A 1153433-nucleotide genomic window follows, 5' to 3' on the forward strand; every position below is an offset into this window, starting at 1 on the left:
TAACGGACAGAGTGCTCCGCAGCTCTCTGTATCAATCACCTATAGAGTTCGTAGGGTCGGTGACAGGTCAGCTACTCGGACAAGTCGGACAATTTCTCTATCTAAAACTAGGCTAGTTATACTGTTTGCGGGTCAGTGGGCCACCCACAAATGTTGCAAATGACAGGATCCCCAACTTTGGATTGGACAAGAGAGGTGGTTAGGTCATTGTCACCACCTAGAATTCGGTGTTCTCATAATTAATATGCAATATTTCGAACCCACCCCTTACATTCCAGTTCCCATGGCATACGTGTAAAGAGAACAATAGGGCACACAGTGGACTATCAATTTTGTAACACTTTTAGGTGTAATACAGTTTCTTCTCGCTGGGTCAGAGTGCAGGTTCCCAGGAGCATCTCAGCTTTGTTAGCCAGCTGGCTGAGTTCCACTGCTGCAAGACGTGATCGGTTCCTTTCAGACTTCCAAGATGGAGGGGCTCCCCACTCCCAGGCCCGTAAATACGCGGTACATGAAAAGTAAGCGAAAACAAATTAGAAACACGGAAAAAATAATTACACTGTATACCATGATTAGCTACACTGCACCCCCTTACTTTATAATATCTATAGCGTTAGAGGTTAAGCAGAAATAGACAGCTGAGCAAAAGCGGCGGCAGCAAGCAAGATGCATGTTATAAACAAAGCGGCCATATTTGCAATAATGCGCATGTGCGAAAAAATCCCTCCAGAACTACAAGTGCGTCACATCACATGGGTATGACTGACGCATGCGCAGACTGAAATCCCGCATAGCAGCGACCAATCAGTGTGCAAGCTTTGTTATGATTAGAAAACACATAAGCAAGCGTCTCTGGGACACCCGCGTGTAGTGTGAAAGTGCGATATTAATACACAAAATGAGTTTGTTACTATTTTAAAGGTTAAGCGAGGGATTTGAATCCAAGCAACCAAGCAAGTCGCATAACATGCGAATCCTTGCTCCATCATCATGCCAGCAGAAAAATATCATGAACCGTCCCCAATGCTCGTCTTATGCCTTCAAAGACAACGGTATACACTCGAGCTGCTTCCATGTCCTTACAGAGTCAAAGGTCATTTGTAAAAACCATGCAGCACAAGAAAATGAAGGTACAAGCACCAATACATGTTCTTCTGGGCAATTATACGGAACAAGTCAAGTTAGCTAAAAATTCCACCAAGAATATCTTTCAGGTTGTGAAACAACTGTCCTCTTTAGAACGGGTGACTGTTGCACTCCCTGCTTCTTTGGTTCACTGTAATAAGGTTGCTAACTATTTTATGGGCAAGATAGATAAAATATATTCCACCTTTCTAGAAAGTAGCAGAAATGTTGTCCCTGTTCCTGTCTTAGAAGCCCCCTGGATCAAGGATAAGTTTGTCTTTCAAACACCTATTGAAAGTGAGGTTCTAAGACTGATGGAGGTTGTGAAATCAGGGTCACCTTTGGACCCTGTTCCCCCAAAATTCTTGCGGCAAGGGAAAAATGCTATTTCCCCAGTTCTCACTTCTTTATTGAACATGTCCTTTAGGATGGGGCAGGTTCCCAGTAATTGGAACCACTCTCTAGTGGTCCCTTTGCTGATGAAACCATCTTTGTATCCCACACTCCCTGAACTTTTGAGACCAATCTCTTTGCTCCCCTATGTTGCAGAGAAATATCTTAATGGACAACTGTCTATGTTTCTGGAAGAGAGACAGGTTCTCCATCAAACCTAGTCTGGCTTTAGGCCACTTCATAGCACAGAGTCGGCCTTTCTCCTGGCAGCAGAAGTGCTGAGAATTGCTGCAGATGAAGGAAGGATTACTGCTATGATCCTTCTGGACCTGAGTGTTGCGTTCACCACACCGTCTTACGGCCTCCTGCTTGAGAGGCTGCGGGAGGCTGGGGTCGATGGCAGCACCTGGGAATGGATGAAAAACTTCTTCCAGGACAGATCTTTCTATGTACTGCAACATCCATTTAAGTCCAGAGTCTTTCCTCTGTGATAGGGTGCTACAGGGTCCGGCTCTGAGCCTCACCCTGTTTAATATCTATATGCGTCCTCCGGCGGATATTGTATTGAGGTATGAGATAAATCTGGTGTCATATGCTGATGACACTCAGCTGGTTGTGACTCTGGAGCAAAACAAATCTGGAAAGGCATCTGATTTTAAGGTTTGCTTGGGGGAGCTCGCGGACTGGATGAGATACAGCTGCCTTCAAGCTGAATGCAGAGAAGACAGAGGTGATGGTTGTTGGCAAACAGCCTTCTCTCTGGTCACAGCATTGGTGGCCTGTGGAACTTGGGCCTACTCCAGCGCCGAAAGCATAGGTGAAGAATTTTGGGAGTATGGTTCGATGAAAATCTGTCCTTCTCTGAGCAAATTACCGCTGTGGCTGGAGTCTGCTTTGACATTCTTAAAATGCTTTGAACAATTTTAGACTTTCTCCCCCATGATGCTAAAGGGAACTATTGTACAGGCTCTTGGTACATCTCGCCTTGATTATTGCAATATTCTGTACGTAGGGGTGACAGCTGGAAATGTAAACATTTTGCAGAAGGTCCAAAATGCTGCAGCCTGGCTGATCTTGAACATCCCAAGGTGGGTTTTGGAGGGGGAAGCTTTGAAGAAACTTCATTGGGCCCCAATTCAGGCCAGAGTTACTTTCAAGGCCTTATGCTTCGGTCATAGGATCCTTAGTCAGAAGGGGCCGTGCTTCCTGCTCCCCCTTCTTACAGCTGATCGGCCCGCACAGGATCTGAGATTGCTTGGTTCTGCCAGGGTGATTGTGCCAATGGAGCGGAAGGTTTGAGCTGTAGGGAGATCTTTTGGCTTCCTGGCTGCTAAGGCATGGGATGACCTCCCTACAGATCTTTGGACCTGTGAGTCGGAGTCTCTGTTCCGAAAAAAGTTAAAAACTTGGCTTTTCCAACTCTCGTGGAAAGGGGCGACCATTCGGTCCCCCCGAACGTATGGCGGAGTACCACGATCCCCCCGGGAAGCCATCTTGGGCGGGAGGCGAGTCTCGGCTGGTATGCCCGAAGCGGCGTAGCCGGGGCGCGCCTTTTTCCCGCCCTGGAGTGGGCTGGCCTAGACACTGACGCGGCCGGCCACGCCCTTGGGGCAGGCAGGGGCGGGTTTACGCCCGCCCTGAAGACGGATAAAAGGAGCAACAAGCCAAGAAAGCATCCTCTTGTTCCTGTGCTCTGAAGCTGCACCTCCTCGCTGCACGTGAGCTCGAGACGGAATGAAGAGCCAATTTTGAGCGTTGTAATCTTTCTTGTTTGTTTTACAGATACTCTGTTGGAGAATGCCCAAGAAAGCGGGAAAGCGAATGACTACCGACCAGATGCTGCGTGTTCTTATGAAAGAGGTGACCGAGCTGAAGAGGCGAATGGCGGATAAAGACGAGGAAGGGGGACCGAAACGTCCTTTGGCAGGAGCAGCTCCGGGAGGGAAAGGCAAGAGGCCCAGAAGGGGAGCAGCTGGGGGAGACATCCCAGTTCCCTGTACCCCACTCGAAGAACCAACTCCGGTGCCGGAAGAGGGGAATCCGATTCCTGTGGTGGTCACCCGCGTGTCCGGGGAGGATATGCCGCCCGAGCTGGCAGCACAATTAGCAGCGTGGTTGGGTACAGGTAGCAAGGGCGCCAAGGCTGACTACGCGCGGGTGTTGATGAAGCAACTGCGTGAAACAAGGGAAGCGGCGAAGGCACCATCGCCGGCTGCGGCAGTAGAGAAGCCACCTGGGACAGGTCCAGTCGCAGATACAGCTTCCGGTTCAGGTAAGCGGCCATTGCCGATTGCGAGGGATGAGTCTGCACCCTCACGAAGGGAAAAGTTGGGTCAACATGTCCCTCTGGCTATTAAAGAGAAGATATGGGCAGAGGAGTATATAAACATCTTCTCGTTGCTTACCGATCATTATGAGATGGAGCATGTTAAGAGCCAGAAGGAGCTCATGCATCCGAGTGTTTGGCGCGCAAAGATGGCCGCCTTTAAGGTAAATGAAAACATTGGCACTTGGGGCAGAGCGTGGGGGATTTTTACATCCATCATGGGTGAACGTAGGCCCGAATTGCTGTCCGAATTGCCGATTTATCAGTCACGGATCATGGGGTATTCTGTATCACACGAGGGCAATCAATGGTTCTGTTACCATAATATTTTCAGAAAAGCGAAAGAACATGATAAAAACTTAACTTGGGATTGTTATGATTCTGTGTCTTGGTCAAAAATGGAAGATACTGGTATGTTGAAGTTGCCATTGGTAGGGAGTAGCGTGGGGGAATCCTCCCGCCAATATGCTGGGACGCCCTTTCGATCAAGTACGAGTAACGACAACCACTCGAGGCCGATCGGCAACGCAGGTAAAAGGGGGATTTGTTGGAACTTTAACAGGGGTAAATGTACGAGGCCCCAGGGGTCATGCAAATTTAGGCACGAATGTGGTGGGTGTGGGCAATCATCCCATCCTGAGTCCATGTGCAGAGCCAAAACGGGTGATAACGGGGGTAGAGGAGGCGCCAAACAGGTCTGATATAGTCCGAGGGGCGCCTTTACCTACTCCGATTGATACCATGGCAATGATTCCCTGGCTCAGCGAATACCCGGATCACGCTTCCGCTGGGGTGTTGCGGAACGGGTTTTCATATGGTTTCCGCATCCCAGTGGGGGAGTTTCAGGGTATAGCGAAATGTAAAAACCAAATATCGGTCTTGCAACATACGACCGTGGTACAGGAAAAGATCGTGAAAGAGGTTACTCGAGGTCGAGTCGCCGGTCCATTTAATGTGCCACCAGTTGCTAACTTTGTTTGTTCCCCTTTAGGGGTGGTCCCCAAGAAGGACCCGGGTGAGTTTCGGCTGATACATAATTTATCAGCCCCACGTGGTCTTTCCGTAAACGATGCGATAGACCCGGAAGTGTGTTCGGTGCGGTACGCATCCTTCGATGAGGCCGTAGCCATATTGAATCGCCTGGGGCCCGGTGCGCTGATGGCAAAATCTGATATCGAGTCAGCGTTCCGGTTGCTCCCGGTACATCCAGACGACCAGCGTCTCCTTGGTTTCATGTTTCAGGGTCACTATTACATGGATAGGTGTATGCCAATGGGGTGCTCTATATCTTGTGCCTATTTTGAAAAGTTCAGTTGTTTCCTGCAATGGGTCTTCACAAAGAAGACGGGGTTTCAACATGTTATGCATTATCTCGATGATTTTTTGTTTCTGGGGGCAGCCGGGGATCCGGAATGTGGTCAAGCTTTGACTGAATTTTGTGTCTTGATGAATCAGTTTGGCGTGCCATTGGCACCAGGTAAGACTGTGGGTCCCTCGACTTGCCTCGAGTTTCTGGGGATCGAGCTTGACTCTGAAGAAGGTTGTTTTCGTTTACCAGGAGACAAAGTTTAAAGATTCAGGGCATGCCTGCAAACGTGTATAAGTGAATCTAAGGTTAAACTGCATCAATTACAACAATTGGTGGGACAGTTGAATTTTGCCCTAAGAGTAATACCGATGGCCCGCCCCTTTTCCCGCTCGATCGCTCAAGCCATGGTCGGCCTGAAGGAGGGTCATCATCGCACGAGGCTCTCGGCAGAGGTTCGCCAGGACATGCGCATTTGGTTGGCATTTCTGGCGGATTTCAATGGTCGAATAGTCTGGAACAAACCGGCGGTGTCCTCTGAGGAGCTGGGGCTGTGGACAGATTCGGTAGGGAGCATTGGTTTTGGTGCCATATTCGGCACTCAGTGGTCGGCACAAAAATGGCCGTCATGGTGGCATGATAGTGGACTGACAAGTAACATTGCTTTCCTGGAACTTTTCCCCATTCTGGTGGCCCTGAGAACTTGGCCCGAGGGGTTCAGAGATCACTCTGTGGTATTCTGGTCTGATAACATGACCGTGGTTGAGTGTATCAATAGCCAGGCAGCACGATGCAAATGGATTCTGAGATTGCTCAAGGAAATTGTATTACTGTGTATGCAATTGAATGTGCTATTTAGGGCAAGGCATGTGCCGGGGGTGAAGAACCAGGCGGCTGATGCGCTTTCTCGTTTTCGTATGCAGGCCTTCTGCGGTTTTCGGCCCACAGCGGACCCGGTGGCGGCACCCTTTCCCGAAGCTCTCTGGTCTCTCGGTGCCCCGAACTTCGTAACCTCGTGGGAGAGAGTTTAGCACCCAGGACGAGGAAGGCATATGAAGGGGCGTTCCGTTCCTATTGGGCCTTTTTGGGGGCTGCTAGAGGGGAGCTTTGGGGCCAGGAGGAGTTGGTAGTGAAATTCCTGCTCTCTTTACATCAGGCAGGCAAATCAGTGGCTACGGCCCAGAGGCATCGGGCCGCCATTTCCTTTGTGGCTAGGGCTCATGGGATCCAGGACCCGACAGCGTCTTTCGTTGTGCAAAAAGCGCTACGTGGGTGGCAACGCCTTGAGGGTCGCAGAGTAGATGAAAGGCGCCCGATAGGTTTGGATAGGTTGGCCCTGTTATTATCCATACTCCCTGCAACGTGTTCATCCCAGTATGAAACAGTGTTATTCCGAGCCGCTTTTACGCTGGCATTCCATGGGGCTATGCGGGTAAGCGAACTAGTGGCAAGGAACAAGCAGGATGTGATGGGGGGACTGTGCCGAGAGCACGTTCAGGTTAGAGGGGGGACAATGACTGTCTCATTTGTCAGGTCCAAGACCGATCAGGGTGCGATGGGTGACTGCATAATCATACAAAGGATTCCCGGGTCCTCCATGTGCCCGGTGAGTTGTGTGGAGGAATATTTAGCACAAAGGGTGGCATCATGGGGGAGGACCTTGTTGAGACACGCTGACGCCACCCCACTGACGAGGTTTCAGTTTCAGCGGGTGCTTGCGATGTCGATTGCCGCTGCGGGCTTGAACCCGGGCGAGTTTGGGACCCATTCCTTTCGGATAGGGGCTGCTACAGAGGCTACAGCCAGGGGTCTGAATGTCGAACAAGTTAAACGTGTGGGGCGTTGGTCCTCCAACTGTTATAAAAGGTATGTGCGGTTGCACATGTTGTGAAGCTGTAATGATGTACTCACGCTTCTTGTTTTTGTTTGGTTTCAGTTGCGCAAGCCTACGAGGCGGGGCGGACTATGCAGTCGACCCAACACCGGGCCAGCGGTCAGACATCACCGGCTGTGAAAAAGGAGGTGTGGGTCGTGGGCCACTCATACTTGAGGCGTGCCGCGGACGTATTCAAAGCAGGTGACATGATTCACGTGGCTGGGGAATACGGGTACAGTGTGTCCTTCTACGGAAGGGGCGGACTCTGTATTGACCAGTTTCAATCATTTTTCGAGGGTTTGCTAGGGCGGACGAGGTCACCGCCGTCTATAGTCATAGTACATCTTGGGGGCAATGATTTGGTCACCACTGGTAGACGACTTCTCCTTGAGGCGATGCTTTCCACTGTAAGTTGGTTAGCGAGGAGAGTTCCAGGGTGCACAATTGCATGGTCCCATATGATCCCACGAAAAGTATGGCGGGGGCTATTTCTGTTTCTGCTCTGAATCATTCAGTAAGAAAAATTAATAACAAAGTGAGTAGATTGTTCCGTTCCAATACACTGCATTCTATTTCGCATGGTTGTATTACTGGTGACAGTATGTATTTGGGGGATGGTGTTCATTTGTCCCGGGTGGGGAACGAGTTACTCATAGGAGACTTGATAGCTTGGCTAAAGACTTTAAGGCATGACCTTTAGGTAGGAGTGTTGTGGGGGGTCCGGATAGCCGGTCAACTATCCGGCCTGTGGCGGTAAGGTCATGATCGGTGAGCACTAATTGGAAGATCCCTATGAGTGGGCGTCACCCATTACGGATGGGAGCGCTCGAGGGAGGTGGCCATTGGCCCCTCAACGGGGAGGCGGTCCCTTCTAAGGATGGGCCGCCGAAAGGAAAGGAAAGGCGGTCAAGGCCCCTTCCTGGGTAGGAGGGGCTACAGCCCCCTCCTGTGGAATTTCCCGGGGCCAGGACATCTGCGACGGCAGATGTGGTAAGTGTGTGGGGTTTGGGGGGGGTCTACGCTACCTTCTAGATACCTCACACGAGTCCTCGGACGACCTTTAAGTGGCGTCGAGTTTATTGGGGCCCCCGTCAAGTCAAGGGAAATTGGTAGTTGCACTTGAGGTACACCTCTGTGCGGTCGCCCCTCACAAGTGAGGGGGATATTTCTGGTTTAGGGATCTTGACACCGGTTACGACCTTGCCGTTGGCCCTTAAACGTTAGGATGTACAATTTCAAAATTTCAAGTTAATGTTTTGTAGGATGTTAGTTCGGCTAGGAGAACCTTTGTATTAGAGAATATGTTAAGGTTAGCCAAACATCGCAATGTGGTAATGAAATTGTACATAATATGAAACTGTTATTTTAATGTTTTAATTTTGTTTCATATTTTAATAAATACGGCCGGGAGGGTCACTCCCTCCCGTCTTCCAAAAGTTCAGAACTGTTTCCGGTTTCCCATCCTTGGGGATTGTGTTGAGAGGGGGTGGCGGGTATCTCAGCCATATGGAAAGGGGCGACCATTCGGTCCCCCCGAACGTATGGCGGAGTACCACGATCCCCCCGGGAAGCCATCTTGGGCGGGAGGCGAGTCTCGGCTGGTATGCCCGAAGCGGCGTAGCCGGGGCGCGCCTTTTTCCCGCCCTGGAGTGGGCTGGCCTAGACACTGACGCGGCCGGCCACGCCCTTGGGGCAGGCAGGGGCGGGTTTACGCCCGCCCTGAAGACGGATAAAAGGAGCAACAAGCCAAGAAAGCATCCTCTTGTTCCTGTGCTCTGAAGCTGCACCTCCTCGCTGCACGTGAGCTCGAGACGGAACGAAGAGCCAATTTTGACCCACCCACCAGCCCCTGAGGACAGCAAGTGGTTTTGAATAAAGTTTGATGTGGTAACTCTAATTTTGTTTACAGGTTGGGATTATTATCGTGATAACTTTGAATATGCAATAAAGAATGGTCAATTTGTGGTATGTTTTGTAAATAAAGTGATCCTGCTCTAGTGTTTGATCAGTAAGCATGCTTTTTTAATAAAGTGGTTGTTGTTACTGTCTTTTAAGTAATTTAGTCATTTAGTTTAGAATTGTTGTATTTATTTTGGTCGGGCGGTAAGGTCATGATCGGTGAGCACTAATTGAAAGATCCCTATGAGTGGGCGTCACCCATTACGGATGGGAGCGCTCGAGGGAGGTGGCCATTGGCCCCTCAACGGGGAGGCGGTCCCTTCTAAGGATGGGCCGCCGAAAGGAAAGGAAAGGCGGTCAAGGCCCCTTCCTGGATAGGAGGGGCTACAGCCCCCTCCTGTGGAATTTCCCGGGGCCAGGACATCTGCGACGGCAGATGTGGTAAGTGTGTGGGGTTTGGGGGGGGGTCTACGCTACCTTCTAGATACCTCACACGAGTCCTCGGACGACCTTTAAGTGGCGTCGAGTTTATTGGGGCCCCCGTCAAGTCAAGGGAAATTGGTAGTTGCACTTGAGGTACACCTCTGTGCGGTCGCCCCTCACAAGTGAGGGGGATATTTCTGGTTTAGGGATCTTGACACCGGTTACGACCTTGCCGTTGGCCCTTAAACGTTAGGATGTACAATTTCAAAATTTCAAGTTAATGTTTTGTAGGATGTTAGTTCGGCTAGGAGAACCTTTGTATTAGAGAATATGTTAAGGTTAGCCAAACATCGCAATGTGGTAATGAAATTGTACATAATATGAAACTGTTATTTTAATGTTTTAATTTTGTTTCATATTTTAATAAATACGGCCGGGAGGGTCACTCCCTCCCGTCTTCCAAAAGTTCAGAACTGTTTCCGGTTTCCCATCCTTGGGGATTGTGTTGAGAGGGGGTGGCGGGTATCTCAGCCATATCATAAGCGCTGTGTCTCGCCAGAGATCTTTTGTTGCTGACTCTGCTTCCCAGGAGACAGTACCGGCCGCGCGCATTTCCTGTTGAAGGAGGTGATTTCAGCTGGCCACGCGCACAAGACCGCGCGCTTCAGCAAGCATTGCTTTCGGTTTCGAACTACGTGTTCTGGCTTTCGTGTAAAAGCTTGAGCGCTTTCAGTTTTAGAGTGCGTGTCTTTATTTTGGGACGTGTGTAAGAACAACAGGAGAGGACCCATAAACCACGTTGGGATGGGTGTATCGTGTAAGCAGAAACAATTCCCAACAGGTATCATGAAAAGGCAATTTAAGTAATGTATGCAATTTGCATACATTACTTAAATTGCCTTTTCAAGATACCTGTTGGGAATTGTTTCTGCTTACACTTTATTTTGGGACAGCATTAATTTCTGTTATTTATTTACTACGCTTTGGCAAGACATTTTGTACATTATTCCGTTGGTAGGTAAAACAATAAGGCAGACTTTAATTTAAGTGCGTGTTGGGTATTTTTTTTCACATAGTAACTGCAAAGGCAGAATTTTCTAACTGCGTGTCGTGTTATTTTATTTCAGTATTCCGTTGCGATCACACACAATGAGGCAGACTTTAATTTGAGTGCTTTTCGTGTCATTTTCTCTCATAGTAACTGCAAACGTAGACTTCCCTTTTAAGTGCGTGGCATAATTATCCTCTTTTCGTTTACAGTGGCAAATACTTTTAAACATTTAACAAGCTTAACGTTACAGTATTTCCATTTTATACTTTAACTGTAAAGGCAGACTTTTCTTTTTAGTGCGTCGCAATTACTTGGCAATATTTACTAAGCTTAGTCTGTTCGTTATTTACATTACTTAACGTAAGTGCAAAAGGTACACGATCTTTCCAAAGCCAGACTTTTCTTGTTTTACATTGTCCGCAGTGGAACAAGACCAGGGGACGCTAGGGACCCACAAGAAACAACAGCTCACCTGGAGAGGATCTACCGGAAGGGATCAGGGCGCGAGCTGCCATGCTGTGCATGTCAACACTGAAGCCCGTCATGGAACAGTGGCACTGCCAGGGCATTGGGGCGCCCACTTCCAATGCCACCTGCCTTATATTAGGGTGAACTTCTAAAGGGTCGCAGGTTTCTCGGAGGCCGTGTCCCAGCGCAGGGGGAATCCCTGGGGCAGGTTCATGGGTGCGACCGAGCCCACACCCCGGGGCAAAGTTACCAAAAAGACAGAGACAGAGAGGGGCTGGCCCCGCACATCGACGGAACAACAGCGGACTCTTACCTCGGACCCGCGAGTAGCAGCAGCCGCACTTGGCCAGGACCTTGCGGAAAAGATGCAGGCAGGAGCAGCCGGGCAGCGGGTGTCCGCCCCTCATGGTGCCTCCGCGATGCCCGGCATGGCACCAGGGGCGACGCCGGGGGGCCAGCCCGGGGGCGCAGGCGAGGTGTGGGGGGGTCCTTGAGGGGGAGGCGGTGGTCTCGAGGTGGCAGGGGTAGGGGGGCGGGCGTTCCACGCAGCACAGAGATGGCGAGTCCGCTGCAGCAGCCCTCTCTCCGGCAGAATAACGGGGCTGAGAGCGGGGAGGAGGGAGGGAGGGCGGAGCCGCCGAGCGCTTCCAGGACTCAGCTTCCCTCCTCCTCTCCCTCCCGCAGGCTCAGGGGCCTGGGAGAGGGGGTGTCGGAGTAGGCGGTGGTGTGGTGGGGGGCACTCGCGTCTGATTCCCCCATCCAGCGCTCCCTCCTGCCTGCCCCTACCGAAGCCACTGCTCCAGCCTCAAACCCCCTGAGTGTGGTGGCGGGTGATAGCTGGGGCGTGGTGGGCGCCCACCCCTAAACACTTCGGGGGTCTGCCACCCCATATCAGATCCCAAGGATGATGGAAGAGGAGCGTGGGGGCACTCATTTTCCCCCCCCCTTAAAAAACACAAGACCCCTGCATCTGAAGTCCCCTACCGGGGAGGGAGTCGAGGGAGTTGGGGATCTGCTTTAGGGATCTTCTTTATAAGGGTCCACCGTCATCCATTCCAAAACGTCCCCCCTGGTTCGATCTGTGCCGTCCCCCCTTACTTCGAACCTTCGGATTGATTCCACAAATTGTGCCCCCGCCAAAGAGCCCCGCGGGTCCCACCCACCGAAGCAGAGATTTCACCCCAAACACGCAGAAGCTGGACAGATATGCAAAGATTTGCAGGCGGGCACCCACTTATTTAGTTTCAAGGATCCCAATATGTGATCACCCGGCTGCAGCGCCGTCACTTCGACGGACCCCGAGAGGCATCGCCGCTCGCTTCAACCCTCCAAAACTTGGATTTGTGCTTCCCTGGAATTTGAACCCAAAGAAAAAGAAAGTGGGGTTTGCGTTTCTTCGTTCAGTGTGGAGAAAGCCTAGCCGGGCCGCCCCCTCAACAAGTGCCCGCTATCTGCTGACGGCGCGTTGGGTCTGGGGTTGCGGTTTCACTTTTTTCCAGACTCAAGTCCCTTTCCCTCGCTCTCCCCTCCTCCACCATCTCAAGACATATGTGTCTAAACAGCCCCCTCTCTCTCATCCTTCTGGGGCCCTCTTGCTCAGCTGTGACTCGAGCACACCATAACACGAAGCAGACCGGGAACCTTCACCAGAGGTGTCATTATTGCCTGGTCTGATGGATGACAGGCTGAGACGGCGCTGCTGAGACTGGACCCAGTGTCTGTCAGGGTGCATACCGATTCCACAGGCAGCGCATGAACCCGCTGAGCATTCTCACCAGTTTTATTGGCAGAGAGACAATAACATCTCAGGCTGCAATCTTACTTAAGTGATGGGCTACCGACGTATTCGCTGGACCAGCCCAGTAAGGAAAACTAGGTGTCACATTTGCGAGAGTTATAACTATTGGCATGGTAAATGACAAAGCTATTAATTTCGCTATTTTCAAAAACAAAACCTAAATAAAAAATTTGTCATTTACAATACCAATAGCTCAAACTTTTATAATGCAAGACCTATTGCATTGCAAATGCTTGTTATTATTCTGTCAGTCCTATACGCTGGAAGGCCGCTAGGTCTGGATTGTCGCAGGGTTTTTCATTGATGTTCTAGCGCTGGGACACTCTGTTGGAGTATTTAGTTGAGTGCATTCTTACTCAGTTTTAACACGGATGCTGACATGGGTCTGATTTCTATCAACTACAACATACATGTGAACATAGTAAGTCAGTTCCTGTCATTGTTTCATGGGGTAGGAAAGTTTAAAACCATGAAAGTCTAGCTACACATTAATGAGGACATTCGTCCTGTTACTCAACCACATCATTGAATTGCCTTTCACTTGCAGGAAGCTGTTGAAAAACAACTGGAAATGCTGTTAAGGCATGACATCATTGAACGCTCTACCGGTCCAACGGCATGGGTCTCACCCATAGTGGCAGTGCCAATAAGAACAGTGAAGGTGCCGTGCGCTTCTGTGTTGATATGCACCAAGCTAACAGGGTCATCTAGTGAGATCGACATCCATGTCCACAAACTGCTACATGATTACACAGCTGAATGGTGCCAAAGTATTTTCGTCCCTTTTTCGGAACAAAGAGAATCATCAGCTCAAACAGGAAAATAAATTGCAGGTACATTATGACCTTTTCAGCCAATGTTGGTTTGTTCAGCTACAATCAAATAAGCTTTTAAGTGTCATCATCTGCCGATCTCTTTCAGGGTTCCATTTGCTGCATACTACAGAATGTCACACATGCCTTTAATTACAGTATTGAAGGCCATTTGAAAGGAACATGACAAAGATCTGTCACAAGTCTGAAGTTTGTTTGCTGATGCAGGTTTCACATTGAATGCAAAAAAGTGTGAGTTTCTCAAGACAAAGCTCAAATTCTTCATGCATGTTTTCTCTGAGGGAGGAATGGCACCACACCCAGCTGAAGAAAATCTTTATAATCCACAAGTTCCCCACAGGATGTGATCATGCTGTGGACTCTCCTTGGCATGGCCAGTTACTGTTCCAGGTACATTCTTGATTTTGCCACGGTCAGTGCACCACTGAGAGAATTGACAAATGGAATGCTGTCTTCAGATGATTGCTTAAATGGGATCACAGCTTAAAAAACATCAAATATGTAATTGAGAACGCTACTTAATTGTACTATTGTGATCCAAAATTGCATACTGAGATTGTGGTAGATGCAAGCCCGGTGAAGTTGGATGTGATTCTGGCAATTTACAATGGTCATGTAAATGCACAGAGACGTATTGCGCTAGCAGGAGTCTGTCACAAACTGAACATGTTTATTCCCAACCTGAAAAAGAAAGCTTAACTGTGGTGTGGGCTTGTGAACACTTCCATTTGATTTTATATGTTTAACATTTCACCCTTGTCACTGACCACCAGGCGCTGCACACCATCTTTGGAAATCCCAAAGCCAAGATGCCTCCTCAGATTGAGTGGTGGGGGCTGAGACTGCAAGAGTATCATTACACTACTGTGCATCCGCCCGGGAAAGATCAAAATCCAGCGGACTACTTTTTTTCACAAGTGCCTTTGCAGTGTTATTATACAGTGTCTAAAGCGACTGAGGGATATGTGAACTTCATATTCAAATATAGCATGCCTGATGCGCTCTCAGTAGTACAAGGTCTGGCCACAACAAACACAGATTACTCTCAAAGACATTATTTCACAGCAATCTTGGAGGACCTCTAATGGATGACTTTGAATATCAAAAGTTCAAAAATGTCAAAGAAGAACTTTCTGTTACTCAAGAAGGCATTATATTATAAAGTATGAATATTGTTATTCCTGAGAGTCCGAGACATCTGGCACTGGAAGGCAGTGATCTCAGATCTGCTTTGTGCTTGGCCCTTCATGCTTACAGATTCACTCCCCACCACCAGAAGTGAAAACCCGGCCACCAGACGTGGTCCGTACAGTTTAGAGCAGTGGGGCTGGGTGAGGGGGATTTAGACAGATGACCATGAGGGAAAGTTAAAAAAATAATAAATGTACCCTCGTCGTCCGTTCAAATCCCCCCACCCGGCCTCACCACTCTTACCTGCACGAGACACAGCTGCCTGCCACCTTGATGTTTGGGAGAGCCATGGGAACGCAACTGCTCCATTGGACCGAAATGAGATCGACCACTGCTGATGAGATATGTGAAACAGATTCTTTAAACAAATCCAAGATAAAAATCTATACAGACATATGCCAAGGCACTAATGACACTGTTTTCAAGGAGGGAGATTGAGTCTTGGTCAAACAGAAGAAGAAGCTTAAGACTGGAGCTCCGTTCGATGCTGACCCGCTGTGAGTCCTGATGAGCAAATGACATATGGTGACCCCCTCAATGTACCGGAATGGTCATCACAACAGACTTGTCGCGCTTCAATATCCTGCCTTGATGTTTGCTGGATCCACATATCCAAACTGAGGTCTGTCTGCCTGAGAGCCCGGTGACCCCAGCTCATTCATATGCCTCTGCATTACCTGGACCCAATGCATACATCTCTCCTTCGCTCCTGCAACCCCACATAGCGAGATCTGGAAGGTTAATTTAAAACCCTCGATAACTCATTAAGAAGCTATGGTTGCATACATGTAAAACCTTTATGTTTTATTTAGCTCAGGGGGAGATGAAGTATCTTGTATATATTTGCATAGCAGGACTCTTCTGGGCCCCAAATAACTCTGTAGGAATGACATTCCATACAAAACAGTTTTTATGCAGGAAATGTCCCCCTTCTTCAGTGAAAATAGCACTTTGTGTTGCTTTGCGTAAAGAGGGTATTCCATGGGCACATCCACCCATGTTTTATGCCACAGTGTAACATCTAATACAATTGTTACACTAGATTCTACGTTGAAGAATAATGCCTCCTTGAGGCAGACACAAAGTTGGACAAATCTTTATTTTCCTTACATTTGCCTTAATGCATGTGTGCTGCACAGTAAAGCACACATCCAATGTGCAAAATGCTTTAAAGTTTATCAAATTGCAGGATTGTGTACTGGAAAGGTACCCTTTTAGGACAACCTATTCTAGACAGCATGCACACACCGGTGCAATGCAGTGCAGTGTGCAAAGGTGTGTGGGGTGCTTGGCTTCAGACTGTGCACCATCGCAGGAAAAGAGTTTAGCAGCAAGCCATATTTTGTAAATATGACTCTGCCCTTCTCTTTTCTACTTGCGCCACATAGTGCAACAAAACACAACAACCAAGGCTGCCATCATTTATTAAATCTTCCTCTTCAAGTATCAATACACAAATATATCATTAGATTGGTAACTGGAATATTTGCATCCAATAAAACTCTGGATGTATACGTTCCAGTTTTCTTGTCTTCAGAAGGTATATTTGGTGGCAAAGAAAAGGAAGCAGGTACTCTTGATGGACCAAAGGTATTTTTTCACATGATGTCTGTAGAGACAACATATATATAAAAGGAATTTCTTACACTCCTTGGTGTTGCAGTCTAAGGTCCTCATTCCGATGTTGGCGAGACCGCCACCAACAGACCGTCTTTGGCAGTCTACCTGACATCTAGTGTAGAAGTCAGTCCGCCAGATTACAATACAGGTGGTCAGAGCGCTTTGGTCAAGGGGAGTGACCGCTACCTCTGACAGGCGCAAGGAGCCCATTGAGCTGTGGCCTGAGCCTAATCCCTACAATGGGGGTGGTGCCTGCAGAGGCACCGCTGTAGGAATTAGGATGTCCCTTTCCCTCAGCCTTTACAATGCAAACGGAAAGGGACTTTGGGGGTCCAAAGCAGGACTGCTTCCCCTTTGGGCCACTGGATTGTGGCCTAAGGGGTTCCTGTGGTTCCCCTCAAATATCCATACACTGTGCACCAGGCACCACATGGTGCCTGGCACACAGTGCATGGATGTTTGAGATCTGACCTTTTCCACTGCTGCTGGTGCTGTGGCCCTTTTGGAACAGTTTTCTGTCTGCCTGCATGGCAGTCAAATTGTATTTTGGCATGTGGGACTGCCAGAATATAGATGATCGGACACCTGCCCGAGGCGATGGCGGTTCGATGCTTGTCCAACTGCCGTGGTAATGAGGGCCTAAGTGCTGGATTTGAATTGATTTATTCTTGCCTGCTCAACTGTACAAATATAGACAATACATGTACATTTTAGGATCCTAAAAATGCAATTAGATTGCCTGTCTTCAAAAGGGAGAGATGTTTGATATTTGAGCAATTGTGACCTCATGATATTCGAATATGAATTCTCTTGTTTATATATTTTATCTTTTGTTTAACAAATCATTTATCTCTAGAGTGTCGTTCATATTATGTACTCAATATGGATGTATGTCGTTACAACACAATGTTTTACATTGCAGTACTTTACGACGCATGTATTACAACGTAAGTCGTTACCACGACTTGGCTTGTTGGGGGCTGGATAGTGAATAGTTTAATTTACTATTCCAACTCCAGTCCCCGTGGATAGTAGGGAAGGAGTTGGATAGTAAATTAAACTATTTTTTACTATCCTGGAGCACCCCCCAGCACAATTCTTTGTTACAACTTGCGTTGTAAAAGTTGTGTCGTAAGGGAACTGCGGTGTAACATCCGCATTGTAAAGAATGTTCCCCACTCAATATTGTTAGATGATTTGTGTTGCTCGTTTAGCTCCAGATATTCTGCCATTGTTTAGGACATGTACTCTTTATTGAGTGTCTTGCTGTCATTTATTTGTAATTCATCTTGTCATATTTATTTTATGGGCGTAGATTAAACATCAAGGGTGCCAGGTATATCCATCCATTTCCATAGGATTTTTGGATAATAATGATACGTATTGTTTGATATCGGTTGGGTTGTGGTTATCATATTTAATTACTCATTATAGTTTGCCTTTTACATTTCTGGAAGTGTGTTTAGTCATCAGTGTTTTTAGGTGTAGGAAGAAAACCTTGTGGCGTTAGGATGTTGGTGTATGAATACAGCACATTAGGCAGTAATTGCTATTCTGACAGCTATTGTTATGGAAAGTTTGATCCAGTGATCAAGTGAGAGTGTGCGGAATGTGCGCAATTTCTCATGTAGTTGCCAGAAAGTCCAGGAAAATGGCATACAATTAAGCAGAATTACACATTACTGTATTTTAGCACAAAATGCATTCTCACGTCTATTTTGGACATGAAGGCACGCTTCAGGCTTGAAGATAGTGCCAGAAATGCAAATACAAATATCGTGAAGAATAGCCACTCGAGTTCTAAAGGCTTGCATTGTTCCCACAATCCTTTGCTATAATGTTGTAAGTGTAATTAGCAACATTGCACAATCGTATCATTTTCGAATGTGTAAGTGTAAAGCAAAATTCCAGAGAGTACAAAAATGACACCTCTGTAATTGAAATTCTGCTCAGTCCCTGTCTCTAAGATCATTACACCACAATTGCTTGACATTTCAGTGTCTTTGTCTTTGTGTATGCAGATACCTATCACTACACTAACTCTTTGCACCATCTCAGTGAATATTCTGGTATCCGATTGTTTCATTTCAGGAGTTAGTAGCAGGATCTCTTATTTACAGCCAGGTGATCCATATACCTGATGGCATGCAGATTCTAAAAGACCTCTGTAGTAACTCTGTGGACAAAATATTGTTTGAGCACAACAAGACAGCCTGCTTCCTTTTCCAGGAATGTCAGTCCCCCGTGTAAGTGGCATTCTCTCAGCTAGCACATAGGGTTTTTACTGGCATGGGAAAGAGGAGAGAGGAGTAATAACATCCCTTCTCTTTTCCCATTCTGATAGAGAAATGGAGCTTCTTCTTTTTATTTTTCCCTGAAAAGAGGAACAAGGCAGAGTTGCCCTTTCTCCCCATTTGGTCATTATGGCTTTGGAATTGTTGATGCAAAGCGTGAGAAAATCTACTGCGGTGCTATGTGTAGGGTATGGGACCAGGGTAGACTTAATCTACCTCCACTTCTGTGATCAGTTTGTCCTTGGAACTGTTAAGAAAGTTAAGAAATTATACTTCTATGTAAGTGTTTAAGTTTCAAGACAATGAAGTGGCAGTTTTAAACTATGCTGATGACATATTGCAATATGTTTCTAAACCTGGGATAACTCTTCTAACTTTCTTCAGGGACCTAGAAGACCTTTCCAAAATTTTGGACTATACATTGAATGTTGAAAAGTCTTAGGTATTATGATTAAGTAAATTTTATTTTAAGGTAGAGTTTCAAATTGGTTTAGAATGGAATTCATCTAAGAAGACATATTTAGGTATATGGAACTCTGGTTCCATCTTTAAGACAATTAAAAACAATTTGGGTGAGATTGGTTTCGGACCCCCCTTTCTCTCACACGCCCATTCCATCAAGCAGGGGGTTCCTTAGGACTCGGCATTAAGCCCTGCTCTGTTTAACCTTTATATTCAACCCATGACGGCGGTGGCGAGGGATCATGGCTTGACCATGGTCTCGTATGCCGATGATATGCAGCTGGTGGTGGCCCTCTCTGATGACTATACTCGGGGCGCTGCGCAATTATGGTGCGGCCTAGCGGCGATCGCACACTGAATGACCACCAACTGCCTTCAACTTAACACAAATAAGTACAAAGTGCTGTTGGTGGGGAGAGATAAGGGGCTCTGGAGCACGCATTGGTGGCCGGCCTCTTTGGGCAGCGCCCTGGCCCCTAAGTCGGCAATAAAAAAACTTGGGATCTGGTTTGATTCCACTCTTGGATTTCAGGAGCATACCAAAAAGATTGCTGGTACCGGCTTTAGAGTTCTCTGGGGCTTGAGGCCCATGTTGGGCTTCTTCAACCCACCCACCTGCCAGTTGATAGTCCAGGCAACTATTCTGTCCAGACCAGACTACGCTAACTCATTTATGTTAGGCGCCAACAAGGCGGAAGTGACTCGCCTTTTGCGAGTCCAGAACGCTGCTGCCCGAGTCCTGCTGAGGCTCCCAGAAATAGTTCGGCGACAGATGCTTTGTGGCACCTACATTGGCTACCCATGCCTCAAAGGATCCAATTCAAAACAATATCCCCGACCTTAAAAACCCTAAAGCTGTCTTCTCCCGAGATCCTGTCTAATTTGTTGGTCCCCTATGTACCCACATGCCAGCTATGCTCTGCTGAGCAATTAGTGGCAACGGTACCCCAGGTAAAGCGCCTCAGAGCGAGGGGGGGGCGGTCGTTTCAGTATCTTGCCGCTAAACTGTGGATCTCCCTCCCTGTCCAAATCCATAGGCTAGATTGCCTGTTGTCCTTCCGTAACACTATCAAAACCTATCTTGTCCCAACGGTCTAGCCCTAGCTCTCTTCTGACACTGCTGCAAGCACTGGGACACCTCTTCGCTGAGGCAGCTGTGTTCTATACAAAATTAACTAACATAACAGATTGATAGGGTTTCACTTTAGCGTGGGGTAGACTAAATACCATTAATTATGCTTATTCCAGTTAATAATGTTCTTTTTATTAATGTTACCATTCAGGTTCTACTACAAAGTTTGATGAAATACATAAATTGTTATGGAATATAAATAGAGGCAATATGTTTTTAGAGAAACTAAAGATCTTGAAGTTTCATGTTGCAGTTAATTGCCCAGATTTCAGTATTTATTTATTTGTGTCTCTTATATAGCGAGCAGCTACCCCAACGGGGTGTCCCGGCGCTCCAGAGGGTGTGATAGCTCTTTCTTCCTGAGTGATTTAGCAAAACAGGTATGTTTTTAATGCCTTACGAAAGGGAAGTTCTTCCGGGATTGAGCGGATGGCCTGCGGAAGTTTATTCCAGTGGGAGGCGGCGCATTCTTGAAAAGTTTTTCCTCCTGATCGCATCTTTTTAAATCTCGGAGTAGTCAGGAGGTTTTTAGAACTGGATCGCAGGGATCTGATGTTTTTATTGGGGCTTAAACAGGAGGAAAGATAAGCAGAGCCCTTCCCCTTGATTGCCCTATGAGTCAATGTAAGGGCTTTGAATTCCACCCTTTTCTGTATCGGTAGCCAGTGAAGTGAGCCGAGATGTGTTCTCTGAGGGAAATCCCACCCACTAATCGGACTGCAGCGTTCTGTACTGTTTGCAGCCGATGGCAAAGGCCTGCAGCAAGTCCGATATATAGACCATTGGCATAGTCCAAATGCGATGTGATCAAGGCTTGGACAATAGTTTTCCTTGTCTTACTGGGTAGGAAATTAATAAGTTTCTTGACCATCCTTATTTTAGAGAAACAGGCAGCAGAAACCGTTTGAACTTGGGTGTGAAAGGAGAGGGAAGAATCCCACCTGACTCCAAGATTTACAGATTCTTTCGGGGTGGGGGGTGTGCTTAAGTCATGTGGCCACCACAAATTAGAGTCATGGGGGGATGATTGGTGGAATGAAAGGACCTCTGTCTTTCCAGCATTAAGTCGGAGACAGTTCTGATCCATCCAACATGTGACTTTGCGTAAGCAGTCTTTTAAAGGATCAACTGTAGACTCAGAGATGCTATCATAAGAAAATAGCAGTTGGATGTCATCCGCCTATGAGGTGGCTGTGATTCCAGATTGAGGAATCAGCTCGGCCAAGGGGGAGAAATAAACATTAAAAAGAAAGGGGCTCAATGAGGAACCTTGAGGGACTCCCCACTTGAGTGGTCGGTTTTCTGAGGTAAAAGGGGGAGTGAACACCGCCTGTGTGCGGTTGGACAGAAAAGAAGATACCCATTTCAGGGCCTGGCCTTGGATGCCTTTAGAGTGGAGACGGTTGAGGAGGACAGGATGAGAGACATTGTCGAACGCTGCCGATAAATCCAGCAGCACCAACACCGCCCTCGATCCTGCATCAAGTTTCCATCGAACAGCGTCGGGCATCTCAATTAGTGCTGATTCCGTGCTATATCCTCGTCTGAAGCCATGTTGAGAGTCGTGGAATGACCCATGAGCTTTCAAAAAGTTTGCCAGCTGCTGTTGTACTAGTTTTTCCAGTACCTTGGCTGGAGCTGATAACAGGGAAATAGGCCTGTAAATGGCTGGCTCATTGGGGTCAGCGTTAGCCTTTTTCAAGATGGGGACAATACGTGCGTGTTTCCACGAATCTGAGAAGATGCCAGTACTTAATGAGTCGTTCCAGATACTATTCAGAACTGGATTAAGAATTGGGGCCAGAGCTTTATATTGTTTGGCCGGCCAGGGGTCAGTTGGCGAGCCGGATCTACACTTTGATAGTTGTGCCAGAGAGCGATCGAGGGAGATCTCTTCAAAATCCGAAAAGATATGGGAAGGTTCAGGGCAGAGTTTTAAGTGTACTGAAGGGTTATCAATGAGGTCAGTGCTGTTTTTGCAGGGAAAAGAGTCATAAATGGTGGCAATTTTTTCCTCCAAAAAGTCTGATAGACGATTACAGAGGGATTGTGATACCTTGGGCTGTCGTTTGAGGGCCGGGGGGTTAGTAAAATATCTTACAGTATTAAAAATTTCTCTCGCCGAACCTTGGGCTCTGGTAATTATTTCCTCTAGGTACTGTCTTTTATGATCAATGATCTTTTTCCTATGATTTTTAAGAGCTGATTTATATTTCAGTTTACTATCTGGAGAGTATGATAGTCTCCAGCGTCTCTCCAGGAGTTTACAGGCAGACTTACACTTTCGGAGTTCATCTGAATACCAGGGTGAGGAAGGGGCAGAACGAAATGTTTTGATAGGCCTGATGGGAGCAATAGAATCTATAGCAGAGGAGATCCAGCCGTTAAAGTTATTCAACCTGGAGTCTAAGTCGATGGCCTCCCTAGTGGTTGTTGAGGCCAGTTGCACTCCTAGGTTATCTGGAAAAATCTTACTCCAGTTACGACCAAGAGTTTTAGCTAATACTCGTGGTCTTGCTTGATGGGGTAGAGAAATAGAAAATGGAATAAAGAAGTGGTCGGACCAGATCACAGGGTAAGGATCACCAGTAGTAAGGTCTGCAAGGTTGGAGCATATGAGATCAAGAGTATGACCCGCTTTATGAGTAGGTCAGGAGATCAAAAGGTTTAGACCGCCGTCTGAAAGTGTGTTGAGGAAGTTAGTACTTGTGGGGTTGGAGACGTCCTCCACATGGAGATTAAAATCTCCGAGTAGAGTGAAATTGGCATAGCGAGAGCTAGCCTGGAGGACGTAATCCATAAAATCCGGATGGAAAGAAACCTTTGATTTAGGGGGCGGTATACTAATAAACCTGTAAGGGTGGTGTTGGCTGCCAGATGGATACAAAAAGGGAGGGCTTCAATGGATTCTATTTTACTATAGGGAAAACAGTAGGAAAGATAAGCAGAGCCCTTCCCCTTGATTGCCCTATGAGCCAATGTAAGGGCTTTGAATTCCACCCTTTTCTGTATCAGTAGCCAGTGAAGTGAGCGGCGATGTGGGGAGATGTGTTCTCTGAGGGAAATCCCACACACTAATCGGACTGCAGCGTTCTGTACTGTTTGCAGCCGATGGCAAAGGCCTGCAGCAAGTCCGATATATAGACCGTTGGCATAGTCCAAATGCGATGTGATCAAGGCTTGGACAATAGTTTTCCTTGTCTTACTGGGTAGGAAATTAATAAGTTTCTTGACCATCCTTATTTTAGAGAAACAGGCGGCAGAAACCGTTTGAACTTGGGTGTGAAAGGAGAGGGAAGAATCCCACCTGACTCCAAGATTTTTTACAGATTCTTTCGGGGTGGGGGGTGTGCTTAAGTCATGTGGCCACCACAAATTAGAGTCATGGGGGGATTATTGGTGGAATGGAAGGACCTCTGTCTTTCCAGCATTAAGTCGGAGACAGTTCTGATCCATCCAACATGTGACTTTGCGTAAGCAGTCTTTTAAAGGATCAACTGTAAACTCAGAGATGCTATCATAAGAAAATAGCAGTTGGATGTCATCCGCGTATGAGGTGGCTGTGATTCCAGATTGAGGAATCAGCTCGGCCAAGTGGGAGAAATAAACATTAAAAAGAAGGGGGCTCAATGAGGAACCTTGAGGGACTCCCCACTTGAGTGGTCGGTTTTCTGAGGTAAAAGGGGGAGTGAACACCGCCTGTGTGCGGTTGGACAGAAAAGAAAATACCCATTTCAGGGCCTGGCCTTGGATGCCTTTAGACTGGAGACGGTTGAGGAGGACAGGATGAGAGACATTGTCGAATGCTGCTGATAAATCCAGCAGCACCAACACCGCCCTCGATCCTGCATCAAGTTTCCATCGAACAGCGTCGGCCATCTCAATTAGTGCTGATTCTGTGCTATATCCCCATCTGAAGCCATGTTGAGAGTCGTGGAATGACCCATGAGCTTCCAAAAAGTTTGCCAGCTGCTGTTGTACTAGTTTTTCCAGTACCTTGGCTGGAGCTGGTAACAGGGAAATAGGCCTGTAAATGGCTGGCTCATTGGGGTCAGCGTTAGCCTTTTTCAAGATGGGGACAATACGTGCGTGTTTCCACGAATCTGAGAAGATGCCAGTACTTAATGAGTCGTTCCAGATACTATTCAGAACTGGATTAAGAATTGGGGCCAGAGGCCAGAGCTTTATATTGTTTGGCCGGCCAGGGGTCAGTTGGCGAGCCGGATCTACACTTTGATAGTTGTGCCAGAGAGCGATCGAGGGAGATCTCTTCAAAATCCGAAAAGATATGGAAAGGTTCAGGGCAGAGTTTTAAGCGTACTGAAGGGTTATCAATGAGGTCAGTGCTGTTTTTGCAGGGAAAAGAGTCATAAATGGTGGCAATTTTTTCCTCCAAAAAGTCTGATAGACGATTACAGAGGGATTGTGATACCTTGGGCTGTCGTTTGAGGGCCGGGGGGTTAGTAAAATATCTTACAGTATTAAAAATTTCTCTCGCCGAACCTTGGGCTCTGGTAATTCTTTCCTCTAGGTACGGTCTTTTATGATCAATTATCTTTTTCCTATAATTTTTAAGAGCTGATTTATATTTCAGTTTACTATCTGGAGAGTATGATAGTCTCCAGCGTCTCTCCAGGAGTTTTCAGGCAGACTTACAGTTTCGGAGTTCATCTGAATACCAGGGTGAGGAAGGGGCAGAACAAAATGTTTTGATAGGCCTGATGGGAGCAATAGAATCTATAGCAGAGGAGATCCAGCCGTTAAAGTTATTCAACCTGGAGTCTAAGTCGATGGCCTCCCTAGGGGTGGTTGAGGCCAGTTGCACTCCTAGGTTATCTGGGAAAATCTTACTCCAGTTACGACCAAGAGTTTTAGCTAATACTCGTGGTCTTGCTTGATGGGGTAGAGAAATAGAAAATGGAATAAAGAAGTGGTCGGACCAGATCACAGGGTAAGGATCACCAGTAGTAAGGTCTGCAAGGTTGGAGCATATGAGATCAAGAGTATGACCCGCTTTATGAGTAGGTCAGGAGATCAAAAGGTTTACACCGCCGTCTGAAAGTGTGTTGAGGAAGTTAGTACTTGTGGGGTTGGAGACGTCCTCCACATGGAGATTAAAATCTCTGAGTAGATTGAAATTGGCATAGCGAGAGCTAGCCTGGAGGACGTAATCCAGAAAATCCGGAAGGAAAGAAACCTTTGATTTAGGGGGCGGTATACTAATAAACCTGTAAGGGTGGTGTTGGCTGCCAGATGGATACAAAAAGGGAGGGCTTCAATGGATTCTATTTGACTATAGGGAAAAGAGGAGATGGTCCATGAAGATCTAAAAACAATAGCAATACCTCTGCCGTGGTTGGAGCTTTGTCTGTTAGCGCAATGAATGTGATAATCAGGGGGAATAGCAAGGGACAAAGCGGGGTTATTTTCACCTCCTAACCATGTCTCCGTTAGGAAGAGAATATCCCATTTGTTATCTAAAAGGGATTGAGCTATATCCAACGAATGTTTAACAAGAGAGCGGCAATTAATGATGTCTGCTTTGATGGTAATGATAAGTATCACCTTGTTTCCAGTTTGAGACATATTTGGGATATATTCAGAGAGACATTAGAAAGAGGCACTTTTCCGCATAGCCCTTCCCAACCCCAGGACTACTTATGGAGGCCGCTGCTAGGCTCCAGCACTAGCCCATTAACATCTGGTTTCTGCACCGCTCCCTCTGCCTGGCTCCTCCAGACTGGGACCCTGCTCCAAGTCCCTGAGCCCCCGTTTGATCTGCTATCTGCCAGCTAACTGCTAATTGTAGTGGTAATCTCAGTCTGTCCTGGTGACTTTAATTTGGCTATTTTTGTATTTGTATTTTCTTTTGACATCTCCTTAATTTAATTTTATTTAAATTCAAGTTTCATTTTGGACTGCACCTGTGATTCTATTGGCTGGATCTAGTTTGTCACGTCCAACTGCGCTGATGTTCCCCTGCCGCCAAAGGAAAGTCTGTGCCTGGACCACGCCTAGCGCCAGGACCACTGGCCCTCCTGCAACCCTCCAATACACCGCCAGAGAACTCCTGGTTCTGAACCTGTGACACAGCAGCAACAGCTGTTTCACCACTGTACCACTATCAACTAAAGGAACCTTTACCTACCAGCACTGATACTTCTCCTGCAAGACATCTTACAAAGGCCCTCATGCCGTTCCCACCCAAATCATGTCGAACAACCAATGAACTGCTCCAATATATTCTGCTCAATGCCCCTCACTCCGCAAGCTTACCACGGAAATCTAGGACACCATCACCACCCTCTCCAGTGATGTTGCCTTCATCACCGAAATGTGGCTCAACTCCTCTTCGAACCCTCTACATTGCCATTGCCACCCCCAACGGCTACAAGATGATACACCATGACTGCAACAACAAACAAAGGGAAGGCATTGCCCTCATCTTCAAGGAAACCATCTGATACACCATCGCCAAATATGTTACCATGCCTCTCATGGAGCACATCAACTTCCAACTACATACAGACGCAAAGACCAAGTGGGACCCCACCCAACGTTCTGTGACACCATTTCCAACCTCATCACCCTCCTTGCCATCGACACCCACCACTATGTCCTACTCGGCCACCTGAACTTCCACAGCAAAAACTCCAACAATACTAACTCTGTTGCCCCCCCTAGAGAACATGAACAACATTGGCCTAACCCAACAGGTCAGCGGACCCACACTCGAGGACAGACACACACTTGATCCCATCTTCACCTCCATCAACCAAATCAAATTCAGCCATGCAGCAGATTTCTCCTGGATCGACCACACCATTGTATACTTCACCATCGCTGATGCCCCTCATACCATCACTAAATGCCAGATCCCCTCCCAAAGCAGCGGCAGAAGGGTGACCAAAACCCTCTGGATACAGCCCTTACCACCACCCAACACGAAGCCTAAGTAGGCCTCAACCGAGCCATCCAGAACATCTCCACCTGGATCACCACCTGCACCAACAGAGTTGCCCCACTGAACCCAACAAAAGACTATATAACCTCAAAACATGCCAGCTGGTATACCCAGAGCTCAGAACCACCAAGCGCAAGTGCCACCAACTGAAGAAGAGTGGGCACCGACACCAGAGCTGCCCACAAAAAAGTCCTCTGAAACTACCTCGAGCACCTCAGGGAAGCCAAGAAAGCAGCCGTCGCCACCAGGATCAACATCGCAGCCAGCCAAACCATGAAACTCTTTAAAACTCTTTAAAATAATCAAGGAGTTCTCCAACCCAAGAGCCACATAGAACACGACCCAGCTATCCCAAGAACTCTGGGACACCCTGTCAAACTACAAACACAGCAAGATTGTCTCCATCTACCACAACTTTGACCCCCAATGCACCACCCTCAACCTCAACAACCCTGACCAACCATCAAACCCCCAGCAACACACTCACTGCCTGGTCTCCACTCATTACTCAGACCACTACAGCCATCATGTCTTCCATACACTCTGGTGCAACCACCAACCCCTACCCCCACCACCTCTTCACCCTCTGGACAAACCCCATCACCATGGACCTCACCAGCTTCCTAAACACCTCAACTGTCCCTTCCACTCTCACAACACTGTATAGCCCACACCTTCCAAAGTGCTTCCCCGTCTCCTTCGGTCACAGCACGCCCCGTCCTGCAGTGGGGTGGGAAGCACCCGATGATAAAATGCCACCATGGACCTTTTGGTGGGTGAGGGTTATTTTAAGAAAACATATCGTTTCTATTTATAGTACTAAGGTTACTGGAAGGATAGTTTGTTGAACTGCTAGTGGACTTTTCTTTGGGTATTTATGATCATCCTCAACAGCCAAATGACCATGAAACGACAGATCAACACAGTCGCCTACTACTGCTTCCACACTACAGAATCTTCAGATGGATCCTGATCAACACAAGAAAGACCATCACTCAGGCCCTCGTCACTGGCCTATTCAACTAAAACAATGCTCTCTATGCCAGGCTCTCCACCCAGCTCCTCAGAAGAGTCAAGACTATACAGAATGCTGTGGCCAGACTCATCCTGGACCGCCTAAAATGATCGCACATCAAGCCCCCTCCTCAGAGACGTCCATTGTCTGCCCATCCATAAGATATGCCAGTTGAAGGTCCTCACTCACACCTACAAATCCTTTCACAATCAAGGACCATCCAATATCAACCATCAACTGAATTTCCACCAACCCTCTAGATACCTTAATTCCTCCTCACTCGCCTTCAACCCCCTCACTTCGACCGCAGCAGTTGTGGAGGCAATCCTTCTCCTACATCACCGCCAGGACCTGGAACAACCTGTCCCTCCACCTCCGAACAGCATCCTCTCTGTTGGACTTCAGAAAGAGACTCAAAGCCTGGCTTTTTAATGGAGACACAGCGTCCTCAGCACCCAGATACACCTAGTGGTAACAGTGCTAATCTTTACAAATGATTGATTCACTGAAAGAAAGCAACAATAGAATTTGAAAGAATAATGACAAGTCCAATTTACATAATTTCTCTTTCAAATAAATTGTACATAGAACACAAAAAACTAGATTTCTAACATGGCCTGTGACAGGGTAAAATTGTATTTTCCTTTTTGCCAGAGTAATATCTAGTAGTTTACCGTAATTCAGGTTTCATATATCACACCATGAAGCCATGTTGCATAAGCAAAACATTTTTCAAGTGACAAAGCTATTGTAGAACTCGCAAAACAGTTCTAGAAGGCTTTGCCAAATGCAAGGAGATTTTGGGCCTCATTTACGAGGTTTTGCCATAGGGCAGCACTGCAGCCCTTCCTGCTGCACTGCCCTACGGCAAAATAAAAGGGCAGGTATGAGATACAGTGCATTGCTGTCCTTTTCCCCTGAGCCGGCGCACAATAAGCTGCTGTGCACCAACTCAGGCACCTTTGCACTATGATGCAAGGGTAAACCTTCCTGCAAAAAAACAATTACAAGAGGTGTTTTCCTTTTTCTATGTGTGCTGCAGAAGGCAGCACACATGGAAAAAGGAAAAAAGAGGAGAAATAAAGATATTTCTTCTGGTGCCTGGGGAGACGTAATTTTTTGGAGATGCCTCAGATTTATGATTTCTTGTAAATCTGAGGCAGTGTCAAAATGTCATGAATGTTGCAGGCAATGCCCTAAGCAACACCTATTGCACGTCCCTTTAATGCAGAAAACTGCATTAAAGTGGACAATATTTATGAGGCAGCATTAAGTCAAAGAAAACTGGCTTAGTGCTGCCTCGTAAATATGGAGCTGGCTTTTTTTAACGCTAGATGCCAGTTATTTAGTCAAATTAATTTCAAGTTGATATTTTTTTCCTGAGTGGACTATTTACACAACATTTTTAGTGCGAAATTAATCTTGATTCAATTTTTTACTGGGAAGTGCCAAAGTGAGTAAAGTTGCAGCTTCTTTTCCTCCTCCAAAGACTTCTCTCTGTACTGTACTGTACTAAGTCTTGTCCACTTTTAATTTGGATTATAGAGGTAAAAACATCACTCATCGTTCACTTGCAATCTCTGGGGCATATTCTCAAGAACGTGTGATAACCATTGCAAAAGTTACTTAACGCAACTTCCAACATCGCAGTCTATTGCGGGAAAATTACATTGTGTTAACCAAGCATTCACAACTCAGCGGTACCATGTGATAGTCTCCAGATAACCCATCAAATGTCTGCATTAAAATCAACGCCACGCTGCAAAACTGCGAAATGCAAATGCAAAAAATCTTGCGATGAGGCCAATCGCTGTTCAAAAAGCAGCAAAAAACAGTCACAGGCCAGCAAATCCCACGCGTCTGGGGGGAAAATGCACCATAAAAAATTATAGAAACAACACACCAGAAACAATCCAAAGTGTGTAGCAACATGGATGCACCCTGACTGAGTGCAGAGGCCAACGCAAACCCCACAACCCCCACAGACCACCAGCAAGGAACAACGGGGATGACCGAGGAGAAGAGGGAGAGGAAGACGGGGTGTAGTCCGCTACAAAATCAGATCAGTGTCACAGAGGTGACAGAACACTACCATCAACTGACCCACAAGTAGACCACCTGGAATGCAGTCGGAGTGCCGAGGAGGCCAAGAGGTGCTGGCATGATTTGACAACCTAAACCAGGCACAAACCCACTGCCAACAGGAAGGCTGCAACAGTGACAGGAGGTGGGAGTCCTGCCCCACAGGAGGAGCTGGAGGAAACAAGACCACTGTCATCAGTGTGGAGACAGTGCAAGGTGTAGGGAGTATGGACACAGCTCGAGAAAACCTGACACAACATCAACAGGGTGAGTAACGACCCGGGTCTAGGGGGATGGGGGTAGATGGGCACAATGGCACACATGCACAATGAGGTATAGCACACTGCACACACACAATTACCCTGGACCATGTCCCTGATCCCTGTAGCACACTGCCGCACACACACATAGCAAGAACAGCACACCCACATTGACGACAATGTGGTACAACGCGCAAAGCCAACACTGCAGAACAGAGGACACAACTGGCTGCACACATGCACAGAAACATGCCTACTACATCTGACAGAGCTGGAAACTGTGAAATGGAAATGTATGCGTACGACCTCACATCTGTCATGTAGTCCAAATGTACACTGTCCGGCAGCACCTCCCAAACAGTCGCAATGTACATTGTCATACAGTCTGCATGTAAACAAGAACATTGTGCCAACATACATGTCAACACTATGTCAACATGCATCTCCCTCTTCACATTGCAGAGGGGCACACAATACCTTCAGCAGAGCACAGGCGACAACACATCTGTGATGCCGGAGAGGACCACCACACCTTTGAAACCACGCCCTACAACAGCCCATGGACATCCCACGCAACCCACCACCAGGACCCGGGCAGCCAAGCTACTTAGAGGAGAACACAGACCCTGCAACAGACCACACAGCAGGAAACACATGCAAGCACAGCTGGCTCACAACACTCTACCTACCCACACATGGCACCCCAATGCCAGGTGTCAGCATGCCAAAAGGAGGTGGCCAAACAGGTGTGGGTGGGGTCCAAGCCCATGGAAGGTGAACTAGATCACATACGTTGGTGTCTATTATCCTTCAGGGACCACCTACACCCCACAAAGGAGACCCACACTGCCATAGAGACACAGGCAGAAGCGCATTCACAGTACAGAACCCTGCCCAGGGGCAATCAAATAGCAGTCACACACCCACTTTGGCTCTGCGTACGGTTGCCCAGGCCACTTCCCTTACGAACTGAGTGGGTAACAACAAAGCTACGTGTCGAAGCTCCAACCTGCTGCCTGCGGTGACATGTATGCGCCCGCTGTACACAGCACGTTGTAATGTTGCAGACCCTCCTGTATACAACAAGACCACAGATATATTGTTGAATTGGCTATGGACACGTGCGCCCGCCCCCTTTATTGGCAAGGCCTTATGTACAGTGATGCCTGTGCTGGATGGGTGTTGGGTGAGTGTAAGCCAGCCCGCACAGAGTGCTTGGTGCTGGCAACAACTTGAACAGTGTACACCAGTGCAACGGACACTGAAAACAGCTAAATAACAGAATTCAACTGTTGAGTAACATGGAGGGACCGGAGGAAGTCCAGATGTCACCCAACATGCAAACAAAAGTGTCCGTGAGTTGCAGTGCACTGAGGTTGGTTCACTAGAGCTGAGCACGCTCATGTGAAGAAAAAAGTCTAGGATTGTGTCCCTTCGAGATATTCCTGATGCAGATGCAGTGGGTTGAGCTAGACCTGCATCATCTTCCTTATCAATGTCCCAGGTCTCCCACACTGCTTGAGGTAACATTGCTGCGCAACCTCTCCACAGCACAAAACTCAATCACTAAAGGTCCATGGTTTGCGGTGTACTGAGTCAGTGGCACCTGGAGTGCTGAGCAGGGGATCAGGCAGAAGATGGCATCCAAGACAGGTGTGAGCAACTCGGCCACTCTGCCAGTATCACCGTTTCAACTCTGGCAGATGGCAGTTGAAAGTGGTCCTGGCGATGGTGGCGTGTTCCTCCTGCAGTGATGCGACGTCCGTGCCGGTCAGGACTCAATTTGATGTGTGAGACCTGGTGGGCCGCAGTTGAGGCCAGAGGCAGCGGACAGCGCAGGGCCACAAACACATGGTGCTGATGACCCCAAGGCCTCAGAAGCCATCCAATATCACAGAAGAAAGGGTCCCGGACCTGACCAGCACAGAGGTAGTGGCCCCGGATGCACAGTGGCCATCACAGGCACCCTGCCACGGGACGGTGACTTGCGGTGCACTGTGGTAGGGCCACGTGGATTGGCCATGTCCTCATCGATGTCAAAGGTGAATGTGGTGGAGGGTTGCGGGGGACAGTGGAAGGTGTCCTGCAAGGCATGATACGGAAGGCCTGATGTTAACTAGAAGCAGCAAATTGTTGAGTGGAAAGCGACAGCCTCGTTGCTAGAACCAAATCAGTATCAGCTACATGAGGATGAAAACTACCCCCTGGTCCATAGACTCAGACGCCACCAATGTACGACCAGTGAGTGTCCATGAATGTCGGGGAACAAACTTAGTGGCACTCAGGCTGAGAGGGGATGCAGTCTGCGATGATGCTGGTACTCTAATATGAACTCCACCATTGCTAAATCAAGACTCTGAGACCTTCTGGACTGCAGTGTAAGCCGGAGGCAGCGTTCAGCAGTGGCCCACATCCACGTGTCATTGGCTCGCGATGCACAGAGTTAGTGACACCAGGGCAGTTGTCAATAGTGTTTGATCACCTCCAGAACGATTATCCTTTTTTGCTCCTGACGGCAACACGTAATTTTCTTACACCTCTCCTTGCTTGCAAGATGTACTCTGCCATTGAAAAATTGATGCTCAGTTCCAATTGTGCAACTAACTCGACCGCATTGTAGTTGGTAGGCATTTCCAGCAAGGGGCCAAAGAAACGTGTGGTTGTGATGCTATACATAGACTTGGTGTCACCACATTGAAGGGAGTATAGTGATTTAAAGTCTGCATTGAAATTTGTGCCTGACTACTGCATGATCAAGACTCAGTTCCAAATGTGTGACCTACTTGAGCTTAGTGCGGCCTTGGAGCAGAAGTTTGCAAGGGCACACAGACACATGTGGTTGTAATGCTATACACAGACTTAGTGGCACCACATCGAAGGGAGTATAGTGACTTCAGCTCAGCCATACACATCGTCCTCAACCATAGTGTAATCAAGACTCGGTTCCAAATGTGTGACCTACTAGTACACTGTGTATACCGGTAGAGTACATAAACAAGAATAGAGTATTGCTGGACTTGCTTGGGGAGGACATGATGGTCGTATGAGGATGCCAGGGTCGCGGGCATCGGGCCTGGATCTTGCACTGGCATGTGGTGAGCACTCTTTGACACATGCCGTTGTTGGCAGGTGTACATTGAGGCTTGGGTGCGCAGGGGCTGGTAAGACTTGTTCGGGGACCAGCATCCTGGGGTGCAGCAGGCGCACAGGATCGCTGTGGCAGAGACGTTGGGTATTCTGAAAAAGAACCACGCCTGGAGCTATGTGCCTTTTATTTTCACCCCTATGCTGGCCTGGAGTACTCCGGGCCAGCCCACTCCACTCACGCTTACAGGGAGGACATAACAAACTACATTTCTGTGTTCCTCCCCACTGGCTGGGGTGACATGGTTGCGTCCACTGTCCACCACACTCCATACACCAACGGTGTGTGTCAACATGGATATGTGTGTGGTCTGCATACTGCAGTCTGTCCAGCACATGCAGGCCACTCTTGGCATTGTGTACATTCTCATTCATGGGTCACTTGCCTCCTTCACGTATGCCTGGACCTGACCTCTTCCCACATCCTGCTATTGTGTGGCTGAGGTGCCATACTGCTGGTGGTTAATGTATATGGCTGGCCCAGGTTTCCACAGTAAGCTGTTCTGTCGTGTCTGGTGGGGGTGCATGGTGTATGTGAGCTTGTGATGTGTGCATTTCCTGTGTTGTGAGTTGCATGATTGTGGAGTTGAGGTGTGTGGTGTGTTCATTTGGAATTGGCCAACGAGCAGTGCATTTCCGTGGGTGCCATCCTGGTAGAACAGACTGATGATGGACTGTCAGAACTTGTAGGGCTCATGCACACTGCCTGGGGGGTTTACTACGGCGTTGGCGGGGATTCCTCGGTGGTCTAATATTACCTGGACATTGGTGGGATACGTGCGCTTTCTGTTGCACTTATTGTGTGCAGTGTTGCCAGGGGGCACAAGTAGGACATGTGTGCAGGCAATTGCCCTTGACACGTGCGGGAAGACAGCTGTGGCGTAGATGCCTTGCTTGGTCTCCAGCTGTTCCCGCACAGTGTGTTGGAAGTATAGATAGTGGGGTACCAAGCTGATGGTGTCATCCATGACCTTTGTGAGGGACTTGGATTGGGCTGGCTGTGTGACTCCTCCGACTCGTGTGGACGTTGGTTTCAGGGTACCAGTGGCCAACAGGTGCATCATGGCCAGCAGCTTGGTCTGAGGTGGGATGTTGGTTGTCTGCTGTGTTGGTACCATCAGTCTGTGTACAATGGGGGTCAGGATGCGAATGATGGTTGAACTTTTGTGCCTGCGGTGGGCTATGATATTCTCTGGTGGAGGGTCTGTGAGGTGGGTGCATTTTCGGAGGGTTGCTGTCTTTGTCTGCGCTGCCTCGGTGTTGGGCCAGGGGGGTGTTTAGGGGAGGTGGGGGGTGGACCTAGGGGTGTTGGGGGCCTATTGGGTGTCCGGGCCCCATGTTCACTGGCTTCATGGCATCTTTTGTTCTTCAGATGTGGCTCTGGGCTGTGCTCCCTTTTGTGGTGCAGGCTGTGTTTTGACTTTACAACAGGTCAGACCAGGTGTTCGTTTCCAGCTACTAACGCACCTTATCACATGTTTTTGGATCTTATCACAGACTTGCTGGTCGTTGAGAATGTTGCAGAGTGGTTTTGTCACAGCTTTTTGCATGGGAACGCCTACTCTGCATCTCATTAGCTATAGTTGCCTGGGTCATCTGTGGTAATGTTTTTTGCTTCTGCTATCGCGGGTAAACTGGTGCTATGGGCTGTTAGCACCAGCTTGTGAAAGCAATTTTGGTGCCGTTAACTCGGCGATAGCTCCTTGAGAATATGCCCCTCTGCTGCATAATTCACAGTGGGATTTATATTTATAGGGAAAATCAAGTACATTCAGTTCAGTGTTTAGACAAGATTTGATGTTTGAGGGAGGGAAGGGACCACTGTTTTTCCTTTTTTTGGACTTTTTAATTTCGTCTTTTTGTTGGATTGGAGCATGGGTCTAGGAAAATAATTCCTTCCTTTCCTTTTTTGTTTTTTCTAGATTTGTGATTATATTGTGGCGTTTTTGTACTGCTTAAAGTCTTATCTGCTGAAGGTCATTAATTTGTTTTCTCAGTTATTTTAATGAATTATTCAGACACTTGTTGCTGTTGTTCTAGAAATAATTTAGGGTACTGTGGATGGTCTTGATTTCATGTAATATTGAGGTTATTGTTTTGTCTTTATTTGTGCCTGTTGGTGGCTGGGGAGGGGGCCCTCTACGAAGCCACGCCCATGCAGCCATCCATTTTTCTATGCTCTCAGAGAGAGAGAGATGGTTTGTTTATACCTTTTTAAAGTCTTTATCTGGGTCAATAGTTGCCTAAGGCTTTTGTCTTATGGTTATCTTTATGGGATATTTTTCCTGAGCTTTTGTCTTTTTCCTTCATGTTGTACTTTTGTTATGTTTTTAATCTTAATTGATTCTTTTTGCTGCATTATTGGAAGTGCAGCGGCCTTTGGCCTTGGCACATTTGAGGGTTATTTTTATGCCATAGTTTCTCTGAAATATTACATGTATTTCTTGCTGGCTGGGAGAGCAGGCAGCCATTTATATTAATACTCTATGCTTTCTTACTACTTGCCATGTGCTTGGCCACTATTTTGTGAAACTAGTCTGTGACTCAGAGGCCATTGGTTCACTGTGTTGCGAAACCAGCGTGTTTGTCCGATAGTTGCTTTATAACCATTTTCTTCTACTTTTGAAAGTCATCTCTGGAGCATTGTATGTTATGGCCCTTTAAAAGGCTACCGATGTGTTTGCTTATTTTTCTTTTTTCCAAATAGTTCCTCTTATTGTGATTGTGGGCTGGTTCAAGTTTATTTAGTCCACGGCTAATAGTTTGATTAATATAATTATTTTTTTACCAGACCCAATGTTCTCACAGTGCTCTCAGATGCTCTTGAGGGACACCACATTGTTTAGATTATTTTTTAATTCTGCAAAGTTGATTGGTCCCTCTGAGCTATGTTTATAATTTTTATTAAGTGTAATAGATTCTTACCATCCCTACCCTTATTCTCCTAGAGGTTGCAAGGGCCCTGGAGGAAATTCACATTATATTTTACCATCTTCTAGAACTTTTTAAAACTTTTTTCTGCCTCTTTATATCAACTGTCAGTATCAAGGCAGCTTTTAGATTTATAAATATGTTGTTTTAATATTTCTGCAGTTTGCTTAGATTTTTGTGTGACTAGTGCATGGTTTACCAGTTAGTTTACTAATTCATACAAAATTGTTATATGTTATGATGACTTGTACTGCATTCTCTAAGATGGCCAAGTCACACTGTGTTCTGACTTTCTTTATATTGCCTGCAAGAGGAGGAGAATGAGAAGGAGACAAGTCTGTGGATTAGCTGACACCAAAGTGAAGAAACCTCTCTGAAACGTTGTATGGCAAATCAACAGGAGTAGAAAATGATGGCACCTAATAAACGGGTTCCTGTCATAAAGCTCCCATTGCAGCGAAGAAATCTATCACCACTAATGAAAAGAGCCCTGCCATCAAGCCCTCACTCTGTTTCCACCAAAGTGCACAACATGATGTACCTTCTTGGTAGGATAACATCGGAGTCACGCTGGATTAACATCTACATCACCAGCACCAAACCCAAAGTAGATGTTTATCAGCGCTGCCGTGACAGCAGTTATGGCTAAGACCAGTGAATAGGAAATGAAATTGTCCAAGCAAAGCAAATCTTCCCCGCTCATACAACAAGAACTACTTGGACTTGCTACACAGCAAGACATTCTGGCTGTTCTTACATCAGGCACAGTCTACACTAGCTCTTCCGAGTAAAATAAATGCCATTACCTCATTTTCTCAAAAACGTGGAGTGGACTTCCCGAGTTCCGCAATGGGTGAAAAGGTAAAAGGCAGCCTAGTTGGCAGAGTGGGAGATAAAGTAGTAACTGTTTATGTTGGGAATGGCACTAAGAAAATGCAAATCCCCTCTATTCTGACTGCTTCTGTGCCGCCACCACCAGCTTCCATCATCACAAAATCTGAGTAACATCCTAACTACAATCCCAGTGCACCCCAACCAAAAACAAACGCTGCCCTTATCCGCCACTTCTTTTTCTGCTTTCGCTTTTACAAGGAAACCCCACTCCCCAGGACGGGACTACTTTATATGTATGCTTAAAGAGAAATACTTTCCAAAGTGCAAAATGTGCCCCAAAACAGTGCGTCATAGGAGGCCAGGTGGACATCTTTGTGCCAGGGGCTACTCTGCCTATATGAAAATCAAACATCCAATCTTATGGGAATCCTGAGGGAAGTGCCTAAAAAGACTGATGTCCCTGAGCTAGAATAATCTGAACTGATAGGAGCAGGTCATGATTATGAAGAAGATGTTGTTGGCAGGACAATCAGCCTGGTTCACAAACTCATAGTGTGCATACAGCAATTAGCAGGAGCCTCTGCTTAGAACAAGGAAGTGGGGAATAGTGCAGTCCTCCCAAATGCATGAGAGAAGCCTACTTCCACAGATATCACTTGCAGTAGGATCATCATCAGCAATGTAACAAAATATAATCCGCTATCTAGTATGCGTTCAACATTGATACACTGTACCACCAAACACATAATCTGGTCCTTTTATAGAAGGGGTAACTGGCAAAAATGCTGCTGATTGATCTACTCCCATTTTCTTTGGTGGAAGAGAAGAATTTCTGGAATTTATGGAGGACCTATATCCAAAAAAGAATGGTTCCAAGCCAGCTCACCAAATTTATAACTATCATTGTGCTACAGCTGTAACATGAAGTGCTGAGATTAGTTGCTAAAGCAATGAAGGATGGTATTGTGCAGTGCCTCCATTTCAATACAGACATGTGGGCCATTTATCAAGCTATAGACTACATTTGCATCACTGCACACTGGGTCTCCTTAAAGGCGGTTATGGGAAGGCTATCACTGTATGCTGATAGAACAGATGACTTTAAAGTCATTTCTCAGCATGGGACAGCCACAATATTCTCCATGGGAGAAACACATATGGCTTCCAACATTCTTGAAAGTACCAACATCTATGATTGATTTCAACCAAGTGGCTTCAGGATGGGATTCCCCGCTATTGACAAAGGTAGTAACATCGTTAAAGCCATAGCAGATGGAGAATACTATGCACCAACCTGATAATGTAGGACCTCCTCAAAATGGAAAAACAGTCAACTACTTAGTGTTCACCTGTCATAGGATTTGCATGCATGTCAGTCATTCCTTTAAAGTCCGGAAGCACTGGTAGGTCATTAAGCATGATAATAAAGTCTACGTAAAATCTATCTTACACAAGGTTTCAAAACATTGATATGCCTTTTACATGCTGCATCGCCTATTTGAGCAGGGCAATGGTGAGGCCTACAGAGTGGAGAAGACGTCACTGCTAAGGACATGTTGACAAATTTAATTTAATAGAGTGTCTGATCAAAATGTTAAATTGATGTGAGAAGTCAGCAGGGAATATTATTTCATAAGCCAATCCATCCTACTGATGGAATTGCTGCAAGATTGGTTTAAGGTTGAAGAGACATTTAACAAAGTGAATGAAATAGCAGCTAGTTTGGCCAATAGAATTCTCTTTATGGATACAAGTAACAGGCTGCAACAAGAGATCATGGTCTCTGAAAAGTACACCTGTGTCACTATGCTGGGTTCACAGAACCAACATAGGCTGTAAACTGTCTTTCCTTTTTCGGTGCTTGGTGTGCCTATTTTAAGAACTGGATTGTTTAGAAAGAAACTTAACTAAGTGCAAAAATTGCAACTTTAAGGACAAAGAACAACTTAAGAGCTGTTTTCACCAACCTCTGGAGAGTATGTTTGTGGCACATACACCTTATCACAAGAGAAGTGCCATTACAAGTCAGACCTTCTGCTACAAAACCAGCCATAGGAGCTTCACTAGAAATATCCTCTATGTTAGGTTGGATTTTGGTAGTTGCAGAACTTTTATCAACCTCCCAGATGACTAAAGACCAGGAGTAGAACATTTCAAATATTGCAGTTGTTACTGCAGTATTTGGATGACCAAACAATATTCCTATTGGATCAAGATCTTTGGATCTATTGGCCTCAGGAAAATGAACAGTGGCCACATTCCGCAGGCTGGCAATAATATCACAGAGAGATAATCGATGACACGGTCATTTTGGCCTGGTGACTGAGTTGTTACAAACAAAGAAAACTAATTCAACATTAGGGTCAACTACAGATTTTACAATGAACAATGTCATATTCATCTTCTATGGACTATTCAATGTCCTGAAAGAACTAGATGCCTTCAATGCCTATTTTCATTCCTGTGTTTGGCTATCAGTGTAGATTGATAGGACTGCATTGCATTTGTCCATGGCGTCCATGAATAAAGATACATCACTAAATATCAAAATGGTCTTTAGATAGCTGGCTAATGAACACCAAACGAGTATGATGGATGGGAGGGGCGTATCTAAATGTAACTGCTTGCCAGCATCTCTTGGTTCCTCTTAGATTTCTCAGTTTACCTTGATGCTAATTCTTAAATTCCTTTCCTTTTTTGTTCATCAGCTCTGTCTTTTATTGTTTGAAAATTAAAAATGAAACAAGCATGTCCCATTGTCTTGTGTATTGGTTTCACCTTTGCACTGTGTTAAGTTAGCATGTGCTGGTTAGAAGTTAAACACCATTTTTCCTTTCCTGCTGCCTCTGCACACAACACATTTTGTTAATAATGCTTTTCGCCTAGTTAGGTATTTTGCTTTACACAAGAATAACATGTTTGCTTATAATATCAGTCTTGCTTGGTAAGCTATGTCTGTACAGAGTGCTGAGGCCTTCAAGGTTATTTCAACAAAGCGCTTATTGTTTGGATTGATCAGCGCACAGAATAGACATAATATGGATGCAGCTGTGGCCAACTTTGGTTTTAGGCACCAATAATAATGCACTGCACAAGGCAGGAGACACACTTGATGAATATCCATCCGTATGCAGAGTGTTGGTGCAGGAGATATTGTGATCCATTTCCACTGAACCCAAAGGTATGGGCCCGCCCTACTAAACCCAAAGAGACCTTCTGTAGATATAATATAATGTACTAGCTAGGGAGGGTAAACCCAGGTTCTATTTAGACCTGTTTCCTTTAGCATTTTAACATGCTTTCACCCTTTGTATTTTATGGAATAGTAACTATGCTGTTAACCTTGATCTTTATAATATGTTTGCTTGTATTAGCTAAGATACTGCGTTTGAGATACACTGCATCAGAAATAAACATTTCAAAATCGCACATGTCCTCATTGACTCCTCGTTCTGGATTGATATATTAGTATACCGAAAGAGGGTTCATGTGTTCCATGTTACCTGAGGTGTTCTAAGTTCATGTTCTGGGTTGTCTAAATCATTGGGGTTTTGTAAGTACCAATGAGACACTGATAACTAGTCTGGTAGGGAATTTTGGATCCTGAGGTGAGTTTTGGCACACTGCAATTCACTGAGGTTCCAAGTCTCTATTCACAGTTCTGTATATGAGCAGAATTCCCTGCTACATGGCGCCCGATCGTTGGCGGTCTTATTACATGACACTTGAGTAGTGCTTATATCGGTCCTTGACACCCTTCGCTATTGTTTCCGGAAAACAGTGGTGTCGGACAAACTTGCCTATATTAATATAGGTCTTTTCAAGCTTGATTCTTTCGAAACAGTTTATTTGAATTACTACCCAGTTGTGCTACATACTTTTCATTGTACCTTTTTCTTTCTGTGTCACTATGGCCGCGGTGGACATTCCTCAACATAGTCGCATTGCGGTGCGCAATCACTTGCAGAATTATCATGTACCCGTGGATGGCATGGTTGTGTTTATGGTAGGGAGTGCAGAGGAGGCTTATCCATACGAGATTTTTTACTCATGGGTGACCTTCTTGGCTGTGAACGCAAATACCAATGTGTTCGACACGTACACTCCCACTGCTGTGCCGCAGGACTATGCTCTATATAGGACACAGGATGTTCCGATTGATGCTTGGCAGCACCGAGTATGGTTTAATGGCGTCCTACCCCACTCTTTAACAGTTCCGACGTTAGGTCCCTTGTCTATTCCAGGCGCGACTTGGCCTGTTTTGGCTGGATTTATACCTCATCCTCAGCACGGAGCGTGTTCAGTTGCTGATTTACGCAGACTCTTGGGGTCTGCACCTCACAATTGGCAGAGCTTCGTGCTTTGATGCTTGCATTGGAGTACGCTGATCCTGGTGTGACAACTCTTATTGTGAACGGAAGGTACCACAGGCAAAAATCCCTACAAAGATACGCAAGTCTCTTATGACAGTCCGTGAATCAGCGCTGCGTGTGGCCAGACCCACACAAAGCGTGTGCATGAATCAACTGCTACTAAGATGTACTTATATGCAGTATCAGAAAAAAAAAAGGACCGTAGTAATCTAAATAAACACACCCAAGGGGTTTATTAGAAATGTACAACTATGTCTGGGGCGGACGCGTGGCAGTTGAAGGCTTAATCTGCTAGCAAATGTCACATTGAAGGACATCAACACGCATCCGTTTGTACAGTCCCTGCCACCAGAAAGGTTGTTGTAACTGAGCTACAGTAGCCGAACCGCCCGCATGCACAGACGCATCACCTTCATGGGCTGCGGTAATCAGTTGGGAAGTAACCTCTCACCAACGTCAGGAATGTTCACATAAGGAAAATGTGTTAAGTTAGCATGTGCTGGTTAGATGTTAAACGCCATTTTTCCTTTCCTGCTGCCTCTGCACACGACACATTTTGTTATTAATGCTTTTCGCCTAGTTAGGTATTTTGCTTTACACGAGAATAACATGTTTGCTTATAATATCAGTCTTGCTTGGTAAGCTATGTCTGTACAGTGAATGCCGAGGCCTTCAAGGGTATTTCAACATAGCGCTTATTGTTTGGATTGATCAGCGCACAGAGTAGACATAATATGGATGTAGCTTTGGCCAACTTTGGTTTTAGGCGCGAATAATAATGTACTGCACAAGGCACGAGACACACTTGATGAATATCCGTATGCAGAGTGTTGGTGCAGGCAATAAAGTAATCCATTTACACTGAACCCAAAGGTATGGGCCAGCCCTACTAAACCCAAAGAGACCTTCTGTAGATATAATATACTAGCTAGGAAGGGTAAACCGAGGTTCTATTTAGACCGGTTTCATTTAGCATTTTAGCATGCTTTTACCCTTTGTATTTTATGGAATAGTAACTATGCTGTTAACCTTGATCTTTATAATATATTTGCTTGTATTAGCTAAGAAACTGCGTTTGAGAACACTGCATTCGAAATAAACATTTCAAACTCGCACGTGTCCTCATTGACTCCTCGTTCTGGATTGATATGTTAGTATACCGAAAGAGTGTTCATGGGTTCCATGTTACCTCAAGTGTTCTAAGTCCATGTTCTGGGTTGTCTAAATCATTGGTGTTTTGTAGGTACAAATGAGACACTGATAGCTAGTCTGGTAGGGGATTTTGGATGCTGAGGTGAGTTTTGGCACACCCTAATTCACATGAGGTTCCAAGCCTCTATGCAGAGTTCTATATAAGAGCAGAAATCCCTGCCACACCATCAACAACATCCAGAAGCGGGACACATCTCTGGCTATCTACTTCCATTGGAATGGGCTCAAAGATTCACACCCCTGTGAGATGGAAAGAAAGAGGTGATCTATTTGGAATAATTAATGGTATAAACATGATGGGCATAAATAAACATATCTTTTTTACTATTTGGGTTATCAATCATTCAGAGTACATGTAGATGATGTTTGGTTGCCTTTGTGTGGTTTTTGGTTGGCCTTTCATTGATGGCTGTTACGCCAGCTTACGCTTCTCTTTACTAGACTTCATGCACCATGTTTACCTAGATTGTCAAATATTGTCCTTTTCTTTTCTCATGTTCACCTCTTCTAGAAGGAATCTGCATGGCATATTTGCTCTGTAGTTCAGCCCTGTTCCCAGGACAGACAATTCCAGAGTGCAAGTGCACAATTTTAATTATGTATCATTTTTATTTGAATATTTTTAACTTTGTGTGTTTATCCCCTATTTTGAGCTGTAACATGGGTTATTAACTGTGGAGTTAGTGGATTCTAAAAACTGTCTGAATTGTGTTAACTGTTATCTTCTATGACAGATTTTCTGTCCTCAGGAAGTGGCTGAATGCTGTGTCTGACTGTCCCTCTCAACTTTTTCCGAGTTCCTGCTACCCATCCATTGATTCATTCCATAACCCAATTTGTGAGAGCTACAGGGCAATAATCTATTTCCACTGTCAACAGGTCTCATACTTGATGGGGTGGATATGGGGTAGGCAATGAGCAAAGGCAAGCCTGATAGACATTCTTTATTTTCAGTTCAGGTAGCTAGGAGCTAGACATTCGCTAAATGTGCAGGATCCTGACTGCCTGAGCTGAACTTTACTTGGCCAAGGATGTCACAGCTCCTGGGGGCATCACCTCTTCAGCTCAGCAGAGTTAGCACCAGGATGAGGGGGAGTGCTAGTTATAGCTTCGTACCTGGGTGCTTCAGTTTTAAGCCCTAAAGTGCCATGGGCCATGTGTCTATCACTGACATATAATAATAGAGTAGGTGGGTTCAGCGGTCTCTTGGACCCCATCCTACTCTGTGACGAGGTAGGGACTGATGCCTCCCCTCCTCGGCAGACCTAGGGTCAGCCAAGGAGCGGAGGCAGCAGCCTCAACCCTCCTGGTACCTCCGAGGTTTCCTTCCCAGAGAGCTGTTGCAGGTAAATAGGGTGTTTTAATTGACTGGTGAGTGAGTGTTGTGAATGGGTGGGTGTGTGTGCATGTCTGCATGTGAATAAGTGAGTGAGCATGTGTGTGTGGGCATCCTTTCCCCATCTAAGATGTACTTACCAACCGCCATAGATTACTAAGCTGTCTAATGTGCACAGTTAATAAAAAAAAGGGTGTAACACATATTTGAGTGATCCCAAAAAAAAGCCTGAACAACAGACAACATATGGGACACTTTAGTAACATGAAGGACTTGCCCTAAAGGAATGAGATAGTTTATTACCCCATTCCTACCAGTCACCTCAGCCAAAGCATAGCACTTTATGATTGCATTTCCATGTGTCACTGATGGGCCTATTGTTTTGCAAGTTAAGAAACCGCCACCAGTTCCTATAGCCATTCTACAATAATCCAGGACCTAAGAGTGGACTGCTCATTACTTGTTCTTAAACCAGAATATAAGCAATTAAACTTAACTCATTCTATGCTGACGTCTAGTAGGGCAAAGGGGATGAAGTTCTCGAAGAAAAGAACAGCAAACTCCTGTATCCTTGACCATAAAAGCCACAGTTGAGTACTATAATTTTTGTTACTGTGTTCAAAAGAAATTAATATGACAGCATTGACATGATTTGTGTGGTTATGGTTGGATTTAGCGCACCAAATACTCTTGAATATTTCTTTCAAAGCAATGGGTCTGTTTCTTACAAATTTGCCTATTGTGATCTCCAGTGTCTCACCACGTTGCTTAAATTGGCAGTGTTTTTGCCTGTTCACACAGCCTTTATAAATTACATGATATTCCTAATCTTTTTCTGTGCGGTCCTGGCCGATTCTCTTAAAATGAATAATTGTCAGGCCCTTAGTACATTGTGTGTTTTCTATGGCAATAGATTGCTTGCTGCACATTTTTCTTGGGAAATATGACATGGAAATACTTTCTCCACCACAAAGAAAACATCTGGTATCTCCCTATAGAGCTAGTCATGAAAATACTCCCAGAAAATGCGCCTAGTAAACTTTTGTGAAAGGTACCTGGATGTACTAAAGGACATATCACAATGAAGTACCTTTGAATAGGTGATGCGTGGGAGTACAATTTGGGCAGTTTGCAAGACAATGCATGCTACTGGTTGAATAGCCCCAGCTGGTGAGGTCGACTCTTCCATGGAGGAGATTTGTGTTGTGAGAGGGTCATGTTTGGAGATAGGAGGACCTACAAAAAGAGGATATTTCTAAATGCCCCCCTACTCATAGCAACTCTCTCCTTCCTTCCTTTGTGAATGAGGAATCCATTTTAAAGGTGATGGATCATATCACATTCTGGTAGAACTGCATGTCTTACTTGCTTGAATAGTTCTGGAGCCCACCCAATTACTTACTGCCTGGAAAACCTACAGGCCATTCCCTTATGCCATGGTGATCAGTCGACCGCTAGAATATAGTAAATAAAATCTAATACATTGATAATTGATGGTGATGTTTTCTCGGAGACACTGGGCCTACTCTCCCTGTATTAGTTGATTGTGTCCCATTGACTATGTATTTAAATTAAAGCTAGAAAGGCAGAGGGTTAATAACAGAATGTTATGTTTAGTTGATATCACTACCAAGTTGGGTATGTCCAACATTGCCCTGCCTTGTTCATGCTGATAGTGAGAGAAAGGTAAAAGTATTTTCAAGCCATTAGCCTCTTTGCTGCTAGGCCATTTCCCTCCCCTGTGCCCCTGTGCAAACGACCCTTAAATTGCCCTTTTTGGACAATTTGGGGTTGTTTGCACTTACGCCCCTGTAACTTGTTGTCCACTTAAGATATCCACAGCAAATTTGCGTACTCTCCTTCCCACATCTTGAGTATTTTTAAGGTATCCAAGGTTTCGATTCCCCTCTAGGGGACACAGAAATTAACTAAAATACAGCAACATGTAGAAGAAATATTCGGTTTTGTTCCTAAAAATGGTATCCACGGGGGGCGTGGCTAGCGGCCGATCATGGCGGCAGCTTAACAAAGGAGCTCCGGGAGCAAGGCGACATCCTCCGGCAATCCGGCACATTAATCCATTGCAGGAAACACTCCGAAGGGGCAAACTGGGTCTAGGACCGAGTAGTACCCAGCAGGGAAAATTTAAAAGCCGGTCGACACCGGGAACCGAAGAAACAATATACTGCGTGGTGCGGCCTGTGGAAGACGGCGAGCAGCGGCCTATCCCTCAGCAGAGATCCGGGCAGACGTGAAGAGGCGGCCGGGCCCTGGCGCTAGAAATGAGCCCTGAAGCAGAAACCAAGGAAAACGCTGTTAACGAAAGAGGCTTAAGCAGCATCGGCCGCAGCACTATGACTATCGGAAAGGCTCCGCCTTAAACCAAAGGTAAAACGCGCCGCGCTCGGCCCGCAAGAATAGCCGGTGACGCAGACGGGTGAGAACAGGCCATCGAAGGAGCTGTCGTAGGCCTTGGCAGGAAGGCACAGCACCTTTGGAGACCTTCCCCCCCGACCCACATAGGGGGCTGTGGAAAGTATTTTGGTGAAGGACACTTTTTGGCAAACCGGTAGTCAGCCCATAGTGCCTACCTGCCTCATATCTCGCCCTGGCTAGCAACGAAACGCAAACGACCCGGAGATTGCGATCGAAGAAGACGCAAAGCAGCGTGCAGGGAAATCCTGGAGACACGGTGGACACAAGGCGTAAGGGCGAGGGAGACCCGGACAAGCACAATATGGCGGGAAGAGGCCCTAAACACAGCTTAACGCAAGCTAAACTAGATCAATTTGCCTACGAAAGGAGCAACCCTCCCCAGGCGGAATCGCGGAACTCCACAGGGAAAACACAAGAAGGGGATGGGGCCAAAAAAGCGACGCTAGAAGATGTAATGCAGGCCCCAGTGCAGGTACAAACGACGGTGGGCTCGACGGCCACAGAAGTCACCCTGATTAGAGCAGACCTCCAAAAAATGAGCGAGAGAGTGAAGCAGGTGGAGGGGTGACAAAATCCCTGGTGGAAGACGTGTCGGAGCTTCAAGGGGCAATGGAGAAGATGGCGGCCGAAAACAAGGCCCTCAGAGACAAGATGGACGACCAGGAAGGGCGCTCTAGGAGGAACAACGTCCGAATGCTGGGGGTTCCGGAATCAGAGGGGAAAGTGGCAATGGATCTCTACGTGGAAGAACTGATTAAGACACACTTGAATCCGAAGGGCCTCTCGCACTTTTTCCTCGGTGGAGAATGCCCACAGGGTGCCCGGTGGGAAACCGAAACCGGGGGCTATCCCAAGACCGATCCTGGCAAGACTTTTTAATTTTCGAGACCGAGATACCATCTTACGAGAGTATCCCCGGCTATTCAGATTCAGAACTCAACAGTAGCCTTCTTCCCAGATTACACCGCCGAGGTGGCACGCCGGAGGAGGACCTTTCTGTACGTTAAAAGGGCGCTTCGAGCTAAGGAGCTGCCCTATTCCATGCTGTTCCCGGCACATCTCAGAGTAGTGGCCGAGGACAAGGTATGGTTTTTTGAGACGCCGGAGGCGGCACAGGACTGGTTAGAGGGCTGGAGACCAGCGGGGCGTCACCACCGGCCTAGTAAAAATGCCCAAAAGCACCGAGACAATAGCCAAGAGCGATCACAAACATCCAGAAGAAGGGGATCGAACAGGTCACCGACGCCTGAATTCCAGGGAGCGGAAGGAGGCATACCACCATGATTTGTCGGTGTCAGCCACAAAAGATGCACACTAAGAAACTCTGAAAAAGGGACATGCTTAGACACTGGCCTGGGGAGCTCGGAGGAGGGCAGGGTTGTCGCCTGCTCCAGAGGACACTCCACCCCAGCGCGCAAGTAATCTGTTGAAGGGATGGGTTAAGCACTCTGCTATGTTGGGGAGGCAGGCGGTTGATAGCCCGTTAAGCAGGGAGGCAGGGAGGGGGGAGGAAGGGGGGGTTTGTTTAGAAGTTACTGAAGTTCCTCGAATAAGGTCAAATTTTGCAAAAGGATGCAAGAATGGTTTAAGCCACATCAGTGACGGGTACACTCGGGATCGGGATCCGATTTCGATTGCCAGAGCTGTAAGATAAACAATGCATGATGTTCAAAGACAGGCACCTGAGGAGGGGCTGCGAAGATCACAAATAGTGCCTCTCCGACTTATGTCCTGGAATGTGCGAGGGTTGGGAGATAAGATAAAGAGAGGGTTGGTGTTGAATGCAGTGACAATGCAGGGACCGGCCTTGGTGGTCCTCCAAGAAACGCACCTTACTGGGGGGGCAACTAAGGCTCTTGATAGGAAAAGCTATAAGATGGTGGTACATTCAGAGTTTACCACGGGTTCTAGAGGTATGGGCATTCTGGTGAAAAAGTCAGCGCAATTCATCACATTGAGCACCAAGACAGACACACAGGGATGTTTCGCGGCACTCCAAGGACAGTGGGAGGGGAGACTAATGATTGTAGTATCAGTGTATGTCCCCTTAGCACTTCATACGGTCATGCTACCAGCACTGGGTGAATTCCTGCTGAACTTACCCGAGGGTGACATAATAATTGGCGGAGACTTCAATGCAGCAGTAGATTCACTAGTGGATAGGTTACCGGCAATGCCCCAAACGGCGGGCACATAACGTATTCAGAGATTCCTAACCCCAATGGGACTAATAGATATATGGTGCTATACTCACCCTGCTGCTCGACAGTACACTTACCACTCCACAGTCCATAACAGTCTGTCGCGGATCGATTACTTTTTTGCGCTGGGAGATGGGGTACAACATGTAGACACTATCGATATACACCCAAGGGGCATATCAGATCACTCCCCGGTCACACTCACATTATCCACTCAGGAGAAGTCACGTAGGAGGATTTACCCAATAAACGCTTCATATCTCCGAGTTTCCAAGGTGCGTATGGCACTCAAGACAACAACATCACACTACTTCGCGGAGAACATGGCGTCAGTACGGTCACCCACGATTTTGTGGGAGGCGTACAAGACAGTGCTCAGGGGACAAGCTATAGCATCCATAGTGGGAAATAAAAGAGAGCGACAGCAAGAATTGTCCGAGTTGGAGATAGCACTGCACACTGCAACTACGTCGCATGAGGTGAACCCTACTCCAGACACATCCCATGCACTACTCCTAAAACAACAGCAGTTCAGGGAACATGTAAAGCAACAATCAGTGTCCCAGATAACAGAGACGACACACAGGATTTATGACATAGGGGACAAGGCAGGTAAAATGCTGGCATGGCTTGACAAGAGGGGAGGGAGTACCAGAGGTATACAGCGCATTAGAGATAAACAAGAAAGGGTGCACACGAGTCCTGAAGAAATTGTGGGGGCACTAGCGGAATATTTTGAGGGAGTATACACGCCAGAAACCGAGGTATTAGCAGACAGGGCAAGCATGATGTTGGAAAACATCCCCCATAAGACACTGATGTCAGAAGCGGTGACGGAACTGGAGGCAGACATCACAGAGGAAGAGATCCAAAGAGCAATACATACTATAAAGCCGGCAAAGGCGTTGGGTCCCAACGGTATCCCTATAGAATGGTACCAGGCAGCGTCAGAAAGGCTCAGTGGGCATTTGCTAAATATGTATACAGACAGTTTGGAAAAGGCCGAACTTCCGTGTGATCAACGGACGGCGACTATCGTTGCAATTCCCAAACCCAGCAAGGACCCGGAAATATGCACATCGTATCGCCCAATCTCCCTACTCAATGGCGAAGTAAAAATCCTGGCTAAACTCCTTGCCACCAGGCTGATGGCCCATCTCCCGCAAATCATACACCCAGATCAGTCCGGCTTTATGCCGCACAGAAATACAACCCTCAATTTGCGTAGGGTGCATAGTTTGCTTACCAGAGCGAATACACTATCGGAAAAGGCGGTCATACTGGCACTCGACGCAAAGATGGCATTCGATATGGTGGAGTGGCAATATTTATTCGAAGTACTGGTCCATATGGGAATTGGCCCCAAATTTGTGGCTTGAGTCCGACTACTATACACTAAACCAGTGGCGCAGGTGGTGGCGAATGGCCATATTTCGCAACCATTCCAGTTGGGAAGGGGAACCCGTCAGGGTTGTCCCCTGTCCCCTTTGCTCTTTGCGATTGCACTAGAGCCATTGGCAAATCGAATACGCTCCACTCCACTGCTCAAAGGGATCGCTTGGTCGGAAGGGAGGGAGGACCGCCTGTCACTTTACGCGGATGACATACTGGTGTACCTGACAGAACCGGAACGAAGTGTACCGGCACTGTTGACACTATGCGATGAATGGGGGAAGATATCGGGATAGACCTTGAACTGGAATAAGTCGGAAATATATGTACTGCAAGGACCGACCCCCACACTGTGCGAAAACTGCCCTCTGAGGGTGGCAGGAACATCCTTTAAACACCTAGGTGTGCATATAACAAAGGATCCAACCGAATTCTTTCAAAAGAACTTGGCACCCTCGTTGGATCGATTAAAACATGATGTTAAATTCTGGGCGGCGTTGCCACTGACATTGTTAGGTAGAGCGGCGCTATATAAGATGATGTCATTGCCTCGGTTTTTGTACATCCTGGAAAACACACCATACCCGGTAGACAAAAGATATTTTGGAAAAATATCGGCATTGATGGCAGGCCTCATCTGGAACAATTGACCGGCACGAATAGCCCAGGCTAAGTTGCATAGGGGGTGGTACAACGGCGGTATTGCTTTGCCGAACCTGCACCTCTATTACATGGCAGCGCAACTAAACCCCATAAGCCAGTGGCTGCATGCACCTCAAGAAGGCCCAGCATACAGGGCGGACAGGGAGCAATTAGGTGCCCATAATATACTGGCACCTCTATATGACCACAGGAAAGTACGCACACTCGTGGGGCCCACAAGACTTACCACTTCGCTGTGGCATACAGCACAGGCAAAACTGGGCTGGAAGGGGAAAATTACCAAACTTACCCCATTGTGGGACACGCGGGCCCTGGGAAATTTGAGAAGCAGTAAGGGGTTTACGTTATGGGATAATATTGGATTAAATACAACAACTAGAGAGAGAGAGGGAAGAGACACTCTCAGTCCCCCAGGTTATTATTATAAACAACAAAAGAGTGTCACCAGGAGAAAAATGTGCGTAAAGCACAGGATTGAGAAGAAGGAAATGAAATCAACCTATGAGGAAGTCACCTAGGGATTTCTTGAGAAGCCCTCACTCACCACCCTGGGTGGTGACATGCTTCATCATCGGGCCCACCAGGAGAAGCCAAATGCCTCCCTGGTGTGCTGCAACGCCAGATTACTGTGGAGCTGGTTTTCTTGTGACAGTGATGTGAAAAAAGTGGGTTTAAAATAAAATGCCAACAAGCTATACCAAACAAAAAACTTTATTCTGTGGTTAGCCAGGCATTGGTTAAAATGTATGTGTCGGGAAATTTACCAACTAATGTGTTGGGTGTTTTCCCCTTAGAGTGGGGTCAACATGTTTCTGCCCTTATGTGTATTGATTTTACTGGGCTTTCATCAAGACCATGTAGTTGTGTACCTCGGTGGTGTGGGCGCGCTAAGGCCCACCCTTACCAGAGGACAGATCAATCATTATCCCCTTATATAAGAAGGGGAATAAATCTGAAGCCATAAACAGATGGCCAATTTCTCTTTTAGATTCATCAATCAAAGTTATGAGCAGGATTTTACCGGTTAGGCTAGAGGAGTGGGCTGAGGATAACGGGATTTTAACACAAACCCAATATGGCTTTAGGAAAGGGCGGTGAACCCTTGAACAATGAATTAATTTAGAATTGTTAATCGGAAAATATACATGTGCAAGCAAGGGTCCCTCTACCTACGTTTTGCTGACCTCAGCAGCGCATTCGATCTAGTGAATCATGCCATACTTTGGACGATTTTACTTGACCTTGGAGCGCCTGAATCCATTATTTACTTCCTGGCAAGGCCTTATGAAAAATTATTAACATCAGTACGGTATGGCCGAAGGTGCGAGTGTACCCCTAAATTCAATGTTAAATGTGGCAACAGACACTGCGTTCTCGCACCATTGCTTTTTACACTTTTTATAAATAAAGTTGACGCAGCACTTAAACTTGTAAAGTCGGATGCACCTCAGACGGAGGGCCAGGATGTGCCGGTTCTGCTTTATGCAGACGATGCTGTACTTTAATCTAGAACGCCAGTAGGCCTACACCGGCTAATAAATGAGTTTGATGATTTTATTAAGGGGAGGAAGTTGCAGATCAACAAGACAAAATCTTACACCATGGTCTGTGGCCATAGGCCAGGGAGAAATAAATCCTTTTTAATAGAGGGGCATAAAATACAAACTGTGGACAAGTTCTGTTATCTAGGGATAACTTTCTCTGGTGATGGTAAATGGTCGCTAGAGATGACGAACGTCCAGGCTAAGATGACCAAAATCATACATGGGGTTTTTAGGTTTGCATCATAGGGAACTGTCGAATTAAAGATATGACGTATAATTAGCAAGCTAGATGTACCTCTATCACACTATATGGAGCGAGGGTATGGGGGCCACCATTTTAATGGTGTATTGCAAACTGAGGAAAACAAGTTTCTTAAAAAGGTACTTTGTTTACCTACTTCGGCGTCTACTGAACTAATCCACAGTGAAGTGGGGATTGATTATTTGACGGATTTAATTGCGCTCAGACCGTTAATGATCTGGAGATCGATATGGGTGAAGGAAGAGACTCTATTTAACAGAATGATTATTAAAGATTGTCTCCGACTAGATAATTGTCTTAAGATCCCCTGGCGTAATTATACAGCACATACTTTTAAGGACCTATTTAAATCAAGTATCCTGAATAACCCTAATGAAGTAGCTGCACTGCCCAAAGTAGAAATGAAGAAAACGTTTATGTGGCATAAAAAGAAGGCACACTTGAGAAACATTGGGAAGCAAACAACCTGGCAGTTTTATTCCTCTTATCTAGACTCTGAGGGTTCCCAAAAATATTTGAGCCAGGTAACCAGATCCTCGCATCGTTTTTTTCTTACAAGACTGAGACTAGGTCTAGTCCACCATCTGGTAGAATTCCTGTGTATAAAACAGCATTCTGTCTCCCCAAGCCCTTGTAATGGACGTACAAAACGAAGCATCTTGCACTTTCTCCTCACATGTGATCTGTATCTGAATCTCCGTATTGCTTTTTTAAAACCCCTGTTTAAAAAATACTGCACTTTGACCACGGAAGCTGCTATGAGTCTGCTGTTTACAATGCAAGAGCCTGATGTTTGTTTTTACACTGCAACATTTATTCTGAGATCAATTTATGTAAGGAAAAGTATGTTGTTTTAAGCTGTATTATTAACCTTGACTGTATTCTATTTATTTAATGTACTGTAACCGGATTTTAATCATTGTATTTTTATAGTGCTTCTATGGTTGTTTTATCTGAACCGAATAAAGCTCATTGAATCGAATCGAAAATAACACTTGTTAGACAATTCTGTTGTCCCCTATCTCTCACAATAAAAATGACACCTCTCTTCTGTGGGTGGGCCTAGTGCCTGCGACAGGAAACGGCCCTAAACGCAACATGGACATATCATATTTTTCTAGTGAAAACGGACCCTTTTTTCGTAATGTGCCTAGCTGTCGATTTTGGACCCTAGCTCAGCCGACAGATGGGTAAATTTACATTTTTGAAACTAGAGATTCTGAGGAATTCAGTATGTGGTAGGAAAATGCTGAGAGATCCATGCAAGCCACACCTCCCTAGCCTCCCGTAGGAATCTAATTTTCAGAAATGTTTGGGTTTTTTAGGTTTCCCTAGATGGCCACTCAGCCCAGGACCAACAATGTAGGTGACTCCCTGGCAAAACTAGGTAGTTTTGCGATCAATCATTTTCAAGTCTCCAAAGTACATTTTGCGCCATCTCCTGTTTCAGGCACTAGGCCTACCCACACATGTCAGATACCGTTTTTATTGGGAGACCTGGGCCGGAACACTGAATGGCAGGAAATTTGTGGCAGTCCTGTGATCCCACAACTTTCCCACTCAGAAAAGTGAGGAAAATGTGATTTTATTAGCTAAATTTGAGGTTAGCAGGGGATTCTGGCCAGGCAAATGATAGGAGATCCACCCAATCCACAGCTCCCTGGACTAGCTTTCAGAAATATTTGAGATTGGTAGGTTTCCATCGACGGCCACTGACCACGGGACCAAAAATGCAGGTGACCCGTTGAAAAATTAGGTTGTTTTGTGATCGATAGGAGGACACCTGTGTTTATTGTTCAGAGCTTGCAGACATTTAAGGGAATCTAAAAAACCCAGACATTTCTGAAAACTGGACACCCGTGGGAGTCCATTGAGGTGTGACTTGCATTGATCCTTCGCTGAAACCGCTGAAAACATCAAATTTTGTTAAAAAGTCACATTTTCCTTTGATATCTGTTTGAGAAAGTTGTGGGAACACTGCACAGCCCAAATTTCCCACCACTTAGAGTTCCTCTCAGTCTCCCCATAGAAATGATAACTTACTGTGGATGGGCCAAGTGCCTATGACATGGAAGGACCAAAAACATGTAAAGATTGAGGGGGGCTCAAAGCGGGTACAAAAGGGCAGATTGTTTATAGGTTTTTAGGCTGACGCTACATTGGGCACCCGCACAAGTGAGGTATCAGTTTTCACAGGAGACCAAGGGGAACACTGGGTAGTAGAAAATGTGTGCCTGAGCAGTAATCCTACAACTCACCCACACAGAAATGTGGGGAAAATGTGTCTTTACAAGTAAATTTGAGGTTTACGGGGGATTCTGGGTAAGAAAATACTGACGGATCCATGAACACTACACTGCCATCCAAGGGTCAGTACACACACCATCATCCATGCACACCACCAGGCAAGTGCCAATCTACACACACAGTCATCAAGCGTGAATTCACCCACACCATTACCCAAGCGCAAGTCCACAAACACCGCCAGCAAAATACCTGCCAAAGGTCAGTACACTCAGTCAGCCAAACTCTAGTTCCCACACACACAAACTGTCCCTAGTTTCTAGTGGTTTTCTGGCCCCACTTGAGGGCAGACATGACTAAAAATATCACTGATACTGTCAAAATGTATGCCTAAAAAAAGGGGAGTGGCTCTTGCCTATGAGGCTTCTCTTTGACATTCCCATAAACATATTCTCTTGTGCCCAGTTGGCTTTCTGCATCCCTGAGGGGGGCAGATAAGGGGCTATGGCCCTGATCTGCCTTCCAGAGGGGGCAGAAAGATGATCATCAAACGATCTCTTTGAAAAATAATTAAATGTGACTGATACTATATTATAGTCAGAAGATTTTATTTCTGCTGACATCTCCCATGACATGAAGGTAAAGAGAAAAAATGTTCCTTGTGCTTTGCCTGACCATTCACAAATGGGAAACCATTTACAAATTGCTGGAGCCTGCTAGATGCTTCTGTCTGTAGATGCGATGGGAAGGGAATTCCATGAACCAGAAGAAGTGGAGGCTTTTCTGTAAACAATAGGAACAATAGACATGGACACAGCATTACCTCAGACAAAATATCTTAACTTGAAGTAAGGTACTTTTAACAATGGCAGTCAACCCGAACCAGAGGATATATTTCCCTGGTAACTGGGAAAGTGTAACACCACTCGGGCAACAAGCCTTCCTACTAATCAGGATGGATCCAAGATAATGAGTTTAGGACACATATTGCTCCTGCAGGATATATACACATCACTCATCTGAATACCATGTTGTCAAAAAGCAGCAATAGGATACTATTCCTGAATGTGAATGGAATGATGCTCTATTTAAAACAGCACTTTCTAGAATCATGACAGCACTTGACCACACAAGGGTAGTAATAGTGGGTGACTGAAGCCTTGCGCTATCCCCAATATTGAACTATTCATTTTTGTTGGATAAGATCAGAGCTAACAATAGTTTAATCCTGTGTGATGTTATAAAGGATCATGCCCTAATAGTCTACTGGCGTATTTCACATTCCATGAAGCAAAGGCACCTTTGCATCCTGTGTACATGGTATCTGCTCTAGATACAGATATTTAGGTACAATTATGTTCTACTAATGGTCATCCCATGCTGGATACTGGAAAAGGGCTTCTGTTTAACCCTGGGTGGTGAACTCCGCTCCGCTCGTGGAGTTTTCCGCACTCCACATTACGTGGAGCTCGTGGAGTTCCCAAAAAATCTGCTCTGTGAGCTGAGTTTTTTCGACGCTCGCAGTCATCAACATCAAGTTGGCGAGGGTGAGTGAGGAAAATCCACCTCCCAGCAAGATTGTTTCCTCATTTCTGATAGTCAGCTTCAAGTTGGCGAGTGGGAGTATGGAAAATCAACCTCCCGGTAAGATTTCTCAACATGGGCGGTCGGATGTGGTCGCGTATGCTCGTGACCGCTCACATTGAGAAATCGTCTGTTCATTTTGAGAAAGCTGCTGCTCGAGTACAAAGTCTACTCGAGCAGCAGAAAAGAAGCAGCACCCGCTTGCGCTGTACATGTTGCCATTTGCAATGATTACACAGTGTGGACAAACACCTGGAAGTGAAAATCACTGCGAATGGCATTTATCTAACACACTTCGCCGCTTGCTGAGCTCTGCGTAGTGCGGTGTTATTTTTTTTTTCAACTCTGTGAATGTCAGCCAGGCTTACTTCTGGTCCAGCACCAATTACAGTAGAAATGGATTTAGGGTACATAACTCATGTGTGCAAACCAGCCGGGCTGAATATTACCAGAAATAGATCCCAAATGGATCAAGATTCATCAAAAAATAATTTTAGAAAATATCTATTTTGGAAGAAGGAAAAAGTATTATCTGTGCATACCTTATGGACAGCAGATAAGGTAACAAAGAGAGGAGAGGTATTAAGAGATATGTCTTTACTCAAGCATAATGGAGAGACACCAACATTGCCTTGGGACGAGAGATTAAGGATCCCTCTCACAAAGTGATCCTTCCTTTCTTGCAGGCAGCTTGCAAAGAAGGGGGGTAGCTCTAATTAGTTAGGGGAGATTAATAAAGCAATAGTAAATCTCATCTCCAAGCCGGGAAAAGATCTGCTACAATTTTATAGTTCAGGTGCCTTTTCTCTCAATAATGCATGGGTAAAGATCCTAAAGAAAATAATCCCAAACCACTTATTCATGATTCCCAAGCAAGCTTTGTCAGTGGATACACATGAAAAAACCACTTATGACAGATGATCAGTGTCATCTGACAAGGTTAAGATGATATAAGTGAAGCAGTGGTAGTCCCATTGCATGTGCCAAAAGTGCTTGACCGTGTTGAATGGGCCAGCTGGCGGAAGGTTTAAACAGTCTCCTTTCAGCTGGGAACAGACTTCAGATCTGTTTCCCTGCCCCCTGTTGTAACAAAATGGAATATTAATCAAGATGAGAATCGTGCAGGTTTCTCAAATAATTGTATTCTGAGACACAGGAAACCGATCTGAAAAGTGCTCCTGCCCTCAGGGAGCAGTATTTTTAGCTGTTCCCTGTGAGCGGGAGCAATTCCAGCTCCCACTGGATCTGGGGAGCTGACTAGGCCCGCAGGGGACTTGGGGCTTCCCAAGCAGCACCAACGAGGATATGCACTAAGGTAACCATAACTTACGCCCTGGCCATGAACTGGTAGTACTCTATATATTACATCAGTTGTGACTTCTTTTCTGACATCATTGATATCACTACCAAAAAGGATTGTGTACTTTAAAGCCTTGCTTACCTTACCTTTTTCCACCCAAGCATTTATGAAAGAATACACCGATCGTACACAGCTTCAATCTTTGGTCATAGCGGAGTGCTATGCCCCCCTAAAAATATGCTTCTGGTTATGAGCATGTCTAGCAGACTTAGGGCTAGATGTAGGTAATTTAGATTTACCAATTCGAAAATACTGAATTTTACCGATTCGGTATTTTCGAATCGGTAAATGCAATGTAGGTAATTATTCGGTAAAAAATACAAAATCGGTAAACTTCGGTATTTACCGAATCGGTAATTACCGATTCGGTAAAATTGTGAAAAAGTCAAGGGTGTCACGGTGTCACTTTGACACCCTGTTGCACCCCTGATTAGTGCTTGTGTGCACATGTGGCACACATACATGCCCTAAGGGCATGTATGTCTGTCACATGGCACAGGTGTAAATGCACATATTTGCATTTACATAGGAATTTGTTATTTGCCACATAACGAATCCTTAAAGCCTTGAAGCACTGTTTACAGTGCTTCCTACATCTCATTTATCAATTTGGTAAATACTGAATCAGTAAATGATGATTCGGTAAATACCGAATCTGTAAATACCGATTCGTTATTTACCGAATAGGTAAAAAAGCCTCCTATAGGAAAAGTTTATTACCGGTCAGTAACGGCCGAATTCGGCCGTTACCGACCGGTAAAATCCTACCTACATCTGGCCCTTGGTCTTTGTGTAAAAGATCATAAGAAGCATTGAGGTTTCTCTGGTCCCTCAATATTTCCTGGCCCTTAATCATTTTAGCAGAACTCCTTTTAGAGAGTTTTATGGGATTTTCATGTTCTGAGGCACAGGGGTCTGTCCACACTGTAAGGATGCTTCAAGGATTATGGGCCTCTCACCCATCAGAGCGATGCAGGTCCTCTCCTAAATTGCAGTGTGTTGCTTCAATTCTTCCCTCCTTGTCTTCTTCACATTCTATCCCCTTCCCGGCTGTCCCTTCCTTGTCTAAATTCACCCCCGCCTGAGCAGTCTGTTACCTCTCTCCCTCGAAGAAAGATCAAAGCAGCCACTTCTAGGATGCTAAGTAGAACTCCCCATTTATTGGTTTTGAACCTCTCACCACATCTTTGGAGCACAGACTTTCTCACTCACAACTAGTGTGTAGTGTAGTTCCTATATTCCCAAAAGGCTCTGCAAATTGGAATAATATACACTATAGATTTGACATAGGACTGAGGTCAGTATGTCTCTATCGAGTATAATAAACTTAATTGTGTGTGCCAGCTAACTCAGAGGTCTCTAGAAACTTTCTCGAACAAACAAGAAGGGATTAGTTTCTGACAACCACATAAACATGACAACTTTGTTTCCCCTTAAATCGGAACAATATCTTCAGAGTCGTGGAAACAATAGATAACTATTTCACTCAGTCAATCGTGCATGTTTAGTTTCTACAGAGTTGCACAGAAATAGAGAGACGGGCATTTCAATAAAAGGGTTTATTGAACAGTCCTATTTCTTATGCAAGAGATATGAACTGCTACAATCGTTAGACAAAATGCGAAGTATAATGCGTAAACAGTGATATAAAATAATACTGTAATAGCATTGTCTGTTGCTATGACATATAAAAATACATACATTAATAACACAGGCTAAAATACTCAACTGGTGCTTCTAAAATACACCTACCCCAATGTACCTAACCTAGGTCTAGTGCGAGGGAAGAAGTAGGTGCTGTTTAGCTTAAGTTTAGTTTTGCCAATAATCTGCCAAATGTTTCTCTAGGTTCTAATCAGCTCCATACCTTAGAATGAGAGATATTGGTAAATCATTCTCCGGACTCGATTTCCCAACACCCCGCAAGGGGATTCAGAAACACTGGAGATGGGTTTCTCGGCAGGAGGAGGTCAGCTTCTGGTCAGTGCGTCAGCTGGAGAGCTGGCTTCCTTCGGGACTTGCTGTGGCGAGCTGCGTTGTGCAAGTAGGTAGTTGAACTGCACCGAACCACACCGTGCTTTGCCATAGCAAGTGAAGGTATATTTATACCTTGAAGGTGTTTAGGAATGCCAGCACCGACGTAAAGTCGGGCATATGAACGTCATGGATGAACCCCTAAAGAATAGATTTTCATGTATAATAAATGAGTTCTTGGAGAAATCAATATTGAAGCAAGGGGAAGTCCCTAACAGCTTAAGAGTCTGGTTTTCCAAGAAATTGTTGTGGCGTAGATGAACAGATGGAAGTAGCCATGCCTGTATTTGGGTAGCATGGACTATGCCTAAATAAGGACTGGATATCTATGCCTATATAAGGGCAATGTGAAATGTACCTATATAAGGGCTTGAATTGGGAAATGCATACAGAATCTAAATCGACATACAACACCCACTCCACTTTCTTATGTATGACATTCCTAAGTTCTAGACATGTTAAACATATCCAAATCATATCTATACATGAAGTGCTAAAAGTAAGTTTCAAATACATTGTAAATTATGTATTCAAACTATTTCATTGGCACTGTACACATTAAAGCAAGTATTCATTCTAAGTACATGTTGACATTTTTAAAAGCTCACTGAATGAATCACGAAAATATACATTTATGACATGGCTCGTTAAATATGGAAGAAAAAGTGCTGAACCCATTTCATGTCAGATTACATAAAACTGTTTGTATGTGGACAAGGTCATATGTTGTCTCTGGAATTATTCAAAGAATTATTGTTCTCTATGAATAGTTCTACTGAAAGCAGATTACTTGTGCCAAAAAGAAAAAATACATATTTAAAAAAAATATTAATCTTAGGAAAAAGAGTTCTAAAGTTAGTACCCCGTTTTGAAAAATGAAGGTCAAATTCAAAGTCTCTCAGAACACTGTGTGCCAAAATACAAAGTCTGTGTTAGGGCTTGGAGAAAACATTACATCTTCTATGTCTGTTGACAAAAAGTCGTCTACCATTGTAGGCAACAGTTGGATTACCTCGTTTAGGAGATTAACTGCACATAGATGTGAAGCATCACCGTCAGCATTGGTTGCATTAGCAATGTTCGTAATGAATGGTATCTGCGCGCCTGTTTCCTCTCGTACCTCAGCAATTGCAATTTGTGTCTTTGAGATCTCAATGAATGCCGTCATCAGAATTGGTAGCCACTGGAGACAACACAGAGCATGGGCTATTACTGGTTCAAGCAAAGTATCAACATCCGTTGGCATGACTGATGGGAGTGTGAGACATGTGTCTAACACACATTCTTCTCAACATAGCAGGCAGCGTAGAACAGGTAAGATGCAATCTTGCCAGATTGGTCTGAATGACAGAAACCATGTGGTATTTAATTCTTGTAGACGATGTAGTCTTAGAATTTGGACGATGTGCTCACGACACTTCATCGCCAGTAGAGTTGTCTCCATGGAGCACTGGGTGTCGCTGGTGATTTGGCTTGCAATATCGCAGCAGTAGGAGCAAAAATAGTATCCCTGAAACGAGTCCCAAAAGGAAGGGCAATCCACCAAACACAGAGTGCACGAAGTTTGGAAGGATTCTGAGGACTGCTTGAAAAGGTGCTAACAGTTTGTAAAATACGATCTTAAATACACTTACAATACCGCTCGTATCAGACATATGCAAGATAAGACCTAACATTTCTGAGAAATGTAAAGGGCAGTTTGTATTTAATAGGGCATGTATTACTGCAGAAGTCCTTGCTACTTGTCAATCATAGGTCTCTTTGGCCGAGGTCAGTGGAACGTTTTTTTGCAAAAGAATGGCTTTCATTCTGCTAAGAGTATCAATTCGTATAGAAGAGTTGTGCAGTGAAGGCCACAGTGACAACTCCCTGACTAACTTGTTTTTTGGAAAGAATACTTGCATACATCAAGTGACCCTGGATGACACCGTTAATAGATATGGTAAACCTGGCAACATGCCACATCAGCTGTGATCGTTCAACATGAGGTAACTTCCATATGAAAATTCTCCAAAAATGGGATCAATCACCACAACTGGGGAACCTTGCAGATGGCAGGATAAATTGTTAGAGGAACCATAGAAGGCCTCGTGTAAGTTTATACCCTGACAAAGAAGAGAACCGCTTAATGCGTTTTCACAGTTTGAACCGCTAAGAAACACTTCACGTCCCCCACTCCAACATCTGTGTCTATATGGTAAATCCCAGGATGTCTTGATGTATTCTTTACCCAACCTTTCTTATGTGCCTGCTGGTATGTGTTTTAAACAATACTAAAAATAGAAAATCGTAACAGGCAGAGTGATTGTTCCATGTATTATCCATTCAATAGCCGTTTTTCCTGCTACTGTAAATGGCAATCTTTCCAGTTTTTCAATGCTCAGCACCGTATAGTCTGCTACCTTTTGTGTCAGTTTGATCTGTTTATCAGTGAAATTGAATTCTGAAAACAGTGACTTAGTATTGATTAAACCCTAAGGCACATAGCCTGAACGAAGGTTTTGCAACGTCCAGCCTAATAGCATGATGGAACGTAATTGCGACAGACCATGTTGCAACATGACCAAGTCCTGTTCCATGTTGTTTATGGCAGAAGACACTATGCTGTCCAATGAATATATCCTGGATGACAGAGTTGTTAACCCATTGTCAACCACAGAGACCGGTTTCTCTAAATTAATACAATCAATTTCCCGTATTCGTTCTGCAGTCTCTGCTTGCGTAATCTTCCATGCTTCATTATATGCAGCATATATAAAACATTTTTTACACCGTTTTCTTGGTCCTAGCAAGAATTCCCTAAGATCAGCGCCATTTTTAAGTAAATATAAGTGTTGCTTTACATCCTTAAGTGTAGATCTTTGTAACCAATCAAGGCAGACCTTCCCTACACTGTATGTTGTTACTATTCCAGGATGCTGTCTTGGAACATATCTCGGGTCTGGCCTATTGAATGTGAAACCCTGTGTCTTGCTCAGGAATCTATCTTGACAGTTGTATGTGTCTGTGGGCCAGATAAACCACTTATTCCATTCTGGATCTGTTCTGTTGTGATGAAAAATAGTATGTACATCAACCTCCCCCTCTCAAGTGTTATCACTATCCGGTGTAGGTGTAGGTATGGCCTGATTGTTCATGTCCTTGATCTTGGCTAACCCAAGGCAAGATGTTTGTTGGAAAGTGTCTTTCAAAAACATAATTTGCGCTGTGATCATACAGGCTCTAGACATAGCTTCTACACCCTGCCCATTTTTGTACCCCAGACATTTTTTGTCTCAATGTTGTCTTTCCAAAAGTCGAAACCCTAGTTTAGACAGTTGGGCATAAAAGGCTGCAGAATAAAGCTGTTTGGTATTTGTTAACATACTTTTCATTCCAGTTTTGTTTATATTTTTAAAGTAAAACAATTCAGCATTGGATACATTGAATCCTGGAAAGTATGGAAATTTCATAGCAAATGGTTTGAGCTACCCTTTGGTGGCGTAGGACAATGTTCCCATTGGTTATACATTGATACATTTCTATGATTTGCAGATTTGTGCAAGAAATGATGACCATAATGATTATAACAATACGTTTGTTCATAGTCTGATGAACCTTCTAAATATTCATGATTTGTGAATACTGCAGAAATTTCTAGGTCTGACATCATATTAACAGTCTCGAAGTCCCAATCATCTGAAAAGGTACTAGATGAAACAAAATCAATGAATGAAATCCTAAATAAGTGTGGAATCTTCAACAGCTCCAATGGGCCAAAAATGTCATAATCCGTTTTGTCCCAAGCTATACCATCTGGTATAGGAACGGCTGTGATGTTCACTGATGACCAGTCTCTTTGTTCACAACGGGATGATTTGTGTGGCTTGAGGAGTAAGTTGATGTTCTTACTTGCCGTGTCCATTTTGACAAATCTTCTATTTATCAGCATACCCCGAGGTATTAGAGTCAAACAAAGTAGAAGAAAAACTATTCCCAACACAATCCAAAGTTCAATCCATGGTGAAACCAGATAAGTCTTTTCCAGGTGATGAAAAAGGTCAGTTGCTTGTTCTTTGAAAGTGCTTTTTGACGGCGTTGTTTGAGGTTCGCTGGGATCCTCAGAAAACATATGAAAGTTAATGAGATAGCCAGAGGCAGTTCTGTCAATTGTTGGGATCGCATCAGGATGCTTTGAAATCACTAGAACCACTTGATTAATGGTTACTTCAATGTAGACAGGCGCTACTTCATTGTAGAAAGGTGTTTCTTGATGAACTGTTATTTGGGTCTCAAGTGGATCAAGTTACATAGCTTTGTTGCACAGTCCTTCTTTTTGCACTGCAGATTTATTTATTTATTTATTTATTGTAAGTTTTATATAGCGCGAACATGACCCAAGTGGGTATCAGAGCGCTTTACATAAGGATGACGAAGGAACATAGTTCAAAGACATAAGTTACAAGTAGGTCAATGTGTCACAAGAGTAAAAAGTACATAGTGGAGGGAAATAGGTAGAAGGCAATTGCAACAGGAAATTTAGGACAATATATATCAAGAACAAAAGGGACATTTTGGCAGGCAACAATGGGTCACAACAGATGACATGTAATAGTTAGGATAATCAAAAAGACTTGAGCTAAGAGGAGCAAAGGTTCTAGATCATCGCATTGTTCATTAGTAGTCCTTTCATTTCCCTTTTGAAAACAAAGGTGGATGGAATAAGCCTGGTCTCCACTGGAAGGGCGTTCCAGATTCTCGGGGAAAAGCCTGAGAATGTACGGTTGGTGGTTTTGAGCTTATTGAATTTCTTTGGCTTGAGCAGTAAGGTGCCGGGATCCACCAGAGAGTTCTAGTTTATTTGCCAGGTAGAGTGGGGTATTGAAGTGAAGAGCTCTGTGGGTCATACAAGCAATCTTTAATTGGATCCTTGCCTCAAAGGTAAAACAGTTGAGTGATTTCAGGTCTGGCGAGATGTGGTTCGTATTCTTAGATCCCATGATGAGTCTCGTAGCCGCATTTAGCGAAGCTCTGATAGGGGCTAAACCGAGTTTCGGCAGTCCGCATAAAGTAGCACTGCCATATTCTAGTCTGGAAATGACCAGTGCTTGCACTGTCGATTTGAAGTCCTCATGGGGCAGGCAGGGTTACTAACAGGTAGGGTTACATAACTGGAAATTCGCTCCTTTGGTGGATGCTCTCTTGCATGTTTAGGTTTTTATCAAGCAGAATTCCTAGTGATTTTGTGGAGTCAATGAGGTGAGGTGTGCAATTGAGTGCGGTGAGATTAGAGAGATATTTTACAATAGTGGGGGATTGCCTAGCCAGTGCAATGAGGAGGAATTCCGTCTTGAGGGCATTTAGTTTGAGGTGTTTGGAGGTAAGCCTGTTTAGGGTTTTTAGCAGGTTTCCGTTGAGAGCATTGATGTCTTCGGGGGAGGATATTTTCATGTATAGTTGGGTGTCATCGGCGTACATGTGGTATTGGATGTTTGAGGCTTTAACAATAACTGTCAGTGGTTCCAGGAAGAGGTTAAAGAGCGTGGGGGAGAGTGAGGACCCTTGGGGAACACCCAGCATGTAAGAACTGGGGTTGGATAGAGACTGATTGGATTTATTCTTTGATCTCTATCGTTGAGGAAAGAGGCAAACCATTTAAGGACCGTGCCCGATAGACCCATTCTGCATTCAAGGAGGTGGAGAAGATCGTCATGCTTGACAGTGTTGAAGGCAGATGAGAGATCGAGAAGAACTAGGAGGCAGGCTTCATTCTGGTCCACTAAAGTGAGAGCGTCATCTACTATGTGAGTGATGGCTGTTTCGGTGCTGTTGCAAGTGCAGAAACCCGATTGGAATTGGTCGAAGAGCTGGAATTGTTCACTGTGTCTATGCAGTTGCTCTTGAACACATTTTTCCAGTAGTTTAGCCAAGGTAGGAATGTTTGTGAGTGGTCTGTAATTATTTAGGTCTTCAGGGTCAGTCGAGGTTTTTTGTAGGATGGGTAGCACTACGCCCTCCTTCAGGCAGTCCGGGATCTCACCTTGCCGGAGAGAGGCGTTGATAATCTTGGACCTGGGCGGTGTTAAACAGCCTATCATTTCTTTATAGAAGTTGGGGGGTAGGGGGTCATTGAAGTGGTTTGAGGGTTTAATGGTCAAGAGAGTGTTGAGGATGGTAATGTCATCGAGGGGAGTGAATAGGCTCCAAGAGGCATTGTTTTTGAGAGAGATAATAGACTGGTTGGGCGATGGCGAGGAGAGGGAGGAGGCAGGAAGGGGTGAGAGTGAGAGTGCAGCCAACCTTAGGTCAGATTCGATCTTGTTTAACTTTTCTAGGAAGAAGTCAGCAACCGCTTAACAGGTTGGCTGTGAACGAGCAGATTGTTGAGAATGGGTAGGTGCGTTGTTGGATTGTGTTTTAATCAGCTCAAATAGCCATTTCGGGCGATTTCTTACTTTGTCAAGTTGGGCTTTGAAGGAGAGTTTGTTGTATCTACTTCTTTTGAGTCTAAGGATTTTTAGCAGATCAGTGGAGGGAGTGGATCTCCAAGAGCGTTCAGCTAGTCTGAGGCTATGTCTGTCCTCGTTTAGGTTATCATTGAACCAAGGTTTGGAATTTCAGTAAAGAATTCTTTTTAGTTGAAGGGGGCCGCAGCATTTAGCGCCTTTAGGTGAGGAGTCTCTCAGTTTGAACCTCTTGGATTAGAGCTAGAGGTATGAGTCTGCTACATTGGCGGAGTCCACTTGGCCTACTGCTTAGTATCAGCCACATAGTGGGGTCTAATCAGGTCGATAGACACAAACCTGTTCTTTTTACCAGCAAGGGGCGCAGTAATAATGTTCTTGATCCATGTATTGCTAGGAAAGGTACTGGTTGTCTGTAAGAAGGCCCAAATCCCTTCTTTTCCATAATCTTTTCTCTGACTAGATCACCAAGCTTTGGGATCCGGACAGACCTTGCTGGGATGCTTGTTTTTTCCTCAGAGGTGGGTGGCTTCAGGAACCTGCTGCTTTGTTTTGTTCTTAGTTCATTTAGGTTCTGTAAAACAGCCAAACTATCTTTGATATCAAATGTTTTTTGATCCACCACTGATGTATGACAATCAAGGTCGGAGACCAATATTCCTGTCCCAAAAAAGACCTCATATGGAGTGATACCCCCTAGAGAACTTCTTGGCAAGTTGTTAAGACTACGTTAGACACTTATTAGATGTTAGACCCACCTGAACCTAATACCTTAGCTGTTATAGATTGCTTTATGTCCCCGTTTTTTCTTCCCACAACTGAATTTCCCTCAGGATGGAATGGACTAGAGTAGGGCAATGCAATGTCCAAAATGCCCATGGCCTCCTTGTAAGCTCGAGAGCTATACGCAGGACCCTGGTCAGAATGTAGTGTGCCGAATGCGTATGTGCTGATAAAGACTAGCAAATCTTTTATAACAGTTCGAGCGTCAGCCGAACGCTGAGGCCACATCCAAATGAACCTTGAACATAAATCCACTGCGACCATGATATATTTATAGTTACCATCCCTTTGTAAGGGACCGCAGTGATCCAGGTAAACGCAAGCTAATGGTTTATCTGAAATTAACAGGGGCGTCTGCTCAGGACTTTTCACAGTAGAGACTTTCATCTTCTGGCATATTTCACATTCCAAAACATAGTTCCTGTTTTGTTTCCTCATGTGTGGCCACCAGTATCTCGGTTTTAACAATGACACTGTGGCGGTAACATCTGCATGAGCAGAGGCGAGCCTTCATATGCTGCTAGGATTAGTCCTAATCTATGTTCCATGTTTGGAATTACCCTATCCCCCACTCCAGGTATTCGAGCAAACTGAACATTGATTGCATCAGTTATATACAAATATTTGAGTGGAAACCCTTTTGGTAATGTTTTACCACTGTCTTTGCTTCAAGCATTGACAGCCAGCATTATTTCCCTGTCTATTTTTGTTTTTGGACGAGTGATTGCAGCTACAGAAGCCGTTTGCTTCATCAGCCAATTAATTCCCTTCAACGTGAACGCCATCACATTGATGACTCAGCGTATAATTCACGTGAGTGTTTTGTAGTTCTTCTCGTAACTGAACTGCTTGTTCCCAAAGCGTTTTATGCTTGATTGTGCCACATTTTGCATCTTAGAAACCGTTTTGAGCCAATTCTGTAAATAGTAATTCTAGGATTGGAAACAATAGAAAGAATCGCACACTATGAGTGTTGGGAATTTGCGATCCGTATTTTCAAGTGCCATGATGAAGGCTTGTAGTTCCACTCACTGAGCTGTACAATCTCCTAGAGATTCCATTTTTGTGACCATGGGTCTGAATTTGCCATTGCGCATACGACCTTTAACTAACGCGCATGCAGCACTGTAAGCTTGTTTACCCCCTTAGCGGGTTGTGCTGATCTGGCAGTATAAATTATACATTCACACTGTTCTAGAGGCAGAATTTCAGTGGGCAGAGAACATTCTTGTTCGTATTGTAGAAATGCTTGTGTTTTTAAATATGGATCAAAAACGTACTCAACATCAGTTGCAGCAAGAGAATTACCCATTGTATCCATCTTGGATGCAAGGCTTTTGCATTTGCAATGCTCGCTTTTGTTACTGCTTCTAAGGCAGGAACAGGTGTCACGACCATCATTTGTTTTCCCTGTGCGAGGGCTTTCTCTTTTGCTACAGCAGTATGAACAGCTGTCAGAATTTTTTCTTTAGGAGTGAACTTCATTTCTGCTTGTGTTTTCAAGTGTGCTTTGTAAGCTATTGGTTCTTTTCACCTTTGTTAAAAGTTAAGTATGGGAATCTGCATTGTCCTGGAATGATCCGGATCACTAAGTTGTGTACGTTTTTGCGTGTTTGCAAATGTTTTGTTGCCCACATGTCTGTTTGGAGTGAACACAAAATTTCTGTGCGTTTTTGTGTCCAATTTAATTTTTTTAAATCAGGTTTGATTAATTCGTAGAGAAGTTTAACCCTTTCTGTGAAGTTTTGAATGTAAGTTCTTCCGAAAGTTCAGGAATCCTGGAATCAACTACGTTTTTCAGCATTTTTGGTGGTTGGAGCAGCGCACATTTTTCTAAAAAGTTGTCTGCCAGGCTATTGCCTTCACTTGATAGTTCATATCCTAGGAACAGGACGTTGGGATGGGCAATCGTTGATTTCTTAAAATTGAATTTGTACCCATCAGAGGCGAAGCCCAGTATAATGGTGTTCACCCTGTTCAAGTGCCTATCCAAGTCATCGTCTGTTAGATAGATGTCATTGACATTTGACAATGCCTCATAATCATAAGTTTGTAGTAACTCTGTTACCCTTGCTGAGGATAACCCATGACTATTCTTGAATCCTTGAGGGAGTCAACAGAAGTGACGCTGTGTCCCCATTATTGAGAAAGCTGTCAAATACCTACTTTCTGGTGCAACGTTTTGACAAAAAAAAACGTTAGAAAGATCTAATGTGGTTTTATATTTTTTACGCACAATGGTATTTATTAATGCTGTACTGTGTGCATTTTTCACTGCAAATGTTTTGGAACAAGAGTTAAGATGTCTGTAATCCAATACTAGATGATATGAATTGTATGGTTTGGAGACAGGAAACAAAGGATTGTTCGTTGATGAGGCGCATGTTCCAATCACCCCCTGGTATTCAAGTTGATCTAAGATCTCCTTGACCTGTTTTTTAGCTTCTTGCTTTATTGGGTACTGTCTTTGTGCAGTTGGTCGATTTTTTAACTGAGTTTTTTGGTGAGGAGAATCCTCATCCCATCCTACATGATTTTTGTTAAATGCAGGAGCTTGGGCTACTGCCCATTTACTGGCATAGGTATATTTTAAATGTATTGGAATATGATTAGAGAAGGCTGGCATAATGATGTCTTCGCCATATGGGCACTCCCTGACAAATTCTGGTGGCCGGTCTTGTTCAGCTAGAAGAATGTCATAACCCTTTTTAAGTCGCTCCCAAAAGAGTGCTTTTACCTTTCTTTGTATATCTCCCTCCATTCGGAGTGTTATTTCATATAACGTATGTGGAGAACTAACCCTGGTGTCTTCAGTTTCAACTTGAATGAATTCATTCAAGTCCACTGTCTCCAGAAGACCCTTCAGGTTCTGACGAGCTTTTATGACTTCTGATGAGCTGTCAAACAGTCTCCGTTCTTGAGTTGTGTCCTCAAAATCCTCGGCATGTCTGATTTTTAGACGTGCTACCTTTTTTTTGGTGAATTGAGGTATCTTGTTTTTTCTGAACGTATTAATCGTCTTTGGACTTCACGCATTCTTCTTTGTTTTCTGACTGTCCTCTTCTTTTGGATTTCTGTGATGAAGTCTGAAAGGTACGAGAGGAACGAGTATCAGTGTCTTGATATCTATCAGGTTTTTTCAAATTATCTCTATTCCTGAGGTTGTACCTCCTTTCAGAGGGCTCTTTTTGAGGAGACCTACCTCTGGAATGAGAACGCTTCTCTTTAGAAGTGTGTTTGCTATTTTCCCACTTCTTTTTAGAAGGAGTAGGAATGTTTTTAGTAAAGACCTTTTTGTTAGGACTTTCAGACAGTTGTGGTTTCACTGGTTTCCCACCCAGACTGTCTCTGCCTAATTCTTCATAGGATTTATCAAATATTTTGTCTTCTTCTTGTGGTTGCTCTTTTACGTCAAATTCCCTTAACTTCTGGCGGATCGCCACTGAGGCTGCTTCTCCTTTAATATTAGCTAATATTATTGTTGAGACCTGTTTGAAATATTTCAGTAGTTTCATACACAAATTTAAAGCAGGTTCTGCCCCGTATTCATTTTGAATCTGTTTCAGGACTTCTGGTATTACCTCCATGGACGGAACACCATGTGTTTTAGTGTAGATAGCAGCAAAGACTGTACCCCATGTGGTGCAGTCCTCCAGATGTGGTGTGATCCCCATTGGTAAACAGATTGTTAAAAGCCTGTGTTTCTCATGAGGGCTAGTATTAGGAAATACTGCTTCGATTTGAGTAATTTTTAAAAAAAATATTTTTATTGAGAGTTCATAAAAACAAGATCAACATTACAGAATACATTTGTAAAAGATTTAGTACAGCACATGGCATAAAAATATAAATAAGTAATCGGCGTTCAAGTATCTACAGCATAATTATAAAGTGCAACATAGAATTATAACTTGCAAAGTGCTTAAAAGTGCATAGAAGCAGACTGGTGATTATGAAGATATACTTTACGAATCAAACACTCCAAAACTTTTCATATTTCTTGAGCGCCCCTGATCTAAGTGCGTATTTTCTTTCCCTGCCCTGGATTTGTAATAGTTTAGCCTTCCATGCCTGAAAGGTCGGTACTTGGTTGGTTTTCCAGGACTGCAGAATAAGCGATTTAGCTATTAGAGAGGCTATAAAAAGGAATTTGTCGTATTGGGTGTTGGTCGCTGAACCGCCTAGAACAGAGACTAGATCATCAAATATTATAGAAGCTTTAAGCTCAAGGGAAAGGTATTTTTCGATTTCCTTCCAGAGTGGCTGAATTTTCGGACATTCCCTGACAATGTGCTTCCAATTCCCTTTTTCCTCACAACGGAAACATTTGTCGGCAACAAGGGGGACGATATTATGGAGATAAGAGGGAGTTCTGTAAATCAGCCATTTATTATAAAATTGCATGCGTTTAAAGTTCGCACCGCTGAAGATTGTTTTGTTGAATTTTCTTTATTTTATCCCATACTTGTTGATTGATTTCAATATTCTCCCTCTTTTTCCACCTCTCAATAATCTTACTAGGAAATTCCTGCTCCTTGTCCTCTTTTAGTATTTTAATCCAAATACTCATCTTTTTTTGAGTTTTATTATTCAACCCTGTAGAGATAGTTTCGTTAAAATAAAGATTTCCTATATCTAGCTCCCTGAGTATTGGATTAAACATAAGAAAAGACCAATTCAGGATGGAACAAGAATGGTGCACCTGTCTGGCTATTTGATCCCATGACTTCCACCTGTTGCCAACCAGGAAGTCTTCAATTTTCTCAAAGCCATTGTCTTTCCAGAGATTTATTATTTTACTGTACATACATCCCTCTTCCCCTAGGTTAAAATTGTTCAAATCCGTTGTATTACATATTCTAGGAATGGAGTGGAATTTCAAAAACTGGATTTTCTGTCTGAAAATCCACTGAAGGGACTTGTAGCGAATTTTCTTTGGATCTTTAGTGACTCTAATCGGATCAGTTATTTTTACCTCTGGCAGCATCTTCTTCATAAAAAAATGGTCTGCCTCGTTAGTGTCTAGAAAGAAAAACCTAAAGCTGTGGTAGGCAAAAGACGCAAAATAATATTCTCTAATATTTGGGAGGGACAGCCCTCCTTGTGTTGATGAAAGATATAAAGTGCTAAGTGCGAGCATAGGAGTCTTTCTGGCCCAAAGAAATGAGGAAATCAGGGCACACACTTTTTTAAAGAAGGAGACCTGGATAACACAGGGTGCTGCATTAAATAAAAAATTAAAAAGAGGTAAAATCGACATTCTTATCAGTGCTGCTCAGCCTATTAAAGACAGGGGTAATAAATTCCAACGTTCTAAAAGGGACTCAACCTTTTTTAGCAGCGGTGAATAATTAAGTGAAAACAGGTCATCTAAATTGTCCGATAAATATATTCCCAGGTATCTCTTCAGCGTTGGGTTGTAAATTTGCCTAAATTCAGGTATTAAAGTGTCTACAGTGCAGTTTATTAAAATAATTTCCGTCTTGTTAACATTAATTTTGTAACCCCCTAGTTTTTGGAAGTCAGAGAATATTTTTAAAATTTTCGCTTGACTTAACGGGTTAGAATCTAGAAAGAGGGCAATATCATCGGCTTACAATTTTATATTAGTCATACCAGCTACCGGGACTGTATTGGTTCATGTATTCCTAATCGCAATCGCCAAAGGTTCAATAAATAATGCAAATAATATTGGTGACAGGGGGCAGCCTTGTCGGGTACCTCTAGTAACCTGGCATGTCCCAATATTAGAATTGTTGATGATAATCTGTGCCCTAGAATTCATATATAGTTGTTTTAAAAGAGATACAAATATTCGGGAAACTAAAACTATGTAAAATAGCAAACAGGCAGTCCCAGGACACTAGATCCAAGGGTTTCTCTGCATCTAAAAAACAGATTTGGGCCTTCACTTTATTAGTTTTAGAAAAAATCTAGTGCCTCCAATACGAACTTTGTATTTGTATGGAGGTGCCTGCTTGCAATGAAACCGCACTGATCGTTAAGTACCAGACCTCCCACTATTTTATTCAGTCGGTTTGCTAAAAGCTTTGTAAAAATTTTATAGTCTGTGTTTAGTAGACTTATGGGTCGGTACAAATTTATATTCTCCCTGTCCTTTCCTTTCTTTAGAATATTAACCACTACAGCTGAGCGAAAAGAATCCGGGGGGATCCTCCTTGGAGTAGATCATTTACTAAGATTAAAAGTTCTTTACGTAGAGTTCCTCCAAATGTTTTTAAGAATTCAATCGGAAGGCCATCATCTCTGTTGGCCTTACCATTAGGGAGGGAATCAATCACCTCATTTGATTCAGACTTAGAGAAAGTCTCAGTGAGGGATTTCTTGTCCTCATCATCTAGTTGCGGAATTGTCAGTTGAGCTAAAAACTCCCCTATTGAATCAGGTGCGTCCTCCTCTGTTATTCGATAGATCCCCTCATAATGTTTCAAAAACCACTCACCAATTGAGGCTGTGGTTTTAGCGTGCATTTTAGTGATCGGGTCAATTAATTGATCTATTCTATTACGACACTGTTTTTCTTTGGCTTGCCAGGCCAGGAGCTTCCCTGTGTACTCACACTCCTCGTATATCCTTTGAACGTACAAGTTGCTGTTAGTTTCGCCCAGGGTATACTAAAAATCCCTCATCCTACACTTAGCCTCGGAACGTTTTTGCCTAGAATATGTTGATCTAACCGTGTGGTGTTCTTGGGTTGCCTCTGTGAGATCAGTTTGTAATCTAATTTTCTCCTCCTTTCTTGCCTTATGCTTTGGTATATCTTTAGATGTGATTAACCCCCGTAAAGTGGCCTTAAATGCATCCCAAGTCGTGTTTAATGGGGCTGTACCATTTCGTGCAAAGAACTCCTCAATGAATTCTTCAATTTCAGCACACCATTGAGGATCTAGAAGGTTAGATTTATTAAAAAACCATCGTTTTATAGGGCTTGTGTCTTGTGGTCCCAGTTTTACCTCCATGGAAACTGCCGCATGATCCGAAAAGGCATTAGATAAATGAACATAGTTCTATAGCTCTAACTCATGGGTGGTTAAAAAGAAATCTAATCTTGAAGCAGAATTGTACTTCGCCGAAAAACATGAATATTCTCATTTGAGAGGATTGTTAACTTGCCAATAATCTATGATGTCAAGGTCTAGTTTACAACTTTGAATTGCTAAAGCAGATTGGGCTTTATTCTGACGGCGATCTTTTATGGACGAGTCCAATACAGTATTTTGCAAAAACTTTAAATCACCCCCATACTATTAACCCGTGAAGGCCTGTTATAGCATTCTTTAACTGTAGAATTGGCTGAGAATCATCTAAAATGGGGGCATAGATTGTAGCAAGAATTATGTTTACATTGTTTAATTTACCATGAGCGACGGCCCATCTACCACTGGGGTCTGTGGCTGTACCTGCCAGAGTGAAGCCTAGATGTTTTCCTATCAAAATACATGCTCCTCTCTGTGTCAGTACAGCTGAAGAGGAAATCGTATGGCCAGCCCTGCTCCTAAATATTTTATCTGCATCAACCTGATCTCTGAGGTGGGTCTCTTGTAAATAGATAATGTCAGGGTTTAGATTTTTTAACCAACATTCAATGGCGTTTTTTTACGAACATTGTTCAGACCATTTGCATTAAAAGAGATAAACTTCAGCATCTTATTTGTTTTTTAAGAAGACAATAATTAAAAACATGCTTAGAAATAGCTATGATAAATACGTAAGCTAGGAGGGTTTTTAAAACTCAGCCTATACAGATGGACATTGAGCACAGTATTTATATAATAATAAATTTGTATAAAAGCAGGAAAATCTCTTTGTGCAAATAGGCGAATGAACAGTACAGTAATATGATAGCTATCAAGGACCTCTCTTTGTGCAAATAGGCAAATAAACAAAGACTCTTTGTACAACAATAGGCAAATACTCAGGGCAAACATACATAGCAACAAATATAGATTGCAGCAGACCCTTACTTTGTGCAAAATAGGCAAATACGCAGTGCAAATATTAATAGCAGAAGACCCTTTCTTTGTGCAAAATAGGCAAATGAGCAATGCACATATTAATAGCAGCAGTCTAAAACCTTCCGTGTGCCAAAAAAAACACAAAAACGTGAAAAACAGGCGCCTCAGCAGTACCCCTTTTGCATAAATGCCGAATCTTAGATTTGGCCTTGACCATATCAGAGCTATGTAAAAAACGATTAATCTGGTCTATGCCATGTCTGTGCTGGTCTTAATATTAGAGCAAACAATTCTTCAATATATGAACTCTCTTTTTTCCCCTGCAACACCTCCCTTTACCAACCCAACTCCCCCCCCCCCCTAGAGTGGACGGGATTTGAGAAATTGTTTGAGCTATCTAGAATGGAATTTGTTCACGCTTTGTAGGTAATTTACCTATGCCTGAGTGTGAAGTCTATGGTGTGATTTTTAGTGTATTCCCCTAGTGAGAGGTATGTTGTGGAATGACTACTGCGGGTTGGATTGTATGAGTCCTCATGACGAATTGTCTATAATTTTTTATTAACTCTTTGAGTTGAGCTAGTAATGCTACATCTGACATGTCATTAATGTCAGGTTGTGGTGTATAGCCGGCTAAAACCAGCCATTTTGCTCTTTTTCTACCGAGTGGACGGAGCCTGGTAATGTGATTTAAATGTTTTAGGGAGCCTTTAAACCAGAGCTCATGCTCCTGGTATGTAAGTGGAAATTCAATAGCCTTGAAAGGAATGTAATCCTTTGGTGGATCATCTTCTTTGGTGAAGTGAAACATATGTGTTACTGGATTTGCTTCTGGGAAGACTATCCATGAGTAGAATACATCTGTCTGGTGATATTCATGTGCCTCTATCACAAAAAATAGCCCTACCACCTCTTGATGTCAGGCCATGTTTTATAGTGATGGCTTTCCTTAAATTTTGAGGAATGACTACAGCATTCTCATCGGTTTCTTGGAAATCTGTGAAGTTAAAAGCTGCATCGGCTGAATCAGCCGCAGCTCCACTGGCCCCGGGATTATCTTTGTCGGCCATTTTGTTGACAAAGTTTGCAGAGCAAGTTTCAAGGGAACAAAGATAAGGTGCACAATATTTTGGAACACTGTATCCTTCAATGTTGAACAGACCAAAAAAGCTAATACATAGGAGTTTTCGTCCTACTCAGCTATGGCGGATATTATCCTTTACCCACTCCAGACGTCTATTGGAGTATCACGGCACAAAGAGGTCTCTGAGAAAAATGTGACTGAGTTACTGAGGTATCTAGCGTTAAATTAGTGCCTCACCAAACCTTTGGGCGCCATGTAGTGTAGTACAATATCTTCAGAGATGTGGAAACAATAGATAACTATTTCACTCAGTCAATTGTGCATGCTTAGTTTCTACAGAGTTGCATAGAAATAGAGAGACGGGCGTTTCAATAAAATGGTTTATTGAACAGTCTTATTTCTCATGAGAGAGATATGAACTGCTACAATCGTTAGACAAAATGCGAAGTATAATGCGTACAGCATAAACAGTAATATAAAATAGTACTGTACTAGCATTGTCTGTTGCTATGACATATATAAAAATACATACATAAATAACACAGGCTAAAATACTCAACTGGTATTTCCAAAATACACCTACCCCAGTGTACCTAACCTAGGTCTAGAACGAGGGAAGAAGTAGGTGCTGTTTAGCTTAAGTTTAGTGTTACCAAGAATCTGCCAAAGGTTTCTCTAGGTTCTAATCAGCTCCATACCTTAGAAGGAGAGAGTTTGGTATCTCTTTCTCAGGACTCGATTTCCCAACACCCCGCAAGGGGAGTCAGAAACACTGGAGCTGGATTTCTCGGCAGGAGGAGGACAGCTTCTGGTCAATGTGTCAGCTGGAGAGTTGGCTGCCTTCGGGACTTGCTGTGGCGAACTACGTCGTGCAAGTAGATAGTCGAACTGCAATGAACCACACCGTGCTTTACCATAGAAAGTGAAGGTATATTTATACCTTGAAGGTGTTTAGGAATGCCAGCATTGACGTAAAGTCAGGCATATGAATGACCCCTAAGGAATAGATGTTCATGTATAATAAATGAGTTCTTGGAAAAATCAATATCCAAGCAAGGGGAAGTCCCTAACAGCTTAAGAGTCTGGTTTTCCAAGAAATCGTTGGACATGCCTGTATTTTGGTAGCATGGACTATGCCTAAATAATGACTGGATATCTATGCCTATATAAGGGCAATGTGAAATGTACCTGTAGAAGGGCATGAATCAGGAAATGTATACAGAATCTAAATCGACATCCAACAATTCTGGTTGAGAAATCTTGGCACACTGGCTGGAATTTTCTACCCCATCTTTGTACCAAAGCAAGCTTGGAGACTAGTTTGGAGAAGTTGCTTGCCTTATGTATATTCAACTCAGACAGGTTCAGTAATTGGCTCTGCCTTCAGGTGAAAGCAGGAAAATGTGTGAAGTAGAGAGCTGACTATCAGGAGAGATCCAAAGCAAATAGACAAAGGAGGCAGCCCATCTACGTACAGGTTAGCTTGTGGGGGCAGCCATTACAATGAACAATGAAGCAGGACTGTCTAGGGAAACTACCAGAGCTTCAAAGAGGCTCAAAATTCTAACCTATTACAAAGGAACTTTGCAATATCTTGAGGGAAGTGTGCAATTCAAATTGCTGTCTGGGGCTCTCTCCACCCACCATATTACTGTCATCTAGGACAATAACATGGAACCCAGTGTGGCTTCAGATGTGCTACACTTTCCTTACATCCTCTACCTCTAGCAGTAATGCATTTACATGTGGAATCCCTATTCTACATGGATCAACGAAGGACCCGATTGCATGATTGCAAGGCACTTGCAGAAAAATAAAAACAATTGGAAGGGCAGTAAAAGTTTCTCACTGGCAATCCACCACTGTCAGACCTATAAAAACCAGTGACCTGATGAAATTCCTGCTCCATATGTAAGGTGCACATAGTGTGCCCCTCCAGATCAGAGCCCAACTTTGGGTTGTAACCTGTGTCAACAAAAGTCTTTCAGCACACTTATGATGGTCATTTGTTCTGGTTGTGAGGGGCAGAGGAAAACAAACAGAACTTGCTATGATGAGCACACATTAGGGATGTGCAATGTCCATAACCTTGCAGAGGACCTTTCTCTATTCCAACATTCACCACTCTGTCTGAAACTACTTTCATTTAGGATATCCTACTTGAAATACCATACCTCACAGGTTCTCTCTTGTACTGGTTAGTTCTATGAGAGCTATTTTCATATGATTAGATTTTGGGCCTCTTCCATAAAATAATGACAGAGATTATATAGGTAGTTATCCTGAGAATTGAGTGTGAGGTAGAATATGGCATTTGAGTTGTGCTACAACTAATCCTGATCATTTGGTTATAGAGATAGGAAACAGACATAGTTCTGCTAGCAGATATTCACCAATTGGAACCTTCCCACAGGTGGGACGAAATGAACATGGGTGCAAGGAATTGGGTTATTGCTGGAGGGGGTGTACTCTTAAAGTTACTACATTCACCTGAGCACTACCCCTTGGTAACTATGGCACAGAGCAGACAGGATTAAATTAGGGCAACATGTAAACTATTTATACATTATCAAAACAGTGATTAAGTCAAAATGTAAAACAATACAAATCCCAAACTGAATTAGAAAACAGAGTAAAATGTTGTGAGCACAATGACACCAAAATGAGAAAAATCCAATGAGGGAACCAGAGGTGTCCTTTATTAAAGTTTTAGGTATAAATAGCAACACAAGGTATTACATGCCAATGAGAGTCAATGGTTGCAAAAGACTGGGACCTAGACACAATGTAAGGCTTACTGCAATGGTGGGTGGGTTGAATAAACCAACCAGATTTACCTTGGACAAAAATGTTTCCCTCCATTTACTTACTACAATTTATCCCAACAGGCACGTTGGGCAGCAACAAAGAACCTCTACTTCTGTATGTCTTAGTCACGTTTTTGTACAGTACCCCTGGATCAGGGTCTTATTTTCTGTTTGCACAATTCACCTCTATATGTTATTTGGCTTGCTTCTCTTCCATTTGAATTCTGTGGTCCCCTGGAGTGCTGTTCTTGTGATGGGGTCTTCTTATCTTTTGATGGTATGCCTTAACCATCTCCATTCCTGTAGCTTAAACAGGACGTCAGCCTTATGACATTTGGAGTCCACTCCTTTGTCCTGGGTACTAGAGGTCAAGTCAAGTCAAGTCAGGTGATTTATATAGCGAGCTACATACCCAGAGGGTCTCAAGGCGCTTGAGGAAGGGTGGGGAATTACTTGTTGAATATCCAAGTTTTAAGTTGTTTTCTGAATGCTAGGTGGTTCTGATTAAGGCGAAGGTGAGTGGGAAGTGAGTTCCAGGTTTTAGCTGCCAGGTAGGAAAAGGATCTACCTCCCATGGTGGTTTTGTTGATGCGAGGTACAGTAGCGAGGGCTTGGTTGGAGGATCGTAGCTGGCGGGAGGGGGTGTAGAAGGAAAGTCGTGTGTTGAGGCATTCGGGTCCAAGTTCGTACAGAGCTTTGTGCGCGTGGGTTAGGAGGCGAAAAGTAATCCTCTTATTGACGGGGAGCCAGTGGAGGTTTTTCAGGTGACCAGAGATGTGGTCTTTACGCGGGATGTCTAGTATGAGTCTGGCTGAGGCGTTCTGGATGCGTTGGAGTTTTTTCTGGAGTTTTGCGGTGGTACCGGCGTATAGGGTGTTTCCGTAGTCTAGGCGACTCGTGACCAGGGCGTGGGTGACTGTTTTTCTAGTTTCGGTGGGGATCCAGCGAAATGTTTTTTTGAGCATGCGAAGAATGTTGAAGCAAGATGATGAGACGGCGTTGACTTGTCTATTCATAGAGAGTGAGGAGTCCAGGATGACGCCCAGGTTACGTGCGTGGTCCGTAGGGATGGGTGCTTTTCCAAGGGCCTCTGGCCACCAAGAGTCATCCCAGGCGGAGGGGGAGGTACCCAAGATAAGGACTTCTGTTTTGTCTGAGTTCAGTTTCAGATGGCTGTGCTTCATCCACTCGGCTACTTCTTTCATTCCTTCATGCAGATTGGTTTTGGCAGTGTTAGGGTCTCTGGTGAGTGATAGGATCAGTTGAGTGTCATCAGCGTAGGAGATGATGTTGAGGTTGTGTTGGCGTGCGATGGCCGCGAGGGGGCTCATGTATACGTTGAAGAGGGTGGGGCTGAGTGAAGATCCTTGTGGCACGCCGCAGATGACTTCAGTGGCCTCTGACTTGAATGGTGGGAGGCGGACTCCCTGGGTTCTTCCGGTGAGGCTGAGGTGATCCATTCCAGTGCTTTTCCTTGGATTCCGATGTTATTGAGGCGCTGTAATAGGGTGCTATGACATACTGTGTCGAAGGCTGCGGAGAGGTCGAGGAGGATGAGGGCGACTGTGTCTTCATTGTCCAGTAGAGTTCGAATGTCGTCTGTTGCTGCGATGAGGGCAGTCTCCGTGCTGTGTTTGGCTCGGAAGCCGGACTGTGAGGAGTCGAGGGATTTGTTAGTTTCGCGGAAGGCAGCCCAGTCATTCCTTGTTCCTTTCAGGTTAATTACAGCAGGTTCAGTCCTCATCTGTTCTTCCTCTGATCCAGCAGATGCCACTTTTACCATGTTGGTGCAGGTGACTCCCAGCTCCTCCTGAATCAATGCAGTAAAAGTTCCCCGGGGGATTCATACCCACTTTTGTAGCATTTTCTGTTTAACCCACTGTAAACAATGCCACAGCGACCCCTCTCTGCCTAAATCTAAGGTTTGAAACCATTCTCCCCTTGGCCATAACACAGGTGTCAAACCCAGAGGACACCCATGTTGAGCAACCCATCCTGTGTTCACTTGAATCAGTTCTGGTGGTAGTGCTCTCCCCACTGTAATTGGAGCTTAGCTGACTAGGCGAACAAAGAAAGGGTCTATGAAGGTGTCATCCAACATCTGCTTGTGACAGGGGGGCCCCTTTGAAGGTAATTAAGTTCCTGTGAACGGCCCAAATGATCATCCTGCCGGAGGAATAGATACATCTCCCCACACCCAAGCCTTTATCTCCATCTCTGGTTGCAGTTCAGACCTCATTAAGGGTTAAGGACTCCAAGAGCTTGTGCTTAATGCAAATTACCCTCCAGAGGTTTGAGGCAAGGAAAGAGGAACTTTCTAAAAGTGCCTTTTACTAAATATTTATAGAAAATCTGACTTCATCAGGGCATTTTGTTTTAATAAGTTTAATAAGTATTATAAAGTGTCCATGAATGAAATATGTAGGATATTCCAAGCTGTACATAGCTATATTTAATTTATTATTGCATCCCAGTGTTTTCCTATGAAGCAGCCAAGCCTTGCCACAGTGAAAATAGGTTCTGGATCCTAGTCGGTGTAGGGGAATGTGTAACATAACATTTCTACATGTTCTACTATTAAACATCAATCACTCTGCCTTATGAGTAGTAAGAACTACTTAGGGTGGCTTATTAATAATTCAAAGGAAAGTCTGAACCTGTCAAAAGGGTTTATTTGGACAGACCGAGATGCAGTGTAAAAGCTGCTTGAGACAGACTACAATGGCAGTCCTGAGGCCATGTTTAACATTGTCAGTGTGTAGGGTGGCACAATTTGTGCTGTAGTCCACTTGTGCCATTTACCTTGTAGCCCTGGACTTTGTACCTTATACACGAAACGTTTAGGTAGGTTAAATATATCAATTAGGGGTATACCAATTTCAGCATGTTGAAAGGAGGCACACAGGAACATTACCACCGATTAGGCAAATAAAGGGGCACAGAGTTCTACTGCTATCAAAACAAGGTAAAACTCTAGTGGTACACTACACAAGAAAAGGTTATTTTCTAAACTGAGACATATGCAACGAATGTGAACTGATCTTGGGACGTTCCTACCGGCTTTTGGATTCCTGTTACTTCCTGCTGTGCCTTCATCATCCTGCTGCCTTGCTGCCCAGAGCCCTTTGCAGAGAACTTTGTGCCACAGCCAGCCTTGCACCACCCTCACGGATCACAGACTGCCGAGGGACTACATCCCCCAGAAGGCAGTCCGGTCTCGCAAGAAGAGACGCGAGAGGACTCGTGCCAGCCCATAAAATCATCAGGGAGCCCCCGCGGCATGGGACACGCGCGGGCTCGCCCGAGTGAAGCCCGGGCCAAGGACGGGCCCATCCTGCGCCTGTCAGTGCCAGAAAGAGACAGGGCAGGGCCATCCCCCTGAGTTTTCCAACCTGTCACCTCGTGGTGTTTCGAACGAAAGTCTGGCTTTATGCTGTGAATCATGAAAGGTACTGTTTACCTGCTGTCTACATTGCTTTTGCAAGTTTGAAGGGCTCTTTTTCATTTGCCATGGACTATCAGTGGACTAATAGAGTTTATTGCTGTGTTACAAAATATTTTAGTTTTAGCCAGAGAAGGGCTATATCTGCATGGGTAAGCGCAAGTCAATGGAAGGGGGGGGGGCTGAGGATGGGAGTTCTTCTAAACCCTGAAAAGGAAAAAAGGCTAGCAAGGCGGCTAGGCATGCAGCTACTAACTGTTTCCTTGATCGCATTGATAGTCTTGTAGAAGAGTGTGAGGCAATTCTGATTACTGAAAGTAACATAGGTGTAACTGGGGTCACTTCTCAACTGGACGTGGTTTGGGGACAGAATGGGAGGGTACTGTTCCACCTGTTATCCCTGCTATGTTTCTCACAAAGCAAAAAGGTTTAAATGGAAGTGATCCTACCACAAAAGGAACCCTACCTACAATCAAAGAGAGCACTACAGCTAAGGGTACTGACAATTCTATCCTAATTAATAGTAGTCAGTCATTTGTACATGTACATAGCAAGAGCTCTATGTCTTAAGCACCGCAATCAATTGGTATAGGTGTGGACCTTACTTCAAATCCCGCTTTAAACCTTTTGCCAAATTATGTCCCAGTTTCCCCAAGCACAATCTGGCGATAAGGGTAGAAATGGCCCACAAGATATTCAATATCTAATGAATTTAGTAACCCTTTTAAGGGATGAGATCGAGTCTATGAAAACCCTGATTGTATATGTATCTGCAATAGTAGGGCCTCTATTAAATGGGGGGACACGCACTTTATTAAACTCTGGCACAATCAACACCAACTCTTTTCCTTTGAAACCCGGTAGTGGTATGGCAAATTCGGTGGTCGTGGGAAAGACAGCGTGTGGTGGGCGTAAAGCCCCACCCGCTTTTAGTGAGCTGGCTAGGACAAGTAGACCCATGTCACCCCGGAAAGACCAAAGTAAACCACTAATATCTCTAAATAGGTCAGTCCACCAGCCGAAGATAGCTGAGAGGGATTATCTGTCAGCCGATACCAGGTGGGGTATTGAAAAAATAGCGCCTAATAGAGACAAAACCCCAATTAGAAGAGAGGGTGTGAGTACAAGTAGATTACACAGAGCTAATAAAATCTACATGACTAATGTTCCCAAGTTAGTTACGGAGAGAAATATTGAGAGTGCTGACTCTCTGACTAATAAAGACATCCATTGGCTACGCTATGTCAGAGGGTGCTGGTCGGTAATAAGGGATGATATTACCAAGGCGACTAGGCTAACCTCCCACTTTAAGCAATATGATTGTACTCAATTGACCTTACGGTCAGAGCTACTGGCAGAAAATGTATTTGCTTTTGAATTTAGAACCAGCCCACCAGCGTACTCTTGTATCCAGCTAGGGAATATTCCACTCTCATCTAAGGTTTACTTACCTCCTGGGCAGAGACCACGGGGTAGCATTGGAGGCTATAGGCTGGAAAATAGACTGAATCTCTGATGTACCCACCTTAAGTCTGTCCAGTGTTAGTGCTAGGGACTCAGGCAGGGGAGGAATGGTTACTTATATTTCCGACAAAAGACTTTGGTTCATTTACAGTGCAAAGGATCAAACTGGTAATGTTGGCATTGCCAGTTACAGTACAGAAATAATATCCCTGCAAGGGTCTGGTAACTGTCCGGGTGAGTGTTTGCCCACTAGGGTTAATAGCTTACAGATAGACAATAGTACCCCCTTTATTGGTTCCACCCAGGGGAGGCCTTTTAGTGTAATCCAGTCAAACAATTCCTGTAACTCTGGATCAAAGAGCCGATCCAAGTTAAATTTCACAAGCGAAGGAAATATTTCACCATCTATAGGTCACGATCTCAAGGGGGGTACACTAAGTTCATGGAATGTAGCAGCCTGGGTACTAAAACATCATTGCCGGAATGTCTGACATTCATTAGTGAATTTGATGTTTGTGTCTTTCAAGAGACCTGGTTGTCTGAACCGCACTATTGTCCGGGTTACTTTAATGTCTTTGTACCCGTAGTTAAAGGGGCCAAAGGGCACCCAGTGGGTGGCCTAACTATCTGGGTGCGTCAACAACTCCCTCTGACTATCAAAGAGATGTCCTCAAAGAGCAATGATATCCAAGTCCTAAGGCTAGACTTGGGCTCTCGGGGTCCTCTGGACATTTATAATGTCTACGTGAGGGGGATTCAGGGGGCAGGTCCCAGGTTATAGCGGCCCTGGATTCCCTCCTCGAGCTGCACTCAGTAGACAGTAGTGTGATTGTCGTGGGTGATCTAAATTCAACTTTTGAGCCCTTGGTAACTCCCGATTGGCACCTTACTGATGAAGAAGATACCCAACGGGGGTACCGAAATTTGAACTTAACCCCGTCAAGAAGTGGACAGAGGTGGTCATTCAGATCAATACCATCTGCTATGAAAGGGGACTTCGGGCACTTAATGGTAAGACTCTTAAAGATAGGTCTGGGGTAAACACATTTAACAATGGGCCTAGCAAAAGTAGGATTGATTATGTCCTTTGCAGTCCAAAGCTTTGGCTTGGAAAGCGATCATAACCCCCTTTGTGTTACTCATGATTGGTGGAAGTGGGAGCAACCACGGGTGGATGGGGTTGAGCTTTGTGCCCCAAATATTGTCCCTACTAATGACATGCGACGGCTCAATTGGTTACACGTAGTTACAAAGCTGGAGGTTCTGGATAACATAAGTGAGGAGGTTGACAAAGCCATATTGGACCTAGAACATGTAAATACCTCCGGTGATGATCTGAGCTGTGTAACCCTACTACACAATAGTCTTTTCAAACGTATTAGTGCTCATTTTCTCAGGCCGATTAAAACCAGGAACTTAGCTGCCCCTAAACCATCACGGTGGTACAATGATGACTGCAGGCGAGCTAGAGTTGCCTTGGGGGATGCCATTAGGGTTGGGAAACTGGATGCTGTCCGCTTAGCTAGACAGGAATACAAAAGAGCTATCCATAAAGCTAAGAGCTTATGGGATGAGCTCAGATGGCAGGAGCTTAAAGAAGCAAGCGATAAGAAGAATACTAGATTATTCTGGAATATTGTCAAGTGGCGTAGAGGGGGCCAGTCTGACCAGCCCCAAAATCATGTCTCGCAGGAAGGATGGGTCAATTATTTCAGACCACAAGAATCGCGCAACCCTTTAGAGAATCAAATGGAAGATCTTAGATTTGTTTTTTACAAACATGAGGCTTTTAATGATAATGATGTTTTAATAGCTCTTAATGCAGTGGCTGGAGGTAGAGCACCGGGACCATACGGTGTCCCCGCCGATATTTCTTTTCATGATAAGGCATGGTGGGGTAGATATATTCCTCTGTTGGCAAATGCTACAGCGCAAGGTGCACCTATCACGGTCTCCTGGAAAGGGGCGGTGATAATTCCAGTGTACAAAAAGGGTGATAAAACTCAACCGGGAAATTACAGACCTATTAGTATGATAGATATGATTCAAAAGGTAATTGGGAGGATGACCCCGAACAAAATTTTACACTGGATTGAGGAGAGCAGTATACTGTCCCCCTTTCAAGCGGGTTTCCGCAAATACATTCGTACTATCGATCACGTCTTCCGTTTTATTCTCCTCTGTTGGAAGACTGTGATTCTGGGCAAAGCAGCCTTTATGCTGCTTTAATTGATCTACGTGCAGGCTTTGACCTTGTTCCCCGTTCACAGTTATGGGTGACACTAAAGAAACTAGGCCTCTCTGACGAGATTTTAACTTTGGTAATGAGGTTGCACGAAGCCAACTATGCTAAAATCCAATGGGGTGGACAGGGCAGGGTCACCACCCAATTCCCGGTTGAAAGTGGTGTGCTGCAAGGCTGCGCCATGGCCCCAACACTATTTTCTCTGTACATTAATGGAATAGTCGACTGTTTGTCACCACTAAACACAGACGCCCCTTCCCTAGCTGGTGCTAAGATCCCGAGTTTAATTTTTGCGGATGACACGTTAATCATATCTAAAACTTCTAGTGTCCTACAGCGCGCTCTAGTAATCTTTGAAGAGTTTTGTATTGCATGAGGCCTGGAAGTTAACGTGGCAAAAACTAAATTCATGGCTTTCAATCCGCATCGTAGATTTAAAGGGAAAGTCTTTATGAATGGGCAACCGCTTGAACTGGTCAAAATCTTTTACCTGTTTGGGCGTCCACTTAGGAAAGGATCCCAAGTGGGATCATCATATAGATATAGCTGCTTTTAAACACCAGCAATCTGCAGGAGCTTTAAGCTTGAAGCACAAAAAGTTGCTAACGAAGACAATTAAGTCTGTTCTCCAAGTTTATGAATCAAAAGCAGTCAGTTCTGCGCTATATGGCGCGGGATTGTGGGGGTTTGAGAAAATGGTGCCATTAACCCTCTCTGAAAATAAGTTCCTTCGTAATATCACCAGTCTCCCTAAGAGTACCCCTTTAAAGTCGTTAAGATATGATCTGGGCAGCAAAGCCATTGCAGATGTGGCCAAGCTGCGTCCTATTTTATATTGGCGCAGGTTGTGGACGGCACCTGAGCGCTCTTCATATTCTGTAGGGTTCGCTGATGTCATAAAATCGGATTCCTTTCACAAGATTTGTTGGCTAAGAAATGTTAGAAATAGTTTGGTTGCTCTGGGTATGCAAACGTTTTGGGAAAACCCAGCAGAAGCCTTATTCCCATCTAAAAATGTTTTAAAGGAGAAATATTGGGAACAGGCTACATATCGTGCCTGGAGCGGCACTGACCCATCTACCCTGACGGGAGTTTTTTAAGGGGGAAACTTTACGCCCAGGCTTGAATCCTATTGGGATATTGTTACCAAGCCCGGGGATAGGAAGCTCTATTTCCAGCTCAGGGCTGGGTCATTACCCCTGAAGTCATTGACCTCCAGGTGGGCTGATGCAAGCAGTAATATCTGCCCGGCTTGTGGGAGTCAAAAGGAAACAATTGCCCATCTTCTTTTCACCTGCCCTGTATATGTAATCCCAAGGCGTTTTTTGGCTTACCCCAATTTGCAAATTACTGGGTACTAATAGAAGCGTTGAAGCAGAGAGGCTTATACGCACCAGCACTTTGCCATTTATCTCAGTAGCGATAGTAAATTACCTATGATGGGTGTGGGTGTTAAGACAGAATTCAAACCGGGGGTAGTTAATTGAATAATTGACTGCCTTTGAATAGCTTTTCTAATCTATTTAGTTTGACCATGTAATGTGATTGGCCATAATGTATTCTTATTGCTTTTTATCTTTTTAGCAAATTATTTTTATTCTATTGTAACCAGTGAAAATGAATTTCTAATTCTTCCATTTGTTCAGATCATGTTTTTTTAAAACATTTTTAAGTATGTAAATTTTAATCCATTACCTTGTAAATCTTGTAATTTTATATGAGTCATGGATGTTTTTCTTCTGCTTTTATGAGTTTATCTCCAATAAAGCTATTTTGACTTGCCTTGGAACAGGGAGCAGGTTTGAGTGCATGGCAAAGATGAGAGAAAGATCCATGCTGCTTGTAGCCAGGAAGCAGGCACGAAATGCTGCAGTAACAGGAGCAATCCCATGTGTAGTTTAGAAAATGACACTCAAGAAGGGGGAAAATCAGCAGGAAAGTATGACATGTGAAGATATAAGTGTAGCATAGGTGCTGTAGTTATTCCCAGCAGTTTTACTAATTTTTACATATGTTAATTTAAAAACAAGTCATTTTCATTTCAAATAGAATAATATATTTTATTATTGTTTATTAATCTAAACAAACAACGTTCTTTTAAATATGTGGCATTCATTTCAGCAGGTTTCGAATTTCAACATTTCATGCATCAAATCGATATGTGTGCTATATATATTTCTTCCTTTAGTAAATTCAGTACAATAGTTATTTGAAGGTTCCAAACATAATTTTACTTTGAGTGAATAGTGTTTTAGCGGATCATATTATTTTCAGTGCATTTGTTGTCTATTTCGGCAACTGTTAAACTGAGGGGCATATTTAAAAGAACATCCCAGCGCATGAAGTCGCCTTGCTGCGCTGTGCTGTGTAACAGGGAAAGGGCAGGAATGTGCCTTATTTAAAAGATAATGGTGCATTCCTGCCTTTGTCCTTGCCTGATGCCGTTTTGGCTGCCTTTGTGCCAACAATGCAGCACACATAGAAAAATTAAGTAACAAGGAAAAACAAAGATATTTCTCTTCGTTACTGTTCACCCGAGAAGGCATCTGTTTTTTGCGCATTTCTAGGTCCATCACTTTTGGTAAATGCAGGAATGCATCAAAAACTATGGGAGTTGCGTGGGAAAACCCACGCAATGCCCATTGAACGCCTTTCCAGGGCGGATTAAAGCAATGCAGCGATTTCCGCTGTGTTGCGTTACTCCAGATTTATGAAGTCACTCAGGACCACTCAATGTGGGACTTGCGTTGCTTCATAAATCCGTTTTGGGCTCGCATCACGCTTGCACTATGTTGCGTGACGCAACACCTTTTATAAATATGCCCCCGAGTATACACATTTCATATGGCTGAGATACCCGCCACCCCCTCTCAACACAATCCCCAAAGGAGGGAAACCGGAAACAGTTCTTGAAGTTTTTGGAAGAGGGAGGGAGTGACCCTCCCGGCCGTATTTATTAAAACAAAATTAAAACATTATATTAATGTACAATTTCATTACCACATTGCGATGTTTGGCTAACCTTAACAGATTCTCTAATACAGAGGTTCTCCTAGCCGAACTAACATCCTACAAAACATTGACTTGAAATTTTGAAATTGTACATCCTAACGTTTAAGGGCCAACGGCAAGGTCGTAACCGGTGTCAAGATCCCTAACCAGAAATACCCCCCCCACTTGGGAGGGGCGACAGGACTGAGGCGTACCTCCAGTGCAACTACCAATTTCCCTTGACTTGACGGGGGCACCCATAAACTCGACGCCATTTAAAGGTCGTTCGAGGACTCGTGTGAGGTATCTAGAAGGTAGCGTAGACCTCCCCCCAAACCCCACACAACTTACCACATCTGCCGTCGCAGACGTCACTGGCCCCGGGAAATTCCCCAGGAGGGGGCTGTAACCCCTCCTACCCAGGAAGGGGCCTTGACCGCCTTTCCTTTTCTTTCGGCGACCCATCCTTAGAAGGGACCGCCTCCCCGTTGAGGGGCCAATGGCCACCTCTCCCGAGCGCTCCCATCCGTGTTGGGTGACGCCCACTCATAGGGATCTTCCAATTAGTGCTCACCGATCATGACCTTACCGCCCGACCAAAATAAATACGACAATGCTAACTAAATTACTAAATGACTAACTATGAAAAGACAGTAGCAACAACCACTTTATTAAAAGCATGCTTACTGATAAACACAAAAGCAGAAATACTTTATTTGCAAAACATAACACAAATTGACCAGACTTTATTGCATACTCAAAGTCATCACGATAATCACCATAACCTGTAAACGAAAATCAGAGTTATCCATCAAATCTTTATTCAGACATTGTTAAAACGACTTGCTGTCTTCAGGGGCTGGTGGGTGGGTCAAAATTGGCTCTTCGTTCCGTCTCGAGCTCACGTGCAGCGAGGAGGTGCAGCTTCAGAGCACAGGAACAAGAGGATGCCTTCGGGTCTTGCGTCCCCTTTTATCCGTCTTCAGGGTGGGCGTAAACCCGCCCCTGCCTGCCCCGAGGGCGTGGCCAGCCGCGTCAGTGTCTAGGCCAGCCCACTCTAGGGCGGGAAAAAGCGCGCCCCGGCTACGCCGCTTCGGGCATACCAGCCGAGACACGCCTCCCGCCCAAGATGGCTTCCCGGGGGGATCGTGGTACTCTGCCATACGTGCGGGGGGACCGAGTGGTCGCCCCTTTCCATATGGCTGAGATACCCGCCACCCCCTCTCAACACAATCCCCAAAGGAGGGAAACCGGAAACAGTTCTTGAAGTTTTTGGAAGAGGGAGGGAGTGACCCTCCCGGCCGTATTTATTAAAACAAAATTAAAACATTATATTAATGTACAATTTCATTACCACATTGCGATGTTTGGCTAACCTTAACAGATTCTCTAATACAGAGGTTCTCCTAGCCGAACTAACATCCTACAAAACATTGACTTGAAATTTTGAAATTGTACATCCTAACGTTTAAGGGCCAACGGCAAGGTCGTAACCGGTGTCAAGATCCCTAACCAGAAATACCCCCCCCACTTGGGAGGGGCGACAGGACTGAGGCGTACCTCCAGTGCAACTACCAATTTCCCTTGACTTGACGGGGGCACCCATAAACTCGACGCCATTTAAAGGTCGTTCGAGGACTCGTGTGAGGTATCTAGAAGGTAGCGTAGACCTCCCCCCAAACCCCACACAACTTACCACATCTGCCGTCGCAGACGTCACTGGCCCCGGGAAATTCCCCAGGAGGGGGCTGTAACCCCTCCTACCCAGGAAGGGGCCTTGACCGCCTTTCCTTTTCTTTCGGCGACCCATCCTTAGAAGGGACCGCCTCCCCGTTGAGGGGCCAATGGCCACCTCTCCCGAGCGCTCCCATCCGTGTTGGGTGACGCCCACTCATAGGGATCTTCCAATTAGTGCTCACCGATCATGACCTTACCGCCACAGGCCGGATAGTTGACCGGCTATCCGGACCCCCCACAAAGCTCCTACCTAAAGGTCATGTTTTAACGTTTTTAACCATGCTAAGAAGTCTCCTATGAGTAACTCATTCCCCACCCGAGACAAATGCACACTATCCCCCAAATACATACTGTCATCACTAATACAGCCATGCGAAATAGAATGCAATGTCCTGGAACGGAACAACCTACTCACTTTGTTATTAAGCTTTCTAACAGAATGATTCAAAGCCTGAATAGAAATAGCCCCTCGCCACACCTTTCGTGGGATCATATGGGACCACGCAATTATGCACCCCGGAACTCTCCTCGCCAACCAACTTACAGTGGAAAGCATTGCCTCCAGGAGAAGTCGTCTACCGGTGGTGACCAAATCATTGCCCCCTAGATGTACTATGACTATAGACGGCGGTGACCTCGTCCGCCCTAACAAACCCTCGAAAAATGTTTGAAACTGGTCAATACAGAGACCGCCTCTTCCGTAGAAGGACACCCTGTACCCGTATTCCCCAGCTACGTGAATCATGTCACCTGCTTTGAATACGTCCGCGGCACGCCTCACGTGTGAGTGGCCCACGACCCACACCTCCTTTTTCACAGCCGGTGATGTCTGACCGCTGGCCCGGTGTTGGGTCGACTGCATAGTCCGCCCCGCCTCGTAGGCTTGCGCAACTGAAAACCAAACAAAAACAAGAGGCGTGAGTACATCATTACAGCTTCACAACATGTGTAACCGCACATACCTCTTATAACAATTGGAGGACCAACGCCCCACTCGTTTCACTTGTTCAACATTAAGACCCCTAGCTGTAGCTTCTGTAGCAGCCCCTATCCGAAAGGAATGGGTCCCAAACTCGCCCGGGTTCAAGCCCGCAGCGGCAATTGACATCGCAAGCACCCGCTGAAACTGAAATTTCGTCAGTGGGGTGGCGTCCGCGTGTCTCAACAAGGTCCCCCCCCATGATGCCACCCTTCGTGCTAGGTATTCTTCTAAACACTTTACCGGACACATGGAGGACCCGGGAATCCTGCGTATGATTATGCAGTCACCCATCCCACCTTGATCGGTCTTGGACCTGACAAAGGAGACAGTCATTGTCTCACCTCTGATCTGAACATGTTCCTGGCACAAACCCCCTGTCACATCCTGTTTGTTCCTTGCCACCAGTTCGCTTACCCGCATCGCCCCATGAAATGCCAGCGCAAAAGCGGCTCGGAACAACACTGTCTCAAACTGAGATGAACATGTGGAAGGGAGTGTGGCCAACAACTGGGCCAACCTATCCAAACCTATCGGGCGCCTCTCATCTACTCTGCGACCTTCAAGGCGTTGCCACCCACGCAGCGCTTTCTGTACAACGAAAGACGCTGTCGGGTCCTGGATACCATGAGCCCTGGCAACAAAGGAAATGGCAGCACGATGCCTCTGGGCCGTAGCCACCGATTTCCCAGCCCTACGTAAGGACATCAGAAAATTCACTACCCATTCCTCGTGGCCCCATAGCCCCTCTCTATCGGGCCCCAAAAAGGCTAAATAGGACCGAAACGCCCCTTTATATGCCTTCCTCGTCCTTGGTGCTAGACTCTCTCCCACGAGGTGACGAAGTTCGGGGCACCGAGAGACCAGAGAGCTTCGGAAAAGGGTGCCGGCTCTGGGTCCGCTGTGGGAAGGAAACCCGAGAAAGCCTGCATATGAAAACGAGACAGTGCATCAGCCGCCTGATTCATTACCCCCGGGACATGTTTTGCTCTGAATAGCACATTCAGTTGCATCCACAGTAAAACAATTTCTTTGAGCAGTCTTAAAATCATTTTACATCGTGCAGCCTGGCTATTGATGCACTCGACCACGGTCATATTGTCAGACCAAAAGATCACAGAGTGATCTTTGAACCCTTCGGGCCAGGTTCTCAGGGCCACCAAAATGGGGAAAAGTTCAAGGAAAGCAATATTACTTGTCAGACCATTGTCATGCCACCATGTCGGCCACCTTTGTGCCGACCATTTTGTGCCGAAGATGGCACCAAAACCTATGCTACCTGCTGAATCGGTCCATAGCCCCAGCTCTTCCGAGGACACGGCTGGTTTGTTCCAGACGACTCGACCATTAAAGTCCGCCAGGAATGCTAACCAAATGCGCATGTCCTGGCGGACCTCAGCCGATAGTCTCGTGCGATGATGGCCCTCCTTTAGGCCGACCATAGCTTGGGCAATTGAACGGGAGAAGGGGCGGGCCATTGGTATTACCCTCAGGGCAAAATTCAACTGTCCCACCAACTGCTGTAATTGATGCAGCGTAACTTTAGATCCATTTATACACACTCGGAGGGCTGCCCTGAACTTTAACACTTTGTCAGCTGGCAAACGAAAACAACCCTCACTGGAATCTAACTCGATCCCCAGAAACTCAAGGCAAGTCGTAGGACCCACCGTCTTACCTGGTGCCAATGGCACACCCAACTGTTTCATTAACATACAAAATTCGGCCAAGGCCCGGCCACATTCGGGATCCCCGGCTGCCCCAAGGAACAGAAAATCATCAAGGTAATGCATTACATGGTGGAAACCCGTCTTCTTTGTGAAGACCCATTGTAGAAAACTACTGAATTTCTCGAAATAGGCACAAGATATAGAGCACCCCATCGGCATACATTTATCCATGTAATAACAACCCTGAAACATGAAACCCAGGAGACGCTGGTCGTCTGGGTGTACCGGGAGCAATCGGAACGCTGACTCGATATCTGACTTCGCCATCAGCGCCCCGGGCCCCAGGCGATTCAAAATGGCTACGGCCTCATCGAAGGATGCGTACCGCACCGAACATACTTCCGGATCTATTGCATCGTTAACAGAAAGACCACGTGGAGCTGATAAATTATGAATCAATCGGAACTCCCCCGGGTCCTTCTTGGGGACCACCCCTAAAGGAGAACAAACAAAATCATGCACCGGGGGTACACTAAACGGGCCGGCGACCCGACCTCGAGTAACCTCTTTCCGGATCTTATCCTGTACCACGGTCGTATGCTGCAGGACCGAAAGTTGATTTTTACACTTCTCCACACCCTGAAAGTCCCCTACCGGGATGCGGAAACCATACGAAAATCCGTTCCGCAGCACACCAGCAGAAGTACGATCCGGGTATTCACTGAGCCAGGGAATCATCGCCAAGGTATCAATCGGGGTAGGTAAAGGCGCCCCTCGGACTATGTTAGACCTGTTTGGCGCCTCCTCTCCCCCCGTTATCACCCGTTTTGGCTCTGCACGTGGACTCAGGATGGGGCGACCCGCACCCACTACATTCATGTTTAAATTTACACGATCCCTGGGGCCTAGTACATTTACCTCTGTTGAAATTAAAGCACAACCCCCTTTTTCCTGTATTGCCGGCAGGTCTCGACTGGTCGTCGGTACCCGTACCTGAACGAAAGGGCGTCCCCCCATATTGGCGGGAGGATTCGCCAACATTACTTCCCACCAATGGCATTTTCAACATACCTGTCTCCTTCATTTTATCCCATGTCAAAGAATCATAACAATCCCAGGTCAAGCTTTTATTATGCTCTTTAGCCTTTCTAAAAAGATTATCGTAGCAAAACCAATGGTTACCCTGGTACGATGTCGAGTACCCCATGATTCGCGACTGATAGGTCGGCAACTCGGAAAGCAACTCGGGCCTACGTTCCCCCAATATCGACGTAAAGATTCCCCATGCATTGCCCCAATTGCCAATATTTTCATTCACTTTAAAGGCGGCCATTTTTGCGCGCCAAACACTCGGATGCATGAGGTCTTTCTGACCCTTAACATGCTCCACTTCATAATGATCAACAAGCAACGAGAAGATGTTCACATATTCCCCTGCCCAAATCTTTTCCTTAATTGCCAAAGGCACATGTTGACCCAACCTTTCTCTACGAGAGCGTGCTGACTCATCCCTCGCTATCGGCAATGGCCGCTTACCTGCACCGGACGCTGCCTCTGCGGTCGCAATCGTCCCTTGTGGCTTGTCAACTACTGCAACCGGCGCGGACACCTTGGCTGCTTCCCGTTTCTCGCGCAATTGCTTCATCAGCGCCTGCGCCTCGGCAGCCGTGGCGCCCTCACTACTTTCACCCAACCACGCTGCAAGTTGTGCTGCCAGCTCGGGCGGCATATCTTCATTGGACACCGGGGTGACCACCACGGGAATCGGATTCCCCTCCGCCGGTACTGGGGTTGGCGCTTTGAGCGGGGTACAGGGAACCGGGACGTCTCCCCCAGCTGGTCCCCTCCTTGGCCTCTTGGCTCTCCCTCCTGGGGCTGCTCCAGCCGACGGACGTTCCGGCCCCCCTTCCCCGTCTCTCTCCGCCACCCGCTTCTTTAGCTCGGTCATCTCCTTCATGAGGACCCGGACCATCTGTTCGGTCGTCATTCTCTTCCCGACTTTCTTGGGCATTTCTCCGACAGAGTATCTGTAAGACAAAAGAAAGATTTACAACGCTCAAAATTGGCTCTTCGTTCCGTCTCGAGCTCACGTGCAGCGAGGAGGTGCAGCTTCAGAGCACAGGAACAAGAGGATGCCTTCGGGTCTTGCGTCCCCTTTTATCCGTCTTCAGGGCGGGCGTAAACCCGCCCCTGCCTGCCCCGAGGGCGTGGCCAGCCGCGTCAGTGTCTAGGCCAGCCCACTCTAGGGCGGGAAAAAGCGCGCCCCGGCTACGCCGCTTCGGGCATACCAGCCGAGACACGCCTCCCGCCCAAGATGGCTTCCCGGGGGGATCGTGGTACTCTGCCATACGTGCGGGGGGACTGAGTGGTCGCCCCTTTCCAGTATGTTTCATTCCTTCCTATGGGGATCATAGTTGTTTTAATGTGGTAATATTAATGTCAAAGTATTTCATACTCAGTTTGGTGCAGATCTTAGCCACACTTCAGCGGATATGATAATAGTTATTTTTCTTACATTTGCTTTGGCATACATGCATTTATGTAATCAAACTATGCGAAATTCCTCTATTACACAATCATTTCATATGTGCTTTTCTGCATGGCAAACTCTTGGTCTATGTTCTGAAAGCCTGATTTCAATTAATTTACATAATGTCACTTGAAATTCTACTTTACGTGACAAAAGCAGATAAAATAATAAATCTATCTTAAGTATACGGCATTTGATGTGAATAACGTACTTTTGGCAGGTCTATTTCCGTAACAGACGGTAACCTTTACATATGTGCCAAGCACAAGCAAATATGAATAGATTTATTCATAACATATACTGTAGCCAGGAAACTTAATTGGTAATACGCGTTCTACATATACACAGCTTTTTTTTTTTAAAACTGCGGTACAGTTTGTCCAGATTTTGTTAATACCATCTGTTCAAATCTTGTTAAAATACAGTTTTTATAAATTCATATCAAGACATCAATTCCTTTTCACATTTTCATCTTTCATTTTTAGTGTTTTTGCAGCCAGCAAATGTGTATGTATCAGCATAAACCAATAAGTCCTACGATGAAGTGCTGTAGTACTGCCTTGCCCCAAAAGGAATGTGAAAAATAAAACTAACAGGAAAGGACAATGCGACCATCGGCGGTCGGTTGAGGCACTTCTAGCCAGAGCGACCATGTTCTCAGCTCACAAGGGAATCCACCTCTTGTGCTTCAGGCGTCAGGAACCGCGGGATTGTTTTCCTCAGTCCTGGAGAATAGGCCAAATGTCGTAATGGAAGACGGAATAACTTCTACCCCATGACCCTGACCTTTCCGCTACTGTGTAGGATCCTTCCAGCATAAATGCGAATGGTGGAGACATGGCTCGCAAGAGCTCATGTCCCGAAACAACAGTGGCTGGGCAAAAGGAAACGGAATCCTTAAACTGAGTGCAGTCCCGACAGCTTTGAGGGGAACCAGTTACAAGAAATGCATATTTATCCAGGTGCTGGTTAGATTCACGTAAACTAGCTACCAAAAGGCAGTCATTGCGGCATTTTAGGGACTTGCAAACTTGCTACAATATTCATTGCATAGTTACAATAATCCTCACACTAGTAGTTATAGTGTGAGATAGAGAGAGACTCTGAAGAAACCGGAAATGATCCTGCTAATGGCAGTGGCACTGAAAATGCTTCATAGTACATGTTCATGTAAGGTGCAATAGAAAACCCTGACCTGCTATACCTGGCCCTGTCAGCTGTTCTATATGTCGCACTGTCCTTTATGCACTTTGTTGTTAGAACTGTTTCTAGCTAAGACCAAATAATTGTTTTACGTGATTCAGTTCTTTTATCTGTGGAAATAGTCGAATAGATTATAACATATTTGTGGCATCAGACTTTTGTATGTTTTACTGAACTGTTTTTCATTTTATGTATTTAGTCTTGCTCTGTCTATTTTTTTAACTGTAACCTATTTCAAAAGCAAAAGAATTGTATCTAATTTTAGCTGTACTTTTAAGGTCAAATTGACCGAAATAAAGTTTTTTCTGACTCTCTGTAATAAAAAAACAATCAATGTTTAGGCATCATGGTCACCAACCCAGTCATCACTACATACAACTGGAAATGTACATCACTCCACTTTTGTGGGGACACATACCAAATAAATAGCCAAACCTTCTACATTGAAAGCCGATAACCCCTGCCTGGCCCAGCATATCTAAATATTTGGGATCGCCTATAGAGTGCCAATTGTTATATGCAAAGAGGTGAGGTAAAACCGGAGAATATGTAGTATGCAAAAACCTCTAAGCTAAAGAGGTGCCCCACTGGGGATAAGTATGACTTTTTTTTCCCCCCACCATGATAAACACATTTTAAACAGTAGTTGGGGAAGAATCGGACATGAGTTTAGTCCAGCTGGACCTCCATTTCACACCACCAAAATACAGCATTTGATCCAAGGGGCATATTTACAAACAAGCCTTACGCACTGCATCAAGGAGGCTTACGGATGCATAAAACTGAATTCTTTCTACATAGAAGAGTTACAGAAAAACGTTTGGAATGCCTCCTTGACATAAAACTTAATGTTCAGATGCATTGTTGGTCACCCTAAATGCAGGAGTACACTTTGAATTGTTCAATTTGAACATCAATTAAAGGTAGTCAGGTTAAAAACCTGGGCGTGTCCTTTGTCGATTTCTATGGATGACTGGGATTTCATGGAGCATGATTTATCAATCAAATAGCAGATTTAAATATATTTTGAAATTGTAACAATTTTTCCACAAACATCAGCTTATGTGTTCTGAAAATGAACACATTTTCATCTCCAATACACACTTTTCGATTTTGGCATGCATATATTAATCTGAACATGCAAAAGCTTCTAATTTAGTAGGCTGAACTTTCAAACAGGAGAGCTACCCGTACCTCGCCAGCTGCTTTTTGGAGAGGCATGTTTAAAGGCATTACCGCTTTTGCCACAATATGATTATGGATTAGTTAGGTTTCCATTTTTTGTAGACTAGGCTACAACCCCCTTCTCTGCAACAATCCATACAACTAATTTACATCCAGTAACTGATGACAGCTGTATTCTTTAAGCAAATGCATGTACACAATTTGGGTACTCTGAACCCCGAACAAAAAAAGATATAAGTAAGATATGCAGTCAGTTGCAGAAGGAAAGGTCATGTTTAGGGATAATTTGCTCAATACATCCAAATGCTATATAGGTTAATTTTTTAATTCATACTTAAACCAATGTCCTCTTGCTGTGGATGCGCACATGGAGCACATTGGCTCAACATCCTTCAGGCATTGCCTTTGTGTGAATCAGGCGACTTTATGTTTCTGTTTAGGGTCGGTGTAGGAAATTGGATGATTGTTTAGGTTGGGCACCTGCCCAACTCGAGGAATGATCACAACTCAAGTCATGGTGCATTCTTAAAGTCACTAAATTAAACTGAGCTCAAAACCCACCAATACCCAATCCCAGTTGGCTGTGGCACGAAGCAGACTGGCTTAAATCAGGGCAATGTGTAATTTATGCAGTACTCCAAGAGTAGTAAAGTCAAAACACAAAAAAATAAAAATCCAAAATCAAATTAGAAAAATAAGGTAAATTAAATAAACAAAATGACACCAAAACAACAAAAATCCAATTAGAGGAACCAGACATATGTTTTGGGAAAAAAGTCTAAGTAGAAGTTACACCAAGAAAAAGTAAATCAGTAATGATAGTCACTGGTTGTGGTAGACCAGGACAAGGGTGAGATTTAAGGCCATTCACAATTAGGCCCATGTCACTTCCACCAAATGAACTTGTCCCCGAGGAAAGTGTACACATCAACATTTTCAAAAAAATTCAAAGTCTCACTAGTCTGAAGGAAAAAATTTCAAAAGTTCCTAAACTTTGTTCTGTTGCCCAAACAACCACACAAGTGTATTTCTAAAGCTCCTCTAACCTAAGGGGTAAGACTTGGAGACTTACAGGGTGTCAAGCGGAGTCCAACAGCAGTGTCGAATCAAGGTCCAATAGCCACTGACCAGCTGGGTACCTCCAGTGAAAAGCCTCTTGCAACTTGATGTGTCCTTGTAGCCACACAGAAGGTCACCCACCTGATCCTTGAAGTCAACTTCTGTGCCCTTGGAGCAAGTCATGTCATTCAGGTCTCCTTAGGTCAAAAACAGCAGGTCCAGTTATCTTTGCTTCCACAAATCCAGAAAGTCCTCTGATGGGTTGCCACATTTAGGTCTGGCGCTAGGCTAGTTTGGAGGGAGAGGGGGGGGGGGTGACTGCTAAGCACATTTTAACCAAAGGGGTAAGAGTTCCCAGGGGAACGCCCACCCATTTTTTGGGAAGTATATTTTGGTCTTTGGGCTGTGGGTGTGTAGGAGAGTGCAATATGGTAATCGCATCCACATCAAACACTTAAATTCAATTTGAAACAGGCACTGTGCCCATCATAAATCGGAACACAGGAGTCTGATAGGGGGCAAGCAGGGTTCTTCAGAAACCAGACAGGGAATGCACAAGAATTAACCTGTGTTAGATTTGGGGGCCTCTAGTTGGCATAGGTAGGTACCTGTGACAAATAGGGATGCTTGCACCCAGTCAGGGTAAGGGGCTACACTCCTAAAATAACCTTCTCACCCCCTTTGTAGCTTGGCACGAACAGGCAGGCTTATCTCAGAGGCAGTGTGTAAAGCATTTGTGAACACATACAGTAATACAGTGAAAACACTACAGATGGACACCACACAGGTTGTATTATAAAAATAAGTATTTTTATATAGACTTAACACAAGACCAAACGACAAAAATACACAATACTGTCGCAGGGAAGTTGATGTGTCAGTTCCTTACACTCAGGAGAGTGGATGCGTCGGTTCCTTACTGCTGATCTCTTTCCACAGTTCCTTACCCCACACATCCTTTGTATATATCATCCAGTTATGAGCATGCCACCTGAGAGGCCAAGTGGCTAACCCATTGTGGAGAAGTGTGGCTCAGGGGTTAGAGGCGGCAGACCCGGAAGCTGAGATCGGCCCTGGACCAGGGTTCAATTCCCCGCCTCGGCGGGTCTTGGGCTCAAAAATTCCACGGACTCGATAATTCTCGCTCCGGTGCCTTCTCAACTCACGGGTTCACACTCTGCGACTCTGGGCAATAGCTTGCTTAATCTCCACAACGGCCCCTCGCGGCGGGATGCCTGGCTTTCACCTTGTGGATACCCTGCCGGGGTTATCTCACAGGGGAATACCAGGACGGGTTCCCTAAGCAAGCGCCGGGAAACCCTTTGTGGGTAGCTGTGCGCTATATAAGCTCAAATACATTTACATTTACATTTGTCAGTGGACCACGAGTCAGTGTAAATATGACATTTTCCTGGCAATTCTCGTTTCAAAGCTTGATATACAGTGTATAGTTCTGCGGACTGGCTACTCTTTCCCTCTCCAGTAGTGATCAACAATTTCTTGGTCACAGGATTATATGACACTGCCTTACAGTGCCTTTTAGCCCCTACATACCTGGCTGAACCATCAGTAAATCACACATGCTTCCTGTCCTCTAAGGACAATTCTTCAAATGGCTTACCCCACTTCACAGGAGACTCCTGTATCCCAGGCACATCATGCAACACATCTGTATCTCCCAGTGGGGCTTGCGCCATCTGCTCATGCAACACCAGTCCCTTTGGCACCTACTCTGGCCCTATCCTGTATTTACCACTTCCATTTGATTATGCTGGCCTTTTGCACATGTCCTAATCTGTGAGTCTGGGGGATCTCATCACCCATTGCGTTATAGGAATATCAGGTTTCAAAATCACATTGTGCCCTAGGGTCAGTTGTTCAGTATCCACCAGGGCCCAAAAACATGCAAGCAACTGTTTTTCAAAGGGAGTGTACCACTCTCCAATATCTGGTAATTTCTATGCCCAAAATCCTAAAGGCACCCCCGTCCTTCCTTGCCTCTGCCACCGACTCCAATTAGCATACAGTCCTTGCACTGTCACATGCAGCTTAACATCCCCCTCCTGCACTGGCCACAAATCCAAAGCATGCTGTATAGCCTCTTTTGCTAATTCAAATGCAATCTGATGTTGTTCTCCCCATTACTTTTTTTCTTTTGCGTAACTTTGTACAAAGGGGCCATAATCTGACTCAAGTGAGGGATGTGCGGTCTCCAAAAAATCAAACAAACCAATGAACCTCTGAGCTTCCTTTCTATTTTGTGGCACAGCAAATTCTTTACTCTTTTGTTTCACCTGGGGCACCACCTCTCTGTGTCCCTGACGCCATTGAATACCCAAAAACTTCACACTTTGTAAGGGTCCTTGTAATTTAGTGGGATTTTTCTCCCACCCTTTGCTCTGCAAATGCTCCACAATACTTTCCAGCTGAATCTGCACCTGCTCTTGCATCTCTCCCTGTATCATCACATCATCAATGTAATGGCAAAGCTGTACCTCTGGGTGGTCAATCCCAAGGAGACAATCAAGGAGGAGGTCTTTGACTACTACCTTTCTCTAACTAAGGGACCCAGCAATTTCTAAGGGCACTACAGCCACAGGCCTAACAGTGACCTCCCCTAGTACAGCCATTACATTTTGTTTATCCTGGGACATACTGAGTTGCAAGTACTAACCTGTCATGCACCACCGTGTGACTGGCACAGGTATCTCTCAGTGCACTGGCTAGGATTCCATTCACAAGTAGTTGGTGGAAGTGTCTTCTCCCCTCTGGAATCTCCAACTCAGCTTTAGTTTGTGAGGTGTCTTTAGGCCCACCCTACTGGACAGGTTTTTGGGAGCAACATTAGACTCCTTACTTTTATATTTAAGAGGTTTACTGTCTTTCTTCTGGGGAGGTTTTGTAACCCCTTTCTTTTGATCACCACCAGTGGACGTCCTAGTCACCCTTGTCTTGACCCAATGGTCCGCCTTCTTTCCCAATTCTTGAGGAGAAATCCGGCCTACGTCTACCAAACACTGATGCAACTTTTCATCAGTGCACATACTTAATATGTGTTCTTTCATAAACAAATTAGAACGACCATCTTAATCTTGTACTTTTTTTAAAGTCAACCAGCCAAATAGTGTTTTCATTGAGTAGTCTACTAATTCCACCCAGGGCTGATTCTGGGTAATTGGAGCCCCCTAAATATGATTCTATACTCTTCAGTAGTGAGTCCAAATCCCTCAATCAAGGTGCCCTTCATGAGTTCATAGAAATCTGTTTCTGCCCCACTAAGGGTCAGAAGTCTGTCTCATACCAGAGAACAGTTCCCAAAAGAGTCGTTCCCAGTGATGTTTCTTCACCCTTCTGGCTTCACAAGCCCTCTCAAAGGCTGTAAACCATTTGGTGATATCATCACCATCCTCAAGTTTAAATCTCTTTTGTGATTTTAGGATCATAGGATCCTTCTTTTTCTGCATTTTTTAAATTGCTGCCAACATTGATGGGTCCTAGGCCCATATCTGCTCTTTCTTTTTCTATAGCCAGGAGTCTGTTCTATAGGTCTGATCTTTCGGTCAACCTGGCTAGCAGGATGTCCTTTTCAATGAGGCTATCTTCAATGTCATGAGTAGCACCTGATCCACCTTTGTGGGCTCTAGGTAATAAGAAGTTTATTCTTAGAGTAAGGGTCACTGGGACCCTTCTCTCCCTATGAAGTGGGGGAGGGAGGTTGGTAGTTATCCTCATCCCCTCCCTATACTTCTTCATCTGAGATGTCTTCCCCATTCTCAGTAGGATGGCCCTTAGCATACCCTATCTTTATTACTTTTCAGGTTCAAAACTTGGGCGTCCACTGACTTACCCACTTTCAGACTTATCAATACAACAGGCACCTTGATCATATTCAACGTTGACCTGCATCCTGATGTCCCACCCTTGATTATTATCCGATGATAGCGTCTAGCGGTCCAGGGAAGCATGTTAAACATATCTTCCCCTTATTTATATCCAGTCTGTTGGTTTAGACTGTATAGCGTCCTTCACGCTACCAATGATTGGCAATCACCCAGTGACTCTAGTAATTACATTTCGTCCACTGGTACTAACATAGAAATGATTTATTGCTTCAATCCAGATAACTACTGCGCCAAGGTGCCAGTTCTGGCATTAACAATACTGCTCTCGCAGTCTCCGCATTGATGGGGTTGACAGTGCTGAGCAAGTACATTGTTTACGCAAGCGCGACACATATTCAGGCAGTGTCTCGCCTTCGGCGAGAATCTTGAGACAGTACACCGCTAATGGTCATGCGCTGTGTACTTCGGAGGGTGTATCCGTCATCAAGCATGCGCGCTCTGTGCTCGAGTGATCGTGCGCATGCGCGTGGGACAAGTGTCCTACACAGCGCAATGGTAGCGCTGTAGTAGAATGGCACAGGTGGGTCCAATCATTCAATCGTCTGCGCTATAAATAGACGCATGTCCTGCCCGTCGGTGCCTCCCCTTCGGCTCGTGATTCCGCCGCAAGGTACCGACGGACAGGTAAGAGGGTACCGGGTTGCCTTAGACCTTAGAGGCTGCAGGAAATAGTTCATAGTTTTGCCACTCCTTTTAGTTAAGACTGAGGGGACATTGCTCCACTAGCTATGAGTAAACAACAACAAACTGCTGTCTCTTTAGACATTTTCTGTTGCCCTGGTACAACGCTGTCGTTCAAACCCCCTTATGAATACACTGAAGGGGACCTGATACCTGGGTTGCTTTCAGCACCGGTTTTTCAGGATTAACAGACCAACAAATCAATAGTTTGGCCTTCCTGTTTGAGGAATAGCCCAAGTACAGGGGAGACCCCACAACAAACATTCCCCCCCTTTTTTCCCCCCATTTATGAATAGCAATATCACCCAGCTGTTTATAGAGGCATCAATAGATGTGTGGGACAACTATATAGTACCCCTTGGAAATCATCGACGGGGAATAGATACCTCATTCGTCCGATGCAGCCATCAGAGACACCGGTGGGTTACTTGTTATAGACAGATTAGAAAGTAGGTGGGTTTATGAAACAGTACACTGAGGCCATATCCTCAGGACACGCATCTACCATTGAGTTTGTCTTTGTACGTTTAGAGCGGTGCCTTATTCGTCCGAGCAGTTGCCGGGTGAGGTGAGGTCCACTTCCCATAAATTGATGGGTAAGTGTCAAACCCTTGAATGTCTATTCTTTTTGTGATGTAATAAACATTTATATGTGACTATCACAGAGGTGTGATGGTCTAGTCTGAGAGCATGCCATATTTCCACTGGGTATGCACGTGTTACAGCAACTTCTAATATTTTTTCTTGCTGCAGATTTAATTGTGAGGATGATACACATGTAATGTCTACAATGTTCTTTCTCCATTTTGTTCTCACATAGGAAAGACCTATCGCATCAACAGCACTAAACTGAGAAGATGTGGTAGGATGGTTCCCAATTGATCACTATTATGTTTATTTTCTTATTTCTTAGTTGAGCACATACTATAGTGCCCTTGCAGTAGCAGATTATAGCTTGGCCCTGACGAATGCCAGTGATACCTCACAATAAGGCAGAAACATGTTGGCCCTCTTTAGATCTTTGTCTTGATTTCTACCAAGCAAGTTAGACAGTGATTCTTTCACACTGTCAGTCCACTATTTGTTAACCGGACGTCCAGGCAAACACTATTAAAGGTCTTTGTTTGCCTCGATAGCCATTTTAACGCACTTCACTTTTTTTTAATTTCTTGCACTGCACATATCAGTCCCACTATCAGGACTTACAACTGTGGTAACCATACCTTGGTCTTGTGATGCATTGCTGATATCTAACTGGGTGATTGCACACAGACCTGGTTTTGGAAGTCCTACATGATGAGGCTCCGCCATCAGGTGGGCTGATAGGACTTAATCAGCAACAGTTGATAGTCTTTTTTCAAATGTTCCTGTGCATTTCTTACCAGTGTTAATTGGCATATCTCAGCTCCACTCGACCTACAGGCTTTGTTGTTATTTAGTTAGTTACACAGGGGGTATTAGCCTGTTTGGTCATTAAACACCTCCCTCGGACCCTCTTACGAATTGTTATGATAACCTTAGCATACCCTGCCAACAGCTCCTGGAGCTTTTGTTGGAAGGGATGCCTCCCCATGACTATATTTTTAAGTTTGCATAAAGACATTAAATCCCTAGATTTTAAGTGGGGAGGTTGAGTCCTCAGCCTAGTGCTTTATGCTATTGTGGTTATCTTCACTAACACCTGGGTTCTTGTTAAGAAACCGTGTTAAAAAAAAAACTTCTAACCCCGCTTACCCCCTACTAAAGTGAGCTTTTATTTTTATAAAATTCTAAAAGGACTTAACCACGCCCTAGCCAGACTTGGTAGTTGGAAAAAAAATTCCAATGGAAAAATCACAATTCTAAAGACAACTTAAGCTCTTTCGTGAGATCAGGTGGTGACTAAGTCAGTCCGTCCAACAAATGCAAAGTTGTATATCCCACTGCTGATCCACCAATGTATGAAGCTGGCTCTGTATATACTATACCAAAATGAGGTATAGTGTGCACAGAGTCCAGTGGAACCCGAAAAGTAGGCAGAGGTAAAAGTAGATCGCACCTTACTCACTATTTGTGATTGAGTAGGCGAACAGTAAGGCTTTATCAGAGGGAAGTGTTAAGCATTTGCTGTACTTATTACGCAAAAGTCACACACTCAAAGACTGAACTTAGACCAATTTTGTTTGCATAAAAATATTATTTAGTTATATTAATTTCTAGAACCAAGCCAGGCCTGGTGCCTGTAAGTGAAACAAATGCTTTGCAAAATCATATGCAATATTTTACAATTGAATGCAGGGTCAAATGCAGTTGATTGAAATACAGATAAGTCAAAATGTCAAAATTACTTTAGTTACTTTGCAGATTACTTTGAATGTTATTTTCAGATTACTTTTTAAGTTAAGTTACTTTTTCTACCAAGTGTGATATGCCTAGATATCACAGTGGAACATTACCAAGAGAAAAAGGTATGTAAATCAGTTTTTGTACAGTTGCAGTTTTTCAGGTTCTCATACAAATCAACTCCACACAACATTTTTCAGGGAAAAACAGTCAACGTATTCCTATGGAGAGAAATGAAGTTATCAGGTAACAGATAAGTACTTTGTTGTAGGAGTTGGTATTCTGGGGTTAGAACCAGGGTTCCCCCATGGTCAACAGTGCACTCTTGAAACACCCTTAGTGGCACTAGGGTGGCCTGGTTCTGAGGCCCAATGTTATCCAATGGGGGATAAGAGAACTCCGGTTGGTGGCTGCTCACGAGCAGGCCACCAGGTTGTGGGAGCAAAGATCCTGGTGTTAGGCTGGGTGCAGGGTGCTGTGTTGGCCTCGGGTGCCATGTTTTAACAGGGAGTTGCCCATTTTTGATGCAGGCTCGGTCCAGGAAGACTCCCAGAAGGAACCAACTGCTGGGAAGGTAGGTTGGAGGGTTCGGGATGTAGGTGCACCTCAGGGCAGCTGGATGCAGGGGTGTCTTCTGAGGTCAAATGTCACCTTTATGGGTGACTCATGGTTGTGGGAATCTCCGAGCAGAGGCTGCAGGCATCAGGGAGTCCTGGAGGGGTCAACCCACAGTGGACTCAGGCTGTAGAGTGCTGGTGGACCTCACTGGGACCAGTGGGCCACGCGGGTTTTGGCTGTAGGTTTCGGGTGCAGTGGTGGTTCCAGGCGCAGTGGTGGTTCCAGGCATCGGGTTTCTTTGTCCTCAGCAAGCTCAGAGTCTGTCTTGGGAGTTTATTTTGAACAGGAGATCCGGTCTTTGTTGAAGGCAGTCTGTCCTCCCAGGGTTCTGGAGGTCGCTGGCTGCAAGGCAAGGTGACTTTTGGCGCTGGATCTCTGGAAACTGCAGATGGTGGATAGGCTGGGGCCAAATAAGTTCTTCTCTGCAGTCTCCTCTATTTTGTGTCCTTCATCCTTCTTCATAGGTTGTGGGAATCTGTTTTCTTGGTTCAGGGCTGTCCCCTAAAGGCTGTATTTTAGGAATGTTTTAGGGGTCTTGAGGTCAGTAGCCAATATGCTACTGACCTTAAGGTGACTACACCCTTAGTGTGCTCACCCCACGTGGAGGAGTGGGCACAATCCTTAATCCTGATTGGGGAGGGTCTGCAATCTGCAAGAAGGCGGCTACTGAAGAGTGGGCTTCAACTCCCCTATCCCACCTGAGGGGTGTGGTTGGCAGAGGAGGGCACACCTTCTGGGCTGGCTAATACTTCCCACCTCTCTTCATGCTGAAAAGGCCATATACTTTTAATGGCATTACTGCACTTACAATGTATATTTGGCCTAGAACTGTAGGGGTACAGGGCTCATGCACCTGTACCCTCACCACTGGTATAGTGTACCCAGCTATAAAGCTGGCCGACCTATGTCAGGGCAGTGGGTTGTAGGCATAGCACAGACGAGTGTGTGTCATATCGACTATTCACTTGGTTCTGCACCAAATCATTCAGCCTGCAATGGCAGAGTGTGAGTGTGTGTGTGTGTAAAGGAACAAGGCCTCTACAGGTGGCACAATAAGTGCTGACCCCCTAGAGGCTTTCACTGGCCACAGTGCCCTTGGTACCCATGGTATCCCTTACAAGGGACTGACATGTGGCCAGAGAAGTGCCAATTTGCGGTACAGTTTTGGGAAAGAACACAGGCCCTGAAAACCTGATTGGCAGGGACCCAGGGCACATTAAGTCAAACTGCATCTGTAATCTGGCAAAAAAGTGGGGGATTACTGCAACAGAAACCCAGCTGCCTACACCCACCATCACTCCTAAAACAGACATTCTATCTAACAAAGATGATTTATCCACCTGCAACAGAAATGGGAGAAAGATTAGAATCCAACATGCGCGTACACTTAAACTATTAATTCTAATCCGAGAGCCTCCAGGGAAAATGCATTTCAGGCCAACAGAATTCAGCTAACAGAAGAGAAATGGAACATGAGCTTTACAAATTTACATAGGAAATAAGGCACATTCAATTATTATTACTACCTACATATAAAATTACGCAATTAATAACACATTCAGCAATAAACGGTTGTACCTTGCACAACGCAAGTGTTCTGTTAGTGTTACCGCTGGTTACAATACATTTTATCATCCTAATTCTTTACGTATTCTAGATAATAGCCTAAATACATCATGTTCATGTTACCACATTACAAAATTCTAACACTTAGGTAAAAACAATATAAGATTTTATGCAGCTGCAGTCTACACGTGTGACAATGCACCCCTCCAATTAAAAATTGATTTTGCGCTAAATCAGTGCCCCCTCTGATGACCTGTCTCATTACAAACACCACAATTCCCTGTAAAGCGGATAGATCTAAACAGATGTCATAGCTAGTGTTCCCTGTGTAAACTTCTCCAGATGGTTAAGATTTTCATAGTGACTGTCCTGCAGTCTCTCCATTCTCCTTTCTCTCTCTGTAGAGGACTTATCTGCTTGTCTCGACTTATGACACTTGTAAGCCTTCACAATGCCTGTTAGAAATGTGGGTCTCTAGTTGGCAAAGGTAAGTACCTTTGTCCAAATAGGGACCCTTGCTTCTAGTCAGCATAAGGGGGATACATACTTTAGATAACCCCTGCTCACCCCCTGGGTTGCTGCTTGGCACAAGCAGACAGACTTATCCCTACGGCGATTTGTTAAGTATTTGGTCTCAAGACACATAGTAATACACTGATAACACCACAAATGGACACCACATCGTTTATAAAATTGTAGTATTTTTATTTAAACTTAACAAGGCCAAAACAACAAAAATCCAACATACATTTATTCTGAATAAGACTTTTCAAAGGTTTCAAGTAACTGGGTCCATAGAAAACTATGGCTGCATGACTCCACACAACGTACCTGTAGATGTGTCAAAATTCACAAACCAAACAGCCACAGAGATGGGAAGCAATTAAAAACAAAGATGCGTCAGTTCGTAGGGGAAAGTTATGCGTCGACTCCATGACAATTTTGGTCCACAGATGATGTGTTGGGAATACTTGCTGCACAGGTACGATGCGTGGAAATTCGGAATGCTTCGGCCATCGATGCAGTAGGCTGCGTCGTCTCTGCCACGGCGATGCTTGGAAACTCTTCTTGCGCTGTGGTCCGGCATTGGGAAAAACAGCCTTAAGAAGAGCAAAGCATTGATTTTTTCAGTTCTTTAGGTTTCTTCCAGCATCAGGAACAACACCCGGAGGTCCAGAAGTGGAACAGGCACCTCCTGGCAGGTCAGAAATCTCAGCAGCAGAGTTCGGGGGAGCAGGGGTTTACGTTTTTATGTCCCTGAGACTTCAGAACAGGAGGCCAGCACACACAGGCAAAGTTCCAGTCTTTGTCCTTTCCTTGGCAGAAACTGCAACTGCAGGCCAACCCCACACAGCACAAAGGAAAGGGGCATTACTCCTCACAGCTCTTCTCCTTGTCAAAGGTTCCACTTGAGTCCAGAAAGTATTCTAAAGTTCTGGGGTTTAAGGTCTATTACTTATACCCAATTTTGTCTTTGTTCCCTATGTGCAAGGGTATCTGAGGCCAGTCCAAACCACATCTGTCGTTATTGTGGCAGTATGCCCACAGGGGGTGGAGACAGTATTGTTCAAAGGAGACAGGCCCTATTCAGGTGCACGGAAATCTCCTCCCACTACTCTAAAGGTAGCCAAGCCCATTCATCTCAGCATCATCCAGAAACGGCCAGGCACACCTCATTCCCCGCAGCATGGCACTCTGTCATCATTACATTGAAAATGTAACTAAAACTTTGTTTCAGTTTCACTGTTTAGCTTTTCGTGGGGCTATTTCAGTCCCCCAAGCACTGAAACACATGAGAGGTATAGTGGAAAGGGGAGCATCTTCCCTTTCCAATGGCAACCTTCTCTTGTAGATCGCTGCTTGGGGATCACCCCAGGAGAGCGATTCCCAAGCAGGGATCCAACCACTAGGCACCAGGGAGGTGTGAGCGGCCCCTTGGTCAAGGGCCTTTGCTCCCCCATTGAGTTAAGGCATACTCAGTCTCTCTGCCCCTCCAGGGGGGGGGGGGCAGAAAGCACCCTAGACACCAGGGATTCTTTTTTATAGGCTTGGGGTGGGGGCTGCCCAGAATGGACATGCCAATGCCCCCACCCTTTCCCCCACAAAAATGCAAAAGTTTTTTTGCCACCCCTGAAGCAGATGGTGGCAATAGCCCCTGATCTGCTCCCAGGGGGGCAGAAAGCCCACTAGGCACCAGAGTATTTTTTTTACGCAGGGGTGGGGGCTGCCCAGAATGTGCATGTCAATGCCCCACCCCACCAACAATTGCCACAGTCTTTCTGCCCCCCGGGAGGCCGATGGGGTAATAGCCTCTTATCTGCCCCCCCCCGGGTGGACAGAAAGCCCACTAGGCATCAGGCATTATTTGTTTTGAAAGTTCACGGGTGGGTGCTGTCCAGAATGGGCATGCCAAAGCCCCATGCCGCAAAACAAAATGCCACAGTCCTTCTGCTCCCCACAGGAGGCAGATGGGGGCAGTTGACCCTGAACCCCTGATCTAACCCCCAGGGGCAGAAAGCCCACTAGGCACCAGGTTTTTTTTTATACATAGCGGCGTTGTCAATGCCCCCAACCCCAAAGAAAATTGCCACAGCCTTTCTGGCCCCCGGGAGAAAGATAGGGACAATAACCCCTTATCTGCCCCCACCCCAGGGTGGCAGAAAGTCCACTAGGTACGGACCTTTTTTAGGCAATGTGCCTCGCTGTCGAATTTGAGCCCAATCGCACCTAGGGAAACCTATCAAACCTTTAGATTTTTTTAAACTAGACACCAAGGGGAATCCAGGATGGGGTGACTTGTGTGCCTCTCACCAGGTTCTATTAACCAGAAACCCTTGCAAACCTCAAACTTATGAGGAAAAAGTGTACTTTTGTTTTTTACTATTTGTGATGGAAAGTTCAGGAATCTAAGGGTCGCAACAAACTTCCATCAACCCAGCATTCCCCCAAGTCTCCCGATAAAAATGGTACCTCACTTGTGTGGGTAGGCCTAGTACCCGTTACAGGAAATGGCCCAAAAAACAATCTGTAGCATATAAGACATGCTGATTTCCAGAGGTTCCCTGAGTTGTACTTGCTTCTGCTGTTCCGCCGATTGGTCCCTTCACTGGAGGGGGATCTTCAAATCTGCTGAGGATCTAGACTGTATGGTACTAGAACCAATACGTGTACTTGAAGGATCTGTTGAAATATTTTCCACAATCCCAGCACTAGAGCCTGTCTGGGACGTGAACACTTTCCATATTCCCTGCATCTGCCAGTTCTCACCTTCCTTCCTCTGAATGTGTGTTGTAAGGAGGAGGAGGCTCCGACAATAACCTAGCCAACAAGCGGTCATCTATGTCACTACTATCAGTTTCACTTTCTCCTCCATTCCTATCCTGAGAATTCCCCTCGCACCAGCATTGGATACAACCTCTCTCTCTCAATTGTGTCTACCCTCCATCTTTTATGCCTTCATTGACTTCATCTCCCCTTGAAATCTCTCCCTATTCTTTGCAAGTGCTGCTCGCATCCATGCATCTAATCCCTCAAACTGTATTTGTCTTGGCAGAGGCTGCAGTGCAGATATCACTCCCCTCCATGGATATGAAAATTCCAATTGTAATTAATCATAACATGGAAATGCCAAATCCCCTTACTTTTCAGTGATCTTATGCCAACTTGAAGCCAAATTATAATATGGAGTCCTACATTTGTTGCCATATAACGTGCTGGAGTATCCTCAGGCAGTGCTTTTTCATCAACTCCCTGATCTCCCTTAAACAAGTCCAGCAACACCCTAAAGCATTGCATGATTAGATCAAAATTTCTCATTGATCGACAAGATTTTTCTCAATCACAACTTCCTAATGACTACCAACCAATCCCAGTGCAGCGTTACACAAACCAACCTATTGCAGCATGGCACGCTCATACTTTACCTTTACTCACCGCAGCGGTTAACCCTCCTTCACAATTTCTCCATCCACATTCACTCACACAATTGCAACTTCATAATTGTCTGCCTTCAACAAGATCAATATACTTTGATCATCCAAGAACATTCACAAACCGCAATCCTCAACCTGCGCTGGTCACCCGAATCACTATAGTCCACCCCAGTACTCAAGGTTTACCACACGGTTCCCACTTGTCTCATTCACACAAAGTTCCCTGACTTAGGTGGAACTGCTAATGAGGTCAAGCAACAGTTCCTCAAATTTGCGGTCGGACAATCACAATAACTTTATGTCTTCTACATTATTTAATATAGCCCGGGATCTTAGGCCACTTTGGGACCTGAAACTCACTTCACAATCCTTGGACCATATCTGGCCCTGCCAAAACCACACTCACTTGACTCACGCAAACTCTGCTAGACATCACACAATCACATCACTCCCACAATCTACCACACAACGCATCCCTATCAATACTCACTCCTCCATTTGCTGCTGTTCACACTACACCGTCAAACTCAGTTGGTCTCACTTTGTTCTCGATCATTGGGCTCCATTTTGGGGAACTAGGGTTCTAGGTCTCTTCCCTAGATTTTCTGGATTCTCCCCTCACTTCATGTTCGAACCATCCTACTCCTGCTACCAGTTGAAGGAGCAGAGTTTCATGTTCTAGATCCACTCTAGAACCTCAAGTCAATGGTACTTTTTCTCAGCATGAAAGCGTGGGGAATGAGAAATCATTAGCTGGTCAAATCACTTCAATTCCAATTCACTAGGACTCTTACGGATCACAGACTACCAATTGGTTGATTTTTTATAAAGCCAAAATTACAGGGCATACAGGCACCTCTAAATTAGGGATAAGAAATACATTGGAACCAACAAAGCCAAATCTGCGAATGAAAATAATGTGGTGCAACATGCACAGAATAAGTATTTTGACTATCAGGATACAAAAGTTTAGGAACAAATGTCCAGGATCCCCTGCATATGAAGTTCTTAGGAATAAACCATTATTCTGTCCCTAAACTAACTCCAACATGACATACCTAAATAAGCATTGGCGGGGCGGAATCAGTTAAGGTGTTGGCGTGTGCAGTCTTCCTAATCTGGTACACACTCCTCAAAAACACATTACTATTTTATAATACGCCCTAGAGTTCTCTCACTACACTAAGTTACTACATTCATTTCATCTCAGATTTTAACACTTATTAATAGTGAAGGCCACTTTGCAAGATTGCCTTGTTTGAAGAATGATTTTTAAAATGTGATGGCCAGTTTGGCCCTGCTCCTAAGGATATAGGGATGTTTTGGAGGCACTTCCATTGGAATGGTTTTAACTAACTGTGCAAAGTAGCTAACAAGTACAAATACAACTGCTTTTGTGTGTGGTATGAAAAGGTACCACGTTTGTGATCTGCTGACAGTCGGGTACAAATAGTGTAATCCTTTTAATGACCTGGCAGGCCAGTATTACCTCATCTAGGGATTTTCAGGATCATACGATTTATGAGACTGAAGAGGTCTAAAAGTACCAGCGCCCCAACAATTCCATTATTGACCAGGAGTTGAAGATCGTCCAAAAGCAATAGGACCATCAATTCTGCCCCATCAAGAATCTGGCTTGGAATTGCAGGAGCCGCTTAAAAATAAGTTTTCTAAAGGTTTTACAAGGAATTGTAGAATGGAAATTGGTGCAAAGGTTGCAGAGATTTTTAAAAAAAATGTTAACGGAGTTTAGTTGCATTTTCCAGGGGAAGAAGAAAATAACTTGTCCTGAAGAACAATCATTGAGTTTTATGAAACGGTAAACAAAGTTTCATGTCATTTTCCCGACAGAAGCTAGTCGGAGCCCAGCTTTTAGTGGTGGCGTCATGATCAGTGTGAGGAAGTTGAAAGTACTCAGGACGTTGTGAAGGGCCATTGGAACAGTTATCAGATGAAGGATTTTCTTTCTGCCTTTATGTGGTCATGTATTAGTTTAATTTTGTTGAAGATAACACGTGCAAGATTATCACAGTCTTTTGGAGTGTTTTATGTTAGATAATGGAGATTGAAGTTCTTATATGGAATTATTCATGCAACAGGTTCAAAGCTTGGGAGACATGATTAGTGAAGTGTTGTATTGACTTCCCTGATTTTAAATTTATAGGTGGCAGCTAAATTGATGTATTTTATGCCTCCTCAGTGATGTGCAGATTGTGTTCTACGCACAGTGAGCTACTGAGCCCACATCTTGACATCCCCATAGCACTTGGAGAGTTTCACTGAAAGTGAAGGGTAGAACGCTTGAAATCATTTCACCTCTTGTAATTATTGTAGTAAGCGTTCTAGGGTATTATTGATTGTCCTAGAGATCTACAGACCAGGACAAACCATAAGTAAATCAGACTTGGCTGTCCTGCAGAAAATATAGAACAATACCAACTTGTGTTCCTTTATCTAACTTTTGTTATGATTTAGACTTGAAAATATTGTTCATACCTGTAAAATACTAGACAGGAGGAAACCCTAGTGGCTTGTCCTCTCTACTGGACTTTGCAGGTATAGTCCATCATTGCAAAGCATAAGGAACAAGACGAGTTAATAATCCAGGCTCGCAGCATTATTTAATTGCATTTGGATGTGCGTATACCGGCTGTGCTGCAAAATTAGGAAAAAACATATGCAGGCGACAGCAGATACATCTCAAAACTTAAATTGATTCTGCATCATGATAATTTACAAAATAATATGCCTTCTGGAACCATAAAATTGTATGCTAATAATTAGTGTCAGATCTTTAAACTTTGAGATTGCAGAGTGCGTTGATAATAGTATTTTAGCGTTGGCTCAGGGCACATTCAATTTAACCCTTTTAACTTGCTTTATTTGAGCTGGTTGTTGTAGTTTGGGCACACTGTACTCATTTTTGGGGACCGCCAATTATTTGTCCTCATGATACTTTGACCAGGAGAGAAACAGAGAAAAATACAAAGCAGGAAAAGGAAGAGTAAAACGGAAAGCAGTGACAATGGGTGAAACCATTAAAGAAAAAGAACCAGTAGAATTAGAGGGGCAGGACTTGTCCGGTAGAGAGGCCTGAGGTTTAATCCAGTCTATGCAGTCTTGGTGTTTGGCAGGCTCAACATTCAGCGGGGCCAGGGGGCATCTGAAAATCAGAATCACGAATTAGTTTACAAATTAAGCAAGGTTTTAACAGACTTCAAACTATGGTCACCTGATTTGTTTGCCGCCATATCTTTGCTGCTCTCACATCTTCTGTGCCACACACCTTATCTTGCATCCCCTTTAGGGCATTCTCCTTGCAAAAGCACACTTTAATTACACCTGACAAAGTATGGTCACATCTCCTCTCCTCTGATGGAACGCCACAAGTTCCAGTTTCCAGCCACATCACATTTCTAAACCAGCTGGATCCTCTACAAAACCATCTTCGACAAGCACACATGCCTACTTGGATGATGAGCTCACCATCTATGGTTGCTCTCAGGACACCTTTGGACAGGAGAAGATGTGCAAAAAAAGCATAACAAAAGGCATTATCCATCTATGCACTAAGGATGTTGAACAAATCTCCCCATATCCACCTGGACAACTTCAACCCAGTTCAAATTTAGATGAATATTAGCATTTCCTAATATTTTAAAGAACACCACATCATGATGCACTAGCAATCCACCAACCAGATACTCCTCCTAAAACTCGTTGACTCAATATTTGACTTAGCCTCTGTATAGCTCTCTGCCGTTCAGTTAAACCCACATATATCCAGACATAATACACTAATCTGGAAACAATCCATTAATATTTTATTATAGATAGGAGTTTTGGAGAGAACTTTGTCATCTTTCTAATCAGGGTCACCAATATGTGTTTTCACTTAAGAGATATATATATATATATATATATATATATATTTATATTTATATTTTGGAACAGTAGTCTCTCACTACGCAACTACCAGGCAGGCAGAAAATAGGAAAAACCACGCGAGTCCCAATCTTCATTCGGCAGATTTATTTAACAAGGAAAGTTTACCAAATCTGACGCGTTTCGGGCGTCCGCCCTTGGTCACAGATCGTCAGGTTAATAAAAAGACATCCCTTTTAAATGGTACACTGCACGAATTCAATTAGTGTTTTTTCTCATTTGCAACACCATGTGATAAAAGAGTAAAAACTGAGGACACACTACATTTGACCGACCTAGATAGTCTGTTTTCCAAACAATAGATGTTACACATATACATGGAGCAGAGGTAGTGTGGTTTTCAATATGTACATATCATTTGACAGATATCTTGCAATTATTTTTTAAAAATTACAATATTTGACAAAATGTAAAATTCATGGAAAACAAGCGCTGTGATTGTCCAATTGAAGTGACACATTATATCCGCATAAATGCTTTGATTCAATAAATTGCCATTATTTAAAGGCACAATATATATGATGGTCATTTGTCATTTGAAAGTGCAATGTGCGCAGATAAAGTGCAAATGCAGTGTGCAAAAACGCAAGGTATTCTGTGCAACATGGCATATAAATAAATATAAATATTTATAAATAATATGTTAAAATCGCTCAAGATCGTCAATTACTAGATCTTATCAATAAGCATATGACCATACAAAAACATATTGTCTATTTTCCTTTCGCAATTGGTTAAATTTCTGCATAAATGCATTGATAGTGTGACTGCAATATTAACAGCACTGATTCACAACATATATTTTAGTTGTGCACATTTTGATGATGTAGCTTTCTCAACCACCTTCCAAAGTATGCTCTACTTTAATATTTCTAGTGAAAACAAACCAAAAAAATTATCATAGTGTCTTTGTCCCAAAATTAATAGGAAAGTAATGTGTACCCATTGAACCAGTGAATAATGAAAAAAAACAGTTGTGCATGAAGTACAAAAACAAGGGGGGTATACGGTATGTGTGATGAAATTCATAGCAAGAATTAAAAAGATGAGGCAGATCAAAGCAGATAATGACAAACAAATCATTGAATAAGGATAGGTTATAAGAAAACATGTAAATCCTCCGTTGTATTCAATCCATTAGGAAATCTGCTGTCTAGTTCAATAATAAATTGAGATTCGAGTCTCCTCGGCATTTTCTCCCTGTCACCACCCCGCCTAGATTTTGTAACAGAGGCAATGACATAATATTCCAAGCATTGTAAGTTGTCGTTATGTTTTGCTTTAAAATGCCTGGCAACGGGGGCGTGGCCAAGATGGCGGGCTGAGAGGACGCACTTGCCGTGAGCTCCCGAGCCCCTGGAAACTCTGCACCGCTCTACACCGCTGATCTCCCCCGGATTGAGCGGAAAACGCATCCAGTGCTCCCCGTGGTGGTGTGGAACAGTCCGCAGCCTTCAGTTGCCCTGCCGCGGCGGCGGAGCCGCTAGAGAACCAGTCGAGGCGGTGGCCGCCGGAGGCCTTGCCGAGTGGCCCGGAGGCCCCCGACCACGAGGCCTTGGTATCCAGACGAGGGGAGCCTGTAGCATGGAGTGGGCCAACAGATTGCGCACGACTCGATACCGCAATTGTCCCCGGTGGGTGCTGGGGCGGCTTTCCTCGGCGGAGCGGAGCTGCATCACCAGTGGAAGCGAAGGCGGAGTTGACAGGAAGCAACTACGCAAGCCCGGGGATCGGGAAGGCCGTGGGGCCTACACCACGTGGCCCATCCCGGAGCCCCTCCTCTGACTGCTGCTGGGTGCTGCCAGGCCCTCCGGCGCCCTCGCTCGCCTTCGCGGCCCCTGGCTCCGGCTGCCGCACAATCTGTGCGATCTTCAAGTGGGCCAGTGGGGGAAAACTGCCACGATCCCCGGAACTGGTCCTGGTCGGAATCATCGGTTGTGGTGTTGGGGGCGATCACCGGAGTGACTGTTCGTAAAGGCCTGGATGCACTGGTAGACCCGGACCTCCGCTTCGGACAGCGCAACACAAAGTCAGGGAGTGGATAATACGCCAGCTCGGCGCTGGTTCCCCGAGCCGGAACGAGCGGCCATTTTGGACGGGCACGGAGCGGTTGCAATGACCCTCATCCGAGGCACCTCACTGGGAGTGATCTAGCGTCGGCACGGTCTGTGTGACCTGCCACCCGCTGCTGGACCGCGGCCCCGGCCGGTAGCACCTCCTCACCGCGGCCCGCGGGCTTTTGTGCTACCCGCCTCTCCGCGATGTCGAATGCCAGGGGACTGAGGAAGGGCGACCGAACTTTGCCGGACATGCTGGGACGAGTAGCTCCGAGGCAAGACAGGAGCCAGCCCGCCCCGAGCCCTCCGACTAGCTCACGGGGCGCTGAAGGTGGGGAACCCCCGGTGACTAGATCGTTCCTGGAGTCCCTGTTCAGCTCTTTGAGGTAGGACTTTCAGGTCTTGAAGCAGGAGGTAGCCGGGGAGGTCCGGGAAGTCCGAAGAGAGGTGGACTCCCTGGGAGAGCGAGTGAACACTGTGGAGGCGGCTGGCCACTCCAGGGACGAGGAAATCACCCGCCTGCAACAAGAGGTCCTGAGGCTTAGGGACCAACAGATCGATCTACAAGCATATGCCGAGGACCTTGAAAACAGGTCCAGGCGGAACATCATCAGGGTCCGAGGAGTTCCATCCAACGATGAGGGTGAAGACGCAGCCGCCTACTTAGGAGCCCTGTTCCGTGAGATATTGAGAGAGTCCGAAGACTTCCCGATTCGGATCGACAGAGCACACAGAGTTGGCCGGCCTCGCCGGGCCTCGGCGCCTCCTCCGGACATTTTGGCCTTCTTACCAAATTTCCCCTTGAAGGAGCGAATTCTCCGTGAGGCGCGGCGGCAACAGCCTTTCCGCTTCAGAGACCACCCGGTGGCTCTCTACCAGGACCTGTCCGCGATAACGCTGCAGAAACGGAAGGCCTTTAAGATTGCTACGGACTTCCTAAGGGAACACGACACGCAGTACTCGTGGGGGCATCCCTTCCGCCGGATTTTTCGATGGAATGGAACTTTGCACCAGCTCCGGTCCCTCCAAGATGTATGCGGGGTGCTAGGAATCACTGCCTCGGACACGGACACCCCGGCGCCTCGTCGCAGGCGGAGCACACGAGATGGCTGGCAGCTGATCGGGGAGCGGCGATCCCCGCCGCACGCGAGGCCCGACTCCCCTACAATTCGGGCAGAAATGTCTAGCGCTATACATGAGGCCTCCAGGACTACGGCGAATGGCGATGTGGCCTTGACGGCCTGAACTTACTCCGGGGGGAGTCTGCAGCAGCCTATCTTCATCGCAGGTGCGGGGGTTCCGGGGGTGGGGGGTGGCGGGGGTGCTGGTGGTGGTGGCTGGACGTCCACTTGAACGACTTTCCACGGCCTTGTCCGCTAAGGACCAGACTGGGACAATGACGTATTTTGAATGGTTTGGGGAGAGGGGGGTGGGTAGGGGAGTTGAGCGGGCGAGTTTGGGGTTTGGGGGTTCACTGGGAGGCGGGGGAGGAGGGGGGAGTGGGGGGTTCCAGGGAAGGGGGGGTTCACACAGTTGGGGGTTGGGGGTTCTGGGACTGTACTGTGCTGCGGGGTGGTTTGCTCTCACTGTGCGCTGGAGCCGCTTGCTGTGGCCTTTGAGTTTTGTCCGGTGGGCCTCGCCCGCCTTGGTGAGCGTTTCTGGTGTTCCCCTCACTGATGGCCCTTAAGATTGTTACCTTGAATGTGAAGGGGCTGAACAACCCGGTTAAACGACGGGCTGTACTGTCCCTCCTGGAGGACTCCCAGGCAGACATTTGTCTTCTGCAGGAGACCCATCTGCTGGCTAAAGACTGTCACAGGCTGCGGACCCCAAAGTTCCCCACGCAGCTTTTCTCTTCCTGCGCTTCCAAGACGGCAGGGGTAGTGCTCATGATATCTAGGAGGTTCAAGGGGGAGGTCTTGCAAAAGGTAGCGGAACAGAAGGGGAGGCTCTTGGCATATAGAATCAAGGCAGGTGGCCTGGTGTTTACTGTAGGCTCCATATATAGCCCCAATGATCATCAGGATCAGTTTCTACACAGGGCACTAGAAGACGTGACGTCCACTCCGGACAGACATATTGTGATTGGGGGAGACTTGAATGTGGTCTTTGATGCATCCTTGGACAGGTCAGTGCAGAGGCGCCTACAATCGGGAGAGCTTTCGGGCTCGGTTCGTACCCGTTTGGAGGAGCTTGATATGCACGACATGTGGCGCCGCCTCCACCCCGCGACCCGTGCATACTCCTATTATTCCCACGCCCACAAATCATATGCAAGGTTAGATCATCTCTTGGTGACGGGCCCGATGTACGAACTGGCCTTGAGCGCCGACATGGGGGTCCTATCTCTCTCGGATCATGCCCCGGTGGAAGGCACTTTCCGACTGCCTCCGGTGTCTCCCTCGAGAGGGGTCTGGTGCCTCAGGGACACTCTGCTGCACAAGCAATCGGTGGTGAAACAGATCCGTGAATCCATAGCGGAATTTCAACGTATTAATGACGACGACACCACCCGTGCGACGCAATGGGCCGCCTTGAAGGCTGTGCTCCGTGGTGAGTTTATTGCCATCTCCTTGGCGGAGAACAAAAATCGCCAACTTAAGAAGGACGAACTTACCCGCCAGGTACGGGAGCTAGAGCAGGTGCATCAACGGACGGGAGCCCCTCGTGTCTAGAGGCAACTGAAGGCCGCCAGGAAACTCCTGTCCGCGCTTGATATGGACAGAGCGGAGTACGCAGTACTTCGCCTGAAACATAAGTACTACACCGGCGGAGACAGATGCGGCCGGCTCCTGGCGCACAAACTCAGGGTACAGCACCAGCAGCACCGGGTGAAGGAACTAGCGGTCCCCACTGGAGGGACGGTCACGGAGGATGGGCGGATCGCGGACGTTTTCCGTGGTTACTATGCTGACCTCTACGCCGGCGTTTCCCCCTCGGCGCGAGCTGAGGCAGACTATCTAGAGTCGGTGTCGCTCCCGTCCCTGACGCCGGATCAGGCTCAAAATCTTGAGCGGGAGATTCGGATTGAGGAGGTGGTCACGGCGATCTCCCGACTCAAAAACAGGAAGGCCCCGGGACCTGACGGTTTTATCCCTCTCTTCTATAAGACCTTTTGTCAAGATCTCGCCCCATTGTTGACGCGCCTATTTAACACGTTCTATGAACCGGGTGCTATCCCCCCGGAATTCCTTCAGGCTACGGTATCGGTGATTCCGAAACCGGGCAAAGATCGGTCTGCTTGCGGGTCCTACCGACCGATTTCACTTTTGAACACAGACCTGAAGATTTTCACCAGTATCCTAGCGGCACGTCTGGCACTCCACCTCCCGGGTATGGTTGACCCGGATCAGGCCGGGTTTGTCCCGGGCCGGCAGACTGTCGACAACACTAAGAGGGTGACCCATATACTGGAGAAGGCCTCGCGGATACCCGGGGAACGCATGCTCCTTTCCATTGACGAGGAGAAGGCGTTTGATAGAGTGCATTGGCCCTATTTGGAGAAGGTCTTGGGCAAATTTGGCATAGGCGAGAAGTTCAGGCACCTGGTGTTCAATTGCTATCGATTCCCATCCGCGGTAGTGAGGGTGAACGGGTGCAGCTCTCAGCACTTCCCAATAGAGAGAGGCACCAGACAAGGGTGCCCACTGTCACCTTTGCTTTTTGCTCTTTATATGGAGCCGTTCGCACAAAGAGTTCGCCAGAACCCCAACGTCATAGGTGTCCGTATGGGGGAGTTCCATCACGCCCTTAGTCTCTACGCGGATGACGTAATATTGACGCTCGATGATCCTAGGAGGTCATTGCCTGCGTGTATCTCAGAACTGGAAACCTTTGCGACCATAGCCGGTTTCAAGGTAAACCTTGGGAAGTCGGCGGCCCTTGACATTTCGCTGTCCGGCACCACCAGGACTGATTTACAGAGGCTCTTTCCTCTGAGCTGGTCTAAAGACCAGGTGCCCTATCTGGGGATTCTTCTAGCGCCCTCTCTCCCTGCCATGGTCACGGCCAACTATACAGCTTTAAGTATGAAGATCAAGGAGGAACTGGCCCGCTGGGACAGGGGCACGTTGTCGTTGCTGGGAAGAGTGGCTGCGGTGAAGATGACCCTCCTGCCGCAAGTCCTGTACCTATTTCGAGCTCTCCCGCTGCAACCCCCCAAGGGATGGCTAGCGCAGACTCAGTCTGCTATCACACGCTTTGTGTGGCAGGGCCGTAAGCCTAGGATCAAGAGAACCATAGCAACACTGGCGCCTGAATCTGGTGGCCTTAGAATACCGGACCTGCATAAGTACTTTCAAGCTGCTCAACTGCGCTACTTAGTGGAATGGAGCCGGTGGGAATCGGACAAGCACTGGTTGTTTCAGGATCAGGCGGTGGCGGGCAGGACGTTGCAGGAGGTGTCCTTCCTGCGGAGGGCCCACCGCCCCCCCAACCTCTAAGCGTCCTTTGTAAGACGGGTTCCGCTCCATGTGTGGGACTCCGTGTCCACCAAGCATGACCTCACCACTTTTCCCTCTCCTTTCACGCCAATAGTTGGTAACCCGGACTTTGGCCCAGGTATGGAGTCGGGAGCCTACGAACTCTGGCGAGCGGCCCGCTGCTCCGCCTTATTTCATATGTATGGCCCGGAGGGTGCGGTTTCCTTCCAGGACTTGCGGCGGGACTACGGCCTTCCCGAGACGGAGCGCATGCGATATATGCAGGCGTGCCACTGGGCGTTACAGCCGCAGGTGCGAGCATCGGCGGACCGGAAGCTCACAGCATATGAGCGTTGGCTGGTGACTCGCTCATCGGACGCCAAGCTTATTTCTGACCTTTACAAGATGTTGCAACCTCCCCCCTTTCACATCAACAACCCCGGGAGGGAGCGGTGGGAACGAGAACTTGGACGGGCGTTGAGCCACACTGATTGGGACCACATTTCTTACCGGGCGCGACACTCTGCCTACCACACTGGACTCACGGAGACTTTCACCAAAATTACGACTTATTGGTATCGCACCCCCGAGAAACTACATGAAATGGACCACTCACTACCCAAGACATGCTGGCGCAACTGCGGCCAGACTGGCACACTCACTCACATACTATGGGACTGTCCCCTGCTGACTCCTTACTGGGAGGAGGTACTGAATGAGATTGACCAGTGCTTTGAGATTGAATTACCCCGCTTCCCCGCCTATGTTCTACTGGGCTTACCAAATGGTTTAATGTACCCACTAAGGTCTAAGAGAGGTAGACAGATAGCGATAGCCCTGGGATCGGCAGTACAGAACATACTCATACACTGGTGCACTACCACGCCCCCTACTGTTGTTGGCTGGCTACATAGATTGTGGCATGTCCTAGGCATGGAAAAGCTTTCCCTGGTGGTGGCGGGGGAGGTGAACACTTTTGAAGAGCTGTGGGCACCATTTCACACGTTAAGATCGGAATTCAAGGAAATCACTTGCCCTAGATATCTCAGATTGTTACGGCTGACGCCGCCGCCAGATCCGTCATCCTGAGCTGGCCAAGTAGGCAGTTGGAGGGAGGGATGGATACCATGCTGCCACAGTGAGAAGGCGGAAGGTTGGCGGCACAGTACAGGGGGTGGGGGGGGGGGGGGGAGTTGGGGGGTTAGGGGGGTAGTTGGTCGGGGGGGTTGTCTTTTTCCTGCCTTTTGTTTTGTTCCCACCCACAGGTGCGCTAGCTATGAGACTTTGGCACGACCGTGGTCATCGCACTGAACGAACTGCCTTCACGCATCTATTGCATTGTACGCACCGATTTGGGGGTGCACCTGTGGTTATTTGTCTGTAATGTTGTCCCTCTTTCTTTTCCTACTGCAATAAAATACTTTAAACCTAAAATGCCTGGCAACTGGGTACGTGCCATTGTTGTTAACAATGGCACGTAAGTGCTGAAGTATCCTGGCATGCACCTGTAGCTTTGTGCTGCCCACATATCTGATGCCACGGGTGCATGTCAGGACATAGACAGCAAAGTCAGTCTTACAGTTGAATGTACCCTTGATATCTTTGGCAACCGGACTGAATGGAGTCGAATATTGGGAGGTGTTTTTTCCAAATTTACATGCTCTACAAGTAGAGCAACGTTTGAATCTCGGCCGGGATTTCAACCAATCCTCTTTTTTAGCAAGCTCAGGGAATTCGTGAATGATCTGGGTTTTAAAGGAGGGTCCCCTCCGATAAGTAACCACAGGATTGTCTGGAAGCCTGGGGGCCAGAACCAAATCTGTTTTTAAGACAGCTCAGCGTTGTTTTATGATGGACTTAATCTGTCTGGCCTGTTTGCTATACCCGGTAATTAACCTGGGAGTTTGTTCGTCCCTTGAATCAATTGTTGTTGTTGATTCATTATTGGTGATGGAAAACAAGGACTCACAGGTTCTAGCATTGGTTTTCTGGATGGCAGTTTTAAGAACCGACTCTTTGTAACCCCTGCATCTAAATCTGTCAAGGGCTTCATTTGTACAGACCTCCAAATCATGATCAGTACTACAGATTCTTTTTAATCTGAGCAACTCCCCAAATGGGATATTGTCAATGGTGTGACGAGGAGGAGCACTGCTGGCATGCAAGATGTTATTGTCAGCAGTGTTCTTTCTGTGGAGTTTAGTTGCAAGACGACCATCTTTCACATATATTTTTACATCTAAGAATTCAGCCTCATTTGCACTTACATTGGAAGTGAATCTCAAATTTTCCTGATTCTCATTGATGCATAAAAGAAAATCATTGACACTTTCCTGATTCCCTCTCCACAAAATAAAAACATTGTCTATAAAACGCATCCACTGTATGACATGCTTTTTGTACATCACACCATGGGTGCGCAGGAGGACCTGTTCCTCCCACCAGCCTACATGAAGACAGGCATAGCTGGGGGAGAAACAGGCCCCCATCGCTACACCTCGTCTCTGAATGTAGATATTGTTACCAAATAAAAATAAATTATTGTTCAAACACCAACCAGTAAGTTCTAAGATCATCTTGTTATGCATATAGCATTCCACAGGTCTCTTCCCAAGAAAATATTCTAATGCTGCTAAACCAGTAGTGTGCACGATACTGGTGTAGAGCGATTCAATGTCTAAGGTAATCAATAGTAGATCATCACTCCATGGAATGTCCTTGATTTTAGCAATGAAGTCTCCTGTGTCTCTTATGTATGTTGGTAATTCCTTGACTAAGTCCTGTAGGAAGTAATCAATGTATTTGATAACATGTTCCACCATTCCACCAATGGCCGAGATGATGGGTCGACCCGGTACTGGCATTACCTGTTTGTGTACTTTTGGGAGGAGATAAAGTTTGGGTAATATAGGGAATTCCACATAAAGGAAGTCAAATTCTTGTTTGGAGATCATGCTCTCCCTCTTCCACTTATGGAGCAATTTCAACAGTGATTCCTTGGCCTGATTGTAGTCCTTGCCTGTAGATTTGGTATAGCACGAGGAGTCATTTAGTTGTTTCATGGCCTCCTCAATGTAGGCATCCTGGGGCCAAATGACCACATTGCCTCCCTTGTCTGCAGTGGTGACGATGTTTACTCAATTTAGAAACTAAAGATAGATATTGTTCCTCCTGTTGACTTTTATAGCGTTGTTTATGTTTGATCTTATAATGCAGTTGTTTTAGATCTTCCACAACCACGTCATGAAAAACGTCAATCGAGTCTCTTGGCATTATAGGCATGAATTTCGATTTGGGTTTAAATGGACTACTGTTTGCGCCCATCTGAGCAACGGAGGCCTCTCTAAGTTCTTCTTGAGTAGAGGTGGGAATGGTGTTGGATGTGTCATTTCTGGCCAGTTGGTGTAATGTAAGAAATGCCTTGGCGTCAAGAGCAGGTACATTTAAATTTGTAGTGGCCCCACTGATGTTGCTGCTTTGTGCATTGCCTGCAGAACCATCCTTAATATTGGAAAACTTTTGCAGTTTAACTTTTCTAATATAGCAGTAAACGTCAACCCGAGTTTTGGCATAATTAAAATCTGATGCCGGGCAATAGGTAAGGCCAAGGCTGAGTAGTTGTCTTTCAGCCTTGTTGAGGGTCAAGCTGGATAGATTAATTATCGCATTGTCTTCTACCGCTTTTTGCGCCAGTATTGCTTTTTTGGTTTTTTTGGGCGACTTTGCGCTTTTTTCTGCGCTCCCTCCTCCTTTTGTTACGTCTTGACTTTTTTTCTGCTGCCTCGTTAGAGGCCTGAGTGTTTGTAGGCGGTCCGAGACTAAAAAATCAACTTCATCTCCCAAGTCCAGTATCATGGCATTTGGATTTCTTTACAGTAAAGTCACCATCTTCAGATGGCGGACCACTAGTCAGTATTTCTTCATCACTGATATTGATGGAATCAGTGGCCACTGATGTTGTAGCTTCAGCTTGGCTGGTTTGTTGAATTGATTTTGTTTGCTGTTGTGCAAGTTTATTACTTTTGGCTTTCTCAAACTTGCGTGCAAAGGTATAAATCCTTCCCTGCGCATAATCTTCCTTGTCCCGGGCGAATTTGTATGTTTTTTCCTTCATTAAAATGTCTGTCAATGGAGGCATATTTTATGAGGATTTGAACCAGCTTAGCTGATGATTCTAGATTGGTCCTGCCCCATTCCTTCAGCATTTCGGGATTAGGGTTCTCATAGCTTGGGGCTAGAGGAATGCGCAAACCACGTGGGACACGTCCTTCCTCCAGATATTTGGTGAGAGATTTATGTTCCCACCATTTTGTCATTTCTTGTCGCATACATTTTTCTAAACGTTTCAAGGCCATTTTAATTTGATATTCCTCAGTGTTGTCTTGTTCATTCGACGTATTCTTGCCACTTGTTGTGGGATTAAAAGTCACTTTGGGGAGATTAGAATATAGTGCATCTGCCACTGCCTCTCTTCCCCTTAGAATTTCCTCTGACATTATGGTAAACTTGTAATTTCCTTCAGATATATGTTTTCAAAAAATATATTATATATATATATATATATATATATATATATATATATATATATTACCTACTAGCGGTCGCCAGTAAGTATATATAGTTAGGATTTTTTTAATAGGGATTTCTGAAAATTCTATGTTGAATAACTGTGGCGTTGATGGACGGAATTGGCTGAAATTTTCAGGAAAATGGCACATTTTGTTTGAGTGTCCCCTGAAAGTTTGGGGGGGTTTCGTCAAGTGGGGGCCGAGAAAAAAGGGGGGTCCCAAAACGTGTTTTTAACATTGAGTTTTCCATAGGGCGGTTGGACTCACTTTTAGCCCGAACTGCTGAATGGATTTCCACCAAACTTGGCAAAATTGTAGGGATTGGTACCCCGATGTGCCTTTGCTGTATCAAGATATATGCTCCAGTGGTTTTTCCAAAAAATGAACTTTAAAAAATATATATTGGGCTACATTGGGCTATATATATGTTAGAGCCCAATGAAGCCCAATGTAGCCCAAAGATGGCCACCAGAGACAAAAAAAAACAAATGTAGCCCAAATATCAGCCAGATGTAGTCCAACTATAGCCCAATGACCGAATGCCCCAGAGTGTCCTAAAGAACAACTAGAGCGCTAACAGTCTTACTTATGACAAAAGTATGGCACACTTGAAGTCATCTTGATTGGAATAAAGTGTTAACACTTTAACATTTCATTTGCAAAGGAACAAAATGAGGAGGTTCATTTTGCCATAGAAATTATGATTATTGCTTAAGAAAGAAAAATTAGGGCACATTTTGAGTGACTCCTTAAATCCTCTTATATTTCATTAAAAAAATTCTGATGTGCAGTCTCCCAAGATGGCCACCAGAGACAAAAGAGCCCAAATGTAGCCCAAATATCAGCCAGATGTAGCCCAACTATAGCCCAATGACAGAATGTCCCAGAGTGTTCTAAAGAACAACTAGAACGCTAACAGTCTTACTTATGACAAAAGTATGGCACACCTGAAGTCATCTTGATTGGAATAAAGTGGTAACACAATACATTTAATTTGAAAAGGAACAAAATGAGGGGTTTCATTTTGCCATAGAAATTATATATATATATTACCTACTGGCGGTCGCCAGTAGGTATATATAGTTAGGATTTTTTTTCAAAGGGATTTCTGAAAATTCTATGTTGAATAACTTTGGGGTTGATGGACGGAATTGGCTGAAATTTTCAGGAAAATGGCACATGTTTCTGAGCGTCCCCTGAAAGTTTGGGGGGGGGTTTGTTAAGCGGGGGCCGAGAAAAAAGGGGGGTCCCAAAACATGTTTTTAACATTGAGTTTTCCATAGGGCGGTTGGACTCACTTTTAGCTCGAACGGCTGAATGGATTTCTATGAAACTTGGCAAAATTGTAGAGACTGTTTGCCCGATGTGCCTTTGCTAGGTCTCAAGATATGTGCTCCAGTGGATTTTGAGAAATTAACGTTCAAAAAAATATATATATCTGTGACAGCGTCCTGGTTAGCGCCCCGGTTCGCGTACCAGACGCGTAACGGAACTTCGTGAAGAGAAGCGGATTGGCTCTCCGGTGACTGTCAACATTCTAAACAGTCCGGAGCGACCGCCATCCTGTCTCTCGGTAGGATCGAGAGACAAGAGGTGGAAATAAACGAAGGGGGAAATGAATGAAAGGGGGCAAGGTAGACCCCTCCTGACCCCCTAGGATTGATGTGGGGGCTATTAAAGGGCCCCGCGGGGCAAAAAAATGTAAAAAAAAAAATCTGATTTTTCGCGGTGGAAGCGCTACCCGGTACGCAAACCGGGTAGCTCACCGGTAGCGTAACGGGAGTCCGCCATCTTGTGTTTCGGACAAATTTAGTCACAAGATGGAGGATAAACAATGTTGGGAATGGGTATAAGGGGGCACAGGAGACATTCTTACCCCCTAGGTTTTCTGAGGGTGGCTGAGGAGGCCCATATATGTAAAAAAAAAAAACAGCCTTTTTTTTTTCAAATTTTTGCACGGTTAGCGCCCGGTCCTCGCACCTAGGTAGCGTTCCGGAAAGCGTAACAAGGGGAAAACCAAGGGAAACAGTAAAATAATATTGGTGGGTTATCCTGGAGGTGACGCACCTCAGCAACGCTATAATTGATTGGATGCCACCTGTGCATGTGGCGGTGCATAATATAGTTTCCAAAACTATACTTTTTGTCTGTGCCTCGGGACAGAACTGCATCGCAAAGAGGCATGTCACCAGCCGAGCATTGACCTTTTTTTGCCCTCGAGGGTAAGAAAAAAATTGCCATATAAAATGGTCTAAGCGGTGGGATTGCCGGGGCTCTTCACGCTAGAACTGCCTCGGCTCTACCTCCTCTTCCTCTTCTTCTTCCTCTTCCTCTGGGTTTGGAAGGAACTGTGCAGGTGGTCCTTCCTTCCTAGGTGGTTGTGGTGGTGGTGGGGGTCCACCAGCTGCAGCTACTACAGATGCCATGACTGAACAAGCAGAAACGGGTCTTCCTCTCACAAAGATGAAAGTCAGAGTGAGGAAAAAAGGTGGGGGCTTTCATCATTTGGGGAAAAAAAATATTCTAAACCAATGAAAAGTGTTATTTTCAGGTCACATGACCTGTTATGCTTACGTTACGCGTCCCACTCCACGCCCGGAGCGCTTCCGGGGTGCTGCGCTTCGCGCCTCGGCACGCGCTCCGGAGCACTTCTGAGTGCGCTAACATGGTGCGTCATAAGACGCATTACGTGGCAACGCGATACGTCGTGCTTACGCGACGCGTCACGATGTTGTTTTTGAAAGCGGCAGTTGCGCTAACGGAACGTTTCCCAGTGCGCGGATCGGGTCACGGCACCAAATTGAGCTAACGGGAAGCTACCCGGTGCGCGGACCGGTAGCGAAAAAAAAAAATACATTTATATACATAAAAAAAATTATATTAAATACATAAAAAATATATTTTTCCTTTAAAAGAAGAATACATTTTACAGCTTTTGATATTTGCAATTAAAAAACCATTGAAATTCACTGAAAAAACCATAGGTTATAGACCATATATAGTTAGGAATTAGCATTTACAAAACCTTATTTTACTCACACAAAACCATTGAAATTTGCATATATAGTTAGTTGCACTAACTATATATCGCGCACCCGCAATCCACTGCTGATGATGTCACATATTACATCATTCATGACATGGTCAGTGACATCACTGATGACATCACCCCCTTCAGTAACAGACCAATGCTCACTCAGAATAAATTTAATAGCAAAACAGAATTTGCTGTTTATGTGCTGGAGTGTCCCTGTGGCCTGCGATATGTGGAAAGTACCAAGTTGCAGGTCCACAAGAGGATACTTTATAACATATGGGCAATCACCAACGGAGATTCCAATTAACCCGTTGCTAGGCACTTTGCAGAACTCCATGCCAAAAACTCCAATTAACTAAAAGACTTTGTTGACACGGTTCCTCCCTGAGAAGAGGGGGTAACAGAAATTTTTGCTACCAAGTTGGAAACCAGATACATCATTGAATTTGATTGCAAAACACCTCATGGAATGAAAAGTGAAGATATGTATAGACACCTGTAAATTATTAGACACCGAGTCTTTTATGGAACTATGAATGCGGGTTACTGCCTTCCATTTTGTTTTTAATGTAACTAAATACATTTTTTATATAGTTTTTCCCAAATTTGCACCATTTTTTTCACTAGGTTTGCACTTTAATTGCATATTTTGCACTGGCTCTGATCGACTATGACATGGTTATTGTAGTTATGGACCACTTGGGCTTTATTTATAGTTGTGAACCACTTTACTGGATTGTTGACACATGGAATGTTGCTAAATGAATTTCACATTTTGAGAAAATGCTGCTATTTATTATCAAAAGTGCCATATGAATACACTTTTTAGGTTGCATTTTTTATCCATTGAAATCTGTTTTTATAAGTAGGAACCTTACAGCATTTAATAACAGAGTATGAATATTATTTACCTAAGATGCTGCTCAAATATTTATATTTTTTGAAATTACATATTTAATATTTAAAAACATTGCTAAAGTTTGCACGTTTCCTGTCAATTACAGTTTAACAAGGTCACTGTATAAAGTTGACAATATGTATTTTTTCCATGTCTATGCAAGGCCAGGCATTAACGCGTTACAACTATCACTTTAAAAACTGGAAACCGCTCCCCTATAGGTGTCATGTGATCAAGGCCCCACGTGGGCGGAAACGCGTTATGGCGATGACGGTGCTGGGCTCGCAAAGAAATAATTGCACCATTTCCTTTGGTTCGCTTAGTCTATCTAAACGGACTTGTGCCTTACCAGCATTGATGACAAGTGATTTTTGCATATATATATTACCTACTGGCGGTCGCCAGTAGGTAGTTATAGTTAGGATTGGCTACCATAGGAAATCCGCAACATTCTATTGGGAATAACTCTGGCGCTGGTTGAGGAATTTGTGTGTAATTTTCCAAAATTTTGGCCAGCTCCGCTGCGCTCCTTCCATGAAAGTTTCGGGGGGATTTTGGTCCCAAAACGTGTTTTCCCATGTTAATTTCCATAGGACGGTCTGACAAGTCTACAGCCCGAACCGCTGAACGGAATTACACCAAACTTGGCAACATTGTAGGGACTGGTACGCAGATGTGCCTTTGCTATGTTTGGTGAAAATTGCTTCAGTGGTTTTTACGAAAATTAACTTCAAAAACACATATCTATAGGCGCTCTCCGAGCGCTCACAGGTGCGCGTACCAGGGAGCGCATCCGGCGCTCTACGGGAGTGCGCGAGCGGAAAGCTGATTGGCTGTCGGGTGTCTGTCAACATTCTAGACAGTCCGGAGAGTCCGCCATCTTGTGTCTCGGTAGAATCGAGACACAAGAGGTGAAAAAGAAAGGGGGAACTAATTAAAAGGGGGCAGAGTAGACACCCCATGACCCCCTAGGTTTTCTGAGGGGGGCCTAGAAGGACCTTGAAGGGCAATTTAATTTTTGCGGGGTAAGCGCTGGCGGCGCTCCCCGGTACGCTCTCCGGTACGCGCACCATGGGGAAAAACTGTAAAAAAATAGAGTAAAAAAATAAAGTAGAGTGTTTAGAGGAAAGTGATGCATTGCTGGAGAGTGTCACAAAAATGATGCATCTCCAGCAATGCATCCTTTCACATGGGGCTAGTCCCATGTGAAAGGGCCTGCGTCAGTCTTACGCCTGCTGTGAGGCAGGCGCAAGATTAAGACGCAACATCGTTGTAAAAGTGATGCAGTGAAATCTCAGATTTCAATGCGTCACTTCTACGACCCTTCCTTACATTAATACGCCCCCTTTGCATACATTACAAATGGTGCAGGTATAATGTGGCGCAGAGGTTTACAAAGTGACGCATGTACCTAGATGCGTCACTTTGTAAATAGGACTCAACAAGGTGCATTTTTTACACCACTGGTGCATCACAAAAAGTGACGCACCGGTGGTGTAAAAGTGACGCATGGCCTTATAAATGAGGCCTTCAGTCTTCTACTCATGCGTCATATTTATTGTATGATGCATTATGTCGCAAGGAGTTACAGATACGTCAGTATTTGACGTATCTGTAAGCGCAAAAGTGATGCATTGCTGGAATGTGTCACAAAAGTGACGCAACTCCAGCAATGCATCCTTTCACATGGGGCCAGCCCCATGTGAAAGGGCCTGCGTCAGTCTCACGCCTGCTGTGAGGCAGGCGCAAGATTTTGACACAACGGTGTCGTAAAAGTGACGCAGTGAAATCTCAGATTTCACTGCGTCACTTCTACGACTCTTTCTTGCGTCAATACGCCTCCTGTGCATGCATTACACCTGGCGCAGGTATAATGTGGCGCAGGGGTTTACAAAGTGACGCACCTACCTAGATGCGTCACTTTGTAAATAGGACTCAACAAGGTGCATTTTTTACACCACTGGTGCGTCACAAAAAGTGACGCACCAGCGGTATAAAAGTGATGCATGGCCTCATAAAGGAGGCCTTCAGTCTTCTACTCATGCGTCATATTTAATGTATGACACATTATGTTGCAAGGAGTTACAGATACGTCAGTATTTCTGACGTATCTGTAAGCGCAAAAGTGATGCATTACTGGAGTGTGTCACAAAAGTGACAACTCCAGCAATGCATCCTTTCATATGGGGCCAGCCCCATGTGAAAGGGCCTGCGTCAGTCTTACGCCTGCTGTTAGGCAGGCACAAGATTTTGATGCAACAGTGTCGTAAAAGTGACGCAGTGAAATCTATGAGATTTCACTGCGTTACTTCTACGACCCTTTCTTGCGTCAATACTCCCCCTTTGCATACATTACACCTGGCACAGGTATAATGTGGCGCAGGGGTTTACAAAGTGACGCATCTACCTAGATGCGTCACTTTGTAAATATGACTCAACAAGGTGCACTTTTTTACACCACTGGTGCCTCACAAAAAGTGACGCACCAGCGGCATAAAAGTGATGCATGGCCTCATAAATGAGGCCTTCAGTCTTATACTCTTACTTTTTCTTTCACTTTCTCTGTTTCTTCACTGCCTTACTCACATTGTCTCACACTCAATTGTCTTTATCCAGCCTGTATCTCCACTCTTTCCTAAAAAATACTGCTCTTTTCTTACCCTTCCACACCACCGTTCTTTTACTACATTTTCTTCACTTATCCACATTCCCCATCCTCACTCTCGTTCCCCACAATCACCTTCTTTCAGTCCCCCTACTTCACTTCCCTTCCCTTCTCGTCCCTTTCTTTGCTTTCTCACTCATTTTCCTCTCTTCTGTCACTGCACTCCAATTCAGTTACTCTTTTTCATTTTTTTAAAGAATACAGCTCTTTGATGAGAATTGGAGGTAGTTCTGAAAATAACTTTTTTTTTCTTTTTTCTTTTTTTTAACAAAAACAAAAACAGGGAATGTGAACCTGCTCAACAGGATAAAAAAAAAATAATCAAAATTAGGAGTGGGGTTGGCAGCGGTGGTTGTCTAAAGCTCGAACCATGAGCATAACACTTTGTTCCCCATAACAAAGTAGCTGATCACATTTTCTGCATTTAATTACGGCTTCATTAAAAGCAGGTTGAATATTAGGGATCAGCTCTTCTGGTTGCCCCCTCACCAATGTAGTTGGTCCTCCGGTTGAAGTAGAGGCACCATCCCTGGGAGCCTCTTGTGCCAGAGCTCGGACACTCTCCCGGGCATAGTTCTGGGGGTGCCTCCTCTCGACGTGGCGAATCATGGTGGAGTTACCAAATTAATATTTTTTGGTGGGGTCACCCCGTGAGAGGACAGTGCGACAAATTCGGCACTCCACCTTTGGAGCATTTACCTTTTTTTATCATCTGGAATGGAAAAAAAATTCCATATAAAGTGTTCTTTTACCCGGGGCTGAGGAACCTCTTCATCAATAAATATATGTCATCATCGCTGCTGGATGGTCTGGCAGCCATGGTAATCCAACAATGATCCAAGAGCAAAAAGACAATTCTTGCAGTCACAAAAGTGAAAGAAGAAGTGAAGGAAATTGGTGGGGATTTCATTCTTTGTAAAAAAAACTGTTAGCAACCAATGAAAAGAGGTATTTTAAGGTCATATGACTTGACGCGCTTAGCTGCGCGCATCAGAGCGCTTCCGGGGCGTTTACGCGGCACGAACGTAGGTGATTCCGGGGGTGCTTACGCAGCGCGCATGAGTGACGTTTTGATAGCTTTAAGGAAATGTAAAATCATTTTCATTTCGTAAATCAAAAATACTGCTTTAATAAGTATGGTACTTAATGTCTTGCATTATTATTTACATTTCATAATTTTTTTTTTTTACGAACGCAGAAATAGCGCTCTCGGTGCACTCTCGGGAGAGCTTGCCGGTGTGCGCACCCTGAGCGCACCAGGAAAAATGTATCAAAAATAACCCTGGGCGGAGTTGGCGGAGTGGCGCTTCGAGGAGCTACGCGAAGTGGGCGAGAAACTACGCCCACCTGCGCACTCCGCGTAGCCCCACTCGGCAAACACCACTGGCCGTCAGCCCCGCCACCCGCCTCCCTCCCGCCCTCCCTAAATACTTTAAATTAAAGGAATGAAATAATTTAAAAAGCACTTACCTTGCCCGCCGCTGCCCGCCGCGTCCCCGGGGCTTGCTATCTTCAGTCTTCCGTCTTCTTTACTAATGCGCATGCGCGGGCGGCCGCGCATGCGCATTTCTACGAGAAGGGAGGGAGGCGGGTGGCGGCCAGCTACGCTCCGTCTGCGGAGCGTGCGTAGTGCCGCCTGGCTACTCCCGCTCCGCAAAATGCGGAGTAGGCGGCACTACGCACACTCCGTGCACGGAGCGTAGCTGACCGCCCACCCCTAATCAAAAATATATACATTGAACAAATAATAAAAAATTTTTTTAAATAAAATTGTTGTAAAAAACAGCTAATACAAAAAAAATCGTAGGTTACCAAGTCGATATACAAAGGAATTAGCTTTTAAAAAAACTTTGAAATTCACTGAAAAAACCATAGGTTTCACACTCGTTACAGTTAGGAATTAGAAATTAAAAAACCTTTGAAATTCACTGAAGAAACCATAGGTTTCACACCAGTTATAGTTAGCTGAACATTTTACTCATACAAAACCATTGATATTCCCAAGTTATAGTTAGTTGGACTCACTATAACTCGTGCACCCGCAATCCACTGCTGATGATGTAACATATCAAATCATTCATGAAACCTATGGTTTTTTCAGTGAATATATATACATACATATATATATATATATATATATATATATTACCTACTGGCGGTCGCCAGTAGGTATATATAGTTAGGATTTTTTCTCTATGGGACTTTTGAAAATTCTATGTCTAATAACTTTGGCGTTTGTGGACGGAATCGGCTGAAATATTCAGGAAAATGGCACATTTTGTTTCTGAGCAGCCCCTTAAAATTTGGGGGGGTTTCGTCAAGGGGGGCCGAAAAAAAGGGGGTCCAAAAAAAACATTTTTCCCCATTCATTCATCAGTTGGCCTCACTTTTAGCTCGAACGGCTGAATGGATTTGCACGAAACTTGGCAAAATTGTAGGGACTGTTAGCCCCATGTGCCTTTGCTAGGTCTCAATATATGTGCTCCAGTGGATTTTGAGAAATTAACTTTTTAAAAAACATATTTGTGACAGCGTCCCGGTTAGCGCTCCGGTTCGCGTACTTTTCGCGTAACGGAACTTTGTGAAGCGAAGCTGATTGGCTCTCCGGTGTCTGTCAACATTCTAAACAGTCCAGAACGGCCGCCATCTTGTCTCTCGGTAGGATCGAGAGACAAGAGGAGGAGAAAAACGAAGGGGGAATTTAATGAAAGGGGGCAAGGTAGACCTCTCTTGACCCCCTAGGAATGATGTTGGGGTTATTAAAGGGTCCCGTGGGGCAAATAAAAAAAATTGATTTTTCGCGGTAGAAGCGCTTCCTGGTTTGCGAACCGGGTCGCGAACCGGTAGCGAAACGGGAATTCGCCATTTTGTGTTTCGTTTTAATTAAATTACAAGATGGAGGAAAAACAATGTGGGAAATGGGTATAAGGGGGTACGGGAGACGTATCCTGGCCCCCTATGTTTTCTGAGGGTGGCTGAGGATGCTCATATATGTTGATACATGTCTTCCAGCAGCTGCGCGTGAGCGGATTTTTTTTTTTGCTGCGTGACATCTGTTAACGTTCGATTTGAAGGAAATCAGGAAGTGTTGACCGCCATTTTGTCACTGCGAGTAAATATATTGTTAAAAATAATTGTTATAAATTAATCCGTATTGATAAACATTGTCTGCGCCATCTTGCCTTTTTTCCAATGCCACACTTTTGTCGTGCACGGCAGCCATTTTAGATGCCTTGACCAAACCCACTCTCTGCACGCCGCCGATACTCAGCATGGCTCCCCACCCTCGCAAGCATCTCCCCCACGCACTGGTCACCCCACCTCTCTCTCTCATGCATGGGCCATAAACCTCCACCCATCTGCGCTGCTCTTCCCTGAGAATCACACCCTGTGTCCGCCCGACACCTCCCTTTCACCCTATTCACTACCGCACCCTCTGACACTCCTCTTCCTCTGTGTCCGATTGTCCAGGCCGGTCCCAGGCTATCATCTAGCCCTGCGGATGTAGTTTATGGCCCCAACTGTAAAGAATCACCCCTCTTCAAAGGAGTTACAGTAGATCAAGGCCCCCACCCCATGAGATCCGTCACACCACACGCGTTCCTACTATCTGATAATGATCCTGTATTGTGATTGGGGAGGGGATTCTCACTGTAAGGGTGTGTGGGACCGAGCCTGAAGCGGAAGATTCCAGGGATGCCTTTTTGTACATCTAAGTCTTCACAATTATGTGTCACATTAAAAATATATAGCACTCCAACAAAGTAGTAGGATTATAACACTTTAATAACTTATAAATATATACAATGCTCCAACAAAGTAAACACGTTAAAACATTTTAAACAACTATTTACATGGCAGCCTGCTGCAACATCCCTCTCAAAGCAACAATTGGCTGCTTTGGTCTGTCTTGTAGTCGGCAAAATCCGTCGGCCTGTGAGGTGGCGTCAGTAGCAGTCCGTTGTGAGAATAGGCCAAAGGCCACAACGCGCCGAGATCCGGACGGCACCCAGGTGGTGCCCAGCAAGTTGCCGCACTGGTCTGGCCATCCTATAATGGTGCGCCGAAAGACGGCGTGGGGCGCCCCGGGGGGGGGGGGAGGGGGGGAGGCGGCGCGAACCGGCCTCCCCCGCCTCCCCAGGTGGAGGCTCCTCAGCTGCAGTAGAGCGCCCCTTAGCGTTTCAGTCGCCATTCAGATGAATTGCGCCCGCTCTTGCGGCACTGTGCCTCATCCGCCATTCAGCTGAGTTGCGCCTGCTCTTGCGGCTACAGCGTCTCGCCCACCATCCAGTTGAATTGCGCCAACTCTTGCGGTGCAGCGATAGGCGGCTGCCACAGGACTCTCAAAATGGCGGCCGGCTCTTCGGATTTGGGCCTGGTCCACTAAAATGGCCCTGTGACACATTTGAACTCGGACATTTGCCTGCTAGGGCTTGGGCCCCATTCCCGAAAGCGTCCCCTCAGCCTTGAAGATTCTACAAAAGTCATCGGGCCCCCGACTCCCGCAGGCTTCCCGTGGGGATCGGCTGCCATGATTGCTTGCGGAATAGCCACGACGGAGCCACGAGATGGTGGTGCTCTCATGCGGACGCCAGCTTCAGTCTGAAACATCCAGAAACACTGTAGACTATCAATTCGATGACTTCCGGTGGAGCCCCAACGTGACCCGGTAGGGAAGAACTTGCCCTCTCCTCTTTTGACTGATGGCTCTTGTTGCCTGTCCCCTCTGTTGTCATCTAACTGAACCTTTTAGGACTGCCGAGTGAGAAAAAAAAAGGTGGGGCTTTCATCATTTGGGAAAAAAAAATGTTTCAATCCAATGAAAAGTGTTATTTTTAGGTCATATGATCAAGCCTTCCATCATTAGGAAACCAAAAGTAAAATGAACCAATGAAAAGTTTTATAAATAAGTCACATGACCTGTTATGCGGCTTTGGGCTATAAAAAGCCTACAAAATCCGTTGGCCTGTGAGGCGGCGTCAGTAGCGGACCGATGAGCGAATAGGCCGAAGGCAGCACAACGCGCCGAGATCCGGATGCCACCGAGGTGGCATCCAGCAAGTTGCCGCACTGGTGTGGCCATCCTACAATGCTGTGCCGAAAGACGGCGTGGGGTGCCCGGGGGGAGGGGAGGCGGCGGGAACGGGCCTCTCCCGCCTTCCCAGGTGGAGGCACCTCATCTGCAGTGGGGCGCCCCTTAGCGTTTCACTCGCTGTCCCGCTGAGTTGCGCCCGCACTTGCTGCTACAGTAGGCCGAAGGCAGCACAACGCGCCGAGATCTGGATGGCACCGAGGTGGTGTCCAGCAAGTTGCCGCACTGGTGTGGCCATCCTACAATGCTGCGCCAAAAGACGGCGTGGGGTGCCCGGGGGGGGGGGGAGGGGAGGCGGCGCGAACGGGCCTCTCCCGCCTCCCCAGGTGGAGGCACCTCATCTGCAGTGGGGCGCCCCTTAGCGTTTTACTCGCCGTCCAGCTGAGTTCCGCCCGCTCTTGCGGCACAGTGCCTCACCCGCCATCCAGCTGAGTTGCGCCCGCTCTTGCGGCTAAAGCGTCTCGCCCACCATCCAGCTGAATTGCGCCCACTCTTGCGGTGCAGCGATAGGCGGCTGCAACAGGACTCTCAAAATGGCGGCCGGCTCTTTGGATTTGGGCCTGGTCCACTAAAATGGCCCTGGGACACCTTGGAACTCGGACGCTTGCCTGCTAGGGCATGGGCCCCATTCCCGAAAGCGTCCCCTCTTTTGACTGATTGCGCTTGTTGCCTATCTCTTCTGTTGTCATTTAACGGAACCTTTTTGGACTGCCGAAAGGGGTTCTGGTCCGACCGCTGGTTGGTGGAGACATTTTGACTATATCCTGGACCTGCCCGGCCTCGCCCAAAATGGCGCCAGTATAAATGGGACTCGTAACTCCTTGTTATGTACTGGTTGTCCAACCTTGATATCACGAGATACGTATGCAGTTTTGAAGCACATGGCGGGCGGGGACGAGTACTGATTGAACATTTGGACATCCCTATTGATATTAAGTTCTGATGTGTTATTGATTACTGTACTATTGAAAGTTCGAATTAACGTCACCCATGGTACTTGCCCGCAAATGTATATCTAGATAATTTTATTGTAACTGGCCCTGTCGTACTTTAATTATAAAATGTACGTCCACCGATTCCACAACTGTTAGACACCTTAGTTCTTGCAACCTAATGGCCCGCCCGTTACGTTCTACAGTGTAAATGTCCCCTCATCATATACGATTACAGTTTGCTCCGTGGCCGGCCCACGTGGTTATAGGCTCGTATTTGTATACTGACATTTTCACAATAAAGGTTTTTAAAACAAAACATGGTAGTAGTACCTAGATTGGTAAAGTTTTGAATAATAGCCACTGTTTTCGAATCAGTAAAAGGCAAGTGAAATAAAGCAGCCGATTACATGACGGTTAAAAGGTATAATACGCAGGAAAGCAGTAAAGATAAATGGTCAAGGGCTGTTGTGTTTTCCACTCCTGCAACAAAGTGATCGATAAGAATCCGATATTCATGCCTATCAGCGCCTAAGACAGCAGGTCGAGCCTCTTTTGTATAACGGCTCCCTCATGGGACGAAGAAACGCCCTTTTTCTCGAAATAGTAATATTTTACTTGCAGGACAGTTGTAAATTTCCCGGGAAAATACATTAGCCTGGAACATTGTTAGTGATAAACTGTAAATGCATCTGGGTCCTTTGCTTTACAAGTCAAAGTGAGAAAAAAAAGGTGGGGCTTTCATCATTTGGGAAAAAAAAAGTTCGAAACCAACGAAAAGTGCTATTTTTAGGTCATATGACCAAGCCTTCCATCATTAGAAAAATAAAAGTAAAATGAACCAATGAAAAGTTTTATTAACAAGTCACATGACCTGTTATGCTTACGTTACGCGCAGCGCGCCGCACCCTGGATCGCTTCCGGGAAGCTGCGCCTCGCGCACCGGAGCACTTCCGGGTGCGCTAACGCGGCGCGTCATATGACTCATTACGCGACAACGCAGGTCCAGAATATAGTCAAAATGTCTCCACCAACCAGCGGTCGGAACACAACCCCTTTCAGCAGTCCAAAAAGTTCTGTTAAATGACAACAGAAGGGACAGGCAACAAGAACCATCAGTCAAAGAGGGGAGGGCAAGTTCTTCTCTACCGGGTCACGTTCGGGCTCCACCGGAACTGATCGAATTGGTAGTCTACAGTGTTTCTGGATGTTTCAGACTGAAGCTGGCGTCAGCATGAGAGCACCACCATCTCGTGGCTACGTCGTGGCCATTCCGCGAGCAATCATGGCAGTCGCTCCCCACCGGAAGTCTACGGGAGTCGGGGGTTCCGGTGACTGTTGTAGAATCTTCAAGGCTGAGGGGACTCTTTTGGGAATGGGGCCCATGCCCTAGCAGTCAAGCGTACGAGTTCCACGGTTGCCCAGAGCCATCCTTGCAGGCCAGGCCCAAGTCTGTGGAGCCGACCGCCATTTTGTGAGCTCCGTAGCAGCCGCCTGTCGCTGTACCGCAAGATTGGGTGAAATTCCGTTGGATGGCGGGTGAGACGTTGCAATAGCAAGAGCAGGCGCAATTCAGCTGGCCGAGCGAGGCACTGTGCCGCAAGAGCGGGCGCAAGTCAGCTGGTCGAGTGAAGCACTGGGGTGTAGCTGAGAAACCTCCACCTGGGGAGGTGGGGGAGGCTCGTTCGTGCCACCTCTCCCTTCTAGTGCACCCCACGCCATCTCCTGGCACAGGAATATGTGATGGTCGGACCAGGGCACCGCAGGACGTGTCTTCAGGTCAAACAGATTGTGGGACAAGGTGTGGAGCAGGCGCAATTATCTCGGGGGCCTCCGTCAAGCGGTTCAGGGAGGCACCGCATCACATTGTTTTCCAATGCAGTCAGGTCCACAAACAGCCCCCACTTACTTTGAGAATAGTGAAGCTGCAGCAGGTGCAAATAAGCTTCAGACAGTGTTACAAGCGCTGCTCGGAACCCTCAACTGTGGCACCCAACATCCGGGATGCCATTTGTGCAAGGCAGTGACATCGAAGCATCTCAGGGACCAAGCAACATACCATATCCAGAGTCCTTCCCACAACCTCTGCCTTCCTTCTTACCTAGTTATTGTTCTTTCACTCCCACTCCAGGCTTTTAGTCTGTGGATGGAAAACCATGAACCTACACTCACCTATGAAAATCTTACTATTGATGGTTGATTTTGAGCCACAAACACAAAGGCTTGTTTGGATCGATGTTGCAGCAGGCTGCCATGTAAATAGATATTTAATAAAACGTTTTACCCTGTTACTTGTTGATTTTGAGCCCTAAATACAAAGGCTTGTTTGGATCGATGTTACAGCAGGCTGCTATGTAAATAGTTATTTAATAAAACGTTTTACCCTGTTACTTTGCTGGTGTGTTGTATATATTTATAATATTTGCATAGGGTTTGTCGTTATTTTGGATGGGGTGGGCGGCGGAGCCGAGCTGTCTTGCAGCCATCATGGTGTCGAGCTCAGTTCCTCTCACTAGTTTCGTATTTCTCATGAGGGGTTGTTCATAATGTTTCTATTTTAGCGAGGTCAAAAAGAGATCCCATTAGTGGCCTACTGATTTTGCTTGATTCCTTTTGTTTTTTTAACGATTTTTCACTATCTGCAAAGACTAAACAGAGTATTGCGACACTGTGCTTGTTTGTAAATTGAGAATGAACCAAAGAGAACCAATTCCAAAACAATAAATGCTAGGATAATCAAATGGAGAGGGAAGCAGGCACGACGGATTACAACGGGGGCAAAGGCCTGAGTTACCTACCCTTCACTATCTGCAAAGAGAGAATACTCCTAAAAGAAAAGAGGAGGGGGGGGCAGCGTTCAAAGCACATCAGCGTGCATAAACACGAAAATGTTTTTACCTACCACGTACTTGACATTTTAAAGCTTTTGATATTTGCTATTAAAAAACCATTGAAATTCACTGAAAAAACCATAGGTTATAGACCATATATAGTTAGGAATTAGCATTTACAAAACCTTGAAAATTCACTGAAAAAACCATGGGTTATAGACCATATATAGTTAGGAATAAGCATTTACAAAACCTTATTTTACTCACACAAAACCATTGAAATTTCATATATAGTTAGTTGCACTAACTATATATCGCGCACCCGCAATCCACTGCTGATCATGTCACATATTACATCATTCATGACATGATCAGTGACATCACTGATGACATCACTGATGACATCTCAAATGACATCACTGATGACATCACTGATGACATCTCATTTGACATTACTGATCACATCACTGATGACATCATTCATGTGATAATACGGTGAACCTCTTCAGACTCTAATATAATCTTAGATACACTCAGAGTAAATAGACACTCACAGACTGTCACTCATCCATGGAGTTACTCACACACCTAGTCAGTCATGCAAAGAATCACCTAGTCAGTCATGCAAAGAATCAATCACACTTCCATTTCCTCAACTATACAGTTATACACACCTTACTTATTCAAACATATACTAACACATATTTACTCTCTTATACAATCCCTAATACAAGTTCACAATGACCCATACAGCCACTCACAAATTCACTGGCTCTTATGCACAGTTATTTATATATGTCAACTCTCACATGTACCGTGTTTTACATATGTACTTACTTTGACATGTAGCACTGAGATATCCATTCACTCACCAATACACTCATGCACACAGTCAACCGCCCATACAGCTGTTTCCACATGCAGTTTTGAACCCATACATCTAGTGAATCAACTGCTCACACATCTATGCACAGAGTCATACACCTCCCAGCCACCCACACACACACTCAGTCTCCCATACAAATACTTGGGCAACCAATCAATAACCCATATACTTAATCATAAAGCTACTGATCAACACATGCAGCAGTTTACAGAACAGACATAATGATGCACAAATTAAGACAGTTTAGTCACTAACCCATGCACTCAGTGAGACACATTTAATCACTCACTCATACAGTCAGTCATGCACCTACTAAATCCTTCATCCAGACACTTATACATCCACTCATTCTTCAATATGTAAGACATATTTTGTAATTTCAGAAACATACAGTCACTGAGATGTCATCAGTGATGTCATCAGTGATGTCATCAGTGAGGTCACTGATCATGTTATGAATGATATAATATGTGACATGATCAGCAGTGGATTGCGGGTGCGCGATATATAGTTAGTGCAACTAACTATATATGAAATTTCAATGGTTTTGTGTGAGTAAAATAAGGTTTTGTAAATGCTAATTCCTAACTATATATAACCCATGGTTTTTTCAGTGAATATATATATATATCTTTACCAAAATGTCCCCCAGATGTAGGACCGCACTCCACACCAGGTCTGTTTGCAAAACCTTTTATTCGAGGGCATCCAATTTCTCTTCCCTATTTGCAGTCCCAGGCCTGATACGTTTCAAAGCATTTTCGCTTCTCTTCAGAGGCTGTGTCGGCAGACAGTTTGCCACGCTCATTAAATCCTCTCTGCATTCTTACATGATTAATCGGTCTCCGGTGTGCCTGCTGTGATGCTAATTGTTCAGTTTTCATGCACGCTGGGATCTGTAGTTTTTAACTGTCAATAACACCCTCCGGTGGATTTTTCCGTCGCACTTCATTTGGGACCCCTTTTTCCAGCCCTCCAGTGGGCTTCAGGAAAGGATCTTGCATGCCCAAATTGATTCCCCCAGTGTGCCCTTCTGGATGTGATGCTACACTTTCACGGGACCCTCGTTCACAGGAGGTGCGCCGTCCCCGCGGCCGGTGTTGCCGTGACAGTTAAAAACTACAGATCCCAGCGTGCATGAAAACGAAACAATTAGCATCACAGCAGGCACACCGGAGGCCGATTAATCATGTGAGAACGCAGAGAGGATTTTTTGAGCTTGGCAAACTGTCCACCCGACACGGCCTCTGAAGAGAAGTGAAAATGCTTTGAAACGCGTCAGGCCAGGGACTGCAAATAGGGATGAGAAATTGGATGCCCTCGAATAAAAGCTTTTGCAAACAGACCTGGTGTGGAGTGCGGTCCTACATCTGGGGGACATTTTGGTAAAGATATATTTATATATATTGAACACAGTCTCACCAACGTAATCTCTCCATCCATGCACGGAAAGACAAAACACTGGAGCCGTGGCCTCGGTATTTGGTGCTGTTTAATCAGAACACAACATGCTACGCGTTTCTGAGCATAGCTTACTCCTTCACAGGCAAGAATGTGCGTTTCAAAACAATTGATAAAGTAAAGTAAAACATCACGTGATAGTTGACAAACAAAATACATCGACATTTTCATCTCAATGCGATTGATATCATCAAAAAACTCTTATTAGCTTGATTCTGCTAATACTATACTTTTAGTTCGGGAAATGTCTCCATATCGATTAGTAGTAACGAAATAAGTTTTAGAGAAAAGACTTGTTTTGCAATCAAAAAACGCTCCTCTACATCATACATGCAACTGCTTCGTCAATGACATTTGTAATGTTCACAGCTTATATTGTAAAGCAAATCAAACAATTTTCAGAATAAATTTAAAAAAATAAATAGAAAAGTTAATCTGGGGCGCGAACAATCGACCCCAAGAGAAAATTCTCTGCGGCAATTAATACGATGTGCTACGCTGGTTTGTGGAGGTAGCTCAGTCAGTGTTTCTTAGTAGTTCCATACTGATAAGTCATTTAACTCTTTACAATTGCCAAAATAAAGCCCAAGTGGGCTCAGTATTCAAACTTAACATTGATCCTTGTGCAATACATTAAACACGAAAAATAAGGGCCAAGTGGGCTCAGTGTTCAGACTTATCATCGGTCTTAGTGTTCATATTTTAGGGTTAAAGCAGAGTCTTGTAGGGAGGTCTTGCCCAAGTGGCAATTATATTGAGTTAAATGACTATTTTTTTTTTTTATGTATTCTGAATTTTTTTTATGGATTGCTTTACAATAAAAGCTGTGAACATTACAAATGTCATTGACAAGGCTGTTGCATATATGGTGTAGAGGAGCGTTTTTTGATTGCAAAACGAGTGTTCTCTAAAACGTATTTAATTACTACTAATCGATATGGAGACATTTCACAAACGAAAAGTATTGTATTAGCAGAATCAAGCTAATAAGAGTTTTTTGATGATATCAATCACATTGAGATGAAAATGTCGATGTATTTTGTTTGTCAACTATCACGTGATGTTTTACTTTATCAATTGTTTTGAAACGCACATTCTTGCCCGTGAAGGAGTAAGCTATACTCAGAAACGCGTAGGACTTTGTGTTCTGATTAAACTGCACCAAATACCGAAGCCACGGCTCCAGTGTTTTGTCTTTCAGTGCATGGATGGAGAGATTATGTTGGTGAGACTGTGTTCGATGTAAGGGGGTGGCTACCCCTGCCGTGTGCCCACCGACAGAGGCTTGGGAAACAGCTGAAATATATATATATATATATATATATATATATATATATATATATATATATATATATATTCACTGAAAAAAACATAGGTTTCAGGGACGTTCTAATTAGTTGGACATTTCACTCTTACAAAACCATAGAAATTCCCATGTTATAGCTAAGTCAGCTAACTATAACTCGCGCCCCCGCAATGCACTTCAGATGACATCACATATCACATCATTCAAGACATGGTCAGTGACATCACTGATGACGACATCCAGTGACTGTTTATATAAACTTTAAATATGTTTTATATATATGCCAAGGTGTATTGAAGAGTGAGTAGGTATATATGTGTCTGGATGGAATATTTAGTATGTATGTGACTGACTAAGTGAGTTATTAAATGCGTCTCACTAAATGCATGGGTTAGTAAATAAACTTTTCTGAATGTGTGTATCAGTAAGTCAATTGTGTAAGCTGCTGCATGTGTTGGTCAGTAGCTACATGAGTGTCTTTATGTGTTATTGATTGGTTGCCTGAGTATTTGTATGGGAGACCGAGTGTCTGTGTGGGTGGTTGGTGTGTAATTTATGAAGTAGGGGACCCCTATATATCAATACACTAGCTATACATAGCGAAGAAATACGTTTTGAAAGGTCTATAACTAGTGAAAAAAACTAGAAGATAAATACAAACTACTATTATGTAAGCCCACTAACTCTAAGACTAACTCTCCAAATGCATAGGTGTATTCGGATTTATTTTATTTTTTCACAAGTATATATATTTTTTGTACACATTTTTTTGAACAATTTAAGGAAGATAAATAGACATTTCATAGATAGATTATAATATGATTGATAATTAGATAATTCTTCAAATAATGTTCACAAACACATCTAAAATTTCATAACAAACACATGAATGAGCATGTGACAAAGAATGATGGAGGCAACGTGGTAGGTAGCACACAGGCAAAGCGGTGGGAGACACACTAAGCGCGTTTTGGCTTTGGAAGCCTTCATCAGGTGACCCGTCTTTGGCACTATGATTTAAAAAGAGGGGGAAGAGGGGAGGGTGGTTGTGGGGGGGAGGAAAAACAAAGCACATATATTTACAATCAGACTGATAAATGAATAGGCATGATTATAGTGGGCATATATATATATATCTGTTAATTCCTAATAATCATAATTCATAATTCACAATGCATGATATGTACAGAAGACCTATGAAAATATACTATATACATGTCCAACAAACTCAGTATTTTCCTAAAACCACATACTATAACAATCTATGCATTTTCATGTCATTTTGGTGCAACATTTAAGGATTACAATTAATGTAGAGATTATGTACCATATCCAACCATCTGTGTTGTACATTGTTTATTCTCTAGATGTACTGAAAAGATATAGCGTATGGTTTAGAACAGTTGTGCAAACGTATTCTTACGTTCCACAGAAAAACAAGACATTACAATGATTACTGAATGTACCAACTAACCTATTTTTAAACAATATATAAAAGAAAATGTATATGTCTATATACATAATGCTTCTCTTCAAAATAACTTGTTGCAGATGGGGCAATATATATATATGACTACCAGCTTGAACTTATGCATATCAATGACATAGAAAATGTTTTCATATTAGCATTGTAAGCGGATATGGTACATATGAAAGAAACAGCAATAAATTGCATTTGTATAACTCCTACAATTCTCCAGGACACATTATATATATATATATATATATATATATATATATATATATATATATATGCGCATAACGTGATGTATACACATTAAACAGCTTATTTGTCCGATATAGAGCAATTGACACCACCTAGTGCTTCATTTCTGGCCATGGTATACATTGGGGGTAGAGCAAAACAAAACAAGGGAATATTTTTGGGACTTACGTGAGAAAAAGGCTCAAGATGAGAGGGAATTTAAACTTAAAAACATATGCTTCGTCAGAGGTTCGCATTCCTGTATTTTAATGAGAATAAGGAGCGGTGGCAATTGGTGATATAATTAAAATTATGAGGTCACTAAGATGTAAATGGCTATACAGTGAGAGAATAAAGGGCAGACAAATGTCGTAAATGAAATACGCTAAACGAACAGACTAATCATACAAATGAAAATAAAGCACCAGATATTGAGTAATTGGTCCCAAGCATCTATAAATGACAATAATGGTGCGTATTACCAGAGTGAGGATGTAGTAACGCACCGATATAAATAAAGGGACACAATGTACAGTCCTGTAAGGAAAAGATGCGAACCTAAGTGTAATTCTGTTTGTAAACCGCGTTAACGCTTAAGAAGGTAAACTATTGCTGCGATTATACATCGCGAGTACTCCTGTACCTTATGATAATAACGAGGATATATACGGGGATTCTGCTGGAATGATTTACGGAAGTCGAAGTGGTTGAATATTCAGGGTAATACTCCAGATAAGGGTGTCAGGAAGGACTCTCAATCTATAGCGAAAGGAATAAACAACAAAGTTGACAGCCTATTCTCTAATCAAAAAGAATGTACCATTCTACATTTCAAGACGATATATACCTTAAAATAAGATCGCTTTTTAGAAGCCAAGGGCCAGAAAAAAGGTGTGTTCAAACAGGGGGATCTAAAAGAAATGTTCAAAATTGAGATGTTAATGACAAATACCGTAAAGCGAGAAACCTACTATAGGTTTATTTAGGGACTATAGATAAATAATCAAAAGGAAATGTGAAATGTAAGGGAAGAGATAGAAAACACATATTAGCTAGTCGCCTATAACGAGACTTTTGAACACAAACTACTTTATTCGCTACATGCCAGACTCTTGAATAACAATGCTAAGTGACAACCCATGTAATATATCACTCAATAAATGCGCTGATACAAGTAAAAAGTATTTGGCAACAACGTAACTAGGACCGCGGTAAAGGATACTGAAGGACCAGTCAGTCTGCTGGTAGATATTTAAATTGATAAAAACGGGCGGTTCTCATTATCGTTTCCTCTAACACTCGACTACATGAAGATGGAACAAGACGAGAGAGGCTGACTAAAGAGGCGACTTACCTATAGACCATATGTTGGAAAGCGGGATATGGCCCTCATGGTTACTCGTGCTCTGAAAGTACTCGCCAAACGCAGTGAGTGGAAATTAACTGAGAGACCTGATTCTTGTCTTCTCGTGTCAGATACCTTCTGACAGTGGTGAGTTTTTGGATACCGAGGCAGTAGCCTCATTACTCCATATTCATTTGGAATTTTGTAGTCGCTGTTTAGGTTATCTTATTGGTGTGTGACGCTTTGTCACAGTTGAGGTTGTATCACATGGTCAGCTCAGTGATGGGCCGCGGGTAGCGGTCAGTAGTGTTTGCAGAATTGTCAGCATGTTTCCTCAGAGAGTCTCGTCTTTGTCCGTCTAGAACCTTCTGTTAGTGTTGAGGTTTGGGTGCCTGCCGCGGCGATAATGCCACCGGGCAGTGAGTGGGTTTTAGGTGCTTGCCGAGGCTATTATGCCATCAGGGCAGCAGTGAGTTTTGCGTATCTGCCGGCGTTTGCCTTCAGGCAGTGATGAGTTTTTGGATGCTGTGTTGCTGTTTCAGTTTCGCAAGGTTAGCGCTTCAATGGGACGCGGGTAGCGGTCAAATGGGTTTGTAGAGATATCTGCAAGTTTCCTGATCAGTGGGTTTTCTTTTTGATCCAGTCCATTGTAGAACGTCCTGTTGAGTGTGAGGAGATGGTCGTCCAACATCTCGATGCCTAGGTCTCTGTGGAGGTCTACTGTTCGTGTGAACGTGGGAGCACCTGCTGCAATCCGTAAGGCCTTACTCTGTAGTTTTTGTAGGTCCTTCCGAAGCTGTGGGCGGCAGCCACTCCAAACTGGTGAAGCGTATGTCATAGTTGGTCGAATTATTGCAGTGATTACTCGCTCCTTGCTCTGCATGGGCTTCGACTTAGTCTTCAGGAGTGGGTATAATGCAGCCAGTTTGGATGCTGCTTTCTGGCAGGTCTTCTCTATGTGGTTTCTCCAGCTGAGTTTAGAGTCCAGAGTCACCCCCAGGTAGGAGCTGCTGTTTTCCCATTTGACCTCGTCCCCATTGAGGAGGATCTGTGGGTGTTTCCTGTTCTGCTTCCTGGTAAATAATGTTGCAGTGGTTTTGCTGTGTTCAAGGTGATCTGAGAGTCTGCAGAGCGATGTCTCAAGGTTCTTAGCCACTTCTTTGTCGCTGAAGGATTGAGAGATGACAGCAACATCATCTGCGTAAAGGGCAAGATCAGTCTTCTTTAGGTCTGTGGGGATGTCGTTTGTGAATATGTTGAACAGGAATGGTCCTAGGATTGATCCCGGAGGCACTCCAGCAAGAATTGGGCATGGCGATGAGCATTCTTCTCGCACCGCCACGTGAAAGGTCCGTTTTGTCAGGTAGCTGGACAGTAGCTTGACCAGGTAGCTGGGAAACTGGAGCTTGATAAGTTTGTAAAGCAGTCCCTCGTGCCATACTCAGTCAAATGCTTTGGCTACATCGAGAAAGACTACTCCGGTAGACTTGTTGATGTTGAATCCATGGCTGATGATGTCCACAACTCTGAGGAGTTGGTGATTAGTTGAGTGGTCTTTCCGGAACCCAAACTGTTCTTTAGAAAAGGGGTTGTTGCTTGTCGCGAAGTCCACGAGACGGGCGAGGATAACTTTTTCAAAGAGTTTTGATAGGCCAGATAGCAGACTTATGGGGCGGTAGTTTGCAGGATATCGCAGTGGTTTCCCAGCCTTGGGGAATACGACGACTCTTGCTACTTTCCAGGCGTTTGGGAAATACTGGTGCTGCATGCATGCGTTAAATATCTCAGCAAGGTGATCCACTGTGGTATCTGGGAGCATCTTGATGGCTTGGTTGACTATTCTGTCCTTCCCTGGTGCCTTGCCGTTTTTTAGTGTTTTTGCCAGGGCCAGTAATTCACCCATTGAGCATTCCTCAAAGTGTGCAGTTTCTATTTCTGGTGGGTGCTCCCGGTGATGCTTAGCGACCTCTTGCTCAACTTCTGTTGCCAGTTTGCTTGCCTGGTTGGGCCTGAAGGATGCCTCCAGCGTGTCAGCGAAGACCTCAGCCTTATCCCTGTTGCTGCATGCCTGGTGAGTCGTCCCTTATCGGTGGGTTTGGCTCCTTCTTCCCAGTCAGGCGACGGGTCATTCTCCAGAGAGAGTTGTTTGAGTCCTTTAGGTTAGCTGTAGCTGCTTCCCATTTTTCGCCTCTGTGCTGGCTTATTTGCATCTTCAGCTGTCTTGTCAGTTCATTATACTTCTTCAGCAGGTCAGGGGTGCGGTTCCTCTGCCACTCTCTGCGGGCTCTGTTCTTGTCAGCTACTGACTGCTTGATGCCCTTTGGGAGGTCGTAGATTGAGCATCGTAGTTTCTGCTCTGGAGTGCTGCGCTCAATAGCTGCATGGATTGAAGCTGTGAAGTGGCAAATCGCCTGGTCAATGTCTTCAGTGCTTCGCAGGGGACCAGTGTCTCCTCCAGGCATCTCTTGTATAGGCACCAGTCCGCCTTCTTGAAGTTGTGCCTGATGCCCTGTTGCTGGTCTTCAAGTACGTCTCCAACTGTGATTAACACTGGGTTGTGGTCGGATGTCAGCGCTGTTAGGGTTCCAAGCTCCATAGACTGGGAGAGATTCTTCATGACCACAATGTCCAGAACATCCGGTTTATGCAGTGCAGAGCCTAGATAGTGTGTTGGTTGAGTCGGGCCTGCCACTACAAAGCCCTCCTTCTTTGAATGGGCAAGTAGGGCGTGTCCTTTGCTGTTTCCCGTCCGAGAGTTCCAGCATTTGTGCTTGGCATTAAGGTCACCTCCAATTAGTGTTGGGATGCTGGGGTCCAATAAAGCATCCAGGTCCTTTGGGCTTAGCTTGCCTGGGGGTGAGTAGGCGGTGATCAGCCGCAGCGGGCCTGCAGATGTCTGGATCTGTATGCCAGTTGCTTCAATGCTCCCAACTGGTGGTAGAGAGATCTCGTGGTGCTTCACTTTTGTGCTGACGATCACCGCTGTTCCTCCGCCCTTGGCTCCAGTGGCGCGATCTGTGCGGTATACCCTGTGGTTTGCTATGTTGAGTTTCTGGCTTCTTAGGAGGTGGGTCTCGGAGATAAGCGCTATACCCATGTCCATGGTTTCCATCAGGTGCAGGAGTTCTGCAGTTTTCTTCTGAATGCCATTAGCATTCCACATCACGAAGAGGGAGTTTCTTTTAGCTTTTTCTGCCATTGCTGGTGTTTTCTTCGCCCTGGAAAAGTCCGGCGATAATATTCGCCACCATTGTCACCACCGGGTGGATGTTCATGTCTGCAACTGTTTTTGCAATCTTCGCGATGAGTTCCTGCCGGTTGATGGCCGAGCCTATCTCACAGGATGGTGCTGGGGCGGTTGTTGGTGCTGGGGTGGTAGTTGGTGCTGGGGCGGTTGTTGGTGCTGGGCTGTCCTGTTTGAGTTTAGCTGTTTCTGCGTATGATCTTCCATCCATGCGCGCGCTGCTATGGCTGTTGGTTGGCTTGCCATTTGGGGTCCTGTGTGCCAATGAGGGTTTGTAAGTCTTCCTTTGCCCCTGGTCTGTCGTTGTTGAGTTTAGGGAAGTCTTTTGTGGTTGGAGGGGTTGGCGTTGGCATTCCTTCTTTGCCTTCTGGCGGTAGGAACAGCCGCGGTAGCTTGCTGGATGAATATATATTGGCTCGCAGAGGGAGACCTACGGGCTGTCAGGTCTCCTAGTAGAGACACACCTACGAGCTAACTGGATGGCTCACAGAGGTAGAGCTGCGGGCCCGATGGCTCACTGGCGCACAGCTGCAAGCCGATGCACTGGTTTTTGAAGGCATAGCCGCGAGCCACAATTGGTTCTGACCATGATTTAACACAGATACATCATCCCCTACAATATCAACAACACATGAAACAATGTTGTGTAATGGCAATTATTTACTCTTAAATAATGAAAAATGCTGCGGCATCTTAAAGGTATTCCATACATTGTGACTGTCACAATGTATAGTTTGCAGTAAAAACGTGCTGTGCTCTCCCTCACAGGGGAGTTTCGATACCTTGATTTGGCCTTCCATTCCGACCTTGAAGACAGAGTTCGAAAAGTTGAGTCGAATAGGAGCCTTATTGTCCCAGAAAGACGTTTTTTTCACTTCTGATCTTGAGACTTATGTCCTGCAGCTGGCCAACACAACAACAGAAGTTCATAATCTTTTAAACACTGATCTCCCACAACATTTTGCTTAACTAATTCATTCTATTTTCAATGCTTTGCATACAGGACGGCTAGCGCATTTTTGTAGTTTGTGAGATCATGCCTTGTAACGTGTTTTCAAAATTTTTTGGTGTGATCCCTGCTTTCATTCCTTCTATTTTCTTGAGTGTTTTCGGCAGGTTGCCCTTCGACTAGCTTTGGCTGCCAGACTTTTTCTCTTGATCTGCATGCTCAAAAATGGCTTCTCTACTTGTGCTCATTCACTAGCCAGCCCTACTACAGCTTCTTTGCAACCGCATGCTTGACTATTATGGTACCTTGCTGCTGGCCACTCAACGTGGCTTACAATTGGTCTTTCCGCTCTCCCTGATATACTTGCATCCAGCCAGTGGTCTCGTGCATGTCCTGTCCCTTCCAATGGGCGTTTGATTAATGCCTCACAAACCCAGCATCACCTGAACCATATTTTCCTTTACTGTTGAACCGTTTGGTGAACCATGAGCATGAATGTTCCTATATTGGTTTCATGGCATATGCTGCTGCACTTGGTGTACTAGCTTAATGGGATGTATGTACGACTGCACCTGATTTCCTGCAACAGAGTTACATCCAGTACCATGCAAGTCGGCCTGCTGTGGTGCTGGAAGCACGGATAATCAATGAGCATGTTTGCTCCTTCAAATTGCTCACTTCGATAGTCTACTTTTTCAGACGAAAATAATGATTTCCTATTAGAAGCTGTTGCAACATACTGCTCTTACACACTGATGGATTAATTTGGCTGTGCTATATGAGTTTTTTTTCTCTCTCTCACCATGGTATTATTAAAGGTTGCTGTTTTCAACACTGTAGACATTCTTCGCTTACTTAATTTTCCTTTATTGGAGATCTTGTCTTGGCTCAGACTTTTTGGAAACTGTGTTCTGCTTTCCTCACTGTGCGTTGGACCTCCCAAAGGGGAGGGTGTTGTGGGGGTTACAAGATGCCAACGAACGTTGCCAAGTTAGCATAAGTTCCTACCTTGCATCGCAGCCATCTTAGCTGCTTTTTCCACATGACTCTAAATGCACTAGTTCTCGAAAATACTTCTGTTTTCGCTGATTTGCATAGGAACTGTCTGCCTTTCACTATTTCTGCTGTGCACCTAGTACTCATCTGTATGCCGTGTTCAAAATCAGAAAACAACATTTCTGGTTATTCAGCTTTGGCACGTCCCACGCACAGATAGACATAACATGGAATAGACAACCGCTTCTGAAATTTTGAGTGCTTTTAATATTGCACAGGATGCAAATTACACACACTTACAGAACAATCTTTCCAGAGGAACAGCTGTGCTTGTCCGGCGATGTAAGTCCTATCATATAAGACTTGACGTAGGGTTTTCTGCTGTCCAAGCCCAGAGGTCTACTACCGATACAATAAACATACCATCGTAGCATGGGGAGGGTGGTAACTGCTATATGGCTTAATCCACTGACATTATAATGTACTTTCCCATTTGTACTTTCTGAAAATGTAACTATGCTAATTGTATTGTTTACATGCATTTTTTTCCTCACCTTAGCATGTATACTACATTATAGAGCTTGTTACTTGAATTAAAAATGTTAAACAATACAAAGTCTCTGGTTACTCACATTGTGAACAGGTATGAGTTTCTAAGCGAAAGAGTGTCTTGTTTCCACAAATTCTGAGAGGACCTGAGTCACATTTTTTTAGGATATCTAGTCATTGGTAGCTCTGCTGTAGTCCGGAGAACGAATCAACCTGAAGTCTTTCACTGATATAATAAACATAGCTCGTAGCATGGGGAGGGTGTTGAGCGTTATTTGGCAAATCCACTGACATTATAATATGGTTTCCCCATTCATACTGTATGCAATTGTAACTATGCTGATGGTATTATTTAAATGCATTTCTTTCCTCACCGAAGCACGTGTACTACTATAGCTAGCCAAAAAGGGGTTTGTGTGCACTGAGGCGTGTTTTTGGTACACCACAACATAGCGAGATCCTGGTTTCCTGTGATGTGGAGAGCGAGCCGTGAGCCGGTGATGTGGGGAGAGGGACAGTGAAAGGGGTATCTCACACAGACAAAGCTACAGTATATTTTCAGTGTTGCCTCACAGAGGTAGAACTACGGACCGATGGCGTGCAGAGGGATAGATGCGAGCTGACTGACTGAATCACAAAATGGCTAGCAACACTTCCTAGTTTTAACCGTTCACAACCAATAAACCACAAGCCTCAGCCAATCAGATGTCAGAATTCCCAAATATCGATATCTGTCAAATTAGATTTTTCTCAAAAAACACTGAGCGGATTTGCACCATTTAACCAAAAAGCATACTTTCTGGACCAAGACCTTTCTCCCTGCCAAATTTGGCGTAATTCCATTGGGCAGTTTGACCTGTAGCCTTGTCTAAAGTTTACTATGGAAAATGCATTGAGAAAACACGTTTTGGGCCCCCCTTTTTTCTCAGTTCCCCCTGACCAATCACCCCCAAACTTTAAAGATAAGAGCTGATCATAAAAGAAAAATTGCGCAACTCCCCCTCCCAACATGAGTGAAGCCCCGGGGCTGCAGGGCCCCCAGCAGGTCCCCCAACCCCAGCAAGCCCCATTATATTATTTTTTTAAGAAATGCCCCCTGAACATAGCCCACCCAGAGGCCTCATTAAAATAAAATGCGAGAACCCCAGCGTGAATTGTGCTAATTTCATTCATTATATTTTTTAAATACATATTTTTTCCATGGGGGCCTTCTGGGACCCCCTGAGCAGGCCTAGGGTGTCGGGGTGTTTCTACCCTGTCCAGTTCTCTTGTTTAATATCTTTGTTTCTCTGTTATCTGGTGACTCCCTTCTACTGAGTCACAAGATGGCTGCCAACACTTCCTGGTTTGGAGTGTTGGCAGCCAATCACAGTGAAGCTCGTGCACAGGACTTAGGCTCCTCCCAGATATCAAAACGTTTATTTTTCTATTTTCTCAGCAACTACTGAACGGATTTACACCCTTTGAAAAAAGGGCACTTTCTGACCCAAGTACTACCTTTCTGCCAAATTTGGTGTAATTCCGTTCAGTAGTTTCGGCTGTACCAATGCACAAAGTTTGCTTTGGGAAATTGATTTTGACTCTTATTTTTTGATTTTCTCAAAAACTACTGAACGGATATACACCACTCCGAACGAAGGTCTACCTTTTTGCCACATTTTGGGTAATTCCGTTCAGCAGTCCAGGCTGTAGCTCGTCGCAAAATTTCCTATGAAAATTAACATGGGGAAAACGCATTTTGGGGCCCCCCTTTTTTTCTCAGCCCTCACTAACTATAACTACCTACTGTTGACCGCCAGTAGGTAATATATATATTACCTACTGGCGGTCACCATCATGTAGTTATAGTTAGGACCTATTTTTCATAGGAAATCCATAACATTCTATTTGGAATAACTTAGGAGCGGGTTGATGAATCTTTGCGAAATTTTCAAAACTTACTGTCAGCTCCGTTCTGCTCCTATCATGAAAGTTTCACAGTGATTCGTCAAGCGGGGGCTGAGTAAAAAGGGGAGTCCCAAAATGTTTTTTCCCATGCAATTTGCCATAGGACCTTTAGCCACAGCTACAGCCGGATCTGCTGAACGGAATTACACCGTATTTGGCAAAGATGTAGTCCTAGGTTTGGACTTGTGCCTTTTGCTTAAATTGTGTCAATCTTTTCAGTAGTTCCTGAGAAAATTACAGTTAAATGCATTTATATATATTTATGGGCGCAGTCGATCCACGGACCCTGAGCACACCATGAGCACACCATAAGTGCAACCTTTCGATCATGCACTGAATGCTGATTGGCTGTCAAGTGGTTGTCAGTTTTCAAAACCAGGAACTATCGGCAGCCATTTTGTGCCTCGGTAGAAGCGAGGCTGAAGTCAGTGGAATATGTATGCAAAATGTAGAAAGGGGGCAGTGTAGAAATACTTTTACCCTCTAGATCTGCTTAGGGGGTCCCAGAAGGACCCTCAGGGCCCACAAAAATGTATAATTTTTTTTAAAAAAAAGACCCGGTAGGTGCGTGTAGGGGGCGCGGACTCAAACGTAAAAAAATAAATAAATAAACAGAGCTTTTTTATAATTAGCCCCCGGGGGGGCCTAATACCAGGGGGCAAAATTATTACATTTTATGGGGGGCCCATAGAGGCCCCATAGCCCCAGGGATTGTCAACCCCGGGGCTAAAAAAAAAGAAAATAGTGGGGGGGAGTGGTCCAAGGTCCCCAAAGCTGTGGGGACCTGTTTTTACGTATTGTGGGAGGGGGACTGCGTGGGCACCCTCCTTGAGCACTCTAGGGCCCATCACCGCCCTGGGCTACAAAAAAAATGGTTGGGGGGCTGCAAGGTCTCCAAAGCCCTGGGGACCACCACTCCCCGGGGCTTTATGTATTGTGGGAGGGCTGGTTCTTGCAGTGTCCCGGGGTGTCCAACCCGCCCTCCCATAAAAAGGAAATCTGTTCTCTCTTTCAAAATCTAAATCAGATTGCTTTTTCACATGGGGAGCTGTATGTTAGTAGCTCCCCATGTGGAAAAGCAATGCCGGCTACCAAACGCGTAGAAGTTGTGCACCAAAGGCGCTGAAGTCGTGCACCCTACAGAATCGTGCATTAAGCGCATGCACACCAGGGGGCCGCACAGAGCGCTGCTCTGGGGTACCATAAAAAAATAGCCCCTATCAATAATTTTGAATATTCCCGGGGACACTATCACCCGGGTCTTCTAATCAATGTTGGGGACCGTGGGGGGAGCCACAATGCCCCTATGGTCCCACCGGCTCCCCATGTCCTTCGGGAGCAGGCTTTGCTTTTCCACATGGGGAAATGCTAACTTGCATGTGGAAAAGCAATCTGGCTTGGATTTTGAAAGTGAGAACAGATTTCATTTATCTGTCTTTCAAAATCCAAACCAAGTTTGCTATGGGAGGGGCGGGAGCCAAGAGACTCCTGCCCTCTCATAGCAAACAGCAGTGTCCCCTGGAGTAGGCACCCCAGGAAACTTTAGGAGCCTGCCCTGGGGTGTGGTGGTCCCCAGGCCCTCGAGGGCTCCAGGCGGAGGGCCACGCAGCCTGCCTCCTACCATACACAAATCCCCGGGGGGTGGTGGTTCCTGGGGCTTGAGGGGGGGTCGTTGAGGCCCACACACTTCAAATTTTGCTGGGGGGGCCTTGGACGCAAAAGTGGCGGAAGGGGGTTGTAAATCTGGTACACAGTTTTCTGTTTTACTTTGCTTTTCTTTCTGTCATGTAGAGGATCCTGGGTAAATATAACAGTTTCTGTACCGCCAGTACCTTTCAACCCTACCTTCAAACTGCTTACTGCCTGTTACCATAGTAACAGTTCATGGAACACGCAAGTGAGCACAGAGGTTAGAAGTTCACCTCACAATGTTGCTAATTGAAACAGTTAATGTGCTGGAGTTTTAAAAGTTTTCCATAGGTACTGTTAGTCATAGCTATAGACTGGTAAAGAGTTAGCCTCAGTTTAATACTTCGTTATAAATATCATTTCTATTTTGAAATGTGTTATAACTATTTGATTATCACACTATTAGTGAAATTTCAGAAAAAGAAGACATATACTTTTTAAAAAATAGTTAATAAAATGACAATAAATAACTAGAAACATAACTTTAAGATAACAATATAATAAATAACTAGAAACATAACTTTAAGATAACAATATAATAAACAAAATTTGAGATGGACTCCAATGGAAGAAGGGTAGGTAATCTGCAAAACAAAAATGAAAATAAGTATTCAAAATTAGATCGATGGGACTAAATGAGGTCAAATATTACAAGTTAAGTAATACTTGGCGTTATTTTTTAATTTGCGCGGCTGCAGTGTGCCTGATACATTCCACCTCTCTTATAGGCTCGCGTTCAAGAGGTGTCTGTACGGAAGTGCCTACAGAGTCAGAGTTACAGTATGGATCAACAGGTCTTTAAAATGATTCAGAGATGAGACAGAAGTAGGTGAGAGATCAAGTCATTATGCAGGACAATATTCTTTGGGCTTATTTACAAGCCCCTTGCGTCACTTTTGCGTTACTTTTCCCATGTTAAAAGTGACGCAAATGTGGAGCAAGGGGCTTGTTAATAAGCCCTTTTATTTCAAACGCATCTAATCAGAGGCATTGTATATTTAGGCTGCTCTGCTTACCTTGTGTAAACACTGTGACCAACGAAGTTCACAACTTGAACTCGGCTTTGGTTGTACACTTTAGAGTGGGCAGCATCGTCTATACCTTTAAAAGACAAAATAGAAATGATGTGAGAGAGAGTGAGAGAGAAAGAGAGAAAAAACTACATTAAAACCTGAGAGAGAGAGAAAGTTTAGATGGAGCAGTTAATACTGGTGAAATTCCTTTGCCTTCGTTGTGTGTCCAAGCACGTGCTGGTTCATACTGCACCCTTCAGTTTAGTGATCCGAAAGATAGTATATAGAGTTAGTAATAGCAAAGTACATACAACTGCACAAGTATATTTTTGGTTTATTTATTTGTACACTCAGGATAATATATTTCATCAACTTCCACTGTAAAGAGGTGTCTGTGTGCTGTTTTTCTTCCAAAGTACTATATCCCATGCACTCCCACAGCATAGCGATGAGTTCTCAATATTGCATACCTAGACTGTTGCACTTCATTGACCCGCAGAGTCCGGAGGTTAGTGCTTTTTCTTACAAACTCAGAGGCAGTTTTACAATCTCCTTGTGCCACTTTCCCCATGTTAAAAGTGACACAAAAGTTGCGCAAGGGGCTTTCAAATATGCCGCTCAGACTGTAACCTATCTATTCTCACTGCTCAGAGGTAATTTTACATTCCAATGTAGTGAAGCTGCTGCACACTACACACTCTTGTTTCAAGGATGACTTGTTGTTTCGGAAACAAGCTTCTTTGCTCACCTTGTGCCATTGGCGTGATTCAAAGAGGGTGCACCGTGTCAAAGCAGCTTTCTCAGACGTTATTACGATGGATACTCATCGCAGAATCCACGAACATAGTGCTTTAGAGGTGTTTTGGGAGGGGGGATGATGCCAATTTGTGAAACACAACCTGTAAGATAAAAAAGAAGATAAGATTGTGTGTCATTTGTTTGTGAAAGGAGAGTGGAAGTGAGAGAGTGACTGAAAAGAATATTCACAGCTCACCTTTCTCTCACTGGTGTGTTTTTCACCACGTGCTGGAAATAATGCACCCTGAAGCTCTACATCTAAAAGATAGTTAAAGAAAGATGTTACGATTGGTATTTGTTACTATCTTAATGTGGAGTTGAATTACATCGCCCTGTCACACACCTTCCCTTCCGCATTTTAAAAAATGTGTACAGTTTATATTCTGGACATTTGACCGATTATAAAAACGTTCCTGCTATTGGAAAAAAAATGCAATAAGATATGGTATATGGGACTGCGTACGCCTAAATCGCTGCATCGCTTTTTTGCATCCAGTCTGATACACCCCATCAACTCCCTTCGATGCTCACCCAGGTCTCACTGCTCACCTTTTCGTGGATAGGACACCTTCTACATCATGCAGTCCCGCTCTGCCACCAAGAAATCTGATATATGGTGCGGAGTCTGGATATGGGTATAGCTAATGACAAACTTGTGCTCCCATCATCATCGCAGGTTCCTCACCCGCTTAGTCCTTGCGGTACCACTAACTCAGTGACCAAAGAGGCCACACATGTAGTGGTGGGCCCTTATACTCTGTGGTTTGGGCCTACATGAGGCGTCCGAACCATCACAGCGCTTGGGATGGGAGCAACACTAAAAAGGCATAGAGCACGTGCGTTCCTTCTTTTTTTATTGATAGGGTCACATGTGTAGTGACGCATGTGCTATATGGGTGTGGTTTGGGTGTATACCAGCCATGAGGGATTGCGTGTGCCATTTTGACAACTAGACCTGGAAATAAGAAATCAGTACAATGGCAATGTTGCATTTTTGTTTTTTCCTGGAAGCGTAAGCGGAGTGGGCTGGTCTGACGTATGCCAGTGTTGCGTGAGAATATGAACCATTATCCTGAAGCTATGGGCGTAGTTCCATTGTGAGTTATATGAAAAATCAAGTAAATCGGGTGTCTGATTCGTAGTGCTGACGTCCCCGGGTCTTAAACGCAAATGTATCTTTAGGTCGGTAAATTTCCACAACATGGCCAACATGAAAGGTACAGGGTATCACTGTGTTGTACCTTCCGTTATATTACTCTACCATATCTATTACCTTTTTGCCTTTATTGTTGTATTAGCTCTGTTGTATTTCCTCCCTTTCTGTACTGCGATATCCACATAATTTGGCGTCCCATTTGGTATAAATGTGTACGGGGTATCCCTATGTTCATTCATAGTTGCACACATGAAAGATGGTGGACATGACTCTTTTCTGTGATCATGAATGTTTGTTGTACATTCAGTGGAGTGTTGTAGCTGTAGTAATACAGGGCTGTGAAAGGTTTAGGTTGCAGTTTTTGGCACATGAAGTGCAGCTAATATATATACGTATGTGGTCATTCAGGTATACAGTCGATCTTGGTGCTGGAAATCAGTGTTCGAGCCTTGGAATTGCATCCACATCCTGTTATTGTAGACTAATGATGTAATCTACGCATGCCTGAAAATGTACTGTAAATACGGTGCTCATGTAAATTGCTGATCTAGTTTTGGGTTGATTTTGCGCTATCTAAATATGCTAAAAGAAAACTATTTAAAAAAAGGAGGAATAGTCCACACTGACTGTCAGGGGTAAGATGGTTGCATATGCTATTAATAGCACAATTTAATGTGGTAGAGCATAGAAGCAGCATTTTAGAAACATAATACAGACACAGATAGTTGAAGTGGGTACGGGCACATGCGCTCAACTCCATTTGATTACGTTGTTGTTGGGAACAAGTAGAATAGCAATCATATCATACACAAATATTCAATCGGAAACGGTTTAAGACTTCTGCTGTACTAAGGTAGGAGCACTATATGTGAAATAATACAAAGAAGATTCTATCTAAAGGGTTCCTGAGTTGTGGTACACTGAGGTAGGGGCGGTTTATGTAGAGTCTCCGATGATGCGTGGTTCAAGCAGAACGTACTGATAAGAATGTCTGTTGGCAACTGAATTTTGCCTTAAGGCCACGTGGCCATTATTTATGGTGCACTGAGAAAGCGGTACGTGCGGTGCTCAGCGTGTGCACACCTTGCGATGATGCATGGTTCGAGCGGTCTGTACTCAAAATACTGAGTGTTGCATACTGGTCTGCATCAATTCTGAGGTTAAAAAAAATAAGAAAAAACTACCATCGATGGTTATCCACTGCTCTGCAAACTAGGTCCACTGATTGCTCCCCATAACAAATTAAATGTTTGCATTTCACGCAGTGCATTCTAATTTACTCAAAATGGGGATGTATGTCTGATGGCGATGTTAAAGGTGATACCCCAGAGGTACTTGGTATTACCGGTGGTGGAGATGCATTTTGGCGTTATGTTGTACTTTGTTTGTAAAGATAGTTCACAGGATGTGGGAATTAAAGGTGCTTTTGCATGCTAGCAGTGCCATAGGAGTATTTTGTGTGTGTGCCTTAAATAAATCAAGGCTAAATTCTCTACTGTCTGTAGTGTAGATTAACCCTGGGCGAAGAACTACGCTCCGTTCGCGGAGTTTGCGGAGTTTCGGCAACTCCGCGCTCCGCGGAGAACGCGAAGTTGTTGAATACTCCGCAAACTGCTGCGTAGCGTAATTCTCGCGCGCTCAATAGCATTTTCGCGTGCGCGAGGATGCTTGTCGGTAAGATCGAGTTGCCGAACACGCAGAAACTGCAATCTGGCACAGAATAACTCGCGAACACATTAGTAGTGACCGGAATTAAGGGGACGCGAGCGGGCGGGACAAACCTCATGGGTAACTTCGCGCGCTACACATCCCAAGCATGCAGGCAATTAATCAATCAATCAATCAGGATATTTGTATAGCGCGCTACTCACCCAGAGGGTCTCAAGGCACTTGGGGGAGGGGGGTCCGCTACTGCTCGAACAGCCATGTCTTGAGTTGCTTCCGGAAGCAGAGGTGGTCTTGGGTCAGGCGGAGGTGGATGGGGAGGGAGTTCCAAGTCTTGGCTGCCAGGTAGGAGAAGGATCTTCCTCCCATGGTGGATCTTCGGATGCGTGGCACGGCGGCGAGGGCATGGCTGGTCGATAGTAGCTGGTGGGTGGGAGTGTAGAAGGTCAGGCGGTTGTTGAGGTACCTGGGGCCCAGGTCGTGGAGGGCCTTGTGTGCGTGGGTGAGGAGTTGGAACATGATTCTCTTGCTGACGGGGAGCCAGTGAAGGTCTCTCAGGTGTCCGGAGATGTGGCTGTGTCGGGGGATGTCCAAGATGAGTCGTGCGGAGGCGTTCTGGATGTGTTAGAGTCTTTTCTGGAGTTTGGCTGTGGTTCCGGTATAGAGGGTGTTTCCGTAGTCCAGTCGGCTGGTGAAGAGTGCCTGTGTGACCGTCTCCCTGGTTTCGGTGGCGAGCCATGGGAAGATCTTTCGGAGCATGCGTAGGATGTTGAAGCATGATGATGAGACGGCGTTGACTTGTCTGGTCATCGTGAGGGAGGAGTCCAGGATGAAGCCCAGGTTGCGTGCGTGGTCCGTTGGTTTGGGTGCGCTGCCCAGGGCAGGGGGCCACCAGGAGTCGTCCCAGGCGGAGGGTGAAGATCCCAGGATGAGGACTTCCGTCTTGTCTGAGTTCAGTTTCAGGCGGCTGTTCCTCATCCACTCGACTACGTCTTTCATCCCTTCGTGTAGGTTGGTTCTGGCGGTTCCTGGGTAGTTGGTGAGGGAGAGGATCAGCTGGGTGTTGTCGGCGTAGGAGATGATGTTGAGGTTGTGTTGGCGTACGATGGCTGCGAGGGGGCTCATGTAGACGTTGAAGAGGGTGGGGCTGAGTGATGATCCTTGTGGTACGCCGCATATGACTTTGGTGGCCTTGGATCTGTACGGGGGGAGGCGGACTCTCTGGGTTCTTCCGGTGAGGAACGAGATGATCCACTCCAGTGCCTTCTCTTGGATTCCGATGTTGCTGAGGCGCTGCACTAGGGTGCGGTGGCAGACCGTATTGAATGCTGCGGAGAGGTCCAGGAGGATGAGGGCCGCTGTTTCCCAGTTGTCGAGCAGGGCTCGGAAGTCGTCAGTGGCTGCGATGAGGGCGGTCTCGGTGCTGTGGTTTGTGCGGAAGCCGGACTGCGAGTGGTCGAGGCTGGTTGGGCGAGCGCAATTGGTGATCCACTGTGTGAGGTTGTTGGCTGCTTGGTTGGGGTCCGTTGAGCTGGCGGGCGGGTTCTGGCTCAGTGAAGTGGTGAGCTGGTCGGTGGTGATCTTGTTTCAGTTCCTGCGGGGAACCTGTTGCGGGTGGTGGTGAGTCGTGGTCTTTCTGAAGCTGAAGTGGACGCAGCTGTGGTCTGTCCAGTGGAGCCCGGTGGAGTGGCTGAAGGAGATGTACTTGCTGGAGGAGAAGACTGGGTCAAGCGTGTGTCCGGCGTAGAGGGTTGGGGTGTTCACCAGTTGCATGAGTCCGAGGTTGGCGAGGTTGTCCAGCAGGGTGGTGGTGGTGTTGTCGTTTTTGTTCTCCAGGTGGAAGTTGAGGTCCCTTAGGAGGATGTAGTCAGCGGAGGCGAGGGCGTGCGGGCTGATGAAGTCTGCGATGTCTTCGCTGAATTGTGTGCGAGGTCCTGGGGGTTTGTAGATGAGGGTGCCTCTGAGTGTGGTTTTGGGGTCGGTGTGTATCTGGAAGTGAAGATGTTAAGCGGCTGTGAGGGTGTCGTCTGAGTTGGTCGTGATGCGGATGGTGTTCTTGTGAACGATGGCGATGCCTCCTCCTGTCTCGTTGACGCGGTCTCTCCGGGTGATCTTGTATCCGTCCGGGATGGCGACGGCGATGTCGGGCGCTGAGGAGGCGTTCATCCATGTTTCCGTGAGGAAGGCGACGTCTGGAGATGTGGTGTCGAGCAGGTTCCAGAGTTCCACGGCGCTCCCGAAGACGAAAAATGGCTTGCGAACGGGTCAAGCAAGCTACTACGCATGCTCGCGGAGCTATGCGTAGTTCGCGGAGTGCAAGTGCATCTTCGCGTAGCTCGCGGAGTGCAGCTACGCGAACTACGCCCAGGCTTAGTGTAGATGCAAAGCTGAATTGAAGTTGTAAACTCCGTTTTCCTCAGTGTAGATCTTAGGGTGGACTGCATCATCTGCAATCATGATTGAAGTGGAAGATAGAACATGTATGCAGCGTAAATGTTACTATTAAACAATCTATAAGTGATATAAAATAAGTTTTTGAAGGAAGCATAATAAAGGGATATTGTGTAGGGTTTGATAGGTGTTATACTTAGTTTGGTTTGCACTGAGTTAGTGGTATCTGAAACAACAAGGTTATGTGGAGCTTGCAATGATGCGCGGTCCGGGCTGGCCAAACGGATTGTAATGTTTTTTGTCTTGTGAATTCTGCCTTAGTAGGGCCAGGTGATAATGATTTTGGTGCACTGAGTTAGTAGTACTTTTGGCACTTCGAGTGTACGTATCCTGCAATGATGCGTGGTCGGGGGAGTTTAGAGTAATTGGACTAATGTGTTTTGTCAATTGAATTTTGCATGAATTCCATTTAAAAGGGACAGTATGTCTCACTGTGACATAAAACTGTTCACTTTTCTTTGTGATAATTTATGTTGCATTGAGTAAGTAGTATCTTTGGCGCTGAGCTTGCACGTATCCTGCGATAATGTGTAGTGTAGGGGGGCCGCACTGGGAGCATTGTTTTTTGCCTAGTGAATTCTTCTTTAATAAGGCTACGGGGAGATGACTTGTGGTGCAGTGAGTTAGTGGTACCGAAAGATCTCAGAGTGTGCACGTACCCTGCAATGATACCTGGTTTGGGGGGTCGCAGTGGTAAATCGGTCTACTGGAATGCGTCCTGTACAATCGCCATTGTACCTTAATCATGAGCCCTCACAATGTAGATCTAACGCTTTAGTCATCAGTGACATCAAGATATAGTTTTTGCTGTATCCTTTAACAAAACTGTTTCTGACTTACATAAATCGAGGCTAACTTCAATGGTGTCCGTAGTGTAGGTGGAAAGCTGAATTCAAGTTGTGAACCCTGCTGTACAGAGTGTAGATCGAAGGCAGTAGCCACACAAACAGAGGAATGCATTATTGTCTCATACGTTAAAAAAATCTGAGGACACAGTACAATTGTCTCTGCCTTAAAGAAATTGAGGCTGAATGTAATGTCTGTAGTGCTGATGTGCCACTGGTATCAAGTTGTAAACTCTGTTGATCGCAGTGTGCATTTCAAAACAGTACTCAGTACACTAATGGAGGAATGTTTTTTGTGGCATCCTTTAACAAAATGGTCTCTATTTTACATAAATCAAAGATAACTTGAATGACGTCCGTAGTGTAGATGGAAAGCTTATTTTAAATTGTGAACCCTGCTGTACACAGTGTAGATCGAAGGCAGTAGTGACACAAACATCGAGGAAAGCTATTTGTCACATACGTTAACAAAATGTGAGGATACAGTACAATTGTCTCTGCCTGAAAATAAATCTAGAATGAATTTAATGTTATCTGTACTGCTTAAGCACTTCTGGTATCAAGTGGTGAACTTTGTTGATCGCAGTGTACATTTTAAGGCAGTGCTCAGTACCGACATTGAGGAATGTTTTTTGTCGCATCTTTTAAGAAAATTGTCTGTGCTTTACATAAATCGAGGGTAACTTGAATGCTTTCAGTAATGTAGATGGAAAGCTGAATTCAAGCTGTGAACCCTGCTGTCTGCAGTGAAGATCGAAGGCAGTAGTTGACAGACATCAAGGAATGCTTTTTGTCACTTATTTTAACAAAATCTGAGGACATAGTGCAATTGCCTCTGCCTTAAATAAATTGAGACGGATTTCAATGTTGCCTGTAGTGCTTCTGGTATCAAGTGGTGAACTCTGTTGATCGCAGTGTACATTTGAAGGCAGTACTCAGTACAGACATTGAGGCATGTTTTTTGTTGCATCATTTAACAAAATTGTCTCGGTCTTACATAAATCAAGGCTAATTTCAATGCTGTCCGTAGTGTTGATGCAAAGCTGAATTTAAGCTGTGAACCCTGCTGTCTGCAGTGTAGATGGAAGGCTGTAGTCAGCACAGTTATAGACAAATGCTTTTTGTCACATCCTTTTACAAAATCCGAAGACAGAGTACAATTGTCTCTACCTTAAATAAAGCAAGGCTTAATTCAATGCTGTCCATAGTTCAGATTCATAGCTGAATTCAAGTTGTGAACCCTGCTGTCCGCAGTGGAGATAGAATGGCAGTAGTCGATACAGACATAAGTCTGTGGTGCTGTGGCAACGAGTTCGGAATGGGCCTGTATCGAGGAGGCACGTGGTCATGGCTGCAGCTAATTGGCAGGGTGCAGACCTTCGCTGTGGCGGAGTCTCTTTTCTTTGCAGAAGTGAACCACGCCCAAGGCGTAGGCTAATTATTTATAGTCTTATGCTCAATTTGCGTACATTGGAGAAGCCCACTCCCCCCTCCCTTGAAAGAGAAGTGAAGACAACAAAGCTACATGACCAACATATTCCCCAGTGTCTGAGATAATATGGTTGCGCTCACTGTGCAATACACTACACGTACCAATAGCACATCTACACACTGAAAATTTTTTGGTTTCTATAGTGTGTTGTGTATAGCATATCATCGGTAGTATTAGCAGTGTGTACATTATTGTTGATGTGAGAGATCCTTCCCTTACACATAGTTGATTGCCACAGCTCTGAACATTGAGCTAGTGTGCGGTTAAGAGATGTATTATTTTGGGAAGGTCCGTTGTCCTGTTTTGCGCTGCGTCTGAGATAGTAGAGAGGAGCGGTCAGAAGGGGGTGGTTCTTTTGGTGGTGGTGCTAAGTGTTGTTGTTTTATTGGGTGTTGGAAGTGTATAATTAGTACCTCTATTACATATTTGTCTTTAGATATGGGTGCGAGTTGAATGTAATTCACACAGTACATTGTCCACGTCCTTACCGTAGTTAAATGTTGATTTTCATTTGTTCGTGGTAAATGGCACTATCGCCTTTTTTCCGTATAGCATTGTAGATTTGGTTTGTTTTTGAAAGTTTGGGAAGTGATTTTTTTTGTTTTTGTTCTACTAGAACGCCTAGGTTGTATGCTATTAACGTTCGTTGTGGTTCTGGTTTGTAGCGATTTTCGTGGAGCAAGGAATAAATTGAAGAGTGGAAATATTTGTAGTTTTTCCTATGTTGAGAAAGGGATAATAATTAAAAAAGATGGAAAAAACAGAAATGCTTATTCAACATTATAAATAGGAATTATTTTTTAAAAAACTTTAGTAATTCACTGAAAAAAACCATAGGTTTCAGGGGCTTTATAGTTAGTGGGACATTTTTCTCATACAAAACCATCAAAATTCCCCCGTTATAGTTAGTTCAGCTAACTATAACTAGCGTGCCCGCAATGCACTGCTGATGACGTCACATATTACATCACTCATGACATGGTCAGTGACATCAATCATGACATCACTGATGACATCTCAAATGACATCACTGATGACATCATCCTTGTGATAAATTTGCAGACCTCCTCTTACCCTAATTTAACCTTTGATACACACATTCAAAAATAGAAACGCATTTTCAAAAAAATGGACATACCAATGCCAGTTACAACAACCTATTCAGTAATTCCAAGATCTAAATACACATCCACTCATTCACCAACAGTCCTATATAGACACTTATACATGTATTCACTCATCATATGAACTCATACACCTATACATCCTGTTTAACACAGCCACTCATCCATTGTAGTGTAGTTCCTATTTTCCGAATAGGCTCTGCGCATTGGAATAACAAACAGCAGTGTAGACGTAGGACTGAGGTCCTCTAGGTCTCTACTGACTATGTTAGACTTAATTTAGGTTTGCGACAGCTAGCTCAGAGGTCACTAGAAACTTTCTTGAATGAACAGGGAGGGTTGAACTTCCCTGATTCAGACGAGAAGGGATTCAGTTTCTGACAACCGCATAAACATGACAACTTTGCTCCCTCAGAATAAGAGTGTATCTCTAGAGTCGTGTGAAAACAATAGGCAGCTATTTCACTCAGTCAACCGTGCATCCTTAGTTTCACCAGAGTGCAGAGAAATAGAGAGACGGACGTTTTCAATAAAATGTGTTATTTATTGAGCAGTCTTCTTTCTCATGCAAGAGAAATGAATTGCCACAATTGCAATACTTATCATAAAGTAAAGTGTGTAAAGTAAAAGTGGTATTATGAAATACTGTAAAAGCATGGATATGGTTTCTTAACCATAATGTACTTTAAAATGGATAAAATATATACATACATAAAAATATTGACTAACTTACTCAACTGGTGCTTCTAACTACGCCTACCCCGGTGTACCTGACCTAAGCCTAACACTTGGGAAGGAGTAAGTAGCAGTTTAAGTTAAGTTAGTTAAGATTTTTTTGCCAAGAATCTGCATCAAAACTTCTCTTAAGGGTTTAGTCAGCTCCGTACTTGGTAATAGAATGTGGGAGGTCTGGTATCTCTTTCTTCAGGACTCTATCTCCCAGCAACCCGCAAGGGTAGGCTGGAAACACCGGAGCTGGATTTTCTCGGCTGGAGAAATAGACAGCGTCTCTTGCAGTGCGTCAAAACGGGAGGGGCGGCTTCCGTGGGCTCTCGCATCAGCTGGGCTCTTGGGCAAGTAGATAGCCACTCTGCTCCAAACCACCGTGTGTTTGCGTAAGGCAACTGTTGGTATATTTATACCTGAAAGGTGCTGAGTTTGACGTAAGGTTGTACATAAGACGTCACTAAGAACTAACAGTTCTTTCTGAACTCCAGGAGTTCTTGTTCCAATCAAAACAAAAGAAGGGGGGGATTTCCCGGGCTACTGAAGGCTTGGTTTGTTTAAAGAATGCGTTGTGCTTTCTAGGAGATGATGGGAGTAGCCGTGCTGTGCTTTGGACTGCATGGGCTATTACTGAATATGGATATGATTCTTATGCCTTTATAAGGATATTATTGATTATAACCACATAAGGGCATGAATCGGGAATATCGAATTAGGGTCCTAGATAGAAACAACACCATAGAGTTACTTACACACATAGTCGCTCATGCTAATAAAGAATCAAACATCCATTTACTTGCATATACAGTTATACACACACCACTACGCTCACTTCTACAGAAACGTACACATACTTACTCTCTTAATCACATACATAAAAACATACTTATTTATACAGGAACTATTCCAATCTCTCACTCTCACATATACTAACTTATATACACATATACTAGTTTAACACATATGCGGTTATTCATAAAGACACTATTGAGCCACTCATTCATTCACTAATACACCCATACACACACTCATCCACCCATACAGTACTGCGCACATGCTGCCTTCAAAACATACAAGCAGTGAGTCACTCAATCATGGAACTATGCACTACGTAAGACCCCCCACTGAACCATACAGACACTCAGACATTCCTACTGATACTCGAAAAAACAACGAATAACCCATATAGACTCATGTAGCTACTCACCAACCCATGCAGTCACTGATATACAAGGTGAGACACTGATACAGATTATATATTTAAACATTACTCACTAACCCATATATTCACTCAGATACTCTTATTCAATGCGTTATACAATCAATTTTTCAACAAAAAAATCATCCATTTAGACACATATATCGATTTATTCTTCCATGGACCTTTACACATACATATATAAAACATTTCATTTTCAAAAACACACACATTCACTGGATGATGTCATCAGTGATGTCATTTGAACGGTCAGTGATGTCATGAGTGATTTCACTGACCAGGTCATTAGTGATGTAATATGTGACTTCATCAGCAGTTCACTGCAGGTGCGCAAGTTATAGTTAGCTGAACTAACTATAACGGGAGAATTTCAATGGTTTTGTATGAAAGAAATGTCCAGCTAACTATAACGCCCCAGAAACCTATGTTTTTTTCAGTGAATTTCTAAGGTTTTTTTAAATGCTAATTCCTAACTATAACGTGCCTGAAACATATGGTTTTTTTCAGTGAATAATATATATATATATATATATATATATATATATATATATATATATATATATCCGGCTCTCCTTTCAGACCGGTTGTTTTGGAGGAGTACGGGAGTGCTACATGGGGAGCCCACGGACCTGCAGTCAGTAAGTGGACCGTGGATGACTGTGGCGGGAAACGGTGGTCTCACAGCGGGGCGGCTTTCACGGCAGTCAGCATGAGATCCGGTGTTCCTGCAGCAAGAAAAGCCTCGAACAGGTTTCGTTTTGGCATATGGAGAAACGTGCCGGTACATTTTCTGAGCAGTTCAGAGAATCGGCCTCATCTGCTGGAAAGTTGTTCTCAATCCCAGCTGACGATGTTGCTGCCTCCCACGGCCAGAACACCGTGTTTAAATATGACACATGAACTTTGTTCCAAAGGACATGACTCACTCAGAGGTATAAACGAATAAGTTAATTTTTAAACTCACAGAAGAACTTACTTAAAGACGAATACCTATCTGCATACAGGACTCCATGCCCCATAATGCACACAGGAGTGCGTAATGCCAGACACGCCCTGTGTGGGAAACATGGGAAATGAAATAAAATGCCGAAAAGAAAATGCAGATCTCTTGTGTGGTGTTTAATGCCCAGGAAGAAGGGGCTGTTGGCCCTGAAACGCGTAGGCAAGCTAATATGACACATGCGCTTTGGAAGCAGGCAGCATCTTCAGCCCGGATGGGAGAGGAACGTCGAGTGCGCCTCCAAGCCCCAGGCATTTGCTCAGATATATATATATATATATATATTCCAAGGATATTCGAATCAAAATGCAGAGTTTCCAAAGCTGCAGCAACAGATACGGGCCCAAGATAGGTGCAAAAGTTATTTCTTTATTTCGTGTTGGTTTTTCAAATCGCCATGACGCGTTTCGCGCTTCCCCGAGCACTTGATCACACACACCTTTTTTAAGGTGATTATCTTTAATGATTGCCGAACACGGAAATGTGCTGTTCGCAAAGTCAATTTAATGATGTTGGAGGCCTAATAGCCAATATATGGCACTTATTGTGATGTAATTTGGTGCAAATGGTATGGGCCTAAACATTTCCTGTCTGCCAAGGCCCCCCAAAAAAAAAAACAGAAGTGCCCCTGTGCAGCATTTTACCTCACTAATTCCCTAGACACTACAGTCAGGGCAGATGTAGCACTGTTGGCACATGATGCAAAATTAATTTTTGGCACCCCATGATCTCCGCCTCAGATTCCTTCACTACCACTAGACAAAAGTGACACTCATTTCTCCATAGCCCCTCTCACATACATTTCATTGGTTTTAAACCACTCAAAGGTTGACTTTATTAATAAGAATGTATATCAACCCAAACAAACCTTTTTCAGCAACATTAGGAAAAGGCCATGAAAGACTGGTGGTGTTGGGGGGGGGGGGGGGGGGGTGAAACAACGTCCTAACCAATTTTTTGCAGATTGCTTGCAGCTCTTTGATGACAGTTCATAACTGTCACTCTATGTTAGGGCTGTATCTTATGAACTGCAGAAACAAAAAGTATTTCTGTGACAAAAGTAATAAACCAGTCACCTATCTGCACAAAGTGCAGATCTGTGATCTACACATTTCTCGCAGCAGGTATAATAACCATCTGTTCTACTTTATGGTGAGTCAAAACTGCCACCGAACAAAACTCTGATCTTGCTCTCTAGCATGAACATTAACCACAAGAGCTATATTGGCATTTTTAATGGCGCATGTGCATGTAGTTCCTATACTCCTTATAGGCTCTGCTAATGGAATAATATACACTATAGTTTTGACTGAGGTCAGTATGTCTATCGAGTACATTAAACTTAATTACTTGTGTATGTGCCAGCTAGCTCAGAGGTCACTTGAAATTTCTCGAATGAACAAGAATGGAGTAGTCTCTGATTTTTGCATAAACATGATATCTTTGTTTCCCTTAGAATCGGAACGGTGTTCTTAGTATCGTGGAAACAATAGATAACAGTTTCATTCAGTCAATCGTGCATGCTTCGTTTCTACAGAGTTGCACACAAATAGGTAGATGGGTGTTTTGAACAGACTTATTTCTCGTGCAAGAGACATGAGCTGCTACAATTGTAAGACAGAATGCAAAGTATAATACATACAGCGTTAGCAGTAAGATAAAATAATACTGCAATAGCATAGGTTGTAGCTATGACATTCATAAAAATACATACATAAATATAACAGGCGAAAATGTGAAAACTCATCTGGCGCTTCTACCTAATTCTACCCCAGTGTACCCAACCTGAGTGTAGTACGAGGTAAGTAGTAGGTGCTGCTTTCTATAGTCTTATTTAGCAATAGTTAGTATTAGCCAAGAGTTCCTCTAGGTTCTAGTCTGGTCCCTATACCTTAGAATGAAAGAGGTTGGAATCTCTTTCCGGGTCTCGATCTCTAACACCCCGTGAAGGGAGTCAAACACTGGAGCTGGATTCTCAGGTGGATGACAGCGTCTGGTCAGTGCGTCAGGCAGGGACTCAAGCCGTATCGAGCTGTGTAGCCGAGCCATGGTTTGCCATGGTAAGTGAAGGTATATTTACACCTTGTAGATGTTTAGGGATGCCAGTATTGAAGTAAAAGTTGGGTAGAGGAACGTCATGAATGAACCCCTAAGGAATAGATGTTCATGCATAATAAATGAGTTCTTGGAGAAATCAATAATCCAAGCAGGGGAAGTCCTAAAGGCTTAAGAGTCTGGTTTTCAAATAACTCGTGGCGTGGATGGACAGATGTAGTTGCCCATGCCGGTATTTGGTTTGGATGGGTAATGCCTAAATAAGGGCAATGAGAACTGTGCCTATGTAACGGCATGAACCAGGAAACCCATAAACGGGTATCTAAAATCGACAACACACACTCCAGTTTCGCTTGAACAACATTACTAAATTCTAAACATATCTTAAACAGTTACACATGAGTTGCTAAAAACATGTTTGAAACATATTTCTAAAAATGCATTTAAAACTGTTGCTATGCATGAGATGCACTAGTGCTATACATATCAAAGCAATGTTTCATATATTTACAGTGAATGCTAAAAGAATAAATTAAAATATATATACACACATGATGAAATGGCTAGTAAATACAGAAGAAAAGATCCGAAACCATTTCATGTCAGGTTACATAAATCCATTATTGTTGACATAGTGACATTGTCTCTGGAAGTTTTTCAAAGAATTCTGTTCTCTATGAATAGTTTTACTATAAGCAGATTACTGAGCCAGAAAAATTCAAATGTAGAAAAAAAATTTAATCATAGGAAAAAAGTTTCTAAGTTTGTCTCTGTTTTGAAAAATGAAGGCCAAATTCAGAGTTTCTTGGTACACTGTGTGCTAAATCAATAGTCAGTGTGTGGGTTTGGAGAAAACATGAAATTGTCTATTTCTGTAGACAAAAAAGTGTCTACTGTTGAAGGTGAAAATTGGAATACCTTGTTTAGAAGATTACCCGCACATAGATGTGAACCATCGCCTTCAGCATTGGGAGCATCAGCAATGTTCATTTCCGATGTTACCAGCGTGCCTGTTCTTTCTTCTCGTACCTCAGCAGTAGCAATTTGGGTCTGTGAGATCTCAATGAATGCCGTCATTAGGATTGGTAGCCGCTGGCGACAACAGAAAGCATGGGCCTTTAGCGGTTCCGGTTATCGATATCAGTAGGCATGACTGATGGGAGTGTTAGACAGATGTCTAGCACGCTTTCTTCACCGCAAAGCAGGCAGCATAGAACAGGTAAGATGCAATTTGCCAGATTGGTCTGAATGACAGAAACCATGTGGTATTTAATTCTCGTAGACTAGGTAAACCCAAAATTTGGACGATGCGCTCACGGTACTTCATCTCCAGTAGAGCTTTCTCTATGGTGGTTGGAGTGACGCTGGTGGTTTGGCTTGCCATATCAGAGCAATAGGAATAAAAACAGGATCCCTGCAACGAGTGCTAAAAGTAGCGGCAGTCTGCCAAACACAGAGTGCACAAAGTTGGGAATTATTCCGAGGACTGCTTGAAAAGGTGCGAACAGTCCTGAACACACATTCTTAAATACATGTACAATACCACTCGTATCAAATGTTTAAGATACGTCCCAGCATTTCTGAGAAATGTATAGGGCAGTTGGTATTCAAAAGGGCATGCCTCTCAGCTGAAGTCCTTGCGACTTGTAGATCATAGGTTTTGTTGGCCGAGGTCGGAGGCACGGTTTGTTGCAAAAGAATGGCTTTCATTCTGCTTAGAGTATCAATTTTTATAGAAGAGATGTTCAGTGAAGGCCATAGTGGCGACTCTCTGGCTGTCTCTATTTGGGGCAACAAGACTTGCCTACACCAAGTGACCCAGGATGTAACCTTTACTAGATATGAGATGCCTGGCATCATGCCACAGCAGCTGTGATCATTCAACATGAGGTAACTTCCATTCGGAAGTAGTCCAGAAATTGGATTAATCACTGCAGCTGGTGAACCTTGCAGGTGACAGGATAAGTTTGTAGCGGAACCGTTACAGGCCCCATGTAAATTAATACCCTGACATAGGAGAGAACCACTTAGTGCGTTTTCACAGTTTGTATTGCTAAGAAACACTTGACGCCCCCCACTCCAACATCTGTGTGTGTAAGGTAAATCCCAGGATGTCTTGATGTATTCTTTACCCAACCTTTCATATCTGCATGTTGGTATATGTTTTAGGCAATACTGAAAATGGAAAGTTGTAACAGGCAGAGTAATTTTATCATGTATGATCCACTCAGTAGCTGGTTTTTCTGCCACCTTGAATGGTCATTTTTGTAGTTTTTCAATGCTCAGCACAGTATACTCTGCTCCCCTTTGTGCCAGTTTGACCTGTTTATCAGGGATATTGAATTCTGAAAACAGTGACATTGTGTTGATTAAATGCCAAGGCACATAGCCTGCATGCAAGTTTTGTAACATCCAGCCTAATAGTATGATAGAACTTAATTGAGACTGACCATGTTGCAACAAGTCTTTTTCCATATTGTCTATGGCAGATGATATGTTGTCCAATGCATATATCTTGAATGACAGAGTTGATAACCCTTTGTCGACTACAGCAAGAGATTTTTCTAAATGAATACGATCAATTTCTCATATTCTTTCTGCAGTTTCTGCTTGGGTAACCTTCCATATTTCATTATAAGCAGCGTAGATACCCGCATATATGAAATGTTTTTGACGTGGTTTTCTTGGACCTAGCAAGAATTCCCTAAGGTCTGCGCCTTCTTTAAGTAAAGATCAGTGTTTCACATCCTCTAGGGTAGCTTTCTGTAGCCAATCAAGGCATAGTTTCCCTACACTATGTTACTACCTCCAGGATGCTATCTTTGAACATATCATGGATCTGGCCTATTGATAGTGTAACCGTGCGTTTTCTTCAGGAATTGATTTTGACAGTTGTTGGTGTCTGCAGGCCAGAGCAACCATTTTCCCTATGCAGGATCTCATCTGTTGTGATGGAAAATAGAATGTACATCGACCTCCCCCTGTGCAGAGCTATTACATGCAGGTGCAGGTATGGACGGAGTGTTCACGTCTTTGATCTTGGCTATCCCAAGGCAAGACGTTTGTTGGACAGTGTCATTCAAAAACATTATTTGCTCGGGGATGATAAAGGCTCTAAACAAAGCTTCTACTCCCTGCACTAGCCATTATTTTGTACCCTAGACAGATTTTATGTCAATGTTGCCTTTCCAAAAGTCGAAACCCTGTCTAGACATTTGGGCAATAAAGGCTGCAGAATAAATCGGTTTTGTATTTGTTAACATACTTTTCAATTCCTGTTTTGTTTTACATTTTTAAAGTAAAACGTTTATAGATTGGATATGTTGAACCTTGAAAAATATGGAAAATTCTTCGCAAAAGTTTTTGAGCTACCCTTTGGAGGTGTAGGACAATGTTCCCATTCATTATACACAAATACATTTCTAGGTGATGCAGTTTTATGCAAGAAACAATGACCATAGTGGTTGTAACAAAGCTGTTCAAAGTCTGATTTGAGAATGCTTCAGACATTGACATCAGACATCATGTTATTAACAGTCTCAAAGTCCCAAAGAGCAGAAAAGGTACTAGAGGTAATAAAGTCACTTAATGCCATTTTAAAAGGGTGTGGAATCTTCAAAAGTTCCGACGAGCAAAAAATGTCATTCAGTTTTGTCCCAAACTATACCATCTGGCATAGGAACGGCTGTGGTGTTCACTGATTTCCATTTATCAGCATACCCAGAGTTCTTACCAAAGCTAGTCAAAATAGAAAGAAAAATATTCCCAAAACAATCCATAGTTCAATCCATGGTGAAACCAGATAAGTTATTTGTGCTGGCATTGTTTCAGGTTCACTGGGATCCTCAGAAAAAGTATCAAAGTTAATGAAATAGCCAGAGGCAGGTTTGTCAATGGTTGGAATTGCATCGGGATTTGTTTACAACGAAGCGATTTCGACAGGTGTATCAGGACAAACTTATTTGGGTTTCAAGAGGAATACGTTCCATAGCATTGTTGCTTAGTCCTTTTCTCACTGTAGAATCTTCAAAGGTGATGAGTCTCTCAGTTTGAACCTCTTGGATAGTAGCTAGAGGAGTGCGTCTGCTACACTTTTGGAGTCCACTTGGTCTACTGCTTAGTATTGGCCACAATGTGGTTTGATCAGGTCGATGGACACTAATCTTCTCTCTTTTTTACCAGCAAGGGGCATCAGAGGTACTCTTCTTGATCCGTGGATTGCTAGGACAGGAACTGGTTGTCTGTAAGAAGGCCCAAATTCCTTCTTGTCTGCCATCTTCCCTCTGACTAGATACCCAAGCTTTGGGATCCAGACAGGCCTTGTTGGATGGCTGGTTTTCCCCCAGTGGTGGTTGGCTTCAGGAACATGTTGCTTTGTTTCGATCTTTGTTCATTTAATTCCTGTTAAATAGCCAACTGATCTTTAATATCAGATTGTTTCTTTTCCACCACTGTGCCTTTCATGTCAAGGTCCGGTACCAACATTTTAGTCCCAAATAGGACCTCACACGGTGTGACCCCCCCCTAGAGAACTTCTTGGTAAATTTTTTAATGAGCATTGGACCCCATAAAGATGTTTGACCCACTCATCACCCGAGCCTCATACCCTAGCTGTTATAGATTGCTTTATGTTTTTTTCTTTCCACAACAGAATTTCCCTCAGGATGGAATGGAGAAGAATACCGCAATGCTACGCCCAAACTGGCCATGGCTTCTTTGTAAGCTCAAGAGCTATACGCAGGGCCCTGGTCAGAGTGCAGTGTGCCTATTGCGTATGTGCCGATAAAGACCCACAAATCTTTTATAACAGTTCGAGCGTCAGCCAAGTGCTGAGGCCACATCCATAGGAACCTTGACTTAGTGTTTGTGGGACCACATTCGTCCAAAAGGACACCTGCATGTAGATAGTCTAATGCTGTCTAACTATGGTGTCTGTACTGGGCTGGCTACATCGTAGTCAGGTATTTGGTGGCATTCTGTACTGCAATCTCCATTGCAGTCCATGCAGTTGTTAATGAACATGTGAATCAGTATATTCATCTCTGGCCACCAGTATATCTCTTTTAAAGTTAATATTGTTTTAGAGATCCCGGATGTATCAGACACATTGTTAGATGTGCTTCGTAAATCAAAGCTGTCCTACATTCCATGTTTGGAATTATCCTATCCCCTCTCCAGGGATTCGAGCAAATGGAAGGCTGTTCGCATCAATTATATACGAGTATTTGAGTGGAAACTTTATGTAATGCTGAATCGCTGCCTTTACTTGAAGAATTGACAACCAGTATTATTGCACTGTATATTTTTGTTTTTGAACAAGTAATTGCAGCTACTGAAGCAGTTTGCACAGCCCCTTTCGCGGCTTCATCAGCCAATGAATTCCCTTCAATGTGAACGCCATCACGTTGATGACTCAGCATGTGTATCAGGTGAGTGTTTTGTAGTCCGTCTTGCAATTTTACTACTTGTTCCCAAAACATTTTACGCTTGACTTTGCCACCTTTTGCATCTTTGAAACCATTTTGAAGCCAATTCTGTAAATATTCATTGTAAGATTGAACACAGTAAAAGGAATCGCACACTAAGTGTGGAGAATTTGTGATCCATATTTTCAAGTGCCATTTTGAATGCTTGTAGTTCAGCTCGCTGAGCTGTACAATCTCCTAAAGATTGCGTTTTTGTGACCATTGGTCTGAATTTGCCATTATAAATTATAAATTCATACTGGTCAAGATGGAGAATCTCAGTAGTCAGAGGGTATTCGTATTGCAGGAATGCTTCTGTTTTCAAATGAGGATCAAAAACATTCAACATCAGTTGCAGCAAGAGAATTGACCCATTGCATACATCTTGGAAGTAAAGTTTTTGCATTCGGAATGATCGCTTTTGTAACTTCCTCTAAGGCTGGTATAGGGGTTATGACCATAATGCGCTTCCCCTGTGCTAGGGCTCTTTCTTTTGCTACAGCGGTTTGAACTGCGGTCGGGATTTTTTCTGTTGATATAAATTTAATTTCTGCTTGTGTATACAAATGTGATTTGTATGCGATTGGTACTTTTTCACCTTTGTTAATAGTTAAGTAGGTGATCAGCATTGAGCCGGATTGCTTCGGATCACTAAGTGGCGTACGTTTACACGTATTTGTAAGTGATTTGTTGCTAACATATCAGCTTGAAGTGAACGCAGGATATCTGTGTTCCTGTGTCCAATGTATGATTTTAAAATCAGGTTTGATCATTTTGTAGAGAGGTTTAACCCTTTCTGCGTAATTTAGAATGCAAGTTCTTCCAAAATTCAGGAAAACTAGAATCAACTACGTTTTTTATTGTTTTTGGAGGTTTGGGCAGTGCACATTTTTCTAAAAAGTTGGCTGCCAGGCTTTTGCCTTCACTTGAAAGCTCATATCGTAAGAAAAGGACATTGAGGTGGGCAATTATTGCTTTCTTGAAATTGAAATTGTAGCCCTCAGAGGCGAAGCCCAGTATAATGGTATTTACCCTGTTCAAGTGCCTATCCAGGTCGTCATCGGTCAGATAGATATCATCGACATATGACAATGCCTCATCATCGAAAATTTGTAGTAACTGTTACTCTTGCTGAAAATAACCCCAGGTTGTTGTTAAACCCTTGTGGGAGTCAACAAAAGTGACACAGGGTCTCCATTATTGAGAAAGCTGTCAAATACCTACTTTCAGTGCAATGTTCTGACAAAAACCGTTAGAAATGTCTGATGTGGTTTCATATTTTTTACGCACAATGTTATTTATTAATGCTGTACTATGTGCATTTTGCACTGCAAATGTTTTAGAACAAGAGTTCAGGTGTCTTTAATCCAAAACTAGACAATATGTATTATCTGGTTTGGAAACAGGAAACAAAGGATTGTTCATTGATGAGGTGCATGTTTCAAACACCCCTTGGTATTCTAGTTGATCTAAAATCTCCCAGACCTGTTGTTTAGCCTCTTGCGTAATTGGGTACTGCCTTTGTGCAGTAGTTTGATTTTTTTAATAGGATCTTGTGGTGAGGTGAGTCCTCATCCCATCCTACATGATTTTTATATAATGCTGGGGCTTGGGCAACTGCCCATATCCTGGCATAAGTATATTTTAAATGTACTGGAACATGGTTGGAGAAGGATGGCATAATGAGGTATTCACGCAAACAAGTTTATAGAGTTTAAAGACAAGTGCGCAGCTCCATTCTTTGCTAACATCTACATGGGAGAATTCGAGCAGGCCAATATTTGGTCTATATTATGGAAAACAGGGTTAAACCCAATAGAGTCAAAGGGACCTGGGTAATTGTCGTTATAGAGGGAAGGGGTCCCAGACACAAAGACAAATTATTGTAAGCTTAAATCAATAATATTAAATCCATTCAAGAAGCAAAAGTTAGTAGCTGCAAAAAAGTTTTATTCAGATTTGCATGCTTACCATTGACTGGTCAAAGTTCATATTATATTCAATTGTATACATAACAAATTGGTGACAAATGTACGTGCCCACATTCACAACAGAGAGGGGGGGAAAAAAGTGATGGAAGTGTCAAGGACAGGGTGGGGTCAAAGGATAATCAGATTCGCTCTGTGACAAGTGTTAATCTCAATTTGCTTGTTTAATACAAGTGGTCCCTTTAGCCAAAGGGCCACAACATAAGGCTCCTAAGGAGTCCAAACTATGACTGAAGCACAAAACCAAACTCCGCTGCGGCCGTTACGGTCTTGCTTGGGGTAGGAGATTGGTCGTAGTTATGTGGTCAACGTTTCGACCCAACTTAAGGGTAGGAGAGTGGTCCTTACGGAGCGGGTCTTTTTCAGGACAAGGGAGTTGTGGGTGGGCAACCTCCTATAATTTTTGAAGTTCCTCGGAGCTTCAGATAGAAGGGGACCACGGTCCTTAGCGGTCGTTCTTCCAGACTCCACTAATATCAATTATGTAGCATACATAACGAATCTGTATTTCAAAACCTTCAATAACTGATAGTGATCAGTTAACCAACCAGATACGTTTATGCACTATACATTCAGTTTTAGGCAAACAGATGGGACCTGTTTATTACACGATTGTTTTGGTACTCAGCTAGCATAGTACTGGGTAATATCAAATATTCATTTGTGATCTGTCTGATTTTAGAGGAACATCCCTCCGATCCTTGTAGGATCCTGGTGGCATCCACCGTTAGCCTTAGTAAAGTAATTACTTTCATTTATTAACGCCCATAATGTCAGGAGGGGGTCCCGATCGCGTTTTATACACAAGAGGTAACTTGAATGGTTTTGAAGATAGCCAGCAAACGTCCGTAAAGTTGAAATTTCAACTTTACGGACGTTTGCTGGCTATCTTCAAAACCATTCAAGTTACCTCTTGTGTAAAAAACGCGATCGGGACCCCCTCCTGACATCATGGGCGTTAATAAATGAAAGTAATTACTTTACTAAGGCTAACGGTGGATGCCACCAGGATCCTACAAGGATCTGAGGGATGTTCCTCTAAAATCAGACCGATCACAAATTAATATTTGATATTACCCAGTACTGTGCTAGCTGAGTACCAAAACAATTGTGTAATAAACAGGTCCCATCTGTTGGCCTAAAACTGAATGTATAGTGCATAAACGTATCTGGTTGGTTAACTGATCACTATCAGTTATTGAAGGTTTTGAAATACAGATTCGTTCTGTATGCTACAGAATTGATATTAGTGGAGTCGGGAAGAACGACCGCTAAGGACCGTGGTCCCCTTCTATCCGAAGCTCCGAGGAACTTCAAAAATTATAGGAGGTTGCCCACCCACAACTCCCTTGTCCTGAAGAAGACCCGCTCCGTAAGGACCACTCTCCTACCCTTAAGTCGGGTCGAAACGTTGACCACATAACTACGACCAATCTCCTCCCCAAGCAAGACCGTAACGACCGCAGCGGAGTTTGGTTTTGTGCTTCAGTAATAATTTGGACTCCTTAGGAGCCTTATGTTGTGGCCCTTTGGCTAAAGGGACCACTTGTATTAAACAAGCAAATTGAGATTAACACTTGTCACAGAGCGAATCTGATTATCCTTTGACCCCACCCTGTCCTTGACACTTCCATCACTTTTTTTCCCCCCCTCTCTGTTGTGAATGTGGGCACGTACATTTGTCACCAATTTGTTATGTATACAATTGAATATAATATGAACTTTGACCAGTCAATGGTAAGCATGCAAATCTGAATAAACCTTTTTTGCAGCTACTAACTTTTGCTTCTTGAATGGATTTAATATTATTGATTTAAGCTTACAATAATTTGTCTTTGTGTCTGGGACCCCAATATTTGGTCTAGGCCAGAATGGAGTAACAACCTTAAAATGTATGTACGATACATGGACGACCTGTTTATCCTTTGGAAGAACACAAAAGAAAGCTTAGAAATAGCTCTCAACACCTTAAACAACGTTAATGACAATCAAATTCACGTGGAATATTCAAGCTGATTCCATCACTTTCCTGGATGTCAAAATTACACTGAAAAACAATCAGATAACCACCGACATCTTCAGAAAACCTACAGACCGAAACAATACCCTACATTATACCAGTTTTCATCAACCATCCTTAAAAAACCATTTACCAAGATCACAATTACTCAGAGTCAAACGCATCACCTCAGATCCCATCACCGCTGAAATTCGCATTAACGAAATGACAAAGATTTCGGGCGAGAGGATATCCTAACCAAATTTTGGAATTGGCTAAAGACTTCATTCAACCTATGAACCGTCAAGAGATCCTTAATAAACCCAGACAAAAACCTAAAAGCGACCGTATGGTTGCAGTTTCAAAGTTTTCAAGTGTCAGCACCACCTACAAGAACATCGTACTTAAACATTGGCCACTTTTACAACTGGAGCCAGATTTCAATGACATATTTAAGTCTTTACCATTGTTTGCCTACACCAGGGGCAAAAACTTAGGAGAAATCCTCAAACAACCCAAAAGACCGGACCTTCAATCTCGCGGAACCAGACCATGCAACAATTGCAATAACTGCAACAACATAATATCAGGCAGAGATATAGCACACCCCATGAAAGGATACAAAATTAATCTACTAGTAACTGCCACATGTGATACCAATAACTGCATTTACCTCCTAAAATGCCCGTGTGGAAAAACCTATGTGGGGAAAACCGAGCGAAAGATGAAAATTCGCCTAAATAAACATAAGTCAAACATTCGCACTATGAACCAGAAATCCACAGTAGCCATTCATTTCAACAAAATGAAACACTATTTCTCAGCTGAAATACGCCATTTTGGAAGTTGTTGACAAGGTTGAGGGAAGAGACAACAACAAACATTTACTTCAAAGGGAAAATTATTGGATATATAGACTACAGTCGATGAGACCTTTTGGTCTAAATGAACGCATCAAATTCTCATGTTATCTTTAAATATGGTTCATTGACATCCCCACATGGGGATCATTAGTTCTGTATACTCTTCTTGTTGTCCATTCACTCACCGCCCTTCTGAAAAAACCAACAGCGGACCCCACCGAACTCAAAAATTACCGCCCCATCTCGCTTCTCCCATTCCCGGCCAAAGTCATCGAGAAAGCTGTCAACAACCAGCTCGCCACCTTCCTCGAAGCCAACAAATCCCTCGACCCCTCAAAATCTGGCTTCCGAGCAAAACACAGCACTGAGACCACCCTCATCGCAGCAACAGACGACATTCGAACGCTACTAGACAATGGAGACCAATCGCCCTCATCCTCCTCGACCTCTCCGCAGCCTTTGACACAGTCTGCCACAGCACCCTCCTACAACGCCTCTATAACATCGGAATCCAAGGAAAAGCACTTGAATGGATCACCTCGTTCCTCACCGGAAGAACCCAGAGAGTCCGCCTTCCTCCATTCAAGTCCGAGGCCTCTGAAGTCATCTGCGGCGTACCACAAGGATCCTCACTCAGTCCCACCCTCTTCAACGTATACATGAGCCCCCTCGCGGCCATCGCACGCCAACACAACCTCAACATCATCTCTTACGCGGACGACACTCAACTGATCCTTTCTCTCACCAATGACCCCAGCACCGCCAAAACTAACCTACACAAAGGAATGAAAGAAGTTGCCGAATGGATGAAACAAAGCCGTCTGAAACTGAACTCAGACAAAACAGAAGTCCTCATCTTAGGTACATCCCCCTCTGCATGGGACGACTCCTGGTGGCCGGAAGCCCTCGGAAAAGCACCCATCCCGACAGACCACGCACGGAACCTAGGCGTCATCCTGGATTCTTCACTCTCAATGAACAGACAAGTCAGCGCCGTATCCTCTTCCTGCTTCAACATTCTTCGCATGCTCAGAAAAACATTTCGCTGGATCCCCTCCGATACAAGGAAAACAGTCACCCACGATCTGGTCACGAGCCGACTGGACTACGGAAACACCCTCTACGCAGGTACCACCGCAAAACTCCAGAAGAAAATCCAACGAATCCAAAACGCCTCAGCCAGGCTCATATTAGACCTCCCACGCAACAAACACATCTCTGGTCACCTTAAAGACCTCCACTGGCTACCCGTCAATAAGAGGATCACTTTCCGACTGCTTACCCACGCACACAAATCACTCTACGACATCGGACCAGACTGCCTCAACTCACGACTGTCCTTCTACACCCCCTCCCGCCAACTACGTTCTTCCAACCAAGCCCTCGCCACTGTACCTCGCATCAACAAGACCACCATGGGAGGCAGATCCTTTTCATACCTGGCTGCTAAAACATGGAACTCACTCCCCGCTTACCTTCGCCTTACCCAGAACCACCTAGCGTTCAGAAAGCAACTTAAAACGTGGATATTTGACAAGTAATCCTCCTCCCCTTCCTAAGCGCCTTGAAACCCTCTGGGTATGTAGTGCGCTATACAAATCCTATGACTTGACTTGACTTGACATTCTAGCAGTTCTTTATTTGTCTGTGCGAACATTATGGTTACCATTGTTTTACCTTGTTATATTTTCACTGCTATTTTTGTACGTATAGTCTTTTTTACGTTGTGTTTCACACCACTTTATGTTTAGTCAAGTGATCGGATATTTGCTCATCTTGTTTAGTACCCCGTCATTGTCAGCTTTTTATTTTTATTTTTATATTTCTACTTTATTCACTACTTTATCCACAGTTCCGCCTCATTGCCCATACACTTTCCATCACCTAACCCTCCCATCTTGATTCGCTAGTCTTTCGTCTCACTCTATGCTCACCACGTGACTGACCCTGTTGCTTTAATTAAACACTTCCGCGTTTATCGCGGTAACCTACGGCGGAGTTTTCCAACCGGCGTGTATCCACCCGTAATCTTCGGTAAGTTCGGCGAGTACTTGCATTTTTAAACCTGCAGCACATAACCTGCAGCACCAGCCGTAGTTCTGTACGCCGCCATTATACACGCGCGTCAATCCTGACTACATCCAGGGGAAATGACCGGACCCTTTTGTTCAGGTTAATTTGTATATCACTAAATGTTCACTCCGTTCCCGTTTTTAAATCGGCACATAGTCACTGCCTGGTTAAACCTTTTCACAACGCTTCACTCGTTATTCATTCCAAGCACATGGTCACAGCATTAAACATGCTCCTTTATTTAACTTTTTGCCACACATCTTTATTAGCACAGACCACATAGGTTTTTTATGTGGTTTTTTCCAGATGCTCCCCGATGAAGGACTATCGTCCGAAATGCATTTGAGCAACATGCAATAAAAGTAGAAATTATCACTGCAATGAATATGTGAATGAACATTATTCAAACTGAATACCATGGAATAAAAACTTTTTGACCATGAACATAATTATGTTTCTTTGAACGGTGAAGGCAAGAATCGCCAAACAGTGTGCCCTAAGGAATGCTATCAGTTCCTTGACAGCACTTCATACCATAATGAGGTATTCACCATATGGCCACTCCCTGACAAATTCTGGTGGCCAGTAATCTTCTGCTAGAAGTATTTCATAACCCTTTGAATGATTCTCCCAAAAGAGTGCTTTCACTTTTATTGGCATGTCTCCCTCCATCTGGAGTGTTATTTCATATAAGCTCGCCGCCTTCCTCAAATCCAACAAATCCCTCGACCCCTCACAGTCCGGCTTCCGAGCCAAACACAGCACCAAGACCGCCCTCATTGCAGCAACAGACGACATTCGAACACTACTGGACAACGGAGAAACAGTTGCCCTCATCCTACTTGACCTCTCCGCAGCCTTCGACACAGTCTGTCATAGCACCCTCATACAACGCCTCAGCAACATCGGAATACAAGGAAAAGCATTGGACTGGATCATCTCGTTCCTCGCCGGAAGAACCCAGAGAGTGCACCTCACCCCTTTTAGATCAGAGGCCACCGAAGTCATCTGCAGCGTACCACAAGGATCATCACCCAGTCCCACCCTCTTCAACGTATACATGAGTCCCCTCGCATCCATCGCGCGCCAACACAACCTCAACATCATCTCCTACGCAGACGACACCCAGCTGATCCTCTCCCTCACCAAAGACCCAAACACCGCCAAAACCAACTTACACAAAGGAATGAAAGATGTAGCCGAGTGGATGAAGAAGAGCCGTTTAAAACTGAACTCTGACAAAACGGAAGTCCTCATCTTAGGCTCATCCCCCTCTGCTTGGGACGACTCATGGTGGCCACCGGCCCTGGGAACCGCACCCATACCTACGGACCACACGCGCAACCTGGGCTTCATCCTAGACTCCTCCCTCTCGATGACCAGACAAGTCAACGCCGTCTCTTCATCATGCTTCAACATCCTATGCATGCTCAAAAAAATCTTCCATTGGATTCACGCCAAAACAAGAAAATCGGTCACCCATGCACTGGTCACAAGCCGACTGGATTATGGAAACACCCTCTATGCCGGAACCACAGCCAAACTACAGAAAAAACTCCAATGCATCCAAAACGCCTCAGCCAGACTCATACTAGACATCCCCCGCCAAGCTCACATTTCCGGTCACCTGAAAGACCTCCACTGGCTCCCCGTCAACAAGAGAATAACGTTAAGTCTCCTCACCCACGCACACAAAGCCCTCTACGACCTAGGACCCGAATGCCTCAACACGCGTCTGTCCTTTTACACCCCCACCCGCCAACTACGATCGTCCAATCAAGCCCTCGCCGCAATTCCGCGCATCCATAGATCCACCATGGGGGGGGGGAGATCCTTCTACTACTTAGCGGCCAAAACCTGGAATTCTCTCCCCACCCACCTCCGCCTTACACAGAACCACCTCTCCTTCAGAAAGCAACTAAAAACTTGGATATTCGATAAGTAAAGTACCCCCCCTCCCTCAAGCGCCTTGAGACCCCATGGGTGAGTAGTGCGCTATACAAATGTTAAACTTGAACTATGTGGAGAACTAACCCTGGTGTCTACAGTCAACTTGAATGTCTTCATTCAAGTCCACTGTCACCAGACGTTCCTTCAGGTTCTGGCACGCTATTGTTACTTCTGCTACACTGTCCAGCATTGTCGGAGCCCATTCTCCGTTCTTCAGTTGTGTTCTCAGAATTCTCGGCATGTCTGATCTGCAGATCTGCTACCTTCTTCTTGGTAAATTGAGGTTTTGGTTTGTTTTTCTGAACGTGTTGATAGTCTTTGAACTTCACGCATTCTTCTTTTTGATCTGACTGTCCTCTTCTTTCGGATGTCTGTGACGATATCTGAAAGGTACGAGAGGAACGTGTACCAGTTTTTTGATACCTATCAAGTTCTCTCAAAAAATCCCTATTCTTGAGGTTATATCTCCTTTCAGTGGGCTCCTTTTGAGGAGACCTACCTCGGGAATGAGAACGTTTCTCTTTTGAATGTTGTTTGTTATTTTCCCACTTCTTTTTAGAAGATGTAAGATTGTGTTTAATAGCTTCCTTTTCAGAACCTTCAGACAATTGGGGTTTACCTGTGTAGCTCTATTAATTCTTGCATTTGATTAAGTAGTTCCTCATCTGACAATGCTTCAATGTCAGGACGAGGTGTGTAACCGGCTAAAATCGGTCATGTTGCTCCTGGTCTACCTAGTGGATCGAGCCTGGTAATGTGATTAAAATATTTTAGGGCACCTTTAAACCAGAGAGCATGCTCCCGGTATGTGAGAGGGATTTCAACATCCTCGAAAGGAATACATTCCTCAGAGGATCATCTTCTTTGTAGAAGTGAAACGTCTGTGTTACTTGAAGCGATTCTGGGCATACTATCTATGAGTGGAATACCTCTATCTGATAACATTCATGTGCCTCTATCACAAAAACTGCTCTACCACCTTTTGGTGTTAGGCCATGTTTTATAAGTTTTAGAGTGATGGCTCTCCTTCAATTTGGAGGGTTGATTATAGCATCCTCATCGGTTGCATCAAAACCTGTAAAATGAAAAACCACTGCGACTTACTCGGTTGCAGCTCCACCGTTTCCAAGGTTTGTGTCGTTTTCGGTCATTGTTTAATGAAAAATGCAGAGCAAGTTTCAAGGGATCAATGATAAGGTGCACAATATTTTTTTAACAATGTATCCTTCAACGTTGAACAAACCAAACAGCTAATACATAGGATTTTCGTCCTACTCTGCTATGGCGGATATTATCTCTACCCACTCCAGACGTCTTATGGTGTATTATGAGTAGAGGGTCTCTGAGAAAAGCACAACTGGGTTACTTCAGTATCTAGCGTTAAATTAGCACCTTACCAAACCGTTGGGTGCCATCAGTGTAGTTCCCATACCCCTTATAGGCTCTGAGCATTGAAATAATATACACTATAGTTTTGACATAGGACTGAGGTCAGTGTGTCTCTATCGAGTACATTAAACTTAATTACTTGTGTGTGTGACAGCTAGCTCAGAGGTCACTAGAAACTTCTCGAATAAATAAGGGATTAGACACTGACAATCGCATAAACATGACAACTTTGTTTTCCTTGGAATCTGAACAGTTTTCTCAGAATCTTGGAAACAATAGAGAACAGTTTCACTCAATCATGCAGGCTTCATTTCTACAAAGTTACACAGAACTATGGAGACTGGCGTTTCAATAAAAAGTTTATTAAACAATCTTATTTCTCGTGCAAGAGATATGAGCTGCTACAATCAGAAGCCATAATTTTAAGTATAATTCGTAGTGTTAGCAGTAAGAAAATAATACTGCAATAGCATGGTTTGTAGCTATGACATTCATAAAAATACATACATAAATAACACAGGCTAAAATATCAATACTCATCTGGTGCTTCTAGCTATTTCTACCCCGGTGTACCAAACCTGAGTGTAGTACGAGATAAGTAGGTGTGGTTTTCTATAGTCTAGTTTAGCTGTAGTTAGTATTTGCCAAGAGTCCCTCTAAGTTCTAGTCTGCTCCATACCTTATTTCCAGGTCTCGATCTTAAACACCCGGCAAAGGTAGTCAGAAGCACTGGAGGTGGATTCTCTGCGAGGAGGACAGCGTCTGGTGAGTGTGTCAGGGGGGGGGGACGACTCAAATTCCTTCTGCACTTGCTGTGGCGAGCTGTATCGATCTGTGTAGCCGAGCCGTGTGTTGCCATGGTAAGTGAAGGTATATTTATACCTTGAAGGTATTTAGGAATGCCAGTATTGAAGTAAAAGTAGGGCAGAGGAACGTCATGAATAAACCCCTAAGGAATAGATGTTCATGCATAATAAAAGAGTTCTGGAGAAATCAATAATCCAAGCAGGGGGAAGTCCTAAAGGTTTAAGAGTTTGTTTTTTCAAGAACTTGTTGTGACATGGATGGAGGAATGTAGGTGCCCATGACTATTTGGTTAGCATGGGTAATGCCTAAATAAGGGTTGGATTTCTATGACTAAATAACAGCAACTAGAATTGTGCCAATATAAGGGCATAGATGGGGAAACCTATATATACAGGTATCTAAATCGACAACTGGAGATACAGGAAATTCTGCTGCAGCCAAAGTGGTGCCACTGAACTAAATCATGCCAAATGTTCTAGACCTGGCGAGAAAATCCCCTTCATGCTCCCCATTTCCAGAAAAGCAAGTGGTCTCTGTGGACCAGAAGCACCTGTGAAAGTTTTTTTTTGTTTTAAAGTTCAAAGACCTTTATTGAAGGCAAATAAGTGAGGAAACACAGAACAGTATTGGCAGGCAAATTATACACAGCAAGCCACCTACAACCACTTCGGGCCGGCCACGTCAAATAGGACATATGGGACAAGTAGCTATAGACTTCGTGTTCCTCCAGGTCTACACCAGCAATCATATGAAATCGAGAGTAGCAACTATTATTTGTGAAAAGCAAACAACCCCCACCTTCTGGCACTGCAACCAAAAAAGAAAAACAATGTGACTCTAGGTATACCAATCCACAAAAAATGATAGAGATCCCGAGGCCAGGTACATCAGGAGACCTGAGGAACGAAGTGGGAAGTAAAGGTCAGCTTATAAATCAGGATGGCTCATTAGATATTATGTAAGTGGGGCCCAGCAGTCCTTTGGCGAGGACGATTCAGGCAGCTCCTCCGCTTCCAACATTTCCCTACAGTAAGATAAATCCCGGATCCATTTTCAAACCGTGGGTAATCTCTTTGTGCCCCAACATTGTGCCACAGCTCGCTTTGCCATCAGTGTAGCCACAGCAACCAGCTTCCTATTGCTGGATTTCAAGGACTGCACATTACCCAACAAGCATAACTCAAGTATGCACTGCAATCGTTCCAACACAACATCTGCTAGCACACTCGCAACTTTAGCCCAAAAGGTAGCAATCTTGGTACAGAAACAAGAGAGATGCATAAAGTCAGCCTCTGCCTGCCCACATTGCACACATCAAGCAGTATCTCGCAAGATAAATCTCTGCAACTGCAAAGGGGTATAGTAGAGTTGGTGTAAGAATTTGAAGTGCATGATGCATATGTTACAGTTGGCTGTGAGTCGCCCAGTCAACTTGCAGCAATAGTGGCAATGATCCACTGTCAGCACACCACAGAGGGAGACAATCTATTTATCACACAAGGGATGCACCTCAGACTCCCGCTCACAAAGATGAATTATAGAGATTAGTAATCAATCCCTTACGATCCTCCCCAGTCAGCACCGTATGCAGCGCTTGCAGTGTCTGAGGTTCCGTGGGGAAATTGGGATACGCATTCTGGAGGGCTTGGCGAACCCACACATAGGTAAAGCACAGCATAGAGCCCTGATGTCGGCCTTCGGCACATCCAGAAGGTAACAAAACTGGCCCTGTTCATACAAGTTCCCCTTGTGAGAGATCCTTGCTGCTTGCAGCCTGGTTCGCGCCACACGCTCCTGCACCGCAGATATACCAGGGTGTGCCGCGAGAGGCAAGTTTGGGGAGTAGAGACAGGGCAGCTTTGCTTGTCGTGCCATCATCTGCCATGCCCAAACAGTACACTGCACCGGATTGATTCCCGTCCCGGGACCACTGGTCCCTCCCGAGAGAGCCACCGCCACCAGTGGCACTGGGAGTATTGCATCCGCCTCAATTGCAGTATGAGGGAGAAAGCATTGTGGTAAAACTCAATAGTGTGCAAAGTTCACCTGAGCACACAGGTAATGGAGGCGCATATCAGGAGCCTCAAAGCCGCCACCCTCAAAAGGCTGAATTAAAGTATCCCAGCTGCAACAAGGTTTTGTGCCCTCCCAAACAAATATTAAGATTGATTTTAATGCCCTTAAAACAGAAATATTCATGCGGATAGATACACCTGTGAAAGGTTAAGCGAGAAATAAAGTCCCCAACAACAAATCTAGGCAGGGGTTGGCGGGCACTAATTGGGTCCCTCCTCATAATGAGGACAGGGCAGAGGAAGATGCTGATGAACTTGCTTCTGAACGTGATTGGACAGAAAGAGGATATCAGTGCTTATAAGAGGTTTTTTAATCCCATCCAGTGCAGCACTCGTGGGATTCGCTCTGAATTAAAGGCAAGGCATAAGATTCCGAATTTTGGGCTCAAGTTTTAAGCACAAATGCAGAAAATATATTATAACTTACACTCTTTGGAAGGTGCTGCCCACCATAGATTTATTTTCATCCTCTAACAAGCTAAACACTTTATATTGGCTTCAGTAGGGTCACAACACAGGCTAACCTTCCTCACCCAGCAAAAATGTGTTCAGTTTTTTTCAGGGGGTGGAGTGACAATGCCACACTGAACCCACACCCCACAAGGAACTAGGGTATACTTGGGGCACAACGGATACGTGGGGCATAACAGAAGCGTGCAGCAATAAGTATGAGAGGGATCAGTCCAGCAACCCAGAGTAAGAAGCTATTAAAAACCAGAATAATGCCCTCATGCACCAAATGCAGAGGCTCAAAGCACAAGAGTCCATCTACGATATACAGAGGCGGCAAGAGGGAAGTATGGACGTGGGAGGATGAAACCAGTCTTAAACAAGAGTGAAGCACAAAAATGGTCATTCCACTTCAGGGGGAAGAAATGGTGGTACACAACAGAGGTTCATGAACACCATGAGGGTCACATGCCCAAACGTCCAGTGCCCCATTGCTGCACACCAAAGCCACCAACATGGCACCTCCACAACGGAGCAGAAGAAAATATAGTGTGGATCACACCATCACCAGAACTGTGAAGGGATACCCAAGAGGATCTGAGAAATCCACACTTCTGTCCAGGGAGGGAAAATAGGGTAATTAAAGGACCTGTTGTGACACCTTTTTCTGGTTCTCAATTTCGGTGTTATTTTACTCCCGATTTTTTTTTTTACTAATTTTGTTTTTTTGTCTAGTTGTTCAATTGTGCTGCATGCATTTACCACAGGAAGCCATTGCTGTTCTAGTCTGTTTCTCAAGGGTGAGCCAGAGATTATTTACTGAAACATTTACATTTTTGTAGTCTGATTGTTTAGTCAAAGAGGGAGATCCCTGGAGTCGAATAGTCGACTAGTAGCTATTAGCCTTTCCTATGTACAAGGGAAAGGTCACACACTACCATGGGTGTTAAACTAACACAAAAATAGGTTTTTCCACACTGAAATAAAATCGTTTACAGTCTATTTTTATTAAAATTTCAATCAATTTGAACAATAAAAAACAGAATAAATTCATATACTTTTCACACCACAAATTAAAATCCAAGTAAAAAGATACTTTGGAGAGTTAAAAATAAGCAGAAATATTATTCAACAGTATTGCACGAATATCATACAACTATAAACGATAAACAAAGACACAATCAAAGCATATTCACTGCAAATAGACGACAAACTACATATAGTCACAAAAACCCCTCAATTTATATGTGGCCAACCAGATATCTAGGCCACTATCATTTGCTAGATCCAATGGCCTAAATCCGTTTTGCTATTGTAAAACTCTAGTGGAGGAATGACATGCCCATCTACAGTTTTATACGGCCCTCATTGGATTCTATTAGAAAAGGACAAACAGTGCGTCGACGCGTTTCGGTGCTGTACTCTGGATTTAGTTGCACCTTCCTCAGGACTTCTTATTTTCTGGGGTTTCATGCAATGGATGGTCCCACCATATCTGTGGATATATATGGAGAGATGTGCAAAATCAGTTATCGTGCAAAGTATATATTCTCTCCCCCTCGTTAGAAGGTGGTTATCTGTTATGTAGCTTTACCACCGTGAGTTTCAATAACATTAATGTCACCCACTCTTACTTAGCTGGCACCTATACATTTATATAAGACATGTACCATTGGGGTAACTCTGTATTTTACATGTTGTCCGCTGCTGTAGCTCCGGAACGTTTATACCCTTATACAAGAAGTATCCATGTGCTACTGTTATTTTTTACCCGTATATACAGTCACACAATTTTCTGTATAGTGCCCACTATTTAAACTTATGGACAATCCCATTGGCCTGAAGTCATCCGGCCACACCATCATCCCTCCGAGTCTTTATTTCAATGTGGAAGACCTTTCATTCACGGATAGATAGGGATATCTATGTGGATATTAAGATATGGATCCTCACCTTATAGATCATGTGGGGGACGTATCATGATATAGATAACTTTAAATTTCCATTGGCTTCTGCCAAAAATATGGGCTTCTGTCAAAAAAACCACAGACTTATATTAGGGATAGCCAGGGGTACATTATATCCTGACTACTGGACGGGTCTCTAGGTTTGTATGTTTACCTCTCCCTTCTGATAGGGGCTCCTTGTCTTGGCTTTCCTTGCTTTGTGCTTGACAGGCGTATGTTCAAGTCATGCGCATCTATGGTGAGTATTCTGTCAAATAACCACATATTTATATTAGGAATAAGTTGGAATATCCTATATCCTAATTTCTAAGCTAGTCTTTAGGGTCATGCGATTACCTTTATCCCCGGATAGGGGCTCCTTGTCATGGGTTTCTTTGCTCTGAGTTTGTCAGGCGATTATTCAGGTCTCGTGCATCTGTGATATAATGCATATTTTCTTTAATATATCTTGGGGTCACAGTGGTCTAGTCTAGTACTTTATTGGTAGTGTTGTCTTACCTGGTAAAATTTTAAAAACCTCTTAGAACGGGCATACCATTTCTTTAGTCTTCTCCAGAACTGGATATGTTCTGCAGGATGGAAACAAGTGTAGGCTAGTCATATATTATTCATATTTTAAATGCTAAGACACTAGTCTGCTCTCTCCTCTTTCCTTACTTTATTTTTACTAGGAGAGAAAATATATAACCCCTCTATGTCTTTATACTCTTTTATATTTGATACTGTTATGTGCTCTATATTTTCTTTTTTTATATCCATGATATGCAGTTCCCTATGGCTCGCCCTTATTGTCTAATATCAAAAGGGGGCACATTGTACTATTGGTAAGTTGCTTGCCCCATATCACTCAGGTTACAGTATCAGTTATGGATCTAGAATGAATTAAGACGAATTATCTTAGCCTATTTAGTGCTGTTGGAAGGTACAGGGTTAAAGTTATCCCCTCCTGCAGTCCCCTTCGGGAAAATAATTCCCTATTACTAGCAGTCTCTCTTACAAAGGCACTAGCTCCACTTACCGGATCTGCGCTGCGTGTGTGCTTCTGCCTCGTTCGTCCCCTCGATCTGGTGTGTGGTGTTTGGTGTGTGTATTTATGCCTCACCTTGATTCCTAAAGTGATTGCACCTGGCTGTGGTAGCGCTGGTCTCGTAGTCCCGAAAACCGCTGTGCGCGTGGGCGCCATCTTGGAACGGGGTTAGATGCCTCGCTATGTATTGAGTGCCACATTTACTTATTATTTGTCTATGTCCCACTATAATACGGGATATAATCGTGCTTTTCTGCTCACTGACCCGAATATTATGAGCCGTCAAGTCTTTCAAGTACTGCCCGTGTTTGCGTTGCCGGCATATGGTGGCGTATTGCGAGTACCACACTCGAACTTTACCAATCTATGTCCCGTATGGGTTTCCGTTGCCTGGTACACTATTACAACGGCTTTAGAGGTATTATCGTGGTGTGTCCGGACATATTTAGTGTTACTATTTAGGCTGATATACTGTACCTCCTTACTACGGGCGCCATCTTGGACTGGTGTGTCCTCTGTGTTCTATTTACTTATTTCCAGTCTGGATAGGGTATTTGTTCGGTTGTTCATATCCCTTCTGCTTACTACAATCGCCATTGTGTTTATACTTGGGTATATTAAGAAAACGGCTAGAATATTATTATCGGAGTACATATTAGTGATCCTAGTTGCACCACTAGTGCTGTTATTAGGACAAATGGGCCGCCCTGGTGTGTTCCCTATTAATGGGCGCCATCTTAGACTGGTTCGTCCTGTACATTGAATTCGCCCGCATTCGGTCAGAGTGGGGTGTTGATTAGTTGCACTTTCCCTCTAAGTGGTATATGTGTTCCAAGTCCACCATATATTTGTATTTAAAAAGGAACATCCCTGATCTGGGAATTGTCACTGTCGGAGCTTACCTTGATCTAATATAGGGTTAATTTTACAGAAAGTGGAAAGATGGTCACACAGTGTAATAGGCTACCTAGATGAGAGCCTCCCACTCTTCCCTGGAATTTAACCCTTTCCTTATGGTATCGAATTTCACCATATACCATTGTTCCTGTAATTTCCGTCTTTTTGTGCTATCTCCTGATCTTGTGAGTTCTCTAATTCTTTCAAGGATGACCCATCTGAGGTCTTTAATAGTGTGTCCATTTTCTTTCCAGTGGGACACAAGTGGGGCATTTTCCTTGTTGGTGTTTATAGCAGACTTGTGTTCACCTATCCTGAACCTTAATTCTCTACCGGTTTCACCTATATATGCCTGATTGCATGGGCATAAAATCATGTATACCACATTCTTTGTCCGGCAATTGTTCAGAGTGGTAATTGTGTGCGTGACATCATTGTGTGCTACTATTTTGGTTACTAAGCATAACTCACAGATACAGCAGTTACCGCACTTGTTATTGCCCGTTGCTTTCTGTCCACTCAAGGTGGTTTGGGTCTCTATTCTATCCTCTCTGTATGTACACACAAGGTTTGACCTCAGGTTCTTGTTCTTTCTGTATGCATACAGGGGGCGTTCCAACGGGGTGACATCTGGACCATTGTTTAAAATCTTCCAATTATGGTTAATGATGTTCTTGATTTGGTTGGCTATGACTGAATGCTGGCTCACCATCACTATTTTGTCCTGCGTCTTTTTGTCTGCCTTTTTTATGAGGCAGTCCCTATTATAGCATTGCGCTCTCTTAAGTGAATGATTAATCAATTTCTTGGGGTAGCCTCGATCCCTAAATTTCTTCTTCATTTCTTGGGCATGTTTGTGGAAGTCTGCTAAGTCCGTACAATTTCTCCTGAGCCGGAGAAACTCACCAAAAGGTATCGAGTCTTTCTGGCTCTTGGGATGATAGCTCGAGTAGTGCAGGATTGTATTCCTGTCGGACTCTTTCTTATATAATTCCACCTTCAGCTGTTGGTCTTGGCTCTTAATGCATATGTCCAAGAAGTTAACCTTGGATCTACTGTGTGTTGCTGTAAATTTCAGGTTGGGGTCCCCTAGGTTGAGCCAGCTAAGGAATTCTTCTAATAGCTCTACGGGTCCCTGCCATATGAAAAATATGTCGTCAATGAAGCGAGCCCAATTTCGGATATTTTCATAAAATGGGCTCACTTCATTGTACACGTGTCTGTTTTCAAACAGGCTCACGTATATGCAGGCCAGACTCGGCGCGCAGGTTGCGCCCATACTGGTCCCCTTCTTCTGTATATAGAGGTCCTTTTTGAAGAGGAAAATGTTGTTTAGTAGGACCATCGATACACATTGGACGATGAACTCTTTATTGCCCCCTCGTATCTCTGTCTCTTCTAGGAGGTTCTCGACTGCCACAATGGTGTCCCTCTGAGGTATATTGGTGTAGAGTGACTCTACATCGAGAGTCACCATCAGTTCATTTCCTTCATCGAAAGGGATCCCTTCCACTTTGGCTATCATATCAGCCGTGTCCCGGATATATGATTTCTGTTCTGCTACTAAGGGCTTGAGGAATCTATCAGCGTATTGGCTTAAGGGTTCCAACAAGGAGTCAATTGATGCTACTATTGGTCTGAGAGGGGGGTTATTGAGACTCTTATGGACCTTAGGCAGTCCGTAGAATGCGGGGGTTTTTGGGTTAGTATTGTTGAGGAATTTCCATTCCTCCTCAGTAATTTTGTTCTCCTCTAGGGCTCTATGCAGTAGTGTCTCTACATCTTTTTGCAGTTTCTTTAGTCTCATTTGAGAGACTCTTGAATAGTGTAGTTCGTTGGTGAGGAGGGCGAGTGCTCTTTGATCATAATCTGATGTATCAAATACAACTACTCCTCCCCCCTTATCAGCGGGTTTAATAGTTATACTACTGTCCTCTGACAGGGATTTGATAGCCTCTCTCTGAGTTTTACTGATGTTATGCTGTTGGAAATGCTTTTTCTCTAGGAGGATACCTATTTCTATTTTTACAATTGACTCAAAGGTCTCTAAATTCTTGTCGACCATTCCTAGACTAGGGGTAAAAGTTGATTTTGTTCTCAGACCAGAATCCAAGGGTTGCTCTCTCACGGGTCTATTTTCAAAGAACCGGCGTAGGCGTATTTTGCGGAAGAAGGCCCTCAGATCCTTTTCCAATTGAAATTTGTTTATGCCCGTGGTTGGTACAAAGTTAAAACCCATCCCTAACACTTGCTTTTCTGTATGTGTAAGTGCTCTGCTGGAAAGATTTATGATTGGTGTCCTATCTAATGCCAGTAGACTTTGTTTCTGGTTCTCTTGTATTCTTGAGGGGCCGGGGTCTGTTGGTACTCCTGATCTTGCTCTCTGGGAGCTGTTCTCCTCGGGTATTGACCTCTCCCTCTGCCCCGAAAGCTCCCCCTGCTTTTCTGTGGGCGTTGATCTAAAAAAGGAGTTTCATACTCCCTGTTGGGTCCTGTGTATTCTCCGTCTTCTCTGCACAGTTCCTCTTCCTCGATACTACTTTCAGAGGTGCCTGAGAAGTGTACATGCCTAGGTCTCCTAGGTTGAAATCTGGGTTGGAATCTAGTTCTAGGTCCCTCATTTCTGTTATATTCTGCCTTTTCAGTATAATAGTCCTTCCTCAAAAATGGATAAACCACCTCCTGGCTAAACTTGTTTATATCTTTTCTAAGTTTTTGAGTTTTCTTATTAGTGAGGTATTCACAGTATCCCTTCATATCTTGGTTTATCTCTTCTAACCTTTTTTTTGCTTCCTCTACTATATTGCTATCTATCAAAGCCTTCTCAAGTTCTTCCATCTCTTTTATCTCTATCAAGACCGTAGTTTGAGCGGTTTCGATAATAAGGAGCATTAGATCTCTGCTGCACCTATTACAGATGAACGTTCATGTTTCCAGGAACTTTGTGTTGTCTACAAACAAGCCTGGCTCGTTGCGTATTTGGAGACCTATTGGTATTTTCCCGGCCCTCACATACTGTGTCATAAAATCGGCATGCAGTTCAGTTCTGATGATCTTCTTTTTCAGGTTAATTAGTTGGTTCCATTTTTCTCCCCCATTGGGGATGACTGTGATACTATTGTTGCCTCTATTTGAGCTCAATATTTTATTGAGTTGCTCCTCACTAAAGCCAAATGTCTTTAGTGTGTCCATTGGGTGATTGGAAAGGGACTATGTTGTTTTATTGGATTAGGAAAAAACTGTGATAGTCTACACAAAAAACCTAGACTCTCCAGCACAGGGCTGTACTTAACTGGTTTCAAAAAGGAGAGGGTACCCCACTTCCCCAGGGAACAGGGTAGAAGGACAATTAGTCAAAGAGGGAGATCCCTGGAGTCGAATAGTCGACTAGTAGCTATTAGCCTTTCCTATGTACAAGGGAAAGGTCACACACTACCATGGGTGTTAAACTAACACAAAAATAGGTTTTTCCACACTGAAATAAAATCGTTTACAGTCTATTTTTATTAAAATTTCAATCAATTTGAACAATAAAAAACAGAATAAATTCATATACTTTTCACACCACAAATTAAAATCCAAGTAAAAAGATACTTTGGAGAGTTAAAAATAAGCAGAAATATTATTCAACAGTATTGCACGAATATCATACAACTATAAACGATAAACAAAGACACAATCAAAGCATATTCACTGCAAATAGACGACAAACTACATATAGTCACAAAAACCCCTCAATTTATATGTGGCCAACCAGATATCTAGGCCACTATCATTTGCTAGATCCAATGGCCTAAATCCGTTTTGCTATTGTAAAACTCTAGTGGAGGAATGACATGCCCATCTACAGTTTTATACGGCCCTCATTGGATTCTATTAGAAAAGGACAAACAGTGCGTCGACGCGTTTCGGTGCTGTACTCTGGATTTAGTTGCACCTTCCTCAGGACTTCTTATTTTCTGGGGTTTCATGCAATGGATGGTCCCACCATATCTGTGGATATATATGGAGAGATGTGCAAAATCAGTTATCGTGCAAAGTATATATTCTCTCCCCCTCGTTAGAAGGTGGTTATCTGTTATGTAGCTTTACCACCGTGAGTTTCAATAACATTAATGTCACCCACTCTTACTTAGCTGGCACCTATACATTTATATAAGACATGTACCATTGGGGTAACTCTGTATTTTACATGTTGTCCGCTGCTGTAGCTCCGGAACGTTTATACCCTTATACAAGAAGTATCCATGTGCTACTGTTATTTTTTACCCGTATATACAGTCACACAATTTTCTGTATAGTGCCCACTATTTAAACTTATGGACAATCCCATTGGCCTGAAGTCATCCGGCCACACCATCATCCCTCCGAGTCTTTATTTCAATGTGGAAGACCTTTCATTCACAGATAGATAGGGATATCTATGTGGATATTAAGATATGGATCCTCACCTTATAGATCATGTGGGGGACGTATCATGATATAGATAACTTTAAATTTCCATTGGCTTCTGCCAAAAATATGGGCTTCTGTCAAAAAAACCACAGACTTATATTAGGGATAGCCAGGGGTACATTATATCCTGACTACTGGACGGGTCTCTAGGTTTGTATGTTTACCTCTCCCTTCTGATAGGGGCTCCTTGTCTTGGCTTTCCTTGCTTTGTGCTTGACAGGCGTATGTTCAAGTCATGCGCATCTATGGTGAGTATTCTGTCAAATAACCACATATTTATATTAGGAATAAGTTGGAATATCCTATATCCTAATTTCTAAGCTAGTCTTTAGGGTCATGCGATTACCTTTATCCCCGGATAGGGGCTCCTTGTCATGGGTTTCTTTGCTCTGAGTTTGTCAGGCGATTATTCAGGTCTCGTGCATCTGTGATATAATGCATATTTTCTTTAATATATCTTGGGGTCACAGTGGTCTAGTCTAGTACTTTATTGGTAGTGTTGTCTTACCTGGTAAAATTTTAAAAACCTCTTAGAACGGGCATACCATTTCTTTAGTCTTCTCCAGAACTGGATATGTTCTGCAGGATGGAAACAAGTGTAGGCTAGTCATATATTATTCATATTTTAAATGCTAAGACACTAGTCTGCTCTCTCCTCTTTCCTTACTTTATTTTTACTAGGAGAGAAAATATATAACCCCTCTATGTCTTTATACTCTTTTATATTTGATACTGTTATGTGCTCTCTATTTTCTTTTTTTATATCCATGATATGCAGTTCCCTATGGCTCGCCCTTATTGTCTAATATCAAAAGGGGGCACATTGTACTATTGGTAAGTTGCTTGCCCCATATCACTCAGGTTACAGTATCAGTTATGGATCTAGAATGAATTAAGACGAATTATCTTAGCCTATTTAGTGCTGTTGGAAGGTACAGGGTTAAAGTTATCCCCTCCTGCAGTCCCCTTCGGGAAAATAATTCCCTATTACTAGCAGTCTCTCTTACAAAGGCACTAGCTCCACTTACCGGATCTGCGCTGCGTGTGTGCTTCTGCCTCGTTCGTCCCCTCGATCTGGTGTGTGGTGTTTGGTGTGTGTATTTATGCCTCACCTTGATTCCTAAAGTGATTGCACCTGGCTGTGGTCGCGCTGGTCTCGTAGTCCCGAAAACCGCTGTGCGCGTGGGCGCCATCTTGGAACGGGGTTAGATGCCTCGCTATGTATTGAGTGCCACATTTACTTATTATTTGTCTATGTCCCACTATAATACGGGATATAATCGTGCTTTTCTGCTCACTGACCCGAATATTATGAGCCGTCAAGTCTTTCAAGTACTGCCCGTGTTTGCGTTGCCGGCATATGGTGGCGTATTGCGAGTACCACACTCGAACTTTACCAATCTATGTCCCGTATGGGTTTCCGTTGCCTGGTACACTATTACAACGGCTTTAGAGGTATTATCGTGGTGTGTCCGGACATATTTAGTGTTACTATTTAGGCTGATATACTGTACCTCCTTACTACGGGCGCCATCTTGGACTGGTGTGTCCTCTGTGTTCTATTTACTTATTTCCAGTCTGGATAGGGTATTTGTTCGGTTGTTCATATCCCTTCTGCTTACTACAATCGCCACTGTGTTTATACTTGGGTATATTAAGAAAACGGCTAGAATATTATTATCGGAGTACATATTAGTGATCCTAGTTGCACCACTAGTGCTGTTATTAGGACAAATGGGCCGCCCTGGTGTGTTCCCTATTAATGGGCGCCATCTTAGACTGGTTCGTCCTGTACATTGAATTCGCCCGCATTCGGTCAGAGTGGGGTGTTGATTAGTTGCACTTTCCCTCTAAGTGGTATATGTGTTCCAAGTCCACCATATATTTGTATTTAAAAAGGAACATCCCTGATCTGGGAATTGTCACTGTCGGAGCTTACCTTGATCTAATATAGGGTTAATTTTACAGAAAGTGGAAAGATGGTCACACAGTGTAATAGGCTACCTAGATGAGAGCCTCCCACTCTTCCCTGGAATTTAACCCTTTCCTTATGGTATCGAATTTCACCATATACCATTGTTCCTGTAATTTCCGTCTTTTTGTGCTATCTCCTGATCTTGTGAGTTCTCTAATTCTTTCAAGGATGACCCATCTGAGGTCTTTAATAGTGTGTCCATTTTCTTTCCAGTGGGACACAAGTGGGGCATTTTCCTTGTTGGTGTTTATAGCAGACTTGTGTTCACCTATCCTGAACCTTAATTCTCTACCGGTTTCACCTATATATGCCTGATTGCATGGGCATAAAATCATGTATACCACATTCTTTGTCCGGCAATTGTTCAGAGTGGTAATTGTGTGCGTGACATCATTGTGTGCTACTATTTTGGTTACTAAGCATAACTCACAGATACAGCAGTTACCGCACTTGTTATTGCCCGTTGCTTTCTGTCCACTCAAGGTGGTTTGGGTCTCTATTCTATCCTCTCTGTATGTACACACAAGGTTTGACCTCAGGTTCTTGTTCTTTCTGTATGCATACAGGGGGCGTTCCAACGGGGTGACATCTGGACCATTGTTTAAAATCTTCCAATTATGGTTAATGATGTTCTTGATTTGGTTGGCTATGACTGAATGCTGGCTCACCATCACTATTTTGTCCTGCGTCTTTTTGTTGTCTGCCTTTTTTATGAGGCAGTCCCTATTATAGCATTGCGCTCTCTTAAGTGAATGATTAATCAATTTCTTGGGGTAGCCTCGATCCCTAAATTTCTTCTTCATTTCTTGGGCATGTTTGTGGAAGTCTGCTAAGTCCGTACAATTTCTCCTGAGCCGGAGAAACTCACCAAAAGGTATTGAGTCTTTCTGGCTCTTGGGATGATAGCTCGAGTAGTGCAGGATTGTATTCCTGTCGGACTCTTTCTTATATAATTCCACCTTCAGCTGTTCGTCTTGGCTCTTAATGCATATGTCCAAGAAGTTAACCTTGGATCTACTGTGTGTTGCTGTAAATTTCAGGTTGGGGTCCCCTAGGTTGAGCCAGCTAAGGAATTCTTCTAATAGCTCTACGGGTCCCTGCCATATGAAAAATATGTCGTCAATGAAGCGAGCCCAATTTCTGATTGTTTAGGCCTTGCAGGAACAACTCAGTCACAATTCACATCAAGACTATCAGCTCTGGTTCTCACAGCTTCACAGTTTGAATTCCTTAGGCAATATAATGCTATTGTGTGGACTAAGACACCATTAGACTAGCAAAAGTATATAGGCGTTCATAGCAGAACTTGTGAAGTGCCTCAATACATGCAATTGCAGAAAATCCTAATGCCTCAGCAAGTGCTGTGAATATATTCAACACGGGCTAATGCAAAAAACACAAGTAGGAAGTCATAGCAGCACGAGCTATTTTATGTAATCTCTCAGCGCGCACTTTTATGAATTTAATTCAGTTTCACAAAAGAGAAACGTGTTTAATGCATAATCGTTTATTAATGGTTATGAAAATATTTAAATACCTAAAATTAGTTTGACATAAGTGCTTTTCATTTCTTTGTTCTTTTTTTTCCAAGTGATTTATTCAATCAGAAAATTGTACAAAGTATAGAAATATATTAACATGAATAATGAGGGAAGAAGAAGCACACTATTACAAGTACAATTCTTTTGTATTAATTGAATCCTGCTCAGCAATCAGTCAAGTTTCAATCTTCTATGGAATAATTTGGATTAACAACTAGAAATGGGTCCTCTTCCAGCGTGGCTTCATCATCCCCGGGTTTGAATGCTTTTAACCCAGTTTTGTTGAGTTCTAATAAAATGTTATCCTGAAAGAAAATTAGTTTTAGGTTATACACAGGTTAAAGAAAGAAAAAGGCAATTATCCAGGCATCAATGTTGAAATATAGCTTTATGATGCTTTGACTTACAAATTACATATTTAATTTCCACAGGAATCTCATCTATCTAGCAAGAATACTTCAATCACATATGATTGTATTTGTGACAAAATCGAAAATATATCAAGCTATACTGGACAGGACATTGAATATTGATATAATAAAATTATGTATATTATACATTGCAAAGTTAATACAAACCTAATAAATGTGTGCATTATAAACAGTGAAATAAATGTCCACTGTAAAATGATGAAGTAAAGCCATTATGCTTTGACATCAGACCTGTCTGAGGCGGTTTGACTTCCGCGGTCTTGTCAGAAGCGGTCAGTCTGAACGCCAGATTATGATGCATGCATCCTGTACTCCGACCAACCGCTGAAAGAAAACTGACTTTGACATCCTTTCTCTGACCTCCAAGATGGCGGTCCGAGAAGAGCAGCATCCATAGGGCAGTACATGGATCACCAAACGCCGTCCGGATTACGATGTTGGGTTCAATCGACCCGACCGTGGTGGTCGAACTGACTGACTCAAGTTGTCAGAAACAAAGGATTTGGTGTGCAAACTCACCCAATCAGCTTCCCCTAACAGTCTCTGGCATAGATTCCTTTCTCCAGGTCCCCCATACACAGCGACAGCTGAGCCCCGAAGACTGACCCTGTGTGTGTTGGAATGCAGGTAAGTCTGTAGGTGGCATGTATCCCTATTCACTGGACTGCGTAAAGATCACCACACTCCAGCAATGAGGTAAATGGTGCACAAGCAGATCTCCACATAGGTCATGAATCTGCGTACATATTCCTGTGAATTTGTACCCACTTGCAGTGACATATTCAGGGGCATGTGCCCCATCATAGATAAGACCTCTGCAGTAGCAGTAGTTGTATTGTAAAACGTCGGGGGTACATTGCCGGCCTCGGAGGTCAGAATCAGATTGTGGTTGTGGGTGTCAGATGGTTGGCTCAACAGGGATCGTAATAAGGCCCCGAGTGTGATCAAGCCGAGTTGGGCTCTTTACTTTCTCTATTTTTCTTTGTTTCAAAAACACAGACTTAAAAAAAGGAACTCTGGAGATGCACAGGTGTGCAGAACGGAGAGGCAGCATTACAGTGAGCCCATGGCAGTAGCTAACTGCTTAGATTGCCGCCTGGTTTAGGGCGATTATTTATCTTATGCTCCAAAGCCTTACCTAAATTTGGCAATATCTATTGCGGTTCAGTTCTAGTGAATTGAAATGGTTTCCATCTCCGAGCACGAGCATATTGGTGACCGACTTGAATTCTACACACACTGTTCAGAGAAAGAAGATCTCATCAGGCGAGAGGCTTGGCAGTTTCTCCCCACTCTAAAACAGTGGCATAGCTAAGGGGGGGGGCAGACCGACCTAGGCATAACAAGTTTTGGCAGCAGGCCTTCCTCCCCCACTCTAACCTGTGGCCACAAGAATCGGTAGTAACCCCCCGCGTTCTTACCTGTGGCCACATGAATCGTCAGCACCCCCTCTGCGGGTGGCAAACGCAGGGGCCGCCACTGGCAGCCTAAGGCCTAGCTACACCACTTCTATCACAGCTGCTGCACCAGCTCATAACAGGCTATTTTTGGTTTTATTTCTCTTTGACTAACTTTTTTATTGTAAGCATTCATCTGATCTAAGTTACTATTACAGTATTACATTATCTTCATATATTTAGTCTACAGGATTTATTTTTTAAGTTTTGTGTAGACTACTCAAGACTTAATTGCATTTGTTTTATTTTGAACAAGATATTTAGTCCACACAATGAAAGGGTAAAACGATATGTCAACACTCAAATCAATGTAATCAAAATGGTTCTCCACCTCGAGTTAGATCCATGGTTGGGAAAGTTACTGAACACCAAGCTCATTGACCGCTTGATTTTCCTAAGAACAAGGTGTTTAGAATTTTCTCTAGTCTTCATCTTTAACATTCCTGAATTATCTTATGTCACTAAAACATTTTTCAGTTCATCTATTTTTACTAAAAATAAAACCGATATTTTAGACCATGATATAATGTTTCAATTCCTTAAGATTGACAGTTTCACTGTTTCCTCTTGATGGAGAATGAATGTTGTATACCTAATGAAGAACCGAAAACATCAACAGGAGAAAGGACGCTGGTCCTTAATAAGGACGAGGTTGGACCAGCCAGCTTTACGATCTGCTCATGGAACATCCATGGATTTAAAGACATGGGGCAGGACCACGAAACTCTATCCTTCTTCCTTCAAAAAGACAATCTTGCTTCAGGTAATCTGGAAATTGACTCCAACTTCAATTGCAGGGTTTATAGAATACTATATTCTGGCACAAAGATTTTCAATCTTTGGGCACTCCAGAGGGGGTCCATCAATCTATATTGCACAAAAACATGACTGGTCAACCGAAGAAATGGATACCGGGACTAACTGGGTCCAAGTGATCAAACTAACTGGCAAACATGTCTGATAAATCAAAGTGGCAACTTTTATAAGTCAATGTTTACATTCATCCCGAGAGAAAGAAGCAGAAAGGAAAGGACACTACTCTAATGAATCTAATAAGATCAATGCAGAGAAGTCACCAGCATTGCCAAATGGTAATTTCAGGCGACTTCAACTGTAACCTTATAGCCAAAACTCAGAATGAAAGTAATAGGCAAGATAACCGGGGGGATCGAATATTAGTGAACAAACTAGAAACTCTTGGTCTGACAAATTTTGAACGGCAACACACTTGGAGACATACCAGCGGCAGCCACATATTTAAGCAGAAACGTTTGTTCAATTATAGACTTTACTATCATCAGCAATAATTTTGTGAGTCTTCTGTCCTTTCTTTAATGGATTCTTTATTTTCTCTTTTTTAAAATACACAGGCACAGCCAACGCGTTTCATTCCCTTTAGTGCCCTAGGAATTCAGTCAGGGCTGCAAAAGATGTTAACATGCATGAGCTTTTTTCTTGTGTTAAAATAGACATAACAATAGCCTATGTAATATACAAAATTAGATTAAAGATGATTGGAATTAACACCAAAAGACCTAGCAATCTAAAAAGTCAAATGCCAAAAGGCCCATTTACTAATTTATTCTAAAAGCAAGTACAGCCTCACCAGTACATTGCTTACACATCTAATCAAATTTATCATGATTATACTGATCCAGATAGTGTAATTAAACCTGAACTGGTTCCACCGACACGTGTCTATTGGGGAAAAAAGGCACCCGAAACCGGAAATAGTGCAACCGTGCAAGATATAGTGTTAAACAAAGGCAAAAAGTGAAGAATAGAATGACACGTATTATATACAAGATGAGAACCGTATGAAGTCCAAGATAAGAGGTATACAAGATAGCAAAGTGTGATGTTCAGTTAACCATGGTCAGAATGTAAAGAGAACGTCAAGGTACCGATTATTCCAAAATTATAACTTTGATGGGCATGGGGGATAAGATATTGTCCCAATTATCACCCGTGTCGGTGGAACCAGTTCAGGTTTAATTACACTATCTGGATCAGTATATTCTATTCTATTCTATTCTATGCGGAATTTGTTAAGCGCGCGGGCACCCAGGGGTTTCATGGCGCTGAAGAAAACAGATGAGAGATGGTTAGTGAGGGGTCAGAAGGTGTAGTGTTCTAGCTGTACGCTTGTTTGAATAGCCAGGTCTTCAATGCTCGCCTGAACTCGGTCAGCTTGGTGCAGCTCCGGATAGACAAGGGCAAAGAGTTCCAGGTTTTTGGGGCGAGGTATGCGAAGCTGGATCCGCCGAGTCGTTTCTTTTTAAATGTCGGCACCATGAGAAGGGACAGATGGGCAGAGCAGAGCTCGCGGGTCGGTTCGTGTTTGTTAATGAGTTGGTTGATGAACCTAGGGCTTTTTACGTGAAGAGCCTTGAAAATTATACAGCCTGTCTTAAAGGTTATCCGATGGGTGATGGGGAGCCAGTGGAGGGAGGCTAGCAGAGGTTTGGCTGACTTCCTGCGATTGCTCTTGAAAATTAATCTGGCTGCTTGATTTTGAACAATCTGCAGGCGTTTAGAGATGGTGAGGGGAAGGCCGAGGTAGGTAGAGTTGGAGAAATCTAATCGCGAGAGAACCAGTGCGAGTACTGCCTGGATGAGAGCAGAATGGGTCAGCAAATGAGCGATTTTTTTAATCTTTCTTAGCTGAAAGAAGCAGGAGGAGATCACTGTTTTCAGAGAGAGATCAGCACTAAGAGTGACCCCGAGGCTTTTAGCTGACTGGGAGGGGGATGGGGGTGTGCCCATTGAGGGTGGCCAGAAGTGGGGCCCCCAACTGAGTGCGCTGTTGCTAGGGAGTACTAACTCAGTCTTTCCTGGGTTTAGCTTAAGGTGGTTCCGATCCATCCAGCTCTGAATATGCAGCATGGTCTTTTGGAATTCCTCGACGGAGTCCGGGGAGTTGAGGGGGAATACCAGCTGCAAATCGTCTGCGTAGTTAAATAAAATGACTTTTCTATTTTTCAGGGAGTGCATTAGGGGTTTGAGATAAAGATTAAAAAGTAGGGGAGACAGTGAGGAGCCCTGTGGGACACCGCAAGTGGTTGGGAGTGTGGGGGCTGTGAAGTTCTCCAGCTTTACAGCCTGGGATCTGTCCGTCAGAAAGGACTTAATCCAAGAGAGAGCCGCGCCACTGAGGCCGGCTTGTTCGACACGGTGTAATAGTATGGTATGGTCCACCGTGTCGAACGCGGCCGATAGGTCGAGTAGTACGAGGGCCTGATGAATTCCATTGTCGGCGTTGGTCCTTAGGGTGTTCTGCACGGCGAGGATCACCGCCTCGGTGGAGTGTGCCTGGCGGAATCCCGCTTGGTTGGGTTCCAGGTAATCTGACGTTTCATGATAAATTTGACTAGATGTGTAAGCAATGTACTGGTGAGGCTGTACTTGCTTTTAGAATAAATTAGTAAATAGGCCTTTTGGCATTTGACTTTTTAGACGGCTAGGTCTTTTGGTGTTAATTCCAATCAATTTTAATCTAATTTTGTATATTACATAGGCTATTGTTATGTCTATTTTAACACCAGAAAAAAGCTCATGCATGTTAACATCTTTTGCAGCCATGACGAAATTCCCAAGGCACTAAAGGGAATGAAACGCGTTGGCTGTGCCTGTGTATTTAAAAAAAGAGAAAATAAAGAATCCATTAAAGAAAGGACAGAAGACTCACAAAATCTATGAACTTTTTGATCTATTGACTTCACTGAGTGCACCTCTCAATTTTTCTTGTAAAACTTTTCATATGACGGACATCCTTGGCAGCGGATGATGAGAGTGGTTGCACCACTAGAAATTCTGAAACAGAAGAAGTTGATGTGCTAAACCTTGGTCTGCTGCTGTGTTCTTTGGTTTTTTGTATCATCAGTAATAGGTTGCTCCCACATCGACATATTTAAAATTACCCCACGAGTTGAAAGCGATCACCTACCCCACATCTTGAGAATGAATATCAAATTAATGCATGAACAAAAAATTAATTCCATTATGCAACATCCAGAAAGGTTCAATTTACAAAAATTAAAATGGCGGGGAGTGGTTTCGAACATCATACAGGAGACAGCTAGGGAATTTTTGGCCAAATTGGGCCGGCAATTAGAAGGAGAGCGTGTAAAAACTTAACAGCTGGCCCAGTTACTAATTCAAAGATTCCCAGCCACTCCTGGTAGTATATTAAGGACAGAGACCAAAAGAGAACCAAGGGCGGCAAAAATAGTCCGAAAAATTGAGAAACATAAGTTGAAGGAACTAAGGACAACTACAGGAGGAAGCTGAGGAGCGCAAAAATAGCTTATAAGGATACCATATGGACAAAATTATTGAGCGCAAGTAAAATTCCAAACAGCAGTTACTTTTGGGGCATAATAAATTATCTATAGGCCAAAGACTGCAACAAGAAGCCGTAATTGGAGAAGAAATGTGGATTCAACATGTGCGAAACCTGTACAGTAATACAGTAGCAGGGCTCGAAGAAGGGTCCTGTGGGCCGCTCCTCGAGAAAGAAAATACACAATCAACATCCTATCAGGAAAATGTGTAAGGCAGAGCTACAGGATCAGACACAAGCAGTAATGAACTAAATAACTTGACCAACATAAATCAATTATGAGGTATAATATTAAAACTTAAGACCGAGGGAGCGGCATGTCCAAATGGGCTGCCCAATGCAATTTTCAAAAATGACCCAGATTTCTGGTCCTCCATGCACACAGCCCTCTTTAATGAGATCTACACACATTCCAACATTCCAGTTTCCTGGAAAGGGAATATAATCCATCCTATATTTAAACAGGGAGATCACCGCAAGCCGGGAAACTACAGACTGATCTCCTCGATAGATGTAGAGGCCAAGCTTTATGCTTCTTGTGTGTTAGTCCAGCTCCAAGACTGGATGGATGAAAAGAACCTAATTCCCAAGTTCCAGATGGGCTTTAGGTAAGGGATGGGCACCATAACTAACTTGTCCATTCTAGCACTCAACTGAAAAAGCACAAAAAAAGAAAACCAGGCTGTTTAAGCTTTGTGGATATAAAACCCGCCTTCGACCGAGTGAGCAGAAGGCGTCTTTGGAAGAAACTCAATGTATGGGGATTGCCTAGTACAATGCTCAATGCTATAACTGCCTTATATACTGATACTTAGGCAAGAGTAAAGCTGGGCGGCGGGTGCAGTACAACATCAAGCATCCATACGCAACAAGGTTTAAAACAAGGCTGTGTTCTAGCGCAAACCCTATTTAATTTGCTCCTTTCAGATATTACAACGCATATGGAAAAAGTCGATTTCCACTTGCCAAACTTGGCCAATGAGTCAGTTTCTGTTTTAAAGTATGCTGATGACATTGTTTTGCTGAGCTAAACCCCTATTGCTTTACAAAGATCAATAAGCAGCCTAGTAACCTACCTGGATCAGGAAACATTGGAACTAAACAAAGAAAACAAAAATTGTTTAGTAGATTCCAAAACAACTTAGCTTAAATGGTCGGTGAAAGGGGCAATTGTGGAAGAGCAAGGCTCCTACAAATATCTCGGCGTAACAATAGGGCAGGGCACAACACATAAGGAACATAAACTGGCCGCTAAAGCACAATCGCTAATGTATGCATACAGACTATTAAGCAAAAAACTGGACTGCCTGAACTATACTCATCTGCTAAAAGGTATGGCTGCACAAATTCATCCCACCCTGTCATATGGGTCAGTCTCCTGTTGTGGCAAGGAAGCAGATGTAGTAAAGAAACTCCAGACAAGACTTTATAAGGCTGTCTTTGACCTGCCAAAGTCTGCCTCCCCAGCTCAGGTCCGGCTGGAATTGGGCCTCCAGAATCAGAAATATCGGGGCATGAGTGGCTTTGTTAAACTATGCTATAAATTCAGCTTTTCTAATCCAGATATCATGAATTGATTATGCTGGGATGAAATCAAGCACCAGATGAACCTCGAAATACCGAATTTCTGGGGAAGTCACTTGAGAACTTCACTGGCTGAGTTGGAATTACAAACAGCATAGAAAAATGGGGTTGATCGAGTAAGCTTCAGTAAAACTGCTAATGATGCAGCTAAAAAGAAATCTCTGCTGGAAGACAAAAAAGCAATCGCCAAGCACAGGCATGGGTGGACGGTCATCAATTCTTATAGATCCTTAAAGCTACAAGCATGTCTCACTTCAGCTTGCAGTTAAAAAAGCTTCACACATTACCGAATGGGCTTGCATGATTTAAAAGACCTGCAGCCATCTTGGAAAAAGTCCTTCCAAACCGCGAACTGTCGATTATGTGGTTTTCAAGTAGAATCGTTAACCCACTTATTATGCGCTTGCCCAGCAGTCACGGACCAGAGGAGACAGTACTTAAAATTCATCTTTAAAGATCTGAATATTCGCTCGTTCAGGCAAGCGGTGATATGCTGGTTGGAGGGTATTTGCATTTTCCTGCCCTGCCAGGGGGGTCAAATACATGACAATGGTTAGAAGACTCTTACAGCAAGCCGATGGGGAGTAAACTAAACAAGTACGATCTGCGCTGCAAGGCCACGGTTGACCCATCACTGTAACAAATGGACTGAATGTAAAATCTTTTAAGAGACCCTGTCTAGTTGTAGGCCCATAAAAGATGGACTAAAATAATTGCCTCATTTTAGGGTTCTCTATTCTTTTTAATTAGGCTGTTCTAGTTTTAAATTTTAGGACCCATTATGATGTCATAACTTGCCGCCTAACTGATAGTCTGTCTTTTGTGCCTTCCACTCAGTAGAGTGGGAGAGGCTACACCATAATAAGTTAAAGCGCAATCAGGGATTTAGGCAGGAAAATGATTTTGTTATCAGGAATTGCAACAAATGTGTTTTTAACATTTGAATTGAAATATAAGCCCTTGCACTTTTTCCAAATAACTAATGGGATTGCGTTAATGTCTTTTGGTTTTAATAGTTAATGTAATGATACTTTTTATATGTTTTTATGTATAATGGGGGGAATTGTAAAGATTTTAATTAATCATACAATAAACTATGACTTGACTTGAATATTGATATCATCCCAAATTATGATGATAAACCAAAGCGGTCACCCTCTAGTACTGTATTTGTAATAGTCCAGGTGCACCATCGCAGATAATTTGATGGATGATCTTAAAGCTTACATCAGAGGTATAACAATCTCAATGACTGCATTTTCAGCAACATTTTAGGGGTAGGTGGAATGATTCATCCTGCCCAAGGAATTGGTGGAATTTTGGTCACTGTGTTACTCTTGAATACAGACTTCAAGTCAAATTGTGTCAATCTGTGTTGGATTTTTTCTCCCAGAAGGCTCCAGAATATGTGGGATAGCACGAGAGAGGCACTGTGTCCCCTAGCACAAATTTCTAACACTGGTGGTAAGATGGCTGCTGCTCGAATAGATTTGCTGCTGCTCAAGCTGATTTTCTACTCGAGTTGCAGCAAACACAACTTCAAGAACTACACACTCTTGTGCAATGTATGGTGCCATTTGTACTGATTTTTCAGAGTTGCTAGTGCTACCAGCGCTAAATTGCAGAGTGAGCTGCATAATTTCCTCCCATTGGCAGAACTCTGCGGAATCTCGTGGAGTTTTCATGCAACTCCACTGAATTCTGCAGACAGAAGTGCCACGAGTTCGGACTAACCCTATTAAATTAAGAGAAAAATCTCCAAAACTGAACATCTCGTTATTATATCTGTTAGCAATACATAGAAATTAAAGCTACAGAAACTTCACTATGAATATTATGGACTAATCCACAAGCATGTGGGCCTTCAGATTTCTAATAAGAAAGTGAATCTGCATTTTATTTCCAATAAAGAATGTAAATTGCTAATTTACATAAAAAATATACAACTCAAATGCACGCTATAAAAGAGTAAATATTACGACTTTGCCGATTAATACATTTACATGAATGAAAAATGTTTGTTGAAATCTATACAATAAACCTCAAACAATATATCCCAGAGAAATTGATATCTTTTTTCGAAGCATGTAATTAACATGTACCTTCTCATTCTGACAGACTAACTTTAAAGTAAACCATTACTGTTGCGGAACTTAATTAGTCCGTCAAATCTCTTAAAACAAAGGTGGCTGGTCCCGATGGTATTCCTGCAGAATTTTGCCAAGCTTTCTCTGCTCAATTGTTTCACCGTACTTACTCGGGACAGAATTTGGAGAAGTTGATTTAACATCTGAATCATTTAAAGACATTTTGACAATAATATTATCCAAAGCTGACAAACAGCTCACTATAATTTCAATAGAGCGTCATGTTATTCTGAAATTTGTTGGGGTACATCATAATCACGGATAGTCCGCACCCATATATATTCTGGGTTGAACTAAACATTTAGTCATTAGAAAATGTGGCTATAATAATGAATAATGTGTGTATGTTAGACAATTCGTTCATGTTAGTAGGAAAATGTAAAACTACATTTAAACGCAACTGCTTATTGCAAGAGTTTGTGAGTCATTTGTGTGTAATGTAATGCATTAGATTTAAACATGCACCATAAAAGTCGGCACATGTAGAGATGCCTAAATGTGCCTTAAAGTAGAGAAATTTCATGTTTATAATTGCAATATTTTAAATGGTAGGTTTGTTGTGTAAAGACCTGAAGTGAAAATGTACGTTTTGTAATGGAAAGGCCTGTTCGTGTTTTCTTACTTTAGCAAAATCGAGTTGGCCTGAAACAATTTTTCCTTGGGAAGGCTCTCAGTTTAATGAAGTCAGCAGATTTGTAGGTGCAAGGTTGATTTGTTCACATGCTTTAGGTTGCAGGTGCAAGGACATTTTCCTCGTTAGCTAGACTGATGCTCTTTGTTTTAGGAGTTAGGTGTGGAGGAGACCTGCAACAATGTAGCAGTGGAATTCGATAATTGGAAGCTCGCTGGAGAAGCCTGGGACCCAAGGGCAACTGTTCGTTCTGTATTAGGGACAGTGCCCTGGGGAAAAGAGGCAGACTAGACAGATAGGGCTGATGAGAGCAGAGAGCCATTAGCAGGGTAAGAGAAGGGATCGACTCTGGAATGAAGACTTAGATAGTTTCTGACCCATTCTAAAGTGAATGTACTTCTTAGGAAGTCTTCACAAGAAGACACCTTTTTTTTCCTCGACTTTGCCTGAAGGATGTGATGTAGGATGTCACATTAGTGTCTGAGTAGGGATAGAATTAACCAATTTTCTTTTTATGTAAAACTGATTAAGTCTAATTTGGATATTGGATCAATTGTTACTTGTTTAATCTTTTTAGAATTGCTTATCCTTTTCACGTTGCACCAAATTAGGTTAATCTGTAGAATGAATTTCGTACTAGTGCCCATGTATTTTTTCAACCTCGTTATGAGGTGCTTGTATGTCCAGTTATTTTTGGCTTTGTAATAAACCCCTTAAATTTTAAGTCTTAGTCCAGTCTTCTTTTCCGAGTGGAGTCCCATTGTTAGAGGGGATTGTATAGGTTTTCTCCCCTTCACACTTCTCAGTAGATAAAAAGGTCAGTCGACCAAAGATCCTTATGAATGGCAAGATCTGATAAAAGGAAATCAGGATCTGGTATAATCAATTTCTAATTACCGATCAGTTTCATTACCAATAGCTACAAAATATCTGCAGACTCCTTAAAGTACTAAATAGTATAATTAAACACGGTTTTTAAAGTTATATTTTCAGCTAATACCATGTTCAAATGCCATGTATTATACAATGTGCATTCTACACAAGACTACATAGGGCTCCTTGCATTAGATGCTAAAAAAGATTTTATTAAAGTGAACTGGCATTTTTTTGTTTTGTGTTATGAATATTTTCCAACTTTGTGATCATTTTAGAGAAATGATTGCAGTTCTATATGCTCAACCATAAGCTATGTTATTAATGAGCAGCTGTTTTTCTTTTCAGTTAGAGAGTTACGAGACAAGGTTGTCCACAATCAATTTTTTTTATTTTTAGTAGCTTTCAAACCTCCCATTTGTCTCATCAGAAATTCAGAAGCAAAAAAGGGCATCTGCATTAAAAATGCTGCTCTTGAGATTTGCCAATGCTGGTGGCATTTCTTTATAAGCATTTCTGAATGTTCCAGTCCAATGATACTAAACCCCAAATAACTTTACGTTTTTACCCATTAAGAGGTTATTCATCAGTCCAACATTCTGTTGTGTAAAGAAAAGAAAATATCTTGGTATTGTCTCGAATTTGATAAAGGACACAGTAAAATCAAAATTGTGACAATATTATTAATATTATCTAAGAAGTGTTGAAATTGGCGAGATAAGATTGAAGATATTAAATGGCAATTATCCCACAGATATTTTATGTGCTTTCAGTGTTCCCGGTTTTATTTCCAAATACTTTCTTCAGGTACATAGATAGAATTATTTCCAAATTTATTGGGAACTAAAAAACACCTAAAATGCAATATATTGAGAACATGTCAATAAAATAGGGTTACTGGCTTTCTCAAATACCATGAAGCTTTTCTAATTCAAAATTAAATTACGGTTTCAGGAGCCAAAATAATCCAGTTTACCTAAATGGGTTCAAGTTGAACAAAAGTTAACCCCTTTCCAGGAATTGACAAACTCCTTAAATGGGAAATAGTTTTGAAAAAGCTGCTGAACATCTTGCACCCTAGGGGGCTAAATGAGATTGAAGATGTCCTGTGTTTTTAGAGGTTACTGTTATATTGATGCATTTGCAAATGTAATGCACAGTATATAATGATGTATTCTTTGTTCATTTACTTTTCAATTATTACCTTCGGTTACATTTCATTCATTTTGATTTTTGCGGACTACTTTTGAGCATGCCTTGAGGGGCTCTCCATTGGATTTATATTGGGACATCTGGCATGGTGGTTTATACTTTGTTTCACTTCAGCACATACAGGCCTTCTAAGCTTCAGGAAGGCCTTAAAAACATGGTTGTTAGAGCAAGCCTACGTCTAGTAACTTCATTACTCCAGCCCCTGGTCTTCAGCGCCTTGAAACCTATGGGTATTTTTGCGCTCTACAGGTGCTTTATTATCAATGCATAACAGTTCTGAGATTAAACTCTTAACTTAGGATACTGCCATGAGTGGCAGAATTCTTCATACTAGGTTTTGTGTGGGGACAGGAATGCTTTGCTGACCCTGAAAGGACTGCTTTGATGCCTGCTGCCTGCCTTGAACCCTTAAAGGCCTGCCACGCTGCTTGAGCTCTGGTTCATCACTTGAACCCAGGACTACCAGAGTGACTCAAAGGGCTAGTTGGCTGGCCTTCTGATGACTTATGGACAGAAAGTGCTCCAAACATCTTAAACCTGCATATAGCCAGAGTGAGTTCAAACCCCCTGCAATGTGGTGCCCCTCCAGTCCTGAACTCTTGGTAGTTGTGCTAAAGGTGTCAGATAGCCAAAATCCAAAACTTCGGCGTTGAACTTGGCCCTTTTGGCAGGTTAACCACAAAACTTTTTGTATTCTCCTAGCCTTTTTCTGTAACCTGGTGTTGGTGGTTTTAGGCCTCAGGGCATTTTAGTACTGTGGTCCAGTGTAAAGTGCGTGCGCTCTGTGTACATTGGGGAGATTTGCCTGCCATCGCATAGGAATGCATTGGGGATTCCCTGATCAGTGTGTGTCAGTGGTAATTCATGGTATGAGAGGAGCAGAGTGGTAAAGTTTGGTATGTATGAAATTGTGAGAATCAGTGCTGAGCAATGGTTTGCGCAGATTTATTATCATGGGAGAAATGCCACTTTTAGAAGTTGGCATTTCTGTGTGCCTGCCTGATGTGAATTGGATGTCTGGCTTGTGAGTGACCGGGGCTGAGAGGTGTGTGTGTGTGTGTGGCTCCAGGAGGGGAGGGGGAGTCAGCGCTGGGCTGAATAGGACATCTGTGCTGGGAGTAGTGGAATGAGTAATCCCCTGACTGAATAGGAATGTGCCTGCCCTGTACATTGCTGTCTCCACCGGTCAGGCAAAACTGTGCCTGTCCGTGGGCGAGACTTCTGGGAGGAAAGGGAAACTACGCATGTATGAGGTCCCGGAGCCTTCCAGGCTCCATGTTGAAGTGCTGTGTACCAGGAGGGACCCCGGGTGATGTAGGGAGAAGAGCCAGACAGACTGAGGCGAAAGTCAGCAGATCCAGAGCGTGGCTCTCATGAGAGGGAAGCCCTGCACATGCCCGGGTGAAGCGGGGAGACCAGAGGAGGCCGAGAGTACATCCTCCAGAGAGCTGGGTGAGGAGAGGAGAGCCTGACCCACAGCCCAGTGAGTGGAGATGGCTGGGGGGAGGGGGGGGGGAAGTCTAGGTCAGGTCACAGTGTCGGTGCCCATTTCATGAGCGGCCGAGCCTGATAGAGGGCAACTCCAACGTTGGGCATAAGTAAATCAGAAGTCACTGAGTGGGACAAGAGAGGGTACAGTAGTGCCTGTGGTTTCATGGCGGATCCCAGCTGTCCTGCGAGAGCGCAGGCAGCTGCAATAGGGGCAGAGTTATTTAGAGCACCCCGGTGGGGCCCTGAAGGCACAGTTGTGTCAGGGCCCAGTTGTTTTTTCCTCAGCTGCGCTGCACCAGCGTGGGCCACTGCAACGGTTCTGCCGGTTTGTCCAAAGGGCAGAGTGAGTGTCCAGGCCCCATTTGATGTCCACAGCTGCACAGCAATTAGCATCAGCTGCTACGTTTAGGCCACAGTTCTTTGGGGGCATTTCGAAGGAGATAGGAGTGAGATGCACTCCTCTTCCTGAGAACAATGGTGCACTTTGGATTCTGCTGCCTTGGCAGCAGCCTTGACATTTTGGACATATGGCATTTAAGCCCCATTGAGAAGGCCAGTTGACCAGGGGGACTGTTAGGTTTGTAGGGTGCCAGGCCTTAATGTGATATATGTGTTGCTAGGAAAGGTGATTCATGCCCTGAGAGTTATGCACCGTGATTTATGCTTCTACTGTGGTTTATGTCATGAGGTTTTGCTGTGGGGTTACTGTCCAACGTGTTTAGACTTATGAGATGATTGCATAATTTTTATGCTGGTAAGGTTGGCGCAGAATGTATTTCACGCCTAAATGTGATACTGTGCATTAAATGGTTTATGTTAAAGGATGATGCGGAGTACAGTGTTTGCCAGTGATTACTGGTTGTACATTTATGATATGTCCTACATTTACTAATTTCACTTTTTGACGGTACTGACAGTGGTCCAGTTGGCCCTGTCAGGTGTACATAATCACTTGTAGATATTACCAAGTGCCAGGTGGCACAATGTACATTATGTGATTACTATTCTAATGTGTTATGAGAATACAAAGGCTATTTTTAACATAACCTTGTGTGGAGATTCTTTTGTGGTGTGTTGCTCAAACGCTTTACACATTGCCTCCGGGATAAGCCTGAGCTACCAAGGGGGTGAGCCGGGTTATCTTTGGCTTGTAACTCCCTTGCCCTGACCAGAGTAGTTGTCGCTGCCTGGCTTTGACGCAAGCCTTAGCCAACCAGAGATCCCATTTCTAACATTCAGACTTCAACAAATCGTGGCTAGAAACTGCTCCGACAACTGAGAGAAGACTGGGATCTACCTGCTCATCCATCTGCCCAAGGTGCATTGCCCGTTGACCGGACTTTGTGGCAGCTCCTGCTACCTTCTTCACAGCAGCAAATCTTTGACAGTGGTCCTTCCCCAAAGGGATATCCGGCTTCCTAGAAATCTCATCAGCTACAGACCCAAGTTTTGTCCCACTGGAGTTTTTCAAACTTCCAAAAAAGTTACTAATTCCGAACGTAGAAATCTTCACCATGAGTTTGTCCAGTAGCTTCCCTGACAATGACTTCTATCCTGAGAAATGCCTGCAGCCTGAACTTTACTTTCTGAGAACTCCTTCCTTCAGGTTTTGGGTAAGTGTGAAAATAAGTGGTGATCGGACTCAATGCACTGCCTGTATCTGACTCGCTCTCCACCGAGGTCAATCATATTTTCAACTTTGACCAGACCTTGCTTCACTTGATGTCCTTAGTTAGTGCTTTGAATTTTTAGGCATTGTTTTTGCCTTGAACTTTAAAAATTCATAACTTTGGGTGTACCGATTGTCCTTCATTTAAGTAGAAACAGAGCAAAATGTAATGCATTATTTGACAAATTGGTGAGAGATTTTGCTTATGTTGTGTTTTCACTTTATTACTGTTTTAAGTGTTATATGAATACCTTACACACTAGCTCCAAGTTAAGCCTGAATGCTTTTGTGCCAAGCTACCAGGGGGTTGAGCACAGCTAGATTTGTGCATTGTTTGCGTTTCACCCTGAAAGATTGTGAGTGCTGCTGTAGGGTTTAACCCTCTCCAACCAGTAGCCCAATTTCTAACACATAGTACACTGATTTTTTTTCTACCACTATCTTCAATTGTAGTGGGGCTACAGGAAGAGTTGCATCATCAGATTTCCAATTGAAGCATATGTGTACTAGTGCTCAAACGATAAACAAATGTATATGTACAGTACATTTCAGGAACTTTAAAATTATTTTCCTGGTGTTCGTGCCACTTCGCTTTGCACACTTTGCTAATCATAATGGATTGGATACATTGGTAAGTTCCATTCATTAAAGATTGAGTTTGTTCTAGAAAACTAGTTGTTTCAAGTGTCTGTGGATACAGCACCAGCTATTACCCCCAGTCCTAGTATTACCTTGAGCACACAAGTGAAGGAAAGCTTCTAAAATCCAAGTTCTCCGTTCAAAACCATTATATGAAGTGGCGTTGGCATGGATGCATTTAAAAAAAAAAACTAAAGTCCAGCCCATTTATAATTATAACTGTATCCAGTATTCTTCAAACTCCATCAGCCTAGCTGGTTTATGTTTTAACAGCACCACACCAACTAAAAAAGTTGAAAACTTGAAATATTTAACATTACTTTGCCAATACCTGGACAGATGCAGTGTAACATTAAAAGAATAAAGACCAAACCGCAACTTGAAAGTTTATATTACTAAAGACATGTTTACTGCTATAAGGAACGGCCAGTGCTACATACATTGAATGAAAAAAATCTTAGTGCCCAAAGTGAAGTCCACATGCGATAAAGGACCAATAGTTTTTTTAATCTGATCAACAAGATACGTATGAAACAATCTGGCGGCCCAAGTTAGAATAATTGTGCGGCGACTAGAGTTGTTGCAAATACCTCCAAAGAACTGGGCATTTTATGTTTATGTCGGTTTATATAGCGCCAAGTCACCGACCGGTCTCAGGGCGCTTTTGACCGCAATGACATCACAGCTCGGGCAGCAACAGGAGGCGAGCTAGGTCTATACTGAGCTCAACGCTGTTCTAAATAGGGTTGTCTTTAGGGCTTTCCTAAAGCGAAACAGGTTTCCTTCCTTGCGAAGAGCTTCTGGCAGCTTATTCCACATTTTGGGCAATAGGACCGAAAAGGATCTCCCTCCTTTTGTTGCTAGCCTGAACCGAGGACATACAAGCAACTGAGCCTCGGAGGACCTTAGGCTTCTTTCGGGCCTGTATATGACTAGTCTTTCCTTGATATAGGAAGGGGCTTGCCCATAGATGGCCTTGTGGGCTATGCAGAGGCTCTTGAAAGCCGACCTTTGCGTCACTGGTAGCCAGTGAAGATTCAGCAACAGCGGGGATGCATGTGATCTCCTTGGAAGTCTGAAGATTAATCTTGCCGCGTCATTTAAGACTACCTGCAGTCTGTTTGTTAAGGCTTTAGGTAAGCCCAGGTAGAGCGCATTTCCGTAGTCCAGCCTCGACAGTATGGTGGCAGAAACTATCGTGCGGATCGTGGACTGGGAAAGAAGTGGAACAAGTTTGCGCAGTTGTCTTATGATGCCGTTACAGGTACCTATTACTGCAGAGATTTGATTGGTCATTGAGAGGGCGCCGTCTATTCTAATGCCAAGACTTTTGACCACGATTGCTGGCTTAGGGGTGGGCCCTAATTCCTGGGGCCAGTAGAGGTCACACCAGGGGGAACAGGTGGATGACACAATTAACACCTCTGTTTTCTCGGGGTTAATCTTCAGGAGATTCCTGGACATCCAGTTGACTGTTTACCTAAGAATCTCCTGTGCCAGTGACTGGGCCCGTACGGTGTCATCTATGCTCAGCAACAACTGGGTGTCGTCTGCATAGTTGAACACCCGACAGCCCATCTCAGCCAAGGTGCTTATTAGTGGTTGCAGGTATAGGTTGAACAATAAGGGGGACAAGGCGGAGCCTTGGGGTACCCCACATGTCAGGTCTCCTGCTCCTGATACCTCCTCTCCCAGCTGAATCCTCTGGGTTCGCCCGGACAGGAAGGATTCCAGCCAGAGGTAAGCAGAGACCCGAAACCCAAACTCGGCCAACCTATCCAGGAGTATGGTATGGCTGATGGTATCAAACGCCGCTGATAGGTCTAAAAGTATCAGGGCGCTTGATTTCTTTCGGTCAGCCAACCCTCTAAGGTCGTCCAGCACCGAGAGCATGACTAACTCGGTGCTATGGTGGGCACGGAACCCTGCCTGCATCTCATGGAGCAGATGGTTAGACTCCAGGAACGCAGCCAGGGACTTCAAAACATGCTGCTCAAGCACCTTGGATAGAAATGGAAGCTGGGAGATGGGCCGATAGTTTTTTAATACTTTCGGATCGGCCCCATCTTTCTTGATTAGGGGCTTCACTCGGGCCTCTTTAAAGCTAGCTGGCAGCTGTCCCGTGTTCAATGACCTATTTAGCATGGACAGAATGCGTTCTTCTAGGCTGAGGCGGGCTAGGCGAAACACACTAGGGGGACATGGGTCGGCTTGAGAGCCTGAGTTTGTTTTCCTCATTAAGGTGTCTAGGCTCAATGAATCAATCGGGGGAAAACTAGACAAGTACATTCCACCTGGAGTTTTAGCAGGATGTAGTTCAGTGGAGCCAACTCTGGTACTTGTTATTTCTTGTAAAATAACTTCAACCTTTTCTATGAAGTATTTCTGAAAGGTGTCGCAATTGAGGGTGGTCTCTATAGGTTGAGTTTTTACTTAGTTCCGCGAGGATTTTAAAAGTTTCCTTCTGAACGTTATCTGCCTTGTTAATGCGAGTTTCGTAGAATGTCGCTTTAGATTCCTGTATATGTTTTTTATAGGCTCAAAGAAACTGCCTGTATTGTTCACAGGATTCGGGATCTTTTTTTCTCCTCCAGTTTCTCTCAGCATTTCGCAAAGTTTTCCTATGCTCTCTTAGAGCTGGTGTAAACCAGGGGGCTCCCTTCCCACCGCTGTTCATTTTCTGGGATTTCACTGGTGCAATCTGATCAATTGCCCTTGTTAGATCACCCATTAGATCTCTACACTCTTGGTCTATGTCGGCGACTGGCGCCATGGGTCGAGTGAATTCCCTGAGCGACAGAGTCAATGTTTGTGCATCAACATTTTTCCATTGACTAGTCTTTAATTTTTGGTGGGGGCTGTGGGGGTTTTGCGCCAATAGGGACATCGCAATATATCAGGTGATGGTCTGACCAGATACAAGGGATATAATTCAGAAAGCAGGTTCATTAACATTTGAAACCACTAATAGTACACAAAAGGATCTTCCTTAGGACAAAAAAGTCAGAAACAACTGCACTAGCACTGAAGAGCAGACATTGTCCAAGTCAAATTGCCAACAAGAATCACTATGGAGTAGGATTAAGGTTTACCTACTAATAGTGGTACAATCAAGGTTTATCACAGTTTGTTCATGCACATCTTCTGGGATTGCTTCTCTACAAGGAGATTTTGAACTAGAACAGTAAATTCTGAGATTTAATGTCTATAAAAAAGAAGTTCTAATGTTGGGTCATAACTCCGCTTCTGGCCCCTTTGCATGAAGGAAACACCTGTTCCAGTGTGAAAAACGAAGAAGCCTGCTGGATAAAGGCCTCAATCCAGATTATTACTTATCTCTCAGTCAGGTATTTACAATTGACGAACATGAAGGAAGTTTTTCCTTCCACCACAACACACTAAAGAGCAAGTGTGGTTAATGCAGCTCATCTCTCCAAATTGGACTATACCATGCCTTTTATCCTTTTGGACCACATAATGGTCCTCATGAGAAATTCTTAAGTCAGGTTGACGTCACACCAATTGAAGTTCCATTGCATAGGGGGGATATGCCCTGCCGGCTTCACAGATTTGTTTTTCTTGCTCCAATTGCCACTGAAAAGTACAAGTGGGTGGAAAGTTTTCTTCGCCGAGTCTGCCCATTACCCGTTTTGGTTGCGGTTTCTTGGAAGTTAATGTCATAATTTTAACAGTCTTTCTAGGCTCTTGACAACAAGACTAGATGTTACTTACATACCTTATTTGATATTTGCCCTGAAGATGTCCATGTTATGCTGCACGAAACACTGGCTGGTGCTATGAGCATTTACAAGAAGCATTAATAAAATAAGATCATTTTACCTGTGAAATTGATTTTTACTATTCTTTTTTACTGTAGCAATTTTACAGAATTTTGAGTTTGTATGTAGTGCACCTTTAGCTGTGATATTTGGTAAATTTACACCATGCAAGTTATCTTTGTCTCCGAACTAAAAATCACAGCAGGTTCAGATTATGGCAATGTGACTTCTTTCCAATTTAGAAAGTCTGATAGTGTGTTAAAGGCTTGGCAGACTTTGCTCTGGCAACTTATTTCTAACCGGATTTAATAAGTTGCATGTTTGTGTCAAAGCATTTTATGAATCCCTCCAAGAATTCTGGCATATTCTGCCGACCAGTTATATTCCTTAGTGATCGCTTTGGACTGCTTCTCTGAGCCCCGGTATACAAAATTAATACTGGGGGGTGAACGGTGTATGTGGTACATACTCTTGGCCAAATTGCACCAAATGCATAATTTTGAGGGCTTTAGAAAAGCTCTTAAGTCCCTCCTCTTTTCCCAAGCTTGGCTTCCTGGCAATAGATTTTAGTTCTCCAAGTGCAAGGTTTGAAAGTTTTGGGGGTAGATGAAGAATATTACATTCACACAAGACAATGGGCACAAATGAAGACTGTGTGGCAAGGAGATAGTTAACTAATAATACCATAGTTGGCACTGAATTTAGGATGGAAAGTTAAACCTCAGAGTGTGATTGAATGAAGTACTCTTGGCATACAATCTACAACATACAAATGTATGCTGTCTGGGCAAGATGTAGGAAAAAGGTGAAAGGTATTACACTACAATAGAGATTCAAATTTTATGTACCAAAAAGAGGCAGCGCTCAAAGTCCCTTTCTCATTCAGAATGGGATTAAATTAAATGTATATGATCTGGTCAGATATATTTCACCAGCTAAGCCATGGTATGTTTTATGGTAGTGTGAAATTACGCTTAAAGTTGCACAGAAAAGCATATACAAAGGGAGGGAGTAAAATGTACACCCGGGGTGACCTCAAAGCAGCATAAAAGGATAGAGGAACAAGGAGGGTTTATAGTTATATCGACTTGATCAGAATTTGAAACTGTGCAAGATTGGGTATGAGCTTAACTTACAATATCTGCACTTGAACACACATCCTGCAGCTAAGGGGAATTCCCTGGATTGCTGACACCACGAGGCCCGCTGTGCAAAATTAGCAGCTATGTTCATGTGGACTCTGAGTGCGGGATCTGGCCTAAGAGCAAGCCCTGCACCAGCCTATGTGGCCCTGAACCAGCTGCTTTGTGCCTTATGCAATGAATATCAAGAAAAAACAAGCACTGTCATAGCCAACCGGTCTCGCCTTTGGGACCTTTTAAGTGTTTTATCACATCTGTTGCTTAATCGGTCACACACAATTTTAGCAGAGGCAGCTTCCACTTAGGGCATGGAGCTAGACATGGGATGTGGGTGGGACACTTTCAGAAATAGGAGTAAATACAGTGCTTCTAAAGACTGGAAAGGGAGAGATTGCTTGCGACTGGACAAATAGAACTGGCTTCTCGGAATTGGGTAAAGAGGGACTTCTCCTAGAAATGGGGTGGTTAATCTTTTTGTTCTTTGACACATCAGTGCTAGATTGATATTGCTCTAGAAAGAAGGGAGGGAGACTGTTCTGGATACGGTGACCGACAGCTTCCCTATGCATGCATTAATAGGGTCCTTCTAAAGACACCGCTGCACAGAGGACGTTCCTAGAGACAGGAGCACTGAGAGAGGACTTTTAAACACATTTATGGGAACTGCCTAGAGACAAAAGCGGAAGAATAGACTGTTCGCAACCTAAGCAGAGTAGGACACAGCCCTGCATGTGTGGTAGATGGACTGTTCCTAGGGACAATGTGGTAAGACGGCACTGATGGGAGTATACTGTCCCAGGTTTTCCACACACTTGGGCTGTAGCAGAGTGCTTCGCCAGCAGGGGGTTTCTACTGTTTCCTTAACATCTGGAGACTGCTCCTCAATCCTTAGAGCAGGTGGGGTGCACAGAGCCAGAGATCCCTAGGTCCTGCTGTTTAAACCACACAGCCAGGATCCTGCAATGGAAAGAGATGTGTCCGTAGGGTGAAAATACCAGAGGTGCCAAAATGTTCCGATTCAGCGCCTGTGCAGGCGCAGAACTATACCGATTCTTCTAGATAGCGGTCTCTTTGGCACTGCAGATGAATTGGCGACATGTTATGTTATATTTATTTTTGTATAGCGCACGGCTACTCAAAAAGAGTGTCCCGGCGCTTTAAATAAGGAGAACTACAGCACAATAACATAACACAGTAAAAAAAGAGGGAGGGATACAGAAAGAAAGAACAGCGGGACGGCCTACTGGGTAAACAACCAGGTTTTGAGGCCTTTCCTAAATGCAAGTAGGCTGGTGGCTCCCCGGAGTGTGAGCGGCAATAAGTTCCACAACGGTGGCGCCAGCAGTCCAAAGGAGCGGCCTCCCATGCGGGCTCTCTTCACTCGCGGGACAGCCGCCAGGAACAGAGATTCTGACCTCAGAGAACGAGCCGGATGATAAAAGGCAAGTCTCTTTTGGAGTTACTTCGCTCCCACCGCATGGAGGGCTTTATAGGCCAAAGTTAATGCCTTAAAAGCAATCAGTTTGCGGATGGGAAGCCAGTGCAACGTCTGCAGCAGGCCCGCAGCACTGGCTCGTCTCTTCAGACCGAAAATGGCCCTCGCGGCAGCGTTCTTCACGACTTGGAGCCGCTGTAGCAGGTACTCTGGCAGGCCCAGGTAAAGAACGTTCGAATATTCTAACCTAGAGCCGATCAGAGCCTGCACAGTCCGCTTCCTATGCTCCTCAGACAAAAGAGGTAAAAACTTCCGCAGCATCTTAAGGAGGCCGAAGCAAGTGCCCGTCACACCAAGGATCTGGGATTTCAACGTCAGACCCTTGTCCATCTTGACCCCTAAGTTCTTAGCAGTTTGGGATGAGCAAGACAGAGGGAACATGTTAATGGGCCACCAAGCCTGCCAGTCTGGCTCCGTAGCGCACCCAAAGAAGAGTACCTCGGACTTATCGGAATTGCACTTGAGGCTGTTCAGTTGGAACCATTTGAAAACAGCCCCAAGGCAATCCCGGATACTCTCCCCATCAAAGTCTCCTCCTCTCTTACAAGAGAAGAGGAGCTGGGTGTCGTCTGCATAGGATACGATCTGGACATCTCCTTAGGGAGTCGAGACAGGCTGCTGTCTTGGGAGAAAATGGCAAACGAAAAGTAAATGTGTGTTGCCAGCATTGTATGAACACTGAATTCGATTTTTTTACGTTGTGTAATAGTTAGTAAATGTATACATTTAGTAAGTTTACCAGAACAAGAAAACAAAGGACCAAAAAGATATAAATGTAATGGAATGCACCGATGAACTTTAAGCAATCATACGCAAGTGGTTAGATTTTTTTTGGAGTAATATTTTAACTATAAAACGCAAATTTTAAAAGAATATTCGTTTGTTGTTTCTCTTGAGATGGAAAATGCATTTGTGCAAGTATTACAATGTGGCTGTCTGTTTCCCGTGAAGAGATGTTATCGTGTTTTCCAGAAAAAGTGAAATCAGCTGCAGAGTCCTGCGAGTGGTGAGTGTGCGGCCAAGTGGCAACAAAAGGGAAAGCAGCTGCTGCTTCGTGTGAAATCTGACACAAAACAGATGGCACACTGTGTGCCGCTGCTCGTAACTGCAAGCCATTGTCTAACCCAGGGTGGTGTGGAGTGCAAAAAAACGATGGATTTGGGCCCAGATCTTTGGACTGGGGTGAGTGTGTGACATTGATCCACATTCGGTCCATCACCTGTTTTTGCATATTCCGCCCTAGGTGCGCTGGGGATGCCCAGACGTGGGTCCCAGGCACTCCACACCACTGGAGTCAAGCTAGCCGGGCTGATGAGGTGTTACCTCGAAACCGGTCCGGTCCTCGGATGCTTGATTCCGTTCTGGGAAGGACATGGCTTTTGTAGTTCGGACTGGACTGTTCCCATGGGGCACAGGGTCAGAGCTGATTTGCATATCGCCATTGTCTAATCCAGGGTGGTGTGGAGTGCAAAAAAACGATGGATTTGGGCCCAGATCTTTGGACTGGGGTGAGTGTGTGACATTGATCCACATTCGGTCCATCACCTGTTTTTGCATATTCCGCCCTAGGTGCTCTGGGGATGCCCAGACGTCGGTCCCAGGCACTCCACACCACTGGAGTCAAGCTAGCCGGGCTGATGAGAGGTGTTACCTCGAAACCGGTCCGGTCCTCGGATGCTTGATTCCGTTCTGGGAAGGACATGGCTTTTGTAGTTCGGACTGGACTGTTCCCATGGGGCACAGGGTCAGAGCTGATTTGCATATCGCCATTGTCTAACCCAGGGTGGTGTGGAGTGCAAAAAAACGATGGATTTGGGCCCAGATCTTTGGACTGGGGTGAGTGTGTGACATTGATCCACATTCGGTCCATCACCTGTTGTTTTTGCATATTCCGCCCTAGGTGCGCTGGGGATGCCCAGACGTGGGTCCCAGGCACTCCACACCACTGGAGTCAAGCTAGCCGGGCTGATGAGGTGTTACCTCGAAACCGGTCCGGTCCTCGGATGCTTGATTCCGTTCTGGGAAGGACATGGCTTTTGTAGTTCGGACTGGACTGTTCCCATGGGGCACAGGGTCAGAGCTGATTTGCATATCGCCATTGTCTAACCCAGGGTGGTGTGGAGTGCAAAAAAACACGATGGATTTGGGCCCAGATCTTTGGACTGGGGTGAGTGTGTGACATTGATCCACATTCGGTCCATCACCTGTTTTTGCATTTTCACAACCACAAGCATGTGAAAAGTCCAGAGCAATTCCAATAAGTCGTTTTCCTAGAGCAGCAACTGCGCGCTGTGCTAGGCTCGACCTAAAAGAGGCCTTATGTGGCAAGGCCATAGTACCACACCAGCCTCAACTGTGCCTCTAAACAAAGTTTTGATTCCGAGGGAAGTGCCTGACCTACAGCTAGACTCGGCCCCATCCCATAAAAACAGGTACATTTTTCCTTCAGCCATACAGCAAGCTCTGGATACAGGGACTGTTGGTGTTTGGGTGCAGGACATTCTGTTTTTGAATCTGCATGCAATTTGTCAGACCATTAGCACATTAAGCCCAGTTGTGTAACATTACCTTTCATGTGTATCATTACCTTCCATGTGTATCACGCACTACAATGGGTAGTAGTAATCAGATTGTTTGACCCTTTATTTAACTTGGTGTTCCCAATGGTCCGCATGCAATTTATAAGCCAAATTGTGGGTCTAAAATGCTAATAGATTGCGAAATGTAATGCACTTTGTTCGAGACGCAGCATAATTATCTGCAAATGTAAAAATTCCACCCAGTTATCGTCGACTCCTTTGATGGACCGACAAAACTCGGTATGGAAGGAGAGGAACTACATTTGCTAGATGTCTGCCAAATTTTGATAAGATTTGACAAACGAGGCCAAAGTTATAAGGAAATCAAAAGTGCCCTTTGAACAGAAACTACAACTTAACCACATTTTTTACAGATTCAACATGATTGAATGCATGTTTAGTGCCTCTAGCGACTGCTCTCACTGCACTTTGGCAATGTTAATCATACTTCTTCATTACTTTAAAATAAGTGTGCCGAAGTTACAGGTTTTGATAAACTCGCCAATTTAAGATAATGGAAAAGTAAAAACAAGCTCTTAAGCAATCACATCTACATCTTCATATTTGAATGACGGAACTTCGGTTTCATGGTCCTAATTAGCCTTTTAAATCCTGCCTGACTTTTTTTGCAAAGCGGTTTTTCCGAAAAATGCTGAACGTACCACAAACATTGAGCTCACTTTTTAGGTTCTACTTTCATGCCAAACCATTCAGTGGCTTTTGCTTTAATGCAAAACAAATTCATGTGGTAGCTGAACTCGAAAACAACGGAGAAATTCATGAAGTCAGCTTAATAAATGAAGATGTTCAAATTTCTTTCAGATTCATGGAATGGTGTCAAAGTTATTAGCAAGCCACTAATCGCCTTTTAAATGGCAATAAACCACACTTGCATACTCGGTATCGCCAAATGCGCAAAATAGAGGGCAGACAATGATAAACACTGCAACATGTTCCTATTTTCCTATCAAGAACAATGAGGCCGAATGCCAACAGATCACACGAGATGGCAATATTGCAACGGATTGCACATGTTATGTATTTGTCTTATATTACAATTTGTATTTTAATGTAATTGGCATTAAACATGTTTCAAACATAGACATGTTATTGAACAGAAAAACACTAGACTACATGGTTTGTCTGTAGTAAAATGGTTTTCTATTTAGTTTAGTATACATTGTTTCAAATTCTTAAAATAAATAGTCTTGCTATAGAAATCAAATAGTTGAAGCTATTGCCACCCAAGCAACTACTTTATACATGGTATAAGGAACAGTGACATAATATATATTCTCTCGACCCACACACACACACAAACATATGCCCTCTTGTAGCACAAGGTATTGTATGCCTGCTTGCTCATATGTATGTACATTGTGCGCGAATTATACATAAGCCTCTCAGTGCATACCGCAGTATGCATATATCATACAAAACATTTTTCAATGTGTATAAGTATAATCGAATAGTAACATTGCTCATGTATCCTGAACAAACAATACATACGTCATATGAATAGCCTGTTTTCAATTCAGCAATCACGCATCCTCGAAGAACATGGAGATCACCTGGGGCACTGTATACTCAAATATTTTGATAAACATGTAAAATAAATCTTTCATTAACATTGTTTTATACTTACATAATGTACAAGCCTGTGTATGACTTTCTCAATCAGACTTTTCTTCAATATCAGTTCCACTTCAGTTTCTATTTCACTTTCCATTTCTTTTAGATACCAATTTACAAGGTCACTTTTCCTTAGATAGATCTCGTCTTCCACTGGAAAAAGCCAAGTGATAATTCAATTCCACATTAAACACGGAGGGCTCTGTCACAAAGTTAGCACTACAAAAGATACTGTACAGCACGGTCTCTGCCACACGTTTGGGCTGATGTCTTAAAATAGTTAAGGGCTGGATCAGTGCTTTTTTTACCACATTAGCCCTTGATTAATCGCCGCCTATTCAGTCCAGAGTCAATGGTTTAATTGGAATTATATCAGTGCTTTTCCTGGAGATTTCAGTTGCTGAAAGCAGCTGAAATCTCGGTGTAAAAATAAGGATGAAAAGGCGTTATTACCGAGGGAACTGGAGCCAGATTTACGCACTGCCAATCTTATTCCTCATGTCTCTGGGGGCCCAAAATGCAGTGGCCTAAATTTTCTCCACTGCAGGAGTTACCAATTCCATGGCTATTTTCAGGCCCACTTGTTATGGGGACCTAGTGGTAAATCGTTGTTTGTCACTGGAACCTAACAGGCATATGTTCCATTAGGATGGAAACGTTGTAGCAGTTGGTATTTAACGTACACTGAGCATAATACAATAACATGGGCTATGCAGAGTCTATGCAGTCCTTGTCGAGGGAGCTGTAGGAGGTGGAGCAACCCCCACAGCAGCTGCTGCAGCTGGAGAGCAAGAGTGAAGCACCCCAATCACCAAGGGGGAGTGGCCTCACCCCCTCAGCTTTCTACAGCCTGCAACCCACTGTGACTGCTACCTACAAGGTTGCCACTGAGGACCGGGCAGCCACACCCAAGTACGTAGGGTAAGGCAGGCTGCAGGTAACAGTGTAGGCCCAGGAGAAGGCTAGCTGGGCAACAGTGAGACTCAAGCAGTGAGACTCAGTCCCCCCCCCTCCAGATTTGCGATATGCTTTAGCTCACCATGGCTTCTTTTGCCCCCTACCACTCCCCCACCAACCCCCTTGAGAGTTGTGATGCTGGCTCCCTCCTCCTCTCAAGCAGTTAATGGGGGGTGTCAGAGGAAGAAAGAACAAATGTGCACCAAATGAAAAGAGAATCCACAATAAGAGAAACTGCAGCAAACTGCGACCGTCCTTTAGCCAACATTGGACCAACCTAACTGCAACTTCCTATCTGACCTCAAACAGGTTAGCCTCCTTATATAGCGGTTACTGTGTACTAGGTTTCGCAGTTCTAGTTGAGCCACTAGGGCTGCGAAAGCAGATGGGGCTTGCAGCTAGGGTGTGCCCACCCCCCAAAGCATGTGCTAACACCCACAGCCATGCAAAATTCACAACATTAGCAACAACAACCAGAAGAGCAGACCTAGTAAAGTCTCCGTGCTCCTCCACAGCTCCTCAAGAGGTTTGTAATATTTAGGAGGCATGACGGTGCAGTCAGGGCAAGCAAAATAAATTAATCCTGGACAGCAAGGCTACTGGTTGGGGACAGGCAAGAAACTAAGATGCCCAAGGGATTCAAGCTCAAATATAGCAACCTCATCAGCCAAGCTACCTTGAATCTAGTGGCAAAGTGAGCACGGAATTCATTCTAGCCTGGCTTATGAAGTGAAACTCTGAAACCAGTCCTAGTTTCCCGTTTCTTCTCCAGGGAGGACCTTGCCTGACAGTTATGGCTGGAGTGCTCCCATGGGAAGCAGGGTCAAGACTGATTTGCATATGGCTGGGTACAAACTGGAATAGCATGCAAAAAAACCAATGGATGTAACACAGATCTGTGACTGAGGCTGGACGTTTGATTTGTTAAGCATTATGTCCATCTTTTCTTTCTGCAGTTGTCATCTTAGGTGGGATGGGAATGCCCAAACGTGGGTCCTGTGCTCTCTATGCCACTGGATTCAAGATAGCCTGCCGGATGAGGGGTAATACCCCCAAACCAGTCCCAGGATGCTAGATCTGGTCCAGGGAAGAGTTTGGACTGGTCTGTTCCCATGGGGAGCTGGATCAAGACTGATTTGCATAGGGCTGGGTACAAACTGGAATTGAGTGGCGAGCAAAGAAATGATGGATGTAACCCAGACCTCTGACTGGGGGTGAATGTTTAATTTGTTAAGCAATCCGTCCATCTGTTCTTTTTGCATTTATGGCCACAATTTGGCATGCTGGAGGAACGGTCCACCACCCTTAAACGTTTCAATCGCTTCTTGCATAGTGATGAAGTGTCCCTATGGGTAGTGGTCAAACATTATACAACCGCCGTCCTATTAACTTAAAGGGGCACAGTATCCATACAACCAAGTCCGGGGCATATGGTGCCCGCCTCATCACTTATTGAACCGCTCCTTCCCAGAGACTGTCCATCAAATGGATCCGATGCATGAAATCATCTGGTACACCCCATCCCCTCATCATAGGTACTCCGATCTAGTGCCCATTGTGCATGCATTCTAGTAGTGGCCTTTCCCAATTGGGATACACATCCATCCAATGGAGTGCGCGCTGCAGGTGCACCGCCAAGTAGAATAATTCCAAATGTGGAACCTTCATCCCTCCTCATATAAGATTCTCACTAAAGGGTATTGAGACCAATTCTACATCTCTTGCCGGCCCAGAGGAGTTACCTCAATAGCAAGTCTAGTTCCTTAAAAACCCTCTGAGAATTCTCATACATAGCGCCTTGCAGAACATACAAACACCTAGGTAGTACAACCATTTTATTTAGCTCCGTCATTCCCATCAGAGTTAATTTTAATTTGCTACAGAATGAGATTGAGGGGCGCAAATTACAGATCCCTCGATACAGATTTAATTCATAAGTCAGATGCTCTCCCTGTGTAATATGAATGTCAAGGTATTTAACAATGTCCACCTTTCATTGCAATCACGATTCTGTGAGTTGATCTATGGGCAGGCCCATCAACTGACCCAGCGGGAATAGGGCAGACTTGGCACGGTTAACCCGGACACCTGAGAATTCCTAAAATTCTCATCTAGCAGTAGGCAGCATGGGGTCAGATGCATCTGGCTAGTGCGTTTAGATCAAGGCATTGCCTACACAGTGATATTTCATGCACCGTACAGCCAACCTACATACCTTTGTTGGAAACTGGGTCTCTAGTTGGCAGGGGTAGGTTACCCTAGTCTAAGTAGGGACCACCAGTTCCTGCAGGGTAGGTCCAAAAGCACCCAGGACCACCCACTCCTAGCTTGGCGCAGAGCACGCAGGCTAAACCCAGGAGGCAATTTGTAAAGTATTTGTGTAACACGCACTCACACCAACACAGTGAAATTGCACCCAAAAATGACACCACACCTGTTTTTATAAACATAAAAGCATCTTTATCTAAATTTCAGGTAAGACACATGGGATGTTCATATATGCTAAGAGCTTTCCTGTGTACTACTTTCCAAGTGTCCTTTATAAAAGAGAAAGGGGAATAAAGAATAAACTTGCAGGTTTCTGGAAGTCTCTTGGAACAATGTTCATTAACAGTTCAGTCCCCAGTATGGGGGAAATGCCCCTGTCCATAGTGTGGGGAGAGTCCCGTGAAAAAAGAGTGGCTGGTTCAAAATAAGGCGGTCCTTAAATAGGGGTGCCGGTGTAGTGTAGTTCCTATATTCCCAATAGGCACTGCGCATTGGAATAATATATCCCGTAGTTTAGATGTAGGGTTGAGGTCTACTAGGTCTATCAAATATATTAGACTTAATTGTGAGTGCCAGCTAGCTCAGAGGTCACTAGAAACTTTCTCGAATTCAAAAGACGGGATTAGTTTCTGACAACCGCATAAACATGACAACTTTGTTTCCACAAGAATAAACTGATCTCCAGAGTCGTGGAAACAATAAATAGATATTTCACTCAGTCAATCGTGCATGCTTTGTTTCACCAGAGGTGCAGAGAAATAGGTAGATGGGCATTTTCAATAAAAAGGTTTTATTGAACAATCTTCTTTCTCAAGCATAAGAAATTAACGGCTACAATTGTAGTACTGGTTACAAAGTATAATGCATACAGTAAGAAGAGTAGGATAAAATAATACTGTAAAAGCATTGTATGGTTCCTAAACCATAGATAAATGCATACATAAATAACAGAGGCTAAAAGTACTCAAGTGGTGCTTCTAAAATACGCTTACCCCGATGTACCTAAGCTTAGTAAGAGGGAAGTAGTAAGTGAGATGTAGCATAAATGTAGTATTCTTTTGCCAAGAATCTGTCCACGATTTCTATTAGGGTCTAATCAGCTCCGTACCTTAGTTTGGAATGAAGGTCAGGCTCAGGAATCTATTTCCCAGCAACCCGCAAAGGTAGCTTGGAAACACTGGAGCTGGATTTCTCGGCAGGAGAAAAGACAGCGTCTCTCAGTGCGTTTGTTGGAGGGTCGGCTTCCTTCGGCACTTGCTGCAGCAGGATGCGTCGGGCAAGTAGATAGTCTAACTGCTCCAAACCACTGTCTCATTGCTAAGGCAAGTGTGGGCCTATTTATACCTTGAAGTTGCAGAGTTTGACGTAAAGGTGGACATAACGTCATTAAAGACTCAGTTCTTTGAAAACTCCATGAGTTATTGGAAAAGTCAGTTCTTGGGCAAGGGGAAAAGTCCCTAGCTGCTATAGCAGAGTTTTCCAAGAAATTGTTGTAGGTTTTCAGAACTAGTGGAAGTAGCCCTGACGAATTTGGACTGCATGAGCTATGACTTAATATGGGTATTATTCTTATGCCTATATAAGGGCATAGTGATTTATACCTATATAAGGGCATGAATCGGGAAATTTTCAATAGTGTCCTAAAATGGTTCACAACACCGGTCTCTAGAGTGCAAGACTCTTTATTTCGCGGTAGACTGATGAGATTCCTGGGCTCCCTCCCCCTTTCGAATGCGCTGTCAGCAGAAGCGCTGCCTTAGTGATCGGAGTTTGCTATAAAATACGCTCCAGGTTCTCTCGTGTGCCTGACCGCAGGGCATTCCAGCCCTTGTATGTATTCCTCAAAAGGTAATGGACTCAAAAAGCTCCCTTAGGCCCGCACACCCGCCCGCAGCGGCTCAGCACACCACGCTGTGTATTACCTTGGGGATCTGAATGGGTGCCGGTGCGAGGCTCCTCCAGTATCCAAATCTCTTGACTTCTTCTCTGAGGGCAATGCACGGGGGACAGAAAGGCTCATCTTGAGCTGGGAGCAACTCCTCTTCTTGACACTGGAAGCAGCTGGTCAAGTAGACAGGCCGGGCGCCTCTTGTTACTCCGGCCTTAGTGCAGCACCAATCCTAGCACAGCTCCCCTCTGACAACAATGGGGAAACCTACACGTTGCTCCTGAGACTCCCGGGCCAGCAGCAGTGATTCCTGGCTCCCAGCGCTTCAGATTACAATGTGGTCAGATGCCCGGGCTTGCAGCGGTGATTTATGGCCACAGCGCTACTTCCGCAGCGCTTACAGTTTAAAACCCGTTCAGGAGCCTGGGCGGCAGCGCTGATTTCTGGGTCATGGCGCTTCTAGTCCTGAGGGCTTTACAGTGCATTAAGGGTTCCGGGCAGAGTCAGTGATTTCAGGGGTTGTAAAAATAGCTTCACACACCCAGCGCTGTAGAGGCAGTTTAAGAGGGGAATAAAACGTTGTGCCTTTAGGAATCCCCACTAGGCAGCGGATCGGTCAGCAGCAGATTCTGGAGACACTCTGGAGATGTTGCTTTAGTCTCTTGGCACGGCAAGATTAGCAGGCAGCAGGGAAGTTTAGCAGGATTGGGGAAGCAATTCCTGGGAGCAGTCAGCCTCAACAGTGTAGCAATCCTAGCGCAGCAGTCTGCACTCCGGCAGAGATTCTTTCTGGTCCAGTAGTGTAACAAAAATGTGTGGCCAGAGCCCTTCCTTTTATACCCTGGCGTCCAGTCACTAGAAGGGGGTAGAAGCTTCTGAGTCTAGGGGTTTCTGGGGTGTTCCCACTCTTCCCTGACCTAGCTCCAGGGTGTCTACAGTGACAAAGGCAGATTCGTTAAGCCTATTGTGGGGCAGCCTGGCCCAGCCTATTCATGTGTAAAGGTGTGAATCACCACTCCTTCCTCACAGCCCAGGAAGGCGATCAGCATGCCGAAGGGAAAGTCGGCATGGCACAAACTAATTGCAGGCAGGTAAATGTCCATTTCCTAAAAGTGGGATTTCTAAAGTAGTAGTGACCAAACCCCAAATATCACTAGAAAGGGTTCCCCTCCATGATTCCAACTCTACCATACATGATATACCGATTAGGTCCCAGTCAGAAGGTATCCCATAAGGGGGGGCTCCAAAAGTTAGTTTATGGGGGGTAGGCCTCACTGCAGTAGCTGGGACCTGGGGCAGGTATGCCTGTGTCACCATGTTTTTTTGGGGGGAGCACCTGCACCTTAGCATTGTTTAGCAGTGGTAAGGTGCCCAAAGTCCTAAGTCCAACAAAAATATACGGGAGGTAGAAAGGGAAAATCTGTAGGGGGAGACCAGCCTAAGGCTGACAGGTCCAACAGCCCCACCTAGGGAGGATCTGCCTGAGCCAACACACTAGAGACCCCATCATAATAGCAAACATCAATGGGGACAGTGGGTACCCCTGATGTGAGCCCCTCTGCAATACACTCTTGGCATAGACATGCTGCCTGGTCCTCACTCTCAGTTTTCAGGATCACATAGAGCAATTTAACCCAGTTGAAATAGCTGTGCTCCAGTCCCATCCGGTTTAAAACCTGTCAGACAGTCCCAGCACACAGAGTCGAAGGCTTGCTCATAAGTGCAAGGCAAATGCGTGTTATCTAGCACTGGCGCGTGAAGAGCAGTCTCATCACTAATAAATTACTGAGGATTTTCTGATCCATATTTAACACGAAGAGCAGTCGGTAGGAGCCTACCTCCAAGGAGTCTTTGCACAGCATCAGTATTACTACTACTAGGGCCTCTCTCATGGAGTCTGGGAGCAACCCCCTTTCCAGTGCCTCAGCATATACCGGCAACAGTCTGCTAACCAATGTCTCTGGAAAGAGTTTTTAAAATTATGCAGAAGTCTATCACCTCTCGGCTGCTTAGCAGTTTTCAATGCCGCCACCATTCCAAATAATTCCTGTCTGATGGAGTCTAGTAGCTCACAGTCCTCCAAGGAGAGCAGCGCTACCAGCAGGCCCGCTAGATATGCAGGTAGTGAATGGCTCTCCGCGCCACATGGCAACACTGCATACACCTGCCACAGATGAGCCGCAAAACATCATTGATCACCGGCTGATTATACACAATGCCTCCCTGTCGGTCAAAAGAGGCTACACTGTGGTCTTGGATCTAATCAGTCTTAACCAGAAGTATCTAGCCCTATTACTCTATATACCAATGCCTCAGCCCGGTATGTCGAATGCACTTTTCCAGTTGGTTCAATAGTTCGCACACATGGTCACTGCCTATCGAATCACTCAGGACCACTGGGTTGGCAGGCAGGGCTCTCTCCAGTGCCTCAAGGACTGTCTCCTGTCGTGTTAGACCCCCTTCAAACTGACCATACATACCCCTGGAGCACCACCTTCTTGGCGTTCCACTCTGTCACACTGCTGCCTGCACTATCCCAGTTATGTTGAAACAATTGTGTTAGGGCCTCTAACAGGATTCCCCTAAAGGCCAGAACTTTCAGCGCATCCAAGTTAAGATTCCATAATGGTAACTTCTGCAGCTGCTGTTTAAAATATTTGATTAGCAATGGTGAGTGGTCAGATATGTACCTGGCCAAATAGTGTGTGTCCACTATTCTGTGTGCAGCAGTTGCATGTATGAAAATGTAGTACAGGCAGCTGTACGTACCTGCTGCCCGGGTGTAGCAAGAATTCGCCCGGGGGTAGGGCATTAACCAGATGTCAATAAGGTCTAAGATCTACTGCACTAGCTCGGAGGTCATGCAGTGCTTGGTATCTTGTAAGGGAGAGGATATGTCCAATAGGCCATCGAGAACACAATTCTGCTGTCTGGGCGGCTGTCAGTACAGTGCCAATAAATGTGCCATTGTCAATGTTGGGAGCATAGATATTGATGACAGTGTGTACGTGGTCATCAACTGTACCCTCCAGAATAACATACCCCCCACCTATGCGCACACACGTGTTTCCGTGGGACGACAAGGGCCACCCATGTCAATGACCCCCGGGTATGGCCTGAGTGAAAAAAAAGTAGAGGTCAAGTCCATGCTATATTTTAAATATTTAATGCAGTCCCACCCCCCACCGATGTGTACTGGAGTAATGCCACACCTATTCCATATCTGCGGAGGTATGCATGAACCCAGTTTCACTTTTCATGACTATTCAGACCCCGAACATTTCAGGTCAGTAGCTTATACTTAGTCCCCGGGCCAGCCATAGATATTTCAGAGAAGAGACCATTACCCCTGTCTGAGAGTGACCCGAGACCCAGCTCACAGTGCCAGGCATCCATGGAAGCACCCCTACCTAACAAAACAAACATTAACAAAATGGTTGAATAAAAGAGAATGCCCCCCACACCTCATTCCTCCCTCTGGAAGAATCTAAATATCCCTCCCAACAACTAGCGGTCAAAAGGGTAGCAAACCACACCCCAAACATTCCCCCCACAATCCCATGGAAAGTTCTAGAAATGCGCTCATTGTATAATCTTTCCAGGACAACAGGATGCTCATGAGTCATGAGCCCCGACATGGAGGTCAGCAATCAGTATTGGCCTAGCCCTCAGACTGATCCAACTAAGAATTATGTTACATAACCAGGTCTGTATCCATTAGTACTTCGAACCCCAAAAGAAAGTAGGCATCCCAATGGTCTCTTCCATGGGCAAGTCACAACACCAGCATGAGGTGTTACCTGGGTTGCAGCACAAATCTTCCTGGACCACCGACCCTTTTTTGCTCACCCCTTCTCCGTTCCATTGCACAGGGTCTCTTGGATGAGGCACAGAACAGGGAGAAGGAATTCTGTCTTTAGGGTCATAGGCTCAGCCTGTAGGGAGCCATCCACACATTCCTGGATATAATATCCTCTCACCTCTGCAGGGGATCTGGGTTGCTTGGTCAACGCTGGTCGATTCCTGGCAGAGGGATGCAGCTCAAAGAGTCTTAGTTTTCGCCATTCTGAAGTCCGTTCCTACAGTCTCAGGCCTAAGTATTCCAGCCAGTGCACTGCCTCTAGTGGTGATTCGTAGACTTATATCTTCCATTTGTGCTGAACACGAAATCAATCTCACAAACTGGATTATATATTGTGATCTCGCATCTGTCTTTTGACTGACAATTCTTCCAGCTATCCTGGGCATCGCCAAGTGTAGTTGGAGAAAATTTGTAAGATTTTGTTCACGTAGCATAGGGGCTGGTGTGCAGATATGTTGGAGGATTGCATCTCTGTCTCTGTATTGAACATGTGAGCTATAACCACTCTAGGTGGTGCACCAGGGCAGGGCACGGGCACCAGCCCCTATGTGCACATTCAATAAAAAAAATAATTGAGACGTTTGGGTTTAAGCACATGAGCAAACCATTCTTCAAGAAAGAGTTCCATGGAGGGGCACTCCTCACACCATCCCTGGAGTTCTTAAACATACTTTCAGGAGGTAGCAACCTTCTCAGTGCTTGACTCTTTCCACAAACTTGCAGTGATCAAATATCAGGCGATTTAGGTCCATGGATAGGTAAGGGTCTGCCACTTCGAGTGCAGGGCGCAGCCACATTGTTTCATAGGCCAAACGCCTCGCCTGCAGAGATTCCCCCACTGGGAAAGCTACTCATTCGCACTCCCAAGGTTAAGCGCCGATGGAGCGATCAGGCCTCATGGGACACACCTCCTCCTCCAGGTCACTACCAGGTGGTCTGCATCTGAAAGCATGTGAGGTGTCTGAGCTATGTAATACTTTCAGCTTCTGCAGGCAACCTCCCAAGACTCAGGGTAGTATGAGCAAGCACAGTTGACCTCTCACAGTGCTTCTCCGTTGCCACACTCATCCCAGTAGCACTTCAGTTCCTTGCCGCGGAGCCCGCCTGCCCACAGGGATCTGCTCACCACTCTCCGTGTTCTTCTGTTGCAGTGGTAATGTAAGGTAGAGCAGGGGGCACTGCCAGACCTGTTCAGGTGCCGCAAATTGCAGGCTGCATCAGTGACTCACCGTACCCAGAGCTGCCATCTTGAGAAGCGCCATTGGCAGGCCCCGCCACCAGATTAAGACCTACTCCTGTCGCCTCCGAGGTCTGTGGAATGTGTTGCTGGAGTAACACCAGCGCCTTCCACCACAGCCTGTTACTGGCAGTCCCCCAAGAGCACCACCTCGCGCAAGCCCGCTCCACGGCCTGGCCTTTACAGGAGCCTATCTGCAATATGTACAGTGGTGGGGCTTGTTTTTCAGGACTCGGGGAGGGATCCCGGGTAACTGGTTGCATGTCCTCTCATCCATGGGGTTCTAATACCTTAGGTGTGTAAGGATGCAGAAGAATTATGCTCTTACTTGGAGCTGCAGCAGGACCTGCTTATTCCGCCATCTTGCTTGGCTGCACCCCTGATTACTAGGAGAGTTTGACTGCTATGAAGACTCATTAATACTGCAAAGGATAGCATTGAGTGCTCAGTATTTCCAAACTACTTACAAATGTTGAAAGATGAAATTCAATAGGAAGATACAATTGCTGCTGAGGTAGCAAAGGAGAGTTCACGAAACAGCCAAAGGTCAGGTCCTCAAAATCAAGAACCACTTGGGCAATCAATCAAAATGGTGCAGCTATTGCACTGAAAGGGATGGAGACTGCAATGGAGTAAACAAGAAAGGAAGGAAACAATTGCTTTGGCAGATTTGGTTGGAAAACTACATGATGAAAAGATACACTTTTATATGAAAGCTAGAGTTGAGCATGTATTGCTTCATTACAATAAAGTGTGCATGTTAAACATTTAAGCCTATACTGCTCTGTGTCAGCGGTCAAGCCCGTACAGGTAAAAGATTCTTAATACAGGTTCTTACTGCTTTTCTACATAAGAATACAAGCTGTAATTTATCATTTGTGTTTACAGCACCTACTCGACTAGCTGCGCACAGGATCCAAGGTATTGCTTTACATTATCTTCTGATGCTATATTTAGAACATGACAAACTGGAATACCAAAATGTAGCTAGTGAAGCTTGTCCTGAAGCATCAAGAGTGTTAAGTTGAAACTTTTAATCATCGATGAGGTGAGTGTAGTCTAACCTTTAACGCTAGCCTTTATGCATTTTAGAAGAATGGAAGAAGTTTGTAGAACAGATTATGATGTCCTATTTGGAGAAAACTATTTGATTGTTTTTGGAGATCTAATGCAACTTATACATGTGAAGGGACAACCTGTTTCAAAACACTGCTTCATGAAGAAATTCTGAATTCTTTGGGCAGCACTAGAAATGTGACTATTTGGCAAAATTTCAAAAACAAAGGATTAATTAGGAATATGCTATAAGCATCCGATATGGAATATGGAAAAATTCTGAAGGATATTAGAGTAGGTGTTCTTTTGAAATAGGGAGAGCGTGCTCTGGAAAGTCATCTGCTCTATAAAGACAGCAGCAGAACAAATGGTCAGTTTTATACAAGAAAGTAAATCTATTATGTGTCTAATGCCTGCTCTGGAGGATGGCCATCTTTCAACAATGAATTGCTGGAATTGCAGAAAGAAGAATTTGTGCAACTAAAGGCAATAGATAAAATCGAACACCAGGGTGTCACTGTACTACTAAATGAAAAGTTACAAGGAAAACTGAATTCATTAGAGAAACCAATTTCACAAACTACAGGATTAGAGAAATGTTTAAGTGTAAGCAAAAACTGAAGAGTTATTTGCACAGATATTTAAATGTTGAAGGTTGGTTATTGGTGCGATCAATAAAGTTGTTGATTTTATTAATTTTCCTAATCGGAATGAGGTGCAATAACTTGTGAATAATTGTGATACAATTAAAGCAAATTTGACAAACTGCATGTTTTTTATTTGCGAAGGATTTATATGTTCGAAGGAAACAGTCTCTCTAGTATCTGCGGTCACTATTCATAAATCACAAGGATTAAATGTAGATGCACCATTTTTAGGAATGTATGTCATATGTAGCCTTGTCTCCAGTTAGAATATTGTCTGGTTTGTATCTTGATGTATTTGATGACATGACAGCAGAGTAAATTCAGATTCAAGTTGTGTAAAAGAATACAACTGACTAAGAATTCTTTATGCGCCTAATTTAGGACAGTATTCAGTTTACGAAAAATGCTCCATCTGTCCTAAGTGGAATCTTTCAAAGTAGTGTAGTGATGCAGTTGCAATGAAGGAAATTAAAGAAATGGCAGCAGTTGTTAAACAAAAAAATTAAAATGAGGGAAATATTGGTCAAACCTCTCTGGTCTCAACGTATGCTAATGTTGTGCTAAACATACTGCTTGCATTACCTAATACTGTAGATGAAATTGAACAGAAATAGAAGGCATTCCATTCTGCACTGTGTGTTTCCTTGCAATATCTGCGTGATGACAGAACTAAATGCTCGTCACGCATGAGACCTTGTAAATCTACAGAGGGGATCGTAAAGTTTACTCCAAACACTAAAGAGGGTGCAGAGGAGTTTTTAATTACGATGTTGGTTGTTTTAGAAAAGGAAATACCTATTGAGGACTTATTTGGACTTACTTATTCATGGAACCATCAATGTGAAGATTGCTCATACAGATCAGCTACAGAAATATATTCAGAGTCTGGTAATGTTCAATTTTATTTATTGAACATTACCAGACTGCAAAAGTATGACTTGACAGATTGGGTAGATAAGCTACACAGAACAATATATGCCCCAACTGGTGAAACAGTCTTATTGCTATCATTTTCCATGCAGGAGTATTAGATCTGCTTTTTAGATAGTGTAATGACGAGAAGTGGATGGACAGAACGAAATTATAGGAACCTCAAATTCAAGCAAAGATTGCCTTTGAAGTTATCAAATTCCTATACTTGTTTCTGGAACCAAAGTTCTAAGGAGAATTTCAGTTGTATTAGTGGAATAGCCTCCTTATTGTGAGTGCATTATCAGGATGTATGACATCATTCAGCCAACAAAGAGTGATGTCTTTATAAGGATATGCCTATGCTGATGAGTCTTATATATGTACTAGTATTTCTAATGATGGTGTTCTCATTTTCATCATATGTGTCTTAGGATTGTAGAGCAAGTATTGGTATTAATGACGGTTTAAAAACATAGTGAGTGCAATGTTGCTTATTTGCACTGACACACTGAACACTTTTTTTTTTATACAGTGTAAATGGTTGTTTTTTCCCCAATGTTCATGGATGATTCTTTATACAGTACATGGGAATATAACGTTTTTTATTCTTATTGTAAAATTGCCATTACAACCTTGGAAATGTGTAGTCATGTTGCTATTATGATGTTAGGCATTGTTAAAAAAAGTTTATAATTATATAAATCCCAATATTAATTCATATTTTTATTTTTTATATAGACAAATTCGTTTTTGGGAGTCATGTAGTTTACAAATTAGTTCTTCCAGAATTGTATTACTTTATAGTGTAAGGATGTTCCAGAGTACAATTTAAAAAACACAGATACTTACTGACAGAATTAAGGAGCTACTAACACTCCCATAGAGCCACTCGCACACATACACAGACACCCAGTTAAACAGTCATGAACCCAATTACACACCCACACAGAAATGTACATTTGCTCTAACACACCCATACATTACTGATACAGGCATTTACACACCCACTCAAACACCCTATTACACTCCCATATAGTCAGTCAAAGGTATTTACAGATAGAGATGCTTAATCACACTCCCACACAAATTCACACAGGCACTCACACCCATTCACTGACCCAAAAAGCCACTCACAAACTCACCCACACATTTATACAGACTCACTTCTCATATATTCAAAGTCATTCAGATACCCACTTCCACACCCATAAAAATACTCCCACACCTAAAACCACACCCATACATGCACTCTAACTCAGACACACACACACAGTACTCTGCCACTGCTACACCCATTCACACATTGTTACTCACACTCAATTACATACCCACACAGGAATTTACATCGCAACTAACACACCCATACAGTCACTTAGACAGCTACTGACGCACCAATGCAGCCACTCAGACACAGACTCATTTACCAATACAGCCACTCACACCCACTCAAATGCCCACACAACCAGTCACACAACCAATCACACACCAATTCACACACAGTTACACACACAAAGACATTTACATCCCCACAAACACACCCATACAGTCACTCACACAGGTACTGATAACCAGGCACACCTATTTACACTCCCACAGTCATTCCTACACCCATTTACACATGCACAAACCTACTCCGACTCATACAGTCATAATCTCTCACACTCATTCACACATCCACTCAGAGCTGCTCACACATCCAGAAAGGGCTTACACAAGCACTGATACACCCACTGAGAAAATCGATATAGTCACTTACACAATAATTTCCATTTTAGTATTATGTGACATTGCAAAGCATTTGCATGTCTTTTTTTTTTAAGTTTTATTTTATTTATGATATCGGAACTCAATTGAGGTCCACATAAAAATTTAAACAAGCAGTAAACAATAAAATATCATAGAAAGGTATAATGTCAGTTTGTCAATATAACGGTAGGAAGCATTTAAAATAATGAAACAATTTAAAACAAAACATTTCATTTGGAGGGTTAAACATTGCTTCAATAAAATCAGAGGCTGTAAGGATACCCATTTGCAAACACATAGGTCTTAACCATTTGCGTCTAAATACCATAAGTGCCGGACATACAAAAATGACATGATACACATCCTGGGAATTGGTATTACAAAAGTCGCATATGTCGGAACGGCCATACCATTTAGATAAAAGACAATTCAAAGGGAGTAAGTTTTGCCTTAACAAAAGGATGAAACGCCGAACTCCATGGGGGAGATTCCAGGATATGTATAGCTGAGGTTTTTTCATTAGACAAAAACCACTGGAATGGAGCATTCCTCTCTTCATTTTACTCTTCCCTCTGTCTATTCTATAACCTAGCTCCCAGGAAGCCGATTTTAATATCTATTTTAATTGGACCGTGGAAAATGAAAAAAGATCTGATTCATCTAACTGTAATAATGCAACAGCTTGTCGAAAATTCCTTACAATTAGGGAATAAGCATTAAAAGTACCCAACAGTTCATTTTTTATGAGATGCCTCAATGTACCCGGCATTCCATTACCTAAGTTAAATACCCAACGCACCACACTCGCAACTGCTTGGGCCCAGGAACTACGCAATCCGAATTCCTGTCTCAAAGAAGACGTGGAATTCGCGGTGCTTACTGAGGTGAGGATGCGTAATATTTTTCCTTCAATGGAATCCAGAAACTCCCATTTTGTCATATCCACTATTTCTAGTCCATACATAAGGGATGCGGGGATTTTTGCTCGGAATACCTCGAGCAATATGGAGAAGTGCCTTCTACCTGTGGCCTTGTAAAGAGAAACAAGGCTCTTCCCTTGAGCAAGAACTTTCCTGCTATTATTCTCAATATGTGCTATGTCACTTAGATTACTTGTGACAACCTTTCCAAGGAAAGGATAGGATTTGACTCCTTCTAGTCTTTCACCCCCAACAGACCAGAGATAATTGTCATAATTGGATTTTTTCCTTCCCCGGAAACACATTATTTTACTTATTGAAATATTTATTTTTTAAAAATCAGCATAGGTATTCAGGGCATGTAGTCGACCATTCAAACCTTTTGGGGTGAGGTCCAAAATTAAAATATCATCGGCGTACATTAGGCATACTATTGGCGTTCCCCCTAAAACTGGGGAAATGCCATTTTTAGATAATAATAAAGCCTGGGGGAGATCTGCTATGTATAAAGAGAACAACAAAGGAGCCAACAGGCATCCTTGTTTAAGTCCATTAATCGTGGGAATAACCCTAGATAGTCCTCTCTCTCCTCCCATTAATACTCTGCACCAAGTATCTGTTTGTAGGGCAATACCTAGTCTTAACAAACTAGAGGGCATCCCTAAATCAAATAACTTACTCCACAGCAAAGATCTATCCACCTTGTCAAAGGCCGTGGAGAAGTCAATAAAGGCACCATATAGATTTCCTCCATGGACTTTGACGTGTTTTTCTGCCAGAATCTGGAGAGCCATGAGATTATCCAGGGTACCATGTTGTTTCCTGAAGCCAGTCTGCTCAAGTGGTAATATACCTTTAGAAGATACCCAATCATTTAGGGAATTAAGTAAACATTTCGCAAAAACCTTACCAGTGGCGTCTAGGAGGGCTATTTGTCGGTAGTTTTTAGGTAAATCTCTTGCCCCCTTTTTAAAGAGGGGAACCAATAAACTCCCTTTCCAGGAATATGGAACAATGCCACTGGTAAAGCAGAATCTAAAGATTGGGTATAAAATGTTTCCCCACAATGCACTTTGAGATTTTAAAACAGAAATGGGGACTTCGTCAGGGCCCATTGCACCTGATGTGCGCAGGCCCTTGATTGCGGAAACAATTTCCAATTCAGAGGGAGGACCATAAGGTAACGAATTCTCCTGTAGCTTCGCTGGGTCAAACGTCACATTATTGCCACTATACAGATGCTGAATAAAATCAACCCAAGATTGCTCACTAATGGATATCGGTAAGGGTCTAGATCTTTGCCCACATCCTTCTCCGATTATAGATCAGAAAGTCTTGGCCTGCCCACTTATGGATGCCTCACGGAGTTTAACCCAGATAGTATCTTTTTTCTCGTTTTAATCTGGCCTTTATCCTATTTCTCCTTCTTAAAAGAGTTATCCTTTTACTACGTTCAGGGATAAAGGAGAGGTACTGATCCCTAACCAATTTATTTATTTTTATATTTAAATAATAAAGGTCTGAAGGGATTTTAGTAGTTATTCTCCTAGGAGGAGGTTTTTTAGCTTTGGATTGTAGGGTACGTAAAAAGGAAGCGAAACACAGTAGTTCATTCCCTTTCCAAAGGTGTGAGTTCTCTACTGTGTGTTCCAATATATTAACCAAGTTTTTAATAGCCCCTGGGTGCCAGTAACAAGTCCCTTTTTTAATATTAAAATTCATTAAATCATCCCCGATGTTCCATTTATCCATTTGAGATGATTTTACCTTTAATTTGACAGACAAGACATTATGATCACTAAAATCAGTGATAAGTACGGCCAGATCCTTCAGAGAACCAAAAAAAGAACTATCTACTATCATGTAATCAAGGATCGAGCCACCATTCCTAGATTTGTGAGTACAATGAGCAGGGCTATCCGAAGGAAACCTTCCGTTAATTATATATAATACAATCCACTTCGGATAAACTCTCCAGGATTAGTTTCCCTCTTTTATTATTTTTAATATTCTCTGGGAATATGGCTTTTGGTATCAGGAGGGATTCTTCCTTTAGCTTATTCCTGAATAAATCCAGGGCACTGTTGGATATTTTGCCATTTAAATCTCCTAGTAATAAAATATGAGGGGGAGACAAAGATTCCTGGAGATTCTGTATAAAAGAGCAAATCGTCTGTATACCAGCATTATAATATAAATCTGGAGGTATGTAGGCATTTATTAGCACGAATGTCTTTTTTAATACTTTAAGTTTATTCCCAGGATAATAAAGTCTCTTTGACCAGAAGAGGCGGTTCTAACACAAAGCCTTATTTTTTTGGGGGGTGGGGGGATATATATACATATATATATATTTCCCCTTTTGGTGTGATCAGGAAAATCTTTTGAAACTTTAATTTGCGTATGAACTTGAAAAGGTCTATGCGGACGCTTGCGTAGTCGTATCCTGTCGTTGGGCAGAAGGTGGGCCCTAATTCTAGGACTTTCTGTACTTCTTGTGTTAATGTTCTGCTAGAGAGATTAACCACAATTAGTGCCGATTTTTCATTTAATTTTTGTTTTTCTTCTTCCGTTGGCTCCTGGTTTCCCTCTGTGTTGGCATTTCTTCTGCCTCCTTTCTTGCCCCGCCTTGTTTTCCTTTTTGATTTTTCGATTTTTGCTGTACCGGGATGTGCGTCTGGTGTTTTTCTTTGACGACTTTCCTTGATAATTTTGTATTCCCGAAAAAACGGGGGGTCTGTTCCATTTTCCACATTCTGTTCATTCTGACCATCTTCTCCTGTTGATCGTTCATCCTCGGATAGCTCTACTTCTGACTCCGATGTCTCCTGGCCTTCGGTGTTGGCTGCACCAGCTTTATTTAATTTTTTTCGAACGTTGTCGTATTTTTTTGCGAAGGTCAGTATGCATCCTGTCGAATAGTACTGTTCGTCACGATCAAACTTACTTTGTTTTCTTCGTCTGATCGTTTGTTCATAATCCTTCATTCTCTTGAGCATAGCGTTCTTCAAGTCCGCTGCATTTGCAGTGTCCTGCTCCTTCCCGATTAGGTCTTCCAGTCTTCCTATTTCATCAAGAGCTTTCTTCCTGTCGCTCCAGGCATAGTGAATTAACATTTTCACCATGCCTTTCGCTGATTCTGCGGTGTATTTAGCCCAATCCTTGAGAAGTTGAGGGTCCGGGTTCTCATAGGCCGGTACTGTATATATTCTGAGACCCCTTGGTATGCAGTCGCAGTCTTCATATCCTTGTAAGGAGGTGGCTTCTCACCATTTCCTTAATTCCCTCTCATGGGCTTTTTCTAAAGCTTGAAACAGTATTGTTAGATTGCTGGCAGAAGTCGCTGTGGTTGATGTATTTGTACTTTGTTTAGGCCGTGCGCCAGAATTGGGCTTAAACATCCCTGTAGCCATTTCCTCCCGTCCTTTAACACTAGACATATCGTTTTTTCTTTCAACGTCGTAGGCGTGATTGCATGGTGCCCTCAGTAGCACTTGCACTGGTTGTCAAAGACGGGGAAGGGAGAGGATTATCGTGCACCGTTTTTTTTACTCCTCGGAATAGAGGCTTAGAGCTTCAGTAATTAACAGTCTTGAGGACACACGTTGAAACAAAGACTCACCAAGGTCGGCGCCGCAGCTCCCTCACGGAAGTCGTGTCACTTTCCAGCCGGTTTGTCACTAACATCGGGGCTCATTGGTCTGTTAGTCTGCAAGTATTTTTTCCGCGGAAGTCGCTCTCTCTCTTCACGCCCACATTTCCTTCGGCGTTACTGTGAATTTCAAAGCCTCCGGGCTGACGGCCATATTGATTTTCGGAACAGAACTTTACCGCCGCCGCTCCGTATTTCCGGGTGCACACTTCAGCGATGGTGACTCGCTAGGTATTGCTTCACGTGGCAGGCAATTTTCTGGCTTGCAGAAATTAAAGGCACACACGGAGTTGATTATAAAGCTAGATTGCTTTATTCGGTGCTTGAGTCCTCTCCCCCCCTAGTATCGACAGACGCGTTTCGCCTCGCAGCTTTCTCAATGTCGATTACCATTAAGTGACACAACCATTTTAAACCCTCCATTCGTCATCATAGCCATGAAAACAAAGGATGGACATTTCACCAGCCCCAAAGATATCAATTGTGCGGTGGCCATTTTATAGTGGGTTAATAAAATGCAATAATATCAATTTCATTTGTAAAGTGCAAGTGCTGAAAGTTTTTTACATAAATGTTAACCAAATTTAAGGATTAAAAACATTTTCAACAAACCGGTATGATTTTGTAAGCAAGAAAAATTCATTACATGCAATACATATTCCCTGTTATAAATCTTAGCCGCAGCAGGAACAAAGAAAATTAAATAAATGTCCACAAAATTCGTAAACAATAAATTCAATATCTTGTTATTACTAAGCCTGTTGTCAGCAGCTCCCCGTGTGGAAAAGCAAGGCCTGCTCCTGCAGGAGGCGGGGAGCCGGCTGGGACTGTGGGGGCTCCCCCCACGGTCCCCACAAGAGGCCAGGCCACAGGGGATGGTGTCCCCAGGGCAAGGAGTGGCCCGAGAGGCCCATTATTATTATTTTTTACTTTAAAAAAAGCAAAGGCCGGCCCTGGGGGATGGGGTCCCTGGGGCCATAAATAGCATGAGGGGGCCATGCAGCCCCCCTCCAAATATATATATATATTTTTTTTAAATAAACTCCTGGCCATACCCCGGGGCTGAATATGGCCTTGGGACTTAATCCCTGAACTTAAAATGTGCACTGGTGCATTAGCATAGTGGTGAAGGGAGGGGGTGGGACCTGAGGTGACATGTGAGCAAACACACCCTGTGGCACCTTTTAAGTTGGGGAATTAATTCCCTTTCAATCTTTAGGGCACCCGAGGGCCAACTAGCCCTCCAGGTGCTTCTAGTAAGTGCCACTGCACTGCGCTGTGTTGCAGAGAGGTGGTCCAGGCCACTCCCCTTTTAAAACATCCCTGCAATGCAGCTCTGTGGCGTTTACTGGAGGTACTTGGTGGGCTAGTTGGACCCCAGGGACCCTCATGATTCAAGGGGACTTAGTCCCCCAACTTAAAGTGCGCCATGGGGCACGTTTGCACAGTGGTGGAGAAAGGGGGCATAGCCTTTGTCTACCTCTCACCAATCCTACTGCGTGGGGCTTACTGGAAGTAAAAGGTAGGCTAGTTGGCCCCTAATTGACCCCAGCAGTGAAGGGAACTTCAATCCCCATCCAAGAGAGCGCCAGGGAGCGCGTTTGTAGAGTGGTGGGCAAAGTAGGAGTGGCCTGGTACGAGTACTTACCAGTGCTGCTGTTTGGGACTGACTGGAGGTAATAGTTTGGGATGTTGGCTCCCAAGGATTTCCTTGGGGGGGCCCAACTACCCCTCTTGTTATCTCCAGTAAGTCCCACACAGTGGGATTGCTAAGACTTCTTCGGAAGCCATGGCCATCTACCACTCTGCAAACATGTCTCATCGCAGACCACGAGATGGGGGATGAAGGCCAATTTGGTCCCTCCTGGTACCTCCTGTAAGTCCTCAGAGCGCAATTCCTTAACATTGGTTTGGCGCCCAGCACCATTTCTCCACCACTCTGCAAACGTAACTACTAGTTAAAGTAGCATATTTCTGCACCTCTGACTTAGAGGTAGTTTTAATCTTACTGCCCTATTATGTACCAGGACCTTACAGAAGAGGTCATGCTAATCACAAGGGTACCCCAACGCAAAGTGTTCCCTAGTGTATGTAGGTGTTTTCACTATATTCTAAGTGATTTTTAGCATAGTACTGGCTCTAGGTCTGGTTAGTCAGAGTCAGTTACCACCAGTACCTGTCTGAAAAGGTTGTGGGCACAGGATGATTTTGAAATAAGACCTCTTTCTTCTCCTCTGTTGGTTCTTTCTGCACTTCTTGCTTCTTCCTGCACTTTTCTTTGTGGACTTCTGTTGCTTCTTTCTGCATTCCTTTTGCTTCTTTCTGTGCTTTTTTTCTTCTTTCTTCACATGACCTACCTCTGTAGGCATAGTTCGAAACTAGCATTTGAAAAACCTTTGTAATTCATCTAAAAAACCATAGGTTTCAAGCGCATTATAGTTTGAAATGAGAATTTAAAAACGTCAGAAATTCACTGAAAAAACAATAGGTTTTAGGGAATGCTATATTTAGTTGGACATTTCAGTCGTACAAAACCAGAGAAATTAACCCGTTTTAGTTAGTTCAGCTAAATACGACTCGCGCCCCCGCAATACACTGCTGATGACGTCACATATTACATCACTCATGACATGATCAGTGACATCACTCATGGCATCCCTGATGACATCTCAAATTACATCACTGATGACATCATCCATGTGATCATTTAATGCATCTTCTCAAACCCTAATAGAACCTTTGATACACCAACTCTAAATTACAGACTGCCTTTCTCAAAACCATAGACACTCCATCACCAATAACTACATATCCACTCACTGATTCTTAGGTTTACACACATCCACGCACTCATCCATACAGTCACTCATACCTTTGGTCACTCAGTACAGGAATATCATATGCACTCATACACCTATATAGACATGCACACTGCCACTCATCCATAGAGGTATACTCACACACCTAGTCAGTCATGCAAATAATTAATCACACTGCCATTTACTTACCTAAACAGTTATACACACACACCAGCTCACTCACTCATACAAATACTAGCAGTCTTATGTCTTATACAATCACTGTTACAAGCACACCCTCATCAATAAAGCAACAATCACACACACTCACTTATAGCCATTTATATACTCCAACATACATATATACTGCTTTCCACATATGTAGTTACTCACACATGTACCACTGACATATACATTCACTCACTAACACTCATACACACACTCACCCATACAGTCTATCATAGATGTACTCTTGAAACATGCACCCAGTGAATCACCCACTCACACATCTATGAACAGAGTAACACACACCCCAGCCACACAAATACCAAGGCACCCTTACAGATACTCAGACAACCAATCAATAACCCAAACAGACTCATGTAGCTATTCACAAACCCATGTACCTGCTTACACACCAACAGACGGATACAGACATTCACACAGTTTAGTCACTAACCCATGTATTCAGTATGATACGTTTAATCACTTATAGAGTCAGTCACTCACCTACTAAACCATCCATTCAGGCACATATACACCCACTCATTCTTCAATACGCCTTTCCCTATATATATTAAACATATTCAAACTTTACAGAAACACACAGTCACTGAGTGATGTCATCAGTGATGTCACTAACCAGGTCATGAGGGATTTAATATGAGACGTCATCAGCAGTGCATTCGGGGGCGAGTGAAAGTTAGTTGAACTAATTATAATGGGGGAATTTCTCTGGTTTTGTATAAGTGAAATGTCCAACTAACTATAACTTTCCCTAAAACCTATGGTTTTTGCAGTGAATATACATATACACAAATACATTTTTTTTGTTGGGTGGAGCAAAAATAACCAGGTTTGTAAAACCGGTAAGGGAAAGGAACTGAGAGGAAGCAACTGGCTTCAGTCTTTACTAAAAATATAAAACCTCAACAGGGAGAACAAAAATAAAATTAACACTTGTGGCTATCGCCTGAATCAATATAGGAAGTCACAAAAGACCTATTTAAACCCACAGGCATGTGAATTTTGCCACAGGGAGTCATGGTGGAAATGTTTCAGAATAACCAGTACGGTTATTATTTGTTATGCTGCTGATGCTTCTCTAACTGTTCCTGCCAATGACTGCTCCACCAGCTGCTTTCTCCCTCACCATTTAATTTTATGTTCACTCAAGGATTGTTCTCAAGTGCTTCCATATGTTAAAAGTTACATGTGAATATTTCTTTCCTGATCCGTGTGAGAACATCTTTGAACAAATGTTGCATTTTACAGTCTGCGCCACCACTTTATCACCAGATGGTATTTAGAAGTGTGTCTACATATGATTTCTTGGGTGGTGGCATATCCTCTTTCTCTTGTTCGACAGATTCTGGATCTCTTCATTCCTTTGAAGAAGCCATAGCTTCATTCAAAGTAATCACTTTTGCAGGAATTCAAAATAAGAGTCCAGCACTGTAATCCTGTTTTATCTGTAGAGATCAGAGAGCCAAATGAGTAAGTTAGGGTGTGGTTTTGCCATTTGCATGGGTGGGGAATTACTGATACCAATCAGAAGTTGAGCTTTGGGTTCGTCCAGGCATCACAGTAAATCCAGTCAGTGGATTCTCCCGACTCATAAAATAAATAGCTATGTTGTAATAAACACATAGGCTTCCACATTTTTATGTATGAATATCGTTACTCAAGCTAGTAACAATAGAGTACTGATATCAGCACCTTTTTTCTCTAATTTGCAACGGATCAGTGGATCCATACAATGATTAAAAAATACTTTTTATTGCATTTACGAAAACAGTAGATTGGTTAGTTTACCTTGAATTAAGATTTGGTACCTTTAAAATGTATATTAATAGCACGAATAAAATGTATTATGCTTGTAAAAACAGTATTACTAAATTGAACTTATAGGTGCAATAGTAGTAAAATTTATAGTAAAAACACCAGTGAAATTCACTGAAAACACTGAAGGTTTCACATAACAGTTAAAAAGTAATCTTAAACCATAGAAATTCAATGGAAAAAACAGGTACAGGGATATTATAGTTAGAAAATAATATTAAAAACCTTAGACATTCACTCAAATAAACAGAGGTTACAGGGACGTTCTAGTTGGGTTCCGATTTTGGATGCACTAAAGCATTGAAATTTAGTAGATACTGTTACCTGACTATCACTTCTGCTCCCACAATACACTGCTTATAACCTCATGTTACATCACTCATGACCTGGTCAGTGACATTATTGATGACATCTGAAATGACAGCACTCATGACATCCACCAACGCAAATTTTAAATAATGACAGAAGGATGACATACAGTACAGGGCTTGCTGTAACCTTAAGAATTACTGCACTCAATTATTACCCAGGGGAGACTTCTTTGGAGATGGATCTGCCTCCTGAAATTCACTGCTCTAATAACTAATCACCAAAGTAACAAATCAAACCATACAGGTCACTATCACAAACACAGTTCGTCAACATGGAAAGAGGTTTTAGTTGATACCTCTGTTTTATACATACCACTAATGCACACAACAGTACAGAGGTCTTAGTGGACAAGGCACTGTGTCACAACGCACTAGTAAAATCATTCTTGATCTTAGTGAAAGATGTGAACAGAAAGGCAAGTCTGCTGCAAATATCTTCTACACTGAGCCACCACCCTACACAAAGGTCTTCATAAAGAACTGAATTTTTACTAAACCATAACTACAGTCATTCATCACAAAGGATATAGGTATAGGAGCTGCTCAATCTGTCATAAAACCCAATAATTCTATGCTACCACTATGTAGTGAAGTCTTAGCATGTTACCGTAGACCTAGATCAGCAGGCAACACATCAGTGTACAGACTAGTCCACTGGTAAGTATAATTATAGGCGTAGCCTTCACCAGTGAAAGGTGAACTATCTTCACATTTCTGACATCCTGGAATATTTATGCATATTGGCAGGTGCATTGTTTTCTTGTGGACCTCCCTTGTGTGCACCCTGTGACAAACCTGGTGGGCCTGTATGTTTTAGTGCACACTGCATAATCTGCTACGGTTCGATTGTGATTTTAGGGTTTGAGGTCTTTTGATGCGTAATTGATAAAGCTTACTCAAACATATGAGATCTAGTTTGCATTTAGGAGGTTTGACCACTTTGACCTTTCCTTAGTGTGCAACTTAGGTTTTAGAGTGCACACCTTTGGATTGCCCAGCTGCAAATATTTCTAATGTCTGCCTCACATTTTATACAAATTATGCATTTTCTGCATAGCATTTCCATTTGCATGTATTCAAGTATTTTTCTTTATTTATCAAAAAAAATACACAAAATGGATATGGGTTTACTTCATTACATTTGTTGTGTTGCTGAGTTCTGGATTTTCAGCCCACAGTACCTCTGAGAGCCGGCCTTGAAATGCTCTACTTCGCTACATTGTGATTCAAATGTTAAAAGGGGTACATGTGAGACAATATGAAGGTCCCAGAACACCAAAAGCAAAATGTTTCCGTTGTCATTATTAGGGCTCATGAACTTCAGATTGTCTGTCATCCCCATCCCCCAAAACCTGGATTTTAAATAGGTTTACATAGTCAAAACAGTTCAGTACATACCAAATCGAATATCATAATTGAGAAGGTGTTTATACTTTGGAATCCATGGTGTGAACATAGCAGCCAATGACTGAAAAGTCACTGTCCCAGAAAAACGGACTATAAACATTTTATGGCTCAGGAAGCTTTGTATGAAAAGGTCAACAATCACTTGAAGAAGACATTAGCTGTAATATGAAAAAAATGATTTTGGTCTGATTATGAATCTATTCTTTTCTGTCTGGATGTTGCTTAAAACCCTTTAGTTTCTGCTTGGAAAATGTATTTGTATCCTACAATATGGACCTTCGGTAACACTCCTGGAAAAATCAATTCTACAAAGGCAAAATGTACAATTCAATTTCAAGTGAAGCACATATCTTTTTATACTTACAAGCCTCAGTCCTCTGTATATACAAAACCACGAGGTTTGAGATTTGCTTATATTCTGCAAATGACATCTTCAGTGAAGGTTTAGCAGCTACTGATTTCTCTGGTTTAGCACCTTCTTGATCAGTTTCCATAGCACTTTCTCCATTCACTTGATTGGCTTCATTACTGTGGCCATGTTCATCACCTAAAATAACAAACATTTTTGATAACAGTGTATACTGCCACATTTCTCAGACAGTTAATGAACATTATTATGCATTTCTCATGTAACCTGTTTTACAATGGTTGAGCTTTATAACTTTCAACTTGTCTTGTTGGAAAATCTTGTGTAGGTGTTATCCATTTTATACCCTTTACACATTTTGGACTTTTATGGCCCTGGCAGCAAAAATAAAGTATAATTTCATCCTGTATGCAGTGACATGGAATGTTACTTGTGGTGAACAAATATCTACCGCCAAGGATAAGGCCACTACCTGCTAGAAGTCACACAAATTAAATTGAATAAACCAGTGCTAAATCCCTGACAATGTGATGAAGCAGTCAGGCTTTATTCAAAGACAATATATAAAATATTTAACCAGTGCATAAACAGTAGAAAAAGTCACAAAATACAGTAAAAGTCCTCAGCCAATTTTTAAATCTAGAGAAATGTTATGGAGTAAAGTAAGATCAAAACAAGAAACCACTAAAGGGAACTAGAGATATGAATAATAAAGAATTTAAACAAGAAAGGAACCAAGGAAAATAAAGTGCCCAATGTGAGCCAATAGTAGCATTAGATCACGGTCAAGGTGCAATTTCAGGCTGGCCACAGTGGAGCTTGGTCGGATACACCAAGCAGATTGCTCCAGGTAAAAAACTGGAAGTCAAAAAAGGTTTTTAAAACCTAAGCCACTTTGAAGAAAAGTGTTGAAAGCTCAAAGTCCCAACGCAGGTTGAGACGTAGTCAGTTTTTGCGCACAAAAATCCTACCTGTACGAATCTGTGCTAAAACCAGAGCCACAGCATTGGAAACAAAGCCCAAATACTTTAAGAAGGTTGATTCTGCTGATGCTCTAGAGCTTTTTGAGATTTCTAGATAAAAAAGGTCCAGTCCAAACTCAATGTTTTTTCGGAGGTGTGGAGACTTCATGGGGAACAAAGCTGCAATACAATATGTTGCTATGAAGCTGCTGATTTGGTGCGTTTTCTGGTGAGTACAGCTGAAGCTCTTGCAGAAACATTTTGGGAAATATCCAACTTTCATCAGGCTCCCAAATAACTCCAGAAATACAATTCTAAGCCCCCCAGAACCTTAAGGAAATACACTTAGAGACTTTCAGGTTGTCAGGCAGACAGCAACAGCAAAGTCCAGGACCAGTTCAATTGTCACTGGTATTTTTTACAGGAATGTCCTGTTAAGCTCTTTTGTGTTTTTGGAGGCACCTCTGGGATCTGTCTTCTTTGGAGATCTATCATTGGATTTCAATTAGAAAGGGATCCAACCTCCTCAGGACCTTTTCACTGGTCACTCACGCAAAGTGCAAGAGGTTCAGTCCATCTGGTACCATGTCAAAAGTCCAGCAGTATTAGATAGGCTGAATGAGATTATATCTTTGTACATTTTGCCAGTATGTTGGTGGGGGACACCATCAGAAATTCCTACTCCTTCCCTGACCAATGTACTAAATGTTCCCAGGCCCTGCACTATACATTCTTTCAGTAGTTCCCGTTTGACTTGCTGCAAACGGGACCACAATGCAAAGAGTCAGGCCAAATGCAAGGTGGACACAGTCATCAGCTTAATTAACCTGGGTCTGATACCTGGGACTGGCTAAGGGAGTGCACTATGCATGTTGCTATTGTCCTCCTGTATCTAACAGTAGAATCCAGTTAGTAGCAGGTCCTGGACACAATATAAAGTGAAAGAGGTTTAATATTTAAAGAGGACCCTTAAAAGGCAATTGAAACTAGGTTTTACGGGTCAGAACACATAATCTGGGCACTGGAGAGTTCACAATTACCAGTAGACGAGAAACAAAAAAACATTAGTAAATAAAACCTGGAGGTGACCACCAAAAGATTTAACAATTTTGCAACAATGTAAAAATAATTCTAACATTTTGTTGAAAAGAGTCATCCCAGCTAGTTGAGGTCACCCAAAGTGTAAACAAATTCAAATCCAGGTTCTTAATGTAACACACTGGTCTGCCATCACAAGCCGCTACATCTAAGTGACTGCTCTGAAAGAACCAGGCATATTGGCGGTTTGGGGTGCATTGTATTTGGCGAATTTGTTCAGCAAACTTGTTTGACACAGATGTGCTAGGCATCCACTGACAAAACAGTTTGAAAGGGACGTTGTTGTACTATTTAGCACAGAATCCTTGCCAAAAACTAAAGTCTTGCAGCATCAATTACTACGAGTAGACCTGATGCGAAGCAATCAATGTAACAGATGATATCTTAAAGAGGACCATTGATCCTTGAGTTGAGGCTAGTAGCACCATTGCCATTCTACTGAGAATGGCAGTGAAAAAATTTTCAAGCAACATTCAATAGCTGTTACAATGTTTTCCTCTCTGTATACAAAGAAAGTCTACTCATTTATCATTTAAACACCATATCTTATAGCTATAAATTGTTTTGTTAAATGCTATTCCTGTAACTCTTGCAACAGTACATTTCTTGCAACACCATAAGAGGGAAGCAAGACTGTCTGCACTTCACCCCAGTAATCTCAGACATATAGCATAATCACATGTAAAGGTAATATTCATTAAAAAAAATTGATCAAAATTTCATTTAGTCTGTTGAGACATTTTATCTACGAACTACTATTTAAATTGTATACATCCTTATCTTTGACTTGACAAAACTTTTTTTTCAAATATCTTTCTTAATCTATGAACAGTGTTATGCAAGGAATTAATTCCATTTAAAATACACAAGATGTTGAGGAGCTGATCTACGGCTACATTAGATACTTGAAATCTTCTCAAACGACCTTTAGGAATTCATCTCTATTAAACGAAATAACATTTTTCAGTAGGCACTACTGTGAAAAGAGGTAACATACTTAATTGTGAGAAGTCAATAAAGACAGATTTATTTTACATCACTGGTGCATTTACACTAAGCAGTTTGAATTTTGGCAACATTTCAGGAAGTAGATATGAATGAATGGCCTTGTAATCATATCTTTTGGTTCAACTTGCAGAATAAACTTCACTGATATGCCTGTGAAACCTGGTCAGAATGACAGTAATGCCAGAATGTGCTGCTGAGTCTCCAAGACCCCATGCAGATTAAGATACTTTTGAAGCCCCATCAGCTAACCTCAAAGCGCTATGTGAAGACTTTATGGGCAACTTCTTGCTTCTCAGCTACTTGGGGGGCTTCGACAGATGCAGCAACATGGTGGAGGAGAATTGTACTTTGTTCCAATGACGGCTTAGTAATGACCATACAGCTGCTATAAAACGTCTTGTTTGCCAAAGTTGGCCGATAATGCTATCACTACTACATATCAGGAGCCCTGATCTGAAAGGAAATTACAAGTGTGGGTGATTGCTATATGTAGTTACAAGATAGAATACGTGCATGAATAAATTAATGCAGCAAGTGAAGTACAGATTACTCACAACAACAAGTTGTGGTTTCCTCTTTGTGTCATCAAAAAGGAGGCCAAAGTTCTGAGTCAATGGTTGGAGAATCATGGTTAGATTTATTTTAACGAATGATTTAAATAAAGTTTCACCAGCAGCAGCTACTTTCCAGCAGGGCCAGTCCTCAGGCACTATTGAGTATATATTTAAGTCCTTCTGCCTTTTGAATCTTTTTTCAGATTTTTGAGATGGCAAAGCATGAGGGTAGTGATCATTGCCAAACTACACCATTTCTTGGCGTGTGCGAGCCAGAGTCCACTGACGGGGTATTGCCTCTAGGAATGTCCTATCCATGTAGGCTCTCAACACGCTTGGACTCTATTCATCTTCAACAGTTAGTCACCCTCCAACTAGAGGAGAAGATGGATATCCCCCCAATTATGTTGATGCCAATGGGTGGTACAACAGAATTGTATGCCAAAATTTGGGTTGTATCACAGTAAACATGAGGGAGGAGGGTATGCGCACAGACCCTCGCCCTAGTAAGAGGGGTTGGTTTGATTCCACCTGCCAAGAGCTGAAGCGTCTCAGGAGCTGGCTAAGCTTAAACTCTGATATAAATCGCTCGTGCAGGTGAAAAAAGTTGCCTTCTATCACAATAAGTGGGTAGAGATGCAAGGAATGCTCCTCTCCAAAGATCAGCAAATGCTTTGGGATAAAGTTAAGGAGTTTAGTGCCCCAAATAGGGGTACCCTTGTTTGCGTGATCTCGGAAGAGCAGTGGGATATTTATTTGACAGATCTGTAAAGGGGTTGTTCTGGTTCAGTTAGATTCCAGAGATTTCCTAGGCGAAAACTCCCCATCACTTGGTTTTCAGAGAAAGTAAAGATCTCCCTGCTGCTGGTCCCAATAATATACCTGCAGTAATAATGAAGACAAATTGTGTTTGGTAGGCCACAGGTTATTCCTCCCTGTTTAATTGGATTGCCAAGTCCGGCTTTTACCCTTCTTGGAAGGGGTCAACCGATATTTAAAAAAAGGGAGTGGTACAGACCCCAAACATAGGCTTATTACCCTCCTGGATATTCAACTAAAGATCTTTTCTAAGATTATTTTATCCAAACTAAAAGACTGGGCCCTTGAATCTAAGAGAATACCAATAGAACAGGGGGGTTTCCGAGAGGGTCACTCCCCTATAGAGCATTGTTTTTCATTGTGGGCCAATATTTGGAAGTCAATGGAGGTAAATCAAAGGCTGTGCTATTGTTTTGTAGCCTTCAGGACAGCTTTTGACTGTGAATAGGCATATTCTTTGGGGAAAACTTGTGGCCTGGGAGCTCCCGTTAAACCTTATGAATGTACTCTAAGCGTTGCATTCTGGTAATTGGGCTCAAGTGGCGCTAGACAAGTCAGGTCGGATATCTCAAAGAATCCCCATCAAGAATGGCCTCCGGCAAGAATGCATTTTAGCTCCCGTGCTTTTTGGTTTCTTTTTAGCTGACTGCTTGCTATACGCAGACTATTTGGTATTACTGGACTGTACTCCAATTGGTCTGTAGAGGAAATTCGACACTTTAGCAACTTCTAGTAAGCAAAACCAACTCTGCATCAACTTGGAAAAGACCAAGATTTTGATTTTTTGTAAAAAGGTACAGAAATTCAGTTGACACAGATACACCCGAGGTGGAGCAAGTTGGCAAGTTGACCAATATAAATATCTGGGTCTGACTTTTAGTAAGAACCTGAACTGGGATTTGCATCAGGATGATATTAAGCAGAAGGCCCTATTGCAAACCAGTAGACTATCAAGATGTAATGGTAGTTTTGGGGGCTTTCGCATACTTCACTCTTAAAGGCCTAAAAAGGGAAGATTCCCCCACTGGGTTTGTATTGGGGAAGAGGTATTATTTTCCCTTGGTCTAACATATAATATGATAGATTAGAAGGGGCAGTACTTAGAAGGCTTTTATTCTTCCCAGAGGGCACTATGGTAACCGTAGGAGAGAGTGTAAGATGGCTTCTTGGAGCCGGATGGCCTTTACTCAGGCCCCAAGAAAGTTTAACACTCTCTGCTGATGAAGTGTCCAAAGTTTCCAAATTGTGTTGGGTAGAGATCTAAGGTAGCGAAAGAAGATGGGAAAAGAATGTAAGAACCAGACTAATTTCCCCTAGGAACCTCCATACAGATATTTGAACAATTCTATCCAGGTAACCCTTCCCAGGAAAGCAGGTATTAAAAGAATCTGTTACCTTGGTGTCCAAATCCAAAGACGTATTTTCTTGAGCAAGAAACAATTATCAGCTTTTCACTTTCTAAACTGGGTCAGGATACGGTCTTTCCTTATTTGTTGCAGTTACCAGATCCAGGATTGCGAAATAAAATATTAAGGGTCAGGGTGGGATGTAATCCAATCTACTCATCCTGCCCAAACAGGTTGAGGATAATAGTGTTCTCTGTCCCTTGAATATAAACGTTTCCTTGCTGCATATATTAATGGATTGTTTGTTTTCGAAAAAAACGATTAAGTTTTTAAGACCTTTGTTTTTTAAATATGGTTCTCTGCATAGGGGGGAAACTGGAGTTGTTGGCAGAAATGATTTCTTTAGATGTGGCAGTTGGAATTGCTCAGTTTTTACGGTCAGTTAAATAGATTTTTATGATGGATTATAATGTGAGGGGATTGCTGGGTAGTAAGATGGGACATTTTAGAATTTTTTATATACAACTGTCTAAATAAACTGATTTTCTAAACCTAAAAACAAAACCATGTGGTGTCACAGAAGTCTTAGGCTAGATAAGTGTAGTACACCTTTATCATTGACTGGACACTAACATCTGTTATGCAGCAATCAAACTAGCTCAGCTGAAATGTGAGACCAGTAGATGAATGTGCACTCGCAGTTCCTGCTGGTCTGTGGCACACCACAGAAACAGGGGTGGAGTGTTAGGTTAGGTGTAATGTCTATATGTAAGCCCTGCAACATTGCAATATGTTGTGCAGCATGATAAATTGAACTTGCACACCATCTCCGGACAGATGGGAAGTGCCTCACCACCTTAAATATGGTTAGGGCATCTTGAGGGGGATTTCCTGAAGTCAAAAGTGAACTCAATGATGGCCTGTGTAAGTGTTTTGGTTGTACCTCATTTCAAGTAGGGTGATCGGACATCGAAAGAGGGCGAAAGAGTTAAGGGGTGCAGCAAGAGGTCACACACTATCACCTGCAAAAAAAGACAAGGTTCTTACCATAAGAATGCTACTGTTAGACCTAGCATTTTTGGCTTAGTTCCCTCTGTCTTTTTGCCTCTACCTTCTGTATTTTTGATTGTATGCAGGACTTGTTTTTTTCTGGTTTTTAAACTCAGTGTTCTTTACCATGGCTGTTCAGTGCTAAAGTACAAGTAATCCCTGTGTAAATTGTAATTTGGTTATCCATGATTGACATATTTGAGTTACTTGTATGACCCTAGAGCAGAGGTCTTCAAACTGTGGGGCGCGACCCCCAGGGGGGTCCTGGAGTCCTCGGAAGGGGGTCGCAGATTCCCCAGCTTCACTTGTCACTGTAAAAAGACACCCGTCTGCCGTCCTGGGACGGCTAATTGAGATCGTTATCAGCTGTTTGCCTGAATGAAAGGAAATGCGCTGGTAATCTGCAAGTGTAAAGGATGCTTGGGAGCAGTTCTGGCTCTTTGTGAAGACAAAGATGTGCATGTTTTTGAGTTGAAGTGCAAAGAGTTAACTACTAGGCTGGGAAGTTCTTTCTTTTAATTTTAACTGGATTTACACAGCCCTTTGTGCCCCTAAAGAGGTGTTGAAGGGACTGTTATGTAAAAAAAAAAAGAAAAATGCATTACATATGGTCTGGTAGTTTTAAAACCTACATTTTAAAAGCACCATTTTATTGTAAAACTATTCACACGCTTTGCAGCATTGCATCATACCCTGTGTCGATAATGCAAGTATACCAAATTGACTTATGCATATTCACAGTGCTTTCTGTCACAGGCTGTGACTTTGCAGCACTAAAAATACACATCACTATTCTCCACTGCACCAATCAAGATTTAATTCTGCGTGTCTCTGGTTACACACAGACCTCTGCAGTGGATTAACTAATAGTTTTTTCATAATGTACTACAGTGCATTTGCCACTGAGCAATAACTTATTTAATTTATTTTTCATTTACACTGCCCATTATTTTATATGTAGATACCTGCAGCTCACATAGAAATAGGAAAACGCCCCTCAGGATTGTTTTGGTGAAGGAAGGTGCCTCTTCCCGTACAAGAACAATTCTGCCTAGGTTAGTGCTAGACAGCAATTTGTGAAGGAAAAAGAACTGAAATGCACCGCATTTCATAATTACAGTTTATTCCTGCCCTTGCACATTGGCATTGGGCAGTGCCCCAAGAAGACTTGCAGCGCTGTCCTTCGCCAATTCCTCATAAATAAGGCCCTTTGTTTTTAGCTACACCTTTGGCTACACCCCTACACTCAATGACCTTTGGTTTAGATATGCTCATATAATGTTATAAGTAAACTCCCAATCTATCCTATGGGACAGATAGCCTTTCCATAGTGAAAAATGAAACCCACTAATTCACTACCAGAACATGTCACACACACCAGTATATGTCTTACCTATAACATGAATATAGGGGGGAGAAGCACACCTTTTTAAACGTTTTGAAGTTAAATTTATATGTAGCTTATCTACGCGTGCAACAGTGGTAGCCCGTTTGTCCTCACGAGCCAACACTAGAACCAACCTATCTCGAGTGAAGTTACACCCGACCACTGTGCACTGTTGCAAAACTTTTTTAGTTTATTGTTCAAAGCTTAATCATTTTCAATTTCAAAAGTAAGTTTGAATTCATCAACATATCTTTTCAATTCAATACATTGAAAACAGCATTCATTGTTTGTTACAATTATTTACACTTTGATATTTAAGACTTCAGAATTTATACAGTGAACAAAACATAACATGTCATCCATTCATTATTCATTGAGATGCCCGATGCATTTCGAGCCTGATGAGGCTCTTCCTCCGGGGCCTGAAATCTGAACAAATTTAAACATATGTTTAGAAAACAGAATGTTACGTTTGGGACCAAATGTGTGTATGGTGTAAGTGCTCAAACTGAACGGACCACCACCTTATGACCACGTGATTAGTGTGAAATAGGCTTACCCTATCTTTCTTGGCGCAAACAAAGATCTGTAATTAACAAAAAAATGCCATAAACACAACATACCAATACCGAGGTCAGAGCTAAAATGAAATGACCACAAAAAACGCTGTTGCTTAACTCACCCTCGTGGAGAAGTGTATCGGTGAATAATTCTACAAAGAAAAAAACCGTCATCAGTCAACCTGAAAAACCTTGAGCAGCCCGTTAAAAAGGCCCGTTAGAAAACCGCAAAACATAGTGCATACCTGGATGATTAAACTCTTCCGCCGTATCGGTTCTCGTGGCGATTGCCAAAGGTTTGTGTACACCAGCGTAATCACCGTTCTATACGTAACGTAAACTCCGTTAGTTACCCAATAGGAACGCAGAACGCCTAAGACGTCACAGTAAAACGACTAGAATGAACCGCGCTCGGTTACCGCGGCTCAACTTCCTGACTACAACCCTCACGGGTAGCCTCATACTACTGTGTGCACCAATCAGGTGCTTACATTAAGAGTGCCATGGATTCAAAATGCTCTACTTTACAGAAAACACGAAAAATCAATTTTTTCATTTAGCCCTTTGGGATCTTGTGTCCCCAACCTTTTAATCCAGTAAGTTTCTCTCTGTAAGACCTAACTAGATCTCTCTTACACACACAGCTGTGCGCCATGTGTTCTTGAATGTACTTCTGGTTGATCGATATTGTTTTCTCTGATTGTCTCACCCATGAAACTTTCCACTGCATGAAATACACCTTCATTTTCACATTTTTTATTTTTATTTTCACATCTTTTGTTGACACCGCGTCGTGTATCATAGAGCATTTTGAATCCATGGCACTCTTAATGTAAGCACCTGATTGGTGCACACAGTAGTATGAGGCTACCCGTGAGGGTTGTAGTCAGGAAGTTGAGCCGCGGTAACTGAGCGTGGTTCGTTCTAGTCGTTTTACTGTGACGTCTTAGGCGTTCTGCGTTCCTATTGGGTAACTAACTGAGTTTACGTTACGTATAGAACGGTGATTACGCTAGTGTACACAAACCTTTGGCAATCGCCACGAGAACCGATACGGCGGAAGAGTTTAATCATCCAGGTATGCACTATGTTTTGCGGTTTTCTAACGGGCCTTTTTAACGGGCTGCTCAAGGTTTTTCAGGTTGACTGATGACGGTTTTTTTCTTTGTAGAAGTATTCACCGATACACTTCTCCACGAGGGTGAGTTAAGCAACAGCGTTTTTTGTGGTCATTTCATTTTAGCTCTGACCTCGGTATTGGTATTGTTATGTTGTGTTTATGGCATTTTTTTGCTAATTACAGATCTTTGTTTGCGCCAAGAAAGATAGGGTAAGCCTATTTCACACTAATCACGTGGTCATAAGGTGGTGGTCCGTTCAGTTTGAGCACTTACACCATACACACATTTGGTCCCAAACGTAACGTTCTGTTTTCTAAACATATGTTTAAATTTGTTCAGATTTCAGGCCCCGGAGGAAAAGCCTCATCAGGCTCGAAATGCATCGGGCATCTCAATGAATAATGAATGGATGACATGTTATGTTTTGTTCACTGTATAAATTCTGCAGTCTTAAATATCAAAGTGTAAATAATTGTAACAAACAATGAATGCTGTTTTCAATGTATTGAATTTAAAAGATATGTTGATGAATTCAAACTTACTTTTGAAATTTAAAATGATTAAGCTTTGAACAATAAACTAAAAAAGTTTCGCAACAGTGCACAGTGGTCGGGTGTAACTTCACTCGAGATAGGTTACCTATAACATGCACAGCACCCTGCCCACAGGGGTACCTTGGGCCTACCTTAGGGGTGACTTACATGTAAGAAAATTGAAGATTAGGGATTGGCAAGTGGGTGCACTTGCCAGGTTGACATGGCATTTAGAAACTTCATGCAGACACTGCAGTGGCAGGTCTGATAACCCTTTTAAGGGCTGCTTGGGTGAGTGGCACACTCAGTACTGCAGGACCACCAGCACCATTTGATTTACAGGTTCTGGCACCCTCAGTACACTTTACTAGGGACTTACCATTAAGTCAAACATGCCAATCATGGAAATACCAATCCATACTTCAATTTATAATAGGAGCACTTGCGCTTTACTACTGAACAACATTGAGGAAGGGCGCAGAGACACTGAACCAGCAAAAACAGAGTCAAAACTAGGTCAGAATGGGAAAAAACAGGAGAAACATGCCAAAACATGGCAGTTATAACAGGGGTATTTATAGTTATCAATCTATGTTGATGACAAGAAGAACCAGTTTCAAAAAATGTTGTCAGAAGGGGGTCCTTACGCCTGAAAAGGTTAGACAAGGGGGTCTCGACATCAAAAAGTTTGAAGACCACTGCCCTAGAGTCTGTAAATTGGCCACCCACATGAGTAGCCTGTAAACGCTCTCAAGCAATCTACTGCACTGCCGCTTTACTCTGCATGTCGACATGGCAAGTGTACCCACTTGGCAGGCCCAAATATTCCCTTTTATTACATGTAAGGCACCCCTAAGGTAGGCCCAATGCAGTCCCATGGGAACGGTGCAGTGTATGTGAAAGGGAGGACATGTACTGGTGTGATAGTGAAATACTGCTAATTTTGTTTTTCACTATTGCATCGTCCATCTCTCCCATAGCTTTTCATTGGAGCTGCCTTGTAACCACTTACAAATGTAACTTTCAATTGGGAAGGGAGAGAGTTGGATTTCCTGAACTCAGAATTGAAAAAACACACATTTTTCTGGGAAGGTGGTTTTTAAAGTGTTTGCTTAAAAATACTACTTTTAGAAAGTGGTTTTCTTCTTACTTTACAATCCTGTGTCTCTGCCTGCCTGTGGAATCCACATCTGGTTTAGACTAACAGTTGGGTTGTTTGTGCATTTACACTAGACAGTCCCACAAAGGGAGCAGAGGTGTGCCCTGAATATCCTGATCGCCCATTACCAGGCTTATGGGCCTTCCTGAGCTACAGTGATGGGGGGAGTTGTCACAAACACCGGAATAGGTCTGGGCCTGTCCACTCACAATGCTGCCTCCACCCCCTTGTAATGTGTCTGGAGCCAGGACAGGGCAGGCAGGATCTGTGCACTACAAAGACTATATTTTGAAGTATGCCTGCTTCAAAGGCAAAATCAGGTATAAGTATTCGACCTGTAACCACACACTTTTTGGAACACTTCTGGATCAAGGAGGAGGAGAACTGCTAGTCTGATGTTGCTGTGTTGTGCTGGCCTGCTGCTTTCTGCTTCGGTCTTGGGCAGAGGAAGGACTGGACTGGACTTTCTTATCTAGCTTATCAAGGGTCTTCAATTTTTAATTTTTTATTTATTTAATGCATTTTTATAAAGCGCAGACTTTACCTGAAGGTGTCCGAGCACTGTACAATAGAACCAGGTATGTTACATGAGAGAACTGTTACAAAAATGGAACAAACAAAAACAGGCCATAGAATCAAAACAACGCAGTCAAAAGAAACACAATATCAAACACAGCAAGCACAGAATGTACAAACAAAAATATGAATATATGAAAAATTTACAATGACTAAAGAACTTCCTGTGTCTCGCCTCCTGTTGGAAGTCTCAAGCCATCAAAGACTTAGTCAGCAGCTCCCTGAACTCTTTTGCTGGGGGTCCTGACCTTTTAAGTGGTGCCAGTTCTGGGCTCTCTGAGGTGGTTTTGGTGCTCCAAGAGTTGAAAATCCATGCTGATCCTTTCAGCACCTTTTTCCCTCAGCAGATTTACCATGCGGTTGAAACACCAATACACCCCAGTGGTGTAGCAAATAAATTGATGCAGCGCCTGTTCACGGCTGGAAGAACTACCACCGCCCGGGTCTAGAGCACAGGGTCACCAACATCCGAGAACCCTGCAGCGATACAGAGACAAGTCCCTCTGTGTGGCTGAAGGAATTGACGCATTACCTCTTCGGGGCCAGAGGAATCGACGCAGTGCCGGTTACTCCACCACACCGCACCTCAGTGCCAAGTTTATGCATCGCCCAGCAGTAAGTAACTGCTTTTGGAATTTAACACCACTTCTCATCATAGTAAGGAATTGATGCAACATTTCTCTTGCATGCGTGCAGCAGTACTGAGGTCTCCATTCCCTTGGGAATCATGAATCGATGCATTGCTTGTGTTTTCTGATACTTCCTTCCTTTGCAGCTGTTTTTCATCTTGGATTTTAATGCATCAAAGGTACTTTGTACTATTGTTGTGTCTTGTAAAGCGCACTGCTACCCGGAGGCCTCGTAGCGCTATAGACCGCTGGGGAACCCGTCCTGGCTTTCCCTGTGAGATAGTCCCTCCTGGGGGTCTCCAAGGTGAAACCAGGCATCCCCGGCGTTTGTGTGGGGCCGTTGTGGAGATGAGGCAAGCTAATGCCCAGAGTTGCCGAGTGTGCTCCCTGGTCGGAGTAGGCACCGATGCGAGAATTATCAGTCCGCTGATCCTGGTCCAAGACCCTGCCGCGTCGGGAATCGAACCCTGGTCCCGGGCCGTTCTCTGCACTCGGGTCTGCCGCCTCTAACCAGTGAGCCACACCTCTCCACTAAAATTGATGCATCCATAGAGCTCTATGGACTGAATTGCTTAAAGCTTCAAAAAGTGATATCTTTGATTTTGTGTGTTGGATTTTTGTTTTGGTCTGGTTTGGTTTAGATAAAGATGTTATTTTTCTAAACTGGTGTGGTGTCCATCTTTAGTGTTTTCACTGTGTTACTGTGTGTTTTATGTACAAATGCTTTACATATTGCTTCTAAGATGGGCCTAATTGCTCGTGCCAAGCTAAAAATTAAAAAGGGTGTGAGCAGGGGTTCTCTTGGGTGTGTAACTCCCTTACCCTGACTAGAAGGAAGGGTCTCTCCTTGGACATGGTGCACACCACTTCCAACTTGAGACCCCTTTGCTAACAACTACTTATATTACATTTATTCATACAGTCTACATTACTGTCATGACTGCACTGGTATGGGTTTTAGTTCTGAGTAAATGTATTTGTGAATCCATTAATCAGGCACACTTGGAGTCCAATTTTGACTTTGGGAACTTTACCTAGTAGCCTCAACATACCAAACCATTCTGTCTGCAGATGCTGCAGTGTCCAGTGTATCTATCAAGACTACCTGCTGCTGGTCGTTTCAAGCCTTTGCCATACCCTTCCATGCCTGCTGTGTCCACTATCATGCTCACTCTTAACACCGAAATCCACCTACACGAATTCTAATTAAAGACAATTGCAAGGGCTTTGTGCTGTACAAAAATAAAATGAAAATCTGAACATGCAGCCTGCTGATAGTTTCATGTGGGTCTCTAATCGTACACTATGTGCTCAGAACTCTCTGCGGTAGCTCCAATGCCTGTGGTCGAAGCTAGGAGCGCGGTCAGGACTCAGACCGGATTTTAAGTTTTAATTCTGAGGTTTGCATTTTTTAATTCTGATTTTTTTTTTTATAACCTAATATTTGTATCCGGTCATTTGGAAGCAAACAAAATGTTCATGTTAAACCTCCGCATGCATTAAGTCCTACTTCAAGTCTAATGAAGATAGTCCTCAATGAAGTCATGAATTCTGCACTGCGATTATTCAATGTTAACCCACAACTGCTCAGCTCTTCATTTAGTCTGATTTTTAACGTGTTTCATGGCATGGGAAACGTTTTTTTGGTGGGGCAGTAGGTTTTAAAAATTAGTTATGTGTTAATACTGTGATACCTGTTGCTTATGCTGGGAACAAGAAGATGAGGCACACAAATAGGAATGTGTGTGTTGCCTGAATTTGTCAACACAAGCAAAACCAATCATCTATGCTACTGCTTCATTTATTTGTAAAAGAAAGTGCCATGCCCAAAACTCAGCTCATAAGTGGCGGGGCTATTAAATCTCAGTGGGCCAAATACTAAGGCATCGTTGTTCTGGTTCCATCTCAGGCCTCTATTATCCACTTTCAGACACCCTTTGCCGCTATATCACAAACTGGTCAGTCCCTGCTTTCTCACTTGGTGACTCCTTTCTGCTTTGTGTATTTTTCCCTTCACTTGTTCTGTAGAACATGTGTTAAGGGAAAAAATAAGTGTCAGTCACCAAACATTAATCTACCGCCTCAAATTAAGCACTGGCCATCAAAGTATAAAAATATGCCCAGTGCTTTCAAGTCACTAAAACGGGATGCACACCGCTGTATGGACAACTCTCCAAGTGTACATGTAATGCACTCCCGCATGCTGTTCCATTACTCTTTCTATATAGGATGAAGTAGCACAACACTGCCTAATCTCCAATGGAAGCATGACGCCCTATACAGTCTCCGATCGAAAAGAGGTTTCAAACATGAAACCTAAAAACTTGTAATGACTGATCTCTAAAATTGTGCCATGCAAAATATCCTTAATCAAATCGAAATAGCAGGAAAATTCACAACAAGAGTTATCACACAACACTTCACAAGAAATAAAAGATTTAAGGCAATTCTGCATGCATGCACAAAAGAACTGCCGAACAAAAGTGTTGCCAGCCAAACTGACTTATTACCCACACAGTAACAAGGGGTAAGTTTAGTTAAAAATCACACTTGCCAAAGAACGACCACTCAACTAGAGCAAGTAATGTTCCTTCCAGTTTGTCTTCGGACAGGTATCGAGTTAGAACTGGAGCAGAAATGGGATGAGTAGGGAACACTGCATGCTCGGCTAAGCCTCCCAGGGTACCCAGCCGCCTCTGGCCTCAAAACTCATTTCCACCAAGCTACACACTGGGCTCTAGTTTGGACCTGCTCATACCTTCAACTCCTCCTTACTGCAGAAATGAAATGCAGCCCCTCTTTGAAAGAGCGCACTCACTCGAGTTTAGTCAAGTTGAGACGGTCTGTCAGTCGCTACTTCATTAAAAGGGAGATTCCTGGCTTGCCTCTGTAAATCAGCGTGTTTTTTATTTGTGCAGGGTGTTCTTGTGGCCAGAAGAGTCTCTTACAGGTCATTTATACTTTTGGATAGTTTCTTGACCCATATCACAATGAGTGTTCTCCATTCTGCTACTTCTTAGGTCTCAAGCCTGACTGCTGTCTCATTGCAGTCAAGTGGGTACAATTGAGTTTTGTTTGTAATCACAAATTAACACACTGAAGTCTCCCTTCACTCAGGTGGTTGCAGCCAAGGAGACATTGTTCGGGCTACTTTGTGGCTCAAGACACTGGTTGGCTGCCCATGTTGTTTGTGTTTTTTTTGCCCTTTCCTCTTTTTTCTGTGTTAAAATAATCAAAACATTCTGTGTGAAGGTAGAAGACACACTGTTCCTCTGACTAAATGTTGACAGTTATCTTCTAAGTTATTTCAGAAAACACCCAACATCTGCTTTAACAGGTTTTCTCGCCTCGTCAATCACCACAGACTGGCTCACACTGCTCTACACCCCATCCATTGAACAATCCACCACCATACACTACTGGCATTCCACCACTCTGAAATGAGTCCTCCAGTTTCTCACCAAGAACACAAACCTACGTTACTGGTCAATCCAATACAACCGTAATCAGAAGACATTTAAAAAGCATGCCCCGAAACCCTCACCACATTTTATAATTTATAAATTGAGCTACAATACATTGTCTTACCGCCTATATTAGTTCCTTCATCTGGATCGAAGCTGACATCGGGTGTATCCACACGAATGATTGATTTATTAAGCAACCTGAAGGCTTCTTTGACGTGTTTTGGATGAACCTTGAATAAAGAGGCGTTAAACAACTTTTTTGCAAAGATGGAAAAATATTTAGAACTGTTTCTGATGTGATGAAGCAAATACCAGTCTTAGCAAAAATAGATTCTTACAAACTGGAACTGTCCATATGATACAGTAGTTTCTTAATCATACATTTCCCATCTACAGTAAAAATACGGCTACCAGTGCTTCTCCCTAGGTTTAAAAAAGAACGAATACTAGTCTGAGCATGTACAATGTTTAATAGGCACTCGGCTGGGCAAAGGCTTAGAGACGATACAGGAAATGACTCCCTGTGCCAGCTTGTAAAATAAAGAAGGCAATAAAATTGCTCATGGCACAGATCCAGGAATAATCCCCAGCTTATATTGGCTCACTTCTTGATTAAAAAACGGGCTTCACCCTTAGTGAGTTTAATATAAGCTGAATTGGTATGGGAGGATATAGGAAAAGATCATGTCTGAATTTGAAACCTGCCGTATACAACCAGATCATTGCAGTTGTAAGTTAAACCCATTAGCTCTCTCAGTGGATTTAAACCTTTTGACCTGCAGGTTATACTAGAGTGACCACCCTCATCTAGGACGTTGTAGACATCGCTTCCAGATGTTGACTTGTGTGATAATGTAGTCCATGCTCAGTGTTGTATTGGTTATACATGCATACTTGTGCTGCATCATTTAATTAAATAGACTAACTTATGAAAACCAGTATTTGGAGGTGAAAATTTGCAGACTGGAAAAAGTGTCCATAATGACACTGAGGAGGTGATTGCCCCAGTCTCATACATCTGTTGCAGTGAATGCATTAACATATGGAGCTATCGTTTGACAGTTTTGATCTGCTACCTGATATATGAGGAACAGAGCCCTCCAGCAGGTATATTCCAATAACATTTCTTTCTGAGAATGCATTTGCTGAGGATGGAATCCGAGACCTTCTAATTTCGATCACACCTTAGCAGTAGGTTTTGAACCAAGTGGACTCTTACAGGCATTGCGGTCTGTAGTTGGCATGGTAAATATATCTTAGCACAATTATGAGAGGGGGGCACGCCTTTCGACAGCTGACTTTGCCTGGATGGGAACAGCTTTCTTTTTCCACATTCTCATCAGCAGTGAGGGGAACGGCTTACCTGTGTGGATATCCTGCCATGAGGGAAACAGCTTATCTCCGTGAATCTCCTGCTGCGAGGGGAGCAGCACTAGGTCCCGGGCATGGCCCGTCCTTGCAAGAAAGAGGCAGGGCCAGCCCTCTCATATTTAGGGGCCCAGAATTTCGTCCTCCACTAGAGTCGGCTGAGAGGTACTGCGAGTCATCTTTAACTGCCCTTGCATTTGCAGTTGATATCTGCCCCCACACTGACATCTGGAACTGGTATGTCCCATGGCCAAGTTGACTGGGTATAACATTAATAATTACCTTCTAATCCTGCGTGGGCTGATTGGACCTTCTCGGACTTGCTATTTACCTAAACCGGGACATTGTACAATGCACTTTATTGACAGTAACTTGTTCATATGCCCTTCTGCTGCTTAATAAGTTAGGCACATTGCACTTTTGTCCTCTGGGGCAAGGTAGTTCTCTTTAGTAGTTCGCACTTTCTGGTCTCCCTTTACATGCCCTTCTGCTGCTAAATACATTGAGTATGTTCCACTTTTTGTCCTCTGAGGCTAGGTCTTGTTTGCTTTAGTAGTTTGCACTTTCTCCTTTTTGATTTGGACATGGGGAAGCGTGGCTGTGTACCTAAAAAACATCCTCCGATGTTAATACCGGCCCCACTCCCCCAAACTTCAATTGATAGGATGCTTCAGAGAGCTATTGGGGTAGTCTCGAATGAAATCGAGCTTACAGAGAGGCGGCTATCCCTAACCCCAGACACTTTTCTTCAATCCTCAGAGCCACTAATTTCTGTACAATATTGTCCGGGTTCTATTCTTAGCCCTCTAAAATCCTTACCCAGACGAAGTGAGACTTTGCTATCGCCCTTACAACCTTCCCCAGTAAAACCAAAAACCTGTAAAGGTAGAACTAATACTACTCTACCTAAAGCCGCGAGACGAAAAACGGGCAATGGGACCGGATCGAATAAAAAGACTAGTTCAGAAATTAGTCCCAGTGAGGATGAACGAGTCAGACAGGGAAGAGGGTTAGAACCCCCCCCCCCCCGACTCTTATAGAAATCCTGACTGACTGAGGAATCTGATAGTGGAATTAGAGGTACAGATGAGCCCCCAACAGCTTAAGAGTCTGGTTTTCCTATAACTCGTTATGACGTAGATGAACGGATGAAAGTACCCATACCTGTATTTAGGTAGCATAGACTACGTCTAAATAAGGACTGGAAATCTATGCCTATATAAGGGCAATGTGAAATGTACCTATATGAGGGCATGAATCAGCAAATGCATACGGAATCTAAATCGACATACAACACCCACTCCACTTTATGTACACCATTACTAAGTTCTAAACATGTTAAATATATCCTAATCATATCTACACATGAAGTGCTAAAAGCATGTTTCAAATACATTGTAAATTATGCATTCAAACTATTGCATTGGTGCTGTACACATTAAAGCAAGTATTCATTCTAAGCACATGTTGCCATTTTAAATGCTCACTGAATGAATCATGAAAATATACGTTTATGAAATGGCTTGTTAAATACAGAAGAAAAAAAGGCCGAAACCATTTCATGTCAGATTACATAAAAATGTTTGTATGTGGACAAGGTCATATATGGTCTCTGGGAGTATTTAAAATTCTTGTTCTCTATGATTAGTTCTACTATAAGCAGATTACTTGTGGCAAAAAATGAAAAATACAAATTTGGAGAAAAAAATTAATCATAGGAAAAAGAGTTCCAAAGTTAGTAACTTGTTTTGAAAAATGAAGGTCAAATTCAAAGTCTCTCACTTTGTGCCAAAATCAAAAGTCAGTGGTAGGGCTTGGAGAAAACATGAAATCTTCTGTCTTTTGATAAAAAGTCATCTACCATTGTAGGTGAAAGTCGGATTACCTCATTTAGAAGATTAACCGCACATAGATGTGAAGCATCGCCATCAGCATTGGTCGCATTAGCAATGTTGATAATGGATGGTACCTGCGCACCTGTTTCCTCTCGTAACTCAGCAGTTGCAATTTGCGTCTGTGAGATCTCAATGAATGCAGTCATCAGAATCCGTAGCCGCTGGGGACAACACAGAGCATGGGCTGTTACCGGTTCAAGCATAGTATCAACATACTTTGGCATGACTGATGGGAGTGCGGAACGTGTGTCTAACACGCTTTATTCTCCGCATAGCAGGCAGCGCAGAACAGGTAAGATGCAATCTTGCCAAATTGGTCTGAATGACAGAAACCATGTGGTATTTAGACGAGGCAGTCCCAAAATTTGGATGATGCGCTGATGACAGTTCATCCACAGTAGAGTTGTCTCCATGGAGAACTGGTTGTCGCTGGTGATTTGGCCTGCCATATCATAGCAGTAGGAGCAAAAATAGTATCCCTACAATGAGTCCCAAAAGGAGGGGCAATCCGTCAAACACAGAGTGCACGAAGTTCAGAGGACTGCTTAAAAGGGTGCCAACAGTCCGGAAAATACGGTCTTAAATACACTTACCATACCGCTCATATCAGACATATTTAAGATACGACTTAACATTTCGGAGAAATGTATAGGGCAGTTTGAATTCAAAAGGGCATGTATCTCGGCAGAAGTCCTTGCGACTTGTAGATCATTCGTCTCTTTGGCCGAGGTCAGTGTCACAGTTTTTTGCAAAAGAATGGCTTTCATTCTGCTTAGAGTATCAATTTGTATAGAAGAGATGTTCAGTGAAGGGCACAGTGGCGACTACTTGACTAACTTGGTTTTTGGAAACAATACTTGCATACAGCAAGTGACCCTGGATGACACAGTTACTAAATATGGTATTCCTGGCAACATGCCACAGCAGCTGTGATTATTCAACATGAGGTAACTTCCTTTTGAAAGTTGTCCAAAAATTGGATCAATCACCGCAGCTGGTGTAAGTTTATACCCTGACAAAGGAGAGAACCGCTTAGTGCGTTTTCAGAGTTTGAACCGCTAAGAAACACTTCACATCCCCCACTCCAACATCTGTGTGTGTATGGTAAATCCCAGGATGTCTTGATGTATTCTTTACCCAACCTTTCACATGTGCCTGCTGGCATGTGTTTTAGGCAATACTGAAAATGGAAAATTGAACAGGCAGAGTGATTGTTCCATGTATAATCCATTCAGTAGCTGGTTTCTCGGCTCCCGAAATGGCAATCTTTCCAGTTTTTCAATGCTCAGCACCATATAGTCTGCTCCTCTTTGCGCCAATTTGATCTGTTTATCAGTGAAATTGAATTCTGAAAACAGTGATGTAGTATTGATGAAGGCACATAGCCTGAACTAAGGTTTTGTAACGTCCAGCCTAATAGGATGATAGAACGTAATCGATACTGACCATATTGCAACATGACCAAGTCCTGTTCCATGTCGTCTATGGCAAACAACACTATGCTGTCCAACGAATAGGTCCTGGACAACCGAGTCATTAACCCATTGTCAACCAAAGACAGCGTTTCCTCTGAATTAATACAATCAATTTCTCGTATTCGTTCTGCAGTCTCTGCTTGCGTAATCTTCCATGCTTCATTATAAGCAGCATAGATACCGGTATATATAAAACGTTTTTGACGCAGTTTTCTTCGTCCTAGCAAGAATTCCCTAAGATCTGCGCCATCTTTAATTAAAGAGAAGTGTTGCTTTACATCCTTAAGTGCAGATCTTTGTAGCCAATTAAGGCAGAATTTCCCTACACTATGTCGTCACTATTCCAGGATGCTGTCTTTGAACATATCTCGGATCTGGTCTATTGAATGTGAAACCCTGTGTCCTGTTCAGGAATCTATCTTGACTGTGGTTTGTGTCTGTGGGCCAGATCAATCATTTATTCCAATCTGGATCTGTGCTGTTGTGATGCAAAATAGTATGTACGTCGACCTACCTCTCTGAAGTGTTATCACTATCAGGTGTAGGTATGGACGGACTGTTCATGTCCTTGATCTTTGCTAACCCAAGGCAAGACGTCTGTTGGACCGTGTCATTCAAACACAATTTGCTGAGGAATGATACATGCTCTAAACATAGCTTCTACCCCCTGTACCGGTCAATCTTTTGTACCCCAGACAGTTTTTGTCTAAATGTTGTCTTTCCTAAAGTCGAAACCTAGTTTAGACAGTTGGGCATAAAAGGCTGCTTAATAAATCTGTTTTGTATTTGTCAACATACTTTTAAGTTCTGTTTTGTTAACATTTCTAAAGTAAAATGATTCTGCATTTGACACATTGAATCCTGAAAAGTATGGAAATTTCATAGCAAATGTTTTTGAGCTACCCTTTGGTGGCGAAGGACAGTGTTCCCATTGGTTATACATGAATACATTTCTAGGATTTGCAGATGTACAGAAAATGATGACCATAATGAAAATAACAATACATTTGTTCATAGTCTGATGAGCCCTCTAAATATTCATGATTTGTGAACACTGCAAACATCTCTAAGTCTGACATCATAATATTAACCATCTCAAAGTCCCAATCATCTGAAAAGGTACTAGTTGAAACAAAGTCACTTAATGAAATCTTGAATAAGTGTGGAATCTTCAACAGCTCCGACGGGCGCCAAAAATGTCATAATCTGTTTTGTCCCAAGCTATACCATCTGGTATAGGAATGGCTGTGATGTTCACTGATGACAAGTCTCTTTGTTCACGATGGGATGATTTGTGTGGCTTGAGGAGTAAATTGACGTTCTTACTTGCTGTGTCCATTTTCACATATCTTCCATTTAACAGCATACCCAGAGTTATTACCAGAGTCAACCAAAGCAGAAGAAAAAATATTCTCAACAGAATCCAAAGTTCAATCCATGGTGGAACCAGATAAGTATTTTCCAGGTGATGAAAAAGGTCAGTTGCTTGTTCTTTGAAAGTTCTTTTTGCTGGTGTTTCAGGTTTGCTGGGATCCTCAGAAAACGTATCAAAGTTTATGAAATAGCCAGAGGCAGTTCTGTCAATTGTTGGGATTGCATCAGGATTCGTTGAAATTGCTGGAACCACTTGATCACTTGTTACTTTATTGTAGACAGGTGCTACTTCATTGTAGATAGGTGTTTTTTGAAAAACTTAAGAGGTACATGTTCCATAGCTTTGTTGCAAAGTACTTCTTTTCGCGCTGCAGATTCCTCAAAAGGTGAGGAGTCTCTCAGTTTGCACCTCTTGGATTGTAGCTAGAGGTGTGTGTCTGATACATTGGCAGAGTCCACTTGGCCTACTGCTTAGTATCAGCCACATAGTGGTTTTTAATCAGGTCAATAGACACAAACCTGTTCTTTTTACCAGTAAGGGGCAGCAGTAATACTGTTCTTGATCCGTGGATTGATAGGACATGTACTGGTTGTCTGAGAGAAGGCCCAAATTCCTTCTTGTCCGCAATCTTTTCTCTGACTAGATCACCAAGCTTTGGGATCTAGACAGGCTTTGCTGGAACAGGTTGTTTTTCCCATGTGGTGGTAGGCTTCAGGAACACGTCGCTTAGTTCATTTAAGTCCTGTATAACAGCCAAACGATCTTTGATATCAAATGTTTTTTGTTCCACCACGGATGTCCGACAATAAAGGTTCGAGACCAACATTCTTGTGCACAAAAAGGACCTCATATGGAGTGATATCCCCTGGAGAACTTCTTGGCAAGTTGCTAGGACTATGTTGGACACTTAGACTTTTGACCCACCCGTCACCCAAACTGAATACCGAATTTCCCTCAGGATGGAATGGGCTGGAATATCGCAATGCAACACCCAAATTCTCCTTGTAAGCTCGAGAGCTAAACGCAGGACCCTGGTCAGAATGTAGTGTGCCGATTAGGTATGTGCCGATAAAGACTCGCAAATCTTTTATAACTGTTCAAGTGTCAGCTGAGCGCTGAGGCCACATCAAAATGAACCTGGTCTTAATATTTGTGGGACCGCATTCGTCCTGTACTGAGCTGGCTATGCTATAATCCGGTATCTGGCAGCATTCTGTGCTGCGATCTCTATTGCAGTCTATGCAGTCAATGACAAACATATGAATGTGAGCATTCATCCCTGGCCACCAATACGTCTTTTTTACAGTTAATATTGTTTTAGAGATCCCTTGATGCATCAGACCCGCTCTCAAATGTGCTTCGTATATCAAAGCTACTCTACATTCCCTGTTTGAAATTACTCTATCCCCCACTCCAGGGATTGGAGCAAACGGAACGCTATTTACATCAATTATATTGGAGTATTTGAGTGGAAACTTATTAGGAACACTGCCCGCTGCCTTTGCATATAGCATTGACGGCCTGCATTATTTTGCTGTCTATTTTTGTTTTTGGATGAGTCATTGCAGCTACGGAAGCCAGTTGCACAGCTGCCTTCGCAGCTTCATCAGCCAATGAATTCCCTTCAACTTGAATGCCATCACGTTGATGACTCAGCGTATGTATCATGCAAGTGTTTTATAGTCCTTAACTGAACTACTTTTTCCCCCAAAGCGTTTTATGCTTGATTGTGCCAACTTTTGCATCTTTGAAACTGTTTTGAAGTCAATTTTGTAAATATTTATTGTAGGATTGGACACAACAGAAAGAATCGGACACCGAGTGGTGAATTCATGATCGGTATTCTCAAGTGCCATTTTGAATGCGGGTAGTTCAGCTCGCTGAGCTGTACAATCTCCTAGAGATTGTGTTTTAGTGACCATTGGTCTAAATTTGCCATTGCCCATAAGACCTTTAACGATCAAGCAGGCTGCACTATAGGCTTGTTTCTCCCCATAGCGGGTTGAGGTGATCAGTCAGTATAAATTATACATTCATACTGGTCAAGAGGCAGAATTTCAGTAGGCAGAGGACATTCCTGTTCGTATTGTAGGAATGCTTGTGTTTTTAAATATGGATCAAAAATGTGTTCAACAATTGCAGCAAGATAATTAACCCATTTTATCCATCGCAAATGCAAGGCTTTTGTATTTGGAATGCTCGCTTTTGTTACAGCTTCTATGGCAGGGACAGGTGTCACGACCATAATTAGTTTTCCCTTTGCGAGGGCTCTCTTTTGCTACAGCAGCTTGAACAGCTGTCAGAATTTTTTTCTGTAGAAGTGAATTTCATTTCCGCTTGTGTGTACAAGTGTGAGTTGTAAGCTATTCGTACTTTTTTACTTTCGTTAAAAGTTAAGTATGTGAATCCGCATTGTACTGGAATGATCCGGATCACTACGTTGCATACGTTTACGCGTGTTTGCAAATGTGTTGTTGCGAACATGTCAGTTTGGAGTGAAAGCAAAATTTGCGTGTTTTTGTTCCAATTTACTGTTTTAAAACCAGGTTTCATTATTTCGTAGAGAGGTGTAACCCTTTCTGCGTAGTTTAGTATGTACGTTCTTATGAAATTCAGGAAACCTAGAATCGACAACGTTTTTCAGCAACTTTGGTGGTTCGAGCAGCGCACATTTTTTCTAAAAAGTTGGCTGCCAGGCTTTTCCCTTAACTTGATAATTCATATCCTAGGAACAGGATGGTGAGATGGGCAATTCTTGATTTCTTAAAATTGAATTTGTACCCCTCTGAGAAGAAGCCTAGTATATTGGTGTTCACCCTGTTCAAGTGCCAATCCAAGTCATCGTCTGTCAGACAGATGTCATTGACATATGACAATGCCTCGTTGTCGTAAGATTGTAGTAACTGTTACCCTTGCTGAGAAGAACCCAGGACTATTCTTGAATCCCTGAGGGAGACGACAGAAGTGACGCTGTGTCCCCATTATTGAGAAAGCGGTCAAATACCTACTTTCTGGCACAATGTTCTGACAAAAGTAACCATTAGAAATATCTAATGTGGTTGTATATTTTTTAAGCACAATGTTATTCATTAATGCTGTACTGTGTGCTTTTTGCACTGCAAATGTTTTGCAACAAGAGTTTAGATGTCTGTAATCCAATACTAGAGGATATGTATTGGTTTGGAGCCAGGAAACAAAGGATTGTTCATTGATGAGGTGGATGTTTCAATCACCCCTTGATATTCAAGTTGATCCAAGATCTTTCTGACCTGTTTTTTTAGCTTCTTGCTTAACTGGGTACTGCCTTTGTGCAGTTGGTTGATTTTTCAATTAGATTTTATGGTTAGGAAAATCCTCATCCCATCCTACATGATTTTTGTATAATGCTGGAGCTTGGGCGACTGCCAATTTCCTGGCATAGGTATATTATAAATGTATCAGAATATGATTAGAGAAGGCTGGCATAAGGAGGTCTTCGCCATGTGGGCACTCCCTGACAATTTCTGGTGGCCAGTCTTGTTCTGCTAGAAGAACGTCATAGCTTTAGAAAGTCACTCCCAAAACAGTGCTTTTATTTTTCTTGGTACATCTCCCTCCATCCAGAATGTTATTTCATATAACCTATGTGGAGAACTAACCCTGGTATCTGCAGTTTCAACTTGAATAAATTCATTCAAGTCCACTGTCTCCACAAGATCCTTCAGGTTCTGGCGAGCTATTGTGACTTATGCTGTGCTGTCCAACATTGTCTGAGCCCATTCTCCGTTCTTGAGTTGTGTCCTCAAGATCCTCTGCATGTCTGATTTTTAGACCGGCTACCTTCTTTTTGGTGAATTGAGGTTTCTTGTTTTTTCTGAACGTGTTGATCGTCTTTGAACTTCACGCATTCTTCTTTGTTTTTGGACTGTCCTCTTCTTTCGGATTTCTGTAACCAAGTCTGAAAGGTACGAGAGGAAGGTGTATCAGTATCTTAATAGCTATCATGTTTTCTCAAATTATCCTTATTCCTGCAGTCATACCTCCTTTCAGAGGGCTCCTTCTGAGGAGACCTACCTCAGGAATGAGAATGCTTCTCTTTGGAAGTTTGTTTGCTATGTTCCCATTTTTTTTTAGAAGGAGTAGGAGTGTTTTTAGTAAAGACCTTTTCAGGACTGTCAGACAGTTGGGGTTTCACTGGTTTGCCACCCAGACTATCTCTGCCTAATTCTTCATAGGATCTTTCAATTATTCTGGCTAGTTCTTGTGGTTGCTCTGTTACATCAAATTCCCTTCATTTTTGGCAGAACGCTACTGATATTGCTTCTCCTTTAATATTAGATATTATTGTAGAGACCGGTTTGAAATCTTTCAGTGGTTTCATACCTAAATTTAGAGCAGGCTCTGAACCAAATTTGTTTTGAATCTGTTTCAAGACGTCTGGTATTACCGCCCTGGATGGTACACCATGTGTTTTAGTGTAGATCGCAGCAAAGACTGTACCCCAAGTGGTGCAGTCCTCCAGATGCTGTGATATCGCCATTGGTGGACAGATTGTTAAAATCCTGTGTTTCTCATGAGGGCTAGTTTTAGGAAATACTGCTTCGATTTGAGTAATTTTTTGAGCTATTCAGAATGGAATTTGTTCACGTTTTGTAGGTAATTTACCTATGACGGAGTATAAAGTCTGTGGTGTGATTTTTAGTGTGTTCCCCTGGTGAGAGGTATGTTGTGTAATAACTGCTGGTTGGACTGTAAGAGTCCTCGTGACATATTGAATCAATTGTCTGTAAATTTTAATTAACTCAGAGTTGTCATTTCTTCAATGTCAGGATGTGGTGTATAGCCGTCTAAAATCGGCCATGTTGCTCCTGGTCTACCTAGTGGACCGAGCCTGGTAATGTGATTTAAATGTTTTAGGGCACCTTTAAACCAGAGCTCATGCTCCTGGTATGGGAATGGAATCTCAATATCCTCGAAAGGAATGTATTCCTCGGGTGGAACATCTTCTTTGTAGAAGTGAAATGTGTGTTCCTGGATTTGCTTCTGGAAAGACTATCCATGAATAGAATACCTCTGTCTGGTAATATTCATGTGTCTATCACAAAAACTGCCCTACCACCTCTTGATGATAGGCCATGTTTTAGAAGCGTTATAGTAATGGCTTTCCTTACATTAGGAGGAATAATTATAGCATTCACGTCGGTTTCTTGAAACCGGTTTGATTAAAAGGTAGTACGGCGTTGTCGCCTGTAGCTCCACCAGTTCCAGTGTTATTATCCCTGTTTAGAGACATTTTGTTTAATGAAAACTGCAGAGCAAGTTTCAAGGGAATAAAAATAAGGTGCACAATATTTTGGAACACTGTATCCTTCAATGTTGAACAAACCAAAAAGCTAATACATAGGATTTTTCATCCTACTCCGCTATGGCGGATATTATCCTTTACCCACTCCAGACGTCTATTGGAGTATTAGGGCAGAAAGGAGTCTCTGAGAAAAGCACGACTGAGTTACTGTAGTATCTAGCTTTAAATTAGTGCCTTACCAAAAGGTTGGGTGCCATGTAGTGTATTTCCTATATTCCAAATAGGCTCTACTCATTGGAATAATACACACTATACATTTGACATAGGATTGAGGTCAGTAGGTCTCTATAGAGTATAAGAAAATTATTTGTGTGTGTACCAGCTAACTCAGAGGTCACTAGAAACTTTCTCGAATAAACAAGAAGGGATTCGTTTCTGACAACCGCATAAACATGACAACTTTGTTTGCCCTAGAACCAGAACAATATCTTCAGAGTCGTGGAAATATTAGATAACTATTTCACTCAGTCAATCATGCATGCTTCGTTTCTACAGAGTTTGCACAGAGATAGTGAGACGGGCGTTTCAATAAAAAGGGGTTTATTTAACAGTCTTATTTCTCATGCAAGAGATATGAACTGCTACAATCGTTAGACAGAATGCGAAGTAGAATGCAAAGTAGAATGCGTACAGTGTAAACAGTAGTATAAAATAATACTGTAATAGCATTGTCTGTTGCTATGACATATATAAAAATACATTCATAAAAAACAGGCTAAAATACTCAACTGGTGCTTCTAAAATATGCCTACCCCAGTGTACCTAACCTAAGTCTAGTACTCGGGAAGTAGTAGGTGCTGCTTTACCATAGGTTTAGTTTTGCCAAGAATTGCCAAAGGTTTCTCTAGGTTCTAATCCGCTCCATACCTTAGAATGAGAGAGGTTGGTATCTTTTTCCCTGAACTCGATCTCCCAACACCCCGCAAGGGGAGTCAGAAACACTGGAGCTGGATTCTCAGCTGGAGGATGACAGCGTCTAGTCAGTGTGTCAGCTGGAGAGTTGGCTTCCTTCAGTACTTGCTGTGCGAGCTGCGTCATGCAAGTAGGTAGTCGAACTGCACCGAACCACACCGTGCTTTTTCATAGCAAGTAAAGGTATATTTATACCTTGAAGGTGTTTAGGAATGTCAGTATTGACTTAAAAGTCAGGAATATGAACGTCATGAATGAACCCCTAAGGAATAGATGTTCATGCATAATTAATGAGTCTGGTTTTCCTCGTTGTGACGTAGATGATCCCACTCAGACATGGATTAGGGGAGGACCAATAGAGAGCCTAATCGGAAAATCACTGGGTTGCAGTATCTAAATATTGCAGGTGTGACTGAAGATGCATCAGGTGAGTATCACCAGGGACCCCAAGGCTCCTTTGGTGCTACCTCAGATTTCCTAAACAATCAAGCCCCTCTCACCTCTGAACTTATAATCACATCTATGGCCAGTAATAGATCCCTAGCGGAAGTGGAAATACCAGACCCCGAGATAGACCCAGAGTTCACACAAACCTCAAACCCCTCTGGTCCAATTGTACATGCCGCCATCTCAAACTTGGGCCTCAAATTGAGGGTGCGGACGTGGAACATTGCCGGTATAAAAAACAAAACTGCAAAATCCTGATCGGATACAATTTGTACAAAACTATGATGTGTGTATGTTCCAGGATCCCTGGGCTAAAGAAGGCACTGTCATGAGGGGCTTTGCAACCTTTAATGTGCTAGCAACTATGGGAGGTAGAGGTAGACCATCGGAAGGGTTAGGCACATGGGTTGCTACACATCTGGACTGTACTGTTGAACAGCTGAACACCTCATTAGATGATTTCCAGTGTACCCTCCTCACTTTCAATGCTAGGATTAAAATTGCACTTATAAACATCTATTCCCATCCGGTAACCATTGCACAGGAATCCCAGATCATAGACTTGCTTAACACATTCATTGAGCTAGTTCCCCCAAATACTACGATGGTGATAGGAGTTGATTTTAAGTCAATTGGAGCCTCTAGCCTTTTCCACTGACCCTTTGCTCACTGTCGAGGATTCCCTTTGGTTAATTCCTGAACCGCAAATTCCTACAGTATGAGCTTGGACTCCCTTGGTATTACAGTTCAATGCAGTAACACTAATTCATGCACTGAGGATATGCAACGGTTGTACTAAGTCAGACCAACCAGGAAAAGCTACTTTTAATAGACCGGGGCAATCATCTTTATTGGACTATATTCTAGTGGAAGCAAGCATATGGCATTGGGTAGTCTACTTCGCTATCTGGCCAAGACACGGACATAATGCTTTGGTACTCTATCTTAAGCTTCATAGTCCCCCGATCACCAGCACCTCCTTTGGAACCAATGTATCTTTAGACAATAAAGGAAGGAGAATTTGTTGGGAAACCCTGAAGCAGTCACCAGGCAAGGCTGCTGCCCTGTATTACCCAATTATTCCACCTTTATTGGTAATGGAGAAGGCTGCTCAGACCCTTAATTCTCCTGATACCATCGCTCAACTCATGGTTATCAATGTGGATTTGCCCATTAGCCTGGCCAACATATTTAATCCCCTGTTGCACTCTAAAGGCAAGAGGACCCCTAAACCCACTTGGTTTAACAATTGCTGCCGAATGGCAAAGGGTGCCCTCATTGATGCCATAAAATCCAAAGACAGATCTCTGATAAAAACTAGGAGGGTCTTATATAGTGATAGTTTAAAGTTAGCCAAAAAGGATTGGGAGTCTGAAAGATGGGATGCGATTAAACAAGCTCTCACTAATAGAAATATGACGGCGTTTTGGACCCTGGTTCATATAGTTAGTTCCTCAGAGAACTCACCTATTGAGCCGAACATTGCTGCAGACGCTTGGAAACTTCATTTCCAATCGTTGTCTTCCACCCAGGACATCACAGAGCCCATAGAGGGAATCCTGCCAACTGTTGTGGGGAATTCCCTTGAAGACAATGTAGGGTTCACTGACTGAAGTGCTGTGTGCAATTAGGAAGCTTCGCCATGTAAAGGCCCTTGGATTAGATAAGATTACCGGGGATTCATTTTGGGAACAGCCCAACATCTGGGGCCCATAATTATGTGTAATATTTAACACCATATTAAACGGCATGAAAATCCCAGATACCTGGTTAGGGGCAGAAATGTTTCCAGTATACAAGAAGGGCTCTCCTCTCCTGCCCATTAACTACAGGCCAATCGGCCTGATTGACGCAACTCAGAAGCTGTTTGCCAGGATTGTCCTGGAACGCCTTCAGTTCTGGGTGGATGAGCGTGAGATTCTGAGTGCGTACCAAGCTGGTTTCCGTAAAAATATTTCTACTATTGACCAAATCTTCAGGCTCCAATTATTATATTGGAAAACGGTGACAATAGAGTGTGGGAGCCTCTATTTGATCTTCATTGATCTTAAATCAGCCTTTGATTTGGTACCTCGTGACAAACTTTGGGCAGTTCTAGAGCAAATGGACATGCCGCCCTATTTGCTCTCTTTGATTAAGCGACTGCACACTGGAAATTTTGCCCAGGTGAGATATGGGAAATATGGGGAATCAACCCCACGCTTCCCAGTGAATAAGCGTGTAAGGCAGGGGGCCGTTCTGGCCCCCACACTGTTCTGTCTTTTCATTAACGCTCTGGTGGATCAATTTAATGAGGTAGCCAGCATCAATACCCCAAAGCTCGCCCGTGACAAGGTGTCAGCAATGATGATTGTGGATGACACCTTGCTACTATCAAAATTGCCCATGGGCATCCAAAGGACCCTTGACAGCTTCTCTTTTTTTTGCAAAGATAGGGGGCTAGAGATTACTATACTAAAAACCAAGTATATGGTTTTTAATCCCAGTAACACATCTCGCCCTAACCCCATCCTAAATGGTATCCAGCTAGAGAGGGTAGCTGTCTGACTACCTGGGTGTTACACTGATGAAAACCTTTGGGTGGGGCCCGCAGCAAGAAAAAGGCAGGCTTAAGGCTAGCACAGATGTTCGGGGGAATAGCAAAAATATATATTAACTCAACATCTAGACAACCGGGTCCACTGACAGATATAAAGTTCAAATCAGGAGTGCTATAATGTATGGGGCAGAACGTTGGGGACACCTCCCTGTAGGTGGACTGGTTAAATCGGAGAACAAGTTTATGAGACAGGTCTACTGCCAAGCACTCCTCTTATCCCCCTATGTATGGACCTCAGGATTAGACCCATAGATGAGATCGGGCTGCGACCCTGGACTTTTTGGAATAGACTATGGGCCACCCCCAAAGTAACAGCCTACCAGTCGAAACTCAAGGTGATTTTGGGGCTCCCAGGGGCGGGAAAACTATCCTGGTTCACACACATAAAAGACGTGTGCCTCAGACTAGGTCAGCCGAACCTATGAACCCACCCTGAGGAAGTGCCCCTAACAATATTATTGCGCCTTGAACTAGTCAAAGCTTAGAGATTGTTTAGATTGGCTGAAATTCAAGAGAGTACAAAACCAGGCCGTTTAACCTCTGACTTTTTAAATTTTAAAGATCAGTGTTTATTTGAGGCTTTCCTTGATGCTGTTCATCAGTTTATGGCAAGGAAACTCGATGCCCAGTTTAGATTGGGTTGCTTGCCGGTCCATGCATTTATAAACAAATGGTCAAAAGCTTCACCTGTTGGATGTCCTGCCTGTAATAGCCAAGAAGAGTCACCCATTCATGTTTTCTTTTGTCCTGGATATAATGTAGCCAGGAGGTATTGGCTCTTACCAATATGCAGGAACCTGGGGTATAGACAGGCTCTGGAGGCCTTTAGAGCTTTGAGAACTGACACCCATCCCCCGATTGTTTTTGATGTGTCGTATTTCCTTAACAATGTTGCATAGGCGCCGCAAGTTTTTTAACTCCCCCCGCACATGCTAAATGTTCCTTTTCTATTTCCTACTGTTTTGATCTTATTAATTCATGAAATTTTTAACCTCTACTAAATTTTAATATTCTTGAACTGCTATGAATTCTGTTCAATCCACTGTATATGGCTATATTCAGTGATGTTTACTGATGTTTTTATTGTCCAAAATCGGTGATGTATTTATTTTACCTTTTGCTTTTATGGTCTATAATGGTGGAAATAAAGCTTGGAAATGGAATGGAAAATTATGAGAGAGGGTGATACATGCCCCACTCTCCACTTTCAGCTTCCTTAAGAGACACCAGTAGGACATTAAAGAAAAGATTTCATGATAGCTGGGCAGTCCCATACATATAGGACATTTTATTTCTCAGCAATTATCCAAATACACTTTACATAACCTTTCTCGCCCAGTCTTACACCACTTTATACGGTTGTAGAACTCTCACCCTGCTTAAAACCAGTAGCCTGCAATTTAGACAAACTGTAAAAGAAGCTGCTTAACACAACTGAATGTGTTACTTTGCTCGTTTGACATAACCTTGCTGCTCTTTGCCAACCCTCTACTTCACACATCTTCGATTGCCTAAACATTTTATAATTCACGCTTCCAAACCGTCAAAATATTTCTTGAGAAGTTAATCACTGAAAGTACTCCTAAAATTTGGAAAGCCTGAGAGTCGAAACTAGTACTCAAAACGTTTTAGAAAAGTTTATACATTTCTATAGTTAAAATTCATTCGACTGGACCTCATTCGACTGAACCCCATTCTTCATTACTGCACAAAATAAAGACAAGGGCAAGACAAACTTTTCACACGAGCTGCCTCAGGGTAAAGATTCTAGTCTGCTTGTAACCTGTAACTTGCTCTTAGCAAAATGTTACATAACTAAACTAAGGGCCTTATTTATAGTTTAGCTAAAGGAGCTCTCTGTCGAAACAAGATGATATCCTGTCTGCCATATCAAATGTGCCAAGGGCTATAGGTACTTACTTTTAATATGCTAGACGGGGCACTGGCACATTTCTGACAAAGCATTCCATCTGCCAAACTATATAAAAAAATATATATAACCTACTTTTTTTAATACTGTAATTATTCGTATGCAAAGCGTTCTGACTCTTGGATATAATTTGCGCTATAGAAAACTCCGACATAAATAAATGCAAAAGCAAAGTAATGCACTTAAAGATACATTCTTCCATCAATTCACTCATCACAAACAAAAAAATGAAATATGTATTGCACAAAAGAGCCGCACTGCCAGAAAGCACAGAAAATACATTTTATGAAATATCCAATGGATGGGGATTCTGTTTGGACGTTTCCACTAAAGTTCCACTAAAATACGCACTCACAGGCGCTAGGACTAAAAGTGCAGGGTGCTTCAACACCCCCAAAATACCCAGGCTGCAGTCAAAAAGGTGAATGAGCAAGAGAGATGCCTTTACATTTTGTCACGTTTGCTGTGTGTTCAAAGACAGAGGCCAAATGTCAGGTTATGTTTCCGGACAAACTGTTGCTTATTCTATAAACATGGGGATTGGTGTTTACTTGTCATTCTCTGACTGCAATGTTAGAGGATTTTGTAAAGTTAACTGTCTGAATCTTGCTGGGGTACAGAAAATATGAAAGTAAAGGTTAGGCTGTAAACCGTCAGTTTTATCTAACACACAACATGTATGTACCTGTAGATAAAATGCAAATATTTTAAAAGATACTAGCAATTGGGAAAGCACACATGAAGCCCTTTTTTCAATGATATAGTGTGATGGAAACAAAATTATGAATAGGATCAAATCAAGACACTTTACTTGGTGAATGAGCAAATGATAAATATTTGAAGAATTCACAATTCCACACATTTTTCCTGCTTTACATAGTGTTGTCAGTAAAGCTGTGTCAGTGTGAATTTTGGGGTAATTTTGATGAAAATGTGTCTGTCAATGGCCCTGTGCTTCCACACGATCCTTTAGGAATATATTTAGGACGATGTGCTACAAAATGCACCAAACTACTTACTGCAACCTTATCACTCTCCTGCTGAATGGACGTGGCCCATTTGCTATACTTGTTCCCTTGACAAGCTTGGATATTTCACAATCCCTAGGGCTTCAGTGATGTAGCATTGATGGCACCACCCCCACCCTAAAAAATGTCCCTGCACACCTGCGCAGACTGAGCCCCTGAATACCATCAGTCAGCACACGAACTGCTCGAAAGAATACAGAATGTATCCCCAGCTGTACACTTAAACCTAACCCATCTATTCCAATTCTATCATTGGTGCCAGACCTTCCAAGCGCATCAGTAACCGGCAGTGACGCAGACCTGCGCACACCCAATTGCTTACCTCGTCCGAGCAATGCATGCGAGCCATGCTTTCAGATAACCTTATCATGCTCTCGAGCTGGCGGACGGTAATCCTCCAGGCAGACTTGGTTATTCCGCTGCCGTCCCGCTGCCTCAGGTGCCGATACTTGTCAACGATAAATTCTTCAGCTTCCTTGGTAATCTGGGGAGAAACGGAGAGTGAGTGGCATTTCCTGGAAGCATGTGAGGGGGTCCACCAGCCGCATGAATATCACACCCTCTAACATGAGTTGAAACAATTTTAGCTCCATTTCAAAGCACTTTCACAGACATAGGAGTTATATATTCGACTATAATGCAACTCTACCATATTCGCTCGAATTATTTTATTTGACCACTATACTGTTTTCTTCTAGCAGAAGCTCTTAACGAATATCAAACAGAGAAAACATTGCTTTCCTGAAGAGGCCACTCATTTAGCCTATAGTGGAATGGTGGCAAACAGTCTCTCTGCTGATGCTGCAACCATTTTGAATTCGCTGCCAAAAAACAGATGCACTAAATCCCTGCCATTCCAGAAAATCATTAAGGTATCACTTTTAGCTCGACCAGAACCAATCAGATTCCCCTTTTAACACCTTCCCGATGAATCATGTATTCACTTCCTGTTACAAACATGCTTTTCTAGCTGAAGTGTTTCTTCCCAAACCATCCATCAGCGGCAGCATCTCCATTTGGGCAAAGGAGAGTCACACCCCTCCCCTGTTGTAGGCACAGAAAGTACAAAATAAAACGGCAATAAAGTGCTATTACCATTTTATTATTTTCTCCGCCTGGCTCTGGAGGGGAGTCATGTGAAGGCATTGTGGGGCGGGCCTCGATGCAGTGCAAACTGGGAGCGGGGTTACTGGCTACACCAGTTTAAAGTGTGCATGTCACTGTGGTCAGTGGTCTTGCAACGGCCAACCTGCCATGTGCAGTTTGACATTCTCCAACCTGAGCTGTGTAAGCAGTCAGGTGGATAGACCGCACAGGCCCCTAGTCCCAGCAATAGCACTGAGATTGCACGCCCCGTTGGTGCTCTCATACTGGCTCACAGCATGAGAGCAGCTCCGGGATTAGTAGGTTGTTCTTCAACTCAACTGGTGTGATTGGGACTGGGAGAGCTGAGCGCAGCATGGCAATGAACCCAGCCAGCACCTTCTCTCCGGACCCCCCTCTCCCCACCTTATCTCCAAGCCCGGCCTTCCCCGCCTTTCTGCAGGAGACCATCCCACATACAACAATGCCACAGGTGGGGTCGGATTAATGCAGCAAGTTCAAAAACAAAGTGTTCAAGGAAACTAGGCCAAGAGTGCAAGTTCAGACCCAAGAGTATGATCATTGGATTAATGGTGTTTTGTTGTGTATGGCGTCATACTTAAAATCCGTTTCTCCCTTAATTCTAGGTGAAGCATCTAACTCTTCGAAAACATGTTGATTCTGTTTACAAAGCTCCAGTTTTCTGAGAAACGCGGTGGCTGCAGTTTGCTCCTTCCATACAGCTGTGTTGTGATGACTTCAGTGCTACGAAAACCCCAAGGCGCTATTTAGCTTTTAACCTTAGAATTCATTTTGGGGGCTTGAGTAGGGAGAGGGACGTGTAGAGGGCTACGCTGAAGTAAGGACTGCAGCTTGGGTTATATGCTTTATGTTGTGTGGGCCTAGCCAGGCCTGGGTGGCCGCTTGCGCAGGGGTGTCAACGCGCAGCGCCAGCCAGTAAACCACACACTCGTCCCAGTCGGAAGTGACGTGCCCGAGCGCGCGCCTTCCTTTTATTGACCCCCGCAGGCCACGCCTGGCCTGCGGATGCATGGATGCATGGATGCGTGCGTGCGTCCACTAGAGTGCTAACCGCACTACATCTCTATCCAACTATACACAAGTTCGAGAATGTTCAAACAAAACTGTTCACAATGAATTACTTCAGACGCTCTGCACTTGCGTGTCCCTTAGATGATGGCTTCAGGGTCTCAGCTGACAGGCGTAGTCGTTGAGTCTTTGACTTGGGCGGGGGTTGGGCCTCAGACTGTATCGGGGGGTGCGACCTGGCCCTCGTTCCCCGCTGCGCGATGGGTTCCGGATGGGAGTGGATATGATTGACGTTCCCGCTCCCTGTTCCGGCACCGGCCCCCGGATGTCGTGTGTTGAGCTGCCCCCTTCTTCTTGTATCGCTGCTCGGGGTGGCTCGATGGTTCCATCTGTGGCTTCGGTGTTCGCGCTTGAGCTGGGAGGGACCATCTTGAACCATGATGTGTTTCTCGAAACTTCTTCTCCCTCCTTGCTGGCAGTCACCATAGTTCCCTTCGTGTTGGTTACAGTCCACGGTCCTGGTTCATAGAATGTTTGAAATTTCCCCCCTGGGCGTCTGTTCCTGATGACGACCCGATCTCCCCGGTGTAGTTGTTTTGGTGTCGCTCTACGTCGGTGGCTCGCTCGCATGTTGTTCCTGCACCGGCGTTCCTGAACCTCCCTCATGTCGTCCCTCTCCGGTGTCGGTCTTGTGGACATGGGGAGGAGGTCCCTGCGTTGACCTTGAAACATTAGGGACCACGGGCTTTTCTGAGTGGTGCAGTGGGGCGTTCCGCGATACTCTCTCAGAAATTCATGCAGTCTCTGCTCCGGGTCGGCCTCCTCTACCACCGCAATCCTGAACATTTTGTTGAGTCCGCATGAACCTTTCTGCCTCCCCGTTGGCTTGTGGCAACTGGGGAGTGATGCGCCGGTGGATGATGCCTCTGGTTTTCAAGAACGTGGCAAAATCCGTTCCCTGGAATGGTGGTCCGTTGTCACTTTTGAGTTCGCCGGGCAGTCCAAACAGGGAGAATATTTTTTCTAACGCTGGCCCTACGTGTGTGAATGCCGTGGATGGCACTCTTTCCACAATGGGGTATTTGAAGTATGAGTCAATGACTACCAGGGTGTGGCCTTCTCCGGGGAAGCTTCCGAAGTCCACGCTGACTTTCGACCACAGGGTTGTGCATGCTTCTTCAATAATTATGGGGACCGGCCTTTCAGGATCGCTGGTCAGTTGGCAGGACATGCAGTTCTTGACATACTCGTCCACGGTGTTTTCGAGTTCAGGGAACCACACCTTCTCGCGCATGCGCGCCTTCATTTTCGTGGCACCCTGGTGGCCCCCGTGTGCAAGCTGGGTAGCTCGGTGTCTGAGGCGTTTTGGTATCACTAGACGTGTCCCTCTCAGCAGTATGCCCTCTTCCGTGGCACTGAGCTCGTAACAAATGTGCCAGAATTTTGTGAGTGCTTCCTTATCCGATGCTGTCCAGGTGTTGGGAGGGTGTAGGTAGTCGGTCCAGGATCCCTCTTGTACCGCTTGCAGTGACCGCATGTACGGGTTGTCGTCCACTGTCGCCTCCTTAATCTCCTCGATGGTCATGCATTGGGAGCAGGCTGTGAGCGCTACCCACTGGACATATTCTTCGCAACCTTCATCAGCAGCTGCTGGTTCTTGGGGTAGTGGGTGGCGCGATAGGTAGTCGGCGGGGTTTTTGGCTCCCGGCCTGTAGACCACTTCCATGTCGTATGTTTGCAGCTGGATCACCCACCTCTCAATGCGTGGCGGCGGATGGGGAGCAGTGCCCTTGAAGAGCGGCACTAAGGGTTGATGATCGGTGACCATCACAAACGATTGTCCTTGTAGATAAAGATGAAAGTGGCTGCAGGCCCACTTGATGGCTAAGGCCTCTCGCTCTATTTGTGCATATCTGGTCTCGGTCGGGGTTAGCGCCTTGCTAGCGAACGCCAGGGCCGTCCATTTTCCTGGTTCGTGTTCTTGTGTCAGGACTGCCCCTAGGCCCACTGGGCTTGCGTCCACAATGACCTCGGTCCGCTTGGTCGGGTCAAAGTACGAGAGCGTTGCGTTTTCCAGGAGTGCGTCTTTTATGCCCTGAAACGCGTCGTGCTCCTTTGGGCCCCATGTCCAACTGGCATCTGTCTTCGTTAGTGCTCGGAGGGGCTCACTGCGGGTGGCCAGTCCCGGAATGAAGCGGCCACAGTACGTGGCCATTCCGAGGAAGCTCCTCACCTCCGTTGGAGATTTCGGTGCTGGGGCGTCTGATGGATTTTGACTTCCGTGGATCAATTTGGACCCCTTCCTGGTTGAACACATAACCAAAGAATTCGATCGACGATTGGAAAAACTGGCATTTTTCCTTGTGGAGGGTTGCTCCATAGGTGCTTAGTCTTTTTAATACATCCCGTAGCTGTTTGTAATGTTCAGATGCAGTGGCGGAATGGATGAGGATATCGTCGCTTACGTTGATGACCCCCGGCAGACCTGACAGTAGCTCCCTGATGGTATTCTGGAATACCTCCGCTGCCGAGGATATTCCGAAGTTGAGGCGTTTGTACCGCCGGAGGCCGAGGTGGGTGCTGAATGTGGTAATGAAGCGGCTTTCTTCGGCAAGAGGCAGTTGGTGATAGCCCGCATTGAGGTCGATTTTCGAGAACCATCTCGATCCATTCACGTCCGCTATTATGTCATCCATCGTGGGTGTTAAATGTCTCTCCCTTCTGATCGCGGTGTTCGGCAGCCTCATATCGATGCATAGTCGGATCTCGCCCGGTTGCTTGGGTTTTTCGACTATGACCATAGGGGAAACCCACGGGGTGGGTCCCGTTACTTTTTCGATGACCCCCATGTTCTCTAGCTTTTCGAGTTCCTTTTCCACCAGCGGCCGCAGGTGGAATGGTACCCGCCGATGGCGTAAGGCTGTAGGAGTGACAGATTTGTCGATGTGGAGTTTTATCGGATCACATTTGATGCACCCCAGACCCTTGAACAGTTTGGGGAAACGCTCCAGTAGCTCCTCTACCTGGTGGTTCCGGATGCGGTTGGCAAAGGCGATCAACTTCAAGTCCTCCGCCGTGTGGCTGCTCAACAGCGTGTCGGCTTCTCGGTCAATGATGTGTATCGTTGCGGTCACTTCGGCCTCGTCGGCTCGTATGGGTACTACGATTTTTCCCTTCAGAGGGAGGGGAGTGTCTGCTCCATATGCGAAGATTCTGGTCTTGGAGCGCAGGACCTCCGGACGAGGGCGTAGCTTGTTGAATTCTTGCAATCCCATGACGTTGACGGTGGCGCCAGTGTCAATGACGGCTTTCACCTCGTTCTCCCCCACCTGAACTACACACGTTGGCTGTGGTCGGCGTCTGAGCTTCAGCTCCCTGGCAAAAGAGATCACGTACGCCTCCTCGTCCTCCGAATCCGACTCATCATAGGTCGTTGGCAGGAACTTGTCTGTTCTCTCCGGGGGTGGGTCCGTGAGTGATAGTTGGCGGACAGCTTTGGTGGGTGTCCATGACTTCTTGGCATTCCGGGGTTGGCTCTTTCTGCGGCAGACTGACGCGAAGTGGTTGGGGATTCCGCAGTTCCCGCAGGTTTGACCTTGAGCTGGGCAGTCCTTGGCTGCATGCGGTTCATGTCCGCAGTATCCACAGCGGTTTTGCGGTGTGTCTCTTCGGAATCCCTTTTTCCCTTGGCCACGTGGTCGTGGGCGTACCGCGTCAGCACGCTCAACCTTGACGGTTTCCTGTTTGGCGGGAGTTTTATGTAAGGCCTGCTCCATGGCCGTTGCCCTGGCATCTGAAAGTTCATGTGCTCTGGCCAGAATGAGGATGTCCTCCAGTGAGATTCCTGGTTCTCAGGATGTGGCCCCTTAGGGTTTTATCTCGGCACCCCTGTATTAGCTGGCGTCGTATGGCCTTTGGCTGGTCTTCATCCGTGGAGCTAGCCAGCTCCCGGACTCGGGTGTGAAATTGGTCCATGGACTCACCCTCGCGTTGACGGGCTTGCCCTAGCTTGAAGACCTCAAAGTCCACATTTAATTGAGGGTCAAAGTGGTTGTTCAGGGCGGTAACTGCAGCAGCATAAGTGGTCACCCCGGTCGGGTTGGGTAGGTGTTTGAAGAGCCTGAAGACCTCGTCCCCTGCGTAGTGGAGAAGCAGCGATCTTTTCACTGCGTCGTCCGTTTCCCTTGTGACTACAAAGTAGTTCTCGAGCCTTTCCAATCAAATTTTCCAGCGAGGCGAGGCAGTAGATGGGTCGCTCGCTTCACTGAAGGGCGGCAATACCCCAGCGGCAGCATGCTGAAACGGGATGTTGATGACGGGAGCCACCGCATCACCGTCCCCCATAGTGGTGGTGCACAGGGACTGTCAAAGTAATGTTCTGAATCACTCCAGCTCCCGCACAGGCTTGTAGCAAAGTGTACCTTGGCAGTGGCGCCGCCCTCCACGTGGTCCAGATCCGCGTGCCACTTGGTTCTCGGGTGAGGGGTGGTCACTGAGGCCTTAGGGAGCTTCTATCAGGCAGGCACCACCAGCAGGGACAGCACCAGGCAGCAGCCGGTCCACAAATGTAGTAGAGATGAGGCAGGGCAGGGGATGGCCTTCCTTTCGCAGAGCCCATCGTTTTCTCACCCCAAATGCGTGAGATGTGGCACAGGGCGGCGTCCTCGCGTACCACGCGAGATGCGTGAGACTCGGCACCACGTGCGCCTCGCGGACCGCTCCGTTTCGCTCCCTCGGCAGTCGCCGGTGCAGGCACACGCACTGAGGACCTTCCCCAGGGTAGGGCAGCGAGGGCGGACGATCAGCGCCCTTCAGCAGGCAAGGGCAGGCAGGAAGGAGCACGCCGGCTCGTGGGACGCAGATGGGTGCGTCGGACCACACGCGGTATGCACCGCGGGGGTGAGCGGACCGCTCCGCTCACAGCACGGTGTACGGGCGAGGGATGGGCCCCCTCCGCTCGTCGCCAATGTTGTGTGGGGGTGTGTGGGCCTAGCCAGGCCTGGGTGGCCGCTTGCGCAGGGGTGTCAACGCGCAGCGCCAGCCAGTAAACCACACACTCGTCCCAGTCGGAAGTGACGTGCCCGAGCGCGCGCCTTCCTTTTATTGACCCCCCGCAGGCCACGCCTGGCCTGCGGATGCATGGATGCGTGCGTGCGTCCACTAGAGTGCTAACCGCACTACACTTCACAGACATCTTCATGGTGTAATCCGCATCCGTGGCACTGCAGAGATCTTTAGTTACTGCCAGGGGGCAGGCATTGTCTTCGACCATGCAGATGAACGCTTCGGTGCTTGCAGTCTCATCCGGGATTGACATTCCTTCCTTCGCCGCAGGGTGCCTTGACAGGAAGTCTGCTGGGTGGTCCATGCCTGGCCGATATAGCAACTTAATTGAGTGCCCCTGTGGTTGGACTTCCCACCTTTCGAACGATCCTTGCGGGCGCCAAGCATGTGGACCCACTAAACAGCAGTATGAGGGGCTTGTGGTCCATTATCACCCAAAAGGGATGGCAGCACAGGTAAGAATGGAAATGCTGGCATGCCAATCGTATTACCAGAGCCGCTCACTTTAGCAGCACGTATCTTGTTTCTGTCGGGGACAGCGCGCAGCTGGCATACGCTGGGACACAGATTCCTTTGGTGTCTTCCTGCAGGATGACCTACCCAAGCCCCACTGGGCTGGCATCGACCACAAACTCTTTCTTCCTTTTGGGGTGGAAGCATACCATCGTTTGATCTGCGTGCGCTTTCTTGATGCCTTGACGGGCAGCTTTCTCTCAGCATGTCCACTCCCAGGGTGTTCCAGTCTTTGTCAGCTGCCGGAGGAGTTTGGACACACTGGTGAGGTTCAAAAGTAACCTACCACAATACGTCACCATCCCGAGGAAGCTTCTTATTTCTGTGGGATTCTGCGGAACTGGGGCACTCCTGATGGCTTCCGCCTTGTGGGGGGGGCAAAGAGAAGCCCATCTTTCAAGAAGATATAGCCGAAGTATATCGACTCTTGGTAGAAAGCTCACTTCTTGTGGAGTGTGAGCCCACAGTCAGCCAACCTCAGCAACGTAGCTCTCAGTCAGGCATGGTGCTCCTCTAGACTCTGAATATATCAAGATGTTGTCACTTAAGTTAATCACGCCCACGAGGCCGGAGAGTGCTTCCTTGATGGTGTTCTGGAACACCTGTGCCGCGGTTGACATCCTGAAGCTAAGTCGGGTTTACCTTCGGAGCCCCACATTCGTGGAGGACGTAGTAATGTAGCGGATCTCCGGCGCTAACTCCAACTGGTGGTATTTGGAGTTCAGATCGAGTTTAGAGAACCATTGTGCACAGTTCAAGTCCACCACAATGTCATCCATTGTCGGGGTTACATGTCTATCTCTGGATGGACTGATTAAGGAGCCTCATATCCATGCACAGACGGATCTCACCTGGTTGCTTCAGCTTGGCTGCTACCACCAGCAAAGACACCCATGGGGTGGGCCTGATACCTTCTCTATGATGCCCAAATCCTCCAGGTTCTGCAGCTCTTTTTCCACAAGGGTGGGGAGGTGGAAAGATATGCGCCAATGCCAGTGTGCTCGTGGTTGGACAGTCTGGTTGATGTGTAGTTTCACTTGGTGTCCTCTGGGTTTCCCAGCCCTTGGAAGATTTGTGGGAATTCACTCATGTCTTCTGCGTTATTCTCGTGGACCTGCTTGGCAAAGAAAACAAGCTCCGAATCTTCTGCTGTGTGGCAGCTCAGGAGCGTCCCTTTTTTCCCATTCGGTCAGGGAGTACTTTAAGTTCAAAACCTTGACCTCCATCATCCCTCGCAGTGGTATCGGTTCTGTGCCTCCATATGTGTTGATCTTCCCGACACGGAGTGTTAACTTGGGTTTCGGTGACAGCCATTCGTACTGGTCTGTGTCCAATACATTGACTGATGCCCTGGTGTCGATAAGGGCTTGTACCGAGGTTCCGTTGACCTTTATGCTGCACATCGGGGGCATACGCCCCTTATGACTTGGCCGTCCTGCAAAGGAGATGACAAACGTGTCTTCATCATCCTCATAGTAGGCAGTAGCACCTTGTTTGGGTGCAGCTTCGGATTTTATCCTCTCAGAGTGTGAGGTTTCGAAAGGTCATTGATCGCCCTCTTGTTGCACTGCCGCAGGATCTCCCTCCGCCACTGTGGCAGACACTGACATAGGAGGTGTCCTTGCACACAGTTTGAGCATGTTTGTCGTTTTGCAGGGCACCTGTCCTGCTCTTTGTAATAAAAGCTGCAGTACCCGCACTTGCCTCCAGGCCGGCCTCCAGTGTTTGGCCTCTGGTTCAGTGCAGGTCGCCTCTGCACGACCTTCTCAGTCTCATTCACCTGCACTACTTTCTAAGTCGATGCGGCCACAGTGTTTCCTGACTTGAACCACTTCCTTCTCTTCGGTTGGCTTGCCCGACACTTCGTAGGAACGAGCGAGCACTGGAATCTAATCAGGGCGACTGACTTGCATCCTCGTATAATTTGCGCCCTAATCTTTGTTCTGGTCGATGCCTGTGCAAATACGTGCTAGCTTCTGAAGCTTGGCGTAGAACATGCCCACTGTTTCAGCTTGGCGTGCCTGGTTTAACTTGAACCGCTTGTAGTCTGGGTTCATCTGATGCGTCAAAATATTTGTTCAAAGCCGCAATGGCTGCATTGTATTTGTGAGCCGCGCCTGTGTCCGGTAGTGTCTTAAACAGCTCGTAGAGCTAGTCTTCCCCAAAGTGCATGAGCAGAGAGCACTTAACTGTTCCATCGGTCTCTCAGCTCCCTGTGAAGTGATTATTAAGGTGGCCTACCCAGAGCTTCCATCTGGGCGCAGCGGTGGCGGGGTCTGCATGCTGGCTGAATGGCGGTATCAACGTCACTGATGTATGAGAGTATGGCGCTATTGGCACTTGTGCCTGTAGCTGGGGTGGCAGGGAATCTCCCATGATGGGCCTGGTGTGACGTACCACCTACGATTGCCGTTTCTTATTTTGTTTTACGCACAGCATGTGTGGTGGTGCTGCTTTTTTCCCTCCTTCTGGGCACGGTGCCTCTGTTGTCTCGTGCCCCCACAGTGTCTCTTATGGGACTCCAACTGACCTTTCATGTTGGTGGAGCCTGTATGCTGCCCTGAGCGGCCTTCTCCACAGTCCCTATCCTTCTGGGCCTTCACCCCGGTGCTTATTTCCTTCGTATTTCTTTTTATCGGTGTGACCTCCTGCCTGTGCCTGGCTTCAAGTGCTCAGTGTAGGAGAAATCCCCATGGGGCTGGCCTGAAGGCCCTGCCCTCACCTAGGGAGACGCGCACGGCAGGACTAGATCTCACAGTCAGGCTGGCTTGGAGCGGGCTGACGTCACCTCTTGTTGCTCCTGCTGGAGTCGCGAACATGCCGCCGTGAGCGGCCTGCTGCTGCCTGCTGTGACTAAACTCCCAAATGCTGGACTGCAGAGAGGAGCAAGCCACATGGAAGATGGTGCGGTGGGCTTCGGCAGGGTCCTCAGGCAGATGCTGTTGCACTCGGTCTGCTGGAGTGGCGGCCTTGTGGCGTGGTGAGAAGCGGGGAAGTTTCATCTCCTCATCGCCAGTGTTGAAGGCTGTGCTGAGGGAATGACCGTAACCTGGGTTATGTGCTTTACTGACCACACATTCACTCTAAGCTTTATGTTGGCCAAAGGTCAAGTGCAACCAGGGGCCCATTTATTTATGCCCTCTGACCGGGGCCAGTCACGAGGGGTGGTGCACAGCTACAAGGTAATGTAGCGCTGGATGACCCTCTACAGCATGGTACACTAGTTCAGTTTTGAAAGAAAACAAAATCCTGAGGCCTGGAGGTCTTTAAAATGTTGCCATTGCTTAATGCGGTAGTGAGCCCATCAATAACTTCTGCATGAGAGTGGAGCACACTGTAGTGCAGAATGGACGAGCTCCTGATTTATGAAGGGGACTTTTGCGTCTTCTACTAGTTAACGCGCAGCTCATTTGAGAAACGTGCGAGTCCCTCTTAAGACAGGGTGTGTTACAACAGACCGTAATCTTTCCTCTGGTACAGTAGTAGTCGCCCTCGTGAATGCCAGGAGATGGGAGGGCATCTTGGGGAAAACTGGTGTTGTAAGTAACATACTTTACTGTTAAATTTAAAAGTGCTTCTCGATATGGGTCATTGTAGCAGTCTCCAGACGGCAGATGAAAGAGCACCCATTCACTAATAGTAGTGAACAAAGACCACCAACCAGAGCAGCTCCCTTAAGGTGTCGGTGGAGAAGGGGTCACAGGTAGGACTGCGGGGTTGTCGAGACAAGCCATTCTCAGCACAGCAGCACCAACGGGTGGCAGCTCATGTAATGGAGTAGGCTGAGAGACAGGAGAGAGTAAGGCTTCCTAGACAGCGCAATGGTCCATGTGGCAGAGTATGTTCTTGAAAGTGATGAGGTATGTAGGTGAAAATGCTAGAGTTCTAGAAAGTGCTTGGATGTGGGTATTCAGGTCAAAATAATGAGGGTATTTTGTGAAAGGGTCATAGCTATTTTGCTGTAAGTGCTGGAGTATTTGAGTAAAGGTGAGTAGACTCCCACATCACAACAACAGGAGGGAGGGGTCCTTAACTTTTCCGCTTCACCACTTTCAAATGTCACTAGCCGCCACTGCATCCATTATTGTTCTCTCCAAGTCTCCTTCTTCAACTGTAGTGTAGTTCCTATTTTCCCAATAGGTTCTGCGCATTGGAATAACAAACAGCAGTGTAGAAGTAGGACTGAGGTCATCTAGGTCTCTACTATGTTAAACTTAATTCAGATTTGCGCCAGCTAGCTCAGAGGTCACTAGAAACTTTCTTGAATGAATAGGGAGGGGTGAACTTCCCTGACTCAGACAAGAAGGGATTCAGTTTCTGACAACCGCATAAACATGACAACTTTGCTCCCTCAGAATAAGAGTGTATCTCTAGAGTCGTGTGAAAACAATAGGCAGCTATTTCACTCAGTCAATCGTGCATGCTTAGTTCCACCAGAATGCAGAGAAATAGAGAGACGGGCGTTTTCAATAAAAGTGATGGTATTTATTGAGCAGTCTTCCTTCTCATGCAAGAGAAATAAATTGCCACAATTGCAATACTCATTATAAAGTAAAGTGCGTACAGTAAAAGTAGTATTATGAAATAATACTGTAAAAGCATTGATATGGTTTCTTAGCCATATAGTACTTAAAATAGATAAAATATATACATATATAAAAACATTGACTTACGTACTCAACTGGTGCTTCTAACTACGCCTACCCCGGTGTACCTGACCTAAGCCTAATACTTGGGAAGAAGTAAGTAGCAGTTTAAGTTAAGTTGGTTAAGATTAGTTTTGCCAAGGACCTGCATCAAGAATTCTCCTAAGGGTTTAGTCAGCTCTGTACCTTGGTAATAGAATGTGGGAGGTCTGGTACCTCTTTCCTCAGGACTCGATATCCGAGCCACCCGCAAGAGTAGGCTGGAAACATCGGAGCTGGATTTTCTCGGCTGGAGAAAGACAGCGTCTCTCTCAGTGCGTCAAAACGGGAGGGGCGGCATCCGTGGGCTCTCGCATCAGCTGGGCTCTCGGGAAAGTAGACGCCCGCTCTGCTCCGTACCACCGTGTGTTTGCCTAAAGCAACTGTTGGTATTTTATACCTGGAAGGTGTCTGGTTTGACGTAAGGTTGGACATAAGACTTCACTAAGAACTAACAGTTCTTGACGGACTTCAGGAGTTCTTGTTCAAATCAAAACAAAAGCAGGGGGGAATTTCCCGGGCTGCTGGAGGCTTGGTTTGTTTAAAGAACGCGTTGTGCTTTCTAGGAGTCGATGGGAGTAGCCGTGCTGTGCTTTGGACTGCATGGGCTATTACTGAATATGGATCCAATTCTTATGCCTTTATCAGGATATTATTGATTAATACCTCACAAGGGCATTAATTGGGAATATTGAATTAGGGTCCTGGATATAAACATAACACAACATAGTTCCACAAAATAGTCATAATGTTGCAGAAAATCTGAACTTCATCATAATGTTTTTCCTATGCATCGGCCCTTGACCTTCAGTTAATTTCTTTCCCCCTGTATACTCTATGTATCGTACACTGGTGTCTCCGTTTCCACTTACATCCAGTGTTCTCCGCTTTTCCCTCTCTAATCAATCTATCAGATTCTTACAATCCATCTTACCTGTTTCGGTCTCAGTTTGTTCACATCATTTGTCCTAACCCCAACCTCTCAATGTACTCTTCGATGCTTTCCTCTCGCTTTTAAGAATACAATATAAATTATTTTAGGATTATCTTTGCAGTACCTATAGCACTTGTTCAGTGTGTGAGGGTTTTTACTTAAAACCTTTGTTTTCTGCTGACACACTGTTCAGTGTTTGGCTTTCTTTTATTCGAATGGTTCCGCATAATATTTTCTCAGATGTATGGTTTCCTGCAAAGTGCGCTGACAGTCTTGGTTATGCTGTGCTCAATAAAAATGTAAGTACAATATAACTGTACACCTCTAAAACAGTTGATATACTGGTACAGACAGCTGCAGCACTGGAGTACCCAAATTAATATAGGCTATCAAACCGTATTCTGAAATATAAACAGGGCGTCAGACATTGCAGTATAACCTGGTGTAACAAAGTAAGCAAGCATCTGTGCAGTGAAAACTAGAGTATGGAAAGTATATAAAGCAACTAGACCGTAAGCAAAAGGCCCATGAGTAGCTTAAAGTCGTCTTCCTCCTGCTGCTGTTACTTACTCGCCAACTGACACTGCTAGATTACTATCTGCAGAACAATCATAAGACACAAATGATTGACGAAATGCCGAACAAATCAAACATTCACCCCCAGTCAAGAGATCTGGGGTAAATCCATTGTTGTAATTTTCTCAACATGCCACCCCAGTTTAGACCCAGCAATAGGCAAATCAGTCTTGACCCTACTCCTTATGGGAACAGTTCTGCCCGACCTGCAACGCCAGGTCCTCCCTAGACCAGAAACAAGTATCTTGTGACCGGTTTCGGGGTATCCTCCATCAGCCAGGCTAGCTTGAATTCAGTGGCCTGGGACCAACATCTGGGCTACCCTGCAGCCCCCAACGACTATATGGTGGGGGCCTGGGGTGGGCACTAGGGCACCCACCTTGAAATATGAGGGTTCCAGAGGCAAAGGGACCCGGGGGATGGGGTCCCAGGGTTGTTAACAACTCAGGTGGCCAACCAAGCCCCTCCCCTTTATTTAAAGGAGAAGCCCTGGGAGCTTACCCTCCCCTTTATTTTTAGAAATTGCCTTGAGGAATGGGGTCCCCAGGGGCTAACAAGTCTTGGGGAGGAGGGCTGCGTGGCCCCCTCACCTTAAAATAAGTGTCCCTTGTGGCTGGTGTCCCTGGAGCCAATAACTGCTCATGTGGGGTCAAACGGCCCACTACTCTTTAATTTAAAGAAAACAGCACTGGGGGATGATATCCCCAGGGTCTATATAGGCTCAGGGAGGGAGCCTGTGCAGTTACACTTCCCTTTAATAAAAACTGGCCTTGGGGGATCGGGTCCCCAGGGGCAGGCCCTATGAGCAACCCCCCACTGTGTATAACAGAAGGCCCTGTTTATAATCATACTTAACGACAACCTAAAGCTGTGTGGTCTTCTCTCATGAGCCGCCTCAGGTCCGAGGACGTCAACCCCTAGGGCCGTTTTTTTTATTTAGAGGTCAGGGTCACGTGGGCCCCCTCCCTGAGCCTTCTTTGGCCCCGACTGAAGGACTGGGTTCTTTAAGACCCAGCGGTGCCAGGGGACAACACCTGAAACCTTCGTGGGTAACCTGCTCCGGCGTACGAATGACAGAGACACGGGACACTTCCTTCGGCGTCAAAGATTCAAGGTTTATTTGCTGCAGGGAAACACAGAAGTCACAGGAAGTACAACAAGTGTAGTTCGGGGAGACTGCTTCAAATTGGTTCTGTGGGTCGCTCCTTTTATACACGATTCTCCCATAGGTTTGCATAGCAGACAAAGGTTTACAACCCGGTTCCCACAATTATCCCCGAGAGGGGTCGCTTTGGTCACTTTGATACACACAAGGTCCGGAACATAAGTGCGGAAACATTTGGCGGTTCCCAACTGTAAAAACCCAACTTCCCACCATTAGTACATTCTAATCAGCAGTAAAACAGATCGAAGAAGGAACAAGAACAGGTGTGGAGGAAGATGGAAACAGTGGGGAGATTGGAAAGGGTGTAAAAAGGGGAGGTATCGGGAAACACGAGCTACAGGCATCAAAGGGACGTGCCTAATGAGATGCACGGCTGAGACAATAAACCGGCACGGCGAGATGAGCCTCGAGCGGGGCCATCTGCCTTACAGTATCATCCCCCTCATCATAAAGACACTTACAAAGGACATGTGTCTTCCGCAAATATCTTGGGAGCCCCAGGGTCGCGAAGCGGACAACGTCCGTTTGCTGGCTACTTGAGGGCAAGAGACAAAATGGATGCCGCATCTAAGATGGAACCCGTGGGTACAGATGAAAAACCCACGTAACAAACAAACGGTTTAAGTTAGCACAGCGAAACTGCGCACACTTACTAAACTCGTCATTTGCGGTTCGTAGATACCAGACTCGACCATATTCGTGCGAGTCGAAAACACCACTTACAATTGTCACGGAACCTCACGATGACCCCATACCCGGGGTCATTGATAAAATTAAAGCAGAGGGGGAACGCGCTGCATACCCTTGTTAGGTTCATTGGACCCATGCCCGAGGGCCACTACTAAAAATAAGTGGATGGAGGGGCGCGTGGATCCACTCCCGAAGTCTTGCGAGGCCCTGGGGACTTCATCCCTCAGGGTAATTTCTAAAAACATTGTCCCTGGGGACCCCATCCCCTAGAGCCCACATTTTGTAAAAGGTAGGTGCCCACCTAGGGAACCTAAATATGAACATACAATTTTATCACTATTACAATTTTTATTCCTGTTTTTTTTTTAACTCAAACAAATCATGCATTTCGGAACCATTAGCAGTTCCTTCTTCAAGGGCTAGTTTTCCTCTGGTTTGCAAGTGTCTCAAGGACATGTACTCCTCAACATCCACTTCGGAAAGTGAGCAAGGGACTCACGTCTGAGCATACCCTGCTTGTTCGCCCTAAATTGGCAGGGTATGCTCAGACGTGAGTCCCTTGCTCACTTGGCCACTGGATTCAAGATAGCCTGGCTGATGAGGATTATGAATCCGAAACCGGTCCCAGGATGCTGGTTTCCGGTCCAGGGAATACATGGCTTGGCAGTTCGGGCTGGACTGTTCCCATGAGGCACAGGGTCAGACTGATTTGCATATGGCCATGTCTGATTTGGGGTGGCTTTAGTGAGCGAAAGAATGGTGATGGATTAAACCCAGATCAGTTGACTGGGGGTGAGTGTTTGATTGGCTCAAGTGCTCTGTCTATCACCCCCTTTTGTATCGCTTTGTTCGCCCTAAGTTGGCAGGGTATGCTCAGACGTGAGTCCCTTGCTCACTTGGCCACTGGATTCAAGATAGCCTGGCTGATGAGGATTATGAATCTGAAACCGGTCGCAGGATGCTTGTTTCCGGTCCAGGGAAGTCATGGCTTGGCAGTTCGGGCTGGACTGTTCACATGAGGCACAGAGTCAGACTGATTTGCATATGGCCATGTCTGAACTGGGGTGGCTGAATGAGCTAAAGAATGGTGATGGATTAAACCCAGATCAGTTGACTGGGGGTAAGTGTGATTGGCTCAAGTGCTCTGTCCATCACCCCCTTTAGTATCGCTTTGCTTTAAATCGCGGCAGCAATTCTTTTTCCAGTCGCCTCCGCTGATTTCACGGCTGCAAGTGGATCCTGGTACAGCCGGACCTTGTCATCCTCAATCACCCGGGGAAGGAGACCCGACAAACCTTACAGGAGCACCAGGAGTGCCCGGGGGGCACGAAGAGGCACTAAACAAGACACACCTGTGGTATCTAAGGACTCTTAGTACTCTGCCATTGCCGCTGCTGCCACGGAGGGAGCGCCTAAACCCGGACCTGAGGTTAGTTCTGGCCAAAAACTGTTGGGTAAACTGCTGGGCAAGCCAGGGGGGACCATGCCAAGAGACTCAAAAAACTTTGATTCTGCACACTCCCCTCCAGCTAAAATATTTTTGGGCTCTAAAAAAATCATACCTCAACCCCAGCTCTAAAACACATGCCTCCCCAACTGGAGGTGCGCACTTAGGGAGCTTCAAATTAGAATCACAGCAAGAGGGGAGTACTACGGAAGGGAGGCCTAGTGGAGGGCTGTCTACCAGCCCAGACATAATCACTATCAAAGTCTCTGCTGAAACAATAGTGCTCATAGGGGATAAAGATGCCCCCTCCCAGGCCTCTGCTCTAGCTCAACCGCCTAATGAATCCATTCTACCTCAAACTATTCCTGCATTGCAAGCACAGGCGCCGGATAGCCGGCGTAGGGATACCAGCCCTGGGATCTCGTTTATCACTCCTGACTCACAGGCGGCAGGCAATTTACATGTGGTAGGGACTGATAATGTCAACCAAAACTTAGTGGTGCCCCCAGGATCACAAATCTCCTGGACTCCCGAGACAGGGCTGGAACATTTCTACTCAGTTTCAGACAGTACACCTACCTCTTCCAACGAGGATGGGTCAGAGGATGCCAGCAAAGGGGATAGCAAGGTTTCACACAAGGACACAAGAACTATTCAACACCCTAAAAAATCTATCAGCAAGAGTAAGCGCCGCAGCCAGCTGAAGTGGGACTACTCTGACTCTCAGATGTCATATCCCCTGGACGAGGACGATCATAACTCAACTCAGTGGGGAAGTTCAGAGTCTGCAGGCAGACTCCTCAGAACCCTCTCTAGCCTCCATATTAGCTTCCATCAAGGAGTTCCACGAAGAGGTTCGGGCGGACAACCGCGTCGCCAAAAATGCTGCCAAGAAGTTACAGGGCGGCTTAAGGCAACTAAATAAAACATGGTCCGATATGAGCGACCGGGTCACCATGGTGGAAGCACAAACCGAACACCTGGAGACCGAATCCTTGGCCACCAAGCAGCAGGGGGAGTCTAACACAGCCTGTATGATTGACTTGATGACTAAGATGGAGGAACAGGAAAACCGCCAGCGCCAGAATAATCTTTGCCTGCTTGGCATTCCGGAGGGGAAGGAGGGGGACGATCCAAGACGCTTCTTCGTCAAATTGCTGCAAGACTTCTTTCCAGATCACCTGGGCTGGGACTGAGACCATGAAGTACAGAGGGCGCACCGCTTCCCTTTTCACCTGAAGCGACAACACAGCAGTTGCAACTCGTCAGGAGGACATCCAAGGGTATTCCTTGTCTATTTCGGAAACTTCCTCCTCAGACAGATGATATACGACAAGGCCTGCTTTAATTCCAAGAAAGGCGCCAATGGGATAACTTTTTTTGCCAAGCCAGATTTCTGTCACCAGACAGTTGAACGTAGATGGCGCCTGAGACAACTAATCTCTTTTCAGCAGCAGGGAGCGGAGGTTTACCTCCTGAATCCTGCCAGGCTCAAAGTAATCACAATGGGACAACCAAAACTTTCTTTCCGAAATAAAATCCGGGGAGTATCTGGAGGAACTGAAATCCAAAAGAAGCAATAGATGATCATTCCGATCATTGTACTGTCAAGAAGATCTGGACTCCTTCTGACTTTGCCTGATTTTGCCCTTGGTTTCTTTTTGATTTTCTTCTCTTTCTTTACATACACGGCTGTTCTTTTTTTATTTTTTCTCCTTTGCCCTACATACTGTGATGCACAAGGGCTACTGGCCGTATTGAAAAATTTAGTATGGTTTTCTTTCTCCTTCCGGCGTGGCAGGCAGCCGGGGCTCATGATGATTGCCATCATTCAGGTCTCACCTGATTGCTCGAAGAAAGGGGGGAGGCACTTTTATTGAAAAGACTGGCACAGAAAATGTAGTGTGTCACTTTTTTCACCTTTGCACACATACACTTAAAATGTATTCTTTATAGCATTGGAAAGGATTTTAGGAGCTTGGCTATCCATCCCCTCTTCCTACTTTTCTCTGTTATCATAAATGGCGAATTCAGAAACATTAAGTATTGTTTGTGTCAATATCTGTGGGCTTAACGATCACTCCAAAAGACACAGTGTGGCGCTTATGGCTTCGATCTTGGTGGGGGGGGGGGGGGGACATCAACTGCTTGCAGGAAACCCATATTGAAGGCTCCCAGAAGCACTTACTAGACTCTTTGGGGTACAAAGTTTTGGGGGCTATCACTCAGGGCTCTAAAACTAGGGGGGTTGGTATTTTGGCTGAGAGAAGACACTCAATTAATACTCCTCGGGTCAAATCTGACTCTTGGCAGATGGGTTATAACCAAGTGCCATCTCTCTAATAGTCCCCTCTTTACCTTGTGCTCAATCCATGGAAGTAACACGGACGATCCTGGAGTCATTAACCTGGTTTCAGGGGAACTAGCGCATTGGCACACCCCCATCATTCTTTGTGGCGATCTTAATCTACATCTGCCTTGCAACTGGGAGACCGATAACTAGAAGTATAAGGGCAGGAAACCCCTGGTATTTCAGGCCCTCGCCAATCTTGCACAGACACATGGATTAAGAGACTCCGGGGCCAGATTAAATCCTTCTCAGCCCGGCTACACTTTATTCTCTGCCCCACACCACACCCTTGTCAGGTTAGATTACTTCTTCCTTTCATCCTCACTCATCAACAATAGCACCATCGAAGTAGCTCCACGCTTTATGCCTGACCACAACCCTCTCATCCTTAACATCAAGGGGCTGGGTAAATCTAGAGAGGCCTCTACTTGGAGTTTTGAGAAAGCTCTTTTGCAGTATCCGACATATCAGACTCATATGAGAGGATGGATACAGGAATTTTTAGAAATAAATACGGGTTCAGCTTCCTTAATGACTGTTTGGGACACATTGAAAGCAGGGATCAGGGGCGAGACCCTTGGATTCTCAGCATGTAAAAACAAAAAAGAGAAGCTCCTGATAAGCAACCTACAGGGGAAGCTAAAGCTAGCCGAAACCAAACAAGTTCAATTTATCCAAACAGGACAAGACATTGAGCCTGTCCAGAAGGAAGTAGTCTTAATCAGAGCAGAAATTGCGGCGATTTTTGCAGAAAAAACTGCTGCAAAGTGTAGTGACAGCATAGGGCACCTCCTGGCTGTTAGGACCCGGCAACAGGCTTCCAGCAGCGAGATACAGACAATCAAACTCCCATCGGGAAGTGAGACTAATGATTTTGATCTTATACGTAAGGGATTTCAGGATTTTGACTCTAAATTATACACCGAGGAGAATCAAGGTCTGAATAATACAATTGATAGCGAGACCACTCGTTATCTAAGTGAGATTGACCTTAGAACATTTAACTCGGATAACAGATCTATTAGATCTAACCCCTACTTGGGAGGAGATACTGGAATCCCTTAGTAGCCTCCCCGATGGAAAAGCCGCTGGCTTGGATTGCATCCCAATGGAGTTCTACAAGATCTTTGCCCCCCAAATTAAAACGATCTTTAATGAGGTAGTAATATCTATTTGTAATGGGGCCTTGCCTCCCGCCTCTTGGTCCAAGGCTAGAATAGCAATATTCCCTAACAAAGACAAATCCCCGTTAGAGATGAGTTCCTATAGAACTATTACACTCATTAATTGTGACTCAAAGATCTTTTCCAAAGTGCTGGCAAACAGAATCTCTTCAGTGGTAGAATCCTTAGTGTCAGAATGGCAACATGCGTTTATCCCGAAAAAAGGCAAAACAGAGTATGTCAGGCGAGCCATTACCACGTTAGACGCCGCACAGGCGGTCGGAGACCCGATGTCATTAAGACTCTTGGACGCCGAAAAAGCCTTTGACCGGTTCTCCTGGCGATTCCTGTGGGCTGTCATGAATAGGATGGGCTTTGGGCCAAAACTCATACAGGCTGCACAAGTTCTTTACCTGAAACCAACGGCCTGTGTTTACATTAATGGTCAACTAACCGGGCAATTTGAAATCTCCCGAGGCACTTGGCAGGGTTCTCCCTGTTCCCCTCTGTTGTTTGCCCTTTATTTGGACCCTTTCGTTAAACAAATCGAAAGAAATCACAACATCTCCGCGGTCAGCTTCCAAGGTAGTAGTACTAAAATTTTGGCCTACGTTGACGATTTGACTATCACTTCACCCGATCCTTCAAATGGTATTGTGGCTTTAGAAACTGAGGCAAAAAAAATGTGAAGGCTTTCAGGCTATGCCCTGAACAAAAACAAAACTCAATAATAATAAACAGCCAAATTTCTTGGGCCAATCACAGGGTGGTTCCTAAGGCTAAATACCTAGGAGTCTCTATTTCCTCTAAATTGGACGAGATTGTTACTGACATCCTAGTCCCGCTCGCCACACATACTAGGAAGACATTAAAACAAATCAACAACCTGCACTTAAAACTTGTTGGTAGATGCAATGTTATAAAGATGACCTACTTTCCCAAACTTCTTTATTTTTTTTGCACAATACCCCTGGAATTCAGTAAAGCCTTTTGATGTGATTCTCTGTATTGTACTTACTTTTGCAAAATAAAAAAAATAAAAATAAAGTTGCAAATGGCTTTTTTATTAATTTCTTTAGAAAATATGTATATATGTTTAACACAGAAATATGTACAAATAAAGTAAGATAGTCAGTCACATTTCAAATCTCTAATCAACTGACATCACATAAAATGTTTATTATAATGTTACACAGTTAGAAGCCGCCCGGATTTTTTACACCTAATTGTTGAGCTTTTACTCTGGGAGAGGCTCATAAGTTGGGACTCACCCACAGTGAACTAATTTTATTTATTTTTAAAGTTTTATTTATAGAGCGAACATGACCCACGAAGGTATCAGAGTGCTTTACAATATACAGTTAATAAACATTAGATAAATGGGGTAATATACATACATTTGAAATTAGCCATTCAATACAAAAGAGGTAGACAGGGGATATATGGATAGCATAGGTGGCTAGTAGTCAAATAATTAAAGTCTTAGGATGTGGATTTGTTCATTAGAAGCATTTTTACTTCTTTTTTGAAGGAGGAGATTCTGCGTACATCTGCAGGTAGGTAGTTCCAAATCTTCGGTGTGATTGCTGAGAATGCTCTGCAACCAGTTCTCTTTATGGAAGGATTGTGGTTTCAGCGGTAGGATAAAAGACTGCATGTGGATTTTGCCGGTGTCCCCCTGGTGAGAGTAGGCTGCTGCGTTGCAGCAGGAGTAAGGGGCAGCGGGCTGGTTACATGCAGATACTTGTGTACATGCGTGTGCACACATGTAGGGGCTGCATGGGGGAAGTGCCTGGCGTGCGCAGCCCAGGAGCAGGTACAGATAGAATGGTGTAGCAAGAATTATGCGGAGTTGGGTGGTGACATGGAATAGGCTTTATACTGTGGGAAGTCACATGTAAGGAAAGTCAGTGTGCTTTAATGTTTTCACTGAAAGAACATTCTAGTATTCTCCTAGGAAGATGTAGTCCACATGGGCTAGTTTCACTTTCCTAGGGCCTTTAAATTCCAGACACGCACCAAAGTACACTAAGTTGTATGGAAAGGAGTATTCTGCCGAGCCCAAAGCCATATCTGTACTGCTTATGGGTCATCCAGAAATGACATATTCCTCTGACTCAGCTCACAACCAGAGCCTGGCTGGGTGTGACCCTTCCAGGCTGGATTAATTACATTCCTCCCCAAGCTGTAGCATCAGAGGCCTAGCCCTTCACTGCAAGCATTCCCAGGGAGAAGGTCTCCTCTCCAAGAGGGAGAAATGGTGGGTGGAGCTGCAGGTTATCCATCAGCAGCTGTCACCTGGTGCCAGGCACCAAGCTGCTCTGGAGAGAAGGCAGACAGGGGGGCTTTTCAGAGACCATGTGGCATGAGACCCCTGGACGACACCATTTTGAACTTTCCCATAGGCCTGAGCAGGAAGGAGGGAGCAAGGGCAGAGAGGTGATGTGTCGCTGCAGGATAGGGCAGGGAAACCTTCCAACCAGCCCTTTCCAAATTATTTTAAAGGGTTTTGCACAGGAAGAGGACCTCTTTGGGGTGTGGTCTGTGTGAGGAAGACTGTTGCTGGAGCCTGGCGCCATGGGCAGTTGGAAGGAGTAATGCCCTGACTGTTCTAGGACCCTGGATTGCACCTGTGAGGGAGTCCAGGACCAGTGAGAAGAAGCCTGGACCTCTGAGCAAGGAAAGGAGAGGCCGAGGAGGAGAGCCAGGTGAAAGGCTGGCGTAGGGAGCCAGTGAAGGCTGCTCCCTGCTGAGTTCGCCCTCTTGGAGGTGAGGAGGGCAACAGAAAGTGTTCCAGATGGGCAGAGCTGGCCATCAGGAGAGAGAACAGGCCACAATGGTGCAGAGATATGCCCCCCAGAAGGTAGGTGACCTCTGGCCTGACCGACAGAGAAGAACGTAGGGCTCCGCCACCAGTCTTGAATGGGCCCACTGGGGTGGGTCAGGTCCCAGGGGCTGCCCCCATCAGAAGTAAAGTCGGATGGCCCAGGAGCCCCACCCTTGCCCCCGAAGACAACGGAGGAGGGGGAGCGCGTCATGTCCCCTCAAACAGGATCTCTGGAGCCGGGGCCCCACCAAAAATGAAGCAGGGGAGCGCCGTCGGGCTCCCCATGAAGATCTCGGGGGCCCGGGATCCCCAACTCTGGTCCCCGGAGTCAGTGTCAAGAAGCCGGGGAGTGCCATCGCACTTTTCCACCCTGAAGGGAAAAGCCAAGCCGGGGAGCACAGTCGCACTTCTCACCAAAGAATACCCTGAGGGCCCGGGACCCCAACTCTGGGCCCCACAGAACAGACAGAAGTCAGGGAGCGACATTGCACTCCCCGTGAAGATGTCCCTCGGGGCCCAGGACCCTGGTGGGCGAAAGGAGGAGAGGGCGTGTTGCCGCACTCCCCCACAGCAGCGGGAAGGCGGGGGGGGGAGGGCCGTTGTACTCCCCAAAGGACCCACCAGTGATGGAGCAGCCTCCGTGTCTTCCTGGAGGAGACAGCAGACCGAAATGGATATGCCGGCCCCCGCGGCAGCAAACGAGAGCTGGTCGGGGAGCTTGCAGGAGCAGCCATGGGTGGGCTCCACGAGCTGCCAGGACACTTACCTGAGAAGGAGAGGGGTCCGGGTGGGAGTGGGCCTCCATCAGAAAAGATGTTGCGGCATGAGGCTACCCTAATGGTAAAGCCGTTCTCCCCAAGCAGCGGGAAAGCAGATGTTCTGTTGTGCAGGAGGCAGGAGCACCTCGCCCCATAATGCCTTGTAAGCCCGGACCGGCCAGCCAGGAAAAACAGCTAGTTCTCTATGTCTAGTGGCCCCAGGAGGACGGGGTCACCACTAAAGAGGCCGAAGGTGCCGGGGGAGCTGGAAGAGCTACGCAATCTCCCCAGCACAAAGAGGTGAAGTCCCTCCCTAAGGGCCCGATGTAGGTAAATCCCATTTACCGATTTTGAAATACCGAATTTTACCGATTCGGTATTTCAAAATCGGTAAATGGGATGTAGGTCCCAACATCTGGATTCTTTTCCGAATCCTTAAAATTCGGTATTTACCGATTCGGTAAATACCGAATCGGTATTTGCTATTGAATCCTATGGGCCTTTGAAGCCCATAGGATTCAATTCAAATACCGAATCGGTATTCAACGATTCGGTAAATACCGATTTTGTCAAGGGTGCAGGGGGTGTCACTTTGACACCCTCTAGCACCCCCAAAACGGGCATGTGTGCAATGTGGCACACAGACATGCCCTAAGGGCACGTCTGTCTGTCACATGGCACATGTGTACATGCACAGATGTGCATGTACACAGGAATCGGTATTTTACCATGGATTTGTATTCCATGGTAAAATACCGATTCTGTAAGCCATTTGCCAATGTAAAATTGGCTACCCACATAGCATAATCGGTAATTTTACCGAATCGGTAAATATTACCGAATCGGTAATAATTATACCGATTCGTTAAATATTACCGAATCGGTAAATTTACCGATTCGGTAATATTAACGATTCGGTAAAATTACCGAATATGTGCACCTACATCTCCCTAGCCCTTTACCGATCGGAAACGGCCGAAAATCGGTATTTTCGGCCGTTTCCGATCGGTAAAGGGCTACCTACATCTGGCCCTAAGTCTCTGGGGGACTTGAAAGAAACAACCCCTCAAGGGCTCAGCCAGGCGTCAACAGCATCCTGTGGCTGGAACTTTTGTTCTTCAGCTGGGGGTGCGTTTGGGATTAAACCATGGGGTGAAAGGCGGAGCTGGTGATGTCTGGGGAAGGGCATTCCCTAGAGGTGCAGAGGTGCAATTGCACGAGAAGTGCATTTACCTAATGTTATTTCTTCGGAGGGACTGAAAGTCACATGTGTAATGAGAAGCCATAAGCAAGGTGGGGTTACGTTGCTGGACATCCCTGCTAGGGTGTCTGGCTGTATATGCTTAGTTCTGGGATTATAACAGATGCCTTCTAGGGGCTATAATTGATATGAATCATAATTGTTATCAGCTATAAGTACTGTCATTTTAGGTTATGATTAAACATGTATTCTTGCTGCTGCGTTAGGTGAAGAACAACCCAGACTGTTAGCCACTATGATGAAAAGGTGTATAATGTATTGTCAGTATGAGATGCTCAGTCAGGGTTGTGTCTCACCATGACAGGTGTGCCCATTTTAAATGCTTGTTGAGATAATGGGGTGGGTTGTCACTGGGAGGGTGACAGTGGGCAAGGCCATCACTCCAGGTTATGTTCAACCCACTGCATTAGGGGCAAGATAATGTGCATACATGGGAGAAGTGGTACTAGACCCTGCCCCCCTACAGGAGGGGTGGAAATGTTATGCAATGTCACAAAGTAATTCCAACAGCTTATGTATATTTGTAAATTGTTGCATTGTATTGAGTAGTGTGTGTGTTTAATAAATATACTCATCCTTTTATAAAGCATAGTACAGACTGGACAATCAATTATTGAGTGTTATTTCTGCATACTGGTAATTGGCGATTACTAGCCCACACCACCTCCCTTGAGTAGGCCTTAGACTGCTCTGCAACACTATCCTCTAGGAGTCACGCGCTACAATGGGCTGTTTAGTTCCCAGTGAAGGACAAACATAGTCATGTTATTTGTGCAGGCCTCACAGATACTGCCTAGTTTTCCAACATACACACATCTACATTTGCTACTTTCAGCAAACCGTACAGTACACAGGCTGCTTTTTCAAGGATGAGAGGAAAGGAGAAAAAGTTTAACATTTAAAATATTAATACAGTTCGTAAAATAAAATAGGACGAGTACTGGTGTATAACTTAAATTGCTCTTTTTCAGCCTTCCTCATGGGTATCAAGATCTTCCAAGTGCTTTAAAAAAAGTCAATGACAACACAAATTTCGAACTGAATTACAACAAGCATACATTCCAAATACAATTTCATGTTAACAATCACGTTTGTTCAGTCCTTCAGCGAGAGTAACCTAGCATAATATTTATATTATGGTTGCTACACTTGTCAGACATAAGTTGGTCTTCCCCCCGACCTGTTGCCTCTCCCCTCCATTATGTGCACTTTACCACTGATAACCAGTGTTAAAGTGCTTTTGGGCCCTCCTTTAAACACTTTCAAATTGGCTTACACCGGATTGAAATTTAATTTATTTCATAAGTCCCTAGAAAAAGGGTTATACCATATACCCGGTCTGTAAATTAAATGTTTCTATTGAGCCTGCATCGCCTGTGCCGCCCAATTAAGTAGCCCCTTAAAACATTCAGCAGGTGTGCCATTGCAGCCTGAATGCAGTTTATTTTTATTTTTTTATTAAACAAAAGTCGATCTAATCATACAAGTAAGAGTGTTCAACCATAGATGTTCTTTACAGGATTCGCTATATGGAGTGCATTTGGTATGCATACGTGAAATAGGGTTCAACGATATTAGACATGACATGACAAATTACAATTGGTCCTCCTGCTCAAGCACGTTAGTGTCCTTCTCCCTCTCCCTATTGGGACCTGTATGTCTTCCACCGGTTCCAGATTTTCCCCCAATTCTTTAGGCTTTCTCTGCTCTCGTATACCACTTTTCCTGCCAGTCTGCACCAATCCATGTCCACTTTCCAATCAGAGAGCTTCAGTGGGTCCTGTGCCCACCACAGTAGTACAATGTTTTGTTTTGTTTCCCCTGAAGCCAGCATGAGCCAAGTTTTAGTATGTGTGAGCCACGTGTCTTCTCCCATGACTCCCAGCAGGTGCCAGCATGCATCTGGCTGGATTTGGATGACCAGCACTTTAGACATCACCACTGTCACCACTACCCAGTAGTGCTGGATTTTGGCACAGAGTCAAATGATGTGGAAGAATGTACCTGTGTCCCCGTGTACCCTAACACAATGGTTTGTGTAAGCTCTGCCTATTTTGTTTGATTGTTCGTGGAGAGTACGATCGGTGCAAAATTCTGAGATGGATAAGTCAGAATCTTGCTTGTATAGCTATCTCTCTTAGACTTTGGAGTGCTTCTTGCCAGTCATCTTCCAGCAGTCTAAGGTCAGTCTCCCACTCTGTTCTCACTGGGCCCATAGGGTTGGGGAGATTGATCTTTTCTTGTACATCTGGTAGATCGCTTTCTCAAGGATTAGGTCTAATAGCAGTCATTCTTCCAGCGGGGAGTACCCGGGTAGCAGCTCTCAATCTTTGATGTGGCATGTTTTAGCTGTAGGTGGCAGATCTGATCTGTCAGTTGAAATTCTATTTGAAGTTCCTTAAAGGTAAGCATGTTGCCATACATCTCCAAGAGTTGGGCCCCCAAGTAGTAATCCCAGATGTCTGAAATGGTTAATCCACCCATGCACACCCCTGCTGTAGTTTGCGAAGCGTTGTGTGTGGTCTGTCCCCCTCCCATAGTAGGTTGCGCTGTTCCCAGTCAATAGCCCTAAAGAAGAAACCTGGGGTCTTATGTGGGGTATTTTGCAATGAGTAGAGTAAGAGTGGAAGGGCCATAATTTTGAATAACACTGCTCTACCCATGAGAGAGATAGGCAATTGGCACCTGTGCAACGTGCCTTCTCCCAGCCTTGTCAGTTGTGAGTGTATATTCAAGTTGAGAAATTCCTCAGCTGATTTAGTAATCCCTACACCTAGGTATTTGAATTTATCTAGCTGTGTCAGAGAAGCACAGTCAGTTGTGAGTGGGGGCAACACTCGGGATAGGTTAAAAATGTAAGATTTGTACCAGTTTATCTGGTACCATGAGTATGAGCCGAACAGCCAGAATATACGGATGAGCCTATGGAATGTTTGCCGAGGCCTGCTTGCATAGAGCAGCACATCATCTGCATATAACAAAATGCCTTTTTTGCCAATCCCCCCCCCCCCCAAATATCTGTACCCCCCGACAATGGGGTTCCCTCTAACCTATGCAGCAAGCTATTCAAACACTAGTGCGAATATGGAGGGCGTGGACATCCATGGCGCATGCCTCTATTGAGCGTAAATGTTCTGGAGATCGACCTGTGCTCCCTTACATGAGTTCTTGGTTGCCTGTAAAGACGACAAACCCATTCACAAAAGCCTGTGTCGAATCCCGATCTGGGCAGGACTGCTTGAAGATAGGGCCATTCAATGTTGTTGAATGCCATATGAGCATCCAATGATAGTAGTGCTGTGTATTCACTTGGCTTTGCTGCTGTACCATGCATCACCCCGTAGGCATCAGCCTGGTACTAAGCTAGGGCATGAATCCAGATTGATCCAGGTGAACAATAGTGGAAATGATAGAGCAAGACAGTTGGCTACCACTTTTGCCAACACTTTAGTTTCAAAATTTAGTAACGAGATGGACAGATACTGATGTGAGCTGCAAAGCTCCATGGGTTTGCCCTTTTTTGGAATAACTACTATCACAGCCAATCTCCAATCTTCTGGCAAGCAACCATACTGTAGCACGGTATTGAACATATCCAGCATTGGTTGCGTCACCCCGGTTGCCACACATTTGAAGAGCTCTGCGTGAAGCTTGTTTCAGGTCTGCCGCTTTCTCGGATTGTACATCCTGGATGGCCCCTTCTACTTCCTCCACCATCAGGTCTTGATCTATAGCCTCCCTGTCTTCCTGCGATAGGGTCTGTAGGGGTAGGTCCGCAAGTAGTTCGGTGCTGTCGTCCACCGATCTAACTGATAGATTGTCTCATAGTAGGACGCAAATGCTTCCGCTATGTCAGCCCTTTATCTACATGACACCCCATTGCCCACTTGAATCTCAGTTAGAAATGGGATCCCTGGCTGGCCAGGGCTTGCGCCAAAGTCAGTCAGAGACCACCACTCCCAAGTCAGGGCAAGGGAGTTACACGCCAAGATAACCCTTGCTCACCCTCTAGGTAACATGATGCGAGCAGCAAGGCTAAACCTGGAGGCGATATGAGTTAAGTATTTGCGCACGCACCCCAGCAACACCACCCAAGGCCCACCACAAAGGAAACTCCACACGAGGTTATATATAAAAATAGCCTTTGTATTACACCAAAACACATTAGATAAACACACACTTTACAATGTGCCAACAGGCACGGGCAGAATTTACAGGGGATATGTACAAGACAGGGCCACCGGGACCACTGTCAAGGGTATGCACTTTTAGAAGTTAGCACTTTTAGCACATAGAATTAAAACTGTAGCACAAAAATAACATAACACACAACCAGTCACTACTGGTACCAGGTGAGCACCACCTATGCAATCCTCACTATCCTAGGAGATCACACAAGGAACCTGGGCCTCGCTAGTACCACCTGTACTAGCAAGAAGGAAACCACCTAAGTATCGCTATACCTGTAGGGTTCTAAGGAAGGAAAACACATGATGCATAACATACATTCAGAGGTGTAAAAGCAACACACATGATGAATAAACTACCCATTCAGAGGTGTAAAGGTAAAGCACATTTAGCATAACATACAATCAGAGGTGCAAGGAACAGCAACACAATAGCGCAAAATCCACATTCGCCACCACCTGTGGCAGTCCCTGTGTCCCAATGTCAGGGGCCTAAACGTGGCAGCTGCCCACAAAGTGCTGGGCAGCTGGTGAGGGCGGGGCAATTCTGGAGCCTCGCAGGCTCTGGCTAAAAGAATCAATGCAGCCTCACCGGGCTGGTGGGGTCCCTCACGGGGGACCTAGAACCACTGGGGGAGCCTCTCTGGGCTGGAAACACCAATGCGGCGTGTGGGAGTCCCTCCTGGACTCAAGAATCAAGTAGTGCCCACACAAGCCTCTCTGGGCTCTGAACAAATGGATGCTGCCCCTGGAGCCTCGTGGCTCCAACAAACCAAGATGCGGGCGGGGAGCCTCTCGTGGGCTTGAAGAACTAGTGGGCGGCGTTGGAGTCCCTCACGGGGCACCCTCTGATTCAAATACACATGCCCCCTGAGCCTCTCAGGCTTTAAACACAAGGGCGCGAGGTCGCGCTGCTGAGGGGGGGGGGGCGGACACAGACAACGTGTCCCGGCGCCCCTCCCTTCTCTTCTTGTGGCAACACTCACCGGCTCTGGCCTCCAGCGGGGGCGGGAATCACTGCTGGTCTTCTCCTGCTGCTGGGCTCTCGGCAATCAGGACTCTCCCGCGCTTCACCAGGAAATCCTGGAGGCGGGTCTCTCCCTCTGGGGCCGCACCGGGATAGGGCGGCTGTGCAGCTTCCGGGTCGCCTGTCCCTGTCCCGCCGCAGCCTGCCTGACTTCCGGGTCACGGCTGTGGCCAATCGCAGCGCGGCCCTGGAATCTGGAGGCGGGACAGCGCTTCACTGAGGATCGGGCCGGCGGCGGTGATTACACAGGGCAATGTAGGGTAGGCACCGACTTTAAATCCAAATATTTAGCGAGGTGGGCACTCGCTCGGGGCAGGCAATGCCGGGTGGGCACCGGCCTCTGTAAGTAAAGCGCTCACAAGCGTAACAAGTCAAATAAAGCGCTCCCAGGCGCTAGGCAAGTGAATACAGCGCTCCCAGTGCTATAAATCAGGAAAGGACCCTGCAAGGTCCTTGTAGGCAGGCAAGAGGGCAAGGCTGGGCCCAGAGCTAGCACACTGGGTCTCCAGGCAGGGAGACACTCCAATTGGCGGTCCTCTGGCCCAGCGACAGCAGCAACAACCCCCTCAGGATCCTGGAAGAGAACAACTTCAGTGGGGACACAGTCCCATTTTTATACACTGAAATACTTTGTCTAAGGGTGCAGGGTGGGGGAGAAACCAGTCACAGCTGGTTTTGGAGCACTCTTGATTGCTCAACCACCCATTTCATTCACTGGCAGGGCTAGGGTCATCAGTCGCACCACAGGGGGCGGAGCCAGCATTGTGTGGGGAAAGTCCAGGCCCATCAGGGACCAGGTGCACTTCTCCCCAGCCATCAACATGCTAATCTCACACTCACCACCGGACAGACCCATCCAGCCTTCCTGGAGCTAGGCTCACCAGCCAGCTCCAGCCAATCACACGCCAGGCATATTTTATATTAATATGCCAACTCCTAGAAGTGGCACTTCTACATATGACACACTCATGCAACACACACCATTGCAAAGCATTCACTCTCCCGAGTTCGCACATATCAGATTCGAGCATGCACACCTCACGCATCAGGAACTACCAGGGACACAGACATTCCCCATGCATTCCTATGGGAGGGCAGGCCGATCTCATCACATGCACTCAAAGTGCGCAGAACCCAAAAATCACCATCACCAGGTCACCATTACAAGCAAAAAGTCTAGGGGTGAACCTGCCAGAAGGGCCAAGTCCAACATCAGTGAACCAGTTCCGCTCCCCGTCTCTTTTTTCTAACCAGGCCATTAGCTTATTAGCCTTGGCCCAAAGATTGCATTGTCGTCATGTGGCGAGTGCGTGTTGTCTCGCCGTGCCGGTCTCCAAGTCCCTAAGCTCCCTTTGCTTGAGGCGTATCCTCTGTACCAGTTCGGTAGTGTTCAGTTCACGCAGACTTATTTCACGTTCTAGGATGTCGATCTTGCTTTCTAGCTCATTGCACTTAGAGCCTTTCTGCTTCCTCAGTCCCCCTGTCACAGCCTGGATATAGCCCCTTGCCACCACTTTGTATGCCTCCCATAGTGTATTATGTGAATCAACTGATCCTGTGTTTTCTGCAAAATATTTTTGTTTTTGTTCTCTGAACTAGTCCTGGAAGTCTTTGTTCTTGAAATGCCAGGGAGCTATAGGGTGTAGTCGCTGGTTGGGCCCTATAGCAGGACTTCCACCTGTGAGTTCTCGGATATACTCCTAGCCCTGTATTGTGCCCCCCGGAAGTGTCCCACTTGTGTGCATTATGTGAAGATGTAGTCCAGTCGCAGTACACTACCTTGTGCCGCAGAGATGCGTGTTATGAAGTTGCCACAAGTCTGACTCATTGCCATTGTGAAAGCTTGCAGGGGCTCCACCCCCCTGCCCAGGTCGGCTGTGTTTTGTCCAGTTCATGTGACATCACTGCATTTATATCTCTGCCCATGATCACACTGGGTGGCATACTCAGTAGTGTTTTTCTTAGTTTGGGGAAAGGTCTCAGTATGTAGCCTTGGTTGAATATATGTAGAACACAAGTTCAAATTTCAGCACTCCCAATTTCCTGCCAATACGACAAACCCACCCAGTGAGTCCTGCCAGGTGCGGTACTTTACCAGAGGTATGGAGTTCTTTAACAGTATCAAGACACCCCTGGAACCAGACTTGAAGCCCACGTGGGCCAGGAGGGTGTATCCAAACCTGTTTAGTGCCAGATAGTGGTTGCCTCATAGGTGGTTCTCCTGTAGGAAGACTAGACCGGATGAGTGCCTATGTAAATATTGCAGGACTATTGTTTGCTTAATCTCATTTCCCAGCCCATTAACATTCCATTACATAATTTTCAGCGTTTTGGTGGGTTGTGTAGCCATATCTGTGTTTGAGTGCTCAGTGACCACCCTCCTTTCCTCAGGACCCCCCAGACCTCCCTCGAAAACTGCTTTGGACCATGCATGGAATGGTGATTGAGTGGATCATAAAAATTGCTGAACATTGTATAAAACATTAAGCATTTGATACTGTAGCCCTGTGTGGACCCCCCGCCTCCCTGCTACCCTGCACTGTAGGTTTAAAACTATGCACATCCCCACATTGCAAAGCTCCTGTTGCCCCAATAAAACTTTAGTCTATGACCTGGGGGTTGGCTCGCACCACCTCTTGTAGTCAGGCTGCAGCCCTCCCGTGTTCTGTTCATGGTCTGTTTCCTGGACCAATCCTTTGTAAGGTCTAATCATGCACCCCACTCCCATATGTTCCATACCTGCAAAAGGTGTCCAGTATGTCTGCCGCAGATCAGGACGCTGCCGTCAGGTGAACACCCAAGTCCACCTCGCCGAGGGGGGCATCTCACTGTCCCATCCTGGAGTCTTACTTGGTCAGCTTAAAAAGGGTCGACCCCCACCGTCAGGCCCTTTTCTTCCTGCTCCTGGGGACGGTTTCTAGGTAACACTTCATCAGCCAGACTAGCGTGAATCCAGTTTCAAAGTGAGCGAGGGACCCACGTCTGGGCATACCCTGCCATCTTAGGGTGAACAAAGCAAACACAAGGAGATGGTGGACGGAGCGCTGAAACTTTTCAAACACTCACCCCCAGTCACAGTTCTGGGTTGAATCCATCATCTGATTTGCATATAGCTGTGTCTGAACTGGTGTGGCGAAGTGAGCTAACGAACAATGATCGATTCAACCCAGATCTGAGAGTGAGTGTCTGAAAAGTTTCAGCGCTCCATCCATCATCGCCTCATGTTTGCATGTGTATATCAACCTGATGAGTTGAAATGGAGGAACGGATAGGAAGATTAAGAGAGTCTGACAGGTGTGTTCCGGATAAGCGCGTTAGTGAAAATTTCTGTAGATCATGAGTAGTATTATAATAGTCAATGCATGATAGAATAAGATTGAAAGAGTATTGTAAGACAATTGAGAGGAATGCCATGGATAATATTGCAAAATGTATACATTAACAAAAGGAAGGAGGAAGTTACTTTACAGATTTGCTTGCAGAATTGAAGCTCACAAACAATCAGAACTCCTTTTCTTAGATTTTGTCTGCACAGCGTTGCGAAATTTCATGTAAATAAAAAAATATATTTTTTTAACCCCTTCGCTGCGGCGGCTATTCCACCGCAGTGCTAAGGGGGCGGGGCGGCCGCATGCTGGTGACGGAACCGCTCCGTCACTAGCCTCGGTTGAGCTGTGCTCATGACTGAGCGGTTCCGTCATGGCCCGCCCCGCTCAATGGAACGTCCAGCGCAGGCGCGGAATTTGCACCGCGCAGGCGTTCCGAGCGGGCCATGACGGAACCGCTCCGTCATCAGCACAGCGCACCCGCAGCTGATGACGGAGCGGTTCCGTCATCAGCATCCAAGGAGTTAATGAAAAACTGTCTTTGAGCCCACTTATTACTTAACTTTACTTACCATTGGTTGGCTCGGACATTACTTTTCCTTGCTTCTCATTGGATAGAGCCTCCTTACCCTTTTTCTTAAGTTCTTCCGCTCTGCCAAAGCGCTTCAATGAAGTAGTATCCAGAATGCAGCCAGTGTCCTTCCATTGGCCATATTCTTTCACAGGTATTTTTTTTAGTTTTTGTAATTTTACACCAGCACTCTATAAAGGTGCATGTGTTTGCAGACCCTCTGTCCCTCCCACCCTTGTTGCTTGCCTCGTCCATTCCACCCTTTTCTGGTTGTTTCCCCGGTCTCCCCCACCCCCACCCAGTGCTTAATTTGAGCCAGTGCTTTCCGGTGCTCAGCACCGGCACTTAATTAGTTTCCGGTGCTCGGCACCTAATTGTTAACACCATACTTAGAACAGTCCACACATGGTGGTGCTGCTTATCAAATTTAGAGATGAGCAAAACAAATGTAGTTCAGAATTATAAAATACATTACAATTGCTAAAACCTGCCTCCCAAACCGTTCCTTTAGCTTTGTGGACCTGGAATAATCTGAACTGTCGCATTCACATGCGAGAGAGATGGTTAGTAGTTGTTTTGGCAGCGATGACTAGGGCAATGGGTGGTGCACAGGGTCGGATTGGGAAGGCGGGCACTCGGGCATTGGCCGATTGGCCGGTGCTCCAGGGGCACTTGTGGGCCGTTTTTTTGGGCCTCTGCAAACTGGCCCAAGAGACATACAGTCTTCCCTAATCCCCGACAGGCCCCGGCAATCTAATTAGGCGCCAGCATCACGCTCTCTCCTGACCTGCTGCAATTTGAGACGGGAGGCCTGGTTTTGCTCTGGCCTTTAGGGCATTCTCGCCTCGGCCCCCTGCCTGTCCAGAAGCAGTGGCATCCCCTGCTGGGCCATAGTCTTCAGGTTATGGGGGCACTGGGGAGGGCGTTAATATGCGAGGTGGTGATTTGTAGCCTTTGTCCATTCTCAACTCAGGCTATGGGGGGATGGGAGGGGAGTAAGATAAGTAGCCTTCCTAGCAGCCAGGTGTTGTCACATCAGCCCCAGTGTCTTTTAGGCCTTGTTAGGGGGTGGGGGGTGGGGGGTGGAATGCGTGGCTTAAAGACTGGATATGGCATTAAGGTCAGACCTGAAGCACTGCACAAAGTGTGTATCTATAAAAGTACAGAAAGCACTGAGTGGAACAGTGTCAGTGCTGTAAACGAACATTCACAAGAGTTAAATGAACAATGCAGTACAGTAAGATGTCAGCGAAACAAAAAGCAAGTGCACACATGTGGCAAAACCCGTTGGGCCCCTGATTATAGGTAATTGAGTAAAGCTGAATAGAGTATGATATCATGAAATGAGTCACCTGTAAACCATGAGCTCCTGTAGGACAAGCTTCCTAAATAGTAATTATTAGAGACTTCTCTGCTGTCAGAGAGAAAGGGTGTTAGGCAGCCACAGAAGGGCTTCCCGAACCAGTGTGTTTTTATTATAAGATATTTGATGATGCAAAGGAGGGGTATTCCTTGCTTGTGAAAGGTCTGTGCAATTTGCAATTCTTAAAAAGTGGGGTGCAGGTTTTTTTTAAAATGTATTATTTTTTTAAGGATTGCGGGTTTCAGGAACGTTTAGGCATGGAAAACATCAGAGAATGGTAAGGGAGTGTTGACGTGTATCCAGATTCCTCATTGTGTAGTCACAAGGCACATTTGTGACTACATTGAGGCACTGAGATGGTCAAGGGGCGGCGCTGTATAAAACAAATACATAACACATCAGCCCTTTGCATTTATAAAGAAGACATTGGGGCACAGAGGGGGGCTTCTCCAAGCAAATTTTCTGTTTATGTTCTTTGCAGCCTTGAGCATTCCAGGGATATTGCTAAACCAGAAATATGAGTGCCCCAGCAGTACTCACTTATAGTGTTTATACCACTGGGGAAACGTGAGAGAAAGTGGTCAGCGGACTTCTTTCCACTGTTTAAGACTAACACTATTACTGAGTTTTCGTATATTTTTAAGTCCAGAGCCGCAACTGAAACCTAAAAAAAACCTCTCTCCGCCTTGGACCATGTTGAAAATTTGAAAAGCAAGAAAAAAAGTGCAAACGATCTGGAGGGAGCAGCAGGCAGGGGTAGTTGGAGAGGAGAGAAATAGTATCTCAATCAGTCGTGAGTAGCAGATGGGCATAGATTAACTTGAATCAATCTGTACCTCTGTCCCTACACCACAGAAATGACCAGAAATTATGTTTGGCCTGGTCTGGCCAATTAGGGAGCCTGTAAAGAAGACTGACATCAAATGCACAAATAGTAAGCAATGCCCGGGCTCCGAGCACTTTTTGTAAACAATAGCTAGGGCCTGCTCTCACAGGCTCGACTCTAAAATTGAATTTAATTTTGTATAATATATTAGCATAATCTTGTACACTGTAACTGGTGGCCATGTACATTGCTTTAATGACTCCAGGCCGAGTTCACACTATATAAAACTACAAAAAAATAATAACAAGAAATAAACAGATAGATTCTTCAAAGGCTGGGCAATGATGATTAAAGAGAACTCTTTATATTTAAAAAGTTCCTATTCCATTGTAACGTATTTTTTCAGCTTTTCTTTTTTAAACTATCAGTCATAGAGTATTAAGCCAGCTTTAGAACACATTTTAAAGTGCTTTCGCCTTACATTTACTACTCATAGTACATACCTGTCAGATGAAAAAATACCGGCTTTGGGTGATTTTCTTCTATTTGGTACCGTCCATGTGGCAACCCTAGCCAGATCAAGTGTTGTGGACCTAGGCTATTTTATTTCACCTCACCAGTATGCAGAGATTCTAGTTATGCCAATCTCAATGGTTCTAGAAGCATTAAAATATTTAATTTTCCAAACATTTCTCAAAAAAATTAGTCTAAGGAGACTAACCAGATGGTGATCCATAAAAGGGACGATCCAGGAAAGTGGGCCACTTTTTGGGGGAGTGCCCGGGCCGAATTGGGATCCCAATCCGACCCTGGTGGTGCAAGCTGCAATGGCCGCCTGGTCAGAGCCCTGGCATTTAATATTTTACAAATTAAGCACTGCCCCCACCTGCTTCGTTATTGCTTCTCCCATTCTACTCCCCCCTGTTCTTTGTTTCGATGTCTACCCCGCCATCCAATCCACTGTGTGTTTCGCTATCCACCCACTACACCCCACCCCCTCCGCCCCCAGCACTCTCCTCCCCTTGATGCGTGGTTTCCATACCTCGTGTTCGGTAAGAAAATAAAACCAAATAAAAATGTATTTACAGTATGTTCATATTCAAAACATGGACTACATTGTTGTTTGCTGAAGGTATATTCATAGCGTTGCACTGCTGTCAGCAGGTTCACATAACATTTGCCTGGATGCCTGTGCAGCCGGACAGCATGACCTCCACATTCCTACTAATTCTTTAAAGCAGAGGGACAGGTTACTGTGGTCTTCAACACAGGGTCAGCAGACTTTTTGTCCTCCGACTGCCTCTGCCACGTGCTTCCCTTTTGTTGACGTTCCGTTTTTGGCTCGTGTGCAGCCTCCATCTGTTGCAATCCTTGAAGAATCTTTCACCGGCTAGGCTCTTCTAGACAGGCAGTGGTTCGAGTCCGGCTATTGAGGTCAGCAACGTCTCAAAATATCTCCCAATAAATTTAGTGAGAATGGAGACATGTTCAAACAAAAGGACTGGGAAATGGAAGAAAAATGCACGATTGACCCATTGGGTGCTTAAAATGTATCATTGAAGCAGGGCACCTCAATGCATACTAGACACATTTCTCAATTCTTTTTTGCAATGTTATTGCGTTTTTTAGCAACGTCAGGTATTACAATAGCTACAACCACCCTATAAAATCCTAATAGAACGTTAGCACTCTGTGAAAGAAGACTTAATTTCTACAGATGCATTATTGACCAAAAAAGGTTCACATCCATTAGTAACCGACTCACCTAACCAAACGTTTCAAGTCTTATTCCACATGTTCCCTTCTTTTCTCTTCACCGTACTTCATAGTTGATTACAAAACAACCTATGGCCCAAGTAACCCAAAAAGAATCAGAGCAACACTTGTTACTATCAAGAGTGAACAAGGTCTTGAAAAGATTATACTTGGTGGACAACGTGATGGATCCAACTGTACCTCGTGGGAGTGCAACTTCGCTTTATAAGTGCCTCAGTACTTTTGGAAATCGATGCAACCCATCCCCAGCGGCATAACTCGCCCACAGCGATGTAACAGGGACAGTCCGTGCTACAGTGAAGCCATGCAGCTGCACTGACCAGGTTAGTAGTGCAAATGCAATGGCACCCACCCACTAGGAGGGACACACGGTCTGTACTATATTTCCCTCAATGTCATGATGCCCTGCAGCAGCGGTGATCCATGCATTGCTGGCTATCCAGTGAGGCAAAGCCACCACAATTCCTTTCCTGTCTCACTCCAGCAAACCAGTGATTAACAGATGGAATGTTGTTCTGCTTGGTTGATACGATTCAAAGGATTGGCCTGGGCTATTTCGGTTGTTCACATAAACCAGGGGCTAAGGATGCATGCGATGTGTTACATTGGCAGGAAGCACCATTGGGCTAGCCAAATATAGATGGTCCTACAGGCTTGCCACTACCCTTAGCCTGTGTATGCTCTGCTGCAAAAAATAAAAATAAAATAAAAAATGATAGGTTTGTCAATGTGTTCAACACAAAGCAGACAAACACAATCACTCAGTGCCTTCTTCTCCAAACAGCAACTGAATGTCAAAATGTCAATGACAGAACATGTCATTTGAGGACCAATCTCAGCCAGTGTCCAAAACCAACAACCGAATAGGCCTTGCCTCCTGAAAAATAAAAATCAATTTAAACAAGCATTTGCAATGTAATGGGTCTCGCATTTATGAGAATTTAGGCTATTGGCATTGTAAATGACCATGTGTTTTATTCATGTTTCAAAAATCAAAACATAAATAAAACGCATTGTCATTTACAATGCCTATAGCTCAAACTCACTTAAATGCGAGACTGTTTGCATTGCAAATGGTAGGCATCAAGGATAATGGGAGGAAGAGAGGGCGGGGTGGTTTAGTAAGGCACGGACAACGGGAGGGAGGGTGTAAAGAAAGCACCAAAGCAAGTTGTGCCTGCAGTAAGAGAAACTCAATAAAGAAAATAGTGCTTCAAGACTAAATAACAGGTACTGTGTTTCTTTTATGCATCAGGCCCAAAGCGTGTGGTCCTCGCTCTGTGACCTAAGACTGACCCACAGTGTGGAAAGTCATTGCTTATAGTAAGCCGTATCCAGGCTGACCAGGATGCCTGCCTGCAGCAGCTTCTACCCCTCGCTCAACCCCAGCTGGAAGAAAAGGGCACCGAGGGTGGTGTGGTTACTGCAACTTGTGAATCTGCTAAACTACAGACACCAGTTATCGTTGGGAATACCTCTACCTCCCAGACCCGCTCGCACAAGAAACGCAAACCTGACACTTGTGATAAAGGCCATAAACTGAATGAGCACATTCCCATAAGCCTGAAAAGGGGTGATATACACTGGTGGGAAGTGTGGAGAGGCGTGCACTGCTTGTTGAGGACTTGACTATTTTTTGACAACCAGCATCTTTTATGAACACCAAATCATCCATCAAGTAACTGACAGAGGAGATGCGGTCTAATGTTTTAACTGCAGGGTCCGCAAAGAGCCTATGTGAACATGTGCAACCCTCAGCTCTGGTCTTGTTACGCAACAGCTAAAATTAGCTTAACATTTCCAAATGCGGGCAATCATGCAATGTTGTTTATATTAACAAAGCAGTACTTTTGTGGGTGCTTCTGGTGAAGTGCCCAGTAGGCTATTAAATTAGTACAACCCACTTGAAGTGGTTTCCACAGAATGAATTGGAAGATACTGGTAACATCATTACTGTATCTTCTATGAAGAATCTAAGTGTCCCTGTGCCATGCGTGACACCTTCAGCCATTCCTGCCATTAAGCCAAGAACACAATGCGTTCTTCCCCTTGGAGGAGTTAAAATATTTCACTGCGGGGGGCGTGGCCAAGATGGCGGCGGAGTAGGACGCCTTTTCGTGCCGCTCTGGCGCTGATCCAACAAAGCATCTAATAGCACGATATTGGGGGCGCCCACGAGCCCCTTCGGTGGCGGAGACGTTCGCCTAGCAGAGCGGCGGACGTTGGCGGGGTCCCCGGAGCGGTGTGGCCCCCGGAGCACCGGCGAGAGCGTCCGCAACCTGCGGCCTGTGAGACCCCGGGCTTTCCAACCATCGCGGCCCGGCGTGGTCGAGGGGCGGGGCCCTAGATCCACCTGCAGGCACTGGAACGGACGGACGGCTGATCGGGCTGGAACTTGGACGTGGGTGGTCCTATCGACGAGACCCGGCTCATACCCCGCCGCGCCTGGGAGAGGTGGGGCACTGACCCCTGGCCAAGCAGTGACACTTGAACAACTGGTGGCCCCTTGCTACCGCCATCGACTGGCCTTCCCCTCGCGGGTGGCGCCAGCGGCCGGCTTGAACTTTCCGGGCCTAGGGCCGGGTTTCTGCACGGAGCCGGACGGCGACGGGGCACAAGAGTAACTCTATCGCTCACAGGTGGCGGAGGCTCGGAGGAACGAGGCGGCAGATCGCCGGCTCCCTGGAACTCCCGCCTGGGATACAGGAGTCGGGAGTCGCTTACGGGTCGAGTGCCTGAGTGCGGGGAGCCTGGAACCGCCTGGAGGCGAAGGAAGGGACTGAGTGCTTGGCCCGCCGGCAGGACCCGCTACTTTCCTTGGCCGCGTGGAGCCGACAAAGGGCGAGGTGTGCCGCCATGTCTACAGTGCAGCGCAAGCGAAACCAGGGGAAGGACAAGGCCTCCCAACAACCGGCCTCCCCCGGAGCGAGTGGGTCATCAAGGCACTCTGATGAAGACGCCCCAGTGACGAAGGCCTTCATGTCGGAGCTGTTTGCCTCCATCAAGGAGGACATATCGGAACTTAGGTCACAGCTCGCCTCCGACCTGCGGGAAGTGCGGAGGGACGTGGACGGCATAGGTGAGCGGGTGGCGACCCTGGAGGACAGGGACCTGAGCGTGGCCACAGACGTTCATATGCTCCAGCAAGATATTATCCGCCTCACCGAGCAGAATTTGGACCTCCAACTGCATACGGAAGACCTCGAAAACCGCTCCCGTAGGAACAACATCCGTATACGGGCGGTGCCTTGGGATGGCGAGGCGGGAGACCTCCGGGGGTACGTACAGGAGCTGTTTCTCCAGGTCCTAGATGAGGCGGACACGACGGAGATACGGATGGACAGAGTGCACCGGGTGGGCTTGCCGCGGCGAGGGGGGGGCCCTCCCCCCGACATATTGGTGTGCGTCCACGATTTCCAACTCAAGGAGAGGATACTGCGAAAGGCCAGGACCATCGACTCACTGCAATTTCGAGGCCATCGGCCCCAGCTGTTCCAGGATTTGGCCGCCTCTACCTTGCAGAAACGAAGAGACTTCCGACCTATCACAGCGTTCCTGAAAGAGAGGGGGATTGCCTACTCCTGGGGGCACCCTTTCAGAATAATTTTCAGATGGCAGAACCGCCTGGCCCAAGTACGCACACTCCAGGCAGCAAAAGAGCTCTTGGGTTTGGCAGATGTTCCATCGTCGCAGGCCACGGCGGCCTCTACATCTCGGCGGCGCCGCCGTTCGAACTCATGGCACAGGGTTGGGCGCTCCCCCACCGGATCCCCTGCTAGACAACGTCCGGACCCTTCTACCAGCCTGCAGGAACGGGGGGCGGCAGTCGCTTCGGTGGCCTCGGCCACGTTGCCTACTTCACAGCTCAGCTCTGGGGCGGCGTAATCCCCAAAATGGCGGATCGGCGCCGGGAAGGCTCGGGCCTTCTGATCGAGGGTGTGAAAGTACTCTGGTGGGAGACGACCCTGATTACGGCCAAGGGGAATAGTGGTTTCATTCCTCTGGCCTGTCACTTGATTGGGGGCTTCCTACGGACTTCGGCCTGCTGATCTTGTTGAGTATGGTTTTTGCACTTTTTTTTCCATTTCTGTACAATGTTATGTGTTGGTTCAGGGGGGTTTTGGTTTGGGGACTGTTGGGGTGGGAGAGGGGGGGCCGTGACGGCAGGCCTTTGGGGATGACTGCAGAGAATGAGTGGTGGAATGTGCGCCATGCTGTAGAGGGGCTGATCCTACGACTGTTCTGGAAACGTTTGGGAGCACGTGGCTGGGGGGAGGGGTGGGATGAGGGTTGGGCGCCATTTGTATTTCTGATAGCAAGCTATTTGTGTGGTGACTATTATGCCGATTAGTATAGGCACCTGGAATGTCAAGGGCTTGAACTCCCCTCAGAAGAGACAGAAGGTCCTGAAATATCTTGTAGACCATCACCTTGATGTTGTGGGGCTGCAGGAAACCCATTTAGCTCGAAAGGATGAACTGCGGCTCCGCCACAGGGCGTACCCCATTGTATACAGGTCCTCAGCTGTCACGAAGCATCGGGGGGTGGCTTTAATGTTTAAGGCGGCGTTGCATTTTCAGCCTGTGGGGGTCCGCAACGATAGAGAAGGGCGGTGGTTGATGGTCAAGGGGCACATCCAGGGCAGGTTGTGTACATTTGTGGTGCTCTACTTGCCTAATTCGGGCCAAAATAAGTACTTGCAGGAGCTGCTGGAGAGGGTGGGGGACTTTGCGGAAGGGCTTGTATTCATGATGGGTGATTACAACTTGGTTTGGGATGGGGAGATGGACAGCTCGGGGGGACGGAGGGCGGACACGGGGGTCTTCTCAGGGAGTACGCAGAGGGGGGTGGAAGAGATGGGTCTGGTGGATGGTTGGAGGTTTTTTCACCCTGCTGTGAAGGACTTTACGTTCTTTTCCCATGTACACCACTCCTACTCCCGTCTGGACTATGTCTTCCTTAGCCAGTCCCTTAGAGGGAACATCTTAGATGCCGCCATTCTCCCGATTTCTGTCTCGGATCACAGTCTCCTAGTGCTCACGCTTCGGTGGTCGCCTCCGGACACCGCGAACCGGAAGTGGTACTTCCCAGCCTCGGTGGTTCGGGACGATGTATCCCATCAGGCCCTGCGTCAGGCCATCCGGGACTTTCGATAGCAACCCCCCCTCGGACACGTCCCTAATGACCACCTGGGACGCCTTTAAGGCGACGATCAGGGGGACATGCCTGGGCCTCAACTCGCAATTGAACGCCTTACGTAGGAAGGAGAGGGAAGCGCTGGAGGCAGAGGTGCTCGTACTTGAGAGGGAACACAAAACTAATCCCTCGAGGGTGACCCTACGTCCCCTGACGGCTGTGCGGGGCAAGTTGAAGGCTCACTATACGAATAGGGCTGAACTCACCCTATTGCGGCTGGGCCGGCTCTCCTACTCTGGGGGTAACAAGATTGGCAGACACCTTGCCCGGCAATTGAAAGATAAGAGGGAACGTGAATATGTGGGTGGGATTAGGGACTTGGCAGGAGTGCTTCAGCATGATGACGGGGCGAAGGCTGATGTCTTTGGCCGATTCTACGCCGCGTTGTACGCGGGGGAAGAGTTGGACGCAGCTGAACAGCGTGCATTCCTACAGCGCTTATCGCTACCGCAGGTACCAGGGACCTGGAACGATGTACTTGAGGCTCCGATCACGAGGGAGGAAGTCCTCGCTGCTATTAAAAACCTGAAACTACACAAAGCCCCCGGCCCCGACGGGTTCACCGCTGTCTTTTACCAGACCTATGCGACTGAGGTGTGTGACTTCCTGGTCGCCCTCTTTAACGACATGGCTGGATCTGGGGTGAATTCTGGGACCCTCGCGGAAGCAGTGATCACGGTCCTGCCGAAGCCGGGGAAGGACCCAGAGCAGTGTGCCTCATACCGCCCCATAGCCTTACTCAACATCGATGCCAAGCTCTATTCGGCTATTTTAGCGAGCCGCCTGCAAGACCTGCTGCCGTCGATTATCCATGCGGACCAATCGGGCTTCATCAAAGGCCGCCAGACGCATGATAACACCCGGAGGGTCATCCACCTTATAGAGAAGGCGGACAGGTTCCGCATCCCGGCGGTCCTGGTGGGGCTGGATGCGGAGAAGGCCTTCGACCGGGTGGACTGGGGCTTTCTATTCCACACATTACGGGCATTTGGCTTTTCCGATCGCTTCATCGCGATGGTGAGAGCTAACTTCTGCAGCCCGCGTTCCCGGGTGGCGGTGAACGGCAACTTGTCGGCCTTCTTCCAACACTCGCGGGGCACTAGGCAGGGATGTCCCCTCTCGCCCTTGCTGTTTGCACTCAGCATTGAACCTCTGGCGCTGGCAGTCCGGGAGCATGAGGGGGTGAAGGGCATCCCGTTCACTGGGGAACAGCACAAGATCACCCTGTTTGCAGATGATGTCCTCTTGTCGGTGGCCGACCCCGCCAACTCCCTTCCGTGTGTACGTGATATATTGCTGGAATTTGAGGCGGTGGCCGGCTTCAAGATTAACTATGGCAAGTCGCATGTCCTGAACCTGACCCTATCTCAGGCCGAGGTGGCTCGGGTGAAGGCGACGACGCCGTTGGCCTGGGCCTCGGGCTCCCTACTATACCTAGGGATTCACCTCACTCCTACAGTAGGCGGTCTCTTTGCGGCCAACTTCCCGCCCCTCATGGCCAGATCGCGCGCGGAACTGGAGAAATGGAAGCCAAGATTCCTGTCCTGGCTGGGACGGGTACATGCTGTCAAAATGGTCCTTCTCCCCAAATACCTATACCTATTCCAGGCCTTGCCTATCCCACTGCCCTCTTCCTTCTTTAGCCACCTCAAATCGATGATGTTGAAATTTGTCTGGCAAGGCGGTCGGGCGCGGCTTTCGTTTACACTACTGCGACGCCTGCGAAATGACGGAGGGGTAGGCCTTCCGGACTTCCACCTCTACTACAAGGCGGCCCAACTTAGAGTTATGGTGGAGTGGTCACAGCAGTTCTCTGACAAACACTGGCTACACATGGACCGGAGTGTGGCAGGCCGGTCCATCTGGGACCTGGCATGGAAGCCGAAGCGAGACCGCCCGGCAAACGCGTACATTAGTACCCCCACGGGGACTACGCTGAAAGTGTGGGACACACTGGCCGGCGACGAGAGATGGACGACCTTTCCATCCCCATTCACCCCTTTGCATTTTAATCCAGAGTTCCCCCCGGCGCTCACCGAGGGCCCCTTTGACGGTTGGAGAGAGGGGGGATGAAGGGCATTACTTCACTTGTTCCATGGCCCCGACCCCTTGACATTTGAGAACTGCATGCGGGACTATCAAGTGCCGCCGGGGGAAAGGTACCGGCTTCTGCAATTGCTACACTGGGCCACTTCGCCCGTGGTGCGAGAAGCGGCGACGAGACCTTTATCCGACTTTGAGGCTTTTCTCCTGAAGACCTCTGCCATGAAGGGGGCTATCTCCTTTTTATATCAACTGCTGCTTCGCTCGGCCCTTTCCCCTAGACCGCGCTACATGGAGCAATGGGAGGAGATGGTGGGGAGGGATATCACTGACGGAGAATGGTCGGCGCTTTGGAAGGACATGACGCAGTTTAACCACTCCATACTCCTGAGGGAAGCACATTTCAAAACTCTAACGCAATGGTACATGGTCCCGGCTCGACTGCATCGCATTTTCCCGACGGCCACGGACAGGTGTTGGAGGGGTTGTGGCCTTCTGGGGGATTTCCGCCACATTTGGTGGGAATGCCCGATCATTAAGCCCTTCTGGGCCGAGATCTTGTCCCATATTAAGGACATTCTGCAGTACCCTATCGATGACTCCCCCGAATTCGTTCTGCTGGGTTTGAGAGATCCCGGCCTGGAACACCAATCGCGAGCCGACAAAAAGATCTTGTGGCTGTGCCTCGGCGCGGCCAAGCTCACGTTGGCCTCGGCCTGGAAACGTAAGGAGGCCCCGGCGGTTTCCCTTTGGCACTCCAGACTGTGGAGACTTCTGAGTCTCGAGAGAATGGCGGATATATTTATAGGCAAATACAAAAACTTCAAGCACATGTGGGGCCCCTTGGTGTCCTTTCTTTCTGCTGGCTTGCCTTCCGCGGTTTGCCCGGCGTCATTGCGGAACTTGCACTTGTTTCAGCTCTAGAGTGTGCTTGGTGAATGAATGTGATTTGCGAGCGGCGCCGTCACGGGGGGGGGGGGGGGGAGGGGGAGTTTTTTGGGGGAAGGGTGGGGAGTTACATTGGGACAGTTACTTCACCGAGATGAGGCTTACTTGAGCCCTGGAGCGCTCCTGGACTATTTGCTGGCCGCACTATTTGAGCTACCCCTTGGCGGGGGATTGCGGTGGTACCGCCGACATTACCAGCACTGAAGACTGTTTTGTTTTACTGTCCTGCCTCATCTTCCTTATTCAGCCTTCCCACTGTGTGGGACCTTCCATGCGCCCACTGTGATGTCTTTTGTTAATTGTTATTTTTTCTCTGTATGCAAAATAAAAATTTTACAAAAAAAAAAAAATATTTCACTGCACCACTTGGAGCTACATACGCATTAAATAGATCCATGTATGCACTTACCGGTCTCTGAGGAGCATCTCTCAAATGTGAATGCAAAGAACGCTGGGAGAAGCAGTGTGAAAACAGTGGGCCCATACATGCAAAAAAGTTGCAAACATTTCTTTTTAGAAAATGTACACATTTAAGAAACAAAATTTGGGTTTAGAAAAATAAAAAGTCAAGAAAAGGTGGGTTTAGTATAGTGCTGCCTTTAAACGGACGTCTCAGGTGCAATGTTTGCATTTGTTAGTATGTGAGCTCAGATTGGGCTAAGAGCTGCTCTGTGTGTACTACCATCTTATCTTCATTAACTGTGGTAAACAATGTAGTGAGTGTGAGAATTTGGCCTGGCATATGCTGTCCACTATTCTACTGGCCACCTTGCACCAGTCCAAACGACCCTTATTGAAGGTAGGTTTACAGACAACCTATATAAAAAGCTATCCTAGTGGTAGCTGTGGAGAGCAGTCTTCAGGCTAAGTCTTGAAGGAATTTAAAGCAGCATGTTTTACCAATCTATAATCTCATGAATGACCAAATGAAAGGAGAACCACACCAGATATATATATATATATATATAGATATATATATATATATATATATATATATATATATATATATATATATATATATATATATATATATATATATATATATATATATATATATATATATATATATATAAATAAAATATATGTATTTATTCTAAACACATCCCTCTATTCTCTTTATGAGGCTAGAGGCAAAAGTACATTCAGTAAACGTATTTAGCACAAGGTGAATTAGCACAATATACGTTGAGCCCTAGGGGCGTACCAAACCATATATTAAGAAAGTGTTGTAAGAACAACATTCGACTTTTGAAGATCCCGGAAGGGAAGGAAAGTGGAGATCTTAAGGGATACATAACAAATCTAATAAAAGAGGCACTCAACTTGGAGGAAACAGTTGAAGAACTCGGTAAGGATATCCAACAGATACTTAGAGATCCATTTCGTTTGAACCCAGCAAGGACCAAACCTAGGAAAGTGTTAGTTAACTACCTGACGTATACTCTTAAGGATAAAATACTAAACTTAGCCCTGAAAGCTGGTACAATAAAAGGTCCCGATTTTTCATTTGAGATTCGCTCTGATCTCTCAAAAACTACACTGGACAGACAGTGGGAATTGGGTCAGCGCATGGATAAATTTAGATCTTACGGGGCTACGGTGCAGATGAGATTTCCTGCATTCCTGCGCGTCATGTATAACAATAAGATGCATAATGTCCGCACTACACATGACGCAGATGAGCTGTTGGAATCTATCAGAGATCATGCCCAAGCTCAAGCCCACGACCAGGCTCACTCTCATAAGGTTTAGTAATCAAACCTATACATCTATAAATAAATAAGGAAGATATCAAATAGGGAAATCGGTAACACAAAAGGGAAAAAAAAGGAGGGCATAGAAGGTAAGAGAGGGGGAAGGAAAAAGGGAGAAAAAAGAAGAAAAAAAAAAAGGGAAATCTAGGGAGGGAAAAAAAGAAAAAAAAAAGGGTGGAAAGTGAACGGAGGAAAAAGGGAGGAAAAAGAAGTGGGAAAGGGAAGAAAGGGAGGAAGGAAAAAAAACAAAAAAAACACGCACAATAAATATAGATAGTCACGGGAGAACATGCATAGGGAAAGGTAGGATTGAATAATTAAATAAATTTTTAAAAAATAAAAAAATAAGAAAAAGGAGAGAAGAAAGAAAAGGAAAAAAGGATATATATATATATATATATATATATATATATATATATATATATATATAAAACAAATTGAAAATAGCACTTAACTCCCGACTAACTCCCGCCTACGTCTAAAAAAAAAAAAAAAGGAAAAGGGGAGGAAGAGAGGAAAAAACATTTTTTTCTCTCTTGTTTTTTTTTTTTACTGGAGTCCCAATTTTTTTTTTCTACTTGCTCACAGATTAACATACTCTTGTAATAATAGGTAGCAGAAGTAGCTCATGGATGGGCTGTAGACGGGCGTTAACCTGGCTAAAGATCAAGCCCGAGTAAACAAGGGGGGGGGGGGGTTTCCCGGGGTAAGGGTAGGGGGGGGTGGTGGTAGAATAGAAAAAAAAAATCCTCATTTGTGTTCCTCTACTGTTGGTTTAAACATCCAACCATTACAATCTTCACTAAAACAGGCTTTTTCCATGTCATGTCTAAGAAAATTCCATATAAATACCAAAAAACGAAGGGTGTCAGGAGAAGATGCAAAATAGGACATGTACTAAATTTTTGTCCTGGAACGTAAATGGTCTGCGCGTGAGAGGAAGACGTGACCGCATATTACAATGTCTGAGAGACTGACGGGCGCAGGTCATAGCGTTGCAGGAAACACACCTTCTTAGAACAGAAGCAAATACCATATTAAAAAAACATAGGTGGATTGATAAATTTTGTTCCACAGACCATAATGCTAACATAAGAGGAGTAGTGTTCATTTTTTAAAAATCTGCAAAGGCAGAAATACTAGAGTGCAGGGAAGACCAAACAGGAAGATGGCTACTAGTAAGAGTTTCGCTTGGTCAGATTAAAATTTTGGTGGGTTACTATGGCCCAAATTCGGACGACCCGTCACATCTAGATGCAATAAGGTCTCAATTACTAACAGCGCAAGAGCCAATAATTTGGATGGGTGATTTTAATATCGTTCTTGATCCCAAACTAGACAAATCAATAAGATCTAAAACTATTGGCTCTATCAAATCTAGAGAAACACTTAAAGCAATTATGACACACATGGGGCTGGCTGATCTTTGGAGAGAAAAAGTGGGTAAAAAGATTGGGGTGTCCTATAGGAACAGTCGGTTTAAACACAAATCCAGAATAGACTACGCCTTTTTTAGCTACTGTCTAAAAGACACTCTAGAATCAATAGAATATTTACCATCACATCTATCAGACCATTCGGCGTTAGAGTTCACTCTTAAGGCTGAAACCACTGTCAAACACCCTTCATGGTCCTTTGATAGGACACTCCTGCTGGAAGAAGAGGAAATTAACTTTCTAATTAAGGAATCTATAACCTTCTTCGATTTAAATAGAAACTCAGCAACCCCAACAATCATCTGGGAGACATTTAAAGCGTTTTTAAGAGGGCAAATTACCAACAGAGCCTCCCATAGGCAGAAGTTCTACTTTGACAAGATAAATAGAATAGAACAAGACATGAAAACCTTAGAGTCAAAAACGGCCTCGCCATCAAGAACAGCTGAAGAACAAGAAAAACTGGCTGAATTGAAAGTTGAGTTAGAACATACACTGCAGGAGAGAATAAATAGAAGGTGGGAAGCGAGTAAATCTTCTCAATTTGAGTTTGGAGAAAGTGCAGGAAAAATTCTGGCTTGGAAAATCAAATCCGATAAAGCCCTAAACTACATCAGGGAAATTAAGATAGAAGGTGAGCTAGAGACAAGAACTACCAGTCCTGAAATAGGGAGAGCATTTCTTGAATTTTTTCTGGATATTTACAAAGAGGATCTCCCCAACGATCCAAACGTAAGAGATAGCTTGTTGGAAGCTATTACACTACCAAACTTCTCAATAACCCAGAGCAAATCATTAGAATCAGTCATTACACAAGAGGAGGTGAAAAAAGCTATTAGTCAAACTAAGAAAGGCAAAGCGGCAGGCCCGGATGGTTTGCCGGGAGAGATCTCCAAAGCTCTTGAGAACGCCATTACACCAGTACTAACTGAACTCTTTAACGGCATTCTATTGGAAGAACAGCCTATGCCTAAATCTTGGGGTGAGGCCACAATTGTTCTCATCCCAAAACCAGGGAAATCTCCATTAGAATGCGGGTCATACAGACCAATATCGTTACTTAATAACGACTATAAAATCTTTACAACTATAATTGCCACAAGATTGGCTAGCGTTATTGGTACGGTAGTCCATCAAGATCAGAAAGGATTTATTAAGGGGCGACAATTAGCTGAGGTAACGCGTGAGTTAATTGGGGCTATAGATATTGCCACTGCTTTCTCTCTCCCCTTGGCCACCCTGACTCTAGACGCAACTAAGGCGTTTGACAGAGTTAACTGGCTCTACCTAAATGACGTCTTAAAAAAATTCAACTGTGGTGAAGTGTTCTGCAGAACTGTTAAGCAGCTATACAACTCACCATCAGCTAGGCTGCTGGTTAACGGGTCCCTGACTGAAGCATTTAACATTACACGAGGAACAAGGCAGGGCTGCCCGCTTTCCCCTCTCCTATTTGATTTATACATCGAGCCTTTTGCCCAGGTGTTAAGGGAAGAGGCGAACATTTCATCCTTTTGTTTCGGAGAGTGGGAAAGACGGGTAGCATTATATGCAGACAACATATTAGTGTTTACATCGGATCCAGTCAAGGCATACCCAGTGGTTATACAACGGGCTGTAGAATTCGGCCATGTCTCGGGTTACGACAAACTCGAGTAAGAGTGAGATTATGGCATGGAACCTACCCAACTTAGATGTTGGAATAAACATCTCATCCTCAATGCGGTATTTGGGAATCAAAATAACCCAAGATGTGGGCAGCCTTGCACAAACTAACTTGGAAAGAATACACAGTGAAAGCAAAAGACTCATGAAATCTTGGACACACCTGCCTCTCTCTATAACAGGAAGGGTAAACTTAGTTAAAATGTGTATTCTCCCAAAATTCACCTTTCTTTTTAACACTATCCCAATAACTATGGACACAAAAATGATCGAAAAAAGTCAAAGAGAAATCAACTCCTTTATATGGAACTACAAGACCACAAGAATATCATGGAAGAAGCTCAGAAGAAGAAGAGGAAAAAGGGGGCCTTGCACTACCGGACCTATTGTTTTATTCATAGGCCTTTCAGATGTCTTATTCTAGAATGCTTCTTAAAATGCCATCTAATTTACCTAATACATCCATGTACGGAGCCATGCTAAAGGGGACAAATCTAGCAGCAGATGGCTTTATGTTTAAATTTGGAAGTCAGACATTCTTCAAAAATATAAAATTGAAAATATTACACTCATGGGCCAAAAATTGGTTTAACATCAGGAAAAAACTGGGATTATCTTATTACTCAAACTATTCCCCAATATGGGACTCTCCCGGGTTACCCCTATGCCTGAAAGACAATTTGTCCACTATAATATAACAAGCAGGCATCAGTAAATGGGGCCAACTATTTAAAGAAAAAAAACTGATAACTTGGGATGAGCTACATGATCAAGTAGGCCCTGGGCTTTCCAGATTTAAATATATTCAATTGGATAGTTGGGCAAGGTCTGAAACCCGTACAGATAACATTGGAAAAATAAGCGAAACGGAACAAAAAATGGTAGAACGACCAACTGGAAGAAAAGAAATAGCTAGATGGTACTGGCTTCTGCTGGAGGAAAGCGAAGGGGAGTTTAAACTCCCGGATGAGTTATGGGGGACAGAAATTGGGACTCCATGCGAGGAGAGGTGGATAAACTCTTTTGAGCTATTACGCAATATAGTAAAGCCTTCTTGGCTAGTACGAAATCACATTTTTTCGGTACATCGGGCATATTTAACAGCACGGAAACTCTCTAAATATCAATTGGACAAGAAATGTAATAAATGTAATTTAGCAGATGCATGCGATATACATATGTTCCTAGAATGCCCAAATATAACCAAATTCTGGGAAGACGTGAAAAACACTTTAAATTCCATACTAAACACTTCTCTGTCAATAACTCTCCCACTTGTCATCTTTGGGACGGAAGACAACATCACAGGCAAGGAAAAGTCATTTCTTTTTTACGCAATTTTATTAGCGAGAAGACAGATTTGCATACAATGGGTAGAGAAGACACCTCCTCTACACTGTTCATGGCTCACATCATTATACGAGATCCAAAAGAGATCTAAAAAGATCTGTAAATAAGAGAAAGCTGGCTTTCTGGAATCTCTTGACCAATTGGAGATGATCCGGGGTTTTTTTTTTTCCCCCCGGGTCCGATGATTATGCCATCTTTACTCTTTTGGACCAAGGGCTAGGACAGTTCCGAATAAGGTCCGGCAGGTTGAAATACACCTAGATGGAGTCAAAAGAACGCACCCCTAACTGTTTCTCTCGGCATATATCTCCCACCAATAGTATAAATCACGTCAGTAATGTCGTGCAAGGTGGTTGGTATTTTTCGTCAAAAGGGGAAGGCAGATGAGGACAAAAAAAAAAGAAGAACCATGACTGACAGATACAAGGCCTAGAGCCTTTCGAACTGCTGGGGCCACCAGGAACCACCCAAGGTAGTGACACAGGGGACCCACGGGGAACGCTTGCAGTGTCTAAACACAGCGGCGAATCACCATTAACTTCTATGGGAAAGTCGGGGTTGGAATTTTAAAGATTAAGGACACTTAGAAGAGGACTTGGAGAAAATCCATTTAGAACTAGGTAGTTCTAGAATCAATGCCCACAGGAGCATGGAGTACTCTAGTTACCTCACCCAGGGAAGCCGGGTGCAAAGGTGTCTTGATGTCGTATTTCGTTGTCGTTTTAAATGGGGTTCTGCTGCAAAGTGCTGCTGGCGACCAAGTCAAGTGTCTGGGTGGATCCAAGGGTGGATCGGAGATCTGATGTACCTGAAAGCAGAGGGGACAGAGTCGGGGTCAGTAGCAAGTGACCAGGAAGGCGATGAGCGAATGCCCACTATGTTGGGTGCTTTCAGATGAAGGTGAAGCTTGACTCTTCAGCCACGAGGACCAGGAGGCATCGATGACAACCAGGTGCTGGATTCCAGCTGTCAAACAAAGTATGTCAAGTGCTGCAGTGTCGGTATTCGGATTAGACCCAACAAGCCTTGGCAACAGCAACCCATGCAGAAAGCAAAGATTGGCTTTGGTGCAGACCAGCAAGATCGGAGTGATTTCACCCTTTGAAGGGGAGTCAGGGCACGTCTGGAGCAACCAGGAAATACCAAGAAACAGAAGTGTTACCTTTGTGGGGACACACCAGTAAACGAACCAGGGATCACGAAGGAGCCTCGAGAAGAAATGCTAGAACCGGGCCCACGGAACACTCGTAGAGTGTAGGCCCACAATCTTCGGTGCAAATGGTGCTAGGGGCTTGGACTACAAGTAGCCCAAGGCATAACTTCGTGAAAGCTTGGGAAGTTGATGCACATGCAAATGGGCACATGTCCAGGAGTTGCTGTTCCACGTCACTTGTGAGGGCTGCGGGTCTCAGCTTTGCTGGAATCTCGTGTCGGAGTCTGGAAGTCCATGTCTTGAGTCACAAATCCATCAGGATCCGATGGGAGCCTTGGAAATGCAGACCAGCAATATGCTTCTTTAGTGCCTGTTTGAACAAGGGAGTCACTCCTTGACCCCAAGGTAGATTCTTCCATCTTCTAGTCATGTAGAATGTCAAAGTTCCAGGATATATGTTACAGAGTTTCGTCCAGGTGTAATCTGAAGTCCTAATGACTGGGTTCCTACACTTATACTAAGTTAGGGGGTTGGACATACTCTGGGGACCCATCTATGGGAGGGTCTGGGAAGAGGGGTGGTTACACAGATTCCCTTTGTCCAGTTTTGTGCCAGAGCAGGGGCTGAGTGCCCCTGCAACTGGTTTGAACTGCGGTATGCACAGGGACACAGTGTGCCCCCAGCACGGTCTGAAAGCATTCTCTGAATGCACCCACCCAGCCCTAATACACTAAAGCCTGTCTGGGAGAATGTTACACCTTCCTGTGACAGGAAACCTATTGTCCAGGCCTCCCCTGCTGGAGTTTCGTCCAGCCGCAGGAGGTCAGACCCGTTTGTGGCATCCATTTTGTGATGCCAGGGCTCTTTAAAACTATTACTGGTTAGACTAGTGTGTACATCTCTCTCCCACTAGAAGGGTGGAATTTTACCCCTGCCACCAGGACTGGCGGTGGGGGTAGAATTCCAAAGTGTTTGACACCAAACAACATGTTTCGATGCAACCATTCCAAAGTTAGCCATTATCGCAAGGTTATAATGCACTTAAGAGTATATGGTCTGGCTGCATCACAGAACAGCCTCAGAATAGATTCCAAAAGCTTCAGAGGGGTCCTGCTCATGCATGGGCACCCTCTCACATAAAACCAAGTACTCTGACTTCCGGATTGATAAGGTCTGCCATAGGAGTGACTATTAGGTTCATATGCGTCAGTGATTAAAGGGTAACCTATATCTTAGTAAGGGGTGCCTGCACCACCTTAGCCAGGCTACAGTAGCAGACCTGTGGTGCCATTTTGGAAGGCTTCCCAGGGGTGGATGCCTCAGCCCCTGAGAGGCCTCTGGGGTACCTATGCCCTTAGTACGTAAGGAACGATATACTAGGGATTTACAAAGGTAAGCCAATAACCAATCTGGAGTGTACCTAAAGTACATGCAATCAATTTAGGGAGGAAGCAGCTAGGCTGGGGTCCTGGATAGCAGGGTCCCAGCCAGACTAAAGTCGAAAAACAGTGAAACACACCAGCAAAAAGTGGGGTTAACCATAGTAAGCAGATCCTACTCTCCTACATTGAGCTCAACCCTTCCCCTACCCACACAAAACAAGGCACTACAAGCTGCAGAGCCTGCAACCTGCCCTTGGCATGCTTCAGAGAGAGATATAAATGAAGCCCGAACCAGGAGAGTGGCATTGGGCCCCAAACCTGAAGAGCTCCAAACTTTTCCGGGCTATCTTACCCCCCTTGAAGGGGAAATGGCAGAAAGAGGGTCCCAGGGCCTTACAGAGCAGAACAGGAAGCACACAATCCAGGGATCTGTAACCTCCTGGGGAGATGTAAATGGATGAAGGCAAAGGCACAGGACATCCCCTCAAACACGCCCACTCTAATCTGCAGCACTGAGGCCAGTTCCAAAGAGCGCAGGGGGGGCTGCATTTCATTTGCATTCCTGACAAACATCATTTTTAAAACCCACACTGGTAAAAACTACATGGGGCAAAGTGAACAGCAGGAAGAGCGACAGATGAGAAAACCTGCCTACAAACGAAAAAACTATGCCGTGCACTTTTAGCCAACGCACTTAAATTGCATAAAGGCAACTCTTCTAAAAAAATGTGTGTGATTTATGTGTATATAATCTACCTCCAAATAGATGGGGTGAAAAGACGGGCCGTTTCAAAACCAGCTGAAGCAGCGCATGTCATGCCTGCAGTGCGAGAAACTCATTAAAGAAATTAGTGCTTCCAGACTAAGTAACACATACGGTGTAACAAGCAAACTAAAGGAGCCAGTAGCCATGGGAAATTTCAAATGAAGACAAGGCCGTACTTAGGAGGGACTAACAAGACTATTAACCAATCAAAAGCCTGCATTTACAAAGAACAACGGCACAAGCCAATGACAGATGAGGGCGCAGTGGGCAGGGCTTCTCTTGCATACACCACTACAGCAGATGCCAGAGCTGCACATGCACACCGACTCAGGCTTGACCTAATAACCGCTTCCGCCTTATTGCTCTTCTTGGAAAAAGTATTGTAAAAGATAAACGTATTTGATTTTCTAGAAGAATAAAACATTGGAATGACACGTCAATAAAAAGATTGGCTTCTTGTAACATCTACTTATTTGGATAAAATTTTTAAAAAATGTCAAACAAGAGGTATAAATGGGTCATTAAAATGGTATATTTTGATATTTGAGAAGTATAGAGTCCGCGCATTATCATACTGTGTGTAAAGTATGGCTAGATGGGCTTCACGTCCTTGAAAGAGTATTTGCATTCCCCTCGACGGTAAACAAAAAAAAAAGCCAAAGTGGAGTGGTGTGGCTCACTGGTTAGAGGCGGCAGACCCGGAAGCAGAGAACGGCCCGGGACCAGGGTTCAATTCCTGACGCGGCACGGTCGTGGACCAGGGTCAGCGCACTCGATAATTCTCGCCTCGGTAACTGCTCTAACCAAGGATCACACTCGGCAACTCTGGGCATTAGCTTGCTTCATCTCTACAACGGCCCCCCACATTCGCCGGGGATGCCTGGTTTCACCTTGGAGATACCCAGTTAGGGACCATCTCACAGGGATAGCCAGGACGGGTTCCCCAGCGGTCTACAGCGCCACGACGCCTCAGGGCAGCAGTGCGCTCTACAAGACCACATACATTACATATGCTTTAAACGGGGAAAAATATGGACAAACCGCTGGGAAAATAAATTAAAAGGATTGCTGAGAATTAGATATGAGAGTGCAAATCTACGCTAAATAAATTACTTGCATAGCTTAACCTCAGTAAAATCCCGATATTGAGGACTAAAGGTTTTAAGCATAAACATTTGCAATTTTACGAAGCATTGCTTCAAAATAAGGTCACAAATTCAGCCACAGGGAAATGCTGAAATGATGCACCCTCAAAGTTCAATCAATGAAAGAGTAATATTGTTTGATTCGGAAGATATGAAACTTCAGATTTTCAAGGAACAAGATAGGCTGGCTTGTAAGATGCAGAAAAGAGCTATAATATTAAAAAAGCGTGTTTGAATATACATGAACAAGCAGATGAGTCATTGAGAAAAGTGAAAAAAACACATTCACCAATCTGTCACCAAAGGAGTTCACGTTGATAGTTAACCGGGATAATAAATACATAGCAAAACTACCCTGACAAATCAGACTCCTTAGGGCTGAAATTCTCTTACCTTCGGCTGAAACTGGCGAGCAAACAGCAAATACCTCTGAATGTCTTCTATGGAATATATGCGTTCAATAGATTCTTCGTTTCTTGAATGCAGGTCCACTATTCGTCTTGCTATTGCATAGTCTGTTACCTAAAGAAAATAAGTAATACCACTTCAAAATATGCCACTAGTTCGTCAAAGGCCGTTAACAGGATCGCTTTTCACAGTTATCTATCAATGAGGTGCACACTTCCATGGGAGCCAGTCACTCACAAACAATGGTAAACGTTAAGAAGAGACATCCATTCTCGTTTCTTACTTTCGAGTGTTCGTGTGAGGTCTTGAGTCCTGCACAGACTGCTGTTAGTGGTCGTAGCTATGAATGGAAGGACAACAACATCTTCCACAAAGCACCATTTCATGCTAAATAAGCTTGGCAGTGGTGGTGGACACCACTCTGGTGGAAGGAGAAGATCCCAATCTGGTGGTGATGTGTCATGGAACCAAGATGGGGAATTTTTTACAACCTAGAAGCAGCTGCTTTAACAGGTTACAAGATTACCTACAAGGTGGTCACACCAGGGCCTGTAGTAAGGACGAAGACTCTAGTGCCATTGTAATGCTATCTGTAGGAAATTGGAGTATTCATTGAAGAGGGAGAGAACCTACTTCAAATCACAATCCACTGAAGTCACCAAACAAACGTGCTTAACCCTCTGAAAGCTCGGCACAAACCAGTCATTCTGAACTGAGAGGCAATGTGTAAAGTATTGATGCAGTACTCCAAGAAATAACGTCAAAACACAAGAATGATCCCTCACCAATTTAGAAACCGAGAATATTTTAGTAAATAAAATGACACCAAAATGACAAAAAAAAATGTAAAACAGACAAATTCCATTTTAAAGTTTGCATCAAAAACAGCACTAAAAAGCACAAAGTGCCAACAATGATTATCTATTAATACTACACCCAGAAAAAGTCAAAAGTTAAGGCCTGCTGAAATAGACAGCTGGTTGGATACAGGGACCAGGATCATCCCAGTTGAAAGTTTAAGTTCTGACTTACAAACTTTAATGGAGAAAATTGGTAGTCAAGTTGTTGGCAGGGTATGCTGCAAGCTGGATATTAAAGGGGATCAAACACCAGTCAAGGTCCAGGTTCAGTAAGGCGCCACACAATGTTCTGATTCACCCATGGAGAAACGGCTCTGGAAGCTAATTGTGTCCCTTATTGTGACCCAACTGGCCCTTGGAGTCACAGCTGGAGTCCTGGGTTCAAGACCAGCTGGTCCAGTTTTCCTTCAAGTTTCAGACAGAGGGGCAATCGTTCTGATCTTCACAGGCCCGGGAGTGCTCTGAAGAGAGGTCTGTGGGGTTCACTTTTATGGCCAGTGCCGGCTGTGGGTGGAGGGCAAGCCTTTTTCCACCCCTTACACCAGTCCTGGTCAGTTCCTCTACTACTACTGGATTTGGTGCCAGCCTTCTTAGTGACAGAAGGGAGGCAGGCCTAGGTCTGAGCTTCATCTGCCAGTTACAAGGTGGGCAACCACAGAAAATCAGGAAGGGCACCTCACCACAGAGGAGACATCAGGGGGTCAGGTGACAGGTGGACACTAGCAAGCCTCACCGTTTTAGCTAGGAAAATGACAACTTTCTAAAAGGGTCATCTTAAAAATGGCAATATAACATTCAACTTAACCTATAAGTTTTATTGTAACCCTTTGGAAAAGGCCGGAATTTACCAATGGTGCGGGAAAATTCCACATGTGCGCAGACCGAACGGCTCCCGGCGGTCTGACGCACACCAGGACTGCCCTGGGGGCCGTCAGACGCATGCAAGGAGCTAAATTACTTTCAACATGAGTCCTTGAACCATTTCTCTACCTTTTTATTAATAAATCTATCATTTCTTAAATGTAATAGTGTAAAAGTCTGGGTGAGACTGCAGAAAAGATAACTATCCAACCCAACCCCCCACCACCTGTCCAAGACAACAGCGGGGGGGGCAGCCTAATAAATACCTTGATGTGCTTCTCTGCTTAGGCAATAAAACATGGACAATTTGCCTCTTTTGCATTGGCACTAGTCTTTATATACCCTTCGAAACTAAACTGTACCCTGCTGTCACCATTATCCTGAGCCACTGCACTGGCCCATGGGTAACACTTCATCATCTGCAGACCCCATCTGTGAGGCTCCTAAACTTCGCTTGCTCTCAGATGCATCCCAGTAAGCAGACAGTGCTACCATGACCAACAAGGTAATAGTGCCCATTCTGCCCCTTTTATCACATTTCTGAACCACTACTCAGGGAAACAACCCATAATCAGAGTACTTGTAAAGTGCGCTACTTACCCGTGAGGGTCTCAAGGCGCTATGGGGAGGGGGGGGGGGGGGGGGGGTGCTGCTACTGCTCGAAGAGCAATGTAAGGACAATGGCCAACAGAAGCCATGGGAGCAGCTGTGTGTGTCAAGAGAAAGGCCCCTGGACATCTACTGCCAGGTAAAATCTCCACTCTAGAGACTGGGAGAAGCCTCACTACCAGACTTAGGACTGGCAACGAGTCAGTATCAGTATCAAACTTTATTCGTTTTTTATACAAACCATAAAAGTTACACAACATTGACACTATTAAAAAAACAGTACGTGTGCAGAAAAGACCATAATAACAGTAAAGAGTTATTAAATAATTAAAAAACCTGAGGAAAACATACATTATTGATCCATATAGTTCCTGTAATTAACAGAAGCCTTTAAAAATCTTTCAGTATTTGCAGGTATACCAATCCGGAACGGGCCTGTCTAAAATGCATTCTTATTAAAATTGGGACCAGGTATCGTTTACGAGGGAAATAATAAAAATTACATAAGAACATAAAATGCAGCATATCCTGTGGAGACTGTCCGTCGCAGCCGCAGGGAGCTGCCACCTTGCCTCTAGTAAAACATTTGGGTCTGGTAAGTAAAAGGTGAAAGAGGTTCAAAAGAAACCTAGTTACCCAAAAATGTTTGTGCGTAGACAGGGACCCCATAAGGTATTGCTCTGCCCCTGGGAGTGGTTTTAAGCATAATATATGTTCGCACACTAGATTTCTCAACCTCCTTGGCTTCCCTTTCTGACAAAAAGGCTACCTTTATGGCCTCCACATCCTTCTTCACAATACAGTCAGGGTTACTAAATAAATCGCCCATCCGAGCCTTTCTAGGCTTCTCTTCAGATAACTCAGCCAAGGAATACGTGCAGAGTTATCAAGGGCTATACAATCTCTTAAAATCAAGTGGGTAAGAGGGAGATCTATATTCAGCCAACTTTTCAACCAGCAGGTCAGGGGTTGCAAGGATAGTACATCATTTAAATAAGGGACCCCCAACTCCTCGTGAACCACTGAGTTAGATGTACCCCGTGGGACAAAGCATTTCAGAAAGTCATTTTCCGACACTTGGAGGGTCTGACCTGCGTTGTATCCCCATATTTCGCTACCTTATGGAGCTATGGCCAAGCTTTTTACTCCAGTGAGCTTCTTCCCTAATCTGGTTGCAACATTGGAGATTGCTGAATTCGCCCTCACCAGGCCCACTTTTGTTTTCTGTAGTAAAGGGCCCCAGTTGAGCTGGTCATCAAAGAGGACCCCTAAGTAGGAAAACACGTTGGTGCAGGGAATCTTTGCATCTCCTACTCTGAATTGGTAGATCTTCTTACCCAACAAACCCACTTGCATAACATATGATTTAGAGTTGTTAATTAACAAATCCCTGTCGGATATAAAACTAGCAAAAGCAGATAAAAGCGTTAGTAGCCCATTTTCAGTCCTGGATATGAGAACGGCATCGTCCGCATATAGCAGGATGGGAATTCCACGCCGTCCTACACTAGGGTAATCAGCACCTGTTCCTATTAATGCATTATACAGTTCATTAATATAAAAATTAAATAAGAAGGGGGACAATATACAACCTTGCCTGGCTCCCTTTTTAATGTTAAAATCCCTTGTTACACGCAGATCTTGTGAAAACCTAATATTGGCTTTAGTGGATTTGTGCTTTTCCTCCAAAAAATTAACGATGCTAATTTCCACTCTCATAGCCCTCATGGACTGCCATAGTTTGCTCCTCTTAACACAGTCAGAAGCCGATGACCAGTCCAGGAAGGCCAGGTGAATGGTCCCAGAACGTGCGACAGTATACTTGCTCAAAATCAAGAACAAATTAAGACATTGAGCTACAGTAGACCGTCCCCATACAAAACCATACTGGACTTCCGACAAAATCTTATTGTGGCAAGGAGTCCCCAACTTGCCCGAGGTCTCTGGACTCACATGTCAGAGTGAGGGGGCTACAACTTCAGGGTTTGGACACCCTCCTTCCACTCTTACTCTTGACATCTTAGGGGTGATATCGTAAGATGGGCTTCTTAGCCCAGGGTCTGCACCCTGACTGAACATATAAAGGCAGTCCCGGACTTAAAGGGAGAAAACAAAGCCCCCTCAAGGGTTAAATAGTCATACAGGGATTTTCCTTATGCAGGTCTCAGTTCTTTAGTTTCTGTGACCGCACAGACAGCACCTCTAGGTTAGAAGAGGCATTGACAGTCAGTATTAGGGTGTTCCCAGAGGAGGTAATCCCTGATTGACTGGTCCTTCCACTGAGGATTTAATCTGCCTTCTACCCCTTGCTCTACATCTAAGCCTCTAATTTCCATTTGATACTAGTGAACTCAGTAACTAAAGCTTTTGTGTTGCCCTTGGTGGTGGCCCCATCCTCCTCTTCTATCACTGTTAATAGCTTGTTTCCCACGATGCAGTCAATTGGCATCTAGGAACTGACATTGACCCTCCTTATGGCCACTTCCCCTTCCCATTCCTGGGAGACCAAAACCGTAGGATGGGCAAATTTCAGTGCATTTGACTGGGTTATCCTACATACCTGCTTAGGTAGATACTTGGGAATGCAGTCTTTCCACAATCTCTGCCTTAGTGGCACAGGTAATCCCTTAGAACAGGGACTGCATTCACTGATCTGGTAGAAATAATAACTCCCACCTTCATATATCACAAGCTTACAGTCTAGATCAGAGGTCTTCAAACTTTTTGATGCAGAGACCCCCTCGTAAAACCTTTTTAGGCGTAAGGACCCCCTTCCGATAAAAGTTTTTAGAAACTGGTACTCCTCATCATCAACAATTATCAGCAACCATAAATGCGCCTGTTCGACCTCATCACATCCATCCATCCATCATTCCTCCACCCACACTTTCACACATCCATCCATATTTCATCCATCCACCTTTTCATCCTTCCATTCATACATACATCCTTCATATATCCACCCTTTCTTCCTTCCATCCATCTATCTATCCACCCATTCACCTTTTCATCCTTCCATCCATACATCAATCCTTCATCCATCCACCCATCCACCCATTCATCCATCCATCCAGCCATCATTCATCCACCCACCCACCTTTTCACACATCCATCATTCTTCCATACAACCTTTTATCCATCCATACATCCATCCATCTACCCTTTCATCAATCCATCCATACATACATACATCCTTCATTCATCCACCCTTTCATCCGTCCATCCTTCATCCACCCTTTCATCCTTCCATCCATCCATCCATCCATCCATCCATCCATCCATCCATCCATCCACTCATTCATCCATCCACTTGTTCACATATCCATTCATCCATCCATCCTTCATGCAACTTTTTATCCATCCATACATCCATCCTTCATCTATCTACCCTTTCATCAATCCATCCATTCATCCACCCATTCATCCATCCACCCATCCACCCATCCACCCATCCATCCTTCATCCATTCACCCTTTCATCCATCCACTCATTAATCCACCCACCTTTTCACACATCCAGCCATCCATCCTTCATACATGTAACCTTTTATCCATCCTTCATCCATCTACCCTTTCATCCTTCCATTCATCCATCCATCCATCCATCCCTTCATCAATTCATCCACTCATCATTCATCCATCCATTCACTCATCATTCACCCACCTGTTCACACATCCATTCATCCATCATGCAACTTTTTATCCATCCTTCATTCATCCACCCATTCATCCATCCATCCTTCATCCAATCACCCTTTCATCCATCCATCATTCATCCATCCATCCATCTTTTCACACATCCATCCATCCTTCATACATGCAACATTTTATCCATCCATCCATCCTTCATCCATCCATCCATCCACCTTTTCATCCATCCACCCACCTTTTCACACATCCATCCATCATCCACCTACCCTTTCATCCTTCCATCCTTCATCCATCCATCCACCCTTTCATCCTTCCATCCATACATCCATACATCCATCCATCCTTCCTCCATCCACCCTTTCTTCCTTCCATCCATCCATCCTTCACCCGTTCACCATTTCATCCATCCATCCATCAATCCATCAATCCTTCATCCATCTACCCTTTCATTCATCCACCCACCCACCTTTTCACACATCCACACATCCATCCTTCATCAATCCACCCTTTCATCCTTCCATCCATCCATCCATCCTTAATCCATCCACCCTTTCATCCATCCATCATTCATTCATTCACCCACCTTTTCTGTGCCTCTCTCATGGGGAGGGGGGGGGGGGGGTCAGTATCTGTCTTCTTCCTCTCTCATGGGAGGGCATCTCTGTGCCTCCCTGCTGAGGGTGGGGGGGGGGGGCAGACAGGCTGTAACAACATTTCACCATGAAGAACAGACTCTGGCACATTCCTCCCCCACAGGCACCAGGTATGAGGGCTCGTGGGATTTGAACCAATGAGGACCTTTCACGTGCTTTACTTGCGGGACCCACAGCTCCAGGCGCGCAACGCCATTGAACTCAAAGGGCTACAGCCTCCTCCCCCAGCCACCCCACCTCTCCCCTCCCCTCGTGTATGTGAGCCCAGCTGAAACAGTTTCACTGGACACACACAAAGCCACACCCGAGTACTACACAGGTCTTTAAAAGACCTTTTACTTGTGATAGGCTTTGATTTTTCCCCCCCCCTGTGTGAATTAGGCCTCCGCCATGAGCACCCTCAATCAGCCAGATGCCACTAAGGCAAACTGACAATCTGTTCAGCGACCCCCTTCCCACGACTCCACAAGCCCCCTGGGGGTCGCGCCCCACAGATTGAAGACCTCTGGTCTAGATCCACCTCCCAACTAAGGGGCACTAGGGCATGTTCAACTCTCTTATCCTGGGGATTACCTCCGGGCCACATTGGCCACCTCTGAAGTGTGCCCACCTGTGGGTTACTTCTTGGTTCAGACTGGCTCCCCCTGCTTGTGCCCCAATTGGCAATAGTCAAAGCACTTAGGCTATAAAGAAGGGGATCGGGTTAATGCGTTTTCAGACCCTTCACCCTTCTTGCTAGGAGGAACATGGAATCTTCCCCCCACCAATATTGTGGGCCACTTTTTGGAATGTGCGTTTTACCCTGTACCACATCTCTCTCTGCAGAGGGGGCTTGAGTTGTCTTTCTAGAGGTCACTCGCAAATATCTTTTTCAACACATGTACTAACCCAGATGCCACTTTTGCAGGTTCCCTGGAGAGAGTGATCTTTGAGTAAATGAGGTGCTGATGCAATTCTGTAAAGCAATTATTGAACATGTGCTCTCATCAATAGATAGCACAGCCCATCACAGTGACTCTCCACAAAACCATCTAGTGCCTTAATGGAGTAATAAACAAAATATACCCAGAACTGTCGAGCCAGTTTCTATTTGTCCTTAAACCTTTAGACACATTTCTCTGGGGTAATATCAATTTTCACAAGGGCTACTTTTATGGGGACATAACTCGACCTGCCAGCTATATCTAGTGTCAGTAGAGTATCCCTCCTGGTCACTGGCATATGATTCCAGATACTTGCCCCACCAATCATTCCGTGGGTCTCTGTGCATGCATAATGCTAACGCATAGGCTTCAAACCACTTGTTAGTGTCATCCCCCAATACCCAGCAAGGCACCAGATCTTAGGAAATGTTGACCGTTTTACCTCGTGAAGGCACCTCTGTCACTTGCTTTATCTTCTGTGCTACCTACGATCCGATTGGCTTTCAGGTCCAGTTTTTTCTGGCTTGTCTCAGGTGCTAGCAGAATTTTCAGCTCCTATAGAGCCAGATTCCGGTCCTCTTTGGCTCGGTCAGTCTCTCCCTTTTTCTCCTCTATGCACCTTGCTGCAGCTGGTTTAGCTCCCCTCTTTTTGCTAGCAAACATTTTCTTCTCCAATGGCCAGTATGGCAAGTTGCAGCTTCATATTTATGTTAAATCGCTAGACCCCTGAAAAATTGAAGGACAGACAGCGAGAGAATACACTTCTCCTCGCCCTGGATCTGGTAGGGGCCCTCACTCCTCTGGGCTCATCTCTCCCCTCTGGACCATTACCAGGTCATGCTCTTCTTCTGTACCATCATCCCCCTATCCCAGTGATGTAGACCGCAACATGCGGACCAATTTATAAGCAATGAGGGCTATCCAGTACTCAAGTTTCTTGCAGTCACTTGGTAGCTTCAGCTCCCTCACCTTACACAAGACTTTAAGTTCCACCACAGTAAAGCTTTCAGTGTTGCTAAAGATACACCTTCATAGTTGCAAAAATCACAGGTGCGAATTAGAAGGATAGGAGTGACATTCATAAAAGAAAAAATGCCCCATTAACAATTAAAACAAAATTGATTTTGTCATCAGATTATAACAAGGAGTTTTTGGTTTCACATCAATCACTGATTGGAACTGCAAAAAACAATTACTGAACTCCAGCATTAAACACCAATATACAAAATTTGAGTATTAAATGAAGGGGGTGAGAACCCACTTAATCACAATCCTTGTAAGGGTAAACCACTGAAGTGACCAATTAAACCTGTGCTTCACTCTCTGGTAGCTGGGCACAAAGCAGCTAGGGCTTCAAGGCAAGGTGTAAATTATTTGTGCAGTACTCAACCAGTAACAAAGTGGTAACAGCACAAGATAATTCCCAAGTTATTTTAGAACAAGGATATTTTAATAAATAAAATTATAAAAATCCACTAAGTAGAATCGGATATATGAATGTATACGTTTGAATTAGAAATTGCTAGAGAACACAAACCATGGGTATCTAGTCGGACTAGACTGGGTCAAAGTCGAAAGACTGACGGAGCACAGGTTGGATACAGGTACCTGGTTTGTCCCAGCGAAAAGTTTATATTTGGACTTTGAAACTTTTATGTAGGAAATAGTGGTTGTTGATGGGTCATTTGGGGCAGGTAGCAAGCTAGATTCGAAGGAGAGCTCAACAGGGGGTTCCTGAAGAGTTGGGCCCTGGTGCAGTCATTAAAGGCAGAAAAGCTCTGAGCAGGTGAAGTCCATGCCTGAGATGGCCTCAACAACAATCAGATGTTGCTCAGTAACAGCCCTGATGAAGCACCCAACTTTAAAACTTTGAGATTTTTCTGGAAGTCCAATCACCTTCATCAGGAAAAACCATCATGCAGAGGTTGACCAGCCACTGCCAAGATAGGCAACCAATTAAGCACTGAATGGGCTGGGGACAACCCTCCATGCCACCCTGTAAAGGATGGAGTCGCCCCTCCCCACCTTCAGAGTCCTTGGTCTACTGTCTTGGAACCATACACATCTCACCACAGGGGAGCTGTCAGGTGACAGTTGGAGACACTGGCATAAGCTTTTTGATTCTAGGCAGGAAAAAGACATCTTTCTAAATATGTCTTCTCCAAAATAGTAATTTGAAACCCAAGTTGACTATTAAGTTGGATAATAAATTACTAATGGGGCCCATAACCATTTTTCTAGTTAATCTAAAACTGAATTTAGGGCTTACTAAAAGTAAGTGTAACCTGTGTTAACCACTTGAGAATCAGCCTTGCCACATGGAAAAACATTGGAGGTTTTTCACTGCGAGGACATGTAAATATACATGTTAAACATTTTCAATAACATGCACCATACAATATGAGCTATTAAGGGTATTTGACCCCTTGACTGCGGCTGGAATTCTGCGCCTGTGCAGCAGATTCCGATCGCGGGCGTGGTCATGACGGCTCCTGGTCGTGATCAGCACACTCCCACCGTGATGCATGACGGACGGGAGCCGTCATCAACACGCAAGGGGTTAAAAGAAAGGTTTAGACCTTGCAAAAGATACTTTGCTAGGTTGAATTAGCAGTTCAAAACTGAACACCCAATCTACAGTGGCAAGCCTGAGACTAGTTTTAACCACATGGATGCTAAGGCAATTCCCCTCCTGTGCTGCAGATCCTCCTTTCTCATTGTTCACGACGAGCTCAGCTCGTCATAAGCACACGACCAGTGTACTGCATGACGAGCTGAGCTCGTCATGAGCAGAGAAGGGGTTAAAAGAAGACTTTAGTGGGTGGCAAAATTAATGCTCTAACCCACTAGTAGCATTTACTTTACAGGCTTGGGGTAAGGGTGGTACCAGAACTAAGAAATTAGAATTACTTAGATGTGATCACACACCCATACAGCCACTCAGAGAACCACTCACACACACACAGTCTCTCAGCCTCTAAGATGACACAGTTAGAAATAGTATCAAACAATAGCAAAATAAAGTAGTAATTTAAGTTGCGCAGTAGCTCAGTTTTGATCTAAGACACAAACATTTACAAAACACTCACTTGATGAGGTCATCAGTGAGGTCATCTGAGATGTCATTGTCATTCAAGATGTGATGAGTGATGACACTGACCAAGTCATGAGGTAAAAAGCAGTGCATTGCAGGGGTAAAAGTGATATTTAGCCCCAGTAACTAACTGCTGAATTTCAATGGTTTTGAAGGAGTAAAATCTGAGCCTAAACAGAACATCCCTGTAACCTATATTTTTTTAGTAAATGTCAAAGATTTTTTAATTGCATTTCCTAACTGTAACCTGTACCATTTGAGTGTTTGTAAGTGGCTGTGTAAGGGGTGAGTGGGTTTGTGAGTAGTTTTATGGGTGTGAGAGTGACTGAATAGGTGTGAGAATGGGTGGATGTGTGGGTGGATGTGTGGGTGGATGTGTGGGTGGATGTGTGGGTGGATGTGTGGGTGGATGTGTGGGTGGATGTGTGGGTGGATGTGTGGGTGGATGTGTGGGTGGATGTGTGGGTGGATGTGTGAGTGGATGTGTGAGTGGATGTGTGAGTGGATGTGTGAGTGGATGTGTGAGTGGATGTGTGAGTGGATGTGTGAGTGGATGTGTGAGTGGATGTGTGAGTGGATGTGTGAGTGGATGTGTGAGTGGATGTGTGAGTGGATGTGTGAGTGGATGTGTGAGTGGATGTGTGAGTGGATGTGTGAGTAGATGTGTGAGTGGATGTGTGAGTGGATGTGTGAGTGGATGTGTGAGTGGATGTGTGAGTGGATGTGTGAGTGGATGTGTGAGTGGATGTGTGAGTGGATGTGTGACTAAGTGTGTGTGTGGGGGGGTCAGAGTGGGTGTGAGTGGCAGAATGGGTATGTGAGTGGGTGTCTAAGTATCTGTGTGGTTGCGTCAGTAGCTGTGTGTGTGGCTGCAACAGAACTGAACCCCACCTGACCCTTTATCCAACGAGAGTCCACAGTTTTTCACAAAATATCTACCCAACTGGAGTTTTTTCTTTTGGTTAATTACTAAGTGCTATCTCGGGTAAATGTCCAGTGCATATTCTACACTACATCTGCATAATGGGCCACAAGGAAAAATCTCCAGTGACCTTATATGCATTTCGGCTATGTGATTGTTCATTACACGTTTTTATCCAGAAATATGTGATAACAGAAATCATCTTATAGAGAAAACAACGAGACAAAAAAAGTGGTAACTCTCTTCCAAACAAGGGTACTTCCTGCTAACTATTTGAGTAAGTGCTTATTTGTTTAGTGGAGATGTCCGCCCACACTTTGCAACAAAAATGAGTCACCATAATCAGTGGGAAGCACTGAAAAGCCTTTTGTTAAGCTGTCTATTATCCTGGCATAAGGCAGGAAGACCTGTGCATACTACTAAAGGGTACTGGGCTGGGCCAAATTAATGGACCTCCAGGTGGTTTTACACATTTGAATACTCTAAGTAAATTAAAGAGAGAACCATGGACTCTGCTCTCGCCAGTAGAAGCCAAGAAAGAACTCCCTTCTCCGTCACTACAGATTGTGCTCCGATGGATCAATGATGCACTCACCTCCAGTAAGGAATTCATTTGGTCTTTCAATGTGGATTTGCAGAGAGAACACTCTTGCTCTGTCTTCCGCCAGGCCCAGGCAAGTGGGATAGTTAGTCCTCTATTTATGAGGGGGGACCGGGCTCCTGATCCAGGTTGCCCTGGAGCCTACCCAGGGAATCCAGTGTGCAATGTTGGGGACCACAGGGGGAGCCTCAATGCCCCAGTGACCCCTGCTGGCTCCCTGCCTCCTGCAGGATCTGGCATTGCTCCTGCACACAGGGAGCAACAGCAATTCTGTCGTCATTTTTTCCTGCAGGTTTAACAGTGGGCAGGCAAACTGATGAGAAGTCTGTTCACAGGAAATGGGAGCAGTTTCTGTGCTCCCACCAGCTGGTAGTGGACTTACTGTTTGTTCTCACTTGCTAGGAGCTTTGACCGCTTCTGCCAAGTGAGAACAAACAGCTATGTTCTGAGGGTGGGCACCCCGGGATATAGAGAGTGGTCCCCAGAGCATTTATTGGCTCCAGGAGGGGGCCACACAATCCCCCGCCCTTCTAGTGCCCAAGGCCAGCCCTGGGGAGGTGGTGGTCCCTGGCTGGAAACTGCCTATAAGGAGGGCCGTGCAACCCCCTCCCACTTTTATTTAATCCATGCCTAGAGGAAATGGTGTCCCCCTTTGGCCAAATACGGCCCAGGAGGGGGCTGCGTGGCCCGCCTCCACTTGTTCTAGTCTCCTGTCCTGGGGATCTGGCGGTCCCCGGTGCATTTTTAAACATCAGAGGGAGGTCCATGTGGACCCCTCCTTTTATATTTACAGGCTCCAGGGAGCTGAGTCTCGCCAGGGCCTTTAAAGGCCTGAGGAGGAGGGCCAAGTGGCCTCCTCCCATAAGGCATAAAACCCCTGGGAGATGGTGATTCCGGAGGATATTACTACCCAAGCAGATGGGGGCCGCACGCTACCCCTCAACTTTTCTTTAATAATTTAGCCATGGCACCTAGGGCCTGGCTAACCTGTGGAAAAGGTAGGGCTAGGACCTTTCTCAAGATTTGCCCGGCGCTAACCGCCCTTGTACCATTCAAATTACCAAGCAATGAGGCAGGCGCCGGAGACCAGAAGGCAGGAAAACAGAAGTTTATTCCGACGGAGCAGAACACATCAGATCAGACAACAAGGTATCGTCTCGAGGTGCTCTAACAGCCTCTCGGAGGCCTGGCCTCTTATACACTGATTTATGGCATGTGACCTTTCTTTATTACAATCAGAACTTTGTAAAGCAAGGAAAAGACATCCCCGTAATCCTCGTGTCAATCCCACCCCCATATACCTTCACAATAGAGGTCCTCAACCTGCTGATAAGAGGAGGGGGTCATCACGCAGCTGAGTGTTCCGTCGAGTCTTAGGATGTGTGCGCCTGAACATATCACAGGGGGTGGGGAGGCCTGGATCACTAGAGGGTCCTTTGAAGGAGAGCGACCTCATACAATAAGGGGCAGTAAATGATATCTCCCGGCTTAGGCGATGGCCTCGGACCTGTGTGGACAGCTGGACACAGGGGAAGGGGTCATCAAAGGAGTGGTATTCATGCCGCGTGGACAATCGAGCGTGGAGGGAAGGTTTATTAACAGAGGGGCATTCATGGGAGGAGAGGAGGTGTTGGTCAGGCGCTGGCGTGACTCCCAAGGACAGGGTCATGCAGAAGGGTTATGCTCATAAGGAGGAGGGAGGGGGAGCCAGGGTGCGCGGAGGATGCTTGCTGGGTCAGAGGGGCGCGCTGGCGATCGATCGTGGACAGGGAGACCATGATATCTAAAATGGCTGCCGTGCACGTAGTACATAGGTGACCTAGAATGGCTGCCGTGCACGTAGTACATAGGTGACAAGCTGGCGCAGATGATGTTCAGATCGCAAACTAAAATTCCACAGTCCTCCCTTTTAACACGTCTCGCCAACTTGTCAGTTTGGATTTATCCCCATAAGGCCACGTATTTCTACTTCATAGAGGGGGCTCATGTGCTCATTTCGGAAGTCCAAAGTCTTTGGGCACATACAGTTAGAAACAAGGCCGCACAAAGGTGGCAGACATTGGATACCTAGGCAACACCCACATACTATCACAACAGGTATCAGCACGAAGGAAAACAACTTCCAGCCCCAATTCTTCAAAGTGTCCCAAAACCAGCTCCCAAGCGACCATCCTTCCTGTTCTTGGTGAACCTCTGAGGAAAGTCTGTGGAGGTGTTCAATGGCTTTGTAGACTGAAGGCGAGTTGTCTGGCACGTAGGTGCAGCAGCTGGATCCGATGATGCGGCATGCTCCTCCTCGGTCGGCTAGGACCACGTCTAGGACAAGACGATTTTGAAGGGTCACAAGGCGGACCGCCTGAAGCTCCGCAGTGTTGTTGGCGAGGATGCCAGCCGTGATGTTGATCGTTGTTTCTACTGCCTGGGTCAGGTGTCGGATAGCACGGCTGTTTGCCATTGGGCCCCACAGAGGAACAAGTCCCTTTGCTGCATCCAGGAACTGTGCTCCGGTGGAGTCGGCTTGTCCAAGGTCGTCTGCACGCCTCTGCCGGTGATGGTTGGCAGGGGCTACATATGTGGGTGGAAGAACGAAGGCGATGTAACAGATACCCTTCCAACCCTTCGGGAGCCAGGTGTAAGCTTTGGTGCCACACACAAAGTACATATTCGGAGAAGCAACAAAGGAAGGGGGGTCAGCTGAGTCCAATGTTCTGGTGATTCGGCAGGCGCTGTGACCCACCAGCTGCGTTCCATGGCCTTCGAGACACACGAGACCTGTGACATTGATAACAGACAGGGCCACAGTCAGAGTGGCGGTAGTTTGTTTTTGCAGATGAGTGAAGGTGGTTCTGGCTGGATTGTGGAGCACCTGTACTTCGACTCGTTCTTTGGCTGGAATGTCTTTGAGGAAGGTGGCGCCTGCGAGCGCAGGACACAGGGCAGCAGGGGTCTTTCCTATTTTGTTCAGCCAGAACCCAGAGTAGAAGTGTGACACTGTCCGGCTGGAGGTGGCGTTGTCCTTGTGGCTCTCTTGCATGAGGATCAACCAGGCAAGGCAAGAACCGTGAACTGAGAAGGGTGAAGGGATAAAGGGGATGGAGTGTCCAGTGGCATGCGGGAGCAACCCGCAGATCCAACAGTTCGTAGCATTTGCAGCAAGGTTGTGTTGGTGCAACAGTTGCACGAAGGAATTGTTCCAGAATTCCCTGCGCCTTTCTTGGAGCTGAGGCGACAGATTAGGTGATGCTCTTTCAGGGGTGTTGGCTGTGCAGTAGGTAGCAATGCCTCATGAGCCGGTGTGCTTTCCTCCAGAATCCAGAAGGAGGTCATGAGGAGGAGGCAGAAGAGGAAGACAATGAAGAGTGCGATTGTCTTTGATTTGTGCAGGTTGTCAGTCTTTGGATTTCTATACTGGGTACTTCCTGTTGCTTCCATCATCTTCTTATCTGGCGCTTCCATCATCTTCTTATCTGGCGCTTCCATCACCTTCAAGGGGCTCGGTAGTGGGCAGAACCACAGACTTCGTTTAACTTCTCTCCCGGTAACCCTTAATTGTGCTTAGGTCACCGTTCTGAGATTCAACTTAGTCCGTGGCCTACTTAGCCGAAACTCCCTCCTTTCGACGCAGGAAATACCCTTCTCTGGATGGCACAGTGGGATCAGAGAATTTTGCAAGTTCGAGTGCCTCAGTATCGGGATAACAGTCCAATATCGGTCGGTCTTTGCTCAGGAGCTCTTCTTGGGCGCTGACGTTTTCTGTCGTGGCCAGGTTTGCAGAGACCTTCCGGCAATGATGCGCGTGCAGCCAGTGCTTCTTCCCCTCCACTCGGAGTGCCGTTCGGGTGGTGATCAGCACTTGCCAGGGGCCCGTCCACCGAGGTTCCAGACTCTTGGTTCGCTGGAAATTTCGTATCAACACGAAATCTCCCGGTTGGATGTCATGGCCGGGGCCCCTGGAAGCATCGGGGATGGCCTGCTGCACCTGTTGATGAATGACAGACAACGTTTTAGTTAACTTGCACAAATAATCAGATAGTAGGACGTCTGGGACGTCATGAATGGAGGTCGGTTTGGGAGCAGTCCAGAGATTCATCGGTCGCCCAAACACGACCTCGTAGGGGGTCAAATGGTGCTTGGTGGGAGTGGAGCGCATCGATAACAAGGCCAGTGGGAGGGCATCCGGCCAGTTAAGTCCAGTGGTGGCCACTATTTTTGCCAGTTTCAGCTTCAGTGTGGCATTATGGCGTTCCACTAGACCGGCGGATTGGGGGTGGAAGACCGCATGAAACCGTTGCTTCACCCCCAACCCCTTTAGGATTAGTTGGATAACCTCAGCTATGAAGTGGGGGCCATTGTCGCTCCATAAAATTCGACAAAGGCCATAGCGAGGGAAGAATTCCTTCAGTAGTACTTTGGCAGTAGTCATGGCAGTGTTGTCACGGGTTGGATAGGCCTCCACCCATTTGCTGAAGGCACATACGATGACTAGTACATACTTCAGGTTTTGGCATCTCTCTAGTTGGATGTAGTCCATCTGAAGGACCTCAAAGGGGTGATTGGGGGTCCCAAACCCTCCCCGGGGTACTACAGTTCCTTTCCCGGGGTTGTGTTGCAGACAGATAAGGCACTGCTGAACTAGGCGTCTGGCTGAGTCAGGGATTTTGTCGTTGTGCCAGACTTTGGAAATGAGTTCGATCATGGGTGCAGATCCTATGTGTGCGGGGGAGTGAGCCATTGTCAGTATGGGAATCAGATATGAGTCGGGCAGCAACCATTTGCTTGCATCCTTCGTTCGCCAGCAGCCCTCCTCATCCTTCAAACCCACCCTTGCCCACTTAGTCAGCTCGTGAGGGGTGCTGGCCGACTGTATGTCTCTGATCATTTCCCTTGCGTCAGTCCATCTCTCTGCTTGTGACCTGGTCACATACATGCGTGTCATTGTCCTATTCTCAGCTGTGGTTCGTGCAGTGATGTCGACCAATGCATTCCCTTGTCCGACTAAGTCTGTTACCCTTTTGTGTGCCTGACATTTGATCACCGCTAATCGTTTGGGGAGGAGAACTGCTTCGATCAGAGCGGAAACTAGATCTCCGTGGAGGATTGGGGTGCCGTGGGACGTCAGGAATCCCCTCTCCCTCCACAGGAGCCCAAAATGGTGGACCACTCCGAAGGCATACTGGCTGTCCGTATATACGTTCGCGGTGGTCCCTGCGGCTATGATGCATGCTCGGGTGAGGGCTATCAGCTCTGATGCCTGGGCAGATCGTTGTGTGATGCAGGCTGTCTCAACTACTGTTCGGGCTGTCGTTACTGCATAGGCGGCTGAAGTGGTGCCATCTGGGAGTTTGATGCATGAGCCGTCTACCCATAGCTCTCCATCGGGGTCGGTAAAAGCAGTGTCTCGGAGGTCAACCCTACTCCTAGTTTGTTCGTCCGTGAGGGTCACACAGTCGTGGATGGGAGGAATGTCGGGGTCATTTTCAGGCAGGGGTAACAATGTGGCAGGATTCAAAGTCGTACATCTCTTTAGTGTGATGTGGGGTGCAAGCAGAGTCAACTCGTACCCTGTCAGTCGTGCGCTAGTCAGGTGTTGGGTCTTTGTCTGGTTCAAAAGGGTGTCAACTGCATGGGGTACTAACACAGTGAGGGAGTTTGAAAGTACAATTCCTTCGCTCTGGCGGATAGAGACAGCAGCGGCAGCTACCGCTCGAAGGCAGGCAGGTAAGGCTCTGGCTACAGGATCAAGAGTGGCGGAGAAGTAGGCACAAGGGCGCTGCTTAGTACCAATTGATTGAGTTAGGACAGACAATGCACACCCCTCCCTTTCGTGGGTGAAGAGGGAGAAGGGTTTGGAGTAGTCCGGCGTTCCGAGGACGGGTGCTGAGCAGAGTGCATCCCGTAATTCCTTAAAGGAGGCTTGACACTCGGTGGTCCAAGGAAGCGGGGAGGGGACATCTTTGGTCAGCAGGGCAAGTAATGGTTTCACAGTGAGGCTGTAATTAGGCAACCACTGTCTGCAAAAAGAGGTTAGGCCAACCAAAGAGCGGACCTGCTTTTGTGTTTTTGGGATGGGGGTGTCTAGGATGGTTTGGATTCGGTCGGGTGTAAGTTTCCTCCCTTCTTTGGACAGGAGATGGCCTAGGTAAGTCACTTGTGGCTGGCAGAACTGCAACTTCTTTTTGGAGACCTGTGGCCATTTTCTGCAAGAAAGTGTAGGAGTTGGACGGTGGCTGTCGTTGCAAGTGGGGTGGTGTCGGCCGCCAAAAGGATATCGTCAACATATTGGATCAACACCACTCCATCTGGTAGCTGGAAGGCATCTAGCTGCCTTTTGAGGGCCTGGCTGTAAATGCTGGGACTTTCAGTGTACCCCTGGGGAGCTCTACAAAATCGGTACGAGCGGGATTTTAAAGTGAAGCCGAAGAGATAACGGCTGTCTGGATGGATGGGGATAGAGAAAAACGCGTTCTCAAGGTTGATAACAGTGAAGGTGGTGGCAGTGGACGGGATGAGGGTCAGAATGGTGGTGATATCGGAGACTACAGGATATTGGGGTACAACCACTTTGTTGATCTCTCGTAAGTCGATGATGAAGCGGTACGCTTTCTCATCTCCTTCACCTTGCTTTTTAACAATAGGTAGGATTGGGCTGTTGCAGACGTTGCTAACCACTTCTTCAACCACTCCTGCATCTACCAGAGACTGAATGATCGCTACCAGTGCCTTCTCACCCTCTGGGGATATCCGATATTGCGGGAGTTCCGGGAGCATAGCGTCCTGTCGTACAGTTATGTGAATAGGATCAATCATCATTCGCCCCACATCAGAGTCATTTTTGGCCCATAGGTACGGAGGCAGGGTGTCAAGCAAGGACATGTCAGCGTCAGTTATGGAGCACATGTGTCGTGGGGGACGGGATCTGGGCAAGTCTGGGTTGTCGTACAGGATGACTCGTATTCCATCTGGGGAACACCTAATGGTAGCTCGAAAGTGTTTCAGTAAGTCAATGCCCATAATGGCGTCAGGGGAGTTGGAGGAAAGCAGAAATGTCGCGTCAGTGGTGTTGTTTTCTAGGTCAAAAGTAATAGGTACGGACAGGGGGTTAGTGGAGGGCGTTCCATCGAATCCTATCGACGTTATGTGTGAGCCAGATAAGGGTGCCCTTGGAATCAGTCGTTTTGATAACACACTACGTGTCGCCCCAGTGTCTACCAAGAATGGAGACTCTGTACCCAGGACCTTAGCGGTGACATAAGGACCTTGCTGGTCAACACAGAGCTCGACTGGATCCCTCCCTTGCCCCTGGCAGTCCTATGCAAAGTCGGGGGCATTTTCACCTTCGGACAGCTGATATTGGTTCTGTCGGGGACGGTCAAATGTGTTCAGTCTCCCTGATCTGTCATTGCTGGTGTCGTTGGTGCTCCCTCGTCCTTGTACTCTATTTCTCGGACCACCTGCCACATCCCTGGAGTCCCTATTTCTATTCACTTCTAGCAAAACCGGACACTGGGATTTCCAATGGCCGAACCCTTTACAGAAGGCGCATTGGTCATTGCTAATGTCTCTACGTCCAGTGTGGGTTGTTGGGGTGTGATCTTTAGGAGGTAGATCTCTGGGGGTGGTTGATTGGTAGTTCCCCCTTTGGTGTTCCCGTCCTACCGCTATACCCTGTATCTGGGCTATCATTACCCTTTCCTTTAAATCTTTCTTCTTTTTCTCGGACGCCCTATCATTCTCATTCTTTTGGTGTTCGTAATACTGAGCCATCTGAAGGATAGCTGCGGGTTTGGAGGCCCCCCAACTACTCTCACTCGTCTGCAGTTTTTGGGAGACTTCTTGTGTTAGGCCCTTTACATAATTTTGTACAAACAGGTGCTGTCCGGTTGCGGTGGTCATGTCTTGGCCACTGTAGTCGGAGAACACTGTCTCGAATCGGGAGAAGTATTCTGACACATCTTCCTGGGGTTTCTGTCGACAGGCCGTGACTATCGACCAGTCTACCTTTCTTTCCGGGACCAGTGTTTTTAACTTCTGAACTAGTTTATCTGGGAGTTCCAGTATGTCTTTTACTGGTTTCCTTCCAGGCTCTCTTTGTCCATCTAGTTTACCGAGTTGGTCCCAGGTATGTCCAAACAGATCCGTGTGGTCAGCCTTCCGGATTTGCTTCCACACGTCAGCTGGCAGGCATAACCCAAAGAACAAGTCGATGTCTGCTAAAGTCATTATTGTCGAACCCAAGGCTGTGCCTAATTCGGTATAAAATGCCGTCGGGTTCTTTCTTAAATCGGGCAGGGTTTGTTTGAAGGTTAGGATATCTTGTCGGTCCCATGGTTGGTAAACCCAATTGTACACAACCCTTCCCTTTGCATTTTCATTATTAATATCATCGCTCGTTCCCTGGCCCCGTGGCGGGATCCAGTAAGGGGCCGCTTCTCTGATAGGCATCATAGTATTGGCTACTTCTACCGAGGTCGTTTCAGGGACTGTAGCCTTGGCTTCTGGTTTTTGTTCCGTGAGGTGGCGGAAGACCTCAAGCATCTGCATGAAGAGCTCCGTCGCCTCGCGTTCAGTCCCATCTCCAACATCAATTTTCCTATACAGCGTTGTTAGTTTAGCGGGACCCTTACTTTGATACCTATCTTCATACGCGTTCAGGGTGTAGTAGCTGAATCGCAAGATGAAATGCCGTCTGTGGCTGTCGGCATGTGAATTATATACGCTCATTGTATAATCTTCGCTCTCCCTTCGTTCTACTAATGTCTTTGCTATTTTGTCGATCCCATCCCGCTCATCTTTGCTCAACCTATTTAGTCTGGCTGGTGATTGTTTGCTAGCCTCGGGGTCGTCTGACGAAGTTGTTAATGTGGCTGGTGCGGAGGCCGTGAGGGCCGGTGCACTAGCGCTAGGGTCACTTTCACTCATACTTGGGGCTTGCAGGCTTTGTTGGCTGGGAGCATACGGATGGGGCATATAGATGATTGGGGGACCTAGCAGTAACTCATCGTTCGCCCGTTGTTTGGAGGGTAATTCAGGGTAGAGCGCAGAGGGGGTCCTAACAGGACATTGGCCTGTCGACCCGGATTCTTGGTTTTGTGTAGCTTCTTTTCTTTCTTTTATTTCCTCTTCTAGTTGCTTTGCGGCTAGGTGGGCTGTCTTTCGTAATTCTTTCCCTATTTTTGCTTCTTCTCTTTTCTTTCGTTGTTCCGTTTCTTTGCGCCACATGCCGATACTGTCGAGCATAGTGGGCGTGGTCTTATTCTTCTGGAGCGCTATTTCTAATGTTCTTATTTTATTTTCATTAAAGGAACCTATCAGTGGCCACTGACTTTCAGGGTTCTTTTTCGTATATTTATGCCATAGTTTGGTGTAAGCTATAGCGACTAGTCCATACTTAGTGAACATGTCCTTATTAGGGGTGCCCTCCAGTGGAGCTGGATGGTTCATCTCTAATAAGCGGTCCGGGCTAAACAGGCTACCAACCAGTGGGGAGAAGATAGGCATGACGGATTACAACGGGGACACAAGTCTGCACTACCTATCTTATCACGGCGGGCAAAGACTAGACAGAATATTTCTATTCTCCGTTGTTTGCCGGCGGTGAATATCTCAAACGAACCAATACCGAATAATCGGTCAATCAAAACAATTCAGTGGGGAGAATAAGTGGGCACGAAAAGTTATCGTTACCTACTCTTTCTCTCCCTGCAAAGAGAGACCTTGTTCTTCCCTGTTTGCAGAAAAAGAATCTCCAGACAATAATCCACGAACGGCAGTTCGGGAAACAGTGGGGGAGGAAGATAGGCACGACGGATTACAACGGGGACAAAAGTCTGCGTTACCTATCCTTCACTGTTTGCAAAGAGAGAGCCTGTTGTTTTCTCCGTTTGCAGACAGCGAATCTCCAGAGGTTTCAACAAAGCGTAATACTAGTATTATCCCAACAAAAACAATCTTTTCTCAATTCGTCGTGTTTACACGACCTTACCCGGACCGCATGGACTGTTTCCTGTCCTCTGGATCCAGCGCCCGATCGTCCTCTCTCCTTCGTGATGTTCGTGGCACTCCTGATGGTTCCCAGTCAGGACCGTAGATCACTCGAGAGAGGTCTGTTCAGAACTAGTGAAGGTCGGATGATCGGCTGTCAGACGAGGGTCTATCGGACACGAGCTCTTCCCGATCGTTGCAGTCGTTCACTCTGTCATCGGGACCTCTCCCACTGGATCCACGTGTCGCTGATGGGCCCCACGCTTTGGGACGCCAATTGTGGAAAAGGTAGGGCTAGGACCTTTCTCAAGATTTGCCCGGCGCTAACCGCCCTTGTACCATTCAAATTACCAAGCAATGAGGCAGGCGCCGGAGACCAGAAGGCAGGAAAACAGAAGTTTATTCCGACGGAGCAGAACACATCAGATCAGACAACAAGGTATCGTCTCGAGGTGCTCTAACAGCCTCTCGGAGGCCTGGCCTCTTATACACTGATTTATGGCATGTGACCTTTCTTTATTACAATCAGAACTTTGTAAAGCAAGGAAAAGACATCCCCGTAATCCTCGTGTCAATCCCACCCCCATATACCTTCACAATAGAGGTCCTCAACCTGCTGATAAGAGGAGGGGCCATTATAAAAAATGGGGTAACCCAAAACGGTTGTTGGACCTGGGTAGTCAGTATTATCAAAAACAATGGCCCAACCCGTACTTATTGGTTGGATCAATCAATCATATGCTCACAGTTTATCACTTCTGAAATTAAACGAGGATTGAAGCTATTCACCTCCAAAATGATTAAATCATAAGATGTTCATTCCATTGGAAAAGCAACCACCTATCACAACTCATTTATTTACAAAAAGGAGTTTTAATAGAGTACTCCAAATACAGCGAAACATTTATTTATATACATTTATACAGTCTTCACAGCGAACGGTAAAGGAAAGAGCTAGTGCTTCTATAAGGGTGCCAGAAAAAAGGAGAAAGTGTTGGTTTAAAGAAAGGGGTGAAAGCCTCAACGAAAAAGTGACATAAGATTTAGTTAACTTAAGGAGAAAGCTGGTATTTATCCAACGTATTAAATAAACAGGCCACTATTAGTATTAATCCAATTTTTCAACAATCATACAGTCTTGACTAGCATGTATAATGTTCAGGGGAGTAGTGGTCCTGATAATTGGAAGGGGGAGCGTCGACGTTTCGACCCGTCTTGGGGTGCTAGGGTAACTGGGGATCTCGACCTGCGGGTCTTCCTCAGGACGTAAAAGGCAAAGCCTTCGTACCGTAGCTAAAACGCTGTATGCCTAAAACAAATTAAGGTCACATTTAGGTGGGTGCTTGGAATTGATTTAAAATTACAGAAGAGGTACACACACCTCTAGTGTATTCTTACCCAATTTGCTTTAATGGGAAATTCACAATCCTCATGTTTCTCGAAGGACGTGAAGGGAATGGCCACAATCGCACTCCTATAATTCATAAGGGGTATTCAGGTTATTAATTCCCAAATACGAGGTCAAGTAAAGATTAATTCACTAGAACCTGGGAGGTGCTAAAGCTTACCTAATTATTGGTCGTGGTCGTGGACCGTCAACAGAATTGTAGTGTTGACGGTCCACGACCAATAATTAGGTAAGCTTTAGCACCTCCCAGGTTCTAGTGAATTAATCTTTACTTGACCTCGTATTTGGGAATTAATAACCTGAATACCCCTTATGAATTATAGGAGTGCGATTGTGGCCATTCCCTTCACGTCCTTCGAGAAACATGAGGATTGTGAATTTCCCATTAAAGCAAATTGGGTAAGAATACACTAGAGCTGTGTGTACCTCTTCTGTAATTTTAAATCAATTCCAAGCACCCACCTAAATGTGACCTTAATTTGTTTTAGGCATACAGCGTTTTAGCTACGGTACGAAGGCTTTGCCTTTTACGTCCTGAGGAAGACCCGCAGGTCGAGGTCCCCAGTTACCCTAGCACCCCAAGACGGGTCGAAACGTCGACGCTCCCCCTTCCAATTATCAGGACCACTACTCCCCTGAACATTATACATGCTAGTCAAGACTGTATGATTGTTGAAAAATTGGATTAATACTAATAGTGGCCTGTTTATTTAATACGTTGGATAAATACCAGCTTTCTCCTTAAGTTAACTAAATCTTATGTCACTTTTTCGTTGAGGCTTTCACCCCTTTCTTTAAACCAACACTTTCTCCTTTTTTCTGGCACCCTTATAGAAGCACTAGCTCTTTCCTTTACCGTTCGCTGTGAATACTGTATAAATGTATATAAATAAATGTTTCGCTGTATTTGGAGTACTCTATTAAAACTCCTTTTTGTAAATAAATGAGTTGTGATAGGTGGTTGCTTTTCCAATGGAATGAACATCTTATGATTTAATCATTTTGGAGGTGAATAGCTTCAATCCTCGTTTAATTTCAGAAGTGATAAACTGTGAGCATATGATTGATTGATCCAACCAATAAGTACGGGTTGGGCCATTGTTTTTGATAATGATAAGAGGAGGGGGTCATCACGCAGCTGAGTGTTCCGTCGAGTCTTAGGATGTGTGCGCCTGATCATATCACAGGGGGTGGGGAGGCCTGGATCAATAGAGGGTCCTTTGAAGGAGAGCGACCTCATACAATAAGGGGCAGTAAATGATATCTCCCGGCTTAGGCGATGGCCTCGGACCTGTGTGGACAGCTGGACACAGGGGAAGGGGTCATCAAAGGAGTGGTATTCATGCCGCGTGGACAATCGAGCGTGGAGGGAAGGTTTATTAACAGAGGGGCATTCATGGGAGGAGAGGAGGTGTTGGTCAGGCGCTGGCGTGACTCCCAAGGACAGGGTCATGCAGAAGGGTTATGCTCATAAGGAGGAGGGAGGGGGAGCCAGGGTGCGCGGAGGATGCTTGCTGGGTCAGAGGGGCGCGCTGGCGATCGATCGTGGACAGGGAGACCATGATATCTAAAATGGCTGCCGTGTACGTAGTACATAGGTGACCTAGAATGGCTGCCGTGCACGTAGTACATAGGTGACAAGCTGGCGCAGATGATGTTCAGATCTCAAACTAAAATTCCACAAACCCAAGAGCTGAAAAAAAACAAACGTGGGAGACTGCACTTTATTTTATCTGCAAATCCGGGACTACTCATGATTGTATGGCAAAAAAAGGCTTTTTCTGTACCTGGCAGGGTCTGTGGGGGACCCCAGCACTAGGGCTAGGGGTCAGGGTATTTCTATCCTTCTCCCAAACTTTATTATTCACTACTTTTTTGAGACTCTGAGGCATTCTCTCAAAATGGCTGCCAAAACGTCCTGGTTGAAGTGTTTGCAGCCAATAAGATCTCTCCAAGAGATTGAGAGTATTCATGAAGTTTTCGCTATGCTAGATGAAGGAATTAGGTTTTCTTTAGATATTTCAAAAACTACTGAAAGATTTACACCTAATAACAAAAAGGGCTCTTTGTAGACTAAAAGCTACTCTTTCTCAATCCAAAGGTTCGGTCTGTAGTAGTGTTCAAAATCCCAATGGGAATTAACACGGGACATGCACTCCCACCTCACCCCCCTTTCTTGGGCCCGTTGGGTCCCGCTTGACGGATTACCCTGAAACTTTCTATGCACAATAAGACCCAGCAGCACACTTTTTGGGAAAACTTTGTGAAGATTTGTCAACCGGGACAAGCTGCTCTACTACCAGATAAGAGCCTCATTCAAAAGAGAATCCTGCCTTCCCACTTGCCCCCCCCAGCCTAATGCTTCACTCAAATAAATCCACTCCTTCACTTTCCCATGCAAAATGGTCATAAGGTTATACACTCACACTTGCGGCCTCCACTGACATGGAGCGTGCCCGTGCCGTGTGGGGTGCAGACCTGGAGGGTGGTCTTTCCGTTGAGCAATGGCAATACTGCTGCAGCCAAACCAAGCCTCTCTCCCCAACTATCAGTTGTGGCTCATCTTTTTCAAAAACTTACATCAACTCTACCATAACGCTGTAATGTTGCACAAGATGGGACTGATGGACAGTGACAGATGAGTGCGCTGCTCTGCTCCTGGTGTGGGCTTTGTGCACCTGGCTTGGTCGTGCCCCAAGGTCTCCGATTTCTGGCTGGAGGTGTTCTCCGTAATCAGCGATATCACACTAGAGCATATCACCCTTGACCCCCTACTCTGCCTCCTGGGTCACGTTAGGGACATCTCAGACGCTAATTGCAAATTAATTGTGATGCTACTGGTGCTCGCCAAGCGTCATGTGGCAATCCACTGGGGCTGTAAACAGGCACCGCTGGCCATACACTGGCTAGATTACCCTGCACATTGTCAGACGCTCCTTGGTAAATTCTGGGACCTGGTACCTTGGGCAACTAGTCCCCCCAGATATATGGGGCCCTCTTATTTCCTATCTTCACCAACTGGCCAATCCAGATGAACATACTGCAGATTCCCCCATCTTTGATGCCCAGATTAACAACAATAGCCCTGACGAGACTGCCCCCTGATGCCGGACAAACTATCTACACCCCCGCTGATATATCAGTCATCTCATTTTTAACATGCTGTGCCTTGGTACATCATGTTTGTTACTTGTCCAGCAGTGTCATCTATATTTGTGAATGTAACCATTGTTATATTAGTCGATGGAATGGTAACCTGCATCATGCCTTAATGTTTAATAAAGGTTTTTGACAATCCCCCCCCCAAAAAAAGACTCAACCAGTTCCAAAGATATCTGCCAGTCAAAAAATGCTTTTCCTATAGAAACTAGGTCCCAACTAAAATTACATACTGGCAGTCGCTAGTAGGTAGTTCTAGTGTTCTAGTTCGGACCTAGATTTTATAGGACTAGCATTTTGACGAATCTTCACTAAATTTATAAAACTAGTCTACAATTCACTTCTGCTTTTGTCTGCAAAGTATTGGGGTGATTCGTCAAGCATATTTCTAACCCTGCCCCCTAGTCTGTTTTTTAAATGTTTTTTCTTGGGACTCCTTACGCCCTTACCTCTCCCTACCCCCAAGCCCTAAAATTACCTTGACCTCCTTTAGTCTTTATCCACCCATGAATCCTAAAAATACCCATATCACCCTAAATCTCAACTCACACCCAAACCACTTGAAGAAAAAAAACATAATTGTTAGGTAAACAAATATTTACATGGTAAAGGATTCGTTGGAAAGGCGTTTTTTGTCAGTTGTCTTTCACAAATCAGAAGAGCGTCAGACTTTCATGACTAGTCCGCAAACATCTATGTTTAATCAAGCACTGCAGTCTACCAATTGTAGTGGTTATATAACTGGTACTGGCAAGGCTAATTTTGAAGACCAATGAGGTTTCTAGTAAATGGTTAGTTCATGCACGAAAAACAATTGGACTATGGTAATATAGTGATATGGATTCTGAACAATGGTTCACTGGACGGATCGCACTAAAAGCATGCATACTAATCGCATGCTAAGTAGCGTTATATTCTCACTGGACAGCCTGATTTATTGGGTAAAACTATTTTTCCTCAGTCGCTTCCCAGTTTTGTAAGAGTGGGTTTAGGCGGACCACAATAGCTACTGTAATTTGGGAGGGTATATAGGACTTCTTTATTTTTTGGGAAAAGTAGCATATGTTGGACAGTACGTTTTTTCCACCCCACCAATGTAGGGTGGAAGAAAGTCAGACTCAGAAGATATCCATTCCTCTAAAAAACGAATCTTCGCTTTATGAAAATATGTTGGTTCTACGCATCTAAAATTGAACATTTTCATTCACCAGGTTTATATAAGGACATATATTGACCCTGACTAAGGGGGAACACCTACAGTTCGTGTAATACTCCCACGGTCCTAATCAAATCAGGACTATCATTTTTTTTTATAACACTTGTCCCTTTCTTAAAGTACAGAATACCACCATGGTGGAGTCTACTTCACAAACGGGTATGCTGTAAAGCCCGCAAATACCAAGTTGGATAAACTCATGCTCGGTTTCCAGATTCTCATCACAGCTTTCTTTTATCTTCTGTGTGCATTTCTGCTAGAGGACTGGTATGCTTTAAAGCTGGCATACACCAAGCTTGATGAACTCACGCTCTATCTTTTTCCAGATTCTCATCATAGCTATGTCATCTATGTGCATTTCTGCTTGGGGATTGGTACGCTTTCAAGCCTATAAATACCACGTTTGTTTAACACACTATTTTTTTCCAGATTTTCATCACAGTCTTCTGTAATTCTTGGTGTGCTTTTCTGCTTATTTATTTTTTTTTTTTAAGTAATTGTCACCCCAAGTGTTCAACGTGTTTTATTTTGTTTTCTGTCGGTTCAAACTAATGTCTAACGATGTTATGTAGTATGTGTGTTGTGAAACATCTGGCACACCATCAAAGGGGGGATATGATGTCTCTGGACACTTAAAAGGCTTCCCCATGTATTACATAATAAATAAAAGGCCGGGTCAAGTGGAGATCTGGTTTAACCGGTGACCTAGAAGCTTGCTTTAAGACCATGCTGCTTAGAAGAGATTTGGACCGTAGACACTGATTAGCAAAGAACTCGCCCAACTTCGCTGCTTAGATCGCATGAAAATATCAGATATCAATGATAATGGCAAGGTGGTAGCCTTGGTGGAATGACTACAGTTTCTAGATTTCCTAGAGTATACTGATAGATACCATCGGGAAGGAGAATAATGTAGGACCAACTCTTGCAGGAGTGGGATGACCACAGTCCGAGACAAGATGGTAGTATTGCCTTTACACAGTCACAAATACGTGAGATCTTTCAAATTTAGTAGAAGCCTTTAGAAACTTCATGGATGACGCAGGAATTTTTTGTGTGTATCTAGAGTAGAGGGAGCCAACCGAGGTTGTGTGTATGGAGGAAATTTAAGAGTAATGACAATGATAGGACAGTTAAAGACTCATGGACCGGGTAGAATACCAGCAAAATATTTTAAGACACATTGAGCAACTTGCGTCAAGGGTTTTTCAGCTGCATAATGCTGTGAGGGACACTGGTGACCACCTTCCTTAAACTACAGAGCCAATGATAGTTATGTTTTCTAAACCTAACCGTGATCTTCTGGACAAATCATCATATTGGCCATTAGCTATGCTCAGTCCATAGTGCTTAGTTTCCTGGCCAATAGAATTCGACAGATGCTGCCACATTTAATATATTCAGACCAAAATATTTTGTGACAGCAAGAAACATTAGGTGTGGCTTTATCACCATCTACCTTGTGAAATTCATGGAACAATACACCCTGCCATCTTTCGATACTGAAAATTCCTTTTCCTATCCTAAATTGCTCTTTCCGCCTGGTGGTCCTGGATAAATTGAAATATGCCCCAGAAATCTTAACATAGAAGATTTTGTAGCTTGTATCTCCCGCAGCGTGTGCAAATCATCCATACTATATGGATGATATTTCCAATAGTGGCAGCTTGATTTACCAATCGTAATAGCCATAGGGTCATTGGCTTTAAGACCACACAGTGTGCATCTTCCTAGACAAATTATTGTACAAAATGCGGCATTTCATTTATTTGTCTGCTGAGAGGTTTGGTGCACTCGGACGACTACATTTAGGGAAATTCATCCTTGCTCCTGCTATGGAAACTCCCCTCTGAAGTGAACGTGCTGCTAGGTACAATGCAAATTGACCCAGACCATATTTATGATTGGCTGGCCAGATTTTAATCTGTGGTGAACATTTGTGGTCTGGAAACTTATACAGAGCCTTGGGAGCAATAGGGTGTTCGAGTGTGTTGAAAAAATGCATTGTCTATTAGTAAAGGTGTCTAATTTTGCTCCACAATGGTCTGCATCAGATTTTTTTTAAAGGACTACATTCAACGGCTTGAAGTGAAGGGATTCCAAAAAATGTGCTGCTTTACAAAAATGCAGTTATGTCCAGATGGGGAGTTTCAGACACGGAATAGTACGGTTTGTGGGGCAGCTTAAAAATATATCCAGATGAACTTCAAAGTTACCCTGCTGACGTGAGCCACCAAAATGACCACTGTTAGAAATGGGGGTCTCTAGGTGGCAGGTTGGTACCCTGTCCTAGTAGGGAACATTCTTCCTAGTTAGGGTAACGGGGATACACTACTGAAATAACCCCTGCTTACCCGCTAGGCATCTTGGTACGAAGAGTCAGGCTTATCTCAGAGGCAATGTGTAAAGCATTTGCTCATAACACAAAGTAATACAATGAAAACACTAAAAAAGGACACCAGTTTTAGCAAAATAACCAATATTTATTTATCCAAACAAGACAAAAATGATAATAAATCCAACATACAATAATCAAAACCTGCACTCCACAAGAATAACCTTTAAAATGCAGTTCCTTAAAATGTGTAGCTCCATCCGGTGCTAACAAACAACCAAATCCAATCGAGCCAGGGTACAGCGTTGATGCAGACCAGCGTGGGATGTTCCTGCTGACCAGTGGTGTGTTCCAGTGGTGGCAGTCAAGGCTGCGGTGTGAGTGGAGCGGTTCCCTCAGGTCGCGGTGCACGCAGCAACTTGGGTAACGGTTGTCCAACGGCTTCAGTAAGACCAGAGCTGTGGTGCGAAGTGGGGCAGTGCTCATTGCTGTGCTGTCACGGTGCAAGCTTTGGCAGCTGTTGAGGATTGGTGTTGGATGGGGCAGTCTATGGGCTTCAGTGTGGGATGGGGTGTTGCTGCGTGTAGCCAGACCACAACGGCAACATCAGCTGACCAGGACATCATCGGTAGGCCTGGGCAGTAAATTCCATTCCGCTCATGGAATCCGGGTAATTTAACGTTCCGCAGATAACGCGGAATTGCCAAAAAATCCGCGATACACGGCTCGGCTACATTTTTTGCTTGTTCGCGCTTTCAAAATGTGTTCGTGAGATTTTCCCCCCGCGCATGCAAGTAGCATTCGCCAACAGGAAAAAAGCATCGCAAATGGGCGGAACAAGCAGTTCTGCGTGTTAACTGAACTCTGCGTGCTTGCGATTTTTAACCGTTTCGCGGAGCTTTGTGTAGCGAGACTACGCAAATTCCACCCACCCCTAGTCATCGGTGGGTCCAGGGTGGCAGAGTCAAGAGCGGCTGTGAAGAGTGCAGTGCCCACAGGTAGCGGTGCACGCAACAGCTCGGTGATGGTCGTCGGTGAGACCAGGGTTGTGGTGCGAAGTTTGGCAGTGCCCTCTGTGGTTCCTTCCAGTCAGAGCCACCAGTGGTCTTGGCGACGGCATCTGGTTGCGGTTTCCCTGCGTGGCAACAGACACACAGTCCCAGAGGCAGTACCCAGAGGAAAGTGAAGTCTTGATGTCCTGGAGACTTCATGAACAGGAGGAAAGCGCTATCTCAAGCCCTCGGAGATACTCGGCAACAAGTGAAGAAAAGTTCAGTTCAGTTCTTTCACTACCCAAGGCAGAAGCAGCAACTGCAGGCCAACCCAGCAAAACAGCAAAGGGGCAGTAATCCTCCTGGAATCTCCCCAGTGGCTGTCTGAAAGAGAATGCACATCCCCAGTCCCTGTCACACCAAAGCCAGACAGTCAATCCACAACCCAACAGATGGCTAAGAAGGAAAATACCTACTATCTAAAAGTGGTATTGTCAAACAGAATGTAAAAATCATCCTTACTAAAAGATTCATTTCTACATTTGGAGTTCAGACCTAGTAAACTCCATTTCTCTATCTTGTACCAATGAGAAGATATACTCAACCTGTTATAAGTAAACTTCCATTCTATCCTATGTAACAGAGCCTTCCCATAGTGAAATCTAGTGTATTTCGTTTTTCCCTATCAGGACATGTCGCACACACCAGTACATGTCTTACCTTTCACATACACTGCATCCTGCCCACAGGTACATGCAATGAAAGGGAAGGTTAAGGCCTGGCAAGTGAGTGCACTTGCCAGGTTGACACAGCAGTAGAAACTGCATGCAGACACTCCGGTGGCAGGTCTGAGAACCCTCTGAAAGGCTGCTTGTGTGGATGGCACAATCAGTGCTGCAGGCCCACTAGCAGCATTTGATTAACAGCCATTGGCCCACACAGTGCACTGCACAAGGGGCTTGGCAGTAAATCAAAAAAGCCAATCATAGAAACACTAATCCATAAATACAATTTACATGGATAGCATATGCACTTTAGCACTGAATAGCAGTCAGGGGGTAAACCTGCTGAAAAAAGCCACGTCTAACCACCAGTAGCTTCCACATCTGTTCTTTTTGTGCTCCTTTGGGGGGGGGGGGTTGTCTTTGGAGAAGTGCTGGGGCATTGATGGCAGTGGTCCAACATGATTGGAACTGCTGTTTATAAATTACAAGAAGAGGAGAACTGTGTACAACAAGATCCCATTATCGAGCTATCCCCGATTAGTGATTGCAAAGCAGGTCACAGATAAAAGCAAATGGACAGACCAAGTGCAAAAGAAATTTGGAAGCCTCCTTCATAATGGATAACAAAGAAACTCAGATGTTAGGAAGAACAAGGATATACAGGTGAATCAATATTTGTTTTTAAGGCAAATGAACGTATCCGTTTGATTGGCCTGATATATGGGTTCTGGAACTAGAGGTAAAAACCACCCCTTTGACTGTGGCATTATGCACTAAAGAGAAGAAAGCAATTGCAAGAGGGGATCGTTGATCATTTATACGTCCTCACTCAAGTTAATTGGAGCACGAGAAAGTGGCACTGGCACTGAATTCTCAGAAGTGTGGTTAAAAATGGAGTGAAATAAAGCTACCAAGTAGCAAAATTCTGGCCTCAAATAAATCCAATTTAATTAATTTCACTAGTCTTACCTGACGCCCCACCCCCCACAAGTTATGTAGAATAGATGGAATGCACCCTTGAACTGGCCCCAATGCAAGCGATGCTCGGTTCTGTCACTTGAATTTGCTTGCCCCGGTACTTTCTGTTTTAAAATAACTTAATTTGCACAAATCACAGTTGGTTTGGTCTGCTCGATCCTGGGGGTGGTAGGCTTGAGGGAACCTTATTTTGATATCACACCTGATCAGATGAACAAACGCGGAGTGCTCAGTACTGATGGAATTATAAAGCAGTATCTGACAATAAAAAAATTACTTTTATACATAAAATGTAACACTTTTTCCAAAGGACATTTATAAAAGAAAGGCATACAATACGGCCATCCTATGTTGCTATCTCAACAAAACTGAAAGAGTTCAACTTAAATACTAAGGAATTTCTTCAATAAATTATTAGAACATATTTGGCATAAAAACAGTATTTATAAAGTTTATTTTTTTAAATAGCACGAGTAGGGAAAAATAGTTCATAGTCTGGAAAACACCACATTGAACTCGACTGAAACTTAATAGATTTTAAAATCCAGCATCGAGTGCAAGTCCCTTTTATTCGGAGAAAAAGTATGTGGCTTTTTTACTGAAATGTATTTAACATTTTTTTTCTCTTACACCAATTAAAAACCGGACACTGAGGGGGCAACTCACAAATTCAAGAGGTTGAGATATACTATTGACGTAAGGAATACATATAATGCAAAGCAAGAATAAGCTTCTGAGGATACATTTGAAATGCACAAACTATTATGAGGATACATATCCTGGGAAGGTAATTATTCTTGGGCGCAGAGTACTAAAAGGAATGAAACAACTATAATGCAGTAGGAAACTGGAATAGAAAGACTGTAGACCGCCTTAAAGAAACAACATTAATATCTACAATTAAAACATGTTCCCCTCACACACTAACACTTTATGACATTAATGTCCCTAAAACTTTAAAAATAACATTCTAACTAATGTTTTCAACAATAATGAGATTAGGATAAGTACTAATTTTCACCACACCTACATATTTACTATTAATTGAAGAGAGTCATATTTGAATGATGGATTGTAACTCCAAAGCATGCTCAGCACTTCACCTAAATCTACATAATACATGCAACGAAAAAAAATGCGATACCCCTAATTTACACTTTACTCCCCGACAATGGTACTCAAGTGTATTCAGAATGATAAAATTGGTTATGGTGAAAAAGAAATGAAATACCAACCACTTATAATTTACTTTAAACTTCCCGTTTGACAAACATTCAAGGTTGTTTTTTTCACTTTGGACAGGCAGTGCCGAGAGAGATCTAAAAATAATCACATAGTAGAGTAGAATGCAGATAGTGAATTAGAACATTATCAGAAAGAAAGGTACAATGTTGTCTTCTCTTCCTGAGCAAGTTAAGTAATGCTATGAATGCCTCATGCCAGAGTGGACAATTTACTTACAATGTAGAAAAGATAACAGAGTCCACTAAACATGCCAGCTGGTACACCCCAGAACTAAGAACTACAAATGCAAGCAACCGGAAAGTAAATGGTACACTAGCAAGGAACCCAATGACTGGACCACCTTCAAGGCATCGCTCAATCAGTACCACAGAGTGCTGAAAGAGACTAGAAGAAATGCCTAGGATGACCGCTTTGAAGCCAGCTCCAACCACAGAAAAGAACTCTTCAGCATAGTGAAGGAGTTCTCCAACCCCTCATCTACTGAAAATACCATCACTCCCTCCCAAGAGCGCTGCAACACCCAGGTGGCCTTCTTCCATGTCAGGATCTTCAGCATGTACAAAAACGCCAAACCACATTCCATCGTCTCAGACATCCTCAGCCTCCTTCCTCCCACATTAGCAACATCCGATCACTGGAACACCGCTTGCACCAGATCACCACTGACATGCACACCATCCAATCAGGAGCACCTATGTACCCCTATTCCCAACACATGTTTAACCTTGGCAACAAGACCATTGGCAGCAAGTTCACAGCCATCTTTAACACATTACGTTGAAGTCAAACCCCTCCTCAAGAAACCATCCGCCTACCCAGACAAGCTCAAAAACGACTGGCTACCTTCCCCTCTCCCCTTAACCCCCCCATTCCCCTCCCCTCCCCTCCCCCAAGGTCCTAGAAAAGTCAGACAACTACCAACTCACAGAATACCTTGAGAACAACCATCTTCTGAGCACATCCCAATCTGGGTTCCTTATGATCCACAGTACTAAAACCGCCCTAATCACAGCCACTGACTACAGACTCCTACACCGGGAAAAAAAAGCAGCCCTGATCCTCCTCGAACTCGTAGCAGCCTTTAACACTGGGTCACACCATGCCATGATCCAGAGGCTTCATTAGATCGGAATGCAAGAGGACATCCTCAAATGAATTGCTTCCTTCCTCATCAGAACAGAAAATCCACCCTCCACCAGTCACATCAGGGCCGAAAAACATATGTGGCATCCCACAAGGTTAATCTCTTTAGCCCAGATCTGTTTAATGCCTACATGACGCCACTTGCTAACATCAACAGAAACCTTTATGACACCCAGCTCATCTTCTTGCTATCCAAAGACCTTCCACCACAAGGGCCAACTTCCACCTGTGCATGACGAGCACCACTGACTGGATGCAAAACAACCGCTTCAAATTCAGACAAAACTGAAGTAATGATCTCTAGGAACATCTCCCCAAGGAACGACTCCTGATGGCCTACTGAACTGGGACCACGGACAACGCCAAGAACGTCAGCATCATCGTAAACAGCAAATGGATCATGAAGAACAAGATCAACATAGTTCCTTCACCTGCTTCCTCATGCTGTGCTTGCTCTGAAACATCTTCAATTGTCTCCTAGTCACCACCAGCAGAAGCACAGTCACCCAAGACATTGTCACCAGCCGCTTGGACTACAGCAATGAATTCTACACAGGTATTACCACACAGCCCCTAAAGAGACTGCAGACAATTCAGAACTCAGTGGCCAGACTCGACCTCGCCAGATGGACATACATCACCCTTCACCTGAAGAAACTCCACTGGCTCTCCGTCCACAAGAGATGACAATTCAAGATTCTGACTCACGCCTACAAAGTCCTGCACAACCAATGACCAGCATATATCAACCACCACACAAGTTCCTCCAGACACTTGCGATCCACCTCATTCTCCCTTTCACACCCCGCCCCTGCATCCACCGAAGCAACTGTGGAGGATGTTCCTCCTCTTACCTGGCTGTGAAGTGCGCTAACATCCTCCTCCTCCTTTTACGGACCTCACCCTCTCTTCAGGAGTTTTGAAGGGGACTCAAAACCTGGCTACTCAAGAGAGGCAACCCAAGCAGCTTGGTTCTCAACAACTGGATACTATTGCAGGTGATTAACTGCGCTTTACAAATACTGCTTGATTGAATTCTTAAATTATGTTGAGGCTAAATGAAGCAGGTGGATTACAAGTGTGGGAAACAGGTGACCTACCTTTAAAAAAAATTGTAACTGGTATACAACTCTCTTGGCAGGGGAAGAATAATAATTCCCACAAACTACTTTTCGTCCGCCACAGAAAAAAGGGGAAGAAAAAAAAACTTTACAATTTGAGAGGCTGCAAAAAGACAGAATTCCCAAGAAAATAGACCAACTCCATTATTTAAAAGTATTGTAGCCCCTTAATATAAATACAAAAAACACAAAGGCAAATCAAGCATACATTTTTACTGAATGCAGATGGTTTGGCACAATTTGGAGTGTAGATAGACTACCTGAAAAATATACCATTAACTCTAGAGTAATAATCCACTAATCTGTCAAACACTTACAAAATATGACAATATTAAAATAAAATACCCTTAAATAAACTACACAACTTAATTAGCTGGACTAGTGATTGACTTGCTTGAGGTCTCTTCATGCCCTCAAGCACATACCTTTACTAACTGAAGAATCCAATTTCCAATTGAAAAATACCATCCAAAATGCCAGAGTAAAGAATGAGCTTTTAAAAAATTGCTACAGATAATCCTGCAAAAATGTTTGGAATATGACAAATAAAAAAAGCTTCCTGGCTAAAACAAATGCACCTGGAACAGGTCACCGTATTCTCAAAAAAATCCCCAAATATGAATTAGAACGCACAACAACGCACACAACAGCAAAGAGCTCTTCAATCTCATGAAAGAACTCTCCGCCCCAGCGACGTACCGCCGTCACAAAAACTCTGCGACTCCCAGGCTACCTACTTCCACCGTACGATCACAGACATCCACAAAAGCTTCGACACCCAGGTGCCGACGACAGACACCAACACCCGGACCCACCAACCACACAGACCTTCTGCTCTCCTGGAACAACGTAAACGACGAAGACCCCATCAAAATCATGAACACTATCCACTCCGGCTCACCGTCCGACCACTGCCCCCACTGCATCCTCAACAAAGCAAGCTCCATCATCGCACCCCAACTCCGAAAGATCATTAACAGCTCCTTTGAGACCGCCACCTTCCCAGAGAGCTGGAGACACACCAAGATCAACGCCCAAGATCAACGCCCTCCTCAAGAAACCCAAGGCGGACACAAAGGACCTCAAGAACTTCCAACCCATATCCCTGATCCAATTCCCTGCAAAAGTCATTGAGAAGACCGCCAACAGACAACTGACCCACTTCCTGGAGGAGAACAACGTCCTGGACTCCTCCCAACCCGCGACATGTGGGATGACGAGTGAATAATAATTTTAAAAAGGTATGCGACACTGCTGGCCACCTTCCCCACGGATTCCTTCACTACCTCCCTCTAACAGTACGCCCCGTCATCTCTCCATAGCCTCCTTCAAATGCATTTCATTTGTTTTATCTCACTACTCATACCAGTATGGTGGCAGAACACTGAACACTCGCACACATTCACGAAGACAAAGAATCATACGTATAAATCAGACCATAGAAAAAGTTACATAGGACATTGAGGGTTACAATGTGTAGTAGAGAGTTTGGTTTGGAAAAGCACACACGCAAGATTTAAAACGCACCACAGTAGTTGAGGTCGAGTTTACTAATAAGAATGTGTTTCTACCTCAAACTGACCAGTTTGGCAACATTAGGCTAATGAAAATTGAGGGGCGAAAAAACGTTTTAACCTATACTATGTAGTCTTCATTTAGCTCTTCGATGAGGTCACCGTGCCATACAATAAAAATGCATTTTGATGAACTGCAAGTTACAAAAGCATCTGTGACAAAAGCAGTAACACACGGAGTTATCCACATAAATACAGTTTTGTGGTCTCCATGGTACACATCACATTGCAGCAGGCATATTAACATTCTGCTACTTTAGGATCAGTTAAAACTGCCATTAGACAACAGCAGGAACATGTTGAAAAATGCTGAACACAAAGAACTCTACAGCAGGTGCTTTGAAACAACTATTTAAATTATTTTTAAACAGCAACCCCCCTCCTCCCCCCCCCCCCCCCCCCCCCCACGTAATACATGTACTCGTTGATTCTCTGCGATATGCACATCCCTTTGATCAGATTTAGGGCATAATCTGCCTAACATTCCAAGTTTTATTTGAACGCTCTCATTTATAAGCACTTGATATTTTGCTACGATGTACACACGTAACACGAAATTGTTTATTTAATACAATCTACGTAAGTCCTCTTTTTTCTATTTAATATTCTCCATTTCTTATGCAAAACACTTTAGGTAAACTGGTGTGTCTACAGTAACACAGCTGTAATGTGTTTAGTTAATTCTACTCCATATATTCACTAGAATGATTTTAGTGCAGTCAATTGAACGACAGTGTCCTTCACATATTAATGCATTTTATTAGAACAGGCCATCAAAGGGAACATCGTACCCTAATTTAATTTATAAAGCCTAGTTGTTTTTGTGAATTATTACTACTTCCCCATGCAATTCAATCCACCTCAAAAATTCCTTCTGAGCAGAGGGGTTCAATATATACCATGGAAAATATGAAAGGAATAATATCTTCCATTTAGAGTAACTACTGAAGCAGATAAGATGCCAGCTAAAATAAACAAATGCATACAATTACACTGCCTAAGCTCAGAAGACCTGGAAATATTCAGGACTTGACCCGAAGTTCTTCCTGCTGAAGATGTAGGCGATTTGAATGATTTTGACGAGGCCATGTGAAAGTTAGAAAACTTAAAACACACTTTGCTAACATTGGACGCCATCATTCCAAAATAAAGGAGCAAAAACCCAGTGACACTTGATGAATTCCTTACGGCCTTAAGAGTAGCTAATGCATTTAAATGTTATGCCTCCGTCCAAATACTGTGATTAGTTAGTAGTCCAAACGAATTCCAAATTAATGCAGGAAATGTGGTTTATAGGGATCCTAAATTCAATGAAGTGATAGCTAGGGTTAAAGCTATAGAACAATCGGTGTTCTGAGTCCTTCCGATGTTTGCCTCTTTTTGTTGGACCCATTTTGTAGTCCATTGGACTATGCACACTTTACTCCTGCTAACAATGTGGTAAAGTGCTTGTGGTCTGTTCTAAAACATGGTAAAAGTGACATACCTCATTCACTTTTACTTCTAAATCCCTAGTATACAGGACTACATGTACCCATAGCGTGTAAATAAAATGCTAGTGTATTGCAGCACTCACTGTGCCACCCACTTAAATTTGACGTACTTACCTACTAGCACTGTAAAACAGATCTCCAGGCCTGCCAATGCAGCCTGAGTTGGGAGTTTTAAACTGTCATTTTCACATGGCAAAATTAACCTTTTGCAAGGCCTACACCGTCCTTTTTAATACCCAAGTCACCCTTAAAGTAGGCCCTAAATGCTGCCTATAGGGCAGGGTACACGGTATGTAAAAAGTAGGGTGTGGATTTTTAACGGTTTACATGCACTGGCAGTGAAAAGCCTCCAAAGTCATTTTTTTACGGCAGCAAAGTTTAGTATTGGTGTGTACCCTTTAGTTATATCTCAAATTGTTTCTTCAATCGCGAGTGTCCTCCACACGAGTCTGTGTCTAAAATACAGAGGTACACTCATGAGTACTATAACTTTTCTATAGTAATCCATAAAACATTCATCCGATCCCTGCACTCACCATTATGTGTATCCGCAGTAATACGACTTTGGCGTTCAGCACGAGTGCCATCTTGAAATGTCTTTTTATAGTTAGATGTAATGAGATGAATTAATATAAGAGACTGTTTATGAACTGCGACTAATATTATAAGTAGGTACTTGGAACGAATATTCCGTCATTATGACCATCGTCCGATATATAGAAGTAAGCGTGAAAAAATATCGGGAATTGTGTAATGTAGCAGATATTTAAATTCAATGTGTCCTCTGTTTTCTGTAGACAACTTAAATTCAAGTCGTCCACGGTTTCTGTTGTTTATTCACAACAATCGAGTACCAACGACTACAAGGGTTCATTTATAAATTATAAGTTACAATTTGAATTAAATATGTGGGAAAGGTCGTACAAATATACAGCGTTAATATCCCATTTACATCAACACTAACATCACTTTAAATTAAGATAACATCTCGAATACGGATCTATAACCTCGGAATATATCCATTCAAAGATGGAGTCCCGGTATAACATTGATTTTGTAGTATATCCACGTGGTTCGCGGATAACTATAAAAAGACATTTCAAGATGGCGCTCGTGCTGAACGCCAAAGTCGTATTACTGCGGATACACATAACGGTGAGTGCAGGGATCGGATGAATGTTTTATGGATTACTATAGAAAAGTTTTAGTACTCATGAGTGTACGTCTGTATTTTAGACACGGACTCGTGTGGAGGACACTCGCGATTGAAGAAACGATTTGAGATATAACTAAAGGGTACACACCAATACTAAACGTGAAAGGAGAGACCTGCATACCGTACATATTTACTAGCTGTTGGGGCTTTATGGGATATAATTATATGCTGTCATGTTTCCAACATAGATTACTGACAGCGATGTTACTTTATTCTAGGATCTAATACGATCTATGTCCGTATTTGGATGTTACATGACTTGAAGCAGAGGATCACAGGGAAACTTAAAAACTAAATTACGCTCGACAATTTATAAAGTGATATTTACATCGTATTTGGTGAGTTTAAATTACTGGTTGTTTCGTATTATACTCAATGACACTAGACTGGTGCGTGTTACTTATGGTGCTGTCAAGCAGTAAATATTTAGTATTGATAAGCCCTATCGATTTACTTATAGGAATTGGTATATACAACGCCAACCACAGGATGGTAGAAGACGTGGTTATGAATATATTACAATAGAACTACTTGATGTCTCCATTACTCCGAGATATCTATTATATATTAGGTGAGTTAGTGATTTATATAATCACAGGAACGCGAACCTGGTACCTACTGGGGTTATCGGTGACCACAGCTTTATACTCTAGACTCATATAAAATTAGAGTCCGTTATTTTTGAAATGAGAATGTTTTTAGGTTACAGTTTGCTAAGAGCACGAATTTGGTATAAATGCTCCTTCTTTGATGAATTAATTTTGTAAATACTTGCAACCTTATATTAGATCATGGCTAAGGCTGAATAATGATTTTTAATTGCTCTTCCTTTTACGTTGAAAGTGTAGAACATGTATTGTTCTGTAATTATGATTTATGCAAACTTTGACTTATTGTAAATATTTGGGTTGCAGCCCTGAAGAAGTTAATCTGTCCTACACGGACTTGACGAAACACGTGTTGGCTGCGAATTATCATAGATGTGAACTGGATTTGAAATTGAATGAAGATTGGACAATAAATGGAATAGTGAAAACTATATAAAGACTTTTTGATATTGAATGAGTGCTCGGAGGAACACAGAAACTTAAATTGTGTGGCAAAGGGAGCATTTTCCAAAGTATGTAGGGAGGGGGGAGATCTTTCCTAAATGTAGAGTTGCTTAATTGAGTTAGATTGAGGGTCGTGGCTGAAGAGGACCGGCGCTGCACCGCTCAAGGCTCCCGCATCGATCGGCGATGCATCTCTGGATTTCCACGTATCATACCTGTGCAGTTAGTTCCTCCGACGCATCACCTGCGGACTGGACACGTCACGAAGAATCGACACATCACTCCCCAAACAGACTAGTTTCAACGTAACCCTTCCTCTGCATGCAGCAGGACTGTTGCATTGCCTCCCCAAGGTCTCAGGAGTGTTGCATCTCTGTTTTCAGACTCTGCAGCTGTTTGGGTTTTGGAACTTCAATGCATCTACAGGTACTTTGGTGAAAAGTCACGCATCCATAGTTTTCTACGATACAAGTTCTTGAAACATTTTGAAAGTCATATTTTTAAGTGTGTATGTTGGATTTTTGTCATTTTGGTCTTGTTTAGTTTAGATAAAGATACTTTTTTTTCTAAACTTAGTGTGGTGTCCTTTTGTGGTGATTTCACTGTTACTGTGAGTGCTGGTACCAATACTTTACACATTGCCTTTGGGATAAGCCAGTCTGCTCGTACCAAGACCCCAAAGAAGTGAGCAGGGGTTATGTAGAATGTGTATCCCCCTTACCCCCACTAGAAGCAAAGTTACGTACCTCTGCCGACTAGAGACTCCCATTTCTAACACTAGATTTTAAAGCAGACTATCACCAGGGTGAACTTATAAACCAAATTATTGGCATATTTTAATGCATCATTTTATTTAGTTTGCTTTAAAAGATGGATTGTCTTTTGTGCTAGCTTCTGCTTCACCTGTCCTTCAGATAGCAATGTATCGTCTTTTCCAAGATTTGTACTCGTGTCAACATTTTTCAAGATATCTTAGTTTTCACCCAGAATGAAGACTGTCACTTGGAGATGATAGGTTAGTGCCTACCTACGTAAAAGTGGTTTAGTGTTTAGTGCTAACAAATGTGCTGTGTTCAAAAGAATGTTGGGCCACTCTGGGCATTATACTTCAATGGAGGTGTTGCGCACAGTCAATCTGGGTGATATTATAAAAACTGCTCTTCCACTCAATTCTACGGACAAAATGTTATCACTTTCGGGACTATGTGATAACTATAGTAAACCTATTGTGAAATTTGGTATGGATGTATTCTCTTAAAGTGTTATTATGAAAGTCAACCATTTGGAAGGGCAGCACATCAATAGCAAGCATTTGATGCTATGAAAAATGTAGTTGCTAACACTCACTTTAAAACCCTACACTCAAGGCAAAACTTTTCACAGTTCATGCAAGTGCTTTCAGTCTTGAAGCAGTTTTTTCCCCAATGTAATAATGACCACAAATACAAGGCTGACTTTACTTCATCAACTTTGAATGTATCAAAGTGGAAATATCCTGCAATTGAAAGAGAACTGCCAGCATCTGAGTGGGCAAACATCCACTTCCAACATTATATTTCCAGCAGTACATTTATCCATTTGCACGTATCAAAACCCTATAGTCAAGATTGTGTCCTCTCGTAAACGATATTGTTTCACTGCATTCATTTCATTGCTGACATCTGACACTCCAGATAGACTAGGGAGATGTTGCTGCCAGTGGATGCTTAGTGATCGTCATATAAATATTTCCCTTATATACGTTCTATATGCACAACTACTTTGATGTAAAACTTTTAAATTGTCAACAAATTACAAAATACTCACTCTGAACCTCTAAACTGAATTATCCAAGAAAACAAACAAATAGGCCTGGGTGACATTTAAATTACACCAGAGTAAATCAAAAAATTGGGGGAATTTCGCATTACATTTCTTTAACAAAATTTCTAATTTTGCGTTCTCTCCACTTAACAGTGTTATGCTATTCTGTGTAACATTTACAGCAAATGTTTCAATTTGCGGTAAATATGTAGTGCATACAGACCGGGAAAACAGAACATGAGTGGCCGTTCGTGGTGTTCTTAAGGTAAATACCCAAGCCTTGAAAAAACGGCACCATTAACACTTATAAAATTAGCCCACACTACTCCTTACAACTACCAATACATAATGCCTAAAAACCCTTACTACCCCTCACCATTTCCCATCCCTAAACTGGAAAAATACTTGCAAACACTACCAGCTAGCAATCATCCATCCTGAACCCATTGTGTTGTAATTGCAATGGATTGCAATGTACCGGGTTGAAATTTACTACTGGTAGTGGTAAATGAGTTATAGTGCTTGCGATGTAGTGGCACCGCCTGGTACTGGATGTGTTGTCAAGGCAGGCACCTGAGTAGCAAATGACTTGATAACATGAAACTATTTTCTTTCGTGGTCCTCATTGGATTACATTAAACGGTGTCCATCGGTTGGCTTGGCTTTCACATAAGGAACATCTCAGTTATCAAGTAACAAAAATAAGCATTGCCTAATCCACAAATGTAATATCTGAGCAGTGTTCTATTGTGGTTGTGTTTTGGAACTCGCTATTTTAAGGCATGACATTTTCTGTTATTATGGTTAAATGTAAAAACGTAGATAAAATCTGAAAAAAAATTACATGTCTAGTCACGCTTCGCATTTTTAACTGCAAAGGCAATTTTCCTGAAATATTTAAACACATTGGCGTATTTTCCTTGAAACAAAATATAAATCCGTAATAAGCACATGACAATACGGCAAACATTTTATTTCTTATATTATTTTCATACTCACGTTACCTCATTGCATTCATCCACTAAAATAAAGAAGAGATCAAATCTTGACATAATTGGAGCAGACAGGTTGACATTGTGTTTTAATGACTTTGCCCGGTCATATCTTCCGCCAACGGGATTCGCAGCTGCCAATATGGATGTACGAGCATTCAGCGTAGCCTTAAAAGACAAAGTTCTACTTTAGCACCACAAGCTGAATTAAGGGAAATCATTAAACTGTCATTCCCATTGTTCTCTTTTGTTTGAAAATACCTTTAGTTTAACACAGTTACATACAATATATGTATTGCACAATTGCATGCAACCATCCCATAATGTCGTATGCTGTGTATTTAAAAAAATTAACATTTAGAATGAAAAATAAAGTCTAAATCCAAAGAAAATATTTTAAACCGATTAGAATATTGTGATCTAAAGATGCAAATTAAAAAACAAAAGGAAGCTTGAAAAGGTTCTAAACAGGAAAATAACATATAGGAAAGTATAAACCATTACAAACTTAAACGGAAAAAGTAACAATGAAATTTGAAACATTTCCGAAAAAACGTATAAGAAAAGAAAAACAAAAGTAGAAGCAAGAGTAGTTAGTTAGGGAAACAAAATAAGTAATCGCTGGAACGATGCCTCTGTTTGAAGACGGTGATGGATCAAGCCCTGATCTTTGGACTGGGTAAGAGTGGTCTGCTTAATTCAGACACTGTTCATCACCACCCCCTTTTCTGATTCATTTTTGTCCACCATAAGCGTGGAAGGGTATACTCAGATGTGAGTCCCTAGCTCATTGCACCATCAGGATTCAAGCAAGCCGGGCCGAAGACGGCTGAAATGCCAGAAACCGGTCCCCGGTAGCTTGTTTCCTTCCCAGTATAAGAATTGGCTTGGTAGTTTGGTCTGCCCTGTTCCCATGATGCACTGGGCCAGGGTCCAACTAATTTGCATATAGCCAAGTTCTGAGCTGGGATGGTGCAGTGAGCTAAAAAACGGTGATGGATCAAGCCCTGATCTTTGGACTGGGTGAGAGTGGTCTGCTTAATTCAGACACTCTGTTCATCACCACCCCCTTTTCTGAATCATCTGTTTGAAGAGAACACTGCAGTTTCACCTTAAAGTGATGGATTAAAGGAATTAAAAATCATCTACAGTAACGTGTATGGTTGTTAAAAGAAATAACTAATTAAGACATTCAGTTAAAAACTACCCAGTGCCAGAGGACGAAATCCAAGCATATATCTTTATATTAAAATGTGCGAATTGTAAGTACTTCATTTCCTTATCCGTAATTCAGAATACAATTTGTCGTTCCCCCATACTTGCATGCCATCCACACGGATTCTACAGTCATTAATAATGCATTTTAGACATCCTCGGGCCCTAGAGCAACTCCGCTATATACATCCTTATTTTGTGAGACCTTAATCAGCTCGATTAAGAATTCAACCTGGACTTGGAAAACCAATACATTATCTTGCCTGAACATCCCGTGGCTGTGCCCAGTGAGTGGACTTAGTCGAGCGTAATCCTTCAAGGATGCTAGCTAGACACCAGGAGCAACAAATGTGTCCAGTGGCAGTACACCAGAATACGCATGTTCAGTTACTAAATGGCCCAAAACCAGACATCATTTTAAGTCAAGAAGTTCTGGCGTTAAAGATAGCCATAGGTTACAGGGTAAAGGCTACAGCCACAAGAAAATGCAAGGACAGAGCTGGATACAATGTAGCCTTTGGGGGTCAAGGCCAGCACTTCAAAGTAGTCTGCAAAGAACTGTAATAAAAAGATGCAGTCAATGGTTTTAAACACCAGGTGTTCTACCCGTCCGTCTTATTGTGGTCTTCCTCCAAACATTTTGCCTTTCCTCCTCCTTTGTGCTCAACCTTTTTGTTTGCGTAGGGACTCTGGGCACTTTACCACTGCTAACCAGCGCTAAAGCGCTTGTGCTCTCACCCCTAAAACCTGTATAAATTGGCTATACCTAATGGGCACATTTAATTTACTTATAAGACCCTTGTAGAGGGGTATACCATATACCCAGAGCCTGTAAATTAAATGCTAATAGTGGGCCTGTAGCACCTATTGTTCCACTCACTTAGGTAGCACTGTAGAGCATTTCCAAGGTCTGCCATTACAGCCTGAATGCAGTTTTAAACTTCTATGTTGACTTGGCATATAAACCCCCTTACCAAGCCTTAAAACCCCCTTCTATTACATATACTTCACCCCAAAGCTAGGCACTAGCTAGCCTATAGGGCAGGGTACGGTGTTAGTAAAAGGCTGGACATGTACGTTTTACATGTCCTGGTAGTGCAACACCCCTAAATTTGTTTTTTACTACTGTGAGGCTGCCCCCTCCCATAGGATAACATTGGATAACTTGAAAGTATTCCTTACTACATTGAATAAGCTGTAATTCCCAAGTGGGGGCTAGGTGGTTGTGTCATGTTTGGTGTGTTTGAAATTGTAATAATGATAGTGTCAAATGTTTTATTGCAATTTTGAAAATGTCCCTTTTAGAAAGTTGCCATTTTCTGGTCCTTGGCCCTTTTAAGCCTGAAACCTTTCTTGGGTTACATGACTGGGTGTAGCGGACAGACTTTTGAATTCCTCCCAGTCACAATAGAGGGATTAGGTGTACCTGAGTAGGTCATCTGCTGACGGGATGGAGGCAGAGCCGAGCACAGCCCACTTTTACACCAAAATAGCTTGTGCTCTGCCTTCACAAAGGGCATAACAACCCTGCATTGTTACTGCACTTATCTTTGAGGTAGAGGAGGCAGGAAATTCCATGCACTCTAAACCCACTGTCTTGAAGCTTCTCCCGTCCTCCAGAACCAGGGCACCAGGGTACAAAAGGAGGAACTCAGAATCCATCTCTTCAGTACACTTCTGGACCTGTGGATACTCTGCCAGGAAGAAGGACTGCTATTCTGCTTCAAGGACTGCTTCTCTGCTGGACTGCTGCTCTAAGGAACTGTGGCACTCTTTCCTGGGGGGGAAAAATAACTAGACCTGAAACTGCATCTTCACCACAGAGTGACTCCAAGGGCTAGTCTGCCGGCTTTCTATTCTGAGCCTCTGTGACATAAAAGGCTCTCAACCAGCTCCTGGACCCAGATGAAGCAAGTTTCTGACCAACATCCACCCCCTCTACACCCCCCCCCCCCAAGTGGTGCTTCTCAGGTGCTGGATCCTTAGTGTGGCTCTTGAAATCAAGCTTTAAGGCTCCTCGCAACTGGACCCACTCGTACAAGCATCACTCGCACCGAACTGTAGCATGAGCTGCCACCAGCCCTCCACTGCACAAAGCAAGCATTTATCACCTATGGAGGACCGCCAACATGAAGCACCAGCCGATCCATCAGCGATGCTTGGCCTGCTCTTCGCACCACGTTGACCACCGCTATCAACAAACCTCGAGAAGGTAAAACCTTAGCATCTCAAATTTGGGACTGTATCCGACCTAGGCATGGGCGGAAAATCCGTTCCGCTCGCGGATTTTGCGGATTTTCGGGAAATCCGCAATCCGCGAGATTTGCGAATTTCCTGAAAAATCCGCAAATCCGCGAGCAGCGGATTTTGCTCGCACTGCTCGCACTGTTCGCGTGAGTTCGCGCCCCGCGAATAAGTGCGAAATTGCAGAAATACGATTTTAGCAAAACTGAAAGTAACTACTTACCAGGTTCAAAAGTTCAGGCTCATCATTAGTAGCCATTTCCTGTAGTGCTTCCTGAGGGGCCCCTCCAGAGTTCAGTTGCCAGTTGCAACTATTATGTGACCCTGCTCTGAACCTCAGAATAGTTACACATATGCCACAAAGGTCCTGAATTACAGCTAAGGGAGACAAGCAGGAGCCAGGCTGGAAGTTAAAATCCATTAATCAGCCCCTAATTCATTATTGTCAGTTGGGGCAGGGCAGGTGTTGTAACTAATTTTGCAACAATGAAAGCACTTAGCAAGTGCAAAAGATCACTAATCAGGGCGCACTAAGGAAGCAGGTGCCAGCTAAAAAAATATTCTGTGACACATTAATCAGCCCCAAATTAATTCAGGTCACTTGAGGCAGGGAAGGTGTGCTTTGCTTTGCCAAAAATAATGTACACTGGACAACCAGAGGGTGTGGTGATGAAACAGAGGGTGGCATGGGTGGGCCAGAGGGTGGCATGAGTAGTCAGAGAGTGGCAGTGGTGACAGAGAGTGGCAGTGATGAAGAAGAGTGTCCCAAACAGGTTGGACACGTAGAAACAACAAGTTCGCAAAACTTGCGACCCGACAGGTAAGTTCGCAAATTGCGAAATTGTAAAAACCCTCGCGAACTGGCAGAAACACGGGCGAACACAAAAAAAAAAAAAAATCCGCAAATTCGCGGGAATTCGCGGATTTTGCGGATTGCGAGTTTGCAAATCCGCAAATTCGCGGATTGCCAATCCGCAAAATCCGCTCATGCCTAATCCGACCTATGCTCCATGGTGGTCGGCCTCAACTTTGGACCTTGACCTGGTCCAGCACAACTAGATAGCTGCGGTTGGCGCTTTATGTTTTAATGTGCTAATTTGCAGTTTATTCTTTAAAAATTAATAACTCCAGTTCTATTGATCGGATTCTTGACATTCTGGTCTTGTTTTATTGATTACATTTCACACTTATTTCCAGTTTGATGTGTGATCCTTTGTGTGGTGTTTTCACTTCGTTACTGTGTGAAGTGTTGCACAAATACTGTTCTACATCACCTCCAAGTTAAGCCTGACTGCTCTGTGCCAACATACCAGGAGATGAGGTTACTTTGGAGTTTGCTTGCGCTTTGCCCGGACTAGGATTGTGGTTGCTGCTTGACCAGGGCTCACACCCGTGTCACCCAGTAACAATTTCTAATGCCAGGAAACTGCTGAATGTACAGGACAGGGGTGTAGCTTCAGGAATCCGCAAAAGTTCTGGTGGCAACTCAACTAAAAGGTTCACTGGCTCCCCAGCTACACAGCGAAGGTGAATGCTGAAGTTCAGAAGGTGCCAATGCTTCACAGAGATACTTGATGATGCAGTTGGTGTTAATGAATTCTTATTGCTAGCTGAAGGGGAAGCTTGTGTCCCACCAGTGGCATAGATCTCCCTACCCCCCTCCCACCCCTCCCCCCCTCCCTCAAAAAAAAAGGCTCCCCTACAGTCTCCGACCTCACAGTGACATACAGGCACATCTCTGGACTGTGAAGTCCAAACACAGATTTCTCCTTGTTCAGGATGATCCCAGCAATGTTCCCTCTGGAGTCTGTTACAGGCTTCTACTTAGCACGAAAGGAATATTGTCCCAAGCTAAGTAATACACAAACTCATTCTTCTATTCTACACTTATTTGTAGCTCTACCTTCAATGTAAAGACAATTCTGAGAAAAATATACTAGTCCAGAAAGCCAGTACTTCTGGTCAATGCTAAACACTGGGGTTATTTGCAATATTTACATCTTGGGGCCCTCAGTCCGAGTGGTAATGACACCTATGTGATTAAGATGCAGAGGACATGTTCAACTAGAGCTATTTCTATGAGTCAGCAATAGGAAACTTCACACCAGTGTGCATGTAAAAATGAACTGGTCTTCCTCAGTCTAATTATGGTGCCACCACGGTCAGTCTCTCATAGCCCAATTGGGTAGGTTAGAAACCGAAGTACCTTCATTGAGCTTGCATGATTTTTGAGGTCACCCAGATGAAGCATGCAGAGCAGGTCCGCACAGTACTCCACAGAATTACATGCGGCTGTGCATCCTAACAGTGACTGACCAATTCTTATTCTTGATAAGGAGTGTCTCAGTCACTTGATCATTGCCTCTAGGCTTCAAATATCCATACTGCCCCCTTTCTCTCCAAACTAGTGTTAAGACGGCTATCTGGTGACTAGTTGCCTTGATGATCACAGTATGGTCCCCTGTATTTTCACCAGCATATGATCAGGGTGCTCTATGTGGTCTCTCTCTCTAAAATTCTTAACACCACAATGACCAGACATGTTGAGGATGATTTGCCACCAAGATGGAAGGAGCATTATTTAACCTGAAAGGTATACTTTGACCTGTATGCGGGCTACAGTGGTGGAGGATACAGTCTTTGCCTTGGTGCCAGGTGTCATGATGTCCCAGTAGCCCCTGGTCAGATGAAAAGTTCTTTACTGCAGCCAAGTTGACCACCAGTGTGGGTGGGTCATAGGATGGGAACTTGTCCTTACAGTGTTCAAGATTTGGTAATCCATGCAGAAGTGCAGGTCCATTAACTCTTGCTTGAGTGCCAGTATCACAAGACAAACCCTTTAAGGTTAGGACACTCCAAACACAATAGGATACTTCAATACTCATTAACAAGTGACTGCCAAATCTATGCAGTTACTCTATACAAGAAAAAATACCTTAATGCACATAAGAAAAATACATTAAACATTGTATGATGAACAAACAATTATCGGAATTATCTACTCTTTAGCCAGTGATGTGAATTGAAACACTAGAATAGAGTTTACATGCTATGTGCACATAGTTTTACAGGGACCAGTGAGCTAGTTGTTCAAAGGAGATTAATTTGTGAGCATGCTTGTGGCTTCCAAACCTCAGAGTTAAATTGCTATGTTAAACAAATGTGTGGAGTACTCTCAACCAAGAGGGTATCCTGGTGCTGAGCAGGTGTGAGTCTAGGCACACTTAGTCAGACTCCTCAACATCCAGGTCTTCAGATCTTTGCGAAATTCAAGTATTGAGGCGAAAGCTCCTATGTTTAGAGGCTGGTAGTTCCATGCTTTAGGAGTGATGTAGGAGAAGGCATGACTGCCAGATCTGGCTTTCCGTATGTGTGGGATTTGCACAAGTAGGATTCCAGACACACAGAGGTGTCGAAGGTGTGTGAAAGCAGATGATTGAGGCATGCTGGGCCAGTGTTACATAGTGCCTCTAAAGCGGAGGGGAGGAGTTTGAATTGTGCTTGTTTGTGAATGTAGAGCCAGTGGAGTGCTTTCGGGTGTGCAGTACGAAATGGGAGGCTGGGAGTGATTCTGGCCACAAGTTTTGAATGGTCTGATGCTTTTGATGAGTTTTTTGTTGATCCCAGCATAGAGGCAGTTCCCCTAGTCCAGCTCGCATGTGACCATGGCATATATAACAGTTTCGCAGGTGCTGATTGGGAGCATTTTAAAAATCTTCCTCAGCATCTTCATTGTATTGAAGCATGAGGTAGTGACTGCATGGACTTGGGCAGTCATGTCAGTTTGCTGCCGGAGATCCAGAAGTTATTGGCATGGGTGGTAGGGGTGAATTTCGGTCCTAGCTCTGTTGAGCACAAGCTGGCGTACCACAGTAATGTGCTCTCCCGGACAGCAGGATTTTGGTCCCATCTGTTTTCAGCTTTAGACAGTTGGCCTTCATTTAGTGGGCAATTTCAATCATGCATGTATTGAACTTGATCCGGGTACTGGAGCATTTTCTGTGAGGGAGAGAATGAGTTGTGTGTCAGCATAGGAGGATGTGGATATCATGAGTGCGGATGATGCTGGCTAGAGATCATGCATGCAAAGAGGGTCGGGCTCATAGAGGATCCTTGTGGAACTCCACAGATGTCGCAAGCATCCAAGGAGAATGGTACCAGGCTGACTTAATGGATCTTTCCAGTCAGGAAGGAACAGATCATTACAGTCCCCCAGATTCTGATGTAATCTAGGAATTTGATAAGGATGGCATTGGAGAAAGGGTCAAATGCTGCAGAGAGGTCAAGGAGGATGAGGGGCTTTGTGTCTCCTCTGTCCATAGTCATATGGAAGTCATCCGTAACAGCCATGAGGGCAGTTTCTATGATGTGGGTGGGTCTGGAACCAGACTAAGTGGTGTCAAGTAGTTGGTGGTCAATGAGGTATTTGGTGAAATGTGTTGATTTTCCCCAAGACCATGGCCAGAAATTGTTGAAGGGAGTTTTTCTGTAGGTTGGGACCATTAAAGGGTTCACAGAAGGTTTATTCAGCAATGGGAGGACAGCTGCATGTTTCTAAGCATCTGGGAAGTTACAGAATAAGTGAATCCAGTCAGAATGGGTGTTCGCATGGCGCTGAGGGGTTGTAATCTTCTGTAGTAGGCATAATTGGGATATGAGTCCTATGGGGTGCCTAAGGGAATGGACTTTAAGGTGGCAGCGGTTTCTGTGGGGATGAGCCAAGTGGTTAGCATTGGATCTTTTGAAAAGATCAGGAGGTGTTTGTCGAGGTCTGTCTGATTCCATTGCAGGTTGAATTTGCTGTAAATGTTGGTCATTCTGTTGCTGAAAAATTGAGCGATTGTTGCAGAGGACCTGCAAGGGGGCGATAGAGTTTGAGGCGGGCAATGGCGAGGTGAATTCTTTCACAAAGGCAAAGATTTATTTGATTCTGTTGGTGCTGGCATCTATGCGGACTGCCAGAGCGGTGCCTTTGGTGGTCCAGATCATTTGGTGGTAGCGTCTTAAGATGGAATTGAACATGCTGCTGTCTGCATTGTCCTGGTTCCTTCTCCATTTGCGCTCCAATTCTTTATAGTGGTGTTTCAACAGTCTGTACCTGTGTACCAAATGTCCTGGGGTTTCGATCTTTTATTGTTGTGTTTGGGGGGGGGGGGGCAATGGAGTCCAGACAATCCCAAGATTAAGAAAACCGCAATAGCTCACAGCTCAGCATCATTAAATCCACAATTCATAATAACAGGGTCTGTTACTACTATGGGAAAAATATATATCTTAATTTACAGTGCTGTGGTTTTGGTTTCAGGTGCTGCTACTAGAATGTTAGTGGGTATTAATACACCTGCCATGGCCCAAAGACACCCTCCCAGACCAAAAAGGCCACCAATGTTTGGCAAGCCAAGCGGTAAAACAGTTATTGGCATGAATGACACACATGTCAAAAACAAAGCACATTCAACTGGAGTTCTAATAATCTATGGGCTAGCTGTCAGGGGGAGCACATGGTACTGTGCTACAAAATATCTGCTGGTTCTAGACGACCGAATGCACTATATGGTGGTGACGCCCCAAGCCAAAGTAACTTGGAGCCATTTGGCTATGTGTCCACATGCGCCTTCCAAACTAAGCCCTGAAGCGGGAGCGACATCTCACGCCCACCATGGATGACATTGTGGCAAATCTCAACAGGGCCAAGTGGTTCGCGAAACTTAACCTCAACGCTGGTTATCACCAGCTAGAAGTCCATCCAGACAACAGGAATATCACTACATTCTCCACTCTTGCGGGTCTACAACGATATAGGAGGCTGACCTTTGGGGTGTCCTCCGCCGCGGAAGTGTTTCATAACGCTATAAAGGAAACACTCATGGGATTACAAGGAGTTATCAGCTAGAGTGATGATATCCTGGTGTTCTCACAAACAATAGAGGAACACCATGTGCATCTCAGACACCCTTTAACGACTTGCAGAAGGTGGGCTTACCCTCCACCGAGCCAAGTGCTCATTCTATCAAGAGTTGGTGGAGTTCTTAGGTTACATCTTCTCTCGAGATGGCCTCTTGGTCGACCTGAAGAAGGCTGCTGCCCCAAGACCTACATCACCCACGGAAGTCCACAGCTCCCTAGGCAAGGCCATATATTGTGGCAGATTCATTCCAAATCTGCCGTCTCTCAGAGCTTCTCCAGAACCTCACAAAATCAGGACAACAGTGGGCGTGGACCGCAAAAGAAGACGCTGCATTCCATGCTGAGAAGGAGGCACTCCTTCACAGCGTACTTCCAACCCAATGGAGGCACCAAGTTGGTGGTGGATGCTATTCCTGTGGGTCTAGGAGCCATTCTCAGTCAAGGAACAAAGGTAAAAGAATGGGTCCCAGTTGCTTATGCCAGCAGAGCCATAACAGGAACAGAGATGCAGTGCCATCCGGTAGAGCGTGAAGCTCTGGCCAACAAGTGGGCGTGCCAACACTTTCACCTCTTATCTCTAGGGGAAGGAGTTTTGGTGGTCACAGACCCCAAGCCTTTAATTTCCCTCTTTGCTGGCACTACCAGATTGGCTCCACCAAGAATCGAGAGATGGGCATGAAAACTGCAAGCCAATCACTTTGAAGTCATCTTTCGGCCCGGGGTAAACAACCCGGTTGACTTTCCATCACATCACCCTGCCAAGACTGCCTCAGTGGAACAGCTTGCCAATGAGGACAACACGGAGGAGTTCGTCCAGATGATATCTCAGGAGGCTGCCCAAACACGCTCACGCTTGAAGACATTGGAAGAGCCACTTAGACCGACGGAGGTCTGTCCAAGGTCAAAGGCAACATTGGCGGATCGAAGCGGTCAACACTTTCTCAATGGGCCGCATGACCTAACAGAAGAGGAAAGAATGTCCCGTCAACAACTATGGAGGGCCCACAGTGAACAAAGCGAAGGACTGCATGGAATTGTCTAGCGCGACACAACCCTGGTGATCCCCAGAAGCTTTTAAGAGAGTGGTCAGTCTGGCTCATCAAGGGCATCAAGGGATCGCTAAAACAAAGGCAAGTCTCAAACAAAATATGGTTCCCAGACATGGACACTATGGTCGAGGAAGCCATCCGCACATGCCTCTCCTGTAACATTACCGGCAATGACCCGGCGCCACCGGTCAGTACAGAAGCACCATGTCACGAGCCGTGGACTCAAGTCAGCATTGATTTCAGATGGTTCCCCAATGGACAAAGCACTCTGATTGTCATTGACTCCCACTCCAAATTCCCTGTGGTAGAAGTGGTGTGGTCTACAGCTTTTACCCCGGTCAAAGCCACGCTCGACCGAGTCGTCGCAATGATGGGACTTTCGGAAGAAGTAAAGTCCGATAATGAACCACCCTTCCAAGTGAGAGAATTCCAGGAGTATATGACATCCCTTGCTATTCGACACCGCAAGATCACACCGCAGTGGCCACAGGCAAATGGGGAAGTAGAATGTTTCATGCAGACTCTGAACAGGGCTCTCAGGATTGGTGTTGAAAAGGGCGATGATGTCTAGCACTGCCTTCAGCAATTCTTGAGTGCGTACGGCCAGACACCCCACTGTATGACACAGTGTGCCCCGGCACACCTGTTATTCTGGAAGGTGCCTCAAAAGCAGTCCAGCAGATCCATCCTGGAGTCCACCGAAGCTGGACCAAGCCGCTCCACAAGCCAGGAGATGGGCCACCAACAACAAGGCAAGACAAGCGCGCTGGGCACAAACGGTGGAGATTCAAGTAGGAGACAGGGAAATCGTAAAGGACCGGTACCCTGGCTGGAAGCATCACACCCTGCAAGTGCCAGAGGTTTGGGAAGTCACAAACGTGCAGGGACCCATGGTGTCGGTCAAGCAAGGGACTCTGGTTGCCACGAGGAACGTCTCGTGGTTCAAGAAGGTGGGTGCAAGGCTCCCAGCAGAAGATTAAGAAACTGGAATGGAAGAGTGGAGAGAAGAAATGGTGCCACGGAATATCCCAAGATACAATCATGCTACTGCGTCAATGCGTCCACAGGAGGAAAACCAGCTGGTTGTTGAACTGATAAACCCCACTGCGAGCACACCGTCCTTGGGAGAGATCCCTGCAGAGACCAGGGTCAAGAACAACTCCCGGAGCCATAGGTATCGTCTTTGGCCGAATCCCGCCCCCTGCAAAAAGAATAAGACTGTGTGTGCCTCATGTCTAAGGACTAAATCGTGAACATTATAATAACATAGTATCTAAAGGATTAGAGGGATGTAGTGATGGTGCCACCCCCGGCCCGCATCCTACATTGTAACATTGCTGCATGCACCCAGAGGGTGGGCTTGCCCGAAGACATATACAAACAAGTGCAAGACCGCTCGTGGTCTTTACTCGTACATATAGATTGTGTATGTGTGCCCATTACTGCTGTGGCGTACGAAAGAGGTCAAGCCTCAGCGCGAATCAAGCCAGGCCTGTATTCCACAAGCTGGACATGCAGATAGACCTTTGAACAAAGGAGGGACTAGAGAAGGACAATATTTAACGGGGTCCAGTGTACAAGTCCACCAACTAGTAACACAAGAAAGGGTACAGTGTTCCCCGGGAAGAGTGAAAGAAAAGAAGTACGTGTACTAGACAGAAGGGGGAATCCCCTTGTTGGAACTAAAACCCTCACACACCTAGATAACTAGGTGTTATGCTTCATCATATGGGTTCTGTTCCTAGTCAGACTGGCGCTGCAATATCTGACGGGATCCCGAAACCGGGGCTCTTTATCGGAGATCTTTTGTTCCGGCCATATGGTGCATGCGTGTCAGAGGGCGGGGAAGTGTGGTCGTGACGTGAAAAGGTGAAATTAAAAAAGGTGGGTCAGTCCACAATCTAATTTATTCACGTGGTAGACTCCCTTGATTAAAAGGTGGGAGGGGAGATAAATGCCCTGAATCTATCCGAGCATGTTAACTACTACCCTCTGGTTAGGTCGACATGTTTCTTGCTGTGATGGCAATTCCTCAGGATCTCGGTAAATAGTAGCACATAGTGAAAAGATTATTAAAACTTGCAATATACAAACTTCTTTGGTCAGTTATACCGGAACGCAGGCTGATTGGTCCTGCTGAAGTATTGCGACCTGTAAGAATAAAGACAATTCACATAACAGCAGGGTGAATGCAATATTCCGACATGGAAAGTCCGCAAAAGTTCAATCGGAGTACACACACAAAGAAGTGAAGGGTTAAAAACAAACAGCATAGTAAGGCGGTAATTGTATCAGGCAACTGGCTACCTTGACACCTGAACTCAAGGGTAGACGAGAGTCGGAACTGAACAACTCACCGGTGTCATGATACCAACCGAAGGTGATGGCAGGATGGGAGGCTTACCTTCGGCGGCGCACGGTCCTGGCCGTTGGAACCTACCCCACGTACAGCTTCCGATCTGGGCGCAGAGCAGCTGGTGGCAAGACCAGGAACGAATCATGGTATAAGTAGCCATCCTTGTTGCGCCGAGTCGGTGCTGCAGCAAGAGCAACGCCCCCGTCACCAGCCGCGCATGTGCGGTTACTGCTAGGACAGGGATTAGACCGCATGGGAAGATGGGGACTGTACGGTAAAGGCAGTGGCCATCTTGGAGAGGGGAAGTGGCTCAGGAAATTGTGAGCAGAGTTGGCACATACAATATACGGCCTGGGCAATTAACCGTGGTTAAGGTATAGGATGTTTCTGGAGGTATAAGCATGGTCAGTCAAAAAGGGTATAATTGATGCCAGACTAGCAACCCTTGAGTAGAGATGGAAAATGATGGTTTGGATTGACCAAAAGTAAATGTTATGTTAGACGGTTCTAGCCGAGGAGTTGACAGTTGCCCTGAACCGTCAAGGAAAGTGCAGGGAAGAGAAGGAATTCTCTGTGGCAACTGACCCCATGGTGTACTCAGTGGAATTAAGAAGAGTGAAAGATGCCTGAAGTCCTGAAAATGAGACAATAGGTTTAGCCACCCAGGGATGACCAAGGTACAGAGTCGTTTAACCCCAAAGAGTCCAGTTTAAGACGATGGACCCATCTCTGTTCAATCCTGAACAGGGCCTGTTTTGAAATGGCCGGGTGGGACTCCAGGACCAGCCATGTTAGACTATCCGCAGGATGGTTGTGCTGGGAGTAGTGTTCATACAGTTTTGTGTGTGTTTTGGAGCACCTGATGTTGCTTTTGTGCTCTATAATCCTCAATTTGATGTGCCTCATTGTCACCCCTGTGTAGTTTTTCCCACACGGAGAGGTGATCATATAAACATATCTGGTACTGTTACAATTTGTGTGCTTGCGAAGCTGCCACACAAATGTATCGGAGAGTCTAACCTCCTTACACTGCAGTGTCTGTGGACATACCACACATCCACCACACGGAAAATGACCAACCACAGGGGGGAGTCCCCACAGAGTGCTTTGGTTGTCAATGTTGTATTTCTTTGGGAGTGTGTGGATAAGGGCGTCCTTTAAGTTAGCAGTTCTTTTAAAAGCGAATCGGGGGCGCAGGATCTCTAAGCCACCTGAATTCACTATAGACCAGTGTTTATTTATGGTTTTCTTTAGAAATGACGAGTTTTGAGTGAAGCAAGTTACACAAGTTATTTGATCGTCTGTGGCTTTGGGGTGTGACTCTAACAAGCTCGCTCTTGGGTTGCTCAGAGCTCTTTTACAAGACTTATTGAGTAGTCTGGTAGGATATCCTCTATCCTGTAGCTTGTTTTGCAGGAGGGTTGCTTCTCTTTGGGAAATTCCTCAGGGTCCGGAGGAATTGTACAGCCAAGTCTTATTTTCAAAGGGGAGATTATCCCTCAGGGACCGTGGGTGGTGGCTTTGGTACAGCAAGAGACTGTTCCTGTCAGTACTTTTGCGATAGAGAATCGTACTGAGGCTAGTAGGATTAAGATTGATACACAGGTCTAGGAAAGGAATGGTAGTTTCAGAGATGGTACCAGTGAATTTCAAGAACGGGTTCTGAAGGTTGATCCAAGAGCAAAAGGCTTCGCAGGTTGTACAATCGCCCTCCCAAAAAATGAGAATATCATCAATGTACCTGAGCCACAGAGTGATGTTATCACAATAGGGGTTGAGTGCAGATCTGATAGTGCTTTCTTCAAAAGTCTCCATGTAAATACAGGCCAAGCTGGGGGCAAATGTTGAACCCATAGAAGTCCCCCGGATCTGATGGTACAGTTGTGTCCCATACTGAAAGAAATTTTCAGTCAGTGTCAGCGAAGCACACGCCATGATAAATGACACAGGTGTGGGGGGAGGACCATTCCTCGAGTAGGAGGGTAGACTCAACTGCTTCCAGTGTGGCTTGTTGCGGGATGTTAGTGTATATCGCCTCGACATCCATGGTGATAAGGAGGTCCACACCTTCCCTCCCTTCAATGGATTCTATGAGGCGGAGGACATCCCTAGTGTCTTGTAGGAAGGATGGGATCTTTCGGACCACAGGTTGGAGAAATGAGTCACAAAATTTTGATATTGGCTCCAGCAATGAGCCAATGCCAGAAACAATTGGCCTCCCAGGGACTGGTGACAACCCTTTGTGGATCTTGGGGAGGGTGTAAAAGTATGGGATAACCGGGTGTGTAGTAATCAAGAACGCTGCTTCATTTTTGGAGATCCATTTGTTCGTTTCGCCCTCCAAGATAAGACTCGTGATCGTGGTACTGAGTCTCTTTGTTGGGTCTACAGCGAGTGGTCTGTAGTGAGTGACATTGAATAGTTGGCGTTTGCATTCAATATCATAGTCACTGCTGTTTTGGATGACGTCCCACCCTTGTCTGCCTGTTTAATTACATTACTGGTGTCATTGCCCAGTGATAGAACAGCTTGTTTCTCAGCTGAGCTCACGTTTTTGTGGGAGGAGGTAGTGGGATTGTTTTCCAAACTCCTGAGAATCGCCCTTTCAAATGTTAATATCTCCGGGGGAACCATAGAGTCAGTGGGGGTGAAAGTAGAAGGTTTACATAACCCTGTGTCAGTTTTTTCATTGTCAGGTCTATCAGCAAAGAAGGACCGTAGGCGTACCTTTCTGAATAGTTGTTTAACTTCACACATTTCCGTGAATCTATCAGGGGTCGGAGTGGGTACAAACCCTAGCCCTTTCTCAAGGATCTCTGTCTCTATCTTGTTCAGTGTCCTATTAGAGAGATTCACAATTAGACTCTCCTTCCTCTGGTTGTGCTCCTGGTTTCCACTGTTGTCTGTACAGTTGGTTGATCTTGCCATTGTTCGTCTTTTTGCCCTCCTCTGTTGCGCCCTCTTCCTCTGTCCCAGCCTCTGCCTAAAAAAGTTGGGTTCATCGGGTAGAATTGTGGAGGACCCTGGGGGTAGAAGGGGTATTGCCAAGGAGGTAACATCTGCGGAGGCTCTTGGAACATCGGACCGTTGTTCTGGACTTGGTTCCAATTGGGGCGGCGCTGGTTGCGTCTGTTATTGGTTGGGTAACTGCCACTGGAGTCACTCCCAAAGGATCCCCTACGGCTCTCGTTACCTGAGCTCTCATCAGTGGAGTAGCTATTCCTGTTATTAGTGTATCCCTCTTTGAGATAAGGGTATACTTTCTCTTTATCAAATTTTGCTACATCTTTCTGTAGTTTAGCCATTTTCTGTTGTAAGAGAAATTCTTGGTTGTCCGTAATCTCTTGGCTTATCTCCGCCAGCTTGGCTGTGAAGGGAGTCTTTTTCATTGTGCCTTGGATTGCTGTCTCGATTGCTGCAATCTTCACCAGTAGAGCGTCAGCTAGTCTCTTGGCCGTTTTAACTATCAAGAAGAGGAGGTCTTTTGTACACTTCCAAGAGACATGACACCAGTCTGCCTTGAATTGCCCGTCTTCAAGGAACAGTCTTGGCAGGATGTTAACCATTAGTCCCTGAGGGGCGATGTTAGCCCTCAGATATTCAGTCATCATTGCCCCATGCACAGTTATCCTAAGCCATTCTTTTTTCAATGAGGTTACAGTTAACCAGTCTTCATTTGCAGAGCTTGAGGCAGTAGCTCCACCCACCCCAAAGAGTGAGGGAGCAGATCTTAAAGCCTCTGCTATTGCTTCTTCATCAAAACTCAGACCTGGCACATCCTCCATGGTAAGGTATCGTGTGGGCAGGTCAGGGTTGTGCAGAGAGTGTTAATGAAAAAGGGGGATTTACGCCTAGCTGTACAGGGATGGTATCAGCAGGCAGACAATGGTCCTCTCAGTAAATGATGATTACTGTAGGTAGCTTCATCCCTTGAGTAGGAATGGAAAATGATGGTTTGGATTGACCAAAAGTAAATGAGTTATGTTAGACGGTTCTGGCCGAGGAGTTGACAGGTGCCCTGAACCGTCAAGGAAAGTGCAGGGAAGAGAAGGAATTCTCTGTGGCAACTGACCCCATGGAACAAAAGATCTCCGATAAAGAGCCCCGGTTTCGGGAGCCCGTCAGATATTGCAGCGCCAGTCTGACGAGGAGCAGAACCCATATGATGAAGCATGACACCTAGTTATCTAGGTGTGTGAGGGTTTTAGTTCCAACAAGGGGATTCCCCCTTCTGTCTAGTACATGCACTTCTTTTCTTTCACTCTTCCCGGGGAACTCTGTACCCTTTCTTGTGTTACTATGCTGATAGGCCTCACATAAACAAATGCTGCACAAGCATTTGCTCTTTCACATGTGCCATACTTTAAGGAGGTAAGGGACTAGACAGTGTTGACTTAAGGAACTTTATGTTGGAGAGTGTTTTAGAAAGCCTGTTTCTGGTTCCTTTTATTGGACTGTACTTCTTGATGTGTGTGTTTAACCTCTGGGTGTCTAGTGGCTCATTTAGTCTGGACCTTCATGCGATGGTACTACATATACTTCTAGCTGTGTTTAGTACATATGTACTTCTCGGTGTGTGGTGTGCATTTACACAACCACCAATCACACAGACCGGACTGTTTTCTCAAAGAGGGTGGGGAGTGGAGGAACTGTTGTCTCTTGTTAAGCAGTAAAAGCTTTCTATTTTTGTGTACGCAGACTGCAATAGTGACAATATGGTAAATCACAAATAAAATGCCGCTGCCAGCATCACAAAGAACAAAATACATTACAAGACCTTGCTCAAAAAACAGAGCAATATGCAAAGGATCCCTCAACAACTCAAAGATTTCCAACATGTTCCCACTCACTGAACAAAAACAGCAGCATGATCGACAACACTCCACAAGGTAAAGTCTGCAAAACATGCAAATATGTCCTACACAATGTAAATAAACCACCTGCAGGCTGTCACCTTTCAATACACAAAATCTGTTCTACAAAAAACAGTTTGACCCGTCACTGAAATCAATCAATATAAAAACAAGCCATTCGGGGAATATATTAAATGCACATTTTTGAAACCCAGTTATCCTGCATCTTAACTACACTGCTTTTGATAAGAGCGGCTAGCTAATAATTCCTTGAAACACAAACATGCCTTCCTCGGTTTTCAGTCAACCGTCTCTTAAAACTGGATGTGCTACTTTCTGAAATCTGCAGCTAGGAGAGCTGGTGGCTTTCTTTTTCCAAGTGGCTCTCTAGACTGTTTTGCAGACACAGCCTTTGTGTAGGGTCAAGCATCTCACAGAAGTGTTGTCTTCAGCCTAGAGCACCCATAACAGAGGCTTAAAGTGGTGGGAAGTACCAGCACGAGGCAATGTACAGCCACATAGACCGTGACCAGAAAAGAGACAAACAGCTGGTCTCACATAAAAGCGTCTTCTCTCTGAAAAAAGAATGCAGCCCCCTCACCACCTACCATTTGACAGTGCTACAGGAAGACTTAGCAGCCCCTCAGAAAAAGTACCTAATTGAATTTCTGTAGGAGCCTGATCTCCTGAGTCTGCACTCTATTGTCTCGAGGGTAAACAGCCTTGACAACCCAGGCTTTACCCCGCGCTGCCATTACGACGCTGGTTTTACAACGCAAGTTGTTACAAAGACTTACACTGGAGGGCGCTGTTGGTAAAGGAATAGTTTAATTTTCTATTCCAACACCTTCCCTACAGTAACGTGGGCTTGAGTTGGAATAGAAAATTAAACTATTGCACAATCCAATGCCTACAGCACAAGTCGTTGTAACGACTTGCATTGTAAAAGCAGCGTTGTAATGGTAGCGCGGGGTAAAGCCCGCATTGACATGACATGCATCAGTCTCAAGCTTCTCCCTCCTGCTTATCTCCTGATAAGTTTCCACTGTCTGGAAAAATACCATCATCTCATCTTATGCATAGGAACAGCTTAGGGACTTCAAAATGGAAAATACAGGCCAATTATCCTGCTACCATTACATGTACAGTGTATGTACTACAATGACCACAAACATGCATTGGTATTTTTTGTATCAGCTGTTGCGCTGCTGTGCTGCAGAAACAACCTACAACAGGATAAGGTGACAAAATGGGGTATAAATCTGACTGCATTTGCAAGACTCGCTCGGCCTGTGCCAAAAATCTTTAATGAGTGAGTCAAAACACCTTTAATTACTGAATGATGATGGAAGCTCCTAAAATGGGACTTGTTTTTCTGCGGCAACTCCTCTTTTTTGGTGTACAGACCCTATAGCAAAGGTTTCTTTAGATTGACCATCATCTAACCTTCCATCCCCTGCATGTTTTTTTTTATTTCTGATTATAGCCTAGCCTCCTCTCAGCATCATGCCTGCCTTTATCCCTCCTATTCAGGGTACAAGTCCTATAAAAAGAAGTGGGGGGACTGACCAAGTAAGGCAGTATGCTAATGACATGACATCACGATGTAGCGCTGTAAAATAAATAAAATAGTGCGGTTTAAAATATTTGTAAATACTGGGACAGACTAACCCATCTGACAGTCTTGCATTGTCTGCAGTTATAGGATATAACAAAGGCGCATTCCTCTCTTAAGTACCTGTAAACAGATAAGCTGTGTGCCTTTGTCTCCCCCTGACATTTATTTTTAAGTGCGAGGTTCCAGGCAGCCCCTAGTCCGCATATACAAACAAAAGGAGGCCGGATGTTGAAAAAAATATTCCCCGCCTGCCTGCACGTTGCTGCTCGGAACGGAAAGCAGACAATGTACAGGCGCTGCTGAACATGTCACGGTATCTTACACAGGGACAAGTTCAACATTTCTGTGGGCCCTAACTTCTTGGCAAGGCGGACGGCGTCCACCCTGTGAAAATAGTGGGAGGACGCCGTGTACCTGCGTGTACCCCCGACTCGAGCCCTGCTCCTACTGTAATTGAGCAATAGGCGGAGATCCTTACATATAACACAACTTTTCACTCTAACGTCTATTACTGTAACATATTACCTAATACTCACCAGTTTATTTCACCATTCACTCACCTGAAAACATACTGCCACTATTAGTAATCACACCTAACTGATATGGATATATTTATCACAAAGTAACTGGAGTAATTGTATGCAATTTTCCTCGATAGCACATGACTGATCGCAATAATCATCAACAATAAATTTTGGATTAACCAATAATTGGCCACTGGAGTAGCGTGCTACTAGGTGTAAAGCTCTTCAACGCCTTATCAAGGGTAATAAGTGCCATACCAATAACATTACTATACGGCATGCAGATTGTTTAGTGAAATTTGAGCTTTTACATTAGTCACACGTTTTGTTTTCAAAATGCATTTACTGCCACATGATGGCAGTATTTGCCAACTATTAAACCTGGTTTACTTCGGGCAAATATTGTAAACATCTGTTCGAGTATACTCCTCAGTAATTCAATTTGCTGACAGATCGTTGGCATTAGCCGCCTTCAAATGGTTGAGAAAATATTATTCAAAGACGACTAACCTAAATACTACTCATTTTCAAATATTGATCCTCAGATTATTAAAACAGCTACAATTGTAATCTATTTGTTCAATAACTGGAAAAAGAAATCCAAGTCAAGTTATCGTGAATCTTGGGAGCAGGAGAAATGTTTTACTTCACTACGGAATTTTAGGTTGAGAGTAGCCGAGAGTTTTTGCTCCATCGTATTAGTGTGTACAGGTTAGATTCTGTTCATCTACGTAAGCAACATGCATGTGTCTAAATTACGCACATTGCCTGTAAAGTATAAGGCTACCCCAAATGAGGCGCGGGAGACAGGTGAGGTATGGAAGCTATTTATTGCTATTATGCAGTAAGAGAGCGCCGGGAACGGCCGGAGCTCTCAACTCTCCGTGCTGAGTGCTGCCCTGAAATGGCCGCCTCGCGCAACGTCTTCGCGTCGTGGTACGACTACTATAGCGCAACGCTACATATCTCCTTCCTTTATATAACAATAGAAAACAAAGTCTATATCTCGAATCACAAATATTTCTCATCACCCAGTTCATAGTCTTTGTATTGGGCAGGTCTCACTATCTCTCTGCCTGCCCGTGTACGTCTTACCGGAGTGGAAGAGGAATTCCCCTGTTTGCTCTCAGCCTGGCTCGCCAGCCCCCTTCCAGTTGCCTGGGGACTCTTACTCCCCGCAGTCTCACCAGTTTCCTCCTGATGTTCCCCAGCAATGGGATTGTCTCCATCTTCAAACTCCACTCCCCTTACTCCTCCTCCTGAGTCTTCCTCTCCTACGCACAGTAACTCTTTGTCTGTGGGTGAGGCTTGGCCTTGTTGAGTCTGCTCTTTCTTCATTGGCCCACTGCAATATCTTGTTACATTTGGACATGCGGTCTTGCGACCAGAGGTTTCCATCGCTGAGCAATGCTGCTCTGTCGTACACCTCCTTTACCTGCATGGGTTGGCTGTATTTGCTGTCCCCTTTCCTTCTCAACTGGGTAAATTTGTCTGACCCATTCTCCTCTTTCTAGAGAGGCCTCCTTCACGTTGCGTCTTTTATTGTAGTGCTCGGTGTATATTATTTGTGCTTTCTCCAAGTTGTGCTGAACCACGGCTGGTGACCACTTGCTCGTGACGGTCTTTTCCTTCCACGCCAGGTTGTCCTTGGTGAACGGGTCGCGTCCTCTCAAGATATGGAATGGGCCATACCGTGTGCGAGTAATTCAGTAGGCCTACAACATACTCTGGACTTCTTTTTCCCAGTCTTTACCCATAGCAATGGTGGCTTGTATAGACCCCATAATGACAGGGTTAAAGCTTTCGACTAAACCGTTGCCAGCCGGGTGGTATATGGATGTGTTTCGTCTTGATCCCGTTCCACTCCATGTAATTGTACCATTTTTCCGATGTGAATTGGGACCCATTGTCACTCAGGATGGAGTGGGGTATAACTTCTCTGAGGAATGTGGCTGTTCGGAATCTGAGGACTGTCTCCGTGTCCATCTCCCTTTGTATGTTTATTTCTGGCCACTTTGAATACCTGTCGATGAGGACACACATACTTCGGGGTTCCCTGTGCGTTCAGTACCGGCCCCAGAATATCTATAGACACTTCCTCCCATGGGTTCACCGGGTTGTCGAATTTCCCTTGTGATGGCCTCAGTAGGGTTTGAGATTCATCCGCTCTCTGGCACTGGTCTCATTCCCTTACATGTCTTTCAATCTGGATGTCCATTCCTGGCCACCAGTACATCTGTTTGTTTCTCGTCTTAGTTTTCACGTTACCCAGGTGACCTTCATGCAATACGGTTAGCAGGTGAGGTATCAGCATCGTTGGGGGACCCACTTTGTTCCCTCTAAACAGGAAAGTCTCCTGATCTCCAATGGACAATTACTCGCGCACCTCAAAGAAGTTCCTGAGTGCTGCCCTGAGATGTTTTTTCAGGCCATCCTTTTAGTACCAAGTTCTTAACATCTGAGGTCAGGATCATCTTCATAGGCTTTTTCCCATTCTTGGCCACTTATCACTTTCTCCGGGTCTTCTGCAAAAGCCACCTGGACTTCGCCCTCCTCTTTGTTGGTCGGCGCCTCCTCCATCCCTGAGGCTCTGCTGATGTAATCAGCTACCTTGTTCCTTGTCCCAGGGATGTACTCCACATCATACCTGTAGTCCAACAGTTTCAGAGACATCTTGGCGATGCGGGGTGTAGCGCTAGCATGGCCACATGACGCGAGTACTTTGACCAGTGGCTTATGATCTGTCTTGAGATGGAACCACAAGAATTGACAGAATTTCGCCATGGCCCACATTACAGCCAGCATCTCATTTTCTATTACACTGAACTTTTGTTCAGTTGGGGATAGGGATCTGGACGCAAAACTGAGGTTTGCCAACTCTCCATTCTTCCTTTCTTGCATAAAGACTGCCCCTAGTCCTTTTTCGCAAGCATCCATAGTTAATATGGACTGCACTTGTGGATCATATCCTTGAAGAGGTCTGGCCTTGCTGATGTCCTCCTTGATTTTCTGGAAGTCACCTTGCGCTGCTGTCCATGTGAATGTTGTTTTGTCCCGAATGAGTTGCCTCAGGTGGTGTGTCTTGGTGGCAAAGTGCTGCACGAACTTGCTGTAATATTCGGCCATCCCCGAGAATGACCTCACTTCCTCTTTGTTTTTCGGTGCTGGTGCTTCGCATATCACCTTTACATTGGCTTGTTTGTGTGTGATGCCTTGTCTCGTGACCTAAGTAGGTGACTGATGTCATTCGGAACCAGCACTTTTCCCATTCAGCCGTCAGGTCATTTCCTTCCAAATTTTGTAGCACCTTGGCCAGCTTTTTGTTGTGGTCGGTTTGATCCTTGCCCATCAACAAGATGTCGTCTTGGAAGTACTGCACACCCTCTGTCTCTGAACAATTTGTGCATACGATTTTGAAACACTGCTGCTGCTGACGCTAAGCCGAAGGGAATGCGGTGGAACTGATAGCATCCGAAGGGTGTTATAAAAGATGTCAGTTTCCAGCTCGTGGGGTGTAGGGCTATCTGGTGATAGGCTGAAGTGAGATCAATGGTGGAAAACCACTTCATCCCTTTTGTTTTTGCCAGCATTTCTTCTATTTGTGGCAATGGGAATTTCTCTACGATAATGCACTTGTTTAGTTCGCGTAAGTCCACACATAGACGGACCTTGCCATTTGGTTTCATTGCCACCACCAACGGAGCTAGCCACTCTGAGCAGTTTATGGGTTCAATGATCCCGTTGTCTTCCAGCCTCTGCAACTCTTGTTGTACTACATCCCTGACCGCTATGGGTATGTTCCTTACTTTGTGTGTCACAGGTGTATTCTCCTTGAGGTCTATTCTATTCGTGAATTTCACCAATTTACTCACTGTTCCCCTGAACACTGTGGGGAATCCACTTTTCATCTTTTCCAAGTTTGGTAGAAGCTCTGCTCTGGTCATCAGTACCTGTGTGTCCCCTCCTGGGTTTAATTGTATGCCCAAGTCGCCTTGATCCATCCACCCAAGGACAGACGGGCCCTTTTCCGCCACATATAGCTTGCACTCGGCGCTGCAACCTTTGAACTTGAACTTCAAGACTCGGTATCCTACCATTGGAGTGGGTTCTCCAGTGAACGTGACCAGCCGTATGTCTGGGGGTTCCAGGTGCGATCCCAGACTAGGTTTTAAGCTTCCGCTCAACACTGTTCTTTGGACGATGGTGTACGGGCCCGAATCAGCTACCATCTTGATCGGTACCCCTCCTATAACCATGTCACATTGTGGTTTCTTGGAGCATCTGCAGTCAATGCCTAGCACTTGTTCTTCGACGCACAGTACATTGTCCTCTTTGTCCGGGTCTCCTTCTCCTTCCTCCCCCGGTTCTTGCGTCACAAATTTCACCGTTTGTCTCTTCGTCTTGCGGCGACACACTTTTTCAAAGTGTCCTATGATCCCACAATACATGCCTTTTGCTCGGAACACCGGACAGCATTTGTCATACGCTGCATGGGACAGGTTTCCGCACCCGTAGCACAAGTTTGTGCCCTCTTTGTTCAGTCTTTTTTGCTGTGCATGTCTTGTAGTCCATTTGTTTTGCGCCTTCCCTTCAGCTGTGATGGCTTTGCCTCTCTCTGGTGGTTCTGCTTCATCGACTTTATTGACCATGGGTCTCGGGGTGGACTCTCTCTTTGCTGCGTCGGCGCATCTTTAGGAAAGTTCCGCCTTTTTCACCATGGCAATGACTTCCTTCAGGGCAGCGTCTCCATTCACCCATAGTTTGTCTTGGATTGCTTTGTTTGTCGTGTGCATGACTATTTGGTCCTTTATAAACTCATCATGCAAGACGCCAAATTTGCATGTGATCGCTAGTTTTCTTAGTGCTGCTACATAGTCATCTATAAATTTCCCCCATCTCTTGTTTCCTCTCTTGGAAGGTATATCTATCTATGGACTTGCACACTGCCGGCCGATAATGGTTGTTTAAATCCTCTATCGCGTGCCGAAACACATCTTCATCCGCGGCTTGTCTCTGAGTGGGGACTAGTTTCTGGAAGACTTTGATCCCTTCTGGGCCCAAGATGTGCAGTAATATTCTCTTCCTCCTCCTGCTGGGTTAGGCTTCCCCATTGTCATCCTCCAGGGATTCTAAGTAGTTCATAAAATATTCTCTCCAATCCTCCCACTTCATCAAGGGTTCACCCGGTTTGGGTAGGAATGGGATAGGATTCTTGAGTGAGGACACTTGTGTGCACATTTCGGCACGTCTTTCTGGCACTGCCTCTTGTCCCCTGGGGCTGCCTGGCACGCTTGCACTTCCACTGTGCGTTTGGTTCTGTTGGGGCTCCAAGGTACCCCCTTCTCCGAGTTGCACTAGTTCCGCCAGGGCCCTGGGTGTCTTCTGGGCAAATGTAATGCGTGACGGCCTTCTGGTGAGGCTATATCCTTCTCTGCTTCCCTCTTTCCCTTTACTGTGGGCTGTTTCCTTGCGCAAGTGGCCTCCTTCCTGGCGCACTTGTGTACTGCTTGGTCGTGCTTGGTTAGGCTTGTTCCTATCCTATCCTATCCTATGGTCCCGGTGTGGGCTCTGTTTAGGGTGGGGTTGCTCTCCGCCTTTGTTCGGGTAGAAAGTCCTGCCCCCTGTGCCCCTGGTTGCCTGTGCCCTGGTTGCTTGCCTGTGGTAGTGATGATCTCTGCCACGCTCTCTTGCTGCTTGCTCTGCTCACCTTGATCCTGCTCCTCGTGTTGTCCTCCTTTTTTTTCCTGGTGGGTTCTGGTGCTTCCTTTTTTTTTCAAAAGCCCAGCCTAGTCGCCACTGTAAAGTACAAGGCTTCCCCAAATGAGGCACGGGAGACAGGTGAGGTATGGAAGCTATTTATTGCTATTATGCAGTAAGAGCGCCGGGAACGTCCGGAGCCCTCAACTCTCCGTGTCGAGTGCTGCCCTGAAATGGCCGCCTCGCGCAATGTCATCGCGCGGCGACTGGAGCGCGATGCTACATTGCCGTCTGCAAATAAATTAAAGGATACCGACCATCACAGGTAAAACAAAATGGCCTTGCCTTTTATTCTCTAAGCAGTGGCGTGGCAATCCCTACCAGTGGCGTAACAAAAAACAATGACCCTGCCCTCACCCCCGCAGAATCTAAAGAGGGGTCCCCGAGTCTCCCGTATCAATTTATTGGACCTGGGTTGAATGGGGGACCCCCCCCCCCCCCCTGCTTAAGAGGCTGCACGCGCGGCCTTGCGTTATGCCCCTGATACGGACTGCACTGGTGAAGTGACGCCGCCCGGCTCGCGGGGAACACACTGCATCACAGTTATAGGAGTTTTCTTACCATTACCAAGCCATGGTAAGGGTCACAATTTTCTTGTTTACAATAGGATCAAAGACACCATTAAAGAAACTAGTTCACATTTAATAACAAAAAGGTTATTTTAATTAGTTTTTATCACAATGACCTGCAGTTATTCATATGACACATTGCACTACAGTTTTCTTAAGACACATGACATAGGCAATGTTATTTCATTGTAAAAATCTACAGTGCGTATAATAGTGGGATTTGGAGTCAGGTAGAAGAGGCTTAATTAGGTCAGAAGTATTGACATTGATTAACTAATACTAAGGATGCAATAGTGAAAGCAAATGCCCTTTGACCACAGGTCACATGATGCTAGTCTCCGGTCTAGGGAACCTGGCATGACAGTTTAGGCTAGACTGTTCCCTTGGGGAGCAGGGTCAAAACAGATTTCATGACGTGGTGAGCAAATAAATCGATGGATTTAAGCCGGGTCGGAGACTGGGGGTGAATGTTTTATTTGCTCGGCATTCAGTCCATCTGTTCTTGGGCACCATCACAGTGAGGGCCACTCAAATGCACAGCTAAAGCCTAATGTGAGCAAAGCCTCATAAGCAAGGGTGAAGCTTCTTGTGCTATTTAGACAACTTCCAGAGTCCATACAGCCTGCTACTAGGACAGGCTAGCGCACTTTGCCCTCTGGACCTGCCACCTCTTCGGCATAAAAATTGAAAATCCCTACAAACCGGACAAGAAAGTGACAATTTTACTAATAACCGAAACACTGGATCAGGGCCAGTATTCTCCCTGGCAGCCTTGCCTGTCTGCCAGTCTACTGCCCAAGTTACGTGTCCCCGTTCAGGGTTCGAGCCAGCAGTCCGTCCCGGTGCTCCACCCTGCTGTTCGCCCGCTGTGCTCAGAAGCGCCCCCTCCCTGCATGACAGCACTTTGTATTTGTTTTCTTTTACTGTTCCTTTGATTACGCAACATAAAAACTGCCCCCTGGTATTCGTCCAAATTACGGGAGATGAAACTGCATTGTAAGAAATTAGAACGAAAATGGCGCTTGGACTACTCCCCTTCAAGAAAAGCTACCTGCAGGGAAGCGATAAGATCGTATAAAAACTAAATTAAAACTACACAATCTAATTTCTTTGCAGGAAAAATTAACGCTGCTGCCTCTAAACCAAAAGAAATTTACCGGATAGCAAAAACCCCCCTTAAAATTCCGGAAAAAATCCCTCCATACCACAATCCCGCTGCAATGACCTAGCAGACGACTTCCAAAAAATTCAGAGCATCTATTCCTCTTTCCCCTCCACTCACATTGATCCCCCGACCACCCCCCACGCCACTCAGGCACACATCCCACGACAACCCTCGAAGTTTTTTCTCCCCTTGACTCATAGGTGCTAGGCTCCATCCTGCACCAGGTAAAATCAGGCTCCCGCAACGACCCAGCTCCCCGCGTACCCTACTGTCAGTCATTTCCACTATCCTTCCCTCCATTCTTGACATACTAAATGCCTCTCCACAGGCATAGTTCCGCCTCCCTCGAAGCGGACCATGGTTAAGGTTCTTCTTAAAAAACCGAGCTAAGACCAGGACAACCCGAGCAACTATCGACCGATCTCCCTGCTACCCTGGCTAAGCAAAATCCTGGAGAAACAGGTCAACAGTGCTGACAGTTTCTCGAAATCAATCATCTACTTGATCCCTCCCAGACAGGATTCCGTCCCATGCAGGGTCCGAAACTGCCTTGGTTGCAGTGACAGTAGAAGCCAGGAAGATCCTAGATCAGGGAGGATCAGCAGCAATCATCCTCCTTGATCTCAGTGCCGCTTTCGACACTGTAAACCACAAAATTATTTTACACGACTCAGTATGGTAGGAGTCTCAAAGACAGCACTTGCCTGGCTCGAATCCTTCCTCACCGACCGTTCGTTCCAGGTGTTTGAAGGTGACACCACCTCCCCCAGCAAACCTCTTGACTGTGGGATGCCACAGGGCTCTCCCTTGAGCCCTACGTTATTTAATATTTACATGAGCCCACTAGCAGAGGTAGTCCGCCCGTTCGGGATAAAAATTATCACCTATGCGGATGATACTCAGCTAGTGGTGACCCTTAATCAGTCAGACCCCACTTACAGCACATAACCTGAGAGACTGCCTAGAAGAAGTAACCAAATGGATGACCTCCTCATGCCTTTAATTAAACGGAGACAAAACGGAGCTAATGCTCCTAGGCAACCCCCCATCCCACCATCAACTCCCTTTGGCCCTCCTGCCTTGGTTCTCCTCCTACACCAAAAGACACCACAAAGAGCCTTGGCATCTGGTTGGACAAATCGCTGAACTTTAACCAGCAAGCAGTAAAACTGTCAGCCACCTGCTTAGGACTACTCAGCTTCTTCGGAAGACCCTACCGCTCATGCCTTTTCGGACAAGGCAGATCATGGTTCAAGGTCTAATTTTGTCCCGCCTTGACTTTGGAAATGCCCTCTACCTAGGAGCCCCACATACCACAATAAATAAACTCCAGATTATACAAAACTGTGCTGCCCGAACACTGCTCCAGATCCACCACCGCCTACCAGTTACACCCGGCCTTAAAACCCTTCACTGGCTTCCAGTCAGGGAAAGGATAACATTCAAGACCCTCTGCATCACCCACAGAGCGTTTTGGAAAACAGGGACAGCCATAAATCACTCCGTGATCACCCCATACCACCGAACAAACAACTCCGCTCAGCATCCTCTTTCTTGGCCACAGTCCCCAGGATCAGGAGATCCAGAAGTGGTGGCCGGTTTTTCTCTTACAACTCGGCCAAACTCGGGAATTCCCTCCCCCTTTATCTTCGATCAGAACCCAACCTCCTCCCGTTTTGAAGACATTAAAAAACTTTCCTCTTTAATAAAACTGAACAAATCTTTAATGGTCTCTTATTATCAATTGTCGTCTGCAGTGCTGGGACGCCTGAGGGCAGCTAGTGCACTTTATAAATGAGCCATTCATTCAACACCTTGGCTGCTAGGCGTTTTCCCCCTCCTGTGCTGGAAATTGCCATTTTGCTGGTGTCATGACGAGCTGAGCTCGTCATGAGCATCGAAAGGGTTAATTTCATTACTGTATTCTGCGATGTGTGTTGCCTTTTTCCCCGCCACTGCTGCCCCAGCGGCCCCGCCCACCGATCCAGCCCACTCCCGTCCCCTACCTCTGCTCCCGCCCCCTTCCCATCTTATGGCGACCGCTGCAGGGGAGCATGTGTGAAACCCTGACCACTGGATAAGGGCCAGCACTCTCCCCAGGAGCCTCGCCTGTCTGACAGTCTCCTGCCCCAGTCCGTGTCTCCACTCAGGGTCGCGCCAGCAGTCTATCCCGGTGCTCCTGCTCCACCCTGCTGTTTACACTCTGTGCTCAGAGGCCCCCCCCTGCATGACTGAACTTCGTTTTAGTTTTCTTTTCTTTGTATTTTATGGTTACTCTGTTCCTCTGATTACTGTATTCTGCGCTATGTGTTGCCGTTTTTTCCGCCGCTGCTGCCCCTGCGGCCCCGCCCACCGATCCAGCCTGCTCCCGACGCCTACCTCTGCTACTGCCCCCTCACCCTTTTTATGGCGACCGATGCGCGGTTGCACATGCAGAGGGCACGCACCTGAGGGAAGCCCGCCAGCGCCCGTCCTTGCCTGGACCACGCCCAGCGCCAGACCCCCTGGACCCCGCGACCACCACAACACCTGATGCAGCTACGAAACACCAACACCATCTACGCACTCAACGCCGGTCAAAATTCCACCCTCTTCCAGGCCACCCGAAACTCACCCTCAGACCCTTCACCTGCCAAAACTGCAGCAACACCAGCCAGCGCACACCCGCATGTCCTGCCCATTCCAACCCCGCAGACCACAACAATCTCAGCTGCATTCTTCTCAACACCCGCTCAGTCCACAAGCATGCCGTTAAACTGAGACCTGCTCGATGCCTCTGCCCCGGACGTCGCCTTCCTGATGGAGACCTTGATGAACACCTCCTTGGTGTCTGACATAGCCATAGCCATCCCAGACAGCTACAAGATCACCCGCAGGGACCGAAACAACAAACCAGGAGGAGGAATCGCCATTGTCCAAAGGAACACCATCAGAATCTCAACCAACACCGATGACTCCCTTAGCATGGCCGAACACCTACACTTCCAGATCCATATTGATCACACCACCACCCTCAGAGGAACCCTCATCTACCGACCCCCGAGACCCGGACCACAGATCAGCGAATCCATCTCCGAACTTATCAGCACGCACGCCCTCGCCTCCACAGACTACATCCTCCTCCGTGACCTGAACTTCCACCTCAAGAACGCCAATGATAGTATCGCCACAACTGTGATCGACAACCTCGCCAACCTCAGACTCAAACAACTGGTCACGACACGCACCCACTCCGCCGCACACACACTCTACCCCATCTTCCCCGCCAGCGACCAAGTCACCTTCAGCCAGACCACCAAACTCCACTGGACCGACCACCAATGCATCCACTTATCGTTCAAGAAACTTCGCTCACCACAGACCGCAACGTATCCCACACTGCAGCTGCATAAAAAGTCACCAAAGACCATTTCATCACCACACACGCCCAAGACCCTCCAACCGAGCCCTCCGAGACCAACACAGCAGCCCACAACTTCAAACAATAGATCGATGACTGCGCCAACACCCTCGCCCTGATCAGGAAACCCTCCAACAGGCGCACCGTCACGAGAGCTATCTGGTTCAACGCCAACCTCCAGAACTCCAAGCACATCTGCCGAAGACTCGAGAAGCCGTGGCGCAATCACCAGACAACCATGCAGCCCTCATGAACGCCAGACGCAAACACCAACAACAAATCCGATCCACCAAAATACCTTCCTTCAAGGAACACAGACATCAATGCACACAACAGTAAAGAGCTCTTCAACATCGTGAAATACCTCGCCACCCCCAGCCCCAACGATGCCCCGCCGTCAAAAGAACTCAGCGACTCCCTGGCTACCTTCTTCCACTGCAAGTTCACAGACATCCACAACAGCTTCGACAGCCAGATGCAGACAATAGACGCCAACATCCCCGACTCAACACCCACCAAACACACCAACCTCCTGCTCTCCTAAAAGCACGTCGAGGACAAAGACACCATCAAAATCATTAACATCCACTCGGGCTCACATTCTGCCCCCTGCCCACACCACATTCTCAACAAGGCAAACTTGATCATTGTACCCCAACTCCGAAAGATCATCAACACAGCTCCTTCGAGACCGCCACCTTCCCGTAGAGCTGGAAGCATGCCAAAATCAACGCCCTACTCAAGAAATCCAAGGCGGACCCAAAGGACCTCAAGAACCTTCAACCCATCTCCCTGCTCCCGTTCCTGGCGAAAGTCATTGAGAAGAGAACCAACAGACAACTGACCCACTTTCTGGAGGAGAACATCCTGGACTACTCCCAATCTGGCTTCTGCAGCAACCACAGCCCTGAAACCTCCCTCATTGCCGCCACTGACTACATCAGGACCCTACAGGACAACGGCAAAACCACGGCCCTCATCCTCCTGGACCTCTGCCGCCTTTGACACCATCTGTCACAAAACCCTAAGCACATGCCTCCACAATGCAGGGATCGGAGACAAAACCCTGGACTGTATCACCTCCTTCCTCACCGGCAGAACCCAGATAGTCCACCTCCCCGTTTTCAACATCTACATGGCACCGCTCGTTAACATCGTCCGAGCACACCTCAACATCATCTCGTATGCAGACAACACACAGCTGATACTCTCCCTTACGAAGGACCCGGCCACCGCCAAATCCAACCTAGACGAGGGAATGAAGGCAGTCGCAAACTGGATGAAGACTAGTCGGCTGAAACTGAACTCAGACAAAATGGAGGTCCTCATCCACTGCTGCACCCCCTTCCGCATGGGAAGACTCCTGGTGGCTGGCCACGCTGGGAGTTGCACCGACACCCACCAACCAAGCATGCAACCTGGGGTTTATTCTGGACTCAATGCTCTCTGACCCAGCAAGTTAACACTGTTTCCTCCTCCTGCTTCAACACCCTCCGCATGCTCCGCAAGATCTACAGATGGGTCCCGACCAAAACCAGAAGGACGGTCAACCAAGCACACAGCAGCAGGCTGGAACACGGCAAAGCCCTCTACGCAAGAACCACGGCCACACTCCAGAAGAGACTTCAACGCATACAAAACTCCTCTGCACGCCTCATCCTCTGACTCCCGCGCCACAGCCACATCACCACCCATGAGAGACCTGCATTGGCTCCCGGTCAACAAGAGGATCACCTTCAAGCTTACCACCCTCGCTCACAAAGCACACCACACCGTCGGACCAGCATACCTCAACGAATGACTGTCCTTCTACAACGCGAACTGCCAGCTTCTCTCTTCTGACCTCGCCACCATCCCACGCATCGGCCGATCGACCACTGGCAGCAGATCATTCTCCCACCTCACCGCCAAGACTTGGAACAGCCTCCCCGCCCACCTGCATCAGACCCAGGACCTGCTGACCTTCAGGAGACTTCTCAAGACCTGGCTGTTTGACCAGTAGCTGCATACCCTACCCCCCCCCCCTAGCTCCATGAGGCCCGCACAGGTGAGTAGCGTACTGTACAAATCTTTGATTGATTACCTTGAAAGTACTCCCTTTATGCTATTTAAAATAAAGATCTGCAAGTCATTTTCAAATACTAAGTGAAATAGGAAAAAAAAACTTAAATAAAACACAAATTGACACAAAATGGCTCCGAGTATTAAATTACATGATCAATTTAATGGAATGAAAAACGTTAAATTAATACTTGGAATTGGTGCTTTCATATGTATTGTATTTGGATATAGCTATTCCATTCATAACATTTATTTAGCACTGCATACCCCGACAAGAGCTCCAGTTTGCAGCAGCTTCCTGGACGCCCTTCAGTGTGCACTGTTGAAAGGGTGTTAGTTGTAGTTTGAGCTATATAGAAAATGTTTGAGGGGTGTGTGGTCTGCGATTTGGTCTAGTCAGAATGGGGTACAAACGACTGCGGCTCCTTCAATACGGTGGTGGAGCGTCGCCCCCCTGCTGCGTGCAAGGCAGCTGACAAACAGCAAAAATAAAATGATAAACTATTTTATCATTTTATTTTTCTTCTTGCTAAAGGCAGCCAAGTCTGGCTGGGGTGAGGTCATGACAAGAGCAGGGGAGGAGTAGTGCACACTAAGTGTGCATGATGGTTTGGCTGGCTGTCTAAAGCCGCCCAAATCGTAATGCGCACTTTGATCTCTCTCTAAGCGAGCTGTGTTATACAGCCAGGTGGAGTAGAGGCATAGGCTTCTAGGACCTGATAATGCATTAAAGAGGCCTGATAAGGCCAATCATGGTGCGGTTCTCATGACAGTACCGTCTTGTTTGGTGTCTAGTAGCCTCCTTGGTGTGCAGGGACCGAAGCAGAAGAACCCCTAAACAGCGGCCGGCAGCGAAGCAGCAGGCAAGTGCTTTTTCCCTGCTTCACCACTTGTTGTGAAAGGAAGCCGCCACTGGATACATTCGCCATGATAATCTTGGGTGGGTCTAGAGAGTGAGAGGATAATTGCAGTCGCATATGCAGGCACCTACTATTTTGCAGAGTAGACTGTGTCTTAAGTGGAGACCACAACTGATGCTCATTAGGAGGGTTTAACCGGGAAGAGCTGAATGGCGTCCACAAAGGAGTGACTGAGGCCTAGTCCACTTGAGAAGAGGTTAAGCAACCATGGAGTATTTTCTAGGATCAGCCCAGTAGCTACGGAGGACCAACCAATCAGTGTGCACTGTGTATAGGGTTCTATGTTCCACATACAAGCTACAATCCATGCACTTAGTAGAATTTTAGTTACATTTTGGAAGAGGAGCAGAGATGTGGAAGGTTTAGGTAAGGACAATAGGAAAGTGAAGTGCAGGGTTTTCCCCCTAGGCCTATTCCACAGGAACACATTCTTATTCTCCCTACCCTGCATATGGACTCCTGATTTGCACACCATGTGATCTGGGTATAAGATGTAGGGTGAAGGACGTGGGGGGTAGATCAGCTGTCAAAAGACGGCCTGACTGTAGAGACTTGATAGAGGTGGGATAGAGTAATAACATTAGCCCATTGGGAGATTAAAATACACCAAAAATATGTACCATTAAGTACCCACTTCAGCCTTAGATATTTGAAATCTCTACAAATAGTTAAAAACAATCCAAACACTACTTTTGTGTCGCTAAATCCACTCACTGTACATAACAAGCATATTATGTTAATATCACTTGCAGAGCGCACTATCAACTTAAATGTAGGTTATAAAAAAGAATCCAGTACTCCTACTCTGCTTTAGTTAAACATTTCTCTGTATAGCGATTACTCTAGGGGGCAGAAAAACTGGAGTAGAGAAGCTTCAATACATAGGTTTGAGGGAAGAGAATCCCACACTTTAGATGCATTGGCAAAAAAGCATATTCCCCCAATCTTGATTGGTGGAAGTTAAATTCTAGTACTGGGTAAACTAGTTATAAAGGTAAGGGCTTTTTTAGAGTGAGCTTTGAATAGGATTTAAACTGTTTTTGGTTTTATTTTTAAACCGTTTTTATTGCAAAAGCTATAGCATACACAGCTGGTCATTGCCTATAACCCTGGGGCTGGCAGCGTATAATAATCACGGAAAAACAGAATAGTACACAGCCTGTGTGCCGACATCCCGGAGGCTCAGCGGCAATTATAGATCAAGGTGTGATGCTAAGACCAGGAATACGATCGTAAGGCAGTGTAGTCGACTGTTTGGTATTTTTCTTTTGTAAAACTAATGACAACCACATAATTTTAACATGCAAAATAAAAAGAGCAGAGTCAAATAATAGTCACAATTGGTGTATCAAATAGGAAGAAACATCATAATAAGGACACATCAGTAATTAACGCAGGAGCCTTCCCACCGGTCCAGCACGTGACATAGCTAATTCAGCAGTTTGAGAGTCACACAGTTCACCCATGTATACATTCCAGTGACCCCACTTCCTGACCCACACCTTAGGGCAACCCCGTACCTTGTATACCATCTTTTCTGCAATCATGCATCGATCCATTTCAGCCACCCATCCCACCACCAAGGGTCTATCTCGGGAGCCCCATTTCATCGCAATGGAGCGTTTAGCTAACAGAAAACCCAGAGCTGCCCATTGTAGTTCCTGAACATTAAGGTCGTTGGCACCCCAGACATCAAGGACACATGGCCTCAGCAATGGTGGCAGTAGTTTACCCAAAGAGTCGCTCATTTTCGTGAGGATGCGGCCCCAAAACTCCTGCACCCTCGGACAATCCCACTGTATGTGAAAGAAGGTGCCAGGTAAGTTACAGCCACGCAGGCACAAGGGGTCAGGGCGACGCCCAATTTTCGCCAAAGTAAGAGCGGACATGTAAGCCCGATGTAATACCTTCAACTGAATCAGGCGAAACCTATGGCAGATAGCCGATTGTCTAGGGGACATGAGGGCCGAACGCCAATCTTCCTCATCGAAGGGTCCCAGGTCCGCTTCCCATTTGGCCCGCAGTGACAGGAAAGAGTTGGGGAGGTTATTACATAGTTTTCGGTAGGTAGAGGAGATAGCCTTCGCAGGGAGTGGTTCAGATAACAATATGTCCTCTAGGGGGGAAATAGGAGGAATTGAAGAGAGGTCTGGAATGACGGACCGAATGGCATGTGAAATTTGCAGATAACAAAAGAATTCTGTGGATGCCAGGGAATACTTAGTCGGATGAGCACTAAAAGACAGGATGGAACCCTTGTGAATCAGATCTCCCACCTCAGAAATCCCTATCATGTACCACTTGTCTAATCCCTGGGAGAAGCAGAGGGAGCCCAAGCGTTGTGACGACCACAAGGAGGTAGCTTTAGAGAGCGTGTCAGCCCATCCCAAACCCTTGTTGGCTCTGTGCCACAGTAACTGTGTGAGCCATGGGACAACGTATCTATGTTCAAGGTCGGAAGTCTGCCAAGTTTCCTGGGGGGGTTCATGACCAGAAACTTGGTTTTGTCTGTGTTGCTTACTAAACCTCTCAATAGACAAAACTCCTGGAAACTATTTAAGAGGATCTGCAGACCCATGGGGGACTTTGAAATAAGGAGAGTGTCATCTGCAAAGAGCAGTGTAGGGATCCGTTTGCCCGCCAAGGAGGGAGCATCCGAGGGAGTGCCAAGCAGATGTTCAACCACTCCGTTTACATAAAGCGAAAACAGGGTGGGCGCTAAGACACATCCTTGTCGGACTCCCCTTCCCACAGGAATTCTTTGTTTTTTCACCCTTCGTGCCCCAGCGCACCTGTGCAAAGTTGCCATCCTGAAGTTTTAATGGTAGGGAGAGAATGTAAGAGGGCAACCCTAAGTCTAACAGGACCTTCCATAATTTCTCCCTGGGAACCAGGTCGAAGGCAGTTTTTAAGTCTATAAAGGCCAAGTATAGACTACCCCCTCCCAACACCACCACCTTCTAGTGGAGAAGAGTTAATCTAAAGGCCTGCTCAATGGACCCAGTGCCAGAGCGGAACCCAGATTGGAGGTCCGACAGAATGTTGTTGTCGTCCATCCATTCGAGCATCCTTCGCAGGATCACCTTCCCTGCCAGTTTTTGGGTAGAGTCGATCAGACTTATTGGCCTGTAGTTGGCAGGGTTGTCCCGACACCCCTTCTTAAATATCGGCACAACCTCTGCCCCCTTCCAGGATTCAGGAATTGGCGTGCCCTCATTGATGGCATTTAACAGTGAGGATACGAGATTCCTCCACTCCCTGGGGCTTGCCCGTATTATATCACGAGGTAACAGTCGGGCCCATCTGCTTTCAACGGTACCAGGGTTTTAATTACGTCCATCACCTCTCTAGCAGTAAAAGGAACAATCTCTAATCCCGTTATGGAAAATCCTGTTAGGGGAGCGTTATTGGTAGGTGGGTCGCATGCAACATAGAGGGATGAGAAGTGGTTGAACCAGCTCTGGGGGGGATATTGCACGTCATCAATGAACTGTCTGGCCTGTCCCTAGATCTTATAGGGGCCAGAAACCTCTAGCATCCCTGTCCAAACTTGCTTTCCTCAGATCCTCCCAGAAGCAGTCCTCCCATTCCCTCTTTGCTGCGATCACAGTCAGTGAGTAGTTTTTCCTTGCCAATCGTATGTCGGCCGGGGACTTGCTCTTCACAGCGCAAATCAAGGAACTTTTCATCTCCCTGCATTTTTTTGTATACCAACCATAAGGGTTCTGCCTAGGTTTAGGCTTTCCAACGCGAGAAGCCCTGTTGGGAAGATAAAAGAGTTCACTCAGAGCCTTAGTGGTAACACAAAAGAGTGATGATACTTCCTCTGGATGTAACGAGGACTCAACTAACCTGGACTGGGCAGAGGTCAAAAGTGTTGAAATGGATAGGACTTTCTCTTTGTCCATGATATTACTCCATTTTAAACGCCTACCGCAATTGGAGGGGTAAAGCTCCTTGTGAGCTAGCGCTAAGGAGGACGCATGTACTCCGAGTACTCCGACCAAAAAGGGCGAAGAGCAAGGGAGAGCATATTATGATCACCCTCTACTGAGGGGAGTACCACCATGTCCAGCAAATGGGCCCAGGAGTTCACATCAAGAAGGATGTAGTGTATTCTAGACGTATGATCCACCCTATTGTAAGTATGCACTCCAGAAGGATCCAGAGACGTACTACCATTCGCTGCCCTAAGATCAAATTCCAAGGTTAGGGAGTAGATTTGGACTGCCTCTTGGGACCACCTTCTAATAGGAGGTAAGGTCAAAGCTGGTATACCTCTCCTGTTATCATCCTCAACAGTCCCCAAAGAATCCTCCAACCCAAGTGGCTCAAACGTACAGTTAAAGTCACCTGCGACTAGAACATGTGAACTATCGAGCCCCTTCTTAACCGGGATTCTAACTCAGAAACAATAGGTGAGAGTGGACCTCCCTTTATGCCCCTAACATAGATATTAAAAATGTCTAGGGCTGGCCCTCTCTTGGGTCCTGTGAGCGATATACTCAAAAGGTCAAGTGAGTCAGTCACGCGCTGGGTAACATGACAACCAAGTGAGATAGCGACCCATATAAGAAGGCCTTAAGAGGGGCTACCTTCCCCAGAAGGGGAAGGACTGCTGGCAGGAAGGATGAATATCCTACCTTGTGGCATGGCTCCGTACTCCAGGTTTCTTGGAAGATACAGATGGAGAAGCCCTCCACTAAGGTGTCCCAGTCCGGAACAGCCAACTTCCTTACAATCCCAGCAACATTCCAGCTAAGAATCTTTATGACAGGATCGGCAGTGTAGGTGGAATATAGACGGGGACTAAATTCAGCGGGCGGCCCTCCCAAGTCGCTTCGACAAGCGCAATGCGGCCCAGGGGGTCAGCCCACGTCTTGGAATGAGTAAGTGCCAGGCTTTTTTTTTATTAGAATCCCCTTACCGCGGGATCCAAAAGTGAAGCCCACGTGAACTAACAGTGTATATCCCCCTCGTTGGAGAGCCCTGCAAGTGTTACCCACTAGGTGTGTTTCCTGTAGCAGGACGATATCGGGGGAGTGGCGACGGAGGTATTGGAGGACCACACTCCTCTTAATCTTGTGACCCAGCCCGTTAACATTCCAGAACAGGATCGTGAGGGTTCGAGAGTGGGGATGCATCTTCGTTATGGACTAAGGGGGCCATCGGAAAGGAGAAGTGGAAGTTGGGCTGGCGGAAGCACCAGTGCGGGAAGTCGGAGCAACAATGTGGAAGAAGAAGCTCACAAGGCCCTAGGGGACCAGGCAACCTTTGGGGTGAACAGCTAGTCACCTTGAGACCTATAGCGAATCGAGAGTCATGACCAATGTGACAAAAGAGGACCCTGCAGAAAAATAAAAAAAACAAGAAACACAATGACAATGCAATAACATCATAAGAAACCCAGACCCCCCCCACCCGCCCAACCATCCCCCCTCCCTGCTTCCCTGCCCGCTGACTTGAAACTATCCACACCCCAACTAGGCAGAGTGCCTGTCGCCCTCCCAACCATGATAGGGGTACTCTGAGCCGGTGACACCCCCCCCGCCTGACACTAGTAGAGAAGTGACCCTCAAATACAGGAAGATATAAAGCGTCATACAGTTCCCAGTGCCACATTCGCATATCAAAAAGAGTACCTGGTAATTAGTCAGTGCGGCCTCGACTAGGGCTGAAGAATACACCATCGGGAATCAGGAGCAAACAAGGTGCGGAGATCCGCCACGCCAAAGGGGTCACAGCAAATAAGTCCCTTTGAGAGGAGCAGGTCCGCCGATCAGTATCCAAAGTCAGCGCATGACCGACTCCCCAGAGCAAAGGGACATCAGTCCCCAACATCGTTGACACCGGTAAAGAGTTCCTGGCTGGCCGGCATCTGTTCAGCGCGTGCTTCATCGTCTTGGTCGTCTTGGGCATTGCGGCGTCTCAGAGACCTCCCAGCACGGCGCCAGCCTTCCAACCAGTCTCACACCACCTCAAGAACAACCACGGCTTGCCATCGTGTTCCACCTGCAGTTTTGCTGGGAAAAGCATGGAATATTTAATTTGTTTATCACGTAGAGCTTTCTTTGCTTCCAGGAAGCTACGGCGTCTAGTCATGGTGTAGTTCTTGAACAGCGTAATGCGGGCATTATCCAGGAGAAGAGACGGTCCCGCCGGGGCTGCTTCGAGGATGGCGTCACTGTCGCGAAAATTGAAGACCCTCGCAATAATAGGTCGGGGGGAGCCCCCGGCTTGGGTCTGCCTCCCAGGACCCTGTGCACCCGCTCAATGGAAAAGAAGCCTGAAAGCCTTTTCGGGCGGAGGTGGGTCGTAATCAGGTTTTCCACAAAGAGGTCCGCTGCTGGCTCCTCCATCCATTCCGGAACGCCCAAAGTTTTAATATTGTTGCGTCGCGCTCTTCCTTCATAATCATCCAGGAGCTCGCTCATCTGTTGCTGTTGCTTTTGGAGCTGCTCCACCTGCCGCTGGAGGGTAGAAGTATGATCAATCAGGGCCGCAGTTTTAACTTCGACGTCCTTGACCTTGGAGTGCAATTTCCGCAGGTCAGCCCTCAGCAGTGTCACCTCTATATTGACTGAGTCAATCCCCGTCTCCAGGGAGGATCTGACACCAGCAATTGCCTGCATAACGTCCTCCAGGTTAAGGGTCGTCGCTCCTGGCGAGGGGGACGCAAGGGGGACGCAAGGTTCGGGTCTCAGGGGAGGCCGCAGATTTATCGCCACCTTTAGTGCCCCAAGAGTTCTTGTTGAGCTGCCTCTGGTTGGAGGGTCTGTTCACCTTAGTCAACGCCATGAGGAACAGAGATGTCAGAGAAGCGGCGTGCAAAGTTCAAAGGGAGTCAGAGTGTAGCAGGAGAAATGGCCGATAGCGGAAGAGAGGGTGACACACACTTGGCTCGTTAGTCCAAATTCAGCAGGCAGATCAGTACCCAGAGAGTGGCAAGCACTAGAACTTCCAGCAGGCAGCGGCCACAAGTAGGGCTCAGGAGTGGCACGGAGGTATCGTCCGGAAACGCCGCAGGGCAATGACAGCCCAGGGCCACCCCGCCCGAAGTTGACGCAACAGCTGAAAGGCGGATCCCGGCCAGTAGTGACAGCGGGAGCTCCTCGGGGCACCCAGGAGGTTCAGGTTGCGAGCAGGGCCTCAAGTAGAAGGCAGCCAAACAAGCCGCCTCACATGTAATAACCAGCGTGTCACTGTACGTGGGTCTGATTGTAGTGTCAGTGTTGCCTATTGGCACAGCGCAATCTCCAAATGCGTGAATGGTCTCAAGGCCGCGGCGATCAGGCTTCCACCTCAGCCAGGAGCAGCCGCAGCAGAATGGAGTTACAAGGGCTGGGGTCCGGTATTGGCTTATGCGGAAAGGCAACACGTTGCCCTCTCGGCTGCAAAGGCTGATCCCAGAGGCCTGCAGGGGTAGGGGGTGAGAAGCAATCCGGGAGGTGACCAGTGTTGGTGCATAGAGGCCCCGCAGCCGGGGTGATGCGTGGGAGGCTAAGGGCAGCGCTGGCCCGTAGCAGCCGGGAAGCGGGTGGGGCTAAACGCCAGCCGGGCACAGCAGTGGGCAATCGGGCACAGCAGAAGGTCGAGTATGCCCCAAGTCTCAACAGGACCCTTGCATCAGACGTACCTCATCCGGTGAAGGGGGGGGGGGGCGGTGGGGGGGGGGGGGTTCACCGGACTGCAGCGCCCGGGCCTCCATCACCCCGGGGAGTGGGCCAAAGCAGGACAAAGCCGAGAAGAGCCGGAGGCCAAAGGAAGGTTCAGGAGATTAGCGCGGCCCAGCAGCGGTTCTGCTGTCCACAATGGCAGGTATGGCACAGCGGGCCGGGGCTCAGGCGAGAGGCAGGCGGGAAAAGGCACCAAGCGCCCGCAGCCACAGGCCCAGAAGCCGGGGTGTTGCGTAGGCAGTCCTCAGTGGAGGAGGAGTCATGTCGTGCTCACTCTGGCAGTGCGGATCAGGCAGGGAGCCCGCCAAACAGTCATCGGCAGCCCGGAAATGCAATCGCAGGGCTTTGATGCGTTGCAGAAGGTTCAGCTCCTCAACTCCGCCGGACAAGGCAACAATAGCGGGCACAGCTAGTTATGGAGTCGGAGCTCCGATATGGGCGCCATCTTGTCCTCAGCTGGACCTCCGCTCCTCAGACGTGCTCCGCGCTCGTTCCAGCAGGAACCAGGACAATTGTAACTCCAGGGCAGGCACTGGGGTCTGCTGTGGGGCCCCCCGTGTTTTAGGGGGGGGATCTCAGGTCAGGAAACGGATGATATGTGGCGAATAAGCAGGCAGGGATCGGGAGCCGCGTTAGAGAGAGACCATTCCCACCTGCTGCTAGCCACACTCCTCTCAAACAGTTTTAAAGATTATACTGGGACCTGTAGCTTTTGGAGAATTGGCTCTGCCATGTGCAATACGTGGGGCGTGCATCACCAACGTAGCGGCCATATTCTGAACAGTCTGCAGCTTCTTTAATCAAGAACTTGAGGAGCTCTAATTATAAACCATTTGCCTAATCTAATCGGCAACCAATTAGCCTGATCACTGCTAGCAGTCGGCATTCAAGAGTAAGAAACAAGAATATATATTTAATGTTCTGATGTAGTACATACAATAAGCTAGTACTATGCCTGGCGATAGCAGCTTTTTAATCAATCTTGACAATGAAGCTATTTACAAGTGTTGCTAGTGAGGGATTAATGGTCATTTCATGTGGGTAATAGGTGTCCAGCTACACATCATTCCACCCATTGTCCCTCAGACCACAGTCTTGTCTGCTTTATGTTTGAACTTACTACTACCCAGCCACTTTCATGTGTAACATGTGGTATATTGGCATGCACCCTGTGTCGATACTGAAGAAATGGTGTGAAATGGTCAATAAATAAGCTACCAGGGGTGTGGCCAGCAGCCGTATGAAATGGCCACCGCCTAGCGAAGCACAGGACCGCCATAATCTTCCCCAACCGGCCGATGACTCATTGGAGGCGGTGAGCAATATCAAATACCCAGCTCCTTTTCACCTGTTGTAGGGGAGCTGAGTTCAACAGAGATAGCATCCGCGGGTGCTTTGGGGCTGTTTTCGACTGGTTTCAGCGAAACAGCCTCAAGAGCAACCCTGACAAATCAGAGGTGCTTTTCTTTGGGTGTCAGGCTGACCCGAGCTGGCAGGATTGGTGGCCTGTGAACATGTTCCCTCCCTCGTCCTCTTCTCTGGTGGCTAAGAACCTTGGGGTCAAAATTGACAACAGCCTATCTCTTAAATCCCAGATCTTGGGCCTGACTGGCACTTGCTATGGTCTCCTTAAAATGTTGCGCAAGTTTCTTCCCTTGCTCCCTTTGACGCATTGGAAGACGACGGTCCAGGCTCTAATCTGCTCCAGGCTGGACTACTCAAATGTTTTATATTTGGGTCTTCCGGACTACCTACTACAAAAACTCCAGGTGGTCCAAAACTCTGCGGAACGGGCCATTTTTGGCCTACCTCGCCAAGCGAGAGCCTCGGACCTGTTACTTTCCCTACACTGGCTCCCTGTTAGGAAGCGGATTGTTTTTAAAGCACTTACGCAGGCACATAAGGCACTCCATGCAGTGGGAGCTGAATATATCCAGAAACGCCTTGCTTTCTACAAACCTACAAGATCCCTTAGATCGGAATCTCTTGGTTTGGCTATTGTCCCTGCTGTTAGGAAAGCAAGGGTAGGGGGACTTTCTTTCAAACATCTTGCTCCTCAGTTATGGAACACCCTCCCCCTTTCGCTCCGCTGAACCCCGAACCTGCTGGCCTTTAGAAAAGGTCTGAAAACGTGTCTCTATGGACAGTAATCGCTCAGTTTTCTTTTGTCTTTTTCACCTTTCCTTTCTTCTTCTGTAGCTTTGCTGTGGGTCAGAAAGCGCCGGGACACTCCTTGGAGTAGCCGAGCGCTATATAAGACACCCATAACATTAACATTAACAAATAGCCAGGTGGGATCGGAAAGCGGCGTGCACAGACTCAGCCCGCTTTGATGTTTGTAGTCTGCAATTTGCCAGAGATCGATCGTCTGCAGCGTCTGCAGCCTGCCCCTTGAACGGAAGCCAGGGCATCGAGTGATCTGCATGCCTGGAGGCGTGGCGACTCATCCCGCGCCTCCCCTGGTGAAACGAGGCGTTGTTGGCAACCCGGAGCGGGGTCCACGCTGACAAGCCATTATGGAAGGTGCCGGAACAACTGCTGTGGGGAACTGGCCGACCAAGCCGGATCATTGGTTGCGGTGCTCTAGCAAGGGAGTGAGAGGGGGAGCGCCGAGCCAAGGACTGTGCATGGCATGCCTGAAGGTATCGGCCCTACTAAACAGTGCTTCCTTCGTGCCCCAGCACGTCTGCGGCAGCCGTCCCCTGCACCCTGCCGAGTCGTGGGTGCAGTCTTGGAACCTGGCAGGGGCCCTATACTGTGAGGTCTCGTTCAGCCTGTTCATTGATGGACACTGCATCTGCGTCACTGCTGGGGAGGTTGGAGCAGACACGGACTGCATGACCGGACCTCCTGAGCAACATAGGTGACCTACTTTACCACATCCGTCGACGCAGACTTTGGCACTCCCGGTGGGCCCTCCCGGTCCGCCCCCTCTTGATCTTGCCGCATGAGCCGCAACATACGCCGCATCTGGGTCTATAGCGCCTTTGACGCCACTGCAGTCTCTGAAATACCGACGGGCCCAAACAGGTTTCTCAAACCCTAGAGTGCGTTGCCCATCCCGGGTTGGCTGGCACACCTCTGGTTGCAGCTTCCAAGACTCATCCACATCAAAACACACTATTCATCAATGCAGGGCCCACCTCCTTCCCTGCAACAGCAGACTAGTAAAAAAAAACCTAACCACTCAGCTTGGGGGTAGGAAACCATACACAAAGGCAGGCGGCGGGGAGTACTACCTCCTAAGTTGTCACCAAACCAACTGCTTACCTTTTATCAGCTACCATGAGAAGCCGGGGTCAGCGTGGCGGGCACCAGACAAAACTAGATAAATACGCCTGTGCCCAGTCGAGCCTGGAGCAGCAAGAACAGGTGCCAGTGCCCACGGGGACCGTGCAGGAAAGCGATGTTACAGGATATCATGTCGACACTTAATAAGGTGCACTCCTCCCTAGAGTCAAGGCTAGATACTGTGCCTACAGAACTCACGCTAATAAGGGCAGATTTCCGCAAACTCAGCACAAGAGTATTAGAGGTGGAAACAACTATGGGTTGCCTGTCTGTGGACACGGCTGCCCTTAAGAGACAAGTGATGTTCTTGGAAACCAAAACCAAAACCATGGTGGCAAAACTAGACTATTTTGAAGGTCACCCCCAGGGTAACAATGTGCGCATTTTGGGAGTGCCGGAGGGAGCGGGTGGCCCGGCGATTTACCTTTTCGTAGAAAACCTAATCAAAAAACACTTACAGCCCGAGGTCTTTCGCAGTACTTCTCTGTTGAGGGCCCACCATGTCCCAGGGGTGCGACCCAAAGCGGGTGCACCGCCCAGACCCATCTTGGCCCGGATTTTCAATTTCAGGGATCGTGCGCTCATTCTGCAGACAGCCCACATAGCTCCTCCGGTGCAGTACAAACACAGCAAAATTGTGCCTAAGCAAGAAAGAACTTCCTGCTCGTGACCTCAAGTACTTCAAGATATTCCCCTCAAGGTTACAGGTGGTGGCTGATCAGAAAGTGTGGTTCTTCGTGTCCTCGGAGGATGCCCTGGACTGGCCTGATGGGTGGTGGCAGGTCACCAATTGTGGAAGATCCGGAAGAGATAGCGGGCAACGGATGGCAGATATACCTCAATCACAGCAGCAGGAGGAACTCTCAGGCGACTGCTCCAATAATGACAAATAACCAGCAAGCAGGCAGTAATTTCTCTCCGAGTCAGAGCCTCAGATGCTCTCTCATGGACTAAAATGTTTCCCACTGGGGTTTCTAGGTGGAGACGGGATTCACCTAATCACCGTTCAAGATTCAGACAACAGGGGACTGTCTGACCACGCTCTCCAGATGGTGCCTCAGATGCCCACAGCTGACCACGCCGTCTGCAGCACTGCCTTGGGTCACTCTGCTTGAACTCAGACATAATTGCCACGAATGACCAACGTACAACCGATGGATGCACCTCAACAGATACGCTATGGGGACGGGGGGGGTATCTGGGTGGATCATTCCCCACAAAGGTATTGAACAATGGGAACTAGGCGCTCTGCAAGGTTGTGGATGAGGGTAGTTCTTAAACCGTCATGCAGGGAGGGAGGGGGGTGGGGCAATTTTTTTGTTTTCAGTTCTAGTTTGTTTTCTTTTATGTTTCTTGTTCAGATTTATGGTAGAACAATTTCATTTCACTGTGAGTGCGCACCTTATATGCCAGATGCACTGTTACGACTTACACCGTCTCAATGTCACACGTCACCACACACCCTAGCCCGGTTACTGCCCAGTCACCACAGGTCCAAAACTTGCCATTCATTTCATGGAATGTGAACAGCGCTGGAGATTAAATGAAGAGAGGTCTAGTGCTCCAATTTCTTAAGCGCAGGGCGCCTGCGGTAATATTCCTGGAAACCTATCTGGTAGGCTCCACCTGTAAGGCCCTCTATCGATGGGGTTTCAAATTAATATTGCATTCTGAATTTTCCACAGGCTCCGAAGGGGTTGGGATTATGGTTAAGAAACAGTCTCCCTTCCTGATTAAACGTACATACACTAAGGCCACTTCGCAGCTGCAGAAGCCGATAGGAGAGACGTTCATCAACATAGTTAAGGTCTATATTGCTCCGCGCTCCACTCGGTAGTGCTCCCGCCACTTGGCGCATTTCTGCTCAGTCTCCCGGAAGGGGATTTAATACTGGGAGGGGACTTCAATGCGACCCGCAATGATTATCTTGACCACACACCTCCGCGTCCACAGCACTACCACTCCATTCTCACAGAATTCCAGGAGACAATAGGCCTCGTGGATGTCTGGCGATCCCACTTCCCACATGCATGCCAATACAAGTACTACTCTGGAGTGCACACTAGTCTCTCAAGGATAGATCTGGTCATGTCGTCTAAAGAAACTGTAGGGAACTTTGTGGAAATAACACATTTACTGCTGGGAATCTTGGATCACTCGCCATAGTCAGCCAAGTTCACACGACACATCCACACCGTCGAATATTTCCGATCTAGCCTGGCTACCTCAAAAACCCCAAAATTTGGAAGGGCCTGTTCAAAGCTACAAAACACTATTTCAATGAAAATGTGTCCTCTGTTCCTCGCCCCTTACCCTCTGGGAAGCGTTCAAAACCGTCCTACGGGGACAAGCCATCTCACTAATTGCAAACCACAAAAGGGAGAAGATGCATACTATCAACACTAACACAAACTACAAGTATTAGAAACACAACACTCACACGATGGTTCCGATCTTAATACCCATCTACTCCAGCCGGCTCCTGGCATGACTTGACAAAAGGGGGCGTGCGAGCCGCTGGATAGCAGAGCTCCAGCCTGCACCAGGTGTGTCTGTGACTAACCCCCAAGTCGTAGTAAAAACACTAGCGTGCCACTACACCAAGGTTTACTCCCCAGCAGTTACCATAGAAGAGGAGGGAGAGTTATTTCTCAAAGACATCCGCCTTCCTACGCTTGCAGAAGATGTCTTCCAACTATTAGAGTCAGAGCTCACTACGGAGGAGTTAACGCTGGCAATAGGCAACCTACATTCAGGGAAAGTCCTGGGACCAAATGGCATCCTTATCGAATTATTCAGGAAGAATGCAACTATTCTTACCCCCTATTTGTTGGCTATGTACAACAGCAGCTTAGAGGTGAACTGCCTAAATATCAAAGAACTGCGACAAGTGTGGCCATATATAAACCTGGTAAAGCAGCCCAGGACTGTGCTTCCTACAGACCATTTCCCTCCTTAACGCAGAGGCTAAGATCTTGGCAAAAGTTTTAGCAAATAGACTCTCACCACACCGCACTACCCTGGTTCACCCTGACCTGTCAGGATTTATGTCCTGGCAGGAACACAGCCCTAAATTTGAGGCGACTCCCCAGCGTACTAGGCTGTAAACACATGATACAGGAAGAGGCGGTGATACTGTCCCTAGACGTACGTATGGCCTTTTGATACGGTGGAGTGGCCATTCCTATTTGCAGTTCTCACGCGGCTTAGTTTTTGTACCTGTATTTTGCAAGTGGATTAGGCTGCTCTACACGAACCCTCTGGTGCACACAGTGGCGAAAGGCACATTTTGAAAGAATTCCCATTAGGGAGAGGTACAAGACTATGATGCCCGCTGTCCCCGCTGCTTTTTGCACTGTTGAATGAGTCACTTGTGGCATGATTACGTCAGGACCCGGTCACTTGTGGCCTTGGACGAAGGGCTGCAAGGATCGCATATCTCTATATGCTGAAATCCTCCTATACCTAGCCTCCCCCTATCATACTTTACATAGCATTCTAAATATTTGTGAGGCCTATGGAAAGATCTGGTTACACCATTAATTGGAGTAAATCCCTTTTATACGTCCTACAAGGCCCACCTCAGAGGCTGCCTAAAGGCTGTGAAGTAGAAATAAAGGACAGCTTAAAAATATCCGGGGATTCGGATCACTTCAGACTCAGAGGATCTTATGACCCTAAATCTCTTAGCACCCCTAAAGAGGTTGCGTGGAGACACCAGACATTGGCAGGCCCTGCCGTTGACACTTCTAGGAAGAGCAGCACTCTTCAAAATGATGGCACTCCCCGCTTCTTATATGCCCTACAGAACACCCCATTCCCGGTCCCTGCAGCCTATTTGAGCAATTGACTCAGAAGTGACCAAACTGTTGTGGAATGAGAAACTGGGTAGAATAGCAATGACTTAACTGTTTCACTCCTAGTATGATGGGGGCATAGCATTACCAAACATACAAACGTATTATTTGGCATCCCAAATGACCGTAATAAATCAATGGATACATGTCCTTTACACCGATCCAGCTTACCATCTGGGCAGGCTCACGCTAGGGACAGAGGGACTTAATTGAACACTATACAACACCAACCAGCATAAGGCCTGGATGGGGCAGACTAAACACACGGTTCATACATGGCACACAGTACACAGAAAACTAAATTGGAACAAAAAGATCGCACAGGCGACACCCCTTTGGGACACCGCCATGTTGGGTACATTGCGTAATAGTAAAGAAGTCAAAGGGTAGGATGACATAGGGATATCTGGCATGGGCGACCACTGGGCCAAGGGAAAGGTAATTCTATTCAAACATCTCCAAGCCCAATATGAGATGGCACATACAGAACTGTTTCGCTATTGCCAGATTTGTCACGCACTAGAAGCAGCTCTCCCGCCAGACACCGTACTTCCAGAGGCTTCCCCCTTGGAAGACAGGTTATTGACTGAACACATGCACAAAAAGCCACGTCCCTAACATATCAGAAACGTATTAATTACCCTGACTCCACGCTTTCCCTCTAGGAGAGATGGCAGGAGGAGCTTGGAGACCTGGATGAGACTGACTGGCAGGAGGTGCTGGCGTCCCCCGAAGGAGGTGTCAATCTCGTCAAAACTGTGCTTACTTCAACTTAAAGTACTACACCGCATCTACTACACTAGGGTGACACTGTTAAATGGGACGGGCGGATAATCCGCTCTGCCTGCGGCAGTTGGGAGCAACGGGCAAATTCCATCATACACTGTGGGAATGTCCGGGAATTGTATTTTACTGGGAGGCAGGGAGGAATACGATATCAAATGTTAGTGGGGTCCCGGTAACCCCGGAACCTAAGTGATTCCTTCTGAATATTTAGGAAGCCACAGATCTCAACAGTGCAGCACACACCTGGGTGACACTTTATATAACCATAGCTAAAATAAATATTGAAACACAATGGGGAGCACAAACTACTCTGACTGTGAGAGACTGGAGTATGGATATGGCAACGGTGGCAGAACGAGCAGTTTACATAGACAGCGGGTGCCAAAAGTAGTGGGAATGGGTGTGCGTAAAGTGGAATACTTTCAGGGGTAATATTTGCACGTTACCGACTGTAGAACTATCACAGGACAATAGCAATGTATGCAACTTTGATAATGCAATATACCTCTTTTCAATAAATAAAAAGTAAAGAAAAAAAAGCGACAGCAGAAACTCTGACTGTCCAGATGTGAATTCTCTTTCCCCTATAGAAAGACCTTGCAAAGTCCTAAGCTCATAAGTGCGGTTTTGAAATTTAGAGTTGGCCTCAACCTATGTAATGCAGACAGCAAGATAAAAACCGTAATGAGAAATTAACGGGGACTGATTACATGTGGATTACAGGTAAAATGCAGCGGCCCACATATATTGCTGGACTGTTTGTGATTTCTAGAAGAACAGAAGGAATTTTTAAAACCTCATTTTATCACTTATAAAATTAATAATTATGCTCAAGATCTTAGACTGCTGATAAATATAAGATTTTTAAGGGTTGTATGTGCAATAGGAAGAATTTTAACTACAATGCAGGAGTCCTTGAAATAATTGGTAATATAATTTAAAATGAGATATGGGGCAGAAATGGGACTATTCCCTCTTTGAGGACTTTTTGGAGCTCTGGAAGCATGTATGCATGCAGAAATGTACATTTATTATTATGTGAGTCCTCCCTCATTCTTGGTCATGAATTAAGAGCAATGTGTTACAGAGTGGCACTACTTCCAGTGTATGTCTTATCAGGCTTTTATTGTGCATTACATTGTTTTTATGGCTGCACCTTTTGTATCATCTGTATTTTTAATTGTATGTTGTATTGTGGCATTGTTTATGGCTACATTAGCCTAATAAAGTATACATTGATCTTGATATGTGAAATCTCCTAGCTTTATCATTTGTGACTTTCCCATCAGGGAAGATATACGGCATTTCAGTGCCAGTCCACCCATGCCAAGCAATTTGACTGTTTAATAAGATGGAATAATAAACCATGTTATCAGAATCAGAAAGACTTTATTTGGTTATAAATCTGTGATAACCATAAAAGTACATTAAAAACAATACACAATTCATTATCTATTTACATATGTCAGTCAAAGCAATAAACAGGCTAAAAGTACTGGGACTCATATTACAAACACTGTAATTAAGCAATTAATGTTTGTCTTGAGTGAAAGACGTTTCTAAGAAATACAGAGACCGATGCCACAGTGAAAATATCTTCCAGTTTCTGAATGGCTGGAAAGGCAGGTCTGCATTGTCTCATATCCAAATATTTAAAAATAGGAGTGATCCACCTTCTCCTTGGTACGGTATAAAATTTTCAAAAGAATAAAATGTGGATGTCTGATTGGTTAGAGATATTATCACACGGGCACTTACATAGGGAGTTAGACCAATCATTGATGGCCGGATAACTTAATAATCTAAATAGGATCCCGAATCTAAATCTTATCATTAGAAACCGTTCATGTGCACTCATCCGCAAGGTTAGGTAAGGTTGTATATCCTGAACGATTAAAATCAATTGGTGAGCAGACAGTTTTTTTTAACATTTCAGTTTTGTCTCTTTGATTGACCAGGAAAGTTAAACATAACCTTTTGAGCTCTTTCCTGGGGATACTTAACAATGACATAGGATCATCATAAAACTCGGGGCAATTCAAGTTGTAACAAAAGGTTTTAACGTAACTCAGCCATTTTACTTTGTGAACATCCTCCAGTTTGAAAACGTCCTCCAAAATGAGACGATTCAGATGGCACTCTTCATTAGTCCAAACCCTATGCCACAAAAGAACCGGTTGCACCCGGATAAGATCTTCTAGATATGTCATACCAAGTTCTGTGTGGCAATTATGGGTCAACGTGCCATCTGGGACAGTGAGGATGTATCGCAGAAAGCTATTCTTGGTCAGTTGGAGGCTGGTGACACTGGAATAGCCCCAAATTCCCGCACCATAAGTTTGCACAGCAATGCAGCTAGTTTTATATATACGTATAAGCTCTGTGACAGGTCTCTTTCCCATTTTTTTGCTAAACATTTTCAAGACCATTATGGATTTAGCAAATAACATTTCTACTTTTAGTTGCACACTTCCATTGTCCTGAAGAGTCAAACAAGATTCCTAGGTAAGGGAAACTAGAAACATGATCCAATGGCTTTTGATCAATAAACATAGTTTTTTTTCTCTTTTTAGCATTAATTCCACAATTCATTGAGAAAGTTTTGGTACAATTCACCTTTAAATCTAGATCAGTCATAAAGGTAGTGAATTACGTGATCATTGCCTAGACCATGTCAAATGCAGCAAAGAGGTCAAGATAGATTAGGGCATTAGTAGGCCTTATTCTGTTTCCATCCAAGTATCAGCAATTAGAGGGACAAGAATGGTCCCTGAATGGTGTGGTGGTATAAGCCTTCCCAAGTATCAATCTACATACTCATTCATTTGGAGAAGTTTGCATAGTCATTCGACCAGAAACATCTCCAGTAACTTTGCTCCAAGATGGAGAAGCAAGATGGCTCAAATGTTATCAGTTCTGGAGGAGATCCTCCAGATTTAAGGAAAGGGCTCACTATTGCATCCATAAGTTCCCCCGGACCCGTGCCCAGAGTCAATGATGTATTCAATAGTTTTTGAAACAGACAGATGATTGCGTTCTCAAGTTGTTTAAATATAGTCACCAGAGAAGGGCTATCCAGCGCTCGCACAAAAAGTGGAAAATTCAATCTGCCTTCTTTCATTGTATGGGCCGTGTATGGGCCGAGGTCTTGGTGAGAGGAAAATGATGTAACTCACTTTCCATTAAGTCTCTGATTTTGGCATGAAAATGCTGGTGTTAGTAATACCTTGTTGTAACGGTGCGGCATAGCTGGGTAATTTGGAGTCAATGACTTAATTGCCTGAAAATTGTTGTGCTGGGTGTTTTTAGCAGAGGAGATATTGTCTGATAAGTACTGCAGCTTACATTTAAAGATCCACTTTTCATAAGCATCCTTCTTGTTGTTAGATGGTGAACCACTTCAGTGTCTTGTCCTCATTTAAAGGTTCACTGGTATACCAGGAACTATAGTGCTTATATAGTGACTGCCTTGGAAAAGGCAGGTGACGTGTCCAGTAAAACACTAAGCCATATATTATAGCCTCATAGCCCACCGAAGCAGGCTATACAGACTATAAAAATGCCCGCTCCAGAGTTAAAGGCCAGAGCCGAAGGTGAGGGTCTCTAACAAGGGAGCAGGACTTTAATAGCCGGTATAGCCGAGCTACGAAGGGCTATAAGGCTATACAGAATGTTCTAACAAATAAAACAAAGTCCTCTCAGAGCCAGAGGGGATTGAAATCGCCTATGACTCCATAGGCCTTTGTTAAAAAACATTGGAATGTTGCTCTGTGGCCTTTACCGGCCAGCAGTCCATTGTAGTCAATGGAGTTCTCCACATTCCAATGTTCTAATAAAAGTAAAGACACATTCATCAGCCAACGAATGAGGGGTGAATATAAACCAGGCTAGAAAACTAGGCTTCGGTCGGATTTAACTTGAATCCACATTTACTATGCGATCTAGATGGAGAGGTTCTATCTTTCCTTCTAATTAATGGGAGCAATAGATTCATTACAAAGTAGTCAATTGGGATTTACACGGTTGCAGTGACAAACAAAGAAACTTTCTTTTGTTCAATTAAAAAGCTTTGCAACCAGTACGTTGTGAAACATTCATAGCCAAAATCTCCACTTTCAGTATCAAACTGAATTGCACTTAGTTTGTGCTGCTTTTCATCGTACAGCAAAATACCTAAATGTGTCCTTTTTGAAGCTGCCAGACATATCAACTGCAGGAAAAGGTAACACTGGAGTGGGAGGGGCAGCTCCATCACTAGGGAGCACATATCAGAAGCAGCTGCAATTGTCACAAGTGGTAGGTGCTGTGCTCAACCCCCCCAGATGAAGCTAGAGGGAGGGCAAAAGGGTTTAGATTCTGGGGCTCACTATTTTATTATGGAAATGGGTTTCCATTTTTTCACTAGGTGAAGGCAACCTGCGATTGCAGAAGTGTCTGTGGGTTGATGAACATCCAAGGGCAATATTAGTAGCCGTTTCCATTGCTCAGTGATGTCCATGGTCAGGAGCATATTATTGTCAAGGGAAAAGTTTCCAGTGACAAATTATCTAATTTTATTTGTTGGCATAAGATTCGGCTTTAATATATGTATCAAAAGTGTTTGGGCATGCACAAGCATTGTAAAGCCAACCAATCACTGTTTCCACTGTGAAAAAAGTTATGCAGCAGAGTAGCAAGCGGGGCCGGCGCTAGGCATGGGCAGTGTGGGTCGGCTATCCAGGGCCTCGCTCAGGTAGAAAACAGGGGGTCTGCTTCAGTGTAAAAAAACACACTATCACAGTTAGCCCACCTGCTCCTTGTACCCTCTGCCCCACACTATCATTACAAAACGAGGTGTCTTGACCTTGCTGGTCAGGGAGTGTTGGTGATGGAGCGAGATACAGAAGATTTTGTGTGTACCTCATTCAGATCAATCACCTCCATAATAAAGTAATATATTAATTTTGATTGCTGTGTATTATCCAAAACACACACATTACATGTGGGAAATGCTTTGCATTAACACGTTTAAATAACATTAATTGGTGATGTAAAACGCATGTTTAATCTATTTTGTGCATTTAAGTGGTGTAATAATGCATGTCTGTCATGTGCATTGTGCATTTGCATGTTGCTTTCTGCTTTATTTTTAATGGCTTGCAGTGTGATGCTTTTCTGCTAGGTAACCGTTTTAAAGGGTAAATATTAGCATTGCTGGTTGGGAGGACAGAAAACACATTTTTTTTTTTTATAGCATTTATAAGGCGCGCAGCTACCCACAAAGGGTTTCCCGGCGCCAGAACTGCAAGACACTCAAATATTACCGGGGAGAGAACAGACAAAGCAATTATTTATTAAACAGCCACGTTTTTATGCTTTTTCTAAAATTCACGTAGCTTTCCTCCTTACGTATGTGGATGGGCAGTGTGTTCCACAGCATTGGCCCCAGGTAGGAGAAAGATCTCCCGCCTATTCTGGCTCGTTTAACCCTTGGTACTACAAAGTTTGCCGCTGTACCTGAACGCAGGTTGCGGTTTGGGAGGTAGGGCTTAGCAAGGGCCTGAAGATATTTGGGGGCCGTGCCAGCTTTGATTTTAAATAGGTAGCTTAAGGCTTTGAAGCGAATACGGTTCTCGACCTTAAGCCAGTGCAGGTCCCTGAGATGTTGGGTGATCCTAGCAGATCTGGGGATTTTGCAAATCAGTCTAGCCGCAGCGTTCTGCACTAGTTGCAGGCGCTTTATCACTGCCTTATTTGAGCCCAGGTATAAGATGTTACCGTAATCAAGCCGAGATGTCACTAAGGCGTTGACCACGGTCTTCTGGGTAGTAGGTGGCAGCATCCAGATGATTTTGCGTAACCATTTGAGAATGGCGAAGCATATACCTGCTACTTTGTTAGCTTGCTGGGACATGGATATACAGTCATCAATGATGACCCCAAGGTTTCTAACCTGAGAGGCTGGAGGTGGAAGTTTACCCAATGATGGTGGCCAATGGGAATCATTCCAGAGATCTTTACTATTTCCTAACAGGAGAACCTCTGTTTTATCTCCATTTAGTTTGAGTTGGTTGTCTGACATCCAACAAAAAATTTCTTGGAGGCCTACTTTTAATGCAGATGGGGTAGAGACGTCAGATTTAGAAAGTGAGAATAAGACTTGTGAATCATCTGCATAGGTCATTAAACTTAGGCCAAAATTTTCTGCAAGGTTGGCCAGTGGGCGTAGGTATAAATTAAAAAACAGAGGGCTCAGAATTGATCCTTGTGGCACACCGTGAGGAGAGTGGAATACCTCAGAGCATGCCTCCGAAGAGGAGATCTAGAAAGTACGGAGGGATAGGTAGGATCTAATCCATTCCAGAGCTCTTCCTACGACACCATTCTCCCCCAGCATGTCAAGCAGTGTGGAGTGAGAAATGGTGTCGAAAGCCGCACTGAGGTCTAACAAGACCAGTGCTACTGTTTGGCCGTCATCCATAAGCTCCCTGATCTTTTCTGTGACCCCGAGCAGGGCCGTCTCAGTAGAAAAACCACTCCTAAACCCAGATTGAGATGAGTGTAGGAGATTGTTGTTCTCTACATAGGTTGAGAGTGCCTTGTGGATATGTCTCTCTAGGATCTTGGAAAAGGCAGGTAGCAATGAGATTGGGCGATAATTAGCCAATATCATAGGGTCTGCGCCTGGTTTTTTAAGTAGGGGGCTGACCATGGCATGCTTCCATAGAGCAGGAACCATGGCTTGCTCCATGGAGGCATTCAGTATTTCTGCTATAGGAGTTAAAGCAGCATCCTCTAATTTGTTTATAATACTGACAGGAATAGGGTCCCGGGGAGAACCCGATTTGATTGATTTTAGTAGTTCCTTCAGTGTATCTAATTTAATAGGCGGCCAGGCTTCAAGACGACAGTTGACTCTAGGGACTAAGGTGGTGTTCCCTTGTTTGTCTGTTGACATGTTGGCATTTTTAATATTAGAGACGATGTTCTCAATCTTGTTCGTGAAGAAAGAGGCCAAATCCTGACATTGCTGAATATTAAGAGGGGTAGGTTCTGCTCTAACGTTCTCCCCAGCTAACTCTTTCACCGTGTTAAAGAGAGTCTGGGATTTGTTTACGGCCATGTTTATAGTGTTGGTGACATAGCAAGCTTTGGCTTTCATGCATGCTGAATGGTAACAGTTTCTGGCCTTTCGGTAAACTTCTTTTTGGTAAAGATCGTAGTTTTTTCGCCACTGCCTCTCTAGGTTCTTACAGGTAGATTTTTCTTTCTTCAAGGCTTCTGTGAACCAGGGAGCAGGAGGGCGATGGACTTTCCCCTTGCAACGGGCTAGGGGCAGGCAAGTGTCAACGGCGCCAGTTAGCCACTTTTGTGTTAACTCTGCAATGCTATCCATGTCTCCATCCAAACTTGGATGATCTTCCTTCAAAGCATTGTTCAGGTCCTCCAAGTTTAGGAATTTCCAGTTTCTTCTAAAAGATTCTGCAGGAGTCGGAATTGAACCTTTTGTGGGCTCTAGCAGAATGGCGAAACTTTGAAGAAAATGATCTGACCAGGGAACAGGCGTGGTGTTAAGCCATGAAAGTTCTTTCATGTTTGATATTATAGGGTCCAACAAATGTCCGGCTTTGTGAGTTGGACCACTATTTCGTAATGTCATGTCCAACACCATGAGGTCATCTATTAGATTTTTACTAGTCTTGTTTTGGACGTCCTCTAGATGAAGATTCAAATCTCCTAGTACAGTGTAGTTTTGTGCTTTTAGATGTAGGGGTAGGATGAAATCTGCCAAGTCATCTGACCAAGAGGGATTGTTTACTGGTGGTCGGTAGATTAATAGTCCGTGTATTCACATTTTCTTTTTCTGTTTATCGTAGTTTTGGTGGGTTGCCAATTCCAAAATGGCTTCGCTTTTCCCGGTTCTGCGCAGTTTAGCAACCTTAAAATCATTTTGCTGAAAGAAACTTGTCCATGGTCTGTGCCACACTGACAACTTCGCAACCTCAGCCAACTATGATTCGAGGCCACTTGATAATGAATGCTGGTGAAGTGGCTGCAGGCCAAAGTGATAAATACGAGAACAGTTGAATGTCTACCAAGGACAAAAGCAGAGTGTCTTTCAAAAATGACCACGTGGAAAACAGCTAAATCACCGAAAATGAACATTTAAACAAAAAGGCCTAATGACCAACAGGAACTGTCGAACGTGTATTTATCAGTTTGTCAAAGAAAGTTATTTACAAACATCCTGGAAGTTGAGAAATGCATGGACAAGTCGAATTTGTTACTGTCAACTTTCAATTAGGTTACTCATGAACATCCTGAAAGTTAAGCAATACATTGTTGATTAACGAACATCCTGAGAGCTAATAATAGCAATGTCATGACCAATCAGAGAAAGGAAACCGGAAAGTGTTGAAACCTTTGACGGTAGTGAGCCAGAAAATTCAGTATAAATATTAGAGCAAAATTGGGGTTTGTGGTCATTGGAGCTGAATGCAGAGGGAGATGCTCTTGCACTGCAGCTGTTTTGCAGAGTCTGGAAGCCTGACATTATGCCAGACTTCTTGCTGATAACCCCTGTAGGTTGGAGATTTGTTGCGGGTCACTGAGAAAATGGGTGAGAGGCTGCTTCAGAGGAAACTTTGGGTTAGTAAGTATAGATTTGGGGTTTAGTGTTGGGTAGGCATGTTTTAGTGTAGAAATCTTTAGAATTAAATGCATGTTTTAACTATGGTTCCCTGATCTTTTCATGCAGAATTTCACTTTCAGTTGCATTGACCAAGGTTTGATGTTTTAGTTTAGAGAATAATGCAATATGAACCTGAATTTTCTCTTTATGATTAAACAGTTTTACTTGATTTATTGCCTGAATAAATAGCAATGCTCAGTGAGAATTAATAATAGAATAAAAGCTAATTTTCATTTATGCAAATTAATTCCATAAAATCTTTTGAATAAAAATTAGATAAATGAAGTAAAAGCTGGTCTTTGATTGTTCCCACGCCTAATTTTCGTTCTAGCAGATCCATTGCCATTATGGTGGTGTGTGTGAATAAAAAGGTGTTTAAAGAAACCATGGTAAAATGTTTTAAACTACAGGTGTAAATAATAAATAGTTAAATAGGTTTAGATACTCCACCAATGTTATAGTAGGACTCCTGGGTTGTTAGCCAGATCTTTGAAGCTCAATTATATGAACAGAGTAAGTATGCAGTGTAATGGGCCCCACTGTTGAATGTTGTGTGTTTCTGAGGTTTTAGAGCAATGGCCATGGCAATTTAGAGTTTATTTTCCGCTGTAGCATTGGCATGCCAGGGGGTGCTGTCGGGGGAGGGGGCATGGGGGGGGGGGGGGAGAGAAAACATAATAGGAATGGTACAGCAGATGGGCCAGCAATTATGTTGGCTCACAGTGTCAGGGGAGAGGCAGCACCTCTGTTAAGTACTGCCTATTCTAGACACAGTTTCTGCATTTTGTTTCTAGGAGACAGAAGGCCCCTTTGTTTCCAGGACCAGCCGGACACAGGTAAGGGGAGATGGGCGAGGACAGGTGGGAGCAGCTAGATCAACTGGCTTTTGTTAACCTTTGCAATGAAGAGAACAGATTTCCCTCAATGGCCACACAACTCTGATATAAATAAATCTATAATTTATAGTGTAATATTGGTGACAAATGTACAACAATCTATTTCATTTTCTTCAAAAAGTATAAAGTTTATTTCATTTTCTCTAAATTATAATTTTTTTATGTGATAATCTCTTATTTTTTTACAAGTAGAGAATTACTATTTTTTTTTTAAAGAGTTTTTTACAAGGACATTTTTTTGATTCAAAGAAAGAAGAAGAAAAAAACATGGTAAGATGCATACAATACATGACTATATACAAAAAGTTTATTTTTATACAGTTCACCCAAATCATTACACCCCTGGTAATAAACAATCTGTCACAACATTCACACCCTAACTGCATACATCATCACACCATCTGGAAAAATGAAACTGAATCCAAATTGGCAGAACCACCCTGCCAATATACAGGTCTCAAAGTTTAATATGAGACCCCGCACTTGGTCGACACGGGTTTCGGCGGTGCAAGGACACCTTCTTCAGGACCTCTTCCAAATAGACAACCCAAATATCGAGGGGACGTTAAAAGAGTATATATATATAGATTAAAAAGGTGTTTGGGGTTATATTCTGTACTTTATCTGTGCTTCCTTAATCATATGTGTTCCAATATGGCTTTCCCTAGAAGATGCTGAAAGGTCATACTGAAAATCTTCACAGAATCAGGTCATAATGTTCTCTTCAACTCTTTAAGCAGGTTGGTAATTCCATAATCGTGAATTCTCCTGTCCAAAACTTGTATCTGTTCCAGTCATTTGTGAGGCAATGCTTACAAATGTATCATAGTATCTTGATTTCAAAGACGGATCCGGGCGACGTGTCTTTCTGCTTTCTAACCCGATTAATCTTTGCATCACCAATAACAAAGATTTTTTTTTTGTAAATGGAAATGTGCATATCAAATCTATGTAGACGTGCCATGTGCTCGTTACTGCTTCGAGGCTCAGGGAAAAGGGGCCCCCCTTTCCCTGGACCACGAAGCACTGGAGTATACAGCAAGGTCCAGGGGTGGGGGCCCCCTTCCCTGTGCATTGTAGCTCTTATGTAGTGCTGTAATGCTCAGGGTAGGTGGGCCACAGGTATGTCAAGATGGCCTATAAATTTACTTAGAAAAATTATGCCTGTCTTTAGGTCTCTTGTTTAGAGTCTTGGGGGCATGCCTCTACTTATTTTATTTTTTTCGTTCCCCTACTTTTCATTTTAAACACTCCTCCCAGGATGGCAGAAATAGACAGGGCCTATAAATAAGGCTCGGCTGTTTGGGGCAGGGCAGGTAGAGATGGGATAGGACTGTCTTTTCCTTCTTGGCCAGAGAGGACAAGGACAGAGTTCACTTCTCCTGCTCTGCTGCTGGCAGCTGCCCCCCCTCTTTCTTATTTCTCCTCCCTCTCTGTCCTACTCCTCCTCACTTACTGTAAACCGTGACAAAGAAATGGTATTACTCCCTCTTTCCTCTCCTTTATTTGTTCCTCCGTCAAATGACTCCAAAAAGAAAAACCCTTTTGCTGGAAATGTCGTCTTTTTCTGACATTTTTCTATTCCAAAGTGCAGTCTCAGGACGGAGAGAAATAAAAGGTTCAATATGTGAAAAATATCTAAATGAAATAAAGTGGCTAGTGGATTTCATTCAAACCCAAACACATTAGCGCCACTTTATAGAGTTTGCCAGTGAAGCGCTACTTTGGTTATCTCGTCTTTCTTTGAACATGGTTTTCCCCCGAAGGGTAAGTGCACCATTCATGAATGTACTGCAATACCTTCTTGATGGGTGGATTGGAAAACAAAATGTGTACAGCAGCTGTGTGTTCACGGATGTGGTCTTTTTAAACCATACTGCTTAAATTTTGTCAGGATATAAGTAATAGACATTAAAACGGGTCCCTTCTGGGCCCTGTAGTAAGGTCCTTAACTTTTTAGGCAATAGCATTCACGGATTTCTGAAAAATAAGTGCAAAAGCATTAAGGTAACCATGTTGTTTCGCACTACATTTCACATGCATCACTTAATCCTGCATTCCCTTGAGTGCTTGCTTTTTCCAGGATGTTACTTTTTTTTTCAAGCAGCATATTACTTGTCTCGTGTGTAATTTGAATGGAGTCACAACCAGGTGTTTATAGCGATGCACAATTGGGTTGCAGCTGAAGGCAGTAAGTTTCTCTCAATGGGGCAGTATGGTGTTCAGTGGGGGAGAGGATGTGGCACTATGGCTAGTGCTGCTGAATTTGAAACTGGGGAAACAGGTTCAGCCTTCATGACTTGTCCACCAGACCACTCTCCTGAAGGAGCACATTCCTGTACTAGACATTCGAAGGCCCTTTAAGTTCATAGAAGCCCTGGTGTCTTAGCACCAGCAGGTGTACCCTAGTGGTGGCAAGTGTGGGTTAAATTTGAAAGTCTGTCCACCACAATCCATACTGAAGTTCACCTTCACTGGATGCGGGGAGGCCTATGAGGCAACACACCCTAGAGCGACAGTCACTGAGGTCACAGGACCCTTGAGCAGGGAGGCCCTAGGATGGTGCCATCACACTAGGCTCTGACTTTAGTTGGAGGCATCATGTTTGCAAGTATATTCTGGTTTTAAAAGTGATGCTGTCTCCTTCCCAGTCTCCAGCAATTTTCTGCAACATGCCATGATAACTCCGGTGATTAATGTTATTCCTAGAGAGAGATGGAGTTTTGTCAAGTGGAAGTTTTGACTCGGGAAAGGTAGCCCAGAGGGTTCAGGTGCCTGCTGCAAACAACATGTACCATGCAGATCACAAAGTGCACTTAATGTAAATAGGTCAGTGGGTTACTGCTTTGTCAGTGAGATCCTTTCATTACTTTCAGTTTATAAGTCAATCCTGGCATAGAACAGTAAGCTATTAACTGTCATCTTAAAAGCTGTATGCTAACTGCAAGGTAAATTAGAGCACTATGGTTTTTTCCCCAGTCTGATTATCCTAATGTTGCAAAAAGGGTTCATTTGGATAGAAATTATTTCTGGTTATTAAAGAGAACCCCCAACCACGGTGTTATGTTCTAAATTCATAGTTTGTTTTTCTACGCACCAATCACTATTAAACTATACTTCTTTCAAGTATGGTTGTCTTGTGACTCCTACACCTTTGTAGTCCTTTGCCTTATGTAACATTGCCTATAAAGTGATTTACACACGTATGATTGTCTCTGTGTAAGGTGTGTGATGTAAAGTGCTCCGACACTGGTATCAGTGGCACTGTAAACTAAATTAATGGCATCTGAGAGAGTGTGTGGTTTTAGAGACTTGAGGGACACTGTTAAAGGGTGTTTGTGAAGGAATCTGTAGCGGAGGGAGTCATTGGAGGGCACCAACAAACATTGTTGCACAGGGCTCCACTAATGCTAAAGCCGGCCAGTATAATTTCCTACAGTTCTAACAAATCAAAAAAGTTTTTTGAAAACCACTTGAATCAGCAGCATACCTTTACTTTAAACACACCCAGATAACTAGACCGTCTCTATGAATCAATACCAGGGAGCCACTCAACAAGAATAATCTAGAACGTTGGAGTTACTCTATGTTTCACTGGAATCACATTTTTTATGGGTTAATTTTCTCCTCATTGTTTGATTGCAATCTTTCCTTTTATCTGCTTTTTATAAGAAATGTATAATTGCTCACCTGTTTCCATCACCTCAAGCCTTGTGAGGAAAATTGAATAATTCTGTATTCTAAATCCAAAAGCACTGGTTCTTGGATCTCAGATGTACTTTTTTGTTCTGGTCAGTGAGTTGCATAGCTTTCAAAGTAAAATGAAAAATAAATGTATCCAAACTCAAATTCATCTTGCTATATTCACTTTGCATAAGTTTTCCCAGGCATGCCATTCAATTTATTTTCCGCAATGCTCTGGAATTTTTATCATGCGCTCATCGGGAAACAATCTGTTAACTTGGGAGTAAAAAATATCCATCCTTGTGAGACCTGCACCTAGCTATTTCCTCCAATGTGACAAATGCAATCCATTTGATTCAGTTTTGAAATATATGGACTTATTTTATTTGTATATTAATCTTTTTGTCCATGGTGCGGATATCCACATTAGGTCTCTGCAGTGAAGACAAAGAAGATCAATAGTCCTGCAGATTTCTGTTGTGTCAATCCTTGTGATGTTACATACAGCAGGGCCCGGATTATGAAACCTGCCAGGAAGCCAGGGTTGGATTGGGATTAAAAAGAGGCCCGGGCATACAATAAAAAAGTGTCCCACATTTGCATACTGCCTTTCCGCAAAACACTGATTCAGCGAAATTTTATAAAGAAAAGGGGGATGGTGGGGTGGTTAAAAAAATGCAAGAATTAGTTTACACTGGTGAAACACCTGAAAACAAGTGAGGCCACTTTTGCTCAGGCTCCTTGCCCCGCTCAATATGCATACATTAATGGGCCGGCCCAGCGAGAAAGGTAGCAACACCTCTGCCCGTTGATAAAGGGGAGGTAGTGGACACCCAGCTACCTCAAGAAAGACCACTGAGGCACCCACTGGGTGCTGGTGGCATCGAACAACGCAGAAACCGCCCAAATCGGCCCCCAGGCTGCTCAAAAAAGCAGCCCATAGCTGGAATTGAGATTCCAGCCCCTCGGTCATTGCCAGAGTGCCCCAGTTACCAATCCAAAGCTGCCAGGAACACAGGAAGAGGAGTAACCGGGAGCGAGGAGGGGAAGAATAATGGCCCGCATTAGATAACATGACCGATAGACGAGGAGGGGCCTGGTGGAATAGCAACAGGACAGACTTACACGAGCACCAATTATGTAACACAAGCATGGGTGTAGGAAGTGTGGGGGGACTCTGGAGACATATCCCCCCCCAGATTTTGTAGTGGGGGGACACGGGGGACAAGGGTGGGGGGGGGCGAGAGGACGAAAGTATTTCCCCTCTCTCTTCTGTCTGTGGCAGGACCATTGGTATGTCAAAGCGCGAGTGCTTTGACGTGCTAATGACTCTGTACTTGACCTGTGACCTTCCCTTTTGCTCTGCTGCAAAAGCTACAGGAATGTTTCCACACCTCTCCCTCACCGCAGCCACTGCCTGCAGTCTGCATTTCCAGTTCAAGGAAGAGGTAGTTTGTTGATTGCTGACTCTGCAGGGCCGGCTTTAGAGTTGGTGGCGCCCAGTGCGATCATCTCTGGGTGACCTAACAAACTTTTAAATTTTGAGTTATGAGGGAAAACAATGCTGGTGTAATGTTTGTTACGGGACTCAAAAGTATGGCGCTCTGAGCACATAAGAAGTTAATGTGCTATTTACTGCATTCCTGAATACAAGCAAGGTATTTGGACAAGAGGCACACAAAGTAAAGGAATAGAAAGAGGTTGCCAGAATGCAATAGGCGCACACTGCTGAAAGGCATTGTGCGGCGCACACAGTGACAGGTGCAAGGCTACGGGAACCACAGCTACTGTACAGTGCTTAAACCAATGAGACTTCTAAAATGAAATGCAAAAAATGACATCTGATGCTCTATAAGACACAAAGACAAAGTATTAGTAGGTTAGGCCGGGGTGTCCACCCACCATTTTATCCATTTTTGTAGTTTTTATATTGTGCAAACTTGGCTGGGGGGGGATCACAGTGTTTCATGTGAACACTAGATTATAGTACACAAGTCAGATTCATATTTTTCCCAGGTATGGGGAAATTAAATACTTTGCCCAGAGTCACAGCATAGTGCGCCAACGCTGGGACTTTAGCCTAAGTGCCCAGTTGCAAAGTCAGAAGCTCTATGCATTAGTCCACATCTGGTATCCTAGCTACTTGAATTTGTCGGATGGCAGACTGTATATGCATGAAAAGCGGTGTAAAAAAAGTCCATACCAGACTGTACACACCTTGACAGAAGCGGAAAACTGGTATGGGGCACACTCTACACACCAGAGCAGCACAAGCCACAGCTGTGTAAAGATGACAAAAAATAGACTGCATATAAGGGATAGCAGTTTAGACTAAGCATGGGCGAATTTTGCTAATCTCGCGTTCGCGAATTTTGCGGATTTGCGAACTCGCAATCCGCAAAATCCGCGAATTCTCGCGAATTTGCGGATTTTTTTGTGTTTGCGCGGGTTTCTGCCAGTTCGCGAGGGTTTTGTACAATGTCGCAAATTGCGAACTTACCTGTCGGGTCGCAAGTTTCGCGAACTTGTTGTTTCTACGTGTCCAGCCTGTTTGGGACACTCTTCTTCATCACTGCCACTCTCTGTCACCACTGCCACTCTCTGACTACTCATGCCACCCTTTGGCCCACCCATGCCACCCTCTGTTTCATCACAGCACCCTCTGGTTGTCCAGTCAGTGTACATTATTGTGGCAACGCAAGCACACCTTCCCTGCCTCAAGTGACCTGAAATAATTTGGGGCTGATTAATGTGTCACAGAATATTTTTTTAGCTGGCACCTGCTTCCTTAGTGCTTCCTGATTAGTGATCTATTGCACTTGCTAAGTGCTTTCATTGTTGCAAAATTAGTTACAACACCTGCCCTGCCCCAACTGACAATAATGAATTAGGGGCTGATTAATGGATTTGAACCTCCAGCCTGGCTCCTGCTTGTCTCCCTTAGCTGTAATTCAGGACCTTTGTGGCATATGTGTAACTATTCTGAGGTTCAGAGCAGGGTCACATAATAGTTGCAACTGGCAACTGAACTCTGGAGGGGCCCCTCAGGAAGCACTACAGGAAATGGCTACTAATGATGAGCCTGAACTTTTGAACCTGGTAAGTAGTTTCAGTTTTGCTAAGATCGTATTTCTGCAATTTTGCACTTATTCGCGCGGCGCGAAGTTGTACTGGGAAGCCGCGAACAGTGCGAGCAGTGCGAGCAAAATCCGCTGCTCGCGGATTTTGCGGGAGATTCGCGAATCTCGCGGATTGCGAATTTACCGAAAATCCGCAAAATCCGCGAGCGAAACGGATATTCCGCCCATGCTTAGTTTAGACTCACAAGTAGGCTGTACACCAGAGGAGTAGCGTAAAGAGAGATGAAGGCATACTGTACACAGCACACAGGGTCGCTGGAACCCACTGTCCTGAAGGGCCCATTTTTTTCTTGCACTGGGGTCCAGACACACTGATAGGACTCTGGTAGGAAGGGAGCAGTGTAAATAGGCACAGGCAGACAGTCCACCACTGTAAAGTAAGACAGTATGGATCATAACAGGAGTGTAAAGGGGGCAGGCTGTAAAGTAAAATTATTGACAAGCAGATGGTTCACAATAAAACGTAAAGGCATGAAAAACGGCGAGACAAGGAGGCTTGTAGATACCAAAAGACAAGAGCTGTGTTTTCAGCCATAGTGCTTTGCCTCAATTTCCTGTGATGGATGCTCGGGTGAAGGCCAGTGCTGTTCCTCTCCTGTATCAGAGGGTTGCTCCTGCGAGGGCCCTCTGGCTTATTGTCAGAAGCCCAAGGGTGCACGGCTGCTTAGACTAGCTGTTGCACAGCACAAGCACTGGTACAGTGGTGGACTCGGGGCCCAGCAGCAGCGCTTGCTGCATGTGCAGCCGCAGAGGAGGCATCCTCAGAGGGTCATAATTATTGTCCGTGTACATCCATCTGCAACCATGTGAGCGCATTTGTCCATCTTCTATTTTGACAATGTTGTGGAAATGGAAGAGGACAGTGCATGCATTTTGTTCAGAGGCAAATGACTCCACCTGAGAGTGGTGCCTGGTGCAGTGGCACCGGTCGCACCACCCTAAAGTCGGCCCTGGCTGACTGCATACTGTCCCTCCTCAGCCCAGACACTACCTTATTTTACTGTTTCACACTGTACAATTCAGCCACTCAAAGCCTAATGTTTTGTTGGAATGTGTATTTTCAGCAGTTGAACCTTGCCCTGGAACATGATAACAATTAGCATCAAACATAGTCAAAACTATCTTGCTTTATGTTGTGTCAGATGTGTTGGTCTGTCCTAATAATTACACAAACTATTTAAATACCACTAATCCAGGCAGTTGGAGCACTTTAAATCACACATACATTCAAAATAAACCATATGTGTGTAAATCAATTTACAGGATGCGTTACGTAAGATAGTGAGGGTTACAAGGTGTAGGAGTCACACGTCTTTTCCTTTATAATTAGTTGTGCTATATTATAAGGATTACAATTCATGAACTGCAAGTAAATAAAGGATCTGTGTTAAAAATAATAACCGATAAAATAAATATTTGTCATCTGTATATCACATGATGCGCATTCCGTGAGACATATTAACCCTCTATGCTACATCGATTCAAAACTGGGACTAGACAAAACAACTCTCTCCACCTAGAGCATTCACCTCCAGAGCTATCTTACCATTATCATTATTTCCTGAGATTTACCCGGTACATAAAGTGCACTGCACTAGGTGCCTTAACCCAATAAGATATTTTAAAATGCAGAATTTCTAACCAATTAAGCGGAACAGATATACAGCCATGTTTCTCCTTGTTGCCAATTTCTTTCTGGCAGAGTTTTAATGAATAAATGTACAAGTGGAGGCCTAGTCCTTGCACCAGGGTTGCATCACTTTTTGGCACAACTTTGACGCAAACTCTAATTTGTTAAATACTGTAATTCGCTCAAATGCACTTGTGATAACCTGCTTAACATATGCGAGGACTTAGAATATGATGTGATTTTTTGTGATATAATTCCAGTGAGGTCATGTGTTGTGATGTCATGCGCTGTGATGTCTATTACCTACTATCTAACTTGGTTAGTGTCCCACTTCTTTTTTTTTACGACTTGTGCCCTGTTGGGAGAAGTATTTAAAGAGAAGTGGTGTTGGCGGTTGTGGGAGGCTGGCTTAGGATATGGTGCAGATGCACATTCTCAGGAATGATGCACCTTGCACTAATACAGGCAACCCGTATGGTGATTATAGTGGTCTTTGATAACCATATAAAGCTCTCAAAGTGGTAGCTGTGGAGAGAAGCCTTCGGGTTTATCTTGAATGAGTGTAAAGCAGCTTGTTTTACCACATTTAATCAACAGTGGAGAAGTGTGGCTCACCGGTTAGAGGCGGCAGACCCAGAAGCAGAGGTCGGCCCGGGACCAGGGTTCAATTCCCGACGCGGCAGGGTACGGAACCAATGTCAGCGGGCTCGATAAATCTCGCTTCGGTGCCTCTCTAACCATGGGTCCCACGCTGCAACTCTGGGCAATAGCTTGCTTAATCTCCACAACGGCCCCCTCGCTGCCGGGGATGCCTGGCTTCACCTTGGGGATGCCCAATAGGGACCATCTCCCAGGGAAAGCCAAGACGGGTTCCTCAGCGGTACACAGCGCCAAGAAACCCCAGGGTGAACGTGCGCTCTACAAATTCATACTAACATAACATAACATAACAGTGTAGACTAGATGAAAAAGAACCACACATTTATAAAAAAGGCTTTTATTATGCAACACAATCACTAACACATTGGTATATCTCCTACCCAGAGATAAACAATACACACAAGAATACTTCAAAATAATTAGGTAAGTAGCACAAATATACACTGGTGCCCAAGGGAACACCAAACCATATGCAAAGAAAGTGCAATGCAAACTTCAAGGAGAATGGGACTTGGCCCAGAAAACTCATAGGAGATGGGGACACAGGAGCTACCCAAGGTAAGCACCCAGGAACACAAAGGGGCTGTGTGCAGAGTAGAAACACAGCCTCATGCCTGATGGAAGTCAATGGAGAAGTTGCGGTTGCAGTTTTCCCGAAAAGGGACCCTTCCCAGAGGACCCCGAAGAAACCCTTTGGAAGTTCGAGAGGTTGGAGAGTAATCCCACCCATGGATGCCCGAGGAACCAGGTTACCTGCACCAGGGAAGCCAGGTGAAAAGGGGTTAATTGACGTTGGAACCTGCCATAGACAAAGGAAGACTTCAAAGAAGATGCAGCTGAAGAAGCATGTGAAGGTGTCCGGTGGAATCCAAGAATATATTCTCGAAGAAAAGAACCTGCAAGCAGAGGGGATAGAGTCTATGTGACTCGGAAGTGACCAGGAGGCACAGAAGCACATTCCCCACCGATGCTGGGAGGATCAAGAGGGAAGACAGTGACCGTGTTGCTGCAGCTGCGAGGACTAGGAGATGCTGAGGCAGACCAGGAGCCATGCACGAGCTGTCTTATATTGGGTGTCCATGTTCAGGTGGTCGGTGTCTAGCAGGAGGACCAACAAGCCTTGGTAGCCGCAAATGGCGTTGAAAGTAAACAGATGCAAACATTGGGACCAGTAAGATCCAAGCGACTCACCAAGTGCAGGAGAGTCAGAGAAGAACCTGAGCAAGCAGGAGAGCCCACTGAAGCAAAAAAAGACCCTCAAGAGGACCCACATGCTATAGGCACAGGAGTCACAAGAGGCAGTCAGGAAGCTCACAAAAGATGGAGGCCCACAGTGCAGAGGATGCAGTGAGGATGCTGATCTTTGAGGAATGAGGTTCTGAAGGGTCTTGTAGCCCAAATATCTCTGGAGTGCAGAGCCATCAAGCCTTGGCAACAGCAATTCATCACAGTGCACACGAGTTTGGTCCCAGCGGCTTTGATGAGCTATACTGACCTCAAAACTGCAGAGAAGACAGGTCTGGCCTCTAGGGGCTGCAGAACCAGAACCTATGATGCCGGGCCACAAGAAGTCCATTGGATGACAGGAGCAGCAGATCGTTCAGATTTTTTGCAGCGCCTGCTCATGCAGGTGAGTGACTCCTTCATGGCAAGGAGATTACTTCAGATGTCCTCGATGCCCACAGGCCTTCTGGAGAACTGTAGTGATGCACAGACACAGATGACGCAGAAGTCTTGAAGAACAGCGAGACCAGGAACTGCAGGAGCCTTCCTTGGTACAGTCTCGGGTCCAGTCAAAGTCAGACAAAGTCCAAGTGCCCAAACGGTAGAAGAGTGTCTTGGTTGCAAAGGTGAGTCTTGTTCCACGAAGAATTTGAGGACCTACCAATGGGGGAGCGCTTAAGTACCCTAGGGAAAGGGTTGGAATGACTGACGTCCCTTCAAGAGGAGGGGCTGGACAGAGGGGAGGATACTCCCCTTTTCTTTGTCCATTTTTGTACCAGAGTGGAAACCAGGGGTTCCTGAACTGTCTCAAAGTATGCAAGGCAGGCACAAATTTGGTCCTTCAAAGTAGTCTGGTACCACTGGCAAGCGCCCCCACCCCAGTCAAATATATTAAGTCCTGTGACAGGGAAACTATTGTTCTACCTTCCCTTGCTCAAGTTGAGCTCAGCAGCAGGAGGGCATAATCGTGTCTGTGGTCGGCAGCACTAGGTTGCTGGCAGACCCTAAAAGGCTGTTACTTAGAGTACAGGGGCCCCCAGTACTTGGGATCATTCTTCTAGCACCAGAGTCAGTGTTGGGGTATGATTCCTCAATCAATAACAATAGAAATACCAATACTGATACGTTAGTTAAATTAATTCAATCAGGGGTGTAAGAACCATGAAACAATACACCCTTAAGCTCATTAGTAGCTTTTATTTCAATAGTGCAATTACTTTTCCATTTTTTCATAAAGAGAACACATTGCACATGTGATGCACAAAAAATAATGAATAAATAAACTGAGTAGAATTCAGCACCAAAGCAAATAATTAATCGACTTACATTCACAAACTTCCAAACCCATTCACTCAAAATCATACCATACACATTCACCCTACTTACAACAAAAAGAAGTGCTTCACCTAGTAAACACTTAAAAAAGCCAAACATATAAAATTCACTAACAAGGGAATTTTTGTAAATGTGCCCTGTACAATATTTACACTAATACACACAAATGATTTTTTTTACATTAATCAGGCACAACCCTAACAAACTAAATTAGCAAAACCACTGTTTTTAGAAGAACGTGGCCTACACGTTTCGAATAAGTTTAATCCCGGGATTCTCTTGAGGACCAAAATCACTAAAAAAAGCCTTCAGATCTATTTTCAGAAGTATTGATGTATGAAAATGATAGTAAAATTCCACTCTGGCGATTAGTCCATACCACCCTCAGTGTTCAAACAATTAAGGAATGATGATATCCTCATGTACCAGCCGGCACTCACACAGATCCTGCTTTGTATACTTCTTTCCAAAGACTCTTTCAACCGGAAACCGTCTCAGCCAAGTTGTGAACGAGAAAACCGGAGTTCTTTCTAATGCGTTCATTCCAAACAATGAAATCAGGGGTATGATTCCAACACGTTTGATACAAAACATGACCAGCTCCAGTGCAGCGATTATTTAGTTAGACATCTCATAATAACTGATATCCACTATATACCTTAAAATGACTGAACTGCACTATAAGCTTCCAGACCAGTTAAGCCTTTATTCACCAGCCTCTGAAATTTGGTAGGTGCATTTTTTAAACCAAAAGTCAGCACAAATTGATAATGTCCACTTTGGGTTGAAAATGCTATTTTAGGTTTGACATCCTAGCGGCCAAAGTATCAATCAGTTCCATTTGCCCTTGGAATTGGATGGGCATTAGCCCTAGTGACTGCATTGAGGACTCTATAGTCATCACAAAAACTCATTTCTTTCTTACCATCCTAGCTGTGAGATTTGGGTACAATGACTACAAGGCTAGCCCAAGAGCTATCTGAAGCCTCAATGACTCCCACCTCTGGCATCTTTTGGACCTCTGTCCTGATGCAATCTCTGACAGTCATGCTGTCCGTACATTTTACATTTTACTCTTCACTGGCATGATGTCACCTGTGTCCACTTCATGGGTACACCAGGTGGTTTGACTGGGTGACAGAGAAAAGAGACCAGAAAACTTAAAACCTGTCTACAATTAGCTTGCTGTTGATCAGTGATTCAGTCTGCAAGGCTACTCCTTCTACTGATCCGTCGTCAGGGTCCTGAGAGAGGAGATTATGGAGAAGATCACTCTCTTCCTCTTGTCCCTCATCAGTGGCCATGAGCAAGCTCATGACAGCCCTGTTAAAAGGTTTTGAGTAAATCACATTAAGTACCCTTTTTGGACTTCTTGGAGTACCTAGGTAAACTTGGGGCCACTCCACTTGTCTTAGAGAGATGCTGGGGCCAAAGGCCCCAACGCCCACACTTTCTGTCCTGGCCAGTAAACAGTAAGTACAGCCTTTTGGTCATATCAAGCTTTCTAAAGCTCCTGGCTGGCCTCAAGGTTTTTGCTGGCCTCCTTCATATGCTCAGCCATGTGAAAATGCAGGCCTAGAACATAGTCTACTATGTCCTGTTTAGGAGGCTTGAAAGTTTGCTCCCATCCTTCTTTGACCATACATAATGGACCCCTAACTGTATGTCCAAACAGAAGTTCAAATGGGATGTCACCCCTTCTGAGGAACCTCTCTGTAGGGAAAGAGAAGGCACAGTAGTAAGACATCCTATTTTCCCATCAGCTTTTATAAGAGTCCCATGATCATACCTTTGAAGGTCTTGTTGAACCTTTCAACACCCACATTGCCCTGTGGATGGTAGGGTGTGACAAACTTATAGTTCACACCGCACTCTTTCAACATAGCAGTGATGTAGCTAGACATGAAGTTAGTACTTCTGTCTGACAATACCTCCTTAGGGAACCCAACTCTGAAAAAGATTCCCAGGAGAGCCCTGGCCACTAAAGTAGCTGTAGTGGTCCGAAGGGGAATAGCCTCTGGATATCTAGTGGTCATGGTCTACCACCACTAAGATAAAACTATGTCCAGATGCTGTTGGAGGGTATAAGGGACCTGCAACGTATATCTCTACCCTCTTAAAAGGGAACCCTAACCACTGGCAGAGGGATTAAGGGGGCCTTTGTAGTGCCACCTGACTTACCACTGGCTAGGCTGGTGACACAGGACTAAAAACTCTGTGGTGTCCTCAGACATGTGGGGCCAATGAAAGTAATTGGCAAGCCTGAACCAAGTCTCGCTTTGCCCAAGATGTTCTGCAGGGGGAATGTTGTGTGCCAGGGTCAATAAGAACCCCTTGAACTTTATAAGTATGACCAACCTCCTGGTAGCACCAGGCTTGGGGTCTCTTTCAGAAAACAAGAGCCCTTCTTCCTGATCAGTCCTGTGGGACCTACTGAAATGTCCTGCTTCCTCGGCAGCAGCTTGATGTCTGAGTTGTTCAAGAGAGGGGCAGGCCTTCTGCTCTAGACTGAAGTCTTCCTTTGAAGGACCCCCTGACCCCAGTTGCTCTGCCTTGTCAGGCCCAAGCTCCTCTACTAGTTCCTTCACAAGTACTGAGATCATCTCCATGAGGAGGCTGATTCTCATTGTAAACCTAAGAGGATACATCTTTATCCTTTGTGCTCCTTCTCTTGGGAGCTGGTTGGTCCATTTCTTTAGGATCCAGGGCTCCTTCAGGGCCTAACTTCTTGGCCTCAGCCCTAGAGACAGCAAAGACACTGGCTGAAATTCCCATAATTTCTACATGAGTCCTGAACTCCACTTCAGACCAGTCTGAAATTCCCCAAATGATTGCCCAGTAGACAGTCCACATGTAGGTTGGAGGATGACAACTCTTTGGGTCAGTTACCCCTCCCCAGCTGAGATTGACATCTGCCATGGAATGATCTGTCCTGGTATTGTTAGCCTTTGTCACTTGTTGAATCTGTCCAAATAGAATCTGCTCAGTACACACAAGTTTTTCTGTCACCATAGTGACACTGGCCCCTGTGTCCCTGTATGCCCCAACTTCCTGACCATTGAGGAGAGGCTGTTGTCTGTATTTGCCCAAGTTAGTGTGACTTGCAATAAGGATGGCGAGTTCAGTGCCACCATCACAGATGGTGGCACAGCCTGAGTGGGTGTCCTGACAAGGCCAGAACCCACTTTAGTACACAAGGTTAACCCAGTTAAACTCTTGGGGGCCCTATTATAACCATTGCTAATGCTAGTGGCATTAGGAGGTTTAGGAGTAGTAGTAGTAGCAGTATTGGGGCTAGACTTAGAGCAATCAGCATCCTTTGTCCTTTTATGCTTTTCCTTACACAAATAGCACCAAGGTTCTTGTTAGAGTAGAAAAAGGAATGGGGCCTACCCCAGAGAAAGATTTTTGAGGACCTTCAGAAGACTCTTCTTTAGGATTTCTCCCGACCTTTCTCTTGGGCCTTAGAATAATCGTGCTTCTTCTGGTCAGCACCACCATGAGACCTTTGTTGCACTCTGGTACAGACCCACTAGTCTGCCTTCTTTCCAAATACTTGGGGAGAGGTCAGATCAGGGTCCACCATGTACTGGTGTAGTTGCTGATTGACAGTTAAAGATGTGCTTCCTCACAAGTAAATTGTACAGTCTCTCACAATCATGCACGTGTCACTAAGAGCATTCAGTTTATTCTTACTTTTTTGTCCTATCTTTGTTTGCATTGTGCATGAAAATGTAAGATTCAAAAACATGTTTTTTCACATTTGGTCTAATTACTTTGTGAATCGAAGCGTACTTGCAAACTGTGATTACATGCCTGCCTTTATCAATGTTTCGCTACAAAACGATGCAATTTTATTCTTTTAACGGAGTGTACGGTTCCAGACAATGGTCTTTTTGTATCGGGACACTGGAAAGTTCATACAGTTGTCCCTGTTCCCCCCAGATAGATATAGATATATATATATATATATATATATATATATATATATATATATATATAAAAAACAATGGGTAACAGTCGTGAAGACGTACAAACTCCCACGTTCGTTCTCCATGTTGAAGAGTTAGTTCACCATTTTGTAGCTTTTCCGACATAACATTTCTAATAAAAAAAATTAGCTTCTATTAATCACAAAAAGCCATATCCGGCAGCGTTTTTCTTCACTGTAATGATATGTTCCCAGTAGATGGCACTGTAATCCCACTTGTATTCTATTTTGTGGCTACACGGCATGCTACTAAATAGCAATCCTACGGATGGCATTTCAGCTTCCAGAGCACACGCATTTCCTTGCATTATAGTATAATTTGTGACGGTGTATGAGGATCAGTGCTTGCTTGGTACAGAGTCCTTTCACCGTCTTACAATACTGAACTAATTTCCAAGTGACGTTTAAACCAATATTCAATTACGATTTTCTTCGTATAAATCCTACTGATTTTCCAAGATTACAAGCCGTCCACCTGGTCCCTGGATTGTTCTCAGAACAAGAATATATTCTGCAGTTTTACTGCGTAGGTGTATATTGGAACAAATCTATATACAAATCTATATACTAACGAAATTTCACACGTTACAGGACATTATTTCTTATCTTTCTCTATAGCTCTTTTAAATAAGTTTACTCAGTGTGGCAAGCCCAATTTGTATAAACATTTCAGCTGTCAAGACACTGCTACTACCCGTTACCTCCTCATGGAGTCATCCTCATCCAGTCAATAACATATGAGTAATCGCTGCCAAGGGGACCGCACATGGTGTAGTGAGCCACAGGGCCGCCCTCAACCATACATTGTTGCAACTGCAACTCCCTGGGCCAGGCTCGGACCGGGGAGTATAAAGAGCGCTCGTGGCTGGACGAACTACAAAGTGGCCATGGGTCTTTACTCGTGTCCAGCAGGTAATAGGCCTTCCCCTTGACTCAGCCCTGTGCCCTTCCATACCTGGTTCCCCAGCCCAGCAGTAAGCTGGACCTCTAGGAGCCTCATCACATTGGCGACGAGGTCGGTGATCTTCAGACGCTCCATTTAGCAATGCAGGTCAGCGTTGGTGGCGGGTTCAATGTGATAACCGATTACAAGCCGCTGTTGAGTTTTTTTTGCAGATACAGCCCCACATCCACCCCCTTGATCCAGCGATCCAAGCAGATACTGCCCTACAAGTTTTGCACAGTGTTACAGGGGTCCTGGAACTTGGTGGATTTCCTTACCCAGCACCCCTGAACATGCAGTTGGGCTGAGTGGAGACAATGAGGGGTTGAGTTGTTCAACATGTATATGACCACCTAATGTCATTGATCTTATCTTCTCCAATTTAAACTACATTATACGCCGATGATACACATCTTATCTTTTCTCAGGTTAAAATGCCTATTGGCTCTGAAATGAATTTCAAAAGTTGTTTAAAGGAGGTTATTCGGTGGATGCAAACTAACCACCTGGAGTGAAAGACTGACAAAACGGAGATCATGCTTTTAGGCTAGCACAAAACATTTGATCCTACAACATAGTGGCCCAATTCCACCCCTCCCTTGCTCAATACTGTAGAGGTGAAAAATGTGGGCATGAAATTGGACTGGTCTATCATTCTGCCCTCAAGCATTGGCAAAAATGTGTTTGAATGTAATTAACAATTTACTTTTTTGACCACCTTTCTCTTACAGCTAGAAAAACAGTGGCAATCGCATTGATTACATCTAGGTTAGACTATTGCAATAGTCTATACGCAAGGACCTCTACGCAAACCCTTTATAAACTGCAAGTAGTCCACATGAAGCTGTTCAGTTAGTGCTAAAACTATCACGCCGAAACATCTGCCTCAGCAGGCTTAAAAGCCATCCATTGGCTGCCAATTCACAAGAGAGTCCTTTAAAAAATCATCTTGCTTACTTTTAAAGCCTACAGAGCAGTAAATCCTAAGTATCCTACTGCTAGATTTACCCATTAATCAGCCTCCCGGTCTCAGAGCTCTTCAGCTGTGAATCTCTGTAAACCTCTTTGTTTCAGATTGAAGACTAAAGGAGACACATATTTACCGTTTTTAGCGACAAAGTCCTTGAAAAAGCACCCCATGGTGTTGAGACATCGTCTCAGAACCCCTTTTCGGAAAATAGCTGAAGACGTTGTTTTTCACGGCTTCTGGCTCAATCTGTCACTCTCTAATTTGATGAATCCTGGAAAACCATCTCACTGAGTCTCAAGCTCTTTTTTCCCCTCACTAGTACAACCTCTGATTGCTTTATACCTCCTAGCACCAGGGCGCTCCCTTGGGAGTGACAAGAGGACTTTATAAATGCCAAATTCAATTCAAGAGTTTGTACGAATGGTGGCAATGACTGTATACACCAGTGCAATGACTCATCAGTCAAGCCAAGCTGGGAGAGTGGCGGAGACCATCAGTAACAATGCTTTGAAGCTCTTCCTCTAAGATACCACCAGTGACACCTTAAGGAGAAAACACTGCTCACCACCTGTGTAGGACACAAGATGAGCTAAGCTTCCGGCGATTATCAGTCATTTTCTGAAGCATGTACCATCAAAATAAATATTCGCCAACCCATAGACAAGCAACGAGCACCTATGGCTGTACCCACAGAATTCATCATTGCACTTCTGACCATAGCAATGACTAATAATTTCTTCATCTTTCAAGATTGCTTTTACCTTCAGACCAAGGGCGCCGCGATGGGGGCAGCCTTCGTGCCAGATTTGGCTATAATCTACATGGATGATTTTGAACAACAACATGTCTTAAGCCACAATAACCCCCATCGAGATCACATTGTATGGTGAAGACGTTACATCGACGATGTGCTCATGTTATGGACAGGCACAAAGGTCGTTTTGGATTCTTTCCACTATTGGCTGAACCATCGAAGTCAAGACATTCAGTTCACTCTAGAGTCCGACGATAATAAGGTTGATTTTCTGGACATTACCATCTTCCATGAGGAAGACAAACTCTGTACTACACTGTACCGCAAACCAGCCGAACGGAACTCCTTACTACAATACAACAGTCACCATCCCGTGACCGGAGGGACAACCTCCCAGAACTACTACCAACTTTGCTCCAAGGGAGTGAAGTGGTCTTTTGGGGGCATACCACTGTAACTACTTCTTCAGGTGGTATGAACCTATACCCTGAAGGACTTGTAGACAGTACAGAGTGATTTAAATAGCACCCATTTAATGGGTAGCCAGTGAAGTCTTGTAATATCCCCAGAGACAGAATCAAATTTGGCAGTCCCAGTAAGCAGTCTGGCGGCCGCATTCTATAAGAGTTGGAGCCTATGCAGAAACCGCTCTTGTATGTTAAGGTATAGACTATTACAATAGAACAGCTTTCACATTGTTAATGCAGTGATTACAGTAGGTTGACCATCCTTGGGTAGAAAAGGCAGTATTTTTTTTTAACATGTTCCAAGGACAAATTACGTGGCTGAGGTTACTTCATCAACTTGATCACCAAAATTGAGTTCATCGTCTATCAAGACGACCAAGATTTACACTTTCCTAGTGGGGGTCAGAAGAGAACCCAAGGAACCTGGCCATCATCTTGAGGCCCAAAACTTGCGGTCATTACCATACAGGATTACCTCAGTTTAGGTGGAGTTAAATTTTAAACAATTTTGGGATATCCATTTGCCCGCCACATCCAAACAATCATGAAACCGTTCGGCCGTCTCCATCTCCTGCCCCGGTAGCAGTGACACCACAATTTGGGTTTTGTCTGACTTCATACGTGGACGACACTCAAAGGATTCGATAAGAGGGGCAAAGGAAGACACAGATATTAAAAAGAGTAGGGCTAAGGGATGACTCCTGACGGACTCCACAAGATAGTGAGAAAGGTTTGGAACAGAATTCACAGAGTGTGAGAGTTTACACTCTGTCCGAGAGGAAGGACTTCAGGAGTTCCCATACTTCACCCTGGACTCCACACTCCCACAACCGGTCCATCAACAAAATATGTTGGACCTTATCGAAGGCCGCGGACAAGTCCAGCATAAACAGTCGAGATGAAGAGTCCATTCTGGACTCCAACTCCCCAGAAAGCAAGGACCCATTGAGGGGCTTTGAGACCCACATGAGTGGCTCAGCTGTCCCGAAATCGCCTAGCCATGCTGCCTGCACCTGATCACTAGGGCATCTTGATGCATGCCTAACATAAGCTCTGCACCCACACCAACTTGCCTTTTTACATTTATAACATTTTATTTTTTTAGAGTTTTTATATAGCACAAACTAGGCCAGATATATCTGGTATCAGAGGGCTTTATATGTTCACCAGTTGCGTTACAGAAGAACACATTGTTAGGCATGGGGAGATTAAGTGATTTGCACAGAATCACAGGATGTTGAGCGTCGTTGCTGAGACTCCAAGCCGGTTCCCAAGCTTCGAGGTCGACTGCTCTAGCGGTAAGACTTCATTCTCTCCCCAATGTAACAACGATTCAGCTGTGCTCCTGCGGGCTCTAGGCCCTTGCAACCTGCTCCATCAAGTGGTACCCCTTGGACTTCTCTTTAAGTCCCTTTGTGCAGTGTATTTTCAAGTGGCCACATTTTTCGTAGCGCACCAGCTACCAACGACCTCAGCACTCTGCTCCCTTCCCAATCTGGGACACCCCTAAGAATCCACTGGTTGAATATTGGACCTGGCCTTGCTTCCTACTTCAATTCCGGAGTTGAGCCTTAAATTCCAAGTGTGGGATTTTATATGAGTTTTCTCTATTTTTCCCCATTGACTTAAATGGTGTGTAAACATGCACACATGTAATTAATTTTGCTTACTTTGAAATGGTCTGGAAAAAAAAGATATTTTTATAAATTGGTCTCTGATTTTTTCTGGAGTGTGCGTCATTTATTACCTCTGAGTAAAACAAATGCTTAGCACTACCCTATGATAAGCCTTACTGTTCTCACACACTCCACAAATAGAGCATTCCTAGTATCTACTTTTGCCTCTGTATACCAATCAGGGTCTCACTGGACTTTCGGCACGGTGTACTTCATTTTAGTGCACTATATAGAGAGCCAGCATCCTACTTTAGGCAACTGAAAATTCGAGAGTTTCAAAAGCATGTGGGACTTTCCAGTTTAAGGGGTATCTGTTGGTCATCTCCATAGTTATAGCATGTAGGTGAAATTCATTGATCATTGCTGGTACTGATGACTTCATGTGGATCAATGATACTCAAAGTACAACCTGGTTCCACATGCCGCCCTTCTGACCTTCACATGCACCCCCCCTGGTCGTCAGCAGCACTGGCTGCTGTTTACTCGACGCAGCACAAATATTAAAAAGATGTAACAAACGGGTAAGCATTTATTTAAAGGTTAATTGAAGTTGGAGAAAGAAATTAGGGTGTCCTGCACTGCTAAACATCAGGAACCCCTTCATTTTTAAAGACATCCTGCAGTAAACGTGTGATATGGAAGTTTATTGCAAATTCCAAAAGTACGTTTTTTTAACATGCAGAAGCGTTTCACTATAGTCCATCAGATTACAGCGCTACATTGAAGATTTTTTTTAATTGATCGTTTTCAAACATTATTTCAGAAACCAGACTAACATCAATGCCACTAGAGAACTAAGAAGCAAGTCAGTTTTTATTCACACTCTTTGGATGGCCTGGGTGGCTATTCTAAATGAACATTAGAAATTAATAAATTAAACAAGTGACAGGGTTGTGTACAGCACACGTCCTGAAATCATGTATGCTTCGCTTCCCTTACACCCACCTTACCCCTCCCTTCCTATCTCTGCCCACAAACCGCCACCCTGATAACATCATCGCGGCTATCTGTGACATCTCAGACCAAACCTGTTGGCCCCTGGGAAAGTCTTTGCAGTGTTCACGATGTAGATTTTGAAATGCCTAGGTGAGATCTAACTTTGAGGAACCCCCTGCTGTTGTACAGTACGGTTTGGATGAGAAAGGGGGAGAATGGATGACATTGGTTATGTTTCAAAGGTAGGATGTGATCTAGTCGAGAGTACACATTAATGACTAAATCACAAACTCTTCAAAGATGATTACATTATCACTTGGAAAAGAAAATTGGGATGTTAATTTCAGAGGAGATTTCATCACAACATGAATAAGGGCACCCTTATCCATCTATTCCCAATGGACCGAATGCTCATTGTTACGCAGTAGATAGTGTCCCTCTGTTAGGCTTAAAGCAATTTTTTATTTTGTAGATTTATGTTGGAGGAGATGTAACAAGCTTGCCACAATGCTACATATATAGTCATTGTGTCCACCATGAAGTACTGTATTGGAAGGAGACGCCTTATCGCATAAGAAAATATGAACATAGAACTAAAATATAAAACACGTGTGAATCTTTTGGGTGTGGAAGGTTCGTTCAACATACAACCATGTAGAGAAACTCAATTTCTACGTGCTATTTTTGACCCAGGATACGCCTGGCGCATATATTGTGTGGTTTGTGGTACAAACTATAGAAAATGTACACAGTGGAGACATGGACAACAATGGCCAGAACGGACCTAGAAAACCCTGAGAAGGTTTGGGGATTGTTTTGGTCCTTTGTCAAAAGGAGCTTATTGCCACCACAGATGGTAGGTATCAGTCTACTTTAATCCACTACTTAAATATCTGAATAGATTTGTCACTTTTCCATGCTGGGAGGCGATGCAAGCTAATTGCGACTGCATTCTTACTATCCATAACCTATATGACGAATGTTTAGCACAAAAACATTCAAATTAAAGTGTAATTGATTCAGCTGCTAGATTGTCTCCTCCCCTTTGTTTTTGTTCAAGATATCAAAAGCTATTTGTTAGGTAACTAGGTCTGTGCCAATCAAAAACACAAATCTCATTATAAAAAGGGCCGCCTAGGGTCATTTCATGGAGTAATAACTATTAGCAGGGGTTTGGGCAGATGGCAGTATTTATAAATATATGCCAGATTGAAAAATATTTATCTCTCTACCTTCTCACATTCAGGTCTCTTCCAAAGTACAATAATTTTTCGTTATGCAGATAACCCAATTCCCTCCGCCTCCCATCAAAGACATACACCTCATTAAGCTGTTATTTTAGGACATGAAGTAAAGCCGTCTAATTATCCCGTAAGCGAGTAGTGGGTCCAATATGTTCTTGGCCTAGCTGCAGTCTAAGGGAGGGCAAGAAATGTTTCTGATTTTGTTTTATAATAAGTAAGAATGTACTCCAGACCCTGTTGCACATGCATAGGACGAATAACCAAAGAACATACTAAAATAAACATCCAGTAGTTTAGGTTACAAAAACATTCTTGGAGTCTTGAATATCCTTTTCCTTTTATCACAATGAGAACCTTTCTGCACTTATACTCATACCCACAAAAGGCTAAAACCTAAGTATCAGTGTTAACAAGTCAATACTTTGTTACATAGTTTACCTTCACACCAGCTTTTGTGATGGAGATTGTTTGCTGCTCCATTGCTTCATGGATGGCTACCTGGTCCTTGAGATCCATCTTATCAAATTCATCTATGCAACAAACTCCCTGCAAACACATTTGTACAAATTCATTGTGGAACATGGAGATGTAGGAAAGAGAAGGCGTTGCCTGATAATAAAAGGCAGGCTTGGTCAGTAACAATATTAACTATAGATCTATAGTCTACATCAAAATTGATTTGGAAACATAATTGTAAGGAAACCAGCTGAAAATCTGAGAGGAGCATGGCCCAAGCCTTTAAAAGTTGTGACTAAGTTATGATATACGCCAGAAAAAAGGGCTTGGCTGAAGCAGTAACTGAATAGGTCACACATTCAGAGAAATGTTCAAAGATATGGTGTAGCAGCATGATTAAAATTACAGTTATAGAAAATAAACAATGGAAAATCCCACTTCAAATTAGATTAAAAAGGACAAAAATCTAACAATGGCCAAACATGAATTAATAGTCTGAAGGGGTTCAGGAGTTTGAAAAAAAGTCCATTCACGAAGAACTAGAAAAGCATTTTTGTACAAATCAACTGGAAATGTAAAAAACAGTTTGGGTGTCTCACCAGACTATCAGTAGCAGCTCGGACATCGCCTCTCCTTGCAGGACCACAATTTCCCTGAGAGAACACACCAGTGCAGTGATTCCACTTACCCAAAATTAGCTTTGGGTGACCATAAAAATGTCGGCACAAGAGTAGCAAATTCATAATTAGTATAGAATATCCATTGTAAGTAGTTGCTTTAAGGGTGGTCCGCGGAAGCAACAACAGAAGGCTGTTTTCAAACGCCCCTGGAATAAACTTGATGTTGTTCAATTCCATTACCTTCTCTCTAAAACTGTTTCAGCTTGCCAGAAGACCCTGATGCTGCTGATAAAGGACTCACAGACTGGATTTGCAGTCCTCCTGATGCACTTACCCCGGCAAAGTGGTCAGTGAGCTGTACCGCTAAATCCAACTCATGGTAGAATGATGATCTGGCCATTTTGCGGAAAACCTGCAAAAGGCTCGAACGGTCTTGGAGACGGGAGTATGACCCTTTACAGAAGAATTGCTATCAAGCTGCAATGAAAAGTTACCACCGGGCCATCCACACTACCCGTGCAGCCTATTTTGTGGGGGAAATCAGGAGTAGTGGTAACCCCTTTAAAATGATCTTTTCTATACTGAAAAGTTTAAAAACAGTCCGGGCCCCGGTAGTGCCTCCTATTTCCTCTAACATGCAGTGTGAGGCTCTGGCCACCTTCTTTGTTGAAAAAGTGGAGAATATCTACCAGTCTTTTACTCACATTGTTTCGAGTTTCGACCCTGTCTCGGGTCCGCCCCCTGCTCATACACTGGATTCACTCCTGTTGGTCTCTTTGGAGGAGATACAGTTAGTGTGTTCCAAGATCAAATCTGGCTCCCCCTCCAACCCCCTCAAACCATACTAGTTCTTGAGATAGTTATCTTTGGTCTTGTCACCTCTGAGACAGGTGAATAATAAATCTGTCTACTGCGACAGTCCCTAACACTTGGAAGCAAGCAAGGGTGGTTCCTTTGCTTAAGAAACCCACCCTGGATGCTGCCAAGTTGGAAAACTATCATCTGATCTCCCCCCTCCCGTGGATTGTGAAGATCACAGACCCATGTCCATTCCATTCTTGCCAGATTTTTGAAAGGAAACAACTGTCTGGACATCTTTCAGAATGGCTTCCGCTCAGGCCACAGCATGGAGTCTGCTCTCCTGGCTGTCATAGAGCATCTTAGGGTCGCGAAGGTGTTGTGGGCCCAGCCTTTGCCTGGTTTGCTTCCTTCCTCTCAAACAGGACCTTCCAGGTCATTGCCTCTCTGGTCGACTCCGCCTTCCATGCTAACAGACGTGGCGTCCTGCAGCGCTCTGTATTGAGCCCCTTGCTTTTCAATATTTATGTTCAACCCCTGGCAGTCTTTGCAAGGAGCAGAGGGCTCACCATTGAATCATATGCTGATGATACACAGCTAGTGGTGGCCCTCTCAGACAACAACGCAAGTACAGCATCAAACTTTCAGGAAGTTCACACGGCTGTTGCCAAGGGGATGACTGACAATTGTCTCCAATTAAACTCCAGCAAGTCAGAGGTCCTGCTGGTGTGAAATCATCAAGAGCAATGGGGGGACTGGTGGTGGCTGGCCATACTGGGCTGCGCACCTACTCCTAAACAGGTGGTGAAGGATCTTGGAGTTTGGGTAGATTCGGGTCTTCGCTTTCAGCTCCAAACCAAGAAAGTAGTGGGGACCTTCTTTGGCATACTTAAGGGGCTTAAACAGTCGCTGGGGTTTTTTGACCCAGCAGTTAGGCAAATGATCGTCTAGGCCTCCGTTCTATCTAGACTGGATTATGCAAATAAGACCGAAACCATGAGATTACAGAGTTCAAAATACAACGGCTAGAACCTTGGTGGGCCTCCCCAGAACCTGTCTCACGTCTATGGCAATCCATCGGTTGCACTGACTTCCTGTCACCAACCAAAGGAATTTAAGACCCTCTGCATTGCTTTCAAAATTTTGAAACTTTCCTCTCAAGACATCTTGTCCAATCTGCTGTCACCTTACTACCCTACGTGCCAACTTCGCTCTACAGGACACCTAGCAAAAGTGCCTCATATGAGGAGGGTACGGTCGGGTGGACGCTTCTTCCGTTTTTTGGCAGCCAAGCTTTGGAATGCTCTACCATACTCCATTCGTGCCATGAGGAATTAAAATGGTCTTCCGCAGAGCTATTAAAGCCCATCTCTTTTCCACAGTCTAGTGCTTTTTCTGACTTTCAGCCTCTATGTTCTGCTTCAGTGCTGGGACACCTCTTTGCTGAGGCAGCTGTGCGCTATACAAAACATAACAGAAAGTGTGTGGGGGGGATATCCGTCACTCCCATACTCTCCAAGGTTGAGTAAAAATCCCACTAAATAATAATGCTTTTCCAGGCACATGGCTTGAAAAGAAGTAATCTCAATCCATCAAATGTGTTTTTTTTATTTTGAATTCCATATTCTATAAGGTCTTTCTCATTAACACATGGTCAAATTGGTGTTACTTCATCAAGGCTTATCCTGTGAGTGGAGCGTGCATGTCATCCACTCTACTGAGGAAAGATTCTTATGATTTGTATGAAGTTTGTGAAGCGTGCTGATGGTATAGACTATGAACTTTGAATTTAAATTGTAAAGAATCATCATATCCTTCAGGGTAGTGCACATGTATTTTGTGTTTGCTGGTTTGAGAAGAATCTTTCATCACTATTTAGAGTATATTACACACTCCACATACAAGACAAGCTCTGAATAAAGTCATTGGGTAACACCTGTGTGATAAAACGGGCTGGCTGGCTAGATAGTTTATACTCTTAAGAAACATGGAATAAGACCGAAAAAGGCTCTGCATTGACTGAGAAGATTGCTGCATTTCAATAGTGAGCTTGCAACATTAATATTCCACTGAAGGCTATGAATGTTACGAGCAAATACCACACTTGTTAAGAGTTCACTGGAGGGGTTTTGTTTAAAAAAAACAAAAACTTCCTAAAACAAAAGAATTTATTAAAAACACATGTAGAAACTAGGTCCACTCAAATGAAGTTCAAGGGTGTTTATTAGGTATATTAACACAGGTGTTCACAGCTTGTCGTGTCAGGTAACAGTGCCTCTCTCAACGTTCTATAGCTGCCTTCGGCAGGGACAGCGGGGTGAACCAACTGGGGAGAGGGCAAGAGGTGGCAGAGGGAACGGGAGGTACCATAGGTTAAGTTACAACAACACCCCTCCCTCACATTGAGCATTTCCCCTGCATGCAGAGGTCAGTGTTTCAGTTCTCTGTTCGGAATCCTCACATACAGTCTGGTGCAGTGGAAGCCCATTGGGTTGTGGCAGCCCTCCCAAATCAACGAACTCTAAATACTGAAACAAGCTTTGGGTAATTCAAGAGATAAGTCAAGTGATTCCATACCTCAACCAGTGGGCATCAATACCCACAAATTATGCAAGTTAACTGAAGGGCCAAAGAGAACTTTGACAAGGGCACCATCTAGCATATACATGAAAACTGAATGTTCTTTTAATAAAGATATTCGATTTTATTTTCTAGATATAAATTTTATTGTCATCAGCAATTTAATTTATTTAATCAAGATGGATACAATTTTCAAAGAGCTCAAATATTATAACTAGTTTTAGTGACATTCTAACGCCCATACCAACGTGTTTCACAACATTTTTTGTTTTCTCAATGCCAAGTGAGCTGATCCTCATTAATATTCAATGTTTCTTAATATCTGAATCAATTCATGATTGTAAATGATCTAGTTCCAACGATGGCATAAAAGCATTTCCTAATAAAGCATAACCAGACTAAAATGAAATTCATGCCAATGTGAAGGTGGCAAACTGATTAGGGTGGCATTCTTTTCTGCCCAAAACTATTAAAGCTTTGACTCTTTGTTCGATTTTTTCTTCTTCAGTGAAAATGCTCAGCTGACGTCTTCAGATGGCCTTTAGTTGTAACAGCCATGGGGCGGATGGTTCCCCGAACCCACTGGTTTTATCTCAGACTTCCCCTCCCTTTTGAAAGATGACCGCGTATAAGAGTGTAGTGGCCACACTAGTTTGCCTACTTAAAAATGGATCAAAGCAATACCAAAGGGGATGATGGAAGGAGTGTTAAACAATGCAAGCACTCACTCCCAGTCAACTGATCTGGGTTTAATCCACCATCGTTCTTTAGCTCAATGCGCCAATCCAGTTCAGACATGGCTATGTAATGCAGTGAATGTATGACATTGTTCTGCATTCTGTCCATCAAATGTTGTCTTTGCATTTGTCACCCCAGGTGGGGCGCGTATGCTCAGACATGAGTCCCGTGCTCTCCATGCCACTGGAGTCAAGCTATCCTGGCTGATGAGTGCGGATAGCCCGAAACCAGTCCTAGGATGCTTGTTTCCAGTCCAGGGAGGACCTGGGCTCGCAGGTCAGGCTGGACTGTTCCCGTTGGGCACAGGGTCAAGACTGATTTGCATATGGCTGGGTTCAAACTGGAATGGCATGGTGAGCAAAAAAACAAACTATGGATTTAGGCCAAGATCTCTGTACTGGGGTGAATGTATGACATTGTTCTGAATTCTGTCCAACTGTTTTAGCATTTTTTTCACTTAAACATGGATTTCATGGTTCTTCCTTGTAATAGTGTTAGCAACAGCATCACTATCTCCTGTGGCACCCTCAGAATGCCTAGCCAGACCTCGGAATTTGGTTCATTTACATTTCCAGGACTGGAGGATTAGAAGGTAGGCATGGAGAGGTTCATGATATATACAGGTTTGCTGAACCCAGTCCACTATTCTAGATGCTCTTCTGTGGAATTTTAGTTTGCGAGCTAAACATCATCTGCGCCAGCTTGTCACCCACGTACAACATGCACAACAGCCATTTTAGATATCATGGTCTCCTTGTCCACACTCTATCACCAGCGCGCCCCTCTGACCCAGCAAGCATCCTCCGCGCACCCTGGCTCCCCCTCCCTCCCCCTCATGAGCATAACCCTTCTGCATGACCCTGTCCTTGGGAGTCACGCCTGCGCCTGACCAGCATCTCCTCTCCTCCCATGAATGCCCCTCTGTTGATAAACCTTCCCTCCACGCTCGATTGTCCACGCGGCATGAATACCACTCCTTTGATGACCCCTTCCCCCGTGTCCAGCTGTCCACACAGGTCTGAGGCCATCGCCTAAGCCGGCAGATATCATTTACTGCCCCTTATTGTATGAGGTCGCTCTCTTTCAAAGGACCCTCTATTGATCCAGGCCTCCCCACCCCCTGTGATATGATCAGGCGCACACATCCTAAGACTCGACGGAACACTCAGCTGCGTGATGACCCCCTCCTCTTATCAGCAGGTTGAGGATCTCTATTGTGGAGGTATATGGGGGTGGGATTGACACGAGGATTGTCTTTTTCTTTATGTCACAATGTTCTGATTGTAATAAAGAAAGGTCACATGCCATAAACCAGTGTATAAGAGGCCAGGCCTCCGAGAGGCTGTTAGAGCACCTCGAGACGATACCTTGTTGTCTGATCTGATGTGTTCTGCTCCGTCGGAATAAAACTTCTGTTTCCTGCCTTCTGGTCTCCGGCGCCTGCCTCATTGCTTGGTAAATTTGAATGGTACAAGGGCGGTTAGCGCCGGGCATATCTCGAGAAAGGTCCTAGCCCTACCTTTTTCTACAATTGGCGTCCCAAAGCGTGGGGCCCATCAGCGACACGTGGATCCAGTGGGAGAGGTCCCGACGACAGAGTGAACGACTGCAACGATCGGGAAGAGCTCGTGTCCGATAGACCCTCGTCTGACAGCCGATCATCCGACCTTCACTAGTTCTGAACAGACCTCTCTCGAGTGATCTACGGTCCTGACTGGGAACCATCAGGAGTGCCACGGGCATCACGAAGGAGAGAGGACGATCGGGCGCTGGATCCAGAGGACAGGAAACCGTCCATGCGGTCCGGGTAAGGTCGTGTAAACACGACGAATTGAGAAAAGATTGTTTTGTTTGGATAATACTAGTATTACGCTTTGTTGAAACCTCTGGAGATTCGCTGTCTGCAAACGGAGAAAACAACAGGCTCTCTCTTTGCAAACAGTGAAGGATAGGTAACGCAGACTTTTGTCCCCGTTGTAATCCGTCGTGCCTATCTTCCTCCCCCACTGTTTCCCGAACTGTCATTCGTGGATTATTGTCTGGAGATTCTTTTTCTGCAAACAGGGAAGAACAAGGTCTCTCTTTGCAGGTAGAGAAAGAGTAGGTAACGATAACTTTTCGTGCCCACTTATTCTCCCCACTGATTGTTTTGATTGACCGATTGTTCGGTATTGGTTCGTTTGAGGTATTCACCGCCGGCAAACAACGGAGAATAGAAATATTCTGTCTAGTCTTTGCCCGCCGTGATAAGATAGGTAGTGCAGACTTTTGTCCCCGTTGTAATCCGTCATGCCTATCTTCTCCCCACTGGTTGGTAGCCTGTTTAGCCCGGACCGCTTATTAGAGATGAACAATCCAGCTCCACTGGAGGGCACCCCTAATAAGGACATGTTCACTAAGTATGGACTAGTCGCTATAGCTTACACTAAACTATGGCATAAATATACGAAAAAGAACCCTGAAAGTCAGTGGCCACTGATAGGTTCCTTTAATGAAAATAAAATAAGAACATTAGAAATAGCGCTCCAGAAGAATAAGACCACGCCCACTATGCTCGACAGTATCGGCATGTGGCGCAAAGAAACGGAACAACGAAAGAAAAGAGAAGAAGCAAAAATATGGAAAGAATTACGAAAGGCAGCCCACCTGGCCGCAAAGCAACTAGAAGAGGAAATAAAAGAAAGAAAGGAAGCTACACAAAACCAAGAATCAGGGTCGACAGGCCAATGTCCTGTTAGGACCCCCTCTGCGCTCTACCCTGAATTGCCCTCCAAACAACGGGCAAACGATGAGTTACTGCTAGGTCCCCCAATCATCTACATGCCCCCTCCATATGCTCCCAGCCAACAAAGCCTGCAAACCCCGAGTGTGAGTGAAAGTGACCCTAGCGCTAGTGCACCAGCCCTCACGGCCTCTGCACCAGCCACATTAACAACTTCGTCAGGCGATCCCGAGGCTAGCAAACATTCACCAGCCAGACTAAATAGGTTGAGCAAAGATGAGCGGGATGGGATCGACAAAATAGCAAAGACATTAGTAGAACGAAGGGAGAGCGAAGATTATACAATGAGCATATATAATTCACATGCCGACAGCCACAGACGGCATTTCATCTTGCGATTCAGCTACTACACCCTGAACGCATATGAAGATAGGTATCAAAGTAAGGGTCCCGCTAAACTAACAACGCTGTATAGGAAGATTGATGTTGGAGATGGGACTGAACGTGAGGCGACGGAGCTCTTCATGCAGGCGCTTGAGGTCTTCCGCCACCTCACGGAACAAAAACCAGAAGCCAAGGTTACAGTCCCTGAAACGACCTCGGTAGAAGTAGCCAATACTATGATGCCTATCAGAGAAGCGGCCCCTTACTGGATCCCGCCACGTGGCAAGGGAACAAGCGATGATATTAATAATGAAGATGCAAAAGGGAGGGTTGTGTACAATTGGGTTTACCAACCATGGGACCGACAGGATATCCTAACCTTCAAACAAACCCTGCCCGATTTAAGAAAGAACCCGACGGCATTTTATACCGAATTAGGCACAGCCTTGGGTTCGACAATAATGACTTTAGCGGACATTGACTTGTTCTTTGGGTTATGCCTGCCAGCTGACGTGTGGAAGCAAATCCGGAAGGCTGACCACACGGATCTGTTTGGACATACCTGGGACCAACTCGGTAAACTAGATAGACAGCGAGAGCCAGGAAGGAAACCAGTGAAGGACATACTGGAACTCCCAGACAAACTAGTTCAGAAGTTAAAAACACTGATCCCGGAAAGAAAGGTAGACTGGTCGATAGTCACGGCCTGTCGACAGAAACCCCAGGAAGATGTGTCAGAATACTTCTCCCGATTCGAGACAGTGTTCTCCGACTACAGTGGCCAAGACATGACCACCGCAACCGGACAGCACCTGTTTGTACAAAATTATGTAAAGGGCCTAACACAAGAAGTCTCCCAAAAACTGCAGACGAGTGAGAGTAGTTGGGGGGCCTCCAAACCCGCAGCTATCCTTCAGATGGCTCAATATTACGAACACCAAAAGAATGAGAATGATAGGGCGTCCGAGAAAAAGAAGAAAGATTTAAAGGAAAGGGTAATGATAGCCCAGATACAGGGTATAGCGGTAGGACGGGAACACCAAAGGGGGAACTACCAATCAACCACCCCCAGAGATCTACCTCCTAAAGATCACACCCCAGCACCCCACACTGGACGTAGAGACATTAGCAATGACCAATGCGCCTTCTGCAAAGGGTTCGGCCATTGGAAATCCCAGTGCCCGGTTCTGCTAGAGATGAATAGAAATAGGGATTCCAGGGATGTGGCAGGTGGTCCGAGGAATAGAGTACAGGGACGAGGGCACCCCAACGACACCAACAATGACAGATCAGGGAGACTGAACACATTTGACCGTCCCCGACAGAACCAATATCAGCTATCCGAAGGTGAAAATGCCCCCGATTTTGCATAGGACTGCCAGGGGCAAGGGAGGGATCCAGTCAAGCTCTGTGTTGACCAGCAAGGTCCTTATGTCACCGCTAAGGTCCTGGGTACAGAGTCTCCATTCTTGGTAGACACTGGGGCGACACGTAGTGTGTTATCAAAACGACTGATTCCAAGGGCACCCTTGTCTGGCTCACACATAACGTCAATAGGTTTTGATGGAACGCCCTCCACTAACCCCCTGTCCGTACCTATTATCTTTGACCTGGAAAACAACACCACTGACACGACATTCCTGCTTTCCTCCAACTCCCCTGACGCCATTATGGGCATTGACTTACTGAAACATTTTCGAGCTACCATTAGGTGTTCCCCAGATGGAATACGAGTCATCCTGTACGACAACCCAGACATGCCCAGATCCCGTCCCCCACGACACATGTGCTCCATAACTGACGCTGACCTGTCCCTGCTTGACACCCTGCCTCCGTACCTGTGGGCCAAAAATGACTCTGATGTGGGGCGAATGATGATTGATCCTATTCACATAACTGTACGACAGGACGCTATGCTCCCGAAACTCCCACAAGATTGGATATCGCCAGAGGGTGAGAAGGCACTGGTAGCGATCATTCAGTCTCTGGTAGATGCAGGAGTGGTTGAAGAGGTGGTTAGCAACATCTGCAATAGCCCAATCCTACCTATTGTTAAGAAGCAAGGTGAAGGAGATGAGAAAACGTACCGCTTCATCATCGACTTGCGAGAGATTAACAAAGTGGTTGTACCCCAATATCCTGTAGTCTCCAATATCACCACCATTCTGACCCTCATCCCGTCCACTGCCACCACCTTCACTGTTATCGACCTTAAGAACGCGTTTTTCTCTATCCCCATTCATCCAGACAGCCGTTATCTCTTCGGCTTCACTTTAAAATCCCGCTCTTACCGATTTTGTAGAGCTCCCCAGGGGTACACTGAAAGTCCCAGCATTTACAGCCAGGCCCTCAAAAGACAGCTGGATGCCTTCCAGCTACCAGAGGGAGTGGTGTTGATCCAATATGTCGATGATATCCTTTTGGCGGCCGACACCACCCCGCTTGCAACGACAGCCACCGTCCAACTCCTACACTTTCTTGCAGAAAATGGCCATAAAGTCTCCAAAAAGAAGTTACAGTTCTGCCAGCCACAAGTGACTTACCTAGGCCATCTTCTGTCCAAAGAAGGGAGGAAACTTACACCCGACCGAATCCAAACCATCCTAGACACCCCCATCCCAAAAACACAAAAGCAGGTCCGCTCTTTGGTTGGCCTAACCTCTTTTTGCAGACAGTGGTTGCCTAATTACAGCCTCATTGTGAAACCATTACTTGCCCTGCTGACCAAAGATGTCCCTTCCCCGCTTCCTTGGACCACTGAGTGTCAAGCCTCCTTTAAGGAATTACGGGATGCACTCTGCTCAGCACCCGTCCTCGGAACGCCGGATTACTCCAAACCCTTCTCCCTCTTCACCCACGAAAGGGAAGGATGCGCATTGTCTGTCCTAACTCAATCGATTGGTCCTAAGCAGCGCCCTTGTGCCTACTTCTCCGCCACTCTTGATCCTGTAGCCAGAGCTTTGCCTGCCTGCCTTCGAGCAGTAGCTGCCGCTGCTGTCTCTATCCGTCAGAGCGAGGGAATCGTACTTTCCAACTCCCTCACAGTATTAGTACCCCATGCAGTCGACACCCTTTTGAACCAGACAAAGACCCAACACCTGACTAGCGCACGACTGACAGGGTACGAGTTGACTCTGCTTGCACCCCACATCACACTAAAGAGATGCACGACTTTGAATCCTGCCACATTGTTAGCCCTGCCTGAAAATGACCCCGACGTGCCTCCCATACACGACTGTGTGACCCTCACAGATGAACAGACTAGGAGTAGGGTTGACCTCCGAGACACTGCTTTTCCTGACCCCGATGGAGAGCTATGGGTAGACGGCTCATGCATCAAACTCCCAGATGGCACCACTTCAGCTGCCTATGCAGTAACGACAGCCCGAACAGTAGTTGAGACAGCCTGCATCACACAACGATCTGCCCAGGCAGCAGAGCTGATAGCCCTCACCCGAGCATGCATCATAGCCGCAGGGACCACCGCGAACGTATATACGGACAGCCAGTATGCCTTCGGAGTGGTCCACCATTTTGGGCTCCTGTGGAGGGAGAGGGGATTCCTGACGTCCCACGGCACCCCAATCCTCCACGGAGATCTAGTTTCCGCTCTGATTGAAGCAGTTCTCCTCCCCAAACGATTAGCGGTGATCAAATGTCAGGCACACAAAAGGGTAACAGACTTAGTCGGACAAGGGAATGCATTGGCCGACATCACTGCACGAACCACAGCTGAGAATAGGACGGCAACACGCATGTATGTGACCAGGTCACAAGCAGAGAGATGGACTGACGCAAGGGAAATGATCAGAGACATCCAGTCGGCCAGCACCCCTCACGAACTGACTAAGTGGGCAGGGGTGGGTTTGAAGGACGGAGAGGGCTGCTGGCGAACAAAAGATGCAAACAGATGGTTGCTACCCGACTCATACCTGATCCCCATACTGACAATGGCACACTCCCCCGCACACATAGGATCTGCACCCATGATCGAACTCATTTCCAAAGTCTGGCACAACGACAAAATCCCTGACTCAGCCAGACGCCTAGTTCAGCAGTGCCTCATCTGTCTGCAACACAACCCCGGGAAAGGAACTGTGGTACCCCGGGGAGGGTTTGGGACCCCCAATCACCCCTTTGAGGTCCTTCAGATGGACTACATCCAACTAGAGAGATGCCAAAACCTGAAGTATGTACTAGTCATCGTATGTGCCTTCAGCAAATGGGTAGAGGCCTATCCAACCCGTGACAACACTGCCATGACTACTGCCAAAGTACTACTGAAGGAATTCTTCCCTCGCTATGGCCTTTGTCGAATTTTATGGAGCGACAATGGCCCCCACTTCATAGCTGAGGTTATCCAACTAATCCTAAAGGGGTTGGGGGTGAAGCAAAGGTTTCATGCGGTCTTCCACCCCCAATCCGCCGGTCTAGTGGAACGCCATAATGCCACACTGAAGCTGAAATTGTCAAAAATAGTGGCCACCACTGGACTTAACTGGCCGGATGCCCTCCCACTGGCCTTGTTATCGATGCGCTCCACTCCCACCAAGCACCATTTGACCCCCTACGAGGTCGTGTTTGGGCGACCGATGAATCTCTGGACTGCTCCCAAACCGACCTCCATTCATGACGTCCCAGACGTCCTACTATCTGATTATTTGTGCAAGTTAACTAAAACGTTGTCTGTCATTCATCAACAGGTGCAGCAGGCCGTCCCCGATGCTTCCAGGGGCCCCGGCCATGACATCCAACCGGGAGATTTCGTGTTGATACGAAATTTCCAGCGGACCAAGAGTCTGGAACCGCGGTGGACGGGCCCCTGGCAAGTGCTGATTACCACCCGAACGGCGCTTCAAGTGGAGGGGAAGAAGCACTGGCTGCACGCACATCATTGCCGAAAGGTCTCTGCGAACCTGGCCACGACAGAAAACGTCAACACCCAAGAAGAGCTCCTGAGCAAAGATCGACCGACATTGAACTGTTATCCCGATACTGAGGCACTTGAACTTGCAAAATTCTCTGATCCCACTGTGCCATCCAGAGAAGGGTATTTCCTGCGCCGAAAGGAGGGAGTTTCGGCTAAGTAGGCCACGGACTAAGTTGAATCTCAGAACGGTGACCTAAGCACAATTAAGGGTTACCGGGAGAGAAGCTAAACGAAGTCTGTGGTTCTGCCCACTACCGAGCCCCTTGAAGGTGATGGAAGCGCCAGATAAGAAGATGATGGAAGCGCCAGATAAGAAGATGATGGAAGCAACAGGAAATACCCAGTATAGAAATCCAAAAACTGACAACTTGCACAAATCAAAGACAATCGCACTCTTCATTGTCTTCCTCTTCTGCCTCCTCCTCATGACCTCCTTCTGGATTCTGGAGGAAAGCACACCGGCTCATGAGGCATTGCTACCTACTGCACAGCCAACACCCCTGAAAGAGCATCACCTAATCTCTGTCGCCTCAGCTCCGAGAAAGGCGCAGGGAATTCTGGAACAATTCCTTCGTGCAACTGTTGCACCAACACAACCTTGCTGCAAATGCTACGAACTGCTGGATCTGCGGGTTGCTCCCGCATGCCACAGGACACTCCATCCCCTTCATCCCTTCTCCTTTCTCAGTTCACGGCTCCTGCCTCGCCTGGTTGATCCTCATGCAAGAGAGCCACAAGGACAACGCCACCTCCAGCCGGACAGTGTCACACTTCTACTCTGGGTTCTGGCTGAACAAAACCGGAAAGACCCCTGCTGCCCTGTGTCCTGCGCTCGCAGGCGCCACCTTCCTCAAAGACATTCCAGCCAAAGAACGAGTCGAAGTACAGGTGCTCCACAATCCAGCCAGAACCACCTTCTCTCATCTGCAAAAACAAACTACCGCCACCCTGACTGTGGCTCTGTCTGTTATCAATGTCACTGGCCTTGTGTGCCTCGAAGGCCAGGGAACGCAGCTGGTGGGTCACAGTTCCTGCCGAATCACCAGAACACTGGACTCAGTTGACCCCCCTTCTTTTGTCGCCTCTCCAAACATGTACTTTGTGTGTGGCACCAAAGCTTACACCTGGCTCCCGAAAGGTTGGAAGGGTATCTGTTATATTGCCTTCGTTCTTCCACCCACATATGTAGCCCCTGCCAACCACCACCGGCAGAGGCGTGCAGACGACATTGGACAAGCCGACTCCACCGGAGCACAGTTCCTGGATGCAGCAAAGGGACTTGTTCCCCTGTGGGGCCCAATGGCAAACAGCCGTGCTATCCGACACCTGACCCAGGCAGTAGAAACAACGATCAACATCACGGCTGGCATCCTCGCCAACAACACTGCGGAGCTTCAGGCGGTCCGCCTTGTGACCCTTCAAAATCGTCTTGTCCTAGACGTGGTCCTAGCCGACCTAGGAGGAGCATGCCGCATCATCGGATCCAGCTGCTGCACCTACGTGCCAGACAACTCGCCTTCAGTCTACAAAGCTATTGAACACCTCCACAGACTTTCCTCAGAGGTTCACCAAGAACAGGAAGGATGGTCGCTTGGGAGCTGGTTTTGGGACGCTTTGAAGAACTGGGGTTGGAAGTTGTTTTCCTTCGTGCTACCTGTTGTGATAATATGTGGGTGTTGCTTAGGTATCCAATGTCTGCCACCTTTGTGCGGCCTTGTTTCTAACTGTATGTGCCCAAAGACTTTGGACTTCCGAAATGAGCACATGAGTCCCCTCTATGAAGTAGAAATACATGGCCTTATGGGGATAAATCCAAACTGACAAGTTGGCGAGACATGTTAAAAGGGAGGACTGTGGAATTTTAGTTTGCGAGCTAAACATCATCTGCGCCAGCTTGTCACCCACGTACAACATGCACAACAGCCATTTTAGATATCATGGTCTCCTTGTCCACACTCGATCACCAGCGCGCCCCTCTGACCCAGCAAGCATCCTCCGCGCACCCTGGCTCCCCCTCCCTCCCCCTCATGAGCATAACCCTTCTGCATGACCCTGTCCTTGGGAGTCACGCCTGCGCCTGACCAGCATCTCCTCTCCTCCCATGAATGCCCCTCTGTTGATAAACCTTCCCTCCACGCTCGATTGTCCACGCGGCATGAATACCACTCCTTTGATGACCCCTTCCCCCGTGTCCAGCTGTCCACACAGGTCTGAGGCCATCGCCTAAGCCGGCAGATATCATTTACTGCCCCTTATTGTATGAGGTCGCTCTCTTTCAAAGGACCCTCTATTGATCCAGGCCTCCCCACCCCCTGTGATATGATCAGGCGCACACATCCTAAGACTCGACGGAACACTCAGCTGCGTGATGACCCCCTCCTCTTATCAGCAGGTTGAGGATCTCTATTGTGGAGGTATATGGGGGTGGGATTGACACGAGGATTACGGGGATGTCTTTTTCTTTATGTCACAATGTTCTGATTGTAATAAAGAAAGGTCACATGCCATAAACCAGTGTATAAGAGGCCAGGCCTCCGAGAGGCTGTTAGAGCACCTCGAGACGATACCTTGTTGTCTGATCTGATGTGTTCTGCTCCGTCGGAATAAAACTTCTGTTTCCTGCCTTCTGGTCTCCGGCGCCTGCCTCATTGCTTGGTAAATTTGAATGGTACAAGGGCGGTTAGCGCCGGGCAAATCTCGAGAAAGGTCCTAGCCCTACCTTTTTCTACACTTCTACATGTGCGGCATGTTCTCTTTAGTGAAAGTTTTCACTTGCTGTGAGCAGTTGATTATGGTTCTGACAAGCTACTCGGAATCAGTTCCTCTGATGGGGTTGTGGTTGCCACTTTGAAGGAGAGTTGATTGGTGTGGCCAGATTTTGGAGTCAGCATTGCAATTATTTGATTTTAATCTATGCCAGTAAGTAGGGATGTGATGATATATCACTATTTTTATGTCAAGCCTATGAGACAGTGCAAGCTATCTTGTTGTAAAATACCTATTGTATGTTTACCAAGATTTCATATGGGCATACAATCCACCCCCTGCTTGCCACCGATTGCCCTTGTCACTCATGTGCTTACTTCCTAATCATTTACATTCGGACATGTCGCACCTTGTGTTTGTCCCCTACCTTGGAGCATACCATCTTTACCAACCTTCTGTCTGGTTTTCACTCATTCACTGCTCACTTTTAGGGATTTTTTTTATTGTTTAAGCACTCCATAGGAGTGCACGTGTTTTACAGCTTTTTCCTACACGTGCTTCCTCCAAATTAGCATTCAATGAGCTCCATGTTTCTCTTGTGCACTGGTATTCACACCCTATTTTTTTCCTCCTCAATCATGTAACAGCTGTGATAACTAATAGAAATAATGGTGTCATGACTGGATGGTAATTGTCTGTGTGTGTGGTGACAGGACATTCATAGGTGGGCTATGTCGAGATAGATACAGTGAAGATGATTTTGTTGCTATGATGGTTAACTCGAAACTTGGAGACCTGTTGAGTAAAAGTGCGGTATAAGAGTTAAAACCAGCATTGTAGTGGATTGCTCTAATTGCATAATACACTTCAAACCCACTGCATCCGAGTTTCTGTGCTCAAGGTCTAAAACGGTCCGTCAAAATATAATGTTATATGAACAGCATCACATGATCAAGAATTCTTGTCACACCCAAACATATCGCAGATAAAGCACACTGGAAATATTGGAGCCAGGTCAGCGCTATGTGTAATACTGGAGTGAAGTGAAATTGAAGGTTGTATAATCTTGAAATATGTATATATATATATATATATATATATATTGTAAACCAGTGTCTGAAGTTGGAGGTCATTTGAATGTTTAATTCACATTAAAGCGTGGGAAACTGTTTACAGATATAGACCTACAAAAAGCCAACTGTAAATATAACTATTAACTTACATTATCAGCCAGCATCAATGCTCCAGCTTCGATCACAAACTCATGAGATTCTTCGTCCCTCACTACGGCTGCAGTTAAACCTGCAGCACTGCTAGCTTTGCCGCTTGTGTAGACTGCACGCGGACTAAACTCTTCAACATGCCTGGAGAAAGGGAAAAATAAGTAGCAAATAAAATAAACTATAAACTAAGGCTGCCACAATCACAATTTGAAAGTTTTGGATCATTTAAAGTACAACATAAGGTGCATAATTATCTGGTGCCACTTCTGGCAGCAGCAAGTGTATAGATGTACGGCTATACACAACAGCAAAAAAGTGTTCTGCAAACCTCTTCTGAAATTTTCTTGGATGAACATGCCTTCATTAATTCAATTGCCCACCAATTCAGTGGTGAAATGAATTCTGTTAGGCCTGGCCTTCTCTTTAAAGTCACCCCCAAACCTTCTGCCTTCACTCTCCACTATTTTGCTGAATTCGTTTTTGTTGGCCATGGGACTATCACTGGTTAGGAGTGGTAAAGTACACAAAGTGCTAGCACTCACTCCCCTAAAACATGGTTAAATTGACTTATACCCAATTGCCATAGTTAATTTACTTAGTTTACCTTACTAAGAAGTCCCTTTCAGAGTACTGTACCTTATAAACAGAGCCTGTAAATGTAATGCTACCAGTGGGCCTGCAGCACTTATTGTGCCACCCACTTAAGCAGCACCTTAAAACATGTCCCAGGCCGGCTACTACAGCCAGAATGCAGTTCTAAACTGCCATGTTGGCTTTGCATTCAAACCCGCTTGCCAAGCCGTAAACTCCCCTTTAGTTACTTCTAAATCCCCCCTAAGGTAGGCTCTAGGTATCCCACAGGGGAGGGCACATTGTAATTAAAAGGTTGGAAATATACTTTTAAATTTACATGTCCTGGTAGTCAAAACCTAATAAATTTGCTTTTCACTACTGGTCGGCCTACCCCTCCCACAGGAGGAAAGTGGGGATTCCTTATTACAGTTAGAAGCAAATAACCTTTTTGAAGCTTCTCTCACCATCCAGAAGGGCACCAGGGTGCCAGGTATAAAAACAGCACATTCAGACCCACTCAAATTCAATAATGGACCTGCGGAAGGGCTCTGAGGACTGCCTGCTGTAGTGACCTCAGGTGCACTCTATAGGACTGCTGCTGTACCTGGAAGGACTGCTTGCTGTCTGGTGCCGGCCTTGAAACCGCAGAGACCACCCCTGCTGTTCAGCCCTGTATCTTCACCTGCACCATGGACTACCAGAGTGACTCCAAGGGCTAGTTTACTTGCATCCTGTTAAGAACCACAAGGGCATAAAAGTCTCCCACCATCTTGAACCAGGGCCGGACTGAGAACAGAAACCGGCCCTGGCAAACTGCTCAGCTGGACCCCCCCTGGGGTCAGGGGGAGTGCAGGTGAGCAGTTTGCGACTGCCGGTTTCGGCCGATGTTGTTACCGAGGGCCGACATTGCCGACCCCCGGTAACAAAAACGGCCCCCCAAGGGCCCAAAACCGGCCCCTACCCTAGCGGCCTACCGGGGAAACGCCCGGTGCCCGCTATGGACAGTCCAGCCCTGTCTTGAACCCGCACCTAGACCCAGCCTGAGTGAGTCCTGAATCCCCAAGATGTGTCCCACCAGTCCTAGGGATCCTAAACACAGGCAAGTTCGCAGATTATTGGAAATGGGCAATTGTCAGGCCAATACATAAGAAAGGCGATGTAAACTCCCCAAAAAACTACCGCCTAATAAACCTATTGGATATAGGCGAAAAGGTCTTTTCTAAAGCAATTTTGGGTTTATTAAAGGACTGGGTGAACACCAAACAGATAGTACCACCAGAACAGGGGGGGTTTAAAGAAGTCCACTCAACGGTTGACCACTGTTTTGCTCTTTAGTCCATTGCACGGAAGTCGATCGATCAGGGGGAAAATTATTCTGCTGTTTCGTGGACTTCCGTGCAGCTTTCGATCTGGTGGACCGGGAGCAACTGTGGTCAACACTGGTTGGGTATGAAATACAGGGTGACCTGCTAGCTCTAATCCAAGCACTGCATACAGAAAACTGGGCACAGATCATTCTGGATAAGGAGGGAGGATTGACGAAGAGAATCCCAATCGGGAACGGTTTAAGGCAGGGATGTGTACTTGCCCCCTTACTATTCTCTCTGTTTTTAGCAGACCTACCCCAAAAATTAGGAGGTTAGAGGGGCAAACCCAAAACTGGGAGGAAACCAGATATCGTGCCTCCTCTATGCTGATGATCTGGACGGAGATTGGGATCCAAAGAAAATTAAATCGATTTAAAGAATACTGTACTATCAAAAAATTAGTAGTAAACATGGAGAAAACAAAAATTGTTTGCTTTGGTAGGAGGAAAACAAAGTTCTCTTGGTACCTGGGCACAGTATTGCTTGAGAGGGTAGCTGATTATAGATATCTGGGAACGTGGTTTTCTGTTACCCTGAAATGGAATACTCATTACAAGCATTAAAAATGAGGGCATTGGCGTCCGTGAAAGGCTTAAAAAGATTCAATAATACCTATGGAGAAATGTCGGATAGACCGGTCCTGAAAGCCCATCAAGCAATGGTGCCCCCTCAATTCCTGTATGGAGCCGAAGTTATTTACTTAAGCGGTAAGACCTCCTGGGATAGAGAGGAGGGAAATATATTAAAAAGCCTATTCGTACTGCCTAAATCTTCTATGGTACAGGTGGCAAGACTTGAGCTGGGAATTACCTCGTGGGCGATAACCGCCTGTATGGCCCTTGTACGATTCTGGCAGCGATTGGGAGCAGATGAGCTCCTCAAAATCTCCCAGTGGGCCAAAGAGGAAATTAAAAAGAGCGACCTACCCTGGGCAAAAGAGACTAGAGCATCAATAAGGAATGCATACAGGGTGCTCGAACTGAAGGTCTGCCCGCTACAAGACCACATAATAATGGTATGTTACTGTTACATCGCAACTTTTACATCGGAATGCTGTTACAACGCAGCTTTTACAACGCTGGTTCCATTACATCAGATGCCATTACAACGCAGGATATTACATAGCAGATGCTATTACAACGCATACCATTACATCGTAAGTATTGGTAAGTATATAATTTTTTTTAATTTTATTTATTATATAATTGATTTAATTATTATTAATTATAAATAAATACATTTATGTTTTTTAATATAAATTAAATATATTAATTTAAGTAATTTTTTAAATAAGTAAGAGTATAGGAGTATATGTTTTGGGGTACTGAGGTATATGTTTTGGGGTGTTTGGGTGTTTAGGTTTTAGGGCAGGGTTTGGGTTTTGGGGTACAGGGGTGTTTTTAGGTTTTAGGGCAGGGTTTGGGTTTTGGGGTACAGGGGTGTTTTTAGGTTTTAGGGCAGGGTTTGGGTTTTGGGGTACAGGGGTGTTTTTAGGTTTTAGGGCAGGGTTTGGGTTTTGGGGTACAGGGGTATTTTTAGGTTTTAGGGCAGGGTTTGGGTTTTGGGGTACAGGGGTGTTTTTAGGTTTTAGGGCAGGGTTTGGGTTTTGGGGTACAGGGGTGTTTTTAGGTTTTAGGGCAGGGTTTGGGTTTTGGGGTACAGGGGTGTTTTTAGGTTTTAGGGCAGGGTTTGGGTTTTGGGGTACAGGGGTGGTTTTAGGGCAGGGTTTGGGTTTTGGGGTACAGGGGTGTTTTTAGGTTTTAGGGCAGGGTTTGGGTTTTGGGGTACAGAGGTGTTTTAGGGTTCAGGGGTAGGTTTGTGTTTAGGGCTAATTAAATTATATTTACCATTTATAAATTAATTAAAATATATTTATTAAATTAATTATATTACATTAATTACATTTTTTAATTAAATTAATTAAATTAAATAAATTTTAATTAATTTAATTTAATTACAATTTTAAAAATATTTACATTAAATTAATTTCATTATATTAATTAAATTAAATTAATTACAATTTTTATTAAAATTACATTAAATAGATTTTATTTTATTAAATTAAATTAATTACTATTTTAAAATGTATTTTAATTAAATTAATTAAATTAAATTAATTAAATTAACTTAATTACATTTTTAAAAAAAAGGTATACTTACCTATACTTACGATGTAATGCCATGCGTTGTAATAGCATCTGCTATGTAATGCCATGCGTTGTAATGGCATCCGATGTAATGGATCCTGCGTTGTAAAAATTCCAATGTAACGGAATGCGTTGTAAAAAACCGCGTTGTACTGACACCAATCCAATAATAATAGGTAAGAAAGAACTAAGGCTTCAAGGAACCAATATGTCCCGCACCTATGACCGGGAGTACCTTTCACAAAAAAGCTTGGTAGCCCACATGACATCTGCCTGGGAGCTTGACCAACATTTCCCGTATGTGGGCCGGCTACCAAGTCATAGCTTAAGGCGGGAAGTCCTAAAAATGAGAATTGGAATAAACCCATGTTACGCTAATAATGGAGCTCGAAATCAAATGATAAGATGTAATGGGAATTGCACTTGCACTTTAGGCACTACCTGCAATATTATACACATTTTACTAGATTGTATGTGGTTTTTAGATATACGAAAGGAGTTTTTATGTCCGATTTTTACAAATTATAAAATTACAAACAGGATGCAAGTAGCTAAATTGTTGATGGAAATGGGGAACTTAGATATAGCCTGTGCCTTGGGGAAATATATGAAAAAAGTTAAGGTGTTCCTCAACTGCACAGAGTAAGATCTAACAACATAAGTCCTCGACATTAAATAAGTGTGAAACAATTAGTGTTCAAAATAGTGCTGCATGATTAAGGAGGTGTTGTATAGGTATGAATTAAGTGTTTTTATCAAATTAATTGTTATAATACTCCGATTTTAAAATGATAGTTAAATTATACGTATATCGAGATGTAATATGTTTATTGATACCGCCGTGCTATGTATTTATTGTTGTAGTAAGATAAGAGGTAAATTGTACTTTTAGGTTGTAACAAACCAAATAAAGTTTTTTTGACTGACTGACAGTCCTGGACACATTTGTAAAACTAAAGAGGGAGATCTGTTATTGTGGAGGTTTATTAATGTTAAACTATAAATCATACTGTACAAGACATTTGCACTCGAGACAGCCATTCACAAGGTGAAATTTTGCAGCTTAAGCACGTGTAGACAAGCGTGTCCCTACTACAGCCTCAAGATTCCACATTCGCAAACACATTGTCCTGAACTGTGTGGTGGTAAGTGGCAGCTAAGCGGGTGATGAAGGAATAATGACAATCAACTCATAATCTTTATATATAAACTGTACAATTGAACAGGAACCATTTAACAGGTGAGTGTGGAAATTCATATTTGAAGCATCAAAATCAAGCCCTCACATAATGGCAATGGGCATTTGACAACTCACTTGCAGTGGCATTTGAAACTTCTTGAGGTCTCCGAACAAACATTAAATGTAGGTCAACTTCTCTTGATGGACTTGCATTTATGTTGCTAAATGGGTACCTCACACAACAGTAAACATGGCCAAACTACAATTTTTAATGTTTCCTACACAAGGCAAAATAGTTATGTCGCTAAATGGGGTCATGCACCGCACAGCCGTGCAACTGGAAACAATCCTGTAGTGCTGATAGTAGTTTCCCCTCACCAAATCTACAGGCAGCGATATTTGTGACTTTTTTATTTTTTATGTTGGCCTACAAAATATCCTTCAATTGTTTTCTGGATTCAAGCCAAATACGTTTTTTTTCCAAAGTTGGCCAGCCACCTTAAAATCTATATTCCTTTTTGCGTGATAGTTATTGTAGCCGAGGAGAATTTCATAGAAGTTTTTGTTGTAATTGCTGATAATTTTTGCCAAGTTTTAGGAAGACGCAAAAAACTGTCCGATAATAGTACATGTAAATCCTGGAAAAGCTCATGACTTGAGACAAGTGCGGAAGTAAAATGCAAGTTTGGCAAAACAAAACCTATCGTAACTGTGCATAATTAGTGTAGATTAATCAAATTCTTGCCAAAACGATGTACTACAAAATTCCGATGTATTGTGCAACAAAATTTCCTAATTCATGTTGAAATACTCCAGAGTTACAAGGGTCTGTAAACTAAACCGCTTTTAAGGGCTGATCAGTTTGAGCTCCAGGTGCCATTTTTGTTCTTGCTATCCATTTATATGCCTCACTCGACATATATTTCTTCCGGTGATTAGGAAGGATGGATACCCTCCCTAAACCAAGAGACCTCAAGCACACCCCAGGAATGATCAAACTCCTTGGTTTCCCTCCTATTTTGCGCAGACTTGCAAAGCAGTGCTCTTTAATACACCAACTAATTTCTCCTACTATTTTAAGCATATTCCGTCCCTCAAAAAATGCCAAATCAATTTTAAAAGTAGATTTCATAAATTCTGAAAAATAAAGCAAAAAGTATAGAATGAAGGGCTTTAAGTGGGATAAAAAAACCTGGGGGGGCTCTCAAGGGGGAGTGACCACTAATCAAGGGCGTGGCTTAAAAACACAAGTTAAAAATGTTTGCTTAGCATAGTGTGCCGCCCAGCTGGTATTTTGCAGTCTCTTATTGCATCCAGATATAGGATACAACAAGCAGCATCATACCCACAAACAGGCGTGCAACCCCCATTGGGCTCAAAGGGCTTCAGCCCCCCCGTCATGTGTGGCAGCCCGGGCTGAGACAGCTTCTCGGGAACACACACAGCCGCAAAAGAGTACTTCACAGGTATTTAAAAGACCATTTGCTTGTTAATTAGGCTTTGTTGTTTTTCAGCCCTTCTTAGACCCTCTGCATCTCCACTCTGCCTATGGCTGGAAGAATTTGCCCCCGCCCCGAAATTTGTTCTTAGCCCCCTCCCCACACGAAATTAGGCTCTAGTTGCACCTCTGCCTACAACAAGTCACAACTATTGGCTTTGTCAAAGGTTGTTAGTTGCATAAAATAAGTAAGCAGCAACTGTGGCTTGTATCAGAGGCGCAACTAGAGCCAAATTTCGGGCGGCGCTAATACAAATTTGGGGGGCTAATTCTTCCAACAATAGGCAGAGTGGAGATGCAAGGGCTCTGAGAAGGGGTGAAAACACAACAAAGCCTTGTTAACAGGTAAATGGTCTTTTAAAGACCTGTGAAGAACTCTGGTGCAGCTGCAATAAGACAGTCGCCAGCCCGGAAAGCTGTCTCAGCCCGGGCTGACAAACAACGGGGGGCTGAAGCCCTTTAAGCCCAATAGGAGTTGCGTGCCTGGCTTGCATACAATATTAAAGAAGCTTCCACTTAAAGCCCTGGTGACACCACGACAATGTTGCTGCTCCTGAGTTTCAAAAAGAGAAGGGAAATCCAGAGAGAAAATGACTAAAGGATTTCCCTTCCCCTATAATACTCGAAAAAAAGGACCGCCAGGGCACAAAACAGAACCCGATCGAGACCCGTTTCAAGGCCCCCCTTTAAAAAACTGCTGGTGCTCAGACCCGGCCAGGCGTGCAATGCCCGTTGGGCTCAAAGGTGTTCAGCCCCCTCCATCGTGTGTTCGCCCGGCTTAGACAGCTTCCCGGGTGCACACACAGCCGCACTGAGTACTACTTCCCGGGTCTTTAAAAGACCATTTATTTGCGAACAAGGCTTTTGTGCGTTTTCTCCTCTTCTTAGAGCTCCTGCATCTCCACTCTGCATATTGCTGGAAGAATGACCCCCCCCCCCCCGAATGTTTTAGTTGCAGCTGAACATTTCTCCTGCCTGCTTTCCTGTGAGCGAACATAAGAGTCCAGTGACAAAATAAGTCAGTACTGCTGCAGAGAAATCCCCCAGATAAAACAGGGGATTGTGCTGCGTGTTTGAAATGGAGGTACCAAGGACTGTAGGATAAGCTGCTCGCCCGTTTTTTTAATACCTCAGTAATCTAAAGTTCATATATATAACCCGGAATTTCCCCGAGTAAATGCGTGAACTTAAGTCAAACAGTGAGCAGGGATTGGCTCTCTGTTTCCGATTTGTCAGTAATAATAATAATAATAATAATAAAGCGTTTTATAAAGCGCATGGCTGCACAGCTGTGTATCCCCGCGCTAATTGCTGAAGAAAACTCCCTACGGCCCACTGGAGCAGGGTACAGAAAAGTTAATGGGGGAAAAGATGAGTTTTAAGTTTAGCTCTAAAAAGGGTTTCTGACGGTTCCATTCTCAGATGAACTGGGAGGGCATTCCAATGTTTTGCTCCAAGGAAACGAAAGGAGCGGCCACCCAGTTTTGCTCTATAGATCCGGGGAAGTTTGAATTGTGACATACCCGAGGATCTGAGGTTTCTGATAGGACGATGGATAGTGAGAAGATTTCTCAAAAAGGTAGGTCCTTTGTTGTGTGCAATTTTATGGGTATAGCAGAGACTCTTGAATATAATTCTTTCTCTAACTGGGAGCCAATGTAATTTAGACAAGGCCGCTGTGGCGGATGTTCTTTTTGGTAAACCCAGTACCATGCGGGCGGCCGCATTTTGAATGCATTGAAGCTGGTGCAGTTGTTTTTGGTTCACACCTAATAGGAGAGCGTTTCCGTAATCTAGGTGGGGTGTTATTAGTGCATGCACTAAAGTTTTTCTTGCTTCCATGGGAATAAGATCGATAGTTTTTCGCAAGATTTTTAACGTGCCCATACATTTGCCTATTGTTTTATTGACTTGTGATTTTCCCGACAAATCAGAGTCAATCATTATCCCTAGGTTTTTGACTTTCGACTGGGTGGGGGCACTCACCCAGTGTAGTAGGCCACCAAGCCTGGGACCATATTGAGGTTTTGTTCCCTACCACTAGCACCTCCGTTTTGTCACCATTTAAACGGAGGCAGTTATTATCCATCCAGGTGGCAACCGCAGCCATGCAGCTAGAGAAATTGATGGCAAATTTCTCGCTATCTGGAGTGAGCTTGAACATGGGCTGGGTGTCGTCAGCGTAGCTGACAATGCCCACCCCAAAGTTCTCTACGACTCGAGCTAGGTGTTCCATATAGATGTTGAACAAGGTAGGGCTCAAGCTAGAGCCCTGTGGAACCCCATAGCTGACGTCGCGAGAAGATGACTTGAAGGGTGGGCAATGCATTTTGAATGATCTTTTGGAGAGAAAAGATTTAAACCAGGCAAGAGCATGATCCCTCACTCCAATGTCCGATAGTCGGGACAGCAGAGTGTCATGAAGCACAGTATCGAAAGCTGCACTTAAGTCTAGCATGACAAGTGCAGCTGTCTCCCCCTCATCTACCATCTTGCGAATACACTCCGTGGAGTAGAGAACCGCAGACTCCGTGGAGTATCCAGGTCTAAAACCTGATTGTGTGGAATGAAGTATGTTTCCTTCTTCTAAAAAAGCCATAAGTTGTTTGTTGACTATTTTTTCTATAATTTTAGCGCATTGTGGCAAGAGGGAGATGGGTCTGAGGTTTTGATATTGGGTGACTGGAATATTAGGTTTTTTTTTTAAGAGGGATAACTTGTGCTGTCTTCCAAGCCTCTGGAACTTAGCATTCTTGGAAGGACAGGGTGATCAAGTGTCGAATTTGATCAATAAGACCGTTGTTCATGATGTCTTTAATTTTAGCTAAAGGGCACACATCATTAGGGGATCCTGAGTGGATACTATTGATAATGCTGACCAAAGTTTCTTTGTCGGGAGTAGTAAAACAAGTAAGAGTGCTCTTTTGGGTAAGGAGTGGTTCTTTTCCTACTATAACCGATTTTGAAAAAGTGGCATGTATTTTCTCAACTTTATTAACAAAGAACTCAGCTATCTGTTCGCATATATCATCAGAATATGTGTCCTGCATGTCTAAGGTGGTGGTATCTGTAAGTTCCTTGTAAATGCTAAATAGTTCTTTCATGGGGTTGGTTGCCTCTTTAATTCTTGTCTGGTAGAAGGAGCTTTTTTCCTCTCTAACCATTTTCTGGTATGATTTTAACTCCAGTTTATATAGTTCCTTAAGTTCGGGAGAATAATTTTTCCTCCACTTGCGTTCTATTGCTTTACAGTGTGTTTTCGCAAGTTTTAGCTTTTCCGTGTACCAGGGTTCCGATTTGGTTCTTCTGACTGGGGGTTTGGAAGTCCACGGAGCAATTGTATCTAGTGCCTTACTCAGCCATGTTTTGTAGTTATTCCAAGTATCTTGTAAGGAACATCCTATAGGCGGGGTGTGTTTCTGTAATTCGCTGATCATACGTTCAGGGGTATAGTGTTTCCAATTTCGTCTTTTTGTAAACAAAGGTTTGTTGGGGGCTGGCTTACTCTTGTAAATGGGGATATTGAAAGTAATTAGGTGGTGGTCGGACCATATAATTGGTATTGGGGGGGACATTTCAATGCCCTCCCATGTAGCAAAAACTGGGTCAAGAAGGTGTCCCTGTTGATGCGTAGGGGAGGTAAATAGCAAAGTTACTCCTATCGCGTGTAAAGCAGTCCTAAGTACTTGCGCTTCTTTAGCGTTGTTATCTTCAAAATGAAGGTTCAGATCACCTAAAATCATGAAGTTTTGGTGTTTTATAGCTAATTGAGTAGCTGATTCTATAAGCTGATTGCAGAAGGAAGTTGCATTTCCAGGGGGACGATATATGAGGAGACCAGTAATTGTCATCAATGGAGTCACTTTTATTGAGAAGGTCCCACATTCACTATTAGTATTAGCTGTGTTAGTGAGTGTGCATTGTAATTCCTTTTTACAGATCAGTGCGATTCCACCCCCACGTTGTTTAGGTCTGTCGATTCTTAGAAGGCAATAGCTCAAATTTCATGCATTTACTTTGAGAAATTGCGAGTGATGTGTATAAGCTGGAAATGTAGAAAAAACACACCCTGCTCTATGCTAAGCCGGTGCGGTTCATGGTTCATCATAATACAGCCACAGGAGCACTTTCCGTCCGGAAACTGTAGATTGGCATCAGAGGAAACCAGCCTCAGTATTTGACACTTCATCAATTTACTTTTAATAAAGAACATTAACTATGAAGCAAGGTAATTCTACTCAATTGAGTTTAGCATTTACTTTTTTTTAAAGTATAGTTCCCAAAGTGGGCCATCCTGGGGAACCGAAGCGCTTTTGACTCAATGTAAGCCATTTAATGCTGTGTTTGTGGTTACCTTTAATTTATACCTCTGATTTAGTTCACGTTCCTTGTATTTAAAGTATTACATTTATATCTTTTCGCTCACTTGATTTGGACTTTTTTGATTATTTTCATAGCAGTGCAGTTTTGCTTAGTTGTTGAACTTGTACCACTCACACATTCATCCTAGGCTAGAAAACATTATAAGCTTGAGCCATTCCGTTGAAACTTGCCCTTTTTGCAGAGATATCCCCAAGCTTTTTGCCACCCTCCTCTATTGTTTATAACATGTTTTTGTTGGTTTTCTGGACTCTGGACACTTTACCACTGCTGATTAATGCGAAAGTAAATGTGCTCTCCCTTGTAAACCTGGTAAGAGTGGTCTATGCCTTTTTGGCATATTTAATTTACCTGCAAGTCCCTTGGACAGTGGTATCCCATAAACCCAGGGCCTGTAAATTAAATGCTACTAGCGGGCCTGCAGCGTTGCTTGTGCCACCCACCAAAGTAGCCTTTCAAACCTCTCAGGCCTCTGCCGGGCCTGTCTGCGCAGTTTATTGCCGCAGTGATGTGGAACCTAAAGTGTTTACCATATCTGAAACACCTTTTACTACATATAGGTCACCTCTAAGGTAGGCCCCTAGGTAACCATATAGGCAAGGTGCTGTGTAGGTAAAAGGTAGGACATGTGCCTTTATTGTGTGGCATGTCCTAGTAGTGACAGCCTATTTGGTTTCTCACTACTGTGAGGCTGCCCTCTCGTAGGTTTGCATTTAGATTTCCCTGATGTGTGCTTCAGTGGTAATTTCGGATATGAAAGGGGTACCGGGCCATGTTTGGTATGTTTAGAATAGTAATAAATCCTGCTTATTGGTGGAAGCGGATTTGTGATTACCCTTTTAGAAAGGCCACTTTTAGAAGTGGGCATTTCCTTGTGGCTATGACTTTTGTGCCCTGCCTGGTTGTGTATTCAATGTCTGGTGTAGACTGACAGGAGAAGGGGATGTGGATTCACTCTAGACAGTCACAAGGTAAATTAAGGTGTGTCCTGCCTTTCTTGGGCGACTCAGCGCTTGACTTAATAGACCTTGGATGCATTTAGAGGGATGAGTGGAGCTTCCCTTGAACCTGAATAGGCCTGGTCTGCATTTAGACTTGTGGAGGAGTTGCACCTGCACTTGAATAGGGCTGTGCCCGACTTTCACAATGCGGTCTCCTCACCCCTTGTAGTGTGTCTGGAGCCAGGACTGGGGATTTAATTGGAGTGTTGTGCACTTTTAAAAGCTGTTTGAAGTGCCCCCAGAATAAAGATTTAGGATTATAAGTACAGGGGTTGTGACTTCATGATGAGACACTGCATAGGACATGTAGCCAGACCCTGCGGGCTCAACATGCTGCCCCCGAGGATTGCTGTCCTGCAAGGGAACATGTGCAGCCTTGTTGTGCTGACCGGCTGGAAAGAATGCATCTTTTCCCCAAGCGCCCTGTGTGATGGTCTGCTGCCTGCTTTCATTAACCTGCATGCCCTCCACTGCTTACAAATGAGCTCAGCGTGAGGCGACCGCTGTGGACAGCTCCTGGGCTTTTTCCTTTAACTCTGGTGCCATGGCGCATGTTGAGCACTGTGACCGGTTCTCAGCCAGGGGAGCACGTTGAGGGCTTCCTACCTTTTCGTGGGCCTAGTGCCAGGGGAGCACATTTTGACCTACTAAAAATACTCACTCCCCACTGCTGGCTAGATTGAGCAGTCCGCTCTCATCTGGGTTCACTGGGGATTCTGTTGTGGGAGCCACCGCAAGCGCTAGGAAGCACACCGTACAATTGCCGTTCCAGCTTTACATCTGCACGGTGACCTATGCACTGGTGCATACATTACCACAAAACATATGATAGGAGCGAAGGTGCCCCTCTTGGTGTTTATTGTCAAACATGGTAATGTGGATGTTAGATCTGGGGGTCTCTAGTTGGCAGAGGTAGGTGCCACTGTCCAAATAGGGACCCTTGCTTCTAGTCAGGGTAAGGAGGTTACACTCTTTAGATAACCCCCGCTCACCCCCTTGGTAGCTTGGCACGAGCAGTCAGGCTTATCAAAGGCAATGTGTAAAGTATTTGTACCAACACTCACAGTAACAAAGTGAAAACAACACAAATGGACTTGACAACAGTTTAGAAAAATAGAAGTATTTAATCTAAACTAAACAAGACCAAAATGATAAAAATTCAACATACACAGTTCAAGAATATGGTTTCAAAAGAGTTTTTTTGGTTGCGTTAAAATCCGCAGTTGCGTCATGTTTTAGCCAACAGTACCTTTAGATATGACATAATTTCCATGTAAAAGCTACAGCGTTTAAAAACAAGCGATGCGTCACTCATGAGACCCTGGGGAGGCATTGCGACAACCCCGCTGGACACAGAGGGCGTTTTGCGACGAATGTATGGGGAGGGAGGCGATACCTTGTATGGATTCCGGTTCACAGGTTTCGTAGGAAGCATCTCGCAAATGGTACGATGCGACGATCTTCGGGACGGCGATGACCTCCGGTGCGGCGGCGATGCGCGGCATCGATGATCTCCTCTTGCGGCCCCTCGATGCGATTGCTCTGCAACTACTCTTGCAGTGACATGATGCGGTGCGACGATCTCACCCAGTGGCAACCTTCTCTGCGGCGATACTCGCAGCAATGACACTTTTCCCGCACCGGAGCGACGCGTTGTGCAAGTGAAGGATGCGTCTGTTCTTGCAGCGGCAACAGGCGCTGCGATGATCTCTATCTTCGTGGCGGCGGGAATTTCCTCGAACTGACGGGGAGCAAGCAAGCGATGCGTGAAACTTTGCAGAAAGTATTTAGTATCTTCTTTTCCAGCTCACAAGCACAGGTACAACTTCCAGAGGCACTACAACTGGCCCAGGCACTCTGGGAAGGACAGAACTCTCTCAGGGAAGCTGATGGTGAAGTTGGTTTGTTCCTGGGATTACTTAACAGGGAGCCAGCTCTCCTCAGGCCCTTGGAGTTCTCTTCAAGCAAGGGGACATAGCATGAAGCAAAGTTCTTCCCCTCTCCTTGGCAGCAAAGCAACTGCAGGTCAGCCCACAAACACACAGCAGGACAGTTCTTCAGTCTTCCAGCTTTCTCCTTGGGAGAGGTTCCTTCTTGGGTCCAGGATGATCTAATTTTCTGTAGTCTGGGGTCCTATACTTATACCCCTAAAAGTCTTTGTTCCCTTTGTGCATGAGGGCTCTGAGCCCGGTCTGAACCAGTTCTGGGTGTTCCTTGAGCACTTTGATTTCCTGGCTTCTCCTTTCCTTTCAGAGAGAGGGGCAGGTTCATCAGGCCCACAGCAGGAGGTGGAGCCAGCATTGTGGAAGGCAGGCACAGCCCTCTTCAGGCCCAGGTGCTACCCCCTCCCACCAATCTAGATGCGGATGGAGGTATTCAGCTCAGGGATGGCCCACTCAGCTCTGGGAGCCACCCAGCCCCTGTCACTCACAAACCAGACAGTCAATTCACAAACAGGCCAAGGCACACAGAAAGGTCAGACAAGAGAACAGCCACTTTCTAAAAGTGCTGTTCTCAAAAACAGGATTTAAAAAACACCTTTCCTAAAAGATGTGTTATTAAATTCTGAGTTCAGGGATACCAGATTTATGTCCTATCTTTCTCCTACGGGAAGATATGCAGGTAACCACTGTAGCCAGCATTCCCCATGATAGCCTATGGGCAAGATAGCCTTACAATAGTGAAAAACGAAAATGGCTGTAATTCACTACCAGAGCATGTCACCTGCACTAGTACATGCTCTACCTTTCACATAAACTGCATCCTGCCCAAGAGGGGACCTTGGGCCTTCCATAGGGGTGGCCAATGTGGACAGAAAGGGAAGGGTTAGGCCTGGTCAGTGGGGACACTGGCCAGGTTGACATGGCAGTTCACAGATTGCACACAGGCACTGCGGTGGCAGGCCTGACACCATTTTAGGGCTACTCATGTGGGTGCCACAATCAGTGCTGCAGGCCCCTAGTAGCATTTGTATCACCAGCCCTGGCACACTCCATGCACTTTACTAGGGACTTATTGTTGATACAAATATGCCAATCATGAATAACCAATTACAATAACAATTTACTCAGGGAGCACTTGCACTTTGACACTGATCAGCAGTGGCAAAGTGCCCAAAGCACCTAAACCAGCAATAATGAAATACAGCACAGCATCAAAAATACAGGAGGTAGAGGAAAAAAGACAAGGGAAACCACACCAAAGATGCCAGATCTAACCGTGGATATGCTGGGCACCTAACAGTTAGGTGCCCATGCCCCGATGTTATGAAGTAGGCTGTTTTAACTTACTTTCCCAGGATTGGCATAGTATGCCCAGCAGCCATGATTGACGTATAACCTAACCTTCAATACTTTCGCTGATGTGATGATTTATGTCGTGTATGCCTTCCATTTGTCAGAATAACAGGCATTACTTCAGGATTCGCCATATATGTGCAGTGATAGCGTTTTTGTAACATGTGCAAACTATAAAGTTTTTACTGGATTGCACCAACTTGTAATGTTATGACAATTTCCGGGTCGGCAAAGTGATTTTATGATCTATGAGAAGTCATGACAAGTGCCTAATGGCTCAGAGTAATGAGATTGTGATCTAATGTGTTTTATGTATAAAACATAGGATATTTTTATATAACCTAATGTGGAGTCTTTTTGTGGTGTGCCTAGTGTCATTGGTGTGTTTGTGTGTTGCACAAATGCTTTACACAAGCTACCAAAGGGACAAGTAAGGATTATCTTAGGTGCGTAACTCCCTTACCCTGACTAGCAGTGGGTTCTGCCTGGCGTAGGTGTATATTCTAGCCAACCAGAAACACCATTTCTTGCACATCCTGTGAAGTCTGAGCAAGGAATTGCTCACAGAAATAAATACACATTGTTTGGACTTATAGAAGCTCACATGAAGTATATGGCCTCTAAGCCACAAATCGCTTCACAATATAATTTCCTAAACTCAAAACCTAAACGGTTGACCTAGACTTTGAAGGAGAGAAAACACAAAATCGGTCTCCGGTGAGGGAACAAATGCTGCTAACTGGGGTTAGATGTGCCCAGATGTAGTCCAATTCCTCCATGGATTGATTAAGAAGCTTATTCACCATGCACCAAAAACAGTTTATGATCTGTTTAGCCCAAGCTCTGGTGAAAGAGGTCTCTTGGACTACCGGACCAAAGCAAAACAATCAGAAAAAGATCAGAAACCCTTCTGAGGTTTAAGGAAAAGTCAATGAAAAAAGCTTTCAACATTGCCTTTTACACTAGGCCGATCTAATGTGCACATGATACATGACAGCTTATCTCATATGTCTGCTTTAACCAGTGACAACTAACCAAACTCAAATCCTCCGACACAAAACAAGCAATTGATAAAACTACCAGCACATCTACATACCAGATGATGTAACCTTTTGGAAGGAGTGTCAGTCAAACATTCATCCAATCCACATTCACTCGAAAGGCCCCCAGTTGTCATGCCAATCACACTGGCATACATGATCTCAGATAGTCTGCATGGGCAGAGTAGTAATCACGGTGCTGAAGTCCATGCTGATCCCCTTGGTTACATCAAACCGCTCCTTCTGGATACAGTTTGAAATTCCTGCCTACAAGTGAAACATAAAAATCACCAACACTGAGTGGCGCACATATACAGTCCACCAAATAGGACTATAAAATACCGCAATTCACATCCACACCGGTCTTTCAGTATTCAGGATAAACTGGTTGCCTAATATGGACACATGTCCAGAATGGGATATAGTCTGAGTGGACTTCTAGCACTCTAAATAAAAAATAGAATAGCAACCCAGTGAGCACGGCAGGAGTCACGAAAGGTTTAAAGAGCTCAACACCAAATACCAGGTTGCACTGCCTAGGTACCATGGCTGTATAGACAATCTATCCAAAGATACCACCGAAAGCGGTTTTGGTCGACAACGCCCACATGAATTCTGTCACTGGTTTTGAATCCCTCTTTAACACAGTTCAAACAATAACTGAACAAAACTAAATGAGTGAATAATCTTAGCCTTCATTGCACTTCTCATGCCTGGAAGTTGGCGTTCATCTACTTTGTATTCTATAAAGAACGTAAAAATCCGTTTTGCATTGGTGGGCTAACTCCAGTCGAGAGCACCTGCAATTTCCCATGCGTGTTGGGCTGGGGTTTTGAGGCTGTGGGATAGGTATTTACAAACTGTTAATGAGCAAAAACCATGGCTTCGTAGTGTAAACCATACACTTTCTTTGCGAATAGTTCTATGTGGAAAACAAAACTGGATTCTGAAGGCTGTGTAATTCGCAGGGAAGGCACTCCGAAAACAACTAAAATGCCTTGGTTGCAGATTAAATGCTTATCCAAGGAAACACTGTCTTATCAGTCCTACTTCATATTTCAACTCAAACTCCTCTTGTAGGTGTAAAATAATAATTTTCACTTAAACATGAAAGATGTCTTGCTATACATCACTTTAATAACGCTCACTGTCGGTACAAGACCAGGGCAACATAGTAATGTCGATTAATGCCTGAATTTAACATTACAACTATGCGATGCCTTTGCTGCTTGGAGGACAAAAAAGTCATTTTTTCCCCTATGGAAGACTTACTTCAGCAGGTGTCTCTACATGACCTATTTCTCCTCAAATAAGCTCGTATGGGCAAAAATCATGTCCTTTTTTTGTTCTGCAAAGTCATACGAATATTGCACATTTCACGTAGCTGGTCTTGCTTGACATTTCTGTGTAGTGTTCCCTTTCAAAGAAAAGGTATGAGATACTGCAGAAATCCATTTCCCGTAATATACATAATTATGTGCATTTCAGGAAAAGTAATTTGCAAATTTCTCAACCTCCTACTTGGTGCCAGGAAGGTCAGATTCAAATTTAATATGTTTCATTTCTTCAATATACAGCCCCAGAAGTGGTCAGATTACACCTGGGAATCAGTAACGGGACTCGGATCTTACCATGAGAGAATCATTGTCACTGTCAGGGAGTCACCCTCTACCCTGGAAACCAAAATACAGTCGCCTTAAACAGTAACATGCTGAGATCAAGCCTTCACAAAATGACGATCAGAGTGACTGCAGCTGAACGTACCCTGGCAGAAGACAAGGAATCCACAGATATGCTCAGAGAGGTCCGGCACTGGTTTATGGCCACCTAGCACCTCCATGCTAGGGGAGAGAATGCTGAAGGCTGATTTTGATGCAACAACATTTGCTTGGTGGGCCTCCCAGAGAGGGCAACAAGGTTGAGCAATTTTTGGAACACATGAAACGAAGTTTCATGAACTCCGCAGCCCCGACCACTCCAATTTATCATTGAACGGGCATACTAAATTCTTAGGGTGCTGCTGAAGCCAGAGGCAAGGCACAGACCAAGGAGTTTTGTTGTACTCAACTACAAGGACACGATCCTTTGAGTGACCAGAGAAAGTCTGTAACACTTTGACAACCAGGCCATCATGTGTTTCCGGATTATACCCATGTAGTCCAGGTGAGGACACGTACCTTTGATTGGGCACAGCAGAACTGTGTAATCGTAACATTTAATACATGATGTTGTTCACAGCAAAATTCAAGGTGATCTCTAAAGGTCCTTCATGGTTTTTATGACTCGAAGTAGCTGGAGACCAGGAAAAAATCCTGCCACATACGCCAAGATTCGAGTATAAACCCAAAAATACCTAGTCTCTGCCGTCCCCAGAGTCCATTGTGTGGGTCTGTTCCCTAGAGCAAGACCAAGATTGACAACATATAAGCCTGTCAGAGGAACAAGCCAAAACTCTTCTTGAACCGGGCCAGCCACAGTCAAGGACTACAGGGGTACAAGACATTGTGTGCCACACTCCAAACCCCCAGTTGAATAGGGCGAGAACTCATTTGTTGTGCTGTTTTTGGTTTGTTCTGTGTGTTAATGTTTTTGTTGGGGTGACCGGCACCTCTAGCATCAGGTAGATTGGCAGTTTCAAGCCCATGGCAGGAGGTAGTAGGGTGAGGAGGATGCCTCGAGGAAGGGGCGGGGGAAAGATGGACGCTTATGATACAGAGAAAGCCTACTGTGAGTGGGGGACCAATATCATGGCAAACGTTGATAGCCCGGGCCTAAAGTTATTTGCTTAGAATGATCCCACTGTGTCACAAGCACGAGGCTCCACCCAGAGGGCTGCTACGTGGCCATACTGGGGGCACATAATGGGTAATAACCCTGGCACCATCAATCTACATCTCCACAGGTCTCCAAACAATGCTGGAAAATATAATTTGGTGGCCAATACCTGCCACTTAAGCAATAGCCATCCTGGGCACGATTTTAACCACACAATGCAGGCAGAGCTGTCATAGATATATATTGCCTGTATGCTGTGTTAAGTTAGCATGAACTTTTTAGGAGTTTAAACGCCATTTTACCTTTCTGCTGCTTTTGCACACGACATAGCTGTTGCTTTAGCTTTGAGCCTAGTAGAATGCTTTGATTCATGCGAGAATAATATGTTGTTACTCCGACATCAGCCTTGCTTGGCGAGCTGTGTCTGTACAGTGAGTGCAGAAACCTTCAAGGATATCTCAACACAGTGGTTGTTGTGAGCACTGATCTTCGCACATTCCTAGATATAACATACATGCAGCTGCGGCCAAGTTCGGGCTTTAGGTGCGTTTTTTATTGCTTTGCACAAGAGCATACAAACACACTTGATGGTGCTTCTTATGCAGAGAGCTGGTGGAAGATGTGATCCCTTACCACTAGGATCTTGAGGTATGGGGCCGCCCTGCTAAAAACCCAAAGAGACCTTCTTAGATATAATATAATATACTAGCTAGGGAGGGTGAGAATTAGGTGTTACTAACCCCTATTCTTTTTAGCATAATACCATGCTTTCACCATTTGTGTTCTATGGACTAGTGACTATGCGGATTACTTTGTTTCTTACAATATGTTTGCTTGTATTAGCCAAGATACTGCGTTTGAGAACACTGCATTAGTGAATAAACATTTCAAATATGCACGTGTCCTCTTTTACTCCTTGTTCTGGATTGAAATGATGTTATAACGAAAGAGTGTTCATGTGTTCCATGTTACCTGAGGTGTACTAAGTCCATGTTCTGGTTTGAGTAAGCATTGGGATTTGTGATAACCAATGAGACACTGTAGCTAGTCTGGTAGGGGATTTTTGGGTACTAAGGTGAGTTTTGGCACATCCTAATTCACTGAGGTTCCAAGCCTCTATGCACAGTTCTGTCTGAGCACGGAGTCCCTGCGACATGGCGCCCAACCGTTGGTGGTCTTATTGCATGATACTTGAATAGTACATCATTCGGTCCTTAACCCCTTCACTGTTGTTTCCGGTTAACGGTGGTGTCGGACAAACCTACCTGTATTCGTATGGGTCCTTTCAAGCTTGAATCTTTCTAAAATGGTTTCATTGAGTTACTACCCAGTTGTGCTACAAAGTGTCCTTTGTACCTTTATCTTTCTGTGTCACTATTGCTGCGGTGGACATTGCGCAACATAGCCGCATTGCGGTGCGCAATCATTTACAGAATTATAATGTCCCCGAAGATGGCTTGGCCGTGATAATGGTGGTGAGTGCAGAGGTGGCTTACCTGTATGAGACTTTTTACTCATGGGTGACCTTCCCAGCTATGAACGCAGATACGCGAGTGGTCAACACGTACCACGGCTGTGCCACAGGAATATGCACCGTATAGGGCACAGGAGATTTCTATAGATACCTGGCAGCATCGCGTTTGGTTTAATGGCGCCCTACCCCACTCTTTGACACCTTCAAGGTTAAGTCCTTGGTCCAGTGGCGCAACTTGGCCTGTTTTGGCAGGATTTACACCTCATCCTCAGCACGGGGCATGTAACGTGGCTGAGTTAAGACGACTACATGTAGTCGCAATTAGCGTTATTCGGTCGTTGGTGCAATACTTTACCCGTAATCTCCCGGGCGTGGCCCCAGGTGGTGCAGCACTTCCTGCCGGACAGGGCGGAATGAAGCTCAGTCCCGTTATGGTCAACGCTGTGATGGGCAAGCGACCCCAAGAAAAGGATGATTTTCCTTTCTGGCTTGCCGAGAAGTTTGACCACCTGGAAGCAATATTTCCTAACAACTCCTGGTGAAAAACACAGGATTCTGACAATTAGCTTACCGAAAGACTTGACCCCTGAAATCGGTGACTGAGACCTGAGTAAAGACATTTGCGGCGGTCTACACAAGGTCTTACGGCACTCCGTCTATGACTGTCCTGCCAACGGTCCTTAAACGTGTTCAGGATGAACACGGACCAGAGGCTGCGTTTGAATTGGGTATGCGTCTCTGTGGCACCTTTGATGTGGTTTCTGATCTCATACTTGCTAATGTCAAGGGAGATGCAGTGAACTTTCAGGTTGTCAATGCATTGCAAGCGATTCCCGATGCCGAAAACCCCTGGCAGTTGGCGAGGATAATTGTGGCGGCTTATAAAACCGTGGGCCGCAATAGTAGGGGTCTCAAGCCTTTTTCTACTAAAGAGAAAAAACAACCCCAAGGGCAGAAGTCTGAAACAGACGACCAGCCCAAGACCAAAAAACAAAATTGCCTAACAAACAAAAACAGGGAAAGCAACAACAACAACAGAAACCAGAGTCTCGTCCTGCGTCTCTATTGCCTGCGCCCACAGAACGTGTTTATGACTTGCGCGATTGCACAATGATAAAATCACCTGATCGTTTTCAGGTTTCTGTTCAACACTCTCCTCATTCTTTTCAGGAGTCATCGGCCTTTTCTACCGGTGGTGGTGGAGGCGGCAGGGGTTGGGTGGTCAGCAAGGACATGACCAGCCCTGCCCGAAAGATGGTAAAGGCAAGCAGGACGATTCTACACCGAATAGACCCCAGTTTCAGAAAAAAAAGTCACTGCTTTAACAGCGCACAGATAGTGAGAACCCAGCTTTGGAATCTGACATGGACTCTGACCTTGCTGGACAGCGCGCAGGAGATTACCATAGTGCAAGAGGCCCTGCGTCCACTACTGAAGGTGACATGGACTGACCGTTATGTTGTTGTGGAGACAGCTGACACTAGAGTAGCTTCCCCTGACAGACTATGAAATTGTCTTATTCATTGAAGGTGACATTCAACGTACCATGGAGGGGGTATTTTGGGAGAATCTTACGACTACTTATGACATTTTGTTAGCGAAGGCTAACTGGTCCCCACCTTTTGTGCTCGCGGCTCCAAGAGGGGAGGAAGTAATCCTCCTTAGTTTCGCGCACACTGTCTCGAAGGAGCATGCGCTGAATTTTGCAGAAGAGTGGGCTAAAGCCCTTGCGCCGGCTCTGTACCGTACACACTGGATGGGATACATTTTCCCCACACCACGAAATTCCTTAGCGGTCTATGCCTTAGCCCCAACCTCAATATCTCATAAAGCGCGAAGCTAAGGCTTCCGTTGCAGAAATCCTTGAACAATTGGAATTTTAAGGTGTGATTGAAACTTGTGTGTCACCAATGAATAACCCTCTTTTTACGGTGACCAAGCCTGATGGTTCATAACGTTTGGTATTGGATTACCGGCATTTAAACTCGCATTGCCGTACCTGTGCAGTACAGAATACTCACGGCTCTGCTTTAGTGGAGAGTCTTGTGCGTAAGCGGTTTAAAACCACGCTTGACATTTCCAACGGTTTTTATGCCCACCATTTGGATGGTCTGAGTTCCCAATGGACCTCCTTTACTTGCGGCGGTGTCCAAAAACATTTCAAACGTAACCTCGATCATTATGTCCCAGAAAGCATGCACTGTATTATGGTTTTGCTGAGCTGCCTTTATGAATTTTTTTGTTATACAAATCTTTATACAATGAATTAAAAAAATATTTACAACATATGCAAGTATCAAATATGAACGAAGGTGTTTTGATGTGAAATTACTTCACCACTTCAGTTGCAACACTCATCATGAAAAAAATATTGCACCTAGTATAAACATTTTGTAATTATTCTGTATCGTTATATGCACTATTTTACTGACTGCCCAAGGGCTTTCCAAGCAAATGTATCTGAGATTCACAGGATAGGCTAGTTTTACAAGGTCAAACGGAAATGTATCTAGCACTTGATTAGCTATTAAACGGGAAATTCGACCCATCATGTTTTTGAGCATTGAATGGAAAAATACAAAATCCAGGAGCATCCCAGTTTATTTATTCCATCTTTAACAGTTCCGACTGGGAAGCCACCATCTTCAGTAGTCTAAGGCAAGATAATGGTGCCCACCTGCAAAATGTGGCGAGGGGTCCCTGACACTCCACTGTCTCAGGAATAGTCCTAGGTTTTAGGATGAATGGGAGTGCAGTGGAGGTTGGGGCAACACCCTTTAGCCAAAAGGGCCTGTGTTGCACCCCTGACCTTCCTTTGCCTTGCCATTCGCGGACACCTACTAAGTGGATTGAAGGCAGGTTACTTTGTTACTTATTGTGGATGGGATGGCAGGAGTCTTCCTCCTAATGTAAAATAACATGGGCCTATCTGCCAGTTGATTTGTCAGAGGGAGAAAGATGGCTTCTAGTAAAGATTAATTTTTATCGATTAAAATTAGACAAGTGACCAACGTTGCAGAGGTTACAGTAACCTGAAAAGGTGGTGCTTTTTTAGGTCGAGCCTAGCATTGCAGCACATGTGCTGCTCACTTTGCAAGGCATACAGTATTCAGTATAGTGTGGAAGCTTTGTGGAAGCTCCTCCCACTCTCTGCTCATCTTGTTCATTGGCTTAGGTCCTAAATGCTGCCTTCCTCTTGGTTTTAGGCTTGTTAGTCCCTATTCATGACAACCATGTCATAATTTGTATCCTTCCAAGGCTTCTGGCCCTTTTACTTTGAGAGTTGCACGGTAACTATTTTATTAACGTGCATTCTCCCCCACCGACCCCCTCCCGCAGTCCATCCCTTCATAAGCTAGATGCCCACACAAGCTGGACTTTCTTCTGGAGCTGACTGTTTGCTCTCATCGTGTCTTCTCGTAAAAACAATGGTCACACCTCAGAATGGAAGGGGAAGTGCGCGTCCGAATGAGAACAGCGCACACGCGATGACTTACTCTCTTTCCGGATTACTGGGGCCGGGCTTTAAACGGAAGACAGTGAGCGTGCCGTCAGCTTGCACAAGCACTGGCGTTTGTTTTGTCACATGCACGCGCTTGGGTTGCTGTGAAGAGTGGTTGGCTGATTGCAGCTGCAGGATCCAAGCAGCAGGAACTGTAACAAGGGGAGGGTTGTACACCCGTGCAGACCAAGGGATGCAGCTTCTGCCCCCTACTTAGGTAGTGTATAATGCCCCCGGAGTTAACTTTGCCCTGAACTTTATCCGGAGCTCCGATAGGAACCCGCCTTCCCGCTAGGAGGAGTGGAAGCAGTGCGTGTTAAGGGCAGCTGGGGTGGGAGAAGAGGGTGCCACAACTGCAGATGGCAGCAGGGAGAGAAGGACAGGTTGCCAAAGGCAGCGGGAAAGGGACACCTAGTGAAGGGGCAGTTGTGGGCGGAGCACACTGTATGAGGCATAACTGGGGAGGTGCACGCAGTACGGGCTCAATTTGTTGAGGGTACGCAATGCGCCAGGGCTGAATGTGCCAAGTGCACAGAGGGCCACCGATGATGGAATAGGAGCACTATTGTGCCAAGGATAACTGTCAGGAATTAGTAATTGGAATATGTAACGGAGCGTGCCAAGGGCAAGTGTAAAATTGGTTTAGAGTGCCTGGGTCAATTGAAAGAAGTAAAAGAGAGCAATTCAGAGTGCCAGAAGGGGGTCGGAAATCGCTGATCAGTGTGTCGGGGCTAATGAAGAGAGCAGAGGGGGCAGCCTAGAGTGCCAATGCAATTGAAGCGTGTAACAGAGTGGCAAGGAAACTGGGATAGGTGAGCCACAGCTCAGAATACCACACCCCCTCCTTCAAGGCTTTTTCCAACCTCTTCATAGATGTTGAGAAGAGCATGGACTACCAGTGGCAATACAGCAAACAGGCTGCCCAGGTAGATACCTGAAGGGCTAGCTTGGGTAATAAAAACTGTGTGCCTGGGACAACTAAGAAAGGAGTACCAGTTTATATGCAGCAAACGTGCCCGGGATGACTGCAGAAGGGTTGAAGGACGCCTGTAGCAGTTTGGATTGGTACTCAGTGCACCAGATTCAAATTAAGATGGCTTAGAGCTATGAATGAATAAGTGAGGATCATAGAGTGCCAGAACACAAGGGAAGAGCAGGAGCACTCCATAGCAGTAGCAGGTGGGTAACTGGATGGAAGCACCAGTGAATGGACAGAAGCAACAGTGAATGTAAAAGGGATTTTCCAGAGGAGCAGAGGTTGATATCAACATTGGTTGCAGTGCGATAAAAGTTCTTGTGGCATCTATAGAGGGGAGCAGAGAGGACAATTAGTAATCTTGAGAGAACCAGACTACGTTGGAACTAAAATAGAAAGTTGGAGGAGTGTGTCACCTTTAAATAGAGCTGCATTTGATACATCCAGGGGAAATTTATAAAGTATAAAAGCGTCCAAGGGACAATCTAGGAAGGTGCCTATAGGCTTATGATGTTGTTCAAGCTGTATTTCGACACCTCATGATATAAAAGCTTGTGTGATAGAAAACGACCAGTAGAAGTCAGTAAAATACCAGATTTGCTTTCTGCGGAGGGCTTTTTTTTCTGGCAACTGCCTCTATTTACCTTTGATAGAAAATGACCAGTAGAGGTCATTAAAATACCAGAATCATTTGCATTCTTTACACTCCATTCCATAGAAATGGTCTTCCAAGAGCACCCCTAGACAACAATATTTTTTCAAATTTTGTATTTTCAGTAATATGACCACCGAAGGTCCTGATTTTATATTAAATACAGAGCTTCGGACTATACTATTTCCCACTGAAAGGCAATATTTCTCTCCATAAGTTTCCATACCTGGAATGGCATGCAGTTTGGTGCTTACTTTCCCTCCATGTTAAAGAACAGTAGATGTTTCAGCACCCAGGCTAATGTGCTGCATATCTAAATACATATAAGGTCTCAAAGGCGAGACCGATTGCATTGCAAATGCTTGTTTTTTTAATGTGGCCCAACGACACAGTCACCTTAAACCCTGGGTCAGAAAAGGTAGAGTTCGTCCTTCAACTGAAATTTTACACCCTCAAGTTACTGTATAATCACAAGATTGTGAAAATCCTTTGACGATTCAGGTGGAATGAGGTTCCTTGCTATGAATAAGGGTGGAACTGGAGGTAGAAGTATTCAAACAGACCACCATCTGCTACCTCCTTATTCGGAGAATTGTGATGCAAAAAAGCAAATAGAATAAAGGTGTTTTTTTAAAGGATTGAAGCTGCGCTTTGGATGAGAATGTTTATTATTGCGTGATGCAGAGTAGTTTGTAAAAGTGTCTAAGGGTTTTGAAGTTGAAGGGTTCTGAAAAATGAGATGAAAGTTTAATTTGAAAAAGAAAAAACCCTTATCCAATGCAAAAAAATCTGCATTAACTTGTCACACTTGTGCAGATTGATTGCACGTAGGTCGTACATATGCGGAACTAAGTGGTAAAAAAAACCAACTCCTAAAAATGTCAGCAATCATACATATTTCGGTTAAGATAAAGGATTTATTTCAGTAGAGTTTACCAATCACGTGCTTCTGTTAAGCTCAAAGAACCATACATATTAAGTGTCTGCATGCACTTAACCTGATCTATTTGTGTCAGTACAAAACATGGCAGAACTTACTTCAGAAACTGGCTTTTGGAAGTGCTGGGGTCTCCAACAATGCACACATTAATGTCACCTCTCAGCGATGTCCGCTCCATAGTAGTCTTGGGAACTCCACCAAAAAGCATCAGCAATACACCCCTTTTGATTTCATCATTACCTATAAAAAAAGGCAAAATAAAGTATAAAACTCAAAGTCAAGTGCCACACAGTACTGAAATGTTCACTGGTTGGAAACTCAACATTTTCCCATTGTAGTGTAGTTGCTGAATTTCCCAATAGGCTATGCGCATTGGAATAACAAACAGCAGTGTAGACGTAGGACTGAGGTCATCTAGGTCTCTGACTATATTAGACTTAAGGTTTGCCAGCTAGCTCATAGGTCACTAGAAACTTTCTTGAATGTTCAGGAAAGGGTTAACCATCATGATTTAGACAAGGGATTAGTTTCTGACAACCGCATAAACATGACAACTTTGATTTCCCAGAATAAAGAGTGTATCTCTAGAGCTGTGTGAAAATAATAGACAGCTATTTCACTCAGTCAAATCGTGCATGCTTAATTTCACAAGAGTGCAGAGAAATAGAGAGACAGGCGTTTTCGCTTCCGGATTTCCATTGATCTTTGCATTTTCTTTTGTTATATTTGTACATTCTGATGCTACATCGTTGTAGATTGGTGCATCATCACAAATTGTTGCAATTTGGGTTTCAAGAGGCACGAGTTCCATGGCTTTGTTGTATAGTCCCTTTTTATTTACTGCAGGTTTATCGAATGTGATTAGTCTTTCAGTTTGAACCTCTTGGATTGTAGCAAAGTTTTGTCTTCTGCTATTTCTTGGTAGTCCACTGGGCCTGCTATTTATTATTAGTCACAGGTTTGTGGTTTCACCAAATCGATTGAAACAATTCTGTTTTCCTTTTTACCAGCAAGTGGCGGTAGTACTACTGATCTTGTTCCGCTGACAGCTAAGACAGGTACTGCTTTTCTGTACGAAGGCCCAAATTCCTTCTTCACCGCGATCTTTTCTCTGACCAGATCCCCAATCTTTGGAATCCAGACAGATCTTGCTGGTACAGGTGGTTCTTCAGTGGTTGTTGGCTTACTCTTTATGTTACTTAGACTCTTTCTTGTTTCATTCAAGTCCTGTAAAACAGCCAAATGATCTTTGATATCAAAAGTGTTTTCTTCTACCACTGAAGTTTGACGATCCAGATCCTGGATATTCATTCTAGTACCAAACAAAAGTTCGTACGGACTGATACCTCCTAGAGAATGTCTTGGCATGTTATTAAGACTACGTTGGACGCTTATTAAATGTTTCAACCACCCGTCACCCGAACCTAATACCCTCGCTGTTATAGATTGCTTTATGTCACAGTTTTTTCTTTCTACTACAGCATTACCCTCAGGATGGAAGGGAGAAGAGTACCGCAATGCAATGCCCATGCTGTTCATGGCCTCTTTGCAAGCTCGAGAGCTAAACGCAGGACCCTGATCAGAATGTAGCATGCCAATTGCGTATGTGCCGATAAAGACTCGCAAATCTTATATAACAGTTCTGGCGTCATCCGAGCACTGGGGCCACATTTTTAGTTAATCAAGCCTTAATGATCATGGGACCGCATTTGTCTGGTGGGACTTTTGCGCAAAGATTGCCTGATGCTATCCAATAGTGGTGTCTGGGCTGGTATCTGGTCCGGTTCACAACTGCGATCCCTGTTGCAGTCCTCACAATTTTTTGCAAAATTGTAAATATCTACGCTCATTCCTGGCCACCAGTATTGTGATTGTAATTCTATCAGAGATTTCAATATCTCTTGGTGCCTTAGACCCAATCCCATGTGTGCGTCTTCAATCAAGAAGATTCTCTGGTTCATGTTTGGAATTACTCTATCGCCCACTCCAGGGATTTGAGCAAAAGGAACGGAGTTTGCATCAATTATGTATGTATTACTGAGTGGATAGTTGAGAGGTAATGCTGCATAATCGTCTTTTAACGACGCTTTTACCGCCAGCATGGTTTCTCCATCTATGTGTTTTTCTGAACGCTTTTTTTTGGCTACGGAAACCGGTTGAACCGCTACCGCTGTGGTTCTATCAGCCAATGAATTCCCTGCAACGTGAATGCCATCACGTCGATGGCTCAGTGCGTGTATCACGTGAGTCTTTTGAAGTTCTTTCTTCAAAAGAACTACTTGTTCCCAAAGCTTTTTATACTTTATTGTGGCACCTGTGTCGTCTTTGTAACAGTTTTTGCGCCATGTCTGCATGTCACTGTTATATGACTTCACAAAGTAATCCGAATTGCACACTATTAGTGTGGGGAATTCGCGAATCGGCATTTTCAAGCGCCATCTTTAAAGATCTTATTTCAGCTCGCTGAGCTGAACAGTTTGAGTGATTCTGTTTTTGTAATCATTGGTTTGAATTTACCAGAGCGCCAGCGACCTTTAACAATTGCGCACGCTGCATTGTAGGATTTTTTCTCTACATCATAATGGTGTGCAAATCTGTCCATATGGATCACACAGGTATATTGTTCGAGAGCCAGAATTTCGATTGGCAGAGGAGATTCTTGTTCGTATTCTAGATCTAGTTTTTTCAATTTCGGGTCAAAATAGTATTTCACGTCTTGTGTAGCAAGAGAATTTACCCATTGTATCCATTTTGGATCTAATGCCACTGTTTTCAGATTCGGTAGACTTGTTAATGCTTCAAGGGCTGATTCTGCTGTATAAACAGTTATTCTTTTGCCTTGGGCTAGGGCTATTTCTCCTGCTACAGCAGTTTGAACCGCTGTCAGAATTTTTTCTGTGGAATTGAATTTCATTTCAGCCTGTGTGTACAAATGTGATTTGTAAGCTATTGGTACTGTTTCTCCCTCATTAGAGGTCAGGTATGTGAATCCGCATTTTCCTGGAATGACTCGGATTACCAGATTGCGTATGTTTTCACGAGTTTGCAGTTTTGTTTTAGCTAACAGGTCTGTCTGTAATGATCTCAAAATTTCCGTGTGTTTGAGTCCAATGTATGGGTTTGAAATCAGGTTTTATTAATTCGTAGAGAGGTTTAACCCTCTCTACATAATTTAGAATGTATGTTCTTCCGAAATTCCGGAAGCCTAGTATTGATTGTAAATTTTTCAGCGTTTTCGGTGCTTGGAGTACTGCACACTTCTCTAAGAAGTTGTCTGCCAGGCTTTTGCCTTCACTTGATAATTCATATCCTAAAAATAGAACTGTTAGATGGGCAATTCTTGACTTTTTAAAGTTGAATTTGTAACCCTCTGATGCGAACTCAAGAATTATGGTGTTCACTCTTTAAGTGAGTCTCCAGGTCATCGTCTGTAAGATAGAGGTCATCGACATATGATAATGCCTCATCATCATATTTGTAGTAATTCTGTTACCCTTGCTGGGAATAATCCTGAGCTATTCTTGAATCCCTGTGGGAGTCGGCAAAATTGTTTTTGCGACCCCATTATTGAGAAAGCAGTCAAATAACTACTTTCAGGTGCAATGTTTTGACAGAAGAATCCATTAGAGATATCTAATGTCGTTTCATATTTTTTGCGCACAATGTTGTTCATTAGTGCTGCACTGTGTGAATTTTGTACTGCAAATGTTTTACAGCAGGAGTTTAGATGTCTGTAGTCCAAAACTAGATGATATGAATCATCCGGTTTGGAGACAGGAAACAAAGGATTGTTCATTTGTGAGGTGCATGTTTCAATCACCCCCTGATATTCAAGTTGATCTAAGATCTCCCTGACTTGCTTTTTAGCTTCTTGTTTAACTGGGTGCTGTCTTTGTGCAGTGGGTTGATTTTTTAACTTGATTTTGTGTGGAGGAGAGTTATCATCCCATCCTACATGATGGCTAGAACCGGCCACGTGGCTCCCGGTCTACCTAGTGGACCATGCCTGGTAATGTGATTTTGATGTTTTAGGGCGCCTTTAAACCAGAGCATGTGCTCTTGGTATGTTAGTGGGATTTCAACGTCCTCAAAAGGAGTGTATCCATCCGGAGGTTCCTCTATTTTGTAATGGTGGAAATCTTTTGTCACAGCGTGTGCTGCTGGAAAATGTATCCATGAATAGAATACCTCTGTCTGCAGATATTCATGTGCCGCTATCACGAAAATGACTGTACCACCTCTTGGTGACAGTCCATTTTCTACAAGTTTAAGAGTTATAGTTTTTCCTATATTGACCGGAATGACTATAGCATTTGGGTCTTCTTGCTGGAGACTTGTGTCTTCCTTTAAGAGTCAAGCTGCTAAGGCTTCTCTCTCTCTCTTCTTTACTATCCGTCATTTTATTGAAAGAAAGTTTTGTTGTTGCAGATCAAGTTTCAAGGAAACCAAGATTAGGTGCACAATATTTTGGAACACTGTATCCTTCAACGTTGACTAAACCAAGAACTAATACATTGGATTCTCATCCTACTAAGTTCCGGCGGATATGAACCTTTCACCCACTCCAGACTTCTATTGGAGTTTTTACGGGAGAAAGGGGTCTGTGTGAAAAACACGACTGAGTTACTCTAGTGTCTTGCGTTAGATTATCGTTTACCAAACGTGGGGCGCCGTGTAGTTCCTATTTTCCCAATAGGCTCTGCGCATTGGAATAACAAACAGCAGTGTAGACGTAGGACTGAGGTCATCTAGGTCACCACCGACTAGGTTAGACTTAATTAGTTTTGCCAGCTAGCTCAGAGGTCACTAGAAACTCTTGAATGTTCAGGAAAGGGTTAACTGTCCTGATTTAGACAAGGGATTACTTTCCGGCAACCGCATAAACATGACAACTTTGCTCCCTCAGAATAGTGTGTATCTCTAGAGTCGTGTGAAAACAATAGACAGCTATTTCACTCAGTCAAATCATGCATGCTTAATTTCACAAGAGTGCAGAGAAATAGAGAGACGGGCGTTTTCAATAAAAGGTGTTATTTTATTGAGCAGTCTTCTTTCTCATGCAAGAGAAATGAATTGCCACAATTGCAATACTTATAAAGTAAATTGCGTACAGTAAAAGGAGTATTCTAAAATACTGTAAAAGCATTGATGTGGTTTCTTAGCCATATGATACTTTAAAATTGATAAAATATGTACATACATAAAAACATTGACTAACAGACTCAACTGATGCTTCTAAGATACTCCTACCCCGGTGTACTTGACCTAAGCCTAATACCTGGGAAGGAGTAAGTAAGTTGCAGTTTTAAGTTAAGTTAGGTTTTTTGCCAAGTATCGGAATCAAGAATTCTCTAAGGTTTTAATCCGCTCCGTACCTTGGTTATAGAATGAAGGAGGTCTTGTATCTCGCTTCTCAGGACTCAATAACCCAGCAACCTGCGAGGGTGACTTAGGAACGCCGGAGCTGGATTTCTCGGCGTGAGAAAGGCAGCTTCTCCAGCGCGTCAAAGAAGGAGGGTGGCTTCCTTCGGCTCTGGCAACAGCTGGGCTCTCGGACAAGTAGAACATCGCTCTGCTCCCCACCACCGTGTGTTTGCTTAAGGCAACGTTGGTATATTTATACCTGAAAGGACACAGAGTCCGCCTCCCCCCGTTCAGATCAGAAGCCACCGAAGTCATCTGCGGCGTACCACAAGGATCTTCACTCAGCCCCACGCTGTTCAACATCTACATGAGCCCCCTTGCGGCCATCGCACGTCAACACAACCTCAACATCCTCTCCTACGCCGACGACACCCAGCTGATCCTCTCCCTCACCAACTCCCCGCCACCGCCAGAACCAACCTACACGAAGGGATGAAAGACGTAGCCGAGTTGATGATGAACAGCCGCCTGAAACTGAACTCCGATAAGACGGAAGTCCTCATCCTGGGATAGTCGCCCTCCCCCTGGGACGACTCCTGGTGGCCCCCTGCCCTGGGCAGCGCACCCAAACCAACAGACTACGCACGCAACCTGGGCTTCATCCTGGACTCCTCCCTCTCCATGACCAGACAAGTCAACGCCGTTTCCTCGTCATGCTTTAACATCCTACGCATGCTACGTAAGATCTTCTGGTGGATCCCCACCGAAACCAGGAAGACGGTCACCCAGGCCCTCGTCACCAGCCGACTGGACTACGGCAACTCCCTCTACGCCAGAACCACCGCAAAACTCCAGAAAAGACTCCAGCGCATTCAGAACGCCTCAGCAGGACTCCTCCTTGGCATCCCCCGTCACAGCCACATCTCCGCACACCTGAGAAACCTGCACTGGCTCCCCGTCAACAAGAGGATCACGTTCCGACTCCTCACCCATGCACACAAAGCTCTCCACAACCAAGGCCCAAGATAACTCAACGACCGCCTGAACTTCTACACTCCCACCCGCCAGCTTTGATCAACCAGCCACGCCCTCGTCCCCCGCATCCGAAGATCCACAACGGGAGGAAGATCCTTCTCCTACCTGGCTGCCAAAACGTGGAACTCCCTCCCCACCCACCTCCGCCTGACCCAAGAGCACCTTGCCTTCAGGAAGCAACTCAAGACCTGGCTGTTCGAGCAGTAGCGGACCCCCCACCCCAAGCGCCTTGAGACCCTCTGGGTGAGTAGCGTGCTATACAAATGCTTTGATTGATTGATTTGACGTAAGATTGGACATAAGACGTCACTAAGAACTAACAGTTCTTTCTGGACTCCAGGAGTTCTTGTGCAAATCAAAACAAAAGCAGGGGGAATTCCCGGGCTGCTGGAGGCTTGGTTTGTTTAAAGAACGCGTTGTGCTTTCTAGGAGTCTATGGGAGTAGCCTTGCTGTGCTTTGGACTGCATGGGCTATTACTAAATATGGATATGATTCTTATGCCTTTATAAGGATATTATTTATTATAACCACACAAGGGCATGAATCAGGAATATCGAATTAGGGTCCTAGATAGAAATACAACACCATAGACCTGCAAAGAGTCTACAAGCTGGGTCACGGGTGGACACCACTCAAGATCATTACAGCTACAGTCACCAGTTCTAAACATCTCATCTACAAATCATTGATTTCAGGTGTGTTAGTCCAGTTATGTGGAGGCACAACAAAACTACAGCATCTATATTGTTCCAGGCCATCATAGAAAAGTTTAAGGCAGGATACAGTTTCTGCCATGACATGAAGGATGTTTTCACCGTATGTACGTGGAAAAAGTAAACAATAACCACATAAAAAGTAGCCAACTGATTTCAGACTGAATTGTTAAATAAAAAAATGTATGTTTTGAGATATATAAAAACGAACAGTTATCGGTATGGGTATCTATAAACTCGTAAATATCTAGTCCGCAGGGTATTTCCAACAGATTATCACTACAAATGTGCTGTCTCCAGTATTGTTTGGCAATTGGTAGGTCTCTTTCCAACATACTATTCAGTTGACTTGTACAAAACGTATGTCTATAGATTTCATGATGTAGTAGGAATTGTATTCCTTTTCATTGATGTCAGAGCTTTCCACAAACCCATCCCGGTCAATTCGAGATTAGCCCAATACAACTCATTTCAATATTGATAGTGGTCAGAGTAAAGACGCACAGAAATTGTATCATGGAAAGTTCCTTAGGAAATAAGATGAGAACTTTTTTCTAAATAGGAATGGTACAACAGTGAGAACCTTTAAATTGTTTTCTTCATAAGAAGCGAAAAGCTTTTAAGGTTGCTAGTAAAATAGGATTTCTCAGTTCTTTCTTGCAATTCGGTTGTGAATGAGTTTTATCCATTAAATAGGAAGATGGTTACATGTTAATTATTCTGGTTCATGTGACGCCGGCAGGACTGGGAACTAAAACCAGCCCTGACAAACAACTCTGTTGGCCCATGAGGGAGGGTGCTTGTTGGAAGCACCAATCCTGTCTCACCCCTGCACCTTTTTTGCTTTTGTTACATTGGGCCCATATTGCAGCTATGCTACAAAACCAGCCCTAGTAACAAAAAACTGCCTACCATGGGTCCAAAAACAGCCCCCTCCCTTGCGGCACACCGGGGAATCGCCCAGTGCCGGCTACGGCCAGTCAGGCCCTGCATGTGACATTTGCATTTAGGGAATTTAGCAAGTAATTTTCGTTGATTCTTAAGTTACATGAAATTACATTTTCAAGCCAATTTGTTTTAGAACACGGTTTACTTTTGACTTCCTAAACAAATTAATATCACTGCAAGCGCAGAAATCTTATAAAAACTTCTGTAAATAATGTCACTTCAAACTTACTTAAACCTGGAAGTTCCACGCCCAATTCGAACCTTTGCCACCATGTTAAAATATAGCACTTTCACAACAGCATCACCTTTTTTCATTTGTTGGTAAGACAATAGAGGTTTGGCGAAGTTTTAAAAGTTTATTTTCTCATTAAGTGATTAGTTGACTTCTTTTATGCAGGTTAGTCAGATCAAATCAATTACAGAAATAATCAAAAAGATTGGTTTGAACAGGCATAGAAAAGAACAGCAAATTCCTTTCAGAATATAGCCCCTATTCTAATCAAAAGGACCTATCCTAGTAAGAACCCATAAAGAGTTTGTTCTGGAAAATAAATAGCATTTTGAAACAGTCAGATAACTAAGAAAAAGATAAAATTTTCCTTAAAGGGTATGATAGACCCAGTGGTTTTGGGATTGAAACCATTCAGAATCCACGTTCCAAATAGGATGAGTAGGATACACTTATCCGATAAACTGTGCTCACCCTTTGGTAGCTTGGCAGCGGGCAGTTAGGCTTATCCTCAGGGCTCAAGTGTAAAGTATTGGCATAACACCACTTACCCAACACACTGTGTATGCCACAAAAAGACTCCACACATTACAGATGTATGCAATTGTTGGCCTTTCCCATTAGCAGAAAAGTTAAACAGCCCCAGTTCTTAGACTACGCCGCGTGACCAAGTCCCTCAGTCCTTCAATTCCACCAGCCAATGTTACATGTTGCACCAGCTGGTGGCCCATTGACTAGACAGTAGGAGCCATCTAATACTGAAAGAAAGATTACATATTTTCATCCAGCCATATTAGACCTCCAGGTGCCCCACGGCACCGGCACAAGTACAGGATCACGACCCCTCCCCCCCATAGACAAAAGGTTGTGAACCAGGAAGCTGGCTCGCCTCAATGTCTGGAGAAGTGTTTAACCTCCAAGCAGGGGTGACCACTGCTGTACCCCCCGAAAGTCAGCTATAGATGCCCACAAGGCATACAAAACCCCTCATAACTAGCCACAGCGTTCTCTACAACAAAGCACCTTGTGTTGTGGGTTGAGGGAGACCATTACCTTGGACAGAGGCCATGAGGTCAGGCACTTTTGTCCAAAAAGAACAATTGATGGACAGAATGCAGAACAATGTCATACATTCATCCCAGTAGAGAGATCCGGGCCTAAATCTGTCTGCTTTTTTGCTCACCATTCCATTCCAGTTTGGACCCAGCTATATGCAAATCAGTCTTGACCCTGCACCAATAGGACCAGTCTAGCACGAACTGCCAGACCAGGTCCTCCCTGGACTGGAACCAAGCATCCTAGGCCCAGCACTTTTGTTTTCCTGATCATGAGGCTTAAGAGTCTTAGCTCAGTTTCAGGTTTCCATAACACCCCTCAAACACCACACGCTTTGTAACGCAAGTAAGCAAAGGTCCCCTGGTTGCAAGCACCGGTGCCTCAGACTCTGCAAGCTTCTCCCACACTCAAACTAATTGCGTCTGGTACCTCAGGTGGCTGCTGATCTTTACTCGCACACTCATCTGCACAGAGTGATGATGGTGTATGTCAGGACGGTCCTTGTCCCAACCATGATCATTTCCACCAGCGTCAGACACACCCAGTGCGGTCCTTACAATCTTGTGGAGACAGTGAGATCCTTTGTCCCTGGAATTTTGTTGACAGAAGGGGTAGCTCACAGGCCCTTGGAGAGTACTTCAGGACCCAGGCAACTACAGTTGTTACTTAGCTGCAGACCAGCAATGTCCATGCAAAATCTACCAAGTGATCGTCACCTTCCTGGAGCGAGACAAGCTCCAGGCCACCACAAGTCTGCAGATAGTCCAGTTGCAGTCCCTCCTGCCCTAATGATTCCTCGTGTTGATGTCCCAGTATCAAACCAGAGTAGTATGGTTCCAAATCCAAAAGCATCTCTAACAGCTGAGGCCAGAGTCCCAATTGTTATACACATACTGGGCTTTGAAGATAGGTTCAGTTCAAAAGGCCACCTGTGGTGTGCACAGGTCCTCTCTAAATTTTGTCCTGTCTGCCATCGTACCCTGCAGGGTTGATCACAATCTTTAGTGGGGCGAAGACCCCGCCCCTTAGAATGCAGGTGCCAATTCTACCCTCACATAACCATCCCAGAAAAGCCACTCAGTCAGAGGTCCGCAGTTTCCCTGGAGTCCCTGGTTCATGATCTTCTATAAGGGTTCACTATTATGTACACATCGATACCAAACACTATATTTCTACAATTCTGCCTGTAGGAAATACTGCTTGATAGCCTTTCCTTACACCCTCCCAAGCTAAGCCAATGCGAGAAACAGGACCCATTGTACTGAACACACCACCCAGTGCCTAGGACTAACCTTGCAAGTAACACACTCATGCACACGCCCAACAACTTCCAAACACTGCACCTTGTTACCAGGGAGAACTCCCATATACTAGGAGACATGAAGAACCTTGACACTTAGCTTTTTAAATGCCAAGCTGAGTAACAGTAACCCGTGTACACAGGCCCTACTAGGGCAAACGTGCGGCACAATAGATAAGCTACATCCTTGGATGGCAGAACCAGTGCGGCAGGCCTACAGAGGAGCATTCGAGAGACATGCCCCAGGTATAGGTTTTACCCTTTGGCAAGGGACTTACGGCCAGCTCTAATTAGACAATCATATATAAACCAATCACCAGTGTGTATATGACAAGCACAGCCCTTTGGCACTGCACAGCAGTGTCAACATGCTCAAAGTCCTAATGCTAGCATCCAGAGCAGTGTAAAGCTGGGAAGGATAACAGCAAAAAATGGAAGGTAAGCACCCTAGAAAGGGCCACTTCCAACAGTGTAGTTCTGGAGACTCAACAGAGTACTTAGGACAGCTGCAGTAGCAAATGTCTAAACAGGGGAAGAGGGTGAGAAAAATCACAGCTTTAGCTATAATCAGCATAAAGAAAGAAAGTGTCCTCAATCTGGGTAAGGAGAAGTCAAAGAAAATCACCAAACAGTTTATGGTAATTTGAGCTAGCATAACGAAGTGCAAGGGACATTGCAGGGTAGGAGTGCCTAGAATGCCTGGACTTTCTAGATCGGAACATGTATATAAAAAATGGCCCATAAACATGTTGCAAAAACAGGTAGATCTGTCATCAGCATCCAATGGAGGAAGATCTTTTGATGGTGTGTCATCTTCCTCAATTCCCACGGTAAACCGCCATGTTGACATGAAGCTAATCAGAAGTGGCTACAACATATTACAAAAAGTTACATCTACGAAGGTTCACATCAAAAATACTTTTTCAAGCCTACTCTATTAGCTGTATGGTATCCCCCTTGGGTAACAATCAGCCGCTCTATGGAATAAAACATTTATATTCTGCTATGTTCTGGTTAGATCATTAAATGTAAGCTGCATTAAGCATTTCTATTCATAAATAGGCTTGTTCATTATGAATGTGTCAAAGAAAGCAATCTAAATACAATGAAGTCAAATGTGTGAGGAGAAATTCATTTAGCATGAAACAGCACATATCACATAAAGGTCAGCCTCTATAATTCAGTTAAAAAGTTAAACCACTATTTATGAAAGGCTCTTATTTTTCTTAAAGGGATAGAGAAGAATAAAAGAATAGTGTGGCCCCCATCAGTTGAAGACCGACAATAATGCAAGCTTTCTGCAAATTTAAGCAGCATTTAAATTTTTTCACGTTTAATAAAAGCACGTTTCCTAAGGTCTACTTTATTATGCATTTCCATGTTAACATTTTTACCATTTCTATTTCATGTGGTCCATTTTTCATGACAATTCTCAGCTTTCTCATTACTGAGAGAGCGCAATTTGAATATATAGTATATAGTAACCATATTTAGACGTATATGTTATAAACGTAGGAATGAAACGCATATCGTAATGTACAGTTGACAACTATAACGTAAAGGCCAACGAAAAGTGATAACATAATATAGGAAATGTAAGTGTATTCGTATGTTAAACATGCATTAGATTTAGAAGGCCCGTATACATGATGGGTAGATGTAGAAATGTGTAGAAATGCTTAGGAAATATCGAACGTGCACAGTAGAATTCGTGTACGTGTGTAACCTTAAAATGTGTAACTATACATTGGGAGAAGCGGCGAGAAATAACGTGGAAAGGTGTAAACGTGGAGAAACGTGGATAAATGTATAAGAGAACTTACATAAAGATGTAACCAAGGAAAATGTATAGGTTATACTCTATACAGTCGTATTCTATGTAGTATATATTTGATGTAGAATGTTTAAGTATAACTAAGGCTTTTGCTAAAGTACGAATATATAAATGTATGCCAAAGGTTATACTGTGTAGAGGGCTTTTGTAGAAATGCTGGAAGAGTTTAGGTCATTTGTGTTTATAACCTAACTGGTCAAGAGTTCGAAGGAGCATAGTCACATGAATGTAATTTAGTGGTCTTGTGAAGGTCGTAAATAGCTTGATGTGGACATGAGAGCCGAGAAGTCTAGCACTTGTTAGATTTAAGGTGACAATGCCGGACGGAGCTTATTGCTCGAACGTGAGGAGAGACACTTGGACTATAGACTATGTTTTGACAAGACCATTCACAGGACCTAGCAGGGTCAAGTTAAGAGACATAGAGTTAAGGCCTTGTCTAAATTCATATGTTACACGATCTGAAAGAATCGATAAATGTCGACGATGAAATGATGAAGATGACATCCAAAGGAGAAGGGTCAACTTAACGGACGACGCAAGGAGTGGACCAATGGAAGAAGCAGGAAGTTGACATCATCGGGGGGGAAAGTCCGTGGTGGGCGTCAAGGGGCGTTCCACCCACATGGTGATTGTGTATTTTAGGGACAGCACCCCGGGGATAAGGCAGGCGAAGGCGAGCGAACAGCCCAGTAGGGAGCTCAGAGAGAGAGAAAGGCAAGGGTAGATGCCTTGAGCAGATGCGCTGAGAGATCAGAGCGCAAGGGAGCAGTAGGCCGAGGACCCTTAGAGAGCGGATGGGTAGGCAGATAGGGTACTGCTCCTGAAACTTAAGATTTCCTTTAGAGGCTAAAGAGAGTTTGAACTTCTTTGGAAGTCAAACTGCTGACACCTTTTCAGGGAAGAAACTTGCGAAGTAGGTTTGTCACATAGCATAGAGTAGGGACAGATTAACTTGATGATATTTTTTATCTTACTGCAGATAACACAGAAGGAACCACTTCACACCGAAGCTTAAGCAGCTGATATTTTAATTGATTTTGTATTTTGTATATTTTGAGATTTTATCCTGAGTGGTTTGTACCGTATTCAAATTAATCTTTATATAAACTTTTGAAACTTCATCAGTTGTAAGTGGTCCTTCAGAGTGGCGTCAGTTAATGGGGTTTGTCTAACCAATGCAGGGGTGGTCCTTTCCTCAATGACAGATATAAGCGGTCCAAAACAGATGAATGAGATTCTTTATTAAATTTATCATAATCATAAATTGATATCAAAATCTCGTTCCCCGCAGTTGGTAGCAGAGTATGATGGTTATCTTCTTGAGGAAGACGACCTAGGCCAGGTTAGTTTACCCCAAGGTCCCTAGTCGTCGTCGACCAGAAGAAGAATTGCAGCCGAAGACGGTGCTGATGGTGCGTCGAGAGAAAAACAGCAGAGTCGGTCGAGAGTGAGTATAAGGGTCATGCGTTGTAAGATTGCGGTGTTTTATGTTGTTCCTGTGTTGTAATGTCAAGCGGAGTTGAATGCCTGTAGTGTGATTGGGGGAAAGTTGTGAGCGCGCGCAACTGGATGAAATCTTATGTCCAGAGGACTTAAGTGGTTCAGGTGTATCGAACACCTAGAGTAATTTGTCTACCATTGAAAGGGGGTCATGAGGTACCATTGATTTCCCGACAGACCGATGATAGGGGGAGCGTATGTGTGAGTGAATGAGTAGCGGACGCTGGTCGTACGTTTACTGCGTGTAAGTAACCTATCAGTTAAGGCAAGTGTCCGACCGTAAGAGGAAAGACGCTGTGCCAGTTGAGGTAGCAATTACAGTTAGACTGTGGCCGTACAGTCAGAGAAAAGTGATCGCTTGGACGGAAGTAATCATTTTTCAATGTATGAATGAAAACGCATGTGAAATCGTGAGACGAGTTGAGAAACGAGGGAAGCTGCTGAAGAAGAGAGAAGTGACGTCAGCGAGAGTCGTACAGGGATTGGTGGGTGTTATCAAGTACGCAAATAAGTAAGAAATATCGTACGTTATCAAAATGAAGTGTTTTAAGGGTTTAGGAAAAATCTTTAAAAAGAAAAGGAGAAATTTATATGCCGGAGAAGAAGCTCCACCAGAAGGCACACCTGCATATCATATGGCAGTCAATGTAGGCTTACATTCGATATTATGGATCTCCGAGTGGCATAGGCTAACAGAAGGGCAAAAAGAACTAGCGTTCCCAAGATTTGGAACGTTTAAATTAGAAGTGTTGAACCAACTGAAGGCGACAATGCTTTCAATGAGACCTCTACCGAGGCCAACACAATTTGAAGCTCTTGGTGTGTGGTTTAGAACAGCACACGAAAGGGGCGTAAAGAGGCGACAAGAAAGAGTGAGAAGATCGGTAAAAGCAGTGCAGGATGCTAAATGGGACGACGAGGCTAAGAAATGGAGGGTACAAAAGATAGAAGCGGACAAACTGTTCACCATGATAGAGGCTACGGGAGAAAGGAAACCTCTAGAACAGGAAGATGAGGAAAGTGAGTCGGAGGAGGATCTAATAGACAGGTTGTTAACAGACAGACCACCTCCATACAGCGGTGAACTTGCGAGTCCCATATTACCGCAAGTGGACGGAACTAGGTGGGGAGAGTATAAGTCGATCCCGGTATCAGAGTGGGACGCTACTAAGACCGTAGAAATACCCCAAGCTAGTCCTGAACAGAGAGTGGTGGGAAGATTTGTGGTCCAGAAGGTGCCGGAGACGCAATGCGCTAGGTCATACCAAATGCCGGATGCTTTGCAGGTCCCGGTCACCATAGGCCCTATTGTGTCAATCTATAACCCAGAAGGGGTCCAGCAGGAGGAACAGGCACGATGGGAAAATGAAAGAGCAGAAGAGGAGAATAGGAATGCCACAATGAATTCCCACAGACAAATACGAGCACCAATAAGTCGGAGTACCCCATTAGAGTCCGCAACGGGTCCCAGGGTAGAACAGGGAGGTCGAAGAGGACCAATGGATTTGAGGGGTCCTAAACCGAAAACCCATAAGGAATTAAGGGAATACCTGAGAGAATGGGACGCTGCCGAAGAGGCTCGGAATAAAAGTTTAGAAACGGGATCCGAATGGAGAGAGCAGGATAACAGGATTCTCTCTCATTGTGGAGCTGGCGAAAGCAGCCCCGAGTGGGAGGGAGGAAGCCAAGAGAGCAGAAGAGATACTTATCCCGCTGATAACAGCAATAGACTAATGTGCGAAGACAGAAGTGCAGGGTGTGGCGAAGTGCCTCGTGTCACCTTCAGTGAAGGGGAACATAGGACACAGGAGTACCGGAATACCTTCAGGTGCACACACCATGCCCCAGGTGAGAATGCGAGACATTGGAGTCACGGAAATATGGAGAGTCGCGAAGCGTCTCGACATACATCCGGGGACAGTGGAAGGAGTCATGGGAATTTAGGGAGTCGCGAAACATCTCGCCATGCATCCGGTGATCATGGAAGAGATCACGGGAACACGGAAGATCGGCGAGGGCCTTTCATTTTGTTAAGTGACACCAGACAACAAGCAAGTTATAATGGATTAGAACTGAACGGTGGATCCTATCTCACATCTGGAGAAACCGAGTCGAAAAATCGGAACGTAGGGTTGGGGGAAGGAGCCTTATTCCACCACACCCCACGGGACGATGGAAAGGCTTGGGATCTAGAAGGGTGGGAACGAAGAGATGGAAGGAAGACTCCTCATAACTCACCTGTGCTCAGGCGTAGGGCGCATAGTGGAGGTGAGAGAGAGATGAGGGAGGAACATAGAACTGAAATGCTGAAAGCCGAAATAAAAGCGAAACGGCTTGATGTGATGAGTTTGAAGGCAGATCTGGATGAATTGATTGACGGTACAGTGTCATTAGAGAGATTAAACTCGTATACACCAGATGAGATACTGTTTCTATCCAAAGATATTACTCGAAGAGCGAGGTCAGTTCATGAGAACTTATCAAATTTAGCAAACAGGTACATGGTAGACCTGTCACGAACTAAGGCTTTACAGAGTAACCACAGGCTAACTTGCACAGATCAGGATTTGGATGACCGCAGAACGATCGCGCTGAAAGTACACATAAGGGAATTGATCGTAAGTATCAGAATATGGAGAGATCTAGATAGATGGGAGGAAAGATGGTCCAGAAAGGGCTCCGTTAGACGGAGTGTACTTGAGGGTTCCCAGGACACAGGCTTGATGCGAATGGAAGCTTTCCCTTTGCGAGAAATCGCGAACGGAAGTTACGTTCATGTGCCTTGGACTAGGGGGGATTTGGCGGCATTCACCAATTCCTTCCCAAAGCTTAGAGATAATCCTGTCGAGTGGTATAAGCAGGTAGAAAGATTCGTGAAGATTTCAAAGGTACTGTGGGTCGATTTGAACACACTGTTCGATATCGTAGTACCCGGAGACCTATGGACGGCGTGCAAGCTTAGTGTTGAATGGCCCACTCGTGAGCCATCAAGGGATACCCGGACGAATGGTCCATCTGATAGAGTCATGGAAAAGTACGAGAGAGTAATAACATGGCTAAAAGAGAAAGTGCCGGTACAAGACATAGACTGGGTAAAGATAGATCGGACTACCCAAGAGCCGAAAGAGACAGTGCATGAGTTTTACGAAAGATTGCTGAAAGCATTCAAGCAATACAGCGGGTTAGATGTGATGGATCCCAAGGACATAGGACAGTTTGTTTCAAAGTTTGTCCTCGGATTAAGACCAGAAATATGCCTAATGATCCAACAGCATCTGATCTGTTGGCAGAACAAACCTTTAGACGAGATTCTGAGGTATGCAAGGTATTGTAGTGACGAGATAGACTCTAAAGCAAAGAAGCTTAAAGAAAAGTTAATGCTAGTGCAAATGCAAGCTGCTGGAAAGGATAAACCACGGCAGCAGGGAACAGGAACGCAGGCAAAGAAACAGAATAATCAGAGCAGAGACGAGGAAGAAAGACCGAGACCGAGAATGGATATCGCGACACTGAAAAAGACGACGAGATGCCATCAGTGTAATGAGGTGGGACACTGGCGACGCGAGTGTCCTTACAATGTTGAGTCAGGGGAATTAGAGCAGGAGGAGGAAGAGGTCCAGAACAACGTGGTTAAGGGAGCCGTAGTCCCGAAGGGCAGGCTTGTCAAAGGGGGGACTCAGACTCCTCGAGCCCCGTTTCCTCAACCACCTCGCATCACGAACGGAGGAAAAACCTACAGACAGATGCCATTGTTTGTAGGAGGAGAGGAATGTTACTACGTTGATCCTCTTACAGGGCAGCGGGCGAGTAGGGACGAAGACTGTACTCTAGGAGCCGCCTTGGAAGTAGATCAGAGAGGACCATACGTAGAGGCTGAAATAGCGGGATGTCCTACAACCTTTTTGGTGGATACAGGGGCCACTCGATCTACGTTGAGATCTGCGGTAGTCCCGGGTCTGCCAATGTCAGGAGAAACGGTACAGGTGGTAGGAGTTGCGAACAAAAGGATGACGAATCCCTTGACCGAACCAGTGTCGGTAAGGATAGGGAATTATAGTGACGAACACCAGTTTGTGATCTGCGACTCTAGTCCTGTGTGCTTATTAGGGAGAGATTTGCTGTGCAAACTGAATTGCACGATACATTGCACACCTGAGGGAGTAGAAGTGCAGACCAATGATGAGGACGCAGATTTCAAAGTTGTAAACTCAAGGGAATGTGTGGAACTTTATCCTACCTTAACAGTGGAGGAGCTTCCGCAAGACCTAAGAGAGAAAGTCTCAGCTGAGGTATGGGATTTTACTGGGGAAGAAATTGGATTGATCAAAGGAGTAGACCCGGTAAAAATCTTGGTAAGACCCCATGCTGAGTACCCAAGAACCCCACAGTATAAACTAACGCCAGAGACGATTGCAGGGATCAAACCTGTGATCGAATCTATGATTAAGCAGGGAATACTGAAGGAGATCGTGGGCAGTCCATGTAACTCCCCGATCATGGGTTTGCAGAAACCTAGTGGAAAATACAGAATAGTGCAAGATCTTCGGAAGATTAATAACATTGTTGTCTCATGTTGTCCAGTGGTACCGAATCCATCAGTCATATTGTTTCAGATACCGTTCCAAGCTGAATGGTTCACAGTGATAGATTTGTGTCAGGCTTTCTTCTCGATACCATTAGATGAAGAGAGCCAATATCTTTTCGCTTTCAAGCTGGAAGATCGCGTTTTAACATGGTGTCGTATCCCTCAGGGGTATACAGAGAGCCCATCGATCTTTAACCAGTTATTGAAACGGAATCTTGAGAGTCTAGTACTGCCCAAGAATTCAGTTCTGGTCCAGTACATAGACGACCTCCTAGTTGCGTCAGAAACTGAGGAAGCTTGCAAGGAAGACACCATCACCTTGTTAAATCACTTGGCCGAGAACGGGCACAAGGTGTCTCCAAGTAAGTTGCAATATTGTAAGACTGAGGTGCAATACTTGGGCCATAGGATTGAAAAGGGAAAGCGGAAGGTGTCTCCGGACAGAATAGAGGCGATTATGAAAATGAACGCGCCTACAACACAAAGAGAAGTCAGGATGTTTCTAGGCATGGTTGGTTATTGTCGACAGTGGATAGCAAACTTTTCGCTGAAGGCAAAACCGTTATTACAACTGACGCACAAGGGAGTAAGTGATCCGGTACCATGGGACAAAGATTGTTTGATGGCGTTTTTGCAGCTGAGGGAGGACTTATGTCGTGCCCCGGCTTTAGGAATGCCAGATTACACCAAACCATTTTTGCTTTACTGCTGCGAAAGAGAGGGATGCGCTTTAGCGGTATTAGCACAGGTCCATGGAGATGCGCGCAGGCCAGTGGCGTACTTTTCGGCTACATTAGATCCAGTAGCCGCAGCGTTGCCCGGATGTCTCAAATCCGTAGCTGCAACGGGTGTCAGCATTGAAAGATCTGAAAGCGTAGTTATGGGTCATCCGTTAGAAGTGTATGTACCACATTCTGTAGAACTGTTAATGACCAGGACTAAGACTCAGCATCTGACGAATAGCAGGCTCACTCGCTACGAGCAGGTCATACTGGCTGCCGAGAATGTGACCCTAAAGAGATGCTCTGTCTTGAATCCTGCAACCTTGATGCCACTTCCGAATGAAGTAGACGACGAAAATTGTACAGAACATGACTGCCTCGATGTGACTGAACTATGTACCAAACCGAGACCTGATATCGTAGATGAGCCATTGACAGACCCAGACGAAATTTTCTTCGTTGATGGTTCATGCGTAAGAAACGATGTCGGTCAGCTGAGAGCAGCTTATGCAGTATGCACGATTACCAGAGTTATAGAAGCCGCTTGCCTGGAAGGAGTACACTCCGCACAGGTAGCTGAAATTGTGGCTTTGACTCGTGCTTGCTTAGCAGGCGATAGACTTCGAGTCACTATATACACCGATAGTCAGTATGGATTCGGCGTAGTTCATGATTACGGGCAGTTGTGGTCTCAAAGAGGTTACATGACCTCCTCGGGTTCTCCTATTAGGAATGGAGAATTCGTGAAACTACTGTTAGAGGCTTTGCAAAAACCAATGGCCATAGCTGTGGTCAAATGTGTAGCTCATACCAAAAACACGGATTTTGTATCACTAGGAAATAAATATGCAGATGAGGTAGCGCGTTATTGCGCAGAGCAGGGATATTCTCACACTGATACAAAAGTGGGGGGAATCCAGGAAAAGACTGAATTGACCATGTTGTTAGACACGGTGGATACATGGGATGAACTGAGAGCAGTACAGGACAATGCACCAGATGATGAGAAAAAGGGCTGGGAAACAGCAGGGTGCGAAAAGAGTGAGATGAATTTCTGGGTGTCCGCCGATGGAAGGGCAGTTTTACCAAATGAACTAATTAGTCCAATGGCAAGGAAATTGCATGGATCAGCACACATAGGAAGAGATGCTATGGTGAGAGTATTCAGACAAACGTGGTTTAACCCTAAATTTAGAGTAGCGGCAGAAGCAGTGTGTCAGCGATGTACAATCTGTCAGCAACTAAATGTGGGAAAGAGAACACCAGTTACCTTGAGTCACATAGGAAGGTCTGGGGGGCCTTTCAATAGGATGCAGATTGACTTCATAGAAATGCCTCCATGCAACAGACTCAGATACGTGCTAGTGATTGTTTGTATATTTTCTAGATGGGTTGAGGCTTACCCTACACGTAGGTGCGATACACTTACAGTAGCAAAATTGTTACTTAGAGAGTTGATACCAAGATTTGGGGTGCCATCCTCTTTGGAATCAGACAGAGGAACTCATTTCAATAGCGAAGTGGTGAAGATGCTATGTTCAGCTTTAAATATCGATCAGAAGTTACACTGCAGCTATCGACCGGAAGCTTCAGGGATCGTAGAGCAAATTAACAGTACTATCAAGTCCAGACTGGCTAAAGTTTGTTCGTCGACATCCCTGAGTTGGCCAGACGCACTTCCAGTAGTTCTTATGAGTATACGTAGCACACCTGATAGAAGAACAGGCCTCTCTCCACATGAAGTGCTAATGGGGAGAGCTATGAGATTGCCATCGGTTCCGACTGCAGCGCTAGTGAACATCACAGACGATTTGATCTTGGACTACTGCAAGGGACTATCTGATGCCGTTAATTCTGTGTCCCTCCAGGTCCAGGCTGCAGAGGTTCCATCAGTACAAGACTTGTGCCATGACCTGAGTCCAGGAGACTGGGTCCTGGTGAAGAAGCATGTCAGGAAGAACTGCTTAGACGTGCGTTGGCGAGGGCCGTTTCAAGTCATACTTGTAACGAATACTGCAGTGAAGTGTGGAGGTCTGCCAAACTGGATACATGCCTCGCACACCCGAAAAGTGCAAACACCTCCAGAAGACACAGCTCCTCTCTCGGATGAAAATCCGGCGGGAAGCGGAGAAGCCATAGAGGGGGAAAGCCAAGCTGTAGAGGTGATCGAAGAAGCTGAAACTGTGTTGGAACAGGGCGACGAAGGTCAGGATACGAGTGGGACCGAAGTTGCCTCAGGAGAAGAAAGTGATTGGGAATCCGACACAGATATCGGACAAACTGAGAGTGACCAAGAGACAGTTCCTGGAACAAGGAGCGGAAAGACAAAGAGTGAAGAAGCCAGTTGGCCGGAGAGAAGGAAAAGGCCAAGTTCGGAAAGGAAGAAGGAAAGAACCCTTGCCCCGATCGCTGAAGAATCGGATCAGGAGGACGAGACGACAGATTCAGGAACTGAGAGTCCACGAAGGTCAAGAAGGGTACGTGTGCCCTGCAGAAGGTACGCCACCCCAGAGTGGACTTATCTAGCAGATGTATTGGGGACAGAAATCTGGGAGAGTGAAGAGTGTGAAAGTAACCACTCTCGATCCAGTCGTGACAGTGGAGATATGGATGTTGGCGCCTGGACTCAAGACTGAGGGGCTACTGACTTTCACACTTCCCCGACCCCCACGTTTGAGTAAAATTCAAGATCTAGTGCTAAAAAGATTACAATTTCCAACAGTTGGTCAGCAAATGACCGAAGAAGAAGAAAAAGTTATTCGTTTTGAACTGTTAATTATTGTTGTAAAAGCTGCAGGTCCGACGATAATTGTTGATGCATAAAAGACTTTTGTACATATGTTATGAAGAAGAAGATAACCTAGCGCCGAGTGGAAAGAAGTATGAAATTAGGGATTACATTTAGAGGACAGAGAAGGGCTAGGGTTGTCTGCTGCTGAAAAGAGAAAAAGACATTGTGGTGAAAAGATACCTGTTGATAAAAAGCACTTTAAAGACTGTGAAAGCAAACAAGCAACCAAAGACTGGAAAGAGAACTTTCGCTGGAGAACGAGGTACGCTGTTTTGATGACATGGAGAACGGCAACCCAAACAGAAAAGCTAGATGTATAGTGGGTACACTTATAGCAATAGTGATATTTCTCATAATCATAGTAGTAACGATATCTTACATAACAGGACATGAGAATGATAAAAGAATAGTGAATGTAAAAATTGTAACGACCTTGAAACCTGCTCTTGTGGGAAAGAAGGAGGAGAGCACTGTTACACGTGAAAAGGCGTTACTTACATATGAAGCTCGTAGATTACACATAGACGAGTCACAGGGAAACTTTAGGTCAAATGCATATGCCAAATTATTGTATGAATATATCGATGCCATGGAGGCCAAAGATTGCTACGTTTGTATGCAATTGCCGGCTTCTGTAGACGAAGGCATTAGGTATCACCATCTCCCATTGACTTATGGGATCACATGTAGTTTACTGCTTAGTATTTTTTATGGTAGAGAAGGGTTTGAGTACTACTTTTCAAATTATGATTCGGTACTGCCTGAAGTTCCGAATTATAAGCAAATGAATAAGTGGGACTACTACAAAAAGGAAGATAGACTAGCTAAATTCTTTCTTCCTTGGGATACATTAGATACATCATATGCACGTAGAAATAATCTGACTTGCAAAGTATCGGAAGTAGAGAAAAGGTTTATAGCACAAGTAGATGATCGATGCAGACGGCAGAAGATTCTAAAAATGTCAGGACAATGGAAAATAGACTGGACAGAAGAAGAGAAAGCACACAGAAAGAAAGGTAGCAATGGTCCAATAGCATTGGATAAAACGCAGAAAGGAAAGTTATGTTTAACTCGAAGCAAAACGTATTATGAGAGTGAATTTGTAGGTGAAGTTAGTTGTGAGCACTCTTTCAGACTGGAGTACTACACAAAGGATTTTATGAAAGGGATGCAAGCTATTCCGAATGTGTATTTTGTATGTGGGAGAAATGCCTATGTAAAACTTCCAGACAATTGGTATGGTTCGTGTTACCTGGCAATTGTCTTCCCCAAAATATATCATGCAAGGGATTTAGCAATGATAGAAGGAAAGGCTTCGAGGAGAACGAAAAGGGAAGTAGGAGATGCAGAAGTAGTAGGAGATGTATTTGGAGCGATGTTTCCATTGTTAGGTTTGATTCTTAACGATGTTAAGATTAGAAGGTTAGCGACAGTCGTGGATAGATTGTCTGCCAGCACTGCAAGATCATTAATGTTAGTAGAAGGTGAAATGCAGTCGATTAGAGCAATGGTTTTACAGAACAGACTTGCTTTAGATGTAATATTAGCAAAAGAAGGCGGAGTTTGTAAGGCTTTAAAAGTTCAGGAATGTTGTACTTATATTCCTGATAATTCAAAACCACTTGAGAAAGTCATACAGAACATTACACAGATTCATCAAGAAATTGAAGATTTATCAAAAGTAAATGTTTGGGAAAAAGTAGGAAATGGAGTGGGAAAGGTTGGAAGTTGGTTTGCTAATATAGGCAAAGGTATAGTTTGGTACATTTTAAAGCCTGTATTAATAGTAGTAATTTGTATAATTACATTATTAGGACTAGTAAAATTGTATAAATGGTATAGGTCGAACCAGTTACAAAGATCGATGAGAGACCAAGAAAGGAGACTAGCTGTTCTACAAGATCAACAGTATAAAAGTCTGAGAACACTTGAATCGATAAAAAGAGGAACAGATGTAACTAGTTCGGTATAAGTGGGGTATTCAAATTGCTTTAGTGATGACTCCTAAAAGTCATCAAAGGGGGGAACTGAGAGAGCGCAATTTGAATATATAGTATATAGTAACCATATTTAGACGTATATGTTATAAACGTAGGAATGAAACGCATATCGTAATGTACAGTTGACAACTATAACGTAAAGGCCAACGAAAAGTGATAACATAATATAGGAAATGTAAGTGTATTCGTATGTTAAACATGCATTAGATTTAGAAGGCCCGTATACATGATGGGTAGATGTAGAAATGTGTAGAAATGCTTAGGAAATATCGAACGTGCACAGTAGAATTCGTGTACGTGTGTAACCTTAAAATGTGTAACTATACATTGGGAGAAGCGGCGAGAAATAACGTGGAAAGGTGTAAACGTGGAGAAACGTGGATAAATGTATAAGAGAACTTACATAAAGATGTAACCAAGGAAAATGTATAGGTTATACTCTATACAGTCGTATTCTATGTAGTATATATTTGATGTAGAATGTTTAAGTATAACTAAGGCTTTTGCTAAAGTACGAATATATAAATGTATGCCAAAGGTTATACTGTGTAGAGGGCTTTTGTAGAAATGCTGGAAGAGTTTAGGTCATTTGTGTTTATAACCTAACTGGTCAAGAGTTCGAAGGAGCATAGTCACATGAATGTAATTTAGTGGTCTTGTGAAGGTCGTAAATAGCTTGATGTGGACATGAGAGCCGAGAAGTCTAGCACTTGTTAGATTTAAGGTGACAATGCCGGACGGAGCTTATTGCTCGAACGTGAGGAGAGACACTTGGACTATAGACTATGTTTTGACAAGACCATTCACAGGACCTAGCAGGGTCAAGTTAAGAGACATAGAGTTAAGGCCTTGTCTAAATTCATATGTTACACGATCTGAAAGAATCGATAAATGTCGACGATGAAATGATGAAGATGACATCCAAAGGAGAAGGGTCAACTTAACGGACGACGCAAGGAGTGGACCAATGGAAGAAGCAGGAAGTTGACATCATCGGGGGGGAAAGTCCGTGGTGGGCGTCAAGGGGCGTTCCACCCACATGGTGATTGTGTATTTTAGGGACAGCACCCCGGGGATAAGGCAGGCGAAGGCGAGCGAACAGCCCAGTAGGGAGCTCAGAGAGAGAGAAAGGCAAGGGTAGATGCCTTGAGCAGATGCGCTGAGAGATCAGAGCGCAAGGGAGCAGTAGGCCGAGGACCCTTAGAGAGCGGATGGGTAGGCAGATAGGGTACTGCTCCTGAAACTTAAGATTTCCTTTAGAGGCTAAAGAGAGTTTGAACTTCTTTGGAAGTCAAACTGCTGACACCTTTTCAGGGAAGAAACTTGCGAAGTAGGTTTGTCACATAGCATAGAGTAGGGACAGATTAACTTGATGATATTTTTTATCTTACTGCAGATAACACAGAAGGAACCACTTCACACCGAAGCTTAAGCAGCTGATATTTTAATTGATTTTGTATTTTGTATATTTTGAGATTTTATCCTGAGTGGTTTGTACCGTATTCAAATTAATCTTTATATAAACTTTTGAAACTTCATCAGTTGTAAGTGGTCCTTCAGAGTGGCGTCAGTTAATGGGGTTTGTCTAACCAATGCAGGGGTGGTCCTTTCCTCAATGACAGATATAAGCGGTCCAAAACAGATGAATGAGATTCTTTATTAAATTTATCATAATCATAAATTGATATCAAAATCTCGTTCCCCGCATTACTTTGACAAAGTATGCACCTAGTATTGGAATGTAAATGATACACTGAATGGGATAAGCTGGGGGCTAGGCCTTCTGTTACTGCAAAATATTTCTGAGCTTCAGAGTGTGATCGACGTCACCTAATAGAGGCATTATCAAAAAATATATCTACCTTGAGGACTCCTTAGATGCCAAGGAAGTTAACTTCATTTATTGCATTGAAAAGTAGCAAACATTTCTGCAATAGAGTAATTTCAAATGAAGTCTATATGCGATCACTTTTGAGCAAAGGACTTCTAGGTTTTGGCATAATTTATTTTCATAGACTTTCAAGGTAATCATTTTAAGATATGTCACAACTGTCGAAAAGTTGGAAATATTTGGTGAACGTTAAATATCAAATCTATGAAGAATAAAATCAAAAACATGGGATATATCAGTATGCTTTAAGCATGTTCTAATTAAAAGCTATTTTGGATAACTGGATTTAAAGAATTTAGACGGAAAACGTATCCAAATAAATATTCCCAGTTTAAGATTTTTCAGAATTTAGGCCCTCAGAAGCAATTGGATAAAAGGATTGCAGAAAAATTGGTTTAAATTAAGTATTTTGGAAACTTGAAGCAGCTGGCACCACTATATATTGCATGGAAGGGATTTAGTAATAAAATATGTTTAATCTGGATTATACATCAATCAAATGAATTGGTTTTTAAATTACCGATTGTTTGGCCTTATTGTATTGTTTTCTTTACTTGAGAGAACATATTTGCTAAATATAGCACAATTGGAGCCAGGGCCTGACCACACCGAAGAATACCATCATCCCTTACTGATGGAGAGCTCAAGCAGTCCTCTCGCACCGCTCGCTCAGTTTCAGCTGAATTACATCGAAGTACTAATATGCAAGTTTGCCCAGTGCAGGACGCAGCCGTTCATAACTGGTCAAATGGAGCCAGCCCCCAGAAATCCACTTTGGTGGCACTTTAATGCTCCAATACTGAAACAACTGTGAGTCACCTGTAAGTGGAGCCCCACCACCCACCCAACCATTCCCACCATCTCTTGCATCCAAATTATGATTTACTGCAGCAACATGCATCATACTAATTTTTGCCAGCTACAAAGATGCAGATAGTGAAACACAAGGAAGTGGAGCTGAGGACTCAAGGAGCACCACGAGTCAGGCAGAGGGTCCCACCAAAGTGCTAAGTCCAAAACACGTGAAAGAAATTGTATTGAAAATCTTGGCTAAAAGCCGGATGCAATACTCGCCCAGCAGAAACGCATAGGATCAAATGCGTTACCACTGCCCTCCAAGATTCTACCTTTAAATTACTTATCCTAGCCTTATATGTTTAATGTGGATTTTTTTACAGTGTCTTTAGAGACTATACCCAAAACCCTGTGGTTAGAATACTGGGGTCTCCCATGTCAGTTATTAAAACCATGGAATTCAGGCCCAGCAATCAAAAGGAGACGGCTGAAATGCCAGAAACCGGTCCCCGGTAGCTTGTTTCCTTCCCAGTATAAGAATTGGCTTGGTAGTTTGGTCTGCCCTGTTCCCATGATGCACTGGGCCAGGGTCAGACTAATTTGCATATAGCCAAGTTCTGAGCTGGGATGGTGCAGTGAGCTAAAAAACGGTGATGGATCAAGCTCTGATCTTTGGACTGGGTAAGAGTGGTCTGCTTAATTCAGACACTCTGTTCATCACCACCCCCCCCCCACCCCCTTTTCTGAATCAGCAATCAAAAGGGCTTTTGAAAATACTGACTGATGCCACAATAAAATAGAAGGCTAACCCAATAAAATCCTCCAGGTAGTTCAGGCCTACTTCGGAGTGGCAGACTATGTTCGCTGTGGACCTTTGTACTGCCAATAGCTTACAAGGTAAGCTATCTTCAATTCTCTGAAGTAAAGAATCTGATCTCAAACACCTGCCACATAAAGGCCCACAGCAGAGCATTTACCCTGGTAACAGGAGTATGTTCCTTCCCAGGTCCATGTCAGAGTCTTGATCCAAATCTAAAGCCTTCACCAATAGCTCTCTGGAACTGGATAGACCAGATATTAAGTAGATAGGACCACTTTCGGTCCTAAAAGGGGTTAATCAGAGAAGTAGAATTTTTATCCCCATGTATCATTGAGGACCCTATTGCCTGTATTTTAACCTCTGTTTTTCTTGATCATGAAACCAAGGTCTTAGACTGTCATTTACCTTTAAGTGAAGCAAGTTCAGAAAGGAGGCGGCAAACCAATCCAACAAAATCTGTAATCAGTTTGCTGGTCTTGCAAAGAGGGCAGCATCGTCCTCCTATAAAAGAGGACTGGTCTGCTCGCTCCCAAATGTGGGGCATATCCCTGCCACAAATCACTAAATATTTATCCGGGCCATTTATATAACGTGAAAAAAGGTAAAGCACCAGAATACACAGTTGCTTTCCCCCCCCCCCCCAAGAAAGATTTGATATGTGAGGTATAGTTAACATCTTGGGAGTAACGCACCTTTGTAAAGGTGTGCCAGTGCAAGGAACAAAGAAGATCAACCAGCCCTTGTTCAACCTGCATGGATCTTAGCAAGTCCCATTACGTGGCATGGTTTACAGATTAAAAGTCATAGGAGGGCTCCATGAAGGCAATATGAATGCACCTCCCCTAGCCTTCACATACTTCCCTAAAATCAAAGGCTGATTAATACATTGCTCAGTCATCCCCATAACCAGAAAAGAAATAAATTGAACGACAAATATTATCCTCCAGCCTGTTTTCCAATCTAGACAACAAAACATGACCTAATATTTTCGAAGTGTCGAGTAAACATATGGGACGGCAATAAGAGGGATGATTTCTACCTCCCTTTTTAATCATGGGGACAATGTTTGCCTCTTTCCAGGTGTACAGGAGTTGACCAACAGTTACTGCATGGAACATATTCAGCTCAAGGGTCCTATCTCCCTCACCAATGCCTCAACTTTGATATCCAATGGCCAAAGATCTCCGCTAGAACCAAATGATCAACTCCCTCCTGAGGAACCATTATCCATTACCATGGACCCCTAGGACCTACACCAAGGCCCTCCTTCCCTGCTCGCTTTCCCAACACAACCATTACCCCTCTCAAACTTGGTTGCGTGCCTGGATGATTTAGCTCTCAAGCTGCACTTTCTCACTACTGAACTACCTGACCTGAAAGCCCTCTCAAAAGATTTTTTTTCCCCACGATTAGCTACCTCCTCACTTCAGCGAAGCCCTCCCAGAGCCTCCCCTAGTGTTAGTGAAAGCATGGGCCAGTTTTTAGCCCACTCCATCTCGCAAACCATTCCCTTAGCCAACGCGCCCTCCCGTCCCAGAAAATGTAAGACCTACTTGGGGTTCAATGAAATCAATGACCTTCACAACCCTTACTCTACCAGCTCCAACTCCAACTTGATCCCACAGAGACAATTTCAGACCAACCATTCCAACCCATATAGAGAACCTCTTCACAATCTTAGAGTCATCAATAAAGACAACCTCACAGGAGTGAACGTCATCCAAACTCCCTCCCACTCTAATCCACCACCGCCTAAATGTGTTCTACTCAATTGCAGGTCAGCCAGTAAACACGCCTCTGACATCTGCAACCTCATCCAATACTTGGATTTAGACATTATTATCCTCACTGAAACTTGGTTAAATCCCACCTCCTCTCCTATCTTAGAACTCCTAGTACCTCCTACTCTGGACATATTAGGCTAACAGAGTCCTAAAGCTGGGGGGTGGCCTAGCCTGTTTTCATAGTAACACACTCGATCTCTCACTTGGAGTCTCCTTCGCCCTCCTCCTGTGAATACCTTTGTCTCAGTATAATAAGTAATAACCGGCCGATTTTCAAACTCCACACTTTCTATGACCCCCCCTCTCCACCCGGGAGACAATCTCGCCTTTATTGAGCAACTAAAGGAAGTCATCTGTGGCACTTTCGACTCAGCCATGCCCCAAATCTTCCTTGGGGACCTCAAACTTCACTGGTCTAATCCCAATGAACAGGCGGTATCCGGTCTCAAAGCATTTCTGAATGATCGTGAGCTGATCCAGCATTGTGACCAACCAACTCACAATAAAGGTGAAACGCTATACCACATTATCTCGAAAGGGCAGACCACCACATTGGATTCCATTACCCCTTGCGATAGGTCCGACAATCATTGCATCCTCTTCTATATTAACAGGGAGGTGTCGATGGGGAAGGTTCAGCGAACGAAATCAAAGATCTGGAAAAGGGACCTTAGATCAATAAACGCAACTGAACTAGCAGCCTATTGTAAATCTGGCCTCTACTCCCAAGCTGACTTGGTTGTTCAGTTACTCAAGGACTCCTACAATTCAACAATCTCCAACATTGTGGATGACTTTGCACCATTCAAACAAAAAAACACATCAACAAAAATATACAAACCATGGTACGACGACACTTTAAACCCGGAACGCTGTAACCTTAGGGCAGCTGAATGCTCCTGGAAATCCAGTCCCTCCTTGGTACAATTAAAACTCCCTAGAGATGTTAGGAGCTTCTATAACAAACAAATCAAGAGTGCCAAGTCAGATTATTTCAGACATCAACTTGATCAAGCCACAAATCGCCCCCAAAAACTTTTTTAGTTGGTCAAACAGCAATCAGGGCAGGCCCAAACCACTCTGAGTCATCCCACCTTCTTGCGTTGATCTTGCTGCTTTCTTTAATGAGAAATCAAGACTCTTCACCATTGAACTAGCCTCTAATGAGGCTCTACTGCCATCCCTTGACCTCATAGATAAACGCAAACCAATTAGTCTGAGCACTAGAAACAATGCGTTATGGGACACCTTCACCCCATTCAGTGAAAGACATCACAAGATTCTTCGGAACATCAATCCTTCTAACCACTTCACTGACCCGCTGCCTCCGGTCATCTTCAAAGAAATCAAGAATGTACTCATCCCTACTTGGACAAGGATTGTAAATGCCTCTCTATCACAAGGCAATTCCAGACTGCCTAAACACGGCGCAGGTGTCACCCATACTAAAAAAAACGAATGCAGATCAAACTGACCTCAATTTCTGCCGTATCTCCAACATCTCTACACTAGCCAAACTACTGGAAAAATGCATACAATCCCAACTTTGTGCTCACAGAGAAATTCCAACTACTAGACCAGCATCAATCCGGCTTTCGGAAGGGCCACAGTACCGAATCTTCACTCACGCACGTCCGATTACATTTTAAAAACGCTTAACCAAAATGATTCCTGCCTCATAATCCTCGTTGACCTTTCCTCTGCATTCGAAACGGTTAATCACGACAACCTCCTATCCATTCTGAACAGGATGGGTTTTCCGGGTCTGGTATTAAAATGGTTCTCCTCCTCTCTCCATCATAGATCACAGTGTCAAGGCTAACCACTCCCTCTTCCAGCCCTCTCCAGTTCTCATGGGTGTCCCAAGGGTCCACCCTATCTCCAATCCTGATCAATCTTTTCTTGGTATCTCTAGCGAAATCACTAAATTCGACAAATATTCACTGCCATATGTATGCGGATCACAAAACTTTATTTGAAAATCTCATCCCCAGATAATATCTCTCTCAACACTACCCTTGAGGCCTGTCAAAATTGCTTAACTGAGAACAGTCTACTGCTCAACACTTCCAAAACTGAATTCCTTCTCATCTCTCCCCAAACTACATCCCCAAGCTAGACCTTTGGCTAAATCACATCACAGCCTTCAACTGCAACCCCCTCATCATCGACTGCCAAATCTCTCGGACTCACACTGGAGAAGCACCTGAATATGAAAAATCATATCAGCAATGTGTGTAAGGGAGCCAACAAGTTGAGGACCCTGAGAAACATCAAACCAATCCGGCCACAAAAGTATTTCAAGCAATGGTCATGCAGAGGCTAGACTACGTCAGCGCTATGCTCTGTGGCCTTCCCAAATACAACCTGGCTCCACTAAGGGCATCACTACTGCGGCGAGACTGGTCACAGGTACCAAAAGAAATTAGCACATATCCCCAGTCCTAAAATCTTTCAAATGGTTACCCTACAAAGCTCGAATTCAGTTAAAGATAGTCGTTCAGGCGCACAAAGCCTTGCATTTCAAAACTCCCAGGTATCTAGCGCAAAAGCTTGAATTATCCTGTGGTGGGAGAGACTCAGGAAGCGCTAATACTTTCCTCCTGAAACTGCGCATCCTTAGCAAAAAGAGAACTTGGTACCAAGCCTTCTCTGGCGCGGCCCCCAAGATTTGGATCTCCCTTCCACCGGAAGTTGGCAGAATCCCCTCAACAACTGCTTTTAAACTAGAAGCCAAAAGATTCCTAATGGACACTTTCCTACCTTAATCTGGGCACAGTCCATTGGCTCGAAATCCTTGATCCTACAATCTTTGGTCCATCATGTGACTCTGCTCTTTACAGCATTGTGTGCCCCCCTCGTATCTCGCTATACACCAGATTATTGTATTATTCTCCTTTGTGTCATTTGTATGCGAATCATGCGATTATTCAGGTTTTGTATTATTACTTGAAGTTGATATTGGGTTTTGACCTTCCTTCCACCCTTTTGTAAAGCACTCTAATAACCTTCAGGATCTTGTTCACGCTATATAAAACTTCATAAATAAAATATTTGTTGATCAAGGTCCGCATAAATCCACATTAATCTTAAAAATATCAACTAGAACCCCATCAGGTCCAGGGGCTTTACCAGAGGTTTTTTTATTAATGGCATCTATTACTTCACTAAGACTGAGCAACTGACTTAATTTATTCACTACGCCGACAGAACAGATGATTACAGTTTCCACTCCACCTTAAACCCGGCTGGGTTTGCAGGAAGGCTGTTTGCTGCCCCCCAGTCCTGATGAAGACCCGCATGTGACGCCCCATGTGCGCTCGTCCAGGGTTGAAACGTCTACCAATAAGTGGATCCGCTGTATTAATATTCTGTATTAAGTACTGACAGATGCAGTGTACAGTTTTATAATTGAAATCAGCATAGACCACGCCAAATTATTGTTTTGCACTTTTTTGTATATAATAATTGTACAGTTTTGTTGGTCATTGTTGCGCCGTAAGCACTGAGCACTACAAGTCACTATTTGCACTATTTGTTCACTGTTTGTATAGTTTATTTTGTATAGTCTATCTTGAAATCAATACATGATATAAGAATTTATAAAATAGTACATAAATATACAGTTGGCCTTGGATTCTGTTTACTTCACAATTCTACATATACTATGAGAAGGTAAAAGAAATAGTGTACCCGAATGAACCAACTGTTTATAAAATTGACTTAAAGCTTGGGCAGATGCCATATCCTAATCAGGTTAAACACTGCTCTAAAATGTTCCTCCCCGCTATTCGCACTAATGTGACATAGAAGTTTTGGTTCCTCATAAAAAACTGTTCACAGCTGCTCAAAAAGCTCCTACTGTTCTTTGCATTCCCTGCCTCTATCACATCAGCCCCAGCCTTCTGTCCAATTTCATCTTTCCTGTCTTCTGAGGCCATTTTATATGCCTCTCCTTAAATCAACAGCATGCACGTGGGAGGCTTTCTAAGGTTTTGTCAGAATTATTGGCTGCTGAGCATGACTTGTCAAGACATCTACAAGGATGTGAATACTTTGCTTCCTTTTTAAGGTACTAGCATGACTGAGATACTGTTACACAGTAATGAGAAGCCTTCCATGATAGTATTTTTGTAAGACGTGTATTTGGAGTTAAATCTGTGGCGTCCCATATGTTAAGGACCTCCACCCCCCCCCTTAGGTGACAGAGGGATGGGTTTCCCCAGTGCATCTCATTTTTCGGGTTGCCCGTTCCCACAGCTGTTGGATCACAGGACAGCTCCACAGGATATGATAAATGGTGCCTGTTAGTCCACATCCCCGAAGACATAGGTCATCTGGACGTCTACCTATCCTGGCCATGAGGAGGTCAGACATGTATGCCCCATGTAAAACATTCAGCTGGATCAACCAGAAGCGATAATTAATCGCGGTTTCCCTGAGGGACATCAATGCTGCCTGCCATTCCTCATCCTCCAGGTGTCCCACATCCCCCTGCCACTTGTCTCGTAAGGTCTGGAAGGAGTCAGGCATGTTGTTACACAGTTTACGATAGGTGTATGATATGGCCTTCGCTTGGAGGGGCTCAGAGAGCAGTCTGTCCTCGAGGGGTGAGGCTTTTCGGGAGAGAGGAGAGGTCAGATACGTTTGCGAGAATAGCATGTTTGATTTGAAGGGATCGAAAGGCCTCACCTTGAGTAAGGGTGTATTTCTGTTGAAGGTCGGTGAAGGTTAGTAGTTTCCCTCTATGAATCAGGTCTCCCAGTGTGGATATGTCTATGGTGTCCTATTTATCAAAGCCCATTTGGTAACAATGGGAGCCAAGTTTCTGTGAAGGCCATAACGGCGTGGCCTTAGTGAATGTGTTATGGATCATCCCATCCCTTTAATGGCACAATGCCATATAGCTATTGTCTGAGTCATGGGCCCCACAGATCAACTGCGAGAAGTTTTACTATGTAGGGCCCCCAGGTAACCCTCTCGTCTTGTTTGGTAGTGTTCCAGGCGGAAAGCTGGGTTTGAGGGCGGTCCGTGGATCCAATGGTTCGTAGCTAAGCGGGGAGTGAGTTCCATGTTCTAGCAGCCAGGTATGAAAAGGATCTGCCTCCCATGGTGGTCTTGTTGATGCGGGGTACAGTGGCGAGGGCTTGGCTGGAAGAACGTAGTTGGCGGGAGGGGGTGCAGAAGGATAGTCGTGAGTTGAGGCATTCTGGACCGATGTCGTAGAGTGATTTGTGTGCGTGGGTAAGCAGGTACTACCGCAAAACTCCAGAAGAAACTCCAACGAATCCAAAACGCCTCAGCCAGAATCATATTAGACATCCCACGCAACGAACACATCTCTGGTCACCTTAAAGACCTCCACTGGCTACCCGTCAATAAGAGGATCACTTTCAGACTGCTTACCCACGCACACAAATCACTCTACGACATCGGTCCAGAATGCCTCAACTCACGACTATCCTTCTACACCCCCTCCCGCCAACTACGTTCTTCCAGCCAAGCCCTCGCCACTGTACCCCGCATCAACAAGACCACCATGGGAGGCAGATCCTTTTCATACCTGGCTGCTAGAACATGGAACTCACTCCCCGCTTACCTTCGCCTTACCCAGAACCACCTAGCATTCAGAAAGCAACTTAAAACTTGGATATTTGACAAGTAATCCTCCCCCCTTCCTAAGCGCCTTGAAACCCTCTGGGTATGTAGTGCGCTATACAAATTCTCTGACTTGACTTGACTTGACTTGGTAAGTTTATGAAGGGCTATGCGGGATGCTCTACCATCCCACAATAGTAGACACAAATCTCCCTCTAGTGTGTTAAAATGAGAATCTGCGTTAGGAAAGGGGCAGTTTTGGAGAGCATACAAAAACCTTGTGAGCACCAACATTTAGAAGAGGGCCGCCCTGCCAGGGAGGGACAAGAGCAATGATTGCTAGTGGGATATATCATTATGTAGTCTTTGGAGTGGACCTTTCAAATTACGATCATAAACATTTTTGGGATCCGGGGTAACAAAGATACCTAGATATTTGAAGCCATCTAGGGCCAAAGTAATGGAGTATCCCCAGGGGAGAGTTGGTTGAGGGCCAAGCAACACAACACCGATTTAGACTAGTTGATTGAATAACCGGAATATTTTGAGCATTGTACGAGCATTGTCTCTGCGAAGGATGGAGTTCTACGGATTAACCTGACTACCTTCAGTGAACTGGTCCTTCTGCTCCAGCCTATGATCCCGGCGAGTGTCCGTTCCTGATGTACTGCAATTGTTTGAGGACTTTCCCACCTGGCGCCATCCTGCCAGCCATTCCCATGCTTCCTCCGGGGACAGGAAAAACCAGGCCTTCCCTTCTGACTCTACACGCAACTTCGCGGGAAAGAGCATGGAGTATTTTATACGTGTCACGCAGTGCTTACTTGACTTCCATAAAGCTGCGTCGACGTGCTTGCACCTTCATCGTGAAATCTGGGAAGAATGTGATGTGGGCATCTTCAAGCTTTGTCGGTGGTCCTGCCTGAGCCATTTGTAGGATGACGTCCCTATCTCGGCAGTTGAATACTCGTGCACTAATTGGACACGGGGGGCCCCCGGCTTGGGCCTCCCTCCCGGGACTCTATGTGCCCTTTCGATGGAGAAGTAGCTGGAGAGACTTTTGGGTTGGAGATGTTTCAAGACCAGGTTTTCCACAAAAAGATCACCGCAGGCCCCTCCAATCGCTCCGGAATACCTAGGATACAGATGTTATTCCGTCTCGCTCTCCCTTCATAGTCATCCAGGAGTTCGCCCATTTGGTGCTGCTGCTTTTGAAGCTGGGCCACTTGCTGCTGGAGAGTGGAGGTATCTATAAGGGCCGCAGTTTTGACCTCGACATCCCGAACCTTGGAGTCCATTTGCACAGGTCTGCTCGCAGCAGGGTGACATATATTGACAGAGTCTATGCGGGTTTCTAAGGAGGACCGCACCCCAGCTATCGTCTCCATGACATCTTCCAAGGTTAAGGTCTTCGGTGCGGGCGACGAGGGTGTTTTCTTTGGGTTCCCGTCAGCTGACACCTCCTTATTCTCACCTTTGGAAGCCCAGGAGAGCTTGTTGATTTGTTTTTGTGTGGTCGGTCTGTTTCCTTTGATGGAAGCCATCTGGAAAGCCAACAAACAGCCCTGCCTGAGCCTGACCAGCTGCAGTGAATGTCAGTACCTGAGAAGGGGCACCCTGTGATCAGGGAGCAAGCAGGCAGGTAGGTCTTAAAGGACCAGCAGAGGGGGGACAACGTCTATTGCCAAGACCCCAGGCCGAGGTCACGGGCAGGTGCAATGTCCGACAGGGAAGGCCAACCAGGGGAAAGTAGCAGCCACGCGAGTCCCCGTTCACGGACTCACCCTGCAGGATGTCGACTTCATAGAGGTAGGTGACTAGTCACCACCACAGTGAGCCCTCATGTAGGCGGCGCCCTCTTGAGTGGCTTGTGGAGTAGGGTGCCATGGGCCTGATGGTAGGTAGCAGGCCAAGAGTATCTAGAGGGCCAAAAGGCGTGCTGCGGTATCGAAGAGGGGGTCCCACTACCTGGATGCGACATCTGTTAGGCCTCCCGGTCCGATCTCCACCTGTGCATCTCTCCTCCGCAGGGCCGATTTCACTCTGGAATGTCCAGCAATGCCCCAGATCCGACCCAGTGATTACGGGCCCTCCTCCGACTCACCAGGTCACACCTTACTGACGGAGGTCGGGGCTCGGGGTCTTTCAGCACACGGGCAACGGATGCGGGCATTTAGGGCTGATCTCGCCTCCCACCACCTCAGTGTGTGCAACAGCGTACCTGCGAGATTGAAGGAGGGGGGGGCCTCAGGTGTCTCAAGGAGTGCAAAGAACCGCCACCCAATCAGTGGGGGAAGTCCTCGGGGTGTCCCATTATGTGTACGCGAAGGCCCATAAGCCGGGGGACTCTCGTTGCTGCCTCCCCGACCTCCAAATCCGGCCACCTAGTTCTGCCACTCCACAAGTCTTGAGCGGTGCGGCTCCTTTCAGCACAGCAATGTAAACTCCGAGCGCCCCTCGGAGTCGGCCCTTGAGTCTGTTCATCGTCCGGCCCCTTCAGGAAACCTGTTGTGGTGTCGCTGCAGTTAGGCTCCGGAGCTCTCCACTCTGCCGGCTGCCATCTTAACACCGCAGAGCCCGTTGCAGCACGGAGCCTGTTCTCTTCTCCGACTCCTCCCGGAGGAGCTGCAATGGGTAAAAGTTGCACCTGGGTCGCCAGTGAAGGGGATCCCCCGGTTCCAGGGAGACCCCACGCAGAAAAACTGATCTATGCAGCGGATTTACGGGCGAGGGCCGGGGAGTCACTTCAGCAAGCGACCATTCCCTTCGGGTGCCAGCCAAGCTCCCCCCCCCTTTGATGGATTTTGAAAACCAAAACAGTGACCAACTCTAAAAGGAAAATCTTAGCCTGGAACCAAGCAACATTATCTAGGTCAGTGACAAAGCGATCTCAGCAGCTAAGGATCCAGCTCCCACAGTTTTTGGCTTCGGCAGACGCTCATCATCTTTGGATCATACTTTGAGGAACGCTCAGCTTTTTCAGGTTTGGCCCGTGCAGCAATGGAAGACTTTGCCACACAAAAAGTAGAATAGGCTTAAGGCGTCAACTTCAAACAATGATACTCCACTCCTTTACAGTCAACATGAAATTGCACTCCAGTACCGGTCAACAGTGAACAGATACATTTCATTGCAGCTGTGTTTTCTATAGCCACTTTTAGCATTTAAAGTTTAAAATTTCACATCGCCAGTTGCCAAAATTATAACTCAACATATTGGTCTGGTTGACAAATCCCAATAGAGCACAGGTTATCAGACAAGTGTATCGTTTTTATCCTATTTGAAACATTGGATTCTGATGGAATTCGATGCTTCGCAGCCTGCCCAAAACCGCTCGGTCAAACATACCTTTATGGACAGTTTGATCCTATTCTGTAATTATCTGACTTTGCTTGAAAACTCTACTTGTTATTTTCCAGAAAAAACTTACTATGGCTTCTTGCAAGGCTATGTCCTTTAGATTAGAATAGGAGCTATATCCTGGATGGAATTAACTGTTAATGTCTATAACTGTTCTAACCAATCAATTTTCATTTCTTTAATTGATTTGCTTCCAAATTCTACTTGCTTTTTTCCAGAAGAAACTCTGTATGGGTTCTTGTTAGGATATGTCCTTTAGATCAGAATAGGGAGTAGCCACAAGGGTTTGAGCATGCTGTATAAAGATTCCAACAATAGGGGGCAGCAGCTAGCTAGTGTTGGCTATGTGTCCCATAGTGAATAAAGTTTTTTAAACAAATATAAAGTGTTTGGGGTGGTTAGTGCTAAAGGTAATTCAGGGCTGTGTAGTGTTAAGGGGTGGTAAGAGTAATTTAGGGTTAGGCAGTGGTAAAGGGTGGTAAGGGTAATTCTGGGTTTGGGATTTTTTGTGGAAAGGGTATTTTGTAGGGATTTAGTGGTGGTTTCAGTAATTATTGGGTTTGGTAATTATCGGATTTTGGGTTGGGTAGTGGTAAAGGGTGGTAAGAGTACATTTAGGGTTGGGTAGTGGTAAAAGGTGGTAAGGTTAATTCAGGGTTTGGTGGTTTTTTAATGGAAAGGCTATTTTTAGGGATTTAGCAGTGGTTTTGGTAATTATAGGGTTATGGGGTGGTTAGTAGTAAAGGGTGGTAAGAGTACATTTAGGGTTGGGTAGTGATAAAGGGTAGTAAGAGGATCTTTAGGGTTTGCGTCAGGTAGTGGTAAAGGGTGGTATGGAGTAATTTAAAATAAAGAATTTAACGCACAGACCATTATATGTTTCACTTACCTTATACTTGTGTGGCAGAGGCATTTGTGTGGTAAAGGCAGGGTGGAAAAGGTATGCATAGTAAAGGCATGCATTCTATTGTCATACATCCTATTGTGATGTTATCAGCCCAGTTTATTTTGCGTAACTTTTTTTTTAGGTGTGTTTTGTTCATTCCAGGCCGACTGCCGCCGGAAGAAGTCCAGGTGAGTGCCTTTCTTGCCGTTCCCTCCCCCCTCCTGCTGTCAGTGTGCCTGTCCGCCCCCCTCCCGCTGTCCATGTGCCTGCCCGCCCCCCTCCCGCTGTCCGTGTGCCTGCCCGCCCCACCTCCCGCTGTCCGTGTGCCTGCCCGCCCCCCCTCCCGCTGTCCGTGTGCCTGCCCGCCCCCCCTCCCGCTGTCCGTGTGCCTGCCCGCCCCCCCTCCCGCTGTCCGTGTTAGTAGTTGCTACGATTGTACATGTGGAGGCCAGGATGAGTGAATGATGCGATCGCCGTGCTGGGACACAGCGGAGTGCCATGTTGTGTTCGAGTTGGTGAACGGTGCAGTCATTGCAGCGAGTGGTGCAGTAGCTGCGTCGGGATCGCCCCGGGATGTGTGCCCAGAAGAAGTCCGGCCTCGCCCTCGCCCCTCACATCTCGTAATTCCCTTTTACAAAGGGCCAATGTGTTCCGACGCCAGTTCCGATTGGTCACACGCGAGACTTTGTTGCCCCATCTCACCAGAGAGGAACGTGTCTAGAAGTCCTTATTTAGATAACAGCAGGATTAGTCTAGAACAAGGTTTAAATAAATATCACGAGCTTTGTCCGGCACAACCCGAACAAGGACGAGCCCCTTGTTTGTGGAGGGTGAGTTTGCAGTGCTGGGGCGGCGGAGGCGTTTTGGGTTTTTAAAATCTACTCTGGGTTAGTCGCCTCTGGCTCTGATCCAGCAAAAACGCAGTGGCACCCGGTAGGACGTAGACCTCTCCTCAAAGGTACACATAAAACTTCTAAAATAAAAAATAAAACATTATAAATACATAGTCAGAAAAACAATCACGAACAGCGGTTGGCTCCCCGTCAAGAAGGTCAGAGCTGTTTCTCGTTCTTTAGTGGGTTCGGCTGCAGCTCTGTATTTTTGCATGCAGCGTTATGTGACTGAAGGAGACATGCTAACGTTACGAAAAAGAGTAATTAAATACATGTTTTGTGAAGCACTTCTCTTCCTGCGCCGGCTTGAAACCTAACATTTCGTCCCCCTATGAAGCAGAAGGTGATCCAGATTGCCCCTTGCAGCAGGTCAATTAACTGACTTCCGTTTATCGCAATCATTCTCTGCCATTCTCTACAAACCGTGTCCCCTCTGCCCTTGCTATCCCTGATCAATAGAAAGTCGCTAAAGAATCCTAGGTGACAACTAGATGTTAACCAGACTCCAGTAGCCCTCCTGCATTATATAACGGGCGGCAGTGCTGTATACACATCATGGTAGCATGCTGGTTCCCTCTACCCTAAAATATAGTTTAGAACTGTACCATTGAAACGCTGATGGGGTCTCAGAGTATTAATGAGCAGGTTATGCCCATCACAGATAGGCATTCTACTATTCATAGACTGGAATCTCTGAAGTTGCTTGTTTTATCTTTATTGATGGTTTAAAACTTGTATATTTGGTAAAATCTACATTCTGCAAAATAAAGTAATTACATGGGATTTTTAATCAAATTGCCCTTGCTGATATTGTTTTTAAATCCGGGACTAGATGTGTGCCACAGTGTGTATTATTGGATTTCAGTCCACGTAAAACTCTTCTATCCTGTTTCCATGGGCAACATTTTTTGGTTTCGCCTGCCGAAAGCTTGACATGTTGCTCTACTTTTCTTGTGTTGTCTTAATTCGCTCACTTCCTTATATGCCATATACCTTTCCTAGCATTATCTTCCTTAACTGCACTCCACTTTTTATTATGTACCCATAATTTGAGGATATTGGTCTACTGTGCTATATGACACCATCATCTAAGCTTGCATTGTAAGTAGGTTTAACTCTGTGTATAGAACTACAACTCTATGTGTATAGGAGCTCTATGTATAAATGTGTGAGAGGACCTTTTGTGTATGGTACTGTGTGTGTGCAAATGTCTGTGTGATGCTATGTATGTGTGTAATGCCATGTGTCTGTGAGGCTCTATGTGTGTAATACTGTGTGTACAATGCTGTGTGTATGAGATGCTATATGTGTGATACTGTGTGTGTGATGCAATGTGTGTGTATAGCAATGTGTAGCTGTGTATGTGTGCACCTAGGTCTACAGTGATGCTCTTTGTGTATGATGCTATGTGTGTGTGTGTGTGTGTGTATAGCAATGTGTACCTGTGAGTGTCTGTATCTGTGTATGTCTGCAGATAGGTCTCCAGGAGCTGAGTAATGCTATGTGTGTAATACTATGTGTGTGTGATGCTGTATGTGTGTATGTAACTGTGTCTGTCTGTATAACTGTGTGTCTGTAGCTGTGTGTACAGAGCTTATAAATGTATGTAAGACACAAATAAAATAATTGACATTTACAATGCCAGTATCTATAACTTTGCCAAAAACAAAACTAACAAACACCTGTCTCAGTACTGAGACTAACTGTAAGCAACAATGACTGTGAATAAGTTTAGCACTTAGTCATAAAAGCAAAGCATCTAACATGCCCATATCAATACAATGTTAAGAAAAGAAGCCTAATAATCGCCATAACAGTTGATAAACAAACACTCAGCCAACAGAGTAATGCTTGCCTTAAGAGTTAACTTTCAAAAACAGTAAAGGAGGAAAAATATCCATGCACCCTGTATTACCTTAGCTTAACTTGTTGCTCTACTTTACTATGTGTTGTCTTACAATGCTCACTTCTTTCTATTCCATATGCCTTTCCTAGCATTATCTTGCTTAACTGCACTATACTTTTTATTATGCACCCATTACTTGAGGATGTTGGTCTACTATATGACACCATCATCTAAGCTTGCATTGTGTGTGTGTAGAACTCTATGTATAAGTGTAGAACTCCGTATGCGTGTAAACTGTGTTTAAAATGTGTAGAGAGGCTCTGTATGTGTAGTACTGTGTGTGTACAACGGTGTGTGTATGTTACTGTATATGTGTGTAATGCTATGTTTGTATAATGCTGTATGTGTGTTATCCTGTGTGTGTACAATTCTGTGTGTGTGGAATGCTATATGTGTGATGCTGTGTGTGCATGATGCTGTATGCATATAATGCTGTCTATGTGTGTTATAAGATGTGTGTGTGTAGCAGTGTGTGACTGTAGCTGTGTATGTGTGGAGCTATGTGTACAATATCTGAGTGATGCTATGTGTATGTGTGATGTTATGTATATGTAATGCTATATGTGTGTAATGTGTGTGTATATAGTAATGTCTGACTGTCTCTGTGGCTATATATGTGGAGCTATAAGTACAAGAGCAGAGTGATGCTGTGTGTGTAAATGTCATGCTGTGTGTGGCTGTGTATGTGTGGAGCTATGTGTACAGGAGCCGAGTGAGGCTATATGTAATGCAATGTGTGTGTGATACTATATGTGTGTGATACTGTGTGTGTCTATAGCAAGGTCGAACTGTGTACCTCTGTACAAGTGTATGTGTGCAGCTATGTATACAAGGGCTAAGTGATACTGTGTATGTGATGATATGTGTATATGATGCTATGTGTGTGTATGTAGCAATGTGTGGCTATGTGTGTCTGTAGCTGTGTATGTATGAAGATATATGTCCAGGAGCTGAGTAATGCTGTCTGTGTGTGATGCTATGTGTGTGATGCTATGTATGTATAATACAGTGTAACTGTGTATGTCTGTATAACTATGTATGTCTCGTGCTGTGTGTGTAGTTGTCTATACAAAGCCAGTCAATATGTGTAGAAGGAGAGCTCTGTGTGTGTATATGTCTCTGTAGACATATACCTAGGTGTGTGTATAAGTGCAAATGCAATACATCTAACATTTGCTACACAAAGCTATTTACTAGTAAACACCATTTATTTATCTGTTCACTCAAAAAAAAACAAAAAAAAGATTTTAACATTTACAATGCCAATAACTAACATTGTCAAAGGCAAAACCGTTGCATTGTAAATGCTTGTTATGATTGTAAACAGGTATATTTGGCTAGGAGTGAAAGGACTTTCGCTGACAGCAAATTCAAACACTGCTAAATCTCCAGTACATAACCGGATTAAACAGAAAACTACTGCTTACAAACGCCTATACGATTGGGAACTGCATAGTACTTACCATGTATCGTGGGGAAAAGGCTTGTGCATAAATTATGGTACAGATTTTTGTCTTGGCTCATATCAAACACTTTCTCCCATTCTTGAGCAGTCATTTGGTTCTTGATACTCTCTGCAGTTGGATCTTCGTCGTGCATATCCTTACCTCCGAACTGCAACAAAAAAATAACATTATTTCTGTCAAACTAACAAGCTGGATATCTCTTCTCAACATATCAAATTTAAATGCATTAAATGTGTGCATCTATAGCACAACTCATAATCCAAATGCTACTTATTCCGATATTGAGTGTCTTCATAAACGAAAGAATGGAGTCAAAGGATCAATCATCCTTGTAAACTGGGTTACAAATCGACTCCCCTCAATGGCATCACGCAAGGTTTGACTGTTGGGTCTGTTGGAGTGCAATTAAGAAAGACTGCTTGGTTGTCTCCTGGCTGCAGAATGACTGCAAGTTTAGGCACCAAAGTGAATTATGTTTTATGGAAAGTAAAGAGGCAGAACACTCCTCTCTTCGCTTATAACTAAAGTTCTTCTACCAAAAACAATGTATGAAACAGAAAGAAGAGTATAAAAAGTAATTTTAACCAAATACTTACTGGCAAAGTTTTCGAGTGAACAAAAACACCAATTTTCTGCAAAAATGTAAAAAACTTGCAGGAATTCATGAAATTGATGTCACAGACATGGAGGGAACAAACCATAAAAGTCTTGCATGAGGGTGCAAAATGTGCACAAGGTTGAGCTGAATTTTTGAGATTCGAGTGATCTTTGTAAATTAGGATATGAAATGGGAGGTATCAAATCTTCCATTCTAAAAGCAGATGAGTCATTATTGAAAACCATGTTGGGCAGAACGGGGATTTCAATGTGCGTAGGAATGAAGCATATAATGAAGGTGAGGGTGAGAATCCAGATGGAAGGGATAGGAACAGTCAAAAACCTCAAATGTATTGTTCTCTAGCTTCCCCAGAACGGGAGAGGTTTAGCTACATAAATATCAGTATATCATTAAATATCTATCTTAATTGCTGGGTCCTACTGGTTCCAATCCCTCCATGGGTTTTGTCTCTTCATTTCTCAAATGATAGACATATCTGAAGGCAAGGAAAATGGAGGAGAATGTAGCTATTCGTCATGTACTGAAACCATTTTGGTAAGAGGAGTGTTGAACCTGGTCATTTTTGCAGGGTCTCCTCCAAACCTTTTGCAGTCACTCCTATTTTTACTGAATTTGTTTCTGCTGGCCTTAGGGTTCTGCGTGCTTTACTGCTGTTAACTATGCTAAAGCGCTTGTGCGCCCTCCTTAAAGCATGCTAGAACTAGATTATCTACAATTGGCATATTTAATTTACTCTTAAGTCACTAGTAAAGTTGTACTACATGTACCCAGGGCCTGTAAATTAAATGTTACTAGTGGGCCAGTAGCACGGATTGTGCTACCCACCTGAGTAGCCTTTATACAAGGCTCAGGCCTACCATTGCAGTCTGTGTATGCAGTTTTTGCCATTTCAACCTGTTAAAGTAAACCTTTTGCCCAGCTTAAACCTTGCTTTCTTATACATAAACATCACACCTAGGGTAGGCCCTGGACAGCCCAGGGGGCAGTGCACAGTGTATTTGAAAAGATGGACATGTACCTTTAAGTTTTACATGTCCTGGAAACACATTTGTTTTTCACTACTTCAAGGTCCACCTCTCCCTTAGGATAACATTGGAGCTACTTCATTGCATTTAATAAGCTGCAATTCCCTTCATGTTTGGTGTCTTTGGAATTGTAATATGAAATCCTAACTGATGGTCAAGTTGGATTTTATATTTCAATTCTAAAAATGGCACTTTTAGAAAGTTGCATTTTCCTGCCTTCGCCATTTGATGCCTGCAGCTTGTCTCTGGTTCACATGAAAGGGTGTAGCTGAGAGTTGGTCTTTGTGCATTCCTCCTAGACAGCCACACACAAGAGTTTAGGAATACCTGAATGGGCCATTACTAGCAGGGTAGGAGGAGTTGGGCACAGCCCAATTACACTTGAAGGGGCTGTGTCCTGTCTACACACAAAGGGCATACCCCCCTTTAGTTAGTATGGAATAAGGGCAAGAAAGGCATGATGCCTGTGAACTTCAAAGGGTATTTCTAGAAGCTTCCCTCCCACTTCCAGAGGAAGAGTACCAAGTACAAATTATACACCTCTGACACCAACTCTTGCGCAAGTTTATGGGCCTGTGGGTAGTCTGACAGGAAGGAGTGCTGTGGAAAGGTCTGCCACTGTTGGACTGCTGCCACATGCCTGCTCCTCTCTTGCCTGGGTGAGAAGAGCCCTGGCCATGTAACTTCACTTTTGAACCCAGCACACTTCAAGAGCTAGTCAGCTGGCTTCCTGATCTAAGTTTCAGGGACATAAAAGGCTCCCCAACATCATGCACCATCCCTTGCATCCAGTTTAAGTGAGTTTTTGACTACCCTCCACCACCCCAAGTGGTGCCCTTCGGTCCTGCTCCCTTGTTGTTGCTCAGAGATCTGCATATTTAGGTTTCTGGGCTCTTCGTGACTGCTAACTGGCCTGTTCACACCAGGACTTGACGTCTGCACTACAATTTAATGCAAAGCTACAGCAGCTAACTCTTTGGCTGCAGCACTCACTGCTCGCAGGCACTGCCCAAGTGAAGCTCCAGCAAAGCCCAACTGCGATGCCTGGCCTGCTCTTCACACTACACCAACAGGCTCATGCAATGCTTTCGTTGCTTCACGAAGTGCCCTCCATCATGAATGGGTCGTTCAACATGAATTTAAGAAGGTAAACTTCAGTGGGCCTAACTTGATGACTGTACCAGAATTGCACTCCATATCAGTCAGCCTGAAAGTGTGACTTTGACGCGGTCCAGCATGGCCAGATATCCCTAGTTGGCACTTTGTTTTTGGTGCTATTTTCACTAAGATCTATAAAAATTCATAACTCCGGTTCTACTATTTGGATTTTTATTTTGGTCTTGTTTTGTTTATTAAAATGTTGCTCAATCTAATTTGGTGTGGTATCCTTTTTGTGGTGTATTCAGTTTATTATTGTTTGAAGTGTAGCTCAAATATTTTACATTTTGCCTCTAAGTAACACCGGACTGCTCTGTTGCAAGGTAGTAGAGGGTGGCTGACAGGTTAATTCAGGGTTGGCTTGTGCCTCACCCTGTCTAGGGTTGTGGTTTCTGCTTGACCAGGGCTCACACCCAGTCAACCAATAACCCAAATTCATACAGGGAAATAACTAACTTGAGCAGCTGTCGCTTTTCTTCAGTGATATTTTGACCACCTAATTTAACAAATCAGGCATCTGTTGCTGAGTTTCCACAAGGGTGCTGGCTCAAACAAGGCTCAAGTCAAGATAAAACTCAGAAAATAATTAGCTAATAAATCAATGTCAAGCACTAACAGGATGTGCTTCTTAGAAACTCTTGGAAGAAACTTAGTGACAACACCATGACGTGCTCCTTCTGCCAGCAGACCGGTATCAAAAAATGAAATGGTTGGTCTACTGCTACTGGGAATGTAAAAGTAGACTACTTAACTCTAATAGACTTTTCACTTTCATTGCTCACTCTGGTTGATGCATTTAACCTGGGAACACAAGACTAGGTGTTTATACAAGGTACTTCCATAAAAATAAAAAATAAATACAAAATAACAATACACAGAAAGGTAACAAGAAATGCCCCAAAGGCTAGTTGATTGTAATTGAATATGTGCACAGTCCATGCCAAATGAGAAATAATGGTTTATTTTAAAGAGTAACTAGAATCTGTACTGCGCTTCAAGCAAGCAATTGCTAAGAAACTAAACAGTACAATGTTTAGTGTTGAGGCCCCTGAGCTTACACTTATACATTCAATACTTGGTTTGCTGTGGTCACAATGTTGTGAAAGTGGCTTTAGATGTACTTATGAAAGATCATATTGATTCGTTTTAAGTTTAGGAATGCTACCCTTCGGGTTTGAACTTTATCTGGTCAAGCTGGGCCAAACTATCTTCACAAAGAGTTAAATGACTGCCACAAACTGCTAAAATGAGAGTAGCTGGTCATCCCTTACTAGTGCCCTTTGCTGCACTAAAGACATACCAGAGCTAGCCTAACCAGCCTTTGGATATAATTGAACTGCTGTAGTGAGCGGTCAACATATTGTAGGAGTGTAAGTGCCTAACTAGAAGCCAAGTGGTTTAGCTAACTAACACGACTGCACCTGATGAGGATGTCAGAATCAAACTAATTTGGTGGAGCTTTGGACCAGTGTGAACAGTCTCCGGTATTACTTGGATGTTATTTTTGCCTTACTGGAGTGAGAATCGGTACATAATTTGAGCATTACTACTACAAATACCACATAGTTGCAAAATTAAACTAAGATAAATCATTTTTAACTTTTGCAAACCATTCAAGAACAGATATGAGCCAATATCACTGAAATGCACAACATCCTGCCGGAGGGGGTTGCTGTGATCAACGAAAATCCATGTCCACCCTGATTTTACAGTATAAGTTGCTGTAATTGTATGAAGGCCTTTGGAGAACTGTTGATCACCACATCTTCAGCATAAGCCACTAAGCTTTTGTAACAGCAAAGAGGCTACACGAGGTTGTTTCTACTCAAATGTCTTTGCATCAGGTTTCATCTTCAACTGTTCTTTTTCAGTGCGGGCTTTAGCCAGAAAGCATTAGTGTTTTTATGTAGCACATTTACAGGGTTGAGATGCAGACTCGGGTTCATGTAAGTCTCAATGGACTGCGTTTCTAGGGCAATAATGAAAACATTCACAGGACAGATTAAAGGTTGAAACCATAACGGTTTATTAAAATTTAGAATTCTTACAGAAGGCAGAAACATGTTAACTTAAAATAAACATCTATAATGCATCAAATAATGCCATATGCGAGAGGTAATAACTTAAGTTCGACCTAGAAAGCATGTAAGTAGCCTAAAACAGAACTGATATCAGATAGATTCATGAAGCCAAATTGCGATCGCAATCACTGTGATTTAGCAATTGCGATTGCAATTTGAGTAAAAGGAATTCATGATAGTGAAAATAGCAAAAAAGCGAAATCGCAAAATCAAAATTGCGAGTTCGCAAATAAAATCGCAGAATCCTGGAACAAGCCCATTAGCGATTTTGAAATAGAGAGAAACCATGGATTCTGTGAAATTATTAGCGAACTCGCAAAATAATCGATATCGCCATTCAAGAAAAATCGCTGTTTGCGAAAAACCCGATAATCGCTATTTGCGACGTGCAATTTAAGGAGAACCCAAACCAGGTGGTAACCAGTAAAGAAAAAAAAAACTTCAGCTACCTACAAACAGATGCAGGCCTGAGCAAACACACTTAAGGACATGCAGCTGGAGCCTGAGGACTCTCACAATGCCAGGACTCTACATGGGGGTCAGGCGGCGACGGCTACAGCGAGCAGCACGGAACAGACGTAGGATCCAGGAGCAGATATTCAGTCAGCGGGTCACCCTTCTGGGCCAAACCAGGGAGCAAATCTATGCTAAGTACCGCCTAAATGGGCCAATGATCATTAAGCTGATCCGGGACCTAGACCCCCTGATGCAGCACCCAACAAGGAGGACCAATGCCGTTCCCACCCATGTGCAGGTATTGTGCAGCCTGCACCTACTGGCCTCCGGAAGCTTCCAGGGGATAGTCGCTGTTGCAGGGGGGATATCCCAGCCCACCATGTCCCGCTGCCTAAGGAGTTTCCTGGATGCAATGCTGACCCGGCTACACCACTACATATCATTCCCCACCACCCAACAGGACTTGGATGACACCAAGCTGAAATTCTACAACATTGCAAAATTCCCGCATGTAATTGGATGCATTAACTGTTCCCACATACACATCTGCCCACCAGCACAAACGGAATACATGTACCGCAACCGCAAGTCCTACCACTCCCTCAATATCCAGATGGTGTGCAACGCCAAGAATTACATCAAGGACATAGTGGCACAATATCTGGGCAGCACACATGACTCCATCTTCAGGCACAGCAGCATTCACACACGACTTGCCAGGGGAGACTTTGGTGAAGGACACCTACTAGGTAAGTACACATGCCCCCAAACAGTACACTGTGATCATGTATCTGCGCAGAACAGGCACTCACCCTGTGCTTCTAACCCTCAGGTGACAGCGCCTATGGTCTACGTGAGTACCTCCTCACCCCATACCTCAACCCTGCCACACCACAGCAACGGCGTTACAATGCTGCACACATACGCACAAGAAATTGCATTGAGAGGACATTTGGCCTATTGAAGAGCCATTTCCGCATACCGTACAAGACTGGTGGGGCCATCAAATACACACCTTAGGTCTGCTGCCGCATTGTGGCAGTGTGTGCAATACTCCACAACATTGCTACCAAGCGCAGGATACCAGTGGAGATATCTGGCAGTGAGTCGGAAGGGGACAACCGCCCGCCTCCACATGTGCGTCATGCACGCGGAGAAAATCCTGCTGAAGGACACAGGGGCCGCAACCACGTCACTATTAACTGTTTCTAGTGCACCCATTCCCCTCACAAAACACTGCACCCATGCATGACAAATGTAATAATGACATGTGTGAATCAAGTCAGACCATTAATCTTTATTGTTCATACACAATAAATTGGCCTTTACTAATTTTGATGTATCATGAAGAGAGTATTACTCCATACCTCACCATGCTGGGGTAGTGGGCTTGCAGGGGTGTACTGCATGGCCTCCCTGAGAGTGTCGGAGTTCTCACTGTCGGTTACGACGAGACGCCCCAAGTCGTCTATCTGTGTCCTGAGGGACGTTGTTGGCCCTAGTTGATGCTGTTGGCCTGCTGCTGCGGCAACGTACAGGCACAGGTGGCAAGGACGCGCTGCTGTTAGTTGAGGCTACCTCGCTCACGTCATCAGGCCCCTCTGGTTCTCCATGGGCAGTGGACTGGCTGCCAAGCACTGCTGCTGTAAGCAGATCTAGTGACCTGGCCACATCCTGGCAACACTGCACCATCTGGCCCTGCATGGCAAGTGACCTGCGTGCCAGCTGTGATGTTGCATTCCCAACTATGTGGTTTGACCTCATGTAGGCCGATAGGCGGGCCAGTAGTTGGCGGGTCATGTCCTGCTGGGCTACCAGCAGCTGGCTGTTCTCTCTGACAGCAGCGGTCATCTGGGCAATATTTTGGCCTGTCACCTGCAGCTGGGTGTGAATTGCTGCCAGGTGACGCGCCTGTGTACGGTGCACCGCCAGCATGCGGCGTTCAATGGCCAAGCAAGGATCAGGTAGTAGGAGTGCCCTGCCTGTGCCTGCTGAGCCCTGACGCTGCTGGCGCCTCAGTGCGCTGGTGTGTGATCTGGCTCCAGCTGTGCGCCTCGTCTGCCTCCTAGGCGCTGGTGGTGGGGCCTGTACCACTGCTGTGGCTGTTTGTTGGGGTGTTGGCTGCACACCTGTGGCTACAGCGGTGACCCTGTCCGCACGGGGTGGTGGTGGTGTAAGAACTGCTGGTGGCTGTGATGGACCGGGTCGTTGGTTTGACTGGCCCTCACCCTCAGTGTCCTCCTGGGTCTCGGCGATGTGCAGGGCCTCGCTGTCTGTGCTGGGTTGCTCAACTGCATAATGCGAGTACTAAGAGTACTCGCATAATTCTAATCAGTTCAAAAGTCAAGGAAAGTCAAAGTCTAAATCACTAGCAGAAATACAAACTGGCTCTTTTTGAGGAATACAAATTATCATGTTTGCGCTTAGCCAATAAACACCAGAAAATTAATTCAGTTTAGCTCATTTTCTGCAAAAGGGAACACACAGAAGAGAAGCATGCACGTTAACTCGTTCATGTAATTTTAAAAGGCATATTTTTCATTCACTGCGATACGAATGTCCGTGCATGCTGACTTTGGCCTAGTCTTCGACTGAGGCCTAGGTATGCTAAATCAAGCCTGATTTCCTTTTTATAAAAAAAAAGTTTAACATTTACCCCACTTATTTCAGATCACCAAACTACTCCACAACTCCTCATCAGTCACTCCGTTTCTAGGATTTGGCCTTCATTTTCTCAAACTCTGGTTTTGATGTAAGAAACAGAAATAAGTCGATGGACCCTTCCTAATGTCAGCACCTGACTACCTTTCTCCCCGAAATATTAAGTGGCCCTTGAGTTACTAAAGGGAGTTGTGTGCACACTGGCTGGCACCCATCGTTACTGTGCCTATTCCCTAGGGAATCCAAGTACAAATGAAACAACCACAAAGGTGCACCACAAGAGACAAGAAATAAGTGCAAATGATATTAGCACAAGAAAGAATTTTTTTCTCAAAAAGATGTTGGTAATCTTCTGGTAATCTTTATTTTCAATTTTCAGTACAACATACAGCCGACGAGTTTCGTCCCAAGCTGGGACTTCTTCAGGGCTTTTGCAATCGTGGTTCGTCACTTTTGGAGCGAATGTACAGGAAAGAGTCCGGAGAGCGCCTTCCCAGACTCAGTATCCCGATATGCAAGCTGGAGTATATATTTCCATCCAGTTTGGAACAGTTGGGGTTGAACTGTGAAATTTTGAATAATGAGGACAAAGCTTTGCAGGATTCCTAAATATTAGGAGGGGTCGGTCTCGCAACCTTAATATGTATATAACTCATTTCATGTTCTGAAATATTTTACGGAATTCCAAAGGACAAGAGGTCCTATATGTCCCTGGGAAGAGGATGTGGGCACTGTGTTCCAGTAGGCCGTTCGTGTTAAAACAGCCGGCGCCCATCCACAAAGCCTTCGTCCCGCCGAAACACCCGCAAAGTCGCTGGTTTTGATGTCATCAATTTCGATAGCTCTACTCTGTCTTTTCTTGTCACCCACATCTTTTCACAATTGCATTTCAAATCTCCCTTAAGACAAATAACTTCTAAGATTTTTTATATAAGAACTAGATGGATTAGACTAAGTGTTCGTATTATTAATGGTGTTCGTATTTTCTTTAGTAAGCCATTACCCACATCACCAAACCATTCACATATCTTTCAAATTCCCTTTCCACTGCCACTAAACCACGTGCAAACTGTTACACGCTATTCTCTTCCATGGGTTTACCTACACTTGCATTATTAATCATATTTTTAATAGCCCAGGGCAGGACAAAGGCATGAAAAGGACTTCCTGAATTCCATTCACCTCCCATCCCTCACGGACGAAGACCAGGCCATGCCTAATGGTGAAATTACTCTGGAGGTGTTATAGCAGAATAGTTTAAGTGTAAATTATCAGATGACGACTCCCCTGGGCAATTTAGGAAACCTGAACCGCTCAGTTGTTCCAGAGCTCTAGGATACCTTCAAGGTAGCAGATACTTCAGGTCACTGGGTCTTAAAGTTACCAGTTGCATGGTGGCTTTTCTACATTTACATATCCTGTACTCAATTATGGTTTGCTTCACAGATGCACAATTTATAAACAGAGTCTTAAACAAGAAGGTAAAAGATGCCCCTTACTCTCCTCCTTTGCCTGCAGGAGCTATGCACCTATATTCATTATTAACAATGAGAAAGCCCTGGAAAAAATTATGACTTAACAGGCTGTGCAACGTAATTCCGTCATTGATCCAGTACTCTCACGTGGGGTTTGGATCTTGGGGACACCCAAAGGAATTACTTATAGATAATTGCACATCTGTTATGGAACTTTAGAAAACTAGTGTTGTCTATCTCTATTGATGCTGTTAAAGAGTGAAATGGGGATGCTTGTTTCAGGTTTTAGAGATCAAGATTTATCTGAAGGATAAGTGTCTATATGAGACACTAGTGGAGCAAATTAACTGTTGACGTTTTCTTTGCTACATCATTTTCAAACAAGTCATAGGACAGATGTGTTTATACTCATAGTCCTCCTGGTGTTAAAACCATTGGTGACTGCTGCTGAACCAGCTGCAAGTGGTCCTGTCCAGAACAGGCCCCATTAACTCCTTTCTTCACAGGTTATAGTTCCTAGTTTCCAACCTAGACATCCTAGTTCCTTCTTTCCAACTCAAGCATATTTGCTTGAATCGCTCGATTCTTTGGGTGCAAGGTGACCTGGGGAAACCTAAAGCAATGCTCACGTCCTTTTCTACCACCAAGGCCAACATTCTAAGGTGCACTATGAAATGTGTATCAAAATGCATTCATCTCCTGATGACTCAATTTAATAGAGCATTGGTCAATATGTTTGAAGATAATCTACACCCCTTGATGGCCAAGTCCTGTGCAGATTTTAGTAAATGGTCCCAACTTCTGCTGTCATTGTGGGTACGGAGCAGGACACATGCAGTCAAAAGGATCACTGCACCACATAGTTCTTAAATCGAACATGTCCTAAACGGACTTTGATATTGAGTCAATCATTTCACAGACCATGAAATAAAGATTGAAACCCAGGAGGCTTTATAACCAGACAGAGTCTGGAGGTTTGTACCTTCCAAATGCGCTCTGATCGGTTTTCAACAGTGCCCAAAGCGAAACCTTTTTAGGGAAAAATCAAACAGGACCTCAGACAGCTTAGCCTTTTGCAGACCAGTCTGTTTCTGCTCGCACCAAGTGTCATTTGGACCAATGACCAGAAAAAAATGACTGACTGGACCTCCATTAGCCAAACTAACATCCACTACATCTGAAGAAAAATGTGCTAGCTTTCCATTACCAAGCATGGCGGTGTGGATTGAGAAAGTTTGGATATAGGAACCAGCCCTGTTGCTCGGACAGCAGGTCCTCCTGAAGAGGCATTTGCTAACAGAACTATGAGCACTAGACCTAAAGGGACAGATAATTTCTGGCCCTAATACGGTTTGAATCTTTTAACATCTGACCTTCATATATCAACACTTAACCCAAACAAACTTCTAAAAATACCAGAGGATGATCTCACCCTGCAGTACTGTGTTGCTGGTTAAGGAGTCCTCAATGATCAAGCTTGCCAGTTAGTATGGGTGAGGGGATAGGTCCATAGTTTAGGAAATTCCAGACAAAGTTGAATAGAACTATTTAACCTAAAAGCTTGCATCCAAAAGGTTAATACTTTTAGGAATAGGTAAAAGTATTGTATCATAGCTACAAGAGAACCTTTCTGCCTCACATGGTTTGTCAATACATTTAGAACCAGTATTGCCCTCCATTTTTATTATTTCTAAAAGGCTGAGTGTTGTGAAGAACAACCATATCACAGGAATACAATTGAAATTGACTTTATTCTTAAGATAGGTCGTGCGTGGATACTTGCTCTGCCAGCTTGAAGTAACTGACTCAGAAAGAACCCTTGTTCGATTTGGGGGGTCTCTAGTTGGCACAGGTAGGTACTTGTGACAAATAGGGACCCTTGCCTGTAGTCAGGGTAAGGGGGGTACCCTCCTAAAATAACCCCTGCTCACCCCCTTGGTAGCTTGGCACGAGCAGACCGGCTTATCTTAGAGGTAGTATCTAAAGCATTTGTGACTACAAACAGTAATCCAGTGACTCTACAGATGGACACCACAGGTTTTATATAAAAAATAATTATTCTTTATAAGACCCGCTCCCTCACCCGCATACCTCTAGTGTCCTGGTATCCCCCTGGTCCGTTGTGGCTTGTGCCGATTGAACGGAGGGGCTATACACCATTTTGGACCACCGAGGCAGTACTCACTTATTGTGTGGAACTCAAGGTTCCACACACTGCTGCGCGGTCCCGCCCACTCCCTCTCAAAAGGGATTGCGCAGAGCAGACGCGCGCAGAACATTAACAAGCACTGAAAGGAAAACTCTAGTCACCAGGTAGTAGTGAGACAAGTTTTTTAAGGTCTATAGTGAAATTGTGTCTTTTCATCTATACCGTCAGGTCTCTGAATGGCCCTGCTTTTAAACTAACAGTGATTTCTGTCTGTTTTTAAATTCATAAATTGCAGTTTGCACTTCCGAATTCCCGCTCCCTCACCCGCATACCTCTAGTGTCCTGGTGTCCCCCTGTTCCGTCGCGGCTTGTGTCGATTGAACGGAGGGGCTATACACCATTTTGGACCACCGAGGCAGTACTCACTTCCTGTGTGGAACGCAAGGTCAGCGTTCCACACACTGCTGCACAGTCCCACCCACTCCCTTCTCAAAAGGGATTGCGCAGAGCGGACGGGCGCAGCTGCGCGTCAAAGGCAAGCCTGTCTTCGCCCGTCCGCAGCGGACCGTTGCCAGTCGCCAGGCATCCTGCCCATTTTTTCCTCTTATTTCTTAAGTTGTCTCTACCTTCTAACAGATGGCCATATTACAATATACGAGTCAGGAGCTACACTCCCCAAACACTGCACCCTGTCATCGGCAAAGATATGCCTTAGACCAGGAACACCCCCAACCCAGTTGGCAATAAATAACTAATCCCAGCAAATCAAACCACAACCAAAGCAAACCCTTATTGCACCTTATTTGTCTGTACTGCAATGCGCACGCACTAGAAATGTGGTCGCTACTAGATATTGAAAAGCCGGACCTGTTTCTCAATAGCGAAACCTGTCTCCAAGACTCCTCCTCACCTGACATCGCAGGAGCCATGCCTCCTGACTACAAGATGTTCAGACTCGATCGAGCCGGGAAAAGGAGGGGGAACTGCAGTGGTCTACAAGACAAATATCACTCTAAATGTTATTGATACTGTTTTAGCTAACTTGGGCGAAATGTTATTATCTCCCTCGTAACAGAACAAAAAGAGCAATGGAAAGTTGCCTTCCTCTACAGGCCCGCTGGCACCAAAACCAAAGTTGTCGTCAAACTCATGGAGACAATAGCCCCACATGTTTCTGGCAACTTCATCCTATTAGGGGATTTCAATTACCATGCGGAACTAACTCTAGATCCCCACACCAGTGAACTCATCATCAGCATCAATTTATTAGGTTTAAGCATGTTAGCCACTGGCCCAACACACACAGCAGGTCATGCATTAGATCTCCTATTCACTAACTCATCAAAGTCTAGGTCGATCAAATACTCCCCGTCCTAATGTCAGATCGCTATGTTATTAGGTTCAACATCTCCATAAACGTAACTCAACCTAAGACCAAAAACCTCATGAAATGGAGCAGGCCATGGAACAAGATCAACCTAGACTCCTTCACCACTCACTTCTCTCCCCCCCCTATCATGAAGCAGACCGATCCAAACAAGGCAGCAACTGCCCTAGAATACGCCATCACTTCCGCTTCAGACATAATTGCCCCTAATAAGGTATCTAGAGGCGCCAACAAACTCTCTCCTTGGTTCACCTCCGACTTTGATAAAAACAAACGGTCAGCCGAACCTAAATGGCGACAAACTAGGAATCCAACAGACGGACAACAATACAAAATAGCTCACAGATACTATATGAAGGAGATAGCTGCAGCCAAAAGAACCTACTTAGGGAACAGGATAAACCAACTCACACAGAGTTATGTAAAATAGTCAAAGATTTTACGAACCCTCCGGCCTGCCAGCCCCCACTCACCGAGTCCCAGGAATGGGTCAACTCCCTCTCATCCTACTTCCAGGATAAAATAAATAACATTCATAAAACTTTCCCCCAGAACACAAATACAATGGCAACCAACCTGCCCCTCCAATAAGGGTACTACAGCACCACCACACTCACACGCCTCAGTCCTGAAATGATTTCAACCATTCTCGGAAACAAAAGTAGCATACGCACTGAACAAAATTAAATCTGGATCTCCAACAGACCCTGCCTCCTCTCAGATTCTTGCTAAAATTGCACCCGCTCTGATCCCCGATCTCACAAAAACCCTTAAACTCTCACTGTCCCACTTCTCTGTTCCCTCCCACTAGATGGAGGTCACCATAAGACCTATTCTAAAAAAAAACCTCCACTGACCCCAACCAGCTTCCCAATTATCGCCCTATTTCCCTTCTACCAATGTTCGGTAAGATTATGGAACCCTTGATTAACAAGCAGCTATGCAAACATCTAGAGGCTAATCAGCTGTTTGACCCATCTCAGTCAGGATTCAGAGCATACCACTGCACCGAAACGGTACTACTAGAGATTGTGGACAATATTAGGCTGATCCTCAATGCAAGACAATCCGCCATACTGATCTTGCTCGACCTGTCAGCGGCCTTCGACAACATCTCACACAGCGTTCTCTTGGCACACCTGTCGGAGATGGGTGTCGAAGGACCAGCTCTACTCTGGATCAAAAGCTACCTGACTGATCAGCGCTCTAAGGTGCAAATCGAATAGTTCACCTCTATCAACCAGACAAATGACAAGCGGGTGCCCCAGGGATCTATACTGAGCACCACACTATTCAACTTATACGTATCTCTCCTTGCAAGAGTAATCCCGGCACGTGGTTTTGATACAGTGTCCAACACTCACAATACACAGCTACTGATCGCCCTGGGCCCAGACCAGATGGACACTAAACTGAGATTCCAAAAGTGCATGATCTTAATTAAGGAATGGATGACAAACAACTTCTTGATGCTCAATGCCGGCAAAAACCGAGATCGTGATTTTCGGAAATGCCCACAAACACTGGTCAAACAAATGGTGGCCACCTATGCTGGGACCCTGTCCCCCGCCCAAAACATCGGTCCGTAACCTAAGAGTGACAATTGATGACAAGCTGTCCCTGGCCAACCATGTTAACAAGATAGTGCATACAAGCTTCGGACTGATGCGCAATCTCAAGAAGATTTTTAAACGGATCCCCCCCCTTCCCTCACGCATGCCCCCTAGTCCAAAGCCTAATCATAAGCTGATTGGATTATGGCAATGCATTACTTACATCCATCATTGAGAGTCTCCTGGCTAAACTCCAGGTCCTGCAAAACACTGCAGCTAGAATGGTGCTTAATTTCCCCCCTCGCACTTCCTCCTTGCCCAGCCTCAAAACACTTCACTGGCTTCCCATAAGGAAGCACATTCACTTCAAACTTTGCTGCCTAGTCCACAAAACCAACAATGGACAAGGTCACAAATACCTAGAAAAGAAACTTATAAACCATTGTCTGATCAGAACTTTCAGGTCGACCGACTAGTCTCTCCTAACCGTCCCCAAAAGTCCCCAAAGTTTGCACTGTCAGGAATGGGGATAGGTCTTTCTACAAAATATCCCCAGAATCCTGGAATGCCCTAACCCTATACATCAGGACCATATCCAACCACCTGAAATTTTAAAGACTCTTAAAACATGGCTTTTCTAGCCACCTGGCTATTGGCCACTCCCTTCAAGCATCTGCTAAGAGCTCTGAGACCTACGGGCGATTTAAGCGCTATATAAAAACATATACAAATATACAAATATACAAAAAAGACCACAAATGACAACAATCCACTATACTGTACTTAAAATGGTAGAATTAGCTTAGTTCTCCTTAGATTAAATGAGACACTTTGAGTCAATGTACCTTAAAATGCGACACGAAGGGCAACAAAAGTGTTGCAGGAAAGGTAGTCTGTGATGCATTGAAGATCTGGTGCAAAGAAATAAAGATGGCGCTTTCTCCTTGATGTGATACGCTTCCCGGTGATGCGCTGGCATCTGTTGCAACGTCGATCCTCTTCTCCGGCGATGCGAGATACTACTTGTACATTTTGCTTTGTTGATTCATCTGTGTGAAAACCCACATTCGCACTGTATCTCTGTACTTGACCATTAATATTCTGATTTGGCATATGGGCTTGAGGTTGTTGAGCTATTTGTAAACCTTGTCCTTTTCCATCTATTAAATTCAGATTTTGCATCGGACTCTGCATTTGATTTAGCTGATTCGGATTCATATCATTAAGACCTGGGCCATCACCTGCATTTGCCAACAAACTCCTAGACTCACGTTTCCAATGTCCAAATCTTCTGCAAGCACAGCATGGATATTTTTTTTTCATATCTTTATTATTTTTACCCCTTGCACCACCACCTTTTAGAACACCATTCTGATTATCTTGAACAACCTGATCTTTGCTTTGAAAACCGGATTTAGAAAAATCCACAAATCCACCTTTCAGTGCTGCTTTCATCTGAGCCCACATTAATTTCTCTTTCAACGTTTTAGATCTTGACTCAGTATCATCACTACAGTATTTGGTATAACGCAATATTTCATCAGTAGACTTGTTTTGCCAAGAGATTAAATGCTGTTGAATCATCATGGGAATCTCTGGTCTCAATGAAAACACAAACGTATACACAATATTACCACAAAAAGACCCATTTCCTGGTCAGTGATATTCTCAATGCCACTATACTGTTTAACACTTGAAGATGCCTTTCATAATAAGCATGCACGGTTTCTTTAGTTTCTTGTGTAGTTCTGTCTATTTTAACCCAATCTGATTCATCTGGTGACATTTTTCCTTTCAAATAGGCAATGACCTGATTATATCTTTTCATCTCATCAGATAATGCTCCAGTTTTTGCATCTCTTGGATATTCTTCTTTCGGCCAATCTACAGAAATATTACACTACCCATAAATCAGCTGGAACTACAATATCAAGCAAACCATCCAAGTCTTTTCACAAAACTTTTGACACTTTCACAAACCTCTACTTGTTTGTACCTTTCTACTGGTTTCTCTCTCAATCTGGGAAACTCATTCGTAAAACAAAATATCTCCTGTCTGGACCATGGAAAATCAACATATCCACCTCCCGGTCTCATGGCATACATACTTTGTTATTTTTGTTTTTGTTTCTGGCAGTGGATACATTGTTAAAACATCTGTATTTATAACTGCGTCTTCATTCTTTTTAGCCCATCTTCCTTACCAACATTCTAGTTAACACCAATTTCTCAATGTTCTAATTAGCTCCTTAATCTGCAAAAGCTGTGCAACTTCAGCAAATTGCTCATGAAGGTTTCCAGCTCTCATTGTAATATTTTTACAAGGAAATAACTTCTTCCTGATATTTACTCTACCTCTGGACTAATCGTACCTAATATTTCTTCCAAATACGCTTTTAATCTACTGATAACCATGTTCACTTCATTAGAAGCCATCCCGCTAATCCATTCATCCAATTCCCCTGGTGAAAGTCCTAAAGACCCTCCTGATGTAGGTGTCAGTCACTCCCTTCATATTCTGTAACAATCTCCTTGGATTCATCTGTACATTATGCCTTGGAGGTTCCACTGCTCTTTCAGAAATATCGATCAAGGATTCTGACTCACTTACACCATTACTAATTGTGTTATTTCAAAGGTAGGTACTGTTAAAGCTATCACCTGTGAGACATTTTGCTCATTATATAATGGAACTATAGGACCAATTGTCACTGGAACTGAAAAAGCATCTGCATTCAGATTGAATTCATTTATTCCTCTAGTTAAATCTCCTTTTACCCTGTTAAAGTACACTTGATTTTTCTTTTGAGGATTTTTTATCTGAATCAATGGAGCACTTGGTGATGGTCTCTTGTTCTTCCTGATGCAGTGAAGGTCTGTTCCTTAGTAAACAATACAGCGATTCATCATCTACCTCATTTGGGTCTGGTTTTGGCTCTGCAGTATTTTTTCTTTTCTTTACATTTTCCTCCATTATTCTCCACTAATACAACGTGATACATTCCTTCACCTAATGCCACAACATCCCTTCTCCATTTCTTCATCTGAACATCCCATTTTGCTCTGAGTATATACAGTGTTTCTGTATCATTTCTCAGTCCTATCCTTCTCTCTTGTATGCCTCATTTTACCATTCTTCAAGAGTTTCATACTGCATAGGTCTCGGACTTGGTTTGAACTCATTCATTTGATATCTCAAATTCTCTATAATCCTATTGTTGAAAGTTCCATGCTCTAAAAACGCCAAATTTCCATCCTTTTCTGTATACTTCACCCAAGTTTCCAACCATGTACACGTGTGGTAACAACTTTCTAGTGACATAAAAAAGCAGGCACACCCTTAGGAGCTATATGAATTCCTTCTCCAATATGTATAGGTTCATCTTTTCTAAATAGAGTTCCACAATTTTATTTTCGGTCTCGATCGGTAAACCCCTTATTCGAGAAGCTTTCGTACTTCAACAAATCCAATTGGTTCACACTGACCAATACAGAGTGATTCACACCAACAGACCAATAACAGCACAACATTGTGACAATTCACGTCAAATAACCAATAGCAGCACAGCTTTTTGTGATGACTCACGCCAACTATCCAGTTGCAGCGCTGCTTTCTGTAATGTCAGTACCACTCTTGCAACTGACCCTCCCTTTACAAATTTTATCAGCCACTATTTACAAACTTTTAGCTAAATGTTAGAACAGACATTCCAGCTTGTCTGCTCCACTAAAAAAAAAAGATAGATACAAACTCTTTAAGAATACTCCCACTACTAGTAAAATCTCTGACCAGCATGATTCTACTCATTCAAGTGAAGACTTTCGGGACTTCTCTAGATGCGCTTTCCAAAGGTACCCAAATAAGTCTACTACACTAACTCCAAAGTTCCCTGTGCAGCAGTGACAATATGACTATTGTTCAATAGTTTCAACAGCAGACAACGCAATACTTAGTGTATGCCACACTAACACACGCCCTTGGGCTTATACCGGGATCTGAGGCCTCTCCGGACCTACTGACAAATTTCCTTTAAGGTGAAAACCAATGCGATCACTACATGTAACAAAAAGTACAAAAGGTTATTAAACAATTTTCATCTTAATCAATTTGCCAATATAAGCAATCTACACTAACCATCCTAATCGGACTACCAAAATCTGATAGTGCGTGGTACAGCGGGAAAAAGATTTCCTGTAACCAAAGCAGAGGATCTAGCATTTATACCACGCGATATAAAACTGCTTTTATTATACTATTTTTCTCAGCATTTATATTGCAATATTAAATAACGACACTCAGATTCTCTGTTACTTTGTTTGACCATTACATAGAATAGATAAAAGCAAAGACTGTATCAAATCAGAATTTACACACAAGAGAAATACATTCAGTAATTCACATTAACATCTCAATCAAGGAGCATGAATTGAGTGGATAGTGCAAGACACAAAAGAGCAGCACTCACGAATCTATCACTGATAGTTACACCCGAATGTTAATCATTTCATGCTTATTCTTGTAAAACAATCATAAATATCTTTCCACCTATTGGTCCACAAGCACTGGGCGTCAAGTCACACCACTTCCATCGCTCGTTCCTTTCAAATGTCCATTGTTTTAGTTTCATGTAGTCATCGTCCTTCAGCAAACGAAAACAAATCTTCTCTTTCCTCAACCCATTATTTTGAATGCATTTTGCAACATTTACCAGTACAGTTAACAAAAGTAACATTTCCTTGGACAGTAGGAAGAGTCAGATACACTGAACACGTAGCAGCCATTCGACAAAGAAAACACAATATTTGTCTATGAAGAATAAAACTCAATTTCTGCATTTCTACATTTCAAAGCAAAATTAATCCTAACATTAGTGTGGAGGCCTTTCAGTTTTCTCTAGGAGAAATTAACAGTTATTAGTCACTTGCTCACATTAACAAGTTCAGTCACATGAATTCATTTAAAACTTTCATTAGTCTAAGATAAACACAATCACTATTATTCTGTGCAATTAATATCAATTAGTTCTATTGAAAATCAATACAGCTTATATTTTCATACTTTTGCTCATGATACAGAAATCGCTTGTGGCCTACTTAAGTAGTCATTTTTCCGCAACTTTAATTCTTTTTACCAAACCATATGTTAATAATTTTTCAATTAATCTCAAGCTTAGTTAATGATTTTCACACCATGGAAGATTTAATCTGAGCAGGTTTTATTTAGGGGTGTACGTCAAACTCTGTTCCGCTTGCGGAAATTACGATATTTTGACATTTTCGCGTTCCGCAGAAAGCGAAAATGTCAATTTCAGCAATTTGCAGTGTTGCAGAGAATTTTTTTTCTTCATGTTAGCTCTTTGAAAGTACGTTCTCGCACGATTGCCTTACTGGGATTCCCCGCGTTCGCCCACGAGTTTTCCGATCAGTTTGTGCTCCACGAAATGTTGGTAGACGGTCACGCTATCTCGCGAGTGTTCGCGATCACGTCATTTGCCTCGCCATCAGACACCGAGAGAGTCTGAGATCGCGAACAGGAAATAACATCACGAGCGGGCGGGACAAGTGAAAGCAAGATGGCCGTGCCCATTAGCGACCGCATGGGCAAGTTGGCGACATTTCCAACGCGATCACGCAAAAAACATCTTGAACAGGCGGGTCAAGCACCTCCGTGTCTTCGCGATATTTCCACGTGCTCGCAGAAATTTGACGTTTTCGCGAAGATTTGCGTAACGCGATTACGAAAATTCCGCCCACACCTAGTTTAGAAACCCCTGCTCCATCACTCCCAATGTTCGCACACTTTCATGAATGGATACTAACCAGTAATTAGGCTTTAGATGCCATTAAAATACCCTCGCTGAAGCTGCGCTTTGCTTAGTTTTGTTGTTGGGAGCCACTAAAATACCACCGATAGCTGAAGCAGCGCTGTAACCACATTACCTCATGCAGCGCTTACTGTCTCTCTTCAACTTATCACCCAAATGTGATGACAGCAAACAACTGCAGCTTTGTCTTTGGTCATACGGCGCCTCACCCCACTAGCACGAAGCTTCTCAAAGTCACACAACGAATGAGCCTCACTTTCCCACATCGTGGGTTTCAAAGGCTCTCCGGCGCTTCTTTTCCTTAGGAATTCACATAACTACCTCTTCACAATGAGCTGGCAGACAACTCGGCGCTAAAATCATGCTGTGAAGAATCACCAAACCACAAGAATAAAGTTGAACCTGAATGTATTCTTAAAATAGGTTGGGCGTGAATCCTTGCTCTGCCAGCTCGAAGAAACGGACTCAGAATCCCCATGCTCTCAATGGCAACCTAACTCTGCCACGTTCCAAAAACAGAACACAAATGCATTACAACACTAAGTATACTCTGTAAATGTATTATGTCCTTGTGGCAACTGCTACCTGTGCTGTTCTATGATTTTCTGTACATTTTATTAATTCATTATACACAGTTGTAATAAGGTTTTAAATTTACCAGTTGCATGGTGGTGTTTTTATATTCACAAATGCTTTGCTCAATTATTTTTGCAAAAGCACCATTTTTAAACAGATCTCCTGTATAGATGACACTTTCATATTTACTGATTATGTACAGATTTCTGTATGTGTTCTATTTTGAAATAACAAATATTCTGATCGATACCTGGAAGAAAATGAAGGGTCAATCTTATTCTAGATTTCTAGGGTGGAAACTAATTGCCTCCACTAATACTTCAAAAGGTACAATATATTTTGCTGTATAATTTCATGCAACTGTACATACAGATCATATTTTGCAAGGACAGTTGCTTGCCTTAATAATCTCCTGGCAACTGCTCATGTAAAAGTATGAATTGTTCCAAGATGTTAATGTAAAAAAATGCCTAATGGATGCAAGTTGTATGTACACCCATTTTCGCAGATAATCAATCGTAAGTGTCCACTAAGTTGTTAAGTGGGCTTCAGAAGCAGTTTGTGGCCAAGATAGCAGCCACAATGGATGCACTTCGAGCTCCTCAGCTGGCCCACATCAATACTCCCCAGTCAGCCCAAAATGACCAGCATACGTCGCACAGGCTGCCCACCTTGCCAGAGGAGAAACTGCAGGCGAAATGCGCAAGCAGTGACCCATACCACAGTCCCAAGAGTGAGGGGTGCTATCCGAGAGGGAGGCCTGAAGTGAGGCCTCTGACAGCATGGTTCCAGTGCAACACTGAGACGGGGACAGCAAGAGGACCAGAGCACTCCACAACGGTGAGGCTGGACTGTCTCTGAAGGCCTACCTGTGGTGCACTAGCAGTCTTGTTGGTGCCCCCTGTAAGTGGGGAGCCCCTGCCCAGCTAAAGGCTAGACATGAGACGATCGCCCAAGGGCACACCTCGAAGGATGGACACACCACCCCAACATCCTGGCCGAGGCGGCAAGGGCCTATAATTATCGGGGTGCAGCGGCGCTACATCAGGGAGCTTCAGGAAGCATGAAGTCTTTACACACCACCATTTGGGAGCTGCGGGAGCCCAACAGCACCCACACAGACTGGGAGCACATACCAATGAAAAAGCGTGCCGGCCTGGAGGACGGTACAAAAGGGGGGTGGTGATGGACCGGTCCTCGGAAGCTTGTTTCCGGTCCAGGGAAGACATGGCTTGGCAGTTCGGGCTAGACTGTTCCCATGAGGCACAGGGTCAGACTGATTTGCATATAGCCATGTCTGAACTGGGGTGGCAGAGTGGGCTAAAGAACGGTGATGGATTAAACCCATATCTTTTGACAGGGTGTGAGTGTTTGATTGATTCAGATGCTCGGTCCATCACCACCCCCTTTGTACCGGCCTGGAGGACGGGCACAGCTAAGAGCGCTACTCTAGTGTATGCATGACTGGGGTCCTGCGTCAATTTGAAGATGCTGGCATCCTCAGCTTTGACCACCTGGTGTTACTTCGTGCACACCAGGACCTCCATCGCCCTATAATTGACCCGCTACCTGCCTTGCCCAGAAATCTACCCAATGCAGGTTAAATGCACAGGGGGCCACTGTACCTCTGGTTCCCTGAGGGGCCCCGGTTGCCTGGAAATGGACAAGAGCATGCAAGGTAAGCCCAGTCGGCCCCTACAATAACAAGGACTGGTCTTGCAGCACCAAGGAGTGGATTGAGTGGCAAGGCTGTTACTGGGCAATCCTCTACCCTAGCAAGCCACTCATTCCACTGGGGAACCTTAAAACCGAAAAAGAGTGGAGGCCTTCAACCAAAATCCACTGGTGTGAGCAACTATTTGCTGCAAGACAATATGCCTCAAGCACTGATGTGAGTGCAGCTTTCCAGGCCTGGGTGCTGGTGACTGGGGACGGAGGCCCACATTTCGCTCCCCTACCTTTGAACTGAGCGTGTGCTGCTGGGAGAAATGGGGAGCAAACGCACCTAACTGCTTTTTATGAACACTCGGCAAGATCACAATGAGGAATATCATGATGGTGAAACACAAAACCACTATATTCTATTACCACAGACTGAGCCTTCGACACAGAGTCACCTCAAAGCCACTCTTCACACACTCCATCCAATTTGGCAAAGTACTTCACATGATCCTGAAAACTCTCCCTAGATGTGAATCTACTCCGGGCAGGCCATAGGAAAGCTGATTGACAGGGAGGATGATTGAATCCACTCTGACTACCATGAGACCCATGGTACAAGAGATGCAGGCACAACTGAAGATCATGGGCAAGGAGGTGGCCTCACTCCACCATAGAGCGGAGGATGCCAAAGGGTGCTCGAGGCACCTTAAAGTCTGCCTGCTGGGATTTCCAGAGCAGTTGGTAGGCCCAAGTGTGGAGTTATTCATTGAAACCTGAGTGGTGACACAATGCTAGTGAATAGAGTAGCAAAAACTCGGAGTGGGAACATCAAATTCCTGGCAATCAACCACCCCCAGGAGCCCAACCACAGCCTATCATTGCCTAACTCCTTCACTATCGGGACAGTGACCTAGCGTTGCAGCAGTTTCAATCAAAGGGCCCCTGGCACAATGGGAATGCTCTGATCACAGCCTATCCTGACTGGACAGCGGAATTGTAGCACCTTCATGGATCTTACGTGAAGGTTAAACACCTATGGGAGCTGCACCTTAAACATTCACTTTTATTTCCAAAAAACTTAAGGTGATAAATGGTAAGACAACACATCTTCTCTACCCTGGAGGACCTGTGAACCAGACTCCACACCAATGGATTGGCTCAGACTCCGAGACCTCGGCCAATCGGGAATGTTTGGCGCCCCGGCCTGGGTGATGGAAATGCAAGATCAATAAGCCCAGCCCACTCGAGACCAGATGGTGGCAAAGCCTTACAGCACGAACACCTTTGCCCTTTTGCTAACTGAGCAACCTTAAGATTAACTTGGACTCAAGTGACTCTAGGTCAGAGGTCTTCAAACTTTTGTAGCTTGAGCCCCCCCAGCTGATTTTTTGTACATGTCGGGCCCCCCCACCACCTGACAAATTTCTGGAATCTCGTACACCACATAATGGACCTCCACCCTCATATCCTGGGCCATATCCGGCAAATAATGTCCAACACAATAAGTGTGTTTAGTTAACTGCAGGTTTGTGAGCGGGTGTGGTTAAATGACAAAGGCTTATTGCACAGCTCAAAACTCAATCTTCCAGCAGGTACATGAGCCACCTGACCCTAGTGAACCACACCTGAATATAAGCGATGCCACTTTTATTGTTGCCTAAAAAACGCTGGATATTCAAGGAACTTTGCAGTGCCAGCCCCCAGTAACAAACCTGCCCCCACCTTTCCAGCCTCCCTGGGAAACGCCTGATACCCGGTGCGGCCAGTCAGCCTTGCTACCAACCTCCAATGGTGCCCCTCATCTTCGCATAGACCGTCCCTCATGTGTATTTGATTTCTTTTATAGTGCTACTCATACCAAGTATGTACGTCAGGGCATCGAATGTTTTATTGATTGAGAATCCCCTTTCTCAAAGATGAACTTCTGTGAATTCAACCCCCACTTTCTAAAATATCATCTAAATTTGACATAATCCATGAACATTTTCCTCCAGCCTTATTTGTTAATTCCTGTTTTAGCCAGAAAGAACCCTCAAATAATTTGAAGGTAATGTTTGATTTAGATTACAGACTGTTATTGTGTTCATCTTAAAGAGCATTTAACACCCTACTCATCTCTGTTTCTGCAGGGGCCGAACTCGTTACATTTGCCTGTGGTTAGCCAAGAAAAAAGAGGTTAAAAGCAGTTATTGCTTGTTGAATGGTAACTTGTATACTAACACCAGCAAATCGTGGGGTAACCGTGAAGGCAGATCCTACTTTCTTACACGTTCTGTGCCGGGCGGCTGTCCACCTCAGCCAATGGCCCTGGACCATGTTGTGGGTACTGTACTGGGCATCTGTCGTACCCTTGCTTCATACCATGATGTGGGTACGGTGCTGGGTGGCTATCCACAGTATCTCAGGGCTGTGTACCGTGATGAGGGCACTGTCCTGGGCGGCTCAGCTCAGGCCGGGGTTCCGCCAGAGGGGGGTAGAGGTGTGGGGTGCGTGTGTCTATCTGTGTGCCCTGCACTCCTGCAGCACCCTTACAAGCGCCTTCCTGCGGGTAGAGTGTGAGTGAATGCAGGAAGTGCAGCCTGAAGGACCCACCTGTGAGCGTGCATGGCTGTTCATATGCTGGTCCTCCCCACAGACTCTCCCTGCTTCGGTGCGCTTTATCAGACTTTGAATGGAGAGGTGAGGAAGGGACAGGAGGGGGCGCACGCCCTGCCACCCGATGGGTGATATCCCCCCTGGTAAGATTCACCCTGTCCTTCCTGCCCGACAACAAGAGCTGGAGAGAGGGGGTGGAAGAGGGGGCAGCGATGAAAGGAGGAGAGAAGGGGAGACAGATGGTGCTGTGGGGGCGAGGGGGCAGCAGGGGGGGACGTCACCCCCCGACATATAGAGCTTTGATGCTGGGCACGAGGCCCTCGCCTGGCACACACATGAAAGGAGCAGGGTGCCCAACACAGCCCTGGCACGTGTGGGGGCGAGCCATGCCAACAAAGCTCTGTGGAGCTGCAGGAAGCACGGGTGGAAGGAAGCAGGGGGGTCATGAAGGGGGCGAGGCAGTCTGAGGACAAGGGGGAGGGAGGGAGGCATTGTGGAGAGACTCTGAGAAGAGACAGGGGGCTGTGTGGGATTCAGAGCAGCCGGTGCGGATGGTGAGACCGGAAGCATTTATTTTTTTATGCATTTTTCTATAGCGCGGACTTTACCCGAAGGTGTCAGAGCGCTTCACAATAGGAACAGAACAGAACTGATACAAGAGAACATTACAAGTGAACACATTACAAAAGCAAATGCTGTGTTACATGAGGCAAAAGTAACAATCGTGAGCAAACAAATACAAGAGGAGCAAACGGTGCATTACAGGAGGAACAAGGCTTTGGGGGGCCTGAGGCCCCCGTATTTTTTTTAAAACAAACACATAAATAAAGATGGCCGGGGTGTTGGGGCTTGAGGCCCCGTTTTTATTAAAATAAAGTGCACCTAGAGACCGCTTCCCTGCGTGGTGCTCTGGGGGGTATCGTTGCTGCAGTTGTGTGGGGCACGATTATTAAAAAAGATAAAGGTCCCAGAACCCTCGGGCCAAGTGAAGGGCTCCGGGACTTGTGCTGCTGTGTGGCTCGAGGTCCTTTTTAATGAAAATAAATTCCCCCAGAGACCGTTTCCATGCGTGGTACTCTGGGGGCTTGTGAGGCCGTGCTGGGGTTCGAGGGCCCGATTTTTAAAAATGAAGCCCTCACGGAGCCCGCTGCACTTCATGCGGAGCTCTGGGGTTTTTGTGCAGTTGTGGTGGCTCCCAGAGTCTGCTATGTCCTGTGCGCGGCTCTGGGGGCTCCTGTGGGTTCGGGTGTGGGGCTCGAGGATCCGTTCTTTGAAAAATAAAGCCCCGGAGCACTCTGCAGTGCTGCGGAGCTCTGGGGGCTGATGCAGGATCCGGGGCATTACGGGATGGCTTTGGGCGGCCAGGGGGCTCGAGGCAATGTTTTAAAAGTGAAGCCCCCAGAGCCCCCGATGGCGCTGCTCTGGGGATTGATTGCGGCATATACATGGATACATGGATCCCACGTGGATCCCGATGGCGGCGGCTACAGGGGCCCAGACAGCTCCCCCCTCGTGACTGCAAAGGCAGGGCCCGCCCCTTCCGTGATGTCACCGGGGACACCCCTGACATCACGGAAGGGGCGGGCCCCGCCCTCATAACCCTCCGTGACAGATGAACCCCCTCCATGTCCCGCCCAAGGACTTGTGATGTGGGAAATGGTAGTGAGAGTTTAGGATGGAGTGCGCGCCCCCCCTGAGATGGCATCACGCCCCCCAGGGGGGCGCGCCCCACAGTTTGAAGAACACTGCTCTAGGTCCTCGACCACCGATACCCACTTGGGCACAAACCTCACTTTACAGGCACTGGATGACTTGTAGTGACTACCCACCTGGGTCCCATGGTCACATACTTGCAGAGGTGGACAACTGGCAAGGTTGTGCATCACCAAGGTAATCCACCAGGATCCTTGGGGCCTGGCTGTTAGACCCTCTGAGTCAGGTCTGCGCTAAGGAGAAGGTGGATACTAGATCTTCCATGACCCCATGACTGCAAGGCGAACAGGTTTCACCCATTGATGAGTTTATTCTGTTATTGGTTTCCTGTAGTGGGGACATGGCCTGGGGACACCAAAGTCACCGGACCTGGTTCTAGGTTTGGTTCTATAGAGTCTTTCCACATTACAAGGACATTTTGGTGTACAGGATAGTTGTAGCAAGCATGAGTAGTGCTGGACACAGTTTGCATGGGGAACTGAGGCAACAGATAGTCTTACCCAACAATATCATGCAATAACATGGATCATGCAAGGTATGGCAACTCCTGCTAAATTTTACTGATTAATTCCTACCATAAACGATGACATACACATTGCAATGTTACAAGAAACTCATTTAACCCTCACAGAACTTCACAAGGTCTGAACAAGGTAGTGGGAATCAGTCTATGGCACCTCCTCATCGGTATAAGCATGAGGGGTTCTCATATGGATCGTCCTTTGGTCCCTACATGGTGGATAACCAGAGTGTTGATGCCAGAGGACGATACGTGATAACAGAATGGCACCCAGAAGGGGCCCAGCTGACATTGAGTGTATCTGCACCTAACTCCAACCAGCCAGACTTCTTTGACACTTATCCTTGCACTTTTCCAGGAACCCCAGGTGCCAGGCATCTAGGGTAGGGACTTTAACTTTGTGACAGATGTGCACCGTGATCGTTCTCTCCCTCCATTGCATAACGTGGCATGCATTGGAACTATAACACTTCCAGAATTGGCTGACCATAATAAGACTGTCTGATGTGTGGTGCCTGGGGCACCTGGCAGAGCAGGACTATTTTAATCCCCTGTCCAGGATATTCAACCAGATTAGATCTCATCTTTTCGGCTGACCATCTGGGGGTGCAGGTGGTCTTACTGGAGTACTCAGCCCACACTCTGTTAGAGCAAACCTTAAGACAACAGGTCAACTCTGTTGTCTCCACCCGCCTCATAATGGTCTGTAAAGTCTGCAGATGGATCCCAACCAAGACCAGAAAGAACTCCACACAAGCCTTCATCACCAGTCTTTTTGACAACAGGAATGCCCTCTATGCCGCAAATACCACCCTCCTCATCAAACACCTCTAAACAATTCAGAATGCAGCAGCAAGAATTATCCTGGACCACCCAGACAAGCCACATCACCCCACACATCTGTAGCTTGCACTGGCTCCGTGTCAAGAAGATGCCATCAATCTACTCATGCACACCTGCAAAGCCCTCCACAACACAGGGCCAGAATACCCAAACAACCACCTGACCTTCCACCTGCCCATCAGACACCTTGGTATGCCTCCCTGGTCCTCACCACCACCACCCACTCCATTGTATTTGAGGTAGAATATGCTCCTTCTTTCACCTTGCTGTCAAGCCCTCCCAATCCACTCCTAACCTCTAGATCCCTCGCCAAAATAAAGAGTGGCCTTAATACCTGGATGTTGGAATAGCCCTACCCCACGCAGTGCCTGGATACCCTCCCCCCACAGTGATTATTTTTATTTATTTTTAATTTATTCAACAGTTTTATATAGTGCAAACTTGACCCGAATTGAGTATCAGAGCGGTTTACATAGCACCAGTTGTGTTACATGAGGACACGTTTTTTTGTTAGGCGCAGGGTGATTTGCCCAGAATCAAGGGATGTTCATATTCGTTGCAGAGACTCGAACCCAGTTCCCTAGATTCGAGGATGACCACCCTAGCAGTTCGGCCAACTCCTCTCCCACTACTATGCAAACACGGATTGATTGTCCATTGCAATTTGGTCTGCAATGGAGCACACCATACCCTATGATTCACACCTGGAGGCTTCAGACTGAAGCGCTGCTTGATCCCCTATTTAGAGAAGATCCGTCAAAGTGTATCACTCAATACTTGGACCTCAACAAAGGACCCACCCCGCCCTGGTGTCTGGAATGGTATACACACAAAGTCGCACAGGGTTATTGCATTGCTATTAAGTGGGGATGTTCACCATGTACTGCAGGAAGAACTAATGGCAATTGAGAATGATGTGCGTACCCTGGAGAGGGAAGTGTAATCATGCATGGAGGTTAAACAACTCCAGCAACTGCACAAACACAGAGAAGCAGAAACATGCTTGAGAAGGCACGACTACAAGCATCTCCTGTCCATGCTACATGCGGAGTGAGACCCGTCAGGTAGGATGTTGGCATGGTTGGTTAAGGAGGACCAACAACGTGTTCCTATTGGAGCCATGAGACGTGATGATGGCTTATTGGTAGTCACAGGAAGACATTAATGATGCCTTTTCAAACTATTACTTCACTTTGGACTGAAGTTGGGGATGTCCCCCCCCCGATCTAATGTTTGGGTTCTTGACTGGACTCCAAACCCTGCTCTTGTCCCCGCTCCAGTGGGCCATACTGGATGAGCAAATCCAGCTGGACATAAAGACACCCATAGCCCAAATCGCCCAGTGTAAGTCGCAAGGCACAGACTAGCTGCTGATTCAATACACCACCAGGTTCTCAGCACTGATCACCTAGCATTTTTTTTTTAAGTGTTTAAGGCACTGATTGTGGTCATCTCCAAGCCTGGCTGAGACAACTTAGAAGTTAGTTCATACTACCCATTATCCTTACTTAATCTCAATTGTACAATATTGGGGAGGGTGCTTGCAAAAAGATTGCTACCCATAGTCTGCACCCTAGTGCATGATAATTAATCAGGATTTATACCAGAGCACAGCACCTTCCTACATATCCAGCGGCTCATACATGACACCCCACCCAAGGCACACATCAGAGTAGCCATGTCGCTCGACATTGAAAAAGTCTTGATCAACCCGAGCTGGAATATTTTGTGATGATCCTAAAGAGTATGGGGTTCAGACTGGAGTATCTGAGCTGGATTCACACTCTTTATTCTAATCCAATGGCAAGAGTCAAGACTGGTCAGTTGATTTGGGACAGCTTGACCTTCCAAATGGGCACCAGACAAGGATGCCAGTTATCCCCACAAATATTTGCAACAGCCATGGAGCCACCAGCCTGCCACTTGAGCCTGCAGGAATGGGATATCCACCACATCTTGTCAACTTATGTGGATGATGACCTAGCAGTCCTACGAGAGGTCGGGGCATCCCCCACAGGGATGTATGACGGTACAACGCGTACCGTCACAACGCATCCCTTTACACCGCATCCCTTACAACGCAAGTCGTTACCACGACATGTGTTGGGGGCGCGGATTTCGAATAGTATAATTTACTATTCTAACACCAGTCCCCGTGGACCCTAGGGAAGTTGTTGGGATAGTAAATTTACTATTTTTAATCCTTTAGCGCCCTCCAGCGCAAGTCGTGGTAACGACATACGTTGTAACGGCCGCGTGCTAAAGGTACCGCGTGGTAAAAACTTCGTGGTAAAGGATGTTTACCCCCCCCACAGGCTTGATGCTATAGCTGGATGAATTCAGGGACATCTCTGGGATCAAGGTCAGCTGGCCCAAGTGATGCCTGTCCCCTCTCACTCCAACCCTTGCACCTAATAGGGATGTTTCACCGGAACACAGGCTTAAATGGGGTCATGATACATTCAAATATCTAGGAGTCCAGATCTTCCACACAGGCAAAGACCTCAAGGAAGTTTTGTGGATAGAACAATGGGATCAATCCAGTGATCCCTCTCCTTATGGCATTCACTGAACCGTCTCCGTTGGGGCGAGTGGGGATCAGTAAGATGCTTGTGATGCCCTGCTTACTACAGTTCTTTGTAGCAACCGTGCACATGCATCCCAAGTATATCTTCTGGAACCTAAATGGTCTCCTACTGAAACTGATATGGGGTGTGATGACGTCGAGTGAATCTCACCATTATACAAAGACCCATGCTTGAAGGAGGGTTTGGTGCACCAAATTTTGAAATGTACTATGCAGTGGCACAGCTGCAATGGCACAGCTGCAATGGCCACTGCGCTGGCTGTATGTGACCCCCGGCCCGAACGGGTGGCCATCGAGATGCTCCTGGGAGAGACTAGTATTTACACATGGCTGACAGATCAGGGTTACCGTCCACAACAACGTCCCACCAGATGGTGTTGGCACGAATATGCTAGCAGCAGCAATTTGGGCACGGAAAGAGCGCCTTTGACCCCTCCTTACCATCAATAGTGATGTGGCAATTACCGGGCATCTAGAGCTTGCTGGGTGACACGGGTTGGCACCATGACGGAAGGCTGGCAATGGCCACTTCAGGGATCTTTTCCATGAGGTTACCCTCATGCCCTTCCATGACTTAATGGACATAACATAGGTGTAGGGCACTTCTTGATGTAACACACCATACAATGAATAGTGTGGGCCACTTGGCCTGCTGGGGAGGTGGAACAGTCCCCGTTGCCCGTACTATACACTCATCACACAGTTGCACATACAGTTATCTCCACACTATACATAGCACTGACCTCTAGAACACAAGAGGACAGGGCGGAGGCACTGACTAGGAGGACCAATGTCCTCACTCAACCACTGACAGACAAAGCCTGGGCACTTCAAAACGAGAAGTATCCAGGTACCCCAGATTTCACTCCACACAATTTATTTACACATATAATGCCTGTCTTTCCCCCAGTCTATTAAGCGCACGTTTACTGCGTCTACTCCTGAAGGACTGTGGAGGCAGGTTTCTACCACATGGTATGGGAGTGCCTGATAGAATTTGCCGTGTTGGTGGTCACAACCATCACAGCCAAACTGGTGAGACGCACATTTATACCCACTCCAAAGCCCTGTCTCCTGAGCCCCGGAGCACAGCCAAAGGGAACAAACACATATATAGGTTCTTAGACATTGCACTTGTACCATTTGACTAATTGTGAGGTGGAAGGTGTGCTCAGACACAGATGGTCAATTACATTGTTGCGATGGAAATGTACGGAAGAGGACACAACAACGTATTGGCACAATGGGAAAGGGTAGGGTTGGGGGAAGGGAGATGGGACACATTACATACATTGAGTCCAAAAAGGTCACCTGCACAAACAAAGACTCCAGAGACATTACATGAATATCCATTAGATGGAGACAAAGCTGCATACCCATTGCATTTTCCTACCCCTCGACAGTTGCCACTCTCCTGCCACGGCACACAACTGTGAGCCATTAGAGCAAGGGTCTTCCACCAACAGATACAAAAATGTTAAAAATGTAAATCCATATTTTTAAAGCACGAATTACTCACCCTTCCGGGTCTCAAGGAGCCGTGGGCCGTCGTGGAAATTAAGTGAGCTATTGCCCAGAGTCACATGGTGCTGAGCTGCCGCCGGTGATCGAACCGTGAACCCTGTGCTCCAAAGTCAGCTGCCCTGGCCGCTGCACCACACCACTCCACAAAACAAGGGCTAAGGTGCCTACCGATAATGTCCACACCACAGATTATTCATCATACCACCAGCTGCATTTTACCCAGACTCCCCCATCACCAAGGCTCCGCCATTGATACCTTATCTGACTGGACGTGGTTGTCCAGGACACAATGTTAATTGCACGATTTCGATTATTCTCCATATGCCTTGCCATGTTAAAAAATAATAAAAATGTTTTAAAAAATGGCAAGTGAAAGAGGGTTGGTTTAAATTTAATGTATTCCCAGGATTTAGGGCATATCCAAGCAGTCCGAGATTTTCTGCATCTGGTCTAATCTTTTTTGTAGGTCAGCATATAACACATGGTACTCGACATGGATCACTAACAATCCCCATACTCTGAAGCAATACACACTACAAGTGGATGACTAGAAACACCACTATTTGAGGCATGTATAAGAACTCTGCATAGACTTGTACTGTTTCCCAATATTCATGGGAGATTGCAGATGCTATATCAGATTGAGAAAGTGATAACATGAATGGGTGGAAAACTGCTTTAGTTTAACCTCTCCCACTAGGAGAGACTTTTCAATACAGCCATACTTGGGCAAAAGGACAGTGCCTATTCACTTCTGCAAGATAATGTTTATTACTTTGGATTCCAAAATGCCTTAATAGCTTAGGAGAAAGGGCATTTCAAAACACATCCATTACAGAGAATGACAATTTTGTCCACGTTAGATATTTTATATAAGGAATGAATTTGTCTTCAGAAAAAGTAGAAAAACCTAATCCCAAGCAATCTCAGAACCATGGTGCACTCACTGGAAGAGGGCCTAATAAAGTCCTATTAATAAACTAAATTGCTGCCCACCCCCAACCATTTTTTTTTAAGATGGTAAAGTCCATCATAAAATCATACAGAACAATGTAAATAAGAAAATATTGGACTAAAATACACAGCTGCAGTGAAAATATGTTGAGCCACAGACTTTTCAGAAATTTCTATTTTCTGATTTTTAAATGAAGCACTTCAAGCACTTTATAAAATGTAATTTTAATGTGACTGGCCAATGTGCAATATAGCTCACACACACTTAAGCATAACACTGCATACAAATGACCTTGGTAAAGTTACTTATAAAAAACAAGCTGACCGAGTTACAATTCCTATTTGAATATTTTAAATAAAGTGCACCCATAGCTAGTAAAATAATACACTTAGAGCAGCAGTTGCAGCCATTTTCAGCAAACTTGTCGGTTCAACGTTCAAATCCCAGAAAGATAAGTCAGCTTTTCATCCTTCCATATAGAATTCATTAAGAATTCGAGAGTTGGTAAACATGTTTAATGGGCAATTGTTTGTGGTATGTAATACAGTAAAATGGTGTGGTACAATGGACAAATATTCACCACGCAAACAAAATTGAGATCACCCCAAATAATGTAAAGATGAAAACAATGGTCTAATCTAGAATAAGTTAGTTTACTAAATGTCTGAAAGAATTCAGAATAAAATCATTTCTTTAAATAGAGTAACATGGGTCTAAATGCTTACCCTAGGATTAGTTGAAGCCACATGGCATGCCAGAAAAGCCAATCTATAAGACAAATCTCGGACACCCAGTGCTTTCAGGCCTTGAATACCTTCCATAGCAGACTTTTCAGGCCCACTCATTTTAGATCCAGTTTCTGCCCTTGCACCTAAAACATTAACACATTTGTCTTTATGTCTTTTATTCATAAGTAACGTATGGTACAAACCATCATTACTATAATAATTAGCTGACAAATAATCAAAAAATATGTATTGAGATGAATATTGCAAGGATGAGACCTGGACCAAGAATCCTTTTAAGAGAAGCTATTAGATCTGTGATTAGGTCAGATAAAAGTGGTAATAGACATGAATTGTAAAATAAAGATACATCAATCAATTCAGTGCTAGCAAAGTATACAACAACAAAAAGTTAAACTGAAAAAATTGTATGTACATAACAGACTCCATTGGAGGCATGGCCCTCTAAGCCTCAATAGAAAAAAAAACAGTTTTTTTAATAAGCTGTGACACAGGGACTAGAAAGATTTAAATACAAGTTTCAGTGCTTAGACTACTGCAGTTTACCATTTTATTGGACCACTAAGGCAAAGAGGCTACAATAACTTGAGGACAGCCGCTAATGAAAACTAAAGAATGAAAGAATACTTGAGCTTTTTGTCATATACAAGACAATATTCGGCTAAGAAAGAATTAACAAATGCATTAAAGACAAACAAGGATAATGAAATACCAGTTAAAATGTCTAAATATCTTCTGTACACAATTATCTTATTTTACTTGTCAATGTTTTTTATTGATGCATTTGCAAGGTACAGAAAAGTCAGTGAAAACACTCTTCAATAAAGATCAAACAATAAGCCCATTGTTTACACCTCAACCCAAAATTCCCCCCCACACTAGACCAGTCCCACAGTAAATATACAATACATTACACATCAATTTCCAGAGGTACAGAGGATCTAAATGGAGTAAAAGTGCAGGGTTGAGAAGACCCATTGCTCACAGAGCTATGGGTAAATATCGTCCTCAAATCCTCTATTCAAATATTAAAGAACAGGACCGGATAGTTTAAGACTGAGATTTGTCTGAAAGCTCATATGCCATTTTCCCATTCCCCAATAGATGCCAAAGCGTTAGGAGCCCAAGTTAGTAGGTTGGTTTCCTCCGAGATGGAAAGAATAGTGTGCCTGGTCACTAGAAGGAGATGAGATATTCTTTTATTCGGAGTAGAGTGGGTGAAATTTTGCAGGGAGTTTACCAAGTAGGGCAAACTCAAAAAGTTGGTCTAGGGTCTGGCCCTGAATTAGTGAATTTGCAAGAAAAAGAGGGCAGACCACAGGATGTATGAGGAAGCCATTTTCTCCACTTCCACACCAGCTGATCTGTGGGCAAGTAGGAACGATAATGGGGAGGTGGTGTGGCCTAAGATTGCAATCAAACAGTATTCTGTAAATCCTTAGCGTGATGGGACTTATTAGTATGAAGGAACACCTCTTGCCATTGTTTGGAATCTAATGTAATATTAAGATCTTTCTCCCAGTGTACTTGAAAGAGTGGTTTACAAACAGAAGTTGGAGTGTTAAGTATGCTACAGATTCTAGAGACTAAATGTTTAGAAGAGAGACGCTAAAGGAACTTCTCAAAAGGTATAGGTACTCTAGTGGTGCTAATGTTTTGACACGACTGAGTCTCGGAGTTGGCTTTGGAGATCATGGCAACATTCTGATCTGGGAATCCCATATACAGGCTTGATTTCCTTTAAAGGTTTTCACTAGGCCCTCACAGTAGAAGTACCAGAGACGAAAGCAATTTCACTAGAAAATCTGGAAGGCAAATTGTCAAAATTAGCTTATTCTATATCCAATTTGCAGTATTCTTCCACTAGTTGCCTATATTACCCATATAATTTACACAACAACCAATGCAATTGCGCAAATGGTAAGGGTGATTTGTGTCGTTTCTAAGCTTTCTTTACGTTCAAATGAATTTAGGAATAGCATTTAGTGAAAAAAAATAATTGAGCAACCAGTGATTTGGCCAAGTTCCAAGCTGATTTTAATTTGCAAGTTGTTGATGGTTCTAAAGATATTTTGTCGTAAATGGTAACAAATGAAAATCGAACAGGATTCAAAGATGAAAAAATATTCAACCCCTGAAAGTAAGAGAGTACTTTTAATTAAAACACATGGAGTAGATTTATTTGGACTAAACAAGCATGTTTTAATCCTCAAAAGGTATGCACTGTTTGGATCTCTAGGTCCAATATGTAATAAATAGCCAATATACTGAACAGCTTTTTAAGATCCCAAACAATAAAAAAATTAAAAAATAAATAGGGAAGTTTTGTATTAACAGTTCTATAAACTACCAACTTATTTTAATAATCTTAACTTTTTTTAAACTACTTTCAAGATATTAGACATTAGTGCTTGGATTTGTTTTTAAAAATGTTACCCATGTCACATCTTTGAAATAGATCCAATAAGTATTTCTAGTATTACTGCAAATTCAAAATGTAACAATATTTAACATTTGTTGGGGATTACTTTAGACAATTTACAACTTGAACTCAACTGTCCTAAAAATGACAGCTAAAAACAAATTAATTCCAGCTGAAACATGAACAGCATTTAAAATTGAAAAACTGTCATAAGGATGGGTGGTCAGGACAAAGAAAATGAACTCTTTGTTCCAGAGAAATATAGCAGAATTGTAATCCATTACTAGTCAGAACACTATAGCTTTAAGACTATCCAAGGCCAAATAAGGTAACTGAGCTTGTGTGAAAGTTATGTCACTAGACTTTTTCATAAAAGGTGGTGACAAATTAACTTTAGATGTGCATATCTGTTAACAAGTTATAGAAATACTGACTGGTACAATGTAGACTCAATAGACAAAATGTGTACTCTGTAAGGATGCATTAAAGACTAGAATAAAGCTGTACACAGAATGAGGAATACTGTACAGCAGAGAACAAGTTATTAGAGAGATGTTTTTTACAAGTGTGAATGTTAAAATTTACCCTAGGAAGAATGTAAGTCCCTTTGAGACTAGGAGACATTATAAAAGGTGGCAAGTTCCTAATTTTCAGCCCAAATCAGCATGAATCAGTATTAAGTAAATTGCAGACAACGAACTGCATGTAGGTATGCCAGGACAATGCTCCAATCTTATCATCAGAACCCTTCATTGGTATCTGAACGGCCACCTTTTTTTCCTCATAAAACCTAGTCCTGATTTATGTAGAATAGGGAGTTTTTGTGGGACACACTTGCATTATTGTATTGATGCCTTATTCAGATGCTATATTGTTTTACTCCATTACAAAATATTGAATAACTGAATATGCTAACTTTAATGATGGGATTTGTAAGATAACTCAATCAAATTACAAATCACTAAAAGATTTGAAAATTAAACCCTTTACCTCACTCAACTATTCACCGAGCTAAAATTAATTATATTGATAATGTTTGATATGCTTACAGCTCCTTAAATCTTTGATGACATCAAAGTTCTATAAGTACGGAATACTTGATTGATGAGTAAGTAGGAGAGAACACTGCTCTAGGATGTACTTAGACCCTGACCGATTGCATTACTCGATTGGGGTTCCCTGCCTCCTGTTCCTTTTTTATCCTTGATGTGGGCAGTTCTTTTGCTCTACAGTTTTACTGGCCATTGGGGTCACACACCACTTTTGCATCGAATCCCCGTTCTTGAAATCTGGTTTTCCTTTTCTCATTTGGACTCCTTTTTTTCTCTTTTGGTTTTCTTTTTTGGGTAAGTTAGTCAATTGGGCGCTTCTCATCAGTTCCAGTTCCCATTGGGTGCTTAGTGGGAAGTGGTGGATGGGAAGGGGGAGTCACAAGTTACAGGTCTCTTAAGATTGTTGTGTGGGGAGTTCGGATGTGCAAGTCACACTGGAGCCTAAGCAGGCAGTTTCCAGGCACCTTTTCCCCCGCCATTGCGCAATTTCTAATACCAAAGACCTGGTGCGTCCCCAAAAGATTTTGGCCAGGGATAGCAGAGGTGAAGGACAGGAGCAAAACTGAGGGTGGATGATGTGATTCAGCAGTGTGACATATCATTTTATGAGCTAGAGGCTAAGCGTGAGCAGAGCGACAGAAAACAGTGGGAGGTAGCAATGGGCACAATGGTAGAGTAGGAAGAAAACAGAGCTAAATGGGAGCAGAGCAAGGCAGGGAGCCTGTGTTAATCTCCATCAATCTTCTATAAGTGCATCCTTGGTTACAGTAATGGTACCGGCTGCTCAACAGCTCAACCTTGTGCCCTTAATCCATGTATTCCGGCTTGCCCATCACTGCTCCTCTGATCAGCATTTTTCTTTTAAGGGGCAGCTCGGGTGCTAAATAGTTCTCCTGGTCACTGGGACACTAAAGAGAAGAGCTGCAACACCTGCTTCCCAACCTCGGTCTGCGTCCAGACTGATCCCAAGCCTTCAGGTGCAAGATATCTCCTCCAACTCCAAGTCACTTTTTATCCAACTTTTCTTTACGTGGAAATAAAAAGTGCCTGGGATCAACAAGCAAGTGAATGCCCCAGTCTCAAGCAGAACTCTCCCTCCAGTTTGCCAATAAGGTGGAGCCACTAAAAATGAAGTTTGTGTATGTTCAGTTACTTATTGGCTAATATCTGCCAATTAATTGCCTCCTTCAAAGAGGGTTGTATAGGATAATCATAAATAACAGTAAAAATGACAGGTATTTTCCATTCTTGTTCACACAACTTGATATACGATGTGGGTTTTGTGATTAAGTGCCTATTGTGGGTTTTTTATTTGAAACATGAAGTAAAAAGGACAAAGTCTTCAATATTCTGCTATACCTTCTGGTCAATAGGCTTTCCTGGTAGTGGGCCTTACCAAGTGCCTAGGGAATATCAGATTGGTTGAAACTATGGCTTACATCAATGTGGTTTACATCAAAATAAAACCAAATTTGTCTAATTTCAAACATTTCAATGTTTGGAATTTAAACTAACAAATACAGTGAACACTTTTTTTAAAGTAATCGTTTTAATGTAATTCCATACTAAAAAGATTTGGAACTTTCAAACTCACCCCACCTTTCAGTTATGGATTCCAGAAGCAATTCCATGTAAATCACATTAAACTACTCACATCCATCTATGCCCAACTAAGTCTGGTTGCCTAAACATTTAATACACTTTTGTTCTATGCGGTTATCTTTGGTAAGCAAAGTAAACAAAATTGTTGAAGATTTTGAAATGTGATGTATCATAGTATAAAACATTTCAATGAGCGCTAATTCACAGTTAGTATGTTGTGCTTTACCAATGTATGTATTTTATGCTGTATAATGGAGGTTCAAATTTTTTCTCTTTCTATTTCTCCATTATCTGCATTTGAGTCAGAGTTAATATTTGCTTGCTATTCTGTGCTTAGCCCGTTTCCTGGCAGCAATCGCTGCATTTTTCTGCTGAGGAAAAAACTTATGTAATAATGGTATCTGCCACTACTGTACAGAACAAAACATCTCAATGTTACGCTCGTGTTCACTAGCTGATTATTTCATTCCAGCCGTACAGGCACAGGTATTCAAACATTATATTTCATTTCATAGCTCAAGTGATCATGTGAGGCATGTAGAAGGATCATACCAACCTAGACCGCCTCTTACTGGTAGTGGGAACACATTTCAACATGCTACATTACTTAAAGTACTCTGTCTGAAGCATCCTTTCCTATGTGGAGAGGACGTGGCCTAACTATTAGGGCTGATTACCTAAAATCTGGGGGAACAGGGTTCGAGTCTCGGCAAGGACGCTCAACATGCTGTGATTCTGGGCAAACCACTTAATCTCCCTGTGCCTAACAAGAATGAATGTGTCCTTATGTAATGCAACTGGTGCTCATGTAAAGCGCTCTGATACCAGATACCTTCGGGTCAAAATAGCTCTATGTAAAACTCCGAAAAAAGTGCACCAACAACCTATGCTAGGCAGTAGAATCTCATGTACCATTAGCACAGGGCAAATAAATTAGAAATCACAAAACTAACAGCGCTATGTATACTGATGCTAAACCGGATAATTTTAGAGTTGTACATGATAGCATGCACCATCTTTCTTTTGACAGATAAAAATGTTACTCAAGTAAATCAAGGGCTCGTTATCCAAATCTAAATGCAAAAGGCGCAATGTTAATTTTCTACTTGTTTGCCCCATTCTCTTTCCATTATCCCTTCTCTTAATTTGTTTTGTACACCTTAAATCTGAAAAACAAATCTGATTCACTGACTTATTTTGAATTTGATAGGATTAAACGGGTATTGAAATGTGTAGGAAACATCTACGAGTTCACAGCAAGTCAATTCTTTATATTCTGTCACACTTCTTTCCTACAGGACCGACCATTGAATAGGATTTTCTTTTGTTAGTTTTTGATCCGTTTGTTGCTTTGGCTGATGGTTTAGAGTGGCTTAGAGTGGTATGTGACTTAGTCCCTTCTACAAATCTAAAAAATAAAAACAAACACAATGTGCATGACAGCACATTGAGGGTGAGTGCCATAATATAGTATTATAGCTCACTGCTGCGGGCTATAACAGTATTTAAATGCTGTGAACCAAAGTTATAGGACCCTCTAGTAAGATCTTTAACAATTAGAATCGCCTGAGGCAGAAGGACTAATGCTATTAGAACTTTCCAACCTCTGAGCGAAGAATGTTCTACATTAAAAAGGAGGAAGCTAAAAGAAATACTGGAATCTCAGAGCAGATGGTAGGTACCTGTCACTATCCCAGAGCTACTCTATTGTCTTCAATGAACCTCTGAACAGTCCACTTTTCTAAAAATGTATAACAAAGTAATTTCTGCTCCAGAACATACTCCTTTGCCATCATAAAAAACATCTACAAGGGGGTCCAAAAAAGAAAATATCTTATTGTATATTTTTCATTTTTCTATTTTAAAAGTATACTGCAATGCTTTTACCTGATGTTGCTAATGCAGCTACATCCGGGACTACAATGAGAGTACCTGTGAAGTCACATCGATCACCAGCACTAGCACTTTCTACTGCCTCTGCTCGTAGTATGATTTCCACACTTCTTGGGATTGCACCACGGGGCAATTCTGCCTGAGTCTCCTGTATTCTTACCTGAAAAAAGATTGTATAATTCCATGAACAAATCTCTACTTTGCCTTAGTTGCGTACATTTAAAAAAAAAAAGTTTAACAATTATCTTGGTTCTCTTTGTCCATGCATCAAGACTAGATATTGGAAGGTTCCTGGAACAACCGACACATAGCAACTTATATAGCAACATACAAATCTCTTTAAGATACATTTTTTTATCTTGCTCCCTGCTGTAGCACACAGCCTGAAGTTCTTATGTCAAATCACGTTGCCCATGTGCCCTTTAAGAAACCCTAAATAAGAAAAACTGTGTAATATAGGATAGCTACTGGATAAGTGTGTCAATTTGAATGCTGCAACTTAATTTTGGGATGTTTCAACGCATGATAAAGCTCACATCTACATAACTTCTTCTCTAGGTTACTCCTTAACCAGTTTTAACCATCCTCGCATTATAGGCTTTTTGCATGCATGTTCGTAAAGACTACATTTTCAATCAAATCTAAATACACAGTTTGACCTCTGTGGTTTTAGGTCACTTTATGAATGAAAGGGTCATACGGAAATTGTCAATGGCTTAACTGCATTTACTACAAATGTCACCCACCTCCGCATTCACCCTAACCTTATTGCAATACTATAAAAAGAAGTGGCTTTTGGAGATGCATATCTCACTGAAACTTTGGCTGAATACGAAGAGTGGTACTGTGTGCCAAAACAACTGATAGCAAGCAATGGGAGCAGAGAAGACTTCGAAAGGTACATTTTAAAGTTTGTGTTTAACTCTAGCTAAGCTTTGGCGGATAACTTCTGGAAATGTCCTAATGTACCACATTTTCATCCTTTGAATTAGTTAAGGTACCATCATTCTCCAATCTTTCACATGTATTCCTTTTAACTGTTAATAAGGCTAGTCTTAATCCAAAAGTGATAACAGAAAAATTGATTCACAGCTGGGTCGTGGTTTAAATGCCATACTTGGTGTATACGGTTTGAAGATGGAGACGTACAAAAAAGTAGATTAACAGATAACAAATGCAAATGATCTCAAAGTACTTTTGACTTTACCTCTGAAGCCTTCATAGTGGCATGGATCTTGAACTGCCTCCCAGGATTAACACCATATTTTAAACTGCGTAACTCGTTATTGGACTTATAAAACTTTCAAAATAAAATAAATAAAATAAATATTGAAATTACAGCTCTATAATGTTTTCATTAATCAAGCATCTTCTTAATTTGGTGAAAGTTTTTCAGGATTCTCACTATTGAGACACGCACTTCCATCGCTGGTTCAATTTATTGAACATTCAGTGTACTCCCATTTGTATTCTGAGTAATGATGCTAAAATGTTAACTTTCCATTCTTTGAATAATTTATGCATTTTCGGCCCTTGTAATTACAGATTAATTATCTAGTCTGGCATCAAAGGAAAAGGACTCCAATTTTGTGACGGGAAATCTACTTACTCGGATTGCATACAGCTACCATTAAAATGCTATTTCACAATATTGCTGCTGGATTTATGACAAACCCAATAGAACGCAAATTCTTCATTATTTTGCCTGACCTTATGGTAAGGGATCATTGCCACTACATTCCTCAGAATTAGACATAGCCACATCAGGCCACACAGTTTTCTAACTCTGATCTGCTCTAATATCCCATAGTTAATGCAATCCACATTAACACTCAAAGCTTATAAGAATGCCAACACAGGAAGCAGTACAGCAGGTGATAGGGTGGTATGGTGGTAATAGTAGGGTCACCTCTTCCTGCTCAGGGTCTGGCATGTGGGTGATCTGCCTGATGTTGAAAAGTTAATTTATTAAAAATTGCTCGGCAAAGACGAGCTGGCCATCTGTCCTTGAAACACGTAGAGCAACAGAAAATCAGTGGCACCAGTGTTTGTGCATACCCATGCTTTGTTCTCATTAGTAGTAAAGTGGCGGGGAGAAAACTTAAAGAAGAGAAACTATGATCTTGTTTCAATTAGAAAGTCATGTGCATTGTAGGAGATGGCCATACCTGTGACAAATGAGAGAAAACACCCAGAGGTTTGGATCCACTTCCTACTTCAACGAGTAGAATTACAGGACAGGTTCAAGAGAAGTGTGCCTTAGACAAAATGGGTTTCTATACCGCTCGGATGCAGAGATTTTGTTGGATAGCAGCTGTTCCACACGAGTTGAGGATTGTTTTGCACTGGACATGTTGACGAGACTCGGCTGAATATTTTGAATATGGTTTTTAGCTGCCACTAGCAATGGTGATTTTTCAAAAAAATAAATTAAATGAAATTATGTTCTCATGGATTCGAGGTCTTTGAGTTGTAGTGTGCCTGGCAATATTCCCTTTAAATAAATGATACATTTGCTAACATTTTTGAGGCGTGGGAAAATCGATTAAGGCATTCAATTAGTTAAGCGGGTTAGACTGGTAGTCGAAGTTTCAGAAGATACGACAGCGTGTAGTGCGACTTTCTCCTACTTATTGTAGGGCGTTGATATCTCTTTGGCCATTGTGATTTTGGATTGAACTGAGTATTTTGCAGACTGAGGAGTTGACGCAAGTACAGAAAACAGGAGTCCAGACATTGGTACGACAAAAACTCTGCGAGAGAAATACAGCCCAGTGTGGGTGACGTGTTTAGACTGATTGTTCCCATGTCTATGTAAAGGATTTGCATGAACCCTTTATGCCATTGAAGGGTAGTGAAAGGAGCGATTTTACTTTAAAAAAAGGCAGTAGGTACCAAAGAAGCATATTTGTTGACAACAGGTAAAGTTGCAAGTATCCGAGCAGAGTATATGTAAGCAAATTAGTGATATTGCGGTACATTTTGGTAAATTGTATGTCCTCTATTTGATCTTTTCATTTGTATGCATCTTAATGTACATTTAGTACTTTGGGGAATGTGTAATTGGACGCCATCTATGTGGCATGAGCCTAGAATAAATGATTCGAGGGCAGAGTGTAGGATACTAGCTACAGGGATACATTTCATATGGCGCCTTCAGCATTAGTTGCCAGAGGAGTTCTTGCCTGTCCACTTTTGTTACCATCTACAAATAAAAGACTGAACTTTACCCAGCTGCAGTCATTTCTTCCCACTTTCTCAAGAAAACATGCTGGTAAACTGCTTTGGTGAATGTACACAACTATTTTGCTCAAAATCCAACTAAGATGTAATTTAACATTACTTTATCTATAGCTTAAAAAAGAGGCATGTTATTTGTTGATTGAGATTCCCTAATGGGGTATGTAAAACGAAGAGCTGTGGTGTCTGTGCTCTCTCCAAGTCAGTCATCAGGCTCTGTAATGAAGTATCTCAGAAGGTATAAAGGTTAGAATGCAAGGGCTTAGACGGTTGCTTTGGTCTGTACTTTATGAATGAGGCATTAATAAAGAAGCCTTATCATTCACTAAACTGTGAGAGAATGTATTTCCTTAAGGAGCATTCACGTTCACTGTTGAAAGTGAAAGGATATGTGCTTTTCAAGATTCCTCAACATGGAGAAGTGGAGATCATGCTGAAGGATGCATTGGGGCCTGTGGCCTTTACCTGACCTACCCTGAGTGAAACTGCAAAGGGACATGTTTCAGTGGCAGTGCAGGGAAGTTGTAGAAAAGAAGAAATAGGGCTCGAGGGAGGAGTTATGGCTGTTGAAGCACATTTTTATTCCAGGGTCGAATGGAGCCCACCACTTGCTGAAACAAGTTTGAGTGTTGGGAACGAAGGCCATAGATAAAACCTATTTGCGTTCCAGGATCAATGGAGGCCCACTGCCTGACAAAACACTTCCAAATAATAGGAACATTTGTGCCCTACCGCCTGGGAAGAGTACAGGCGCCATGATGCAAGTTGAAGCATGTGTCGGGAAAAGGAGTGGAGTGTTTAAGATTAGATATGCTCAGTCACCTGTAGAAAGTGGAGTAGTCAACGTTTCAGCAGCCATTCTAGGTGATTAGGCGAACTTCCATTTTATAAAAAGGACAGCCCGACAATTCCTTTCACTCACTGGTGGCATGAAATGTTTTCAGTTTTGATTAGGAGACTTTTGCACAGTTGCCTGGGAGCAGGCATGTTTTGACATAAGACATTTGCCTGCTTTATTGAAGAGTGATGGACGTTTGTTTTCTAGGATGCATGCTGACAGACGATTTTTTTCTTAAACCTTTGATACAGAAAACGTCCACCTACCTCATGGATACTAAGTCTCCTGGCCCTCCTACAGGATCTGATGGTGGCTGAGGATTCCACCATTTTGGTTTCCCTGGACATCAAAAGCCTTTACACCAGTATCCCCCAAGATGACATCATCAAGGTGGAATATGAAACACCTGAGCAGTTCATTATTGAATGGGCCACCCGCAGCCGTCAGTTGGGACTATTCTGCCAAGTGTGGTGATTTGGAGACCTGCTTGACCCTGCCTGGAGTCACTGGTTTTGTAGACCATTTTAACTGGGCTGATCAAACTTTGTTCCGTGAGGGAGCGGGACTGCGAGTCCCAGGCGGCAGTGTGCGGAGGTGATCGAGCGCACCTGGGACTCTTCCCGCCCCCTCCTCCCCGCAGCTCTTTACGGCCCGTGGCCCTTGCTTCGCGAGAGCCGCTCGCAGCCGTCAGTTGACTTCGATAACGATAACGAATACGATAACAGCGGGGGCGTCAGATATAAAGCAACACTATATGTCTCTGGACATTTACCTAGCTCAAACAGAAGTAATCATTGCTCCTTTAAGCTCACTGGTATTACCTTGCATCATCATTAATGTACTTCCTGCAGTCATGCTGTTTTCTTTTCTCGATTATAGACTTATCTATATCTCATATGGGCTTATATATCGCTGCGCTCTTACTTGTCCACACTATTCTACTGCACTGAACCGATAATCGTTTCAGGTACTAGTATTACCATTAGGGTACTTGTGATTGGCAGTATGATAATTTACAAAAAGCTGATTTTTATATGTCTTTATCCAACTTTCTTTTAGATCTGCAACATTTTTAATTCGTTTCTTATCCCTATGGTTGTAATTACATGGTCTTCTATCTACCAAGGCAGCTCTATAGTATTTGAGTAGGTATCTTCTTAGATGTTGCGTTCTACTTTTAGTAGAGCCAAGGCTATAGACAGTACCTTTCATTAGGCACACTCTTTAATCATACTTTTTCATCTTTTTTATATTAATGTAGCCATCCAGCCTTCTTTTATTTGGTATTTCATCGCTTGGAGCACAGACTTAGTGTTCTGTACTGGTAAGACTGCGTATCCTCTTTCTGCAATTACTGGGAAATTGCACTTTTGGTGGTATTAAGTCTTCTATTTGAGCACGGAGGCTGTACTATCCTGTCTCTTGTATCTTTTGATCTATCATATAGATTCACTCTAATTTTCAGTGATTTTCTTCATCACTTTTTCATTTCTAATCCTCCATTTCTCATATTATATCCTTGACACACGTCTGAATGAATTGTGTAATCACAATACCTTTCCCACCTTGGTCCTTTGTGTACCTTTGTCTCATTTTGTTAACTAGCCTCAATATACTACAGTTTGTATTTTGTTAGTTGAAATGTAGATTACTTATATTTTAGAATATCCATTGGTTCTCCTTAAGAAGGCGGTCCATCGCCGAAACGCGCGTCGAGATTGATTGCAACATTAAATTCACTTGTTGAATATCCTGATCACCACTGTACCTATATAATTTGATACTTTCTATGAAATGTTTTGAATCAATTAAGGTGGATTTATCATGTTTTGCTGCTACCTCCTTTTTTTATAAATTATGTTTTTGAATATTTGATGTGTATTGTTTATATCTTTAATAAATATATATATATATTTTCTATATAAAAATTGTGGTGCTGGTCAGTATATTGAGGCTTTCCCTTTACCTATCAAGGGTTCATGTTTAAACCAATTCGCGACAGGTCATTTTTTTGCCTAGGAATTTTTTTTATTACATGGGTATGGTGGTCAAGCCATTAAAATGATGGGTTTCTTTTATGTATGCCTGGGTTTTCTTGATAAGTATGCTGTTGGTAAAATGTTTTTCCAAGGAGGGAACAATATTTTATGTTGGCCACATCAGAAGCTTTATGGTGTCATGTTTAATCAAAATGCCACCCCAAAGGTACAAATCCAAGAAATTAATTCACAAAGGCCAGCCTTTATATCTAAATATCAGACTTTGTTTGCAGAGCATCGGGGGTATCTCAAACATTGCAAACACCACATAAGGCTTAAGGAAAATGCTGTGCACTGGGAGCAGAACAAAGATGCATACTAATGAGTATTCAAAACCATGTAGAAGATTTTTTTTTTTAAACTGATGGAGATTAAGGTAACAACTGGTGGAGGCCACTGGGTGGTTAGCCCAGATAATTGTTATGAAGAAATATAATGGGGACATCAGACTGTGCTCGCATCTAAAAACACTTAGCAAGGAGATGGTGGTGAATAAGAGTTGATTTCTGGTGGCCTGGCATGGATGTTGAGACAGAGGTCTGTTAGAGATCATTTAGAATGCAAGAATATTGATCAAATTCTTGATACCCAACAGTTACCTATGGTTTGTTGTGAACTTTCCACTCATCAATGGGAGAAAATGGCAAATGATATTGCTCGTCCAATAAAAGGTGAACAGATTCCTTATCCTATTGTGTTCATTGATTTGTATTCCAGGAGGACAAAGTTTGCATGTGTGCAAGACGTCGCTTTCTCTGGACTGATTAGGCTCCTAGAAGAGATTTTCAAGAGAAGGCTTTTTTAGTGTGATCCTGACAGATGTTGGTCCTCATTTCAGTTGAGAAATATTTTGTGTTTTGTGGAATAATTCAGAAGATAAGTTCCATTTATCATCCAGAGGCCGATGGAGCAGTAGGGAGCATAACCGAAATTTGAAGGAATGCATAAGACTTGCCAGAATAAATACTATGGATTGGAACAAAGAATTGCCGCAAAATCACGGCGCATCACAAGACGATTCATACCTCTACAGGGAAAACTTTTTTGTGCCTCCTAAAGGGGGTGCACCAAATACTGTTGAGTCCAGGATGAGTTGGAGAAAAAAAAGAGTGAAGTTCAATGGGTTAAGGAATTGGAAAAAGGAAGGTTATATTTACAACTGTAAAGGAAAGACTATTTTGGTTTTATGAAGATAAATGGTGATGTGCAGATTAGTGGGAGAACGGATCAAGATTACAGTACCAGTTAGATGTTGATAGTCAAAGTTAATGTGGGAGTATAAAAGTGATTATGGTATTCAAGAATTTGGTTAAAACGGATGGTGGCAGGATATTGAAGAAGAATCGTGTGGTGGTGCTTAAATCTGAAGTAGGTAGCAGACAAGTATGTTATACAGCTGCTCCTTGGATATCTGAACCTCAATCAATTAATGTGTCAACTCATACATTTTGTTCACTAAACATGGACTAAGTAATTAATAGTCAAAGTGCACAACTGCATAAAAGACCGGAGTATTTAGATGAATATTATAAAGAAATTTGATGAGCTTAAGTTCGTACTACATATTAACGTAGGTCTTCAGCAATGCAAAGTTTTGTTGCACATGTAATTGTGGATATTGGTTTTGTTTTTAGTTGTGTTTTCCAATTTTTGTTGTTATCTTTTTGTAAAGATGGGAAATGTATGGTGTCTTGGTGTTCTCTTGAAGTAGGTGCTGTAATGGAATCTGACAAGGTATAAATGTTAGAATATTGGGATTTGACAGTTGCTGACGGCGGAAGACTACCACATTAAATAAGACTACTTATCAATTAACTATCCTGTGAGTGAATTTCTTACCTTAAGGAGCCACCACATTGCAATAGAGACCTAAAAATACCAGAAAAGTCCACTAAAAAGCGAACTATAAAAGTTGTATGGTGGGAAGAAAAAAAATTAAGAAATAGAAGCATCCAATAAATTCACCTTTTGAAAGTCAACAAAACGTGACTTGTTGGTATCCAGCATGAACCTTCGGCGATTGGCACACACCGGATTCTTACAGATGGTTGGTTGTGTGTACTTGAACTGCTGCTCTACATCCTTGATCACAGACTGGCAATCCATGCACAGAAAGGTCCCACTCACCAGCTCTGGGTGCACAGGATGGGTCCTTACTACCTGCCCACTGATCCTCAACAGAGTGCCTATCCTCGAAGAGGTTAGCTCTCTGATTCTAGAAGGCAAGAATAAAGCAATATAGATTAGTTGTACTACAAAATAATATAATTTTCATTTCTCTCCAACTATGCAGTCGTCCTTTAAATGCCAGTTCATAACACAAACATGAGTTAAATGGTGCGTATTGTTGAATAAATATTATGTAAAGGGCAGAGTTTGGTGCGATCATTACATTTAATGACAGCTTGCAAAAACTGGAATTTTATGAGAATGAATTATGCCTAATATCAAACATGTCAATACAGGAGTTGGAAATGATAAAGGATAGTATATTTTCATTAGCTAACTAAAGAGAACAAATAATTGAAGCTGCCAAGAAACAGTGAGAAGGCGTTGAAATGGTAGCTTAATGCGGCTACTGTAGTACTGCCATGACAAGATGGAATCAAATATCCTTACGGGTAGATTAGTGAGAAGATCCAGACAATTGCTGCGATGCATCTTAGGTATTTATTGGAGTCACCACAGAACCCTTCTAGAACATGGAAAGGCTATAGAATTAGAATTCAGTTTAAACTTGATCGCTGTGAAAACCATATGTTTTGTGGTGTCAATTTTACTGAAAGAATGAAACCTCAATCAATCATGCTGCATCGTTTATTGAAAACATAATAGAACCTTGCAGGGTGCATACATTATGCCAAACCCCTGAAGTTGTCTTTGGATAGTAAAGTTATTTTGGGGAAGTAATAAGTTAAGGAAATAAATTAGAGATATGACAAGGATAGATTTATCATGGGTACTAATGGTATCTATTACACAGAGGAGTGTGTGTGAAGTTTCCCTTATGAAGTAGAAACTGACAAGGGATGAACTTGTTAGCAATAGAATTTGTTATCTAGTAGAGTAGTACCGGAGGTCGTACGAATCAACAAAGGAGAGGGCTCAAAGGCATTTGAGTTCAATACAGATGGAGACAGTGCAGAACAGTAAGTCAGTTCATTTAGCATCTTTGCAGCAATGGGTTGGGCTGAGTAGCTTTGTCGGAGCCATTATGTAGATCCAATGAGGAACATTGTGCAAGATACAAATGGACATCAATTTAAGTATTTTATTAGAGTTATTGGTGGAGTACAAATCTATGGAAAACATATTACAAAGTGGACAGAGGATAACCCTGAAAACTTCTGAACAGGCTGTATAATGTTTGATAGCTATGTACACAGATTGATTTATACTGGTGGTACTATGGAAATTGTGGTTATTTCTTTAGTTTATTGCTTCCATTTTATATTTGAACTGGTTTATTTTCATCTGATCTATGTCCTGAAACCACAGGTTTATCTAAAATGTTCCAACCTCTTATTCCCATAAAAATTAGGGGAGTCAATACTGCAGTAGAAGCACCTGGAAAATATTCTGGATTCAGATGTCTACCTGATAAAGCGATTTGGGAGAAAAACATTACATTATATGAACTAAATATATTATGGAATTGTAGGCAGTTGTTTTGGATAGATTATTTATGAAAGCATGCTAGAAATGCTTGTGGCCGTCAATGCAGTAGCCACCCGTTCTCCCCACCATCCTATACATGTCAGAGTTTGGTGTCTGCAGGACAGAATTCCAAATTAAAGGAAAAGGCTGCGGGCATAAAGAAAACCCCCTTCCAAGGTAAGATGGAGATATCCAGGATGTAAATATGAGGAGATGCATAAGACACCAACAACCTAGGTGACCCAGACTACGAAAATGACTGCATCGCCCTCCTAGACAACCTTGCCAACATCAGATTGAAGCAGCTAGTCACAACCCCCACCCAGAAGGCAGGACCCATCCTCTGCCCTATCTTCGCAGGAGGGAACATTCGCTTCAGCTACACCATGCAGCCCATCTGGACAGACCACCAATGCGTACACTTCTCTTTCAACACTAATACCACTCACAAACCCACTTTGCGACCACCGCAAAGGAATTGGAGCAAGGTCACAGAAAACCACTGAAGACCAGACCATCTACAAGAACGCTATAACAGAATACCACTAACTCATCAGATCCACCAAAAGGACATTCATCCGGAACAAAATCCTCACCAACTTCAGCAACTCGAAGGAACTCTTCAGCATCTTTCAGCAATTCACCAAACACCCCAGTGAAGCCACGGAGGTCACACCCTCCCGTCACCCAAAAACTCTGCTCCTTTCACTTGAAAATCAAGGCCCTCTACAACAACTTCAGAGAACAGACACCAGAAACACACCACCCTTCCTTCCAGTGTCGACAGCCAGCCCACCTTCACCACCTCGACCCCAGTCACCACAGATGATACCACCACGGCCAAGAAGAGCACTCAGGAGACCCCATGGCTCCCTGACCGCCACACCTTCTACAGAGCCACCGCCATGGTGCCCAAGCTACGACACACCATCAATGCCACCTTTGAATCCAGCACTTTCCCTGATGACTGGAAATAGCAGAAGTCAAGCCCCTCCTCAAGAAACCCTCTGCAGACCCAACAGACCTGAAAAACTACTGACCCATCTCCTTCCTTTCCTTCGCAGGCAAGGTCATTGAGAAGATAGTCAATGCCCAGCTGACCTCTGATGAAGTTGAACACCATCCCAAACACTTCCCAATATGGATTCCGCAGTAAACACCGCACCAAGACCTCCCTCCTTGCCACCGCAGATGACATCCGCATGATCCTCGACCAAGGCCACACAGCGGCCCTCATTCTGCTTGCTCTCTCAACACCCTTTGACATAGTCTCCCACCGCACTCACAGCCAGACTCCACGATGCCGGCATACAGGGACCTGCTCGCGACAGGCTCTGCTCCCTCCTCATCGGCAGAATTCAAATGATCAGAATCCCGCCTTTCCTCTCTGAACCAACCGAGATCAACTGCGGAGTACCCCAAGGATCATCACCCGGCTCCAAGGTCTTCAACATCTACATGGCCCCCCTCGCCGCTATCATCCGACACAATGGACTCACTTTACCAAAGACACCCAGCTCATCCTCTCCCTTATGAATTACCCCAAAATCACCAGACTCCGCTTCAAGGAGGGAATGAAAGAGGTTCCAACTTGGATTAACAGCAGCTGCCTTAAGCTCAACTTGGAGAAGGCACAAGTCCTCGTCCTTGGACCCACCCCCTCAGTTTCGGACAACACCTGGTTGCCCACCTGCCTCGACAACCCCCTCCCGCCCCCAGCCACACTGACCACTCCCGGAACCTCAGCACCATACTCTACTCCTCCCACTCTATGACTCTCCAGGTCAATTATGTCACTTTCACCCGTTGTATCCCACTTTAGCGGTCTGTATATAGGTTTTCCAGATACATGTCCTTATATAGGCACAATTTGCATTGCCCTTATATAGTCATAAGAGCCCAGTCCTTATTTAGGCACTAGGCATGCTATCCAAATACAGGCATGGTCACTGTTGTGATTGAGTCAGGTACACATGATTAGTTTCATGTAGCTTTATTAAAGATGGTATGATAGACCCCACCAGGAGCAGCCAGCATGCCGCTCAGCCCATTCAACTGTGAAGATTTGACTCGAAAATAACATTTGAGTTAAATACAACATATCCCCCTTTCTTCTATATATAAATAAAACAATGAGAGGCAAGAAGAAGAACCAAAGATGCGGCGAAACAGAGGAAATCAGAAACAAGTAACCATTGAAAGGATAGAGCATCAGAAAAGGACAAAAGAAGTGAAGACAAGAGGCAAACCAAGATATGAGAACCATCCTTCCTTTCATACACAAAAGAAAAAGAACGAAATAACATTGTCAGAGAAAAGAGAAAGAACCACGAATAACTGCCCCAAAACATACCCACATGCCAGAACAGGAATGTAAGAAGGCAGAAGAGGAAAGGACCAGCCAACAAAACTCCGGACAACAGGATGTGGAAAACACAGAGAAAGACCACGGCAGAAAAGCAGAGTAAAGCTAAAAAATCCACACAAGACACCAGAAAACAAGGAAGATGAGGACGAGTACAAGGATAATCTTTACCCAAGAGAAACACCATCATCAATACAAAATGAAAAATATAAAGTAAAAACAGCAATGTGGAGAGTTAATTAATATAATAACAAACCATATTGGAAGGTTGGGAGGACTATAACCCAAATGGAACCCATAGAAATACAAGGGATTATAGAAGTAAAAGATGGGACTAAGACCCATAGAAACAATAGTCCTAGTAATGTTGACTTAGTGAAAACTAAGAGGCAGGCATGGTCACCTACATCAGTACACCCCAACGTCACAACGAGTTCTTAGAAACCAGACCCTTAAGCTGTTGCAAGTTTCCCTAGCCCAGGATTATTGATAACTCCAAGAACTCCTTATAATGGTTCATTCCGGACGTCTTTCTCTGCCCGACTTTACATCAATGCTAACATTCCAAGGCACCTATCAGGTATAAATATACTTTCCCTTGTTACGGGAAGGACGGCAAGAAAGGAGGAGACCTCTACTTGCGAGGAGCCTGTGTCCCTGCCTGACGCACTGACTTAAGACGCTGTCATCCCTGCTCACAGAGAATCCAGCTTCCAGTGTTCTGACTCCCTTTGCGGGGTGTTAGAGTTCAAGACCTAGAAAGAGATTCCCACTTCTCTCAATCTCAAGGTATGGAGCGGACTAGAACCTAGAGGGACTCTGGGCATTACAAACTATAGCCTATCATACCACCTACTTCTTACCTCTTACTACACTTAGGTTAGGTACACTGGGGTAGAACTAGTTGGAGAAGCATCTTACAAGTACTCGCATTTTTAGCATATGATATTTATGTATATGAATATATGTGTCATAGCTTAAAGATAATGCTAGCACAGTATTTCTTTCTACTGCTTACGCTGTACATAACATATCTCGCATACTATCTTATGATTGTAACAGCTCATATCTTACACAAGAAAAAAGACTGTTCAATAAATCCTTTTTATTGAAACGCCCATCTATGCTTTGTGTAACTCTGAAGAAACTAAGCATGCACGATTAGCTGAGTGAAACGGTTATCTATTGTTTCCACGATTCGGAGTGTTCCGATTCTAAAGAGAAACAAAGTTGTCATGTTTATGCATTTGCTAGAAACGACTCAGTTCTTGTTTACAAGGAGTTTCTAGTGGCCTCTGATTTAGCTGGCACACAAAGTAATTAAGTTTAATATACTCGATAGAGGCATACTGACCTCAGTCCTATGCCACATCTATAGTGTATATTATTCCAATGTGCATTGCCTATTAGGGAAATAGGAACTACACACCTGCTTCAACACCCACCGCATACTCCACAAGACCTTCAAGTGGATCCCTCCAAAAGGCAGAAACGGTCACCCATGCACTCAGAACAAGCTGACTGGACTATGGAAACTCCCTCTACTCTGAAATCAACAAATCCCTGCTACGCAAACTCCAGACCACCCAGAACACCGTGGCCAGACTCGTCCTCGCATCCCACGACATGAGCACATCACCCAACACCTGCGAGACCTCCACTGGCTCCCTGTCGAGAAGAGTAACCTTCAAACTACTTACACACACCTACAAGTCCCTCCACATTGGACCCAAATACCTCAATGAAAGTCTCCTTCCACGTACCCAAAAGAATCCTCCGCTCTGCCGACCTCACCCTAGCAGAAACCCCACGCATCCACAGAACCAGAGGGTGGGTGAGTCTTCTCCTACATTGCGGTCAAGGCAAGGAACAAGCTCCCAAACATCAGATGCTCCCCTACTCTGCAAACCTACAGCCCATAGCTGCACCCTCCTCCAGTACCTTGAGAGCCTCTAGGGTGAGTAGTGTGCTTTAAAATTCCCTGATTGATGGATTGAGAATCCCAGGAGGCAAAGTTCAAGAGAAAAACTGGCACAAACAGAACTGAGAGGTCAAAAAAAAATAGTAAAAGCTTAAGAACCACAAAAAGATTAACCGGGAAAAAATTAAAAGTGTGAGTGCTGCGAGAATCAGAAAATACACTAGGACTGATTGCAGGGCATGAAGCTCCTAGCATTGATAAGCAGGAAAAGGGGGTGGGATATGGTGGGCCGAGGTTAATATATTTTTTTTAACTTACCTTTCGCTGGGTACCTCATTTTCCTGCTCTCCTGCTTCCAGCAGGAACAGGAAGCAGGCAGCCTCCCTCCTCTAAGCCTATCACAACACTGCAATGCCAGTGTGGTATCTTCCACACCTCAACTCCCCCCGGCGCCTCGCATGTAATGGAGCTGCTCGCGGTGACATCACTTAGAATGTCACCGCGACCAGCATTCCAAGGCGAGCGCCGGGGACTGTGTAGAGCGGCTGACTGAAGCGAGGCTGTGGCTGAGGTCGCAGTGATCCTATCTTGAGATTAAAGACTTTCCTGTTATCACCACCTGGAGTCTGTATCCTCTTCTGGTAGTTTTCACACTGGCGACGAGGAAAAAACCTTCCTGAGACCTCAACACGCCCGCGGAACGAGGTGAAGTCACAGCTGAATGAACATCGAGGAAGCGGGTGTCAGCTGACAGCCTTAGTTTTCCCCGCATGAAGAATTGCTGGAAGTCCTGAGGTAACCGGGCGAGTCGAACGGAAACTGCCCTGCTCCTGACCTGAAGTAAGGTGACCTCTGCCTGCGCGCTTTGTTATTCTGGCCATGCGGAGTACACAAAGCAAAAATTAGAAATAAACAGAACGCTGGCATCTAAGACTTGTGTTTGCGCATCAGCCCGGCAAGCAGGGGAAACTTTGAAAAGAGGAAAAGCGTAACGTGGGCGCGAGCTCCGCCCGAGCTCAATCACTGCCACTATTTAAGACCGCACTACCTCTAATGCGTGTCTCCTCAGCGCGTAACTTGGCAGCTATTTTAATTGGAATCAGCGTGTGAAATCTCATGTCACCGCCCCCCTCAGAGACTCTTTATTTCTTCAGTGGCATTGCGTGTCAGTTTCCACGCCCAGTATCCAGGGTGTGCGCACAAGGCAGCGAGGGAGATGTTTTAATTGAAATGTGAAGGGACGACCTCCAACTGTATTGGATGCCGGAGTTAGGCTGACCAGGCTGCTGCGAGGTGTGACTGGACTTGTGTGCTCCGTCTGAGAAGTCTCTTCTGCATCGGCAGCAGGCAGGCGAGCGCACGTTTGGCAGCTCCTCAATCTCCTCTGACAGTGTGTGTAAACCAGCACGGCAGGCCAGGCAAACTATTTCCACACGTGATTTATGCACTGCATGCCTTGACAGAGACTATAGAAGATATCATCAAGAACTGTGGGCGGTTTCAGCGGTAGGCAGTGGATGTGAATGAAGGAGTTTTTGCCACCTCTTTTAGAACTGTGCTGGCAGTAGGGAGATAACCTCGTGTCTTCACACCCTGAACTAGTGGTGACTTTTTACTTTTCTGCCTACAGTTGGTCATGTGCTGAATACTCCCAGTCCTATGGTGCAAGGGCCGTGCAAGAGAATATATACAATTTGTGTTATTATATTGCTGTTTTATATTTTCTATGCCAGTTCAATGTCCCTTTCACCTATTCATGTGGATGTAGACTCACAAGTACCTCTGTAATTTGTTTAGTAGCCAATTGTGAGTTCAGTATCCTTAGATCCAGAGGGTTACATTGCCATAGCAAGTTAGTGGCCTTTTAGTAGTATTCCCTGACATACCTTCTCAGTACAGGCTTATTGTGTTCACCAATCACTCATTAAGTCTAACTAGGGGGTTGGTGCAGGCTTCCAGGTTCTAAAGACCACTTTTAGACCGTTGTGGTTTTAACATGCAAAGTGTAACCCCTCCACCTTTTTTCTTAACCAACCCAGGTGACCCCACCATCCTATGGAAAAAATGGAAGAAAGTTTTTTTAAATTACGCAACTGTGTGTGGGCCTAACTTAGGGTTAGAAAGGAAAGTTGCTTTGTTGGCCTATTACCTAGGCGCAGAAGGGGAGGAAGTTCTAGACCATCTCCCAGATTTAGGGGCACAGGAGGCAAGAGGTCTGAATGAGTTTGAAATTAGCCTTAAGAAGTTAGATCTGCACTACCTCCCTAAGACAAGCACAATCATGGAGAGGTACCACTTTGGGAAGAGAGCACAGAAGGAAGGAGAGTCTATAGAAGACTTTGTGTCTGAGTTGAGGAAATTAGCCGCCACGTGCAAGTTTGGTGGAGCGAGTGAGGAGAGAATTAGGGACCAGTTTGTTTTGACCTGCAGGATGGAGCGAGTGCGTGAAGAGCTATGGCTCAAAGATGACCCGACGTTGAGAGAAGTTCTCATCATAGCCAAGCAGGTAGAGCACATGTTGCAGTGTGTAAAGGAGATTAAGCTAGATGCAGGGGAGAAGAAGAATGATGACAAGATTAATGTCAGTGAGGTGGTGTCCGGAAGCGAGACTGTCTCTGTAGTTAAAGGTCAGAAGGCAGTGGGCAAGGAACAGAAGGAAGGCAGGCCAGGAGGATTATTCAAAGGGACCTGCTACAGGTGTGGCAAACAAGGGCACTTAGCCAACGATAAGGAGTGTCCCGCTCTCAGATTCACGTGCAACAAGTGTGGTAAGAAAGGCCATTTCAGGCAATATTGCAAGAGTGGGCAGGGGGCCAGTAGACAGAGTAGAGACAGAACGAATGTGGTGTGCGACGAGTTTGTTGTGCAAGTCAAAGAGTTGAAGGCGCCTGGTCCCGGAAACCCCATGTGTGCAGAAGTTACAGCACAGGTAGATGAAGATCAAGTCGATAGTCCTAAAGACACCATCAGAGTAGGGGAGACTGACCTAGAAGCATTGTTTGACTCCTGTTCTAGAATAACAATTATCAATGCCAAGGAGTTCTCACGTGTGTCTAAAGGAAAGATAATCTTGAAGAGGTTAGACCTGAGGCCAGGAGGGTATGCGGGGCGCCCCATCTCCATGAAGGGGTACTTTCTGAGCAGAATTGAGTACAGAAACAGGACTACTGTGTCTAAAGTATATGTATCCACAGTAGGAGACAACATTTTGGGGTGGCGAGCTCAGAAGGGTTTGGGCGTGTATCTCAATCCAAACAGCAATCCCCAGATTTTGATACAGGAGATACGAGAGTGTGAATCTGACATCACTAAGGAGTTTGCAGAGGTGTTTAGGGAAGGGCTTGGATGTTTGAAGAACTACTGTCACAAAATAAAATTGAAGATGAATGCCAAGCCTGTGGTGGCAAAAGTTAGAAGACTTCCCATAGCCATTCAAGAAGAGGTCAGGTCCGAATTAGAGAAACTGTGTAAGGCTCGAGTCATCGAACCTGTGGAAGCGACCGAATGGTTGGCGCCCATCGTGACAGCGAAGAAGAAGGATGGGTCAGTCCGGCTCTGCATTGATTTGAGGGCCCTCAATAAAGAGGTCATCGTTGACCGATACCCGTTGCCGAACATCACCCAGATGATGAGCATGCTAGAGGGTGCCAAGGTGTTCTCCACCCTTGATCTCACCTCGGCCTATTTCCAGATAAAACTTCACGAGGAATCTCAGGAACTCACTGCTTTTGTGACACCCATGGGCGCTTACAAGTTCAAAAGGATGCCGTTCGGTTTGGTCTCGGCGGCCGCCGTGTTCCAAAGAATCATGGGCAACATCCTGAAAGGCATCCCAGGCGTCATGTGTTACCAGGATGACGTGCTTGTTTTCGCTAAGAACCAAGTTGAGCACGATGAGAGACTGAAATGTGTGCTGAGGAGGTTTTTGTCCCAAGGCCTAACCGTAAAAAAGGACAAATGTGTATTCAGTTGTGCCGAGTTGGATTTCCTGGGTCACAAGATAACGACTGAAGGCATACGTCCCAAGGCCGAACTGCAAAACACCATCGTGAACCTGTCGCCTCCCAAAAGCAAAGACGAGATCAAATCGTTCATGGGGATGTTGGAGTTCTATGGAAAGTTTATAAGGAACTTGGCAGGCAGGACTTACGCCATCAGGCTATTGCTAAAAAAGGAAAACTAATTCGAATGGAGCCAGGAATGCCAGAGCGAGTTCGAGGATGTAAGAAGAGCTCTTGCAGAAGCACCTAGTTTGAAGTCATACCTGCCCGGCCGGGCAACGATCCTCACCACCGATGCAAGTGCTAAAGGGTTGGGAGCTGTCCTCACTCAGAAAGGCGTGGAAGGAGAAGAGACCGTAGCCTTTGCCTCAAGGTCACTCCAGAAGTCTGAGAATAACTACTCAGTCATCGAAAAGGAAGCATTGGCAGTATCATGGGCTGTTGGAAAATTCAGAGACTTCCTGTGGGGTACGCAGTTCACCCTCCGAACCGACCACAAACCGTTGGTAGAAGTGTTCAGCAAAAAGGGTTTGGATGCCATCTCCAGCAGGATAAGGCGTTGGGTGGTCAGTCTCCAAGAGTACACATTCCATGTCGAGTACGTCCCAGGAACGCAAAACCTTGCAGCTGACTGCCTGTCCAGACTCGTCAGCGGTGTAGGAGCAAGTGAAATGCGAGACAAAACGGATGAAGACGAAGAGGGTTACATGGTTGAGAATGTCTGCACCATTCAGAAGGCGTTGGGTGAGGAAACGTGGAGAAAGGCACAGGAAGAGGACAAGACTATGGAGGAAATTTACAGAAGAGTGAGGGATGGATGGAAGCACGGTGACAAACGAGACGAAGACCTACGGCCTTTCCAGGCCGTCAAGGATGAGTTAGCTATTGTTGGCGGATGCCTGTTCAGGGGAACAAGGCTCGTGCCACCAGCAACCGTGAGGGACAACCTGATCGAGATAGCTCACGAAGGACATTTGGGTATCACTAAAACCAAGCAAAGACTCCGGGAGAGCTATTGGTGGCCGAACATGGACCTGGCCACCGAAAGGAGAATCAGGGAGTGCATCCCGTGCTGCAATAGTGACAAGGTCTTGAAGCAACAGACACCACCCATGGTGTGTAGGCCACCCCCGTCAGGACCATGGGACGAGTTGGCTTTGGACATCGTGGGTCCGATGACTGGGGATCTGCGGACACCTTACATTTTGGTGCTCATGGACTTGTATTCTCGGTGGCCAGAGATAAAACTCGTCAGGGAAGTCACGACCAAGACTGTCATCGGATTCCTACAGGAGGTATTTATCCGAGAGGGGCTCCCCAGCAACATCCTCACTGACAACGGAGTGCAACTATGCTCGAAGGAGATGGAAGACTTCCTAGAAGAAAGAGGCATCAGACACAAGCGATGCGCATTATACCACCCAGAAACCAATGGCATGGTCGAACGTTTTAACAAAACCATCAAGGAGAGCATCCAGCTGGCCAAAGCCAGTGGCATAAATTGGAAAGAAGAGGTGTGGAGGCGTCTGGAAGCGTACAGGTTCACGCCGCATCAGACGACGGGTGTCACCCCGTTCGAATTGCTCCGCGCAAGGACACCCAACACTAAGCTTACCCCGGGGTGGATGGAATGGCACAAGGGGTGGTCGGACCGAACCAAAGAAAAAGATAGTCTGAAGAAACAGGAACAAGCCATGAAGGTGAGGAAAGAAGGTTACGACCTACGCAAGGCCACACGAGAGGTTGAGTTCAAAGTAGGTGACGATATCAAGATCAAAGCTCCCACAGGGAAGGCAAGCTGGTCAGAGTACAGCAGTCCCACTAAAATCACAAAACTTTTCAAGAATGCAGTTAAAACTCAAGAAGGGAAAATATGGAACCTAGGGAGAGTTGTAAAGTACCACCCTCCAATAGAGGTCCCTGAAAGTGAAAGAGAGGGAGAGTGTGGTCCTAGTCTGGATAGTGGTTTCACCATTAGGAGGCCGTCAGGTGTCTCTCACCCGGGCCACAGGCCCAACAGGAGAGTGATCAAACCTCCCAGGCGTTTCGACCAATATGTAATGATGTAACTATTGCCATTCCGCGTTGAACAATATGTAATGTTGTACTAGTACCAGTCATGACCGTAGCTCCACACCAGGCCTATAATATTGATTATGTTACACACCCCTGTTGGGTGTCTCTGTGCCTCCTGGTGCGTTCTACAGTTTTCGTGTTGTTATGTTTTCCTTTCCGCAGGGAAGGGGGATGTGTGGTATCTTCCACACCTCAACTCCCCCCGGCGCCTCGCATGTAATGGAGCTGCTCGCGGTGACATCACTTAGAATGTCACCGCGACCAGCATTCCAAGGCGAGCGCCGGGGACTGTGTAGAGCGGCTGACTGAAGCGAGGCTGTGGCTGAGGTCGCAGTGATCCTATCTTGAGATTAAAGACTTTCCTGTTATCACCACCTGGAGTCTGTATCCTCTTCTGGTAGTTTTCACAGCCAGCTTTGTGATTGGTCTGGAATCCGACCAGCCAGGTGCCTATGGGGAGGCCATTTTCCCACCTACATGGAGAAAAGGCAGATCGTGCATGACTGGTTTGGTCTGCCCCAGAGGGCCGACCAAACAGTCGGCGCACTTAGCTGTGGACAAGTCGCTCCTTCCCTGTCCTAGACCTATCTGCCCACCTGCTTGCCCCCAACCAAACACTTCTGCTTTCTTATAGTGTGAGAAACAAACATAAAATGGTAGTTTTATCATTTTATGTTTCTACTTCTCGCACTGCGAGAAAGCAGTAGGGTGGCGCTCCTGCACCCTAATGGAGGAGTCACACCTGGGTGGTAGCGAAGGTTGCTGTACCACAAAAATAATGCTTCTAGGAGTGACTGAGGGACAGGGATTTGAGATTCGGGAAGGTGACACCATGAGTTATTGTCCTTGATGTGTGGCATATTGTGCAATTGTCCCCCCAATTCACTAAATGTATTGTTCCTCAGAATAGACAATCATTGAAATTGTGTACTAGGTGATTTTTCAATAAAAAGATTTTTGTTTTTCAAAAAAACGCATTCACCACCAGACAAAGGTTGGATTTGTAGAGAACCCCCCCTAAATCGCCAGGAAACGTAGGACTGTACAATGCTCCAACAATTGTTAATTAGGCCCACGTTTCAGAATTTAATTTTTGTTGCCATGTTAATCTTTATCCAGTTAAATGGCCCCAAGGATGAAACCCGATAACCTCAGCTTGGGGAGGGCATGAGAAAAAAAATAAATGCACATAATCTTACTCCAAAACTACTACAAATATTCGATAATCGGATTTAGCAAAAACGATGGAGTAAATACTTGCATTGCTCACCCAGCTTCTGCGATGCATTTAGGAACTTGCATGCGTGTATTGAATACGAAAGTATCCAGGCCGACTGGCATGTGGCTTAACTGATAAGAGGATTTTATTTCAGTAAAATGGAGCCAGACTCACGTGGACAATAAAAGCACTGAACAGGATGCACTTCCTAGAATGCTTAAAAATGGAAAAACGATTACCTGTTAACTGATTACACAATTTAAGGGCCGTGCTATTTTATCGCGTCCTGCACATACATAAGAAAACACATTTTGTCTATTTACAAAAAGGTGTTTATTGCACCAGGGTAAACAAATTAAAATCGGTTGTTGAACCAATGCTAGATGTAAAGGACATGCGAGCTTGTTGCATGTGCCAGTGATTTTAGGAATGTGAAACTAATCTATGCTCAACGTTTCTTTACAACAGAATTCATTGCGCAGACTTTGCATTGCTTCGCTATTTGCTAAAAACATTGAAAATGCAAAAATACATAATACTAGAAAGCAGAAGTGTGGCTCAGGGGTTAGAGGCGGCAGACCCGGAAGCTGAGATCGGCCCTGGACCAGGGTTCAATTCCCCGCCTCGGCGGGTCTTGGGCTCAAAAATTCCACGGACTCGATAATTCTCGCTCCGGTGCCTTCTCAACTCATGGGTTCACACTCTGCGACTCTGGGCAATAGCTTGCTTAATCTCCACAACGGCCCCTCGCGGCGGGATGCCTGGCTTTCACCTTGTGGATACCCTCCCAGGGTTATCTCACAGGGGAATACCAGGACGGGTTCCCTAAGCAAGCGCCGGGAAACCCTTTGTGGGTAGCTGTGCGCTATATAAGCTCAAATACATTTACATTTACATACAGCCCACTCTTACATTAAAAACTGAAAAAATAATTGTTTCTACTTATTACGTAAACACAGAAGAAACCATTTGAAATAAGTTTGCCCCGGTGCAGATAACAGAGCTCGGACACTCGGGCAGTAAATACTTGCCAACATATGATGCTAGCAAAGCAGTCTAACGCGGAATTTTCTCAAGTCATTGAATGTGTTGAAAACGTGAAAAAGAGATCCCCAGACTCCTTCTGCAGCACCGCATAAAATGGGATCATCATAGAGCGCGCTGCTGGTAAAGGTGAAAGCATTAGCACAAGGGATTTAATTTGGATGAAAAAACTAAAAGGGGGGGGGGCAATGCACTTAGGGCGTGGTTTAAAAGGAAAGCTAAATATCTGTGCATCACATAGGTGTGCCGCCCGACTGGTATGTTGCTGCTTCTGCCATTGTTGCCATATATATAATACAACAAATACAATTAGACCTACAACAAGCCAGGACTATTGGCTTTGCCAATCGTTGTTAGTTGCATAAACTAACTAAGCAACAAACTACGGCTTTGTTGTATTGAATATTGAAAATACTACAGTTCTGACATGAGACTGTGAAAGAAGTAGAAAGTCTCTTCGAAGTTGCATCAAATACAGTGAAAGGTGGTACTGATCCAGAGGGTGGGGGCAAAGATGGAGCCCGAAAGGACCCGCCGCACCTGCTTTGTAGAACTGCCAGTGCTCAGCACCAGCAGGACCCAGCCCACTTAAAGCCCTGATGAGCACAAACAATCCAATCTTAGAAAAGTATGTTGCTGCAGACAAAGGAACAAGTATTGTCAAAGCCATTATGTCGTGATTGTGAAGCCTATTGGCTTTGTGCTTGTTTTTTTAAATGCCAAATTGCGACTGTGTTTTAACACCGGGTCTATCTTTGAATTATATTGGGGAAAGCAAACTTCAAGATTGCCACAGTGCATGCAAATGTCCGCTCCCTCGCACGCATTTGAAAGCACAGGTTCGACATCTTGGAACGGTTTTAAATCAATTTAAAATTGTCGCCTGCCATTACAGTGGATGGCAGCAGTGAGGACATGGGGCAAGGAGGCACAGAGTTAATTTATAAAGAGAGCAGGAGAACCCAAGGACAGGGCGAAACAGGGAGGGGTACAAAGGAAAATAAACAAGTCTGTCATGCACACCAATACAAGGTTCCTACATCAGCAGCGTAAAGATAAAATTCACTCAATCAAAATGTGGTGCCAGTCAATATTCTTTACAGTTGTGCCCGGCATTAATCGCGGGTGGGGGGTGAGTGGCGAGGAGGGGGAGAGTGGTTAATACTTTTTGAAAAATCTACCTTTCACCGGGCCCCACGTTATCCTGCTCTCCTGCTTCCGACAGGACCAGGAAGCAGGCAGCCTCCCTCCCCCAAGCCAATCACAACGCTGCAATGGCAGCGTTGTGATTGGTCGGTACGCTGACCAGCAAGGCACCTATGGGGAGGCAATTTTCTCTGTGTAGGATGCCTGCAGCCTACATGGAGAAAAGGCAAAGTGCGCATGACCAAACAATCAGCGCCCTTAGCAGTGGGCAAGCCACGCGTCCCCTGTCTTAGACCAGACCCAACCACCCACCACCAACCAAACACTTCTGCTTTCTCGCAGTGCAAGAAGCAGAAACATAAAATGGTAGTTTTACAATTTTATGTTCCTGCTCCTCGCATTGCGAGAAAGTAGTGGGGCGACGCTCCTACACCCTAATGGAGGAGCCGCCCCAGACTATTGTCTGAGCCAAGTCATAGCTTACTACTCTGCAAAAATAGCAAACAGTAGGCAGGGGTAGCTCCTCCATCATGGTGGAGGAGAGTTGCCTCACTGCTTCCTCGCAGCGAGAGAACCAGAAACATAAAATGGAAATAACTTTAAGTTATTACCAGTTTATGTTTGCGTTGCAGGCAGGCGGGGCTGCTCTGCTCTGAGCAGGGCAGTAGTGGTGTGCCCACTCCTGAGTGCACAAAGACTGTTTGTTCAGCCCTCTCGGGCCGTACACACCAGTCATGCGGACTCTGCAAATCCGGCCCCACCGGCAGAGACACAGATTTGGTCCCTCACGTGGATTCAGGGGCGGTACCTTGCCTGGAGACATTTTACCAATATAGCAAGGACCTCCTCAGACAATTTCCTCCTTCAACCCAGCACAAGTATGTGAAATCTGAGCCTTTCAAGACTGTTCTTTCTCTTCAGGTTCCCATTCTTTATTACTCTTCCGCTCATTTCCTTGTTCACCATGTGTGTTTGTAGACCAGCAGGCACTACACCTTCATTTTGAAGGCCGTTTGGCCACAGGTGATGTCAACAACTTCCACTAGACATCATTTACCCTTTGAACACCTTTGCATTGTGCATCTTGCCATATGAGTTCTTGGGCCTTCTGATTTCTCCGATTTTGGGGTAACTACACAGAGCATCCCATTGGGCCTCTGGTGAGGTCAGTTCTGTGCATTTGCCTCTACCCCTATCCTTCAACAAGACAAGTGGTAATGCAGACCATCCAAGCAGATGTATGCCACGCCCCTCTTCCCCATCCCTCTGCCTGTCTTCCTCGTAGACTCCTAAAACCTAGTTGATTGATCCAGCTGTCAACAATGCATTTGAACAGAAAGCATGGTAGGAACCATCAGTTAAAGCAAGATAACTTGAAAATAAATAATAACCAGACAATGACCATAATAATTTACATACTAGTCTTACACATCCTCCACTATCCCATGGCGAGCGCAAGCCGAAAACAAGATAACACCTCTTTGGTTACTCATGCACAATAAAATGCTTCCCACAGAGGATCACAACAAATGCCACACTACCAACCATACACTAGCACATGGTGTAGCAGATTCCATGTCAAGTAAAGCACAGCAACACACAGAAGAAAACAAATTGCTATTTAAATGCTACAATACAATATTTACTGGTAAAATACAGTTTACGTTGCTCAAATTGGTTACCACTCACCAACGAGTATAGTATTCAGTACATAAGCAGAATGCATTTCTAGAGGCATTTTAAGTGCATGTCCCCTGTGTAAACAAATGAAGAGCAGAATTGTGCATGGAGGCTGTGGATGTGATGGGTAAAATGTTGACCGTTGTAAGGACACATACATTGAAATTTACTCAATGGCCATGCACATTAACAAAACACTAAAAGGCATTTTAAAAACAATTGTACAGGGACCAAAACTGTTAATTAAGGAAATATTTTAAAAAAATCGGTATGAATATTTTAAATACAAAAGCAAACCTACAAATGGATAAAGCGACAGATGTACTAACCCCCAGTTTCATCATGCTCCTCTTTTGCGAGTCTGTAATAGCGATTATTAAGGAATCGCTATTACAGACTCGCAAAACGGGATTCATGTAGAAATTGCAATATTAATTGTGATTTCTACAGCTTCCTTATTTGCGATTAGCTAATAGCTAATCGCAGCTAATCGCAAATAAGGAATAACTCCCCATTCATTCCTATGGGCCTAAAGGCCCATAGGAATGAATGGGAAGACATATCAATGTGCGAATCGCTATTAGCGATTCGCATGTTGACTGTGCGATTTCAAGGGTGCAGGGGTGTCCAAAGGACACCCTGTTGCACCCCTGAAATGATATTGGATGCTGGTGTTACGCACGCACATGTCCCAAGGACATGTCTGCGTGTAACATACAACTTAGAAAAATGCACTTAAGTGCATTTTTCTAAGTTTCCGCTATTTACCACGAGGTTTGACTGTGGTAAAAAGCAATTTTTAAATGTTTCATGAACTGCATTTAAGGAATCTCAAATATAGATTCCTTAAATGCAATTCCTCGCAAATTTGCGAATTCTATAATAGCGATTTTTGCATTTGGGATAATGAATCCCAAATGCAAAAATTGCGCTCGCAAAGGGCCAGATTCTCAGAATCTGACCCTTTGCGAGCCGATTTCACAATGATGAATCTAGCCGTTACGGCCACATGCATCATCCCGGCCGTTTGCGAATTCCAAACTGCGAAAAATAGGGAATCGCAATTTGGAATTCGCAAAATGGGATGCATGTATATTTTTGCATAATATCTGCGATTCGATAAAAATCGCAATTTTTACCGAATTGCAAATATTATGCCAATTCTAATTTGCGATTTCGCATTTCCCATTGATTCCTATGGGCCAAAAGGCCCATAGGAATCAATGGGAATTGCAAATTCGCAAATTCGAATTCGCAAAATGTTAATGCATTCCATGGGTGCAGGGGGGGGGTCCTGCACCCCTGAAATGTATTTGAAAGTGGATGTTTCACACACACATGTCCTAAGGACATGTGTCTAACATGACAGTATTTAAAATGCTAATTTGAGCATTTTAATTCTTTTTCGCAAATTACCACGAGGTTCACCCTCGTGGTAATTTGCACCCCCTAATTGCGAAGTCGCAATTTTAAAAACAATCATGCATTGCTTTTAAGGAATCGCAAATTTGCGATTCCTTAGAAGCAATCTCATTTTTGGAAATCGCTAAAAATAGCAATTTTGCCAAAAATGATTAATGCATACTGAAAAGATATTTAGGAATCGCAAACGGCCAATTTTACCGAATCACACCGTTTGAGACTCCTAAATACCTTGATGCATGTGGCCGTTAGCCTTTTAACATTCGCAAACACTCCAATTTTGCGTTTGTGACTATTGAAATGCCTTTTCATTTGTACTAACCCCATTTTAGAGGACAATAATTTGACTCCTAAAATTAAAGTCTGAATGGATACAAATTCAGTATCTTGAAAGGGCATGTTGTAGTCAACACTTTTAAATCTTCAATTAGTATCTTATTTATTAACTTCCAACCAAGATCAAGAGTTGGACAAATATAAACAAATGGGAAAAGGTCCCCTCTGCACCTCTTCTCCTTCGTTAATGTAAAAAAAATGGTATCCAGCATCTGGTATATTTACAACACACCCAAAACACTGTGGTGCGCCGCAGTGTAGACAATTACAAACCATTTGCATGCACCTCAACAAGAATGTTACATTAGCATGTACAATGTTAGTCGTTCATTTTATTGTCTTATACAGGTTTGCCACATATGATCAGTGCTTCTCTATGACATTCAATACAGCCAGCATGTGTTTCACAGCACTTTTTCTATGGCATGAACATGATGAATACAGTCCAGGAAATCTTTGAGGCAGTCCCTTCCAAGATGAGCCATGGAAATTGACCAAAAGTGTATCACCTTTTACCTAGAGGGTTGGAGTGCAGACATCATACACCCTGCCCCTCCTGAGCTCCGCTGCTGGGACATTCATCAATGCCCCATGCCTATACTGCAGTGGGTGCAGATTCAGTCAGTCGGAGTCCAAGTTAGTGAAATTTGGTTTCACTGCATACTCTGCAGATCAGAGATGGTGCTTGTTTGAGCAGGCGAGTAGAACCATTCAGGTGGTAGGCTGTCAAGCTGGGACTAGCCAGCTTGGCACAGTCAATCTTAGCTGCTATTAGCTGGTAACATATAAGCTGTAGGAGAACAGTGACTATGGTGCACAACCAATGATGTTGCTGCCAGTTTAAGAAGAGTTTCCCCTATAACGAGAAAGGAAGAATATTTGCTCTGAGCTGTACCTACACTCTGTAGTCAAAAACTGCGAAGGGCTGCGTGATTTACTGGTGGCCTGCTAATACTACTCTGTATGAATCATTAGCCTCACAAAGGGCATGTATCCCTTCACAGTAGAGGCTGGGCTTGCTTGCCCAGCCGCTAAAGCCAGTTTGGCAAGGAGTCATAACCATTTACCAAATTTTCTTAAAACTGTAGGCATGTGGAAGATGCCCAAAGTAATTGCAACTGACCAGGGATCCGAAGATGTCCATTTTTGCATCGTAAGTGCTAAAAGAGTGGGAACTGTCCTGATTTCAATTCCAGCACCTGCTATTATTTTGAATTTAGTAGCTTAAATATTGCAATGAAATCGGCTGTGCCAAGCAAACCACTCTGTAGTCTGGTACCTACTAGCTTTAAAAATCCGACAGCTAGAGTGCTGGTGAATGGTATTTAATTGAATGCAATGCACCTATAGAGGGGAGCACACCAGAGCTTCCCCCTGCACTTGGATAGTCAGTTTAACCTTTTGCTTAAAGGTACTGAGATGGCCCAGCCATCAAAAGGATACAATTTAGGAGAGAGCAGCATTTAATATGCTTCTTTGCAGATGATGTTCTGGTGACTTTAACAGAGGCAGAGAGATAACAAGGGGCCCTAATGCACCACTTGAAGACTTTTAAGGGGTTAGCGAGACTCAAAATACACACTGACAAATCTGACATTCTTAATATTTCCCTGCCCCCGGAGGTGGATTAGTTCAGGGATAGATTTCTCTTAGATGGGCGGGACAGCATATCCTCTATTTTGGAATAAATGTTGGACCCAATTTAAATAAACTGGTCAAAGAGAACTGACCTCCCGTAAAGGTGATGGTCTTGGCTGACTTTTAGAAACGGAACACCTGTCCACTTTCATGGCAGGGAAGAATGTTCTGCCTGCCTTATCTGTGCATTCAGGCAATGCCCACACATCTCAAAACAAGAAATACTATCCCTGCAGAGGACATTATTGGCTTTTGAGATTGTCAAATGGGTTTGGGGTGATTGGGAAGTAGGGGAGTAAAAGCCAGAATCTCCTCAACACTCTGGTCAGCGCCCAGAGGGGGTCTGGCATTCCCTGTCATATGGAGAGATTACCAAGTAACACATTTAAGACCTCAAATTTCACACAAGTAGAAAAATGTGTTTATGGATGGAACTGCGATGGCACGGGTCCCTTTGGATTTTCATAAATTTCCCTAGAAGTACAAGGCCTAAAAATGAATGCACCTGGGATATAAAAGACACCAAGGAAAAAGAGGGATGAAGTGGGAAAGAGGCAGCTGACTACTTACCCTTCACATGGATTGACTTTAATCCGGAGTTCACTTCCACCTTTCCAGACACTTCACAGAAGACGAGGTGAATGTCTCGGTGAGAAACCTATTTCTGAGGGGAGAATAGGAGTTCTCGCTCACAGAACACATAGTGGTCACAACTAATGGAAACATTACAGAGGCCGCAGGGAATCTCAAATGAAGTATGGGTATTTTAAGATACTCCGGTACCGGAAATGATCCACTGCTAAGTTGCACAGGGCTCACTTAATGACCACATTTTACTGCTGGTGATGTCATCAAACCAGATGAGGCATTCTTCGGGTTCTCTGATCCTGCTCTTCCATACAACTCTCCAGGTCCAGAGTCTAGTGGACAAAGAGACCTTACCCTTCCAGCAGCGCTAGCCATCCTCCATGATAGACGAGAAGACTATCTAAATAACAAAAACGATGGATGGACCCAGTTTTAACAGTGGCCAAGTTGTGCTTCCTATATAGAGGGGCCACACTACTACTCCTACCCCAAAGAACTGGTTTGAGAAGAGGACAGTAATGGATGTCCATGAATGACTGATCTACAGGCTGAACGATCGAGAATAGACTTTCAATTACATGAGGGTCCTTTCTTCGTCAGGCAATTGTTACAGACCCATAACTAAGTCTTTCCATGGACAGTATCCCACTCGTTTGGCTGTATGTGTTGCTAATATGCATGTACAGTGCTTCTTGATCAGTCTATTAGCACCTTAGGAGTCCTCAGCGTTCATCTTTGCTAGCTTTTTTGCCTGCTTATTTTCTTTGTCTTCTTACATGACTAAATCTTCGTTGCTCACTGTTCACAGCACCACCTCCAAAGATTTAGATTGACTTGTGTATGCCTACTCCAGATGTATATTGCCGGTTTGTGCTGGGAATTATTGGGAGATCTGGACAGTAAGGATGATTGATGTGCTTTCTCAACATGACAATAAAAGATTAAGCTCAGAACATGCCCAATTGATAGATGTGCAAATAACAGGACCGTGCACCCCAACAGTAGACCTTTGGCAACAAAATACCTTACAGTCTTTAAAAAATAAAAAAGGTCCAGGGTCAAACTCGGTAATATAGAATACATATAGATTACTGAAATAAGGAGAACAGTAACAAACAGATATTGTGTAAAATGGGATCCTTTAGAGAACTATAGGAGACAAATGATGGGATAACTTGTGGAATGATACAATTGCTAACAAACGAAGGAGAAAATTACAAAAAACAATTTGATGGACAGAATGTAGATCAATGTCTTACATTCACCCCAGTACAAGGATCTGGGCCTAAATCCATTGCACTCCACACCACCCTGGGTTAGATAATGGCTTTACGCAAATCAGCTCTGACCCTGTGCCCCATGAGAACAGTCCAGTCCGAACTACAACAGCCATATCTTTCCCAGACCGGAATCAAGCATCCGAGGACCGGACCGGTTTCGAGGTAACACCTCTCATCAGCCCGGCTAGCTTGACTCCAGTGGTGTGGAGGCTCTGGGACCCTCGTCTGAGCTACCCCAGTACACTCAGGGAGAAAATTACAAAAAACAATTTGATGGACAGAATGTAGATCAATGTCTTACATTCACCCCAGTACAAGGATCTGGGCCTAAATCCATCGTTTTTGCACTCCACAGCACCCTGGGTTAGATAATGGCTTTATGCAAATCAGCTCTGACCCTGTGCCCCATGGGAACAGTCCAGTCCGAACTACAACAGCCATATCTTTCCCAGACCGGAATCAAGCATCCGAGGACCGGACTCGAGGTAACACCTCTCATCAGCCCGGCTAGCTTGACTCCAGTGGTGTGGAGGCTCTGGGACCCACGTCTGAGCTACCCCAGTACACTCAGGGAGAAAATTACAAAAAACAATTTGATGGACAGAATGTAGATCAATGTCTTACATTCACCCCAGTACAAGGATCTGGGCCTAAATCCATCGTTTTTTGCACTCCACACCACCCTGGGTTAGATAATGGCTTTATGCAAATCAGCTCTGACCCTGTGCCCCATGGGAACAGTCCAGTCCGAACTACAACAGCCATATCTTTCCCAGACCGGAATCAAGCATCCGAGGACCGGACCGGTTTCGAGGTAACACCTCTCATCAGCCCGGCTAGCTTGACTCAAGTGGTGTGGAGGCTCTGGGACCCACGTCTGAGCTACCCCAGTACACTCAGGGAGAAAATTACAAAAAACAATTTGATGGACAGAATGTAGATCAATGTCTTACATTCACCCCAGGACATGGCTTGGTAGTTCGGACTGGACTGTTCCCATGAGGCACAGGGTCAGAGCTGATTTGCATATAGCCAGTGTCTAACCCAGGGTGGTGTGGAGTGCAAAAAAACGATGGATTTAGGCCCAGATCCTTGTACTGGGGTGAATGTATGACATTGTTCTACATTCTGTCCATCAACTGTGTTTTTTGCAATTTTCACCCCGAGTGTGCTGGGTATACTCAGACGTGAGTCCCAGGCTCTCCACACCACTGGAGTCAAGCTATCCAGGCTGAAGAAGGCTGATAGCCAGAAACCTGTTCTTGGATGCTTGATTCCGGTCTGGGAAAGACATGGCTTGGTAGTTCGGACTGGACTGTTCCCATGAGGCACAGGGTCAGAGCTGATTTGAATATAGCCAGTGTCTAACCCAGGGTGGTGTGGAGTGCAAAAAAACGATGGATTTAGGCCCAGATCCTTGTACTGGGGTGAATGTATGACATTGTTCTACATTCTGTCCATCAACTGTGTTTTTTGCAATTTTCACCCCGAGTGTGCTGGGTATACTCAGACGTGAGTCCCAGGCTCTCCACACCACTGGAGTCAAGCTATCCAGGCTGAAGAAGGCTGATAGCCAGAAACCGGTCCTTGGATGCTTGATTCCGGTCTGGGAAAGACATGGCTTGGTAGTTCGGACTGGACTGTTCCCATGAGGCACAGGGTCAGAGCTGATTTGCATATAGCCAGTGTCTAACCCAGGGTGGTGTGGAGTGCAAAAAAACGATGGATTTAGGCCCAGATCCTTGTACTGGGGTGAATGTATGACATTGTTCTACATTCTGTCCATCAACTGTGTTTTTTGCAATTTTCACCCCGAGTGTGCTGGGTATACTCAGACGTGAGTCCCAGGCTCTCCACACCACTGGAGTCAAGCTATCCAGGCTGAAGAAGGCTGATAGCCAGAAACCGGTCCTTGAAAGCTTGATTCTGGTCTGGGAAAGACATGGCTTGGTAGTTCGGACTGGACCGTTCCCATGAGGCACAAGGTCAGAGCTGATTTGCATATAGCCAGTGTCTAACCCAGGGTGGTGTGGAGTGCAAAAAAACGATGGATTTAGGACCAGATCCTTGTACTGGGGTGAATGTATGACATTGTTCTACATTCTGTCCATCAACAGTGTTTTTTGCAATTTTCACCCCGAGTGTGCTGGGTATACTCAGACGTGAGTCCCAGGCTCTCCACACCACTGGAGTCAAGCTATCCAGGCTGAAGAAGGCTGATAGCCAGAAACCGGTCCTTGGATGCTTGATTCCGGTCTAGGAAAGACATGGCTTGGTAGTTCGGACTGGACTGTTCCCATGAGGCACAGGGTCAGAGCTGATTTGCATATAGCCAGTGTCTAACCCAGGGTGGTGTGGAGTGCAAAAAAACGATGGATTTAGGCCCAGATCCTTGTACTGGGGTGAATGTATGACATTGTTCTACATTCTGTCCATCAACTGTGTTTTTTGCAACAAACGAAGGAGGGCAGTGGACCTCAACACTTTGTTGCACCCACACCATAAGCACCCCAAGTTAAATCAAGTGAATATGTTTCTCTCGCGCCATGTGCACTACTCTATATGCATCCATTGCCCCAAAGGATGCTGCCCTCACATAGGTTAATCTTTAACAATGTTACAACAAGAGGTGCAGCACATTCGAAACTATTAACTGAAATAGAAACAACGCATTTCACAAGTCCAAATCGTCTTTTATTAGTGTTTCTTAAAAGTACTCCTAACACCAGCCAATGTGTTTAATCCATTATAAAATGGATTTAGGGTGAAATTGCAACAAAATAACTATGGCGTATGTTCTCGTAACCACGATTAAAGCGAAAATATCTGGTAAAGGACAGTATATCCCAAACAGCAAGGTCCACAAAAAATGAAAATGGAAAAAAGCGTAGAGTAACTTTCCAACCCTATAGAGGTTAACTGAATTCTGGGGAGAATGGCTCTAATCTGTTATTTCAGAGAGGGCTAGTCTGCCCTACTATTGTATAATTGGTACCTTAGATCTTGATATGTGGTAGAGATATACCCCAACTTTAAATGCGAAAGCTGGAGATGTGGGATACAGAAGGATCAATTTTCTACATTTGGTGGTCATGTGAGAAATTGAGATTTTTTTAAAGTAGCTTCTCAGTAAAATTAAACAATAGGCTTCCCAATACCAGATTCCCCCATGTAGTTTTATTGAGCCTTTGAGATGGGTTCAGTGACCTATATGACTAAGGCAACGAGAATACTCATTAGGCAGGTACAAACAGCAGCCAAAAACGGACTACCACTGATTGAAAAAAAAACATAACTTAGTACATTGTTAATGATGCACCAAATTATGAATAGTAATAGGTAGGGAGAATAACACGTGATCTGTTTGAACATCACAATTTTATGCCATACGAGGACTAATAGTTGTCCATCTTACAAACACCGAATGTCTTTGTACTGGATCTCAGCAATTAGGAGCATTAGATCTAAAATACTAAAGTTATTTGTGTAACCAGGTGTCATGAAATGGAGGCGGGAAACATACTTTATTCTAAACACTATTTATGGGTTTTATTTCCCACACAAGTGCAATACATCTCACAGTCACAGTCATAATCAGTCTTAGTACAGAAGTACGCAGTGCATGGTGCCATTATTGGCAACTCCCCCCACCCATAAATCAGAGCATACATGCATAAATGCATAAATAAATACACAAGACAACTTTTGTTATGTGAAAATATTGCTGCAGGTTTATTCCATACAAAAGTATACAATATGGTGGGTTATCTTATGGGCGCTGCCCCGCCCGATGAGCCAGCACTGTGGATTACCCAGTCAGTGCTACACCTTTTGGTGATTCTCCCCCGGATCACTTGACACATTGGTCCCATATTACTCATGCTGTTTTCAGGGCAGAGCGTAGCAGGGCAAACCCTTGGTTGGTCATGCCCTCAACTGCCAGAAGGACTAATGGGGCGCCGTTGTGGTTTTCCAGGAACCTGCCCATTTTTTATAGATTGGTATTGGGTTTATTATGTGTTGTGTCTTAATTTAATGAATAAGTGTTTTTAAATGCTTTAAATACCGGTTTTTTAAGTTAAGCCTGCCTGCTTGCACCCAAACTACCAAGGGTTGAGCATAGGAATAATTTTCTAAGACCTATGCTGATTCCTACCATGTGTTAGTGACCTTATTTGCCAGTGGCAGACCTACATTTGCCTCTACCAATAACCCACTTTCCAACAGTGCCCATTTTTACAATTAACAGGGGGCCTGATTAGGAGTTGGATGGTACAGTCTAAATGGTAAATTCACATTCAAATCTACTGCTTTCATGTGGTAAACCCGCCAAAAATCAAACCTGTTCAATTACAAGTGGAATCACCACGTGGGCCCTGTTTTTCAATTCATAGAACCATACAGACTTCCCAGTTCTTTTGGTTTTAATACATACATTTAACACCTGCTCATATGTGTGTATTGGAGAGGGGAAGGTCAGGGGGGAGGGGAAGGTCAGGGGGGAGGGGAAGACCAGGGGGGAGGGGAAGACCAGGGGGGAGGGGAAGACCAGGGGGGAGGGGAAGATCAGGGGGAGGGGAAGGTCAGGGGGCAGAGGGAGAGAATTCTGGTAGGGGGGAACCTTGCATGCTCCCCTTCAGAAGTTAAAACCCAATAGGCTTGTGCAATTTTTATGGGCTAATTTCCCTGACTAGAAAAGCTGTATGGTTAAAAAACTGCCTGAAAAAGCTGGTGTGTAACAGTCAGTGGCTAATTCTTAACTGTGCCGGAGGAGTCTCACCCATGTGCGGAGAGCCAGCTGAGGGAGGGAAAAATACAATTATAATAAAACCATTTTCTTATCCTTTGATTTTCGTGCTCGAGCCAGCAAGCCAAGTCGGGGCAGGGCCATGACTAGTGCAGGGGGAGTAGTGCACTTTGTAAAGTGTGCAGGATGGTTTGTCCGGCTTTCTAAGGCCATCCAAGCAATCATGCACACTTTGATCTCTCCACCTGAGCTGTGTTGTACAGCTGGGTTGAGTAGAGGCACAGGCTCCTAGGACCTAAGAGAGTTAAACAAGACCGCTCAAGCCAATCAGAGCGCTGCTGTCTCATGCTAGAGTACCAGTTGGAGAGCAGCACTGTCATTGGCGTCTAGGAACCTGGCAGTGTGCACCAGTCCCTGGGGACTGTAAGTCTGATTGGAGCAGAAGAACCCAAGACACAGCGGCAGGTAAGTGCATTTTTTAACCCTCTTTGCCCCACCACCCCTTAAGAAGAGCCGCCAATACTGCTGCTGGGTGTGTGCCTATGGCTGCCAGTAGAAACCAAAACACCCCCCTCCAGACCATACATTGACGGGCACCACCCCACCTAGGGGGCGTGGTGCCTTTGGTGGCATCAAGGGGCAGGAACACGGCGAGGAACCCATTCCGGGTCAAGAGACCCAGAAGAGGGTGCATGCATCAAGCACCGGAAACACGTCACGCAGGGTCCCCGGAAGCAGCAAACTGGCGGGGGTTTTAAAAGTCGAAGGGGCAATAACGTCGCCCTCTTTGTCCACTCTCCTGCGGAGTGAACAGATCAGAGCGTCGGAGAAAGTTACACACGGGGGAGTCACGTTAGGCATTAGCGGGCGCACAAACTTTCAGCAACTGAGAGGGCCTCACAATTGCATAGAATACAATAGGAAATGTTTTGGGGAGTTTTTGTTTATAGATCATGGCCCGGAAATAAAGGGGGCCGGTAGTCCAAGTGGCATTATGCAAGAAGGTGCGACAATAGCGGAGGCGGGCCGCCCAGAGAAAAGCCATCAGGAGCATAACGGGGGAGGCAGAGGCAAACCCCCCTGCCCCCTCCCTTCCTTCCTTTTAATTACAAGCGCGCACTGTAGGGAAACTTGTACAGAAACAGCAGCCTTCGGTTGTTTGAAAACGAGCGGCGACAACAGTGTGGGGCTGCCACGTGACAATGCATCAGAGCGGCAATAGCTGAGGGGGGCGCCCGGAGAAACAGGCATCGGTGGCTTAACAGGGGGAGGCAGAGGCGGCTGCAAGCCCCCTGCCACCTCCCTCCCTTCCTTTTAATTAGAAGCGCACACAGTAGGAAAACCTGTACGGCACAAGGCAGCCTTCCCTCAGGGAGTTAAAGCGATCAGCTACAAGGCTCGGGGCTATAATGCTATAATACATCAGAGCGGCAATAGAGGTGGGGGGCCGCCTGGAGAAACAGGCATCAGAAGCCTAAAGGGGGGGCCCCGAGGCAAACCCCTGCCCCCTCTCTTCCTTTTAATTACAGCATGCACTGTACAGCACACGGCAGCCTTCGCTCATGGTGTTAAAACGGCGAGCGGCTACAAGGTGCGCATAATTCAAAGGTCGGCCATGATAGGTTCACTGCGCCGTTTACATCATGCGCCTTCATACCGAAACTAGACAGGGCATAGGTGGTGTTTTTAGCAGTGGTGAGTATTTCCAGCACCCTGGTTGAAGCATGATGGTTTTTCTGGGGTAACTGCACGCCTGCATGCGGGGTGGTACAGAGTTACAGTCGGTATGTTTTGAATAATAGGGGTATGCTGGCGTAGTACGCCTCGGTCCACGCATGAGGTCAAACAATGGCATGATGTGGAGCCTCAGCGTTTACTGTGGTGTTTAAGGGGCAGGGAGGATCCCCAGGGCCCGGGGCAAAAGGAGGCAAGGTGTAAAAAGAACAATGTCTAACTTCTATTTGTTTCCTTTATTACGGAATGCCTCCTATACAAGCTCGAAAGGGCAAGGACGATCCCCGGCCAGAAAAGAAGACTTTCGCTTGCTGCTATAATTATTTGAGGTCACTAAGGAAAGGGGCATCGATTTGGTGCAACAGACGATGCCACAAGGGGCCGAGACGAGCATGCAACAGGACAATGTGGGCCAAGCAGGCACGGCGGACGCCGGAGAGGTTAAAAGATGCGCAACCAGACAAGCGCAACAAATCAATGGACACTCAGGCCACTACTTCAGGTGAGGCAGGGGTGTTAGGCAAAACGGCCTTGGTGGTGGGCACTGCACAACCTGGAAACCCCCCCCCCCCCCCCCCCCACCCCCACCCGCCGCCCGGGCAATCAGGCAGGCCGATTAAACTGGCGGGCACTTAAACGTTAATGTATCACACGCTGTGGGGCTCTCAGTCACAACGGGGGTGGGGCTTCAAACGCCAATCAACATGCAAGCTGCTCCACCGGTGGTAGCACACCTGGGCAGTGGGATAGCACAAGTGTGGGTTCAGTCGGGTGGAGTGGCTTAATCTCCAGTGGTAGTGGAGGCAGTGTCTCAGGGGCAAGCGAATAGTAATTGGACAGCAGGGTTGTGGTCCCCTTAGCAGCACCTCCCTTAGCCATAGGGTCAGTAGTCTCAGGGCAGCCACTCCTCGCACATAGCCCACTGATATACGGGTCGGCATCCATGGCGGTAGCCCCATCGGTGGGGATAACTTGGAATGTACCAGTGGAGACCAAAGAAAAAAGTATTCAGAGGAGAGTTTGTGGATATATTTGACCTCATAAATGCCGTAGTAGTCCCAGGAAAAGCAGGACAGGGAAGGAGGGTGAGCTGAAACAAAAAAAATAAATGTGTATGGGTGAAATGGTCCATTACGGATTGGGTCACAGGGTATGTTATTTATGCAGCAATCATGGTAGAAAGGTACCCCACAGTGACAGCCCAATTAATCAGTTACTTGTCCATGATCCATGGGGCAAAATCAGAATTCCCAGGGACAGGGTGGCTCCAGTAGGACAACAAATTCTGGCAAATGAAAGCAGTTCATCCAGAGGTTGCTTGGGATCAGTGAGAGATAAAGATATGGCATGCAGTGTTCTACTCTACAGTGTCAGCGAATAAGACGAGTTAGCCCTTTTCGGGGGGACAGAGGGTCAGGGGATAAAAAACAGGCTTGCTGGCTTGTCAATAAGAATGAGTGCAATTGGGGCGCAGCAAGCAAGTTTATACATTTGTGTTCCTTCTGTGGCATCCACGTACATCCAGAGAGTAGATGCTACAAAATGTTGGGAAGACCAAAAGAACAGCCTGCACATACCCCAACCCCAGGGCAAGAGAAGCAACGCTCAACCACCCTAGAAACTTACCCACTCCCATCCAGCTTCATGTCCGGACACATCTCCTTAGTAAATATGACAAGATACAAGAGGCTCAGTTTTTACACCTTGGTTTTAGTTTTGGCTTTCGCATCCCATCTGTTGCTACCCCAACCACGACTCCACCGCGCAGCCAACGCTCAGTCCTCCAAATTCCAGGTGTCTAGACAAAATATCATGAAGAAGTATCGTTGGGGAGGGTGTTTGGCCCCTTCCAACAGTTGCCAAGCCCTGACTTAGTATGCGGACCATTGGGGTTAGTACCGGAGAAAGACAGGGAAATTCCGTCTGATCCACAACCTGTTGAGCCCACCAGGGTTGTCAGTTAATGACAAACTTGACCCAGAGCGGTGCACGGTGCATTACACCACCTTTGACATGGGAATACAGAAGCTGCAAAGACTAGGAGAGGGAGAGTTAATGGCAAAATCAGACATCAAGGTGGCTTTTCGCCTCCTGCCAGTCCACCCTGACACTAGGCTTCTAGGTTTCTCCTTTGAAGGGGAGTTCTTCATTGATCTTTGCATGCCAATGGGGTGCTCTATAGCTTGTGCGGTGTTTGAAACGTTCAGCATGTATCTGGAGTGGGCAGTCCAGCAATTCCCAACATCAGCTGAGGTGGTACACTATTTAGACTACTTTCTTTTTCTGAGACTACAGGGATCGCTGCCGTGCAAGAAGGCCCTGCTGGTCTTCCAGCATCTGGCAAAAGCACTGGGCGTACCCTTGGCCGCAGAAAAGACGGAGGGGCCAATGACCCGGTTAATTTTCCTAGGAATCGAAATGGACACGAGGGAGGGGGTGTGCAGACTACCCCATGAGAAAGAAGCTGCCTTTGGTTCGGCCATAGAGGTCTGTTTGTCAGCACACAAGGTGACACTTCACCAACTACAAGTCCTGGTAGGGCAGCTGAATTTTGCGCTTGGGGTGATACCTGTGGGCAGGGCCTTTTCTAGAAGTATTGCGAGGGCAATGTCGGGCTTGCGGGCCAAACATCACACAAGGCTCTCTGTGGAAGTCAGAAATGACTTGGCCATTTGGATAGAATTTCTGAAAGAGTTCAATGGAGCAATAATGCTGTAACAACCTAGTTAACCCAATGTGGAGATGGAGTTGTACCCAGATGCAGCAGGCAGTGTGGGCTTTGGGGCGGTGTTGGGTACCAGGTGGTGCATGCAGCATTGGCCGGAAGAGTGAGTGGTGTCAGGACTCACCCGCAATATTACCTACTTAAAGCGTTTCCCAATTAGTGTGGCGCGGCATTTGTGGGGTAACATTTCAAAAAACAGGCACATTGTATTTTAGTCTGATAGCATGTCAGTAGTAATGGCAATTAACCAGAGGGCAAAATGCACCTGGGTTCTGCATTTGTTGAAAGAACTAGTGTTCAGATGCTTGCAGTGTAATGTATACTTTACTGCCAAGCATGTGCCGGGGGTGGAAAATACAGGCGGACACCATGTCCAGTTTTAAGTTGACAGTTTTGCGCACGATGACCGCAAGCAGACAAACAGATGACGAACTTTCCGAGTTGATAACTGCGTGTTAGACCTGGCACCATTGGCGTGGGTCTCCCTTCCATTTTGTTGCTGTTGCCGCATGTGTTTTTGCTGGCTTTAGCTGCTCAGAGCACTGTGCCACTGCCAACCAGTGCGACAGTGCAAGTGCTCCCTGGGTAAATTGCTATATTGATTAGATTCCATGATTAGCTTATTTGGTTTACTGTCAGACTCTAGTACAGTGCACCAGGAGTGCCCAGGGCTTGTAATTCCAAGTGCTGCTAGTGGGCTTGCAGCACTGGTTGTGCCACCCACAGAAGCGGCCTTGCATGCAGTCTGGTACAGTCATGCTGACTGGGCAATTGCACCCACTTGCCAGTCCCTAAACCTTCCCTTAACTTCATATCAGTTAACCCTATGGTAGGCCCAAGGGCAGGGTGCATTGTAAGTAAAAGTTAGGACAAGCCCTGATGTGTGTGGCATGTCCTAATAGTGAATTACAGCCATTTTAGTTTTTCACTATTGCAAGGCTACCTGTTCTCCATAGGCCAGAATGGGCTGTTGGATCATTACACTTTATGATCCTAACAGACTCAAAGAACATGGTAGAAATTCGAGTTTAGTATGCCTGAACTCAGAATACTAAAATACATATTTTAGTAAAGTTGATTTTAATATTCTGTGTTTGCAAATACCACTTTTAGAAAGTAGGTATTTGCTTGCCTAACCATTTCAGCCCGCCTCTGCTAGGATGTGTATCTGCTGTCTGGTTTCTGTGAGTTACAGGGCTGGGGTATTCCAGGAGACAGGCTGGGGCAGCCCATGGTTAATAGAGAGATTTACATCCAGATGGGTGGGAGGAGTGCACCTGGACTCTGAATAGGGCTGTGCCTTTCCACCACAATGCTGGCTCCACCTGCTGTGGAGCGTCTGATGTCTCTGCCCTGCACACTGAAAGAAAAAGTCAGAGTCAGGTGAACAAAGTGCTCAAGAACTGGACTGGACTAGGCAAAGGCCCACTGGCCTCACAGAACAAAGGATTAGGGGTATAAGTATTGGGACCCTGCTTCCAAGAAATTAGATCCTGCTTGAACAAGAAGAAACCTCTGCCCGACGAGAAGGAACTGGGAAAGCTGTAAGGAGTACTGTCCCTGAACTGGGGGATTGGCCTGCAGTGGTTGCCTTGCTGCTGAAGGAGGGGAGAAAGACTGGAAAAGACTTTTCCTTTAACTTGTGCTTAAAAGATCTCCAAGGGCTTGTGAGTGAGCTTGCCCACTGAACAAAGTCCCAGGACCAGTGGACTTCATCCGCCTCGCAAACCGTTGCTAGAAACGCTGTTTTTAGCCTTTGACGAGGCCGGGAGGTGTGGATGCCTTGTACCGCTAAACCGTATCCAGCAACGCCTCGTACCCCGCCAGTCCGCCTCAACCAACGCGCCCTACGATCCGTAGACCGCACCGTGACTGGCCGACCCCGCCGTGTACAAAGCGCTTTGCCCCCTCGAGTCATCCTGGCTGGTACGACTCGCACACCTCCGCTGAAGGTCAAGGTTGCTGCTCGCATCGAAGAGGGGAGTAGGCGCCGTATATCCGCCTCGCACCGCAGCCAGAGACAGAAGCCGCGGCTCCCAAAGTACTGCTGGTACGCCGTATGGTAAAGTGAAAGCCTTGAATCCAGGACCCTCCGCCTCGCTCCCCGTGACCCCCGCTCTAAGCCTCGCACAGACACCTGCAACGAGCCGGGGCTCGCACCGTAAAAGAGTAGACCACGCTTCTGGACCTCCTATTTTACAGCGCATCGTCTGTGCCAGACACCCCAAATAAGGTACTGTGAACGCCTCGCACCCCAGTGGTGTACGCCTCGGACCTGACCGTCCGCTACACCCGTTTTGACTCTGTTAGACACTTTTTCATATCCGTAAGAGTCTGACAGTGGGCGCGAAACGCAAAGGTCTAGAAATTATGCATTCTTAAAGAACTCTTGATTGCTAAATAGTATTGTGGGCATTTTTGTTGTTCTATTGGTCTTGTGCTAAGCCTTTATTGTATTGTTATTTATTTTATTTTAAGGTTTTATAGAGCGCAAACATGACCCGTGAGGGTATCAGAGCGCTTTACAGATACAGTAGAGTAATACAGGGTCATAGCACATGATAAACGATAAAACTTAGTACATAGGAGAGCTTACAGATGACCATGGGATATAAAGATTCACCTAGTTTCGATATAAATCTCGTGTGGTATCCATTTGTGGTGTTGTCCATGAGTTACTGTACGTGTTCACAAATGCTTAACCTATAACACCTCTGAAAATAAGTCTTGGTTGCTTGCGACAAGCTACCTAGAGGGTGAGCAGGGGTTATTTCAAGAGGGTGATCCCCTTATCCTGACTAGAGGAGAGGGTCCCTGCTTGTCACAAACATTTACCTGTGCCAACCAGAGACCCCCAAATCTAACATTGGTGGTCAGCGGTGAGTTTAATGAATTTGCATTTGTGATTCATGTGAAGTGATTGGTGAACACTACTTTGTGAGTTCAGACCTAACGCAGCCAAGTACTTTTTGATTTTTTTGTTTGCTAAGAAATCTCCATGTTTTAAAGTCATGCCTGGTTCAGCCATTGTAGAGAAACCAACCTCTGTAGACTGAATTTGAAGACGTAGATTGGGAAGAAGAGAAGCTAGAGAACTACACAGTACATCAGCTGAAGGGCTTCTGCAAAAATTTCGGAGTTTCCTAGTCTGGATGTAGAATCAAACCACACTACGAAAAGGCGTTGAGGGCCTGGATTGAGCCCCTTTTGTAAATCGATTTTGGCCACTATAGGTGTGGCAGGGTATACTCAGACATGAGTCCCTTTCTCACTGCTCCATCAGGATTCAAGCAAGCCGGGCCGAAGAGGCTGAAATGCCAGAAACCGGTCCCCGGTAGCTTGGCTCCTTTCTGGTAAAGAATTGGCTTGGTAGTTTAGTCTGCCCTGTTCCCATGATGCACTGGGCCAGGGACAGACTGATTTGCATATAGCCAGGTTCTGAGCTGGGATGGGGCAGTGAGATAAATAACGGTGATGGATCAAGCCCTGATCTTTGGACTGGGTAAGAGTGGTCTGCTCAATTCAGACACTCTGTTCATCACCACACCCTTTTGTAAATCGATTTTGGCCACTATAGGTGTGGCAGGGTATACTCAGACATGAGTCCCTTTCTCACTGCTCCATCAGGATTCAAGCAAGCCGGGCCGAAGAGGCTGAAATGCCAGAAACCGGTCCCCGGTAGCTTGGCTCCTTTCTGGTAAAGAATTGGCTTGGTAGTTTAGTCTGCCCTGTTCCCATGATGCACTGGGCCAGGGACAGACTGATTTGCATATAGCCAGGTTCTGAGCTGGGATGGGGCAGTGAGATAAATAACGGTGATGGATCAAGCCCTGATCTTTGGACTGGGTAAGAGTGGTCTGCTCAATTCAGACACTCTGTTCATCACCACCCCCTTTTGTAAATCGATTTTGGCCACTATAGGTGTGGCAGGGTATACTCAGACATGAGTCCCTTTCTCACTGCTCCATCAGGATTCAAGCAAGCCGGGCCGAAGAGGCTGAAATGCCAGAAACCGGTCCCCGGTAGCTTGGCTCCTTTCTGGTAAAGAATTGGCTTGGTAGTTTAGTCTGCCCTGTTCCCATGATGCACTGGGCCAGGGACAGACTGATTTGCATATAGCCAGGTTCTGAGCTGGGATGGGGCAGTGAGATAAATAACGGTGATGGATCAAGCCCTGATCTTTGGACTGGGTAAGAGTGGTCTGCTCAATTCAGACACTCTGTTCATCACCACCCCCTTTTGTAAATGGATTGAGTCAAGGGCACCTGAGAATATGGTGGAAATTGAGCAGGCAGAAAGCATCAATGGTTTCAGCAGAGTCCTGTTGGCAGACAGGAAGGAAACCCGAGCACATGAAATGGAGATGGCAAAACTTAAATTGAATGGGTAACTGGAGATGGAAAGCAAAAAGCTGGCTCTGGAAGAGAGAAGAATCCAAATGGAGCACGAAATGAAGTTGAGGGGGATGGAGCTAAAGGCTAAAAGTTTGGAGCCTACTCCCTCTGGTGGCAGCACACCGCCAGTGCAGGTAGAATCAAGAGTGTACATACCCAAGGAAGTAGATAAAGATTTTTTTTTAAATGATGACATAGGGCAGTGGTTCAAGGCCTATGAGGTAGCCATGTCTTCCCATCGGGTTCTTGAGAGAGATTGGGGAGCGGGGTTGTGGAGACTGTTACTGAGTGAGGGGCGGGACACACTGCTAGATTTGCCCTCAGATGTTCATAATTCTTATCCCCACATGGATGCTTTGATGACCAGATCTGGGTTAACTCCTGAGTTATATAGACAAAGGTTCAGGGGTTGCACAAAGATTCCTAACAGTACGTATGTTGAGTATGTACCTTTTCTGCAGAACACTGGATAGTTGGGTAAAAGGTAGCAAAGCTTATGATTTTCAAGGTCTCTTTGATTTGATTGCATGGGAGCATTTGTCTTCCTGAGCTACGCCAGCACCTGATTGATAGCAAGCCGACTAACCCTAGGAAGCTTGCTGAGGAGGCAGACCGGTGGGTCATTACCAGGGTCCACAAGGGTCAAGTGGGAGACTCTGCCAAGGGTGGGCAGGGTACCCAGCAGAAGGGGGGGGGGGTCAAGGGCAAACAGAGGAAGTTTCAAAGAAGGCCCCAAAGTAATCCCCAAGAGAACCAAGGGAAATGTTCAGCCTCCCCCAACACCGAAACCGACCGGGGCCCCGACAGGTCCCCCTGTTCAAAGAGTGCCCCCTAAGTGTTACAGGTGTGGTAAACTGGGTCATTTTGCCAATGATCCAAAGTATTGCCAGTTTGGTAAACTTGCACCCCCGAGTGCAGCCCCCCGACAGATGGCTAGTGTAGCCCTGGGTGAAGAATGGGTTGTCCAAGGAGAGGGAGGTCCCGCAGAGATGTCCCTGGTCTTATTAGGAGACTGTGATATGGTTCCCTTTGAGTGGGGGGGTCTCTGGTACTCTTAAAGTAGCTGTGAGAACTGCCATGCCTGTAGACTTTGTTGGGGAACGATTTGGAGAGCTCGCCTTGGGAGAAGGTGGAGAAGGGTACTCACCTGAGGATAGTGGGTCAGATTGACTGGGCGTGCCTCACCACCCGGTCAATGGCAGCCAGTAGGGGTGCTCAAGAGGTCCTGGAACCTGAGTGAGAGGCCCAGGGAACGGCCTTAGAGAAAAGACGCAGGAGGTGCGGGAAACTGACCCCTGTAGTTCCCATGGTCCAGGAGGAAGCAGACCTTGAGGGGGATGCCCTGGAACCTACAGGGGAACAGATAAGTGAACTGGGGGACCTACCTGAGCTGATCCATTGGCAGCAAGAAGGCGGCCCCTCCAGGGAGGAATTCTGCAGTGGGCAGAAAGAATTTCCTTCTCTCATGGGTTTGTGGCAGCAGGTTGCACACCAGGCCTACGGTGATCAGTCTCTAACACATTTCATTTACCGGGAGAATGACCTGCTGTATTCAGAGCCTAAGGTTGCTGAGCCTGGGTCAGCCCCTGCGCTGGTGGTACCCCAGAGCTTCAGAGTCTTCCTACTGGGGCTGGCTCACGATGTGCCATTGGCAGGACATTTGGGGCAGGACAAGACCTTTGAAAGGCTTGTCACCCACTTTTATTGGCCCCAAATGCGCAAGAGCTCAGATGTTCATTGCAAGACCGGTCAGACTTGCCAGGCAAGTGGAAAGAGTGGGAGGAAGCAGAAGGCTCCTCTCTAGCCCTTCCCTGTGGTCAGTACCATATTCCAGCGAGTGGGGATGGACATTGTGGGGCCACTGGACCCCAGGACAGCCATGGGCAACAGGATTGTCCTGGTGGACCATGCCACCCGGTACCCGGAAGCCATCCCTCTGAGGACAGTGACGGCCCCTGTGGTGGGATGTGCGCCGATAGGAATTTTCTCCAGAGTGGGATTACCTCTAGAGGTGGTGGATTTCATATCCAAGTATATGAAATCCCTTTGGCAAGAGTGTGGTGTAACCTACAAGTTTACCACACCTTACCACCCCCAAGGAAATGGGTTGGTTGAGAGATTAAACCGTACCCTCAAAGGCATGATAATGGGTCTGGAAAAACCCATAAGGCGTAAATGGGACATCCTCTTACCGTGCCTACTCTTTACTTACCGTGAGGTGCCACAGAGGTCTCTAGGGTTCAGCCCCTTTGAGCTCATGTATGGCCACCCAGTGAGAGGACCTCTAAGTCTGGACATAGAAGGCTGGAAGCAATCCCCCAGGAAACCTCGCCAGAGTGTATATAGCTACATGCTGGCCTTCAGGAACCAGACTAGGCGTTTCAGAGCACTTGCTGAGGCAAATCTGGAAGCCAGCCAGGAGGAGATGAAGTGGTGGTACGACCAGAATGCCACTCTGGTACAGCTTCATCCTGGTCAGAAGGTGTGGGTCTTGGCCCCAGTGGAGCCTTGTGCGCTCCAGGATAAGTGGACCGGCCCCTTTGAGGTTGTGGAGCGCAAGAGTCCCGTTACCTATTTGGTGGACTTGCAGTCTCCCAGGAACCCCTTGATGGTCCTGCATGTCAACCGGCTTAAGACCCATTTGGAGAGGTCTGAAGTGGGCATGCTCTTGGCAACAGATGGAGGAGGAGACTGAGCCTCTTCCTGGCCTCCTGGCCGTCACAGAGCAAGCTGGGTCAGTGGATGGAGTTAACCTCTCTCCCACCCTGACCCTTGAGCAACAGAATGACTGCAGCCAGTTTCTGAGACAGTTTTCTGATCTGTTCTCCCAGGTTCCTAGTATCACAGATTGGTGCGTCCGTGATGTGGATACAAGAGACAGCTTACCGGTGAAGCACAAGGCTTACAGGGTAACAGACAGGGTGAGGGCATGCATCAAAGAGGAAGTCTCCAAGATGCTTGCCCCTGGGGTGATTGAGTCTTCCAGCAGTCCTTGGGCCAGCCCAGTGGTCTTGGTCCCGAAGGCTACAGCGCCGGGTGCCACACCCGAACTCCGGTTCTGTGTGGACTACCGAGGGCTCAATTTCGTTACGAAGACCGACCCGCACCCCATCCCCAGAGCTGATGAGTTCATTGATCGGTTAGGGGCTGCCAGGTACCTCAGCACGTTTGACTTGACGTCTGGGTACTGGCAGTTCACCTTGACTGATGGGGCCAAAGATGTCAGCATTCTCCACACCAGATGGTCATTTCCACTTCCGGGTTATGCCATTTGGGATGAAGAATGCCCCAGCCACCTTTCAGAGGTTGGTCAACCAGGTGTTGGTTTGATTGGATGAGTTCATTGCTGTCATACCTGGATGACATTGCAGTGTTCAGTGTCACATGGGAGGAACATCTGCCCCACCTCTGGGAAGTGTTGTTCGCACTGCGGAAGGCAGGCCTCACTATCAAGGCGAGTAAGTGCCAGATCGGGCAGGGTTCTGTGGTGTACTTGGGACACCAAGTTGGGAGCAGCCAGGTGGCGCCCCTACAGCCCAAGATTGAAACCATCCTGGCTTGGGAACCCCCCAAAATCCAGACAGAGGTGAGGGCCTTCTTAGGACTCACCAGGTACTACAGGACGTTTGTCAAGGGGTATGGCAACATTGTTGCACCCTTGACAGAGCTGACTTCCAAGAAGCAGCCAAAGAAAGTGATTTGGACTGACATCTGTCAAAGCTTTTGAGACCCCGAAAACTGCCATGTGCATGGCGCCCTTGCTCCTGGCTCCCAACTTCTCCAAAGAGTTCCTTGTGCAGACAGATGCTTCAGAGCATTGTGTAGTGGCTGTGTATGGGGGTCGGCCAGTCACCGCACCGTGACTGGCTGACCCCATCGCGTACAAAGCGATTTGCCCCCTCGAGTTATCCTGGCTGGTACGACTCACACACCGCCGCCGGTCAAGGTTGTCGCTCGCATCGAAGAGGGGAGCACGTGCCGTACATCCGCCTTGCACCGCAGCCAGAGACAGAAGCCGCGGCTCCCACAGTACGGCTCGTATGCCGCATGGTAAAGTGAATGCGGTAACAAAGGGGGTGGTGATGGTAAAGTGAACGCCTTGAAAACAGGACCGTCCGCCTCGCTCCTCGCGGGCCCCGCACAATCTCCTGCAACGAGCGGGGGCTCGCACCATAAAAGGGCCGACAACGCTTCTGGACCTCCTATTTTACAGTGCATCATCCGTGCCAGACACCCCAATTAAGGTACTGTGAACGCCTCGCACCCCAGTGTTGTACGCCTTGGACCTGATCGTCCGCTACGCCAGTTTTGACTCAGACACTTTTTCATCTCCTTAAGAGTCTGACAGGGGGGCGCGAAATGCACAGGCCTAGAAATTACGCATTTTTAAAGAACTCCTCATTGCTAAATAGTATTGTGGGCATTTTTGTCATTCTATTGTCTTGTGCTAAGCCTTTATATAAAGCTTCACTATTTTTTATATAAAATTCGTGTGGTATCCATTTGTGGTGTTGTCCCAGAGTTACTGTACGTGTTCACAAATGCTTAACCTATAACGCCTCTGAAAATAAGTATTGTCTGCTTGCGCCAAGCTACCTATAGGTTGAGCAGGGGTTATTTCAAGAGGGTGATCCCCTTATCCCGACTAGAGGAGAGGGTCCCTGCTTGTCACAATCATTTACCTGTGCCAACCAGAGATCCCCAAATCTAACACTGCGTCATTGTTCCCCAAGACTATGTATGAAAGGTTGTGACAGTCATACCAGACTATCATTGGGGGAGCAGAGGCTATAGAGGTTGTCACCACAAAGTGTCCTGGTATTCATAGTTCATCAGAAAGGAAGCAGGAAATCACTGCCCATGGTTAGAAGACCACTTTCTGCAATAGCATTTTACGCGGGTATACAGGGGGGGGAGTGGACCCAACAAAAGACACAAGAGTTAAAAGAGCGATGAGGGGATGGGAGTGCTTAGCACCAGAGGTCTATCGATGCTAGCAGACTTGCAAAAATCTTGGCAGTACTGCCCCAAATCTGCTTCTCACCTTTCGAAATGCAGTTGCTGAGATTAGCATACTCATTGGCCTTCTTCTGGGCCTTTAGAATTTCGGAGCTACTACCAGCGTCGAAGTCAGACAAGAAGGGGGGCATACGCTGGAAAGTTGTAATTTTGAGTAGGGAAGCCCTGCAGGTCAGAGTACGGAGGTCTAAGACAGATCCGTTGGGTAAGGGGATATGGGTCCAGTTAGGTTCAGTTGCAGGGGCCACATTTTGCCCAGCAAACCTGGCCAAGATTTGTTTCCAGATTAGACAGGGGGAGGGGACAGCAGAGTACTATTGCATGCTGATGGCATCCCTCTCACCAGATTTCAGTTCACCATGATATGCAAGCGTGCTTTGGAATGTTTGGGGGTGGAGGCGGCACATTTCACATCCCATTCATTCCGAATCAGCGCAGCCACGACAGCCGCAGCCTTGGGCCTTCCCGCGGAGACCATTAAGAGAGTGGGGCCATGGATGTCAACATGTTTTGAACGATACGTACGCCCTCAATTAGCATGATTCACCAGTCAGTTACTACTCCCCTTCCCCATCACACCCACTGATTGTATCCATTTCTAAATTTGATCTAGGTGACCAGAGTCAGAGAACGCAGATATGCTGGTGTGGCCATTCATTCATACGCAGAGCAGGGCACTTCTTAAACAATACACAGGAGGACAGAACACAGAGTGTGAAGGGAATCAGCCAACATTGGGTAGGGGTAGGCAGACAGCGTTTAGCGGATGTACCAAGCAATCTGCGGGGCATGCTGTCCACGGGCATGCCGGTCCCCGAAGTACTGGTGATTCATTCAGGTGGCAATGATATCATTCCAGCGGGAACGAGGGGTGTAAATTAGGCACTGTTATCCGCTCTATCAGTGGTTAGGAACATGTTACCTACCACAAAAATACTATGGTCAGGTGATACCGCGTCAAGTATGGGCAAACGGAGCGTCGGTGAAAGCAGTTAACAAATCAGTAAGGAGATTGTACCAGTCAGTGGCAGAATTTTTTTTTTAAGTCTCACATCCGTACCATCAGGCACAAGCTAATACAGGTGTTGAGGGCAGAGTTGCACGCGCTGTATGGGGTACATCTGTCCAATGCAGGATTAGAGTTGTTTATACAGACCATTTTAGGAGCCCTGGAGGTGGACCTAGAATGCGCAGGGAGGTAGAGTCCGTCAGTGAGCGCCTCGCCCTGTGGCGGGGTCCTGAGCAAGAGAAATTACAGGGACTTTGTTTGGCGGCGGCTGCTTGGCCCCAGAACAGGGCATGCAGTCTATTGGGGGCTCCGGGCTGGCAGGAGAGTGGGCTGATCTGCTGGTGGCCCTGGACTCTCTGGCCCTACCCAGGAAGATGCGCTTGCCACAAGCAGTGAAGAATTATCTACCTGCGGCTCTGCTGGCCGGGGGTCGGTCAGCACAAAGAGAACAGGGTATCTTGGTTGTGGCCTGCTGGCACAACCCGAAGGCAAAGCAAAGGACCTGTGGAGAGACAATTGTAAATACAATGCAAAAATGTACAACCCCGATATCTTATTTGCGTGTTGTGGTGTGTTAAATAAAGCAATAATAAAAGTTGGTCAAGAGATCAACAGTAGTGAGGCCAATGCTGAAATTGGCAATATCTAAAGCTAATAAAGACTACGCTGTGAAGACCAACTACCGACTCAGGTGTTTCACTGGGACTTGACCCAAACGGTGGGGGGGGCTGGGAATGGGAAGGTGAATTGCACTTTGTATGCCAAATGTCCCAATAGCTGGTTCGGCTCCCATGACACCGCCTTTTGTGTGAACTCCAAGATCATGCCCCCTGAAGTCCTATTCCTGCGATTATCGGCAGCAGCAGCGCCCAAGTGTGCCCGCCTCAGAGGAGCAGCCGGCAAGGCACTGCTCCTAGCAACTTTGGTGTCTCTGGAAGGGAAGGTGCTATCTCAGTTCGAGGCGCGCTGAGATATTCTTGTCCCAGCGGTGTGTTTAACTGAGTGCACTTTTTCTCACTGCTGGTGAGCTGCGCCCGGTTGGTAAGTGGCGCAGGCTCCGGGCATTTCTCACTTTCTATTTCTCAGTCACCTCCATGTGTTGCCATCAGGGCCACATGGTGATAGGGAGCATATACAGCCCCTACTGGGCGGGGACCACATGTTCTCGTTGGCACTGCTTCCTTTGGAGCAGATTGCACTCTTCCCAGCACCTCCCTTCCCAGGCAGTGGTATGGTCATCGCTACAAAAACAAATGAACTGCCACATTAAATGTTGGATTCGGCCAAGCACCGATGAAGCGGTGATAATGAAATCTGTTATGGACACCGGAAACCGTGTCATTCAAAAGCGAGGGTTATATAGTATGGCTAGGGGCGGATTGGCAATGCGGGCATTCGGGCATCGGCCGTAGGGCCGGTGTCTCAGTGCCCTCTATGGGCTGTTTTTTTCTCCCCTTTCCCAGTCCACAGAGAGTGGACTAGGAAAGGAGAGAAAAATAACGGAGACAGAGAAATGAAAGCAGCCTTGCTGTGCGGCCATAAAGCGATTATCAGCTGTGGCCTCTCCTTCACCCCTGCCCTGCCAAGCAATCAGGCTAAGGCTGGGCAGGGGTGAATATTTGCAAGAATCAGTTTACCTGGGGGCCAGGTGTTGCTCAGGTCTTTGAGCTATTTTCACCTCGGGCCCCCTGGAGGCCCAGAAACAGTGTTAGTCTTAACAACTCGCCCACAGCCCTTCACATTCAGGGCATAGTGGGCAAGGAAGAATGGGTCTTGCTGTGGGGGCCAGGTGATGTTTGCAACTCGCACCATCTTCACCTTAGCCTCCCCCTGGCTACCGTGGTTGACCCAGCAGCTGTGTTTTATGCTCCCATGCCAGGATATGCCCTGAGGACTGTAGGGCTGGGGAGGGCTGATTACATTACTAATTGCAGGGGCCTTACATCTTTTCATGTGCTCCTGAGCTGAAGGTCTGGGGAGGGCTAAATAGGTTAGTAATAGCAGGGGCTTTGCTGCTTTTCTGGTGCTCCTGCGCTGGAGGGCTCGAATAATTTTGTGACAGAAAGGGGCCTTGCTGATTTTTTAGTTGCTCAGCATGTAGGCCATTGTCACCTTGGCCCTATGTCCTGCGCAAGAACAGTATCCTCCCACTTTCATTTCTGGTCTGTGCAAATGGTGTTCCATGAAAGGGCACGCCCCTTGAATGTGGGCCACACCCCTTAAATGTGGGTCACGCCCCTTACATTTGGGCCACGCCCCTAAATGTGGGCCACTTTTTTCGTCAATGCCGGGGCCAAATTGTGATCCCGATCCGACCCAGAGTATGCCCGAAGACAGAATATCTCATGTACTCCTTTTATTATAATATGCAGGCACAAGTTGTGCGCTGTGATTCTGCTCTGCAGTTTTTAAAGGAGTCCGCACTTCTAGGTGGATCACACAATAGGTGCCTTTTTGAAAATTATTGGAATTTCAAAACAGAACTCGTGAATGTGATGTCTTTCCGTACGTGAGGTTTCAATGTTTTATGAGTTAATATTGCGTTTTTTTTTCTTCAGCAGGATATGAGGACCACGCCAGCATTACACAATAGATAATTTGTTATATGGCCCTCCACAGTGTGATGTGCGAAAACAATATCACAACACATAATAATAAACCTCTTCCTCTTTGTAGATATGCCTGTTTGATGTAAAAAAAAAAAGACAATATTCAAACTAGTTCTGTTCTTTTAGATTCTCTTTTGTAGCAGTAGATAGATGGTTTATTTATGGTTTTTATTGGACTGGGATCGTGATTCTAAGAAAGAAAAAAAAAGTTCTCAACATTATTCTAGATGGGCATCTTAAAACCAATTGTGGCCTGACTAAACCCGATTTTTCAGAAGCGAGTATGTGATGATGTGTGTGGTATAAGGTTGAAGGTGCTAGATATCAGACTGTGCAGTTAAACACATCTATAGTTTGAGGGACTGGATGGTTAAATGATTTGCCCCAAATCACCAGTTTCCTTGGACCCTATTGTCGATGCCGGGATTAGAACTGAGCAATACAACCAATATACCCTTTCGCTTTAGGATGAGTAGATGGACGACTGACAGCCCATAGGAGTGCCTGTCCTAAACATTCACCCCAGCCCCTCCACCGCACAGAAGCCCTCGGATGCCGACCAACCACTCATCCAGCTTTTACGCCCTCCCACTTTCAAAGGTCACCAGCTGTCACCGGTAATAATTTCCCTTCTAATCAGGAGAAGCGGAATTCATGGTTTTAATTCCATCCCAGTTGATTTTAAACAGGGCATTTAAAGAACGGATCCACAAAAACCGTAGAATTTACTGCTGAAAATCAGGCAGACCCGCAAAAAATAATGGTGGTTATAAACATTTACCTAATTCACCATCTTGCAACTGATTAACACCGAATTGATAACCTTTGCGAGCGTGAACTGATAAAAATATACTTTTGTTTTACTACAATTCTATAGCCTACTCAGCTTACATACATATATATATATATATATATATACACACATATATACACACATATATACACACATATATACACACATATATATACACGCACATATACACGCACATATACACGCATATATATATATATATATATTTGTAGAGTAGTACTTAGTGCAATTTTACTGCGCTTGTAGCAAGTAAATCTTCATTATTACGAAAAAGAGCCTGGCCACTTTGCATCTTTGTATAAAAAAAGGAAGATTCGTCCTTGTGCAGGAGACTCCAGACTTTAATTTTCAGCTCGCATTGTTAAAAAAGAAGGAGAAATTCGATGTCCAGGAGTCCCCCATTAGGTCAGCTTAATCAGGTTTTGGAGAGATGTAAGTTAACATCTACCTCAAAAAATGTGCTGTGCAAATTACTTTTCTTTTCTTGTTTTTAATACGATTTCAGCTACAGTCTGCACTGTAAATGGAAAACCGAAGAAGAATGTTTTAATAACTGAATGACAAATGATATCGGACTGCAGATATATTAGATAAGAATTAGGTTGGCAATAATAAACCCATTATATAACCAGTTCAAAAAATAGCACGCTCTCAAGCAAGACTGCTGGCGGACTTATTTCCAAGCCGCATATCCTTGAACGGTACAAGGGCCATTGACAGAGCAACAATCTCGGATAACATCTTGCAGAATTATAATTGCAATTTCTTCAGTTCATTTCGGGATGACATTTTAGCTTGCTCACTTTAATAGAAAACTAAATCTTCTGTCCAGCTCCCCAAGAAACCTGCAGGGACTTAAAATATAGTTTCCATCATTTTCATTTTTGTTTCAATTTTTATTGAAATCAAGTAGAGAATGCTAAATGTTTCGAGATCCTTATTCATATATTTGAATTACACAATGATATTGTATAAAGAAAACAATCTGAATATTCAACAGACGGTGCAACGGGCATATTGGTGGCAGGGGACTGTTCACAAAGGCATTTTTGGGCATATAAAGTAGTACCAGGGCCGGCTTTAGGGCACTATGTATGTATTTTGTATGTATTTTGTTTTTGTATCGCGCATAGCTCACCCGTTAGGTCTCATAGCGCTGACAGATGGATAAAACAGAACCGATAGGAATGGAAGATGGTGGACTAAGGTTTGAAGAGCAGAGTTTTTAAGTTCTTACAGAAGATAGTCAAATTGGGTTCTGATCTCAGATCTAAGGGAAGTGAATTCCAGATGGAAGGACCAATTTTTGAAAAGCATCTATCACCGTTCCTCACTGTGCGGACTCTAGGCTTCTTTAACAGTAGCTGGTTGGAGGAGCGAAGATTTCTCGTTGGGTTGTATCGGTGCAGTTTATCTCTGATATATGCTGGTCCTTGTCCGTTTAAAGATTTGTGGACTAGGCAGCAGACCTTGAACTTTATACGTCTGTTAACGCAGTGCGACCGGTGCAGCCGCACTGGGCGCTGACATGTGAAGGGAGAGCGGACTTCAGGGGGTTGCTGTGTTTAGCAATAACTTCTGATTGGAGAAATGAGGGTCTCTTTTGCCCGGTGGTAGTGAGAGAATCCGAGACTGTAGCCATGGGGCGCATAAAAAATGATTGTTGCACCGGGTGTCACAAGCACTAAAGCCGGCCCTAGTAGTACTCATGTAGTGCACTCAGGTACTCTTCCACACCTTCCATGAACTGGTCCAAAAACATCAGCAGTAGGAATATTCATCTACACTCTGTACCAGGAGAAAGGACCATGCCCCTTTGAATTTTTACTAACAGGGAGTTGGATGTTTTGGAGGCGGATACAAATAGGAGGGCAGGATTACGTGGGAGTATGTCTACAATACTACTTCCGTACTTAAATGCTTTTGTGAATCAGCCCCCGAGCAGCCTTTTCTTGCTATACCGAAGCTCCTACAGCACTCAGATACAACTGTTCTTTTAAAGAATTTACAAAGTTGGTGTAAAGCTACCCTTGGCTCATGCATAGCTTACCCAATCCTACAACTTCAATCCCGTAGGAAGTGATGCATGGCACTTTTCCAGTTTTTACAAGCTCAAGACGACCCACTTTGGGACTAAGAAAGAAACACAAACCTGTATTGTATAAGGTAACATTAGCAAAGTAAATAGAAAAATGGCCAATTGAACTTCCTGTTTTTACTGATTTTTACAGATAAATACAGACAGAAAACCACTTATTTTCTTGTCTGTATTTATTTTTAAATGTGGAAAAACAGAAATTGGGCCCTTTGAGTGATTCTAAATACACTTTGCCATGACTGTCAGACCAATAACTGTGTGAGTTGGTAGGTAAGGGGGTTAACAAAAGAAAGGAATTTTAGTAAAGAGGCTTAAACAGTAGATATGCACAAGGCTGATACTGAAATGTCCTTATTTTCATACCTTTTTCTACTGTAGGTATTCATATAACTGAAACCTGGCAGGCATTCAAGCATGACTGCATATTTATTGGTTAAATAAATGTGGAAATATACCAGTTTCAGCTTTATTTTTTCACGAAACTCCTAATAAATATGGATAAATACAGATCAAATTGACACAAAATAAATATGGATAAATACAGACGGAAATGTAAAAAAAAAAAACGGGAGCACTAATTAAAATAAAACTGGATACATCATGCGCAGCAAATTCAATTAGGGTAACTATATGGCTAAAAATGGTTTAGGACATCCTTAGTGCATCAAAACAAATGATCTATGGATCAAAGGGTATTGATCTGGTCAATGGTAAAGTCTGGGAGAAGGGGACAAAAAACTACCTTTGCAATTGACCTTTTAATTATAAGCTTCCGATGAATCTGGTATGTATTTGTCAGTTTGCGAGTGGCCCCCAGATGCATTTGGGGGACTTGAAATTCGTGTGAGCTACAACAGTTGTAGAAGCGGTCTGAAGGATACCCAACATCCTCATACAGGGAAGAGGGTAGTATTTGGCGGCCTCACAAATATCCTCACCTTACAGTTCCATGATGAAGGGCAGATGGAATAAACCGTTGGTGCTGGGTTTTGCAAGTTGTCTTGCTGCTCTCATACTGGTACCCACTCAACCCACAAGAAATGGGATACCATTTCAGATTTGATGGCTTCAGATGAAGATCGCGAGAATCGAGGGAAAATATTTGAGCTAGACAGGAAAAAAACTGCAAATTTGCACGCAGAGAAAGTAACTGTCACAGCTATGCTCTAGATAAACTACATACAGCTACTAGCTGGAAATTTTATTTCAACATGTATTTATAAATTTGAGCATATGGAATCTAGGATTATTCTACAGAGTAACTTCAGCCAGCGCCTTCAGACCGTGATGGACAAGTTCCAAAAGGAGAAAAACATAAAAAGTTCTGGCTTGAAGACTATTCTTACTTTTTTCTGTTTATGTTCGAAGTAAGGCGGCATGGCATAACATACAGGTCTCCACAGCACTGTTTCATCTGCGTGGAAGTCAAAGACGTTTAAGAGCACACTATAGTATGTTGAAAGAAGTCTAATGAGGAAGCATATCAAGAGGCAGAACGCGAGTCAAACGAAATGGGCATTTGTAATCAAAATTTGCCACTCTACATGAATACCTCTGGGACCGTGTTTTATAAAGTGCCCCGGGGGAATAATGGGTGTTTGCGCCCACTCTGCGTGTCCCCGGAATACTTTGATATTACAAAATTAGCCTCAGAACCTTGAACAGCCCCTTCTGTAATACCAATAGTGCTGTTGCGCTATATGCAGGGGGTGTTTCCTCGTTTGCATGAGAGCATGCCCCATGCAAATAAAGTAATCCATTTGCTTCTGCTCCCAGGCTGCATTACAGAAGCGGGCTCAGAGGCAAAAAAACCCTCAGGAGGTGGGCAATCAAGAAGGTGACAAATTGTCAGTACCCCCCCTGATAGCAGACCTCTGGAGGAGGGGGGGGGAGGAGGATGTCTCATGGACATCCCTGGACATCCCCTTGCAGGCAGGTGCAGTCACTTACTGAACACACCTGCAAAGGGATCTTCAAAACCCTTCAAACGCGCAGGCGGGTTGCCGTCTGCAATGTGAAAAAATGGAGCGACTCAAAGGCAGCTACTCCGTTTTTCTCACAGGAATGCAATGCCCCAGGGCAGCATGAGTACACAGCTGTCCTGGGGGTAGCACATTCATGGTAATGGGGCGCTTTTACCCTGTTTGCCCCCGGTGCACCTTTTTAAAGGTGCGCCCACTGCAAACAATGAAAATGCACATGTACCATAATACGGTCCCTGGCGTGCTTTGAGAGGTGAAATTGTCAGATTTTTCAGCTCGTCTTTTGATTCAGCACACTGGGACACTGCTGTCTAGTGCCTAGTGCATGTGCCTTGACTCAAAAACATTGAATTGGTATACACTCAATAGGCACAGCTAACTTACCTAGTTCATTTAAAAGAAATATATTGTTGCTTCAAAATTTAAGATTACAGGCATTTAGAAAGGCCAATCTGACCCACATAATCTCCAGCGAAGGCGCTGTCCTAGCAGCTGGAAGAACGATTGTCGAAGGGGAGGTCAGGGTGAGATGTAATCTTGGGTTTGAATGTATATCAACTTTGCAGCAAGCTACATTCAAAAGGATTCAGAATAACAAACTTTTACGTGAACATCTAAACGCAAGTAACTTGTACTCGGATACATGTTTTTGTTGAGTAATAAATCAACTCAGTGAAAGCTTTTTTTGTTTGGAATTCCTTGCGCATACGCTACCTCGCCTGTACCATGGAGGAATCCTATTTCAGTGGTATAATTCCAGGATGTACAAAGCATGTTTTAAGTGGAGATTGTCCTTAGTGATCACAGCAACACGATGGGAAGTTCATTTCCGGACAACCCTCCCGGCCGCAGGAGCCTATCTATCCCCGTTCCAACGCATTTGACTGCACAGCTTTTGAACTTAAAGGGACAAACTCATTGTTTGTGGGTCATGGACCACCTGCCTTGGACATAAAAGCTGCGGCATCTACCCATCTTGATGAGCACCTTTTGTACGTGCGTATTTTGGGGCTTGTAGAATATAGGACGGAGTGCTATGAACACTGGTTAAGTGACCAGTCTGCCATAATTGCAATGTTGTGCGGTCTCCTGTGCTTTCAGGATTGTGCCAGCGACAATGCACAGTTAACAGTAGGTTTAGCCAGAGGTCGTAATTTTGATCCTTTATTGTACTAGAAAAATGTTATTCTGCATTATTTATTTACCCTTCCAACCGTTTGGATTCCCATTTATGCTATAAATAGAATTACATATTTGCATTTGGTCATAAAGTTATAAACTCACAACTCCGACTTGGCATGACCATCTAATTGCATTGTTGTGTACCTGGACATAAGCCTACACCACCTCTATTGAGATGAGCCTGGACAGCTCGTACACGTCCTAATCAATGTGAAGAGGAAAGGAAGCTTAGTGAGGGCAGCTTTACATTGCAGAGCATGTACCCTGTGCCCTGGTGTTTAGAGATCAGAGGTAATTTCGCATCACTTAGGGGGCCCTTCAATGGTGTGCAGTGGAAAAAAAGTTAGAGAATTACTGCCACTTGGGTAGAACCATGCTCTCTCATTTGTAATATTTTGTTGGAATCCACCACCCAGCAATTTAAATATAAACCCAAAAGCATACAGACATGTTTTAAGTAGGCGAATCCGATGAAAGATTGTTACTAATGGCCAGTATAGACCTTCATGCAGAGTCAGTGGTGCAGACTGAGGCTGTTAAATTCCAAGAACACATTCTTTGTGGGGGGCTTTCCTTCCCTGAGGCAGTATGGTATTAGAGAAGATGAATTTGCTTACCAGGCATGGTCTACTAATTCAAGTCGCTTTCAATCATCAAATGCAACTAACTTGCTAGGATTCGCCTCCACATCGCTTGTGCTGTGCTTGTGAAATCTATTGCTTTTAACATATCTTATAAGGGTCTTACATACCACCTTCACTTTTTATTGGTCTGTACACTTGCCAGTTTGCTTTCCTCTGTTTGTATTGGTTGTAGCCTGTTCTCCCTGCTGTCTCTTATCAGTGTACCATGGCACAACTACTCATTCCAACTGCATTGGTGGTTCAAACTTTCTTTAAATGCTGCATACGGTTTACGATTTGTTATCTTTTCCTCTAAACACTAAGGCCCTGATAACGATGTCGGACGGAGTTTCCTCCGCCCAACATTGCCTCAGTCATGGGACAGACACCCGGTCAGCGGTCCAGACAACTAATTAGGATGCAACCGAACAGTGTTCGGTCACCTTCATATACTTTGCAATGGGAGCATGCATTCCGAGAAGAATGCATGCTCCCATTGTAAAATAGAAGGTGCAGTTCATCCCTGCACCCGATGGTGGCCACCTAGAGGTGCCTGCCACAGGGTGCAGGGATCAACAAGGGGAGGGGGGGCCTCTACCTCCAACTGGATGCCATGCACCCAAGGGGCCCTAAAGTCGAGCTTAGACAGCCTTTGTGTGTCAGAAAGGCCAGCAAGGAATGGCTGCCGAAACCAGACATCGTAATCCCAGAGGCAGAAAGAGCTGCCCTGGGGATTACTGGCCACATTGCGGCTGGCAGACAGGCTCTGAGCCCATCGGAAACCAGTCGGAGTGACCGTTCCTTTCTGACTGCCTCCATCTTTATGAGGTGGTCCTAATATTACTTTATTGTAGTAGTAAACAGGTAGTCACAATTGCAGTTACCTTTCAGTTAACAAGGGTTTGATTTAAATGGTGCAGCAGCATCAGGGCCAAAAGCTCTGAAGGCTCCACTAAAAACAGATTATTGTTCACTTTTACTACTAAACAGTCACAAGTACAGGTATTTAGCAGGCACTAGGGTCATGATTACACTGGTGCAGTTACACCAGGACCTAAAGCTGTAGGCACAGTTTAACACCAATTATTGCTGTATTTTACACCTAAACAGGCAGTCACAAGTGCTGTTATCTTTATGGTTCTTAGGTCACGATTTGAATGCTGCAGCAGATGGAGTGGTACTGGGGCCAAACGTTGTCAGAACTCCTCTAATGTATACACCTAATATTGTTACATTTTACTATTTTACAGACCGTCCCAATTCCAGTTTAAAGGGGCTGGATTTAAATGGTGCAGTGGCACTGGGGTCAGAAGCTCTAGGGATCCCACTAAGCACAGATTATTGCAACATGTTACTACTAAACAGACAGTCACAAGTAAAGTTATCTATCAGGCACTAAGGGCATGATCACAATGGTGCAGTGACAACAGGACCAAAAGCTCTAGGCCCATCACTAAACATCGAATACTGCTATTTTTTACTACTAAGCAGGCAGTCACAAGTGTAGTTATCTTGCAGGCAATAGGGTCATGATTGAAATAGTGCAGCATGTGCAGTGACACCTGGGCCAAACATTGTCATAGCTGCTCTAAACAACAAATACTGCTATATTTTGGTACTAAACAGACAGTCATGAAGGCAGTCATCAAGCAGCCAAAAGGGCCATGATTTCAATAGTGTAGCAAGTGCAGAGACACTGGGATCAAAAGCGCCAGCACCCCACTAAACACTGATTATTGCTATATTTGACAACTAAGCAGGTAGTCACAAGTGCAGTTCTCTTGCACGCACTAGGGTCATGAGTAAAATTGTGCAGCAGGTGCCGTGGCGCAATGCCCAAAAGTTGTGGAATTTTTTTTCTTATGTTAAGGCTGCACATAGTTTACTGTTTACCGATACTGATCATCCTCTGGTAACACATTTAAAACCTGCTGATTTAATTCTGCTTTAGTGGGAAGACATTTTATCTAATTTTCACATTCTTGATATGGTTTCACAAATAAAGTTGGATTTTTTTTTTCTGTCTTGTATTTGCCGCTAATAATAAAAAAAGAAATCTGTGTCATGTGTTTGTTGTTGGTGCATTATGTAGCATAAAACTGAACTAAGTGATTGCAGTGCTTTACATGAGTACGCTCCGTGGTGATCTGCAGGGATGCTTTAACCTCATTTATCCATTGGGACAGTTTCTGTATGACATTCGAGCACAGGACAAAAGCCGCAGTGCCTTGGATTGTAAACATGATCATGTGTCTTTTCTAAATGTATCCCTCGAGTTTTGTGAATGCAGCCCATTTCTTCCACCTGCTAGGAAGGGAGACTGTATAGTTTCAAGAGCAGTGAATTAGAAGATTCCAGCTGCTGGGCTCTGTTGTTGCACTGCATCAAAGCTGGTCTTTGTGAGCAAGCATGTTTGGTGATCGTATGGGATATGCGCTGCTGTCCTTCAGAAGGTATCTTATTTGAGAATACTGTTAAATTGAAATTTTTTTGTCTTTTTCGGTGCGAGTTCTCTACTTTTTTTTAACACTAAGCATTTAGCTTAGTAAGCAGATAGGTGGTAAGTCTTAGTTTTTTATCAGACTAGCCTTTACTGTGCAGATACTATTGTTCTAGCACCAAAAGCATGTTATGTCATTTTCTGTATTTTATGTTGCTCATATGAATAAGCAATGTGGTAATTGAGCGATGCTCTGCAAGCAGGAATTATCCTAAATGAGAATTATGCCATTCAGCCTTCTGTGGATGCAAAATCATTCACATGTATTAGCATACATTTAAAGCAAGTTTTTAGCTTATTATTTGCTCAAAAGGGTTTGAGTTCTCCAAAGAAATTTAAACAGTCTCCTGTATTTTCATTCTTATATAGTATAATTAACACCATTCTTAAAACATGCAAAGTGCAGTTATCTAGCAGGCACAAGGGTCATCATTTAAAATGGAGCAGCAGGTGCAGTGGCAACAGGACTTATTACAACAAATGCCTTTAAAAAAGGCAGTATTTGTTACAACATACAAACTTCAAAGTATATAGAATACAGTGTACTGTTGAAAGAAAAATTGTAAACCTCAAGTAACCATGCCAAGGACAATGCATGTGTAAATTTTTACTATATACTCCATGTTTAAGTTTATGGTCACGTTTTACAAAAATGTGCAGTGCAAAATAAAAAACTTCGTAAGAGATCTGTAATGAAAAAAAGCCTCAGTAAAATCTCACTTTGTGTGTTTCTTTCACTGATATTGCACAACTGCTCAAATGCTAGTTTGAAAAACTTAAAGTCAACTTTCATTAGTTTATCTTAATAGACAATAACACTTTTTCATCTAGTTTTGTAATCTTGTTATTTTTGGATTTGCAAAAACAGCCCTTTAGCGGTACTTGTATGGTTTTTTCAAACCCCATTTACCTATTCTCCCCATGGCTGCATCAAGCAAACACATGGAAATGATAGAGCACTTCAACTTTTCAGACACTCACCCCAGTCGCAGGTCTGAGTTTACTCCATCATTGTTCTTTAGCTCACTTTGCCACCCCAGATCAGACCCAGCCATATTCAAAGCAGTCTTGCCCCTGTTCCTCATATGAACAGTCCAGCCTGAGCTGCCAAGCCAGGTCTTCCCTGGACCAGAAACAAGCATCTTGGGTCTGTCTTCAGAGTAAAACCCCTCATCAGTCAGGCTAGCTTGAATCCAGTGGCAAAGTCAACAAGGGGCTCACATCTGGGCACACCCTGATTGTTTATCTTAACAATGAACAGTAACCACACACCTTTTCATCTAGTTTATGTAATCTTGTTTTCTTGTATTTGCAAGAGTAGCATTTACGCTTTGCCTGTATTGTTTTTTAAACAGCCTTTACCTATTCTCCCCATGGCTGCACCACTTTCAAGCCACTTACCAGGTACAGTTACCCTACTTTATGCATCATTTACCTAATCTCCCCACTTTATAATACCAATAGTAACGGCACAATATATCGCTTTTTCGTACACAAACAAGTCAGAATACCAACAGGCTTTCTGTAGCTTATATTGTACAACTACTCAACAAGATACAACTTACAACCATAAAAAGTCTATGATTAATCACATTGCAAAACCTGATGCAATTACTAATGCTTGTTTTTTTTTTTTTAACTAGTTAATCAATGGTGTCAGAATTAACGGAAAGTTATGCGAGAACCAAATAAGGCTCCCCCTCTTTTTGTAGCAGGGATTCCATTCTCCTACAGAACTGTGCATAGAGATTTGGAACCTCGGTGAATTAGGATGGTCCAAAACTCACCTCCGTACCCAAAATCCCCTTACCGAGCTAGCTACAGTGTCTCATTGGTCATAACAAACTCCCAATGTTTAGACAAACTAGGACATGATCTTTGAATACCTCAGGTCACGTGGAACACATAGACACTCTTTATACAATCATTTCATACCAGAACGTGGAGTAAATGAGGACTCGTGCATATTTGAAATATTTATTTACTAATGCAGGGTTCTCAAACGCAGTATCTTAGCTAACACAAGCAAACATATTATAAGAAGCAAAGTTATCAGCATAGTTATTAGTCCATAAAAGGCAAAAGGTGACAACATGCTAAAATGTTGAAATGAATAGGAGTTAACACCTAATTCTCACCCTCCCTAACTAGCATATTATATTATATCTAAGAAGGTCTCTTTGGGCTTTAGCAGGGCGACCACATACCTCAATCTCTCAGTGGCAGAGGATCACATCATCTTCCACCAGCTCTCTGCATGCGAAGCACCATCAAGTGTGTTTGTGTGTTCTTCGCAAAGCTATATAACACACGCCTAAAGCCAGATTTGGCAGCAGCTGCATGTAGGTTATGTCTAGGTAAGTGCGAAGATCAGACTTTACAATAACACCGTGTTTACTTATCCTTCAAGGCTTCAGCACTCACTGTACAGACACCATTTTACTAAGCAATGTTATCAGAGCAATAACATTATTCTCGTATAAATCACAACGCTCTTCTAGGCTGAAAGCTAAAGCAACAATTATGTGTCGTGTGCAGAAGCAGCAAAAGGTAAAACGGCGTTTAAACATTTAATAAGCTCATGCTAACTTAACACGGTATATAGGTAAGCAGTAACTATATGACATCCCCCCCATGATCCGAGCACGGATAAGATAAAATAAGATAAGATAAAACAAGGCACATCAAGAAAACAGAGTTCAAGAACAATGAGCCAGGTCAAATCACAAAGATTGATCGAAAAAACACATTTGTATGTCAATTTATAAAAATCCGACTTGCCAATTCAATTTTCATGTTTGCTCAAGCCAATAGGTCTGGGTAACGGAAAAGTCACGCATAATTTTCAAAAAATTATTGCAATTAAGAACGGGTTATCATCAAAAAGTGTGGAAAGCCTTCAGGACAGGACTGAATATGCAAAATATGCAGCAACAGCCTCGAGCATGAAGTCACTGTCATCATCCAAAAACAGTTCAGCCATGCAATTTAATAGTGGGAAAGAACATACATGCTCCTCAAGTACCGGAGGCTCTAGCATCATCAGAGGATAATTCGGTGGGTTCTCAATAAAGCTGTGTGCCAAGAAATCTTGCGCCGCTGCGAGTATGTTCCAATGACCCATTAGTCTATGCATCGCTGCCATGGCCATAATCCTCCGGCCAAAACAAACCAGCTAGTGAGTAACTATGGGACTCATCAGATGATTAAAATAGACGTCAGGAGACACAGTCTTGCAGACACAAAACAAGGGCCCAGTCGAAATCGCAGCTCAGGCAATGAAACACAGGCTGGACACATGTGAAATAGGAAAATCGAAACGATAATCCATATGCCGTGCTTAAGGTCTCAAGCGGCAGCGTGCCATAGTATTCAAGCATCCTGTTGTGGAAGAGTGCCAGGTGGGGCTGTGCAGCGTGTAACAGGACGGGCATCCATTTTTAATAAAACAAAATATAACCAGAACGCCTGCTGCCAGCGCCAGCAAAACAGGAAATCCACCAAATAAGCTTGAAAATATTGAATGGAAAAAGCAGGAATGACTCCAAATATCTTTTCAAAGGAAGTCACAAGACCACTGCTAACTATTTTAAAAAAGTGTGCGAGGCCAGAAGTGGAGGATGCGTTAAAGATTGAATGAATCAGCTCGCTGAAGTGCAATGGCAAGTCAGTATTTAATAGCACCTGCACTTCTGTACGGGTGTTGGCGACGTGAAGGACAAATGTTTCACGAGCCGAACTCTGGGCCATTTCTTTTTGAGACAAAAGGGCTCTTATTCTACTCTTTCCATTGAACTCTGCCATCAAGGTTGGATTTCGCGGCCAGATGGAAACATCTGAATTCCCATGTGGAGGAGGATACAGAACGTTTTTGCAACACACCACACATTCAGATACAGTCACCACATAAGCAATGCCTCGGATTAACCCACAACAATCTTCATTATTTAAAAGTAAATAACTACCGTTTGCCAGTAATGTGAAAGTTGGAACGATTGCGGGAACCGGTGTACCTTTCAAAACACAGGCCAAATTAGGACGTTCCTGGTTGCAAGAACCATGTAATTGGATATGTCTACACATTAATGAGTGATCTGGTGTTTCGTTGCACTCCTCACCTTCAAGATAAACCTCCTTCCCATCTTTTAGACATCTGTATGTAAAGGGAAGAGACCAGGCCTCGTGCAGAAATGCACTACCAAGTGGTTCGTATCGGCCCATCGCGATATATCGCATACAGTTTGTAAATTTAAATAGAGCAAATGGTAGTGTGATTAACCCATGGATAAGCCACGTTGCACTAGTGACTTCTGCCAGAGAAAACTGTAAGGACTCCAGCCTCTCAATGTGCAACATAGAAAAAGATGCATCCCTCATTGAAAGTAAACGTTGCTTTTCAGTCAAATTAAAAGGGGCAAAGAGGGAGGACACGTTCATGTGATTCCAAGGCACTTTTCCAGACTTAAGTGTCTGCAGGGTCCACGCAAATTGCATAATGGAACGCAATTGATTTTGACCATGGTATAACACAGATAATTCATCTTGCACAATATCAACAACAGAAGACACAATATTATCTAACGTGTAAATGCGGGAAGAAAGCATGTTAATGCTATTATCTACAACTGCAAGCACTTTTTCCAAATTAGCCTGATCGATGGCCCTAAGGCGTTTTGCCGCCTCAATCTGTGAAGTTTTCCAGATTTCGTTATAAATTGCACAGATCCATCTTTTTGATCTACCACTAGCCGGGCCTTTTATGAAATCATTCAAATCTACATCACCTGTCAGCCTGGATAGATGCAGTTTAACCGATGCTAAAGTAGAATGTTTGAGCCAATTCTGACAGAATGGTCAGTTTCAAAACTAGGATCTGGCCTAACCTGAGTAAAGCCATCAGCTAAACCTAGAAAATGACGTTGGCAGGAATCTGTACTTCTGTGCCACACTAGCCAGCCCTTAGGGTTCAAACTGGATATATTAAATGACGAATTTTGGAAAAAAGTATATAATTCTCGAATTGAAACATCAGTAGTATTGCTCCGACCAGAAAATTCTTCCAAATCAGGTAGGGCAGGAGAATTTAACCTTTTCGAAGTAGCCAATCCAAAGCATGTGGTTTGAAAAATGGTAGAATTTAAAAACATAATTTGGGATGAGACATGCACGGTGCAAAGCCTCAGTGCCTTGTACCTGCCAACTTTTAGAACCCCAAACTGTTTTAAGGTCAATGGTTTCCTTCCATAACTCGTAGCCTTCTACAACCAACTTGGCTAGAAAGGACTTTGAATACAACAATTTAGTATTGGTAAGTCTAACCTTGGACATGGACTTCCGAGTCATTTTAAAATAAAAGGACTCGGGATTGGACAGATTAAAGTCAGTAAAATAAGTGTACTTTTTCAAAAAAGTACCCGAACTGCCTTGTAAAGGAGCCGGGCAATGTTCCCACTGTGTATAATTAACAGAACCTCGACTGGAACTTGTTTTATGCAAATAATGATTACCAAAATGTTGGAAGCAAAATAAATCACCATAATTAGCTGATTCTAAGTACAACTCTTCAGCATCAAAAGCAGCATAATATTTCAAATCAGAAAACAACGCTTCTACGGCCTGAATATCCCAATCATCAGAACTTATGTTTTGTTTCACCACATCCCCCATGTTCACTCTGAGCACATTAGGGACATTAACAACTTCAGTTGGGCCATGGATTTGAAATTTAACCGCATCCCACACAATCCCATCAAGGACAGGCCAAGCAGTAATGTTAACAAAAGTTAAGTCTCTCTTCAGTCTATGTGCGGAATGCGATGAGGAAAGGGGGGCCAAAGTTCCATTTATATGCCGAATGCATGTTCGCTCCTCGACATAGTGTCCATTGACAATTCGGAAAAAATAAAACACAAAACCAATTGACATAAAAAGGTAAATTGAAAAAAGAACCAGCCAAATATATGTCCAAGGGGGAACCAAAAAGTGTTTTTTAAATAAACGGTCATAAATTGCAAAACGTGAGAGCTTCTTTGAGTTATGCGAAACAGTGTCAAAAGAAAACCTGGATTCTGTAGCCAAACGTGTTTGCAAATCAGGCATAGATAAGTCAGTTGGGTATGTGTAATCAAGTTCATCAAAGTTAGTACCAGGCAAAGTAATTAATAAAGGACTGGAAATTGTGGGCATCTCGATGGCCACCTCGGGCTCAGGATTAGAAGCAGTGGCCAAAAACAGAATGTCTCACAATCGAAGGACAGGAGACCCGCCGGTGTCATGCTAAGAAGAATCGGCCACTCTGTGTATCTTGACAATGTCAATTGAGATAAACCTGTTTTCCTTACGACTTGGAAGTGGTGGTAAAATGACTGTTCTTGTGCCCTTCACTCCAAGCACTGGAACCGGAGCTCGATAGGAAGGACCAAATTCTTTCTTGTTATCGATCTTTTCTCGAACCAGTTCTCCAACTTTGGGTAGACAGCCAACTACCGGGATCTGCAATGCATCATCTGATGTGGAGGGCAAATGTTCCTTTGCAAGACTGTCTCATCTTTTGTAGATCCTGTAAAACATTGCAATGTTCACCTGCGTCAAAGGCTGTGGCTTGGGCCACGCAGTCTAGACCGACAAGGTCTGGGACATACATCTTGGTACCAAAGAGCATCTCGTATGTGGTCCGCCCACCCAGAGACCTTCTAGGGAGATTATCAAGAGCATGCTGCATGCCATTGAGATGGGCCAGCCAGTTTCTGCCAGTGCCTATAACTCGAGCTGTCAATTATTGCTTTAAGTCACGGTTCATTTGTTCCACTACACTATTACCCTCAGGTCGGTATGGAGACGAAAACTTGACTTGGACCCTCATTGAATTCATGGCATCCTTGTACGCCTTAAAGGCGAAAGCCGGACCCTGATCCGAATGGAAGGTACCACAGGCAAAAATCCCTACAAAGACACGCAAATCTCTTATGACAGTCTGTGGATCAGCGCTGCGATGGGGCCAGACCCACACAAAGCGTGTGCATGAATCAAGTGCTACTAAGATGTACTTATACGCAGTATCAGAAGAAAAAGGACCGCAGTGAACTAAATAAACGCATCCTAGTGGTTTATTAGATATGTACAACTGTGTCTGTGGCAGACGCGCTGCAGTGGAAGGCTTAATCTGCTGGCAAATGTCACATTGAAGGACATAATCACGCATCTGTTTGTACAGTCCCCGCCACCAGAAACCTTGTTGTAACTGACACAGTGGCCGAGACGCTCGCAGACGCTACACCTTCATGTGCCGCTGTAAGCAATGTATTCCTGCGGTCAGAGTTGGGAATCAACCGATCTCCGACTCCAGGAAGTTTCACATAAGGAACCTTATCGGGACTTAAGTGGTATGTGTACTTCAAAGGGAAACCCGTAGGACATTTACCTCCCTTCTCAGTGGCAGCCACCGCCGCCAAGATGTCATCATCTATCTTACTTTTGGACCGTGTAACTGCTGCAACTAAATATGTAGATACCGCCGATTTTGCCGCTTCATCAGCAAGTGAGTTACCCACAGCGTGAACTCCAACACGCTGGTGGCCAAAAGTATGAATTACAAACACAAGTGGCAACCGCTCTTTAAGCTCAGCCACTCTAACCCAGATCATTTTATGTTTTATTGTGCTACCCTTGGAATCGCGAAAGTCATTCTGAATCCAAAAGAACAAGTTTTCATTGTAAGAATGGACACAGTAATAGGGATCACTCACAATTCAAGTCGTCACACTAGGATCCGCGTACTCCAATGCAAGCAAAAGAGCCCGAAGTTCTGCCAATTGTGCAGTGCAGTCCCCTAGAGGCTGCGTATGCACGACTCTGGACTTGAACTCATCGTTCACCATGGCACCGACCATAATGGTGCATGCGGAAACAGGCATGTTTAGAGCCATCCTCAACCTGCGCCGAACCATCAGTGTAAATGATGCAATGGAAATCCTCCAAAGGCCGCAAAGCTAAAGGAGCTGGATGAACAAATTCATACTGTAAATACTCCTGCGACCGTAATGAGGCATCAAAAATAAACGTGACATCCGAGGACGTCAAGGAAGCAGCCCATTGTATCCACAGAGGGTGCAAAGCTTTCGAATTTGGTACACTGGCTTTCGTAACTGCCTCCAAGACAGGACACGGGGTAACAAACAACATGCTTTTTCCCTGTGACAGAGCACGTTCCTTAAGAATCGCCATCTGTACAGCTGTCAAAACTTTCTCCACAGTGGAAAATCACATTTCAGCCCAAGTGTACAAGTGTGACTTGTAAGCAATAGGTACTGTGTCTCCATTAAAAGTAAGGTACGTGAAACCCACCGTCCCAGGGATGATTCTTATCACCAGGTTGGTGTGGTTGTCATGAGTCAGATCAGCCTGCAAAGATTGCAGAATAGCCGAATGCTCAGGCAGCCAGCATGATTTTCGAAAAAGTTGGTTGTATCAACACATACAAAGGCTTGATACGCTGGGCATATTCAGGAATGTAAGTCCTCCCGAAATTTAGAAAACCCAGTAAAGACTAATTTTTTCAGAGTTGTCGGAGCACGCAGTTGTGCGCATTTCTCCAGGAAGTGAGGAGCCAAACCTCTACCTTCATCATTGAGCTCGTAGCCCAAGAACAACACTGTATATTCTGCAATGTGCGATTTAGCAAAATTGAATTTGTAACCCATGTCTGCAAAGCTACAAATCAAGCGTTCAACGCGACACAGATGCTCCTAAAGTTTGTCTGTGAGATAAATGTCATCCACATACGAGCATGCATCCGGGTCTACTCTCTCCAAAAGAGACTATGCGGGCAGTAAAAACCCCAGGACTATTCCTTTAGCCCATAGGCAAACGTCGAAACTGTTTTTTCATACCGCCGCAAGTAAAGGAGGTCCATTGGGAACATAGACCATCCAAACGATGGGCATAAAAACCGTTGGAAATGTCAAGCGTGGTCTTAAAACCCTTACGCACAAGACTATCCACCAAAGCAGAGCGTGAGTATTCTGTACTGCACAGGTACTGCGAGTTTAAATGCTGGTAATCCAATATGAACCATCTGGCTTGGTCACAATAAAAAGAGGGTTATTCATAAGTGACATGTTTCATTTACACCTTGATATTCCAATTGTTCAAGGATTGTCTCGACGGAAGCTTTTGCTTCACGTCGAATGGGATATTGCGGTTGAGGCTGTGGCTGTGACCGTAATGGAATCTCGTGGCTCGGGGAAAATTTATCCAAACCACAATGTGTACGGTACAGAGCCGGCGCTAGTGCCTTAGCCCTTCTGCAAAATTCAGCGCATGCTCCTTCGAGACTGTGTGCGTGGAACTGGGGAGGACCACCTTTTCCCCTCGCGGAGCTGCGAGAACAAAAGGTGAGGACCAGTCAGCCTCCAAAAGCAGAATGTCATATGTAGACTAAAGATTTTCCCAAAATACCCCTTTTATGGTACGTTGTATGTCACCTTCAATAAGCAGGACTATTTCGTAAAGTCAGTCAGGGGGAGCAACTCTAGTATCAGCTGTTTCGATCGCAACATAACGTTCAGTCGCTGTCATCTTCAGTAGTGGACGCAGGGCCTCACGCACTATGGTAATCTCCTCCGCGCTGTCCAGCAAGGTCAGAGCCCATGTCAGATTCCAAAGCTGCGTTCTCACTATCTGTGGCATATTTCGCTGTTAAGGCGGCGACTCTTCTTTTGAAACTGCGGTCTTTTCGGCGTAGAGCCGTCCTGCTTTCCTGCACCTTCTTTCGGGCGGGGCTGATCATGTCCTTGCTGGCCACCCCGACCCCTTCCGCCGCCTCCTCTACCGGACATTGAGGCTGATGAGTCCTGAATGGAACGAGGAGAGCTTTTATCAGAAACCTGAAATCGATCAGGTGATTTAATCGTCGCGCAAGTCAGAAACACGTTCTGTAGGCGCAGGCAATGGAGACGCAGGACGAGACTCCTGTTTTTGTTGCTTTTCCTGTTTTTTAGGCCAATTTTGTTTTTTGGACTTGGGCTAAATGTCCGTTTCAGACTTCTGCCCTTGGGGTTGCACTTTCTCTTTAGTAGAAAAAAGTTTTAGTCCCCTACTATTGCGACCCACGGTTTTATAAGCCACCACAATAATCCTCGCTAACTGACTGGGTTTCTTGGCATCGGGAAGCGCCGCCAAAGCATTGGCAATCTGAAAGTTCACCGCATCCCCCTTGACATTAGCAAGAATGAGATCGCAAACCACATCAAAGGTGCCACACAGGCGCATACCCAATTCAACCGCAGCCTCAGGTCCGTGGTCATCTTGAACACGCTTAAGGAGCGTAGGCAGGACAGCCATAGATGGAGTGCCGTAACACCTTGCTTAGACCGCCGCAAAAATTTTACCCCAGGATTCAGAGTCACCGATTTCAGGGGCCAAGTCTTTGGGCAAGCTAATCGTCATAATCCTGTGTTTTTCACCAGGAGACGTATTAGGAAATACTGCTTCCAGCTGGTCAAACTTCTCGGCAAGCCAGAAAGGAAAATCATCCTTATCCTGGGGACGCTTGCCCATCACAGCGTTGACCATTATGGGACTGAGCTTCAAACCGCCCAGCCGTCCAGCCCATACTGTCCAGCCAAAAGCGCCGCACCCCCCGGGGTCCCACCCGGAAGGTTGCGGGTGATGTACTGCACAAAAGCTCGAATAACGCTAATGGAGACTATGTGTAGTCATCTTAACTCTGCTATGTTACATGCTCCGTGCAGAGGATGAGGCGTAAATCCAGTCAAAACAGGCCAATTAGCGCCTGGAATAGACAAAGCACCTAACCTCGGAACGGTCAAAGAATGGGGGAGGGCGTCACCAAACCAAACTCTATGCTGCCAAACATCAATAGGTACTTCCTGCGCCCTGTACGGCGTATATTCATTCGGTACAGGAGAGGGAGTGTAAGTGTAGAACACACCCGAAGTGCCGTCCACAGCCGGAAATGTCACCCACGAATAAAAGATTTCGTAAGGGTAAGCGGTCTCCGCACTCACCACCATTATCATGGCCATGCCATCTACTGGGACATTGTAATTCAGCAAATGATTGCGCACCGCAATGAAACTATGCTGCGGAATGTCCACGGCAGCCATGACGGCACAGAAACGTAGAAGGACAAAGTAAACTTTGTAGCACAACTGGGTAGTAATTCAAGGAAACCGTTTCAGAAAGATTCAAGCTTGAAAAAGACCTATTTCACAAACAGGTAGGTTTTTCTGACACCACCGTTTTCCGGAAACGACAGTGAAGGGGTTAAGGAATGAATGATATACTACTCAAGTGTCATGATACAAGACAACCAACGATTGGGCGCCATGTAGCAGGGATTCCATTCTCCTAGAGAACTGTGCATAGAGATTTGGAACCTCAGTGAATTAGGATGGTCCAAAACTCACCTGAGTACCCAAAATCCCCTTACCGAGCTAGCTACAGTGTCTCATTGGTCATAAACTCCCAATGTTTAGACAAACCAGAACATGATCTTTAAATACCTCAGGTCACGTGGAACACAGACACTTTCGTTATACAATAATTTCAAACCAGAAAGTGGAGTAAATGAGGACTCATGCATATTTGAAATATTTATTTACTAATGCAGGGTTCTCAAACGCAGTATCTTAGCTAACACAAGCAAACATATAATAAGAAGCAAAGTTATCAGCATAGTTATTAGTCCATAAAAGGCAAAGGTTGACAACATGCTAAAATGTTGAAATGAATAGGAGTTAACACCTAATTCTCACCCTCCCCAACTAGCATATTATATTATATCTAAGAAGGTCTCTTTGGGCTTTAACAGGGCGATCCCATACCTCAATCTCTCAGTGGCAGAGGATCACATCTTCCAGCAGCTCTCTGCATGCGAAGCACCATCAAGTGTGTTTGTGTGTTCTTAGCAAAGCTATATAAAACACACCTAAAGCCAGATTTGGCAGCAGCTGCATGTATGTTATGTCTAGAAAAGTGCGAAGATCAGACTTTACAATAACAACGTGTTTACTTATCCTTCAAGGCTTCAGCACTCACTGTAGAGACACCGTTTTACTAAGCAATGTTATCAGAGCAATAACATTATTCTTGTATAAATCAAAACGCTCTTCTAGGCTGAAAGCTAAAGCAACAATTATGTGTTGTGTGCAGAAGCAGCAAAAGGTAAAATGGCGTTTAAACATTTAATAAGCTCATGCTAACTTAACACGGTATATAGGTAAGCAGTAACTATGACATTTTAAAGAAAATAGCAAGCAATTCGACATTTGCTTGTGTAATTTCCTTGACTGCTGTCATACCGAGATTCAACCTTGCCTCGCGACCTCATTAAAAGATGGTCGCAGCAATGCATCTAGGTTGCTTAAGACATTAAACAGTGTAGGTCGCATTTTATTAATGGAAATAGTGGCCCATGTACATTTGTCAAGATTTATGAATGCATTAAAAATAACCTTAATTAACAAAAAATACATAAGAAAACTTACTTCTGCCTTGAAGGAAAATCTGAAAAAGCTAAATAAAACTCTTTGGCAGCTGGAACGTTTCCACAACCTCGTGCAAAATTACGAACAGCCCGGCAGAGATATGGGTAAACCCTGGAAGAAAAAAATTTAAAACCACTTTACATTTCAGAGTCTGAATAGACTGAGAGTGTCAAGTACTCTGCAGCTAAATGTTGAACTTTCAATGTTCAAAAGCATGACTGGACTGATTAAAAGGTTTGGCTGATGTATCTTTGTCCAGAAATCTTAGTCCAACTCAGCTTCAGTGTGTCTAGACTCATGTTCGGCTTTCAGGGCAGCCACATATGTGTTTTCATACAATGAAACCTAACAGATTCAGTATTACTAGACTTTGTTTCACACAACTGGTACAGTCTCATTGAAAGCGCAACATGCATTTAGCGCGCCACTGACGACAAATTCCGTTCAAATGAAGACCAACACAAATCCCTCAGTTCGTGTGCCACCTAAAGGTCAGCTATCATTTAAATCGCTGCTAATCTGATTCTGTGCTTAGAGGGATGAAAAAAGTGTTGGAAGGAAGGGAAACAAACCAGATTCTGGATACAGCAACTATTAATTAGTAAGCTGCATTCCGGATCCTTCTGGCCACAGTGAAATATATTGCATTTGTCCCAGTGTCATTTGCCAACATAAAGACACAATTCAATAGCACCCACACGTTATCTTCTTTCTGTTCAGAGCAGCAATGTGCAGGTGGAAAGGGGGTTTAGTTATTTTCCCTTTCAGTCGGGCCAAAAACAAAGGCCGAATTTCAAGAACCATCAGGCCTCTTTTTGATAGGCTCCAAATAGCTCTCGGTCAGGATTGTACTCAAACACCTAAACTTCAATGGAAGGGAAACAAAGGCACACAGCTTATCGCTTCACACGTAGATAAGAGAAACTTCCATTTGGAAGAAGGGTTTTTGACTTTGTTCAACACCGTCTATGTAAGAGATGTGCATGCAGTGTAAGAATGGCAGACATCTGTGTGTAGGAGTAATTGCATATAGCAATTTAATTGGCACTTACTAACCGATTTATTTAAAATGTTATAGCACTACTCATCTCAATGTTGGGGGTCTGAGCACTTGCATACATTATACATTGACAATAAATCATACAAGTGGGTAAATTAGTGTACAGGATATTTTTAGACAGTGAGGGTTTCAAGGTCAAGAAGTCTAACAGTTTTTACTTGTAGGCATTATATGTTACATAAAAATATAAAATGCAGCATATCCTGTGGAGACTTTCCGTCGCAGCCACAGGGTGCTGCAAATTTATTAAAAATGTCACTTTTTGGTCTAATCAACAGATGATTATACAGATTAAACCTAAACGTAGTTAGCAAGAATTTCTCGTGTGAGGACAGTGAGCCAGTCAAATATGGCTCCATTGATTCACATGTTTTAAGCATAACAGATTTTCTTACAGTTGGTTTTTGAAGTAGGTACTATATAAAACTGCACAAAAAAGTAACTGGTGCTAAGGCACAGCGCTAAAATGGTCGCTAAGAATGGGAGCAGTGGATGTTTACAAGTACTTCATCCATGCTCTAGGAGGAGGGCTAAACCCAAGAAAAGGCATTGCTGTGCATGCCTGGGACAAATTGTGACAAAGAATATAAGATAGACGATGAAGCAAGCAAATGGGAAGCCTGTAAGCAGGCTGTAACCCACAGATTAAACACATGTCTGAGACAGCGCAGGTGCAATCTGATCTAGACCTAAACACTGAGTACAGGGCTTTACTTTCAGGTCCTTCACTTTATAGGCAAGACAAACTGATCAATTTCCTAACACTGACTTGCACTGACCATGACTGCAATTCGATCATGTTTTAATTCATGTTGCATCACCAAAGATTATTTGCTAGATCGAGATGTGTTGCTTTTTTTCCCATGCATCTAAGTGGATGGTGCCAGAAGAATTTGAGGTAGGAGGGTGGGAAGGGTTAATTGCAGTTGTTATACACAAATCTCTCGTATAGTGGTGTAAGTAGGTTGCACTGCGACTCCACTGTGCTGTATTACTGTGTATGATTGAAATGTGTTGATAATAAGGGGGTGAAAACGGAAAATTAATTAAATACATTTAATTAAAAAATGACTCTTGCACAGTGCATTCTGTGAAGCTAATCACTTTTCGGTGGTTGGATGACTTCCAGTTCTGGGTGGGTGTTCATGATGGGGCACTAAAGAGCTTTGAAGCAGAGGCTGAAGGAAATGTACATTTTTCTCAGTGAGTCTTAACTATGTTCAACCTCGATGCTCATTCAATTATTGGCCTCCCTGTAGAGCGTAAAGAGTGATGGTCACATTTGTGACAGTTGTAATTAGCATTTTATGTAAAAGTGTGTAAAGGGACAAATCAAAATATTGAGATCACTAAAGGAAAAAAATAGTGTTTTCAGATGAGGGGCATGGCGAAGGGTAAGAGATGCAAAGATGTACATGCAGAAGGGCAGAGTGAAAATTCAATGATAAAGTGGAAGGAGAGGAAGCCTGAGATATGTAAATAGAGGTAAGTGTTTGAGAGTGCAGACGAATGTGGTGTGAAGAGGCAAACGACTGGTTCAGACATTCAAATGACCGCTACCTCTTCCAAAGACATTAGTCATGTTTAAATCAGTCTCTGTTTTCTGAATTGAAACACTGTCAAATCAAATTAATCACAGCAAAAACATAGTTACTACTCATTTATACGATGCTGCTAGCCAGGATTCCCAAACCAATAGGTTTGATGTGTTATTAGAGAGATGACTGTGTAATATAACTTAATGCAACGACAGAAATCTCAGATAGGCACCAATATACTGGTCAGGTGGCACCATGTGTGTAGCACAGGATTTTATTGTACATGTTTGTACCAATAAACCTTAATTTTGTAAGCCACACCTCTCGGCAAGCATTTCTAATTATGCTTTTCTGGCAACGCCACTTTTAGGGAAGCTTTTTTACCCGTCCTCCTCACATCATTCTCACCAAACTTAAAGCACTGGGACAAACCTTCTCAGGTCAGGGGGAAGAGCAATGGGAGGGGAGCAGGCACCTTACACCTCTTCCATGTCATTCGGTCTACAAAATCTTAATTTACTTATCCACTCACTTCATTCCATTTCTGTTAATCCTCTCTTTTTCTCTCTAATTGTATGTGCCTTTTACACCCTACCCTGACGTCATCATTTTCTCCACCGACTCCTCACTCACCTCCTTTGACCCCCCCCCCTCCACACCACCCGACAAGGAAGAGGGTGAGGTGACCACCTGATTAACGGATAGCCCTGAGCACTCCAGGGGTTAAGCCTAAAGCCCATTAGTTAAGCTGCAGAGCATCACAAATGGAGGGGCACCTAGGCGTCTCGCACCCGAGGCCCAGGAAGGGACTTCTCCAGGCCCTGACAATGTCAGATGTAGCCGGCAATCGGACATTGCTATCCTAAGGATACTGATTATCCCTGGATTGGGTTTACATTTTTTGTAATACCAATTGTGAAACAAACTTATTATTCACTATTGCTACAATTTTTATTTTTTTTAATTTCATAAAAGTAGGAGTATGGAGCCCCAATGGCCATAAGGATGGGCTATCACCGCAAAATAATTCAATACCTTTGGCCCACCAAAAGCGTCGCAGTGCACATATCACCCTGATCTTTCTTTCGAAAAGTAGTTATGCGCTATTTAAAAAAAAAAAACATTTGCAGCTCCAGTTTACAAAGCAAATTAAAAGGTACACAACTTATTCAAGGAATGCAAAGTCATTCAGCTAGGAGACATTGCCACCATAAATTTCTCAGAATTATCAGATTGTTAGTGAATGGAAATACATTTTGCTCTATATGTAGATGTACACGGTGGTTAAAACAGCAAACAACTAATAAAAGAGTGCCATAGGCTTATTTCTTTTAAAGTTTTAGTCAAAATGTGTAGACCAATTCGGAAATGTCTACATTATGGGCCTACAGCATTGATATGCCACATAATCACATTGCGGATTGAAGGCATTACATTGGTAGGACATTATAATCTATGCTGAGATTCAAACACCTTTGGTTATTTCTAAACTACAGGAATGGGGAGTGATACATTAAGATTTTACTCTGCTCACCCTGTGAATTTATCCCAAAACTTCTCAATGGGCACCACTCATGATGTATTTCCTGAATGACATTCTATTGCAAATACTGCTCTATATTTTCCAATTATGTTCGGCATCTGTAAATATTATGGAATCTGTAAATATTATGGAAAGCCTGCAATACGTCTTAATCTTCGTAACTGATATTATAAACTTCACAAATCACTACAAGGGATGAATCAGGGTTCTACATAGTGTGATTAAAGATTTGTTAATGCAAAATCAAGTGTTGCACAACAGTGCCAAGGTGGGTCACAGTGCACCAGGTAAAGACAGAAGTCCTTGTAAAGTTACCTGTAATATTCTTCTTGAATGGTTGTAGCAAGCTGCTGATTATAAAACTCAACATCTGTAAAATTCACTATTAAAGTGTTTCGCTCTGGGCGAATGAGCTCTTCAGCGGGCTGTAGATACAGCACTTCCCCATCTTTCCCTTTAAATCTATAGAAATAGAAGAAAACAGGTTTGGTTTATTTTGAGTTGGCCAACATGTTTTACATTTTCCCATCGTGCAGGTTTAAATTCCGTGGAATATCACAATCAGTTTACAACCTTTGCACTCAGAAGAAGGGTCATTCAAAATATTTATACAAATCACTTCATTTAATATTTGTCAGTGAAAGTAGGTGGAATGCATGTCAAAAATCTGACAATGAAAGTGTTGGTGGAAACTTGTAATGAAAAAAAAGCCCTTTAAAACAGTATTTCTAATTTCTAAAATGCAGTTCAATAGATCTCGGAAGGGTAAACTTAATTACCATTCTTTTTTTCCAATACATTTTGGCGAATATATAGAAAATAGAACACTAACTAGGTAAACTCAGTAATACCGTACAGCACCCGTTAATGGAGTCATTACACTGCAGGGAAAGCCCACCACACTTCTGGCAAGACAAATGTGCTGGTCTTAAACCACAAACAGTCTGTATAAGTCACCATATACTTCCATGGTACATGCATCCTGTCTTTCTTTGAAAGAAAGCAAAGCAGTAAGTGTCAGCCCTTTTAGCTTGAAAAGGAATTAGGAAGTCTTAGAGCGCCACGTAATGATGAAGTGGTATTACTGCAAAAGGCATGAAAGCATACTAAGTGTATGAGTCTTGCTCAGAAATTTAAATCTGTACTTTCCTTGGAGCATGAAAACGAGTAACAATTCCTGAAAGAAGTGCTGCAAGAATAGGCCGACACTTCATAAATAGGGAAAGCCACAATGGACACAAGCTAGATGCTAACTTCAGTCGTCTTTGCAGAGCAGCCCACCACAGTTTCTGGCCTACAATATGTTAACTATGTGAATCCATAATATAGTTGGGTTGGGACTAATATGATGGTTTAAGAGCTGAGCTCAAGCCTTTGTAGTTCTAGGATTTCATATATGCATAGACTATTGTAAGATTGCAAAGCACAGGGGATTCTGCATGCACCCACCAGTTCACCGGAGCAAGCTTCTCTGCAACTGGATAGAAGGAAACTAAATACTAGCTTCAGAAAATCTTTAACCTTTTACATTTTGCTTTACTCGGAGAAATTGTTAAAGTCTGTGGGCAATAACCGGGTCATTTGCTTATTTGCTAATCATAAATAAATAAATTACTTACTCTTCCAAGAATTCTATGAATAGTTTCTGGCATTTTTCTGACAACTCATCCTTTACAGACTGTCCAGTTTCCATCAAAGCCTGGTTCCCCAGTTCCATATTGCCGATTCAGGTGCCACAAATTGCCGGATTCAAAAGTTCTAAAAGCAAGAAAAATGAACATTGCAATTACATTGTTTCACAATTTGGGATGTACAAACGTGCGTAGTCTCTAAAGTCTGAATAAGTGGTGGCTCAGACAATGAGGATAATATGATGAACTTGGAAGACTATGGTGTGTTCATGTAAACAAAATTGACCTTGCGATCACAAGATAAATGGAGCTTGCAATGATTATGTTCACTGCACACTCACGATTTTCTTAATGTTGGGATTTGCAGCCACAGATCCTTCAAAAGATTTCCATGGTCTATGTTTTTGTTTTGGGGGTACAATATATTATTGTGAACTAACTCGGGTGTCACCCTATATCAAAAGTGACCTGTGACCTGTGACCTTGATAACTTCGGGTTTAAACCGCACACGCTGACAGGGACAGACGAGCTTGTTGGTTTAAGACTTCACATTTAGACTACTTCTGGTCCAAAGCACAATCACATAGCCATCTTCACCTTCTGGATAATATCGTGGCACAGTCCACACTCCTAGTTAAGAACAAGCATTCGAAATGCAATAGGTCTCGGATTTATTTGAGTTAGAGCTAATGGCATTATAAATGGCAATGTCTTTTATCCATGTGTTGTGGTGTGCAATGGAATTATGTGGTTTGTATTGGAACTCTGCACTCTGCACTCACAGAGACGAGAGACGTCCCTTCCGCAGCCATGAGAGATTATGCTCAGTCCTGAGCTGACACTGTAGCTTAGTTCAAAGACTTCACCCAAAGGAGCTACTACGCTGCTTACACTCTGCTGCTCACACTACACTTACACTCACATTAACTGCCGACAGCGGTTACTCTACTATCAGTGTCTTGCTCACACTCACCTACCACTGCTTGTAGTGCACGTGCTTGCTTCATGTTTTGTTCGCAGCTCTTCAAGGTAGTGTAGCAAAGATACCGTGGGCCCTGCGGCAAGCATGACAATTGGCCCTTTTACTGCTTTTAGTGCAATAAATGACCGTAATTATTAGGGCACCGGTACCACTGCACCTGCTTCAGCCGTGGCAGCTGATCCCCTGTTCCCCAGTGTGAGATGCTGCAGTGCTTGCGTGCCTGCGCGAGAGTGCAGCTCGAGGCCTGGCTGACGTCCGGCACTTCAGTATTAAGCTAAGAAAAGACTCTCGGGTGTGCTCGGAATGGATTTGACCAAGAGATCGCCAGAAATTCGTATATTGAGGATTCACTCTCCACTCAGGAGGCGCACACTGCCAGGCACACACTGCACGCACTCGCCGCTGCACACGCTGCTCTCTTGATTCACTGCTCCTAATGACCTCAAGCTGCTTTCACTTTCAGTGCTCGCATCAGGAGCACACTGAGCTGACTGAATCCTTCAAGCGTTCCCGAGTGCCTTGTTCATACTGCGCTCATACTGCTCACAAAGCGTCAGATTTACAAGCCTCTTGCGCCACTTTTGCATCACTTTTAACATGGGAAAAGTGACGCAAAAGTGGCGCAAGGGGCTTGTAAATCTGCCCCAAAGTATTCACTGCACCGTTCACTGCCATTGACACTCCTTTTCACACAACACTGTTTCCACTGCATATTCACTGCATGTTCGACGCTGCACCCAGCATCTTGGTACTCGGTGCCGCTCGGATGCACCTGCCTGCCTTACACTGCATAGCCCAGACTCTGTACGTATTGTCTTTCTGCACAGCATCGGCTTGAGTCCTGCGGCTGCTGCAGGTCCCTACCCTCCACTGGACTGTACAGCCTTGATCGCTCTGCCCTCTGCTCCACCGTGCAGTACAGCCCTGGTCTCTGGGGATGGCCCATTGTGGAGGAAGGCTTTGATTTTCACAAGTTAATTCTGGTCCAGCTCATTTGGGTGGAGGTAGATTAGTGTCCGGCCTCTGTCGCAGAGCCACAGACGATATTATTAATTCCCTTTGATGTACATCAAAGGAACCTTTCCATTCCATCCAGTTTCTGCCTTGGGTGTTAGTTCTACCATCATTACAACTGAAGCCTTTGGTTCACCCAATGACCTCTGTCCTCCAAAGCTGATTTGACAGATAGCTCGTTTGATGCTTCCTGGTTCGGTCTTCCTGTTTCATCAGTGCTCATTCTGAGCTGGGTGCGGATCCCTGAAAAGCAGCTGTAGTGAAAGCGCTGTTAAATTGGCCTCCCTGTATCCTAAGGGTCCGACTAGTTATCAACCGTTTTCTCTCTTACCAGTTTGGCTAATATTATTGGGAAACTCGCATTTCAACGCTTCACTGTTTTGTGGGAGAAGTCACGTTGTTTTGCCAATTTCAGGCAGGCTTCAGGTGCAGGTGCACTACAGAATCAGTGGCTACCTCACTTTGCTCCACCTCTCCACAACCTGTGACATTGAGCAAGCTACTCTATTGTTGGCCTGCCTACGGTAGACAGAACCTGCAAAATATGGGACTGATATAAATATTGAGAACCACGTATGAGTTATCAGTTCCTGACAAATCACTATATTAAGTTTTTTTTTGCTCTTTAATGAAGCAATACAGAAAGATATTTAGTTGAAAGTGATTCTATTTTTAATAATTTTTGTCTGTTGATATCATTTTATGCTGCCAATATGCTATATATATATATATATTTTTTATAAACCGAAAATAAGCAGTATTTAATTAGTAACATTGTGATGTCTTCTCGGGTATTGTGCAAATTAAGCTAAAATTGTGCTAAGGGCATTGTTCAAACTGCCAACACATGCACCTCAGGGCAGTGTGAATACCTGGAAAGGAAACCAGCATGCGCACACACACACACAGCAAAAATATAAAGCAAGAGAGGCGAACGCGCAGTGCTGCTCGTGCGAGGAATGGTGTTTACTCTGTGGGGCTAACGTGAGCACGCGGGCCCGCCATCTGCCTTGCTTGTCCAGCATCTGTCTTCAATTACCGCCAGCCATGACAGCTGGTAATTGAAGACTTATGACCTTCTCAGGCTCGTGTCCGCACGGAAAATGCAGGAAGTGGAGAAAATGTACAGGCTATGGCCTATTGCGTGCAGGCTACTAGAAAGACGGAACCGCAAGGACCAATTACCATGCAGATGGTAAAACAAACTACTAAAAAATCTTGCGCACTGAGGAATTTTTCCTGCACGATTCAGGATCCCCTTTAACAATACGGCTCGGAGCTCCGCCCCACTTCTGACGAAGTGGTGACAAGGCCGAGCCCTAAAAAGGGGTAACCCTGTGTCCCTCAGAACCTGGGTATTTGTGGTTTAAATGAGAAGCGGTTCTGTTGGGCCGGACCAATTACTTTTAAGAACATTCATTAATGAGAACAAAGACTCTCTGATACAAGTTCAACAATTTGAGTAATAAATCAATTGTATTACAAGATTTTCAAACATTTGATATCTGAATTATAATCATTCTTAGATAACATTCAATGCTTTAGGTGACTGTCAAATGTAAAGTGACTTTCAGTGAAAGGTGCTCAGTGAATGGCAAAATTATACAGTGCAATTTATGTACAGGTATATACAGATATCTTCATTGGCCAGATAATGCTTTTGAACCAAGGATTCCTAGGGTTCCTATCCGGATCCTGGTCTTTCTGGGCCTATGATGAACATCATAGGCCCAGCAGAACCGCTTCTCATTTAAACCACAGTCCACACTCATGCCAAAACTATTTCACCATTGTGATGCCAGCATTTCGAATAGTTTGCACCCACCCTACTACCACCATTTCGATGGGGATTTAAGATTCAGCAATACACCAGATGACGCCATTTCGGCCCGAGAGTAAGGTGTCCAAAACATGTTGGCAATGTATGCTTCTTTTGTGGGGGGGGGGGGGTGGGGGGGGGGGGGAGGGCGTTTGGAGGACATACCCAGGATTGCCAATCTTCTTTTAGAAAGACCTTATATTTCCCAACTCTGAATGCAATCTACAAGGATAGCACACGTATACATTTAAGAGCATATCTTATCTAGCACCTCAAACACTGGTATTCTTCCTGCAGTTTTGCACAAAATGTTTATATTTGCGGAAAGGAGGGGTGCATATTTCTTCACTGATATAACCACCATGCTTATGAACCTGTTCATGGACTTTGAGAGACAACAAAGCAATTTACATGGTTAGTGCCAGACCACGTTCAGGGGGCCATGGGGCATGCAGGGGCTACAGGGCTACAACAGTGGGCCTGTCCTTTTGCCACTGCTGTACCAGGGCCGGTCTTACTATTGGTCAGCAAACTAGGTCAAGTACAACCTTTTCCAAACTTGACTGTGGCAGCAAAGACGAGCTTTCACAAGCTTCTCAAGGAATTTAGTGTAGGGGTACTCAGGCTCAGGAATCAATACCATTCCCTCAGCACTGTACTAAGATTAATGTCCAGCCCAGTGCTTCTTTGTCAAAAAAGACAAATACTTTATTATCTTATGCATAAAACAGAATTGCACTACGCATTCAGTAATACACAAATACCCGATTGACACGTTAATTCTTTGTGCTTTCAGGGGCCTCTGACAATACATCCAATTACCCCTCTGGCTGTCCCTTTGTAGCTCCCCTCTCTCCTTTGGTGGGTGCCCTTCTTCGGTTCAGAGCTCAAGGTAAGGAGCATAAATATCCCCTCACCCAGTTTATTCGAGGCACTCGGTCTCACCTAGATTGTAAAAGTAGTGCTGGGCAACATGCATCCCTTCCTGAGGCAGAGGTATCTCACCAGTTACAGAGCTTCCAAGCAGCACATGCCAGTCTTCCAGAGAGCTGAGCCAGCATGCAGGGCATAATTTCGACTTATTACAGCAGTAGAGGCTTCTATCAGCAGCCATCTTCCAAGCGGCTGGTTAAAGAGCTTGGCTCACTCCAGTGGATACTTAATTCATAGCAAGGCTTAACTAAGACAATGGTGATTACTTGCCACTTCAGAGCAACGGCCACAATCCCACAGATGAGGATTCTTAGGCATGGTGGAAACCAGGCGCTATCTTCGGCATGCAGTGCCTCAAGGAGACCACCTTGATTTTTCACGAAGCACCCCAGGGGTAGCTCTCCAGTAGCTTGCTCTTCTGGAGTGGTCCTGACCTACTGGCACACTTAGGCAGTACCATGGTAACGTAGTCTACTAGGAGGGCACAAGTATGACCAAGCAGGTACTTATCCCAGCTTTTACCTCAGGAGTACCACTCAAGCTCACAGCTCTAAGTGCATGGGTAGCTGTAATGGGGATAAGTGCTGAATATTGTATTGCCTGGTCTGGCAGTACCACAATTCCTTCAGCGCTCTTGCTGGGCAAGTCTGTTAGACAGACCCTAGGCTGGGTCAATTACATCAGTCCCTTCCATTATCAGATCCTTCAGCAGGATGGAAACTTCCTTTTCTTGCTCACAGGCAGGATGTCTAGGCTAGGACAGTCCAGTAATTCCTCCTTCAGACTGGTCTCCAGGTTATGTTCCATTGCCTCTGAGAAGTTGGCTGTCAGTGCAACACCAACTCTTTGCTGTGCAGTAGTCCCTGTGTACCTAATCCTTGGTAGAAGAAACCACAATATACAGGGATGGGTATTGGGCTCCAATCGTTATACTGGTTTTGCAGACCAAGGATGGGAATTCCAGGCCTGTTCCTCTAAACTAATTTGGGTCAGTTCCTCATCCTTGGACCTGACCTGGCCTTTTCAGTCAAGGATGCTCTGACCTGCAGGACAATCTCCAGGTGGAGGGCCTACCACATAAGTACAGAGGGATGTGAACAGGCTGCAATGACCAAATGTGTGGTCCTCCTCACTGAGATGAGGAAGACAGACAATATGTGTCCCTTCAAAGGACTCCTTTGCTGCAGTCCTCTCCTTGAACATCCTGCCATCTCCTAAGTGCAGCTGTAGGAAGAGTCATTCAGAGACTATTCAATAAGAGGGACCCTGGCAGTAATAAAGAAAGCCCCCCCTTTTTCCCCAAAGAATCTGGAGTTCCCCTATTCCTTCTAGGAAATGGCAGCAATACATGTATTCTATTTGGGGAAAGAACTCGCCTCCATCCTATCATCTGGCCCAGGCTGGTGGCTTCCAAAATGGAAATCGTAGGTCTGCATCACACATGCATGGCACACTATCAATGCTTACTCAGATATACAACACATGGGATGTCTGCATTCAAAATTCCAGGTTGTGAGCAGCAGAACATTTTACATGAATGAGCCCGTAGGCAATCATTCATGTCTCACAGAAAAAATCCTGTTACTACAATTCACTAACATGGTATGCTGGGACCACAGCTGTTCTCACATGAAAGCCACAAGAGGGATGGTAGTCATCTGTCACTATGAGGCTGCATTTGGTGTGCAAAGATGTACATTATTTTAACATTTAGATCTCTGTAAAATATTTGTGCAAATGTTTTAAAACATTAATTGAAGCACTTTTTTGCAATCAATTCTGAAGTGTAATGGAAACAAAAATCAGGCTAAAACTAATCACACTACTCAGTTTTTTGGAGGAGAACATGGCGGCAGTGGCTGAGCTGCTGTGGTGCTCCGTGAATCAAGCTCCCGCTTTACTCCACCCGAAGCCTGAAGCAGCTGATTAAAAACCGCATACAACTACCGCACGTACCATCGGAAAATGTAGCTACTCTATAATCGCTTTCTGCAAAAAAAAACAAAAAAAACGTGTGATTTTGTTTTCTTGCTTGCTCTGTCGGGTCTTGGAGTTTCTCTTCCACTTCCATGCCTTGTTATGGTTAGGACAGGATATTGGTATATTTTGCCTCCATTTGGGGTCGGTAGGGTCTGGATTGGATCGTATGAGCAATTTTAAAGTATTATCCTGGAACGTTAATGGCCTTCGCACCAAACCTAGGGCTGGAAAGTTGCTGCAATATCTTCGTGATACGGATGCGCAAGTTATTATCCTCCAGGAGACTCACTTGACCCAGCCCGAAATGGATGAACTGGTAAAGAAAAATAAGTGGATCAACTTTGCAGTCTCCACTTCCCAATCTATGAATACTAGGGGGGTGTCTCTGATCTTCAAGAGACAGTTAAAAGCAACGGTTTACTTCTTATAAGGTGGACCCAGGTGGCAGATGGGTTATCGCTTCACTTTTTATTTTGGGTGTTCAAGTCACAGTGGTAGGCTATTATGGCCCTAATCGGGACGATTCCTCGGTCCTGGAGTCCATCTTCTCCCACCTTCTGTCCTTCCCTGAGCCAATCATATTTGCTGGGGATTTCAATATTGTGTTGGACCCAGTATTGGACAAAATACATAACCGGTCCTTGATCCCTTCAAAATCCAGGGCTTTCCTACTCAATGCAATGAAACAGTTTGGGTATGTGGGCATCTGGAGGGTAAGGTCGGGTAAGCAGCAGGGTGTCTCTTTTAGGAACTACAAATATCATCATCAGTCACGTATTGACTTTGTATTAATCAGCCAGAGACTAGTAGAATCCGTAAAAAGCATTAAATACCTCCCTCTGCACTTATCCGACCATTCAGCTGTAGCTATGGAGCTTGTAATGCCTCTCAAAGCACCAGCCAGGAGCTGGTCATTTGATCGCTCATTGCTTTCTCACCCCGATGATGCCCTGTTTCTTAAAACCGAAGTTCAGAATTTTCTACGGGTAAATGTGGGATCGGCGGACAATAGAGTAGTATGGGACTCTTTGAAAGCATTTTTAAGAGGCCTTATCACAGGCAAGGTGTCCTACAGAAGGAGGGAGTACAGTGAGGCAGTAGCTTCTGTAGAGGCGGAAATAGCTAAGACCCAGCTTGATATTGATGCCAATTTGGCTTCTCCGGATGCTATCCTGACCTCACTTCACAGTAAGCTACTCTCTTTAAAGGGCCAATTAAGTTCAGTCTTAAACAAGCGACTCCAAGAAAGATGGGAGGCCAGTAAGATTGCCCACTTTCAATATGGGGTGGGTGCAGGCAAGTTATTGGCATGGAAAGCCAAAACGGACCAGGTCTGCAATAACAGATTCAATCACCATTAATAACATTTCACTCTCTTCAGATGGTGATATTAGACAGACCTTTAGGGAGTTTTTTCAATCCATCTATTAGGAGGATAAGAACTCAGATCTGGAATATATTAAGGATTGGCTAAGCCAAGTTACTCTCCCGGCTCTATCTACTAAACAGAGATCTTGGACAGTGAAATCTCAGAGGAAGAAGTTAGGAATACTATTCAAAATGCTAAGAAAAAGGGGAAGGCGGCGGGGCCTGTTGGCCTTCCTGCTGAAATCTATAGAGTATTGGAGCAAGGACTAGTCTCATTCCTGACCGTGCTGTTCAACCAAACACTACAGGACGGCATGTGTCCCCCAGCATCCTGGGACAGTGCTTCTATAACACTGATTTTAAAACCAGGGAAGCCACCATCATGTGGTTTGTATAGACCCATTTCAATCCTGAATGTGGATTATAAAATCTTTGCCACAGTCCTTGCTAAGAGGTTGGCACCAGTAGCCCCTGAGATCTTACAATCAGATCAGAAGGGGTTTGTGAAGGGCCGGCAGCTATATGAATTAACTTTTGAGTTAATAGGGGCCATGGATATAGCATCACTGGAGTCCCTTCCTTTAGCTGTTCTTGCGTTGGACGCTACCAAGGCCTTCGACATGGTGAATTGGCTCTACCTATCGGAGGCCTTGGCTAAGTTCAATATTGGTGGGAGATTTCGCTGGGCAATTAGTCTCTTATATCAGAACTCCAAGGCCTGTATTTTGGTTAATGGCGCTCTAACCGACCCTTTTAACATCGAGGGGAACAAGGCAGGGCTGCCCGCTCTCCCCGCTACTATTTGATTTACACTTTGAGCCGATTGCTCAATGTTTAAGGGACAACGTTAACATCAAGCTGTTTGTGTATAAGGGATGGGAGAGAAAGATGGTCCTGTACGAGGACAATATACTTGTCTTCACGTCAGAGGCTCGTACGGCTCTCCCTGTAATCCTTAAGGTGGCCTCTGAATTTGGGGAAGTGTCCGGGTATGAGGTTAATGCTTCTAAGACGGAGATGATGGTGTGTAACGTGGATCAAAATTCACTGAGCACCACTATTCGTCCTGCCTCTAAGATGCGCTATTTGGGCCTTAGCATTGTTAAGGATATTAACCAGATTGCCACAATAAATTTTACAGCGGTTGCAAAAGATTGTCGTAAATTGCTGCAGTCTTGGGCACAACTCCCGTTATTGGGAAGGGTAAATTTAATTAAAATGATTATTTTGCGTAAGATTTTTTTTGTTTAACACTATTCCTTTATATTTTGATTCACTTTTAATAAAAAAAATTATAGGCCGAAATTAGTACATTCATTTGGAATAAACATCTTCCAAGGATTTCCTGGAAGAAACTCAGGAGACGTAGAGAAAAGGGGGGGCTTGCAGCACCAGATCTCCAGATTTATGCATGGGCCTTCCAGCTGACCCACGCTAGAGTGCTGTTATAAAAGCCGTTCGTTTCTGGGACAGGGTTATTGTTTTCCACATTTCTTCCGGAGTGTTCCCGGAGTGCTGGAAGCACACAACCATACTCCCGTTGAAAAAAAAGCCAAACGGGGCCCCAGAAGATTTGAGTAATCTTCGTCCCATTTCTTTATTGGCAGCGCTGGGCAAAATGCTTGAAAAATTAATCCAGCGGCAACTAAATAAATTCACGGAGGATAGTAACGCTCTCCATGAAACACAATCAGGTTTTAGAGCCGGCTTTAGCACCGAGACCGCCGAGTCAGTCAGATGGTCGCTGGATTCAGGAGCATCAGCAATGCTGGTGCTCCTGGATCTATCAGACGCCTTTGATACGGTGGATCACGACAGGCTATTACAACGCCTGGCTGAGATCGGCCTCCAAGCCCAGGCACTGGGCTGGCTCCACTCCTATCTGTCCAACAGATCGCAGAAGGTGGCTCTCGGCGCCTTCTCCTCAGATTTTAGATTGAACTGCAGGGGTCCCACAGGGCTCTGCCCTGAGCCCGTTGCTTTTTAATATTTACTTGGCCCCGTTCACGCTGATTGCCAATTGGGGAGTCACCGCAATTTCCTACGCTGATGACACCCAGTTGGTCTGCCCGTTCTCTGAGGTTTCTGAGGCAGCCTTTTCTAACTGTAAGGGCTACCTTCGAGACGTGGCCTGCTGGATGAATACCAACAAGCTGAAACTAAACGCGGGCAAAACGGAGGTGATCTTCTTTGGCACAAGCGCCCACCCCCCCCCCGCTGAGTTTTGGTGGCCGGACGAGATGGGTCATGCACCATCTCCCAGCATAAAGGCAAAACATTTGGGGGTTACATGGGATAATGGCCTGTCTTTTGCCCCCCAGATACAGAAGGTTGTTGGAGGATGCATAGGTAAACTGAGGAGCCTATGCAGATTTCTCCGACTGCTCCCGGTGAGCTGCCGTAAAACGATTATTCACGCCACGATCACTTCAAGGCTGGATTACGCCAACGGCCTCTATTTAGGCCTCCCAAAGTTTCTGCTGCAAAAGATGCAAAACGTTCAGAATTCGGTGGCCAGATTACTCCGGCATGTCCCTTTTAGACGACATATTTCTCCTTACTTGCGCATGCTACACTGGTTACCTGTGGAAAGTCGCATAAAATTCAAGGCGCTCACCCTGGCCTATAGAGCCCTCTATGGGACCTGCCCAAATTACTTAAAAAAACGATTGCCTAGATATTCTCAGGCCAGACTTCTAAGGTCTAACTATAAGGTCCATCTCCACGTTCCTCGAGTGAAAAGGGCGCGCTTGGGTGGCAGAACCTTTGCCGCAAGTACGGCACTGCTCTGGAACACCTTGCCACAGGAAATCCAGCAAGCACCCTCTGAACCCTGTTTTCGAAGTCTACTGAAAACATGGTTTTTCACGCAATAAATCTAATCTCTTTGCACTATGACTCTCACTGTTCACGCCAGCGCCGGGACACTTCCTACGGAGGTAGCTGTATGCACTTTATAAAACTCAGTATTATTATTATTATTAAGGGAGAGGGAGTAAGCCAGTCAGGTTTTTTATTTAAATTTGGGGATCCCAAGTTCTTTAAAAAGATTAAATTGAAGATTCTACAGGGGATGGCAAAAATTTGGGCCCAGGTAAGTAAATCTATAAAAATAGGGTATTAAAGCCGTAGGACGCCTTTATGGGATCTTCCCGAGAGCCCGGCTTGGCTGGGAGATAGTCTTGCAGTCCCGATCAAAGAAGCTGGGGTAGAAGTTTGGGGCGACCTATTTTTGGACGGGGATCTGCTCCCTTGGGAGTGTTTGAGACACAAAATTGGTCCAAATTTGGCAAGGCTTAAGTATATGCAAATAGCTAGCTGGTCCCGTGCATATATTTCCCGACCTACCCGAGCAAGCAAATTTCCCTTAGGAGGGCAAAGTCATTTAATATCTCTCGGTGGATAAATTTCCCGCCAAAAAGGAAATTTCAATATGGTACAACTTGATCTTGGAGGAATCGGATGGCACATTCCTGTTACCAGACAAGCTTTGGTCTCCATTTATAAGTGACTAACGTACAAGAGCTTTGGAGTACATCGTGTAAGATGCTTTGGGATACTGTTAAACCAGCGTGGCTATGTAGAAACCACCTTTTTACAATCCATAGAGCCTACTTTTCCCCTTTAAGGCTCTCGAAATTCGCTCAGGGGAGCGTAATAGCTTGTCCTAAATGTGGTTTGGTTATAGCCCCTGATTCCCATATGTTTTTTGAATGCCCCCACTTGTCTACGTTTTGGGAGGCCTTAAGTAGGATTCTCATCATCTCTAGACTCCCAACATAGTTCTTGACCTGCCTCTTGTGATTTTTGGAATACTAGAGGGGGTTCAAAGTCCGGCAAAGAAGTTAGTGTTTTATTCCATCTTGCTTGCCAGAAGGGAGATTTGTAAAAAATAGAAAGATCCTCTACCTCCCTCTATTGAAGACTGGTGCGCTTCGACATTGCAGGTTTCCAGATTAGATCTGGTTAGGTCGGGAAATCCAAATAAAATAATTTTTTGGCATTTTTTGAATTGGGCTTACTAGAACTCTGTTTTTTTTTTTCCCAGGTCCAATGATTATGCCTCTATGACCCAACTTTAGGGCAATGCTGTGTCCCGGTTGTTGAATCGAGATATTCAGGCTGTAATCCCCCACCTTCCTTTTGGTTTGAAGTGGTTGATCATATGTGGTAGAAGCATTAATGCTGAGGGATGAGGTCAGATACGCTATTTCTGTCCCTGCCAGTTGCTAAAACAGGTCGCTTATATACCCATTGGCTGCACCACAAAAAACCTAGGTGGCAAATGAGGACAAAAAAAAAAACTAATCACACTACTTGGTGTGATTGTAATTATTTGCTGAAAACAGATTACCACGCAATCGTTTTATCAGTAAAACTGCGTGTCATTGCAAATCTAGTGACAATTTCAATGGAAAATGTGCTGATATATAGATAAACATGTTGGAAATGGCACTTTTTAAAGGGTTACCCCAAACTTGTTGCCTATCTCCTTCTCTTTTTCTGACCATGTTTTGGTTGGCTTTACGACTTTGAGCCCTTTACCCGTGCTAACCAGTGCTAAATTTCATGTGCACTTCTCTAAACCTGGTTTATTTGGTGTACATCGATTTGCATATTTGGTTTACTTACAGGTCCCTTGTAAAGTGGTTTACCACATATCCAGGGTCTGTTAATTAAATGCTATTGGTGTGCCTGCAGCACTGATTGTGCCACCCTTACAAGTAGCCCTTTGAAACCTGTTTCAGGCCTGGCATTGCAAGGTCTGTGTGTGTGCCGTTTACTGACATGGCATTTAAATCCACTCGCTAAGCCTTAAACACCCCTTTTATTACACATAGCTCACTGCTAAGGTAGGCACTAGGTGGCCCTAAGTGCATGATGCTGTGTAAGTAAAAAGCACTACATGCACTTAAGTTTCACATGTCCCGGTAGTGACAAACAACTAAATTTATTTTTCACTACTACTCCTCCTCCTCTCAAAGGCTAGCTCTGGAAATTCCTTAAAACACAAGCTATAATTCTAGATTAGAAATGGAGTAGCTAAATCAGGTTTCATATCATTGGAATGGTAATTATAAACACTCATTGGTAAAGCTGAATTTGACAATACTATTTTAGAAATGCCACTTTAGAAAGTGGACATTTATCAGCTCTTAACTTTGCTCCGTGTGCGTGCAGCTGGTCTCCAATACACGTTTGGGGGACAGCTACACTTTGTGCATTCCCTCTAAACAGCCACAAACACAGGCAGGGTGCCTGTGACAAACGACTCATCTGCATTTATCTGTGTTCCAATATGCTTCCTGGGCAGAAATGGGGAGTGAATGCGGCTATCTGAATAGTCAGCTTCCTGTGTCCCACATAAAGTACAGATTACCCCCACAGATAGCCTGGCAAACAGGGCTGGGATGAAAGGAGACCTGTGCACTTCAAGGAGCTGCTTTGAATTGACCCCCCAATTCAAAGGCACATTTGGGTATAAATACTGTGGCTTTGACCCTACCAAATCAGCACACTACTGGACCTGGGAAGTACTCTGCTGAAGTAAAGACTGCTGTGCTGTACAAATTGCCACTTTGCCTTGACTGACTGTTCTGAGGAACTGCTTCTCTGCTAAACTGCCCTGCTGCCTGCTGATCTCTGATCTGCTGAAGACCAGGACTGGGCCCATCTTACTTGAACCTAGAGTGACTCCAATGGCTTGCATCCTGTTTTCTGAATTCTCAGGGGCACAAAAGACTTGCTGCAATTCTGCAATGCTCTGCCATCTGCGAGTCCTACACTTGCTTGCTAACCCCTTCAGTCTTGGGCCTCAGATGTTTCTAAAGCTGATTTTCCCCAAAACAGATGCATCATAACCAATAGCAATCAACTCAGTGACCTAGGACTCCAAGTCAATCCGAAGACATCCCTGCACAGCTCGACTAGGACAAGCGCCGATCTGAGGTCCCGACAGAGGCTTGACTCCAACTTGACTCCATGAATCAGAAGTAATGCATCAGGCCTTCGATGACACTGTTCCATCCAACAAACATTTTCAGCAGACCCTGTGTGGGTCCTGTAGCCGGCCTGCCCTCCATCATGTCAACTGGAACTTTGGATTTACCCCGGTGCCTTGCGATCTTAAGTAACCTTTCAGCACTATTGATTTTAAAGCACTGTCTTTACATATATTTTAAAAGTCATATCTTGACTTCTACTTATTGTATTTTGGTCTTGTTTTACTCCAATAAAAACTCTTTTTTCCTAAACCTATGTGGTGGTTTCATCGTGTTACTTTGTGTGCGTTTTGCACAAATGCTTTACACATTGCGTCTTTAGATAAGCCTTACTGCTCTGTGCCAAGCTACCAAATGTGAACACAGGTTAATTTGAAGTGTGTATCTAGCTTACCCTAACTAGAATGGTGGTCCCTACTTGCACAGGGTACAAACGTCGGCCTAATAGAGACACCCTCTGCCTCACACCTTCAGATGATAGATCCTACTGCAAGTATGTAGTTTTAGTTAGGCCCATGTTTCCATAGGAAAATCATTTTTTGGCTTGCCATTAAATTTGATACTGTTTGATGAATCTTAACGAAATGTTCCCACAAAATAGGGACCCGGTGATTCCTGTTGTGCATGCAAACTTTCGGGGTGATTGGTCAAGCAGGGGCGTAGGAAAATTGGGAGAAAAAAAGAAAGTGCTTTTACCATGTTAATTCCCATAGTCTCTTTAGACACATCAGCCCGAAGTGCTGGATGGAATTATACCAGATTTAGCAGAAAGGTAGATTTTGTTCCCAAGATCATGCTTTTTGTATTTGGTTTAATTCTGTTCAGTAGTTTGAGATATTAAAGGAAATACACAATGGCTTATCTGGATGCATTGTAGTGAATGGTAGGATTTGAGGCTCACAAAAAGGACAACGTATAAAGGGAGATAACAGATTTAGGTTGCAATTCAAGCTTCTGTTGCCAAGATGATTTTTTCCAGTGAAAAAGCCTTCTGCTGGGATTTCATGACTCCTGTTTGGGTGAAAACCGTTCCCATGATTTTCCAATAGAGGTTTTGGAAGATGTTCCAGAAGCTAATATGAGAGCATATTTTATGTAAATTCACACTATCTTTCTCAGCCTATGCGAAAATTCACACTATCTTTCTCAGCCTATGAGAATGAAGTCTGACATTCTCATTAAAACATGTACTTCATCAGGAGCAGCCTGTCAATTGATTACCTTGTGTTCTACTGCAACCTCCCAGAGTGTTCTAAATAAAAACTAGAGCACTAACAGTCTTAATTATGAAAAAAGTGTGTCACACCTGAAGCCATCTTGATTGAATCAAAGTGCTAAAACATAAAACATTTAATTTTGAAAAAAACACCATGAGGGGTTTCATTTTGTCATAGCAATTATCACTAGGGCTGTACAAAGGAAAATTAGGACACTTTAAGTGAGCTCTCAAATATCGTACTCTACCATCACTAGCTGATGCCACTAGCACTCTAACAGTGCCCCTTCAGTCTCCATAACTACTCTCTCTCAAATGCATTTAATTAGTTTGATAGCACCACTCATATCAATGTAGGGTGTCAGAGGAGCACATGAATCTCACACACATTACACAGAGACAATCAATCACACTTGTGTAAATCAGTGTATAGGAAACCTTACATAAGAGAACTGCAAGGTGAAGGAATCACATGCCATACATACTAGTAGTCAGTATATTTTAAGAGTGCTTTGTCTGGAGAAGTACAAACTAAGAATTTGAAATGCAACACCATGGCTGGGGTATCTCTAACAACAAGAAATGATTTCTATGCAAATGAACCCTTTTTGCAATATTGGGATAATGAAAGACTGGGGAAAAATCATAACGCTCTAAACTATACCTTGCAGTTCGCATGCAGTTCTTTGAAGACGGTTAATAACTCACCTTTCTAGAATGGTATTTTTACTTCTAAACTGCAAGTAACAAAAGGATCTGTCTGACAAAAGCAGTAACCCGCTGACCTATTTACATTATGTGCACTATGTGATCTGCATGCTACAAGTTCTTTGCAGCAGGCATATTAACCCGCTGTGCTACCTCACGTGGAGTCAAAACTTCCAATAGACAAAACTCGATCTCGCTCCAGGAAGAACGTTAATCATGAGCTTTATCGGGACATTTTTATACTTGCCTTAAATTGCTGGAGGCAAGGAATGGACTCAGGGCAGAGGCTAGCCCTCAGGAGGAGTCCAAAGGGCTGTAAAATCGTGTTGAAGGAAATGACAACACCCAAGTCCATTGTGAAAAATTGTAAAAATGCTTGCAGGCTCCCCTTTTGCTCGCATGTCAATAACATGTTCACAATATTAACATCAATACAACAGCTGTTTTATCGATTCTGACAGAGAGAGGGCCTTGTGACGTGCCGAGTGCTGAAATTGGAACTGGTGGTTAGGGGTGAGTAATGTCACTTAAACAAGTTCACTATCAGAGTTGCCAAACACTCTTTGTTGTGCAGCATACAAATACAAACCAGAAGCATAAGACTAAAACAAACTTTACATGTGACACTTGAGGGTCTATCCTGGAAGACATGGTGTGGACAGAGGTTGTGTGACAGACAGATCTCGCACGCCGAGAACCACAGATGGTGCTGGAATACACAACAGCCAGTTACTGAGAAAGACAACTATATATCTGATAGATGGTGACATCACATTGCCTGGCTTACCATGCCTCAAAGAGAGTTCCCAGTATTCTTCTTATAGAAGGTACCCGCAGGGCCAGCTCTAGGATGGTGCAATTGGTTCCATTGCACTGGGCGCAGACTTATGGTGGGGGTGCCATGTTTCTTGTTCTGAAAGCACCTTGTGCCGCGTTCACTTGAGTCAAGCTATCCAGGCTGAAGAAGGCTGATAGCCGGAACCCGGTCCTTGGATGCTTGATTCCGGTCTAGGAAAGACATGGCTTGGTAGTTCGGACTGGACTGTTCCCATGAGGCACAGGGTCAAGGCTGATTTGCATATAGCCATTGTCTGACCTAGGGTGGTGTGGAGTGCAAAAAAACGATGGATTTAGGCCGATATCTTTGTACTGGGGTGAATGTAAGACATTGTTCTGCATTCTGTCCATCAACTGTGTTTTTTGCAATTTTCACCCCGAGTGGGCTGGGTATGCTCAGTCGTGAGTCCCAGGCTCTCCACATCACTAGAGTCAAGCTATCCAGGCTGAAGAAGGCTGATAGCCAGAAACCGGTCCTTGGATGCCTGATTCCGGTCTAGGAAAGACATGGCTTGGTAGTTAGGGTGGACTGTTCCCATGAGGCACAGGGTCAAGGCTAATTTGCATATAGCCATTGTCTGACCTAGGGTGGTGTGGAGTGCAAAAAAACGATGGATTTAGGCCCAGATCTTTGTACTGGGGTGAATGTAAGACATTGTTCTGCATTCTGTCCATCAACTGTGTTTTTTGCAGCGTTCCTAGACGCAGCAATAAAAATGTCAAGAGAACTCATTTGATTAATGTCTTCCTGTGGAGAAACCATAGCTTTGTCTAAGAAACTTTGACTCGTAGTGCAGAGGGTTAATATGCCTGCTGCAAAGAACATGTCCCATTGAATATAATATAAATTGGTCAATGGGTTACTTCTATTGTTAAAGAGATCCTTGAAGTTTATAAGTAAAATTCCTACATATTAACTGTCAAAGAGCTGCATGCAAACTGCCAGGAATGTATTAGAGTCGTGTTTTTTGCCCAGTCTTTCCTTATCCTAATATTTCAAAAAGGGTTTATTTAGGTAGAAATCATTTTTTATTAAAGAATCCCCCTAACAATGGTGTTACATTTTAAATTCTGAATTTGCGTTTGTTCTGACACCTTAAACTGGTCTGAGTGGTGCTATAAAACTAAAAAAATCTAAGTCAGTGGTTATGGAGACTTGAGGGGCACGGTCAATGGTGGTAGTGAGGAAATCTGTGGCTGAGGTGGTCATTGGGGAGCGCTAACAAATATTGTCCCACAGGGTGCCACCATTGCTAAAGCCGGCCCTGGGTACCAGAAGAGGAAGAGTGCAGATTAAAAAAGCAGCTCAAGGAAGGTTTAAAACACAAATAAAGCCTTCGACGTGTTTTGAATCATAGTTTAAAATTCATTGGCTTGTCCTCGAACAAATAAAAGAAATGTGGGCAAACTAAACTTACTTTCCTGCTGTGGAAGGAAGTGCTTTTCAAATCAAATCAAATGCGTGCTTTATACACATAGCAAAACTAACAACAAACTATGCCTGTGATGGTCCCTGTTCATGCAGCACAAAAAGGGGAGGGAGAGAGAAAGCCTCCTCCCAGCCCACGCTGCCTCAGTCATGTGCACACAGTCTGCACCAGAGTAGAGGCCCTGCCTGGCAGCCAAACCATGTGCCTCTAAGCCAATGAAGATGCTGTTCCTATTACAGCACAATGTATATGGCCTAGTGTCAAAAGTCACTAGGACTCTAGTACGCACTACAACAAGATTTTGTTTTTTGCTTTATGACATTCAGTTTATTTTAAATCTTTTTCTCAAAACCATCTAATATGTTGTATTTTCATATTTTTCATAACTGACATCATTTACAAGAATGATACAAATATCAAAACAAATGATTTCTTTTTAGCAGCAAGAGCGACAATTTGTCAATACACAGGTTTATCAAAAGAAAGAAACAGAAAAATAAAAAACCCAATGCATTTCGGGGCGATTGCCCCTTCGTCGGGGGTCTGAAAAAGAAAATAAGCAAACAAGAAGACTATTATTTATCAGTTTCTCACAACACTTATACAATTAACCCTGAAGAGTATTTTAGCCGGGGCTTACCTAAATAACAGAGACTGAGATGTAACCTGTGTGTGGTTATTACTATCTTTATCGAACAATTTCTGAAAAACCAAAAAAATAAATTATGAGGAGTCTGTCCAAGAGATATCTTTCCTACTGTGTATAAGCCAGAAAGTGGAAATTTTATGTTACCTGCCCGTTTGTCAAGGTTGCATCTATAGAGGAAAAAATATTTTTTTTATGAATGCTTATATCCTGATTCCAACAGATAGTACATATGCATTTTCGCGAGATAAAAATTATAGGGCTCACCTGTATATCAAACAGGTCTTGTATGCGTGAAGGAAACCTAGTAAAACAAATGGTTTCCATCAATATGCCGTTCAAAACATTAACGTGAGTGAAGCGGGTTCACAAGAAAACGGCGTCTTTTACCTGCGAGTCTAAGCGTGGGGGTTTCGACCTCGCTACTGTTTGTCTTAACGGTGCTGTTAAAATGGAAAAAGGAAAACTATAATCATTGCCTTCCATCTTAGTGAATAGCTGCGTCTTGTGAGAAAATGCTGCAAGCGAACTCACCGTACGACATTCCGATGTTCTCTTCCAAAAGGTTGAACCGTCACATAGCTCACCGGCCGGAAGCTCTACCAGATACACAAGTCCTTCACCTATTTCAGCTGTTTACTTAGAAGAAGTAGACAGCGATGACAGACTATCTAAACTACATGCGCGATCGGCTTCCTTGTTCATAATGAAACTTTATGTGTCCAAGACATGGTGAACATGAACAATAATGTTCTGACACAAGATCTGTTATTTAAATACTGTTTAAATATGATACACTATGGAACCGGACGTTTTAATAATCAAGTTTCCTATTAGTGTCGGAACGTATTCCACAACAGCTCATACGAGTTTGTATGACGATTGCTATTCTATAGGAACCCTGGTCATGATAACTATTCGGAATGAATAAACTTTATGCGTCTTAAACATGTGAGACAAGAACAACAATAATCTGCCGCAGGGGTCGCTCTACCGAACATCTAGTAGATCGACTGCCATATTATTGTTGAAGATATTCTATGCACCGTTAACGTATATGACATAAACAGCAGTGTTCTAATATAAGATCCGCTCATTCAAGCAGTAAGACAGGTGATGCCATATAGAAATGCAGATTGAAAGGCTCATTCATAGCCAATATTTGTGATTGAATCAATGCTGAATTTGAGAATATATGATAAAGCTCCACCAAAATATGAAAAATTATCAAGCGTCTGAACCATGAACTTTTAGGCTAATGTGTGTTATTGAAGAAGGTAACTACTTCATCTATCTGTTCTAGGACAGCACTGTGAAAAAATTTCTGTGAATCAATTCCTGCCTATTTACAATCTGTATTCAGATTACAAATAATAATTGCGAAAGTTTAACAATGGTAATGCTCTGCATACATATTAGAAATAATAGATGTGATGGTGTAACAATGGAAATGTTCCGCATCTTAATATGAAATACTTTCAACTAAGTTGCATGTTCTATAGAGTGTGTTTCATTGAATTTAAGGGTCCTTAATCACCTAAATTTTTAAAGAAAGCATGCCATTTCTACATTGTCATTTAAACCAAGAGGGGCCATTGTCTGTAATTTACGAATCCAGTAGATTTCTCTTTGCAGTAGTGCCTTGGCATTATCCATTCCTAGTCTCTGAGGTATCAGCTCTATGATTTGAAAGCGAAGCTGTGCTATATTGTGTTTTTTGTCAATCCAATGTTGTGCTAAAGGTGACGTTAAATTTTTGTTTCTTATGCGACTTGTGCTCAGAAAGTCTTAGTTTCATCTTCCTATCTGTTTTGCCTATATATAATAGGCCACATGGGCACTTGATCGAGTAAACTACATGTTCTGAGTCACAGTTTGTCGAGTGTCTAAGCATTATTTTTTCTCCAGTTCGTGGGTGCTGCAGAATGTTACCCGAGATCACATTGTTGCAGTTTTTGCAGTTAAAGCACCTCGTCGTTCCTTTGTGAACTAGTTCCTGTTGCATTGGAGTTGGTTTGTTAAGAAGTTCCTTAAGGTTTTGGGCTCTTTTATATGCGAATAATGGTCGTTCATTGAATAGTGTTCCAAAGTCTTTTTCGGCTAATAGAATTTCCCATCTTTTAGATATTGTTCTTTTGATGTCCCTAGAAGCAGTTGAATATTTGGACACGAAGACCATTCTATTGTTTGAATCTTTAGATTTCTTTTTGAGGAGTTCTGTTCTCGGTATTGCTTTAATTTTTTCAAGATGTGCTTCCAGTAGTTTTTTTGGATAACCTCTATCAAGATATTGCTGTTTTTGGTCATTTAAACTCTTGTCACATTGTTCAGGGTTAGAAGATATGCGTTTAATCCTCATGAATTGAGATACTGGCAGGTTGTTTATCAAGCTGGCTGGGTGGAAACTGCTGTATAGTAACGCAGTGTTCTTGTCCGTTACTTTTTTGTGTAGTTTCGTCTGGATGGATTCATCCTTAATTTCAACAAGAACATCCAAGAACGGTAATGCTATATTACTTGCATTGTATGTAAATTGGATCCTTGGGTCCACAAGATTCAAACTATGAATATTGTTTAGTAGTTCAGTCTTCGGGCGTTTCCATATGATGAAAATATCATCTATATAGCGCTTGTAGTAAATCAGACCTTGTTGCCAGATTGGATCCTCTAGGATGTAATCCAATTCAAATTTAGCCATGTAGATATTTGCATATATACATGCTCCTGGGAAACCCATGGCCGTGCCTGTCAGTTGGTTATAGTATCTGTCTTGCCAAAGAAAATAGCTGAGGAGGCAAAATTCTAACAATTGCAATAGTAGTATCTTTAGCTCATTTGGTTTGTCTGTTCTAAGGAGTGCCCACTCCATGGCCTCTATCTCTTGTTTATGCGGTATTGATGTGTACAGCGAAGTGACGTCTATGGTACAAAGAGTCCATTCTCTACATCCTGTTATGTCAATGTTTGCCAGGCTTCTAAGGAAGTCTGATGTATCTTGTAAATAAGTTGGCCAATTCTGAATGAATGGTTGCATGTGTGTATCGATGAAAATGCCCAAATTCTCAAAAATAGACGAACAGCCTGATACTATTGGCCTGAACGGTGGATTTTCAATGCTTTTGCGCACCTTAGGCAAAAAATAAATTTTTGGCCTCCGTGGGTAGATCTGCTTGAGGTACCGTTTGGTGTTATTGTCTATCCAGTTTAGTTGACAAACGGGCAGGTAACATAAAATTTCCACTTTCTGGCTTATACACAGTAGGAAAGATATCTCTTGGACAGACTCCTCAATTTATTTTTTTGGTTTTTCAGAAATTGTTCGATAAAGATAGTAATAACCACACACAGGTTACATCTCAGTCTCTGTTATTTAGGTAAGCCCCGGCTAAAATACTCTTCAGGGTTAATTGTATAAGTGTTGTGAGAAACTGATAAATAATAGTCTTCTTGTTTGCTTATTTTCTTTTTCAGACCCCCGACGAAGGGGCAATCGCCCCGAAATGCATTGGGTTTTTTCTTTTTCTGTTTCTTTTGATAAACCTGTGTATTGACAAATTGTCGCTCTTGCTGCTAAAAAGAAATCATTTGTTTTGATATTTGTATCATTCTTGTAAATGATGTCAATTATGAAAAATATGAAAATACAACATATTTGATGGTTTTGAGAAAAAGATTTAAAATAAACTGAATGTCATAAAGCAAAAAACAAAATCTTGTTGTAGTGCGTACTAGAGTCCTAGTGACCTTTGACACTAGGCCATATACATTGTTTCTATATTAGTTGGCAGGCACTAATCTGGTACAGCACACATCGCTACAAAAGACTCAAATCGCAGTAAAAACTACGAGTGCAGCACCCTTCTTCATTCATATAATTCTATACTGCACCCTAAGGGCGCTTGCACCAAATTGAAAATGTCTTTCGATTCGATCGCCTCAATTACCGATAATCGTGCGAATACAAAGGCCTACACAGCGGATGAGGCCAGTCAAATATGTAAACTCATCAAAGAAGCTAAGACATTTGATACACAAGGAGGATCAGTTGAACAACAACTAAAACAACTTGAATATTTAACCAGACGGGAATTAAACCAACGTTTGCATGCTACAACCCTAATTCAATACCATCGGGTCAGAAGAATCCCTAGAGGTCTCAGATTGGCCATTCGACCCATGTTATACAGACTCCACAATAATCCAAAATTCATGGAAAAATGGTTCGAGATTTTAAACAAGTGCTCTTTGGACCTTATTCTGTTGCTAGTTGAAGAACTTGCCAAAACAATAAAAGATCTTGAGGAAGAAATTTTCAATATAAAACGTGAACTATCAGAGGGTTTGGAAGAAACCCAATGGGCAAGAATATTGGAAGACACCAACACACGTCTTGATAAATATGGCAAAGAGTTGCAGGAAACTAAGCTACGCAAATTTAAGCGTGATACCATCGATTATAAGCTAAACGAGACATACACGTGGGCAGAAGTTTACGCTAAAAGGAGGTTCACTGGTAAAAAACAGCAGCCAGCCTCTTCAGACGAGAGTGTGGTATCTGACAGCGAGTTGAACACCACAAGACAACCTATTGCATCCCAACCACCGCAAAGAACAGGTCAGTCTACTGATTTGATGGCGATAACACCTGCAACATCATCGATTGCTTTTTTAGAAAAGGATCTGCCATCCAGCAGACCACCGGACCTACCTTTGACACAACAAGAAAGAAGACGAGAAGAGGACAAGGAAAGGGAAAAGGAGAAAGAGAAGGACAGGGAACAACTAAAAAAACCATCACTGCGGAGTCAGACCAAAACCTTGTCATAAACATCTCAAACTATTCGCTTTCTGATTTCGAAGAAAAACTTTTGAACAAAGGAATCTCTTTTGTCAGAACATATCAGTCAAATGAACTGGAAACAGAAATATCATGAGAGTTCTGAGACTAAAATATTTTTTCACGACATTGAACCCAATAGAAAATTTGGATGAAGCCGACAGACCATTCAAACCTAAAAGCAACTTCATGGCACCAATGTCTCACAAAAGTCTGGATACCTTTGAAATCCTAGTGAAAGCCGATCTAAGTAAAATACATTACAAAAGGAAATTAAACAACTTGACAAGGGCAGAACAAAGCGCCATACAACGATTATCAAGAAACAATGACATCACAATACAAAAAGCAGACAAGGGAGGAGCACTCGTGATAATGGATTCTTCCTTCTACAAACAAAGAGGCGATGAGCATGTGAATGATGCAAATACCTATGCTCGGTTAGAGCAGGATCCAACGACTAGTATTGCTCATAATTTGGATGAAATATTGAATAACGCAGAAGAACTAAACTGGATAGACAATAACACCAAACGGTACCTCAAGCAGATCTACCCACGGAGGCCAAAAATTTATTTTTTGCCTAAGGTGCACAAAAGCATTGAAAATCCACCGTTCAGGCCAATAGTATCAGGCTGTTCGTCTATTTTTGAGAATTTGGGCATTTTCATCGATACACACATGCAACTGGACAAAGGGGAAGGGGTGTAACCACCCCCTCCCCAGGTCCACCCATAGGAGGGACCTTCGAGTTAGTCCAACCCCTAAACTTACTATAAGTACAGAACCCCAGTCCCTAGGACGTTAGATTACCCTGGACGAAACTCTGCTACATACATCTGGACCCTCGACATTCCACATAGACTGGAAGACAGAAGAAATCTCCCTTGTGGTCAAGGAGTGACCACTCTGTTCAAACAGCCACCAACAGCATCTTTGCCGATCTGCATTTTTTAGGCTCCCGCCGGATCCTGAAGAATATGCAACACAGGACATGGACTTCCAGACATCTCTGATGCTGACCTGCGCTCCCAGCAAAGCTGAGACCTGTAGCAGACACGAGAGACATGGGACTGGAACTCCTGGACATCCTGTATTTTGCTACCTGCACCAACTTCCCGAGATATCCTAAAGTTGTGCATTAGGGTGCTTAAAGCCCCAGCCCCAACCACCTTTTGCACCCAACACTCCCATCAGTATCCCGGGGGCCCGCTTTGTGCATTTCAGCTCAACGCGTCTCTGCGGTTCCTAGTCCATTGGCTAGTGAGCATCCAAGAAGACCAACCCTTGATTTACTTTGCTTTCCTGATTGCTCCAGGCTTGCTCCAACTTCTCCCCAAATTAGAAGTTCCTCAGACCTTGCTGAGCTGCAACGAAGCCAATCTTGACATCCTGCGTGGATTGAGTTTGCCAAGGTTTGTTGGGTCCAATCCGGATACCGATACTGCAGTCAACTAGATCCTTTGTGGAACAGCTCAAATCCAGCTTCTGGTCCATGTGGCTGAAGAGACCAGCTTCACCTTTTCACCTGAAATCACCTGACATCTGGTGGCATCTTCCTATCGCCATCCTAGTCACTAGCTAGTGGCCCAGACTGTCTCCTCTGTTTTCCGGTTCTTCACATATCCAATCCACCCTTGGATCCACCCGGACACTTTTCCTCTGGTTGCCTGCAGCACTTCTTTGCAGCTCTCCATTGGAATCGATGACGAAACCAGACACCAAAAGCCACCTATGCACCAGACTTCCCTGGGTGAGGTAACACGAGTATTCCGGTGCTCCTGTGTGTCTTGACTCTCGAAGTGTCCTAGTCTAAAAGGGTTCCATCGTGTTTCACCTAGAAGTACCCTTAAATGGTAAATTTGAAACGTATTCAATCTCCATAGAAAGTCAACTGTAACCCGCTGCTTGACACTGTACGTGTCTCCCATGGGCCTCCTACATCCTAACCTTTGGTGGTTCTAGGCAGGTCAAGCGATTCCACAGGCCCTAGGCCTGCTTTCTAACTCACATGGTTCTTATTCCACTATTTTAGTATATGGTTTGTGAGGCCCCTAGGACATAACTTATACTGTGCAACTTATCGATGTTAATTGAGTTCCTTGTATTGTATTGAAGGTGGTGAGCTGCTGCCTGGCGATTATTCGCTCTTTGAGGAAGATTTTTCCTCTTTTACCCCATCAAGCTCGTGCCCTGATAGCACGGAGTACAATACTTAGTCGGGTGGATTACTGTAATGCCCTGCTCCTTGAATCCCCTAAATTCTTACTAGACAGGTTACAGCGGATACAATCTGCCGCTGCTAAACTGGTTCTAGGATGGTCAAGGAGGTCCACCGCCTCTGGAGCATTGGCACCCTGTGACACAAAGAATTACATTTAAATCCCTGTGTCTAGTAATTAAAGCCCTACATGGAAAAGGACCTGTCCCTCTCCAGCAAAAATTTGAATGGTACGTTCCGGGCAGAACGCTCCACTCCTCTGGAGGCAAGTTAATAAAAGTCCCACGCTTCAAAAAAGTTAGAGCTGGTGGTAGATCATTTGGGGTGGCTGCGGCCAGGCTGTGGAACACTTTACCTACCGAACTGAGACAACACAAGGATTTTTTTGCGTTCAGAAAGAACCTTAAAACTTGTTTTTCCCTAAGAACTAGGCCTGTGCCTTAGCCCCCTTCTGTGTTGACATGGTCTTTGAGTTACTAGCGCCAAGATGCCTGTCAGGTGATAGTGCGCTTTAGAAATTGTATAAATAAATTGTACTTTTACCTCTGACCTCAAAGAGTGCAGAGGGGCTGTGTTTAGAATTAATACATATATATTTGATATATACCTTGTGTGGTGTGCTTTCATTTGGTACTCGAGATTATAATTGGTAAAACAACTTGCTTAACTCGTCTCAAAGTCTCAGCCTGGAGGCTGCTCTCCACAGCTACCACTAGGATAGCTTTCTACAAGGTTGACTTTATAACCTACCATCAATAAGGGTCGATTGGACTGGTGCAAGGTACCCACTAGAATAGTGGACATCATATACCAGGCCAACTTCTCACAGGACCCACCCCAGTCTCTATTCTCCAAACCACCTCATGTGTCCTCATGTAACGAAAACACTCTGATAACCGATGTCTCGGGTCTCGTTTGCGTTATATAAAACTCTACACTTTTAGAAATTGTGCTTTGCTCACATTAGAGGGGGGGGGGGGGTGCCATACCATAATATAAGTGGGGCATGGTCCAAAGCATTAATGGGGTCACTGCCTCTGATTAGGTTGTGTTTATCCCAAAATTCAGATAGTCTATTGGTCACAATTTCCGCTAACATGTTTACCTGGAGCAGGAGAAGAGTGGTGAGACTATAGTTCATGACATACTCTGGGTCTAAATTAAGGAAAGATGGCTCCCATCTTCCACCTCTGATATATGACACCAGATCACAGTAAATCTTGGAAACATTTGCAGAAACAGTTTGATAAGATGATGCCAGATAGGTGCTCGACAAGGGTCCGGAGAAGACTGACTTTATATCTGCTTAAGAGTTTCCATGGCCTGTTGTCCACAATATTGATCAAAGACCAACAAACTGGTGACCAAACAAGGAGAGCTGCTCTTATGGGGGTTCCAGAGGGTTGGACTGATGCAATATCAGAATAAATTGTTTAAATCTTTGGGTGATAGAAAATGTGAAGCTTAAGCGAGCTAGTATGTGAAGGCTGGGCATGGGTATAAACGCCTTTTGGACTAGTAAGGGTATTAAGCATTGAAAAATAATGTTTTTAAAGACCAGACCCTACACGTTGTGTTTTGCCCTATTTATAAACATTTCATGTGTTTTAAACCTTTGTAGAGAGCTGCTTTCTGCCTCTGTAGGAGCTCTGCCCTCTGAAATATTGTTTTTTTTGCTTTTAGCCATTCATTGAACCATGGGCTAGGAGGATGGATAAAACAACATTTTGCTACACTACTTGGAGGCGTAAAGGTGTAATACATCCTCCATGATGTTACTGGATGCATTGATGATCAGATTTATGGGTGAGGATAGAGTACGCAGTTAAATGAGGCTTGATCATCTAATGCCTCTGCTACATTGAGTTTGCACCAGTGGTCGTTGTGGCTGGACTGTGGTTTGCTTTGAATTGCTTTGATGTGATCTCATAATTAGAATAGATAGTGGTCAGCCCTATGTATAAATGTAGTGACTTCTGTAAACCAAGGTACGAAAAAGAACTCCTATTGTTGCCACAAGTTAGACCCCCACAGCAGGACTGTTCTGACCTTGTCTGAGCCCCCGCCCCCTTTCTCAGCCACTCTGCAAACACCTCCTGTCACACTAGTCTTGGGGGTTGCAGTCTAGGGATGAGCATGCCAGAAAACTACGCTCCGCCTGTAGCTGGAGTTTTTGTCAAACTGCATCACAAGTGGAGCGCAGAGGCACAAAATACTGAAAAATTCAACTGGCAGAGCAGAGTGTACCACCCACCCCTCTCAGACTCTCACACCAACTCACAGACCCACTAAACACTTGCTTACCCATTTGAAGACACACCCATACTCTCAAACCGACTTACACACTTATTCACACATTCGTACACCCACTGAGACACTCATGCACTCACTCACATACTCAGTGCCAAAGGTTGGTGGTTACAGTTAAGAATTTAATTTTTAAAAACCTTACAAATTCACTTAAAAAAACAATGTTTACAGGGATAATCTAGGTAGAAAATAATTTAAAAAGCAATAGAAATTCATTGAGACAAAGGTTACATGGACATTATGAATAGGAAATATAGTGTTTAAAAAAAAGTATAAATTCTTCAAAATACAAAGGTTACAGGGGTATTCTAGTTAAGCTCAGATTTCACTCATACAAAACCAGTGAAATTCAGCAATTCTAGTTACCTGAGCCAACTATAACTATCCCCCTGCAATGCACTGCTTATGATCTCACATATTATATCACTCATGATATGGTCAGTGACATCACTCATGACATCACTGATTACATCCACAGAACCATTCACACACCCATTCACCGCCCCACAAAAACTCATACACCAACTCAACCACTCACATACCCTTTTCACAGACCTGTACAAGTACTTAGCCCCTTCGATGCTCATGACGAGCTCAGCTCGTCATGAGGCACACTGGAGCTGTGCTTATGACGAGCTGAGCTCGTCATGAAATGACGCTTTTCAAGCTTTTCCAGCACAGAACGGGAAAAGCCATAGCAGCCAAGGTGTTAAACAACCACGCACTGATCCGTAGACCTACTCATACCCCTATTCACTCCGAGCCGGAACCTTCAACCACTCGTTCCCCATACAGCCACACTCACCCTTCTAGATACTGACACCTAGTTATTCGCCCACATAGCGATTCACACAACCATACAACCTCTCAGAGCCACTCACTCACCCACACAACCACTTACATATCCATTCACACAGCCATACCAGCACTCACAGTCACTCACACATGCATAACGCCAAACCCACAGACACTTTTATACAGCTACTCATACACCAACTCACTTAAATACTTTCTCAAACAGCCAATCACTCACCCATACAGCCACATTCGCACCCAGTCACTCACTCATACAGTCCTTCAGACACCCACTCACTCACCAAGCATCTGGATACGTTTCAATCCTATTAAACATTTGTTTCCATTACAATTCAGGATATAGATATAGATATAGATATAGATATATAGATATAGATATCCCGAGAGCCCACTTATGAGAAACATTGTGATGTCTGTAGGTAGAGCCAAGAAAGGTGTTCATCAGTTTATAGAGGGTGACATATCTCAGGGTAGCACTGACCTATGTTTCCCAGAAAGCACTAGTGAGTTCAGTCACTGGAAGTGTGCATTATGGAGACATAATTTGAAGCAAAATAAAGCGTACATGTATTTGTGTAGTAGGTGGCACAGAAGGATATCCAAGGACTATGCCTCAAAAGTTGTAGGCAGGTCATCTAGGTTATTTTTCACTCTAGCATTTGTAGTATTTTGTAAATATAAATGTAGGACTTGTGTCAGGAAGCATAAATACATAAGTTACTCACACCTAATACATTTAATACAAAGAAGGGAATGGTAAACATTTCTTTCTAATTCATTTAAGTTATTTGAAGTTATTTGAAGGTATGTACCACAGATAGATTGGTATTTTTCTACAAACAGCCATGCACACAGTTAATGGAAGTCGGACATAATACAAGTACCACTTGAATTTTCATCCAGTGTGTGGTGGCTTGCCTACTCTACATCTTTTCTTGCAACAGAGGGCCTTACATTACAGAAAAACAATGGAGTAGAATGCCAGATATGGGAGTGCTGCTGAGGGCTGGATTCCGGTCTTCAAAAACAACCCGGCCAACAGTTATGAGAGCCCATGTGTCTGGCGCAGGCATTGAGGATGGATCAGCTGCAGTCCACCCCTACCTCGGTGCAGTTAAACATCAACATTATGTGGAGATTCAGTGGAGGGAATTTATGGAGCCCGTAAGCACTGATTGATTTGCTGCTCACCAAGGAAGCAGAAGGTGTGAAAGCTGCAACACCTAACCTGATCACCCTTTACCAGAGGTTTTAAATATCAGGGGCTGGGGTACGGACGTCCCCAAGGTCAAGATTCACGGATGCCCACCTTTCAGAATGGAAGTACTACCATTATTACAGAATGGCAAAAGGCAATCATTATGGATCAGAAAATACGGTAATATTGGAGTGGAGCATCTTACAAGTTATCGCAGAGGCTTCCCCCAAAGGAGGATCATGAGCCGGCGCCATAACCCCAGCGTCGTGCCCCAGACAGGAGGAGGCTGGGGATCAAAGGTTTGCGTGTGAAACCCCCCCCCCCCCCCCCCCAAAAGGAGGACTAAGGTTCGTGCCAAAGAACCCCCCCGGCCAATGGGGGCCAGGGCGGGATTCGAACCCCTCCAATGGGGGTGAGCGGCGTGAGAAGGATGGCTCGGGGGGGCATATAAGCGCTGCTCCCCCTGACAGGCTCCTATCTACAAGGAGCAGGGGAGCAGCACGACGGGAGCCTACAATCTTGTAACGAGCCCTTACTTTTCGTGGATGACGTAACAGCAGAAGCTAGGACTGCCCAGCAGCGCCGTCCAGACCACTGTGCCAAGGACAAACAAGAAGGGCCGGAGTGCAGAGAGTGACAAGTGCCTACCCTGCCGCGTGGTGCGTGAGCCCTGCCGGCTGCAGAGCCACCACCGGAGCCCACGTGGCAACAAGCGAGGACCAGGCGAGTGCTCACTTCACCGCGAACCACAGAGTGGCTGCCGGTGCCCACCCAGCAGCAAGAGAAGACTGGGCGGGTGCCGGCCCCGCGTGACGTTGACAACCAGGCGGGTGCCTACCCCACAGCAAGCCGACGAGTCACGACCAGAGCCCGCCCTGCAGCAGAGAGCGACCAGGCGGATGCCTACCCCGCCAAGAACAAAGGAGCAACTGCCAGAGCCCACCCAGCAGCACAAGGAAACGACTGGCAGTGAGAGGCACAGAAGAGTCCCCCCAGCCGGCAACTGCCTGCTAACCAGCCTACCTCTCGCCGGGTTTAGGAAAGTTACAGCGTAACAGGCGTGGAGGCGGGAGGCGGGGCTCGAGCAATGTGGGGAAAAAGAGCAGCGTGTCACACCCTGCGCATGTGCGATAGCGCGTCCCATCGGGACAGCCAGGAAGAACACCGGGAGCATTTGAAAAACCCGGAGCAGAGCGAGAGAGCAGGCGGCACCGACCCTACCCCCACACAGAGACGGGCAGCAGAACAGAGGTGCGGTTATCAAAAAAAAAAAAGGTAAAAGAAAAAGCACGTTGGTACAAAAGGAGGCGGCAACACCCCGCCCACAGAGACACCCTCCAGGAGGGAGAGAGAGGACAGTGCTGGTGCAGAGCAGCAGCAGCCCGCCCAGAAGAAGACACCCGGGGGACAAGTTTGGTGCATATTATTGGCGGCAACAACCCGCCCATACAATACACGTGATAATGGCAAGGAAGGGGGGCACCAGGAAAGGGCAGGATGACCTGCAGGACTTGCTTAGACGCACAAGGGCTGCATCCGAAATACACAGGAATGACTGGCTGCAGCCTCACATGGGGCGCGACCTGGAGGAAGGGAACTAGCAGTCAACAGCGCGGCGACAGGGCCCCGGCAGCCAAGAGACAATGAAGGGCCCCGGCAAAGCTCGCGGATGCGGCAAAACCCAGAAAGGCCTTACAAGGGAGGGCCCTGCCACCTTCAGCCAGCACAGCGGCGGGAGCAGACTTGGAGACCAAGGACACTGCAGCTAATGGTGAGCATATTAGCGCGATAATACAAGAATGTTGCAGAACTATGGCACCACTTTTGCTGCAGGGGTTGGGGGTACAGAGTGCAGAAACAGCGATGGCACAAGCACAGACAGCGAGCGGGCAGGGGGAGGATGCCACTAGTAACCAGGGGGAAGGGGGGACCCCACGGGTGCCATGGCCCTTGCACAACCTCGGCCTTGCGCGGCAACGCCGGATAGGAGAGCAGGCCGCCGCAGGAGCAACGGGGGAAGCGGGGGCACCCACGGTAGCGTGGGAGAATCCTCAGCCAGTTAATATACCCAACCCAAGGAGAGACGTGCCCAATACTTACGCACGGCCCTCGCCAGGCCCAGTGTCCCTCACTACCAAAGCCACAGAACTATCAAGCCTAATTCCACCAGCTGTTAAGGAAAGAATATGGAGGAAAGAATTTATAGACATCTTTTCATTACTTGAGATACAACTGGAAGGGCTAGACTTAACAACCTGTGATAAAAAAAGAGGAAGATAGGAGGGAGAAGAGAAGGGAGCGTAAGGAGAGGACCTTTGACAATTGGCTGGACGCATTCAGGATCATGGCATGTATCATAGTAGAGAAATTCCAGCGCTGCGCAGTCGACCTATGGCTATATGAGGCAAACCTACACAGCGCGCAGAGGCAGGTCCAGGGCGTAGCATGGCTAGAATACGACAAAGGGTTCAGGCTGAAAATGCAGACCCATCCAGAGATGGAGTGGAAGACCTGTCCGGCTTCATACACAAAATGATGATAGCGAGAGAGGTCAGGTCATGGGGTGGGTGGAGCGAGCATTCCTTTCGAGGGTCCTTTCAGAAAGGGAAGGGGAGGCCCTCCCAAAGATACAAACACGGCAACACAGGAAGGGGTGCACACTCCAGCGGCCCCCCAGCAGTATGTTGGAAATTCTAAATGAATGAATGCACATATGGGGCAGTGTGTAAATTCCAACACATATCGGTCATCAATTATGCAGATGACACTCAACTTAATTTCTCTTTTGAAGGCGGGGATGCGGTTTCTAGGGAAACATTTCATCGTTGCATGACCTCTATGGCGGACTGGCTGCGCCAGAATTCGCTCCAGTTTAATGGATCAAAAACTGAGGTTCTCCACTGTTCTTTGGATCGGTTATCTCGTCCTCTACCTGAGGAGTTTTGGCCTACTTCCATTCTAGGCACTGTGGCGGCTGCTGAGTCTGCACGTAACCTGGGTGTCATGTTTGGGCCCAGCCTTCAGTTGGATGCTTTTGTCAACAAAACCACTGCGACATTCATGTTATTGCTCCGTACATTATGGAAAATTCTCCCGCTACTTCCCCCCTCAGCAAGGATTGAAGTAGTGCGTAGTATCATCCTCAGTAGGTTAGACTACTGTAACGCACTGCTTCTAGGGGCCCCTAATATCTTGGTCTTGAAGCTGCAGCAGGTTCAGAATATGGCAGCTAAGCTGGCCCTTTCTCGTCCACGTTCTGCTTCCTCTTCCCTTGCACTTTCGGATCTTCACTGGTTGCCTGTTCAGCAACGGATCTGTTTTAAGGATTCCTGCCTGGTCTTCAGAGCTCTGCACGGTCTGGGTCCAGTGATGTTGCAAGATCTCTTTTCCGGGTACTCAGCCGCTAGAACCCTGAGGTACTCTTCGGCATTCTTAGTGCCAGTTCCTAGGATAAAAAGGGTGATGATGGGCAGCCGCTCTTTCAGCTTCACGGCCGCCAAACTTTGGAATTCCATACCGCTGTCTTTGAGGAGCAGGCAGGACTTGTTGTCTTTCAAAAAGGATCTTAAAAGTCATCTTTTCCCAAGGGCTGTGTAAATCTTGTAACATGTAGGTAGTGCTTTGGTCAAAGCGCCAGGATACTTATTGAGCGCAGCTGTCACCCAAAGGGTATGTGTTACATTACATGTTCAGCGTGCGGGGGCGGACACCCAGCGGCAGGATGCAGGCGCACGGGCGATGTAAAGCGGGATCACAAGGAGAAAAAGAAGCAGTGACCCCGGGCATGGGGGACAGCAGGGGGACAGGGCAAGAGTGTGACACATTAGTATGGTCCCCCATAAACACGGAGACTACGCATGCTAGCTAACCGGTACCACAACAAGACAGACGCAGGGATATTAGTACACTGTTTTGAAAACGGCTTTACAATCCCGTTCACGGGCCCCCTCCCCCCCCCCCCGGATGCGAGAGAAACCTAAAATCTGCCATGCAGCATCCGTGGGTGGTGACCAGAAAGATCGAGAAGGAGAGGCGCCTAGGCAGGATCGAAGGCCCTCTCCCAGCCAAAAAGAGCAAGGACTTAGTTGTCTCACCATTAGGGGTAGTCCCAAAAAAGGAGCAGGGCCAATTCAGGTTAATCCACCACTTGTCATTCCCAGACGGTAGGTCAGTCAACGATGGAATCACTTCGGAGGCTTGCTCAGTGAGCCACTCCACAATCAACGACGCAATAGACTTCGTGAGGGCAACGGGCCGGGGGACCCGCATGGCGAAAGCAGATATCGAATCGGCATTCCCATTACTCCAGGTTCACCCCAACAGTTTCCACCTACTAGGCTTCCACTGGGAAGGGAAGTACTATTATGAAAGCAATGCCAATGGGGTGTTCAATATCCTGCGCATACTTTGAGATATTCAGCACATTCGTGGAATGGGCCCTGCACCACAGGCATCCAGCAGGGGGGGAAATCCATTACCTCGATGATTTCCTGTTCACAGGCCCAACGGCATCCCCGAGTGCAGTGATACCCTCGGAGCATTCATAAACCTTGCAGGAGAGCTAGGGATCCCCCTTTCGAAGGAAAAGACAGAGGGGCCAACCACGACAATAACATTCCTAGGGATCGAGCTGGACGTCCAGACTCCCACCTGAGAAAGTGGAGGACTTCCGGCAGGACATAAGGAACCTCTGGGGGAGCGAGAAGGCTACTCTAAGGGACCTCCAGCAACTCATAGGGAAGTTGAACTTCGCTGCTAGGGTAATCCCAGCAGGCAAGGTCTTCGTTAGGCAGCTGACACAATTAACACGCGGCCTCACCCAGAAACAGCACCACGTCAGACTCGGGCAAAGGTAAAAGGGGACCTGGGTATGTGGGACACATTCCTGACAGACTTCAATGGTCTGCTGATCTGGAGGGAGGGCTGGGTGTCCAGCCAGCAAATCGAACTATTCACTGACGCATCAGGGAGCACAGGGTTCGGCGCTATTTTGAAAGGGAAGTGGTGCACAGGACAGTGCACCAACGGCTGGCACAGATAGGGTATTACGAACAACATTACCTTCCTAGAATTATTCCCGATCATAGTGACATTGACGGTCTGGAAGAACGAGCTGCGAAACATGAAGCTGACACTATGGTCAGACAACAAGGGGGTAGTGCAGGCCATTAACAGGGGGTCAACCAGGTGCCCAGACACTGCGATTAATGCACCGTCTGGTTACTTTACAGTTTGAGAGCAACATAGACCTACGAGCAAGGCACGTCGCAGGGGTGGAGAACGAGATAGCGGTCGCCCTATCCAGTAACAAGAGGAGCAAATTCAGGGAACTGGCGCCCTGGGCAGAGCGAAGCATGACCCCCTTCTCGAAGCAGCTGTGGGAGCTGGCAGGGTAGACTTATCAGAGCTGGACCTTCACGCCCTCTCCCCGGCGGCAGCAAGGAGATATGGGAAATACATAGCCATAGTACTGGAGGTAGGGGGCATCCAATCGCTAAGCAATGAGAGGGACACACGCGAAGCGGTGGAGCGATTATCAGGTGGGCATACAAGGGCAAGAAATCCAGGTCATGGGCACAGGCACACCTGGCTGTCATGGCCCACCATGCGAAGTTAGTGACGGGGCAGAACCCATTGGCATCCCACTACATCAGGACGGCAATGCAGGGGTGGAGGCGGATGGAAGGCAAGCAAGCCGACACCAGGTGCTCCATAGATTTCACAAAGTTGGGGGCACTATTGGAAGCATTGGGGGACACAGCAAAAAACAGGTATGAGCTGCTGCTATTTAGGGCAGCATTCTCCACGGCCTTCTTTGGGGCGTTTCGCCTCAGCGAGTTAGTGGCCCCGGCTAGGGAGGGCCATGCGGAGGAGTGCATACAAGCAAGCGACTTAACACCCAGGACAGGGGGGAGTAGAGATTGTGTTAAGACGGTCAAAAACAGACCAAGCGGGCAAAGGGATCATGGTGAAGCTATAGTGCATCACCAACCAAGGATGATGCGCAGTTTGCTGCATGCTGGGCTTCATGGCAGTGCGCCTGGGGGGGGGAGGGACCCCTCTTCACACACAGACGACACCTACCTGAGCAAGTTTCAATTTACATCAGTTATGCGACTCACGCTAGGGAGTGCAGGCTTGCGCCAAAGGGCTTTGGGTCCCATTCATTCCGGATAGGGGCAGCCACGACAGCTGCGCAACATGGAATGAGCGAGTCCGGTATACAGGCGGTAGGGAAATGGCGGTCACAAGCATACAAGACTTATGTGAGGCCCCAAATGCTATGACCAGAGCAGCGCAGCAGAGGTGTAGGGGCCGCCCAACCCCCCTCGCGGCAACAAAGGAGTGACTGGCCATTTCCCATTGTATTGACAGGAAGAAGACCGCGCCTGGTGTGGGTGGTGGGGCACTCATTTGTCGGGCAAATGGAGGCGTGGTGGAAGACCAGGGGCCGCGCGCTAAGAGACCTGCCGGCAAACATGTGCATCCAATGGTTTGGCCAATCGGGTATGAGATGGTACCAACTGCCGGCCACCCTAAACGACCTCAGGGTGGCACCCGGATGTACTAATCATTCACCTTGGGGGGAACGATTTGGCCAGTGTAGGGCAGAGAGCGCTCCTCCACGGGATACAGAACGACCTCACAGAGGTGGCCAGAACATTTGGGCACACAACGATTATCTGGTCTGAACTGATCGGCAGGAGGGAATGGCGCGGGGATGAGTCTCACAAAGGTGTGGAGAACTCACAGAAGAAAGTAAACCTCACTGTGAGCAAATTCTGCAGGGCGAACGGCCTTGGAGCTGTCAGGCACGGGCTCATCCACCCGGGCCGCCCGGAATACTCTGCCAGGGATGGTGTGCACCTCTCGGACAAGGGCATGGGCATGTTCTGGGCCAACCTGTGGGGCACCATGGCATTGGCGGGCTGCCAATAACAAACCCAGGGCGTAGCTAGGGGGGAGCCGCGGAGAGACGGCAGCCTCCCCGACGGCGTGGTGAAGAACTACACCGATATCTGTTGGTACGGAGGCACACCGGAGTGCGGTGCGCCAGAATAGGTCCACACCTTCAGATGCTGCACGGCTGGGTGAGTTGACCTAAGGACAGCAATCTGGGATGCCTCATGGCTGGGTAGCTTGGCCTACCTAAGGAGGAGTTAGCAAACTGAGACGGCCCTCGCAGCCCAGCCCCCGCCGGATGGCAGGGCACAACAAAGACGGACAAGGTAGCGAGTCAGCCTAACCCCAGGACAGAAGCTACCCCACCCCAGCGCAAAAATCCAACCCACGCAAAGAAACAGCCCTGAAGGGCCCAAAAGACAATACCAAAGAACTGTGTGATGACGTAACATGCAAAATAAGTACATGTTTCCTTGTATTCCTAATAAACTGCAGCCAACAAATGACCACAAAAAGACAAGTGTGTAGTTGGCCTTTCTACTAACTATGTTAGACTTAATTTAGGTTTGCCAGCTAGCTCAGAGGTCAATAGAAACTTTCTCGAATGAATAGGGAGGGGTTAACTTCCCTGATTTAGACAAGAAGGGATTCAGCTTCTGACAACCGTACAAACATGACAACTTTGCTCCCTCAGATAAAAGAGTATCTCTAGAGTCGTGTGAAAACAATAGGCAGCTATTTCACTCAGTCAATCGTGCATACCAGAGTGCAGAGAAATAGAGAGACGGGCGTTTTCAATAAATGGTGGTATTTATTGAGCAGTCTTCTTTCTCATGCAAGAGAGATGAATTGCCACAATTGCAATACTTATTATGAAGTAAAGTGCGTACAGTAAAAGTAGTATTACGAAATACTGTAAAAGCATAGATATGGTTTCTTAGCCATATGATACTTAAAATAGATAAAATATATATACACACATAAAACCATTGACGAACGTACTCAACTGGTGCTTCTAACTACGCCTACCCCGATGTACCTGACCTAAGCCCAATACTTGGGAAGGAGTAAGTAGCAGTTTAAGTTAAGTTGGTTAAGATTGTTTTTGCCAAGGATCTGATTCAAGAATTCTCTTTAAGGGTTTAGTCAGCTCCGTACCTTAGTAATAGAATGTGGGAGGTCTGGTATCTCTTTCTTCAGGACTCGATCTCCCAGCAACCCGCAAGGGTGACTCGGGAACACCGGACCTGGATTTTCTCGGCATGAGAAAAAGTAGCTTCTCCAGCGCATCAAAGGGGAGGGGCAGCTTCCGTGGGCTCTCGCATCACCTGGGCTCTCGGGCAAGTTGATAGCCGCTCTGCTCCAAACCACCGTGTGTTTGCTTAAGGCAACCGTTGGTATTTTATTCCTGAAAGGTGCCGGGTTTGACGTAAGGTTGGACATAAGACGTCACTACGAACTAACAGTTCTTGCTGGACTCCAGGAGTTCTTGTTCAAATCAAAATAAAAGCAGGGGGGGAATTTCCCGGGCTGCTGGAGGCTTGGTTTGTTTAAAGAACGCGTTGTGCTTTCTAGGAGTCGATGGGAGTAGCCGTGCTGTGCTTTGGACTGCATGGGCTATTACTGAATATGGATATGATTCTTATGCCTTTGTAAGGATAATATTGATTATAACTGCACAAGGGAATGAATCAGGAATATCGAATTAGGGTCCTAGATAGAAATACAACAAGAGAGACACGGGTGTGGCGAAGAACTACGCCGATATCTGTTGGTACAGAGGCACACCAGAGTGTGTGCGCCCGAATAGGTCCACTCCCCTTCAGATGCCGCAGGGCTGGGTGACTTGACCTAAGGACAGCGACTCTTGGATGCCTCACGGCTGGGTAGCTTGGCCTAGCTAAGGAGGGGGTAGCAAACGTAGACGGCCCTCTCAGCCCAGCACCCGCTGGATGGCAGGGCAAAACAAAGACGGACAAGGTAGTGAGTCGGCCTAACCCCGGGACAGAAGCTACCCCCTCCCTGCGCAAAAGGGGCACAAAATCCAACCTACGTAAAGAAACGGCCCTGAAGGGCCCAAAAGACGATACCAAAGAACTGTGTGATGACTTAACATGCAAAATACATACATGTTTCCTTGTATTCCTAATAAACTGCGGCCAACAAATGACCACAGAAAGTCCCTTTCTACATAACTCATTAGACATTGTTCTGGGCAACATTTTATCAGATTCAGGATAATACTAAATCTCCAGAGCATCTTCCTTGAAAATGTATCTTCTCAACCTTATGATAAATAATGAATCACCCACTATCCTTAATTTTAACATCCGCCTACTCTCCACCCACTCCCATAATGCCAATGACCAAAATGCATATTCACCATCTTCTCAGTCGAGACAATTGCAACACTCATCCTGCTAGCTTGATGTCTTCTATATTGTAAGTTGTTCACTTATCAAACCACCATCATCAATATTCCCTTTCAAGAACTCAAATGCATGGAGTTTGGTCAATTCTTTAATAAAAACACATTGAGCAGTCTTTGACCTCATCCTCAGACAACCCCAACATCATCTAACTGAATTCCTATAATCAGCTGAAGTGGTTCCATTAGTCTGTAATATCCAATAATCATCTTTGTAACACTATTCTCAATGTGAAAACTGGAAGCTGCTTCACTGATGGCGTGCCATGCAACATTGCAAATAAGCAGACTAGCCAGATGTTACCCTACTGGAATTCAATTAACTCGTCTCATTCAATTGGGGACATTCCCCGATTGCTGCAAAATCTTAAGTCTTTAGTTCGAGTCTCTGCTTCCTTCAAGACTATTTTAACTTAGTCCTCGCAGGATTACCAAGTCCCACCTCACCTCCCAGAGCTGTGCATTATACAGGAGCCTAATTAGTCTGTAGGAGAACAACAATTGACCATAGCATGCCTTTGTTTACAAAGCTCCAGTGGCTTCTTAGAGAAGCAAGAGCTCAGGTAAAGATGGTGGGCTTCCCCCGCAAGCCATGCAACAAGGGATCCCCACTCATATTGCTGAAAAATAGAAACTCTCTCGTGGCCAACATTGCAATGCCAGCATTCAAGTAAAAGCGGAATATGGCTCAATTTTTCACTAACAGTACACAACTGGAATTCACTTCATCAGCCCTCGACACCACTTCCAAGAAGTAACTTAATCATGCAGTTCTTGTTTTCTTTGCCATCTAGATGTTTTAATCAGATAATTCCATCACCTAGCTCGTGCATCCTTTTAGTCTATCCCCATACCCTATCCCATATCATACAATCCGCCCACTTTCTTTTCCTCCCTCCTTGATACTTGTACTGCCTGCCCTGCACCTATGTTCCTAAATTATACAGACTGTCCCAAACGTCCCCCATTTGCCTTTCTTCATTTGGCCGTATGCTGTATGTCCTCTTGTGAAGTTGATATTTAGCCGGGTTTATTATTTCTAAAAGAGGACCTACTCCACTGACATTTTCTAGCGCACCTTATTGTGCAATATGTATCACGTTTAGTTTTCTGCTATTTCAGAGCCAAGGAGGCGATTATATAGTAAGTAAATAAGGCTTTATTTAGATATAAAACATATCTTAAAAGCACAGACATTAAAACGACAGTAAAAACACAGCTTGGAACCCTTAAACTGAACTGGATTTCAACAAGCTATCACAATTTCCTCTAAAACACAAGTTCACACATTAGGGTACATTAGTATTTCCCGAAGGGTAGTAAGCTATAATTACAGTTTCCCTTTTTTAGGCAACACAGGTTTACACATTAAATGTATTCTGTTTGTTAAAAGGTAAAATACCTGTTATACATTAAAAACTTTAAGACCAGAATTAAACATTTTCTTTCAGCCTTTTTACTCTAATCGACCAAGTCCAACTTAAATATTTGGCCAGGCCAGTGGCACACAAAAGGCTAGAATTCGATGAGAGGATACGCAATGCTACAACGTAATCTCTAGTACCCAATGTTTCGCACAATGGTTTAAGCCAGTAAACCCTTGGAACTCTGTAGGCCGGGCAAGCAAACAAGAAATGTGCAATGGACTCTATTCCTAAAGTGCAGCAGGGACAGGCAGAAGACGTTTGGAATTGGGTTTTCCGGCGTACGGTAAATTCCCCGATAGGTAAGGTACCGATCCTAAATTTAAAATACAGTGCCCTGTCTAGAGGTTTGTGGATAATATCTAGATATGGCTCGGTAAACATAACGTCCTTAATCGTTAGGAACCTGTTCGTTACACTTCCCAACTTAGGGTCACAGTTACGCTTGCTTGAAACCCAATTCCAGTAGAGGTGCTTTATTACTGCTTTTGGTGGAGCTGATCTATTCTCCCAGGACTCGCGAAGGCCCAGGTCAAACAGTAGGGACTTGACATCTTGGAGCCATTTGATTTTTTGCCAGCCCATAGTAGACATCCCCTCTGTCAAGCCTTCTGCGTATTTGGCCAATGCCCTATGGGCAGTTTCTTCGAATACGAAGGAACTGTTCCACAAAGGAGAGTTTCCTAAAACATGCCAAGACCCTATCATCCAATTTGGTTGATAGAAACTACCCGAAATAAATTGGTGAAGCAAGCGGTTAAGCGTGCTAGCAACAACAATTGTGAAAGTTTACTTGAAGTCAATACTAAACAGACCTTATCCCCTAGACTGACTTTCGTTAACACATATAGTACAGTGTCTAACGATGTAAAAAAATCAATATGGAAGAATTGGAGAATTCTTAATGTTGGAGGAGAAAATTTACCTGCCCCCCTATTTGCCTTTAAAAGAAGTAGCAACTTACGAGACAAACTAGTACATACTAGACCACTTGCCTGTGAAGCAGCTACCCAAGATACCATCTGGGGTACACCCGCCTTGCAAGGATACTTGCAAAGTGTATTCTATGACCAGGAAATCAAAAACAGTGGATATAGGTACAGATCGCCCATGGGTGCAAAAGCGGCTGACTAATTGCAATAGCGAGCGAGTGGTCTACCTGATCTCCTGCCCCTGTAAACTTAATTACGTGGGCATGACGGCATGCAAAGTTAAGTTACAGATCATGGAAGACATCTAGATCTCTATGGCGGCAATCTTGGATTTCTATTTTGCCTATAATCGGCATTGAGAGCTTAAAGAACACATTAAGAGTGTTCCAGTTGTCCATCGATCATTATAGGCTTCTCTATCTGACACGGAGTTGTTATACTACACATCAGTATCTGTATTTACAACTCGTGATACTCTGGTCGGACCATCCCCGAAATTGAGACTGTGCCTACTTACATATAGCCTTTTTAACACAACATACTGTGTGAAATTATACCAAGAAAATCTTTAGTTATAATTCAGCATTTCAACATAAATAGCAAAAGGTTACCAGTCGGAACACAAAGATATCAATGTTTGCTGCCCATGGTTTATTAATAATTGTCCTCCATATTAACGGAGAGGCGGCTGACTACACATCCCATGATTCCCCAGGACAAGTGGTAGTTCTTGGCGTAGTCTCGCGAGATCTCACGGAGACCGAGACTTTGCCAATGAACCCGGAAGACCGCGGTAGGATGCCCGGTTGAGAGAGGTATTTAGCCAGCTTCGCCATTCCGTTGGGTACCTCCCCGACGGCTTTGAAGACCGTCAGAGGTACCGACGGAGAGGTAAGAGATGGTGATCTTGTGCACTGCTGTTTTGCTATCTTGTAGACATTGGTGGTTACTATGCTACGTTAGTTCTTAAACTTTGGACTATCATAATGTTTCAATCTTAACTCTATCTAGTACCACTATATCGGTGGCATAACATTTTGAAAACAAATGGGCTCAGATGTTATCAGGAGTCTTTGTTTATGTTTGGACAAGAATGTTATCACATAAACACCACATGAGGGGCGTATTAAGTATCATGATCATGCCTGACTGTTGCGGTGCAAAAAACATATTTATGAGGTGTATGGCCACCATATTTTTATTTTTATTTTTTTCTCTATGCTTGGGGCTGTATTACCTTAAGATAACAACATATTTGGACAATACAGATAACTAGTGTTGCCCAATAATGAGTGAGTGTGCAATTGTGTCTGTCGGGTTCGTTGTGCTGCATACCCTGGGCAATTTGTTCTGTTTTTAATGTTAAGGCATGTTACACCACAGAATTTCTAGTTTGGTGTATTTTTCCTTTTAGAGCGGTGCCTCCTTTATCCGGAGCCGTTGCCAGGTGGGGTGAGGTTGGTCCTCCATATTCATAAGGTAAGATGGAGATTTGCCCCATTGATTGGGTGTGAGTGATGGTTTACAATTTTTCACCAAGCATAATCAGATAGCGAATGGGTGATTTCTTTTTTAATGTTCATTTGTGTATTGAGTCACTTTTTTTCACAGATCTTTGTTGACTCCACGAGGAATTCTGGATTGAGAGACGTTATACTTTCCTTGTTTGTGAAACTTTGGGTTTATTGTAATAGCAGTATCTTTATCATCTATATAGGTCCTGATGAAAGCACATGGTTCAATTTTTTCCGTTGAGTGCTGAAACATGTTGACCACTTCTGTTTAGGACAGCTATTTGTTACAACTGGTCCTAGAGTTCTGTTTCTAACCTTTGATCGTGACGGACACCAATAAAATTTACAGTTTGATCATGCATCAATTTCACATAAATGTTTTCACTTTACGTCTGCACTGCACTTATATATTGATCCCATATACTCTATTCTGCTCATTTTGGTAACCATACATTTTGACATCCGAGAGCTCTGCTTTCTATAGAGCAAGAAGGTCATTCCACATAAAAGGATACCCAAATGATGAAGCTAATCACCAGGCTTGGTAAATGATGGGAATCCACACATAAATTGTATGTTATTTTGATAAATTTGTCTGAATCTTGTTGAGTATTACCTTTCTTTCTCTTATCTCTAGACGCTGGTATATATTCTGTATTTACAATTCTGGGACCCACCACAGCCGCGCCCCCAATAGAAGTGGGCGAAGTTTTGCCAGGTCACTAATAGCATGGCACCCGAGATCCAGCAACAGAGGCACCATAGGCATGCTCTGTGGGAGAGCCATTAATTCCCTTAGGAATCAATTTTCAGATTTGGTCCAATGCTCCGTATTGCTAGAGCCCCAAAGTTCTGCTCCATAAAGGGCCGCGCTTACCCCCCTGGCCATATATATATATATATATATATATATATCGATTACTGGACCAATGGGTCTAATAGAGGCAGAGCGCTGTTCCTTTAACAGGGCCCCCGAAACCCTCTTATGGCCCAATAACATCTTCTGCACGTGGGAATTCCACTTCATGGAATCCGAAAGTCGGATGCCAAGCTAGTCCAATTCCATGACCCTCTCAAGGGGCTCAGAGTTTAAGACGGGGGCCTACCCAGTTTTCTTGGCGGGTTCAGTACCAAATATTTAGTCTTGCTGGTGTTTATCACAAGCCCCCTTGATGCGCAAAAGATCTGAAAGCTATCAAGGAGGTTCTGGAGACCAGCTGGGGATTTAGAAAGAAGAATAGTTTTGTCGGCGAACAGGAGTGTTGGAATATGCTAGCCTGCCAGGGATGGTGCGTCAGACTGGGTCTTCAATAAATGGTCCACCACTCCGTTCACATAAAGTGAAAACAGAGTGGGGGCAAGGACGCATCCCTGGCGGACGCCCCTGTCCACCGGGATTCTTCTAGTCTTTTGCCCCTGGGTACCTCACCTCACTTGGGCAAAATTTCCATTGTGGAGCCGCAACAGCAATGACCAGACCTGGGATTCCCATTCTGGATAGCACTCCCCAGAGGCGAGCACGGGGCACCAAGTCGAAGGCAGTCTTGAGATCTATAAATGCCAAGTAGAGGCTTCCCTTCCCCACAAAAACCGTTTTCCAATAGATGAGTAGAAGCCTGAAGGCCTGCTTGATCGTTCCTGTTCCAGATCTAAAACCCGCTTGGTAGTCCGAGAGAATCCTGTTATCAGCCCAGAGCAAGATTCTCGTGAGGATCACCTTCCCAATAACCTTCTGTGTGGAGTCGATAAGGCGGATTGGGAGGTAGTTTGCAGGCAGTCCCCATCTCCTTTTTTGAAGATCGGGACGACCTCTGCCCCCTTCGAGGACTCAGGGATGGGGCCCCCCTTATTAATGGAGTTAATAAGGGTAGAAATAATCTTTGCCCATTTGCGGGGGTCGGAGCAGAGGAGAACACCGGGAATACCATCGGGCCCGGGAGCTTTCTGCAGCACGATGGCTCGAATGGCATCCTCCAACTCCCTGTCCGCAAAGTGGGTACCATCCACATCCCTTAAGGTTGGCAAGCTGATCTGGGGAGTTGGTTCAGGGTGCCTACTCTGGGAGCAACAATACAATTTCGAGAAAGGGTCAAACCAGGTTTCACCCACTATATTGCAGGTTATGCACTCACTGGTGGATCTGTTCTTTAATCTAATGAGATTCCAAAAGCGGGCTGAATCTCTCCCTAGGCTAGCCTCCTTAGGCGAGCACCAGTACTCGTTTTCCCAATCTCTTTTAGCCTCAATGACAGCCTGTTTGTATCCCTTACGCGCCAGCTGGATGGATCTTAGGGACCTGCTTTACACAGCTTTTATCAACGTTTTTGCGTGCCGGCATTTAGGTGTGTACCATCCCTCCTTGGGTGTGGGCCTACGGGGTTGCCTCTGTGCGGAGCCTCTGCTTCGGGCTAGGATTATACTACCTAGTGCTTGGATGGTTTCTTGGAATATTTCTGATACCTTAGATGGGCCGCATTGGTCTATATCTATTGCCTGCATTTTAACCTGCGCTGCAGACAGGATGTTCTCCATTTTCCCTGGATCCAGAACAAGTTTACACCATTTTAGGCGCCTACTACAGTTAGATGGGGTAACTGCCTTAGTGAGCATAAGTGGCACCATTACGTGTTCTTCAGTTCCCTTCCAAATAGGATGCAGACTCAGTGAAAGGGGATTATGGTCACTATCAGTTTTTGAACATATCCACCAGGTAGCACCACAGATTTAGATCGAGGAGAATGTAATCGATCCTCGTGGCATGGTTTACCCTGTTGTAAGTGCAAGCCCCAATCAGATCAGAGGTGGCCCTACCATTCACTGCTCGTAAGCCAAATTCCAAGGCAAGCATGTTCATCTGGATCGCCCGCTGCGTCCACCTCAGGTCAGTTTGGAGAGCGGGTTTACCTCTCCTGGCATCATCTTCAGCTGTACCGAGAATATCATCGGCTGCCAAGGGCTCAAAAGTGCAATTAAAATCCCCTGCTACCAGGACATAAGCGTCCTGGTTGCATCTCCTAAGTTGGTCTTCTAGTAGAGCAACAGTGGGAGATGGGATGCCGCCCTGGGTGCCACGAGCATACACATTAAATACTTCAAGGACTTTCTTTCTCCGACCACCATATACTATGATCTTAAGAATATCTGGTGAGCTGCAATGTATTTGCTTGAAAGAGCACCCTAATGAGATGCTCACCCAGACTAGAAGTCCGCCAGATGGGCGACCTCTCCCTGTTTTTGAGGGTGTAGCCGGCAGATAGTAGGAGGTATAACTCACTTTATGGTGAGGCACTAAACTCCAGGTTTCCTGGAAGATACAGATAGAATAGGCATCGACTAGGGCATTCCAATCCGGCTGGTCAAGTTTCTTTGAAATGCCCGCAATATTTCAGGACAATATCCTAATCGGGCGGCCGGACACTACTGTGCCCTCAGAAGTAGGAGGGGACGTTAGGAGAGGGCCAATATCCGCTGTACTGGGATACACTGACTTGGGTTGTGGACTTGTTTCTCCTTCAAATGGGGGAGCTACAACCTCAGTCATTAGAACCTGCATTTGTAGGAGGAGGCTCTCTCCAGGATCTTCTACAGAGTGTTCAAGGCTACGTTCTGTAGGGATATTCATCCTCCTCACATGGTTGCCTTCCTCACCACTAACGGAGTAACTAAGTAAAATTCGGGGGACTGGGATAAACCCGGGAATACAGGGATCATTGGTTTTACAAGTGGTGACGGTAGTAAATACTGGGGTGCCCCGTTGCTGCTGTGATAACCTATTCCCTCGGAACGGAATCCCTCCAGTTTCCATGGCTGACACAGCTAACGGGCAGGTGTCTACCTGTCAGTAGCTAATGTGACCTTCATAGGACCCTAAAAATTGGTTGCCGGGTTTGACGTAAGGTTGGACATAAGACGTCACTAAGAACTAACAGTTCTTGCTGGAATCCAGGAGTTCTCGTCCAAATCAAAACAAAAGCAGGGGGGGGGGAATTTCCCGGGCTGCTGGAGGCTTGGTTTGTTTAAAGAACGCATTGTGCTTTCTAAGAGTCGATGGGAGTAGCCGTGCTGTGGACTGCATGGGCTATTACTGAATATGGATATGATCATTATGCCTTTGTAAGGATATTATTGATTAGAACCGCACAAGGGCATAACCCCACAAGGGCATGCATCGGGAATATCGAATTAGGGTTCTAGATAGAAATACAACACCCACTCCACGGATTAATGTCCATCATTACTAAAAAACTAAGCAATAAAAAACATGTAACAATGCATGTGTGTTTTCCAACCCACCCCAAAATACATATTTCGCATTTGAAATGGTATATGGTAAATACACGAAAATGAGTATTGGTACTGTACGCTTTTCAAGCAGTGTCATCATTCATTAAAATGTATATATATATATATATATACATATATATACATATACATATACATATACATATACATATACATATACATATACATATACATATACATATACATAGGGTTTTGTTCCATACTTGCCGTGTATCACATGCTGGAACTTTAATAGAGAAATAAATCTAATTTGAGCACACGCACTGTTTCGTGGAATCCTTCGGAACTAACTGGATTGGAAGTGCATATGCCATGTCATGAGTGATGTAACATGTGATGTCATCAGCAGTGAATTACACGCGCAAGTTATAGTGAGTCCAACTAACTATAACGTGGGAATTTCAATGGTTTTATGTCAGTAAAATTTCCAGTTAACTATAACTATTGTGAAACCTATGGTTTTTTCAGTGAATTTAATAGGTTTTTTAAATGCTAATCCCTAACTATAACTGGTGTGAAACCTATGGTTTTTTCAGTGAATTTCAAAGGTTTTTTAATGCTAATTCCTAACTAAAAGTCTTACTTTATAAGTAAGACTGTTAGCGCTCTAGTTGTTCTTTAGAACACTCTGGTACATTTTATCATTGGGCTATAGTTGCGCTACATCTGCCTGATATTTGGGCTACATTTGTAATTTTTTGTCTCTGGTGGCCATCTTTGGGCTACATTGGGCTACATTTGGGCTCTAACATATATAAAGCCCAAAGTAGGCCAATATATATTTTTTTTAAGTTAATTTTCTTAAAAACAACTGGAGCATATATCTTGTGACATAGCAAACGCACATCGGGCTATCAGTCCTTACAATTTTTCATTTTTAAAATTTTTTTTTTTTTTGTCTTGGAGCGCTCCCGGTAGGCGCCCCGGAAAGAGTACTATTTTGAAGTGCCCCGGTGCGCGAACCGGGAAGTGTCCCATTAGCGCCAATGTCGAGATCGAAAACAACATCGTGACACATCGCGTAAGCGTGACTTATCGCGTAGCCGCGTGATGCGTCTTATGACGCGCTGCGTAAACGCACCCGGAAGCGCTCCGGGGCGCGGCCCAGAGCGCGTAACGTAAGCGCGCCGGAGCGCGTAACGTAAGCGCATCAAGTCATGTGACTTGAAAATAACACTTTTCATTGGTTCTCATCATTTTTTTCTCCAAATAATGAAAGCCCCCTCCTTTTTTCCTCATTCTTACTTTCTTCATTGAGAGAGCAAGAGCTATTTTGGAGGAAACAATGGCTTCACTTGTTGCTGCAGCTGGTGCACCCCCACCACCACCCCCACCACCCAGAAAAGAAGGTCCACCACCACAGTTTCTTGGAGGACAAGAAGAAGAGGAGGAAGAAGAGGAGGAGGAGGAGGATCAAAGGGTCTACCTCCCAGAAGAACCAAGACAAAGGCACGTCAAAGTGCACTTCATTTGGCAATTGTTTTCTTTTCCAAATGACCAAAAAAGGTGAACGCCCCCAAAGTCACCTGTCTGATTTGTGAAAAAGTACTCTCCAGGGGCAATCCCTCCAAGAAATATTCTTTTGGTAACTATACCATGATCCGCCACATGGAGAGGTGGAATCCCAATAATTTGGCACAGGCTGAAGTCCGGGAACTTCGGAACAACCCACCCCCTGTGGCCAGCACTTCCTCTTCAGTACCCTCACTTTCTGGACCAGAAGAACGGCAAATGGTGCCAAATATTCAGCCAAAATTTGGCAAGGTCAAATTTCTATGCATTTTCTGTGGCAAAACTTTATGCTATGGTGAGCTTAGCGTCACCTTAATCAATACTGCTATAGACAACCACAAATGCAGCAAGGAAAGAAAACAGTAATTCTTTTCTTTTTTTTTGCTCCTGTTGAGCCATTTCCAATTCCCTGTTTTTTGTTTGTTCCCTCAAAAAAAAACCAAAAAATATAAAATTGTTCAAAAACACAAAAGAATAAAAAAATGTTCAGAAAAATTATAAAAAAAATATAAAACAACAAAAAGAATTAAAAAAAAGTTCTTTTCAGAACTACCTCCCATTTATAAAATACTGCAAAAATGTTTTAAACTCTAGCATTCTTTTTTCTCTTTTGTGCGCTTCCCGGTGCGCGTACCGGGCGCTCCCCCCGTGAAAATCGAAAAAAATAAAATGTATGCCCGCGGGGCCCTTTTATAGCCCCCACAACAAACCTAGGGGGTCAGGGGGGTCTATCCCTGCCCCCTTATGGTCATTTCCCCCTTTGTTTTTGCCACCTCTTGTGTCTTGATTTTACCGAGACACAAGATGGCGGCCGCTCCGGACTGTTTCGAATGTTTACAGACACCTGAGAGCCAATCAGCTTTCCGTGCGCAAATCGCGTATCGCGCCCGGAGCGCTACCCGGTGCGCGTTTACAGATATATATATTTTTTTGAACCTAAATTACTCAAAATCCACTGGAGCACATATCTTGAGACATAGCAAAGGCACATCGGGCTACCAGACCCTACAATTTTGCCAAGTTTAGTGGAAATCCATTCAGCCGTTCGGGCTAAAAGTGAGGTCGACCGCCCTATGGAAATTAACATGGAGAAAACACGTTTTGGGACCCCCCTTTTATCTCGGCCCCCGCTTTACAAATCCCCCCAAACTTTCAGGGAAAAACCGGGGCGCCGCGAGGCCATTTTGAGGAAATTTTCAGGCAGATTCGTCAACCGGCGCCAAAGTTATTCCAAATAGAATTTTGAGATTTAACATTGAAAAAAATCCTAACTATAACTACCTACTGGCGACCGCCAGTAGGATGGATAGATATATATATTTTTTTTTATTAGCTGAATGATTTGCGAAAATTTACACATGAAATGGCTCTGAATACAGAAAAGAAGGTAGAGACCATTCCATCACATATTTATACAAAATGCTGTATGTGCTAGAGGCTGAGGTAAAATATTGTCTCTAGTATCCTAAAAACAGAAGCTCTGTTCTCTAGAATAGTTCTACTTTAAGCAGAGTACCATGTGCCCAAAAAAAGTAAATATTTTGGAAATGGAAAAAATTATTTTGTTGTCAGGGGAAAAAAAAATTTCAGTAGCTTTGTTTATCAAAACGGAAGGCCGAATTCAGAGCTCAGGGAACGCTGTGTGATCATTGTTTTTTTAAGAATTATTCTTGTTGACTGGAGAGAACATCATATCAGACAGACTCGCAAAAAAGTGGTCTACAACATCAGGTGAAAGTTCGACCAAGTTCGAAACTGCTGCGACTGTGCAGTTTGGAGCATGATTGCTATCATCGATGTTTGGGTCAGCAATGCTCACAGAAGGTTGTACCTGTATGGTGCTGCTTTCCTCTCGTACCTCACCGCCACCTACTAGTAGTGGTGAAGTCTCAACGAATGCAGTCATCAGAATAGGTAGCTGCTGGGGGCAACACGATGCATGAGTCGTTACCGGACCTAGCAAAGTATCGATATCCTTTGGTACTGCTGATGGTAGTGTAAGACAGATGTCTAACACGCATTCTTCTCCACATAGCAGACATCAAAGCACAGGTAAGATGCAATCATGCCAGATTGGTCTAAATGAAAGAAACCAGGTTGTAGTTAGATCTCTTAGCCGGGCCAATCCGAGGACCTTAGTGATACAGTCTCGGTATCGTATTGCTAGGATTGTTTCTTCCATTGTTGCTAGAGTCTTGTCTGTGGATTGGCTTTCCATATCGGAGCAGGAGGAACAAAAATAAAATTCCTGCCACGAGTCCCAAGATTAAGGGTAGTCCGCCAAAGACAGAATGGACATAATTCGGGAAGATGCCCAGAACTGTTTCAAAGGGTGCTAACAGTCCCGAAAAAAATTTCTTAAATACATGTGCGATGCCACTGGTATCAGACATGTTTAAGATTTGGCTTAACATTTCTGCGAAATGCGCGGGGCAATTTGTCGATAAAAGAGAATGTATCTCTGCCGATGTCCTTGCCATTTGCAGATCATACGTTTCTTTGGATGACGTTAGAGGCACAGTTGTCTGTAAAAGAATAGACTTCATTCTGCTTAAAGAATCAATTTGAATAGAAGAGATATTCAACGAAGGCCATAACCCAGCCCCGCATCTGGATTGCTGTGTGGATACAATACTTGCATACAGCAAACAACCCTGGAAGTTACAGTCACGAGATAAGCTTTCCCTGGCACCATCCCACAACAGCTGTGGTCACTTATTAAAATTTAACTCCCGTTAATAAGTTGTTTGAAAAATGGCTATCTGTTTTGTAGGAGTGTCATGCAGGTGACATGAAAGGTTATTTGAAGACCCTTCGCAGGCTCCATGCAAGTTAATACCTTGATACAAAAGTGTACCGCTTAGTGATTTTTTACATTTGTTACCACTAAGGAATACATCCCTTTTCCCTTCACTATAACATCTGTGTGTATAGGGTAAATCCCACGTTGATTTGATGTATTCTTTACCCAACTTTTCATACTGGCCTGCAGGTATATACTCTTGGCAGTATTTAAACTGGAAAGTTGTTTTCGGAATTGAAATTGTTCCGTGTATTATCCATTCAATGACAGGTCTCTGACATTGTCAATGGTAATCTCTCAAGTTTTTCAATGCTCAGAATCGTATAATCTGCTCCTTTTTGTGCCAAACAGATTTGATTATCAGTAAGGTTAAAGATACCGAATAATGACGTTGTGTTGATTAAACGCCATGGTACGGAGCCTGAACGCAGATTTTGCAACGTCCAACCAAGCTGTACAATAGAACGTAATTGAGACTGTCCATGTTGTAACATTAGTAAGTCCTGTTCTATTATATCAATAGCAGATGATGCAATGCTGTCCAATGAATATATTCTGGAGGACAGAGTCGTTAACCCCTTGTCCACTACAGAAAGTGATTTTTCCAAATGAATACGATCAATTTCTCGTATTTTTTCTGCTATTTCAATTTGCATTACTTTCCAAGCCTCGTTGTACGCAGCGTATATACCAGCCACTAAAACGTTTTTGACACTGTTTGTGTGGTCCCATTATGAAATCACGCAAGACAGCAGCGTCTTTAAGTAGAGTCAAGTGTTGCTTAATTTCAGCCAGTGTGGAATTCTGTAGCTACTCAAGGCATAGCTTCCTTACACTGTATGTTGTAACTATCCCTGGATATTGTCTCTGGGAGTATCTTGGGTCTGGCCTGGTCATTTTGAACCCCTGTGTTTTGTTCAGGAATCTATCTTGACAGTTATTTGTGTCTGTTGGCCAGATCAACCACTTTTTCCAATCAGGATGTGTTCTGTTTTGGTGAAAAATATGGGTTATGTCTATCTCCACATCTGTAGTGCTATCACTATCAGTTATGGGTTTCGGAATAGACGGCGTATTTAAGTATTTTATCTTAGCTAAGCCAAGACAAGTAGTTTGTTGAATTGTGTCATTCAAAAATATCATTTGTTCTGGGATCATGCAGGCCCTAAATAATGCTTCTAGGCCCTGTACTTGCCAATCTTTGGTACCCCAGATCGTTTTTGTTTCAATGTTTTTCCAAAATTCGAAACCAAATGTAGACATTTTGTCATAAAATTTTTCAGAATAAATCAATTTAGTATTTGTCAACATTGTTTTCATACCTGTCCTATTTAACATTTTAAAATAAAACGTTTTAGGATCACTGTTAAATCCTGAGAAGTACTGGAATTTCTCAAAATATTTTCGAGCTGCCTTTTGGTGGTGTTGGACAGTGTTCCCATTGGTTATTAGATAAAACATTTCTAGGCTGTGCAGTTTTATGCAAATAGTGATCACCAAAGTGGTTATAACAATATAACTCTTCATAATTCGATGAACCCTGTAAGTAATCATGCTCAGTAAATTTTGCTGACATTACTAAATCTGACATCATATTTTTAATGTTTTCAAAGTCCCAATCATCAGAGAAAGTACTTGGTGTCACAAAGTCACTTAATGAAACCTTGAACTGGTGTAGATACTTCAGGAGCTCAACCGGGCCAAAAATGTCATATTCAGTTCTGTCCCATGCTACCCCACCGGGTATTGGTTTGGCTGAGATGTTTACTGATGTGTGAGGCTTTAGGACCAAGTTGATGTTCTGACTTGCTTTCAAAGTTTTTGTTGCAGGCGTTTCTTCATGCTCACTTGGATCTTCTGAGAAGTCGAAGTTGATGAAGTGGCCAGATGCAGTTCTGTCAATTGTTGGGATTTTTTCCAGATTTTCATTTGCTTTTGCATTTTTCTTTGTTTCATTAGAATATTCAGAGGCTACATCATTGTAGATAGGTGTTTCTTGACGAACTGTTACAATTTGGGTTTAAAGAGGCACAAGTTCCATGGCATTATTGCATAGTCCTTTTTTATTCACTCCAGGTTTATAAAATTTGATTAGTCTCTCAGCATGAGCCTCTTGGATTGTAGCAAATTTCGGTATTCTGCTATTTCTTGGGAGTCCACTGGGCCTACTACTTATTATTGGCCACATGATTGTGGTTTTACCAGGTCGATGGATACAACTCGGTTCTCCTTTTTACCAGCAAGGGGCGGTAGTACAACTGATCTCGTTCCACTGATGGCTGAGACAGGTACAGCTTTTCTGTAAGAAGGCCCAAATTCCTTCTTCACCGCGATCTTCTCTCTGACCAGATCCCCAATCTTTGGAATCCAGACAGGTCTTGCTGGGACAGGTGGTTTTTCTTCAGTGGTTGTCGGCTGTTTCAATTTTATGTTACTCAGGCTTTTTCTTGTTTCATTTAGATCCTGTAAGACAGCCAAACGGTCTTTGATATCAAAGCATTTTTCTTCTACCACTGAAGTGTGACAGTCAAGATCCTGAATTAGCATTCTAGTACCGAACAATAGTTCGTATGGAGTGAGACCTTTTAGAGAATTTCTTGGCAGATTATTAAGACTACGTTGGACACTTGTTAAATGTTTGACCCACCCATCACCCAAACCTAATACCCTTGCCGTTATAGATTGCTTTATGTCCCGGTTTTTTCTCAGGATGGAAGGGAGAAGAGTACCGCAATGCAATGCCCATGCTGTTCATGGCCTCTTTGTAAGCTTGAGAGCTAAACGCTGGACCCTGATCAGAATGTAGCATGCCAATTGCGTATATGCCGATAAAGACTCGCAAATCTTTTTATAACAGTTCTGGCATCAGCCGAATGCTGCTGGTCTACATATTGAAGTTAATTTGTCTTAATTATTGGGACGCATGCTTCTGGTTGGATTTCTGTATCATAGAAAGCCTGAAGCTTTCTAACAAAGATGTCCGGACAATAGTCTGGTCTGGTTCACAGCTGCGATCTCTGTTGCAGTCTGGACAATCCATTGCAAATTTGTAAATTTGCACGCTCATTCCCGGCCACCAGTGCTCTGATTGTAATTCTATTAAAGATTTCAAGATCTGTTGGTGCCTCGGACCCAGTCCCATGTATGCGCTTTCAATCAAGAAAACGCTCCGATTCGTGTTTGGAATTACTCTATCCCCCACTCCAGGGATTTGAGCAAACTGAACGGAGTTTGCATCAATTATGTATTACTGAGTGGATATTTGAGAGGTAATGCTGCATATTTTCCTTTTAATGAGGCTTTTACCGCCAGCATGGTTTCCCCATCTATGTGTTTTTCTGAACGCTTTTCAGTGGCTACGGAAGCCGGTTGAACCGCTTCTGCTGTGGCTGTGTTAGCCAATGAATTCCCTGCAACGTGAACGCCATCAGGTTGATGACAGTGCGTGTATCACGTGAGTCTTCTGTAGTTCTTTCTTTAAAAGAACTACTTGTTCCCAAAGCGATTTATGCTTTATTGTGGCACCTGTGCATATTTGTAACCGTTTTTGCTCCATGTCTGCATGTCACTGTTGTAAGACTTGACGCAGAAATGCGAATCGCACACTATTAGTGTCGGGAATTCACGATCGGCATTTTCAAGAGCCATCTTTAAAGATCTTATTTCAGCTCGCTGCGCTGAACAGTTTGATTGATTCAGTTTTGGTAATCATCGGTCTGAATTTACCAGAGCGCCAGCGACCTTTAACAATCGCGCACGCTGCTTTGTATGATTTTTCCACTACATTGTAGTGTTGTGCAAATCTGTCCATGTAGATTACACAAGTGTACTTTTCTAGAGGCAGGATTTCGATTGGCAGAGGATATTCTTGTTCGTACTCTAGATCTAGTTTCTTCAGTTTCGGGTCAAAATAGTATTTCACGTCTTCTGCAGCAAGAACATTTTCCCATTGTATCCATTCTGGATCTAATGCCACAGCATTTAAACTGCGTGTGCACGTTAATGCCTCAAGGGCTGATTCTGCTGTAAAAACAGTTATCCTTCTGCCTTGGGCTCTTTCTTTTGCTACAGCAGTTTGAACCGCTATCAGAATTTTTTCTGTAGAACTAGATTTCATTTCAGCTTTAGTGTACAAATGTGATTTGTAAGCTATAGGTACCGTTTCTCCCTCATTAGAGGTCAGGTATGTGAATCCGCATCTTCCTGGGATGACTCGGATTACAAGATTGCGTGTGTTTTCACGTGTTTGCAATTTTGTTTTAGTTAACATGTCTGTTTGTAGTGATCTTAACATTTCTGTGTGTTTCTGAGTCCAATTTATTGGTTTGAAATCAGGTATTATTCATAGAGAGGTATAATTCTCTCTGCATAATTTAGTATGTTCTTCCGAAATTCAGGAAACCTATTGATTTAAATTCTTCATCGTTTTATGGTGCTTGGAGTACATCACATTTCTCTAAGAAATTGTCTGCCAGGCTTTTGCCTTCACTTGATAATTCATATCCTAAAAATAGGACAGTTAGATGGGCAATTTGTGACTTTTTAAAGTTGAATTTGTAACCCTCTGAAGCGAACCCAAGTATTATGGTGTTTACTCTTTTTAAGTGAGTCTCCAGGTCATCATCTGTGAGGTAGATGTCATCGACATAGGATAATGCCTCATCGTCTTAGATTTGTAGTAACGGTTACCCTTGCTGAGAATAATCTTGGGCTATTCTTGAATCCCTGTGGGAGTCGATAGAAGTGTTTTTGTGACCCCATTATTGAGAAAGCGGTCAAATACCTGCTTTCAGGTGCAATGTTTTGACAAAAGAATCCATTAGAGATATCTAATGTTTTATATTTTTTGCGCACGATGTTATTCATTAGTGCTGCACCGTGTGAGTTTTGTACTGCAAATGTTTTACAACAGGAGGTAAGGTGTCTGTAGTCCAAAACTAGACAATATGAATCGTCTGGTTTGGAGACAGGAAGACAGGAAACAAAGGATTGTTCATTTGTGAGGTGCATGTTTCAATCACCCCTTGATATTCAAGTTGATCTAAAATCTTCTTGATCTGCTTTTTAGCTTCTTGTTTAACTCGGTACTGCTTTGTGCAGTGGGTTGATTTTTTAACTGGATTTTGTGGTGATGTGAGTCCTCATCCCATCCTACCAGGTTTTTATATAAAGCTGGGCTACTGCCCATTTTCTTGCAAGTGTATATTTTTTAGGAATTGGTATATGATTAGAGAAGGCAGGCATAATTATTTCTTCGCCATGAGGGCACTCCCTGACAAACTCTGGTGGCCAGTCTTTTTCAGCTAACAGGATGTCATAGCCTTTCGAAAGATTATCCCAAAAGAGACCTCTTACTTTCCTCGTCTTGTCCCCCTTTATACGTAATGTTATTTTGTATATTTTATGGGGTTTGCTAACCCTGGTATCTGCAGTTTCCGCCTGAATGTATTCATTCGTGTCCACTGTCTCCAGATGATTCATCAGGATCTTGTGAGCTATGGTCACTTCTGCTGCGCAGTCTAGCATTGTCTGGGCCCACTCTGTTTTTCAGCTGTGTCCTCAGAATCCTCTGCATGTTTAATCTTAATACTTGCTACCTTCTTTCTGTGATATTGTGATTTATTACTTTGATGAGCAGGTTCCTTGTCTTTGGACTTGACATGCTCTTCTCTGTGTTCTGATAGTCCTCTCCTTTCCGATTTCTGTGAGGAAGATCGAGAAAGTGAGAGTGATCGAGAGGGACGTGCATCAATATCTTGATATCTATCAGGTTTTCTCAATTTATCCCTATCTCCAAGGTTGTATCTTTTTTCAGAGTGCTCCCATTGGGGAGACTTGTTTCCTCGGTCTGGAGATTTTTCTCTCTGTTGAGGAGACCATCCTCTGGACTGGAATAGTTTTTCCCTGGGAGTGGACTGTTTATTACCCTCCCAGCTCCTTTTTGGAGTATTCAGATTATTTTTAATAAAGGTTTTTTTCAGGATTTTCAGTTAGTTGGGGTTTTACCAGTTTCCCACCCAAACTATCTCTTCTTCGTTCTTCATAGGATTTTTCTATGATTCTGGCAAGTTCAGATGGTTGTTCTGCTATATCTGTCTCCTTCAATTTCTGGCGGATCGCCACAGATGTTGCTTCTCTCCTTTTATGTTGGCTAATATAGCCGAGACCTGCTTGAAGTCTCTCAATAATTTCATACCCAGAGTTAAAGCAGGTTCTGGACCGTATTCATTTTAAATCTGTCTAAGTACATCTGGTATAACCGCCATAGACGGAACACCATGTGTTTTTGTGTATATTGAAGCAAAGACTGTGCCCCAAGTGTCACAGTCTTCCACATGTGGTGATTTCCCTTTGGAAGACAGATAGTCAGATTTCTGTGTTTTTCAGTAGGAGTAGTATCTGGAAATACTGCTTCTATTTGAGTAATTTTCTGTGCCAACCAGAATGGAATTTGTTCCCGTTTTGTGGGTACTTTACCAAGACATGATTGCATGTTCTGTGGTGTGATTTTGTTTATGTTCCCCTGATGAGGGGTCGGCTGTGGAATGTTAACTATTGGTTGGACTGTTGAAGTGCGCAGGACATTGTACCAATTGTCTATGTATTTTAATTAGTAGTTTTAGTTGAACTAAAAGTTCCTGGGCTTGCATTTCATCAATGTCTGGATGTGGTGTGTAGCTGGCTAGAACCGGCCATGTTGCTCCCGGTCTACCTAGTGGACCCTGCCTGATGATGTGATTAATATGTTTTAGGGCGCCATTAAACCAGAGCAGTTGCTCTTGGTAATTTAGTGTGATTTCAACGTCCTCGAAAGGAGTGTATATATCCGGAGGTTCCTTTATTTTGTAATAGTGGAATTCTTTTGTTCTAGCGTTTGCTGCTGGAAAGTGTATCCATGAATAGAATACCTCTGTCTGCCGATATTCATGGGCCTCTACCACGAATATGACTGTACCACCACGTGATGTCAGTCCATTTTTAATAAGTTTAAGAGTTATAGTTCTCCTTACGTTGACCGGAATGAGTATAACACTCGGGTCATTTTCTTGGATGGCTGTGTCATCCTCTATAAGTAGAGCTGCTATTTCTTCACTTTCTGACATTTTTACTGACAAAAGTTTTTTGTTGCAGATCAAGTTTCAAGGAAACAAAGATTAGGTGCACAATATTTTTGGAACACTGTATCCTTCAACGTTGATTAAAACAAAAACTAATACATAGGAATCTCTTCCTACTAAGTTCCGGCGGTTATTAACCTTTCACCCACTCCAGACGTCTTTTGGAGTTTTTACGGAAAAGGGGTTCTGTGTGAAAAAGCACGACTGAGTCACTCTAGTGTCTTGCGTTAGATTATCGCCTTACCAAACATTGGGCGCCATGTAGTGTAGTTCCTATTTTCCCAATAGGCTCTGTGCATTGGAATAACAAACAGCAGTGTAGACATAGGACTGAGGTCATCTAGGTCTCTACTGACTAGGTTAGACTTAATTTAGGTTTGCCAGCTAGCTCAGAGGTCACTAAAAACTTTCTCGAATGAATAGGGAGGGGTTAACTTCCCTGATTTAGACAAGAAGGGATTCAGCTTGTGACAACCGTACAAACATGACAACTTTGCTCCCTCAGATAAAAGAATGTGTCCCTAGAGTCGTGTGAAAACAATAAGCAGCTATTTCACTCAGTCAATCGTGCATACTTAGTTTCACCAGAGTGCAGAGAAATAGAGAGACGGGCGTTTTCAATAAAAGGTGGTATTTATTGGGCAGTCTTCTTTCTCATACAAGAGAAATGAATTGCCACAATTGTATTTGTATTTGTATCTGGGTTTTATATCGCGCCAAATCACCGACAAGTCTCAAGGCGCTTCTGACAGAGTACAGCAACAAGAAGTAGGGTGAATAAGAGTACGGATGACCGGCCTATCTTACAGGGATGCAAAAGCGTCCCTGAAAAGCAGTGTCTTCAGAGATTTCCTAAAACGGAGAAGATTAGATTCTTTACGAAGGACCTCCGGTAGCTTATTCCAAATGGTAGGGGCTTGGACTGAAAAGGATCTACCACCTTTGGTCGCCATTTTAAAGCGCGGACATGATAGCAGTAGGGAATTGGAGGATCATAGAGCTCGCTTGGGATTATACACTTCAAGCCTCTCTTTTATATAGGCAGGCGCCTGCCCATAAATTGCCTTATGGGCGATGCAGGCTTTTAAATTCAACCCTCTGCTTTATAGGGAGCCAGTGTAACCTATAAAGCAGAGGGGAAGCATGGGTCTGTCTAGGTGATCCAAAAATCAACCGTGCTGCGTCATTCAGGGTGACTTGTAGACGATTGATTACATTTTTTGGAAGACCTAGATAAAGTGCGTTCCCTTAGTTGATTCTGGAGACTATTGTAGCTGAAACAATGGTTCGAAGCATGTTTGTAGAAAGCAAAGGGGCTAGCTTTCGCAACTGCCTAATCAGGTCAGTACATGATCCAACCACAGAGGATACTTGGCTGGTCATCGAGAGCTCCTGGCGATCTTAATACCAAGGCTCTTTACGCTGGGGCATGGCTTTGGGGTAGGTCCAAGTTCTTGGGGCCAGAACAGATCATTCCAGGGTGAGGCGATAGTTGAAACTACTAGGACCTCCATTTTATCTGGATTGATTTTTAATAGGTTAGACGTCATCCAGTTCACTGTAAACCGCAATATCTTTTGGGCCATGGACTGGGCCGATGTTGTATTATCGATACTCTTACAATTACAATACTTATTATGAAGTAAAGTGCATACAGTAAAAGTAGTATTATGAAATACTGTAAAAGCATAGATATGGTTTCTTAGCCCTATGATACTTAAAATAGATAAAATATATATACATACATAAAACCATTGACTAACGTACTCAACTGGTGCTTCAAACTACACCTACCCCGATGTACCTCACCTAAGCCTAATACTTGGGAAGGAGTAAGTAGCAGTTTACGTTAGGTTGGTTAAGATTGTTTTTGCCAAGGATCTGATTCAAGAATTCTCTTTAAGGGTTTAGTCAGCTCCGTACCTTAGTAATAGAATGTGGGAGGTCTGGTATCTCTTTCTTCAGGACTCGATCTCCCAGCAACCCGCAAGGGTGACTCGGGAACACCGGAGCTGGATTTTCTTGGCGTGAGAAAAAGTAGCTTCTCCAGCGCGTCAAAGGGGAGGGGTGGCTTCCGTGGGCTCTCGCATCAGCTGGGCTCTCGGGCAAGTAGATAGCCGCTCTGCTCCAAACCACCGTGTGTTTGCTTAAGGCAACCGTTGGTATTTTATACCAGAAAGGTGCCGGGTTTGACGTAAGGTTGGACTTAAGACGTCACTAAGAACTAACAGTTCTTGCTGGACTCCAGGAGTTCTTGTTCAAATCAAAACAAAAGCAGGGGGGGAATTTCCCGGGCTGCTGGAGGATTGGTTTGTTTAAAGAACGCGTTGTGCTTTCTAGGAGTCGATGGGAGTAGCCGTGCTGTGCTTTGGACTGCATGGGCTATTACTGAATATGGATATGATTCTTATGCCTTTGTAAGGATATTATGGATTATAACCGCACAAGGGCATGAATCGGGAATATCAATATTGTATCAGGGTCCTAGATAGAAATACAAGAGAGACACGGGCGTGGTGAAGAACTACGCCGATATCTGTTGGTACAGAGGCACACCAGAGAGCGTGCGCCAGAATAGGTCCACTCACCTTCAGATGCCGCAGGGCTGGGTGAGTTGACCTAAGGCCAGCGACTCTTGGATGCCTCATGCCTGGGTAGCTTGGCCTAGCTAAGGAGGGGGTATCAAACGTAGACGGCCCTCGCAGCCCATCCACCGCCGGATGGCAGGGCACAACAAAGACGGACAAGGTAGTGAGTCGGCCTAACCCCGGGACAGAAGCTACCCCCTCCCCGTGCAAAAGGGGCACAAAAATCAACCTACGCAAAGAAACGGCCCGAAGGGCCCAAAAGACAATAACAAAGAACTGTGTGATGTCTTAACATGTAAAATGCAAAATACATACATGTTTCCTTGTATTCCTAATAAACTGCGGCCAACAAATGACCACAGAAAGTCCCTTTCTACATAACTCAGACATTGTTCTGGGCAACATTTTATCAGTTTCAGGATAATACTAAATCTCCAGAGCATCTTCCATGAAAATGTATCTTCTCAACATTATGATCAATAATGAATCACCCACTATCCTTTATTTTAACATCCGCCTACTCCCATAATGCCAATGACCAAAATGCATATTCACCAGCTTCTCGGTCTGGAGACAATTGCAACACTCATCCTGCTAGCTTGATGTCTTCTATATTGTAAGTTGTTCACTTATCAAACCACCATCATCAATATTCCCTTTCAAGAACTCAAATGCATGGAGTTTGGTCAATTCTTTAATAAAAACACATTGAGCAGTCTTTGACTTCATCCTCAGACAACCCCATCATCATCTAACTGAATTCCTATGATCAGCTAAAGTGGTTCCATTAGTCTGTAATATCCAATAATCATCTTTGCAACACTATTCTCCATGTGAAAACTGGAAGCTGCTTCACTGATGGCGTGCCATGCAACATTGCAAATAAGCAGACTAGCCAGATGTTACCCTACTGGAATTCAATTAACTTGTCTCATTCAATTGGGGACATTCCCCGATTGCTGCAAAATCTTAAATCTTTAGTTCGAGTCTCTGCTTCCTTCAAGACTATTTTAACTTAGTCCTCGCAGGATTACCAAGTCCCGCCTCACCTCCCAGAGCTGTGCATTATACAGGAGCCTAATTAGTCTGTAGGAGCAAAACAATTGACCATATCATGCCTTTGTTTACAAAGCTCCAGTGGCTTCTTATTGAAGCAAGAGCTCAGGTAAAGATTGCTTTCTTACCCCGCAAGCCATGCAACAAGGGATTCCCACTCATCTTGCTGAAAAATAGAAACTCTCTCGTGGCCAACATTGCAATGCCAGCATTCAAGTAAAAGCGGAATATGGGGGGCGTGGCCGAAACAGCGATGTGAGCAGACGCGTCTCGTGTGAGCTCCGTCGTCCCGCTGCTCCATTAAGCCAAGTTCCGGGGGGTTTCTACCCCTGGGGATCCCCTGAACACTGCCGCCCTGCTAGCGATCCCTTCCAGCGGCGAACTGCAACCGTTGAAGTCCACGCTATCAGCGATCGGAGCCCGGGGACCTCCGCGATCGGCCTCTGGCCGCCATCTTGCCACGGGGTTTGCCGGCGGGACGCCTGTACTGATTCCCACGGAGTGGGCCGGAGTGACGGTCTGGGAGAGACACCGGAGCCCCCCAAACCCCACCAGCGGCTGTGTCCCTCCAGCGGACCCTACCGGCTGCCTGCACAGCTACTCCGAGGCTGCTGGTGCCGGACTGCCTCCGGCGAAGGACGCAGCGACTGCCTGGACGCCACGACTACGGGAGGCCCCGGCTTTGGCGGGAACACCAGGTCAGACCCGGAGAGATCGCCGGAGGCCCCCCTCCCACGAGAGCTGACCACGGCTTCCGCACCCGTCGAGGGACCTACCTGGTGAGCTGCAGCACGCCGCCCCCCCTCCCCCTGTCTTTTCCCGGAGGGGCCCGGCGATAGGGGGGCCCAATCGCGGATCTGCCCGCCATCTTCTCTCCTCGGTGGGCTCTCTGCTGCGACGCATCTGGAGATAGTGGACTGGCTCCCTTGTGCACGCGATCCCTGCCTGCGCTCCTTGCTGCCCTGGGCACGTCGGCGGCGGGCTGGGGGGCTGATTGGAGATCGAGTGTGGGTGAGGCCCGGGCCTTGAAGGGCCCCAGCGCTGCAAGACTCTGCTCCTGGCCGTTCATCTCATACAGCCCTGCCGGGCCTGGTGGACCATTGCCTGGGCAGCCCTGTCTCAGGCTAGCGGTGACCCTGGGGGCCTCCGCCATCTCCGCCATCTTCTGACCCTTGCTCATTGCACCATCAGGATTCAAGTAAACCGGGCCGAAGACGGCTGTAATGCCAGAAACCGGTCCCCGGGAGCTTGTTTTCTTCCCAGTGTAAGAATTGGCTTTTGTAGTTTGGTTTGCCCTGTTCCCATCATGCACTGGGACAGGAACAGACTAATTTGCATACAGCCAGGTTCTGAAACTGGGATGGTGCAGTGAGCTAAAAAACGGTGTTGGATCTAGCCCTGATCTCTTGACTGGGTGAGAGCTTTCTGCTTAATTCAGAGACTCTGTCCCTCACCACCCCTTGTTGTAAATATTTTTGTCCACCCCAAGCGTGGAAGGGTATTCTCAGATGTGAGACCCTTGCTCATTGCACCATCAGGATTCAAGTAAACCGGGCCGAAGACGGCTGTAATGCCAGAAACCGGTCCCCGGGAGCTTGTTTTCTTCCCAGTGTAAGAATTGGCTTTTGTAGTTTGGTTTGCCCTGTTCCCATCATGCACTGGGACAGGAACAGACTAATTTGCATACAGCCAGGTTCTGAAACTGGGATGGTGCAGTGAGCTAAAAAACGGTGTTGGATCTAGCCCTGATCTCTTGACTGGGTGAGAGCTTTCTGCTTAATTCAGAGACTCTGTCCCTCACCACCCCTTGTTGTAAATATTTTTGTCCACCCTAAGCGTGGAAGGGTATTCTCAGATGTGAGACCCTTGCTCATTGCACCATCAGGATTCAAGTAAACCGGGCCGAAGACGGCTGTAATGCCAGAAACCGGTCCCCGGGAGCTTGTTTTCTTCCCAGTGTAAGAATTGGCTTTTGTAGTTTGGTTTGCCCTGTTCCCATCATGCACTGGGACAGGAACAGACTAATTTGCATACAGCCAGGTTCTGAAACTGGGATGGTGCAGTGAGCTAAAAAACGGTGTTGGATCTAGCCCTGATCTCTTGACTGGGTGAGAGCTTTCTGCTTAATTCAGAGACTCTGTCCCTCACCACCCCTTGTTGTAAATATTTTTGTCCACCCTAAGCGTGGAAGGGTATTCTCAGATGTGAGACCCTTGCTCATTGCACCATCAGGATTCAAGTAAACCGGGCCGAAGACGGCTGTAATGCCAGAAACCGGTCCCCGGGAGCTTGTTTTCTTCCCAGTGTAAGAATTGGCTTTTGTAGTTTGGTTTGCCCTGTTCCCATCATGCACTGGGACAGGAACAGACTAATTTGCATACAGCCAGGTTCTGAAACTGGGATGGTGCAGTGAGCTAAAAAACGGTGTTGGATCTAGCCCTGATCTCTTGACTGGGTGAGAGCTTTCTGCTTAATTCAGAGACTCTGTCCCTCACCACCCCTTGTTGTAAATATTTTTGTCCACCCTAAGCGTGGAAGGGTATTCTCAGATGTGAGACCCTTGCTCATTGCACCATCAGGATTCAAGTAAACCGGGCCGAAGACGGCTGTAATGCCAGAAACCGGTCCCCGGGAGCTTGTTTTCTTCCCAGTGTAAGAATTGGCTTTTGTAGTTTGGTTTGCCCTGTTCCCATCATGCACTGGGACAGGAACAGACTAATTTGCATACAGCCAGGTTCTGAAACTGGGATGGTGCAGTGAGCTAAAAAACGGTGTTGGATCTAGCCCTGATCTCTTGACTGGGTGAGAGCTTTCTGCTTAATTCAGAGACTGTCCCTCACCACCCCTTGTTGTAAATATTTTTGTCCACCCTAAGCGTGGAAGGGTATTCTCAGATGTGAGACCCTTGCTCATTGCACCATCAGGATTCAAGTAAACCGGGCCGAAGACGGCTGTAATGCCAGAAACCGGTCCCCGGGAGCTTGTTTTCTTCCCAGTGTAAGAATTGGCTTTTGTAGTTTGGTTTGCCCTGTTCCCATCATGCACTGGGACAGGAACAGACTAATTTGCATACAGCCAGGTTCTGAAACTGGGATGGTGCAGTGAGCTAAAAAACGGTGTTGGATCTAGCCCTGATCTCTTGACTGGGTGAGAGCTTTCTGCTTAATTCAGAGACTCTGTCCCTCACCACCCCTTGTTGTAAATATTTTTGTCCACCCTAAGCGTGGAAGGGTATTCTCAGATGTGAGACCCTTGCTCATTGCACCATCAGGATTCAAGTAAACCGGGCCGAAGACGGCTGTAATGCCAGAAACCGGTCCCCGGGAGCTTGTTTTCTTCCCAGTGTAAGAATTGGCTTTTGTAGTTTGGTTTGCCCTGTTCCCATCATGCACTGGGACAGGAACAGACTAATTTGCATACAGCCAGGTTCTGAAACTGGGATGGTGCAGTGAGCTAAAAAACGGTGTTGGATCTAGCCCTGATCTCTTGACTGGGTGAGAGCTTTCTGCTTAATTCAGAGACTCTGTCCCTCACCACCCCTTGTTGTAAATATTTTTGTCCACCCTAAGCGTGGAAGGGTATTCTCAGATGTGAGACCCTTGCTCATTGCACCATCAGGATTCAAGTAAACCGGGCCGAAGACGGCTGTAATGCCAGAAACCGGTCCCCGGGAGCTTGTTTTCTTCCCAGTGTAAGAATTGGCTTTTGTAGTTTGGTTTGCCCTGTTCCCATCATGCACTGGGACAGGAACAGACTAATTTGCATACAGCCAGGTTCTGAAACTGGGATGGTGCAGTGAGCTAAAAAACGGTGTTGGATCTAGCCCTGATCTCTTGACTGGGTGAGAGCTTTCTGCTTAATTCAGAGACTCTGTCCCTCACCACCCCTTGTTGTAAATATTTTTGTCCACCCTAAGCGTGGAAGGGTATTCTCAGATGTGAGACCCTTGCTCATTGCACCATCAGGATTCAAGTAAACCGGGCCGAAGACGGCTGTAATGCCAGAAACCGGTCCCCGGGAGCTTGTTTTCTTCCCAGTGTAAGAATTGGCTTTTGTAGTTTGGTTTGCCCTGTTCCCATCATGCACTGGGACAGGAACAGACTAATTTGCATACAGCCAGGTTCTGAAACTGGGATGGTGCAGTGAGCTAAAAAACGGTGTTGGATCTAGCCCTGATCTCTTGACTGGGTGAGAGCTTTCTGCTTAATTCAGAGACTCTGTCCCTCACCACCCCTTGTTGTAAATATTTTTGTCCACCCTAAGCGTGGAAGGGTATTCTCAGATGTGAGACCCTTGCTCATTGCACCATCAGGATTCAAGTAAACCGGGCCGAAGACGGCTGTAATGCCAGAAACCGGTCCCCGGGAGCTTGTTTTCTTCCCAGTGTAAGAATTGGCTTTTGTAGTTTGGTTTGCCCTGTTCCCATCATGCACTGGGACAGGAACAGACTAATTTGCATACAGCCAGGTTCTGAAACTGGGATGGTGCAGTGAGCTAAAAAACGGTGTTGGATCTAGCCCTGATCTCTTGACTGGGTGAGAGCTTTCTGCTTAATTCAGAGACTCTGTCCCTCACCACCCCTTGTTGTAAATATCTTCTGCCTAGCAGCCTGACGCCCCCGACTGTAGGCCACCTATTGCTGGGTCGGTGGCGCGCTTGGGGGGACCCTCTTGGTCGCACTCTCCGGTCACGGCTGTGGGACCACGCGGGCTCCGTACTGGGAACGGCCCTGACTCAGGCGGAATCGGGAGGTTGAGCCTCGTCACAAGCCTTCGGAGGCTCTCTGCCTGTGGGCCCTGCTCATCGTGGGACATCCGTCGGCGGCGGCCCTCCGCCGCCCCCCCTGCCTGCGCACTTCCCTGCCTCCCCGGCTGGGCCATCTCGCCTGCACAAGCGACCCCCCAGCACCCTGGACCCCTGCTGCTCAGGCGCGCCTAGCCTACCACCAACGAGCCGGCCCTGCCCTGCCTCGGGCTTGTGGAAGTCGTCCCTCGCCCCGCCATCTTCTGATTTCCGGCCTTGGGCCCCTGATCGTGGGACCTGGGCTGCTTGGCCACCGGGGCACTGGTGCGACCTCCCTCGAACTCTCCTTCATCACGGTCCGGAGGCTTCACGCAGCAGCCTGCCCTACCTCCCACTATCCCTGGACACTCTGAGTGGACCATGACCCGGGGCAAAGGGACCAAGCCGGACCCCCCCCCCAGCGACGACCAGAGGTACATCAGTGGCTTCCATGTGGGGTAAGGCGGGTTCGTCGCCATCTTCCGGGGGCCCCCCACCATCAGGGGGGAAGCCTCCGCTGCCGGCCGACTCCCCTCCGGTGACTCAGGCCTTCATGTCCTCCTTCATGGCAGATCTAAAGTCCGAAATTGGGTCCCTCAGGACGGAGGTCCACACATGCGTCAAAGAACTGCGCAAGGAGGTCACCGACCTCGGCGACCGGGTTGATGGCCTGGAGAAGACGGTCGATTCCCGCACCGAAGACCTGGAGCAGATCTGGCAGAGAGTGGCGACCCTCGAAGAGCAACATATCCAGCTCCAGATCAAGCAGGAGGACCTGGAAAACAGGGGGCGCCGCAACAACCTCCGCATACGGGGTGTGCCACTCGGAGAAGAGGGGACTAATACCATGGCCTATGTGGCCCTACTCCTGCACGCGGTGTGGGGCGAGGAGGACGCTCCCCCACCGCGTCTTGATCGCGCACATCGAGTCTTTGGAGCGGGGGGTAAAGCCGGCCTCCTGCCTGACATTGTCACCAGACTTCATTACTTCACGGAGAAGGAGGCCATACTTAAGGCGGCTAGGGACACCCCGGACCTGCGGTACGAAGGCCACAAGATCCAGATCTTCCAGGACCTGGCCCCCACCACGCTCCACAGGAGGAAGGTCTTCCGCCCGATCACGGAGAGACTCCGGACCCTCAACATTTCCTATCAATGGGGTCACCCTTTTGCCCTCATCTTCAAGTGGGAGGGCAAGCGTAGGGCCCTCCGGTCCTACCAGGAAGCGGCGCAACTGCTTGATATGCCGGAGTCCCCGGATCACAGCCCAGCCCGCTCTCACCACCCAGAGAAGGCTCCTCCGCGCCCAGACTGGTCCACTGTGCGTAAACGTCGCCGGTCCCCCCCTGTGGACGCCCTCTCTGCCTCGCAGACCAAGCAGGACATTATCGCTCACATTCGCTCCCTCGAGGGCGACCGCGAGGAGCAGGCCTCCCAGCTTCTCGCCTCTGGCACTGAGGGTGGGGACCGTCCTTCAACACCAGATGACCACTGATCATGACCACTGAGACCCATGCTGCCTTGAGCCTACACTTGCCCCCTGGGCACCCGGACTTGTCCTATCGCGCCACGGCGGCCTGTCCCTACTGCTCTTGGGAGGGGACCCCCCTTCTCTCTAGCGGGCCGCCCCTGTGGCTCTCCCCCCCCTGTGGGGGTCAGGAAAATCAGACGATGGACTACGCCTCTCTTGGGTCCTGCACCACACCACTGAGCTTCAGTGCCCTCTCGGCGCCAGGTCTGAACATGCGGGCCCCATGGCTCGACTCACCCCCGGACTACCTTGCGGCAGCGGGGTGGACGAGCCGCGAGACGACTGGATTCCATTTCATCTACCCAGATCTCCGCTCCCTCCCTTTGTCCCGTAGGAAGTGACATTCCTGAGTTCATCCAAACCCTCGGGTAGAGGATGTCCGGTACCTGGGACAATGTACACTGGCCCTGTTGGCCTGTTTTGGTTATATTTCTTCTCTGCGCCTTTTCTCTTCCTTCTCTCTCTTCTCTTCCTACTTTCCTCTCGCTCTGCCTTCTCTTACTATTCTCTCCCCGCGCTTGCGGAGGGGTGGCATGGTGGGTCCTACGGGGGTTGGCACGCTGGAGGCGAGGTGAGACTGCCGCTGCCCTGGCTGCGGGGGGATTTGCTACGCTGGGTCTTGCGCGGCTCCACTCCCCCTTAGTGCTATGACAGCGAACATCCCTACACCCTTGAAGGTTCTCTCCCTCAATGTCAAAGGGCTCAACTCCCCCAACAAGCGGAATCAGATATGGCGCTACCTCCTACACCACTCCCCTGACATTATCCTCCTCCAGGAAACGCACCTTCTCAAGGGAGACAACAAACGCATGGCGCACCCTAGATACCCCACACAGTTCTGGGCATCCTCTGACACCAAGACAGCAGGGGTGGCAATCCTCTGCAGGGCTGGCATTAGACGGGGACCCGCGAAACCCTTCAAGAGCACTGACGGGCGTTTCCTCCGAGCCACGGTGCAGGTGGGTCGTGTACAGCTCCCCCTAGGATGTGTATATGCGCCCAACCAGTCGCAGGACAAATACCTCCAGACACTTCTGCGGGATCAGTTCCCATCGGGCGACCCTAACGTGATCCTGGGCGGAGACTTCAATCTTGTCTGGGACCCCGAGCTGGATCGTGCGGGGGCCTCCTTCAATGGCGCGGGAGCAATGTCCTCTACCCTTAGAACGCAGCTTACAGACCTGGGACTCGTGGATGTGTGGCGCTACCACAACCCGGGGACCCGGGACTACTCCTATTCACACTCCCATCGGACATACTCCCGAATCGACTATCTCTTCACTTCCCTTGAATTGGCCCGAGACTCCTTAGCTGCCGCTATATCCGACATTTCCCTATCGGACCACGCCCACGTGGAACTTTTGCTACAGGACCCCCAGGCCCATGCCACTCGTGAACGCAGATGGGTGCTCCCGCCGAGAGTCCTTCGGGACCCGGAGGACGTCGCCAGCATCCGTGACGCCATAGACTCGTATTTCGCTGTTAATGACACCCCTGACTTGCCCTTTCATACGGTCTGGGATGCCTTCAAGGCCACCATTCGGGGCCACATCACCTCCCTGGCGGTGGCGCGGAGGAAGGAGGCGTTCAAGATGGAAACCGACCTGGCTAGCGAGATCAAACAAGCGGAGGCCCGGGACCGGGACTCCCCTTCACGGGCGTCAAAGAGAACTCTCACCAACCTCAGGGGGCAACTCCGCACTCTGCGCACCAACAAGGCGGAACACTCCCTGCTGGCGCTCAAACAACGCTACTATGAGGGCGGGGACAAAGTTGGCCGCCTGCTGGCCGGCAGGCTGCGGGCACGTGCCGCTAGGGCCCACATCGCCAATGTCAAGCGGCAGGACGGCACCTGCGCCACCTCTGAGAAAGCCAAGCAGGCCGCATTTGTCGCTTACTACTCTTCTCTATATGCTGAGGAGCCTACCTCTGCGGAGGCACGGGAGGCCGTTCTCACGGATTTCGAGGGGTCTCCACTGTCCCCGGCGTGTGCAGCTACACTAGAGGGCCCCCTGCAGGAGGAGGAAGTAACGGAAGCCGTCCAAGACCTCCCCACTGGGAAAACCCCGGGACCGGACGGCCTGCCGTTGGCCTTCTATCGCCTGTTCCTGACCCAGCTCCGCCCGCACCTGCTGCGGCTATACGGTTCCTTCTCTGACACCACTGGCCCGTCCCCTGATATGGGCCTGGCGGAAATTGCCCTGATCCCCAAGCCTGGGAAGGACCCCGACCTGTGTGCCTCCTATCGCCCCATCGCCCTCCTGAACACTGATCTTAAGATTTACACTAAGATCCTGGCCAAACGGCTGGACCCGTACATGCCGGGATTAGTAAACCCGGACCAGGTGGGATTTATACGGGATCGTCAGGGGGCCGACAATGTTCGCAGGCTGGCACACTTAGTGGGGAAGGTGCAGCATTGGGATATCCCGGCCTGCCTCCTCTCACTAGACGCAGAAAAGGCCTTCGACCGGGTCGATTGGACCTTCTTGCGGGCGGTCCTCCGGAAACTAGGTCTTGGCCCCAACATGATCTCCAGGTGCATGGCCCCTTACCTCGGGCCACAGGCCAGAATTCGGGTCAACGGCCAACTGACATCGCCGCTCTCGATTCACAGGGGCACGAGGCAGGGATGCCCGCTTTCACCGCTCCTGTTCGCCCTAGCGGTGGAGCCGCTGGCGGAGCGGATTAGGCGCACTCCTGATATTCATGGAATCCCCCACGGGGGGCGTACCAACAAGGTAGCGCTGTTCGCGGACGATCTGATTCTTACTCTTACACGCCCTCGGGACTCTCTCCCAGCGGTGCATAAAGCCCTCACACTGTTTGAGCAAGCGTCCGGCCTTAAGGTTAACCACACCAAATCTTGGGCACTTAACCTCACCATCCCCGAGGAGGAGGTCTCTTTCCTGAAGGGGGTCACGCCCTACCGTTGGGCGGAAGATCACATTAAATACCTGGGTCTGGACCTCACGCCCCACCTTGACTCGTGGAACTGGTCTTCTTGCCGCAAGGAAGTCCTGGCGGACCTGCGGAAATGGAAGCCCTTGATTATTTCCTGGCTGGGGCGGCTCAATGCGGTCAAGATGTCGGTCCTCCCCCGTATTCTATATGTTTTCCAGTGCCTACCCACCCCGATCCCGCTCCACTGCATCAGGAATCTCCAACGCGACCTCACGTCCTTCATATGGGGTGGCAAGCGACCCCGGTTTTCGCAGAAAGTCCTCATGGAACCGAGAGACAGGGGTGGCCTCGCCTGCCCAAATCTCCTCCACTACTACTGGGCGGCGCATCTTCGGTTCGTGATAGAATGGGGTGCACGCGAAAGCGACAAGCACTGGTTCCACATGGACCGAGTGGTCACGGGGCGCACCATATGGGACCTACCTTGGCTGCCGCGTGTGGCGCGCTCCAGAAGTGCATACATGGCGGTCCCCACGAGGACGGTTCTTGACGTGTGGGACAGAGTGGCAGTGTCCAAGGGTCTAACCACGTTCCCCTCTCCACACACCCCCATTGCAGGTAACCCGCACTTCCCCCCTGCTGCCCGGACCCGAGCTTTTGAGAGCTGGACACAAGGGGACTGCAGGGTTGCAGGAGACCTCTTTCTTGGAGGGTCACCTAAATCATGGCTAGACTGCAGGGAAGAATTTAGCCTCCCTTTAACCGCCAGCTTACAGTATGCGCAACTGCGCCACTGGACTTCGGGAGACGACATGTATCGGGCTGCTACCAGGGCATACACTCCATTCGAGAAGTTGGCACGCTCCCTCGGGGGACTGAAACGGCTCATCTCCCAGATCTACAACATCCTGCAACACCCCACCACTCCGCCCGCACATCCCTACCAGAGGCAGTGGCAGTCGGCAACTGGCGCTGATATCACACCTTCTCAATGGGCTCGGCTGTGGACTGACATCCCTAAAACCTATCGCAGCATCCCGCAGAGGGAAAACGCATACAAGATGCTAACGCAATGGTACTACACCCCCCTGAGACTCAGCAAAATGTTCCCCACTTCCTCGCCGCTGTGCTGGAGGTGTGGCACTGCGACTGGCGACTTCGTACACATCTGGTGGTCGTGCCCTACCCTAGCTGTCTTCTGGAAGGAGGTCCTTAGTCACATTAAGAAGGTGTTGGGTTTTGCCCTCCCTGAAGAGGTTTGCACGCTCCTGCTGGGCATTCGACCCCCCACACTTAGGGCCCTCACGCGCAGCGACTGGATCCTCACCCTTCACATGTTAGGCGCTGCCAAGCAACTCATTGCTCTGTACTGGAAGCGGGCTGAGGCACCGCCGATAGCCTCCTGGTTTGTGCGCCTCTGGCAGGTCCTGACTATGGAGCTGCTCACGGCGCGGATACAATCGAGGGGGGTGCGTTTCAAGGCAGTGTGGGAACCTCTTGTGCGCCATCTGTGCTCCATCAGCTATGCCCGCCATATGCCTCCCAGGCTTCGCGCTCTGCAGTTATTTGAGGACGCCCTCATCCCTGCTGACCCGAGCAGACTAGGCTCTTAGTCGCTTCCCCCAGTGCAGGTTTGCGTCTCCTATCCCCGACCGGCAACTACAGTCTCTCCCCCCAGACCCCTCCATCTCGCTACTGCTCACTCCTCTTCCGACTTTCTTCTTTCCTACTTGCCACTCTGGCTTCCGCCCCTCTTTGGGGCAGTTTGGACCCCGTTGGGCCTTTTGAAAATGTGACACCACTGCTCTCCCTCCCATACGCGCCTCCCCCGCACAACGATGCATCGCCAGCATATGGCCACCTCTTGCTATCATTACCCCTAAGCCACGCGGCCGGCCCCCTCCGGGGGTTGTAGGCAGGGCGCTGTGTTAATGCTTCAACCTCCCCTGGTTAAATAGGTCTACTGGCTCTTTTCTGCGCGGCCGGCCCCGACATGGGGTTTTAGGCTTATCGCTGTGTTCACAATAAAAACAGATTTGAACAAAAAGCGGAATATGGCTCAATTTTTCGCTAACAGTACACGGCTGGAATTCGCTTCATCAGCCCTACACACCACTTCCAAGAAGTAACTTAATGATTCAGTTCTTGTTTTATTTGCCATCCAGATGTTTTAATCAGATAATTCCATCACCTAGCTCGTGCATCCTTTTAGTCTGTCCCCATACCCTATCCCCATCATACTATCCGCCCACTTTCTTTTCCTCCCTCCTTGATACAAGTCAAGTCAAGTCAAACATGCTTTATTCGAGCATTCACTCATAAAAGCAGAGACAAGTTTAAAAATACAAATCAATTAACAATTGATTACAGTGGGAAATAGATAAAAAAGCATATTATTTACAATTCATGACTCGATTTACAATAGAAGACTTAAAAATATCATTAAAATTGTACTATTAAAATTTTTTCTTAAAAAACATTTTTTTAAAAAGAGTTAGATTACAATTCCCTAAAAGAAAACATCATGGGTCGGCATAAACAGGTGGTTAAGCTAGGCAGAGAATAGTCAGAAGACTAGCAGTCTCTGCCCAGCTAAACCGCAAAATGGTTCAGACAGAGAATAGTCAAGAGACTAGCAGTCTCTGTCTAATCGACCATGCCCACCCAAGGTATTTGGCAGTTGCTATCAATATCCACATCTCGTTAGTAGTGCATAAAATACGCAAGGCAGTTAGACCACTAGTAGTCCCTAGGTTCTTACACATTGGTTTTAACCATACTCTTCTAGGATCCTTGTAAGCGGCACAAACAAACAGAAAATGGCCCTTAGTTTTTTAGCGGAACCACAAGCAGGACAGCTAACATTTGCACAACCTACCCATTTAGCAGTCAAAGATCGTAGAGGCAAAGAACCGGATCTCAATTGGAATAGGTGTTTGCGGTCACAAAGCCTTGTTATGCAGTCCCAATAAGGTTCGAAGGAAGGATACAATTTAGCCTCTAAAAATATTTCCGTCATTGAACCCAAACTAGTGCTGGACCAGCCCTGAGTAGCTACCTTTTCCCAATAGATTTCTTTTAAAAGTCTTTTGGTGGGAAAAACTGACCCTATTGGATCTGACCAGAGCAGACCCAGTCCGAGATCATTTAAAGTTCATTTCAAGGAGTTAAGCCACCTATTTTTATGAAATATATCCGCTCTGATAATATCAAGAAACCCCTCAGCATAATGTAACAGCTCGGGCGTGGTCCATAGCCTCCTCCAATACAAGATTGGACGAAGTCTGACCAGATCAGTTACCGATTTTCTACCCAAGTCATACCTGAGGGGCAATAATGGAGTACTTTTCGGAAGAGCAGTTATAGAACGGAAACATTTATTTTCCGAAATTTGCAGGGCAGTCACCTTCTCAAAGCCCCATAGCTCGGCACCATATAGTGCAGAGCCAAGAGCTTTAGCCTCATATATCTGTAAAACAGGCTTAACAGGTTTTGTCAAAGACTTCCTGTGTTCGGTACTAATAGCACCGGCAAGTTGCCTATGTCTCAAGGAGGCTATATCTATGTGATTTCCCCAAGAATTCTTATTTGAAATGTAGATGCCTAAATAGGTAAAATTAATCACCACTTCCAAGGGACGTCCATTCATGATAATTTTAGATTTAAAGCTCGGATGAGGATTAAAGATCCTCGTTTCATTTTTATCACATTAACCTCCAATCCATGTTCACTACAAAAAGATTCAAAGATACCCAATGCTCGCTGGAGGCCGCTTGGAGTTTGATAAAATAAGCGTGTCGTCAGCGAACATTAGTATTGGGATTTTAGTGTTGGCTAATGTAGGGGCATCCAATTCTGCCGATACCATGAGTGCTACAACACCGTTTATAAACAGTGTAAAGAGGGTGGGGGCCATTGAGCAACCTTGCCGGACTCCCCGCTCTACCGGGAAGTCCGCTGTCTCCATGCCCTGACCCCCTCATTGTATCCTAGCAAATGTAGATTCAAGGAGCCTCATTATTAGAGTCAGTAAATCTTCAGGAACACCCAGGTTCCCGAGGACAGACCACAACTTCCTATGTGGGACTAGGTCGAAGGCAGCCCGCAGGTCGACAAAAGCCGCATACAAGCTGCCTCCGCCCAGCACCACAGTCTTCCATTGTATTAAATTAAAACTGAAAACCTGGTCAACAGTACTTGTCAACCTACGGAAACCCGCTTGAAATGGTGACAATGCATCATTGTCCTCAGCCCAGTCCAAGAGCCTGTTCACAATCACACGCCCTATTGTTTTTTGTATAGTGTCAATAAGGCTAATCGGCCTATAATTTCCGGGCTTTGCGCGATCGCCTTTCTTGAACACTGGTATGATTACAGCGCCCCGCCAAGATGCAGGTACCTCAGCACCCCTGGCAATATTGTTAATAAGGAGACTGATGTACCTACACCACCTCTCTTTGTCATTAAGACATCGGCAGTAACTCCGTCCATGCCTGGTGCATGGCCACTGTTTACAGTACTCAAGGCCTCCAGGATTTCTTGAGGACTGAAGAAATTATCTTTAAAAAGGGTATGATTTATAGTCGCACTACATACAAGCTGATTTGAATCCGCATACTGGCTAGCAAAGAATTTTATCCACTCTTCTTCCGGAACATTAATATTTGGGGTTTCGGGAATACCATCGCCACCCCATTTAACAATGCTCCAGAACAATCTAGTGTCCTTCATGTCACTGGCTCTTTTTAATTCAGACCAATGTCGCTCATCCCAAGCTTTCTTTGCACTCGCTATGCTGGCTTTATACTTCTTTCTGGCAGATTGAATAGCCATATTATCCCTGGTCTTTAGAGCAATACCCAAGGCGTTTCGGGCGGCCCTGCAAGGGGCATTATACCAGTTAACATTCTTGGATACTCTCACACCTTTGTCATTTACCCGCTTTAAGAAGTGATGCTTAATGACTTTAAAAAGAGTATCATGAATTTCGGTAACACCCCTTTGCATTTCTCCAGAGCAACTGACCTGTTCCATATCTGTTATGGCTTTTTCAAGCTCATTTTTAATGTCATCAATTGCCTGTTGGTTAGTAACTACATTTGTCCATTTTAACCTACGCATATTATTACTAGGTACCATTTGAGGTGGGACAAGGGCACTGGAACAGGTTTGTCTGTTTGGTATCGACCACCATTTATGCCTTATACTTAAAGGATTGTGGTCGCTCTCACTCCTCCACACAATCTCCATGTCACTTAGCAAAGGCCATAGATTTAAACTACACAGAACATAGTCTATCCTACTCTTGTGCCTCCCATTATCAAATGTCATAGAACCACATTTATCACTTTGTGTCCTGCCATTTAATGCTCTTAAGCCTTTCTCTAAACAAAGTACATTCATACTAATAACATCTTTAGTCCAGCGCACAACTGGTTTCAACTCTAATTTCGGGACCCCCCCAATGACAGTCCTCGTCATCCCCGAGGGAGTCATCGTCTGTCACCAGAGGCTCAAAAGTTTGGTTAAAGTCGCCTGCAATGACAGACTGGTGGTCCCGGGGGACAACATCGAGTAAGGAACCCAAGGCCATAAGAACCTCTGATCTCCCACCCCCTGCAGTCCTCGCATAGACATTGTAGATGTATAATAAACCCATAACATCAGAATTGATAGTAATTAGTTGAATGTCTGTGCCCAGTTTCTAAAGCTTTGACATCCAATTTTAATGTCTGACGAACCCAAATGGTTAAACCACCCATTGGTCTACCCCTTGGACCTTTAACGGCTGGCACAAAGTAGTTCAGATATCCTTGAACAAAAAGTGGTTCACATGACCAAGTCTCTTGAAATATACATATGTCAAAAGAATTCACAAATCGGACCCAGTCTCCACAATCTAATTTGGAACCCAAACCTGCAATGTTCCATGAGAACAATTTCCCCACATTATCCACAGGGTCATCCAGGACCTTCGATACAGGATTTGTTACACATGATTCTCCTTCCGAGTCAACTGCTTGCATAGGAGTATTCATGATATTAGAACCCAATGGAGGAATAGCAGCAACCTTATCAGACTCGAGGATGGTATGGAATTTTGAGGATAACTTAGAGGAATCGATCATTTTGCTACTACCCAAAGAGATTGTATCGTTTATTTGACTTCCTTGAAGCATACAATTAGTCTTGGACAAATCAAAATCCTCCCTAATAGCAGTATAGATTAGATTATTCTCAACAAGAGTATTAGGTCGAACACAACCAATCCTCTCGAGTCAGTCGCAATTGTTCAGGTCTGACAGTGCTTCAAATCTATTTCCAACACTAATACCCCACTCACTTGACTGTGGAACCCTACCCCAGTTATTTGTCACCAAATTCCATTTTGTTTTTAGAATATTAGGATTCACTGTATTGCTTCTCCTATAGAAGTAATCCAAAGTCAGCAGAACAATCTCAGCACTCCTACGTTGGGGTGGAAATATATGCCTTAAAAGCTCAGGGAGTACTTCTGGACTTAGAAAATGAAGGACTACACAATCTCCCTTTAGTTTTTTTACGGTAGTCCCTATCCAGTCCACCCTTCTAGCCATAGTGATCTCCCCAGCTAGCTGTTTCCCTCTCGGAGATATCAACATGTTATTACACAGCCAGAAGTAGGCTTTACTGATCAGAGAAGTAGTAGAATCTGTTTGACCCGACTTTAACGGGGGCACATTTGCCAAAACCAGAACAAGAGGGGAGGCCTCCACAATCAATTGGACAGGGCCTTGATCTACACTATTCACTGTCGAGTTTGGTGGTATATCTTCCTTGGCTGATACCCTACTATCTTTATCTATTACCTGGTGGGTAGGAAGCGGTGTTGGTCTCACTTCCTCACTATTATTCCCCGTCCCTTGATTGTTGGTATTTATCATTGGTACAGCCTTGGTTGTAGCTAAAGTTGGGATGATAATATCCCCCTCCCCCACTGGCTTGTTTAGCAACCCCCTTAGTCTATTTACCTCTGCTGTTAAACGATCAATTTTAGATATCAAAGGTTTAATTATAGAGGTAATCTTTAGGTCAATCATACTAAGTTGTTAAGGATATCAACACTTAGTATCTCCTTCTCTGTTTGTTCCCCATTTGCTTCCAATATAGGAGCATCTTTCTGTGGGGATACGTTTTTCTTCCTACTGGAACGCAACCCACCCCGTTTGCTCAGGCCTTTCCTGCTTGCTCTCGAGCCTCTAGTAACAGGGACACATACGGGGGGTGAATCAACTTCTATCAAATTAGACTTGTCACCTGGGACATCTTCTAGATTATCAATCAGGGGTACAGGTAAAACTGAATTCGGGTCCACATTAAAATATGACTGGGAAGGTGAAATTTCACCATTTTGTATTTGTGCCGATACTTCTACCACTACAGGATCTAGAGGTAGACTTTGTTTTGAAGTAACCGGTGGAGAGCTCAATCCCAATGATATGCGCCTTGTGTTGTTAATTTTGCTCACCACCTGCACTAAGTAGTTGTCTATAGTATTAGGCACAGATGAAGATCTTTCTTTAGACATTATGGAAGGCGATAATTAAATACTTACGTCAAAGTGTCACCATCCAATGCTTGCATAGTAGATTAATCCACAATGGGTGTCAAAGAATATTAAAAATAGTAAGTCTTACTGATAATTAACTCATTATATTACAACAAAACGAACAGGGGTCCTGGCCAGGGTCAGAGACGGTCAGTCACGGACTGTCACAGACAGTCCGCCCTTAGTCCGGGCTTCGTCCGAGCTTCGTCCTCAAGGGACCTGTCGCTGCTTTATGCGCCTCCTGGCGCGCTGGTTACTGGCGTCGTCAATTACCCCCGTGGGATGCTGGGGATTGTAGTCCGACCGGCGGAGCCAAGCCCGGCCGGTCGAATCAGGCAGAGATGTGGCGGAGCCAAGCCCGGCCGCTGGTCAGGGAGGTAAGGTGCCACAGCGAGTCTGGCAGCAAGGGTCAAAAGAAGAACCTTAGTTTGGCAGCAAGGGTCAAAAGACCTCCTTGATACTTGTACTGCCTGCCCTGCACCTATGTTCCTAAATTATACAGACTGTCCCAAACTTCCCCCATTTGCCTTTCTTCATCTGGCCGTATGGTGTATGTCCTCTTGTGAAGTTGATATTTAGCCTGGTTTATTATTTCTAAAAGAGGACCTACACCACTGACATTTTCTAGCTCACCTTATTGTGCAATATATATCACGTTTAGTTTGCTGCTATCTTAGAGCCAAGGAGGCGATTATATATAATCACTCTTAATAGGAGTACCTTGACTCAACCACTTTGAGATGTGCTGTATGCTGCAGCCTGATTGGTCTCTGGAGGTAAATAAAAATGTATCCCATTACACCTGTACTTCTAAAGCCCCAGTGCCTACCTCTTGAAGCTATCACCCACAAAGCTCTGTACACAGCAACCTCTACTTATCTGGCTGAACACTGAACCTCGGTGGCCAACGTCACCTGCATAGTAAAAATGCGCTTTGCCTCAAACAGCTGAATAAGTCTCAATCTTTCTCTGGCAGTGCAACTAGAATGGACCTCACCAGTGCCTTGTCTCATCACCATTGTCTCTCAAGCCACATTCAAAAAGGAATCGAAATCTATTCTCAAGGCATGTCCAAGATGTGGCTTCTTGGTGCCGACCATGGTCTCTACAACTTTGAAGCTTCAACCTGACAATTGAGCTCCCAAGGTCATGCATTCTTATAATCTTCACAAGTCTCTCAAACCCAATGACCTCCTCCAAATACTATCCTACCCTACTCGATGCTTGTACTTTGCGTTACACTTTTGTTCCTCAACCATATTGGCACCTCCATCTACCCCTCCTAAAGCTAGTTTTATTCTGTTCTTTATTTTTGTCACGTTTAAATTCAGTCAGGCGTGATATTTCAGGGAGGTTGTCCATGCCATGTCCATCCATGCCATGTCCAATTTCTTTGCAGTCTCACCCTATTCTGTATTAGGTCAAATGTAATTCCAGCTGAAAACAAGCAATCATCTACAAACACATGTACATCTCAGGCTGCGGTCTAATAAAGCTTTGATTTTAAGACTTCATTTTACATTATTTTATCCTGCATTTCTTTCCCAGTATGCCTACTTCTGAGGAAGCTTAGCGGTTGGTTCAGGAGAATCTGGGCTCCTGTTATTTTATTATATAACCCCCATCTCCCCCAATCGACTGGCTTTTAAAGATCATAATTAGTGCTCTAGTTCTTCTCAGTCCCCACGGCCCGCCAGGGTATGGAGGCTTATTTAGGTGGTGGAGCACCACGAAAAGTGAGCCAAAGGCACGACCATCGGTTCCTGTGATGAATCCAGCCCCAATAATCTTGGCTCTTCAGTTGTACAAGGACACCACGGTCTCTTGTACCGCTCCACATAGTGCACACTTAAACAATAGTTAAGACGTGCATTGCTAATCCCAAATCTGATGTAGGGGACTGAGTCCTGTAGAACCTTCCACTGGAACTCATCTACGCCCACTCTGGGCAATTTATAACGGGCAGGCAAATTATGGCTGCCACCAAAAAAGAGCTCATCTTACTGTTTTGGCATTTTAGCAGCAGCCGCCACCACCACTCCAGTGTTCACAATCTAACCATTTTGTTACCAATGTGGGCTCCGTCAAAAGATTTAATAATTGACCATCACCTGTTCGCTTTCTTTCTCACTGAAAAAGAGCGCTATAAAACTTCTCCCGGTCTTGCAGTAGCTAAACCCCCAGGCTACCCATTCTTAGCTGAGACCATTTAAACAAGCTGGGGAGGCCTTGCAATTGAACCCTACTTTGATTAATATGCATGTATGTTTGCCCTCTTGTCTACTTCACATGGTCTTTGAATTAGCATTATATGTCAAAGATGCTCAAAAAATCCCCTTGCTACTCAAATTCAGTGTAGTCCATGTATGTTGGCAGTGGCGTGGTGGATAAAAGACAAATAAATCAAATTAAACACTGAAGAGGTATAAGTTCTCATTTTTTGAACCATTTCTGCACCATGATCTTCAGCATGGTGCTCAAAGGAACTCTGTACTTTTACTGCTCCTGTTACATCAGCCAAAAGCCTGTTTTTTATCGACAACTGTCTTCAGCGCCACTCTGGTCTGGTAAGTTTAAGAACCCTAAGGAAAATGTTACCTTTCCGTGGTTTCCCATATTCTGCCTCAAAACTGTAGGTTAAGACGTAATTACGTACAGACTAGACTATGAAAACTCGGTGCAACGTTTTACCTTTTTTTTTATTTCAGCAAAGAATTTTGCAAACGCTTCTCCCACTTTTTGATTTAAGTGTACACGAATGCGCGAAGAGCTAGTAGCGTAAATCAAAGAAAAACCATTCTCCGTGCACGTTCCTCCCATCCCCTAAGCAGTGAATGTGGCAGATTGCAACTTTCTTCCAGCTTTTACTAACCAGCTTGTTCTGGGGGATGGAGTGGTGTCTCCTGCTATACATCAGAACTATATGGGGATTTTGTGGTTTCAAAGACCTCGCACAAACTAACTTCTATCTTTTTTTGGTCACCAAATGTCGACTATCAAACGGAGTTCGAAAAACCTCTGGGAATGTTTGCGATTACCCACAAAGTTACGACTTTCCAGGTGTTGCCCTCAGTCCCATTACTGTCCCCCACCACCTCTTCGTTGGCGCGTGCTGCTTCCTGGACCCTTGATCCTAGTGCTGAATCAAGGTACTGATGGATTCCACAGCCCAAGTTCCATGTGCGAACGAACATACATGTAATGGACACAAATCCTGGTGGTTTCGTTTAAAGCTGTAGATGCCACTACACCCACAAGTTGCGCGTCTAGTGCTACCTAGTGGAGAACAGATGCACAAACAGCATTGTGAACTGGGCCTTTAAACGTTTGACAGCACCACGTGCCAAGGGAGGAACAGACTATTTCTTAGAACGCACCTGAGGCCCAATAATGACCTCCATACGAACATTCCGAGCCACCATTACTGCCGTGAATTAGTGCATTTAAGCAAAGCACATGCAAAGCTTACTTCAAGAAAATTAAGTGTATTCGTGGTTTTCTCAAACGCCTCGCTTTATGTACCAGTGATGACAAACGTGTCGTCTATAATGCGAATATATTCTCTAGAAAAACAAGAAACTGAAGCCCGCACAAATACGTATGCCCGAGCAACAACTCTACAAAGTCTGGAAGTAGAAAACAATATTTGGGGAAATCCTTAAAAGCCCTTTAAAGTTGAATGCCAAGGAAGCTGCAGTCTATGACCAGGGCCACGGAAGCCCACATGGGCCAAGGCACAAGAGAACATTACGTTTACACCGCCAATGCCATCAGATGTGAGCGACTGACGGCCGGCACCATTTGTATTAAAGTGCTTGGTTTGTTGGGGGCGGGCAAGGGTAGTTGTGTGATCTGTGGTACAAGCCTCAACATGAATAATTTTTTTTTTACGTTCAAGAAAATGTTATTAAGTATAAAGGTGTCCACAAAGAATACATAAATTACCTCTCATCAAGACATCCAAAATAAACACATTTAGGTGTTGATGATGCAATTTAAGAGCATACTTTACGCCTTAAATCCTGGGGGGGGATTAATGATAATAATAGTGATAGGGTACTTGATATAAATGCAGAAATCCACTGCTCAAAAGCCTAACCGAGTTTTCAGTGAACCAGGTGAAGCGGCAGGGACTATGCACATAATAATTGTACTCAGGCACACGTCAAAACCCCAGAGCGACCAAAGAGGTAATAACGCAGGACACCGTCCAAAACACAAAATATTTGACTTCAGCCAATGGTCCGAGTTCGTGTATACACTACCTCAGCATTTGAACCCAGAAAGTACCCCCTCCCGCCATGTTACAGCGCCAATTACATGTTCTGCTTCTTTGTTAAGAGATGCAAAGTACATACCTTCCTCCAACCAAAGCGATCGTGCTTGCTGCACCTGCCCTTCTAAACTTCCTCACCACTCAGCTCCTCCCTCCCTCCCTTTGACCCGCCCACTTTTGGGTTTGTCACAAAATATAACTCTTTAGCGAATCCCTTCTTGTTGATGATCTGCGTACTCACCCGCGGTTCGTAGAGCAAAACGCATATACCATCACGAAACAATTCAATAGTTTAGTTTAGATCAAGACCCGTACTTGCGTGGATATTGGCTTAATTACTTCCTGGTGAGTGTGACTGCGTTCGTTTCTGGCCTCTTCTAATTTGGAACCCACACGCTGTTTCGTGTATTTATTGTTTTGGAATTCATCAACTTTCTTTTACATTTTCACAAAGTAGGCAGGGGCATCTTCTAACAATCAAAAACAAGAGGTAGCCTCCACACGCGTATCACAAGGGACTTTTTTTCCTACTAATCATGACTATCAGATGTGTTGGCCTAATGAATTGAGTGGAAGGAAACCGACACTACAACATCCACAATGCTTTTGATGGTCACGTGGAAATCCAAGCCTGTAAACAGTTTCCATGATGACATGAGGTGAGGTAAAGACAATTTTCGCACACAAATAAAAGCGAGCTGCATCTTGGGTGCTGCAGAAAACTGATCAATTGAGATTAAATAATTAGTGACGATGGCTGCAAGAAATTGACACAATGAATTACTAAGAAGCATCTACTGCGTTCCAGCGCACCGGCGATGTTGCAAACAAAAAAGAAATGTCCCGGAAAAGAATTAACAAGCATTGGCAAAGCCAAACCGTCTCGCCTATACTACAACTATTGGCTTAGGCGATGTGTTTTAACCCTGATGTACACCAGAGTGGCTGCTGTTCAGCATAGCTAAAATTGAATGGGGTGGAGTAGATTGGTGTGCGTTGATTGGGGTAGATTTGGTTGGGTAGATTTGGGCAGATTGTGGTGAAGTAGATTAAGGTAGATTGGAGTGCGGTCGATTGGGTTGGGGAGATTGGGGTGGGGAAGATTGGGGTGGGGAGATTGGGACTGATTCGGGTAGATTTGGATGGGAACATTGGGGTAGTTTAGGTGGGGTACATTGGGGCAGGTTGGCGTATATTGGTATGAGGTACACTGGGATGGAGTAGATGTGATGGGTTGACTAGAGTGGCGAAGATTGGAACAGGGTGGGTGGGGTAGATTGGAGTGGGCCTCCTATTGTGGCCTAGATTGGAGTGGGGTAGGTTGAGGCAGACTGGATTGGGGTACATTGGGGAAATTTGAGTGAGGTATGATTGGCGTGGGATAGAATAGAGTGGGGAAGGTTGGGGTAAATTGTAGTTGTTAGATTGGGTAGGGTTGATTGGGGTAGGTTAGGTGTAGTATGTTGAGGTGGGGTAGATTGAGGCAATTTGGAGTGCGGTAGATTTGGTTAAATTGAAGTGGGTGAAAATAGACTGGGGAGATGAGGGAGGTTGGGTAAACTGGAATGGAGTAGAAGGGTTAGACTGGAGTAGTGTAGATTGGAGTGGGGTAGATTGAGGTAGATTGGCGCTCAGCAGATTGGGTGGGGTAGATTGAGATGTGGTAAATTGGTGTTAACGGAGGTGCGGTAGATTGGGGTGGGTAGATTGGAGTGGGTTATATTGGGGTGGGCAGATTGGGGTATGATGGGTGGGGAACATTGGAGTGGGGTAAATTGGATTGAAGCAGATTGTAGTGGGGTAGATTAGGGCAGATTGGGATAGATTGAAGTGGAGTAGTTTGAGGTAAATTGGAGTGAGGTAGATTGGAGTCGTGTAGATTGGAGTGGAGTAGATTGTGGTGGATTGTTGTGGGGTAGAATGTAGTGGGGTAGATGGAGGTGTGGGGTTGATTGGAGTGGGTAGATGGAGGTAGACTGGAATGAGTTAGATTGGGTGGGGTAGATAGAAGTATGGTAGTTTGGGGAAGGTTTGGTAGAGTAGATTGGAGCAGGATACATTGAAGTGGGGTAGATTGAAGAGGAATAGATTGGGGTGTTGTAAATTGGAGTGGGATAGATTGGATTGGGATAGTTTGAAATGGGGTAGGTTGAGGTAGACTGGAGTGAGGTAGAGTGGAGTAAATTGGAGTGGTGTAAATTGAAGTGGGGTAAAGGGGCGGGGGCGATTTATCCTCGGAGATGGAAAAGTGTTGCCCCACCAGGTACCAGTTGCATAAATTAAGACCTTTCCATGTTGAAGGACTACTCAGCTCCCTGGCTGCTCCGTAGATGCTGTCTGCAGGTGCAGGGCATTGCATAGGCAGGGAATGGCCAATCAGGAAGATTGGCAGTGAATGCTGACCAAATCAGCTGATGTCCAGTGCGCATGTAAGTTTGGAGCGGTCTCAGACTGGATCAGATCCGACATGCACACTTCAGGCCTAGTCCCTGCTCCACTTGAGATTTTGATCGATACCTAATCACTATTGATCTAAAACCCCATTCTGATCAATTGAACCTTTATTGCCTGTCATTGAGGAAAGAAAGTGCACCTCTTACCCAGTTAGCTACACCCCAGAAAGAACTCCGCTCGGAAGAACCACAAACAACTTCTAACTTTCAAAGGTTTATTATAAGGTTAAAGTAAGCTGTAAGTACAGGCATCTCAAAATGAGATTCACTAGATACACCGGCCCAATTACATACATGTGCTCTCTGAAAACTCTCAGACGAGCAAAGAAGACTACAAGTACAAGTTCTAAAAGTAACAAGGCCATTAGCATAGTCACATATTGAATTCTCTCCGTCATTTAATTCTGGAGTAAAAATACAGGTTAGGCTGTCCCTACCCTGCTCTAGATGGTATCCCTACTTAACAAGGTCTCAACCTATCAAAAGGTGTCAACGGTGAATGACTTCCTAGAAAGATCACCCACTCTTAGTCTCTAGATGGAAACCTATAATCGCCAGTCATGACCCCTCTCTGCCTACCCATCCGCTCTCTAAAGGGTCCTCAGGCATCTGCTCTACCTCCACCCAGGGGTGCTATCCCTAATACAAAACACAACAACATTGGAGACGCCCCTTGTGAGACGCCCCTCACGTGATGTATCTTCTGGCTTTTTCCATGATGAGGCCTCGTGCGTTAGAGTTGACCTTGCTTCGCAGACTCTTCTCCGGCCCGCTGATACCCCCTAAAACATTCCGAAACCCTCCTACATGTCTGTACCGTCTTCTGAACAAGACTTTAGTTATTTCGTTTTATAATTGGATCCCCCCTCTGTCTTGCAGACAGACATCTGCAGTCAACCCCCCATTTTCATAGACTTCTGACAGAACAGCAACATTTCTCTTCAAAGACCAATATGTGTAATGCAATGACTAAAACATTTCAGGCCTACAGCGTTTCTCATAATGATTATACCATTCAAATCTTTTCTTTATCAATTAATAGCATGTTAATACTCTATTCTATGATTCGGTAAACACATCTATAAAATATAAACCTATTACATGCTTAACTACTAAATCTCATTTAGTGCAACCCACATCATGAAAACGAAATACCTTTCCCAAACCCTTTCTGCTCAGGCCCTGAGGCCTACTTCGTTCTACGTTTAACCGCATTGCCATCTTTCATTTTAGCAGCTACATGACATGAGTTCAGGATTAATCACGTCTAATAAAGTTATTCATGCATATATTTCTGCATTAGTTCCACTTCTACATAAATCTCTAAGCTAACCACACAATTCAGAATATAAATGAATATAATGTTGGCACTCATGGCATTTCTCTTCATGATAGTGCGTACTACATGTAAGTATGATGTACTACTACAATTCATTCAGTTTGCGCTCTCTCAGTTCCCCCCTTTGATGACCTCTCGGGGTCATCACCAACTTTTAAACTGCAGTGATAGCTAGTGTACCTCGTTTTCGCGTTTCCAGAGCCCTCAGACTCCTATACTGATTATCTTGTATCGCAGCTAATCTCTCCAGCTGCTCTCTATGTGCCCTCTCCAACCTCCTTGCTCTATACCATTGGAATACCCTCACCAATCCCCATAACACGATCCCACAGATCAATATCATGATGATAGGTTTCAGTATGCTCCATACAAAGCTCTTGCCTAATGAGGTGAGCCAACCTCCGGTTTTACTTATTCCATGGCCCACCTTTTCCCAAACATTTTCCCTACTCAGGTCTTCGATCTCCTTGTGAATATCAGTTATATTCTTAATAACTTTTTCAAGGGGTTTAGAATTGTCTGGAATGTAGGTACAACATTCCTGGACCTTCAAAGCCTTACAGACTCCGCCCTCTTTTGCTAGCAGGACGTCTAAGGCGAGACGGTTTTGAAGAACCATAGCCCTTATCGATTGCATCTCTCCTTCCACCAGCATTAGGGAATGAGCAGTGCTGGCAGACAACCTGTCTACGACTGTTGCCAGTCGTCTAATCTTGACATCATTAAGGATGAGTCCTAAAAGAGGAAATGCGGCTCCAAATACATCTCCAACCATTTCTGCATCTCCTAGGGCTCTTTTCCCTCGCAATGTTGCCTTGCCCTCGATGATCCCTATGTCTTGGGCATGATATATTTTGGGGAAAATAATTGCCAGATAACATGAGCCATACCAGTTGTCAGGCAATCTCACGTAAGCATTTTTCCCACAGACAAAATATACATTTGGAATCACTTGCATTCCCTTGAGGAAATCTTTAGTGTAGTATTCAATATTAAAAGCATGTTCACAACTGACTTCTCCTACGTATACATTTTCATAATACGTTTTGGCTCTGTGAAGACATAACTTTCCTCTCTGCGCTTTATCCAAAGCTATTGGACCACTACTACCCTTCCTCTTGTGTGCTTTCTCTTCCTCGGTCCAGTCTAATTTCCATTGTCCTGATTTTTTTCAAAATCTTCTGCCTTCTGTATCTATCATCCACCTGCCCTATGAACTTCTTCTCGACTTCTGACACCTTACATGTCAGATTGTTTCTACGGGCATGTGAAGTATCCAAAGTAATCCAAGGAATGAAAAACTTAGCCAACCTGTCTTCACTCTTCCAGTAGTCCCATTTATTCATTTGCTTATAATTTGGGACTTCTGGCAACACTGAGTCGTAATTGGAGAAATAGTATTCAAAACTATCTCTCCCATAAAATATACTAAGCAATAAGCTACATGTGATGCCATATGTCAGCGGGAGGTGATGATACCTAATGCCTTCATCTACAGACGCCGGCAACTGCATGCAGACGTAGCAGTCCTTAACCTCCATAGCATCCACGTATTCGTATAAAAGTTTAGCATAAGCATTTGACCTAAAGTCTCCTTGGGACTCATCCACATGTAACCTGCGAGCTTCTGCAGCTAGTAACGCTTTCTCTTGAGTGTTTTCCCTTTTCCCACCAACAACAGTGGGTGTAAGCGTTTCTACAGATTTCACATCAGTTACCTTTGTCTCCTCCTCACGTCCCTTTACATAGGAAACTGTTACCACTAAAACTATTAATATTATCACTCCTACTATTAGTGTACCTATTATACATTTAGCTCTACGGTTCTGGGTGCCGGCCTCCATTTCGTCAGACAGTGTGGCTCTCTCTTATCTCTGCACAAAGTTCTCTTCTTCTCGTTCCTTTACAGTCTCTCTTTCTCCTGTCGTCCTTAGAACCACACAACTGGAAGCTGACAACCTTCTTCGCAAAAGTTCTTTAAAAGTTCAATACAGACAACCCTAGCCCTTCTCCGTCAACTAAAAGGAAGTTCCTACTATTCTCTGCTTCCTGGGCGCTAGGTAATCTTCTTTTCTTCTTGCTTATTTACAAAGTCTTTTAAGCATCTACAATAAGGTTTGTACCAGCAGCTTCAATAGCAAAGTTCAATATTTCCAAACGAAGAATGTGATCTTCATGAGCTGTCATCTTTGTACCAAAATCGGGGAATTGCAATTCTGTGAAAAACATGTGCTTTAGCTTGCTGAGACGGGGAGGTCTGGGGAGCATGAAAGTTAGTGACCCTTCTTGTTCGATTCCGGGCACCAACAGTCTTATTTCTACTGTGACAATGGGCTCAGAAGTGGACACCACCACCGCTCGTATCCTCCCTGTTTTCTGTTCCGAAGACATTTGCCACCATGTAGGTCCACTCAGGGGTGGAGTACCTTCGACTAGGCACACGCACTCTTCTTGACCTTCTCAAGTCCGGTGCCTCAGCGCCCTGAGCACCTTCTTCCGGGTCTGAGTCTTCCGTTACCGGAGCAAGGGTTCTCTCTGGAGTTGACCTCAGGCCGGAGCTCCTTCTTTGCGGCCAATTCGCTTCTCCACATACCCTTCTACTCCTCCTTCTCCGGGTCCGTTCACGCTCCCTCTCAGACTGTTCAGTCTCCGATTCGGTCTCCCAGCTACTTTCTCCTTCAGTAGCGTCGTCTGTCTCGCTGTTATACTGACCGTCCTCAGCTTGGTCAGACTCGCTCCCTGCTTCTTCAGGCACCTCTACAGCTTGGCTAGCCCCCTCTATGGCTTCTCGGTCCACAGCTGGACGTCTATCCAAGAGAGGAGCTGTTTCTTCCAGAGGTGCTGGAACCCTCCGCGTATGTGACGCGTGGATCCAGTTGGGCAGGCTTCCCACCTTTACAGCGGTGTTCGTGATCAGGATGATCTGGTAGGGCCCACGCCAACGAACATCCAGGCAGCTTCTTCTCACGTGCTTTCGCACAAGGACCCAGTCCCCAGGGAGCAGGTCATGGCATACCTCCTGGCACGACGGAACTTCGGCAGCCTGCACCTGGAGAGACACAGAATGAATGGCGTCAGACAGCCCCTTACAATAGTCCAGGATCATATCATCTGTGATGTTTAACAATGCAGCAGTTGGTACAGATGGCAACCTCATGGCTCTCCCCATCAACACCTCATGTGGTGACAGCCCCGTTCTCCTATCTGGGGTACTACGAAGGCTCATAAGGACCAATGGTAAAGCATCAGGCCAACTTAGGGACGTTGATGAACACATCTTAGCAAGTCGAGCCTTTATGGTGCCGTTTATTTGCTCCACAATTCCTGAGGCTTCTGGTCGGTAACTGCAATGCAATTTCTGATCTATATTTAGAGCTGCACAAATCATCTTCACAAGCTCGCTGTTGAAATGTGTTCCTCTATCTGATTCCAAAGAGGCCGGTACCCCGAAGCGCGGAATGAGTTCCCTAAGCAGTAACTTAGCCACTGTAAGGGTGTCACACCTACGTGTAGGGTATGCCTCAACCCATCTGGAGAATACGCAGACAACCACCAAGACATAACGGAGGCGGTTGCACCTTGGCAGTTCGATAAAATCCAACTGCATGCGGTTGAATGGACCTCCAGATCTCCCTATGTGACTCAGTGCAACTGGTGTTTTCTTCCCTACATTCAACTGCTGACAGGTCACACAACGTTGACACACTGCTTCAGCTGCCACTCTAAACTTAGGGTTGTACCAGGTCTGTCTAAATACTCTCAGCATAGCATCTCTTCCTAAATGTACAGGGCCATGTATCTGTCTTGCCATTGGGCTCACCATCTCATTGGGTAACACTGCTCTTCCATCTGCCGAGACCCAGAAGTGGGACTCACCCACCACACATCCTGCCTTTTCCCAGGTCTGTTTTTCAACCTCAGGTGCATTGTCTTGCATGCATTTCAATTCGTCCCAAGTGTCGACAGTTTCTAATACCATAGCTAATTCAGTTCTTACATTTATTCCACCCACTTCCACCTCTGTGAAATTGTACCCTTGTTCTGCACAATACCGTGCGACTTCGTCGGCATATCTATTGCCCTGTGACACGAAGTCCATATTTCTGGTATGTGCGGTACACTTCACAACTGCGATACCTGCTGGACATTGCAAAGCTTCTAACAGTAGACGCACAAACTCTCCATTGCGAATAGGAGAGCCTGAAGACGTCAGATAACCTCTCTGAGACCATAACTGCCCGTAATCATGAACTACGCCGAAACCATATTGGCTGTCGGTGTATATGGTGACTCGAATTTGATTGCTTGCCAAACAGGCACGGGTCAATGCAATAATCTCGGCTACCTGAGCGGAGTGTACTCCTTCCAGGCATCCAGCTTCCACAATTCCAGAAATTGTACAAACAGCATAAGCTGCTCTCAACTGCCCAACTTCGTCTCTTACACATGAGCCATCAACAAAGAAAATTTCATCAGGGTCAGTCAATGGCTCATCCACGATGTCGGGTCTCGGTTTGGTGCATAGTTCAGTCACATCGAGGCAATCATGGTCTGTACATTCATCATCGTCATCGATATCATTTGGGAGAGGCATCAAGGTAGCAGGATTCAAAACAGAGCATCTCTTGAGGGTCACATTCTCCGCAGCAAGAATGATTTGCTCATAGCGCGTGAGCCTGCTATTAGTCAGATGCTGTGTTTTGGTCCTGGTCATTAACAGTTCAACAGAATGGGGCACATACACCTCTAACGGGTGCCCCATAACTATGTTCTCACACCTTTCTATGCTGACACCTGTTGCGGCAACGGATTTAAGACATCCGGGCAACGCTGCGGCTACTGGGTCTAAAGTAGCCGAGAAGTAAGCAACTGGTCTACGGGCACTCCCGTGGATTTGGACTAACACAGACAACGCACAACCCTCTCTCTCGCAACAGTAAAGCAAGAATGGTTTATCGTAATCAGGCATTCCCAGAGCAGGAGCACGACACAAGTCCTCTCTCAGCTGCAGGAACGCCATCAAACAGTCCTTGTCCCATGGTACCGGATCACTCACCTCCTTGTGCGTCAGTTTCTGCAAAGGTTTTGCTTTCAGTGAAAAGTTTGCAATCCACTGTCGGCAATAACCCACCATCCCTAGAAACATCCTGACTTCTCTCTGTGTCTTGGGCGCATTCATTTTCATGATCGCCTCTATTCTGTCTGGTGACACTTTTCGTTTACCCTTCTCTATTCTGTGCCCCAAGTACTGCACTTCTGTCAAACAGTACTGCAATTTTCCCGGGGACACCTTATGCCCATTTGCAGCTAGGTGATTTAGCAAAGCAATGGAATCCTCCCTGCACGCTTCCTCGGTCTCTGACGCCACAAGGAGGTCATCTATGTACTGGACCAGAACTGACTTCTGGGGCAGTACCAGACTTTCAAGATTCTTCTTCAATAACTGGTTAAAGATTGATGGGCTTTCTGTATACCCCTGGGGGATACGACACCATGTTAATACGCGATTTTCCAGCTTAAAAGCGAAAAGGAAATGGCTATCTTCATCCAATGGGATTGAGAAGAAAGCCTGGCAAAGGTCAATCACAGTGAACCACTCAGCTTGGACCGGTATCTGAAACAATATCACGGATGGATTCGGTACCACAGGGCAACATGAAACGACTATATTATTAATCTTTCGGAGGTCCTGCACTATTCGGAATTTCCCATTTGGTTTCTGCAAGCCCATAATCGGGGAGTTACATGGACTACCCACGATTTCCTTCAATATTCCCTGCTTAATCATGGACTCGATCACAGGCTTAATGCCAGCAATCGTTTCTGGTGTCAATTTATATTGGGGTGTTCTTGGAAACTCGGCGTGTGGTTTCACTACAATTTTCACTGGGTCTACCCCTTTAACCAATCCAATTTCTTCCCCAGTGAAATCCCACACTTTCGGGGCCACTGTCTCTCTCAAATCCCAGGGGAGCTCATCCACAGTCAAAGTGGGATACAGCTCCACACATATCCTGGAATTTGCAACTTTGAAGTCTGCATCATCATCATTAGTCAATATCTCCACTCCTTGTGGTGTGCAGTATATGGTACAATTTAATTTGCACAAAAGGTCTCTTCCCAACAGGCATACAGGACTGGAATCACAAACCACAAACTGGTGCTCATCGCTATACTTCCCTATCTTCACCTGCACTGGTTCAGTCAGTGGGCTGGTCATTCTCCTGTTAGCGACCCCTACCACTTGTATTGTCTCTCCTGACATGGGCAAGCCTGGGACCGCAGCTGATCTAATCGTGGACCTAGTGGCTCCTGTGTCCACTAGAAAGGTCGTGGGGCACCCTGCCTCTTCTGCCTCTACGTAGGGTCCCCTTTGGTCCACATCTAAGGCTGCCCCGAGGGTACAGTCTTCTCTTTCTACTCTTTGTCCTGTTAGCGGATCGATATAATAGCATTCCTCTCCTCCTACAAACAGAGGCATCTGTCTATACGTCTTACCCATCGTCCCTACTCTTGGTGGCTGGGGGAACTGGGCTCGGGGAGGAGGCCCCCCCCCTTTGAGCACCTTTCCTTGGTATTGCGTTACCCCCCCCCTTTGCACATTTTGGACCTCTTCTTCCTCTCCCTCCTGTTCTCCTATCTCGACATTGTATGGACACTCGCGTTTCCAATGCCCCACCTCGTTACACTGGTGACACCGTGTCGTTTTCTTCAAGGTGGCTATGTCTATTCTGGGTCTAAAGGTGGAATTCTCCTCGTTGCCCTTATTCTGGCCATACTGCTTCTTTCCGCCAGTCCCAATCCCTTGCGGCTGTTGCTGCTGTCCCCCCTTTCCGGCTGCCTGCATCTGCACCACCATCAATTTCTCTTTTAGCTTCTTTGCCTTGGAGTCCATCTCATCACAGCAGTATCTGGCATATCTCAGGATTTCATCTAAGGGTTTGTTTTGCCAACAAATCAAGTGTTGCTGAATCATTAAACTAATATCTGGTCTCAGGCCGAGGACAAACTTGGACACAAATTGCCCTATGTCCTTTGGATCCATTACATCCAACCCGCTATACTGTTTAAAAGCCTTCAGCAATCTCTCATAGTATTCGTGAACTGTCTCTTTGGGTTCCTGTCTGGTTCGATCTATTTTGACCCAATCTATATCTTGCATTGGCACTTTCTCTTTCAGCCATGTCATCACTCTCTCGTATTTTGCCATCACAATCTCGGACGGCCCATTAGTTGTAGGATCTCTTTCTGGCTCCGTCGTGGGCCACTCAGCGCTAACCTTGCATGCTGTCCACAAATCTCCTGGCACAACAATGTCAAACAGCGTATTCAGATCTATCCAAAGGACCTTTGAGATTTTTACGAACCTTTCAACTTGCTTATACCACTCCACTGGGTTCTCCCGCAATTTGGGAAAGGAGGTGGTAAAAGCAGCTAAATCTCCCCTACTCCATGGCACGTGCACATAGTTCCCATTTGCGACTTCACGCAAAGGGTATGCTTCCATTCCCTGCAATCCTCCTGATGCCATACCAAGCGTGCTTCTCCTGACGGTCCCTTTCTTGGACCACCTCTCTTCCCACTTATCTAATGTCCTCCATGTCCTTATTCCAGTGATCAGTTCCCTTATGTGCGTTTTCAATCCTATTGTCCTTCTCTCATCTAAGTCTCGATCTGAATAATGTAATCTGTGGTTACCCTGTAATGCTTTGGTCCTTGACAGATCCACCATATATTTGCCTGCTAGTTCGACTAACTTTTCATGAATTGTTCTCGCTTTCCGAGTGATATCCTTTGCCATGAACAGTATTTCATCCTGCTCATACATTTCCAATCTTTCTAAAGGCAAGAGACCCTCCACCATGTCATCCAGGTCTGACCTTAAGCTGGCAACATCAAGTCTCTTGGCTTTTATTTCCGCTCTCAGTATGTCCTTTGAAGGGGGTTCACCGGCCTCTCTGCCATCCCAACTCCGAGCCCTCCGCTTAGGCTCCGGAGAGTTAAGGAGAGCCCTACCTTCCTCCCATCTCTCTAAATCCCACGCTCGGCCATCCTGCCTAGGGAGGTGATGAAACACAGGCCTGTTTCCCCCTATTCTATTTTGTCCATTTTCCTTTGCTCCCCTTCCTTCATGGCAAGATTCGCCATTGTTCTCTGTCCTGCCCTCATTTTCTCGAGTCCTAGTGTCACTCAGTATCTGGTATGATCCTTCCCGATCCCCCATATCCCTAGGACTACGTTTTTGTCTGTAATCACAGGGATCCTGGCGAGACCTCTCACAGCTCCCGTTCTGTCCATTATTCCCAGACACATAGTGAGTGCACTTGAAACTGTTTCTATATTCCTGCGTCCTCCGGTCTGCTTCATTGTGCATTGCACGAGACAACCCCCCACACTCGGAGCCCCTGTTTTCCAGGTCTGACCTCCCTCTTCTTGGGCCAGTGTCCTCTCTCCGGTCCTGTTCCCTCCCGTCCCACTCTGGACTGCTTTCTCCAGCCCCGCAGTGAGTCCGGGCTCTGCTATCCTGACTTTCCCTTCCAGCTTCTGCTGTTATGATGCTCTTGTGAGCCTCCACGACCTCGTCCCACTTCCTCATGTACTCACTTAGCTCCTGGAAGGATTTTCGTCCTGATCCCCTCATATCCACTGGCCATCTAGGCCCCCCCGGATCCCTTCCTGGCTCCTCTCCTGTGTGTACTGGGGTGCTCCGCTCTCTTGGTATCAGCAACCGACTTGGGGAGCTAATCGTATCATTCTTCCTTGTCATCTCTGCTCTTTCTCTGTCCCTTCGTACCCGTTCCTCCCCTCTGGCTCTTTCTGGGTCATACATCGATACTATAGGACCTATGGTAACAGGTACTTGCAGTGCATCTGGTAATGAGTAGGATGTGGCACACTCCGTTTCCGGCCTTTGTACCACAAACCTCCCAACCACCTGTTGCACCTGACTAGGATGGGACAGTTCTTTCTTTGCCGCGGGATCCCAATCGGAACTGGGAAGCGGTCCATGCTCTCCTGCATTATCCCCCTCTTTTTCTCTATGTTCGACATCTCCCCCTTCTCTGTTGTACGGGGGTGGCCTATCTGTCAATAGTCTGTTTATCAAGCTGTCTTCTGTTTCGCTCTCCTCATCTTCTTCTAAGGGGCTTTTGTTCCCGGGCATTTCCAATACTGGGTACAATTTATTTACTTCCATGTTATGCACTCTCCATCTTTTAGCATCCGCATCCCACTTAGCATCCTGTACTGCCCTTACCGATCGTTTCACCCTTTCTTGTCTTCTATTCAGGTTCCTCTCGTGCGCTGCCCTTAGCCATGCATTGAGAGCTTCAAACTGGGTTGGTCTAGGCCTGGGTCTCATTGAAGTCATGACTGCTTTCAATCTATGTAACACCTCTAATCTGAACGTTCCGTACTTCGGAAACGTCAGTTCCTCATTTCCTTCTGTAATCTTACTCCATTCTGAAATCCACAATATTGTATGTAGCCCAACATTGTCCGCCATGTAACGGGCTGGCGTACCCTCCGGCGGGGCTTCTTCCCCTGCATACGACCCCCGCCTCTCTTTCTTAAACACCGCTCTCAACCATTTAAAACACTTCATGATTTTACGCACAATTTCCAGCCTCGATATTCTGTTTACTTCCTGATGACTATCCACCAATCCTAGCGCGGCTTTGCTGGCTGGCCTATCACAGCACGGTCTTTCTCCGGCCGGCCAATCCCAGCGCGGCACCTTCTGACGTCACTAATCTCCGCTTCGCAGCAGCACCCCTCCTTTCTCAACTCGTCTCCCGGTCATGCATGCGTCCTATTCATCCGCCGAAAAGTGACTACTTCCGACCAAGCCGTCACTTCTCTTGACTGTACGTCCACAGTCAATCTGTAATTGTCATACCAATTGACGAAACGTCCTCCGTCTCTCTGATAGGTTGCTTACACACAGTAACTTCCGACCAGCGTCCGTTACTCACACACTCACTCTTTCGTTCCCCCTATCTCGGTCTTTCGGGCGATCAATGGTACCTCATGACCCCCTTCACTCCGGTTTGACAATTACTCTGGATGTCCGATACACCCGAACCACTTAAGCTCGCCTTGAACTTAAGATTTTCACCGGTTGCGCGCGCTCACAACCTGTTCCACAATCTCTCTACAGGCATTCAACTCCGCCAGACATTACAACATAGATACAATACAAAAACACCGCAATCTAACACGCATGACCCTTTATACTCACTCTCGACCGATACTGCTGCTTTTCTGTCTTACGTCATCCGGACCTTCTTCGGCGGGCGGTTCTTCCGATCATCGATCCTCTAGGGGCCTTGGGGTAATCTACCCTGGCCTAGGTCACCTTCCTCAAGAAGACAACCATCCTCTGTAGCTACCAACTGCTCCACTTGAGATTTTGATCGATACCTAATCACTATTGATCTAAAACCCCATTCTGATCAATTGAACCTTTATTGCCTGTCATTGAGGAAAGAAAGTGCACCTCTTACCCAGTTATCTACACCCCAGAAAGAACTCCGCTCGGAAGAACCACAAACAACTTCTAACTTTCAAAGGTTTATTATAAGGTTAAAGTAAGCTGTAAGTACAGGCATCTCAAAATGAGATTCACTAGATACACCGGCCCAATTACATACATGTGCTCTCTGAAAACTCTCAGACGAGCAAAGAAGACTACAAGTACAAGTTCTAAAAGTAACAAGGCCATTAGCATAGTCACATATTGAATTCTCTCCGTCATTTAATTCTGGAGTAAAAATACAGGTTAGGCTGTCCCTACCCTGCTCTAGATGGTATCCCTACTTAACAAGGTCTCAACCTATCAAAAGGTGTCAGCGGTGAATGACTTCCTAGAAAGATCACCCACTCTTAGTCTCTAGATGGAAACCTATAATCGCCAGTCATGACCCCTCTCTGCCTACCCATCCGCTCTCTAAAGGGTCCTCAGGCATCTGCTCTACCTCCACCCAGGGGTGCTATCCCTAATACAAAACACAACAACATTGGAGACGCCCCTTGTGAGACGCCCCTCACGTGATGTATCTTCTGGCTTTTTCCATGATGAGGCCTCGTGCGTTAGAGTTGACCTTGCTTCGCAGACTCTTCTCCGGCCCGCTGATACCCCCTAAAACATTCCGAAACCCTCCTACATGTCTGTACCGTCTTCTGAACAAGACTTTAGTTATTTCGTTTTATAATTGGATCCCCCCCTCTGTCTTGCAGACAGACATCTGCAGTCAACCCCCCATTTTCATAGACTTCTGACAGAACAGCAACATTTCTCTTCAAAGACCAATATGTGTAATGCAATGACTAAAACATTTCAGGCCTACAGCGTTTCTCATAATGATTATACCATTCAAATCTTTTCTTTATCAATTAATAGCATGTTAATACTCTATTCTATGATTCGGTAAACACATCTATAAAATATAAACCTATTACATGCTTAACTACTAAATCTCATTTAGTGCAACCCACATCATGAAAACGAAATACCTTTCCCAAACCCTTTCTGCTCAGGCCCTGAGGCCTACTTCGTTCTACGTTTAACCGCATTGCCATCTTTCATTTTAGCAGCTACATGACATGAGTTCAGGATTAATCACGTCTAATAAAGTTATTCATGCATATATTTCTGCATTAGTTCCACTTCTACATAAATCTCTAAGCTAACCACACAATTCAGAATATAAATGAATATAATGTTGGCACTCATGGCATTTCTCTTCATGATAGTGCGTACTACATGTAAGTATGATGTACTACTACAATTCATTCAGTTTGCGCTCTCTCATCCCCGGTGCTCAGTTTGGGAGCTGGGGGACATAGCACAGCCCCTCTGGCATCCTTTGGAGTGCTGTGTTCATCTGCTCCAACTAATTAGTGGTTTGCTCTCATGTAGCTTTAATAAAAAGCATGACAGCAAATCTTGCAATGGTTTGGGAAGAATTGCCTGCCCCTGCGTGCCCACGCTTATAAAAGGAAGTGTGGGGGTGGGATGTTTATGGACAAAACCAATCACATAACCAATCACTCTGTGGCTTTATTTCAAAGCTGCACAGTGATTGTTCATGTTTTTTTGTAAATTGTGACTTGATAGCGCTGCTTCTGACCGCCGCGGCCATTTCATTGTATTCTCCATGATCCAGCGAGGCCTGATCATATTCAGGTAACTCATTTCACTGCGTCAATGTTCACTGTCAACTCACAGAACATAGCACCATGCATGTGCACCTTGCCAACTCACGAGGCTATTACCAAGCATGCTGCATCTCACAAGAGGTACAGTCACTCACCTATCACCATGAACGTGTATCAACATCCTATGATTTCATTCTTGGAAAATGACCTAATTCTACAGTGACAATGAAAATTAATTTGACCTAATTCATTAATGTCATCTGGTTTGCATGTAAAGTGCTTCAATCCCATTGGGTTGAGGTTGCGAAGTTATAAAACTGCAAAAAAACAAACCTCAAAGACTGCCTTCCCCTTGAACAAGCCTTTTCACTTCAACCATGCAATCTTTTTGGTGCTCAATGAGTCCACACTCTTTTTATGGTCGCTCATCCTCACTTTGAATTCAGAACTGATTCCTCCTGGTCTGCTTTATCCCTCAAATCCTTTTAAAAAACATAACTGGATACAAAAGCATCGCACTATACATATTATACAGGCTTGTTATTTCTATTTACCACATGTTTTTGTTTTTCTTTATCCGTGATGCTTATGTACAGGATTTATTTATGAAATTATTCGCACTGCACTGTTCTTGGAATAATGAAAGTCTGAGCGGACATTGTGCAAAACAGTCCCTAGATGGATATCCCTTTATCCAATTTTAGATCAAAGCGGAATACTCTCTTGGCACATGAGTTTAGAGCATAGGTGGCAAGTGGAAGCTATATGAAGAGAGACAGGATGAGATAGGATAGGGAGTTTCTTATGAGATCATCATTATGGCTGAAGATCTTTCAGTTTTTCCAACCAAATGTAGTAAGATAATCATAAACCTTGCAATCTGCACACTACACTAAGGGCCTCATTACGATGTCAGGTGGAAAGCCTCTGACCTGCTGTTGGAGGCTTTTCGCCTGACATCGTAGGTTTCAGTCCAACCGCCCTATTAGGATGACGGTGGTCGGAGTGAAATCTGCGGGGGAATATTGACGCAGCTCGGACGGGCTGAAGGAGCCCCTCGGAGTGTCGGAAGCCACAATAATCCCGTAATGACGGCGGAGCTAGGCTAGGCTCCGCCATCGGGATTATTATGCCACTTTCCGACAGCCTTTTAATGTCAGCCTTTCTGACATGGAAAGGCTGTTGGAAAGTGTCTTTGGGGGCCCCTAGAAGGGCCCCCTTTCCCCCCTGGCCCTCCGACATATGGTCTGGGGGCACCTATGGTACCCACCACATGGTGCATGGATGTTTTCAAACATCCATTTTACTGTGGCAGCTTGTGCTGTAGGCCTATTCTGCTCGCTGCACAGGCTGCCATAGTACAATTGTTATTACCCCCTCATGGGTCCTCCCCGTCCCAGTCCTAACAACGTGAGGCAGCCCTGCCTCCACCCAGCCAATCACAACGCCAGTATTCAAAAGTTACATAAGCCCCTCCAACCTACCGCCATGCCTGTTTTTTTTCTGCTCCGACGGCGGTCGGAACGCAGGTGCTCCCGGTTCCTGTTTCTGTTTCTGGCTTTCTTCAGGACGGTGCCGTGAGTGTTTCATTTGCAGTTTTATGCTTCTGCATTATTTTACTGTGTGAATTTCACAGGAGTATTTCATTTGCAGTTTTTTACTTCTGCATTGTTTCCTGTGGGTTTTTTTCTCTGCACGGCTGCTCCGGTCCCCCGGTCAGCTGCGCTCCTGTTCTGGGGTCAGGGACTCTCCCCGTTCATGTGCTGGGCTGGGCTGGGGCGGGGAGTTTTCGTGGTGTCCTGGCCCCGGGTCGTTCCGGCGCTGTGGTTCTAGTGCAGCGTCCGGCCCCCACGGTCATGGTCTTTTGACCTGGGGCTGTGGGTGGAGACTACAGGGCTGCCCTTGTAATTTTCACCGGTCTCACGTTGTGTGATTTGGTGATTGGGGGCAGTGTTGCTTGGAGGTTGCTGGGCACTTCCTTTGTTGTGTGGTGAGTTCCTGTTTGGTTTGATTGCTCGGGTTCACTCACCATGTGTGAAGGGTCGTCTTCACCTGTGCATGCCTGGGCTGTTTCCATGCGGCATAGTTTCCAGGTTCTGCAGGTGGATGACATTTTTGCAGATTCTGGGGCTGCGCTGAATACTGTGAAGGGCTACTGGTGTTCACAAGATCTTCCTGCCTATGCTGTCCAATTACCTGGGTTGATATAGTTTCAATCTGTGCTTTTCCACAGTTGTTGGAATTGGCTGCCCAGTATGCGCTGCCAGGGCCTACTTTGCGTTGTCCTGAAGATAGGTCTTTATTAGGGTGATGCTGGGTTGTGACCCTAGATCCCTGGATGCTGTGGGGTTTTCAGCACAGTTTGTTTACTCTGTGCTGGTTGACCTTTTCCTTCCATGTTGTCCTGTTGGATATCCTGTCTGATGCATGGCTTGCGGCAGATACGCGGGGTTTTCCTCGTTTTCCGGGATGGTGGTTTCGCCTGGTGGACTTTGTCTCTCACTTTCCTGCATTTCCATGTGTTGCTTCTTCTTTTGGGGTGCGTGCTGGCTCTTGTTCGGCCTGTACTTCACTGTTCCTTCTCATGGGTTGTGTGGAGTTTGGCTGTTTGCGGGCCTTCATTCCTGTCTTGGCTTGATGGGTTGAGTCTTCTCCTCGGCTGACGTGGTCCTGGCATCTTGGTCCACTGTCTGTTTTTCTGTGGCTCCTTGGCTTTTTGGCTCCCTCTACTGACAGTCTGTGTGGTGGTGCTCTGTCTTACTCTCGGCCCTTTCGTGGTCGGGGTGGGGGAGGCTGTGTTCCGTTTGGTTCCCGGCCTCTGTTGCGCCTACGGCTGCCCCAGGGTGTTGGTCGTCCGGGGCTTTGGGTATTGTTGCGCCCTGGGAGGGGGGTCTCTGTGACCTGGTGGTTGCGGTTGCGTCTCTTTTTCTTTGGGTCTGTGTCCCACTCCTGGTGTTCATCTGGCAGTGGGTTCCCTGTCTCCGTTGCTGTTTTTGTTACGGTTTTGGGGCCTCGGATCCGTTGTTCCTGGCTTGTTGGTCCGGTCTGCTTTCCGACTGGTGGGCCCTGTCGGTCTCCACTCTTGGTTTCCGGATTCCTTTCTGGGCTGTCCCCCTTTTTGGGCTGTTTTCACGGTTGCTCCGTTGTCCTTTGACCCGTGTTGCATTTACCTTCTTCCTTGGGCGTCGGTCTCTTTTTTGTCTCTGGGCGGTGTTGTGCTGGTTCCGGTGGCGGAGCGGGGCCAAGGTTCCTCTTCCTCTTTGTTCTTGGTCCTGGCGCCCGTTGGTTCCTTTCTGCACGGTTCTGTGTCCCAGGGCATTATACCATTTGGTGCCGCTGGTCGGTTGTTCCCCTTGCGGTCTGTCATTCCCCTCTTCCTGGTGGGTGTTTTTTATTTTTTATTTTATTTGGGCTTCCCTGGATTTGGGTGTTGTCTGTTTTTCACGTTCCATCCGTCTGGCTGGTCAGCGGTTCCTGCGGTTTGCTGTGGATGGGTTCCTTTCTCTGTTTCGGGTGTTGCCTTTCGGCCTCTCTCCTGTTCCCCAGGTTTTTTCCGCGGTGCTGGCTCCTGCTGTGCAGGTTTTTTGCTGGTTGGCGGTTCCGCTCTGCTTGCACCTGTTGTTCTATGTTATGCAGGGTCAGGTCTGGTCCATACCTGGGTGGGTAACCACCTGGGGGGTGCTGTTGGCTTTTCCCTATGTGGCTTTTGTCCGGTTTCTGCTTCCACCCTCCTTGTGACTGTTCTGGCGATGGTGGCCTTGTGGCCTTGCTCCGGTTACTGGGGTTCGTTGTGGTTCTGGCCATTTTTCTTCTGGTTCCTGTTCGGGGCCTTCGGTTTCTCGGGGCCTGTTCGTCACTTTGCAGGGGGTTGTTTTCACCCTCCGGCTCGGTTCTATTCCCTGTTGGCTCTTTTGTGGGTCCTGCTGGGTCGCCCTTCTGCCCTTTGGGGTTGGTTGTGGTTCCAGGAGGTGGTGGCTGCCTCCACGGCTGTGGTTCCTTGGGCTTGCCTGTTCCTCCTGTCCTTGGTGTTTCTTCTGATTGGCTCTTTGGGTCCTTTTCTGTGCAGGTTACATGGCTCTGGTTCCTCTCTCCCCTGTTCTGGTTCCTACTTTGGCCTGGTGGCTTTGCTCTCCCGACCTGGTGTTTGGGGTGCGTTTTCAGCTCCCTTCTCTCCTCTTGTTGTCCTTGGACACCTGTCCTTGGGGTTGGGCGCCACGTTGGGGTCCTTGGTGGCTGCCGAGTTTTTTGATTCGTGCTGGCCTTCCCGTGGCTATTTGCTGCTTGGGCCTTCTTGGGGGGACCAGTTGCATGACTCTGTTCCTGCTGGCTTCCATGTGTTGTACCCACGACACTATGGCTCATTGGTGTGTCTTGTGCCTCTGGTGGTTCGGGCTCCCGCAGCTCTCTCTGGGCCATGTCTCCTCTGTGGGCTTTGAGTTTGTGTTCGGGACTGTCTACATTTTCGTTCGTAGACGCTGCTTGGGCCGTTTCCTCCTGTCCTCTGTTTTGTGCCCTCTGTGCTCCCTTCGGCGGCGCATTTTCTTTGTTTGGTTCGATTTGGTGTGGATTTGCATGGCCCCTGCACATTTCCTTGGCCTTCGGGCTTCCTGTGTGCCTTCCCTCCTATTTCTCCTCCTACATAGTCTGGGTATGTAAGGGGGTGTGGGTAGGTGTCGTTGGCCTCTCTGTCTTTGATTTCTGCTCCTGCTGCTGCTGGCGGGGGTCGGGTTTGGCCGGACTTCATTGACTCCGGCTCCGCTTTTTGGTCCACAGCTGGTTTTTGCCCTGATGTCACTTGCTTCTGACGGCCTGGCTCTTGTGCGTCTGTGGTTGGTGTCTTTAGGCTGTTCCTCTGTGGTGGCTCGTGGCATCCCGTTGTCCCGTCGGCCTTCGGCCCTTGGGTGCTGTGGTCGTCTTTGGGGTTCTTTTTTCTCTTTGTGTTCTTCCCATTGGGTCGTTCCTGTGCTGGGGGATCCTACCTCTGTGTTGGATTTTCTCAGGACTGTTTTTTTTACAGGGCCTTGCCCCTTCCGCTTTGTCTTCTCAGTGGGCGGCGGTTCGTGCTTATCGGGGTCCTGGAGCCTCCTTGGTGGTTTTTGCGCCTTTGGAGAGTCGTTTTCTTCTAGGCTTTCGGCTTTGTCGGCCGGTCTCTCCTGTACTCGTGCCTTCTTGGGTTTTTGCCTGCTGTTTGGGGGGGTCTGATGTTGCCCCTTTTGAGCTCTTGCTGGTAGCTGTCTTGTTCTGGTTGTCAGCTACTGTGGCTTTTTTGCTGGCCATCACCTATGCTCGTCGGTTGGTTGCTTTGGGTGCTCTGCTCGTTTCTTTTCCCTGTTGGGAGTTCCTGCCGGATTGAGTTGGTTTGTGGCTTGTTCCAGTCTTTCTGCCTGTGGGTTCTTCCCGCTTCCTTTAGCAGCTGGAGGTGATTCTTCCTGTTTTACCTGCTGGGGGGTCCCTTGTTCCCCCTTCCTTGGTGGTTCGCTGGACTCTCCGGTTTTTTCCACCTTCGTTCCCTGGTGTTTCTCCATTTTCTCTTGCCCTGTTTGTCTCCTGTGGAGGTGTGGCTTGGGGGATATGGTTTTCCGGTTCTGAGGTTGGTCAGTGGGTGCGTTTGGGGGTCTGCCTGCCTTTTCGGTCCTTTGGGTCTGCCTCCTCCGTCTCTGGTGCTGGGTCGTTAGACACGTTCTGTGCCTGCTTCTTGGGCTGGGGCGGCAGGAGTTTTCTATCCGGGAATTTGTTGGGCGGTCACCCGCTGTCCCGTCTCGTGTTTGTGCTACCTTCTTGGCTTGTTGTTTTACATGCCTCTGCTGGCTGTTTTTCTGTTAGCGTCTTGGACGTTGCTGTTCATTGATATTTACTGATTTGTACTCTGCATGGATCCCTGGTGTCCTGCGTTTTTTGTTGGTTCTCTGCTTGTGAGTTCCTCACGTTGTTAGGACTGTGACGGGGAGGACCCATGAGGGGTAATGTCTTATTACTTACTGGTAATCTTCATTACCCCGATTAGGGTCCTCCCCGTCCCAGTCCTGTACCCTCCCGCCCTCCCGCTGTGTTTGTGTCGGAGTCTTGTTGATAACAGGCATGGCGGTAGGTGGGATGGGCTTATGTAACTTTTGAATACTGGTGTTGTGATTGGCTGGGTGGAGGCAGGACTGCCTCACGTTGTTAGGACTGGGACGGGGAGGACCCTAATCGGGGTAATGAAGATTACCGGTAAGTAATAAGACATTCCCTAATACTGAGGTTGAAACCACCGACCTAAGTTTGGGCAGTTCCAGACTGCTACAGTATCATCCGCCTGACATTGTAATGAGTCTCAAAGTGTTTAAAATCGAATATTTAATGCAGTAAGATATGAATAGTTTATGTGTTTAAATATTTCAAGACTACATATTCACAATTGCTTCATAAACCCTTTTTCTATCACACTGAATACATATAAATTTGCTCTAAAATGCACCATTTTCCATTCTCCTTTTTCAAATTTTGTTTGGGAGAGGGAGAACCCCCAAATCCCTCTTATATCAGTTGTGCCTTCTAGCTTGCCAAGTAAAACACAACACCAACTTTTATATCCCACAACTTTGAAATCTCACCAGCTGACACTGCAGATTAGGATGGGGTGGATTAGGGAAGACTGACGTGAGATAGATGGGGTAGACTGGAGTGGGGTAGATCGGGTGGGGTATATTAGAGAGGGGTAGATTGGGATAGGTTGGGTGGGGTAGATTGGGGCAGACTGAAGTGGGATGGAGTAGGGTAGATTGGACTAGGGGGGATGCGATGCGATTAAGAAGGAGAGCAGTATCACAAGGAGGAAAGGGGAGAAGCAGTACCACGAAGATAGAGGAGCAGTAGTGTGATGAAGGGGGAGGGCTGCAGTGCCATGATGGGGTGGAAGCATTGGTATGATGAAGCGCACATTCCTCTCTATTATCAATAGCTGTGTAGGCAATTTTCTTTGAAAAGCATAAAAAAAGACTTTTCCAGCCCAGGACACATTTAATACATTGCAGGTACACGAAGAAAAAACAACTATCCAGTTTCAATTGCTTGGGAGCTGTTTTAAATGTATTTTGTCAATAAAATGTATTATTTTGTGCAATTTTTGGTCTTTGCATAAAATATATGTTGTTCCAGGCGAACAACTTCAATAGTGACAAACTCAGTTTCACTGCATATCAGCTTCATTTCATATTAGTCAGTAACTGCAATGTCTAGAAAGCCGTTCCAGGGTTCATCTTCATGCATATAATGCCATGGGCTCCAATTGCCAATTTAAGCTGCTTTCTCCTTTATAACTGTCATTTAATCTCACCACCAATAAGTTTGAAAGTTGCCAGTAGACAGTGCAGAATGCATCGGTAGTGGGCCCTGGTTTTCAGAATCACTTTCACTTTAAAATGTTTTCAGAATAGGTCTTTAAATACTTTTCTCTATGAATTTGCTCTAGCTCGCCTGCAAAACATTGCCGTACCCGCTTCAATGTGAGAAGGGGTAGTAACAACAGCTAATGACGAGGGTGTTGGGGAAAGAAACAGGGAATACAGAGTTGGTGGCATTTGCTTGTTTGTTATTGTAAAGAAATAGGAACTGAATCTAAGTAGCAAACTCTCATATGGAGAGCTTAAGTAAATGTAACCCCTTTTCTTTGTACCTGTCATGCCAACGTGACCCTGATGTGCAATTTTTACCAATCAAGCTCTAGGTGTATTTGTGGTAATAAAGAGACTTCCATGCAACACCAACTCACCTTCTATGGGCAACTAACCCTTAATCTTAAAATAAGTCTTAAAGTCATTGCTCACATTCCTTTCATGTGGCCAATCCCCAATGATGAATTTCTTTAACATGAGCTGACAACTGTCAAGCTAAAAACACTGTTTCTATTCTTCATAAGATATCGCCCACCTGGCAGCCCCAATTCCATCCTCCTTCCCAACAACACACTCAACCTCCTGACCCACTAACACTACTACTGACTGGACATCTAGAGTGGAAATCTGCCTGAGAGTTCTTTGCCCCTGAAATGTGTTTGACGTCAAAGTTTAATTCAAACATCCTGGCAAGAAGTCTTACCAATCTAGAACTATCCTTATTCAAATTATTTTCAGATAAAAGAAATACTAGGGGTTTGTGATCTGTGATTAACGAACATTTCTACCCCTACAGATATGTCACAAAATGCCTGGTTTCCCACACACATGCCTGTGCTTCCCCTTTGATGGTCATAAAGTTGCACTCTGCCGAGGACAAGCACCTCGAAGCGAAAGCTACTCTACTCTCCCTTCCACCCACCACCTTGGAAAGAACAGCAACCAACCACACACCACTGGCCTCTACCATCCCAATGAAATGAAAAATAGATTTGTAAAGTGCTCTAATATCCTCAGGTGTCTTGGCACTGGTCTCAAAACAGATCAATAAGAATGCATAAGAGAAGCCTTAATGATGAAAGAACCAGGTTTTTCGTGCTTTCCTGAATGACAGCAGATTAGTGTTTTTTTCAGTTCTATAGAAAGAGAGTTCCAGAGACGTGAGGTGCTGGTTATAAATCTCCTTTCTTCCCATTGGGATTTTGAAAATCTGGGATCCACCAGATTAAAGGCTGAGTCAGAGCGGAGTGTCCTGGAGGGGGTGTACCTGCAGAAACCTTTCCTGAAAAATTCTGTGCCCTGCCTATGTAATGCTCTGAATGCAATGAAGAGGACATTAAAATGTATCAGTTTATTGACAGGGAGCCAATGTAAGTGCTTAAGTTCTGAAGAGACTTAAGCACTGGTTGGCACTTAGGAATGCCTAAAAGGAGTCGGGCTGCTGAATTTTGTAAGATACAGATTTTGTTTAAGCATTTTTCTGAAGATTGACAAACAGTCTATTTTTGAGAGAACATGCAAAGTGGTCATTGTTTTCTGCATTTCTTTAGGAATGAAAGGGAAAACCTTCCTGAGAAGTTTGATTGTAAAAAATAAGGCTGAGGAGATGGAGTTTACATGGCCCTCAAAAAAAGGTTTACTATTGAAAAACACTCCTAGGTTCTTGACTTTGGAGGAGGGAGTAAGAGGTGTGCCAAACTCAGTCGGTCACCATGAAGGGGACTCTACAGAGAGGAGTTTTTACGGAAGAGTAGAACCTCAGTTTTTCCGGAGGTAAGCTAAATGCAATTGTGGGTTATTTAATTCCTGACCTGAAATATGCATTTGTGGAAGCGTGAAGCTGTTTCAGTTGAATGGCCTTCACATCATCTGTGACGGGATAAAGCGCAGGGGCCTCAACAATTAGTTTCTTTATTCCATTAAATTCTTTATGCTTCCAGCTTCCCATTAAAACACTTCATCTTTGCGTAAGAGTTTCCTGAGTGGTTCTATTTGAAGGGCAACATTTGCTATCTACCAGAAAGGGCACTCAACCAGGCCCAGAAATTATTTTAGAGAGAGAACATGCCCCAGATACTAAACTTCTGGTACCATGAAACAACATTTATCTTCCTTCACTGTGAACCCTTGGCCTCTTAACTTGCCCAGAACTTTGTCCAGAACCCTCAAGTATTCCTCTTCACTCTCAGTAAATACCAGAATAGTATACTGATATGACAATCCCTGCTTGCAGTCTCCAAAAAGCTGAAACATTAACTTCTGGAAGACTGATAAGGCTAAAGCTAGACCAACTGGCAACCGCAGGAATCTGTACGCACCAAAAGGGGTATTGAGTGCAGTTAGCGATCTGGAACCAGTGCCTAATTTAACCTGGTGGTAACCTGCTCTCAGATCTATGGTGGAGAAAACCTTGGTGCCACCCAATTCTGCCAACATCCCCTGAATCTTGGGTAGGGGGAAACAAACCAGTAACATGTTTTTTTCTGCGATCCGAGGTCAACACCGAGCCTCATCTCTCCATTCTTCTTCTTGGCTACGACAATGGGGGAAATCTGCTGTGAGGAATCATCAGGTTCTATAAATTTCTCTGAACACATGTTAAGTTAGATGATCCTATAATTGACTTCTCACATTTGATGGGACATTCCAAACTCTGTGAACCACTTTTACTGCATTTTCCTTGAGAAAAATGTCATGTTCAAAACCCTTGACCAAACCTGATTGGTCTTCAAGCAGTGCTTTGTGTTTATCTAACATAATAGGTAAGAAAGGTGTGACAGGTTCGACTAAAGAAATGGGACAGTTGGTACCCGGCCTCAAACCATGCCAAACGCACTTCGATCTTTCCACCCTAAAATGGTATAAACTTTTTTCAAAAAAATGATTTTTGTAGTGATTTTTGTAGTGATGACCCTATCTTGAAAGGAAAGTGTTTCTGAAAAGTAACCCATCAAATCAGTACTGTGTCACCCAACTGCTACAGTTCCTATGTACAGAAGCAAAAACAGGACTGATCCCCATTCTACCAATATAAATCATCGATAATGATAGCAATTGGTGACCGTAAATCCACAGTAACTCCTACTTTTACTTTACCAAGGCCAATGTCACAAACAGGGTCACCGCTCTTGGAAGATCTCTGCGCCGTCGCCACCATTTTGATTAACAATATGACCCTGCTATCCAAATCCTCATCCATTGAGTCACTATGACTCACTGGGATTTCTTCATCCTTGATGAACGCTAGTTTCTTCACATTCTTGCACATCCTTGCAAAATGTCCGACCTTCTTGCGTTTTAAACAATGTTTACGGATAGCAGGACAACCTCTGGCATTACAAAAGTCTATGGGAGATAATCCATAAACCCAGTCGAGACCCAGGTAGATCAAGTATAACAAAAAACAATGTCTCAAAATGTAATCATTTAGTAGGCAATTTCATAAAGTAAAAAAATCAATAACAGTTGAAAGGTAACAAAGGGAGACCACAAAAATTTGGATGAGCCATATAGAACGGTCTACATTTAGACAGTAATAGATATATCAGCACTATTTACATTGTATGCAGGTGTAAACCAAACATTCATGTGCACATATGTGCTTGTGCGAGAGGTGAACGGTGCAAGTAACATGTGAGATAAAGTGAGAAGCAGTGAAAAAGCAGTGCAGAAAATGATTTGAAGAATGGTTATAAAACAGTATATTGGTAGTCCATGAAATAATCAACTGATTTAAGAAACCAAAAAAATGCCCAAGGATTTTCTGAATGGTCGACGGCATTTCAACCGGTAAGTAGATCAGGTCCTCATCAGGACTGGGTTACAAAGAGTTCGGTCAGTGCTGTATCGGAGAATGAAAAAGGGGATAGAATAAGAATACGGGAAAAAACAAATTGTGGAGAGTAGACCTTAGCCAAATGTAATTGCAATGATACCTGTAGTATGATCAAATCCACGAGTATAACAAAAAACAATGTCTCAAAATGTAATCATTTAGTAGGCAATTTCATAAAGTAAAAAAATCAATAACAGTTGAAAGGTAATAAAGGGAGACCACAAAAATTTGGATGAGCCATATAGAACGGTCTACATTTAGACAGTAATAGATATATCAGCACTATTTACATTGTATGCAGGTGTAAACCAAACATTCATGTGCACATATGTGCTTGTGCGAGAGGTGAACGGTGCAAGTAACATGTGAGATAAAGTGAGAAGCAGTGAAAAAGCAGTGCAGAAAATGATTTGAAGAATGGTTATAAAACAGTATATTGGTAGTCCATGAAATAATCAACTGATTTAAGAAACCAAAAAAATGCCCAAGGATTTTCTGAATGGTCGACGGCATTTCAACCGGTAAGTAGATCAGGTCCTCATCAGGACTGGGTTACAAAGAGTTCGGTCAGTGCTGTATCGGAGAATGAAAAAGGGGATAGAATAAGAATACGGGAAAAAACAAATTGTGGAGAGTAGACCTTAGCCAAATGTAATTGCAATGATACCTGTAGTATGATCAAATCCACGAGAAGTAGCAATTAACTCTTGTGGCCAGAGTAAACCAGTCAAGGAATTGAAGGAGTGCATACACGTCTGGGTGCAATAGTAAGGGATCTGTGGAGGAATGAGAGTAAGATTTAGCAGTGGAAAAGTGATCAGACAAAAAAGCAGTGTATGAGTAAAAGCTTACAATTGATATGCTACTGGTGGACGACGTCCGACGTAAGCCATGAAGCTCAATCGGGGATAAAAATGAGTTCATATTGTTGTATGGCCATGTAGGTGGTGGGGGAGCTGAGACTCATCAAGTGAGAGAAGGCTTACCGCGTATAATACAAGAGGATGTCCACATCGCAGGCGTGGGTCACGGTCAAGTACTTTTATCATTCCGATGGGAGAATCTGGCATCGGAAATTGCAGGCTCGGAGGGTGGAGCTGAAAAAAGCAGGATCGCAGCTAGGTGGGAAGGAAGGAGGAAGGGAAGTTAAGTAAGGCCACCAGGAGCAAAGAAATCAATGCTGGTAGATATGTAGACGGACTCGTACCTGGTTAAAGAAATCCAGGGTGAATGAATAAGTTGTATGGGCTATGAAAATTTGTCGAGTCGTCCTCAGGAGTGAAGACTGGGAGTAGATATTCAGCATAAGTCTGGACCCAGACAAAACTCACGAGCCATGTATGCGCCATGCTCTAAGTCACACTGGAGCTCGAGACGTAATGACGCCCGAGATGTCATGGTTTGTAAAGGTCAGGTCGGGGTCATGTGTCGGAAAAGAAGTAGACCAGTGGAAGTGAATAGTGGATTACACTCATCTGTACCCGGGGGGGGGGGATAAAATACAGTTGGAGCTAAAGTGAAAGGTGAGAGTTGAGAGGGGAAGAAAGTTAAAATGTACATGCATATCGTAGGTCAGACAGGCAAATAGCATTAATACTAAACATAATCCAAGAAAGTTAATGTACAATTATATTTACATATGGAGATGATACTTTCAAAAAAAGAGCATCAATAAAAAGAAAAGGTGTGTTTACTGCATTGCCGCTCATTACATACATATATCGCAGGGTAATATAAATTAGATGCAAAACAAAAGGAGAGGGCCCCCCCCCTTAACCAAAGGGACAGGGCGCCAAATTGACAACCAGTCAAAAGAAAACAATTCTCTTTGGATGTGTTTAAATAAAAACCTGATATAAATTCACACAACCATTCATCCAAAATGTTACCAATATCACCAAAAAGTACTATCAAAATCATATACAAATATACATTTTTATTTCATTTTTTGTGGGAGTAATCTTATTAAAACAACTCAATATTGCAATATATAAGTGCAAAGCAAATGAATCCATACAATTAATTTACAGAATCACAGCGTGTGGTCCACCTACATTTTCACTGGTTCAGAAGATGTAGGTAGGTTGGTCAATGACCTGCCAAACCATGTCACTTTCTGAGTGTTTTTTTATTAATGTAATGGGAGACCAAGGGGAAAGTGTCTCAACTCTACATCTGATGCCATCGTAGTGTGTACACATCTGTTTCATCAGGAAATAGAACTTGGAACTGGTTCTTGGCATGAGCAGATGCTGAATTCAAACGCTGTGTAGCGCGGACAATTCTCTGAGTACGTAACGCGCATAACAAATGTCAAATTAAAGTCACAGGGCTGCACAAAAAAAATTGCTAAATAACTTAGGGGCTCTTAATCTGATGGCTGCAGTCTAATGCTTGCTGCGTGGAATCCACCTGCCCATGCACTTATGGTCCCCAAACCTCCAACATGGGCCTCTGCCAAAATGTACTCAGGTACTGATGGTTGCACTGGTGCAGTCCGTGCACACAATGGTACAGTTCCTCTCGTCACCAAAACATGTTGTGAGGAACAACAGAAAATAAGGGAAAAAGTTATGTGCCGTTAATGAAACGGGCAGCCCACAGCTCCTACTTTATTCCAACACAGCTCTCACAAACTGCCAGCCAGTGATGTGCTGCCGGAATGGTGAAACCAGTATTCTACAAGAAAGGTTCCACAAACCAACCCAAACTAAACATAGTACCAATGCCACAGTACTGCTTGCTGTACCTTAGAGTGTCCAACAGCCACACAATTCTCGTTACTTGCTGTGGCAAGATTTCTCTAGTCTCCTCTTTGGACGTTGCCCTAAATTACCCACAAAGACATGTTACTTTGCACAGCTTTGTGCAAACTGGATGTGCATCAGAAGTGTCATATTAGTCTTCTCTTTTGTGAGTAAACATATCCCCAAACACTTAGGAATAGAAAATGGTGCAGCAAGTCTAAGGCCTCCATTAGAATGGCGGGCAGACTTCAGTCCGCCTGCCACCCTAGCGGTGCTGGGACCCACCGCCAGTGGTGCGGCAGTCCCGCACTGCCAATTAGGATGTGACCACTACCATGGAGGTCGCATCCCACATATTCAACATTGTGGCGGGTGGTGCTGTAATCAGCACCCGCCACAATGCTGAAAATGCATGTTGTGCATTGGCATGCACAATGTGACAGGCACTGCGCGGTGCCTGCCCCCTTGTGAATACCAATGTAAGGGGGGTAACCTTGGTACTCCCCAAGTGCAGCCGCCACAGCCCCAGGGGGCCCACAACAGGGACGGAATCTCTACCACGGACTGGCATTCAACCGCGTCATTATAATAAGGATGGCGGTGCCTGAAAGGCGCTTCCACCATATTATGGGTCTTTCCGTCCGCCGCGGAACCCCCCGCCATGCTAATGTGGCAGGCGTAAATGGCCGTTTGGCGGGCATATCGCCACCACCGGTCGGGCGGTGGCGATCAGCCTGCCATTCTAATAGGGTCCTTAGTCTTCCATATTAATTTTACAGACTAGCATGTTTTACTACAGTAGCCGGCCATGAGCTTTTGTTTTCCTTGGAACTCTTCTTCGTTGACATTTTTATTTCCAGAATGAAATATCAGTGCCTCTAACCATGGGTTCAGGAACATCGTGCTGCCCAACAAAACGTAATTCAACAGCTCCTAAGGGGTAGTAGGCCCTATATAAATGGAATAACAATATAATAGAATAATTTGACGTATCTATGTCTTACACAGGCCAGTACGCAACCGCATACAGAATGTTGACTTGTTAATCTATGACATGAAAAAGATCCAATTTGAAGAGGGGAGCATGTTCCACAGTTGGCGTAATCCCACTATGATTCCAAAAGAACGCCTACCTTCATCTGGGCTGTTGTCCTGTGGCAAGCAATCACTTCAGGCAAGCTACAGAACAGCACCTCCTCTCCACAGGCAGTAGTCTTTTTGGGGTAGGACAAAACAGAAGAGCTTGTTTTTGAGTAGGCCACAAACTTGTTTGATAAAAGAAGTCTGTCTCTGACAGAGAATTGCATCTGTAACGCAAGTCTCTTTGACACAATGGTGTGCCGCTATGCATTGGATTGCACTGAAAACCTCGAACACTTTCTGGTCTGTATGACTAGTATGTGTAGTCAAGGCCTCTGGAATTATGCAGCATCACAGGACCAAATTATGCTTTTGGGTTGACCAAATTATGGGGCATGGCAGTGTAATTTATGAAGCATTGCAGGATGAATTATGTGGCATTATTACCTCGATAATCTAACTCCCATTAAGGCTTCCTGCACTATAGAAAATTTAAGTTTTGGAGAAAGAATATTATACACATTTAACAAAATCTATTGAAACTGTTATTTACCAGGAAATACTGATTTTGCCTTGCATCAAAGTGTTGTAGATGATTCTAGGACTCCAGTAAATATTCCCGATTTCATGCCTTATGTGGTTATATCAAATCATATCCTTATATAGGCATAAGAATCATACCCATATTAAGACATAGCCAATGCAGTCCAAATACGGCAAGGCTACTCCCAAAGACTCCTAGAAAGCACAACGTGTTCTTAAACAAACCAAGCCTCCAGCAGCCCGGGAATTCCCCCTGCTTCTGTATTGATTTGTCCTAGAACTCCTGGAGTCCTGAAAGAACTGCGAGTTCTTAGTGACGTCTTATGTCCAACCTTACGTCAAGCTCGGCACCTTCCAGGTATAAATATACCAGCATCTTCCTTAAGCAACACACAGTGGTTTTGGAGCAGATCGACTAACTACTTGCCCGACGCCCTGCTGATGCGAGTCCCGAAGGAAGCCGACCCTCCCACTGACGCACTGAGAGAGACGCTGTCTTTTCTCCTGCTGAGAAATCCAGCTCCAGTGTTTCCCTATCACCCTTGCAGGTTGCTGGGAGATCGAGTCCTGAGAAAGAGATACAAGACCTCCTTCATTCTATAACCAAGGTACGGAGCTGATGAGACCCTTAGAGAATTCTTGTTTCAGAATTTTGGCAAAAACTATAACTCATCTACTCCTTCCCTGTACTAGACTTAGGTTAGGCACACCGGGGTAGGCGTATCTTAGAAACACCAGTTGAGTACGTTTAGTCGTTATTTTATCATTATATGTATTTTATCCATTTTAAGTATCTTATGGCTTAGAAACCATATAAATGCTTTTACAGTATTATTTCATAATACTCATTTTACTGTACGCACTTTACTTTATGACAAGTATTGCAATTGTGGCAATTCATTCTCTTGCATGATAAAGACGACTGCTCAATAAATAACCTATTTATTGAAATCGCCTGTCTCTCTATTTCTCTGCACTACTGGTGAAACTAAGCATGCACGATTAACTGAGTGAAATAGCTAGCTATTGTTTCCGCGAGTCTGGAGATATACTCCTTATTCTAGGGGAGCAAAGTTGTCATGTTTATGCGGTTGCCAGAAACTAATCCCTTCTTGTCTATTCGGGAAAGTTAGCACCTTCTTGTTTACTCGAGAAAGTTTCTAGTGACCCCTGAGCTAGCTGGCATTTCATAATTAAGTCTAACATATTCAATAGAGACCTAGTCGACCTCAGTCCTACGTCTACACTGTCATTTATGTTATTCCAATGCACAGAGTCTATTAGGAATATAGGAACTACACTACATGGCGCCCAACGTTTGGTAAGGCGATAATTTAATGCTAGATAATAAAGTAACTCAGTTGTGCTTTTCACACAGACCCCTTTTTCCCGTAAAAACTCCAATAGACGTCCGGAGTGGGTAAAAGGTTAATATCCGCCAGAACTTAGTAGGAAGAGATTCCTATGTAATAGTTTTTGGTTAATCAACTTTGAAGGATACAGTGTTCCAAAATATTGTGCATCTAATCTTTGTTTCCTTTAAACTTGCTCTTCAAACTTTCTGTCAGCAAAATGATGGAGAGTGACGACGAAAGGGAGAGAGCTAGAATAGCAACTCAACTATTAGAGGAAGACACAAGTCTTCAGCAAAACAACCCGGATGCAATAATCATCCCAGTAAATGTAAGAAAGAGTGTAACTTACAAACTAATAAATAGTGGTGTATCATCGAGAGGTGGTACAGTCATATTTGTTGTAGAGGCACATGAATATCGGCAGACAGAGGTATTCTATTCATGGAAAAATTTTCCAGCAGCAAATGCTGTAACACACGAGTTCCACTACTACAAAGCAGAGGAACCTCCAGCGCAATACGTTCCTTTTGAGGACGTTGAAATTCCACTAACTAACCAAGAGCATGAGCTCTGGTTCAATGGCGCCCTAAAACATCAAAATCACATTACCAGGCTCAATCCACTAGGTAGACCAGGAGCCACGTGGCCGGTTCTAGCCAGCTATACACCACATCCTGACATTGAAGAAATGTCAGATAGAGAACTATTAGTTCAATTAAAACTATTAATTAAAATAGACCATTAGTTCAATTGACAATTGACGGTACAACCTGCCACCAAAAATTTAAAGAAAAACAGTTTCAGACCAGAGGAAGGTCTCCCCAATGGAGAGATAGATCTCCAGAACGGGGGGGGGGGGGCAAGTATCCACAATGGGAGCCCTCTGAAAAAAGGTATAACCTTAGAAATAGGGAAAATTTGAGAAAACCTGACAGATATCAAGATATTGATACACGACCCTCTCGATCTTTTCAGACTTCCTCACAGAAATCGGAAAGAAGAGGACGGTCAGAACATAGAACATAAAGAAGAGCACGTCAAGTCCAAAGACAAAGAACCTGCTCATCAAAGTAAAAAATTACAGTTTACCAAAAAGAAGGTAGCCAGTATTAAAGTAAAACATGCCGAGGATTCTGAAGACACAACTCAAGAACGGAGAATGGGCCCAGACAATGCTAGACAGCGCAGCAGAAGTGACCATAGCTCACAAGATCCTGATGAATCTTCTGGAGACAGTGGACACGAATGAATACATTCAAGTGGAAACTGCCGACACCAGAGTCAGTGTGCCTCATAAATTATATGAAATAACATTACTTATAGAGGGGGACAAAACTAGGAAAATAAGAGGTCTCTTCTGGGAGAACCTATCTAAAGGTTATGATATCCTTCTAGCAGAAAAGGACTGGCCACCAGAGTTTGTCAGGGAGTGCCCACATGGTGAAGAAATGATTATGCCTGCCTTCTCAAATCATATTCCAATTCATAAAAAATATACATATGCGAGAAAATGGGCAGAGGTCCAAGCGTCTCCATATTATAAAAATCATGTAGGATGGGATGAGGATTCTCCTCACCATAAAATCCAGATAAAAAAATCAACCTACTGCACAGAGACAGTATCCTGTTAAGCAAGAAGCTAAAAAACAAGTCAGGGAGATCTTAGATTAACTGGAGTACCAGGGGGTGATTGAAACATGCACCTCACAAATGAACAATCATTTGTTTCCTGTCTCCAAACCAGACAATTCATATCGTCTAGTTTTGGACTACATTTTTACATTTTTTTTTACATGTGTACTTTTATTTGATTTATAATAAAATCATAAAAGGGTGGAGCTTACCACCATTTGGTCAATATTTACATCTTTAAAACAACACAAAATCAGCTTCAAGTCAAAATAAAACAAAAAGGATGAGAAAAGAAAAGAGGATATAAAATTACACTGGCTTTTCAGGAAAGTGGTCTAAGGGGAAAAGTAAAGCTTAGAGAAGTGTTATAAGTTGGATCAGGGTACACTTTTGTGACATGAAATTACACGGACTTTTCAAAAGGTGGTGTAAGGGGGAAAGTTAAACTTGGGGAAGCAATGTAAGTTGGATCAGGGTACACTTTTGTGACATGAATTGAAGTGCTAGGGAATGGAAACAAGAGAGTCCGTTAGGAAAATAAAGGTGAGTCCATGGCCGGCTGTGTCCAGACCTGTTATCCTGAGTTCTCTTTGGTTGCTGCCTTGTTTCCCAGCTCTTGAGCAGCATGCTCAAATTTTTTTATAGTATTGCAAGATAGTTTTATCTAAGACCCACTGAGGCATATGATGACGGCCGCCCTGCAGGTTCTCACCTGAGCGACTCTTAAGAGTGGTAACAGAAGCACTTTCCTTAGTTTCTGAAGTGCAGGGCATACACATATTAGATGCAGTAATGACTCTGCGCCGTTGTTACAAAGTCCGCAGTCGGAAGTTGGCCACAACTCCACTCACAAAGCAGGCCAACCTTAACAAGCTTAATTTCCTTTTGTAGTGGTCCCTGAAGCAGTCTTGCAAATATGGATGGGGCTTCAAGTGGGTGTATGATGGCAGAACAATCCAGGCGTGGCTTTTACCAGCCACTGCAGCTTTGTCCATTAATAGTGACGCTTGTTTGGTTGCATTGTTAGTTCGCAGTTTGAAAGCAGTGTAAGTCATGGGTGCAAGCCAGGATTCTTCCAGTGCTAATGATTGAAGCGCTTGCCTGAGGGACTTATATATAGAATTGGGTAGTCCTGCCTGTTTTTCCACTTCCAGCCAGCACAGATGAGCCAGGGAGTGATCTTCTGCGTCCCTCATTCACCAGTAGTATTTGACGAGGGCTCCTTGTTTGCCGGGAGCTGATTTGTGAGACTGTATTCCAAGCGTATTTGGGATTGCGAAATATAACGCAGGATTGAAAAAAGGTTTTTAAAGAGGCTAGATTGGGCGAGGTTTAGCGCTGTGGAGTCCCGGGTTGCCATCATCTCAGAGCCATATGTGAGTGATGGCAAGAATTTAGCAGCTACGATCTTTAGAATGTGGGCAGTAGAATTTCAGCATAAATGTTTTTGGACTGTTTTAAAGGCAAATTTGAGCTGTTTAACTTTTGATTTCCCCTGTTCCAAGTGCTGTTTATATTTTAGTTGATGGTTCAGTAAGATGCCCAGGTATTTATATTGGTCTACCTGAGTTAGTGTGGCAGAGTTTATCTTCCAGACAAATTTTTGTCTTTTCTTGTGAGAGCCAGAGAAACATAAGACATTTGTTTTTTAAGATGTATTGTAAGTTGTGCATTCGAGAGGTACGACGCAAGCTTAGAGATCATGCGTTGTAGGCTGTGAGGAGTTTGTGACAAAAGCACAATGTCGTCTGCGTATTGTAGACTCATTATGGGTAAATTACCCAATTTTGGTGGATCTCCCTGAATAGAACGTAGATCGCTTTCTAGGTCTGCAGTGTAAATGTTGAAAAGGCAGGGGGCCAATACGCAGCCTCGTTTTAAGCCGTTACGTGTGCGGAATTTCTTTGTCAGGCATCGGCCGTCTCCTTTTTTCACTTGGACCCAGGTCTGTGAATACAGCTCTATGATTGCTCCCATTAGCTTTGGCGGCGCACCCCAGGCTTTCATTTTGGCCCAGAGTTTGGATCTTGGCACTTTATCAAAGGCCGCTTTTAAGTCCAAAAAACAAGTATACAGCGAATTAGAGTTATCAATTGCCCTTTTTGCTAATAGGGTTATTGCAGATATGTTGGTGAGTGTGCCCATTCCTTGGCGAAAGCCTGTTTGAGTCAGGGGGATTAGCCCTATGCTGCTTACCCAAGCCTCCAGTTCTACCAGTAAATTTGACGCATACATCTTTGCCTCCACATCTATTAAGGCTATTAGCCTGTAGTTGTTAGGGTCAGAGCGAGACCCAGATTTATGTATTGGATGTAAAATTCTGCCCCTCCATGATTCGGGAATGTTCCCGGTCTTTACACTATGACAAAATAAAGGGAGTAATTGACTGGCCCAAAACGTGTGGGTCTTTCCTGAATAGGGCATTGGGGAGACCATTTGGTCCAGGAGCTCCATCTGCTCGCAATGATTTTATGGTGTTAAAGACCTGCGTTAGTGTCATCAGGTCGGTGTCACCTCACCTGTATGCTTTGTTATTGGCGGTTCGCAGATAGCTTTGGGGTCAGCGGGCTTTGAGTCTGTCGTTGTTCTCAGGCTTGACAGGGCACACTCCGGGAGAGGCACAACTTTATTGTCAAATGATGTATCAAGTGTGAAGTTGTATAATAAATCGATGTGGCTACACCAAAGCTGGTCAGTCATGCCTGAGTTGAACTGCTGATGTTTACCGTTGAGCATGAAGTTTATTTTTGCCCAAAAGTCTTTTGAGTTCTGCAGCTTACTAGCATGGAGTATAGTGCACACTAGTTTTTCCCTATGCAATCTCTTGACCAGATTGGTCTCTCTTTTTAGCTCTTTTTTTAAGGCTACAAATATTTTCAGAGTTTGTTGTGAAAAGTGAGGATCCTTTTTGCGTTCAGCCCTGAGAAATGCATTCATTTGCCTTTTTAGTTGTCGCAGCTTTGGGGTGTACCATTTCCCTCCTCTGTTTCTTATGGCTTTTTGTCCTCTGTGGTTAGATTGGAATTTCTTGTTTAAGGCCGCTACAAAGGACTCCCAGATCTTTATTATGTCCTTTGATGTGTCAGATAGTGAAAGCAATGCATGGCATGATGCCATTGGATTGGAGAGGCTTTCTTCATTCCAATTTAGCCGTTGTAAGTTAAAGATTTGGGTGTTCAAGGATAGAGGGGGCGCTTGCTCAGACTTTTTTGCTTCAATTGTCAAGGTGAAAGTCTGTGGGAAATTATAACTTTCCCCACGTTCCTGGATATGGAAGTCTCTGAGGTAAAGGAATAGGTCGGGGTCCGCCAGAGTATAGTCTATGGTTGATCCTGAATTTTTAGAAACTCTCGTTAGGGCAGCCGGTGTATCCAGATGACCCCTTCCATTTAAGGTGTACAATTGGAGGGCTTCCAACTCCATGGCGCATTTCCTTCCTATTGCACTTTGTCTGCAAAGGTTGCCCTGCCAAGGGACAATGTGGGTGGGCAGGCTTCCCTCCTGACGTTGAAATAGATTCATATTAAAATCTCCTGTTATAAGCATTTTTTCGCTTGGATAGGTGGACTTTAGCGCATTGATTGCAGTATCTAGTTGTTTTATCCTCTTCCCCTTATGTTTTCCGCCAGGGTGCATATAGAGGTTCACGATCAGGAGGCCCATATTTGGGGAAATTTCAATTTTAACGCATTGGATCCATGTAGAATCTAGGTCAATGTGACTGAGTTGCCATAGAAGGTCCGTCAATATGAAAATGGATAGGCCTCCTTTTGCCCTGCCGGAGCGGGCCTCCTTATGTGATGGTGTGAAGAATTCTTTGTATCCCACAAGAGGCGTGTTTTTAGTCTGCCAAGTTTCCTGGAGCATTAGTATTTTAAATTGAGTGATAAACTCTATAAAGTCTTCTTCCTCCAGCTTCGCTTTTAGACCATTGACGTTCCATGAACAGAACGTACAGCCCTGCTCTTTCCCAACCATTGGTCTGCTGTTGGTTCAGTCTGTGTTCCTGTGGATTGATGCCAGAGGGGCATGTTGGTGCCTTTCGGGCAGGTCATTCACCTGACGGGAAATCGTGATTGTAATTTGCCTGAGTTGGTTGCCTTCTTCTTCTGTGCCTCCTCTTAACTCTGGCCCTTTAGCGTTTTTTAGGAGGCCTAGTTTTGGATTTTGTTTCCGCAACGGACTGGGATATCGAGCTGGCTCCACTTTTTTTAGATCAATACCCCATGAGGCAAAATCCTCCCAATGGGTCAGGATTAGTTCTGTGACGATGTGATCAATCAAGGTTGGTATCGTGGAATCGGAGCCTGGTTGGAAAGCGTTTGGTTTAAACTCTACTGATTCCAGATCGCATGATTTTAAATGACTCAGGTCTGGTAATTCCTCTAGGAATCTTAAGATTGCCCCTCTGTTCAAGATGTCATGGGTCCCTCTTGAGCACTATTTCGGAATTAGCTCAATTTTATTGCTTAAAATATGCCGCTTTTGAATTTTTGGTCGTCTGCTCTCTTTGATGATTGGGGGAGACATTCCTTCCCGGTCCATCTTTGGCTCTAAGGTGTGCTGGTTAACTGGCTGTGCACTGCTTGTAGTTGCTTGTTCGTTGAGGACTAGGACTGGTGGAGCTTGTGTTTCTCTCTCCTGCAGGTCTCGTGGATTTGGTTCCTTGATCTTTGGGGGTTTATCTATGCCAACTTGTCTTTTGTTTTCTGATACTTGAATGGATAAGATGGTATCCTTTGAACTTTTTCTTCGCTTGATGTTTGTGTTAATGACTTGCTCGTCAATTGATGACTTGCGATTTGGCTTTTCTCTGGGTGGGTTGAAGATGCTGAACGCTTTTATTGCGTTCTGAATTGAATTTGTGCAGTTTGTGGCTCTTTTTGGGGTGATTATTTCCTTATCAAGAGGTAAGACTTTTAAGGTAGACCCTTGCTCTGGAGTTGTTCTAATTTGAGGTGGGGCACCCTCTAACTGCTCTTTATCTTCGCTGTTGCTGAGCTCGTTGTTGTTTTTTTGGGGGGGCTTTGATTATGCACCTCGCCTGTGTGCTTTTGCTTTTCTAGCTTTCCTTTGGCGCTTCCTTTCCCTTTCAGTAAGAGCATGTACCTGAACAGTAAGATTGGGACTGAGTACCGCAATTTGTGGGGACGCCTGAGTTGAATATGCTTCCTCTCCGTGGTCAGCTAGAGTATGTTCGTGTGCACTTGCTGGCGTCGTGATATCATTAGAGGTGGGGGATATGATTGGTCTTGGGTTGCCAAGCTTGCTTCGCCGCTGCTAACCTCAGGCGGCCTGCCTGGACCCTCTTTAGCGTGCTGTTGACTGGTTGCTTGTCTTATAGTTGTAGTTGTTGCCATAAGTGAGTCCGTTGGGGATTCCGTGACAGCCCCCAATATCTGCGTCATCAGGCTTGGTACTGTGGCCAGTTTGTCTATTATGTCTGAACAGTGGCAAGTATAGAAGGTGGAGTCCTTGCTGAGTTGCACCTTTGTGATCATATTGTTTAAATCTTTTAAGTTTGATTCAATGCCCTGAACGTGAAAGGCCAAAAGGTTAAGCAGGTCGACTTGCGTATCCAATTTGTCCGCATGGTAGGACATAGCGACGCCTATGGCTTCCATTGTCTTTAATAGTTGCGGCCAAATGGAGGCCTTTTGGGTGCTCTCTAGTGTTTTCCCCTGTATATGGGTAAGCTTGAGTGAGGTAAAAGGATGCGGAGAAGGATCGAGTTGATTGCGATGCTCGCACGGTTACGCACTCCTTAACGATGACCTTTTGACATTGCCTTCCACTTTGCCAGGCGTGTGGTCATATTGAGCTGCGAACTCACGCATACTCCATTTCATTCCTACGATCTCACTTGCGGTTACGTTTTCTTCCTGTGGGTTCGATGTCTCACTGTGTTTGATTTTATTTTATAAAACAGGGAGATAAAGTCCTGGGACGTAAGGTCAGCTGGACCATATATAATATTTTGAAAAAAGCAAGTTCTGACCATACAACAAAGTAATCTCCTTCTTTGGAGTGACAAATAGAGAGAATTTCAGAATTTGTCTGGTATTATTTATTTTATACCCTTTTACTTTTTGTTTTTTGGATTTAGAAATTCATTTGTCCGAAAAAGACATACCATATACATTTGACACACACTTATTCAAAAAAACTTATACAAAAAGACATTGAATATAAACAACAGGACATAAATCTGAACATTTCATATATACATTTGCACAAATATTTTGTGCATCACCATAAATATTCATTATTTACACTATCTTCCTTGAAAAAGAAGTGTGTTAGCACTCAAATAAAGAAGAAATCAGAAGGAGAGAACGATGAATGTTCAAAGCAATACAAAAAAGACTGAAGGACTAAATCTCAATCTCAGTCAAACAAGGAGCAACTCAATGCTAGCTGTCGTCAAGTACTTGTCTCCATTTGGCCGACGCGTTTCAAACTCGCTATTTTACTTTGCGTGTTCTCGTCAGGGCTTTATAACTTTTCCTGCAGAGGGTGTGCAAAATATGAATAAAAAGGAAGAGTAACGTCAGTTCCTTTGTTGGTGTTAGCTAACCTCATTCAGTAGCTCTACTGTCTGCATTAACTTGGTGAATGCATACCTTACAAAGATCGTCACCGGTGGGTGGGGTTCAAAAATTATCTACGGAGGTCCCCGTCGTAGTATCTAGAAGAGGGGGAGATCAATGGAATTGGTTCAATTGTCTGTCCCAATAACAAGCCTGATGCCTGATGCCAAACAACACACTCCTCATTCCTACCTTATTCAAGTGTTCTTTTCTTTCCTTCGAATTCAGTGATAGCGTTCCCCCTTTAATCATGGACACCCCCGTGGGTCCTGTGTACCTGCCCAGGGAAAGAATGGTAGGTGACTGTCCCTCATTAACTCAGTTCATATCTAATCATATGGCCCGCAAAGCTTAAAAAGTACCTGTGCCTCGAGCTTGGTAGCGTGAGATTACTTTGTTGTATGGTCAGCACTTGCTTTTTTCAAAATCAGTGTGTTTGATGGCATCGGTTTCTTCCGTTACTAATCCAACAGATGGAAGGTGATGCTTTTTATCTAGTGCCGATATGGGCTGGCAGCTCGATTTACTGGGAGAATTTGCCGATGGCAGCGGGTTTTGAATGCGGTTTACTGTTTGTGTTTGTGAAGGGCATTCCTCGGTTTTTATCGGGGTCGTTTTCTGGATGGATTGTGTGCTTTGCTCATTGCTTGCGTCCGGGGTCCAATGGACTAAGGCACGAGCCGGTGATATATGAGCTGTTTGTTGAGACTTGGGAATTGGGTACCCCCTGGTTTGGTCTGAGCCGTTGGCTAGTTGTCGGGTATTTTGGTCATATGACCCAGGAGGACCAGATCCCTCACTCCCAGAGATCCTTCTCATTTTGGTATTAAAGGCATTGCGAGGTTCGCTATAACACCTTATGTGAAGTGATGGTGATGCTGGCGATATGACGCCTTTGTTCGTGCCCTCCTTGAGCGCTTTGCGCTGAGTACTGTTGAATTTGGAGCTAGCATCATATGGAGGAAGTTCCGTTCCATTCCCAGTGGAGAGTCTTTGACAGACTTTAAGAAAGTCTGTAATCAATGCCCGTTTGCATGATTTGGAGTGCGCGGCTTCAGCTTGAAATTTATGGTTCAGTAATGGCGTGGCGTCGTGATCCGATAATTCTTTATTCTTGGCTATGGAGCTACAGACTGCGCTGACCTTGTGGAACCCCTTGGCTCCCGCATCAGGGCTCAGCAATCCGGATTTATCACGTTGGAGTATCGAGCGGGGAGGGGATTTTGCGAGGTCTGTTGGACTACAAACACTTAAACTCTTGTTGCAAAACATTTGCAGTACGAAATTCACACAGTGCAGCACTGATGAATAACATTGTGCGCAAAAAATATAAAACGATATTAGATATTTCAAATGGTTTCTTCTGTCAAAACATTGCACCAGAAAGCAGGTATTTGACTGCTTTCTCTAGTTTGGGGGTCCAAAAGCCATTTTGTCGTCTCCCACAGGGATTCAAGAATAGGCCAGGATTATTTTCAGCCAGAGTAACAGAGTTACTACAAATGTATGATGATGAGGCATTATCCTATGTCGACGATATCTATCTAACAGACGATGACCTGGAGACACACTTGAAAAGAGTGAACACCATAATACTTGGGTTCGCATCTGAAGGGTACAAATTTAACTTTAAAAAGTCACGAATTGCCCACCTCACTGTCCTATTTTTAGGATATTAGTTATCAAGTGAAGCCAAAAGCCTAGCAGACAACTTCTTAGTGAAGTGTGCAGTACTCCTAGCTCCAAAAACGCTGAAAAACCTATAATCAATTCTAGGTTTCCTTATTTTCGGAAGAACTTACATTCTAAATTATGCAGAGAGGGTTAAACGACTCTACGAACTAATAAAACCTGATTTCAAAGCTATTAATTGGATTCAGAAACACACAGAAATTTTACGATCATTACAAACAGACATGTTAACTAAAACAAAACCTTGTAATCCGAGTCATCCCAGGAAGATGCGGATTTACATACCTAACCTCTAATAAGGGAGAAACGGTACCAATAGCTTACAATTCACACACAAGCTGAAATGAAATTCAGTTCCACTGAAAAGATTCTAATTGCGGTACAAACTGCTGTAGCAAAAGAAATAGCCCTGGCACAAGGTAAACGCATAATAATCGTTACACCGGTACCTGCCCTAGAAGCAGTAACAAGAGCAAGCATTCCAAATGCCAAAGCCTTACATCCGAGATAGATACAATGGGTTAATTCTCTTGCTGCATCAGACGTAGTATACGAATTTTATTCTAACTTAAAAACGCAAGAATTTCTCCAATACGAATACGAATGTCCTCTGCCAGCTGAAATTCTGCCTCTAGAACAGTACACCTGTGTAATCTACACAGACAGATTTGCACAACACTACGTTGTGGATAAAAAATTTACAATGCTGTGTGCGCGATTGTTAAGGGTCGCTGGCACGTAGGAAAATTTAGACCGTTAATCACTAAAACTGAATCGCTCAGAGATTGTACAGCTCAGCGAGCTGAACTACAGGCTTTTAAGATGGCGCTTGAAAATGCAGATCGCGAATTCCCCAAACTAATAGTGTGCGATTCGCATTACTGCGCGAATCTTACAATAATTCCATGCAGACCTGGATTGAAAATGGTTACAAAGACGAGACAGGTGGCACAATAAAACATAAAAAACTATGGGAACAGGTAGTTCTTTTACAGAAAGAACTACGAAAGACTCATGTGATACATACGCAGAGTCTACAACGTGATGGCGTTTACATTGCAGGGAATTCATTGGCTAATAAAGCGGCAGCGGCAGCTGGTCAACCAGCTTCCGTAGCTACAAAAAAGCGTTCTAAAAAACAAATAGATGGGGAAACGCTACTAGCAGTAAAAGCCTCAATGGAAGGCAATTATGAGGCGTTACCTCTAAATTACCCACTCGGAAATACATACATAATTGATGCGAACTCCGTTCCTTTTGCTCAAATCCCTGGAGTGGGGGATAGAGTAATTCCAAACACGAACCGGAGGGCTTACTTGATTCAAGATACACACATGGGAATGGGTCTGAGGCACCAATAGATCCTGAAATCTCTAATAGAATTGCAATCAAGATACTGGTGGCCGGGAATGAGCGTGCAAGTTTATAACTTTGCAATGGATTGTCAGGACTTCAATAGAGATCACAGTTATGAACTGGACCAGATATCTGACTCTAGCACAGTAAGACCAGCCCAGACACCTCTATTAGACAGGATTAGACTATCTACACGCAAGCGTCCGACCAGAAAAATGCGATTCCATAAATATTAAGACGACATTCATTTGGATGTGGCCCCAGCGCTTGGCTGACGCCAGAACTTTTATAAAAGATTTGCGAGTCTTTATCGGCACATACGCAATTGGCATGCTACATTCTGACCAGGGTCCTGCGTTTAGCTCTCGAGCTTACAAGGAGGCCATGACCAGCTTCGGCATTGCATTGCGGTACTCTAGTCCATTCCATCCTGAGGGAAATGCGGTAGTGGAGAGAAAAAACTGTGACATAAAGCAATCTATAACAGCGAGGGTATTAGGTCCGGGTGATGGGTGGGTCAAACATCTAATAAGTGTCCAACCTAGTCTTAATAATCTGCCAAGAGATTCTCTGGGTGGAATCACTCCGTATGAACTTTTGTTTGGTACAAGAATGATAATCGAAGATCACGATTGTCAGACTTCAGTGGTGGAACAAAAAGCTTTTGATATCAAAGATCGTTTGGCTGTTTTACAGGACTTGAATGAAACAAGAAGAAGTCTAAGTACCACATAGCTAAAGCCAACGGCCACTGAAGAAAAACCACCTGTCCCAGCAAGAGCTGTCTGGATTCCAAAGATTGGGGATCTGGTCAGAGAAAAATCGTAGTAAAGAAGGAATTTGGGCCTTCTTACAGAAAAGCAGTACCTGTCCTAGCTATCAAGATCAGTCGTACTACCGCCCCTTGCTGGTAAAAAGCAAAACAGAGTTGTATCAATCGACCTGGTAAAACCACAACCATGTGGCCAATAATAAGTAGTAGGCCCAGTGGACTCCCAAGAAGTAGCAGAAGACCAAACCTTGCTACAATCGAAGAGGTTTAAACTGAGAGACTAATCACATTTGATAAACCTGCAGTGAATAAAAAAGGACTATGCAACAAAGCCATAGAACTTGTGCGTCTTGAAACCCAAATTGCAACAGTTCTTCAAGAAACACCTGTCTACAACGATGTAGCCTCTGGCTATACTAACATGGCAAAGGAAGAAGCAACTACAAAGATTAATAACAATCCTGATGCCATTCAAACAATTGACAGAACTGCAACTGGCTACTTCATCAATTTCGATGACTTTTCTGATGATCCAAGTGAACATGAAGACAAGCCAGCAAACAAAACTTTCAAAGACAAAATTCCAGAACTCTTTCATCAACTTGGGGCAACATATCTTATTTCACCGTAAATTAAATTGTGAATTGTGTTAGGTGTACTTTTCCTCCTGCTCTGGCTCATTTTGGTTCTAAGCTTGGGAAGAATGATTGATCAAAAATACAGTACAATGGACACAGCAAGTCAGAACATCAACTTGGTTCTAAAACCTCACAGATCTTCTTACATTGAAAAAAGAGAACTATCATCAGTGAACATCACAGCCATTCCTATACCTGGAGGTGTAGCATGGCACACTACTGATTAGGAAATCTATGGCCCGGTTGAACTCTCGAAATATCCACATCAGTTCATGATTTCCTTAAGTGACCTTGTATCACCTAGTAATTTCTCTGATGATTAGGACTTTGAAAATATTAACAATATGATGTCAGATTTAGAAATGTCAGTTAAATATACAGAACATGATTATTTACAAGGTTCATCAAATAATGAAGAAATGTATTGCTTTAATCATTATGGGCATCACTATTTGCATAAATCGGCTAATCCTAGAAATGTTTTTTATTTATAATCAATGGGAACATTGTCCAACTCCGCCAAAACGCAGCTCAAAAATTTTTATGAGAAATTCCCATACTTTTCAGGGTTTAATATCACTGATCCAGAAATGTTTTATTTTAAACTTATGAATAAGACAGGAATGAAAAACATGTTGACAAATACTAAACTGATTTATTCTGAAAATATTTATGAAAAAATGTCTACCTTTGGTTTTGAATTTTGGAAAAACAACATTGAGACAAAAATTGTCTGGGGTACAAAAGACTGGCAGGTACAAGGTTTAGAATCATTATTCAGAGCCTGCATGATCCCAGAACAAATAATGTTCCTGAATGACACCATTCAACAAACGACATGTCTTGGCCTAGCCAGGATAAAGGACTTAAACAAACTGTCTATACCAAAACCCATACCTGATAGTAATAGCACTACAGAAGTGGAGATAGACGTATCCCATATTTTAAAACAGAACAGAACACTTCCTAATTGGAACAAATGGTTGATCTGGCCCACAGACACTAATAACTGTCAAGATAGATTCCTGAACAAAATACAGGGGTTCAAACAGAATAGGCCAGACCCAAGATATTCCCAGAGACAACATCCAGGGATAATACCAACCTATAGTGTAGGAAAATTATGCCTCGAATGGCTGCAGAAATCCACGCTACCTGAAATTAAGCAACACTTGACTTTACTTAAAGAAGGTGCTGACTTGCGAGATTTCTTACTGGGACCTCGCAAACAGCGTCAAAATCATTTCATATGTGCCGTTATATACGCAGCTTACAATGAAGCTTGGAAAGTAACGCAAATTGAAACTGCAGAAAAAATACGAGATATTGATAATATTAATTTGGAAAAATCACTGTCTGTTGTGGACAATGGGTTAACGACTCTGTCCTTCAGAATTTATTCACTGGACAGCATTGTATCATCTGCTATTGATATAATAGAACAGGATATGCTAATGTTACAACATGGCTAGTCGCAATTACATTCTATTGTACAGTTAGGCTGGACGTTACAAAATCTGCGTTCAGGCTACGTGCCATGGCGTTTGATAAACACAATGTCATTATTTTCGATCTTTAACTATACTGATAAACAAATCTCTTTGGCACAAAGAGGGGCAAACTATACGGTGCTGAGCGTTGAAAAACTAGAAAGATTACCATTGACAGTCTTTGAAAGACCAGTCATTGAATGGATAAAACATGGCACCATTACAATTCCGACAACGACTTTTCAGTTTCAATATTGCCAAAAGTATATACCAGCAGGCCTGTATGAAAGGTTGGGTAAAGAGTACTTCAAGTCAACCTGGAATTTACCTTACACATACAGATGTTGGAGTGGGGGAAAGAAAGAGGTATCCTTAGTGGTAACAACTGTAAATATTCCCTAAGCGGTACACTTTTGTGTCAAGGAATTAACTTACACGGAGCCTGCGAAGGTTCATCAAATAACCTTTCATGCCACCTGCACGGCACCCCTGCTATACAGATAGAGCCTTTTTTCTGACAGCTTTCCAACGGCAGCTATGTTATAGTAAGTGACCACAGCTTTGTGGCATGGTGCCCGGAACGGCCTATCTCGTGAGCGTTACTTCCCGGGTCACTTGTTGTATGCAAGTATTGTATCCAAACAACAAGCTAGACATGGAGGCAGCAATATGGCCTTCTTTGAATATTTCTTCTATTCGAATTGATACTTTAAACAGAATGAAGTCTAATCTTTTACAAACAACTGTGCCTTTAACCTCGTCTAGAGAAACGTATGATCTGCAAGTTGCAAGGACAGCAGCAGAGATACATACATTATTATCGACAAATTTGCCCTGTGCATTTCGTAGAAATGTTAAGCCAAATCTTAAACATGTCTGATACCAGTGGCATCGCACATATATTTAAGACAATTTTTTCGGGACTGTTAGCACCCTTTGAAGCAGTCCTGAGCATCTTCCCGAATTTCGTGCACTCTGTGTTCGGCGGCCTGCCTCTCATCTTGGGACTCGTAGAAGGAATCTTATTTTTGTTCCTCCTGCTCCGATATGGCAAGTCAAGTCACAGACAAAACTCAGGCTACAATGGAAGACACAATCCTAGCAATGCATTACAGAGAGCGGATTACTAAAGTCTTCGGCTTTGCTCGGCTAAGAGATCTGAATACTACCTGGTTTCTTTCATTCAGACCAATCAGGCAAGATTGCATCTTACCTGGTCTACGATGCCTGCTCTGCGGAGAAGAATGCGTGTTAGCCATCTGTCTCTCACTTCAATCAGCAGTACCTGTGGATGTAGATACTTTGCTTGGTTCGGTAACCGCTCATGCAACGTGTTGTCCCCAGCGGCTACCCATTCTGATGCTGGCATTTGTTGAGACCTCACCATTACGATTAGGTGGTGGTGAGGTACGAGATGAAAGCGGCACACAGGTAAAACCTTCTGTGAACATTGCTAATCCAGATAACGCTGACGGTAATGCATCACACATATGCACTATTTCCACTTTTTCGGAAATGGCCCAACTTTCACCTACTGTTGTAGACACATTTTTTGCCAGCCTATCTGAATTAATGTTCTCTCCTAACAATGAGAATAACTGTTGAAAAAGCAAGCACACGGCATTCCCTGAAATCTGAATTCGGCCTTCAGTTTTGGTAAACAGAACCTAAAAAACTTTGGAACAATTTTTTTTCCCCAGAGAGCGAAATCGATTTTTTCCAGTTCCCAAACTATTTTTACCTTTTTGGCACATGATACTCTAGAACTATTCTTAGAGAACAAAATTTATTTTTTTAGATACTCTAGAGACAATATTTTTACTTAGTCTCCGGCACATGTACAGTCTTGTATAACTATGTATAACTATGTGATGAAATGGTCTCGACCTTCTCTTCTGTATTAAGAGCCATTTCATAAATGTAAATTTCGTGATTTATTCAGCCAACATTCTAAATGTACAATATATGCATTATATGAATGACAGCACTGCTTACAAAAAAAGTACAGTATAATACTCATTTTTCGTGTATATACCATTTCAAATGCATTTTATGTATTTTAGGGTGGGATGGAAAACACATGCATAGTTATGCTTAAACATTGCTTAGTATTTAGTAATGATGGACATTATACCTGGAGTGGGTGTTGTAGATGATTCTAGGACTCTAGTAAATATTCCCGATTTCATGCCATTATGTGGTTATATCAAATCATATCGTTATATAGGCAAAAAATCCTACCCATATTAAGACATGGCCAATGCAGTCCAAATACGGCAAGGCTACTCCCATATACTCCTAGAAAGCACAACGTGTTGTTAAACAAACCAAGCCTCCAGCAGCCCAGGAATTCCCCCTGCTTCTGTATTGATTTGTCCTAGAACTCCTGGAGTCCTGAAAGAACTGCAAGTTCTTAGTGACGTCTTATGTCCAACCTTACGTCAAGCTCGGCACCTTCCAGGTATAAATATACCAGCATCTGCCTTAATCAACACACGGCAGTTTTGGAGCAGATCGACTAACTACTTGCCCGACGCCATGCTGATGCGAGTGCCGAAGGAAGCCGACCCTCCCACTGACGCACTGAGAGAGACGCTGTCTTTTCTCCTGCCGAGAAATCCAGCTCCAGTGTTTCCCTGTGACCCTTGCGGGATGCTGGGAGATCGAGTCCTGAGAAAGAGATACAAGACCTCCTTCATTCTAAAACCAAGGTACGGAGCTGATTAGACCCATAGAGAATTCTTGATTCTTGGCAAAAACTACAGCTCATCTACTCCTTCCCTGTACTAGACTTAGGTTAGGTACACCGGGGTAGGCGTATCTTAGAAACACCAGTTTAGTACGTTTAGTCATTATTTCATTATTATATGTATTTTATCCATTTTAAGTATCTTATGGCTTAGAAACCATATAAATGCTTTTACAGTATTATTTCATAATACTCATTTTACTGTACACACTTTACTTTATGACAAGTATTGCAATTGTGGCAATTCACTTCTCTTGCATGAGAAAGAAGACTGCTCAATAAATAACCTTTTTATTGAAAACACCTGTCTCTCTATTTCTCTGCACTTCTGGTGAAACTAAGCATGCACGATTAACTGAGTGAAATAGCCATCTATTGTTTCTGCGACTTTGGAGATATACTCCTTATTCTGGGGGAGCAAAGTTATCATGTTTATGCGGTTGTCAAAAACTAATCCCTTCTTGTCTATTCAGGAAAGTTAGCACCTTCTTGTTTACTCAAGAAAGTTTCTAGCGACCTCTGAACTAGCTGGCATTTCATAATTAAGTCTAACATATTCAATAGAGACCTAGTCGACCTCAGTCCTACGTCTACACTGTCGTTTATGTTATTCCAATGCGCAGAGCCTATTGGGAATATAGGAACTACACTACAAAAGCAATGGAACACCATTTTATTTACAGTCCAACTTTTAACTCCCAGAGAAAAAGAGCAGGTGTAAAATCTACAGTGTTGAACTGCGCAGAAAACAAGCCAGTGTGTTCACACTTTTTGTAATAAAAGGTTTGCTTTTTTCTTTGTATAACAAATAGGTGTTAATCACGGTCTTAAGATGCTTGTGTTCAAATGATAGGCTTGTGGCAGAGCCTCCTTCTAACAAGAAATCCCTCAGAACAACATTTGGCGTTACATATGTATTACGTAACTGCCTCACCGAGAGGCACTTCGAAGCTTAAAGTAGGAGCCATTAAGGTGAGTAGTAAAAAGATTGGCATTTTCCCTTAATATGAGTGCCGTCTTGCTGTGTTCTGGATAGTATGTGATGTAAGCATGCATTTTACTAAATAACGAACCAAAAAACAAAGTATGATCACAGTCCATATCCTCTCTTTTGCCTTTTACACAGTCAATTACTGGAAATTGTTCCAAACACCATAAAGTCACCTGTGAGGTCTGGTGGTAGAGTCGTGAAATGGTTCTCCTTGTACTTCCACAATACTCTCCAACAAATCAAACTAAAGGACTACCTTTGGAACCATACCCCTCTTAACCAAGGGATTACACTGGGTTCTGTTCTAGCTCCTACAATCTTCAACCTCTACATGGGGCCCTTAACTGCGATCCTTCACCAGGCGAATATTGCATATCATTTAAATGGAGATGGCACACAGCTCTTCCTCAAAATCTCTTCTCCAGAGGATGAACTCCACATAAATCAAACTAAAAAAATAGTATAACCCTGACTGTCAACCACCTAGAATTTATTCTGCTCATGATGGACTTCTTTGTCATGTCTCCCCCACAAAACTCTCCACCATTACAAAACCGGCTCAACTACCTAAAATCACTTAATTGCACCCAGGAAATCCCTGACTTTACTACATTTCTGGAAATATCTCTTAACTAAAATCTGGATATGTCAGCTCATTGTGAGAAATTGGATTACTAGTTGGGGGGGGGGGTGAAATCCTACTCAAGCAGCAACCACAATCGTTGCCATGGTGAGACACAAGCACACCCTGAATTAACCTGTGCTCAACCCTCTGGTAGCTTGGCACAACGCAATTAGATTAAAGTTAGAGGCAATGTGTAAAGCATTTGTGCAACAATTCAACCAGTAATAAAGTGAAAACCCCCCACAAGGAAAATCCCACACAAATTTAGAAAATTAGAGTACATTTTTTAAATTTTACTCAGCTTTATTAAAGTCAAGAATGCTAAATAATTAATAGAACTAACAAGGAGAATCTAGGACAAATAAAATATGCATTTTTACAGAACATGCAATACAAAAAAAAGCTGTTTATACTTTTATATATACTAAAAGAAAGAGGGGAAAGGAACAAAAAAGGGGGAGAGGAGCCATGTCAATTTATTCTTGAAATATGAAAAATAGTAAATATTGAAAAAAGAAAGAATTCATAATAAATTGAAAAAATGCAACTTGTAATAATATACAAATTCAGTATATAGCAAAAAGCAGTGAAAAAGTACAACTTACGGAGGTTTGCATTTTTCAGAATGAGTAGGAACTGCATGATTATTAGCAAGAAAACTCAAATAATTAGCTAATGACATCCAATATAAGCTCCATATTAATATGTGGTCTACACAAAGAAGAAAAAGCCACATCTAACCTATGAAAGTGACAAACATTATTCCACCATGCAACAAAAGATATATTGGTAGAACATTTCCAATTAGTAGCAATTTGCTGAAAAGTTAATGCCTGCATACCTTCAAATATACCATTGATATGAGTCTTTAACATACCCACATTAGATAAACTACCTAGAAAAAGTAAAGGGGGATACATAGGGCAATGAACATTTAAACATTTTGAAAGTTGGGACCAGATTATTTCCCAAAACATAGCAGTAGGAGTACAAAAAAGATGTACTAAATCTCCATTCGAATGACCACTAGACCAACAGGTCTTATTGGTTCCCTTTGTAAAATTAGCTTTTGATATGGGAGTAAGATATAATCTATGATACAAAAAAAGTAGTTTGAGTAGTAGAAGCAGCCCATGAAACATTTAAAGCTCTAGACCAAATTTCATTCCATAATTTAATAGACCAATTACATCACAAGCTAATTCCTCAAGTAAACCCTATCTTAGTTTTAGGCTTGTACTCAAAAAATATCTATAAATAGAGGAAGCAGCTATAACCAATGGTAGAAATTAAGCAGGAGATCCTGGAGTAGGAGTAGTTGATGGAAATAAATAAAGAATATCCAAAATACTTTCCTGAAGAATCAAACATTTATACCAAAATGAACTTAGACAATTAAAAGATACTTGAAATTGAGGAATATAGTGCAGTTTCAAATCATCAAATAAGTCCTGAACCCATATAATTCCCTTATGCCTTCAAGACTGGCAGAAAATAGGCCTATTATTGATAATAATAAGATGATTAAACCAGAGAGGAGAATGCAACAAGGAGTCACGCAAAAAAATCAGGAATGAATGTGAGGCTTGAAACAAAGCACACGTATAGTTACATAACATGTGTATTTGTAAAGCGCACGTTCACCCAGCGGTTTCTTGGCGCTGAATAACAGATGTTTATTGTTACCCAACTCAATGGTACTCATTTTATCGACCTCAGATGGATGAAAGGCTGAGTGGACCCGCCGGGATTTGAACCTGTGACCATGAGGTCGAACACAGGCCCCTGCAGTGGACGCATTAGTCCACTGAGCCACCAGACCCGGATAGTTAAAAATTGTTGAAGATGTAAACCTATTTAATGAGGAAAAATGTAAAACTTTTTTAGGAGTGCAAGGAGAAAGAAAAGAAAGATCAACATCAAACCATAAAAGGGAATAAATAAGAAGAAAGAGGTAGAAGCCACCTTCTGACTTACTTTTTTTGAGACAGGAGAAAGAATTTCAAGATACTTTGCCATTCCAGAGAAATTTAGAACTGCAGCCATATCTTCACCGATGCCAACACTCCAGCTCCTCTCACTGCTCAGCCAACCGTCTCAACTGCATCCTACTCAATGTGCGTTTCCTCCATAAAAACACCATGGAAATCTGGGACCTCCTTGACACCACCTCTCACGTCACTGCTTTCTTCACAGAAACTTGGACCAACCCCTGTTCTGCACCAGATATTGCCATCCCCGACAGCTACAAAAAATTACCCACAAGGACCACCCCAACTGACCAGAAGGAGGCATCACCATCATCCACAAGAACACTCTCCGCCTGACCACACACTCAAACAACCCAACAACAGCCCGGGAACACCTCCACTTAAAGAAATGCAAAAGAGCGGAACGCCAATGGAGGAAAGAATACAAGGACGAGGACAAAAACTCTTATCTGACCTCACTCAAAATATATCACAAAGCTATACGCGCTTCCTTCTATGCCAAGGAAAATGACTCCAGTTCCAACCCCACAAAAACAATCTTTAAATTAGTTCAAAAGCTACAAACCGGGGGCAACCCTGCCTTGTTTATTTCCTCCACCCAACAGTGCGAAGACCTCGCCACGTTCTTTACTGATAAGGTGAGGAAAATTTACAATTCCTTCTCACCAAACCCCTCCATCTACACCAGCCCTCCTAACTGCCCCTTCAAGGGACCCAGGTTCACCCATCTACCAGCTATCTCTCACGAGGACCTAGCTAAATTTTGCAGAAGGGTGAAATCTGGCGCCCCCTCAGATCCCATGAGACCAGCCTATTTTTTAGGAGCCCTAGACTTTTTTCTCCCCTCGCTGGCCACACTTCTCAATCTTTCCTTTTCATCGGCTACAGTACCCACCTGTTGGAAACAAGCATGGGTAAATCCTATTATCAAGAAACCCACCCTAGACCCCACTAAACCGGAGAACTATAGGCCCGTATCACTGCTCCCCTGGGTATCCAAACTGGCAGAGACCCACGCTAATACAGTACTCATGAACCACCTAGCAGAAAATAACATCTTAGACCCCTCCCAACACGGGTTTAGGCCTGGGCACAGTACGGAGTCTGCCCTTCTTTCCACCACCGAACACCTCCGGAAGATTATGGACTCCGGTCAGAGTGATGCGCTGATACTACTCGATCTCAGCGCGGCCTTTGACACGGTTTCCCATAATAGCCTTCTAAGCCGTTTGGAAAGTATTGGAATCCAGGAACTGGCACTTGAGTGATTCCGATCGTTCCTTACGGGCAGGTCCTTCCGTGTGTCAGCCCCCCCATTTATTTCCCAACCTCAGACTATAGGCCAGGGAGTCCCATAGGGCTCTTCCCTCAGTCCATCCCTTTTTAATCTGTACATGCAGCCCCTTGCGGCAGTGGCCAGGGAATGGGGTCTCACGCTGGTGTCGTACGCCGACGACACACAGCTGGTAATCACCCTGACGGAGGTGCCCTCCACTTCCGCCACAAGATTTAGGGATGGACTGGCCGCAGTCGCCAACTGGATTACTGCAAACTGTTTTACAACTGAATGCAGGGAAAACCGATGTGCTACTCCTAGGCAAGAACCCCAGCTGCTGGAACGACCACTGGTGGCCCCCCTGTTGGGCCCTACCCCCCCTCCCAAATCTTTGGTCAAAAACTTGGGTGTATGGCTCGACTCCGCACTGAACTACCAGACTCATACAAAAAAAGTAGCGGCTACCTGCATCGGGTTGCTGAGAAGCCTCAATCCTATTCTAGGCTTCTTTGACCACAAAACACGGCAGCTCATTGTCCAATCCACCATCCTGGCTAGATTAGACTACGCAAGCGTCCTACTCCTGGGCGCCAATAAAGCCGAGACAATCAGGTTCCAGCGAATACAGAACGCTGCGGCCAGAGCAATAGTAGGCCTCCCCAGAAGGTGTTCTGCTAGAGCCACCATACACAGACTCCACTGGCTTCCTGTGGAAGCCCGCATCCAATTTAAAGCCCTGACCACGACTTTTAAAATCCTGAAAATGGATGACCCCGAACTCCTCCGCCCGCTTTTAACACCGTACACCCCCCAACGCCATTTGCGTTCTACGGGGCAGCACTTAGTAGTGGTTCCCCGCACAAAATTCTGCCGCATAGGGGGCCGCTCCTTCAGACTGCTGGGAGCAAAACTGTGGAACTCCCTTCCCCTCCACATCCGTTGCCTCGACAACCTGTCCGCTTTTCGCAAAGCAATCAAAACTCACCTCTTCCCACCTCTATAAACCTTTCTCCCCCCCCCCCACAGGTTATGCTATGGCTCCTAGCGCCGGGACGCCCCGTTGCTGGGGCAGCTGTCGCGCTCAACAAACCTATAACATAACATAACTTGCAGATCCAGATCAATCCAACACATCCCTATGCGGTACCCTCCTTTACAGGCCCACCTGCCCCCACCCACCCATCACCGATGCCATTATAGACTTCATTGCATCACAGGCTCTTGCATCCACTGATTACATCCTAATCAGAGACCTAAATTTCCACTTGTACAACCCCAGTGACCAGAACACCGCACCTCTACTGGAGAACCTTGCCAACATTGGACTCAAGCAGCTAGTCACCACACCAATCCACACAGTTGGACACACACTTGACCCTGTTTTTTCCGCTAGTGGGAACTTTACTTAAAGCCACACCATCAAACTCCTCCGCACTGATCACCACTGCGTACATCTCACCTTTACTGCGCCCACTGCACACCACTGCCCTCATCGCCCTGTCAGAGCTGGAACAAGGATACTGAAGAATGACTCGTCGACTTCCTCAGCACGACCACTCTGCCAACACCAACAGACACCAACACCGCAGCGTGCAACCTTCACCAATGGAAGTCCAACTGCCCCGACTCTCTGGCACCCCTAAAGAAGACACCAGGCAGGCAACACTCCAAGCAATCCAGCTGGTTCACTCCCATCTTCCACAAGTCCAGATGTACCAGCAGATGACTTGAGAAGAGATGGCGGAACAACAAAACCCCAGAAACTCACACAACCTTCAAATCCACCATCAGCTCACACCACCTTCTCCTCAAAACCACAAAGAAAATAACCTTCCAAGACAGAATCAACACCAATGCACACAACAGCAAAGAACTCTTTGCAACTATCTAGGAGTTCGCCAGGTCCAACAGTGAGACCACAGACGTCCTACCTTCCCAAGACCTCTGCAACAATCTCAGCACCTCCTTCCACCACAAGATGAAGCAGATCCTGGACAGCTTTGACACCCAAAACCCTGCCACTATGCTTGCCACCACTGCAGATTGTCCTCAACTTGACTCCGCTCACCATAGACTACACACTCAAGACTATGAAGAGCATCCAATCAGGAGCCTGTTTGAATCTCTGCCCATACCACATCTTCCATAGAGCAGCCGCCTCCATAACCCTCCAGCTTTGCCACCCCATCAACTGCTCTATCGAAACTGCCACCTTCCCCAATGACTGAAAACATGCCAAGATCAAACCCATGTTGAAGAAACTGTCCACCAACCCAACAGACCTCAAGAACTTCATACCCATCTTCCTTCTTCCCTTCCGAGACAAGGTCATCAACAGCCTACTCTCCAAGTTCATCGAAGAGAACCACATCCCGGACACCTCCCAAACCAGCTTCCAAAGCAACCAGAGCACCGAGACAACACTCCTCACCTCCACTGATGACATCCGCTCCCTCCTCCACTGGGGCCAAACCACAGCCCTCATCTTACTGGACCTCTCGGCCATCTTCGATACCATCTCCCAACACACTCTAATCACAGGACTCCAAGATGCCGGCATCTGCAACAAGGCACTGTACTGGATTCACTCCTTCCTGACTGGCTGACCACAATGAGTCAGACTACCCCTGTTCCTCTCAGAACTACAGGGATCATGCTGCAGAGTGCCCCAGGGCTCCTCCCTGAGTCCAACCCTCTTCAACAACTATATGGCGCCCTCTCAAACATCATCAGAAGCCATGGACTCAACATTGTCTCCTGTGCACACGACACCCAGCTGATCATCTCCTTCACCAATGAACCCACAGCCGCCAGAATCAACTTTCACAACAGAATGAAGGCTGTTGCTACCTGGATGAAAGACAGCTGCCTCAGGCTCAACTTGGAGAAGACTGAAGTACTGATCCTGGGATCCACCCCCTCAGCATGGGATGACTCCTGGTGGCCTGCCACATTTGGTACCCCTCACAACCCTATGGACCACACACGCATATACAGCATCATACTGAACTCTACGCTCACAATGAACCACCAACTCTGCACAGTATCCTTATCCTGATTCCGCATACTCTGCCTAATTCGAAAGACATCTAGATGTATCCACACAGAATCCAGAAAGATGGTCACCCACGCACTCATCACCAGCAGACTTGACTACGGCAACGTACTCTACGCCTGCGTCACCCAGAAACAGCTCAGGAAACGACAGAACATCCAAAATGCCACTGCCAGACTGGTCCTTGACATCCCGCGCCACAGCCACATGACACAACACCTCCAACAACTCCACTGGCTCCCAATCAACAAGAGTATCACCTTCAATCTCCTCACATACACCTGCAAGGCTCTCCATGACGCAGGACCAGAATATCTAAACTACCGCCTCGCTTTCCAAACACCCGCCAGACAACTCTGCTGCACCCAACTCACCCTGGTCCCGGTTCCATGGATCCAGAAGACCAGAACTAGAGGAAGTACCTTCTTATACCTCAATGCCAAGACCTCAAACCCCTGCCCCTCTAACACAGGTAGACCTGGCTCTTCGACTGAACCTCCACAACCAGACGGGTCAGCAGTCCCACACCACCACTGCATCAGCCCGAGTCATTTTTTGCCGTCGCCATCTTGGGTGAGTCAGAGGGCGAGCAGATTACTTGCTCGGCCCTCCCACCCTTCACAGCATAAAAGCTTCATAATTTTCAGGCGCAGCAGCTTAAGGTAGATTGTGCATCAGGTTCCTGAGGCGGAAGCCGGGAACATTGTGTGTAGTAAACGCTTTTAAAAATAATTGCATTTTGCACTTTGTAATTTTTAACTTTTGACTGTATTTTAAATATTAATTTCAAGGCACTCACTCACTCACTTCCTTACTCCTGCGCACGCCTGTACGGCAACCCGGGGCCAACAGCAACCGATTAGGCGCTGCATCGACCTGAGTAATTTTTTGGAGTCGCCATCTTGGGTGAGTCAGAGGGCGAGCAGATTACTTGCTCGGCCCTCCCACCCTTCACAGCATAAAATGGCATCCCCCTCTCGGAGGCGCAGCGGACGGGCGCAGCGGGCGCGCTGGCGGCGAGCCCGTCTGCACCCGTCCGCGGCCGGTCGGGGCAAGGGGTATGTTACTCTGCCCAAATCATTACTTATTCCACTCACGATTTGATACATCTACAGCCCCAGCGGCCCCTCTGTCCAACAACACTTGCCAGATTGGACTCATTGGGCCTGCTTTGCCCCCGTTCAGCTCTCCCGGAGCTCTATCCCCCGCTAGGTGTCACTCCTGCTCCTGTAATACATACTCCATTAGCTACCCCTCTACCTCAGGCAGACCTGGCTCTTCGACTGAACCTCCACAACCAGACGGCAGACCTGGCTCTACGATTGAACGTCCACAACCAGACGGGTCAGCAGTCCCACACCACCACTGCATCGGCCCAAGTCATTTTTTGCCGTCGCCATCTTGGGTGAGTCAGAGGGCGAGCAGATTACTTGCTCGGCCCTCCCACCCTTCACAGCATAAAAGCTTAATCATTTTCAGGCGCAGCAGCTTAAGGTAGATTGTGCATCAGGTTCCTGAGGCGGAAGCCGGGAACATTGTGTGTAGTAAACGCTTTTAAAAATAATTGCATTTTGCACTTTGTAATTTTTAACTTTTGACTCTGTATTTTAAATATTATTTTCTAGGCACTCACTCACTCACTTCCTTACTCCTGCGCACGCCTGTACGGCAACCCGGGGCCAACAGCAGCCGATTAGGCGCTGCATAGGCCTGAGTAATTTTTTGCAGTCGCCATCTTGGGTGAGTCAGAGGGCGAGCAGATTACTTGCTCGGCCCTCCCACCCTTCACAGCATAAAATGGCACCCCCCCTCTCGGAGGCACAGCGGACGGGCGCAGCGGGCACGCTGGTGGCGAGCCCGTCTGCGCCCGTCCGTGGCCAGTCGGGGCAAGGGGCATGTTACTCTGCCCAAATCATTACTTATTCCACTCATGATTTGATACATGTACAGCCCCAGCGGCCCCTCTGTCCAACAACACTTGCCAGATTGGACTCATTGGGCCTGCTTTGCCCCCGTTCAGCTTTCCCGGAGCTCTATCCCCCGCTAGATGTCACTCCTGCTCCTGTAATACATACTCCATTAGCTACACCTCCCCTCCCGTCAAAAAAGCTGTCAGTTCCAACTTTACAGTGAGCTATTTGAATACTCGCTCGCTGGTTAAACATCAGCTGGAAATATTTCAGCTTCTAGACTCGGATAAACCCGACTTGCTTTTTGTCACTGAAACGTGGCTGAATGAGGAATCCTCCCCAGACATCCTTGCGGCGGTTCCGCCAGGCTACTATATTCTTCAAGCCAACAGACCCTCTGGTAAGCCGGGTGGCAGCTATCATTAAACAGTCTATCAGATTCTCGTCATTAGTTACAAGCGCGAGTCCCCAGTGGCCCCTCTTATCTGTGTTTTAGTCTACTGACCCCCCCAGTCTATGCCCAATTTTCCATCAATGTTCAGTGATATGCTCTCCCAGTTGCTCATCAATAATTCAAAAGTTTTGGTCTTGGGAGACTTTAACTATTGGCCCTCTGATGATAGAGAGAGCGCTTTTTCATCCTCCTTTTCCGACCTGCTACTGGGCATGAACTGCTCTCAACATATCCATCTTGCAACTCACATCAAGGGTCACACCCTTGACCAGGTGTGGACTTCCAATTTGGATATTTCCCCTCCCCTTATCCTTCTGTGCACTTGGTCGGACCACTTTATTATTTCTTTTTCCTTTACCATTACTACCCATGTTAGTCCTATTCTTGAGGGTAACCTTCCTACTATAACTGGAATAGGGCTGACCTGGGTTCTTTTGTCGCCTTACTTAGAGCCTCTCCCCCATCGGAGGGTGACACATTGGACACTCAAGCGCTAGGCCTGCAGTGCTGGCTTGAGCTTGCTAGCGATGCCGTAGCTCCATTTAAACAGGTCAGGTTAAAGCGCCCCCACGATGCGCAAAGATAATTCTCAGAGGAACTTAAAATAATGAAACTTAAACTTAGACAGGCCGAGCGCGGCTGGCGACGAGCTTATGCACCTGATAAGAAGCTGGCATTCACGACTCTGCTCAAAGACTACAAGCTAGCTATCTTGCAAGCTAAAACTTCCTATTTCTCCAAGAAAATCATAGACTCAGCCTCCACGGCTAAAGATATTTTTTCTACTGTAGAAGAACTCTCGCACCTTGATAGGGTTACCATTAAACCTCCCCCTCCCAGGCACTCTGTGACTCCCTTAACTCTTTTTTCAATGAAAAAGTTATAAAAATTGAAAACCAGTATTTCTTGCCTGGCCCCCTCCGACTCATCCACTCTTGTCTCCAATCCTGTTGTTCACAATCTGCAGCAACTTACACAGATCCCCTCCATTTCGTAGGACGGGTTTTTGACTCTATTAACTAAGGTGAGCTCCGGCTTCCCTATCGACTGCTGCCCTACCCATGTCCTGCGTGAGGCCCTTTTTGCATGTCCCATTCCTCCGCTGACTCTTCTTAACAACTCACTTAAAATAGGCTCAGTCCCCAGTCCCTTCAAAACTGCTGTTGTGGTGCCTATCCTTAAGAAACCCAACGCGGATCCCTCCCTTATGAATAACTTTCGCCCTAACTCCCTACTCCCTTACCTCAGCAAAGTTCTTGAGGCTCATGTCACTCACTGCCTGAGCTCATTTATTGAGCACTCGCAATTTCTTGATTCCCAACAGGTCGGGTTTCGGCCTGCCCATTCAACTGAGCTGGTCATTCTCTCAGTGATGGAAGAGCTGCGGAGGGGGGCGGACTGTAACATCAGCCAGGCCTTGGTACTCCTTGATTTGTCGGCTGCCTTCGACACGGTCGACCATGACATCCTGGTCGGCCGTGTCGAGGAGGCCGGCATTCGGGGATCTGCCCTTGACTGGGTTCGTTCGTTTGTGAGTGACAGTTATCAGGCTGTTCGCCTTTCTCAGTTCTCTGCCGACAAGGTTGGGCTAACATGCGGTGTCCCGCAGGGCTCTTCTCTCTCCCCTCTTCTTTTTAATTTGTACCTCGCTCCCCTTATTCGTTCCCTACGAAGCAGTAATGTCACAGCATTTAATTATGCAGACGACATTCAACTAATCCTCGATATTGACTCCTCGGACCAATCCATTTCCAACTTCCAGTCTACTCTATGCCACCTCAGTGATTGGATGGGGGCAAAATATTTGAAACTTAACCCAGATAAGACCGAACTGGTTCTTAATGGGGTACCTCCAATCCGTGGAGTTCTAATTTCTGGCCTACTCGTTTAGGTCCCCCTCCTTGCACCGCTGACTCTGCCAAAAGCCTTGGGGTGGTCATCTGTAAAGATTTGTCGATGAAACCCCAAATCAACGCAGTGGTTTCATCCAGTTTTTTTCACTTACGCAAAATCCGTAAGATAGCTCGATTTCTCACTACAGAGGCCCTCACCTTGGCTTTACTGGCCCTGGTAATTTCCAGGTTAGACTACGCCAACTCCCTCAATGTCGGCATTCCCGCCTACCAGCTGAATCGATTACAGCTGGTTCAGAACCAGGAGGCTCGACTTATTTTTAAACAGCCCAGACACCAACATGTCTGCCCATTGTTAAAGGCCCTTCACTGGCTTCCTGTGACCGAACGGTGTAACTTCAAGCTGGGCTGCACCATCTTTAAGGCACTGTCTTGCCTTGGTCCAGCCTTTATTTCCTCCCTTCTTCATCATTATGCCCCCCCCCCCGGAATCTCCGGTCCTCCCATCTTGTTCTACTCAAAACTCCCACGTTCAACTGCAAGAAATACGGAGGGCTTAAATTCTCATTCCTTGCCCCCTCCTTTTGGAATGCACTTCCTCTTGAGCTAAGGCTCACCACTTCATATCCCTGTTTCAGGTGTCTTCTGAAAACACATCTGTTCCGCAGGGCACACAATTAGTTTTCTTCTCCTTCGCCTCGGCCTGGTCCTTCCGGTCTCCCTTCTGCTAATAGCGCCATGAAACCGCTGGGTGTAAGTGCGCTCTATAAGAATTTTTTACATTACATTACATTACACCACCTTGAGACCACCAGGGCCTTGCGATTTAACTTTCTTAAATGAGAGGAGGCTATTGACCACTTCTGCTATAGATAAGTCAATACTCTAGGGATTGTGAATTAAACAAATCTTGAGAATGAGAAGGTATAACATGAAAATAATATTCAGTAAGAGAAGAATGAATGGGGGATTTGGGAGCGTAGAGCTTGAGAAACAACAGTACATTTTATCCTTTTATGACACAAAATAATGGCACCATTCTTTGTAGAAGTAGGTGAAGTAAGAACTAAAATGACCCATCTTCGTTTGAGCTTTGAAGCTTCATCAATAAGATGAATCTATTGTCAAAGGACTAAATCAGGATTATAAGACGCTAAATGTGATACAATTCTCTGTCATTTAACAGGACTAACAAAACTTTTTACATTCCAAGATATTACCCTGAATGTAGTAAGCATCAAATAAATAGAAAGCTACACAATAAATATTTTGATAGGAAGAAGAAATAGAGAAAAAGGAACAAAGAAAAAGAAAAAATACAAAAGAAAAAACAATTAAAGAAGTAAAAAATGAAGAGAGGAAAGAACTGGGTAAAGGAAACAAGTAGGGCAAAAAAAAACAGCACATGCCAAGAACTGACGACGGAAATACGTACCTTACAGGAGACTAAAAGAAAAAGGGGACGGCAACACACAAAAGATGCCGCGACCAACATGGGAGAATCCACCTCACCAGAATGCCAAATGAAACAAATGTGAAACCAACAATTCTTAAAGACCTGAAAAGGAATTGTAAAGAGTTAGTTTAAACTTATTATGAAAATACAGATGAACATTCAATAAGGGAATACATCAAAAACATTACAGTAGCAAACTGTAACAACGTTCAAGGTGCAGAAGAAGGACCAGCAGTGTCCATGGACATCATCAAATGAAACTGAATGAATTTCCAGAGATAGGCTTGTTCATTAAAGGTCGAAGTATTATTCTGAAATGTAACTTTAAATATACAGGGATCGAACAATCCGTAACGGACACCAATGGAACGCAAGGCAGGACGCAGATCCAGAAATTCCTTCCTACATTTAGCTGTGATTGTCAAAACATCTTGTGATAAAAACAGTCTTGTGCCAGACTACATAAGTTGCTTTTTAGACTTTGCTGCTAGTAAGATATCACTACATTTCAAAAACAATATGATGAATCTACAAAGACCAGTGGGAGTGGAAGAAGAAGATAGGCGTGGACCAAGATGATGAGCTCACTGAATGCATAAGTTAGTAGTTGAAGGTAGATTCACAAGTTTGGGCAGAACTTAGTTGAATAAGGAGATAGGGTCACCTCTCCCATGGCCTTCTGGAAGACCATATAAGTGCAGGCAATTACTCCTATTACAATTTACAGGTGACTGCATTTTTAACACTGGAAGCGCAAAGACACCTACACGAGAAAAAACAGGTTGAGCCATATCATGGAATACGCAGGCCAACGCCTTGAAAGGCCAAGCAGAATTTGCAGTAGCCTTATGAGGTATTTTATTGGCATAAAGGAACTTTTCAGTTCTACCCACTAAACAGATATTCACCTCCAAGAAACCAGAAGTATTCTGAGAAGAAAATAAGCATCTATGAGGAACAAAGATCTCAGAAAGTCAATAGCAGCAGCACAGACTGAAAACTGCAGTGAAGAAAGTAATAATTGCTCCTAAAAGAACTGCAGGTTCAATGTAGAAAGAGCCTCATAACATCTATTAAAAAAAACAGTTATACCACATGTCCGCTGAGGCTACTCATAAAAAAGTTTGAGCCCATGAGGAAAAAAACAGAATACAAAATGACTCAACTACAATAGATTGTTGGGTAGAAATTCAGAAGCACTGTGAAAAAACAAAATGGTGGCTGTATTTCCGAGGAGAGCAACAACCACGAATTGCAGTTCTAAAAAAGTACATCAGGGCAGGAAATACCTAAATAGCAGGACCCTTGATGTTTATCTGCTTCATGTCAGCTGAATCCAGGTGAAAAACATTCCGAACACTGCTATAATTAAGTCAGCAGATCCGGTGCAATGCGGAGCTCCGGAGCTAGGTAACCATCCTGAATGGACTCCAATCCATGCCCCACACAAATAGAGTACATTTTAATAAATAACTCAAGATCAAAGTGACAAAAATCCAATCAGCAGAACTGGAGATAAGCAATTTTAAAGATTTTAGTAAATATAGCTTCAAAAAACACAACGCTGCAAGTGTGGATATCTAGCCATGCTGGACCAGTCCAAAGTCACAAGTTCAGGACGACTACAATGGAGCGCAGGCCCGCTTCAGGGGCCCAGTTAAGCCTGCTGAAAAAGAGTACCTTAAATCCTGGTTGCTGAGCGTTGTGAGGTCCTTCGTCAAAGATGCGTCTCTCAGCCAAGGCAATTTGTCCTTACTAGGAGCTGCTAAGCCATTTTACATGTCAAATTATGAGCAAAAGCATATTCATGTGTTAATTCATCTACTTTTAAGAAATATTCTCCCATTACCTCTGCATGCTTTCCCTTATTCAATTTATTGTCAATCTTTAATTTTGCAAATATTTCATTCACATTGGAATGTTGATATTCCAGCTTTCCAGTTTTATAAAACAAGCTTGCAATTACACTACAAGTTACTCCATATGTAAGAGGAAGGTGGTGATAGGTCTCCCCTTCTGACACTGATGCTGGTAATTTTACACACACATAGCAGTTATCTACATTCATAGTTTTAATATATTCAAGCAGTAATTTCGAAAAACAGTTTTTACTATAATCACTAATAGATCTATCTTGATGCAATTCTGGATTGTATACATGAGTCTCAGGTACCTTTCCTTTCTCAACTTGCTTACTGGAGCTTGCATTCGGTTTTTAATTTTGTCAAATTAGTTTGAAAAGGAATCACAATAGCTAATATTGTCCATATTACTACTAACAAACTCATACAAATAGTAAAACACCTACACCATTTTCTAAAAATAGAACATTTCGTACGGTGGGTATTCATTGCCATTTTCCCTAACAACGTTTCTTCGACCTTATGTCACCTATAAGTTTCACACTACTCAGCACTCTAACAAATTTTCTTCGACCTTGTGTCAGTTCTATTCTAAACTAAGTTATATTTAAATTTTCTAACAAATTTTCTTCGACCTTGTGTCAACTCTGACCCTTTCTATATTTACAATTCCGTCTCACAGGACTTCAGGCTTTTTACTTTAATATCATATCCTTTGAGCACCTTATTTTTATTTCGTAATCAACCTTTTTACTCACTTTTCCCAATTGGCTTTGGGTCGTACAGATTTTCTTGACTACTATTTGCTTCAGCAATCGGTGGCAGGACAATGTATGTCCATTCAGGTGATTTGTACTTCTGATTTGGACGTCTCACTCTTTTTGGCCTTTGAATAGTTTCTATTTTCTTTCCCAGTGTTTCTTTTTGACTGGTAATCTCGTTCACTTGATCTTCTTGCTCTTTTGCTGTATTCACTATTTTGAATTTCAATCCTCCAGCTCCTTTAGGCCAGTTGTCTCCTTTGCAGACTTTCTTAGTCTTCGGCTCTGTTATATTATGCTCCACTCTCCAAGATCTTTTTCTTGTGCTTTTTCTTAATGGAGACTCGTCTGCACTTTCATCAGTTTCATTTTCAGTGTCTTCTACTGTATCATTAATTATGATTTTTACAATGTCTTGGTCTTCATTAGATTTAGTTTTCTCTACTGTTACTCTGTTAGGAACACCTTCATAACTGGTACTTGGAATCTCATTTTCATCATGAGTTACTTCCTCTTCCCCTGTTTCAGGATTTCCGTTCCTGCTTCCATAGTCTTCAGTTTGCGGTTCAGTTTTCCTCTCTTCAGCGCCTTTCTTTTCACTTTCTTTAGCGTCTTCACTGGTGCTTGCTTCTACCGATTCTCGATCTTCAAGTTGATCTTCTGAATCTGGTATTTCAACAATCTCCCTGTCACCTTCACCTTCAGACGCAGAACTGGCTTCTGATACTCCCAGATATCGACGTTCTTGTCGATCTTCAGTATCTGGATCCTTATCTGGTTCACCTTCAGAATCAGAGTCAGTTGTACTTTCACCGTCATATGGGTATTCAGGTTCTGGCACACGGATTGTGTGACTTGCATGAACCCCCCTCTTCAGTCCAGCACACTTGACTTCAGTAGTACTGACCAAGATAATGTGACGTGGTCTTTGTCACCTTGGTACCAAACAATTCCTCCTACGGTGAACTTTCACTCTTACCCAGTCCCCAGGGACTAAGTCGTGAGCTGGATTTTTCTCTTTGGAATTTGCTTCAGTTCCCACCTGGTGGAGCACAGAAGTTACCACATCAGACAGATTCTTGCAGTAATCCAGTATGATGTCATCATTAATGGCTAATAGCTTATTGACTGGTACATAAGCCTGTCTCATCACCCTCCCCATCAAAATTTCATGAGGGCTTAATCCAGTTTTTCTGTCAGGTATGCTCCTCAATGTCATTAAGACAAGCGGCGATGCATCTGTCCATTTCATTCCTGTTGCCAAACACATTTTTGCAATTCTATTCTTAACTGTTCCATTCACTTGCGCAACTACCCCTGAAGCCTCAGGTCTATATGCACAATGCAGCTTCTGGCGAATATCCAGAGCTTCGCAGATCATCTGCAGAAGTTCATTCTGGAAATGCGGGCCTCTGTCCGATTCAATTGTGACCGGAAACTCGAACCGTGGTATTATCTCACGTAAGAACAGTTTTGCATCAGTAATTCCATCATTTCTCCGTGTTGGAAAAGCTTCAATCCAAAGTGAAAACAAACAGATTATCACAAGAACATATCTAAGTCTGTTACATGGAGGTTCCCAGACTTACAACAGTTTTTCTGTTTGGGTTAAATTGTTGGCATACTAAACACCTTTGGCACAAACTTTCAGCAATCATTCTAAATGTGGGATTATACCAAGTCTGTCTAAAAAGACGGATCATGGCATCTCTTCCAATATGGGCCTGACCATGGTACATTTGGGCCATATCTGAAATCATGCTATCGGGCATTACTGGTCTTTCATCTTTGTAAACCCAAATTCATCTTCTTCCCTCTGTCTACATCCTAATTTTATAAAGACATCTTTCTCCTCTGTTCCTGCATCTGTTTCACTTCCTGCCAGGTCTCAACTATAGTGGTTAGCATCAAAGGACTTGGAACATGTTCTTCAGCTTTTCCCCGATTTATTGAAATTTTGTTTTTAGCACAGTGCTTGGCAATTTCATCTGCATAGTTGTTACCTCGGGTAATATAATCATCACCTTTTTTATGAGCAGAACATTTCACCACAGCCAGTTTCTTAGGTAATTGAATCACATCTATCAATGTCTTCACAAATTCTGCATTCCGTATAGGTGTTCCTGCAGAGGTCAAATAACCTCTTTGGGACCAGAGCTGTCCATAATCATGAACAACTCCATAACCATATTGACTATCTGTCACTATTGTTACTCTCACCTCTTTTCCCAACTCACATGCTCGTTTCAAAGCAATCAATTCCGCTATCTAAGCAGAATGAATTCCTTTCAGACAAGATGCTTCCAACACTTCTGCTACTGTGCAAACAGCATATGCAGCACTTAGAACACCACTCTCTGTTCTTAAACATGATCCATCCACAAACATTACAAAATCTGATTCAATCAAGGGCTCATCCTTAATCTCAGGGTGAGGTTTGGTACAGTATTCCAAAACATCCAAACACTTGTGATCAAGCTCACCTTTCACTTCTGCTTCAATGGTTTCAGGTAACAATGTAGATGGGTTTACATTCACAGATCTTGCAATTGTCACATTTTCAGCCCCTAAAATCACTTTCTCATAATGGGTCAATCTGCTGTTAGTCATATACTGTGTTTTTGCTCTCGCGAGGAGAATCTCTACTGAATGAGGTACTTACACCCTCACAGGAAATCCCATCACAATTCCTTCACTTTGTTCCAGACTTACACTTGTTGCTGCTACTGCTTTCAGACATCCTGGCAAAGCTTTTGCAACAGGGTCCAAAACAGCTGAGAAATACGCAATCCGTTTTCTCATTCTCCCATGTCTTTGGATCAATACTGACAGAACACATCCTTCCCGCTCACTGCAGTACAGTTCAAACTCTTTTTCATAATCAGGCATTCCTAATGCTGGTGCTTCACACAGTTTGTTTTTTAATTGCTCAAATGCTTCAATTTCTGTTTTGGTCAGAACAATTGGGTCTCTGATATCTGTTTTTGTCAGTCTCTGTAATGGTTTTGCAATTAATGAAAATCCACTTATCCACTGTCTGCAATAGCCTACCATTCCAAGGAACATTCTTACCTGTCTTTGAGTTTTTGGTGGTTGCATTCCTTGTATCATTTTAATTCTTTCAATGGTAACTTGTCTGATTCCTTTGGCAATCTTGTGACCTAAATATTGTACCTCTTTCTGACAGAACTGTAATTTTGATGGAGACACTTTATGTCCCTCTTCAGCCAAATGATTCAACAATGCCACTGTATCAGTTACACAGGCATCCTTTGTTTATGATGCGACCAGTAGGTCATCAATATACTGCACTAACACAGACTCTCCAGGCATGCTCAAAGTTTCTAATGATTTCTTCAACAGCTGATTAAAAATTGACGGACTTTCAGTGTACCCTTGTGGAATTCTACACCATGCTAAAATACGCTTTTGGAATCGAAATGCAAAAATTGGATGACTTTCTGGATGCAATGGAACAGTAAAGAACGCATTGCACAGATCTATCACTGTGTACCTCTCTGCATCATGAGGAATCTGATACAAAATCACTGCTGGATTCGGAACAATCGGACAACATGGAACAACAATCTTATTCATTTTTCTCAAATCCTGCACAATCCTGAATGTTCCGTTTGGCTTTTTCAGTCCCATAATCGGTGAATTACATGGACTGCTCTCAATTTCTCTTAAAATTCCCTGCTCAATCTTTTTGTCAATTACTGGAGTAATTCCTTCAATCACTTCTGCAGTCATTTTGTATTGTGGTGTATTTGAATACCTAGCACCTTCTTTTATGGTCACTTTCACAGAATCAACCCCTTTCATCAAACCTATTTCCTTTCCAGTGAAATCCCACACACTTTCTTTTACTGCCTCTTTTAGTTCAATTGGAATTTTCTCTTTATCAGACACAGGAAACAATTTATCCTGTTCTGCCTCAATCATGAGCATTGTCAATTTATACAAACTATCTTCATCTGGAGTCTACAATTCTATGCCATCTTGTGAACAATATATGACACAGTTCATCTTACACAATATATCTCTTCCTAACAAATTAACAGGACTACTGTCGCACACCACAAACCAAAGCATATCCTTGTATGTCCCAATCTCTATTTCAACTGGTTTTGTCAAGGGAGTATTTATTTGTCTGTTGGCTGCACCTATAACCTGGATCGTTTCACCCGAGAGAGGAAGATTTTGAACTTCCACTGATCTAACAGTAGGACAGGTAGCACCAGTGTCCACTAGGAAAGTTATTTCCACATCATTCACCTTTCCGCTCACAAATGGACCTGACTGATCTACCTCAAGAGTGGCTCCAAGCATACACTCTTCTTCCTCCCTCAGGCACCGTCAGAAACTTTCATCTGGCTCACTGCCATTCTCTTCTTGCAACCAATATTGCAGACACGCATTTACTCTTTGCGGTCTTTTTACCTGCTCACCTCTGCTGAATCCTGTCTCTGCACTGTACTTCTGCTGATTTCCACTATTTGGCAGTAGCGGTTGTGGCACCTGACTTTGCTGATTTGCTATCTGCTGTTGCTGTGACTGCTGCTGATTTACCTCAAACTGCACCTGTGTATTCAATGATGTATGTTCCCCATTAACTCTAGGCGGACATTTACACTCTCGTTTTCAATGCCCTACCTTGCTGCAATTAAAACATTGTGTTTTCTTTTTCATTTCATCAATGTTTACCACCAATTTAGGTTTGCCTTTAAACCCACTCTGATCCCCCGCATTCTTGTTCTCCATCTGTGCCACTTGTTGTTCTGCTACTTTCACTTGTGCCCACATAGCTTTCTCTTTTAATTTCTTTTGCTTCAATCTCTTCACTACAATATTTTGCTTGTCTCAATACCTTGTCTACAAAACTCGATTGCCAATCCATCATGCTATGTCTAATCATATCTGAAATTTCTGGCCTTAATCCATATATAAATATATACACAAAATGACTCGTATCTTTCTCGCTTAATTCCTCATAACCACTATACTGTTTAAAAACCAACAACAACCTTTCATAAAAAGAATGCACAGTTTCTTTCGGCTCCTGAGTGGTCCTATCTATCTTTACCCAATCAGTCTCCTTTGGAGGTATTTTGTATTTCAACCACACTATCACTTGTTCATACTTTCTCATCACATCCAGGGATGGAGCTCCTGTCTTTAGATCCCTAGGATACTCCTCCCTTGGCCAATCCACAGATATTTTACATTCTGTCCACAAATCTGCTGGCACCACTATGTCAAATATTCCTTGTAAATCAATCCACAATACCTTTGACACCTTTACAAATCTGTCAACTTGTCGGTACCATTCTACTGGTTTTTCTCCTAATCTAGGGAAATCATTTGTAAATGACAATATATCTTGTCTGCTCCAAGGAGCATGTACATATCCTCCTCCAGGCACTTCTCTCTTAGGGAATTCAGTTACCTCTGTTTCTTTTTCTCTAACTGGAAAAGCTAACGTTGATTTATCACTATTCTCCTCTTTCTTCTTTGCCCATTTGACTCGCCATTTGCCTACATCACCCCATTTTCGCAAAAGCACAATCAAATCTTTTATCTGAATAATCTTCCAGCAGTATTCATGTTCTCAATATCCCTTTCTGCAAAATCCACTCTATAAGTTTTCTGCAATGATTTTATTTTTGAAAACTCTATTCCATATTCACTTGCCACTTCTTCCAATTGATCATACATTGTTTTAGCTCTCCATGTTATACTTTTACATAAAAACATGAGCTCATCATCCTGGTAATTCTTTAATCTATCTGTCCCAATCGTTCCAATTATTAATTCCTCCATATCTACTTTTAGTTTGGCCACATCCAGCACTTTTGATTCCTGCTCTTTTAATTTTAGCGTTTTAATCCATTCACTCAATTCTCTGTCTGTTGGATCTCTAAGCGTTTCTGTTAAATCTATTTTGTCTGTACTTCTCTCTGGAGTTGCAGAGTCAGATTCTGCTCCTGTCGGGAATGCGCATGTCACATTATTATTAAAAGTTAATTCTGGTGGATTGACACTTGTATTCTGTCTTATTTCTGATAAATCTGGATAAGTACTTTCTCTCGCTCTCTGCAAACTTTGTTGTAATGGGATTGTTAGTCTCGGTTCTCTTATTTTCTGATCATCAAATACTGGTATCAGAGGTCCTATCGTTACTGGGACAGTTACAGCTTCCATATTTCTAGTTAAATTCTGAACCAACTCATGTGCAGATCATTCGTATTCAGACATACTTGGCTGCTCGTTGTTTTGTCTTTCTGGACTCAGAACAATCCTGTGTAAATCACTACTTCGCACAGGTATACCTGTAATTCTAGCTTCTCCTATTGGTGTACTCGGGACATAACTTGTTTCTACTCTTTCAGGAAAATCTCTAAAATTTGATGGCTGTTCTGGTGTTTCTTTAACTTTTTCTTTTATCATTGGGGCATTCGGAGTTGTCCGTAAAGGACTTGGTTGATATGGTGGCGGTCTTCCATTTAATATTTCCTCTAATACAGCATCCTCTGATTCACTATCACCATAGCCTTGATTCCCTGAATCAATATTCCTTCTTTTCTCTACACTTTTTCGTCCCTCATATTCTTCTACTACTCTGACTGGATACATGCCATCGCACATATTACTGTCTCTCCATCTCTGCATCCTAGTCTCATGGGTCTCTCCCCACAAATCTCTACCTCTATCTCTCGGTCTAAGATGCATGCTCAGCCTCTCACTTTCCATTTGATGCATCTCATCTTCCCACTCAACCAATGCTTCAAACTGAGTTGGTCTAGGTCTCGGTTCAAGTTTTATCATTTTGTCTCTCAAATTCCTCAAAATTGCCACATCAAACGATCCTCCCTCCGGAAAGGCTAACACACCATCATCCTTGGTATACTGTACCCAATTATCCAACCAAACACACGTATGATATCCATATTTTGACAACATGTAAGAAGCAGGTGTTTTCGGCGAAGGAAGTATTTTTTGCTCCCTTGTAACTACCTCCTTGTCTTTTACAAACACATTTTTCAGTCTTTTAAACCATGACGGTTTCTTCTTGTCATCGTCATAATAATAATATGACATTTTTCGGAAAACTTTCCCTTCTCTCAAAAGATCGCGTACTATTCTGTGCTGATTCCGTAACACCAACCTATCACAGCGCGGTTCGCACTAATGCACTAGTAAGAACACGATGCGTCACTATAGTGCTTAACCAATAGCCTCTGCTGCTTTCTGGGATGTATCAATCAGCTCCTACTCTGACTTGGTCACGCGGACCAATCCCAGCGCGACACTTTTGACGTCACCAGCGCTCCGCCTTCTGCAGCGCCGACTGACCCCTCCTTTACAATGTTTTTTCAGAAAGCCGTATATACAAGATATTTTACAAAAATCAGTTAGTAACTTACGCAAAACAATTCCACTAATCTGGTTCGCTATTAAAGGGATAGAATTTTCAATCGCACAAGTAATCTGTAACCGGAGTAGATGACGCTTATCTCCTCAGAATTTTTAGATTCTCTAATAAAGCAACACTGCTGGCTTTACCCTTCTATCGGGCAATAACGATCTCGCTTCTCTAGGAAAGCACATACAGAGATCTTTTTCACCTCCTTAGAGACAATCCCAGAGTTTCGCTTGAACGCGTATTGCAATTACATTTACACACGTTCATACAGAAAACCCTATTCATATAAAACATAAACTCTGTGTTACCAGTAGGCAGCGCGTTCACTAACCCACCACAGAATTCCTCTATTGTTAGCAAAAGAGAGACGCCACTCCCTTTACCCTTCAATCAAGCTCGGGTTAAGACCTATTACTCTCCCAGCAGTACGTTTTAGTCGGGAACCACGGAAGGATCCCTATACTTGAAGGTTGAAATTTCATAGACTGTCCTCACTATACATTTATCCTTTCACACCTAAAGTCCCTAAACCGTGATATACGCCAATACCACCGAAGTATATGACAATACTACTTTTTGAAACAGACTAATGCACTGTGTGACTTAACCTTGCCACACTTCCTCCACCTGCAGTCGGAGGCACTGGCTTCACCCTACTCTATGAAGCCTTCCCAAAACCACATTTAACGTAGTACAAACTCAACAGATATTAGTCATAAATCTGTACATCAAACTATATATGTATAGCACCTTATACATAATCCTAGCTAATTTCCTTATCAACCACTACTTTGCTACCAAGCTAATACTGCTATAGCGCGGCTCCAGAAATTATTTTTAATCATCACTCACCATTTCCATGAAACCTTTAAACACTCAAAACATGCACCAGTGGGGCCCATAACACTGCGCATTTACCCTGTTCACTTACACTTGGCTTCTGGTGAATCGCAATGGAGAAATGCTGTAACATTTGGTGGAGTGTCTAAAACCTATTTAATATTTACACTAAAAGTTCAAAACAGTTTACCATGGTTTCATATTAAACACTTACATTCAGACACACCACCATAATGGCAATGGATCTGCTAGAACGAAAATTAGGCGTAGAAAGAAACAAAAAACAGCTTTTAATTCTTCATTTATCTAATTTTTATTCAAAGCAAACTTTTAGTATGTCCGACATTATGCATTTATTTATTCTTTATTCAATCATTCTTAAACTTTATTTCAAAAACATGATCATTTTATTAAGAGCTCAGAAAAATCGCTTTATTATAGAATTCAGTAAAGTTTTAGCAAAGAACAGATAGTTCCAAATTCAATCTCTCCTAACATCCCTGACTAACACCCTCATCTTATCCTAACAGTCCTGCAAAGCAAACAAATAAGAAAAATCATAAGAGTTCTTACATCCAGGAATCGGTCAGCAAACGGGCAGCATCTCCGATAGAAATGGAAAAAGCGACCCCAACCTTACAAGTCCAGGGGTTTTTATACCTCATTTCTCAACTTAATCTGTCTAGAAAAATAACTAACATCACCATCTTGTGTTCTGATTGGATACATTCGGGTGGATGTGCACTTCCTCACCATTACAGCATTTGTTATTCACATGATTCAGCTAATTTAATAAACGTCTATTGTTTAAGCAGTCCGTGGCCTAGGCACATTGCATTTTAGCAACATTGCCCTTCTTTCCCATGGCTTGGATATGCACTCATTCATGCTTGGCACCCATCCTAGGTTCCGGGTGATACAACCTTGAACTTCTCCCTCAAGCACAGTCAGCTCACTTGCGCTGGCAGAAATCTTTGGCACGCCTGCGCAGACCAATACCTACTCACAGTAGCTCAGAGCGGCCATTTTATCACTAGGCCTCACAGGCCACATTCGGAACTATCATAGAAACAAACAGAAATCCATGTTAATTTTAATAATAAAACCCATTCTGTTTACCTCCCCCCATGCTAATGTTTCCCATTAGTCGTTACCTAGCAATATGCCACACAAATGCGTTTTATACTTACATAATTGACCCTGTCTTTTCACAAAACATATACAAAGGCACATTTAAATAGCATTTTGTTTATATTGAAGCTATGCATTAGTCCACAACACAACAACAATACATATTAGCTAGTATTATTGCAACATATAAGCAGAATTAGTATTCTCCGTGTGTAATTTAAAAACAAAAATAAAAATAACGTGTGCATCTTATTCTATGGTTGATTATTTTCACAAAACATGCAATTAGTAAACATTATTGTTATGGGACATTGATTTCATGAGGGGTACACAAAATGATGTGTTTGCCACCTCGCTCCATCACCACCATTCAACTGAAAACTTCTTAACATTATCCAAACTTTCATCCTTTGCGCAACAGTCACACCACTCCTTTTCAGTAACACTGAACTTATCTGTAACATCACACACAGTTAAAACAAACTCATCCTCACTCATATACATTTCATGAGTATCATCACATTTTTTCCACCTGGCAAATTCTTAATGTCAAATTTGAACTCTTGTAACATTGAGAGCAGTCTAATCAATCTAGAAGAAGCTTTGTTAGAACAACTATCACCTAGCAGGTAAATTAATCTTTTTTGGTCGGTGAATAACTGAACTTTTGTCCCCCAAATATACATTTAAAATTGTTCGGCTGCCTATGAGCAGGCTAAAGCTTCCCATTCTATAGTGCTGTAATTCTTCTCTGTAGCACTAAGCGTTCTAGACGCAAATGCCACTGACAATTCTTGCCCCTCCACAAATCGACTTAACTAAAACTTTGGCACTGGCATCCACAGTAATAATACTTCTCTCACCATGGGTAAAGGGTCTGAAGGCAAAAGTATTTACTATTATTTTCTTAATGCTATCAAACATATTTTGAGCTTCCACGGACCACACATACTTAGTGGTGTTGATCTTTAACAAATCTCTCAGAGGTTGTACAGTTACGGCATATCCTTGCACAAACCTTGAATAATACTCACTAAGACCAAGGAATACCCTGAGGGAACCCTTGTCTGTTTGTGTAGGAGCATCATTGTTAGCTGTCAACATTGACATTTTTGGTTGTATTCCTTCATGTAAAATCTTATGCCCAGGTTAGTTCACTTCCTCTTCAACACATTTGCATTTGTTTAGATTGACAGTCATGCCATTTCTCCCCAATACAGTGTTACTCCAAACTTTCAGAATGAATAAGAGTATCGTATTGAAAAGATTGTACACCAGCTTCCCCACCAAAAATCTGATCCATCAACCTCTGAAAAATGATTACAGCTGATGCCAGCCCAAGGACATGCGTTTATACATATGGGCAACGAGCGGTGGCACAAATGTTTTCAACAGTTGAGACTCTTTAGATAGTGAAATCTGGTGGTGAGGTGAACGTAAATCAATGGTATTGAAAAATCTACTTCCTCCAAGACTAGCTAACATATCATGAATCCTAGGAAGAGGATGACAACCTACTATGATATTGCAATTGAGAACTTTCAAAACCCCACAAAAGCATATATCACCAGACCTTTTGGGTGCTATTAAGGCTGCGGAAACACATTCAGATGACTCTACTGGGTTGAATATACCCTGAGAACACATGTCCTTCAATAATTTCCTCAGATCCTCCCTAGCTGAAATAGGAACTGTTCTGACCTTCTGTGCTACAGGAGTAACAGTGTTTGTCAATTTGATGGTGTGTTGAAACCCTTTAACTGTTCCAACCTTGTCACAGAACACAGAAGCAAACTTAGAAAACAGACTATGCAGTACCTCATCACGAACACCTTTTTGTGTATGTTCCACAGATTAGATAGGTAAATCTCCTAGAATGATTGGCTCAGAATGTCCAGGTCTAAAAATAATGCCCAGGTTGGCTTGATCTTGCCACCCCAAAATATTGCGTTCATTCAATGCAACATATATTTTGGTGTAAATTTCTCTTCCTTTAAACTTAACCACATCAGTAAAATACCCTTTCACAAAGATATCATATTCACCAAATGCGTTTGGGTTGACATCCATTGGTTTCAATAATGTATTAGACCAAAATTTATTAAATGTAATATCTGCAAGAATAGTCATATGGGAACGTGAGTCTGCCATGGCCCCCAAATTAACTGTACCCATCTTTACAAAGTGTTCGAGAGTCATTCAGTGTATTGACTTCAACAGTCAATAATAGGTTATTTATCCCTTCACATATTGACTTTTTTTCTACATTGAGTGAGCTATTCACTTTTCACTTAGCTTTAAAACATTTGCAAACAGTGTAAAAATTTCACATTATTTGCAATTGTTGACCTGTTTCCTTGTGCCGGACATGTACTACTGTTGCCCCTATGATATTTGGATCCATACCTGTAGCATGCTCCAGTCATCTTTTTATCTATAGCTTTATTACCTTTGATACGTAAGATAGCATTAACCTCAATTTCATCTACCTTTATTACAGCTACAACTTGAACTTCACTACTACCTTCTAACAATTTACTCTTACATTGTTCGGTCAAAATTCTAAAAGAGATCACAGAACGTTCTGTACTATGTTTAATATCCATGAATTCACCTAAAGATGGGTTTGTTTTTACACGTCAATATGCACTTTTGATTTTTTTTGTTAAAGTAGTTAAACACCAGTTGATTGCGTAAAGATGTATCCAGATTGGTGCCAAGTTCACATTTCACTGCAAAAACCCTAAGAACAGCCAAATAATCTTCAATAGATTCCTTGGGCATTTGCTTGTGTTTAAATAAATTATGTCTGTCTAAAATAACAGATGGTACATCCACATACTGCTTGCCAGGTGCCACTCCTATAGGTAAATTATTGAAAACCTGTTGTCATGTTTCACCAAGATGATTGAACAAGAAAGTTTTCCTCCTAATAGCAGGATATTTGATGCATCTATTGCCAACAAGTAATTTTCAATGATTCTGTACCATTTATGCCATGACATTGAAGGTTTACCTGAATTCTGCAAAAACGGTAGAGGTTGTGCAACATTGTTGGAAGTAGCCATAGTGAATAATTCCAACCCAACACTAGAAAAGCAGTAATATACAAAAAAATAACACTAAAGTACCTTAATATGCCAAAGTCTTGTACTAAACATCTTGCGTGCCTGTCACAGAATATATAACGAGTGCTCATCACTGAAACAGGTGATGAGTAGTAAGTAGTATCGAACTATTATCTAGGGAGGGAGAAGCTGTGTAACATGTGCCCGTCAAATAAACAAACTACTTCCCATGCAAGGAAAACAACAATGTGTTGTTTTTACATTAGAATGAGAAGCAGCCCAACAAATCAAAATGGCTGCCAGAAACGTTCTGAGATGTGAATTTCTAGAGGAATATGAGGAAACACTGTGAACGTCTCCTGCAGACTTGTGTGCGTTGGGATCAACGCACAGAGACAGACTGACATCAGCAGAAGTGCGCTCGCGGAATGGAGACAAAATGAAAATGCTCCACGCTCCAGTGAAGAAAACCGGTGAGTGCGAGTCTTGGAAATGCATGGTACAGCGCGAGACTGCTGGGTGAATAGCGATCTCTATGCTCAAATTACAAGCACATGCAATGAACAGACAGTATCTTCATGACACAGAAACAGCTTACATATGTCAGAAATCCAAAATAACTCCTTAAGACTCTCCTAGTAAAGAAATGTTTCTTGAGAAATTTGTCGTCTGGTTCAACCTCTTCTTGATAAAACAGTTGCTTGTCGCTATATAAATGTAACAATTTCCTTGAAAAGAACGATGTCTGAAACTGTTGTTATGATATTAAATGTAAGATTTATTCTGGTATAGGACCCACGACCAAGTGCCACAACAGCAACACAGCCAATGAGTCAAAAACACTCCAACAATCTGGAATTCCCATTAACATGACATAGGAGAATTCCACAATACATAAATTCCAAATATTGAAGAAGTGTTTCACTTAAAAAACCATTATACCCATTCTACAGGGTCATTGTCAGATTCAAAATCAAACGAACACCCCATGTTGCAAAAATACTTTATAATCTCTCAATGATAATGTTGTGAGCGGTTGAGGACAGATCTTCCTCAAAGGAAAAATGGGCATATTCAGGAACAATAACTAGTAGATGATTTCCATTGTCAAGTGTCCCAAAGAAATCAATTGCAATCTTCTCCCTTGCATGGTTTGGAAGATCAGACATGTTTAACGGATGCAGGTTTTTTTTGGATGACAAGTGGTTGTCCAAATGACTTGCCCTTAATTCCTTTTCAACTCTTTCACCAAGATGGGGGACACACACTAGGTCACATAGTGCTTGTTTAGTAGCAACAAGTCCACAATGTCCCTCGTGTGCTCCTGCAATGACTTGTTGTCTCAGGGTCTCAGGGATCAACATTCTCAACCCTTGTAATATAATGCATTCTAGGGTAACTGAAAGTTCTTCCTGCTCATTTTTCAACTTCTGGTATTCAAAGTCATTATGAAGAGGTCATGTATGTTTTATCTATGATTGATGTGTAATAATATCAGAGTATTAACATATCTCGGTCAGTGCTCGTGGCAGCACTGATTTGTTCCACTGATATGGATACAGGGGTACCAAATTTTATGATGATCGTAACATAAGCATCAGCTGTGGCAACAGTTGTGCCATGACGCAGTATTAGTACATGTCAGCAGGGTTATGATCTTTTTCTGGCTAATGCACAATTGTATAATCATACTCCTGCAGTTGCAACCCTCACCTCACACTGCGAGGGGCATCTTGTCTATAGAATTGCCCAGAATTATGAGTATTGTTTGGTGCTCAGTGAAAACCTTGAACTGCTTTCCATGCAGGAGCACATGAAAATGCTCACAACCTCACACCACAGCAAGGCTTTCTTTTTTCAAGTTGTGAATAAGCATGTTCCATAGGTGACAACCCCCTGCTAGCATAAGCCACAATGTGTCTTGGTGCATTAAGATGTCCATTGTGCTGGGCAAGTATGGCACCTAACTCCACCAGTTTGGCATCAACAACAATCTCTGTTTGTCATTTCAGTGTCAATCTCAATCACATGTTTGATTTCCTTGTCTCTCAATGGGGTGCTTACAGGGACAAAGTCACATATGTAGCTTGAAAAGTAAATGGCCATACCAAGGAAGGATTGCAGCATAGTTACATCATGTGGGGAAGAATTTGATGACAAAGTTTGTACTTTATTTGGCTCTGGCGTAATTCCCGCATCAGAAAAGGTATGTCAAGAGAACTTGAATTTTGTTTTCTGAAACTCGCACATTTCTGCATTTAAAGTGAGACTTACTTCAGAAAGTATCTGACACACTTTTGTAAGAGATTTAACATGTTCCTTTCTCGTTGCCCCAAAAACCAGTATCTCATCACTGTAATAGAAAGCATTGGTGTCTGGCTGTATTATGCGACAAATGATATCCTGAAAGAGTTCTGCTGCTGATGGCACTCCAAAACATTGCTTTTCATATCTATAAACACCAACATGAGTCAAAAAGGTACTAATGTTTCTACATATTTTCTTCCAGTTCCAGTTGGTGATGACCTTTGTACAATCAAGGTGAGAAAAGACTTTGGCTTCATTCACCTGCGTAATCATGTCAGTAATATGCTGACTTGGATGTTGTTCTCTTTCCATCTCCTTATTTGCTTGGTGCATATCAATGTAGCTGCTAATTGCTCCTCCACTATCCTTCTTAGGCTCTACCACTAGCGTCGGACCATTGTATCCCTCAATTATGTCACGTTTTAATTGTGTTCCAAGTTTTCACAACAGCCTCTTCTAATTGAAAAACAATTCAGCAATGTCGTTGAGCAACAGAATGGATGTTCTTATTTATGTGAAGTTACACTTTCATTGTCTTAAGCCTTCCTAGTCCAGGAAAGAAGGATGGAAATGTATTCACTATCTCACAAAAGGCATTGATGTTGTAGTTTACAGAAATCAGCCACTTGTCAACAACAGTGCTGAAACTGAGTAAACATGCACTTGATGAACTGCCTAGAAAGACATGAGTTGGAGGTTGTCCTTTCATCTTTTTATGCTTGACACCTGATTTTGCAGTGCCGTCAAAACAGCCCACTTGTCCACTTTGATTTTCAACAGGGTTAAACGGGGCACTGGAAACAGTTCATTCTGCTTTTCCAGTGGCATGATGTTAATTGACTCACAACTCTCTATGATAAAAGGTATGAAGCACCCAGTTACCTTCAGTGTGATTTTGGGAGAGAGTTCAGATACAATTCGCACTTTCACTTGTTGATTCTGCTTCTACGGCATTCTTCATTGCAAGAGGCTAATCCTACAAACTCACTTTGGCCAGTGGTTGACATTAACATCACACACCCATCTTCCTCACTGTTTCTTCACAATGACAGTGTCAAACTTATAGATGAGGAATTTGAAGACAATCAATGTTGTTCAGTTTCTAATGTTGCCGCTTGGCCTTGTGGGTTGGAACATCTCTGAAACTCTCTGGCATCCATTTTGTTTTCTCTTTATAATGCACTTGATCTTTCCTATGCTTTGCAAACCATTATAAAATGGTTCTCTTTCCTACAGCCTTTTCATATTTGTTCAATCACAGGATATTTACCTACATGTGGAAAGGATAATCCACATCGAAATCACTACTTTTGTTTCTCTGGAGACATTACATTGTGGCCTTCTACTTTGTGTTTCAGCTTAGTTTTTACACTCAGCACTGATTAGTTTTGGGCCATTCCTGCCTCATTGTTAGTAGCTTGTCTGTCATCTCTTTCTTTAGCTCTGGCAGTCATGAGTACTCGCTCCAAGCTGAGTGTCTCTTTCATCATTTGCAAATCAAGTCTTATTACAAACTCACCCATTGTTTCATCAGCTTTCTGCATTTCTTGGTTGAAAATGTACCTTTCATAGCCAACATTTGGCATTGGATTGAACTTTATGCTTAATGCCTCTTTCATTTGATGGCACGTCACTTCATCACGTGTGGTATTCTCGTTATCACTTCTTTTACACCCTAACCTGTCAATTGTTTTGAGCTTTTTCAAGGTCTTTTTGTCATTTGCTTCTTCCAGTTCATTAATGAAATCATTGAAGGATTGAATCCAGGCAGTCCGTCAGTCACCAATATTCTGCTTTTTGACCGTATCGAAGGGAAGGTGTTGTTTTAAGAAAGTGTCAGTGCTATATTTGATGCTCTTTTCAGCAGAAGTTGAAAAAATGTACTATTCCAGCTGCCTATTTAATATCAACAAGAGAGGTAGGGCGTAGACACTCCTGTACCCCGGTTCAATATATTATAAACAACAAAGGAGTGACTGTGATACAAAGGAATAAATGTGATAGTTAAAAGGTTTGTAAGAAATAAACTCCGCTGTGCGCCGCACGCGTGATCAATGCTCACACGCGTGCAGTACACACAGCGGGGTAGTCTCAAAGTCCCTGATTATGCCCAAGAGACTATCCTCAGCTGGGGAAAAGTCTAGGGGCTTGCTGGTCACCCAATCGTGGGTGGAGGGAGAGAACCCTACTTCTTTGAAGGACCCTCACTCACCACTAGTTGGTGACATGCTTCATCATCGGGTCCCCGCTGGGGTGACCGAATGTCTCCCCAGCGTGCTACGACGCCTGGTTACAGCGGAGCAGGATGTGGTGAGTGCAACAGTGCCCAAATTAAGAGGTGACTAACTGTGATTGTGCAAATGTGTCAAAAATTTAAAAAATATGAAAAAACAAGCAAGACGTCCCAAGGTGTAGGGGGTATACCCTAAGGCGTAAGGTGACCCAGCCATAGGCACTTGGGGGGTATCTACGCTTTCAGAAACAGAATTATATTACTCAAGACAACATGCAATAACTCAAATAGAGGCCAACAGTCAGTGTAGGAACCCTGTGTACAATTCACCACATTAGTTAAGAGACTATAATCTTCACCAGTGTTAAAAATCAACAGTTTATTAAAAACAATACAATTTTGCTTTACATTAGGAAAAATTTATACAATCAAATACACATTTTAAAAAACCAAAAGTCGACGCGGCGTTTCGGTGTCTTGTATCGATGATAACACCTTCTTCAGGACGGGGTTTTTTAAAAAAAAATCTCTCAAATGTTTTGAGGGATTCGGGGCATATGAGATATCTTGAGGGTGCAGTTTTTTCAATCATTAATCTGCCTCTCATAGACTTTTCTTCATTGGATGGAATTTTGGCAATACTTATTCCACCTGGATTTTAGAATTCATATATGTGGTCAGTGCTGTATCAGGGGTGACCACCGTATGTCTTTTCAACTTTACCACATGTTTCTTTTTAGTATAGTGTGGATTGATTTCCAGCTTGTCTTTTGTGGATAGAGGCTTTCATATTTGTTTCATTCCATTCTACCGGCTCGCGTCCTATTCCTCCAAATTTTTAGGGATAGCGCTTCCGTATGAGAATCGGCCTCCCTGTCACCTGGTCCTGATACAGCTTCCTCATGGGTATACCCCCTACACCTTGGGACGTCTTGCTTGTTTTTTCATACCTGTTAACCCGGTCCCTTATTGGTTCCTAGGGTACCTCCCTCCTTGTGTTGTGAAAAATTTAAAAAATGCAAGGGTTGTGCCTTTAGACATTTTTTTTAATAATGGCCAGCCCGCATTGATTAAAAACAGAGTGAGCGGACTCCCCAGGTTCTTAATTACGGAACCGGAATCCTAAGTCAAAGGCATAAATTGGTCGACATGTTTCAGCTGTTTTTGGCGTATCGCTCAGCTTTCTTCAGGACCTATATAAAAGTCCTCCGGTGGTATGCACGCGCTAAGGCGCACCCTCCCGAGAGGCTCTAAGTGTGAAAAATATATACAGTGTAATTAAACAGAAAATGTCCGTCAACACCACACTACACACTTGGTAGGGATGTATGAAAAGACCTGTGGGAGAAAAGGGACAGACAAGACCACAACATATAAACATGAAGAAGGAGAGTTACTTTCTTCGTTATGAAGTTTTGATCAACAATGGGTTTCACATATAGGTAGGTCTAGGCATCATGCATATTTTGTGTGCCACCAATACTGGGGTGCTACCTTAGAATCCTTCATTTAAGTGCTTCTAAATTAGCCACAAGGACCGTCCCTGTGATTAGGTCCGTGTCCAATCATTGCTCGGTATTCATTAGGAACGAGCAATGTGCCATTCGCTTTCTATTCAAAAAGCGGTGGAGTTGGTGAACCACAGTGTTTTGGAGAGTATTTGCAAGTGTATTCTTAGATATTTATGGAGAACCATAAGCCCACACTAACAGAAGAAAATCCCTCTCACAGCGTGACAAGCAAGCAAACGAGATTTTCAAACAACTGTGAGTGAGATAGAAGTTTCTGCAGAGACTCACATCATAAGGGACATGATTACGCCCCTACGGAAACGACAGCGTGGGATGTCTTCACGCGGCGTTTCTCTATGAGACATAATAATAAGAAAGGTCAGAGACCGTTTAAGAAAAAATACCACGCTGCGAGTGCTCGCCTCGGTGGCAGGGTGGAGTTCAACTTACTTTAACGCACGCGGCTCCCCTCCGTGTACCTACACGATCAGCGGCTGTCTCCCGGAAATGCGGGGAGAAAGAAGCCGGTCCGTTTATATCCTCAATGCCCCTGATTGGTTAGTTCGGCCCTCGTGGGTCTATGACGTCGGAGGCTACGCCCTGCGTCTACGTGTGATTGGCAGCAAAGGTGTAGGGGCCAGCGGGATTGGTTCGATGATCCCACGTGGGAGGTGGGTGAATCGTTGCTCATAGCACTAGGCTTAGGGGTTCGAGTCCCCGTTCTAATCGCAACCCTGGTCCGGTTTTTTAATTGCCAGAACGCAATAAAATCAAAGGGGATGTTAAATGGTGGGCCAGAAAAAAATTATAAATTGTTAATACAATTTTCAGGTCGCACAAGAGGAGGTCCCTCCACCCACGATTGGGTGACCAGCAAGCCCCTAGACTTTTCCCCAGCTGAGGATAGTCTCTTGGGCATAATCAGGGACTTTGAGACTACCCCGCTGTGTGTACTGCATGCATGTGAGCATTGATCACGCGTGCGGCGCACAGCGGAGTCTATTCCAGCTGCCACCTATGGCCTTTCAGTCAGTTCGACGTGATTCATCAGCCTTGTAAGCACAGCTCCCATGCTTCTGCTTGAGTTGTGGTGCCTGCTCCGGAGGTCGGATGGCTCTCTTTACTCCGGTTCTGGTAAGTGTAGACGTATTCTCTGTATATCAGGGTATTGCCGCAGTTTCTCTGCCTTTCTCTGCTTCTCCTCACTGTATTATCTTGCACCTGGTTGTAGCTGCTTGTTGCACTTTCCATACTTGGTTGTCAATGCCTTTATTATTTCTCTGTATCAGAAAGGTTTCCACATTCAGCACCTCCTTGCACTTGGCAATCATTGCCTTTATCGATCCTTTGTACCCAGTTTTTTCTGCCTTTAGCGTTGTTATACTGTATTAATGACAGGTCTGTGTTAGGCTTTGGTGCAGTATCGCTTGACTCGACCTTAATAGCAAATTTGGAAAAACCTCACTTTCTTCACTTTTCTTTCACTGGCAGGAATGGCACATTCACTCATCAGCTACAAATAGGGCACTTCTATCTCTAACACACACACCTATGGATAGCTCATCTGAAGTCACCCTAACCCAGAGGTCTTCAAACTTTTGTCGGCTGAGCCCCCCCCCATCTAAAACATTTTACACGCCGAGCCCCCCCCCGACCACCAGAGAAGGCATGGCTTGGCAGTTCGGGCTGGACTGTTCCCATGAGGCACAAGGTCAGACTGATTTGCATATGGACATGTCTGAACAGGGGTGGCAGAGTGGGCTAAAGAACGGTGATGGGTTAAACCCAGATCTGTTGACTGGGTGTGAGTGTTTGATTGGTTCAGATTCTCCGTCCATCACCACCCCCTTTTGTACCATTTGTACTCTTGAATTGAGCACTAGCACAAGTGAGGGATGGAAAATCTTCACTAACCACTTTGAAACTAATACTGGATTTGCTAATCAAATTACAACAGCCAGCTAAGATAACCTGACCGCACCCTACCTCTCACTTTTAATTCCTCCATCACACGGCTAAGCTTTCAAACCCACAAGGCAATAAGACACAGCTCTGGGCATTCTCACAAATGACACAAACCACCTGCTTGAAACGTAGGCTCACAGCACCTACAGCAGTTTTCCAACCAAGCACATCCCCATAGCGTGCCACCCCTCTGGTAAAGCTCTACGGCACTCCGGAGTGGGGCATATAGCGCTAATAAATGCATTATCGTACATAATATAAAAGGCATTTGCATGCACAATCTGTATATTTATTAAACTATATTTACCACACATTCGCTCTCACAGGGACATTATTCCACATCATGGTGGAGGGGTTGGGCGGTAGCCCACACCCAGGGGTTACACAAAACAGCAGCATGGCGCCTTTCTGTTACTAAGCGTACAGCCATGAACTGTAGGTCTCTGGAGAGGTCGCTTCCTATGGATAAAAGGAGGAGCACTTTCGGTGTTCCTGAACCTGACAGAGTCTGCCATTGCGCAAGGGCTATCTGGAGTCTGCTTCAAAGACCATCAGGCTACCTCTACTACAGACAAGACACTGCAGAACAGCACATCTGTAAGGCAGAGCACTGGGCCTTCTCTTTGCATCCCATACATACAGTCCTATTAGATAGGAAAGGGCTCGCAGCATAAAGCACACTCTGCACCCTGACTTTTGCTTGTGCACTGTTTTGGGTAGAAAATTGGTCAGATCGCTGGCCGGGTACCCCACGCAGCTGCCACTGCAGCATCACCCGTATCCCATTTCATTATTGAAGTTTGCAGACATCAGCTCGCTTTCCCGAATTCCCGGGCACCTTTTTTGTGCGGGTGTTACTCTACAACGATTTGATATAAGGCCCGCATGAGGATGTCAATAGCTTACCATAACTTTTCAAAATACATTTTATTTCGGGTGACTTTCACACAGATGAAGTGTAGTTCATAGAAATGTAGCTACCTAAAACTCCCCAGCAGCCTCCATATTAACATAGAAATAACCTACTTAAAAATGCAGAAACAGTTATTGCGTGCATGGGATGGTCTTATTGTAAGGTATTTTTAAACGTGACCACTGTAATAGAAGGTCCTAGGAGTTTTTGGCGTGTTTTGATGGAATTACAGTGATTTATCAGAGTTTGCAGTCGACATCACTGGGAGCTGCCATTAAATAAAAACATATTCCCTCTTATAATCTTTGTGCGAGAGGTCACCTCTCCTTCGTGCTATTGAATGTTCTGCATTTTTGGAAAGTTCTCATTGTCTTATCTCATTGATGTGTCCACCAGGAGCCTTTATTTATCTAGACGAGTAAACTAGAGCATCCCCAGTGCTATGTTTATTTCCCTCCCTCTTGATTTTCCTTTGTCACTAGAGCAGAGGCCAGCTGCACCCGTGTACTTCACAGGTCGTTTTATTATTATTATTATTATTATTCTGAGTTTTGTATAGCGCCTGGTTACCCGTAGGCATCCCAGCGCTCACCAGAAAATAACACTACCAAAAGAATGCAGAGATTAAGCAGAAAACAGAAAAGTTTTTAAAAGTTTGCGGAACCGAAGAAGACTGGCTTCCGAGCGCAGTTGTAGGGGCAGTGAGTTCCACAAGGTGGCCACATTTATCGAAAACCTTCTGCCGCCCGTTCTGGCCTTCTTCACCCTCCCGACCTGAAGAAGATGTTGATGGTCAGAGCGAAGAGAGCGTGGGGCTTTGTAGGGCTGGACCATCTCCCCCAGAATAGGTGGACCTACCCCATGCAGAACTTTGTGGGCAATACAGAGTGACTTGAATTTCACCCTGTCCCTAACAGGGAGCCAGTGCAATGCCCTCAACGCCGGGCGAGCAGATTGACGCCTGGGGAGACCTGTCAGGAGCCTGGCGGCCGCGTTCTGCACTTGCTGCAGTTTGTTCAGGGTGGATTCGGGAGCGCCCAAGAATAACGCGTTGCTGAAGTCCAGCCGCGAGATGATAAGTCCCTGGATAAGAAGCCTCCTAGTGGCCGCTGGGAGCAGAGGAAGAATCTTCCGGGCTGAACAGAGCAGGCCAAAACACACGCCAGCTGTCTTTTTAGCATGACCATTCCCGTGTAAACGAGGCTTTGTTGTTTTTTCACCTCTTAGCGCCCCTGCATCTCCAGTCTGCCTACGGCTGAGATGCGCGCCTGGAGGCAAGAATGAAAGATGAAGTGGTGGCGCGCCCCCCCCTGAGGGGATGCTGCGCCCCCCCAGGGGGGCGCGCCCCACAGTTTGAAGACCTATGCCCTAACCTTTATTTCTTTAATTTGTTCAGAATATAATGAAGGTAGTATAAACAGGTTTAAGTATTATTCTATCTGAGACAGACTCAATCCTGCTTTATCTTCCATATCTATAACTGCTGATAGTATTGATCAAATGCCTTGGTGATCTCGGGTGGGGGGGGTGTATATTTATTTGCATATCTTTCTAAAATGTTTTGGCAGGTACTATTTTCATGAGTTAGAATACCTAGTTTATAACAAAAAATACTCCCAAAGAAACCTACTGTGAGATCTACTAGTTCACTGTAGGTAGTGCGCATAGGGATAAAAACCTATGTATGGGGTGGGATTAAACACTAACTCACTAGGGGTGTGTATGATATGCTAACCATATCTATATACATGTGGCGGAAGGGGGCAACACTAGTTGTTTTTAGTTACCCTCACACACCCTAGTGGTGTCATGCTTCATCATCGGGTCACCCCGACTCCTACAGGTCGGGGTGGGCTCAACCACAGTGTTGGGAAGCTCTTGTGATAGTGAAGGCAAGTGGATATAAATAAAATACCTCAATCAGACCCCTGGTATCCCTTTATTCATGGGTCTGGTTGGGTTGTTAAAAATTAAGTAAAATTGGGTCTTACAAGGATTATTATGGTCCTATGACCCTAGTGAAGTGCCGGCATGTTTCAGTCCATGTGTGGCAATAAAGGTCCCGGACTTTCTTCAGGGCAAGGTGAAATGACCCCCTTATGTGTGGGGATAGTAAAGAGGTGGAATTCCCAACTCTATCAATGTAGCGAGGGAAGAGTAGCTTCTCCTCGTGTTTATGTGGTAATAATGTTGTGAGATGCCAGGCTCCATCTGCGGAAAAATTATGGCAAAAGTCACATTATCAGATACAGACATTACCCATATTCTTGTGTAAAATCCCATGTGTAGCACATTAACTTCTCAGTGAACATGCTAGAGTTGTGGAGAGCACGAGTGCTCTCATTCTATGTCACTCAATCTCTTATGTAGTGGCATTTTCATTATGTGACACCCAATAGTTAGTGTCAAATATCACACACTATTTTGCTCAAATGATGTGACATTGTGAAGTAAAATATCAAACCAGTGGTCGCTGTCTCAATTGCAGTAAAAACTCCCATAGGAACACACATATACATGTGCTACAATCGTGTGTAGCAATCTCCACATACGTATTCATACATACCATGCAGCTTTTTCATACTCCATAGTAGCACTTACCCAAATTATGTTGGGCGCGGGCTTCTCAGTCAGCAAGACGCTGGGGCATACTCTCCTAACCAAAGGATAGTAGTGAGGTAAAAGTCGGTAATGGTGTTGGAATTAGCATTAAAACAGAGAGAGCCTCCAGCGGGGTAAAATAACGTTCGTTAAGGTCCGCGTGTTGTTGCGGAATGGAAGGGGGACTGCTACTTACTTATTGCGAGGATGCTCCCTACCGGCAGAAAAACTGTCTCGCCTCCCGGCTTGTGGCTGCTGTTCTAGCCGGAGCCGGTGAGAACAATGTTAATTTCCGTGTGGAGCGTGACGCTTGTGACGTCACACCCGGAAGAGATCCTGTTCATGGCCCGAGTGGATGACGGGAAATGTAGGGCCTGATTCACAGAATGAACTTAAGACTCAATCCTAACCTTACTACTATTTTGGTATTCACAGAATGCACTTACTACTTTTGGCATTCACAGAATGAACTTACTACTTTTGCTATTCACAGAAGTTAGGATTTTGTCATAAGTTTGTCTTAAGACAGACTTAAGACAAAATCCTAACTTAAGTCTGTCTTAAGTCTGTCTTAAGTTTGTCTTAAGACAAACTTAAGACAAAATCTTAACTTCTGTGAATACCAAAAGTAGTAAGTTCATTCTGTGAATACCAAAAGTAGTAAGTGAATTCCGTGAATGCCAAAAGTAGTAAGTGCATTCTGTGAATACCAAAATAGTAGTAAGTTTAGGATTGAGTCTTAAGTTCATTCTGTGAATCGGGCCCGTAGTCTTTTGCATCGTTTTCGTGCTAAATAACGGAGCTGAATTACACCGGGGTTGTTCATAAACACTGCTGTTATTTTTAAAAGACATATATATCCTTTTACTATATACTAGTATTACACGCAGGATTCTCGCCATTTTAAAGTGTGTTTACGGTCAAATTTCGAAGTGCGATGTCGCACAGGCATATTGAAATCTCGTACCGAAATGCGAAGTCACAATGACCCATTGACATTATGGCACAATGTATACATATATTTATACCATGGTGATAATCCCCATTTAGTGTACTTCTCATGACTATTTGTAATGTACTTGAATAGGACTTTACATTTTACAATGCAGACTGACTTCGGTTAGTCTGCAACAATAATTCTCCCGATGTGCATAACCATATCTTCTGAGCATCCTGTCAATAACTGACCCCAGTGCTGATTCAAATAAACTCACGCTAAAAAACGTAGTCACTAATAATATAGGAACTCGCCGCTGTAGTCCTATTGATTACAGACCGGTCCCTATTCAAGTCCATTACAAATAGTCATGAGAAGTACACTAAATGGGGATTATCACCATGGTATAAATATATGTATACATTGTGCCATAATGTCAATGGGTCATTGTGACTTCGCATTTCGGTACGAGATTTCAATATGCCTGTGCGACATCGCACTTCGAAATTTGACCGTAAACACACTTTAAAATGGCGAGAATCCCGCGTGTAATACTGGTATATAGTAAAAGGATATATATGTCTTTTAAAAAATAACAGCAGTGTTTATGAATAACCCCGGGTTAAGTCAGCTCCGTTAATTAGCACGCGTAAAAGGATATATATGTTTAAAAAAAATAACAGCAGTGTTTATGAACAACCCCGGTGTAAGTCAGCTCCGTTATTTAGCACGAAAACGATGCAAAAGACTACATTTCCCGTCATCCACTCGGGCCATGAACAGGATCTCTTCCGGGTGTGACGTCACAAGCATCACGCTCCACACGGAAATAAACATTGTTCTCACCGGCTCCGGCTAGAACAGCAGCCACAAGCCGGGAGGCGAGACAGTTTTTCTGCCGGTAGGGAGCATCCTCACAATAAGTAAGTAGCAGTCCCCCTTCCATTCCGCAACAACACGCGGACCTTAACGAACGTTATTTTACCCCGCTGGAGGCTCTCTCTGTTTTAATGCTAATTGCAACACCATTACCGACTTTTACCTCACTACTATCCTTTGGTTAGGAGAGTATGCCCCAGCGTCTTGCTGACTGAGAAGCCCGCGCCCAACATACTTTGGGTAAGTGCTACTATGGAGTATGAAAAAGCTGCATGGTATGTATGAATACGTATGTGGAGATTTCTACACACGATTGTAGCACATGTATATGTGTGTTCCTATGGGAGTTTTTACTGCAATTGAGACTGCGACCACTGGTTTGATATTTTACTTCACAATGTCACATCAGTTTAGCAAAATAGTGTGTGATATTTGACACTAACTATTGGGTGTCACATAATGAAAATGCCACTACATAAGAGATTGAGTGACATAGAATGAGAGCACTCGTGCTCTCCACAACTCTAGCATGTTCACTGAGAAGTTAATGTGCTACACATGCGATTTTACACAAGAATATGGGTAACATCTGTATCTGATAATGTGTCTTTCGCCATATTTTTCCGCAGATGGAGCCTGGCATCTCACAACATTATTACCACATAAATACGAGGAGAAGCTACTCTTCCCTCGCTACATTTATTAGAGTAGGGAATTCCACCTCTTTAATATCCCCACACATAAGGGGGTCATTTCACCTTGCCCATAAGAAAGTCCGGGACCTTTATGGCCGCACATGGACTGAAACATGTCGGCACTTCACTAGGGTCATAGGACCATAATAATCCTTGTAAGACCCAATTTTACTTAATTTTTAACAGCCCAACCAGACCCATGAATAAAGGGATACCAGGGGTCTGATTGAGGTATTTTATTTATATCCACTTGCCTTCACTATCACAAGAGCTTCCCAACACTGTGGTTGAGCCCACCCCGACCTGTAGGAGTCGGGGTGACCCGATGATGAAGCATGACACCACTAGGGTGTGTGAGGGTAACTAAAAACAACTAGTGTTGCCCCCTTCCACCACATGTATATAGATATGGTTAGCATATCATACACACCCCTAGTGAGTTAGTGTTTAATCCCACCCCATACATAGTTTTTTATCCCTATGCGCACTACCTACAGTGAACTAATAGATCTCACAGTAGGTTTCTTTTGGAGTATTTTTTGTTATAAAGTATTTGTTGGGAGGACGTACTCCAGATACCCTCTCATATCCCTTAGAACCTCTGGATTAAGTTACAGTTGCCCGTTATTGTTTTGCATACCTAGTGTCAAGCCTATTTTATCGCTATGTTCCAGCTTATGAAATTTAGATGTTTGAAACTCTCAAGGCAAAGATGAATTGAAGAACTCAGGTCAAACTGTTTTGCCTCTTCTTGTTGCTTGTCGAGTGTTTTTTTTAGAGACATAGGCTACAGTTAAAATCCCCAGTTAGGATTATGGTCAATTAACTTGTACAGTAAATGTTGACTAATATCTGGGAAATCAATATTAGGATTGTGTGTGAAACACAATTGTAAGTGAATGGAACTAACATTCACAAGACTAGTCACCTACTGGCATGGTCCACTTACATGAAAAAACCATTGGATTCCAAATTAAAAATAAGTTTGGCAACCCCCTCCAGAAATGGTGACTTATTATTAAAATGAAAAGATTTGGCCCAAGGTAGGAGAGGCGATTGTCGTTTGTGTGTGAGTACATAGAGTCTTGTAGGCAGGTGATGCCTGGCTTAAGGTGCATAAAATCTTAATTCATTTGAACTTTTTACATTGACAACTACTAATTGCAACTCATTAGACATAGGAAAATAAAAGAGAGAAGAAACAAAAAGGATACGGATTTCTTTGAAGAAATTAAAATGCTGTACTAAATTATGACTTTTTTCCTTCATCTTCCTTCCCTTGTACTCTCTGAAACCCAGCTCATTCTCTTTATCCCACTATGCCTTTATTTCTTTCAGCTCATGTTCCCTTTTGATTCCCTTTCTCCCTACCGCATCTGGTAAATTTCCAATATTCTGTCCTGCCGTATGGTTCTAATTTTCTCTGTAAGACTGTGCATTTGGGCAAAATAAGTGTCAAAACTACGTGGGACTGAGTCCACACATACCATCAGAACATGTTGACCTAGTCCCTGGCTAGTCCTTAGTGCGCCATCTGGGCCGCTAAATTGAAGGGCACCAGGTGGTAACTGCAATCATACAATTTGACAACCCAATTTCCACTAAGGAAATTGTGGAAACAAATCTTACTCTTTTGTTTGTAACTCAGGCATGCCCAAAGAGGTACACAAAAAATACACAAGTGGCATTTCAAATATTTATTGAGGCAACTGGAATCTTGTGTAAAATATAAATGTGCCGCAATGATTAATAAAATGAAGCAAACCAATGTCACCAGAATGACAAGAATGGTAAAAAAGGATGAATAATTCAATCATTGTACAATTGCATTAGATCATATGAATAATGAATACATGCAATGGTACTCCTATCAAGCTCTGCCTATACTAATGAGCATAGGTGTGATACTCTGCCAGATCCCCTGGAGTGTTCTAACTCCCCATTTATCTGTTTGCATGTATCATCCAAAAGCCATCTCTGGTGTAGAACAGGCTGCCATCCTTCTCAGGATAATGATGGTATTCAGCTAGGCCAATTTTCAGATACGTAGTGTCCACAACAAGACTGTTGAATGCTCCTCTGCATAAGCAAGGGCTCATGAGGTTTACATATTAAACTAATCCCATGCATTCAGTGCCTGAGCTCCAGTCGGGCAGCACCTTGTTTATTCTACTTACCCTGGGCTGTCGCCTAACAGACAACAATCAATAACATAGTTTGCGTAGAGTACCTGGAACCTTGTACAGAGTGTTCCAGGAAGCAGTAGCGATAGTGTGCTCATGAAGACATGTATACGTCTGCAATTATTTTCTGAGTGCACTTATTTGCAACCAAAATATGTTACAAAGGTCACTGTTGAAGAAAATGTCCACTTTAACCTTCAGTATGTCAAATGAAAGTGTCTGTGCCCAGGGCCTATGCAACCACACCACACCCACTTGTCTCTAAGGTGACTAAAAATTTAGGCTAACTATAAGAGTCCCCAACCAAGCCTTGCTGACCCACTAGGACAATGAGCAGCATCCACCCCTCCCAATTTTGATGCATCCATATGAAGTCTTACAATATGGTGCTTGACTTGAGGGTACTATAAAACAACAAAATCCAAAAAGCTAGTTAGGCACAACTAAGGGAAAACACAGTTTGTTACATTAGATTTCCTGATTTTTAACAGTACAATATATTGCCAATTTAATCAAACAATATTTTCCATTGAGAATAGGAAAACATTATATACACTTAAAATTAAGTCTATGACAAATTCATAATGTAGTAAATAATTTGAATTTTGGCAAAGTCTTTATATCTATTTCTAATTCTTTAGGATTTCTTCAACATCCCTGCACACTTTGCCTGCATTTCTCTCTGCATATATCATTTATTTAACCCACATTTGGAAATCTGGTGTTTCGTTTGATTTCTAGAAAATAGCGTTTGTTGACCTGGATATTAACAGTTCAATAACTCACCACTGCCATGTCCCAATTGGCACAACCCCAAGATGTGGAGAACAGGCTAATACTATTCAAACCTAATCAGGTATTACTTGCATTTGTAAGCAGTTCTTTATGCAAGCTTTTACATTTTCCTGAAAATCTTGCACTTGAGCGCAGTTCCACATAATATGCTGCAAATTCCCAATTTGCTTACATCTGGGCAGTTACTTGGTATATTTTTGTTATTACTACGTAGACATACTGGTGCATAGTAGACCACGCATTGGACATATATCAGCATTCTTCTGTTATTAGCTTCATGTACCACAGACATATTGAGGCTTGATACATCTTCTCACCTCTTATTATTCCTGTTTCTTTTTGCCACTTTGTCCATATTAACTGAAACTTTGCACTGAATCCTTTTCTGAATTTAGGCAGATGTTTTGTCCAGTGGCTGATCCCCCCCACCTCTTGTTGTCCCTGGCTTTGAATAATTCATTGACTATGCATTTTGAATACTCTATCTCGGCATCTCTGACGAGTATCTTGTGAGTTACTGGTAGATCTTCAGCTACCTTTAAGTAGATCTCATGTGTGCAGCCAATCCCACTAAATCAGATGATTTTGCTTGGTTGAATTAACATATGCATGCCAAAATTGAACAGTGTGCAATGAGACAAAATGTGTGTATTTTCAGGGCTCTGGAGAAAATGATTGAATTTCCAAAGTATATTTAATGCAGATATTCTTTAAAAAAAAAATGTTTTATTAGGAATTTGCAAAATACAATTGCACTCAAGAGTGCATGAATAGATACATCTTGTTGTGATATGTATAACAAAGCAATAAAAACAAAGGGAATAAACCAACTGCTAAACAAGGTGCAAGAGGCACTTCACAAATGGTGATAATATTCATGTACATTGCCAGTGTTATCAAGTACAGTTGCTGGTACGGATTTTAATCAGTGACTCCAAATACATGCACAGTCACAAAATCAGAACAACAGGCATATTACATAGCATTTTGCTTTGCAATTCAAATTTCCGATGTAAGACAATCCCCAGATGTAACTGCTCAATGAGATCAGTCATCCTCTAGGGCATGAGTCAGAAGGTAGATCTTCAGTGGATGACAAATGTCAAGCGGTTGTGAGGGTGGCGGTAGTAGTGTGGCATATATGTCTCTTTAACGTGTCGCATTGAATCAAATCCCGCAGCCAGGTTTTAACCGTTGGTGTATGTTCCCTGCCCCAATGTATAGAAATCTGCTGCTTTGCAATTAGAAGGGCTATTGCCGTAAACCTCCTTATGCCCTTCTTCAATGGCTGGACGTGTCCAACCAAGGCTGCCAGTGATGTGGGGTGTATTGTTTGCTCTACCATCAGGGAGATATGCTGAAAAATCTTGTCCTACTATGCTAAAATCGTCCCACAACTCCACGCAAGGTGCGAGAAGTCAGCATTCATAGTAGCACATCTAGCACATTTCGGCAGGGGATCGATCTTGGCCAGTAGTTGCGGTGTTATGTAAGCCCGGTGTAAGTATTTAGAATGTAAGAGCTTATGCCTATAAATATTTGAGACATAGCACGTTTGTGTACAGCAATATTGCCATATTTGGTCAGAAATTGGAACACCCATGTTGCACGTGCTTTAGCACCAACCTAAAATCCGCGAAGTAATGGCATGCGATGTATTAGCATACGTTGTAATGTCATACAACCCTATCATGTATTATCCATGGTGCACTAATGTAACCATCGCTGATAATCTTTTGCTCTGGTGGGTAATAATGTAATCTTATTTGGTGTGCTCCCAATTACAATACTAATATTATTGCTATCTACAGATGATTTTCAAAGAATATGAGTAACTCTTATTAAATAAAATGATGACGACCCATGCTCTTTCTCTTGTGGTGAAAACATGGCCATAAACATTCAAATCTGATTATAGGAGACTTCATCTTATATTGATGCGCTATGATTACTCTTTACAAATTCCTGGGGCATGATTTTATTTATCATAATAAACCAGTTAATGGTTTTACCCAGTCTAACATTTTCCCATCTCTGAATCTTCAGCTGTGAGAATTGGTTAGGGATTGTTTTTAATGTAGTTCCTGCATAATGTATTGAGATTTTAACGCACTACTAAAGCTGTTGTTTCTTGCTTTTGAAAGAGATCATTGTGCAATATGTACCAACATGGCATTTAGTATATTAGTATATTTTGAACTAGGGGACTTAGACACAGGAATTGCTTTCATCTTGTTAATTCCACATATTAATCATGAAATATTTCAGCTTCCAATGGTTGAGCTCACGTTTAAATTATTAAGATCTAACTGGAACTAGTACAGAATTGAAACATTGATACTTGATGAGGACTCCCATCCCCTCCAACTAATAATCCACATTCTCCAACTGCCTCTGAATTGAAAAAAAGATTAAACAGTGAATATTTTTTACATAATGAAATTATTTGATCATATATTATGTACATGTAAAAAGTGGATGCATGTTTTCTTTGAATCTATTGTTCAGTTCTAAAAGGTAGTCTTCTGAGGTCTTCACCATTACACATGCAACTACAAGGTGCTGACCATATTGGATTACATAGCTTCAGTATTTTGAATCTGAATATCTTGCTTCATAAATCTGTTGCAGAGCAAGCGTGGTAAACATTTTTTGTACTCTTACTCTCCATACTACTCTAACCACACTGGGATCTTTACAATTAGACAGTCTGCAGTATTTTCATTTACCACAGAGGCCATGTTCCTCTGATGAATCTTTCTCCACTGATAGGAGGGGTGGAAATTAGGGTGACCAAAACAACACGTTAGCTGTCAAACTTTATAAATAAATACATAAATAAATAAATGAGGACCATAAATTGACAGCCTAGCTCACAAATTTGAAATCAGGTTTAAGTACACCACTTCCAAGACAATTCTGTAGAAATAAAGAATTACAATAGGAAGACACAACCTCATGAAGAAGTCAAGTCGGACTAGAATTATGCAAACCAAAAGGTCCGATACGGCTACACAGACTAAAAGAAGCAGAACTTGATGTCCCGTAAAAGCTTGCTGATTCTCCCTACAACACATTTACATCATTGGAGAAATAGTACAGTTTCAATGAAAGAATCAACAAGACTCAATAATAGACTCAGACAGATATTACATTAATTTGCTAATTGTATTAAAGATTAAAAATTCATAGCAATAACTAGTTTTAAGTAATCCGGTTGAAAAGGTCATAGCTTGCAAAATGATGTCAAGTTTCAAAGGATGATTATCGCATTAATCAATTTACAAAGTTACAGAGTCCTACTACCATTAAAGGCAGAAGGATAGCTCATTTATCTAACAGCTCACAATCCTAAAGAAGAAGGGAAAAGGATTCACATTTAAGGTCCACTAAGAGTGAGTGCATTAGTATGGGACAAAAAGGAAATAAAGAAAATGAAAATGGTTTGGTAAAGAAGGGTTTCCGTTCATCTGCTACTGACTGTAGCTTCTGCAATGGCAGTCCACAAGTAAAAGCCAAAGAGGATAGGTTTCAGAATAATCAAAAATCGATCCGCATTGCGCTCTGGTCTCAAGGTAGGAAAAATCTGAATGGCGTTCATCAAGAGGCAAAAAATCAAGTGGCGCTGCCCCTCCATTAGTGTTCACTCTTATAATATCTCTGTGGTGAGGCTAGTGATGAGTCACTACACCACTCTGCTTCGATTTGTCATGTGGTTAAGTTCACATAAAATCACCTTATTTCATTTGCAACTATTGAATGGTTTCCCATGCTTGTCATGAGAAACGAGTAACTTGCAGTGCACATTGGCCCAACAATTCAATTCAAATAAGCTTTATTCGGTTTTTGTTTAAAACCATAAAAGCAGCAAAGAAATACAAAACATGTATAAATGACTCGACATATCATTAGCAAGATAAAAAAATGAACCAACTATTAAAAGCAAAGTAAAATCAGTTTGTCCATTCAGCTATATAAAATGGTGCATGCAAACATCAGGAAAAAGGGTAGTGTGTTGGTAGCACAGGGTTCATGGCATCCCCTTTTACCAAGAATTATGGTTCCATGTCGTTTGCCTTAGGGACGGATAGGGTCGGGGGCCGGGGTAAAAATCGTACAAGTCCCAGATGCGAATGGGGCCATCTCCCTCTTTGAATTGGGAGGATCGCAGATAGGGGACAATGTTCGAAGTCTTGAATTTAATTAGAATAAGGTTGCCCGGGATGTCTTTGGGTGACGTACCTAGCCACCCCACCCTCCTGACTCTCAAGATGCCGCCATCTAAAGCAGGTGGCAATGGTCTGTGTTGTTGAAGCCAGGAGATGGTTTTGTTTAACAAATCCTGGTGAGTTTCAAATTTGCCCTGACTAGGTGCAGGGACCCCAGAAAGAACAGTCACGTAAGGGGCAGCTTCTGGCGGTAAGTTGATCCAATTTCTGCTTTCATGTACAAGCCTAGGAGCTCTGTGGGGTACAGGTACAGGTATGGGGTTAAAAATAATGTTCCGTCCTCTTGAATTAGGTAGAGAGATGGGGGGTTCAGGAGTTCGAGCTGTCGTGATTGTCGTAGGTTTGAAATTGACATTGTTGCTGGGAAGAGTTGGGTCAATGGGTGTGGCTGTTGTTTCAGTTGAGATATGGTTCCTTAATAATTTATTTTCGATGCTGGTCAACCTGTCTCCCAGATTGTTGATTTTAGTGATCAGGGGTGATAGTGCAGTTGTTAACAATTGCTCGATCTGTGCCAGTAGGGTCAATTGAAGTGGTGATACTGGGACAGGTGTTTTGTTCACCTCCTCAGTCGGCAATATTATTGGTGGGTTGGAGGGTTGTAGTGAGGGACTAGTGCACATTTTGTCAGTATTCTCATTGTCTGCGTCGTTTACTTCGTCAGCATATCTACCCACTATAGGGGGGGTAGATACATTCTGGGTGTAGGTCGTACCACACAGGGCGTTCAGCTCCTCCCATATGGACATGATGGTAACACAGTACAATGTCAGAATCGATAAAGAATAGATAAAATACCTCCAACTTCGTAGCAGCCAAGTAGGGTGGCCCGACCCGACCTCTTCGTGCCTCTGAGGGCCACAGAGGGCCGCCCTTTGCCCGGGCTTAGCCCGCGCGCGGTCCCGCGACGCGGGGGCTCGCGCTGGCCTTAAGCGCACCTCCGGGGGCGGGGCAGGATGCTGGATGCACGCCTTCCTAGGCGCAAAGGGTGCTGGGTAGTGTAGTTCCCGATCTACCGCCTCGCTGCGGTGATTGGGATGCGGCAGGCAGCAAGGTCCGGTTTCACAGAGGAGCAGCGCTCGGTCTGCAGCTGTCCTCAACCCCCAAAAGGGACCTCCCAGGTCAGTGTAAGGCCCAACAAAAGTAAGGAAGAATACATTGTTATGGTCTACGGTAGCAACAGAAATCCTGATTCCCACAGGAACATTTCACTCCAAATGTTAAAGAAACATTTAATAATATTGAATGTTTGATATGTACTTGAAGTAATAAAGTATCATTTACTAAGCTGCAATGGACCATTGTATTAGACTTAGGAGTAAGGCAGCTTTAAAGAAAGAGCACATTCAGAAAAGGCCTTACGTTTGCACCTGCATTTTAAATTAATTACACTCTAAATTCATATCAAATATAATGCATTAAAATCATTTCACATAGGAAATAAAGTAGAATTTTCACCATGTATTATCACATGAAAATAACTAATGTTAAAAAAGTCTACTACCACAATTTCTCACATTTCACATGAAGATATAATTTTCGAAGTTCATGTAACAAACACCATTTATAAGTTTTTATAAAGTAAAGAGTCTCTAGTATTATCAATTTAAATTTCAAGTTCTTATAATTTTTTAACAATTTTGTACTGACTTTTCACCATGGTGCATTCTAAAGGAAAGCAATAAAAACACTTGGCCATTTTATTAACAGCACATTATAAACAACATTTTCATAAGTAATCTCATTAATGCAACTCATTTGTAAGTATTAGCATTGTTTTGTATATATCTTTCTTCATCTTTCATTTCAAAGCTCGCTTTTACGGTGCTTCTCTTACACTTGTCTCAGTTTTATGCGTTACTGTGTCTAAAATGTGCAAGGTGCCTTTCAGCTTTTCATGCCTTAAATCAGTAAATGTGCTGCGTGTTATGATTTTTTAAATATGCGTCATTACATCACACTAGCAAACACTGTGTGAGTGTACAGTTATACCACCAATACCAATCTAAGAGCTAGTTCTTTTCTTTCTGTGTGTGGTTGAGGTTGTGCCAAAGGCTTAATTGAGCCAAGAGATTTGAGAATGGTGTACCATCCTTCTTGTGATTAAAGTTCACTTGTACTATACTCTTGGAGCTGTTCTAAGGCCATGTTCAGGGTAGTAATAGGAACAAGCATCTGCAAGATTTTTTAACACTTCTTAAAAATGCATTAGATTTCTGTGTCTGTTCAAATTACATACTCCCTTGTGCACTCGGTTTTCTTTTATCAAGAATGTAATATGATAATACAAATGGATGTTGTCACTTTTGAAAGACAGAAGAAAATCACCTTAAAAGTAGATATGAATAACCATCCATCATACTAGAATTTCCTCTAAAGCAAAGAGGCAAATACATTTTTCCAGAATGACCTCTTTCCCAAGTCATCCTACTCCCACACAAGAATCTCTGTGGCAAATGCATACCTGCCAACTCAAATGGTGCCACCATGTGACACACGATATCAGCTCCCATCACACGGTCACCTGGTGAAGAGTAGATATCACACGGCGGCAGAGAATATAAGCTGGAAGCCTCTTTCAATAGAGGTTTTCCAGCTCGTTTTCCAAGGCTCTGAACTGCCGATGTCCAATAAGAGGCATTAAAACACCCCAGGACATCGGTACCAGCCTCAGCAAACTTCTTTTTTTGGGGGGGGGGTGGTTTGGGGGAGGGGTGGGGTTCAAAAGTGCCTTGTATGTACTTCCTGGCACGAGGCCCCGCCCCCACCTCATATGGCAAACATCTATTCAACCAAGGTTAAAATATAGAGCTCCATAACTTTTAATAGGAAGGTGAAAGTGCCGTCCAGGAAGTAAGCAAGAGAAGTTACAAACCAGAGGGGCAGAATCAGGTGCGACAGGGAAGGGTTCACACAAAGTATGGACTTCAATGATTTAAGAAACAACACAGAAACTATGAAAATAGAAAGGAGACAAGAATAATAAACTATAAAAGACACAATAGACTATACGTAGAAAAGAAACAAGGATGAAATACTACACAAAAAGAAACCAGCCTAGAAGGTACAAAAGGAGAAAGTAAAGACAGACTCTTATTCAGCGTAGGGAGAGAAAACACCTGTGATCCACCACCAGAGGACCCTGAAAAGCCAAGGGGCAGTTAGTTGACAGGAGCACTAATGGAGCAGGAAAACAACATCAAGGAATGTTACGAGGACCTAAAGAGATTCAGTAAATTCCTGAATAGGCCAGAGGACGCAAACTTCGAGGACAAGGCGCAGTCAACTAGAGAGCTCAAAAAGGATGCTTAAGAAAATGGAAAGGAGGAGGATTGATGGCACCCATACCTTCAAGGAGATGATTTCACAACCCTGTACCATGACTCGAGGATGAGTCGTGTGCCAGGCAAAGGCACGGGAAAAACAATGGAGGGGAAAGGGCCTCAAGTAATACAAGGACAGTGCTTAATTTGAGCTAGTGGTTTTCAGTGCTAGGCACCAGCACCTAATTGTCAGCACCAGAGCCTGTGACAGTGTGCCACAAGGTGGCGCTGTCTGGCTAATTTAAAGATGACCACAACAACAGTCAATTATTAACTAAATATACATTAAAAATGAATATTGCCATCCTAGCCATTCTTATAACTTTGGGGGCCTGAAGTAGTCCGAACTGTCACACTTGCAGGAGTGTGAATGTTAGAACTTGTGTTGTTACTATAATTGGCGTTGCTGGCCAGGGCAATGCGAAGTACAAAGTGCAGTGGCCTCCTGAAGAGAGCCCTGGCACTTATTATTTAGCAAATTAAGCACTGATACTATGTAAAGAGACTGGATGCTCCTTACCTTGTACTTTGAAGCAAATTAGAGTGGTTTAATCAGCAACCAAAGGAATTTTTTTAACAAGGTAACAATGATCAAATAAACCTGCCAAGAGCAAGGAAAAAAAGCAGGACAATAAACATAGGCTAGAAAGTAAATCAGTTTCCTGGGACTGATAAAGAAGAATCAAAGAAGGAAACATACCTAAGTTTCTTCCCCAGATCCGCGTCCTGCTCGAGGGGTAGACAGTGCGTGAGAGTCATTTGCAGAATATATGTTTTCCATTCGAAAGAATTTCATATTCTTGATATATTTTCAGAGCACTATGTTATCATGACCTCTCCTCCACTGAAGCTGAAATATACAGGTACTGACAGTTCCGAAGTTAGGAATTACTCTTTTCCTTGGAGTTCATTTTCTATTTCGAGGCTGATCTGTGCAGAAGCTTTGAACACAGTAATGAGACTCGGTCTTTTTTATGTTCAGGGCCACATTACAACCTTTTAAAATGTGGTCACATTACACTCACATATTTGTCTGCTTGAACTATACTAGCATATATAAAACATGACATTTTGCTTCTTAATGGGAATCCATTGGTTTTGCTTTTCATCTGACAGAAGTTGGCTTGAGAGTTATATTTTGTGACTGTGGAATAATTAACTTTAATTTAACCATGTTTTCTAACCTGCCATTTCCTTTTCTGAAAAAAGATTCTGTCTCTGGGATATGACAAAGTAGCCCTTGCAGGAAAATGAATCGTTTTGCTTCAGCCTCTTCTCACACTTAAGTCTATTTCAGTGGTAATGCAATTAAAGTGCATTGGCCTGTGCTGCAGTTCATGGGGACCTTTAAGGTATTAGTTTGTGTAAGTGCTATTGTAAAAATTGAAAGAAACTAACATTCCTCAACCAAAATACAATTTCCCACATTTCTATTTCAAATGATAAAATGTTAAAGCATGATTTCAAAGCATTTAAAAAATAACAGGCCTAGAACAATGGCGATCCAGGAATGTACAGGTATTCCCATAACTCCCCCTACCCATCAATGAATGTCGTTCAATGCAATCTAAGTAGACGCAATCTCGCATGAAGAATTCATTTACCAGGATCCTGTCACAAGAGTAATGGTGAGGAGAAGTACCTTGGGAATATCCAGATTCCAGATGTTGGAAGTAAAAATTGCTCATTGTTTGACTGGGGCGTGAGTCCTGGTCAAGCAGCAACCACAATCCTTGTCAAGGTAAGGCACAAGCAAACCCCAAATTAACCTGTGCTCACTACCTGGTAACGTGGTATAGAGCAGTCAAGTTTAACTTAGAGGCAATCTGTAAAGTACTTGTGCAGCACCTCAAACAGTAACACAGTGAAAACACACCACAAAATGAACCCACAATATGATTTGAAAATAGAGTGATTTTCTAATAAGTCAGCCACAACCTAAACAACAAAACTCCGATTAATAGTACAAGAGATATTGAATTTTAAAGTTTTTAGGGAAAGGAGCGTCAAAAGGCATAAAGCGCCAACTGTGGATTTCTGGTCATGCCGGACCAGAACTAAATCACAAGTTCAGGCCGACTGTGATGGAGCACGTGCTGCGATGGAGCACAATGGACTTCTATGGAGCAGGGACTCAGTTAGGCCCACTGAACGCTGAACCCTTCTGCCAACTAGGCATATAAGTGGCACCAATTCAAGTGCTGGGCTGAGTCACTCACCAAATGTATACGTGCTTTTATCTTCAGCTGGTATGCTTCAATCTGATCTCAACATGTGATTTTCCCTAAGTGGTCTTGTCAAGTGCCAGAGAAAGCACATTGTTTTCAAAACTCTTTAGAGCCAAAAGTTGTAAAGGAATCTAAAAAGATTAAAAAAACATTGAAACTATTTGAGTGAGAGGTGTTAACAGTTGCACTTGAGAAAAATCAAGGGTAGTTTAACAATCTTAAATCACAGATGACACATTTGGACGACACAGAGATTGAAGTTGTGAGCAAGGGTTTATCATTTCGCCCTTACAGAATATTGACTCAACAAAGCTTAAGTTAGACATGTAAGATAACAACAAGGCTTGTTGTATAAACCTTCTGCTCAAAACAACTCTAAACATTAGGAACATTTAGCAATTGCTTGGGGTTTGTCTAGGATATTAGTTGAATGATGATATGAGAGAATTGTCATAAATTCTGCTTTCAGAAAGGTAGAGAAAACCTTGAGGCATGATCTCCAATTAGAAAGACAGAGCAATCAGATAATGGATAATAATGACACTGTTAGATTATTACTTCAGTCTACTAATCAAGGTAGCATGTGGCAGAAAATAATGATTAAAAATGGCCTATTTTGTCAAACATGTGTTTATTAGCATTCTGGCATAAACTGCATTACAGTGTAACAAAGGAGCTAACAAGATTTGCTTACAAAGGATAGCAGTAATACGAGTTGAGGCATGATACAAAACATAAATCCAAGCCCTCTTCCCTTCAAAACCTAAAATAACAAGTGCAGATTCTGTTATGGTAAAGGCAGAGAATATGGTTGTCTTAAATGAAATACACTCAGCCCGGCTTTCTTTTGTGACAGGGTTTAACCCTAAACTCTATACCTTCCAACTGGGAAGGCGCCCCTTAAAGAAAAAAGAAGGATACAAAAAAAAATCCCAGTAATAAAGTCCCCTGAAAATAAATATGTAATTTCCCACCCCCCTCCCTACTACTGAATGGTGACGGCTACATTGTCAGGTTGTTTCAAGGTCCAGTCATACACAGGTAGGTTAAATGTGAAAGAGATGCATGTCTCTAATGGAGGGAGGATAGACTGCTGGTGGAAGCCCTCATGTAAGGAAGGCTACCAGTGGGACTCATATATATTCAACGTTTTTATAATCGTCTCGAAAGATGTCTGACATCCTTTCAAGACATAATAATTTCCAGAGCCTGGAGTGCCACAGTGAGATAGCTGGGGCTTCTGATTTCAAAGTTTGTGAGCGGGCATGTAGCTGATTCGTGAATGTGGGGTGTGAGGGCCCAGTGTTTCAATTGGATATTCTGAAAATATTCACCTGGCTCCAGACCATAGTCCCTTCTGCAATTATCAAAAATAAGAGTCTCAAAGTTATGGAATAAATGTGTCAGGGCCAGACATCCACCCTCCCTCCAAGGGTTGAAAGTTCCCTCCTGGAGGGCCGTGGGAAGGCCAGGTTGAAATGGAGAGGTATATAGGGTGAGGGAGATGTGGTCCATTCCTTTTTCCCAGATACGGCGTCCCACACTTTCAAACTAGTGCATGTGGGAGTGCTAATGGAAGTGTTCTCTAGCCTCTCTCACTTGGGTCTCCATATGAGATCCCATATCGTCCGCCCTGCAATGGCTCTGTCCATATGGAGCCAGTTATAAAGTTGATAAAATGAAGAATAAAACGTTTAAAGAAGCAAGGTGGGTTTATTAAAACCTCATCCTAAAACAGCCAACAGCAACTGACCAAGTACAGAATTCTTATCAGAGTACATTCCAAAATCTAAGAACACAAGTAAAGACTCACGAGTCTTAAAGGGGAAAGGGAGAGAACATCACACATCTCCCTTCCATTCATTTAAATAAATAAAGGAGAAAGTGAAAATACATTATTAAGCATATGCAAATTAAAACCAAGTAAACAAAAGTGAAACACAAGGAAGACCATGAAGAACAAGAAAAAAAGAATGGACATGTTCAAACATAGTCTTTTAAATAACAAGGAGCTCTACGAGTTCTTTGACTTCTTTTGAAAGAAGACGATGACCTGTCAAAGGAAGAGTTAGGAACAAAATGAAAATTATTGCACAAATCATCATTATGGGAAGTCACTTGGAAGAGACAAATTAGGATTAACAACAACAACACGACTCTTATTCCAAATTCTTCCATCTTCAGTCTTAACAGCATTTTTGAAAATCTTAACAACTGCTCTAATGTCAGTGTATTTAGACCACGGTTTGCGTCCTACTGGAGTCTTTATTTTTACAAAATCCCCCACTTTGACTTCCTGAAAACACACACTTTTCTTTTTGTCAAAGTATGCCTTGCGAGCATCTTGTTTAAGTAATTCCTTATTTCTCCAATCACCAATGTCATTGTTAACAAGACCTTTATTCAAGCACATCCACCCAGGACACAACAACGTGTTAGGAATCCTCCCTTTGAACAACTCAAATGGGGACCTGCCAGTAGAGGAATGAGGGGCAAAACGATAAGAGTTAACTCTGTCCTGAAGGGTGGTCTTCCAATTTAAACCGGAAGAGCGAGCAAGCTGTATTGACTCTTTCAGTGTCTTATTAACCCTCTCAACAGCACCATTGGTTTCAGGATGGTATAGCGAACACCTTTTATGAACTATCCCACATTTCTTCAGAAAATCAACAAACAAAGAGGAACAGAATTGAGGACCATTGTCTGATAATAAACTATTAGGAAAACTTTCCTTATTAAACAAGGGCTCTAAAAACTTAATGATTGAATCAGAAGTAATTTCCCTGACAGCACAAATTTCGATCCATCTAGAGTAGAGATCAATCAACACTATGAGGTAAGGAGTATCAGAAAAACCAGATAGTGGACCCAAAATGTCAATAGCAACCTCATCCCAAGGATGACCTGGTAAAACCCTCTTGACCATAGGCATCTGCTTTGTTTTCAAAATCTTGTCACTAGAACAACAATAAGAGCATTCTCTGACCATCCTCTCAATTTCTAGGTCCATCCCAGGCCACCAAAATTGCATGCGTAGAAACTCTTTAGTTTTTACAATGCCCAAATGTCCGCAATGGGCATGAGACAACAATTTTTTCCTTAAAGTGCTGGGAGGAACAAGTTTAGTACCTCGAGTCAAAAGACCATCGTTTACAGAAAGTTCATCAGAAACCAATAACCAAGGCTTATTCAAACGAGTATTACTTTTCAAAGAAAGAATGACCTTTGAAATTTCTTCATCCTTCTCCAACTCTAATCTCCATTCAGATTCATCAATAGCACCATCCGTCACCTCACACACATTTGTAAATTCATCCAGCTCACATGAATCATCCAACTCAGAATTATCACAGTCAACCAATCTTGATAAGCAATCTGCTGATCTGTTTGCTATCCCAGGAATATATTCAACCTCAAACTCAAATTCTTGCAAAGAAACAATCCATTTTCTAATCCTAGAAGATATGGCATCAAGTCCTTTTTTTGAAAACACCTCTCTCAAAGGCTTATGATCAGACAAAACGCAAACTTTCGTGCCCCAAATCAAGTTTTTAAACTTTCTTAAAGCCCAAAAAATTGCCAGAGACTCCTTTTCTATTACAGAGTAATTACACTCTGATCCTCTGAGACAACGAGAAGAACAGCAGATCAAGAAATCTTTACAATTTTTCTTCTGAACCAAAACTGCTCCTAGTCCCTTATCACTTGCGTCAGTAAACATAAAAGTGGGAAGACCAGGAACAAATGCGTGGAGAGAAGGCGCTTTATTCAACTCTTTCTTAATACTTATAAATTCTGCCTTGCAGTGCACTCACTTGACCAGTCAAAAACAGCATTTTTTACTGTCAACTTTCTTAAATTATGTGTTTTGTCAGCAAAATTAAAAATTAATTTACCATAGAACTTCACCATTCCCAAAAATGAGAGAAGTTCATCTTTGCAAGTGGGTTCTTTCACTTTGCCAATGGCCTCAACTAACTCTTTCTTAGGAAAGACACCATTACCGGTGATGCGGTGTCCTAAATAATTAACCTCTTGTACTCTGAATTTGCATTTAGACCTTTTTAAAGTCATTCCAGCACCATCCAAATGTTTCAATACTAAAGACACACGAGTATCGTGCTCAAGAATGTTGCTACCATAAATTAATAAATCATCCTGATAGCACTTAACACCAATTAATCCCCTTAACATTTTTGACATGATTAGTTGGAAAACAGAGGCCGCAGAAACAAGCCCAAAAGGCATTCTCTTAAATTTAAACGTACCCATAGGTGTAATGAAGGCAGTCAACTCTTGAGAAGAATCATCTAGCTCCACCTGATGGTAGGCGGAAGCTAAGTCAAGAGTAGTAAAATATTTAGCCCCTTCCAAAGTACAAATCATCTCATCTATGTTGGGAAGAGGAAACCTATCAACCACAACTTCTTTATTTAGAGATCTTAAATCAATGCAGAGACGAATCTCGCCAGTAGGTTTCTTTGCTAGAACAACTGGAGCAAGCCATTCAGTTGCTTTAACCGTTACAATTATGTTATTTTCAACAAGTTTATCTAGCTCTTCCTGCACTTTTACTTGCTCCATGAGAGGAATCCTCCTAACCTTTGCTACAACAGGGAGAGCATTATCTTTTAATTTAATGTGATGTTTGTAACCACGCAAACATCCCAAATCCTCTTTAAAAACATTTGGAAATTGTTTTGCCATACTCAATGACAAGTTTTCGTCACTCATGTTACATACAGTATTAAATATCTCTTGAATCTGAACTTGAGGAGAGGCATTGGGATCGAGTGTAACACCCAATTGACGTTGATGTAACCAACCTAACAATGCATCCCCTTTCTTTGACACATAAACTTTTCCCACAATAATGCGAGATCCAAGTTCTATCTCAGCCATGAAATATCCTAACATGGAAATAGGCTTCTCACTATAACCTAAAGGCAAAATATCACATTTGAACATTTTCACATTTTTTGAAAACAACTCATTAAACAGTTTTTCATCTATTATTGTTATCTTAGAGCAAGAATCAAATTTAAAATTTACCATTGAATTTTCTACCTTAACCATGAACGATGGATGATCTGATTTATCATCATGCACCTCAAAACAAATAGATCTTACTTGAGGTTGAGACCATCTTCTCCTTGAGTTATCTCCGTTTTGTGTTTTTGTCCTGCAAAATTTAGCATAGTGACCTTTTTTATTACATAGATTACAGGTTACCTTTAAAGCAGGACAAATAGGAGAATTAGCCAAATGATTAATTTGACCACATCTAAAACATGAACATTTGTTATTTGATGGATTTGATGGCCTAATTTGCTTATCTTCAAAATTCACACTTTCTGTTTTTTTTAATTGACAAACAGTCTCATCAACTTTTATTTCATCTTTCGACTCAGAAGTAGAAGGTTTCTCTTTCTCTTTTTTAAGTTCTCCAACACATCTTGTCATATGTTCAACTTGCTTAGCTATTACTAAAACTTCTTCAAGAGGAGGCTCATCCTTCAACCAAAGTTCTTTTCTAATTTCATCATGTGCACATCTTAACACAAATTGATCTCGAATCCTTTCATCGAGGGTTTGTCCAAAGTTACAGGACGATGCGAGTTTCCTTAAAGAAGATACATAATCTTCTACTGACTCATCCTTCTTTTGTTCCCTTAGTCCAAAATGGTATCTTTCCATAATAGTACTGCGTCTAGGTAAGTAGTGTCTATCAAGTTGTAGAATTGCTATCTCATATTCATTTAGATTTCTTTGTTCGGCAGCCGATTGGTCTGGTAAATGTTCAAGAACATCCTGCCCTTCACCTCCCAGACAATGTAGGAGAAGTGAATGTTTTCTTTCCGCACTCAAGTTTGTTCCACAAACTCTTGCGTAATTAGCAAAAAAAAAATTCCACTTTTTCCATTTCACATTTGCTTCACCTGGACTCGTAAGAAAAAATGCTGGCTGAGTTACATTTTGCATTTTTTTTTAAATGGTAAATAAAGAAGAAGAAAAAAAATATATATGTAAATAATCACTTATTTATGGTGTTTATATTATTTCTCTCTTTTAAATTAACAAAAAATGTTTGGTTTCAGTATAAATCTCCTTTTCATAAATAGAATTCCTCTTGTTTTATAATATGGAGTGCTTCTTATTATTAGCCTCTTTTTTTTTTAAGACACTCCTGATTTATTTATATTGCATTGTCCTTTGTTAAATGTACTCCGCCGTGAGGAACAATTGAATAATAAGTACGTTCTTTTATTATGTAGAACAATTGAATAATGAAGACGTTCTACTACAATCAGTGAGAACGCGATACTGGAACGCAGCGGAGAGTTCTTCAAAACACTGGGTTTAACAGAATGACGTGATGCTGGAACGCAGCGCAGAGTTCTTTGAAGCGCAGCGTTGTAGAGGAACGTGAGGAATACAGCGCGTAATACGTTCGCTTGAAACACAACGTAAGTGACATTGTTGCCAGCGCGAGCAGCCCAGCTAGGAAAACAGCGCAAGCACAAAAAAAAACGTTCACTTTACGCGGAGACCAAAATCCCTTCACAAACTTCAGCATAAATTAATTTTTTAAGTCCCAGTATCGTTTTTTTTTTAAATATGCCCCCCGCTCTCCTCACCAGTGAATCTGACTCATTTTCAGCCGCTGTGAAGTCAACGCTTCGCTTCTTAAATCGAAGAACAGCCGCAGGAGGAGAGACCAGGTCAGATTACTTTGCTAAGTTGTTTAGTTGAGGTGGTTTCCGATCGTTGCCAATATAAAGTTGATAAAATGAAGAATAAAATGTTTAAAGAAGCAAGGTGGGTTTATTAAAACCTCATCCTAAAACAGCCAACAGCAACTGACCAAGTACAGAATTCTTATCAGAGTACATTCCAAAATCTAAGAACACAAGTAAAGACTCACGAGTCTTAAAGGGGAAAGGGAGAGAACATCACACCAGTGTTTCTCTGACTCCCTTTTAGACCATTCCATCACTACCCTCAACTGAGCAGCATTATAATATAGGCCGAAATCAGGTAGGCCCACTCCTCCTTCCTTCCTCGGTCGCCTCAGTATCGAATAGGAAAAGCATGCCAGCCCTCCTTGCAGATAAACCGTAGTATCATGGACCTAATTTTAGCAAGAAATTCCTTGTCAAGTTCGATGGGTAGCCCTGAAAAAGGTAGAGGAGTTTAGAGAGCCCTGATATTTTAACAGTATGTATACTTCCTAGCCAAGAGATAAAAAGAGGCTTCCATCGTGTAAGATCAAATTGGAGTCGGTAAAGAGAGGGCGGGAAGTTGGCTGTGTAAAGCCCTTCCACTCGGGGTGTTAACTGAATTCCCAGATACTGGAGGGAACGCGAGGTCCAATTAAGTAAAGTGTGCATCCGTAACTCCCTGACTTCATCTTCCGGGACTGTAAGGTTAAGTATATATGATTTATCTAGGTTGACCTTAAAGTTGCCTACTGCCTCCACCACGTACGTTCAGCTCGAAGTGTATGGAGAGAGTTGGATGGGTCGGTAAGGGATAAAAGCACATCGTCAGCAAAGAGTCACATTTTATGTATATCATCACCAAATGGAATTCCTTTAATCTCTGGGGCCGCCCGAATAGACATTGCCAATGGTTGATGAGTGATCTGCTTCTCTCCTTACAAAATGTCTAGAATAACCTTCACAAGAGAATTGAACCTCAATGGTAAACTAACTTCTAGTGTTTTTTAGAAAGGAAGAATGTTCAAAGACCTGGTGAGAAATATTGGACAGGGCTGTTAATGCAGTTTGTTCTAACACCTTTCCTGGAAATCATAGCATTCTTTTGGAAAGCAAAGAAGCAGAAGATTGACATCTAGATTGTACACTGAATTCTACTACCCCATTGCTGTATTATAGGTTCCACATTCCGATTGACTCATGGAACTCCCGTCCGAGTGACCTTGAGAGTGAAGATGCCAGAACAAACCTGGCTCAGATCTTGACATAGAAATACCATAGCACAAAATAAATGTCGTAAACTAATACTTACTTTGGAGTGCCCTTGATCTTATATCATCCATCATTTGCATTTTCCAAGATAGTGTCTTATTTCTACTTGTAGATAACCCCAATCTATTATTATGGTAGACCCACCCTGCCATTACATTGTGCTAGATGGGACAAGATACCTCCTGGGATGTTAAACAGAGTGTTTTCACCATATGCGATCTCTGCTAATTTGGGTAAGGAAATATGAAATAAATATGCATGGGTATTGGAGAGAATCTTTATTCTGTTTATCTGATAAGACTTAATACATTGAAACTTTAAGGGATGCAATGTAATCGGAACTAAAGGGTCGATTAGGATCGCGGACGGACTTGCGTCCGTCCGCGACCCCAGAGCAGGAGGGAACCTCCGCATGGCATGCGGAGTTCCCTCCTGTGCAATTAGGATGTGACGACCACCACCCTGGCGGTCACATCCTCTATTTTTAACATTGCGGCGGGTGCGACTTCAAGCTGCACCCGCGGCAATGTTAAAAATGCAGTCATTGCATGTGCATGCAGAAAGAGGCAGGCACCGCGCGGTGCCTGCCGCTTTCTGCATGCACATGCAGGGGGGTACCATAGGTACCCCCCATGTGCACCCCCCACCCCCCCTTCACCTAGGGGGCCCGCAACGGGCCCCCACAGTGAAGTTCCGTATGCTTTTCCACGGCGGAAAACTGCCGAGGAAAAGCATAATTAATAGCCCATCCTAATATGGCGGACGGTGTCTGAGAGACACCGTCCCCATATTAGAGCTTTTCCGCCGCGGTTGTAATCCGACCACGGCGGAAAAGCTGCGGACAGAAACCAGGACCCACCAACCATCCTAATGTGGCGGTGGGTCTTTGGTCAGTCCGCTGCGGTTTTTCCGCATCCTCGGGGCCAGCGGTGGCTTCCGCCGGCCCCGAGGATGCGGAAAAACCGCAATCATAATGACCCCCATAGTGTGGACTACCGGATCACTGTTTTGTGAAGGATTTGTAACATCTGAATTGATGAAAAGAAATGTGATAATTATTAAGTACATTATAAATTTGAGGAGTTCTTTAATGTGTACTCTTTAGATCATAATTTATTCATTAAAGAGACTAATGGGGTTCTCTCCAAAACTTGGAAGGATGATTAGTTCTGATTGCTTACACATCCTTTCCTCTTCCAAGCCAATCCCTACTCAAGATAAAGTTTTATTGTCCTTTTAGAGAGATTCCTTAAAAAGGACGATACCCCTCATTTACACTTGCTGGAATACGCATTAAAATTTTCTTAAATGAGAGTACAAGCTGTGAGGCTTATTTACATCAGACATGCATGCGCATGTAAGAAGACACATGTTCATGCATGACTGGTGGTCATGGAAGGGAATCACTATTAAAGGAAATCTATTCCTCAATGGCTGCCATGCATACTTGCCTATACACCTTAATGTGTACATGATGCATATGCCTCTGTGGATATGACACATGTATGCAAATGCAAAATACATCTGGACACATGTATGCACATTTCAATAAACAACTTGTATGTGCTTGTTTTTGTTTTTTTGTTTACTTTACATTCCAAGCTTGCAAACACCCATCTGGAATTTAAACAGAAAAAAAATAAATATGTGTCAAAATTTTGAGACAGAAAGAGTCTAGCAGCTAATTACAGATGCTGGGCCCTTGGAAACAATAGATAAATATATTATTAATATTATAAAAAAGGATGAGATGGGGTAAGTAAGGAATGCTGTATCAAGAGGATGCGGTAGGAAATACACGTTGCTTAGCTGAAAGCGCAAGGCAATGTGTACAATGTACAAGATATATTTAAAAAAAAAAAAAAAAACAGAAGATGGGTGGGGCAGAGAAAGCAACACATGAGCTTGGGGGAAGCAAGGGGAACATAAAGTGGAAACATGCCCTTGTAACAGAAAGCAGTAAACACATTGCTCTCATGGAATGCTGAAAATAAAAGAAACATGCACTGCCAAAGCCAAGGAGTCTCACCTTTAAAACATGAGTGTTGAGCTATTGATTTTGTCAATGCCTATATTCTTTAGTATTGCCTAGTAGGAAAAGACATGAAATGTCCGCTAATGTATCACTTTACATGAGCCCACATAAGTGGCGATCTTGGAATGGTCTTTCTCATGAAGAAAATACATTCAAATATGGCCACCTGCCCAACTATGTCTGTGCATGTGTTATGATGCTCTAGGAGGCATTTTGCTGTTTTATTCAAAAAATGTAATGTAACAGAAGAAAGTTGCAATGTATTCTGGGGTAATGCGCACATTCCAAACCATCTCAAATTATTTTTTTATCAAAAAACTTAAGATATAAAATAAAGCATGGAGTAGGAAGGGCACAGACAAGGACAACAGATGAGGGAAGGCGGGGCAGATGTGGGAACAGAGAGAATAGGGCAAAGTAAGTGAGGCCGAATGAGTGGGCTGTGGTGAAAAGAAAGGCAGGTGCTGTCAGTGAGTGCAAAAACTCAATGAAAATAAATGTTTCTTGGTGTCATCATTAGAAAGATACGTCATCCAATCAGAAACAATGTAAAACAGCTATGCTCCAGGGACATGAAAACACAGGGATAAGGAGAACCACCATTGAATATGCAGCATGAAACTGAAATAGGCAAGAAAGCTTACTAATCACAAGCAAAGGGCTGCAGTAAATCTGACTGTGGTATTGTATGGTAGAAGTATACAACCTTTACAGGTGTAGCATTGGGAATCATTATTTTCCAGGTAAGATTTCCTAAGTTCACATCATGTTCATTTACTTCTCATGTAAGCATGTTTTTAATTATTAAAGTGTTAGTGATTCTCTCTCTCTATATATATGTGTGTGTATATATATATATTCACTGAAAAAAACATCGTTTTTAGCCGTGTTATAGTTAGGAATTAGCATTTAAAAAAACCTTAGAAATTCACTGAAAAAACCATAGGTTTCACACATGTTATAGTTAGCTGGATGTTTCACACATACAAAACCATTGAAATTCCCCCGTTATAGTTAGTTCAGCTAACTATAACTCGCGCACCCTCAATGCACTGCTGAAGACATCACATATAACATCACTCATGACATGGTCAGTGACATCACTCATGACATCTCAAATAACATCACTGATGACATCATCCTTGTGAAAGAGTGGCAGACCTCCGCTCACCCTAATATAATCTTTGATAAATAGATTGAAAAATAGAAACTAAAATTTTCAAAACAATGGAGATAAGTATATCAGTTAGAAGAACCAATTCAATAATCCAACTCGAGTTCGGCAAACATGACTTCTGCCACTGGCAGCGGTGGGCCGGGACGGGCTTGCCACGCCCAACAATCCACACGATTTTCGTTCGATACTTTGATACCACAAACAAACTAAATCCAGGCCACAATCTTTTGAGACAGCGTTTTATTAACAGCAAACTCCCCGACGCGTTTCGGAGCTCAAGTCTCCTTGTTCACGGGTACGGGTAAGTGGTTCAATAAAGTTTAAATAAACATAAACAAGTGACACAACACCTTGAGAAATAAACAACAGACTCCACCATTGTTCAGGAGCTAGAAGACAGATTCACGGCTGAAATGTCATAATCGGTGGAATGAATAATGTTAGAGGCACATATTTCATATTTGGGGTACAGGGGTATTTTTAGGGTTCCGGGGTATGTTCTGGTTTTGAGGTACAGGAGTATTTATAGAGTTCAGGGCTAGGTTTGGGTTTTGGGGTACAGGGTATATTTATAGGGTTAAGATGGGTTAGTGTTTAAGGGTGGGTTATGATTATGGGGTGCAGGGGTATTTAAAGGGAGCAGGGTGGGATTAGTTTTTAGAGTGTAAAGGGTAATAAAATAAAATAATAAATACAAATAATATAAATAATGCAATTCAAAAGAATAAATGTTTTAATTAAATTAAAAAATGTGTATATATATATATATATATATAGATATATATATATATATATATTCCCCAACTCCTCACCACAGAGTACACCGTCGCCTGCCTGATCAGCGGGTGTGTCGTCGTGATAGGACCTCCGTAGTCAGGTCCTTAGTATTAATGCTCCAAACACGCAGCAAGACACCACGCTTGACGACACCATGTGCTGGCCAAAATTTTAATCAAGTAAGCCCTTCGGACGCATTTCGCCTGACCTGCAGGCTTGATCACCAAAGGTTCATGTTTCATAGAGGCCATTATAAACGCTGTGCAAACAAACCCCAATCACGTGACAGTAAAACTACAACATGATAGACATGAATAACAGACTCTTAGTTCGAAGCATACATTGCATTATAGAAGGGTCAAACCATTAACGTCAAACACATGGTAGTATGAGTTACATGGATTATATACTCTTTTAAATGTGGATATTGTACAAATGTGTACAAGTTATTTTCGGCACGGCTATCTAGGCAATTGTCTGTTAGGGCTGGAGGAAGCCGTTGTGCTCCACCACCTTTGCCCGTTTTTTTCAGAAATAGAACTTTATTGAAACTTGTACATCATCATTTGTCTCAAATAATGCCCTAGTGGGCTTGTTAAATTTCTTATATGCACAAAATATATCTTGCATCACGTCTGTTTTGGTATTTAGCCCCCAGTGGGCATGTATCCTCTTATGTCTATCTTCTTATACAAGTGAAATCCCAATCATCCCCGTGTTGCAAATTAATTGCATTAAAAAACCAACATTAAAACCTTAAAGTTGAGCTTAGCTAGGTTACTGTTTCTCATTCCAAATTTTCACTTAATTCAATGTTTTGCTGAGTCCATATCATAGTAGTGCGGTACTGTTTATAAGTGAGTGATCAGGTCCTCTTCCACGTTCAAACCCATCGGAGCCTTGGTGTTTAGCTCAACAATGTAGCGTGATTCCAGGCTTCTCAGTTTTTTCTCCGTGTCCCCACCTCGAGCACTATGTGGCACATTATCTATAACAAAGTAGATTAATCCTGTGTCATCTTTATTGTGTTCAAGCTCAAAATGACAGGCCACAGGGTATGCTTTGTCAGCATTTCTTATGGCCCTCATATGCTGTAAAATTGTTAAGTGGACAGGGTTGATTGTGCTCCCCACGTACCTCAAGCCACATGGGCACTGAAGCACATAAATGGCATAATCAGTTTTACAAGTAAAACTTCCTCTTATCTTTTTCTCCCTTTTGGATGAATTCGAAGTAAAAACTTGCATGTTTTTACCTTGTTTGCACGCGTTGCATTTTGTGCATCTTACAAATCCAGGTTTCCTTTTAAGCCAGGTTGCAGTACCAGTTTTTGTCTTTTGTGGTAGCATATTAGAGACCAACATTTGCTTGAATGATGTAGCTTTTCTAAATGTTATAGCTGGTCTCTTTGGGACTAATGGTTACAATCGTAAGCACAGGGAGTTCAAAAACATCCTAAACAGGCACTGGCACCTAATCTACAATGACTTAATTTTGCAACCATTACCAAAGAGACACCACATTCGCGTTGTCATTACATCCATTCAGAACCCACTAATTTCTAACCCAATAAACAATTCAACCATACAACAAAAAACCACACGATCCCCAACCGATTGAGCCACACTACTTCGTTTTTGAGAGGCAAGACCAAGAAGGGGAAACAGCGCTAACAGTCAAACAACGGTAAATTTGTGCTACAGTCTTTAAAGGGTACACACAATAATGACAATCAACAAATGCCCGGGTTACTTACCGGTAATCTTCATTACTCCGAGTCCTTGTCTTCCTCGCCATAGTAATTACCCATGAGCCTCCGGCTCCTACAGAAACTCCAAGCATAAAAAGCGCTCTAGTCTCCCTCTCCCTCCTCCAAGATGGCCCCCAGTGGCTCCAGCCAATCCCATAAAGGGATACAGAAACACCAACACGACCTGAAGAACCAAGCTGCAGACATGAAGCCACCAACAGGGCCGGGAGGGAAGGGAAACTATACTGCTGCGAGGAAGAAAAGGACTCGGAGTAATGAAGATTACCAGTAAGTGACCGGGGCATTACCTCCTCGTCCGTCTTCCTCACCACAGTAATTACCCATGAGCCGATACCAAAGCAAATCAGCTTCATGCAAGGTAAACAGGCCACACCATCAATGCAGCGAAAACATATTTTAATAACAAGAGGCATAGCAACCAAAAAGGACAACATCTCAAGTAACCCCAGCAGATAGAACAGAAGATGCAAATGAAACAGAACCCCCACCCCCAACCCCAACCTGAAGGTGGTAATGGGACATGAAGGTATGAGGGGATGACCAAGTAGCAGCCCAACAGAAGAGGCAAATGAAACAGAACCCCCACCCCCAACCTGAAGGCGGTAATGGGACATGAAGGTATGAGGGGATGACCAAGTAGCAGCCCTGCAAACATCCTCCATTGAGACCCCCTTGAAAGCAGCCCAGGACACAGCAACAGACCTGGTGGACCGACCTTGAACCGGAAGAGAGGGAACCTCAGAAACAGAACCATAATCCAACAGAATGGCCTCTTTAATCCAACGACTGACCGTGGAGAGGGAGGGTTGTAGGCCCTGACGCGACAGACCAAAATTGACAAATAAATTGTCCACCTTACAAAAGGAAGACGTGCATGACAAAGAAATCAATAAGGCACAACGAACATCCAAGAGGTGCAAAAGGCAATCCTCATCCGAGGAAGTATCAGGGCAAAGAACCGGAAGAACCACCTCCGCAGACCGGTGAAAATAAGAATCCACCTTAGGCACAAATGTAGGATGAAGGCGCAAGACCACACAATCCGACAAAATGACCAAAAATGGCCTAGCCTAACACAAACCCATCATTCAAAAAAAACAGAATGCGAGCCTGGTCCAAAGAATCCACTGACAGCCCGCGACCCACACAACAAGAAGCAAAATTATCCCAATGTTTAGCGTAGGACTTCAGCGTAGAAGGCCTCCAGGACTGCTGAATGACCCCAGCAACAGTCAAGGAACACCCATCACGCATCAGCGAATCCCTCTCAAGAGCCAGGCCCGCAGACCCAGCGACCTGAACACTGGCAGAGGAAGAAGAGGCCCCAGCAGAGGGTAAGGTACAAACGGCAAGGCCCACACCGGAGTCACAGACAATTCCAACAACAGTGGATACTAAGGGCGACAACACCATCCCGGAACCACCAGAAGGACCCCTCCCTCCTGATCTTCTGCAAGACCGCTGGAATTAGGGGAACAGGAGGAAAGGCATACAAGAGCCCCCTCGGCCAAGGGAAAGACAGAGCATCCACTCTCCAAGCATCCCGGCAAGGCATAATCATGCAAAAACAGCAGACCTTGCCATTCGACTGGGAAGCAAAGAGGTCCACAATCGGAGACCCAAACATCCTCACCAACCTCCGGAAAATCAATGTTGATAGGGACAACGACCCCATGGAAGGAAACATACGGCTCAGACAGTCCGCCACAGTGTTATCGCGACCGGGCAGGTAAACGGCAGACAGAGACGTCAGATTTAACTCCCCCCAAGAACAAATCCGACGACCAAGGCAACTGAGGGAAAGAACTCTGCAACCCCCTTGATGGTTGACATAGGACATCACCACCTGATTGTCCGTCCGGACTTGCACATGGTGACCTCGAAGAAGATCTGAGAGGGCCAACAGACCCAAAAGAACAGCCTTCAGTTCCTTGAAGTTGGAGGAACAAGACACCATTGATGGAGCCCAAACCCCCTGGGCCGATGAATCCCCCACAGTAGCACCCCAACCCAGCAGGCTGGCATCTGTAGTGAGAACGCGGGTGGGAACAACCGGAAAGGGTGACCCCTGCACAGATGGCCCTCGTCCAACCACCAACCCAGGACCACCCGAACATCCTCGGACATAGGAATCAAAACATTCATATCTAGGGAACAGGGGTCCCAATGTAACAAAATGTGGGACACCACCGGATACATGTGGAGGCGAGCCCATGGTACCGTCAACAAAGATGCCGACATCAGACCCTGAACCCTCAACCACAGGCTCACAGGATATGAAGGACCCAACAACAGGGAACAAACTGCAGACATCAGGGACAGAATCCGAGCAGGGGGCTGGAACACCATCCCCAACTGAGTCTTGAACAGAGCCCCAATGAAAGTCAATTCCTGCGCAGGAACCAGGGAGGACTTTGGCACATTCACTAGGAATCTGTGATGCTCCAGGACATGGCACTTTCTCTGGACATGCAACTCTGCCTTAGCAAGAGAAGAAGCAGAAATCAAAATATCGTCCAGATAAGGAAAAACACTAATGCCCTCCCCATTCAAATATCTAATAAGAGGAGCCAGAACCTTAGTAAAAATCCTGGGAGAAGAGCAGAGCCCAAAAAGGTAATACCTGGAACTGGTAGTGACGACCCAGGATGCAGAACCGGAGAAACCTCTGAGAGTCGGGGTGAACAGGCACATGCAGATAAGCATCCCTCAAGTCTATCGAGGCCAGGAAATCTCCCTGAGACACCAGAGGAAGGATCAACTGTAGTGAAACCATTTTGAACTTCTGGTGAGGAATGAAAGTATTGACCCACTTCAAGTCCATCACAGGCCTGAGATCCCCTGTGCGTTTGGACACCAGAAACAGAATGGAATACACGCCCAACCCCAACTGATTGTTGGGCACAGGAATCACTGCATTTTTGACCACCAGGGAATCAATGCCTTCCAAAAGCGCCATCCATCTTAGAGGGTCCCTGGGACAAGGAGTGGATCTGAAACAGTCTGGGGGAGTCTGGGTAAACCCAAGACGCAAACCTTCCAAAATCACCTGTAGCACCCACTGGTCTGACACAGTCTCGCGCCAAGATTCCATGAAGCAAGTGAGGCGACCCCCAACTGGACCCACACCAGGAGCGATCCAGTCATGACTTTGAAGCAGGAGAGGAGGAGGCAGAAGCACCGGAGAACCGGGATTAATCAAAGGAAGGAGCACCCCGGCCACGCCCCCTTCCACGAAAGGGCTGACCAGCACGACCCCTCCTAAAAGGACCAAAAGCCCTCTGAGAACCAAAGGTACGGAAGCGACCAGCCCGTTCAGGAGCAAGGAGTTTACGGTCCTCCACCGTCTTCTTCAACATCTCATTTAAAGGTGAACCAAAAAGCTTAACCCCAGAAAAGGGGATCTTCATCAGGAGACTTTTCTGCGCAGCATCCGCCTTCCAGGAGCGAAGCCACAACTGACGTCTCGCAGCGACAGAAGACCCAGCCGCAGAAGCCGCCGCCCCCAATGAATCAAAAGAGACATCAGAAAGTAGGCGAACCTGCTGCTTCATCATAGCCAGAGTAGAAGAGACATCCTCCCCCTGGTCCAACAAATCCGACAGAGATTGAAAATCCTTAAGCAAGGATTGTATCGTGTAAGACGAATAGGCCGCCGCCTGTATGGAAAAGTTAGCAGCTGCAAAAGTGCGCTTCACCGCACCATCCACCTTCCGATCCACAGGGTCAGCAGGAGAGGAATCCTCAGAAACAACAGCCCCATGAGAGGACATACTGGCCATCAAGGAATCCACCTTGACCGAGGAAGGAAACTTTACTGAAAAATCCTGCAGAGGATATCGCTTATTCAGAAAACGTGGAAAAGACCACTTGTCCACATCTTTCCATTCTGTTTCTAAAACCTTCAACACTGAAGAATGAATGGGTAAAGACTCAGGCTCAGGACGTTGATACTGAGAGAACAAATCATCATCAAGAGGGGCCACAGAATCACCAAATTTCTGCGAATGTGTCCAAGGACCAACTTAAGATCGGCCCCTTGCACAAAGCGACCTTTAACGTCAACATCCTCCTCTGTTTGTGAATCAATAGCAGGATCTTCATCACACCTGGCCCTTTTCACAGCAGGAACCGGCCCCTGACCCTGCAATGCAGCAGCCACAGCAGAATCAATAATTTTTTGCAACAACTCCATAGAAGTAATTGACACCCCAGAAGTAGAAGCCTCCGAAAAGGAACCAGGATCAGGCATTTCAGAAAAACTACGCTCCATGCTCACCCTAAATGAGGTACAAACACAGGCAAAGGAGAAGTCACACGCCTGGTTAAAAAGGACCCGAGGTTGCCAGCCAACCAATTAAACCACTGAACACACGCCCCCAAAGAGCATATGAGAGCAGCCAGACTCACGCTCACACCCTAAAAAAACGGCCCGAAATCCGACGCATGTGGAAGCCACCACCACCATAGAGGTAAACACTCGAATGGCGCCTACCGCAACTTACGAGCCCCCATATGCGGCACTAGGTAAGCGGGAGGGAAAGGTGTCGGTCTTTTGCAAAAGCGCACCCGGCTGCGCCATGTCCGCTCAGCAGGACGCGCGGCCGGGAAAAAGGAGCAAACCCATAACGGCCCCGCACAGCAGGTCCCCAGGTGCCCCCACGCAGAGCGAGGTCCAAAGCGACCGAAGCTCATAGAAGCAAACGCCTCCCAGGTCTGCTAGAGCAGGACACGGAGCGCGGAGGCAAACGAAATGGGGGGGGGAATACAAATTTACACACGAAGGTCTATAATTAACAGTAACAAAAACACAACTACTTCCCCCATACGAAATACCATAAAAAGGCCTAAAGGGGATGCTCAATCAAGACCCCAGCCCCACTCACCTAACCACCAGGGAGACAGCACTCGGAGCAGTGCAGAAAAAAATAACAGGTCGTGTTGGTGTTTCTGTATCCCTTTATGGGATTGGCTGGAGCCAATTGGAGCCATCTTGGAGGAGGGAGAGGGAGAGTAGATAGCTTTTTATGCTTGGAGTTTCTGTAGGAGCCGGAGGCTCATGGGTAATTACTGTGGCGAGGAAGACGGACGAGGAGATAATGCACAGTGAGCAACAAAATATTAACAGTGTACCAACAACCAAATTATTAACACAACATTTGTTTGACATAGAAATACGCTAGGTCGATGCTTTTCGAAACAATTCATTAGCAGGGTTCTCTTCAGGACCAAGAAATCTAGAAAAAGAGAAACACATTCTCTTACTAGTCAAATACCATGACGTGAAAACACAGTTATAACATGAAACCAACGCCTCTGGTGTGTCAACGGCTTACCTTAGTCTAACGTCTCTGAGCCTACTATGCTCTGCAATTTATCAGTGAACCAATGTGTCTGTGAGTAAAAATGAAAAATTTAAAATCAGCAATCCAAACGTCCTCCACTTAAGTGTTTGTAAAACATGTCTTATTACTGTCATAATAGACTTACAATATGGTGTCCAGATGCTAGACTACACAATCAGCGGCCCAATGTGTCCTTAACTTCTTTAGTTGGGTGCAAGGGATGACTGTAGACTCGCTACTTCTATCCGTAAGTGATTCTGGGGAATGAGGGGGAAATTCAATTAGAGGCCCCTGTTTGATCAAAGGTTGGTCAGTGCAAGTGCAACCAGAGGCAACATACCTTAAATGTTAATGCGAGGAGGCGAAGTCTTGTAATTGCTTATTGTTGCTCCTCCGTGTCGCGGACATCAGAAGAACCCAGTGCCATATCTGTGGAGCAAATTGAATGTAGAATCAAGATGGTGTAAATCGCTCTTTTTTGCTGGCACCGTCGGAGGATGGAATCACTCCAAGCGGTGTCAGAGCACCTCAACAGCCTCATGGCCGCATACGGGAGGTAATACCTGGTAATTCTTTCGCTCGCCCGTCGTTCTGATTCTTAGATTGGAAGATGCTTAGGAACTTGTTGCGGCTTGACGTTAAATTGACCCAGAAACTCATTGGAGTGCTATGGCTCATGGGAAATGTAGTTCTGTCCTGGGGCCTAAGCACCCGAAAATGGCCTCATTCAATTGCAATAGACAAAACTTTATTTGTAATAGAAATGAAAAAACGAGCGTTTTGTTCCTCATATCCATTTTATCACTGCAGTGTTTGACACATGCGATGTTGCCAGTAATTTATAAGAAAATATCAAATATATTGGTCAGGGTCCTTTGATTCTTTTTCTTTTGCCCGTGGTTGCACTACTAGGTAAAGTTGTGACCAGTATTGGCAGTGTGTTTTGGTTTTTGTTATAGTGGCACAGCCTTACTGAGTAGAGTCAAGACCCCCTTTTGTTTTTGATCAATAGATACAATGCACATTTGGGCAAGCAATTTAAAAGTGCGCTTGTGATCTCACATTGACTGTGTGAGCATAACTGACCCAACACATGTCATTCTTTGCGTGTGTTTTCAAAATGCATTGCACAGTGCAGAATACTGATTGGTTACACACTGTCCCAACACTCTACAAATGTACAATCAAAATAGATGCTAAGAAACATATGGCACTGGAACAATGCAGTATGATATGGGATTAGCTCAATAAAAATCATGTAACAATGAAAGCTATATCTAGCAGCATTAAATGAATTTAAAGACTGCTAACTGTGCTTGATTTGGTAACAATGATGTTTAAACATGGAGTGAGCACCAAATTGTTTCAGGTCTTCTGAGGAGGTCAAATGAAAACCGCTGTTATTGCTAATCTCCGATTAAAGACTCTTTGTTAGAAATTAATTTCTTTTACAGTTGCGAAGTTCTATAAGGCTAAGAAGACGGTCACAAAATCTATGGATATGGTGCTTTTTGTTTTTTTTAATTGTGTTCCGTTCAGAGAATTTCCTTTAAAAGCAAGTAAGCCTTTTTCTTTGGTCCATTGTATAGACAACCTTCTTCCATCAGGGGAGATGTTAATATTATCTGCCTTGAGATGAAGCTGATGGCAGGAACGTCGGGATGGGCAGCTAACGTCATGCAAAGGTGTACCTGTGCAAGCATGACAAAAGGGCCATTATCATGTCAAGAGGTCAGTTCGTCAGAATCGCATGAAGTGAGTTTATGCTGCACACTGCGGGATGGACCGTATTGCTTTTTTTGTTTTTTTTCCCATTTTTTGGGGGGATTTATCAGTGCAATACAGAGAAACATTAAATTCATTCAAGCCGGAACTTATAATAAAACTGGGGAATCAGGCACAATAAATACATACAATCAATGAAAAATACATAAATAGGTATTAGGAAAGGTTCAAATCATCTTAATCATCAGTTCGTAATATCAGGAGACACTTTTTAAAATAAAAGCAGCATACCAGATCAGGCCTTTACAACTTGGCCTCCGTCCATTTTGTAATCGGAGCCCAGATCCCTTTACCGAAATCCCGAGTTTTCACACCCTTCTGTTCATAAAGACAGGACTCAATATTATGTATTCCGAGGAATCTGGAAAGCCACATTTGAAAGGATGGGGCCACGGTATCTTTCCACCCCGCTGAAATTAAAATCCTGAGCACAGCCTCAGAGATAAAAACCAGGGCTTCCTCTTCTTTTCCCAGCTTCAGGCTTGAGTATGTGCCCAATATCATCAGAGTAGGGGATAGATCGATCTTGTGACCTAGCAACCCCTCCCAAAAATTCTCTATCTCCATCCGGACTGGGATTAGCAGGCTACAGTTAAAAAACATATGCAATAGATCTGCTTGCCCAGCCCTACATCTGGGACACCTGTCATCTTCCCTGACCCTCCAGGCAAATAATTTAGCCGGTGTGTAATACAGATTAAACACCGTTTTATAGTGCTGGGCCCGCAGGTTTGAGGCCCGGAAGATCTTTTTATTCAAGAGTAGGGCCAGGTCAACATCCGCATCATGGTTTCCCAATTTCCTAGCCCAAGCTACTTCTACCTTATCCAGGTCATCTTGAATTCCCTCAAGAAAAATATTATATATAGTCTTGATCTTCTTGCAGCCTCTGGTCAATACATCCAGTAGGGGGATATTTACTGGAGGCGGCGGTTTAGGTCTTAATGCCTTCGGGGACCGTATAATTTGGCCGTACACAAACCAGTGATTAGCCGGAATTCCAAACCTACTTTGCAGGACATCAAAGCTCGCTGCCCCTTCACCCTCCATAATATCCCGGAATGTCTTGATACCCAACCCCCTCCAAACCTTCAAGGTCCTATCTACCCCCATCTGTGAGAAGAGGCTAGAACTGCATATATGTATATAAAAATTGATCTTGGGTATGTTAAAAGCCTTTACACTGGCTTTCCACACTCGCCAAGCCCCGTCCAAAACCGTAAATCCGGCCTTCTTATTAAATCTCCGGTCAACTCGCACAGAATTAGGCCCAGATCCTTCCTTCCTAACAACAACTCAAAGATAGATGGGGGCGACTGGACTTCAATGCTTGCTTCACCGGGGCTCGTCTCTGACTGGAAGAGCACATTTGTGTCAAAAGGCACGTCCAATGATATAGTCTTAAATTTGGTAAGGCCAGTCCACCCTTTTCCCTTGGAAGAGACATCAAATTAGTAGAATGCCTAACCTTCCCAAATTGCCAGATAAATCTAATAAACACAGATTCCAGATTTTTTATTATTTTCTCCTCAAGAAATAGTGGTGTGGCCCGAAAGAGGTACAGCCCCTTTGGAAACATTGTCATTTTAACCGCGTTCACCCTCCCTATCAAAGAAAGGTGTAGCACATCTATTCTTCTCAAGTCAGCCTCTATAGATCTGATGAGTGGGGTATAGTTTTCTTCTACTATTTTATCTTCGGAAGCGTTAATTTTCACACCTAAATAAATAGCAGCGTCCACAAATCTAGAGTCTGACTTAACTATATTATTGGTGCATATTATCTGAGTCTTTTATTCATTTAATAAATATCCAAATCGACCACCAAATCGCTTTGCGAGTTCGGACACAACCAACATTGACTGCTGTAGATCAGTCGTAAAAACAGCGAGGACATCCGCGTAGGCCAGGATTTTATTTTCGTAGCCGTTAAAGACCACTGGCCTAATCCTGGGGCAACCTAATATTACCTGGATGAGAGGATCGATATAAAGAGAGAATAGGATGGGGGAGCAAGGGCACCCTTGGCGTGTTCCTCTCTTTATTGTAATTAATTCAGATTTCTCACCCATGACCGTCACTCTCGCTACAGGGTCTGAATACATTGCCTTGAGCGCTCTGATAATTTTATCCCCAAAACCTCTCCCTGCCAGGATACCCCAGAGAAAGCTCCAGACCACACGGTCAAAAGCCTTCTCTGAGTCGAGCAGGATCATGGCCATCTCCCCCCCGTGGCAGCATGGGCGTCAAAAAGAGCTATAGCCCTGCTAGTATGGTCCGTCGTGCCACACCCAGGAACGACCCCATGCTGCCAGGGGGAGACAAGACCGCCAATGATCCTGCCCAACCTTAAAGCCCAGATCTTAGAATACAGATTAGTGTCTGCATTAATCAGCGAAATTGGTCGATACGATCCCGGATTCTCGCTTGGTTTCCCCTTTTTGTGTAATATTATAATATTCGTTTCTTTCCATGAATCCGGAATCAGCCCTGAGCACAGTATCCCCTTAAAGAGATCCACAAGAAGCACTTTGATCTCTGATTCAATACGTTTGTACACCTCAAAGGGTATACCATCAGGTCCAGCTGCCTTCCCCGAGGCTAACTCCTGTAACGCAAATTTGACCTCCATCTCGGTAATGTCCTGATCCAATTCTTCTCTTGCTGCGTCATCTAAACGCGGGCCAATATCCCCACAGTCTTCCCCCTGACCTCCATCCCGTTCATCCTCATCATACAATCTCTGGTAGAAATTTCAAAAGACCTGTAAGATCTCCTTGGCCTCTGAGTAATCCTGACCGCTCTCTACTATCTTTGTAATTACATTTTTAGACTTTTCCTGCCTTAAACGAAGTGCTAGGGCTCTACCTGCATGTTCTCCAGTATCATATCGTTTAGCTCTTGCTGCTTGATACTCCCCAATTGCCTTCTGGGTGACCACTTTCTGTAGTTCTGCCTTAATAGCCATGAGCGTCGTTTGGCTATCGCTACCATCCCTTCCAAGAGCAATTACCTTAGTATGTTCTTCTTCCGCGGCAGTTAACTTCTCCGATTATTGCACTACCTCCTTCCTATCTTCTTTTCTCAACTTGGCTGAAAAACGAATTGATTTGCCCCTTAAAGCTGCTTTAAACGTCTCCCAAACATTATTACGGGATGAGCTATATCTATTAGCTGCAAAGAACTCACCAGTCCACTTCATAATATGAGCTACAAATCTTTTATCCTCCAACAATCTCCTTTCAAATGACCAAGGTGTCCTTTGCCTTTCAACCAAAACCCTTTCATATGTGATTACCAGCGGATTATGGTCCGAGATCAACCTTTGTAATTTAGATATGCCTACTTTATTAATTTCTGAGGAGGAAATTAAAAAATAATCCAATTTAGTGTGCTTCTGAAAAGGGTTTGAGAAGTAAGTAAATCCAGGAATATGGGGCTCCTTAGACCCCCTGACATCCATTAATCCAAGTGACCCCATAAGGGCCTTTATTGCCCTAAAGACTCTTGGTTTCCGCCCTGCATAATTTACCCTATCGACCCAGTTGGCAGAGATATTTAAATCTCCACACACCATTAAAGGTGTAGGCCAGCTAACTAGTTCAGCTTCCCAAAAATCGTAGATCTCTGGGTCATCTTCGTTAGATCCATAGACTACACATATAGTGTAGCCCATTTCCAGTTCAGCAATTACCCATCTACCGCAGCCATCTGCCTTAACCCTTTTAACCCCTCCCAGAGACTTCCTGACTAGAATTGCGACCTCCCTAATTGTCGAGGATTGTGACGAGCAGGCGATCATCTCAAAACCATTAAGGAGCAAGAGATTCCTCTTGGCCCAAGGAAGATGAGTCTTTTGGAGACACAAAACGCCAATTCTATTAAATTTCACAAAAAAAGCCAATCTTTGGCGTTTCCTCCAATCATTTAATCCTCCCACATTCAGTGTACATATTCTAACAACTGCCATCCTGGCAATTACCTTGTCCGACCCTAATGTTCTGAGCCTTCTTCCCCGTGACTTTTGTTAAACACACCCTTAGTCCGAATTGACCATCACAAACAGCAATGCACCTTTTCCTCCCATTTTCTTATTTTACCCAACCAAACCCAGTCACCCCCTCTCCTCCCCTTCCCCCACTGAACGCCCCACCCCACCCCCCTTCGAACCATCCCTTCCTGAGCCCCCCCCACTCTGTGAGGCGCACAGACCTAGTCTATGCATGTGATGGACGTGCAGTCTTTGCGGTGAGGACAATGCTAAAACCCATTTGCTACCAACAAAAGAGCCCAAACATCAAAAACATCAAAACCCAGCTTCACACCCAGAAACCAAATACCCGGCTATAATTCTTTTGTACATCAGCTTATACTATTGAATGAGGCTATTTGCTCAGGCTATCAAGATACTCTTTGGCCTTAATTTCTGAGGAAAACTACACCGTTTTCCCGTCATTAATAATTTTTAGCTGCGCTGGATTTATCAAAAAAGCTTGAAGTTTTCTGTCCTGAAAAGGCTTGATCATACCCCTGAGGAGCCAACGCCTCTCCACGGTCGCGTGGCAGAAGTCCGGGCGAACGAAGGAAGACACCCCGTCACTGCTTCTCCTGGCGTCTGGTCTAGCCCTTTCTGCAATTGCCTGTCGCAGAATAAAGTTTCCAAGGAAAATCAGAACTGCCCTGGGTTTATCTCCTTCTTTGGCATTCCTTCGTACTTTAAAGCGGGTACGGTGCACTCTTTGTAGCTCGTTCGACCAGTTCCAACTGGACAGTTCAGGAAAAGCTTGCTGGAAGAGCTTAGTAATATATGCCCTAATGTCCGAGCCCTCGACCCCCTCCGGGATTCCCAGGACCCTCAGGTTATTCCATCAGAGCCTATTTTCCATCTCCTCCAGCTTCCATTGTATGTCCGACACCTGGGAGCAGTGGGCATTAACCTTAGAGACAACTTCCGCCACCTCAGCTTCCGTGGATACCACCCGCTCTTCCAGATTTGACACCCTGTCCCCCGTGTTAGCACAGGCCTTAGAGAGTTTCCGCACCACGCCCTGCATTTTCTTCATGGTGGCCTGTGATTTGCGGTTATCTTGGTGCGTCTCCTCTCTATGTGCTATTATTTCTTGGTGTATTGTTTCCAAGAGGGACATTTGTGCATATTCCACCCGCGGGCTACCCTGTAGAGGTAGAGCAGATGAATGGTCCCAGCTCAGTTCGCTTTGTGTATGTACTTGTCCCCTAGCTGCCGCTGAGGATTTTAATGCAGTTGCCGGCTGATCAAGCTCGGGGTCACTGCCTGAGTCCAAATATGAGCTGCGCTCCTCGCCATCCTCTGACCACTCTACTCCATCTGAAACTGAAAAGAAGGCTTCACTCTGGGCATTCTCCTTCTCGAGATCACCGCCGCCAACTGCTCCGCCTTCTGCCCATCCCAACTCTGACACTGGGGGCTCCAAGGTAACCATCACTGTAGTCTGCACACTTTTAATGTCTTTAGCATCCCCAGTACCCTGCGACACAAACTGAAAGTCATCCACCAACTGTTCCACCTGGGGACTTGCATTGCTCTCAGCGCTTCCTCCATTGCCTAGTGTTTCTTCAGCTGGGGTCACAGTCTCTGGGGTCACAACCTCTGTTAAGCATTCACCTTCCACCTGGGTTTCTACTTCGGGCGCCAAACTAGCTTGTCTTAATGGAGGGGCTAGATTATTAGGAACTTCGCCCAAAGATACCATTTCTTGGGCTGCCGGCACAATTAAATTGCCCCCCCAAGTCTTTGGACCCCTTCTCCTTACCCGCTTTGGAAAACAAGTCTATTTTGGAAGCGGTGGCAAGTCGAGTCTTAGGGGCACCTTGCTGCCTGTTCCGTAGTTGTTCCACCGGATGCACTTCTTCGTCCAGTGTGACCTCCGTTTCCTCTGATTCAGCTTCTTCCCGCAGGGCTTTTTTCCTCTGGTTGCCCGCCTTAGACCCCTGATTCAATTTCGGAGCCATCGCCTTCCCCAGTGACCTCCTCCTCTGTCGAGGTGTGCACCAGTCTGCTTGTCTGTTAGAGCCGCGACGAAACTCCGCTCCAGGCTCCGCTCCACTCCGCTGCCTTCGCGTCTGACTCCGCCCTCCCACACCAGCGCAGCGTCCTCGGCTGGGGGAGAGATCCTCCAACGCATGCACCAGCGCTCGGAGAAGCTGCCTCGCCGATCCTCGACATGTAAGTGCCGTCAGCATTTTTTTTCTGTCCCCCCGGATGGATGTATTAATCCTTCTCCTTTTTCGGGAATTGCCGGGCGGTCCCTGAGGGATCCTCTATACCGCCGGCGGGCTCCTGCTGCTATGCGTCCTCACCGCAGCTCTGCACCAGCCTACTGAGCGGCCGCCATCATGCCCCCTCTGACAAACTATGTTGCTAGGAAAACACCTTTGAGAAACAAGGAGCATCAGGTGCTGACCTGGGCTGCAGCAAGGATGGGGGTAAGGTGCCCAAGAAGAGGCTGACTGATCGTAGCCTCCAGCTCGGAGCGAATTTACATTAAAGCAATAAAACAACGTGTGCAATTTTAAGGTGCATATTACATTTAAATGTATCTATGTTTTATAGACCCAATTATAAATTAACAAAGAATTCCTTCTATGTCTGCAGCTGTCTCATGCCTTTTAAGTCAGTAAAAGGGACAAATATTTCTCAGATCGCTTCAAAAGATTCTCAAAGGTGTCATGGAACGTAGTGCAACAGCCAAAAATGCTGCATTGGGTGACAGGTAAAGAGCAAGAGAGAGCCTTATTCATAGAGGTTTGTCTCTCTATGCCCTTATTCTCAGTGCAGGTGTTGATTTTCGCTTCTGTGCGCCAGGCACACACCTTAGCTTCATAGGGCTAGTGTGCGTACCTGAGTCTAACATAGATTTTACACAGGAAGTGAAAAACCTTTTCTTACTTTGTTTGTGTTCTGTATAGTGCTGCACACATGCAAAGTCGGAAAATAAAGGAGAAATTAAAATATTCCTCTTTTTAATAACTGCTATGCGCTAAACTCTGTTGGCTAATGTTAGTAGGAAGGGCTCAGCATCAAAAAGGTTGGTTTGCTGATTTATTGATTGGTTGCCTAGGAATGCCCATGTACCACAAATATAATGCCCTCTTGACGCAAAGTAATGCAAGTCAGTGTTTCGCTCTGCTTTGTATTACTTTTGGGTACTTTCTAGCGCAAATCAAGTTTTGCACTGGAATGTGAATCGGGAAAAATCATTTGTGATGCTAACCCAGCGCAAAATGTTTGAGACTCTTCCTCCATATTTTGTAGCATTTTCATTAGGTTCTCAAGTTGAGGTTAATTGAAGGTCTGGTATGTGTGGATAATGCGCAGAGGTAGAAAGGGTGAGATTTAGTGTGATTTTAGAGGGTAGGGGATGACTTACACCCAACAATACTAAATTGAGAAATTATTATTTTATTAGTTCCCATAATAAATATATATATACATATATATATATATATATATATATATATATATATATATATATATATATATATATATATATATATATATATATATATATATATATATATATATATATATATATATATATATATATATATATATATATATATATATGACGAATAATTTCCTGTGCAAGAAATCAGAGGCCAGAGGCAGGTTCAGGGAGTCAGCCCGCTTTATTCAACAGATGTCAGTGGCGGCGGATGCATTTCGGCGGGTGAGCCTTCGTCAGCGCCTTACAACTGCAAATGTCTTTTACTTCTGGAGCCCGCCTGCCGTCCAATAAGTGCTCGCAACCCAGACTCCTCCTTCCGTTGCTGTAGGCACACCTGTGCCGGTTCCCGTTAAGTCTATGGAACTGCACTACCCAGAATGCACTGTAGCGGCAAAAACTGGGTTGGTGGTATGTGGGAGAAGTGTAAGAACCTTCAATTCGTGCAAGTTGCCGGCGGGTAGTAAAAGAATCCAACCATCCGATTGAAGTCCACGGATGTTCCCCTTTTGCCACCTCGTACTGCTACAACCGCTTTCCTCAGGTGGGTAAATGGGACGATGCGAGGCCAAATGCGAGGCTACTCGTCCTGTAAAGGTAAAATATCTTCATGTTCCCACGTCCGTCTGAGGGTCCTGGTGGCCTTCCGCTGTATCGATACCTCGATTGTGTAGATGCTGCGAGTAGCAGGGTGCCAGAATTAGCTTGGGCTCTTAACGTAGCAGGGCCAACTGTACTGCGTCTTCCAGCTGGCGCAGAATATATGACGAATAATTTCCTGTGCAAGAAATCAGAGGCCAGAGGCAGGTTCAGGGAGACAGCCCGCTTTATTCAACAGATGTCAGTGGCGGCGGATGCATTTCGGCGGGTGAGCCTTCGTCAGCGCCTTACAACTGCAAATGTCTTTTACTTCTGGAGCCCGCCTGCCGTCCAATAAGTGCTCGCAACCCAGACTCCTCCTTCCGTTGCTGTAGGCACACCTGTGCCGGTTCCCGTTAAGTCTATGGAACTGCACTACCCAGAATGCACTGTAGCGGCAAAAACTGGGTTGGTGGTATGGGGGAGAAGTATATATATATATATATTACCTACTGGCGGTCGCCAGTAGGTATATATAGTTAGGATTTTTTCTCTATGGAACTTTTGAAAATTCAATGTCTAATAACTTTGGCGTTTGTGGACGGAATCGGCTGAAAATTTCAGGAAAACGGCACATTTTGTTTCTGAGCAGCCCCCGAAAATTTAGGAGTGTTTCATCAAGGGGGGGGCCAAGAAAAAAGGGGGGTCCAAAAACGCGTTTTCCCATTCATTTTTCCATAAGCGTTTGGCCTCACTTTTAGCTCGAACGGCTGAATGGATTTACACGAAACTTGGCAAAATTGTAGGGACTGTTATCCCGATGTGCCTTTGCTGGGTCTCAATATATGTGCTCCAGTGGATTTTGAGAAATTAACGTTTAAAAAAACAGATATATCTGTGACAGCGTCCCGGATAGCGCTCCAGATCGCGTACTTTTCGCGTAACGGAGCTTTGCGAAGCAAAGCTGATTGGCTCTCCGGTGTCTGTCAACATTCTAAACAGTCCGGTGCGGCCGCCATCTTGTCTCTCGGTAGGATCGAGAGACAAGAGGAGGAGAAAAACGAAGGGGGAATTTAATGAAAGGGGGCAAGGTAGACTCCTCTTGACCCCCTAGGAATGATGTTGGGGTTATTAAAGGGTCCCGTGGGGCAAATAAAAAAAATTTGTTTTTTTGCGGTAGAAGCGCTTCTCGGTTCGCGAACCGGGTCGCAAACTGGTAGCGAAACGGGAATTTTGTCATTTTGTGTTTCGATTTAATTAAATTACAAGATGGAGGAAAAGCAATGTGAGTATTGGGTATAAGGGGGTATGGGAGACGTATCCTGACCCCCTATGTTTTCTGAGGGTGGTTGAGGAGGCTCATATATGTTGATACTTGTCTTCCGGCGGTTGCGCGTGAGCGTTTTTTTTTTTTTTGCCGCTTGACTTCTGTTAACGTTTAATTCGAAGGAAATCAGGAAGTGTTGACCGCCATTTTGACACTGCGAGTAAATATATTGTTAAAAATAATTGTTATCAATTAATTCATATTGATAAACATTGTCTGCGCCATCTTGCTTTTTTTCCAATGCCACACTTTTGTCGTGCATGGCAGCCATTTTAGATGCCTTGACCAGACCCACTCTCTGCACGTCGCCGATCCTCAGCATGGCTCCCCACCCTCGCAAGCATCTCCCCCACGCACTGGTCACCCCTGCTCTCTCTCTCATGCATGGGCCATAAACCTCCCCCCATCTGCGCTGCTCTTCCCTGAGTATCACACCCTGTGCCCGCCCGACACCTCCCTTTCACCCTATTCACTACCGCACCCTCTGACACTCCTCTTCCTCTGTGTCTGATTGTCCAGGCCGGTCCCAGGCTATCACCTAGCCCTGCGGATGTAGTTTATGGCACCAACTGTAAAGAATCACCCCTGTTCAAAGGAGTTACAGTAGATCAAGGCCCCCACCTCATGAGATCCGTCACACCACACGCGTTCCTACTATCTGATAACGATCCTGTATTGTGATTGGGAAGGGGATTCTCACTGTAAGGGTGTGTGGGACCGAGCCTGAAGCGGAAGATTCCAGGGATGCCTTTTTGTACATCAAAGTCTTCACAATTATGTGTCACATTAAAAATATATAGCACTCCAACAAAGTAGTAGGATTATAACACTTTAATAACTTATAAATATAAACAACGCTCCAACAAAGTAAACACGTTAAAAAAAAACTTTTTAAACAACTATTTACATGACATTGCTTTAACCAGGATAGACAAAGAAATGACACAGTGATGTAAAAGTTTCTGAAAGAAATGCCAAGAACGTCCCATGTGAAAGTGAATTTTATCTGGCAATTTTTTTCTTTTCCTTCTCATGAAAAGAAAGTTAATGCCAGGTTCGTTACCTGCCTCATCTGCAAAAAAAAAAACTCTCGAGAGGGACCGAAAAAAAATATAGCTATGGTAATCATACCATGCATCGGCACATGGAGAGGTGGCACCCTCTTAATTATTCTAAAGCACAACTTCGAGATTTGGTGGATAATCCCCGACCGGCAAAAACATCCACCAATGACTTAGCAATAAGTGAGTCAGAGGCAAGGGAAACGGTCCCAAATCTGCAAAAGAACTTTAGGCAGATGAGATTGACTTGTGTAGCATGTGGAAAATTATTTTCATGCGGAGAGATGAGTATTACTTTAATAAACAGATCATATGAAAATCATCAATGTCCAAAACGTCCTAGAAAGTAATTTTTGTCATTTTTGAGGAAGAGAGATAACCTACAGTGGTACGGGGTCGTTTTCGTTCGTACTAGGGGGGCCAGGTGATATTCGTTCGGGGTGGCTTAGGGGCATTTAAAACAACTTCCCTGATACAGGTAGCATATAAAGTAGAGGCTAAATACCAGGATCTTTATCGATTGCTTTATGCTGTACAAAAATGAAAAACACATACAACAAACCTGGACCATTCATATTTTTAATGTTTCTGCGTACTATACTTTTTAACCCTTAACTAATTGAGCTGCTTCATTTCACCTGCTTTTTAAAAAAAAAAAAAAATCGGAAACCATGGCCATTTATTTGAAACTTACCAATCTACGCGTTACAACTACGTTTGCTTTTTCAAAAACCTTTAATAAAAATGTTGGTGCCCAAATACGGGCCTACAACCCCGTGGGCCGGCCACAGAGCAGGCTGGAACTGTAAATGGGGGGCGGGGGGGGTATTTATTTGTGGAAAACATAACAGAGAGTCAGTGGTCATTGATTTCATAGTAAAAAGTGCGACAAGTGCAACAAAATCATATTGATAATTCATTGTGAGCAAGTACCAAAAGTGTCGACATTTCGAACCTTCAATAATAAATACAGTAATCAATGATGCATTAGAACTTAATATCAATTCATTGTTCGAACGTGTAATCAATACCCATCCTGGATCAATTCATTGTCCGAACATATAATCAGTCTTATCCCATATCAATTCATGTGCTAAAAACTGCATACATATCTCATGATGTCAAGGCTGAGCAATCGGGGCACAACAAGGAGTTGAGAGTTTCATTTGTACCGGCGCCATTTTGGGTGAGGTCAGGAAGGTTCAAGTATAGTCAAAATGTCTCCACCAACTCGTGGTTGGACCGGGACCTCTTTCGGCAGTCCAAAAGTTTTCGTTGAAGGGTAGCAGAGGGGACTGCCGACATGAACCATCAGTCAAAGTGGGGTGGGAGGCAACAATCTCTCCTACCGGGTCATACTGGTGTACCACCGGAACTGATCAAGTTGGTAGTCTTGCAGGATTTTGGTCATTTCAAGACTGAGGCCGGCGCCGGCATGAGCGCGCCGACGTCCCGCGGCTACGTCGTGGTCGTTCCGTGGGTGATCATGGCAGTCATTTCCCATCGGGGGTCGGGGGCCCCCGTGGCTCTTATAGAATCTTCAAAGTTGAGGAGAACGTTTCTGGACGCAGGACTCATTTTCTAGTTGAACTCAGAAGCGCCGTTGTACCGCAACAGTGGACGAGACCCCCGCTGGGTGAGCGGAGCATCATTGCCTCGCAATAGTGGACGAGACCTTTTGTTGGGTGAGTGGAGCGTTGGGGGTGCAGCTGAGGGGCCCCCACCTGGGGGGGTGGGAGAGGCTCGTTCGCGCCGCCTCTCCCTCCCAGCGCACCCCACGCCGACACCTGGCGTTGATATCCGTGATGTCCGGACCAGGCGATAAGGGGGGGGGGGGGTCGGAGGCAGAGGCAAGACATCCCCCCCCCCGTGGCCTGCAAGGCGGCAGAAGAAGGGAATCGGGAGACCAGTACATTTCGGGCCATCCACCCCACGGTTGATGGCGGTTAGCTGGGCCCCGCCCTGCACGTGTCGAGGCCTCATCTTCCGGATGGGCGTAACCGTGGCCCTGTTGCACTTCGGGAGTTTCCGGAATGGGGGTAGGTATCTGCTGATTTGTATCTATTTCATGTTACCGTTAATGTGCGTGGCGGGCGGTGGGACAGACATGCTTGGAGCAGTGGGGAGGTGGCGGAGCCTAGCTACCTCGTGGCTGCCGTAACGTCAAGCTTGGCTTCTTTCACTACTTTCATGTTTCTTATTTCTAGCGAAGTCAAAAACTCATCAGTGGCCTACTGATTTTGTTCGATTTCTTTCCCTTCCTTTTCAAGTGTGTTTCATGCTAAAGTTTCTGTTTAACAGGATACAGTGATTACTTCGTTTTTTACATATGTCTTCGTTATTAGGGGTACTCTCCAGTTGAGCCAGATGATGTGCCTCTAATAAATGGTCCGGGTGGAACTAGTTTCTCAATCAGTGGGGAGTAGATGGGCATGACAGATTACAACGGGGGACAAAGGTCCGCATTACCCACCCTTCACTACTTGCAAAGACTAGACAGAATATTTCTATTCCACGTTATTTGCAAACAGAGAATACCTCGAGAGAACCATTCCTTGAACAATAAATGTCCAGCCACTCAATCAATCAGTGGGGAGAAAAACAGGCATGACGGATTACAACGGGGGACAAAAGTCCGCATTACCTATCCTTCACTATCTGCAAAGGGAGACAGAATATTCCTATTCTTCTCTCTTTGTAGACAGGGAATATCTCAAAGAGCAATAATCGATAAAAAATTAGTAGGATTATAACACTTTAATAACTTATAAATATATACATCGCAACAAAAACAGTAAACACCTTAAATCATTTTTTATTAAAACATAAGCAACAATGACAACTAACAGTAGTGATATCCTGGGCGGGTGATGAAACTGGGATTGTTAATGGAAAAAGATCTACAGAGAAAGGTATTGGTGAATTATACTTCTCCGGAAATTTAAAACTCACAAATGTTTTATTTGTGTAATTGTTTCAGGTCAAACGGATTGTGGGACAATGTTCAGAATGGAAGAGTCACCAAAAGGCAAAAAGTTCCGCTTGACCCCGGGAGCCGGCCGCCTATGTCGGGGGCGATCTCAGGCCATACCAGGGCAACAAGACTTGGGGAGGGGGTCGGAGCCAAGCGCCTTCTCCGAGTCCGCGCCATCACACCGCCCCTCGGGGGCCTCCGTCAAGCGGTTTAGGGAGGTACCGTATCACATTATTTTCAAATGCAGTCAGGTCCACACACGGCCCCTCCTTACTTTGAGAATAGTGAAGCTGCAGCAGGTGCAAATAAGCTTTAGATAGTGTTACAAGCGCTGCTCAGAACTCTGAACTATGGCACCCAACATCCAGTACTTATGCCATTTGTGCAAGGCAGTGACATCGAAGCAACTCAGGGACCAAAACCATGAACGTACACTCATGTATGAAAATCTTACTATTGATGCTTGACTGAGGCCAAGGAGATCAGAGTGCATGAGTCTCATGCTCGATCGATTGAGCTAGCCGGATCGGGCAACTAAAAGTATAAAATAGTTATGTAAATAGTTATTTAATAAAATGTTTTACCCTGTTACTTTGCTGGTGTGTTGTATATATTTATAATATTTGCATAGGGTTTGTCGTTATTTTGGGTGGGGTGGGTGGCGGAGCCGAGCTGTCTTGCAGCCACCATCGTGTGGAGCTCAGTTCATCTCACTAGTTTCGTATTTCTCATGAGGGGTTGTTCTTAATGTTTCTATTTTAGCGAGGTCAAAAAGAGATCCCATTAGTGGCCTACTGATTTTGCTCGATTCCTTTTGTTTTTTTAAACGATTTTTCACTATCTGCAAAGACTAAACAGAGTATTGCGACTCTGTGCTTGTTTGTAAATAGAGATTGAACCAAAGAGAACCAATTCTAAAACAGTAAATGCTTGGATAACAATCAATCAAATGGAGAGAGAAGCAGGCACGACGGATTACAACGGGGGCAAAGGCCTGCGTTAACTACCCTTCACTATCTGCAAAGAGAGAGTACTCCTAAGAGAAAAGAGGGGGGGGGCAGCGTTCAAAGCACATCAGCGTGCATAAACACGAAAATGTTTTTACCTATCACGTACTTGACATTTGACAGCTTTTGATATTTGCTATTAAAAAAACATTGAAATTCACTGAAAAAACCATAGGTTATAGACCATATATAGTTAGGAATTAGCATTCACAAAACCTAGAAAATTCACTGAAAAAACCATAGGTCATAGACCATATATAGTTAGGAATTAGCATTTACAAAACCTTAGTTTACTCGCACAAAACCATAGAAATTCGCATATATAGTTAGTTGCAATAACTATATATCGCGCACCCGCAATCCACTGCTGATGATGTCACATATTACATCATTCATGACATGGTCAGTGACATCACTGATGACATCACTGATGACATCATCCAGTGACTGTATGTTTCTGTAAAGTTAAAATATGTCTTACATATTGAAGAATGAGTGGATGTATAAGTGTCTGGATGAAGGATTTCGTAGGTACATGACTGACTGTATGAGTGAGTGATTAAATGTGTCTCACTGAGTGCATGGGTTAGTGACTAAACTGTCTTAATTTGTGCATCATTATATCTGTTGTTCTATGAACTGCTGCATGTGTTGATCAGTAGCTATATGAGTAACTATATGGGTTATTGATTGGTTGCCCAAGTATTTGTATGGGAGAGTGAGTGTGTGTGTGGGGGTGGCTGGGAGGTGTGTGACTCTGTGCATACATGTGTGAACAGTTGATTCACTAGATCTATGGGTTCAAAACTGCATGTGGAAACAGCTGTATGGGTGGTTGACTGTGTACGAGTGTATTGGTGAGTGAATGGATATCTCAGTGCTACATGTCAAAGTAAGTACATATGTAAAACACAGTACATGTGAGAGTTCACATATATAAATTACTGTGTATAAGAGCCAGTGAATGTGAGAGTGGCTTTATGAATCATTGTGAACTTGTATGAGAGATTGTATAAGAGAGTAAATATGTGTTAGAATATGTTTGAATTAGTAAGGTGTGTATAACTGTATAGTTGAGGAAATGGAAGTGTGATTGATTCTTTGCATGACTGACTAGGTGTGTGAATAGCTCCATGGATGAGTGACAGTCTGTGAGTGGTAGGGTTGAAAGTGGATTTGGGTCTATGGTTCGTGACACTTCTGCCTCCCAGTGTTAATCCCATTCTATCCAAAATTTCTTCATCATCCAAACCACTCACATCTTCCCCACACAACTCAAATGCACTCGCCAAGCTGTCAACATCCTGTATTTGTAAGACTTTTGACACCTGTGTGCTCCAAATGGTATCATTGCTTTTATGTTCTAAAGCACGTTTTTTTTTTAGTGCGAACATTTTCATCAATTTTAATTTACGGACAAAAAGAAAAACATCAATCCTGGTTTGGCTGTAATCGAAGTTGGCTGTGGGGCAGAAAGTCAAGCCCAACTCCAAAACCGATTTTTCAGCCTCAGTTAAAACGTGAGAGGAAATGTTAACAATAGTCAAGTTGGGCTCACCCATCATTGTTGCTTGTTCTGTCGTTGCGGTTTCCCATGCGACATTCCTCCTCTTGTGCTGTTTCCCCCCACGCCTTGTTGTCTTCCTCTTGCGTTTCCTCCTCTTCCTCTTCCGTAAGTTCGATTTGGTGGTCTCGCCCTCAATGTCAGTGTTGACTGTAAAAAATCATACTCTTCCATGGGTTTAAAGGAAAGCAAACTTCTCCCACTGGTATCCAGAATTTCTTCAAAATCCGAATGGTTTCTGATCCAGATTCGGAAACCGTCACATTCCGTTGTTGCCCTTCCAGTTGTTTAAATTGTTTGATTGCCGCATCATATTTCTTCCCAAAAGTAAGAATACGCCCACTGGCATAGTCTTGTTTGAACACACTCGGTCATAGAGCTCCTTATGTTCAAACAGTGCATGATTCATGTAAAACACAAATTAAATGCTGGCATTAGTTGTTACCTATTCGGAGAAAAAATATAAATATCATCTCAAATTGTTTGCACCACAGTTTCTGAGACCGCTTAAATGTATCACAGTTGTCTGTTCAATGCACAATATTGTTAAGGATTATCTCATCAAGGCCAAGTGGCCGAATTTACAACACCGTTGAGGGATATCTCATCACGGCCAAGTGGCCAAATCATGGTACCAGAAAGATTCCAGAGTGGTAGTCTTGTAGTTTATAAAGACTTGATCAGTAAGCCCTCTTCTACCTATAAGGTAGTAAGCCCTCCTCTACCTCTAAGGTAGGGTGAGGAAACACCCCAATATACATAACGGGAATTTTCAACGTTATACAGGAGCCATTCCAAACAAACTAAAAAAGTAAAAAAAGAATTAAAGGGTGAAAGGGTACTGAAATGCTTCTTTCAGCCCTGTGAACTATAAAAAGTGAACCCTGTGTTGCCTGAAAAACTTGCCTAGCCAGACATGTTAAAGACAAGCACAATGGTGTGATTGTGAAAAAATAAAATCAATGGTATTTGCAAAGATACCCTCATTTGGATAGGGAACATTTCATTCTAATTGATAAATAGTAACAGAATACAAAATCAGACATTCAGACGGATTTAGCACGGTTAGTAGCTAAGATCCCATATTAGGATGCAGGGGTAATGATGAAATTGACCCATCTGTGTCAGAGAGAGCCCTCTCTGCGCAGGATAACAGTTAGTGAGGGAAGGGGGGGACAAACACAGATGCCCCAAATGAGGGATCTGGGTAACAGAGGTAAAAAGGACACAGGTTGAACTGGTGCAGTATAAAGGCAGATCTTTCGGCCCAACATAAGGTCTTAGCCAATGTGCACATACAGTTCTTCATCCTCGTTCAGGCCAAAGGGGTTCCTCGAATCCAGGCGGATGATATAGCGGGATTCCAGGACACGTAGTTGTTTAAGACGATTACCCCCTCTGGGGTTTGCTGGGACCCTGTCAATGCCAAAAAAGGAAAATTGGTTAACATCACTATTGTGAACACGCAACCAATGCCGTGCAGTAGCATAGGACATATCAACATTTCTGATAGCTCGCATGTGCTCAAGGATTCTCTTTTTTATCGGCAAGATGGTACTACCTACATAGAGCTTTGAACATGGGCACACAATTGCATATACACAGTGATCAGTGTTACAGTTCATGAATTTGCCTATATTTTCAGTTTTTCCCGTGGGGAGTAAATAGGACTTCACATTCTTGCTGGTGACACAGGCTTTACATTTGCCACATTTATAGAACCCTTTTTGTTCTTTAAGCCAGTGCCTCTTCTTCACAGGACCCTCAAAGTAACTCCTGACAAGCATGTCTTGAAGAGACCGTGCCTTTCTGTAGGTAACCTGTGGTGAACTGTTAACCAATTTGCCAATAGTCGGATCACTTTTTACAATTTGCCAATGTTTTTTAAGAATACCTCGTACACTGCCTGCCTCAACATTGTATGTTGTTATCATCCTTACGTTACTAGACCCAGAATTATCGGGATGTTTACTAACCCTCTTGGTTAGAAGTGACGCCCTGTTCCTTGATTTCACTTTTTCCCTGGCTGTCATTAGTGTCTGGTCTGAGTAACCCCTGACTCTGAACCTTTGAATCATAGTGTCCTGTGCCTTTTCAAAGTTATCCTTGGAGCTGCAGTTTCTTTTTGCCCTTAAAATTTCACCATATGGGATGCTATCTTTTAAGCTGTTTGGATGGTGGCTTCTAGCATGTAAAATGCTATTTCCGGAAGTGGGTTTCCTATAAAGGTCTGTTTCAATCACCCCTTCAACTACCCTGACTGTGACATCCAAGAAGTCCATCTCTAAGGGATCTATCTTACTAGTGAATTTAAGATTCACATCATTTTTATTGTTGTTAAGAAGGAATTTGTTTAGGTCAGATCTTGTACCATCCCAGATCAGAAAGATGTCGTCTATGTACCTGGTGTAGAATACAATATGACGGGTTGTATCGACATTGTCCTCAGACCATAGAATTTGTTCCTCCCACCATCCCATCAGCATACATGCAAAACTAGGAGCAAAACAACTCCCCATAGCAGTCCCAACTTCCTGTTTGTACCAGATATTGTCAAACAGAAAAAAAGTTGTTGGTAAGACAAAAATCAAGCATTTCCAAAAGCATTTCCGTTTGGTTGAGATAGAATATTGACCGGTCCCTCATATAGTGTCTACAAGCATTCAGACCATCACTGTGTTTAATGCACGTGTACAGAGAGACCACGTCAATAGTAACCATACAGTAGCTGTCCTCCCATCTGATACCCTCAATCTTGGAGATAAAATCAGTGCTGTCTCTACAATATGAGGGAAGATTCAAAACATAAGGAAAAAGAAAAGTGTCCAGAAAAATAGAAGTATTTTCAAGCAGACTACCGTTTGCCGATACTATTGGCCTTCCTGGTGGGTCATCCTTGTCCTTGTGGACCTTGGGTAGCATATAAAAGCAGGGGGAGACAGGACGTTGTATATGCAGGAACCTGAACTCAGATTCAGCTAACAGATCCCTGCTTCTCCAATTTCTCAACTTGTCATGGTAAGTTGAAATACTCATCATGTATTCCTCCCTGTTCGCCCTTCTGTAATTGCCTGACAGCTCTAGTTGTTTTCTGGCTTCCTTTCTGTACAGGTTGATATCCCACAAAACAACGTTGCCACCCTTGTCTGAGGGTTTGATTATGAGGCTCCGATCCCCATTAAGGGTTTTTAGAGCTTCCCTTTGCTGTGGTGTCAAATTGTGGGCATGCATATTCTTGCTCTTCTCCCACAGGACAAGAAGATCCCTATTGACAATATCGTGGAAGGTTTCTAGGTTGTCATGGGGAGTGGTAGGGTTGAAAGTGGATTTGGGTCTATGGTTCGTGACACTTCTGCCTCCCAGTGTTAATCCCATTCTATCCAAAATTTCTTCATCATCCAAACCACTCACATCTTCCCCACACAACTCAAATGCACTCGCCAAGCTGTCAACATCCTGTATTTGTAAGACTTTTGACACCTGTGTGCTCCAAATGGTATCATTGCTTTTATGTTCTAAAGCACGTTTCTTCTTTAGTGCGAACATTTTCATCAATTTTAATTTACGGACAAAAAGAAAAACATCAATCCTGGTTTGGCTGTAATCGAAGTTGGCTGTGGGGCAGAAAGTCAAGCCCAACTCCAAAACTGATTTTTCAGCCTCAGTTAAAACGTGAGAGGAAATGTTAACAATAGTCAAGTTGGGCTCACCCATCATTGTTGCTTGTTCTGTCGTTGCGGTTTCCCATGCGACATTCCTCCTCTTGTGCTGTTTCCCCCCACGCCTTGTTGTCTTCCTCTTGCGTTTCCTCCTCTTCCTCTTCCGTAAGTTCGATTTGGTGGTCTCGCCCTCAATGTCAGTGTTGACTGTAAACAATCATACTCTTCCATGGGTTTAAAGGAAAGCAAACTTCTCCCACTGGTATCCAGAATTTCTTCAAAATCCGAATAGTTTTCTGATCCAGATTCGGAAACCGTCACATTCCGTTGTTGCCCTGCCAGTTGTTTAAATTGTTTGATTGCCGCATCATATTTCTTCCCAAAAGTAAGAATACGCCCACTGGCATAGTCTTGTTTGTCTCTTAAGAACTTGGTCTTTTTCTTCTTTTGATCTCATTCTCATACTTGTCTAGCCCATTCTCCATTTGCTCAATGGCTCTGGCTATTTCCTCCTTGGCATCAAGTTTATCCAACTCGGCTTTCAATTTGGCAATATCTGTAATCACTTGTTCTAGCTCCATGCCCGCATATTTTGACAGCAGGCCAAGCATATTCTTGCAGGTTCCTGCCATTAATTCGGACCAATCCTCAATCAGTTTGGGGTGGGGATTTTGGTATGTTGGGGTGATCATAATTCTGAGGCCCCTTGGCACCCTCCCAACTTCTATATAGTTGTTCAGTGAAGTCACCTCCCACCACCTGTTAATTTCTTTTTTCAACAGCTTCTCATATTGAAACAGCAGCTGTTTTACCGATTTATCAGGTGTAGTTGTTACTGTTTCATTGTTGTTTGCTGGTCCTGTGTTTGCCGGTTCACCCTCACAAAATAGGGATCAAGCTTCTTCCATTCTGCCTGGCCGGCGACTCACTGTTACTGTATTTGCGCTGGTGCTCGCATCCATGCTTGTTGATTCAGCATTGGTGTTCACTTCACTTCCCGTGATGTTTTTCTGGGTAGTATTTGCCGCAGCTGCCGCCGCCGCTTTTTGCGAGCCCCTCGTCATGATTTTACGATGATACGTCCCGTTACTCCTTGAAGGTACCAATGCTTTTGGTATAATAACAGAGACTGAAACCCTGCCGCGCCGCTACCTGCGAGTGGCAGCGCGGTACCTCTGCCCGTTCAATCACTTCCAAGCCTCCGGTGTCCTGCGCACAATCCGGGTCCACCGCTGGGAAGCGTTCAGCGCAGTAACAAGCCGCTCCCGCAGCCCGTCTCCGCAATCACACCCCCGGCCACGGTCACCAGCAGCAGCAGTCTATTACCTGAGTTCAAATCAGGCGGTCGGAGCGAGTTACGTGACCCGAGGGTCGGTGTGTCCGAAAAGCTTCCGGCTCCACTCGCTCACGTCCTCTCGAGGTTGGTGCAAGTCCCGGGTGCCGAAAACCCGGAAATATGTTAGAAAGGGCTCCCGACCAATGTTTTTGCAGGAACCACACAAAAGACTCGCACTCCAGGGTCTGTGTTAAATTGTGTTTAATGGCGACGCGTTTCGACCAAACGGTCTTCTTCCAAAGCCAACCACATGTAAACACAATCACCATTTTATACAACAAAAAGTGCTCCACAGAGTAAAGGAAACTGAGGTAGGACTACTTTGTCTCTCCAGACTACAGTTTGAAAGAACTACAAGTGAGGTAGAAGACAGACTGTGAAAAAAACGGTCTCAAGTATAAATTAGTAATTTACAAACGTAATCATACATTAAAGGTGCAAAATAAATAGTAATGCAATTACTCATTTGTGAGATGAAGAAAGAAATGTTAGAAATTTTTGTTAAAGGTAGCATGAAAAATTAGAACACACTCGGTCATAGAGCTCCTTATGTTCAAACAGTGGATGATTCATGTAAAACACAAATTAAATGCTGGCATTAGTTGTTACCTATTCGGAGAAAAAATATAAATATCATCTCAAATTGTTTGCACCACAGTTTCTGAGACCGCTTAAATGTATCACAGTTGTCTGTTCAATGCACAATATTGTTAAGGATTATCTCATCAAGGCCAAGTGGCCGAATTTACAACAACGTTGAGGGATATCTCATCACGGCCAAGTGGCCAAATCATGGTACCAGAAAGATTCCAGAGTGGTAGTCTTGTAGTTTATAAAGACTTGATCAGTAAGCCCTCTTCTACCTATAAGGTAGTAAGCCCTCCTCTACCTCTAAGGTAGGGCGAGGAAACACCCAAATATACATAACGGGAATTTTCAACGTTATACAGGAGCCATTCCAAACAAACTAAAAAAGTAAAAAAAGAATTAAAGGGTGAAAGGGTACTGAAATGCTTCTTTCAGCCCTGTGAACTATAAAAAGTGAACCCTGTGTTGCCTGAAAAACTTGCCTAGCCAGACATGTTAAAGACAAGCACAATGGTGTGATTGTGAAAAAATAAAATCAATGGTATTTGCAAAGATACCCTCATTTGGATAGGGAACATTTCATTCTAATTGATAAATAGTAACAGAATACAAAATCAGACATTCAGACGGATTTAGCACGGTTAGTAGCTAAGATCCCATATTAGGATGCAGGGGTAATGATGAAATTGACCCATCTGTGTCAGAGAGAGCCCTCTCTGCGCAGGATAACAGTTAGTGAGGGAAGGGGGGGACAAACACAGACGCCCAAAATGAGGGATCTGGGTAACAGAGGTAAAAAGGACACAGGTTGAACTGGTGCAGTATAAAGGCAGATCTTTCGGCCCAGCATAAGGTCTTAGCCAATGTGCACATACAGTTCTTCATCCTCGTTCAGGCCAAAGGGGTTCCTCGAATCCAGGCGGATGATATAGCGGGATTCCAGGACACGTAGTTGTTTAAGACGATTACCCCCTCTGGGGTTTGCTGGGACCCTGTCAATTGCAAAAAAGGAAAATTGGTTAACATCACTATTGTGAACACGCAACCAATGCCGTGCAGTAGCATAGGACATATCAACATTTCTGATAGCTCGCATGTGCTCAAGGATTCTCTTTTTTATCGGGAAGATGGTACTACCTACATAGAGCTTTGAACATGGGCACACAATTGCATATACACAGTGATCAGTGTTACAGTTCATGAATTTGCCTATATTTTCAGTTTTTCCTGTGGGGAGTAAATAGGACTTCACATTCTTGCTGGTGACACAGGCTTTACATTTGCCACATTTATAGAACCCTTTTTGTTCTTTAAGCCAGTGCCTCTTCTTCACAGGACCCTCAAAGTAACTCCTGACAAGCATGTCTTGAAGAGACCGTGCCTTTCTGTAGGTAACCTGTGGTGAACTGTTAACCAATTTGCCAATAGTCGGATCACTTTTTACAATGTGCCAATGTTTTTTAAGAATACCTCGTACATTGCCTGCCTCAACATTGTATATTGTTATCATCCTTACGTTACTAGACCCAGAATTATCGGGATGTTTACTAACCCTCTTGGTTAGAGGTGACGCCCTGTTCCTTGATTTCACTTTTTCCCTGGCTGTCATTAGTGTCTGGTCTGAGTAACCCCTGACTCTGAACCTTTGAATCATACTGTCCTGTGCCTTTTCAAAGTTATCCTTGGAGCTGCAGTTTCTTTTTGCCCTTAAAATTTCACCATATGGGATGCTATCTTTTAAGCTGTTTGGATGGTGGCTTCTAGCATTTAAAATGCTATTTCCGGAAGTGGGTTTCCTATAAAGGTCTGTTTCAATCACCCCTTCAACTACCCTGACTGTGACATCCAAGAAGTCCATCTCTAAGGGATCTATCTTACTAGTGAATTTAAGATTCACATCATTTTTATTGTTGTTAAGAAGGAATTTGTTTAGGTCAGATCTTGTACCATCCCAGATCAGAAAGATGTCGTCTATGTACCTGGTGTAGAATACAATATGACGGGTTGTATCGACATTGTCCTCAGACCATAGAATTTGTTCCTCCCACCATCCCATCAGCATACATGCAAAACTAGGAGCAAAACAACTCCCCATAGCAGTCCCAACTTCCTGTTTGTACCAGATATTGTCAAACAGGAAGTAGTTGTTGGTAAGACAAAATTCAAGCATTTCCAAAAGCATTTCCGTTTGGTTGAGATAGAATATTGACCGGTCCCTCATATAGTGTCTACAAGCATTCAGACCATCACTGTGTTTAATGCACGTGCACAGAGAGACCACGTCAATAGTAACCATACAGTAGCTGTCCTCCCATCTGATACCCTCAATCTTGGAGATAAAATCAGTGCTGTCTCTACAATATGAGGGAAGATTCAAAACATAAGGAAAAAGAAAAGTGTCCAGAAAAATAGAAGTATTTTCAAGCAGACTACCATTTGCTGATACTATTGGCCTTCCTGGTGGGTCATCCTTGTCCTTGTGGACCTTGGGTAGCATATAAAAGCAGGGGGAGACAGGATGTTGTATATGCAGGAACCTGAACTCAGATTCAGCTAACAGATCCCTGCTTCTCCAATTTCTCAACTTGTCATGGTAAGTTGAAATACTCATCATGTATTCCTCCCTGTTCGCCCTTCTGTAATTGCCTGACAGCTCTAGTTGTTTTCTGGCTTCTTGTCTGTACAGGTTGATATCCCACAAAACAACGTTGCCACCCTTGTCTGAGGGTTTGATTATGAGGCTCCGATCCCCATTAAGGGTTTTTAGAGCTTCCCTTTGCTGTGGTGTCAAATTGTGGGCATGCATATTCTTGCTCTTCTCCCACAGGACAAGAAGATCCCTATTGACAATATCGTGGAAGGTTTCTAGGTTGTCATGGGGAGTGGTAGGGTTGAAAGTGGATTTGGGTCTATGGTTCGTGACACTTCTGCCTCCCAGTGTTAATCCCATTCTATCCAAAATTTCTTCATCATCCAAACCACTCACATCTTCCCCACACAACTCAAATGCACTCTCCAAGCTGTCAACATCCTGTATTTGTAAGACTTTTGACACCTCTGTGCTCCAAATGGTATCATTGCTTTTATGTTCTAAAGCATGTTTCTTCTTTAGTGCGAACATTTTCATCAATTTTAATTTACGGACAAAAAGAAAAACATCAATCCTGGTTTGGCTGTAATCGAAGTTGGCTGTGGGGCAGAAAGTCAAGCCCTTCCAAAACACCATCTAGAAATCTTTGAGTTGCTATCCAACCAAACCTGTGACGTTCTATTTGTTACAGAAACCTGGTTGAAGGAGGACATGGACTCCATCATAAACTTAGCAACCCCTAAGGGATATACCGCGTACACCCTAAATAGACATTCCAGAGGAGGTGGGATAGCAATGATTGCTAAAAGCCATCTTACGTGCACCTTCACTAACCTAGTAATAGAGGACTGTGAAAGTGCTCAGTATCACATCAAAGTTAACCCCCAACTCACCCTTACGGGTCTCCTGATCTACAGACCCCCGGGCGCGGATGCTAATTTTATAAAGTCTCTCTTGGAGAATGTCTGTTCCCTAGTCATCAAAACCGCCAATTTCTCCATCATTGGAGACTTAAACATCCATTTTGACTCGGTCACAGACAACAAGATCAACTCCCTGATTGCTGACCTTGCTGCTTTACAGCTCTGCCAACTCGTGAAGGGTCCCACACACAGCGGTCTGCACCTTCTCGACCCAGTTTTCTCTAACTTGGATAACCTGAAAGTCCATTCTCCCATCCCCATGACCTGGACAGATCACTACCTAGTAACTATGGATTTACCCGCTAGTAGTGACCTTTCTACCATTCCCACCCACCAGGTCTTGAAAAGACCTTGGAAAAAACTCCGCTTGGAAGATCTCCACACTCTCCTTACTGCAGACCCCTCTATTTCCAGCGACGATCCCCATTTAGACTACGACTGTTTCTGCAACCGGATAACAAAAGCTCTAGACTCATTAATACCAGCTAAACTAACTAAACCACGAGCCCATGAATCTAGCCCCTGGTTTAATAACGAGCTCACCTTGCTCAGAAAAGAGTTAAAAAAAGCAGAACGCAAATGGAGAAAGGACTACGACCCCACGCTAAAAAGCATTTATTGCCAGCTTCAAAAAAGCTACCATCCTAACATATGTAGGACCAGGGCGGCATACTATGCATCGGAAATTCAGAACAGTCACAATGCCTCTAAAACCATCTTTCGCATAATGAAAGAGCTGAGTGCAAAAAAAACTGTAAAAAACATCAATACCTCCCCTGACCTGTGCGATAATCTGGCCACCTTCTTTATGGACAAAATTAAAAAAATCTACAACACGTTTACAACTGTGCCCCATAATTTACCCATCGCCGATTCTCATGGACCTAAACTTTCTGTTATTCCACCCATTAGCCATGACAACTATCTGAAAGTCGGCGCCAAAATCAAATCCGGCTCTCCCGCCGATCCTTTAAAACCTGAATTCTTCAGAGAAGCTGGTGAGCACGTTCTGGGCCCACTCAGAGCCATCACCAACTCGTCCTTACTTACGGCCAACATCCCCACCACCTGGAAACAAGCATGGGTCTCACCTATTATAAAAAAACCCTCACTTGACCCTAGCCTCCCGGAGAATTTCAGGCCCATCTCCCTGCTCCCCTGGCCTGCCAAGGTGGCAGAAGCCTATGTCAATTCCATCCTGACCAACTTCCTAATGTCTAACTCCATTCTAGACAGGTCTCAACATGGATTCCGAGCTGGGCACAGTACCGAGACTGCACTCCTTAGCGTCATTGAACATCTTCGGACCATACTGGACGCAGGAGGAAAGGCAGCACTGATTCTTTTAGATCTCAGTGCTGCCTTTGATACAGTTTCACACAAGGTACTGCTGTCCAGACTTGAGGAAGTAGGAGTTGTAGACCAGGCCCTTGACTGGTTTAGGGCCTTCCTTGCCGACAGATCCTTTAGGGTCTCTACCCCACCCTTCATTTCGAAGGAATGTCCCGTTGAACAAGGAGTTCCTCAGGGGTCGGCTCTTAGCCCAACCCTGTTCAATGTATATGTCCTCCCACTGGCAGAGGTAGCTAGGAAACATGGACTCACATTGGTGTCCTACGCTGACGACACCCAGCTGGTGGTGGCTCTAAAAGACGATAATGGCCTGAGTGCCATGAACTTTAGGCAAACTCTCAGTGACATCACCAGCTGGATGTCAGCAAACTACCTCCAATTAAACGCCGGTAAAACGGAGGTTCTGCTTCTAAGCAAAGACATTTCGGTCTGGGGCAATAATTGGTGGCCTGAAACCTTAGACCAACCGCCTGTCCCCAAGAAGGTGGTAAAAAACCTAGGAGTTTGGGTGGACTCTGCTCTGAACTTTACCCACCACACAAAAATAGTCGCCGCCACATGTTTCGGGATTCTTCGAAACCTTCGGCCCATCCTAAAATTCTTCGACCACCAAACCCGCCAAGTGATAGTACAGTCGGCTATTTTATCACGGCTGGACTACGCTAGTTCACTTCTGCTGGGAACTAACGTAGCTGAGAAAATGAGACTACAAAGAGTCCAAAACGCCGCTGCAAGAGCTCTTACAGGGCTACCCCGGCACAAATCGGTCTCCTCCACCCTCAGGAACCTACACTGGCTACCTGTTGAAAAGAGGATTCATTTTAAAACTCTCTGTCTTGCTTTTAAAATTTTGAAACTCTCCTCACCACCTATGTTATGTCCTCTGCTCTCACCCTACGTCCCTAGGCGGTCCCTTCGGTCAGAAGGTCAGAACTTGGTCATCATCCCCCGCATCAAGTTATCCAGAATGGGCGGCCGCTCGTTTGGATACTTAGCCGCCAAACTTTGGAATGGACTTCCAGCCCAAATCCGCGCAATGAATGACCTTTTATCCTTTCGCAAAGCTATAAAAACCCACCTTTTTAACTAGTTACGTTATATTCACCTCTGGACTTCCTGCAATTCCATCTTGCTGTCCCTTGGACATAGGCAGCTAGCGCCGGGACGCCCCTTGGCTGGGGCAGCCGTGCGCTATACAAGCACATCTAACATAACATAACATAACAAAACCGATTTTTCAGCCTCAGTTAAAACGTGAGAGGAAATGTTAACAATAGTCAAGTTGGGCTCACCCATCATTGTTGCTTGTTCTGTCATTGCGGTTTCCCATGCGACATTCCTCCTCTTGTGCTGTTTCCCCCCACGCCTTGTTGTCTTCCTCTTGCGTTTCCTCCTCTTCCTCTTCCGTAAGTTCGATTTGGTGGTCTCGCCCTCAATGTCAGTGTTGACTGTAAAAAATCATACTCTTCCATGGGTTTAAAGGAAAGCAAACTTCTCCCACTGGTATCCAGAATTTCTTCAAAATCCGAATAGTTTTCTGATCCAGATTCAGAAACCGTCACATTCCGTTGTTGCCCTGCCAGTTGTTTAAATTGTTTGATTGCCGCATCATATTTCTTCCCAAAAGTAAGAATACGCCCACTGGCATAGTCTTGTTTGTCTCTTAAGAACTTGGTCTTTTTCTTCTGTTTGATCTCAATCTCATACTTGTCTAGCCTCTTCTCCATTTGCTCAATGGCTCTGGCTATTTCCTCCTTGGCATCAAGTTTATCCAACTCGGCTTTCAATTTGGCAATATCTGTAATCACTTGTTCTAGCTCCATGCCCGCATATTTTGACAGCAGGCCAAGCATATTCTTGCAGGTTCCTGCCATTAATTCGGACCAATCCTCAATCAGTTTGGGGTGGGGATTTTGGTATGTTGGGGTGATCATAATTCTGAGGCCCCTTGGCACCCTCCCAACTTCTATATAGTTGTTCAGTGAAGTCACCTCCCACCACCTGTTAATTTCTTTTTTCAACAGCTTCTCATATTGAAACAGCAGCTGTTTTACCGATTTATCAGGTGTAGTTGTCACTGTTTCATTGTTGTTTGCTGGTCCTGTGTTTGCCGGTTCACCCTCACAAAATAGGGATCGAGCTTCTTCCATTCTGCCTGCCCGGCGACTCACTGTTACTGTATTTGCGCTGGTGCTCGCATCCATGCTTGTTGATTCAGCATTGGTGTTCACTTCACTTCCCGTGATGTTTTTCTGGGTAGTATTTGCCGCAGCTGCCGCCGCCGCTTTTTGCGAGCCCCTCGTCATGATTTTACGATGATACGTCCCGTTCCTCCTTGAAGGTACCAATGCTTTTGGTATAATAACACAGACTGAAACCCTGCCGCGCCGCTACCTGCGAGTGGCAGCGCGGTACCTCTGCCCGTTCAATTACTTCCAAGCCTCCGGTGTCCTGCGCACAATCCGGGTCCACCGCTGGGAAGCGTTCAGCGCGGTAACAAGCCGCTCCCGCAGCCCGTCTCCGCGATCACACCCCCGGCCACGGTCACCAGCTGCAGCAGTCAATTACCTGAGTTCAAATCAGGCGGTCGGAGCGAGTTACGTGACCCGAGGGTCGGTGTGTCCGAAAAGCTTCCGGCTCCACTCGCTCACGTCCTCTCGAGGTTGGTGCAAGTCCCGGGTGCCGAAAACCCGGAAATATGTTAGAAAGGGCTCCCGACCAACGTTTTTGCAGGAACCACACAAAAGACTCGCACTCCAGGGTCTGTGTTAAATTGCGTTTAATGGCGACGCGTTTCGACCAAACGGTCTTCTTCCAAAGCCAACCACATGTAAACACAATCACCATTTTATACAACAAAAAGTGCTCCACAGAGTAAAGGAAACTGAGGTAGGACTACTTTGTCTCTCCAGACTACAGTTTGAAAGAACTACAAGTGAGGTAGAAGACAGACTGTGAAAAAAACGGTCTCAAGTATAAATTAGTAATTTACAAATGTTAATCATACATTAAAGGTGCAAAATAAATAGTAATGCAATTACTCATTTGTGAGATGAAGAAAGAAATGTTAGAAATTTTTGTTAAAGGTAGCATGAAAAATTAGAACACACTCGGTCATAGAGCTCCTTATGTTCAAACAGTGCATGATTCATGTAAAACGCAAATTAAATGCTGCATTAGTTGTTACCTATTCGGAGAAAAATATAAATATCATCTCAAATTGTTTGCACCACAGTTTCTGAGACCGCTTAAATGTATCACAGTTGTCTGTTCAATGCACAATATTGTTAAGGATTATCTCATCAAGGCCAAGTGGCCGAATTTACAACAACGTTGAGGGATATCTCATCACGGCCAAGTGGCCAAATCATGGTACCAGAAAGATTCCAGAGTGGTAGTCTTGTAGTTTATAAAGACTTGATCAGTAAGCCCTCTTCTACCTATGGTTTTTTCAGTGAATATATATATATATATATATATGTATGTATGTGTATATATTACCTACTGGCGGTCGCCAGTAGGTATATATAGTTAGGATTTTTTTCCTATGGGATTTTTGAAAATTCTATGTCGAATAACTTTGGCGTTTGTGGACGGAATTGGCTGAAATTTTCAGGAAAATGACACATTTTGTTTCTGAGCAGCCCCCCAAAATTTGGGGGGTTTCATCAAGGGGGGGCCTAGAAAAAAGGGGGGTCTCAAAACTCGTTTTTAACATTGAGTTTTCCATAGGGCGGTTGGACTCACTTTTAGCTCGAACGGCTGAATGGATTTACACGAAACTTGGCAAAATTGTAGATATGGTTTGCCCGACGTGCCTTTGCTATGTCTCAATATATGTGCTCCAGTGGATTTTGAGAAATTAACGTTTTAAAAAACAGATATATCTGTGACAGCGCTCCGGTTAGCGCTCCGGTTCGCGTACCTGACGCATAACGGAACTTCGCGAAGCTAAGCTGATTGGCTCTCGGGTGTCTGTAAACATTCTAAACAGTCCGGAGCGGCCGCCATCTTGTGTCTCGGTAGGATCGAGACACAAGAGGTGGCCAAAACAAAGTGGGAAATGAGCATAGGGGGGCAGAGTACATCCTCCCTGACCCCCTAGGTTTGATGAGGGGGCTTTAAAAGTCTTTGCGGGGTTAAAAAATAATAATTTTTATATCGTTTTTTTTGCGGGGGTAGCGCTCGGTACGCGCACCGGGAAGCGGTCCGGGAAGCGTAATATTGGGAAAATAGGATGAAAGAATGTTCAAATATTGTATGTTTATTGATATGTATTTTATTTAAGTACCAACATGTAGGTACCAATGCAGAGTCTAAAAATAAAAATACATTGTTTACTTTGTAGATATCTTGCAGGTTGTTTCAGAAGTTATTGTAGTATATGGAATTCATAGCGTAGTCTGTCAGGAAAGCAGAAACACCATGGAGGCAGGAGATGATAAAGAGATGTTAAATACACATTGGAGATGATATAGTGGAAGAAAGGAAGTAACTATGAGCAAACTTAAAGTTGCACAGTATATTTAAAGTCTGATTTTACATTAAAATCAATTTGCTACTAGTTTAAAAAATACATATAAAAATGAATAATGTCTCAAACAATTTTTGAATTATTATATATAAATTTATTATTCTGATTTATTTTCAAAATTAAAAAGAACTTCCAATAATTCTTGGTCAGATTTTGACTCATTTTCAATTAACAAATCCACAGCTTCAACACATTGCAGAAGTTCTATGTCCATTGATTGATCAAAGAATTCTGAATCATTTTCTTTGTCTTGGTTGCATTCTGCAATTTCCATGTTATTTTTCTGCTCTCCTTCCATTTTGTATGCTGTAAAATGAATTTAAAAAAAATATATCAGTACAGATAGGGCACTGTTGGGTTTAAGTACAGACAGGTAGTTTGGTTTTTTAAACAGTGATTTTTTCGTTGGGCAGTGTATGGTATCAAACTGGAAGTAGAAATATGAAAAAATTTATGAAATATACTCTAAGTCAATTCTTAATAATACAAGACAAGTCTAACTCCATCCATAACTAAAACAGAGAAGTCTATTTTATTCTATAAGTATTACAGAGGGATAGTATATAACTATCAGAAAATGTTTTCCTAATTAGCTTACAGTACAGAACATACTTCAGTTTTTAAAATAACATCTTACCTTTCAAATAGAACTTCAAGTTATCAGTTGAAATGTACTTGATATGTACTTCAAGAAGTAGTAGTCAAAATGGCTGTGTTTCTCTCTCTTTCTTTATATATATTCAGGTACATAACCAATCAAATGTCATGAAATAATAGAAGATATTGAAAGTAGCATTTTCATTGGTTGTCAATTCTAACACTTCATAAGTGTTTTGGTTAGGTAATTTACCTCAGGATATTTAATCAGGCTTACAGCATAATTTTCACAATGAAATTCCATCAAATTTGGGGAAATGGTAGGGACTGCTATGTAGTAGGGGCTATTCTATATTTGATGAAAGTGTCTGTAGTGGTTTTTCTGTAAATTACTTTCCCACCTTTTTTTGTCGAGCGCTTACCGGTGCGCTCCCCGGTAGGCGAACCGGCAGCGTTACGGGAGTCCTCCATTTTGTGTATTGGTAGAATTAAGACATAAGATGGAGGACAAACAATGTACGGAATGGGTAGAAGGGGGCACGGTACACATGGTCAGTGACATCACTGATGACATCACTGATGACATCTCAAATGACATCACTGATGACAACATCCAGTGAGTGTATGTTTCTGTAAAGTTAAAATATGTCTTACATATTGAAGAATGAGTGGATGTATAAGTGTCTGGATGAAGGATTTAGTAGGTGCCTGACTGACTGTATGAGTGAGTGATTAAATGTGTCTCACTGAGTGCATGGGTTAGTGTCTAAACTGTCTTAATTTGTGCATCATTATGTCTGTTGTTCTGTAAACTGCTGCATGTGTTGATCAGTAGCTATATGAGTAACTATATGGGTTTTTGATTGGTTGCCCAAGTATTTGTATGGGAGACTGAGTGTGTGTGTGGGCGGCTGGGAGGTGTATGACTCTGTGCATAGAGGTGTGGGCCGTTGATTCACTAGATGTATGGGTTCAAAAGTGCATGTGGAAACAGCTGCATGGGCGGTGGACTGTGTGTATGAGTGTATTGGTGAGTGAATTGATATCTCAGTGCAACATGTCAAAGTGAGTACATATGTAAAACACAGTACATGTGTGAGTTGACATATATAAATAACTGTGCATAAGAGCCAGTGAATGTGTGAGTGGCTGTATGGATCATTGTGAACTTGTATCAGGGATTGTATAAGAGAGTAAATATGTGTTAGTATATGTTTGAATAAGTAAGGTGTGTATAACTGTATAGTTGAGGAAATTGAGGTGTGATTGATTCTTTGCATGACTGACTAGGTGTGTGAGTAACTCCATGGATGAGTGACAGTCTGTGAGTGTCTGTTTACACTGAGTGTATCTAAGGTTATATTAGAGTCTGAAGAGGTTCATCATATTATCACATGAATAATGTCATCAGTGATGTGATCATTGATGTCATTTGAGTTGTTAACAGTGATGTCATCAGTGATGTCATTTGAGATGTCATCAGTGATGTCATCAGTGATGTCACTGACCATGTCATGAATGATGTAATATGTGACATCATCAGCAGTGGATTGCGGGTGCGCGATATATAATTAGTGCAACTAACTATATATGCGAATTTCAATGGTTTTGTGCGAGTAAAATAAGGTTTTGTAAATGCTAATCCCTAACTATATATGGTCTATAACCTATGGTTTTTTCAGTGAATTTTCAAGGTTTTGTAAATGCTAATTCCTAACTATATATGGTCTATAACCTATGGTTTTTTCAGTGAATATATATATATATATGTATATATATACATTACCTACTGGCGATCGCCAGTAGGTAGTTATAGTTAGGACCTGTTTTCCATAGGAAATCGACAACATTCTATTTGGAATACCTTTGGCGCCGGTTGACAAATCTTCGCGACATTTCCAAAACTGGTGGGGCGCTCCGGTCCACTCATATCCTGAAAGTCTTGGGGTGATTCGTGAAGCGGGGGCTGAGAAAAAAGGAGGGTCCCAAAACATGTTTTCCCCATGCAATTTTCCATAGGTACCATTCATCGCGGCTAAAGCCCGAACGGCTGAACGGAATTACACCAAATTTGGCAAAGTTGTAGTCCTTGGTTCAGACTCGTGCCTTTCGCTTATATGGTGTAAATCTTTTCAGTAGTCCTTGCGAAAATTACAATCAAAAGTACATATAAACCAATGGCCTCGGTGGATGCGTTGATTATAAGCGGATCGTCCGGATCACGAGCAGAATGCTGATTGGCTGTCAAGTGGTTGTCAACAATTGAAACACCACTGGAGTCAAGCTAGTCGGGCTGATGAGAGGTGTTACCTCAAAACCGGTCCGGTCCTTGGATGCTTGATTCCGTTCTGGGAAGGACATGTCTTTTGTACACACCACGACAGCCATTTTGTGCCTCGGTAGAAGCGAGGATGTAGAAATTCGTGGAACAGGTGGATAAAACGTATAAAGGGGGCAAGTAAGAAATATTTTGACCCTCTAGACCTACTAAGGGGGTCCCACAAGGTCCCCTAGGGCCCCAAAAAAATATATATATTTTTTAAAACTGAGAAATGTGCGGTGGGTGCATGGATCTGCCGTATAAAAATAAAAACGAATCATGGGCTCCTGTGCTTGTTTACAAATTAGATACGTGGGAAGGAGAAATCCCGGGGCCTAAAATATTGCATTTGAAGCGGGGCAGAGAAAAAAGGGGGGTCCCAATACGTGTTTTCCCCATGCAATTTTCCATAGGAACCGTTCGTCGCGGCTACAGGCCAAACGGCTGAACAGAATTACACGAAATTTGGCAAAGTGGTAATCCTTGGTTCAGACTAGTGCCTTTTGCTTAAATGGTGTAAATCCGTTTGGTAGTTCCTGAGAAAGTTACAATTAAACATATATATATATATTTATGACCTCGGTGGATCCGCGCATCTTGCGCGTACTCTAAGCACACCATCCCGATAACGCACTGAATGTAAATTGGCTGTCAAGTGATTGTTAACATTCTAAACCAGGAATTGTTGGTAGCCATTTTGTGCCTCGGTAGAAGCGAGGATCCAGAAAATAGAGGGACAGTGTTTAAAAGGTATAAAGGGGACATGTAAGAAATATTTTGATCCTCTAGACCTGATTATGGGGTCCCACAAGGACCCCTGTGGTCCCCACCAAATTTATTTTTTGGGGGGAAAAAACTGAGAAATGTGTGTTGGGTGCATGGATCCGCCATAATAAAAATAAAAAGGAAGCAGGGGCTACTGTACTTGTTTAAGCATTAGATACCTGGGGGGGCCAAAACCCGGCATCTAAAATATTACATTTGATGGGGGTCCAGAGGTGCCCTGTAGCCTTGTGCTACAAAATAAATGGATGAGGGAGCTCAAAGGTCCATCTAAGCCTCTGGGATTAACACCCTCCGGGGCTTTTTATATTTTGGGAAGACGGCCGCGTGGTCTGCATTCTGGAGCAGTCGAAAGCCTTGGGGAACACCACCGCCCAGGAGCGGCTCCTGCTGTGTCGCGGGGTGTCCACCCCCGGGACACCGCTGTTTGCTATGGTAGGGCGGGAGTAGAGGTTCCCGCTGTGTCATAGCACGCTGGAGGGCATACTAACAAGTGCCATTTCGCCACAATGTTTTTAAAAAAGCCAAAAATGCAGTAAAAATTATATTGCCCTGTTTACTAGGTGACGCTAAGATGCATTAATGCATGTTGGCAGCAGGTTTGCTAAGGGCTCGCCTCATATCTCCAATGAGTTGCAATGTAGGTGTTCTCGGTGGCAAGGTAGGTGATCTATGAGAATATAAAAAGGAAGAGGGAGGTATGACAATAGCTTTGTATTTACAAGGTGGCCCTGGATTTGAGGACCTACAGGTAAACTCTCGCTAATTGCGGTTTATGTCGGATCCTAACATCTGTTCTGAAGTAGACTTAAGCATGTTTAATAGGCAATGTGCTAGGTTTACAAGTTCCTTGCATCACTATTGCATCACTTTTAACATGAGAAAAGTGACGCGATAGTGGTGCAAGGGGCTTGTAAATCTGCTACACAGTGTTCTGTCTTAGTTTGCTTTCCTTTCTGTCGTATAGAGGATCCTGGGTAAATATAACGGTTTCTGTACAGCCACTACCTTTCAACCCTGCCTCCAAACTGCTTACTGCCTGTTACCATAGTAATAATTCATGGAATACTTAAGTGAGCACATAGGTTACAAGTTCACCACACAATGTTGCTAATCCAAGCAGTTACTGTGCTAGAGTTTTTAAAATTTTCCATAGGAACTGGTAATCCCAGGTAGAGACTTTGGTAAAGAGCAGGTAAAGAGTTACCCTCAGTATTATACTTCTAGTTATAAACATCATTTCTATTTTAATTGTTAAATGTTTTGTAAGCATAGGATTATCACACTAAATATTAGTGAAATGTTGTCAGAAAAAGAAGACGTATTTACTTTTTTAATTAACTTTTATTGAAACAACAATAAATAACTAGAAATGTAACTTTAAAATAACAATATAATAAATTACTATAAACATAACTTTAACATAACAATATAATAAACAAAATGTTCGATGGACTCCAATGCAAGGAGGGTAGGTAATCTGCAAAACAAAAATTAAAATAAATGTTTAAAATTAGATTGATGTGACTGAATGAGGTCAACGATCACAAATTAAGGTAACACTTGGCAATATTTGTTAATTTTCACATCTGTACTATGCCTGATAAATTCCACCTCTCTTATAGCCCACGTTGAAGAGGTGTCTGTACGGAAGTGCCTACTGCGTCAGATTTACAATATGGACCAACAGGTCTTTAAAATGATTCTGAGATGAGACAGAATTAGGTGAGAGATCACGTCAATATGCAGGACAAAATTATTTATTTGAAACACATTTAATCAGAGGCGTTGTGTATCTAGGTTGCTATGATTACCTTGTGTAAACACTGTGGCGAACAGAGTTCACAACTTGAACTCAGCTTTGGTTCTACACTGCACACTGTATTAAATTCAGCCTTCATTTTTTTATCGACAGAGTGGACAGCAGCGTCCACAACTTTAAAAGAGAAAGAGAAACAATGTGAGAGAGAGTGAGAGAGAGAAAAAGAGAAAAAATGACATTAAAAGTGTGAGAGAGAAAGTAATAGATGGAGCAGTTAATACTGGAGAAAATATTTGTAGCACACTGTTTTGCCTGCGTTGTGTGTTCAAGCATGTGCCGGTTCATAGTGCAAGCTCCAGTTTAGTGATCTCAAAGATAGTATAGAGTTAGTAATAGCATAGTACATACAACTGCACAAGTATATTTTTGCTTTATGTCTTTGTACACTTAGAATATTGCATTTTATCAACTTCCACTACAAGGAGGTGTTTGTGCGATGTTTTTCTTCCAAAGTACTATACCCCATGCACTCCCCCTGCATAGCGGTGAGTTCTCATTGCTACGTACCCAGACTGTTGCACCCCATTGACTTCTAGAGTCCGGAGGTGAGTGTCTTTTCTTGCGCACTCAGGGGCAGATTTACAAGCTCCTTGCGCCACTTTTACGTCACTTTTTCCATGTTAAAAGTGACGCAAAAGTGGCGCAAGGGGCTTCTAAATCTGCTCCTCAGACTGTTGCTACCTAGCTATTCTCACTGTTTGGAGGTAATTGTACATTCCTACGCAGTCAAGCTGCTGTACACTACCCATTCTCTCGGCCCACTGGTGACTTCACGTTGCTTCGGAAACAAGCATCTTGTCCACCTTGTGCCATTGGCGTGATTCGAAAAGGGTGCACCACGTGTCAATGCAGCCTTCTCAAACGTTGTTACGATGGCCACGCATCATCGCAGAATCCTCGAACATTGAGCTTTGGAGGTGTTGTGGGGGAAACCAATTTGTGAAACATAACCTGTAAGATAAAAAGAAAGTTAATATTGTGCGTCATTTCTTTATCAAACGAGAGAGGGAGTGAAAGAGTGACTGAAAATAATATTCACAGCTCACCTTTCTGTCACAGGTGTGTCTTTCACCACATGCTGGGAAATAATGCACCCTGAAGCTTTACATGTAAAAGATAGCAAAAGAAAGATGTTATGATTGGTAATTGTTACTGTCTTAATGTGGAGTAGAATTACGTTGCCCTTTCACACACCTTCCCTTCCTCATTTTAAAAAACAACTATTTGTACAGTTCCAACTTCTTAAATAGGCTTCGATTTTTTTAAAATTCCTGTAGTAGTAATGTTTTTATCCGGTTGTGAAAGCAAGTGGTGCGCAGTGATGCATGTGGTTTCGATCATCACGAGCATCAGACATTTGACCGATAATAAAAACTTTCATGCTATTGGGAAAAAAAAGTACAAATGCAATAAGGTATGCTAAATAGGACTGTGTACGCCTAAATCGCTGCATCGCCTTTTTGTATACAGTCTTCTGCACCCCATGTACTCTCTCTGCTGCACACCCAGTCCTCACTGCTCACCTTTTTATGGACAGGGCACCTTCTACATCATGCAGTCACGCTCTGCCACCATGAAGTCTCAGATTTGGTGCTGAGCGTTGATATCACTATGGCAAAGGACATACCTGTGCACCTATCTTCATCGTAGGTTCCTCACTCGGTCAGTCTTTGCGGTACCACTAACTCAGTGACCACAGAGGCCACGCATGTGGTGGTGGGCCTATTGTTCGGTAGTTTTGACCTATATGAGGCGTCCAAACCACTAGAACGGGCAATCATAGCGCTTGCGATGGGATCAACTCTAAAATGGCGTAGAACGCGTGTGCCCTGTCATTTTTATTGGTAGGGTCACGTGTGTAGTGACGTATGTGCTGGATGTGTTGTGTTGGTGTATACCACCCATGAGGGAGTGTGTGTGTGCCGTTATGACAACTAGACCTGGAAGTAAGAAATCACTACAATGGAAATCTGGGCCATGTACATACCGTTGTTGTGTTTTCCTGGTAGCATAAGCGGAGTGGGCTGGACTGACATATGCCAGTGCTGCACGAGGCTGTGAACGATGACTCCAGAGCTATGGGTGTGGTTCCGTCTTGAGCTGTATGAGAAATCAACTGATTCGGGTGTCCGTGTTGTAGTGCTGCCATCACCCGGGTCTTACAGGCAAATGTGTCATTATGTCTGTAAAGTCCAACAATATGGCTAACATGGAAGGTACAGGGTATCACTAACCCTATATTCATTCATAGTTGCAGACATAAAAGATGGTGGACATGACGTATTTTGTGAATATGTATGTTTGTTGTACATTCAGTGGAGTGTTGTAGCTGTAGTAATACATTGCTGTGAAAGGTTTAAGTTGCAGTTTTTGGCACATGAAAAGCAGATAATGTATATACGTATGTGGTCATTCAGGTATACTGATGAACTTGGTGCTGGAAATCAGTGTTCGAGGCTTGGAGTTGCGTTCACATCCTGTTATTGTAGAGTAATGACGTAATCTACGAGTGCCTGAAAATGTACGGTAAATACTGTGCTCATGTAAATTGCTGATATAGTTTTGGGTTGACTTTACGCTATATAAATATGCAGAAAAAAAGGAGGACTAGCCCACACTTCCTGTCAGAGGTAAGATGGTTGTATACGCTATTTATAGCACAATATAATGTCGTAGGGCGAAGGAGCAGCATTTTACAAACATAAGAACGGGCACCTGTGCTCGACTCCATTTTATTATGTTGCTGTTGGTAACTGTAGTGTAGACTGTCGTTAAGTGTGCCTTTGCACTTGCAGCGTGGATTTTATTATTCAACTACATCTATCAGTGATATAAAAGATGTTCTTAAAGGAAGCATACTAAAGGGATATTGTATAAGGTTTGATATTGTTATACTTAGTTTGGTATTGTACTGTCCAAATACTGAATAAACAGTCTAATTAATTGTGAGCTCTGATGACCGCAGTGTAGGCATCAGGCAGTGGTTAGCAAGAGCCCATAGCCACGTGGCGTTGAGTAGAGCTGCACAGTATTGATAATTTAGTGTGTGTGCAGCCAGCGATGATAAGTGGTGCCCAGAGTTAGTCGCACCTGAAGCAACAAGGTTCTGTGGAGCCTGCGATGATGCGTGGTCCGAGCAGGACGCACTGGTAGCAAACTCTTTAATATCAAGTTAGTTGCAGTAGATCTCCAAAAACTATGACATGTTTTCTTCAAAATAAGAAATCTGACTCAAAACGGACATGTGGCAATGAATTATGGTGCACTGAGTTAGTAGTAGCTTTGGCACTAAGCGTGTACGTAACCTGCGATGATGCGTGGTCCGGGCAGGCCGCACAAGGAGCAATGTTTTTTGCTTAGTGAATTCTGCCTTAATAAGGCCACGGGGAGATGACTTGTGGTGCAGTGAGTTAGTGGTACCTGAAAAACTGAGCGTGTGCGCACCCTGCGATGATTCGTGGTTTAGGTGGGTCACACTGGTACAATGTCTCTTGCCTACTGGAATGCGTCATGTTCAATCGCCATTCCACCTCAATCGTGAGCCCTCACAATGTAGATCGAAGGTAGTTGTCATCACAAACATCAAGAAATCCTTTAACAAAATCTTAAGACATACAGTACAATTCTCTCTGCCTTAAAAATGCAAGGCTGCATTCAATGCTGTCTGTAGTGTAGATACAGACATTGAGGACTGTTTTTTGTTGCATCATTTAACAAAATTGTCTCTGCCTTACATACATCAAGGTTAATGTCAATGCTGTCCATAGTGTAGATACAAAGCTGAATTCAAGTTGTGAACCCTGCTGTCCGCAGTGTACATCGAAGGCAGTAGTCGACACAACCATTGATTAATGCTTTTTTGTCACAGTTAACAAAATCTGAGGACACAGTACAATTGGCTCTGCCTAAAATAAATGGAGAATAGATGTAATATTTTCTGTAGAGCTGATGCATTTTAGGTATCAAGTAGTGAACTCTGTTAATCACAGTGTACATTTGAAGGCAGTACTCAGTACAGACATTAAGAAATGTTTTTTGTTGCATCATTTAACAAAATTGTCTCTGCCTTACATAAATCAAGGCTAACGTCAATGCTGTTCGTAGTGTAGATGCAAAGCTGAATTCAAGTGGTGAACCCTGCTGTCCGCAGTGTAGATCGAAGGCAGTAGTTGACAAAGACATCGTGGAATGCTTTTTTGTCACATACTTTAACAAAATTGTCTTTGCCTTACATAAATCAAGGCTAACTCCAATGCTCTCCGTAGTGTACATGGAAAGCTGAATTCAAGTTGTGAACCTTGCTATCCGCAGTGTAGATCGAAGGCAGTAGTTGACATAGATATCAAGGAATGCTTTTTTGTCACATACTTTAACAAAATCTGATGACATAGTACAATTGTCTCTGCATTAAATAAATCGAGACTGAATTCAATGTTGTCTGTAGTGCATATCTGCAACTGGTATCAAGTTGCAAACTCTACTGACCGCACTGTAGATTGAAGGCACAGATATTGACGAAGACTTGTTGTCACTTATTTTAACAAAGTCTGAGGACATAGAGTACAATCGTCTCTGCCTTACATAAATCAAGGCTAACTCCAATGCTCTCCATAGTGTAGATCCAAAGCTGAATTCAAGTTGTGAACCCTGCTCTCCACAGACTAGATCGAAGGCAGTAGTCGATACAGACATAAGTCTGCGGTGCTGTGGCGCTGAGTTGGCAATGGGCATGTACCAAGGAGGCACGTGATCATGGCGGCAGCCACGTGGCAGGACCTCCACTGTGGTGGAGTCTCTTCCTTTTGCAGAAGTTAACCACGCCCAAGGCGCAGCCTAATTATTAATATTCTTACGCTGACCTTGCATAAGTTGACCAGCCCACTCCGCTTCTGCTTCAAGGGGGGGAACACAGCTACATGACCAAAATATTCCCCAGTGTCTGAGATAATATGGTTGCGTCCATTATGCAGTACACTACACATATATAGTATTTCTACACATGGAAAGGTTTTTGGTTTTTATAGTGAGTTGTGTATAGCATTTTACCGGTAGTCTGGCATTGTGTAAATTATTGTTGATGTGCAAGTTTCTTCCCTTATACATAGTTGGTTGCAACATCTCTGAATATTCAGCTATTGTGCAGTTGAGAGGATATGGTATCTTGAGAAGGCCTGTTGTCCTGTTTTGCACTGCCTCTGAGGTAGTAGGGGGGGAGGGGTCTGGGGGTGGTTGTGGTGGTGGTGGCACTGGGTGTTGTGATGTTGGTTGGTGTCAGAGGTGCATGATTAGTACCTCTATCACATATTCGTCTTTAAATATGGGTGTGAGTTGGATGTAATTCATGCAGTACATAGTCAACGTCCTTACACTACTTAAATGTTGATGTTAATTTCTTAGTGGTTAGAGGAACTTTTGCCTGCTTTTTTCGGTAGCATTGCAGATTTGGTTTCTTGTTTAAAATATGGGGAAGTGGTCAATACTATAATTAGGAATTGTCAATAAAAAACCTTTGAAATTCACTGAAAAAACCATAGGTTTCAGGCAGGTTATAGTTAGGAATTATCATTTAAAAAACCTTTGAAATTCACTGAAAAAAACATAGGTTTTAGGGGTGGACATTTCACTCATACGATACCATTGAAATTCCTCCGTTATATTTAGTTGTACTAACTGTAACTCTTGTGCCCATAATCCACTGGTGATGATGTCACATATTAAATCATTCATGACATGGTCAGTGACATCACTGATGACATCACTGAACACATCTCGAATGACATCACTGATGACATCACTGATGACATTATCCACGTGACAATCAGATACACCTCATCATACACTGGTATAACTTTTCATCACTCACTGAAAAATACAGAGTATCATATTTAATTCCATTGTCACACCAATACAAGTATCTAAAAACCTACTCAGTGATTTCTAGATCTACACACACATCTAATCAATTACCTATAGATTCACTCATACATGCTGTCAATGATCAATAGAACACTTTCAAATATATTTATACACCTATATTGACATTACACACCAGCACACATCCTATTCACTTATGCAGTCATCCTACTCATTTTTGGAAATAATGTATCATATTTACATTTACTCAGCTACACACTCATACTAATAGCACTTCATGTATTCATATAGATAGTACCTGATACTTAGTGTGTTATGAAATCCTTATTACAAGTATACAGTTATCTATACAGTCACTCATGCAGTTCATGTGTTTTGTGTATACTTATTTATATGCAACGACTGTCACATACACTGCCTTTTATTTTTTCTACTTTGTTGGACATGTACCATTGAGAAATATATTTGCTCATCACCACACCCATAAAGATATTCACTCATCCAAACAACTATTATAACACGTAGTCTTAACCTCATATACGAACTGAATTAACTATTCACATATCGTTGGGTAGTCACAGATCCCCCACCGAACCACACACAGATTCACTCTCCCATACAAATAATCAGTTAACTAACCAATAACTGATATAGACTTTCACGTAGCTAGTAACTAACTGGTGCAGCAGTTTACATAACAACTGACAAAGATATACAGATATTCACACAGTTTAGTCACTATCCAATATATTTAGTGAGACACTATAAATTAGTCAAGTAAACAGTTAATCACACTGCTACTATATCTGATGTCATCAGTGATGTCATTTGAGATGTCATCAGTGATGTCACTGACCATGTCATGAATGATGTAATATGTGACATCATCACCAGTGGATTGAGAGAATTACAGTTAGTACAACCAACTATAACAGATGAATTTCAATGGTTTTTTATGAGTGAAATGTCCAGCTAAGTATAACACCCCTGAAATCTATAGTTTTTTCAGTGAATATATATATATAAACATAAACAGTCAATTTACAGAACTACTATTCAATAAAATAATTATTAATTAGTAATAATTGTTTATTAAATTTCTAAATACCTTCCCAACCTATACTCCCTGCACTTAAAATATGACTTAAAAAAGAAGTATTCCATAATTTACATATTTCAAGCAATTAAATAATTAACAAACATTTATTAATTTTAAGTATATCTCAACTTCCCAACCTGGACCCCTACAAACCTAGCCACCCTCAACCAAAATGTAATTAAAATGACTAAGTATTCCATACTTTAAATATTTAGAATTCAATTTAGTAATTAATTTATGAAAATTATTTAGTACTTAACTGATATTCCCACTCTATACCCCTACAAACCTAGCACCCTACACCTAAAATATCAGTACAATACATCTGTATTACATATTTTGCATAATTAACAATTAATGAAGTAATAATTTAAATTTATTGATAGCTTATTAGTTATTACTTAATTTACGTCCTGCCCTACAAACCTAGAAAACAACTGAAATATAAGTAAAATATTTGAGTATTCCATAAATTACATAATCACAATCAACCAAATAATGAATTGAGAATTAATAATTAATTAACAACCAGCAATGACACTAAACATTACTATAAAAAATTGAATAAGGATTCTAAATCCCTTAAAATTATAAGCTATATTTAAAGAAAATAATCTTCATATAAACTACAGTCACATATAAAATTAATATATCAACTGAAACACATTCAAATAAAAAAAACAATATTTTAACCACTTAATTCTTGAAAACAATATAAGAAATCAATATTATTTAAAACAATATTACCTCAAAAAATGATATTCTTGTCAACGATATTTGTGTATCACAATATATGTGGGTCACAATATTTATTTTCTGATATTTGTGTCTGCCGATATTTTTTGTCCAAACATCGGTCTACTGGTGATGTCCTGTTCCTAGAATGAAAGGCATATCGGTACACAGGACTAAACTGTGCACTCGGTTCCCTTAGGTACTTGTTTATTATTATAAAGTGGAAGCAAATTATCTAGTTGAATTGGATGCGGGGAACCTAAGGTAGAACATTGTTATGTCTACTTAAGAAGAGGTGAAAGTTACATAATCCACAGTCATTGTACATTTATCTCACTATTAAAAAAAATCCAAGAAAAAATGCAATAACGTCCTCTGGCCATGTAAACTGTTTTATGTAAATCAATTCAAATCAACCTCATCTCATTTTTTAGATAATCAGCTTGTAAAACATAATTTTAGTATGAGCTTGCAAACATGCAATTAAGAAGTACATCAACCTATAACAAAAATGAAACATGTAAATATATAAAAATAATTACAGTTGACTATATTTCAAAATAACATTAGTGAGAGTGTTTGGTGTGAACATTAAGCAAAAGCTTCAACAAAATGTTGTTTTCTGAAATTACATTCCAAATCGTTTTCTGACTTTACAGTGCTCCGTTTATGAGCATTTTTGCCTAGCAATTTGAAAATGCATCAACCATTATGAGATTTTAATTTAGAGTGCTACTATCCATTTGGGAGAAGTACATACCATACAGAGACAAGAGGTATCTGAAAGTTATTCAACCTATGCAATTTTTACAGGGAAAACTGGGTGTATGAATTGTATCAGGCTGAAATAAATAACACCTAATAGCAGATTAAGACGAGCTAAAATATTAGAGAGTGAAAGATTATGCAAGGGTTACACCAACTGTAAGGCTGACAATAACGGTGCCATACCCCACCAAACATTTCTAGCTCTCTGTGTCTCTCAGTCTCTGACCCACAATCTCTTTCCAGATAGCAGCCTGAGAGTCTCCATTGTACAGCTTATCACTGCACACGTTACAACAGATTATATATACTGTTGATCACGCCTAACATTTTCCGTGATGCAAAAAAAACCTTTCTTTCAATGCCATGCTAATATTCATTGTGTTTTGCCTGGTTGATTTCTTTAGAATTGCATATAGTTTTCTTTGGTCCATGTTTAACCTTTTCCATTTCTATTTTGATTAAAAAAACTACATCACAAAGGTGTGTGCACACACCATATTTCATCATTACAACATTGCCTTTGCTTCAAAGCTTAAATACTTGTTGTTTACTGATTCTCCTCTCTAAATGCCGCCTACATTGTTCTGTATACTGGAGCCTTTTATTTTCATTCATAAATTATTTCGCACACCATTACACTGAGACTGAGGTTTATTGTCTTCTCAGGATTTTATGGGAATGCATATTTGTAATACTTTTCAGAGTCTTGGTATAATGTCTGGTAAGAACATTGACATTTTGAAGATGTGAAGCTGTCTTGAACATTGCTTTCGATTTCTGAGGAGAGGTGGTCCTTTTCTAGGTTTCTCAGGTTCTTCTTCCTCTGTTCATGTCTTTTATGTTGGGCGTTGTGAAATGTTTTAGAATAGTTCATTGTGAATAAGATGAGTAGATTACCTAGTCAGTCAACTGGGAGAATGGAATCTATTGCCAGTTTCAAGAATGGCTTCTTTTGAAATGTGTCATTAATATGCACAATTGCCAGAATTATATTCAGGATATGAGGATACAAGACACATAGAGAAGTTTTTTTGATATCCTCAGTGAAGGTTATAGTCACAGGAAAATACGTTCCAGCCTGGCTTAAACACTTTGTTGTTCCCTTTGAAGTTAGTACATGAAGAGTAGATCACCCTGTTTGCTCATATGATTTTAGCTCTATCAATAGTCATTTAAATGATAGGAATTAGGGGTAGATGTATCAATGTTTGCGTTAGCGATTTCTTATTTGCGATTTTTTGCGAGTCGCTAATAAGAAATATCTATATGCGATGTATGTCGATTTTAGCAAATTTTATGCGATTTCTTAAATATCGCAGAATATTCTGCAAATTTCTTGCGATTTCTTATTTTGCAAATTTCGCAAAATAAGTAATCGCAAAAAACGTGAATCTGCCAATGCAGGAACAAGCTGATGACATCACAGTCAGGAAGTCTTGTTGATTACCTGCACCTGCTTGCCTGAGCCAAACCAAGTGGCAGTTGGAAGATTGTTTGGCAGCTGTGCAGACCCGTTTCCTTGTAGCATGGAGCCTGAAAATTCCCAAGTAGGTTCTTCTGGAGAGAAAAGAAAGAGGAAACAGACATTTTTAGAGGAGCAGGAAACTCTTATTGAAGAGATGGCTTGCAACCATGAGTTGCTGTTTGGAAAGCAAGCTTTGAAAGTTCCTGAGGCTAGAAAAAGGAAAATTTGGCTTGATATACAGGAAAAAGTAAATTCAGTTAGAGTTACCCAAGAACCATGGAAGAACTTAGAACAAGGTGGTATTATATGCGCCTGCGGTCCAAAGAAAAACTTGCTGCAAGGATAGAGGCACAGGGTCAGACTGATTTGCATATAGCCATGTCTGAACTGGGGTGGCAGAGTGGGCTCAAGAACGGTGATGGATTAAACCCAGATCTTTTGACTGGGTGTGAGTGCTTGATTGATTCAGATGCTCCGTCCATCACCACCCCCATTTGTACCGCTTTTGCCCGCCATAAGTGTGCCAGGGTATGCTCAGACGTGAATTCCTTGCTCACTTTGCCACTGGATTCAAGCAAGCCGGGCTGAAGACGGCTGGAATGCCAGAAACCGGTCCTTGGAAGCTTGTTTCCGGTTCAGGGAAGACATGGCTTGGCAGTTCGGGCTGTACTGTTCCCATGAGGCACAGGGTCAGACTGATTTGCATATAGCCATGTCTGAACTGGGGTGGCAGAGTGGGCTAAAGAACTGTGATGGATTAAACCCAGATCTTTTGACTGGGTGTGAGTGTGTGATTGATTCAGATGCTCTGTCCATCACCACCCCCTTTTGTACCGCTTTTGGCCGCCATGAGTGTGGCAGGGTATGCTCAGACGTGAGTCCCTTGCTCACTTTGCCACTGGATTCAAGCAAGCCGGGCTGAAGATGGCTGGAATGCCAGAGAATGGTCCTCGGAAGCTTGTTTCCGGTCCAGGGAAGACATGGCTTGGCAGTTCGGGCTGGACTGTTCCCATGAGGCACAGGGTCAGACTGATTTGCATATAGCCATGTCTGAACTGGGGTGGCAGAGTGGGCTAAAGAACGGTGATGGATTAAACCCAGATCTTTTGACTGGGTGTGAGTGTTTGATTGATTCAGATGCTCCGTCCATTACCACCCCCTTTTGTACCGCTTTTGGCCACCATAAGTGTGGCAGGGTATGCTCAGACGTGTGTCCCTTGCTCACTTTGCCACTGGATTCAAGCAAGCCGGGCTGAAGACGGCTGGAATGCCAGAAACCGGTCCTCGGAAGCTTGTTTCCGGTCCAGGGAAGACATGGCTTGGCAGTTCGGGCTGGACTGTTCCCATGAGGCACAGGGTCGGACTGATTTGCATATAGCCAATTCTGAACTGGGATGGCAGAGTGGGCTAAAGAACGGTGATGGATTAAACCCAGATCTTTTGACTGGGTATGAGTGTTTGATTGATTCAGATGCTCCGTCCATCACCACCCCCTTTTGTACCGCTTTTGGCCACCATAAGTGTGGCAGGGTATGCTTAGACGTGAGTCCCTTTCTCACTTTGCCACTGGATTCAAGCAAGCCGGGCTGAAGATGGCTGGAATGCCAGAAACCGGTCCTCGGAAGCTTGTTTCCGGTCCAGGGAAGACATGGCTTGGCAGTTCGGGCTGGACTTTTCCCATGAGGCACAGGGTCAGACTGATTTGCATATAGCCATGTCTGAACTGGGGTGGCAGAGTGGGCTAAAGAACGGTGATGGATTAAACCCAGATCTTTTGACTGGGTGTTAGTGTTTGATTGATTCAGATGCTCCATCCATCACCACCCCTTTCTGTACCGCAAGGATAAAGGAAGCAAGCAAGACAGGCAGTGGAACATCCACTGCTGACCAGCCCACTCCTCATGAGGAGCTTGTAGAGGCAACAATCTTGCCTGAGAGTGCTAGTGGGGTTGCACAAATTGACAGTTCAGAGCCTGGACAAGAAGCAGAAGGTAAGAAGGATGCATGTATGTATGTGCATTTGTGGGTCATGCATTTAGCCTATGTTAGAGGCTGCTCACAGTCTGTACCCATTGAAGTTAGGTTTCCTGACTCTTACTTATTTGGAATTATCTTTTCACAGAAGATTAGCATTTCTAAACTTTCTTTACATGAGAAAAGTAATGTGGAGCTTTTTAAAATGTTTTGGCAAACACCACAAAAAAGTAGTTTTAGTCCAAAATTAGGAACACTTTATTTGAATCAAAAATAGAAGCACACAACAATCTCATATGTCTCTATCTACATCCACAGCACATGCAGAACATCCCAGTGAGGATTTTGAAGACATTTCTTCACATGTTCAGGACTTGTCAGCTGCTGATGAAAGTGTAAATGAGGAGGTGGACTCCAATCCCATTGTAAGGCCTAAAAGAAAACATGTGGCCCCTCTGCCTCCTTTTGAAGATGAAGAAATGGAACCTGAAGGGTCAAGAGACAGTGCACAGGAGACAGTAATTAGATCTAACCATACAGAGCAAAGTAATCCAAACAGAAGAAGAGCCTACACATTATATAGATCAAGGGCCAACAGGGATGGTGTAGAGGACACTCCTACTGTGTTTGCAGGTTTGGAGCAGGACATGTTGGATGTACAGTGCAAGCAGCACAAGGCCCTAAGATCAATCAACAGGCAGCTTGAAAAGTTAAATAGGAGCAACGCTGGCAAGGGAGAAGGGATGAGGCAAGTAGCTGCTTCCATGGACAGGCTTTGTTTGGCCATAGAGCTGTCAGAAGAATCCAGGAATAGGGCAGCACGCCATGCACATTCCAGGATGCTTGGGTACTCTAAAGCAATTAAGAGACTGTGCAGTGTTACATCAAACTTCACTAGGCGCGGTGTTACCATGCAGCGCATGGTTACTGAATGCACCCGGAGTGTTGCAAAAGGGTTAGATAAGGTGACTTCTGCTGTTGAATTGCTGCAAACAGCTAACTCTGGTGCACATGCTTTTTTTGATCATGGTGATACAGAGGAGACTACAAGTAGGAGCATTGGCAATCCTACACCTACTTCTGACATTAGTCAGTGCAGGAGTGGTAGGAATGCGACCCCTGCTACAGCTAGTAGGAGCATGGAAGCAGTGCAGTGCTCTAGCAATAGGCCACGCAGAAAGTCATCTTTTCTTCCAGTCAAAAGTTTCCTTTGAAAAGATAAGCACTTGTATTATCTAACTGGTATTATTAGAATTTCTGGTGCAGTAACAGGTTCAAGTTTGAGAATACCACTATGACTTTTGTTGAGGCCTGCACGTACAACACTTTCTACTACGTGTTTGAGGAGGAGCCACGGCAGCAGCAGCAGCAGCCGCAGCCGCAGGAGCAGAGAGAGAAGCCAGCGGAGTGGAGCCCCCGCGTCCCCCGTGCCTCCTGCGACTTCTGGATTCGGCACCGATTAGAAAGGAAGAAGCGGTCCGGGGGTTCTGATATTTGTGCTTACGCACCCTGGTTTGCTGAAGGAGCCCAGTGCTGCACCGTACCTCCGGGGGGTACTGCTACGTCGGCGAGGTAAGAGGCGGAGGCGGAGGAAAGGACGCGAGCGCGGCCGCCGTTAGAGGTGGCTGCGAAGTAAGAGCCTGGGGTTAGACCAAGGAGGCTGGTTGACTAGGTCTCCCAGCCTGCGGTCCCCCTGAGAGCTCCGCTTGCTGCCCTCCTCAAGTTGGAAAACTCGCCCAAAAGCTGATTACTTGGCCACCCCGCCACTTATATCGCCATCCTGTACAGAGGCCCAGCGCTGCGGTCGGCAAACCATTCTACCCGCAGTTACTCCACCCGCGGTCAGCAGGCATCCCACAAACCACAGCCTGTCAGCCCCATCACAAGCCATAAGCCTCAACCGGTTAAACAAATCTCCAAAATATTCTAAAACAAGGCTAGTCCTGTCCCACTGCCAAAAACTACAGCCCTAGAAACTCCCCAATCAAAAGGAGCAATCCTACCGCCCGATAAGGGCCAATCCTAAGCATTTCGACCATGAGATCAGGAAAGCCACGTGGCGAAGAAAAACCACCAGAAAAACCACAGGGGAAGACAAAAAAGGGTAAAGGTGACCCCCCGAGCATGATCAAAGAGGCAGAAGAAGGATCATCTGCGGGCAGGGGTATGAGCCCCAAAAAGTTAACTTCGAAAGTGCCACTCATCAGTTTAACAGAGCTTTCAGAACCCTCTCATGTCATGATGAAACAAGGATCGCAGAGCTCAGCCGCTGCTGCAAAGGGGTCCCACAGGGACAGCACAGACTGCAGACCCGCAGAAAACAACAAGGGTCAAATTGATAATGACGCAATGCCCTCCCCTGCCCAAAATGCTCAACCCCCGCATCTCAAAGCAAGCAAACGTGCACTAATCACCGACTTTCTTAAATTATGTCAAAGACTCTCCACTGGGAGTGGAGCGGAACTCCCACAGCATAACGTCAGTCACAACTCTAACAGTAATCAACATAACGCCCCCACGGAGGCCATGAATAAGGGCGTTAAATTAACACCCTCACTACTTAATTCAAAGTGTCAAAGTGAGCCCCGCAATGCCCCCAAAACTAAAACAAGAAGGAGCCCTGGGGGCGAGGGATCGGGTCCTCCTGGGTCAGATGATCCGACCAGCCCACAACAAGTCAAAGGTTTGGACCGGCCCTTGGCGCAACCATCTCCCAAGGCTCAACTAGCATTCCACCCTCCAACGGTTTGTGCTCTAGTCCAACGATTCGGTCTTTTGGAGAAAAGCCCATGGTCAGTCCAGAAAACGATCCCCAAAACACCTGCGTGAGCACCACACCCAAACAGATCTTCTTGAGCACCTCGATTCTTCACCCATATTTAGTCAAACTCAGGGGGAAACATCGGATAGCACTCAAACGGCCACGAAATGGCCCCAACTATTAAAGACAATGGAAACCATAGGCGTAGCTATGTCCTACCACGCAGACAAACTAGATACGCAAGTCGAACTGCTTAACATCCTGGCCTCCCACATCCAGGAGATAGAATCAAACTTACAGGACTTAAACAGTATGATAACAAAGGTGCAACTTAATAAGGACACCTCCTTTTACACCTGTCACTGTTCCCAAATAATAGACAAACTGGCTACAGTACCCAGTTTGATGACACAGATACTGGGGGCCGTTACAGAATCATCAACAGAGACAAAGATAACCACCAGCCTAATAAATGCCCATCAAGACGCCAAGGAGGGATTTGGCAGGTCAATAGATGTCTGTAGTGGCGAAGTGAGTCCTGAAACTCAAGATAACTCGTACTCTCCCACTCAAAGTGACATCACTACGCCAGCAATTTCAGACAAACAAAATCAAGTTGATATCCGAGAGGAAGCCCCGCAAAATCAGGCATGATCTAATTAGCTCCAAACATATTGAACAGGTACCCACACTCACAAAGAGAGAAAGGAAGCGCCTGAGAAAAGCAAGAAAAACCAAATCACATATGCGAGGGGTGCTAGTAACCCAGCCTCAAAAAATTAACACCGACTCCAATGACAACGAAAATAAAGAGCAGACATAGGGCGCCCCACCCCAAATCAAAACAATGTCAGAGCATGGGCTAATTCCAACAGTTAACCCCCCAACCAAGGAAACCACTACCTCAAACGGCCCAACAGAACGCACCAGCTCAATCCAGAATGCAAGGAAAGTGTACAGCATATTTAACTTCCCAGGAGGGAAAGCGGAACCCAAATTACCAAGCCCAGAGTCAGCAAACAACACAGACACTGAGCAAGGAAATAAATCCAAATCTAACACTTTTTCCATGCAAGGACCAGCAAATAATAGACAAGCAGAGGTAGACAAACCCGCAAAGATTAAGGGAAAAAAGACAAGGGAAACGCCAAGTGGAGAAACACAAGCCCCATTAGTTATAGTCCCCAACGGTCAGGAGGCAATAAGCATCGCACACACATCTAACTCGGTCACACCCGATCCAGAGGCAGACCGAGTAGGAACAGTTTTTTCAAACACTGAAGAGAGAAGAGGACTAAAAGACCAAAAGCGGCACACCCCAAGCAACAAACTCGAACTAATCCCGCAATATAGCTCAAGAGGGTCTCATGATATCCTGAATAGAGGGTCCGTTTTAAAACTTCTTGAAGAACTACCAGGCTTGCGACATCTAAAATCAAATGATTTGGTGTCAATTGAATTCAAACCAAACCCCCAACAACCAGGCCCCGACTCCACGATTACAACGTGGTCCGAACATATCTTCACAGAATCAATCCTGACACATAGGGAGGAATTTGCGTTATGGGGCATAGAGCTAAAAAATTTGGAGCCGGCACGATATCCCAGTCCGTTGCAGAAACAAAGCCCTAAACAAAGCCTTCTAAAAGGCGCCAATGGCCCAGATCAAAGAAGTAACATCGAAGAAGAAGGTCATCCATTCAGGCAAATCACAATTACATTCGCCCACAAGGATGCAGCTACAATTGAGAGGCACCAACAAGCTCCCCTGGTATCAACCCAAAGGAATGTAGAATGAATCAACGGAAGATTAACAGCAGTAAAAGAGCAGGGCTGTAAGATCTGTTCGTGAAATGTTAACGGACTAAACACAAAGCTGGAGGAAGATGACTTTATAGAGTTCATCACTCAATACAAAATACTTTTGTTTCAGGAAACATGGCAGACAAAAAACTCGCCTCTTGTGGGATACAAAGAATTTTTCACATCAGCATATAAGGAGGCACGTCCCGGCAGGGCAAAGGGAGGCCTATCAATGTTCATATCCACCGATTTCCTTTGGTCAGTCAGCTGTATCGAACTAGACTCCACATGGATGCAATGCATCAAAATTGAAATTTCGCCTACCATTGGTCTGTTGATCGTAAACTTATACATGCACCCCGGTGGAAAATACAAAGGGAAAAGGATAAAGCAACTAATTACTGCAATTAACACATTGAAATCCACCTACCCAAGCGATAACATGCTAATAACAGGAGATTTCAAAATGAACCTAATTCAAGGTCAGGAGGGAACTCTCCCTACCTACATTGAGCCACGGCAGGGCAATCAAAGTAGACAATGCGCAATGGGGAGGAAATGTGCTGCAGAACTGGAAGCCCTACACTTGTACACACTAAACGGAAGGGGTCACTTGGACAGACCAGCCGCCCTAACGAGGGTCACTAGGAATTCAGGTTCAACAATAGTTACACCTTGGCAGACTCCGATCTATTCCCTCTTATCAAATACTTCCATATTCAGGGACGGGGTGAAAGCGATCACTACCCACAGACTTTCACACTATCGATTCTACTAAATAAGTCTGAGCAAGCGCAGCCTTTAACATTGAATACTCAACTCTTTAACCTGCAAAGATTAAATTGGAATGAAGACAACATTTCCAACTTAATGGAGACATGCCACTCACTGCTCTCACCACCAGCCATATCAAAAGACATAGCAAAGACCTGGGAGTCCTTTGTAGTGAATATCAACCAAAAATACCAAACCAAGCACAGAGGACACAAAACAATAAGAAATGGAGGAGGGAAATGGTACACTCCAAAATTGCGTTTATTAAAAAAGCAACTTAATTCATATCTTAGGTCTCAACGCAAAAAGGATCCTCAATTATCACAACAAACCCTGAAAAAATTGAATCCTTAAAAAAAGAGCTAAAACGCGAGACCAAATTGGCCAAGCAAAAGCACAAGGAAAAACTAGAGTGCACTATACTCCATGCTAGCAAACTGCGGAATTCCAAAGATTTCTGGGCAAAAATTAATTTCATGCTTAACGGCAAACACCGACAGTTCAACTCGGATATGACCGATCAGCTTTAGGGCACTCACATTGATTTACTATACAACTTTACGCATGATACATCCACAGATAACCCACTCGCAACTCCATCTGAGCCCACTCCAACACCAAGCCTGAGATCAATGGCAGAAGCTAAGTCTCCTCAATCTAAAGTTACCTGCAAGCCACCACCATGGGAGCTCATTGGAGACATTGACCAGATTACACCAATGCAGGTTTCGAGTACCATAAAACATTTGAGAGCAGACGGGGCCCCCGGACCAAATGGCCTTCCCAACGCCCTATTTAGGCAAGATCCAACATTTTGGGTCAATCAATTATCCCCCTTGTTCTGTTACAGCTTAAGGACCGGGAATATTCCTGACTCCTGGAGGGGCAGCATTCTACATCCAATACATAAATCAGGGTCCCGTTCAGATCCCAACAACTACAGGTTAATAGCCTTAATAGATGTGGAGGCCAAGATCTACGCATCAAATCTATTGGTAGAACTGGAGTCTTCGGTTAGCAGCAAAGGGTTAATCCCATTGACACAAACAGGTTTCAGGGCCGGAATGGGCACCCTAACAAACTTATCTGCGCTAACCCTCCTTGCTAAAAAGGCAATCGATAATTCCACCACGCTATACACATGTTTTTTAGACTTCAAAGCGGCCTTTGATAAAATGCCTAGATCTAAAATTTGGGTCAAAATGAAAGCCTGGGGTGCACCGCCAAAGTTATTGGGAGCAATCATAGAACTATACTAGCATACCTGGGTCCAAATAAAAAAAGACGGCCGATGCCTAACAAAGAAATTTCAGAAAATTTAACGGGCTAAAGCAAGGATGCGTGTTGGCCCCCAGCCTTTTTAACATCTACACCGCAGACCTAGAAAGTGACCTACGCACAATTCAGGGAGATCCACCGAAACTGGGACAAACACCTATAGTGAGTCTACAATATGCAGACGACATTGTGCTTCTCTCACAAACTCCGCTTGGCCTACAACGGTTGATCTCCAAACTTGCGTTGTACATCTCCAAAGCACAATTAACAATAAATTTCAAAAAATCAAATATCCTATACTTCTCCAGTTCCCGAAAGAAACAACCAAAATTCGTCTGGAGGATAAATTCTTCTATATTAGCACAGGTTGACAAATACAAATACTTGGGCATCCTACTTGACCATCAACTAAAGGACAAATACCACTTAGAACTGGGGAAATCAAAATCCAAACAACTTCAATTTGCCTTTAAAACCATACAAAAACATTTAAGTGGAAATTCAACTGGCCATATGTTAAAGATCGTAGCTGCTAAATTCTTGCCATCGCTCACATACGGCTCGGAAATGATAGCAACCAGGGACTCTACAGTGCTAAATCTTGCCCAATCCAGACTGTTTAAAAACCTTTTTTCGATCCTGCGACACATTTCACAAGCCCAAATACATCTGGAATATGGATTAACAAACCAGACTTCGGCAATACAAGGAGCCCTGCCCAAATACTATTGGCGTATGAGGGACGCAGAAGACAACTCACTTTCCCACCTCTGCTGGCTAGAAGTCGAAGAACAGGCTAGGTTCTCCCACTCAACATGTAAGTCCCTTAGGCAAGCGCTTCTATCGTTAAATCTGGAAGAAGCCTGGCTTTCACCCATGTCTTACAACGCTTTTAAACAGATTACTAACAAAGCGATCAAACAAGCATCAATGCTAATGGACAAAGGCGCAGTGGCTGGCAAAAGCCACGCCTGGATCGTGTTGCCAACATATAACCGTCTGAAACACCAGCCATACTTGCAAGAATGTTTCAGGGTGTTGCAGGGCTTCCGTTCTCCTACAGAACTGTGCAGAGAGATCTAGAACCTGGGTGAATTAGGATGACCCAAAACTCACCTTAGTATCAGAAATCCCCTTACCTAGCTAGCTACAGTGTCTCATTGGTCATATCAAACTCCCAATGACTTAGACAATCCAGAACATGAACTTAGGGTACCTCAGGTATCATGGAACACATGAACACTCTTTCGTTATATAATCATTTCAAACCAAAACTGAGAGTCAAAGAACACACGTGCAAGTTTGAAAGATTTATTTTTCAATGCAAGGTTCTCAAACGCAGTATCTTGTATAATACCAACATACATATTATAAAAATCAGAGTTATCAGCATAGTCACTAATCCATAGTAAGCAAAAGGTGATAGCATATTATAATGCAAAAATCTATAGAAATCTGTATCACCTTTATTTCGCGCACCCTATTTAGCATACTATATTATATCTTAGAAGGTCTCATTTGGGTTTTTAGCAGGGCGGGCCCATACCTCTAAATGTCAGTAGTAGAAGATCACATCAACAGCTACCAGCTCTCTGCATGCGAAGCATCAAGTGTGTTGATTTATTTCCTGTAACTCTATCTTAAACCCGCGAAGAGCCCAATGTTGGCAGCAACATTATTTGTGTTATGTCTAATGTGGTGCGAGGATCAGGCCTCCAGCAACCTTGTGTTAGGTTATTCTTAGAGGGTGCAGTTCTCAGTGTGAAGACAGTTGTACCAAGTGTACCAAGCACAACTGATATCAGAGCAATAACATATTATTCTCAATTAAATCACATCTTTCGTCTAGGTTGAAAGCTACAATAACAATTAGGTGTCGTGTGCAAACTGAAGCCGAAAGAAAATATGTTTGTTTGAACATTTAATAAACTCATGCTAACTTAACACAATATATAGAAACGCAGTAACCATATGACAAGGGATTATTACAAGAGGAAATTAAGTCTTCTGAGGCTGGGTTGGTTCTCGAGCAAAGACCTTACCCCCAAATGGCTATGGACCTGGACAACTTCAGACTGTCGCCTCTGCGGCAAGGGTGCAGAATCATTATTATTCACTTACTATGTATATGCCCGGCACTACAAAATTTAAGGAAGACGCTCTTGTTACTACTCCTAGAAGAAGCGCAAATGAGAACTTGCAGGGCGGCCGTGTAAAATGCCTTAGCGGGTCTTGGATACAACTTTTCAGCAAAACTATCAAATTCTTGGCTCACGCTGCCCAAGAGTTGGAAAACAAGGCAGCAATTAAAGACGACCTGGGCCAATTGGTCTCCCCATGGCTGGCCGTGGACTCTCCCTTATTTTCCTAATAGACACCCTTTTTTTCCACTCTTCCAGCATATGCACTTCCTTCTGAGTCAACAATGTGTTATTTCCACCAAGTCACATTTAACCCCCAAGCATCTTGTATTCCTCATCAGAACACTCACTTGTTGTCTTGAAGCCTTAATGAGACAGTCATCCCTTTGCTCACCTACATTGGTGTCTTTCAATTTTACACAGTGATTTGATATTTGCGCATTTCGCTAACGCTTTGTGTTGTTTTATTGTATTATTTCTCTATGTGATATTACGCTGTTTTTTACGCTGATTCAATGATGTTAATGTCTATTTCATGGTGGTAAGATCCACCCTTTTATGATTTTTACAAATCAAATAAAGTATTAATATCTCTTATTATCTCCCTATGTCTTTTGTTTCTGAATTTATAAAATGTTACTTTGGTAAATCAATAATCTTTGTTGCTTTTTATTCTTACCTAAAAGTAATTGTGTGTTTATTTCTGCACGTCTTTGCCGTCCTGCTGCAGCTCCTACTCCTGCAGCAACTCCTCTTGGGGGTGGTATTTCTTCATTATCAGAAGAATCTAAGTCACTGATTTCCAAATGTGTTCCTTTTCTCATGGCCATGTTATGTAACATTGCACAGCTAGTTATAATTTTACAGCACATTGCTGGATTATATTGCAAAGACCCACCATTTTTTTGAATCCTACGAAACCGGCTTTTTAAAATTCCAAAAGTCCTTTCTATGACTCCACGTGTTGAACGGTGTGCCTTATTATATCTCCTTTCATGTGCATTTGAAGGATTTAGATAAGGGGTCAAGATGAAATCACGTACAGCATATGCACTATCACCTGCATTAAAACATTTAAGTAGCGTCAGTTCATAAAAATATAATAGTTAAGTTTGTAACAAATAAGTTTGAAAAAGAAAATATATTTACCAAGTAGAAATCCCTCTCTAAATTGGCCAGCACTCAAACGTCTATGCAATCCACTGTGCCTAAAAATATAAGAGTCATGAGTGCTCCCTGGGTACTGAGCCACAATATCAGTTATTATGTACTTTGCATTACACACCATTTGAATGTTGAGGGAATGGTAACATTTCCTATTTCTATAAACAAATTCTGTGGTAGCAGGTGGAGTGATGGCAATATGGGTGCCATCTATGCATCCAATCACATGTGGAAAACGTGCAATTTGATAAAATTCCAATTTTGAATCTTGAATGTCTTGTTGTTTGCTGGAGAGGTAAATATGATCCTGAAGCCTACTCATCATTGCTTCTAGGAAAACTCTAAAAAAACGTGAGAGAGAACTCTGAGACACACCTCCAACCTCTGCAATGACCCTTTGAAATGAACCAGAAGCCAGAAGGTGCAGGGAGCACAATACCTGCATATGTGTAGCAATTGAATGTGTTCTGTTTGTTTCATGTTCCAAAAATGTCTTCAATTTATCAATTAGGTCCAAAATGGTGTGCGGATGCAGTCTGTATTTTTCAAACATTTCCTCTTCTGTTTGCTGGAAAAGAGTTATCCGCAGTCTGAAGATTCTCTCCTGCCTCTGTCTCCTCTGTGCAAGAGCTTGAATGCGCAGCCTCCTAGCTATCAGGTAAAGTCCAGCCATTGTGCTTTGAAAAAATGCATTGTGGGGTCTTTTTTATACTTTCAAATTGGTTACCACCTGACTGATGTCAGTGTTAATTGCGATTTCTTAATTTGCGATTTTCGTGTTTTCGCAAATAGCGATATTTTCATACATCTTTCTGCGATTTCTAATGCTGCGATTTCTTGTTTGCGATTATCGCAAAACAGAAACCGTGCAAATTTAGAAATCGCAAGAAAAATTCACAGAATTCTACAAATCGCAAGTAAGTAATCGCAAAAATTGCGATTACTTACTTTGCGATGCGATTACTTACATACATCGCAAATTTCTACTTTCTTGTCGCAAATGGTGAATTTTAGCGATTCGCAGTGTTTGCGACAAAAAAATTGCTTGATACATCTAGGCCTTAGTCTTTTCGGTGGTTTCTGCAATGCATGGAATCCTTGTAGATGCCTGCTGCTCCATTCTCTAATTTGTTAGTTTTATCATGGTGAATGTGGAATAACCATAAACTTGTAGGGCAATTGCTTGCTTCAGTTAGCCAGGTTACAATTAGGGAAGTTATAGCTATGTCGTGGGCTGTGATTACATCTGCCATCTCCATTTTTTTTTACTGCTCACTAGCAGTAGTGAAGAAGACATTTTGGTTATGTTTATATTGAGAGGGGTTTACGCTCACTGGAAATCTAAATTATTTTCAGAATATTATGGTTCATGCATTCTGCAAGTGAAATCTGTGATCCCTTGTATCTACTCTTCATAGTTAGAATGGTGTATCCCTCAAACTTGTTTCAATCCAGCTTCCCTTTATTGTAATCATTGAGCAAGTTTTCAATGTCTCCTTTCAAAAAGGGAGAGGTTGCTCACGTCATTTGATTCTTATTTACATAGTAGTGGTTATTTGGGCGTTCAGTCATTAAGAAGTCTTGGTTTTTATGAGTACCTTACATGTTTTTCAGGGTTGTTGTGGCATTGACCTTGGTGAGGACACATCTGAGTTCCACCTCCAGGTGTTTCATTACTGTGGCGATTTTCATAACTTTAGATTTGCTGCTAATGGCTATTGTAGCTAGTTCCTTTTCATGATTAGGTAGAGTGAAGTATCTGGTGGTGGGTCTCTTGGGGGTCATTTGAGGAGATTTGTTCTCAGACAAGTGACTGCATGTGGCTCTGATGTTGCGTCTTCTCGATGAGTGAGTTTTTTTTATCTCTGTTTTTCGGTGGCATGGGGACAGAGTGCTATTATCAGAATATTTTCGAATATATGTATTTAGTGAGTTCACCGACATGTGATTTCTCTTTATTTTTAAGTAGATTTAGAAGAATGAGTAAAATAGTGTCAAGTAGCCATCTGAGGCTGGTACCGCTTCTATCAACCCACAGAAGAATGGTGTGATCAGCTGGCTTCATATTTCCAAAATAAAATCACAATTATTCAAGCTAGGCTTTCATCAGACAATACGTTGGAGGAGTGTCTGAGGAATATAGTACGCTCCAGTACAGCTACTACCTCCTTGGCTACACTTTCAAACTTCCAGCTACCCCCTTTGTAGGTTTCACTGGTAGCTATATGGGGCCTCAAATCAGAATGTATCACTGGTAGCTATATGAGGACGCAAATCAGGATGTCCATTAAAACCTCGTCCTCTGAACTTTGTAGCACTGGGGGTTACCACCATTAATCCATTGGTAAACAGGGTGCATAATGCTTTGTTGTCTGCATCAATAGTCCCTGTGTCATTGTTATGTTATGTTATGTTATGTTATGTTATGTTATAATGGCTTTTGTAGGGCGCACGGCTACTCAAAAAGAGTGTCCCGGCGCTTTTAGTAAGGAGGGCTACAGTATACTAACATAACACATTAAAAAAGAAAGTATCACAGACAGAAAGAACACAACAAGCAAAAAGGCCTACTGGGTAAACAACCAGGTTTTGAGGCCCTTTCTAAAAGCAATTAAGCTGGTGGCTCCCCGAAGTATAAGCGGCAGAGAGTTCCACAGCTGTGGCGCCAGTAGTCCAAAGGAGCGACCTCCCAGGCGCGCTCTCTTCACTCGTGGAACAGACGCCAAAAACAGGGATTCTGACCTCAGAGAGCGACCCGGACGGCAGAAGGCAAGTCTCTTTTGGAGGTACTTTGCTCCCATCGCATGGAGGGCCTTGCAAGTTGTAGGTCAGGGTCAAAGCCTTAAAGGCGATCCGCTTGCGGATTGGGAGCCAATGCAGGGTCTGCAACAAGCCCACTGCACTAGCGCGTCTATTCAAGCCAAAAATCGCTCTCGCCTCAGCATTCTGCACAACTTGGAGCCGCTGTAGCAGGTACTCTGGCAGGCCCAGGTACAGAACGTTTGAGTAATCTAGCCTAGAGCCTATCAGGGCCTGCACAGTCAGCTTCCTGTGCTCCTCCGATAAGAGGGGAAGAAACCTCCGCAGCATCCTAAGGGGGCCGAAGCAAATGCCCGACACCCCCGGGATCTGGGACTTCATAGTCAACCCCTTGTCCATCTTGACCCCCAAGTTCTTAGCCATTTGGGATGAACAAGTTGGGGGGCACATATTAATAGGCCACCAAGCCTGCCAGTCTGGCTCCGTGTCACACCCAAAGAAGAGTACCTCGGACTTATCGGAATTGCACTTGAGGCTGTTCCGTTGAAACCATTGGAACACAGCCCCAAGGCAATCCCGGATACTCTCCCCATCAAAGTCTCCTCCTCTCTTACACGAGAAGAGGAGCTGGGTGTCGTCTGCATAGGATACGATCCGGGCCCCAAACGACTCCGCCAACGCCGCCAAAGGGGTCATGAAGATATTAAAGAGGGTCGGGCTCAAAATAGAGCCCTGAGGGACCTCGGCTCCCAGAGGCGGCATCACGGCGGAATCTGGCGAGGCCCAGACCGTTTGCCGGCGGCCAGCTGGAAAAGAGGAAAACCAGCTGAGCACCGTCCCCCGTAGTCCAATCTCACAGAGTCTTGTGAGAAGGCCATCATGGGGGACGGTGTCGAAAGCCGCCGACAAATCCAGCATCACCAGCATGGCTTTGCCCCCAGTATCCAGAACCCCTTTAATGGTTTCTGAGACCTCGAGGAGCGCAGTGCTGAGATTTGGACGAAAGCCCGACTGGGTGGCATGCAGAATCTCATTCGTCTCTAGAAAATTGGACAGCACCGTCTGCAGGTGCTTTTCCACAATTTTCGTGAGAGCCGGCAGCAGAGAGATAGGCCTGTAGTTGACTGGGGCCTTTGGATCCAGACCAGGCTTCTTGAGCAGCGGGATGATCATTGCCTGCTTCCAAGCCTGCGGAACCACTCCCTGGCTCAGCGAGAGATTCAGTAACGGGTTAGCCAACGGATTAATCACCTCGGCCAATTTCGCCAGAATTTTAGCAGGGCACGGGTCCAGGGGCGAGCCCGATTTCAAGTTCCCCATAAGTGCTAAAGAGGCGGCGCAGATATAGGTGGAAACACGCCCAGCGTCAAGCCTGGCGAAGCCGGGGGAGATCAGTTAGCCTCAGAGTTACTCAGCCCCGCGGGTACAGCCCATGGAAAAGAATCCTGTATAAGTTGGATCTTGCTAGTAAAAAAATTAGCGAGATCAGAGGCCCAGGAGTCAGAAGGCCTCTCCTCAGAGGTGTTAGACCGTGGAGATATAAATTCTCTAACTATAGAGAAAATCTCCTTACAGGAGTTGGAGGCAGCTTCTATCCTCCCTGCCAGGTAGGCTTTTTTACCCAGGCGAATGTCCCGGTGATAGTCCTTAACCGCACTCTTATAGGTCAGTTTAGCCTCCGAGTCATATTTTACCCGCCAGGTTCTTTCAGCCACCTTGCACTGCTGCCGCTTAGCCGACAGTGCTGCGGTGAACCAAGGGGCGGAAACCCATTTTGGAGTAAGACGGGGGGCCAATTCCGGGGCAAGATCGTTAAGCCTGTCTGAAAGCCATGCCTGCAAGGACTCCAGATCCTTCGACAGGTCGCCAGAGAGGGGGCAGGGATGATCCAGAGCAGCCTGAGCCAGCATCTCAGGGGTCACTCGATGGTAAGCCCTATGGGTTCGACCCTGCTGCTGTGGGGCGGCAACAGCCGATTTAGCTGTGCCTTTGATCGAAAATTTAGCAAGCAAATGGTCTGACCATAGTACCGGGATAATCTCTAGTGCCTCAAGAGGGGATGTCGAGAAAACCTGGTCAAGAGTGTGCCCCTTGTCATGCGTCGGCCCCTGCAGATAGGGGAGCAATCCCAGCGGTGCCATAGCCTCTGAGATTTTAATAGCGGCCGAGTCAGATGGATCATCCATCCGAAAGTTGAAATCCCCGGCCACGATGCAGTGTTCCGCTTTCAGGGCCAGTCCCAGTAAGACGGAGTCAAGATCTTCAAAAAACGTTCCGGGAGGGCCAGGCGGTCTATATACCAATAATCCCTTGACTGATTGATGCGGAGCCAGAGCGATAGAAAAAGCAAGGGACTCCGAGCCACGAATGTCCTCCACTGGCAAGATAGTACAAGCCGTGCCTTTCTTCACCACCTGTGCCACTCCACCGCCACTTCCCTTAGCTCTGTCCTTCCTGAAGATGTTATAATCAGGCGGGATTGCCATATAACATAACATAACATAACATAACATTATTGATCTGCTCTATCCTAGCCAGTCCGGCTTCAGACCAAGATTCAGTATGGAGACAGCGCTGGTGGAAGTCACTGAACATATCAGAGGCACCTTGGATGCAGGTGGAAAGTCAGTTCTGATTATGTTAAATCTGTCAGAGGCCCTTGATACAGTCTCTCACTTAAGGCTTCTAGCACGCCTCCAATCTATCAGGATAGGTGGGCTGGCACTGAACTGACTAGCCTCCTTTTTGGGTCAATAGTCCCAATGCATGGCCTAAATCCAGCTTGCACAGTCATAATGTTGTGGGCAGCGACCGACCACTAGAGGCGGTTAACCAGGACTTTCCCCAAAAAGTTTCCAGCACCATTAAGAAGGGAGATCGAACAGTATTTGGATGAGCTGGTTCAATCACCTTTCTTATGGATCAACACAATAATTGCTGAGCACCTTGAAGGGGGTACAGCTTTACCAGCAAGTGCCTAATTAGACACTCTCGTAAAAATACTGCCCACATATACAACTCTTCATGATATATGTCAGTAGCACCATATCTGGTACTAAGACATCAATTACACAGGGCTTAGAGCAGATGTTCTCTCTGGCAAACAGGGGAAGTGTGGGGTTGGTGCTGTATACATTTCTAAAGTGGCTAATCCAAACAGATGGCCCAAGATGAGTTCGATAATATTTACTGACCCCCCTTTCCAGCCATGATATCAATTCCCGGAATATTTAGGAATTTTTTCCCCTGCAGCCTTCTTCAATTCCTCTCAATATTCAATTCATGCAGCAGTTTCTTGGTCCTCAAAAGGTGTTCATGAGTAGCGGTACACTGTCTGAATAACAATTCGATTTGTGGGTTAAGGTGTCATTGTACTAGGGCTGATGAAACAACTCCCTTCATTATACGGCGTTCATCATCATACCAAATAACCTATGTGCTCCTTTTCCCACCATCCAACAAGGTGGCTGCGGGTCCAATGGGCTTAGCCCACAAGGCTTTCATTTCCTTTGCAATCCCATTGTAGGCTGCTAGGATTGCACCTTTGTCACCGCAAGGGGAGTTCAAAATTGCAGAACCATGCTTAATCAATGTACTCTCTGGCAATAAGAGTACATATTTCTCCCTGCTCCATCTTATGTTCTTTGTACTATTAGTTGCCACAATCATATGTCTATGTTTTTCTAAGTTTTACATGATCTGCTAGTGAAAAACTACCACTACTGTGAAGTCTACCTGTCCCACAGGATAATATTGGGTTACCTTATTACATTTATTAAATGATATATGTTGATTGGGGTAGGCCTGGGCGGAGTTCACGGAGGTCTGAGTGATCAAAAAACTCAGCTGCACTTAGCAGGGTTCTGCAAGCAGCAGAGTGTGTTACATTGTGCCGTTTGAGCTGATTTTTAGTGCCTGGTATTTGTTCCACACTGTAAAATCACTGCAAACAAATGCGCTGCTTCTATCTGCCACTCAAGTAGATGTTACACTTGAGTAGCAGCTGCCTCAACAGTAACGCAAGGTTTCTCAACGTGAGCAGTAGTGACAATCCACGATGGCTCGTGTTGAGAAACCTCGCCGGGAAGTAGTCTGGAGTAAAAGTTGGTGAGCGTGAGCGCCAGAACTCTGTGCTCTATGTGGAGTGGAGAGTGAGAAAAACTCTGCAAACTAAGCAAGCTGAGCACAACTTCACACACAGGCCTAGTTGAGATCAGGGAGGAATAGCATGTTTGGTATCAAATGAACTGTAATTTAAAAATCTTCTTTGATGGTAAAGTTGTATTTTAAGTCACAACTCTGAAAATGACACTTTAAGAAAGTTGGCTTTTTCTTGTCCGAACCATTTCTTGTCTGCAGCCAGTTCATGGGTCAGATGACTAAGTGTAGTTGGCAGTTGATCTTTGTGTATTCCTCACACAACAGAGGGCCTGGGTGTTGGCAAGTTGGGCCATACAAGGCAGGATGGGGGGGGTGAAGCTGTCACCTACCACACTTGCACTTCAAAGACCCTGCCCCAGCACAATCTCAAAAAACTTCACTCTATCGTATTGTGCCCCCACACAGGCTGGTACCAGGGCAAGGAGGCTGGAAATTCCAGCCAGTTATGTGGGGGGGGGGTGATTCACTCCAGAAGCTTCCCCCACTTCAAATAAGGCACTAGGCAAAACATAGGACCCTCAGATTCATTCTACAGAGGGGAACATCCTTTACAATGCAACTTTTACAGTGAAGTACCTTTACGACGCAACCATTACAACGCAACTTTTACAACGTCTTGCGCTGGGGGGCACTCTAGGATAGGGAATAGATTCCAGCACCTTCCCTACTATCCACAGGGACTGGAGTTGGAATAGTAAATTAAACTAGTCACTATCCAGCGCCCCCCAACGCAAGTCGTTGTAACGACTTGCGTTGTAAAACTTGCTTCGTAAAGGCATGCGTTGTAATAGCATGCGTTGTAACGTCATACATCCTTCTACAGATGACATCTGGATCTGTGGAAGACTCCGAAGAAGAACAGCTCAGTTACCCTGCTGGTGGAAGAACTGCCCTGCTGCAGCACTGTAAGATGGTCTGTCCGAATCACTGACATAACCTCGAATGACCGAATATCGACTAGACAAAATATTGTTGCCAAATTATCGACAACAAAAATATCGAATCCCAATACTTAAACTAGAAAACACAAAAATATTGATACCAGATTATCGTCTATAATAAATATCGACTACAAGTATATCGACAAACAATATTATCGCATTTAAAAACATAGATTTTCACATCTTAATATGAAACATAGCAAAAATATCGACAACAAAATATAGGATGCTAATATATCGTCATTTAAACATTATCGACTTTACAAAAAACATAAATAATGCTCTTTATAATAAATATCATTATTATATTATACACGATTAACCATAAGCTCTTTTTTAAAATATATACAACACACAACAAATATTGTAAAGTGTTAAAAATAATCATTTATATCAAACAAACATTTTAAAACACATTAACAACTTTTGCAAATTATAAAACATTTAGTACCACACATTATAAGTATTCTTGCACTTTCTACGACAAATAAGGCATTACCTACAGAAATAAAGTCCCTTACACATAATAAAAATAGTAACTGGCGTCACCCATATAAGGAAACCAATTAGCATAAAATTTTAAAAAAATCAAATGCACAAATAGGAAAAAGCTATCAATTTAAACAACCAATAAACTTTCAGAAACAATTCAACTAATGCTATAAAAACAAGATTCAAACCAGCAAAAAATGCAGTCAAATTCTCCAAACAAAAAAAGGGGAAACTCTGCAGGATTAGTGAAAGAAAACTGATTGACTTCAACAAAAAACCACCTAGACCTATCTAAAGTAAGTACTAACACCTTTATATATATCCAAAACCTAACTCTAAATGCTCAAACCTGTATTTAAAAAACATATACCTAAAATATATCTTTTATTTCTACTCTATTTTCTACAGAGGAAAATAAAAGAAAGAAGACCTACACAACATCTACACTTCTAAGAAAAAATATAAAAAGTAAGTATATAGGGGCGTGGCTAGCAGCCGACAATGGCGGCAGCAAACTAGAGAGGCTCCCGGCGTAAGGCGGCATCCCGCACCAATCCGCATGCCAATCCGCCCAAAACCGTACTCAGAAGGGATGCCCCGGGTCCAGTGACCGAGCGGCAACCAGAGGAGATGTTTCGAAGCAGCGACGCACCGGGAACTGGTGGAGAGACGACACTCCTGACGGGGCCTAGTGGCAAACGGCGAGCAGCGGGCAGTAGTTGGAGCGGTGCCCGGGCAGAACTGAGGCCTCGGCGGAGATCGCCTACTGGAAGTGCTCGAGGTGAAGGACAAAACGAGCAAAAGGCGGTAGAAAGCCTGGCGACCCCGCAGACCATCCACGTGCAGTGATTGTCATCCCACAACAGCGCAACACTGCGGGAAGCGGCAACAAAGGAGAGAAAACAACGCCGGAAAACGTATGACGACACCGCCATTTTATAAGGCTACGCCATCTCGGGCACGAAATCCTTCGGAAAACAGACACGGCATACCCGCGCTAAAGACTCAGCAAGCACGAAAAAGAGAACAATATCAGCAAGGCGACTGAGGAAGCGGTGTGATCTACCTGCTGAGAACCAACACTGAACGGCAGAATACCACTAAAACTCCACTCAGCGGTGGGTAGATTCCTGGTGTGTAACCATGGCGGGCAGAGGATCTAAGCATAATTCCACCCAAGCTAAGCTTGACAAATTTGCCTATGAAAAACAGAATCCCCCCCTGACGGAACAACGCAAATCTCTGGGGAAAGCGGTGGAGGACAACGCAGCACCGCATGCACAGAGCACAACACCCTTATTGCCTGCAGGGTTGTGGGGAGGAGGGTACGTTCTTCCACACAATATGGGATTGCCCACGCATCCAGGAATACCGGAGGCAAATAATGCGTACTATATCGCAGACTTTGGAGATCTCACTGATCCCCGAGCCACGAAAATGCCTACTAAATGTATGGGGACCCAACGATCTGTCCAGGCATGGCCAACTCTGGGTTACTTTGGGCATAATAATAGCCAAACGAGACATAGTACAGCGCTGGGTGGTGGCGGAACTACCAACGAAAACACAATGGCGCATGAATATGGACAGGGTAATGGTGACAGAAAGGGCGGTGTACTTAAGCCGGGCATGCCCAGGGAAATGGAACAAAATCTGGACCCCATGGAATGTGTACAGAGGGGAGATCTGTGAGCCTCTGTCGGAGGACGACCCACTGACATCGGACGAGGAGGGGGAGGAAGACTGATGTACTCTAAGGGTGTAATAGGGTAAAGGGTGACCACGGGACACGGGGAAGAACCTAGGACCTAGAGGATAAGGATTTGAGGAACAACAAGGGCATATCCCCTGAAGAGACGCATACATGAGCGCCCACTCATTCCCAAAGTTACATTTAGTGTCCGGCTCTGTGGGTATAAACATAGGTACACACAGTGGGGACGCATACAGACTCAGCTAATGCGAAACTAATTAATCGTTGATGACCGCAATGTGATTTCTTTCTGTTTCTTTATTGTTGTTTTTGTAAAAAATAGAAAACTAAACCTATAGTGATCAGCAAACTATTGCGAATTATGTGCCTTTTAATTTGTTTCGTAATTACCTATTCCAGAACAATACAACCAATTTGAGGACTCAACCTGTTGATAAGCAACTACCAAAACAAGATTGCGGCCGGCCCTATGGGTTGTAGGCCAAAAGCTGTGTAAAACTGTAAGGTACAATAAAGGTTTTGAAAAAAAAAAAAAGTAAGTTTATAATTTAAAACATGACTTAAAACCTTAATAGAGAGGTAACAAACTACAAACTAGCTAGCAGAGCACAACCTAAAAATATAACTGCTTTACAAAGATTGTAACACATTTTCTCAATCTCAACAGGTACAAAAGAAATACACAGAAAAAAACAATTTGAAGAAAAGCAACATCTGAAAAAAACAGTTGGAAGAAAAGCAACACCTGAAATCAACATACAAATATACAGGTAAATAATAAATGTGCAAATTTGTGTTTTCAGAATAGAACATACATGATTTATATACTTTCCTAATATTTAATTTTTTAATTTCTCCTAGCGCAAAACGGCAAGCATGACTGAAGGAGCTAAATTTGTTTATTCTCAAAAAGGGAAAATGCTTCTCTGTTACATGGGATATGTTTACACTCAGGAGAAACAGAAGGTTTTTTGGAAGTGCACAAAGTACTATTCTAGCAAATATTATGGTAGAGCTATAACTCAGGAGACCACTGTTACTTATACTAAGGAACATAATCACCCACCCAATGTAACTGAAATAGAGATTAGAGAAATGCTTGATTCTCTCAAAGAAGCTAGTACTAGTACTGATCAAGCAACAACTGCTATTTTGAAACAACATTTAAGAGTACTGCCCCAACATGCTTCTAGCCAACTACCATCTATAGAATGCCTTAAAAGAACTATAGCTAGACAAAAAAGAGCTACACCTCCCACACCAACAACTTTCGAAGAAGTGCAAATTCCCCCGGAACTCTCTATAACTCACAATAAAGAACCATTTATCCTCTATGACAACAAGTCTAAAGATAAAAGAGTTATTATGTTTGCCACAGCAAACAACATGACTAAACTAAATCAATGCCAAACTTGGATGATGGACGGTACTTTTTCAGTATGTCCTAAACCCTTTTACTAAATGTACACTATCCACGGTCATTTCCAAAATGCAAATATTCCCTTCCTATATGCCCCCCTACCAAACAAACAGCAATCTACCTATCTAGAAATACTAGCCCAAGTCAAACAACATACTAATGACTATTTTCCACAAAGAATAATCATTGACTTTGAGAAAGCAATGATAAACAGCATCCTTAAGACATACCCACACACAGCAATCCAAGGTTGCTATTATCATTTAAATCAATGTATATGACGACACCTCCAAAAATATACATTAGGTGTCCAATACGCCACAGACAGTACCTTTGCTTATCAAATAAAGAAACTAATTTCCCTAGCCTATGTGCCTGTGACAGATGTTGCAGGACACTATAACTTATTAATAGAAAGCCCCTACTATAAAAGAAATGAAGAAAGACTAAGCCCTATGCTTGACTACTTTGAAGATACATGGGTAGGGAGGCTACACAGATCTGGCCATAGAAGACAACCAAAATATCAAATAGCCTGGTGGAATGTCTACCTTAGCACACTAAACAAGGAAGCTAAAACCAACAATGCAGTTGAAGGGTGGCATAATGCCTTCCAATCAACTACAGGCAGAGGGACACCTACCCTTTACAAATTACTTCAATCCTTACAAAAAGAACAGAGTTACCAAGAGCTCGGAATGGAGCAATCAGTAACCCTGATTGGACCTAAATTTTGCAAAGAAACTAAAAAAATGTATAACACACTCCAAAGCCAAGTTACCCTCTATCCAACTAGCAAAGGACTGGAATAATTCTCAATGATAGCTAAAACTATTCTATAAATTATAACATAAATATACATGCAACATTAGCCACTTCTAAATATAACATTTCCTACCTTTGTTTTATCTAACAAATTGTAATTAAATGATCAAATACAATATTAAAACATATATTACATGTATTATGATAATTTATTTACCAAATGTTGCATATAACATAACAATATAACAAATTTATACAGTTTTCCCACCCAAAAACATTTTATTTAAATACTTACATTTCCGTCGCTGCTTGAAAAATAATCCAATGTCAAACAATCCATACGAAAGATTCAAAAATATCTATACAATCCAAAGAAGCCCCAAAAAATGGAAAATACAAGCAAATCCATGGCGACTCCTCTCCAATGTAATCCACGGGATGTACCCTTCAAAACCCAAAAATAGGAGTTTAAAAAAATAAACGCTCCTGGAAAACCGGAAAAACAAAGTATGTGTGTAAAAATAAGAGTATATAATACTCGTCACACAACTTTATAAAAAAAAACGAGCTCCTCCAAAACATTAAACAGCGATGATAACCTGAACAATAGAAATATACATACCCACGCACACAAATACACCCATTCAGATATAAAAACACATATTTATGCTCTGAACATATCCATTACAAACATTTAAACATATTAGCATACCTAACACACCTACAACTGAAACGCGGAAAAACACAAATACCGTACACTCTAACTAACACCTAAAACACAATCTAGGATCAATAATACTATCTAACTAAACCGAAACACACCACACATACACTTAAAATAACTTCATTAACTTATAAAATATAATGAAAACAAACTTACCCTCTCCAACGTGAAGCAGCATCCAACCGCGACCTCTTCCGCCACCAAATGAGCCAAAATAACATTACGCGGTAAAGAAATAGTCCCTGTATATGTGAAAAGGCTATTTAAATTCTATTTTTCAACACTTAAAAATTACAAACATAGCCTTACAATATATGTTATAACTGATGATTATTTTTTTAAGTATGTAAGAAATAACCTTTCTTTAACAAAATTATTTGCACTGTTATTTTACAAACTGTTAAAAAGATAATTACTATTTATATGTACACTTTGTAAATAATTTAAATGCAAAAATGACTTCTATATGTAACTTTGTGTTAAACATTATGTTTATAAATATGTTAATGTTATTTTGACAATTACCTATGTATTTAAATATATTCTGAATAATTAACCTATGTAAAAATTCATATTATTAATATTTTCAATATTAATTTTATTAATTTCTAAATTAACCTATTTCCATTTTGTAACCCGCAAAAATTTTATTATTGTAAAAAGTTTATAAAAATGTATCTATCAATATTCTCTACTTTAAAAGATGAAAATATTTATGTACAACAAATATAACAATTATTTTCAACAAGTTTATTATTAAAATATTTCTATTTTGTTTGTGATTAAAATAATTGTTATTTAATAAAATGTACACTATGTTATTATGTTTATTATTATAAATTACAGTTAAAATAAATGTGAATAAACATAAACTTATTTTAAATCCTATTGAATATTTTGTTATAAATGTATATATCGACTTGCTATATGTTTTGTGATAATAAACAGTATCTACTTATTAATTTCTCTTGCTAATAAAATTATGTTCTCTACTTTTCACTTTTTTTCCATTTCAATAAACTGTATTTCAATTATTCCATTTAACCCTGTGTATGTGTAATAATTTATTACAATTTTTTTTTATAATTAAATAATAATTTTAGTATTTTTAGATAATTTTTACAATTTCATAATTATGATAATTTATTTATCAATTCATGAGTAAACTAACATTAATTAGAAGTACAACTATATTTATTATATTTTTATACAAATAAATCTTTAAGTATTGTAGCAAACTAAAAATTATTATCTACAAATCTTTACCTATTCCCACTTCACCAATTTTAAACTCAGAAAATGTACTAGACAGTAAACCCATATAAATTACTATTCCCACTCCACCAAGTATAAATTCAGGGAAGGTGCTGGACACTAAACCCATATAAATTACTATTCCCACTCCACCAAGTATAAACTCAGGGAAGGTGCAGGACACTAAACCCATATAAATTACTATTCCCACTCCACCAAGTATAAACTCAGGGAAGGTGCTGGACACTAAACCCATATAAATTACTATTCCCACTCCACCAAGTATAAAGTCAGGGAAGGTGATGGATATTCAACCCATATAAATTACTATTCCCACTCCACCAAGTATAAACTCAGGAAAGGTGCTGGACACTATAACCATATAAATTACTATTCCCACTCCACCAAGTATAAAGTCAGGGGAGGTGCTGGACACTATAACTATATAAATTACTATTCCCACTCCACCAAGTATAAACTCAGGGAAGGTGCTGGACACTAAACCCATATAAATTACTATTCCCACTCCACCAAGTATAAACTCAGGGAAGGTGCTGGACACTAAACCCATATAAATTACTATTCCCACTCCACCAAGTATAAACTCAAGGAATGTGCTGGACACTAAACCCCTATAAATTACTATTCCCACTCCACCAAGTATAAACTCAGGGAAGGTGCTGGACACTAAACCCATATAAATTAATATTCCCACTCCACCAAGTATAAAGTCAGGGAAGGTGCAGGACACTATAAACATATAATTTACTATTCCCACTCCACCAAATATAAACTCAGGGAAGGTGCAGGACACTATAAACATATCATTTACTATTCCCACTTCACCAAATATAAACTCAGGGAAGGTGCTGGACACTAAACCCATATAAATTACTATTCCCACTCCACCAAGTATAAACTCAGGGAATATTCTGGATACTATAACCATATACATTACTATTCCTAAATAAAAATTATTTTACACCACACTATTAACATACTACATCACAAACCTATCATAATTTATTTAATTTAAAAATCAATTAAAAGATATAAATATGTCATAAAAATATTTGAACATTTTATTTTAATTTTAAATTAATATTAAAAATATTTTTCTTATTAACCAAAATATACCAACAAATATACACTAAATTATCAAACATTTCACTACTACAAATAAAAATCACAAAATAATCGTAAATGTTACCAGTTAAATGAAATTTTAATTTTCAAAATATTAATAAAATGTAATTTTAAATTTCGATTTTTTTTCTATTTTAAAAATGAATAAATTATAAAATAAATTATAAACCTATTACTCTATAATGCCAACAAACAATATTATTTCAAACTATCTATACAAAAATGCAATTATTTATTTAAAAAAAAAATTTTTTTTATTATATTTATAAAATTATTTACAATCACAATTAGTTTTAAAAATGTATTTCGAAATTTAAAATTGAAATTAATTTAGAAATTTTAATTTTTAATTTTAGAATATTATTTTATTTTTTAATTATAAATTTTAATTTGAATATTTACTTAATTAATACACTTCCCACCCTTTCCCCTAAAAACCCACAACCCGCTCCTAAATCATAAATATTAGCAATATTGTACATCAATTTTAATTTTTTTTTTATATATTTTAAAACACTTCCCACCCTATTCCCCTAAAAACCCACAACCCGCTCCTAAAAATTATTATACATTTAAAAAAAAAAAAAATTATTAATATTTGTACAATATTTGCTATATTTTAATTTTTTAAAAATAATTTTACATTTTAATTTATATATTTTAAAACACTTCCCACCCTATTCCCCTAAAAACCCACAACCCGCTCCTACTTATTATAATACATTTTTACATTTTTTTTAATTTTTCAAATTAAATATTTATATATCTTATAACACTAAATTAACTAAAATAATATTTTTTTTAACCAAAAATATAAATATTTCAACATTATAAACAGTCTACATTTTAAAAATCGATTTTCTACCTGTCGATATTCTAACAATCAATATTCTGATAATCGATATTCTGACAGTCGATATTCTGACTGTCTATATTTTTACTTTCGATATTTTTTACTATTACAACCAAACAATATTTTTTACATTCGACATTATTTACTCAATATTTTTAACTTCAATATTTTTTACTAAACATATAAATCGATAAAAAATACATCGATATTACTTACCTCGATATTACTGCCATCTCGATATTCTTGAGTCGATATTCTGTCCAGTCGAAATAAAAAAACTCGATATTTTGTCTGCATACCGGTCTGTCCTACTACATTGCTACCTGAGGAAGTAAGACTGGACCTTCTACTTGAACGCAGAACCAGCAGAGTTACTTCAAGGGCTAGCTGACTGTACCAAACTAAAGGGACATAACAAGCGCCAGAGACCTGTCTGGCATCTGCTGATCAACTCTAACTCAACTGGACCTGCCTGTGAACTGCTGCTGGCCTCTGCTAGAGTGAGTCCTAATCCCAAGACTTTCCTTCTGGTCCTGGAATTTGGCTGGCATCAGACTGTACTCATCCTGGCCAAACTGTGGGCTCCCTCAGAACCTACAGAGTGTGACGCAGCTTGACATAGGACTTCGCTTCGCAACACTGACAGCTCTTTATCGGAACTGGCACAGCATGACACAACTCGACACAGGACCTCACCCCACAGCCCTCTCAGTTTTCTGAACCAGTGCATCGCAACGCAATTCGACGCAGGACCTTGCATCGCAACCTTCGCAGCTCATCATCATAACTGATGTAGTGCAACCCAACCTGTTGCAGGAAATCACATCGCAGCCCTCATAGCTCCTCATTAGAACCACCACAGTTCTCCGCAAAGCTCTGCATCATGGATATAAGGTACAATTTTTAGTGGGACTAACCTGGTCCATGTATCCGACTAGCACTTCATCGCTTTCAACCTAAGCTTGTGACTTTGGCCAGTACGGCACAACCAGATAACCACAAACGTTGGTACATTGTACTTTTAGGTGCCATTTTTATGTTAAAAACCTTTGTTGTTGGGGGGCATGGCTTGGCAGCCAAGATGGTGGACGTGAGCTGGGCAAGCTCCGTCCAGCCTAAAGCATTAATCCTCTCAACATCCTGCCCTCCGATCCTCAATACATTTGGATTGTGTCCCTGGAGGTGCGCAACAGGAGGCTGCGATCTCTGTCCGCTTTGACTCCGCAACTTGGAGAGATGAGCCGCGGCGCCCTGGGAGTGGCGGTGCTGTGTTGGAGCCTGAGACAGCAGCCGGCATTGAAACACAGCGCGGCTGGGCTCTGGGAGGCTGTGGTGCCGGATGCTGTGAGCAGACGGAGGCGGCGAAGAGGTAAGAGTGTTGGTGACTCTTCAAATCCAGCCAGGGGAGCCTTGGACAAGGCTGCCCCCCTCCCCCTACTCTCCCGCCGGAGTTGCTGCAGAGCTGTTGGCGGCGAGCTCGGGCCACGGGGGGGAAATCAGCCCATGACGTTGGCGGCCATATCGGGCCACGGTAGAGACGCTGAGTAGAGGGGGTGTCGTAGACGAAGCCTGGGACCCTCTGTATTGCCTTGGGGTTGAGGTGGACCCTTGCCCCCAGATTCAGGGGAGGTAGTGGGTGACGTTGGTAGCCTCGCCCAGTGTTGGGGTCACTTCGCACTTGCACTGGCGGCCAGTTCGGGTTGCACAGGTGGACAAGGAAGGCCCGGAGAATCGCAGAAGTTCTTTGTGGTCCTGAGCTATGGCTGGGCTCCCCAGAAGCAAGTAGAAGCACCGCAGGAAGCCCTGGGGTATGTGCTACTTACCTGATACTTGAACTCTGTGCCTTGCTGGAAGTGGTAATATCTCTTGACGGGTCAGCAGGGAGACCTGGACGAGGTGGGGCGGCTATCTACAGGTGGCGCCTGCCCTGGACTCAAGAGTTGCTGGACTCTAGTTGTTGCTTGAGGGGTCCCCCCCGCATGCTGCTTCCCTGCTCTGACCTGCCGGTGTTCCTGCATTCGGTGGCCGGGTTGGGCCACAATGGGTCCTGATTCATGGCTTGGGGGCCCCCCTCCGCTTGACAAACCTCTGCACCTGTGGGGTTGCCCCGGTCGGCCACGCTCACAGAGGCGGAATGCTTTATCCTCTTTCCAGACGGATGAGTGCTCCATGAGTGCAGCTACAGACAGATCAGGTGCTGAGTCACCTGGGAGTGGGGAGGCTCAACGTGCGCCATGACGAGGGACAAGGCGACTGGGGGCTTGGCCAAGCAAAGCACTCTGGATAGATATAACGGTCCCGGGGCCACCTCTGCTGCACCTGGCGGGGCACAGGGGGCTGTGCCAGACATGCCGGCCAATGCTGCGCTTATGGCCACTATAACGCAGTCCAGAGATGCCCTGGATGCCAAGATCGGAGCGGTTGGCTCCGATGTTATGCTCCTCTGCGGATCTCTGGGGTGGAGGATGAATTTGCCACTCTGCAGAAACGGGTGGCCACCCTCGAGGCGACTCAGAGGATGCGGAGGGCGGGCCAGTTATAACAATCTCCGCTTTGTGGGATTCCTGGAGGGGTGCGAGGGGCGAGATTTGGAGCAGTTCCTTACTGGATTGCTGGAGAGCTGGCACCCCCTGGAGTCCATGCCCTGCTGCTTTGTGGTTGAGCGTGCACATAGAGCCCTCATGCAGAAGCCCCCGCCTGGAGCCCATCCGAGGCTGGTTATTGCAAAGCTGCTGAACTATCTCGACCGGGACATCATCCTAAAACAGGCTAGGGCCAAGTAGCCTATGCTATTCGAGAACGCTGGTATCCTGATTTTCCGGGACTAAACAAAATTGGTCCAGCAACAGAGACAATCCTTTTTAGCGGCCAAGGCTCGAATCTGCAAGTTTAGGCTTCCATATACCCAGCTGTATCCGGCCCGACTCCGGGTGGTTTGCCGATCCCGGATGCATGTCTTTGATTCGGTAGAGAAAGTGTTTCAGTGGACAGATGAGATTGTGAGGTTCCATCACCATACACCCCGATATCTTTGTTCTGGAGTTCGACAAATTGGATCAAGTCGCTGTGTTGCCTTACTCTGCATGAAGGAGGTGTTTACTTGCAACACCCATTTATTTTGATGCTGCCCCTATTTGCAAAAGCACATGGTAACCTGGGGCAACATCAAAAATGTATGCCTCCCCAGCTAAGACGTAATCGGGAGATGTTTTCATTTCTCCTTGTTTTTTCCTCTTTCCGTGTGTGCTGGATCCTGCAGCTCACATAGAAAGATGGAAACGCCTAGGGGTTGTTTATGTGAAGGAAGGCTAGCAATTTGCGACAACGCAAGGGGGAGGACATGAATGCACTGTATTTCATTAATGGGGTGCATTCCTGCCTTCACATTGGCACAGGGCAGCGCCGCAAGAAGACTTGCGGCGCTGTGCTACACTAATTCCTCAAATGATGCCCTTTGACCATTCCCTCACACTGACTGACCATTTGGTTTGCTGAACAATGTTAAATATTTCCCCATTGTTAAAATGATTTGCTGTGGTAGTTGGGGGGGCCTTTATAGTTGTCGAGGACTAAGAGTACAAGGCTCAAGAAATGTTGTCAAGAAGAGGTCCTTATGCCCAAGAAACCTTGTATAAGGGGGTCTCTGCCTCAATGTTTGATGACCTCTGCTCTAATGTCTTTATACAAAGCGGTGGTGCGATTGTAGAGTTGCGTGCGCCGCCTCATAGATATAGTTGACACTTGCACGGCCGGAGTATCAAAAATAATGCTCTTGCGGCGCAAGCCTCTCATAAGCTCCAAATATTCTGTATGTTTTGAAGTCTTTCACCATCAGGTACCTACATATTAAAAAAAATCGGGCAGCGTAAATAAAAAATAAATACAATTTTGTTAAAAATCGGGCAGCGTAAATAAAAAATAAATAACATTTTGTTACCAGGTCTGTGTAACCAGAGTACCACAATTAAATCTTGGTTTGTGCAGTGGAGATTAGTGACATGGATATTTTTAGTGCTACAAGGTCACAGCCTGTGACGCAAAGCACTGAATATACAAGTCCTTAATTTATACTTTCATTACACACAGTGCAAGACTTGTACACCATGTGCAATTTTTTTTTCCAATGAAATGGGGCTTCCAAAACGTCACTTTTTAGTAATACTAAAGCGTATGTAATGAGGTTTTTTATTTTTTATTACTAAACTATCCCTTCACCGCCTCCTTTTGAGGTACGAAGGGCTGTGTAAATGCAGTTTTAATTAAAAGCATGCACTTCATAGACCAGTTAGGAAGGAAGGAAGGAAGGAAGGAAAAAACTTATAAATGCTCTTTCTCAGGAATGGCACCCAGGATCTGGAACTCACTCCCTCCTGAAACCAGGCTCATCTCCTCCATCACACTCTTTAAGTAAGAAGTAAAAGCTATTCTCATGGGCAAATGCACTTGACCTATTAACGTGGATCTGTAAAGACTCTACACCGATCTGTATTATATTGCTCGAACTCTACGACTATGTGTTTTACCTGTATTATTGATTTTCCTGACTATCTATGCACACATTTATCTGTAATACTTGCATTATTGATGTACCTGTTCTACTTTGCTCCCTCACGTATAATTTCACTATACCTGATGACCTGCCACTCACTCTCTTGTTGGTATTCCCTGCTTTGTAAAGCGCTCTGATATCTGCAAAGATCTTGTTCGTGCTATATAAAACTTTCAAAATAAATAAATAAAAATCAAGGACCTCAGACGCTCCAGATCCAATCGTCGATCCCGCTCCTTTCGCTTGTCCTTCCGGAATGGCTTGACCTTCAGCAGTCTACTTTGGCCTCCTAATTAGAGGGAGTGTTTGCAGTTCTATATATCTTTGACATTGGTGCCTCGATCGGAGGGGCCTAAATGTTGGCCGGCTTCTCTGGTGGTCCTTTCCACGGGGAGGATGCCTGCTGATATTGGGCCATAAGTTGGGTATCCATTGGTCGAGGTGCACTGGGTCTCCCCGTTGGGGCAGCAGGTAGCACCCACCTTAACAGATGCTCCATCATTTTGAAGTATAAGGTCTGGGGTTTGTTGGGGTGTTTAAGGTTCTGTCAACAAGTCACACTTTGCTATGGAACTGTTAGGCCTTTGTACACACACTATATACTTTTAATTGCACCACCATTTCTCTTCAAGGTATCTAATGACTGATCTACCTAGTAGTACCCGGGTACCTCATGGAACTCTTTAAATAGTGAGCTGGAATGTCAGGGGAATATTGGATAAAATTAAGCGAGGGGTGGTTCTCCAGCAGGCTAAGAGGGCTTATGCCGATATACTAATGCTACAGGAAACACATCTTATGGGTTTGAAAGCACTCTGCCTTCAGCGTTATGGATACGATTAGGTGTTCCACTTGGGATTTGCACGGGAGTCCCAGGGGGTGGCGATTCTGGTTCACCGCCGGGTCCACTAAACGCATGTTAAGACTTGGTTGGACATCCATGGATGGTACCTGTTCCTGCCGGCATGATCAGAGAGGAACCAATAGTATTGGGCTGTGTTTATGCACCTCCCCCGCTCTCATGGGGCCTAGTGGAATGGCTTATGTCATGGTAGGCGGATATGCCGGCGGATCTGTCCGTGATTTTGGGGTGATTGGAATGATGTAATGGATGTGTCCTGGAACTGTTGGAGACCCGGGGAGAGTGTGACTGCACGCCAGACTACAAAGCTCTCCTCGTTGGTGACTGGGCTTGATTGGGTGGACTCTTGGCGCTGAATGCACGGAAGCACTCAGGGATACAAGTATCTCTCTGTGGTACACAACTCCTTCTCTCGACTCGACTATCTGTTTGTCCCTCGGGAGGCAGCTGACAGGGTGTTGCGGGCGGAGATCCTTCAACGGGGCTATCTGATCATTCATCGATTACTCTATTCTCGATTCAGATGGGATGTGCGAAACAGACCTTCGTTGGCGCCTGTGATATACTGTTATATTACATGGTCTCCCATTTGTTGGTATTAAATGAGTGGTGGTATGGGGAAAGAAACGACCCTGCTTACACTGTGGAGCAGCGTCTTATGGGGGACCTCTCCTTACACATGATTCTGTATTAAGGGCCTCATTAGGATCGCGGACGGACTTGCGTCCGTCCGCGACCCCAGAGGATGAGGGAACGTCCGCATGGGCTGCGGCGTTCCCTCATGTGCGATTAGGATGTGACCGCCACCCTGGCGGTCACATCCTGGATATTTAACATTGCGGCTTGGTGCTGCTTCAAGCAGCACCCACCGCAATGTTAAAAGTGCATGTTTAACATTTACATGCACAAAGCGGCAGGCACCGCGCGGTGCCTGCCGCTTTGTGCAAGTAAATGCTGGGGGGTACCATAGGTACCCCCCATGTGCACCCCCCACCCGGCAACACCCTGGGGGCCCGCAATGGGCCCCCAAAATCAAAAGTACACATGCTTTTCCACGGCAGAAAAACCGCCGCGGAAAAGCATGTTTACAAATGCTTCCTAATTTGGCTGGCGGTGTCTGATAGACACTGCCAGCCAAATGAGAGCTTTTCCGCCGCGGTTGTAATCTGACCGCGGTGGAAAAGCAGCGGACAGTAACCAAGACCCACCAGCCATCGTAATGCGGCGGTGGGTCTTTGGTGAGTCCGCAGAGGATTTCCCGCCTCCTCCGGGCCGGAGGTGGCTTCCCCCGGCCCGGAGGAGGCGGAAAATCCTCCATTATAATGAGGCCCTTAGCACCGGTACGTAGATCCCTACCGCCCGCGACTCAAGTGGTTTTCTAAATTTGGCGACAGACTCTATGCAGAGAATGGGGGGGTAGAATAAGTTGACACGTGAGACCCCTTATGGAATAATGGCCGCATGGCACAATTAGCTATTCTGGCAGGGTTTCGTGGCTGGGACAATATTGGTATCTCTACCCTGGGGAATGTAATGATGGGGCCGACCCTGAAGTCCTTTTAAGATTTGCATAAAGATTTTCAAATGCTTGGAAACCAATTCTACAAATATCTCCAGTTTCGACACGCCCTCTCTCCCAGTCTGGTAAGATTTTTTATTTTATTTATTTATAGGTTTGTACCGCGCTGGAATCGACTCCCGGAGGAGTATCTCTGCGCCTGTGACCTAGAGAGCGCTTTCAGCAAGTCCAAAGGAAAATGATTTATGACTGAAACAGAAAGGTCTTAAGTTGTTTCCTGAAACTCAAGTGTTCTGTGCATTTCCTAAGTGACAGAGGCAATCCATTCCACAGGGTGGGACCGACTACGGACAAAGCCCTACCACCCTGTCTTACTTTCTTGGCAACTGGCACTGTTAGGAGCAGCTGGTTACTGAACCTGAGAGATCGCACTGGAGTGTAAGGTACAAATTTATCTGTCCAGTATGTTGGCCCTAATCCATTTAAGCTCTTATGGGTAAGGCAACAGGTCTTGAATATCACCCTTTTCCGAACGGGAAGCCAGTGTAATTTATCCAAGAGTGGTTTGGATGGGGTTCTTGGAGGGGCATTTAAAACCAGCCTTGCTGCTGTATTCTGCACAACCTGGAGTATAGCTTTAACTCCCTCGTTGGCTGACAGCAGGAGCCCATTGCAATAGTCTAAATGACTAGGAATCAGAGCCTGCACCAAGGTTTTTATGGTGGCATCTGGTAGCAAGGGGAAGACTTTTCGAAGAAGGCCGATCACATGAAAGCAAGTGCCCACCACTGAGTTGGCATGTTGCTTCAGAGAAAGATCTCGATCCAGGCGTATCCCCAAGTTTTTCACGACCAATTTGGGTTCAGGTACTGGCCCAAGATCCCGCGGCCACCAATCTGGGGTCAACAGGATCATAGCTTCTCCAAAAAGCAAGACCTCTGTCTTCCCCACATTGCATTGAAGGCAGTTTGATGACATCCATTTGGCTACTGCCTTCATGCCATTGGAGAAGGAGACCTTCACTTCGTTCGTGAGATGCCTAAAAGGATACAATAGTTGGGTATCATCCGCGTAAGATACGGGGATGAAACCAAACTCTCTCAGGATGTTTGCCAGGGGGCCACATAGATGTTAAAAAGAGTCGGGCTCAAACAAGAGCCCTGTGGCACCCCCTTGGCAATCTCCATCTCAGCAGAACGAAATGTACCCATGCTAACCGTTTGGGTTCGGTTAGATAGAAAGCTTTTTAGCCAAGCTAAGGCTGTGTTCTTCAGCCCAATGTCAGCAGATCGTTCGAGTAAGATACAGTGAGAAACAGTATCGAACGCTGCTGACAGATCTAGCAGCACCAGAACAATGGAGAAGCCTCTATCTTGATATCTATGGAGATCATCTGTCACTGATAGTAACGCGGACTCCGTGCCATGTTTGGGCCTAAAGCCAAACTGAGAATGATCCAAGCAATTGGTCTGCTCAAGAAAATTAGATAAGTGCCTATTTACGTACTTTTCAGCTAATTTTCCCATAAAAGGGAGTAGAGCTATCGGTCTTAGATTAGACAGATCAGTCCATGGGATAGTAGAATTTTTCCTGATCGGTCTGACCGATGCTCTTTTCCATTCTCTAGGCACCTGACCATTTGCCAATGAAAGATTCACTATTCTCTGAATGCCTGGGCCCAATATTGGATTGGAGTCCCTGGCTGATTATAGCCCAATAGAAGCGAAGATATTTAAGGGGGATCTTCAGGATCATAAAATCTCTAAGATTTATCAGTCCCTAGTCACTCATAGTTCTCTAACGCTGCAAAAGCTAAAAGGGGCCTGGGAGGGGGATGTTGGTACACTGGATAAGGAGGACTGGACGGAGGCCCTGGCCTCCCCGAGGGGGCCGGCCATAGCGACTCACCTGCTCTATGTTCAGTTCAAATATCTCCACAGGTTCTATTTCACGCGGGTCCAGCTCTGAAGGGTGGGTCTGGTGGCCTCCCTTATATGTCTTAGGTGTGAATGGGAGGAGAGGACCCTGATGCACATGATTTGGCATTGCCTCTCCCTGTCATGGTTCTGGATGGGGTACTAACCTGCCTTTCTGAGGTGTTGGGCTGGGTTTTGCCTCACTCACCGAAACTGGTGCTGTTGCATGTTATGGAGGGGATGGGGGTAACATTTATAAATGCCATCTTATACTGCTGGGGTCTACTCACAGAAACACTATAAGGTTTGGAAGCGGTGGGCAGACTACTTTGGCCTGTTACTGGAGTCAGATGATGCATCAGGCCCCTACATATTGTTTAATGTTTACCTACAGGTGCAAACAGTAGATTCTTTCATTTTCTGTTCTAGGAATGTGTGGTGATAGTGCAAGGGCACAGCAAGGCTTTATGTGGGAGGCTGTAAGTGCTATAGGGGAGTGGGGGTTGTTGGGTGGAGGTTGCATATGGTCTTTTTTTCATCTGAATTGCTTTCCATTTCTTCTGGATCTTATTATTGAAATATCAAAGTCATGATGCTTTGCATTTATTGTGCAGATGTCTCTGGGTTACAGAGCCCTGCTGTATATGTGTCATTTGATGAATAAAATCTGTTTTCAAAAAAACCTTTGTTGTCAAATAACATGTTCAATTTGTTTAAATTGGCGTGAGATTATTCAATTTTTGTGTTTTCAATGTATTGCTGTTTGAGTGCTGCAAAAAAGTTATTTCACATTGCCTGTAAGTTAAGCTACCAGAAGGTTCAGCACAAGTTTATTTAGTTACTTTTTGTGGTTTGCCCTGACAATGATAGTGGCTGTTGCTTAAATAGGCTTTTACTCACCTCAATCAACAACCTAATTTCTCACATTATGGAAATAGCCAAGGGACGGGAATTTGATGAATCATAAGTGTTTTGTACACTGGTTATATATATTCCTGAACCAGACTCCGGTTTTTGGGTTATTTTGCATTAGCTTGATTTTAGGAATTCCCCTTTGGTCAGTTTTAAGTGAGTTATTTTACATGTTTTCATGGCACAAAGGTACATTCAGCTTGAACAACAACATGTTGTTGTTAATTTATCAGCAGCATAAGAGACATGGGTCTGGCCAAGTTGCCCTAGAATATCTATTTCTCAGGGTTGTTTGATACAGTTACAAGCTAGAATGATATGTGCCCATGTATGTCTAAAGAATACAGATTTTGGCTGGAATGTTCCACAGCGTTTATGTCCTGCTTGTCATCAACAACCAGTTAAATTACACAGTGGTCAGTTTATTATTTAAATACTGAGATTTGACCATTCAGATTGGAGAAAACTTCATCCCTGAGTGGTCCAGAGTGAAGTCAGATTCTAGCACACTGGCTACTGTCCTTCCTGGACCTAGGTTGGGCTTCTGGAGCCGAAAATAAGTTTGTCTGAACTCAAATAACAAAAGGCTCCCTCATTCTTTGCTTGCTGGTAGAGTCCCACTGTGACCGTAGTACTTCCCTTGTAGGCAATGTTTCTTTGTTTTCATGCTCTCAAGTAGTGAGGGATAAGATTGGATGTAGGATTTAAGGAAATGGGTGATGAGAACCATGATGGAAACATTTGTCATTTTCACTCTCATAGTAACCCTAATCATATTAATCTGCTTATCTGTTCAGTGGTCAGGGCCCATAAACTAATTTGTAGAATACTGCAATAAATGTTCTTCAACATACATTGCTTCATTATTAGTACAGATGCTTGAGTGTGACATTCTAAGTCCAAAAGGTGTGTTTGCTTAATACTACTGTGTCCCTGGGAGAGGGATTGTTCCGTTTGCCAGAGTGCACATCTTCCTCTGTGAAACAGGCCAGAGTGCAGGTCCAGACCCACCTTCCTCATACATAGCACATTGTGTAACTGGGGTAGGGGGTGTAAACCTGTAGACATTGGGTATATCCATAAGATACGTATCACTGGAATTCGTTTTCAAAACTCAATAGGGATTGCAGGGAAAAATGTGATAGTTTAAATAGGGAAACTATCAATTGATTGCTTTTAGCTATCCCACAACATACTTCCTTTTAAAATATTGACTACAGTCAGTTTTCTCTAACTACTGAGCCTTATTTTTCAAGGGAATCTGCAAGGTCTCAGCCCTGGAGAATATCTTCTCAAGGATATGATTTGAAAAGAGCTATTAGAGAGGGAATTTCTTTGCTTTAGAAGATTCTCCCATGGTCTTAAAGATGTGATTATTTCTAAAACAGGGATCTTATTTGTTTCTTTTTTACAAGGAAGGTGTGTAAGCTCCGTGAAAACCAAGGCTGTGATGGATAATAAAAAGTCTTCAAGATGCTAGTTAAGGTGTATTGAAGCAATATCACTTAATATAACAAAGGACTTTTTGCTGAAATATTGTTAACAGTAATTCCTGATATATCACTTTACAACTTTTGCTTTACAGTTTCTTTCAACAAATGTTTGATTGCGGCTAGTTACACAGAGGAACTAGAACTTATTTTAATGTTACGGGTGTTTATCAAATAGGTCAACCTTCGAGGTTGTTCCCCTTTCTTAGTATCTTTTAAATATATTTTTAAGACTTGCAATGCATATTGCACAGCAAATTTGATGGCAACGCGTTATTATCAAGCCTAAATGTTAAACCCTAAAGGATCATTTAAAAAATGGCAGGTCTGAACAATAAGCCCCTCATGATCTTAAATTCCTTGGACAAGTCAACTACTCAAGGCACAGTTAAAATAACATCTGACTCACAGCTGGCACACAATTGGCAGTTCATGCACACCTGGAGTGGGCAAACCCCTCCTCCCCTGTCCTGCTCTCAGAGCAGTGCAGCCCCACCCACCCGCCTGCCAAGCAGCTTGAACACAAAAAATTAAAAAAAATATTGGGGTATTATCATTTTATTTTTCCTTTGTTACATTGCTGAAAAGCAGTGGGGCTATGCTCCTCTGCAATTTGCACAGAGGCCGGCGATGACTGGGCAGACAATGTGGCCCCAAAGAGCTAAAAAAGTGAGGAAAGGGACAGGATAAATAGTAGGAGCACATTTTCATAGAAGTATGAACTAAACTCAAAGAGAAATAAACAAGCCACTGGTCATCCTTTTATTTAGTTTGAAGAATCATTTGTAGCCACAAAATACGGCCATAGTTGTTTTGGGTTGTGCTAAACATAGTAGGCATAGCTGGTGTTATGTTCCACATAGGTACCCTAATATAGGCCGGGGTAATATCATACAACCTTACCTATATTACCTCCCCTACACTACACAGTAACAATCCTTTAGGATTGAACTTTTACCTAATTCTAGTCCTGGGTGCAGAAGGAGGGTTTTTCCTGAACAATATCATCCTATAACTTCATTAATGGACTCATACAAGATGGATGAATATTCATGAGTGTTCTTGGAAACCCGCCAGCGGCAGCACACCACCTGCACAATATCTACATACAAGCTTCATCTCATATGTCATCCTCAAATCCAACAACGGCTCATACAAGTAACAAGGGACAAAGGAACCCTAGATACTTCAGTGTATAAATACAGCACATCTTGCTAGGGTTTGACAGAGGGAACCGAGACTTCCAGGCCGACACACTGACCAGAGTAAGCATGGGCAGAAAATCCGTTCCGCTCGCGGATTTTGCGGATTTTCGGTAAATTCGCGATCCGCGAACGCTCGCGGATTTACCGAAAATCCGCAAATTCGCACGCAGCGGATTTTTTTTTCTTGGTGATACAACTTTGCGGTGTGCGGCGTAAGTTTGCAATTGCGAACATGTAGGTGCGGCGGGCAGCAACAATCTTGCACTCGCGAAATTACAAAATTTGCAATTCTGCACAAGAAATCCACTAGCAAGCAGCATAGACCTTCTGAAAATGATTATTTTTATCAGAATAACTCCTCAGGTTGACATTTGCCTGCCCTTTTTTGGATTTGAGGCCTTTTGACTTTCTTTGGATCACTTTTGGATTAGAAATCAACTTTCACAAGTAAGTTTGTTTGGGGCATTACATTTGCTGTTCTGCAGAAAAACGAGTTTTGCTAAACTGAAAGCGCTCAGCAGGTGCAAAAGTTCAAATTCATCATTAGTAACCATTCCCTGTAGTGCTTCCTGACTGGGGCCCCTCCAGAGTTCAGTTGCTATTTGCAACAATTGTATGACCCTGCTCTGACCCTCACAGCCAGATCATAGAATAGCTACAAGGAGGTCACAAAGGTCCTGGAAAAAAAGATTGCATTGCAACAGAAAACAAATGACAGATAAGGAAGCAGGTGCCAGACTGGAATTTTAAAACAGTGAAACATTAATAAATCAACCCCAAATTAATTCATGTCAGTTGAAGCAGGGCAGGTGTGCTTGCTTTTCCCCCCCATAATCTACAGTGATGATGATGAACCAGAGGGTGGCATTGATGTACCAGAGGGTGGCATGGGTGAAACAGAGGGTGGCAGTGTTGAAACAGAGGGTGCTGTGAACCTGTGATGATGAACCAGACGTAGAAACAACATAGTCGCAACCGTTGCGTGCTTTCAAGTAAGTTCGCAATTGCGAACTGGTACAAAATTCTCGCGAACTGGCAGAAACCCTTGCGAACACTATAAAAACAAAAAAAATCCGCAAATTCGCGAGAATTCGCGGATTTTGCAGATTGCGAGTTCGCAAATACGCAAGTTCGCGAACACCACATTCGCAAAATTCGCCCATGCTTAGACCAGAGACACTGAGGCTCCTGCATACAAACGCTCCAGCTGACTGTGGTCTAACACATCCCTTGCGGGGTGTCTAACTCGAGACCAGGACGGGGTACCACACTCTCTCAATTCAGGTAATAGGGTTAGACTAAATCCTAGAGGGATTCTTGGCTTTACACCTACTCACATGCTAGGTACACTTAGGTACATCGAGATGGGCATTGTAGGAGTACCCTCGCTCTTTTTATCACGCATTTTATATTCATGTATGTTTTCATGATTTTTGCAAGATGGTAGAATTGTACTATCCTTTTATATTTACTGTACTGCTAATCATATATATCTGCTACTGTCTAACGGTTGTTGCAGGACATCTATTTTACACTAGAAGAACAGCTGTGCAATAAATACTGATTGTAACAAGCCCAATTGTTTCTTCTGTGTAACTCTCTGAGGCAGAATAAATGAGCTCGAGTGACTGAGCGAAAAACAGTATATTGTTTCCACGATTCTGAGGGATCAGGGTTGTCATGTTCTGAAGTTGCCAGAAACTATTCTTTCCCCGTTAAGAGGATATACTAGTGGCACTGTGAGCTAGCTAATGCAAACAAGTTAACATATGCGATGGGGGTGCTCAGAGTTAGTCTGTCACGAATCCTACAGTTTATGTTATCCAAATGCGCATGTCCTGAATGGTAATAGAGGAACTACACAACATGGCACCGCCAACATTGGTTGGGTGCTTATTTAGCAGTAGAATCTAGTAGTTCAGCCGTGCTAATTCTCAGAGACCCCTACTAACAAAACACTGCAGACGTCTGGAGTCAGTGGGCACGTAACTCCACCACAGCTGAGTAGGCAAAATATCCTTTTTATTGACTGTTGGTTATTCAAGCTTGAAGGACACAGTGTTCCTAAGATTGTGCAATAAAAACCTTATCTTAGTTCCCTTGAACAAACTTATGTTTTTACAAAAATGACTGAGATATTAAATAACCCAGTAGCACATCTACACCTCCCAACAGGAGAAGAAGATGGGGATGCAATAAAAATTGCACCAAAAGATAGATATCCAATCACCCTGAAATTATTAGAGAATGGTCAACGTCTAGGGGTGGCTTAGTAGCATTCCAGATAGAGGCACACAAATCAAACAAAACAGAGGTATTCTAGTTCTGCACCAAATTTGGTGTAAAACTCCAGCTAATTTTGAAGTACGTTTGAACTGTGTACTGCATTTACCAAGATGCAAAGGGGCGAACTGTGCTGGGACTGTGAGGCAGTGTGCTCCCAACCCCCATTCTCTTTAACAGGCTCCCTTGAGCCAGCAAGCTGACGAGCTTTGGAGATGCACCTGTGTGCCTGTGAGGGGTACTGTGACCTGAGAGGAAATTGGCAGCATTTCCAGCAACCCCGGATAATTTTTCTTTGCTCTCTAATACTGCTGCTCTCTACTGATGGCGGGCTCAACTCAGAAACACATGTCTAGAGATATACAGCAATTCCTGCAACAACTTTGATGAAAAACTCCAGCTCATTTTGAAGTAAGTTTGAACTATGTACTGCATTTACCAGGATGCAAAGGGGCGAACTGTGCTGGGACTGTGAGGCGGTTTGCCCCCAACCCCCATTATCTTTAACAGTCTCCCTTGAGCCAGCAAGCTGACGAGCTTTGGAGATGTACCTGTGTGCCTGTGAGTGGTACTGTGACCTGAGAGGAACTTGGCAGCATTTCCAGCAACCCCAGATGATTTTTCTTTGCTCTCTAATACTGCTGCTCTCTAATGGTGATGGGCTTAACTCAGAAACCGTGTCTAGAGATATGCAGCAATGTCTGCACCAACTTTGGTGAAAAACTCCAGCTAATTTTGAAGTAAGTTTGAACTGTGTACTGCATTTACCAGGATGCAAAGGGGCGAAATGTGCTGGGACTGTGAGGCAGTGTGCTCCCAACTCCCATTCTCTTTAACAGGCTCCCATGAGCCAGCAAGCTGACGAGCTTTGGAGATGCACCTGTGTGCCTGTGAGTGGTACTGTGACCTGAGAGGAACTTGGCAGCATTTCCAGCAACTCCAGATGATTTTCCTTTTCTCTCTAATACTGCTGCTCTCTACTGATGATGGGCTCAACCCAGAAACACGTGTCTAGAGATATACAGAAATGTCTGCACCAACTTTGGTGAAAACTCCAGAAAATTTTGAAGTAAGTTTGAACTGTTTACTGCATTTACCAGGATGCAAAGGGGCAAACTGTGCTGGGACTGTGAGGCAAAGTGCTCCCAACCCCATCATTCTCTTTAACAGGCTCCCTTGAGCCAGCAAACTGACGAACTTTAGAGATGCAACTGTGTGCCTGAGAGTGGTACTGTGACATGAGAGGAACTTGGAAGCATTTCCAGCATCCCAATTGATTTTTCTTTGCTCTCTAATACTGGTGCTCTCTACTGATGATGGGCTCAACCCAGAAACATGTGTCTAGAGATATACAGCAAGAGTGTGCACCAACTCTGGTGAAAACTTCAGCTAAATTTGAAGTAAGTTTGAACTGTGTACTGCATTTACCAGAATGCAAAGGGGCGAACTGTGCTGGGACTGTGAGGCAGTGTGCTCCCAACTCTGTATTCTGTTTGTGGGTTACAGTCCCAGCAGCAGATGCAAGAACAGAGACATTTCACTCTTACACAGACGAAGACACACCAATGGAATATGGCCCATTCGAGGACATAGTGATTCCACTCACGTACCAGGAACATTTATTCTTGTTTAAAGGCACCCTACCCCACATAAAAGGACAAGTAAGATTAGGCCCGCTCGGAGGATAAAGGGGTGTTGGATCTAGGCAGCACATTGAGTATCAAGACTGGGAAATGGCAGTAATGTGCTGTATTATTTTAAATGCTGGGCATTCCTGCCCTTTCCCTGACTTCTTCATAAATGTGCCCCCCATGTTCCAGGTATTCCATTGCAGCCTGGAGTCCAGTTTGTACTGCTATTTCAACCTGGCAAAGTAAACCTTTTGCCAGGCCTAAACCTTTTATGGTGAATTGTATTTAAAAAGGAGTACACTTTTTTCAGTTTTACATGTCCCAGCAGTGAAAAACTCCCACATTTGTTTTTCACTGCTGTAAAGGCTATCTCACCCATTGATAGCATTGAGTTACCGTATTACATTCAATATGTGATATCTTTTTATTGGGATCTGATAATGATATCAGGTTTGGACTCAAATAAATTGTCATTTGAAACCCCCCTTAAGGGTAAAGTTGGATTTAAGTCATAATTCTGTAAAATTCCACTTTTAAAAAGTTGCCATTTTGTTGTCCTAACCATTTGGTTCCTGGGTCACATGACTGTAAATAGCTTAGGTGTTAGACTTTGTGTATTTCCCCACCAGACAGTGAGACTAAATTAGGCACTAGATTTTGGCAGGATGGGCTGTCCCGCCCAGATTGCTGGGGGTGGACCTGTGCCCCACTTAAAATTCAAAGGGATGACTCCAGAACACACAAAAAATGAACTTGGCACTAACCTTTTGTTACCCAAGACTTCTTGGAGCCTTAGCAACAAAAGGAAAGTACTTTCCAGGACCTGCTGAGGTGGTAGCATAGGAAATGTCCCCACTTCATATGCTGGCACCAGTGTAAATATTGGTCCCACAGAACACCTTTTCATTACGCTCCTGGACTTGTGGACTACAGAAGAAGGACAACTTTGTTCCCGAGAAGACTTCCTTGGTGTTGGAGGCCAACTTTTTTCTTCACAGGACTACCCGGCTGCTACCAGAGGACTGCCTTTCTGTGTGAGACCTGCCTTGACCCCAGAGGACTGTCCTGCTGCTTGAGCCATGTCCTTCTCTCCGAGATAGAAGACTGGACCTGCTCGCTTCTTCCCAGGCTGCCAGAGTCACTCCAAGAGTCAGCTGGCTGACCTCCTGTTCTGAGCTACAGGTAAACCACATGCTCCAGAGGCCCTGCCTGGAACTGCAACTACACCTGGCTGACCCATGCTTGCTTTCTGTACGATTGAATTCCTGATCCCCAAGTTCTGCCTCCCATGTCCTAGACCCTTGATTGGCATCAGTTGAGCTACTCTTATATAGAAGGGAGAAATCCTGAAGTTTGACACACTTTGCAGCCGGGAACATGCCTGTTCACACCAAGACTCTACCTCCCATGATGGCAGCCAATGCAAAGCTCTGGTGATCCTAACTCTTCAAGCTGTAGCGACCACCAACAATGAGGTTAATTTAGTGACTTTTGAGGTTCTCCCTAACAAGGATTGTGGTTGTTGCTTGAGGGAGGTTTTTACCCCCTCAATTATTAACCTAATTACTTGCAATTGGTAATAATATAATTAATATAGAGCTTGGCAGTAAAAAGTGGCTTACCACAATACATGCTTGCTCTTCCTCTATTTATATAATATTTTTATGGCTGCCTGCATATCACAGCATTTCCATGCTCTTCAATAGGGATCGAATATTTGCAACAATTTGGGACCAGTTTATAAAGGGGATCGGAAATGCGTACACCGTAAAAAGTGTACAGATTAAAATCTTTGTTCTTGAAATAATTCTCAGTAATATAGCTGTGTCAGTCACAGCTTTCCAATCATAAAACTGCTATTGTCAGATGATATGTATTGCTCTTCTGTTTTCCCAAAGCAGACTTCAGTGAAAAGGGAAACACAGCCTTGATTGCAGACTTTCTTCTTGACAAGGAAATTTGTTACTTTATCCCTCTTTGAGAAACCCCTTCCTGTTCATTCCCAATAGGTTTGAGGTTGTTCCGTTCTACACTCAATCCTGGAAGGAGACTAACTTGAAGACTGCCCGTTTCCAGTGGAGGAAAGGGTCAGAGAAGAGTTTATGAAAGTCTTCAACGTCACAATTAGTAGGGCATTCACAAACTTTTGATTTTAATGTTACCTTCTATGTTTGTACACTTAATGCAACCTGCTGCAGTGGTCATCCGGTAGTTCTAAGGTTAAATTGTGCGCCCCCCAGGTGCTTTAGCTGAGGTGAGGATTATTCCTGGCTTGGTTTGGCTATTTAGCAGAACTTCTCTCTTTTTTCACCCTTGAAAGTATGCACACACTGAATGTAGCACTGTGGCTCCATTTTCCTGAGATTCCCGAGCCTCGATCTTGCGAGAAGAGACTAGTTTCTTCAGGAAAACCTAGAAGAAGAAAGTGGATTCACATCCACATTGTTCCATAATGGACCTAAAACCGTGGCAGAGGGCTTTAGTCCTGCAGAAAACATGTCAGTAGCCCAGGCAGACTTGCAGACTTGTTTCAACAGGCAGCTAAAGAGACAAGTGCTTCATCCAGATGATGAGTATGATAATGACACTAGTGCCAGAGGAAGATACTTTCAGGGAGCACAGCTGCAGGAGATGTTAAAACATATCCGACAAGTGCTGGGATTTGACGAATAGTAGCCACAGAAGAATGGATTTCTATCTCAATATATAACCCACCTATTCATGATGGTGTGGAAAGCATGTATTTGAAAGAGTTGAAACACAATGGCAAAGCTAATTTCTCATGATTATTAGTAAAAAGATATCCCTTGGAGGCATTTGAGGATAGATTTCGACAGGTGCCAAAAGTCAATTCAGTATGGGCAAGTATGACATCTCCTTCTACTCTGGCTACAGAACACCCATCCTTGTAGGATACTCTTGATAAAAAGTTGGAACCATCTTTAAAGACGTGTTATGCAACCTCCAATTTCAACTTGAGGGCAGCTACATATGCAGCTTATACCATACAAACTTTAGTGGAATACTTTAAAATTATATTGTATGCAATGCATGAGCAGAGAGATGCTACTGAGATTTTTTTTATGAATATGTAACTTTTGCTCATTTTTTCTGATGACTCTTTTCATTTTGTGTGGTCATCAGCCATTGCAGCTCATCATCAATTGTAGAGAAAAGTGTGGAAATCACTGATTTTCCATCTTTCCTTTACAAAGGATGAAATATTCTCACCAAGCTGGATGGTCTAGTTACAAAGGCATCAGAAATAAAACCTTTTAGGCCATATAGTGTGAAAAAAACTATTTGCAAAAGACATATTCTCAAGCCATAAACAATAAACAACACTTTCAAGGCCATCTCGCAGTCTGAGAGTTTGCAGCAGGAGACAAATCCAGACTATAGTTGATGTCCCAGCAACATCAACAACACAACAAATGGCAATCAACCATCCATGGTGGGAGGAAGGATAAGCCTATTTTCTTATGTGTGGTATTCACTGATTTCAGATTAGTGGTCCTGTACACTGTTGATCAAGGATATCAAATTCTATTCAAGACTCCCCATCAAGAACCTTATTTTGTTCAGACTCCATTAGTGTAAGACCCAAGGAAATTACAAGCGATTCAACAAGGAATGAACAATCTCTTTCAGACAAATGGCCATAACGCCTACATTGGCAGCGTTTCAATTCAATACATTTTTTTTTAAACTCTTTTTATTAACAAATGACAAAATCAAACACAAATAAACCAAAAAATAAGCATCAGGTGATACAGTACATTTCCTTTCCATGGGTCCCTACGGACAAAATCAGAATCACAAGATCAATGTTTCACATTTGGATCATAGGGATTCCTGCGCCTCCCTTTCGGGACCTGGCAGCGGTGGTTCACAAATCTCTCCTCGGTGACCATTCCATGCCCCCCAAACCTTCCGCCACTTCTCCGGGCAACCCCTGGCTATATATACTGATTTCTACCTAAACATACACCAGTCCAGGTCCTCTGCCCATTTAGAGACTCGGGCGGCTGACTTGCCCCCCAAAGCTGAGCAATGTTTCATTTAGCCACTATATACGCCAGCGTCACCCATTGTTTTTGATACACATTCAAATCTGTAGGTTCCTATACATTTAATAGGCATCTACAGGCCTCTGGATGGTTCTCCTCACTCAGCACCTCTTAATTTGTCATGAGTCTTTGTCCAGAACGTCTGTATCGCCACACAATGCCAAAGAATGTGCATGAAGGTGCCAGATTCTCCACACTCTCTTCTGCACGTCCCACTCTCCCCTCGCCCCATTCGCACCAACCTGGGTCCAGGTATGTAAGACCTATGCAATATCCTCAGTGGCACCAGCCGGAGCCGCATCTGAATCGCCACTACTTTCGGGGAGGAAACTGCCTCCACCCAATCTTCATCATCTAGTTCTGGACCATCTGCGCACCACTGTGTTCTGACTCGCCCCAGTGGGCTCTCCATGTTGTTTACCAGTTTCCTATATATCAGAGAGATAGTTTTCTCAGGGTTATGTCCATCTAGCACACGGTCCTCAAGAGGCGAAGCCTCCAGGAGCACCGTGCCCCTAGTTATGTGAGCAAGGAGAGCGTGTCTCACCTGCCGATATCGGAAGTGTTCGTTATCATGTAGACTATACTGCTCTTGAAGTAACTCGAATGTGTGTACCGTATCTCCTTCCCAAACATCCTTTATCTGAGTAATCCCAATGAGGTCCCATTTATCAAACCCCTTGGTTCTCCAGAGGCTCCAAAATTTCTCTGAATTCAACAGGGGCGAAGCCAACGTCAACCTGCCTTCCCAACCTAGACATTGATTGGCCGCATGCCACACCCGTACCACATGCGCGATCGGGCAACATAGAGCAAACCTTCCTGGCTTGGCATACAACGCTCTATCCAACATTCCACCCGGGGCCAGTCCATGGCATACCCCGGATCGCCTGGGGGCCCGTAAACAATGTGGTTTACAGTGGCTAGCTGTGGAGCCCAGTAGTACTTTCTCAAATCCGGGAGTCCGATTCCACCCTCGTACCACGGTAGTGTCAATTTAACGAATGCTATTTGGGCCCACCCTCCCACAGAAGCTGCCTCTGAAGCGACTCAATCAGCTTCAAATAGGAGGCCTGTACCGGGTCCATAGAATTCTGCAGGGCATAGAGGAATCGGGGCAGAGCCTTCATTTTAAAAAGGGCGGCTCTTCCAAACAAAGAAAGTGGAAGGGTCTTCCAGCGTTCCAAGTACTTCTTACATCTACTCAGTGGGGAGGCCAAGTGTTTGGCTTATCATAACTGCGGTTCGAGCGTTATATATATACCTAAATATTTTAAACCGACAGTCTCAATCTGGATTAGGCACTTCTGCTGGATCCTCGGCGGTTCTCCCACTAACACAAAAAGCACTGTCTTTGACCAGTTAATTGCTAATCCTGAATATCTAACAAAAATGGTGAGCACATCCAGAAAATTCCCGAAGGACGCTCTAGGTTTGGTAAGATAAAGCAAGACATCATCCGCATATAGCGAGATCTTATCTTCCCATTCTGGTGTCCATCGCAAGCCTTGTATCGATCTATCCCATCTGTCCCAGGCCTACGGCTCCATGGCAAGGGCAAAGAGCAACAGGGACAGCGGGCAACCCTGTCTTATGCCCCTCTCCAACGTAAAATCATTCGACCTACAATTATTGACGACCACCCTGGCCAGGGGGTTCGCTTACAATAACCGCACCCAGCCAATAAACTCACTGCCGAAACCCAATTTTGCTAATACTGTAAACAGATAATTCCAATCGAACCTGTCAAACGCCATTGAGGCGTCTAAGGACACCAAGATCCTTGGCTCGTGTATTTTTGAGAAGCCCCCAAGGATACCATGCAGCCTCCGCAAATTCAGCGCCGTATTCCGACGCAGCATAAAACCATATTGATCCGGATGTATCAAATTCAAGATTACTTTTGCCAGCCGAGTAGCAAGCAGCTTCGCCAGAATTTTGGGCTCTGCATTAAGGAGCGAAATAGGCCTATAAGAGGCGCACTGTGTCTTAGCCTTACCCGCTTTATGTTTGACAATTATATTTGCCAGTCATTGATCATATGGGAGCTGGCCCTTTTCCTTGCTCTCCATAAACATGGCTTGTACATGTGGGGCGATCCTATTAGCATTTAATTTATACAGCTCAATAAGTATCCTATTAGGGCCAGTCGCCTTACCGGACTTTATCTGCCTAATGGCCTGCCCCACTTCATCATTAGAGAAAGGAGAGTCCAAATAGGACCTATCGTCCTCCTCTGTCACGATGTCCTGGTGCTCCAACGCTTCGCAGGGGCAGTACTGACGAATGTCCCGATCACCCCTCCACCGGTACCCTCGCTTCCAGAGCAAGACCACCAGCAGAAGGGAAAGGGGAAGTGGACAGAGAAGAGAATACCTTAACTTCGACTGGCACCTCTATCTTCTAGTGACTGCTATATTTCTTGCCGTCTACTCTGAAGGTGCCTAATACACAGAAGGGAGAGAAGCAGAGAATATACCACAAACCTTTCTTCACTACGCAGACTGTTCTTAAAGGTAAACAAAACTTGTCCTACCAGTTTTAGCCCAGGTATTTGCCTCTCTTCTATAATGTGAATTGTTATCTGGCTGAGCTTCCTGCTGTGAAGACATACGCATACATTAGTTTCTCTACCCCAGGTAATTCTTCCCACTTGCTCTCACTCTCCCTCTGACTGAACTTGTACCTGTGAAGCCTTATGCCAGACTTGGTCTCGGGGATTCTGTGAAGGGTAGTAATACTCGACAGCTGTACCAGTGATAGTTCAACAGTCTTTCCGTAGCACGCAAAAAGTAAATAGGGAGGTAGAAAAGGGGAGGAAAGGAAAGGAAAAACGCAAGGGGAAAGTCCGGGGAAGATACGAATGCTGGACAATTAAGTTCTTGTACTTGAAGGCTTGACGTGAAGATATAACACCTTACTTGTCGAGTTCTGCAACCTCTTCTGCTCAATACTCTAATTTGTCGAGTCTTCTCGGAAGCAAGGACTTCTCAGGAAACTGCTGTGACGTCTCGCTGACCACTTACTACCGCTCTATGGATAGCGGTCGGAAACTCTGTCAGGAATGCGATGCCTCTCTGAGCTGTGAGAGCGCACTGCGTGAATTTATACTTCAATTAATCTCTGAAATACTCTGCTACTATTAACTCTCTGACTTCCTGCTATTTATTTCTTCAATTCTCCCGACATGAATAATTGACGCGGAGCAGCGACAAGGAAAAGCTTCTCGAACGGAATCTTCGTTGAAGTGCGCAGTTAGAAGCGCGCGACTTCCAGAAGCCCACTAGAGGGCGCACCTCTCCAATACTCTAAACGGAACATTGCGCGGCCATCTTAGGGAGGGGACCTATGTACAGTCTTATCAGTTCTCTGTTTAATGACCCTGATTACCTCCGGAATTTCTCAGCTTACCAGAGGAGCAAGGGAACCAAACATTAGCTCGTGTAGAACGGGGCAGAAACAGGGATTTAGATAACTGTCTTGAGGAACCTACAGTAGCTACTCGGTGAATCCTGACAGTACCCCCTCTCAAGGACCGATTCATCGGTCCTGGTTTGTGTGGAAATCTGGAATGAAAACGTTTCAGCAGTTGTGGGGCATGGATATTACTGACAGGTTCCCAGGACCTTTCATCTGGGCCAAACCCCTTCCAATCCACTAAATATTTCAATTTCCCCTTAAGGTACTTAGAATCTAAAATATCCTAAACCTCATATTCAGTGTGTCCTTGAATGTTAAGTGGATCAGGAGGTTTAGAGATTCGTATAGGTGATTGAATCTTTTTCAGCAAGGATACATGGAAAACAGGATGCACCCCAATCTTGGTCGGTAGTTTCAATCTCACGGTAACTGGTCCCAACACCTTTTCTATGGTATACGGACCCACAAATCTGGGTTGGAACTTCCTGTTTCCCTTCAAATGTAAATTCTTAGTGGACAACCACACCTGATCTCCTTCCTGATACTGTGGGGATTTTTGTCTATGTGAATCTGCAAACTTCTTATAAGACGCCTTAGCTTTCTCTAAGTTCTTCTCAGCCGATTTGTGCAAAGAACTCAGATCTAAAAGGGCTCTCTTGGCTGCTGGGACATCTAACTCCTCTTGCATGACCATAAAGTTAGGATGTCTGCCAAAGTTTAAATAAAACGAAGAGTACCCAGTAGACGCACTCTTCGCATTATTGCAAGCAAACTCTGCCATCCACACCTTTTCTGACCACTCCCCACCTTGATCCAATAGAAATAATCTTAAGTACTGTTCTAATTCCTGATTTATCCTTTCTGTCTGCCCATCGGATTCTGGGTGGTAACTAGTAGACAATCTACTCTCAATCCTCATTCCTTTTAGGAAGGCCCGCCAGAAGTGAGAAATAAATTGGGGACCTCGATCCGAGACCACAATCTTAGGGACACCATGAATCTTTACTATATTCTCACTAAATACTCTAGCTAGCTGGACTGCGGTTGGAGTTCCTGACATAGGGATGAAATGACTCATTTTGGTGAAGGTATCTACAACCACTAAGATGGTATCAAATCCCTTACTTAACGGTAGATCTACTATGAGATCCAAGGAAATTGTATGCCACGGAGAAGTTGGAGTAGGCAAGGGCTGCAACAAACCTTGGGGAGCCTGTCTATTTGGTTTACTTCGATCACAAGACTCGCAAGACTGAACATATTTCTTGATCTGATCGGACATCCCAGGCCACCAAAAATAACGCTGCACCAATTCTTGGGTCTTAGCAATCCCTTTGTGACCCGCCAGTGGATGATCATGGCAGCTCCGTAAGGCCTTTTCCTGAAGATCTACTGTAGGGAGATATAAGGCTTCTTTAACATAAGGTAGCTGATGCCGACACTGTCTTTCTTCTCCTTGTTGGACCCACTGCTGAATCTCTTCTGTGGTTAGACTCTTTCGAACCTCTTCTTGGAAATTATCTAAGGAAAGCGCACACACAATCTTCGTTTCTGGAATGATCGGTTTAGTTTCAACAGTATGCTCGGATTCTTCAGTATGTAGTCGGGACAGAGCGTCTGCTTTTCCGTTCTTGGGACCTGGTCGATAGGTAATCACGAAATCGAAGTCTGCAAAATAAAGAGACCAACGCAACTGACGTGGAGTCAAAGTCTTAGCAGTCTTTAGAAACTGTAAGTTTTTGTGATCAGAATAGACTGTGACAGTATGTCGAGCCCCCAACAGATAGTGTCTCCAATCCTCGAAGGCATCCTTTACTGCTAATAACTCCTTCTCCGTGATGGTGTAGTTTACTTCAGCAGAGTTCAGTTTTCTTGAGCGATACGCCACTGGATGAAGCTGCCCAGTTGTTGGGTGGCGCTGTGAAAGAACTCCCCCTATGGCCTGATCTGAAGCATCAGCTTCCACATAAAATGGTTCAGCAGGATCTGCGTGCAGAAGGATGGGAGCGGAAATGAACTTTTTCTTCAGACTTAAAAAAGCTGTATTAGACTCATCAGTCCATTCAAATTTGACTCCTTTCTTCAAGAGACCAGTGATGGGAGTTATCAGCTGAGAAAATCCTTGAATAAATCGCCGATAAAAATTGGCAAAGCCCAGAAATCTTTGAATTTCTTTCACGTTCTTGGGGGCAGGCCAATCTTCCACTGCTTTTACTTTTCCTGGATCCATCGTAACTCCCTGAGGTGAGATAACAAATCCCAGAAACTCCACTTGGGACACATGAAATACACATTTTTCCAGCTTAACAAAAAGATGATTGGCTTGCAATCGCTCTAGGACCATTCGTACATGCTGAGTGTGCTCCTGAGTGTCCCGAGAGTAAATCAAAATATCATCCAGGTAGATGATAGCAATCTTATCAATTAAATCACTCATGATGTCGTTGATGAAATGTTGGAACACTGCAGGAGCATTACAAAGGCCGAATGGCATGACACAGTATTCAAAAAGACCAAACTTGGTTCGAAAGGTGGTCTTCCATTCATGCCCTTCCTTCATGCGAACCAAGTGATAAGCTCCTCGCAAATCAAGTTTGGTGAAAATTTGAGCTTCCTTTATCTGATCCAAAAGAACAGAGATCAACGGTAACGGGTACCTGTTTTTAATGGTGACCTGATTTAATGCACGATAGTCTATACAAGTTCTTAGACTACCTTCTTGCTTCTTCGGTATAAAGAACAGAGGTGATGATACGGGAGACTGCGATGGCCTGATAAAACCATTAGCAAGGTATCGATCCAGGTATTCTTTTAAGTGTACATTTTCGGCTTCAGTTAGGGCATAAATCCGACTGCATGGGAGAACTGCTCCAGGTTCCAAATCTATTGTGCAATCATAAGCACAGTGTGGTGGCAACAATTCTGCTTCCTGCTCACTGAACACTGTCTCTAGATCTCGATACTCTGGAGGAATTTCTTCAGTCATAACCGCTCCAATGGACTGACCCCCAAAAGACAACAGCATAGATGGTGTAGGTTCTTTCTCAAGAGTTTTAGTACCATAACAGTGAGATAAGCAAAATTCTGAATGCAGACTGACAGTCCTATTTTCCTAGTCTACGGTCGGGTTATGAAGGGTTAACCAAGGCAATCCCAGGATCAATTGAAATTGCGGGGCGTCGATTAAGTTGAATTGCAACACCTCTCGATGCCCATCCCCCAGAGTTATTTCCAATTCCTCTGTGTGACTAGTGATTGGTCCGGAAGTCAGGTTGGTACCATCTACTGCACGTACTGGCTCTGGGCGGTCTTTTGCGATTGCTTTGATTCCCATCTGTCTAGCGTATCGGATATCACAAAAATTTCCAGTGGCACCGGAATCGAGCATGATAGCCACTCCAAAAATCTGATGTTCACGAAATTGCATAGTCACATGGAGAATCACATGAGGAGTCATGGTCTGCAGTGTATTCAAAATTAGATGAGAATCTGGAGTCGTCTTGTCTTCTTTCACCACCAGAGCGACCCCGCCTACTGATGGTTCGCCTCGTTTCCCTTAAACGGAGTCTTGGGGCGCTTAATACAATCCTTAACAAAATGGCCGGAGGCGCCACAATATAAGCACAACTTCCTTTGCCTCCATTGTTCCTTTTCTTCTTTACTCAAGGGACCACGAACTGACCCTATCTGCATAGGTTCCGATTCAGAATTCCCTCCAGATCCTTTTTCACTCTTTGCTCTGTCAAAGCGCGGGAAATTTATCTTCCAATCTCTCTTCTTTTCAGCTTTACGTTCCGAATTCCGAAAATCCAATTCAAGCACCAAATCCACCAGAGCTGTGGGTCTATTAGGGATTTGAGCCAAAGTATCCTTGATTTCATCCCTTAATCCACAATAGAATAAAGCTGCTCTTTTTTCCTCTGGTCAGCTAGTTTCCAGGATTAATTTGTTAAACTGCGTGAGGTAAGTAATTAAATCTTTAGATCCCTGACGCAACTCCAACAATTCGTTATCGGTGGCCTGAGATATCCTTCTCCGATCAAAGATCCTAAGAAACTCAGCCTTAAATTTGGGAAAATCACTAAGCAAAGGATCATCCTCACTAACCAAAGGCATAGCCCAATTGGCAGCATCTCCACTCAAATATGATAAAATAAATTCTACTCTAGATTGAGCATCCGGAAAAAGAGTGGGGCGGCACATGAAGTGGAGGGAACATTGAGTCAAAAAGTATTGGGCCTTTTGAGGATCTCCAGAAAATCTTTCGGGAGTGGCCAAAGGTATCAGTGGTGATACAGAATGAATTACTTGAGCTACAGATTTAGGATCCGCAGAAACACCACTAGTGACTGGGACAGCGGGACGCTGCACTGGATTTCCCATAGCTAACCCATCTACCTTTTGCGCTAACAGCCTTGTCTCTTGACGGGAAGCCACTAACTCTAATTTTAAACTTTGGTTTTCATCCCGAACTGCTCCCAAATCTCTTTGAATACCTACTAAAATTGCGCCTAACTCCTTCAAGTCCATTCCCTCAGCCATACTGCCCGGGCGAAGAAAAATACGTGGGCACTTCAATCTGTCACGATGTCCTGGTTCTCCAACGCTTCGCAGGGGCAGTACTGACGAATGTCCCGATCACCCCTCCACCGGTACCCTCGCTTCCAGAGCAAGACCACCAGCAGAAGGGAAAGGGGAAGTGGACAGAGAAGAGAATACCTTAACTTAGACTGGCACCTCTATCTTCTAGTGACTGCTATATTTCTTGCCGTCTACTCTGAAGGTGCCTAATACACAGAAGGGAGAGAAGCAGAGAATATACCACAAACCTTTCTTCACTACGCAGACTGTTCTTAAAGGTAAACAAAACTTGTCCTACCAGTTTTAGCCCAGGTATTTGCCTCTCTTCTATAATGTGAATTGTTATCTGGCTGAGCGTCCTGCTGTGAAGACATACGCATACATTAGTTTCTCTACCCCAGGTAATTCTTCCCACTTGCTCTCACTCTCCCTCTGACTGAACTTGTACCTGTGAAGCCTTATGCTAGACTTGGTCTCGGGGATTCTGTGAAGGGTAGTAATACTCGACAGCTGTACCAGTGATAGTTCAACAGTCTTTCCGTAGCACGCAAAAAGGAAATAGGGAGGTAGAAAAGGGGAGGAAAGGAAAGGAAAAACGCAAGGGGAAAGTCCGGGGAAGATACGAATGCTGGACAATTAAGTTCTTGTACTTGAAGGCTTGACGTGAAGATATAACACCTTACTTGTCGAGTTCTGCAACCTCTTCTGCTCAATACTCTAATTTGTCGAGTCTTCTCGGAAGCAAGGACTTCTCAGGAAACTGCTGTGACGTCTCGCTGACCACTTACTACCGCTCTATGGATAGCGGTCGGAAACTCTGATAGGAATGCGATGCCTCTCTGAGCTGTGAGAGCGCACTGCGTGAATTTATACTTCAATTAATCTCTGAAATACTCTGCTACTATTAACTCTCTGACTTCCTGCTATTTATTTCTTCAATTCTCCCGTCATGAATAATTGACGCGGAGCAGCGACAAGGAAAAGCTTCTCGAACGGAATCTTCGTTGAAGTGCGCAGTTAGAAGCGCGCGACTTCCAGAAGCCCACTAGAGGGCGCACCTCTCCAATACTCTAAATGGAACATTGCGCGGCCATCTTAGGGAGGGGACCTATGTACAGTCTTATCAGTTCTCTGTTTAATGACCCTGATTACCTCCGGAATTTCTCAGCTTATCAGAGGAGCAAGGGAACCAAACATTAGCTCGTGTAGAACGGGGCAGAAACAGGGATTTAGATAACTGTCTTGAGGAACCTACAGTAGCTACTCGGTGAATCCTGACATCCGACAACCCAGGCATAGCAATATCTCTAATCATGGCGCTGCTGTCAGCCTCTGTAAACTCACTTTCAGCGGTATAGACCTTCTTATAATACTCCGAGAATGCGTCTGCCGCAGCTTGTGGTTCGGTAACTTTATCTGACTCTGGTCCCTCCAACTCTGGTACCAGCCTCGATTCCCACTCCCAACGCTCGAGCCACGCTATTAACCTACCGGCTTTATCGCCATGTTCATATATGCGGCGCTGTACGGCATTACTTTGTGCAATCGCTCTGTCTCTCGCTAGCGCTCTGTACTCTTCCTGCCGGAGTTTCAATAAGTGGAGGTCCGCCGACTGCTGTGACCTAGCAACTCCCTCCTCCAAAGCTATGACTTCGGCCTCCTTCTGAATTAACTCCGCCTGTCTTTTCTTCTTTTTTCCTGTCTACCAGAGACAAGACCTTCCCTCTTGCGACCGTTTTGTAAGCTTCCCAGAGGGACTGCGCTGAATCAATAGTCCCCTCATTCTCAAGGAAGTAGCGTTCCGACATTTGGAGCACCTCTTTCTAAATGGCCGGATCTTTCAACTGCCAAGCAATAATGGGAGCTGCCCTACCAGCCGTCTGCCGTCCAAGAGTGAGCTGCAACCATAATGGAGAATGATCAGAGATACCCCTGCCTAGGTATCGCACATCTTGAATAATGGTGGCCATCGCTGCCGGCAACAGTATGTAGTCCAGCCTTGACAAACTATTGTGTGCTGCCGATATATATGAGTGAAATGTGTCCGCATTGGATTACGGACTCGCCAGCTATCTACCAACCCCAGCATCTCCAGGAAGTCTGGGAGCTATCTCTGTGACTGTCTAAGCACTTGTGGCGGGCTACGGTCAACCTCCCCATCCAGTACGGCATTAAAGTTGCCTCCCAAAACTAGACTACCAAGAGGCAGTGTAAGGAAGACAGAGCTCAAGTCTCAGAAGGTATCGGACTGGAGGCCTGGCGGCACGTATATAGGTAAGAAGGTGACCGTCTTACCCCCCAGTTGCCCCGACACCCCGGCATATCTGTCCCTCTGGTCAATCCACGTGGCCTGCACTGACATGGGAAAGGAATTTTTAACCAAAATCCCCTAGATCCAGTAGTGAATCACGCGTGCGCCACCAATTTAATCCCCCCTCTATGGAGGGCCATGCCCCCATTACCCACAAGGTGAGTCTCCTGAAGCAATACAACGTCTGGGGAGGGTCTCCTGATAAGCTGACTAATCATCCCTCTCTTGACTTTATCACCCAAACCATTCACATTCCAACTCAGCACTTTCATCCCGGATCCGTGAATATATTGTGCCATTTAACCCCTCTAAAGAGTATAGAGCAGCATTCTCATCACCTGACGCAAAAATATGTAAAGAGAAAAAACCCCAATCATTCAATAACAAATCTAAAAACCAACATACTCCCAGCCCCTCTCCCCCACCCTGCACCCCTGCAATCGGCTTCCACCTGTCCCCAACTTGCAGTGTGCCTGTCGCCCCATAATCTAACTAACCAACTATCTAAAGGTAGAGATGAGGAGCAAGGCAGCTCCAATAGACCCCTCACTCACCCCTGTTGATTCCATTTCTGCGCCTCATGCGGCTCACTGCTCAAGAAGTCACTGTGTCGCCCCATTCACAATCCCTGAGCGGCTCTTACCACTCCTGCTCTTCCTCATCTCCCCTCTCCTCACTTTCAGGTCTCTCAGACCCCGACTGGGGTTGCGTCTCCAGCCAGTCAGAGGCAATGTCCAGATTGTCAAAAAAACAGGTTTTACCATTGGCCTCAATCCTCAGCCGGGCAGGGAACAACATGGCATTTTTCAGACCCCTATCCCTGAGTTTTTTCTTGATCCCAAGGGATCCCAGGTGCTGTTTCTGGACCACCTGCGTGAAATCCGGGAAAAAGGAGAGGCTAGTATTCTCAAATCTCAAAGGGCCTCCCAACCTGGAGGCCTGCAGGATAGCGTCTCAATCTCTGAAATTAAGCACCTTCACTATCATTGGACGGGGGGAGCCCCACGTCTCGGCCTACCACCCGGGACTCTATGTGCCCGTTCGATAGTAAAGAAATGACTCAAGCCTTTGGGCTTAAGGTGCTTGAGAACCAGGTCCTCCACGAACAGATCCGGAGCTGGGCCTTCCGCCTTCTCCGGTACACCAACAATTTGGACATTACATCTCCGGGCCCTTCCCTCGTAGTCGTCCAGCTTCCAGCTCGTGAGGTCCCCAGTCCGCTGAAGTTCCCGCACCTCCTGCTGTTGCAACGCCACATCATCTATTAAGCTAGCAGTTTTGATGTCCAGGGATTTGACCTTTTCACTGGTTTTGGTAAGATCCGCACGGATAAGATTGACCTCAATGGTCACCACATCCAGTTTCTGATCAAGCGATTCCATTTTCTGTCCAAAGACGATTTCACCCCCTCTATGGCTGCCATCACATCCAGCAACGTAGTTCTGGGAGAGTGCCAGTCGAATCTCTTTCCGGGTCTTGTGTCTTCTTTGATTCAGGTGGGGAACCCCTGGGCAGTTTGTACCGGTCCAGTTTATTGGCTTGGACATAACAGGATCCCTTAGTAGACCGAGACTTTAGCTTCTCGCTTTCGGGTTTAGGTGCCATCTTTGACCCACACCAGGGCTTCCCCCGTGCCAGTAACCCCGGTTTCACTGACCCGAACCCCGAAGAAGTCCAACTTCCAAGGAGGGGAATGTACTCCAAGACCGTCAGTCGCACAACAGCTGGGCCCGTCTTTGTCAGGACTCGTCGGCCGGGTCCCCACTTCTCACTTCTGAGCAACAAAGGCGACCCAACTACCTCGCTGCAGGCCACTCACCGCCACTCGGGTCTGACCACAGGCGCAATCTATTTCGGAACAGGGTAGCCGCCACTGAAGCGACTCGAGTCTCTCACAACAGGATGTCTCATCCAGTCCTTCCCCGCTCCAGTCCCTGATTACCACTTTCCCCCAAATATCTGTCCGAGGGGCTCCGATGTCCGCAGGCCCATGGGCCCACTCGCCCACACCCAGGGCCGTCTCACCCCCGCCTCCAGCAAATTTCAGCTTCTCACCTGCTCCACTGCGCTCATGAGTCCCTCTGCCGTCTCTCCACAGGTGGGCACCGTCAGGACCTCTACCGGGGTCTCCACTCCTTTGTGTCTGGGCCCACCTCCAAGTACTCCAGGCCAGCTGGGCGCCCCCGGATTCTGCCGCATACGCCGTCAATCTTGCGGCCGGCCGTGCCCTTCACTTCAGCCCCAGACTCTCCAAGGCCTCGGTGGCCCCGAACCCTCCGGCCCCTCGCTCCTGCCCCCGATCCCACAGCGGGCCCGGAGCAACGTCCAGGGGCAGTTGTATCCACTCACAGGGCCGGCGCCACAAGGTCTGCACAGGATGCGAAGGGGGAGGGCTCCCCAGCACTCGCGAGTCTCACCAATATCCCTCAGTTGGTGGGCGCCGTCAGGTAGGCTCTCAGGACCCCTACTGCGGCTCTGTTTTACTATCCCTGGGCCCACTTCCGGAAATTACTGCGGCTGTTGTTCAATTGGCGGCCGGCCGCACCTGCAACTCCAGCCCCAGGCTTGTACAGCGGCGGAGGCCCCAAATCTTCAAGCTTCTAGCTCCGGTCCCCGATCCTGCAACGGGACCGGAGCAGGACCGGATGGCACCTCAGGAGTTCCGCTACCCGCTCACCGGGTCAGCGCATCAGGAGCGACACAGGATGTGGGGGTGAGGTTTCCGTCTCGGCGGAGCTACTACCTTACGCGCCCATCTTAGGCGCGCGCTTGGCTCCTCCCTCTATTCAATACATTTTTGGTTTCCAAACCAGACGGTAGGTTCCATCCATTTTTGGATTTAAAGAACCTCAACAAGTGTGTGAAACACATACCCTTCAAAATGGTCATTCTCCAACAGATAATCCCAGCAATATCACAAGGAGACTGGATGGTCATGTTGGACTTGCAGGACACATATTTTCTTGTCCCCGTTTGCCACAGATTTCAAAGTTTCACATGTTTCACTGTGGGAAAGGAACAGTTTATTTGCAAAGGTCTGCTTTTCGGGTTGTTATCTTCACAGAGAGTGAATGTATTAGCTCCAGTGGTGATTCATTTACAGTTGCAAGGAGTGAACATTTTTCCATAGACAGCTGGTTAAGTGTTGCAGTTTCTCTATTCATGGTAGAGACTCAGGTGCAAAAAAACAAGCAGGTGTTTGATCTTTTGAACTGGTGTTAAACAAAGGGAAATCCCATCTTGTTCCAACTCACTAGAGGAAATTCACCTCAGGCAACTACTTCAGCAGTCTTCAGTTCCAGCCAGACAATGGTTGACAGTACAGAGGCAGTGGCTGTGTGCGCTCGCCTCCATCTGAAACCATGTCTTCAGCATGTTATGCATCATTGGTCTCCAGATTTCCTGAACTGCAAACTCAAAATTCCAGTAACTTCAACAATAGTTACACAGTTGCAGTAGTGGCTGTCGCACCAGATTCCACAACAGGGTTTCCAGATGGCGAGTCCCCTTCCACTGGTGGTAACAACACATGCCAATCAGTGGGTTTGGTGTGAAAGTTTGAGGGTACAGGAAGCCCAGGCAGCTCGCTGGAAACAGAACTGCTCAACTCGTCAAACTGGAGGGTGTTGACAGCAAAAGGAAAATCTGAAACCTTTTGCAGCCTTTCCATTTAAATAAACAGTCTTAATCAAAATGGACAATCAGGTTTTAAAAATATATATCAAAAGTCTGGGAGGTACAAATTCTCAGGTCATATCAGAGAATCTCATATTGATCTCTAAAATTCATATTCCAGGGTCATCCAATCTTCAAGTGGACAGCCTAAGTCGAAAAATGTACTTGTCGATTAATTTTCATCAGTGTGTTCAGGCTTTTCAGTTGGTGAAGACTCTGTTTGGAAATCAAGTAAAAGATCCTTTTTTCATTCCCATTGAAAGTTATTCTTCCAATAATTTGTACGAAGTAGGTATGTGTGCAAGCCCGGGGGGGTGGGGGGGGGGGTAGATACATTGTCTCTTCCATGGCCTCAGGGATTATTCAATGCTTTTCTTCTAATCACCTCCCCAAGAAGGTGCTTCAAAGGATTTGGGGGTAGAGGGTAGTAGTTATTCTCATAGCCCATTCTGGCTGAGAAGGCAGTGGTTTGCTCTAATATCTCGGTTGACAATGGAGCCTCCTCTCCATCTACCTCTGTCTCCAATTCCCTTTCACTATACTTTCCTCACATTCACTCAAGTCTATAAATTGAGATTAAGGGCTTGGAAGTTTAAACGTCTGGTTTAGAGCTGTTGGGGTGCTCAAAGGAAGTAGCAGTTGACATTCAGTCAGTAAAACAAAGCCTCTCTACTTTTCATGCCTATGCTAAACTTTGGAAGCATTTTTGTTCCTGGTGTACAGTTAAGGGATAAATTCGGTGCTAAGGAATCCTTGTAAAATGTTACATTTTATGCGTAAAGGATTTGCAATGGGCTTATCTCCTTCTACTTTGAGTTCACAGTGAGCCACTATAAAGTCTGACAGAGAATCAAAGGATAGTCTTTCAAATATCTTCGCTCTGGTTGAAAAACATTTAAAGAGTTTCGGGACAAAAAGACCACATGTTTCAGCTTCATTTCCTTCTTGGGTTCTTTCCACTGTTTTAGAACGTTTGGAGAACAAACCTTTTGAATCTTTACATTAGGAAGATATTTCCTGGTTGTCGGCTAAGGTTGCTTTTTAGTTGCAATCATTTCCGCAAGGAGCATGGGAGAATTACTTTTCCATTTCCAGACAGAGTAATCCTGAGACCAGACCCAAAATTCAAGCCCAAAGTTCAATCATAATTTCATTGTAATCAGGAGATTGGTCTTCCAGATGTTCATGCTCCCAATGATATTCCGATTAAACCCAGATCCTTGTGACTGGGGATGAATGTTTGCATTGTCCAGTATTCCGTCCATCATTTGTTTCTTTTGCATATGTCGCCCTAAGTGGGAAGGGCATGCCCAGACGTGGGTCCCATGCTAACTACACCACTGCATTCAAGCTAGCCTGGCAGATGAAGGGTGATGCCCTGAAACTGGTCCCAGGATGCTTGTTTCTGGTCCAGGGAGGACCTGGCTTGGCAGTTCGGGCTAGACTGTTCCCATAAGGAACAGTATCAAGACTGTTGCATATGGCTGGGTCCAAACTGGGGTGGTGTGGTGATCAAAATAATGATGGATTAAACTCCTTGTGACTGGGGATGAATATTACCATTGTCCAGCATTCCGTCCATCAATTGTTTCTTTCCCAATGACATTCCAGCTCCCCTGGAGGTCAGGAGAGCAATATTGATCTACTTGGACTAAACAAAAATATGCAGATTCTCCTCCCAATCTCTTCTCATTTCCTACGGCTCAATTGTTTAGGATAAAATGTTTATACTTCTACTTTTAGTAGATGGGTACGACAAGCCATTTTTAGTGCTTATGCTTCAGTAGCCTTTCAGCTATCCGTCAATGTACTAGCAAAGTCATCTAGAGTAGTGGCAACCTCATGGGCAGAAGCAGCAGGGGTTTCATTAGAAGACATAGGCATCATTTCATATCTTTCCGTCCATTACAATTTGATTTTGTTTTTTTCATAATACTGGCAATTTTGGTTATAAATATCAATGAGATAAATTGTTGTTAAATTTTTTTTATTAGGTTTTTAGGTTGTTCAAAGCTGTGTTACACAGTAACGCATTTGATTACACACTTTCCCACTGTATACATTAGAAGAGATCTCATTTGAATGATATTGCAAGCCATTTATTATATAATGTACCTTTTAATCCACAGGTGAATAGCTTTGACTCTTTAACATTAGGCTGAACCAGGGGTACACTTCATTTTTTGTTTATGCCACTGTATCAGCAAAGTTGTTTGATCTAAATTTAATTAGGTACTACTGAATATTTGAGACCTCCATCATTGTACAAATGAAAGATGGTAAACTTAAGAAACTTCAACTTGGAGGAGGGAAAAACAAAGTGGAATGCACAAGTGTGTAACATCGATAAATGGATGTAGGAATGGGGATAAACAGATAAGAGGAAGGGAGGGATGCACAGATGAGGCGAGAACCCCGGAACACAGAGGCAGACCTTTTTGATACATTGGCTGGCCGGGGTCTGGAGGAGTGGAAAGATGTAATGAGGCAGGGTCTATGTCCATAAGTTCTTTGAATTGCATTTGAATGGTTTCCAAGGCTGCTGCTATAGTGAGTCTCCAGATTCTATGGACTTCCTCCCAATCAATCGCAGAAATCTCAGCGGCACCTCAGCAGATTAAACCCCACTGCCACTGAGAAGGAGACCGGGTGTTGAGAAAGCCAGTGCATGGTCAGCAGGTGCTTAGCCAAAAGAAGGGCTAGATTGGCAAAGCACACCAACACCTTGAAGCTTTTCCTTCTAGGAAATATGCCCAGAGTTGTGCCCTCCCATTAGTTTAGCGTTGTGAGCTCGGTAACAGTGGCAAATATAGAGCTTATAGAATGCCAGAAACGAATTACACTAGGGCATGTCTAAAGTATATGGTGAAAGTCGGCTGATTTTGCTTGACATCAGGTAAGGCTGCCCGGAGAACATAGGGTTTAGTCTTGGAAGGTATGAGATAAGCCCTATGGAGTATCATATATTGAATATTCTTAAATTGTGTATTTCTAGAGACAAAGAGAGGCGATTTTGAGGGGCCATACCCATTCAGTGTCATTTAAGGGGCGCTCAAAATCCTCCTCCCCTCACGCCAGAGAGGAGTCAGTGGGAACCCAGTATATTCCCTCATGACTTTGTAAAACCAAGTGATAAGGTGTTGTCCTACTCCCATTGTCTGAAGTGTATGAGTCACTGTGTGGTTGGGTGGCTCCCTGTCAATCACACCCCATAATGCTCTTAGGACTCCAAATAACTGCTCAGAGAAATTCAGTTGAGGGAATGTTGAATTCTTGACACAACTGTTCAAATTGTAATTATTAGGTGTCTTCAAAGAAAGCCACTACGGTGTCAATGGAATCCTCATGACAGATTGCTAACTGGTCATTAGTAAAATGTCCCAAGTGTCCAGGTAGAGACTGGAGAAGTGTGGCCAGGGAGTAGATTAGTGTACACTTTGTAAATTGAAAGACTTTCGTTAAGTACCTCCGAGATATCCACACGTGGAAGGTCCTCAACCAGTGCACTTTAACAGTGGGATGAAGAAGTTGTTGCATTACGTGCAAAGGGAGTGTCCTGGTTTTATAAAGATTATTTCCGGACAGTCATCTGGCAACCCATTGAAGCTGTGCTGCAAGGTAATAAAGACTCAAAAGAGGGTGCTCCAATCCCTCTACCCCTCACCGGTATTTGAAGCATGTTTAGGTCTACGCTACGTCTCCTTTATCCCAGAGCAGATCTCCCAGGGTCAGCTCCAAGGCAAGAAAAAAATCACCACTTTGGAAATACAGGAACATAACCAAAATAGTGTAGTAACCGGGAAAGGCCAGTCATCTTGGTGAGAGCAATTCTACCCTCCAGTGCCAATGGCAACCACTGCCAAAACCGCATTTGGGACTTAAAGGCAAAAAAACACCTCCTGGAAATTACTGTCAAGTAGATCTTATTGCGAGCGATAAAGGCGGATCCTGAGATACCGGACCCCGCTGTCGTCCAGGTCAATGGCTCACCATCAAGACAGATTACCTGTGGTATTACTTCATGGCTAAGTGGAAATATGCATGATATTGCCCAGTTCACCCATAGTCTCACTACCTGTTCCAAGTCTAAAAAAGCAGCCAGAATGTTATGTTATATTATATTATGTTATGTTAGGCACATTTTTATAGCGCACGACTCACCCGGGGGCATCTCAGAGCTTTCTTAGTGAGAGGTGGCTGATGGAAGAAACCAGAATCAAATTGATACATGAATTCAAAACAGAAAGGCTTTTAATTGTTTCCAGAAGATGTTATAGGAGGTACATTCACGCAAGGCAATGGGCAATTGGTTCCAGTAGTGAGGGGCAAGGTACGACAAAGCTTTGCCTCCAGTGCGGCTGAGATGTATTTGGGGGACCTGTAGGAGAGCTAAGGAATTAGATCTAAGGTTACGACCAGATATCTGTTTTGTATATTTCTTTTGCAGATAATAGGGGCCTTTGCCGTTTAAGGCACTGTAGGTGAGGCAGCAGATCTTAAAGTTAGATCGCTTCCTTACTGGTACCAATGAAGCTCTCTCAGCAAGGGACCTGAGGGGGAACCTGCCGGGCTATTCAGAATCATTCTTGCTGCGGTGTTTTGAATCACTTGCAATTTTGCAAGCAACGTCTCGACTACTTCAGCCAACAGTGCATTTCCCTAGTCCAGGCGACTAATCACCATAGCCTGGACCAGGGTTCTTCGATGTTTGGTGGGCAGATAGGGCAAAATCTTGCGTAAGAGACGTAGGCTATAATAACAGGAGCTAGTAATGGCCGCAAAGGGATCTTTCATAGATAATGTCTGATCAATTTTTAGTCCAAGATTTTTCACAGATTATTTGGGGATGGGGCAACTCCCAGCTGAGACGGCCACCAATCATCCGTCCAAATGGTGGATGTTTTCCACATTAGCATAACCTCGGTTTTACTAGGATTCAACTGAAGGCAGTTCTCCGTCATACAGTTTGAGATGGCGAGCATACCTGCCAAAAATCGGGTTTTCTCAGCTTCAATGTTGGAGCCAATAGTAAACATAAGCTGAGTATCGTCAGCATATGAAATTATCTCGAACCCTAATGGTTCTACAATTTTCGCCAAAGGGGCCATGTAAACATTAAATAGTCTTGGACTTAGGCAAGAGCCCTGGGTTAAATCCTTGTCTAAGTTAATTTGCTCTGAAAGGTAGGGCCCTAGCATAATCTTTTGACGTCTGTCAGACAAAAAATTCTGCAGACATTTTAGGGCTTTGCCTTGAATACCACAGGAATGTAGTCTTTCCACAAGCTTTGAATGTGAGATGGTATCAAATGCCGCGGAGAGATCTAGGAGGATCAGGACTACCGATCCTCCAGCATCCATTACCTGCCTTAGGGAGTCAGTCACTGCCAGGATAGCGGTCTCAGTGCTAAAGCCTGGACAGAACCCTGATTGTGATGGGTCCAGAATATTATTGGACTCGAGTTATGAGCTTAGCTGCCTATTAATTGTAGTTTCCAATTGTTTACCCAACAAGGGTAACAGGATAGTGGTCGATAATTACTGAGTACCTGTGGGTCTGCAGTTGTTTTTTTTTAATATACAACATACAAATGCTTCTTTCTATGGGGTGGGGATAATACCTGATTGAATTGAGCAGTTAAACATTTTTTGAGACTTAGTAGTTGAAAAGTTAGCACAAATATGTGCAATTCTTTCGTGAAAATATGCTGATAATGAGTCGCATAGTTATTGCTATTCTGTCGGGGTTTGTCTACAAGCTTGGGGTGACACAAAGTTCTTAACTATATTGAACAGGACTTTGGATGAGTTACTGACCTGGTCAATTTGATTCATAACAAAGGTTCGCCTAGCAGTTTTTTTATACTCTAATGATAACTGCACAGAGATAGTTAATGGCTGTCTGTCCAACAAATCTTTACTAATTCTCCATTGTCTCTCCAATGTCTTTCACTTGGATTTATCAATTTTTAGCTCTGATGTATACCAGGGGGCTGATTGCCGTAGCTGAACTGGGCTATATTGTTTTGAGGGATTATGGAGTCTAGTGCTGTCACTAAGGCGGAGTTAAAACCTTCCAGCATCCCAGAGACGTCAGAATCATCTGAGCCACTCTCCAATTTATATGGACGGAATACCTCCTTAAAAGTTTCCAGGGATAGATTATACCAAGGTCTACGCAACTCCTTCTTCTTCAGTCCTGTACTCCCTGCTGGGATCGTAGTGGACTGAGATTGGATGGAAAACATGACCATGGAGTGGTCAGTCCATGTTAGGGGATAAGGAGAGTTACAGGTCAGATGATCAATATTCGTAAAGATTAAATCCAGGGCGTGGCGCGCCCGATGTGTAGAGCCGGTGACCCTTTAGGGAAGTTCAATTAAATTAAGACTAGTTATAAGCTTGCTCGCTTGTGCATCCGAGAAATCTTCGCCATGAAGTTTAAAATCCACTAACAAAATAATTTTCTGGATGCTAAGACTTGCATGGCTATTTGCTCAAGAAAATAGTTGGAAAAACTGGCTCTAGGTCCTGGAGGCCGATAGATCAGCGCTCCATTCCAACTGTCCATGGGAGACATGGTTATTTTAAAGATACACAGTTCCAAGCTGCCATTATTTAAGGTGGAAGTCCATTGTACCTTGAGATGGTTTTTAAAGGCTATAGCAATGCCACCCCCAAATTTTTCCATCCCTGTCTAGATGAATAAATGTATAGCCATCCGGGATGGCTGGCTAGATTGATCATGGATGGTTTGTGGGATTCAACAAAGTTTCGGTAAAAAAACAGAGCTCTGGGAGTGTATAGTAATTATATCCCATATTTCAATGGGGTGTTTTGCAAGAGATTTAACATTACATAAAATGTTCTTGGGACTGGTAATGTCTTGGACAATTTCATTTTTATGATGCAGTGTGCTAGTCAAAATCAGATCTCTTTGAAAAAAGCAGGTCCTGCACCCTACCGGCCCTCCCAGGACAGGTGGGAACTTTCCAGAGCAACAAACGTTGGCAGAGTGTTTGGTAGATTCCCTAATTCTAATGTTATGCAGAGTTTTGGCTGAGTAGATTAATTGGTTTATGGTTAAGGTGCTGACCCCGATTTATGCAGCATTTCCTGCCTCTGGGCTCATTCGGGCACGGACGGGCGCAGACAGGCTTGCCTTTGGCGGGCTGTTAGATATGGGGGTCTCTAGTTGGCACAGGTAAGTACTTTTGACAATTAGGGACCCTTGCCTCTAGTAAGGGTAAGGGGAAACACTCCTAAAATAACCCCTGCTCACCCCCTTGGTAGCTTGGCATGAGCAGACAGGCTTATCTCAGAGGCAGAGTCAAGCATTTGTGACCACAAACAGTAACCCAGTGACAACACTACAGATAGACACCACACATTTGTAAATTAAAAATAGGTATTAATTATATAGTTTTAGCACAAGACTACAAACGGCAAAAATCCACAATACTATTCTTAAAAATGGTGGTTTTAGTTTAGTTCAGGTCAGTTCAGTTCTTAAGATGCGACACTTTGCGTCAATTTACCTTAAGATGCATTACGCTTCTACAACTAACAATGTTGCAGCGATGGAAAAGCGGCAAAGTACCGGGGCAAAGAAATAAAGACGTGAAGATCTTCCAGATGCGGCACGCTTCTCTGATGCGAGAAGTCTCGGTTCGATGCGTCAGCTGCAGCGGCGACACTCTAGTTCAGCGATGCGACGCCAACAGCCAAGGCTGCAACACTCTTCTCCGACATTGCGAGAGGCTTCCGCACAATGCGACAACTACAGCAGCGACATCCAAGATGCGATGGCAGCAGCTCCAACAGCGGCGCGCTTCTCCGTGGATGCGAGGCACTTTTCTTGATGCAATGCAATACTACAGCGGTGGCATCCACAATGCGACGGCAGCATCAACGACTGTAGCATGCTTCTTCCTCATTGCGAGGCACTTCTCTTGATGCGGTGCAATACCAGCTACGGCGGCAACACCCTCCTTCGGAGTTGCGACGGCAGCAGCAGCGATGTCGACGCGCTTCTTCTTTGTTGCAAGACGCTTCTCTCAAAGCGATGCAATACGAAAGCTACAGCGCCAACATTCACGGTGCGAGGGCAGCCGCAGTTACGGCGACATGCTTCTTCCTCAGTGAGTCGTGCTTCCAGCTCCTTGCAACAAGCAGTCCCTCAGTAGGCCCAAAACAGCAGCAGGCACTTCCAAAGAACTCTGGGGAGCTGGGGGTTGAAGTCTGTTGTCCCTGAGACTTCAGCAGGAGGCAAGCTCTTTTCCAAGCCCATAGAGTTCCTTCACAAGTTGAAAGTAAACACACAAAGTTCTTTCTCCTCTCTTTGGCAGTCAGGCAACCACTGCAGGCCAATCCCTTAAGCAGCACTTCAGCTTAGGAAGAGCCTCTCCTCAAGTTCTCTGGTTCCTCTCCTCAGCAGAGGTTTCTTCTTGTAGTCCAAAAGTGATCTAATTTCTTGGGATCAGGGTCCCAATATTTGTACCCCAAACTCCTTTGTCCTCTGAGGGCAGAGTGGCCTTTGCCCAGTCGAAACAGTTCTGGAGCACTCTGTTTACATGACTCCTTCTTTCCTTTCTCAGTGCAGGGCAGAAACATGAGATGCCCCACAGGAGGTGGAGCCAGCATTGCGGAGGGAAAGCACAGCCCTGGAGCACTTTGTTGACATGATTCCTTCCCTCCTTTCACAGTGCAGGGCAGAGACATCAGACGCACCACAGGGGGTGGAGCCAGCACTGTGGGGGGCAGGCACTGTCCTATTCAGGTCCCAGGTGCAACTCCTCCCTCCCATCTAGATGTGATGCAGATCTCTCTATTCACCACTGGGCAGACTCATTCTGTCTCCTGGAATCCCCCAGCCTTGTCAATCAAACTCCAGACAAGGAACACAAAACCTAGCAGAGGCAGGCCTGGGTAGTTAGACAAGAAAATTCCTACTATCTAAAAGTGGAATTTATAACACAGAATGTTAAAATCAACTTCACTAAAAGATGTATTTTATCATTCTGAGTTCAGGAATACTAAACTCAAATTTCTACCATGTTCCCTGAGTCAGTTAGGATTATAAAATGTAATAATCTAACTGCCCATTCTGGCCTATGGAGAACAGGTAGCCTTACAATAGTGAAAAACATAAATGGCTGTAATTCACTATTAGGACATGCCACACACACCAGGACATGTCCTACCTTATACTTACAATGCACCCTGCCCCTTGGCCTTCCCATAAGGGTGTTTTATATGAAGAAAAGGGAAGGTTTAGGGACTGGCAAGTGGGTGCACTTGCCCAGTAAGCATGGCAGTACCAGACTGCAACCAGGCTCTGCAATGGAAGGCCTTAAACACACTTTTACAGGCTGCTTCTGTGGGTGGCACAACCAGTGCTGCAAGCCCACTAGCAGCATTTGGTTTACAAGCCCTGGGCACGCTCAGTGCACTGTGCTAGGGTCTGACCAGTAAACCAAATAAGCCTGTCATGGAATCACTAATTCATACATTAATTTATAACAGGGAGAGCATATGCACTTTAGCACTAATCAGCATTGGTAAAGTACCCAGAGTCACAAAACCAACAAAAACAAGTCAGACAAAATAGAGGAGGAAGGCAAAAAGTTCAGGGATGACCCTGCAAAAAGGACCAAGTCCAACACGCACCTTCGGCGCGCCAGCGGTGCCCGCTGCGCACGTCCGCTGTGCTTGCGCGCCATCACAAACATTTATGCAGTCAGGGCAAAATAACTAGCCTCTACCTGTTGCTACCCCAAGATAAAGGCCACTTCAACCGGCAGTCTTCTGATGCAGCCAAATTACCCCCCCCCCCCCTCCATCCACCAGTCAGCACCTACTCGGCTGTTACGGGGAGTGCGTTTGATGGCAGAACACAGTTTAAAAAGAAATACAAGTGATATTTAAAAACAAAGCACGAGTAAGAGTGTAAAGGATTATGTTGACTCCCAGGAAATGGGGACTGTTGGGCCTGGGGTACCCAGTCCACATAGGGTAGCCTGGCACAGAGTGGAAAGACCTATCCCAAAGGCAATTGCGTTTACTTGCGTCACACCTTTCACAGTAATCCAGCGCCCATCCACCAAAAAGGAGACACCACACCTTTTTTAGAAAAGTAGAAAATCTTTATATTTTCTTTTAGTTAGTTTCTTATATTTCTCTTGTTCACAAAATCATTACCTCATTTACATTTCTGAAATTGCATTTAAGTTACTTGTCCTTGTAAACACTCCCAGTGACATAGTATTTTGGTTCTCTGGAAAAATCTTACTTTGTTAAGACATTTTAAAACGGAATAGCAGTGTAATTCATCTCAATTTAACATCCCCCGTCCTTAATCTGAGAGAAAACCAGGCTTTAGGCACTTCTGTTGTACTCATTCACCCTGCCTAAGCCTTAAACTTTGGCATTCATAAATTCTACACACACAGATATGGATCAGCTTAAGAAATCAGGCAAGTAAGTAATTAAATTGCTCTGTAGACAGTTCATCCGGGGCAGTGAATTTAGCCAGTCAGTTATCCTTCGTTATCTAGCAAAGCCCTGATGGACTCGGCAGTTCCCAATGAACTTGCACTTGCTGCCGTTTAACTTCCCACTTCCGTGAAACTGTGTGGGGAAGAAGTTCTGTCTGATATGCCCCCCCCTTTATCTTCTGTGACCTTCAGCAACTCCTTATTAAACTTTGAAGGCAGCGGTGAAGCCCTCTCAACACTTGGGGCTCTTCACAACCCTTTTACGATCTTACCAGATTGCTGCTGGTTCAATTTTCAGTCCGCTCGCTCAGCCGCTTTCAGCCCAACTCATGTCTCTGCGGCTTTGACCGGTTCCCTGCCCTAACGCTGCAGGTTCCCAGCAGCTGTCCGGGTGGGGGCAAGGCCGCGACTCCCTCAGCGCTTCTCTCGGCCTTGTGTCCCGCCCTCTCAACGCTCGTCAGAGAGGGAGGGTTCTGACACGGACCGGCTTCCTCAGCTTCCCGCCCCTTCCTTCCGGCGCTCACTTGACAGCGCTCCCGGCCTTGCGCAAACGGCTACAGGGGAAACTGACACTTCGTCAACTAACACCGGGCCCCCTCCCTCATCTGCAATTCTTCACAATGGGGGCCCGTGAACGCCGTCAGCCCGCACATGAGGCAACAGTCTATCAGCGGGGACCTCAGCGGCCAGCCGCACTAAGGTAGGGTTGTTCTTACGTTTGACAGCCAAAGTCCCGGGGCCAGTGGCAGTGATTTATCCGACCCCACGTTCTGTGACAACAGTTTAGTTAGGATAGTGGGCCGAAGGGGAAACCCTGACAGGCTAAGGATACTCTTACACCAGGCAGAAGCAAAATTAAGGTGAGCCCGGGCAGAGGTTATAATTCTTTTTCCAATGGCAACCCGGCTTCTTTCCCACCTTCTTTGGACCCGGGTCAGATGTCCCTCACCTGTCAAACTTGAAACAGGGTTTTTCACCAGAGTTCAAGGGTAAAGTTACTCCAAAGAAGGCTGAGAGGTTCAGGGCTCAATCGGCCAGCAGGGGGTAGAGTCAGCTGAGAGGGCTAGAAAGTCCAGTAATAGACAACCTCCCCCCTCCTCAGTGCACCGTCCTCCCCACAGGCAGCCTCCACTCCTGACCTCTCTCTCACTACTTCACAAGAACTTAAGACCTAAAATGGCCGCCCCTGTCCACCTTTTATAGTCCAGGCCAGGTGAGTCCAGAGGGGTCCAGAAGGTTCTAGAACTCCTCATACAAACCTATGGCCACAGACCCTGAGGTGAAAATTGGCAGTTGGCAGGCCACCATTTTATGTTTCCCTACTCTCCATTTTGAAAGGGCACCTGTGCCTCAGGATTAAGTGGATATGATGAGGCACCCAAAGCCCTAAGACAACACAAAAAATGTTAGTGGACACAAAAATTAAAGAAAGTTAGGAGGTGAGAGGGGAACAAAATAAGTAAAGAAATAGGAGGGACCACCCAAAGGGCTGACAGGTCTAACAGGGACCATGTCAGCTGATGCATCCAGAACAAATAGCAGTACATCGTCCTCATATAGTGACGCTACATGCATCACTCTATCCAATAGGTTAACCCAATTTCGCCCCTCCAATTGGAGTTGCTAAGTCAAGGGTTCCATGGTAAGGGTAAATACGATGGGTGAGAGGAGACATCTCTGCCACGTGCCCCAGTTTAATGAGAAGGAGGCTAAGATTAGCTTTGTATATAACGGCTTAGTGTAAGCTAAACAATACTATCTCAGTCCCATGGTCCTCAGAACAGCAAGCAGGTAGTCATAGGATAAGGAATCAAAAGCATTTTCTAGGTCTAATATGAGGCATGCGGCTAGGGGGTAGTACAATGAGGCCTGATTCATGATGTGGAAAAGTTGGCTGATGTTATTAGATGTACTACAAACTTGGAAAAATATGTTCTGATCCATGTTGTCAGCTTAGGTAGTAACTGTACATATACCTCAGCTTGCACCTTTCCAAGGACTTTATAATCTGCGCCTAATATAGTTATAGGTCTATAGGAAGAGATATGCTTGGAGTTCCTGTTAGGTCAAGCAGCAGAACTAAAAGAGATTCCTGAAGGGAAGCTGAAAGCAAGCCTGTGGTAAGGGCTTCAATATAAATTTCAAACTTTTTGGGGTCGAGAAGAGTGGAGAAACAGTCATAGTATTCTAATGACAAGGTGTCCAAACCAGGGATCTTGTTTTGGGCAATATTATGAATTACGCCCTTTACCTCATCTATGGTGACCAAGCCATCAAGATCCTCTGAGTACAATGGCAGTGACAGAAGGTAAGGATAAGGATTCTAAAAAAATTGAATGGCCTCCAGGGATTGTGTTGGTGGCCCCAATATAATGTGGTGTAATAGATGCTGAACGCTTGCAATTTGTCTTCTGAAGTCCCAGGGATGGGTCCCCGTCCTACAGGATCCCTGTGATTGATGGGGATTGTACCTCTTGACAAATAAGGAAGGCGAGCAGGCATCCTAGTTTGTTGCCCATGACATGAATTTGTGTGATGTATTCTGCATAATGATAGCAGTGGAGATGCTCGATCAGTGATACATGGCACCTTTTAGTGTCAGTCAGGGTGCATTGGCTTGTCTTGTCTGGGGGGTTGCGATTGTCTATGCTTTTTACCTCCTTCTCAGTGGCCTTCAAGTTCCGGGTCAACTCTCGGTGTATCCCTGCTATATTTTGCATGCAAAAGCCCCTGGTTACTTCTTAAAAAGGTCCCATTCTATTGTGTGGGTGGTAGCTGTAGCATGGTTGTCTACAAAATAGTTGACAATATGTGCGCGCTATGATATGCAGAAGGCCGCATCACCAACTTGTCTTATGAGAGTCACTATTTAGAGACCGGGGGATGGTGGACATCCCATCTAATGTCTGTAATGTGGACAGCGTGATCGGAAATCACCCACCCCAATTATTCTAAATGTTTTCATCATGGGACAAGGTCTGGGGATCAGAGAAAGTGGTCTAGTCAGTCAAATAGGTCATGTAGGGCAGAGTAGTGAGAGTATAGGTGCAAGTGTGGATTGTGTGCTGACGGACTGGAGTGCAAAGAAGCAGAGGTTGAAAGCGATTAAGGGAGAGATCTAGGACATTAATATAGTCACCTCACAGTACCCACCAAATGTCTACCCATTGGGCAAAGATTCCTGATAGGGTTGCTCAGAAGGCGACTTGTTCTGTGTTTGGGACACATATACATCCCAAAAGGACTAGATTCCTGTCTAGTCAGACCTCTACATACATATCTTCCTTCTTTGTCAGTCATCATTCAAAGAGTCTGAATGGGGTTCCCTAAATGGATCCATATCAGGGATCCTCATGCATAACAGGAGTACACTGTGCCAAAGACCTGCCCTCTCCAGCGCTTGCTAAGTCACTTAGGCTCAATATCAGTGAGGCGAGTGTCTTGCAGGAAGCTGATGTGTGCTTGCTGCTGTTAACTGTATGTGTGTACAGAGTATCAAAGGCATGCTGAGTGTGTCCCTCATCCATTTAGGCACAGAAATCTGGTAGTTCAGCGACGGTCATTATTGTCATATGTACTATGTGCAGAGTAGATAGTCCCTCAACCTGCACCCCTTTTCCTAGGTCAGGAAAGAAAGTCTGTATTGCTCATGACATGTAGGGATTAACAGTGGGGTATAACCAGTAACCCTCAAGCAGAAACCATAACTTGCAACCAAAGTCAAAAGGGATATAATGGCCTTCAGGTTTGCAAACTATGTCGTACTACATGTGTGTGAGCGGTCATGCCATTATTAGTTCCGCTTCAATGCTGTGCTATGTAGCATCTGCTGTAGGTGCTTTTATTTTAGAATGGAAAGGTGTGTTCAGTAGGCCCTGTTATACTATGATATCCAACGGTGTTAAAGCAGGTCATCTGCGGTATGTGGTGTGACAGCTGGTCCAACCAGAAGTCCCCCATGACTGAGCCAATTGAGGTTATCTCATCATCAATACTTGTTGAACTTGAGTCTTTATGGTGTATCAGTGAAGATTGAAGTAGGGTATAGACATTCTCTATGGCAGATTGTCTTTCATAGCTCATTTGGAGAGGGTACTCTGGTTCACCCCTAGGCCTACTTCATCTCCGATCCCGCCAGCCCCTGTTCCGCCCAGGTCATGATGTTTGGTTGGCATTCGTTTGGAGGCAATGGCTCGCCTAAAAGTGAGTTTCAACCCAGTTTTAAAGAGGTACCGGATCCATGAAGAAATTAGTTTGCAGCTCATGTATGATCCGTAACTTCGCCGGTAACATCAGGGAGTATTGGACATTCAGGTCTCGAAGGCGTTGTTTCACTGAGAGGAAAAAGGAGCTGGGTCAACAGAGTGTAATTGGGGAAGATGGAGATTCTACTGTTTGCATACTTGAAGGGGGCATCATGTCCGACATCTTGTAATAGTGCATTCCTCTCTTTATAGGACTATTGGGTGGGGGGAGCCACTGGCCGCGGTCTATGAGCCAGCACCCGACGCACCCTCTTTATAGAAAATAAGGGGATAGGGTCTGTTTTGGTGTAAAAGACTTCACCCATTCTTCCAGAAAGTCAGTCAGGGAGTCAGGATCCCTGCATCATATACTTGTGTCTGTATATTCATTGTCTTGAGATATGCTCATTTGTAAGTGCTACGATGAAAAGGAGATAAGAAAAATTGTTCTAAAACACCTGTCCTGACTACAATAGAAAATATAGTGATTAATGATCAGGCAAGTGAGTGTGTGTCGATAATTACCTTAATGCATTTACCAATAAGAGACACAATAAACGATTCATTTAGAAAAGCCAAATCCGGATGCTCAAAAGAGGTACACATTAAAACATCCATAGAGACTAAAAATGCAACTGTAGTAACCGCAGAGGAAATAGAGAGAGGGACACGAGAAATAGAAAAGCCGAAAACACTGCCAAAGGCATTGGATATATTTAAATTAAGAGTACAATTGGAAGAAATGATAGCTGGAAATGTAGGGGTAGAAAGAATAAATACTTTCAATTTATATGCAGAAGCATCACCCGAAATTTGAAAATATTTCATGAAAAATGAATGAATTTGGCTTCAGAAATGGGCATCGACGTAGGGAAATCTAAAGTATTCCAGAAACCATATAGAGCAGAATTTTCTGACAAAGATTTAGAGAACATGAATGTGTCTGGAAGCAAATTACAGACAAAGGAATTGATGACATTGTTACAAAAATGGGGAGATTTGGATAGATGGAAAACTAGGTGGGCAAAGAAAAAGTAAGAAGCACAGGCAAATCGAGCAACATCTGAGTATTTAATGAAAGAAACAGAAAAAGTAGAAAGGTTGTGCCCAAAGAGATAAGTTCCAGGAGGAGATTATGTACATGTCCCATGGACCCAACAGGATATTTTATCATTTACAAATGATTTCCCAAAGCTTAGAAAAAAACCAGTAGAATGGTACAGGCAAGTCTCGAAAGTTTTGTTGAAGGATTTAGATGGTTTATTTGACATAGTTGTTCCTGCTGATTTATGGGCAGAATGTAAAATTACGATAGATTGGCCTAATGATGAGTTCTCAAGAGATGAAAAAACAGGAGCCCCGTCAGCTGAGGTAATGAAAAAATATATCAGGTACTTACATTCTTGAAAAGAAAGGTTCCTCCAAAAGAAACTGATTGGATAAAAATAGATAGAACAAACCAAGATAAAGATGAGTCAGTACATGCATATTATGAACGTCTCTTATAGGTGTTCAAGCAGTACAGCGGGTTTGAGAATATTGAAAACAAGGACATGACACATTTTGTGTGCTAATCTGTGTCTGGATTAAGGTTGGACATATTACAAATGATTAAATAACACGTTATGTTGGCAAGCAAAGTCCATATATGAAATCCTCAAGTACGCAAAGTACTGTGGGTTTGAAATCGACAATAGACGAAAGAATTTAGAAGAAAAGGTAATGTGGGCCAAGTTAAATTAGCAAAACAGCAAGAGCTTCAGCTAAGTAATCAGGCAGAAAACCAAGGGAAAGGTCAAGGCCATGGTGACAATAGTGGGGGCAAACCAAGAGGGCGAATGTGCAGAGAAGAGGCAAAGAAAAAGTTTCCTTGTCAAGGGTGCGGAAAATTGGGGCATTGGAAAAACAAATATAAGCTTATACAGAATAATAATGTCCAAAATCAAAATTTAAATCCACAGACGCAAAATGAGGTGTTAATGAGTCAACCACAGCAGGTTGAAATCTACAGAGTGAATTGCCATCTGCCCCTATGCCAAATGTTGTGAGTCAAGCCAAGTACAGTGTGGACACCGGATTCCAAGAGGGAAGTGGTTAAAAAAATTCAGTAACCCCACAGTTTCTTTTGCAGGATTCATTTTTTTGAGAATGCAATACAATGACGGTGCCTGAGAGGGGAGGAAGAGGAATGCGTACTTGGCAGTAGATCAGTCAGGTTCATATACAGGTTGGTATGGTTGAAGGAAATGACATCACCTTCCTATTGGATACTGGTGCTACCTGTTCCACTGTGAGAACAGCAGACATCCCAAACCTACCCCTCTCGGAAGAAGCAATCCAAGTAGTGGGTGTTACTAATAAACAAATTAGGACCCCAGTAACTGAACCAATGAAGGTATGTATTGGCAACTTTAGAGAAATGCACAAATGTTTTGTGTGTGACTTAAGTCCCGTGAACTTGCTAGGAAGGGATTTTTTGTGCAAAATGAATTGCACAATATTTTGCACACCGGATGGTGTTGCAATTCAGACTCCTGATGAAGACGGAGTATATAAGATCATGTTAGAAAATCAGGGAACAGAAGTGAATGAAATGTTTTCCATGATGACACCAAACGAGTTATCAGATTAGGTTCAAACTACTGTAAATCCTGATATGTGGGATTTTACCGGAAAGGAAGTAGGATTAATGGCAAATGTAAACCCAGTAAAAGTAACTATAAAAGGAGGTGCAGTTTATCCAACATCGATTGGTAGAGCAAGACATTCTAAAAGAAATAATGAGTATCCCTTGTAATTCACCTATAATTGGTATAAAGAAACCTAATGGAATATATAGGGTGGTCCAAGATTTGAGGAACATTAACAAAATTGTCATACCATGTTGTCCAATAGTACCAAATCCAGCAGTAATTCTATACCAGATACCGTTGAATGCAGGATGGTTTACTGTAATTGGTTTATGCCATGCCTTTTTCTCCATCCCATTGCATCCTGTTTGCCAATCTTTATACTTATTTAAATTTAGAATCGTGTTCCACAAGGGTACACTGAAAGTCCTTCGATTTTTAACCAAATTCTGAAAACATTTCTTGAATCTCTGGTGTTACCCAGACAATCAGTTTTAGTCCAATACATTGACGGCTTACCTGTTGCGTCAAAAACTCGAGGTGATTGTGTTATAGATTCAAATGCATTACTAAATCACCTGGCTGAAGGTGACATGAAGTGTCAACAGAAAAATTTTAATTTTGCAAAACTTTGGTCAAATATTTGGGGCACCAAATAGAAAGAGGAGTCAGAAAAGTGACCTCAGTAAGATTAAAAGACATAGGCAGTTACCACAGACCCAACAAGAAATAAGTATTTTTCTTGGAGTCGTAGGTTATTGCAGGCAGTGGATTGTGGGATTTGCAGTACTAGCTAAACCTTTGATACAATTGACCAAGAAACGAGCAAAAGATCCAGTACAATGGGATGATGAAAGCATGACTGCTTTTGTAAAATTACGAAACTGTCTGTGTGAAGCACCTGCTCTTGGTATGCCAGATTATTCAAAAGAATTTGCATTATTCTGTGACGAGAGAGATAATTGTGCACTTTTAGTCCTGACACAGAGACATGGCTTAATGCGATGTCCTGTGGCATATTGTTCTGCTACATTGGACCCAGTGGCATCTGCGTTGCCAGGGTGTCACAAAGCTGTAGCTGCAATGTGCATGAGTCTGGAACAAAGTGAATCGATTGTAATGGGACACCCTGTACTGGTGTATGTTCCACATTCAGTTGTAAATCTGTTGACGAGAACAAGAACTTAGTACCTTACTCCTAGTCTACTGACTAAATATGAGCGAGTCATATTAGGGGCTGAGAATGTAATGATAGCAAAATGTACTGTTTTAAACCCAGCAACCTTGTTGCCAGATCCCTATTATGAAGTGGTAAAAGATGAAGTTGATCATGAATGTCTCGACGTCACTGAACTAAGTACCAAACCTAGTCCAGACATACAGGAAGAACCCTTAAAAGATGCAAAACATGAGCATTTTGTAGATGGCTCATGTATGCACCATGAGGAAGGAGGATTAAGTGCTGCTTATGCTGTGTGCACATTGACTGAAATAGTCAAAGCATCCTTTTTTACCAGGAGTCAAGTCTGCACAAATAGCCAAATTGATTGCTTTAATTAAAGCTTGCAAAATTGGGAAAAATTAGGGAGTAACCATTTACACTGGCAGTCAGTATGGTTACAGGGTTGTGCATGACTTTGGCCAACTCTGCATGCAGAGGGATTTGATGACTTCTTCGGGAACCCCTATTAAAATGGAAATTTTGTAAAAGAATTAATTGAAACAATTCAGTTGCCAAAAGAACTGGCTGTGGTCAAGTATGCTGCTCACCAGTCATGAAATGATAAGGTGACAGCTGGTAATCGAGTTATGCTGACCAAGTTGCCCAACATTGTGTTAAATACAAAATAGCAGTAAACACGAAAATTGAAGCATGTGGCATCAACTGCCAACCTATTATACTTGGGGGGCGTAGGAGCATGGGAAGAAGTGAGAGAATTACAAGATGAAGCAGAAATAAAAGAAAAAGAGTAGAGGGAGGAAATAGGTTGTCAGAGAAGGGATGATGATGGTGTGCGGATTTACCTAGATGGAAGACCAGTGTTGCCTGACTGTATGCTTGCACCCATGGATAGAATGTACCACAGAGACACTCACAAAGGCAGAGATGCTATGATTAGACTTTTCAGACAAGATTGGTTCAATGAAAGGTTCAGGAATGTCACAGAGAGTCTTTACCAGAAATGCTTGACTTGTCAACAAATGAACCCAGGCAGAAAAATTGTAGTCTGCACAGGAGAAACTGGGGAAATCAGAGGGTCCATTTATAAGACTTCAAATAAATTGCATTCAGTTACCTGTCTGTCGAGTACTAAAATATGTACTTGATATAAATTGTCTATCTTCCAAGTGGGTGGAAGCATATCCGACCAGGAGGAATGACAGCTTGGCAGTGGCCAGACTCCTATTGAGGGAAATCATTCCTCGATTCGGTTTTCCACTAACTAATAAATCAGACAGAGGATCTCATTTTATTAATGACATTATTTGATGAACTTGTGAAGCATTTAAAATTGAGCAAAAACTGCACTTTGCATACCGCCCAGAGGCTTCTGGAATGGTAGAACAATTGAATGGCACAATCAAGTCAAGACTGGGAAAGGTTTGTTAATCCACCCCACTGGAGTGGCCCGATGCTTTACCTCTTGTCCAAGGCAAAAATACAGGCTTGAGTTCCCGTGAAATACTCATGGGGAGGGCAATGAGGCAAGCACGTATTCCAGGACACAAGCTATTGAATATATCAGATGATTTGGTACCAGAGTATTGCAAAGAGTTGGCTGACCAAGTGCGTTCTATCTCTCACCAGGTTGGGGAAGATGCTGTTGCCAGGCAGCCGAACCAAGTGCATGATCTGAATTCCGGTGACTGGGTAATAGTGAAAAATCCCACTTGAGAATTGTGTCAAGCACCAAGGTGGGAAAAGCCACATCAGGTTATATTGGTTACAACAACAGCTGTAAAATATGCATGCTTGCCTAATTGGATTCATGCAAGCTATACCAAGAGAGTACCAGCACCTGACGAAGTAGAACTACAACAAACTCAAGAAGTTGAGATGACTGTTGGTTGTACAGCTGAAGGATCACAAGTAACAGATCCTGAAGTAGCTGAACAAATCCAACCTAGAATGCCTGGATCCCAGTAGTGGACACACCAGAACTTATTGTGAGAACAAGAAGTCAAACTCGATTAGAAAGACAGGACAAGAGTGAGAACGAGACAGGAATAGAAGAACGTGCTCAGATTACTGAAAATAAAGCCACTACCGAACCTGAGCAGGGCCAGATAAGCAAAGAACAATATACTTAGACAGAAAAAAATCAAAGTAACATCCACGAGTCTGAGGAGGGACCGATAGGCATTAGAATCAATGCCCAGGCAGAAGAAAATCAAGAAAATATAAGACCTGAGCAGGAACAGTTAGGAAAAGAAAAACAAGTTCAGGAAGAAGAAGAACAAAGCCAAATCAAACAAAATCCTAAACAGGGTCAGATTAGGAAAAAAGAATACATCCAGGCAGAAAAGTCTAAGGTAATAAGCCCTGGACAAGGTCAGATTGTACGGAATTCAGAAGACGAAAATAATCAAGTTGTGCCACAAATTAATGGAAACAAAAGAGCACTTGAAGAAACTGAAAGCACAGTGCAAGCTAAAAGACTCCGGAAAGGTGATACTTGGCCTAGTATTATCAAGAGACTGGAATATCGCCTTAAGACAATAAGTGAATAACCTGACCAAGTAAATGAAGTAACTAGCCAATCTGGACCGTCAACAGAAAAGCCAAGAAGGAGAAGTCCACAATTGAAAACACTGAATAATAAGTTCAAAGGTCCTGAATGGACTTATGCGATTCTTGAAGATTTTGAGAATCTGGAAATAAGTGGAGATAGTGATTAAGAATTAAATGCTGCTCAAATTGACGAAGACCAACCTGAAGAAATAACTCCCTAGGTTGTATTCTGTACAAAAGTTAAATAGAGGGGAGAAATCTCCTTAGTCTAAAATGGCTGACGATCGAGCTGCTGGAAAACCAAAACTAAATTGTGTAAAAAGATGCTGTAGAATGTGTGTATGTAGCACACTTTCAGTACTTATAGTATGGTTAGTACTGACAATAGCCATTCCCTATCTGATGACCGCAAACAAACAGAGTTACACTAATGTACATTGAAAGGTAGCTAACATTAAGCAAGATAGAGTAGAATTAGAAGCATCACAGTGTGTATAAAAATGATACAGATCTAAATGTTTTTGTTAACCTGTTAGTGCTCTACGTAGAAACGATGGAAGTTAGCAATTGTTATGTATGTATGAAATTGCTGACATCTGTAGCAGAAGGAGTAACATATCATCATTTAACATTGACATATGGTATTTCATGTAGTATTTTAGCTAGTTGATTTTACAGAACTGGAAAGTTGCAATATTATTATTCTAACATAGATGTGATTTTTTCTGAAGTTCCCTTGAGGAAAAGTATGAACCCCGTCCTTAGCAGTAGACATTCACAGTTCATGGGTAAATATTTTCTAATGATGAAAGCAATAGATATAGCTGAAACATGTAAGCACAAATTAACATGTAAGTTACATGAAGAGGAAAATATAATTTTGAATTAAATTGAATTTAATTAATGTTGCAACAGAATCCAGGGATTCAAGAATACACACTGTTGGGATTGATCTCAACCTCCCCCAGACTGACCACTACTTTCAAAGAAGTTTAGAAGGACCAAGACTGAGGTCTCGTGTGCCCGCCAATTGTAGAGTAGGAGAGCAAAGGAGCTTTACACAGGAGAGGCAAAATATGAATGTAAAAGCCACCATGTGAGGTCAGGAAGGTCGCCACACCACATCGAGGGGGACCGCGGTTTGGTCACCTAATGTGGCAAACAGGAAGGTCATCACACCAAGGCATCCCAAAAACCATGTTTGGTGTGGTGCTGCCCACTCATCATTTCAGCTGCATTTTCAGCCTCTTGACCTCTCCCACCTCTTAAGATGCCCAATCCACTTCCGTGTTATGAATTGGTGGCTACTAATCATCCCCAATAAAGATAGTGGGTGGCAGGCTCCATAGCTCAGTTCTCTCAAGTGACTGCTTCTCCTAACTCACTTGTGTAGCAGGTTAGTTGTGCCAGTTGAGCGGGTTCCAAGGTGTCCTTCTGGGGGGGGGCAGGTGTCAAAGGGTCCTTTCCATCTGCCACCCCCCCACACTAGGATGTGCATTGTATCTTTCGGGATTAGAAGTGGCCACAGTTGGCTATCTCCACTACCGCAGGAGAGGTAGCGCTGGTGTTGTCTCACCCCCAGTCCTGAATTGGGAGGGTGCTGCTGATATGCCCTCAGGTTCATACCTGCTGTATGGGTCCAGCAGAGCCACACTCAGCCATAGATACCTCCCCCTTATGCAACCATTATCTAGGGTGGGCAGCTCAATCTGTCCGGTTCAGCATTTCCCACAAGACCACTCCCAGGAGCCAAGCAACGGCATCCTCTGGTGCCTCACGCCCAGGGGCATCCCCATGGCAGCCCTAAAGTCTGGTGGGCACGTCCAGAGATGCGGATTGCAGGCCAGAGTTGCACAGAGATTTGTCCTACTTCACGCCCCCTAACAGAATATGTACTGTTAAGACACGAGGGACATGTAAGTAACAGAGAAAATCTCTGGACGAGTGCTCCGGTTGATGAGATAGTGAACTTGGGAGATCTGGCACCATTTTCACTTGGGTGTTATTCAGTGTCAACATCCGATGGTCCTTCTGCTGTCACTTGAAAACCTGAAGTATGTGTTGAATCATGGGTTTTCCATTGAGAAGTAGCTATTACTTAAAAAGTAATTTTTATTAGGAGCAGCCGAGCCACAGCCTAAATAACTATGAAAGAGACAGACAAGTCGGTACCAACCTTTTCGAAAAGGTTAAGAATGTGAGGGCACAGACGCTGTTCAATCCAGCTGCTTGGGGCGGCACCTGTTAAAAATAATAAGGCCCGCCACTGTACTTCTGAATAGAACTGTGGTATTACAATTTGGAGTCAACACATGCGTCAACGAATCAACATCTAGAGAGCATGGTGTATTCAAAATATGCATATTTAAGCTTTAAATAGCAGGCCAGTACCTCGGAAATACACGGCTCTTAACAGAGGTTCATTATTGACGCATCGAATCTATTTCTCAGATTACCTAACTCGCACATTGCACTGGTCTGTAATTTTCTGTTAAAACCTCTCTTAATAAGCACGCACAAAAAATATTTTCCAGAGCACATGGCCTAAAGTAGAAAAAAAGTATCTCAGGAAGATAATTGTCTATTAAATTACTTAACCTCGCAGGACCAATTCCAAATTTCTTGTCATTATAAAAATATGCATTATTCCCAAGTGGAAGCGGGGGAAGCTTTCAATAGAAGCAGAGTAAGTTATTAATGAAACTGATGTTTCTGCAACAATGAAGTATTTAATATTTCAGGTGGGCTTTTGCTGTTAGCTCCTGTTTTCAATTTAATATTTTTATGCGTATGAAAAGCACCGTTGTGGGTACCAAAAGTGAAAACATACATCAAATGTTAATGAGCCTGGTTCAATTATGCAATGCCATTAGCTTCTGAAATCTCGCAGCAAGTCTTTAAAAGCTCACAAAATGCCTTAGCAATTTGTGAAGACAATATTATTTACCAGAGTTAATATTTAATCATTTAAGCTCTTCACTTCAAAAGGATAACCCTTAGGGCCACTTAATCTGTTAAGAAGTAAGCCCAGAGGGGCTCTAACTAAGGCAGCCTGTCAGTGCCTGACAGCATATCCGCCTATTGGCTTCTTTTATGCCTGTCTTGCCTCAAAGCTTGTCTACCCTTCAAGACCCCCACAGGTTTCTAATATAAAGTACATGGATCTGCTCCCTTGTAAATTGGATGAAGATCTCAGGGTTTCTGCTGCTAATAGCATTGTTAAGGGCTGCAGTTACAACAAAATCAAGATGCTCAGCATTGGAGACATTCAGAATATCGCTAGCGGCTATGCCCGTGAGGGTTGTTTGAGTGGGCTGCAAAGAGGCTGGTGGGTGTTTTCTCTCTTTTAGCAGAGCGCACATATTTCCAACAACTTCATGCCATGGACTTCCAAGGAGCATGCCACTAGACAAAGCAGGACCGCCACAATGTCAGCAGTTCACAAGGAGCGCCATGCCTTTCACAGCCGCAGTGGTGCGCAAATTCATATTTTTTTAAATCAAATTATTCTACACCTCAGTAAAGGTACGCGTTTTAGATACATTTCCTAAACACGCTCTTATTTGAAGTCTTTTCCAATTACTATACATTGTTTACATTTAAAGATGGGTGGGACAAATTTAGCGATAAAGGCAATGAGTGCAGCAAGAAGAAATGCATGCTGATAAGAATTCTATTCAGTATGCAAAATTTGCTTCTGGGCGTCAGCCACATTCTCCAGCATGAAGTCAATGCGACAGAAGTCTTCACAAAAACAGCCATCGCCCATCTATTTCAGGAAGTTTGAAATAATGAGGCAGGAAATACATTAAAAAGTATTCATTAAAATGTACACGTTATTTTTGTGGAAAGTGGCTCGCATACATGTTTCTGTTGTGCACCTGATAGTGTGTCTGCTATGTGTCTTTTGCATGAAAAGAAGGAAATCTGCTTCGGAAGGCTAGTCTGGTGGTACGGAGCGCAAGACTCGCAGTGCTGCAGGAGTGGCGGTCTTCTGACTGCCCTGTTATGACCAGGTAGGTCAGGCCGCCCTGGAACCACTGCAACCGCCAGGGATCAGAGAGCCCTGGCGGTGGTGCAGCAGTCTTGAGGCCCCAATATGGAATGTCTGACATAATATCGACAGACAGAATATCGATATGCAAAAATATCGGAGCAAAAATATTGACAGCAAAAATATCGGAATCCTATCTTCATTAAGGTAAGTACAAAAATATCGAAAAAATAATATCGAAGTACAAAAATATCGGAATCAAAAATATCGTTTTTTTAAATGTATTAATAATAATGTAAAAATAAATTTAAAATACATATAATTTTACAACTATTAAATAAAAATATTAAAACAAGATTAAAACTAATACATATACATTTAAAATAAATAAAACACTTAATATTTTAAAGTAATTTTAATTTTTTTCATGTAATTTATTTGATTTAATGTCATTTTTTTTGTTTTTACCCTGTACGCCTGTACCCCAAAAACCCAAAACTGACCCTGAACCCTAAAAATATCCCTGTACCCCAAAAACCCAAAACTGACCATGAAACCTAAAAATACCCCTTTTACCCAAAAACTGAAAACTGACCCTTATCCCTAAAAATACCCCTTTACCCAAAAACTGAAAACTGACCCTGAACCCTAAAAATACCCCTTTACCCAAAAACTGAAAACTGACCCTAAACCCTAAAGATACCCCTTTACCCAAAAACTGAAAACTGACCCTGAGCCCTAAAAATACCCCTTTACCCATGAACTGAAAACTGACCCAGAACCCTAAAAATACCCCTTTACCCAAAAACTGAAAACTGACCCAGAACCCTAAAAATACCCCTTTACCCAAAAACTGAAAACTGACCCTGAACCCTAAAAATACCTCTTTACCCAAAAACTGAAAACTGACCCTGAACCCTAAAAATACCCCTTTACCCATGAACTGAAAACTGACCCTGAACCCTAAAAATACCCCTTTACCCAAAAACAGAAAACTGACCCAGAACCCTAAAAATACCCCTTTACCCAAAAACTGAAAACTGACCCTGAACCCTAAAAATACTCCTTTACCCAAAATTAATTAATATTATTTAATTACCAATTAATTATTAATTAACAATAACAATAAAGTAAATATATTAGCACATTTGCTGTAATTAATTTAATTTAATAATTAATATTATTTTTCCCAATTAATTAATTAAGAATAACAATAAATTATATATAAAAAACATTACTATAATTAATGTAATTAAATAATTAATATTAATTAATTACCAACTAATTAATAATTATAAATATTTCTAAAATTATATTAATTAATTAACTAATTATTAGAAATTAATTACCAATTAATTATTAATTAAAATATGTACAAACATATATCAATTAATTAATTATTATTAAATTACTTCCCACCCTATTCCCCTATAAACCCATAACCCGCTACAGAACATATTTATCAATTAATCAATTAATTAAAAATAAATAAAAATTATTTCTCAATTAATTAATTAATAATTCCTACTAATTAATAATTAATTTAACATAATTAAATTACTTCCCACCCTATTCCCCTATAAACCCACAACCCGCTACAGTAGTAAAAGACAATATTTAATTAAATTACATTAAAAATAAATAATAAAACATAATAAATACAATATAATACACACTAAATTTATTTAAAAATTGATATTAGTAACATCAAAGTTATTAATTTCGATATTATTGACATCGATATTTACAACTTCGATATTACTGATATCATACCAATATCGATATTAAGACTGTCGATATTACTTACCTTCGATATTTTGTCCCATCGATATTTAAACTTCGATATTTTTGTATATCGATATTTAAAAATCGATATTTTGTCTGTGTACCCCCAATATGCTGTGGCCCCACCACCAAGCATTTTATGGGTTCTCATGACCGCCACACTTTTCATGGCAGTGTGATTGCCATGAAAAGTGTGGAGGAAAGGAAACAGAGGGAGCCCTACAGGGCCTCCTTGTATCTCTGTGCCATGGGGCACATGCAGAGGGGTTCATCTGATGCCCAGCAGTGTTCATGCATCCCAGTGCCTGCACAACATGGACTGCAGCAGTCCATGCCATGCCGGTACTGATTTGGCGTTACCATTGCAAAGGCACTACCGTGGGAACACCAAAGAACCGCCTGCCAGACAATAGAAAATTCCTAATCTGGGGCGCAGTTCAACAATGGGTTTGGCAGAGCGGGAGCGGTGCGGTCTCGCTCCTGCACCACCAAACTCATAATGAGACCCATCATGAATACCATTGTGTAGAGTTCAACTTTAAACTGTGAGCAGAAGACATTGTAGCTTTAAAAACTGTATACATTTAGGGTTAATCCCAGGAACAGAGACCAAAGATTTAGCAATTGTGTGGAAAGTAAATCAATGCCTTTGTGAATCAGTGCCTTTATGAAGTTTTGTGAGACTGTTTATAAACTAAAGCAAGTCTTTAAATACTGTGATGCAAGTCCAAGTGATTGTCACTGTAAACCAGAATTCTAGGGAAACCCAAATAAAGATCCATCCAGAAAGAAAACTGGAGGAGCCCCCATATCCTAATCCAATGAGGGCAAAAATACTGATCCAAATATGGAGAGAATTGGGATAGTTCTGTAGCCGTCAGGGTTGACATAAAGCCTCTCCACGCTGGCAATTGTGGATGCCACTTTGCGTTAAGTTAGAGATGCAACTACCATGTTCTTTGTAACATTGACAACCACTTTATTTTGATGAGTTGTAATTATCAGTAGTCCTCACTGATTTCTTTAGTACTACCCTGGTGTGTGAGAGAGAGAGAGAGAGGGAGAGAAAGAGAGAAAGAGAGAGAGAGAGAGAGAGAGAGAGAGAGAGAGAGAGTATTAGGAATTAGGATACTTACCTCCGTGTCCTCCTGGGTTTTAGGGCATGCATGTACAGGGCTGCGCACATGCATTTATTTGCACATTTTGGAGGTATAAACCCGCCCACTGGTCCTCAGTGCTTGATTTCTGTTGGACCTGGGCCTCTTGGCAGGGTCATCCCTAAACTTTTTGCCTTCCTCCAATACTCTCTCTGACCTGTTTTTGTTGGTTTAATGACTCTGGGCACTTTACCACTGCTGACCAGTGCTAAAGTGCATATGCTCTCCCTGTATAAAGTGTAACTGTGATTGATGTTCCTGATTGGTTCATTGGATTTACTGTCAGTCCCCAGTAAAGTGCACCAGGAGTGCCAGGGCTTGTAAATGCCAATACTGCTAGTGGGCCTGCAGCGCTGGTTGCGCCACCCACACAAGCAGCCTTTTAAAATGTGTCTAGGGTTTGCCTGAAGAGCTTCGCTTTGGTTTCCGGTTTCCTGTCCAGTTCAGTTTATAACTTTATTTGAATGTTTAAAAAACATCATAAACGTATACAATTTAAAACATTACATATACATTGTACAAAAAATGCGGAAACAAAGATAACCATTGTCGCATGCTGTGGGGATTGCTGCACATAAAATTACGGGAAAACCATGCTAAGTCTAGCTCTGATAGATTTCAGTATAAAAGTGGCAGTATAAAAACATATGTCTGGGCTTGAAAGTGAAAAAAGAAGCCTCAAAGCGCTATCAGTGGTATACATAGAATATTTAAGGAACATAGGCTTGAGGAAACAGGTGCGTTGCGCTTTATACAAAGGACAGAGTAATAAAAAGTGCATTGTGCTTTGTTTAGAAGAACCGTCACATGGACATGGAGTAACTGGGTGGGATTTCATAATCGGGAAAGCAACCAAGTTATGTACTATACCTAATCTTAGCCTTGAAAGAACAAACTGGTGGGACTGTCTGTGGATAACATTAAGGTACATAGGAATACCCCGGCTATCATCTTTCAAGGACAGATGGAAAATATGGGTAGAATATTCTCTTGTAACATAACATCGCACATCCGATTTCGCCCTAAGATAGACATTTTTTAATTCCTGTTTATCTAGAGTGTTCAGACTGGTAGGGTCATTTCCTAGGTCCATGTCAAACAGGTCTTTAACAGTCGAAACTACATATTTTAACCATGGAATACTTGAAACTTTATCCAAGAGTAAGCAGTCTTTGATGATATCTTTGGTGAATGCTGTTTCCGTCTTAGTAAAAATTGATTTCCATACCATCAGTGGCCTCAATCCGGTGAGGTCGGACAGGTAATCCAGATCTAGTTCCGAATGGGTTAAAACAGTAGATGCCGAGGGGGGGAGACAAAGTAACCGTTTAATAAACTTGTTTTCTTCAATTTGCAGGGCCTTGGCATTGCAATGTCCCCATACCCCCGAGCCATACAATGCTATTGATATACATCTGAGCTTATATATGGTCAGCATATCAACAATACGGCGGCTTCCTACTTTGGAAGCAAAGCGGAAGACGCCTAAGGATGCTTTCCCCATTCTAGCTTTGACATTTGTTTCCTCAGGGGCCCATGATCCTCTGTCGTTAAATGTAACTCCCAAATAGCAGAAATTAGTGACAATTGCAATATGGTTTTCCTTAAAAGAAAAAGGTTTAAAAAGTTTCAGCTTTTTCCCACACACCATGTTTTAGAGTTATTAATTTTAAGTTTCCTTTTCAATATGAATTCATAGAAACCATCCATCAAATTTTGTAGGCCTATAGGGGTCCTGGAAAGAAGAACTGTATCATCGGCATAAAGCAATACCGGTATAGGGGTGCCTCCTACTTGGGGGGCATCGGCATGGATTTGCTTTAATTCTTGTTCCACCGAGTTAATGAAGAGTGAGAAAAGCAACGGGGCTAATACACAGCCCTGTCGAATGCCAGATCTTACTCTAATCTTCCGTGTGCACTCACCCTCAGGACCATAACGAATTTGGGCGGATAAGTTAGAATAGAGTGTGGCTAAGAAATAGATGATATCGGGGGGGGCTCCCATACCCAGCAGAGTTGTCCATAACAGGGCATGGTCGACCAAATCAAATGCGCTTGAAAGATCTGCAAAGCACAAAAATAATGATCCCGGCTTGGCCTTGGTATACTTCCCTATTAAAAGGTTCAAGTTAATACATTGTTCAATCGTACCAAGGCCCTTTCTAAAGCCATATTGGGATGGGGCAAGAATGTTATTATCAATAGCCCAATCTTCCAAGTGTGCTAACAGGACCCTACTCAAAATTTTTAGTGAGGAATCCAGCAGGGAGATAGGGCGGTAGTTCTTAGCCTCTCCTCTATCCCCCTTTTTGTAGATTGGAATAATGATGGATTCACCCCAAGTGGAAGGGGCCCTGTTATCCATAGCAGCATTAAAGGCTATGGTCAATAATGGGCTCCAGAGTGCTGGATCATATTTGTATAGGTCGATTGGTACCCCGTCTGGGCCTGGGGCTTTCCCCCCTTTGCTATTCCTTATTGCCAAATCCACCTCGTGGATCGTGATTCTCGGGGATTCAACTGGGGTATTGCTAATGGTGGTAAAATTTGCAAAAGACCCTCCAGTTGGGTCAAAGATCCCTGAGAAGTGGGCCACCCATCCCTCTTCATTAACTTGGGCAGTGAGAACAGGGAATTCCTCTTTTTGCAGGAATGGGCTATTGATGGTACTCCAAAATAATTTACTGTCCCGAAGGGCAGCAGCTTTGTTCAGGTCTTCCCAGGCTGTTTCTCTAAGTTCTTGTTTCCTGATTTTGAGCTGTTTTTTGTAATTAGCCCTCAGGGATTTAACCGCTTCCCTGTCTCTCGGGGTAGTTGAGAGGGCAAGTTTAAGGGATTTTAGTGCCCTTGTACATGCTTGGTTAAACCAACCTTGTGTGGCCTGTCTGGTTTTAGCCTTCTTTGAGGTAAGAGTTTGCTTAATTATGACACCCAACTTCTCAAAGTTATTTACAGATTGCTCTGGGGGGACTTCCGTATCAAGGCAGCTAAGTATCGTGTTTAGGCCAGCTTTCACCACCCTGCAATGTAGATTCTCTGCTTTTTCCCCACTCCACTTTATGCGAGTCCCATTTGGTCTACATGGGGTAATGTCATCGACAACCCTGCCGGAGAAAACATCCCTATGGAGCTCACAATATAGGACCATAGTAAGTGCATTGTGGTCACTCAGGTCGTGATCTAAGATCTGGGGGACCGAACAATGAGGAGCTACCCGATTAGAAATAATCAGAAAATCAATAATAGAGGTGGTGTTTCTCCCCTTAAAGGTAGGCGCCAGATTACCCTCGTTATCAGGGGCATGTTGGTGGATTGTTATGTCAATTTTTAACATCAAATTGTTAAGGGAAGTGCCATATGGAGAGTGTAAAAAGTGGAGTAAATTTTCCCCATTTTCCCCATCATGACCACAGGTAGTTGAGTATGAGAGAGGGCAAGTTCTGATATTAAAATCTCCTCCCCAAACAATATCATAAGATACAGTTGTATTACAAAGAATAGAATCCAGGGCCGATTCAAGTTCATCTACTACAGTGGTGCTAGAGGGGTCAAAGGTGTTATTGTAATGGTTAATCAATAATAAATTTCTATCCCTGCCTACCAATATTTCCAAAATTTGCGAATGGGACCCCACAATATGGCTTTTCCTTACACGTAAAGGGAGGTGTACAGAAAGTAAAATCAACAATCCCCCTTTAGCCCTCCCCATTGCAGATTCCACCGCATTACAGTTATAAGAAACAAAACCGTCAAAAGCAATATCTTCCACTGACCACGTTTCCTGCAGACATAAAATATCAAAATCCACAATGTGTTCCCTCCAACCCAATGCTGAAACCTTTTGCCGCCACCCAGCAATGTTCCAGCTCATCAATGAATAGCCCTTAGCCCTTTGATCCATTACTGTATTAATGTGGTTAATTGGGACAGAGGGTGTAGTGCGGGTCGTATCTAGGTGGACCAGGTCCGGTACAGTGGGGGTAGCTGGGGCAGGGGTAATAGGAGTAATTTTGGAACATTGTATGGTGGGTGTCGTAACGGGTGAAATCTGGGCCAGATTAATGGAGATAGCTACGGTAGGAATGGGTAAGTGAACCATGGATGGGACATCAGGTTTAGCCGAGATGTTAGTCGGCTTCAGAGAGCGAGAGACGGGGTGTAGTCAGTCTACTCCCTCTAGGCCATCTAAGCAAGCAAAACGGTTGTGATCCATAAAGGGGTGGAATAGAGGTGCGTGTGAAGGTTGTCTTGATGGTCTAGCATCATATGCTCGTTGTCTGCCCCTCCGATCCACAACAGACCAATCCCCTCTTCTTTGTTGGTAGCGGATGTTGGGTGGTGGGAAGAAATAGGAGACAGGGAGGGTCTGGATCGTAGAGTCAAAAGATCTGTTGAAACCTGCACATATATGGGATACTGTACGGGGGTCTCTAAAACTAACGGTTAGGCAGTCCCCATTGATGTTTTTAGGGGTCTTGCCTATCCAGGGAACCCTCCTAACCATAATAATTTCGTTGTGCAGGTGGCTCGGGAGCGGTCTATTCCAGTTGAGCCATTTTATAACTTTGTTCTTCAAAGAACTAAAGGTTTCTGATTCCCCTGTTTCCAGTGGTGGTACTCCGGCTAAGATGACAGTAAACCGGTTTGCCTCCGGTGGTAAATCGGGCCGTCTAGGTCTAGGGGCATTAAGTTCCTCACTTGGTGCTCCCTGGGCCGAATGATCTGTTGGGTTAATCTGGCTTGGTTGTTGGCTCGCCCCATTGTTTGTTGTTGGAATATTGGACTGAGATTGGATAAGGGGTGGTATACAGGTATTAGGAGGGGGGATATTGGGTTGGTTCAAAACCGGATTGGGGGGAGCGGGGATCGCAGGGGTTGAGGTAGTCGTGGGGATGTGTTGGTTCTGAAGGTTACCAAGGGAGGCTAAAATGGAGGCAGATGTTTTCTCTACATTGGATATTCTGGAGCAGAGCCTATCCAGTTTAGCCTCTAATGGGGATATGATTGATTTAAGTAGAGCCACGGCCCATTCCATGGATATTTCTGTATTCGGAGATTGAGCATCACGGGGGGTAAAGGTGGTCTGGGGTGGTGGTGCCTCCCGTACCTTAGCTGTCTTTGCAGCCCTTCCCAATTTGACTTCTTTTTTATTGTACACTCTTTTCCGTTTCTTCACTGCACCCTCTCTTTCCCCACAGCTCTTGGACTCAGTGATACTCACGTCAGGGTGGGAAAAAATGGAGACATTATTGCTTACAGGTACACAGTTAGGGTCAGCAGCAATGTCAGTTGATATAACCGGGGTAGCTAGGTGGCTAGGGTCTTCTGTGGGTGGGGATGTTATATCCGCAATGGCAGAGTGATCGCTGGCTCTAATGGGCGTTTTAGCATTAGCAAGGGGACCTATAGAAGATCGTTTAAGAGAAATAAGTTCTGTGGACAAACGCTTTTCCAATATAACAATCTCCTTGTCTATAATGTTATTAGCCCTTATGAGGAATTTCTCCATACCTCCAGCGGTTGACAGGCTGCCAGTTAGGGAGGATTTAATCCTATTGTCTCTGCCGGCCATAGTCCTTAGGGATGGGGACGCACACAGGTTAGAGGGGTGGCCCGGTCCGGTCACTCCGGGGCACGAACGGTCACAAACGGTCCCGCCCTTGTCCCGGGCTTCTCCCGGTCGCTCCCGCTCGCTCCCGCGAAGCGGAGATACTGCACTCCTTAAGATACTACAGCTATGTTTTCATTTGGTGATAGGCGGGGGGGCGTGGCCAGCGGGGAGAGCAGCCCAGGTGTTGCTGGTTGGGCGCGCAGGGGCTCCTGGTCACTGGAGTCCCCTGCCTTGCTCGCAGCCCCGCTGGATCACTTGCCTGACCCCGCGCTCCTCCTTAGCTCCTCGGTGCTGCCTTCAGGCGAACGACGCGCTGCGGGACCCGCGAAGCGGGTCCGGCGAGTCGTGGATGTGATGGAAGGAAGAAAGGGTCCGCTGGGCAGCAGGTCCGCCGCGCTCCACAAGCAGGTAGCAGTAAATCCTTGAGAAGGTATCCCACAGGAGCAGAGATTGGGACAGTTTTTAGCTCCGTTGGCGGGGGGGCGTGACCAGCGGGGAGAGCAGCCCAGGTGTTGCTGGTTGGGCGCGCAGGGGCTCCTGGTCACTGGAGTCCCCTGCCTTGCTCGCAGCCCCGCTGGATCACTTGCCTGACCCCGCGCTCCTCCTTAGCTCCTCGGTGCTGCCTTCAGGCGAACGACGCGCTGCGGGACCCGCGAAGCGGGTCCGGCGAGTCGTGGATGTGATGGAAGGAAGAAAGGGTCCGCTGGGCAGCAGGTCCGCCGCGCTCCACAAGCAGGTAGCAGTAAATCCTTGAGAAGGTATCCCACAGGAGCAGAGATTGGGACAGTTTTTAGCTCCGTTGGCGGGGGGGCGTGACCAGCGGGGAGAGCAGCCCAGGTGTTGCTGGTTGGGCGCGCAGGGGCTCCTGGTCACTGGAGTCGCCTGCCTTGCTCGCAGCCCCGCTGGATCACTTGCCTGACCCTGCGCTCCTCCTTAGCTCCTCGGTGCTGCCTTCAGGCGAACGACGCGCTGCGGGACCCGCGAAGCGGGTCCGGCGAGTCGTGGATGTGATGGAAGGAAGAAAGGGTCCGCTGGGCAGCAGGTCCGCCGCGCTCCACAAGCAGGTAGCAGTAAATCCTTGAGAAGGTATCCCACAGGAGCAGAGATTGGGACAGTTTTTAGCTCCGTTGGCGGGGGGGCGTGGCCAGCGGGGAGAGCAGCCCAGGTGTTGCTGGTTGGGCGCGCAGGGGCTCCTGGTCACTGGAGTCCCCTGCCTTGCTCGCAGCCCCGCTGGATCACTTGCCTGACCCCGCGCTCCTCCTTAGCTCCTCGGTGCTGCCTTCAGGCGAACGACGCGCTGCGGGACCCGCAAAGCGGGTCCGGCGAGTCGTGGATGTGATGGAAGGAAGAAAGGGTCCGCTGGGCAGCAGGTCCGCCGCGCTCCACAAGCAGGTAGCAGTAAATCCTTGAGAAGGTATCCCCTGTCTTCTGGGTCGTCTGGAATTCTCCTCCTCTTTGGACCTTGCCTGGTCCTGGACCTTGCAGTGCTTCGTGCTTTTGGGTCATTGTTTTTGCTCTTTCCTTTCCCCTTTTCTTTGGATGCAATGGCGCAGGAATTCTCATTTTTAGGTCTCGCCTAGTTATCGCGCAAGCGATCGCTATGCGAGAGATTAAGTAAGGGGCACCAGAAAATGCTCCCAAAGACCTTTGGAATGCGGTTTTTGGCCAGTGCTTTTGGGACATTGTTTTTGCTCCTTCCTGTCCCCTTTTCTTTGGATGCAATGGCGCAGGAATTCTCGTTTTTAGGTCTCGCCTAGCTATCGCGTAAGCGTAAGAGATCGCTATGCGAAAGATTTAGTAAGGGGGACCAGAAAATGCTCCCAAAGACCTTTGGAATGCGGTTTATTGCCAGTGCATGTGATGCATTCAAGCGCAAAGCTGGCATCTGGCATCGGACTTGAAAGCAGCAGACTGCTTTCGCCAGCGCGCGCTCAGCCTCACTTCCTGCTCCCCCTCTTACAACAATTAACTTTCATTATCGCTCATACCCCATATGCTCGTTCCCTCCCACCCTTCCTTTGATGTCCGCTTTTCTTGTTGTTTACAAACCATTGCGTTGGTTCACTCGCTCACAATTTCCGATTAGAAAACACGCATGCCCCGCCTGACTGCCCTTCTTCCTGTTTTCATCATTCATTCATACTGTTTGTGACTAAGAACCTGAAACGCACTCACTCTGAGAATGGAACACGGACACTGTCGCAGCAGAGCGTGCATGCACTGATACGAGAGCATGCATTCTCTGGTATCAAAGCACTTACACTGCTGCATGACTTACACTGCTGCACGCCTCACACTGCTGCACGCCTCACACTGCTTCACACATCACAATGCGGCACACCTCACACTGCTGCACGCCCCATACTGTTGCACGCCTCACACTGCTGCATGCCTCACACTGCTGCACGCTGCACACTGCTGCATTACTCACAGTGCTGCATGCTACACACTGCTGCACGACACACTGCTGCACCCCACACACTGCTGCACGCCACACACTGCTGCACACCTCACACTGCTGCACACCTCACACTGCTGCACACCTCACACTGCTGCATGCCTCACACTGCTGCACGCCACACTGATGCACACCACACTGCTGCACGCCTCACGCTGCTGCACACCTCGCACTGCTGCACGCCTCACACTGCTGCATGCCACACACTGCTGCACACCACACACTGCTGCACGCTACACACTGCTGCTCAACACACACTGCTGCACACTGCTGCATTGCTCACACTGCTGCATGCTGCACACTGCTGCATGACACAATGCTGCACGCCTCACACTGCTGCACGCTACACACTGCTGCACGCCACACACTGCTGCATGCCACACTCTGCTGCACGCCACACACTTCTGCACGCCTCACACTGCTGCACGGCTCAAACTGCTGCATGCTGCACACTGCTGCATGCTGCACACTGCTGCATTACTCACACTGCTGCATGCTGCACACTGCTGCACGACTCACACTGCTGCACGACTCACACTGCTGCATGGCTCACACCGCTGCACGCCTCACACTGCTGCACTCTGCACACTGCTGCATTACTCACACTGCTGCACGCCACACACTGCTGCATGCCACACACTGCTGCACGCCGCACACTGCTGCACTCTTCACACTGTTGCACGCCTCACACTGCTGCACGCCTCACACTGCTAAACCCCACACAACACCACCACATCTCTTAGGGACACCACCATATCACTCTAGGACACCACCACATCACTCTAGGAAACCACCACATCACTCTAGGACACCACCACATCACTCAGGGACACCACCACATCACTCAGGGACACCACCACATCACTCAAGGACACCACCACATCACTCAGGGGCACCACCACATCACTCAGGGGCACCACCACATCACTCAGGGGCACCACATCATCACTCTGGGACACCACCACATCACTCTAATACACCACAACATCACTCAGCCCGACCACATCATCACTCAGCACCACAACAGCATCACTCAGCACCACAACAGCACAGTCCTTGCTTGCTACCAACATGCATTGCCATAGCCAATAGGACTCACATTAGGAAAGTGTACGCTATTGGCTTTGTAAATAACAATGCTATTAATCTATATATTTTCAAAGCCAACACATATTTAAAAAAATTGTGATTTACAATACCAATAGCTCACACTTTCCTAATGCGAGACCTATTGTATTGCAAATTCTTGTTTTTCAATTGCTGTGGTGGCTCTCGGACTCACAGGTAGGGGACTGCGAGCGTGTTTGTTTGCCTTAATCACGCTGCACTTCCTTGAACACTTTGGAACTCAAGGATGGGGGGTTTTTACGTCTATTGAGAATTTTTCTCCCTTGTATATTTGTATGAGGATATTCAATTGATGCAGTGCAAGGAAATTACTTTCCCTTTTGCTGCCTCGTAGTTACCATTCTGGAGTACACTGAAGAATGGACAACAGGAGCTTATAATTCTGGTAAGGGGGATTTAATTTGTGCATCGTAAAGCCTGATCATGCATGCTCTTGGGTAATCTCTGTGGGAGTACATCTCATCTGTTGTTTTGTTTCCCTATAGGGTACGGGAGCTTCTCTTATCAATAGCAGTCCCAGAAGAAGAGCAAGGTGTGCAGAAGTTTATCCTCTGTGTTGTCCCCTTTCACCTCCACCCTCTCCCTGTGTTCCTGGTGACTATTTTACTGTGTTAACATTAGTGGTAGCTGCCAGGGCAGAGGTAGTGGACTGGGCATATTTTCACTCCTCCAGTGTTGGCTGGAATCTGGTGGTATCAGGACAGAGAGAGAGAGCGAGAATGAGAGAGAGACCACAAAACCGAGGGTCGTGCTGGTCCCGGTTTTCCTCCCGGCTTCGCTCCCGCTCACCTTGGGCTCCCCGCTCCGGACACCCCACTAGAGCAAACAATTAGCATCTATCCCGGGCCCGTCAAGGGAGCCCCATGGTCAAGCACTCTGTGAGAGTGCCTGCAGAGCAGTGCAAGTAGCTGGCCTTGATGGTGTTGGGCGGGGCTCACTACCAAGGCCACAGCAACACCTGAGGGATCTATAGGTAGCCTGCAGCAAGCCAGAGAGTAGCAGGGTGATTGGTGGGAAACAAGGGGCTGTGAGGCCTAGGTGAGTGAAAAACAGCTGGTTTAGATCCAGCTGCAGGCAGTTTGAGCCGTCGGTCTGGAAAAGTGGCCCACCCATGATTGGGTGCAGCTTGCAGATAGTGTTGTAGGTATCAGGGCCCTAGGCCCCCATGCACACTAAGTAATCACAAGGACATTGTGGTATGGTATCTGGAGCTGGCTGACCCAGGGAATTTGCAACCAGCTCCATTTATCAGTAGTGTAAGAAGTCCTGTGACACCTGTGATGGATGGGTGTGGGGTGAGTGTGGAAGCCAGCCCTCTAAGTGTGGCTGGTGAAAACAGCTTACTGTGACCAGGCAGTCACTACAGGCGTAGGCTCACCCTCGCTAGCCAGCGTCTGCCTACCACACCGCCCAGTGTATGCCCAGAGCTTGGCACACCGTTACAGTTAAGCAACACCAAGTACCACTTGTGCAGCCATGCAGCTGTGCAGAAATACAGAAGCCTGCCCAACTTGCCAGAACTCACAGTAGTCACAGAACAGTTACTAGGGTGCACCCCTCCTATTTGCGGCTCAGGCAGTGACTGTGTCCAAGTACCTTATGTATTGTGAGCGGTGAGGTGACACTTTTTGTGAGTGACTCTTCTCTGACCCGGGACAGAGGCCAGTCAACAACATTTCAGCCCCAGTCTCAGTCTCTCCAAAGATACCCACACTGGCAGACATAATTGCCTTCCAGGACCCAGTAGCCATGGCTCTTCTCTGGCCATCTAGAATGATGGAACTAGAGTTCAACTTGCTGCAGCCATTAGCAACACATCTGGGAGAACTAGGGAATAAATAAACCAGACTCGACATTGAATTAAGTGCTCAAGAAAAGGACAAACCTTCCCCATGTTCACCCGTTATTAACAAGCTAAGCTCCCTACCTGAGGTCTTGGGCACACTAGTGGAGGACACCAAGGTCAACACAGCAAGATTTGAGAGAACACCTCAGGAAATAAGCTTTTTTCTGGGGAGCTATCAAGCTTATTGGAGGAGGGTCATGGTGCCCTCGAAGACTCCTCACTAGTAGTCTTATAGGTTGAAACTGAGTTTCTGAAGCAGCAGGGGTCAGGTATATTGCCTCGGCTGTGCCTGAGTTTTACGTGGATCGGCCAGGCATTCCACCAAATAATGTTCTGGTTGAAACTACATTTCAAAAAACAAATCCTGCTGCAATCCTGGGAGCCAGTGAGTCTAGGCTGCACCACCATGATAAACCTATTTACGAACAAGGCCCCAACAGTTTGGATCAGGAAGCCCAATGAACTCCCTATAGGTTATAAAAATACTTAACCTGCTGAAATTAGACAAGGCTCTGGGCCCTAACTGCCTTCCAGATGGTTTATTCAGAGGTGCCCATTCAAGCTGGGCCAAGGTGTTGTCCCTGCTTTTAAATTATGCCTTTCGAAATTCTACCATCCCTGAGTTCTGGAGAGGATCCTTTTTTACCCCATATTTAAAAATGGAGATTGGACTTTAGCCACAAATTATCGATTGAGCACCTTACTAGACATCAAGGCAAAAGCTTATGCTAAAGTCCTACTAGAACAACTAGAAGCCTGGGTATCAGAGGAGGCCATTCTGTCCTTCTTCAAATCAGGCTTCAGGGCTGTGGCATCTACCATAGACAACATCCAAGCACTCTTAGTCCTTAGATATTGAGCCCTTCAAAAGAATAGCTTACCTCTCCTTTGTGGCTTCATAGGCTACTGCGCGGCCTTTGACTGGGTGGATCGGGCAACCCGCTGGAGGAAGCTGGAAACATGGGGCATACACCCATAGGAGCCATTACCTCCTTCTACACCGAGACGTGGGTGTGGGTGAATAGTGGCCCGTGATTACTAGCTCTACCTATAAAAGACATTAATCCAGGGTTGGCAGGTTTGGGAAACAATAGTAAAAGAAGGCTATGCTACAACAAACAACAAACAAGGCTCACCTGCTTTGCAGTTGCCATGTGTATACCATCAAAGGAGGTTCTTGCTTAAACAATTTTTTTGGCCGCAGGAGGCCTCTACTGCGCACAGGCATCCTTTATTTGCTTTAGTCGCTCCTGCCACATGCTTGCCAGAGAGCTCACTCATCTCTTCTGAACAATATGTGCCTTATAATATCTTTTTGTCAGGACTGACAGCATTGCCTATTGCTTGGAAATTGTCAAGTGCAGAGGAGCGATACTTCAAAGCCTCCCATGATGAGTTTCTCGGTGTCCCCTGCAGAGTGTTGATGCTCCGTGGACTGAGGCTTTGCCTACATTGACATTACACTACACAATAGTGTCCCAGCAATAAACTTCATTTTGCAGCAGGCTGTGAACTATCACATTGGCTGCAATGACTGCCCATCTTAGATGTCTTGTTAACTTTTCCCGTGATCCGCAGGATCTTTGCTATTCATCCATGATACATTATTGGTGCTTCCAGGACCCTGCAATGTGGATCACTGATTTCCTTTGTCAAGTCAAACTTGATTTCCAGTGGTTTACAGTCAGGGGTGGATGATGCCAGGGCTCATGCACACAAAAAACAGGATCCAATCCTATGTTGGCACGTACTTGTTGAGTGGCTACATACAAGAGTCACTGTGTTAAGAGCAATTGTTTTAGGCTTGAGAAAGGTTTGTGCCCAATATATACATATAGTTATAAATTGGGTAAGAAATCCAAAAAATTCAATGTACTTTTAAAGCGAAGTATGTTGCATTTATGTATGCCAGAAGTACAAGTATCCAATCAATATTTGGTTTCCATTGGGATTGCATTGCAGGAATACAGAGAAGTATTTCAGAAAGTTACATTGCGGATGGTTAAAAACTATGAATTATTTTAAAACATTTATATAAAACCTAATATGACTTGAAGTTGCTATATTTTAATAAGGTTTATCCTGTAATGGAACAGTGCCACTTCTTAGCCTGGACTGTTTTGCTCATGTATGATCGTTAAATAATCAGATACTAAAGTTCTAGCATGTTTACATAAATTCCGAAGACAGGGGGCTGCAGAATATTAACAGTGTTTTAAAAAAAAACATTTTTATAGATTTTTGTACAACTTGGTGGAAAGCTGCTACCCAACAACAACGAAGCTTTTAACTTGAGGCATTATTCCCTCACTGCACATAGTTCCTCCCCCACAGAGCCCCACCTTTGTCTCGAGGAACCCTTTAGTCAGGAAATAGCCACCCCCAAAAGACACGTAACCCAGTAGTAGCACTGTCCCCCCATTTTCCCCCGGGCACCCCCTATGTCCCTGGTTATCCTTCCCCATCAGGCCATGTTGTCTATGTCTTTTCTCCAAGGCCCCCACACTGTATCACATTTTTTGGGACATCAGCGTGCCTTATACACCATTTTTTCATAGCACATGCACCGATCACATGGGCCTCCCAGTTTTTTTTCCTCTCTACGCCCCCACAATTTAATGATGTCGCATTTAGCTACCATTAGATCTGTATTACAGAAGAGTAGGGCGTATTGGTCTAAGCATTGGTTGCTTCATTTGGCCAATGTTGTCAAGTGGGGGTCAGATCGATCATGTAGTCAAGAGCCTCTGAAAGCTGCCTCCACCCTCCCCTCCCGCCACATAAGCTCCGGAGGAACAGAGATTTCCATACAGTATGAAGTATGGTGCCTCTCTGTTGACAGGCTCTCATTCAGTTGTCTGAGTCTGTTTTCGCCATTTGGAACAGTCTTAACGTGGCCCCGTGGAGCCGTTTCAACCGTATCAACTGAAAGCTGTCCCGAATGGCTATCTCACTGGGGAATCTGCATGCTGCCTCCAAGTCGTCATCCTCCAGTCTTCCTAGGTCCCTCTCCCACTCCTCCCAGAAACGGTCTAGTTGAGGATTGCTGTTGTGGAATAGGGTCAAGGAGAGATGGGACACTGCATGGCTGTTGAGGGGGCCCCCAACACCCTCCACTTTAGGGGTGATTCATCTGGGCTTCCCTCAGGACCTCTACTTGCAGGCCGAGGAGATGGTGCCCCCCAGGAGTGTTTGTATTGATCTTGGAGCTCCTGGAAAATAATCATCCCCTGTCCCCTGCAGATTTCTTCCACTTTAGATTTCCATATTATGTCCCATTTGGTGTAACTATTCATTGCCCGTAGACCTTTCAACTTATTAGAATACCATGGGGGTTTGGGGAGGGGTGCAGCGACAGCGGCAGCTTACCCCTCCAGCCCAGGGCCTTGTTTTTTTTTTTCCATGTCTCCACCACCACCTCTGTAGGCACCAGCAGTGGAGGTAGTCCCTTGCTATCATACTGCCTCTGAAAATACCCTTCCGGGTCCATTGATCTTCTGTCTGCCATCACCGAGGGCTCTCGTTGTGATGTCAATGTCCAAACATTGATTGTCTGTAATTGGGTCACCCAATAGTATAGGCGAATGTCGGGGAGGACTAAGCTGCCAATTTTAACATTGTTGATTACCTTGCAGTGCTACAAGAGTCAAGTATTAACCTAACTCATCGTCTGCATAGAGTTCCCAGTTACAAAGCTTGAGGTAGTTGTTCAGGTGATAGTGAGAAGTGTGAGTGAACATATAGTTGAAGTACTCGCTCTTTGTTTGTTTAGTTTTCAGGAATGCTCTATTACTTACCGGTAATCTTCATTACTCCGGGTCCGGTTGTCCTCGTCCCATTCATTACAAAGTGGAGATTACCATCTTCCGACAGAAAAAAACAAGAGGAATGCTGGGACCCTAATACTGCCCCTCCCACCGGGAGTACATAGGCAATATTAGGGTCCCAGCATTCCTCTTGTTTTTTTCTGTCGGAAGATGGTCATCTCCAATAACCCAGCATCCCTCCTGTACAAAGAAGCCCAGACAGGAAGGCCGGCCGTCCGGGAGGGAGGGAGAGGCGTATGAATGGGACGAGGACTACAGGACCCGGAGTAATGAAGATTACCGGTAAGTAATAGAGCATTACCCCCAGGTCCCTTATGTCCTCATCCCATTCATTACAAAGTGAAGAATACCAAAGCTGAAAAACCGTCCTTCCGCACCCACAAGCACACCCAGGAAACCACAACAAAAGCAGTAATCCAAGGGAGAAACGAGGAGGAGGGAAAGGGGGACAGCAGGAACAACCGGCCCGCAACCCAGAACAGGACAGCAGGGACCAAACAAGGACCGGAGACCAACAGAAAGCCAGGACCCCAACAAGGAGGCCGCCAACCAGAGAAACTGGAACCAAGACCCAAAGGACACGGCCGAGCAACCGACCGGACAAGGCCGCCTAGCCCAGAGGCACCGGGAAGGCACACAGGACCCGGCAGCCACACAGACACAGAGCAAACTGAGACAGCCCTGAAGAAGGCCAAAGAAAGAAATGGCGAAAGAACTGGCTCCAGAGAATGCAGAGGAACAAATCCACCAAAACCCCGCCAAGGAGGCCCAGGAAGCAGCAAGAACGCTGGAGCAAGACTCCAAACAGAGGAGACAAGTAAGGGGAAAGAGACCCGAAAACCCTAGGAGGCCAAAAACCCTACAGGGAAGGAGGCCACCAACCAAACCAGGAAGGCCATCAAACCCAGAACAGCAGGGGAAGAGGAGGCCAACCCAAAGACCACAGGCCAGAGACGCCCCCAGACAGAACCAGCCAAAAGCCGACCAACCAAGGAGAGGCCAACAAGACCCTAAACCAACAACGAACAAGCCCAACAAGGGCGGGGACAGAGCCACCACCACAACCCCCAGAAAACCCCCAAACTCAAAAGGGAGGTAAAACAAGGCAGGAAGGGAGTCCAGAGCTACTGGGAACACCCAGCAGCCGCCAAACGTGGGCACCAACCAGGGCAACCGACGCCAAAGGAACCAGGAAGCCAGGACCAGAGCCAAGCAACCTGACCACGCAGGAGTAAGTACAGGCCCAACCAAACTCCGAAATGAGTCCACGCAGAGCCCAGGCCAAAGCAAAGGGCAGGGAGCAACAGTGACACCCCAGCACACCACCGCCAGACCACACAGAAGACCAGAAAAGAAACAGAGGAAAACGTTGCAGGGTTTGAAAATTTGCCACTTTAGGACACATTGACATAATTAGCAGGAAACGAACCGTTGTCCTGTGAGATCCTTTGCCACCACAGGTACAAGACTTACCATTGAGCTATAGCTCCTGGTACAAAGCTGAAGCCGAAGGAAGCAGAGAAGGCAGAAGGCCAAGTCGCAGGAAAATCCTAGACAACCCGCAGACAGGAGGGAGGACCCCACAGAGGCAAGAGCACCACAGAACCGCACCCCAACCAGAGAAGGAGGGGGAAGCAAAGGCCAGGACTCCAGAACCAGGAAAGAACCAAGAAATGGCCAGCAAAACACATCGTAGGGCAGGTCGAAAAAGCGACAGCACAGCCAGAAAACCCAGGAGGCACAGCCCGAGGCCAACCCAAACCAGCAGGAAGCCGGTAGATCCGGAGCCACAGGACTCCACACAGGCCCCAACACAGGCAAAACAAGCCCAGGAAGAGAACAGCCAGCAGGAGAAGTCTCCGAAGAACCCACCAGGATGCGGCGAAAACTGCAGATCACCCCACCAGGATACAAAAAGAGAGCCCAGGCAAGGAAGCAAAGCCTCAAAACGGACACCAACCGGTAGCAGTAAAAAAAGCCCCAGCAGACACCCAGCCAGGCACCCACCACGGGAACCAGATGAGACCGGAACCTCCCAGGGAAGAAGAGGGGAAACAGGCGCCATCCCAAAGACACGGCAGCAGCAAAACACAGCCTTGCCCTAACAGCGGCGGCACAAACCCCAGGGACCAAAAGGCGAACCGCCACTGGAAACAAAACCCGGGGGGGGGGGTGCCAAGGAAAAGAAGAGCAGGAGCCCAACAACACCAGCCAGAGAAGCCTCCACCAGGCAACACCAACATGCCCCAACCAGGAACAATCCAGGCAGGAACAGCGGCAGAACCACGAGGGGCCGCCAGGAAACACCCGAAGCAAGCCAAAGGCAAGCACGGGGAGTACAAGGGAAGGAGCTACAGAAGCCAGTCCCCAGAAGCAACCCAAGCACAGAAGACCCAGGACAAATGCCCGAAGCCCCAGGCCAGAGCAAAGGAGAACAGAACAGCCGCACCCAAGGCAGAACAAGCCACCCAGGCGCATGCAGAGGGGGCAGAGCGCCCCAGAGAGCACCAGGCACAACATCAGGAAGCCGGAAGAGGAACCAGGCGCAGCTGAAGGGACGGGAGGAACAAAGCCAGGAACAGGAGCCCCGTGCCCCAAAACCCTGACCAACCAAGCCGAAGCCAGGAAGCGGAGGCGAACAACCAGGAAACACAAGCTGAGCAGAGGCCACAACACAATAGCCAGCCGGCAGTGGAGGCACGGCCCCAGAAAAAGGGGCAGACACAGCACAACCAAGGCTGGACCACGACCACCGTACCCGCGACACCTCGAGAAGCCGGGACGCAGAGGGACAGCAAAGAAAAGCCATGAAAAACCGCAGCAGGCCAACAGGAACCCAGGGGAGCCAACAGTACCCCCCTCCCCACTCAGCCACGCAAGGAGAAGGAACACCGACGCACCAGCAGCTGGGGGCAGGGAGCTGCGGAGGAACCCGAAGCAGGGGACGAACAGAAGCACACTCCAACAGACCGCTGTCGAGGGAGCGAGAGGCGAACCCGACACAAGAGCAGCAGAGGGCAAGGGGGAAGCAAGCAGGCAGGGAGACCCCAACAACACAGGAAATCCCAGGAGCAAGCACAGACAGAGCCAGCGAAAAAGGGACCAGCCACCTCAGTGGCAACAGGAACCCATGCCAATCCGAGACAGGCCCCCAAACAGAAAGAGCAAATGCCAACAGCACAGTGAAGCAGCAAACACACTCAAAGGAGAGGAGAACCCCCCCCAACAGTGCCCGAAAAGAAAACACAAAAGCACGCATGGCCAGGAGAAGGCGCACCACCCGAAGTAGCGACCCAAAGGGAGAAGCCCCGCGGCAGGCACACCTCAGAGAACAGATGAGAGCAGGAGCACGCAGGTGGTAAGGCCACGGGCTAGCAACAGAAACACCAACAACACCGACCAAGGGAGAGGACACAGGAACCTGCACCCACGACGAGCACCGAACCCGGAACCCCAGTGCCCGACTGCCTAGCACCAGCCAGAGATCCAGGCTCCTCAGGCGGGCAGGGGTGGTAGCCAGAGTGCCCCAGAGAGCACCAGGCCGGAGCAACTGCAGGCACATACAAGCACCCGCCACCTACAGGTAGCATAGCTTCCATCCAAGGCACTCACAAACAGGGCAACACACGTTGACTACCGGGAGCAGAGTGAGAGCAGGGAAACCGCAGCAGGCAACCCAAGAGGAGGAGAGCAGCCCCAACCTAAAGCTCCCCGAGAGGAGCCCGCAGACTGCGCCCCCACCGGAAGCACCGCCCCAAGTCAAGGTGCACACCACCAGGGCAACGCACTCAAGAAGCAGCACGGGGTATGGGGACAGCAGCAGGACACCCGTGACGGGCAAAAAGCCCAGAATCACGCACCTGTTGCACCATGCCCCGACAGGAGGATCCTCGTGAGGAGGACCGGAAGCAGAACGGGCACACACTGGAAGCAACGCCCCAACAAAGGCGCTCTCGACCAGGGCAGCAGATGCCTGGAGCAGCGCGGGACACGGAGACCGCAGCAGGCCACCCGCAAGGAGAAGAGCAGCCCGCCCTCAGAATCGCGCACCGGGCGCGCCGAGAAAGAAAAACAGCTAAAGTGGGGGCCAACAGCACAACAAGGCTCCCACCGCCACCAGGAACAGAGGAACAGGCAGCCACCCTGTGGGAGAGAAAAGCAGGAACGAACGTGCTACTTCAGCGCTGGTTACCCCACACCACAATGCATCCAAAAAGAAAAAGGAAGCAAAACATCCAGAGCGGGGGCCAACAGCATAACAAGGCCCCCACCGCCACTGGGAACAGCAGGAACATGTGGCAGCCCAACTTCAGCGCCACCCTGAGAAAGAATGGAAACGAACGCGCTACCCCAGCGCTCGTCACCACACAATACACTTTTGGCAAGAAGGTAACAAAACCCGGCAAGCAGGACTCACCCGAAGGGGGGGTGGCAACCCCAGGAACAAGCCCCCCCCCAATGGCCAGGAGACCAGGCGACCGGCAGGAACAACGCCAGAAATGCACCTCCACCCGGCCATGCTCGGGAAGAGGAGCACGCGACCCAGAAGAAACTCGGGGGACCAAGCCCCAGTCGCAAAGGGCCGGGAGGTAAAGCAGGATACCGGCTCCAACAGGAACAGACTCCCAGCAAGCCCAGCAGGCCAGGAGAAAGCCCACGGAAACCACATGCCTGCACAGCCAGGCAGCCGGGCGAGGGGAGAAGAGAAGCACAACCACTCCAGCCCAGCAGGAGCAGTACCAGCACACCATCCAGTCTGTCGACAGACAGAAAAAAGAACAGGAGGGATGCTGGGTAAATACTGCTTATGTACTCCCGGTGGGAGGGGCAGTATTAGGGTCCCAGCATTCCTCTTGTTTTTTCTGTCAGGAGATGGTCATCTCCACTTTTTAATGATTGGGACGAGGACATAAGGTACTTGGGGGTAATTACACTTTCCACATAAAAGTACAGAGAGTTGGTTACACAGAGGTATTGCCAAGGATATCCATTCACTATTACATGGAAAGTGTAGAACTCTTTATGTCATGTCATTAAAAATATCACTTTTCCATTTAATATACACTACATCTCACCAGGAATCCCGATCAGCATACATGACGATTAAGTAGGGGGGAGTCCAGTGGCTCTGTTTTCTCTCTCTGATTGCGTTCCCCATTCCTGTTTCTACCACTGGCCCCCATAAGCCTATGTATGTGGTAACTGGTAGATTTGATGAGATGAAAGAGTGCATTACTCCTATTTGATTTCAAGAAAAGGAAAATTAATCCTGACAATTTGTGCTGAGACACATGTATATAGTGCCACGGCTCATGCACTGTTGCAGGTGTGCCGACGTTTGATGCCAAATCCGATCACTGCGATGGCCCGTCAATGTGCCATTTGTTCATCTCACTCAAGGTTATTAACACCTTAGCACGATCAAGTATGTCATTTCATTGATTCATCATTGTTTTATTCAGCTTTGTTCTAAAGTCCTCTGTTTCTTTTTCATTTTCACTTAATGGCACTTATCAACAACAAACCACATGCACAAACGTGTATAAAAATAATAAATATAGATTTAACATGTGTAAGCATTCGTCGTCTATCAGTTTATGTATTTTCCAGCTCCAAATATTTGTACCTCCTAATATTTACGCTGACACATTACAGATTTATTTCAAAAGCTATACAAAATATTGAAGTTTGATTGTGAAATGTGGACATCTCTAAATAATAGCAGTCTGTGTTGAATACCTCCCCAATGTGTTTACTGAATTACAAATTGTACCAGGAACTCATTTGGAATAGTGTAGTCTTAACAACATAACAAATTAAAAAAGTTTTTTTCAGACTCTAGCCCTAAACTGCATCTTTAGCACACCAATGCTGAAAGTTATTTTGGTAATTACCAAAGCGAGGATTTGCTGCAGCATAGAGGGATCAATCTCAATGCATAATTTATATCATTATGGTTTCGCAGTGTGCAGTTAGCAGCATATCATCTGGAGCAATCAGAGAACTCTAGCCTGTAGCTATTAAGACTTAATTAATATTTCGATGGCTTCCATAAACAGCAGGCTAATAATGCAATGTATTCATTTGCGTGCCACTTGTGAACATTTAAACAACTGCAACTATCGAGAATCAGCTACCACGGCAACAGAAAAGAGAAGTTCGAACATTTCCCCATTGCCTCGACTTCAGAGATACAAATGAATCATTTAAGAAAACTATTCAATAACATCAGTCTCCCATTAGCACCGTGTTCAGGTTCCCGTAATCAGCTCTGGGTCATTCTGACATAGTGTGGAGTCTCTTTACTAATAAAATGTTCAAATGAGATCATATCTGCCTTCCACTTTTAGACGAACATTAACTCCTAAGGATGGCTGTGTTCTGAGGGTCTTAAAGCAGCCCTTGCTTTTTACCACAATAACACACAGTCCAGGCTGGTTTTACATATGAGGAGCCTAGTCATAAAGGTAAATTTGATTGTAAACATAAGTTCAGGATTCAATTTAATTTACTTACTCCTTCTAGGAATTTAAAGAAGGGATTTCTGACAGGCGTACTTCCTTTTATGGATGCAGAAATATCCACCACAAGGAGAGGTGTTGATGATGATCCTGGATGTTCTAGGACACACTTAGCCTTGGAAGTTCGTGAGGCGCTCCAAACAAGTAGATCTGTGGGCCTTTTCGAACTGCTCATATTCCAGTTTCAGGGTTGGAAAGAGTTAGACTATCACTCAAGCCAAGAGCTTCTGTACCCCCATTCCAGGGTGGGAATGGAAATGGATCACCCCAAAATTTGAGGGGGTGCAGGGGAAGGAGCGTCTCCACTGGGAAAAATATTTGTCTCACCGTGGAGAACTCTGTATAGTGCGAATGAATTTCCAACTTGAAAAACTTGGTTTTACAAGGAATCCACATGGGAACCTGCTCCAGGTGCAACTTTTTTTCCAGATTCCAATCAGAATTGATGAGGTCCACAAAGTAGTAAAACTACACTTGGATGTAAATTTCCAAATCCCATTGTAGTTTTACTACTTTTCTGTGATTAACCCCACATAATTGAACTACAGAGCTCTCAATTGACAAATCTCCATATCTGTATAGAAAGTCAAGCAGGACCAAGAAACAAGAATTGTTTGCTGCCAAGATTTTGGTTGAATAGTAGTTGCTTTTTTCCTCCCTGATTAGCTTTTTATAAGTCGCCAAGGACTAGGCATATTTTATTTTCAATTCCAGGATATCATTTAGTCTCCATTGTTTTTCTGTTCTTCTGCATAACTGCATAGCATAAGTGCTTTGTAGGACTGGACTAGCCCGTACCACCACAATGTGGTAACCCCGTATGGCAGGCAGGGCCACTGGTATTGTTGCTACTGTGAGAATAGCTTAGACTCATAACTATTTTAGCAGGCGTGCTTGTACCAAAGGAGACTGCACCTCTACTGTATAATACTGTGGCAATCCAGTATGCCAGGAGGGGCTGCTGGTCCCAATGTTAACAAAGCATAATGGGTCACTTCCTGAAGGACTGGCTGAGGCTAAATTTGGCAGGTTTGACTCACAATGTGAGGGAACTGCCCCTGACTGACCACTGAGGAATGTCAATGACACAGTGAAGGATGCAGCACCCTTGCTGGGCTCAAGTCAGGAGCTGAGAAAACATTCCTTGCCCCCTGCAAGATAAAGCCAACTTACCACATCTTTTCGAGATGGGAGCTACTCCTAAACTAGTAGAACCCAGACAGTTCCACTCATGAGAGAGAGCCCACGCTGCTGGGTCCTGTTGCATGGGCTGCGGGCAACCCGAATACTCCGAGAACAGCTGGAATCGTTTGTACTTGCGCTGAGGGCACTCGATGCATAGTTGAACTCTTCCGTGCTGAAAGAACAGGTAAGACGTGAACTGGGTGAGGTGGGCCTCCAGGACATGCTGATAATGGTGCTGCGGCACAATAGACACTTTTGACTTAGGGCCTAATTATTATGTCAGTTGGACTTAAGTATGCCCAAAATCGTTTAAGTCGTGGGACCCCCGACCTCCTGTTGGTGCTCCCAACCGACCAATTAGGATGCGACTGAACAGTGTTTGGTTGCGTGCCTATTCTTTGCAATGGGAGCATGCATTCCAACTGGAATGCATGCTCCGATTGTAAAACAAAGAGGTTCAGTTCATCCCTGCACCCGTGGCAGGCACCTCAAGCTCCGCTCCAGGCCCAGCCACATTCACGACTTGCGAGGCACCTACACCGAGTCACCTGATGCCTTGGGTGCCTGGAGGTGAGGAAGCTCTCCGAATGCAAGATAGGATAAGGACTTTCCTCCTGTTATAGCCTGTAGTGCATTCCAAGACAGTGGATGTCATGAGCCCTGTCATAGACACGAACGCTGGGGCCCGGGACCAGTGAGGGGCCACGCGGATGCTGAGGCAGATAAGGGCACCACTGACTGCATCCACTTAACCCCGTGAACCTTTTCCAGCCACGTGAGGGCGGTGCTCCGTATATCGGCGGCAGAAGGCTCGTGCTCCATGCTTCGGCTCCCATTTGCAGGGGGGAACCCCCGGTGGAGCTGAAGCTCTTGAAGGACTACATTGTCCATAACGCCAGGTACGGAGAAGAGCAGAAGGGCTCCCCCTATGCGAAGGTGGGCCGCCAGGAGTGATCGCCTTGGAACGTTGAAAAGAAGGGTGGCGGAGGTCCCTGGGCCCTGTGAGGCCGAGCTTAGGTGCAGGGCATCCCAGGCAGTGGCTTGACCCCTCATGCAGTGATACCTGGCTGGCAGTCACAAGTGAATGCAGTGCCTCAAACCAAGAGTTTGCCTCTGCAGTAAGGCAAACTCAGAATCCAAAGGTGCCTTACTCCAACACCACTGAGCATCCATCGCCCAATCCAGAACCGCCTTTCTGCCTAATCAGGGGTGCAGAGACAGGGCAGTTTCCAGTTCCCCCTGCCTTTGTTTTTTCTGCTGCTTAGAGACCCCGACCAAGTAATGGGTGTAGGTCCTTATGCCACCCAAAAAGGCGCAGCCCACAAAGGTCTTCAACTCTTCACTCACGCTACCAAGGGATCAGTCAGTGAAGAGACAGCGCGGTCGGACGGCACTATGGCGCTCACACGAGAAGACCTGATGACCTCACTACAAGAATTCAAACAAGAACTCAGAGACAATATCAAGGCTGCTAAGGGGGCCTCTTTTGATGCTTATAGGGCCAAAATTGGAGGCCGGCTAGTGGCCCTGCAATTAGATGTCGACTCAATTGGGGTCCGCACTTTCGATATCGAGGCAAAATAGGAGCAGGAAGACTGTGTGCGGCCTTTGGAGGCCCAATCTAGTGACTTACCTGCTCAGCTGAAAGCCAGGGTGCTCAGATGCGAAGATCTCGAGAATCGCTCCAGTTGGGATAACATCCATGTGAGGGGCCTGTGAGAAGGATGCAAAGGCCCAGACCTAGAGGCCTTTATGGTGCGGCTTTTCTCGACTGTGCTCAAAGACTCTGAGCCGGAGGTTAGTCTGGAGCGGGTCCACAGGGTGCTGCCTCGCGTTGCAGGAGATTCCAGGAAAACCAGGGATGTGCCGGCAAAATTCAGCTCTTTAAAAACCAAGGAGTTGCTCCTTCAGAAGGCGCGAGCCCTCATCAAAGTGTCCTTCCAGAACGCAACATGCTCTCTGTACCTAAATATAGCCCAAGCCACACCTGTTCGCCGCCAGCTGTTCTACCCAGTCACGACTGCTTTAAGGGACCGCAAGGTGAAATACAGATGGACTTACCCCTTTGGTCTAGCTTTCTCACTTGACAATAAGAACTAAACACTGCACTGACTTGGAGGAGACAGTGACTATTCTGGGTATCGAGGTGCCTACCTCCGCACGAGCGACGGATTTGAGTGTTGTGGAGGATGCAGCAGGCTCGAAGAAACAGGGGGTCCCTGGCTACAGCAGCGGAGAGCAGGCAAGAACACTACAGGATGATGGGGTACTCGATCTCTGTCATCTGCATGCTCTGTTTCTTCTGAGGTCTCCGATCGGACTTGCAGTTTGTGGGCCTTTGCAGGGTACTTTTGTAACATGCCAGTGGGACATCAACCACTCTGACTCTTAAAGAAGAAGCTGAGGGGGGAAAGGTTTGAAACTATGATGCCATCAATAACACTTAACGTCAACTTTAGCTAATATCTTACGTGTGCCAAAATAGAAATTATATGTGCCTCGGAGGCAGAATTTGGTCCTCCCTAGATAATGCTCGACATGAGATTCTCCTCTGTGATTGAGAACTCCCGAGCTCAGAGTTGTGGTTTGCATTTGTTAAAGTTTACTTTGTTTTGGTGTCACTGTACTTCCTGCTCTTATTTTATGTTGCGTTGGTATGGTGGGGGGTTGGGGGAATGGTACTGAGCGTATTGCTCACAGAAGTGCATTTTGAGAAACACGGAGGATTTTATGATAATTGCTTAAAGTGGAGCGTCAAAGGCCTTAACTCTCCTAACAAAAGGCATCAGGTTTGGAAATTCCTAATTGACCACCAGATTTAAATAGCAGCCCTGCAAGAGACACACCTCCCATGCAAAGGGGAACAACGATTGAAACATAGTGCCTACCCACAGCTCTTTTGTTCCTAGACACACACTAAACACAATGAGGTGGCCCTTCTCTTGTTCCGCTACCATGCACTGGCAAACCCAACACTGCAGGAGCGAAGACTGTCCCAGACCACTACTCGTGCCCTAATCCCCACTGCCCACAGTATATCAGTACGGGCAGTAAACGAGTAAGGCACAAGAGAAAGTGGGGGATAATAATGAAAGAGAAAAAACACTACACGGTTACTTATAGCTGCACTTTCCCTCGTGACCGGTTAATGTCACAGGTAATGGCTGGCAAATCACTGATAAGAAAGAAAAAGAAAATAAATAACATACAAAAGGTACTCTAGACACAACAGTTATTTAGCAACAGATGACTCAAAAAGAAGGTCCTTTCTCTTACCACTGGTCGTAAACTCTTTATTCCAGTGAGAGGAGAGATCTGCAATGTTCTTACTTCAGGACTTAAAAATACCATGAATCCTTAAGACCAAAAAGTCCACCTTCTTTCTTGTGGGATAAAAAACCATCAGAAGGAAAAAACTGTTTGTCCTCACTACGTATCTAAACTAAACAAGGGATCCCTTAATCCTTTCTTGCAGTCTCAGCGTGCAAAGATAATCGCCCACAAACCCTACAATGAGAGGAGGAGGTTTCAAAAAATAAAGCAAAAGGATCGTAGCTTGCTTTCAGCTCAATAATCCTATGAGACAGTCTTTTCAGGCAATGGCAAGAGAGCAAGATCTCCATCATCCCTAAACCGGGGAAAAACCCCACTAGCTGCACTTCTTACAGACCTATAGCACTTCTGAATTTGGGTGCCAAGCTATATTCTAAAATATTGGCCTCACGTCTGGAGCACGTTATGCCTTGCTTGTGCAGCCTGACCAGGAGGGCTTCATCAAGGGGAAGCAAACTCAAGATAACCTCTGGAGAGTAGTCCACATTATTGAGAAGGCACAGGGAAGGCCATACCCCCGGTTCTTCTCTCACTAGTCACGGAAAAGGCCTTTGACCGGGTTGATTGGGCCTTTTTGACCCATACACTACGACGGTTGGTTTCAACAAGACTTTCATAGGAATGAAGCTGGCAAATTAGTGCATGCCGAGATCCAGAGTCTTGGTGAAAGGGTTTGTTTCGGACCGTTTTAACCTTTATAGGGAACCAGACAGGGGTGCCCTTTGTCCCCCCTGCTATTCACGCTCAGCATCAACCCTTTTGCAGAGTGCATTTGGTCCAATCCAGACATAGGGGTGGGGTCCCGTTTGGCACAGACAAACACAAGATTTTCCTCTTTGCAAATGACGTGCAACTTCCAGTCACGAGGCTGCAATCTTCTCTCCTGGCAATTCAATCTGAGCTTGCCTCCTATAAACTGGCCTCAGAGTTTAAGGTGAACCTCTCAAAATCCTTTCTTTTTAACTTAACTGTGCCTAAGGAGTCCATGTGGAATATTGAAGGAGTGTACCCTTTCTAGAGCGCACACAAACACATCGCATATCTCGGCATCATACTCACCCCCAAGCTGGAACACCTTTATGGAGATAACTACCCTCCTTTGATGTACCAGCTCAAAGCTGATCGGTCTAGATGGAGGATGGCCTATCTATTCTGGATAGGGCAGGTCAATGCCATCAAAATGAATGTTCTCCTGCGCTAACTATATCTCTTTCAGGGTCTACCTATCCCAGTTGATCGGGCGTTTTTTCCTGAATTCAAAACAATGATTACCAAGTTTATTTGGCTGGGGCAGAGAGCACAGCTTTCCAACCCTGTGTTCACTAGGTCGCGAGAGGAGCGGGGATTGGCCATGCCGGACTTCTTGGGAAACTATAGGGCAGCTCAACTTAGGGTGATTACGGAATGGTCCCTCAGAGAATCGGAAAAGCCTTGGCTCCAAATGGACCGACAAATAGTAGAGAGGACGATCTGGGACCTCCTGTGGAAACAGAAAAAAAATCGACCACATAATGCCTACATCAGTAGCCCTATGCGACCACCTTAAGGGTTCATGATGAGTTAACTGGAGCCACTCCCCTTACCACCTTCTCTTCCCCCTGCAAACCCAGCCATTTCACCCCCGAGTTTCCTCCTGCACTGTGGGAGGAACCGTTTGAGGCTTGGCGGGAGGATGGTTGTCTTATGCTCTCTCATCTGTTTGAACATTGGAAACTGATGACCTTTGCAGAATGTTGTAAAGCATTTCACTTTCAGCCACCTGAAGAATTTCGCTACATGCAACTTAAGCATTGGGGCCTACAACCACAGATACGTTTGAACTTTCTTTGATCATGACACCATAGTTTGAATATTTATGTTTATTGTTTCTGAGTTTTGGAGGGGAGGTGGGAAGGAAAGGATAAATGCCAAAGACGTTATTGACCTCCCACGAGAACATGTTGATTTATGCAATGTGCAGGGTCCGTTGGATACATGGGTGGTATACGATGAGCAAATTTAGGGCTTGTCGGGTCCTAGTACACAAACTGTATGTGATACTTTAGCTTTCTGTAACTCTCAGCATATACGATGTATTGGGGTCTCCTTCCACAGCTTAGTTTTCTGTGTACTGCATTATCTTTGAAAACAATAAAAATATATTTAACAGAAAATTAATATGTAGTTTTATATTATATAGTTGTTTATAAATACACACACATTCATATACTTTAAGAGGGTGTCAGTGGCTGCATCAGTGGGTTTATCAGTGGCAGTATGGATGGGTAAATGGGTGTGTCAGAGGCTGTATGAGTCTGTGGGTGTGTGAGTGGTTTTGTGTAAGCATGGGCGTAAAATCCGTTCCGTTCGCGGAATTTGCGGATTTTCTGCAATTTTGCGGTCCGAGAATCTCGTGAAATTGCTGAACTATCCGCAGATTGGCGTGCGGGACGGATTTTCAAAAACTGAAGTACATGAAGCACTTACAGGGTTACAGCAGGTGCCTAAGTTGAAGCTAATTTCTTTGTAACCATTTAAAAATGGTTACAAAGAAATTAACTTCAACTTGGGCAACTGCTGTAACCCTGTTAGAGCTTCCTGAGCGGTGCCTCCAGAGTTGTTGCCTACTTGCAACTATTCTCTGACCCTGCTCTGACCTTCGAAGCAGGGTCAGAGAATAGTTACAAGTATGGCACAAGGCTCTAGGCTGTCACAAAAATTAAACCACAACAGGAAGCACTTTCAGATAAGGAAGCAGGTGCCGGACTTGAAGCTCAAATTCAGTAACACGTTAACCAGCCCCCGGTTGAGGCTGGGCAGGTGCGCTTTCTCCCCATAATCTACAGTGGTGAACCAGAGGGTGCAATGGTGAACCAGAGGGTGGTAGTGATGAACCAGAGGGTGGCAGTGGTGATCCAGAGGGTGAAGTGGTGAACCAGAGGGTGGCAGTGGTGAACCAGAGGGTGCTGTGATGAACCAGAGGGTGACAGTGATGAAACAGAGGGTGACAGTGATGAACCAGAGGGTGACAGTGATGAACCAGAGGGTGGCAGTGGTGAACCAAAGGGTGGCAGTGGTGAACCAGAGGGTGGAAGTGATGAACCAGAGGGTGGCAATGATGAACCAGACGGTGGCAAGGATGAACCAGAGGGTGGCATTGGTGAACCAGATGGTTCTGTGATGAACCAGAGAAAGGCAGTGGTGAACCAGAGGCCGGCAGTGGTGAACTACAGGGTGGCAGTGATGAACCAGAGTGGCAGGCGTGAACCAGTTGGTGGCAGTAGTGAACCAGAAGGTTGCAGTGGTGAACCAGAGAGTGGCAGTGATGAACCAGAGGGTGCTGTGACGAACCAGAGGGTGACAGTGATGAATCAGAGGGTGACAGTGATGATCCAGAGGGTGGCAGTGGCGAACCAGAGGGTGGCAGTGATGAACCAGAGGGTGGCAGTGATGAACCAGAGGGTGGCAGTGATGAACCAGAGGGTGGCAGTGGTGAACCAGAGGGTGCTGTGATGAACCAGAGGGTGGTAGTGATGAACCAGAGGGTGACAGTGATAAACCAGAGGGTGGCAAAGGTGAACCAGAGGGTGGCAGTGGTGAACCAGAGGGTGGCAGTGATGAACCAGAGGGTGACAGTGGTGAACCAGAGGATGACAGTGGTGAACTAGAGGGTGGTAGGGGTGAAACAGAGGGTGGCAGTGATGAACCAGAGTGTGGCAGTGGTGAACCAGAGGGTGGCAGTGATGAGCCAGAGGGTGGCAGTGTTAAACCTGAGGGTGGTGCTGCTAAACTGCCCGGGAGCCCTGTGGGTGTGAGCCCCTGGGCTGCTGAGCTGCCCAGGGGTTGTGAGCCCACCCGCTACTGAACTGCCCCGGGGCCCAGTGGGTGTGAGCCCCCGTGCTGCTGAACTGCCCTGGAGCCCTCTCAGTGTGAACATCATTTGTGCTGAATTGCCTGGGAGTCGTCTGGGTGTGAGCACACATTGTGCTAAGTACCCCCCCTGCCACCAGTATACATATACCCGTACCGCACAGTACCATTATGCTCTTGCATCATGAAGTCTGGTGCCTGAATGCTCCTGATCCTTGTAGGTGGTACCACCATCTGGTGCAGTCAAAATGTAAAGTCATAACTTGCTACACAGCACCAATAAACACGTGTCCCCCCTGGCACCGGTATGCGCATGTACCAGGCACGGAGCACCCACGTGCCACTGCCCCCTACTGCCCAGCGCCAGCATATGCCTGTACGGGGCAGTTTAGTATGAGATGGGACATTGTCCAGCAGCAGCAGCTGCATGCGCCTGAACCCACTGAGGAGGATCAGAATGGCTTTGTACCAACACGCGCAGCAGAGCTATCTTGGACATCTGAAGGATTCTGGGGTCCTGTGGCAAAAGTATTTTTGCATCCATGAGTTTCCCGAGCGCCATCCCCATGTAGCTCCTGTGACCAGGAGGCTGCTTTCTCTATCCTGCACTTTCCCTACTGTTGCACTCACTGGAGTTGGAATAGTAATTTTTACCCCTCTGCTATCCAACACTTTCCCTATTGTTGCACTCACTAGAGTGGAAATACATTTTTTTACCCCTCTGCTATCCAACACTTATCCTACTGTTGCATTCAGTGGAGTGTGAATACAAATGTTCACCCCTCCGCAATCCAACATTTTCCTTACTGTTACACTCTTTGGAGTGGGAATAGTAATTTCTGCCCCTCCGCTATCCAACACTTTTCCTACTGTTACTCTCACTGGAGTGGGAATAGTAAATGTTACCCCTCCGATATCCAACACTTTTCCTACTGTTGCACTCACTGGACTGAGAATAGTCATTTTTACCTCTACGCTACTGAACATTTATCCTACTGTTGTACTCAGTGGAGTGGAAATAGTCATTTTTACCCCTCTGCCATCTAACACTTTTCCTACTGTTGCTATCACTGGAGTGGGAATAGTAATTTGTACCCCTCCGCTATCCAACACTTTCCCTTCTGTTGCTCTCACTGGAGTGGTAATAATAATTTGTACCCCTCTGCTATCCAACACTTTCCCTACTGTTGCACTGTTTGGAGTGGGAATAGTAATGTTTACCCCTCCGCTATCCAACACTTTCCCTACTGTTGCACTCACTGGAGTTGCAATAGTACATTTTAATACTTTGCTATTCAAAGCTTTTTTTACTGTCGCGCTGATTGTATTGGGGATATGAGTACAAAACTGCTGGATCTTCAGTGTGCAACAAACTTCACCTTCTTTTGCTAGCAAAACATCTAAAGCAAGCCGGTTCTGCATTACCATAGCCCTGATTGAAAGCATCTCACCCTCTATGAGCAACAAAGATCTGGCTGTTTCTGGTAGATAGTTTCTTAATCTTAATATTATTCAACACCAAACCCAAGCTAATGGGTCGATTAGGATGGTGGTCGGAAATCTATTCCGACCGCTGTGGTAGCAGATATTAACCGTCCGCAGGCACCGCAGGAAAACTGGCGGTCAAATTATGACGATCCTCCAGAAAAATCTGACAGTGGCAGCCAGATCGCATGAAACACTGACGGGACCGCCCGGAGCAGGTGAAAATCCATCTGCGACAGTCGTATTTGCCCCGGAAAGACCCAAACCCCCAGCATGACCAGCAGATTGACCGCAGGTGAAATTAGTATATGATAGCGGTGACATCGGAACGATCAGTTGTTTCCGGCGCAATTGCAACAATTGATGAATGGGAAAGCCAGCGGAAGGACTATTGTATTTCGACCGCCGGGGTCGCTTCGGAAGAGTAATGATGGTCCGAAACCAACCAAACAGGAAGGCTACCAAGTGTGCTCATTAATGTGGTTCAGCCTAAAAACACCTAACACACCCCAATGACACAACCCCATGGCAAGTAAAAAATACAAATACCAGGTCAATCCACACAACACACCTGACATCAGTACTCCATTTTGACCCACCCACATAGCTGAGTATAAAACCAGCAACTTCCCTGACAAGAATCCTTTGTACTACTCCACAAAAGAAGCGTCCAACCCCATAGCAGAAAGAAGAGGCAAATCTGCACACATCACACCCTCAGAACCACACAATCACCACACACATCACCACCACCACCTTCACACCTGCACTTTTCCCACATTTGCACTTCACACACCATGACACAGAAGAAAATGCCCAAAATTACTGGAAATGAGTTGTCAGTGATGGTAGATGAGGTCATCAGAGTTGAACCACATTTGTTTGGAAGCATGGTCCAACAGACAGCACTAGCCACTAAAAATCAATTGTGGGAAAGGATAGTCAACAAAGTTAATGCAGTAGGTACCACTCCAGGCACCCAGAAGGAGATCAGGAGGAGGTGGCATGACATCGAGACCAGGGTGAAAGAGCGTGTCAACAAGAACCAAGAGCTGGCTTACAGGACTGGCGGTGATCCTCCCATTCCACCACTAACATTCACTGAATGGGAAGATTAGGTGCTTGTCATACTGCATCCAGAGAGTCTCACAGGAATACCGGGGGAGTGGAGGCTGGTAAACACTAACACATGTCTACCACTACACGGCTATGTACCGTCTTGTACAACTACAAAGCTACACTTCCTAGGCCCAAATGCACTCATGTGCACCACACTCTTCCCAACACATGTCTAACAGATCTAACATTTCCTTCCTCTGAATCACTCCAAAGGTAGCTAGCAACATTCCCAGGGGGGCATGTGTACAGGCAGCCAGCATAACAGCTCCCACCAGGCACCCTTGTCTTACAGCTCAGCAGGATGGAACATTCCCCACACCCACAACAATGTGGCAGCCATTGTATTGCTCTCTTCAAACTTATAGGTAGGTAGCTATCTTAACAGGGAGGGGTGTTTGTGGGTGGGAAGCCAGCACTGCACCTCCCACCAAGCACCCTTGTCCTACAGCTGAGCAGTATGGAACACTCCCCGCCAGCTAGAACCATGGGGAGACATTGCATTGCTCTCTTCAAACTTACAGGTAGGTAGCCATCTTCACAGGGAGGGGTACTTGTGGATGGGAAGCCAGCACTACAACTCCCACCAGGCACCCTTGTCCAAAAGCTGAACTGGATGGAGCACTCCCCCCCAACCAGAACCATGTGGCAGACATTGCATTGCTCTCTTCAAACGTATAGGTAGGTATCCATCTTAACAGGGAGGGGTGTCTGTTGGTGGGAAGCCAGCACTACAACTCCCTCCAGGCACCCATGCCCCACAGCTGACCAGGATGGAACATTCCCCCCACCCAAGAGCCATGTGTAAGCTATTGCCTTCCTCTGCTCCACTTTATAGGGAGGTAACCTTCTCAACAGGGAGGGGTGTGTGTGTACAGGCAGCCAACACTCCACATCACACCAGGTCCCGTGTCCCACAGCTCAGCAGGATAGTACACCCACCACATCCAGAACCATATGGCAGCAATTTCCTTCAACTGTGACACAGAATAGATAGGTAGCCAGTGCATGCACCTTGCCATCCCTCCCAAAATAGCACGTAGTTATATAACCACACCAGCCCTCACATGTCACCCAACTCGACATAGATCCAAAAGCCACTTCCAGTGTGCAGACAACCAAGCCTATATAACAGTCACTGAAAATAAACTTTGACTCACCAAGTCACATGTTGAAGAAATTCAGGGTCCAATCATGAACACCACTGAGTGCTATGTGTGAGTGTCATGGTGTCAGGGCATGAAGGCCCATATGAACACAAAAATGTACATGTTCAGTTGGTAAAAGAACGTAAAGTACATGACATGACAAAGGTATGCATAAGATTACAATAGCTAGTGCTTGCTCAGATGTAACTTCTTCCATTCAGAGCAAACCAAAAAGACGCAACACATACAGTTGATGTGCTGAAAGTCGTAAGATGATGACATGTCCTTGTAATCACACAATCTGTACGTGGAACATGGTATCTATTTACATGTCACACCATGGACAAATAATGTAGGTACCTCCACATCATGTCATGATGCACAGTACCGTTCAGCCATACAAAGTGATATCAATGACAATGACTGTATTCCGGCTATCTATTTGTTTTGGACCAAGAGCACTGGGTCCCCTACATAAAATACCTTGCAAATGCAGTCGTTAGTGGCGCACCTATTACCGAAACGTGGTCCGGTGCTGAAATTGTACCTATACACAAGAATGGTGATCGTTCACTACAAGGCAACTATAGGCCAATAAGCCTAATCCACTCTATCCAGAAAATAGTCGCAAGGCTTGCCTTAGTAAGAATACAGGCTTGGATAGACGAGAAGGATATTCTGATCCAATTTCAGGCAGGATTCTGTCCCCACATAAGCACCATTGATCAGGTGTTCAGGTTTGTTCTTGTGTATTGGAAGGTAGTCGCCATAGGAGGTGGTAAGATCTACGCAGCCTTTGCAGATTTTAAGACCGCGTTTGATCTAGTCCCACGCACAAAACTGTGGAGTGCCCTTCAGGCTCTGGGTATGCCTAATGAATTATTGAGTGTCCTGGTCAAACTGCATGAATCAAATTACGCGCAGGTCAGATGGGGGAAGCAAGGGAATGTCACCAAAAGGTTTGCGGTAACTAAGGGTGTCCGTCAAGGGTGTGTACTGGCCCCAACATTGTTCTCACTTTTTATTAAGAGGGTGGTTGACTATTTTACATCCCAGCCTACTGACGCTCCTATGCTGGCAGAAATGAAAATACCACTGCCCATGTTCGCGGATGATACCCTGCTGCTCTCCAGGACCCAAAAAGGTCTGCAGGTTGCCCTGGAGTGTTTTGGGGTTTTCTGCCGTGAGCATGGGCGGATTCTGGGGTCCTGTGGCAAGCGTATTTTTGCATCAATGAGTTTCCCGAGTGCAATCCCCGTGTAGCTCCTGTGACCAGGAGGCTGTTTTCCCCTCATCTGCTGCTCTGCTCGGTCTCCGACCCTTTATAAACAAGATGCATGTAAACTCGCATAGAAGCCCCGCCCGTTTGGCCCCGTCCACCACACACTAGCGGTATGAAACGTATTCCCGCCCGTCCCCACTATAATGGCGACCTCACTCAAGGGACCTCAGCGCCTTTTGGCGTGCTGGCAAAGTTACAGGCACACGTGGTCACATATTTGTGCAAATGGCACAAAAATCTGCAAGTTCGCAGGAAAATTCGTGAACTCGTGGATTTGTTTTGCCATGTCGCACTAATTCGCAGACCGCGAATTCGCAAATTTCGCCCATACTTAAGTTTTGTGGGTGTGCGCATGCATGTGTAAGTGGGTTCTGGTTCTTTGATTGATGTGTGTGTTTGTCTGTATGGGTCTGTGAGTGTGCATGAGTGGATGTATGAGTAGATATGTGAGTGGCTGTTTGGGTGAGTAAATGAGAGTGTGTCTTGTCATATGGATGAATGAGTGAGTGTATGAATGGCTGTATGGTTGAGTAAGTGGCTGTATGAGTGACTGTATGGGTAAGGGAGTGACTGTGTGAGTGGCTGTATTGGTGAGTCAGTGGCTGTGTGAGTAGCTGTATGGGTGAGGAACTAGATGTTTCAGTGGATGTATGCATGATTGAGTAGGTGTGTGAGTGGCTGTATGGGGAGTGAGTGGATGTGTTCATGAGAGTGGGTCTGTGAGTGGCAGTAAGGATGAGGGATGAGCTACTGGGTTTAGAAGTGACACTATGGGTGAGTGAGTGGGGGTGTAAGTGGTAGTATGGAGGAGTGAGTGAGTGTCATTTGAGATGTCATCAGTGATATCATGAGTGAGGGTGAGATGAAAGGGGGTGTCCCAAATGCATTTTTACCATGCTAATTCCCATTGAGATTTTGAACAAGACTCCTGCCCAATCTGCTGGATGGAGTTATACCAAATTTAGCCAGAGGGCTGACCAAACAGTCAGGGCCAGCGGCATTGGGCAGCCGTTCCTCCCCTGCCCTCGAGCAGAACTGTCATTTTTTATGTCTCCACTATCCAACACTTTCCCTACTGTTGCACTCTCTGGAGTGGGAATAGTAATTTTTACCCCTTTGCTATTCAACACTTTCCCTACTGTTGCACTCACTGGAGTTGGATTATTAATGTTTAACTGTCTGCTATCCTGCACTTTCCCTACTGTTGCACTCACTGGAGTGGGAATAGTAAATTTTATGTCTCCGCTATCCTTCACTTTCCCTACTGTTGTACTCACTGGAGTGGAAATACATTTTTTTACCCCTCTGCTATCCAAAACTTATCCTACTGTTGCATTCAGTGGAGTGTGAATACAAATTTTCACCCCTCCGCTATCCAACATTTTCCCTACTGTTACACTCTTTGGAGAGGGAATAGTAATTTCTGCTCCTCCGCTATCCAACACTTTTCCTACTGTTACTCCCACTGGAGTGGGAATAGTAAATGTTACCCCTCCGCTATCCAACACTTTCCCTACTGTTGCTCTCACTAGAGTGGGAATAGTAATTTGTACCTCTCTGCTATCCAACACTTTCCCTACTGTTGCACTATTTGGAGTGGGAATAGTAATGTTTACCCATCCGCTATCCAACACTTTCCCTACTGTTGCACTCACTGAAGTTGCAATAGTACATTTTAATATTTTGCTATTCAAAGCTTTTTCTACTGTCGCACTGATTGTATTGGGGATATGAGTACAACACTGCTGGATCTTCAGCGTGCAACAAACTTCACCTTCTTTTGCTAGCAAAACATCTAAAGCAAGCCGGTTCTGCATTACCATAGCCCTGATCGAAAGCATCTCACCCTCTATGAGCAACAAAGATCTGGCTGTGTCTGGTAGACAGCTTTCTAATCTTAATATTATTCAACACCAAACCCAAGCTAAGGGGTCGATTAGGATGGGGGTCGGAAATCTATTCCGACCGCTGTGATAGCAGATATTAACCGTCCGCAGGCACCGCAGGAAAACTGGCGGTCAAATTATGATGATCCTCCAGTAAAATCTGACAGTGGCAGCCGGATCACATGAAACACTGACGGGACCGCCCGGGGCAGGTGAAAATCCATCTGCGACAGTCGGATTTGCGCCGGAAAGACCCAAACCCCCAGCATGACCAGCAGATTGACCGCAGGTGAAATTAGTATATGATAGCGGTGACATCGGAACGATCAGTTGTTTCCGGCGCGATTGCAACAATTGATGAATGGGAAAGCCAATGGAAGGACTATTGTATTTTGACCGCCGGGGTCGCTCTGGAAGAGTAATGATGGTCCAAAACCAACCAAACAGGAAGGCTACCAAGTGTGCTCATTAATGTGGTTCAGCCTAAAAACACCTAACACACCCCAATGACACAACCACATGGCAAGTAAAAAATACAAATCCCAGATCAATCCACACAACACACCTGACATCAGTACTCCATCTTGACTCACCCACATAGCTGAGTATAAAACCAGCCACTTCCCTGACCAGAATACTTTGTACTACTCCACAAAAGAAGCGTCCAACCCCACAGCAGAATGAAGAGGCAAATCTGCACGCATCCCACCCTCAGAACCATACAATAACCACACACATCACCACCACCACGTTCACACCTGCACTTTTCCCACATTTGCAATTCACACACCATGACACAGAAGAAAATGCCCAAATTCACTGGAAATGAGTTGTCAATGGTGGTAGATGAGTTAATCAGAGTTGAACTGCATTTGTTTGGAAGCATGTTCCAACAGACACCACTAGCCACTAAAAATCAAAATGTGGGCAAGGATAGTTAACAAAGATAATGCAGTAGGTACCACTCCAGGCACCCAGAAGAAGATCTTGAGGAGATGGCATGACATCGAGACCAGGGTGAAAGAGCGTGTCAACAAGAACCAAGAGCTGGCTTACAGGACTGGCGGTGACCCTCCCATTCCACCACTAACATTCACTGAATGGGAAGATTAGGTGCTTGCCATACTGCATCCATAGAGTCTCACAGGAATACCTGGGGGAGTGGAGGCTGGTAAACACCAACACATGTCTACCACTACACGGCTATGCACTGTCTTGTACAACTACAAAGCTACACTTCCTAGGCCGAAATGCACTCATGTGCACCACATTCTTCCCAACACATGTCTCACAGATCTAACATTTCCTTCCTCTGAATCACCCCAAAGGTAGCTAGCAACATTCCCAGGGGGGCATGTGTACAGGCAGCCAGCACAACATCTCCCACCAGGCACCCTTGTCCTACAGCTCAGCAGGATGGAACATTCCCCACACCCACAACAATGTGGCAGCCATTGTATTGCTCTCTTCAAACCTATAGGTAGGTAGCTATCTTAACAGGGAGGGGTGTTTGTGGGTGGGAAGCCAGCACTGCACCTCCCAGCCAGCACTACAACTCCCTGCAGGCAACCATGCCCCACAGCTGACCAGGATGGAACATTCCCCCCACCGAAGAGCCATGTGTAACCTATTGCCTTCCTCTGCTCCACTTCATAGGGAGGTAACCTTCTCAACAGGGAGGGGTGAGTGTGTACAGGCAGCCAGCACTCCAAATCACACCAGGTCCCGTGTCCCACAGCTCAGCAGGATAGTACACGTACCACATCCAGAACCATGTGGCAGCAATTTCCTTAAACTGTGACACAGAACAGATAGGTAGACAGTGCATGCACCTTGCCATCCCTCCCAAAATAGCACATAGTTATATGACCACACCAGCCCTCACATGTCACCCAACTCGACATAGATCCAAAAGCCACTTCCAGTGTGCAGGCAACCAAGCCTATGTAACAGTCACTGAAAATAAACTTTGACTCACCAAGTCACATGTTGAAGAAATTCAGGGTCCAATCATGAACACCACTGAATGCTATGTGTGAGTGTCATGGTGTCAGGGCATGAAGGCCCATATGAACACAAAATGTGCATGTTCAGTTGGTAAAAGAACGTAAAGTACATGACATGACAAAGGTATGCATAAGATTACAATGGCTAGTCCTTGCTCAGATGTAACTTCTTCCATTCAGAGCAAACCAAAAAGACGCAACATGTACAGTTGATGTTCTGAAAGTCGTTAGATGATGACATGTCCTTGTAATCACACAATCTGTACGTGGGACATGGTATCTATTTACATGTCACACCATGGACAAGTAATGTAGGTACCTCCACATCATGTCATGATGCACAGTACTGTTCAGCCATACAAAGTGATATCAATGACAATGACTGTATTCCAGCTGATCTATTTGTTTCGGACCAAGAGCACTGGGTCCCCTACATAAAATACCTTGCAAATGCAGTGGCTAGTGGCGCACCTATTACCGAAACGTGGTCCGATGCTGAAATTCTACCTATACACAAGAATGGTGATCGTTCACTTCTAGGCAACTATAGGCCAATAAGCCTAATCCACTCTATCCAAAAAATAGTTGCAAGGCTTGCCTTAGTAAGAATACAGGCTTGGATAGACGAGAAGGATATTCTGACCCCATTACAGGCAGGGTTCTGTCCCTACATAAGCACCATTGATCATCTGTTCAGGTTTGTTCTTGTGTATTGGAAGGTAGTCGCCATAGGAGGTGGTAAGATCTACGCAGCCTTTGCAGATCTTAAGACCGCGTTTGATCTAGTCCCACGCACAAAACTGTGGAGTGCCCTTCAGGCTCTGGGTATGCCTAATGAATTATTGAGTATCCTGGTCAAACTGCATGAATGAAATTACACGCTGGTCAGATGGGGGAAGCAAAGGAATGTCACTAAAATGTTTGCGGTAACTAAGGGTGTCCGTTAAGGGTGTGTACTGGCCCCAACATTGTTCTCACTTTATATTAAGAGGGTGGTTGACTGGCAGAAATGAAAATACCACTGCCCATGTTCGCGGATGATACCCTGCTGCTCTCCAGGACCCAAAAAGGTCTGCAGGTTGCCCTGGAGTGTTTTGGGGTTTTCTGCCGTGAGCATGGGCGGATTCTGGGGTCCTGTGGCAAGCGTATTTTTGCATCAATGAGTTTCCCGAGTGCAATCCCCGTGTAGCTCCTGTGACCAGAAGGCTGTTTTCCCCTCATCTGCTGCTCTGCTCGGTCTCCGACCCTTTATAAACAAGATGCATGTGAACTCGCATAGAAGCCCCGCCCGTTTGGCCCCATCCACCACACACTAGCGGTATGAAACATCTTCCCGCCCGTCCCCACTATAATGGCCAGCTCACTCAAGGGACCTCGGCGCCTTTTGGCGTGCTGGCAAAGTTACAGGCACACGTGGTCACATATTTGTGCAAATGGCACAAAAATCCGCGAGTTCGCTGGAAAATTCGCGAACCCGCGGATTTGTTTTGCCATGTCGCACTACTTCTTAGACCGCGAATTCGCAAATTTCGCCCATACTTAGGTTTTGTGGGTGTGCGCATGCATATGTAAGTGGGTTCTGGTTCTTTGATTGATGTGTGTGTTTCTCTTTATGGGTCTGTAAGTGTGCATGAGTGGATGTATGAGTAGATGTGTGAGTGGCTGTATGGGTGAGTAAATGAGAGTAAATGAGAGTGTGCCTTGTCATATGGATGAATGAGTGAGTGTATGAATGGCTGTATGGTTGAGTAAGTGGCTGTGTGAGTGACTGTATGGGTAAGGGAGTGACTGTGTGAGTGGCTGTATTGGGTAGTGAGTGGCTGTGTGAGTAGCTGTATGGGTGAGGAACTAGATGTTTCAGTAGCTGTATGCATGAGTGAGTAGGTGTGTGAGTGGCTGTATGGGGAGTGAGTGGATTGTTCATGAGAGTGGGTGTGTGAGTGGCAGTAAGGATGAGGGATGAGCCACTGGGTTTAGAAGTGACACTATGGGTGAGTGAGTGGGGGAGTGAGTGGTAGTATGGAGGAGTAAGTGGGTGTTTAAGCTTATGAATGAGTGGGTGTGTGAGTGGTAGTGTGGGTCTGTGAGTAAATGCGAGTGGATCTGTGGAGGATGTGATCAGTGATGTCATTTGAGATGTCATCAGTGATGTCATGAGTGAAGGGGAGATGAAAAGGGGGTGTCTCAAATGCATTTTTCCCATGCTAATTCCCATTGAGATTTTGAACAATCTGCTGGATGGAGTTAAACCAAATTTAGCCAGAGGGCTGACCAAACAGTCAGGGCCAGCGGCAATGGGCAGCCGTTCCTCCCCTGCCCTCGAGCAGAACTGTCATTTTTTATGTCTCAACTATCAAACACTTTCCCTACTGTTGCACTCTCTGAAGCGGGAATAGTAATTTTTACCCCTTCACTAGCCAACACTTTCCCTACTGTTGCACTCACTGGAGTTTGATTATTAATTTTTAACTGTCCGCTATCCAACACTTTCCCTACTGTTGCACTCACTGGAGTCGGAATAGTAAATTTTATGTCTCCACTATCCTGCACTTTCCCTACTGTTGCAGTCACTGGAGTTGGAATAGTAATTTTTACCCCTCTGCTATCCAACATTTTCCCTATTGTTGCACTCACTCAAGTGGAAATACATTTTTTTACCCCTCTGCTTTCCAACACTTATCCTACTGTTGCATTCAGTGGCGTGTGAATACAAATGTTCACCCCTCCGCTATCCAACATTTTCCCTACTGTTACACTCTTTGGAGTGGGAATAGTAATTTGTGCCCCTCCACTATCCAACACTTTTCCTACTGTTACTCCCACTGGAGTGGGTTTATAAATGTTACCCCTCCGCTATCCAATACTTTTCCTACTGTTGCACTCACTGGAGTGAGAATAGTAATTTTTACCTCTACGCTATTGAACATTTATCCTACTGTTGTACTCAGTGGAGTGGGAATAGTCATTTTTACCCCTCTGCTATCCAACACTATTCCTACTGTTGCTATCACTGGAGTGGGAATAGTAATTTGTACCCCTCAGCTTTCCAACACTTTCCCTACTGTTGCTCTCATTGGAGTGGCAATAGTAATTTGTACCCCTCTGCTATCCAACACTTTCCCTACTGTTGCACTGTTTGGAGTGGGAATAGTAATGTTTACCCCTCCGCTATCCAACACTTTCCCTACTGTTGCACTCACTGAAGTTGCAATAGTACATTTTAATATTTTGCTATTCAAAGCTTTTTCTACTGTCGCGCTGATTGTATTGGGGATATGAGTACAACACTGCTGGATCTTCAGCGTGCAACAAACTTCACCTTCTTTTGCTAGCAAAACATCTAAAGCAAGCCGGTTCTGCATTACTATAGCCCTGATCGAAAGCATCTCACCCTCTATGAGCAACAAAGATCTGGCTGTGTCTGGTAGACAGCTTCCTAATCTTAATATTATTCAACACCAAACCCAAGCTAAGGGGTTGATTAGGATGGTGGTCGGAAATCTATTCCGACCGCTGTGGTAGCAGATATTAACCGTCCGCAGGCACCACAGGAAAACTGGCGGTCAAATTATGATGATCCTCCAGAAAAATCTGACAGTGGCAGCCGGGTCACATGAAACACTGACGGGACCGCCCGGAGCAGGTGAAAATCCATCTGCGACATTCGGATTTGCGCCGGAAAGACCCAAACCCCCAGCATGACCAGCAGATTGACCGCAGGTGAAATTAGTATATGATAGCGGTGACATCGGAACGATCAGTTGTTTCCGGCGCAATTGCAACAATTGATGAATGGGAAAGCCAGCGGAAGGACTATTGTATTTCGACCGCCGGGGTCGCTCCGGAAGAGTAATGATGGTCCAAAATCAACCAAAGAGGAAGGCTACCAAGTGGGCTCATTAATGTGGTTCTTAGCTCCAGTTTCACACAAAAGTCTGGACACGTTTGAGACTTTGGTCAAAGCAGACATGAGTAAAATCCAGTAAAAGAGAAAGTTAAACAACTTGACTAGAGCAGAACGCAGTGCCCTTCAAGATTCAGCGAAAAATGACGCAATTGTCATCCAGAAGGCCGACAAAGGCGGAGGATTAGTCATAATGGACTCAGATTTCTATATACAACGAGGCAATGAACATGTTCATGATACTACCACCTATGCCAAACTTGATAAAGATCCTACTTTAGAAATCTCTCAAAATTTGGATAGAATTCTTGAAAAGGCAGAAGAACTGGGATGGATAAACAATACAACCAGTCGCTACCTTAGGGAAATTTACCCTAGAAGACCACGGATATACTTTCTCCCGAAAGTACATAAAAATTTGGAAAACCCTCCGATCAGATCAATAGTATCTGGATGCTCATCAATATTTGAGAATTTAGGAATTTATATTGACGCACAGATGCAACCGTTCATCAGAAATTGGCCAACATATTTGGAAGACACATCTGACTTTTTAAGAAACATTGCAACCATCACAACTGAAGAGAATATGGTTTTGACATTATGCATTATAGACGTGACGTGTTTATATACATCAATCCCTCCCAAACAGGGACTGGAAGCTATGGAATGGGCCCTGTTGAGAACAGACATACCAGTTGAGAAAAAGTATTTGATTTTGCAATTATTAGAATTTTGTTTGGAAAATAGTTATTTTGTGTGGCTGAATGAATTCTATACCCAGCTTACTGGAACAGCAATGGGATTTCCAGGCGCATGTATCTATGCTAACATCTTCATGGCAAAGTTCGAATTGGATTACATTCTCAACGACTGTACTTGGCAAGAAGGAAATGTGTACTACAAACAGTACATTGACGATGTCTTTATTATTTGGAAACGGTCTTCTTCCGAATTATTGCAAAATATCAAGAGTTTGAACTTGACCAATCCAAGAATCCAATTCACTCATAATATCAGTACAACATCAATACCATTTCTGGATGTTATGGTAGAGTTAGTGGATAATACGATGCAAACCAGACTCTACAAAAAATCCACTGATAAAAATACAGCTTTACTATATGGCAGTTTTCATCCAGCAAGTTTAATCAATAATTTACCAATATCGTAATTTATGAGAATAAAGCGAATATCATCAGATAATACAAAATGTGAAAAAAGTTTAGATGAACAAAAGCAAAAATACTTGGATAGGGGATATCCCAGAAAATTGTTAGAGGCACAGATTGAAAAAATCAAAACAATCCCAAGGATTGAACTTCTGCAGAAAAAAACAAAAATTGATAATAAGAGGATGGTCTTTGTATCAAAGTATTCAACAGCTTCCAGAGATATTAAGAGAATAATTCAAAAAAGATGGGAGATCCTTCAAGTTGAAAAAGATTTTGGATCGTTGTTCAGAGATAAGCCATTATTTTCTTATAAACGAGCTCAGAATTTGAAAGAAATGATAAGCAAACCACAAAGGGAGGAGATGAATATTCAACAACAGGAAACTCATAAAGGCATGGTCCGGTGTTTTAATTGCAAAAACTGCAATAATGTTATACTTGGAAATACATTATTGCACCCACGGACAGGTGAGAAAATCCCACTGAGACATACAACCAGCTGTAATTCTGAGCATGTGGTTTATTTAATCAAATGCCTATGTGGGCTACTGTACGTTGGGAAAACGGACAGGAAACTCAAATTACGACTATCAGAACACAAAAGTCGAATTCGAAATAAAAACAGCACATCACCTTTGGCGAAACATTGGATGGACGCAGGACACACCATAGCCCAATTGAGATTTCAAATCATCGAGTTAGTACCCCAACGATTAGGACAGGATAATGCAAAGATCCTTCTCCAAAGAGAAGCCTTCTGGATACGGAAATTACAAACCTTTGACGAAGCAGACATTTATATGATACCAAATACATATGTTTTCAGGCCTATAGTCTTCTTTGAACTACTAAAGAAAGACACCAGCAGAAATCCACAGAATGGTCACACGCTCCATTCTGTGTGTCAAGCCAGTCTCAGTCAGCTGCAACGTGCAGAGCAAACGCAAGGCTTCCGAGAAATGTCATGCCAGCTTCCAGCTTTTAGCTTGCTATTGCTAAACATCATATCTCCAGTAAAAGATGTCGACATGACCTGCCCTAGCTGGTCAAGTACGTACCAAAATCCACGTACACTAGAAACGCAGATTTCACCTTTAGGGAAAAACCCAAATCTGCTCATGTAGATGACACATGGGTAACAATATGAGGGTGTAGGCAGACTTCGAGCCTTAAAAGGGTATCACACCATATGTGCACTTCACTGATTGGTCTAGCAGGTCATAGCCTGATCCAGATTACGTATGCTATGATGCCCATCCTGTGAGGGCTTATACCTATAAAATGTCTCTGCACTGTCATATCAATTGGGCACTCAGTGAGCTTTGCTGAGGTCTCCGTGCGGCACGTATATTGTATTGTGATTACTTTCTAATTGGGTTCCCAATAAATCTTGCATACTCAAACATGCTGGGAGCGAATTGTTTATTTTACTGTTGTCATTGGTCTTTTTATTCTTGCAGTTAAACACTGAACTTCAACATTTGGTGGAGAGAATGCGGACTCATTACAGCTGACTGGCTACACCGACGGAGCACTGGTGATCGGACCCTTCGGCACCCATCTGAGGGGGGGGATTTGAGGTGATAACGTTCTGTTTGTTTATCTCTCCCCGGCCTGATTGGTTGCTGGAGGGGGTCGGATCCGGTGGATGATCTGTGTGTGGCCTCTCTGTTGTCTTTGGTGTTGTCCTGCTCTTTTTGCTCTCGGCACGCTTGTGTTGTGTTTCTGCTCCTGACTCTTCTTATTCTTGGCTCTCTATGTCTGACGAGGTGTGCCTGTGCCCGGGGGACATTTACAAGGCTTGTTCAGACTCCATGTCTTTCGTGGTTCCTTTTCTGATCACTTTCTTCATTCTGCTGTTTCTGGCTCTGATGGTTTACATGTGTTTTTGTCACCACACGGCTCGGGAGGTAGCTCCCGTCTAGCTCTCTTTACTTTTCTCCAGCCCTCAGTGCTGTTGACCTTTTCTTACGTTCTGTGCCATGGGCGTGTGTTCACCTCTGTCATTGCTGCCTGAAGTCCACTGCCTTTTCTCACATACTTTTTTTTATCTTATAGGGTCTGGCCTTGGTCCCCTGCGTTCCCTGGCTGGCTGGTGACGGCAAGCTTCTGCAGGATTCCTGGCCAGCAGTAACTCTTTGGTGATTTCGTGTCAGTGGGCCCTTGGCCAGCCATTGAGGGCGAAGGTCTGCAACCCCCTCCCCCGCCGCAGAGAGTCACCGGCAGCTGGGATGCGGGATACCATCGCCAGACCATTCCCATCGGGTGCAGTGGACGTCGGTATGCTCTAACAGACTGGACGAAGCCCGGTGAGTACACTTGGGAGGGGATTTTAACTCTCCGTATTGGGTTGTAGCAGTTGGCCCCTCATTGTGAGCTGTGGCAGTTTGTGCTCCCCTGTGGGTGGTAGCAGGTAGCTCGCCGTTTTAGGGCATGGCAGTTTCGCTCCCCAGATTGGCACATAGTGTTTGTGCATGTTAAGTATCGCGATACGAGTGGCCAGGTTGGCTACTAGATTTACTTTCTACTGTGTATTTGTTGATCGTGATTTTATTTGTTCTCATGAGCTCTGGCCTGGGTCCAGCCCCATCGCCCATGAGCAGCTGGCCTAATATTTTGGCATTTATGAGGAACGCCCGGGCGCTCCTGGCTCTTTGGCTGACGCCCGTCGCCCTGCCTGGGTTCCGCCTTCACCCTCCCCCTGGAGACGTCCACCTAGGGGCCAAAGTGGTTCTAAGTTCGTGCCTAGGGGACATCCTCGGCACGAAGAGGGGGCTGTGACGCCTGGTACAACAGTGTTTCTTTTCTCAATCATTATAGGTTTCATTGCATTTTTTTATTGTGTACTTGTGATGTGCTTGGCCTATGTAGTGGCCAAATGTTGCTAGGAAGGTGGAGTATTTTTGCCTAAGACTAGGTTCTAGGTTACCTTTGCCGGCTTATTCATTCAATCTGTATACTAGAATGTTACTAAAGGAGATCTGGTAAAAAACCTCCATCTCACACACCCAGTTACCAACGTTGCCAAATAAGTACTCCCGCACACAATACCCCCTGGCTTCTGCAAGGGACTGGCTGGATAGACCGATTAAAGTCCACCTCTCTAAAAATTGAAAATTTGATAGAATTTCTAATATTCCCCTCACTTCTTTGGGACTAAGTACAGCAGACCCACACACATTCTCTGCACAGAAAGTTTTTTCTACAGCGCTGCTGCGTAGGATCCCCGTATTTGTCCTACATGTTTTATGTGATTGACTGAACTGAACGAAACAATTCACCACTATCGCTCTATTGTTGAATGCAAACACCCTGTGGCACAGCCTCAGACAGGGTCTGTTTTCCTACCTTACCTGTTTCCACAGGCCGTCAAGGCCCAAATAAACAAACTAGGATCTGGCTTCTTTTCTCCCTTGTGAAAATGCTTTGGTGAATTGGCATACATGACCTGTTGGGGTGTTGATGTATGGCTTTCTTGTTGGCCTCTTGCAAATACTGTACGGCTGAAATATAAGTGAAGTATTTCTGTAACCTATTGTGTCACATGTTACTCTATTGAAGTCCACCCTGCAACCCATCTGTCTGGTATACTTGAACAGTTATTTGTAAAGCGTTTAGGACTAGCTGCCACACACGACTCGACCATGGGAAACCTCAATAGTAAAAAGAATTTAAATACAGCTCAGCCAGCCCCACCCAAGAACTCACCTGCATATAATGTAGCTATAAAGAGAGGCTTAAGCTCAATCATGTACACACATAAGTGGCATGATCTGACAGCTAAAAACAAGGATCTCCAATTCCCATGTAATGGCACATATGACATGGCCAAACTATCATACTTGCGCCAGATGTTAAATATAAAGGGAAAGAAGATTAGAAGTTTAGAATGGGAGGCGTACCATAATTGGGACTCGTGTTAAGCGATATGCGTTCAACAAGCGCAGTCAAATCTAAGGTTCACAGCGAACCTATGGAAATTAAAAAACAAATATTACAGGCAAAATTGGAGGGCAGATGGAGAAAAGAGCAATTAGATACAATAGGCGCATTCCCATGTGTACAAATTAAAGAAGAAGAAGAGCTGGAAGGTGGGGCATGAGCAGAAGACCAAGTCTTAGAAGATATTCTCTTGAGATGCCTGGGTGGTGATTCACCGCTGCAGGCACCCGAGTCAGAACACACTGAGCTAGCTCCCGGGGAACGAAAGGCAGCCATCACCTTTGTACACAGAGCATTGAAAGATAAGGTTGCGAGACCGGAATTGGAGTCTATCCAAAACCTGGGTACGCTGAAGCTAATGAGAGGGATAGCGGGCAAAGCCGCTTCAGACTACAACGAGAAAGAACGCAGTATTCTCAAAGAATGTGTTAAAAAACAGGTTAAAATACCTAAGCTAATAGACAGACCGTGGCAGCAATTATTTGTGGATGAATCACAGGATGACTCATTCAGCTAACAACAATGGCACTCGCTAATATGGGATGCATTTACATTTGTCCATCACACAGAACACGATATTTCCACACTAGAGCAGTGTTTCACAGAAACAGAGTCAGCTCCAGAGAACAAAAGAAGAGGCAGTTTGGGGGGAATGGTGGGAGGAGCTTCGGCGTCAAATCCAAATTCACCAAAACTGATGTTAAAAAGTGATTCTTTAAATTGTCAAGCGCTACTACAGCGGCTCGTGGAGGGCTCACTAACTGTGGACTCTTTTATACAAACACAGCATAGGAGGTATTTAGAGAAAACACTGTCCTTAGCACGAGCAGAGTTAATGAACAAAGCACCCCAGGCCCACTTAGCATATGCAAAGCAAGCTGACGCCCAGACGACCACAGGTAGTCGTGCCCAACTTCCAGAAAAATATGATTGGGAGGTAGGGAAGTTCGGATTCACAGACCCAGATTTAATAACATGGGAGGAGTCTAAGTTGCAGGACACGCTTGTATATGCTATAGATAAATTACAACAATGGAAGCAGTTAATACACACATGTGCAGTAATTGACATAGCTCACTCTCTGGCCCACTCCATCTCCACAGCCAACACAACAGGCAACTCCACGACAACAGAGGTCCCATCACTTATCATGCCCCTACGAGAGATACCGCCACCACCTGGTAGCGCGCCAAATGATTTAGCATATGTTTATGTCCCATGATCAAGGCAAGACATTAGCACCTTCAGCAGAGACTTTCCCCATTTAAGAGAGGAACCCAGAAGATGGTACGAAGAGCTTAGCAGAATGACAGCATTGGGAGGTCTACTGTGGCGCAACCTCGACACGCTATTTAACATCATCATCCCAAAAGATCTTTGGGAAGATTGTAAAAGAAAGATTGAGTGGCCAGATGTTGAACCAAAGCGGGGGAAAGGAGGGACGCCAGGCCCAGAAGTAGAGGAGTTATACAAAAAAGTAGTGGAACACTTGAAGGAGAAGGTACCTGAAGATAGGGTTGATTGGAGCAAAATTACAAGTACAAAACAGGAGAAAGATGAAAGTGTGAATGCATACTTTGACCGCCTCCTGCAAGTATATAGGCAGAACAGTGGATTGAAAGACCCCATGGGAGATGCAATGCCAGCCCTGGTAACTAAATTTCTACAAGGCCTTGCACCGCCCATCAGGACACACCTGCAAACTTCTTTCGTCTGTTGGCAGCAGGAGATAGAAAAAGTGAGGTTAATGGTAGCACAAGAACGGTTTTATAGCAATAACAGAGGTAGGGAAAGGAGCAGAGGGGGGGCAAGGCTTAGAAAGACAGCAGACCGGTAGGACACCTTCCTTACCCCGCAGATCAACCTCCCTGCCACCCCAAGGAACAGCATGCTTCTATTGCAAGGATCCTAATCATTGGAAAGCAGGACAGTAGGTACAAACAGAACAGCGGGCAAGAGGGCAGACACCAGCACGCCAACTACACTCGGCACACAGAGTACCGAGATAACACGCCACATGAAAATGAGTCCCAGCAGCAATGGGCAGGGGGGAGGGATGGACTCCAGTAACAAATGACTGGCCCCCACCCCCACCCCCAGCATCATTCTAGGGATGCCTGAAAGTGGGAAACTGCATGATAACAGCACCACCAATAGCAGTAGATCAATCCATATGTAGAAGGAGAGGTATTGGGCAGGGTTGTTCCATTTCTAATTGACACAGGAGCTCAAAGATCAATGCTGAAGGCACTAACAACGCCTGAAGCTCCACTTTCTAGGACTACGATAACCGCAGTAGGCATGACTGGCCAACCTATTACAGAATACCTTACTGAGCCACTACAGTTTGTAGTAGGCACAATAACAGTGCACCACCAATTTATTCTTAGCAGGTTCTGCCCCGTGAATTTGCTGGGGGGAGAACTGTTATGCAAATTACAATGCACCATACACTGCTCACCAACAGGGGTCTTTTTAGAGAGCAAGGCAAACGGTTTAATGATACAAGCCTTTATTAAATGCACTCCTTCCAGCACCGACCTCCAAATACCACTAGAATTATGCAATTGTGTGCCGCCGGAGGTCTGGGCAACAAGTGCCAATGACGTAGGGCGGGTATTGAACTACCCACCGGTACAGATAAAACTGAAGCCAGGGGCAGTTCTCCCAAGAGTGCCACAATACAAGATCTCAAAAGAAGGGGAGGAGGGCATCGCACCAGTAATAAAAGACCTTCTGAAGCAAGAAATTTTAAGAGAGATTCAATACAGTCAATGTAACACCCCTATACTTCCTGTGAAAAAGGGATCCAAGGGCCCGAACGGGGCCCCTGTCTATAGATTCACTCAGGACCTCAGAGAATTGAACAAAATAGTCTTGCCATCTTTCCCAGTGCTCCCAATCCCAGCAACAATATCATCTAATATACCTGTGTTGGCTACCACTTGCACCATGATGGATCTTAGCTCTGCCTTCTTCACCATCCCCTTGCACCCTGACAGCCAACATTTCTTCTCCTTCAGTTTTAGACAAAAAAGATTTTGTTGGACAAGGCTGGTACAGGGCTATACAGAGTCACCATCCATTTTCACACATGCCTTAAAAACAGATTTAGACTCCCTGGTACTAAAGGAGGGGTCCACACTTATCCAGTATATTGACGATTTGCTATTGGCCTCACCTTCAAAGGAGGCTTGTGTAAAGGACACCATCGCTGTCCTATGCCACCTAGCATTAAAGGGATACAAAGTCTCCCCAAAGAAGTTACAGTTTTGCCTCACCTCTGTGAAAATACTTAGGCCATGAGTTAACAGAAGGAACAAGAAAAGTGTTGCTAGACAGAATCTCGACAATAACACATTTTCCCAGACCCCGCACTCAGAAGGAAGTTAGAGCTTTCTTAGGAGTTGCAGGATATTGTCGTCATTGGATACCAAACTTCTCTCTCATTGCAAAACCCCTACAGGCACTGACACACAAAGGCATACCTGACACTGTACCCTGGTCACAAGAATGCGAGGCAGCCTTCAATGCGCTAAAAAGAGAATTGGAAGGAGCACCAGCATTAGGCATACCAGACTATGGAAAAGACTTTCATTTGTTCTGCCACGAGAAGGGGGGGTGCTCAATGGGGGTCTTGGCTCAGAAACATGGAGCCTTCTACCGCCCCGTGGCATACTATTCTGCCATGCTAGACCCAGTGGCTGCAGGGCTCCCACCGGGTCTGAAAGCTGTAGCTGCTGCAGCACTTGCCGTGGAACAGTCAGACAACTTAGTGTTAGGACACACACTAGTGCTACATGTCTCCCACGCCGTGGACACACTTCTGACATCAACTAAGACACAGCACCTCACCAATGCACGCCACACCAGGTATGAGTTGGTACTCCTGACACCACACATTATCATCAAGAGGTGTACCACTTTGAACCCTGCATGCCTGCTACCCACGGAGCATGAGCTGGAGGATTTTGAATCAGATGATTCCTTCCATGATTGTGCATTGGCCATAGACAGGCATACTAAGATACGCCCAGACCTTAAAGACACACCACTCCCAGATGCTCAAGGAGATCTATTTCTAGATGGGTCATGTTTAAGGGATGACACAGGAGTACTACAAGCATCCTATACGGTGGGCACAGCAACTAAATTGTTGGAAGGAGGGAGACTGACAGCAGCAAAAAGTGCACAAGCGGCTGAACTTGTGGCACTTACCAGAGCATGTGCATGGGCTGAAGGGAAGAATGTAAATATATACATGGACAGTCAGTCTGCCTTTGCGGTGGTCCACGATTTTGGCCAGTTATGGTCAATGAGGGGGTTCCTTACATCAGCAGGCCAGCAAATACAGCATGCACAATTGATTTGTGACCTCCTCCAAGCACTGCTATTACCTTTCAAGGTGGCCATAATAAAATGTGCTGGCCACACTTCATCAAAAGACCTCATCTCCAGAGGCAATGCTTTCATTGACCTAGAAGCAAAGAGAATAGCGCTTACAGGCTGCGAGCGAGCTATGGTACAACTAGTAGCCAACAAGACAGACACAGAAGAGGGTAAGGGTTCACTGCATTTTGATCCAATACGTATTCAGAGGGAGGCCGCTGACAATGAAAGAGAGGAGTGGAAGCAACAGGGATGCAAACAAACTGAAGAGGGGCTATGGGTAGGACCTAATGGCAGGATATGCTTGCCTTCAACCATGCTCCCTTCAATGAGTAGGTTGTTCCATGGACCCTCACACGTGGGGCGTGATGGTATGGTCAGGTTAGTCTCCCAGTGTTGGTACAACACGAAATTCCACCAGACAGCAGAAAGGCTGTGCAAGCAGTGTGCTGTGTGTGCGCAGTACAACACTGGAAAAGGTATCCCAACTGCGCCTGGCCACTTCCCACCCCCCCATTGACCATTTGAAAGCCTTCAGCTAGATTTTATAGACATGCCCCCCACCCAGTCATATAGATTTGTTTTGGTCATCGTTTGTATGTTAAGCAAAGGGATAGAGGCCTACCCCACCAAACATTGTGATGCACAGAGCGTGGCCAAGTGTCTACTTAAGGAGCTATTGCCAAGATTTGGGGTACCTTCCCTCCTGGCATCCAACAATGGGCCTGCATTCATTTCCAATGTCATAAAGGGACTGTGCAAGGGATTGGCCATAAAACAAAGGCTACATTGCGCCCATCACCCGCCGGCAGCAGGGGCTGTCGAACGGAGAAATGGAATTCTGAAAAATAGAATCGCAAAGATCTGTGCGTCAACTGACCTCTCATGGGTAGATGCGCTGCCTCTAGCGCTTCTAGCAATGAGATGTACACCAGACAGAGTAACAAAGTTAAGTCCCCACGAAATAGTATTTGGCCGACCAATGCAAATACCAGGCCATATGTCAACAGCCCCCCTGTCAGTAATGGACAACCTATTGTTGTGTTACTGTAAAGAGTTAACCCATGTCTTACGTTACCTTCACTGCCAGGTGCTGACGTCCCTTTCAGAAGCCACAACGCCACCAGCCCACGACCTAAAAGCTGGTGACCTGATTTGGGTCAAGGCCCACACACGGAGGAATTGCTTGCAGCCGAGATGGAAGGGGCCAAGACAGGTCATCCTCACGACGGCCACAGCTGTGAAGTGTGACGGCATAGCTTCGTGGATTCATGCGTCACACACGAAGAAAGTAACGGACGGAGAAAGGACGCAACCGATTCAGATATCAGCCGCCGAGCCCAGCAAAAGATACCACCTTCGCTCCCACAGCAAACAGAAACATGACCAAGGAAGTTAATGATCAACGGACTGCTGGCTAAATGCAATGCTCCTGACAAATAGACTTCGATCTGTGTCAATACAAGCCTGCGGACAACGGTCCAGAATACAATTAACCATTTTTATGCCCGGGAAAAGACATAACTGCAACTCTGACCCTGCTGGTACCGAGGCCACTATTGCTCAGTGAGCTAATACGTTTGATTTTCAATGACATTTCCTTTCCGGCGGGCCAAGAGCAAATTCCTGAGCAAGAGTTAACAGACCTACGTTTTGACATTCTCAATAGTTCTATTTTTGCGATACAGAGTACTGGTTCTAGCATTATTCAAAACCTTGAACACCATCCATTGTGCCGCTTTTGCAACAGAAATCACTGGTCCTAGACCTGTTCGAGACATTGAAAATTGAGAGAAGAGCAGTGGTTAAATGCTTGACTCTAAGGGTCAGCTAGCATAGCGCCAAGTGGACCAAGAATACATTTAGGGCCTATTCACAAGCCCGAGTGGATCAAGAATAAACTTAGGGCCTATTCACCGGAAGATTGCATAGCATAGGGAAGGGAAAGATTTGTACAGAGTCATGCAGTCCACTGAGAGACACACATGTAACTGGAGAGCAGTGATTCTTGCAATATTGTTACCAGTTCCAGCGGTTATAGTAACAGCAATTATATTAGCATATTCTGCTGAGCTTGAAATACCACACCTCAATGGAAGGGTGGGGGATGGTAGTGATGGAACTGAGCCAACAAAAACACCAAGAAACTATGAACAAAATATAACAATGAACATTACTGGTGTGGGGGTGGATGTGAATAAAAGGGACCAATAAGGATTGTGGGATACCTACGAAGGGAACCAATATGTGGAAATGTTGAAACTGTATGTGACAATTTTGAATATATCTGACTGCTATGTCTGCACACACCTGCCCACAGACACCACACATAGTTTAAAGTACAACGTCCTGCCATTATCCAAGTATGTAGGCTGTGTCCTTTTGCGAGACATGTTACAAAGTCAACACGGCATGTCTGTGTCAGTATCGATAGGTACACCCTCATCTGAAATACTGACTGTTGATCCCAGCGGTAGCAATGGCTATAGCTATAGCAGAAGGACAACAGATCCCCCTCTCAGACCTAAGAGGATCCCTTGTATGAATATGCAGCCAACTAAGGAAGACTTAGAGATGCTGAAAGGATTTGACAGGGCTTCTAGAAATAAGGAATGGAGGGGCAGGGCAGGTTGGGATGACATAGAAACAGGCCACTTGAAAATACCAGGGTTCAGGGTAGGGGAAGTTCCAGCCCCCTCCTGCATCCTCAAGGAAGAAGTAGTAACACCGAAAAGAGTGCCGGTTCTTCCTAAGGGAGCTACCAGAACATGCACTCTTTCAGAACTGCTGTCCAAAAACAACTGGAAGGAGTGCATCTCATTTGGATGTACCTTCGCGGAGGTCGCTCAAGGAGAGCAGGGCCTATTTGATTGCGAGGACAGGATAAACAAGATAAAAGGCATACCACCCATAAAGGCAGTTCCCCAGATTTACATGGGAATGAGCAGCTGTAGCCACACAACCAGACTAACTCGAGTTAGGAGTCGTGACGAGCCGTCACCAGGTCTGGTAGGTTACAAAGGCCTTTTCTTTGTTTGTGGTCCATGGGCATACTTCTAGCTGCCCCCGGGATGGTATGGAAGTTGCTACTTAGCATCCATCATCCCACAGATGACCCACTTCACAAAATTAGTGCCAGCAGAAAAAACAAAGATGACGCTGGTGAGGGCCAAGAGAACGGCCGCTTGGGTAGACCACATGTTAACAGGTGTTGGGGCAACGGTTCCAATACTAGGCAATATCTATACTTCAGAACGGATACACCAGTTGTCCAGGATGATTGAAGATCTAGCGGACTCTACTACTGATGCCTTAGGAAATATAACAGAAGAGCTCACCTTGATGAGGGCTGTCGTAATTCAAAACCGGATTGCTCTCGATATGATTCTGGCCAAGGAGGGAGGAGTCTGTTCCGTCCTCCATGAGGCATCTTCCCCAGCATCTTCCCTGGCTCAGAGCCAATGCTGTGTATTCATTCCGGATAACAGTGGGAATATAATAAAAGCCATTAAAAAAATTAAAGATATAAGTGATGAGGCCCACAGGATACACACAGGTAGTCTGTGGGAAGATGTGATGAAATGGTTCACAGGCTGGGGTTCATGGATACTTGAGGCAGTTATAATAGTGGTAGCAGCTCTTTTGACACTGTGCCTCCTGATAAGAATATGCCCATCTTGTTGTGCAGCAATTTTCAGGTCCTGTGCCAACTGCATATTCAGGAGAGGTGGTTCACCACACCACACTCATAAGGATGAGGATGAGGATGAGGGACAGGAGATGATAAAGATGAATGACTTCTGATTAACATATGATTTAGTATCAGATTTGGGGATGAAGAGGCAGACATTTATATGATACCAAATACACATGTTTTCAGGCCTATAGTCTTCTTTGCACTACTAAAGAAAGACACCAGCAGAAATCCACAGAATGGTCACACGCTCCATTCTGTGTGTCAAGCCAGTCTCAGTCAGCTGCAATGTGCAGAGCAAACGCAAGGCTTCCGAGAAATGACATGCCAGCTTCCAGCTTTTAGCTTGCTATTATTAAACCTCATATCTCCAGTAAAAGATCTCGACATGACCTGCCCTAGCTGATCAAGTACGTGCCAAAATCCACGTACACTAGAAATGCAGATTTCACCTTTAGGGAAAACCCCAAATCTGCTCATGTAGATGACACATGGGTAACAATATTAGGGTGTAGGCACACTTCGAGCCTTAAAAGGGTATCACACCATATGTGCACTTCACTAATTGGTGTAGCAGGTCATAGCCTGAACCAGATTACATATGTTTTGATGCCCATCCTGTGAGGGCTTATACCTATAAAATGTCTTTGCACTGTCATACCAATTGGGCACTCAGTGAGCTTTGCTGAGGTCTCCGTGTGGCACGTAAATTGTATTGTGATTATTTTCTAATTGGGTTCCCAATAAATCTTGCATACTCAAACATGCTGAGAGCGAATTGTTTATTTTACTGTTGTCATTGGTCTTTTTATTCTTGCAGTTAAACACTGAGCTTCAACACCTTGACCCCATATGGGCTAAATTATAAAATGGACATGATTTGCTTTTTTTAAATAGTTTCGGAATAGGAGCCTCAAAGGACTCTGACCCAGCGTGATATGTATGCATACCCAATTCAAACAACACACCATACATACCCTCAAATTACATAAACACGTATAGTCTAGAAAGATTTCATTAATGTGACATTGAAATTTCCTTATACAAGATTGTAAATAGGCAGGAAGACATATGTGAATTGATGTTTAAATTAAGTTTGATTTACAATTTATCAAACTTATTGTTTTTTTTATCCTTTTCTATTTTCTGTCCTCATTTCATTCTTTAAGTGCCTATTCATAAACCAAGCAGCTCGATCTTTAAAATATATTAATTGAGTGAGAAGTTACTTCAGGGGCTCAGAAGTCGAATTTCACCTTTTAATAATGGCGCCCGTGCAAACTTTCACTTGTATTAGTCAGTTGTCTAATACACTAGTAACCAACGAAGGATTTATAACCTAAGTTCGCGGCGACCCGCGGATTCAAACCGGGACCTTGTACACAACGAGACGCTGTCTCTAAAGCGGTAAGCTCTGTTTTTTGAGCGAATTTCAGCTTGTGTAGTAAGATACGCGAATATCCTTTTCTAAATGCGCTCCTTGTACCTACAGTGTAACGCGAACATCGGGAAATCTCGACAACCCGCTGAAGAACCTTACAGGTACTCTTCATTCTCCTTAACTCTGTATGATATTAATTTAGACTCGTAAAAAATCGGGTCAGGCTAACTCTGCACTGGAATTCCTTTATTTCAAGCAGGTTTCCCACAGTAAACACCGGTAAAACTTCATACAGGTGAGTAATGCAACCCGCTTTCGTGCCGGTTCTATATCCTCCATAATCAATCTAGCTTGTAACGAGTACATTAATATATTTTTTACAGCTACCCGGTCGGCAATGAATATACAGGAAAATGAATCTTCAGGTCAGATAACTATCAGAGACCTATGCTTCTTTCTATTAAATAGGCATTAAAGCAATACTTTCTTTGTAGATGTCACGTTGATGCACATTCAGTTCTGCATAAACAAGGAGTCGTGTAACCCCACATTCAGTGGTAAGAAGTGTTCAGGTGTTTAAACATGAAAAGATAAAGGGTCCTTCTAAGCATCAAGAGTAATTGAGTTTCCTTTCTCTCTCTTTTTTCTTTTCTTTCTTTTTTTCTCTTCAACAGACCCCTGACAAAGGGGCTCATGTCCCGAAATGCATTGGTTTTTTTTGTCTATCCTTGTAATTGTTTTATTGTGCATATCATTTTAGTGTGACTTAACTACATTAGGAGAATGTAAATTGTTGCTTATGGACAAAATCATGTCTGAAAATAATGTGAACTTATGATGCTTTTTCATGAATTATTTGATAAAAATTAATTTAAAAGTAGTATTGGAGAATTTGAATTTTTTGTAATGTGCACTAGAGTCCTGGTTACCTTGGGTCCCAGGCCATAACTATATTAGATAACTAGTGAGCAGGCACTAATCTACCGCAGCACACTTATCGTACAAACATATAAAACAAGAGCGATCTTGAGTGCAATCCCCGTACCTATTCATCATTAATGTGGTTCAGCCTAAAAACACCTAACAGACCCCAATGACACAACCCCATGGCAAGCAAAAAATACAAATCCCAGGTCAATCCACAAAACACACCTGACATCAGTACTCCATTTTGACCCACCCACATAGCTGAGTATAAAACCAGCCAGTTCCCTGACCAGAATCCTTTGTACTACTCCACAAAAGAAGCATACAACCCCACAGCAGAACGAAGAGGCAAATCTGCACACATCACACCCTCAGAACCACACAATTACCACACACATCACCACCACCACCACCTTCACACCTGCTCTTTTCCCACATTTGCACTTCACACACCATGACACAGAAGAAAATGCCCAAATTCACTGGAAATGAGTTGTCAGTGATGGTAGATGAGGTAATCAGAGTTGAACCACATTTGTTTGGAAGCATGGTCCAACAGACACCACTAGCCACTAAAAATCAAATGTGGGCAAGGATAGTCAACAAAGTTAATGCAGTAGGTACCACTCCAGGCACCCAGAAGGACATCAGGAGGAGATGGCATGACATCGAGACTAGGGTGAAAGATTGTGTCAACAAGAACCAAGAGCTGGCTTACAGGACTGGCGGTGACCCTCCCATTCCACCACTAACATTCACTGAATGGGAAGATTAGGTGCTTGCCATACTGCATCCAGAGAGTCTCACAGGAATACCTGGGGGAGTGGAGGCTGGTAAACACCAACACATGTCTACCACTATACGGCTATGTACTGTCTTTTACTACTACAAAGCTACACTTCCTAAGCCCAAATGCACTCATGTGCACCACACTCTTCCCAACACATGTCTCACAGATCTAACATTTCCTTCCTCTGAATCACCCCAAAGGTAGCTAGCAACATTCCCAGGGGGGCATGTGTACAGGCAGCCAGCACAACATCTCCCACCAGGCACCCTTGTCCTACAGCTCAGCAGGATGGAACATTCCCCACACCCACAACAATGTGGCAGCCATTGTATTGCTCTCTTCAAACTTATAGGTAGGTAGCTATCCTAACAGGGAGGGGTGTTTGTGGGTGGGAAGCCAGCACTGCACCTCCCACCAAGCACCCTTGTCCTACAGCTGAGCAGTATGGAACACTCCCCCCCAAGCTAGAACCATGTGGGAGACATTGCATTGCTCTCTTCAAACTTACAGGTAGGTAGCCATCTTCACAGGGAGGGGTACTTGTGGATGGGAAGCCAGCACTACAACTCCCACCAGGCACCCTTGTCCAACAGCTGAACTGGATGGAGCACTCCCCCCCAACCAGAACCATGTGGCATACATTGCATTGCTCTCTTCAAACGTATAGGTAGGTAGCCATCTTAACAGGGAGGGGTGTCTGTTGTTGGGAAGCCAGCACTACAACTCCCTCCAGGCACTCATGCCCCACAGCTGACCAGGATGGAACATTCCCCCCACCCAAGAGCCATGTGTAACCTATTGCCTTCCTCTGCTTCACTTCATAGGGAGGTAACCTTCTCAACAGGGAGGGGTGTGTGTGTACTGGCAGCCAGCACTCCAAATCACACCAGGTCCCGTGTCCCACAGCTCAGCAGGATAGTACACCCACCACATCCAGAACCATGTGGCAGCAATTTCCTTCAACTGTGACACAGAACAGATAGGTAGCCAGTGCATGCACCTTGCCATCCCTCCCAAAATAGCACGTAGTTATATGACCACACCAGCCCTCACATGCCACCCAACTCGACATAGATCCAAAAGCCACTTCCAGTGTGCAGACAACCAAGCCTATGTAACAGTCACTGAAAATAGTTCAGGCCTTTCTCATGAGTCCTCAAACGGAACAGCCACCCTTGTTCTTTTTCAAACAAATACCTTTCGTTTTGGATTTGTTCGATTACTGTCAACAAAAGGTCTTCCCACTTATGATCTTTTTCCCAAAAATGGGCTGCCATTTTGGTGGTACTCTTTTTGCATTTGATGTTACTTTTGTGTTCCCCTACCCTTACCTTGACAGGGTGTGTGGTCATTCCTACGTATTCCAAAATACACGGACACATGATCAGATAAACCACATTTTTTAACCGCATGTTGTGAATCTTCTTTGGTCCCATTTGGTTCAATCATGGAACAAGATTTCTTTGCTTTTTATAATTAGTTTGCACATATTGCACATTCCACAGGGATGATGCCCAGGGATTGGGGGCATTAAAGTGGTTTGCATTGTCTGTTCTTCTCTTCTTTCTTTTGGTCTGGTGTGTACTAGGCCTGGGAGGGAAATTTCGTTCCGCTCACAGAATTTGGGTACTAAATTGCCCAAAATTCTGCTTTCCGCGTCTTGGCAAAATGTTTTGCTTTTTCGCGTTCTCAAAATGTATGTTCGCAAGATATTGCCCCCCGCCCACGCAAACAGTGATTGCAAACAGGAAAAAAGCATTGCAAACAAGCAATTCCGCGTGTTCACGCAATTTCTGCGTGTTCGCAGAGATTTTCTACTGTTTTGCTGAGATTTGCGTAACGCGATTACGCAAATTCTGCCCACCCCTAGTGTGTACCAAATCACGGATACTCTTACTTCTTCTATGAGAGAAGATAGGTTTTGGTAGATTGATGCTTCCACTGTTGAGGATTTGCCAGTGTTGTTTACTATTTTTGTGATTCCATTGGAGTTTGTGTTGAAAGTTGATATGCATACTGGGCGGTTCCAAAAGGCTGTCTCTGCAATTGTTGTGTGCCCGTTTGCAGGCATTATTTTTTTGGGATATTGGCATGTTTTCAATTTCTTTTTCAGATCGTTTGATTGTTTTTTTAAATTTTCGATATCCGTGCAATTTCTTCGTAGGTGTAGGAATTGCCCATAAGAGAGGTTATCGCGGAGATGTCGAGGGTGGAAGCTGTTGTACAATAGTAGGCAGTTTTTGGAGGTTTCTTTGAAACCCACATACATAAATGCACGTCTGCGATGACTCCATCCAGGCATCTCTAGCGCAACAATTTGTTTTTCTTTTTTGTTTAATAATTCCTTTGAATTCAACCTCCATTTGGCTGCCTTTTGAAACTCCTCCAAAATAAGCCTCAAAACAAACAAATATATGCTTGCTTTTTCAACTAATTCAGTGTTATTCGTTCCAACAGGAAGTGGAACAAAATGAACCCTGATTTAGGTTCATTAACCGTCGGCCATTTTTAAAAAAATTCCAAGGTCTAGTGTTTTCAACCATCTTAGTGGTGATCGTTAAAACAGGAAGTGGATCAAAATTAACCCTGTTTTGGGTCCATTTACCAGCGGCCATCTTTAAAATGTCAAGGTCTAGTGTTTCCAGCCACACTTGTTTCCTATCAAGCATGCCTCCTTGCACTTTAAAACACCGGGCTCTGGCAAACCTTAGTTAGGTTACGACGAGCCACGAGAGGTACTTTCTTTGGTGATCGCGCTTCTTCAAGCATGTAAGTAGGACAATGGCATGTCCTTAATAGGGCCAAAGAGATCACGCTTGTTTGTTTAAAAACAACCCTGGCGTTAAAACCTTGTTTTGTCTTCTGTTCCTTTAAAATACCCACAGTGTCTATTTGAAGGCGCCCTACACCGCTCGTGTGAGCTCATGGAGCGATAACAATTAAATTATAATGTTTGTATTATTATGGCACCTGCTTTTGAGAGCATGAATCCATTTTTTTTTATAAAAAGGCACACCATGAGATCACAGTTTAAAAAGGACGAGTGCACAGACTTTTGCCAAACATCTCCCATTTTTTCCAAAGCTCGTCATGGGAGTATTAGTGTGAGGGCTCAGTTGCTGTGAACATCAATCCGTATCCTTTTGGGGTACAATAGGAGTGTACAAATACTTCCTTTATGTATGAATGTGTTGTAATATAAGATGTATCTTGCTAGGAAATACATATGCATGAAAGAATGCTGAATTAATGTGATACTGGGCACTAGAAATCGCAAGGAGTGTTCTTTCAGATGATTTATGAGTAGAGGATACTTACCAGATGGTACCATTACCTACAACAGGGTTGCACAAGAGAAATATATCACAAAAAAGCTTACAACTTTCCACGTGATGGGGATGTGAATAGAAAAGATAAATGGTGAAAGCCATGATTTATCCAAAATATTTTTAATTTCAGGTTTTTAAGATATACAAGTGGTACATTTTTCTACTCCCATAACAGGGAACAAAGGACTGTGTTTATGACTATCAGGTATATGTACATTTATTCTATCACCCTTTGAGGTGTAAGAGGGATCGTTTTTTTGGTCCTGAGGAAGAAAGCCAAGGGGATGGCTTCTGAAACATGTCGACCTTGTAGGAGGTGACTCATTATAGTACACCACCCATACCTCCCCACTTTCATTATTCTCAGCCAAAGAAGATAATAAAGTATTTTCGTTCCAATAGCCAGAGAATTTTTAACCATCTCACATTTTCTTTTCACAATCCCACGCACTACACATACTCACCAATCACTGAATAAAGTGCTCCTGCGTCTACGTAAGTCGTAGCACGCCCTGTCCTGTAGAGGGGCGGGAAGACCCCAATGATGAAGCATGACACTGAATCAGGTTTCGGTGTGTGAGGGGTATTTTACAATGTTTTTAAAACATTGCCCTTCCCACAAACTGAGAGAAGGAGCTCTGATCCTTTTGCATCATTTTCACGTACAACTAAACACTTCAAATAAAAATAAAAACAGCAGCACACACATGAGTGCAGATATATTCACATAATACATGGTATATTTCTTCATTACCATCAGTGATGAACGATGGGTCACTGGGTCCCTGTCTCGTTCCTTCTCATGCCACTCTAAGGATATCATACACGCATACCACAAGACACTCATTAGCACAATCTCAAACAACGTATTCAAAGCAATCCACAAAATATTTGTGATCTTCACTAACTGATCAACCTGTTTATACCACTCTGCCACTTTCTTTCTCAATTTTCTGAACTCATTAGTGAAAGTGGCAAGATCACCTCGACTCCACGGCACATGCACATATTCCCCACCGGGCACTTCCTGTAAAAGGTGCGCCTCGACTACTGCTGTCCCCCCTATCCCCCGGGGGAGGAGGCTCTCCTGACACCTTCTTTGCACTTTGCATTCTTCATTTTCAACCACTTCTCATTTGTCTAACATACTCCATGCCTTCATTTCTACCACCAGTTCCAGAATGTAAGTCCTTACACCAGGCCCTCTCTTTTCCTCTATCACCTGATCACCGTAGGGAAGCCTGTGATTTCCTTGTAGCATCTTCATTTTGGTCAAGTCTAAGTTAAACCTTTCAGCCAGTTTGGTCAACTTCAGATGCTCCTGCCTTGCCCTCCTAGTAAAATCTTTAGCTATGAACAGTAACTCGTCGGCCTCATATGCTTATATCCAATGAAGGGCTAGATTTCTGGTAATTATCTCATCCAATTCAGTTCTCATTCGCACCACATTTACCAGCTTAGCCTTAACGGCAGACTTTATGGCATTCTGAGTCACTTGTATGCTCTTTTTCTCCTTAGTGCTACTACGATCTCTAAGCCTGAGACATCAAAAATATGTGTGCTGTTAGATGTTACCTGTTGCTCTCGAGCCATGCGACTTTGTACCCTGGGAAGAGTCCTCTAGATAGTCAGGTCTGTCTCAGCTTCTCTCACATGTAGGAGTCTCATAACATGAGAATTAGTCTGGTCTACCAAAAGGTCTGCCATTGCTCCATATGGCGTACTCGAGTTTACATGCGGCAACAGATTGAAGCTCTCTTTAACACTGACCGATGTGCCCAGTGATTTTCCTTCAGCCTTCATACTCTGCAGCTGACGCCCATAGGCTCCCACTGGGGCTGGGTTATATATCGGAATGACAGGAAAACTGTTGCTTAGTAACTCCACAAAATAATCTGTGGTAGTAGCAGACACAAACTCATAATAAATCCACCTGAAAAAATAATCACACAATGAGAGAGGCTGACCTGGTATATGATGTCCACTAATGTAAGTGGGCACCTTGCACCACTGCAGAAAAACCCTTTTGTGATTTAAGAGGTTTTAGACAACCTTAGAAAGCTCTCTAAGTGGTAGCTGTGGAGAGCAGGCTTCAGGCTAGTCCAGAAGGAGTGTAAAGCAGCGTGTTTTACCACAATGCAATCTTATAGTATTGATTAAGAGAAAAAAATCCCACCAATAATTTATAAAAATATGAATTTCTTATATAATACTCTCTAGAATGTTCAAGTATCTTCAACTAGGAGATAAACACAATGCACACAATACTTTAGCAAAGAAACAAAGTAAATAGCACAAAATACACAGGGGTCCCTGGGGGTTATTAAACCATATCCTAAGAAAGTGGTATAAGGACCATGACTCAAGTCAAGACAGTGTTGAGAGGACATAGAATTGTTGGAGACACCCAGAACCACCCAAGGTAGGTAGATAGGGAACCCACGGAGAGCGTGTGTAGTGTGGGGACACGACCGCAGGCGCTGTACAATTTTATATTCAAGTCGCGGTTGGATTTTGAAAGATTAAGAACCCTTCCCAGTGGACCCAGAAGAAACCCTGTGAAAGACAGAAGGTAGGAGAGCCACCTCACCTGTGGATACCCTAGTACCTACACCAGGGAAGCCGGGTGCATACGTCTGAAGTGGTGTCGGAAACCACCTTCGAACCTAATGGAGAACTTCAGGAAAGTGCTGCACCTGGAAGAGGAGAAAGTGTCAGTGGGAATCCAACTGTTGATGCTTGAACAGAAGTACCTGAAATCGGAGGAGACAGAGTCTTTGTCACTCAGGAGTGACAGGAAACTTGGAAAAAGAATGCCCTCTGATGTCGGGTGCTTCAGGAAAGATGATGATGACCTTGACTCTGCAGCTGTGAGGACCAGGTGATGCTGAGGAAGACCAGGACTTGGATATGAGCTGTCCCATGAAGGATTTCAAGTGCTGAGGGGTTGGTATCTGGCAGGGGCACCAACAATCCATGGCAAACGCAGCCCTCACAGGAAGTCAAGAAGGTGCAACGTTGGGACCAGCAAGGTCCAGGGGACTCACCACAAGTTGGAGAGTCGGGGCAGGCTCCAAACCATCAGGGAACCCAAGAGAAACAAAGGTGACCCTCAAATAGACCCACAGGCCGGTGGCACAGAAGTCACGAGAGGACCTCGAGCAGCTCACCAGATGAGCAGGCCACAGTGCCCACGAGGTGGTGTGACTGAAGATCTTGGTGGAAGAAGTTGCCAGAGGTTGGGGCTAATTGGAGCTCAATGCACCTGTTGCAAAGTTGCCAACAAGCCTTTGCACTTGTCAAAAAATGGGTGCACACAGGTTTGGTTATTGCAACCACCACAAGGAATACTCGCCTCAAACTCGTTGAGAGGGCTACTCAAGCCTCTAGGGATGTAGAAAATAATGACCTGTGTTATTGAACCCTTCGGAGTCTGTAGAAGCTCGGGATAAACAGACCGGTTAACGGTGTTGAGGTACCTGAGAATGCAGGGAAGTGACTCCTTCACTTCAAGAGAGAATCCTTCAAGTGTCTTTTGTGTTCCACAGGCCTTAGACAGATTTTATTCAAAGCACGGACACAGACCATGCAGCGGACCAGCAGGGAGATAAAGTTGGGTCCTTACGTCATACAGCGAAGTCCAGAGTGTCCAGATGGTAGAAGTGTAGTGGTGTCTGATCTGAATCTTTTCCCATGACGAATCTAGGGACCTGGTCCGAGCTAGGCCCTTAAGTACCCTAGGGAAAGGGTTGGGAAGATTCAGGGGACACTCCCAGGGGAGGGTCTGGACAGGGGGAAGGTTACTCACATATCCTTAGTTCAGTTTCACGCCACAGCAGGGGCCAACGGCTCCCAGAACTGGTTTGAACTGGACTTTGCACAAGAACACCAAATGTGCCCCTCATGCAGACTTTCAGGTGCTGGCAAGCGCACCCACTCTGCCCCAATACATGAAATCATGTCTGGGATGGGGTCACACCTCCCTGTGACTGGATGCCTATTGTTCCACCTATCTCTGTTTGAGCTTGGCAGGCGGGAGGGCGGAAATGTGTCTCTGGTCAGCAGCAACCATTTTGTGCTGTCCAGGACTAGAAGGTTGACACCGGGAAGTTAAACACTGAGGGCTCTATTCACAGAACTAACGTACTACAAAATCCTAAACTTACTACCATTTTGGTATTCATAGAGGCACTTACTCATTTTGGTATTCACAGAAGGTACTCACTCATTTTGGTATTCAAAGAAGGCACTTACTCATTTTGGTAGTCACAGAATGCCCTTACTCATACTAACTTTATGTCCGCACTCGGGGCGGAGATTCCGGCCGGGTCGTGGAGATTCCAGCTGGTAGCAGAGAGTCCAAAATCTCCACCACCAGGTCAGAATCTGCACCTCCAGGCCGGAATCTCTACCTCCGGGCTGTAATCTCCACCACTGGGCCGGAATCTCCGGCCCGATTGCGGACATAAAGGGAGATTCCGAAATCTCCGCCACCGGGTCGGAATCTCCACCCCCGGGCCGGAATCTCCACCTCCGGGCCAGAATCTCCACATAAAGTTAGTTTGAGTAAGTGCATTCTGTAAATATCAAAATGAGTAAGTGCATTTTGTGAATACCAAAATGGTAGTACGTTTAGGATTTTGTAGTAAGTTAGTTCTGTGAATTGGGCCCTGAGAGCCTAACAGAGGGCTCTTTCAATGCTTGGAATCATACCACCCACACCGTGTGTGGGGGTATGATTCCAACATGTTTGAAACCAAACATGATAGAATTCGTTGTAGCCATTTTCGAGATGGTCATCGTGTAATTACACAGTGCCCCTCTATATAGTATGTGGCTGCTTCACTGACAACCCGGAAGTATGGACTCCATAGGCTGCAGGGGTGTCCTGCTCATGCAGGGGCACCCTCTCACTTAGAACCAAGCACCCTGCCTTCATGATTGCATAGGCTTGCTATAGGTTTTAAGTGCAGTGACCCTTAGATATAGTAAAGCTATATTTTTAGTGGTGCATGCACCAACTTACACTGCTGCAATGGCAGGCCTGTAGTTCCATTTTGCATGCTTCATCCCATGGGGGACCTATGGGGTACTTATGCCCTGGGTACATGAGTATCATATACTAGGGACTGATAAGGGTACCCCAGTATCCAATCTGGAGTGTACCTAAGTATTGAACAAACCAATTTAGGGAGAAAGCAGAAAGACTGGGGTCCTGATTAGTAGGATCCCAGTCAGACTACTCAAAAACAGCATCCCATAAAGCGAAAAGTGGGGTTAGCCATAGAAGTAGATCCTACTTTCCTACACACAATAATCATAAATATTTCATATCAGCAGGAAAAAACGTGAAAGGGCTTATAAAATCCACCCCAAATGTTCTCACAGGGGTTCCCAGGAAGTTCCACATAAGTCAAAGTATTACCGCAATACTTTAATTGTTTGTCAGATGTCCTTGCAAATTTGAAAATAATAATAATAATAACCCACTTATAAAGCGCCTGCTTAAACCAGATGGTGTGTGCCCACGCTGGATATCACTCTCCAGAAAGGCTGGAAGGAAAGTGGTGCTATAGAACAGGGTCATAGCTGTTTTCAATCTTTTTTCTGATGGCTCCGTTCGGAGAAAGAGGGGTATTGCGTTCCAAATTTTGGCTGCCAGGTAGCCAAACAAGGGCGCACCTATTCTGGCTCTTAAGCCTTTATGGATTTTGACCAGGTGGGTGTCCACTGACCTAAGATGGCAGGCTGGGTGATGAGGGATGAGAAGATGGTGAAGATAGCTACAGCCTTTGCCCTGTAGACTCCAATAGCAAAAGCACAGGGCTTTGAAAATAATCCTTTCTCCATTAGTAGCCAGTGCAGGGCATCAAGGTTTTCCAAGGAGGAGGCTCTTCTAGGTAAGTTAAGAACCAGGCGTGCAGCTGCATTCTGGATATGTTGCAGCCTGTGGAGACACGTTTTGTGCTCCTAGATATAGGACATTGCTATAGTCCAGCTGGGACATTACAAGAGCATGAACCAGTGTTTTCCTGACCGAGACAGGGAGAAGGTCCAGGGGTTTTCTTAACGTTTTGAGAATCATGAAACATTTCCTTGTAATCTTCCTAGTGCGAGTTTCAAAGGACAGTTTGGGGTCCAGCCAGACTCCTAGATTTTTGGTTTCCTCCTTTGGAGTGGGTAAGTGGCCCAGTGTCTGGGGCCACCAAGCTGAGGGCCAGAAGGAGGGAGCCTTCCCGACAACCAGGACCTCAGTTTTACTGCATTTCAATTTGAGGCAGTTACTCGACTTCCAGGAAGCAAGGTCACTCAGGCAAGAGGAGGACTGGGTAGCAGCAACTTCTTAATTCAAGGACAGGGTAACAATAAGCTGTGTGCCATCCACATAAGACACAATGGTAACATTGTGTCTTTCCGCAGTGTCAGCCAGGGGTCTGATGTAAAGATTAAAAAGAGTTGTACTCAAAATTGAGCCTTGTTGGACCCCTTGTGAGAATGGGATGCATTTGGTGATGTATGGGCGCTGTGCAACTTGGAAGCGCGATCCTAGAGGAAGGGGGTCATCCATTTTAGGGATACTCCCTCAAGCTCACAAGACCTAAGATGCTGCAAGCGCAGTCTGTGAGATACTGTGTCGAAGGCTGCACTAAGGTCAAGTAAGACCAAAGCTGTAGGTTGACCTTCATCCACACGCCTAAGTAGTGTGTCCGTGGCGAGAAGTAGCACTTAGTCCGAAGAGTACCCAAGTCTAAATCCTGATTGCATGGGATGTTAGAGGTTGTGCCAATTAATTTGCGCAACCATTTGCGAGTTCACTGCCTTCTCTGCTATTTTAGAGAAGTTGGGCAGGAGTGAGATAGGGTGCAGGTTGTCCAATAAGCCTAGATCAGAGGAGGTTTTTTTAAGAGTAGGACAACCCCCTCTTTCCACCTCCCCACCGCTGAAAGAGAGTTCCAGAAGTTGCTGTACATAAGGCAATATTACGTCGAGACCTTCCCTAAGGATTTTAGGTGGGGCTGGGTCCACCTGGGGAGCCAGATTTGAATATTAGAGCTATTGCTTTTATATCTTTCATTGTTGGAGGGAGAACTCCAAGAGGGGATTACCCTCGACTGCCTGGATACCCTCGGGTTGAAGAAGTGTGCCATTACGGGCCTCATGAGGAAAGGAGTAATATGGTTTGGATACCTTTGAGGCAAAGAAGCCCGCAATCTGGTTGCATGACTCTGGATAACTAGTGGCAGGAGCCATGGTTCTCTCTAAGGAGGAGAAATCTTTAGGGCTGGAGAACAGTTATTTATGAGAGCAATCCGCTTGCTCTATTCTATCGTTGTAATACACAGCACACATTTTCTTGATAATGGTATGATAGTTCTTTAGTTCTAACTTGTAAGCAGTCTTATTGTTATCGGAGAAGTATTTCCTCCATTGGTGCTCTAAGGGCTTTCAGGATTTCTTTGCTTTTGCTATCAAGAGATCTTTATGGAACTATGGCGCCGATTTGGTTTGTTTCTGAGGAATGTTAGTGGTCCAGGGAGTAACTACATCCAGTGCTCCGACAATCCACTCATCCACTGCTGTGTTGGTAACATTAATATCCTCTCTCAGTTGGGGATGATTCTGCTGAAGAGCTTGAGTGAAGCTCACATCTTTAAATTTGGTCTATTACCAGGTTCTGGCCGTGGGGGAGGAAGGGTGGGTTCAGCAAGTGGAATAGAAAACATCACAAGATAGTGATCCGACCAGGAGACTGCTGTTGGGGCTTCATCCTCCAAGTCTGGACAGTTGGAGAAGATGGGGTCTAATACTGTGTGTTATATAGTTCGACTACAGTGGGTAGGCTGTCCACTGAGTTTTTACAGGTGAAAATTGCACCAAAGAGGGAGGAATTTTTAGATATGGTGCAGCCTCCCCTCGCAAGAAAATTATACACTCAATTAAGACATGGCTGCCTGCCCATTAGGGCACTGACTTCTAAATGGGCCGACTCTGAAGAGGGGACATGCCCAGCCTGCAACAATAGCATAGAAGATATTGCACATGTTTTGTTCTTCTGCCCGGCATATAGTAAAATACGGAAATATTGGTTAACACAGCTGTGCAGAAACTTGGTACTTGAACAATGTGCACAGGCTTGCAGAATTTTAACATACAACCTTTCCCCTCCTACTGTTTTCTCGGTTTCCCGCTTCTTACATGGATTCTGGTGCAGAAGGACCAATTTCGTTTTAAGGAATTAACTGGGTAAATACCCCTCTCTTGATAACTTACTGTTTAATAATTTTTTTAAATTTGTTTTTATTAATAGATTTTAATGCTGTGCCTGTATGTATTTTATGTACACTTTTATGGTCTATGACCGAAATAAAGTTATCAAATGAATGAATGAATATTGTGTGGATTTCAGCTCTAGCTGTAGAGCGGCTAGTTCCTGGCAAAACGATTGAGCTTCATTGCTCGTGAGGTCGTCAAAGTGTTGGTCAAGGTTGCCCAGAATCGTCAAGTTATTGTGGCGCAGACTCAAAATAAAATTGGTGGCCAGAAGCGGAGGCTGGTAAATCAAGAAACCATTGATCATGTGATTGTCGGCTACAGCTAAAGAAAAGACAGCTGCTTCGCTGTTGTCAATATTGCCCATTTTCAAAGGGCATTTGATAGTTCATAGGGCATTTGATAGTTGATAGGGATAGTTGATAGATATGATCTATCCCTCCTGTGCGCTTAATAGGGCGATGGTGTCTGAGCTTGCACTATCTCGGGGGCAATAGCCTCATTCGGCCATGTTTCTGTGAGAAACATGGCATCTGATTGATACTCTAAAATATAGTCATAGATTTAAATTTTTTGTTTGTTGAGCGTCCTACAATTAATAGGAGGGAGCTTTAGTTTGTGCTCTTTCCTGGAGCCTACCTTCAATACAGTTGATTTATACCGACAGTGGGCGCAGCAAAATATATCTTCCTCAGTGGATAAGGTGTGGCCACCAGATTCCAGGGTTGGTGCTTCCAATTCTTTTAAATGATCAGCCGAGTACCTCAAAAGCTGGTCGCTCCTAAAACGGGCCGTGGCTCAGGCTCCTGGCCCCGGCCACGTGCAGATGGGCTTGCTTAGGCGCACCAGTGGTGCATACCTGCTGCGGGCATGGAGAAGAAAACCGCCACCGGGGGTGTGGCCAGAGCAGGACAATCGGATGCAGCAGGGCGTGGATCGAGCAAACTCTGCATGTGCTGCACTCTGTATTTGGTGAGTTCAGGTCCAGGGAGAGACAGTGATGCAGCGGTAAGTGGGGGGGGGGGGGGGAGCCAGTCAACTCCGGCACTGATGCTCTGAGTTAGGGTTTTAGTGTAGAGGAGTTAGTGGCGCTCTGCAAAGTTTACGGTGGTCAGTCGGACACAGTTCTATTCTTAATGGTGCTAACAGGAATGGGGTGATCCTACTAACCCCTTACCTTGTGATTGTGGACCAACCACATACAACAATTGCAATAGTCCTGTGCACACATACAATCAATATTTGACAATAAATGTTAATGTTTAAGCATCAAAACAAAATTTGCTGTAGTTTTCTTTGTTCCTTTAATGTGTGTTGGCACAGCTGTATCATAACATGCTTTGGGGTAAAAAGCTGTTTGTGATTCTGTGTTAATAACCACTATGGCTCTGAACACATAGAATTTACTGTATGTACAGTGAATATATCCTTGAAAAATGTTTAGATTAAGAGGCAAGATGGCGCCCGTGCAGGACGCTTGAGTTTTACCTCTCCTGCGGGACCCTGTTGAGCCGTGTACTGAAGAGCGAGCGCTGGGTGTGGTGAGCTTGAAGAGCCCGAGGAAAAGAAAATGAGATACGCTGATTGGAAAGCGGACCGATTTCTGGAGAAAACCGTGTGTGTCCAGCCGGCAAAACGTTGTGGAGCGGACCCGCGGAGCTGAGTACAGAGACAGGAGGCGTTTACCTGCGGAGGACGCTGACACAGTGTATCGTGTTATTAGGGTGACCAACCGTCCGTAAATTTCACGGACAGTCCGTAATTTCGGCCGTCTGTCCGTTGTCCGTGAAGGATTCTTTAACGGACGCCATTTGTCCGTAATTTTAACCGGGCACAGCTTGCCCCCACCTCCCTTCTTGACTCCGATGCTGTATGAAAGCTCAGACCCCCAGCAGCACTGTAGAGGCACAGCGGGATGGCAACCCTCACACCTCCAGCCCTTGATGACCTGTTAAGAGGTGCTTCGAAGGTGACTGAGAGGGAGGGGCTGCCGGTTCAGGAGCAGGGGGCATCCATTCACATGCAAACAGCCCTGAATGCGTCTTGTATCTGCTATTTAGAGGGGGGCTCACACATTCCATTTCTACCCAGGGCCCCAAACATCCTAGACTCGGCCAGATTACACCCCTGATCACACCGAGGCAGCACCTGCTTGTCTTCACAGAGCTTAATTACTGTCACTAATTTGTAAGCAAACCTGGTTCTTCAAACATGCACAATGTAATACAATAAAGAAATGGCACAATCGCACCCACACTGATTAACAAAGTATGGAGGACAATCAGTTCAATCAGTTCTCTTAGAGTATCTCCTGTAAGTACTGTATATCACAGTGGGGGGTGGCATTTTGGACAGAGAGCCTGTCTTTGTCTTGTGCAGGAGGGGGCGTGAAGCCCAAGATGATACTAGAATACTGCATGCCCATCCCTGTGCCCACCCTGGTGGATCACGTTACCTCTCCTGTGATGACTCCTTCACCTGTCCCCCATGTTGTGGCTCCAGTCCCCCCCGCCTGTGATGGCTCCTGTCCCCCCACCCCCGCCTGTGGTAACTCCTGTCCCCCCCCCCACCCTCCCCGCCTGTGGTGGCTCCTGTCCGCCCCCCACCCTCCCCGCCTGTGGTGGCTCCCGTCCCCCCCCCCACCCTCCCCGCCTGTTGTGGCTCCAGTCCACCCCGCCTGTGATGGCTCTTGTCCCCCCCTGTGGAGGCTCTTGTCCCCCCCTGTGGTGGCTCTTGTCCCCCCTGTGGTGGCTCTTGTCCCCCCATGTGGTGGCTCCAGTCCACCCCCACCTGTGGTGGCTCTTGTCCCCCCATGTGGTGGCTCCTGTCCCCCCCCCCCCCCATCGCCGCCTGTGGTGGCTCCCGTCCCCCTCCTGTGGTGGCTCTTGTCCCCCCTGTGGTGGCTCTTGTCCCCCCATGTGGTGGCTCCAGTCCACCCCCACCTGTGGTGGCTCTTGTCCCCCCATGTGGTGGCTCCTGTCCCCCCCCCCACCCTCCCCGCCTGTGGTGGCTCCTGTCCGCCCCCCACCCTCCCCGCCTGTGGTGGCTCCCGTCCCCCCCCCCCACCCTCCCCGCCTGTTGTGGCTCCAGTCCACCCCGCCTGTGATGGCTCTTGTCCCCCCCTGTGGAGGCTCTTGTCCCCCCCTGTGGTGGCTCTTGTCCCCCCTGTGGTGGCTCTTGTCCCCCCATGTGGTGGCTCCAGTCCACCCCCACCTGTGGTGGCTCTTGTCCCCCCATGTGGTGGCTCCTGTCCCCCCCCCCCCCCCATCGCCGCCTGTGGTGGCTCCCGTCCCCCTCCTGTGGTGGATCCTGTCTCCGCCCTGGGTGGCTTCTGTCCCAGTCCTGGAACGGCCCCTGCAGCGAGGGTGAAGTTCTTGATGGGCCTCTTCTCAAAAGGGCTCAGCTCACAATTAATATGGAAAGGTGGGAGAGTAAGTAAGTGAAGGGATGTGTGAATGGCTGGATGAATTAGTGAACGTGTGAATGGATGAATGAAAGATTGAATAAATGGCTAATGAGAGAGGATAGATGGATTGATGAGTGAAGGGAAGGATGGAGAGAAAATATAAATAGCTGGATGTATGGGTGGAAGGGTAGCTGGATGATTGATGAGGGGAAAGATGGATGAGGGGAAGGATGATGGATGGAGGGGAAGGATAAATGGATGAGGGGAAGGATGGATGGATAGATGGATGGAGGGGAAGGATGGATGGATGGAGGGGAAGGTGGATGGATGAGGGGAAGGATGGATGGATGGATGGAGTGGATGGATGGAGGGGAAGGATGGATGGATCAGGAGATGGATGGATGGATGGGTGAGGGGAAGGATGGATGAAAGGATGGATGGATGGAGGGGAAGGATGGATGGATGGAGGGGAAGGATGGATGGATGAGGGGCAGGATAAATGGATGGGATGGATGGATGGGTGAGGGGAAGGATGGATGGATGAGGGGCAGGATGGATGGATGAGGGGCAGGATAAATGGATGGGATGGATGGATGGATGGGTGAGGGGAAGGATGGATGAAAGGAAGGATGGATGAGGGGAAGGGTGATGGATGGAGGGGAAGGATGGATGGATGATGAGGGGGTGGGTGAAAGGATGGATGATGAGGGGAAGGGTGGATGGATGGATGATGAGGGGGTGGGTGAAAGGATGGATGATGAGGGGAAGGGTGGATGGATGGATGATGAGGGGGTGGGTGAAAGGATGGATGGATGGATGGATGATGAGGGAATGGATGGATGATGAGGGGGTGAAAGGATGGATGGATGATGAGGGGAAGGATGGATGGATGGATGATAAGGGAAAAGGATGGATGGATGATGAGGGGGAAGGATGGATGATGAGGGGAAGGACAGATGGATGAATGGCTGGATGATGAGGGAAAAGGATGGATGGATGATGAGGGGGAAGAATGGATGGATGATGAGGGGAAGGACAGATGGATGAATGGATGGATGATGAGGGAAAAGGATGGATAGATGATGAGGGGCAGGATGGATGGATGATGAGGGAAAAGGATGGATGGATGATGAGGGGAAGGATGGATGGATGGATGATGAGGGGATGGGTGGATGATGAGTGGAAGGACAGATGGATGGATGGATGATGGGTGGGTGAAAGGATGGATGGATGGAGAGTGGGTGAAAGGATGGATGGATAAGTGGGTGGGTGAAAGGATGGATGATGAGTGGGTGGGTGAAAGGATGGATGGATGGATGATGAGTGGGTGGGTGAAAGGATGGATGGATGAGTGGGTGGGTGGATGGTGGGTGGGTGAAAGGATGGATCAGTGGATTGGATGGTGGGTGGGTGAAATGATGGATAAGTGGGTGGGTGGATGGTGGGTGGGTGGATGATGGGGGGTAGGTGGATGAGTGAAATGATGGATGGATTGATGGATTGATAAGTGCAAGGGTGAATGAATGGAGGTATGAGTGAAAGGGTGGGTGTAAGGATGGATGAGTGAGTGAAAGGGAGGGTAGATGGACAAAAGGATGAATAGATGTGTGAAGGAGTGAAATGATAGATGGATGAGGGATAGGGGCAATGGATGGATTCATGAGTGGGTGAGTAGATGGATGGATGGGTGGGTGGAAGGAAGGCTAAGTGAAAGGGTCGATGGAGAGAGAAAGGGAGGATGGATGGATGACTAAAAGAGTGGATGGGTGGAAGGATTAGTAAGTGAAAGGATGGCTGGATTGGTGAAAGGGTAAATGGTTGAATGGATGAGTGAATGGATGGATGGGATGAATAGTTGATAGATAAGTGTACAGATGGATAGGGTGAAAGGGTGGATGGATGGATGGATAATGGAGGATGAGTGAAAGGATGGATGAGGGGATGGATGAGGGGATGGATGAAGGGATGGATGAGTGAAATGATAGATGGAAGGATACATGATGGATAGGTTTGCAAATGGTTGAATATGTTTGGAAATGGCTGGGCTTACTTATATACTATTGCGCGACCTCTGATGTGTTTGTAAAACGTACCTATTGTCCTGAAGTTTTGTCCTGAATTTTGACCTTTTGTCCTGAATTTGTGTCCTGAATTTTGACCCTTTGTCCTGAATTTTTACACTCACCGTCCTGAATTTGCACCAATGCCAGTTGGTCACCCTACGTGTTATCTCTGCTGCAGTTGTTAACTTGTAGGGAGTGGGCTGGAGCGGCGAGACCGGCAACTCGGTAAAATTGTGTGGAGCGGAGAGGACCCGTGGTGAAAAGACCCGAGATACTCCTTTAACACTGTGCCGTGGTGATTCAGGTGTTTAAGCTGCAGTGGTGATACCCGCGGAAAAAGAAAAAAAGTGTTTTGGCTACCTGTTAAGGGAGTGTTGGAGGACGCCGCTACATTGTATCGCGGAGCAGCATCGCAATTTGAGCGGGAGTAGCTGCGGATTCTTTTTCTGAGGAGTTTGGCAGTGGAGCAAAGAGGAAGGGGGAAGGAGAAAGAAAGACGCCAGTAGAAGGTGAATGCTCAGCGGTCTACAGTGGTGTTAAGCGCGGGTGTGAAAAGAGATCAGTAAGAAGGAAGGAGTAAGGAGCAAGGAGGACGCCAGGAGGGCTTCAGGAGTATCTGCCTTTTCTTTTTTGAGCAGAGTGAGTACCGCGGTCCTCAGCAGCGGCGGTTAGTGCGGAGCAGTTTGGCAGTTTGTAAGTTTTGTAAGACTGCAAGATGCCGCCAACGGGTTCACGGAGCAAGAAGGGAACGGAAGAAGGCGCCATGGAAAACTCGTCACAGGCTGCTGATAAGGGAAAGGGGAAGCAGGCGGTAGAAGATAATGCTGCGATTAACGTAGCTAACAAGCTACAAAAAAAGAGCGACAGCACTCAAAATCTGGGAGCTGGACATGTAGAGAAGGGGAAAGGCAGGAACAAAGAGGGCGAGACTTCAGCGCTGCAAGAGGGGTTTGAACTTTCTGCACCAGGTATTGCTAGTTCAGGACTGCAACGGGAGGCAAGTGCTGGTGCCTCTGGCAGTTTTGAGGCTGGGATTGAGGAGGGTGGTGATTTTTACTCATTGTCAGAACACTTTGCCTCCTCCTGTGATGATTTGGCTGAGCAGTATTCGGCGCAACTCTCAATGGTGAATGGCAGCGATGGTGGAAGCTCACTGACTGAGGATCCTGAAGTATTGATGGAAGGCCAGTTACAAACAGTTAGGAAACTGAACTTAGGTTTAAAACCAGGGCCGCATGGTAATGAGAATGTCACTGAGAAAAACCCATTGGATGACTCTGAGGGCGTAGAGGTGTCCTTGTCCTTAATATATAAAACTATTTTGCAACAACGAGAGGAAACTAAGGAAGAGAGTGTAAGGGTAAAGAATATTTGTCGCAAGTTACAAAACTCCGTGAGACAGCTGGTGAAATCACATGGAGATTTTGCGGTTAGAGATAACGAAGTTGAAACCAGGGTCTCAAACTTGGAAGATGATTTTGCACTTTTTGATAAAAGAGGATATGGTTTGGAAACTTGCTGATATTGAGAATCATGCCAGACGTAATAACGTTAGGCTGCTTGAAATTCCGGAAGTACAAGAGGGGCAAGATCCAAGGGGATTTGTGGTTGATTTGTTTAAGGCGGCCTTTCCCGGTTTAACTCAGTGGGACTGGGAGCGTGAAATTGAAAGGGCACATAGATTGTCCTTTAACATTCGGTGAAAGCCTGGACAGGTTCAGGAAAGTAGACCCAGGGCTATATTAATTACATTCAATAGTTTTCTGGCCCGTGAAGAGATTTTCAAATTAGCTAGACCAGATAAGAAGGCAAAGGCTGGGGAGGGTGAATTTTTTGTTAGCCCGGATCTGTGCCAGAAGTCTGTAGAGTTGAGATGGCAATTTCGGCAATTAATACCTGAGTGTCAGTCGAAGGGGGCATCGGCTGTTTTAATGGTACCGGCTAAATTGAAAATAGTAACTAAGGATCAAACTAGGTTCTTTACTAATATTGCTTCTGCTACTGAATTTGTGCGATTGATTTAGTTCATGGAATTTGATAGTCAGTGAGAGGATAATGATGAAATCTGAAATGTGTTCAGCATATTAACAGCTAGGATAATATAAGCTATCTTTCTGTTTGTATACTCTTTCCTCAGGGGTATAAGTTAGGCTCACTGCCCCCTAGGGGCTCGTTTCTCTTTATGTTTATTCTAAAGTATTTTCTTTGTTGGGTTAGTGCGGCTCAACAGGTGAACGCAAGAGCCTTAGGAAAAGCTTGCCTCTAAAGGACCAGCGGTCCTAAAGGGTGTTGGGTAGCACTTGGGGGGTGTAAAAAAAGGGGGGAAAGTATTTTAAAGCGACTAACACTAGATTCACATACTTATGGCAAAGAGCAGTTCAGCTGTTGGTGGATAATAATCAGCGGATCTGATTTTGGAAGGACAAGCGTTTTTGAATTTTGTTTTTTTGATTTAAAATGATTACAACAGGAGTAAGAATTTGGTAATTGAATGTCTCTGGGCTGAATAATGTGCTAAAGCGACAAAAGGTCGCAGCTGAATTAAGACATATTCACCCAGACTTAGTTTGTATTCAGGAAACCCATATCCAATGGGTTAAGAGGGGGGTTTTAAAGGAATTGGGTTATTCATTAATTATTGCATCAGGCCAATCAAGCGTAATAAGGGGTGTAGCCATTCTTGCCAGACGAAACTACGTCAATGTCGAATGGAAACTAATGGATAAGAATGGGCGGTGGGCTATAGCAGGGTGTAATCTTGAGGGGCGAAAGCTAACACTTTGTACGGTATATGGAGCTAATGTGGCTGACGCGGGGGTTTTAAAGGAAATAAATTCGGAACTGGCTACTTGGCCACAACCGGTAGTATTATGTGGAGATATTAATATAAATCTGACGAATGAAGCACTTCAGGATGGTTTTGATAAATACAGAGGGCGGAAACCTAAAATTTTTAAGGCACTTTATAATTTAGTTCGGGACCAAGGAATAGTGGATGTGTGGGGTAGTTTGAGGGGGAAAGATAGTGACTGTACTTTTTATTCCTACCCCCACAAAAAATTGGTAAGACTTGACTATTTCTTTGCACCTGTCTCGTTATTGGGTGGGGCTACAATACGTCTATATCCAAGGATTACATCGGACCACGCTCCTATTGTGCTTGAATTAGTGGGTTGCCTTAGGAGACCTAAATGTTTAAACTTTACATATGATCGGAAATTAGGCTTAAATGTGGAATTTAGCGAGCATATGGATAGGTGGATGCAGACTTTTTTTGAGAATAATGATGGAACTGCCACTGTTTATATAGTCTGGGACACTTTTAAGGCGTGCTTCCGAGGGGAATGTGTAAGTTGTAGCTCATGGCAGCAAAAGAAGCTTAAAAAAGAATTGGTGACGTTTTATGACCGCTTGATTGCGGCTGCAACTTCACTAACCAAGGGGATCGCCACATGTCTGATCGATCTATCGGAATTAGAGAATGAGGTGGCGAAGGAGAAGGCTAATGTTGTGGGGTTCTGGAGCGCAGAGAACGCCAGGAGGTATTTAATATCTAGGATGCAAAGCCATGAATTTGGTGAATCAATAGGGAAGCAGTTGCGGGACGACTACGGATGAAGGAGTCGGCTAGAAATATTTGGGCATTGAGAGATGTGAATGGGTATCTAAATCTGGACCTCACCATGGGGCATATTATCAAGGGGGTTTATCTCCGCTTTTTTGGCTTTAAAAGCCAAGAAAGCGGAGATAAAATTATCTCCCTATTACCTAGCTGTCGCTAACACCAGTTAGCGACAGCTAGTAGGAGATAGCGACCATCTTGGGCCCCACTTTGCATGTCAGTGATATTTATCACTAATGACATGCAAAGTGGGTGTGCCAACATGTTAGCGACTGGAAACAGTCGCTAACATCGCTATCTCCTATTACCAACTTTTGGAGATATTCGCGCTAAGCGCGAATATCTCCAAAAGCTAACACCTGCCCTGAGCAGTTCTTAGCCATGTTATCCAATGGGAGGTGGATAACATGACTAAGAGCATTAGCTCGGTAATGCATGAATATCGCTGACTTTTCAGCGATATTCATGCATTGCGGCTGATTTTTATCGCATTTGCGATAAACCTTGATAATACCAAGGTTTATTTGCGATAAAAATCGCCGCAGCTCAGCGGTAATTTTTTGTCTCTAACCAAGCAATAGCGATAATTATCGCTATTGCTTGGTAATATGCCCCCAGATTCTAAAGATATTTCAGCAGTTTTACTCTGAGTTATATACGCAGCAGAATGGGGCGGAGGTAGAAGGGGAACTGGACAGAAACGCTAGAGGAGGGGTTGAAATTATTAGATAAAACTAGAAGAATTGGAATCCCTGATCACTATGCTGGAACTGGAAAGTGCAGTGGAAAGCTTGGCTTTAGGTAAGGCAGCAGGCCCCAATAGAATCCCCGGGGAGGTCTATAGGCAGTTTTTTAATATTATCAAGGATGAACTGCTTAAAGTTATGCAGATGGCGCAGCTGGGATATCCTCCTAGATCTTGGTCGGATGCTACGATCGCGGTATTTTGCAAAAAAGGCAAGGCTCCGGATTTGGTTGGATCTTATTGCCCAATATCATTACTAAACGCTGATAATAAAATTTACTCCAAGATTTTGGCTAATCGATTGGCTAAAGTTATAACGCCCCTAGTGTCCCAATATCAACACGGTTTTATACCGAAAAGAGGTACGGTTGATCATGTAAATAAAGTGATAACTTTATTTGACATTGCAGGAGTGGAGAAAAGTAAATTAGCTCTTATTTTACTTGACGCTGAGAAAGCGTTTGCCCGCGTTCATTGGGGCTATATGTGGAGACTTATGGATAAATTGGGTTTTGGTCAGAAATTTATTGTTGCTTTACAGTCTCTTTATGTAGCCCCTAAGGCTAAAATATCTGCCATGGGATTGCTTTCTGACTCATTGAGTATAGCCCGGGGAACCCGGCAGGGTTGCCCCTGTTCCCCTCTTTTGTTAGCCCTGTTTATTAACCCTTTTATTGAACAACTGTCTCGGAGTGTATTTATTCCACCTTATCGAGCTTTTGGTTATTGTTTTTCTGTGTTTGCATACGCCGATGATATCGCTGTAATTACAGTGAATCTTGCACTTGCTATCAGAGAAATTGAGAGACTGGCTAAAGAGTTTGGTAGTGTAACGGGCTATAAACTTAATGAATCAAAGATGCAGATTTTGTGCTCGGATAGCTTAGTATGGCATGATGATAGGGTTGTAAGAGAAGTTACCTATTTAGGGATCCAGATCAGAGCAAATATGATTGAATTGGTGGATGTTATATGGAACGCGTTGATTTCCAAAATAAACATTTCATTAGAAAGGTGGGAACGATTATATTTCTCTATCATTGACAGGTGCAATATCGTTAAAATGAATGTACTACCAAAGGTTTTGTATTTATTCCGGTCAATACCTTTGGAAATTTCTAAAGAAAGGTTACAGCATTTACAATCAATGTGTGGCAAATTCATCTAGAGCCCAGGGAGACCTAGACAGGCAATGAAATTCATGACATTGACCCTTGATAGGGGGGGCATGTCAGTGGCAGTTTTTTTTCTATTATGTTACCTGTTTTCTGTTAAAAATGATGGTAATGATCACGGGGGAGATGGCTGCTAATAGGGCTATTGCCCCTACTATTTTTGAAATGTTATTAGGCCCAATTGCGAAGCAATGTGTATTTATTGAGTTGGGTGGCAGCTATAATAAGTGCACGCATTTTAAAGTATTGATTAGCACATTTAAAGTTTGGAAATGGATTTTCAAAATAACTGCAATGGGGAAAATGTCTTACTACACACCCCTTAAGGCTTATAGACTTCTACCAGGTATATTCTCAGATGAAATGTCATTAAAGTGGCAGAGGAAAGGGGTTGGAATTTTGGGGGATTTGTACCTGGATAATGGGGGCTGTAAATCATTCAAGGAAATAATGGCCCAGTTTGCTTTTCCTAGAACCTATTTTTTTAAGTTTCTTTAAATTCGCGATTTTATGGCTTGCCTTAATGTGGGTATGCAAACAAATATAGTGGTAGAAGGGGTTAGAAGACAGGTTAAAATTGGAGTTCTATATCAAATATTACTTTTGGGAAGACCAGATGACCTTGATAAAGTTAGGTTGAAGTGGGTTACTACTTTAGGGGACTGTTATGTTAAACTCCAAAGTTTCATTGCGGATATTGAAAAGTTTTTGTCATTGGTTATTAAAACGCCTTTAGTTATTACATCGGCTATGATGCTATTGGGGAAAATTCCTACAGATAGGGCGTTGGATGTATTATATCAGCATCGGTATTTTGGGTTTATTTCAATGACGGTAGCCCGGTTGTGTATAGCAACTGATTGGCTGCAGGAAAATCCACCTGTCTTCCAACAATGGCGAGCCAAAATGTATAGTTTATATAAGCTGGAATGGGGTCTCTTTTCAGTTAAGGGATCTAGGAGGAAACAACTGGGGAGGAAAATTTGGGGTGCTTTCCGTAATTATTATGAGGATTGATATTTGTGGATATGAATGAATTATGTAGAATGTGATTAAAAGGCTCACTTTTTCTGTATTTGCTTTTCTCCCCTTCTTTGCTTATGTATCGTTATTGATATCTATTATGATAATCTGTGCTGATTTAGTTATTTTATCTTGCTGTATTTTTTATGTCTATTCACTGTAATGGATTTCTTTCTTTTTTTGTTTATGTGTTTTTTCGATGTGAAAATATAAATAAAATAAAAAAAAAATAAAAAAAAAGAGATATGTTTAGATTATACTATAGGAGCTCTATGAACTCTATGAACCCTTTGGAAATTGTGTAGATAATTATTTGATTTTACTTGTAAGGTAAAAGAATGTTTTTTTTTTTGAAGTAGGTGATACCAGTTAGAAGGAGAAATATGTTAATTTTGTCCTGATGAAGGTGGTCTTATCGACTAAACACCACTGAAACGCGTTGACACTCTAGTTCCTGTTACATTTGGAAGGGTCAACAGAATTGTGATGACAGGAAATCAAAACTCATGCCCTCTGTTGTGCCAAGATAATCCAAATTAACATTTGCAAGACAAAGGTAACTGTCTATGTTTTCTCCTGTTAGTTGACGATATGATTTTTAAGCTATGTAGTTGTTTTAAAAAATAAAATTTGTGTGAATAATTTTAATGAATTTGTGCATCAGGGGTAATGTTTTTTATGACTAATAAACTTTGTTATACATTTGGATATAATTGTTAATTTTCTTTGTAAGTGCTTTATAATTTGATGTTGGTTCAAGAAGTGTGTTTGATGTGAGTAGATAGGTGAGGTGTGTTTGGCTTCTATGCTAAACGATACTAAAGGGAAACCTTTCTCTTTTACTATTCAGTATTTGGGCGCTCCATTCCCTTTGGTTTAAAGAGCCCCTCTCCTTGTTTTAAGATAATGGCACAGAGAACAGCCAGTTGACACATGTTTCATCTGAGAAACAATAATCTCCGACTCTTCAGGGCTCAAGTCACGGTAGACGGTATGTAGAAGCCCTAAACCGGTGATAATTCCAACCAGGTTGGGTACAAAGAGAATTCAGTGGAAGGTGAGTATAAATCATCAGGCATGTATCCAAACACGGAATGCTCGTGAAATTATTACAACAGCATTCACATCGGTGGGTAAAAATGGAGAGTAAAAATGAGGCTCAAACATCAATACGGTGTCGACAGGAAGAGATAATTCCATAGAAGATAACGTATAGGACCGAAGAAAATTATGTCCGGTCTATGCTGACACGTGTGAGTGTCATTCAAACGATATTACGGCGTGGACCCCGCGTCTCGGAGATATCAATTTTAATCCGGATTCCTCTATGGATGAGATGCTGTGATGTCCTAAACAGGCTAATTTTATGACTTTATCTGGCGAGAACTCTGAGGTCAAATTACAAAATCAGCCTTTACTACTAGTTAAAATGCAACTAGTGGAAAACAATGTTAACTGTTAAGGTTCCTGTCACATAGCTAGACCTCCACCAAAACAGTTTTAATCTCTTGGAGATTCAGGTTGTTGCTGTAATCCACTCCTCACTAGATATGGCACCAAAACAGCCAGCAACATTATTAACAGCGGCAAAAACACATTATTTCCATTCACAATCAATCAACCCATTCTTGACATTCACTATCACTCACTGGATGTTTGTCATGCTCAACTAACATCATTGACAATGCAATCAGCTCTAACAATATGTCCACCTGAGCGGTAATTTATACAATAATCACATTACTGTAACCTACAGATGAGTCAAATGAAACATGTAGAAGCTCTTCCCACCCCATTACCACTCATAAGAACAATCAAAGGTTTATGATCAGTTATAAAGTCGAAACATTGGCAGCATAAATACATTTAGAATATTTTTCACAGCCCATGAACAAGCAAATGTTTCTCTCTTAATTGTGCTCTAAGGTAATGCATCAGTATGCTTCATGTCATTCACTGTTTGGCATCTTTTTTCCCCATCTAAAAGATGCTTCATGTTCTTCACCCCACATAAACGTATCACCCTTCTTTAACAACATCTTAAGCTGTTCAACAGTAGTAGCATATTTACAAATAAATCTCTCATTGTGTTAACTCATCCCCTAGATTTGATCTGAACGCATCTTTATCTTTAGGAACAGACGCCTTTCAGATAGCATCAACCAAATCTGGTTTGCAGTTTAGCATATAGGAAGAAATGGTATGCTCGAAATATTCCACTTTCACAGTTAAAAACCTGCTCTATGTATTTGTGACCATCATTCCTCTCTCTTTCAGAACTTGTAGGGTCAGTCTCACATTGTGTTCCTCAACCATGGATGGAAACACAAGGATATCACTTTGGAATGCTGGCACCCCAATCATATCCCCTAGCAAAATTCCCATTTCAATCTGGAACACACTTTCAACCTATGCAAACCCAAAAGGTAGATGCAACTATCTAAACAAACCTAAAGGTGTTTAAACGTGGTGAGGATTTTGGGGTTCATTAGAAAGCCTAATCTAATGATATGCAGACCTAAGGTCAAGTATAGAGAGAAATGTGGCCTGTCCAATGGTGGCAAACGCCTAATGGCTACGTGATAGAGGATGAGAATCAACCACAATAGTACATTTTACTACAACTATTGCAGAAACCACTCAGATGTCTTTCTGGGAGCTACATTGGTATATCATACACATTTGCTTCAACAACTTCTCAAGATCCATTCTCACAATAAGATCGGGGAGATGTCGGGGCTATATGGTGTACTCTCCTCCCAAATATTCTCAAACCCCTATCGTCAGCTCTCTGTGACAGATGGCAAGCTTGGCTTTCAGTAACTTACAATGAGGACGAGTGGGAGGAGGCCCTGGAGGCCCTAGACTGAGGTACCAGAGAGGCACGGCAGAAGTTCTGTCTTTTCAAGGTCTTACATGACCGGCACTGGACACCAATGAAATTGAACTTCCAAACGCAGACTGCTGAAGATGCACAAACAAACACTGTGACACAACGCATATCATCTGTGAATGCTCATCAATACAACCCTACTGGTCCAACGTCGGCCAGGTCCTGGAGGCCTCTACGCCCCTGAATCTGCCGCTTAATGCCTCTGCTGTTCTCCTCCATGATCTACAGCACTCACCAGAGATGTCAAAACTGCAACAACATCTCTTTCACATGGCGATGGCCCTCGGGATGTACAAGGGAGGGACAGCCCTACTTTGGGGGCATGGATGATAGAAATTCAGCGACTTCCACCTACAAGCGACACAGGGGTCGCCAATCCACACAACCTCACACCTATGGTAATCAATGTCACCTGGGGCACTGTGCAACGGAGCACAGCGTAGAGGGTGAACCACCCATGGTTTAACCCCAAGCACTCATGCCCTCCAGGCTATGGCAGGTGCCCCTTCCCCCCACTCCCTATCCCCAACTCTCAACCCCTGTCTTTTTTAGTTCTATCTATTCTCTTTATATGTTAATGTTGTATGCAAATCCTCCATGTTAAATAGTGTATATGGTTCTTGCCTGTATCGAGGGGAGAAGGTATCGCTAGGGTGTATAACATCCTGGGGCCTCATTTATGAGGCTGTGCGTCACTTTCACGCCGCCGGTGCATCACTTTTTGTGATGCACCAGTGGCGTAAAAAATGCGCCTATGAGATTTCATTGTGTCACTTTTAGGACGCTGTTGCGTCAAAATCTTGTGCCTGCCTCACAGCAGGCGTAAGACTGACGCAGGTGCAGAAACAGAACCTCTAATCTGACCTATAAATCCTTCATAGTAGAGTTAATCTAAACCCTGCACAGAGATGCAACAATAATAGAAGATATTCACATAGACATAGTACTTTTTAGTTATTCATCTATTTTCATAATTTACGATTGAAAAAACATTTTTTAGCATTTTTTAGTATTTTTTAACATAGGACAAAAATGTGATACAGTACTAGAAAATCAATGTTTACAGTAAAAGACTTATTTTGAACCCCACAAGAAAACTATACAGTGCTATCAATCTCTCTGTCAATCAATCTACATCATTCATACAAATTACACACATACTCATGACGAAATACAATAAAATACAACAAAAGACATCAATACATCTGAGTATCCCACTTGCTCTTTTAAAATTGGTGATTTCAATTTATATGTTACTTCTTCATTTAGATCTTATTCCTTCTATATTTCTTTGTACGGGGGTCCCAGATGTATAGGGCCTACGTACGTTTCGGTGAACTATTTAGTTTGCATCACCTTCATCAGGGCCAGACAGATACAACGACATACATTTATTAAAATGAGGGGGTTCTTCAAATTTGTAAAGTAATGGAACCGATTTGCAAATTGCAGTTCGCAGAAGTTACTTTCAGATTTGTCTATAACACTTTTAGCCGTGTTAGACACACACGCAGTGTCTATTTGGTGCGATGCGATGGTCTATTCTGGTACTAGTGGGGAGCTGAGTAACTTTTTTGTCACGCTTCTCTATTAAGGACTGAGTCCTTAGAGCATTACACAACAGTTTCTGAGGCTTAAGCTCTTTTTTCTTTGAGTAATAGTGAGACTGGATACGGCTCTACCTAGGTTGTATTATCCTGTGCCAAATTTTCGATGCAGCTAAAAAATCCGTACTGCTCCCATGAACAATGCGGCTCGGTAAGACTGACGCAGGCCCTTTCACATGGGGCTTGCCCCATGTGAAAGGACGCATTGCTGGAGTTGCGTCACTTTTGTGACACACTCCAGCAAAGCGTCACTTTTGCGCCATACAGATACGTCAGAAATACTGGTTATCTGTAATCCTTGCGACATGATGCGTCATACATTAAATATGAAGCATCAAGAATGTCGCAAGGAGTGCGCACTGAGAAGTGGCGCATCGCTGCTTTCACGCAGGGATGCGTCATTTCTCATAAATGAGGCCCCTTGTATCTTTAATTAAAAAAAAAAATTCCAACACAAAAAAAAGATGGATCGCTCTTAATTTATGTGCAATCGGTTCAACATCTTTTTATAATTTGATGTGATGCTCTACGCCTAATACACACCGCATCTTAGGTTCAAACACACTTTCAAATATTGCCAGAACAGACTGCAAATCTAGATCTTCTCATTCGACATTATAAATGGGCAGATCACCTATCATAAAAGGGTAATCGGTTTAAAGATCATACCAAGCGTTTCCAAATCTATCCAAACAGTAATATCCTTGTCAATGAAGCAACATACGTTTTAGTATTGATAATTCTACCCATAATTTCAAAAGAGTCAGTGAAATTTGTTAAGATTTCGATTTCAAAGTCCTGAAATGCCTTTGGGCTGACATCTGTGACCAACAACTTTTTAGAAACCAACTTGCAAGCCAGGGTCACATTTGAAAAAAATGGTGATTTAGAAACCTGAGTCCGCCATTACAACTACACATGTGTCACCTATGTGAATTTCATGTAAAGGCACTTTGTTCAAAACATTTGCTTTGGCAAGAACCACTTTCCAAATTATCCATCCTGCTGGTGACATTATTTCCCGCATCAGTGACACCACACTTTCACCAAATACATTCTTACACACACTAGAAAAAGTGGCCAATCATTTTGCATTTACTATATTCTTTCCTAAGCCAGGGCAATTTCTATTATTTCCAAGATGACTCTTTGATTTGCATCTGCCGTAGCAAAACACTTTCCTGACTCCTCATAGTATTATCCTTTATATGTATTGCACTAACACTCCATCAAACAGAATTACCAACCAACTACGATATTTTGGTTTCATCTGCATCCAAAACTTTATAACAGATGCACTGGATATGTCAATGCCTTTCACAATATCTATAACCTCTGTTAGAGTGGGAAAAACATCCCTTTAATTCAATGTTACCCATGTATAATTCTATACGTTATGCATGGCTGTCATAGGAAGCCACTATCGTTTACACCAGCTTCTAAATCAGGTAATTTACTGCTATGTCATGGCAACAGTTGGTAACAGATCTAGTTACCCACTGCTGCAACCTCACAAAGGCTTTCCAAGCCAGGCTGACAGGGCTCTATGAGAGCCTGTCAGTGCAGCGCTGCTTGTCCTATTTTACTGAAAGCAGAAAGCACAGCTGCAGAAGGGGGAATGAAGGTAGGGAATATGGCGGGGATTGGTTGAGAATGGCAGATGAAGCTTTTTTTCACATTATAACAGGCAGGAAATACCATATTATGTATGGCTCCCCATTAGTTTTTTGCTTCAAATTTGTAGTTATAAGAATGGGCAGAGTATTTAAGTATTTAAGGGGCCATACATAACACAAAATTACAGATGAGTAACTGTGAGTTACAGGAATGTTTTTCCTTTCAGGGGTCTGAGTAACATCACAGACAGCTGAACTTCGCCCTCATTGACTTTTTGATGTCACTCGGTACCCCTTGGTTAAGAACACCCCTGTCTGGGCCAAAGATACGGGAAAGAGCAGAAATGGGTTTAGAGTGTTGGGAATGGGCAGGCTTCTCACAGGAAAAGTTTAGTAGCACCCTCTTGTTGGGGGGCCCACCTGGCGGCACAGATGCTGAAGGGGCATGTATAAACTTAGGCGGATTACGGAAGCCCTGGATAGCACCGCCCCCTGGTCATATAAATTACAGGGCAGAGCACTGAAATCGGCTCCTTGGTACTCTGACGCATTAAGGATGGCAAAATCATATTGTAAACGCAGGGAAAGGCGCTGGAGGAAAGATTTCTCAGACCAGGGGAGGAGGGAGTATAAAGAGGCATTGAGGAGCTACCATGGGCTCATTAGGAAAGCTAAAGCAGAATACCATCTGGAGAGAATTGGATCGGTGGGCAACTCTACACGGGAACTGTTCAGGGTCTATAAGGAGATATCTTCCTTGGCTGTGTCAGCTGCTCCAACTGTGGGATCAGAAGAGCTATGTAACTGTGTGGCAGATTTTTTCTCGGACAAAGTGGAGAAAATTTACTCCACCTTCCCTGACTCCGTCCAGGTAGGAGAGGAGGTGGCGGAGGAGACAGAGTATGTCTGTGAGGGCAAAGTGTTGAAGAGTTTTTTCATGCCCTACCCAGAAGAGCTAAGTCAAATCTGTTCTAATATAAATCAGGCTCTTCCAGAGAACCGGTGCCCCCTAAGGTACTGAGAGGGAGCCTGGATACCCTGGAGCCATATATTAAATACTTGGTGGAGACTTCTCTTAGGACCTGTACAGTACCTGGAAGCTGAAAGAAAGCAGTGGAACTACCGCTACCCAAGAAACCTCATATAGGCCCAGACTAACTGGAGAACCTTCCCCCCATCTCCCTCTTGCCATATTTTGCCAAGGTTGCAGACAAAGTGGTAAATATGCAGCTGACGGCGCATATTGGGAGATTTAATCTCCTGAACCCCACTCAGTCCGGATTCCGTGCTTGCTACTCTACGGAATCCACACTGCTCTTTGCCACAGAGACCATCAGGCAATATGTGGACGCGGGTCAGACGGCGGCCTTGATCCTGTTGGACCTAAGTGCCACCTTTGACACTGTTGCCCAACATACCCTGGTGCGGTGTTTGGAGAAAGGAGGTGTGTCAGATAGTGCCCTTAGCTGGTTGTAATCTTTCCTGTCGGGCGCAGCTTCCAGGTGAGACATCACTCAAAAGTTAACAAGTTAAGATGGGGGGTACTGCAGGGATTGACCCCTAGCCCGACCCTATTCAATCTATACGTGGCTCCTTTAGCAGAGATCGCTGATGGATTTGGAATTCGGGTTGTGTCCAAAGCAGATGACACGCAGCCGGTGGTCTCCCACACACAGGCACCTGATACGGCAGCCTTCAATTTCGTAGCATGCCTGCAAGAACTGGCCGCAAGGATGGCTAACAACTGCCTGAAGTTGAATAGCAATAAGACCGAGGAGCTTGTGGTTGAGGCGAGCTCCGTCGGTTTGGTCATCTGCCTGGTGGCCTCAGAGCTTGGGGACTACGCATGTTCCCTGTGCGCAGGGCAAGAATCCGGGGGTGTGGTTGGACACAAGGCTCTCTTTTGAGTACCAAACCAGGCGGGTGGCAGGTGCTTGTTTTGGAGACCTGAAGGTCCTCCGCAAAACCCTGGATATGCTACTGACGGCTGCCAGGAGGACAATGGTCCATGCCCTAGTAACATCGCAACTGGATTATGGTAACATTCTTTATCTGGGGGCCACGACAAAGTGTATGCTCCATCTTCAGGGGGTGCAGAATGCAGCAGCACATCTTGTTCTTATGCGCCAGAGGGGGGCTTCGGCGAAGGCAGCACGGGCTGCTCTTCACTGGTTGCCGATAAGGTAGAGAGTCCTGTTTAAGGCAATGTGTGTTTGCCTCAGCATTCTGCAGGGAACTACCCCCTCCTATTTGTCGGAGCTACTCACCCCCTATGCTCCTACTCGCCAACTAGGATCATGTGGGAGGGGTTTGGTGTGGTTCCTTCGACTAAGAGAGCCAGGATGGGTGGACGCTCGTTCCGCCTGTTGGCTGCCCAGCACTGGAACAAACTCCCCGTGCACCTCCGGATGGAGGATTTAGAGAGCTTCTTCAGGAAAGATTTGAAAACCTATCTTTTCCCCCGCGATGATTAGGAAAGAGATGGTCGGGTGGATTTCTTACAGTGACACCGCAGCACAGGGACACACTGGCCGAGTGTAACCATGCGCTTTATAAATGTGGAAAAAATATACATATTAAGACTAGATTCAGCAACATCAGGAATAACACTTTATAGTGAAGAAGAACACTGCCTAATGAAACATAATGAGGAATGCACATGAAATCAATAACTGACAACCAAAGCAAGCACAGGTCTTCACTTAATTTTTATTCTGTTGACTGATTTTGCACTAATTATATATTTTACTGTTTGCTTCTAAGAATATAGTTCTCATTCCTGGTACGCAGCTTTCACCAAGTCAAAGTCATTAGGTATTTCAGCAAGCAATTACATCTCCCACATGGAAAAAAACACAGATATGCTATTATTTAATTTAGCAACTTCAATTGCCTGTGTCATTCAGCTGTAATGAGAATTGCAACAACAATTAAAGAGGAAAAACAGTAATTTGAAGCAGTGTTATTTTCTCAGGGAAATTATTAACCCCTTCCATGCTGGTGACGAACCCCAGCCGTCACGCTCTGCGGCGCTCGTGTGCTGATGACGGCTGGGGTTCGTCACGGCCCCGCCCTGTTCTTTTGTTTACCGCACAGCGGCGGAAACGGCCCAGCATGGAAGGGGTTAAATTACTAATTGCATGAAAGCACTGGCTATCCAGGAGACATACACTTCAAACACCACAAAAGGTTTTGTTTTAAATTGAAATGTCGTTTCATTATGCACATAGTAGAGATAAACCCAGGTTTTGAATAAAAGCTGTTTTTTATTGTTGTATCTTCATTGTTAACCTAATTGGCCCTTCTGTGGTAGCCCCTCTTCCAAGAATGCCTCAGGGACATAGCTTAGTCAGTAAAATGGTTGTGTGTGAGCTTGATATTTCTCACTAATTACACTGGCACATTATGGTAAAATACATTATCTGAGAAGCAGGACATGAAGGGGGCTTAAGGGGCAGTGGAAAGGAGAGCAGTGCGTATTGTTAGGAATCCCTAATACAAAGAGCCTGATTTAGATTTCAGCGGATGGGTTACTCCGTCACAAGGCTGAAGGATATCCATACTGCCGAAATATAAATCCCATAATACCCTATGGGATTTATATTTTGGCAGACGGGATAACCTCACCGTTGTGAGAGAGTAACCCATCAGCGCAAATCTAAATCAGGCCCAAAATATTTTGTAAAATAACGAACATTTTTTAGGAAATTCAAAAAAAGAGGAGAATGTGTGTGTATTTGCATGTAAATGTGGTGCATGTAAAAATCCTAGGTGACATCCAACGGACACGTCACCATACCCAACAGAAAGCTTTTGGACCCAACTATTTACTAGGCCGGGTCTGGTGGCTCAGTGGACTACAGATCCACTACAGGGGCCTGTGTTTGAACTCATGGTGACAGGTTCAAATCCAGGAAGTCCACTCAGACTTTCATCCATCTCAGGTCCATAAAATATGTACCGTTGGGTAACAATAAACATCTGTTATTCAGCGCCAAGATGCCTACTGGTGAAAGTGTGCTTTACATTTTCATTGAGAGTAATAACATTCTTCATGACTCTCAATCGGGCTTTCGCACGAATCTTTGTACAGAGACCGCTCTTCTCGAGGTCACTGATGCCATCAGGGAGGTTTTGGATACTGGAGAGACGGCCATTTTGGTTATGCTGGATTTGTCGGCGGCTTTCGACACCGTCTCCCATGAAGGTCTCCTTTTAAGACTCCAGGAGACCGGTTTTCGCGGGACGGTGTTGAATTGGTTCAAGTCATTTCTGACCGGCCGCCGGCAAGTGGTCTGGGCACCTCCGTTTTCCGCTGAAATGCCGCCGCTGGAGGTGGGGGTGCCGCAGGGTTCCATCTTAAGCCCTACGCTATTTAACATCTATATGGCCCCTCTGGTGGCGGTTGCGGAATCTTTCGGTGCTCAGGTCATAACCTATGCTGATGACACCCAGTAACTCTTTAGATTTGATAAGGGCAAGGATTTCAACGGTCCTTGGATTAGAGACTGCTTGGGAGCTGTCTTTGCTTGGTTCCAGCGACACAGCCTAAAGTGCAATTCAGATAAATCGGAATTGCTTTTTTTCGGATGCCCTCCTGATCCTGGTTGGAAGGCCTGGTGGCTATGTTATGTTTCCACCGGATGCCGCCTCTCCCAAAGCTAAAAACCTGGGCTTTGTGATAGATGAGGGCCTCGCCTTTGGTCCCCAGATGATTGGGCTGACTGGTAAATGCTTCGGCCTCCTGAAGATGCTGCGGAAATTTCTTCCGCTGCTGTCGCTGAAGCATAGAAATATCATTGTGCAGGCCTTGATAGGTTCGCGTCTGGACTATGCGAATGTCCTCTATCTTGGCCTGCCGAAATATCTTTTGGCTCAACTGCAGATTGTGCAAAATTCTGCGGCCAGAGCCATCTTTGGTCTCCAGCGCAGAGCTGGAACCACAGAGTTGCTAAAAAAATTGCACTGGCTCCCAGTCGCCAAAAGGATCGCTTTTAAGGCGCTTACTTTTGCCTTCAAGGCCCTTCATCAGATAGGCCCCAAATATCTTCAGAAGCGCCTGGCTTTTTATGTGCCCCGCAGGACGCTACGTTCCGCTTCTTTGTCTAAAGCTTTGATTCCCTCCATTCACCTCGCTAGAATCGGAGGACGCTCCTTTCGTTTTCTAGTGCCTCAAGGCTGGAATGATTTGCCTGTCCTGCTTAGGAAAGCTGATGACCTGCTCTCCTTTAGAAAAGGACTTAAAACCTGGCTTTTAAAACGGCGATAATGGGCTTGATAATAGGCCCTTGTTAATTCCCATAGAAGCTCATGTTCTGCTGTTACCGGTCCTTGATAATATGCCCCTTAGGACCTACAAAGCTTATCATACATAAGGCACAGCATGATACAATCTCTGTGGAAAAACACATTACATGGGTGAAAAGACAATCCTGTACGTTTATATACATGACAACACAGTCTCATTGTATCATGACAGGCGGTGAAGCAGAAAACTAACATTTTTAATAATATAGCAACTAAGATGCATATTTGTATTTTTATCATTGCTAACCATTTAAACATATGTCAATGCTGTAAAGCACGAAGTATTCCCTATATATTGAGGGATCTTGTGAGAACATTACATGAAGCACCTGCTATATGGATAATCTGCCCATGATCCATGTACAGGAATCAGCATCTTGCAAGTTATAGGTATACAGGATAAATGTTTAAAATTAGTATCCTGCTTTTCAAAATAGGTAGTCAGACCTATGCTCTCCAACCATGTCTTATGACACATTTTGAAACCCCAACACTTTAGCAGAAGGGTCATAGAATGCTGCACATCACAAAACCAGATCTATCACAGAAAGAACATTTGGCATCATGAAGTCACAATTTGGTTGACATCATTGCCTAGCTGCAAAGGTCTGAACTGGCCTAAAGTAGTCTGAAAGATGATATTTGGCTGTTCAAGTACTGCCAGTGGTATGGCCAATCCTCTTAATTAAGATTTGCAACAGACACTGAGGAAAACTCTTCTCAGTGGGCCTCCCATGTGGACTCTAACATACAGAAGAGTCAAAAGAGGAGAGATGACATTATGAACAATTTTATTTCATCATAATTAGGGCTCCCGGTTTTATGGTATTTATTTTTTTGCCATTTCCGTCTGTATTTATTCATATTTATTTTTCGGGCATTTTTTCTTTATTTATCCACATTTATTTTTGCCACAAGCAAAAGATGACGCTACAGCTGGTATTTTTCCACATTCATTTAAATTGACAATGCAACACAAGGAGCTTGTAAATAAGCCACAATCTGTGATCTCTGTCGAAGTCCTTGAGGCAGGCAGGACACAGGTCATGTTGGGTCATTAGATTCCTGCTTGGGGAGAAAGGAAGATTGCTGTTGGGTAGTATTTAACCCCCACTCTTTGTTCCTGAGATTTAAGCTTATTGGCTTGAATTCTCATGACACAAACGTGCAGAGCTGTGTTCAGTGTGATAATTAGGTTTTTGTTGAATACACTCCTGGCACTGCAGGTTGGCGCACACAGTGCACGTCAAGCGTGACATGCTTTAGAATGATTTGTAATTATTTAATGCACATGCACTCTGCTTTGTTTAATGAATCATTTAATTTTGCTTCATGCAGCCTGCCTGTTGGAATGCAACAAACATTTCAAGATATGATGAAAGCGTTTGACAAATAAAATGGCACGGTGTGTGATATACATAGTTAATTCTTAAAACACCATTTTTTAAAGTGATTTTCCACATACAGAACGTTGTGTAAAGTTTAGAACAAAATAGTGTCTCCCAGTTCACAAGCTCAAGAAACATTGAGCCTCGACTTCTCTCTTTTCTACCTCTTTCAACGCTCCCTCAACCAGCACCCCTTGCTTCACCACTTCCATTCTACCTCGAGGGTTCCCCTCACATATCATATTGACAGGGCAATCCTGTTGAACCAGCCGACAAAGCATTTTACCCAATGCCCATCATAACCTTTGGAATGTCTATGATGTCGATCCCCCAGTGGATCTTTTTCCAGCTAGGCCATCACCCCCAAATCACACACCTACTTATACAAAGGGTTTCTGCTTTCCACAAGGTGTGTAGTTTAGTTCTGGGCCGTCATATTATTTAAATTGCTAATCCGCGCACCTCACAAAACGAGTCCTAGTAGAGCTAGTTGTTGTGTTCCCGAGGGTCCGCCCCCGATGTCCGGAGGGACGGACAAGTTGGTCATGTGACCGCCCTATAATAAAAAGAGGTCGAGCACGTGCGAGGGCGTTCAGAGATACGCGCCGACACAACAATTGGCGACGAGGGTGGTGATCGATCCCCCGCTTGGGTGCGAGTTTCTTCAGACCAAACTAGGGTTCTTCGGCTACGTGTTCTCGGCCGATGGCGTCAATCCTGATCCTGACAAGGTCAAGGACATCAAGGATGCACCTCCGCCCACGACTGTCACGGAAGTCCGAAGCTTTCTCGGGATGGTGAATTACTGTGGTCGCTTCATAAGAGACCTAGCCAACCTGACCCTTCCTCTACGTGATCTAACCAAAGACTCCACGCCATGGAACTGGGGACCGGAGCAGGAAAGGGCATTCCAAAATATCAAGAGTGCGCTGTCCAGCAACACCACGCTGGCGTTTTTTGACCCAAGACATTCCACTCTCATTGCAGTAGATGCCGGACCGGCGGGATTGGGGGCTGTCCTGATGCAGAGAGCCCGAGACGAGATAGACTGGGCCCCTGTCGCTTTTGCCAGCCGGTCCCTCACGGACACAGAACAAAGGTATTCCCAAATTGAAAAAGAGGCCATCGCGATTCATTGGGGATGCCGGCACTTCCACTTATACGGCTTGAATTCTCATGACACAAACGTGCAGAGCTGTGTTCAGTGTGATAATTAGGTTTTTGTTGAATACACTCCTGGCACTGCAGGTTGGCGCACACAGTGCACGTCAAGCGTGACATGCTTTAGAATGATTTGTAATTATTTAATGCACATGCACTCTGCTTTGTTTAATGAATCATTTAATTTCGCTTCATGCAGCCTGCCTGTTGGAATGCAACAAACATTTCAAGATATGATGAAAGCGTTTGACAAATAAAATGGCACGGTGTGTGATATACATAGTTAATTCTTAAAACACCATTTTTTAAAGTGATTTTCCACATACAGAACGTTGTGTAAAGTTTAGAACAAAATAGTGTCTCCCAGTTCACAAGCTCAAGAAACATTGAGCCTCGACTTCTCTCTTTTCTACCTCTTTCAACGCTCCCTCAACCAGCACCCCTTGCTTCACCACTTCCATTCTACCTCGAGGGTTCCCCTCACATATCATATTGACAGGGCAATCCTGTTGAACCAGCCGACAAAGCATTTTACCCAATGCCCATCATAACCTGTGGAATGTCTATGATGTCGATCCCCCAGTGGATCTTTTTCCAGCTAGGCCATCACCCCCAAATCACACACCTACTTATACAAAGGGTTTCTGCTTTCCACAAGGTGTGTAGTTTAGTTCTGGGCCGTCATATTATTTAAATTGCTAATCCGCGCACCTCACAAAACGAGTCCTAGTAGAGCTAGTTGTTGTGTTGTTATACGTATATGGCAAGCCTTTCACAGTAGTAACGGACCACAAGCCGCTGCTGTCGCTGTTCTCAGGTACCTCATCCAAACCACCCCCCAGAATTGAAAAGTGGATTTTGCAATTACAGGAGTACAACTGTGCCATTGAGTACCAGCCAGGGGCAAAGAATCCGGCGGATTATGTGTCACGACACCCCCGGGCGGCCACCCCAGAGGAGATGGAGGAAGCTGAAGAGACGGAGGCCTATGTGCGATGGGTCGTAGCCAGATCATGCCCGCGCCCCATATCCCTGGAAGAGGTTGTGAGCGCCACAGCTCAGGATGCCTGCATACAGCGGGCCAAAGATCTGCTCCGGACGGCTAACTGGCAGAAAGCCAAGGAGAGCTGGAAGGTACTCACACCCGAGGCCCAGAAAATCATGGACGGTCTGTACCACGTGAGGGCTGAACTGAACGAGGACGCGGCGGGGTGCCTCCTGCGAGGGCATCGTCTGGTGATCCCGACGGCTTTGACAAGCCGAGTAGTTCAGCTGGCGCACGTAGGGCACCAGGGAATGGTTAAGACAAAGGCCCGGCTGCGGACAAAGGTGTGGTTCCCGCTCATGGACGATATGGTGGAAACTGCTGTGCGCACATGCACGGCCTGCCAAACTACGGGCGACAGCCCCCGCGAAGCCCCCATCATTGTGGAACCCAGGCCCCGAGGCCCCTGGGAAAGGGTCAGCATGGATTTTGGCAGCCTTCCGGACGGACGGCACACGCTAGTGATGATCGACGACCACTCCAAATACCCTGAGGTTGAAATCATCACCGGCACCAGTGCAGACTGTGTGATTCCCAAGATCGAGAAGATCATTGCCACCCATGGAGCCATGAGAGAACTCAGAACGGACAATGGACCGCCCTTCCAGGGTCAAGACTTTGCGGAATATCTCTCGTCCCTAGGAACCCGTCACAGGCGCATCACCCCAAGGTGGCCTCAGGCCAATGGGGAGGCCGAGCGGTTCATGAGAACTTTAAACAAGGTAATCCGCATTGCGCATGATAAAGGACAGTCCGTGGAAATGGCCATTTTCACTTTCCTCCGTAGCTACCGCCAGACCCCTCACTCCACCACGGGGGTAGCCCCTGCACACCTTCTCCTAGGGCGGGTAATAACGGACTCCATTCCCCATCACCCCCAGTGGGCACCTGAACTGATAAATGAACATACAGTAGAAATGAGGAGACGTTCTGCCTATGACCAGATCAGCAAGAAACGTAGGGCAGTGGCCCCCCACTTCAAAAGAGGTGACCTAGTGCTCATCAAGAATCGGGCCACTGGTGGCAAATTCAAACTCAGTTATGAAAAACGACCATGGCGAGTCAGTGGTGTGAAGGGCACCCGCATCACAGCCACTCGAGGACGAGACAAGGTAACTCGCAACGTGTCTCACTTCAAGCTCTATCACCCGTCGAGCAGCGAGCCAAGGCGCCAGCAAGGCGACAGAGAAACCGAAACTGCAACTACGTTGCCGTCTGGTGAATCAACATCTCAGCCCGAGGTCAGGCCACGTGACGAGCAGCAGGTTTCTAGTGAGGATGTGGGCGGAGACACGGAGGCCCTGGATGAGGCCCCAGATCCGGAGGGGGCCGACAACGAGGCGCCAAGACACGAGGTGGAGGCTGGAACAGAGCCGATGACTCAGCGGGGGTCCCAACGCCAGTTACGTGCCAACCCCACCCCCTCCGGCTGGCTGAGAGACTACTTTACGTAAGACTGTTCTCATTTACATATGTGCACGTAATGTTTGAACTGAATGCGCTAGCATTTTGAAAGACGCTGAAGGTATCGGTCCTGATGCTATTAAGACAATGGGTTTGATCAGACCATGTTTGCGATTTTGCAGTATGTTTTTGGTTTTTTTTGTTTCCTTGTTTTAGGAGGAATGTTGTGTTCCCGAGGGTCCGCCCCCGATGTCCGGAGGGACGGACAAGTTGGTCATGTGACCGCCCTATAATAAAAAGAGGTCGAGCACGTGCGAGGGCGTTCAGAGATACGCGCCGACACAACACTAGTCAAGGGGGGAAATAACAAAGCAGCCTCATTAACAAATAAATGGTCTTTCAAAGACCTGTGAAGTACTCTGGTGCGGCTGGCAGCTCTGAGTTGCATGGGAAGCTGTCACCTTTTAACCCTCTAAGGAAGGCGACATACCAGACGGCAGCACAGCAAAACATACTAGTATTTTCCCATTTTTATATATAAATACAGATAAAGGAAAACTTGTTTTCCGTCTGTATTTATATGTAAAATAGTCACACATTCGTCAAAATGCTAGCACCACTTGTCTGCCTACATGCCTCGCTCTGTCCGCCTCAGACAGCACTTTGACGAATGTGTTAATATAAGGCAGCACAAACCGCCTGATCCGCAGTTTACCTAAAAGAAACATCAAGTAGAAATACAACTGAGGATACAGTGAAGACAGTTGAGCACATTGGCCTCAATACAGTGCATGGAATGTGTGCATTTTTGTCAGAATCAGGAACAATAAGTAGTAGATGAATAGCCCTGACAAAGGCCACAGACCCATGTAGGCTCTCAGCATGGGCCGGAACATAATGGCACTTTGAAAGGGGTACACCTGAGCAATTGTATTCAGAAACCCCCCAAACTTTGCACTTATTTATCCAAGCCTCAGGTACCCTCGGACTAAATACATTGTTTGGGTATACCTGAAGGCATTTTTATTATCACTCCTCCGGTTCTCTTCATAACCAGTACTTGCTCTATATAAGAACTCCCATTACATCTTTGGTTGAGTCCACCCAGGTAGTACGATCTTACCTGGGTGTGGATAGATGCCTATGGTGAAGCATGTCACGATAAGAGAGGGAGGCGTCTTCTCCAATATCTTTGGATACCCTACCACAAAAGGTTGAGGTGAGGGATAGCAATACACTCTTGTGGATTCACTTTTCTTCATTTTTTACCTCCTCTAAGAAAAGCCTGATGTCCTAACGGAATTTCAGGCGACAGCAGTTGCTCATATGTGATACGAGTATTTGTTGGGAGATTGCAACTGACCTGCTTTTCTCTCACTCTCTATTGTGAAAAGGAAAAGGTTCAACATATCACATCATGTTTGGTTTAGTAAGCTATGACATGTTTCAACATATGATAACAGGATGATACATTTGCCTATGTTTGGACGTGCTTGGGGGCATTAATGTTTGATGTCTACTTGCAAAAAAATTGTGGTTTCTATGTTTTATCTGAACTTTACTAATAAAAATATGTTTTAACTTCCATGTGAACGCACATCAAATAAGTGCCAAGAATACTAACAGTGGGTGTCAGTCAACGTTCAGTTCTGTTTGCCAAGAAAGGATATGCATACTTATATACATAATGTCACATGGAAAAGTTTGTAATACCATATTACAAATTAGAAAAAATGTCCCTGAGTTTACATAGCTCAGAGTTGTGTAACAAATGGCATATATGCACTTGTAGAATAAAAAGTATAATATTAAATAGCATGGCCTTGTTGACAAAGCATCCTATTGTGACCAAGGCATATTTTGTATTCGTCACTTCTTCTACCTACATTAGGGATGCACATTGCCTTTTTGTGCGTCAAGCATGTGAACATGACTTTAACGTATACTGAAAAAATATATATTTTAAAAACAAATGCAACCCAACTTATACAGAGCATATTTACTCAATGTGCAACAGTTAGATGTGTAACATATTTTTTGTTTGTTATAGATGTCCATTGAAATATCCTCTGAATGTCAAGCGAGTTGAGTAAAACAAAACACAAAAATAAGTTAATTTGTAAAAGTTCAATCAATGTAAGGTCCAAACACTCATGCAAAGCAACAGACGTTATAGCTCATTATCCTTCACATGCATAAATACACCAGTTGCACATGCTAAAAAATAGCAAATAAAAATAATAGCAAGTGCAATATTGAAACAAAGTATAACAAATTATAAATTTAAAAATATTTATAAAACATTCACAGCACCCACTCACAAACAACACAGCAACTAACCCACCCAAATCACTCAATGGAAATCATAGAAAAAATTTACAAAAATGAACATGATAAATATATGCGAAGTAAACCCCGAACTTCCACCAATTACACACTAGCATCCTCATCCCAAATACACCATAAAAGGAAAAATGTAAACATAACTACATTTAAACCAAAAAATTGTGACATCTGTGCCAATGTCTACGAAGATTTGTTTATGCTCCTGAGGTTAGTTAAAATTTGCAATTGGAGCCTCCTATTTAGGTTTCGGCCTGGCGAGGGGCACGCAGTGCCCCTCCCAGATCGAAAACTTTTGTCTTCAGTAGGGATGTTTGGACCGCCTCTGTTTCCAATTGGCTAGCTCCATAAATGGAGACTAGCCATTGGGAGACAGAGGCTGTCAATCACGCTTTCTTGCGAAAACGCGATTCAGGGGCGTTTCTCGTTCTTTTTTTAAGCCCCGCCCCTTTGTCCTGGGCCGCGCTGTGATTGGCTGCCGGCCCGGGACACCCCCGTGACGTCAGCCAATCACAGCACGGCCCGGGACCTGACTTGTTCATTATTGTATTTTGCTTCCCTTTTAGGAACGCGCTTGTATTTCACAATGGGACTATAAACACTTTTTTGTATTAAACAATACGGTGGCAGCCCTGGTCCGAGAAAAATATCGACACTCTGGTTGTGTAACTAAGATCATTAAAGACGGCCGAAAGCTAAATTACATTTTGGAGTAAAATGCTGGCTCTGATTTTGAAATGGGAATTCATTATTTGTTTGGTTTAACTACCATTTAAGAATAGATGACGCAGCTTCCCCCAAAAAATTGTGTTAACTATTTCTTTCGTATTGGCTGCTTATAAGCTAATATTTAAAGAGAAGCTTAATCGGTGTAGCTTTTACTTTTTTCTAATAGCAGTGAAGGAAATACAAGAAGTGCCCTCATATAAAAACGCTTTTTTTTTAGAACACGACTCAAAATGAACATTATATTACTCTAAACGCTCTCTCCAAAATATGTTTTTTTTTTTTAACCAAGGTCTACTTTACCCTACCCATTTGCTCCCTCTGGCCACAGGAACCCCAAACCTCAGGATCAAAGTACGTAACACTTGCCAGATATTTCCGGCAGCTGTCGCCCACTTGCTGTTTCGATCGCGATATGACGGCTGCCTAGTGACAACGCCGCAAATCCTTACTACACGACTTTACAGCCTCCCTACCTGCAACTCGTTCTCCGCGCCTCGGTGAATTGCCGGACACTGGACGCCCTGGCGCTGATGGCCCGGCCGCGGTGGTCACTGGAGTACGGGGATGCGAGGCGCACGTTAGGCCACTGACCGAGTTTCCTGGTAGGAAGGCGGAGGAAAGCAAAGTCCAAAACCCAATCTGGCTGTCGCCCCTCCCCGGCTCCTCCCACCACTACCGGCCCTCGGCTTTCAGTTTCGTTTCTCTGGGTCCGTGGCGAGGATCGGTAGGGAAAAATATTTGTTTGTGTGGGGGGATAACAGTGCCAAGCTGTGTGGTGCTCTGCACTTGTTATGTCCATACGTCGTTTCTTTGATGAAAAATACATTTCTTCATGTTCAAAAGATCCATGAAAGGTATGGCATTTGGATTATGATTTGTCGGGAACCGCTGTATTCTTTTTAAATCTAGTAATTCAGCTTCTTTTGCTTCAATAATCCTTTAGGGATAGTTTTAACAATGCTAATGTGATTTTTTGTATTTACAGTTTTCGTTCCACGTTCAAGAAGCATTGGCAAAGTCAATAGGTTTCGCCTTTGCAAAACCTATTTGATTTGTCAGGTTTTTAGCCCCTCCCCCCTCCCGCTTCTGTGTCTTTCCTGCCCACCCCCGCTTCCGTGTCTTTCCCACCTCCCCCCCCTTCCGTGTCTTTCCCGCCAGCCAGCAATGCGCCCGATACGGGCAGCGAGGATGCACCGATGTGGGCGGGCCAAAATCACGGTCAGGGGTTTGGCATTCAAAGCTCTGTAGGAGATGCTGCCCGGCTTCCACTGTTGCACCACTTTCAGGGTTGGTGATGCTGTGGCCGTTCCTGCCCCTCCCCCCTCCCGCTTCCGTGTCTTTCCCGCCCCCCGCTTCCATGTCTTTCCCGCCTCCCCCCCCCCTTCCGTGTCTTTCCCGCCCCCCCCCTTCCGTGTCTTTCCCGCCCCCCCCCCCTTCCGTGTCTTTTCCGCCAGCCAGCACTGCGCCCGATACGGGCAGCGAGGCTGCACCGATGTGGGCGGGCCAAAATCGCGGTCAGGGGTTTGGCATTCAAAGCTCCGTAGGAGATGCTGCCCGGCTTCCACTGTTGCACCACTTTCAGGGTTGGTGATGCTGTGGCCGTTCCCGCCCCTCCCCCCTCCCGCTTCCGTGTCTTTCCCGCCCCCCCTCTCCTTTCACTCTCCGTTGTCTTTCTTGAAAACACAGGTCGGAGCGGTGCACGGGTGTCCCAAGGCTGCGCCTCTCCCATGCCATGGAGTTGTAGGGGCAATGGTGGAAGGGACAGCTGGCTGCGGACATCCACCAGGCGCTGCGCTACAAGGTGAGTTCATGCATGAGTCAACCAGGGTGCATTGTGTGTTTTAGTATTCATTCTGGGATGACTATGCTTCATTGAATGTATTTGCGCTTATGAAAGGTTGTGGTAGTATAGGAGATGGTGCATTGTTATGTAATTATACAACTTTTGAGTAGTGCAGCATTTGCACAACTAATGATTTCTTAACGTTCTTGGTGCTGTAGGATTCTGTGGCCTGGTGCCTCTGTATTCTATAGCCTGGTGCCAGCATGTTTCCTTGCTCTGGGGCAGTGTCAGTGTATTCACTGGCCCAACTCATTACTGGCGCTTTTTGTGAGCCCAAGACTGTGTGCTTATTCCTTGAGCTGGTGTTTACGTATTTCCTGACCTACCCAGCTTGTAACAGGATCTCGTTGTGTGCCCTTTTCCTCCGTTTTTGTCTCTCTCTGTCCCCGAAACGGACACCCACGTTCCTGTTGTCAGTGTGTTCTCTGTCATAGTCTAAATCTTTTCCTTATCCTGCCAGTGACCTGGTGACACTATGCAGGGTCCGTTAGGGGAGGGGGGGAAGGGGAGGCCAGTCTGGTCTTGCATCCTCCTACCCACAGCCACTCGAGTGTTGAGCACTGTTTGGATGTCTGCTTCCTTCTGTCCCGCCCCTATTTCATTATTAGTGCATTGCGTGTTATAGAGTTGGTTCTTTTCCATTCTGTTGTGGTGTGTTCCCTGGCCCACAGTTGATGCATGTCTTGCTTGGAAAGGGATATCATGTCCCCGAGTTGAAGTATTGGTGTTCTCTGCTCCATTGTCTTATTGCTCAAGTGTTTTTGCCTCAAATCAAAATCCTCCACTTCTATTCAGTATTATCTGTTGTGTTCTCACTGATTTGTCAGGTCCTTGCTCATTCTCTGACGCAAAGTATGTGCCTCCTGTTCTATGATGGGTGTACCCCGGGACCTTTTGCTTTCTGTGTGTCTGTGTATTGCCTGTACATAAATCCATGTGCTTCTTGTCCCAGTGTAGGCATATCCCCTCTTCTATGTGCCATTGTCCATTTGTTCCCTGATCACGTGTAAGTGTATCCCTCTGTCCGGTCCCAATGTTAACTGCATGCCTGTTATCCTAGTCTCCATGTTAGTGTACCCCTGATCCTGGTATCAGTATATCATTGCCCCTCTGTTGCTGTACTGGCAACTCTAAAAAGTGTCAGTGTCCAATGTTAGGTCTCTTGTCACTTTATTAGTATATTATTGCCCCAGTGATGCTTTATTGACAAATCTTGTGTGTCTCAATATGTACATATAGAGCTACAATTAAAAGGCTGAATCTTGATTCTTATTCAAGGACACTTTTCACTAGGTAAGACCTGGCAAAGTGTGTCCATGTAATATAGCCCTGAGTGTCGAAGGCAAATGCTGAAATGTAAAAATAACAATTTCAGCAATAACTCTAAAACCCTAAGGGCAGTCTCCTAATGGAAGGGTAACACCATAACCGGAAATTATCACACTCCATGCTTTCGGGATTTTCAGGTAAAATATTGCTGCATCAGGAGTGCCTTCAAAACTTAAGTGTGAGGGCTGTGACAGCTGTGAGGGCTGTGACAGCTGTGAGGGCTGTGACAGCTGTGAGGGCTGTGAGAGTTGTGTGGGCTGTGAGAGTTGTGTGGGCTGTGAGAGTTGTGTGGGCTGTGAGAGTTGTGTGGGCTGTGAGAGTTGTGTGGGCTGTTAGAGTTGTGTGGGCTGTGAGAGTTGTGTGGGCTGTGAGGGCTGTGTGGGCTGTGAGGGTTGTGAGGGCTGTGTGGGCTGTGTGGGCTGTGAGGGCTGTGTGGGCTGTGAGGGCTGTGTGGGCTCTGAGGGCTGTGAGGGCTGTGTGGGCTGTGAGGGCTGTGTGGGCTGTGAGGGCTGTGTGGGCTGTGTGGGCTGTGAGGGCTGTGAGGGCTGTGAGGGCTGTGAGGGCTGTGAGGGCTGTGTGGGCTGTGAGGGCTGTGAGTTGTGTGGGCTGTGAGGGCTGTGAGTTGTGTGGGCTGTTGGGGCAGTGAGTTGTGTGGGCTGTGAGGGCTGGGAGTTGTGTGGGCTGTGAGAGTTGTGTGGGCTGTGAGAGTTGTGTGGGCGGTGTGGGCTGTGAGAGCTGTTGGCAATGTAAATAACAATGCCATTTATTTATAAGTTAAAAAAAAAAGAAATGTCATGAGCAATACCAATAACTCTCACTTTTCCAAAGACGAAACCATTGCATTGTAAATGCTTGTTTTATTTAGTTCACAATATCTTTGAAGGGGCCTGTGCATGTATGTGCTTGCCCTTTGATTCAGAACCCATCTGCCAGCATGCCCTCTTCTATGTGTTTGTGTGGCATACTGAAGACGACGACAGAGTGGTGGTTGTCGTGCCAATGCAGGTGCTTTTTAGGGGTGGGCATAATTGGTGTAATTCTCCCTAGTGTAATTACTCGTAATTACAGCAAAATTGCTCATAAATCTGCATATTTACATGAGAAATATAATCCAGCATTTACCGTTGTATCCAAAATGGGTCCTAGGATGCATTTTGCACTAAGAAAATAGGACTAAATGCTTGATGACTTGAACACCAGTAGCCAGCACTCCCTCTGCTCTCTATTTGATTGTTGTTCCTTTTTCTACTGTGGTAGGATTTTTGCCTCAAATAACTATTAATTAATCAAGCTGGAGAAATTGCATAATTTGGTAATTTCACATCACAAGAGTAAAGCGTAATTACTGGTATTACTCTGATTACTCTGCTGTACTGTGGAGTGGTGTGGCTCACTGGTTAGAGGCAGCAGACCCGGAAACAGAGGACCAGGGTTCAATTCCTGACGCGGCTCACCTCGGTGCCTACGCTAACCAGGGGTCCCACTCGGCAACTCTGGGCATTAGCTTGTCTAATCTCCACAACGGCCCCATCAATGCCGGGGATGCCTGGCTCCACCTTGGGGACTCCCAGCAGGGACCATCCCACAGGGAAAGCTGGGGATACCTGGCTCCACCTTGGGGACTCCCAGCAGGGACCATCTCACAGGGAAAGCCAGGACGGGTTCCCCAGTGGTATACAGCGCCAGGACGCCGGCTGGCAACAGTGCGCTTTATAAGTAATACATTACATTAAAATTTCACCCAGCTTAGTGTTTATGTTCCTTTCTTCCACACATACTCATTCATGCCCCCCATCTTTTACAACCCTATTGTCACATCTCCAAGGTGTGAGTATCTGGCCTGCCTCAGAGCCTGTGACCATCTTGTGGTATCATAAATGGTAGCTGAAAATGTAATACAATCAAGCAAAATAAACTGACTTTAAGAACATACTCATTATACCAGCACCAATGTATTTATTGATATTTTTTGCAAAGCATAAGAGTAATAAATCTCTTTACATGTGAAGACTTTCTGCATCAGGAAGTGCAAGGACGAGTAAGTCACAGACTTACAATGAGTAGCTCAGGCAAGAAAGTGGAGTACATATAAGAGATATTTAATAAGGGGGGTTGTAGTATGGCCTGAGGCCTGCTTTGCCGCATGTTATGTTAGCATGGCTTATTAGAAGTATAAACGCCATTTTACCTTATGCTGCTTTTGCACACGACACGGCATAGCTGTTTGTGTAAGTAAGCCTTCACGAAGATCTATACATGAGAAAGGTTTTGTTTTCGACATCTCTAGACTTACATCGTGCCCCTAGTCTGCACAGTGAGTGCTGAAGCCGTCAAGGTTATCAAAACATGTTAGCTGTTTTTCAACATGTTCCAGTAACGCTTTCTAGACACAACAATTTGGCAGATGTGACCCAACTAAGATTCTGGCGCTCTTATTATTGCACACTTGCCATGATTTCACACACTTGGAAGATTTTCAGTTTCCAGGGATGCAGAGAGCTTTAGCTGATCCGGATGTGATTTACTCTTACTGAGCGGAAATGTAATGGGGTCCCCCAAACAAACCTTAGAGACCTTCTTTAGTTTATAATACATAGTTCCTATATAGAGAGGGTGTTAAAACTAGGCGCTATAAGACCTCTTTTCACCATCATTGTAATATGATTTCTCCTTTTGTATTTTATGAAATTGTAACCATGCTGACCATATTATTTCTAATCATATGTCTGCTTATGTTGTCTAAGATACTGCACATGAGATCACGTCGTTAAAATAAATATTTCAACCTTACTGTGTCTCTTATTTACTCCTGTTGTGGACTGGTATGAGAGTATAGCAAAAGAGTGTTCTCACCTCCCACCCTTCCTGAGATGGTCCTAAGGCGCATGTTCTAGGTTGTCTAATCATTGGTTGCTTTGCTATAGGACGAAGAGCTAACACAACACTGATGCTAGCTGGTTGGGGTTTTTCTAGGTACTGAGGTGAATTTCTGGTACACCACAATTCACTGATGTCCTAGGTTTCTGTGCACAGTTCTGTGTGTGAGCAGGATCCTTGCAACAGGGTAAGAGGCGAGTAATTAAGATGATGACTACAATTAAAAGCATATACATTTTAATCTACAGTCTATAGATCTAAGGTAAGTTACTAAGGGGCGAACCTGTTCAAACAGGGATCGAGGGATAGCAGGTTTAATGAATAGATATCCCTCCTGGAACCAAGGAGGTCCCTAGTAACGAAAAAAAGAGAAGGGAAGAAACAACCAATGATAAAGGAGGGTGTGTTCCAAAAGTGAAGAAGAACACCTGACACAGTCTACATCTCGCTCATTTAATAATCCTCCTTGCTTGAAGAGTGGGAAGGGAGGAAGCCCCTTTTTTAATATAGCCCTCACTCACACTAATAGTGACATGCTTCATCATAGGGCTCACCCTGACTCCTAAAGGTCAGAGTAGGCTTGACCGTATTCCAGGGAGCACTTATGACGATATATTGTATGGTGGCGTAACATTAAGATAAAATTCCTCTACTGCTCCTAAAGTATACTTTATTGATGAAGATGGAGGAAAGGTTAAAAACTGACTATTGTAGGGTGTCAGGATATGATGGTCCTATGACCCTAACTCAACGCCAACATGTTTCAGCTCTTGCTAATGGCCTATTTAATGGTCCAGGGCTTTTGTCAGGGTGGGATGCAAAGAGGTCACTTCCCCAAAGACGTGAATGCAAAGTGGTTATGCAATTAACATGTATCACACTAGTAAATATATTATTATTCAAGGGACAAGTCTAATACCTGCCTCTGTTCTTTTCGAGATATTGCCCCGTAAATGACAGGGCGTCAGCTCCCAACGGGGTAGGCCTTGTAGGCAGACTTTTGTCAATGGTCTATCCCTTTAGGATACCTACTGTGCTGTGCTCCCCTGCTTGTCTCTGAGGGATAGCTGACACAAAAGAACGTAAGGAAAAGGTAATAGGCTAGTTCCCAAATGTGTGGTTATTTTGGAAGTGGTTTTGAAAAAGTACGTTTTTCATTTCCTTTTTGAAAATCTTTGAAGGCAAGAGATTTTTCTGATGTTTGGCGGTCCTTACTTCCACATTCTGGGTGTGCATCCCGAGAAGGATTTTTACAGTGTTCTAACTTTTTTCCTGGTGGGACTTTCATGATGCAGGCTGTCTGTGCTTTGCAAGTGACATTGTCCCCAAGGGATCTCCAGTTTCTGGTTGAAGTAGAAAGGATGGTCCTCATGAAGTGCTGTGTGCATGATGCTGAAATGATTTGAAAATGATCTTTCTTCAATCAGAGGCCAGTTTAAGAGGAAAAGAAATAGAGAGATGAGGTCCAATTTGTAAGATCCTATGACCAAACCAGCAGCTGATTGTAGAGATGCTCTGATGGTGTGAACTGAGTTTTGGGGGATCCCTCCTAGTAAAGAATTGCCATACTCTAGCCTTGATAGAAGAAGGGTCTCAACAACTAGTTTAGATTAGTGGACTGGAGTGAATCGTTTGATCCCTTGAAGTAGGTTTGGCTCCCTTGGAGAGCTATTGATGTAATCTTGAATTGTATGTAGAAGTTTGTCTAGAATGAAACATATTTATGTAGAACTTTGTACACTGTTTAGCTTGCAGTTGAGTAGTGAGCTTTCCTCAAGTCATTTTTAAGCAGGCCTGTGTCTACTGGGTCATCAACGGACATAATATTGTTTTTTTTTTTTATTGTGTGGTGGTGTCGGGACATCCAATATTACATTTTGGTGAGGATTTTTACACTTCGGAAGCATCTTCTGAAGAGGATATTTTCATGTATAGCTGATTGTCATTAAAGTGATAGTCGATGTTCAATTGATAAGAATTGTGGGAAGTGGTTTGATCTGTCTGTTGAGATGTGTGCTGTATTTGCTGATGTACGTGACAATTTTAGCAACAGGAAATAGCAAATTAAATTAGGAATTATGACATGAAATCACAACATTAAATAATGCATGGTGGGTTCATGATTGTATATAAAACTTTCTAATTAAACATATATTTTGCAGGGGGACGGAGCTTGCCTGGCTCCAAGATGGCAGCGAGCTATGGGAGCACCGCCATTAAACACTGCGATCTGACAAAATCCTGTGCATTTCAGGGCACCTACTCCCACAGAAGGAGATATCATTGTCCCAACACCCAGGGAACCCGAGGGACCCGACAACTCCACAACTTATGCGTACTAGTGGCCACAATCGTCAACAGCGACGTTTGTGATCATGAAAGTCTTGCTGCTGGCGAGTACGGGAGCTGCACCCTTCCAGTACCTGCGTGGCCAGAGACAAGCGTCTAGATGGTGTCAAAGAGTTCCCTGAGAACCAGTACTAGGATGGAAGCCATGTAGCAATGGGTAGTGGCCCAGCCCTTGACGGAATCAGAGGGCACAGGAGCTGGCAATATCTCGGCAGACGTCTCCAACTGGTCCAAAACCAAGCTGCTAGACTGATTCACCACCAGCCCCGCTGGCAGTCTGCCAGGCCCATTCTCAGACAACTTCACTGGCTGCCCTTCTTCCAGCGAGTGCAATTCAAAACTGCTTGTATGGTCTTTAAGTCACTCCACAACTGCAGCCCTCAATTCATCAACACCCTCTTGTCCAGGTATACCCCTTCCCGTAACCTCCGTTCTGCCAGTCTTCACCTCCTGTCTATACCAGCCTTCAAGTTACACTGCCAGGGCGGACGCAGGTTTGCTGTGCTTGCCTCCAAGCTCTGGAACTCCCTCCCCTTGGGGATTCGCTCTTGCATGGATCTCCCAGCATTTAGAAAACAGCTCAAAACTTGGCTTTTCCCCTCAGTCTAGGCTCAACCCTTTGTCTCTGGGTTTTTCTGCTCAGTCAGTGCCATGAAGCCTCTGGGCGTACGCGCGCTTTACAAAAAGATATTAACATAACATATTAACATAACAGAGTGCAGCAGTGTGGGCCCTGCCCTGACTTATGGTTTGGATGGGTGAGTCGCAGGTCCTCACAAGCAACGTGAGACAGTTAGTGCATGCTGATATGCAGGTGCACTGCGTGGGGCTGGTCTTGATGTGCCCACCATGATAACATACATGAATATAAAGATCGGGGAGACCCTCATACCGTGGTGAGAGGAGCTATCATTAAGCGCTGCAGCCTTGCCCTTACAGCACAGTCCCGAAGAGCAGCAGTGTTCCAACACACATGATAGCACTGTAGGAGGACAGCAGGGGGCAAGAGACAAGTGGGAGCACACTGAGGGGCCTCAGGTGGTCACGCAGGTTGGCGCTCTCCATGTAGTGAAATACAGGACAGAGACACCAGCTGTGATTTTTTTTTCCAGGATGCCTTGGGATGCCCCCGCTTGCTGAGGGCAGCATAGCCGGCGCGGCTCTCTCGACAGGCCCATTTGTGGTACAGAAGCCTTGCGAAGTGCCTGAGACATGTGGCACACACACTCGCCGTTAATAGTGACTCATACGTGTGGAGCTGTGTCGGCCCATTGGTGGATCGCTCCTGATCTGGGTGCCTGAGTTGATGCCCTTGTGGCTGTGTCAGATTTAAGACACATCGAAATCCTGTTGCCCCAGTGCATTGTGCATCGAGACTGATAGCTGCACAGAAAAGCAGAAGATCTAGCGGATCGATTAAGGTAACACTGTACGATGGGTAAATCAGACAAGATCCAGTCACAGCTGCACTTCGACCTACATAAAACTCCCAGATAACGAGATCACACTCTAATAGATCCTGAAGCTACCTCATATGACTAGGAGGCCCCAGCAGACGAGGATCTGAAGCAGATACTATGCACCATGCAGCAAAGCCAGTCCAAAATAGACAGCAAAATAGATGCTTTATCGTTCCTCATAGAAAGAATGTCTGAGCACCTTGACAAGCATGGAGACCGACTTAATGTGGCGGAAGAAAGAATATCAGATGTGGAGGACATGTTGAAGGCAGACTCAGAGGCGAGACAAAATGTTACATGCGCTCCAATCGAAGGCAGATGACCTCAAAGCGAGATCAAGGCGGAACAATATCCATGTTTTAGGGGTGGCGGAGTCTTCAAATATAGAGAACATGGAGCAACATGTGGAGAAACTGCTCATCACTCTCCTGGGCTGAGAAACTTTTTCAGATATGTTTTTGGTGGAGCATGCCCACCGCACCTTAGCGCCCCGAACGGTCCCGGGCGCGGCCCAACGACCCATAATAGCAAGATTGCTAAATTATAGAGATTGTGATGCTGCCATTAGGAGGGCTACGACATGAGGGCACAGACATATCCCTATTCCCAGACTTCACACTGCAAGTACAAGAGACAAGACTTCTTTTTTGTTCCTGCCAAAAAACGGGTCAGAGAACTTAACCTAGAGTACATCATGCAATATCCAGCCAAGCTGAGAGTCAAATCGGAAGGGAGTGTGCCTTTCTTCATGGACCCCCATGCAGTTCTGCATTTCCTGAAAGAAAAGGAGCAGGCTTCAAGGAGGCGGGGGTCCCCAGGCAGTACTCGCCCACGCACAGACGCCACTCCGGACTCTGACAATGGGCGAGGAGAGTGAGAAGTATCCAGAGGGAATCCAGTCATGGGCATAGTCGACGTTACTGGGACGGTGCAAACTGCACAGAGAAAGGAACTCCGATGCTACGGGGACTGGTGAACATTGCTGCAATATGGATAAGTAGTCACCTCCTTTTGTGTCAGTTGATCAAAAAGTGCTGTAACGGTCTTGAGAGGGCCGCTACATTGGGCAAAGGTATTTTTATAAAACCAGCTCTACACACTGGGCCATCACTTTACTAGCTGGGAGTATACAATTGTGAGGGGGAAGGGTGCAATTGCTTGGAACTGAACTTATGTGTGAACCTTGGTGCACCAAAGTACAAGTAAGCGAAGAAAGAGTGGTATTTTATAAAAACCAGTTCTACACACTGGGCCATCACTTTACTAGCTGGGGGTATACAATTGTGAGGGGGAAGGGTGCAATTCCTTGGAACTGAACTTATGTGTGAACCTTGGTGCACCAAAGTATAAGTACGCGAAGAAAGAGTGGTGTTACGATCCAGGAGAGATGGCAACATCTGCCCCCAAGTATATCACACTATTTCGTATATTCTCTTGGGGGTTATCAAACACAAAAGGAATGAAGAGAGGGGGGGGGATTTCTGCAGCAGTGGAAGTTGGGGGCAACCATAGCGTGGGAGGGTTGTTTACTATTGCCTCTATTGTTTTGTTAGGATTAGAGAACAATATACATCATAATTGCACCAGGCTTGTGACATATGCAGTGATCCGATTTCTATTTTTGATAAGCAAACCAAATGACACCTGAGGGCAGTGGGGTGTGATTCTTGCGGCTCTTGACCTGGAATATCCGGGGATTAAATTGCAATAGGAAAGTCAGGAGGGTATTGACTCAGTTAAAGAGGCATTCAATATATGTTGCGGTATTGCAGGAGACACATCTTAAAGCAGAAAGCAGAGGAGCAGTGCAGCGCAAAATGCAGGGCCTGTGCTACGCGGCCGACTACATCTCTTGCGCTGGAGGGGTACTGTTATGGGCAGACAAGCGGTCAGGGGTAGGCATGACAAGACTTTTCAGAGACCCAAATGGTAGACAAATGGTAGATTTGCAGTAGCTCATTGCAGCATGGGAGACTTTAAATTCAACTTATAATTCGCTAGAACCAAAGCTGGCACATGAGATGGGATCCCTTAGGTGTAGGGGGAGATTGCAGTTGCAGTCTTAACCAGGGTATGGATAAATCCAAGGGTCAGTCCAAACGTCCAGCAGCTGTGGCGTTAGCCATAGTGGACACTACGAGCAGAGGAGGCCTATGAGACATCTGGAGGCATAGATCCCCTACGGCAAGGTGCTATACCCATTACTCCTCAGCCTGTGACATGCACACTCGCATTGATTACTGTAGGTTCTCTGGGTGCTTGAACATGAGTGTGGAGACTTGCACACACCTCCCGAGAACATATTCCGAACATTCTCTAGTCCTGCTAACACTGGAATATAGCTCATCTAGAGTCCCTGCATTCAATTGGTGATTCCTGCCATATTCACTGTTAGATGCTGTTTTTAAAGCAGATCTGACGAAGGCAATTGAAGATTTCTTTACAAACAATATAGGTTCTGTCCAAACATTCGCCACAATATATGAAACCTTTAAGGTGTTCATAAGGGGATAGGGATCTCTTCACATGCAGGATTCCTCCGGTCCATACGTGGCAGGCTAGCGACCCTAGAAAAGGAACTTGGGGATATAGAAAGGGCACTCTTGAGTGGCGAGGGAAGCCACACCACCGCAGAACTTAGGGAAAAATTGGCAGAATTCCAAGACACAGCAAATAACGAAATCAAGCACATGGGAAAGTATGCTACCGCTCGCTGTTATGGGGAAGGGGAGATGTCAGGAGCCACGCAGGCAAGGATCCTGCGATCGCAGAGGGACTGACAGATATGAAAGATGATGAAGGACGCACTTTACACACTCCAGAGGCAATTGCGGATCACTTCCGTTCCTATTACCAGACACTGTACACATCACAAATACCGACTAATAACGTCGCACTTGACGAATACTTGTCATATCAAAATGCCATGGCTAGTGACGGAGCATAGGGAACACCTGATGGCTCCCCTGGAATCAGCTGAAATTAGGGATGCTCTGCAAAGTATGGCTGTAGGCAAAGCTCGAGGAGCAGGTGGGTTGATGGTGGCCTTTTCTAAAGAGTTCCAGGAGCTACTGATCCCACCACACCTTAAAACGTTATACGAGGAAATGGCGGAGGAAAGGATAATGCCCCCCTCCCTAGAAGAGGCAATGATGGTAACACTATTAAAGGAGGAGAAACAACCTACACATTGTTCTTCGTATAGGTCATTGTCCTTGCTTACTGTGGAAGCTAAAATCTACATGAAAATCTTGGCAAACCGACTGGCATCAATATTTCAAAGAGTTATTCACCCAGAGCAAGTAGGTTTTGTTCCTAGTCAGAATCTAACACAGAACCTGAGAACATTATTCGATGTAGTACAGAGACTGAATTCAGAGGTCAGGGCTTCCGCGGTATTCCTGAATGTCGAGAAGGTCTTAGACTCCGTGAAGTGGGGGTTCATGTTCGCGGTCCTGCGTAGAATCGGGGTTGGGTATGTCTTTCTGCGCTTAATCTCTGTTCTGTACAGGTCACCAACTGTTAGGGTAAGAATCGGAGATGAAATCTAGGATACATTTAGAACTATGTGGGGCACAAGAGATGGATACCCTCTGTTGCCCCCTACTATAAACGATTGTAGCTGAACGGCACGTGCAATCTGTAAGTATCATTCTCACAGGGGGCTGGGGTTCCCAGGGTACACTCTGAACATCTCCACGTATGCTGATGACACTTTGCGGCACATACAAACCCCCACAAAAACCTCTCACCCATATTGCGAGAGGTGGTCCAGTTTGGCAGGCATTCAGGGCTGCGTATCAACTGGGGCAAGTCTATAATATTCCCTCTCACTCCCGCCACTGCAGTGCCAGTCTTGGAGGTCCCTTTGCATTGTACCACCAACTCGATAAGATATTTGGGCATTAGGATCCACGCTGGCCCAGCTGTGGTAATAATTGAAAATTACGGGTGGCTGAGCAGAGATTAACAGATGATGTAGACAGGTGGATCAGGCTTCCGCTAATGGGGAGAGTGGCTTTAATGAAGATGGTGGTTCAGCCAAGGTTTATATTCATATTCCAAAACCTACAGATTCCACTACCATGCACTCTATTTAAGCAACTGTGCACACAGCTCATCAATCAATTAATCAGGCGAGTGTAAAGCGCGCTACTCACCTGTGTGGGCCACAAGGCATTGGGGGGGGGAGGTGCAGCTCTGGATCAGTGTAAGAGCCAGGACTTGAGGCACTTCCTGAAGGTGTGCAGGGTGGGGGAGTGTCTGATGCTGACTGGGAAATCTTTCCAGGTCTTTGCTGTGACGTAGGAGAAGGCTCTTCACCTGCTCTGCTTCTGCGGATTTGTTGGGTCTCTGCCAAGGCGAGGTCGGTGGAGCGGAGGTTCCTTTTGGGTACATGGAAGGAGACTCTTTCGTTGAGGTATTTGGGTGCGATGTTGTGGAGGGATTTGTAGGTGTGGGTGAGTAGTTGAAGGTCACTCTCTTCTCGATGGGGAGCCAGTGGAGGTCTCAAAGGTGCTGGGTCATGTGCTCGTGTCATGGGGTTCTGAGGACGAGTCTGCCTGCGATGTTCTGGATGGTTTGGAGCTTGTTTAGCAGGGTTTTGTTGATTCCGGATTAGAGGGCGTTACCGTAGTCCAGTCTGCTGGTTATGAGTGCTTGGGTGACGGTCTTTCTGCATTCTGGGGAGATCCACTTGAGGGTCTTGCGGAGGCTGCGGAGGGAATTGAAGCAGGTGGAGGAGACTGCTTTGATCTGGCGGATCAAGGTGAGGGAGGAGTCTAGCATGGATGGAAAAGCATCCCCCATTACGGTGGGACTCGCTTACCTTACCTTAAGAATTCAGAGGATTGGGTGCCCCAGACCCGGAGAAGTACTATAGAGCAGCCCAAAGCAAACTCGCACATTAGTAGGTGCACGGCCCGCATGATACTCCCTACCCATACTTGGAGAGGAATGCAGCTGATCCGCTCACGTTGCCCCAGATGCCATTTCACCCACCATCTAGGAGACAACAGATATTCGACTTGTTATCTTCTACTTCACAGTCGTGGCAATTATTGCTAACCATCCAAGCAAATTCCTTGATGTACTCAATCAATCAATTATTCAGGGAATTTTAAGTGCGCTACTTACCCGTGAGGTTCTCAAGATGCTGGGGGGAGGGGGTTCTGTAGTTCCGTTTAGTTGAATATCCAGGTCTTGAGAGCCTTCCTGAAGTTGTTCAGAGAGGAGGTGCGTCTGTCTAGTGGGAGCTCGTTCCAGGTCTTGGCCGCGATGTAGGATAAAGCTCTTCCATCTGATTTGGCTCTGTGGATGCATGGGGTTTCGGCGAGGACAATGCTGGCGGATCCGAGGTTCCTTTTCGGTATGTGGAAGTTAATTCTATTGTTGAGGTATTGGGGTCCGGTGTTGTAGAGGCATTTGTAGGTGTTGGTTAGTATCTTGAACGTGACTCTCTTCTCGAAGGGGAGTCAGTCGAGATTCCGTAGGTGGTGGCTTATGTGCTCGTGTTGAGGGATGCCGAGGACGAGTCTGGCGTAGGTGTTCTGTATTGTCTGGTGTTTGCGCAGTAGTGACTTGTTTATGCCGGCGTAGAGGGCGTTTCCTCAGTCAAGTCTGTTGGTTATGAGTATGTGGGTGACTGTCTTCCTTGACTCGTGGGGATCCATTTGAAAGTCTTACTGAGGGTGCAGAGGGTGTTGTAGCAGCTGGAATGCACCGCGTTGACCTGTCTGTTCATGGAGAGGGAGGATTCAAGGACGATGCCGAGGATTCTGATGTGATCAATGGGTGTCGGAGGGCTGCTGATGGTGGCGGGCCACCACGTGTTGTTTTATGCTGATGGGGTGGTTTCGAGGACGAGGACTTCTGTTTTCTCCGAGTTGAGCTTCAGGCACCTGTTGCTCATCCAGGATGCAAAGTCCTGCATTCCTTACTGGAAGTTGAGTCTGTTGGTGGTGGGCTCTTTTGTGAGTGAGAGGGTGAGCTGGGTGTCATTGGCGTAGAATATTATGTTGAGTCTGTGTTGTCTGACGATGGTGGCGAGGGGGGCCTTGTAGATATTGAAGAGGGTTGGGCTCAGTGACGATCCCTGGGGCACTTGATTTCCATGGGTCTGGAGAGGAAGGGTGGCAGTCTGATTCTTTGGCTTTTGAAAAGTGAGGAACGAGCGGATCCAGTTGAGGGTGGTTCCATGTATGCCGGCGTCGTGTAGTCTGGCAGTGAGTGTGTGGTGGGAGATGGTGTCGAATCCTGCTGACAGGTCAAGAAGGATCAGGGCAGCAGTGTGGCCTTGGTCGAGGAGGTGCGAATGTCGTCTGTGGTGGCGAGTATTACGGTCTCAGTGCTGTGGTTGCTGCTGAATCTGGATTGAGAAGGGCCGAGGATGGAGTTGTCTTCAATGAGCATGAGTAAGTTCTGTATTGACAGTCTTCTCAGCAACTTTCTCAGCAAAGGGGAGGGGTATGGGCCGGTAGTTCTTGAGGTCCGTTGTATCTGCTGAGGGCTTCTTGAGCAGGGGTCTGACTTCTGTGCGTTTCCAGTTGACAGGGAAGCTGGTGGTGGTGGTCGAGGGTGTTGGAGATTGCGCGTCGTAATTCTGGTGCTATGGCAGTGGTGGCTCTGTGGTAGATGTGTGGGGGCAGGGGTCCGTGCAGGCCCCCGAGTGGATGCATTTCATGGTTGAGGAGGTCTTTTCAGTCAGGACTTGTGTCCAGGAGAAGATCGTGGGCTGGCTGGTGTTGCCGGAGGGCGGGATGGTTGTGGAGTCAGGTGTTGGGTCATTGAACTTGTCGTAGAGGTTTTTGATCTTCAGGTGGAAGTAGGATCTAAGCTTCTTGCAGAGTTCCTGGGAAGGGGTGATGTTCGTGGCTTCGCTGGGGGCTTGGTGAGATCCTTAATGACACTGAGGAGTTCCTTGGAGTTGCTGCAGTTGGCTAGGATTTTGTTGTGGATGAAGGTCCTTTTGGTGGTTATGATGTGTTGGTGGTATTCCGTCATGGCGTTCTTGTAGGTGGTTTGATTTCGGGTGTCTTGCTGCTTCGTCAGTTCTTCTCGAGGTGTCTGCAGGTGCATCTGGATTCTTGGAGGTCGGTGGGGAACCAGGCAGCTTTTCTGGGGCTCTGTCTGTCGGATTTGCATTGCAGGCGAGCTTGTCTGTGCAGTTTGAGATCCATGCGTGAAATTGCTTTGATGCGAGGTTGGCGTCTGTTGCAGCAGTGGGGGTGTCACAGTTTAAGGTGGAGTTGAGCTGCTCCTCTGTGACTCTGCTCCAGTTCCTTCGCAGGGGGCGCAGAGCGGGTTTGGGCAGCTAGGGTTTGTCGATGAGGAAGTGTACGCCGTGGTGGTCAGTTCATGGGGGTTGCGTGGTGTGGCTGAAATGGATGCTGTTTCTTCCTGTGAAGATGGGGTCAAGGGTGTGCCCTGCCTTTTGGATCAGCGTGGTGATGAGTTGTTCCAGTCCGATGTTGGCAAAGTTGTCTAGGAGGGTTGTGGAGTTGGGTCGCTGGGGTTGTCGAGGTGGAAGTTCAGGTCTCCAATGAGTACGTAGTTCATGGAGGCGATTGCTTGGGGTGCGATGGGGTCCTTGATGGTGTCGGCGAAGAGGGCCCGGGGTCTGGTTGATCTGTAGATGAGGCTGCCACAGAGTGTGGAGTTGGGGCTGGTCTGGACCTGGAAGTGCACGTGTTTGGCGGCGAGGAAGGTGTGGCTCGAGGTGGAGAGAAGGAGGGAGTATTTGTGTGTGATGGTAAGCCCTCCTCCCGGGTAAATTGGGCGGTCCTTCCTCTGGATCTTGTATCCATCCGGGATGGCGATGGCCATGTCAAGGGAGGAGGAGGAGGAGGCATTGGTCCAGATTTCTGTAAAGAAGGCGACATTGGGTGAGAGGGTGTCCAGGAGGTTCCAGATCACAACGGCTTGTCTGTGCATGGAGCGCACGTTGAGGAGGATGCATCTTAGGGCAACGGCGGTGTTGGTGGTGGGTGGTGGTGGAGGTCTGGTGGCAGTGGCCGCAGGAGAACTGTCCATGAGTGGTGCTCGGCTTGGACAGTTGGCAGTTGTTGTTCCTTCCAGGGTTGAGTGCGAGGAGGGTAGCTACGCCGTAGCGGCAGATGG

At 44.7% G+C, this 1153433-nt stretch overlaps 1 protein-coding gene across 1 annotated transcript; it reads right to left on the bottom strand.

Moving 5' to 3' along the window:
• Positions 1–205619: 205619 nt before the first annotated feature.
• LOC147722384 (maternal DNA replication licensing factor mcm6-like) lies at positions 205620–770404 on the bottom strand. Its single transcript, XM_086964912.1, has 18 exons — positions 770318–770404; positions 686245–686383; positions 684941–685087; positions 680485–680595; positions 614135–614384; positions 606047–606212; positions 599063–599208; positions 564971–565121; positions 521589–521730; positions 494689–494830; positions 477971–478078; positions 396076–396231; positions 351443–351571; positions 293892–294053; positions 275318–275426; positions 258925–259107; positions 232792–232931; positions 205620–205980 (listed from the first exon to the last, which is right to left on the bottom strand). Exons 2-18 carry the CDS (start codon positions 686340–686342, stop codon positions 205858–205860), a joined length of 2463 nt encoding a protein of 820 aa, XP_086821038.1. The 5' UTR covers positions 686343–686383; positions 770318–770404; the 3' UTR covers positions 205620–205857.
• Between the last annotated feature and the right edge of the window lie 383029 nt (positions 770405–1153433).

The sequence above is a fragment of the Lissotriton vulgaris genome, chromosome 4_1 (genome assembly GCF_964263255.1).
Source record: "Lissotriton vulgaris chromosome 4_1, aLisVul1.2, whole genome shotgun sequence".
Classification (NCBI taxonomy): Eukaryota; Metazoa; Chordata; class Amphibia; order Caudata; family Salamandridae; genus Lissotriton; species Lissotriton vulgaris.

Coding starts and splice junctions, on each gene's coding strand:
- LOC147722384 (XM_086964912.1), bottom strand. CDS start 686,342: ATGGAACTGGGGAACCAGGCTTTGATGGAAACTGGACAGTCTGTAAAG. Junction 614,385..680,484: donor GATTTTCCTTCAAGGCAGAA/GTAAGTTTTCTT, acceptor CTTGCCTTCTAG/AATCAGAGAGCTAACCTCTT. Junction 494,831..521,588: donor TCCAAAAGCCAGTTTCTGAA/GTAAGTTCTGCC, acceptor CCCTTTCTCCAG/GCATGTTGAAGAGTTTAGTC.